Source organism: Desmodus rotundus, chromosome 13 (genome assembly GCF_022682495.2).
Source record: "Desmodus rotundus isolate HL8 chromosome 13, HLdesRot8A.1, whole genome shotgun sequence".
In the NCBI taxonomy this organism is placed as follows: domain Eukaryota; kingdom Metazoa; phylum Chordata; class Mammalia; order Chiroptera; family Phyllostomidae; genus Desmodus; species Desmodus rotundus.
In genome coordinates this window covers 65,890,619-67,044,051 of record NC_071399.1, presented here as the reverse complement: position 1 = coordinate 67,044,051, position 1,153,433 = coordinate 65,890,619, and the positions used below count along the sequence as shown (strand labels likewise).

The 1,153,433-nt window shown below is 35.7% G+C and overlaps 1 protein-coding gene and 3 pseudogenes across 8 annotated transcripts; 3 read left to right on the top strand and 1 right to left on the bottom strand.

Annotated features, from left to right (window-relative positions):
• Positions 1–136,078: 136,078 nt before the first annotated feature.
• LOC112313891 (U2 spliceosomal RNA) lies at positions 136,079–136,180 on the bottom strand (annotated as a pseudogene).
• Positions 136,181–216,760: 80,580 nt separating this feature from the next.
• On the top strand, positions 216,761–220,893 carry LOC112310417 (large ribosomal subunit protein uL16-like; annotated as a pseudogene).
• A 9,884-nt stretch (positions 220,894–230,777) lies between these two features.
• On the top strand, positions 230,778–1,090,395 carry PCDH9 (protocadherin 9). 8 transcript variants are annotated; one of them, XM_053916454.1, is made up of 5 exons: positions 230,778–231,339; positions 232,576–235,746; positions 541,362–541,418; positions 776,567–776,642; positions 1,088,508–1,090,395. In XM_053916454.1, the coding sequence occupies exons 2-5, from the start codon at positions 232,711–232,713 to the stop codon at positions 1,088,879–1,088,881; spliced, it is 3,543 nt and encodes a 1,180-aa protein (XP_053772429.1). In that variant the 5' UTR covers positions 230,778–231,339; positions 232,576–232,710; the 3' UTR covers positions 1,088,882–1,090,395. The 8 variants fall into 8 exon arrangements, with proteins under 8 accessions (XP_053772429.1, XP_053772427.1, XP_045057872.1 ...); XM_053916452.1 differs by having other exon boundaries at positions 776,441–776,642; XM_045201937.2 differs by having other exon boundaries at positions 541,317–541,418.
• LOC112313916 (small nucleolar RNA U3) lies at positions 728,592–728,744 on the top strand (annotated as a pseudogene).
• Positions 1,090,396–1,153,433: the final 63,038 nt, after the last annotated feature.

Sequence of the window (1,153,433 nt, the reverse complement as noted above, 5' to 3'; positions counted from 1 at the left end):
GACCTGTATATGGAGGACATTATGAAGGAGAGAGAGTTATGGGTTTAGTCTCAGTGTTGTAAACATGCTATGAATTGATCTGTTTTTGTCTAAGCTCAACCTGACTACCCTGTGGAGGATGAGTTGAAACCTAGAAAGGACAAGGGAGTATGGAGAAAGATTATTGAGGCTGTCTAAATGAGAGGTGATGATGGCCTAGGTTAGGGTGCTAAAACAAAAAAGGGAAAATAATGGATTGAATGCATATATTTCTTGCTTAGCACAGCAGTGCAGGCCCTTAAAAATAGTCATGTAAGTTGAAAATGTACAAAGTACTTTTAATAATCAATGGAGAAAAAATATTATTGTTCTGAGAATTTAAAAAATGTCAAAACAAAAAACGCTCAAATGTCACATGTGTGTAGGAAAATTTTTTAAATAGCAAAATTAATATATGCTTAGTAATGTAAGACATTCAAAACATTGAAAATTCAAGTGTTTCATTTATTAAAAGAAAGTTATCAATAGTAGTTTGAATAGTGCTTGCCTTCTCCTCATCTTGTAACTTATGATGCAGAGTGAGCATCTTCTCTAGGCCTTGTCAAGGTGTCGCACTCCCTTCTAAGTTTGGATCAGCATGTAGCATTTTATCCTCTTCACTTCATTGTCATTAATTATCTCTAAGAGTCTTCTAATGTGAAGTCTTTTTGATGATGTCATTTTCTCTGGGATATTTTCATCCTTTCCATCACAACTTTTCCCCATGTAAGTCAATAATCTCTAAATTCCTGTGGTTGAGCATCTAGAGTCTTTCAAGCAGTGGCAATGTCAACATTTCTATGGTCAGCTCGCTCTTCTACATTTTCAGTCACATTCTATTTGAATATCACTTTCAGCAGCATCATTTTTTCATTACTTTGCTGCACTTCTAACTTTTTGGCAATGCCATCTTTCCTTATCCATTGTTTAAAAATGCCACATGAGTTTATCAGGAGGAAACAAGGAGGCAACACGACTACATGCTGTATTATCTGAGCATGAAATGGGTGAAATGTGTAGTAACCAATCACTGACAGACTTTGAAAGAAGTTACATGATTTATTACTGATCATGATGCACATCTGTGATTTATATCGCAATTGGTGAACTGGTCACCAATCACCAACAGACTTTGTGAGAAGTTACATAATTGGTTACTGATTATGATGCATACCTATTATTTATTTACCCTTTTAAAATATATTTTATTTATCATGTTATTACATTTGTCCCAATTTTCCCCTATTGCCCCCCTCTGCCTGGTACCCCACTTCCTGACAGCATTCCCCCCTTATTTCATGTCGATGGGTCGTGCATATAAGTTATTTGCTTCTCCATTTCCTATACTATTCTTAACCTCCCCCTATTTTGTACCAACAATTACGCTTTTTAATGACAGCACATTTTCCCTTATCCTCCCCTTCCTACAGAAAACCCTCCAAATGGTCTCCATATCTATGATTCTGTTTCTGTTCTGGTTGTTTGCTTAGTTTTTTTTTGGGGGGGGTTGTTTGTTTGTTTGTTTTAGATTCAGTTCTTGATAGTTGTGAATTTGTTGCCATTTTAGTGTTCAGTTTTTATCTTATTTTTCTTAAATAAGTTCCTTTAACATTTCATGTAATAATGGCTTGGTGATGATAAACTCCTTTAGCTTTACCTTGTCTGGGAAGTACTTTATCTACACTTCCATTATAAAAGATACCTTTTCTGGATAGAGTAATCTAGGTTGTAGATCCTTGCTTTTTGTCACTTTGAATTCTTGCAAGTCCCTTTTTGCCTGCAAAATTTCTTTTGAGAAATCAGCTGATAGTCTTATGGGAATTCTTTTTAAGTAACTCTCTACTTTTCTCTTGCTGCTTTTAAGATTCTCTCTTTATCTCTAACCTTTGGCATTTTAATTATAATGTACTCCTCTTTGGGTCCAACTTGTTTGGGGCTCTCTGTGCTTGCTTAACTTGTATCTCTATTTTCTTCACCAAACTGGGGAAGTTTTCTTTCATCATTTTTTCAAATAAGTTTTCAACTCCTTGCTCTTCCTCTTCTCCTTCAGGCATCCCTATGATTTGGAGTTCGCATGTTTGGAGATGTCCCAGAAGTTTCTTATACTCTCCCTTTTGTTTGAATTCTTGTTTCTTCTCTCTGTTCTGGTTGAGTGCTTATTTCTTCCTTATGTTCCAAATTATTGATTTGAATCCCAGCTTCCTCCCCTTCACTGTTGGTTCTCTGTAGATTTTTATTTATTTCACTTAGTGTGAACTTCATTTCTTCCTTTATGTTGTTGCCATACCCAAGGGTTTTTTTGAGCATCCTGACCACCAGTGTTTTAAACTCTGCATCTGATAGATTGGCTAACTCTGTTTCATTTAGTCTTTTTGGGGGGAGGGTTGTTCTGTTCTTTCATTTGGGCCATATTTATTTGTCTCATCAATTTGACAGTCTTCCTGTGTTTGTTTCTGTCTATTTGGTAAAGCTGTTTTGTCTTCCTGTCTTAAGTAGAGTGGTCTATTATAGAAAAGGCACCTGTAAATTGTGTGGGGTGGAACCTTAGGTAATTGCCAGGGTGGGGCAACTCACTTCACCACTTTATGGCTTTGTGTGGGAGGAGACTCTGAAAGAGGACAGTGCCACTGCTTGGCTTCTGGGCATTTGCCCAGCACCCACCCTGTTTCCAGTCTCCTCATCCACCCCTTGTATGTGACTGGTGCTATTCCAGCTATTACCCTAGGGCTAAATCCCAGAATGGGGGGTTTTGTGTATGTTCTAAAACTTTGTGAGCCCTTTAAGTGATGTCTCCTAAAAATCTAGCAGTTTCTCCCACCACCTCAACCCCCACTGGTTTTTACAGCCAAAAGTTATGAGGACTTATCTTCCCAGGATTGGACCCCTGGGCTGGGTGGTCTGTCCTGGTGCTGGGATCACTCACTCCCAAGGCATCCCTTCCAATTTTTATCCACCACACATGAATGTGGGACCTCCCATTTTGTACCCCCACCACCTCTCCATGCTACACCACATCTCCTTGCCCCTCCAACCATCTCTGTGTCTCCATCCCTCTGCCTGGATGAATGTAGCTTCTTTAAATCCTTGGTTGCTGGACGGCTATACAGTTCAACTTTCTGACAGTTCTGGGTGTTATTTGATTTGAGGTTTAGTTGTAATTCTTTTTGTGCTTGCACAAGGAGACAAAGCATGTCTACCTATGCCTCTATCTTCACCAGAAGGTCACATCTATTATTTATATAGAAATTTTTGGACTAAAGAACTAACAGCATAATGTGTACTTTATGCAATTACTGTTAATATTTATGGTAATGGAAATTTGTGCATATCAGAAACATACAATTTAGAGAATGCTCGAGAGTGTGTGTATTAATATGTGTTTGTGTTTTGTTGTTAATATTGAAACCAGCAGTGTATCTGAACTGGGGTTCTGAACCTGGGTGAAGTTTAAGTTAAAATATCAAAAATTGGTTGAGGTTTGTGAAAGCTGAGATACCTATGAAATATGGTTAGTGATCATAATAGAATTCAAGATGTCTGAGAAAATGTTAAGCTTTAATGAAGAAATGTAATACTAAGTCAATTTAAATGAAGTTTCCTAGGAAGAGACTATAATTAGAGCAGATTGCCAGAAATGAGTTCAAGAAACTGAAAATATTAGAATTTGAGTCAAGTAGCAAAAACCAGCAAAGTTGTGAGATATCAGTCAGGGAAGCAGAATAATAAGAAAATATTTTACTTAAAAAAAGCTGTCATAATGAACATACATAACTTGATGAGTTTGGAGATGAGCATATACCTATGAAGTCATCACCACAAGTGATATGATAGCTTATTTATCACCTACAAAAGTTTTCTCCCACCCTCTCATTTATAATGATGATGACAATAAGAACACTAAGCATAAGATCGACGCTTCTAGCAATTTTAGAGTGACAGTACAATACTGTGAACTATGAGCTATAAGGTGTACATAGATCTCTAGGACTTATCCACCTTGTATATTAGAAAAATTGTACTCTCTTTAAAGAAGAATGTCTCCTCATTTCCTCCTCCCTCCAGCTCCTGACACTTGCTATTCCAAATTTCTCCTGCCATTTTTAGTGTTTTAGACTCATCATATAAATGGCATCATGTGGTATTGTCCTTCTGTGTTTGGCTTATTTCATTTAGCATAATCTCTTCCAGGTGCATCCATGTTTTCACAAATGGCAAAATTTTCTACCTTCTTAAGGTTGAATAATATTAAACCTCAATGTACATTTTCCATTGTGGCTGCACCAATTTACATTCCCACCAAGAGTACAAGAATTGCCTTTTTCCCACATATTCTCCAACACTTGTTTTTTTTTTGGGGGGGGGTGTTTATAAGAGCCACCCCAGGTGATATCTCATTATGGCTTGATCTGTATTTCTCTGACGATCACTGATGTTGAGCACCTTTATGTATACCTGTTGTCCATTGTGTGTCTTCTTTGGAGAAATGTCTCTTCAGGTCCTTTGTTCATTTCTTTAAGTTATTTGGTTTTATTGTGATTGAGTTGTAGGAGTTCCTTAAATATTTTGGATATTAAGCCATTATCAGATGTATGGCTTGCAAATTTTTCTCCCATTTTATAGGTTACCTTTTCATTTTGTTTATTGTTTCTTTGCTGTAAAAAAGCTTTTTAGCCTTGGCTGGTGTGGCTCAGTGGATTGAGTGCCAGCCTACCAACCAAAGGTGGTCAGTTTGATTCCCAGTCAGGACACATGCCTGCATTGCCAGCTAGGCCCCCAGTAGTAGGGGGCATGCTAGAGGCAAACACACATTGATATTTCCCTCTCTTTCTCCTTCCCTGCCCCTCTCTCTAAAATTAAATAAATAAAATATTTTAAAAAAATTAGTTTGACGTAGTCCCATTTGCTTACTTTGGCTTTTGTTGTTTGTGCTTTGGCATTATATCCAATAAAATATTATGAAGATCAATGTCAATAATTTTTCCCTGTGTTTTCTTCTAGGAGTTTTATGGTTTTAGGCCTTATATAAGTTTTTAAACTATTTCAAGATTTTTGTATATGATGTTAGTTAAGGGTCCTATTTTATTCTTGTGACTTGGTAACATATAACTAGCTATTGAACTATGATAAACTAACAAAATTGAATATCTATACATTTCAATCAAAGATAAATAGGTATTGATTCTCAATATTTCCACCAAGCCTATACTCCCCTATAAGACATTGCCTGGATGAACTGAACTCTACAAAAATACATGAGATGAAAACACTTTAAGTAATAAAGAAGTTTATAAACTTATATAAGCATTTCATAGCATTTTCATAGTTTTACAGATCAGAAACCTATAAAAGCCTATAAATACCATATACATAGGCACAATAAACCTTAATATTTTCTGTCACCAGATTACTCTCCTAAAGTATCATTTTCTTCATGTCATCTCCAGTTTCTATGCTCCAAGTGAATAAAAACACTTCCAGGTGCTGGTCCATGTCCCGGAAAGCCCAGAGATATTGCAGGGGTGAGATGGACTTAATTATATTTCTCCAATCTCGTGTCTTTGAGATTGTTTTGGTTTGGCATCTTCTCTGTGATGGCTGCAACAGTTCTAGCCCTTGCATCAGTGCCTGAATAGTCCAGAATGGCCCAGAGAAAAAGAAACAGGTTTTTTTTCTGTGACTAACTGGGTTAATTCAGGTCACGTGTACACTCTTTATTACTAGAGGAAAGCCATGCAGTGATTGGCTCTGGTCAGGGACGCTAAATCATTCACTAGCAGGGGGGATGACATTTGTATTTAAAAATATCTATATCTTAAAAAGAGTCGTGACCCAAATGTCTGGGTGCTCACCAAGGAAAAGAGGTATTGCCTGTTAGTATTCACCACGTCCTCTATAACTGAACCCTTGGCTCCATCTCTAGCCCTGTCATTTGTTAACACATAATAAAATGCTATATTAAGTTAGTTCTTTAGTGATTGGTGTTCTCATCTAAAAAAGTCCATATATCTCTGAAACACCTCTCAATTGTCTTCTTAATCCGAACTCTTCTTTACAATAAGTTCCTTTAATTCTTTCAACTCCTTCCTATGTTAAAATCTTCACACATGCTGATGTTCTCTTCACTTGGAAAACATTATTTTACCTATTCTTTAAAAATCTCAATTTAAATGTTACCTCCTAAAAAACAATTATGTGGTACCACCCCTAGACTAATTAGATTACTCTCTCATAGCAATTTGTACTCCTCATTCCAAAACATTATCAGTAGCAATGAACTAATTAATCATTAGAATAGTTTTTTTTTTTCAGTATCTGTACAACCTGGTTTATTTTAAAACTTACGAGGGCAGGGCTGTATCCCTGCACTTACTGCTATGTGGCCCTTTCTAGCAGAGACACCCTTCACTTAGATATTTATGTAAGGGAGGGAGAATAGATTTTAAAAAGAGAGAGAGAGATGGAGAAAAAAGGAAAGAAGGAACAAAGGAAGGAAGGAAGCAATTGCCATCCTACTGCTTTGAGTAATGGTGTGAGATTCCTCTAAAGAATGTAAATGGTAACTCAGTAAAACTAATGAGTAGGGTTATTTTCCATATGGTTCCATAGCACCCCTCTTTACTGCTTTCATAACAATCATCATATTTGAAATTAGTGGTTTATTGTCCATTTTCTCCAGTGAAATTCATGGTTCCTGTAGAAAGGGACCCACTGAATCTGCTTTACACATTTATTCCCAGGACCTAGCACTGTGTCTTTCAAAAATTGTGAATTGAATTATTAACAAAGCATGATTTGTCATCTTTTGTTAACTAGGTGATTAAATTGTCTACTCAGAAATTAAATTCTTAGTTAAACACTATTATTTAGCCTCTTAATCAAAATGGGTTTTCATATTATGTATCAGTGGATTTAATAAATGGTGTGTTACTGTGAATCCATTCCCTGCAATTGTCCAGGCCACCAACTAGAACCCTTCCATCCACTATTTATTTGCCTCTCTGTCCTTCAGAAAGGAGTATGTCCAGAACAGCTTAATCAAGTTTCAGCACAAGAAAATGGAAAGTTAATTTGGCATCTTTGTTCACATAAAAAAGTGGGTTCTTTTAATCTACTCTTCCTTTACCTGACATACACGCATTGATAAATGGAGCAGTAATTTTTGGAGATTAGGCATTCATTATCCTTTTTTTTGCTTATCTTCCGTGGCAAGATTTTTTTTTCCTTTTTCAAATGCTATTTTCCTTTTGGCAAGGCTCTTTACTTCTCACAGAGTTCTTTTAAAGCAAATGTCGTGTGGGGATAGCACCAGGTAACCTTAAAGCAAGGCCTTTTTACCACAACCTTATTTTATGGAGTGTTTTTTTGAGAAAAAGCCATCCAAAGCACTGTCAAAATTAGAAACAAAAGTCACACAGTCAGAAAAATCAATAATCTTTCAAATAATTCAAGATTAAATGAAATCAAACTAGCTTTAAGCTTAAACTTTAAAGCCAGTCAGAATTTGGCTAGCATTGAGGATCCCAAGAAGGACTAAATTATAAACACTCGTGGTACAATAAGAAGAATCTTTTGACTAATAATTAATGATTTATCCAAGTCTGAATGAACATTTAGAATCAGTTCATAAAATATTGTAAAATATCAGAGCAAACTAACAATTTATTGTAGAACTATGTATTTTATTTTTACAAATCAATTTAGATAAAAACCTTGCTTTTGAATCTAACAGCAGTTAGATAAAATTGCCTCAATTGTAAAAGTCCAGGAAAAGAGTCTCCATTTTCTTTGCTCAAGAGCAGAACTGGTCTACATGTGACATAAAATGATAGGAAGACATAAACATTATTGGAAGTTACTTATTTGTTCATGTAGTCTGGGCAATTATGGTACTACTAAATATCCTCTCCCTTTCAACTTAAATGTATTTTTAACAGAATTAAGTAAAATTTTGAATATGTGTTGTCAACATGCCTAGAATACTTTTTTATTGTTTACATCTGGTCAACAAATCTGATCTACTTTAGCAATATAGGTCATTGGTAATTTAATTCCACATACCAGTAGGCTATAAAGAACACCTGAGTACGTATAACTGAGAATACTTTGTTTGGAATAGTATTTTCTGTGACATGATATATCTCCCTATAGCTTATTTTATATGTTAATATAATTTCAAAACGTCCTCATGAATATATATGAGAAATATTTTCATAATAGTCTAAAGCTGGCATCAATAATTCTATTTGTTTTCATTCCATAGAGCTATTTATTAGTATTGTCTCTTCAGTTATGATATTCTCTTCACTTAGGAAATAAATTTCAGGCCAAAAATTGATTTAGAACTGAATGACATCTTCACAGAATAAGTTTTGGAAAATAGAGTCTTCCTCTAATGTAGAAATATCATTGCTGTGCTAGTCAAAGTAATGGCTAGCCAAAGATGTCCACATCTCAATCTTGGGATCTGCATTACAGAACAAAACACGACAACACGTGTTGTGTAATTGTATCACACGACAAAAGTGATTAAGTTAAGAATCTTTGATGAGGACAGGGGGATTACCCTAGGTTATCTAGGTGGGCCCAATTTAATCACAGAGATCTTTATAAAAGGGGGGCAGGCATGTCAGAGCCAGACAGAGAAATATGAAGCTTCTGCATGGGTGCTTTGATGATGGAGAAAACAGCCATGAGTCAGGAAGTGCAGTTGACTGGCCTCTAGATGCTGGAAAACAGATTCTTCCCTAAATCCCTCAGAAGGAATGCAGCCCTGCTTACAGTGCAATTTAAACTCAATAAAACCTACTGCAGGCTTCTGATCTCCTGTAAGACCATGAATTTGTGCTGTCTTATGCCACAAAGCTTGTGCTATCTGCTACCGTGCCAAAACTAAGACAATTGCCTAATAAAAAGAATCAAAGAAATATGAACAATACAGTATTAATAGCATGCTTGTGCAATAGGCATTATGTTAAGCACTTTTCAGAAAATTTCTTGTTTTATCTACACACAATCCTAAGAAATACTTATGTTTATTATTCCCATTTCACAAATGAATAAAATGTGTATTTTTGAAGGAAAAAAGCATATCTAAAGCATGTAAAGCTAGTAAATGAAAGATGTGGGATTTGAACACATAAATATCTAATTCTTCTATGTCAAATAGTATGGTTTGACAATAACAGAAAATTCTAGTCGTCTCCTATAATCCTAAATATTTTGGGGTCTTTTATTAAATCTAATCATTTTTCTTATAGTAACTCAGCTACAACGACTATCTGGCCAGGAGGAATACATGAGCCTCTAGAGAAGAACTGAATGTAACATTCTTATTATTCATTTAGAACAACCACAATGAGAACTGTAGGTCACTGTAGATATTTCAGAACAGTTGCCCTTTCTTTTGTAAATGTTTGTCCTTTGGGTAGGCACCATGCTAGAACCATCTGCTGCTATACCCCTGCCTGCAATTGATTGGTCCAGAATTGGGCACTTGAATCAAATTTATTCATAAAATTATCCCTTCCTGGAAACTGAAATTAGTATTACCAAAGACTCACTTCATGTCTCCTGGGCTGAATGCCCCTCTAATGTGGAAATTCAGGAACACTCAGTAAGTAGAGTATGCTTCACCGTGAAGACTAGAGAGAGAAAGCTGTTCTGCAAAGTGTAAGAAAAGAATTGGGCATTAATGTCAACAAACTGAATTTTTTTTCCTAGCCCCAGTTCTAGCATATTGCTAAAATATAAAATATTACTAAATATTGCTACAACGTCCTTTCTCTTAGGTTCTTTGAGATGCCCTATTGGCCTTATAACAAAATTTTACTCAAGCCAGCTTCCCTGGAATTGTTTTTCTTGCATGATAATTACAGTTTTTTTGAAACATTATTCCAGAGTCTAAACATAATAATTCACTATTCCTTCCTTCAAAGAGCTTATATTTGATACAGTTGATTAAAACACAGTGAAAAAGTCAATATTTACATAGCATGGAAAAAATGGCATTTAACAGTGTATTTTAAGCCACCAGTAATGAACCTCAAAATTATCCAGAAAAATCAGCATTTAGTTCTTGGCAATTTTCCTTTTGCTATCTTATCTGTGAAGGCAGACATTCAGGATACGCTTCTAGTACTGAACATATAAAAACTTCCTATTTTGTGTCTTAACTTATTCCCCACGTAATATAGTCAGTCATGTTCACTCAACAGTTTTCCAATTATGTTTCCTGTATTTGATTAATTTCCTCATCAGTGTAATAATTGGTGATTGTAAAAAATCATTTTCTTATCTCATTTGCAACATATAATTCCTACTACTTTCATATTATCATCTTCCTGTTCAGCCTCTAATCAGCTTATATTGACAACAAGTGTCCTAGAAATATTGACTTCATATACATTTTAAAAAACAGGTAATTTATCAGTTTGTTCATTTTATATGATTGTTTTATGGTTGACATGACAGCTCAGTTTCTGCTCCTCTAGCTTCAGGTTTTCAATATACTCTCCCTTCAAACTACAGAGTCAGGCTTTGAGGCTGAATTTCAGATTTACTCTTAGAAATATTTTTATGTCACAATGTTCTTAGTGTAAACCCAAGATTTCTTCTGTGGTCTACAGTTAAAATCCTCTCCCTCTGCATTGTTAATCTTAGCTGCCCATGACACGGTTCACATCAGCGTTTTACATAATTTGCTGCCAAATTAGAAATATATTCGTTCATTCCCATCCCTGGGCTTTTACTTTTACTTATTACTTCCTGACCTCCTACAACCCTTGCACGTTATCCTTCTTTTATAAAGCACATCACATGTTATTTTGTGTCCAAGCTATTTATTGCAATGTTCTTTCCTCAACTGATCTTATAATTTTTGTAAGCAGATGTTGCTTTTAATTTTAATAAAATCTATCAATATACAATTGTGAATGCAGGGGGTGAGCAAAATTATTAATTTTCATGACACACTGTTTTTCTAAGATTATGGCACTTTTCCAGTTTAATTCATCTTTGTACTTCCTGCTTCATCTGGTATTACCCTGCCCTTCCCTCCCGTCTCTTCTCTTGCTAGTTATTTACCAGTGTGACTACATAAAACACCATAGGTCTATAGAGGTTATTCTGAACATTTATGTATTTTTTAAATGATCATGAATATTTTCTGTGGCTCAGTTTTAGAAATATGTCCTGAAAATACATTTATGTCCAATGTACAAATGAATCACTTCATTTTTAAGAGAATTACACTTTAAAAGAACGCAATATGGTGCTTTGTTTTCTGTTTACATTAGCAATATTTTCATGTTACTTTTATTTTTCTCCACAATTTATTCACAACACATATTGGAATATACTTCAACATCTGGATTCATATTTATTATAGCTGTATAATAAACAGTATAGTTTGGGGTATAGTGGAAGATGGGGTGGGATGAGAATGAGCTTATTCAATTTGGGGTCCATCTGATATTGTAAACTGCATTTGTAAAATTGTGTAGCAGGAGACCAATTTTGTGTAGGCCAAGTAGTCCCTTGGAATATAATTCAATACACAGAAATAGTTACTTCATTTAGTAAGAAAATCAGAAGTAGAGAGGAGTCAGTCAATATTGATCTGACCAGCTTCTGTCCAGACTCTTACAAACTCCATTTCCAACTTTTGAGCTTGAACCTGAAGCAAAAGGTCAAATTAATGTGACCATACGTATACCCCTTAATGTAACATTTCCACTCCTAGGTGTATTTCCAACAGAAATACATACAGGTGTTACCCAAAAAATAAGTACTAAATTTTTATAACAGTACTATTCAAAGTATAAGTGAAATCACATGGTATTTGTCTTTCTCTGACTGGCTTATTTCAATTAACATAATATTCTCCAGGTCCATTTGTGCAGTCACAAAAGATAAGAATAGCTGGGTAGTATCCTTCTTTTCCGTGTCTGGGTAGTATTCCATTGTGTAAATGTACCACAGCTTTTTTATCCACTCCTCTACTGATGGGCACTTGGAATTACTTTTATTGATTTTTCCATTGTCATCGTTTCAGTCTGCATAGATGGAAATTTTAGTAAGCAGTTTTAAGAAACCTGTAGCTCTGCTGTAGAGTGAATAGGTTTTGTGGAAGTTACTGTTTGCCAAGCTACATAATATATTCTACATTATTACACACACACACCTCTACACCAAAGGAAAAAAAAAACCTGGTGTCACCCATAGCAATACTTAGATTTTCTCTAGAAACTTATATATTTTAATCTTCTGCACATTTTAAATAATGTTATATAATTTTCTCTGTCCATTGTTTTAGGTAAAAAGTATAAATTGTAATTCCTTTCCAACAAATGGCCAAGACTTTACTACATTGATTTTATTCAAGGAATAGGTTATGTTTTATTTTTTGTATTAAATACTTTTAAATTTTATTGTTGTTCAAGTATAGTTTTCTGCCTTTTCCCCTCACCTCTCCCCACAACCCCAGTCATCCCCACCTTCCTCCCCTGATTCCACCCCCCCTTGGTTTTGCCCATGTGTCCTTTACTGTTGTTCCTGAAAACCCTTCCCTCTTTTCCCCCCATTATCCTCTCCCATTTCCCCTCTGGTTTCTGTCCATTTGTTCTTAATTTCAATGTCTCTGGTTATATTTTGCTTGCTTGTTTGTTTTGTTGATTAGGTTTCACTTAAAGGTGAGATCATATGGTACTTGTCTTATCCCACCTGGCTTACTTCACTTAACATAATGCTCTGCTGTCATAAAGGATAGTAGCTCCTTCTTTCTTTCTGCTGTGTAGTATTCCATTGTGTAAATATACCATAGATTTTTGATCCATTCATTTACTGATGTGCACTTAGGTTGCTTCCAGCACTTGGCTATTATAAATTGTGCTGCTATGAACATAGGGGTGCATAGTTTCTCTTGGATAGATTTTTAATTGAGTCAGAAAATAAAAGCCCAATTGCCAGTTAGCTTCACTTCACTTCAAGGTGTAAAGAGCTTTGTAACTGTCAAGTAGGATTACGTGGCAGTGTCTGAAAGGGAGAGATGGGGGCTTATATTCTAATAGAAAATACAGAGAAAGGGAAATATTTAGAGAAATAAACTGGTAATAATATCAATATTTAAGTTCTATTGACTATTCCTTCCCTAATATTTTTCATTATTGATTTCATTTAATCCTCATTCAAGACTTATGACGCTATAATGTTTTACAACTTTTACTATTCCCATTTTATAAATCAGAAGAAGTCTTAGATAATTTAAGTATTTTGCTAGAAATTACAGAACAATGAGTGGTAGGGGTTGGTTTAAAATTCACCTGAATAACCTATGGGCTAAATTTTCAATGGCTCTACTATACTGCTTCATATTAAGAAATATTGCATGTTACAAAGACATGTGATGCATTATCCATGTGATACTTTAGATTGAAACTTAATACTTTTATAATTTTTGCTTTTAAAATATTTTATTTTGCCCTGGCCAGTGTTTGTCAGTTTGTTGGAGTATTGTCCCATACTCTGAAAGATTGTGGGCTTGATTACCAGTCTTGGCACATGCCTAGGTTGTGGGTTCAGTCCTGGTAGGGGAGCCTGCAAGAGGCAACCAATTGGTGTTTCTCTCTCACATCAATGGTTCGTTTTCTTTCTCTCTCTCACCCCTTCCTCTCTAAAAGCAATGAAAAAATACCCTCAGGTAAGGATAAAAATACATATTTTATTTCATCTTTGTTAAAAGTATTTATATATCTTAAATTATTTCTAGAATTGGAGGGGGATGAAATGAGTGAATAGAGAATGCAATACATACACTAAGAGCAACCAGACACAAGTATGCAGACTCTTCTAGGCATACAAATGGAAACTTCGCTGAATGAGAACTTCAAAAATGTACATTATTGTAAATTTGTCAATTATTTCTAAACCCATTCCTAAATTTAATGTAATTACAATTAAAACTATAATGATTTTTTTGTGAGAAAACCTGGAAAGACAGTCTAGAGTTTATCTAGAAAATATGCCAACAAGGAGTATTTATTAGCACTATTATTTATAATTATGGAAAATTGAAAAGGAAAAAGAAGTTTGATTGCTGCTTCATATGGTAGTTCTAGTTCTAATTTTTTGAGCAAGTCCCATACTCTTTTCCTTATAGTTTCTATATCTCTGCTGAGAACATGTAAATCTTCATTAATTTTATTTGTATCTATCTTTAACTCATGTAGCATTGTTATAATAGTTACTTTAAATCTTTTTGTGTAATATTAAACTGAGTCATCTGAGGATTGATATCAGTTGATTTTTTTTCCTTCATAATTGGTCATATTCCGGTATGTCAAAAAGTTTTGATTTGCATCATGGTATTTCAACTATTAGATTGTATGGAATCTGGGTCCTGTCATAGTCTTGTAAAAAACGTTGATTTTGTTTTGTTCTCGTCCCTTCACCTGTTTTACCAGACACTCTAGAAATTTGCCTTCAGATCACAAATTCTGTCTTGGCTTCTGTGAGAAGCGGTTGCTATCAAGTTCTTGTTATGCTGCTTTGGTTCTGTCCATCACCTTCCCCACAACAGAGTTTGTCAAATACTTGATGTTTAGATATTACTTCAGTTTCAAAGTTTTGATATGCCTCTTTGGGTCTATGCCTCACATTCACTGCTCAGAGGTGAGTCTGAAGCTTTTGTAGGGAATGTATAAAAATTCAGGGAATCTTCTTCAGATATCTCCCCTCTGCGATTTTCTCCATACCTCTGGTCATCAAGGCCAACATTTACTGGGACCTCTGGCCAGGAAGATCAGATTCTTTCACAGTTTTAGCTACTCACAGTATTGTTCTGCCATACTGTCCCATGATGAGGCCTTCTGGCCAAAGCTGTGAGTGGAATGGGGGAAGAAAAAAAAAGGAAACATCTCCTTGCATATTTTTCTCCAATCTTTAACACTTTCTCCATTATGCAATCCACCTTCTGTTGTTAATTTTTCAGAAAGAAGGGATGAACTCTGTTAATTTTTCTGGGTAAGAAATTATTAAGAGGACTAAGGGGGAGGGGAAAGTTTGGTGATTTTGACAAGAAAGATTTCATTTAATTAGTGCAAATGCAAAATGAGCCAGTTTAATTTTTTGATATAAGAATATAATATTTTTTTAATGTAATATTTTAAAGGGAACAATTTGATTGTTGTGGTGGGGCTCCACCTGCAGGGGCCCCCCACCTCCACCCCCACCGGCTGCCATGGGTGAGAATAAGTCTACCAAGAAATGATCTGCTTGGGGAGGAAAGTTCTCAAAGGAGATTTGAGAGATTGAAAGATCTCTCAAAGGAGAAGGGCCAAGAGCCTTTTCCTCAATGGGCTTTTATTGGGTTCAGTTTGCATAGGAATACAGGTAAAGCTCATCAATCCACTGTCAGGCAGTAAGGATCAAACAATAGATAACAAACAAAGAACCCTGAGGGCTTATTCTGAGTCAGGGTCAGTTAGATAAAGGGCTATAAGACTTTGGGAAACAAACTCATTTCAGGCTTGGACCCTTATCATTTAAATTGAGGGTATTAGCAAAGCAGGTTTCACAGGATTTCATGCATTCTTTCTTAGGCCTGATTGCCCCAAGGAATCCACCCTGTCCAGCCCGGGGCAGGGGAGGGGGGGAACTGCACCACCCTCTGTCATTGTTTCAGGCTTAAACAAGGCAGGTGAAGTAAGGCAGCCAAGAGATTTAGGAGACTTCTTGCAGACTGAATGAGGACTGAGGCTATGTCAAAGTGAGAGTCCATCACCCCCTTTTTCTATAGCCCCCTCCCCGCCCCAGTCCTTCCCTGTGGGTCTCTTTCATGACCATGCTTGTCTTAGGTCTTCCCTCCCTTGAGGAATCTTACCTGTCATTGGCTAACTGGTCAGGCTCAGGGCCAAGCAGGGTAAAGTAAAGTGGGCAGAGGTGGCGCCCCTGCCAGGGAGATAAGCTTTGTCTCCTTAGTGGCTTATGGTCCCAAGGTCTCTGACTCAGCAATAACCATGGGGGTTACAGCTTCTGAAACCAGGTAGGGTGGTTCCCAATAGATTGTCATATCATTTTAAAATATGATATATTTCTTTATTTTCATTTTCCTTAAAAATTAAATTTTATAATGCTTATTCATAAAATCCTTACTTTTATTGTTGAACAGCCCTTTGAGATTCTGAGCCTTTGACTTAAAACACTGACTTAGGAAAGCCTTAACTATGAAGAAAGCTTTTAGTATATATTTTTCATGTACTTTTGTCTTTTTAAATGCTTCACAAAGTAAGGACAGTTTATGTATTTATTTATTTTTTGATATACTTTCCCTAGGATTGTTTACAGTGGATCATAAAAATAATGCTAAAGACCTGTTATAATTGAGATGGCTTACCATAAAGCAATGACAAAACTTACCTTGATTCTCATGTTAAAACTCAGCATCACAAACAGAAAATTGAGTGACTAAAATATTATCAGTTTTTTAAAGAAATATTTTTAAGATTATATACACTCCCACATTGTCACACTGATTACAAGGAAAGTAATTGAGGATATCCAGTGCAAATATAAGAGGTCAAAACTTCCTGAAAAAAGTGTGTCCATTGAGAAACCTGGATGAAGGCTTCTGGACATCGATTACATAAAGCTTACCTCTGTAATAAGTATGTGTCTCCATTGTAGTCATCAGCCAGCATATTGAAATTGTTTTTTCCATGCCAAATAACAGTTTTGCCAAGAAAGAAAGCTCTTTACACTCATTGTTTTCTCCCCTGAAGTCCTCACCTGGTGTGAAAATGGCTCAGAGCAGCTGCCTCTTCTTACTGAACTCAGTGTCTATCAAGCCATTCACAGTACCCATCCGCACACCTGCTGCAACGATAGCAGCAAAAGTTAGTGGATGGTGTTGATTATCTGGCAAAAACAAGCAGACACGTAATTTTGCTCTAGGACAAAATCTGATGATCGGGACACAAGCGCTTTATCCTCTGGAAGCTCTCTACCTTCCCTGTCTCTTCACAGCGATCCTTCTGGCCTTCCTTTTAATAAACCACCATTTTGTTGTTGAGAGTAGAAAAAAATAGCGTAAGTCCTTCGCTAAAGAAGCATTATTCTTTCCTTTTTTTAAAAATTTGCCAGAGTCCTGATAAGAAATGTGAGGAATGTTTTTGGCCAGTGTGTCACCAGAGCAAGAGCATTCAACTGGATCAACTTGATACCCGCCTCCTGAAATTACTTGATAGGTCAGAATGATGTAGTAAAATGATATCTTATATTTTTGTTTCTCTTTGGCAGTGTTTAAGTAATCTATTTTATTCTAGCTCATTAGTCTTTCTGGAAACATCTGTTAACAATTTAAAATTAGGTCCAGAGATTTGGGGAAGTAAAAAAGAATGGATTTTTGGCTAACAAAAACTTTAATGCTGAAATTGAGAATTTACTTGATAAATGCCTCTGTATTCTCATATGTGATTGAAGTTATCTGTAATATGCCAATGTCAACAATCAGGGGTATATAAAACAAATACTTCTTTAAATTTAAATTATAAAATTCTTTTTACATTTTTAATTAAAATGTACTAAAATAAAAACTCAATGTGGAAACATTAAATAATATCTACAGCTAAAGTATATGAAGATTTCTAGTGCGATCATATATATAATCTCCTAGTATATAACTACATATGTGAGTACAAACAGGATTATATTATATATGACATATTTTATATATGTAGAATCTCTCTCTCTCTCTCTCTATATATATATATATACACACACACACACACATATACACACACACATAAAACTCACAATATATCCAAGGCATGCCTGTGATATATTGTGAGTTCAGTTCCAGACCACTGCAATGAAGACAGTATTGCAATAAAGTAAATCACATAAAATTTTTTAGTTGCCCAGTGCATACAAAAGTTATGTTTACAGCTTATCATAGTTTATTAAGTGTGCAATAGTATTATGTCTAAAAAATTAATGTACATGCCTTAGTTAAGAAACACTTCACTGTTAAATAATGCTGACCATCATCTGAGCCTTCTGCAAGTTGTTGTCTTTCCATTGGTGGGGTCTGGCCTCAGTGCTGAAGGCTGCTGTCAGGGTGGTAGGTGCTGAAGGTTGGGGTGACTGGCAATTTTAGAATTAAGACACCAGTGAACTTTGCAGCTTGACTGGCTCACAAACAATTTCTCTGTAGCATGTGATGCTGTGTGACAGCAGTTTACCCAAATATTCGCCAAATATTTAAAAATATAAACAATATTTACAACTATGTATATAATTGTATATGTATGTGCATATACCTTTGAGCATATGTTGACTTTTGTCTAATAGAATGTTACAACAGAAGTGGAAATCAATTGATATGCCTGACAATTTAAATATATAGAGTTAATAAGTGGCCCTTGGAAATTGGTAATAATTTATATCTATTAGCACTCTTTAAGTGTATCCTTTGCCAAGCATTTTCATACGTAGTGAAATGTTTTAATATATTATTGTCATGATTTATTTGTCTCTTTAGAGATTGTTTTAACATTAAATGTATTATAATTCTCTGGATTATTATGTTTTTATTGTTCAAGTACACGTCTCCATTTTTACTACAGATTATTTTTATTTTCTTCTGTGAATTGCCTGCTTAGATCTTTCATCTGTTGTTATTATTATGACTATTATTATATTGGTTTGGAGGAGTATTTTAAGTATTCTATATATTCATCTTTTTATACATGTTATAAACACTGTATTTATTGCAAATATGATGCCTATTATTTTTAACATTGTTCAGTTAAGTTTCAAATCATAAATATATAATATACAAAAGAGCCATATAATATCATTATATTTCTGTCTACATTAGTTTAGTAAAAATGTCTCTTTCACCAAATATTGTCTAAAATTTTGTTTGGTATTTTCAGTTATTGCAGGTTTAAGTTTTACAGTATTAAATTATCTGGAATCTGTATTCAATATGAGAGAAATAATATTTTTTACTATGAAGTTCAAATAGCTAACAAATTATACCAGTATTATAGCCAAATAGTCATTTATTTTCACTCTGATTTGAAATGCCATAATTGTTTTAAAGATTTCATGTGTTTATTTTTATTAAGCAGGGAAGGGAAAGAGAAAGAGAGGTAGCAAAACACACGTGAGAAACATTGGATGGTTGCCCCATCGCACATGCCCGGGGCACCCAACCTGCAACCCAGACACATGCCCAGACCAAGAACCCAACTGCAACCCTTCGCCCTGTGGGATGACACCCGACCAACTGAGCCACACAGGTCAGGGCAAAATGCCATAAATTAATATATAAAGTTTTTCATTAATACAGAAAGCAGTATCTGGACTCTCTCTCCTCCATTAATTAATTTGCTAATTCTACTTCCTATAGCATTGTATCTATATTTGAATACTAATAAATGGATGCCAATTTTCCTTGCATCATTCTCCTTATTGATACCTATTATGAATAGATTACTGTTTGCAGATTTCAATCTTTTATTAGTTTATTACAGAAATGCAGGTAATATGATAAATTCAACATTTAAATCCACTAAAATTTTTATTTTCACTATCTTCAGAATTGAATTATAAGATACAATGTGTTTAAATATTATAGTTTATTTTCACTTATGTAAATAAAAATACTTTGATGTTAGAAACTGAGAGATTTCCTCCTAATTGCTATAGTAGTAAAAAATTTGAACTTTATTCTCTTTTCCAGTAACATTCCTGTGTTTTCTTGATTTAGAAGTGGTAAACAAGATTCTTTTATAGTAAATGACAGGCTTTCCATTTAAAGAAATAATTCCTAAATAAGTGTTTCCTACAGTGTAATACACAGAACAATAGACATGGAAGGTGGTGTCAAATTGACTTCTGTGGTCATGCAATTTTGGGAAATGTTACAAAATATATCCCTTCTAAGACTGGCAACATAAATTAGCATGTCAAGTTTGTTAATCCTTGCAAAAAAAATCACTTTCTTATTTATCAAATTTAACTAAGCAGTGATTTTTTTTCTTTATTTTCTTCTCTTCTCATTCTCCTTCCTTCCTTTACTCCTTCCTCCTTCTTTTCCTCCCTCCCTCCCTTACTCTTCCTTCTTGCCCTCCTTTCCTCCCTTGTTATTAGAATCTTTTTGAACTAGAAGGGCACTAAATGTAATTTGAGCACTTGAGCTTTCCAAAGCTCAAGCTATAAGTTAAAGCTCTCTGAACCTATGATTAACTGCCTTAAAAATGTATTGTGTTTCCCTCTTCTTAAGAATAGTTACATCGTCCTAATCATAATTATATCTCCATTATTTATAAAATAATGCACAAAAATCAAGCCCTCTGGGAGTAGATAGTATTTCCTGTTTTTCCTTTCACTTAATCTCCAACACCTAATACAATGTCTACCATTTAGGAAGCAGTCAGTAAAACATGACAGATTGAGTAAAAGAATAAATGACTAAATAAGTTACAGACTAAATAATTCTTAAAAAGGTAACAGTGGAATTTATAGAATATTATATAGGAGAATTGTAATTACATGTATCTAGTGAAAGAGTTCAAACAAAATTATTAAATGATATTGATCAAAATTTCTTAGTTTTAAGTAGAAAGTTACTTGGAGTATTCTGATTATTTTTAAAGGTAATTGAGAAATAATCAGAATATTTTTACGTGGTAAAAATCCCCTGCTAACGTGGGATATGGCTTCTAATATTTTTTTAAAACTTACATTTTGATATTATAATATGCACTCTATTTTGAAAACAGATTTCCCTTAGCAATGTTGGCTATGTTCTAAATGTTTGTGTGTCCTCTAAATTAGATGTTCAAACAATGTGCAATGTGATGTATTAGGAGATGGGACTTTTGGGAGGTTCTAGAGCATGAGGGTGGAGGCCTCACCAGTGGGATTAGTGCTGTTACAAGAGACGTCAGAGAGTTCCCTAGCTCTTTCCACTATTTAAGGGTACAAGAGTCTGTACTTGGCAGGTGGACTCTTACCCACCTAAGCTGACACCCTGAACTCAGGCTTCTAGCCTCCAAAACTGTGAGAAATACATTTTTGTCATTGATAAGTCACTTATCTGTGGTATTGTGGTATTTTGTTATAGACAAAGAAATGGTCTGTAAACATTTTCCAGGTAATTTAATAATTATCTATACCGTATTATATAACTGAAGCATATTTAAATGTGTTTATAATAATTAACTAGTATTCTATTGTTGAACAAAGAAGTTGTTTCCAATTCTTCATCATAACAAATAATGCTGTAGTGAACATCCTGTTTATGAAGAATATATACAAATCTATTGTTTCCTTCTGCTAAAAATTATAAATGGGATTGCTATTCAAAATGTATGAGTGCTTAAAAGTTTTTTGTACATGCTGTCAAATTTGGCTCCAGAAGGATCGTGGATCAATTTATGTTAATATATTAACATAATGTTAATATATTAACAATATATGTTAATAATCAATTTGTTAATAATATATTAACAAAGTCTGAAAGAGTGAGTTTCACTGAACTAATATTAACAAAAGGTAAAATTGATTTTATTCTGTGTCATTTTGACAGACAGAAAATTGGCATTTACTACTATTTAAGTTTCCTTTACTTGCTAATATTCAAAAAGAATCTTCATATGTTTATTTGAGATTTTTAGATATTACTAGTGTTTGTGACTTTTCAATATAACTATTTCTAACTTTTGAATATTTGTGCTACTGTGATCATTTTTATCATATTTTTATTTTGCTACACATTGTGATTAATAACCCTTAGTACTTATTGGGCATTTAAAATAGTTTTACTTATATAATGTAACTTGTGGCACTTTCTGGTGTATGGAATTGCATTTTTGTGAAGTCCGATTTTCTGATGTCCTCTTTGTTCTGTTCTGTTTTGTTTTTCACTTGCCGCTGTGTTGAGAAAAGAATATCCGGTCGACTTAGGTTTTCCAGTTATTGTATGAATGTTTCTCTTTAATTTATCTAAATTAATTTTGATTGGTGCTGTGAAATAATTATTACTCAGCTACATTTTAAATACAGAACACATTTTATTCACAATTATTGTTCAATAATCCATCTTCATAAACTAACCTGCAATATCATTTCTATTGTTATATTTACAAAACTGATCATGTATATTTCTAGGTTTCTGAGATCTGTTTTCAAGTCCTGAATACTATCGATCAATTTTTATACATGTAGACAACATTTTATACATTTATAACTGTATTACTTTGTGTATTCCATATTCCTCTTTGTTAATCTGAATAATTCTTACATATTTATTATTTTATTTATTTGGCTCAGCATTATTTAGTACTACCAGGTCATTGTTTTATCATGTACTACTTTTTAAAATGTGCTTTAATTAAGTTTTTTGAAGTGATCGTTTAAATTAAGATAGTTTTTCTTTATAATAATTCCAATTTTATTATTTTCTTGCTTATCAAATTAATAAATTTAAATTATATTGACATGTTATTTCATAGTTATGAACATTTTTTAGCAATTATAAGATTATGAGGGTAGATATAAAAATTCTAAAACAAAAACTTTAATTCCAGTCATTTTAATTTCATTTCACGTTCCTTCAGTTTTCTAATGTAAATGCTGCAGTATTTTTCTGGATTTCAGTACATACTAATTATGCCAAAAAAAAAAAAAATCTCAGATTCTATGTTGGCTAATGAGCAAGCTACACTTGCTTACCTTTTACATTAATCAGTTTCTAGCAACCTCTGGGTATTCTTTCAAATTATGATTCAGGATGTACCATCTACTCCAATCCAGTCAATCTTGTCATTTCATCACCCACAAAAATATACACCACACTATCTACAAAAACCCTCTAAGCTTTTGCCTTTTCTCTCTCTTTTTAGTTATAATTTCAAGCAAAGACTTGTCAGTCCCAGGCTGTGCTCATAGTTTACAGTCATTTCTTTTTAAGACTTTATTTATTTATTTTTAGAGAGAGTAAGGGAGGGAGAAAGACAAGGAGAGAAACATGAATGTGTGAGAGAAATATTGATCAGTTTCCTCTCCAACATATCCCAACTGGAGACTGGGCCCACAGCCCAGGCTTTGTTGTGCCCTGACTGGGAATCGAACCAGTGACCTTTTACTTTGCAGGACGATGCTCAACCAACTGGGCCACTTCAGTCAGGGCCATAGTGTATAATCTTTTAATCTAGAGTTTATCCATCATGTGTACTAGTCCAATCCTTATTATGAGATTATATCTTATTCTTGTGCACTATTTTTCTATAGTAGAACGGCCCTGAAATTTGTTTTAAAATTTCAGAGATTTGTGATTTCACTATTTCTTCTAAAAATGAAAAATTAACACTCAGTCAATAAATTTCTTAGTTGAGAAAGGCTACAATTCATTAATTTATTTATTCTATAATGTCAGAGATAATAAAACATATTGAACCCTGTCATTTTAACATAATTATTTGCTGAAAAAATAATTATTAAAAAGCACTAATTTATCAGAAATTTCATTATTGGACTTTAAAAATAATGCAGCTTCCAAAAATGTTAACATAAGTCCAAGGTGTCATTGCTTACACACTGGGAACATTCTTCTTCATTTCTTTGATGATGTTTGTAGATAATAATGAGAAAAACTTCCATCAAAATTTAACACAATGTCTTTGAATATAACAAACACAACAACAACAAAAGAAAACTCTCACTTTTCAAACTGGTAAATTGTCTTTTAAATATATTTTTAAAATTCACTGAAATCTCTGAAATAGACATTAAACAGATAAACAATGACCTGTAAGGGGGAAAATCAAAGACTGACAGACACCACTGCTCTTAATAGGCGCCTCTGCTGTTAACAAACCATCTGTGTCCATCAAAAGTTGATTGAAAAAGATTGAAGACGAGGTCTGAACCCTGATTGAAATGAAATGTCAGCGAGGATAAAAGAAGAAAGATGGAGATTGTATTAAAAAGAGAAACTATGTTCAGAAATAAGCTTTGGGACATATAAGAATTTAAAATGGCATCTATATCCAGCAGAGCAAATTCATGGGGTCTAGAAAACTAGGTTAGTTTGTCTTTTTGAAGCACTTGTTGAATTCAGAGTTGAATCTGAACATAAATGGATTTAAAAGAGAATCCTTTTTATTGATTTTCAAGGTAAGATGACATATGAGAAAGAAAAGTAGAAAGGAATAAAAATTGCTCAGCTTGTTATTTTTTTTTCTTTCTGAAAGTTTTTGGTATAAGTATAAATTATATACATTAATCTACTTTAAGAAATTGTTTACAGGATGCCACATGGAGAAAATTGGCCATTAATTTTCTTGATTTTCTTCATATCAAACCCTGCTGTATTTCACACACCAGAGCTTATAAAATGACTGAGAGTCCACACTCCCACTGGCATTACCATTTGAACACAAGGACGAAAAATTTAGTTTTTCAGGGAGGCAGTAGGGTGTGACATAAAAAACAGTGCATTAGTCCTGAAAATCTAGGGTCTTAAAATGAGCTCTGACAGTTCATGCTGTGTGATCCTGAAAAGTCTCACCTTCTATGAATCTCAACTTTCCCGGTTATAAAAATGGGGAGAATGATCGCCAGTATCTTCCCGAATAACTCCAAATACTGGATTCAATTTTATAGTTATATACAAGTGTGAAATCCTATACAAATGTGGCATTTTAGTATGTCTACATGTACAGTTTTAAAAGTCTTTTGACTCATTGCCTCTCATGTAGTCAGCCTCCCTCCATGTGACCTTGTAAACAAACCATCCTCAGATGTCACTTCCTGGCCTGTAGTCAAACCAATCTTAGCCCTCAGGTACACTCAGCTAAGATTTACCACAGTTCTCTCTGCTATATCATCATCTTTGCAGTTCTTTTACAATGGTATATTTTTTCTTAAGTTTTCCTAGATAGCTGTGTCCATTTTTTAATTAACTGATATCAAATTTTTATATTCAAAACAAATTCCTCAAAGTATTGTTTAACTGAATCCATTCTCTCTCATATTAACTTATCCATAGCATATATAATCCATCATAAAAATAAAACAAAAGAGTCAAGATAATGAGGATAAAATTAAGCACTCAAAGAACCAAAATATTTTTTCTATCAGTTCTATGCCAAAAATACCCAAAGAAGTGTCATAAAGTATTATTAGGGAATTTAGTTACATGATTTGAAAACAAATTTTCATGGAATGAAAATTACACAGGAATGATGCAATTAGACTCAAAGAATAAAAAAATGCTGATTAATATCTAATAACACACTGTGTTAAACTATAACTTGTCAGTCATAAAATTATTCTGTCTGATGTTTAAGTTTAGAATAAAACTGTATTTGCAAAAAAGCAAATACAATTTTACATTTTGGAATATCACGAGAAAATGAAAATACTCTCTAGCTCTCATATGTAAGATGTTTAGAACCAACTTAGGAAACAGTACTTAAAACTAAAATTTATTAGTTAAAATGATATAATTATCTTTCAAAAATGCTACATTGTATTCCATTTAAATTAAAAAAGATGTATGTATAAAAAGGCCATTGAAATAACAACTAACATTTACTGTACATTATCATGTCACAGAAACTGTTCTACTTCCTATTATATGTATTATCTTAGTTAAGTCTTTTTTCCCACATATATATATATATATATATATATATATATATATATATATATATATATTGTATATTGAGGCGACATTGGCTAAAAAGATCATATAGGTTTCAAGTGATCTGTGATACGTGATCTTTGTATCGTATTGTGTGCCCTCCACTCCAAGTCATCTTCCGTCACGATATATTTAGCTCCTTTACCCTTTACCACCCCCACCCCCTTCCGCCTGGTAACCACCATACTGTTGTCTCTGTCTATGAGTTTCACTTTCATATCCCATATATCATAGTTAAGTTTTATAAAGCTACCTAAACTTTATTATTATTACTTTTATTTAAGCCAGTCAACAAGTATATGTGTATGTATGTATCATAGATAAAACTTGGCTGAAAGAATATATACCATTTATTATTTAAAGAAATCAGTGATATTTGAATTTTTGCCATTAAAAGATGATGCCAACAATATTCTCACTTTTCAAGTGAGAACATTTTTCAAGATGCCCTTGTTTCTTCACTGGTAATAATATGGCTGTAGATTCTGAAAATTAATTTCAAGCTTTGAGGTGGCCCCATCACCAGATAAAAATTATCTCCATATTCTGTGAATAGAAACTATACTTTCAAAGATTAGTAATGTGCTCTAGTTGTATATAGATAAACAATAATTCCTTATGGAAATACAGTGTATATAGCAAAAGAAAATCACATAGCAAAGCTAAGACAAAAGAGGGGCGATCAAGTGCAATACTGAACATAATAAAATGTCAGCTCTCCTCATCAGTTCCATTCCAGGAGACTCGAACAAAATATAATAAAGGATAACAATGTCAAGTTAAAGCAATGTGTGTTCATAGAAATGTAATAATCCTACCATATTGTGTCCAGGGACCCAGGTGGGAAACGGCCTGAACAACGCAGTGAGTTGTTAAAAAAGAAAAAGAAAAAGATAAGATCAGGAGGCTGCCATTACAGCAAGAACCAAATGTACTAGAGAAACTCCACAATTTTTTAAATGTGAACACAAAATTCATAAACATTATGTGTTATTTCTACCAGGGTGTTCTTTTGGAAACTTGATTCCCTTTCCTCATAATATAAGTCACTGGGTCTTCAAAGATTTATAGAAGTGCACACCCAGTATAAAAGACAATTTTTAATTTTATTCTTTCTCCAACATTATTAAAATGGAACTTCAACCCATAATAAATACAGATCATCAACAAAACCTTGAACATCTGGTTGATATTTCATTTGAGACTTAAGTAAAACTTCCAAAAATTATTTTTTAATCTCCCAGGAGGTTGAAAACATTATTTATATAGAAGGTGGATCAAGATAGAATTATTTAAGGAATATGCAATTAAATTGACAATTGTTGTGACCAACGTTCAATATTTATCAAGCACCCACATTATGCCACCTGCTACATAAACACATACCCACTAACTACTTCAAGCTTTGTTTTTCTTTGTAATGACAAGTGTTCTGTGTTTGTACATTTGCATAGGCAAGTTTTTAAAAAAATAGATTCAATAATTTTTTAAACTACGTACAAAAAAGAGGTACTGAGTGATCACTAGCAAAGACTATTGTATTTTAAGATTAAAGTAACCCTAAATCTCGAATTTTACCCAAATTTCTCTTATAGATTTGTGGCCCCCAAAGAGAAGTCAGTTCACAAGGGAACATTTATGTATGATCTGGTGGGAAGCAGGAAAAACAGATCTGTTATTTGTAATCATTCATATCAAAGAAAAAAATTAAGTTTTATAATAATTTTTTGTTTCTTTAAATATATTTTATTGATTATGCTATTACAGTTGTCCCATTCCCCATCCCCTTTATTCCCCTCTGTCCCACACAACACCTCCCACCAGTGTCCCCACCCCCTTTAGTTCATGTCCATGAACCATACATATAAGTTCTTTGGCTTCTCCAATTCCTATACTATTCTTAACCTCCCCCTGTCTATTTTGTACCTACCAATCATGCTACTTATTCCCTGCACCTTTTCCCCCATTCTCCTTCCTCCCCACTGATGACCCTCCATGTTATCTCCATTTCTGTGATTCTGTTCCTGTTCTAGTTGTTTCCCTAGTTTGTTTTTTTTTTTTTTAGGTTCGGTCATTGATAGTTGTTCTGAGTTTGTTATCATTTTACTGTTCGTATTTTTTATCTTCTTTTTCGTAGATAAGCCCCTTTAACATTTCATATAATAAGGGCTTGGTGATGATGAACTCCTTTAACTTGACCTTAACTGGGAAGCACTTTTATCTGCTCTTCCATTCTAAATGATAGCTTTGCTGGATAGAGTAATCTTGGATGTAGGTCCTTGCCTTTCATGACTTTGAATACTTCTTGCCAGCCCCTTCTTGCCTGCAAGGTCTCTTTTGAGAAGTCAGCTGATAGTCTTATGGGAACTCCTTTGCAGGTAACTGTCTCCTTTTTTCTTGCTGCTTTTAAGATTCTCTCCTTTTCTTTAATCTTGGCTAATTTAATTATGATGTGTCTTGGTGTCTTCCTCCTTGGATCCAACTTCTTTGTGGCTCTCTGATCTTCCTGGACTTGCACATCTAGTATCTTTGCCAGATTGGGGAAGTTCCCCTTCATTATTTTTTCAAATAAGTTTTCCATTTCTTGTTCTTCCTCTTCTCCTCCTGGCACCCCTATGATTCGTATGTTGAAATGTTTAAAGTTGTCCTGGAGGTTCCTAAGCCTCTCTTCATTTTTTTTTTTTTTTAATTCTTTTCCTTCCTTTTGTTCTGGTTGAATGTTTATTTCTTCCTTCTGGTCCAAATTATTGATTTGAGTCTGAATTTCCTTCCTGACTCTGTTGGTTCCCTGCATATTTTCCTTTATTTCACTTTTCATAGCCTTCACTTTTTTCTCTATTTTGTGACCATACTCAACCATTTCTGTGAGTATCCTGATTGACAGTGTTTTGAACTGTGCATCTGATAGGTTAGCTATCTCTTTGTTGCTTAGTTGATCTGTTCTTTCATTTGGGCCATTTTTTTTTTTAGTCTTGGTGCACCTGTTTGTAGTAAGGGGCAGAGCCTTAGGTGTTCACCAGGTCAGAGCAACCCAGGTTGCTGCATTATGGCATTGTACATGAGGGAAGGGTCTGACAAGGAACAGTGCCCCTTGCTCAGCTCTCTGTAAGCATTCAGTTGCTTCCTCTGCTACCGACAAGGAAATTGGGCCCTTCTGGTGCTAATTCCTGGGTGGGTGGGTTTGTGTATGCTATAGGACCTTGTGGGTCTCTCCAACAAACTCTCCTGTGAGGCTGGGAGTTTCTCCCACTGCCAAACCCCCCACAGATTTTTACAGTGAGAGGTTTTGAGACTTTATTTTGCCTTGCTGGAACCCTGGGTTGTGCAGTCTGTCTCACTCCCCAGTTGTTCCTCCTGGTTTATCCACACATGAATGTAGGACCACCTACTCCACCAGCAGCTGCCTTGACCACCAGGTCCTCCAGCCATTGCCTCACCCAGAGTCCTCTCCGCCTGGCTGCCCATCTCTGGCCCTCCTACCAGGCTGGATGGATGTTTCTTCTTTAACTCCTTGGTTGTCAGACTTTCATACAGTTAGATTTTCTGTCGGTTGTGGTTGTTTTTTGTTTTTAAATTTGTTGTTGCCTTTCTTCTGGTTGTAAGAGGAGGCACAGTGTACCTGCCTACACCTCCATCTTGGCTGGGAGTCCCTAAGTTTTATAATATTTAACATATGAACTGTAACTGTTATTTTTATTCCACATTTCAGGTGACTACACACTATTTGATAGGTCATGTATGCTGAAAAAAAAGTTTAGTATCACCACAGATAAACATTTAAAATTTCACCATTCACTTTCATTGTATGGCAATTTATTGTAGCGTATGTGTTTCCAGTTAAGTAGTTTGCAAATCATTTCTCTTATCTTTAACTAAATTAAACCTCACAAAATTGATCAACAGCTTAAAACTTGCCTATTCTTCCTCCTAAAATGCAGATTAAGATAAAACCAGTTATGCAAACATAAGCAACCAACAAGAAATTGACAGTAGTGTCATTTAAATTTTTATTTGAAAACAATGATAACAATTAGATATAAAATAAAGTTGTTCCAATAATTCAGAAAACTATTAATTAGAACATAATTTGAAATATGTATTTATGTACATTATATTTAATGAGTATATCATTAAATGAGTATATCATTTGAAATCCATTTATTGCATCATTCATGACACAGTTACTGCAAAAGTTTACAGCAAAAATTGCATAAATGTCATTAATGTACTTAATTGTAGGAAGTCAAGCCTTTTAAAATAGAATGAAATCTTACAGCAATTTGCTAAATAGTAAGGAATGACTAACAAACAATTTTTTTCCACATAGACATACACAGTTGTCCAGGGGGTGGGGAGAAGTAAATGAGTTATAGAACTTAAAGATAGATTACACATTTTTCCTTTACAGAAAAGAGATCCAAATTTATGGGCCTGTCATTATTCTGATAGACACTAATAAGGTAATTTATTATCAACATTATGCTACTCATGAGCTTAGGAAAAAAGAAGATGTTTAATCTGTACATCTAAGAAAAGGGAAACATTTTAACACAGTCAGAAAGTAAATGCTCTTGGAAAGACATTTGTGCTAGGTAAATAGTGTTTAGAAAATAGATATTAGGAAATGCTTCCTTTGTTCTGCTGTTAGTCTTTGGAAATGATATTATGTGTAACACTCATTAAAAAAATATCTGCACACTTAAAAAACAGACAAAAACATGGAAACAGGAGTTCTTAATTGGTTAAAAATTCTTCCAAAAACTATAATCAGATTACCAAAAAAGTTATGAATAATATAAAAATAAAAGACATGATAAATTTGAAAGAACAACTGGTTTATAACAAAACTGCATAATTTTTGATAAAATTATAAAAATAAATTCCAGTGGAACTTCAACTAAAATAAATCTTAAATGTTATATGATTTGAAAATGATTATCAAGATAAAATGTGACTAGCCACGGACATCAATCTGCCATTTAGATGTATTTTGAGTTACCTTTCCCTGCATTAAAAGATATTCACAGAAAAAAGTATTTACAATAACTGGCATGATAATCAGACTTTAGTTTAACAAAGTATTAGTATTTTTTTTTAAATACAATTTATTTAGAGTAATTCACCTATTAATTTCATAATTAAATAAATGCACAAATATTGGAAGAGAGTGATGTATTTAAACAGTTCCTGAACATTGAGTCTCAGTATGTTCATAATACTGAGATTCTTAAACAGGGTTTTGAAAAAAAATGTGAGTAGAATGGTAGGTTAAGAAAAAGACCAAATTTAGTGGAGAAGTAAAATAAGAAGTGTCAAAGAGTTCAGTGATTTAAGTAAAATAAATGAAACTCACAGGTTGGAGCTAGAAACTGAATAGAACATTTTGCAGTAAAAGAAGGACAATAATATTAACTGAAGAATTGTTCCATTTAATTCTAATTACTCAGTAACCTTGTGGTCTAGTAACATTTTCTCCACCTTACATTTGAAAACATAGAAGATTAGAGAATATAAGTAAATTATAGAAAGCCACCAAGAAAAAAGACTTATATAGAAAAATGATGCCCAATATATAGATATTTTTTCATATAAGAATAGTTAATTAACTACATATATATTATATTTCAATCATTCCAAATATATAGGAATATATAAAATGTATCACCCAGTAAGCACAGGATGTTAAATTAATGGGGCAAAAATAATGAAATAACTATCATGCTTACTAAATAATATTAAATATAAATAAAATAACATTAAAAGAAAAATTATTTTAAAATGTCAAATATCTGTTCTGACCTTTCTGGTAACTAATGAGGATGTTTTCCAAAGATTTTTTCTGAAATATCTACTAATCATTTCTGTATACACTTACTACTGGGAATCGCTTCAAAATGAAAATGCCATGCCCCCTTTTAGTGCTACATTTATCAGTTTATTTATATGAATAAAGACACATACAAAAGCTCTCCACCTTTGGAAGGCCATAGTGAATTACATTTTATTGTAATTGGTTTTCATGTAAGAATAAAGATGTCTAAGATTATTTGTTTTATTCTTTTTTATTTAATCTTCATTGCATTTTTTTCCATTATCATTTAGTCCTCTTACACTTCCCTCCCCTCAGCAATCAGCACACTGTTGCCCATCGCCATGAGTTCTTTCTCCTTTTCCTTTAATCCCTCCACCCCCTAACCACCCACCCCCACTGTCATCTGCTCTCTATCTATGAATCCATCTCTGTTTTGCTTGTTAGTTCAGTTTGTTCATTGTATTCCACGTGTGAGTGAAATCATATGGTATTTGATTTCTCTGACTGGCTTATGTCACTTAGCTTAATATTCTCCAGGCAGGTCCATTCATGCTGTTGCAAAGGGTAAAATTTTCCTCTTTTTAATGGCTGAGTAGAGTTCCAGTGTGTAAATATCCCATAGTTGTTTTTCCACTCATCTACTGATGTACACTTGGGCTGCCTCCATATCTAGGAGATTTTAAATAAAGCTTCAGTGAACATAGGGGTGCTTATATTCTTTTGAATTAGTGTTTTTGGTTCCTTCAGATGTATTCCCAGAAGTGAGACTGTTGGATAAAAAGGCAGACCCATTTTTAATTTTGTGAGGTATCTCCATACTGCTTTCCACAGTGGCTGCACCAGTCTGCATTCCCATCAACAGTGCACAAGGGTTCCTCTTTCTCCACATCCTCCCCAGCACTTATTGTTTGTTGATTTATTGATGATAGCCATTCTGACAGGTGTGAAGTGATATCTCATTGTGGTTTTAATTTGAATTTCTCTGATGATCAGTGACATTGAGCATCCTTGCATATGTCTATTGGCCCTTTGTATGTCCTCTTTGGAGAATTGTCTGTTCAGGTCCTTTGCACATTTTTTAATTGGGTTCTTTGTTTTTTATGTGTTGAGTTTTGTAAATACTTTATAAATTTTGGATATTTACTCCTTATGAGATGTATTGGTGAATATGTTCTCCCATTCTGTGGGTTGTCTTTTTTGTTGATGATTTCCTTTGCTGTGCAAAATCTTTTTAGTTTGATATAGTCCCATTTGTTAATTTTTTTCTTTTGTTTACCTTGCCTGGGGAGATATATCTGACAAAAAATTTCTAATGTCTGAGATTTTTGATACCTATGCTATCTTCTAGGGCTTTTATGGTTTCTGGTCTAATATTCAAGTCTTTGATCCATTTTTAATTTATCCTTGTGTGTGGTGTAAGAAGGTGGTCTAGTTTCACATTTCTTCACATATCTGTCCAATTTTCCTAACACTATTTATTTAATAAGCTATCTTTATCCCACTGTATGTGCTTCCCTCCTCTGTGGAATATTAATTGACTATAAAGGTGTGGGTTTATTTCTGGGCCTGTATCCTATTCCATTGATCTATGTCTCTATTTTTATGCCAGTACCAGACTGCTTTGATTACTATGGCTTTATAGTATAGTTTGATATTAGGTAGCGTGATTCCACCAACTTTGCTCTTCTTTCTCAGGATAGCTGTTGCTATGCAGGGCTTTCTGTGGTTCCATATACATTTTTTGAAATATTTGTTTTAGTTCTGTGAAATATATCATTGGAATCATGATAGGAATTTTATTGAATCTGTAAAATATTTTGGGTATATGGCCATTTTAATGATGTTAATTCTCCCTATCCATGAACACAGTATGTGCTTCCACTTATTTGTATCTTCTTCAATTTCTTTCTTCAGTGTCCTTTCATTTTTCTGAATACAGGTTATTCACATCCTTGGTTATGTTGATTCCTAGGTATTTTATTCTTGTTCAAGCAATTGTGAATGGGATTGTGTTCTTAATCTTCCTTTATGTTAGATCATTATCAGCAAATAAAATGCAACTGATTTCTGGGTATTAATTGTCTAACCTGATACTTTGCTGAATTCATTTACCAGATCTAATAGTTTCTTGGTAGAATCTTTAGGGTTCTTTATGTACAGTATCATGTCATCTGCAAATAAAGACAATTTTACTTCTCTTCCAATTTGGATGCCTTTTATTTCATCTTCTTGTCTGGGTGCTGTGGCTAGGACTTCCAGTACTATGTTGAATAAGAAAGTTAAAAGCAGACATCCCTGTCTTGTTCCTGATCTTAAGGGAAACGCTTACAGTTTTTGTCCATTGAGTATGGTGCTGGCAGTGTGTTACTCATATATGACCTTTATTATGTTTAGGTATGTTCCCTCTATTCCCACTTTGCTGAGAGTTTTGACTATAATTGGGGGCTGGATTTTATCAAAAGCTTTTTCTGCCTTTATTGATATGATCATGTGATTTTTATCCTTCATTTTTTTATGTGGTGAATCACATTTATTGATTTGCAAATGTTGTGCCAACCTTGCATTCCCAGAATAAATCCCACTTGATCATGGTATGTGATCTTTCTGATACATTGCTATATTTTATTTGCTAATATTTTCTTGAGGATTTTAGCAACTATGTTCATCATGGATATTGGTCTATAATTTTCTTTCTTGATAGTGTCTTTATCTGGTTTTGGAATTAGGACAATGCTGGCCCCATAAAATGAGTTTGGGAGCCTTTCCTCCTCTCAAATTTTATGTAGTCGTTTGAGAAGTGTTAGTTCTTCTTGGAATGTTTGGTAAAATTCACTCATGGTCCTCTAGTCCAAGGTTTTTGTTTGTTGGGAGTTTTTTTTTTTTATTACTGCTTCAGTTTCACTAGGTGTAGTCTTTCTATTCATATTCTCTGATTCTGTAAGATTATATATTTCTAGGAATTTAGAAATTTCTAGGAATCTAGGAATTTCTGTAAGATTATATATTTCTAGGAATTTATCCATTTCATGCAGGTTGTCCAGTTTGTTGGCATATAAGTGTTCATAATATTTTCTTAAAGTCCTTGGTATTTCTTTGGTGTCAGTTGTTATTTCTTGTCTTTAATTTTTGATTTTATTTATTTGAGTCCTTTCTCTCTCTCTTTTTTTTTTTTCTTGAGTCTGGTTAAAAGTTTGTCACTTTTGTTTATCTTTTCAAAGAACCAGCTCTTGGATTCATTAATCTTTTGTATCATTTTCTTAGACTTTATTTCATTTATTTCTGCTCTAATCTTTATTATTTCCTTCCTTCTGCCTACTTTGGGCTTTGTTTGTTGTTCTTTTTGAAGTTCTATTAAGTGTGAAATTAGATTGTTTATTTGAGCTTTTTCTTGTTTCTTTGGGATAGGCCTGTAATGCTTAAATATCTCTTTTTAGGATTCTTTCCCAATGTCCTACAGATTTGGGATTGTTGTGTTCTCATTTCCATTTGTTTCAAGGACTATTTTGATTTCTTCTTTGATCTCACTGTTGACCCATTCATTGTTTTATTTAGCTTCCATGTCTTTGAGTGTTTCTCAGTGTTCTGCTTGTGATTGATTTCTAGTTTCATAGCAGTGTGGTTAGAGAAGACGCTTGATGTGATTTCAATCTTCTTAAATGTATTGATACTTGTTTTTGTGTCCTAACATGTGGTATATCCTAGAAAACATTCCATGTGCACTTGAAAAGTATCTATATTCTGCTGCTTCCGGGTGACATGTTTAAGATATTAATTAAATCCATTTCATCTAGTGTGTCTTTAAGGCTGTTGTCTCCTTGTTGATTTTCTGCCTAGAAGATCTATTCATTGAAGTCAACAGGGTGTTAAATCCCCAACTATGACTGTATTTTAGGCAATCTTTCCCTTTATGTCCGTGAAGACTGGCTTTACATATTTAGGTACTCCTATATTGGGTGCGTAAATATTTACTAGGGTTATGTCCTCTTGTTGGATTATTTCCTTTATCACTGTAGTGTCCTTCTTTCTCTCTTCCTATAGTCTTGGCTTTAAAGCCCAGTTTGTCAGGTGTAAGCACTGCTACCCCAGCTTTTTCTTCTTTCCCATTACCATGAAGTATCTTTTTGCAACGCTTTACTTTTAGTCTGTGTGTATCTTTCAATCTGAAATGGGTCTCTTTTAGGCAGCATATATATATATGGGTGTTGTTTTTTTATCCATTCAGCTACCTTCTGTCTTTTGGTTGGAGCATTTAAGCCATTTACATTTAAGATGATTCTTGTTAGATATATATGTAGTGCCATTTTATTGTTAGACCATTTTTTTTTCTTCTCCCTCTTCTTAAAGCAAGCCCTTTAACATTTGTTGAAGTACTGGTTTCATGTTAACAAACCCCTTTAGCATTTTCTAGTTTGGGAAGCTTCTTATTTCTGCTTTGATTTAAATGATAGACTTGCTGAGTAAAGTAGCCTTGGTTGTAGGTCCTTGCTTTTCATCACCTTGAATATTTCATGCCACTCCCTCTGGCCTTATATATTTCTGTTGAGTAATCAGATGCCAGTTTAATTGGTGCTCTCTTGTAGGTAACTCTTGGCTTTAAAAAAAATTTTTAAAGTAGTTCCCTAGCAGAGATGGGATCTAACTAAAGGTTACCCAAAATTGTACAGGAAGACTAGGGGGTATTAGTGGTGAGCAATTGTCCTTGGGGAAGTGATTCTTCCCAGATCTCTGAGTACAACAAATATGTGATGCTAATTAAATGTATACACACTCTCTTCTTCAGGAAATAATTTGGAGATTAAATGTGAATTAACTAATGACTTATTTTTCTAATTTCTCTATCAAATCATGATTTAATTGCTTTTTATAAACTTAAATCATTATCTTTTTGTACTCATGTGTTTCTGAAAAGATATTTATTTTTATTAAAACTTTGATACACCTCCTGATAACTAGAGAAGAAAAATTTCAAAGAAAATAGAAGACCCTATAAGATTAATCCTCCAGCATTTTTTTAGAACACAACAATAAGTATCAATTATTTTTTATCTGACATATCTTGGGTCTACCTGTCATTGGCCTATCACACTTGAGCCTATCTTTGACTCCTCTACTCAGAAAATTAATAGCCTGGTTCCTGATCACCTTTTCCCCTTAGGTTTGTCCCTCCTTGAACTGCTGAGTTGTGTGCAATCAGCCCAAGTTCCTCTATATCACCTCCACTAGGCCAGAAACTCTAATGTAATTTGTTAGACCACTGCTAAACCCGCCTCTGGGATTTGATGTCACACTGTCCCCTAATTCTTTCTCATTTCAAAAAATAAATGATTCAGCCTTGGCAACACCCATATATCTTCTTCATTTATATCATAATTTTCCTCAAGTCCTTTATAAAAGTCTTTTTATATTTTTATCTGTAACATTCTGAAATGTATGTCTTCTACAAACATTCACGCACATTTATGCTGTAACTTTTACTTATTTCCTCAAAAAGTAAGCAAGGAATAAAAATTGCTATAGAGAAATGGGATTTTTGCTTTTCCTACAGTTTTCATTTTAACAATGTAACAGTTATCATTTAATTGCTTCCGTATGAAGACTATATACTTCAGGGGTCATTTCTATACTTTGTTACTAATTGCTTCAATATGGTTACAGGAAAGCTCTGGTCCAAATTCAGAGCTATATGTTAAAGCTGCTTCCAATACCAGTATATTTTAAAAATTAAAGTAAAATAAAACAGAACAAAGAATGACTTAAAAAGTCTTGAGTGTTTGCTTTCAGCTGAAATAATTATTAAGCAAAAGGGGCAAAGCAATATCAATTAGTATGAGCTTAATATAAAGATGTATACATTTCAAATATAAAATTCCCACCTATAATCATTTGTGTGTGTGTGTGTGTGTGTGTGAAAGACTGCTTGATTCAGGGAATATATTTGCATTTTGATTTAATTTTTTTTAATTTTTCAATTATACTTGACTTACAATTTTATATTAGTTTCAGGTATACAACTCAGTGATTAGACATTATAATTAGATAACTTATTAAATGGTCACCTCAATAAATCTGGTACCAATCAGACACCATACATATAGTTATTTCCATATTATTGCCTATTATTTTCTATGCCAGCAATTTTTAACCTGTGTGCCACAAGAATTTTTAGAACATATAATACCTGGCTATTTAGTCAGAGGCATGACATCTTTTCTGTTTGATTGTCAAATTAAAAAAAAAAAAGGACAACGGCCAACACAATAGCTGTCTGGTGTGAATGAATCAAAATTAATACTTGTTTTAAGATTGTCAAAAACATAACATTTTTTTAACATGCCACAGAATTTTAGTAATCAGTTTATGAATCAAAATTAATACTTGTTTTAAGATTGGCAAAAACATAACATTTTTTTAACATGCCACAGAATTTTAGTAATCAGTTTATGAAAAAGGTTGAAAATATCAGCTCTATGCTATACTTCTCATCACCATGGCTATTCTGTAATCACCAATTTGTACTTTTTTCTTTTCTGATTTAATCTTCATTGTATTTTTTTCCATTACCATTTAGTCCCCTTATTAATTGCTTCATCTTTTTCACCTGTCCACACAACTGCCCTCCCATCTGGCAACCGTCAGAATGTTCTCTGTATCTATAATTCTGTTTCTGTTCTGCTTGTTTATTTTGTGTTTTAGATTCCATATAAGTGAAATCCTATGGCATGTGTCTTTCCCTGTGTGACATTTCACTTAGCACAATACATTCTGTGTTTTCCCTGTTGTTACACAGCAAGATTTCATTCTTTCTTATGGATGAGTCATATTCCATTGTATATATGTACCACTTCTTCTTTATCCATTCATCTATTGGAAACTTAGGCTGTTTCCATCTTGGCTATTGCAAACAATGTTCCAATCAATATATAGCTGAATATATCCTTTCAAATAGTGTTTTGCATTCTTTGGATAAATATTCAGAGGTGAAATACCTGGGTCCTTCTCTGATTCTTGTTACATAGTTTGTTTAAAAGTGTATTTTGCCTGGTATAAGTATCAGTACCCCAGCTTTTCTTTTGTTTGTTTGTGTCCATTTTCATGAAATATATTTTTCTCTCTTGACTTTTAGTTTCTGTGTCTTTCAATCTGAAGTGAGTCTCTTTTGGACAGTACACGTAAGGGTCTTGTTTTGCTATTCATTCAGCCTCCATATGTATTTTGATTGGAACATTTAGTCCACTTGCAATCAAAGTAATTGTTAGTAGATACGCATTTATTGCCATTTTATTGTTCATATTTTTATCTTTTTTTTTCTTCTTCTTAAAGAAGATCCTTCGACATTTCATGTAATAGTTGTTTGGTGTTGATGAACTCCTTTAGCTTTTTCTTGTCTGGGAAGCACTTTATATGTCTGTCCTTCAACTCTAAATGATAGCTTTGCTGTGTAGGGTAATCTGGTTGTACATTCTTTCTTTTCATCACTTTGAGTATTTCTTGCCAATCCCATCTGGCCTGTAAAGTTTCTGTTGAGAAATCAGCTGACAGTCTTATGGCAGCTCCCTTTTAGATAACTAACTGCAATTTCTCTTGCTGATTTATGAGTCTTGGTGTGGGCCTCTTTGGGTTCATCTTCTTTGGTACTCTCTGTTCTTCCTGGACTTGTGTGTCTATTTTCTTCTCCAGGTTAGCACAGTTTTTGGTCATTATTTCTTAAAACAGGTCCTCAGTCTCTTTCTGTCTTTCTCCTTCCAGTACCCCTATGATGCTAATGCTTTTATGTTTGTCGTTGTCCCAGAGATCCCTTAAATTATCCTCATTCTTTTATTTCTTCTCTCTTTTCCAGTTCTGATTGAGTTTTATCTGTTCCTTACCTTCAGAATCACTGGTTTGATTCTCTACTTTATGTACTCCACTGTTGATTCCTTGTAATGTATTCTTCATTTTAGATATTGTATTCTTCATTTCTGACTATTTTTTTAAATGTTCCCTATTTCCCTTTTTATGTTTTCTATCTCACTTAGTTCATCTACCCTTCCCCTAACTTTATTGGGTATCCTTACACCCAGTGTTTTGAACTCTGCCTCTAATAGATTGCTTGTTTCCATTTTGTTTAGTTCCTTGCACTGCTGCATCTCATGATAGCATACTTTTACTCATTATTCAAATTACAGTGGGTTCAAATATGTACTCTTCTGTGTAGAACTGCTCCTCTACTTCCTGCCAAAAGGTATTAAGCCCACTATCAGTGCAGCTCTGTGTCATTTTCTCCAAGTTTCCCATAGTTTCTGTCTTACTCATTTACTCTTTCATGTCCAAAATTAATAGAACAAAAATTATCATATGTCACCATTAAAATGGATCAAAATTCAAGCTAATATTCTATATTTTGTGAGAACACTCATTTCCTGATTGATTAGATTCTTCTAGACACAGGGACATTAGCAGATGTTCTCATATGAAAGAGGTTTATTGCAAGGTTAATAAAAATGTGAGGATAATAGGAAACCATCTCCTCATTTCCTCTGTTAGTTAGGCTTAAGGAATATCAGGGGTATCAATTAGGAAATCCAGCAGCACTGGGAACCAATGGCAGGCTATCATACCTTCACATATAGGCATTTTTTGCTTCCTTCTCAAATCACTTGTGCTAATGAATATACTCAACCCTATTGACTTTTTTAATTGATTTTCTACTTTGTTTCTATTCCTTCCCAATACTGTGTCTGTCATTGTCAAAAAAAAGAGGAATATAATTGGTTTAGTTCATCAATTTTATTTATTCATTCTATAGTATCCCTGTGAGGCAGAGCTCTCATATCAGGTTCCTGGATAAACCACAAGTCTTAATCTCCTGCATGCATATGGTGGCTTTTGGGAGGGCCACCATTCTTGTTTGGGCAACTATAAGAGAAGGATGCAGCACTTAGCATAAAACTATTTATGCAAAATTGTTGGCTGCTTCCTTAGGAGAACAATATAGGAGGTAGTATCAAGTGCTATTTTATTAAACATATTTATACTTTTCCCCTTTGGTATGGAATTATAATTTGAGACTATAATAATGATTATTAGCCAATTAAAATTTTTCCCATACATCAGAGTGGTTCACCTGAATAAAATCCTCTTTAATTGGTCATAGCTAATTCAAAGGGGTTGTAGCATTTAAAACAATGACAGAAATAGCAATTTTGGCCATCTTCCCAATTTTCCAGGCCCAGTTTTGGAATAAAAGACTCCTTGGTCTGAGTATGCTTACCTTGGGTGTATTTGGCTATTTAAGTCATGAGAGTAATGTATTATTTTGTTATGTTTTCTGCTATCTTGGTTCATCACAAGGACCCCCATCATTCTCCATTACTTCCAGAATGGGGAAAACGAGAAAGGTAATGTATCATTACAATGGTATGGATTTCATTACAATGGACATCATTACAATGGTATGGATTGTATGTCGACAAGAGTAGCCACCTGTGTATGTGCAGGGTTCAGACCATGTAGGTGCCATCTTGATTTTTTTCCGTTGGAGCATAACAACATTAAGACTCACCTCTCTTTTTCAAGGCACCAAAAATTGAGTTTCTCTATCAATTTTGTCCTCATAATATGAACAATAGAACAGGTAGACTAACTCATATTAATTCAACAAATTTATCTTACATGAGAAGACAATTTTAGAAAATAAAATCAAAACTTCCACACTTTTAATACCACTACACTGTTAAAGCAATCTGGTATTTTGATGTATGGTTGTGTGACCAAACAAACTGCATAGGGGAGAAAATGCATCAATGGTGAACATTTAGGCTGACTCACCCTTCAGGTTTTTCATCTCAAATGTCAAAATTATTAATCTCATGCAGAATTGTCAGGTATATAACCAACACTCCACTCCTTGATTACATGTTTTCTCTTTTTAATATTGACATGAAGAAGATTGATTTTTATGGTTGGCAATTGATTTAGTCACAGTTAACATTTTGATCATGCCTTGTATTCCTAGTTGGTCATATAAGAAGTACATTTCACCATCTACAGTGATTCTCATGTCTCCTAAACATATCAAGGGCATATTTAATACCTCTCCATGTAGTCTGCTTGTTTTATTAGCATAGATGTTCATGATGCTTTAGGTAGAAAACTTAAAATAAAATCATTGTTATGTATAAAACATTTTATGCATTATAAATAACTGGCCGAAGTTAAAACCTCATTTGTATCTTTCTTCCCTTGGCAAGGGCTAATTATGAGTCCTGTAAGTGTGTTTGTGTGGTAAGGGAAGCCTGAGTGGCATGACCAATCTCTCTCTGGCCTCTGTTCATTTACAGAGGAGGATGAAGGTTTCTATCCAGCATGGAAGTAATAGGAAAATAATTGTTTGAGAGTGAATAATAAATTCAGACGCTACGAATGTGAGTGAATGTTACATGGAAATGAAAGAAATCTGACCTATTATAATTCATCTCTTCTTTTCTTATATTGCTGTCAATGTTTAATATGTGATGGGCGATAGTGAAAGGACAAATTAATGGACACAAACACAGGGTAATTAATATGCAAACAGGTGAAGTTTCTACTCTGCACAAACTCTGTTTACACCTAACTATACCCTTCGTGCTGCTACTTGCTGGAAACATGTGATCTTCAATTTATTCAGATGGGAAGGTCAGACAGCTCAAGTTCAAAAGTTCTCACTCAGTTAATGTGGGAGAATCAGATACAAATTATTATTAGAGAAATGCATAATATATCAAAATGACCCATGGATAATGGCTGGAACCACACTGATAATTTTTTAATTGCCAAAGAAATGTCACAATATCATGGGGAATAGATATTGAATAAAAGATATTATTTATCTCTTCCCCCTTCTTTTCTTTTTTCTTCTTTATCTTCATCCTCATCAATAATAAAATTTACTGTCTCTCACAGCAAACTTTTGTAGAGTAGTAAATAATAATTTATGCAACTGACATTGTGGAGTTAGTATGGGTCTTAAATGGTAAAGAGAAAAAAATCACACAAGATAATTGAACAATTAAAGAGAATTTAGAAAATGAAGGGGGAGCACAAAAAGGTAGCTCTGTGAACATTTCTGCCTAATACCTAGACTTCACGCTAGAGAATAAAGTCTTCGGGTCATTAACATTCATTTTGTGTATAAATGCTGAAAATTGTTTGACTGACTTTGTTGGTTTGTTTGCTTGTTTGACTTAACTGACAGATTGTACCATACTTTTTCCCTGTCATTTAAATACAAGCATAAAGTGGCTCTAACTTAGAGAGTGCTGGCTTTGTTGAATTTTTGCTCGCTGCTGCAAAATGACACAATAATGACAGTTTGGCCATAAATAACCTGCTGAATAAATCTTAGAATATTTTTTGTCAATACTAACTCAGCTTTAAAAAAATAGTAAGCACTTAAACTTCTACTAATCTTATGTTAATATTTCTACCAGAGTCCTTTGATTAAAAAAACACATAAATTTATTTCCACACAATTCCTGAAAGTCTAATTATTGGTTGATTTGCCATGGTTCTTTATACTATAACATGATGTGAATATGAAAATTATTTAGTTAAAACCTCAAACTACAGAACTTATAGAATATTCCTCAAAGGTCACTTTACAATTACTATCTAATAGCCATAAGTTTTGACAGAAAATATTTGAGAACCAGAAAACAGAATCATATGTAGGAGTTGGTACTACAGTTAAATCCGTGTAAAAGCATTCATTAAACTAAAACATTGTGTTAAGACAAATGATGTATAAATATACAAATGCAGTGAAAAATATTCCTATCAATTTACCTGATACCCATGAACTTTGCTCAGTCATGTTTTAATTGCCATGTGTTATTTTATAAATTAAAATGGTCACTTTAAAACGTGTTGGACAAACATTTCCTTGAGTTAGGAAATTTTCATCCTTAATAATACATATATATGTAATGGTTGCATTTTTAAATGCAAAGATCTTAGGTCTAAGGATAAAATTGTTTGAGTTTGTTATTATATATTTTTTTCAAAAAGCATGAAGTTCAAGTTCCCAAAGAGCTTACACCATGAGTTTATCTGGTTAAAACAGAATTGTTTTGTGTAGACAAGTTAACTCTTTTGGTACTTTCTTCAGGTTTGTTCAAACGACCTACCGACATCAAATTGCTCTGTGAGGGCAAAATCATTTTAATAAGACATTAAAAGTGTTGGCTGCCTTTCTGGAATAATAAACTTTCTCCAAATAATATGAGACGTGTGCTGATGTCATCTCATGAAGAGAAAAATCTCCTTCTGAACCCGGAGGCATCAAGTTCGTGTCCCACACTGCCCTGGTGATCTCCAAAGAGAACCGCCGTTCCGTTTGAAAGTCTCTCTGGGACTGTGTGTGAACAGACATCTTGAGTTCTGGTTTCCCCTCTCTCTCCACAGGACTCATTTCTGAGCCCACAGAAGTGACCCCCCGTTCAGTTTCTTCAAAGGGCTTGCCGCTGTCCACTCAAAGTACACCAAACCCATCCCCAACCATTCGCAGAGGGATCCTTCACCCAAACCCTTTGTTCCTATTGATACTTACTGTCTAGAATTTAGTAGTGCATATAAAAGTGAAAGCTAAATTATTCACATATGCACATGAGAACACAGGTATTTCCATATAAAGTTTGGGCATATTTTTAGTTTACTTGTCTTATTTGAAACAATTAAAAAGTAATGACTATCTTATTATTTATAAATCCAGAATATTCCATGGTGAAGTTACATTTATTTCACTATGTAAGTAGGCACTATAATATATTTTTTAATACAGTCACCTTTTGTTTCATCTTTGAATGTATAGAGTATGTATATGCAAGAGGTGATGGGGGCAGAGTATGTATGTCACATTTAAGAGAGAGAAACCAGGCTAGAAATTTCAATTAATACTTCAGTCTCTCTGGTGGTCAGCTCTGGCAATGCTCTATAGACATAATATACTGGCAATGCTTGCAAAGTAACTCCAAATGGAACTTTGGAAGCACCCTGAGATAATCTCTGAACCTCTGGCCTTAAATAGCTGTGAACTCAAAGAAGAAGTGCTCCTCAGCCGTGCATTCCTCTACCAAACGACCTGAGTTTTGGAGGAGGATGCAGAGTCAACTGCATTGCTTCAAAGCAACAAGGCACTAGCAATTTTAAATGACACATGACCTGAATAATAATCTTTATGATTTTTTAAATCTTGGGGCAGCAATTCATAAGTTTATTTTTTCTTTTTTTTTTTTAATTTTACACTACAAGAAAAAAAGTTTATTTAGAAAATCACAGAGGCGGAGAAGTTAGGCACAGAAGAAATGGGCTCAGAAAACAAGTTACAGAGGCAAAAATAGAGTCCTTGGTGCTTAGGAGAGAGAGAAAAGGATAGATGTGTGGGCATGCTCCAGAACGAAAAGACAGAGAGAGAGCGAAAGAGGACGGGAGAGAGAGGGAGAGAGAGAGCATGCCCGCCCCCTTTTTGAAACATTCTCCTCTATGAAATAGATTTACTTTGACAACTGAAATATTTTCAACTTTATAAACATAAACACTTCATAAACTGTCTTTTGGTGAATACTACGTCTAGATCTCCAGCAATGTGAGGAGAGAAAAATGTATCTGAAAATTGCTATCCTTCTTTCTCTCTTGAAACTATATTCTTTGTCTGACTGACATAGTATGAAATCTAAGTCAGCTATGACAGTGAGGCCCAATAAACTGAAGAGAATATGGAGAATAGGGACAAGTTGTTATGGTTTTAGCTCTGGCAATGTAGCATTGCCTTTCAGTTTTAACATCCAGACAAGAAGGAAAATCAGAAAATCATGAAAAGGAGTGGTGAGAATATCGCGCCTGAAGACTGAACAGCCCACATGGCAACCCTGTGAGAACTGATTTTTCAATGGCTTGTCATAACCTACAAAATAACTGGTTTTAGTAACAAAAAATCAACTTTCTTATGAAAAAAATAAACTTAGTCACTGCTGTAAAGCTGAGCCTCCAATCATCATAAGAAAATAACAACACATTAGTGAATGCATTTGAATTCAACTAAAATCCAAGACATTTGGAATTTTTATAATTCAAGTTCAGCAAAGTTAGCATAACGTTTTGAGCAAGGAGGTGTCCAGACAGTCAATTAGGAAAGCTAACACACTGAAAGTAGCAATCAAGCCTTTCTTCACTTATTGTGACAGCGCACCCAAGAGTGTGGTCCGTTTTCCCCCACAGAATGGCACAACGTTAGTGTCAGGTGGATGTTGCACAGACAAGGCAACTGTTTCAATGCTGAGGAGCCCAGAACCAAAGATCTCTGCCCCTCTATGTACCCAGGGGCCAACTGGCAGAGCTAGGCTTGGAAGTTGTGCTGAGACAAATAAGAGAAGATTACCCTAGCCGGAGTCCCCATGAGGGCGCCTTGGTGGAGTATTTGGGACGTGCCTCAGCCAAGGTCCCTGATAAGAAGGCCTTCAAATAAAGGTGCCTAGACTAGGAACACAGACATGCCTCTGAGTATGGCTGCTTGAGGCTGCCATGGACTGCAACTCCCTCCAGAAAACTGCAATACGCCGGCTCTGCACCCACTCTGGCATAGGGAGGGCAGATTCCCACCCATTTGTGCTGCTGGACAAAGCCTCGTCATTGCCTGTGGTCAGGCCTGAAAGATCACACACAGAATTTTGACCTGGAGCCAGACAGGACACAATGTATAACCTTTGAATACAAGAAACATCACAGGGTATTTAACAGTGCAACCTCAGAGTATAAAAGAGTGCCACATGATCCATACTTGAATTCTGTGAAATGGACTGAGATATTACACAGAGTTGTGGTAAAAATGAATGGAGATAATGAATGTCAAGTACTTTCTAGAGACCAGTACATAAGAGCCCCCTCTCAATCCCCAGGATTAAATGAGATCGTTGTACTGAAGCACTGAGCCAGTGTCGCCACACAGTAAACATCTAATAAATGTTATATTCTATAATTAGTAACAACCATGGTAATAATAATCTATGTTACAGACACAATAACATTTATCTTACAGGATGTACTCACGGTTGATGTTAAGTTATATGAAGCAGCCACCAGAACACTTGGCCCATTGTAGGTGCTCGGTAATTAGCACCCATTATCAATGTCCTGGTCTCTCTTGATCCCTAATTCTCTTGTTCATCAATCAATACAATCCCTAAACCAAAAAAAAAAAAAAGTATAATAAAAAATAAAAACCTCACTAAAAACATCGCCTTCTTGAGTCTTGTTTTGAATTTGTGAGAGTGAAGAAAAGGGAACTCAGTGCCAAATCATGTTGGTTTAACTTCAACTGTGACTTCATTCTTGTTTCAGCATTATTTTATTAAGCCCTGGGACTAATTCTTTATAACATGAATTAAAATAGCTGTTCAAAATTTGTTTTCCCCATATCTCAATTCATGCCACTAATTTTAAAAACGTGATATAATTTTAAACTATTTTTAGATCAATTTTATGTTCACAACAGAACTGAGAGGAAGGTTCCCCCCAGACCCCGACCCCCATACACATAACTTCTTTTTAACTTTACTTAGAAGGTCAAGTAACAACTTGACTGACATGAGTTCAATTATGTCTCTATCATCCAAAATATTTCAGTCTTTATAACATTATCTCTTTCTTCTTTATATTCTCAGATGTACTGATGCATGGCGGTCTTTTAAGGCAAAGTTTCCTTAATACTACTTTTTATTTCATGATTTGGGAGCACATTCCTTCAATTATGCCTGAACACTGCAAAATAATTCATCTGGCCCTCTCCATTGGTCTCTGACCTTTCACTCTCCAATATCTAGAGTTCTGAAACATCTTCCTATGATGCTTTGGGTTTCCTTCTCCTAATTTCATTTTCACTTATAATTTTTAAACAATTGTCATATATGACTGCCTCTACTTCATCATCAACTCTCAACATCTTAAGGAATATTTTAAATTTTGGGGCTTCTAAGGAGGCTTCCCTTTCAAAAAGTTACCCATGATTTCCTAGTCCTCAATGTTGATGTTTTCTCTCAAGTCTTCTTCACCTTAAGAACTCTCTGTAGGATTTGCCTATTCCTTGAAACAGAGAAATAGCACAAGAAAAGGCATAAAATGAGGGATGCATCTATGTATTCTGGGAACACTTCCAAATTTAGTCCCAAAAGTGACAGGAGTCAGGCAAAAGATTAAAAGGACATAAAGGAAAGAATAAATACAAAATCAAAAATCAGAGTTAGAAAAAGGACTTTCAGCCATGAGGTGTCACTGTCTAAATGTGGTGTAGAAGCTAAGGGATCAATCAGGCTTCTATTTAACCTGGTTATCTGTATGTTTGTGTGAAATTGGCATAATTAGTTGAAATCAACAAAGGTCTGCAGTCATTACTAAGCTGGCTGGTTTTCCTTTCTGTGATTTCAATATTATTGATTAAAATAATTAAAATGAATGTGAAGAGGCCTATGAAGGAGACTCAACACAGATGGAAATACGATAGCAGTGAGTCATCTGAAGAACAGAGCTTTAAATACTATTTTGGGGAGTATGAATGCATCAAATTATCCTTGGCAGTAATTGATTATGAGCAAGTGATAATTGTTAATATCATATATAATTATCCAACTTTGCATTTGATTTTGAAAGTGTCTCAGATATAAATGGAACAAGAATAATATGCATGAGGATGGATTTCAGTAAAATAAGCAGAAATTTCTGAGTTAAAAATGAACCCATTGTATCAAAAATTGACCTTCACGTGTTAAACATAATGGGACGTTTTCCCTCAGACGGGAGAACTAGGGAGGAAATGTGCTCTGTAAATTCTTGCAAAGCACTGGTTACAGGGGGTCTTTTTCTCACGTAGGATTTTGAACCCTTTCTTAGCAATGTACCGTATAAGCAAATAAAAATATTCTGTGCCCTCTGGGAGATAACACTCACTTAAAAAATGCATTTAATTTAGAAGAGTTTACTTCCATTACTTTTCAAAAAAAATTGACTGGACCTTCATTCCAAATAGCAGTTAATAAAATACAAAATAAGCAAAGTCTAATGTCTAGTCAACATTAAACCAATAGTAGAAGGATTATATTCACTTGAATCAGTGACTATAATTAATGATGATTAGCATTTTTAGAAAAAGAATGGAGTTTGAAATACAATTTAAAAATAATACTAATTAAGACATTGAATAATAGAAGTGCAATGTATTGTGAATAATTTTTGCATCATCTTGAGTATTTATGTTTAATTTCTATTAAATTTTACTAATACTAATATTACCTGATATTTCAAAATAGATCTTGAAAGCATTTTCACCTATTTTAATATGAAACAAAAATTCATATTTATGGTTTTGATATATTGTTTTACTTTCTCTAGTATATATTAAAGTATTATATGAGTGTAAATTTTAAAAAGTAGGTTTATACCCTATCTAAAATCCTGTTGTATAGTAACTAGCTGTGAAGGGAGAGGGAAATAATTCACTAGAAACTTAGTGTGGTCTGCTATAACAGTATATCATAAATTGAGTAGCTTAAACAACAGTTGTTTATTTTCTTACACTTCTGGAGGCTGCAAGGTTCAAAATCAAGTTACTGGAAGATTTACATGCTGGTGATACCCTGCTCCCTGGCTAGCAGAAGGCCACCTTCTCATCATATGGACAACACGGGAGAGAGCTAGAGAGGGGAGACTGAGAGAGACACACAGAGAGGAGAGACTGAGAGAGACACACAGAGAGGAGAGACTGAGAGAGACACAGAGAGACACAATAAATTTAGATGTTTTTTAATGGACATCAGCTCACCATATATGTGTAGGTGTATTTTTCTAATGTCTGTCTTTTTGTCCATCATATTGCCAATACCATAAAAAAATTAACTTTCTTTTAACTTTATAGTAAATCTTAAAATCAGATGTTTAAATTACCTAACTCTGTCCTGTATACTTAAAATTATTTTTGCTATGCTATTTCAAGTATGAATAAATTTTAGAAGCAGTTCATAAATGTCTACCAAAAAAAAAAAAAAGCCCAGAAGGGTTTCTATTGGGATTATATAGAATTTAAAGATCAAACTGGGAATAATTACCATTGTTACAATGTTGTGTCTCCCAACTTTTGAACATAGTATATGATCTACTGTGGTGGTTACATTTATGTGTCAACTTGGCTAGATACGGCACCCAGCTGTTTAATTAATCTTTAATATAGATGTTGTGAAGGTATTTTAAAAATATGAACAACATTCAAATCAGTAGGCCCTGAATAAGCAGATTACCATCCATAATCAGATTCCCCACATCCCGGTCAAAGGTCTAAGAAAAAAAGACTAAGGTCCCCCCATGAAGAAAAGACTCAAGACCGCCGTCCACTCAAGACTGCAGCATCAGCTCCGGTCAGGATTTCCAGCACACTGGCCGGCCCTGTGGACTTCAGATTTGTCAGCCCCGCAGCTGCACAAGCCAGCTCCCTTAAATAAATCTCTCTCTTCTTTTACATATACTCCATCGATCCTGTTCCTCGGAGGGCCCTAGTAAATCCTCTTCTTTTTATTTTGAACCTATAATTATTTTCAGAAATGTTTTCATAATTTTCACCGTAAAAATATTGCAATTTGTATTTAAAATTTATCCCAAAGTATTATACGGTTTTGAGGCTCTTATAACCTGCAGTTTTATTTTAATTGTTCATTTGTTTGTTGCTGTTATAAAAATGATACAAATAATTTATGTTATTTTCAACTTGAATTAGTCAAGTTTTCTAAATTCAGTTAACAGTCTAGTCCATTTTAGTAGATGTCTTAGGGTTGCTTAGATATGTGAATTTTTTTTTTTTTTTTGCCGAATAAGACAGACATTATTTCTTTATTCTCAATTTGTACATCCTTAATTGTGTGTGTGTGCACGCCCGTGTGTTTTGAGGGCTGTGTCTAACGCAGAAAGGAAAGCAAAACCTCAGAAGAAATGATCAGTTCCATATTGTGCTGTGAGAAATGACTTATAGAAACATATAAAGGTTGAGAATGACAGGAGAGAAAACAGTATTTAAAAAATAACTTGTAACCCTATTTGATTATATAAACTCAGGCCTTTTCTTATATTTTTGTATACCAAATCTACAAGATATAGATGCACTCAATATAATGCATCTGTAATAATTTCAACCAAGCTGATCATATTTGACACATCTTTCAGAGATGTATTCTTATCCATGTTGGAACTAAAAATTTACCAACTACAAACAAGTATTCCAAAAGAAAATGTGTTTTTTTCAATTTCTGAGGACTTTCTAATAATATATTAGTTTGATAAAAGATGGATAACTAATGGACCTGGAGATTATTATGCAAAGTGAAATAAGCCAGTTAGGGGAAAACAAATACTGTATGATCTCATTTATATGTGGAATATGAGGAACAAAATAAAATGACAACAATATAGAACCAGAGGCATGGACACATGGAACAGACTGGCAGATCTCAGAGGGAAGTGGTTGGGATGGACTGGATGAAAAAAGATGAAGGGATTAGCCAAAGAACATGTATGCATAACCCATAGACACAGAGAACATTATGGTAAAGGCCAGGAGAGGGGGTAGGAGCTGGTGGAGGTGGGCAAAGTAGGGCAAATGGGGAACATCTGCAGCAGTGTCAACAACGTAAAAATAAAATAAAAGGTACTCACTTAAAAAAAAGACAAAAAGAAAGGAGAATCTTTTCAGAAGTGTGATTTATTTTGAATGCATGCAAAAAAGGCAGAATACAGTGACAAAAAAGGAGCCAAGATAAACAAAAGAAGTAAATAATGTCTATTTGTATAGCATTCTCCATTCTCATTCAGGTCCTGGCACTGGACAGTATGGCATGAGAGTTCATCCCAAAACCTTGGAGCCAAGTGCCCTGGGTTCACATTCTGTCTCTCTCACTCTGTGATCACTCTGTCCTTTTGGCTTTTCATATGTAAAATGCATATAATTACCGTAGCAACCTAATAACATCATTATGAGGACTGAGTTACTATTTATAAACAATTTAGAAGAGTGCCAGATATATATGTGTGTGTGTTTGTGTTTTAAATACAATCTGAAATACACCCTACTTTTGGAAATAAGCAGTATTTATATGCCTCAAGACAAAGTATAATAGTTGTTGCAAAAGTATTTTCATGATCAGTTCAAGAAGTTATGTATTTTATTATAAAACCATTATAGATTTTAAAGACAAATTTCTTAGTCCATTTTATAACAAATTGTTATAAAAGAATAAAAAGGTACAAATGTTTTTCTTGAGTTATCAAAGAGCTCAGATTCCCTGTCCACAGTCTATGTTCTTCCTTTCTCTGAATCACAATTTTCTGGTACTGGAATAGCAGCTTAAATGTGACTTTCTCAGGGAACTCTCTGACTCCTCTCTCTAGGCTACATTCCTGATATACCTCTTAATGTAGCTTACATTCTTGCCTTTATAGTGCTCATCACAGTGGTAACTAAATAATTATTCCTATAATTATTTCTTGTATGTATTTTTACAATAAAACTTTGAGCTGCTCAAACCTGAGTCTTTCTTGTTTGCAGTTACACCTTCGCTTCTAAAGAATGAATCACACAGTGTCCACCAAGTTCCCTGAGAGAAAGATCTAGCCATTCTTTTTTTCCCCTAGCTGTTGAGCATATAAAGTGTTGTAATATATATATTTGTTGCATGAATGAAGAATTTAACATATGATAAAAATGATTAGTTATCATTTTTTGAGTGATACATCAATCAAAGTCATGCTGATTTTTGGTGACGCACCTTGAAAACATTACCTCATCACTGTCCAGCCACATAATTCTAGCCAAGTTCTCTGACATTTACTGGATGATTTGAGCCAGTGTTTGTATGAAGGCCTAAGTGGGAGCAGAATATAGGTGCTGCTATTAAGATGTAAGTAAGATGGTAGGAGACCAAATGGAAAGGAATGCAGGCAAGGAAATAGGAATATCAGCCCTTCATCTGCAAGGAATTGAATTTTGCCAATAATCTCAGCTTAGAAACAGATTCTTCCCCAAAATGAGAACACAGCCTGGCCAACATCTTGAACTTCAGGCATAGACTTGTGACCTAATAGGTGTTATTTTAAGCTCCTAAATTTATAGTAATGTGTTATGCAGCAATAGAAAATAAAGATATCTCTTTAGAAAAACAAGTATACTTGGATTTTAAGTGCAAAGAAAAGTTGGACAGGGCTCAGATGAATTAAGGTTGTCTGACAATAACTTTTTAAGCCTAACTTTTTAAGTCTAACTGTTTAATAGTAAAATTAATTAAATCGAGTATTTTTAAATTGTATTATTAAACAATAAAAATTGAGTCTCAAAACAAGAGAAACTAAATAAATTTACTACATTGATTTATAACCCACATTTTATAAATTATCTTTAGTCAAGAAGAATGACAATGGAAATGAAGGCCTTTAAACAATATTTTTAGAGTAAACATTGGATATTTGGTAGGGATTTTGCTATTTATACTTCAGTACAAAACACATGCTGACTTGTTTGCACATGCCAGAGAGATGATCCAGATTTATAGACCTCAAGAGTTTGTTTCCTCAACATCCATTGACCTTCATCACTTCTGTTTCCTGTGCTTGCTGGAACCCTGACACTCCATGTGGGCATCACAGAAAGGGAGAGAGTAATTACCAGCCCCTTTGTGTCTGAAGATAAGACCTGTGTTATTTCTCTGTTTCCTCTTATTTAAAAAAAAAAGAGAGAGAGAGAGAACTCAGTACCTCTAGATCATGAGAATAATTTCTCTGTGTACGGAATCAATTCGTATATTCTCAGGAAAACTGCGCATGAAGGAACCAAGCAGAGAAGGTTCAAGGTGAAGATAAACTTCTGATTTTCTTCAGCAGTGTGACAGCTGCTACACAAGCTTCGGTACAACTCCCAGCACTTCTTGCTTCTTCATAATGCGGTTGGAGAAATGCTGAACATCCCTTGTATATCTGAGTCCCCAGCATTGTCGTTTCATGTTGCTTTATTACCATAATACGTTTATGAATCACAGGAACTAACTCGGTAGGGGTCCTCTGGTGAATTCACTTTCATAACTTCTTTTGTTGTCACAAATATGATCCAGAAGTGTGCCAAGTCAGCAAGTCCTCATTGCTTGTTAATACAGCACATTACCGAGATTCACTTAAAACTTCAACAGATGTAATATAATGAAACACTCTATTTATAATTACAATTATGCTAACGCAATAATAATTGGGCCTCCGTGCCTATATTTCATTTTTGCTCTGAAGACAATTGGATCTGCTCAAAAGTAGCTAACCCCTCAGCAGGTGTTCTGCTTTAGAAGCCAGCATAATTAAGTGAGAAATAAAAAGCAGTTAGGGCATAAACAAGTGTGCGGCTGAAATGTAGAAATTAAAAAGATTTGGGGCTCTTGCTCTTCTTAAAGAGAAAGCAAGGTTGCAAAATAAAAATAACAAGGCTTCTTTAGTAACAGTACATAAGTACATGGAAGTAAGAAGTAGTAACTGTGTTGTAATGTGATTAGCACAGCTGTTGCCATTAAATTAATTAATTATTTGTCAAGTGTAAAAAAGCTATTCATAGACAACTCATCCATCAGACTTTCTTCTTGAAGGTTTAGTGATAGGAGGGACTCCAAATATCCATTCTAATAATTAACCTAATACTTATTTTTCCATCATAACATATTTACCTCTGTTATAATATCTATATCCTATCACAAATGTAACTGCAGTGTAAAAAATATATACCGAAAACAACACTGAGACATCGGGTCACAAATAACACATTTCTGCTTCAAATCCAAAATGCATATTTCAGCTCTTATGGACTCAGACTTCTCTAGCGCAAGGGTTCAGATCTCACAGTGAAACACATGTAGTTGGAAATGAAGTTAACTAAATGGGGCTATCACCTCTGCATGCTTAACTTTAATTTTAAGTAAGTAATTGAGTAAATATGACTGAGTTTTAAATTAGTGGTGAACCAGAGATAAACAATGAAAAAATTTTTATAGTCTACATTTTATTTGTAAGTACCTGTGGTTACGTTTTAGTTATGCATACACTTATTGTATGCTGAGTGACTCCTCGAATGGGGACTGGATACAGAGCAGTAAACAATGAGCTCTTCTTCCTTTGGGGGACTTACAGTCTAGAAAAAGATATACAATAAGCAAATATGTAATTATAAATTGCAATACTTGCTGTGATTAAAATAAAAGTAAATCTGTGCGAGACAAGAGTTCAGGGGGTCCGCAGTGGATGATCTGGGGTGCCGCTTCACACCAGGAGCCATTTTAGCTGAGATGGGATCGCTCAGAGGATGACTTGGGCTGCTGTGGATGGGAGGAGGTAGTTCCAGGCTGAAAACATGTTACTTAAAAGCTCCGAGATGTAGATCGATGTAGATGTCACAGATTATGAATGATCCAGAGTCAAGTTGGAGATAGGAGGTGAGCTTAGTTAATGGAGAATCTTTTAGGACAGGGGAAGGATTTAAGGATTTTATTTTAACTACATTACAAAGTTATAAAAAATAGTTTAGGTATATAGAGGGTGGCAACAAATTAATTTTAATTTTTCAAAACCTCACTTTGGATGCTCTGTGGAGAGGGCGTATGAACAGGAGACGTGAGTTGCTGTACCGGAGGTCAAGTCGGGGGCTACTTCAATAATCGAGGTGAGTGATGGTGACTTAGACCGAGCATTAGAAATTAGGTCTCTGGGAACTGTAACTACTCACGGAGTCTCTAAAGTTTTACAAGACACAAGAAAAATCATTCTGGTAGCAGTACAAGATGATATTTATGTGTTGTCTTTAGGAGATTTTATGTCTTGCCTTTTGCATAAGGTTCTAATGTGCAGTTTTATTAAGTATACTATTAATTAAAAATAAATGTGTGACATCATGGTAAAGTGAACGCTGAGCAAAGAGACAAAAGGTAAATACCAAAAGCGAGGTAAATTCATTAAGATGTAGGCTATAATATTTTGTCTATTAAGAGCAGGGACACAGTCTGCTCATAGTTTCTAGAAACTAATAAAAGAAACAATTTTTGTTTACAAGCTGTAAATATTTTGAAAATTGTGAAAAATTAAAACCTTCTCAGTTGAAATAAAGAACTCCTCATATTTGATGGGAATTTTCTTCATATGAAAACTTCAAAAGAAAATCCTAGGCCTAGGAAGAAATGAGCCTCATAGCTGCCGTGTGCTTTTGCTGAGTGGCCAGGCCCAGGCTTACTTATTGTTCTAGAGACTGTGTTTTGGACCCGTTCCTGCCACTATTTCAAATCGCCCTGCACCTCAGCACAGTCTTTCGTCCAGACTCTGCGTAGACCGTTACAATTCAAGCAAATGGTTCGGTATTGAGAAAAGTTCTGGGAGGAAGAAAATGAACACATCCATCTGCACAAGTTTCTCCACAGTGTATTGAAGACTGAAACTAGTAATCTCTAACGGAACGCGTTCAAACCTACCTCTAGATTGCATACACAACCATGGCCTGAACCCGGGAAGAAGACGGCAGTGGCGAACGGCCTAGACAGGGTGAAGGCAGAACTGCGCTCTCAAAGACCCTGCTTTGCAGGTCGGCTCAGCACTCAGCGACGTTTCCAGCACTCTGGTACAACCGGCTGAACACAGCCGTCCTCAGGACTGGAGACCATGCGTGCGAGGCATTGTTACAGTGTCTGATACATGATGAGCTCTTAACACATTGCGACTATTTTTCTGTACTTGTTTTAAACAGAAACTAAAGCTTATTTATTGTGGTCTCCAAAAGCTTACTGTTTGAAAAAAAAAAATGCCAGTAAAGTTGCTGATCTAAAGAAATTGGCAAGTGGTAAAACATTTTGTTTTACTGTAAAATACCAAGGAGTAGAATATATTTCATATGGTCATCTATCATAGTATGTAAGTACACACTGATCATTCCACCAGTTTCTACAAAGTTGCTTTCAGGACAGAAACAATCACCAGTGACCTTACCATGGAGTAGAACTGCAGAAATACCAGGGATTTGGGGGGCGGAGGACTGAAGCCCCAGGGAAGCGCTAAAAAGGAAACCCACATATAAAGATATATCATAGCAATACATTCTCCACTTTACTATAAAACTAACCCTTCAGCTCAGGCAAATTAGATACTAACCTTTCAAGCTGAAAACAAAGAGTGTTTTTACAAATTCATCTTTTCCTTTATTTTTCTTTGTCTGTGGATATTTTGAGATTGATTCATTAATTTTAGAAATCTGAGATTTTATATATTTATAAAAGTATGTTAATCCTATAAAATAAATGCACACTATCGCAGCTACATTATACCAGAATATCTTTCGTAAACATTTGCAATGATCTTGAGTCACATACTTTTAGTTTGAAATGACTCAACTGCTTCTGCCCCAGGAGCTAAGGATCCACACTCCCCATGTGTCTTTTATCACCTAGAACACCTGAGAGCAGGCTTTGCAAGTTGGTCTCACTCTTCAGTTATTTTTCAGGATTGATTTACAAATATAAGAACAATAAGGATAATGGAATTCTTAAAGTCTATTTTGCAACATGCTTCCCCGAAACAGCACTAATTTGGGAAGCATACACTGGTAGGATATCAGTGAATTTGTGCAGAATACCTGCCACCTCTTACCTTCCCTTCTCTGTTATGAGCATTTAAGTATATGTCGTATAATATTCAGAGGTGAATGTAGTCTCAATTCTTTCCACAGTCCCAATGAGTTAGGGAGATATCAAACATATTAATAATAGAAGTAAGTGTATAAATTATAATGTTTATATTCATAATAGTCCTGTACAGAGAAGAATGGGAGCAAGTATCTCTGAACAGACACTTTGACAAAAAATAGAGTCTCCCTACAGCTATTGGTGAACTATTTTTCAATATCCTATTAAACATTCGTTGAAAGCCAAAAATAAGAAGTAAGATTGACAATCAACTGGCAATCAGAATCTAGGACAAATTTTTAGAAAGTGTAAGGCCTATGGAACTGGATTAAATAATGTAATTAAGGAAAATTGGTTAGAGGATATTTTGCCCTTCCCTTTTTCTAGTCCATGGTTTGGAAGCACAAAGTGAAGACAAAGCAAGAAATTAGGCATCAGAACATGGTGCTGTTCTTTGAGGAAATCGTGATGCTATTGTTTGTTCTAATCCTACCCTAACTTGCCATTGTCATATAACAATTGACCAGGACACTTTGATAGTAGAGATATTGCAGAGATACATTAAATTTTAACAATTTTATTTTCCAAAGTAATTTATTGTTGGCAGTCAGAATAAGAATCTTGGCCAGTTCTAATAGGTCTCTCCACGTCCTCTATCTACCAGAATCAGAGGGAAGAAAAGTGGGTGGATGAAAAGAATGGCAGATTATCAGAACACAGTGGATAAAGGAAACCCTCAGATTGTAGAAATTATGTCATATGCTAATGTACCTCAACCTCTTGTCCAAGCTTGGTTCCAGGCAGAAGCTTCAGTCAGCAACAGAGGCTGAGATTTCAGCCAAGGGAATACCAAATATTTATTTGGTAAATATCAGATTTTGATAGATCTCTCTCAAATTAAGGATAGTTTAGGATTAAAAACCAACTGCCTTTCTTTGTCTGCTGAGTGTCGTGGCATCATCTGTGACAAGTCCAGAGCTTCGCTGTGAGGCCACATCCTCACAGTGCCCTCTACTGCCTTCCTGGCAGGTTTGGAGACAACAGGTTGGTTGACTGCTCCAGGCTGTGCTTTCAGGTATGAGATACCAACCAAAAAAAAGGAAAAGGAAGAACAATGAGTAGTTTTCTTTTTACATGTTTATGATTACTAGAAGATTTATTTTAAAGCCATCTTAAGTATTTATAAGCAGTACTTTTCCTTCAGTGCCCAGTGGAAGATCCCTCACGAATACCTCTCAGAATATTCTCTCTACTTGAAGAGAAAAAAAAATAAAAATTGTACTTTAATGGGATAATTTTTAAGTTATTAATAACATGCCTGCTAAGTTGTTAAAATAGTCTTTATTTGATGATAGGTTAGCAATAGATAGTTAACAAATTGTTGCTTTAAAAATCATAATTCTATAAAATAAAATATTTATACTGCAGATTATGAGCTCCCAAAAGCAATATTACCTTCTACTACTTATTGAAATTATCATTTTGCAAACCAATGAATGATGTTAAGTTACTTTCAAAATAGAGAAAGTCAAATTTGATGTCGAAGTTGAGAATTATCTTTTTTAATCCAAATGTTTACAAAGAAAAGAAGTTATACACAATAAAATTTTCAGAAAATTGCAAAAACAAATGAAAAATGATTTAGAACAAAGCTCATAAGGTAATAAACAAAATAAAGAAATATTCTGCACAAATTAAAAAGGTATAATGTTTTAAGTCTATTTCTTTCAATGAAATTCTGTAGAAATTTCATGCGAAATGGAGCTGGAAAGATATCAACATGTAGGTATAAGATTGTGTTTACAATCACATTCAGAATCACAAACCAATTTTAAAACCAAATCACCACAGCATATTATAGTTTGTCTTATGTCAAATCACATTTTGATATTTCTTTTTATAGTTAGTAAATTTAAACACAAATGTTGAAGTAAAAAATGATGTATTTTATACCTATTTTGTGTTAATAGTGCAAATTGATCAATGAGTATTTAAACTAAAAGTAGAAAAAAAATGGTACAATGTGTTCTCTTTCTAAAACAGAAATGGTAAGTCACACAAACCCATAATTTGTTCTGTTATATATTGCAAAGGTTATGTTTATACTACAAACTCTGAATGAGATTAATGAGTTTTCTCAGCACAGTAAACCTCTTCCACAGAAACAGAAGCCAAATTGCAATAAATCATGGGTTTGTGTTCACATATTTATGGGATGGGAAAGATTTAGAGTTTCTCCGTGGAGAAAGCCATCCCAAAGTAAAAAAGAAAATTATGGCATCCATAACACAGTGGTAGACAAACTGGGGCAAGCTCAAAGTCGGGCATTCAGTATACTTTAATAATGTCAATAACTCATTAAAAGTAATTATCATGGCATAGTTTCATGGTTATACTTCGGCAGATGTGACACAATGCAAGTTCAATATGTTGGTTCCCTTCACATGATTATGTATCAAGACCAATTATATTCCTGTCATTTTTCTGTACACTTTCCTTAAAATTAAATACTATTTTTTCTTCCAAAAATGTGTCAACAGCATTACAGGTGATACGATGCAATTTATCCACTGAAAGTATTTCATAGTTTCATTTATGTCAATATCTCAGTCTCATAATGTTTTCTAATGATAAGGTTTTTTCTTCTTTTTTAAAAAACTAATAGTCATATTTGGCTATCTGGTAAGAGTGTATTCTGTGAAATTTATTTATATAAAAAGGCTTTGGAGAAAAATTTTGTGGACAAATGCCTTGCAGAAAATCTAATATCATTTTTCAGTGAAGAAAAGTGAAGAATATCTCTGCCTCTTCAATTTGTGACAACTTACTAGAAAATTAACTGAAGCCAAATGGTGAAATACAATTATAGCAATAATAGCCTAAAAGCCAAGATCCTAGACAATTTTACCTTGCCCATACCTCCATATGAAAGACTCACTATTGAAACAGTGAGTAACCTTCCTACCCAATATCTTTAAAGAAAAAAGACTAGAATCTGATATATTTTTCTCATGTCATGTAATTCAGTTTAATTACAGTGTGATTCTAAGAGGAAATTATGTTGTTTCAAAAGAAAAATCAAGATCACTTCAAGTGAAAGATTGCTAAACAAAAAAATCATGAAGATTAAAAAAGTCTAATTCCTACAAATATTAATAATTAAATTGAATAAAAATATTGTGAGTCCCAGAACATCATGTTTTAGACATTTTAAATGGGATACTTTTCTCATATATCTTCAAGTGAGATCAGATAAATCACAGAGCTAAACTTAGATCTTCTCTGCTCACCGATGAGTACGCAATCCTTGTTAAAATTCTACAGTTTCATTTAATTCTTCATGCACTAGGTACTTTTGATGGAGGGAGCAGAAGTTGCTCAGATTTGAGAGCAATGTAACTTTTCTAACATAGATTTCATTAGGTCTTTTGAGAAATTTGTATCCATTAATGGACAATCACTAATACTACTAAAATATTTTAATAGTTTCATATTGAACAGTAATAGTTTAAATATTTCTAAAAGACATATTTAATGAACACTACTCATTACAAAAGTAAAAGAATTAATAATGTACAATATTATCTCTAAAATGGTGAAAAGCCAATAGGTGGAGATAAGATTAATATCATATGAGAGGTTTTTACATGTTCTGAAATAAACACATTTTACTTTAAATAATATGCAATCTCTAGTAATAGAACATAATCTATAATGATTTCTCGGCTTCAATAAAAAGCCAATTGACAAAAAGTAGGTGATTTCTGATTCAATATCATTAGAGACACCGTGCTATTCTCAAATATCTAAGCCTCCATCGCATATAAACAGATGCTACATTTTCACCTACTCTCTACTTTCATATGTTTTGACCCATCTAGTGCTGTCAGACTACATGTTAACAATAATTGGCAAGAAAGCTAAGTGTATCATTTATATTTTATTACAAAACCAATAAAATAATCCATGTTCTTCCCAGCCAAATTGTCTCATTTCTACGTGAACATGGAAAACTAAAAAGGGTTTGTTTCATTCCTTAGTCATGTTTTCACATTTGTTTAGATTTTCATATTTGCTTGATAGAAACCATATTATTATAACAAATTATAAAATTCCACAGTCTTAAAAATAAATCTTATTTTTGCCTTATAGTATGGCAATATGTAAGATGAGGTGAGAAGTAAGGGTATTTCTGCATTAGCTCTTCCTTAAAACCTACTCATTTGTAGTCAGTTTTATTTAGAAACATTTTTCATCTCCTCCACTCCAAGAATACTATTATGTTAGAAAAAAAGTAGCCCATGAATTTATTTCTGACCAACATCAATGAGAGAATTAAAAAAAATAGTTATGAGAGAATTACATGAGAGAATTAAAAAAATAATTATGACAACAGCAAAAGAACATCAATACCTCTCTCCATTTACATGTGACTCACTGATTCCTAATGAGGAGTTAGTTCCAAAACAAACAGCTAGAAACGATTAGAGTGTTACTAATGAAAACTTAGAGGTAATAACGGAATATCTCACACATTCAAAGTGCATTCAGATCCTCACAACATCCAAAGTGGGTAGTTACAAACAGAACATAGAGCCCTGAAATAGACTCAGACACTGATTTTCTACAATGGAATGCAAGCAATAAATAAGAATAAATACTATTAACAAATGATGCTAGAATAACTGAACATTATCTTTGGGGAAACTTTAAATCTTATCATTCCACACACAAAATTATTTTAATAACTTTGCAACCTTAGGTTAAGCAAAGAATTCTTAGACATACAAAAGTACTAAAAGAATTTTTTAAAAGTAATTAGATTTCACTGAAATTAAATACTTCTACTTATTAAAATACTTTTAAGAAGAATGAAAAAAACTGGAAATTTCCTAGCAGTTGGTTAGAATATTATATGTAGAAAGTTAAAAAACAGGGAAAGCAAATGTATTAAGAAAAACAGTAACTGATGCCTCTGGAAGAAGGATGGAGGTGTTTCCCTGAGAAGAGGCATGAATGAAACTTTTGGAGCGAGGTAATTGTTCTATATCTTGAAATGGGTATAAAATAGAACAATTTGCGTACCCTGGATCTAATGATCAGGTAATATCTGATAACCCCAACTGAGGCACATTCTATGGAACCACTGGCCTTTACCACCCTTGGGCATTCTGGAAAAAGTCAACCTCATGAAGACAAAGAAAGACTGAGCATATGTCCCAGATTTAGGGGCCTAAAGAAACAGGGCAACTAAATACAATGAATGAATCATCTTGGAATGGATTATGGTGCAGAGTGAAATAACTATTAAAGGCATTATGGGATCAATTGATAACTTTTGAGTATGGACTGGGATAATGTAATATGACAATTTTTCAAATTTTGGTAATGAACTGTGTTTATGTCAGAGAATTTTTGAGGAAATATACATTAAAGTATTAAGGAGAAATATTTTAATGTATATTAAGCATCTCCAATTTATTTAAATGGTACAGAAAAAATGTGCGTGTATACAGGAAAAGAGAAAAATAAAGGAAACAGAGCAAAATGTAAACAATTTGTGAATTGTCTAAAGATTACCAGGTACTTCTTGTAGTATTATAGCAATTTTTGTCCAAATTTAATGTATCAAACTAAAAATTTCATATGCACAAAGTAGAACCAATATGAGACAGAAAAAAGGAAGTGTGTCTGCAGGCTAAAAGATAATACTGCAGAACTTGCAATTCTTAACTCTGAGAACACATGATTCCTTTGGATTTAAAAGATGTGATTGTTACCCAGATGGAGGATAATGGAGAGAAACCTTGGATGAAACAGTGAGGAAAAAATAACTACTTCTGGAGTTATGACTATACTTACAGGAAAGTACATTTACTTATGAGTTTTACTTAACAGAACAATGTCTACCGGAAGGACAAAAAGGTAAAAAGAACGTCACAGATTCAACTTATAAAGGATTTTCTATGATGCTATCAGCCTCACTGAAAGAACACTGGCCAAGATGAATCAGTTTTAGTCATAGGCCTACTATTTACTGGTTGAATATATAATTTAAATTTTAAATGCATGAATGTTCTTCTGCATTTTTCATATGGATAAATATGATATCCAATTCATGGTATTTTAATGAAAATTTAATAATTTAAAATTATAAAACATTATTTAATAACAAATAACTAATCAACAATTAAATATTATATATCAGCACACACCTGTATAAGTATAAAATTATACTATCTCTTGACATTATTTGGAACAAATGGATAGCATGTGTCACTGGATTCCATGTTATGTGCTATAAAGACTTGCAAAAAATAAACATCAATTGTTAAAGCAAATTTTTATTTAAAGCTGTTGATATAATATGTGACCGTTTGAACATAGCATATAATCATTAAGACATTTTATTTTAGTTTTTATTCTACCTTTTAGGTCTATCTTCTGTTTTGAATAGTTTGATGTCATTTCCTTGGAAAACACAGAATTTTGCAAAAGCAAACAGCTTTGCAGATGTTTCTCAGGTACATAAATGATTTGAGCTGCTGTCTTGGGAACTAGGCCATCTCTATATTGTATAATCAGTTAGTTGCTGCATATACTTAAATGTCAAGACATGCTCTCAAGATTATACAGGCTTTTCATGAAGTCTAAGTTAGAACAAGTCACATTTTTAATTCTACACACACTAATTTATGAACAATCACAATAGATTTTCTTGACACTTTGTATTCTTACTTTTAAAGCTTCATCTGGCATTTCTGGTTAAAAACATTTTTTAACATCTTCCATGGATGCTTAGAGTTTTAAAACTAATAAAAATTCACAGTCACTGCCCTGCCTGGTGTGGCTCAGTTGGTTGTGGTGTCTTCTCATAAACTGAAAGGTCGCAGGTTCGATTCCTGGTCGGGACACATGCCTGCTTTGTGGGTTTGGTCCCCTGGCCAGGGCACATAGAGAAAGCAACTGATTGGAGTTTTCTCACATCTCTCTCTCTTTCTCTCTCAGCCCCCTTTTTCTCTCTCTCTGAAATCATTAAATATACCCTCAGGTGAGGATGTAAAAGATCACAGTCACTATAAGTTAGCAAAGGTCACTTAATATAAAAATATTAAACTTGAGCCATGACATTGCATATGAAATCAAATTTATGTATGCATAGATCTGCATGAGTATATAATGAAATCTGCAAGTGTCATTAACATTTTAGCAGTTTCAGAATATTACATTGAATACTTCATAAACAGCGATGATAGTATATACATACTATCTAGTTACAACATGAGGAGGATCTTTGGAATACTCACATACATATGTAAATTATGAAAATGCTTGTAAATAGAAATTGCAACCATAGAGTCATTTAAGTCAAAGGAACTAAAATGGAGATGGAGGCCAAGAAAAAGTTGGCCTTATCCTTGTCCCACCCATGAACTTTTAACCTTTTGAACCACCATGGAAGTACATTCTGAACTTCACTTCCTTTTTACTATGGCAACCAAACTTTCAGTTCTCTTCGTCTTGAAAGCAGCCAATCTGTTTAACCAGCAAGCATCCACCATTTGCATAGAACCTAAATGACGTTTGAACTCCTGGGCTTTGTGCTTGCCATAGAAGAGTATCCTGAAACATGCTTATTGAGAGAGTCTCACCACCTGGACCTGATCAATCCCTCTCAAACTAGTCATCACACATGTTAGACAGTTAATAAAACTTTCTTTTGTTATAATTCATGATTTTGTATTTATAATCTCTGGCTTTGTCTCCCTTGGAGAATAATTTCAATTGCTACCTAGATCTGTGAATGAAATAAATTTTGTAATATGTAATATTTCCCATAATTCTGATGGAGAATAATAAATTGTAAAGCTGGTTTTAAATTACTTTCTATATATTAAGCATTTAGGATTTTAGGATTTAGTTTTTTGGTAATAGTCTTGTGTAATGTATATCTCAATTTCATTTTTTTTTCAGAGACATAACATTTATTTATTTTGGTGATAGATTCAACTGTATAACACAAACATTTATTAAAGTTTGTCAAAATTAAAATGACACATGGAACATACTTTCATATAATGCCTAAGAAATTTGTACATCTAATTTTTAATGACTAATATATTTATTATTTGTCCATGACACTTTTTATTTCCACTTATCAACTTAAAAATAATATTGACCAAAAAGAATTTACTATGGAAAAGAGAAAGGGTTGCAACCCAGTGCATGCAGACATCACAAACCATCTGCCTACTCGGGCATCCATGCCAAATTGGAGCGGTATTCATAGAAAGAAAAACGAAGTTAAGGGAAGGAGGGGTTAGAATCACAGAGATTTGTTATAAACATCGAGTTCTTCCTGAAGGGTTCCCATCATAAGGTGGTGTGCAGGCCTTCCATAAGCCCTAGGTCCTCCCATAGACCCTCCCAACTAATTATATCTGCTTAAAGTTGCAGTTAGTCTGTATCACGTATTCAAATTACAACAAAAAATAATCAAACAAAGGATTGAAGGCTAATTTCAAAGTTGTGCACTGTATAGCTCTGCACTACACAATGTAATACATGTTTGCGTACGAGTGAGAAAGGTAAGAAAGAGAAAAGTATGGAACTTAAGAGTCACAGTGATAATGTTAGTGCATATAAGGGGCTACATGGAATTCCTCCACTTTTATTAGTAGTCCAGGAAGCAAACACAGTCATCAGTGAAGTGATCTATCATCTAATCAAATACAAAGTAATTGCTTGACAAGCGTTTGAGTCTTTTCACGATTTAAACCCTATATATATATATTTTTTCCTGATGACATTTTAAAAAGTACTTGTGATTCGCAAAAGAGGTCAAATTGCTATCCAGTGAAAAGAGCTTTAAAAAGGATTTGTTTGTTTGCTATCTTGCTTCTGGAATATTCTTTCTTTTCCTGTCAAAAAGATCTTTATGAAATGTAAATTAAATCCTTCTTTCCCCAAATCCTCCAATTGTATTTTACTGCACCAGTAATAAAATCTTACCTCCATTTATATCTGGTTTCTATAAGGCCCTATCAGGTGGCCAACCCACTGCCCATGGGCCTCACACAGCCCAGGTTGGCTACCATTGCAGCCCAGCACAAAATCATAAATTTACTTAAAACATTTTGAGATTTTTTTGTGATTGCTTGTCACAATGTATTTAATGTGTGTCCCAAAACAACTCCTCTTCTTCCAGTGTGGCCCAGAGATGCCAGAAGGTTGGACACCCCTACAACTCTTCCTTGTCTAAGTCTTAGATGCCCTCTTATAACTAGCAACTTCTCTATTTTTCTCACCGAGTTTCTTAATGCTGTTCTTCTTTCTGATCCGCAGCTATACCCCACTCATTGTGGCTTAGTGTTGTTGTAATTGTTTTCCCCTCTTCATGGAAGACTTTCCCTACAGATTTTCACATACACGGCTAACTCAGTTCATCTGGTCTACTGCCCACATATTACATCCCTGAGAGAACCTCCTCACTGACTCTACCCAAATGATCACCTTCTATACCTCATACTCTCTATTATAATATTGCTATTATTCTCTTTGCAGAACTTACAAGTCTATGTGATAATGGCTAGTATACTTTTTCCTCATTTGGTATTTATCTCCTCTCTCCCAAAATGTAATGTATTTTGGCCCAAGAAGCAAATGCTTGGCTATTGTGTCACCACTATCATCCAACACCAAGAACAGTGTGAGGCTCACAGCAGACACTTAACAGTGACATTTGAATGATTCAAAGAATGAGGAACTAATAATATATAAGTTCAGTACAAAGCTCTCTGATTTCCTGGATAGTACAAGAGCAGAAATCACATTATCTAAAAGGAGTAGTGTTTGATCCTCAATATCAGAGAATTCTGCACTTAGGGGTCAAGGGCTGGGGGATGAATAACTGTGTGGCTGTAGTGGTCCTCATCCCCTTCAAACTGAGTAAATTTAAAAAATATGTTTTATCTAGAGTTTCTGTGTAAGATTTCCTGGGAGAATAAGGGTTTTGCTTGTTGAAACAACAACAGTGTAAAAATGTTTTAAAAACCAGGGATATAATGGAATGGTTATAATGTTCACAACCTTAAGGCAAGCTGCCATCATTTTTTTTTTTCTTTCAGTTAAGATGTAATAGATATTTAGCAATATTGGGCCCCACATTACTTTCCTGACAAATCCTTGTAGGGAAGGCACTCCATGTAACTGCTCAGATATAAAGAGGTATGCTTTAACAGTAAAACCACTTACACATATCCTTATAAAAATTGTAGATCTGGAGACAAGAATGACTGAATGCAAAGTCAATGTGTCCCTGTTGGAAAATGAGCTGAGGAAGTACAGGATCAACGTTTGCTTTTTCTCTCCCACAAGATATTAGTTAATATTTTTGTTTCTAGGCTACCAGGAGGATAATCTTTGAGAACTGTAAACTCAATTCTCAACTCATTTAGTCTTCGTAACAGTCCTGTGAAGAAGATACTATTATTTCCATTTCACAGATAATCCATATATTTTGAACATGGAGACATCACTCTTGACCACTTTGTTATTATTTAGTCCAAATTTTCAAAAAGAATTTTAACCAAGAAAATGAAGGAGGAAGATTGCTTAGTAATTATTAAGTATAAACCCATTAAAAGTTGGGACAGCTGTTTTCCCAAAAAGCATCTTTGACTCTAATGCAGATAAATTAGATCTTATACATGCTAGTTGTTAATAGGAATATTCAATCAATCCAACTGTAATTAAAGGGAGCATAAATTTTTATACATGCTCAAACACATATACTCACACACTATATGTAGTTGCTTTTAAAGACACCTTACGTAGAAATGGTTCTCAGTCAGTCTGTTATTTCAAGTCACTAAGAAACACACTAAAAAGGATCAACAGATGTATACATGAACAAAACTCATCAAGAGACAATCATATAGAATCTCATTCTCACGACACCAAAGGACAACATGACTACAAATAGAATCAGTAACTGGAAAACTATAATGCACATATGAATGTTGTTGAAGAATGTCTTTATGAATAACCATAAAAGCAAAGGGTAAAAGAAGGTCAGTCTAAAATATATTCATGACCAATCTCTTTTGTAAACATTAGTATGGGAAACTCAGGGTTTCATGGAAATCCTAAAATACATTTTTGGATAAAATTATAATAAATTGATAGATGTATAATTTTGAATGAGTAATATGAATTCATGTTAGTATTACCCTAAATTCTAGTAATTCAAAGACCTTTCCATACCAGGAACTAGGTGGACTACAGCTGAATGGGAGTCTCAGCCAGATGCCCGAAGGAGGCCTTAGGACAGCAGGAGCTAAAGTGAGGCCAAGAAAGACCAGATCGTAAATTATAGCTTATGAAGTTTGCAGTTTCATTGCCAACATTCCAAGCAGCATCTAGGTGGTCAACAAATATTCCTGGACAGCAAGAGGTCCAGCCGCTCCCACCTTGCCAAGTCCACTGCTTCATCAGCCTATCACACAGCAGGGTAAGCCAGATCTCTTCTTCAGTATAGCTACATACCATCATGGAATGTAACTAGGGAGGAAGAGTGAAAGACTAAGAAACCTGAAACATGACTTTTTTTCTCTTTTTATAGAAATTTATTTATTTATTTACTTATTATTGTTCAAGTACAGTTGTCTCCATTTTCCACCCCCCCACCAACCTCTTTTTCCACCCTACAAGAAAATTATTTTAAGTGGAACTAAAACTGAAATCTTTTTCTTGTGACAGATATCTAGGGGCTTAGAAAAAAGACAAGATGAGTTCAAGACAAAAATAAAGATGTCACAATTTCCTTCTGCAGATCAATGTTATAATTGATCTTCATACTTTTTATATTAAATGTTTATAAATCTTAATTTTGCATAGTTTTATCTTGTGAGTTCAACATCAAACAAGCTTCATTCTAAAATATATATTTTGATACTGATATTTTGTCAGGCATTAATGAGATTTCCAATTCATTGTGGGGTCAGGGCCCAACCAGTAATAAAACTAGCCTATACAGACAGTTTTCCAATGAGTTGACATTTTTTCATAATGAATATCATAGGAAAGATGATCATTAATATGTTTTTCTAATCTGATCATTTAACCTCCATTTTCCAAACAAAAAATAACCACCTAATATAGCATTCATTCTTATTTATATAATCAACATTAACTTTATATTATGGACAAAACAGTGTTTTAAAACATCAACTGAGTAAGTGTGAAGTTCAAGCAGGTTTATTAAGTGACTCCTGAATGGGGCAGCACCCTGTCTAGCAGCTACAAGAATGATCTGAGGCTTTGCACCAAATGGAAGGTTTTTATAAGAAGAGTGGAGCAAGGGAACTATTAACAAAAGGAAAGAAAGGATTATTTTTAAATCAGAACATCTTTTTAGGGGTACAAGGACACAGCAAGGGTTTTTATCATGCAGATCGCCTCTTCTTTCTATGGGTTGTGGAGAGGGCCCTGTGACTGACAGCCGTACTTGTGCTTGACCAGGAAATCCCATATGGCTTGCTTTAGATTGTATTTATAGAAAAGGAAGAAACAGCAATTAGATTAGATACTAAATCCAGGTTTTGTGTCACGGGTTTTAGCACAAGTAATGCTGTCACTAGACTAAAGGGGTCCGTTTGTCTGCACACATCAAAGCCCAATAAAACAGGAGCAGGAGTTTGCAGCAAAGAAAGGGTTTGTTTTTAGGAAGTGGCCCATGCCCAGAGACACAGGTGAGCTAATGCTCCAAGACCGGACTCCCCAGTGGCTTCCAGGGGAAGGGTTATATAGGGAAAAAATCATTAAGCACAGTGACTAAGAGAGTTAGTGTCAAGATCATGATCTTTACTGATTGACTGACTCCAGGGTAGGGGATAGTTGATGATTGCATTTGGCCTTGATGTCAGCCATGGTGTCATTTTGTCTGATTTCCCTGAGTTTCTGGGCCTGGAGCTGAAATACAACTGAGGCCTAAATGTTATCTCTAGATGGACAGAAACTCTCTCTCTGGGGTCAAAAGACTGGAGGCTTTATCCCTAAGATTACCCAATGTCAATCAGAACATCAGTGTTCTGAGAGCTTAATGACTAAGGGAGTGGTTCTGCAAGAGAGTAGGAGGCAGGTGAGTCAGGGAGCTGGATGAGGCCAGTTTGAATCAAAAGGAAAAAAAGAAGGAAATGTCATATTAAAGAAATAAAACTTCTACACAGTTATTGTGCCATTTGGAGCCTGTGGGTTTCTCTTAAACAATACTTTATAGATGAAAAATATTTATAAAGGAAAATACATATACACTCAGAAAAAGCATATGTTACTGAGTTTATAGCTACAAAGGTATACAAATAAGAATAATGTAATAAATACAAGCTGTTACAGAGTCAAGTTCAAAATGCTTTGGGAGTTGAGTGGGAAGAACAATACTATTTTTTTGTCTACTTCCAGGTACTGTAAAATGTAGGTGATTTTTTAGTTGTATCCTTAAAATAAAAATGATTTGAATGGTCAAGTAATGGGAGAAACGATCTTTTCAGCAATAAAAGTACCCTGTGCAAAGGCACAGTACAATGAAGGAAATGTATGTTGTTGACAGAATACAGAATGATTTCAGTATGACCAGTGCATAGGACATATGGTAGTAAGTGACGCAAGACACAATTGGAATGAAATCTGCTGATAAGACCGGTCCAATAATCAAACAATATCAAATGAGAACCTGCAAATTATTTAATACTAAACAAGCCGGTAACATTTGCCCATTGATTGAGCTGCCTGCATACTGATCTTTCTGCAAAGCACCTCCACTCTTTCACAAGCGTGAGCTTCCGTAAGTATACATCTATTAATTATAGGCACATTAACTCTGAACTCTTAGAAATACCGCATTCCAAACCTTCCTGTCACCTAAGACACTACACAGGCTCCTATGAATCGACTAAAACACTTCAAAAATTGGCTAGTCCAGCTTCTGGTGCTAACCTCCCACTTTTCTCTTTCCCACTCACTAAACTTTAGCCTTAAGGAAATTTGCCATTCTTGTCCATGTTTCAACTCAGGCTAATTATCACTTCATCTTTTGGACTCTTCCCTGGTGCCTTTAGGCAGTCAGTCACACCCCTCTGTCTGCTCCCATGAAAGAAGGTAATTGGCTGCTAGTCAAGGATTTTCTGGGGAGTATTTCAGTACCCAGACAGAAGCTAGATTAAATAACCTTTAGGGTCACTTCCAACTGTTTATTACTTTTCTACAAGCTATTACATTTGCACAGACTTTACCCACATTAGGCAACAAGTCCAATTACAGCTGAAGTGTTTGCATTTGGGTTACTTGGATAAAATAAAACTATGTCTCAATTTACAAGTTTCAGAATGGTGGCCCTACATTTTATATTAGATAGGTAGATATGTATTAGTATAGATGTACTAGTACACTAGGTAAATATGTTATGTTATGTAGAGTAATCAGCTTGCTAAGGCTATTGTAACAAAGTACCACACACGGGGCAGCTTAAACAGGAGTGTGTGGTCTCACAGCTCTGGAGGCCAGAACTCCAAGATCGGTGTTAGCAGAGTTAGTATATTCCAAGGGCTGTGAGGGAAAATTTGTTCCCCCGTTCATCCTTTGTTATAAATTTTTGGCATTATTTGCTTGTAGAAGCATCACGAGTCTTTTCCTCCATCTTCACATGGCATTCTCTCTGTGTTTGCATAGTTCAGTGCTATTTCCCATCTTATCCCAGTATGATCTCATCTTAACTAATTGCATCTGTAATGACCCTATTTCCATATAAAGTCATATGCTGAGGTACTAGGATTTAGAATTTCAACACATGAATTTTAGGGGGGACACAATTTAAACAATAACATACCAATATATTATTATCTATGCTATAGTATCCTAGTATGTCACTGTGTTAGATAGTGCAATAATGTACACTATTATAATGATACATAAATTATATGTAAAAGTAACATGTCTATACTACTAGCATATTATTATATTAAAAATGCATTAGTATATTTTACAGTACATAGATGACAGATGGATGATCTATAAGAAGCACATTTCCTTGGTCTCTTGGCCTATTCCAGGCAAAATCTATAAGCTGATTTATTTATGGGGCTGTGCTAAAAAAAAAAAAAAAAAAGCTATTCGAAGCAATTTTTCCTGCATCTTTTCTTAATATACTGATTCTTTAAGGGAGAAAATAAAATATTACTGAGAACTTTAAGATAGTAATACTATTTTACTCAATATGTTTCAACAATAAATGCATTTTTTCCTATATAAAATTTCAGTTACATATGTTTTAAAACTACAGCTAAAACTTTGAAATTCTATACTAGCTTTGAAAGAACAGTATGCCGCTGAACCTGCATATGTGTGTGATCCCATTCCTTCCTTAAAGAAATGAAGGGATCAGAAATATTTGGCAACATAGTATGTGGGTTTTCCATCCTTTTATATTGGTAAAGTGATTCATTCTGTAATAATAGCTGTTTAAAAATGCAGACAATATGACGTATTTGGTCTTGTATATAAATAGGTGTGTGTTTACTATTTTCTAAAAACTATTTCAGTTAGAAAGTAACTAGTTACACAGTTTCTGCTGAAATAAATAGCTCTATTTTAAAGCCAGTTCGAGTGTTACAAAGTGACAATGTTTTTCTGTGAGACAGCTCTTGTGTTATTTTTATTCATAGACCCCTTGTCCCCAACTACTCATATCCAACCCTTCCCTAGGCTCCCTTTGAAGTTTGGAGAAGTGTTTAAGGATCAGAATGTATGATTTTTTTTTTTTAGAATTACCACTTCTGTACAAAAACAAAGCCTTTATTAACTGAAGGAAAATTTTAATGACTGTATTCTTTAGGACAAGTTTCTTTTTATAAAGTGTTTTTTTTTCCATGATACACACATACATATTAAGAGAAAAAAATATATTTTTTCTTTTCCACTACTATCAACACTTCTTATAACAAACATGTAGGTTTTTCACACTAAGCAATTCTTTAATTCTCTGTACAGCAAAAGAATGTCCTGCAATTAAATTCAGTTCTGACACTATCCATTGTACTTGGAGATAGCATCAGATCCCCTAAGTTAAAGACTTAGTCCCACAAGACTTCCCCCAATTCAGAGGCCAAAAGCCAGGCCTCCCATACTTAGGAGCAAAAATGGCTATGAGCTGAAGGTTCCCATGATCCCCTCTTTGGGTTCAATAACTAGCTAGAATGGCCCAGAGAAGTCAGGGAAGCACTTAGATTATGATTATCCACTTATTATATAATAGATCACTCAGAAACAGCCAAGCAGCGGAAAGGCACAGGACAAGATATGAAAGGGTATGTGCGGCTCCCGCACCCTCCCTATGTGCCTACTCCAAGCGCTAGATGAATTTACCAACCCAGAAGTTTTCTGAGCTCCTTAAATGAGGGTGTTTAATGGAGGCTTCATTGGGTAGACATGATAGATTAAATCATTGGCCATTGGTGACTAACTCAACCTCAAGCTCCGATTTCTGGAAGTTGATTAGTTTCCCTGGTAACAAGTTCCCGCACCCCATTCTTAGAGGCATTCCAAAAGTCACACCATTAACAAAAACTCCTGTGTGGTTGAAAGAGACTTTTTATGAATGGCAAAAAAAAACAATCCTTTCACCTTTAACAATCCAGAATTATTTCAGGAGTTGAGAACAGAAAATAAATATTATGACATGAGGTTATAATAGCTCTTATTATTTAGGAAATTACAAGGATTTTAGGAGGCCTGGCCAGGACCTACGACAACCCAAACATGTTTCTTATTATATGACTAAATCTCACACACATATATGTGTGTGCATGTATATGCATATAGATACATACATATATGTAGATATAGATGTATATGATGTGCGTATGTATGTGCTCATATATTTTTGGTAAGGTGATTTTAATTGTTTGCGAAAAAACATATAGTTGTTTCTAAATTCCAATATAAATTCTATCTGTAAGCCCTGCTCTATGAGATTGAATGGTTTCTATTCCTGATTCTGTTACTTATTAATTTTTTCATGCCTATATAATGGTGATAATAACATTATTGTAAGCATTAAATAATGCAATAGCTATAAAGCTAACAGTTTTTGACAAATATAAGAATTCAATAAATCAAAGTTATCATTATCATCATTATCCTTTTTTGAAAGAATACAAACCAAAACATTAACAATTCTTAACTTTATATGTTGGAATTAAATCTAATTATTTTATGTATTTTAATGTTATCTTTTCAAAGTCTTTACAAGGACCATGAATTATATTAGTATTAAGTAAAATGATGCTGTAAAGTTAAAGAGAAAGAAATCAATATTATTAATTCAATAATATGAACAAACTATAAAATATTATTTTGTTAAACAATGTAACATTAACCCTGTTTCAAACCATACTATATAAAGTAATTATTAAATCCATAGAAAGTATTTATTAACAGCCTTGAGAAATTTGAAAGTGACATAAATACTAGTTGCCACTTGTTTTCTTCTCTTTCTTCACAGTAGATCTAAGAGCTGTGTAATGATTTTCTATATACATCGGGGGGGGGGTCAAAGTAGGTTTACTCTTGTAATGCAAACAGTTACTACAAGAATAAATCCTGTCCCACATACTCACAGTGATTAACCTACTTTTGCTTACCCTGGCATACGGAGTCTCATCATAATCTCTTTTTCTCTTAATTCCTATTTCATCCTGCAAGATTTTTACCATTGATTTTGAGACGTTCTCTGGTTCTGATTTTAGTTCACTAAGGAGGTGCACAGAAATGTCAGTTTCAGCATTTCCCAACCTTCATCTCATCATGGAACTTACAGAAAATATTAATGTTTATAGGACACACTTGAGTTACAGACAAGTCTGCTCATTTCAGGTTTTGCTTTTAATATTTATTTAGCAGAAAAATTGATGTTCTTTCAGTAATGTCTTTTAGATTTATAGCTAGTTTTATTAACCAAGCCCAGTCACTAATAAAACACAGGTGTATAAATTTGTAATAAAAACATTTTTAATTTAACAGTCTGATTTTTCAGTTTACTCATATCAACTGACATGTTAACTTTGTGAGCATTAATCTTGTTCTTCAGAAGGAAGACCTTTCTATTTCTCTTGTTTATAGTTGCCAAGAAGGTGAGTAAGAGAGTTGTTTTGCAATTATATGTGGTATTTGACTTCAGCTATTAACTGCAAGACATAGCAACTAGTTTGTTGAGCTCAGTCTAATACTTTTATGATGTCCTCATGAAAGAAATTTAAAAACTTCAAATCTTTTTCTTTCTACAATGGATATTTTTGTAGTAATTTGCTAGCATATGTATTTAAGGCTTGTCACTATTCCTAATATAACTATATAATAAATGGAATCATTGTTCCATTAGATAAATTTACAATACATTGTTTAGCTTGAAAATAAAAAGAATTATTGACCTCTGACCAGTGTGGCTCAGTTGGTTGAACATCCTCCTGCAAAACAAGAGGTCACCAATTCAATTCCCAATGAAGGCAGATGCTGGGGTGCTTCCAAGATGCAACCAATAGATGTTTCTCTTTTTCTCTTTGTCCCTCTCTTCCCCTCTCTCTAAAAATAAATAAAATCTTTTTAGAAAAGAAGTATTGAGTTACACTAAAATATATTTGTATATCTTCATTTTTATTTCTTCCTTCCCTTGTTTCTTTCCTTCCTATTTTTCTTCCTCTTCCCTTCCTTTCTCCTTCTCTGCCTTGTCTTCCTTTCTTGACCTTCATCCCTCCACCCCATCTCCTTCTTTCTTTCCTATTCTTTGTGTCTTTCCCTTTGACTAGTACATTTTCTTGTGACTTTGATATTTGAAACCAAAAATATCATCTAGTATGCTTGGACTATAAATATATGTAAACCTGAAATTATTTTAGTAAAACGTGAAACATTTATATGTTATGAAGAGCACCCAAAGTATATAAATTAGTTTAAATATAAAATACTTATGTAAGTATAAACATTGTAGCTTCAGCAATCAATATTTTAGAGATAATATTTTGAAAAAACATAATGAAAAATCAAGCATATTTTAAAGTAAGGAATATGAAATATTTGCTTAATTCAATAAGTTTATGAAATAAAATTACAAAAAGCAATAGCATACTTATATATAATAAAGTACTTAGAATGAATTTTAAGAAAATCATTTTATATATCAACATCACTAGCTTTTAGAAATTTTTTCTAAAACAATAGTTTATTATTAAATTCCATCAACATATAAAATTCTGACTAACTTTTAGTATAAATGATAGTACTAATTAAAGAAAGGTCAAAAATAAAAATCAAGAAATGAACACAATCAGACATGTTCTATTCAGAAAGAGTTAAGATCAGATAATGGGAATAGTAATAATTGCTAGAAAAATGTAACAAGAATTGTACATTATTTTAAAAAGTACAGAATTAAAGAATGCAGTATTTCATATGCTTACAAAACAAGGAGTGCCACTGACAATAAAAAATACAATAACTGAGATAATTAACTGTAAGATGGGAATGGGGCCAAGCAGTGGGACTGACACAGGATACCCTTTAGTGTAGAACTAAGCGCCAAGTCAAATGGGTAAAAAGATAAAGTATGTTCAGGGATTTTATAGGGGGAGATAAAAATATTCTAACAATTTCAAGTATAAATACTTTTATAACTGTAAACGCATTTTAAAATTAAAATTTATAATCATTTACATGTTACAGTAAACTGTGACTTCAGACCAACAGTGGTGGGGACTTCTGGGCTAATTTATTCTTTAACAATATATTGATTTTCTTAAGTTACAATAAGCTATTTTTATTTCCACATTTATACAATGCTTCCTACATATTTCCTAGGAGCTACTTTATCCTAAACTCTTTGAATATTACCAGTCATTGCCAATATCATCAATTTAAATGCTTTGATTCAATCAAAACCTCTGATCATGGAACCTGGGCATCTCTTGTTTTCAACTCTGACGAAGATTCTAATAAGGATTCAACATCCCAATTCCTAGTACATATTTTTACAGTTCCTTTATTCCTGCTGTGATCTCTTAAAATCTGTTGTAAATTTTCCTAGCTTGAGTCAATGGGCAGCCTATCATGTAGTAGCACTTCCCATACATTCTATAGTTTTTCTTTGTGAGCTCATCTTCAGCAGTACTCTCTTTCCAGTGTGTCTTTGTAGGGTGTTCCCATCGTTACTTTTTTTCTGGTAAATTCCAAAACAGTGCTTACAATTGCTGAATTACTAGAGGTCTAAATGTCGTTGTGACTTCAGGTGCTGTCAGTCTTAAATTGTATTCCCATTTTGTTTCTGCTAAAACTGACATTGAGTGAAGTTTAGGTTTTTCAATCTTTAGTGGTTGATTCTCCTATATTTTAGCCTATGTATGACACTGTCTCCAGCTGAGGTACCAAGAAAGCAGGTAGATACATTACAGCCCTTTTCTGTAGAGAGCACTGCATCTTTCTGGCTTCTGGCTCCATTTGGATCAGGTTTAACTATGGGCCATGTGTGGGTCTTAAACCCTATTTCTAATATCTATATTAACTCCTTGTCCCTCCATGGGACATGTGAGCTTAACTCTTGCTCATTTTGTTTCTGGTTATTGCGGGAATCTCCATTTCTTATTTTTGGCCATGGCTATCTAGTAAAAATTAAACAAGTATTTCTTTGAAACAAGAAGGAGGATACTGCAGCATGTTATTAATCAGTCATCTTAACTGGAAATTTTGAACACTGACTCTTTAAATATAATGACATGTTATTCTGAAACAATTTTGTTCAGATTAGAAAATGAAGTATACTTATTTCATTATTAAATCACGATTTCTCTGAACACAGAAAGCCCCAATTTTGCCCTAAAATTAACAACAAAACTCTTACTAAATTTGAAAATAAATTACTTTAAAATTTAAGCCTATTCACTATATGTTAATATATGGCTGGGAATTTTAAAACACTACAATGTTCTCTTGAAGCGCAATTCAATTTTATATAAAACCCAAAATATAAAATCCAGTGCCATTTACATTTTAACTGTGACTTATTACTGGTTATTAAATTAATCAAGAAGTTAGTAGGCTCTCAGGAGCCTTCCAGACTTAAATATTCAAGTTTATTTTTTATAGGACAAACCAGACCTCAGGATTGCTATAGTAATAGTCAAACAACCACAGAAAAATTATACTGTTGAGGTAGGATAACAAAAACATTTAATTTGCCCACAACAATTATATTTTCTCCTTTGTCCTAGGTAGACAAAAAAACTTTATCTGTTAGAAATCTTGCTGTCAATCTTAAATTCAATTCTTATTTTATTACTGCTAAAATGTTCTTTGTGTTTTAGATGTTCAATTAATAACAAGATAGAACAATTTTATTAATTTGTTATGTGAATGCTTATGTTTTATATTTATGCTCTACAAAAGGTTTTTGATATTAGCCTTTCTCCCCCAAATAACTAATTTTAGCTAATACGATTGTCTTTAATTCACAAATCATTTGTGCCATTGCTCAGCCTTGCTTCTTTATTTTCTACATATACATTCTTTACAATTTTATTATTTTTCTATGCAAATACATCCTACTTCTTCCTTCAATATTTCTGATTTCCCATAATTGAACACAGGCTTAGCAACAAAGAACTAACAATTTTGAAAACCAAGGTTAATGTTTCCGAAGCCAAATTTAGCTTGAAAAATTAAAACTTGGCAGGCATGTTTTATAAATTCTGATATTCTCTCAAATTTTAATAGTTTTAATTGCCTAATTATCTGCTCCATTGCAATAATAAAGCCTTTTATATTTTATTTTTCTACTACAGGAAAAGGCATTCCACTCCGTGCAAGAGAACCTTCTAGCCCTTGGTTGAATAAATTGCAGTTCTTCCACATAATCTTGCACTTTTGTAAATCGGCTCCATCTGTCATCTCACCTCCACCTCCTCCCTCCTTACCCAAATGTTACTTGTTTATTCAAGGAACACCCCGTTTTCCTTCCTTTATCTTTTTGTCATTGGCAGCTCTGCGTTTTATATCTGTGTTTATACTCTTCAATAAATTTCTCTTTATATCTATGTGTGTATTCTTTAATGCAGGCAATAACTTCATTTCTGAATCTTATATGCCTCCCCATGCCTCTGAAAATTTTGTTCTCTAGGACAGATCTTGCCATTAGCACCTCCCTTAATCTCTGGTTCTGTGCTGTCCTGAATAGTTAGAAGAGAATCAATGCTTCCTTTCAGGCCCTGACAGGAGGAGCTGCCTTGGGCACATTCCAGCAGATCAAGGCACCGTGAAGTCAACAACAATAAGAGAATTTAAGGACGATGTCTAGGCATTGAATTTCTACTTAGGAAATTCTGTGATCCATTTTGTGTCTCCTTTATTAAACTGAACGCTCTGTGAGATATATAATAAATATACATTTGTAAAATATATGTACCACCAAAGTATTTAATCCTTGCACCACCACGAGTGTACAAAAATTTCTGGGGTTTCATGCATGGAAATACTGTCATGAATGTTCAAAATATTACTATTTTTGTATCCACGATCAATACTCCAGATACCTAGACCTCACACTATCAAGTTATTCAGCCTCACTCTATATTTAGGTACTACCTGCTTACTCTGAAGTTTCTGACACCTCACAAATGAAAATAAAAATGTTTACTTTCAGTTTTATTATAAGGTAGCAAAAGAACTCATCAACTGTAATTAGGGCCTTAAATATTCTTCAGTGATGATGCTCCAATTATAATCAACTTGAGACCTACGTAAATAGTTTTTACCCCCTGGGGAAAAGGTAATGTTCAAATGAGTAATAAAACAAAGAACAACATTTTTTGAAAATCATTTATTTCTAATATAATTTTTTTCTTTAGAAAAATCCCAATGCATTGAAGTTCACAGAAAAATATTAAACCTAAGTGAAAGATCTTCATGTGCAATACAAATACTCCCATTGTTAATTCATTTCAAAAATACATCTCAATAATTATTAACTATATCACTATATCCACTTACTTAATCAAAGTTCCCTATAAAATTTAGAGCAACGAAATCTAGAGGGTAAGACATAACTTTAACCCATAATTTGTCTCAAAATTTAATTTAGTTTTACGTATCCTAGGAACATAAAATAGATTATATGTCTCTTCAAATAACACATTTTACAAATAAACATCGAAAGAAGAACATTTCACAAGAAAGAATATTTATATGCTAACAATATGCTAAATAAGGCTTAGATGTTTTTCTCACCATACCTGGGTTATTATTTTACAGGCATGTTGAAAACAGCTAATATGCTTCATTTGTTTTTGAAAAAGACTTTGATGAGAATTTTTGTGACAGCCCCAAGTTGAAAATTACAAGCATAAATGATCCAGAATAGAGCAGCCATCAGATAAAGATTTGGTTAAGAATTGAAATAGGGCATTTGACAAGAAATTATCTTTGTTATGGTTTTAGTGATCATAACTCTTGTTAGTAATATACATGGAACTCAAGAGCTGACAAAATAAAGATGCACACTATAAAAAAATTATGTTTTTGGAGGCTGTAGTTTATAAAATATTTTATATTTTCCTTGAAAATATTTTATTAGGTTGTAAACTTGATGCAAGGTAAACATATATGCTCTATTCATTTCCCAGCCATCTCTCTTCAAAAAAAAAAATCTGAATTAAAATATTTACTTATTTAACACATTTATCAATGTCTTTAAAAATCACCTTATATATGTTGATATCTTAAACTAAACTCCTTTAAATCCCTGAAGGTTAATCTTTTTAAATACCAACTAGGTGAATGTGTGATATCTTGAAGGAATTTAGTCTGACGAAGACAAGATACATGACTTTTTGCAGGTATGTTATTTTATTACCTGTGTTTGTGTATTTACTTTGATCCTGTAAGCACTGAAATAGTTAACTTTACACCTAATCCACTGTGTGAGCCGCAGGGTGGAGTGGTCGCTAAGCAACCTAACCAGGAGAACAATAAGTACCAGATTTTCCTCATTTAAATGTGTGTGAGGGCTAGAGAAGTGAGAGATTTTTATGGGCAGAACTTTTCAAGTTGATTTGGCTAAACTCTGCAGCCTGTAATTTGTATGCCTGAAATCTTGTTAGGTTGGCAGAGGCTGAAACAACAGAAATTGCTTTTAGAAAATACTATTACTACTGTGAGGAGAATTCTGCTTTAAGGGTAGACTCAGTTTTATTCTTAACTAAAAAGTTGTATTTTTCAGATAGTGTACACATTTTGCATTCGGTGGATTTTTAACTCTGTATCACTTGGTATTCTTAAAATAACTTTTTGAGACAATTGATTATGTCTTTAAAATTAGCCCAAACCCATATTATGTGTAAGACTTTCTATTAGAGAATAGGCGAAAATTTGAAACAGGTAGTGATAATAACTGGAGAATGTATAGGAGACAGCAGGGCCAACTCCAGACTCCATGCCCAAGGACAGAACTCCAGGTTAGAGGCCTGACCAGGACTCCTTGCTTTCGGTAAAATTCCATAGTTAAAATTGACCTAACCACATAATTAAAGGAAAGAATATATGATAATACCTTTCTTAACATCATGTCCTGCAAAATTGTTTTGTCAATTAAACGGTAACTAGAGTAGTTGCACAGGCATTATTTTACAGGCCATGTGGGTGGTCCACTGACCATGGAAAACATCTTGTGACGACCCCAGAGTCAACTGCCACCGAATGGCAATCATGGGACCACTAACCTCATCCTCTTTCCCAAGCCCCACACCTGCCCCAAGGTCCTTATATAAGCCATCCACAGGACCCCTCCGGGAGCTCCACTTCTCTTTTCTGGTTGGCTTCCTTGTGCACAAGCTGTTTTCAATAAACTCTCTGTTCATATCTATGACACTGAGACTCAAAAACCTGGCATTCGAGGTCCAGTAACACAGAGCCAAGCTTTATAAATTAAAAATCTCTAATTGATAAAGTCAAACAGTTGTAGGCAGTTAGACAGACATGAGAAGAGTAAGAACAATAGGCCAGGTACAGAAGGTCGTAAGGACAGAAGCCCTGGGTGCCTAGCAGTGGGCAAAACTGGGAAAAGAAGGACCGCAAGACAAAGGTGACCTTTCCTCCCCTAGCATATCACTGGCCATAGAGTTTGGACCCTCCCCTGATCTTTCCTCCCCTGGCATGTAAGCAGCCATGTGGTACACATCCCTAGAGGAGGAATTAGGGGGCTGAGAATAGCTTCATATGACTCCCATGCAAACCCTTGCACAACAACTCCCTTAAGCATTAAACACTCAAGACAATGAGGTTCTGACCCACATCAAATAATCTTAGAAATAAAGCCCTGGGTCTGTGGAGCACAGAAACAGAGTTTTGGGCAAAACTAGAGATAATATCTAGGCTTCAGCTGTGTTTCAGCTCTAGGCCCAGAAAAGCAGTAAGACCAGTGGGGGCCATGTCGTGGCTGACATTAGGAGCAGCTGCAATGAATAACGACCCCCTGTTCTGGCACTGACCTCAGTGGAGACCATGACCCTGAAAGGACACATCTGGAAAGCTGATGAATATTCTGTTGAGATGCTGCCCTGAAACCTCTCTTATGATCCCCACTTTTAGGGAGTAGATAAAAAGCCCTCAGGATAGAAGACGCAGTGTTCTCTCTTCCTCTGTCCCGAGCAGGCCCATGCCTTTCCTGACCCCCTTCTTGCCCAGCACTGTTTCATCTCTCTGGGGCCCACCCATGCCTTTCCCCTTCTGCTTGCTCCATGTGTGTTTTCTTTGCCCTTCTTTCTCCTCAGCATCAAGGGCCCTTCTCTTGTCTCTGTAACTTGTTTCCTGACCCACACAGCCAAGCTGGCTCACGTCTTCCATGGCTCATTCCTTCTACCTCTGTGATGTTCTAAAAAAACTTTTGCTTCTATTTGAGTCTTGGCTCTGAAGTCTGTTTTAGTTAGAACTCAAATATGGAGGTAGCTAAACCAAAGTACAATCACTGAACATTCTGGTGCTGTTTTGCTGCTAACAAAACCACAATACTTTTGTTTAAATTTCAACTGCTATCCATATTCCTATTTTTATGTCTGCTAATAACCCATACATAATAGGAGATTGAAACTATTGCCCAAATATATTTAGTAAGCAAGTGACAATGTCATTCTTTCAGTACCTGTTTGCTTAGAATGTAAGACTTGGTGAAATCTTGTGAGCTCTTGAAGAAAAAAAATACATATATTTATTTTTAGTCTTTATATTCCCTATAAATAATTTTTCTTGTCATATAGCATGTTCACAGTGGCTTTTATTTGAATAAATGTGTGATTTAATGAATACATTTTATAACCATGTTGATCTTCAAATATCAGACACCAAACCATTGAATTCTGTTTTGCTTTTTAATGGTATTATTCATGGAATAAGCATAATATTGTGTGTATTTTTGGCCCCAAATTTATAACAGATTTTCTGTAACAACCAGGTAGCATACAGAAGGCTAGGACACAGTAGTGAGACTGGTGCCCAAGGAATACAACTTATTCAACTAGAGAGAAGGTGAAGGCATAAAATAAAAAAAAAATAGTAAGTGAGGTGATACCTTGTAATAACTAATGGGATCCTTTGTTGGAATACACAAAATGATTCAGCAAAATATTTTATTAAAATCACATAATTAATGTGATCTTTGGGTCAGAGTAGAAGCGGAATCTGAGCAAAAGGGCATCACCATTCTGGCACAGAATGACCTTGAGCAAGAAACAAAAGATACAAGTCATATTTGGAAGACTCAAGAGGAAAAGAAACCAAAACCAGCCAGAAAAGAGAAAATTCAGGTGTCCTAAAATTCTAATATAAAAATTCCCCAATATCTAATAAAGTGGTATATGACATTTATATGGAAACCCATGTAATTTAGAGATCATTCTTCAATTAACTTTAGAGAACAAAATTTTCACTTGTCTATGTATTTATTCATTCAGTAAAATTATATTTTCTGAATGCTTGCTAAGTGCCAGGCAGTAAGAACACGACAAATTTCTTAATCTCTCAATGTCTCAGTTTTATCACCTGTTAAACAGGAATAATGATACACTTTACTCACAGAATTGCCCAAGGATTAAATGAGTTGTTCCATCTCACGTACCTAGGATAGATAGCTCCTTGTAAATAGTAAGCACCCTCCAAATTAACGTGTACCTATCAGATAATAAAAGTGGTCATTTTGTAAAGTGTGTAAAATATCTAGAAGATTCATAAAAATATTCCATAGAAGTTTTACAAATTTGATAATCTTATTATAGTACGTGACAACCTTCCAAAACTACTATTTTGAAGAATTATCATTTGGATGCAGGAGTTCTAGGGTATACACTTACAGAAATAAACTCTTCAACATTTTTGTCAGTCTTTATATATATATATGTGTGTGTGTGTGTGTGTGTATGTATATGTATGTATGTGTACACACACACACACACACACATGGGCACCCCCAAACTTTTAAGTGGAGATTTTTAAGGGCACTCTCAAACTTTAATGTTTATTGTTTATATGATAACAGATCCTACAAAAAATAATGGCAGTATAGTATTACAGAGAAATCATAATAACTCAGTGAGGGAGAAGTAATAAGTAAAGAAATGTTTAATTAAATACATCCAATGCTCAAGTTTTTCTTCCCAGATGCAAACCTTACTAGTATATAAGTCTCTGGTAAATCTAGCTTTAACAAGTAATATTTGGAAAACTACTGAAGAAAGCAATGGTGTGTTCCTTGTACAATGCACAAGAATAGAAAATTTTAAAAAAGGGATATCCTATTAATAGTTGTGAGACAAAAACAGTACACAGTATGGAAAGACCTCCTAGGTTGACTGATAAAATGAAATCATCAAAGATTTTTCAAAAACAATTATACTAATATCATGCCTAGAAATTGTATGAAGGAAAAAGCAAAGATTTAAGCTCTGCATGTTACCTCCCCTGTCATCTCTGATTGCAGGGTTTACTCAATTACTGCCTGATATAGTCAAGCATACCAAATAGGCATAAAGTGATGCGAGATGACCTCCTGGGGGACTCTGCGCACAGAAAACGGAGGCTGGATCAGCCTGACTTGAACTGTGTTTTTCTCTCCCACAGATAAATAGTGCATACTAAATCAGTTTTTGTGTACTCACATTGCCTTCCATTTAACTTAATACATTCAGTGTCAAGTTGTTTCAAAATGAATACAATTTGACTCTTCTGTACATTGTTTGTCTAAGGTAAAAATTGGAAATGGTTAGAGCAAAATATAATAAAATACTTTTCCCACTCCCATAATGGTTCAGGGACTAGTGAGAAAAATCTATGAGCTGGAATACTGACTTAACTTGTAGTTCTAATTTTACTTAGTGCCATATAAAAACCCATATTCTTCACCTTCTAAGATAGCATACTAGGTTATCTCATACAAAGATTTCTGCAAACTAAGACTTTCTTTAGTCACAGTCTCCATCAATTGGAATAAAACAAGTTAGGTCATAATTTTCAACAAGAAGTTTGCACAATTTCTGAAAATTTGTCATCTACACATCTTGCAGCTGAAACATATTTTTTTTGTGCAGAACTATTTCCCTATCTCTGCAGTCTTATTGTGAGAAAAAAGTGTGTGTGTGTGTGTGTGTGTGTGTGTGTGCATGTAATATAGGCATGATGTAGTCTATAAACAGGTAAAGGGTGCAGTATACAAAGTTCTTGAACAGAGTCATAGTAAAAGTATACTACTTGCTCTGTTCTATTTACTTCACCAGACATTTTAGCCAACACCTAAAGAAAAGGCCAGGGACAGGCAGAAGGAAAATTGGTGATAACTGCTATGGAAAAGTACACAGTAAATTTAATCCACTTATATTGGTTGGGAGATCGGTTGAACTGCTTTAACAGAGACCCAGGTTAACAGCAGTTTAAAAACATGGAAATTTATTTATGTTTAATGTAGATCCAAGTTGACATGGGGGCTGAATTTGTCTATGAGTAAGGTGCTTTCTATTTTGTTGTATAGCATCCACCTCTGGATAACCTAACTTGATAGTTTAAGATGAGTCGACACCAGATGTACAATCTATATATTAGGGAAGGGAAAAGGTCATGTAAGACTGTGACACCCTGAAGTTAAAAAAAATGTACTTACCTTTACAACACATTGGCCAAAAATTAGTCACGTGATACAGGTGTGTTTGCAGATGCTAGAATATGTAGTTGTCATTCCTAGCAACCTTGTACCTGGCTAAAAAGTAAGTATTCTCTGTGCATATAGATAAACTAGATACTAACATCCATAGTAATCAATCCTATTACTCTAATAAAAAAATCCCTATCTAATAAATCTTTATTGTCCTCATTGTATGAAGACATATATATGTATATGTTATAAGAAGTGATATAATACCAAAGTTTAGAAAATCAACTTTGAAAATGTATGCCATTAAATTGAATCCTGGTTCTGCTACTTTCTTGCTAAATTACTTTTCTGTAGCTCAGTTTCCTCATCTGTGAAAAATGGGAATAAATTTCATTAGGTTACTATAAGTATTAAATATGTGTTTAGACACAAATTCTTAGTACAATACTTAATACATAATAAAAACTCAATAAATTTAGCACATAGAAATATGTGTGTTTTTCTCAAAATGTTTTTGAAAATAGTATTTTATGTTCTTAAAACTCATATTGTTTTATAATGCAAACATAAAACTAAATCAAGGCCCTACATTACAAGTTTGTTTGTTTTTGTAAATTGAGATACATATTAAAATTTCTAACAAAAGGTTTTCTTTTAATTTATAGGCACCTCTACAAATAATGGCTTCATTAATTGGCTAAGTAGGTTTATCAGTTGGCTTATTCTAATGTTTAAATTCCTAAAAATACTTTCTACTTTGTGAAGTTATGTATATATATTAAAAAAATAGACAGCAGCCTACAGTAGGTAAAGTATTATATCTCATCCTTATAAGTTACAATTTTCATAGTTTAACGTCTTTGACATTGAGATGCATCTTATGATTGATGGCATCCTGTAATTTCTGTCAGGCAGACAGCATTCACAACAAAGTTGTCACTGCCTGTGTGTGTGCAAGCGTCATTGTTACCATGACGTGATAGTGCAACTGAAACGTCAACATTTTCATCTCAAACTATGTCAGAGCCATTTGGGAAAGGAAAATGAGTTCTGTTTATAACTCGAAAACCTCCTACAGACACATTCTAGTAAAATAAATAAAGCAGCAGCAAAGCAACAAGTCATGTAGAATTGGTGTCCATATCGTAGAAGGAAATTCTGGAGACAATTCTATAGCAGCCCAAAAAATTATCTGTCAACCATCCTGATGGACCAGGGGACAATATATTTTAGGAGGAAAAAAGCCATGGGTATTAATAAAACTGAGATGGACAGTGGTTCAGACGCTTCATAAGAAGAACTTCAAAAAATACTCTACAATTCATCTCACTTTGATTTCCTATTCCCTTATTCGCTAATGTAACATGTAATAAGAATCTATATGCAACTTTAACACACCACTCTCAAAAAGCATAAAATTACAATTCCAAATTATGACAATTAATTGAATTATAGCTTAATTTTCAGCTCTTTTTTCTTAAGGTTTTAAAAAATAATGATACTTTTACTACGTAACAGGTGCGCCAAGAAAAAAAATTATGGCCCAAAAGAAAGAACAGATCAAAGCTCCAGAAAAAATACAACTAAGTGAAGGAGAGATAGCCAACCTATTAGGTGTGCAGTTCAAAAAACTGGTAATCAGGATGCTCATAGAAATGGGTGTGTATGGTCGCAAAATAGAAGAAAAAGTGAAGACTATTAAAAGTGGAATAAAGGAAAATGCACAGGGGACCAATAGTGACAGGACGGAAATGGTGACTGAAATCAATGGTTTGGACAAAAAGGAAAAAATAAACACTCAACCAGAACAAAATGAAGAAATAAGAATTCAAAAAAAAATGAGGAGAGGCTTAGGAACCTCCTGGACAACTTTAAACATTCCAACATCTGAATCATAGAGGTGGCAGAAGGAGAAGAGGAAGAGCAAGAAATTGATAACTTATTTGAAAACATAAAGAAGGAGAACTTCCCCAATCTGGCAAAGGAAATACTTCCAGGAAGTCTAGGAAGCTCAGGGAGTCCCAAAGCAGTGGGACCCAAGGAAGCACACATCCAAGGTACTTCATAATTATATTAGCCAAGATTAAAGATAAAGAGAGAATCTTAAAAACAGCAAGAGAAAAGGAGACAGTTACCTACCAAGTAATTCCCATAAGATTATCAGCTGGTTTTGAAAAGAAACCTTGCAGGCAAGAAGGCGCTGGACAGAAGAATTCAAAGTCATGTAAGGCAAGGACCTACATCCAAGATTACTCTATCCAGCAAAGTTATCATTTAGAATGGAAGGGCAGATAAACTGTTTCCAAGATAAGGTCAAATTAAATGAGTTCATCATCATCAAGCCTTTACTATATGCAATGTTAAAGGGACTTATGTAAGACAAAGAAGATGATCAAAAATAGGAACAGTAAAATGACAACAAATACAACTATCAACAACTGAACCTTAAAAAAACAAACTAAGCAAACAACTAGAATAGGAACAGAATCACAGAAATGGAGATCACATGGAGGGTTATCAGTGGGGAGGGGGAAGGGGGAGAATGGAGGGAAAAGGTACAGGGAATAAGAAGCATAAATGGTAGGTACAAAATAAACAGGGGGAGGTTAAGAATAGTATAGGAAATGTAGAAGCCAAAGAACTTATATATACGACCCATGGACATGACCTAAGGGGGGGGCAATGCAGGTGGGAAGGAGCAGAGCAGAATGGAATAAAGGGGGGAAATGGGACAACTGTAATAGCATAATCAATAAAATTAATGATACTTTTGATTAGCACCATCATAAATTTAAAGTAATATGCTGCTAACCTCATAGAGGAGCCCATCCTCAATGATAAAATATCTAGGATCTCTGAGTTCACCAAGGTTAACTACTTATGCTTTTAGATCATTTTGTAGCTCTCAGGAAAATATCAAGATATAATGGTATATTTCATCTTCTTATTTGATTGTATATAGTCACTATTGATTTACCAACATAAGAAAGGAAAATATTAGAGAACGTCTTCTGCCTTTTAAAATGTCTTCCCCTAATTTATTCTCAGACTCTTGTCAAGATGGTGCCATAGATAAACATGGCTCACCTCCTCACACAACCACATCAAAGTTACAATGAAACTATAGAACAACCACCACTCAGAACCATCAGAAGTTGAATGGGAGTCTGACAACCATAGAAATAAAGAAACCACATCCATCCAGACTAGTAGGACAGGTGGAGACAAAAATGAATTGGTCACACATCCACATGTGGTAGATAAAAATTGGGGAGGGGATATTTTGGGATCAAAGAGTCCCAGGCCCACTAATCCAGGCATTCAGTGACAGGAAGGTAAGTCCCCATAACATCTGGCTGCAAAAACCAGTAGGGATTGATCAGTAGAAGAGACTTCTGGAATCCCAAGCAGTTTCTCTTAAAGAACCTACACAGGGACTTACTCAGACTCACTCCTCTGAGCTCCAGCAGTGGGATAGCAGCTTGAAAGGCACCAGTGGCACACAGTGAGGACCTGAAGTGTCTGTCATCAAGGAGAGACCTGAGGAACAGCTTTCTCCCAGAAAGAAAAGCAGAGGTCATTGTCCCTTTTCTGAAGCTTTCCTCTACAGAGCCACAGAGCCAGAAGGAGAGTGCCATATCTGATACTCCAACAATCCAGCTAGCACTGTGTACAGTGGCCTGGAGAACCCCTGAGACTCTGTCCCACCAAACTTATGGGTCCACCCAAGCTGTTAACAGTGATTTTCCTTTGTTAATGGATGGTCTTGGCTCATGCTTCACAACTTCCTAAATACTCTAAAACAAGAAACAGCCTACCTCAGTGAGCCCCCAGTGCCTCTACCACTTGTTAAGTGGCCCTAGGCCCAGTACTAACAGCAACCAGTCTAGATTCACAGCTTTGCTTTGCCTGGGAATGTCCAAACCCAGCAGTAGTAGCAGCCATCTCAGATTAGTTTATAGCCCAGGCAGAGTGGCCCCAGGCAAAAGACCCTAGTGGGGGTTGATATTGGCCTGCACTACCCAGAAAACCTCAGAGTCTGTGCACCCAGTGGACAGCTACAGCCCACACTGGGGCACCATCACCCTACTACTGCACAGCTGATCCTCCTTGAAAGGTGGAGGTTGGTGGTCAGTGGACAAAGCCAGTCCCTGAAGTTGACTGGCCTGAGTAAATCCCTCCCATTGACCTTCCAACAGAAAGCAAGGCTCAACTACAATAGGAGGGTGTACTCAGCCCTCATGAAAGATGCACCTCAGCTATGCAACTTGGGTAATAAGAGAGGTTATGCCACTGGACTCTACAGGACACCTACTACATTAGGCCATGCTACAAAGAGAGGAAGTCACATAGCATGTCTACCTAATACATAGAAATAAACACAGGGAGGCTGTCAAAATGAGGAGACAAAGAAACATGGCCCAAATGAAGAAAACAGATCAAAGAACTCCAGAAAAAGAACTAAACAAAATGGAGATAAGCAATCTATCTTATACAGAGCTATAAACAGTGTTTACAAAGTTCAAAACACTGGTTAAAAAGATGCTCAAGGACCTTAGTGAGGACCTCAACATCATAAAAAGATCCAGGCAGAAACAAAGGACACACTAATTGAATAAAGAACATTTTACAGGGAAACAACAGTAGAGTAGATGAAGATAAGAATCATATCAATGATTTAGGACATAAGGAAGAAAAAAAAAACAACCAATCAAAACAGCAAGAGGAAAAAAGAATAAAAAACAAAACAAACAAACAAACAAAAAAACAAGGATAGTATAAGCAGCCTCTTGGGCAACTTCAAGTGTCCCAACATTCACATCATAGGGGTGCTGGAGGAGAAGAGAAAAGGCAAGAAATTAGAAATCTATTTGAAAAAATAATGAAAAAAATCTTCCTTAATTTGGTGAAGGAAATAGACATGCAAGTCCAGGAAGCACAGAGTCTCAAACAAGATGGATGCAAAGAGGCCCACCATAAGACACATCATAAGTAAAACTCCAGAGGTTAAGGATAAAGAGAAATCCTTAAAAGCACCAAGAGAAAAGAAGTTAGTTACCTACAGGGGAGTTCCCATAAGTCTCTGAGCTGATTTTCTCACAAGAAACTGATAGCTAGTAGGGATTGGCAAGAAATATTCAATGTCATGAAAAGCCAGAACCTATATCCAAGATTACTCTACCCAGCAAAGCTGTCATTTAGAATCAAAGTGCAGATAAAGAGCTTCCCAGACAAGGAAAAACTAAAGGAGTTCATTGTCACCAAACCATTATTATATGAAATATTAAAAGGACTTACTAAGAAAAAGAAGAGGATCAAAACTATGAATAATAAAAGGGCAATAAATACATTATCTATCAATAATTGAATATAAGAAAACAAACTAAGCAAACAAGAACAGAGACAGAATCATGGATACAGAAAGCATTTTGATGATTGCCAGATTGGAAGAGGGTATGGGGGAATGAGTGAAGACAGGAGGGGATTAAGAAATACAAATAGGTAGTTACAGAATAGCCATGGGGATGTAAAGTATAGTATAGGAAAAGGAGCAGCCAAAGAACTTATTCACATGACCCATGGACATGAACAAATTGGGCCAAAGGAGGGATATTGGGACAACTGTAATAACATAATCAATCAAATATAATTTAAAAATTAAATTAAAAAGTATCTTTCCCATTAGCCTCCCAAGTTTTGTGTGTGTTCATTCATTTTATTCCTTCACCTGAGTATATGAGTATATTTATATACGTAAAACCAATTCTTGATCTATTAGTTATAAACAGTATTTATCAAAATTCCCTATAGATGACTCATATCTCCTCCTGTCTCCTTTTCATTTCTGTTCATGATGCCAGTTTCACATTATCCATATATAAAACATTTATATTCTTAACCTATAATTCGGTCCACTGCCTTTTCCTGTATCAACACTGAATAAACTAAAGAAAAAGTAACATATAGTCATGCTTAAGGAACTACTTTCTTCTTCAGAATCAAGTGCAATAATTGGACTTATAAAGAAAAAATAAAAAACTATATCTTTAAATTTGTGTCTCTTCATTGCTTAAAATTATACCACACTTTTTCAGCATAGATGTATTGTCTTTTTTGAATAGCCTTTTATTTTTTGTTAATTTTTATATTATATTTTCATCCTATTCATAGGGAAAAATGTCCTTAATTATAAAATTTTAACTTTGTTTGAATTACAATGAAAAACCTTTTGGAGATTTTTGAAAATAGCTTTCTCTTATTTCCTGTTACCATTTTAAAATTCAGCATTTAAATAAATTCTACTCCTGAATTTAATTCACCATTTTTTAAAATTCCATTGCTTTCTGGCTGTTTTTAAAACTTTTCTGTGTGTGTGCACATCTTCAAGTGATTTTTTTTTCTGTAAGAGGAATCTGTGAAAGGTATGTTTTATGAGTATTTTTGTATTTAAAATGTCTATTTTTTTGGTCTTGAAGTAAATTCGGTTATTGTTACATAGAGTGTAATTGGTTTACTTAACACCCTTTCCCAGCTTCAGGCTTCTTTGCCAGCTTCTAGTAGAAGGCCTAAGGGAATAAAAATCAGGACTCATTCTTAGCTTCCTGACAGTAATGGATGGCCAAGAAACAGTTGTGTCTGGTTAACCTAAGTGAAATTGTGCTAGCAGACAGACATATGCAGAAAAGCTTTTGTTCCCTGAAGAAATACAAAGACTCGCCTGATGTGGTAGCTCTACCTTTTTCTCCCCACTCACTTTCTTGCACGTAATTAGGAAAACTGGTTAAGAAGGGTAGAAACCACTTAAACAATTACCCATCATTTACCTGAAATTGAAATTGAAGTAGATGCCTTGTTTCTTGATTGTTTGCTAAATCTGACAAGTTTAAACTCATGTGCACACACACCCATCAGGAGGGGACATCTAGAGAGGAAAAATGTACTATTTTGTTCCCAGTGATGATTGGAATCAACAGCCAAAATATTTAAGAAGTATAAAATTGGATTGAATAGAATAAGTAATTGTGAATATCCATTTTTAAGGTTTCAGCTCCAAGAAGCTTTTTAAGGCTTGATCTCTGAGAGAAGCGAAAGGGGGAAGGGGTTTAGATGAAGATGAGTAGAAGGAATCAAAGAATCCACTGATACTTAAACTTTTAGTTCAGCAGTAGGAAGTAAAGGTTCAGAAGTGAGAGTTTTCCCCAAGATGAGTTTCCTGGGTTAGAAATACACGACTCCCAAAAGAAAATACTCCCTGTGTCCTACATTTTTTTTCAGAGTCCTCCATATAAAGGGAGAGATATTGATGTAATTTCTACATTTATTTGATAAAATTAAGAAAAATGGGGAATGGGAGACACCACTGATGTTGGACACAATGAATAAGAAAACATTTATTTTCTGGAAAAGTAAAAGCAAGAACATTAACCCACAAGACATGCCATGGGCATAGGGAAAGGACAGGCAACATTTTTCTTTTCCTTGTTCGTAAGTAGCCGATCTGTTTTTACTGAGTTGTGGATTCTAGTCCTGTAAAATTGAACACTTTTAACTGTTCTTTCATTTCAACTAGGTTCAGATTTTGTGTATGTGAGTGTTTGTGGGGGTTTTTATGTGTTTTTGTACCCAAACATAATCGTATTTCAGGTGGGGTTATCATTAATTTCATATAGAACTATAAAATACACCCACATGCATGCACACACTGTATATGCCCCAACTACTACAGATGCTTCGTGTTGGGGTTTTTAAGGAAATAAAATTTCATATAAAATTATATTATCCATCCTTTCTCTTCTCAACATTTAAAAACCAGGACATATGAAACATCTTCAGAGGAACAACCCTTTGTTTTGCAGTGAAAGAAAATCTGCTGGGTTACCATCCTTGCTGCAAAATATCACAGAGTCTGTGAAATAAGAAAGTCAATATGTATTAGATAAAGAGAAGAAACGGGTGTATATGGAGAGAACAGGAAGACAAGGATGAGAAAAACAGCAGGGGGTTGCTTGTTGAGCCCAGTGGCCTTTTTCTATTCTTAACACACTGAAGATTCTGTAGATCAGAGAAAAAAATTGTTTAATTCTTTAGTTTTCTATATACAGACAAGATTTTTCTCTCTATTTGCTGTTTAGCTTTAGTAATTTCCCCCCCTCAGGTTATTATGCTTGTAAATTCAATTCGGTATAAGCTAAATAGGGTAAAATCATAAGTATCTTGAAGTTTTTTCTTACTACTATTTATAAAAATCTCCAAGAACTGCAAGTATTCTTCCCCAACAGGTAATACTATATTCACCAAGGGAAATGAAACAGAGCTTAAAGTGAGTCTCGCAGCCTATTAAATATTTAAAAAGTAATAAGGATCCATCAAAATGTGGACTATTTTTTACATGTTGTGACTTCAGATAGTCACTTCCCAATTGGAGCTACAGAAGCAAGGAGGGAAGATATTGTGATGGAAAAATCAAATATAAAGTGACTAAAAATAGCTGGTTTATTGTATTTGACATTTGTTAATATGGAGTTTCAAGGACTGGGTCATAAATGCAGACAGTTGTGAGCCATTATTTATGTATATGTGTCTCTAGCTCAATATCTCAAAATATTAAGATTCTATTTCATTTGCAGTGTCTTAATAACCACTTTGATACATTCATTAATCAGATTTCTCTATTGCAATTTCTCTTATCTTGTGATATGAGGGCCAAAGACCAATATAGGAGACATTAAACATAATTTGATAATTTGGAATCCCTCTCACATTCTGATGGTCACGACTGGCTGATTTCACAGAATCAAAGCAGCGCAGTTCAGTGACAGCTGTCCTAGAGGCCACTTTCATCGGAGCGTGACTTCTTCACTCCACCTTCCAAGGCCAGACTACCTTCGTAACCTTCTCAGCAAAAGGCACATTTGTCACCATCTTCAAATCAAATTATCCTCATATGTTGTGATAGGTTGGCAGGCGGAATTGTAAGATGTCCCAAGATTCCAGCCCCCTGGTGTTCTTGCCTTGTATCATTTCCTCTCCTAGAGTGCGGGTCCTACCTGTGAATATGATGGGATATCACTGCCATGATGATAGGGTATTATATAGCAAAGGTGAAGGCATTTTTGCATAGATACACCTTTCCTAATGAGAGCATTTTAAAGGTTGAATAGAGTTCTGATCTCAAGGATTCTTTTGATGGCTTTGAAGAAGTAAGCTGCCGCTTTCTGAGAGGGCAATGTGGTTAAGTATTGAGGGTTGCTCTAGTTACAGAGAGTGACCCTCAGCCAACAACCAAGTAAGCAGGGACCTTAAAAATACACACACACACAATTATGTCAGTAACCTGGATGCAATAGAAAGTAAATTCCTCTCCAGTCAACTTTCAGATGAAGACACAGCCTGCCTGATGCCTTTATTTCAGCCTTCTTAGTCTCCAAGCAGAGGACCCAGTTAAATCATGCCCCATCTTTTGACCTGAAGAAACTACAAATTCATAGAGAGGGCTTTTTTTTTAACTGCTAAGTCTGTGGCAATTTGTTACGCAGCAGTAGCAAACTAGCATACATTGCTTCTTGGTTAGGGCTATGATAATATAATTAAAGTTGGCTGATGCTTTTCAGAATCTAAAAGATTTTGAATGCAAAGCTAGGTTCATATAAAGTCCTAATTCAGTTTTGAACACTCAGTTGGTGTGGAATGAAAACTGTATTAATATATGTTGCTCTCATTGGTGTGGCTCAGTGGGTTGGGCTTCATCCTGCAGACCAAAATGTCTCTGGTTCAATTTCTATTCAGGACCCGTGCTTGGATTGAGGGCCAGGTCCCCAGTTGTGGGGTGTGTGAATGGCAACTGATTGACGTTTCTCTCCCTCTCTTTCTCCCTCCCACTTCCTCTCCTAAAAATAAATCAGTAAAATCTTTTTTTAAAAAGTGTATATGTGACTGAATAAATGGTTAAGTTATAATATTGATAAATACTACACAATGTAGATTATAAAGCTCTTTGAGATATATTAATTTTAATGACAAAATAGTGATAACAGTGTTATTGAAATATACAGTTTTAGAAGTAAAAAAAAATAATTCACAGAGAAGTAAGTGACTTGACTGAAGTCACAGCCTTGGTTTAATTGACAAAAATTTTCACCATGGGCTCTCTACCTCTGTTGAGCAGAAGTTTCTGAGAAAATAAGCAAATGGAAATAAGTTTGAAAATAAATAGAATTCTGATTAATTCATGAAAACAAGTAGAAATAGAATCAAGAAAATCACTATGGGGGCATGTATCCACCATCTTTGAGTTTTGATTCCTTCATCTACAAAATGGTGTTGAAATAGTATCAAACCCCCAGAGGCAGAGCATTCACATAATCCTGTGTCATGAGATTGTTAAAGGGACATGGACAATGTAGAGTTTCAAAACTTCGTAGCTTGTATAACCCTGTTACATGCTGTCTTTACAGACATCTTCATATGTACTGAAACTAATAAAGAAAATTAAGTCTCTTGTGAAGATGATTTTTGAATAGATTTACTCACTTGAAAGAAAGCAGTGTTCAAGGCCATGGGTTGCACATTTTCCTTTCTTTCTACGTGTCTCAATCCCAGGTTCATTTGGTGTTGGGTTGATCCCAAAGTGTCTATCAACGTTCCAGCATTTTTCCTTTTACCTCCCAAGAATGAACACAGAGAAAGCAAAGCACAGTTCTAATTTCGCTATTATCTTTAATATTTCACAAGAAATCAAAATCACTCTAGAATGATTAAGCAAAGGCTGGATGATGTCTCAAAGGATTTTTAATCCTGTAAAAGGAGGTTAGGATGTATCTTTTCATTAAATATTAGAAAGAAAGCCATTCAGCAAATACCTTTTTCAAACACATTGAAATAAGAGTCTCCTTAAGAAGAAAAAACACCATAAGTAGTACATAGGTGTACTACTTAAAGAAAAATATTTAAAAAGTTCACAGTTTGTTCCTACCTTTAATTGGCTTGAAACTTGAAAAGATATTTCTAAAATTTACATTTTCCAAATTTGTGCATGCATTTTTAAGCCTAGTAATTGTTTTTGATATTTCCCAAAGAATCCACTTCAATTGTTTTCCCAGAATAACTCCAATGGACCTTGAACAGGACTTCCTGGCAGAAATACTTAGCTATGAAACATCTTGCAACATAATCGACAGATCCTTACATATAAACTAGAGCTGCAAAAAGTAGATGTTATTTTTTTGAGGTTGCAAAGATTGAGTTAAAAATGTCTAGTATTAAAATTAACTAGTTCTTTTCTTTGCAGTCATATAAAATTAATAAGCTGATATACTGATCCATAAATAACCATTAGCATTGTATATTTATATTTTTGTCACCATGTATTGAGAGTATCTCTAGAAAATTCTTACTTTTTAAACACTTGGATGTGTATCTTTTCTGTAATTCTGTTTAAAATATCAAATATTTAAACAGAATTTAAAAATCCAACACCTGTTTACTTGCCATGGTTTTATGATTGATACTATCTTAAATTCTAATAGTGCTTATTTCATAAATAAATGTAAGAAAACGAGTCAGCCACCATCACAGATATTAAACTCACACAAGATGTCTTTACATGAGTTTTCACACAAAGCAGAAGTCATTATTTTCCTGTGATGAACAGATATTCAAAGCAAGAAAACTCCTCCCTCCGTCTGCCCTTACTGAATAACAAAGACATTGCGATTTTTATCTGTCTGTATTTTCAATACTTAGTAACATAAATGTAAAGTTAATTATATCAACAAACAGAGGGAGTGAAATCAAGCATATACACAAAACCAGAAGCTTTGATTTCAAGAAAAGATTTGGAGGTAGACTGATGATGATGATGATGATGATGATGATAAAGAAGCTACATGCCTTCTGTGCCTCCAGGCAAAGGAAAGCTACATATATTCAGTGTGCCTTGAGAATTGTGCATGTTGACTGCACATTAAATTATTTCAAAATTGTTATAAATTACATTAGCAAGTAGAAGTAATTGTGATTACAATACATACATCAATGACTAGGAAGCCAGCAATAAAACAATACTTTAAATATATCAGTAATTTAAATGTGATAATTACAACAGACATGAAGATCTCCCATAAAGTTCTAAGGATGAGAAGGATGCACTTATACTCCAGCACACGTAAGCACACCATGCAGAAGCTGCAATATACCTTGTTGAGAAAGTTGAACATAAGGAAAAGACCCAAGACATGTATGAAACTAAGATCCGTTATTTTTTAAAAACTGAGAATTTCCAAAAACATTTTGCAGATCATTTTTACTTGACAAATTATTTCTTTAAAAATAATCTCTCTATCTCTGAGAGAAATTCAATTAGGTGCTTCCAAGTCCCCATTGCCTGAGCAGCAGTCACATACACCTTGTCCCTGTCACAGTGCTTGATGTTATCTAGAGGTGAGTGACAGGAAAGCCCAGGACTAACAAAGGCTCTCTCTGTTCTTGTCAGCAAGCTCTGGTATGTCTTCCTTATTAGAAGTACCCGGGAGCTTTCTCTGCGCAATAGAGTCCTAGAGTCAGTTAGAGCTGGCTCTTGTTTTTAACCATTTGTACTCCTGAATGGAAGATCTCTCCCTTTTTCATGGAAATGTCTGCCCCCTTTTGGCCAAAAACCAGCAGTTTAATTTACATTGATAAAACACAAACCATAACATCCTCTCTTCCTGTTACTCACTTCTGTCCTAAATAATGGAGTGAGCAGTTCTCAGACCAAAGAAACAAACAATATCATGATTCAGAATTTAAGTTCGAAGTATTTTCCTATCATTTATTGTCATGCAGATGTAATACTTTGGAAGGAGCACATGAGTTGAGTTTTAATTTCTGGACGAATGAAAAAAAAAAAAAGGCCTAAATTCAAAGTTTGAGTTTAAATTTGCATGTGTCAGATATCACAAATGTATTACTTTTTCCTAGGTTCAGATAATTATAGTAATAATAATAGCTGAACACATAAGGTTTAATAAGATTGCAAGTTACATGTCAAACCTAAAAATCTGTATTTATTTAAAAACTAATTTTATGTGTTCCATAACTCTTAAAGTCATAACAAATTACTGATGCTTAAAAGAAAAAATACTGTTTGTATCAGTTGTTAATTTATTACTTGATCTTGATATTGTGATCACAAAATGCTGTTTTGTGAAAAATACAGAGTAGAATGGAAGAACATGAAATACCCAAGTACAAAAACAGCTGATTTAATCATGAATGTGAATTATCAAGAAAGTCAAAAAAGCTCAAGTTTTCGAACAAAAATAGAAAGATTTAAAGCGAATGCCGAGTTGGCCAAAGGCTAACCTTTCATTCTGTGATTAGGAAGGAGAATTAGGTGACAGTTCCTGTTGCAGGGAGAAAATAAAAGGCACTTCTTGCCTTTGCACTGAAAAGGTGACGATTTAATCAAGAATGCCAATGGATTTACTTGCTTCTTTGTGGTATATTCAGTGCTTCTGTTGAGGTTGAAAGACATACCATTTTTTTTGGAGACAGACTGGAAAAGCAATGACCATTTTTTAAGAAGCTTGTTGGAAAAACCTATACCTGCTGACAAAGACACATTATTTTATTTAGTAATTTATCTAGCAAATGTAAAGCAACATTTTCTTGAGTCTTTCTGAATCTCAGGAACTCTAATCATTTCCATAGTTGCTCCTTGCTTTGCTGTTGTTTATTAACATTCTGATTTATATGTATGTAGAAGTAGTGTCCATTATCCCAAAATAACACTTTCTCCCCACATCTCTCTTTCTCTCACACACACAAACACATACACGTCTATACTATTTTGTAGGAACATAAAATTGAATTCTGTGTTCCTCATTCTACCTTGAAGAAGTAATGCTGTTATGAGCTGGTCAAGATGGAAAGAGGCCCTTCATGGTCCTCTCAGCTCCACTGAACTTTCCACAGTCTTCTTCCTGACTCCAGGCCCTGATCTTCTTTTTCTTAGAGCATTTACCTTGGAAAACTTGTATGCATACATTTTTTATTTTCCTCTTTGACATGTAAATCTTTTTAAAGGCCTTTTGAAAATTTTACAACCTGGAAATGTTTATCTCAAGAACCTGGAATCCAAACCCTTTGAAATATATTTATTAAGAAAGATAGTACCTCTGCCTTCCGATTTCTGTGGAAGGGTAGGAACCTGACTTGACTAGGCAGCCCTGCCTCCTGATGTATTAAAACTGCCTCTTGTCATGAAGATAAGAAATAGTTTACTTTTACTTTTGATAAAGACAGTTAACAAATAGAGGTGGCCTGAGAGTCATCCTCAGCTCTTAAAGACCTAAGGTCTTTGAAAGGTTTCCCAACTTTTGTTTCAGTGGCGTTTTCTCTCTCCCCTTTACAGTAACTTCAATTCTCTTCCTCACCTGTCTAACTCTGGCCATTCGATGTTCGCCTTGACAGGGTCAAACTTGTGGTGGTAGGGAACAATGCTCTTGGGGGATGTGAGATAGTATTGCAACTTTGTGTTCAAATTCATAGTCAATTACCTCTTTCTAAAAACCTGTTTCGATTTGTATCTGGAGATTCTTCTTGATCTTTATCCCTTTTTGTGTTAATCCTTTCATGTGACTCATGTTCCAGGTTATTCCTTAGTAATAGCAAGGCCCTGAGAATGAAGATTAGGGTGTGGGTGTAGGGTGAGAGTTTTCAAACTTCTCTGTGTCATAAACTCCTTTAACAGTGTGATGAAGTCTGGAATATTCCATTTAAATCCATAAAATACATAAGATTAAAATGGAAGCTAATTACATTAAAATATAGTTATCAATATATTTAAAATCATTATATATTTATATCAATGTATTATATATTATATTATTATAATAATACATAATATATTAATATAATACATTATGATTATATTGTATAGTGTGGGTTGTATACTATATATTATCATATATTATCATGTTATATATTACATGCCATTTATTTTATTGTATATCATATAATTATATAATAACATATATTATATTATTAATTATATAGTTAATATATTGATATATTTAAAATTATATAATAAAATTACATAATAATTTTAAATATATTTGATCTTTTAAAGACATTAAATAATAAAATATAGTGGTTTGTCTATTATTCACCAGAACATAAAAGTAGTGATAACTGATATTTCAGGATATCTGCAACAACCAGGTAACAAAAAACAAATCATTATTCTACTAGTCTACATCAACAGATTAGCTGATACTACCGTGGGATTTTGCCTATATTCATAATTGAAGGAAATGTAAATTATATTTGTTGTTAGTGGGAAAAAAAAGTAGATTTTTTTCTTTTTGTTGCTTTTTTGTTTTTTGTGTTTTTTCTTTTTCCTATTCAGGTATGGGGATAGCCTGACCTAGAATACAAGGAGCAAAGGAGTGCTTTAATCCTAAATCAAGATTGCACGTGAAAGCTTATGGCCCGACTGGCCCACTGTGGCTTTTCATCATTAGTGAGTGGGTGTAGGAAATTGTGGCTGAATCCCTATAGAAATAAACTATAAATCCCTCTCAAATATCTTTCTTGTAAAATCTAAGCAGTGCTAGAACGAAAATTCAAAAGGGTGAAATTCTAAAACAATCTCATCACACCTTTATTTTTACTAACCTCTAACTGCATGAGCATAAAATGTACTTACTCACCTGAGTACTCTAAGTTCAAACGCCTTAGGGGCAAGCTATTACTCCCAGTGGGTATCTTTGTAGTATGAGACAGGAAAGAGCTCAGGAGAAAGAACTTTGAGTAATGACAAATGTTTTAGGGATCATGCACTTACAAAGTGTTTTTCAACCTCTTAAATCCATGGAGTTTTATAAAAACTCCTCCTGTAACAGCTGTATAAAGCTGAGTTTGTTTATATATTATAATGATATTACATGATTCTCTCAATTGGTGATTGCTGTGCCCTGAGCAGCTTGGCTGAGTTGGTTGGGGCATCATCCCATAACCAAAAGGTTGCAGGATTTGATTCCTGGATGAAGTGCTTGCCCGGGTTGCAGGTCTGATCCCAGTCCAGGTCCATTCAGGAGGCAACCGATTAATGTTTCTCTCTCTCCCTTCCTCTCTGTCTAAAAGCAGTGGGGGGAAAAAATACTTTGGGTGAGGATAAAAAAAAATGCTAGTTGCTTTGTAGTACTCATGTTGAATAATCTTTACAATTATAATTTTGAATAGTCTTTGACAAAAGAAAAACAGGAATATAGTTCATAAACTCTGTAGTTAAGAAAGAAGTATTAGAGTTTAGAGTTATTGCTGATTGTACTCCTCAATTTTCATTCTGAAAGCTGGTACTATCAACCTTGTTGAAAGCCAAATAACTAGAATGTTTTTTGAAAATTATTCAAGAATTTTCAAACACAATCCAGGTGTAAATACTAATTCCTGAAGAGAAGAACTGGTAATTAACATTAAATAGACAAAATGATAATTACCACTAAACCTAATACATTTAATCCTATATGACTTATGAATTCTGCCAAACTTTATTATGCATTTAAATACTTTTTCTGCCATGTGTGCTTAGTGCTTCCCAGCTAGTCTTTTGTTATAAAATTATATGCAAACTTTTAAAATTTTCCTTTTGATAACTATTAAGAAGAGATATAAACACAGAAATAATTCAATTTATATTTGTAGTTTTGAGATAAATCAGGAAAGCCCTCCTTATTCATTCCATCAGACAGTGCCTAGATTATTTCCTGAAAATAGAGTCATTTGGAAAAGTAAGATTGTCAAGTTAAATCACAGATCATTTTCCCACATTGGGCCAACCAACAGTAAAGGGATTTCACCAGTGGTCTAAAAGTTTGCCATCTCTGGTTGATTTGAACAAAGCACACTGGAGTTAGACAGAAAAATAAATAAATAAATAAAGTGGCTTTTCGGTTCCACAGTCATCTCCTTGACCAGTCTCCTTGGCCTCAATCTTTGATGCATATAGATGAAGGACCACTGTGTGCATATTAATTTGGTGCCTTCTCAGTTTGTCTTCTGACCTAACCCCATTTGATCAATTCCTGAATCCAAGGGAAAGGGAGCTTTCTATAAAGAGCAAGGCAAATCAAAGCTGCGCCATCGTGCTTCCTGTGGACAACAGGCAGCTCCACACCGGGACTTCAGTGCAACAGTACCTTCTAACAAAGGGAAAACGTTTGAGGGGTGACAAGACAGGTGCACTTTACAGTATTTGGGGGGTGAAACCATTTCCTTGGTTGCAGCATTGGTCAGGTGATATCAGTTCTAATACACCTGAAGACACCAATCAGTCAGTGTCAGGTGTATTGGCAACATACGAGAGAGGAAGTTACATAAAAATAAGAAGAAAGATGGAGCTGTGAGATGTGTCAGGATTCAGCCAACTGAGCAAATGAATAATATATGAGCAAGTGCCAATTCCAGCAACCTAGCTCCTGAGTTGAAGAGATCGTTAGCTCATAAATTCCTGCCTTTTTTATGTTCTTCATCCCTTAATCTATTTTTACCCTCAGGCCACTGGCTTAGGTGAGACCCATTACAACAGTGAATTGTTTTAGCACCTCCAGGTAAGTGTTCAGAGTCAACACTTAGTTCTAATAGTGTATCTTCTTCATATAGAACTGTTTATTCAGAAACTTTAAGTTCTGGGGGAGCAGTTATTTGTTTTTTTGTTTTTTTGCAAAACAAATCAAAGATGCTCACCAGTCCATGGATAAAGCGATGTTTGAGTTAATGGCCTATGCAGTATCCACAGATAGAATCATAGATTTTTTAAATGTAGCAAAACAGTATCTTTTTTCTGAGGCATTTAACTTCTGGATATTGTTGACATAACAAACATTCAGACCTGTAGACAATGTTTATAAGAGTTTATTTGAGCCAAACTAATGACACATGACAAGGAGCAACATCTCAGATTGTTCTGGGAATAATAGTTTTGTATCTTATTTTATATACTTGAGATTAAGGAGGGAATCTAGGAAAGATTACAGGAGGGTGGGAGAAAACAAGTCAAGGATTGGATTGTAGCATAGTTGACAAGATTACGTGCTTTCTCAAGGATAGTAATGCCTTCCAGAGATACTACTTCTGACATCTCAAAGGTATGCCTAAGAACAGTGCACAGGGCTTGCTTAAAAACCTCCCACTAAAAAAGTTACGGGCCTGTAGCATGTGTATCCCACCGTGAACAGTTAGGAATTTATGATCAAATCACCCAGTGAGGTTACTTTCCACAGACCCTCTTTTTCCCCATAATATAATCATTTTAGCTCCAATGGCTTAGAGAGAAAATTAGAACAAAATCTCTATGCTCTTAGTCTTAGGGGTAAAATGTAGTAATGTATAATCAAAGGAAATAAATAAACTTACAGTTCAAGTTTAGGAATTTCCTTATCCATGTTGCTCTATAAACCATAGGAAGATGCCTGGGTTTCCATCAGCTTCGAGCACAGGGCCTGGGACACAATGTGTCATCAATGCACAATAACAAATGGGAAAGGTCAATTCTTAACAGATTGTGTTATCAGATATACAGGAGAAAAAGACTGTAGCAAGCACAGATGGGATACTTAAAGTCACTAGGGGAATTCACATCACAGCCCACAATAATTTCCTAAATAAAGTGTTTATAAATATTTCTTAATGTAAGCTCACAATTTCTGAATATGTCTTCTAAAATTTTGCATCAGACAGCATGGTATCATTTTTCATTCTTTTTTTTCATATTTGTATTGTATTTTTTCCCATTACCACTTATTCCTCTTATATCCCCCACTCCCTGCAATCACCACACTGTTGTCCATGTCCATGAGTTTTTTCTTTTCTATCGATCCCTCCACCCTATAACAACCCCACCATTGCTGTCATCCTGCTCTCTACCTATAAATCTGTTTCTATTTTGCCTGTTAGTTCAGTTTGTTCATTAGATTCCACATATGAATGAAATCATACTGTATTTATCTTTCCCTGACTGGCTTATTTCACTTTATATAATGTTCTCCAGGTCCATACATGCTGTCCCAAAGGGTAAATTTTTTTCATTTTTACAGCTGAGTAGTATTCCATTATTTAAATGTACCATAGTTGCTTTATCTACTAACCCACTGATGGACACTTGGGCTGCTTCTATATCTTAGCTATTGTGAATAACACTGCAAATGGACATAGGATAGTGCTGCTTATGTTCTTTTGAATTAGTGTTTTGGATTTCTTTGGATATATTCCCAGAAGTGGGATCACTGACTAAAAAGGCAGATCCATTTTTAATTTTTGAAGGTATCTTCATACTGCTTTCCTCCGTGGCTACACCAATCTGCCTTCCCACCAGCAGTGCAAAAGGGTTCTCCTTTCTCTACATCCTTGCCAGCACTTGTTATTTGTTGACTTACTGATGATAGCCATTCTGACCAGTGTGAGGTGATATCCCATTATGATTTTTTTTTAATTTGCATTTCTCTGATGATTAGTGATGTTGAACATTTTTTCATATGTCTATTGTTCCTGTGTATGTCCTCTTTGGGGGAGTATCTATTCAGGTTCTTTGCCCATTTTTATCCTCAAAAAACATTAGTAAACCCAATATAGCAGTATGTCAAAAGATCATACACCATGATCAACTGGGATTTATTCTGGGAATGCAAGATTGGTACGACATTCACAAATCAAGAAATGTGATATACCACATAAAAACAAAATGAAGGATAAAAACCACATGATCATATCAACAGAGGCAGAAAAAGTATTTGATAAAAACCAGCACCCATTTATGATAAAAAGTCTGAGCAAAGTGGGAATAGAGGTAACACAACTAAACATAATAAAGGTCATTTATGGCAAACCCACTGCCAGCACCATACTCAACAGGCAAAAACTAAGCGTTCCTCTTAAGAGCAGGAACAAGACAGGGATGTCCACTTTCACCTCTAATTCAACATAATACTAGAAGTCCTAGCTGCAGCAATCAGACAAGAAGAAAAAATAAAAGGAATCCAAATTAGAGAGGAAGAAGTGAAATTGTCCTTATTTGCAGATGACATGATACTGTACATAGAGAAGAACCCTAAAGATTCCACCAAGGAACTACTAGAACTGATCAAGGAATGCAGCAAAGTAGCAGAATACAAAATTAACATCCAGAAATCAGTTGCATTTTTATATGCCAATAACAGCATGAAAGGAAATTAAGAAAGAGAAATTAAGAAAACAATTCCATTCACGATACCTTCAAAAAGAATAAAATACCTAGGAATTAATCTAATCAAGGATAAAAGACCTGTTAATTATAAAACATCAGAAAATTACAAGACACCGAAGAAAATAATTGAAAAAGATACAAATAAGTGGAAGTATGTACAGTGTTCAAAGATAGGAAGAATTAATATTATTAAAATGTCCATGCTACCCAAAGCAATCTATAGTGTCAATGCAATTCTTCTTCTCAAGATTCCACTGACTTATTGCATGAACTAGAACAAATATTTCAAAAATTTACCTGGAACCACAAAGGCCCCAGGTAGCAACAGTGATCTGAGAAAGAGGAATAAAGTTGGAGGTATCATGCTACCCAATATCAAAGCATAATATAAGGTCACAGTAATCAAAACAGCATGGTTCTGGTATGAAATCAGACACATAAATTAATGGAACAGAATAGAGAGCCCAGCAATAAACCCACAACTGTACAGTCAATTAATATTTCACAGAGAAAGCAACCATATACAATGGACTAAAGAGAGTTTATTCAATAAATGGTGTTGGGAATATTGGACAGATACATGTAGAAAAGTGAAACTAGATCATCTTCTGACACCACACACAAGAATAAATTCAAAATAGATTCAATACTTAAATTAGACCCCAAACCATAAAAATCCTGGAAGAAAACATAGGCAGTAAAATCTCGGACATTGTTTCTAAGATATTTTTCCTCATATATCTCCTCAGGAAAGGGAAACAAAAGAAAAAAAAATACAAATGGGACTATATCAAACTAAAAAGTATTTGTGCAGCAAAGAAAACCAACAACAAAATAAAGAGAAAACCCATGAAATAGGAGAAGATATTCATGGATACATCTGATAAGGGGTTAATATCCAAAATTCATAAAGAACTTATAAAACTCAATACCAAAAAATATTTTTCATTCTTAAAAAGAGCTTACTTCTGATCCTTGGCTTATTTTTGTGGTAATGACATTTACTCAACTCACTGAAATCCTACTTACTTCACAAGTGTACTCTAAAGCAAAGTAAGGAGACCTTTTGCATATTGAGAAACACAAAAATTCAATTGACAATAAAATGGAAAAAGAACTAAAAAAAGCTTTTTATTTAAGTGGGTTTGTTTAGTTCAATGAGACTATCAAAACGTTAAAATTCTCTAATACTGCCCTGGCTGGTGTTGCTCAGTGGATTGAGTGCTGGCCTGCAAACAAAAGGGTCACTGGTTCAATTCCCAGTCAGGGCACATGCTTGGGTTGTGGGCCAGGTCCCCAGTAGGGGGTGTGTGAGAGGCAACCACACATTGATGTTTCTCTTCCTCTTTCTCTCTCCCTTGCCCTCCCTCTAAAAATAAATAAATAAAATCTTCTAAACAAATTCTCTAACACCTTTTTCAGTTCCTAACTGTGCCATTTGTTTGTACTTATATACTAACATAATATCATTTTCCTATTCATGTGCCTTTCTCTTAAATAAAAGATACATCACATGAAGAGGAATAAAGTAAAATATTTTATTTTAACCCCTTATAGCATCTTCTTTACAGATAGTATGTATTTTTTAAAAAAATTTTATTGTTATTCAATTACAGTTGTATGCCTTTTCTCCCCTTCCCTCCCCCCCACCCCAGCTGAACCCACCTCCCTCCCCCACCCCCACCATCCCCCCCGATTTTGTCCATGTGTCCTTTATAATAGTTCCTGCAATCCCCTCTTCCCACTGTCCCCACCCCACTCCCCTCTGGCCACTGCTAGACTGTTGATAGTATGTATTTAGTAAATAATTATCAATTGAAATGTCTTTTAAATCTTTTATGGCATTGCCTAACATATCCATCTTCTCCAATTTCAATCCAATCAGACCCATCTTGAAAAACTTCTCTTATGGCTCAGTGTCAAAATCGGATAAAAATACCACAAAGATATACGATACTTTTTTTTAAAGCTTTTATTTTATTTTAGTTTTTTCCCACAATTCAAAGACTCTCCTTCTCTCTTGGATATTATTAGGTCTGAACCTATCTTTGTACCTGGAGGAAGCAGGGACTTTCTAGAGAGTCTGAAGTTCCTGTAACACTGAAAGTAAGTAAGGCCTTTTTCAAGATGCTGAGAGCCTTGGGGACTAACTAATTCTTTGATTTCCCAGGCATGTTTCAATTTCATTATTTAGCGTTGATTTTTCGAAATGTGGTTAGGATCTTGAAACTGTCCAGAGACATTCCATTTCAATGACAAAATAAAGAGAAAATATCAAAGAGAAATGTCAGCAACTTGTAACCTTTTTTTTTTTCCTAGTCTTCCAATGCATCTGCTAGGTCACATCTTTCAGAGTCTTTTTCAAAGTATCCGATTTCTTTCCACCTACCTGAAGATCTTTTTGCTTCTTACTAAATCATGGGATATTTTTCAGCATCTACCTTCATGGAGCCTTTGACAATGATTCTATATTTAACATTCTCTTGCTTTTGCTCCTGTGACAAAGTCTTTTGTTTATTTTTTTCTCTCATGACTGATTATTCCTTTTCAATTTATTATTTGAAGTAATAAATGAAATGAAAATGATTATTTTCATTTTCTTTATTTCATAAATATTAGTTTTCTTAAATCAAAAGAAAAATCACAGACTGACAAAAATGTTTGCAACCTATTGTTCTTCTAAGTAATAATAGTGTTTATAACTAATGAGAAGTTCCCGCAAATACTGAATTCTGAAAAGTGCAGTTTATTTCATACATACCTCCAAAGTTCTCCATCACCAGCATCACTGGCATTATTGGCCCAAACTCTTATCTATCTGACCTAGAATATTAAGAACTTCCTCTTAACTGTTTTCCCTGTATCTTCTGTGGCCTCCTGTAATCTGTCTTACACACAGAAACCTGAGTAATGCAAGCTGAGCATGCGCTCCACACACACATGCCATGACTTCAGTGGCTATTTTCCTAAAGATAAAGCCTGAAATTCTTGCCATAACCTGCCAAGTGCTGTATAGTTTTGTTTGCTTTCTACCACTGCCTCACTTCCCACAAGTTCCCTGCCTCCTCTCTGGTCACCAGTTGTCACTGTTCCACATTCAATTCCTTTAATGTATCCTACTTCTTCCTGGTCACTGCAAGACTTGGCAGTAACTGCTTGTAGCCAAGCTATCTCCTCCCTGACTTAACTCATTTTTCATTCAAATTGTAGCTTCCGCTTCACTTCTTTGAGGCAACTTTTCTATCCTGATACCTGGCTAGCTTGGATTCCTTTACTTTTACATTGTTTCAGCACCATCTACACTTTTGTTGCAGTATTGTAGTTTGTAACCATAGATTTAATTTTATGACATCATTTATTTATTTGCTCAAACAAGAAATTAAACCAACAAACTGTCCCTGTCTCCTCTGCTCCCTTAATTTTTCTCAAATCTCATCAATTCTTTCCATGCCTACCATAAAGTTTCACCCACATTACCTCAACAGATTAGAAATTATTTACCTTTTCCAGACATCAGCCATTTAAACTAATCTCTAGTCAATCAAAAATGATCTTTCAGAAAAATTAATTGGATAGAATTCTTCCCTGTTTAAATCAATTCAAAAGACTGCATGGACCTCAGAATAAAGTGCAAATTGCTTAATTTGACTTGCAAAATCTTTTGTAGAAGTCTTCACCTTCACTTTTTTCCCACATACCACTTGATACCCTCTGTCTCTGATTCCATTCATGCTGTTTCCTTCCTGGCTGCCTTTTTTTTTTTTTTTTTTTATTGTTATGCAATTACAGTTGTATGCCTTTTCTCCCCATCCCTCTACCCCACCCCAGGTGAACCCACCTCCCTCCCCCCTCTCCACCCTCCCCCTTGGTTTTGTCCATGTGTCCTTTATAGTAGTTCCTGTAATACCCTCTTCCCACTATCCCCGCCCCCACCCCCCACCCCCTCCCTGGCTATTGTTAGATTGTTCTTAACTTCAATGTCTCTGGTTATATTTTGTTTGCTTTTTTCTTCTATTGCTTATGTTCCAGTTGGTGAGGCCACTGTGGAAAACAATATGGAATTTCCTCAGAAAACTGGCTGCCTTTTAAGCATTTCCATAGGGATATCCTCCGTGAGCTCATGGAAGTGGGTTAGTTGCTCTTGGTCTCATTCGCCAAACTAGCTGGGCTTTGTTACTTTTAGTCTGATTCTTCATATCACCTGAATATGTACAGAACGTTTGTCTGTCATCTATTTATCTTTCTATCTGTCTATCTACCTGTCTACCTACATGCACATATGTGTATGCATGCATACATGTATATGTATATGCATGCATGTATTTATATGCATATAGACTTTAAAAATTAATTAATATATATATATATTTTTCTTTTACAGGATAGTAAACTCCTAGAGGGGTGGGTATACTTTGTTAACTTTTGTTTCTTTAGAGCCTAGTGTTCAGCATACAATATTTACTAGATGTTTGTTAATATCTAATATTTTTGAAAAATAAAATAAGAAGTAAGATTTAAAGATAATAAACCTAAGGGGTCTGAGTACCCAATTCCATTGTGGTGGGTGGATCTCCCACACTACCAAGCAATTTTCAGACACCAGCTGGGTGAACTACAATGAACCCATCTCTACCACGACATCTGCTCAGAGATAACATTAGAATCCACGGTTTGAGGGCTCAGTCCTACAAGACTGACTTCTACTTCAGAGATCATTCGCAAGACTAGGTACTTACGGGTGCTTCTGACAAAGCAGCTAGAACGCTGGAGGTTCTCAGGACCCCCTTTTAGGGTTTGATCATTTGCAAGAGCAGGTTACAGAACTGAGAGAAACATTTTACTGGTAACTCAGGAACAGCCAGGGGGGACTTGCAGAAAAGGGGCTCAGAGTCTCCATGCGCTCTCCAAGTGCTTCACTCTTTCTGAATCTCCTCGTGTTCACCAACCCAGAAGGTCTTTCAATCCCATCCCTTTGTTATTTTGTTTTGAAGGTCTTATTTATTTATTTATTTTTAGAGAGAGGGGAAGGGAGGGAGAAAGAGTGGGAGAGAAACATCAATGTGTGGTTGCCTCTCACGTTACTGGGGACCTGGACTGCAACCCAGGCATGTGCCCTGACTGGGAATAGAACCAGGTACCCTTTGTTCTGCAGGCTGGCTTTCAATCCACTGAGCCACACCGGCCAGGGTCATCCTTTGGGGGTTTTATGGAGGCATTATTACATAAGCATGATTGATTAAATCATTAGCCATTGAAGAATGATTCAACCTCCAGCCCTTTAAGCCCTCCCTTGAGGTCAGGTGGACATGTATGAAAGCTCTAACCATCTAATCACATGGTTGATTTTCTGGGCAACCAATCCCCACCCCTAGGAATCGTTCAATTCACCCCATTGACATGACAAGACAGACCTTTATCTCTCTCAACACTTAGAAAATCCCAACGGTTTTAGAAGCTCTGTGCTAGAAATAGGAAGATAGATAGACAGATACAGATATATAGAAGTATACATATAAATAGGAATACCTCTCTATATATAGATATATAGAAGTATATATATTTCTTATTTTATATATACATATATTTATATATATTTCTTATTATAAATCACATCACAAAACAATGTCTTATCAAGTGACTTTAATTGTGATAATATACATACTTGGCTAACTTGCCCTGATATGATCTTCTTGAAAGTTATACTATTGATATTTGTAAAACTTTATCAAATGTAAGAGAATTTCACTTGCATTTTTTCATTTGACTCTCAGAACAGAAGAGATTGATGAAACATGTGACTACTATCCTCATTTTAAGAATGAATAGTTGAGACTCAAAGTGATAAAATGACTTGTTCAAGTCTATATTCTAAGAAATATCATTAAATTCACCTGTAGAGTTTTGTTAACCAGTTTTCACCCCAATAAATTAAATAAAAAGGAAAAAAAAAGAAGTTAAGTGAGTCTAAAAGTAGTAACAAAGATATGAATGGACAAGTCACAAAAATATGCAAATTACTTTTAAACATCTTTATACATAGGAAAAATGCAAATAAAATATACTGTATTTTTTCTCTTCTTGGGAAAAGATTAATAAACTTGACACTTAATTTTTTGGTAAAGTTGTGAAAAAATAGTTACCTTCACATATATTGCTGGGAAGTATAAAATGGTTTGACCTGGTCAAGGGAACATTGGCATAATCTCACAACAATACAGATGCATTAATCGAGAAATCCTACTTGAAGTAATTTGCTCCACAAATATAAATTTTGTTCTCAAAACATGCTCCACAAACTTAAAACTACAGATTTACAGGCTTTTTTTTTGCATTATTTTCAAAATAAAACTAATGGAAAAAAGACTCATGTCCAATAAAGGACTGGTAAAATAAAGTGGTATATACACCCAGTACAGAACTATGGAGCTATCAAAAATAATAAATAAGGTCTTTCTTTACAACTATGTGATGATATCCAGGATAAGTTACACACACAAAAAGAAAAAATGAGAGAGAGAACACATGGTAATCTACATGATAGCTGCAAGGGAAATATGTATGTGCTTATTAAAAAAAAAACACTGGGATTACTTCTTGCTAATTGTATGACTATTATTTCTCTTCCTTTAGTGGGTAGTCAAAATACATTTACTTAAGATAATATTTGGAAATACATAATGAGTGCAAAACTCATACACTTTCCAAAAGAGTACTAAATGTTCAAAAAAATTAAAAAATATTAAATTCTAACCCCATTCTTTAACTTCAAATCAAGTACTTGTTACACTAAATGCTTCATATGTTCATTTATATATGTATATACATGTGTACACACACACACGCCTCCAAAACCACATAGTTGGGTGCTTTGCATACAATTACAATTTTTGGAATGAATTTATGAATAAATGCATTAGTAGTCTAAATACAAATCACATTTGTGCTAAAATTTTACATTTTTTAGAAGTTTGTAAAATAATATAGTGGATTTATAGTTCTCTGGGGACTTACACTGTGCCAGAGAATGTTAGAAATATTGTAGATTGAGTTCCATATAAAATAACCGTTAATTTTTTTCTCTGTAAAGATCAACATATGAAGAAAATAGCAAGTGTAATGAAGGATGCAGAACTTTGTTTAATGTTAGGAATTTTAAAATGGGTTTAATAGGTTATATATCAGATTTAACTTTCCTTAATATATAGAAATGTTTTTAAATAACTCAATTTCTTAGTATTTTTCCATTTTAAAGTGAGTTTATATTTAAAATCACAGTGATTTAAGGTTTAATATCTGGTAAAGCAGTATGAACCACTCTTGTCTTCCTACATTTCTGTTCATATAAGTATAAATGCAAATTGGGAGAATGAGAAAATTATAAGCAATTTACATTTGTTGTAACCTTGTTTCTATGGCAATGGAAGATGACAATAATTGGTCCCTCTGGTAACTAGAAATGTTTTAAGCTTCATAAGGGTTCCCCCCACAAAGTGCTTCTCTTCAAACTTAGTGAGAGAATAAAAAGGATATTCAATCAACTTTAAAATATCTCCAACAACATGGCAAGATTTGTTCACTTTAAAAATGAAGTTGTCATCGTTAACACTTCTAAGTGTTTACATGGTGCTCACCATTGTTAAACTGAGGAAGGGAGGAAGGAAGGAAGGAAGGAAGGAAAGAAGGAAGGAAGGAAGGAAGGAAGGAAAATCAAAGCTTTTTTCATGCTTAAATTTTGCCCTGAGAAGATTCAGTTCAGTCACATTTAAAAGAAAGTAAATGTTCTTGATTCAAAAGGAAGAAAGGAAAAACAAAACACAGACAAAAACAAGACAAAAAGACTAAGTATTGCTATACATCATTAGTTTACAAAGATATATTAGCCTTTTGTTTTAAATGAATTTAATTTAATGAGATGGGACAATGTTATTCTATAGGTTTTCCTCTCAGATTACATATCTTGGGAAAACAAAAAGCTTCTGATTGTCAGGAATAGTTTCAGTGGCCAGAAGTTCTATTTTCTGCTCTGTTATACAGACATCTTGCAGGATTCATAATAATATATTTGAATCTACTCCCCAAGAGGCAATATCCATTTTATTAAACTATGTACAACCATGTTCACACAAGCAATTTCAGGAGAAATATATAGAATTAAATGGTTATACATGTATAAGCATTTCAGAAGACAGTAACTAAAAAAAAAAGCAGTTAATAATAGTCCTTAAAATATACTCAGATGACTTACATTTCATCTCATAGACTGTACATGAAAATTTTTTGATTTTAGGTCTTAAAGTCCATATGGTGCAGAAAAGTTGTAAATTAGATACACATTTGGAATGTGGCCAAATATACAGTTAGTGAGTTTATGAGCAGCCAAGAGAAAACATGCACACATTCTGCTCTAAATAAATGGAAGTTCTATTTTTTGCACAAATCACACAAGAGATCACTGAATAGAATTTGTCTTTGTTGTCTATTCTTTGTGGTAAATCAGATCACACTGAGAAATTATGTAGATATTCTAAAATAAACTAGTAGTATGTACGGCATATTATTCCATTATCCCCGTGTTAATAATGGGTAACTTTATATACTGTTTTAACTTACTCCTGTGGGAAGACTACTTCTCCAGCAGATCTAACTCAGAGGGATCCACATATTCCCAGTGCTTGACTGGATCAACTTTATACACAGTTAGCATCTGTATATTGTCCCATTGTAACTGTGTATTGTCCAAATGTAAAGGGTGCAGGGCAGGAGTCCAAAAGAATATCCTCCACAACCCAGGATTGGGGGAAGGGAGAGTGAATGATATGGTATTTAAGATACTTTTTATTATAATAAGTGAATAGCCATGGCTTTCTTGGAAGGAAGGGGGATAATGCCCCAGGGCGAAAAGAGTACATGACTTTCAGAATGTGAAGTAACTGGAGACGGAGCCGGGGGAACTTACATTACAGCCTGCATGACAGACAGGACGGCAGAGGACCCTGTATCATGAGTCACTCTTGCCCTGACTACAGTTGGCAGCCAAAAGAATGTAAAAGATACAGGGGAACTGGCAAAACTAGTCCATTATAGGAGGGGCCACATATGAGGTCACATAGGAGGTTCTGGGTCAGCATTTAAAATAAGGGCAGTCTGAAAGAGAAGGGGATTTTGTCCACCATGAGGTCTGTAGTGAGATGGGAGCCACGGGGGCTGTAAGAGGAGGCAACCATGAAGGTTGGCCATGAGGAGAGAGAAGGAGAGGTAGCCATGAGCCAGGAGAGATTCTGACATGCCGCCTGTGGTGAGTGAGGAGCAACCTCTTCTCCTCTGAGGATTCGGCCATGTGGCCTGGTGTAGTAAGGAAGCAGGCAAGCATTCTGTAGTGCATCAGCAGCCCTGCAGGAGAAAAGGTTGTAAGGAGAGAGCTGATGGAGCTCTGCAGGAACCTGCCTAACCAAGCATGGATTAGTGAGAGATATCTGGGATGATAACCTGTAACTGGAAACTGGAGACTTCCCTTTCTCTGAGGGACATACCAAGAGACCACTCTTTTGGGACTTGTGCATTCCCAGACTTCACCATGACCCAATGCAACATGGCACATGTTTTCCTGGACAATTATACGGAGGCTGAGAACAATATATCCCAGATCCTGAAGGAGACAGCTGCTGCAAGAGGATGCCAACTTTGAAACCCATGAGTATACCTTCGAGAGGATATGGAGAACTGCTTGCGCAGCTAGCTTAAGAACAGCTAAGGATGTGGGTAGGGCTTGGTTTTGGCTTATAGATTGGTGGGGAACCAGGGAAGTGCTGAGTCTCTTGGGAGAATCGAGCTCCAAGCAGGAGTGTTCTCAGCACCCCAGAGGTTGGAATCCTGTGAATAAAAACCTGTTTCCCTCAACACTAATTGCTGCGGCATGCACCAAGGCTCCACCTGCATGAGCCCCGCTTTGCTTGGTTACACCATTATATGTAATGCCTTCAGTGGTACAATTGAAACACAAATTAAATGATTTCAAATGATTGCTATCTTTATGCTCCACTTCCAAATTTACTCTGTAGAATTCAAATCTTCTGTGCACTCACTCATCAACCTCTGTGTATTAATTAAATCCCTTTTGTAATCATTTCCTAACATGACTCCTAAGTCACTTTTTTCTACCTCTACCTCCTTAAATTATACACAGGAATCCAATATGTAACATTGCCCATACAGTATCTTTTCCTAGCCCTGCAATGCCTAAATTGTTTGGGCAAGAAAACAGTTAAGAATTAACAGACATTAGCTATAGCTGATGAGCTAAAAATTTAGGAAACAATACATATTTTGTTTCACATAGATTTCCACTAAAGTAAATCTGAAGGGAATAAAAATAACTATGATGAACTTCTAACACCTCTCGACCTGTAGTTAAGTAATCCATGTTCACAACTCTGCATCTTAGATATGTGGTTATTCCCTAGTTTTTTAATTATTATCTAACTCCATGAAATCATCTCTGTTTTGACTTTCTTCACTACTTGCCAGACCATTTGCAGCTTTTGGTCAACATTTCAACCTCCTTCCTCCAATTCCTTTCTGGATTTGAGACCCCTGTCGGATGAAATCATGACTGCTGAATGGGTCACTATATTGTTTGCTACCAAACCATAATTGACCCCTTATTTTTTTCTCATTAATCATTTTCTTTGTTATTTTGTTGCTACTTTTAGGCTTCTTTATAGAGGTTCTTTCGCGTTTCCAAAATATCTCTTGTTTTTAATATTATCTTTGTTTGTCTTGCTCAGCAGATGGCTTTGCTTATTTATTCTCTGGTAAGACTAAAATTATTGGACATGATTTTCATAAAGTCATTTCCCTAAACAAACCCAATACCTTTTAACACATATATGTCTTTCAATTTTGAAACATTTCTGTATCTTCATATATCATTCTTCTTAAGCCAGACCGTTTTCCTTTCTGCTTTAGCAAATATCCTTTCTCTTTATTCCTCTTTATTCAACAATACAATTATTCTGTAATCCCACATAGAATTTAAACTGCTGTATCAAACAGGGAGGTAGGAGTAACATAATATCACTGTCTCCACTTCCTTAATATTTTTGCTAGGATTTTCTTTATTATTTGGAGGTCACCATGTACTACAGGAAATCCATTCTGACATTTCCAAGTTGTTGTCAGGCAAGGATACCTAGGAAAGTCTTTTACCGAGAATGCAGGAACTGGAAAAATAAAAGAAAATACTTCTTACAGCTTAATATTGTTGCAACAGTAACATGTTTAAAGTATAATTTGCTAAAAATGGCTAATTAAATGTATAAAAAGTGCTTAAAAGCATTACTTTTAAAATTTGTAATGCTATCTCATTTGGATAAAAAGTTATTGGTAAACTACTATCACTTAAAATTTCCAAGATTTTACATTATGATTGGATGAGAAATTTAGATTTTTTATCTCAATTTAACTCCCCATGTTAATTCTTAATGACCCTTTACTCTTTGTCATCATTCTACTATCTAGTTATTTTTCACTCCCCAGCCACAGTCACAAATTTTCAACATAATTATAAAGTAATTATCTCTCCTCTACAACCTAAATCCATAATGTTCTGAAACTAACAAATACACTCCCTGAGTGTCTCCTACGCACATTTACTAAAGGTTGGATCTGAGTCTTTTATTTAATTCTGGGTCAGGATTTGTAGACTTACTGAAGAAAGTATGGTAATTATATTAACAGGCCTCTGTACATTTTCAATTTCATTTAATTCAACAAATGCTTACTCATTGCATATATCACTTAGTGCCTATTACATAGCACTGGGAAATAAAAGAAATGAGATACTTCCTTCTTTTAAGAAGCATTCCTTATGTTAAGGGTTAGAGACATGAGCTAAAGTAGACATCAGTAATATTTGACAAACGCTAAGAAAGGATGAAAAAGACATGGGTGTGGTCTTGTAGGAGCACAGATGAGGGACGCTTCATTCAGCCTACAGGGGGCTTGCGTGACAGGGCATGGGAATAAAAGAATTCCACGAGAAAGGTGACTGCAGCCAGAGGAAAGGAAATATGAAATAGTCTCTTGTGTTTAAAAAATGTCAAATGCCTTTAACCTAACTTAAGAACAGAGTCTAAGAAAAATATTGGTTATGGAGGGATTTGTACATATCAATTTAAAAAATAAAAGAAATAGAGTCAGTATCTTGATCAAGAAAGGAGAGGGAATGAGACTATATATGTGGTGAGTTTGATTAGAAACTTCTAAAGTAGGTACATGCTAAGCTATGAATTATATTTTTGAAACAAAGAATAGATATCTGGGTAGAAAAACTTTACCTAAGTAATAATTAAGCGTATAGATATAGATGAGGTCATTCACTTGGTACAGGTCATATAAGAAGGATAGGTAAAAGGTAGAACCTGCCCCGAGCACGTTTGTGGTGTACACTTTTCTATAAGTCAGCTGAGCAACTGCTTGGCTAGCTGCCTGCTGAGTGACGTGGTGCCAAGGAATAGACAAGAGTCATGTGAGGTAACTAGGCTATCCCTCAAGTTGTATTGAATGCAGGTTCACTTAGAGTAGAACATCACTTAGAGTAGAACAACATACATTAATATCTTACTCACACTCTAACAATCTAAGAGAAATGTCACACACACACATACACACACACACACAGCAATCAATGAGCGATAATGAACCTGAGTCCCAGAGTCTCAGTCTGCAGGTCCAGGAGACAGCACGATGGACAAAGGAGCCTTCAGCATCTTGTAAGGAAGGACTTCTGGAGCCAGGTGGGCAGCAGGGCAGACGAAGTCCTCAGTCCAGCAGGGCACACCCTCCTGCAGCCAATGCCAAGGGAGATCTGTGTGTCGTGGAGCAGCACTCTAGTGTGTGGAGCCCGGCTGTCTCAGCAGTGGTCTGGAGCCTGCCTCAGTTATACTTGAAAGTGGTGTACTCCACCCTTCTGGGGCTCTTGCTAAGTGTCTTGGCACCCTTGCTGGCAAGTGGGGAATTTCCCCAGGAGCCTGTTGATAGGTGGTCCTTCCAGCTCTACAGACAGAGCTGTTCTGACCACATGTGCAGATATCTCAGGTGTGTCTCCTTGCCAGATGTATCTAGCCTGACTTAGGTTGTTTCTTTCTTGAACCAAAGTGTCATGGCTGACTAGCAGCTATCTTGGTTGATATGAGTGACTCTGTTATATATACTTTATGTTATCTTCACCAGACCAACCCCATTTTATTGGTCCTGCCTTCCACAGAGACCCAGGGAACAGCAGCATGAGATTTAGGAGCAAGATGAGGAGAAGATATCTTGGAATATCTCAGAAAAAGACTAGAGAATTAAGACTAAAACCCAAAGCTGATAGTGCCAAAAAGAGAAAGAATGAGATAAATTTCAAAAAGCCTATTTAGAAGATAATTTCACCAAAAGGAAAATAAAGAACCAAAGGCATTGAATATTTGTAATTTCTAGTTAGAAAGATGATTCCTAACCATAAAAAAAAGTTTAGCCATTTTACAGGAAAAAAATAAATGTAACTACACAAATTAAAGGAAACATGCACCTCAAAAGAACAGATACATTAAAAGGTAATCAAACCAGGAAAAACATTAGAAATAAGTGTAACATGTGGTTAAAATTATTACTGTATCAGAATTCACTATAATTGAATTGGGGGAAAATCATTTCAATGGAAAAATAGGCAAAAAGCATAAAGAGAAAACTCATAGAAGACAAAATACTGAAATTAGAATTACATTAAAATGCTTTAAATTACCAATAACAACAAAAAAAGATAATTCAAATTAAACCAAGAGTGAAGCATCATTTTTTCCTTTCAAACTTATCCAATTACTTTATTGATGGCTAGTGTTGGTGAGTTAAAAACAAAACAAAACAAAACAAACCCTCAAACATTAATGATTGAAAGCAAATTAATGAAAACTTTAAAAATAATTATATTTTAATTATAATTAAGTATTAGGATAAGAAATTTAATCAAGGGGAAAGATTTTAAAAAATAGAGTTCTGTGTTACATATGATGTCATCCAAATTTTTATCTATCCAAAACCTTCGGCAAATATCTTCAATACTTTTGGAGCCATATTTTTTTCCAATTGGTCATAATCAAATGTTAATACTGAATAACGGGAGAGAGCATGATGTCCTGTGAAAACCCAATGTATGTGGGGTACAAATGTAAATAATGCTTCAAGCTTTTGATGCTACGTGCTCCCACAGATGTGGTTTATAACAACATCTCCTTTTGTTGGTTTGTTTCTAGTTGCACTGTTTACCACCCAACTTGTATCTGAGGCCCCAAGGACACTTCTCAGTGATGACCCCTTTGGCAACCATAGCGAAACTTCTATGTGATTTATTCTCTGTGCAGTTTATTGTATAGTCACTAGTTCTCTAGGATTTTTGTTGCCTTCTAAAAAGGTCCATTTTTAGAACCCCTGTAAAGTTTTTTAAAAAACATCAATATTTGAGACCCCGGCAGGATATTGTTATTTATAAATATCTGCTCCTGATGAACCTCAATGAAAGAGTTAAGTTTTGAACCCTGGTGTATATAGGTTAAGAGTACTTACTAGATAAAAGTATCATAAATACTTATTTATATCAAGATAGGCTACATATTCATTAATATAAATGCATCTCTATGTCTTTGGTATCTTCTCAAATATATACTATCTTTAAAAATGTATACACATTAAAATATATTATTAGCAAGCCACAATTAATTTACATCAATAGCTGATTAGAGTTCATTAAAAATGTAAATATTTTCCTAGATTACTACTATGATTTCTCCCCTCCCCATGTAGGTTGAAAACATATTATAAAGTACCTCAATGAGATAAATATGCATTATGATTACAGTATATTGTTATAATATAAATATGCTATATAATTATGATTGGTCTTATTTTCAATATTATAAGGGGTAGTGAAGTAAGTGTACTATATTTTAATATAATTTCCTATTTAATTTATTTAATTATTTTAATTTAATATAGTTATTGGATATGTAGGCCTTTAAAATCTACAGTCTAAAATGATATTTTTGTCAAAATACTAAATATATAAACATATAGCACAAAACATAATTACTTAACAATTAATATCATCACAAGTACCAGTTGGATATGAATTTTTTTCTTATCTTCCAGAAAAGCTCAAATGAAATTTTAATCTATTTGTATCATGGAGAGGAGATACTGCTTAAAGAAAATGAATGTGAGAACTGGAAAAGACAGATGCTTATGGTAGAAAGAGTAACATGCATGCTGGGCAGGTGAACAGGTTTGCATATGTAAATATTTATACAGCTATTAAAGCCCATAAGGTTATAAAAATAGGTTGTACTTAATTGGCTAAGTACCTCTAAAAATATACAAATATGTTGCAATACTTTGTACCTTGTATTAAAAAAGTTAATCAAATCTTATGTAGAATGATCTTGGTAAAATCACTCCCTTGCCAGAGGACCTTCATATTTTATCTCACATAGCACTTTAATTAACAATTATAAAATCAACAGGAGAATGCGCTAAGACTAAACACTATACATTTATGTGCTAGGGCACATTGTGTGATATGGCACTGCAAAAACAGCAAATCAACGCAATGGTATTCATTAAAAATGAACAAGCAAGATCAAAAAAATCTCTACAATATCTATGTTCTGGGAAATGCATGTTTTTTCACTTGCAACAATGTATTATTATATAAACTGTTTAATAGAAATAAAAAGACAAACAGAACATTGAATCATTTTAATTCATATGAAATTCTCGTTTACAAGTTTCTAGTTGTTTTGGTGCTATTTATTTATTTCTTCATTATGACACTCAAATAATCAAATTAACAGAAACTATTGCCAAAATTAACTTAATTGTTTCATATCCTGATTTGTTTGCTAGGAAAATCATCATTGCTATATTTACACCCAGGGATATTAGAAATAAGGTGTCATACGTATAAAAAACACACTGTGCAGTATTTACATAATTGATTTGCTTATTAACTCAATGTCCCCTTTTCACAACTTCCAAATCAACTTTTTGTATTTTAATAATTAATTTTAGAAGAGTAAGAGTTAAAAAAATAAAGCAAACCAAAATCCAAAGGTAGGAAATAGTTTAATAAAGTAATTCTCGTGCGTCTTTAATATTTAGTGTGTCTACATGATTTTGCTTTCCCTGTGTGTAAAACAAGGCTTTGCTGTAATTCAAGTTCTATATATCCTTTGTGATTAGACTCTGTAAAAAGGAAGTTCAGATAAACATTGAGCAACTCCACAGTCTAAACCCTGGTGTACATTAACATTGGTGTAATTTCATTATTGCCTCTGTAGGTACTCTAAGGAAGCCTCGGAACATTGTGTAAATCAATGGAAAATGACTACAAATTGCATCATTATTTTATTTTGTTTTGTTTTATGTCAGGACAAGAATGGCAAACATTAAATATAGCAGATACTTACCAACCCAGCATTGTAAAAAAGCTAGTTTCATGACAGCACGAACAAATGTCTACCATACGCTCTAGATATTACTATTCTTGTCTGCCCAGCTGCTTTGTTTACAATAGTCCCAACCTGTCTCCATGGGGCACGGGAAAATTTAAGCTCTTATTTTATTTTGTGTAATAATACACAGATAATTAAAAATTAAAACAAAAACAGAAAAAAAGAAACATTAAAAGGATGTTAGGGAAAGATAAGAAAAAGGAAGGAGGGATGGAAGAAAGGAAGGTAGAAAGGAAGGAAGGAAGGAGGGAAGGAAGCAAGAAAGAAGGAAGGAAGGAGGGAAGGGAGGAAGGAAGAAGGAAGGAAGGAAGAGAAAGAGAAAATAGAGGAGAAAAGACTAGTAGAGACATTTTGCTTGAATCTCAGTGTCTTTTAGGGAGGAAGAAATTACTGACCATGGATGAGGGGCAATGACTCTTCCTTAGTCAAGACCCTCTTTACATCCCTGGTTTCCTGTGTAAAAGCCAGTGACACCTCCAGTCATAGTTAAAAAAAAAAAGTCCAAATATACCCAGGCAGATGAAATTTCCTAGCTTGAGAACCACTGCAGGACTTCGTATCTGATGAAGCTCTTGTTAAATAAAACAAATATCCTGGAGACATGTGGCACAGGACACTAGTGGTTCTCAACCTTGGCCCCACACTGGAATCATCCAGGGTGCTTTTAAAATGACCAGTGCCAGGGTCTGTGCAGAGTCTGTGGAGGAAGGGCGTGCACATCACAACCCAGCCCCATTTATGCAGAGTCTGGAGGAAGGGCATACACATCAATACTTTTTAACTTCCCCCTTCTCTCGGCGAGCTCTTTTAATGCTTTAAGCCATTGTAGTGAACCACCTTGCTGACCAAACTAAATTTGATGAGTTGACTTAATTAATTACCAAGTAAAAACTGCAGAACTTCTCCCACCCAAGGATCAAAGACTGGATTTTAATGAGTGTAATCAAAGATGTTAACCATTTATTGATAGCCTACTATGTTTCAGAATCCTGCTAACTTACATACGACTTACATATCTATGTATCCAATGTATACTACATATATATATATATATATATATATGCAGTATATATATATATACAGTTGTATGCCATATGACTGTAGCTGAGCCCTTGTGATTTTTAATACCCTTAGTATTTTGGGCAGCTAAAATAAAATAATTTCACTCCCAATTAGGCCTTTCTTCACATGTTAACTGCTCTTCCTGCTCAACTCCTGTTATTTCAGCACATGCAGTCAGTGAGTTGTTGGTGTGGCGTTTCTTTGTCAGGCAGGAGGAGATAACTTCAGGGTTGCGAGGAGAATTTATGAGTTTGTTTTGCAGAAGGAAAGAATGTCTCCAAGTCTTCCTCAAAAAATTAAAAATGGAACTGCCTTATGACCCAGAAATCCCACTTCTGGTTACATATTCAAAGAAACCTAAAACAGTACATTGAAAAGATATATACATCTATATACTTATTGCAGCATTATTTATAATAGCCAAGGTGAGGGAGCAGCCTAAGTGCCCATCAATAGACACATAGCAAAAGAAGAAGTGGTGTACATACGCTTCAACATAATGGAACATGGCTCGGCCATAAAAAGGAATGACATTTTACCACTTGCAACAGCACAGACAGACCTGGAATGTAGTATGCTAAGTGAAATAAATCAGACAGAGAAAGACAAATACCATATAATTTCACTTACACGATCAATCTAAAGAACAAAATAAATGAACGAACAAAATAGAAACAGAATCATAGGTACAGAGAACAGATGGATGGTTGCCAGAGCTGAGGGAGGTGGAGGCTGGGTGAAAAAGGTGAAGGGATTAAGGAGACGGGCAGTTACAGAAAGTATAGCCTAGGGAATACAGTCAATACTATTGTAATAACCATGTATCAGGGGGATCACTATGTAAAGTACATGACTGTGTAACCATTATGCTGTATATCTGAAACTTACATAAAATAGTATTGAATGTAAACTGTAATTGAAAAATAAAATTAGAAACAAAACAAAATAAAAAAGAGTGTCTCCAAGCTGCAATCAGACTGATACGGAAAAAACATGATCTAAGGTTGAATAAACAGACTTCGCTTTCGGTTCCTGGGAGCTCTGCCTCCCCTAACCTCGAGCTGCATAAAAGCTCCTTACTTTTGCTTTTTTGAGAAAGACAGACTTGAGAGATTTTGCTCCCCTCTCCTCTTGTCTTGGCCACATCGAAAATACCTTTCTCTGCCTTCAAACACCAGTGTCTCAGTGTTTTGGATTACTAGTGCATGGGGCACACAGGACTGAATTTTGGGAGCTGTAACAAACAGGTCTAAATTGTTAGTTCTGTAACACAACAACTAACTGGATGTATAATGGTGGCCCCTTATATCATAATCGAGCTGAAGATTCTAACCGTAATGGCATAGAAACTTCATTTCTTTAATATGATCTTTCCTCCATTCTTTCCTTTTGATGCAAGCCGGCCTCACTTAGCAGCCTAACTCACCTGCTTCCTTCCCCCTTGCAGGACCACTCCCTTAATCATTAAGCCCTCTGGACAAGGAGGTTGTGATCTGTATGAAATAATCTAGGAACAAAGCCTCGGGTTTGTCAGCCTCGGAGACAGAGATTTGGTCAAACTAGAGACAGCACCCAGTCCTCAGTGTGTGTCAGCTCCAGGCCGAGAAAAGCGGGGAAATCAGACAAAGTGACACCATGGCTGACATCGGGCCAGATGCAGTCATCAGCAACTCAGAACCCCACCAATGACCAATCAGCAGAAACCACCACCCTGACGAGACCCGGACTCCCTTGCTCACCATGATAAATATTCTTTCCCCTATGTAACCCATCGCCTGGAAGCCATCCAGGAGCCAGGTCTTTGAGCATTAGCCGGCCTCACTCAGATCCTGGGCTATTTCTTGAAAATAAACTCCTTTCTTCGCTGTAAGCTCCTGTTTGTTTCTTATTGGGCGTTGATATGCTCAGGCAAACGGACCCTTTAGTCTGGTGGCACTATCGCGTAGTGACGTCGTAGCCATCACAAAGGTTGTACTGCAGTCCGTTAGCGTTCGTGCCGTCTCCCTCTGAGGATCCAAACGCTACCAGCTGGGAAGGCCTGGCGGCACTCCCCTGGGCCCTGGTGAACGGCTCACAGCCATCTCCTTTTCTACACCAAAGTTACAACTGGATGACCCGCCAGAATCTTATTAAGATTGCAAGACAACCCACAACAGTAACAATTAGGAAAACATTGAAGAAAAAAATAGTTTATCATTTACATCCCTGGTTCAGGAAGAGGAAAAAAATGGTAGTTATAGAAATCAACCAAGATCTCTAAAACAAAGGGCGATTAGTAGGGGCATGTGGCCTGGCTTTTTATCGAGTATGACTGGCAAAGTGTTCCTTGTGATAGGCTTTCCTGAAGGGGCAGAATACCACTTTGAAGTGGTGACTCCACAATCAAAACTTAATTTTGTCACTTGCCTTACAGAAGAGTCAACTATCAAGACTTACACTACAATTACTCCTCTGTTTGTGGTGATGCTGGTGTGAGCAAACCTACTGTACTATAAGATGAAATGTTACTTCAGTCTTAAAAAATAATATAATCTTGCCATTCATGATAACATGGTTGGACTAAGAGGATACTCTGCTAAGCAAAATAAGTCAGACAGAGAAAGACCAATACCATATGATTTCACTTATCAATGGTATCCAAACAAACCAAACCAATGAACAAACAAAATAGAAACAGACACAGAGATACAGAGAATAAACTGATGGTGCAGAGGGAAGAGGCGAATGGATCAAAAAGATTCCAGGAAATAAGACGTATAAACTTCCAGTTGTAAAATAAATGTCATGGGCGTGTAAAGTACAGCATAGCCAATATAATCAATAACATCTTAATAACTATGTCTGGTATCAAATGGGTATTAATCTCACCATGGTACTCATATCCTAAAATATATAAATACTTAATCACTATGTTGTATACCTAAAACTATATATTGTATGTCAACTATAATAAAAAAAATAATTCCAGTTACAAGCATGAGGTCATCCACCTCTTTCTCTTCCTGAACATGAATTAACATTATAAGAGAATAATTCTATGGGTTAGGCCCCAGCAGGGCCAATACCAGAGCAGCCAGGTGAGGCTGATCCCCTAAAGAGAGTGAGCAGGAGAGGAAGCAGCCAGCTATGCCAGCTTCTATCTCTGGATCGATAACTCCTATAATTAAACTTGGCCTTTACATTCAAGTTTTAGCAGTCAAGACCTAGCAGGAGGTAAAAAATAAGAATAATGGAACGTGAATATGAAATCTGTAGAGTTCATAAAAAGCAAAGCTTAGGGCTGGCAGTGGAGGGAAGGACCATATGACCAAAGTAGTCCAATTTCAAATGTTAGCACTTCCTATTTCTATTCAGTGTTTATAACATGCAAAACCTGGCTCAGACCTGGAGAGGACTATTAAATACATAAAGAAGAATGAGATATTTTGAAACATTTTAATCTGAGATTTCTGATTTTCTTAATCCAAAATGGCTATATATATATGTATATAATGTAAATATAGCATATATATCATGTATATATATGACATAAATATAATAACATTACAGTTGTCAGAATAGAAGATGAGTTATTAAGGGGATGCATCACCACAGAAATAAAGTCTCTGAGGAGAGTAGTTTTAAGTTCTATATATTTGATTTTCAAGCAGAAGGGGACATGATGTACAGAGAGAAGTAAAAGCTGGTAACATTCACCCTCGGGAAAGGAAGTAAAAATCCACAGAAAACATTTCATTATGTCACTGTGAATATCATCCTCACAATATACAATGTGTTCTGCTTCTTGTTAATTATAATAGAAAATTAATGCCATATTTTGTTTTTTTGAATTATGTGTACTCTAGATTTAAAGGTTATTTTATTTTTTCCAAACTATATGTAATAATTATGGTGTACCCCTACAACATGTCACATATTCATACCAATCTGTTTTGAATTCATGCATTTTAAGAAAATGATTAAAAATTAGAGTTACTCATGTTTTCAGAAGAATAAATCAGAAACATTATATTTCACTATTTAGTTTTTTCCCTTCATGCTTTGTTTCCTTTTTCTAAAAATTATTTGAGAGTTCTTAAAATATAAAAAGGAATTATGGGTTTTAAGTATATTTTTGTAAATAAGCAACGGTTCAGTATTTGCTTTTTACCATATTATGTAAGAGTGGGAGTGATTAAAACTTTAAATTTCTAGTTACAAGAATATTTAACTTAAGTTAAAATATTTTCAAATATTTTAAGCAATATATTCTAAATCTCTTCAGGAAAGTAGCTGGGAAAATAAATGACCCACAAGAACCAGCTACAGGGTTGGTAATCAAATCTGTAATATCATGTCTTGAAAAGGAATCATGGGCTGCATACTAACTACCTGGCATTATTTTTCCTACTCCCAAAGAGAATATGACTTTCCCCTGCAAAACATTCAAATTGTAGTTTGTATCCAATGCTCTCAGCCTCTCAAATTGTTTAAGACTTTAAAATTTAATCAAGGGATTTCTTAATGGAAACTAGGAAGAGCAACATCAGAAATACATTTGACAAAAGGGTAACAAATTTCTACTTAATTATTTACAATGACCATATACAGCTACAGAGAGACAGATAAGTCGTCAGGCTCTTCTGCATCAAACTGGGCTGTCTGAAAGAACAAGGGCATCACTTCGTCCTCATACCACTCAGTTTTTAGGACTGCATCTTTTTGATCTTGATGAAATTACAAGACTAGGATCTGAAGCTGCGTGCTGGTAATTTATGGCCACAGGCCACTCTGAATTGAATGTTTTCAGGGTACAGAGAGCCTACTTGTCATTTACATGCATCTCATTTAGCCACCTAAAACACATTTTTCATCATTGCTAAAAGCCACTACTTTTAAATTTTGTTCCTCTCTCCCTCTGTCTCTTTTTTGTCCCTTTTCTTTTTTCTCTCTCTGACTCTCTGTCTCTATTTCTCTCTTTCTAGAATAAACCAGATATATTTTTCACTGGGCCCAACATCATAACTAACATCCACAAGACATGGTGGATTAAAGAAATTTAACCTACTAAGTTTAGGTCAAAGCTTTTCTTTTTTGCTCTTTATTGAGCTAGGATTTTAATATAATTCAAATATTTCAGTTGTTTTATTCATAGGGAAACCCCTTAGCTCTCATACTTTGGATTACACATTTACTAACTTTCATCCTAGAAATAATTGCCTAGATTGTCTATTACTAAAACATAAAGATACATTTTCAGACCAAGACATGACCTTGAAATTTTAGTGTATAATGCATTTATTATCCTTTATATTTTTAGGTTTGAAATTATAATATACGTTAGATTTTTTAACTTTACATTATAAAATGAAATTGAATGTTTTCTCAAGAAATGTCAAATAAATCCGTTGGGCTCTGAAAAACACTGTCTCTTGAAGAGGAGGTATCAGCTTATTTTTTACAATTAAAAGACACAAAGATTGAGTAAATATTAATACATTTTTGAGTTATAGGCTTTAATTGGATGATTTAAGCTTTTTGAATACACAAGTTCCTAGGAATTTATATAAAACTGAATTCGTACAACCCATGAAATGTCATAATCTATCTTAAAAATTGTTTGGTGTTTAGCATATGTAAGGGATGAAATAAAGCCAGAAAATCTTGTGTCACATTAAATACAAGATGACTCCATTAATAGAATTAACCTAGTAATGTATAAAGTGTAATTTTTCTATTAGATTATTAGGAAAAACATGTAGTTTAAAATGTGTGAATTTTTTTAAATTTCTGAAAGTTGTACACAATCATTGAGTCTTAGAATTGGAATCTTATGAAACGTAATATGCCATCTAATAGAAAGTTGCTTTTAAGACATCTGGAACAAGCATCCAGTCGTTGAGAGGCTAAATATGAAAATATAATTTCTATTAAAAATTAAACCCCTTTTATTGCATACTATATCATTTTGATTACCTATAATAGTTATAACTTATGTATCTTTTATTAAAGCAAAAGTAAGAGAGGTTTTCTTGGAATTTCCTTATTTCTTGCTGAGGGCACACATCTATATGAACTAGAAATCTCACATTTCCCATAAATAAACTTGCTATATTTTAGTATTAATTTGGTCCATTATAAAATTTTATACTGGATGCAGCATCTTATTGTACAGCAATATGTAAATAATAATCACTTTTCAAACTTAATTCTAAGTGGTCAGAATTACTTTACAGTGTTGCATTTTTCTTCACTACAACAGCCATCTCAGGAATTCTATTCCTTGGTTTTAGGGATTTATTACAAAGGCAAATTTGAAATTGACTTGGTATAGGATAACTGAAAAACATTTGCACTTAAGAAAAAAAAAATTCTTTAGCTCCCCAAGAATTCCTAAGCAATTCTATTATTGGAGGAACCATCAGGAGGTTCCATAAGAATGCCTGGTAGCGCTAGACAAAACTGTAGACTTAGCAAAAGGATAAAGTGAAAGAAGCATAACTTTATATTTCAAGAACTGTGCAGCATCTACGACATTACCCTTCTTGGGAACTAACACGTTAGCTTACCACACTTTCATAGACACTGGCAGAAGGCACGAGACTCCTGCTCAGAGACAAAGGACGTTATCATTTTATTCTGCACCACACAACAGTCAGTGCCCCAGTCCCCCTTCCCTGCCAGGTTCCATGTAGTTGGAGCGAAGCTGAGCTCAGGTGGATGTTGCACATAGCTGACTGGTGTCACAGCTGAAGAACCCTGAGTTTAGGAAACCCCAATCTTTTAAAAGTGGTTGTTAACAAACCTATTCACACTTTTCCAGGAAGGTAACATATCTTTTAAACTGGTCTATAACCAAACTTGTCCACAACGCTGAAGAGGGCAATACTTCTGTCTTCTAAGGTTACTTGTTGTATAAACATTCTTGGAATTTAGTGCAGGACAAAAGCTGATTGATACATACACACAAACATCCTGGGCAGTTGTCTCCCAACCTTGATGTGAGTTAGTTTATAAAAAACCTACACATAACTTCATTGCAACAGTCGGATCTGAAAACTAGTACAAGCAGCGAGAATTGACAAAGCTGCTCCATGATTATCCAAAGAAGTCTAAACACTTCACATGTATCTGTCACCAAGGATTTTAAAAAGCTTCCATTGAATTTATCTAAAATTTTCTCATTATAATATGTAATCATTTTGCTGGTCTGATACTCTTGGGACAATAAAAGGATCAGCATAACTGTTATATGAATACTCTAATTGAAACATCCATCAATTTTGCATGACATCCAGCCTTGTTATAATTGAATTTGTCCTAACAAATTTAGAAACTGGTAGTTATTTTTAATCCTTAAATGTCTCCTGCCCTTTTCTCCTTCTCATGTTCTCTTTGTACCATTGAATCCATCTGTAAAGGATTTTCTTCCCTTTGCTGCATCTCAGGAATGGATGTTGTAAGCTCAGAACTTTGTGTCTATTTCCATTTTCTGTGGTGCTCAAATGGTAGCTACAAAGAGGGGACAATGTCTTTCATATCCATGCAAATTTGACTGTTCAGCAATCTGATTTGTGCTGTTTTGAGCTGTGAAAGTCTTTCAGGAACTTTAAGGAAAACACTTTCATTTAGTTATTTGCAGTCTATGTGATTAGGGCTCATTTGAAACGTAAGTGTGGGTACCATATAGAGGGAAAGATCATAATGCACAAGTTGAAGAAAATATTTGTTTCACATCTAATTAACAAAGGAGTAACTGACATAAAAATTAAAAAAAAATACTAAAAGTTAATAAGAAATGGGCAAAGGTTATAAACAAGCATATCATAGGATAACACAAATGTTCAATAAATATGTGAAAATATCCTCAAACTTAGATATCAGAAAATTTATAATTAAAACTATGAAATAGCATTTTGTACTTTGGCAAGAACTCAGATTTGCAAGAACATGAAGTGCTGGTATACTTGTGCTTAGGAGCTGTCATATGCTGCCTGTGGATTGAAACTGATATAATTACTCTCAAAATAATTTAGCGACATCTTGCAAACAAGTAAAGCCTTATACATTTATCCCAGAAATCATGGAAAGGGGCAGTCTAGAAGCATTTTTTTAAAAATGTCATACAACTGGAAACAACCTAATATCCACCAGAAAATGATTAAATAATTTTTCACTGAGCAAAGAGTACACAAAGGCAATGGATACATTATAGCAATAGGCATCAAAATTATAAATTATAAAATATATACATTATGTAAACATTTTTATAACAGAAAGCAAAAACGGTAAAATAAAAAATTGTAGATAAGTAATATGTAACTTATAAAAACAAAGAGAACGATAATAAATAAACCAATTTGGATATCTTGTATATGTATTTTCTGTTTCTTTGAGAGACGGGAAGAAAGACAGATTGGAAAAAACACACACACACACAAAAGACTTGGTAATGTTTCCTTTCTTTAAATGGAGAGTGAGTTCGCATATCTTTAATTATTTACTATTATGCTTCATAATTCACACATATCTCTAACACTTTTTACATACCGAGTATCTCACAATTGAAAATGGGTGTGACATCAGCCTAAATATGTAAACCTGGTAAAGAAACGGTAGATATCTGAACACACGCACACAGATGCAGGTTTGGGTTATAAGGATGGGTGCATTTCACTAGCTGACGTTTTACAATTTTTAGGCAAAGCTTTTATATTTCACCTAATCTTAATCACAAAAATCTATGGGGTTTTTCAGACTATAATGGTCCTTGACTTTTGAGCTTAATTCTCTTTTAAATCTCTTAATACATTTCCCCTTCCCCATCCTTATGAAATTAAAATTTTAGACTCTTAACTCTTCTAGTTTTTTTTTCCTGAATTTTAAAGAGATGGGAATGTAAAATTAGTGTTGGCTTGTGGATTTCAATGACAATTTTTTTTAGATATTGATGCTAGTAACAATTACATGGCCACCTTTGAAGCAACTGGCAAGCTGGAAAGCTTGCTATCATTCCCTTTCCCGTGTGTTTTCCTTGCATCATTGCTAAAAATGACTGTTAGTTCAGGGGTCATTCCATATTTTCTTTCAAATTGAAACATAGTCTTGTAATATTCATTTTTCTGTAAAATATATCCATGCGACTCCAGGTTTTTATAAGAGGATAAATACAGGGTCCAGCAGAAGGAAGGCCTGCTTGAGTGTGGTTGGCAGGGTAATAATATGGGAATAATAATTTATAGTTTTAATTTGAACATTTCCACTAAAATGTCATAGTGTGCTTGACTGTGATATTATTATGTTACAGAATTACACGCTTATGATTTTGTAATAAAAGATTTTTTAAGAGAAGGGGCGTTATTTGTGCCGCACCCTGTAGATGCCTTAGGTTTCAGAAGGCCATTGATAAAAAGATGAGTATTTTAATTGTCCTAACCTTTTTGTATAGTGTTGATGCTGTTGTGCAATACATCTGTTTTATAGATTAATCAATTATTAATCCCTGAATTTTAAAATGACTTTTGCAAAACTACATTAATATTTCATAGAACCTTGCTGAATTGTGCGCTATCTGAATACATGCATTAGACCTTTTGTGGGTTCCATTGATGATTGTTAAAAGACTCTGTCTCTTAACACTTATGTGTATGTTAGTATTGGATATCATTACATTAGAGAATTTGGGGCTCAAATGTTCGTGTTACTGGAAATTTTCAAAATTGTAGAATTCAATGTACAATCACTACAGACTTTCTTAAAACCTCAGAGAATATGTAAATGTTAATGTCTGCAAAAATGACATGCTCAACATCACCATAGTAAATATAAAATTCATAGAATTCCCTACTCTTTTATCTCTAGAATTTAAAATAGACTGAAAAAATAGGTTGGTTTTGATTAGAATAGATTCCATATTTATAACTGTTTTAGCCCTGGCTGGTGTGGCTCAGTGGATTGAGCACTGTGAACCAAAGGGTCACCAATTCTATTCCCAGCCAGGGCACATGCCTGGGTTGCAGGCCAGGTCCCCAGTAGGGGGCATCCGAGAGGCAACCACACATTGATATTTCTCTCCCTCTCTCTCCCTCACTTCCCCTCTCTCTGGAAATAAATAAATAAAATCTTTTAAAATATTAAAAAAATAAAACTATTTTATACCTGTAATTTATGACTATACCATACATTTAAGTGAAAAATTTACTTTAGATGCTATTGTACACAATAAGCATACATGTATTTGTCAAAAGTATATTTAAAGAACGTCATAATAAAAATATAGTAATTTTATGGTGATAAATTTGTAACATTTGTAGCTTCCAGGTAAAATATGCATGCTTTTATTAACTAGTTTTAAGTAGTAAAATTGTATTCATTCTCTCATAGTCTCTTTTTACAAGTAGAAACACAGCAAGGGGTATTAACTGATTTTCTTTTTTTTACCCAGAGCACTAGTCCGTACTTGTGGTACAAAGAAGATATAAACTTTATTTTTAATGCTCAAAAATGTGCATGTGTAAATATTTGCACTTTTAATGTATATGGGTATAAATAAGTGTGTGCATGCACAAATATACATGTGTGTATATTTGTTTATGTATGTGAACTGACAGATGACAGAGATGATAGATGATACATAGATAGATAAACAGATAGATAGAAACATATGTGACAAATTTTGCTTATGATTAATGTAATCTAAAGCAGAGATTCCTGAAATAAATTATTGTTGCATAAAAACATAAAAATTCTTATAATTAGGCTCAACCACATATTTTTAACCCTTGAAGGAGTTTTGTAAAGATTACTATAGGTGTGAAATAGGTTGCTTTCCCATAACCCAATGATAAGACAAATGCATAAAATAAAATGTAAGATGTTGCCTTTACTATTATATTTCTATCACCTTCTCAAACTTTCCACTTCACCTCAATCGCCACAAATTAAGTTATGGCTGCTTTTATATTTTAACTAAGTTCATTGTAATTACAGAATTTTAAGATTGTGAAAGTGATCCCTCTTCTTCACCCCCATGATTATTTCAACCATCAAGCCCCCATTTTTTGTGTCCTGAAGTATTATTAAATGGTCTCTGCTTCCAGTTTCATCATACTGTCACTTAATCGATTTTGTTTCCTAAAATACATTTGATCATGTTAGTCTTCTTAAAACCCTGCTAATATCAGTATATCTCAACGTGATTTGGATGCACTTTACTCACCAGGTGTGAACCTCCCTGTACCTTCCTTTCCAATAATTTCCCAATTGTACTCTCTGCTTCTGACATACATTACACCTCTCTATATTTGTCCATGTTGGTCTCTCTGAATGAAACACCTAATTCTTTTGTTCTTCTTGTTTCTCTTTCAAGCTTTACCTCAAGGATTACCTCTACAAAATGTCTCTCCCATTCACCTGAGTGGGTGAAGATACGTCCTCTTTTTTCTTTCCTCCAAAACCTCAAATTTACAACATCCACTTCACCACCACCATGCCATTCACTTTTCCATTGCCAAACGCTGATGTTAATATTCGTTAACAAGTATGTGTCTTTTTTATTAAACTCAAAGCCTCTTTAGGGAAAGGTCTTCTTCATCTTTGTATTACTACTAGACTTTCAACAGGGCTGAAACATCGTAGGCTCTGAATCAACAACTGTTGAAAAACAGAGTTAAGTGAAACATCCAGACCAGAATATCAAAAATATGAACTATGCAAACTACTTTCTAAATTTATATTAATTTATATATTTACATATTAATATGAAAAACTAGAGAGAGTACAGTAAGGAACATAAAATTTTTCTGAAGTTCTTATTATATAAAACTTAAGAACAGATACTACACTTGAGCTTAGCCAAAAGGCCGAGGAGAGATGAAGTACTTACTATAAATACAGATTTATGTGTCCCGAGAGCCAGAAATTTTGATTTCCCAGGTCTGTAGGACACAGAAATCTGTATTTTGGTTAACTCCCAACTTGATTCTTTTGCACACTAAAGTATGAAAATAAATTTTTATAAAATATTATAAGACAAAAGGGAGTAATTTTAGTTGACTAATTGACATTTGAGGGAAACTCTCATTTTTGTTTTTATGATGTGAAGAGTTGAATTATGGAATTCTAAATCTCTGAATCTTGACCATGAACGAGTTTCCTCATGTGTCAATTCTGCTGCTTCCCCATATCTCAAGATGGCATCTGTAACATTTTTTCTCCTAATATGCAAGTTGATTAATAGTTTTAGCAGCCAGAGTTGCTTGATGATTTAAGCAGTAAGTATGTTCAAGTGAAATACACCCTTTCCAAAATTAAATTTCTGTTAGCAGAATTTGAGGGGCAACCAAACTTATATAATACACACATTTCTCTATCTCGTGTGTGTATGTGTCCTTAATTTCACAAAGTTCAGCAATCCGAAAATATGATGGAACTAAAATATCTCTGAAACTTGAAATATACAATATCATTCTCCAGAATACTCACTAAAATTTCTATATTTGATCCATGTTCCTAAGTGCATTTATTTTACAATTAATGAAGTAAGATAGTATAAACATGTATGATTTTCTTCACTTATTTAGTCTCTCTTTCCTTGGAATGTTTGTCTTTAAAGGGCTTTATATAAAAATATACAGGGCTTTATATTTCCGTATGCACACACACACACACATTCACATGCTGCTATTTAAGGGCCATGTGATACCTTTTAAAATCTTTTGTCTTCCAGATTGTATAGACTTTTACTATTGATTTGGCTTATCTAACTCATTTTCTGAAATGAAATGAGTTTTCTGATTAACTTGACTCATTCTTAAATGTTGAGATTAAATGTCCCTTAATGTGTCGGCTCACATCTGGTATTCCAGATGTTTGCTATTATAATTACATAAAAATTGACACAGCATTTCCAGGATGATAAAAAAAAACTGTGAAAAGTGAATAAAGGCAGAATTTTATCCTTTCCTGCTTATGATTCCCTAGCCACTAGGTATTCTGTACTGCACCACTCAAATCAATTCATCAAAACCTAATCTCGCCTTAAATAACCTAGAGTTTTATATAGCATGAAGTAAATTTCCCCTTCAAAGCTTCTTTTGAGTACAGAAATCTTCCCATAAGAAACCAGTTGGAAATATTCTCTTTATCATGATGATTTAAACAAAGAAGAACTGGGATTTGATGGGGTACGGTGCAGTCTGGGCCAGGCAGCCGTGCCCAGGAGGCTTGGCAGCTCCATAGAAGCGGTTTATAAAGAAACTTCCAAGTTACACGTATTAGAAGGGAGGGTGGTGAGACAGAGGTGTCACTTCAGAGGTGATTGCCCTCACACAACAGGGAGGGACTCTGATGCACGGGGCGACAGGGGTGTTTCTGGGTGAGTGGTGGTTAGATGTTTCAGGATGTGAATGTGTTGGAGGATTTGTTATGCTCCCTTGCATTAAAGAAAATAAAACTGAGGCCCAGAAATTTATTTTGTTCAACTTACCTGAATGGATAAGTAAGATTCCCAATATGAGTGACAGCAAGAATTTCTGAGCTCATGGCTCTCTATTGGGCAATTTTAATAAGAACTACTGTGTAATTTTATATATGTTTATTCAATACCAGTTCTTTGCACGAAGCCAAACTGGAAAGTGTGTATGTAGGCTGACATTTTTTAATTTTAGCACACTCTGACATACTGAAATAATGGGCATAAATAATCAAGATAAAATGAAATATGAGTAATGCAGACTTCATTTACGATTAAACAAATTCAGGAAGGTAAGCACAGAATACAGAAGACATAATTTGATTGCTCAAATTCTGATATAGTGAATACTCAGTTAAAAGAATTATGGTTTTTTAGACCAAGTGTAGCAATATTTCACCATGTTCTACATACTTAGTGTCCAATTCTGGGCATCTACGTAAAACACATATTGGCACACATTATGTATTGAAGAAAACAAGCAATTCAATTCAGGTTAACATATATCAGCGTGCTGATAATCTGCCAAACACTTTACTAGATAATTTAGAGGTTTGGAAAGCATTATAAGAAACATAATTTGTGAAAGTGAGACTGTACTTACCCAGAAAAGAGACTGTACTTACCTCTGTGTGAGGTGGAGTGAGCGTGGAAGGAATGTATTACATTGTATTTCTTTTGAATATATAAAAGGCTGAGTGCCCGAGATAAAGACACTCATTTCAAGTAATGTCAGAGAAAAGAAACCCAATGGAGTATTTTATGAGGTGGCAACTTTCTGATTAATCTACACATTCAAGCAGAGGTTTGGTGACAATGTTTTGGCACCCTGAAAAAAAGCCAGGGCTGCATCTTATGTGTGGTGAAAACCTCTTTGCAATTCTAAATTGTGTTTCTTCCCAGTTGTCCTATGGCAAGTGCAGAAATAGAACCTAGAGATCCTGTCTTTTATTCTTTCCAATACACTTTGACTTATCTGGGTGATGTTTACCAGCTGGTGTCATCTCCCTCAGCAGCAGATAATGTATTATAGCCACTTCATATCAGGAAAAGTAATAGTCTGTGAAATGTAGCCCCCACTATGTACACTGTATCTTGGAGAATAGCAATACAATAGCTCTTCTTTTCCAGAAGGATAAAAAATAATATACCTGATATAAAGAACCATGCAAAATTCAGAAAAGAGGTTATTATTTGAAATCTAACTAAAAAAATTATTTCATTTACTATTTGAAAAAAATCATGGTTATACTGTTTCTGATGTCCTCAGACGTAATAATTAGATTATATCTCTATTTTCTTATTTTTCTTATATTGTAAAGATGTAGTGAGTATTTTATTTTTTTAATTGAGGAATCATTGGTTTATAACATTATATAAGTTTCAGGTGTCTAATAGTACAATTCTATGTCTGTATTCAGTATTGTGTGCTCACCACCAAAAGTCTAGTTTTCATTCATCACTAAACATTTGCCCTCTTTACCCATTTTGCCCTCACCCCACCCCCTCCCTCTGGCAGGCCTCTGTTGTCTTCTTCTGTGCTTTGGTTTGCTTCCCCTCCCACAGGTACAATGTTCTATTGGATGTTCTGATTCCATTACAGTAGTGGTCCCCAGTCTTTCTGGCACCAGGGACCAGTTTCCTGGAAGACAACTTTTCCACAACTTTTTCACAAATTGTGGAATCTGGGGAGGGGGGTGGGAGACAGGAGGCAGAGCTCAGGCCATAATGCCAGTGGTGGCCTCTACTGGGAGGTTGAGGATCCCTGCATTACACAAGTGATCAAAGTTATTCCCAGATTTTAGATTTGATTCTTACATTGATTGTAGATGGTAACATTAGCAGGAACCAGATTTCCAGACAAGCTGAAATAAAGAACAGCAGAGTTTTATCTTCATATTAATGTGAAGCTTGTCACTAAAGTCTCTCCTGGCTCTTTGGTGAGGTCTTCATTGTCATGTTAGCTCAAGCTAATGGGACTTCTGCGGTCCTAGTTTCTGAACTTCCAGTATATTCTGTCAGTTTCTGTGACTGATGTTCTGATTGTTCTTGTTCCCAAGTTGAGGAACACCCTTGTTTCCTCCATGATCGCTGTTCAGGTACTTGGAATGAACCTCCTGTTAATTCACAGAATCTATATCTATCTATCTATCTGTCTATCTATCTATCTATCATCATCATCTATTATTCTTTGAATAATTATCGAATTCATTGGGGTGACAATGGTTAGTAAAATTATATAGGTTCCTGGTATAGCTTTCTATAATACATCATCTGTATACTGTATTGTGTATTCACCTCTCCAAGTCAAGTCTCCTTCCATCTCCATCTATCCCACCTTGACTCTCTTCTGCCTCCCCAACCTCTCTTTCCCCTAGTAATCACCATACTGTTGCCTGTGTCTGAGTTTTCTATTTTTAATTAATCCCTTCACCTTTTTCACTGATCTGCCCAACCACTCCTCCAACAGCTGTCAATCTGTTTTCTGTATCTATGAGTATGTTTCTATTTTGTTTTTGTTCGTTCTGTTCATTAGATTTCACATATAAGTGAAACCATATGGTATTTGTCTTTCTCTGGCTGGCTATTTCACTTAGCATAATACTCTCTAGGTCCATACAAGCTATTGCAAAGGGTAAGAGTTCCTTTTTTTTTTATGGCCAGGTAGTATCCCATTGTCTAAATGTACCACAACTTTTTTATCCACTCATCTACTGATAAGCAATAAGGCTGCTTCCAAATCTTGGCTATTGCAAATAAGACTGCAATAAACATATGCTTGTATATATGCTTTCGAATTAGTGCTTTGGTTTTCTGTGGATATATATATATATATCCTAAGAAGTGGAATTTCTGGGTTATAAGACAGTTGCATGTTCAATTTTCTGAGGAAGCTTCACACTGATTTCCACAGTGGCTGCACCAGTCTGCATTCCCACCAACAGTGCCTGAGGGTTTCTTTGCTCTGCGACATTATTTCATTTACTACTTTGAAAAAAATCACAGCTATACTGTTTCCGATAATCTTAGACGAAGAATTAGATTATATATATGCACTTTGATATTTTACTTACATCATATTGTAACACTATTTTTAAATCTTCACTGTTCTGGGAACGCAATTTGGGATGAGAATTTAATAAAATGTGTCCAGTTTGTTTCTCAGCTAGCTTTTAGAACATTGTGGTGTATTAAAAACATGATCAACCTATAATATAATTTTTTCATTTTAATAACGGGGGCTTTATGTATGCTAGACAATATTTTAATATATCATATACTTTTTCTTATTTAAGCAGGTTTTAATTATATATGATAGCAATTTTATCAACATTGAAAGAAAAACTTATGTTTACCAAAAAAATATACCAAGCTAATTGGTCATTGTTTACATGCTGGCAATTTTCAAGGTAACATACCATTTCCAAAAATATATAAGACTGTTCTTGACACCAGTAGTTTAATATTTTCCCAAGAGAAGGAGGTCATATTCATAAAATCATGTTAGCCTTAAGATATCCTCAAAAGTGACCAAGGTAAAGCAATCTTTCACTGACTTTCATATAATTACAAAAAATTTTTTAACAAAAATCTGAATAATAACAATTATTTTGAACCTGAAACATTTCAACTTGTACTTGAATATTATATATTCTTTAACATATCAGTTTTCTCTGCTTCAGCAGATGTTTTATATGACACTTCAGCCAATCCATGTCTTTGCTTAGGGAAAGCATCCTGGTTGGCATGGGTAGCTATTCTGTTACAGTACACACATGTGAGAATATATGGCTGCAAAAGAATTCCAAAGTAGCCCCAACTTGAGGATTCTAGTAATGAAACACTGCAGAGATGCCCTGTACCAGAAGCTACCTGGAAGTTTCGTGTCTCTGCCCACTATGCAGTTTCATAAATGGAAATGGTGTATCATAAGGGGTGAGTAGCACAATGCTACTTGAGAGAGAAGTTCTCAAGCAGTTCTTTATTCTTAAATGAAGTCTGTATAAATCATGGGCTTGTTTCATTGATTATAAAGTGTAAAACTATAAAAACCCAAGGTTAAAAACATAAAGATGATTAATTTGCAATCAGTTTAAGTATTTGTAATTGTGATATTTAAAAGCATTCCGCAAAAATATTTTAGAAAATGAAGACTAAAATTGACTAATTTATTTCACTCTAGAATTCATTCATTTTAAAAGGGGTAAAAATATCAAAAACTTACACTGTTGAGAATCAGCTATTCTGGGCTTCAAAGAATACATGGCTTTCATTAGCTACTTTCATATGAGGACTATGGTGTGTAGTTTGGGAAATAATGCATTCTGAGTGAACATATGTTCCAAAGCCACATTGTGTACTTTCACTCTTTACAGGACTGTAATTAATTAGTTGACAAATAAAAAGTCAATTACACAAACTTTATTAGTTTAGATAATAACATTTTTCTCCAATGACATTACTTAAGTGAAGTGAGACAGAAAGGAAAATATGGAAATATGTACATGATATTAATGTAGTAGAAAGAACACTTGACTTTAGTCAAAGATGATTTTCAGTTACACAAGGTTTTTAGGTGTTACTATTTTCATCTATAAAATGTAGAAAATGGTATCTATTCTACATAATTCACAGTGTTGTTGCATTTTAAAAATGATTATAAAATGAAATTGTTAAGAACTATAAGGAAGCATATAACTACGTAAGTAAAAAGTGAACAGAAAATGATTGAAAAGGTCAGTTTGCTTGAAGTCTGTACATTTAAAGGGTTTAAATCTTGTTTGAAGGGTAGGTGCTTCTTAAAGGAGCCAGGTTCAAAAAAAACCAAGATACCAGTCTCATCAGTCTCAGAGGTTTAGGTGTAAGCCAGTGACCTAGCTTTAGAGACTCAGTCTCTCTGCCTGATACAATGAATCTAGAACAAGACATGCTAGAAAAGGGAGTGACTGCAATTTGTGTTCCCAGCGCCCATGTCTGGAGGAGGTACTGGGGACGCTGACTCGTTCAGGAGCAGAAGCGGGCATGGCAGACTCATCAGTGATATCAGCTCAGGGTGCTGTTTCTGGAGTGGGACTCTGGCTCAGATTCCCAGAACCCAGCGTACCCTGGATTTACCCCATCTTCTGAGTCAGGTTCTCCAATCTTCTTGTGGTTCTGAGACTTGCCATTCTTCAAAAATGTATTATTTTCCCTTTAGGAAATGGTCAGTTTTTGCTGCTTGGCCATCAAAAACCTGGTTGTGTTGGAAGGAGGTGTTTTGATATAAACATGGCTGTAGTAATGTAATTGATACTCTCTTTTAGGGATTAAAAATATGGTTATTAGTTTCATGAGTTTCTCTTTGTTCCTAGAAAATATCCCTTTCCCTTTATCTCTCTGATCTTTTAGATATCTTAGTGTATTTACCCCATCTTGTGGTGGTCTGAGACCTCTTCTACGATGCCTTATCTGAAATGACCATACTTGGAGTCACTCCATAACTTCTCTTACAGTTTAGATCCCTACCAGAACTTAAATTATACCATGGCGGTCATTGTTCTGAAAAGCCTGTTAGAAGTAGCATGTACCCAAAAAAGGAGGGCTGATACAGTACTAATTCATACTTTAGTGTCTAATGTTGTACTTTTTCACCACAATACAGTATTTCTTACTGTTCCCCTGTGTAATGGAATTGATGGCCTGCTCCTTAGAACTGATTTATTTGGCCCAGTTTGCATGAATTGATTCATTTTGGAACATTTGACAGAATAGTTGTTATCAAAATAATGCTGTGTAGATAACACATAAACACATTATTGAATGAAGAATGAACTGAAAGATGATAAGTTCTCAAAGATGATGCTCACAGCAAGAGGATTAAATTGCATAAAAATCAAGTCTCTGCTCTGAAATACATGGTGCAATAAAAGCTTGAGAGAAAAATGTAAGACAAACTCAATTTCCCAGCCATTGCCACGAGTCTGGAGGTGCGTCCTACTGTTCTGTGAACAATTGCCGTGCCTGGAGGCCACTGAATGAATGCCGGCGCCTATTGGTAGATAAAATAAAACCGAAGCTTATTCTCCTATTATGAGGCTCACAAGCCATATGCTACAAACTAATACATTAAGTTAGCATAATGAGGAAAATAACACATTTTACTACTGCTTGTTTACATTGCAAAACAGTAACACAGTTGTATAAATTTCCTGTAATTCTTTTTTCTTGCAATTCTTTGAAATTTGAGAGAACACAGTCATGTGGAAAATATAGCAGTTGATTTGCTTGTTTTAGAGTATAAGTACATTGAACTTTGGCTTAAATATTATTCTTTCCATTTTTTAAGATCTCCCAGCTACATGATGTACCTGTGCTATTGAGTACAATATTCTTTTGTATCATTTTTATGAAATAGAAGAATAAATAGAATATATGTAGCATGTGTAACACTAAACATTTTATTTTCATGAGATGAATTATTTTCTTAAATATATCTTAACTATATAATTTTAACTTCCATATTAACCTTATTACTGTATTACCTGTATAATAGATTTGAAAAACGTCTAATAGTTTAGGTTTTGAGGCAAGGGGTCAATGATGTTTGACTATTAATTGACAATTGATACATGGAACACTTGGAAACTTAGAAGCCTGCATAATCAAATTCATTATTTCTGAAAAATCAAAGGGAAGATATATGAGGAGGAAATAAACAATTGCCTCAGATAAAGAGGAAGCAAATTTAGTCCCCCTTTTCACTTATTCCTGGCAGAAATTCCATGGATATCTCGGAACAGAAAAAAGGACAGGGTAGGGTGGAACCACGAGGAGTGAAAACAAGTAAAGCGCATGTAATTATTACACACCTAGACCTCTCCTCAAATTATCCAGACAGCAGTGGGTCCTGAACTTAGCCACACATCATGGAACATCCACAGAAATATAGGACATAGTCTCTCTTCTCAAAGAGCTTAAAATTCAAACGGGATCCCAACATATACAGCGTTAAAGTATGAAAAATAAAAACTCAACAGAGAAGCATGCGATGTAAATGGGATGGACCAAACTACTGCAGGAATCCTGAAAATTGGAAGACTTTGTTCAGAAGATTGGAGTGGACTGGTTCATGAAGAATGTGAAGGACATGGCCAGGTTAGGCAGAGGTGTTAGCAAATGCCACAGAAATAAAAATCAGAATAAGCGAAGACTGCATGCTAGCCATGAACATGATTTGTCTTCAGGAGAAATGAGGAGTATTGTCTGATGAAATGTTGCAGAATAATTTGATGTGTGTTTATGGAGGAAGGAGTAAACAGCTCATGGAAAACATTTTTAAAGAATAGATATTTGAACTTGCTCTGCTAAATAATAAGGAAATACTGAGGAAAATACAATTTCATTCCAAGCTAACACATATTAATATATTCCTGGCCACTGCCTAGCCATAATCCAGGATGTTATCTAGCTAAAATAATTTCCGCTGCTTCACAGTTTCAAAGGAAGGGGAAGGCTCCAGAAGTTATATTACCTAGGATTGCCTAGCTATTATAAATGTTATACATTGGTAAGATATTCTAGGTATATCAGCTAGTATTAATATGTGGTTTCTTCATTTTAAAAATGGTTTCTGTATTGCTTTTAAATTTATTTTAAAACATTAAAATGAAAAATGAATATGGAATTTCTTATAAATTGGCTTTGTAAATTGACACTTTTACACTTTTATTTCTCCAACACCCTATCTCCTACATCAAAATGTGTAGTAATGATAAATAAATACATAAAGAGATACTTTAAAAATCTAATAAAATAGATATTTCCAGGTATCAGAAATAGAACACAAATATAAAGCAAAGAATAGAGGTAAAGCCACAAGCACCCTGGGTTTCAGGTATCAGTGCAGCTGAGGAAGCCTAAAATTTACTTTGTCTAAGTAATAAAAATAGAAAACACACCATTCAAAACTGGGAAGGTCATGCTCACTTCCCAAAACCAAGGCTACACAGGGTTTCCACTGGTGGTGAAAGGAGCTGAAATAAGTTAACACCAAATGGGGCACAGAGGCATGACTTATTTGAAAACTTGGATCTCAGAGGAAAATGGACAAAGACTCAACATAAGACCAGGAACTCAAACAGTTCATCTCTGGCTAGGGATCTGAATTTGCAATATTCCCAAGGCCATTGTACTACAGGAGCCCCACGTTGACACTTGAAGAATTGGCTCTGGGTTAGGTGCCTTGTGGGTTAGTTGAGGGTATTCAAATCCAGTAGGCAACACTGGTTATGAGAAAGACATAAAGAGAAGACAGAATCATTTTTCTAATCATGGCCATATACACATAAGATAAACTTGAAAAATCAAAATTCTAACAAAGTATTAAAAATAACAAATTATTTACAATAAATTTACATTAAGTTAAATAAGAATAATATGATACTATGTAAAAAGTGACGTCATTAAAGAAGTAAATGAGGTTTCATGTGGTTGATCGACTTTTTCCTTTCCTTTTCTTTTTTTTTTGCTATGTAAAAACATTTAGTTTGATGTAGTCCCATTTGTTTATTTTTTTCCCCATGCCTAAAGAGATCTATCAGGAAAAATATTGTTACAAGCAATTCCAAGATTTTACTGTATGTTTTCTTCTAGGATTTTTATGGTTTGGGGTCTAGCATTTAAGTCTTTAATCCACTTTGAATTTATTCTTGTGTGTGGTGTAAGGAGTTGGTCTAGATTCATTTGTCTGCACATATCTGTCCAATTTTCCCAACACCATTTATTGAATAAGTTATCTTTAGCCCATTGTATGTGTTTGCTTCCTCTGTTGAATATTAATTGACTATAAAATTGTAGGTTTATTTCTGAGCTCTCTATTCTGTTCCATTGATCTATGTGTCTGTTTTTATGCCAGTGCCATGCTGTTTTTGATGACTATGACCTTGTAGTGTGTAGTTCGATATCAGGTAGCATGATTCCTTCAACTTTGCTCTTCTTTTCAAGATTTTTGTGACTATGCAGGGTCTTTTGTGGTTCCAGATACATTTTTGGAATGTTTCTTCTAGTTCTGTGAAATACACCATTGGTATCTTGGTAGGAATTGCATTGATGCTATAGATTGCTTTGGTAGAATGGACATATCAATGATGTTATTTCTTCCTATCCTTGAACACAATTATGTGCTTCCACTCATTCATATCTTCTTCAGTTTTTTTCTTCAGTGTCTTACAATTTTCTGAGTACAGGTCTATTATATCCTTGGTTAAATTTATTATTAGGTATTTTATTTTTTGGATGCAATTGTGAATGGGAATATTGTCTTAGTTTCCCTTTCTGATAGTTCATTATTACCTGTAGAAATGCAAATGATTTCTAGATATTTATTTTATATGCTGCTACTTTACTGAATTTATTTAACAGTCCTAGTAGTTTTTTGGTGGAATCTTTAGGATTCTCTCTACACTATAATGTCTTCTGCGAATAATAACAGTTTTACTTCTTTCTTTCCCATTTAGATGCCTTTTATCTCTTCTTCTTCTAGTCTAATTGTGGCTAGGACTCCCAGTACTGTGTTGAATAAGAGAAGTGAGAGCAGACATCCCTGTCTTATTCCTGATCTTAAGCTGAAGGGTAGGACATATTGACAAACAATACATCTGATAAAGGGTTATTATCTAAAAGTTATAAAGAATTTATAAAACTCAACATCAAAAAACCCCCCACAAATGATCCAGTTAAATAATGGGCAAAGGACCTGAATAGACACTTCTCCAAAGAGTGTACACAGATGGCCAATAGACATATGAAAAGATGTTCAACATCACAAATCATCAGAGAAATGCAAATTAAAACCACAATGAGATATAACCTCACACCTGTCAGAATGATTGTCATCAGCAAATCAACAAAGTGCTGGAGAAGATATGGAGAAAAGGGAATGCTCATTCACTGTTGGTGGGGATGCAGATTGGTGCAACCACTGTGGAAAGCAGTATGGAGTTACCTCAAAAAATTAAAAATGGGACTGCCTTATGATCCAGCAATTTCACTTCTGCGAGTACATTCAAAGAAACCCTAGGCACTAATTCGAAAGAATATATTCATCCCTATGTTCATTGCAGTGTTATTTACAATAGCCAAAATTTGGAAGCTGCTCATGTGCCCATCAATAGATGGGTGGATTAAAAAACTGTGGTACATTTAGACAATGGAATACTATCTGGCCATAATAAAAAGGAACCCTTACCCTTTGCCATAGCATGTACCGACATGGAGAGCATTATGTTAAGTGAAATAAGCCAGCCAGAGAAAGAGAAATACTATATGATTTCATTTATGTGTGGAACATAATGGCCAAAGTAAACTAACAAACAAAATAGAAACAAATTTATAGATACAAAGAACAGACTGACAACTGTTAGAGGGGAGGTGTCTTGGGGGGGGCTTGAGTAAAAAATGTGAAGAGATTAAGCAAAAGGAGAAGAAGAAGAAGAAGAAGAAGAAGAAGAAGAAGAAGAAGAAGAAGAAGAAGAAGAAGAAGAAACAACTCACTGATCACAGAGGGCAAGTGGGGATGGGGAAGGTAGAAGGAAGGTAAAAGGGGAATAAATGATGCTGGGAGGAGATCACGTATTATAGAAACACACACCTGAAACGTATGCAATTTTATTAACCAATGTCACCTCAGGAAATTAAATCTGAAACAGAAAATAAGTGAATAACGGAACACCATTTACAAATTTATTTCTGCAAACACAGTGCAGCAATAAGTCATTACTAGATCACTATGAAATAATACATTGGAAATATTAGAAAAAATAAAAACATTGAAAACAAAAGCTCCAGATCAGGTAAATTCCAGAATGTTCAGAGTTGAGGTTCATCATGCTAATTGGATCTGATCAGAGAGACAAGTATTTAGATGCTTTAGAAAAATCACATGTGCCAGGAGATGAGAGACAAGGCCTTAAAAATCTGGTGGCTGCCTTAACAGTAAGTTTTGAGGGTTTCAGTAACCTTTGGTATTCCAGGATGTTCTTTTAAGTCAGTGCTTCTCACATTTTAGTGTTTTTTAACATCACTGTTAGAGTTTCTAATTAGTAGACCTAGCTTGGAGCTCAAGAATTTATATTTCTCATAAGTTCCCAAGTTATGCAAAGCCATGTTATCTGTAGACAAAAACAAATAAAAACCAATAAAACCAGGATACTATTTAAAAAGCAGTTCTTTCTAGTCAGGTTGGCACCCGCTAAGGCTCAGTGCCTGATTATGTAACATCCATGAACGAGTGTTATCATACAGAGTCATATGTCAGATGAATAAAGCAACAATTCATCATTAAAAATAGAAATGATATACTTGGGATCAAACCCTGGAAAATCCCGGGGTTGTAATTAAAGTGAATGAGCAGGTAGTTTCATTTACGTATATCTGTTTCGTGGTTGCCTCACCCTCAGCTTTACACCCCTACCTCATAGAGGATTCCCCAAGGCTCCCTGCAAAGGTGGATATTAACTCAGCTCTGATTTACAGGCAAATAAGTTGTTATTAGAGGAAAATTGCTTCCAAACTGCAGTGCTTTTCAGGACTGGACCTGAAAACAGTTGGCGGGGAGGAAATATCCTTCTAGTGGGAAGGGCTGTATGCAGTACACTTTTGTCATCTACTGTGTGAGAAAATGGCCTAAGGCTATACACCGACTCCTAAGCAGGCATGAATGGCCAAGGAGGACAAAGAACAATGTGGGAAAATTGTAGCCAAAGGAGTTCAGTGGGAGTCGGTGCAAAACACTCATATCTTTGAACGTCACCTTAATACTCACCAGAGAACAATGTTGGAGATCTTAACAATGAGGTGAACTGCACGATTTGTTTGGTCTATGAGTATCAGCCTCTCTCTTCACAAACGCCCATGCATACACATGTTAACCAGGTTGTAAACTACGTATGGGCTCAAGGACATATGTTCCCTTTCACCTATAAACCTGCCAGCAGAAAGTTTGATAGAAGTTTAATAAAGGGCTCTGAGCCCTTTATCTCAGCACAATTCCTCAAATTGACCTCTGGTGCCAGGTTGAATATATTGAACCCTCACCGCTCTGGAAGGTGCAACAATTCATTCTTACTGGAATTGACACCTACTTCAGACAGGAGTTTGTCTTCCTTTCCTGCTGCAGCACTTCTGTGAGCATTAGTCTCTTAGGGTTGAGAGTAACCCTGACTTATCAGCATGAGATTTTGTACGGCATTGCCTTAAGCCAACAGGCCAAGTTCATGACTGAAGAAGAGTGACGATAAGTTCCTGATCACAGAAGCCACTGCTGCGATAACATACTGCATCACAGAGAGTAACTTGCGTAAGTAGAATGATGGACTTCATATTAAAGTCACCACTAAAAAGTAGCCCAGAGTAATACCTTGTGAGTTTAAAATACTGTTTTCCAGTATTTGCTTTGAGCCACAAGTTTAGCTATGATGATATGTCCTCAGAAGCTATAGCACTTGGGTCTAGGGACAATGGGTGGCAGTGAGGTTGGCACTGGTAAACATTACTCCTAAAGACCTACTTGGAAACAAACAAGCAAGAATAATATAGGAGATTTTGAAGAATTAATTTGTGAGGATTCACTCCACCATATATTAAAAGAAAAATCATTGGTATAGCTTGAAAAAATAAAGTGTCTACTTCATAGCCTGTTAAATCACAGATTTAACTTTATAAACCAATCAAGAATAACCTTTTTAGGTAGTGAGCTAGAATGATGGGTTGCCTTTATGGAAAATATAAATTAGGATTCTTTCCTCACATTAATTTTTGTAAGAAAAGGCAGCCATGGCCCCTCAGTTTTTTCCCCTTTCCCAAGGTCCCCCGCCCTCTCTCTCTCTCTCTCTCTCTCTCTCACACACACACACACACACACACACACACATACCCAAACTACAATCTGAAAGAAGATACGGAGCATATATAAAAACCAAAAAGTAAATTATTTGTTGATAGGAGCCTGTCCAATAATAATGGACCAATAATAAAAAGACAAAAAACCTAGTGGGAAATTGACAACCACAGAAACCACTTTTATAGGAGGAAATCTGAATGAGCAATGAACACAAAACACTTTTATAGCACCACTAGTAAAAAAAAGGAAAATTAAAACAATTGAATGCCATTTCAATTTATTATTATGTGGAAAAGAACTTTAAAATACTCAGCAATGCCAAGAACTATCAAAGATGTCAAAAATAAAATTAGTAATGGTCTTATGCTCCTATTGGAAGTATAACATAATAGCATTTCAGGAAGTAACCTGGCAATATTCAGAGAAGCTCGAGAAGCCCTCTGTCATTTAGAATGATGTTCAGGTGCAAGTAACTGTAAACTGGATTACAGTGGTTTAATCAAGCAAGGGTTTTGTCTCAGACATTAAAATAAAAGTTATCTAGACAGGCATCCCAGAGCTGGAGCAGCGGCTCAGCGTGCGCTCCCGGGGCCGGGCCTGTTTTGTCACTCTGCTTTCCTTCATGTGTGGCTGCTGCACCTGCAGAGTCACCTCGATTCCAGGCAAGACGGGGATTAGGGATGACGGGCTCGGCACTGGCAGGTTATGCTTGCGTTACATTGGCCAGAACTATAAGTTAGCCCTCTCTCAGAGCAAAAAAGTTTGGGATGCAGAGGAGTTTGCTTTTCAGTTCTAAAGTCGAGGAAGTCAAAAAGTTGTAGCAGTTTGAATTAGCTGGTGTGCAATACTCATTTCATAAGCATACTTAAACTTCCACGTGAATATCTGTGTGTAGATACATACAATACACGTCCCGGTGCCTTGCTACTCGGGGTGTTGTAAGCTCTGTAAACTATCAGGAGAGATACCGCTGAGGAATTTTCTAGAGATTCGTAATTTCAGGTTCCATTCCAGATCTACTGAATCAGTGTCTCCATTTTAACAGGAACCCTGGATGTGTCCACATGTAAATTAGTGTTTCAGGAGCGTCACTCCGGAGAAAGCCCTGCGTGTGTAGCAGGGCGCATCGCATCTTACAGGGAAAAGTGGGAATAACCTAAATGCCCTCTACCACAACGTATTAGATGTATTCAGATTTCAGAACATTGAAATAAATATTGAACAAATATTTATGCAATAGATGCTGCATAGGGCAGCTGAAATGAGTAACTAGAGTAACTGGTATCAATCTGGGCAAGTGCTAAAAGCATAATATTGACTTAAGAGGACAGAATGAAAAATTAAATCAATAGTATTATATAATATTTCTCTATTTTTCAAAGTACAGAAAAGATTTCATATGGATACATACATATGTAATATATGCATGCCTACATATATTTTAAATATTTTTAAAATGAATGAAAATGTTCATCAAATTTATGATAATGACTTTATGACTTGGGCAAAATGGAAGAAAATATTATTGAAAAATACAAAGTGGTTTCAATCACATCTGTTGTATTTTATTTCTTAAAAAACTGAAGCAAATGGGGCAAAATGCTAAGAAACGTGTTTGCATTGGTATCTGCAAAGTTATTTTCTAAGCTTTTTTACATGTTTAAAACATTTCATAAAATATTTTAAAAGACAAAGTGAATGTGGATAATTTTTTGAAAGGATAGTAATGGTGTAATTCTCTTCACCATTTGTTCTTAAATGATTTAGCAATAGCTGGGTAAAATGAATACATTATTTACGAAGATTAAGTAAGTCAGCATTAGAACAACATTTGTAACTGATTTTATGATAGTGAGTGCAGAATATTTCAATGAATTTGCAGCTCTCTCCTGGTAATAATACAGCTAGGGAACTCAAGAATATATCTAAATACATGCACGCATATTTTAACAAGTACGCTTCCAAACTGCTAAAGATGAATGGAACAAATGCAGTGAATCTGAATGTTATGCCTGTTTCTAAAAGGAATCGGAATGAATACTCATGGAACCTGTACACCACTCTCCTAGTCTGTCTCTCCACCAACTGTTCTGACTGTGACAGTGATGTTTATTATTTACTTGCATCTTTTGAAAACATTATATCTGCTTGAAAACTTTGCATCCCAGTTCTTGTCACTATGTTTACTTCATTTTTAGTACACAACTTTCTCTGTGTATTTAGTGCTTAACATTAACACCAGAAATAGCATATTGTTTTACACTGTAGAAAATAATTTTTTAGCAGAGTACTCATAGATAGAAATAAGCCTTTTTAATAAAAAGAGTATTCACCCAATCTCTCTACTGTGTGTACCATTTCACATTTATTAGCCATAAAAAAGTGAACTAACAGGAAGAAAATTTATTGATGTATGAGGACACGATAGAGTAGGAGTGGATTTTGAATCAATTCGCTGCTATTTCTACTCTGTTCTCTTTGAATCTTTCAATATATTCGCAGTATCCTGAAATGAAAACCCAAAGACTTGTAGATTCCTACTACGATATGAGATTTTTTTTAGTTCATTCTGATATTGACCTCAAGTACCATTTCTTGTCTTCTTCTCATAACACACGTCACAATAGTTGATCACTATAAGAAGCTATTCTGTGGCTGGCTCCTTGCCATCTTTACCTGCCTACGCAAATGCCCGAAGACGCAGTATCCAGGGGGTAATTATAGAGGGAGGGCTGGCAAACTTAAATTGTTGAACCAAGAAGGAAATACTAAATTGTCATTAGCTGCACATAATATATTTCTATTCCTAGTAAATGCAAAAGGACCACTTAAAAACTAATAAACCTAATGAGTATTCAGCGAAATAGCAAGATTCAAGGAAACCTACCAAAAAATAGCTTTTGCAAATGCCAGCAATAATCAGATAGGAACTCACACACACACACACACACACACACACACACACACGCACGCACGATTTAAAAATAGAAAAAAAGACACTACTAGATATTTAGGAATCAACTTCAGAAAGTTAGAGAAAGGTATAAATGAACAAAATAACAAAACAGTAGTTTTATTTTAAAAGGACTAATAGAATACTATATTCATGGAAAGTAAGAATCAATAATATAAATATCTCAATTTTCCTAAAATAAACATCTTACTTCGAAATTGTAATAAGAAGTAAACATACATTTGCTGACATGGAAATATGCTCAACATATATTATTGGTTAAGAATAAGCCAGGTGTAGAATAATATCTGATCGTTTATCAGCTGTTATAGTTGTATATGCATAGAATACATAGAATGTGCATGTAGTATAATTCCTTCCACAGTGTGTGCATTTATGGAGGAATGGAATAATCCACACTAAACTCTTAATATTTGTCATTGCTTGGAAACAGATGGGGGAATTGGGGACAGGAGAACTTTTTATACATTATGTACTTCTGTGTGGATGACATTTTTATGATGATTATATTGTATTAGAAAGATACAAAAGAAAATTGAGAAACAAAATGGCACTATTTCATATTGGAAGATATAAAGCTTTTATTTTGGGGAACCTCTGGTTGTTTTACAAATCACTTTCAAGAAAGGCAGCAAGGGCCCTGGCCAGTGTGGTTCTCAGTGAGAGCAACCTCCTGTAGACTGCAAAGTGGCAGGTTTGATTCCCAGTCAGGACACATGCTCAGGTTGTGGTTTCGGTCCCAGGTCAGGGCCAAACGACGTTTCTCTCTCACACATCGATGTTTCGTTCCCTCTGTTCCCCTCTCTCTAAAAATCACTAAGCCCGTCCTTGGGTGAGGATTAAAACAAACAAACAAAAAGAGCAATAAGGTAATGACACCTCCCCCAAAGGTGTTGACATCTCTGGAATCTGTAGCTATGGAATCTGTAACTATGCTACTTTAGAGGGTTAAAGGGACACACACATGTGATTAATTTAAGGATTCTGAGATAGAGGGACGACCTTGGTCATCCAGGTGGGCCCAGTGTAATCACAGGTATCCATACAGCAAGGAGGCAGAGAAGATTTGACTACAGAGAGAAGAAGGAGATGCAAGGACAGAAGTAGGCTTTAGGTGAAGCAGCTGTGAGCCCAGGGATGTCAGCAGCTTCTAAAAACTGGAAGAGGCAAGCCACAGGTTCCCTCTTGGAGGCTCCAGAAAGAATAACTCCTGCCCAAAACTCACTTTTAGCCTGGCAAGACTGGTTTTGAGCATCTAGCCTCCAGAAATCAGAGAGAATAAATTTGTATTATGTTAAGCCACTAAGCATATGGCAATTTGTTATAGCAGCAACAAGAAAATGAATGCAGGCAGGAAAAGTGCACTGAGACAAATGATATGTAGTTATGGTAACCAGGTAATCTGCATGGCCCAAAACCTCTTAGTTGATGAAATTGCAGTGCCTAGGAAGAGAAAAAAGAGAGTGAGAATCACTATGGTATGATGAGTCAACATTTAAATCACAAGCAGACAATTTAAATTTAAAACCTGGGACAAAACTGAGTCAGAAGTTAAAGACCAAGATCATTATCAGATCAATCAGCCAGTCGATTATCAAATAGATATCGAGTGTGAATTATACACAACACTTGAGATAGAAGTGTATAGAATCAAATCCTCTACTTCAGCCCTGGCTGGTGTGGCTCAGTGGATTGAGTGCTGGCCTGCAAACCAAAGGGTCACTGGTTTGGCTCCCAGTCAAGGCACATTCCTGGGTTGCCAGCCAGGTCCCCAGTAGGGGGCACATGAGAGGCAACCACATATTGATTTTTCTCTCCCTCTCTTCCTCCCTCCCTTCCCCTCTCTAAAAATAAATAAATGAAATCTTTAAAAAATGTAATGAGAAATAAATTGTGTCTCAACAGAGTTTTCAATCAGGGAAAGACAAATAAATCAGTGAATAATTTTGGACAGATCTGTGGTATGATCACTTGCTTTGTAGAATGATTACTCTGACATCACTGATGTGGGTTTGATTGAAAGATACTGTTAACCACAAGAACAACAGAAGCCTATGCCCCTTGTGGAAGCCACAGAAAAAACCTAGATCAGAAGTGGAAAAAGATCAGTTCAGAGTAGTCATAAGGATTAAAGGTCAAAGGCATGAACTATGCTCATGTATGAACTCTGGAACCCAAAGAACTCTCAAGGGTGACCTACGTCTTTGTCCAGGGCAGGGAGGCCTGGGGTTGCCAATATCTCAAAAAGAACACTTTTATTCTCCTAAATAGAGCATTGCTCTTTATGAGAAAACAAAAACAAAAACAAAATATGCTGAACACATCAATGTCAAACAAGTATTCTTAGCCATACTGATACCAGTTGGCTTCTGATTATTCCTGTAACAGTGCCATCAATCTACTTCTAACATGGGCAGAGTAAGTAAAATGCACACACATGCACATACAGATATGCAGATTTGTTTTACACAATATTAGGAATTCTACTGAGGTTTTGGAAAGATAATCTACTTATTCAATATCCACACTTGTTTTTATCCTGCAGTGTTGGTTTTAAAACATAAACTTTGGAGCTGAGGGTGAGGTGGTCTTGTTAATTTGCTCCACAGCCATTTCAGTGTCAGGCACACATTATGCACTAATTGGATTCCTGATGCATCTTTAAAAACTAATTTCAGAACACTAAGTAATCAGAGGCTTTGTCTTTGATACAAGACAGTGCATCAGCAGAAAGTGTTTATTACTCAGCCACCTGTGTTTTGCACAAAGCAATTTAAGCAGACACAGTCTCTGCCCTGAGGAACTGTCTAAAGCCAGTCCATTGTAACATTTAAAGATAGTCAGACAACTACAATAATGACAAACACAAGCTTCTAACATTATTAAAAAATAAAAGAATCCACTTTGTAATGTCATTTGGCCCAAAGGATGAGCTCATGTTCTCTTTGGGGAAAAAAATGACACAGGAACTTGCTAAATACTCAATATTTATCACATTAAATAATGCATACAAAAAGACCTATTCAGATTTAAGAGATAGGAAAAATTAAAATGCAAACTTTCTATAAAGTAGACTTTAGATAGTGTACTTATCTGAGAACTAGGTTCTTATATGTCTGTCTGCAAATTCCATTAGATTGTGACCTATCTGAAGGCAGGACCAAGAGATATTGTGCGATTTTTCTTATATCAGTTTAACACTGTGTCTTTCATATACTATAGACCTTAAAGAAAAGTTGAAAATGTGTAAAAACCAATGCCACAATATAATATTGGAGCTGGTTTTCTATAAGTACAACAGTTCCTGTTTATGCACCCTTACTAGGCCTGATGTGTAACATTTGTGGAAAATTTTGAATATGTTAATATGCTTCAGTAGAAAGGATATACTAGATTACTCTGACTTTTCTTATAACACTTTCCAATAATACAGATTTTTCCCTGTTTGTCCAATATCTTCCACTATCAAGTATTTCTTTAGTTGCAAAAAGTGAGATCAGTTCCATTTCTGTTTGAGTCCATTTTGCCAGTACATCGTCTATGAACGTATGACACAACTCCAGGGGCCACCACTGGCATAGACAGCAATATAATTGGAGATAATGCCCCCAGAACTGTGCGTTGTGATAGCCCTGAGTCAGTCAGTACAGCGTATGTGGTTTTCAGTGTAGACAACGACTTTTCTCACCAAATGATGAGTGCAGATCTCATGCCCTCTCAAAGCAATCTCTTCCCTGCAGTACTCAGTCTCTCTCCCACTACACAAATGTACTTCTAAAATATAACCATTTTTCCCACTTGCAGTGGGAAGAAACAGATTAACAAATACACTACAAAATTAGAATACTTACGGCATCCTCATACATCTGTTCTAAGGAAATGTAATTACTTCCATTAAGCGATGGAATAACTTTATTCAATAGAGTTTTGATACCAGAAGTCATTAAATTAATTGCAGTTGTTCAAATCAATTTAAAAATGTTGATAATCTACACTCAGATTTGCACTGTGGTACAATGTTTAGAAAATTATTCCAAGTGTAGTTTCTGCCTCTTTAAGAGTTTTATGGGAAAATAACAATTGCAAAAGACATAAAGTGAGATCAGTTGTCAAGTCTTTCAATAGCAAGACACTTGAGGAAATCTCATGAAGCCGGTAAGAGAGAATGCTGTGTGATCAGTTACATTATGTTAAGTATCTTATGTGATTTTAAAAGTATACTAGAGGTAGGTAAGTAGGCAGGTAGGCATATAGACAGACACACACACTTTAAAGAATGGGCGAAAAACAGAGTCAAGAAAATAAATAAATCAGAAAAATAAAAGTTTTATTTCACACTTACCTAGGCTAACTAATGATCCCCAATGATATCAGGTCATAATTCTCAGAGAATGAGAATTATGTAAATGTACCTTATTTGGCAAAACCATCTTTGTATATGTGATTAAATTCAGGATTTTGCAGTAGGGAAATTATCCTGGATCATTAGGGTGCGACCTAAATGCAATCACACACATCCTTATAACAGGGAGGCAGAAGAAGAGAAACATTCGATGACAAAGAGGTGTGAGGACAAAGCAGATGTTCGAAGGGGCTGTGTGATGCACTGGGAGAGGGAGGGAGAGGCCATGGGCCCAGCAGTACAGCCCTAGAAGCTGAAGAAGCCAAGGAAACACTTTCTCCTCTAAAGCCTCCAGAGGTAGCAGGCCCTGCTGACAATTAGGTTTTAAACCAGTGAGACACTTAGGACTTCTGACCTCCAGAACTGTAGGGAATAAATGTGTGTTGTTTTGAGCCATTAGGTTTGTTAACAGCAATTGTTATAGCAGCCCTAACAAATGGTTATACCTCCAGGTAAAGAACCAGAGTCTTTCAACATTCTTCAAATGCTTTCTCTCTCTTCCTTCTTTAAAATAATTAAATAATTCCAAGCCGAACGTCTTCATGAAGGCTTAACAAATTAATAAAATAATATTTAAGTGTGCCTTTCCATTTATTGGATTTACTTTATTTCTATTTATTGGATCTTTCTTTAACTCCAGGCTTACGTTTAGGTTCTTGCTTAAAATTTCCGTGCTATTCTCGGGATGTCTCCACATGCTAAGTGAAGTAAGACAAACAGAGAAACACAAATACTGTATGATATTTACTTCTTTATGGAATCTGAAAGAGCTGAATTCCTAAAACAGAGAGTAGAGAGAATGGTGATTTTCAGGGGTTAAGGGGTGGGGGAAACAGGAGAGATGTCAGTCAAAGGGTATAAACTTGCAGTTGTAAAATGGGTAAGTTCCGGCATCTCATGTGTAGCATGCTGATTATAATTAGCAAGACTATATTATTAAATGTTCTCCCTATAAAAGAAGAAATGTTAATCATATGAGGTAATGGAGACATCACCACAGTGCTTATTTCACAATACATAAGTTTATCAAATCATCACATTGTACACTATACACATACACAATATTATATGTCAACTGTATCTCAGTAATCTGGAAAAAATAAAGACTCTTGACAGGTTTGAACACACATTCAGGTGAGAAAGTACAGATGGCCCCTGTCTTATGAAAACAAAACTGAAGCGAAGAATAGAAGTGATGGTTATTAACATCAGATGAATTAACTTAAAACTTGTCAGGCATTCACAGCAGTTCCAAGGAGTAGCCTGGGCTTTTAGAGGCCTCCCTGCTGCTTGAACTTAATCTCCATAACACCCCTCAAAATTTCCAGGAGCAAACAAAGAGTTTCTTGTCCTTGCTATGCAAATGCAACTGCAAGATCAGTATCCCTCCAAAACACGATTGGTACTTGAGACAATTCCTGTACAGATTTCCTTGAATTGCCAGTGAAGTCATGTTATCTGATCGCATGAGACGGTGCTCATTTTTTCTTCTTACACCCAAGCACTGATGTTAAAATCTTTCTCTTTCACATTCTACACTACAGTTTCTGGCGTTTGTATGTGACTTGTAATTGAGAAGTGTGGCACGTGACAGATTCAGAGGCTGAGATTTTTCAGCAATTTAGCTATCCGCCCAGGTGTAGATTGTTTCTGTTCATGTTTTTGTCAACTTAGTTGTTTATTTACTTGTGCGACACAGCAGAGGTTTGCATTTTAACTTAAATTCAGATCCCTAAGTATTTCCTAAAACCTCTTTTAAATGATTGCATTATAAGTCAGCAATGAAAAAAATTCATGCACAGAAAATTAATTGCCTGTCACACACTAGGCAATATAATCAAAGGTGGTAGAAATTAGCAATTTTTTCAGTATAGAATAAACTTTTTTTAAAATTAGGAGTTTATGGGAAATGGGTTCATACATGATGAAAAACTATGACAAAGATGCCAACAGCTATCAAAATTAAAGTGTTTTGGCAGACTTCAGAGGAGAGTTATTTAATTTTCAACAATGTTTAATTTAATTATGACAAAATCAAAACAAGAATTTAGCCAAATAGGCCATGTGGACAGAATCATGCTATTCTTCGGTATTACTGGAAATTGTATGCTGAGGGTAAAGGATGCCTATATTACATAATGAGTCCCAAAGTTATCATAGCATTCTAGAAGCATGTCACAGTGTTATAACAACTGTCAGTTACCTGAGGTGATTCACAAAATCTGTGGTATTTAGATATTGAATGAGATAAGACTCAAATTCTAATTGTGACATTTCAAGAAGGAAAATGGTTAGGAATTCAAAGGGTAGCATTATTAATTTTTGATTCATTAAAATGTTCTGTTTTTAACAGTCTTATTAAAAAATTGATAGTGTGTTTCATAACTAGATGAAGTGTGAGTTTCAAGAAAATATGACAGTAAAATCATAATTAAATGCTCTAGCTAGATCTCAGTAGTGTTCCAAGGATTTAGGGGCCACCACTTGCGGGGGTCAGTTTGGTGTACCTAGGAAAACTAGTGAGAACTGATCAAGAGAATGAGGACCTCATTAAAAAGAGTCAGGGGTGTGAGGTTTACCACTGCACTTCACGTTGGGAGTCCTTATGGATTAAGTTTTAATTTAGTAAATAAAAACTAATGAGTTTCCATCAGAGGTATCATTTGATGAGTGGTCATATGATGCTGAATCCCACCCTCTCTGTCTTCCTGCAGAATACTCATTTTGAAAGTTCCTAAACTTTAATTCTTTCAGTACCATAGTTGAAGATACATTAGAAATGTTAGTACTTCCACTAAAATACGTCTCCGCCGAGTGGCTTTCAGAAGGGGACACCACAGGTGGTCTCCCCACTCTTGGAATGGAAAAATTGAACACTGTCCTTAGATGTATCCACACTCTCGGGTTATTCATGTATCTGAAAAGAACACTTTTTAAACTTTGGACTTTATAAACACAAAATATTTTGTTGAGACGGAAAGAATCCACATTTGGAGATGAGAGCTGCCTAGGTCCATGCAGGCTACTTCAAATAACTAACATAAAAGTGTTATATTAAATACCATCAACTCTTATGTACAGCCTTGCTAGAGCATTTAGCCCAATGTAACTAAGAACCAATGTTTCTGGTCGTCTTTCTCCATCATGGAGAACTGCATGGCGCTTCAGGTTTTGTGCTGCCAGTGCTGTTTGACTCTAGTGAAATTGTTTCTTTGAAGCTGGGTACTTAATGCTTAGCTTCCCATTTCCCCATTGTCAGCAAAAATAAGTACCAAGGCACGAGGCAACTAAGATAAACATCAATGTTCACCACATCCCCAATCCGTAAACCCAAAGTTCAACTGAATCAAAGTATATGGATAGATAACAGCAGTTTTCTGCTGGTTAAATCAATGTTCAGTGTTACAGTTCACGCTGATATTTCTTGCCCATGAGAACCTTGTCAACCCTCCTGGTTGTTCCTCTCAATATCTTTTCTATAATAAAAATAAAAATAAATCTTTGTTTTCCTAAGCACCTTGAAAAACCTCTACTATTTTCAGGAACCTAGCAAGCCCATTTTTATCTACCCTGAAGTTAGGAAGCCTCTTGCTTTCCTTGGTATATGACTTTTCCATTGAAGAACACTCTGCATAGCCCTTGTTTTTTCCTTATTTTTTTCATTTCTTATAAAATATTTTGATCAAAGTTGGAAATATTCAAAGCTTTAATATCAGAACTCTAGAAAACTTTTATATAAAAAGGATTTTTTAGTTTACCCTCTTTCTGTGTAATACCTGGTCCCCAGAGGCAGCAAATTTCATGTCATATTTATTCTATACTTTTATACACATTTCTTTATTTTTCATCTTAGATACTACTTACTACATTTCTTGCTTTCTAAAAAGTTAGATATTATCTAATGAGTTCTATCTATGGATGTTTGGGGTTTAACTCTCTTACATTCCAGCACGACTATAAACCTTATCTGACCAATCTAATTGTAACAAAAATTTTGATTATATTGTTCTATTATTTCCATTAGTATTACTCTTTAATTGTTGGCTATTATAGCCAGCTGAGCTACATGATATATTAGCACTAAATTTATTTTCTTAAACAATTTCTTTTGTTTTCCTCTAATTAATAATATACTTATTTTTAACTGGGAGGATTTTCTTTTTGGTAACTTTACTTAATTCATTCCTAAACTCTCTCACAGAAATAATATCTCCTTTAATATAGTCAAATACATCAAAATTTCTATTAGTTTCTTTTCTTTCTTTCTTAGAGAAAGTTTTTTTAGAATCCTCCTGCTCCAATATGAATCATTTCCTGCCATATGATTGTCATTCTGGGGGTTTCATTGTACATGTGTCATTTCTCAAATTAACAGTTTCCACAAATGTTTCACATTCATTGCCTCTCAGTTCTTATTTAGGAATGAGGCACAGATATTCCCATGCACTGTGGTATATTAACTTGTGATCATTATTCTATAAAGATTAGACATGGACCCATCAGCCTAGTGGAGAATGTGTAGATGTTTCTTCTTGAGTTTCTAAGTTTTCTTACTTTGGAGAGAAATTATCCAGTCTCAAAATGACTGGCCCCAGCTTGGAAACTAACCCAAGAAGGAGGCCAGGAGTTCTCAGTTAGGTATGTAGATTTTCACTGAATCCTGTGTTCTTCTATGGAGTCCTCTGTTTCAACATCTCCGGAGAGAAAATGTACAGGATATTCATCAGTGTTGTCTGGCTTTGCCAGATGAATGAGAGAACGTTTGATACCTCTTCATAGGAAAGTCTTCAAATAATCTCCCAGCTTTTGAACCACAGCACTACCCCTTTGCCATAACCCACTCACATCTCTGAGTCATTCCATGACCAAGCTTGACCATCTTCCTGAGAGGTTAGGTTTGCTCAACTCTGCTGAGTTCCATCCACATCCCAATTTCAAAATTATTGTTGACATATATCTTGTATTAGTTTCTTAACTCTCTCTCTTTTTTTGACATTTTTTCTCTAATTTTATTGTTGTTTAAGTACAGTTCTCTGCCTTTCTCCCCCGACCCCAGCCTAACCCCCAGCCCTCCCCACCTCCCTCCCATTTCCACCCCCCCGTTATTGTCCATGTGTCCTTCATAATTGTTCCTACACACCCTTCACCCTTTCCCCCTGAAATTCCCTCCCCTCTCCCCTCTCTTAGCTTTCTTTTTCATGCTTATACATTTACGACTTTTAAAAATATTTAGTTGTTACATTGACAGTTTCCAGAGAACATGGGAACAAAACATGTGCTCAACCACCTGTTTATCAGGCTCTGCTGCATTTGGAATTAATTATTAGTGAAAATTTCCACCTAACTGTTGTCCTCAGTGCACTGAAATCCTCTTAATTTCTCTAATATTATAAAGCCATGAAAGTTTTTTTCTTCTAGGAGATGGGCAGCACCTTTGCATAAATTTACTGTCTCTAGCACCAATCACCTGGTTGATTTTAAGGTAATCCAGGATTAGTGGTATTTCCACCTGCAGCCACCAAAACAGGAACTTTATCTAAATAATATAGAAATCATCACTATAAATGCATTAACTGAAATTTTTTTCTCTCAGTCTTCAAGGGCTTAAATTTGAGTCTTTAAATATATAGAATTCATGCACTATTTTTCTATAGAACTTCCACTTTCCTAAAACATATTATGTTGAGTCTCCGTTGGTACATTTTTTTCAATATAAACAAATTTACAGCTCTATTTTTATCTCTGAAACTCTTAGTGTTGCTGATTTTTAGGTAGAAGATACTCACTGTACTATAATGAACCACACAAATGCATTAACCCAAAGCATGAATTTAGAATCCTTGATAGAAAAGTAATAATATTTTTTGTCCAGCATATTATACCACCATACTTACATGGGAAAAGTAGAAATTTCAAGCTCAAGGTTGTAAAAAAGAAGGAGGAGGAGCAGGAGGAGGAGGAAGAGGGGAAGGGGAAGGAATAAATTAAACTGCGTGAGTCAAGGAAAGAAATTTCTTTTGCATCTGAACAATTAAGGAATTGGAATTATAGGATATAAGGAGAGCATGGGAAATGAGCCAGAAACATTGTGGTAATTTTGTATTAATTTAAAAATAAACAAGGTAATAAATAAACTCTAGACTTAAATTCTTGGGATGGAAAAAAGGAAATGGAATCAGTAAAAAAAATACAAAGAGGACTTTAATTATATCATTAGTGTTTTATTTCTTAAAAAATAAATCTAAACTAAATACAAAAAATGATAGAATATATTAGACTATATGGTAGGCATATAGGTATTCATGATGCTTTTTCTCTACTATTTTATGTTTGAAACACTTCATAATTTAAGAACATGTAACAACAAAATAATAATGGATTAGTGCTTTTGAACTGGAAAATCATATCCATATTTTACTTAGAGGACGAGGCCGATTGTTGCAAGTTTATGAATATCAGCTTGATCAGACTTTTCCCAAAACGTGGGACTTAATCAAAGACTCATCCGAACTCTGTCCAAAGTTGACATTGTTTGTATCTGAGAAGTAAGTTAAGAAGAGAAAGAAATTAAGAAGGTAGAAACAAGCCACAATTACCTTCCTTTAGAAAATAAAAGCAGAACAATCTATATATCAGCAGATATTAGAGAACTGCCAAAAAGAAAGTAATGTTCTTTCCATTGTACCACCCTGTACTTCCCCTTCAGACATGCATCTTTTTTGTGTATTTTGTATTTGTTTTCTATGTCATGTCTTGTTTTCTCATCTATTTATTTACATGCCTTATTTCCTCGTTAAGTCTATAGTTACCTATATCTCTCTATAGTTGTAAACTAGAGTTGATAATATTATCATTTAATGTCATTTCTGATTTGTCCTTGTAAAACACAGATTTTCCTAAACTCAATTAAGGATTAGAGGAACTTTTTATTTATTTATTTTTTAACACGGCATCCCTGTTGTCATCTCACAGTACCAGTATCTTATGAAATACTCCTTGAAAATGATAGATTAGATTATCCCCGAAGGTGCACTCAAGGGCTAATATTAGATGATTCCATCATTTCCTTGAAATATGCCCCTTCCTGTGCCGGTGGTGGATGTTCTGCTGCAGCTTATTAAACAGCAGATGCTTAGGTATCCTGCTGTCATCCAGGGAGCAGGTTTATTTTGTAGCAAGTGACACTTCCAGATGGTGAACTGGATGCAGTCTAGCAAGCTGTTGATGAAATGGCTCAGGAAATGGTGTAAGGCATTTGTGGGCAGTCCAAATTTCATTCAAAATTAGATATTAACACCATGTTTTACACATTCAAATGGTTTAAAGCTTAATGCCAGGGTTCAGCTTTGTAAAAGCCGTGCTTCATCATTAAACTTCATAGGTTTCTTCTGTTAGCATGTTGTCTCGATGGCAGGCTTTGTAGTGTCATCCGTCCTGTCACACGAATGAAAACAGACATAGCTGGGCTACTAAGAGTGACTCACCTCCTTTAGCCATCCACATGCAGCATTTTACCTGCTCTGCAAAGAACACTAGATGTTTCTGTAATGCTTCTAATTTTTATTTATTTGCAAATAAAATGAATTATTATTTAATTTTTTAACCAATTTTTAATTTTTTTCAAAATTATATATTATGGGCATTTTTAATTATATAATGTAGGTGTAAGTGCTAAGGTAGAGACTGGAAATGATAAGATAAAGTATAGAAACTCCTAAATTGAAGAAAAAATGATAATTGAATTTATTAGGGTGACATTGGTTTGCAAAACCATACAGGTTTCAAGTAAAACATCATCTGCACACTGCATCATGCGCCCATTGCTCCAAAGCAGTCTTTCCCCAGCCCCTTTTTCCTCCCCTTTGCCCTTCCCCACACCTCCTCCCTCTGCCTATCACCACATTGTTGTCTGTGTCTCTTGAGGTGATTTTCCATTCTTTATACAAATATATCTAGCTGTAATAGAGGATTGGCTTCCATAAGTCTACACTGGAAAGCATAGATTGTTCCATCTGTGAAGAGATTTACCTAATTCCAAAGGGAGACATTGATGCATGTGGACATAATATATGGAAATATTTCTTTAGGGTAAGTTATAAAAACTTCATTTTATAAAGCACTTTGTAATTATTCACTACTTTTAATGCTCTGGAGCAAAACATAAAACAAAGTTAATTATTATAATACTGTAAAAAGTTAAAAGCTTTTTAAACAAGTGTATTATTTTATTATAAAGTGTATTTTCAATTTAAAGATTCATATCAGCATTAATTTATTATACTTTATGATTTATTTACTGTAGAAGAAAACATTATTTTCCTCTGGACAAGGTACAAAAATAAAATAAAAGACTTTAAACCTACCTCTGTACATAAAATGTCAGCAATTAGCTGACAGTAAAAACGATTACTGTTTCCCTTTCTTTTTGATCATATGTTCTCTATTAAATTTAATATTTTGAGCAAAACTGTAACTTACATTTTATTGCATTCAAAGAGGAATAATGTAAAGCTATTCAGATGCAAGAGAAACTTCAGGTAATTTATTATTATATTTTCAGTTATTAGAATCTGTGCTATGAAAGAATTCAAAAGGTTAATTCATAAGAAATGCGTGGAAAATATTAGTGACTTTACAAAGTCATTTTCCAAAATCAATACAGCCTTCCACATTACAGATTCACACTTACCCTTTTTCAAATAATCCTAATTACCATTTCATATCTAAACATTAAAAAAGTAACCTATTTCAGATCAATATTTCACAATAGATGCTTTTAATGATAGCTATCCCTGTCTCACAGCTTTTGTTTGTTAAGCTGACAACAGAAAATTAACTCTGCATTTTCTTGCTTATGATTTGTCTTCGCACATGAACCAGCAGTAAAGATCAGATAAAAAAATAACAAACTTAAGCTAGAGAAATTGAGGTTGTTTTAAACAACATATCATTTCAAAGATAAAAAAAAAACCTATGGTTAAATCCTTTTCCTTTGCTCCTTGCAAGTGCTGTCTAATGCATTTATTTCCCTCAACCTTTATTGGAGAATCTGTCCATTAAATTAAACCATGGAAACACAGGGCAGATGAGTCTTCGTTCAGGGAACTAATAAACCCACTAAGTCATGAACAGTACATCAGATGAGCTGTAGTTTTTCACCTTTCTTACACACCTGGGAGGCATTATACAATTTTTCCTCTGAAGAGGACTTTTTTCCTTGTCCAGAGGAAATACTTTTCTTACACTGGCTCTAAATAATGAGCCACTTTAAGGTAACTCTGTGCAGAGGGACTGGGGTAGCAGAAGTACATCACGGGATGTGTGCTGTTAGAAACCCAAGCTTATTACTTTGAGGTATCGAATGATGCCACAACTCAAAAATTCCTAAAGCTCTATTTGTTTGGCATGCAATGAGGTAAGTGACAAATAAAGATGTTCTAATACAGCCTTGCTGTCTTCACGTCAAGGCCTGTATGAAACAGAAATCTGCCTCTCATAAAAAATCCTTGTGAAGCACTTGCATGTGCATGGATTTGGGGGAGATTGTAAAGATGTCCTTATTGCATGAGAAGTTGCCTTTAATAGCACATTAAATATAGTTAATAAAAAAATTATTCTGACAGCATATAAGAAGAACAAGTCAGTTGAACTGGCAAATGAAGAAGAGAAAGGGATGAAAATTTAAGAGAACCCCACCTATTTCAATATAAATAATAATAAAATAAGTAGAGATATTTGAATATGTATGATGTAACATGTATTTACAAAACATGCAAGAAATATGTAGAGGGCTTTTAAAATATATCTTATGATTTTCAAGTTGTTCAAATACATATTTTGATAAATTAACTATTTTAAGTAAGACATCACTGCACAGTTCTGGGGGTCTGAGGATATTTATGTGTGTATTAAAACACTAAGAAATTGGAATTGCTAAAATGACATTTACCATGAAACCTGATTTTTGTGATACTATTTGAACTGATGGCTTCACATGATTATGTGAAATAATTCTAACTTTTTAAAATAAATAAAGCAAGGTGAAATAACAAAAGGGGTGGGGTAAGCTATTCATTAATATTTTATTAGCTAATTAAGTGTTTCTTTTTTGTGTGTGGGTTTGTAGGATAAATTCTGACAAGACTGGAGAAAGAAGGCCAATAGGAAATTAAATGCATACAAGTTTAGTATGAATATTTCAACTTTAGATAACATTTCTTATGATAGTTGACCACAATTTTAATAATGATAATTTTAATAAAGTATCAATAAAAAGATAACATTGACAAATACCATCCTATATTGAGAGAAGGGGTTGAATTGAGTCAACATACATTTGACAAAATTAAAGATCTGGACTTTTCAAAAGCTAACTAGCTTGTGGCCAAGATGGCAGCGTAGGTAAACAAGGCTCACCTCCTTGCACAATCACATCAAAATTACAGCGAAGCTATAGAGCAACCATCACTCAGAATTGTCAGAAATCAAGTTGAATAGAAGTCCAACAACAACAAAATTAAAGAAACCAGGTCCATCCACACTGGTGGGAGGGGTAGAGACACGGAAAGGGCTGGTCCCACATCTACCTGTGGTGGGTAAAATTTCAGGAGAGATATCTTGAAAGTGAGGAGTCCCAGCCCCACACCAGGACCTTCAGCCCAGGACTCAGTTCCAGGAAGATAAGTCCCCCAAATTTCCAGCTGCAAAATCCAGTGTGGATTGATTCAGTAGAAGAAACTTCTGGAGTCCCAAGCACTTCCTCTTAAAGAACCCACACATGGACTTAGACTCACATCTTCCGAGCTCCAGCACCAGGACAGCAGCTTGAAAAGCACCAGTGGCATAAGGGGGAAACTAAAGTGTCTGGCATCAAGGTGAGTAGAGGTCATTGTCCCCATTCTGAATCTTCCTCCCACAGAGCCACAGATCTGGCATGCTGGTGTCTTACCTGAGACTCCATGAACCTGGCTAACACTATTTGGCCTGTCTTGGAAATCCCCAGAAACTCCATCCCACTCAACATATAGCCCCACCCAAGCTACTTTTCCATATGAATGGTTGGTCTTGGCTCATGCTTCATAACTTCCTAAATACTCTCAAACAAGCAACAGCCAGCCTCAGTGAACCCCAATCACCCCTGCCCCTTCCTAGGTGGCCCCAGGCCTGGCACTAGCAGCAGGCAGCCTAGATTCACAGCTTGGCTTTGACTAGGAATCTCCAAGCCCAGCACAAATAGCAGCTATCTAAGATTGCCTTATAGCTCAGGCAGGGTGGCCCTGGGAAAAACACAGGTGGGGGCTGAACTTGGTCTGCACTATCCAGTAAACCCCAGAACCTACACACCCAGTGAAATGCTACGGACTACGTTCAGTACCACTTCCCTGCCCCTGCACAGCTGATCCACCACAGAATGAGGAGGTTGGTGGTCAGTGGTCACAGCCAGTCCTTGCATATGACTGGCTTGGGTAAACCCTTCCCATTGACCTGTCAACAGCAATCAAAGCTCAACTACAAGGAGAGGGTGTACTCAGCTCACACAAAGGGGACACATTGAATACCCAGCTTGGGTGATAGGAAAGGCTGTGCTACTGTACCCTACAGGACACCTATCACATTAGGCCATGCTCCAAAGAGAGGGAGTACATAGCAACTCTACCTAACCCATAGAAACAAACAAAGGGAGGCTGCAAAAATGAGGAGACAAAGAAACAGGGCCCAAATGAAAAAAAAAAAAACAGATCAAAACTCCAGAAAAGGAAATTAAACAAAATGGAGATTAAGCAATCTATCAGATACAGAGTTAAAAATACTGGTTATAGGGATTCTCAAGAAACTTAGTGAGGATGTCAACAGCATAAAAATGATTCGGTCAGAAATGAAGGATACACTAATTGAAATATAAGAACAATTTACATTGAAACAACAGTAGACTGGATGAAGCTGATAATTAAGTCAATTATTTGGAATATAAGGAAGCAAAAAACAACCAATCAGAACAAAAAGACAAAAGAACCCCCCCAAAATGAAGATAATGTAAGCAGCCTGTGGGACAACTTCAAGTATTTCAACATTCGCATCATAGGCATGCCAGAATGAGAAGAAAGAGAGCAAGAAATTGGAAATCTATTTGAAAAAATAATGAAATAAATCCCTGATTTGGTGAAGGAAATAGACAGGCAAGTCCAGGAAGAACAGAAAGTTCCAAACAAGATGGATGCAAAGAGGACCACTGAAAGACACATTATAATTAAAGTACCAAAGATTAAAGATAACGAGGGAATCTTAAAAACACCAAGAGAAAAGCAGTTAGTTACCTACAGAGGAGTTCCCATAAGACCTTCAGCTGATTTCTCAAAAGAAACTTTGCAGGCTAGAAAGGATTGGCAAGAAATATTCAAAGTCATGAAAAGTATGGACCCATAGCCAAGATTGCTCTATCCAGCAAAGATACCATTTAGAATCAAAGGGCAGATAAAGAGTTTCCCGGACAAGAAAAAACTAAAGGAGTTCATCATCACCGTACCATTATTATATGAAATGTTAAAGGGACTTATTTAAGAAAAAGAAGAAGGTCAAAATTATTAACAATAAAGTGGCAATACATATGTATCTATGAACAACTGAATCTAAAAAACAAAGAAAGCAAACAAGAAGAGCAAGGACAGAATCATGGATACAGAGAGTGTTTTGATGGTTGCCAGGTGGGCGGGGTTACTGGGGAATGAGTGAAGAGGTGAGGGGATTAAGTAGATAAATAGGTAGTTACAGAATAGCCATGGGGATGTGAAGTTCAGTATAGGAAATGGAAGAGCCAAAGAACCTATACAAATGACCCATGGACATGAACAATGGTGTGGGGATTGCCTGAGTGAGTGGGGGGTGCTGGATGCAGGGAGGCAAAGGAGGATAAATGGGGACAACTCCAGTAGCATAATCAATAAATATAATTAAAAAGTCTTTAAATGTAAAAAATTAACTAGCTTATATTTTTAAAACCACAATTTACAATTATTGAAGTGGAAATAGATTTAAAATGTAATTTATTCGATGAGAAACAAATTGAATTCAATGGCCCTTAGCACCCTAAGAGTTTAGTGCAAATAACTATACATAAAAATCTCTGTTGTTTACATACTAATGTTTTTAAATACACAGTTTAAATAGTGAAAAGTTTAAAAGTGTCAATACACGCACCAGTTTATAAATTAAAATTAAAAATTGTTTGGATTATATCAATAGTTGCCCAGTCTCTCAGAATAATCCATTCACCTTCTTGACAATTACAAAGCACTTTCTAAACTTTGATCAATTTAATCTATAGGTGCAATGTCCTTGGGAAAAATGGCACCAAAATGGGGGAGAAGAAACACCTACCTAAATAGCATCCCAGGAATCTCGATAAATTACCACGTGTAGAGAAATAGACTGTCTTATGGAAGTTTAATCACTGGCTGCTAGGGAGTGAGTAATATATTTACTTATTCATCAATTCCACTTACAAAGAACATTTGGAGTATGTTTTGGAACATATATCACTTGTCAGTGTGCTCCAAATGATAGATAAACTGTTGGTGAGTTGATAAAATTAAACCAGAACAAAGAACACATCTAACCAAATGCTTTAATAGAGCTTATTTTTCTATTTCAATGAACATATTTTGAATTTCTTAAGGCTAACTGTCCACTGTAAGAGAAGTTTTATTTTTACTTCAGAAAACAGTGATATAGTCACATGGTCATAATTATCAAAGAATCACAGATATAACCAATAAGTGAGACAGAGGAATTAATTGTCAATTTGTATTTATGGAAATTCCAAAATTGTTCAGAAAAGAATTTAGCAGTTGCAGGAAGTCTCTCTGAATTTTAAAACTTCTATATAAGAATATTTTTCTTCTGATTATATTTGTATATGTTAACTCTGTCTAATGTATTTCCTTGAAATTTATATCATAGTATTTTCAAAATTTTTCACCTACAATGAGAAAAAGTAATTCCTTAACAGTTAATACTTTAAGAAGCAAAAATCTGAAGTTATTTTGTCCTAATAAAAACCATGACAGAGAATGCCCAATATACCTCTTAATATCTAAAAAACAAAAAGTAAATAATAAAACCTGAACAAAATTAAACCTCTGGCTTATATGCATTATAGCATAGGCTTAAGTATTATAAAAAAATAAATTGCAAAACTCAAAATATAATGTTTTAATTTACTAAACCATTTTTTTCTCTCTCATCAAATTCTGGAGATGAATGTCAACGCAGATGAGTCTACTCCAGGAAATCAGCAGAGTCCCAGGTTCATTTCACATTTTCGCTTAGCCATTGCCAAAGTGTCAATCTCATCTGCAGTGTGGAGTGTAAGTCAACACTTTTCTATACTGTAACCTGTAGGGAGAGAAAAGGCAATTCAAACGAATTTCGTTTAACAAGCAAGGTAGATGTTCACTCATTTTCACATTCTACAGAAGGAAAAATAGTCATAACTAACCGTAAGGGAGGTTGGAAAATATCTCAGCAATGTTGGGCCCAGCAAAGGTCTACTGGCATGCAAGAATGGATTTGGAGCAACAGCAAATAAATGGACCTAAACAGACTTCCTTATTCCCACAGGTAGACTCATTCCACCATTTGTCGCATCTTGCTCAGTATATAATCTCTTACTGAAGCACAATCCTCTCCACCAAACCTAAATATGACCTTTTGCAATCTGCTAATCTATGCACTAATAGACAATTTATGTGACCACCTCTCACCCAGAAGCCAATAGAACAATGTATCAGTCTATCATTAGCAAAGGCCTGGTGGGGCAGGCGTTTTGTTTGGTTTTCTTGACAATAAAATTCTCTCAAAAAACAGAAGGTTTTCATCTTATTTTATTCTAGTCATTTTTTAATCCTCACTTACGGTTATATTTACTGATTTTATAGAGAGAGAAATGAGAGTGAAAGAGAAACATCGATATGAGGGAGAAACAGCGGTCAGTTGCCTCCTGCACATCCCCGCCCGACTGGGAATCAAACCTGCAACCTTTTGGCGTACGGGACAATGTTCCAACCAACTGAGCTACTCAGCCAGGGCTCCACTCAGTTATTAAAATAACCGATGCTCAAAGTTTTCCTCTAGACATACACCTCAAGTTTGCCAATTCTTTTATTTACTGGTTCTGGGCTAGACCACTCTATTCTCAAATGATGTAAAGGCCATTAAACTGATGATAACCTGAAACACTCCAGGTAAATGAGCTTCCTATGCTGTCTAAAAAGTTTAATTTGGAGGCCTTGGGGATAGGTAAAAAGTAACAAGCTCATCTTCTGCTGTTTAGGATAAAAACGTAGTTGGTATGTGAATGCTTTGAGGACTGGGATTACTAGTTTTACAGTCAATGATTGCTGGTGGCAGGTAGAGATGGCCTCTCTTAGCAGTGCTGTAGCTTCTATAGAGGATTGTAAAAATTGTCATTTCTTGTCTAATCTTGGCTCTCTTTTCTAGCAACTTTGCTAAAACAACAAAAAGCAGCCAAACACATCATTTGTCTGAATTTTTCCAACAAGTGCCAGTAAAGCTACAGATTTGTTAAGCTTCTAGTCTGCTACTGAAATTATCACAGGTGACAGCTTTACACGTGTTTTGCCATGTCCTAGCATGAGTCATAGTCTTCCCAGCCAGGATACTCACGCCATCCCCTTCACTTTTTTATAGCCATGCCACTACCACACGATTTGGGTTTGTCTTTAGCAGCCCTTCACTTGCAGATATCATTCTTTTCCACTAATGAGAGACTGAGTTGATTACAAAGAGACCACAGAACACATTCGTTTAAATAAGAGTTATTTCTCTCAGACTGAAAAGCATCACGACTTTGTGAAGTTCTTTCTGTGAAGGAGTCCAAGTTCTTTTCATTTGTTGTCATTGCTTCCCCTACAGTATTGATTTCATCTATATGTCCAAAAGAAGTCATTTTTAAGCCATGTTTCCATTTCAGCCTATGGAAATAGGGACATCTCATTGGGGAGAGGCAATTTCCTTTTATGCAAGACACTTAAATGTTATAAAGATTGCAACTACTATCATATTCCATTAGAAAGAACTTTGTCATTTGGCCATACATTTAGCTGAAGAGAACCTTCCAAGCAGATTCCTCTTCAAGGAGGGACTTGATGAGCGGGCCTCCTGAGAGTGTTTGGAGACATATTTCAGCTGTCAGACCTTTCAGGTATTGCCTGAGTTGCAAAAAGTCATTCATTTTGTCTAAGGACAAGTCTCAGGGAGAGCTATATGCAATGACTAGTCCTTGTGGGGCTGTGAAGTCTGGCTCCCTCACCAAAACCAAAGACAACCTTGAAAGCCTATTCTTTTTCACAGGCACCAATGGGCCCAACCAAAGCTGGGCTGGGGCATGAGTTACCTCTCCGACCACGCTTATTACTTCCCTGTTTCCACAGGTATTTTTCTCAAACACTCTCCTTCCCAATCAGCCGACACTCTACACTCCACCTCAGAGTCAGCTTCCGGAGGAACCCAATAACCAACAATGATACAGTATTTCATTAACACGTATATGATCCTTTCTACAAATTAGCTAGCCGCATCAAGTCACATATAATAAACGCCCCTGTACATGCCTTCTACCTGATTCAAACTTGCCACCAATATATAAACTTTTCCCAAATGAGGAAGTTATCCTCTACTTTTGACCTTCTGACTGCAGTATCAAATGCATAATGAGAATAAGAAAAATATGTGACTTTAATAATTTTAGTGTATATCCCCATGTCTCTTTGACAATCTATTTATTACATGTGTATCTAAAAGCTACTGCCCGATAGGAGTAACCAGACTGCTTCTCATCACTTCATTACAAATTCATGTCAATTTAGGAGGCAATAGTAATACTACAACCTTCTCCGCTTCTGTGTGTAAGTACTAGCTTTTGTTTAAATGGCTTATGTCAAAGCCAATGCATCATGTATCACTAGAGACTAAATAAGGAAGCCTTTAGTCAGCCTAATAAGCAATGCTGGTAAAAGCAAGAGACACACACAGGGGAAGGAACATGAGGCCTAAGAGTGTTTCATAAGACCAGGAGGATTTAGCCTACTCCTTCCCCTTCTTTAGGACAAATGAGGAGGGGGAACTAGAGAGAGGTCGCCAGTGGACATACGAGTGAATATCCCTCCAAACAAGGGGAAAATGTTCCCAGAACAGGAGAACAAGCGAAGGTGGTGAGTCGCTGCCGGTCAGAATATGAGACTTCACTCTGAAGGGCCTGTGCTTTTCCACCCAGCCATTACATTTTTTGAGGCAAATGAAGGCCAAAATTTTAATACATTCTACATTACATAAATTACCATAGTGTGTTTTGCTGTTTTGACCTTTTCAGCATTCCTTCTATAATTTGATTGGACAGCTATTATATTTGCTTTTTGTTTACAATGCTTAGCCTGGAAGGAAGAAAGATATTGAGCCAAACAAGCAAAATACTAAAAAAAAAGAAGGAGAAAAGAAAGCAAATACACGGGACTTAATTAGAGGTATAATGTGCTGCACGTCGGGGGCCCAAATGCCAGTGAGTCTGGAACTGCCTTATGAATTTCTTGATTGACAGAGGCAGCAAGAGCAGTGAAAGTGATAAATAAAGTGAGGACAACTAAACCCAATTATTGGTATTATTTAAAGGTCATTTACATTAAAGTATCCTTTAATGTATTAGATGTAGTAATAAAAATATTTGAAAAATAACTTCACACTAGACAAATGTGAAATGTACTGAATTAGTAATGGCATAGCTTGGGATAAATAAAACTTGGCAAAGCAAATCCTATCCATCAGGTGACATTTCTTGAGTGCCTAGAATGCACAACACATCGGCTTAGGAACTGAGGACAAGTAAGTATATTACATATTTCAAACATCTTACGTTCCCACTGAAACTGCCGACCAGGAATGCGTGCTGACATGAATCCACACAGTCAGTGATTTTCCCCGAGAACATCAGCAACCCCAATGAAGAAGTAGTGGCAATGCATGGCTGGATTGATGAAGGCTTGAACTTGGCCGGTTCCGGTAGTAGAAACATTAGGGGGCGAAGAAGTTGAGGTTGTTTGTAAGATGGTATGAGGTGGTGAGTTCTAGGAGGAGGATGAATGGGATATATACGTATGTGAAGAAGGAAAAAAAAAGACACAAAGGACTGTAAAGAGAATATGTAGTGTTGAAAAAAAATGAAGTAGAGATTAATTTGGAAATAAGTGGAATACGAATGCTGTGAAGTTACAAATTCCTATGACAATAACAACTTGTTTTGAATAATTAATGTTTACAGTCAATATAAAAATAAGGTAGCATGAGTCTGCATTTTTTCTGTCAATATTGTTTGTTTTTCTAGGCCCTTTGCTTTTTTGTATAAATTTTAAAGCCCCCTTGTCAAGTCAAATAGTCCTGTTGGGATTTTAATTAAAATAAAAAGCAAAAATTAATTAAACTTATAGCAATAGCCAAAATCGTATTATGAAAAATAACTGGTCTATGTAATCGTCAGAAGACACGTGTTCTGACCTATTCTGTCTCACTAATCAGCTATACGACCACGGTCAATTTATATAACAGCTTTTGTCTCTTGCTTCAGTTTTATTCATTTGCAAAATATAAAAAAAAATAAGCTGATTCCTAAATCCCTCCCAGTACTAAAAGAATTCTATTTTCAAAGATTACTCAAGGATTTCTTAACTGAAAAGTGAATATTGCCATTCAGAAGTTCATCTAATTTTTTGTATGTGTTCCTACTGTAGATGCGGTATAGCAGAGTGAAAATATTTATACTTTGGAAACATGGCTTATAGTTTAAATTGTGTTTCCCCCCAAAAAAGATATGTTATGGTTATAGCCTCTAGCAACTCAGAAAACCACCTTATTTGAAAATAGGATCATGGCGCATGCACTTTGTTGAGCTAGGGTGAGGTAATACTGGAGTAGGGTGGGTCCCTAATCCAGTACGCAGTATTCCTGTAAGACAGTCCTGTGCTCACAGAGACCCACAGGGAGCATGACAGGTGATGAAAAAGGAGGAGAGTGGAATTAGCTGCAAGTGAAGTATTACTAAAGATTTTCATCAAACCACCAAAATCTAGGTAGAGGCAAGGAAGAATTCCTCTACAGATCTCAGAGGGAGCATGATCCTACTGACACACCGATTTTGGACTTCCAGCCTCCAGAATTCTGAGAAAAACAAACAAATAACCAAAAAACTCTGGGACTTCTAGCACCCAGAACATTGAGAAAGTTAAGCCACCCAGTTTGTGTTACCTTGCTATGGCAGCCCTGGGAAACTAATACTTACGGAATATAGATTTTTATCCAGACTCTGTTCTTTTCAGTATATATGACCATGGTACTTAACCGAATGAGCTTTAGTTTCTTCTGATGTAAATTTTGGATAGTAAAATTTACTTTATAGTATTCTTGTGTGAATTACATTAGAGCAAAGTACATATCAAAGTAACTCAAGTACTCTCTCACCATAGTAGGAATTCAAAAATTTTATCACTGGTACTCAAATTTAAACTGTTGGAGAAGTTTTGTAAAATGCAGATTTCTTAGCTCACCCTGATTTTATGCATTAAAATTTCTTGGAGTGTTTTCATGAATTTATATTTTTAACTTATTCCTGAGGTGACCATTATCTACTTCAGCCAACCTATGACCACCCTAAGCATGCATTTGGGGGAGTCACTTATTTAAATGAGAATGGTTTCATTGTTGATCTAAAAAAAGCCTTTTGCATCTGTAAAATGAAATTATTGTTCTAAATTTAATGGATTCTTAGGAACTATAACTAGTTTCTTGAGGTTTTTTTAAATTATTACCTCTTTAAAATTCTTTATGGAAAGCAGATTGGATACATGTTTGGTAAATCAGAATTTTCAACCCAAAAATTTAAAGTTTGCATATAAAATAATAATCTTTAAAACATGCATTTCATAGTCTCTGACAGTTTATCAAGAGATCCACAAGTAATTTATTTTTAAAGTCTATGAGATAATGTTGGTAACATACATTTCACAAATTTGAATGTAAAGTTTCATTGATATTTTCTCAGGAATATTGTTATTATCATAATAATATTTATATTTTAAAGGTTTGTTAAATACACTTACTAGGTTTTGGTTTTATTTTTTTCTTCTGTTGTGTATTATTTAACTTACATTATCAGGTTGTTGAATAGTTCGAGCTGCAGGGTGTATGTGGGGGTAAGGGCCATCGTACATGTTATAAAATTTCATTAAAAATTTTACATTTTAATTGAATCATGGGTGTATATAGATACATATATACATGTATATCTACATCTATAGGTATCTATAGATACAGATATAAATACACACACACATATATGGCATAGACTCAAAATCAGTTCTTGAAAGTTAGTAATGAAAACAGTTATAAATACAACAATCCAGAGTTGCTATAAATACCTAGTGAGGTGTATGCCAATACTAGTATAAATTATGAATCTGCATGAGCTGGAGAAAATAAGACCGAGTGTGATAATTTTACATAAATAGACTAAAATGACTTAAAAGTCAGGATTGGAAAGTGAATTATATTGAACTAGAAATTCATTATCTCAAGTTTTCACTATGTTATCAGTTATGAAAAGCTTTCAAAGCAATCTTCTCTTTGGTAAATCAATCATTTTCTTTTTCTAGAACTAATTCTCAATTTGAAGTCCATTGTAAAATTGACAAATTTGTTATGATTTAGTTACCAAAATTATGGACACATCAAAGTTTTATTCTTTTAGGAAATCATAATCAATTATAATTAAGACATGTTATTTCAGAGAATTATTCCTAAATATTATCCTTGAAGAGAAGAAGAAAAGCATTAGCAAAATGCTTTTATCAATAAATGTATATATGATAGCAGATATGGCATTTTACATTTTAATTAGATAACTGGTGTGCAGAATATAAACAGCTCTTGACATATATACAGTATATAGTAAGTAAAGATTTTTAACAATTTACATTCAACTCTCCTTATTCTCAGATTCTGTATTTGTGAATTTGTCCACTTGCTAAAAGTGTAACCCCAAAATCTATTCTTCTGGTGCTTTTGTGGTCATTTGAAAACATGCTTAAAGCAGCAAAAAATGTGAGTCACCTGACATCCACATTCCCAGTTGAGATGATAAAGTCACAGTTCTGCCTTCTAGGTTCAGCACTCATACAGGACGACCTTTGGATGGAGGCAGTAGGGGCAGTGGACTGAAATGCAAGAAGATCTAGCCCAAGATGAATGCTGAGTTCTAACTCTGGCACCTGTTAAGTGGGGGAGCCTCAGGCAAGTCACTTAACATATTGGAACCTCATTCTTTCTTTTGCAAAAAAAGAAAATAGAATCTAGCAGGATAAATTATTTTTAAGATTATAATCTATGTGAGTTTTGTGTACCTATATGTACATATTTCCCCTAAGGCGATGGTTCAGTACTTCTGAATTCAGTTTTTGACAACTTTATAGAACATAACTACTGTGCATAATGAAAATTGACTATATAATGTCTGTCAATACAAAACTTTATTAAGGGAGAAAAATATTATTAACTAAAATTTTCAAACTTAAACTGTATAATTCCAGGTCCCTTTCCTGGCTCTCCAGCAAGCTTCCCATATAGAAATTTGGAAGACTCCTGTGTCAGGAAAAGGGGAAGCCAAAGCATAAAATCTACAAAGATTGATAGGTAGGTGTCTATCCCAAGATGGTAAAGTCCATGGTTCTATACCAAACTGCGAACACCAAGTTTTTAGTTAACTTTTAAACGTCTCACTTCTAAATATACACTGGTGGTGAAGTAAAAGAATACCACAACAGAGGATAACAAAAGAAATGAGCAAGACAGAAAGAGAATCTCATAAAGTATTAGAAAAACTACAGAAAAAAACAGTATATTTAATCTAAATTAATACTATCAGTATTAGTCATCTAGTGCTGATTAATAGATATCTCAAAATTTACTGGCTAAACTGACAATAAATATTTATTTCTCACACTTTGTAGTCCAGGAGTTTGGGAACAGTTTAGCCGTGTAGTTCTAGTTCAGGATTTCTTATGATGTAATAATACTCAAGATGTGGGAAAGTTCAGTCATTTGAAGGTGTGACTGGGGCTGAAGGACGGTTTCACATGAGTGGCAGTTTGGTGCTAATTTCTAACAAGAGGATTTGATTTCTTCCCAGAGTTACTTTAATGTCCTCATTACTTTAGTGTCCCCAAGTGCCCCAGGAGAAAGCCAACACAGAAAATGCAATGTCTTCTATGCCCGAGCCTCAGAAGAAACATAGTAAGTTCCTCAGTATTCAATTGGTCAGACTGGCTTAGCATTATTCATTGCGGGAGGTGTTACACAGGTGTGGATTTGAAGAGACAAGGATCATCAGAGTTCAATTTGGAGAATTCCTACTGCATCATCTGTAAGAGATAGAGAAAAGTTAGAGAAAAGGGTAAGGTGGAGAAAAAAGGACCCAATAAAGAAAGTTTTTAAAAATAAAAGTAATTTTTTAGAAATCTAAATTATGATGTCAAATAGTAGTAATTCAATGATACTTTTTTTAAACTCCAGAAATTCGAACTTTAAGGAATATTTAAATCTTAGAACTAGAAGAAAAAGAATTGGAAATTTTGAATGGAATGAGTTTGTGAAAAGTGTCTAAAAAGCTGCCTGCCAAGAATTTCTCTCATCCCTGTTAGGCATGCAACTCCTTCTGTCATACGATAGAGTCCATTCCCACCCTCTCTGAAGCTGGTGGCTCAACAGTTTGCTTTTTTCTTTTTATGAAAATTTGGGAGCAGGAAGATGAAGTATTTATCTGCTAACTCCTCTCCTCCTCCTATCTTTCAAGGCTTGAAGTTTACCTCATGAAGTGACTTTCCTACAGTAACTTTCTATAGTTCTAGATTGTTATTGACATTTATGGACAGTGACAGGGAAAGTTAGATCCCCCTCCACCACCACCATCGAGCAGAGAGGTGCTTTATGTGAGCCCAGAAAGGGTGAGACATGAGAATATCTGTGGGTTCACTAAGGCAAGACTTGGCTGCTGCAGACGCTCTATTCTGTCTACAGTAGGTGTTGTGGAGGACAGTTAGCACTTCAGGAACTGCTGAGACAGCTAGTAGTGGTAGGAATTTAGGGGATAGCAGTGGCAGTTAAGGATCTTCATTTTGTAAGCATCCCAATTCAGGAGGCAGATGGGACCTAGCAAATCTGTTGGAAGAGCATAAATTATTCATGCAGTCCATCCCTTGCACCACACAAATCTGCTCACATTCTCAATAATAACGTGAAAATAAGATTGCCACACCTTTTCACCAACAACAGAGGTACAAATCCAATCATTTACATCCTGTTGCAGAATTCTAAAAAGTACTACAGAGGGTTCGAGAACCATACTACAATCCCTATTGCTACAGCTGCTCCTAAAATATAACTGGCATTTCTCTTCCAACCAATTCTATACTACCACCTCCTTCCCACTTCGACCAATATTTCACCTTGCTTAGTGAAGTAGTCAGGTGACCTAGACCTTCATATCCAAAGGTCTGAATGTGATTGTGCTGCTCTTGTGAAATTGAATTTCCTGTATAGACGCACCAAGAAATTACACTGAAATTCACTCATGTCATACATTCTTTCTTACATCAGCTGTGCTGGAGCACTCCAGCTTCTCTTGGTCTTCAGGGTTAACTGTACCAGATAGTCTAGTAATTCATTCTTTGCCTGTTAATCCTCTTGAATGAGGAGTCCAATATGGCCTAGTAATACATACAGCTTTCATTCTAGGAAAACTTTGGGAATTTATTCTGGTGGAAATTACCCTGATGGTAAAAGAAAGACCACTATTTCAGTGGAGTTACTGGATGGGAGAAATGCTCTACAAGTTCTACAAGTTGATCACTGGGAGGCATAATCAGGGAGTCAATCACATTTCCTCCGCTTCTCACCTAGAGCCTTTGGAATACAGTTTCATATATCAGCCATTGGATCAGCTCATACACCATTTCCAGGAGAACAATGCATTCGAACTTGCTGTGTTTTCCATAATGACCACAACAATATTTTCCATTCCACATGCCCTTCTGCAATGTAACTTTATCAGTTTCCCATCAGGAAGTGGAGTCTAATACTTCACACTCCCTCCACCTCCATGATTCTGAGCAGTCTAAGTGAGTATGTTGAGCAAATATAGTGTAAGTGGTGATAGTATAGGCTGGATCATAAGAAGTTTTGCAGTTCCCATGTGTCTCTTTTACGACACCAGTATTGGATGTTCCCTTCTAGGATGTACCCAACAAGCCTAAGCATGGAAAATCCATGTGTAGATTCTCCATTTATCCCCAGCTGAGCTCTTGGCATCAACTCTCCATCATGTAAGTGAGTGATCAGCCCCATCAACCCTCTGCAGCTCCAGGTATAGTCAGCTTCAGCCTCAGCCGCAATACCTGACCTAAGTCAGCTGAACATCTCCAATGAGGACCTTCCATCTGAACCTAGTCAACCGACAGAAGAGAGAAATAATAATTTGTTCAAGTCTTCTAGTTTAAGAGTGGTTGATCGGTGACCAGAGGGGCCTGAAACACTTCAAGTTGACATTAGCAGAGACCTCAATAGCCATTCCATTGTTCTATGAGAAAAATCATTTTAAATCATAGAAAACATTGTAAGATCAGAAAATCCCATGGCCATACACATATTATCAAAAGTCACTTCCTTCTATGGTTTGCTTAGTTAGAAGCAATGCTGTGTGGGAGGGATATTGTCACTGGGTCAGGCACCCCAAAGGTCATGATCAGCGAATGGCAAACCCATATCCACAAGTTGTATCAATTTCAGTGAAAGGCATTTGTTTTCTCCAAAGTTCCAGATATAATCTACCTGCTACTAGGTGATTGTCCTGAGCAATAGTGCCATATTAAAGAGCCAACCCTGCTCTTTACTGCAATGGTTGGCCATTCTGTAGTAGGTAATTCAGCCCTTGCAACAGTAACCCACAATTTCTGACAAATACATAGCTTCCAGCCACGCCACCATAGCTATTCTGCTCACAGGCCTATTTTGCAGGTAATGTGATAGCCAAGGAAGGAGACTGGCGAACAGGCACAGTATCGGTCATCTGTCACCTACTTCTTGAGAGCCTGCTTTTTGATGAAATTATACTGGTGGGCCCTGACGTGATACAAACAGATCTTTATGCTTTTTGTCCTCTCCAATAAGTCCATCCAAATCACTCTTTTCCAGACATTCTAATTCACAGTCTCCCATTCTTATTTCTTCCCAGTCATTGTCTACTACAAAGCATTTCACGTACATCCATACATTAGACAGTATCTCCACTCTGTACAGAATGTCTGACTGAGTATTTTGCTCACAGCTTTGCCCCTTGACATGATTTAATTTGTTTACTATCTTTCAGGGCCACCTATGAAGGGGTGTATAATATGGGAAGAGCCCTTTTCCAGATAGTTTATACATATTGTGGGGTCCATCTGTAAGCCAGGTGTAAGTCTCTCCTTCCTCTGTCAATTGGTCAAAAGTTATCTTCCTCAAGGAAATAGTTGTAAGTTGAAGGATAAACATCAGATAAACAGAAGTAAGTGACAAGGGAGTCTGAGCCATCTGTTCATTTAATTTACTTACACTTCCTGAATGTTTCAGCCTACACCTAAATGTGTCAGTTCCATTAAATATGTAATTGCTTTAGCATCTGCTTAACCTTAGGACGAGCTGGATTCAAAATAACTTAGCTCATGGTAGACATTTCTGTTTTCATAATTTGGTGGTGTTTGTTGGTCACGCGCTCACACAAAATCAGTTGCTCAGATAAAAGCAGTTGTTAGCATATGCATGCAAAACTGTACTTTTCAAATGTACAGTTTTCAAATGGAGGTGAATTCTTTGCCCTGGTGGGCATGGCTTTGGTCCAGGACTCGATGTGATCATCCCATACCCAGAACTCAACACAGCATCTTATCTACCACTGATTCTTCCAGCATAAATCAGTCAATGGATTAATGGCTGCGACAGAATTTCAACCTGCTCTGAAGATTGGCTTTATGAACCTCTTTTAATATTGACAGCATTAAGAAGCTCCTGATCAACAGTTTGGAGCTATATTCTCAAGCAATGCACATGTTGCACCGATAATGCAAAGGGACGTATCATGTATAATGACTCTTTCTTAGTGTTATATAGTTCTATAAGCAACAACTTGTCTGTAATATAATGCAGGATATCCTAGAATGCCCCAGATTTCTAAATCTCTAAAAATTTCTCTCATCTAGCAAACCTGTAATTTAGATGTATTTATTACCACCTCTGGCACTAACACACTGTCACAATCCTCACTTAAATGTAAGACAATTTTATTGTTTACCAATCCCGTAATTAGAGCTTTGGCATGATTTTCAAGAGAATCAGTCCAGTGACTAAAAAAATTAAGTCTTAAAATCTACCATAGAGACTTTTTGGCTTTGACAGCCTACCTTAACTTGGCAATTAGCTTTTTATAAGATCTCCAAAGCCATAAAAAACAAATCATACCGCATTATAAATGTTTAATAAATTTTGGCCTTGTACTGATCAATTACACTGGCCTTACACTTATACCTCAAGTGAACATGACTAACTATAAAGTTATCGACTGCAAAGATTATTTATAAACACCCCATTTACTTAAGTCCTACTTGTTCAAATAATGTCAAGCCCCCTCCAAAATTCATCCTGCAGATTGACTTTCCAGGGCCATTGCTGGTCAATTGTTTCAGCCCAAGTTCCCTTGAAATTGTGGCTTTCACGAAGACTTGCATGCTAATGCTTTGTTGCTGGATGAAATTCAAGGTAGTAAGATGAAGGTAAAAATGAAAGTGCAGCAAAGATGGAGAGAAAGCAAATGCAAGGCTTCCCAGTTTCATAGGGATCGTATATGGGCTTGGGCTTCGGATCTGTTGCAGCTCCCGCTGCAGTAGAAATGATGGAGACTGCCTAGCCTTTCATTTAGGAGAGGTGAGACAGCTAGGAGTGTTTACAGGGTTAGTGATGAGGCAGAGGAGGCCACTGTGTTCATATATCATCCACTGGTCAAATGTATCTTCAAACAGCAAAGAAGGAATGTGGAATCAATGAATCTAGGTTAGGTGCATTAATTGGGCCCAATAACATAAATTAGAAAGACTAAATATAAACTGTGAACATTGCTCATGGAATTGTAATTTGTTTTTTATTGTTAAATTACTCCATTCATGTGGATTAATGTTATTTATTGGTAGCACTTTCTTCAGATATTCTGAAGGCTAGAAATTTACATACATTTTTCTCTAATCTTTACTGCAACTATAATACAAGTATTATCTCCAGTTTTTAGACACCATAACTGAAACTAAGAGAGGTCAAATTACCTGCCATTATCAGATAATTAGTTTGTAATTTCCACTAGGTCTGTTTCTCTGAGTTTAAATTTTATGTGTTTTCGCCTACATCGTGAAAACTTGATAGAGACAAATTTTTGCTTGTTTATTGTATTGCAGCATTAAAAACAAGTCATGAATATCTATTTTGTCCCCTTTAAATCTTGAAGAATAAGTATGTGAGCAAGCTGAAGCTCTGAGAGGCTAAGCATGATACCAAGTTCACACTCCTGGGGAGCACAAGATTCTGTCACCAATGCGAAAATTTAATAAACCACCACAAGGACTCAAGGAGCACAGAAACATTTTTAAAACATGGCTCAGTGTTATACTTTGCATCACATTTGCCAGTACTCATGGCTCACTTCAGCCTGCTAATTTTCTTGAAGGAAAGGAAGGTGAAACTCTGTGAAGGGCTGCTGTCATTACAGGTTTTACTCAGAAAGCATTCCAACTAATGGAAAACACAAAACAAATGTGGTAACTCATATTGCCTAAGAAAAGGGAGGCTCTGTAAATTTTTAAAAAAGATTTTATTTATTTATTTTTACAGAGAGGGGAAGGGAGGGAGAAAGACAGGAAGAGAAATATCAATCTGCAGTTGCCTCTTGTGCGCCCCCTACTGGGGATCTGGCCCACCACCCAGTCATATGCCCTGACTGGGAATCGAACAAGCAACACTTTGCTTCGCAGGCCAGCACTCAATCCACTGAGCCACACCAGACAGGGCTATAAATTCTTTTGCAATTATTACTAAATTAGTATTCTCTTATTGCATTCATAGAAAGTTCTAGATGTAGCACAATGGTCTGTGGTAATAATATCGGTGATATGAGGGTTTGTAGTGAAGTGTGCAAGTATGAACATGTGCTCCAGAGGCAGACAAACCTGGAACCTTACCATGAGACCTAGGCAAAATTCATGAGGTTTTCTAATCTCAGTTTTCTAATACACAAAATGGAGACTTTTAACTGGCATACAAAGTGGAAATATTGCACTGATGTCAGTGAAAGGAAAAGTTTGCAATGGGCTTAGTAGGTGTCTGGTTCCAGATCCCTCAGTGTCTGGCAGTCTTGTGGTTTAATTTCAATATTTTAAATGCCTATTTTACCATTTATATGTTGCAGAAAAGGAAGGTGTTTATTCATTTTCCTATCACTACTTTTATAGTCTTAGGAAGTTAAACACTAGTAAAGTTAACTTTCAGCTGCTAACTAATTAATCTGAGAATGCCAAATACAGGAATTAAATTCTTGCCATCCTAAGTCACTCACTGCAAATGAAGAGTCATTTAAGGTTGTATAAAACATTAAGTGTCTATCAAAAATGAGATTACAGGGATTTTTAAACTCTGCATTTATTAGCAGATAGCGTTTAACACAAATCTCTAGACAAAGTCATTTTATGATAGAGGATGCAAAAAATGAGCTCTCGGCGATGAGAAAAAAGTAACAGGACACGGGAGAATGACCCTATCCCCCATTTTTGCAGCAGCATGTGAAGTGTGTTGCTGTGAAGTGAACAAACAAAGTCACATGTGGGGAGAGGCAACAGCTGTCTCCATAAAGTCTTTGGCCTCCTGCGGCCTTCCATCCTAGAGGCAGACGTGGGGGTTGATGGCTGCCCACCATGCTATACTTAATTGCTTCATTGCCTGTGTTGCAAATGCCGACAACAATTTAGCAGCCGCAAAGAAATTATATGATTTACTCAAGTTCTTCGGCTACCATCCCAGAGTCTTGCCTGTCCTTGGTTAAATGGTGCCCTTGTAAAATTGCAAGGCAAAAAAATAAACTGTTTTCCCCTTAACCAAATAGACATAGTGCTGTGATGTGAAATTACTAAAAAAAAATGTGATTTGGGGAAATTACAGTTCCTTGTTTAGTATGTATTGTGCATGCCCTACAGCCTTCCCTAACCAGTAGCTCCCAATTTCATTTAAATTGTAATGATTTTCTTTAAGGACAATTAAGTTGCCTAAGAGCAGTGCACGCATACTAATGCCGCAGAGCCAAGGCTCAGTGTGGAAGAGAGTAATAACTGTTTATTAATATGATAATTAAGTGTTAATGCTTAGCAACCTAATGATATCTGTTAAATAACTTACACTTTGGAGCCAAATCCTGGCAAATGGAATTCTATTAAAAATAACAAAATGCAGTGAATATAAAAATAAATGATGCTAATCTGCCATTAAATCACATATCTTTTCTGATTTGCATCTCATATGAGAGACATCCCCTGTTTTCTCTTTTCTACCAAATATGTGAAACCAGTATAATTATCCATGCTTATTTCTGAGTATTATATGCTTGTGGATGTTTATATGTATTCAAAAAGAAGAAGTAATAAAATTAGAGATAGCTAATTTTAGATTATTCTTTTTAAAACCATCCTTTTAAAAAAGTATGCATTTTCTGGATTTTTAAAAAAATTCTTTAAAAAGAAAATAAAACATCCAAATGTGGTATTCCAAATTTTAACACTTTTTAATGGGTTCTCATTCTTCAGCCTTAAATTATCTTTCAACTCTTTCTAGACTATTCCATCAATAATAAAACTTCCAATTTCATCAATATTTTCTATTTTTCATTTTAAAAGTCACTTTAAAATTTTTAAATCTATATACTTATTTTTCATTATTAACATATCTTTAGAGACATATACATTTGAAAATGTGACTAGCTTAGCCATCTATTTTTTTTTAAGATTTTATTTATTTATTTTTAGACAAAGGGGAAGGGTGGAAAAAGAGATGGAGGGAAACATCAATGTGTGATTGCTTCTCACACTTTCCCTACTGGGGACCTGGCCTGCAACCCAGGCATGTGCCCTGACTGGGAATCGAACCAGTGGCCCATTGGGTTGCAGGCCCACGATCAATTCACTGAGCTACACCAGCCAGGGCTCTAGTCTTAATTTAACAGAGTTGTAGGCAATGCTAACTATTGGGAGAACAAATAGAGGATGTCATTGTTCTAACAAAATGGGTACCAGGGAAAATTGGTTTTGCAAGTATAAATGTAATAAGCAAAACTGCCATGGGTTGCTTCCCTCTGCAAATTCTCAAACTACTTCATAGGTTTAAATGAGACACCACAGTATCTTACTCATTGAGTGATATGTGGTCTCTGGTCTGCAATCTGAACCCCATAATCAGAGGAAGAAAATATCCCATCTAAAGACACTCCTGAAATCCTATTTTTTCTTGTACTTTCTCAGACATCTCTCTTCTCTCTTTGCCTGACCATGTGGTAACATATGCACAAAGTGACTAAGCAGAGTCCTTTGAAAGAAGACCAAATGCCTGATGAAGCTCTTTGCAGAGAGTGACATGGATGACTATTGAAAGAACTGAAGGAAAAATCAAATGTCTAGTCAATCAAATAAAAACGAGGGCTGGGAACACATTAGATTTAATCACTAAGAACCCCTTAATGGCCTTTAAAAGGAAAATATTCTTAGATTATTAACAGCTAGGTCATACTGCAATTTACTGGTGTGTGAATTAGATTAAATTAAATCCAAAGAAATTAAAACAAAAATATAGTTAATTTTCATGAGGCTTAGCTATAAATTGATGAAGAGGTTTGTGGCATTAGCTAGAGAGAGAATATAGAATGGGGAAGTATTTTAAAGATAGGTGTTTTCTTAAATATGTGTAGATGTTTAAGAAATGCTCCTGAGAGATTGGCTAAAGATTAGCAGGAAAGAAATAAGAAGCGATCAGAAAAGATCCCTGAAGAGGCAGGAGGAGACGGAACCTAGAACAAGTGGAGATACTGGCCTTGAGTCCTACAGGAACACCTCTGTCTCTGCAACTAAAGAAAAGGGGTTCAGAGTTTGTATTTTGTATCGTGAAGGCAGGAATCTCATACTGAATCTCTTCAAATTTCTTTGTGAAGTAATAAAATAAAATAAAGTAAAATCACTGTTATGTAACCTTTTCTTTACCATAAGTAGGTGTATGTTTGGTATATTTCTCTTCAAAATTCTTAGCAGTGGAGTTTTCAGTATACAGATTTTGGCAGCACACCTGTAACTATTCTGCTTTAGTGTGCAGACCTCTCCACCTCAAAGGTTGTAGCTGGTCTACTTTGTCTTTTCTATTTCCAACTTCTGGCTTCTTGTCTCGAGTCTTCCTTTGTATCTCTAGGGTAGAGAGGAATTCTTTTCCGTTTGGACCCAGGTTCATTCCTTTGGCCTCTGGTCAAAATTAGACTGACAGACTGTCTATCTCCTTGCGAACTTGGCCGATGTCCACACTGCTAGCTGGAGAAGACTTCTAGCTCCTGCCTCACTCTTCTGTTCAGAACCGGGCGTGAGTCCTGCCCCTCCGTGATCACATGCTAGATATTCTGCTTCCTACTTTTTCCGCCTGACATTGGATATTTGTGTCTTATCTTTTACGAGTATAATAAAGATGAAAATTGCAGATCGGAAAAGAAGATTGCCTTTGTGGTAAATGCTAGTTAGCTGTTTATGTTGAGGAGTCAGGGCTTTCCCTGATATTCCAAGAGCCTGGAAGTCTTTTGCTATCCAATGCATGCTTCCTAAGCAACAAAGGAAGAAATAGGATCAGTTTGATTCATTTGGAGTTTAAATGACTTCTTATTTGATTTTATGATTGAGTAGAGTAGAATTTATTTATAAGGGCTAGCCACATGAAAATAGTAAAGATAACACACTCCAATAAAAATGTTTTCAAGGAAGGTCTCTTGGAGGAAGCCAAGCATAGGTCAGGAAAAGTTAGAACATTAAGAGGTCTGAATGGAGATACAGCACATTAAAAGTTTTCCTTGGGAGCTTAATTAACAAACACATGTATCAGTGGTTCAGGGTTAGGGAAATTGACATCTAACAGGTGAGTTTACTAAGAGACCAAGTGCACAGAAGAAATGTATCCCTCAATGCCAGATGTTTGTTACATTTATTGTATTTTTGCTTAATAAGATTCCATAACATCATTTTTGTGGCAGCATGCTTATAGGAAATTGCACTCACTGCTTAGTCCAAAGACATAAATTACTTTAAGTGGAACACAGTGTAAAAGAGATGAAGACACAAAACCAAAAAGCTTCATACTACTAGAAACATTTTTTTTTAAATAAGGAAAATATCCCACTTCAAGATATCAAAGTGAGCCCACATATTTACATTTTCCCCCTTTAGGTATAATAGAAATTATCAAGTAAATATGACAAATTCTATAACAGGGTAGAAAAAAAAAACAGGGCTCTCAGTAGAACAAACCTTGTATTAATCTTTGTAATATAGGAATCAAATGGGATTACATAGAGGAAAGAGCCAATTCACTTCAAAAACAGTTGGTTAAACATATCAAAGGAGGGAAAATGAAACAAGTGTGCTTATTTCCACCTCCAAGAAAATACCGCCGATTTAAACTTTGAAGGAGTCACTATCACCTGAGAGCATAAGCCTGCGCAGGTTCTTTATGTGTGTGCCTGTGTGTGTTTTGTGGGTGGTGGGATGGAAGTCCAAAAACTTTACCAGGACCAAAACTGTTTAAGACTTACCTTCTTGGGGGTCACTTGGTGAGTCAAGTGGATAGTCCAAGAGAGAGAATCCAGTATGAAAAGGTGGGTAAGCAGTTTGCCAATTAAGCATTGGATTGGGACCAGCACAATACATACAAAAGAAACACCCTCAGGAAAGTAGTGAAATCTCCAAATGAGACTAGTCTCCACATTACCTCCTTTCCTATGTCCTACTCCTAACTCACAGGCAGAAGACCAAAGAATACAGAGATTATTGAGCAATAGGCACAGATTAGATAAAAGGCTTAGGGAGGCCCATTAGCCTCGTTGGAGAGCAGCCAGGCCCGATGACATCTCCACAGGAAGCGTGGCAGTGAGCTTTGCCCGCCAGTTTCTCTTGGGAGAAGAACCCGCCCTAGGATTCATTTGGAGGTGAACCCTTCAAGCATAGGAGGGGAATTCAGCTGAAAAGCAGCCTAAAAATTCACTATGTTGCTACTGTCCTCAGTACCCAAAATAAATAAATAAATAAATGCATTTTAAAAGACAATATTGTGCCATAGTTCAAATTTGTAAATGTCTCATTGTCTGAGCCCATCATAAGACTAGAAATTAACAACTCAAAGCCAAACAAAACAAAACAACCAACCACTCAGAAAGGTAACAGCACTTCTTAGTAAATCCAGGATCAAAAACTAATTCAAAATTAAACTACAAATTTATTCTGCAAGGAGACTGCAGAAGAATGAGAGCTAATCTACCCTTTAAAAGTGCCTGAGAGGCACCGAGCTGAAAGCACCTACCATGGAGGGCCAGAGCAAAGGCAGAGCTGCAAACCAGAGGACTCATCGAAGGTCTGTAAAGAGGAGCAACTGTGCAGAGTGCCTGTCACCATCCCACACGCACGCACGCGCGCGCACACACACACACAGAATGGCTTCTGGCGAAAGGACAAGTGGCTCACCTCTTCAGAAACTGAAATAGTAATAAGGTGAGAGCAAAGGTTGCTAATGGAGAATTAGAACCTCAGAAAAAGCCTTCTCAGTTCTGGGGATCTGAGAGGAGCCTCCTGATGGCCAGATACCTGTCTGTTCACCATGAAGTGAAGCCTGCTAGTTAACCCCAGCTTTCCGCCATACATCAGGGTCCCTGCAGCTTTCCCAGTGAGGGAAGGTCAGAAATCATCCTGTACGTGCAACAGAAGAAAAACACACACCACCCACCTGGTGCTTAATTGTTGAATACAAACGGACAACCAGAAGTTACCAGAGAGATATATAAAGAACACTGGGGACATATCAAAACAACAAAAGCTGACTCCAGGGAAATATGCAATTGAGAAGAGAATATTAAAAGTGTCTAATTAGTACATCCTGAGAGATTAGGAGAAAAGAAAAGTGATATCTTCAACACACGAATAGAACGCCAAGGGGGAGAAAAGTTCAAAGAACACACAAGCTGTGTAAGATATGTGATTTGTGTACAAAACGAGAGTTATTATTTCATTCATTCAACAATTATAGAATGTTTTCTATGTGTCAGGATGTCAGGCAAATTCTCTGCAACAGTTGAAAATTGTTTAGTTGAAGAACCGTGCTGAAAATTCAGGCTTAAATTACCTATATCACTGAGAAATTTAAAAAATATATATTAAATGTCTAATAATGATAAAAATTAAATGAGAATGATAAAAATAAAAATTTTAGAATAGAGAAGCTAGTGTGAGTAGACAGGGCAAAACCCTGAGGCAAATGATATTAATGAAATAAAGAAATTCAGTATGCCAAGCTGCTTCTGGCTCCTCTGTGAGTTTGGTGAGTGAGTAGGTTCCGAGTAGGTTTCACCACAGCTGGTCAGCGTTTTCTAACACTGCAGCCAGGCCCCCATCCCAGGGGTACTGAACCGGAATCTCCAGAGGTCAGGGCAGTAGTGAAAACCTAGGCCCCAACCAGGAACCCAGGAAAGGAACGGAAGGGAAAGTGAAGCTGTGGACTTCCAGGCACCTGGACATTAAAAAGGGAAACTTCAGTTTCAGGAGCACATGGAGTGGATCTCCCAGACCTCCAGGTCCTATGGATTTCAGAGCTTCCTCAGTGTGGTGAGCAGGTTCCTCTTTTTCTGCCTGAGTTCTTCTGCTCTCTTTTGTAGTATTAGTTTTTCTAAATTTGAAATACAAACTCCCTGAAAGAAAGGAACTGATTAGTGTCTTATGAGTACTCACTGTGTTTCTGTAATCCCAGTCATTTGAAATGGAGACTAATTTCGATCACATAGTGCTGCTGTGAATGTTTAGTAAAATTACAGTATAAAGAATACCCGGCAGAGTGCAGTCTGCATCCTGGGAAGTCACTGAACGGGAGCTATGAATGCTGGTGAGTTTGTAGCTACTACTGACAAATGTTACAGCCAATATTTAGGATTGCTACTATCAATGCAACTAACACGGCTGCTGTTTTTATTACTGCTCTTAGAACTCTTCAGTTGGTGGTCAGTGTGGCTGAATCATAGAGGACACATTGCTTAAGATGATATATAATCATAATTAAGGAACATTTTTCTTTATCAATAGAAGAAACTATAAGGAATGGTTGAAAAAATCAGAGTGTACAGAAAGCACTGGGAAATCTTGTCAAAGAACACGGGTCCCTCTCCCTGATTAGCTGATGTGGGCCGCGGAGTAATTTGTGCAGAACCTACATTTCCAGATTCTCTACTTGGGGGCTCCCTTCTTGCCTATGAATTGTTGAGAAATTAAAATATCTTTGTCTCCGAGTCAGCTATTTCTGGTCGAGCCATTTATTACATCTTAAACTATTAATGGAGTTTAATATTCCCATCTTTACTTTTACTTTAATTCGAAACGAAGAGAGTTCTGCTATAGGGAAGTCAATTACTTCCCTCATTACTACTTATTGCTATAAATACGATGAAGGTAGAAACATTTTATATTACCGTAATCCTTTCAGGTACTTGTAGACAGATTGAAGAGGAAGATTTGTGAGTATTTGTGGTGTTTATAGCTGCACAGGCGTGACTGAAACTCTGCAGCTGGGTGTCTTTGATTAGTGCCTGCGCTGTGGCTGTGATGGCTCCATACACAAAAATGGGCTGAAACGAACTGAGGTGGGAAAAGGTTGAGCGTAGTTGAGCTGCCCTTTCAGGCTCTCGTTTGGGGCTCTGCAAAAGGGAAGTTGTTTCCTGTAGCTTTCAATGGGTTGCTGTGCTATCCCGCAACTGGTAGCTCATTTACTCACTCAGTAAATAGCTACTAAGTACCTACCATGTGCCAAGAAATATATGAGATCAATTAATCTTATTTTTACTGGAGAGTTTTAGTGAAAATTTACAGAGTTCAATATTGTCTTGACCTTGGAGAATAACATTGCTGTTAGAAGGCAAAACTCAGTGCGACTACTTCCATTTGAATTCTATTCCAAATTCTCTCTGCAACTGTGTCCCCCAGGGGAGCAGGGACTAGACTTGTTCTAGAGGTTTTCATTTATGAACCTCAGCCAGATACATTCATATTATCAATGTATCAGAACATGGAGCCCCACAAATAATTTCATTGTAATCTATAGCTTTATTTGTTCATCAGAGGATTCACTGTATTTTAAAACCTCCACGCTCTTTTACTTCTCCCCAGGCCATCGTTTAGTAATAGTAGTTATTTCCTCCTTACTTTTGCAAAATAAATAGGTCTGGAATTATTAAGATACAATTTAATATGTCAACTATAAGCCAATTCTAATATATTAAATAAAATGTATATAATTCATAAACTTGTTCCACTGAAACATTTGAAAAGATTTAGTATTCTGATTTTTTTAAAATATTCAAACTATTTAAATATAAAACCTATGGGATTTTCTTTTAAAAATTCAGTGTTCTGCCTCTCTGTCACAAATATTTTACCATTATTTCTATAGGAAAATCATATTTGATTTATATCATTTTGATTTAAATTACTTTTATATGTCTGTAACACACCTTATGTGTCGAGACTATTCTTGTCTCAATTTTTTATTTTTACTTTTGGCAAATCCAACTCAGCTCAACACTTTTTCAAGGATATCAACATTACAGGCACTGCATCATCTGAGAGAAACAGAAAGGAAACTTTGAAATGACCTGAGAAGATTACAATGGCTGTATAAATGCAATGAGGTGCAAGTAATAACACTGGTGGAAGGAAATAAAACTGATCAGTTATACAGATAGTAATCTGTTAATGAAAAATAAGTTCAAGGAAGACCTAGGGGAGGTAATGGGAAATGGAGTGAATAAGACTTTCCAGACAGAAAGTCATTTTGATAACAAGTTGATTCTAGTAATTAGAAATTTTGATGCTGAAAAAAGCAATCAAATATAGACAAGGAAATGATGGTGACTTGAGGGTTATGACTTGCTTGCAGAATAAATACCGTGGCCCCCTCAAAGTCACCTTTTTTTATTCTAAAATAGTCTAAATAACTACCCTATTTTGGTGAGCCTGGAATTTAAAAAATGAAAGAATCAATAGGAAGTGGGTAAGAACTTACAAAAAGAGAAATTCTCCAGACCAAGAGAATACGATGGAAGGGCGTAGTGAAATTATGGTACCATAATATGGGTAGCAGTTTAGAGAGCTATACATTATTCAGTCTGTTTCATTTTATCCTCACATCAACCTAGTAGAGGAGATGAGGAAGTTAAAATCCCTTCGATAGATAAGAAGGCTTATATTCACAGAGGCTAAATTTTCCATAGTGTCTCTGTATTTTTCTATGATACAACCACGACTTCCAGTTTTGTTTCTTTTCTTTCGATTCTTTCAGCTATGCCTTTTTTTTTTTTTTGTCAGGGAACAATACGTATCATGGTGATCTAATAATATTATTCTGGATCTCTTATGCCTACCTTCCAGCAGAGAAAAACTGAATGGTATTAGCAAGTGCTATGTTTTCCACAGACACATGGTGGTGGAGGGGCTCCTAAACAAGAGCTAAAGGCCATGTCTGAGTTGCTTTCTCTCTGTACTGCAGCCTCCCTCCTAAATTTTGAGGTAAGGATTTTTTTTTTTCATTTAACCATCTCTTGGGGATTGAGACCACTAATATTTACTCCCTTTCTTTCCTACCTTCTAAACTAATAGACATAAAATGGTGGCATTCAAATTAAACACGTCACAAACACTGGTGCTGGATAAAGCAGTTCAAGGTGATAGTTCTCTTTTTATTCATTCCCGCAAAACAAAAGATGTCATCATGCACATCTTTAGGTTCGCCACAAACGTAAGGTAAGTGAATCTGAGAGGAGGGGCCTACAGGGACCAGGTGGGTACAATGTGCAACAGTGCTTTGCCTGCCATGAGGCAGGACCCCTTACTAAGGTAACAGTACATTAATTTTTCTTTCCTGAAATCTTAGTTCATATTATTTAGATTCCTATTTCTGTCATTTCCCCCCAGACTTTAGGTGTGGGTAAGTGAGCCAGCACTGGTCAACAGGGGCGTTCCATTCCCCTTGTGCCTAAAGATGGGCGTGGAACACAGACCAGTAGAATCCATTCAGAAATATTTAGAAAGCAGAGTTGTGTATTGGGGAAAGAACAGAACTTTCTAAATCTATAGTCAGGACAACCCTGAGACTTTGAGACTTTTTTTTTTAAATAAACAAATTACTTTTTTTTGGCTAAGTTTGAAAGTTTGTGTTTTCTTTGTTTTGGCTAAATTAAGCCAGTTTGAGTTTGCTTTCTATAACTTTTTCTTTCTTTTTTTAAAAGATTTTATTTATTTATTTATTTAGAGAGAGGGGAAGGGAAGGACAAAGAGAGGGAGAGAAACATCATGTGTGGTTGCCCCTCATGTGTCCCCAAATGGGGGGGGACCTGGCTAGCAACCCAGGCGTGTGCCCTGACAGGGAATCGAACCAGCAACCCTTTGGTTTACAGGCCTGTGCTCAATCCACTGAGCTACACCAGCCAGGGCTATAACTTTTCTTCAAAAGTCTAGACAAGATGAAGGTCAGATTGTTGGAATCTTAATCATTTTAATTTACTATAATTAAACAATAGTGTTTAACACAACCTTAAGATGGCTCAGGTAATTCTGGTCTCTCAGTATTCACAATCTGGTGTAATCCCAAAGCAGAAAAGGAAGAAGTTTCCAGATTTAATCAAAATATTAAAGGGAAATATTAACTATAACAACTATTTTAAATAAATTTCAAATCAATTACTATAAATGAAATTTGACATATACTTAAATTAAGAATAAATTTTAAATGGAATAGCCAATAATAAAATTATTCTATACTCTAGCTGTGACAGTCTCGGAAAGAATATGCTAATTGTGGTTTAGGGTCAGGGATATGTGATATGCAAGAGGAGATACTGTGACATGACAATGTCAGCAAGTGAAGGGCTGTCTCTAACATTTAAGTTGCAGTTAAAGCAGGACGGACAAAAATTTACCATGAAGAGATACAAAAATAGTGTGCTTATAAGCAGTAGCTGGCCAAGAACTATTTAAAAACTAAAGGTTTTATTTTAATTTACATTACAATTTCACCAGCTAAATATATTTTGCTACCACAATATGAAGGCTAATCTTCAATATTTATCCTTAATATCCCGCCTTGCTCATGCTCTTTAGCTATATTCAGACCTTGTGAGCTGAGGAAATCTCAGCTTTGTGGTCATTAGTGATCATTATCCTTAAATGAAAATGAACTGGAAATAACTTTTATATCATTCTTATTGGGTAATTTAAAGGAGAAAATGAGAGTATTAATGTTGAAAAAGTATAGTGTAATAGTCAAAAAGCCTGTTGAAGAGAATATTGAGTTACAAGGATCACCGGGCTAGACATGTCCTTGTCTAATGTTTCACATAAGTCGTCTACTATTCCTCCTATTACCAGCAGAACACCCATCCCTGACTTCTACAGCAAAGACAGGGAATTCTGGCCACTGCAACTGAACACTGAAGGGGAGCTCTTAGCTCCCCGTGACTTCAAATATCAGCATTCTGTAAATGCCAGAAATAATTATTTACTAGAGCCCCGATTCATGCTTGACTTCTTCATTTTTATCTAATAATTTAATATACCTTTTCCTCTCAATCTGGACCAACCATTCATGCAGCCCTACTTGCCCGATACTGCCTTTACTCTTCATGAAAACACAGCACGCAAAGGTATTGTCATCTGTGGTAACTGTAAGCCCTCAGCTGAACAGCAGGCAGGACTTAGCAAGCCTAGACTAAAGCTGTGATGGAAATAATGCACTAGCCAGCACTTGAGACAGAACAGAACAAAGCACTCAGCCCTTTGCCCACATAGCCTTGGGTTATGCGGCACCTTCTGAGATTCAGACGCACGCCAATCCATGCTACCCCCATGTCATCCACAGCACCCCTCAGTCACAGGCACTGACAATCCATGACGCCAGCCCACATTCAAGGGTAGATTTACTTCATCCATGTCCCTCATTGCTGCAGTTCCTGCAACAGCATTACCTTCTTGATGAACCTCAGATCATAATGTAACATTGCCAACGTATATTGAAAAATACCTACCTGAATGAAAGTAAGATGTTGCCCCCTAATTTCTGAGAGAATAGTAGGAAAAAATACCCACCTCATTTTATGAGATTGATATGCAATGATAAAGTGGAAGTTCCCTAGGCAATATTTTTTCCCTTTTTGTACATACAAACAGAAAGCCAAAGTTGTCTGAGTAGCACTGTACTAAGGTAGAGAGGTATATCCCCTCATCTGTGAGGGAACCTGAAGGATATATCCCTCTACCATAGTTGAGTGCATCACAAAGACATTCCAGAAGATAAAAGAGGACGGAGGAAAATAAAGGTAAAGGGGAATGACAGCTAAATCTGTCTCAGCTAATCCAAGAATAGTCACTCTCTCAGAGTGCTGCCCAATATTTTCCCATTTCCATTTTATTGGCCAGAATGAGTAGCTTAGGCCACATCTAGAATGTGTAGCTTAGGCCACAACAGCATGGAAAATCAGGAGTTTAGCTGGGCACATGACTAAACCAAACTGAAGCAGGTTTCTTTTAGTGAAAAAGAAGGGGAGAATGGAAAAAAGCCATGGAATCTCAGTAACGGTAGACCACTTGTCCAGTCCCTTAAAGAGGTTGCATTGGTGTGTGTAGTAACATTCAGATCATTGTATTTACATAATACCAGATTGGCATTCTGTCCCAATTTCTTAAAAGAAAACTAGGATAACTAACTAACTCCCCAGTGAAAGCTTTTGAATATTATATTCTTAACCCAAATGTCCTTATTATATATTTTCCTCAGGCATTTAGCCATTTTGTTACATCTTACAGCAGCAATAATTCTCGCTTCCATAAAAAATGGAATTTTACAAGCAGGGAAAACAGTTCCATAAATTAAGACGAATACCTGCCTATGCTGAAACAACACATTTCTTTCTTATTCACCCTTTTGTAATGTATTTGTCTCGGAATCACTCTCATTTGGTCTTAAATTTACAACTTCTTTTTATGGGTTGAGAATCCCGTGAAAAATTGGTTGACACCTAGAATATCAAGAAGCAAGGGATTTATAAGTGAAATGTGTATTTTAGATACAAATGTTTACTCAAAACATGTATCTCATCCTAAAATGTTCCTGAATGTATTTAGTAAGTACAAGTTTCCTCCCAAATACTTTTTCAAAGGTTAAGGTGTGTGTGTAAACACATATATACATACACATATAGTTAGCCATATAGCTGAGATTTTTAATTGTTTTTCTGAGACAAAATAAACTCATTGGCATACTCTTTTTTATTTAAGAGAATATTTGCTAGTATTAATCCAAATCTATACATGACAATTACTAAAGAAGACTCATCTGTACAAAAAAGTTGTATAGCAACAATAACTTGTACTTTCATTTCAATTAATTTATTGAACTTGATTGCTTTTTTAATATGTTATAAGTGAGGCAACTGTATCAGAATGGGTAACATTTTTTATATTTTCACAACCAGACACATCAAGAAACAATGCAAATAGTAAAGATAACATTTGTAGAAGTATGACTTTCTAGCTTTCTTCTCCCCTCCTCCTACATATAAGCACCTATTAAATTCTAGAAAATATAAAGAAAAATATAAAAATTCAAAAACTACTAGATTTCCTAAAAATGTATATGGCCTAGAACTTCAGTTTCAAGGTGCTGAAATATTTCTCTCCTGGTATTCTTAGGACAACTCTTCATGAAAACCAGTACTAACTTATTTTTACAGATGTATAATTAATATCTCTGAACTTGTATGGTTTCTCTGAAAGTAGATCAGACTTCATTCATAATTATGTATTAAGCAATTGTTGTATGCCAGGTCCCATATTTATTTTTTAAAAGTTTAATACATAAACTTTAGTTTAAAAAAAATCTAGGCTTGCAGTGGGAAAAGTTAAAGCTAAAACTAGTTATGCATTTTTACTTCATATGACTAGTCATGAACGACAAGGACCTACATCCAAAAATACTCTATCCAGAAAGCTATCATTTAGAATGGAAGGGAAGATAAAGTGCTTCCCAGATAAGGTCAAGTTAAGGGAGTTCATCATAACCAAGTCCTTATTATATGAAATGTTAAAGGGATTTATCTGAGAAAAAGAAGATCAAAACTATGAACAGTAAATGACAACAAACTCACAACTATCGGCAACTAAACTAAAAAACAAAAACAAACTAAACAAACAACTAGAACAGGAACAGAATCACAGAAATGGAGATCACATGGAAGGTTATCAGCAGGGAGGGGGAGTGTAGAGAATGGGGGAAATGGTATAGGGAATAAGAAGCATAATTGGTAAGTACAAAATAGTCAGGGGGAGGTTAAGAATAGTATAGGAAATAGAGAAGCCAAAGAACTTACATGTATGACCCAGGGACATGAACCAAGGTGGGGAATTGCTGGAGGGAGGGAAGGGTACAGAGCACAGGGGAATAAATGAGAGAAAAACATGGGACAACTATAATAGCACAATCAATAAAATATATTTTTAAAAAATGCTTAATGCTTTATTTTTGTCTCAATTTCAGGTTAAATGCAGAGCTAGGATTACAGAAAACTCTTAGCTATTCCTGTATTAGAGAATCATGAGTTCTTCAACCAATGTTTTTCAGTGCCCATGGAAAACTATGTTAGGTGCTTAGGTGCCTACAAAAACAAAAGAATGAAAAAAGACACATACCGTAACCTCCAACATTTAAAATCTAGCGAGCAAAATAATAATTATAGTACAAGGCAAAATGAAAGGTGGAATATGTTTGTTATAAAAGTATTTTTAGAGAGAGGGGGAAGAGAAAGGAAGAGGGAGAAGGGGCAAGGGAGTGAACACTTTCTTTGGGACATCAGAAAAGTGCTTTTATCGATGTTATCCTCAGAACAGGCCTGCAAAGGTAGACATTCTAATTCCCATTTTATTAATGAGAAACTGTAAAGAAATTAAATAATTTGCAGGATCTGCACCAATCTGATTCTGAGAGATGCTGAGGAACAAAGCAAGCCCCCACCTAAATTTCCCTCCCACATACCCTCTACATAAATATTTTCATAAGAGCAAGAAATGAAGCCCTGGCCAGGTAGCTCAGGTGGTTGGAGCATCATCACTGATATGCCAAGGTTGTGGGTTCAGTCCCCAGCCAGGGCATATACCAGAATCAACCAATGAATTCATAAATAAGTGGAACAACATCTCTCTTTCTCTCTCTTCACCTACCTTCCACACACACTTCAGTCCCCAGCCAGGGCATATACCAGAATCAACCAATGAATTCATAAATAAGTGGAACAACATCTCTCTTTCTCTCTCTTCACCTACCTTCCACACACACTTCCTCTAAAATCAATAAGTAAAACAATTTTTAAAAAAGAAATACATTTTTGTTGGGTATGTCACTTAGATTTGGGGTTGTTTGTTACTGCAATTTAATCTATAATATACTCTCAATCAAAACCATTCTGAGCAGAGGAAAGAGTAAGTAAAACTGTTTAAATGAATACATCAAAAGTGAAAAATGAAATTTAGTTTCGCTAGGGTATACCACCTGTGTAGGGTGGTAATGCGGGGTGAGGCTGTAAAGGCCGGTCGGGTCTACGTTATGAAATCCCTTCAGTGCCAGATGGAAGGCAGCTATCCTCAGTTTAGCAAGTACAAATCAGCACTTGGGAAGCAGGCTCAACATATCATATCAAGATTAATTATCAGCAAGCTATGCATAGAATAATAGTGCTTTCTAAACTAATGGACCTATTACCCTATATTTTGAAGCTGTTCCCTGTATTCTCAAGTGGATACAAATAATCCTGTACCACATATCACTGCTCCTAAATATCCACATTCTGGAATTATAGACAAAGTGGTAATCTGTGAGAGAGTTACTACAAAGCAGAGAATAAATTTCCATCCAGGTCTATGACAATGCTATATGAAGTACCAGAGAAAGAACTTGGAAGGAAGATAATAGCAGAACTAGTAAAAGTAGAACCTCATCCAATATCTAATATGCATGTCCCTCAACACTAGCTCCTCCCCTCACAAATAATTGAGATACATGTAGACTCTTTGCAAATTGAAAGTGGCAGATACTTTATATATTTTCTAAGATCTCTATAATAATAAATGGTCAAGAAGAATCATTGCTAAAGTAGACAGCCTGAATTACAAAGGATAATCCATATTTTAGTATATTTTATTTTGTTTGAAATTAGGAAAATGAACTGTGACACTGATTTTTTTTAAAGTTTACTAATTTGTACATTTTGCTAAATTCAATCCTAAGAAACCTTAGGAGCAAAAGATATCAATCTATTTTTCAAAAAAACAATAGCTACTTGTTAAAATACTCTTTAGAATTACTGCAGAATTATCTATTCTCCTGTAACTCCGCAATATATAATTAAGATATTAAACTTTCCAAGATGCTCCATAGTAAAGAAACATCTTTAACTGATTTGAGTTAAATAAATTTATTTCCTCTGAGGAAATTTTCTGTTCACTGTTTCTTTGAAAACAAACCTAGTATCACCCCTTTCGTGCTAGACTAGAATGTTTAAACTATGGTTTCTGAACCTTGGCACTGTGTTGGGCCTGCATTTATTTACTCTTGCTACATTACAAATGAGAAATCTGGGGACTTACAACCACATTTGTTTATTGCCTTGCAGTTCTGTAGGTCAGAAGGCTGAGTTCTCTACTCTGGTTTGGCCCGAGTTCTCACCTAGAGACTCAGATCCTCCTCCAAGTTCATTCCTGACCTGGGAAGAATTCAGTTCCCGGTGGCTGTGAGGGTAAATCCCCATTGTCTTGCCGATGTCTTACAGTAACTGCTCTTGGCTTCTAAGGGTTACTAGCAGATCCTTGACCTCAAGCATCTACATCTGGGCAACAAAGAACTTCCTTTACTTCTGTTGCATCCCTCTCACACTCCAAGTTGTTTTGATTTTCTCTTCTGTGACCATCAGGAGAAAACTCTCTTCTTTAAAAGGGCTCTTAGGTTTAGCCTCCTTGATTATCTCCCTGTCTCGAAGTCAACTGTGCCACAGAACCATAATCACAGTTGTGAGGTCTCATAATATTCAAGGTGTGGGGATTACATAGGGTGTGTACTCTGGGAGGCAGTGATACATCCTCAGATTTATCTTAGAGTCCTGTCTACCACAGTGCAGAATAATTCTTCATGGTGGGTACTGTTATGTGCATTACAGGACATTTAGCAGGATCCCTGGCTTCTACCGTCTGACAGTCACACCCCATGTCCTAGTTATCACAATCAAAAATGTCTCACCAGACCTTACTAAGTGCCCCCTGGGGGAAAAAAGTTACCCCTGGTTAAGAATCACTGGTTAAAACCCTAACCTATTATCATGAAACTCAGTGTAAAATAAAAAAAAATGCATTGTCCTATTTTTAAAAGTCTATTTTTAAAATGTGGATTTTGTTAATTTATTAATACAACTTTGTTAATAATTTGGTGATGGTTTTTAAGTGTATTTCCCAGTCAACCTAAGTTCACTCAGCGTTTTACTCATGGAAACAACATTGGTTGATTTGCCAGCTGAACAGCAACCAGGATTAAACCCTGGTTTTAAAAATTTAGGCAGATAGGAAACAGAGTAGTGGAAACTTCAAAGAATGTGGAGTCCACTGAAAATATTGAGATAACTCATTAATAAAAGTCATAATTGGGAACTTATTGCCCTTCAACTTCTAGTTTCCCTTCAATTTGTTATGAATTTGCCACCTATGGAATTTTCTCTGCCCTCTTCAGTTTTATGAATATATACAACATGGAACATTTTTGGTTTTAAGTTTCACAGTTTTGCAACTAACTCTGTAAAATGGAGGTGTCTTTTATTAGTTCTAAAAAAGTATCTTTTATGAGTTTCTGGGGATGGCCTCTTCAAATGTTCGCAGATTGCTAAAAACTTTCATGTCCATCCTCTCATAATATTTTTGATTTATGAATTTTATAACATCCCTTTTTGACTTTTATTTCTCTAGGTTAAAGAACTCTAATTTTTTAAAAAAAATTCTACTTACCTTGTGGCAGTTTTTGGCTTTATACTTCATGACACCTGAAACTTTTGTGATGAGGGGACAGATTACTTTCTTGAAGCCTTGCTGCCAAAGGATGTGCTACCTGGCTGTGGGACTTGAGACAACTTAAATGTGGGCCCTCACTGTCCTTATGCTAATCTGTACCTGTATATCACATACCTTTAAGGACTGTTGAAATGAACTAAAGGAGTAATCTATGCAAGGGCCTAATAGTTACTTAGCTCATACCTGTCACTAGTAAATGTACTCATTCTTTACAAAATGTGTGTTGAAAACTAGTTGGCGGTAATGCTGAAGATTTAGAAGTTGAAAGCATATACATAAAAGATTCTGGCCCTGGTTTTCATTGGTCCACTGATTTTTTATGCTCCATAAGGATGAAGGAGAGGAGGACAAAGATGTTAACTGTGATGTTCTTGCCCCACAAGTAAGAAAATCATTATTTTGGAAACCACCCTACAGGTCAAGACATTAACAATGATTCCCAATTGTTTCATCTTTTCAAACTCGTAAGCGATAGAATAGTAGTTCATATCTTAACTATTGGTTTAATAGTTAGAATATGACTTATGTGGATGACTTTACAAAACACAGACATCTAGGTCATACCCCAAGATATTCTGATTCATTAAGTTTATAGTAGGAAATACTATCTGAACATTCAAAAAGGGCCACAGGTGTATTTGAAGCATAATTCAAGTACCAGAAGTTATAGTCCCATGGTCAAAGATTTATGGCTACATATAGCACTATCCATTGAGCGGCTGGGAATTACTGCCTGAATTTTATTACATTGTATGGACTTTTCTCCATGTGGCACTTTCTTGCCTAAAGTGAAATTTTCAGAAGTACATATAATATTTTAGGTCTGGGGGTATTATTATTTTGTAGAAGTGTACATTAATATTTTTTTGTTTTGTGTTCAACACTATCAAAAATTCTCAACATGCTAGCATACTGTGATGATATATACAAAGCAAAGCTCACAGTAATTATTTTAACCTGAAATATGACTGATTAGTAGAGAATCATATTAAAAATGAAGTTATTTTTAATATTTAAAGTAGACATCTATATTCTAATAACTGTAAAGTTCATATGCTTTTCCTTCCTCCATTTATACAACTTCTCCTGATCCTCTTCAGATTTTGCTGCTCATATATCATTTCATTATCCAGAAATTCGGTGACATCTACACATTTAGCAGGTTTACTAATCCCTTTAAGAAATTGTTTTTTAGCCACGCAGGAGCTTTTTATTTTGATGATGTCCCATTTGTTTATTCATTCCTTTATGTCCCTTGCTTTAGGGGACGTGTCTGTGAGGATGTTGCTGCGTGGAATGTCTGAGATTTTCCCGCCAATGTTTTTCTCTAGGACTTTTATTGTGTTATGACTTATATTTAAGTCTTTTATCCACCTTGAATTTATTTTTGTGTATGGTGTAAGTTGGTGATCGAGTTTCATTTTTCTGCACATAGCTGTGCAAATCTCCCAACACCATTTGTTGAAGAGGCTATTTTTGCTCCATTTTATGCTCCTGCCTCCTTTGTTGAATATTAATTGACTGTAAAGACTCGGGTTTATTTCTGGGCTCTCTGTTCTGTTCCATTGGTCTATGTGCCTGTTTTTATGCTAATACCAGGCTGTTTTGATTACAGTGGCCTTGTAATACAGTTTGATATCAGGTATTGTGATCCCTCCTGCTTTGTTCTTTCTCAAAATTGCTGCAGCTATTCAGGGTTATTTCTGGTTCCATATAAATTCCTGAGATGTTTGTTCTATATCTGTGAAATATGTCATGGGTATTTTAATAGGGATTGCATTGAATCTATAAATCACTTTGGGTAGTATGGCCATTTTGATGATGTTAATTCCTCCAATCCATGAGCATGGTACATGCTTCCATTTGTTTGTGTCTTCCTTAATTTCTTTCTTCAGTGTTGTGTAGTTTTCTGAGTACAGGTCTTTTACCTCCTTGGTTAGGTTGATTACTAGGTACTTTATTTTTCTTGTTGCTACATCAAATGGGATTTTTTTTTCTGATTTCTGTTTCTGCTGTTTCATTGTTGGTATACAGGAATGCCTTAAAATAAAAAGAGAAGCAACAGTATGGGAAAATGTATTTGCCAATGATACCTCAGACAAGGGCCTGATCTCCAAAATATATAAAGAACTCACACGACTCCACTCCAGGAAGACAAACAACCCAATTAAAAAATGGGCAAAGGACTTGAACAGAATCTTCTCCAAGGAAGACATACAGAGGGCCCAGAGACATATGGAAAGATACTCAGCATCACTAGCCATCAGAGAGATGCAAATTAAAACCACAATGAGATACCATCTCACCCCGGTCAGAGTGGCCAACATAAACAAATCCACAAACAAATGTTGGAGAGGATGCGGAGAAAAGGGAACCCTAGTGCACTGTTGGTGGGAATGCAGACTGGTGAGGTCACTGTGGAAAACAGTATGGAATTTCCTCAGAAAACTAAAAATGGAACTGCCCTTTGACCCAGCAATTCTGCTACTGGGATTATATGCTAAGAACCTTGAAACACCAATCCAAAAGAACTTGTGCACCCCAATGTTCATAGCAGCACAATTTACAATCGCCAAACACTGGAAGCAACCTAAATGCCCATCAGCAAATGAGTGGATCCAAAAACTATGGTACATTTACACAATGGAATTCTATGCAGCAGAGAGAAAGAAGGAGCTTATACCCTTTGCAACAGCATGGATGGAACTGGAAAGCATTATACTAAGTGAAATAAGCCAGACAGTGAGGGACAAATATCATATGATCTTACCTTTAACTGGTACGTAATCAACAAAAGAAAAAAGCAAACAAAATATAACTGGAGACATTGAAGTTAAGAACAATCTAACAATAGCCAGAGGGGAGTGGGGAGGGGACAGTGGGGAGAGGGGTTTACAGGAGCTACTATAAAGGACACAGGGACAAAATCAAGGGAGAAGGTGGAGGCGGGGGAGGGAGGTGGGACTGGCTGGGGTGGGGTGGAAGGATGGGGAGAAAATGCAGACAACTCTAATTGAATAACAATAAAAATTTTAAAAAATTGTTTTCTTTTCTACTTAATCTTTATGTATTTTTTCAATTACCATTTAGTCCCCTTATACCCACTCCTCCCAGCAATTACCACATTATTGTGCATATCCATGAGTCTTTTTTTCTTTTTGCTCAGTCCCTCTACCTCCTCATCTCCCTCCCACTAGCTGTCATCTGCTCTCTGTGTCTGTCTCTGTTTTGCTCGTTAGTTCAGTTGTTCATTAGATTCCACATATGAGTGAAATCATATGGTAATTGTCTTTCTCTGACTGGCTTATTTCACTTAGCTTAATGTTCTCCAGGTCCATCCATACTGTAGTAAAGGGTAAAATTTTCTTCTTCTTTATGGCCAACTAGTATTCCATTGTGTAAGTGCCCATAGTTGTTTTATCCATTCATTTATTGACAGATGCTTGGGCTGCTTCTATATCTTGGCGATTGTATATAATGCTGCAATGAACATAGGGGTGCTTATGTTCTTTCAAATTAATGTTTTGGGTTCCTTTGGATGTATTCCCAGAAGTGAAGTTGCCGGGTCAAAAGGCAGATCTATTTTTAATTTCTTGAGATATCTCCATCCAGCCTTCCACAGTGGCTGCACCAATCTGCATTCCCAGCAATGGTGCGAAAGGGTTCCCCTATCTCCACATCCTCACCAGCACTTGTTTGTTGATTTGATGATGATAGCCATCCTGACAGATGTGAGATGGTATCTCAGAAACTGTTTTAAAGTGCAATAGTTAATGATTATGATCTCATAAGCAATTTTTAGAAATCCTTCCATCCACAGCTTTTCATCTGTTTAATATCTATGTTCACTGACTCTAATCAGTTTTTGTCCACAATCTATTGTTTCCATGTTTCTCATAATCCTTTATTTTTAAAACAATGTGTTTAATGTTTCCAAAATGTTTTGAGTGTTGTTAGTCTGATTTTTCATTTCTAAGAAATAAAAACTAAATACATAACAAAAAAACCCCTTCAATTATTAAGGTGATCTTCATTTGTAGAAGTTTTGCTATCTTTCTCTAAATATATATATAATTCCATAAAGCTCCTCTAATACTATCTTTTATTGTATTCTACTAAATGGAAATAAGTATGTAAATGAGACTAACTCAGGGCCATAATTCATAGTTATCCCAGAAGCCCCTCTCAGGAATAAAATCAATAGGTATTCTTAAAGTATTTATTAATTACATGGTACCATACTTTTATAATTTTTCCCCGACATTTTTTTCTCCAAATTCTTGATACTTGCTTATTTAGTAGTCTCTACTATTTTCTTAAAATGCTGGCTTTAAAGTCTTGTTACCTCGGCTGTAAGGAGCATAGCTGTAAGATATATATTTTTCATGGCAACCCAAGAATGTCCAGACTAGCCCTGTCCAGGTGGCTCATTGGTAGGAGCATGGTCTTGTACAGCAAAAGGTTGCAGGTTCAATTTTGGGTCAGGACACATGCCTGGGCTGCGGTTTGATTTCCCGGTCAGGGCACACGTAAGGAAAGCAACCAATGGGTGTTTCTATCTCACATCAGTGTTTCTCTCTGTCCTCCTTTCTGTCTCTCTAAAATCAATAAATATATCCTCAGGCAAGCATGAAAAAAATCAACAGGAAAGAATGTCCACAACAATGGTTTACCAGAGGCATCTTCCCACCCCAGCCTGCACACTCCCTCCAGTGTTCTTGGATAATTGTAGCTGCAGATTGAGGTACAACCTGCTGTGTGCAATGTGTACAGACACGTACATCAGGGAGCTTTGTGCTGACCTTGGCAAATGAGCACCCTGAACTGGATTTGATTTGTTTGGCAAAAACGAAGAAACGTTACAGTTCTTCCACTCAGTGTCCTGCAGCAATTAAAACCCCTTGTAATGCAATTTTATATCAGTTCTTTGCCTTCTTCTAATGTTGCTGTTTTGTTCTGATTCCAAAATTCACTGTTTTCTCTAGAGAGTAGAGATCAGGCTCTATCAATGAATAAGACACAGGATGTAATTTGAGGTTTTGTAGTCTAGAAGAGATGCATGTGATGCCCTCATTATAATGATGGACAGAATCTTAGAAAGTTAAGAATTCTAACATTTGCATTTTTAAAAAAGACAGGAAAATAAGGCTGTCTGCCTGTGACTATTTGTCAAGGGCACTAAAATCATTTCCTTAAAAAAATTATTCAAAGCGAGAGTAGTTTGGAATTTTCTCCTTTAAATATAAGAAGTATCTTCTTTATATTTTTTAGGATAATGATGAATCATTTCCAAAAATATATTCTTTGAATTGAAAATGTTTTGCACTTGAAGAAAGCCTAAGGCAAGTAAAGTTTAGATCTGAAATTACCAAGTTTTATATGCTAACATATTATCAACTGATATGTATGCTATTTTAAAAATATAAATATTAGGAATGATTCTTACTTTCTCATACAGAGGTTTTCTCTCAACTTCTAGGACTATTAGAATTACTTTTACAGTTAAAAGTCAGGACTCAGCTATCAGAGCTGTGGTCTAGGCCGCGGCACTCAGCACGTGCCTGGAGCTCTCCATCCCTGCCCCGCCCCCCAGCCTTCAACATCGCTGCCAATGTCCACTAGGACCCTCATCCCGCTGCTGGGCAACGAAGGTGTCCATGGCGGTATGCTCTGCAAGAAATGCCATGAAAAGGCTTCCCACCTGCAACGTTTCCAGCACTGACCTCTTCTCTCCCCCACCCCGCCCCCCGTAACTCCCCACTGCTTTTGCACTCCTCTCTTTCCCACACACTCACATATACAATTTTTATTTGGGGGCCATTGCCCTGCAGCCCTTATTGCTGTCAAAACCACATGGGCTGAGGATCAGGGCAGACACCTCCCTCTACCCATATGCCTCCTGTGTGTGGTTGGAAAACCATTTTTTTCTGAATAAAAAAATGCTACTAAACAACAAAAATCAGGACTCATAAAATTAACTTGACTAGCACAGAAGGTAAGACTGATAAAATTACAATAATTCATAGGAATGAAAGTCACAGAAGTGGGGTGGAAATATCACTAAGGTTAAATATTTGCTGAATTCTGTCACTGAGCAAAATATAGTAAAAACTTCAACACCTTTTTAATTAACTTACACTATCTCATCACAGGACACCATATTTGAATAGCAGACATAATGAAAACATATTGAAAGAGAAAAAAGAGGTCATTAAAATACATGTAAAAAACGGGAACTAAGGCACAAAAAGTTGTTTAAGTAACTGTGTTCAGGACCGTGCAATTTTCTTTTATGTAGTATTTTGGTTGATGATACTGGTTTCATTACACAATCTTTTCCAAGTAATAAATATGCATCTTAGGCATAATATTGGGAGTTTCAGATGCTTTTATTTAGTGAGACAACTACTTAGGAAATTAAAAATTTAATGAGGAACTAACATTTAAACTAATCAGTATAATATATTGAAGTGATTTCTACATATTTAGAAGAAAGTCTGTCTTAGGGAAATAGCCTGAGCTTTGAAGTGAGAGTGAAATAATTTTAATTTCTGTTCTGCTGCCAACAGGTGGTACACATTTGTCATGGCATTTAACCTCTCAAAATACTGCTGCTCATCTGCAAAAGTTCCCAGAAGCATGAAAAGGTTACATGAGAAATGCTATGTGTAAGGTACTTTGTGGAGTACATAGCACATAGCATTCATTTAACAGTGGTTTCTGTTCTGTTCAACAGTGAATCATTCTTTTCCAAGGTGCCGGGAATGGGGAGAAACACTAGAAAGGTTTTAATGACAAGATACTGTTGGGACTTACAGAGGATCGCTTTTCTATGCTGCCTGCCATTCGTGACATTAATGAGCTCTAAGTTGTACTTGTCCCTGACCCCGTAACCCTTATAGAAAGGGGTACAGCATAAAGAAAATAAATTTATCATTATGGTCATTTAAAAATTTTAGGGAGATAATGGAGATTGAAATATGACCACCAAGAGCAGCTTATCTGAAATACAGAAAGTGACTTTGAATTAACCACTTTCAACCCACCTACGTCCTATTACCTTTGATTCACACATACTTTCAAATAAACCAATACTGGCTGGATAATTTTGCTAAGGATCAGGACAACTGCAACTACATTTTAACAGCTGTTCTGAAAATATGTCTTGATCTTTCCAGTGATTTGCCTGGAAGAGATTACTTGAGTTGAAAAAATGGAAATAGAGTTCATTTCAGGTTGAAAATGGGAAAATGAAGAGATTGCAGCCCTGCTTTGAAGATCTCCAGTTCTGTCAACCCTCTTGTTAGGGCAGGACTTTATTATTTTATCCTTTTCTATAGAGTCATAGAAAGAAATATTTGGAATAAGGACAATGAGTAATTATTAAGGTTTTTGAGAAGAGATTGGAAATGAGTGAAACTCTTAAAAAGGGCAGAGGTCAGAAAAATAATATATAAGCATGACCACCTCTTAATCCTTGGTCCTATTTTCTAACATGAGTGAGTATTCAAGCTTCTCATGGGAATATTTGGGAGCGTTTACATTATTTAGAAAATCAATTGTCAAGAACATAATTACTAAGTAAGTGCCTATTAGGTTTCCAGGACTAAGCCAGGAGGTAGAGATCATCCATAAGGAAAAGAAGAAAATGCAGCCCACTCTCTTCCCTTTTGAGAAATTGATTTATTGAGTTAAAAGAAATGACTATTATGTATTGGTTAATACACATAGAGGGCATTCGGTGGGATAGAAGGTGGCAGAATGGGAACAGCACATAACTAAGAAACTGGTGGGGCTAGTGGTATATGGAAAACAGGGATCTTACCTGGGGAAAGCTGAAGGCTTCCTGGATGAAGAGATGCCTCCGTTGAGAGCTCCTTGCCATGAAGGAGTTAAGAAAATGAAGAAAGGTAAACATGGCCTTGCAGCAGGGAGAAAAAACAATCTGAGGATGGGAAAGAATCAGCCCTGATAGAGAATTGAACTTTGAACTGATTAAGTAAACACCTAAAAATACATTCCCAAACAGGAAAATGCAGAGATACTTTTAATGGACAAACTGGAGTTCTAGCTGTCCTCCAATTACGTCTCTATCCATCACAGAACAGTGGGTGTTAGAAGACTAGGACTGAATCAAACACAATTAATTTGGTCACCTGAAAGTGTTGGGTGAATTGTGCCATCACTTCACGGCACAGAGACACACGGTAGGCCCCTGTGCCTTTCATATCCCTTCTGTCCCTCTAGGTAGACGGTGATTTTATAAACCTTCTGCAGGTAAAAAGAGGGGGTTGTCCAGATAGGGTAGCTCAGAGGAACTAAGATTTTGATTCAAAGGCATCAACTCCACTATACTCTCGGAGTCAGATAGGCTGACATGAAAGAAAACTCATTGCAGGACAAAGATGAGGAAGACAAACCGCATTCCCTGGCCGTGTGGAAGTGAGTAGTATCCGCTCACACAGCGAAAGAGCCTGTATTCCCAGGCGCTGGCTCTGGGGAGAGGCGATGATTGATCACTCAAAGCTGGCATGCACTTTTACGTTTTATTTTCAATTACAGTTGACATTCAGTATTTTATAGTAGTTTCAGGTGTACAGCATAGTGGTTAGACAATGATATAATTTACAAGTGAGCCGCATGAAAATTCAAGTGCCCACCTAGCACCATGCATAGTTATTACAATATTATTGAATATATTCCCTTTGCTGTACTTTGCATCCCTGTGATTATTTTGTAACTTCCAATTTGTACTTAATCCCTTCACCTTTCTCACCCAGTCCCCCAACGCCCACCCCTCTGGCAACCATCAATTTGTTCTCTGCATCTATGAGTCTGTTGCTGTTTTTTATTTTTTTATTATTTTGTTTTTTAGATTCCACATATAAGTAAAACCATATGGTATTTGTATTTCTCTGCCTGCTTTATTTCACTTACCATAATACCCCCTAGGACCATTCATGTTGTCACAAAGAGTAAGATTCCACTCTGTTTTATTACTAATATTCCATTGTATAAATGTACCACCACATTTTTATCCACTGGTCTATTGATGGGCACTTGGGCTGCTTCCGTAACTTGGCTACTGTAAATAATGCTGCCATTTACACAGGGGTGAATATATCTTTTCAAATTACTATTTTGGGTTTTTTCAAATATATCTCCAGAAGTGAAATTTCTGGGTCATAAGCAGTTCCATTTTTAATTTTTGAGGTAACTCCATACTGCTTTCAACAGTAGCTATACCAGTCTGCATTCCCACCAACAGTGCTCAAGAGTTGCCCTTTCTCCACATCCTTGCCAACATTTGTTGTTTGTTGATTTATTGATGATGGCCATCCTGACAGGCATGAGGCTATATTGTGGTTTTAATTTGCATTTCTGTAATGATCGATGATGTTGAGCATCTTCACATGTGTCTATTGGTCATCTTAACGTCCTCGTTGGAGAAGTATATATTTGAGGTGGAAGCTGGCATAAACTTTCAAATAATTACACCGCAGCTCACATCTAATAGCTCGCAGATTTTGAGGTCTTAGCTCTCAAACCTAAGCCTCTGGAACCCGATCTGAAGGTCTGTGGTAACCCTGCATCAAGCAAGTCCATCAGCACCATTGCTTCCAACAGTATTTACTCACTTCATGTCTCTGTGTCACACTTTGGTATTCTCACAGTATTTTAAATTTTTCATCATTATATCTGTTGTGGTGATCTGTGGTTCATCATCTTCGCTGTTACTACTGTGATTGTTACTGTTTGTAAACATTGTGTGTGTCCTGACCGCCCCACCAAACAGCCCTTCTTCCTTCTCTCTCCCTCTCTCCCTCTCCTCTGACCTCCCTATTCCCTGAGACACAACAGGATTGAAATTCGCCCAATTTATAACCTACACAGCCTCTCAGTGTTCAAGTGAAAGTGTGATCAGTCGCCCACTTCAAATCAAAAGCTAGAAGTTATTAAGCTTAGTGAGGAAAGCATGTGGAGAGCTGAGGCTACGTCCACTGTGCTGGTTCAGCAAGTGAAGAATGCAAAGGAAAATACTTGGAGACTGGAAGTGCTACTCCAGCAAACACACAAATGATAAAGCAAACAAACAGCCTCATCGCTGACATAAAGTTTTAATATTTTTAATTAAGGTATGTACATTGATTTTTTAAGATGAAACTCTATTGCACATTTAACAGACTACAGTTTGGTATAAACATAACTTTTACGTGCACTGGGAAACCAAACAATTTGTATGGCTCACTTTATCAATATTGACTTTATTGCAGTGGTCTGGAGCTAAACCCAGAGTATCTCCGAGGTATTCCTGTATCAAAAGTAAGATTAAATTAAAAGTGGAATTTACTCACTGATGAGAACAGGTAACACTTCGTTTTGTACTATATTAAATTAAATAATCATGTTGCTAACCTGGACTCATTGAAATATTATGACATGCTTGCTCAAGTTATATGGGAAAATACTATTTCTAGGCCACTGAAAGAATTATACCAGATGTTTGAATTTCAGTAGGTTGTATAAACTAAGATACAAAATAGTAAACGAAGACAATGTAGCCTTTACTAACAGACTATCAGAATTGCAAACAGTGAGTATAAGTTATACTGATAACATTTGAAAACATAAAAGGAATAAAAATACTATTGAAATGAAATCAACAAAAATTGAAATTGAAAAACAGAAAATCTGTGTAATTAAATACTCAGTGTATGTAATCCATTTTTAAAGAGTATTTTTTTACTCTAAAGTCTTCATTTTTTAAGATTTTTAAAAAGATTTTATTTATTTAATCTTAGAGACAGAGGAAGGGAGGGAGAAAGAGAGGGAGTGATACATTCCTGTGTGAGAGAAACATTAATGTGTGGTTTCCCTCACACACCCCCAACTAGGGACCTGACCCACAACCCAGGCACGTGCCCTGGTGGGAATCAAACCAGCGACCTTTTGGTTCTCAGGCCCATGCTCAATCCATTAATCCACACCAGCCAGGACAAGAAGAAATTATTTGATAATTGTCAAATACATGAATCTCATAATACCTGCATGAATCTCATAAAATACAAAGTCTTAGTAATAAAGCATATTTTACATAAAATGTACATATTTTTTCAAGCATATATAATTTCTTAGATTGTTTTTCCAAGCTTTTAAAAAGATTTTCAAAGAGAAATAAACTATTTTCATGCTGGGTGATTTAGACCTCATAAAAGGTTAATAGAATGCTAGAAACCTGATCAGTGCATGTATTTGTCTCACTGTAGGAAGCTGAGTTGTGCAATATTAAGGACATAATTCTATGTTGCAAGAGAAACACATGTGGCACATAGACCTGCTGGCTACTGTGTGGCAATGCCACGTATGTTTTGATTTGGTGCTGAAACCTCAGCAAACTAACAGCAGAGGCTGATACCAGCTCCTCAGATCGTGAGTAAGCTGTCTCTAATTCACTGTGCTCTTTTCAATTTACTTGTTTAAAGGACAGAAAATTAACTTTTTTTAAGTGATAGGATTCAAGAAAAATAACTGAATTAAAGAGCAAACACTCTGAAAACTATTGGTGCAGTAAAGTTAAAAGCCAGATGAGAATGCCCTCAGATTCATTTGAAAACCATTACAGCCCCAATAGTTTTTTTTGTTGTTGTTGTTGTTTTTTAAATATCTATGAAAGGAGGGAGAGAAGAGGTAAGGAGGAAAAAGAATGGGGGGAGGCTGAGGGTGTGCCAACCAGCAGCGGGACCAGAAGACAGCAAGCAAAAGCTGCCAGAGGGAAGCGGGCTGGGGGGCTGGGTGGGAAAGGTGAAGGAATTAAGCAGCACAAATTGGTAGTTTTAAAATACAGTGTTGTAACGCACAGCATAGGAAGAATAGTCAATAATATTGTACTAACTATGTATGGTGTCAGATGGGCACTGGAAATATTAGGAGTAGCACTTTGTAACAAAGTATGTGATTGCCTAACCACCATGCTATACACCTGAAAAATAATACAAAATAATAATGAATGCAAACTGTAATTAAATATTTAAAAATACAATAAAAATTAAACATTTTTTAACAGAAGCTGATCTTTGCAGTCCCCAAAGTTTAGTCTTGCTGTAGGAATGTTCCCAGAAAGAGTAGAAGTGGGCATGGACAACGAGGATGAATGCACGCACTACGAATATGAAAGTGCAAGTCAAATCGATGAATTCACACCCGAGTCGGAACACACAGGACATGGAATCCAGCGGGTCTGCAGTTGGTGGTTGGAGTCCCTGTACCATAATGAGGCTCAGAATCAGGCCATCGACAGTATCTGTCTCCTCTGTTGCTCCATAATTTAAGGCTGTTTGCAATCAAGGAGGAGTAGGGACAAGAAGACACTCCAACATATCAGAAGACAGGTGTTTCAGGATACCTGCCAAGCAGACTGGGACCCTGCACAGGTGTTGGAACCGGAGGGAAACCAAGGGGAAAACCAGAAGGACAACTAGACTGGGGAGGCAGAAGTGGAAACACTGGGGGAGGCAGGGGCCCCAGGAAGGTGATACTCGGACCGCACCCTGCCATTGCGGACCGCTGGTGAGTTTCCAGGCTGGTTGCAGGCCCCAGCTGTCGGTGTGCCAGGCTCCCAGTCTACTCCAGGTGAAGTTACTCATTTAGGACTGGTGGGCTGCCTATGGCAGGAAGGGCTGAGGTAGGAAGGAACCCACGCCAGCCCTTCAGGGGAAACCCGGAGCCCTCACTGGTACTTCACAGCCTCGGGAGATCTTTCTGTTCAGTTTTTTGTTTTGCCTTGTTTTTTATAACTCTGTTTGGTTGCATTTGTTTTCCCATATATTAGTAGTGATTATATGTAGTCTTTCCAACACTGCGCAAAAGCCCTAGCAACTAAAATGGTAGAACAGAGATTCTCTGTCTTCAAGTGGCTTTGCAAACATAGAAACTTACCTAGCATTGAATTCACTTGTTCAATTACAACGTGACTTCTTTATTTTAAAAGGTGTTCAATTTCTGCTAAAGAGTAAAGCAAAGAAAACTGTCTTTATGCTCAGATATTGTGTCTGAGGAGATTTCCTTCCTTTAAATAACAGGTGTATATCACTCTTATCCTGGCGAACTGGTATGCAAGATAGCTAGGGAAAATGAGCAAGAAGTCATCACAGAGCCTTGAGAGATGATGTTTAAAGTGTTTACTCTTAACCATGCATTCTACATGCAAAGTGACAGAGAAAATAAGATGTTTGCTAAGTTTATCCTCTTAAGGAAGAAATAGTCAGATGACTGAAGACTTCTGTGTGCAAACAGCACAGGCGATGCTGTATTAACTGACGTAAATCAACTCCTTTCTAGGATCTATTTCTAAATCTAGTATTTTCAGATAGTGTGTGTATATATGTATTTTTCCAAATAGAATTGTGTGTTGTTTTAATTCCTCCAAAAACCTATCTCACAATGGAAGAAATGGGGGCAACAGCCACAAGAAAGAGAAGGAAGCTATAGTTTAGGATACAGGGAGACTAGGGTTGAGCCTAGAAGAATCCAGACTCCCAAGTTTAGGAATATGGACTTTAGTTTTTGCTAGCCAACATGGGAGAGAACCCTGAAATCTCAGTCTCACTATTTCAGGCTCATTTATTTTGTTAACTTGTATTTATTGATACCAGGAGGGTGGGGCATTGATTTGTTGTTCCACTTATTTATGCATTCATTGGTTGATTCTTCCAATGAATCAACCCTTCCCAGGGATTGAACCTGCAACTTCGGTGTATCAGGACCATGCTCTAACCAACTGAGCTACCTGGCCAGGCCTTCAGTCATTTCTTACTGGATACTCCTGATCAGGGTTTGGGACTTCTCTAAGGCCTAAATCCTGGACCCTGGCTTCTTCCGCCCTGGGTCCCAGCTATCTCCACAATGTGGGTTCAAAATTAAATCAAATCAAGTACACTCAGAAGAATTAGATAAAAATGTATGTTCAAGAAACAAGAACAGGGTACTATAAAAAGGAACCATCATCTGAGACTGTGAAGAAGTATTAGAATTTAAAAGTATGATTAAGAAGTTTTTAAAAATGATAGTAAATAAAAGAAAGAAGGAGGAATGGAAGCTCTTCTTTACTAAAAACTGACACCTAATAAAAGAAGGAAAGATAACAGTATTAGAAAACCCCTATTTTGCAGTATATGATATAATTATCAATTCAGGTCAAAGATCATCAATGGCTATTAGAATCATTTGGTGCCATTTTGTCAAGCAATTGAAAATTCAGAAAACGCCAATATAGCATCCCACAGATCATTTAATTGAAGGAGAAAAAGTTCTCTAAGATGGAAAGGAGTCTAATTATTTCCTCCATAAAATAACCATATAAGTGACACCGTGAATAGTGAAATAATCTGGCGTCGTGGATCTCCTGATAAAATTGACTATGAAAACCACACCTCACCTGTGAAATGCTATTGCCCAGACTGTTTAGCTTTAATCAAGACTCTAGCCCTGGCTGGTGTGGCTCAGTGGATTGAGTGCCGGCCTGCAAACTAAAGGGTTGCTGGTTTGATTCCCAGTCAGGGCACATGCTTGGGTTGCAGGCCAGGTCCCCAGTAGGGGGCGTGTGAACGGCAGCCACACATTGATGTTTCTCTCCTTCTCTTTCTCCCTCCCTTCCCCTCTAAAAATAAATAAATAAAATCTTTTAAAAAAGACTCTATTCCTGTGCTATACAGTGTTAGACACTAGACACGTGTTCAATTATTCAACATGAACCGTGGCTAGTCCAAATTAACATGTGCTATAACTATACACACCAGATTTGATTTCACAGAAATAGTACTTTAAATAAAGAAAGTAAAATGTATTAACACTTTTTTTTTATATTGGTTACAGGATGAAACGATGTGTTTTGGATATATTGGGATTAATAAAGAATTTATTAGAATAATTTCATTGCATTTTCTCTTTTTTTTGAAGTGGCTATTAGAATACTTAAAATTGCATATGTGGCCCAAATTACATTTTTGTTGAACCGCACTGTTTCTGATGCTAGTTTACAAAAATACAGGTCATAGAGAATCATGTCAATGACCCAAGGGGAAACAATTAAGCAAATCCAGATTATGGAATAGTCTACCCTACAACTGTCCTAAACTAATAAGAAGTAAAATGTCAAGGGGGAAAAAAAAAGAAGGAACTGTTTTAAATGAAGAGACTGAAGAGATATAACAGTAAAGGCAATGTGAACATAAATTAGACGGGATTGAGTTTAGACGCGGGAAAAAAAAACACAAATGGCTATAAACGTCTTTCTGGGAATGAGTAGAGAAATTTGAATGTAAAATAGACATTATGCAATGTTATGGAATTATTACTACTTAAGCATGATAATGACATTGTGGTTATGTAGGAGATTGTCTTTATTCTTAGGAGACGCATACTGAATGATTTTGCAATGACAGGTCTATAACTTACTTTCAAATGGTTGAACATAAATGTGAGAAAGAGATCCAAGAAAAGTGGAAAAATATTAAAGATTACTGAATCTAGGCAGAGGATTGTGCTATTCTTTTATACATAAAAGTTTTCTTACATTCTTTCCCTTTGGCGTGCCACTTAACAGCCCCGTGTAGCCTGGGCGGCCCTCCTGCCTGGTGTTTCCAGCCTTAACTCAGAATCTAGCTTCTTCAGGGTCTGATGCCAAGATCCGCATCTTTGACCTGGGACAGAAGAAGGCAAAAGTGGTCAGTTCCCACTCTGTGGCCACACGGTGTCAGATGACTGTGAGCAGCTCTCCTCGGAAACCCTGGAGGCTGCCTGTATTTGTGCCAATAAGTGCAGAGCGAAAAGCTGTAGCAAAGAGAGCTTTCACATCTGATACCGCTTCACCCCTCCCACGTCCTCCGCATGAACAAGATGTTGTCCTGTGCAGGGGCTGACAGCCTCCAGACAGGGGTGCGGGGTGCCTTTGGAGAGCCCCAGGGCACAGTGGCCAGGGGCCGCATTGGCCAAGTCATCGTGTTTGTGGGCACCAAGCGGCAGAACAAGGAGCATGTGACTGGGACTACACACAAAGCCAAGTTCAAGTTCTCTGGCACCAGAAGATTCATGTCTCCAGGAAGTGGGGCTTTACTGAGTTTAATGAGTATGAGTTTAAACTTGGTTGAAAATCAGCTCATCCCAGATGGCTCTGGGGTGGGATACATCCCTAATCGCACCCCTGGACAAATGGCGGACCCCCGCACTCCTGAGAGTTTGCGCACTATCCCCACCTTACACCTACCGATAAATCCTACTTCCTGTCGAGAAACAAAAGAAGTTTTCTTACTAAAAAGGCAACGTTCCAAAGTTTCAGATGCGAAAGGGATGGCCAAAAATTTTACATTGTCTGTTCCTCTGCTGTATACTATTTTCTTCCATCTGTATTTCTTACATTGATAAAAAATACAATATATAAATGTATAATATCAAATAAGGTAGGGATGGGCAAAAGTAGGTTTACAGTTCTGATATACCCAAAAAACTGTTTATCTTGCATTATTATTTATTCTTGCATTATTTATTATTGACTTATTTATTTGTAGTACAATTGAAAACCTATTTATGTCCACCCCTGTATAAAACTATCAGAAGCTTCCTCTGGAAAATAAATAATTATACCTATGTACATTAATATTGATTCAATTCCTTCCTTTCTCATCAGTACTCATTTACAATTGAAACACCAGATGCAAAATGGTGGTGATTACACCAGTCAGCATCCCACCAGTATTATTAACCCTGTAATTTTTGCTCATGCAAATGTAAAATAATAATCAAATAAAATTGTATTGATTCTGACGTGAATTTTTATTGTAATTAAAACATCAAATTATGAAAAGAAAAATTACTTGGATCCTCACTAATAGATTTCCCCTTCAGCTAGATTTCTCTACAGCTTTTTAGCAACTCTGCAGAATTATGTTTCAATGCTACATTTTTTTACTTGATTTGAAATTATACTCCTCTGTCTTCCTAGTAATAGAATTAAATTAATAATCTAGCAGTTTAAGTGCAGATCTAACATAAAGAAGATACTAAAATAGAACCTTACTCATCTCAAAAAATTGCAAGTATGCAAATATTGATTATGTGATATAAAGTAGAATTTAACAAATTTTATTAGTAATCAAGTTATAATTAGGAGCATATACAAAATAAACTTCAGTAAGCAACACTTGAATATTTTTAACTATAAATGAAAGTATTGAATAGCCACTTACCTTAAAAATGGATACTATTGTTATATGAAAAAAGTGTTATAGGACACATGTGATTTTCTTTGTTCCTATTCATCAATTTTTACGATGGAAACTTCCTTAAATGTGAAGGTGCTTGTATTTAAATAGGAAACAGAGCGAGCTACCTTTTATTTTACCTTCTATTTTTAAGTCCTGAGTTTACAGTCTCAACTACCATTGATTAATAAAGAGTTCCTTAAAAAGTGAAATTTAGAAATTAGTACTTGGAGTAAGTTAATGAAACAGGACTGAAAAACATTCACTTTAAAACTAACATAAAAGAGAAAAGAAAGAAAAAAGATGGACAGAAAGAAAAAAGAAAAGAAATAGAGAAAGGGGAAGAGTACAGATAATTTTGTTGCTTTTCTAAAAAAAATTTGTAAAGTGTGTGCCTCACAGAGTAATATTGCAATACAGGCTTTTCTAGCTAATTCTAATATACCTTTTGCAAGAATATGATTATAATTCTGACATTACATCGAATGCAAAGATTATCTTATTAAATGCAAAGGTTCAGTTGTTATATGGCAAATATGAGAAACATCTTGAAAACATGGATAATAAAAATTATTTCATTCTAATAATTACTTTGATGATGTATTGGCATTTGAAAATCACAGCAAAATATTTCTTATTAGCTCAATTTTACAACTTTTTATTTCATGTAATGTAGAGAAAACTTGTTTTTCACATTATGAAATTTATAAAATAAAAATAACACACCCATACATATAACACAGGAATTTTAATTTTGGTATGCATTACCAAGAAAGTCCTCTAGATGGCAGTATTTACCACAGTTAGAAAGAGTCAAGCAATGTATAGTTAACTTATTTTCAAGTATTCAATATTTCTTCAGCATTTTTTCTCTGAATTAATGTTAAATCTAATTTAGAAGGTTTTTGCTTATTTATTAGATTATTACAATTTAATTTGTGAATTTTCAGAAACCATTAGGTTTACTTAAAAACTTTAAAACATATATGGACTTTATATCTTTTGTAAGAAATAAAATCAGTTATTGAGACTATGGTAACAATGATGAAAAACATCTTAGCAACTAACCAGGTGAATTACATTACTAGTTTTGTTCAGGTATGTATATAATCATAGATTTGAATGAAGTTATAGATGCTTTATAAATCAATATTGATTTATAACCAAGGAAAGTTTTTATCTATTTCAAATAATTTTAATTTTATTTTTTGACTTAGTGAACAGTCCAAATAAGTCACAAAATGTATAACAGAATCTCAGGAAATCATAATTTGTCAGATAACTTGTTGGTCGGGTAGACTTTTTAAAAATTATGAATAAAAATGTATAAATCAATTTTTATAATGAATATGTTACATATTAACATATTAATCTAATATGTAATGTATTAAGCTAATAAAATACTTCATATATGCATTGGAGAATCTTATACTTTCTGAAAATAGAGACAGACAGGAATGACCCCGATTATGCCCAAAGGTTAGTTTATGTATTTGCTGTGCCTTCTATAAAAATAGAACATTTGTCACGAATGGTTAGAGGAGAAATTATTCTCTGCAGATTTCAAGGGCATAATTTGTAACATATTTTGTTTATTTTCCTATAGGTCATCAAATAAACTTTAATGATATCTTAACTTTTATTTGGCTATTTAGAAACCTTATTAGATATAAATTTTCTTAAACAAATCATAACATATAAAATACAAATGCTCTCTGTCTGAAGCAGGGTTTCTCAACTTTGACACTACTACCACTTCGGGCCAGATGATTTGTGTGTGCGATTGCCGGGGAAAGGAGCACGGGGCAGGGGGGCTGCTCTGTACATTGTACTGTATTTAGCATTGTCCCTGGCCTGCACCTCACCGCATGCCAGTAGCGACAACAACCTCTTCACCCGTGTTCCAGTTGTGACAATCAAAATGTCTCCCGACATTGCCAAGTGTCCCCTAAAGAGGCAAAATTACCCTGTGCTGAAAAGCACTGATATAAAAATTTGATTGTTTTCTCTCTTCTTATTCTCTCCCATAATGATAAAATGCTAGTCATGTTATAACAGTTTATATTTTAGCCTTTCAGTGCATGAATTAATCAGGAATAGATAGGGTCCTGCAAAAATACCAGATTTCTCTGATTAGCTCTGATATCAGTTAGGACTCTTGCTTGCAAGTAGTAGCTATCATAAAGGCTTCTAGATTAGCTCTTAAGAAACAGTGGCAGGAATATGACTGGACACCAACAATGAACAGGACCAGATAATTAAATGCCGTAAGGGGTTCTCCATCTCTGATTCCTTCCTTGCATCACCTTCGTTTTCTTATTCTCTCCCCCTCTACTTTTCTGTTTTTCTCATTTACATAATGAAAAAATTACTACTTTTAATTACTCCTGAATACACCTCACTGTCTGTTCACAGAACAATTAGATTGATCTTGAAGTATCCTGATTACAGATCTAGGTTCTTTGATGGAAGGGTCCATTGGTCCATCTTGAATTTAGTATCTTCATAAATACAATCAGATGGTGGCAGAATGGATAGATCCACTAATTTCTGGTCGGGTGGGGAAGCGCACACTGTGTGAAGATAGCTACTCTGCTTACCATGTGGATGAAATTTAGGGAGAAACATTTTCCAAAACAGAGGGACCCTAGTGAGCTCTGGAGAGGACTCATAGGTGTGAAGTCACGTATTCTGTCACCGGTTGACAGCTTCTATACTCATCACTTCCCAGGTCCCCTCACATTACTTAGCCAGTGACCTGAGCACCCCTGTTCTGCTCCATGTGGAACTGCCCCCCCCCAAGGGCGCCAGGCTCCAAAAAGACTTTTCCTCACTTCCAGTCCGAAGCAACACTAAACTTTAGCTCAAGATGCTAATTTCTGTGAGGGAGCAAAAATACTACGTCAAGTTAATATATGAGGTGTAAATTCCTTGAGCCTGTGAGCTGTACTTGCATCAAAAGAATGATTAGTGACAATTAATCCACACATGGTAAAAAGCATGTGTAATCCTTTCTCCAGTTCTCTTTTTGCCCGCTGTCCTGGGTACCAGGGCACTTTGTATCTAAGATGCCTCTTAAGTCCTTGCTATCTAAAATGTGGCCCGTAGATAACAGCATCAGCATCCCCTGGGGACTTCAGCGTCCAGCTTAGAACTAATATATCTGAACCTGCATTTTCATTTACCAAGGAATCTGGGTAATTTGTATCCTAATTAAAATTTGAGAAACACAGAATCAGTTTAATTGTTACTTAAATCACAAAGGCGTTAACTTTAGTATATTATTAGGCTTACAATAATAAACTCGGTATACATTCTGAAACAATATGAAGATAAACACAATTGCATTGTTAATATATTTATTTATGCATACTTTCAAAAAGTTGCCATTGAGCCTTGGCTGGTGTGGCTCAGTGGATTGAGCGCTGGCCTGCGTGCTCACTGAAGGGTCACCTGTTTGATTGCCAGTCAGGGCGCATGCCTGGGTTCCAGGCCAGGTCCCCAGTAGGGGGCGCATGGGAGGCAACCCATCAATGCTTCTAGCATACATTGCTGTATCTCTCTCTCTCTCTCCCTCCTTTCTCCTCTCTCTAAAAGTAAGTAAAATCTTTTAAAAAACTTGCCATTGAGTATTTGAAATATTGAGATTAATGTAAGAAGCAAAACATTTAAAATCTAAAATATAAAGGAGAGATATGACGAGAAATAGCAAAGTAGGAAGTACTCTCAGGACAGTATGTCTCTATGTAGAAAATAAATCACAACAAAAACAGTAAGAGGCCTTGGCTGATTTATGCTTTGTAAGATTTTTATTGTTTTTATTTTACAAGTGATTTTTCCAAGAAAAGTTTTCCTAATTAGGCTTATCTTATAAACTCAATATAGAATGTTTCTTATAACTGCTATTTTTTAAAATACATCTCTGTTATGATTATGTGTCCTGGCTTACTTTAAAGCAGATTGACCCCATTCCATACAGCCAAGAACTTTCTTTGAGGTTCTTTTAATCCTTTCTGAAAAGTCCACCCATCTGTATGGGGCTAAAGCACAGTACATTCATAGGCATAGGATTGAAAAGATAATATGCATTTTAGGACCTTTTAAAGGATCGTATTAATGTACATGACAGAATAAGATTTCGTTTAAGAAAAATATATATCAAGGAATGATGTATATACATACACAATTTGTGTAAGTAGAGTGGTTTTGACTTAAATCCCAGACAAAGCATACCAGCATCTTATAAAAGCTGAGCAATGCCTGTGTTTATTACTTGGGTGTTATCAGTGACATGGAATTAAGCCAAGGCTGCAGGAGTCAATGGAATATGCATAGTCTCCCTGACTCATCCAAATTCAATTAGAGGAGGACTGTGGGTTGAATTTGGTTCCTGAGAGGAGACTATAAGAGAAAAATGAGGCTTATCCATCCTGCCCTATATTAGTAAGTCTATTTATGTGCACATTATGTAATAAATCGAGCTCCTAGAAGAATCATGTGAGTTTATTTTTTTTAAAAAAAGGACAGAAAAAAAATTTAGGCACACAAAACTGGGGGAGGGGAATAGGAAATGAAAGTTACTAGAATAATGTTTCAAGTACTATGAAGTTCTGTTTTCAATGACTTACTCTTTCATGTTTCCTGACTACTTGAGCCAAATCTGTTACAGGGAAAATATTTGTTATAAAAGCTGTGTCTCTATATAATCTGAAGTCTTAAAAACCAATAGTGGAATTTAAAGAATTCAACATTCTCTTTGTTTATATAGTATTCATGATAAAATAATGGCACTTGAAAATGTCAGTTTATATAGAAATAACTGTTACAGCTACAAACCTGACATCTATAATCATTGCCAGTCATAAAAATATAGCAAATTGGAATGAATTTAGTTCAGTCATTCAAACAGAATGCAGCTTCTTGTCAGCTGCTTTTCTTTATGACTTGATTACTCTACACTGTTTCCTTAAAAAAAAGGAAAAAAGAAAAGGGAGGAAAAAGATATTCAAAGGAAAGAGCTAATAGTGAAACAAAAGAATTATTCAAGGACCTTACTACACTTTGCCAGTTTGCACAGTTTTAAAAGCTATTAATTTTCTTTCTGTGGTATTAGCATTCTGCATTGTCATTTTCTAAAAAGTGATAATACAAATAATGCTTAACATTTTTTCCCACAGTTTTTCCCCAGAAGCACAGTAGAATAGCCTAGACTCTTGTAAAATGAGGATGATAACACCGGCTATGACATAAGATCGCATGATTGATTGATTAACGTCCATTACACACAATATGACATTGGATTAAAGGAACTTTAGAAGTACAAGGCACAACGGTATTTATTTTATTTTTATTTTTAATAAGAATACAAAACTAGTATATTAAGAGTTGAAAATTTTAGTCTTGAAATCCTTAAGAAGGTCCTTTGATCATTGCAAATATCACAGTCTGGCTTTTATATAAAAATGTAGCTTAAAGAAAAAGTTACAATCTCTGTGTGAAATGTAATTGTAAAATGCTGACGGGTAACTAGAACATCATAATGAAAATCCAATTAACAAGCCAAACTGCTTGATAACTTAGGTTATTAAATGTCATTACATGGCCATTGTTTAAATATATAAATAGAACAACATTAAATTTTGAGTCTAAAATAATTGTGTTAACTCGACATCTGTTTCTGTATAACTCTGCAATAGTATTTTAGTTTTCAGTTAGCTGGTCCAAGGTGCCTCAGCTTCACAAGCATCCCGGGAGCCACATACCCAGCAGTGAGCACTAAGGCAGTTTTACTGCGGCCCGGATGGCATGATTCCTAAATTGTGTTCTGGCCAGGTATACTGCAGGTGAGCGTATAATAATCGGTTGCTGCAGAAAACATGCAATGACAAAGGTGAACAAGGGCTAATGAATGAAATCTACCTGGAAGCCTAATGTATCTACTGGAAAATCTACTTTAGAGATCATAAAATTGGAAATCTAATACTTTATTAAATTCACTGAAGAAATAAGTGACTAAAATGCATCAAAACAAATATTTTCCTATGCCACTAAAATCGATGAGTAATATTTCCTTTATTCACAATATGTAGACACGACTTTAAAAAAATAGGGTAGAAGAGGTGGATTGCGAGTAGCACTCATTATGGAAATATCTCGTGTACAGTCTTGGGCAGAAACATCAAGTTATGATAGCAGAGGGTTAAAAATATGACCCTTTATATTTCAGTGTCTTCCTGAATATTATTTAATAAGTTCTCATTCTGGAGTTCAGCAGCTGGAATATAACAGGGCCAACAATGAACTTCAACTATTCTAGCTTTAACAGTTAACACTAGTGTGATTAAAGTATCCCAATAACTCAGCTATTCCAAATAAACACCTAAATGATAGAACACACTGAAGTCAGTAGCTCTATTTCTATATAATACTGAAATTCCTTTGAAGAGTCTAGACAGACCTCGTTAGGGGGCTTTTATGTGTGCTTTCTGTTAATTTAAGTCTTTCTGTCATAAATTTAATCATGTGGTTTTTTTCTCCTCTTCCTTAACCTTCATCTCTGTTCACACTAAGATTTCATTTATGAGCACAGGATAATAATGGGTTCTGACTACCAGCAAAGCTACCCCTTGGCAAACAGAACTAAGTCTGCTGAAACCTGACTTTGAAAGGACTACAGTATGATTAGAATAAGAGTGTGAGATAACTGTGATGTACATTAAGTCAACTGGAGAATGGCTGTGCAGCCGGTCATTGTAACTGCGTCAGAATGAAGTTTCATTTATTACTTTGAACAAGTTCAGAGTATAAAACAGGTGACAATTGGAACAATGCACGGGCTCTAATTGTAGATTTTGTGAATGGCAAAATCATCATTCAGAGAGTGAAGATAAAAGAAGCTTCCTTTAAGTCATTCGCATTATTACATAAGGTGATATTTTTAATTTTAGATACTTAAGCACTCCTTTTTATTCTTAAAATTTTGTATACTCTAATCATACAAAATAGTATTTTATTAAATAAGAGAATTTTGGCTATTTAAAAACTGTATGAATTTACTGCACGTGAGAAACCTGTTTTATGTTTAACACATAAAAGATTAACCTACTTCACAGTGAACTTTAGGAACTGCATATTTGCCATGAATATTGACCTCAGAAGTTTGAATTGAAAAGAACTTACATTGCCATCGATGTGGGGAAATTTTAACATCAAATGAGTTGGTTAAAGAGTAAAATTATTTATGCAATATTTAAGTTTGGTGCGTTTGCTTAGTGATAATATTTTCACTTTTAAGTATCTAAAAATAAGTGTTCATGTTGAAAAAGTGAATCATTTTATCCAAAAATAAGAGGTATCTTTCTACGTGCCATCGTTGTGCAGGACTGCGTGAAGAGGCATCATCGTATCCACAGCTCAGTGCAGAAAGGGGAACACGGAAATTGAAAATAAATGTCATTTATCTTCCCTGTAAGTTAGAGCCAGTTATTACGCTTTTTAGACCTTCTCAGAAAACCTTTATGGGTCATTCAAAACAAATACAATTCTGTTCTAACTGAACTCTTATTATTAAAGCCTCGAACCTAGGTATCTGGTATTGTAGGTAACAACCCATTACGCAGACCTTCGCGGTTTACTGATTTTAAAAGATCAATCATATATACTGTTTTCGGAGCCAATATTTAAGGAATAAGGTCAGTCTTTTCCGGAGCCATTCCATCCGGCTCTTGTATGAAAATGAGAAACGTGTGAGTACACGCTACCAAACTGGAGTCAGAGAAATGAATTGCACAGGGAAAGATAAGTATTATGTGTCAAGTTGAAATCAGCAGAAAATGCAGGGGGAAAGGAACGGCTCCACAGCTTGGGGAAGCAGCTGGACGGGACCCCTTCCAGCCCTTCACAGGCAAAGTTTGCAGTTAAGTGAGCTGGAGCGGGCTGTGCCGCAGCCGCGCGTCTGGCTGAGCTGGGGTCCGCAGGCTCCCGGGCGCGGCAGGAGCAGAAGTGCAAACACAGCCACGTTCGTCCGCCGCAGCTCGGGGAGAGGAGACTTCACGCCGCACACCAGGCTGGCCTGGGCTGACCGGGAGGGAGCCCAAAGGCAGCCACGTTCCTTTTCCCCGGCAGCTCCCATCACCCTGAAGGCCGAGGGGGCTCCAATTAATTTTTTTTTCGGGTCTCGACTGAGGTTCAAATATTCTCTGCCCCGACCTTTCGATATCCGCCCTCTCCGCCCTGCTTGCCAATGTCCCCGCCAGCAGAAGCTTTTAGTTGCAGCACCAGGCGCGCTGTCCGTTTAACGTGCTCCAGGAATCTGCCGGCCCGTACTCCCCTCCGAGGGGCGACCCTGCGTCTCGGGCCTTCGACCCCGAGTTGACTCTTCGATCTCTGCATTTTGGCCCCTCCATTTAGGAAAGCGAGTACGAAATGCGTGCCCAGAGATGAGTGGGGGTCCCCCATCCGCCCGCCGCGGTGCCCGAGGCTTCCAGGTCCGGCGTCTGCACCCCCTGCCTGCCTCCTGAAGCTCCCCGCCTCGCCAGACCGCCGGCCCTCGCCCGTTCGCTTCCCCGAGCCGCACCGAGCCACCGCCAGCGCCGCCTGCGCCTGCCTAAGGCGCGCCGGCGGTACCCTCTCGGGCGGACCCTGCTGGGCATGCTCCGTGCGCCTCCTGGAACCCAGCTCTCCCGGGGCCAGGATCAGTGCTCCGTGTTTTCGCGGCTGCCGAGGGGGCGCTCGGGAGGGGAGGCTGGAGACAGTCAGCGCCTTGTTCGGCGCCCCCTCCCTCGCGTCCCGCTGCGGCCGCCCGCACCGCAAGATGCGGGCCAATCGGTGACCGGGGGCGGGGCTTCGGCTGTCACGCCCTCCCTCTGGGCTTATTGAGAGTTATATCAAGAAATTCAGTTCAGAGAGAGGAGAGAGAGGAGAGGGAGAAGGAGAGAGGGGCAGAGGAGAAGCGAGAGAGGGAGAGCAAGCAAGACGGGAAGAAGCGCCCCGGAGTCTCCGAAGCCAGTAAGAGCTAACCCATTAGGAATTTTGCGGGCGGCTGTCACCCCGGAGAGCAGCCTGAGAATCACCATCACCCCAACTCTGACGTTTTCTACAAGAAGTTAGAGACTTAAGCAGTACTGACAACGGAGGGAAATGGTATGCTTGATGCTGTGGAAAATACCCCTGAGCTGAAGAAGTGCAACTGGATGTTGTATGTGTTAAATACCAGAAGAGCCCAGACCCCGTGGGTAATAGAGACAAAATGTAGAGAGAATAACGACAAATCCGTGAATTTGTTCTCTGGAGTTGCTAATTTGCCAGCCCGAAGCAACACATTTCACCAGGAGGAAACGTTTTGCTGCTCCTGATTTCTTCCCAAACTGGTGCTACCAGATGCATGGCTTTCTATGTGTTGGAACAAATCATTCCTAACTGCAGCATACCGGGAAAGGGGAAAGGTTGAGGCAACTAACGTAAGTGTAAAGTTTCGCATGCACAATTGTAAATTCTGTGTTTAGATATGTCCTCAGTGTAGACGAGGGATGTTTGTAATTGGGTAGACGGTTGGGGCAGAGCTCACCTACTAGGATGTATCTGCATCCCTACCTGCATCACTCTGCCGGAACTAATCACGGGCATCAGCCACCGTGCAGCCTAATGCAGATAAGATTAGAGCCTGGGAACTGACCAGTTCTACTCAAGTGGGTGGCTGCCTGGAGCCTTGCACCCATTTAAATTGCAGTTAGGGGGGCATCTAAGCAAAAGTCTTTTAACCTGCAATATTCGGTTGCAGTATTTATGTGTGGCAGATGTTCCTAATATTATAACCAGAGATCATGGTTAAGAAACTGCATTTTTTCTCCTCTTTTAGGCTCTGTAGAAAATATTGTGCTGTTTGTTACATGAAAATATTACTGCGTTTCATTTACATCTCAACACTCTTCTTCCACCTCTAGGATATGGAATGCTGTACTATATTATTTTGTAAAGTTTGAATGTGTTTATTAATGCTAACGGGGGTAATTTGACAATCTGGAGAAATGAGAGCAGGGTCTGGATTAAAAAAAAAAAAAATTGGAGGCTTGGTGTTGTGCTTTTAGGCAATGAGGATCTGTAGGGGCCGGAGACTCTTGCTGCTGATGCTGCAGCAGCATGCCCAGTGCTCGCTTCCCAGTAAGACTGTATTAGAAGGCAGTTAAAGAACTGGGAGGAAAGAAGAGTCTCTTTAGAAAAAAGAGATGACTCAGTATGGCAGAGAAGAAAACACATCACAGTTGGCATGTGACAAAGCAGTTAGCAGGAACCACAGCTAAATACTTAGTGTTTTTCACTTGCACCTAAAAAAAAAGCTGAGGGAGGAGGGTTAGAAGCCAGGAGGTAGGTAAGCCAGGGGGAGGGGAAGAGGAGAACAAGCATGCAAGAGTGCACGTTTTGAATTAAACAGTGTCCTGAAAAACAGTGTGGGTGAACACAGGTAAAAATAGCAGCTGTCCTGAATTCTAAAGTAGATATTTTCATTTTCTGTGGGCAAGTGCAACAAGCAGGGCATATTGAGTGTTTTTTTAACTCTGTGGAGAGTTAACTTGCAAACAGTGGCAGAGCAAACTGCCATGTTTACTAATATGCAGTGGAAACTGTGTTGTGATATTTCGTGACTGTGTGTTTTTGTTTACTGAAGAATAATATTGTCTATACAATTGTGTTGACAGTGGCTGTCTCCAAATAAGCGATGAGATGTAATGCATCCTCCAGTCCATGCACGCTTCCTCTTGCAATTTGTGCATCATTCCTCAGTGGAGACATTTAAACCCTAAAATTCAGGAAAAGAAAATAAATACATTATCATGGACCTGAGGGATTTTTACCTGTTGGCTGCTCTGATTACCTGTTTAAGGCTGGATTCCGCAATAGCTCAAGAACTTATTTACACTATTAGAGAGGAATTGCCTGAAAATGTGCCCATAGGAAACATACCAAAGGATCTGAACATTTCTCACATCAATGCTGCCACGGGGACCAGTGCCAGCCTTGTCTACAGACTGGTTTCTAAACCTGGGGATGCCCCTTTGGTGAAAGTATCCAGTAACACTGGGGAAATTTTCACAACTTCCAATAGAATAGACAGAGAAAAACTCTGTGCTGGAGCCTCTTATGCTGAGGAGAATGAGTGTTTCTTTGAACTTGAGGTGGTGATCCTCCCCAATGATTTTTTCAGGCTGATCAAAATAAAAATAATTGTTAAAGATACCAATGATAATGCCCCCATGTTTCCATCTCCTGTCATCAATATTTCCATCCCAGAAAACACTTTGATTAACAGCCGCTTTCCAATCCCATCAGCAACAGACCCTGACACAGGCTTCAATGGTGTACAGCATTATGAATTGTTAAATGGGCAGAGTGTTTTTGGACTGGATATTGTGGAAACTCCGGAGGGAGAGAAGTGGCCGCAATTGATTGTTCAGCAAAACTTGGACAGAGAACAGAAAGATACCTATGTGATGAAAATCAAAGTAGAGGATGGAGGCACTCCACAGAAATCCAGCACAGCCATACTGCAGGTCACAGTAAGTGATGTCAATGACAACAGGCCAGTGTTTAAGGAGGGCCAAGTGGAGGTCCATATTCCAGAGAATGCTCCTGTGGGCACCTCTGTAATTCAGCTCCATGCCACCGATGCTGACATAGGCAGTAATGCGGAAATCCGGTACATTTTTGGTGCCCAGGTCACCCCTGCTACCAAAAGACTCTTTGCTTTAAATAATACTACTGGGCTGATTACAGTTCAGAGGTCCTTGGATCGAGAGGAGACAGCCGTTCACAAAGTGACAGTGCTGGCTAGTGATGGCAGCTCCACTCCTGCTCGAGCAACTGTTACCATCAATGTCACTGATGTGAATGATAACCCTCCCAACATAGACCTCAGGTACATTATAAGTCCCATCAATGGCACGGTGTATTTATCTGAGAAAGATCCTGTCAATACCAAGATTGCCCTAATCACAGTTTCAGATAAGGACACAGATGTGAATGGCAAAGTGATCTGTTTCATCGAAAGAGAGGTCCCGTTCCATTTGAAGGCAGTATATGACAACCAGTATTTGTTAGAGACCTCCTCTTTATTGGACTATGAGGGCACCAAAGAATTCAGCTTTAAAATTGTTGCCTCTGATTCCGGGAAGCCCAGTTTAAATCAGACTGCCCTGGTAAGGGTTAAGCTTGAGGACGAAAATGACAACCCACCAATTTTCAACCAGCCTGTAATTGAGCTGTCAGTTTCTGAAAACAACCGACGTGGGTTATACTTAACAACTATTAGTGCCACAGATGAAGACAGTGGGAAAAACGCAGACATTGTTTATCAGCTGGGGCCGAATGCCTCCTTCTTTGATCTGGACCGAAAGACTGGAGTTTTGACAGCCTCCAGAGTCTTTGACAGAGAGGAGCAAGAGCGATTCATTTTTACGGTGACTGCCAGGGACAATGGGACCCCTCCCCTCCAAAGCCAAGCGGCTGTGATAGTCACTGTTCTGGATGAGAATGACAATAGCCCCAAGTTTACTCATAACCATTTTCAATTTTTTGTGTCTGAGAATCTGCCAAAGTATAGTACTGTGGGGGTAATCACAGTGACAGATGCAGATGCTGGCGAGAATAAAGCTGTGACTCTTTCTATTCTGAATGATAATGATAATTTTGTGTTGGATCCCTATTCTGGAGTCATAAAGTCAAATGTCTCATTTGACAGAGAGCAGCAGAGTTCCTACACTTTCGATGTCAAAGCCACTGATGGGGGAAAGCCACCCCGGTCCTCCACTGCAAAAGTAACTATCAATGTCATGGATGTCAATGACAACAGCCCCGTTGTCATCTCTCCACCTTCTAACACTTCTTTTAAGTTGGTGCCCCTCTCCGCCATCCCTGGCTCCGTGGTAGCAGAAGTTTTTGCCGTAGATATCGACACTGGGATGAATGCCGAACTTAAGTATACGATAGTGAGCGGGAACAACAAAGGCTTGTTTCGGATCGATCCGGTCACAGGTAACATTACCCTGGAAGAAAAACCGGCTCCCACCGATGTGGGCTTGCACCGTTTGGTGGTCAACATCAGTGACCTGGGCTACCCTAAGTCTCTGCACACGCTCGTGCTTGTTTTTCTCTACGTGAACGACACTGCTGGGAACGCCTCCTACATCTACGACTTGATTCGCAGGACTATGGAGACACCACTGGACAGGAACATAGGGGACAGTAGCCAGCCCTATCAAAACGAGGACTATCTCACCATCATGATCGCCATTGTCGCAGGTGCTATGGTGGTCATAGTTGTGATCTTCGTCACCGTTCTGGTGCGCTGTCGCCATGCATCCAGGTTCAAAGCAGCTCAGAGGAGCAAGCAAGGGGCTGAATGGATGTCCCCAAACCAGGAGAACAAACAAAACAAGAAAAAGAAAAGAAAGAAAAGGAAGTCTCCTAAGAGCTCTCTTTTGAACTTCGTGACCATTGAAGAGTCCAAACCCGACGACGCAGTTCACGAACCTATCAATGGGACGATAAGCCTGCCCGCTGAGCTGGAGGAGCAAAGCATAGGAAGATTTGACTGGGGCCCAGCCCCTCCGACCACCTTCAAGCCTAACAGCCCTGACCTGGCCAAGCACTACAAATCTGCTTCTCCACAGCCAGCTTTTCATCTTAAACCAGACACTCCAGTTTCCGTGAAAAAGCATCACGTGATCCAGGAACTCCCTTTGGACAACACCTTTGTCGGGGGTTGTGACACCCTTTCCAAACGCTCTTCCACTAGTTCAGATCACTTCAGTGCCTCAGAGTGCAGTTCCCAAGGAGGCTTCAAGACAAAGGGCCCCTTACACACCAGACAGGTAAACGAGCACTTTTACTGGTCTATAAGTACTGCATACAAGTGCCCAGTCAACCAGTATTAACGTGCCAGTGTGTCTATTGTGTTGGTCTAACTTTAGCTTAGTTATAAAGAGGGAAAAAAAAAACTTGACCCCTTTTTTTCTTCCTCTGGGGCTCAGTCAAGAATTTTTAGAACAGCTTTGAAATCTCTGAGTTCTGAGAATTATTTAACTTCCCAGTTTCCTTCAAATGGCAAAACATGAAACGAGGAAATTATTTCAAAATGTCCCAAGATAACGTTGGCTGAAGAAGAAAACCTGTCCAGACATGCCAAATTCTGCCCCTGGGGTTTCCAAATTGACTGCTTCAAGATTTCCACATTACCTTTGATCTAAAAAGTGACCTTCAAATCTCAAATATTAAATGACATTTGAAGGTCTGACTGTAATTATGTTGGAGCTGTGGTGGCTAAAGGGGTTAATTTTTTTTTTAGTCTCTAAACAAGAGAGTCAAATATTAAATGTACATCAGCTGTGAAGCACATGATTGTTGATAGATTGCAACTAAGCCATATAGGAAGTCTTCTTTTTGATTTCAGTTGATTTTATTGTAATATAGTAAGTTGGGTATTAAATAGAAAGGTTTGTAGATTGTCCACAATGGCCAAAGTATTCTTGCAAAGAAAAAAAAAAAAGAAGGAATGCTTTCTCCCTTATCTAACTGATTTATATAGAAAGAATGAATCCATTGTAAATATTCTCTCATCTTAGTAACGCATAAGTGATCTATCATAACTCATTTTAAACTGTGAAATATGCCATATGAAGAGGGATTAAGAGGCTGAGAAACTCATATTTCAACCAAATCCAGAATTAGTTTTTCTTAGGTCTAATAATTCCTTGTTAATAAAGATTTAAATGCAGCGCTGTCTAATTTATTTCACTGGTGCTTGTCTGTTGCCACAAAATTTGAGTGTCAATAATAGCCTGTAGATGGCACTAGGGTATCACGTCACTTGCTCTGGCCTGGTGCCACCCCGCAGTAGCAAGGAAACAGGGGAGGGAAGGATCAAGCTGGTACTACAGCCAAAGATACCTTTTATTTAATGATAGTTGCTCTGGAGCAACTAGCATTTCAATTCATTTGCTTGCTCTTTTGTGATTAGCTCTTACTACACTAACTTATTGCAGGATTTCACAGTCCAAATTCAATGTTTGTTGGTACTGAGTCCATGTATGGTGGTAGGACACCTGAATTTGTTAAAAATAAGGAAAATAGAGTTCAGAAAATGCAGTAAAGCAAAATAAATTTGCAGGTAGTATTTATTGACAGTCATTGATTAGTGATTGAAAATTCAAGAGTTCCCCATCTTTGTGTGTGTGTGTGTGTGTGTGTGAGAGAGAGAGAGTTGAGTGGGGTAGAATGTCTTATTGAAACTCCATTTCCTTCTCACCTTCTAGTGTTTATTGCTCTGGAGTGACTTTAAGATTCCAAGGTAATGAGACATTAAAAAAAGTAATTTTGATACCGAATCACATAGATACTCCCAGATCATTAAGTACAATGCCTATAATTATACAACTAAAATCTCCATTTCTTAAAGAAAAAATACCTAGGACAGTTTAAAAGTATACTTTGACCTTAAATGTACAGAATGAAAGGGATTAAGGAGTCGGCAAGAAGTTGTAGAAGAGAACGTAAAGTTATTAGATATAAGTTGCTGTCAGAATGACTTATTTTCATGTTAAATTCATCAGTTTTTTTTAAAGAAGCTAAAGTTATAAAATTTAGAACATTTCTGAGCTTACTAAAGGCTTATAAAAGTTGGTAAATAGTTAAGAAAAGTAATTTATGAAATCAAGTGGATTTAAATATGGAATCTCTATTTTAATAAAAAGAAAGAAAATGGCTTTTTATGATTGACTTTTAATGTGAAGGTCACTCACAATATACTGGTGATACTATATGATTTGCATAATATCTTGAAAAAACTAACATGATTTAAACTCTTCATATAAAAGCAGAAACTTGTTTTCCAAAGAAACATACGTATATTCTTCTTACATCTTACAGATCCACCTTTTTCTGACTTTGCCCCAGAAGTTGAAGCAATAGTACAGTGACATGAATGTTAAGTGCATTTTAGCAAAATATGGCAAAGATCTTTCGTCGAGGCTTAGTCAAAGAATATTTGTTCGTATGATGTAATCTGTGAAATAGGATGCTGAGTGATTCTCTCACTGGAAATACAGTGCAGTTTGGACATTCCTTGAGAGCATGTGTCGCTGTGCAGTTCTCTGTGTAGGCACTTTGATGTTCATGTGTAGCTATAACTCACTATTATGATAAAGAGCTATTGCTTATACCTTTTAGAAGTTTTCATGCTGAGAAAGCGAAATTGTGATGTTGGAGAAAAGGAATATTGGGAGTAAGGAAAGGTGATGGCGACAGCAACACATACAACTTTGGTATGAAGAGGCATATATTCTATGACTGGGAACATAGATTCTATACCACTCTCGTAATTTTTCCCACTGAACTATGTGATTATTATCTGAAGATGTTCCAGTTAAAGTAAAAAGTAAAAATTCTTTTTTTAGCTCATTTACTTCAACTAGTGGCTTTTATACTGAATGTGTTCCTGAAGCTACATAATTTTGGAAAGTGGGATTTATTACCACGAAAGCTTTCAAAGGAATTTTTAAAGTAACATAATCTATGAGGCTTTTTAGTTGAGTAGGCACAGAATGCTGTGAACAGGAACACCTTTTCACTTTATGGTGCTCATCGATGCGTGTGTAACAAGCGAGATCCTTGGGTAAGGGTTACGAAACCTAAATATCCTTAATTTGAATTGTCTACACAGTGAATACATGATGTCTGACATCTACGCCCTGGGCTTGTTTGTATGGCCTGGATTCTTATTTTGTCTTTTTTTCCCCCTGTTGTGTTCCCTCGTGTGACCCTGCTAAGGTCACAGGAAACAGTTGTAAATCTCATTCCTCATCCACTCTATTTCCCCAAGTTTTCATTTTCCTTACGTATAACCAATCTGTCACTGCATTGTCCACGGATTTTTTTTTTCTGAATTTTTGGAAGTATCCTTATACTAAGTTCTCAAATTTTAGGTTTCCTTAGAATCACCTGGAGGGTTTCTTAAATCAGGTTGTTGGGCCTCAGGCTAGAGGTTTTGATTCATTACCACTGGGCTCCAGCCTGAAAATTCACATTGCTGACAAGGCCCTGGGTGATGTTGATGCTGTTAGTTGAGGGCCCAGACTTTGAGAACCACTGCCTCAGCATATTGGAGCAAGACATGTCGGCGTGCTTCCCTTTCAGATTATTATTTCTAGAGGACCTGTTTTTCCACGGCCCAACCCTTGGCTCTCTATTGACAGCCGTTTCTTGTAGCTAGAGGCTTTATAGTAAGCTGTTTATTTCTGTTTCCTAACCCAGTTGACAGATTTAGGGAATTAATTTTCGTGGCCCCAGTGTGTTTTTGTGGGGGTATGAATGAAAATGTTAAAGGGGAAAAAAAAAGTGACCTATTTACATTTGACAACTTCTTCCAGTAATGGAATAATCTGATAGTTGGACTAAAGTTTTGTTCTAGATAAACAGTCATGTTTAATTTTCTAAATGAAATGCTCCTTTTAGAGCTTAAACATCCTTACTTTACTTTTCACAATCTAGAGTATTTGCTCAAAAATACATTTGTGTATATAAAGCATTTGATCAAAAATACATTTGTGTATATATTGAAGAAATTTTATATTGGTAATGTGTATGCATGCTGTACTCATTGTATACATGTACTTTTGCAGTATAAAGGGAATTGCTTCCATTCCCAATCAGTTAGAGGTACTATATTGCATTTACGATTACTTTTCATTTTTGAGTAATCCCAGTACAACCACTGCTGAAACGCCGTTATGTCATGTAAAATGCACAAGACGGTCATAGAATTGCTATTTAGAACTGCAAGAAAGAAAAATGCAATTGAAAGTGAGGGAGGAAAATGTTAACTAATGTGAAGCTAGCAAAAACTTTAAGATATTTTAAACTACGAAATTTTGCAGTGTATTGTGATGGTTGAAAACCAGTAGCATTTGGAGAAAAATCGCTCCCCAAAATACAAACTATATTTAAAATCTTACCACTTGTGCTTTTTATTTCTACTCCTTCCTTTTGGCTAAGTCTCTGTGATCATGGAAGCTGTTTAGGAGCCAGAGGACACCAGACCCCTTGCAAAATGACTCAGATCTGAAACACGATGGACCGACCATCCATTCAAACTGGCTACCTTACTCTTGGGATTGTGAGACAAATATTTGATCATTCTGCAGCTTCATATACCTAAGCTGTACAACTTAAGGTGCAGTTTAGCATTAGTAATAATAACCTTAAGGAGGGTAAAAATAAAATGCTGCCACTGTATTAGACATATCTATGGCTTCCTGAACATGCATTAACACAGAGACAATACATTTATGTAGTTAAAATATTCTATTATCTTGTTTTCTAAATGTTGTTGCAATTAATTCTCTCTAGAGAAACACTGTAAGTTGATGTTGCCTGAGTTTCAGAGTCGCCCTCACAGTGTCGCAGACAGGCCTTGGCATCGTGGCAATGACCTAGTAAATGTTGTACTTGAAATAGTGTTATATTCTTATGGTGTATGCATAGTCTTATCAGTAAAGCATTCGGCTTCTCATAAAAGCACACATAAATTAAAATATACGAAATAGTAAGACAGAAGTTAGATTTAATGCAAGACTTCACATCTAAAATCATATTTTTCATAACCCTCTGTAGATTATTTTGAGCCTTGAAGTTTTGTTTTCATATCGAATGTCTATAGATTACACTCAAAATATTGCCAATGGCATTTTAATGAATCCCTTTCACAGTACATTATTTTATGTGATAGTACTGAGGTATGAAAGTAATACCTATAAATCATATTTTCTACTAAGCTCTGTTCCAAAATTATTTTTATTTTGTTATTTAGAATTTTTGACTTACAAATTTTTTTGGTCCTGGAGAATGCAGAAATCTGCTAACTGCTAAAAGCTACAGCAGTTGCGTTGGCCTGGCAGCACCAGCCAGGGTGTTGCAGGGCCAGGGGCCTTGTCAACTGTTGTTCTTTCTGAATAACTTCTCAGTTTGACTTCGTCAGAGTTGAACTCTTATTCTTAGCTCACATGTAGTTAAACAAGACAAAGGCAAAACTGAGTCATAAATTGTTTACCACAATCGCTGAAAATCTTGGAGTAAGCTTTCTCTGAAATTAGTCTGGTGTTTTCTGGAAGGGATTCCTTTATTAAAACTATAAATTAGCCTCTTGATGATATTAACAAATCAGTTAATATCTTACATATTTAACATAGTTAGAAACTGAGTAAGAATTATTTAATGTGGATTTTTAAGTCTTGGATTTCTTGACAGCCAATTTCATGTTTATTATACTTTCCAGAATTTGTTACATATCAAGGTCTTAAAATGTATATCAGGTTTGTTGAAATATGACTGTAATCACAGACCAGCTATTAGTGAGAATTTGCAAATGCAAGTCAGCAAGAGGCTTACTCCAAGGTTTTCACTATCTAGAGGCATAGATGAGTCAGCCACTCAGTAAGTAATAGGACTAATGTGCCATGGCCCTTTTAGCAATCAGGACCCCCAAATCTGCATCACATCACAGAAGCACATTCAAATGTAGAAATGCAATCTCTCATGTACATAAGGAGATGTACTTTACTGTTTAAGATCTCATCAGTTGTTTCAGAAAGCTCTTAAATCTGTCAAACATTTCATTTGGAAAGGAACACATGCTTTTTGTCTTTGTTTGATACAAACCTATTGGGCTGTCAGTCATAAGAAACATAGAACAAGATATATTACCATGATTGACATTTTGGTTTTGATTTATGTTCTTTTTTCCTAAACCAAGATTCATTAAAATGTGAAATTCTTCAATTAGCTAAACAACTACCCTTCCCGAACAGTAAGTTGTGATGGGAGAAATAAACCGGAAAACAACCCATATTTAATCTCTCTCTCGCTCATGTTTTCGTCCTTTAGACAAGAATAGTGGCAGAATCTGTCGCGTTTTCTGAGCCATAACATATAGCTTTAAGAAATTCAGAACTCGAAGTCATTTGCTAGGGATCTGTATTTACATACTTGTTCATTATTTAAATGGCACATGAAAATATTTTTCCCCAATCTTTAACACCTTGATCGATTACAGTGACATCAGCACGTGCATTTAAACTGATGGACTTGGGACCACCTGTACAGCTGGGACGTAGTGTAGATATAAGTGAGATCTCAGAGGCATATTTGATTCTTTCTCTAGTCATTTTACAGTTATTATTCTGGAATTCCTTGAGAAAACTACATGAAATTAACTTTTATTGAAGGGAGTCTACTGTAGCCTTACCACTCATGAATTTATATAGCTTTTTAATTATGTGGGCTGCAGGAGAGAACAAAAATATGGTCAATTTTAGCATGTTTGTATATCTTCTATTTTAACATTCTTCCACAGTTTGTCTTTCTATCTGATCATCTCTACACTTTCCTATTACACTGCTTTGTTAATATCCAGTCTGTGGCCTTTCTCAGTCTGTTAGCAGTTGATTAAGAAATACTCTAATCCCTTCCAGAATATTGAGAAACTAATGGATTGCAGAGTATTTGGGTCTTTAAGCTTGAATTGTAAATGGTTATGAAGAATTGTCATTGAGCTGATATTTGCATATATCTCTCTCAGCGCTAGTTACTTTGCTTCCTTTTTTTAGTCCTCCTAATCTTCAGCTTTCATTCTAAGAGTATTTTAGTTGGAAATAAGCATGCCTGTGATAGAAATTTGGAATTCACCTCTAAATGAATGCCATCACAGACAGGGAAATTCTGGCACATTTTGCATAGATCTGTATGAACACAGTGCACCCTTCATAAGCTCTTAGATTGCAGGAAATCAGCACTGAAAATTAAGTGGGGTTTTAAAGATCTGCAAAGTAGAGAGCTTTGTATAAATCTGGTATTGCAGGTGCCTATTAACTATAAAGTAAAAGCTTTGTAATTCAACTAGCTAACACATTTCCCTCTGCATTAGAGTGATTTATAGCCTCGGGAATTAGTCTTTCCTGTTTTCTCCAAATACAGAAACACTAGATGTGTCTGAAAGAATAAAAATCGAAATGCATGCCTTAGAACAAACAGATGTGCTCTGTGATGATTCTAGTCGTCAAGGTGGGCAGTGCAGGCCTTCTCCTCCTTACCTGTGGCAACCCGATGCCCGCCATCTGGTCTTCAGCTCTCCTGAGAAGACACTCTCAGTCATGTGTGTAGATGCTCTTCTAAACATAAGTCGTACGAAAGCCTTAGATATCTATGAGACTGTAGCATGACCATAATGAAGAGGGCTGGCTACTATGTGAGTGCTTTGATCCCCATAGGAATTGCTTTGAATCATTTCTCAAACTGTATTTTTGGAATTCATCTTTGCTCCACTTGTAAATAGTGTGTATTTGTAGCGCAGCATTTCATTCCAGACTTACATGGGTTTCAATATATTTACCTTTCCTACAGTGTTCATAAATGTCTCTCATTTTTTAATGATTAATATCTTTGGCCCTGTTAGACATAAATCAGTGGAAATAGCCATACATGTTTTGAAAAGATTTTTAAAATCATGTATTTTTGCCTACTAGAAAAAGTATATAATCTCAGTGCCATCCACAGTGGGTACAGTAGACTTGCTGAGAATCATCATAGATGATTGATTTTGAAAACAAAACAGTTTGTGTGCAAGACAATAGCAACCACAATTCAGTGAATGAGGTTTTTTTCTTTCCTCATTAAACAAACCTCAATGAGGGGAAGAATGGAAACACAGAAGGATATATAAAATGAAGCCATATCTTTTATAGGAAGAAAATGTCTTCTGCTGACAGTAGTTCCACAGTAGATCTTTTCTTGAGAAAAAAAAAAAAAACTACTGCTGCTTTTTTGGATTCAGAGGATGCAACCAATCTGTGTCTCTGTGTGATAGCAGCTGCATGCTGAGGTCTTTCAAATACACAGCTACGCAGGATTCTGCAGGAAACTTTTTGTAGGGTGCAAGTGATAAATGGAGACAAAAGGGAGTGAGTTCTGAATTGTGAGTTGATGTGTCATACATTCGTGTCATTGAACAAATTTTCACATTGGAAGCCTAGAATTACAACGGTCTTGTCTCTGTTCGTCAGCTGTGAACACACCTGGATTGGCAACTTTTCTCAGCTCCATTCACTGAGTGGACTATATTCATTTACGTTCCTTCTTACACAACTACTTTCTTAGTTTCTTGATAGATTTTTAAAGAATGCAAAATTATTTCTGCATATCTCTCCCCCAGAACAAGCAAACAAAAGATTTTGCTCAAGAATATCCATAAAGTTTAAAGTAAAACACTCACAATGTGTTCTTTCTTCCTAGAAATAGCAAATCTTTGTTTATATTTTTTCTTTGCAATTTTTAAATTTGCTTTTACTTACTGGTACCATATAGAATAGATTAATAATGTTTCAACGTATTCCCAATCCATTCAAATTTCCAACATAAACAAGATGTTAGAATTTTTATGAAAATATTTTTTTTTGCTGCAAAATTGAGATGAGTATCAAAATTACATTGAGGTGTAGTAAAAGTGGACAGAGTCTTTAGTACTTGAGTTTGACATGAACCCATTTTCATTTTTGATCTTGACAGCAAAATCTTCTGCCAAGCAGCAATGGCAAAATACGGGTGTTGAATTCATTGATCGACTTTTCCAAAATGGTACTAATTAAGCAAAATCATTTTGACACCTGTTTTAGACAATTAAATTCTGTTCTAGCTAGGGGTTGTTGAGTCCATGGTGGTACTAGGAACAATATTCCTCAGGGTTTAAACTATTCCTGCAAGACCATCCTCTCCAGCCCACACAGTGGCAACCTCCTGGTGTTTATCCAGGATTCTTTGAAACATGGCCCTGGTTCCTATCATCTTTCAGTCTCAAGTGGCAGCTCAGTCAAATCAGATACTGACATGTCATGACATAAAACTTAATAGTTAAGCTGTCTATAAGAAAGTCCTTCAAAGTAAGAAGATATCTCTGACTTAGCTTTGTATTTCCAAGCCTAAACCTACAACATCGCCTACAAGAGCAAACTTAGTAGTCATTCATTAAATGTTTTCCTGTCCTGAGGGATCAGCTGATATTGGAATCATGCTTTATATATGTATAATATTTCCATTGATTTAATCTCTATAATAGTCATAGAAAGATGAAATTACCATTCTTATTCAATTTATACGGATATTGGGAATCAGAAAATGGTTTTTCTGAGTCATATGACTAAAGCCAGTAGCTTTTATTTTCTGTCAAGAACCCTACCTCTGCACAGCTATTTCTTACACACTTGTGGCCTGCTTTTACTTGTAAGACAGTTTTCCGAAGCCAGATACAAGTTTGAAACATTTTCTTTATTTGGCATATTATTTTTGTTGGAAAGGACTAGAGCCCATTTATTAAAAACCTGTATTACAAGGCAACTTAGTGCCCCCAAAATTGTTCTTCACATGTTACCACCCCACCCCCCTGGTAACCTAACTCTAGAGCATAAGATTACTTGAAAGTGTGGTAGGCATATGGCACACAAAAGCTGTTCTGGATGTATTCCTGTGTCAGAGCCAAAAATGTATAAAGTATATATGGAGAGCGTTCTGAATGTTGGGTTTCAGTTGTCCCTATTTGCCTAGACAGCAGCTGATGACAGAAGTTCTAATTAGATTAAGAATGGGGTGTGTGTGTGTGTGTGTGTGTGTGTGTGTGTGTGTATGTGTGTGGCTGAGGAGCCCCCCATGCTCTCCAGTCTAAATTGCAAGCTCCCTGGCACCCTTCCATTCATCCTCCTGGAGGTCCAGTGAAGACACAGCTAACATAACCTAGTCTTCTAGATGAGCAAGTATAGGCATTCTTAGGCTCTTCATTTCGCCTGTTTACTTTTTTTACCCAGTAAAATATACATAATTAATATTTTCATATTACTTATCAGTGTTTTGATTAATGATTTATGCATATAGATCAGAGAGAAAGAGAGTGACAGAGAATGAGAGTGAGAGTAGCTGAGAATCAGACGGAGTAGCAGCAAAATTGGAAAACTGCTGATTCTCATGTGTATAGTGCACTCTCCCTCATTTTTTGCACACCCCTGAGTCTGCCCATCCTAACATCGTTCTTTATACTATGGAATAAAGGGAAGCGAAATGGAAACTACATAAACAGGGTCAGATTTCTTTCCTTCTAAGCCTCCTCATCCAAAATTTTTATTTCAACTTTTGAATACTTAGATTATTGAGTGATGAATTTTAACCATAATGGTCAATATATTTACTTTGATATCTTCTTAATAGAAACAAGTGTTTTGGAGGAGGAAAAAAGTCATTAAATTTCCCTTATTAGACTTTTGAGTCATCCAGACAACACCCTAGAATCATGTATGAATTCTATAAAAAGAAGCAAAATAATAATTGAATAGTGACTAAAGCAGTGTCTAGCTACTATGTTAATTTTAGAAAGATAAATTTGGTGTCTAATAAAACTCATACTAATAGTTTCTCAAGACTCAAATAGACCTTTGAGATTATTTGGCCTATTTAATTCCTTTTCCAGATAAAAAAAATGAGACTATAAAAAGTAGTTTGATATTTGAAGTAAAAAAAATAACTTAATGGACTGCTACTTAAAAACCAGGTGACATTAGACACTTCATTTAAATTCACCAGTCTTTGCTTTTCCAGTCTGTAGAATGGAGGGAATCATGCCCTAATCCATGAGGATATATGAGACCAAGTGGACAGGTACACGGGTACATATGAATATCTGGTCCCTGGTAGGCAGGCACTCCCCAAATCAACCTGTTTTTCCACCCTTTTATCCAAGGATGCCAGCTTAACGCTGACAGAGTTGCCCTACCTCACTTAACGCATGCCCTCTTAGCTCAGTGTGTGGCAGATTTCTGGAATCTCAGTTTTACTATATCCTTTTTAATAAGCAAAATATCTGTTAAATCTGCTTTTAGTTTAAAATACTGCTTATTGATTATTTAGAATTTCTGAAATGTTGCTCTCAGTAACAGCATCGGTGTATAGCAGTTAGGATGCCATATATATATATATATATATTTTTTATCTCAGCCCCTATTTTTTCACATTGGTATAAGAGCCTCATCTTTCATTTTGAGTATGTCACCACATTCATTTGCATGTTGTTTTAAAATCATTCTGCTTCTTATAATATTTGTGAACAATTCACTTTCTTCTTGATTATCCATAGGGACTCCACCCCTCTGGGCCTTTTCACCTTACACATCATTCCTACTACAAAACCACATATAAGAGAGGGAGTCTGTTTCACAGTAGTAGTGAACGCAGCTGGAGCCATTTGAAACCTGCTGGGTTTGGTTTCCAATTATTCCAGAGGCTGCAAAGCATGTCTGTTGAAGTAACGGCATCCGTGGTATAATCAAACTAGTTAAAATGCCTTGGAGTGTTTGGATCATATTTCTGGGATTCATCAAATTTAGGCCAGAAGCATAATAAAGCATAATAACCATATTTTTTTACTATTTTTCATATTTCACAACAACATATATTCATTTATAAGTTTTTAATATCTGAATATGAAGTATATACTGTTTGAGAATGTGGGTGACATAAGTGAAACCCAAAACCAAAAATATAACATGCTATGATAGTACCCCAAAATACTTTTTCTTTATGTCCTGTGGCCAAAACCCTTGCTTTATGTTGGAGTAGCTAAAATCATCAAGATAAAGTTTCTGATTTGGGGCAGAATGTAGTGGGGATTTGTTATTAATTTAGTTAACTTTATCAACTAAATAAGAAGTAGGTCAAATCATGTTTCATTTGGTCTCATTGTGACTGAGATTGTAGCAATTAAACTTTTAACTTCTTATTGACCTGTGCCACACTCTGAGTGTGATTTGATTGTTTTTTGGATTGCCCTTTTTGTTTAGTTCCAGTTTCATATATACGCAGTGGCTGAGTAAGAAGAAAGCACTTCAAAATAAAACAAACAATGACAAGAGAGCTCTTCGTGCTTGGGAAAAACTTACCTAAAACACGGCAAAGTGGCATGATTTCCTTTAGACTACCGCTTGTTTTATGCGAAGGTGTGCTCTCCACCTTACAGCCTGAGGATACTAAGGAGGAGGGGACATATGAGGGCACACCTTGTGTATTAAATGTCATGGAGTTGTGAGGGTTAGAGCATGACATATAGTAGATGTTCAGTAAATTCTTAGTCCCCCAGCAGGGGCAAGCATCAGCAGGCAAAGTGGGGGTGCTAAACACATTGTAACTGTCAAGAATCGGGCTTTAAGGATTTGAATTCATTGTTTTATTTGAAATACATTGCATTCCCATGGCATCAAGTACATGTTACATGTATACTGTATGTGTAGCTAAATGTAAATTAAGATGAGCACCATTGTATGTTGTTCATATCAATAATATCTTCCATTAACTCTTATAAGGCGGAGGTAATTGTGCATCCCAGGAAGTTTATGTAAATTCCAGTTCACACAATGACCAAATACTTATTATATGGAAAGAATTATATTTCTTGTACTGCACCTTTCACATCTTGATTTTACTATTCAGCAATGTAAAGGACTTTTGCTTCCTGCTAAACTTTTACTTTATTTGGGCTCTTATCTTATTTGGGCTCAAGCCTGACAACTAGACAATATCCATTCAGCCTTATCACTAGACTATGAATCATATTATATTTTCCTTAATGGATACTAAGACTTATTTCAGAATTATATCCTATAGTCTTAAATGTGTATTCTTTTAAAAAATTCTCTGATATGTAACTATGAAATTTTTCTGCTGCCAAAGAACTGTGATATGATCTACTGATATATATGCAAAGTAATATTTTTAGTTTTTTATCAGATCTAATATTTAACAGACATCTATTAAGTAACTCTGATCTAGGAACAGTGTTAGAAAATGGATATCTTTTAAAATAATAAATAAAACATCTTTGCCTTAAAAGATTCCAGTGGACTTTAAACACAATACTTTTTTTTAATTCTCTTTTTAAACCTGCATATATAGTTTTAAATCTATGTCATAACTTTCCTGAAATATATTTTTTAAAGTCTCTCCTCTTTTTTAACTAGTGCTGGAGACTTGGTTTTTCGGTAGGGTAATAAAATTCTACGATCTATTACTCTAATTATAAGAATGCCAAGTTTAAATTTATCCTTTCATTAATTTAGAGGGAGATATACTTTTTCATCCTTAAAATCGCACTTCTCCTACAGGCAAAGGTGTTAATAAAATTTGTTGCAAGTAAAACTTCATTTTTATAACTTTATGAGATTAGCATATTTGCCATATTAAAAAGCACTTTGAAAACATGGCACACACTGATAATGTTGAATAATAACCCAAGGTGAAAGACAGGGTTCTCTAAAAGTGGAGTTCCACTGATATAGGGGTCCGTTTAAAATGGGTATTTTGAGTCATGATATTCTGCAAGAGAATGTTCAGCCTTCACCCTTTGAAAAGAACATGACCTTAACACAGACATGGAACATAGATGTTAAACTCTGGCTAGAATAAATGTTTGATTTAATTGGCTTTTACCTCCAGATGGTGCTGATTTGGGCAAGTACAGTTTCTTATGAATATTTATCACACTATTTCAAGAGATCAATATAATGACATAAATCTTGAAAATAGAGACCTTTGTTATATATAATTTTTTTAAGTTGAAAAATTTTCATATTCTCAAAATTTGGTGTCCTTTAATCACAGCAGAAAACGTTATAATTGGGCTTTAGATTTCAGGCAAGACAGACTATGTTATTTTAACTTAACCTTTTCTAAAACACTAATAATTTACATATGGATGAATGTTTATATGAGCTGGTCATTTCAAAATTTCAACATAATAAGGAAGCAAAAACTATTTGTATTTTTGAAAAATAATGCATTTAATGCCTAGCTTGCACATTTTTGTGTGAACATATTTTTAATATAATTTTTATTGCCAGAAAATGTACTATTTTAATTGCAGTTAGGCTTCAGTGGTAACCATCAAGCTGGTGCCAAAAAGATCTTTCCAACTTTTCTGTGGCTACTTAGGCAACAGTCTCCCAAGTAATTACTGTAATGCAAATGAACTACAGAATTGAAAGCTAACAAAATATGTAGACTTAGGAATAAAATGTATAATAACACATTAAGTATATTGATTAAAAAATCGACAATTTTTTGGAAATCATATATTCATTGATATAACCAGTCATTACCTAATCCACTGTCCAAAAACATGAAAATATGTACAGTTTGGAAAGCTCACTTAGAACCAACCAACAGGATATGTTAACATAGTAAAATAGATACATTTAAATAAGCATTGGTTTAGAAATAGCATGAATGTTACACTTATCAATTATTTATATAAATTAGAAATTTGCAGTCTCACAATTACAGTGACAATTAATGTGGTATTTTTACATACTTTTAATTCCTTGCTTAATATGATTTTTCTAAGTGGCTATGCATTACCAAAGAAAATAAACCAGTAGGAGTTACTAAAACAAATACTTCAGTTTTACTATTTTCAAAAACTTTTATACACATTGCTTTCTAATTTTTGGCAACAATAATATCTATTCATAATCAATTACACTTTGCTAACCTTCACTTAGCATCTTGAGAATTAAATTTTCTCCTCTGCAAATTGGATTACTAGATTCAGTCATTTTTTAATTTTTATTACTAGAAATAGAACTACAGTGTTTGTTAATTACCTAGGGAAATATCAGTCTTGGTCAGGTTCCCTCTTACCACACAACATCCGTTGACCTACTTCTTTCTATCATCAGTTGATATATGTGCAAACAGTACCTAATAATGTTAACATACGCTCAAGAAAAAGCAATTACAAAGTAAATCATATGGTTCAGGCTCTCTCGACAATGAACGATTTGCAATATTTTCATTGTTTGTATGATCTGTGTTATCACACTCTTGCATTAGTGTTGATAACATCGTATTGCCTTTATCTTCTTTGCAGTCTCTGCCTGATTAATTTTTTTCCTTCCAAACTAGAAAATTAAAAAATCTCCTTCTAAATCAGAAATCACAAAACAGAAGAATTATAAAATCTCAAACCATCAGTGTTTGTAGTTTAATTAGAAAACTATCAACTTAAGATACTATATAGGCACCATATTTTAACAGTAATATTATACTAGTTTTGTTTGATTTTTTTTTTCTGTAGTAAGGCATTAAGATGATGTTAGTATTTCAACTTGTATGAATATTGGAGAATATACATAGTTTGGGGATGGTATGTAAGCATAGTTTTTAAAACATCAAACAGTGGTAATTTTGATTGATTATTCATTTGTTATCAGGAAAAGTCCCAGAAAAGCTAATTAAATCTAATAATGCTCATTGATTTTTATTGGCAGCCTGTTTATTCAAAGACAAAATCAAGTTAATTTGAAGGAATAATGTAAATAATCAGAACTGTCAATCTACTGTGATTTGTGATTAAAGAAACTGCATTTCAAGTTAACTGAAGCAGCCCCCAAGTATACCACCTGGATGTTGAACAAGTGCTGTTTGCTTATTGGAACACAGATTAAACTACATTTTGCCATGAACTATGTCTACCATATTTCCTCCAGAACATTGCAGAAACAGGGCCTTTGGGGATGGTTCTGAACTGGGCTGTAGGCTAGAAATGCTTAGTCCTCTAATATCTTAGTGATTTCTGAACCTCAAAATTTGTTGACATTTGGTACTACTTACTGCATTGTGTCCTTTCATCTAGCAAAAAACTATGAAATCTCAATTCTACTGATCTTTTTGGCACAGATATTACAAAAAGACTATTTTACACTGTAGGTAGATGGATTTAGGAATTACTTTGCAAGTCTGGGAAGCTGATGTAAGTGGAGGAGGCGTAGGTTAAAAAAAATAGCACAACGCCAAAAGACACTTCATTTTTCTTTACATATTGAGCAACCTTATCCTATGCTCATCTCCTAAATGTGCAGCAACAAAGTTGCCTTCCTTACCCATATGGCTATGTGCACATGATATGTTTTTTAAATAGTCATCCATGGATATGCAGTCATTTGGAATTTTACAAGTGGAGAGTGGTTCAGGACTTGAACCATAGCAGTCTTATATCAGGGGCTTTGCTTGTAGTCATTAAGTAATACTGCCTTTATGATTGAAATTTTATTTCAAAGTATAAAATTGTGGCACATCACTGAGAGTCAATCATGCCAAAAATTAATTCTTCATATAAAGGTAAAAAAGGATATGTGAAGTTTAATTTGACGTTTTCTTTTTCATTCCTTTAGTGTATAAATTTCACCACCGAGCATGTGGCTTGAGGATACAACCATACCTAACTCATGCGTGGTTCTTTACAGTTTACAATGAACCTTCACAGACAGTACATACTAAGAATAGTAACAGCATTTATATCTTTTAGGCAGGAGGATTCTGTATACTTTTCACAAACAGTGGATTTTAGCAGTGAATTTCAAACATTCTGCTCATCTCAAAATAGATCAAACATTTTGCGGTAGTCTTAAAAAAAAACAAAAAACTACTCATATCAGATAGGAACGGATCTGGAAGAGGAGGAGGTCCGACCACAATCACAAAAATATCTCTCCTCTTCACTAGACAAGACTGATGGTTTTTTGTTTTTATTTTTAATTTCAATCCCTATTTCTGAATTGGGAGAAGCACCAAGTTCCATCCACTTCTGCACAAACTTTTCATCCAAGATCAGCATGGGCCTTTCCCCAACCCAGCGTTAGTGCCCTGGGATAACACGGGAGCATGGCTGTTTATAAACATGAGTCCAATAAGTCACTGTGTGATTGTTTGTAAAATTTTAGCCCTGGAGTATGTTCTCCAGTTTTGTTTTTTTTTTACCCTGCAACCACAAAAAGTATCAAGTAATTTTATACAGTTCTATAAGTATACCGTATTTTATTAGTGGCTTGTTAATGCCTCCTTGCTTAAAATTCTAACAATAGGTGTAAACTCTTGTCAACCGCACATTGGGCTTTCCAGATCTCCCATAAATCTGAGAACCAACGAGAACCATTTCAGCCACATAGTCAAATAAAATTTGTCTATCACAGATAATTGTAATGGGTGCATTTTGATAAAATTCCTAGATGAGTAAGTTGCAATTTTAATTTGAGAGGTATTTGAAGGTTAAAATGAAATAGGAGGAAGTTATGAACACACAGCTTTTCTTATTCTATTTGGTAAAAGCAATTGATTTTTAAAACAACATTCTAACCTTTCTGTTCACTGTATGTTTTGTATATATCAGTAAATCACTCATGAATGCTATTCTTATTTGGAATATAAATTCTATCACAGTGCCAGAAACTAAAAATAAGATATCCTCTTTCAAAAAGAGCTTCTTGCTATGAGACAAGCAGATGGACGTAATTTCTAAAACCTACTGTTTTGAAGCTTGCATTGCTTACATTTTGACTGTGTGGACTCAGTTACTGTTGAAAGCTTAGTTTGCTATTGGAGCAGCAGCTTTTTCTTGATGACCCTCTATTAATAAGCTTTCATAGGCAGAACAATTTCAGTTATTCTAATTAAAAGTCATCAGTGAATATGTTGACCAGAGGTACATTTTATATTGTTAATTAGACAAGAGCATACTTTTAGGTCAGCCATGGATATGAGAAAGCTAAGTTCACCTGTTAAAGTGTCAATGAACTGGAGTGGCAGGATTTTCTTAGTTTAAATGATTAAGGTAAGATATTGGAAAAGCATAATTCTTACCCATGAACTCAAAGGCATACAGGCAAGTTTATGTTGAGCTCCATAACTTGCAAGAATACAGAAATTTTGTCAGTACATTTGTTTAAAGAGTCATTTGTAGAGAAATGTTTTTTTATGAATGATACTTTTTTGATGAATCTCATGTTTAATGAAACCGAACATAAAAGCAAACACTTTTAGTAATGTCCTTTGATCAGATTCAGGTAGAAGAGTGCCAAATTGTTTTGGTTTTGCAATAGGTTGCAGTCTTTTGTTTGAGTTCTCATTTGGGGTTTGGCAATTAAAATTCTGGCATGCGTACGTCAGTGGTCTAACGTGATGTGTTTATTTAGCTTTCTCAATGACTAAAGTATGGCTGGAGTTCTCTTTTATCTAGGGAACTAAACAGACAAGGCTTTGTGAAACAGTTAATTTTGCACTGACATTTGGGTTTTTGGTAATAATCTGCAGTGACGTTATGCCTATTGGTTATGATTATGACCAGCAGGCGTTATCCAAATGGACAATACAAGAGCCAAATTTCAGAGTCTCAGCATTGGGAATTTCTGTCTTGAGGAGAGCACAAGCTTTCTAGCATTTACTTGTTTCCTCCCTCCACAATTATGGATTAATACATAGCAATTCCAGGCAAATGACATGAGAGGATTAGTGAGACTGGACAACATTACAAAACTGAAGTTAAAATTCTGTAATGGTTTGTCTGCTATGATGTGGTAGCAAAGGCAAATCAACACCAATTCCTAGCCCTTGCACATTCAGAATTTCAAAAAAAGTGGATAAAAGAGAAGTAGAAAACCAATATGCAATTCAAGCTGGTATTTTTGGGTTAAATATATACATAATTTTTCAAAAATATCAAGAATCGTTTCAATGGATCAGCCCAATATTGTATGTAGTATATTATTTTGCCCATTTCATTATAATCACTTTTACCTCTTAAAAATATTCAAAGAAAACATGTGCTTATTATGTGAGCACAATAAGAAAATGAGATGCAATAAATATGCACAATGAATCTAATATACAATCATATACATATTGCTGTTTGAAATGTCTTTGAAGTGAAAAGATTGTTCTATACTTTAGGAAAAGGTTTTTTTTTTAATCCTCAACTGAGGATAAGCTTTTGACTTTAGAGAGGAAGGGAGAGGAAGGGAAAGAAAGAGAGACACACACATTGATGTGAGAGATAAACATCAATCGGTTGCCTCTTTTGAACATGCTCTGACCAGCGATTGAACCTGCAGCCGAGGTATATGCCCTGACCAGAAATCGAACGCACAAATTTTTGTGCGTGGGCCGATGCTTCAACCAACTGAGCCACCTGCGCGTGGCCTTACCAAAAGATTTAATAAGCATTGTTAGCCCTGGCTAGTGTGGCTCACTGGATTGTTTTGGCCTATGAACTGTAACCTAAAGGTCGCTGGTTCAATCCCAGTTAGGGCATATGCTTGGGTTGCAGTTGGGGTCCCCAGCTGGGGGCGTGCAAGAGGCAACCAGTTGACGTTTCTCTCATACATCAATGTTTTTCTCCCTTTCTCCCTCCCTCCCCTCTCTCTAAAAATAAATAAGTAAAACAGCCAAAAGCAATCCAGGGAAGAAATTTTAACTACAAAATATTGAAGGCTCCCCTAATTCCAGCTTTTGTTTTCCTGCCTACAAAGCTTATCTGTCGCAGCAGTAGAATTATTCTACCATTAGAATATTGCCATAGCAGTAGAATTATGGCAATGTGGCAATTTCTAATACTAAGGCTGTGTATTTATTTTTTCAAATTATTAGATAACTTTTTAACTGTATTGCAATTTTTAAATAGTGGCACTTTAATAAAATTACCATTTTTAGATTTTGATTTCACAAACTCTTGAATGTACTTTTACATGAATTTCTGATGTGGGTGATAATCTTGAGATTTTTTTTTTTTGAAAATGTGTGTTTTTGAGATGTTCATTCAGTAGAAGGTGATTTCTTTCCCTTAATTGGATGTATTCTTTTTCTTTTTTAAACCAAAAAATGTGTTTGGATGCTGTGCATGGACTGGCAGAGGGGAAGGATAGCAACACGGAAATGACTTAGTTGGTGTCACTTTTACAGATCCATTCACATAGGCCACGGATGCTAGTAATTCATAGTATTTTATTAAAGCTTGTTTTTTTCCCTCTGAGAGTAGTAGTATTGAAGCCAAAAAGATCAGAAATATACCTAATTTAAGGTGGTCATTTAAAAATGAGAAATTACAAACTTATTAATCCCGATATTTTTGAAGTGATTATAGATGAGTCTGTGACATACATTAAAATAGAATTATAAAGTCTAACCATACTGATGGAATTCCAGATGTAGACAAAATGATTGTCTTTAAACTTGGAATAAATTTGTTACCCAATTTAGGAGTCTTCATAGCTTATGAAACCTTGTTTATGTTCATTTAACTTCCAAAAAATTAAGGCTGCAGCAGTTAAAGAATCTTTGGCGTTACATCATTTAGTTTCTAAGATTCTGAAGAATGGTCAGGGGACTGGAGGTGTTTTAACGTGGTGTGAATGTATGCACACTTCATAGTTAAACAAATTACTGCTTTGCTGCTGTCACGTCTTAAAGCACAGGGTGCTGAGAAGACACAGCCATTTACATAATTAACCCCTGCTTCATTTAGAGGCGAAGAAATGAGATTACTCTTTAGCAATCATGTTACTTGAATTATATTTAATCTTTTATTACTCTGAAAACACACACACACACACACACACACACCCTAATGCAGGTGTGGACAGCAGCAATCCCCACCTCGTGAATATGTTTCTTCCTAACTTAAACCAAATGTTCACAGCTCTGATGGCATTTTCTCTCTGATGAAAAAAAAGTGCCATAGTTAGGAAGGCAAAACTGATGCTTTACAGGTTTATGGCCTGAACTAAAAATAGACTAAGATTGTGTTTGTGAGTGCTCTTTACATAGCATTCCTAGTATCAACTGACTACTTATAGAAAATGCATGTGCTTTCATTCTGACCAATAAAAGGCAACTTGGTGAGTTACAGAGATTGACTGGGTGCTTGACATGTGGTGCTGTTCCATTAACACAGTGGGCGATCGGGACTGGGGAGGTTCAGCAGAAATGCGCTTGTCTTGCTTGTTTTTAGATGTGCTTTTAGATATGTTGATATCCTAATATTCTTAAAATAAAAAATGCAACGCCAACTCATATATAATAAGTTTCCTGATACTACTTTTATAGTACCAATGTAAAAAAAAAAGATAATATTCTCCTAGTCATTTTATAATCATGTACTGATATTAACCAGGCCATTATCTAGGCATAGATAAATATATTATTCATAATTTAATTGCAAAATGCATCTTTTTACTCATTATTGCTCAAGTAAATTTTAGAGCATGGCCATTGAGTGGGCCCTCCCCGCACTTCGCCATTCAATGATAGGTAGATATGCTAGATTCCTTCATAGTTCTTTCTTTGATTATTAAAAGGACCCTATGGATAATAAAACATTTGTTTTTAGTTAAACAGCAACCTGGTCATTTATATTCAGTTTTACCTCGCAAAGTAACCCCATTTTTATATACTCCAAATGAATTGTCATGTGTAACTATATGCAAAAATGATGAAATATGGTGGAAAATAATCTCCCTTATTTGTGCTAGTGTATGAATAATTAAAATGTAAACACGTGACATCACATGTTCCTATAATACCATTAATCTGTAGATAGTATTCATAATTCATAATTCAGTATATTGTATTGCTAATTTATGAAACGAATTCTTCAGATTGATCATAAGCATTATTAGTAAAGGATTATTGGGAAAATGTTCCCAATTGAAAACTGATAATTAAAGGTATTGTACAAAATAAGTGTATTGCAGAGTAGATAAGTTCAATGTAGCGGTATCTTTCTATTTTGATTTTAAATTGAGTTTTTATAGACTCAAGGAATTTGGCTCAAGAATTACGTGATATATTTTAGAAGATTTAAAGTAGCCAAAATAATGTTGCAGTGTGTTATATTGATAATTTATCAACACAATTTATTACTGTTAATAATTAATAGACTTTTTTCTTCCCTGTGTTAGTGATTCAAGTTGAATGAGAATTTAGTAACATGTATAGGGATGCATCTTAATATCTATATTTGCTGAACGGTGTTAATAACACAATTAAAACTTTTCCTCGTTACAATGGACTTTTTGTACATTATAATTTGAATTAAGTCATGAATATATAAAGTATTTACAAAGTTGTATATCAAAATGTATAACATTCCATTCTTGGCTATATTTTGTAAAACATATTTGGTGTAATCAGTATGACTCTCACATGTGTCAAATCAAGTATTCTATTTATTTAAACAGATATATACCTAATGTACTTGGAAGCTTATTGCACTCATATAATTGTATATATTGTGGCTTCAAAAGTCTGTACTTATCCTTGCTTCAAAGAAGTAGTATGTGCATTTCTTTCCAATTTATTTTAATTAATTATATTAAGGAAAACCTCCTTTACTACATGTACCTTAAAATTCACAATAAAGTTTCAGAAATTGTTTTGTACAATGTTGAGATTTTGTGTTGAATTTGTTTGTGAATTTTTTTTTAAAAAAACTTGTTCTCTGGTTTTTTAATAAGGATCCCCTGAACTTCCTCTTATTGATACAATGATGAGTTAAACCATGTGGTGTGGTGAGGAGCTAGCCCCCGTGTAATTGAGAGGCTGTTCTCCTAAATGATGAATTGCTCACACCTGTGGTGCCCTGGCTAAAAGACACCGAATGGAATGGGCTTCTCCCTCAAATCCCTAGTCACTCACATTGTCCACTTTTCAGCATTGGAATGGCAAGCATTTGCACTTTAACTGAGTGTCCGAGACTGCAGAGAAGCAGTTTCATGGAGGTAATGTGGAGAAAATATATGCAGGTCTGTTAGTGGAACTTTTTGATGTTGTAAATGGAACTCTATGATGTTGTATTTACAGGATATTGAAGAGTAAAAGTGTGGCTTATATTACTTTTGACCTCCCATTAAAATGTAAGTCTAGGCTCTCAAATATAGTAAATATAAGCATCCGCCTTGGGTTCAGGTTAGTTTAGGAGCAGGCTCACTTATTTTGCTAAGAATATTCAGATACCTGGGCTGAGGACAAGCCCCGTATCATGAGGAGTTCACCGCAGTATTTAATGCCACACTGGAAGCCCATCAGGGTATGACCTCGATGCTATTTTCTCAGAGAAACACATGTCCTCCACATTGCTGGGTAGGAACAAATACTCATTTGCTATGTGTTTTATATTTAGATTCCCTATGATAAGAAATGTGGAAATGAATTAAATGTTTATAGCAAATAAACTTTTTGATCACAGATTATTTTATTTATATACTTTAAATATGTAGATATATACTTTTTTAAAACAAGCAAAAAAGAAAAAATCAATTATGTCATTGAAAGGTCCAAACATATTTTATATGAAAGGGCCCCACTTTGTAATGATACTTACATGAAGTAGCAGGGATGAAAATACTAATTATAAGTGTGGAGTGAATGTCACAATATTGCTGTTGGCCTTACACTCACCCTTATTTGAGCCCAGAGAAATTTAGCCCATTTTGTCCTACTTGCTAGGTTTTGTGTTGTTTTGTTTTCACAGATATTCTTTCCCTTGAAAACAGTAAGTTGGTCAGGCCCATTCAACAAATGTGGTTGAATAAAAATATTTTTAGCTTACATTGGCATTTTGATGCTCCTCACAAAACAGAACAAACACTGTCTTTTTAAACTTTCCATGCATGTAATGAATAGTATTTTGAACACTGAAGTCCTCAAACCTAAGGACTAACAAGAACTGGGCAGGTGGATTATTGATATCTCAGCTAAATATTAACATTCAGGTATAACAAGGTGCTTTTTTCTACTTTTTTTATCCTTACCCAAGGACATGTTTTTGGTTGTTGTTGTTTTGTTTTGTTTTTGAAATTGATTTTTAGAGAGAGAGGAAGGGGGAGTGAGAGAGAAACATCGATGTGAAAGAGAAACATTGATCAGTTGCCTCCCGGATGTGCCCGCCCATCCAGGGATCCACCCTGAACCATAGGTATGTGCCCTGATCGGGAATCACAACCTGTGGGTGTGGGGGATGGTGCTCCAACCAACTGAGCCACCCGGCCAGGGCTGCAGGTGCTTTTTTCCCACAGAAGAAGAGAAAATCAATTTGAAATATGTATTTTCCCTTGTGATTTTTTGAAATTCTTTCCTAGTTTAATGATATTTAGCAGTTCTACTCATTCTTTTTTTTAAGTATATTTTATTGATTATGCTATTACAATTGTTCCAATTTTTCCCTCTTTGTCTGGTAACCCCCTTCCCTCCAGCATTCCCCCCACCTTAGTTCATGTCCATGGGTCATGCATACAGGTTACTTTAATTTTTATATTTTTTCATGAGATGTAATTCTTTATAGGTATTTTGCTCAAATTTTTATTCTTAAATAGTGCATATTTGGTTACTATATTAAAACATTTAACACAATGTTATCATTTTCGCCACTTAAGTAACTTCAAAAATGCATTCTGATAATAACTTGAAGGGTTAAATAAGTATTATTAGCCATATTTTTAAAGGAAACGTGATCTTTAACTGAGTACAGTCAGGGGGAAAAAGGAATAAATAGTATGACTTACAAGATATTGTGATAGACAAAACCAGCTAATGTAGGCTATAATTTTAATTTTATTATTTGACTAAAAATAAAGTGCTTAATCTCAGAGATGTATATGTATGTGAGAATATGTTTATATCTTTCTATACAGGGGTGGACAAAAGTAGGTTTACAGTTGTTCATATGGAAAAAAGTCATTCAGCTTAGATTATAATAATAGTATGAGGATAAAATCTGTTGCATGTACCCACAACTGTAAACCCACTTTTGCCCACCCCTACAAGGATAAAAATATATTTTAATCTATATGAACGTGTGTATAGAAGAATGCATTTATATACGTTGTATATATACATTGAGAATGGTTGAACTGTTCTACACTGTAAAGTTAAATTTTTGTTATTTATTAAATATAATACATTAGTTATCTATTATGCAATCAGAATTTAATACATATTTAATGCCAATAATTTACTTTTGATATTTTTTGAAAAATGTATCTGCTTCCCATTTTTAAGTTTTGAATAGGTATATCATTGGAATTTTTGTCATTAATCAATATTTTTAAAAACCTAAGTAATACAGATTGAGGTCATTATTTTTACTTTAGCTGCTTTTCATACTTAAATATATTTCCTTTAGTAGAGCAAAACACCCACTTAATTTTTTAATACGTGTACAAGTTACCATTTACTCATGAATATGTAAATAGATTTGTAATTCTCCAGTTTGTTTAAATGAATTACTATTTTCTTTTGGTTACTTTGAAATACTATGTCGGGGGAAAAGAAGGGCTCCACACTTCATTTATTTAAAAAATAGTCATCGATCACCTATCCTACGGTGCAGGGTTTTGCCAAGTGGATCTTTACACATAATCTGATGTACTTCTCAGGCTATACTTACAGCCTCCTAAATAGAAGATCTATAACGCGACTGGGTGTTGTTTTTTACCTTCTTTTTCCTACAAAACTTAGAATTTTGTACACCAAATCAGATTTAATAACATCCTGCAAATTCAAAAGAAATCTGGCAGAATTTCTGGTTCATAATAAGCACAACAAAATGCTTTATAGATAAGTGAATGACTAAAGATTTCAGATGATGGAGTTGGGTTTTAAAATGTATATTAGTGATTATAATCTACTCTTTTCAAATAAAACTTTAGTTAATCAGGTTATATCATAAGATGCACACTATGGTTAAGTTTATTATTTGATTTCATTTATTTTATGTCTTAACATTCCTGCAAGATAGAATAAAACTTTAGCGTTCACCATACAATGAGGGAAATAATTTATTTCAAATATCAACTATGTATTTAAAATAATAGATTGTTCTTACAGTCCAGAAAATTCATTATCCAAATATTTGCCATGATAATATACATATACATTTATTTAATGGCATTATACTTAAAAAAATTGTGAAACCCTGTAAAAGCAAACCTTTGTTTTGTTTTAAAATCCTTGAGTCACTTTCTTTGCATTATTACCCCAGGCCTTACATGGAAGGACAGCAGTGTTAGAATAATTCATTTATAAAGAGTAACTATTAATTGATATAGTTAAGAGGCTATTCTTAATGTATGTATTAAGTGCATACATGTAATATTGCGCCTTATAGCAATTACTTATTTTAATTATTTTAGAAATTGTCATAGCCTTAAGCATATAAATGGTTATAAATATTACAAATATATTTGTTACTTTAAATGTCACTTTAAAGCCAGCAATGCTCAAACTTTTGGGTTCTGGGCTCCTCTGAGTATCATTTAAAAGCTATAGACCCACTGTCCAGAAAAATTAATATACCTACATGTATTTTTTTAATTGCAAATTATTCAAATTTTCCATATACTGTGTGAAACCCATCCATAAAATTTTCCAGGTTCCTATGGCCCTGGGTATAACCAAACATATGGAAATTATTAAGCTCTTTATTCAATTGCTACTAACTACCCTTAAAAATAGCTTGAAGTAATTTAAATAAAAATAATTTAATATTCTTTTCTCAGCATTAGCTATTTTTTAGAAAATGAACGCTTCCAACCAGTTCCTCCTATAATAATGGCTAAAACCTCGAACGATGGTTGCTGTCGAATGTTGTACAATATAAACATGAGACACATTAAAACACACATTTTGCCATAGGAGTGCATACATCGATCACATTAATGAAATGTTCTCCATCGAACATATAATTGATGCTGTTAGCAAACATGCAAATAAGCAGCAGACAGAGCCAGCCAAACACAATAGGACAGGTATGAATGTAAACTCTTTGATGTATGCAGTTCTCATTATTTGTTAAATTGGATTTATTTTTTATGTTTGTCCATTGTCCTTTTATTTCTGTAAAGTACACAAACAATTCCCATGGTGTGATTTAACACAGGTGTGATTTCCTGTACATACACCCTCATATGTCCAACCTGGACTTGGCCTTACATTTTCTTATTGCACAGAGAATAATAAAAACAATATATTTTTTTGCCTATAGCCATGTAAACTTCTAAATTAATTTCACATAAAATAGTGTGTTTGAATCCTGCAAAAATGTTTAAGTTTGGTTTCTAATTCCATTTCTGAGAAGATTCAAGCTCAGTGTTTGTGACTTTTTCAAGGTCATACAGCTCCTATGTGGCTGACCCAGGATTTTTTTCTTTAAACCTTTTAACATTCATCCCAGAAATCAGGATTGATTTGAAAAAGAGACAAAAGTATTTTAAAGACAATAAAATAAAATGTTACATAAGCATACATCAAAAAAATTTTCCTAGAATTCATTTTTGGAAGTATGTTCAAAACTTTAAATGTTTTTTATTTATAATATTTTAATAATACTTGTCTTTTAGATGTGGGATGCTTTTCACAGTACATTTGCACTATCTGCAGTTTTCTCTAATCCATAATCATTTAAATTCCGGTGAATTAGTAAAACTCTATTCTTTTCCTCCCTTTCTCTCTCTCTCCCTCCCTTCCCCGTTCCCTCCCTCCCTCCCTTCGTTCCCTCCTTCTTCTCCTTCTGTCTGTGAATCTTCTGCCGGAATAGAGAGATGAGAGTAGTTTCTCTTGTCACTGAGGTGTAAGACATCCTAGGTGAGAATTCTAATAAATACAAACTCTATGGGTCCTGACAATTGTTCTCTCCCAATCCTTTGGTTCTTAAGGATGTTTTTTTTTTCTTCCATCTGCAATTCCTCTTTAGGTTTAGTGAATTTGTATCAGTACTCATAGTTACTGTACCAAGTCATTATTAGGCATTAAATAGATTTCTATGAAGTAAGTGTTCTTATCCTCATTTCATTAACGAGGCAACTGAGTTTCATACATATTAAGTAATGAATGCAAAACATTTGTTTCAACTTCACAGTGAACTATTACAGATTAAGCAGTCAGCACTTTGGTTCCACTTCTCCTTACAAGGTAGTGACCAATTTATATGTTGACAACTTTATCGAGGCATATTTTAGATCTCATATAACTCATTTACAGTGTGCGGTCCCACAATTTTTAGTGAACGTGGAAAGTTGTGCATCAATCGCTATACATCAGATTTGGAACATTTTTCATCACCCCAGTGAGATTCCTGGTGCCAGATTACTGTTGATCTTTATTTCCCCATCCGCAGGCCCCGGACAACCACTAATTTATCCCCTGCCTGTACAAATTTGACTTCTCTGGACATTTTACATATGTGGAATTAAACCATAAGTAACCTTGTATTTTGCTTTTAAGTGATCCTTTTGATACTGTTTTAAAATAAATATATCTCTACATATTATTATAATTATTAATACTGTGAAAATATCATAATATCTATCTATAACCTCATGAGCTTGGATCATTTCTCCCCACAACTTTTCTAATTGGAAAAGATTTTAATTTTTCTTAAGATCTAGGAAAATCAGATAACTCTTCACAAGATGACATATTATTATCGCACCCAAAACTGGTGTTTGCGTCCTTCACTGCCAATTAAATAACAGATTGCTTATTAAATAGCAGGTTAATTAATTACTTTTAAACATCTCAAAATGTATGAAACCTAACGATATGCAAGCTATTGTTAATTTACACAGTGAGGCTGTATTTACTGCAATTTTATAGGCTTATTTTGGCAGTGGTTTGGATGGGGCTCTGGTGACCTCCTGTTATAGAAATTTTCCAGTTGACACAAATGACTTAGGTTGCCACTCTCAATTAAATCAGCATTTCTTCCTTGACAAATAAATATCGCACCCAGTTATAATTACAGTTCGCTCTCCTGGGAGACATTTCATTCTTTGTATTAATGGTGTCTCTTCATTACGCTTTTGAAGAATTTTGTTTGTCCCTGTATTTCAATGTGCACTCTAACCATTGAGTGGCTTCAACTGCTCCACTCTTGTCATTAAGTTACAGGAAACTAAAACGTATCCGTCCTCCGACAGTACATTAAATGAGTAGTAACAAAATACCACTTCCTTGCAATTATTTACAGAGATCATCAGAAAACAAAACTCAAAGTTTTGAAGTCTAATTCTCTAATAAAATAAGTTTGAATATTAGTATTTTGAGAAGAAATTATGTTATATTGAAAAATAAGAAGCGATCCAAATTGTATTTGTTTTTATCTTTTGCCATTCTTGGGTTTGGGGCAGCAAATTCAATTCCTCATTTGTAATTTTTGAGCAAATATTTAAATGACTTTATTCTCTGATCAGATATCAAACAAATAATATGAGGAGATGACCAGATATGGTCAATAACAGTGAAATAATTCATTGAAGATTCATCATATTTGTGAAGAATGAGGTACATAGAGATAATGGACATGAAATTAGAGTTACAAAGCTTGTTTTTGTCTTCAGTGGTCACCATTAAATTTTTGTCTTTGTCCCACATGTTTTATTTTGAAGCCAATGATTTTGTAGTGTCTCAACATTTGTGAAAAAGAGAACTATTAAATGTGGTAACATTTCTATAGTGCTTATATGAGTGCAATAATCAATAAATTAATATATGAAAGTCCTTAAAACAGTGATTGAAACATAATGAACATGCATGAAGTATTTGATAAGTAGCATTGCTAAAACTCCCCAAAGAGTCCTCTCAATTTAATTTCAAAAATTCATTTTTCTGTAACAGTATTCTGTCCAATCAGCTTTTTAAAAAAATTCTGTTTCAGATTGGAGGAAAAACTAAAATAATCTAAATGTACAAAATTTGGAAGTTCCATTGTGTCTTGCTCCTATGTAGGTATGTATAACTTAAATATTAGTGGCAGCGAAGTTAAATGTTAGCCCTGTTGGTGTAATAAAATCTGATTTAACAGACATATTTAAAACTGGTTTCACTTCTATAGAAATATGGAGAGAATTAGTTGCCATGTTTTCCAAGGGTAGTTGCCAGGGGGATTACAAAAGGATCAAATTGAAACACTAAAAGACCATTTTTTAAAACATACATTAACTGCAGGCTTTCTCTTTAATCCTTACGTATAATTAAAGTTTTCTCTCCTTATGAAAAAGTGAACTAAGAATGTATATTCAAGATAATCTACAGTATGTGGGCTTTACATGAGAGGATATTTATTTTCATGATGTATTTCTTTTGTAAAAACACATTTTTCAGATTTTAACTAATAGGTAATATAGTTGGGAGTCATGTTCATTTCTTAACTTCATTCAACATCAGACCAGACTTGAGATATTGTGCTTACTTTTCTGCACTGATGTTACCGAAACCTAAAAAGACGAAAAATAAATGTGACCGTGCCAAAAGAACATGTGAATGGAAGGGATGAAGTTATAAGGGATGAACATGAGAAGTTTCATTTTCGTTTTCTTTTGTGTGGCTGTGTTTTTAATCTCCTTTAGTACAAAGCATGATTCCTTATATATAGTTGGCTAAGAACTAAAGCCTCAAGGAATAGGAATCTGTTGTGATACTAACCAATTTGGTATGGGATCAACTTACCAGATACCTTCATTTCACTAGGCTGAAAGATTTTATCCTAGTTGTACTCTGAATCTGGCATGCCCTTGGGTATCTGTCTGATTACAAACAAATGTGACTTTAGTCAGGCATATATGGACACAGTCATAATGCTTTGAACTATAATTGGGTTTTCATGAGCACATTTTCAGTTTATCTCTCCAGGTTTCATAAAAGCCAGTTGGGTGTTGATGGATTGAGAAAACAGCACTGTGAGGAAGGAAGCTGCAAAAGAATTGGGCAGAGAGAATGGTTCCTGTTAAATAATTTTCCCTCTGGCTTCTTGATAAAAGATATTGGGAAATCTCAGAAACATATTTTTTTACACACACATGGAAGTTATTTATGCTTCTGGCAATAATTCAATGAACAGGGTATTTAAGTTAAGTGACTTTAAAAGTTGCAGTTTTGTACACAGAAGTAAGGAAAGGAGTGTCCCTCTAATAGATTATTGGGCATTTTAAATAACATCTGAGGAATCTATTTCACTATAAATTCCACTTTTCTAAGTTTAGCCACCAGTGCTTAGGTATTCAGCTTTCCTCCCATTTCCCGAGATAATGCAGGGCCCTTCGGAGACGTTTATGACCCCACCCCTCTGGGTTCAAATTCATTTTTCTTAAGTCCGACTGAATATGTTGTCACTTGAAATCCAAGGATCCTAAAAATACTTAATAAAAACATAGATTTATGGGTTTTACATTTATACTTTTAGAATATATACACACGTACAGCCAACAGGTTTTATAGAAAAGTAAACATTTTAAATTGGGATGGTCAGGAAAACTTCACAGAAGAGAGAAATTTAACAAGTGTCTCAAAATTTAAGTCAATACATATTTGGGGGGTGGAGTTTAGTCTTTTTATATCACTTTAAAACTTATTCTCTCAATTATTCATAAGAAACATTATGGGGTTAGAAAGTCAGATAACCTCCCAACACACACATTATTATTATTATTTACTAAATTAAGGTTGAATGAGAGAATGCACAGTGGAAGAAGAATATATATTATATTCTTAATATGTGCTAAGAACTGCATTAATCTCTCTTAAATCTTCCAGCAATACTTTTAATTATAGATTAATGTGTCCCAATTTTTACAAGAAATCAAAGTAGTAGAATGACTGGGTTCACAGAGAAAGCAGGTGTTTGAATTCCGGTAGTCTCATTGTTTCTGATTTCTTTCAGATGGTTTCTTGAAGGAGCATTAGTAGGAAAAGAGAAGGAGAGAACTCTTGGAGAAGCTGAGGCAGGGTAGGTAAAAGGAAGATAATGGCATGTAGAAGACTGTTAGGCAGGTCCAAATACGAGTGCTGCTGGTTTGACCAGGAAGAGATATTTTTAGAAAAGTGGTTAGAGATATGTCTAAAGTGGCAGGGCGGCATCGAATTACAGGGAGCACAAAATAGCTTTCTAGTTGTGCCCACTGTTTCCAGTGCTTTCAGCCTGAGGTTTGGGAACTTGTTCCCAACATTATGTAAGGTTACACAATGTTTTCTTTAAACACATTGGATGTAGTTTTGGCCAGTAGGAAGTGATTCAAGATGGTGAGCAGGAGGGGGCATGAACAAAGTAGTAGATTATAGAGATAAATTCCTCAAATTCATTCAAATACTTCTCATGAATTTATTGAGAGCCTATTGTATGCTAAAATACTGGGCACCAAAATGAGCAAGACATCCTGCTTATTTGCAAGAAATTTATATTTTTTAAGGAATGTATATGTCCAAGAAATCTATTTTCTAGACAGAGAAATGGAATAGTTGAAGTAATGTTGAGCATATATTTATATTACTTATAGAATTAGGATTTAGCTTAGAGTAAATACTAAAAGCTCAAAGAATGAATTATATTCCTAAAATGGAGTATTTTTCAGAGCATTTACCAAAGTATTAGTGGATACTAATGCATCAAAAAATATTTTATTGCTTTGAGAGTTTCAGTATTAAGAGATCACATATGAGTAAAATGGAAGTCAAGACCTTGAGAACTTGGGCAATCTTTTCTTACCTTTGTTATTAGACTAGAAAGTAAAAATTATCAGTTTTACTGTTTCCCTCTATTTTCTACTCATCTATACAAAGGTCAAATAAAAAAATCAGCTTTCTTTTGATATTTAAAAAAGTTACTGGGAAAGATCAAGAATTTAAGGGACGTAGAACACTAACAAAGCTATGTGTCTGCCAACTAGAAGATGGGAAAAATAGGTTTTTGCTATGTTACAAAATATATCATTTAAAATTACAGAAAAAATTTGAGTTACAAATAGTAAAACTATTCACATTAAGAAAAATATTTGTTGACAAATCTATATTCTTTAATGCACTCCAGCACTTTTTCTATCTGTAATTTAAATACTAATTTTATATTAAAAGGTTTTTACTGGGTTTTGACCACCCAGTCGGCTGGATTTAGCATTTTTAAACTTGAAATCCATAATTGTATCTTGGAAACTACATTAGTCAGTTTGCTAGTTCATCTTTCACAAAAGCATCCAATAATTGCTCATTATGCTTTCCATATTAAATTTATGATGGACACAATAAAATAACTAATGTTACTTGTTAGTTTAATGTATCAAAGTCTAGGTGAACTTTTAAAGAAATCTCGTAGTTTCAAATTGGGAAAAATAAAAATTATTCCTACTACCGTTCATTCATGAACTCATTAACTTGACAAACGTTGATATTGTGTTCACAAGCAGTGTCTTTGCCTGTCTTATTTTTTGTCTACCTAATGTTGGGGCTATCGTTTACCTCTTTGTGATAGCAGTCCCAGCACCATCATTATAGTAAGCAGCAGAACTGGAGGTCCAAGGGCCAAGCAATAGGAATTGATGATAACTTTATGCCTCGGGGTCTTTATCTGTATAATCAGGAATTTTGAGTAGAATTTCCAAGATTCTTTGCATATTAATATTCAATGAAGACTTTCCCAGATGATGTTGAATATTGTAAGCCTTACAAAGTGAGATTGGCAAATAAGCTTTTACTTGATAAATGTTAACTACAAAAGTGGCATAAATGTTTGATGTGCCTTTGTGACGGTATCTGAAGTTGTTTTATTTTGATCATTTTAAGAATATTTGTTTTATTTCATTTTATGTTAAAAACATTTGTTTTAGTGGATTACTTGACAACTATTGATTGTATTTATATAAATATATTAAGATATTATGCTTTTCTCCTGAAGCCAAGTTACATTTTCTTTGAAGTATTAGCTTAGTAACTTCTTTTCCTCTTGCAAAGTTACTTATCTTTACCTGGAACATGCTTTTGCCAGATTGTCCTGTCACTTGCTCCTTCAGTTCATTCACATCTCCATTCAGTATGTTTCCAATGCTGTCTATCCTTTTTAATCATGATCTTGCATCACTCTTATCACAACCTGACCATATATTAATACATTTATTTATTTTTAATTATATTTGTATGATTAATGAGAAATGTTTCTCTTTTTTAAAACAGAGTCACTGTATTTTTAAATATTTTATTTATTTTTAGAGAAAGGGGAAGGGAGGGAGAGAAACATCAATGTGTGGTTGCACCCCCAACTGGGGACCTGGCCTGCAACCCAGGCATGGTCCCTGACAGGGGGTTGAACCGCCAACCCTTTGGTTCACAGGCTGGCACTCAGTCCACTGAGCCACACCAGCCAGGGTGAGAAATAAGTTTCTTGAGACGAGTTTCTTTATTTACAGCAAGGCTGTATCCCAGTTGCTTAGATTTACTATCCTGTCCAATAAAGTAGAGCCTAGCCACATATGACAATGTTAATTAATTAAAGTAAATCATATAAGAAAAATATTTTCTGAGTCACACTAGTCAACGTTTCAGCTACTCAGTAGTCACATATGGCTAGTGGCTGCTCTGTTATACAGTGTAGACATAGAAAATATCCATCATCTGAGGAAATTCTGTGGTTGTTAGCACTACAGAGATTAGCATTAAAATATGCAAAATAAAAAATGAGTGTACAAATCCAAAATCTTAAACAAAATTCAATATTTCAATTAATACATATAACTTTTTGTTTCTTTAAGATGGAGATATTAAGAAAATGTAGAGCAAATATACATTTGTAGTTTCAATAAAGATTTAGACAAACTGTAGAAGGTATGAATGGGAGGGCTGAGTATTTATAACAGAAAAGATCCTTTTAATAATAACGCTAGTATAGCTTTGATGGCATAAGAAAATGACTAAAGCTGATAAATTTTCAACAAAATTATTATCAGTAAAATCAGAAATCTCACATAGATGCCTAGAAAGAGGTATGATAACTATTAGGCAGGTTTTTTCTACTTAAAATTTAACTTTATTAATAAGTCACAACATATAAATTTCCTTGTTAGTTTTAACACCAAAATTTCTTATGGGATTTTAAAAGTTAGATTTTACTCTTGAAACTGAATTGCTTGTCTGAAGAACATTGGCTTTGAAGTAACTCTATTGTGGATATAGTTGCATTTTCCCTTAGTTTACATCAATAAAATACAAATAGATATTATTTCTAAATTTAATTACAATCATGAGGCATATACATGTGATAACTTTGTATGATTATATGTACCTAAATATAAAGTTGTATAAAATCTATGATTAAGCTCAATAAAAATAGTTCTTGATCAGTTTTATAAAAACAAAATTTCATAGCTATACCATTTAAAGATGTTACAATGTCTGCTGCTGGAAACAGAAGCTATACCTTAAAAAATGCATTATCTAATCTTCACAGGTTATAGCAGATCACATTGTGTAAATCAAATCCATCTGTGGACACTTGGGTGCACATTTCTATATGCTGCCTTCCCTCTGTCCCCAGAGGTTCGACAAGACTCGAGGAAAGACGGTTATGATTGTTTTCAATTACTGAAGAAAGAGGCTTTTCTTCAGAGATCAGAGGATCAGAGAGTCATTGTGCAACTTGGAGAACTCCCCTGGCTCCAGGTTTTAAGTCGTTGGGGAATATTTGTTCTTTTGTTTGTCTCTCATGGCTGCCTAGAACAGCATGACCACCATGTTAAGCTTTGATGCTTCTGGAGGATAAGTTAGATATAAAACACAATACGGAGAAAGACGGATGCTTGCTGCATTTGTATTGAAGAGTTGGGGAAAAATGTTAAAAGTGCTTGAATCTGCCTAAATTGAAACAAACAAATGAACAACAAAAGTACTTGTAATTTCATTGTCCAATTATCAGTGGTTCTCTTTTTTTACATTATAAGATCTATGTACCACATAAAACATCCTTCATAGTTTAGTTTTTGCTTTTTAATACTGTTTTTTGTGCAGGCTTTGAACAGCTGAGACTTACTAAAGCCCAAGAATTCTCCATGTCTGAAGCTTAATAGGGGATCTAATGTCTATGTTCCTTTTGGGGTTGTAGCAAACCTACATGTTAAAAATAAACATTAATATATCTAATGAGTTTACACTTTAGAGTTATTATCCAGTTGTTCTTTCACCACAGAATAACTTTCCCTTTCCTTTCTTTCTTTACTCATTCTAATATTTTCATGATGTAGTAAATCATGAAAACTTACCTAATTTGACTTAAGGTCTTGCTACTAAAAATGCAAGCCACCCATGAGCCAGGAGCATCTGACTTACCAAGAGCTTGCTCGAAATCCAAAATTCCAGACCTACTGAACCTGCATTTCAGCAAGATTTCCAGGTGATTTTTGAATGCATAGTAAAGTTTGAAAATCAATATTTTAATGTATGCATTATATAGCAGTAGATGTTTTCTAATCCTGGATACCTTTTCGATCTCTGTAATAAATTTGTGGTTTTCTATTATATAAAACCATCAGGTCATGATAACTTCAATGTCACCATACTCAAAGGAAAATCAGCAGAAATTATTTTAACACTATACTTCTCTGTCAGGATTCGTATCGTTAAGTAGATGCTCTTAGGACTGAAGAGAGAGTGAAGATATAATTCTTTCCAACAGCAGATTGTTTCATATTTATTGGTACCTTAATTATGTTTTTGTACACCAACAACTTTTAGCTTTGGAAAGTCTTAAATGCTTGTTAAAAACTTGTACAGCGAGCTGAAGAGTATCAGTCCATGGTAGGGTGTCCCCAGTATGCTGGGAGGGTTTGTCAGCACACTGGACATCTGTGATATCAGTCTGTCTGAAAACCCTTAAAAGTAGTAGAGTAAATACCTGAGCAAATTAAATACTTCAAATCATTGATTTTGGTGTATTAATTCCAGATTATATTAGATTCATGTGTAAAGATTTCTTGGTTTACACAGAATTACATTGTTTTAAGGTATACTTATTTTAGCTATTGTGATCATTTACAGCACGTTATGTAATTACATATTAATATGTCTGCATACAGAAAACTATAATCCTGATTCATGATATCATGGCTGCCCCCTTACACTCAAGTTATTATCTTTTAACTTATGTTCATCTTCTCCTAGTTCTAACTTTAGCCATCTTATATAATTTAATTGAGAATAGTTCCTCTGTCATTTTTAGCTATTGTTTTCCTTTCGAAGTCATCTATATATTCAACTAGTTTTAATCCCAGAAAATATTTTGGAAAAGAATACCATTTAATTTTTTTTATCAAGGGCTTTATTAATTATGAAGCCAGTTTGCTACTTTCTGGGCTATACATCTTCAACTATATATCAGAGATGCTTTGGATTCTCAGGATACAATATAGAATTGGATAGAAATTTTCAGACTTTCATAAAATTTTTCTTAAAACTCTATTATACATTACACAAAGTAACACATATCGTATATTTTAAGAACCTTAGTTATAAATAGCAACTAACTATAACATTCTCTCAATTATAGTCTATTATTTCATTATGTGTAAAAAAGTAGACAATTAGTTTTTATTAGTTGTTATTTTGAATTGTTCATATAGAGTCGGTGATGGGTTTTTACTATTCCCACTAAACAGGTGGAATAAAGGAATATCCACATTTAAGCAATGAGAGTACAATACATATTGCAGAAATATTGTGTTTTTTTCACATAACTTGTCCTTGCTGGTGGTAGTTTCTCTGTGTGTGTGCATGGGTGTACATGTATCTGTGTTCGTGGTAAGAATACTTAGCTTGAGATCTGCTCTCTCACCATGCATTTTTAGGTGTCCAAGACCTTAAGTTGTGTCTGTGTGTTTTAAATGAACTACAGACATACATTTAGTTTAGTTTCCAGTCTCTCTGGATCTAAAGAATCAAGAAATTAGTGCAATATTCACTCACTGCACTGAAAGACATTGCTAGATGTAAGAGACAGAGGAGCTAAGTAAGTGGACAAGTAATTATCATAGAAGACATGACAATGCCACAGGCAAGTCTTGACTATGTAGTATAGTCATTCTGTGGAAGGAGTTCATACAGTTAGCCGAGAGGACCAAATAGAGATGCTTTCTGATGAAGATTGAAGGATGAATCATATTTTGACAGGTTAGGAAAGGTCACTCTAAATGAATGGAAAATAGTGAAAAAATGTACTATTTCTAGAACCTATGGTTTTATTTTCCAAAATAATAAAATTACTTTCCCCAATATCATGAGAGGTGAATTTTGCAGGGTAGAATTATCATTTACAACTTACCGGCATCCCTCACTCTGCCTGTGCCTTAGTTTTCAAATCCTGTGTATCCACAAACTCACAGAGATCTCAATGGGGATCAGATAAGATTATCACATGGACAAGAGTCATAATTTGTTCAGAATTAGCACAGAATCCATGACATGAAAAAATATTAACCCCTTTTTCATGATAACCTTTTTTTAAAAATAGTTTTCACTATTACAGAAGCTGTGTGACTTTTATTGCCACAGTGGTCCCAGGGGAGATGTTCAGACATCCACCAACTGGAGGAAGTTTTAGCACAGATTTCTGCTAGTCCGGTGGTTGTGAAATGAAAACTAAGGGAAAAGACACCATTCCCTTTCTTCACTGGGTATAAAACATAGAAAATGTAGCTAACTGCACAATTACTAGATGTTTTAGAAAGAGGCAAATGTAGCATTAGGGCACTAGCTGTCTCATTAACACCGTGCATTTAAACAAGAAGAGAATCATCAATGCATGATACAATGATTTGCAAATGCACATGAAAAGATACTGCAGATCTATATCTTAAATTGTAATTTTAACCAGTTAAAGAATTACTTGCATGAGATGACTGAAATTATTTTCTAATTGTAACAATAAATTTTTATTGTAAGTGTTAAAATGAATCAAACTGTTTAAAACCATTTCATTTTCATCTCAAACTTCAGTCATGGCATTTTTTTTTTGGTTCATTTTGGTTTTGTTTTTTGCTTTTGAATAAAATATGTAATGTATGGGATGCCTTGTAATTAAAAGTGACTGCCTTTATCCTCTGAGGCACTGTCTTTAACAACATCCCAAAGGCCCAAGAGACACATAATACAAATATCAACTGTGATATTTTGGGTGATGTTTGGATTCAGAAGAAAAGGAAGAAACAAATTGTGGATGCAGGAATGTATCAAGGATCTAGTTAATAACAGGCTTAGTGAAAAATACATTTACCTACACTGCCCAAAATTCTACCTGACATCCTAGCTTTGTATTTTTTTACTTTATAGTTAGCAGTCAGGACTTAAGAGTCGGTAGAACTAGATTTTATTCCTGCCCATTACTTGCTCTCTAATTTGAAACAACATTGTATCTCATTTGAGCCTCACTTTCTGAAATGTATTGCAGTGAGATTAAAATGTGCATGAAGGGCTAGGCACTCAATACATTACAGCAATTGTTTTATTAGTATTGATATTAGCTATAGGAGTTGTAACTTTAGTTGTAGCCATCATTCAAATTTGCAGATAAATTAATTAAATTCAGTTAATTTCTCCCAACATCTATCTGAGAAAGCTGCACTGAGGAAATAGAAATACTCTTTTTGTTCATTTTCCTTTTTCAAAACATTTAAAGGAGAGAAATTTTAGCATTTAGTTCCTTCCTGCCATGGTACCTTCCAAACACTCTGTGGAAGTAGGGACAGTAGGGAGAAGCTTGGGGACAGGGACAGCTAAAGTATGAGGATTCCCCCAAATAAATCTTCTCTATATCCTAACTTCTCCAGGAAGGACTAGGAAATCTTTTATTTAACTTCTTTCATCCTATGGTTCCTTTGTCTGGGGGGTGAAAATTTACTGTTGGCGTATTGAGGGATGATGGGATGAAGAGTTGGCATAGATCAGTTTACCTAAATTTGAAACAGCAAAGATTTGGGTTGTCTTCTGAGTGGGAAGAAAAGTGAATGAAAGTTTTCAGTGGAGGGACAGCATGATATGATTTATAATTAAAAAAAATATTCTAATTACTGTGTAATTGGATTAATTATTCAGATTATTGGCTCAATTATTCAGATTACAATGTGATCTGACTTTAGCAGGAAAAGGGTGACAACAAAGAGAGAGGTAATGGTAGTTTGGACCAGGGTATATAACCGAGGAGGTGGGAAAGAATGGAGAGCTTGGGATATTTACTACATCTCAAATGTGGAAATGTGATGGAAAGAGACAATTTGTGTCTAACCTCTTGACTTCTTTGTTTTAGGCCTGAACAAAAGGGGAAGTGGGAAATCCCAGGGCTGGAGTAGATTTAGAAGGGAAACAAAGAGTCCTGTTTTAAGCAAGAGAAGTTTAAGATGCCCATTTGATATCTAAATAGAAATATCAGAAAGGTGTTTTAATTTATGAGTCCTGGGAGGTAGGGAGACTATATATGTTTGGGATCCATCTTTATATAATTCAATGCCCTGAAACTAGATATCAATCCAGGTAGCATGTGAGAGAAGAGATCCAGGGATACCTCTGAGATAAATCCACATACAGTGGCAGAAGGTGAGGAGCCACAAAAGTAATCAATATGGTGAGGGGCAAATTGGGGCTGGTGGTGTCCTAGAAACCAAGTGAAGAAAGAGTTTTTGAAAGAGGGAGCTATTATGTAGTAAATTCTGATGAAGGGGCATGATGGCATTAAAATACAGAGAATCAAGCATTAGAAGATAGTATTTGTGGCTTTGAGAAGGATGACTCTGGAATCCAATTTGTCGTAGTTCGTTCTATGCCCTGCATTTTCAGTCACTTCTGTCTATGTCCCTTTGGGGACTTTAAAAGAGACAGCTCGTTTACAATGTCCCTTCATCTTTCCAGAATTAACCCACATTACCCTGACTTCACACCCACGTACAGAGCTGACACCCAGTGTTGCTCTCACAGTTTGTGGGATACTTTTATGGAATTTTCACTTTACACTGCCTCCATTACAAAATTACCTATAAAAATACAAAAGCTATTCCATCATAACAACTTAATTATTTTAACCTCCAATGCTTTGCAGTTGTCTTCATATTAGTTTCACAAGCTTATCTCTTAAATGACCTATATCCTTTTTCTACCAGTGCTTCTGATCCGTCTCTCCCAAACCCCTTGCAGTATGACTTTTCTCTGCAACTTTCCCGAAACTGCTCTGCTTAATGACACCAATGATTTCTGGGAGGAAGTGGCTTTTTATGATTTTTATTCTCTCTATGCAGCTACTTAAAGTGGGAAATTGAAAAAAAATATTTATACTATTTGCAGGTTTGATTTACTATGACTAAAATTTCAATAATAAATCCCCAGGAGCTCCTCTTTTGACTTAAGCTTTTCATAGACCCTTATTTCAAAGCCACTGATCTAGAAAACAAGCATTATGTTAATGTCTTTTACAGAGGACAGCACCCAAGGTAAAGGCCAAGCTCACTGTCACCTGCATCCTACACCTCTCCCACTGTTAAATTCCCCATTAATTTAAAACTGATTTTTAGTAATTAAAATCACAGTTATATTAGCCTCTTGACACAAATTTAAAATGAAGAGCTTTACCTTTATAAATGATAATGCTTATTGCTGTTGATGGTGCTAAAAGGTAACAATGCAAGTCTATAAACACATTTGGAGTTGCTATCCCTGAATATAAGCCAGCATCATAATCTACTTACAGTGAGAAATGTTCAGGGAGTGTGAAATTCAACAAGACAAGCCAAAGAAAATTAATTCAGACCTGCCTCAGAAATGCCAATTGACCTAATCTTCCCAATCTATTAATTCGGAAGGTAGAAGGAGCAATGGATAGAAAGCCTACAGGGCAATCATAATAACACAAGACTTAGGAGCATCTCACAGAGTCAGCTCAGCTCCTAGAGACCAACCAGGGAATTTTGAATAGTTATTTTAAATGTGCATAGGCCATGCAGAGTCTTACAGGTCAAAAGCAAAAATCCAAAAATCGATACCAAAATAGGGAACTTGAAACCATAAATAATGTGATGAGCTGATTTAATACAAGGGCTCTTGGAGTTGGAGGCATCCTGTGATAATAGCAGAACTGCGTCTTTCAGTGAGCCATACCAGAACCCAACAATGAGCTCCCCTAGCAGATTGGGAGACAATAAAAACTTTGAATCATAATACCTCTACAATCTTGTAACTGTAAATGATATTCCTGAAAACTAGTGACAGTTACATAGCTTACGGATTGTGGTTGTGAGCTGAAGTTTACCGTCATTAAGCCTCCCCATTCTTTTATTCTCCAATTAGAAAGAACAAAGCAGAAGGCATCTGTCATTAAGAGATGGAGCTGACTGTAAGAAATATTACAGATGATCAAAAAGCATTTCAATATATCATACATAAATCAAATACTCATTAGCTATTTTATCTAACCTTCCCAGCAATAAAATTTTATAGAAAGAATTTCTAAGAAATAATATCAACTGGTAGTTTACAGAACTCAAAGAAATTCTATTGTAGGTAACTGACCATAAATACATGCAATGATACTTTAAAGTTTCCTTGGATGCACAAAATATAGACCATGGATATCTTAGCAAACCGTAGCTTTAAGTATCTATTGAAATCAATGTTTACTTTTCTACTTTTCCTCGTTCTCCTTAACCTTGACTTAAAAATAGATTTTAAAAAGATGATGACAGATGCCTGAGAGATGTAATGGGACACATTCAGGAAACTGGGCGGAAATGTTGTAACCTAGCTTAATTTTCTTTTATCATTTTCTTCAAAATACCAACTCTTGTTTAAAACCGATCTGTGGAATGCATGCTTTATAAACAATGACCTCAAGATGGCTTCTGGTGTTTTTAGCTTTAATTTTAATGGCATATTATAGGTATTAAAACTAGGTTTGATATCAGTAATTATTATAATTAATATAAAGTAAATCAATAGCCATTAACACCAGAGATCTGTCTTTGCCTAACCTGGTTTGTCAGGATATAGTTCTCATAGTCTTCCTTTGACCTATGGTCGGGTGAACGGTACTTTTACAACCCACTTCACAGTCATGCAGCAGCCGTGTGGTGAACAGACTCAGGTTGATGGCTCGTGGGTAGACAGCGGTGAGTCAGTCACAGACACTGACTCTTCCGGCGAGAGTTTCGACCACTTTTACCTACTTAGGCCTCAATAATCCCGTTATAAGGACCAGTTATGCAGATGCTACATGGACTTTTGTCTGACAATTCTGACAATTTCTATGGGCATTGAACAATGATTAGGTGCTCTCTAAGCTCAGTGTTCTCTTCTGTAAAATAAGGATTCACTACCTACTTCATAGTAGTTAAAGAAGACAAACGCAGTACTGTGCCTGGGACACAGTAATATATTCACTTATGTCTTCACGACTCAAAGGTTTATTGTGTGATTCCTATGTGCCACAACTATGTTTATTTGGGTAAATGGACATAAATTTGGGTATCTGTGCACAAATTATGTTTAAAGTCTCTGACCTCCGGATGTCACAATAGAACTGGGAAGAAAATTAAGCAAGCCTTGAATTGTGCTGCTTCTGGTAAGCGTAGAGTACCAAGGTGTTTTATTGCCAAGGTATCTATTTGTCACTCTATCAGAAAGTCTCCTTCATGAGGTTGTTTTGAGGAATTTAAAAATGAAATTATTTCTGTAAATCTTAACTCAGTGCCTGGTACAAAATAACCATACAGCAAATGTTGCTTATAGTTAACATGTTTAGGAGATTTAAAAGATTTAAATCCAGTAGGATTTAACTGGCAGAGATGGAGGGAGGATGATAAAGGACAATGTAGCAACATGTGCAATGGCAGAGGGGGAATGTGAGTGACACTGAAGAGGAGCTAAAAAGACCGGATGTGGCTGCTGAATCCAGCAACAAGTTAAGTGTAGAAGGGACAGAGTTCAATGCTCAAGCTATGTGAAGGCTAAGTTAAAACATATACACATTCTAAACTGCAGTGGAAAATCACCAAAATTTTTAATGTGAAGAGTTGGTATAATCAAATGTAGAAGAAACAGTGATAAGAAACAGGTACTGTATACTAGAATGAACATTTATTGTATGCTGACTTTGGCCTGCAATATCTCATTAATCCTCTCAACATAAGCTAATGATTGCCCTAATTTTACAACTGAAGAAGATGAGATATAAATAAATAAGTTGCCCAAGACCATACAACTATGCTTATGAAAATAGAATTCTAACTTAATTTAGTCTAACCTTTAGTTTCTATGATACCTTTTTCCCCCCATCTTAGTGATCTTAGCAAGATCTCTCTCAATGTTTAGAGAGGTAAAATTAGAGTTGGCAACAGTAATAATTCAAGAAAAATATCATGTGAACTAAGACAGCAACAGTGGTGAAGGGAAAAAGCAGATTTGAGTGATATTTAGAGTCAATAGTATTTGATATCTAATCATATATTATGTATGAATGAAAAGGATGATTCAAAGATGGCCTCCAGACATGGCTTGGGCCCAATACCCAATTGCGTGGGTATGGCTTCCCTTTATTGAGCGAGGGAACACAAGAAGAGGACTGATTTTAGGCCTGGATGTTAGACATCATGGGTTCAACTTTGAATATGTGGAAACTGAGACATCTGGGACATATCTCCGTTGAGAGGTCAGTGTCATAAAGTATGTCTGCCTGTTTGGAAGTGGGGATTTGAAGAGCAACAGTGGTAACAGTAAGTCTTGCCCTATGAGAGGTTATTAGAGAAAAGAAAACAAAGAAGTTGAACATCAAAATAGGGGAATAAGCACCAAGATGTAAGGCTTACACAGAGAAGCAAGATTATAGAGTTTTGTATGCAGAAATGGACAGCAGAACGGGGTAGATGTGAAACTGTCAGAGGTCAACTAAAAGGAAGAAGTAGGGTGTCAAAGGCTGCCAAGGTAATGGCTGGAAAGTCACCTGGATTTTGTGAAAAGACTACTCTGAGAGAGATTTGAGTGTGGTAGTGGTGGAACTCACGTAGCATTCGGGCAATCAATCAGCAATTGGTGGTGAAGTATTGAAGTGTGGATAAATATAACTTCTTCAAGAAGATACATTCTGAGACAGAAGGATACAGAATCTTGGAGGGGTGACAGGTAGCAAAGAATTTTATTTAAAGAAAGAAAAGATTAACTACATAATACTTAAATAATAGATATTCTCAATTTTAATTTTAGAAAGCAAGTGTAAATTCTGAAATTAGTAGGTCAATATCTACAACTTAGTATGACTTATAAGTATTCATAGCAATAATAAAGGCACTTAATTGAATGCTTACTATGAGCTGGACACAGTATTCCTTTAATCCTTATAACAACATATAAAAATGTGTGACGGTTATTTCCATTTTTAGAGATGAAGAAATTATGACTCTGAGTGATTACATGGTACCTATGGTAACTCAATAATTGCACTGCCTTTCATCTCTGACAACAAATCAGTGCAGCGTTTTTTTCAATATTTGTTTGTAATAAGATCATACTAATATCTTATGAGGGTTGACAAAACTATCCTCACATGTTCTAAAAAAAAGAGCATGCCTATGTTAGTCCAAAAAAAGAGAAGTTCCACAAAAGAACCAGGTGTGTAATGGGGTAGACAAGGCTAGATAACAGGGGAAAATAATCTCTTCTTACTTAACGTTGCATTGTAGCTACATATTTATTTTTGGTTGGTCTAAAAATATTAGTATTCAAGACTAAATGATGCTAGGCAGTGCTTGCTGTCAGTTGAAGCATCTCTAAATACATTTCTATGTTCTAACAGAGACTCTTCGTTATTTTTGCTTTTTGTTTTTATTTCTGGATACCATTCAAAATGTTTTAGTAATGCCTTACTAATATAACAGGATTGTTTTAGTTAAAAACTTTAACATTGAGCTGAAAGTACCTTTCCTTGAGGAGGGAATAAATGGAGAGAGCAGGGCAAGTTGCCTGTGCAAAGGTCCAGGCAGATCATCTGGTTAAGCATCCAGGACTGAATCTGGAAAGATTTATGGAACCCCGAGTGATTTTCTTTATGCTGATAATAATTCCCTACTTCCCTTATTAACTTTCTCTGCATCACCGCTCTTTTTGAGTTTATCTATTTTAATGAAATATCCATCTTCTGTCTCTCTTTCCTGCTTTACATTTTAAACCTTGGAGAGGATTGAAAGTAGTTGTCTCAGCTGGACCCACTCACTAGCCAGAGGCCAACTTTGCTTCCAAGTAAGACTCCATGTAATTTCCCCCATTAGGCATTTCTTTCATTGTCTTCATGAGAGCAATAAAACTTATCAGCCTGCTCAATCAAACACATCAGCTGGAAACATCTTCCTGCTGTGAATGAACAGACCAGTCAAGAAGAAGAAGAAAAAAAGAGTTTCTCTGTGTTTTGCTGTGAGAACAGTCTAAATCTGTTGTTTAAACATTAGATAGGGTTTCTACGTCTGCATGCTGGCGCTTTTCTAAAATCCAGCACTGGCACTTTCCTGAAGCACTCTTAATCCTCTTTATAATTAGCTTAAGGCGTGAGATGGGAGGTATGAGTTTTAGGTGAGTTTTGAAACTTGTAGAAGTGCTTTATTCTATCTGTAACCAATTTAAACAAATACTTCCTCCTCTCCAAGTAATAAACATTTTTCTGACATAAAATATGCTTAATTTGTTTTCAAACATACAGTGACTTTTTAAACATAAATTTGACATTAATAAATAAATGGCAAACCAGTTTAAGCTAGAAATAAGAAAGCTGGGATGGAAACATCATCTCAATATGTAATGCTACGGGACTCCTCCCACCCACACACACATAAGCCCAGGCGCCGCACTCTCTGCTAACCTGAAGAATGTAGCTTTAGTTATTGGTTCAGTGAACAGATGCATTTATTATCAGGAATGTCTATAATCAGGGATTTTTATAGACAGGACCATTGTGATAAGCAAATAAATTTCTTTCCTCGCTCCATACCCCTCCATGTGTGAATGTATGTATGTATGTATTTATCTATCTATCTGCCTATTACCTACCTATTTGCTATCAGTAGTGTATTTAAAAATTAATATTTTATACACAAGACAATTTGCATTATATTTGGAATATGTGTGTGTAAAAGAGATGTTTAATTTTCCCATAAATAAATATTCCTTTTAATATGATCAATGTTTTTAATGCAGACCATATGGTCTGTGGGATATGAAAGATGCTTTTAATTTTTATTCCATCTAAAAAATAAAATATTATGAATAAATTAATTATAAAATGTAATAAATTATATGGATTGTTCATTTCATTGCCCCATTTAATGAATAGCTATATTTGACAAGGAAAACCTGTCATCTAAGTTGTTGAAAGAGTTAGCTTTTGTCTTTGCACAAAATTATTTTTTAAAAAGCACAAATAATTCATGCATGCCACACTACAGATCAGGCCTCTTGGAGGAAGTTTACGGTTTGATAAGATGATGGCGGCATTCTGTTTTATTTTTGTCTTATAGCTAGAGGCATAAAACAGCGTTTTCTGCCTATAAAGAGTACTTAGAATTTGAAATTTAAATCATATCGGGCATATAATTCCTGCTACCTTGCTAACCTATTTTCCAGGGTCATTTTCTTTTAAGTACAGTTAAAATTTTTCTCTGTCGAACTGAAGTATGTACCAGAGGCTTTTGGGATTCGAGTTCATCTTTCTAGACTTTTATCTAGAGCAGGTAGCCTGAGTGAATTTTCCATCTTGTGAAACTCCCGCAGCGAGGCCGCAGAGGGGAAAATGAGCTAAGTACTGAGAGATGCTCAGCGAGTCTCTGTGTTGTGAATCAGGGTTACAGTTGGGAAAAGTATATGTAATTTGCTGATCTGAAAGATACATCCTTCAAGGGCTAAGCTATTCACCCCTACATTTTCTGTTTTGCCACTTTTCACAGGAAGGTGGATTCAATGCCCATACTTCTAGGTGATAAAATCCTCCACGCTCCACACTTGCTCCCAGGTATATTTGCAATGAATTGGAAATTATATTTGTTTAAGATCATTATAGAAGAGAAGTTTTAAAGTGGATAATTTTCAATTCTCCCACCCCCTACTCCAAATTTTGACTCTAAGGTAGTCATGGTGGTCTAAATTTCCCTCCCTTTAACTTATCCTTAAACAAAGGTTTATTATGATTTTGATTTCTCTGAGCTGCGAGGGCCAGGATTGCAGAGAATTTCAGGGACTTTTTGCTGTTTGTTTGCTCATTTTAATCCTCACCCAAGGATACAGTTACTGACTTTACAGAGAGATGAAGGGCAGGGAGAGAGACAGAGACAGAGAGACAGAGAGGGAAACATCCACCTGAGAAAGAAACATCAATCAGCTGCCTTCTAGGGCATGCCCCAACCTGGAATGAACCCATAAGCTAGGTATGTGCTCTGACTGGGGACCAGACCAGTAAGCTTTCTTTGTTATTTTTATTTTTATTTTAAAAATATTTTACTCATTGTGCTGTTATAGTTTTCCCAATTTTCCCTCTTTGCTCCTCCCACCCAGCACCCTCACTCCCCTCAGGCAATCCCCCCCGCCTTTGTTCATGGCCATGGGTCATGCATATAAGTTGCTTGGCTGCTCCATTTCCTCTACTGTACTTTACATCCCCATGGCTATTCTGTAACTGACAATTTATACTTCTTAATCCCCTCACCTCTCCACCCATTCTCCCACACCCCCATCCCATCTGGTAAGAATCAAAATGGTCTCTGTATCCATGATTCTGCCTCTGTTCTTCTTGTTTGCTTAGTTTGTTTTTAGATTTAGTTGTTGATAGATATGTGTTTGTTGCCATTTTATTACTCATAGTTTTGATCTTCTTCTTCTTAAATAAGTCCCTTTCATATAATGATGGTTTGGTGATGATGAACTCCTTTCGTTTTTTCTTGTCTGGGAAGCTCTTTATCTGCTCTTTAATTCTAAATGATAGCTTTGCTGGGAAGAACAGTCTTGACTGTAGGTCCCTGCTTTTCATGACTTTGAATACTTCTTGCCAATCCCTTCTGGCTGCAAAGTTTCTTGTGAGAAATCTGCTGACAGCCTTATGGGAACTCCCCTGTAGGTAACTAGCTGCTTTTCTCTTGCTGATTTTAAGGTTCTCTCTTTATCTTTAACCTTTGGTATTTTAATTATGATTTGTCTTGGTGTGGACCTGTTTACAGCCAGCTGTCAAGTCACAGGATTATGCTCCAGTCCACTGAGTGACACCAGCCTGGGTGACTTTTTGCTTTTTAAATTTTAGCTGCTTGTGGCTGCAAAAGAGTTTCCATCTGAGGTCTAAATGTAGCCTATGAATTTGTTTTACTTGGTCCTGGAGTATTTTAGGTTTGAATAAGTTGCCAATATTTAAGAATTAAGAAACGTTTACTTCCCTAGAATGTTTGAATGAACCTAAAACACCACTTTGTTTTGAAAACCCACAGAAACCCTCTAGAATTGAGGGTTACCTTACAAAGAGAAGGCTCCCTCAAATTTGAATGGTCCCCACCACTGCCCATTATTCCCATCATTTGCAATTAAGTCTCTACTGCCAGTTTTCGTCTTCCATTTAGCTTCACTCATTTACCTGAACTGGCTGCTCATTGTAGTCATTGGAGCTTTCCACTCATTCTATAGGAGGGCATAGGTGTTACAAGTTTTCTGCTAAGTCTTAGGAGTGAGTATGTGTTGCCTGGAAAGATGTATTAAATATGATGCCAGGGCTCTGTCTAGCCTCGGCACCAAAGTACGCCTGCAAAAACTGCACTGTCTGCTGCAGGGTGGGGGGCTGAGAGCAATCCTACAGGCGTAGTTGACATTAACATACACTTGAGATGAAGGGCAGCCAGGTTGCCTGAGATAGTCCCATTACAGCAATTATGACGAGAAGCTGAGGCTTACTGAACTTGTTTTTTTCAGACAGTTTAACACACTGAATTTTGGCTGTGTAATAATCTACTTAGCTTTAATTTACAGATGAAAAACTGAGATACAAAATCTTTTCTAATGGCATAAAACTAGTAAGTAACAATTTTGCCTGAAATAGTCCCACTACAGCAATTGGAAGTGAGGCTAAGGCTTACAGTACATTTTTTTTTTCTCTCTCAAACAGATTAACACACAATTGTTGATTTTGGTTTTGTAGTAAGCCCTATTTAGATACACAAAATTGAAGTTCAGGATCTCATCTGATGTGATACAACTAGTAAGTAGTGGTCTTAAGTTTTGAATGTGCATCTCCGTCTATTACATTATGCTCCCTTAGCGTTTTGAAAACATCCACATTTTCTTAGAGCAGCCAATGAAATCCAGATACCTGGAGCAGATAATTAGATGCTAAGAGTACGTCCTTGACAGAAATCAATTGCACTGCTCTCATTTATTGCAGACTGATGATGTGTCCCTCATGCTTCCAGGTACATTATAAAGGTAATCTCATTTACCACTACAATTTCCTCATTTGTAGGAAAGTATTATAATCATCACTTCATAGAGGAGGAAATCCAGGTTCAGTGGCCTCCGGTGATATATGCAACATCATAAAATTAATAAGTCACTGAGGCAGGATTTAAATCACGAGGGATAAGTTCTTCACTGTTTTGTTTCTGCATGCTACACCATTAAAGTCTTGGTTAAAATATGTAATAAAATACAATAGGGATAGAACCATATTACCAAAGAGAAACCCATGCCATCACAATTTCACCTGGGTCTAGGTGCTGAGGTTTTGGATGAGATCATAGGTAGCCCCATAGTTTGGCTCAAGACTCAGTTTCACTTCTGACACGTATACAAGACATATATAAATGTCACACAGTATTGAATGAAGAACAACAGTGTTAATGATTGGTGACAATCTAACATCCACCACGTGTTCTGTTAATAGGATTGGAACACCAACACCCACCCTGAGCTAGAAGTCAACTGTTCCCCTCATATTAAGTTTTACCCCAATTGGTCCCTATTTATGTGTGCCTTTGATTCATGTAGAAGCAAATTTTGTATTTTAAATGTTGTTTGTGTTGGAGTGCTTAAAATTAATAGAAAAAATCATTTCTTAGGAAAATTTACCTGGAAAAATTAAAATAAAATATGACAAAAATCACTCAGAACATGGGACCAGTTCATGGTAAGTGGGTTCTGGTATGCTATTTTTTAACATAGGAGAGAGAAGTTACTTGGGCCTGGAGTTGTCAAACTTTATGACATCGCCCTTTGACAGTGTAAAGGATGCAGTAACCCTAATTCTTCCTCAGTCATGATTACATGTGGTGTTTACATGGTCCCCACGGTTCTCATTTGTTATGGAGGTAAATGTATTTCAATATGCATCCCCATTATTATAACGGTTTAATGTTGTATTGCAAAAGTTTAATTCTGAAGAGAGGACTTCTCATGGAATATCCTTGGCTTTTTAATACCAAATGGCATTTCCCATTTTAGACTTTTTGCCATTCTTTTGAGACAGTCCCTCTCCATATCTGGTATAGAAATAATCCTTTTGCCATAATGTTGACCCATTCCTTAAAGAATCTTTAGCAAATATTTTTGAAATTTGATGTGAAACACAGTCCTTCCTGTTAGGAAGACAATCATGTCATCCATTCACAAGCAAATAGTTACTGATTGTCTATAGCAGTGTTATAGGTGGTACCGTTTCTTTATGGTGGGCATTAAACTACCTGACTATGTAAGTGTTAAAAACTTTCTTAATGAAGCATTAAATTCAAATACAAATACCAAAAAGAACTCTGCAAAAGAATGTAAATAAAATAAACTGGTGTTTTTACAATGCTATAGCACCAATATCTCTGAAAACCATAAAGGAGTTCTTGTCCTCAAAGAGTGTATCATCTAGAACGAGGGACCAGCCTTTCAATAGGAAGATACCTATTGTATAATAAATAGTATAAAAGAGCAACAGAATTATACCATGCTCTACAAACATGTAGGGGTACACCTAACATAGTCCTGAGATTTGGGAGCTGCGTGTGTTGCCAGCATTATCCTTCAACACAGTGAGATACAGCAGAAAAAGAAGCAATCTCATATTTTCAGCAATGAGCTAATTGGAAAAAAAATATAGAAGAGGAAAATAAGAGCTAAAAAGATTAATTCACTTGCTCAAGATCTCTTAAATGATTAGGGAAACAAATTTTTATTAATTCAATCCTTGAAAGTTTTATTTTAAAATAACTTGTTAGGAAAATGCATAGATATGTTGTTGGATTTTTTTTCCAGTAGCACAGGGTTTCGAAGATTCTATGTGAGTTAAAGAGACATGGCAGTTTCAATAGCTACAGAGTATATTTAAACCAATGTTGAGTTTACAAAATAATCTTGGCTCCTAGTAGAGCTTTTTGGTGGCAATAATTAAAAAAATAACACTTCAGAATCTGTTATAAGTTTCTATTGAAAAGAAACCAAAAAAAGCATAAGCAGCCATAATTTTATGAGTTAAATCTGTGCCGGAGCTTCCCATTACAAACAACAACAACAGCAAAACCACTTTTCTCTTTGGTAGGTATACCAGAGCGTTGGAACCCACCAATGTGTAAGTTTTTAATTTTCTTAATGTAGCATTAAATTTAAATTTAATTGCCATAATATGCTCTGAGTGTGTGTGTATATATATATATACACACACACATATATATAAAATTTGAACTGATGATTTTAGAATGTTACAGCTTTGACTTTCTTAAAGTGTGAGGTTTCAATAATTTCATAGTTCTTGCCTCATGTTTTAATTCTTAGTTTTCATGTCAAATGGCGATCGTCTATGTGCCAAATATAACTGTGGTTTCCATTCATAAGCAACCATTGATTTTCTGCAGTGCTGCTGATGAATGCCAGTGTCATCGATGTGAATTAAATAATGTCTCTATAGCTCAAGAGCTTGCAACGTCCTGTGAAAGTGTGAGGAGTGGGGAAGAGTGGATAAAACATATATTTATAACTACTTGTTCAACAAATACTCATTAAACAATGACTGGAACTGTTGCTCATCCTTAGGAATACTAAAATGACACAGACTTAATCACAAAGGTGCCCTAAAAGTTATTTTTAAAAAGGTCGTAGAGATTCAGAGGAAACTGAGCTCATTCAAGTTAGAGATAATAAAAGTTAGTTGTGAAGATAACATTTTAAATAAATATCGGGCAGTGGTTGACAAATTTTAGCCTTTTTTTGTATTTTTCTTCTGTATTCTCAATACCTCTTTTTAGGGTCAGTGAAGTCCTTTTTAGTATTCTTGGTGCGGATCCATTTCTCTCCCCATATTTCCTCTTCTTCCTTGCTTATTTTCCCATGGTTATGAGCATTCTGTATCAGCCTTTAGAATCAATGTTCTTGAACTATATCAATATAAGATGATGATGTGATGCTGAGGCTTAGCAAGAAGATTATATATTGAAATCATTTCCAAATCAGATATTTTACATTATAAGAAAGCTGCAAGAATAAAGGTTTTGTCACAACTTGTCATAATGTGAATATAGATTGCTACTTGCTTTGGATAACAAGTGATTTTTCTAGCGAAGTTGTCTACAACATGGTTGCCTTTATCGGTATGTTCGCTTCTCTTCTGGCATTGTATTTGTCATTTTTAATATGAGCTTTTGTTATCTATTGCTGTGAAGCAAGCAATTTGTTTCTGCATGAAATAGTAGGGATGTGACCTCAAGCTTCTGAAGACAGCTCTGTCTCCTTTTCATTTTTCTATGGGTGTATTATATTGCCTTCTGACTATTTCACATGAATCGAATTCTTGTACACATTAATTTTAATACTTTAGCTAATAAATTGGATTATGAAAATAACGCCAGACAGATGAACCTAAGATTGATCATAGCACAATAATACTCTTCTGGTGTAATCGTGGAGAAAAGGGGAAAAATAACCCAAGATTTAGATGAAATGGGACTGAGTAACTTCAGCATATTTAAAAGACTGTTGAAAATAAATTGGAAGTGGATAGATGTCAAAGCTGGGCCTCAGTCTGTTTTTTAAAGCCAGTAACTTAAGACGTTGATTTCCCGGCCACAGGGGAATGTCAACACTTGTAAAGAAAAAGATATTGACTTAAAGCAAATGAGTTAGAAGGCTACATCAAAAGCTTTTCTGTTAAGTGAAAGCTTGATGAAGAGTGGCTTTCTCCTTATGAAATAATACATTGGACTTTATGTACTAGGGAATTATATATGCAGTCCCTACCAAAGTCTTATTGTTTTTATCTTAAATCTTAACAATCACACTATGAAGTAAATATAGTTATTATCTTCCTCATTTCAAATAAGAAGACATAGGACCACGAAGGACTTAAGTAATTTGCTGAGGGCTATGTAGTTTAAAAGCAAATTGAAACCTGTATAGTCTGGCTCTAGATTCTCTCTGGGCTTAACCATTTTATTAAACACATATAGCCCCATTTAAGGTCAAATAGCATGACCTAAATATTTTACACTTGGATTGGGCAAAGAATTAAAAATCATAATTAATTCCTCTGAATTTATTACTTTAAGATAGAATAAGCAGTATTATTCTAAGGTAAGCAACTAAACTTAATTCATTTCTACTGGCATAGTGTCAAGGAACTTTACTTTTCAGTGACTGTTTTTTTTCTAAATTTATGTGAATACTAATGTAATGCAAAGACCTTTTCCAGAATTAGATTACCAAAGAAAACATATTTTCTAGATAATAAAAATAATAGTAAAGTTGTAGTCTGTTAGGTAAAAACACAGTCAAAGATAAACATGAACTTTACCCACTGAATATATGCCATTTTATTGCAATATCATATAATTGTAACCCTAATAGATAAAAGAAACTTTATTTCTCCTATTGCCACTATATAATTTAGAATAGAAAGCACAACGAAACAATCAAAACAAAGCAAACTCAAAATCCTTAAAAATTCTTACTGATTATGCTTTATACATGGGTCTAGTAAAATGAGGAGATATTTTCATTTGAAAGAAAATACCAATTATGTTGAAGTACCAAACTAAAACAGTGTACTAAACAAATAATTGAAATGAACTTATTACACTCATTACAGTTCAGGCTGATACTCAAATATCCACATTTTGTAAAATACAAAACTGAGTTTTCAAAGAGGTTAAGTGACTTGTTCATGGTTGTTCAGTGTAGTAAAACCAGGCTCCAGTTCAAAAAGATTCCAGGAGTCTTTTAAATCCATCCACTCAGTTGTCCTTTGGATGCCTGACGCATGGGTACCAGAGGGTGGGGAGCAGCACTGAGCTAAACCAAGGCTGCAACCTCCTGGCACTTACCCCTAGCTGATGGAAGAGAAAAACTATTTCCATCATATTGTATGTCAGTTCCGCAGAAAGTTACTGAAGATGGATAAAGGAGCGTAAGGAGCCAGGGATTCTGGTGGATGTGAACATTGATGTATATGGAGTGGTCAGCAAAGTCCGTGCTGACAGGAAAACAGAATGGAAGTCATTGCAATGCCTCTGACCTTAACCATTCAGGCCAACTGACCCCCATACTACAGCATTTCTAACTCAAAAAGAAACAGATTCAGTAAGTCTAATTAATCATACCGGTTTAAATATGCTTAAATCATTACTTGTAACAAATAAATTGTCTGCAAAATGGGTAGTGTTATGTAGCTTCTAATTAACAGAGCATGATAAACTGTTAGGTAATCATAAATCAACAAATCAGTCATTCAAATATGATTTATTATACTAATGAAAAATGCAAATACATCTTGAAAAATTTAAATTCACTAAGAATTCATATTAAAAAGATAAGATAATGATGGCTACCTCTCAAAAATAAATTAAGAAGTATGCAAAAGCAATTTAAGTTTCAAAACCCAGGAATTCTTATATGAGTCAGAGGCAGTATAAATTGGATTAATGTTGCCCCACCTTGAGAGACAGAGAGAGAATAGATGATTGATAGATAGATAGATAGATAGATAGATAGATAGATAGATAGATAAAATTAAAATGTTCTTTTTTGTCCTGGATTCAATCTCATTTCTGTCATTTCACCCTAAGGCAGTCTTGACAATTCATAAAATGAAGCAATAACAGTCATTGAGAATACAAATGACGTAACTAATGTGAAGTTTTTAACATAGAACATGCTATGGTAAGCTCCCACAAAGTATTAAGTATTACTATTGTGAAACATGCAACGGTATGTTCTGCAGCCATAAAGTTCAGCTTTGGAATTCAATGGCATGCTTAAACTTTTGTTAAAGCATGGATAAATAAAACCCGCAGGTTATGAAACCATTTATAGTGTGATTTCACTTTGTACAGTCAATCATATGTTTTATCCAGGATAACCAAACTTGGGCTTAGTTTACTATTTAACCAGCACAAACTTTTTTTTTATTCATTAGCACAGTTTACTAATGCAAAAATAAAGTGAGAGAATTAAGTAATACACAAAGAATTACCAGAGTTTATTTCTGGGTGATAGGACTTCTGTGATTTTCATTTTTTAATTTATTTATGCCCTCACACATTGCTTTTCACCCCACATTATCAAGTGCCACACTTTCTGAGGCCCTGTTTTACATTCCGCATCGCCGCTGTCAGCCAGATGGCCAGGGTCTCCATGTGATGGGGCTTCCACTGAGGTGCATAGTCAACAGGTAAATAAATTCATTTCCAAGGTAATTTCCCTAGGGTTAGTGTTATAGAAGCACAAAATAATGATGAGTTAGAAAGTGACTGCATAGGGAGAGGGGAGCAAGAGTGCTTATGTGTAAAGTGTGGCCTGAAAATACCTGAGCAGTTAAGAAATAAATTGAGCCCTGGCTGGTGTGGCTCAGTTGATTTAGAGCATCATCCTATAAACTGAAAGGTCGAGGGATGGATTCCCTGTTGACACACATGCCTAGGTTGTGGGTTCAGTCCCTGGTCAGGGGAAATAAAAGAGGGAGCTGATAGATGTTTCCCTCTTGTATCTATGTTTCTCAACCTCCGTCTCTCCCTTGCTTCTTCCCCTCCCTGTAAAATCAATACGCATGTCCTCAGGTGAAGCTAAAAATAGACACATAAATAAACTGAGACCAGGATGACCAGAGGAAGACGCACACTTAGAAGAGCACAACCAGATGCAAGGCCTGAGGGGAAGAACAAGCCCCGCCCATGTAACTTACACAGGGACCGGGCCAGAGTGGGGTCCGGCTATCTAGAAGCACAGGGGCAGTTTGACAGCCAGAGTCAAATGTTGGTTCTTCTTGATAACTTCTGGTGATTTTTGCATTTTTCTATGCTAGACATGTCATATACTTTCAAATATTTTAACTGACATAGATCTGTTCCATTTAAAAGAGGCAGAAATAACAAAAATAGAAATGTCTACAGATGAAATGAGAAGAGCAGAGAATGAACTCGGAGATACATTGTAATTGCATTATGTGGGAATGCATGCACATTCGGGCAATGATGAGGAGATATCGAAGTTCGCTATTACATTCTAGTTGGTTAATGACTTTTAAAAAGTAAATCCCTTCAACTTTCAGGTATGTGAACTTTACAATAAGATAAGGGGAAAACCCCTCTCATTTATTTCCTTCACAAAATTCAGGAACCCCTTTTACCTTTCACTTAAAAGTCCCGCATGTCATCACTATACTTGGCTTCATTGCAATGGCCTGGTTTTAGGGAATTAATGAACAAGTCAGAGCCTATTTTAGGCAGTTTTTCTGATTATATATAAGAAAAAATAATAGTGTAAGTGATTAATTATTACTTAAAGAATGGTATATTTCTAAGTGAAGATATATTTTTGCAAAACATTATGCCGTGTTTAAATTCAGTTACTTGACACAACAAGTTTTGGAATAAAAATAAGCTTTCTGAGGGTCTGCTTTGGCATATGAATGACTAAAACCAGTAATAATAATTACTGTGTGAATACCTTTCTACAAGATAAAATAAATTGTTGCAGTGATTTGAAGTTAGGGAGTTTAATGTTTTTGATATGACCTTGTTACTGAAAACCTGCACTGGAATTTTAAATGGTTAGAATATGACAGAGAAGCAAATTTAATATGGAAAATTTAAGGCACATATAAAGGATAATTTTAATAACTGGGTTTGACAAATGAGATTAAAGTATCTTCTGAGAGCACCATTCAAGGTCTTATATTATGTACATATTTAAATATGGCTTTTAAATACTTTCACTGCGTATTGTAATTTGAGAATAGCTTGATTCCTCTCCATGGAGGACGGATACATTTATACGCCATTGTTGTATGCAGCTGTCTACATTTGCTCACAGATAACAGTACTTAATTGTATCCTCAGAAATCTGTTAAGAAGGTAGATACCCCGTTAAGTGTTTCTACACAATGTACTTTTTAATCAGCTTAACAATAACCCCCAACCTTTGGACCAACTACAGTGTGCTTTTCAAAAGCATATAGATTTTACAATACCATGATATTAAAATGATAAAATAGATTGAGTCCAAAAATTATGAACAATTATGGCAGTTTTCATGGAAAGCAATGGTCTTAACTTCCACATTTTTTTCTTTATCAGGGCTGAAGAAGATCTGTGTGAGCTTCTGTATATTGGATTCCTTTTCATTCTCACTCATGCACATACAGTTGCTACTCCGACCAAATATTTGAAAGCACAGAGTCGGTTACTTCTCTGATTTTATATACCAAACTTAAAGTGTTACAAATGAAATATGGTAAAAAATTAATTGTCCTGGCTACTCTGCATCATGAGGTTAATGTGGGAAAACTGGAGAGCAATAAAGGATCACAAAAGTGCATACATGATTTTGCCTATATTTTCACATTAACTTTTCTAAATATCACCGCTAACTTTAATACCTTTCTGTTACAGTGGCCTAAAACCAAATGCTGTTTTTTCAGTTCAGCAGTGCAGGTAGTTGTATATTCAACAGTTACCTTTTTCTGAATACATTATTACTTAAACAGTTATCTCCGGGGATGCTTAGTCTTCCTTTCTCTCTGATGTAAAGAAAGATGTTAAAGACTCTGAAAGACCTTATCTTCTCCACTCACTCTGGGGTTTTAGAGGAGGACATTGAAGTATGGCCAGTTTTATTTTCTGATGCAGAGTCCTGCAGGCCAGGAAATAGGTCAAAAACTGCTGACCTCCCTCTGTGAACATTTCTTCTGGTGAACAGATAGGAAAGGCTTTTGATGGTTGTTCTGTGAGTTAGGAGTCTAGCAAGTGGAAGTCAACACTGCTTGTGGTATTCGTTATGTGAACTGTACCAAAAAATATTTCACAGCAAAATTTCTAAAAGAGTGTATCTAGTCCACTTTAACCAACCAAAAATTTGAAACTAAAGCTCTAGAGAAAAGCTTTCAGAAAGTCAGATGCTTTAAAAGTTAACATGTATTTTGAAATACTTCAATTTTATGAGAAATTTGAACTATAATTCAATCTGGCAAAGACACTGGTATATGTTTCTATTCTATCAAATATTATAATCTACAAATGTTAGTTTTGTGCAAATGTACATTATTTAGGATATTTATCTAGACCAATAAATATTTTAAAAAATTGAAGGAATAAAGCCAAGGGAAATTTAGCCTGAAAATGAAAAATTAATAACATTAAAAATTATTGGCTTTATAATTGCTTCCCAGAAGAAATAGCAAAATCTCTACCCCTAGGGTCATTTCAGAAGGCTGATTTGAACAAAATGCTTAGACCGTGGACTGGGCAAGCTAATAATTTTAGGCCCTCACCAATTTCCAAGCACTGTGGATTGCCCATAAATTATTTCAGTTATCAATTTTGTAACTCCAGAGAAAGGCATAACCCTTTGCAATCCCTGGAGAGATTGTTGTTGTGGCTATTATTACAACATGTCTCTAATTGTAAAACTAATGGGAAGAGTCACAAATTACAGACATTTGGCAAGAGGAAGCAGTTTTGTTTTCTATTATTCTCCCTTATTAACTACTAATTCCCTCTCCCTGCTCACATTAACCCTGCCTGGCAGTCCCTAGACATTAAAGTGTTTATTATTAGCTCCTGGTCCTCTATATACTATCAGTGGTACTTTGTGTGGCCAACAATTCACAACCATCAATGACAGCCTTGCATGTGGGTCTGTGACCTGCAGAAAGTGACCTATTTCTCTTGGAGTTCAGTGGCTCTCTTTGGATTTTACTCTTAGATGAACAGCAAGAGCCTTGGACACTGTGGATAAATTACATTTAGAACAAGATGGAAGAAAGGGATTTTGTTACTCAGAGGAGGCTGAAATAGGTGGGTGCTGAGCCAGGTGTTTCTGTCACTGAAGAGCTTTAAGCCTGGAAGTTGCAGAATGGCAGCAGAACAGACCCCCTGAATAATTCATCACTGCCCTACACTCTTCTGAGGCCATACGCTTATTTATGAACATAGATTACACTGTTATTGATTGCAATCCTCACAGAGGCATTTCATTAACTGGGAGGTTTGTCTGTTTGCATAAGCTTTGTTTCTGTGAGAGTTTCCTTGCATTTCAACAGGATTTATAGCTGAAGTAAAATTTCAGAGAATTGTCTAACAATTTTGGCTCATTCTGCAATCAGGAAGGGAATTGATAATGGTTTCCTCTGGAAACCCAGATTATTAAATCATTTTATTCCATTAATTGTCCTGTGATCTGAAGGGTGATGAAAACCACCCAAGATAATCATTCTTCCCAAGAATCTCTCCGCCTACATCCTTTATTACTGTTGTTCTTGTTAGATTATCCGAAATTTCAGATAAATGTTCCCATGGTACTGGGATTTCAGAGATGCTTAAAATACCTAAGTGACTAGAAAAATGGCTCCACTCCACAAACTAGCTCCTAATGACATAATTCAAAGGGTGTGAGAACTCAGTTGTACTCAGTGCCGCGTGAACGTTCAGAGGGAATCCACAGCTTGACTCAGTAGGATGGAGTAGGTGCCTGCGAGCGAAGTGCCCTTTCTTAACGGAGATCCTGAGTGATGTTCATGGCTCGCGGTACTGCAGTGGCTGATAAAAATGCTAGACGTATCCCCCTGCTTTTTGAAAGCTCCTGTTAGACCAATTTGCTTTTACCGAAGACTTACATCAGTGCCTGTTTTTGCTAACTACAAGAAATCCAAAGGGGATTTTTGCTTTTAATAAAAAAAGGTAAAGAGCGAAAATAGCGTTCAGCATTTGTTTTGCAGCAAGCCATTACAGAGGGAGCACTCAACCCCAGCAGTGAGAGTGGCACTGCTTTTTCTGAATGGCAGTGTTCTTTTAGGTTTTAGGTGTCGTTTGGTGTGATTTAGTAGGTTCTTTTAGGGGTCCGGGAGTGCTAGTAACTGCTTTTTCACTGTATGCCACTTGGGTTTACGAATGTTCTCGCAGGCATGTTGTACTTTTGGGTAACGAGGGGGGCCTGTCTTCGTTGTTGTTCCATTTGGTCGCTGCTGTGGATGATGACTTCTTTGTCTGAAGTCTATGAGGCTGAAGAGAAATGAATCACAAAAACTCAGTGAAGTCAGGACTTTCAAGATGGCCCTGATGTTCTTCCGAGGAAACTCTTTTCGGAATGTTTATCTGAGCTAGAGAACTGTGACAGTGGAGGAGACAGGAAAGACATTCGGATCAGGAGTCGATTCACTTACACAGCTGCAACGCAGCCCTTAAGGTTCTAGCAACTGTACAAAGGATAAGAGGAAAAAAGAAGAATGTCGGCAGATAAAGGATCCTTTCTGACAAAAAGAAAAAAAAATGTTGGCTACATAGTTTACTTATTTATTATAGTTTTGGTTTGCTTTGCACGGTTACATAGTTTAATTGATTATTACAGTATTGGTTTTCCTTGCAGTTCCATTATTTCAGTGGAGATTTATTTTCTTTTTCCCAAATTAACTTGTTTCTAAGAGTCAATGGTAAAATGAATCAGTTCTCTAAGAAGATATGTTGTCATTTGTTAGGCAAGAAATTATTCACCACCTGTCTCTTCGGTAAGTTCTACAGTTATATTAAAGAGGTTGATGAAAATATTTAAATAATTTGTAAATCTAAGATAACGTATTTTTTAAACTTCTGGTTTCTCTGACCTCCATTATTTCTTACTTGAGGTCAAATAAGTCATTGCTTTTCCTTTTGTAAGTTCCATTTGGCTTGAAGAAGCATTATGAAGGGACAGGTATGCCAGTGTTGAGCCAGAAGGGGTGGGCACACCAAACTGGCTTCAAGTCAGGTCTTGTTATTCCTGTGTTAAAACACTTCAGCAGTAAACCTTTCCCTGTAGAAAAAATTCTGAATTCTTTGCCATGGTTTATATGTCTCTGTATCTACACAGGTAGTTCCACTTTTAAATTATGCCCACTACTGGCCCACATGGTCCAAAAGTCCCACGTCTTATTCAGTTTGGACAGTTGATAACTGGATGGTATCTTTCCTTTCTTACATCCTCCTGATAAAATCTTTCCCTTCCACCCTGCCTGGCATGGCTCAGTGGATTGGGCATTGTTCTGCAAACTGAAAAGTCGCTGGATTAATTCCTGGTCAGGGCACATGTCTGGGTTGCAGGCCAGGGGCGTGCAAGAGGCGTGCGAGAAGCAACATCGATGTTTCTCTTCCTCTCTTCCTCCTTCTCTTTCCCTCTCTTCCTTCCCCTCTCTCTGAAAAAAAAAATTAATAAATATTTCCCTTCCTTCCAACAATTTCCAGTTGTGTGGTCTTGAAGAAATTATCTCATTTTGCCTATTTTTTCATTTGTAACATATGAATAATAATAGCATTTCCTTTCATGGTACTTTTGAAAACTAAAGATAGTATCACTGGGCCAGTACCTGTCTTATTGTCCCTGAATAGAGTGATACCTTTGATCTTTGGGAATTTGATATTTTTTCCTACAGAGAGATGTTGTTTCCTCTAGCTGATAGGAAATATACTAGTATAATTTCAACATGGTAGCTTGTGTAACTTTTGCCTAAGCCATTCCTTTAGTGTCCCTAAGATGAGATAGATACAGTAAAAACACCGTAGAAGGCAAATCTCATTGACCATAGCTCATAAAGGGTGAAGCAATAACAAAAAGTTGTTTTTGTTTTTGTTTTTTTCATCCATGCATTGAGGCCTTTCATTTATTGGGATAGAAACCACTGAAAAAGAAGGTCAACACTTCAGTTTCCAGTTTGCGAGTTGCATAAACATTCAAGCAAGGATATATGGAAGGAAATTGACATTTTATTAGCTTATATTACGTGAAGCAAAATGAAGAAGCGTATACATTTATTTTCCTTGGACCTACATTAACACAAATATTTACAACCTTATAGTGTCTTTCGTGAACAGTGAAAGGTCTAGTGGTACCAATTATGTCAATTATAAGAGTGTGCATATGATGTGCTACAAAAAGATATTGTAATTCTTGTTATTTTGAAAAACACAAGATTCTGACATTCAGTTACCTTTGTAAGAAGTTTACTTTTAAAATTGCTTCATCTCAGTTAGCATCTAAACTCACCAGATGCTTTATGATTTTATGTTTTTAATTAATGTCAACCCCCAGGTTGTAGGGAGAATTGTATGATTTTCCTGCCAGAGCCCAGACTGAGAGAATTATGCTGGCAGTGAAGAAATGGTGATGCCCATTAAGGTTTCAAACTCAGGTTTCAAACTTCCCAAAAATCTGTGTCTGTTTATGCGTTAGTTTTAAGGTTGCCTTCTGCTAAATTCCCTTCTGATTACCAGAGAAATATATTTAGTGAATATTATGGGCTAAAAATTTACCACATTTATAATTGTATTACTATTGCATTATCTCACATGGCATGTTTTATTCCCTATCCAGTTTTTATTCAATAAAAGAAATTATTTAGAAATTACTTTTGCAAGATCTTGCATGGGATTGAGAGTAGTAGAGGTTATCCACAGTGTAGGCCAGAACTATAATCGTGTATGTGTCATTTCAGAGCCTTCTAGAAAACTGAATGTTTTTTAAGTTCCTGTGTAAAATAGAAATAATCATTCTTAGGCTCATCGTAATATAAGTTACACCCATTCATTCGAATACCACTATCTGGACTCTCCACCAGCATGGAGGTGTAGGTAGACACACTTCGTCTCCTCGCACAACCATGAGACAGATAACAACCAATCTGAAAACAAAAAAACAACCAGAATTGCCAGAAAATCCAACTGTATGGAAGTCTGACAACTATGCATCTGAAGAAGAAACATCCATCCGCATGGGTAGGAAGGGCAGCGATGGGCAGCCATGGCAGAGAGGACGCAGTGAGGTGGGGTGAGGCAATGACAGCAGGCAGAATGGGCAGTCCCACATTGACATTCGGCAGATAAACCCTGGGAGGGACAACTGGGGAGCAAACAATCCCAGGCCCTGGCCAGACCACGTAGCCCAGGGATCCATCAAGGAAAATAAAGCCTCATAACCTTTGACTGTAAAATACAATAGGGTTTGGGGCAATGGAATAAACTGTCAGTTTCTCAGGAGAGTCCATTTAAAGGGCCCACAGCATCCTAGAATGTTCGCAAACCCACCCACACACCCACAAACCAGGGCAGCAGCTAGAAGGGTGTCAGTCACTTATGGGAAGTGAGGGAAGTGACTGGAAATGGGGTGAGAGCCGGGCAAGTGGCATTGTTCCCTCTCCAACAACTCTCCCACATACACAGCCACAAAGTGGCAAAGAAGTCTGTCCCACACTAGGGAATACTGAAGGCTCCACACCTTACAATGTAATAGGTGCACCAACACCAAGTCAAAGCAAGTCTTCCTAATACACAGATACTCAGGGAGGCTGCCAAATTGAAGAGACAAAGAAATATGGCCCAAATGAAAAACACATACACACACAAAAAACAGATCAAACTCCAAAAAAAGCACTAAGTGACACAGAAATCGCCAACCTATCAGATGCAGATTTCAAAACACTGGTGATCAGGATGCTCAGAGAAATGATTGAGTTTGGTCACAAAATAAAGGAAGAAATGAAGGCTAAACAAAGTGAAATCAAGAAAAATATACATGGGACCAACAGTGAAGGGAAGGTAGTGGGGATTCAAATCAGCAATTTGGAACAAAAAGAAGAAATAAGCATTCAACCAGAACAGAATAAAGAAACAAGAATTCAAAAAAAAAAAATGAGAGGCTTAAGACCTCCAGGACAATTTTATACATCCCAACATCCAAATCATAGGGGTGCCAGAAGGAGAAGAGGAAGAGCAAGAAATGGAAAACTTATTGTAATGAAAGAGAACTTCCCTAATCTGGCAAAGGAAATAAGACTTTCAGGAAGTCCAGGAAGCTCAGAGAGTCCCAAAGAAGTTGGACTCAAGGAAGCACACACCAAGGCACATCACAATTACATTACCTAAGATTAAAGATAAGGAGAGAATCTTAAAAGCATCAAGATAAAAGAAAAGAGTTATCTACAAGGGAGTTCCCATAGACTATCAGCTGATTTCTCATAAGAAACCTTACAGGCAAGAAGGGACTGGAAAGAAATATTCAAAGTCATGAAAGGCAAGGACCTACATCCAAGATTACTCTATCCAGCAAGGCTTTCATTTAGAATGAGAGGGCAGATAAGGTGCTTACAGTGTAAACCTAAAGGAGTTCATCATCACTAAACCCTTACTATATGAAATGTTAAAGGGACTTATCTAAGAAAAATAAGGTCAAAACTATGAACACTAAAATGACAACAAACTTATAACTATCAACAAATGAATCTAAAAAAACAAACTAAGCAAACAACTAGAACAGGAACAGAATCAGAAATGGAGATCACATGGAGGGTTATCAGTGAAGAAGGGGAAGGGGGAGAATGGGAGAAAAGGTACAGGGAATAAGAAATATAATTAGTAGGTACAAAATAGACAGGGGGATGTTAAAAATAGAGGGAATGGAGAAGCCAAAGAACTTATATGTGCAACCCATGGACATGAACTAAGGAAGGATTGCTGGAGGGAATGGGGGGTACTAGGCAGAGAGGGACAAATGGAAAAAAGTAGGACAACTATGATAGTATACTCATTAAAATATGCTCAATAAAAATTTTAAAATATACATAAATAATACTACTTGATCACTTAGTATGTCTTAAAGGCATGAATATTTCAAAAAATGAATAAAGGAAGACCAAGCTGTCAAGAAATTTTTACTTTAATGAAGATAATTTTTTAAATTATATAAATACTGCGAGTGATAAGTGGCCCAAGTAAAATGTACACAGAATGTTGGGGTAAGGACAAATATAAAGACAACAGATATGATGTAGTTAAGATGTATTAATATTCAGAAAGGAGTTCATTTCTTCATTCATTCAACAGTTAATATGTATTCAATATGTGTCAGGCATTGATCTAGGCACCAAGGATACAGGGGTTAACATGGAAGATTACCAACTTATTTTATGAAGCAAAAACAGAAATAAACAAAGAAAATATCAGATACTGTTAATACTCTGAAGAGGCAAAGGACATTATTATATAGGCTAGACTCCTCATCACACAATATTTGAGGTGAGGCTTGAAGGAAGAAATTGGCCAGCCATAGGAAAATGAGGAAGGCGGATGTTCCAGGCAGGAAGAAGAGCAAGTGAACAGCTCTGAGGCAGGTGTAGGTTTATTAGTTTTGTCATTATTTGAGGGAGTGTTAAGGTGCAGATAGAATTTAGACACCTAAGCAAAAGCCAGATGAGATTGATACTGCTTTTTTTATTCTCACAAGACAGCCTCCTTGTTGGTTATTTTCGAGTGAGTCCAATGTTTTACTTCTCTTTGTACAGTTGGTAGGATTCTGGATATTTCCCTCAGGGTATCTAGCTTCTGTCAACAGTGAGTGATTCCCCAGTAAATACAGAGGGAAAATGGAGACTGCCCCTGGGGCCTTAAAGAGAAGATGACTTAAAAATGAAATCACCTAATGGAACACAGCATACATCTAACATATGTTGCATTGTTATAAAAAATGCAAGAACATTTGTTGTCCATACATTTGGTAATTACCACTTAACATTATGATCCAATTTGAACATAAATAACTTATTTTCTGTACCCCTCTTTCCTGTTTGGAACTCTCCCCATGCTTATGTAATGCTCTGGCCCCTTCACAGTAACATCAAGTAATCACGAAAGCAAAGCCTCATAACAGATTTTAAAACATTAGAAAAACTGCAAACATTGAACTATCTCTGAAAACGTGAAAAGATTTGGAAATGATACTTGAGCCTGCTGGCCTATTGCGTTCAGTTCCAGACAGAGAGTTGGTTTGCTCCTGAAAAATATGTGGTGTAAGTTTTTACAAAACAAGTTAGAAGTTGTGAAATACCTGATAGGTTGGGATGGGATGCCAAAACACAAAATTAAAAATTATGTGTGTGTGTGTATACACATATATGTATACACACATATATGTATATATACACATATATGTGTGTAAACTTAAAACCCTTTGACAAAAGACAAACATTAAAAAAATATAAAGAAAATTAGGTAAAAAGAAATAATTCTAGGATAATATTTCTTAACACAACATAAGTTACCAAAACAAGATAGTATCTCTTTCTTGAATATTTTAAACCTGGTGGTGGATTATTATAAACATTTATTTTTCTGTTTTATATAAGGAGGACTTTTTGTCATTTTAAGTTTCTGTTTATTTTTACTCTCTTTTTCCTTACCTTTCTTTCAATTCAACACACCATTGATTTTAAAATTAGGCATAAAACAATCTATACCTTGAGCAAGATGCCAAAGTGGGTGCATTGTCTTTTAATTCTAAGGTCAGAACAAGGCCAAATGAGACTGCTTTTGCTTTTGTCATCCATGCAAAATGATTCCCTTTGGTGATTCAGTTATTTCAGCGTGAAATAAATTTTTCATCAGTGCCTATTATGCTGTAAGTAGATATTTTCAGAAAATGGTAAGTCTTCAGTCACTGCAGATAAAAACATCACTGAAGAAGAAACCTCTGGGTAAGCAAAGGGAATAGATATGAAAGGGACTATATACATTCCCCCCCAAGTAACCTACTTAATTATATGAGTTCTATCAACACCTATGGAATGCCCTGAATGTGTAAGACATTTCAAAGTATACGAGGATGAAAATGACACAGCTTTTATAGGTGAAAAGCTCACAATTTTACAAACAGAAAATATGTTTAAACAAGTTGTTAAGTGTGTTGTGAGAAGTGCCAACTATATTTCTTTTAAATAGCGTGGAGGGCGCAACTAATTATGTTAGGGAAGGGAGGTTTAAAAGAGAAGCTTGTGCTGGGTCACAGGGCCATGCAGGCCCCAAGGCAAGCATGGCGAGTGGAGAGACAGCAGAGTGGGTCCAGGACGCAGCGATTAGGGCCGCCTGGGGCAATGTCGGAAATGCTGCACCGCGGTGTGGCAGTGGGGCGGGGCCAACCTGACCCTGAGCCTGGGTCCTGGAACATCCTAGACTTATTCCTCCTAGGTATATAAAACGTGAAACGTTTTCATCTTCCTCATTCTCATTTCCTGTGTATAATTTTGAAAGTGGTACCCCCAAATAAGGGGAGTTTGAAAGTAGTGTTAAGGATTCTTTTTTCACGTTGATTGATGAAAAGCTTTGTTTTTTTGTCTCTTGTTTGATGGGGAAAAAAGGTGCTGCTTTGTTTTAAGAGTATGAAAAAAGACAACATGCCTTTGAACAGAGCTGACATTCCTTTCTTTCCAAAGTACGTCAATCATTTTGAGGTGGTGGGTATTTTTTGAAGTGCTTAAGTCTGTCATGTGTAAGGAAATTTAATTTCAGCGGAGCTTTAAAAATATTCTGTTATTTACCCTCAGAGATGCTGATTTCAACTGATTTATGGTTGTTCTTGCAAGATTGAAGAACTGTTTAGAGATTTAGGTTAGAAAAAATATGTTGTTCATAAGCTTTTCTTCATCAGTAAGGTAAAATTAGAAGTCTAGCAATGACCTTGCTTTTTACTCTGAAAGGTACAGAGAGGCCTGAGCCACAAGTAGATTTCTGGAAGCACTAGATTTCATAAACTTGAACTAAATTGTATCAGGCATGGAGTGCTGCCAAATTCTAATTCATTAGTTCACGGCTTGGCAGAGTTCTGTTTCCTATCAACAGTAAAACATACAGGTTTCTTCTGGGGGTATGGAATGTTCTCACTTCCAAAAGGCAGCTTGTGCTTTCCTTCAGTGTAAAAACAAGTGTAACACAAAAATGTTTTATGTGTTCTTTATTTATAAGAAGATGAATTTTGAGGGCATTTGTGAAATATTACAATTTCTCCTATGTCATCTGAGATCAGTGTTTTAAGAAACAAAAAAAGTATCCTTAAGAATTTAATTCATTCACATCATCTTGAAACAAGTGAATTACCTTTTTAGGCCCAGTGACGATTCAGAAACCCTTAGTGCATCTGGGACACGGTGTCTTAAAAGTGAATCTGGTCCAGAACTGAGTGGATATGGCCCCTTCAGCTCTGCTATGGTTGTTACACCAGAGGCCTTCGCAAGGCATTAAAAACCTAAAGCCCCCAAACTTAACGCTATCTTCCTCCTTTTTTATTTATGATATTTTTCTCCTCTTTATTTGTCTCAGTTTCGGTCGATGGAAAAGACAAAATTTTTTCTTCCTGTAAGTATTGAGCAAAAAGCTTTCCAAGCTTCTAGAAGAGAAATATTCCCTAATGTTAGTCACTGTGTGAAATGAGGTCGTTGGATCAGATGGAGTCTTCTAGTTCTAACATGATAGGGTTTCAGGAAACAGGGCTTCCTCTTAGATTTCCAACCTCAGTTTGAATCATGCCCATTTCTTTCAAGCAAGTCATCAAAGTAGGTGCAGCTCTTGGTTCGCCTGTGGAATCTGACCCCCGTTCCCTTTCCCTTCGTATTGCTCAGACACCTACACCCAAACCAGGAGCCCGTAAAAAGAAATGGGAAGGGAGATAGGCAATAAGGTCATGTTCTTTAACTATATTAAGTATTAACATCCTTAGAGAGGACAAAATGCAACTTTTTGCAAGTTTTTTTTGGGGGGGTCATTTGTACAGATTAATATGCTATTTTGTACTAAAGTGTCCAGATAAAAACAGTTTTTAAAATCCAAACACTATACAAATGCATTTTTTATTACTCTTGCCATTACCTAGTTTTAAAGTTAATAGTCTTGGCATTTTTTATAGAAGTAAAAGCTTTTAAAGTAATTTTATTTTGCATATAAGTAGAAATTGCAATTTGTCTGTAGTCATGAAGTAACAAGTAATCATAAAAAATAAAAAAAATATAGCCATTGGTATTTATATTTGGTTTTTTATTTAATGTTACATTGTTTTGTATAAAACTAGATGTCTGGTTCAGATTTGTTTCTTTTCTTTCTTGTAAAAAATAATGATGATGATAACTACAATAACATATTTACCAGGTCCTAACAGTTTGTCAGGCACTGTGATTAAAATATCTCTTTGAATTCTCATCCTATGTGTAAAGTGGGCACTATTATCATACACGTTCCATGAATATAATGAGCCTTAGAAATGTTAAAAATAACATGCCGGGATGACAGCACAATTCCAGCTGAGACCGTCAGCATCGGGAGCCCGTGTTGTTGCACCTGGTGTTTTCATACTGATAGGTAGGTTTTTAAGGAACACAGGCCCCTGGAGGACAGACCTCTATCTAAGAACTTCTTCCACATAACTATACATCTTAATATTCCTTCCAAAACCTGGCGACATTGTTGGCATGTAGTTACTCTAAAAATATTGTTGAGGGACTATGGTGACATACAGCATGAGGACAGGAATGTGGGTGCTCAAGTTTGAGCCCCAGCTTGGGGGTAAAAACCTTACATTTCACTCCAAAGCCATCTCACATTCCTTAACCTACTGGCAGCCTTCTAGCAGATGCTCAATAAAAGTTTGTTTCACTGGATGATTCCATTCTTGATTACAATTGAAAAGATAATACAGTAATTTTATATCACAGGAATCAAAACTTAATATAATACACATTTTAAAGATCAAAGGGACTCGTCTATTTATTATAGTCACCCTTGGACAATTTTTGGTGACAGTATTTTTGCAATTCAACATGTAGAACCAGACTTGTAAGAACATAAGCCTCTGGGCCTTGATCAGTTTCTCTTAAACTTTTAATGGTCAATAACAATGTCTGTGACAGGTATAAAGAATGCAGAAAAGGACTTCAGAGGACACAGAAGAAAACTATGACAGAAGCAAAAAATGTAAAGTGTAAACTGCATATGTTGATTGGTTCATAATAGTGGTGATTTTAAAGAGAATGCTGGTGTCTTTTGCCTTAATCTTTTCATTTAAGATTAAAATTCATGCAGGCATCCTAACAAAATGCTGGTTATTTCACATAACCTGGAACAACATAATTCTTTTTTTATTCCTGTGTCTCATTGCCCCGTGCCTATGCTGTTTACGTAGGAGAAGAACAAGTGTACAGCCGCTGTTAACCTGCGTGTGTGCAGGCCAGCTGTTAAGGTCCAACGATTATAGGAGATTCCTATAATTGATCGCTAACTGTCTGGGGAAAAGCTTCTTCACACAAAGAAATGGTCTTGAACAAATCTAATTCTGTATGTTTCTTTTAGATGACAAAGGGGAAGAAAAAATACAAATTTCAATTAATGTAATTTTGCAAAAAATAAAAAGATACAGTGTATTTTTAACATCCTAGATGTGCTTATAAATTCCCAAAGCCACTGAAATGCAATGACTTCTGAGGACTTCAAGTATGTTAAAAAGATAGACCCACATTTAAATGCTGATCTCAACTTTACACTGGGGACCACTAAAAAGCCTTTCAGAAGAAAAGACCAGGATCAGCAAAACATGAAATCATTATCGCAGCAGACTTTCTAGGTCTGCTTGATATTATATTTTGAAAAGGACATTTGTTTAAGGATATGATAGTTTGGGCCTGCATGTAATGCATGCTCATTTACTGGGGGGATGGCGGGGATTGCAGGGGAAGGGTGGAGTGAGTGCTTGGGCAGTGAGATCACAGATTGCAAACACAAGAGAAACGGCCCAGACCCTGGCCATTTCTCAGTAATTCATCTGCAAAACTGCAAAAACATTCTTCTGATATCTAATGAAGGGAGGTGACAAAAAAAAAATGAATAGGCTCTGCTTGTAAATGTGTTCCTAAAATAGAAGGAAATTATGTTGGCTATTAAAAGGTGACATTTGTGAAATAACCCCCAAATGAATGCCATTGTTTCTTTCAAAATCACTCTGGCTTAGTTTTTAATACTTCTTGGGAAGGAGGGAAGGAAGGAAGGAAGGAAGGAAGGAAGGAAGGAAGGAAGGAAGGAAGGAAGGAAGGGAGGGAGGGAGGGAGGGAGGGAGGGAGGGAAATTCGGCACCCCCTTCAAGCTCATTAACAGAGCTGTGAGCACTAGACAAGAGGTCAGGTTAAAATGAGGTAGACTCTCCCTCCGGAACAGTGCAGACGGTGTGGTAGAATGAGAACGACAGCCTGTTATTCTGTCCTAGTCAACACACTTCCCGGTTTTACATTGGTGATGTGGACTTCCCCCCACTCTTTCCTCTTGCCCCACTCCCACCTCTGCTGTTAAAAGAATGCAGCAAATAGATTTGAATAATAGCAAAGATAGAACCATTTTATTTGTCCAAAAATGATCATTCCCCATTCAAAAAATAAAGGTGTGATAAAAAGTTTAAGCATCCTATTTTCAACTGTTGAAAAAAAGAAATTAAATGAAAGAGAACACTAAATCTAAAATCAGTGGTATAAGAAGCCTTTTCACAGGAACTGTAACACTTGCAAAATAGATAAAATGCTGTGGGCTAGATGAGGAGAGCAGAGAAACGGTCCATTAGAGCAACTTTCCTACATTGTTTATCTACTTTGTATGTATAAAAACGCTTCCACTCGCCTCTGGGCACTATATAACAAATGCAGAACCATGAAAAAATAAACTTACAAAAGAAAACCAAAATCACAGTTGTTCCTTGCCAAACTAGAATCTCACTTTCTATCAGAACAGAGGAGAAAACAAAATATAAAAGCCTTTTACTATTTACTTTATGAAAATGTTTAGGGGAAAAAAAAACTGCTCTTAAGTGGAAGTTTGTTTTGACTGAAGCAGGGTTTTCTGGCAGAGTACTTTTAATAAAAGAGGGAGGAGTCGCCAGTTATCCACAAGCATTGAAAGCATTTCATAACTGGAGCCCTTTCATAAGCCCCTAATGTAACTAACCGCTGCCGCTTCTAAATGTGAGCAGTCTCCAAGATTCCTGGAAGGACCTATTTTGGATAGGGTCATTTGCCGGTTTCTGATGCCCCATGCATATTTTTTGTGCACTTTACAGAATTTACTGAGCAGATGATTTTTCAAGATTTCCATTGACATAAATAATGGCAGAAAGCCTGAATCAAGATGTCCACCAGAACAAATCAATGACAATCATTTCGTTTTGTTTGTTGGGTTTGGAATCTGGCTTCAAAATTACACTAAGAAATGTTATTTGGAGGAAAGAACATATGACATGTGTGATATTCTCTAGTGTGTATATCATCCTTTATCCTCACATTAATGTATATGCATTTTATGTATGCTTAGTTTCATAACATCTTCATTAGTAAAGTAAGTTATCATGACGGTGTAGCTTTGTTACATAGAATCTTAGGAAACACTATTAAATACAGGGACTTCTGCTGTTACTCAGTATCAAATATAATGGGGACACTGTTTTGCATGAATTTCCTGGAAACATTTGAAGACATTTCAATGTCATTTTATGTTGACTGAAATAGAACGTGGACTATTTCCTCAATTACCTGCCTAAAACATTCAGCAAAGAGACCTATTAAATCTGAAGATTAAAGGCAAGCCAGCTTTATAGCAGACAAAATTAATTCTTAAACTTATTACCTTGCAAGTTAAGAGCAAAAGACTTTCTGATTATAGATATTAAGACCATGTAATGTCATCCTTCAAAAGCACGTGTTAATATAAAATCGTATAAAATATGATTTTGATGTCATTTTATTGACAGATATATCATTTCTTCTGAAGTTTGAATAATGCCATTGAAGTGACTTTCCAAACACTTTAAGGACACTTTTCATTCATTGTACTAGTATATTTTATATTCTATAAAAATAGTACAGAAACCATGAAGTAGTAATTTGACTTCGAGCTGCACTAGTTTGCATTAATGCTTCTCTTAGTCTTTATCCATAAAAGACTCCTGTTACTTATTCCTGGATTTTATTTTATTCTTTAAAATGATTTCATTCACTTATTTATTTTTAGAGAGAGGGTGAGAGAGGGGATGACAGAGAGAGAAACATTGATGGGGAGTTATGGAATGTTTTGCAAATCTGAATGTGTGAATAGAACTTCAAAAGATTTCCTTGATGTAGCCCACTACTTTATACTACAGAACCTATTGTATAAACTGTAGTGTGGATGTTAATTTGTTTTTTTAAAGATTTTATTTATTTATTTTTAGAGAGGGGAAGGGAGGGTGAAAGAGAGGGAAAGAATCATCGATGTGTGGTTGCTTCTCATGTGCCCACTACTGAGGACCTGGCCTGCTATCCAAACATGTGCCCTGACCGGGAATTGAACCAGCTACCCTTTGGTTCACAGGCCAGCAGCGCTCAATCCACTGAGCCACACCAGATAGGGCTGGGTGTTAATTTAATAGGATAAGATATTACTCTTTCTTGTTAGGCATGAACAGCTTCTCCTTGTTATTGAGAAATCCTATTTTGTGTAATTAAGACTCTTGAGCTTCTGTGGTACTAAATGAGGTGCCTAAAATCCCTCAACATTCCTATCATGAATGAGAAATGAAGAACAAAAAAAATTGACAAGGTAAAAATTATTATTTTAGAACACTTGGAAGAAAACTAAACATGCTACTGCAGAGATACTTCACTTACAACTACCTTGTTCCACTGAAATCGTGAGTTCTTGAAGAATTCTATTTCTTTGGTGTTTGCTGCTAATATTTAGACAGTTATCCAGAGAGAGTTTGGGGTAAACATCAGGTGATACATGTTGGGATGGATATTTTTTGACTGTCATTATTATATTGTACTGTGGTATGTAATACGTATTTTCTTTAAAACCAGTTAGAGGGACTAAGGAATGTCTAATTTAACACAACCCTCATTTTTCCTGTTTAATGTCAAAGAGCAAAGATGATGGGAAATCTGAAAATCTGTGAACACTTCCACCTCCCAATTCAATCTACGGGTACAGTTTATTTGTAAAACAGAAAGCTTTATGACATTTAGGGTCTAGAGGAACATTGTTTAGGAATTAAGAGAGTCAAAATGACCGGTGGTATTTACATAATTGACAAACATAAGAGAACTTTAATACAGAAGAATGTGACTGCTGAGACAGCATTTCCCATCTCACCTTACTTTTGCATTAAGAAAGTACAGTGAATTGCAGAACATTTGTGTGTCCCCTTTGCATGTTTTTCTCCTTAATGCATATCACACTCACTGTTGGCAACACTGAGAAGAGCACAAGGGGTTAGACTAATGGGGTCAAAACAGACCTTGGTCCACAACCTTGGTACTTGAGGTCTGGCTAGGACAGAATTCAGAGCCAAGACTCAAACAATAACATAAAGTTTATTTAGAAAGTCACATGGATAGAAATGAGCAGGAGAAGAAATGGCTCAGGGGAGAAAAAAGTTACAGAGACAAAAGAAGGGCCCATGGAGCTTAGAAGAGAGAAGGGTAAAGGCAACCTGCTGGGCTGGGGGTGGGAGAAGAGGAGGGGAAAGGTGCTGGCATGCTACCAGGACAGAGAGCCTACTAGGTCTTCTGTCCGAAGGGCTATTAGGGGTGGAAATTTTAGAGGAGGTGCCAGAAGAGGATCCCGATGAAATATTCATCAGCTCCCCAGGTGCATACTTTCAGGATCATGGTGTCTACTAATTGGTCAGCACCAGGGTAGGGGGTCATTAGTCAACACCTGGTCCTGAGGTCAGCCACAGAGTCCCTTTTCTGGTTATGCTGCTTTTCTGAGCCTGCAATTCAAAGACACCTGAGGCCTAGATGTATTTGATGTGGGTCAGAACGTCATTGTTCTGGGGGCTAAGTGCTTAAGGACAGTTGTCTCTCCTTCTTGCTTTTCCCCCTGTAAGGGGGTCTAACCTACATGACTAGCTACAGGCCAGCGGAGGGGAGGGCAGGGATGATCAAGATCAAATGACCAGCTTTATGAAAGGTCAGGGGGTCTAAACCAGCGATATGCTGGGGAGGAAAGGTTACCCTGGGGTCCAAGTCCTTGTTTTCCCAGTTTTGCCCATTGCTAGGCAGCGGGGGCTTTCTGCCCTTGTGACCTTCTATACTTGACCCATTGTCCCTGTTCTGCTCATGTCTGTCTACCTGCCTACCACACTCACCTTCTATCAACACTTTAAAATGTTAAGTGGAATGACTCAAGGAACATTTAATATGATATACAAGGGCATTCTCTGGGTAATCTATTAGCATTCTTTTACAGTGAATGATTAAAGGTGTTCGTATAGGGATTTAGAATCCTTGACACTTTTACTTTTTCAATGTCAGTTTGGTATATAGCAAGTGCCTAATGTTCTGCACATTTAATGCATGTACTTATTCCCACAACTATAGTATTTCCTACTATGAATATTTTATAAAATGTATAAATGTTTTACTAATTAACTAAGGTGGTACAAGATGAATAGATACTGGTTTTTTATTTGGACTGTATCTTATTTAGTTTAGTAATAACACAACAATAAGATATTATATGTAACAAGGCTCTTCTTCTCAGATGAACACTATTAATTAGGTTGAAAAACAAGGGTGGCAAATGAGATCATCATTCCTTAGGACACAGTTACGAGTTTCACACGGTGGTATCACCCTCTTTGTCCTTCACTTTAGAACATTTTCTTCTTTAAATTGTTTTCTGGCAAATAAGCCCACTATCATTAAAGCAAATTAAATATCACTTTTGGAAATTGTGTACCAAAGCCAGGAATGGGAATTGTAGCTCTAAAGAGTTCTAGTTGCATTTCCTCTTTACAGATTTTTATGTTAAAAAGCTCCTAAAATGCACTCTTTCTCACCTTTCTTATGCTAAAGTGAGTTCCTCTGTGATAGTTACTATTACCCTTCAGGAAAATGTAAGGCTTATTTCCTTATGGGAAAAAATGGGAAGTGTGTTCCCTGGCAGCGATTCTTCTCCCAAAATACACAGGCATATTGCTATGACTCACCTAATTATCTCTAGGGATGAATTTCTTTTCCAGTTTTCTTTTCATAGTCTACCTGAAGCATGCAACAGCCATGACATCTTTAAATGAGTTAGAGTTCAATGGGACTTCAGCTGGAAGTCCCAAGAGGTGATATGTGTAGGACGTACCTCGCGCTTTCCATCACTCCCCAGTCGGGTTCATTGTTCGGTCCCAGCAGTGTCCCTCTCCTTCCTTTCTTTCGAGACTTTCCAAAAGCTCTAACCCCTACAAAGAAACACCTTCACAGAAGCCTCTTCTACTTTTTTTCAATTCAAATGCTACAGATGTATTTTTGTGCTATAAAATTTATACGAGATGCATTTCTATTTTACACTGGATATATCCATACCTTATATTATAAATGTCTACATTATGAAGTCAGTGTGACCAGAACCAATTTTCCAATAACTAGCAGAGAAAATACTATACAAAAATCCAAACCTAGAGCAGACCTAACTTAACCACAAGGTTTCTTAACTTTAAACCTTAGATTCCTTAATATTAAATTCTATGGCTACCTCATAGGATTGTTGGATAGCTCAGGTGGCTATATTTATGGATATATTTATGGGAAGTATAAAATGTAAATTGTGTAAAAATGAGTTATTTAAACCAGTATAATCTAACGCTGATACTGTGTAAGATAATAATGACATATTTGATGAGACATTTTAATTCTGATGTGCTTATATATTTTATGAGGAATAAATCTAATTTTTAATGTCCATGTTTTCTCATCTTATTCTCTCTTACAAAATTTGTCATTTGTAAATTTTGCAAGAATTTCAATTTCTGAAGCCATTTTTAAAATATGTAATATTATCTTTCTTTAATATTCCTTTGCACTCGCAAAGCTTGTCTTCGTTCATTCTGGACATTGTCTTGAGTGCATGGTAGGGTGCCAAACACTCCTCCCTGGTAGGTGGAGACTACCCAACAAGTGCACCAGGCTGCCACTTTTATTTGCATTTAAAACTCAAAGAGCAAGCCTGAATGGGGCCGTTGAAACTATTGCCGACTTAAAAGTCACAAAATCGAAGTAAATGTGAGCCATCATTTTTAAAACACCAGTTTTTAATGTAGAATCACTTTGAACCCTTTTTCTAATTCTTCGATGCAGAGCAATTTTACTTCTATACTGAATCAATGTAAGATTTTCACTGAGACTATTAATGTTAATAAATGGAACCATATAAAAGATTATTAAAATGTATACATTTACTAGACCATACATAAAATTTAATTCTGTTTGATGTTTCTAAAATCTACAGTACCAAGACAATGGGCTAAATGGTAATTAATTATCCTCATTCTGTATTCAAAGAAACATATTTTGATATTTACAAATATCTCCCCAGATTTGCATACCAGGAACATTCTTCTATTGACGGTAACATAAAATAGCAGTCATCAAAAACTACCGCAAATACTTTCTAGCCCAGAGTACATTTATGTGGTCACCTAAAATTGTTCCATGCAATTCAGTCTTAAAGCCTCTGGAAGAAGTGGCATTTGGTAGATTAAGAATTGTCGATGTGGAACGGACTCCATATGATGTTGCCAGACAATAAGGAAAGATAAAGTTGGTGCAATCACTTTCTTGAGACTCAGCGTGGTGGTTACCTGCAATAATCCAAAAACTCATGCACCATTCTCCTTCCCTACTTTTTCTTCTTGTTACTAAACTTTCATGCCTTCTGCTTTACAATTCTTGTTTCTTCTTTTCCCACTGACTTACAACATTTAGCCCAGCATTCCTATTGCATATGCAGTTTTGTCTTTCTTTTTATTTTTGTCTTTTATAGGGTTTGTACAATTTCAAACAAAATATATAGAGACATTCTGAACTTCCTTCTTCTGTACTCTCATAGCTTCTAACTTCATATATATTTTTTCCATTGTTAGGAATCTAGTTCCTTGTGTTTTGTGATGTCCCGAATTGTTCTTCAAATGTCCCTCCCAAGAAATCAAAAAATACCAAAATAATAAATCTTGCAAACAAATGTGAAAAATGCAAAAGAAAGAAAAGGTAGTGCCATAAAAATGAACCAGAAGAGAGTGTATGTCCCGGAGGACCATGCAGATACAGACTGTTCCTTGCACACTTGACTCTGAGATTTCCAGTAGCCAAGGCAACAAGAGAAATGTGTTACACATGATCCACCATGTCCAGAGCATGCATCTCAAAATAAGAACAAACTGCTTCTGACCCTAAGAGAGGAGAAACATTTCTCCTGATGGTACAAATAAAAATATCAATGGAGAAGGCTTTTAAGAAACAACAATTATAGGTTCTGCCTCACATAAAGAGTTAAATCAGAATTTGTGTAGGTGAAAACCAAGAATTATCATTTTTTAAAAAGCACTGAAGGTAGTTATCATGTGCCCCCAGCATTGAGAACACCTGACCTAGAGTAGAGAGGACATATTCCTAGACTTGAAGCTGGTGTGTACCAGGTGTATACACTTCTCGATATTTTTCCTCTGGGTTTTCTTATTTCTAAACCAGAGAGTTTGAAGTAGATGCTTTAAAAGGTGGTTCAGGTTTGCAGTATTTTTCTCTTTATTCTTCCAACAGAGGACTTTTACCTCTAATAGTTCTCATGTTGCACATTTTCCAGAAAAAGCTAAGATATACATGGATTGCCACCTGTGGCCATCATAATTAATGGTCAATTCTGGCAATATGAGCCAGACACTTTGTATGACTGAATGCTGGACCCCAGGAGGTACATTTAGTCTTTCAGACAATAATTGACTAAAAGTGCTCTTGTCGTAAATCAGTAGCCATTGACGCTAGCAAGCCTGTTCTTTTGTGATTTAACCCTTCCTTAAACCCCAAGCATACTGTTGTTTTAAAAAATAAGGCAATGGGAAACGAGCAGAAAATGGCATTTCTAGTTAACAGAAGGAAAATTAGCTGTTGGAATTACCTTAACAAGGGGTGTATTTCAGGTAAAGAAAAATGTTCAATCCTGTCACAAAATAACTACAGTACACCAGAAAAGACTACATGCAAGTAACTCAGATGGCTCATTTATTAACTGTTTATCGTTTGTGACTGAATATCAGCAGTGGGGAACTGCCTTGGAGTTAATGAAAGCACAATTACTTTATTTCAAGGGTTCATATCCAGAGTCAAATCGGGTCCTGTGGAGCAGCTGTTGTGTTCTGGTGCAGCCTGAACCTATTACAGCCATTGCCTCTTGACTGGATTGGGTAGCCAGATGTACAAGTCATACGCTTGGAAAAGCAAAAGTACTGATTGCCGTGATGCCTTTAATTTTAAAGTAATAGTAACGTATTTGGGATATGTCAAACCCTTGGTGATACTGGATGTTAATGACCGCTGCAAATTTAAGAAATAGCAGGTTATACAAATAACTCTCTATGTAGTTTCATTTTTACTCACAGAGAAGGGGGAGAAAAAGAGATAACGTTAGAGAATTTTGTATTATCACTCTGTTAGTTTCAGTGGTAACGTCTGTGCTGGAATCAATGGGGGAATTTGCTCTGATTGCAATATCCAACTGTGCAGAATCTCTGAGCGATTAAGACCTGTTAATAGTGCTGAAGAGTCAATAAGACTTCTCACAGACTCAAATGGCAACATTGAGAAGTTGGAACAAGAACCAAATTATTTTAATGAAGTAAATTTGAATCACACCTAGTGTGACAGCTGATGTCAGAAGAAAGTCTTCTGTTAATGCTTTTATACAGTTATGTTATTACTTCAGTGATTTGACAGAATCCACCATGGTGTATGCAAAATAGGACATGGCAGATGTCAAGGGAGAGGAGGATGCACATGCGATGACGCTGACTAGATTTTTTGCCCTTGACAGTCAGAGTGGGGGTGGCATTTGCTTCCTGATAGAGGTATCATCTTACTGCTGGGTTCTCACTCTGGAAGGTCCCTTTCCTCAAACACACAGATACACATACCATTTGTTGATGTCGTTTCATATGATTTTACGTTAAAATATACCATTCCTTTTTGTTTCCTAGGAGAATGTTGTGTGATTTGATAGAAGTATGTACTTCTCTGGTTTGTACAGGCTATTTTTCGTGCTATATTAACAGACTATTATTAAGTTCCATTCTTTAGATCAACAGATGGCACAGACTATAAATAAAGCTTGAACACACAAAAGCCATCGTGACCATTTTTAAACACGTTATGCAATTTACATAGCTCACATAAATAATGGACATCAGGGTTTGAGTGCCTATGATGCGCCAGACAATGTGCTAAACAGTCTAAACATTCCAGACCACTTGGTCCTCACAATAACTCAAAGAGCATGGGTAATTTCAGACATTTCCTAGAGGAGGATGCTACGGGTCAAGGAGATAGAGTACTTTGCTCAGAATCTCTCAAGTAAATAACAAAGATGAGACTCAAAGGCACTTTCTATGATAAGGAAATTCATGCATTTTCCACTGAGCTAAGATGGACTTCACCCCAAATCTTTCTCTCTCTCTTTCAGAAAATTTCTTTTTCTTTACTGTAGGATCTGCACATGACTACTGAAAATAAAACCAGAGTAAGATTGTTAAGAAGCACTTCTTTCAGCCTCAAAAATGTTTAGAAATTTTTCACATGACAGTGAACAGATTCTCTGTCTTTTGTGGGCATTTTTTTTTAAGTTGTGCTTTTTAGTAAAAGCCAAGTAATCAATTATAGACAAAAACATTAAATAATCCTTGTAGTTGATGACATTTTTAGGCCAAGGAGCTTTTTGAGTAGCAGGAAGAGACCACCAGTGAAGAAAGAATTCCCTTTCATTCCTGTATATTAATAGCACATAAGTAGCTGTAGCAGAATCTGTAACAATAGTGCTACCTCTCACTACTGCAGACAGAGCTGGGGGAAAATGTGGATAGGTTAAATGTTCTAAAATGTATTATAAAATTACATGTCACAGCAGCTGAAAGCCAATTTCCATTACAACATAGCTGCAATGTGCAGAAGTTGAGTCATCTCTATTTTGGTAACTGTTCTTTTTCACTAAAGATAATTCATGCTATATTTTCATCCTCATGATGGAGGTAAAAGGATCACCCGAAGTTTTGACCTACAAAATTGGGTTTGATAAAGCAGACTGAGGAAATAATGATAGTCTGGTGTTTTCATTGAGCTTATGGTTGGAGATTTCAATGGAGAAAGATTTGATTTAAATAAAATGCTAGGCTTTATTCCTACATTATCACCGAAATATGACTTGGCTGACATATATCAGTCCCTGGCCTATCATTGGCAGTTATAAAATATTTATTGAGTACAATGAATAAATGAGAAATCCTTGTGTCTCACAATGATGCTCGGTAACATTGCAGGGTAGAGAAACATAAATAATCTCCGTAAATCATTTTATAGAGCCTTTTATTTGTTATCATGTTGTATAAAATTTGGAGACAGAGAAAATGGAGCCACAGGTATTTTACTGCACTTCCTTATTATTATTACCTAATTTGTAAAATTTCAAATTAAGGTCCAAGTGATCGATTTCAATTGCAACTTGACTGTCCATTTTAAGAGATTAGACGGGGCTATCCATTGAAACTACAACATTTAGGTAGATAGTTTAGTTACTCTTCATTTCTAGTGGTTCAGTTAAATATAGCCTATCAAATCCTCAAAATATAATATACTCAGTCCTTCCCCCAACCTTGACATTAACTGATTTGATGCAGCAAACTCAAAGGACCAACCACAGGTGTAGAATATGATGCCATCTGTAATACAGGTAGTCTTGAGGACCAGGTGCTGTCATGGAGGACTGATTCATCCTCTACCTTATCACGTATAACTAGAGCCTAAGAATATTCAGCATGAGTGGAGAGAAAGTAACAGCAGTTGAGGCACCGGAGCAGACATGTCAGATAAGCCCTTTCTTACTTTCAAGGAGCAGGAAATGTCATTGTAAACGAGGATGGCATAGCACCATCACAGCCAGCACTACCGGGTCTCTACTTCTCCCTCTGTCCAAGAAAGCGTCGCACGAGAGAAAATAAATATGACGGGAAAACATGTCGTCAACAGCTCTCTGCACTTTACAAATGTCCTACAATTTCTCCCACTTGTATTTTTCTACAAGTGTTGTTTTTAAATGACTCCTGGTAAGTTTACTGCGTGAATTTTCTAATTTTTTAAAACTGTTCTCATTGTGCATCCTCCCCTCAGAACAACACAGTTTATCAATCACTAATTGTTTCTGTCACCTAAATACTGCCCACCAGTGTTCTCACTGTGAAATTACCTTGGTAGTGAAGTACTGTACCGGTACTTGGTTCACTGTTCTGCCTTATAACTTTAGAAAACCTTAGGTTTTCTGTGAATCAAAGGGAAACAGATTTTAAAAACTAAAATAAGAAGACAGAAAATGCCCTCACAAAATGAGATCTGTGGGAAGAAAATGGAGGGAGATGTAGAAAATATAAATTGGATACACACAGCTGGAGTTTAGATTATTTTTTCCCAAGCTGAGCTTTGAAGCCAAATGTTCAGTTTAAGCTGTGAGACCCCCAAGTGCCTTCACCCTCCTTTAAGTCATAACATCATAAACCAGTTATCAGGATAAAGACCAGAAAGCACTATTCACTTATTGTAACGGGGAATAATGGACATTTGGATATTTTTGAAATTGTGTCGCATCTTACAATCAATGCCATTTTAAAACTAATTGATATCATATTTAATGGCACACAAAATCATACTACATTACACAATGGATGACATCTTAGAATCCATGAAATACATTCTTATTAACAAAAATAGTTCATAGTAATCTTCTTTACCCAGGAACGATTTTCATAAACCTATGCATATTGTACAGGGGAACTGGAAAAATCTCGTTCTTTACATGCCATTACCACTTTGTAATGTCAGCTTCTTTTTGGATTTTATGGCAGAAAAATCAACCAGCACCACATGATTTTTCTCTCTTTAATTAGCTGTTTGGAAGAGTTTTAAGCATAAATTTGGATAAAAGAGTCAAGGAGATTAAATTGCCATCTCACCTGTGCCAGATACCACTTTTATATTGTTTTAGAAGCCCCTGGAGTGCACTTAGAGATCGCTTATTTGCTCTTATGCATGTTGCTAGGTTTATATATGCCACTGTTTGGAAGTATTTTCAGATGTCCTGTAGCGGAAAGCCACCCTGCAATTCAGCCTTGTATTCCTTAAGAACGTGCTTTTGAAAACAAACAAACAAAAGGCTTTGAACGAAAAAGCACACATATGTTAGAGGAAAATGCAACAGGAGAGAATCGGGCACGGGACCAAAATTTCAGTGACTCTGAGTCTCCAGGGTCATCTTAATGCTTCATGAGCAGAAGGGCTCGTGATTTCAGATCCGCCTGGGGTGGCCATGTGTGTGAACCATGGTGCACTGAGTGCCAAAAAGAATGGCTTATTCTGGATTATTAAAACAGCTCATTCTGTGATGAAGGGTGATTTATATCACTTATTACAAGTTTGTGTTTTTATCTAAATGAAGTGACCTATATCTAAGAACCTCAGGGAGTCTTTTGAATTTTAAATTCTCCTGAATACTAATCTTGGCTATATTGAAAATGGGAAGAGAAGAGGATGCAGCCATTAGGGCTTTTGTTTTTTGCCTTGTGTATTTTTTAACATTTGCTTTTATAGTTATTTTTGAAACATTGGGAGTCTGTCATAGAAGATTTTATGAAAAATAGAAACTTCTATTAGAAATTAAATTGCTTAACAGAAAAATATCATTATTAGATATAAATATTTTAAAGTCATCAAAACGCTATTGATGCAAAATTTCAAGAGTGAGAGTCCTCCTGACCCACTTTAATAGATTTTAATCTCTCTGTCTTTTAAGAGATCTAGCTGACTGTGAATATTCACAGGTACCTTTTGGTAGAATGGCACCCATGCCACTCTTTCCCATGCCACTCTCACTGTGGACTTTCTCAAAGAACTCAGGAGACCTCCATTTTTCTAAACCAAATTAGTGCATGACAGTGTCACTCTTTCTAATGTTGCTTTTGATTAATTTAGTGCATGAAGGGTCTAACTTTGACTATTAAGATATTTTCTTAGTGATGTCTTTTTACAACCTTTCATTTCTAGATGAGCAACACAAGGAGAGGTAATGCAGTCATTCAGATGAAACACAAACTGCCTGCCAGGGAACCTGGATCGGTTCCAATTCTCCTCTTAAGCAAATCTTTTATCTCCCTTTGATATAGGCTGGGGTTCTGTAGAGCACTAAACTAATGAAAAGGGACTCTTTTTCTCTAATATTATGACACAGAATTTAGATTTGAAATTATAGAACTGTAGAGTTAAAGAAGACCTTCCAGTCATGAACTCCAACTTTTTAAGCAATGTAACAGTTTCGATTCAGAATTCCTTACGGGTCTCATGCAACCTCTATGCAAATGTATCCACCATGTTTTAAGGGTAGCCTATTTCACTATGGGGCTCCAGTTATAAGTCAAACTAAAATCTACCTGTCTGTTGTCCCTCTTTCTACCCTCTGAAATAAAAATGGACAGATAAACTGTTTTTTCAATGTAAGACCCACCAACATCTGAAGCAGCTCATCAAGCCCCACTCTCATTGCAGATAGATGCACATGTCGTGTTGTAAATTTATTTTCTGAGCCCTTGGATTTCTTGTTCAAAAATATGATATGTGGATTTTATATGGGCATGGGATTGCCTAGATATTGTCTGACTGTGGCTACTTTCGAAGCCTTATTTCTTATGATATGGGTACCCAATCTATGAATTTGTATTTTGAGGAGAATCATGAAATGTCTTACAAGAAAATGTCATCTTCAATCCTAGTATATCAATGAGTATTGCAGGAATTCAGAAAACACATGATGGCTAAGATAGACATCCCAGATGTAATTGAATCTGAGCAGGTCCTTAAGTAACGTATAGAGTTTTAACCTGAAGAAAAGATCAGAGGTGTTATCCTTCTGTCTGACACAGTACTTTGTAAGTTTTATTGAGTGCGTACTACATTAAGGGCCTAGATTTTTTGACATATACTTTGTCAACCATGTCTGTAGTCATATAATTAAAGTTCCTTATATTTTTAATCTATGTTCATGACTTAGTATTAACTTCTATGTACTTTTATTTTTTTAATATTTTATTTGTTGCAACAGATTCAATGGTTAGCAATCAAGATGTCAACAAGTTCAGACAGAAATGCACACCAAAAATTTGGAAGAATTTGCCATATTAAATCACACATTACCCTTTTAATTTAGGGTTGATGCTTGTAAAGTGCACTTTCTTTCCTTTCAAATCCATATTTTCTAGGAGCCATAAAGAGGCAAATATCTCTGATGATCTGTAGAGATGAACTTGTCATAGGTTGGACTCCTGTGATATGGCCACTTCCTTGGCCCTTTCTACAATCCCTGCTTTGTGGTAAATAGTACAGTGGAGACCAAAGGTGCAAATGATAGTTTAAAATATAGCTCAAAATTTCATAACTATGTTAAAATTGATTTACATTATAAAATATGTCTTCTGGCCCAAACTATATGTAATGTAAATAGGTACTAATTTGAATTAAATATCTAAACATTTGAATTAAACATCTTTCTTTTCATTTTTTAATTGTTATTTTCATATTTTAATCTGGCAGTATTTTATTGTTTTTAATTAATACCTTCAGTTTTCTCACTGTAAAAAGCATCATAGAATATGAAAACTATTGTAATATCCTTTAAACAATATATCATTTGGAGTATTAGTTCTATGAATACTAGGTAATTCATACATAAAAAAGACAATAATTACTTCATTTACTATACTTAGAATTGAGCATTTATATTATATATAATAGGCATATTATAGTTTTCCCTATTTTTGTTTTGGCTTTAAACCTTTATTCATCGTTGGTGTGTTTTGTTTCTGGTAGCAAGATGGTGAAGGAGATACACGGAAATAACCCTTTTCTGCAGAGCTCGGTGACTGCGTCTACCTCCTGTTCCTTTCTTTGTGTGCGCAGAAAGTGAAAATGCTCATTCATAATAAGAAAATGTAAGTCTGGTAGGCACCAAGGTTTTAATATTTAATTTTCTACATTATAAAGCAGACTCTTCTCTGCCTTCCCATAAATGCAGAAATGGATAAGATTAATTAAACATTAAACCATTATTCTTTGTAAAAGAAAAGTCCATTGCTAGTCATGTTTGATATACTTTCTTTCCAAGGTGATCTTTCCAAAGTCTAACTCTCATCCCTTTAAAAATTTTTGAAATAATTAATGATAAGAAATGTAGTCTCTTCACTGTCATTTTTCTCTTTTATTTTATTCTTTTATTATTGTGAAAGACTTTAATATGAATTGTGGATTGATTCCAGACTAGATAATTTATTTGATATTATCAAACCTGGCAGTTATTTGGTAGGAGAACTGTCTGGAAGCATAAAAAATCACATTTCCTTTCTAGATTTTTTTAGTTATAGAGAATATGTATGATTCTATACCTATTTAGATGTTTAAACACTTAGCAGCCAATAGTATTGAGGTTTGTGATTATACTATTTTACCAGTGACTCATTCCTAATGTATTCACAAGGTTAAAAAAAAAAAGCCAAGAAATATGGGCTTGAAATGAAGCCAGAATATTGGATTGAAAACCACACATTTTTCATGCATATAATTTTTACCATGCATTGTTTGTTACCTTCTAACATGTATAAACATAACTTATAATTGCTTAAGCTTTTTTAATCATGAGCATAATTACCAAGAACATAATTACAGCATTTGTGAGATTTTTTTCATCACAGAGAGGTTTTCTTTGCCTCTGTCTCCTTCTTTTGTTAGGCAAAGTTATTAGCTATTTTCCCTGTCAGCTGATGATGTAACTTCTGTATTTTACAATGATACGGAAGAGAAGCCATGGAAACATTCAGCATAAAGTACAAATGTAAAAGAATTGCTGATAATTATTACTCATGGTTATGTTACAAGTGTTCTCAGAGGATTGACTTCTATCCTAAGGTAGATATCAAGTAAAAAAACAAAAACAAACAAAAAAGTTGTTAGCACTAGTGGGCAGGAGAATACGTCTGTCTGCCTCTGGGAAGAGACAAAATAATTAGATAGACCAGGATCACACTTCCTTCCACTCTCCTCTGCCTGACCCTCTCTGAGAGTAGATAGGGTTTTAGTAAATCATTAAACTCATGTACTAGTGAAAATCCTTTGACCAGAATTAAAGACTAGCTGCCCTGTCTTCTTCTCCTAGGAGGCACCTCAGCATTTATCTTCAAAAGCCTCAAAAGTAACACAAACTCTACTTCTCTGTTTCTAAACCATAGCCAAAGCAAAAGTTTACAACCAACCATACAAACTAGGGGTTAAATGCCAAGGAGAGAGGATAGGGGTGGTAATAAACCCACTGAGTGATGTACATTTAATAAAATAAATAAACCCAAGGAAAACCTCTGCAGTACCCCGCTGCAATAACTTTGATTAACTGCTGCTGTTTCAGCACTGGGTCATGCAACCCTTTTGACACCTTTCTTTTGAGATGTCATTCACATTTCAATAACTTTTCAGCATGGGCTTGTAAATTCTGTCTCTTCGTTGACTTTGAATGAAGCAAGTTGCTTATGAATGCAGCTTGAAGTGTCACTCAGCCATACTTGCATTGTGTTATCTTTGATTGACATGTCAGGGGGTTGTGGAAAAATTCCAGCATACCCAAATGTGCTTCTCTAAACACTGAATATTTTTACACAAGTGTTTTCTCCAAGAGAATCAGCTTATACCCTTATGATGATAATCTGTTATTGCAGTGTTCCTTCTCACTACAGATGAAGTATATCCTAAAGGCATACAGGCTCATGGGACTTGGGAACTGAGATTGCTTTTGGAATTCTGATCCCACCAGCCTTTGGGGCTACAATTTAACTAATGTATCACATTAACTGCCACATGCAGAGCCTGTCTAACAACCTAATTACTTTGATGAGAATACCTGTGTAATATCCTCCTCCTTAGCAAAAAAAAAAGTGGTGCCAAAAAGATCCCAAAGCAAAACACCAGACATATAAACATCTGATTTGCAATAAATCCTCATGGACAAGAAGTGCTCTCGTCCTCAGTTCTGAAGCCCTTGCAACAGATGACACAAGCTGCTGGTATCCACACTAGTGCTATTAGGAAAACTATGGCTTGATATGTTATATAAGTATATACATATATCTAAAACAAAAAATACAGAAATGCATAGGAGAACTGACTCCACAGATGGCTAGATTAAGGATATGCCCAAAATGCCCTTCCCTATAGCATGAGACTTTTATAGGTTGTGTTGTAAAGAGGGCACACACCCACACTAGCACCCTGAAGTGCTTTGGGTTATCAGGGAAAGAGTCAGTACCAAGGTGTCCCAAACTCTCTTCACCCCACAGAGAAGGATGCTTAGGGTGGACTTGGCTAGACTGAGCATAGCAGGAAAAATGCTCCGGGAGGAGTCTCCCACCCCTCCAAACAGAACCATCTGGACAGCTATGTGCAGCTAGAATTTCTGGTCAACAGAGTGGCTTTGGAAGAGGACTCCCTCAGAGAACATTGCGTTCGTGTGCTCTTCTGTTGAGTTTCTGTGGTCTGCTGGGCCAGCTTCATCTCCCAAAACAGGAAGAAAATCTGCCTTCAGGGCCATCTGGATTTGTCTCTCCTCATTTAGAGACCAAATTCAATTAATTCACCGTTCATCTGGGCAAGGACAATCTTTTTATAATATTTAAAAATATTTCTAAGCCCATCATAAAGCAAATGTAATTTACATTTTACTCATTGAAATTTCATGTCCCCCACATATCACATAACAAAGGCCAAGTGACTCTAGGCCATAAAAATAGTGGTTGCTGTGAAATGAAATATGGTGGGCTAAAATAGTTTGAGGGTCGTAGGGAAGTTTGGGAAGTCCCAAAGTCAAACTTCAACTATTTCAAAAACTTGCCTGGAATTAGCCCTATTTGTTCTTAGAGAAGGAAAGAAACTTATCTATTCTCTTCTTTGCCATGCCTGCCTCCCTGATGCCAGGAGAAAAACATTAATGTCTTCCCTAATGATGAGTTAATCAATAATGGACTGAGAAGGCCTATGTACCTATACTTGACATCGAACCATCATTTATGTTATTTTCATATTTAAATGTCTGATCTACAAATTAAATCTTTAAAAATGTATGCATAAACTGATACCGCGGCTACATCGGTATCTAGTGAGTGCTTGTTTAAAAGAGGTGAAATTTCCCTCTATTTATGAGTACAGTGGGTTCTTGAATAATGTTGTTTTGTTCAAAGTCATTTTGTTATAATATTGGTGAGATGCCGTAGGAATTTAATGTATCTTTATTACATGTATTGAAGTAACATTGGTTAATATCATTATATAAATTCCAGGCATAAACTTTAAAACGCCTGGACACTCCACTGTGTTCTCACCACGTGAAGTCTAGTCTCCTGCTGTTTCCATGTAATTGACCCCTTTGCATTTCTTGTCTCCCTCCCCCTCCTCTGATAACCACCTTCCCTTGCATGTGTCTGAGTTGGTAGTTTTTGTTGTATGTCGCACATATGAGTGAACTCATCCAATTCTTATGCTTTTCTGTCTGACTTATTTCACTGAGCATGATACTCTCAAAATCCATCCATGTTGTTGCAAATGACAATATTTCATCTCTTTATGTCTGAGGAGTATTCCATTTTTTATTTGTACAATATCTTCATTATTTAATTATCCATCAAGGGAAATTTATATAGTTTCCATGTCTTGGCTATTGTAAATAATGCTACCAGGAACTTAAATCTCGTTCATATTGGTTAGCCTATGGCGCCATTGGTTTTGTTATGCATCGTTCCACTGGAAATGGCAGAAACTATCAACGACATTACTGAGGCCTTATTATATACTAGAGTTTACTAGAGAATCTTCTGTTGGTTGATTAAGATAGTTAAATACATAGTGAAATAAGCTCAGTATAGCCATTAACTTACTACAATGTAGCAGCTAAGATCCAAGGCTCTGGAACCAGACAGGCGAAATTTGAATCCACTACTTACTAAATACATGGCATGACTAAGTTTCTAAAGTCTGTTTGCACCTCTGTTTTCTCATATGAGAATTGGGATATTACTAGACAACTAGGAATATTAAATAAGTTAGTACAAGTAACATATTTAAAGCTGGCACATGATGAGTGCTCAATGAATGTTAGCTATATATGATATTAAATATTAGTGAAGAATTTGTAGGTTATTTTGAAAAATTTGAATCAAGAAGTAACTATAATGTACTAAAACATTAATAATACTGAGTTAATAAGTTATAAAACCTATCTATGTTTTATTTGAAAAGTTAGGCTCTTTATTTTAAACATGATACCTATTTTATTACATAAACCTCTTGGTTTCTCAGAACTTTCCATTCTAATAGAATATTACCCAGCCATAGAAAAAGAACAAAATCTTACCATTTGCACCAGCATGAATGGACCTAGAGGGTATTATAGTCTGGGAAATAAGTCAGTCAGAGAACGACAAATACCATGATTTCATGTGTGTGTGAATCTAAGGAACAAAATAATTGAACAAACAAAATGGAAACAGACTCATAGACACTGAGCAGACCGGTGGTTGCCAGAGGGGAGTGGGGCTGGGGAACTGGGTGAAAGAGGCAACGGGATTAGGGAGTACAAATCGGCAGTTACAAAATAGTCCTGGGGATGGACAGCGCAGCGCAGGGGATACATAGTCAGTAATACTGTGATACCTATGTATGGTGCCAGTTGGGTCCTGCAATGCTCGCTGTAAAATATGATCGTCTGACCACTGTGTGCATGGCTGAAACCAATGCAACATAATATCAAAAGTAAACTGTGATCAAAAATTAAAATAAAAAAATAAAGGGAAAAAACTCTCTCAGTTATTTATATGTAAATACATTAAGGAAAAATATAAAAAGAGATGCTTGGAAATTCTTAATTTAAAATACAAAGAATGTTGCAGCAATAGGAGATTAGGATACTTAACATGCTAAACAATATCCCCAGTGTCCTCAATTTATATTAGTGTGATATATAACTACCCACACCCACATACACACTTCGAGAAAAATCTTTTTTAAAGAACACTACATATGGCCAAACTAAAAGTTGGAAAAAAGCAACACTCCTGTGAAAAGACCAATTAAGTGATAATGAGTGATAGTGTAAGAGAAATAAGCCAACTGGAATGTACGAGTGGTGATTATTTATCACGTAGTCTATATATTACTGAACTAAAAGCTAAAAAGGAATACTTTCCAGGTGCAACACAGACTGTGTGATGGTGACATTCATTGACAATGAAAGAGATAAATGACATTGGTCCAAAAATCCCCAGTATTTACCTCTCCTTCTTCATCTATGCCATGTCCAAAATTGTGATTCTTCTATAGCTAAATGTTTCTGTAACAAAGGGGAGAAGAGAGATGCTTCCTTTCATCCCATATATTTGTTCCCTCCTCTCTCTGGACAGGTAAAATCACAGAGCCTTTATTTTAAGGTATATCCTCCACACATTGCCTCAACACCAGGTGTGGGGAGGGGAAAAAACTATTAAGAATAAGGAATAAAGAAAAGCATTGCATTTGTTTCCTAACAAGATTGTATTATTCTTCCATGGTCAACACTACTGTGCATGTACTGTGTTCAGGCTGCCATGTCACAAAAGAACCACAAAATATGAAACCAATGGTCCAAATCCATGCCTGTGTGCAACCCAGTGGCACAGCCTGGGGAGTAAGGGTCTAGAAGCCAGGAAGATAAAAAGGAAGACAAGAAGCGGTGAGCATTTTACGAGTGCCTGCTTTTTTCCAGAACTGACACTTTCCATCCATTTGTCCACTAAAATTTCCCACATCTCTGAGTTCCCAATTTTGCAGACAAGGAAACTGATGCTCAAAGACTTGCACCAAATCAGAAGTTTCGCGAGTTGCTGAATCAGGATATGTGGTCTGCACCGATTCCAAGTCAAGAGCTTTCTATTTCCACGCGACCTGATTTCCAGTTCAAGGATTATCATTGGCTATGTTGACATAAACAAATCACTTGCCTAATTTGTTAATTTAGGGCCTTGCACCAGAGCCTATCTGGATCTTGGGGATATTTAAATTAGTAACACCCAATGAGGTGGATCTCAATACCTTCATGGCACCAACACGCATGCATCCCATGGAAGGCACACGGAAATCTCTTTCTCAACACCAGGGCAATAGTTCCAGTCCTACTGGGATAAAACTTCTTGAACAATGTATTACTCTGCCCAGTCAGCTCAAAGCTACTCTACACAGCAATGATCATGGGGAGAGGGGATGCAAAATCAAAGAGGATCTACAATCTGTCTTTTATTTTCATTTCTTATTTACTATGTATTTCAAAGAAGATTCTGTTTGCTTCTTTCTTTACCCCCTCTCTGCACATTTTTCTTTTTAAGACAATGTGTGTAGAGTATATTCATTTAATTAAAATGAGAGAATTAGTTCAGGTGAGGCCATGATCTACATCAACAAAAAATACTAGAAGAAAGGTAGAGTTGATATGTTAGTAGCTATTAGGTTATTAACTTTAATAAAAAATAATATAGCTTGAAAAATGCCATGGGGTAGTCATAAATTAACACTGGGTAGCCAGCAATGTATTTATTGTTTTACAGCTAAGAACTGATTAAGAAGCCCCGTAGGACCTTCTACCCTGTTACCGAATTAATTTTTAACATCTTTTTCTACTTCAGGAGATTGAAAGATGCTTGAGGAAAGAGAACAGGTTATTTATAACTCTTATTTTTCATTACACATACAGTATTCCTGGACATATATTGGGTGTTCAGTGGATATTAAGGTCTCCGCATGAATGTATATGGCTGCTACAACTGACACCCTCACTAGTCATTTCTCCAACTGAGTTTAGAGTTTATCATTGTTGTGTTGGCTTGTCGTGAATGACAAAGACCTGAGCATCCTTACAGTTCAGTTCTATCTTCCTTGCCTCCCATGGATAACGGTGTGGCAAACTACAAATGCCATCGCTTTGCAATATTTAGTAGTTATAGGACGTATACATTTTACTCTAACACCAGGTTCATCAACATTTTGTATTTTAAAACAAAAACACACTTATGGTTCAGAATAATTGTGTAAATTACAATGAAATTAAAGACATATTTAGTCATGGCTAGGCATGATAGCAAGCCTCTTTGGTTAATTTTTTCCTTTAATTTTTCATATGAAGCATATTTTGAAAATTTAGATATCATTTGGGGCAGTTCTTTAATACTGGCTGTCTAATTAATCTGAAAAATTGTGAGCACTAGTATATAACATACATATGAATAAAAAATTTGGTAACCTGCTGTGGTTAGGTGTCTTATGAAGGAAAATCACAGAAATTAGCTAACAGGTATTTTTATCTCTTCTTAAAAATTTTTTTCTTCATATTTTGAACAAATTGAGTCTCTAATAACATATTTCCTTAGACTAAAGATTAATGAGATGACAGATATTGAGTTCCACTGTAGGCACAAACTCTTTCCTGATTATACTTTCATAATTTAATCATCATACTAACCCATACTGGGTATTATAAAATTTCTTCAGGAAGACATATATCTGAATAAGGAAAATCAAAGTAGGGCTTCAGCTAGTGCTAAAAAGGAAAGGAATAGAAACATAGGTGAAGAAAGCTTTTCTCTCTTACTAAGTGTTTATTTATAAAGGATGCAGAAGATCTTTTTTTGCCTTACATTTATGAATAGACTTGGTATGGTGTTGTACAGCCATGTTTTGATTTGATTTAATTTGATTTGGGGACAGGTTAGAAGAGGAAAGGGAGTTTTTGGTGTTTATATTCCCTAGCATTTTTTAATAGGAACTCTGCTGGTATATATATGCACTTGAAAATAGCAAAATATGATAGTCTTTGTGTTCTGCTCCTGAGAACTTACCTTTTGTGAATCAGTTAAGCATATAAAGATGAGTAGAAAGAGGTCCTTTACTACAACAAGTCTATAAAGGCAAGTGGATATTGTCCTTCCAAGTTTGAAAGGAAGAATCGAGTAACTTTAAAAACAATTATGCTAATACCTAAAAGAATAAATAAATGAATGAGAAAAGCTTAAACAAAATTAGGGAATTTGCATACTAATTTTGTTTAGTTACGTTTTGAATATTTGTGTCACTAACAAAATAGTAAGAAAATTGTTTCTCAAAAAAAATCAGTTTCATCTTTGAACAAATGTCCATGTTATTTTTTAAAATTATTTGCCTGATATCCCTGGTATGGTGAAGCTTCATTTAGCCGAATAGGATCTTTGCTTCCTAACTATTAACTTCACAGTGAACCTCAACTTTCTCATCTGCAAAAGGTGATAATGTATTGTTCATGAAGTTTTTGTTAGAAAGAACCTAGTAAATATGTATAATATGTTAAGGACATGAAAGTATTAAAGATATATTGACCCGTTTTATCAAGCATTTCTACCATGTAAGAAAATTGCTTGGTGCTTACAATTGTATGCCATATTTTATTTATGTAGACATGAATTTCCTTTGTCGCAGACGGAATAGTCGTATCTGTAATTCAGTTATTCATAAATAAGAAAAAACAATCAAGAATCTAGAGCAAATAATAGATGTTGAAAGGGGTCTTGTCAATAAACTCAACTTGGCCGTCTTAGGACAGATCTAAGTTCTTCTTTAAGGCGCAGTGTATAGAGAATATTCTTCACGATCAACTATACCAGTTAAAAAGAAAAAAAGCAAACAGTCTAGAGCTAAGCGTGGAAATTGAGGCCAAGCTCAATCACGTGGGTTCTATACCATTACGTATATTTACTTAATGGCAGACCCCGGATAGCATCAAGTTTCTCACACTTTCAAATCCGGACTACTTGCCCATCTATAACAAAAGATTTTCTTACAGACACAGCAATATTCATGCAATGGTGCCGCAAGAAGATTCTATCCGTGGCTGTTACACAAGTACTTTTTCTAACTCAACATTTTAAAAGGGTATATGTTTCAGCAGCAGTCTCTTGAGATGGCTGATCCTATGTAAAAAAGATTAGATAGTGCTCCGCAAGTAATGTGGAAAAGGACAGAGAAAAATAATTATTCTATATGATAGAAGAAAAAAAAAGATTAAGGGAACACAATAAAGACATTAAAAGTTAACATTGCTTCAGGCAGCAATATGTAGTAATTCACCGGCAGAACACAGAGCAGATTTCCCCATTCCCAATACAGTAACTCATGGGGCCTGCAGGTTTAACACATTTTAAAATGACAGCTCATGCTTATTTTCTGCTTGTAGGACAAATAGTTCGAGCGAAACAAGAGTAAGAGTCCATGTGTCCAAGGCTATCCTTAAGGGCAAATAAATTTTATTTGCAAAGCTTATAATATACATTGATCTTATACTTTATAGCAATTCCTAAACTTTAAAAATAAATATTTATATAAAGGAATACCCTGAAAGAGGTAAAGATTATTTTATGATAGCTTTGCGTGCACACCTGCCCCACTGTTGAACTCTGATTTGTTTGAGGGACTAACTTGGTCATTAATCAGTGTCTTCAAGACTTGCAGTAGGAAGTCAGTAGTTGTTAAGTAGATTAATAAGTAGATAGATTTTGTTAACAATAGAATGTTTCTTCTCAATGGAATAGTGCATCTAAAGCCATTTCCTCTACTGTGGTCCAAATAATTTCCTCAAAATAAGATGCTTTTCATCTCCCTAGGAGAATATGCTGGCTGCTTATTGCAAAATCTATAGTTTTTGTGCCATAATATATGAGAAAGTGACTTGAAAACAGAAAAGTATTACACAAATGAAAAAATATTATCAATTTATTTCAGCAACATTTTAAGGAAGATGCAATATGTGACATCAAAGATTCAAATTTAATAAGAACTAATCTTTGTCATATCAGACCAAATATTTCTGTGACTAAACACTGGTACAATGTGATTGAACTATGTGCAAAGTATATGTAAGCAAAAATAAGAAAAAAATGGGTTTGTTGTGCTGGCAAAGAGTGAAATATTATTACAAAAGCTCAAGCTTTCAATCTTTAAGCTTGAGTGGTGAAAATACTAAAGGAGAAAAAGAAGGAAACAAAATGAGAAGGGTTAGGTAGGAAAAGCCAAGTTGTTCACTTGTAGAAAATGATTTAACCAATTATGTCTAACCCCAAATTCCAGGTATTAGCTGTAAATGAAGGCGAGTGAAGATGCTCATTCTTAATGAGTAGTACTGGCATCCACAGGGGTGGCCTGTACACAGAATACACTATATCGCACCTTTCATTGTGTAATTACATGTAGAGCAAGACTAATTACAAGGACATGACTATAAAAGCCTTTCTGGCACAATCAGCCTCCTTTAGGGTCCTTGTACAGACCCATATTATCTCTTTGAATGCGTAGACATGGTACGCAGTAGAGTTTAGATTTGCTTTTAATTCATATTACTACATACATATGAGTTTGGAGAAAAAAAGAGAAAATCTTAATTCCTCATATATTTAAATATATTTTCTGTTCTAGGTGATACTATGAAATTATTAAATAAGTTGGGTATAAATTTATAAAGTTAGAGTAAGATGAATCCACAACCATTGCTGTTTTCTGCATACCTACTACATAGTATCTGAGAAAACATAAGCTGACAACATAAAACAAAAATTACTAACATGCTTAAAACACAGTGCTCCCAGTTCATCCTACTCATGACTACCTGGCCCAGTATCTTCCAATCTGATGTACACCATTTTTTGAAGTCCTGACAATACTTCTCTGGCTCGTTCCTCCTTACCCTTTTCTAGCTGTGTGAGAACAATTGCAAACAAATCATTCTTAAGCATTTCTAGCACATGTAGGTTTTTATCTCTCAGGGAATATTATATCTTTTGGCCAAACAATGTCTGGGTCTAAGTTCTACTCCTGAATGACACAAATGAATTTATGTCATTTCCCTATATGTAAGTCATCACATTTCCAGACTGCACAGATTTTTAAATCAAGCTGATTCTAAATTTTGTTCCACGACTCTTTCCTGTGCTAGTGTATTGCCGAGTAGTATTTTCTGCACTCACCTGTCTTACACTAGACAATATAATCAGTGTGAAAGGTATTTTTAGTGGTCATATTTAATTCCTTTAAAGGAGTGATATTGATATGTAAACAAATAATCTTTCCTTCCTAAGGCAAAGTGTTCAGAAGGAGGTGGAGGGTGACGTGTGGACCTAATAAGTCTAAGCTGTCATGGAGAGCTTATAGAGAATGTCAGGGGCTGCATCTGTATTTTATTCCAGGTTAACATCCACCAGATCCAAACCCAGTTGATTAAGCGATGATCATCATAAAACCAATAATAACAACAGCAAAATTAGCAAACCTAAAAAGCCCTAGCTCTCCTACGACTCTAGGCCCATTATGAATTTTCAGATGTAAGCCTTTTATTTTTTCATCCAGGATAGCCTTGCTGAAAGGACATTTGATTGCTTACTTAATGTACTCTAAATGTGGTCTTAACCAGTTGTGCTTTAATTCAGCGTGATAACCACCTGCTTTGGCAAGGAAGATGTTTTAAATCCCAGGCACAACTACATTTGTAATGATATGATGTACACCAGGTCCTATAACATTTTTCTGACCAAATAAACTAATTTAAATATCACTTATTCTACATTTGGATGGCGACCCTGGTAAACTGTGGTGACATCCATAAAACCCCTGGTTAGGAAAAGATATTTAGGGTAAATAATTGTAGCGTGGAGGTGCTTGCAATGCCATAGATATAAATATTTAGCATCTTAATTAAATTTTAATCCCCAGCCTTGCTGGTGTAGCTCAGTGGATTGAGCGTGGGCCTGCCAACAAAAGGGTCGCCTGTTCGATTCCCAGTAAGGGTACGTGCCTGGGTTGCAGGCCAGGTCCCCAGTAGGGGGCATGCGAGAAGCAACCACACATTGATGTTTCTCTCCCTCCCTTTCTCCTTCCCTTCCCCTCTCTCTACAAATAAATAAATAAAATATCTATTTTTTTAATCTTAAGTTTAAGCCAATCTTCAGTTGAATACTCTTGTCCTCTATGGCTTCTTGCTTTCCAAAACGCTGTGGCCACTTGGAAAGTTAGTTTGAGGTACATGTGTATGTTTCGCCTTGCTTGACTTGTAGGAAGTCATATTTATAATAGATTTTTCACAGACTGAGAAGAAATGTTGGGAGCTCACTTTAATGAAGCACAGATAAACAAACAGAATCCACTCTGCCATATGGCAATTATGCCATACAGTTGAATTTATTACCAAATAAAACTGTTGGCTTATGCATTTCACAGTTTTCCCTATACATATCTGGCATTTTAAAAAGAGGTTTCTGTAGGGTTATTTGCCCAGACAACATGTATATAATGCAGGTAGTATAAGAAAATGAAATCCAACTAGAACAGAGAATTAAATTAGACCAGTCCCCTCCCAGTCCTGTTAAAAGTGCCAAGAACTATGAAGACCTTAACCTAAGAAATATAACATTCAATCCGTTTAGTCACAGATAGGCATGTTCTTGTAACCGGATGCACAGCAAAAGCTTCTGCAGCACGTAATATTTTGTTCCTACAGAAAAAGTAGGTATTTTTACCTTAAAATTGTTTAACCTTGCCAATATGAACTCTTACCTTCCAAATACATTGCTAACTTTTATTGAGTTCAGACAAAATGTTGAAAATTTAATGTCATTTTTCACTTACGTAGTGATGATACACTTTTCCTAAAGTTGTATGCATTCTAACCCTGATCATCCCGCCATTCACCCACCTCCTTCATGGAAGTCACACTAGCATGTCCTTTTCTTGGGGAGTCACTGAATAGTTCTTGCATTTTATGTGGGTAATCTTCAAATCCACAAGTAAGTTATATTTGAGATCTGACATTTTTTATAGCTAAAAATCCTTTTTAATTTGCACCCCTAATTAGGTCACATTAAAGGAAGTGCTTCTTTTTTTAAAAAATCCAATATATCTATTCATCTGTGAAAGTGGACATTTACGCTATTACTTTAGATAAGAGTGCTCTCTGTGGTTCAGAGGCTCTTAGGCACTTAACAGGAGCAATTGCACAGCACGCACACATAGACCACCTTACAAACAGCATTCGGTGTAACTTTTATTCAAGCTACAAATTTATACTTTATACTTTTTTCGTTCTCACTCTCACTTCTCTGTGTCTCATTTTTCAGTAAGCTACTCTCAAAATAAACTTAAAACCTGACGCTCAGTGGTGCTTATGCTTAGAAGCCATCACAACCCCCTTTCCTAAGAACAAAGCTGGATGTGAACATCCCTTACTTCCACTTGGATATGCAGTTTGACTTTCTCAGTGGAGTTGGCAGTGGTCCTAAGGCTGAAAGGGAATTCTTCAAGGGGGACAATAGTGCTTTTCTTTGGCAGTAGGAAAAGATGCAAGGGAACACAATTCCCCCTACTCTCGCCTTCAATGGCTCAATTCAGCTGAGCCCGTTCCCCAGGATTTTCAGTGATTGGGGAAGAAAGAAATACAGAAAAATGAATCTACAGAAATGCTCAACTGGGATAACTCATTTATCTATAACCTGTCAAATCTGCCACCAATTAGTGTCAGCATCATACTTCTTTATGAATTTGTCAAGACACTTTTTTTCTTGTTTGTTTGTTTTTTAAAGATTGGTTCTATTATCAGAGTTCACTCTTAGAGTTTATCCTTCTCCATTCTATAAATTTCTTTCTTTAAATAGCTAATGTATACTATGATAACATAAAGTTGTGAATAATATTTGGCCCAGTTTATGTGGAAATAGGAATTCCCTGAGAGGCAACTTTAGTAATGGGTTGGCACAATAAATTTGCTAGAATGAGTTTGACACCTTGATTGCATTTCTGAGGTGCACTTGTTGTTGCTTTGGGGAAAGTATGTGTGTTGGGTTCAATAGAGCATAAAATTTTATGTTAACTTCTTATTTCCCTTACTTTTAACATAATAATTTTAATAATGTTTTTTGTCTATTTAAAATATGTGGGAAAAAAGGAGTGATGTGTTTGTTTTTATCAATATTGCTAGTCTTACTTCAGTCAGTTCACCTTAGAGTGAGGAAACATCACTTACTGCTTTGTATTTGATTAAGCCTCATTTCCAAGAAGATACTTTATTTTTATGAAGTTGAATCCAACAATAGTTTACCCTATCCCGGTCCCAAGACTGGAAATATTTTGCACTTCATTTTTCAACTCGTCTTCAAAATGTTTTCTCCCCCTCCTCCTCCTTCTCCACAACCACAGGATAAACTTATGAAGAAGATGGGAAAATTGTGAGTTGTATTTTGGAAGTTATATGAGACTTTGTCAGGATCTCCTACTGAGGTATACAGGCAGGTAAATTTTTAAAATAAAGGCATATAATTAAAAGTAATTTATAAGAATGAAAATAATGTAACAGTTTCATCTAATTCCCTCTGATTCTGTGTCTGTATTTCCAGCATTTTCTGGTTGATATTGCTATCTACACTAAATTATCTAGATTTGGAGGTTTCCATCCAGGTTTAGGGGTTTTGCACATACCAAAAGAAATAAGACGCTTTCTTTTTCTTTAAATTTTTTATTTATTGATTGATTTGAGAGAGAGAGAGAAGACGGAGGAGAGAGAGAAAGAAGGAAACATCAACTTGTTGTTCCATTTATTTACATTCACTGGTTGATTCTTGTATGTGCCCTGACCGGGGATTGAACCCATGACCTTGGCACATGAGGATGACACTCTAACCAACTGAGCTACCTGGCCAGGGCCAGGAGAAATAAGGCACTTTTTGAATAGCAGATATCTAAGAGAAAGGGTGTAAGCAAAAAATGTTATGTGATTGACTTAATCGGGAGGAATGATCCAATGACTGCATTGTGGGACAAGAGCTGGTAGCATTGTTATTTCTCTGGTAGGAAATCATTTTTTAAATGATTTTTAAAAATTATTAGGGAGTTATATAATCCCTTTCTTTCTTGCTGAAGTGGATACTTGGAGGATTTAGCTAACTTGATATAAAACGAAAAAATGCCATAGATTTTATTGAATTCATTAATTAACAAGGGAACTAACTACATTTTGCTGAAAGAACCCAAAATTCCACACATGAAAGTCAGATAAGGAATAAATTTGCACTAAATTTACAAATGGCAGCAAAGCAGGTCAATATCAAGTGGGTCAGAATCAGCAGCATTCTACTGGACACAATTTTTGTGGTTAAGAATTATTTGTATTGTTAATATTATAATACAATATTATAATGCAATTACTGTATTAACTACACATTAATCACTTTAAGTGTCCTGTTACTTAAAGAACTCACAGAATTACTTTATTCTCATGGGACACCTTTTTACACAGGCAAAAAAAAAAATACAGAACAGCAGCAGTAGAAATATTTGCATAGAAAAGGGTTAAGAGATACAGACACAGGCCCTTTGTCCTCCCACTCCTGGGTCATTGCGTGGGACATACATTGTCTCCAGGGTATTTGCAAAACACCTCTGGGCCAGAAAGCGCAAAATCTGCCCATGATGGGAGGCATCCTGTTCTCATCCTAGCATATGACCAGAATTTACCTTTGAAACTCCACCAAAATTAGATGCACTTCATAAATCCAGTTATGACTGCTTAACCATGGTAACAACTCCGTATTTCCTACTCCAAAAATATATAGACTCAAGGTTATAGAACAACATTGGTTTCTAGGTAATAGATTCATCAACATTCGGTAAATAGTCACAGGGATTATCAGGTGGTCAGTCCAGACCAGCTGAAGTTAATTCATGCTGTGCACTATCATTTTTCTACAGGTTACATTCCATGTGTACAGAGCTGGGCCACAAGTGAACAAGGACAATGAGATAACAGTAAAGTAGAAATACCACTTGGGTTAGATTGGAGGGGATCAGGACTAATGAAATTTCAAAATACCGTATTTTTCAGACCATAAGACACACCAAGGTTTTAGAGGAGGAAAATAGGAAAAAAAAAGTTTGAAGCAAAAAAAGTGGTAAAATATTTAATGACATAAATAATGCCCCCCCTCAGGGAGCGAGGTAAGCTACATTTGGACTATAAGATGCACCCCCATTTTCCTCCCGAATTTGAGGTGAGGGAAGTGCATCTTATAGTCTGAAAAATACAGTATTTCAGATTTTTTTTCATGTGAAGTGTACTGTAAAGTAAGACAATTTCTATGCAATGCTAGTATAATGAGATAAAAAGACAAAATTCAAGACAATCTTCTTTGCGTGTCTATTAGAACCAAAGTTTCTGATACACAGACACATTATTGACTTCTTTTTTCTTTTCTCTCTCATTCTATTACCTCGCCATTCCTACAGACTATAGTTTGCAAAAATAAAATTCACAGGAAGGGACTGTAGTATGGTTCTGCAGTTAATTTAAAACTTTTTTAAAAATACAGGTGAAATCTTTTACCTTGGGCTCTTGGACGGATCGTGCACTACATTGCTTTAACGATGATTACAAAAAAGTTTCTCTGCTTTGTTCATTTCTCTCATTCCTTTCACTCAAAATTTTCTGTGTAAAACTAAACAAAGCTGTGAGAGCAGTTTAAACTATATAAACTGGCAAATAACTCACTGAAATTAAATGGAAATATATTTCCCACAGTGTGAAACTTGGAGCTTTGTTAACTGTATACATTCTCAATGGGAGATGCAGCCCCTGAGGGGGCTAAAATTGATTCCTGCAGGAGAAGAGTGAAAAAAAAAAGAGTATCTTTGTGTGTATACAGTGCAGATATATGTACATTACAGAAATAGATGAAGTTATCTGCAGTATTAAAATTTCAAAGGCTTCATAATTAAGAAAAAATGTCTTAAAAGACTACTTAGAGGAGAAGTGAATTAAAAAGGTTAACAAACTATTGTAGGTTTTTGAAATGGTAAATTTTTACAACATAATTAATAGATTATTTTGTCCACTTTGCATTTTACATTGAACTGACCAGTTGCTTTGACTTTAGGAAGATTGAACTCGGACTTTGTGCTAAGTTATAATTATGCTGTTATGTCCTCTAATTTTATTCAAAAAGTAAATAAATAAAATTTGGGTTGCATTGCACAGAGCATTACTCTCTATGATGCACCAAACTGAACACCTTGACTTTTAATTAGCTCTATCCAGGAAAACAAGTGCCTTTTATTGCCTAGCTCAGTGATTGCATTTCTCAGTGTGATCCAGGTGTTTGATGAGCAAAGTTTGGCAGTTACTGTATCAGAAGAAAACATCATTTGGCAATGCATACACTTATGTGAGGAGTTCTTCCTGCTACCATATGGAACAAAAGTAATTATTAGTGATGGAAGGGAGAGCAATTCCATCACTTGCAGTTTGTTAAGGAGTATTCCTCATAGCTGACAGTGGTTTAGATGAAGTTGTAAGACATGAAATATTGGAAATCACCTGTGTTAGGGATGTAAAAAAGGTTTTCCTTTGCTTTCTTCTAGGAATAAAGGCAGAAGAATTATAGTCACAGATATTTTGTGTAGGTTTTGTTTGGATAAAGTTATATTTACCTAATTAAGATTATAGGCTGATGTGATCTACTTCACTATATCTGGGTGCTATACACTTATTTAGTATTATATTATAGATTCAAAAATTAATTTCAATAAAGTTTCAACCTGAAGACAAAATATTCATAAGGAACTAGAATCAAAGAGTAGAAAAATAAGATCACACCAAGGTCAATAATACTATTTTAACTGGAAAATTAAATATTCTAGTGAAATTGGGCTAAAGTCATAAGACAAAGGAAGCCCCAAAAGATAACAGGAACTTTTCTTTCATAAACCTTAAAAATGTTTGCACTTTAGGCAAATAATAAGAAAATATTACTCAGTTTTATTCAAATGTTTGGAAAATTTGTAGCTTCACTTATTTTTTAAATTCTTTGATAGATATTTAATAGTTCAGATGCTCTGTTGGGGACAGCAGAGCAGGGCCCGTGAGAATCCCTTTCCTGGGAGAGTTGTGATGCAGAGGGTGGAAGAACAGCGTACCCAGACAGTTAGAATGCGTTAAGGTATGGCTCTTCCACGCATTACCTATGCGTCCTTGAACAAAGTGTTGCCTCGTGTGTTGAATTGCACCTTAACAACTGTGTCACAGAACTGCTTTGAAGGTGAATATGTGTCTGCATGGGTTCACTCACATGTAGGTTTTTTCTCTATAAATACTGCAAATGTATTTTCTGTTTCTGATGAATTTCTTAATAACATTCTTTTCTCTAGTTTACGTTATTATAAAAATACAGTATAGAATACATATTACATACAAAATACATGTTAATCAACTGTTCATGCCATTGGCAGGGCTTTTGGTCGACAGTAGGTTACTACTAGTAGTTAAGTTTTGGGGGACTCAGAGGTTTTATGTGGATGTTCAACTATGCAGATTAGTGGTGCTAACCCCTACGTTGTCCAAGGGTCAACTGTATATTAATCAAAGCTCAGCCAATTCCTGAATGTGTATGTTACTTAGGGTCAGTGAATTTCTGTTTCCTTATCTGTATAGGAAGGATCATGCCAACCTTGTAAAACTGTTGTGATATTACACAGAACCATGTAATGTCTGGTACATAAAAACACCTTCAGTAATTGTCAATCATTAAGAACCATACAATAAAAGCCACAAAATGCTTCATGTGGTATTTTTCTTCTTTATAATGTTCCTTTCTCTAAGAACTGCTTTTTCAAAAGCCTCATAAGCTAAACACAGGTATTTGTATTTAACTTTTAATTCTCACAGTAAGTGGAGTAATTATTCTGTGGTCAGGAGTTTTCTGCCTTGCTAAAAGGGTAAAGAGAAGGTGGTCATATGCTCACTGGATATTTTGGGAAATTATTTATCTCAGTGAACCTGGTTCAAATGCATCACTACCAGCTTGCATTTCAGGGGCCACCTGGCTTATCATCTGCACAGCAACATGCTTTGTGACTTTAAAAGAATCATTTTCATACTGTAATTTTCTGCACATGCACATTTTGGCATAGTGGTTTTCCGTATGAGGAGCTTCAACCTACATTACAAGGACTCTTAAAATGTGCACTTGCTTAGATGTTGCTTTGTCAGTCTACTTATTATTAAATTGTTTTGTGTGTGTGTAAAGCCTCCTCAGCTAAATTGTTAAGCCCTTCAGATCAAGGACTCATCTACTTCTTTAAATTTTTATGGAAATGCAGTGCACAAAGGAAGTGTTAGATACATAGTAAGGGTCTCTTGTTATGGTTAAATATAATTATGTTATATGAGGCACTACAAGAGACACATTGTCCTTTTACTAGGAATTCATCACAAAAGCTTTGACTTTTCCTTTCATAAATAAGAAATCAAAGCTCAAGATGCAAAATGGCCTATCCCAATAACAGAGAAACATAATAAATATTTGAACTAGCTTTTTCCATTATCCCAAGGAACTATTTTGATCTAATATAAAAGATTTTACTATCTCTAAAATAGGATGGAAATCAATTTAGCCTTACTGGAGATAATTTTTGAAACAATCCTAATGTCATTTTGGTACAAAATGTTAGAATTTTCTACAGACTTTTATTCAAATAGGTAGTATAAATATTGATTGTGGGTTAGAAAGTATTAGACAAAAAATTTAGAGAAACTTTGAAAATCAGTAGTGAAGATTTATGTGTGCCTACAAATAGAAAAGAATCCAGACCTGGACTGAATTTTATAAGCATACCAAGTAAAGACAGATGCATTTGAAAAATGAAATATGTCAAACTGTGTGTTTAGGCTACATTATTGGCTTACTTAGGAAAATGAACTTGATCATTTTCATAACACACAATTACTTAAATCTCATTGGTGAAATAGAACTTCAAAATAAATCAAAATCATAGCTGGTGAAATACTGTTAGGTTATGGGCCTGAAGGAGAGAAAGGGTGGGGGAGTGTTAAAGAAAGAGTTGAGGAGCAGAATCAGAGAACCTTCATCCTATAAGGTAAAGGTCACCTTTTGTTTTGTGTTTGTGAGACACGATCAGTTTCCATTGCTTCTTTAAAATCGTGGACATGTGAGAGTTTGCAGTGAGTTAGGTGTTATTGAAAGAAAAATTTACAAAATGTGTATGTTTCAAAAGTTTGCACAGATGTTTTCCAGACAGGGGACTAAGGCTGCTTGTCTCATTTCAAGTGGCCCATGTGATTTTGATGAAAATTGACTATGTATGATGTGGCAATGGTATTGAGTCAAACTATTAATATTATGCTAAAATATTTTGGTGGCCTAATTAGTAGTTTTGCTTTGTAGGTCCATATTGTGATATTATTCTTTATAACATTATTAACTAGGGTAAAACTGATGTATTCAAATTTATTAAAATATTCACTTTGTCCCCACCCACTTATTTAATATAACATCTAGTTTAATTAGAATTGTGGATTTATTTGATGAAGAAATGGTAATTTTCATGGTAATATGTGTGAATTAAGTCCCTGCTATTCCTTGTGGATTATTCTTTATTCTGATATATTGTATCAGGCTATATCTTATACAATAGAAATGGTATGAATGGAAATTAGCTCCCCTTCTAACAGATATTTTATTTTCATCCTGAAGTAGAACTTTCTGCCTTGAAGTTGACAAACCAAACTGTTTGTCGTTTTGGCATGAGTGTCTTTTTTGCATCACGTCTGTCTCATCACCATTAAGTGTCACAATTTAAAACACTGTATATCGATTATTATGAATAATCCTCAGTTCCATCTAATTGTATTATCAGCTTACGGGTAAGTGATCCATGCATATCATTTAGTTATTTTAAAGGACAATATCCTGCATCAGAAGCCCATTATCCTTAATGTACCATATTAATATTAGAATTGTGGTGTGGCCAAATTAATTCTTACCAGAAAATACTTAATATGAAATTCTCACAACTGACGACTAATCTGCTGCTTTTTACTTAAAGATGATATAATCCTTTGTTACATTTAATATAGAGCAAGTCCAGAAATATGGTTCATATTTAATATAATCTTGACACTTACATTTATCTTGTATTTTATTTAAAATACTCTTTTAAAACAGAGCACTCCCTATATTTAGCACACAGCAGGTATTTAACCCGTAGGTGTTGGATGAATGAATAAGTAGATAAACAGCAGGCACATGTACAGCAGGGCCCCCCAGAGTTTTCATAAATGAGCCAACCTCATCCTCACAACAACCCTGAAACAGGCAAGGGTGCATTTATCGACTGCCTTCCACACGTGAGACACGTCACTAGGGGTTCATCACAAATCCTATTTTATGATAAAATTACAAATATAGATGTAACTTACTGTGATTTTTTTGTATCTCCCATAATCTTTCTTGATCTAACAGCATTATCATCACTTTACTAATGAAGAAACAGATTTAAAAAGTTTGCGACTTGGTCAATGAGAGCATTATTCTAGTGGTCAAGTATCAATAGACATCCTACCTGACCTAGAAGTCATTCAAATTTCTGTCCCTATACCATTATTTTATATACATATATATAATATGATTTATTATACATATAATATATAATATATGTTGTTATTGACTTGAATGATATAAATAAATATTATGTATTTGGCATACTAAATGCATTTATCTTCTTCTTTTAAAGATTTTATTTATTTATTTTTAGGCAGAAGGGAAGGGAGGGAGAAAAACATCAATGTGTGGTTGCCTCCCACATGCCTCCCACTAGGGACCTGGCCCATAACCCAAGCATGTGCCTTGACTGGGAATTGAGCTGGCGACCCTTTGGTTCACAGGCCAGTGCTCAATTCACTGTGCCACACCAGCTGGGGCTATCTGCTTCTATTAATACCGCGTACATTTAAGGAGTTGTGAAAATGTAAGCTATGAGACTTAAAACTACTCTTCAGATATGTATAAGTTTAATGGTGAGGAAAAATATGGAAAACTGCTTATTTTTTTTAAAGTAGAAAATAAAAGAAATAAAGGACCAAAAGGCATCCCATTTCTCAGTTTAAAAAGGTGCTGCATCATTCCGATTCTCACTCATCAACTAAAACACTGCTTTTAGTCTGTAAAATTAGAACAGTTTGGAAGGTACATCATAAAAATGATAATGACTTTCACATTTTAATAAAAATGTACATATTTATTTCACAAATAAGCAAGTTTTATAGTTAATTCACGCGCTCACTTCCTGTCTGGGTGCACAGGGGATTTGCAGCTATAATGATTTATTTCAGGACTTTCCTGTTAATGACGCATTCTTTCCCAGTAACCTGGAATGCAGTTCTCAAAACATGTGGCAAAGCATATGTTGCTTTGTGGTCTAAAATAAAGGGTTGTGCTTCTTGTGTTTTATTTCCAAAGTTTAGGGTTTCTTTGCCCAATAGTATTATTTTAACTTAGTAATGTATTGACAGATTTAAAAAAAAAAAAAAACATGTTCCATATTTCTCATTTTCTTTAGAACAACATCAACAAAAATAATACTATCCTGTGTATTTTTGGTCTTTTGCCAAAAAGTGTAGACAATTTCACATAATCTTCTTTCCAAATTAGTTTGTGAACCAACTATAGAAATACTGAATGAGACATCAGTGAGACATGAAATACTGAATGGGTGGAACAGGAACTCCAGGCGCAGGAGGTTGAAAATTTGAAAGTGTATTAGTGGCAAGGTGTGTGACTGTGGACACGGCGGCCTGAGTGACAAGAGAGGGTTTGAGTTCAAAGGTATGATGATCTTGTGAAGAAAAAGTTTCAAAAGAGCATTCTAGAGAAGAGGAGTTGCTTTTTCTTTCAGTGAAGTTGAATTGATTTAAAAGTAAGATCAAGGGTTCCCTTATAGAAAGAGAGGGATCTTAAATGTTAAAACCGTTTCATTGCATAACCAGATGTGATTCATTTGTTTAGTAATCCAAAGGCCTTATTTGTAAAGTGTCATGCTGAGCAAAACTGCAATCAGTTTAAAACTTATATTGTTACTGGGAAGGAAGGTGGCTTAAAAGGAGGGGAGGAGAGGGGTGTCGTGTAACAGCCCCTAGCCCCTGTCATTGATAGAACTAGTCTGAAATACTCTAAGGGCCCTTTAAAAGTTCCCTGTGAATTTATTATTTTTGCCCTAGAATTCTGACATATTTGAGTTTCCAGCAGTTCAATGCTTCAACAGGATAGTTAGAAGTAACAGAGATAATGCATTCCTTTTATCCTCACAGTGAAATCCAGCCTAAATTCGACATGATAGGTTGAAAACTTCAGGACCCAGATTTTAGATGAGGTGCTTTCAGTAGGTTTTTCATATGAATCAAATGCATTTTATGCCATTCTTTTCAAGAGATAACCTTGAGAGGAACACAGGGCTTAAATTGTTGCTGCTTCTGATATGGCAGTTGACAGCAAGGCCTCACTTTGAATATGTCACATAAAAACTATGTATTAGTGAAGTGATCTGATTACCTTCCAATGTCTGATGTCACCTTCTTAAGATCACTAAACCCCAACCACTCCGTAACTGCTGTAATTTGATCGCAATTGGCCCCTCTGCAGTTAGATTCAAAGTAGTTCACTTAGCCCTGCGCATAACCATCAAATTGACTGTGTGAATTCCCTGTTCAAAGAACTTCAATGGCTCCCCACTGCCTACTCAATGACGGATCCCTCAGCCAGGCATTCAAGTCCCTGTGCAATCCACCGCTCTCCCAGTATGCTGAGTGCAAGCTAAATTAGCTCTTTTCTTGTCTGTCATATATAACGTCTGTTTCAACATAATTTGAAATACTTTCTCAGACTGCACAAGTAATAAAGATTTGTTATAGAAAATTAGGAAAATATAGAAAAAGAAAAAAAAGAGAAAAGTATTTTTTTGCCACTTGAAGAAAATCAGTATTAGTTGCTAATATTGTTGGCAAGTTTGAAATTGCATTGAATTTAGAGGTTTATAATTTTCTCTCAACGCTGTGTGGTTAAGTTGCCACTTTCTCTGATATATGATATATACATTTTTGTGGGCATCTCTAATAATTACTTGTAAATAAATGTGGGAAAGTGGAATTAGTGACTTACAACGTATGAAGACGTAAGAAGCTTTTCATTTCACTCACACCTGCGCCAGCAGGGCAGCAGCCCGGACTCAGCCTCTGGAAAGGCTGGCGGGAGGGGCCCGTTTTCCCAGCCCTCCTCACCCACGTGCTGGCGTTCGATGTTTTTAATATATGAGTTTTCCATGGATTTTACTATTTTCCCAGCGCTATTTTTTATTTTAAAGATCCTAATAAATAATATATATATATAATAGTCACCCATATATATGTGGCATTTCTCCCATGTTTTTACTTATGCTTTGCTACATTTTATAAACATTTAAAATCCTTGTGTGCAACCTGCCGCTTTTAACCGCGGGTTGTTATCTGTGTACTTTTTGGGACTCTGGTGCTCTAGGCTGGGGGTCCCAGCTTTGGGTTTAGACCCCACACTTTCGGGGGGGATCCAACCAGTTGCTTAATTCTCCCTCCGGCGCTGCTGCCAATCAAAATAAATAAATAAATAAATAAATAAATAAATAAATAAATAAAAATTTAAAAAAATAATACCATGTGGTAGAGCTCTTTTCTTTTATGGCTATTTCCTTTTGTCATATGTTTAGGAAATATTTTAAGTGACTGTTTACCTCTATATTTCCTATATATCTTAAGAACTATTAAAATGTCATTACCCTACTCTGTTGAGACTTGGTTTTATATGTGGTAAGAGAGAGAAATACAACATTATTGTCCTTCAGACAAATTTATCAGTCGCCCAGGTACTATCTATTTAATTAACTAAGAGTTTCTATTGTTAATTTGTGAGCTAAATGCATGCATATACTAATCTCTGTTTCTATTATTTTTGTTTATTATTTTCATCATTTAAATATTGATCACTATTACATATTAAATACATTTTATGCCCAGTAGTTCAGGTCTAATTATTATCTCTCTTTCCTAGAATATGTCATTCTTCATTATTTAACCTTATAGATTAAATTTAGTATATTTTTGTCATATCCCTTCTGTATGTGTTTCCTAGTTAGGAAAAGAAGGTTGCATGTGTTTTTTGTTTACTTTGAGAGGTATGAAGGATAAATAAAGATGATAATTTTGGCATTCAGTATGGTTCCTTTTTATTTGAAAGTGATTCCTTTCATCCTACAGAATTTTTGCTCTTGTTGTTTTACAGGTAAAAGCATACCTGTCAGAGAAGACTGTCAGAGTAACTCTCCTATTTTTTAGTGTCCATGTTTTATATTTGTGTATCATTCCATGTTTAGAATATGCTGAGTCGTAGGTGTAGTTTGCCTAGTTTACAGATGAGATCATTGAGGTGCAGAGAGAGCTCAGGATTGCAAAATGCAAAGGAACTAATGAAGGAGTTCTGTTCTGCCTGTTTACAAAGTCTGTATTTTCTGGCTCATAACTGCAAGAAATCAAGGGCCCAGAAGTCTGATTCTAGCAGTGTCTCTATTGCCCTGTGCAAAGTCCCGGTGGCCTTCACATGTGATGCATTTTTACTGAAGCTCTGGGACATATGCAATTGTTTGATCTTTTAATGTAGGAGAATAATTTTGAAAAACGACCTCTCTGTCCTTTTATGATAAAAATATTTATTAAAACTGACACGTATTATCACTACTATAGAAAGAAATATTCTCACAAAAACTCGGTATCAGGACTGAGATCTTTTGATACTTACACATTTTCGATTATTTGGAAACACGAGTGTCCCACTGAGGCATGATTCCATCAGGGCGATCCGCTCCATTCTGTAACAGCACTCCTTTGAACAGTACGTGCCCATTGTTTGTTTTTATTCCTTTCTTCACTCTTTTATTTTATTTCCATGTCAACTCACTGCTATTTGTCCTGAAAGAAAACTTGTGTCATAACTGAAGGTATTATAACGTACACCTAGAGTGAAAAATCAATAGATTATTCACTCTGGGGTTAAAATGCTCATTGACGATACACACAGAAATATTAGTTAGATGTGCACATTAAAATAAAAATAAGTTCCTACCATATTTTAGAGTTCCATTACGCTAAATTGGTCTACACTTTCTGTTCTGGGGACACATCTATACTACTTACACACACATATAACGTAAGTGTGAATATGCATGTAAATACATTTACATTTAGAGGATGCTAAATGAGTGAGACAAACTTATATCCTACTTTTTCAGCAACCCCATTTTTAAATTTTAAAGGAAAACTTATTGTTAAGAAATTGTTATCACATTGGATCTCAGAGGAAAAGCTGATATCTAAAGCCCCCAATGTGTTTACCATTCCCATGTGTACTCCGTTAACTTCCTTTACACACAGAAGCTGACTCAGTGAGGGATAAGTAGGTGGTAGTACATGTCACAACTACAGCTTTTGAATAACACTTTCTTGTTTATAATCACATGGAATCCAAAGACTTTTCTCTGAAAGCATGAATGAAAAGGTAAAAATCAAAGTCTGCTGTGTTGTTTTACATGAAAACCCACATTGCTGGGCAGCGGTGGCGGAGGATACTGGTCAGGAAGAGAGCATTGTTGGGGAGAGCTGAGTCAACGCTTGCTGCCCCTGGTTCTTGTCCCCAGTCTGATGGACGTGGTTAGGTGTCTGCTCACACCCTTCCAGTGTTAGTCACTTGTGAGGCACTTTTCACTCTAGAGAAATGCACCCAACTTTTGAGTGATTACATTTCTCTCCTAGCACTTTTCTCTCTTAGTTCTCACTGTAACTTCCATTCTGCTACTTCTTTAGAGAGCTTTTATGTAAATATCCTGTGAGCAGCCCAAAGTACAGATGTCCAACCTCAAATAAACAGGGTGAGAAAGAATGGCTTAGAGCCATTTGTAAGCAACCAAAGAATAAAATTCTCAAAGTATATGTTGATATTAGATAATAAACAAAGGTGTGAGAAAAGAATAAAATATATCTGAGGAAGAAAGGAACAATTGAAGGTATTCCTGGAAGAATTTTTGGTAAGGCTAAGTAAGGTAAGTTAGAAACTTCAGTGATTTCTTTTTTGGTACTTATTTCTGCAGTTGCTTAGTATTCTTACATTAAATTAAATTATTTCCTGAATGCATACATATAGTTCAACATAATAATGTTTCCTGAATTTTAGCAAACTTTGATAAAGTTAATATGATTCAAGATATAAATATTTTCTATATGTCAGTAGGCTGTACTTTATGTATATGTTTAAAGGTAAGTTATTTTGTGTTCTGCAAGCATTTTTTTCATTTCAAAAAAACATCTAAATGATACATATAAAACAAGCTTTGGTACATACTGATCATTTAGTAAATCAGCTCATTATTATTTTGATTATCACTATGTGTACTATTATTTCTTAATCAATATTATAATGAAGATCAAATAAAGCCAATCCAGTTATTATTTAATTAGCTAATATGTTACAGATGAGCTGACATAAAATGTACATTAATGTTTTGATGTCAGGTTCTTTAGGGACAGTGAAGGAGCATTAACTAAGATGTCAACCACTTCAGAGGCAAGGGCAAAAAGCCATAGACTTTGTGACATGTCTACTCTAATGTTTTCTTTTCTTTTAAATATAATTCAATGATTTAAAATCTCTAGGAAGAGTGTGTTTGAACTTCTAGGGAGGTGAAATAGGTGATATACAGTGCCATGGCGCACAGGGACCCATTATTATATTTCATTGTATCTTTTATTACCTGAGGGTAAGTGCAGGCAATAGAACAAGGTGTCAAACTAACTTTTAACCTCTGCCAGAGGAAGGAGTGAGACGATGAGTTGAAAGGTATTTCTAAGTTATTATCCTTAGAGACACCTCACTCGCTGTCCCTTCACAGCTGCAGAGCATGAATGTTATCCAGTCTGCGGTGTCAGCCCCTCATATCAGGTGCTACTTAGTCCTGTTGTGTGCTCCACGGGACCCTTCACCTGAGTGCCTCCTCTTTATCTAATGCATTATAGATGAGTTAGCCTCCCCCACTGTGTCGTCTAGTCAGATGAATTGTGCTTGAAAAAAACACAATATACTCCGTTTCTGAATATTTAGAAAAAGTGATTTCTTTATAATCTTTCATTTACAATATTCTGGATCAAGTGGCAAATTTACTGACTATAGTACAATCCCTTAAAATAGATATATATGGTCAGATAATAGAACATTAATATTGGAAACTATTGATATTTATCTCATTTGTTTGAATTTTTGTAAATTGAATGGCAGAGTTTTAAAAGTCCATTGACTTTTGACTTAAATTGAAGGTTTCAAGTGCATCGTGTTAGTTATTTGAAAGGTAGTGTGCCTAAAAGAGAATATAATCATTTAGGTCTGTCAAGCCTCCCTGTTCAGCGAGTTCTCCATTAATCTTTCCTACGACCAAAAGAAGGAAAACCGGAGCATGGTACTGATGGCAACGGCAGTACTCACGTCTCTTCTGGGTTTATGTAACTTGATTCTACCCTTCCATTGACTTTGTCCTCCTTTAGTTAACTAGGATGACGGCGGTGTGAGAATAATGATAATGTGAATTCATGGATTTCAGTGTAAAATTCTAGATTCAAAATGTCCAACTGCAGAATCTTTAAAAAGGATTAACTGATGTGACATTTATTTAGTGCAAATGTTTTGTGATTTATTAAATACATAGGTCTCACTTCTAAAAAAATACTGGAACAACTAGTTTACCCACTACCACCCACCTTCATCAGTTCTTTTGTTCCTGCTCTTATTGCTGTTTTTTAAAATTTATCATTTTTTTATTTTTAAGCAATGATAAGGCCTTTTCATTTGCATATCCTAAGAAAAAAGGTTTTCTTACTAACATATTTTAACCAATCTTCCTTATGACCCCCAAATAACAAATCCACTTACTCAGATAAGAAGAGCGGTTGTGGGAATGCAAAGTTTGTCCGTCTCACTGTTGCTTTTGTTTGTGTCATTCCCTTTCAATTCTTCTACTCTAACACATCTGGCATAAGGTAGTCATGCCAAATATAAAGCTGGAAAAACTTAGTTTAAATAAATTTAATCAGAAACAGGATTTAGACAAAGAACTTAAAAGTATTTGTGGACTAAAAAATACATTATTTACAATCAGATTCTTCTGATTGTAAAGAAAAATAATACTACATTTAGGAGGCTTTAACAAAGACCACCTTTAATTAAGTAATACTCTGATTTTTAAAATTTTACTCAATTTTAAAGCATTTACACATTCTTTAAATTCTATCAGTTGGATATGTAGAGTTACAGACCTAGACAATGTTTCAGAGATCACTTAGTCCCATTATTTAAAAAAATGAACGCTCACACAAAGTCATGATTCAGAGATGATATAACTATTTCGACATTCTGCAGGTTAATATTTATTTACCGCATAATATTCTATAGCTCTATTTAATTTTTTAGAATCATTTCTTCCTCCTGGTCTTTTGTTGTCATTGCTGCCACTTGTTTTGTATGTTTTTAACCTTGGCAATGATACTATTTTCAGTCCTTCAGTGATATGCTTCAGGATGAGAGATTAGTTGTTGTGTGTTTTGTCTATAAGTTATCATGTGTGTGTGTGCTCCTAAGCAAATCTGCAAGAGTGAACAACCGCTCTACCTTCTCTAATTAAAAAAGAAATATTTTTATTCATAAGTGTGGATAACACATCAACTTCATTAGGATGTTGTTTGGGATCAGCTAATTAAAAAGCACTTAGCACAGCCCAGGCTGGTCCGGCTCAGCTGGCCAGAGTGTCCTCCAGTAAACCAAAGGTTCCCACGGTCCATTCGTCCATTCAGTCAGGACGCAGGCCTGGGTTCGCTGGTTTATTCCCTGGCCGTGGTTTGCACAAGAGGCAACTGATAATGTTTCTTTCTAACATTAATGTTTCTCTCGCTGCTTCTCTCCCTCCCTTCCCCTCTGTACAATCAATAAGCATATACTTGGGTAAGAATTAAAAAAAAAATGGACTTAGCACAGCCCTGGCTGGGGAGCTCAGTTGGTTGGTACGTCATCTGTACAGGCCAAGGTGTGGTTCCAGGTCAGAGCTTGTGTAGGAGACGGCCAGGGAATACGTAAGTGGGTGGAACAACACACTGACGTTTCTCTCCCTTTCTCTCCCTTCCTCTCCCTCTCTCTCCCTTCCTCTCCTCAAACAGTTAATGTTAAAAAGATCTCTAAAACAGTACTTAGCACATTTATAGTACTCTGAAGTTCTTGTCTGATCATGTTTCCCACAAAAGTAAACTATTTAGCTCTTCATTGATTGTGCTCTTTGGTTTGATAAAAACAAAGTTTTCTTTAAATCACAAATTTATAAATGCTTTTTGCTCAACAAATTGCTGTTGTGTGGGTTCAAGAAGTTCAAATTAAAATAAATACAAGATTATTCTATTTATTTTACAGAAAATAATAACTATAGATTAAATGTTTATGAGAGTAGAATGTTCACTTAATTATAGATTAAAACTTTTCATGTAACACCTGTCTTAAAAATCTGAGTTACTACTTTAGTGATAATGAGTCCCTGTTTTCTAATATTAAATGCTTAGAAATTACAGTAATTTTTCCATTTATTTTTATAACGATTTTATTTATTTTTAGATGGAGGGGAAGGGGAGGATAAAGAGAGGGAGAGAAACATCAATGTGTAGTTGCCCTTCACACACTCCCTACTGGGGTCCTGGCCTGCAACCCAGGCCTGTGCCCTGACTGGGAATTGAACCAGTGACCTTTTGGTTCTCAGGCCAGCACTTAATCCACTGAGCCACACCAACCAGGGCAAATTTTTCCATTTAAAAATATTCTATTGCTATACTTTGCTTTATATTTGCTAGCTTACTTTTAAATTGGTTGGACCCTAAGAATATAGATCACTCATTTTGTAATGCAGAATATATATATCCTAATTTAATTAAATGCAATCAAAAAGAAATTAACACGATAACTTTTAGTTAAATCTACATTTAAATTTTGAAAATATTTCAATTTTAAAAATTCTTAAAATATTTAAAAAACTCTATCAGTCACACATTTGATAATGCAAGCAAAGTACAAAGAACTATCTAATTTCAATTTTACATAGTTTTAAAAAATAGACTTTTTTTAGTAATTTTAAGTTCATAGCAAAATCGAGCAGAAAGTACAGAGTTCCCATATACTCCTTCTTCCCACATACATATAGCCTCCCTATCACCAGCCCGCACCAGAGTTTTATATATGTTTTTACATTTTCTACTCAAAGACAAAGAAAACAGAGATAGGTAAATAATGCAGGAACACAAAATCTGTGGCACTATCTCAAATAAGGTTGTTCTATTGTACGCTATGGTTATCCTTAGCCTGTGGTGTCAGAGAGAGCCTGCGATAAAAGCCGTCAGAGACGAGAACAATATCTGAAAGTTGTCTTTTTGTCAACCTGATATAATTAATCAGTATTCTAGTTCTTGAGTTGCTGAGGGTTCTTGTAGTGCTGTTACGTCCATCTCGGAGGAAATCAGTTTTCCATCTCATAGTGCAATGAGAATGTATTTTAGGGAGACAAGGTTTAAATAAAATGAATGTATTTTAGTAGATTCTGAAATTCCTGTGGGCGTAGGAAGTAGAATGTGTGTCGAATGATTTGGTAGAATGGTACGGGTTGTGGCTTTGTTGTGCTGCTTATCCAGATAAAACTGTCACAGTAATAGCGTTACAGCAATGCCGTAAAAGGAAGAAGATGCAATATCAGAAACGCTCCTCCCAACACACACAATCTATCTTGTATTCCTTCTTTATTCATGGCTACTCTATGTATATATTAAGTAAGTGTTTTCTCCCCAAAATAGTTCAAAATCTGTTATGTCTTTTAAAGAAAAATTTATTCTATGTTTTGTCAAAAAGGAAACATCGACTATTATGTGCGTGCTTATTTTTACCAGTACTATAGCATGCATAATTATGAAAGATAGCATTCTGTTTGCTACCAGCCTTAAGTAACTAAAACTTCAGCTTTGGCTTGGGGAAATTAGCTTTTCCTTTTAGTAAAACATTTTTAGTTTCTATTTAGTTGTGACTTTTTATAAGTATAAACATTCCACTTGCAGTTATTTGGACCATGTGGTATTATATAACTAACTGAACAATTCATGATAAATAAGGTATTGCCTGAGACCTTGTTTTAGATTCAATTAGCCTGGAAAAGGAACTAATCATTTCTTTGGTGACAAAGACTAAGTAGGTGATAAGTACGGTGCTAGTCACCTATGTACATTGTCTCATTTAATCTTTCCAACAAGGAGCCTGTTCATGTGAGCTGAAAGGAAGAAAGCTAACAATGTTTCTAATGCCACACAGCTACGAATGGCAGAGGCAGAATTTAGTAAAACATATTGCTCATCTGATTAATTTGATAACGCTTTATGCTAGTCAAATAGGCACCCTCTCTTCTGTATTAGCAGAGAGGCTGCCATCATGGGCTGTGTTATCTGACATTGTTTTTCTTTTGTCTAGTTTACTCTACATATACATATGGACTGATGCTGAGAATCTTAAATGTGTTACCAATTTTAAATATAACAAAATCTTTTCTGAATTTCATAATAATTTAAAATAATCCATTATTTTGAAGTAATAACCAACAAACACCTTGAGTTCAAATCCAAACTATAATAGTCCACATAAAATCCAAGTGAATTCAACATCAGAGCATATAGAGGTTTTAAGAAACTCTAAAATATTTCTTGGACACAGCTGTATTCTATGCTGTCTGAGTAATTGGAATGCACGTACCAAACAGTTGGTTGACTCACCCACAAGCCAAAGACTAAGCCTACTTCTGTGCTATTCATGCTTCAGTGAAGGTGGTAAAAATGAACAAAACAATTTGAAAGAATATTTGTCTTTTGGAAAAAAACTCTCAGCTGGTAAATGAAAATATATACATCCTAAGAAGAGCCAAATATTTCACAATTTTCCCATCGTCTGAGGGAGACAACTTGATATTCAACCAAGGGATGCTTTTCAGTTCTTAAAATATTGTTTCCTTATTTTAGTCTGAGATTTTGGCTAGATTATGGGCTAAAAAGACACACTGATGTGACTCCTGAAAGGAGTGGACCACGTTTAGTTGGAAAGGTAGTGATGTTGGATTTTCTGAAAATTGTAATTTAGAAAATTCAAAAGATTTGGAAATGGGCTAGAAGAGATTCATGATTCAAAGAACAGCCTTGATGCTATTTTTAAAAAGAAGATAAGGAAATTTGTGTGCATTTTATTAAGTATATTTGTGTAGGAAAACAAACAACAAGCAAACAAAAACCAAGCTAAAAATGAGGTCTTTCTTTGTAGGCAACACAGCGGTGCTGGATATGGGTTTGCATCTTGGCATTTTTTTATTGTCACCTCTCTTAACTTGGGCAAGTTACTTAATCCTATTTCTGTCTTATGTAAAATCAAAAAACACATATTTCTTGGAATATGATTCCAAGTTGAATGTTATAACACATCTACAGTATTAAACATATTGAATGCCTTCCATAAATGTCAGCTTCATTCTTTCCTCTCCTAATTAATCCATGACTATTAGCTTGTTAGCAGAATTACTTAGACAGTGTTAAGCTACTTCCAGCCTGGGGGTAGAAATGATGACTGACAAGAAGGGTTTTGTGGTTAAATTTTCTCAGTTATCAGAATGGGAAATTAGAATATGAGAAGTAAATAGTGAAATGATTGAAACATTTTTCACTAAGTATTCCCACTAATTCATAATTCACTAATTCATAATTCTCACTAATTCACTAATTTTAATTCATGCTCATGATTACTTCAGACATGACTTAAGAATTTCCCATTCTCCTGAATTCTCAAGAGAAGTTTTAACTGCTTGCTATATTTCCTAAAACTTAATATCACGGCCATAGATTAGGAAAGTATAAAGATTTTCAATTATATAAACAAATGTATTCTTTGTAGGCAATAGAAGTCCATAGAGCAAAAGAATGGAAAATTCTCATTCCACTTTCTCTTTCTCACGAAACCTACCTATTCCATATCTGTTGCCTTTTCTAAAATCTCATCTTCCCAATTCCCTAAAGCCAGAAAGTAAATTTGTCAGGATAAATTGCATAAGTAACAATGGAACTAGATAGTAATGCCGCTAAGTGCCTGGCAGCCCAATCATTGAGTCCTACTGTTTGTAACTGCGTAGTCACCCTGCAGCCAGGTACTGACCACAGGGGTCAGATTCTCCACAAATCTTCCGTATTTCAATAGGTGCGTCGGTTTCCTAATGAAAAAAAGAAGCAGGATATACTAATTTTCATAGCAGATGATTAGCATACTTTTATCTGAATTATGCTATTCTGAGGTGTTTTCGTTTGGCTCAGAGATTTAAGATTATAATTGACAATCTTCCTTTTGCTCTTTTAAAGACAAATAAATCAAATTTTATTTTTCATTAACTAATAAAATTAAACTTTTCTTATAGCTACTTCCATTGGGTTTCAAATGGTAGCAAGTGACATTTCTATTTTGGGGGTCAAAACATTCTTAGCTCGTATCTTATTAGTGTGTTATCTGGTATTGTGTAATTAGTTTTGAAGGTACTGTGGATACTTTTTCCCTTTTTGCCTTGCAACCTATTAGTCTGCATCACTAATTAGCTGAAATTCCAGGCAGGAAGTAAATCTAATGTCTGGTCGGGCCTCAGAAACGCTGAAGCCAATGTAAGAAACTTACTTACAGTGCTCGCATTATTATTTTTTGTGAGACTCCTAACGATGTTGTAAAACTGAACATTACAGTTGGAGAGTAAAAGGTTTGGCTCCTAGGATATTTCTCATTGGGATTTTTATGGGAAATACAATGAAATAACATTGGGGAGAAATCATGGGCTTTATTCTGTTGAGATGACAGCTTTAGCAAACAAGCCATGCTACTATCAAGGAAGGCCAGAGTGGCACTGGACATTGAAATTGTCTCCTCAGTTAGGGGGGCTTAACTCCTGGGAAAGAGTTATGATATGGCAGTGGTTCAAATCTCTATGGGCTCTTAAAAATGAGGTTTTCGCTTTTCTTCCTTAGGTTTTTGCCTGGATTCTAATAGCTCTACACACATTCAGGGACGTAAGTCATTTTCTTTATGATTCACTACAGGTTTAATGAAGAAATTAATAAACCCTGTTATTGAAGTTTTGACTTTGCTACAGATTAAGTCCTATTAATTTGTAAGCTCAAAAACTAAATACCTAAAATCAAAATCTGGCAGTGATACAAGACTGGGATCACTTTTCATATATGTATCATAAGCCAACTATATGTAGATCTTTGATGTGGATATTAAACCACTATAAATCCCATAAAATAAGAGCAACTTGAGTAAGTGGACAAAGGGCTCATTATTACTTTGAAAGTAAGGTTAGAATGAAAGTAAGTTTATTTAAATTGGTAATTTTGCATAGACCCTCAAATCAAATCAGGGCAGAAACTATAGCACTGTTCTTGATATACGGCCAACATCTTAAATCTTGTTTTTGTATTTTAGATATAAGTAAAACATATTTCCTTTAAAGGATTATATTCTGCCTCAGGGGAAAAAAAAAGAAATGATAAAGCAATCTGAAAAAGCATGAACCTTGGTAACTAATAAATAGTACTTAAAACAAAGCCATTTTATTGAGAATGAAAGTACATGATTATATTGATTTCTCACGAGATGCTTGTGGGTCAACACTATAAAGGATAACAGAAAATAAATAAATAAATAAATAAAGGTAAGGTGTCCGTGACATACCTGAGGCAATTTTAACCATATATTGCTACCATATATTGTGAACCACGCCAGAATGTGAAATAATCTATTGATTTTTACCTGCATGGTGTGTTTAATGCTTCTATAAGTATTAGTACCTTCAGTTTTCAAAAGAGGCAACGAATAACAGGCACGGCAGGATCGGCTGCATGGAGCTGGGAAGAAATGCTCCCACAGCAACAGTGCAGTGTGTCCTTCTAGGAGACTGCGGAGTCACACAGTGCGTTGGTTATAAAAAGTTAAGAAGGTGCCTGGGTGCCTGTCTGTCTCTGATAGAGGCAGGACTTCTACCAGGCAGAAAAGATAACCAGGGGGCAGTCAACAGCGGTGGGATTTTGATTAACAGCTCCTGAGTTCAGAGTATTTCCCTTCAGTCTAGGGAGCCTCAGTTTCCTTATCTGTAAGGAGAAATGTCAATATCACCTTCTTATTGGTAGGGGAGAGTCATATAAGAAGATGCCTGTGTCTTGCCAATTACAGAGAATATTCAGTATTGATTTTTGATCGTTATTATGCATATTAATTACCCCAGGAAAGGACAAGTCAGGAAGCAATTCTCACAGTCACTCTGACCCTGCTGTCTGCGTTCAAGCTTACGGTCGTTCTATTTCTCAAATTTTTCCTTAGGATGATTAAAGAGAGTTGTCCCTAACAATCGGATTAGTGTTAGAGGGTTTACAGTATGAGAAATTAAAGTGAATGTGAATAAATTCAAAGGTTGTGGCTGCATCCCAGAGTCTTAGCATGCGCGCTAAGTCTGCACACAACAGGAAGAGAACAACGCCGGCAGCAAGCCCTACGAGTCGTGGCAAGGCACTCATTCAACAAAACGCGCGAATACTTGCAGTTGAAGCTTTATAAACTTTAGCTTTTGTAATTTCTAACAGTGTGGGTTTAAGTTTGCAAAATCCACACTATTAGCTTCATCTCTTGCATTTTTATGAAGACTTTTGTGTAGCTAAAACATAGATTTTATTTTGAATTTTAGTTTTATGTACATTTATAATTTCTAAGTCATTTAAATAAAAAACATATGTGCGCTTAAACTGCATTGAACCAAAGGGATGTAGAATTTATTTAAATTAATACTGGAGTTCAAACATGTTATGAATTTACAAATTCATTGGAGGGGAAACAAAATGAACCATTTTACGAAGCAAAGGAGAAGGAACTTGAAACTCAGTCATTTTATAACCACTTTCATATATAACATCAAGGGTTGAGGAAAAGTACAATAAAATTCTAAAAATAGCATACTTTGAGATCTGCAGTCTAACGTTCAACAAAACTGATTCCAGCGAAAATTCTAGAATTATACTTAATTTGAACACTGGTTTTTACCAGTTCCTGGCCATGTGACCTAGACCAAGTGATTTAACCTGTCTGTAATTCCATTTATTCACCTATAAAACAATACCTTTCTCAGACTATTCATAATAGTTAACAAATGTAAGCATCCAAAATGTGGTTGTCCTGCACCTTTTGTGATTGAAATATACCTCAAGGGAATAGCATATCTCCTTTTTCTCATATTTTCTATCTAGCTTAACAATTCGATTCATTTTTATTCTTTAGTGTTTCAGAACATCATTATAATTTTACACAACCATTGTTTTTATAGCTGGTAATTGTTAATTCAGTCAGTACTGTTTTATTTCTGTGTATGTTGTAGCACATTCTTTATTCGCCCTGCGGTGAATTTATAAATTCCTGTCTCATGAAAGTACCTGTCATGGCATAAGAACATGGTAAAGACTAAATGAAGAAACAACTACCATTATTATTTTTAAGTTCAGTGCAGGATTGTGCCTTCTAATACATTTTAATCTAAGTGTTCATGGCTAAAAACATTTATTTATTAATGAAATTTTATATTAGTATTCTAAATTCTTTCTATTTAAAGTGTTGTCTGGGTTCCAGCAACATTAGCATTGCCTGGAAGCTTGTTAGAAATTCAGACAGAGGGAAGAAGACTGAACTTTGGGTGGTGAACACAGAATGCGATTTACAGGTAATGTCTTATAGCTTTGTACACTTGAGACCTATGTAATTGTATCAATCTATATAATTGTATCAACCCAAATAAATTTAATAAAAAGTAATTAAATTATTTTTTTAAATGCAATCAGGCCACACCCCTGAAGCAATGAACCAGAATCGCATGTTCACAAGTTACCCCATAAGATTCATGTACATATTAAAATTGGGGAAGGACTGCCCGAAAACATTTTCCTCTAACTGTAGTCTTCATTAGTAATCATTTCATTCATTCGCTCACCAGATATTTAGTAAGTGCCTATTTGGGTTTCTTGAAATTCTTCCATTCTCATGATTTGGAGTTACGGTCAATACAAAGCGGCAAAAGTCAATATGAAATGACCAGCTAAAATCTCAGCAAATTAATTAGCACCATTTAACAGCTCCAGGAACAGGTAGGGTAATGAAGAGATACCAGATATGAACTTTGTACATTTTCCCTCGCATAATTCTACGAACATCTGCAAATGAACAAAAAATTAATGTACAAATGCACATAAATGGAAGAGGCAACGTTTACGTTCCAGAGGATTCACTATTTGACCAAAGAGATGTTTTGTTTTTGTTTTTGAGTTTTTTAAATATAAAATGGCTTTCCTGTGTATTTAGAATAATTTTATTCATAACTAAATAATTATATTTTAGTAGCCATTTTTTCACACTGCAATAACTTTTTATACAAAGAAATTTAAATATTTCACAATTTTCTTATTTCTTGAAGGCAGAATGCAAATTTGTTTAACCTTCGTATACCCATGGCCTAATAGAGTACATGGATATAGTATATATTCAAAAAAATAAAATCGTATTAGGTGAAACTTAACCAAAGCCTCTGGACTCATTCACTCATTACATATCTTCAGATGGATCACTGCTGTCTCATCATTGAGGAAACAACCATTGAGGTTATGATCTTGGGCTTTGGAAATAAGTAGCAACCAAATAACAAGCCAAATAAAAATGCAGCCTTTTATAAATAGGCAATTATATTTCTATACTTGTATATCATTAAAGTGAAAAAAGACAAGTGATATTTGAATATCTAATTATACCTCCTCCACACACACCATTTTTTCTCATTATTATAATATTCTGCCTCTAAGTGTGAAATTGGATATTAGGAAATAATGCACACATTATTAATGATCTTTACTCTTCCAGCATTTGGCATATGTAGTCTGAAACAACCTTGAAACTTCACTAAGTGGAAAAAATTTAATGAAGTTAATGAATACACAAGAGAAGTATAATAGAAAATACAGTATGTTTATTTATATGCTTTTATATACAGTGAGTTCTGTCATCCTTCTAGTTCTATTTTCTAATTTTACAGTTACTATTCTTAGCCTCTTTGCATGCCAGGAATTAAATATGATACTATTAATATAAGTGTCAGGCCACGATCATTTACTTCCTCGCAGTGCTCTTTTTGTTGAAATAAAACAAGAATTGTGTTTTTAAACTGCTCGGTAATATATTAAAAACATACAGGGTGGGACAAAAGTAGGTTTAGAGTTGTGAGCATGTAAAACACAGAGTTTATTCCTGTATTATTATTTATTAATCATCGTATTATTTTCCATATGAACAACTGTAAACCTACGTTTGCTCCACCCTGGATATTTGATAACGCAACAGATCTCACAGAGTTTTGGGTCCCTCATTCTCCGTGAAAACACTCTGAACCCTGATATTGTCACCAAATACCTCCTCTTCTGTGAGATAAAGTGACAATTACACTATTTGCCCAATTCTTCTTAAGACCTCCTAAGGAAGAGTGATGACTCTCCCTCTTTAGAGAAGTCTCAATTGGCCAGCCTGTCAAGACCTTAAAGCAGCCTGTCACTGCTTGAGATACTTAATTCATTGTTAAGATTTTTCTATAACTGTTGCCAAAATTCTAAGTTATTTTATATCAAACTTTTAAGAAAAAATCTGGGAGAAGATATAAGAGAAAAACCCTCTTTGTCTCTGTTGAATCTTTTATTCAAGATGTGTCAATTGAACAACAATAAAATAATTTAAAAATTGAAAAAAAAAGATGTATCACTGGCACACAGTAGATGCTTGATAGAATTTGATGAATGGATAGATGGCCCGTAGACTAATCTGGATTTAGAAAATCATCTGAAGTTGTTTGCACATGCACCCCTAGAAGCTGGGTAAAATTGAACCGCAGTCTAAAATGATTTGAAATCCAAGGGACATGGGTTAATGTAGTGCATTAAACATTCCCATGACCTCATTCACAAAACTAGAGATAAATGTCACATCAAGCCACTCAAGCAGAAATTCTTGTTCTTTAGGAAATGACTCTGGGAGGAAAGAAACCAAAATGATGAAATAGACCAAATCCCCTATCTTTCACTTTGCAGAGTAGCTGCAATTCCTAATAGTGAGGCTCAGCAGCTTTTGGGCTGATCAGGCATTTTGGTGCTGTATCAAGAGAACATTTTGACAGCCTTGGCTCACAGTTTAACCTCCTTCAGAACTGTTACAATCTGGTGGGGGGAATATCCATGGAAGATCAAACATCTATCTTGTTTTAAAACCAGCCATTCTCTCATAAATAATAGCTGTATTTCATGCATGATCCTCTTTTGGTTCTGTTGCTGCAGAATCAGCCAACTAGGCAACAGAGGAAGCGAATGTAAACTAACACATTCCCAGCTCTCTTGGCATCGCTAATGAAAATGTCTATGATGCTTATGATGATCCAACAGACATCAGAAGAAAAAAAAAAAACACTCTGGCCTGTGCAGTATAAGTAAAGTGTGTATAACAGCAGGAAGGAGCATGGACGGCCAACGCTTGCCAGCTGAGGCGAACAAAGCCGGGAGGGCGACTGCTATGGACCCAAAGTGCGCAGCAGTGCGTGGAGACTAAGAAATGAGCATTTAACATACTTTTAACACTCAGAACTTGCATTTACCATTTATGATCTAGTAATGGTTGAATTACTTACTATATTAAAATTTATTTCTTCAGGAAGATTAGAAAGTATAAACCTTTCTTTCTATAGATTAGAATATAATAGGTTTGCCACATACTTGTAAAATTGGTACTAAGAAGATTTATCCCTATATCCTTTAATCTTTGCTCTGACAGAGTGCACCAAATACATTTTTAAGGCCTGAAACTCAGAAGCCTGTGGAGGGTTTTAGGGACCACTAAAGACCCTTCTTTGAAATTCAGGCAGTTCTGGTGTTGCACAATAGGGGAGGGCCTTAAAATGACTCTACTAGCTGAAACCTTGCAAAGAAATCTTAATAACTGATGGAAAATTATAATTGTTCTCTCACCTTTAAATTTTTTTCCAAAACATTAAAAACTCTTTTTCTGACTGTTATACACGTATACAGAAATGAACAGATTTTAAAACTGATATTTATTTAGTATGCTGTAATTTAAAATCTTGGAAGACTGTGTAAAAAAACCGTATGAAGTGTAGTTTAAAAATAGTACTTGCCTTTTTCTCATTGTCATATGACATAGCATAGAGCAAGCATCTTTTCCATGCCGTGGTGAATTGTCACACTCTTTTCTCCTTTCGGATCAGCTAGCAACACTTTATCCTTTGCAGTGTCAATGTTTTGAAGTATCTCTGAGAGTTCCATTCTTGTGAAGTTTTTTCCTGGCATCACTTCTGGGACATCATCAGCCTTTCCATCACAGCCACTTTGCTCATTTATGTCGATAACTTTGCCTTCGCTAAGTTTCTCAGATTGCAGATCTAGAGTCTCTTGAACAGTAGTAGAAACAATACCCGCACTCAGTAATTTCTTCTACAACTCATTTATATTCAATGTTGATTTAATTTGTGATGTTATCGCATTTCTTTGTTCTGCTGCACCTTCAGCTTTGTTGGCCAATTACTTCTTTTAATTACCTATTTTTATAAAACATCACAGGGGTTTATCACTGGGAGACAGAAGCATACAGAACTATATGCTTCGCTGCCTGTGCCCATTGGAAGAAATGTCAAAATCAGTCACTGATAAATACATAGTAACTTGTGGACTGAAAGGCTAGCAGCAGATTTTGTAATGTGTGAGTCTACAAAGTTTGTATCAGCCACTATTAACAGACTGTAGGAATTGAAATTTGAACCATGTTGTTAGGGGACTGGTGTTATTTAACTGAACCATGGTAATGACACATCTTAGATGAAGGGAATGTGCAAATGAGGCTGCTTATATAGGTAACTTATTAATAAGTTAAATAATTTAAATGCTTTATACCTAAAGAATACATTTGTTCGGGTCCCTTATTAAAAAGACAAACATTAAACACTGCTGGCAATATGTGGCTTGTTTTCACCCACAATAATGCCTATATAGGATTTACCTGAGTAAAGTGTTAGACCATTTCTATTAGTTATAAAGATGATTAGAGAGAAAACTGTAGGCCACATCAAGCTTTGTCTTTCAGGATTCACTAGTGGGGTCCTTTATGGGTCAAAGCTTGTTTGATGTTTTATTCACCTTGTATATTTTGAAGCTTAACATTAATAAATTACCTTTATAAGTGATGGGGTTCTGGAGAATTCATTATTATTAACCAGGCTAATAAGAAAATATGAATTTATATTGGGAAATATGTCCACCTCAGCTGTTATTTGCACTTGGCTATTCCTTTAGAGAAGTACATTCATTCAAAGGATGAAATCAATTATTGGTAAAATCATTGATTGGAATATAAGCCACAGAAATAGGACATAGTAAGAGGTCTCAACGTATTATTTTTAAATCAATTAAGCACATTCGATAATTTATCTCTCCCTATTTGATCATGGTGCCAGTTATTAGAATTAGCACTTTATCAACTTGTTGGTGTGAAATAAATATTGACAAAATTTTCAATGCTTATTTGTCAACAGTGCTTATTAGTGTTAAAATTAAGTGATTTCATAAAACATAAAACTTGAACTTTATAGTTCATATGGCAGTTTTCTACATGTACTTGAAAAATGGCCAGCACATAGTAGGTGCATGTTAAATATTGTTTGCTTTTATTTTTGTTGATTTTGATAACCCTCCTTTAAGGACATACAAAATTGCTCCTTGTAGGTATTAGAATGCTATGCAGAATTCTCAGGGTAATGTTCTCAGATCTCTACCTTCGTTGTCTTCGTATTGGGAATATTTCCATCAAGAAGTCATTTTACAGTGTAGGTGCAAAGCTTCATTCATAGAATATTTTTTCTCCTAAATGAAAACACAGAGAGTAAAATTTTCTACTGTTTTACCCCCAGCAGTAAGTTTCTGTGTTAATAAAACTTTTGGCTGCCAACCAGTAAATATATTCCCAATTATAAGAATAAATGGCAACATATACCAGAAACTAGTGGGGCATAACATTTTAATACAGGTCCTACATTTAGGTGGAATTTGCATGAGCTGGAAAATTAAACTAGACTAAAAATCACTTTTAAATTGTCAAATTTAAACTAATTGTTAAACTAAATTTCAAAATGAGTGTTCCCAAGGCATGCTAGTAAATCGAGTTATGTCACATTTATCGTTGGAATCTCATAAGGGCAGGTCCCGAAACAGCCCTCTCCGGTGATACATGGAAGCAGCTCTCAGAGGATCTGGTGCCACTTAGCGCAGACTCTGACATGTTACCTTTACCATGTCCTTTGTGCCCTGTGCTCATTTTTCTGCTGACCATTTCCTTATTTTTTTCTAATCAGTAGATGAACAACACTCGATTAAAAAATAAATCAAAACATATTGAGCTTATGAGTTCTCATAATGATACTTACTAATGAAAATCCACAGAACTGATTATTTCCCATAATTTGTTGTGTATATATTATTTTAAATGATATTTTCTTTTCCTACTGGCATATTAATATTTTAAATAATACATAGACCCTTTCTTAATAACGCTAGTGACACATATTTTGTTGCTCTAATTACTTATTTAAAGCTGGTGTAAGAATGCTTCCCACTGGACATTACTAAGTGTATCTAATCCAGTTATGTTTCCAGACTGACTTTTGTTATTGTAACATGATTAAAATACCACACTAATTATGCAAACTCTATAAAATGGAATTCAACAGAGGTAATAAATGCATATTAATAACACATGTTATTAAACTGTATGTTCAGTTGAATAGGTTTAGAAAATATTTTCAATTCATGGAGGTTAACAGTACTTTTTTATAGTTATTTTCTTTAATCTTATAGAGCTAAAAAATGAAAACCCTTTTTTGAGTTAACAAAGATTCAAGACATTTTTCTTTAATTTTTAGTTTTATAATTTAATTTTGTCATCCAATGGCTGTTGGTGCCAATTCAATGGCAATAGGAATCCCCAATGCCGTGTGCAGTGAAGGAAACTTTCATCAGTGCAAAGCAGCTCAGTTGTGATACAGCACAGCCATGAACGTAGCCTGTCTGTAGAACAGTTCTGGGCCCAGATCCCTCTCCAGATTGACAGCTCTGCTCTGCTCCTGGATGATGTCTTTTTTGCTGTGCTGATCTGTTCCAGTCTGCTTTTTGGTGTTTTAACTCTGCCAAGGAGACAGGGAGACAGAGTTTTCAGTCTTCAATGGAAAGAAAGAGTGTGCTCCATGAGCCATTGGCAAGCTGCTTATGTGGACAGAAGTTCCAGCCTTTAGTCTGTGATTGGTCTATCCTCATACAAATGAGGACTCCAAATCCTCACAGTTTGATTGGTCTAAAAGGCACTGTTTTAATTGGTCAGAATAAAACCACTCTGATGGACCAGAGCTGTGCAGCTGTGATTGCATGGGGAAAGTCTCAATCCTTATTGGTTAAAATAGGATTCCAAGAACTCTTTTATGAGGGCTGGCTCAGATGGCAGCAACACAGTGCAGACAGGCAGTTTAGTGCAGAGGCAGGTAGTTCTAGGCTGGCTTCTCTGTGAAGTGCAGTTTGTGTGAGAGGCCCCTGGGTAGAAATGACTGCTAGGTTCTGTGTTTTAAAATTTGAGCCCACTGAGCTACCCAGAGCCCTTTTAAGTCAGTGTCTTTTTTTTTTTTCCTCAAGGTTCACAATTTGAATAAATATTTGGCACATTGGGAAGTTCCAAAGATATTCTAGTATTTTTTTGAACTTGGGTTTTCATTTAACCAAGGAAATTGATTTCTGAAACGATAGCCTTTTAGAAGTTTGCTGGTCATTTTTATTTCAACATGGCACGGTAAAACTTTTCAGTCTGTAAGGATTTAGGGATGTGCAAATAGTTTGAGCTCTGAGAACAGATACTGTTTTTTGAAGCAACATGAAGACTAAATATGGATTTTTAACTAGAATTTTTCTGCAAATGATTTCTGAGAAAAATAATTGAAATCTAGAATAAAAGATAGTAGAACATAAAAAGGTAAAATAATTGATGAAGTTTCTATTTCAAATTTAAACCATAAGTCATAGAAATATTAAGCATAGTATGTGAGTGTACAGGACCTAAATTATATCTTGTCAGAGGCCAAATAGGGTCATTGATTCAAAGAAAGTTAACAAAAATCTGATAAAGGAAAATAGTTGAAATTCTGGTTCTTGCCAGTCAATCTCTAGGAAGCTATTAAAAGTAGAGCGGAAACATTATATTTCTAATATTATTAATAAATGTAATACTGATGTTAGGTGAAGACTTTACCATTTTAAGAACAGAAGACTTATAGCATAGTGCAATGAAGACAGATTCCATTATATTTGTAGGATTTCAACACCCCCCCAAATTAATCATATAAAATAACATACTATTCTATGAGACTGTTTGGTTAAATGCACAGCAAAACAAACAAAAATCATCACATTGCTTTACGTAGTATCAGCACTAGTAGCCATTTATTACATGTGATTCATTCTTGAATTACCATTGTCCTGTGTTTCCTTGTCTTTTCCTATCTTTGAGTCAGTCTATCTATTCCCAGTATTGTAAATTGAACAATGTTTAAACTCTAGGGCAATTAGGTACTTTTTTTCAAAATGATATCCAATACCATCACCATTATCTTAATAGAAGAACACCTCACATTAAGTTAGATTGATTGGCAAAGGGTTGCTAATCAAAAAGTCACTGTACATTTTCAAGGTGATGAAAAGTTACTGCATGAGATTTCATAATAAGATTGCACCAATAATTTTATGTATGTTTATTACATATACCAATACATATATCACAGTTAATATAACTACATATTCTTCACAGTGTTTAGTTTCAGATTATGCACCTGTTGACCCTTCTGCTACCCACTCAGAAAACTGACTATATTTCTTGATTGTCATCCTAAAAGCTGTTAACGTTGGGCAATTGATTCCATAGGAGTTTGCTTAAAACTAATAATTTGCTTTCATTTTCTAATTCTTTCTGAAATCCCAAATTATTTTACTGATTTTGATTTGCTGCAACCCCTTAGTGCAGAAAGTGTCACAATTTTATGTCAAGAGCATTAGACTAAAATCTAACAGTTTGTAAACATACAGTTATCTGAATGGTGGATAAGGAGGAGGGACTTCTGGAACTTGACTGGTAGGCAAAATAATTTCCTAAAATAGTATGTGTCCATTGGATTTTTTTAAAAAAATTGATTCAAATAGGCTTTTTACATATTTCCCACTAAAATTCCAATGTTGATATTCTCAAGTCTAGATGAAATATATGCACAGGAACAAAATATCACGGTGTATTGAATAATTGGTTAAAATTTAAAGAGTTTTGGTAATGATTCAGGAATGGTAAATCCATGTTTTAAATTACTACAAATTTTATTACTTTACCAAGATAGTTTCTTTTCCCATTTAAGGAAATATTTTTATGTTTCATACATTTCTTTATATTTTTTATTTTATTTTTTCCATTATCATTTAATCCCCTTACACTCCCCCCCCACAATCACCACACTGTTGTCCATGTCCATGAGTCCTTTTTTCTTTTTGCTCAATCCCTCCACCCCCTAGTCTCCCCACTTTTAGCTGTCATCCTGCTCTCTATTTATAAGTCTGTCTCTATTTTGCTTGTTAGTTTAGTTTATTCATTTGATTCCACATATGTGTGAAATCATTTGGTATTTTTCCTTCTATGACTGGCTTATTTCACCCAGCATAATGTTCTCCAGGTCCATCCATACTGTTTCTTCATATTTTAAAATGGTAAATAAAAATAGATTTCTAAATATTAAAATTTCTTAACATATCTTTTCTTTCCTATGTGGTAAGTGTATCCTACATTCCTTGCATTTTGTATCCTTGATTCCAAGCCCCCTTATGCTGAACTTTAATGTTTGATATATTTTAAAGTCATGATAATTATCCTATTTACACAGGGACCTTGTTAACCACATACGAGCTTTGGATTTTATGTGCTATTGTAAAGTGACACTTTCTGAGTTTCTTATTTGTGGGCCAGATCCAGACTAACCACTGCAGAACCATAACAAAAAAGCAAAAAACAAAAAACAAAACTGCTTTCTGATTTATTGCAATGTCATGAAAAATTTAGATATAAGTGTGAAGAGGGGCCCTAGATCGTCAATAGTACTTTATTTTGATATTCCAGCTTCACACTCTTCTAACAAAGGACCCTTAGTAATCTAATTCATCAAATGGGTATTGAATTTCTAGAACTTCCAAGGTGCTGTGTTTACACTTTATGAAGATAAATAAGACATGGTTCCTCCCATCAACAGGCTTGAAGTCCAATGGAAGGATGAGATATTGTTCAGGAGGAGCTATAATAAAATAGTTTTTTATAAAAGTTCACAAGTTGGAAAGATTACAGAAGGGATTTATACAAGGCACATTTGAGCTTTGTGATTGTCTCTTTATGGTCAAATAAGATTTAAACATGTGGAAAGAGAAGGAAGGCATTATAGGAAGAGCAGACTGGAAAAACATGAATGGTTTTTTGAGGAGGAGTCTGTCAGTTCAAACTCTCCAAACTAAGTGGGCCATATAATGGAATAAGACCCACAAGAAAATAATTGAAGGATAAAGAGGAAGGAGTTGGCGAAGACAGGGAGAGAGCTTTGAGACTAATGCAGGTCTCGCACGTGTGAGAGAAGAGGTAGGGAAGGGAGCTTTGGGCAGGAGAGGCCCCGCGCTCAGTGCAGGTGAAAAAAATCTGGCGGGGCTGATGGATTAGCCGGGATGCAAGGCACTGGCAGTTGCCCTCACACCACTCTTAGCTGTGGGCGGGAAGCAGGCCGAGGAATCATGGCTTCAGTACTGACGAGCGAAAGCTAGAGGCTGTGCCCACATATGGCTCCTGTGAATGGTCTGAAGGAGGCCTGAGTGACTGAGGTCCACAGACATCACAGCCATCTGCAGGGATGCCGAGTAGTCTCATTGGTTGGAACACGCAGAATACAATGCAGTGCAAGAGCTGAGACTGCGTCGTGGAGGTCCTAAAATGTCATGCTTTTCCTAATGAAAAGACTTTGAAAAGTTTTACACTTTTATTACAATATATAGAAGTATCATTTCTACAGAATTAATGCTGAGAGCTAAATTAATGTACATGTGATGGATTTTTCTAAAGGGTCAGGTTGCCTGAACAATCCCCTCGGGATCTACTGTAAAGTAGTCCCTCTTACCCACATTTTCACTTTCTGTGGTTTCGTTGTCCCTGGTCTACCACAGTCCAATATATTCAGTGACAAATTCCAGAAATAATGCATAAACTTTAAATTCTGCGCTATTCTGCCTAGCGAGGAAATCTTGCGAGTCCCGCTTTTTCCCCCCAGGTGCATCTCCTCCCTTTATCCGCTGTGTGATGTATATATATATGCTCCTCGCTGGTGAGTTACTTAGCAGCCAACTCAGTTATCAGATCCGCTTCTTGGTATGGCAGTGCTGTGTCAAGTAGCCCTTATTTTACTTGATGTTTGTTCCAAGGCATGAGAATAGTGATGCTGGTAACTCAGACATGCCCCAGAGAAGCCTTAAGGTGCTTCCTTCAAGGGAAAAAGTGAAAGTTGTGAACTTGAAGAATGAAAAAAAATATTGTATGCTGATATTGTTAAGATCTACAGTAAAAACAAATCTCTCTATGAAATCGTGAAGAAGGAAAAAGAAATGTGAGCTACTTTTGCTGTCACTTCAAACCAAAAAGGTAAGTGCTTAGTTAAGATGAAAAAGGCATTAAGTTTGTGGGTGGAAAATATGGACAGAAAATGGTCAGATTTTTGGCAACTTCTTGTGTGAGAAAGCACTGAGCCAAGGTGAAGCCAACAGCAAGGGATCCTCCCAAACAGGGGACACCAAGCTGTTTACTGCAAGTGAGGATGGTCACACAGATTTGGGAATAGGTAGGCATTTTATCATCTCCCATTAGGGCAAGAAGGATAAGTGTCAGTATAGTACAAAACAGATATTTTGAGAGAGAGAGATATAACTTTTATTATTGGATATTGTTACAATTTTATTTCATTATTAGCTATCATGGTTAATTGCTCACTGTATCTCATTTATAAGTGAAACTTTATCATAGGTATGTATGTAGAGGAAAAAATACTATGTATATATGGGCTCAGTACTATTCTCGGTTTCAGGTGATCACTAGACATCTTGAAATGTTTTCCCTGTGGACAAGGGGTGACTAATGTCCTCAATCAACTCAAATAATGATGTCCTAAATGTTAATATTCAGTGGCAACAGCTGTGACTGAAATGCAGTATCAGAAAAACATGTTGACAAATGGAACAAAGACTTGGGGGGAGAGAACAAGAAGGATGAAATAATGGGAGCAAAGAGGGATAAGGAGAGGTAATTCTAAGTTTAAATCTAGATTTCTCAAAGAGTATTAATGTCATCTGTTCATTTATTTATTCAAAATATTTATTGAACATCTACTATGTATGCCAAATAACTATTTCAGACATCAGAGTTATGTCAGAGAACAAAAAAAAAACAAATGTCCTCTTTTTTTTTTTCAAATGTCCTCTTTTAATGAAGTTTACAGTGGAGTAGGATGAGACTTTAAAAAAAAGAGTTAAGTCAGTTACTTTTCTCTTACTTATCGTCACTGTTTTATCAAGTGATGATAAGTGTTTTGAGAAAATTAAACAGAGTGCAGAAGGTTAAGGAATTATCAGGGAGGTGAGAAGAGTTGCTCTTTTAAAAAGAGGCACCAGGGACACCTCATCAAATGATTTAAACAAGGAGAGCACAGGAATAGCTGAGGAAGCAGGCCAACGGGAATCAGTGGGGAGAGAGTAAAGGGCAAGAGAAAAATAAGGGCAAAGGTGCTGAGGTAGCAGGTTTCCCAACCTGCTCAGTAAACAGCAGGGGTGGCGAGATTAAATAAAAAAGAGTGACAGAGCCAGAGTGATAATGATTATGGGGTAGAGGCAGGTGTCCTTGAGGAAATTACATGAAATTAAAGATCAATGATATTTTGAACGGGGGACTGACATGATGTCACTTAGATCTTCATCTGCGTACACTTTTGAGAACACTCAGGAAAGCCAGTTCAGAAACAGGACAACTTCAAGTGAGCCTCTTCCAGTACCAGACAAGGGATGTTAGCAATGAACATGGTGGGAAGAATTCAGACTTTAGGTGCATTAATCAGACAAAAATCAGACACTAAACAGTTACCCTGTTATTACTATGCATATTTACTCCGAAGTTTGGAGCAATGATAATAAACATACGTCTTATGTTATTTTGAATTGAAAAATCAAACTCTACATTGTACATAAATTGAATGTAGCTGGTGATTTGTCTTGAATAAATAAGATGTACTATCACTCCTTTTTCACTATTCAGAAAAACAGCTTTGTTTCACAAAATTTTATGATCACTTCTATTAATAGTTTTCACAGAGAGGCGAGTTCTTTGCAGACACTGATTCATTTGTCAGAAACACTGCTTCCCTTCCTCATGGTTTAGCTCTTGGTTCAAATACCACTTCAACTGAGAAGTCCTTCCAGTCAGAGAGCCTGCATCACAGGTGTGCGCATCACCCCCAGCTGCCCCAGCCCTCCCTGCTCTGCCTGTGTTGGCCCCAGGCTTCATAGTGCTTGTTTCTCCGCTCCCTCCCTTGTGTGACCCAGACGTGAAAAATCACAATTTTCCCTTAACACAATTAATTGAATTAACTCAAATTTTATATGATACAAGAAATGTAGGGATTTGAAAGTAGGAAAAGAGAGTAGAAGGCAATACCCTAGAAGCCTTTTGTACCCTACTTAGTGAGCAGTAATAAAAGCGACATCTGTTAGTTTTCTTTAACTTTATGTAAAGTCAAATTATCCCCAGTTTTTCTTCTTTTTTCCTCTTCAGAACTGACTCCAGTAATCCTTCTTCTTTATATGCACATAAGAAGGACAATAATTTTTGTTCCCAAAAGAAAAACAAAGTTTACTGAATTTAGGATGACTGAGAAGGTTTAAGCAAAATGAACTATTTCAAAAGAGAGAACTCGATGTGGAAAATGATACACACAGGTGATTATATTCCTTGGTGCTCTGAAATACTTTGATCATGTGGCTAGCTGCTTGTAAGCATTTTATTTGGACACAGAAGTTGTATTATTTTTTCTTGTCTATATCATACTGATACCATAAGGGAATGAAAATAGAAGTGTATATGACAACCGATTCATTCCCCACTGGGATGACACATGGCACCTAAAACAATGCGTACACTGAGGACAAGCAAATCCCGGCTCCAGCTCAGGCTCACAGGGTTTCTGGTCAGATACCAGGGGATTCTTCTGTTCACGGGTGTAAGAATAAGCTAATAAATGTTGAGAGCTGCAGTTCCCACCGGGTTCTTTTCTTCTCACTCTTTTCTTTTGAGTTTAAGACAATCTATTGTGTATTAATACTAATAACTCTACACGCTTAATTCTGTTTTACTCGGAGGTTATATATCATACCCGAGCACACATTAGGCTTTAATACATCCTTTAACATTTTTCTCATTTTTGCTTGAGTTTTATATTTTTCCAGTTGAGTGTGACCATTCTATAGTAGTTGTCTTGAGTTTTCTTCCCCTCGATAACCTTATAAATGGCATTACCTGTAGGTACTTAAGGAAATGAATATCCTCTTGTTTGGGTTTCAAGGCAAGACTAATTGTATTGAATTTTACTTCATAAGATATTCTATTATAAGGATATTACATAGATAGACAGACAGATAGATAGATAGATAGATAGATAGATAGATGACAGATAATAGAAAGTTAATTTCATTTCAATGACATGAAATACAATACACCAGCCAAGTCTTGAATCAGAAAGGCTATAGTACAAAACTGGCACTCAGGTTAAAGCCTCAAGCTTTAGCACCAGAAATTAAAAACTCTTAATGCAATTGAAGAGGTGGATTTTTAGTAGAAGTGCTTCATTATACTGGAAATAAAATATATACTTTAATGTTGAAACATGGTGTCTCATGGGTCTGAACAATATACATATATAATATTCTAATATTACAAATGGAAGTAATAAGCATCTAGTTAGCATACAGGAAAACTGTGAATATAAAAATTATGCATGTTTAGAAAAGATATTGTATAATACATGAAATAGTTTTACATAAGATGTACCAGAATTGTTATATTATTATGGCAGTTATATAATAGGTAAAGCTATTAAATTATAAAGGTTTAGAATGTGAGTAAAGAGTTGGCTGATTATTTTTTTGCAAAAAATAATTTTATCTTTTTAAGATCTCCCGGGATTGTTGTATTTCAACTTCATTTGATAGCTGTACTTGCATGTTATCCCGCTTTCCATCAAAGTAATTTCTAATTATGCCAAATAGTTTTCATCTTTTCATTGTTGTTGCTTATAATATGCAATACGATGCTTATCTGCTATGTCTTTCTTCCTAACCTGTAAACACCTTGGAGGTCAGGAGGAGCATTTTCATGAACCACATAATAATCTCTAGTAGAATAAAATAGAGTGGTATTTTAGTTCTTTCTTACAACTTCTCTGCAGTTAAATTGATTGGATACATGTGTTTCTATGATAGCAATTATGAAGTTATTGACAGCATGAACCAAAGGCAGCTTTGAAATGGGTCTTGATATTTACTGTCAGTTCATATTGCTCAACATTCATCTGGTGAAAAATAAAATTATCTTTGACAGACATTTGCCAAAATTCAATTAGTCAACTTTAAACAGCCTCATGTACATTATGAACTATTTTAATTAGTTCCAGGGTTGTTCCAATGACCATCACTTTGCTGCTTGAAATGTGAAGTTTCATCATAATATAATTGAAGACTAACTGTATTTAAAGAAGGTCATCACTAACACCTACTAGAACAATTATCCAGGCCCATTAATCTCAACTTTGTTCTGGGATACCCTTTCTGAAATTGTGATTTCCAGTCAACTTGCATGAGAATAACATTCAGTACTTCATAAAACTTGAAAACCTTAGGCCCCGCCACAAACCATTTGGGCATGTGTGTTCTGGAATCTGCAATTTTATTGGGTGCCTAAAGCCTGAGAATGGCTACTCTGTGACATGAATTACAGGGAATTAACTGAGCATCTTTAAATGTACTTTTGTAGAATGAAATTATTTTCTTCAAGAAAATTTACAATTTATTTCTGCATGTGACCTACCAATTTCAAGTTTTCTTTGTTAGAGGAACAAAAATGAACTAAAATGATTGGCTTCTGAGTCCCCTAGTGACCATTATTTCAAAATCTCCAGCACTTCAGAGATATTTTCATTGTAATACAAATGCCGAGATTGATTAGTAATTGAATATATACTTGTTAACACATAACATAACACATATTGCTTTGTAGAAATTTTGAAATATTTACCATAACATCACCACTATTTTTAAAAGTATATTACATAAGAAATTCCTTCCCTGCTCCTTGCCTTCCAGCATGCAGAACACCACCTTCATTGATATCTTCATGAGAATAGATATATACAGGCAGGCAGTCATTCCTTGTCCTCTTAGAGCAACTTCTCTCAATGGTCAGAAAAGGGTTTTATGCAAAACACTACATCTTTCATAGAAACTCAATTACATTAACCTTATTGTAACTTTGATGGCTTTATTAACACATATAAGGTAACAGGATTTTGACCTATGTTTTTTAAGTATTCTCTTACTATGGAATAGTTTGTCTTAAATTTTCCTTCATATAATTTTAATAAATGTATGCTTACAAAGAGCCAATTCCTGGATTCATTGATCCTTTGAATCTTTGTTTTTTAAATTAACAAACCATTAACCAGAATCATCAAGAGAAAAAAGACAGGTCCCAAATAAGTAAAATCAGAAATGAAAGAGAAGTAACAACTGATACTACAGAAATACAAAGAAGTGTAAGAAATTACTATGAACAACTATATATATGCAAGTTGGACAACTTGAGAAAAATGGATAAATTTCTAGAAAAATACAACCTTCCAAAATTGAATCAGGAAGAAGCAGAAAACCTGAATAGACCAATAACAACTATCAAAATTGAAGAAATAATCAAAACCACCGACACACAAAGCCCTGGTCCAGACGGCTTCACAGGCAAATTTTACCAAACATTCAAGAACTAGCATCTCTCCTTCTCAAACTATTCCAAGAAATTCAAGAAGAGGGAAGACTCCCAAACTCTTTTTGCAAGGTCAGTACTATCCTAATCCCAAAACCAGGTGAAGACACAGTAAATAAAGAAAATTACAGGCCAATATTTCTGGTGAACATAGATGCTAAAACCCTCAACAAAATACTAGCAAACCAAATCCAGCAATACATGTAAAAAATCATACACCATGATCAAGTGGCATTTATTCCAGAGACACAAGGATGGTACAATATTCACAAATCAATAATTGTGATCATCACAAAGAAAATGAAAGAGGCTACATAATCATATGAATAGATGTAGAAAAAGCATTTCATAAAATCCAGCACCCATATACAATAAAAACACTTAGCAAAGTGAGAATAAAGGAGCATAGTTCAACACAATAAAAACCATATATGAAAAACAGACTGACAACATCATACTCAGTGGGCAAACAGTAAGTGTTTCCCTTAAGATCAGGAACAAGACAAGTGTTTGCATTTTCACCACTCTAATTCAACATAGTACTGGAGATCCTAGCCACAGTGATCAGAAAAGAAGAAGAAATAAATTTATCTTTTATTTTTCTAGGAAAACTTATTTTCTAAATATATTTTATCAATTATGCTATTACATTGTCCCAATTTTTCCCCTTTGCCTCCCTCCATCTGGTACCACCATTTCCTCCAGCAATGTACCCCCTTTAATTCACATCCATGGGCCATACCCGTAAGTTCTTTGGCTACTCCATCACCTATACTGTTCTTATCATCCCACTGTCCATTTTGTACCTACAAATTTGTACTTCTTAATACCTGTACCTTTCCCCTATTTTCTCCGTTCCCCCTCCCAAGTGATAACCCTCCAAATGATTTCCATATCTATGATTCTGTTCCTGTTCTGCTTATTTGTTTAGTTTGTTATCTGGATTCAATTATTGATAGTTGTGAATTTATTACCATTTCAATGTTCATCATTTTGGTCTTCTTTTTCTTATATAGTTCCCTTTAGCATTTCATATTATAGAGCTTGGTGATGATGAGCTCTTTTACCTTTACCTTGTCTGGGAAGCACTTTACCTGCCCTTCCATTATATGTGACACCTTTGCTGGATAGAGTAACCTTGGTTGTAGGTCCTTGCTTTTCATCACTTTGAATACTTCTTGTCATTCCCTTCTAGCCTGCAAAGTTTCTTTTGAGAAATCAGCTGACAGTCTTATGGGAACTCCTTTGTAGGTAACTCTCCACTTTCCTCTTGCTGCTTTTAGGATTCTTTCTTTACCTTTAAACTTTGGCATTTTAACTATGATGTGTCTTGGTGTGGTCCTCTTTGGGTCCATCTTATTTGGGATTCTCTGTGCTTCCTGGACTTGTATGTGTATTTCCTTTACCAAATTAGGGAAGTTTTCTTTCATTATTTTTTCAAATAAGTTTTCCATTTCTTCTTCTTCCTCTTTTCCTTCTGGTACCCCTATGATTAAGGTGTTGATACATTTAAAGATGACCCATCCTCCTTTTTCTGAATTCTTGTTTCTTCCTGCTGTTCTGATTGATTGCTTTCACCTTCCTTGTGTTCCAATCATTGATTTGATTCTCAGCTTCATCCCCTCTACTTTTGGTTCCCTGTAGATTTTTCTTTCTTTCTTTTTTATTTATTTATTTATTTTTACTTAATGCCACCTTCATTTCTGGCTAGGTCTTTTTGATGCTGTTGAAGTACCCAATGAGTTCCTGGAGCAACCTGATAACCCATGTTTTGAACTCCGCATCTGATATGTTGCTTAACTCCATTTCACTTTGTTCTTTTTTCTGGAGGGTTTTTTTTTTTTTTCTGTTTTTTCATTTGGATCCTATTTCTTTATCTCTGCATTTTGGCAGCCTCCCTGTGTGTGTTTCTGTGTATTAGGTAGAGCTGCTTTGACTCCCTGTCTTAGTAAACCTGTTAAATTGTATGGGGTGGAGTCTTAGGTAATCTCCAGGGTGGAGCGATTTATGTCGCCACTCTGTTGCTCCCTGTGGGGTAGGGTTTGCAGAGGGGTCTATGCTGCTCTCACCAAGGAGGAAGCTGTCTCACTATGCAGACTTCATTTTCTCCACATATGTCACTGGTGCCCTTCCAGCTGTTGCCCTGATGCTAAATCCCAGAGGGGGTGAGTCTATGTGAGTCCTAAGTCCATTGAGGGCCTTTTAAGAGGACACAGTTTCTTCTGCTACCCCAACCCCAACTGGATTTAACAGACGAAGTTATGGGGACTTGTCTTCTTGGAGCTGGGACCCTGGGCTGAGTGGTCTGGACTGGTGCTGGGATCCCTGGTTCCTGAGGTATCACTCCCATTTTTTATCTACCACACATGGATGTGGGACCACCCATTCTGGTCTCAGTGCCTCTCTTTGCCACTCCAGGTCTCCATGCCTCCCTGTGCCTCCCCTCCCCACACCTCTCCAACCTCTCTACACCTGTCTATATGTCTGCCCCCTGTACTCATCTGGGTGAATGTGGCTTCTTTAAATCCTTGGTTGTCTGACTTCCACATAGCTCAATTTTTCTGACAATTCTGGGGGGAATTTGTTTTGTAGTCTAGTTCTTTTTTTTTTTTTTCTCCTAAAGTCATGTGCAGAGGTGAGGTATGTTGACCTACATCTCCATCTTGACTGGCAGTCTAGGAAAAATTATTAATAAGTTTGCTGGATGAAATATTATAATGATTTTAGCTTTGATTGATATATCCAAATTACTCTTTCATCATTGTATGAATTTAAATCCTACAAATATTTTACCAAGTGTATAAAGGATCAGTTTTAAAATTTTAAAGTCTTGGCAATCTAAAAGTCAAACTTTATATTGCAGAGGGATATCTGTTGTATTTAGTGAGTTTAGCCTTTTAAATTTCATCTTTTATGATTTTGAAGTTGGTGTTCATTCCTTTTGTTTTAAAAAACTCACTGCCAGTAGCTAGACATAAAACAGGCAAATGGGTTTACTAATCAATTCAATCTGCTCATTCTATCATTATTAAATAATTTCCTTCTTCCTTTTTTCTCTATTATGCCCAGAGATAGGGCTCAGGGTAGGGAAAGTAAAAAAAAAAAAAAATCTCAGAAGAGAAAGGGCCTTTTGTTTGGGAAATTAGCAGAATTAGATATTTAAATCTGAGTGTTGAGATTTTCTCAAAATATATGCCAGACTACCTAGAGTTTAAAAGCTTGATAAAAATATAGACGACCTCTCCAGTCCTTCCAATAAGAATCTCTGAAAAGTATGGCAAAGAATTTGCATTTTAACACTACCCATATATGCAAACTATAATGTGAGTACCAGTGTAAGGAGAAAAAAAGAGTAAACAGAAACAACTTATATTCGATTATTAGATTTTACATTCAAGAGCTAAATTGAACAAATAATTGGGAACACCTACTACAGACTACAATGTTTTTTAGAGAGTTATTAAGATGCATAATTTAAAGAGGAAATATACATTAAGACTAAACATAATTAGTTCTTGAAGTCCTCTGCATAATTTAATCAGTGGCAATTGCAATGCTTAGATGAAATAGAAAAGTCTTCACATAAAACTGTTGTTTGCATGTTCTGTATAATCACTATAAACAAGCGCAGCAGGTACATTTCTGCAACAATTGTGAGCCCAAAGGGAAGTTTAAAAATAGTAAAAGCAACTTTTTAAAAAAACTCTAAGGTGTTAATAGTTCTCACGCTGAAAGAGAGAAGGCTGTCCATTTCTCTTTACATTCAATGTTATTGATTTCAGAAACCCCATAATATCTGTTGACAGATTTAAATTAACTTCCTTTCTTTGAACCTGTGAAGGTAAAATCAACCTCTCCTTTTTTTCACAGCAGTTATGCTTGGTAATACTTAGCATCAGGTGGAGGTTAAGTATTGTTGATTGATGCCTTTAAATTTATCTTTGCAGAGACACAAATCAAAGGGCAAATATGTCTTAATTTAGTCCATAATAAAACAAAATTCAAATATGTAGCCATTAAAATCTGTACATGGAAAACAATCATTTTATTTAAAATACATAGTTTCGTATTTATAATGTATTCTATCTTGTTCACTCTTCATATAGTGGATGCCAGAGCTGATAAAAATCAAGAACCTACCAATTACTTAGAATTCTCTTGCAGCATTCTGAATCTTAGAATGTCAAAGATGGAGGGAAGTTTAATGATATCTGTCAAAGGAGATTCTCAGTCTTTTATTTGATGTAAGAGTAAGGATATTCACATGCCCAGTACTTGTATATTCCTGTGAATATACCCTGCTTTCAACAATTCCAGGATTTTTCAGAGCAGCAGAGCAATTAGCATCAAGGATTCTTTATCCATTAATCTTCTTAAATCTGTTCTCCATTAGTAATGTTTATTCAAGCCTCCATAAGGATAAAAAAGCAACAAATTAATTATATGAAATTTCCTCACAGTAAATACATGTAATGATTTCTTTACCATAAAAAGTTTTGTGGTCTGCAAAAAGCAAATTCAGAAGGAAAGGAGATGATCTATTATAGGGTGTGAAAATTCCTAGCATGAGATCAAGCTGCTCAATCTCAGCATGGACTGGGAAGTAACGGAGAGTGTAGCCTGCTTGAAACTGGCCTGATCTTCTCAGGCAGATTGTAATTCTGTTACCCTGTGATTTGGATTGAAAGTGGTTTTTTTTTTTAATTAATAGATTATAAATTATAAAATATTTGAATATAATGTTTAAAACAATTGTAAACTAAATAGCATTTTAAATTTATTTTTTGTTAGGTTGTTATTTTAATCTAACCACTAAAACATCAATGCAAGATATAAGGGTTGCCCTATATTCAATTCACTTCTGCTCATTTGGGGTTATCGAGTAATCGGGTGGATGGAGAAAGATACCATTCTCATATATGATTTCTCTTCATTGAGTACTATCTTTTGAGAGAAAGGATTGGTAGTCATGTGAGAAATTCATCAGAAAATGATTACTAATACAACTTAAACATTTATAAAATAATTAGGCTAAAAGCATAACTTAAAATGTGAGCATTAAATGCAAATCAAGTAGTTTTATTTAGCTTTCGCTTTTATATTCAGCTTTTGCTTTTATAAAAGCATTACTGTAAAAACATCCTCAATTTTAAAATGTTAAGAAAATTAAACATTTAAGAGAGGAAGCTTTGTGTGGTTTAAAAATAAACTGGGTGCACAATTTCATTTTAACTTAGTGGAAAAGGCCTAAAAATGTCCCTACCAGGCTCTCAATATGAGCTACCAATTTGGTCAACTTTTAACCACAGAGCTACTTAATTTTTAAAAAATTCTTTTAAAATATTTTTTCAGGTTTTGGTCAGGACAAAGAGTAAATATTCCTGGCAGTATTTAATAACTCTTTGGAAGCAAGGGGCACCCCCCAACCCCCCAAAAGGATGCATAGGATACTAACTCTCCCAATATCCAGAGACGCTCTCAAAGATCAGAGAGAGAGAAATTCCCTGAGAGCTGGCAACAGTCAGTAGGACTCTAACTGCAAACGGGGTGCAACCCATATTTCTGTCCAGCCATATACTGGGGGCTCCCATCCTGACTGTCGCTGAGCGGACTCCCCGGAACACAAAACAATTCAAACAAGAGACAATAGTCCCTGGGAGAGAAAGGAGGAAAGACCAATGGGTACCTGAAAGCAAATTCCCAAGTCACAATGCAAATAGCTAATTCTTACGAGTGTTTTTCCTGCCAATCTGAATTTGGAAAGGAAAGGACCACAGGAAAGTTTACTAGGCACCACAGATCTGGAAGAGCTGACTTTGGTAAGAATTCCCACCCTTTGCTGGCTTTAGCAGTTTTCCCAGGATCCCATCTGTGGGCTCTAAAGCACATGGTGTGTTCCAGTGAGTCTTATCCTAGTCACCAGACAAGACAGGTGAGGAAACATCAATTTCCTCCACCCTCTATGGTGAGTGCTTGTCTGAGACCCCTTATTCTGTAGGGTACTATATGGATAAGATTATTTAGCTTGAAAGTTCTATGCTCTGGCCACTGTAATTCAAGATTGTCTTTAGGAAAGTTAACCTGATTGTTTAGCCTTAAAGGAAAATGTCACTCACCTGAGACTTCACAGTGCACCCAATTGGGCTTCTAAGTTGGAACCAGTCTGACCCTGAACCCGGTCCAGTTTCCAAGTTAAACTCAGTCCTACCCTGAACCTGTCCTGTTTTTAAGTCAGTTCTATTCCAGGAAAAAAAAAATGTTCTAAGTCTAGAAGCTCAGAAGCAAAAGCTGCAGAACCAGGGTCAGAAAGGGACTTAACCCACCACCTCCAGAGGCATCTAGAAAGCAGTGAGCTGAGGGGGTCACCAGGCCCCATGTCTGTTTGCCCATTGATCCTGGGGGCCATGGAAGTCTCCTTCTGTTCCCTCTCTGACACAAGAACTGTTGAAAGGTGAATTGAAGCATATTAAAAATTGTAAGTTTAGATGAGTAAAAATCAATTCAAATTGGGCAGCATCCAGTCTAGCAGATGGAAAGGTATTCCAAGATGCTGTACGAGACTAAAGACTTACAGGCAGAAGGGAGCAAGAAAAAGGAAGTTATATTAGATAAAAGAGCAGGTTGGTTATTGCAAAATTAGTATTCCTGTAGGAAGTGACAGAAGTTTATCAGGAACACTCCCTAACTAGTGTTGATCAGGAGATTCCTGAGAGACTGGTTAAGGTTCCACTTCTGGGAGAGCTGAAACTGTAATTGAGTTTTGGTTTGGTCCCCTGGGACTTAGCATAAGCAGCTCCATTTTGGCCTTGTTGTCTTATTTTTAACAGTGTGCAACTAAATTTTGTTTAGAGGCCTTTAAATAGGATAAATGTTTTAAATTTAAAGATGTTATTATGGGCTCAATTATTTTGAGAAGATGACAAGAAAGTAAGATACAAGCATATTTTTATCAGATTAATCCTTCATAATTTCACATGTTGTGATAGCATAAAGTCATGGTATTTACTGGTTTTACATGTACAGTTATTAAGGAGTTAAGCACAACGCTTTGATATATATTAGAAAGAAGATCATTTTTCCTTTATTCTGCTATTAGTTTTTTGTTAGATGATTGTAAATTGTAATCAACACACTGTTCAGAAATGAGTTTGAGGTTTGGGATCAAACACACTTGTTCTAATGCTGACTTTGCCACTTACCTGTAGAAACATTATTACCTGTAGGGACATTTTTCTAACTTTCAGTTTCCTCATACATGGAATGGAGATGATAATATCAAAATCTTATATGCATTGTAGTTAAGTATAATAAATATGTAGTTCTGAATTTTCTACACAATAAATTTTAGTTCTACTTTTGCTAGAGAACACATACCAGGCATCTTTGAATATCCAGCTTTTAGCATAAGGCACATTCCATGTAGCACACTAAGCTAGCTTTTGTTGATAACTGCTTTTTGGGAAAAATAAATGTGTAATGAATAAGGATTTACCTAAAAATCATATTTTAGAATATCCTCTTACCTAACACTTGAAGGAATTTTTAAAGAAAATTTAAATGAAATAATATTTATTAAAATATATTGATTTTATTAATACTGTTGTTTGTGACAGTGCTGTATAAAAATAGAAAATAACTAGCATTCTTTTGTACTTAGAACACTTGTTTTACACTACTTCTTGGATTATTCTATTGTAAAATACATATGTGGTGCTTATAGAGGTATTTCCCCGGGAGCTATCAAAACTGAATGTGTTACGTCACCACAACTGGTTCTAACAAATGAAACTAAGTAAAGTTCTATGAACTTTGGGATAAGGATGCCAGAGTTTTACTGAAACTAACTTAATACCATTCTGACCATGCGGTCATGGCATTTAAGTCACAAAGAGACTTAAAGCACCTAATGGGTCCAGGAAACTAGCTTTCCAGTTTTATTTAGCTTAATTTGCATGACATTGCCCCTCCCTACCCTAGCAGTTAAAACCCTGGGCTTCTTTCCACACATCAGGGACCTACACAGCACACATCTTCACTGCCTGGTGTTCCCTTGCCTGGGAAGTTAATACTCTCAGATTTTTGCGTTGTTGCTGTTTAGTTTCATTTAACACTGGTGATCTTTATATTGTTCTTATTGTTTTTCCAAAAAAAGCAAAATAAGGGTAAAAGAAAGAAATTGTGTGGCTACTTTGAGAAGAGAGGTGACACGTTTACATTAGTAAAGACTGCAATCCAGTAGGGTAGCAATAAACCACACGTGGCAACAGAGCCCTTGAAACGTGGCTGGTCCCAAAGGAGATGGGCTCTAAGTGTACAATACGGTCACTCTGAGACAGTGCACAGGCACACACAGACTGTGAAGATGTCATTAATAATAGTTTACATCGATTGCATGTTGAAGTAGTTGTATTGTGAATATGTTGTGTAAACATAAGTACAATAGGTACTTTAATAAGTACATTATTAAAATGAATTTTACCCACTTATTACCTTATCAAATGACAGTTAAAACATGTAAAATTAAATATGTGGCTCACATATGTCTACTGGCCAGTTCTGGGTTAGCACTTAATATGCCGTTTGTGCTTCTATGCTCATTAACAGATATCTTCTCCCATAATTAAATTGAAGGACAATATAAAGTGAGATGGCTAGAAATATGAATGAAACGATTTTGGCTGGAATTGTTCATTTAAAAAAAAAGAGGAAGAAAAGTAGCAGATGAGACTGCAGGCATGGCAGACCCAGGTGGCTTCCAAGCCGTAGCCAGGTTTCCACTCTCAGAAACAGACTTCCACACTGCTAACAGGCTACAATGCTGCTGAGGATATAGATTCGCACAGTTAACATGGGTACGTTGGGTTTGTTCTAAACATACCGGTGAAGTTGTAGAGGATGAAAAGGTTTTCCTCTCTTCGTGTCTCTGGCTGCATCTGAAAATTAAACTGACAAAGACACTTTATCAGGAGAAATGCACGCATGTTTGTGTAAGTTTCATGAGGTGTGGGAGCTTTCATAAGGAGAAGAAGACTGGGAGAAACCGTTGGCCCTGAGCACTTTTAGGCTGGGTTACGTGAGAATAGGCAGCTGTGATGAATGAAGATAGGCCAAGGAGTATGAGTGTGAATGGGGAAATTTAGTAAGGCATGTTTGTTCTGATTCTTGTTGGCATCTGATTGTTTTTGGAGATAAGGATGCTCCTTTCCACCTGTCCTTGAGAGGGTGCCTGTCGCAGGAGAGTTTTATGACCTTCTTCAGAGAGAACGGTGGGGGAAGGTCAGAGAGAACTGCTTCTGCTGTTTTCTCAAAATTCTTCAGCTTAAAATATTCAGTGTGTCAACATGCTATATTTTGGGGTTAGCATACCCTGAATGCGATCAAGGAACGTTATAAGTGCACATCCTTATAATCTGATTAGGTACATGTTGCATGACCTCAAACAGATGGCAGCAGAATCCAGCGTATTGAAATTGGTATAGAGGGAAAATTACTAAGTAATTTTTCTAATATGGAAAATTAAGGAGTGGCTTATTTTATTTCATGTTAAATATGAATATCAGTTATTCATATTCATAACTGATGCCAGTTATTCCTTCAGCAAGAAAAAACACTGATAAAATCCCTAGAATTTTAAAATAATATAATACACAACAAAGATTTTTCTGTATGATAGGATTCACCTAAGATTCTTTATCCTAGTCATTTGAGTCACACTAAAAAAAATAGAAAATGCATTCTGCATAAATATATTTTTCCTTGGGGTTTTAAAACAGGCCCAAATATATAAGGATTGCCAAGTATTCTACTGAATTTATAGGCTTAAAATGCACAAACCTATCATTTCTATTTAACAATTATGCGGGGAACAACCCTTACCCCTCACATCATTAAGTACACATATTATCTTTTTTAAAAATAACTTTCTTAACATAGAGTTGCTTTGTGAAAGAAATCATTGCAACAGGTAATTCTTAGAGCCATGTTCTCCTTCCGGATCTTGTGTTCATTTGTGCTTTTACTAGCAACATAGGAGACTGACTCTTTTTCTAACCATGACTTCTTTTCAGTGGGATTTTAGTCTTTCAAAATATATGCCGATTTTTATTTCCCAAGTTGATGTCTAAATATTTAAATTAATACATGCTTTAATACTTAGTCTTAATCTTTTCTAAGTATAAACTTAAAATACCATAAAAGTATTTATAAGATCAAGAGTATTTTCATAGGAAGTGAAAGGAAATTGGATGTGTGTGAAAAACCTGCTCTGCCTCCCAAAACCATATGGCTTTATGATTTTCATATCAATTATTTGAGTCACGATTTCTTCATTTCTAAAGTAACAGTGGTGGTAGATAATATTTGCCAGTGGAAATTTTGATGTTTTTTAAGTTTTAAAAATTTTGTTTTTAACTTTTATCATCTCAACCATACCATGATGGGTTATCTAGTAGAACTTTTAGCTCTCACTGATTCCTGCATGTATGTGACATAATTAGGCAGCTTCCAAACTCAATTCTATCCCACTCTTGTTATAGTGGAGGTCACGTTTAGTTAATATCTAAAACAAGAATACAATTTTAGACAACTGAATAGAATTTGTGAAAGAAATTATATCTTTAAGTGAAAGATTGTTTAAAATTATTTTTAAAATTAGATAAATAACTTTTATAAGTGAACATAGCTAAATTCTTGTTCTCCTTTGAGAAAGCTCAGTTGTATGGGGAGAATATTTGCATGTTTCTCTTTTCATTTTATCTGTCATAATCTGGTAGCCTTTCAATAAAAGAATGGCTAAATACATGATTAGCATCATGTAAGCATGCTTCATTCCAGTTTCCTGACAAGATACCAAATCCTCTGAGTTTTATGTGAGAAGTAATCCCAAGATCCAATGTCAGCACAATTCCCCCAGGACAGCTAAAATAGTTATCATTCTCTCTTAAATTAAGTAATCCCTTAGGTTCATTTGGATTCCATTTCTATAGATATACATATCAATTATCTATCTATTACCATTTTTCGTGTGTCTTTTTACACAGACATATATACACCTATACAGACATGCAAACACACACGTATATTTTCTTTTCAAATACCCTAAGGGGTTGTTGCAATGTATGCTATTTGTATATTTTCATAGCACTATGATGACATACATTTAAAAAGTGTATGAGATCAACAAATTATATCTTTTGGGAAAGTCTAAACCTGGAAAAAATATGAGTGGAAGAGACATTTATTGTGATTACTAAACTAGAGTCTCAGATGGCTAGGATTATTGTAAGTAAAATTGATTTTGTCCATGATTTGATTTTAATCTAGTTTAGCAGAATCATATTCTACAAGGAACAGATATTTAATTTAGTGCATTATGATGAAAACACTTCAGTTCAAAGAAGTTTAATGCATTTGATGTGATAAAAGTACTAACTGATTATTTGGTTTTTAAAAATAGTTATTCCTTGTTATTTTATTCCTTAAATAATTTCCTCAGCTCATAACATATTTTTAAGATTTTATTTATTTATTTATAGAGGGGAAGAGAAGGATAAACAGAGGGAGAGAAACATCTATATATGGTTGCCTCTCACCTGCCCCCTACTGGGAACCTGGCCAGCAACCCAGCCATGTGCCCTGACTGGGAATCAAACTGGCGACCCTTTCATTTGCAGGCCAGTGCTCAATCCATAGAGCCACACCAGCCAGGGCGTCATAATATTTATATTAAATTTAGAAAATATTTTAGGCTCTTGCATTGGTACTCAGATTGATTGTCTCTCTTAAATGTTGTCCTTTAAAAAGGAATAAATAGTATTTAAAATTTGCTGCACAGGTTTTGTTGTTGCGGTTGTTTGTTTAATCTGGAGATTTTCAGAGAAACCACTTACCGTGGAATAAGCTGGTCTGTCTAGTTACCAGCTACAGCTGTAAACGGGGTCTATGGAAAACAACCCCCTGTAGTTTTCCAGTCTACTGTTTTGCAATACTACGGCGTTAGTACACTTGGCAATTTTGAAGAGGTCTCTAGCACTTTAACAGTTGGGAGCAGATGGGACTATTTTCTGAGGTTAACTTTGAGTTCTGGAGAAATATCCAAGCAAAGAAAAGACACAAAAGGGGAAATTCAAAGGGTGGAGTATCATGTTTCTTTTTCTATTGAATAATTTATGCCAAAATGTTATCCCTCTCTGTTTTTCCTACAGACTCTTAAAGCTATATAAATATCATGCCAATTCATCATATTCCCTGTAGTTCTGGGATCAAACCTGCAACCTTGGCATATGATGATGCTCTCACCAACTGAGCTACACAGCCAGGGCCCATATCCACATTTTTTAAAGTTATGCTGAATTTCCTTCTCTGTAAACACATGATTAAACCTATCTTTTAGCTCTAAACCACTGATTTGCTTCACAAACATTTTGTTATATAAAATTACTAAGTCAAAACAAAATGGCTGTATGCATGCAGCATGCATTTTGTTGTTGCTTTTAATGTTTAGAATTAAATGGTACCTGAGCCCTAATGGGAAAATCAGCAGTATGGTGTAGAGGCAAGGAAGATGGCCACTGTCAGGAAGTAATGGCTTTTTGCTTTAGAAATCTTCTTAAATTCCATGAGCCTCAGGTTCATTTAGTAAGCTAAATGGAACCTTAATAATACCTACCTGCGAGAGTTACTGTGTGTATTAAAATTATGCAATGTGGGGAAAGCCTTTCCCCAACTTGACAGTTACTCGGACCTTAATAAATGGTGGCTACTTCTAATATTTATGCCTCCTGACTCCCTTGGTTAGACGGTCCCTTGTGTGAATAGTATGCAATAAATTGTGGGTGGAACTGGGGTTTATCTCCGTGGGCTGGAGCATGTAATTGCTTGTGTGATATTGTCCAGAACTCTTTATTTGTCTCTACCACGACGGCCAACACTGTTACAGACAGTAGTTGCTCCATCAACTAAGGTTCCAAAGTGAGTACATCACAGAGCAGAGCCTCGAGCTGACCAGCAGTGGACTTGTAATATAAATGAGGAATAAACCACACCCCCTCCGTTTTGCATTAAACTACTAAGCATTGAGGACTGTTTTCCACAGCATACGGTAGCCTATCCTGATTTACATAACCATTAAATAAGTGTAGAGTATAATACCAACATTATTCTAGTTCTTTGAAACTACTTAGCACTTAACAGCAAATTCTCACCTTGATTAGGAAACTTTAATGCGTGTTCCATAGATTGCTTCTCTTATCTTTTAAGAGAAAAGTAATGAATATACCCCATTGTTCTTAAGCACATTAGAAAAGACAATCTACATCATTAATTGAATTAAGCTGAAGCACGTTTAGTTAATTTATCCACAATCATTTTAGGACACCAATTTCCTCCTCATACTTCTGATTTCAGAATAATTTTACAATCCACTAGATTGCTGTATGAAATATATGTGTACAGTTTTACAAGTTTTTTTTTTTAAAGAACAGTTTATTTTAAGACTAGAGCTCCAGATGTTGTACAGAACACACAATTTTTTATAGTTCCTGTTGATTATCTTTTTCTTTCTCCTCAACATATATCTCTGCCTCTGCAAATGCGAGCTAACAATATGCAACGCGCAATGCGCAGTTACGCAGTGTAATGGCAGGAGGTATGCCAGCCTTTTCTATTATCCGAGATGGTTAACATCGTGAAAGAAATCTTGCATCCTCTGCAGATTTCCCCCACACCTTTCTTGGGAACTGCCAGGGAAGGCTTTTGTTTTGTCAGATGACTGTAGCTTACTTGTATCCATTCTGATAAACACTGGAATTTGTCCTGCAACATGTTGAGGGTTTGGGGGCACAAGCCACAAGCTTAAATGTGTTGTGTGTATATGTGTTTGTTTTTTAATCTATCTATCTAATCACCATGATTTGTTGTCTCTGTTTAACTATCTGTTTGAGACAAATAAGATTGATATCAGTACCTTGGGTTCTTGTCACTTGGGGCCTGGTGAAACAATGTAAGACATAGCATCCAAGCCGAAGCAAGGGAACACTTCTTCCAGCTTTGTCTTATCAGTAATCTTTGACTTCCACAAGCTGGAGCTGCTGGAGTGTTTCACTCCATCTCCTTCTTGCTCCTCAAGATTCAGGAGTAATGAGAACACCCCGACTGTTACAGCCTGCAAGTCCAGCCCTGAGATTACATCAGTTCATTTAGCTGCAGCTTTTCAGGCACTCCTTGGCAGGAATTGATTTTCCTTATTTTGGTTCCTTTGCTTTTGGATTCTGCCCAAAAGACAGAATCAAGGAAGTGAATTCTGCCCTTACAAGGTCTGCTTCAGGTAATTACCTGAAAATGTGAGAAAATGTAAGGCAGTAGGGAGGTTGTTCTTCTTTATCTGTAAACACACTATGAACATGTCTATAATACACTTTCAAAAAAGTGTGTTTATTCTTGGGAGTTTGTTGAGAGGTAAGAGGCATGAAGGGAAATGGGAAAGTTAATTGATTTGCCTTTCATATTTTTTCATCAGAAAGTTTCTAAAAGACAAAGATTCAGAAATAACAAAAAAGTAATTTGAAAAAATACGGCACGGGTTTTTACATGAATCCTTCCTTCATCGGTCATCCTGTCATTTCAAATATATTTTTGCCAGCTTTCAAGCCACAGCTTCTTTGCATATGAATATAGCAATTATTTTATACCTATGGTAGGTAGATGTACCAAGATAAGATTAATACATCATACCTGCTCTCAAAGACCTTGCATTTCAACGGGTATTAGGTTTTTGCTCATTTGATTGTCTTCCCAACTGACCTGCAAGGTTTTTGTAGAAGCATTGGAGTGAAGAGCAAAGCTATTATCTGTTGGTAATTGCTGTGATGCAGGAAGCCCCGCTGCGTTGCTTAACCTGGGGGATTAGAAATACTGGGGATAGTAGGGGGAAAAGTCACTGTTTCAAGGAGAATGTTTAACCTTTTGTTTCTGTTTTTACTGCTACAAAACAGTCGCTTCAATCTTTTCTTCATATTTCATCTGACAATCTGACATGATCTAACTGCATAGCAGTACAAAAAGAGTAATTACATTTTAAAAAGTCATTGAAATTCTCAGCTATGCAAGATGTAGCTTCATTTGGTTCTCTGATGATGATGACAGTGAGGTGGCTACTACTACTACAAATAATAATAGTAATAATAATAATAATAATAGTAATAATAAAAACAGGACAAATGGGATCTTACTTGTCAAGCAGGTGCTCTGACTTCCTCCCCAAAGATTTAATGCAGGAGTATTTTAGTGTAAATGACCTTAAAGGAAACCTTTATAGAAGAGACATCAGAGAAAGTTCATATACTCTGATCCATGAGGAGAATCCAGTCCACATCACCTGGGAATTGATTCCTGGTGAATGGAATTAGTCTATATTATATTTGATGATCTACTTGGTTTTGAGTCAGAGAATGTTGCTCTCAAAGTGATGTAGAGAAACTAATTTGGGGATAGAGAAGGAAATGGAAGCAAAAAGGCTTAATTGAATGTCATCATATTTCTATTATATGGTGACAATTGTCAGAATTGTGATGCTGATGGTGAGAATGGAAATGAAGGGATTGAGAGAGTCATCTCAAAACAAAACAAAAATAATACCTGGGAGAGTGATTAGATACAGCAGACAAATGAGAAAAAAGAATCTAAAGCACTTACTATTCATGAATTGACATAGGAGATAAAAAACAAACAGAAACTCAAAAAACAATAAACAAAACAGGTGTTTGTAGTTGTAAGGGTCCTAGATTTGAAGTTTAGCTCCCCACTTCTGCAGTGAGAGCTTGAGGAAATTGCTTTCCATTGTTGTCTTGAAAGGACATTTATGCCCACATGTGCCTGGATCCTCATCCCAAAGTAGCCGCGTGACCACACTCATTCCTGTCACTCAGGTCTCCGCTCGGGTGTTAGATGCCCTCCTTGACCAAGCCCTTTACCTGCAACTACCCTCCACAGCACGGTGTGTGCTACACCCTTCTGTATTTTTCATTTTAACATTTATTATTACTTGATGGTATATTATGTTTTTTTTTAAATTTCCTATCTACCCATTGGAATGTTAGACTCATGAGGTCCTAAACTTTGTTCTTCATTCTCAGCACCTGGATCAAAGCTAGTGCACAATAGACAGCAGGTATTCATTGCAAAAATGAATGGAAGAGTTTCTAGGCAGCAGGCGGTTACACTTGGATAACTGGACAACCGCGTTTGCTGTTCTAGAATAACAAAGGAGGACAGAGCAGGAAGAAGAGGGCAGCCATGTGTGCCTTAAGTTTGGGTTCAGGGTGCTTGTCTCTCTGTGAGGGTTCAGGCTCTCCTGGGGAATAGCTGTGTGAGGGGAGGAGGAGGAAAACAGTGCGGAGTTAGTGCACTTGGAATGCCCTCATTTATGTTTCGGGTTATCTGCTAAAAATGCCCTTTAGGCACTTTTTATTCACTATGTCTTGAAAGATCTCTGCTTTTAAAAAAATTACCCCTGAAAACAAGTACATCTGTTTACAGTTATGAGAAAGCTGTCATATCTTTGGAGGTCAGCTGTGTGCATTTAGCTTCAGAATGTGGGCTTCCCTGTGCCAGATAATGTCTCATCTCTAGCTAAAAGCCCTTTTTAAAGGTGTAGTAATGTATATAAAATTATTAATACAATTATTTGTTACTCTTTGAGGGTCAGAGGTTAAGCCAGTTACAGAATGTTACTATTTAACATAGATCATAGGCATGCCTTTATTGCTAGTTAAGATTTACCAGTTCTTCAAAGCATAAAGGTCTATTTGCTCTTATTTACAGTAATACTTTTATGGTTGGAGGTAAAGTACGTGTAATTATAAGTTCAATTACAGCTCCTGGTTTATCAGTAGCAGTGCCTTAGACTGGACCATGCCCCTGAGGAGGGCAATGCAGTGAAAAATGAGGATCACGCCAAGTACAAAGGAAACTTAAAATGAGATGGGGTTTAAATTCACTGCTGGGATTTGCACACTTGGCACAGGAGAGCAAGGGGTCACCATAGTAAGATAAGAAGCATTCAATCATATCCTTCAGGGATGCTTAGATACCGGCTTTGTAGCTCTTGTTTAAATGCCTAGAACTTTCTCTTGGATGATGCATATGTTCCCATGTGAGTATGTATGTATATGTATACTTAGACACACAAACACACAGATGTATGTGTATGTTGAACAAATAAATTTATCTATATACTGAGATAAACATTGTAAAGTCCTAAAAAATCCTTTTTCAATAATGTCATTCTTTTACAATGTTTTGATAAAAAGAGAAAATGCTAGACCATGTAAAATGTAAGGATTTAGAAATAATTTTAGCTTATGACTTTAAAAGCTATTTTTTAGACATGCTACTCTTTAAATCGGATATAAAGTGGGGCTAAGTAAATAAAATTCAACTTTTGGATTTTTATTTACACATTCATGATTGCAGAATTTGAGAGGTTAATACTGAGTCAGAAAAAAAAGTCTCCCTAAACTTGTAAGCAAGAAACAAGAAAGGAAAAAAAAACACATTTTATTTGTGGGCATATTATATGCCAGGCATATTGTTTGACCAATTGTTTTTTGGTGGTAATACCATTTATGCTCACAGTAAATATAAAAGCTAAGTGTCATCTCTGTTTTTAAGAAGGAAACAAAATTTCTGAGACATTCAATAATTTGGCCATGTTAATTGGTCATAATTGGTAAAACAGTATGTACACTTAGGTCTTTCTGAATTCAAATTCCATCTTTATTAGTTCTGGACTTACCCAATTTTATTCTCCTCCCCTTCTTTCTACAAAAGTAATGTTACCTTGTTTTTTGTTTGTTTATTTTATCTGTTTTTCTTAAACCAAAATTTAGGAAAAGGCATCAAACAGTAAGTGTAATTTAGTGCTGGGAATGCGTGACAATCCCTCCAACAGAGCAGATTCAGAGTTAATAGGTCTGGATTAGGTACATTTCTGCTTTTGATGGCCAACTATGGTGTTGATGATCTATGGCCTGTAATATGCACATTTTGATTATTTCCAAGTGTTTCATGCTGAGAATTTCATATCCTCTCAGTCATTTCCCTAGATCAGTTGCCAATGGATAAAATATTTATTTAAATCTAAGAAAGAGAGTTTAATTAAAAAAAAAAAAAAACTACTGTGCTGCTTCTGGGATTTCTGTCATTTGTTTATTAATTCATTCAACATATACATAATAAATACTTACCTGTAAAGACACTGTGCCAGACCTTGTCCTGATTCTTATAGGACCTGAAGGCATTTACAAGGGCTGGGAACACAAATTTGCAGGCAGGTAACATAAAGAAGAGAAGGAGGTATATGCGGTTCATCTATAACTACCCTAAATGCATCTGCTATATGTAAAAGAGTGTAGCTGCTATTCAACACTTGCCAATTGTTGTCATGTAGTGATATAGTTCAGCATTGCCTGAAATATAATTTTTAGAAGAAAAATTTTCAGATTTTTGTAGGAAATAATTCATTTAAAAATATTGGTAGAGTTTTTGTGGTTGTTTATGTATGTAATAAGTCCATTCAGCCTATAGCACAATCACTTTGAAATGCATTGTCTATGAGATTTTGTAGGTTAGTATGTTTTCTACCCCTAGACAGTGAGTTCCTAGAGAACTGGGGTTATCTTTGCATTTTCAGAGTTTAGGAGATGATATAGGTTAATAATTGTTTAATAAGGTAGTGAAATTTATTCATTTATGAAGCAACTGATAATACTTAATAAGCTGGAAGTAAACCTCTGACCAAGCTTGAGAGGAGGTGTTTATGAGCACCTACTATATAATGGATATCATGAGTTAGCAATGCCATTTAGTAATCCAAGCCTATTTGTTGTTAGATGAGTGGATACAAAAGTTGTGGTACATTACACAACGGAATAATCGTGGCTATGAAAAAAGAAGGAAATCTTACCTTTTGTAACAGCATGGACAACCCTGGAGAGCCTTATGCTAAGTGAAATAAACCAGTCAGAGAAAGACAAATACCATACGGTTTCTCTTATATGTGGAATCTAATGAACAAAATAAACTGACGAACAAAACACGAATGGAATCATGGACGCCTGGAACAGACAGACAGCTGTCAAAGGGGAGGGGAGAGGAAGGGACTGGATGAAAGAAGGTGAAGGGATTAGGCAAAGAACAACTATGCACAACCCGTAGACAACAGTGAGGTGTTGGCCAGAGGGGAGGGGGGTAGGGACTGGGTGGAGGTAGGCAAAAGGGGGGAAATGGGGACATCTGTAATTGTGTCAACAATAAAAATAAAATTAAAACAAAGAAAAAGAAAAATAGTATAATTTCAAAAAGTGCATGAAGTTGTATCCTTTAATTAATACATGTTGAAAATAACTGGAATCTTGAGTCTAATATATCTGACTTCAAATTATAGTGGTTTCAAATGATATTCCTATAAAATGTACAAAATATTTAACCTTGCTGAGCCTTAGTTTTCTGATATAGTTAGGGAACATAAATATAAAAAATGTTACAGAGCTTTTGTAATATTTGAGGTAATGTATATGATTTCTTTGAAGAGTGTGTGACATCTAGTTGGTTTTTAATAAAGAGGAGATAACATTATAGCTGTTTTATTTGTGTTTAAAGCCTGTGTTCTGTCGGCTAGACCTCCAAGGCTAGTGTTGCCCCAAAGCACATCAATGCTATTGAATTCTAGGAAACAGATGCGGTGGCTTGTTATATGTGCACACATTTTGCTATTTTTAAGTAGTAGACATGCCAGTAGGCCCAAAGGCTACCAAGACTAAAGGCTGTGCTTCTCTGTGAATTTAGAGTCAACCTTAACACCTGTCTCTCAACCTTCTGTTGGTCAGAGTAAGGCTGCCTTTTCAATTCCATGCAACAATGGAACAGCTACTATACTAAGTATAATAATGTATTGAATCATGGATTTCAACCTGGAGAACACATATTATAATTCTCAGGGTAGCTCTGTCAAACCACAAGTATTTCAAAACTCAAGGGGGCACATCAAATCAATAGCTGTGCCCAGAGTTGAGAAGCATTGGTTTTCAAAGAAGTCGCTATTCAACCATAAATGTTAAAAAGATAATACTCATTTTGTGGTGATGAGTTATATCTTTTTAATTAAATTTGTATGTGGTCATGAATTTGAGAATGTATGACCAAGAGGATAGTAAAATAAAGTTACAGAAAAAATATAGTTACAGAATAAAGGGTTATTCATCTGTGTATCCCAAATTCCGTACCCGGTACACAGTTGATCCTTGGAAATGTGGGGGTCCGGGACACTGACCCATGTGCAGTCAAAACCCCACTATGACATTGGACTCCCTCCAAACTTAACTACGTGAGTTTCTCCTTGGAATCCACAGGGGATTGGTTCCAGGCCCTGCACCACCCCAGAGATACCCAAATCCACTCTGCTCAAGTTCCCTACATAAAATGGTGTGTACTGATGCATGCTCTCAGCTCACTACCTCCATGGGCTCCCAACTGTGGATCCAAAAGAGTACAGATTTTTTTTAATTTTGTTTTTTACTTATTGATTTTTTTAGAGAGATAGAGAAACAGAGAGAGGGGGAGAGAGAGAGAGAGAGTGTGGGCGAGAGAGAGAGAGAGACATTGATTTGTTGTTCCACTTATTTATGCCTTCATTGGTTGCTTCTTGCATGTGTCCTGACATGGAATTGAACCCACAACCTTGGCATATTGGGTCAATGCTGTAACCAACTGAGTTTTCCTGCCAGGGCAGTACAGGTTTTTTTTTGGTTTTGGGGTTTTATTTAATCCAATTTTAAGTGGACCCTTGTACTTCAAAATATGTTCTTCAAGGGTCACCTGTATATAAAATAGTGCATACACCATCGATGCTGGCTTAAAAGCTTAGGTGGAATCCACCCTTCCTGTTGTTGTGACAGTGTGGTAGATAATCGGGGGAAGATGCTGCTGATGATAAAACATCCTCTGACACTCCTGGAGTGCCAGACTCTACATTAAGTGCTTTATATATGGTTTTCCATATAATTCTCATAATACCCCACTACTACGGTGACATGTTCCTTCTCATTTAGCAAAGGGGGAAATGAATGTGTGAAGGGGTTAATTAATCAAGGCTTACACTATTAGCTACGATTTGAATCCAGGCACTCTGACTCCAGAACATGGGCTCCTCGTTCTACACTTTGTTGTCTCCTGTGAGGAACAAGGAAACTCGAAGGGAGGGTAGGGGTCCTCCTTAAATAACTCCCAGAGACACAGTTCTACCAAGAAAGCTTCATTACCATTGTAATATTGAACCTCCCTTCTTCTCTTTGTGAATATGATGAATAATTGTGTATCATTTTGAGATACACACAGAGATTCAAAAATAGACATAGAAGTACATAGACAGATAGTATCTGGTCAGCTAGCTAACTAGAATAGATGTAGTGATCAGATCCAGCAATAATTACATTTTTGTTAATTAGACCCTTAGTGCTGTTTACTGTCATCCATTTTTCTAAACAAATAAGGACTTGTCTCTTAAATAAGTAAATTGCAGCTCTGGCCTCACTTAGTACATTAACCACCTTATGAGAATTGATATGACCACTTTAAACATTCTAGCATCCTGCAGCTTCTCCTTTTAAAATAATAGCGCTGAGTTTTATAGATTCCACTTTAGCAAATCTGTCTAGTTTTGCATGTTTTTTTCTAAAATATTCTTTTTATTTGTTCTGTACTGCTTGCTCTGTTTCTATTCAGACATTATTATTCTTAGAATTTAACTCCTCCTTCACTTAACCCCCCCCCCACTCCCAGGTCTAGGACACATAATTCCACTTGAATCTAACCAAAATTTCTAGGGGGGAGTGCTCTGTATTTAACTCAGACAAGGTGCATTGGATAACTACTGATTCTGCTCACAGGACCTATCCAGATACATACACATTCATCCTAAAATCTCAACAAATGCACAAGAATTTTCAGAAAAACTATTTAACATTTACAAATTGTTTAGTACTTCCTAGAGTTCATTTTGATCAATGATATCTATAGCAACCATTACTCTTATATTTGATGACTCAACAAAGGTACTATAATAATATCAAAAACATCAGAACAAAGGAGATTAATGTTTAGTAAGTATAATATTTTTCTCAAAGGGAAAAACTCATTTAGGATCAAAATAGTTCAATGGCTTTTAAGTGGAGATAATAAAATGTGTTTTCCCAAATTGAAACTGAGTTTCATAATAGGATCAATTCAGGGTGAGAACTTTTAGCAAAATTCAGCACTTCAAAATACTTGTAAAATCATATAGTTCTCTCATGGTTTCAACAATGGGATATGCTTACACCATAGTTGCCCAGGCCTCTGCGTCCACTCATTCATCTGTGTAAAACTACTCTTGTTCTTGATCCTGTACTGGACGCAAGTTGCAGCTGGGTAATGTGGCAGAGGCCGGGACATAAACAGTTCTGACATTAAAGCATTGTGAATTTTCTTTGGGTGAATTTAGTCCTGTTATTTCTACTTTTAATCCTTCAAGCTGTTTTAATTTTAACAAGTTTTTTAATGTTTAAGAATTACAATGTTTTCTTTCTTTTCTATAGTGTTGAATGTTAGCATAATAACTCTGAAAAACTTATAGAACCTATCATATGTGCATTAGGAAAGGTCGGTAGAAAAACTGAAGTTTTAATAATACGAACTTATCTAACCTCTAAGGCTACTGGTTAGGTCTTTTAGAGTTCATAGATGAATTGTTTTCAGACAAAAGCAATAGATGCTGCAGAATTGACAGTAACAAATCCAGTATCTTTTGAACCGTTATGTGCAAAACTCAAGTGCCAGTAAGCTTATACCAAGCTCTGTTTCTGCTTGTGTGGTTGTGTATATGCATACCATAGGATACATTTATGGTCTTATTTGAAAATTAAAATATCTGAAAATAGGAATGCTAAAATTTCAAAATAGCAGTCTTTTTCTTTCTTTTTTTAAAAGATTTTATTTATTTATTTTTAGAGAGAGGGGAAGGGAAGGAGAAAGAGAGAGAAATATCAATGTGTGGTATTGGAGCATAACAATAAGGTTTTTATGAGTGTTTGATGAGTTAACAATTATAAATAGTTGTAAAGTTCCCTCCTTTTTTAAATTGAGTTATAATTGACATACATTATATGAGTTTCAGGTGTACAACATAATGATTTGATTTTTTTTTTCTTTCTCTCTTTTTTTTTTAATATATTTATTGATTATGCTATTACAGTTGTCCTATTTCCCGCCCCACTCCACTCCATCCTGCCCACCCCCCTCCCTCCCACATTCCCCCCCTATAGTTCATGTCCATAGGTCATACTTATAAGTTCTTTGGCTTCTACATTTCCTACACTATTTTTACCCTCCCCCTGTCTATTTTCCACCTATCATCTATGCTACTTATTCTCTGTACCTTTCCCCCTCTCTCCCCCTCCCACTCCCTTAATGACAACCCTCATGCTCTAGTTGTTTGCCTAGTTTGCTCTCGTTTTTGCTCTAGGTGTGGCCATTAATAACTGTGAGTTTGCCGTCATTTTTACTGTTCCAATTTTTGATCTTCTTTTTCTTAGGTAACTCCCTTTAACATTTCATATAATAAGGGCTTGGTGATGATGAGCTTCTTTAACTTGACCTTATCTGAGAAGCACTTTATCTTCCCTTCCATTCTAAGTGATAGCTTTGCTGGATACAGTAATCTTGGATGTAGGTCCTTGCGTTTAATCTTGGGTAATGTAATTATGATGTGCCTTGGTGTGTTCCTCCTTGGGTCCAGCTTCTTTGGGACTCTCTGAGCTTCCTGGACTTCCCGGAAGTCTATTTCCTTTGCCAGATTAGGGAAGTTCTCCTTCATTATTTGTTCAAATAAGTTTTCAATTTTTTGTTCTTCCTCTTCTCCTTCTGGCACCCCTATAATTCGGATGTTGGAACGTTTCAAGGCGTCCGGAAGGTTCCTAAGCCTCTCCTCATTTTTCCAAGTTCTTGTTTCTTCATTCTTTTCTGTTTGGATGTTTGTTTCTTCCTTCTGGTCCACACCATTGATTTGAGTCCCAGTTTCCTTCTCATCACTATTGGTTCCCTGTACATTTTCCTTTGTTTCTCCTAGCATAGGCTTCATTTTTTCATCTGTTTTTCGAATAGATTCAACCAAGTCTGTGAGCATATTGATAACCAGTGCTTTGAACTGTGCATCCGATAGGTTGGCTATCTCTTCCTCGCTTAGTTGTATTTTTTCTGGAGCTTTGAAGTGTTCTGTCATTTGGGCCATTTTTTTTTTTGTCTTGGAGCGTCTGTTACTTTAAGGGGCGGAGCCTTAGGTGTTCACCAGGGCGGGGTAATACTGGTCACTGCGCTGTGACGCTGTACAAGGGGGAGGGGCCGAGTGGGAGCAATGGCGCCCGCCTCACTCTCCTCCGGATTTCAATCCTTCACTCCGCTACCCACAATCAAACTGGGCCACTCTGGTGCTGGTTCCCGAGTAAGTGGGCCTGTGCACACTCTAGGCCCCTGTGGGTCTCTCCAACAACCTCTCCTGTGAGGCTGGGAGTCTCTCCTGCTGCCGCCCCAACCCCCAGGGTCGCTTTCAATCAGAGGTTTGAGGCTTTATTTCCTGGAGCTGGAGCCCTGGATTACGCGGTCTGCTCCCCGCCGTTCGTCAGGTTTATCTGTGGGCAAATTTGGTGCTGCGGGGTGCTACCCGCTGCTCTGCCTGCCCCACTCTCCGCCACTCTGAGTCCGGCCCTCTGGGTTTATCTGCGCAGATGTGGGGCCGCAGGGTCTGCTAGTGCTCGGACTGCCTGCGCCATTTGTCCCACACTCCGCCAGTCTCAGTCCCGCCACAGCCACTCGAGTCCTCTCCACCCCGGTGCCCGTCTCCGCCCCTCCTACCAGTCTGGATGAATGGTTATTTTCTATTTTCTTGGCGTTGGTCCCCCTTGCTGTTCGATTCTCTGTCAGTTCTGGTTGTGCGAGGAGGCGCAGTGTGTCTACCTACGCCGCCATCTTGGTTCTCCCCTTGATTTGATATTTTTATATATTGTAAAATAATCACATTAAGTCTAGTTAATGTCTACTAAATGGTTTTAATAAATGTTACAATTATCTGTCATCTGTATCATCAAGACAATAATATAAATGATAAATTGGCCTAAAAGGAAAATCATACATCATATGCATTATTTTAACAGTGAATTACAAAGGTATTTTTCATTATTTTGTTTGTATTGGTGCCCAGATATAGAAAGAGAATTCAGCACAAATTCACTTTTTTCAGATAGCTTTTGGTCTGCAGAAGAGTAAAAAGTAAATAAGAATATATCTATATCTATCTAGCTAGCTAGCTGTCATCTGTCTATCTGGAAATCTAATATCTTTTATGTGCATTTTAGTCTCTGACCTTTTCCAGTATTCTTTATCTGGTTTTATGCTGTTTATAGAAGTTTCCCAGAGCGATACACTTTGTTCCCTTCATTCTATACCACTTTACTTGTCCTGTGCCCTGTTTCCTCTGTTCTGTTCATGACTTCCTTATCCTTCTGTTCTGGGGTTCCTGGACGATAGAGCAAAAGTGAAATTCTAGACATACCAGTATGTATGGTACTTATATGACACTTACTTTTGGACAAAGCTCTACCAAAAATTACCTTTTTCCTTCATTTTTTAAATAAAACAAGTTAGACCACCTAAGTGAAAAATGCAATTCCCATTTTCTTGCATTTGTAGATTGTGCCCAAATGTAGGTTTCTCTCAGATGGTCTTTATTTGCTGTATCCTGGGACCTCTCCTGCTTCTGCTGGCTTCTTTGAAACAAGGCTCCTGATGTCTCCCCCGTTCACATACTATGGCCACATCTCTAGATCACTGCTCCTCTTCCAGTTCTAAAACAACTGCTTCCTCGTCCTGTCCTTATGAGCAGCACCGTATGCACATCTGCAGAGCGTCAAACTCATTCTTGTCTAAAATGGTGCAATCTAGTGCTCAGGCTTTTGTAACTCATTTTAGTAAATAACCCACCACTTCCTCACACCAGAAACCCTTCATTCTCCACTCTTGCCCTCACACACGTGGGTCACAAAGCTCAGGTCTTGCTGCCTAATACTTATCTCGTGGACTTATATGTAAATTTGTATATGATTTGTATAAATATCTCATTTCCTTCCATCATGCTTTCACCCAGCACATCTGCCAGTGCCTTTCTTCCGAATGGCTGAGCCTCCCTCCTAACATGTCTTCTTGTATCCTCTCTCAACTCAACCTGAACTTGTGCTAAAAACATACAAACAAATAAGCAAACAAACAAAAAATCCAACTGCCATTGTGATCTTTTAGAAATATGAACCCGCCAGTAAAACTTTCCATGGGTTTTCATTATTCTTCAGATAAGCTCCTAAATCCTTAAGGGGACTCACACGGTGATGTGAATGCTGAACGCTGCACCCCATTTCTTTTTGTTCCTGGAGCCCTTCAGCCTCTTCTCCCTCTCAATCTGAGGGTGTGCATTTTCCCTGTCTGATATCATCTTCCCTTACCTCTTCTTATACCTTTCCTTAAAGGGTTAACACCCCCTCTCAATTCAGGCTCATTTCTCAGGGTGTCCCTGAGAAATCTTGTGTTTGCCTTTCCTGCTGGGCCCCTTGTTGCGTATTCTGTATCCTCAACATGCTTGCTGCTAATTGTCCCAGCATATTACAATGAAAAGTGATTATTTGGAAAGTTGAATGCAGGGACAGAAAAACCGGTCTAATTCCAACCATATTCCATGTAGCTGAGTGACTCTGTGTATGCCACTTAATTTCTCTGAGTTTTATTTTCCTTATCTATAAAATATGGACTATAATATCAGCCTTACACGTCTGTGGTAAACTTTAATAATATTATATAATATCTAATATAGTGCCTGGAATATTTAAAATTCAGCAAGAATGGAAGGAATTATCTGGATATTTTTCAATGTAAATTATTCAAAGACCCAGTTAGCTTAGTTGTTTAATCCATTCACCCTGCGTACCAAGATGTGACCTAACAAGTAATATGACAGCCTAATGCACATTAGGAGAAAGAGAGTAAAATTGAAAATCAGATGGTTTTTGCCTTCCAAAGCTATATAAAATTACCAGCTTCTTGATGACTGTTCCTTGTGTTGTTAAACCTTTCATTGTACTTCTGGCTTTTTAATCTTAATCCTTACTGTAGATCATGCAGACATATCTCCCCAAAAGTTCTGGAGACTAGGATAGTTAGCACGTCAGAGTTAATTTTAAACTAGCATGTTTTATTCCACTTTATTAAAATGTTTTCATTTTACAAGCAACTTCCGGAGATGAACTGGTTTAACCCAAAGCTGTAAGAATGGTAATTTCATTGTCAAGGTCAATCAGGAAAGCAATCACTTTGGACCAGGTTATATTTAAGGAACCTTGTATATAAGGAATTCTCTACTTTATTTGTGATCTGAACAGAGTCTATTCCAAGTGCATCTTCATTTGTACAATTAATACAATTCAAAAATCAAGTGAAGAAATAAGATTTCTAATCCCCCACAAGCATGTATCACTTGTTGAGCTTTTAGTTGTATTTTTTACTATCAACCCTTGACATGTTTGTAAATGCTAAAGCCTTCAATTAAAATAGACAGCAGGGTGATACTGAATCAATAGCGGTTGCCTTGTATCTAGGGCCAGAGAAGCGCTATGAAATAGGAAATCTGAGCGAGTGTAAGTGCTCTAGGATCTGCTGGGAGACACACTCTCCTGCTTGTCAGAAAGACGTGGCTGTTTAGAGCAGAGACTTTTCTGCTGAAAGAAGACAACTTGCCTGTTCTGTGGGTTTCACATCTTACTCTAGACAGAGTCACTGTTATGATCATTGAAGTACCAACCCTAAGCTGCCATTAAGTCTGAGCCAAATGACAGCATATTTTAGAAGTGCTTTGTACAATAACAATATGTAGCTGAATACTGCTTCCAGATGAGTAAGCTTGTGATAACTTCACTCTAAACTGAGTTCTGCTCTCTTTTTTTCACTCTTGCTTAGGTTTAATTTTCATGAGCTTGCCAAGAATATAATTAGTTGTGCTTCTTATAAATACCCAGTGGAGATCACACTGAGTGTCTTTCTTAGAAGAATGGAAATTTTGTAAATATAAACTAAAGTACCAATGCGGTGGATTTGAGTGGCTGGACACACTGATTTTATTTATGGCAATTTTGTGGGGGTTTTCCCCCTACAACACCTTCTCAGGGGTGTGTGGAGAGTTCAGACAGATTAGATCCAAAGAACAAGAAATTATTTAAACATATTTAAAGAACCCTTCAGAACAAATGGTATCAGATCATGGGTATCTCATGGAACCAAAATGTGACGGGAAATCTGCCCGCCAAGGGAAAACCTCTAGTGAAGAAAATGATATGTTTTTATTTTTGAAACTGAAGTGTTTTATTATTTTGTGCCATACTGTGCACCCCATATAGCAGCAGCCAGGGATTCAGAAGAACCTGCAGGAAATCTTGTGACAAACATTTAAGGTCAACTAGATAACATCTCCATTCTCTGATCCCCACTGAATTTACTATTGTTCATTCTGAATCCATTGTTCTCTGAAGGCAAGAAGCAGAACAAACACTAACTGTTGGATATCTTGTCTTGCTGTCTATCTGCAGAGTATTCTGGCCACATGCGGTTCTTCAAATATGGTACAAAATAATATTTATGTTTATACATTTTCTGCTTCTCCTGAACATATCATTTTCCTACAGACTCATTAAATTTCTTAAAATGCTAATGTTTAAGAGATTCTCAAATTGGCAGTTATTTCAATAGACTGGTAAGATAAATACCTCCCTTGTTTGAAAAGCTAACCCTGAATAAAACATGGGGATACTCAGCTAGCTAGCAGTAAGTGCTTGCTGCCTGGTTTCAAAGTGCATGGCTTTTTATAGTTAGTTATCCACGGGCCAGGATGCCTACAAAAAGGTGTTAATAAGTTCTTGATATACATACATATGCCTCTTGGGCTTCTGCTCCACCAACAGTGAGGAGAGAACTATACTAATCTGCCCCTTGAGAAAACTCTGTTCATTGCTGGGAAGAAGAGTCTGATTGTTTTTCCATGCTTGGAATATGCTTCATCCCTCCTGTTATAAATTGTCCAAGTGTGGTATTCCACAATTCACAGATCTTACTCCCAGCAACATCATTCCTTAATATGTGCATACAAGAGAAATCATCAGGACTGTATAAATGATGCACTCAAAATCCTGTTTTGTTTTGTTTTGTTTTGTTTTAAGATCCTATCCATTTATCTCTAGAGAGAGGAGAAGGGAAGGAGAAAGAGAAGGAGAGAAACATCAGTGTGTGGTTACCTCTCACGCGCCCCCTACTGGGGACTTGGCCTCCAACTCAGGCATGTGCCCTGACTTGGGAATCCAACTGGCGACCTTTTGGTTTGCAAGCTGGCACTCAATCCACTGAGTCACACCAGCCAGGGCTCAAAATCCTTTTTAAAACAATGTGCTAGGCCAATGAAATGATTAATTCTATGTCACTTAAATATTATTTTTACATTTACACACGTGTTTTAGTAAACTCAGAGAGCATAGTATTCAAGAAAGCTCCTTTCATTGAAATAAAAAATACCAATTAAAGAAAGCTAAAAGTTAGGAGAGAAGACCATTTTTAATTTTAGACTATTAAAATATCTGATTACAATAGGTGCACATTTAAAAAGCAGTTTATCTGTCAAAGGTGACTAGAATTTTGGGGGTCCTAAGGCTTTAAGCACTTGTGACCCCTGCGAGTCCTGCAGGTATTTCAGTATTGAGATGTCTTCCAGTGGTTCTGCTTTTAATTCAAGCCGTAACGGACCTCTGCACTCCCCGGTGGTATGACAGAACTATCCGAGCAGCAGATTCAATTTTAGAGACATGATATAAATACCTACTGTGTTCAAAATCTGTGCAATTCACTGAGCAGAACACACCTGTGAGTAAGGCAGAGCGAGGCCCTGCCTGTTCACTGCCCACAATCTCGGGGGCCGTACAGGCATTACTGAGTTTTTAATTTAAGACAAAGAGCTTCAGAGTTAGCAGGCCCGGGGGAAACTCCACTGAGCCCACATTTGTTCTATCCCCCTCCCACCCACACACTTATCTTTTTTGGACCGTGCCTGATTTCTTTCATGTGACCTTTTTCCTCGGAGGCTGCACATATACACCTGCGTGGGAGTTAATGCCTAAGTCACTGCACAAGCACATAAAACGAACGGAAGGGACAGGCAGCATGTGATGCGCTCAGAAGCTCGGCCTTACTCCCCTTCGCACCTGACAGTGTCACCTCAGGCTCTGAGCAGATGTGCAAGGGCTTGTCTTCAGAACCACTCATTGCACATGTAAGAAACGCACTGTGCGAATATGCAGTGTTTGTGAACCACTTGGGAGAGGGGTGGGTTTATGCAAGTGAAAAATACACCCAGTCAAGCTATTAAGCACTGGTTTCCATGGCATTTTCAGTCACTAGGATATGAATGAGGCACTTTCATGTGAGGCTATAAGACAAGCAAGTGTTTGGATCTTTTTTTGAAATAAATTACTTGTCAAGATCTCTTTTAGGGATCAGTTTCACTATTTGAATCTTCAGAATCACAGGTTTTTGAGATCAATGGTCAGGAATAAGAGATGGGCAATACACGTAATAGCAGAAGCAGCATGGAAGTTGCTTTTCTATTACTGGGAAGAAGTGCAAAACCAGAAACAGCCATTTCTCAAGTAATTAATCCCCTGAATAGATTTTTCAAAGAAATTTTATAAATCGTACCATACTTTTACTGTTAGAGACACTGGAAATATAAAGATGAGTAATTTTAAGTATTAATCCATGTAGATTCTGAAATCAGCCTTCCAATTTGACATTAGCATTTTCACTTCACTCTGCATGATATTTTTAAAATTGAGAGGGTTGACTTTTAGAGTAAGTAGGCATATATTAGAACACAAGAGCCTGGCGGCACGCAGTCAGACCCTGTTTTACCTGGAATGGCATTGTACAGTCTCACTAATATGTTTAATTTTACCTAAAGGCATCACACTCTTTTTCTGTATCTGCGTGTGAAGTCATATCAAGAACTTCTTAAGGTGAAATTGTGACCCAACTGAGAAGCCGCGAGCATGGGAAACAGAAGGCCTGGATGTCAAATTGCAATGGACGGAGAGAGGGAGCGTCCTTCGTATATGACTGTATATTTTGCGTAATTTAACCTTTAAAGTGTCGTGATATATATATATGAAATCAAAAAGAAAATGCCACGCTTTTCTATTCAAGATGTCATTTTATTTAGACTTATAATTAGAATTACATAACTTCAATATTTGGAAGGTGTTTTGTTTTTCTTGGGTGTGGTTCAAGGAGGGAAGAGAATGGCAAATGTGCTTCAACAGGTGCTGCTTACTGTTCAACTCACAGGTTTTATCCCAATGAAGCCTGTGAGAAAAGTCTTAGAGTAGGTGTTAAGAAACCTGGCTCCAGCTGGTTTTAGCCCTAGTTATGTAACCAAGAGGACACCACTCTCCTGATGTAAGTGCCTCTCCTTCACTCCCCATTAGCACTTTGTATGTTATACACACATTATAACCCACATGTATCATTTGCTTACTTTGCAGGCAGGATGATATGTCCTTTGCATGCATTGCTGTTTAAAATATCCTATCAGAATATTTGCTAGATTACATTAAATTTTTCATTAATGAGTCTAACTCTCCTAGGTGACAGAGACTATGTTCTATCGACCTATTGATGCTTAGTAAGGTTTGTTAAGTTACACTGAACTTTTACGTGCCCCATGTCTCAATTGTTTTGTTTTTGTTATGTCAAATAAAAATAGGATCATATTTTTTCCTCTTCAGAATAAGGAGGGCTTCCTTTGTGTGTTCTCCATAGCTGTAACATGTTATGGTATAGTACTTTTTGGTATACCTCCCCCGTGTTATCATAGATTGTCGCTATGATATTTTAATTTTATATTTATAACCCAAATGAGTCACTCAGATACAGCAAAAACATTCCCTCGATAGACTGTTGTTAGTGATAAGTACAAATATGATAGAATTTCATTTCTATGAGACACTAAAAACACAGTGAATCCACAGGATTTGTCAAATAGTGATCTTTCCATTGATCACTAACTAGGTCTTAGGTCTTTTTAAAAAGCTATGCCTTTTATGGTTCTGTATTTGTTTTTGTGACAGCTATTAATATGTTATTAAGCTTATCAGTTACATCATACAGAAAAATTTTGTTTGATTGACCAAGATATGTTAGTCTGTCCCTGTTAATCTAAAAGTATCTATTGAACTATTTTCTAAAATGATCTTAGTGTCTATGTCTTAGAACAAAGTGTGAAATCCATTAGCAGCCCACACTGAAGGCTAATTGCTAGAGTGTAAGCTTGGCAAATATTTTTAACAACTGCTAGTGAAGCTCACATAGCTAAGAGGGTGCATTATCTTATAATAATTATATGCTGAGGTACATTCATTCTTAACATATTATAATAACATGAATAATAGCTTGGGCCACTTGCCATGGATGGAATTATATATAATCTGTTGAGATGAAAATCTATTAGTATAAACTATGTTTGAAGTATTTTGAATCTATATTTAGGGTAGATAGGATGAGTTACATTTAGTTAAATGTTCTTCCTTTTTATCCTTCTTTGATGATCAATACACCCTACAACTATTCAGGAGGAAGAGGACAAATAATAATTAAAAATAAGTAAAAAATAAAAACAAAATGCCACAAAAAATAATCAAGGGATAACAATTACCAAAGTTTGATGAAAAGTTTCCTCCCAAAGTGCTCTGGACAGCAAAAATGAGAGTAAGGGTTAATTCCTTTTCAAAAGGAATTATATAGTAAAACATCTCACTATAGTTTAATTAAATTTTAGTAGTAGTCATGATAAGAACATTAAAAACATTTAATTATTGATACTACAGGGTAATGAGTTTTTCAACTCCATAGCTAAATAGCATATTTAAAATTTGGAGTTTAGTGGCCTTTGAGGTCATTTAAAACATTTGTTGTAGTCTTGGTACAGCTTTATCCTTTAATATTCTTGCTAGGCAGTGTCATTGCATTATCAACCAAGAAAACAAATGTTGTAAAGCAGAGGTGGGAAATGGAGAGAAAGAAAACGTTTTTGAGTGACTGGAAAGGGCCAAGTATAGTGAGCTAGACACATTGAAATGAGGAGAGATAAGTATTGGAAGTATTATAGACCACGGAGGGAAAAGAAAAAACTTGGGAGGTAATTGTGCAATATACTATCTAGTTTATGACTGAACGTAGCGTTTATGTAAGGGGTGGTGAAGAATGAAATAGGAAAGGGAAATTTGAGTCATGTTGTAGAACAATTCAAGCTCAGCTGAGAATGTTTACTGCATCAGGCATCAAAGTTGGTTATTTGGTACGAAAATGATAAGGATGCTGGACAAAGGGCTCTGCTTCTGAATGTTATTTTACCTAGAGTTGTGTTGAGGGTACCCCCTTGCCTCTTGGAGATCTGAGTAATGTTGTTCTGTCTCCCTAATTCTTTGTATCCTGTGAATGTTTCAGTCATTTCCCATAATTTGTGAATTCCCAAAGACTGGCATTTCCATTATCTGCTTCATTTCTGCCCTCTACCCGTGCACAGAGAATTTCTACTTCACTATATATCTGGAAGGGTACCAGGTGTAGTGTCCACATTTTTTTAAAAAAAATTCATCTGCAATAAGTTTTTCACATTTTTAGTACTTTGATGAAGACTTGAGAAGCCATACCTCTAAGTTTCTTCTCTTTACTCCTTCCCTCCTCTTTCATTAAGAGGAGTTTCTCCCCCTTCTCTGAAGTTCTGATGTAAACTGGCATCTAAGCCCTTAAGGGACATCATCACTGTCTCCGTAAATTTGCTCATTTGCTAATTATTAATGTTCAGTAAGAATTAATCAGTCTTTTCCTATCTCTGAAACTGTAGTGTAGTCAACACTCTTTGGAAGCTTCCATAACGTCTGCCATTCCACTTAGGATATTCCATGGAAAGAATTAGATTTCTTTTTAAAGGTTTAGCCTGGAGCAAGCTTAGGGCATAAATCTCTTGGGGTTAAACAAAAGGGGTCATTGCACTTTGGAGGTGTATGGCATTATATTGTGCACAAACACAAGCTTTCATACATGCAGATAACATAATTAATGCTTTTGAGAAGCACTAAGAAGTCCATTAGGAATTGGCATTTTAGGTATCATTTTGTTAGCCATAAAAATATGATGTGAATTTCTGTTTCTTTCTTCTAGTTGCATTAGTGATGGGATGTTATTATAAGATTATATTTCTTACTATTTTCTGAAGCAAAGACTTTTTTAAACCTTCCTTTTTGAGATAATCTTGCTATCTTTCTTCTCCTCCCCCCCCGCCCTAGCCCCCTCCCCTCCCACCCTTTGAGTAAAGCTTCAGGATAAAGGAATTTCACAAATGGGCCCAATTTCCTATTTGAAATTAGTGGACAATTTTGGTTGCCTGCCTAATATCTGTGCCTTCACTGCTCATTCCTAGTAGAAGCCTGATTGTGTTTGGGTTTCTCCCTTGGTGTCACCCCCACCCCACGCCAGGGCTAGAACTTTGTTCAAGTGAGCTAATTCTATGAATTCTCTTTCCCTAGATTAGGGATGGATTGGCCTAAACCAGTTTAAATGGATGTGATGAGAGGTTTGTGGTGTGCTGCATAGTGTTTCCATGCATTTAAAACAAAACCAGTGCTACTCTATTGCATCAGTGAGGTTACATGCACATAATCATGGTCATTAAAACTGGGAGCCATCCATGACCATCGGTGATAGGAAATGTATGTTAAGTCAACTGCCTAGAACAGAAGTACATAGGAACTGGTAATTGATGAGTTTTAAAACATTACATCGACCAACCCTGACAACTGCTCTAACTTTGGATGCTTATTAGACAAGCCAATGATTGTTACATACTCTAAGTCATTTCTACATTCTTACTAAACCAGCACAATTATTTTCTATTATTTGAATTAATGTTTTCAGCTATTGAATATATTTATTGGTGTCCCACAGGCCTTGCAACTTCATCACATTTTACCAATGTTCTGTTTCCTAGTATTTTTTCCCCTGTATTTGGTATTACCATCCACTTTGTCACAGAAATCTTAGATGTTTCCCTTCCTCTTCCTCCTCACTTTCTGTACCCAGCTTTTCACTCTGTCTTACTGATTCAAACTTCTATAATCCCTTTAATTAGTGCAGTCCTTCTATGTCTACTTCATCCAGCTCACTTCAATTCCTAGTCATTCTCTATGTGGGTTGTTGCAATAGATGCCAACCATTCTCTCAGCCTTCCATCTCTTCCCCCAACAATTCAATCTCCCAAATTACTTCCAGGAAGAGCTTTCTAAAATACAAATTTGGCATGTCATCTTACTGCTAGAAATTTGTAAGCAATTTCCTATCCCTTGAGGATAAAGCCCCAAGTCTTTTGCATATTTAAGACCTTTTTTTTCTTTTCCTTTTTGTATATTTCCTAGCATATTACTGTATGAATCTCATGTTCCAATTTCCTAAATTCTCTACGGATAATTATTTTTTCAAAACTTGATGCTTTTTCAAACCGACCACCTTTCATGAACCCCTTCTAATTTATGATATTTGTATACGGTAAATTCATTCGAATCCTCAGTGATCACCAGGGATTATACTTATGTAATTGCTACCTAACATTTCTTAGGCAGCACTAGGCCTTTCTCTACAGGGCTTCCACAGTGTTGTTGCCTATCTCTGCAGAGGACCACAAGGCAATTTCTAATATTTATTTTCTGGTCTGCTTCTCTACTAAACCCTATGCTCTTGGAGCTAAGCACCATTTGTCATTGTATTTCTGATACTCTCATTGTGCCTGGCACATAGTAGACAAGCTATGTTTGTTTTCAAATGAATAGTGAGATGAAGAATTGCTAATGTAAAGACTAAAGGCTATCTGTATATGGCATGCTCAGTTTGTGGGAAAAAGGTCAGAGAGTTAATTGTTTTGTTTGCAGTTATCCTTTGATAACATATGACCATTCTTTATTTGTTTTGGTCACTTTGTTTTGTTTTTCACTTGAGATGACTTTGTAGTTTCCTATTGTTTTTCTGCTTAAAATGTGTTTAGTTACTGAAGATAAGGAGGATTTGTCTCAAATAAAAATTTAATTAGAAAAGCAAAGTGGAATTCTGGCTGGTGTGGCTCAGTGGATTGAGTGCTGGACTGCGAACCAAAAAGTTGCCGGTTTGATTCCCAGTCAAGGCACATGCCTGGGTTGCAGGCCAGGTCCCCAGTAGGGGGCACATGAGAAGCAACCACACATTGATGTTTCTCTCCCTCTCTTTCTCCCACCCTCCCCCTCTCTAAAAATAAGTAAATAAAATCTTTAAAATGAACAAATAAATAAAATATAGTATTTATCAATATTTTTATACATTCTTCAAAATTATTGGTTACGATGGAGGGAAATATTCCAGAGTGAACATAAGGCATTAAAATTAAAATTTTAAGTCTTGAGGAGTATTTTCCTTCTGACATAAACTTGTTTTTTTATGATATTAGCAGTTAATTATTTAATCCAGCAGTTAATTGTTTAATTTTATAGATGAATCTTCATAGTTTCCCCCAGTATAAACCTTCACCAGCCCTGGCCATGTGGCTAAGTTGGTTGGAACATCTTCCCATGTACCAAAAGATCACAGAGTTGGTTCTCGGTCAGGGTGCACACCTAGGTTATGGTTCAATCCCCAGTGTGGGCGCATATGGAAGGCAGCTGATCAATGTTTCTCTCTCACATCAATGTTTCTCTTTCTCTCATAAAAAAAAATTAATCAGCAAAAATGTATCAAGTAGTTCTTACCTTCAACACTCCTTGCCGCCCCCATTGCCTACTGCTCTTTTTCATCTAAGTTAAAAATTCAATAAACAATTGGCTATTGAAAAACATATATACAGTTTTTTCAGTATGGTCTTGATGTTTATGTTTATAAATAAGTCATATTAATCTGTGTATTACTGTTTAAGTTGTTTTTTATTGCCTTGCTATCATGAAGAAGAGCGGATTATCTGACTAGGTCTTTTTAAGTATTAGTTTCATAATTTCATCAGGAAATTAGATACAGTTTGGTTCAAATCTAATTAAATCAGTTGAGGCTTATTACTGTTTAAGTTGTTTATTATTGCTTTACTATCATGAAGAAGAGTGGATTATTTGACTAGGTATTTCTAAGTATTAGATTTGTAATTTCATCAGGAAATTGAATACAGTTTGGTTCAAATCTAATTGAATCAGTTGAGGCATGTGTATGTTGAAGTGATCTGCTGTGTTATTACCTGATGAGCAATTACATAAAAAATAATTAATACTTTAAACCACATACCAGAATGCATTGTCCTAAAACCCGTAAACATACACATGCACATTTAAATTACTATACTTATCTACAGTGATTATGTTTATGACCACTTTATTTTTATACTCTAAGGCCTGTAGTGATCTTCATATAACTCTAAAAACTGTTTGAAATTTGTGGCTTTTCATAACGCAATCAATGATATAGTATTTTCACTCCAAAACCATTCATCTTAAATTACAGTTTAATTTATCTTATAATATAAAGCCCCAAGCAATTTCTTGTACCTGCAGCCAATGTCGAAGGCTGTTTCCTTGGAATCTAGGTGAGTCCTTGAATTCAAGTGGAATTTTGTGCAACTTATTTTAAAGTATTTGTGATTTCTGTTCCTGGTTTAAAAGCTGTTTTCATCATTTCCATGTAAACTGTTATTTATATCTGAATATTAAGCTTCTAGGAATTCTTTTCTTTATGGGAATATCTCACAACCATATTCTAGTATTTCTGATCTGTTTTCCAGCCCCTCACCACTACCATCCTTCCATCCACTGTAATGACTGTTTCACTCTTTTTGTTACAGAAATAAAGTGTTCCATATCTCAATATGCCAGATATTGCTATGAGTGGCATTTCTCCACTGGCCAAGAATTAAGGTTTATGGGGTAAACTACTCCATATTTTCAAGCTTGTCTTGTTTACTGGTTCTCATTAATTTCATCTTGCTGAGATACTAAGTCTAACAGTGATACATTTCACTGAGAAAATGAAACAATCCTGAACCCTGACCCATCTCACCACTATGCTTTAGGACAGTATGCTTGGTGCCAGAGCAGAACTTTCAAATATTCTTGTCACGTGGAAGCTACAATGTAGTTCTTACAGAAATAACTCTCCTAGCCCCAGTCAGATGTGTACAACACGACAAGGACGGCATTGTGTGCTCAACATAATCCTGGAAATGTCTGTAAGATGGTTCTTCTAGATTGCGAATCAAGACCACAGACTTCTGTGTTTATACTTTGGAATGTAGAGTGCTCAAAAAATGGCTGCATTTATGAAAAACGATAACCACAAAAAATCTTTAAAAATAACATTTTTAGAATTAAAAATTTATAGTGGACTTTTATATCTGTTCATAGAATACTTAGAGTAAAGCTGCAGGAAGTGTAAATATCCCCAGGCTCAGGGCCGTAATATGAGTCCAGAAACCACGTACAAAATAATTTCTGTGTAAGCCAAGCAAGTAACATAACTTCATGATCTAACATTGATAAAGTGAATACCCCCCAAGTTTCAATGTTACTTAAACTTTAATTGAGTATTAGTTAAACAAATGTCCAAAACCTTTCTTGAATTGATTTAGGTATTGCAACTACAAAACTACCACCAGAAACTAGTGTAGGATTTGGTGGAAAGTTGAAGGGGATGTAATCAGAGATTGAGGGGTCCTCTAAAGCTGCTTTTAATTAAGTCTGTGGGGTAATCTGAGAAAACTAGGTCCTCCAGCCTAGTGCCCCGTATATGCTAAACCTCCGTTTTAATTTACAACCCGTAATATACTCTCCTTGGCAGTGGATCATAAATCCCCTTCTCATCAAAGACAAGTGCTGCATGATGATGGTGCTTTCTGTGGAATAGCTTCTGTTCTACTACGCCTGCCTCTCAGGCCAGGAAGGCTTCCGTTTAGAGAATACACCCAGTGTCAGTCTTAACAAATGCATAGCCTTATTGAAAATGTGCTGGTGCCTCACATTATTATACAAGTCCAGGGTCATTAAATTTTTATCACATAAACCCTGCTGTCTGCACACAGAAAAATTGAAAAAGTTGGCAAGGGATGATCACATATTTTATCAGAATCTACTAAAAAGGAAAAATCAACCTGTTTAGAGCAGGAAGGAACCAAAATAACCATATTTGATTTAAATCCCTGTAAAAATAAATACATTTAACAAAATGTCAAAAACCCTGAAATGTACACTAATCTACTACAATTCATTTTCACATATCCCTGGATTGTCTCGGTTTCCCAAAATTCCTTGACGGTTTGATCCAGTTGCCCATGATATGATTTTCATGTTTCTCTTTGAAAGCTGACATTAATCAAGGGATATCACAGAGAACTAAAGGCAGCGTGCTGTTATTGATTTCAGTGTTGACTTATCAAAAGGCTGAGAGATTAGTGGGTTTAGAGCTTTATGTAGGCAGAGGAATTTGAATGGCTGGAAACCTGATTTGGGCAATGTACTTTAGCTTGTACGCGCAGATAAAATATGAAATGGTGGAGACAAAATCAGCCTCATGAGTACCCACCACATTTTTGTCAAATGCCCATGCATTCCCCCCAAAATTATTTCTTCTTACAGGTATGTCTGTATGCCTTTTGTTTAGTGTGAGACGTAGCATGTTGCCTTTTTATTTCTTTTTAGATTTAGAACAGAGTGTGGTTCTACTAAAATCCTCATGTGCTTTTCCAATTTCCATCAATGGCATGAGTAGTCATTTTGAAGAGAGAAAATCTGTCAGAACTTTGAAAATATATAAGAGTTGTTCTTTCTAGTCATATTTTAACATTTTATTGCTCAGAAGAGTTTTAATGATTTCTGTCTGTAAGCTTTCAAGGTTAAAATCAGAGTGTGGTCAGGTAACTTTTTAGCAGATGAGAAAATTAGCCAAGGACAACTGTTAGGATATGTGCTAAACTTTTAAATATTGTATTATTTTGTGTATAGATAAAACAAGAGTTGTCATTATTGGTAAGCAAGCTCTAGAGCTTGTTCTACAAGGACGGATACATTTGCTCTGATTTTCCTTTCCTCTTCAGCCTTTTGAGATTGTTGTGAAATTTGGTGTGAGATTTCTTGCTATTAAGCAAAGTTAATTAATTTGTTTAAATTTGTCTTTGGTGCCTTATCATAATTACCATTAATTTTCCCTAACAAGTTAATATATAATTTAGTTTTATTAACATATTTTCAAAATTAATATGTAAGTAAGAATATACATTCATCTCTTTGAAATATTTTTTATTTTCTGAAGTCCAATTACTGAGTTTAGAGACAAGCTCTGCAAATTGTTACTCAATAGCCTGCATGAGACAGAAATTCTGTTATATAGTAATAACTAACTTCTTAAATTTCGTGCCCTGTATACAATACAGCTGAACAGTTTTAATTCAAACTAGAATATGGTATGAACATTTATCTAAATAGTCTAATAATGAGTCTCATTCAAATATTGCTAAGACCATGTAATAAATTCTTGTTTTACATTTAAAGCTTAAGGACAGAGGAGACTTTTATGTTTATTTATTTATTTACTTATTTTTAGTATTCAGCTAGATTTTTACATGAAAAAAATCAATACTATACTTCTCTAAATTGAAAATATTTACTTATTATTTTTTCTTATTAAACTGAAGTTTTAATTCCAAAAGCCATTGTTTATCTAACAACTTCCACTGGAAGCCAAAGGGCTAATTACGATATTCTTATTGGTACAAGTATACCTGTGCTTCCCCATAGAACTTCCCCTCTTAAAGGACAAATGGACAGAACCAAGGGGGGTGGAACAGGGGAGGAAGGTGAGGATGGCTGGGGTAGGGGGAGTAGTGGGGTAAATGCAGACAACCATATTTGAGCAACAATAAAATAATTTAAAAAAATAAATGAGCATACACAAGGAAAAGGAAAAAGTTTTTTGAGCACTTGGTTTGAAGTTAGTTTCCCTTTACTTATCATTGGCAAGTTTCTACAAAATTTTATGAAGACTACCTACAGGACCAGATGTGCTGTCTCTTTGATAGGCATAATTTCCAAAGGTAGCTTCTCTTAACTCTGTAAATCAGAAACAACACAAATATTTTTATTTATTCAAAAAGTTTAGTAGCAAGGAAAATGTATCAGACACAGATAATGGAAAAAGAAGTCAGAGTAACCTAAGAATGAAAAATCTACTATTTTATAAAATTATATTTTGAGCATAGACTAACAGACACTTTGGAGGGACACAAGTGTTATTTAAATTGAGTTTTTACAGGTTGGAAAAGAGTTAAGGATTCTGGAAGAAATTATTACTATAAATTGTAGAAAATATGGATAATTTGAAACTTCATTATATATATATATAGCTTAATTTCTGGAGATAACTTTTTAAAAATGTGTTTGCTCATTACAAATATTACAGATGTTTCCAACTTTAGATGACACTGTGGTTTCAATGTCATTTCTTTTCGTAACACCTGCTTTCAAAGTAGTTTGTGGCTGGAAGAAAAATGAACCAATGTTATAGCTCCATCAAAGCTTCCTATAAAATGGTTTGATGGTTTTTTTCTCATTTATGCTTTGAATACAAAGTTAGTTTGAAACAGGAGTTCTTTGTTATTTTACTCTCAAAATGCCATTTTTAAAGCTACAGTATATAATTATAAGGATAGATGTCTTATCTCCTATATTAGTGTTACTAAGAGTTTGAATATATTACTGTGAATGACTTATTTAAAATCCTAAATAAACAAACTTACTTTAGGAGTTTGGGTGTTTTAATCTTATACTTGCTACTTTTTATTTTGTTTTCAAAATTTTAAATTTTGATTTTGAAGTCAAATGGTAGCATCTTTAATCATCAGTGGTAGAAGAGTGAAGGCAAAATTTGAATTTATAGAGTGCCCTCAACTTTCAGATTAAAGGCTCTAAGTAGGAAGGTATGGAGAGCAAACTGGTCCTTCCCTTAGAGTCTGTTAGGCAGAGGGTCCTGGCAGAAGCATCCTGAATCTCGGCTGAAGCTACGTGCTCTAGAAAAGAGTGCCGGGCCTTGGAGACTCTTCTCAGCTTTCTGATTTATTTGATCAATTTGTCTTCTACTCTGTCCATTTGTACCCATGGCAAATGTGTTGCTGTTGAGCTACAGTTACAACCCAGAGCAGTATGTGCCTGGGACATTTCCTCTTCTACTCACACATGATTAACATGTAGTGTCTTTTTACAATGGTATCACTAAACCAGCAAGAAAAGTGGCTGGCTCAATGTCCCAAGGCCTCTGCTAATTTTTACAACATTTTATGATGGGAACATAAAGGGTTCTGGCTTGTTTCCATACATTATTTCTTAAGTTGAGAGATTTACCTGGAAAGAATGAAAAAATAGTAATAGAAAAACAAACTGAAATATTTTGAGTTTGGGAGTTGAAAAATAAAGAGTAATGAAAGGTTGCATTAGGTGAGTATTATTATTTATGTTTGAATGTTCTCACCAGAATTTTGATGTGTTTTCCTGGCTGGAAAAACGATGAATAAGCATAGTTCTGTAATGCATATTGATCATTCAAAAGTACATTGCAAACTAAAAGGCAAAACAACTTAGTCGAGGCTCTTAAAACACATGCAGGGAATTATGCCAGTAAAAGAAGCTGCTTTCTAGGGAAGATAGGGATGCATTAGCTTTTGAATGAAGAGGTTAACCACTGAAGGACTATTTTAGAAGGAATGAAAAGCAGCAGATATTGCAAAAAGATGGATAATTCTCCATGATGGAGAGAGAGCCTCCATGAGCATCTACACAGGCTATTTACAAGAACTAGATAATTAGAAAGAATAAAAACTTGGAAAAATTATATTATGTTCATTTTAAGAAGCCATTATATTTTTCTCATGCTTCTTTGCACAGCTTCTCGCATATAAATCCCATCTAAGGGAAAATTGGAGGAAGATATCATTCTCTCTTTTTGCTCTTCCTTTTGATAAAAAAAAACCCAACAGCTTTTTAAGTATGTTATCAAAGTTATTATCTCATCTGTCTCATCTTGATATTATGAGTTCCATCACAGCAGACCATTTTTTTTCATTCATTTTTGTGTAATCAGTGTTTAAGTCAAATTATTTATTGAATAAATTGAGAAATTAGTAGGAATATATTAAAGAGATTATTTAAAATTAAAATTCATATAAGGTATTTTTAGAAGCTAATTTGATTTTAGGCCAATATGATTTTGCTGGAATTATCCTTCTGACATAATTTAACTCTAGTAGTCTTCCTTAGTTTGGGAAAGAATAAAGCTCTTTAAAGATGCCAAATAAGCCCAATTCTCATTTAAACTTGTAGGTAATCCATAAAAATAAGTGTCACTTATTCTAAAGTGTCAGTATGGTATATTGTGAATAGTTATTTAAATAATATTTCGGGGAAACTCAGGTAGCTTGGTTCGTTAAATAATATTTTCAAAGTAAAAAAAGTAAAACATAGTAAAATATTTAGAAAGAACATATTTAGAATAAAAGTATAAGAAAGGAAAGTTTAAAAATTGCAGTCTCATAAGCCTTGGCTTAACTAACTTTTAATAAATATCTTAATATTTTCTATGAATTGTATACTTTAAAAATGAATTCATGCCACATATAGACCGTTTTGCCTGCTTTAAAATATATACAAACTGTTTATCATAAAATAAAATGATTTAGTTACTATTTTAAAAGAACGTAACTCAAAAGATTAAAAAGAGTCTGCACACTGTAAACTACACAGTGATAGCCCTGATTATATAATATGATGTGATATGTATGACATTATATGTATTCTATTATATAGCATTGTACTTAATGTACATATATTATAAAAGCCCATACATATGCTTTAACCTATTTTACTTTATTCTAGAACCATTTAAACTGGATTTATTGAGATAAAATTGACAGGAAAGAAAATACATCTATTTAAAAGGCAATTTGATAAGTTTTGATATGTGCATATACTTGTGAAATCATCACCAAAATCAAAATAGTAGACATTACCAATGAACCCACAAAAGTTCCTTCAAGCCTCATATTCACTCTCTCCCATCTTTCCCCGGTAACTTTTAATCTACTGTTGTAGAAATGGAATTGCTTTTAAGTTAGCACATAGTGGGTATTCAAAGATGGAAATTAAGTGAATCAATATTAAATTTATCCTCCAAAGCAATAGTTTTTCATAAAGGTTAATTTAGTTAAACTTTGATGACAATGGCAATATCAAAATTATATACTTTTGTGGGTTTTTGTTCTTTTTCTTTTTTAAATTATTTTTTTAAATTTTTATTGTTGTTCAAGCACAGTTGTCTCCATTTCAACCTCCCACAACTCTCCCCCACCCTACTCACCCCCACCTCCCACCCTCGATACTACCCCTCTTTGGCTTTGTCCATGGATCCTTTATACATGTTCCTTGATGACCTTTCCTCTTCTTTCCCCCGTTATCCTCCTCCCCCACCTCTGGTTATTGTCAGTTTGTTCTTTATTTCAATGTCTCTGGTTCTCCTTTGCTTGCTTGTTTGTTTTGTTGATTAGGTTCCACTTATAGGTGAGAGCATATGGTATTTGTCATTCACCACCTGACAGACACTTCTCCAAGGAGGACAGACAGAGGGCCCAGAGACATATGGAAGGATGCTCAGCGTCCCTAGCCATCAGAAAGTTGCTTATTAAAACTATGATGAGATGCCACTTCACACTGGTCAGAATGGCCATCATAAACAGATCAACAAACAATAAGTGCTAGCAAGGTTATGGAGAAAAGGGAACCCTAGTACACTGTTGGTGGGAATGCAGACTGGTGTAGCCACTGTGGAAAACAGTATGGAATTTCCTCATAAAAAATAAAAATGGAACTGCCTTTTGACACAGCAATTCCACTGCTGGGATTATACCCTAAGAATCCTGAAACACCAGTTCAAAAGAACCTATGCACCCAATGTTCATAGCAGCACAATTTATAATAGCCAAGTGCTGGAAGCAACCTGAGTGCCCACTGGTAAATGAGTGGCTCAAAAATCTGTACTACATTTATGTTCTGGAATACTATAGCAGAAAGAAAGAAGGAACTCCCACCCTTCATGACAACATGGATGGAACTGGAGAACATTATGCTAAGTGAAATAAGCCAGGTGGCAAAAAACCAAAATCATATGCTTTTGAATGTGCTCCTGCAGTCTAGAAAGAAAGTGATTAAAAAACAATGAAGACCCTCCCTAAATAGAAATAGAAATTTTGAATACTTAAGAATGAGTAAGGAAACATTTATATTATTTTTTCTCGGATACCCCATGAATTATATTTGAAATAACATGGTTTTGATGTTTCATTATGTTTGTCCAATATTGTAATAAGGACATATAACAGATGGCCTGACTTTTCATAGGAGAGTTAAGATGCAACATAGCAAACCATTTTCACGTGTCCATTTAGAAGAAAAAAATTAGAATGTAGCACCACGGTAAATGATAGCTTCTTCTTACCTAGCATATGTAAACATACATACTCACACAGACACCATGCATTTATTGTACATTTTACTGATGTAAAGGATCTGTATTTCACATCATACAAATAATTACATTAAACTTCATGATTAATTCTATATAACCAATTGATTGTTACAGAATACTTTTATTGTTTGGTGGAAACAGTGTTAAAACAAACAGAAGAAAGATATTTCAGAACTTCACTTATTTATCAACAATGTAAGCACTTATTTGTTTAATCAGACAGTAGTTTTCAAATATAGTCAGTCCTCCATATTTCAGGGCTCCATATCAGCAAATTCAACCAACCACACGTGAGAAATTTTCAGAAAAGAGTTATGTCGTTGCTGACGTGTATCATGTAGCTGGGCCTATGATGGCCACTTTGGTACTATGCATGTGCACTGTTTATTCTTGTCATTATTCCATAAGCAATACAGTGTAGTAACTATTCACAGAACATTTACATGGTACTATGTTATCTAGAGATGATTTAAAATATGTGGGAAGATGTATGCAGGTTATGTGAAATACTACGCAATTTTATATAAGGGACTTGAGCATAGAAGGATTTTGTCATCTTTTGGGGAGATCCTGACATCTGTCCAAGGGATGACTGTACTGAAAGAACATTTCATCATTTTTTCTGCTGTTTACAATGTAATGGCTTGAGATAGGAAACATTTTTGTTTATTCTTTATTGACATTTTTCTATCACTTTCCTAAGTATGAGCAACAAAGCAACAAGTCAAGTTCTGATACGTAATGTTTGCTAATTCCTATGGCATAAATCCTTCCACTGTGGCTAATTTCAAGCTACCAACATATTACTGAACTTGGAGTGGAGAAGAGATACGCAGAGTGCACCATTGTATGCTATTTCCACCGTGCGGTTAACATAGATGGGAAACCTCGAGTATAGCTAATAGCAAAAGATAATAAAACAATTACTTTAATATAATTTATTAAAATATAAGTTCATACACATTAACTTTTAATAATGATTGTGTTTAATAACTGGCTCACAAAATTCCTGAATAGTTAACAGGTTTTTAACAGCTTTAGTACAACACCGCTTACAGAGTGCTGCATTCCTAAATATAGAGACTATGAACATTATGGTAGTTAGCCTATTCTGATACAATTGTTTGCTCTGTAGTAATCATTAATCACCTGTTTTTTGGTCAGTTTTTTCTGAAGTCAGCTTAAGTTCTCACTGGATTGTGAAGTTCTATGTTTCTTGATCTAAATGACTCAATGATTTCCCATTATCTATTTTCATTAAAATACTACACTGACTTAATTACAAAAATGAAATTCTGTTGGCTTCTCGGTGAAGAATTTAGAGCAATACATAGGCTAACAGTTGCGTGCACATTTCATTTTTCGATGTTCCAAGGCACTGGCAACAACTATGGCACCAGAGCTTCTACTCTGACTAATACTTCTCCTCCTCATTATCTTCCTCTTGCTTTTTATTCTTTCTTCTCCTCCAGATAGGAAAAAAAAAAAAAAAAAACCTTATACAGTGTTATGGGATATCCTTTAAAACAGTCTGGTTTGTAATTGATATAACTTATTTTCTTTGTTTACGTTCTTTCTGATAGTCTCTGTCTTTGCCTACAAATAACATTTAAATATCATTCGTTCCAGTTCAACTGGTTTTTCTTTTGTGTACCAAATGCCTTTCTTTAGTTATTTTTCCCCCTGATGGCTGCTGGTAGCCATGGCAACAACTTATGGTTAGCTATGAGAGCTTCTCCATCCAGGAGCTTTGAAAACACTGGCCAGATGCCTGGCATATGTGCTGATTCAGAACTTTGAGAGGCTCCATTAAGTTGTCCAGTCTTTGATCCAAATTCATACTTCTTTGCTCTGTTTTCTTCCCTCAGGCAACCTGTCTTTCATTCACTCGTTTCCAATTCTTGCCTTGGCTATTGTGTCACGTCCAGTTAACCGTTTAAATGAAAAGTTTCACTTCAAACATGACTTGGCTTTCATACTTCCCTATTTCCGGGAAGTAGATTATGAAGGCATAGAAAAGATTCAGCATTACTGTAGAATTTTTGGTATGTCTTTGAAGTTTTGAAATTGTGTTACAATGTTGCTAATGCAATTGCTTTTTTATGGGTAAAGAAAGGCACATGCCAGTTGGCGGAGAAGAGACAAAAGGAGTGGGGGATTGGTGTCCTAATGTGGAACAGGTGTTGATCATTTTTGCCTAGATTAATTAGTGTAACTATAAGCAAACTGTCTTCTAAAACACAGACGCAGAATTAAAAAGGCTAACGGAAAGGCTTGCCATGACAGCTATCCTACCCAAGCCCCTTCCTGAAACAGAAATGTGAGTAAAGCAGGAGTTTCAAAGTGGTTAAGAGCGGTTGGTTGGAAATAAAAGCCGAAAGAGAAAACTGCATTGCAGTGATTGGTTTGATTTGGTGAATAAATTGCTATTTTCAGCTTCAATTTGTATCAACAGGCAAAGCTCTGTGTGCCTGCAAACCTGTCTGGTCAGTAGCAGGCCACTGAAACAGCCCACCTTCAGCAATAGGTTTTCCTTTTGACGATCGTTGCACCCCCATTCCTGAAGCCTCAGCCTCGGAGAGGAGCCTTTGATGTCTCATCAGCAAGCAACACTCAGCAAGCAACAAAAAGAACACCGTAGTTTATAAATTTAGAGATCCTCAGAAAATTCTGCCTCTTTGTTTTTAAAAGAGCTGAGGATATTGAACTGCTAGAGAAATTTATCTTTATTAAATATGCCTAAACACTGAAAGTATGAGATATTATTTTTTGAAACAAAGGCACAAAACCAGATTTTGGTTACAGCCACACCTCAGAGATACGGAGTTCGGTTCCAGACCACCCTAACAAAGCGAGTATCACAATAAAGCAAGTAGTAATTATTTTGCTTGTGGAAGGTCTTGGCTTCAGTTGTTAAAAAAAGAAAGAAACACAGCAAAACAAAACAAAAACCCATGAAATACAATAAAGTGAAGAACGATAAAATGAGACATGCCTGTATTTTACAATGTGTAGTAGAGCAGATTGAGTTATAAGGTAAGTCTTGCGTAGTTTCTGGCTGAGAAGAGCAGCTAAGTAATTTCACACACCCATCACCAGTCACCACTGAGGGGTTGGGGTTTAGGTGGAATACCTCAGACTTCCTAGGCTCTGATTCAGGTCCCTAGTTAAAGGCCATTTCCTGGTTCATCCCAGCACTTAGAGGCTGGAGTATTTTTATGAAATGGAGAAATCTTCCATTTTGAGGTTCTAATACACACAAATTATTCAATTCATAAATATTTTTCTAACTTAAAATTGCAAGTGATATGTAAGTATATACAGAGAGAAAGACCAAAAAATTCACATTGAAAAATAACATGATTAGAATAAAAATGCCACTCCCACTCCCATTAGTACTTTAATAGCAACATATAGACTTTGAAACCCAGAGGCATGAGGGAAAATATGTAATTTATTTCAACAATACTTTTCTAGTATCAAAAACTTTTATGGGTACTTGAATAAAATAAGCTATACTACTTGTCATGTAAGTGTGCATTCAAATATTTAATGATATTTTCCTATTCTCTTCATTTATTAAATACTTATTGAAGGTCTGATATTCAGGCACTGTGCTAGCTGACAGAGATTCAACTCTGTTTGGTTTCTGCAACATTCTGTTTAAAATTCTAAAGAGGGCTTGCAGGTATAGCAAAATATTCTTCCTTTTCTGATAGTAGTTGTACAGTATAGCGAGTCCTCAAATAATATTTAATTCAATGTTGTTTTGTTATAACATTGATGAAATGCCATAGGAACTTAAATCTTGTTTATATCAATTATCCTGTAGTAAAGCTGATATTGTTATAAGTTGTTTCATTTCCACAGAAGCTATTGATAACATTAAGTGAGAACTTACTGTATATCGATATAACATAAATTCTCCCTTTGCTTCATGAGTTTGAAATGTGACTAGCTATGCACTGGGTAACATAGAAAGGAGTTGTATGCTGGGTGGCAAGACACTAAAGGAGTCTGGATCTTTGAAAAAGGATGGTGTTTCTTTAATTTTACATAGACAAAGAAAAATAGAGGATAGGAATGCCAAATATCAGATGTTGATATTTATATAATGAAGATATTTACATTTAATTGTATAACTCATTTGAACTCTCTTTAATTTTACTTGTGTTTTCATATTTCATATCACTGATCTTTTAACTACTGATAGAAATCTCATCTATTCCGATTTTGTAGGCTCAAAGTACTTCATACAATGAGGAAAAACATTCCCTAGTCCCATGCGATTCAGGTTAACAGACGACAGACACATAATCTAGTTAAAACCAAACAAGTTGTTACTTGTGTTATGATGAGTCTGTTCTCATAACTCTGCATACACATATATTATAACCATCTCCATTGATGTGTTCGACCTCTTGTCAGATACTTGTTTATTGACTGAAATCTACTTGGTGGTTTTTTTTTTTTTTTCCTGTGGGGATTTGGCTAGTATATAAGAGCAACATGCCAACCTCATATTTTACTGTTTTTATTTTTTCCAGCTGCTTTCTTGATGGGCAGTGTGTTTCTGATTTTTTTTTTATTTTTGCTTTGCATTTTGTTTGGGAAGAAAGGAATATTTGCATTTCATCTGCTAATGTGGGTGTACTTTTTCAGGGGTTCAACCCTTCTGACAGATATTTTGCTGCTTAGGAATCCAGACAGATATGGATATGGCTTGGGTTGCTATGGATTCAACAAAGCTTTGCTCTGGTAGTGAATCCAAACATAATTTTGTCTGTCAATGTACTTCAGCTTCTATTTAACTGCAGCTTGTCAGTGGCTGGTGGCAAGAAGGCAGGTGGTTGGAGGCATTGACATTAGTCACACATCATGTGGCAAGTCAAACTGGGGTAAGTGAGTATCACCCGACCAAATAAAAGTGGTTCTGTTGTTGTTTTTCTGAATGATATTTTTTACAGATGGATTCTGCCTGTAAGAAGTACTTGACTTTTAGGAAAAAGCAACATAGCACACACACATACTAAAAAAAAAAGTAACAATACCTGTGCGTCCTGAAAAATAAATATAATAGAAAATCAAAGACTGCTTTGCACATTTATAAAAAGCATTAAGTCACTCATATTTGTAGCGAAAATTGTTGAAGTTTGTAAATGATTGGTAGAGTGTGTCTAATAAAACAAGTTACACAAAAGCCAGCTTAGCCAGCTATGACACCCCATCCAGACATTTCTCTCCCAGTCACATGTCATATGAGCTCATTGCTCCCAGAGGTGCATGGTTTTGCTTCACCCCTTCCACGAACCCCTTGCAGTTTCCTCTCTACATTCAAATAATCCCCATCTCTGGCTTCTCTAATATTACTCCCCACACCCCATCGCATCTACATAAACTTGAGATTATCCTTCCTCTCCTTAAGTATATTCTGAATACTTACCATGGCCAGGGTGATATTCAAGCCCTGGGAACACAGCAGTGAAAGAATACATGCCTTCCCTCAAGAGTTTATAATCTTTTGGGAGATCCATGAAAAGTAAGCATTACGGTGGAAACATATCGATAGTTAAAAAAAAGAGCGACTGTCTGCGGGTGTTGGGGAAAGCCTCACAGGCAACTATTTGAACTGATATTTTCAAAAGGAGAAGATTCTTATATGAACTGTGGGGGGAGGCAGAAAAAAATATGAGAAAAAAATGACGTGAATAACAGGGTACTTCCAAGAGCTGTAATTAGCTTCGTACTACTCCAGGGAGAAGAGAGAGAGTGGTAGGGCCAGTGATGACGGTTGTCATGAGACTAGATATTTATGAAATCATGAGATCAGGAACGTTCTTATTTGCCATATAAACTAAGTTCAAATTTAATTTAAGATTTTGATTTTGGGTCGGGTAACATGGTCATATTTAAATTTCAGAAAAAATATTTTATTATCAGCATGCATTATTAAATTTAGAGGCAGACAGACTAGAATGCGGCACGGTGTTACAATCCTTAGGTGAGGGATGTGAGAGAGCTGAGGCGTTTAGGAGACAAGACACTGCATGCAGCGTGACCACATGCAGCGAATGAGCGAGAGGGGAAGGTGGAATAGCTCTGTGAGGGCCCTCTTCCACCCCTGTATCCATGGACACAGTGCTAGCAGATCAGGTACTCACCGTGGCTAAACCTGGGTATGACTCAGGAACACAGTACTTCTGAAACCCACCCAGTCCATCCGAGGGTCCAAGGAGACAGGTGTTTGCCATTTGAGATAGGATGACTCCCAGTTTATTGGTTTTTTCAGAAGTCTTATGGGAGAATATGTTCAACTTAATCAGTAACTCATTATTAGGTCATCCCATTTATTGTGATCTTACATAATGTATTTTGCTTATTTATGGTTCTTTTGAAATGCAATCTGCCTGTCTCATTTTCAAATTAATTTTACCCACTTATGACTCTTTTTCAAACTAAATTGCAAGTTCATTTAGAACCTGATGATGCTATTTGCCTAGCATAACTTTTCTTATTCCAAACATAATTTGCACATAATCAACAATTAGTCAATATTTGCTGAATGGATTTGTAAGACATTTCGATTATTATAAGGCAATGTCAAAAGAGTGGGAACACATGGGAACACATTGCATATTAGTAATAGATGAGTTGCTTCAAATCAAACAAAAATCTGTAAAAACGTAAGCAGATTAACAACAAAGTTGGATTACTAATAAAAGAAGTTAGGAATAAAAATGCATCTGTATGCAAATCTTGATTCTGAAGTCCATCTGAATTGTTTATCTCTGGGACTTTAACATTGTTATTTTCTGTCACCTACAGCATTAGTTCTGAATTAATATGTGCTTTCTGAAGTACCAGTCTGAGATTATTCGATTTGTTCTTGTTCTCTGTGCACAGCAAACACTTTAACCATTTTTGTCCTCACCACCACTGGTACCTGTATGTGCACTATATATTTATTTACTCATAGACTGTTTATAACAATAATTTTAAGTTCTTGAATGTGTATAATGTTTGTTTTGTAGAAAGTTGTCAAAAACAATCATTGTTTTATATTGGATATGTATTTAAGTTTCAAAAATACTGAAAGTGTAAAATGGTTTTAAGTACAATTTATCCTATTGTTCCATCATGAGTGAAACAAATGTAAAAATAGAGCCATTTTCTCAGCAAACCTGGGATCATGGGCACATCCTCGGTAGCAGGTGGGCCCATTCCTTTCTCCCCTCATGGCGCCCATCTGCTGGGACCCATCTGCCTTATCTTTGTAAACAGGGATTTTTTTAAACTGTAAAGGGATATCAATGTCTATAAATTGTTTAGAGAGCTAGATTTATTTAGATTCCCAGAAGTGACAGTATAATTCACTTAAAATGAAACTTCATTTATAGTAAAACCGAATGAACGTTCAAATATCTAAAATGTTTTGTGTTGTTTAAATTGCATTTTTGGTTCATACAGAGCCACTTTTCTTGGAGCAGGGTTTACTTATGAAATCAAATTGAATTCTATGCTATTTCTGTTCAGCAGATCACAGTTCTACCCTAAATGAAATCATCCTATTTTTTCTAAACAGTGGAAAAGGCAGAACATGGCCAGCTTTGTCTGGCTGCATATGATTCATATTAGCCCATGTATCAGCAGCTTCTTCATATGCTATGGCTATTTCAATAGCATTCACATTGTTAAATTCAGAACTATTGGAGGTTGCATTGATTGTATTGCCCTTCTGAGAGTGCTAGAAATGCTCTCAGAGGACAAAAAATGTCTTGTAGAAAATATCATTGAGCACTTAATGGGTGCCCTTGGGTCCTATGTAGTAGGTGCTATTATTGAAAAAGCCTGCAATGCAAGAAGTACACTTCTGAAGCCTTATATGGCAAATCCTCGTGTAGATCCTACAGATAAATGTAATAATAGAAAAGAGAAAATGCTCTTATATCAAATCAATATTGTTCTACGAGACTATTGTTAAAATATTAGCCATGAAAAAAGTCAAATGGGCTTGTATCCCGATTTTGATGAGAAGCAGCTTTGGTGATTTAATGGGTCAGTGAACTATTGGAGAGAATATGGGGAAAGTACAAATAAAATTTACTGAGTTGAGACCAAAACTCATTTTCAAGAAGTTCATTTGCTGAGCTCTATAGAAGACTTGTATGACTGTAAAGCTTGAGGTAAATTGGCAAGATGATTGGGAAAATGACACAATAACTTCCTCTCTCTAGGGGCTTTGAGCCAATTCACTTATTTGTGAATTCAATTTATCAGATTCATCTCTTAAATTATATAGCCTGCTTTTCCTGAGCAGCTCGAATTGTCTTACAGACATTATCTCATTTGTCCTCATAAAGAGGCGGGGAGTTACTACTGAGTGAATGCTTCATGGAGTGAATATGTTAATGGGTGGGAACTCAAAGTAAGTGGTTTTAATCCTTACTGTATCACCTACTGGCTTGATGACAACAATGAGTAGCTTCACTTCTGCTAGTGTTATTTTCTTTATCTCTACCATGAAGAAATATCCATACTTCTCACTTGGTATCATGTGGAGTATTATAAGAAGTCACGCCAATGCTCAAGAAAAGTTTTGGAGTTCTTCTGAAGAAAGGACATGCACTAAATTCTGATAAATTTAAGTTACATGAAAATGTGTTTTCCTATCGAATTAACCTCATCTAAAGGCAGCTTATTCTTTCAGATATCAGAATGATTTTAATTCCTGAAATTAGTTTTTAAAACATTTATTGAGCTCTATATATTCACTGGGAATTGTGCTAGTGAGGGAGTTACAGGGATGAATAAAGTGGCTGCTACCTTTCAGGAACTTGTAATATGACAGGGAGGAAAGACTTGCTAAGAACTTAGTAAGACAGAAGGCGTCAGGAACTATACCTATTGGCATGAACAGTGAGCCATGGGAGCCTAGATGAAATAGAGATTCATTCTGCCTGGGTGGAATAAAGAATACAATCAATTATGCAGGAAGAGAGATTAGAAAAGGGGTTTGGGGCCAAAATGTAAAGGACTTGAACAGAAGATATAGATTGAATCCTGTTAACAAAAGCATTAAAGTTTCAAGATTCTCTTGAATGTGATCAATGTATTTAATCTGTCCTATGTGTTTAAAAAGGTCTTTGTGAAGGTGATGTGAAAAAGCAGATTAGAAATGAGTTGTGGAGAGAGAGGCAACAGAGCAAGATAAACCCAATGAGATTTGATGATTTCCAAGTTGAGTAACTGGGTGGGTAGTAATACCATTAACTAAATATCAGGAGTTAAGAGGGGGAGGAAGGCACATTAAAGAAAAGAAAAACAAAGTATAATTTTTATAAATTAAGTTTAATATTCTTCTGTATCTCACATTCTAATCTTCACTTAAAATGCAGGCTGTATTTTTAATGTTCGCTCAAATATCTGCAGTTTTGATAGTTGCCTGTGTTTAGACGACAGCAGAGCCATGGAGGCCAGCACAGGGTCCAAGGAGAATGAGGAGAGAGAGAATGAATGAAAGTGGGGACCAAGTCCAAGTAATATTTTAGGGGATATGCACAAGAGACGTGCTGATGGAGACAGCAGAAAAAAAAGTTGTAAATGAACAGCCAGAAGTTAATACTGCCATGGAAGCTCTAGAAGAAAATCTAAACAAGGCATAAATGTTAAATGCTATAGTGATATCAAGGAAACCTGATTGAGATCAATACTTCCTTTGTAAGATTAAGAATTTATCTTTGGAATTGACAATTATAAATTCACTGTGGAAAGCAATGGTTATATTACGGTAAAAAGAATATGAAGTTAGACAATCCAGGAAGTTTGGTAGCTAAGGCAAGGAGAGTTGGGACTGCTTCTTGAAGAGGAAGTAGACTCAACAGAGATCTTTCACTATGGAGGGTATTTTAATACATTTTCAAGAAAAGAAATGGTGGATGGAGGCAATGGAAATTTAGAAGGGGAATATAGCTTTCTTAGTGTAAAGCTGCAAGAAGTAGGAGTGTATCAGATCAAAAATACAGATCAAAATCAGTTGAGCCTCTTCTTCTCAAGAGACTGTAAAGAAGTCGGCTAGTGGTGGCACAGAAATAGATCAACTGCTGGAGGGTTGGCTGGGGGGGGGCGGGGCAGGGGGGTGGAAGGATGGGTATTTTGAGTAGGGTGGTTATAACTCAGACCTTTCTTAAAGGAAATGGGAAAGGAAAGCAAGTAGACGTGATAAAGCGTGCCTGGTAGTACTGAGAGAAGAGCAGTGCTATTATCAAAGGAAACCCTGACTTTGGGTTAGTGGAGCTGTAGAAAGAATGCTCTGGGGAAAAAGTTTAAGGATATCCACTTTTTCTTAGCAAGGGAATGGAAGTTCTAGAAGATGCAATCAAGGTGGAAAGGATATTTCACAAGGACATAGGCATTAAAGGGTTAGCATGGCACTATGCGTGAGCTTCCTGTGGCAGTCCCTAATTCTATAAACCATTTAAAAAAATACAAAGGACATTAATATAAGGCAATCTTACGTATTAGGCAGACCCATAACATCTGTCTGCGGATAGGAATCTAGCAAGATATACTGGTATGTGTTGGAAGTTATAGAAAGTAACCTTCCTTTTAGTGGGAACAAATAAATTGCCTAGATTCAAAGTTCTGACTAGTTTCAAACTTGAACAGGAGCAAACAGAGAGTTGAAAACAGGCTTATGGCAAGAGCACTGTGTTACACACTGAGAATGAGAACAAGAATATGGGGTCCAGAGAATGCTCGCCTCACATTGGCACCACTGTCCCTCTGCGCCCCTGTCTCTCACCCACATGACCGTTCCTGGGACCTCGTGGCTTCCCTAGATTTTTTCATAGTTATGGCAAATAGCCATATGCTAAACTTGTTTCTCCAATTCAAAATTGGTTTTATGCTGTACATTTTATTTCTGTTATTTAACCTCCAATGTTTATATTATGTATCAACTCTGGTTAAAACTCATCCAAGGACAAGTGGTCCAGGATGACTGAGTCTAATGGCTGAAGAATGATGGGTGAGCAGACCCAGTCTATACACAGATCATAGGTTGTGTCATCAAAGGTAGCTTTCAATGATACAATTTTGTTGTTATTACAGCATCTTAAAATTAAAACCTAGATTTACTTTCAGGAGTGTATATCAATGAAAATGAATCAGAGATGTGGAGAAGGAGTTATGTGTCAAGTTTATCTTAAATAGATATGTAATTAAGTACATGGTACATCCATAGGATGAAATTATGATTTTTTAACTTAATATTTAATGATACAAGAAAAATACTTATAAAGATAATTAAACCAAAAGTAGGACACAAAAGAATGATACATATTTTAGGAGAGGGAAATGTGTGTGAGAATGTGTGTGTCTGTGTGTTACATAATCAGCAAGCATGCATTTAGGAACATTCCTGGGAAAAATGCAATGTGATAGTTGCATTGATTATTTCTGAATTGTGTTTTCATGGATGACTTATGCATTTCCAATACATTCACCTAGGTATGCTAAACTTTTCACATTCAGTATGTATCACTTCTTTTAAAAAATTATGTTTCAGGCAGATAGCATATGTATTTGACATCTGTACTGTACAAAGTGATCGCTCCCCATCTCCTTGCCATCGACAACCATGCTGTTTACCTCCTCACTGTTTCTTCTCACCCCTCCAATCCTCTTCCCCTTTGCTACCCATGGATCTGTTCTCTGTATCTATGAGTTTTTGTTTTATTTTGTTTGGTTATTTCTTTTTAAAAATGATTTCACATATAAGTAAAATCATATGGTACTTTTTTCTTTCTTTTCTGACTTATCCCACTTAACATTGTCCCCTCAATGTCCACTTCTGTTGTCACAAATAGCAAGATAGTATTCTTTTTTATGGCTGAGTAGTGTGCCATTGTCTATATCCACCACATCTTATTTTAACCATTCATGTATCAATGGACATGTAAGCTGTTTTCATATCTTGGCTACTGTAAATAATGCTGTGATAACGATAGGGTGCACATATTGTTTAAAAGTATTGCTGTATATTCTTTGAATAAATACCAAGAAGTGGAATAGCTGGATCATATGGTATTTCTACTATTAATTTTTTGAGGAGCCTCCATACTGTTTTCCATAGTGGCCGAATCAGCTTACAGTCCCACCAACGGCGTTCGAGAGTCTCCTTTTCTCCAGATCCTCTCCAGCACCTGTTGTTTCATGTCTTTTTGATGATGGCCATTCTAACAAGTGTGAGGTTCCCTTACTTTTTTACTATGATAGTTTTGTGGAACATGTGAAGTCAGATAACTTGATCCCTGCAGCCTTGTTCTTCTTTCTCAATATCGCTTTGTTTATTCGGCATCGTTGTAGTTCCACACACATTTCAGAATTATTTATTCTAGCTCTGTGAAACATGCCATTAGAATTCTGATGGAGATTATATTGAATCTGTAGATTGCTTTAGGTAGTATAGACATATTAATAGTAAAGCCATATCACTTTTCTAGTCACGGAAATGATATTAATAAAAATGAATACTTACATTATTACAGCTATAATGTTATGCCACGATTTTATGGCACACACACAAAATTACACATACAGACACACATACACACTTTGATGTATTGTCTGGGTCTTAAATGAATAGAGTGACTTCATCTAGTAATTGAGACTAATTACCTCCTGCAGAAGTGTGTTCTTTTTGCCACTATTTCTAATGCCAACCAATTTACACTTAGGTCTTTTAAAATCAATCTTCTAGGCCTTTCATGATATAATGACACTTTAGAATTTTCTCAACAGTGTGACTCTTTAATCTTTTTCCATAAAAAAGGAAATATGTGTCTATTATTGGGTGTTTCACTGTTAACCATTTGATTTAGTTGGAGGAAGGGAGTGTAGGAGCCATCACAATTATGGGAGCAGGAGCTGGACGAGTCAGAGGCTGTTTCTGCTGCTCAGGAGGTGGAAAACAATGTGATTCACTAACCATTCAATTTTTTTGTACTCTACCTGTTCATTAGTCCATGAATAGTATAAACTGGGTGAAACAATGATTCAGAATTTCCTGATCAGTGTCCATTCAGTAGGAGGGATCTTAAGGTCCCATGGTTTGTTTTGCTTTTTCTTTCCTTCTTGCATCAATGGTAAAATTTTTTAAAGAGTAATTAAGTGCTGTTGGTAATAACTTGCCTATTGTACCTTGTAAAAGAATGTAACTCGTTATAGGGGACCTGATTGCTAGGTTTGGTCTCATTCTTTCTCTCTTTTCCCCTCTAATGCACACCTGCATGTACACACAGACATAATACTACGTGTTTAAACATTGCTTTGCTGATGTGACTATGACAAAATTTCACTAAACCTCATTGTGATCAATAATGCAGTTGTTATTAAAGCTACTATTAGAGAGATAAGAGGTATTGAGCTCTAAATATGGGCCAGGTGCTGTATAACATGCTCTACATAAATTACTCCTTATTGATGGCTTTCAATATTCATTTGCTAACAATACTGGGTAATAATTTATTTTATAACTTTGTAAAAGGATTAATTTATTTACTTTTTATAGCTTAATATTCTGATCAATATCGAAAAATGGAACCACTACTCAAAAATCTGTCAAATCAAGTATTTCAAGACTTAGTACTTTCACATTTTTAAGCAGTAGTTATTTCAAAATTGCAAAAGTAGAGAGAGGGAAGGAAAGAAATGTAGGAAGGAAGGAAACTTAATTGTCTGCATAGAATGCTCTACCTAAAAGAAGGTTCTGCATTTATTTTTAGTTTCATGTTTTAATTGACAATTGAACTGAAATTTGTTCTCTATAGAAAAGAATTGCTGTGCTGCTTTTGCTGAGTAACAGGAAGATGAATGGGAAAACAGGCCCTTTGTTAGTTTGGAGTACAGTGTTGCTAATATCAGTAGCCACCTGGCCATGTTTTCCAGGAAGAAGGAGTTGAACTGTGAACAGCTCTATCAAGAGCAAAAGATTTTAAAGAGCATCTAACCTTCAGCTCTCCAACCATTCATTAGGCATGACTTTAAGTAAGTTTTAAAATCTATTGACACTAGTATTTTTCTCTGTACATTTAATTTGTGAGTCTTAGAGGTGTCTCTGATTGAAAATAAAATGCCTCAAATCTTATTACAAAAGTCTAATGATGTTTTATATGGAAACAATCTCTGGCATAACTGATAGATTGTTATTGTACACAAGGCATTTAATTATTGACACACCAAAAATTCACCTTAGAGGTAAAGTCACCTCTCAGGTATTGATTTAACAGATATCTCATGAAAAGTATTTTTAGCAAAACTTCCATCTCTTCTATATTCCACCACTTTTGTTTTAGAAATCTAGTAATTATTTTAGTATCCCTATTCTTCGAAGCATCCAGTAAATAATGAATTTCCATATTAAATCTTTTAATGATATTCTGGTCTATTTAGCTTTTGACTATAAATGTAGAATATGAAAACAGATTTTTCTGTTACTTCTTGGTTATTTTGACAAAACATGTATCTAATAATTATAGTGGATGACAGCTCTGGAAATATAAATTTGACATCATTTCATCATAGTGTTGATGCTAATAACATCGTGATTAAAAGAAGCAATAACATGATATATGGAGAAAAATGTGGCAATATATTAAGTAAAGTCAGAAGTTCCTTTTGCCCACATGTTGTACACATCTTAACTTCCTTTTACTTAGTTTTATATTGATATAGGAAATTGTATTAGGCCCCTGCTCTCTAGGTTACATAAATATCCTGATAAATATCAAAATGTATATAAAATTTTTTTGAATCCATAAGGTAAGGGGTAAACTGTAAGAACTAAGTACTCGATCTTTCCGGCTCAGAGAAATGGAAGTCAAATAACCCCACATTTGAATTTACCCACTAGTTTCTACCTCATGCCAAAGGTGACTGACTTGAGTTGAAATCGTTTTCCTTTAAGTTGTTAAAGTCCAGTGGAAATGTGAATATGCCCTTAGGTGTATCTCTGGGTCAAGAAATCATTTCATGAGTCAAGAGTTGTCATAACTTGGGTAACTGCATATACCAGTAAGGAAAATAATGTTGCAAGTAGACTGGAGTGATCCATTAACAACAGAATTATAATAGGACACTCATCAAAAGAATGATAATCACCACGATCTGTCAACTAGTGTTTTTTCAGCTTGTGAGCTATAAAAATGACATCTCTGGTATCCCGCAATGTTTTCCTTTTGACTGCCACATGTGCCTGTTCTGTTTGGAGTAGGTGCAGTTCTGTCGCACACGGTGCTGCTGACTCTAAGTGAGGATGGCGTCCTGTCCTGCAGGCTTGTAGGCGAGAGAGAAGACGAACGATTGAAAGTACGTCCTCGTACCCACTGCACCTCAACATAGTGGGTTACAGCTTCTAGTTTAGCTGACTAAGAGTTCAGGTTTCTGAGTCCCATAGTTCGGAGTTTGAAGCCATACTCCACATTACATAATATATATGTTTATATATGTGTGTTATATATATACACACACATACAAACACACACACACACCTGTATATATAACATATATATATGTATATATATATTTCTTTGAGGAAGTTATTTAACCTTTTGATGCCTCAGTTTTATCTAAAAACAATTATTGTAACGATAATGGTAACTTATTTTAGGGAAAATCTGAGCCTAGATGAAATAATATGTTTAGAGCCCATAGTACAATGTCTGCTAGTTAGTAAGTCTTCCATAAAAATCCACTTCTGTTGTAATAGTTAATTAACTTGATTAACTTACTCCTCACATTTTCTTAACATCAATTAGTTAATGCATAGATATGTAGCTTGGCAAAGTAAAATCCAAAAGGATTTTACATCCATTCTCTCTAGAGAGAAACACATACAAAGAGCTAATAGCAACACACCAACAAGCAGTTGGCAGTTGAATTCGCTGAGGAAGAGAAGCAAGAGCAGAGTGAAGGCTAAAGAACTTACTACGAGAGGAGAACAGATCAGACAGGATACATGAATGAAAAAAATTAATGTGTCCATAAATCGATGAAAAAATTAGATTCTGGCCACAAGGGAGGATACAGGCTTTGTGTGCCTTAGATATTTTTAGGGTTCTCTTTAAAGAAAATAATGCGATTTAATTACTAAGCCTTCATGTGAGCCTATGCAGGTAAGGAGCCTTGAAGGTGATGTGTTAACTTCATTATAAATCCACCTCTATCTAACAGAGAAGTATTTAAGTATAGTGAAATGAGTAAGGTGGACTCAAATGATGGATAGCTCTGAAATCCTGAAAGAGAAGCTTAAAACTGTACTAGAATTGTGTTTCTCAAAGTATATTTCCAGGTCGAGCAGGATCATCCTCATATAGGAACTTGTTACAAAGACAGATTTTAGGGCCTAACCCCAGATCTGATTCATAAATTTTGAGACCAGTAGCCTGTGTTGTGAGAAGCAGACCTGGTGATTATGACGGACACCGAAGTTTGAGACACCATGTTGAGAGATGGGCTCTGACTGCCTCTGATGAAGATGGGCTAGGTAGTGGCACTCTTCGAAAGTGGTTTGGGTACATTATAACAATGCGGCATTGGCTGAGTTAGAGGCAGATAGGCAAGGCATGATACTGTCACATCGGTAGGTAAATAATTCATATAAAAAACTATATAAGAATAGGGGAATTGACTAGATTTGATTGCTTTATGTGGTGTGTGAAGGAGGTTTATCGCAGAATGAGTCCAGGTGCCAGGTTGCTTTAGACAGCAGCAACAAAAATAAGAGAGGTGGTTTGCAGGAAGGAGAAGGGATTAATGGATGGGGGAGAGGATAGAAGATTTTGTTTTGATTGTAGTTAGAGACTCAAACTAAAACAAGTTCAATGCACTTCACAAATTCTTTTCAGTTGTGACCTGGAGGTGTCCCCTGAAGTCCCAATTTGACTGCAGGACTTATTCAGGACTCACATTGTCCCAGATTGAGTGTCCCAGAGAGGGGAAAGAGGAGGTCTTCACATCATGGGCTACATGCAGTATGTGGCATGAAGATGTAAGACTAGGTGGATGCACAGGCTTGGCCTCTTCAGATTCTTCCAGTCTTCTGTGCCCCTCACACTGGAGATGAGCGCACAGCAGACTGGTGCTGTGAATAAAATGTTGGGGAGGGGAGGGATCTGAAAATGAGCAAACCGTAGAACCACTTAGAGACATCAGAAAATGAAGTGTGAGATTCTACAACAGCACAGGTTTTTTTGTTGTTGTTTATGTTTTCCTTGCTCCATCCCACCATTTGTAAGTAAAATGTAGAACTTAGAGAAGGGAAATAACAGCTACAATATCTAGAGTTGTGTTAGCATTTTATATTTTTCCCAATTTTTATTTTTAGAAATTATATTTTATTTTATTTTTTCAGCCACCCTGTTATATAATAGGGCCAGTTTTATTGTCCTAATTTTTGAGATTAGAAAAGACAGGACCAAAAATGGGAAAGGACCTTCATCAGAATAAATGTTTTTAATAAACTATCTTTTTATTTATTTTTATTGCTATTTTTCCTTTATCATTTAGTCCCCTTACAGTCCCCTCTACCCACAACCACCACACTGTTGTCTGTGTCCATGAGTCCTTTTTCCTTTCTGCTCAAACCCTGTACCCCCTACCCTCCCGACCTGCTCTCCATCTATAAGTCTGTCTCTATTTTGTTTGTTAGTTCAGTTTGTTCATTAGATTCCACATATGAGTGAAATCACATGGTATTTGTCTTTCTCTGACTGGCTTATTTCACTTAGCATAATGCTGTCCAGGTCCATCCATACTGTCATATATGGTAAAACTTTCTTCTATTTTATGGCCAAATCATATTCCATTCTGTAAATGTCCCTTGGTTGTACTATCCACTTGTCTACTGATAGATATTTTGGCTTCTTCCATATATTGGTGATTGTAATAATACTGCAATGAACATAGGGGTGCTTAAGTTCTTTTGATTTAGTGGTTTGGGTTCCTTTGGATATATTTCCAGAAGTGGGATTTCTGGGTCAAAAGGCAGAGGCAATTAATATTCAACAGAGGAAGCAAGCACATACAATGGGCTAAAGATAGTTTGTTCAATAAATAGTTCTGAGAAAATTGGGCAGATATGTGCAGAAAAATGATACTAGACCACATTCTCATGCCACACACAAGAATAAATTCAAATGGACTAGGACATAAGTGTTAGACTTGAAACCATAAAGATCCTAGAAGAAAACATAGGCTGTAAAATCTCAGGTGTAGCTCGTAGCCATATTTTATCGGTATATATCCCCAGGCAAGGGAAACAACAGAAAAATAAATAAATGGGACTACATCAAGCTAAAAAGTTTTTTCACAGCAAAGGAGACCATCAACAAAATAAAAAGACAACCCACAGAATGGGAGAACATATTTGTTGATACATTTGGTAAGGGGTTAATATTCAAAATTTATAAAAAATGTAAAAAACTCCACACCAAAAAACATACCAATTAAAATATGGGCAAAGGACCTGAAGAATAGACACTTCTCCAAAGAGGACATACAGATGGCCAATAGATATATGAAAAGATGCTCAATGCTACTAATCATCAGATAAATTCAAATAAAAAACATAATGAGGTAACATCTCACACCTGTCAAAATCACTAACATCAATAAATCAAAAATCAAGTGCTAGCAAGGGTGTGGGTAAAGGGGAACCCTTGTGCACTGTTGGTGGGAATGCAGACTGGTGCAGGCACTGTGGAAAGCTGTATGGAGATACCTCAAAAAATGTTATCTCATATCGATGAGATATCTGAGTAAAAGTTATCTAGTAGCCAAATGGCTTAAAGAAACCAGAGTTAGTTACAAGCACTGGAAGTACAGAATTATCATACTTCCTGGATAACAATATAACACAAAATAATATATAATTACACACTCTCTTATCCCCCACAGAAATAAACTAAGAATTTTATAGATTGTATACTAGCTGGTTTTTTTTTCTTGTTTAAATTATTTACACAGAAAAGAAATGCAATACAGCTCTTTTCCCAGTGGGTAGGTAGTACTTTAAAAATTCCACAATTGGTTATAGTGCCTTTTACTTTCCATTAACTTTGAATAGGCTCTAGCAATTTTAACTGCTATTAACAATATAAATAGAAACACAGGATTTGTTGAGTACTCCCATTATTTTGTTCCATATTATTATGGTTTTGTTTTATTCTCTTATTCCAAAATCTATATATCATATCCAATGGTGACTGGGAATTATTCTTTCTTTATTAAAATCTGCCTATTTTATTTGTACTTTTGCAGTATATACTTAATAACATATTTGCATTTTATAATGGATGCTAAGATGAATGGTGAACTAAGCTCCAATCAGAAGCCTTCTCTTTGTGTATAATCACAGAGGACCAGAAGTACTTTCCATATACCAGTTGTTTTCAAAGCAGTGATATAATTGCATTCTATGTCTTTAATGGCATAAAGTTGATGTACTCATGACCATCCCACCACCCTTAAATTGGCTATTATACATGTTAGGAAAGTCACCTGAATAAAAGTGCTAACCATAGGCACAAGGACTCAGGGTTGTATGGATATTGGGACTTGTCACACAAATTGCTCTTCAGTACTCTCCAAAATGAGGAACAAAAGCATACATCACCCGCATGCACACATGAGGATGCTTATTCCAGTTCAACTGCATAGCCTGAGCATAGTATAGTATCTTTTTGCTGAATGAGTGAATGGAAGTTATTTATTTCTCCTTCTCTTTCTGCCATGCCCCCGATTGCCCAGGAAAGTCAGACAGAGAATAGTGAATGTTTCAATGATGCCAAAAATGATAATAGACCAAAAAATAATTGCTAAGCCAAATTAATATAGTGTTTCTCTCTATTTGGAAATTTAAAAATTCATTCATTGACACCTTTTTAAGTTGATAAATTAAATAAAAATAATTGTTAAATGTATTTAAAATCTCTCAGAATCCCTCTATTTTACCAAGTTTACTGGGGTTTTTTATTGTTGTTCAGTTACAGTTGCCCTGCCTTTTTCCCCCTTGCTCACCCCAATCCCACCTCCCCCACTCCCACAGTCAATCCCCACCTGTTAGCCATGCCCTCTATTTGTGTTCCTTTGCTTACCCCTTCCAATTCTGTTCCCCATTATCCCTCTCCCCTACCCTCTGTGATCACTATCAATTTTGCTCATTTGTTTGTTTTATTGATTAGGTTCCACTTATAGCAGAGATCATACAGTATTTGTCTTTCACCACCTAGCTATTTCACTTAGCATAATGCTCTCCAGTTCCATCCATGCTGTTGCAAAAGATGGGAGTTCCTTCTTTCTATCTGTTGTATAGTATTACATTGTGTAAATGTACCACAGATTTTGATCCACTCATTTACTGATGGGCACTTATGATGCTTCCATCCCTTGGATATTGTAAACTGCACTGCTATGAACATTGGAGTGAATAGGTTCTTTTGAACTGGTGATTCAGGATTCTTAGGGCATAGTCTCAGCAGTAGGATGGCTGGATTGAAAGGCAGTTCCATCTTTAGTTTTAGTTTTACTGTTTTCCACAGTGGCTGCACCAGTCTGCATTCCTATGAACAGTGTACTAGTGTTCCCTTTTCTCCACAACTTTGTCAGCACTTATTGTTTATTGATTTTTTTATGATGGCCATTCTGACCAGTGTGACGTAGCATCTCATTGTGGTTTTACTTTGCATCTTTCTAATGGCTAGTGATGCTGGGCATCCTTCCATATGTCTATGGGCCCTCTGTCTGTCCTCCTTGGAGAAGTGTCTGTTCACGTCCTTTGCCCATTTTTTAAATGGACTGTTTGTCTTCCTGGTGTGGAGTCATGTAAGTTCTTTATATATTTTACCACGATTACTGTTTTAACCTTTTCATTGAGATCTTCGTGCTCATACATAAATGTAGCAACAGATTTATGATATTGATGTGTAAAAATCATTTGTTATTTTTAACTCAAAATTATACCTTAAAAAATTCCAAAAGTTGTCACATTTTTACTATTGTTATTTTGATGTCTGCACATTATAGTTCATGTAATAAAATTGAATTGATATCATAAAATACTCTAAATTTTGTCATAGATACTGTTTCTATAAAAAGTGTAGAACAGCTCTTTCTACTGTTAAAAAGCTATTAAAATTGTTCAGGAAAATAATTTTAGAATAGATTTTGGTGCTCTTTAGAGTATTTCAGCGTGATATATACATACATTGGAAGTGTTGCTGAATCTTGAGTATATACCAATAATTTGGGTCTTGACATTGAGGCCAAACTAGGCTAGAAGGATTTGTTCCTTTAAAAAATACTTTTTCCTTTCAAATTATATTTCCTTTTGATTTTAATTATGTATTAGCAAAAATTTATGAAGTTATGTTTCCCTTTAAAGCTATTAATATTGTTATTTGTAACTTATTAGATATAATATATAGTTGTATATAATCAAATACATATATAATATATAGCTATTATATATTCAAATATAATATAGTAATATTTATTATGTAATAAGAGCTAAATAAATGACAATTCCATCCAAATTAATGGCCCCAAACACACACTTTTATCATAAGTTACTTTAATCCAACATATAAATCAAAAAAAAAAAACCCTCCTATTTTCAAATACATCACTGATCTTTCTTCTAAGTTACTAAGTTCCAAATGATGTTCCATGGACCATCGTGGAAGGAACTGTATCAATTCACCAGGGATATGGCTAAAAATACTTATTTCCAGATCTCGTAACCAAATCTTTAGAGGTTGGAGTTGGGAATCAGTATTTTTAATAGGTTCCCCAGGTACTTCTGATGATTTCAGGTCGGATACAGAACCAATGACTTGGGTTACCAGATGCCCAATTTGTTTCCATTGCTGTTTTATATTTCGTACATACCTCCACAGTCCGTTCTGCATGCTGCATATAGACCTTATATTTTTAGGGCCTGCATTTGAGGTATTATTATATTTCTCCTTATAAGGTTCAATTTTAGTGCATTCCTTAATGATGCCTAGTACTCTTGTTTAGATTTATCATCTAACCCTTGTCTATGATTGTTCCGGATATAGTGCAGGACTGAATATTGTGAAATAAGCAGAAATGTGTTATTTAAGAGACATTGAAATACCTTATTTATTCTTCCCTTTCATACTGACAGGCTGACAACTACTAGTTACCTAAATTCATTCCTTTGGTTTGAAAATCAGACTTGTGCATATTAGTTCCGGAAGACATTGTAAAATGCACATAGTGACATTATCACGGTTTAATTTAATACAATTGTCACTGTAGCAACCACAAGGGCTTGAAGAGGAATTTGATGGCAAGGAAAAACAATGATCCAATAAATGTGGGATGCCAACCACAGGGTACACACACGAAATGTTTGAGGGAAATCAAAGGTGCCCTTGAACATTTAAAGTCAGAGTGTGAGGGAGGTGGCTGGAGGAGTTCTGAAGACAAAGTGATAAACAGGACAGGCAGGGGTACACAGAAAAGCCCACCCAGCTCTGGGTTGCAGAGGTTTACTGCTACCCAAGCACACTTACCAAAACCCTACACATGGAGAACAGTTCAAAGTGAACTCAGATCATAAAAGAAAGTGTCCCCACTTCACCAAACCAGTTTCTTCTTCTGACTCCCCTTTCACTCCCCCCCTTTTTTTTCACAGTGATCTTAGTTTCAAGGGTGTGAATCTTCCACTTAAGCAGCAGGGAAAGCAAGTGAATGTTCCCACAAGCTGAAATGTCCGTGACTCGGCTTGGTTTAATTTTTCAAATTCCCTCCAATGTCCTGTGTGAAGTTTTGAAACAGAAAACACTTGTTGCACAGTCTCTGCCTCCTTTGTCCACCCCTTGCCGATGGGGAACTTCTTCAATGTTTGCTAAATGACAGAGAGGAGGAAAACAACCCTGTAAATAATTTGGAAAATAATACTTATTGTTAGGGGGATCACTTCAAAATACCCTTTTTTTTTTGCCTTACATGTTGACATTCAGTTAAAGATATCTGACTTGAATATTGGTGGGACATAGTAACAGTAGCAACACAACAATAACAAAAAACTTCAATGACAGTAAAGTATTTATCTATTATTATTTGCCAGGAATAACGAGAGCCTTACACAAAATGTTTCATTTACCGTATTTTGCCATGTCTAATGCACACTTTTTTGCCCAGATTTGGGGGGGGCGGGAAATAAGGATGCACATTATACATGAGTAGTGCCTGAAATGCCTTGTATCTGCTCTTGTGCTTTGTAATTATTTGTCACATAAAATGTCTTGTACCATAATATGTTCAAAAATAAATGCTAAAAATCCTTTATAACAAAAAAGTATCTAAATATAAATAAATAAATAAATTGAATTTAAAAATTAAAACAAAAGATTTTTTTCCTGAAAGTTTGGCCAAAAACATGGGTGCGTATAACACACAGGAGTGCGTTATACATGGCAAAATACAGTAATTATTTCACAAACCCCATAAATCATCTATTATTCCCTTTCCCCACTTTATCCTAAGAAAATTTAAGCACAAATCATTCAAGAAACATCTCCGAATTCATACATTTACCAAGTAAAAGAACTGGGATTCCAAACTGGACTCCACAGAAGCCTACAATCTACTGCTTACTGACAAAAATATTTTTAAACATATTTATTTAAAATATGTTCTTTATAATGAAATGCTTGTAACCATTCAAGGTATAAATTTCTTCCCTAAGAAATTAATATTTTATGTGAATATTTCAATATAATCTAATTAATAAATAGAATTATTAAAATTTTCAATCCACAATGAGATATTTACCTGTATTTTTGCACTCAGCTAATAAATACATTAAAGAGAAAAAGTTAATTTTTTCCTCTGTGACCTACTCTCTTCTACGGAATAAATCAAGGCTCTGATAACCCCCCACTGCAGAATAGGGACATTTTTCAAAGGCATTTTTCTCTTCTCAGTTTCTCAAAGAACTTCATCAGAACTAATGGGACTGTGGAGAAGATTTATCAGAGCCTCAGTCAGGTCCGTTAGATCTCCCCGGACACGGGAGAGGGTACATCCATCTGCCTCCCCCGGAGACCAGTCCAATGGGGAATTCATGACAGATATTATGCCTTTTAAAGAGACTATTTTTTAAAATAAAGGGCCTTTCTTCCTATGCTATTTCCTAATAATGAGAAGCAATCATTAAAATAGTTCCTGTAAAGTATTATTTAATTTTGTAGTTATAATGGATAGAGTAGAGAGTGAAATATCTGAAGAGTGTATCATGACTCATTTTGCAGTTGGGACAGACTCTATGACAGCAGAGGAAGTAATGAATGTTTCTGCTTCATATTATATTGGTTCTCTTTTAATCTTTATTTAAGTAATTGAATGTGATGTTCCTGAGTGTATTCTAAGTCCAGTAATATTAGGTCTATTTAATAATATGTGTATCCATCAGGGGCTGCTTATGATGAAGAAAAATATCTTAAGTAGATACTGTCAGATAGAATAAAAGAATAAAATGTAGGAATAAACTTCTGTCATTATAGTTCCTTAAAATAATATGCTGATAACATGTTAATAATAAACATATGATAGAATGAGGAAATGAATCGATTAAATCTGTCTTTTTTCCCATTTCTTAAACTTAAACTGTGGTTAAAAGCCCAATGTAAGAAATGTCTTTGGAAATGAAAATTGGTACAGCCTCTATGGAAAACAGCATGGAGATCCCTCAAAAAATTAAGACTACAGCTCCCATAGGGCCTGGCAATCTCTCTTCTGGGTGTCTACCTGAAAAAATTGAAAACACTTATTTGCAAAACTCTCTGTGCCCCTCTGTTTATTGCAGCGTCATTCACTACAGCCAAGACTACTTTACAGATGATTGGATAAAGAAGTGTGGTACATACATACAATGGAATACTGCTCACCCATAAGAAAGAATGAAATACTGTCATTTGAGACAACATGGATGGATCTTGAAAGTATCATACTAAGTGAAATAAGCCAAATGGAAAAGGACAAGAACGATATGATTTAACTCATACATGGGGTATAAAATGGAAAGCAGTAAATGAACATACAGAACAAACAGACTCAACAATATGGTGGTTTCAGAGGGAAGGGGGGTGGGGTGAAGATGAAGAAGGTACAGGGGCTCAAATATACGGTGACAGAAGGGGACTGGACTCTGGGTGGTGAGTGCACAATGCAATACACAGATGATATAGTATAGAGTTGTACACTGAAACCCATAGAACGTTATTAACTAACATTACCCCACTAAATGTATTAAGTAAAAAAGGAACAAAAGGAACAGGAAAACAAAAAAGCCCAGTATAAGGGACCAGAATGTGAAAGTTTGGGGAATAAGTGACATTTTAGAAGTCAGATAATATCTTTGTTCCATGAAAGTTATCTTTAAAGTTACTTTAAAATACAAATTAATACTTCTAAAAATAAATTTGCTCTATGTAATTAATTTCTAAATTATGTGCACTTACGTTTTATCTGTGTGCATATGCAATTATAATTGTGAGAAAACTCCATAAATGAACCAGGCCAATGAGTATGGTTGGAAGACTGTGGAAAGCAAGCCTAGTAAAGGCCAATATGATGCAGCACGTACTTACATACACTAATGTGTGGCTCTAGTAAAAACATCTTTGTCTAAAATCGGTTGTCATATTTGACCTAAAACAACAAGCAAACAAACAAAAACAGGCTTCTCGTCCACACTGAAACTACAGAAAGGCCCAGAGATAGATGTCTGAAAACGAAGCAACTAGATAGACTAAAAATTCATGGACTGATCAATATGTCACTTTCCAACACCATTCATAATATTCTCCATTAGATACAAAAATAGCATACACACCTGATAGTTATAGTCAGATGGCATATGAAAGGAAGGACGCTCATAGAAGATTAAATTCTCTCTTCAGAAGGCTAACTCTGTTTCAGTGAAAGTTGTTATGAGTAATTAGATTTAGCACCTCGCGAGTCCTACTTGGGAGCCAAACAGGGATAATCAATGGGCTCTAAAAATTGATAGAGAAAAAATAAGGGATGAAAACAATGGATATCTTAGACTCCTGAGTAATCATTAAATGATTCCAAAAATAATAGTGATCTTTATAACTGACTCAATAAGTTAAAAATTCAATCTTGAACATATTTGATTTAGTGTAAAATCTGATTTTATACTACATTCTGATTTAGTATTTTATTCTAAAGTACATTCTGATTTAGTATAAAATATGTTTTATGCACATATTTAGATATGCATTTTGACATAACTGAGAATTTATTGTATTTTTTTTCATTTAAGTTAAATTAGGAAGCTTTTGAACATCTTATGAACTTGTTATAGGCAATTTTAAAATCATTAGGAAAATATTTTAGTATATGTTTATTGGTATATCAAATTAGAATTTAAATAATAAGCATTCCTCTTAATGATTGCTATGTTTTCCATATTTAAGTGATTGATAGAATGTGGCTTTACATAAAATTAAATGTTTCAAATCTTTTTAGTATTTGCCCAAAGAAACTCTGAAGATGAGGAAACACTCTGGGAACTGTAACTTGCTTCCTTTTGTATTAAAGTAGCTTGACCATAGCTGTTTCTGTGAACAAGTGAAACAATTTCTTAGCATTATTTCAAGTAATATATATTTATTTTAAGATGATATAATAAAGAATAAACCTACATTAATTTGTACGGAACATTTGAGGCATAATAAGCAAGCTGAAAAATCTTTCTGACAATAATTGAATTCTTACAAAGCTTCCTGTAGTCACCTGTGTTGATAGAAATGAAAATGAGGAGGAGAAGAAGTAAAACCTTAAAAAGCTTAGTGTAGCAAATCTTTCCATGATTTTTGGAATGGCTCTTAGTTGTCCCTGGATGATTCTTTTCTAGGTGAGGTACCTGGGACCCACTACTGCCACGAGACACTCTCTTGCCCTCCATCCCACTAGGGGCACACAGCCTGTCTGTTCCTCTTATTTCTTAGATCCCATGTTGTTCTCTCTCTCTGTCTTTCATACACAGCCAAACAACTCTGGTCCTAATTAAACCAAGGGGATTGACATTCTCTCCTAGGTACTTAGAATGCTGTACCAAGAGCATTTTCAGACCATGCCAGCCAGTGAACAAGCCACGGCTTTTCCCATTTTGGGATTTCTCTACCCTTGTTTTGTTAGCAGTAAGAAACAAGCTAGAATTTGGATTCCCAGCAGCGCAGCGTAGCTCCTACTCTTGATCCTTTATGTCTTGTGAAATAATTTTCAGGAACATAATTTTTAAAATTTGATGGCACAATTTTTCAACATTTTACACAGTTTTAAAGTTATTTTACTCTAACCAATGTGGTTAATAGGAGCACAATAACTACATTTGAATCATAGTTCAAACATCAAATCTCCCACTTTTATTTGAGCATAGTGGTAACAAAAACTATCTTATCAGCTTTTAATCAAGACAGACTTACTTTTGTGCAAAACCTATGTAACTTTGGGAAGATATTTTACCTTTTTAATTCTGAATTTAGTCTTTTGTAGAATATGGTAATTACAAAAGCTATTCTTCATCTATCATTTTGTATATGAGTAAAGGATGTTAATTAAGCACCTTGAAAAATGAGAGGATCATATAAGTACCTAACAAATACAAATCAGTAATAACAATAAGGATGATTTCATATAAATGTTTTTACCACTTTAAAAGTATCAGAAATTAGTTTTCAATTTTTTCAAGACAAATTTTGTTACGTATTGGCTAGCTTCAAGATACTTAAAATTATTGTGAATAAAATCGATTGATTGTGAATTAAATCCAAAATCCACTTTTTAGCATCGATTAGAATTAAGAATGTTATTAGTTTCCTTATGTACAAAAATTTTTATTCTATTCCTTGCAAAATTTGATTAAATGATGAAAACAGAGTCAAGTTACTTATTCCTTCATCAATAAGTTTGTGTAGTTTAAAATTTCAAAGAATGTAAAAGAAATGTGCAAGGATAGCATATACTTCAGAATTATAAATGAGTGTGCCCATCTTCCTTCGCATCTTTTATATGATCTTCCTTTGTGACTTTCATCCATTATCACCAATTTTACAATTTGCTGCTGACTCTGAAATCATTTCTAAAAGTTGTTTGGCATCTCAGGCCCAGTTATGAACTGGGCTTGGAAGGATAAGTAGGAGTCTTCCATAAGTATGAGTAGAAAAGAATAAATGTACAGCCTGAACAATTTCAGGCTGTCCATTTGGCAGAGAGGTGGGAAAGAACCCGGTTCGTTTGGAGAGCATGGCATTCTAAAGGGCGATTAGCTGGAGAAATGGCTACAAAGGATGAAAAGGAGGCTGGTCGATAGGTTGTAAGGGATTCTGAGTCTTACTAAGGTGTTGATGGTTTATCTTGGTTTACATTTTTATCAACAATGATTGTTTGAAGTCTTCTGTTTTATTTTTAACTGAGATTTATTACAACTTTTGTCTCTTAATAAATAAATGGGTTTCTTTTAAATATGGCCCAATTTTCCAGTACATTTAACATAATCCAAGCTTAAGGCTGTTACCTCTTGCAAGGAATATTTAAAAGCCTATTAATTATCTCCCATATCTCCAGTCTCTTCCATATCTAATCTAGTTTTGCCACCACTTCAAAGCACAGTTCTGCTAATGTTATCACTCTCTTTTCTCCTCCACGCTGATGCTAGTTAAACATTTAAATCTTTCCAATTCTATATTGGACTTCCTGTAAAATGTTTTACCTGTGGATTTAGTAGAATGCCTTCACCTAAATTTCATGGCTTTTCCTAGCGTGATTTACTACACTACACCACTTTCCACCTAAATGGGACTATGCACATTTGGACAAGTATACTTTGGTGAACCTGTAAGTTTCCACATACATTTATTTATTCAGTATATTTTTGTGTGTATTCTGTGTCAGTTTACTATTAGGCTCTGAATATTAGTATAAAATCTATTATATTTTTGATGCTATTTCTTTCTCTAAAATACTCTTCCACAGAGCAGACGCTTATTAAAATTATTCAAGTCTTTGTTCAAATGTCACATTCTCGGTGAAGCCTGTCTCACCTACCCTATTTAAATTGTCATCACTCATTCCCAGCATGGGCACTCACAGTCCCAACTAACTTTCTCTGCTGTTTCCTCTTTTTCTTAGTGCTCTAGACGTGTTCTACATAAGGACACATAACTTATGTATTCTGCCTATTGTAAATCACTTGCCTCCGCTCTCTAGAACGTAGCATCTGCAAGGACTGGGATCTGTGACCATTCACCAGTGTATTGCTGTGGCAAGGAATATAGTCATAGTCAGTAAAACGTCCAACTCAAAAAACACTCTTAATGAAATATTTTCTGAGGACCCAACTTATGGTTTATATAGTACTCTTCTTGTGCTTCTTAGACAAGACCTAATTTTATTTGTTTTGCCATGCATTTCCATTAAATAAAAAGCTCTGTGAGGTTAGTGAATATTGTACACATATTTGTGTCTTCCATAGGATTTAGGCCATTAGCCCAGTAAATCGCAATTAAGTCTTTACTGTGGAAAAAAAGAGACAAAGATTAGAGATGTGAAACAATACTCTAAGAAGATGTCCTTTACCCTTCTCTCAAAGATTGCAACCCGACAATAATCATCTAAAAGGTCTATGTAATAACCATTTTGTTCACCCAGGCTCTTTTAATTCGAATTCGGCAGATCAGAGCATGTTTAGATGGCAGTGGTGTAGACTATCCGTTCTCTCTGCTTTAGTTGAGTATGTCTGATATAAACTGTTTTCCGGTCATTTATAGAAAGAGATTGAGCTCTGCCTGGAAGCAGAAGAGTTCATGAAGCTGCAGTGCTTGCTGTAGGAACACACCATTTTACACATTCTTTTCTTCTTTAGCGTCACAGAATACCATCTTCACGCGCAAAACAAAAGGTAGAACTGGCACTAATATTGAACAATTTTCCTAACTTTGTAACCCAACCCCAAAACTTTGGGTTTGAAAATTGGCTGCAGCTGTCCCTTTCTGTGTCTTACCTCTGTTCTGTTTTTTTTTTTTTTTCCTGAATGGTGGACACACATTTATGTACCAGTACTCAAGCAGAGCCTCTGTCTGCAGGTGTATTTGCCATTTGGGGAGCGTGCAGCCCTTGTTTCGTCAGCCTCAGCGTTTTCAGAAACCTCACTTCGCCTGTGGTGCGTGTGAATCTATCACTGTCCACCTCCTTTGCCTGTCGTATTTACCGTTGTCTTATGCTTCAGCGTGTCCGATGCCCTTGAGAAGTCGTAACCATGCTTTACATTTGAAAGAGTGCCAGCTCATTTAATCAGGCAGAGTTTGAGAGGCATGGATGAATTTATTCTATCTAACATTTAATAAAAATAAATTTAAACGTGTGACTTATGCCATGACATGCTTAGCATTACCCTTCTAGGTTTAAATTCGAGAGCTGTCAGCACTCTTCCTGGTCTGGAAACTCCACGTTATCAATCGAGTGTGTGGGTGCCAAGGCCACCGATGTCTTCCCAAGGCTCTTGTTTAATAATTAATTTCTCATTGCAAGCATGTTCAATAAATGGATTACAAACCTTAAGCCTGTTTGAAAGGTTTCAGAAATTCATTATTAGTTTTAAAAGATGAATGCACAAATTATCCCAGGATAGATGGGGCATGCTAAAAACAGCCAGGGCCTGGTGGTTTTAGTCTACATTTCTATATAATATAGAGTAGGGAATGTCATTTTGAATGCAATGTCACAGAACCATCCAGAAAGTGATTCTTTTTGAGGGAAGCTGAGAAGGGGAGATCAGGTGACAAAACCATGCTTTGAACATTTCCATGTTTTCTCTTGCTCTCAGGATTCCTCCACCGCGAGTCTCTGGGCACGCTGAAGGCTATTTCTGTAGTTGGCACCTCAGCTCAAGCTGTTCCACAGAATGATATTATGACTTAAATAAAATGAATCATATCAGTTATCACCTCTTCATTTACTTGATTAAACATCAGTGACAGCTCTAAAGCTGTTATCTTTCCACTCCAAACCCACCAGTTTTGTGATTCTGGGCAGGAGCCCTGGAAACTGCATTTTACCTTGGCCATCTACTGCCCTTTAGGTTCTGCCAGCAGGGTGCGCTGGAGGGATGCCAGCTGGTGAGGGAAGGAAACTGACTTCCTTCTCTGTGGGTTTTGTTGCCCCACCAATGTCACTTGACCCTGGCAGCAGCCTTTCCCTGCTTTCGGTGGATTTGTTTGTTTGTTTGTTTGCTTTTTTTAATTCCTAAAATTAGTTTTATCATGGCCCCTTAAGTTACAGGTAATGCCCTCCCTTCAGAGTGTCTGCAGAAGTGAGTCCAGTTCTGTGGGGCTCTCTGCCATGCTTCCGGTTCCTGACACCCTTAAGCTCTTCCCTTTGTGCCCTAAAGTGTTTAGGTATTTGATCCTTCCCAGTTATTCACAACCATGTTACTCAGTGTCTTTTTAATTTTTTTCTCAGTTTTTTATTTGCATCTTTAGCCCTTCCAAACTTCATTAAAAATTCCCTATGTCAAGTTCTCTCTGATAAAATAGCTAGTATGGGTTGCGTTTTCATAACTAATTCTTGGCTGTTACAAGTGCTGTGGACCATAAAAATATTTTTTAAAGTAGAACTAATTATCTGTAGCTTCTAAAAGTACTTTATATAATTAAATTATTAGAGAATTATGATCTCTTTTGTCTTAGGCCATTGAAAATATTTTAATGCATATATGCATATATAATTATGTAACTTATAATATACATATATATAAGTACACACACACATATATATATATATAATTTTAAAAAATGTAAAATTGGAGTCCTTAGCAGATTACCTCACAACTTATTTACCTATTGACTTGTTCCCTCCCACCCTTCCAAGGTTTCCAGTGTCCCTTGCATTTCAAGTCAAAGTGTGAGGAAGAAAGACAATAGTGTGACTGTGGCTGCAGCTTTGAGAATCTCTCTTCCTATTACCCGTCATACTAGTGAACAAATGGGCCACTCAGGCTCTCTGTTCCCCGCACCCTCAGAGTGAATGTGAAGTTCCAGGTAAAATGCTAAAGATACCCAACCTCTATTAATTTCTTTCATCATCGTACTAACAATTTTGCTTTCTGAAGTAGTTACTCTTCCTTCATACCCATGCCTCAGATTATACTGAACAAAGGCTATGTCAGGAATTCGTCTAATTGAAATCTTTCCCCAAATGAAATGAGGCTAAATTCATTACATTCAAATATTTATAGAAGTTAGAATTATTGATGTTTTATTGTTCATATTCAGTACATAAAGTATCAGGTAAGTAAGGAAAAAACAATTTCCTGTTAATCATTTTTTGTTTATTATATATACATTAATTTTTAGTAGATGTTTTATAAATGTGTACTGTATATTATGCAACATATTAAACACTAAACATTTTTAATATATTTGATTGACTATAATATTATAGTTGTCCCATTTTTTTCTCCCCTGTATCCCCCTCCCACAAGCATCCCCTCTCCTTAGTTCATGTCCATGGTTGTACATATTAGTTCTTTGGCTTCTACATTTCCTATACTACTCTTAACCTCCCCCTGTCTATTTTGTACCTACCATTTATACTTCTTAGTCCCTGTACCTTTCCCCCCATTCTCCCCCGTCCCCCTACCCAATGATAACCCTCCAAGTGATCTCCATTTCTGTGATTCTATTCCTGTTCCAGTCGTTTGCTTAGTTTGTTTTTGTTTAGTTTTGTTTTCAATTTTTAGGTTCAGCTATTGATAGTTGTGAGGTTTTTTTGTCATTTTACTGTTCATACTTTTGATCATATTCTTTTCCTTATGTAAGTCCCTTTAACATTCATATAATAAGGGCTTGGTGATGATGGACTCCTTTAACTTTACCTCAACTGGGAAGCACTTTATATGCCCTTCCATTCTAAACAATAGCTTTGCTGGATAGAGTAATCTTGGATATAGGTCCTTGCCTTGCATGATTTCAAATACTTCTTTCCAGCCCCTTCTTACCTGAAAGATTTCTTTTTAGAAATCAGCTGATAGTTTTATGGGAACTCCTTTGTAGGTAGCTGTCTCATTTTCTCTTGCTGCTTTTAAGATTCTTTCCTTATCTTTAATCTTGGGTAATGTAATCATGGTGTGCCTTGGTGTGTGCTTCCTTGGGTCCAACTTTTTTGGGACTCTCTGAGCTTCCTGAATTTCCTGGAAGTCTATTTCCTTTGCCAGATTAGGGAAGTTCTCCTTCATTATGTTTTCAAATTAGTTTTCCTTTTCTTGCTCTTCCTCTTCTCCTTCTGGCACCCCTATGATTCAGACGTTGGAATGTTTAAAGTTGTCCCAGAACTTTCTAAGCCTCTTCTCATTTTTTTGAATTCTTCTTTCTTCATTCTGTTCTGGTTGAATGCATATTTCCTCCTTCTGCTCCAAACTGTTGATTTGAGTCCCAGTTTCCTTCCCTTCATTGTTGGTTCCTTGTATACTTCTCTTTATTTCACTTTGCATAGTCTTCACTTTTTCCTCTATTTTGCAACCATATTCAACCATTTCTGTGGGCATCCTGATTACCAGTGTTTTGAACTGTGCATATGATAGGCTAGCAATCTCTTGATCCCTTAGTTCTATATTTGAAACTGTGATCTGTTCTTTCATTTGGAGCATATTTTTTTGTCTTAGTACAGCTGGTATGCTGTAAGAGGTGGAGCTTTATGTATTCGCCAGGGCAGGGCAACCCACATTGCTGCATTGTGTCTCTGCATGTGAAGGAGGGGTCCAAGAGGGAATAATGCCACTTGCTGTGCTCGTGCTGGCTTTCAGTCACTTCCCCCACTACCCACAAGCAATTTTGGCCCTTCTGGTGCTAATTCCCAGGTTGCTGGGCTTGTGAATGTTCTAGGATCCTGTGAGTCTCCCCAATGAACTCTCCTGTGAGGCTGGGAGTTTCTCCCTCCACTACAACCACCACAGGTTTTTACAGCCAGAGTTCTGAAGCTTTATTTCCCTGTGCTAGAACCCTGGGTTGCACGGTCTGTCCTACTCCCCAGTTTAAATGGGAGACATTTTCAATGGAAAATTCTTTGTGAGATCACTCTTTACTAATTAATAACTAGTGTAAGTAGTATAGAGAAAATTACTTCATACATACTGAAAATTATTTGTGTTCCCACTAGAGTTCATTTCATGGAAAATCTAAATTTTACTATCTAAACTTTAATGTAAAACTTTTCCATCATATGGTAATTCCATCATGTTTTTGTTCTGTGTATTTTTTCATCTGCATTGTGCATTTTACATTTTAGCTGTAACCCATTTTGGACTAGTTTTTAGGAGTCAAAACTTTGAATGATCAGTCTTACTCTATAGCTCTGACTTACATCCTCCTGAAAACAACTGATAAGCAAGAATAATGATGATATGCCTTGGCCCTGGAAGATCCTTGATAATGAAATTCTTTTGTTTGTTTCTCTACAGTTCTGTATTTGGGGCCATGAATTTTAATTAACTCACCTTGTTTGTGTTACTAATCCAAATCCATCCAGAGCTTTATGTCTGGAATAAGCCATTAATTAGTCAATGTTTTTAATTCAATTTTATTTTATTTTATTTTCAATTATCCTCCATATTTAACTAAGAATGTCAGGGGTCAGTAAAGTGAAACAGATACTGGCTTTGAAATTAAGAGTTCATCTTCCCACAGGAGTGTGTTGATACAGCAAGGAATAAGTGAATTAATACTATAAAGATGTATGAGTGGCTCTGACTCTGTGTCTTGTTAGTGTGGCCTAATGTAGTAGGTGTCCTGTAGGGTCCAGTGGCACAGTCTCTCCTATCACCCAGGCTGGGTACTCAAGGTATGTCCTTTGTGTGAGGTGAGTTCACCCTCCTCTTATAGTTGAGCTTTGATTGTTGTTGGCAGGTCAATGGGAGGGATTTACCCAGGACAGTCATCTGTAACATTTGGCTGTGACCACTGACTACCAACCTCCACCCTCCATGGAGGATCAGCTGTATAGGTACAGGGTGGTGGTGCTCTGAAGTAGTCTGTGGCTGTTCACTGGGTGCACTGGCCCTGGGGTTTCCAGGGTGGTACAGCCAAGGCCAGCCCCAACCTGTGTTTTGCCAGGGGCCACTCTGCCTGAGTCATAAAGTAATGTGAGATGGCTGCTACTTGTGCTGGGCTTGGAGATTCCCAGTTGAAGACAAGCATGAATCTAGGCTGGCTTATGCTAGTGCCAGGCCTGGGGCTCATTGAGGCCCACTGTTGCTTATTTGAGAGGATTTAGGAGGTGGTACAGCATGAGCCAAAACCAGACATTCATATGGAAGAGAAGTTTGGGTGGGCCCCTAAGTTGGGGGGGAGGGGGGGCGGAGTCTCTGGGGATCTCTGAGGCAGGTTAAATAGTGTTAGCCAGGTTGATAGAGCCTCAGATATGGCACCAGCTTGGTGGCTCTGTGACTCTGTGCGGGGGAGGGTTTAGAAGAGGTATGATGGCCTCTGCTCTCCTTGACGCTATAGAAACAAACACAGAGAGGCTGCCAAAACAAGAGACAATGAAGCATGACCCAAATGAAAGAACAGGTCAAAACTCCAGAAGAAGAGCTAAACAAAATGGAGATAAGCAATCAATCAGATGCCAGGTTCAAAACACTGGCTATTGGGAAGCCCAAGGAACTTAGTGAGGACCTCCACGGTATAAAAATATACCCAGTCAGAAACGGAGGATATAGTCATTGAAATAAAGAACAATTTGCAGGGAAACAAGAGTAGTGTGGATGAAGCCAAGAATCAAATCAATGATTCAGAACATAAGGAAAAAAATAAAACAATCAAAACAACAAGCAGAAAAGAGACCAAAAAAGTGAGGATAGTATAAGTAGCCTTTGGGACAACTTCTAGAGGACCAACATTTGTATCTTAGGGGTGCCAGAAGGAGGAGAGAAAGAGCAAGAAATTGGAAATCTATTTGAAACAATAACAAAAGAAAACTTCCCCAATTTGGTGAAAGAAATAGACATGCAAGTCCAGGAAGCACAAAGTCCCCAAACAAGATGTGTGCTAAGAGGCACGCTCCAACACACAGCATAATTCAAATATCAAAGGTTAAAGATAAAGAGAGAATCTTAAAAGCAGCAAAAAAAGAAGTTAATTACCTACAAAGGAGTGCCCATAAGACGGTCAACTGATTTCTCAAAAGAAACTTTGCAGGCCAGAAGGGACTGGCAAGAAGTATGCAAATCTAAGAAAAGCAGGGACCTGAAGACAAGATTGTTCCTCCCAGCAAAGCTATCATCAAGAAGCGAAAAGCAGATAAAGAGCTTCCCAGACAAGGAAAAACTAAACAAGTTCATCATCACTAAAGCATTATTATATGAAATGTTAAAGGGGCATATTTAAGAAAAAGAAGATCAAAACTGGGAACAATAAAGTGGCCATATATATGTATGTGTGTATATATAGATATGCACACACAAACACACACACATATATAAACAATTGAATCTAAAAATGAAACCAAGGAAACAAGAAGAACATAAACAGAATCATGGATACAGAGAGCATTTTGATGGCTACCACATGGGAGGGGGGTGTGGGGGAATTGGTAAAAAGATGAGAGGATTGAGACGTACAAATAGTTATTTACAGCATAGCCATGGGAATATAAAGTATAGTGTAGTAAATGGAGTAGCCAAAGAACTTATATGCATGACCCAGGGCATGGACAATACTGTGGAGATTGCCTGAAATACTGGGGGGGAGCTGGGTGGAGGAGGGCAAAGGGAGAAAATCAGAACAACTGTAATAGCGTAATCAATAAAATACCATTTAAAAAAAGAAATAAAAAGAGGTATGAGTCAAAGAAAAGCACTTTGCTCAGTTGTAGTTATGTTAATACACTGGCAAGGCAAGCAAACAGACTATGTGATGGGTTGGTGTGGGGTAGTTTCCCCAATATCAAGTTAGATTCCTTGTCTGTTCTCGAGGCAGTTACAGTATCTTTCTCCATTATACCCACACCTCTAGCATATGATGTAAAATATGGTAGGAGCTCAAGAAATATTTAATGAGTGAATGTATCAGCAGATGACTGACACATTTATTTTCCTATGGGGATATTTACCTTCTTTTTTCTCCTGAATCTAAAGTTATAATCTGCTCATTGACAGGTCATCAAGGGTCACCATCTTAGTATATTTTTTCTAAATATCTAGAGTTCATGATACTGTTTGGCCGAGTTTGTACGCTGTAAAATTAGGCAAAGACAAAGCTTATTCTGTCAAATGGGGACTTATAATTTCCATCAAATTGTAAGGAAGTGATATTAACTTAAAATACATACTTTAACTTAATTATATATCATTTCCTACAGTTTGAAATGTTAAGGTCTAAGGTTTCTCCTAATAATCAAGTGGTGTACTGCAATCATTTTTCACATTGCTGCTTTCTCTTGTTTTTATTTGTATTCATCCTAGTGAAGCTTACTACTATCTTTCATGAAAATACTTATTTTCCCTCAGGAAGATATTTTATTTCCTTCATGAAATAAAGGAAATATGCTTTCGTTTACTTCCAAAATAAAGACTTTATTTTGTTTTTTGCTTCAGGTGTTTTGTTCTTTTTGTTTTCAAGTCAACCTCATTTTTAATGTTCACTCAAAATTATTTCCTAGGCTTCAGTTCAGGTAAAAATGTTACCAGAATTGTAAAGCATTTAGTCAAGTGAAATTGTAAGTGAATAAATTAAAGTTAATGTAAACTGAAATAATAAATAGTGCTAAGTTTATTAAGGAAAAGCAAATTAAAATGATACTTTTTAAAATGCGTGCAACCAGAGAATGCTGCTTCATTCCAGTCTCTCATGATTCTTCATATATATAACATTTCTTTGTCCCACTTGAAGAGTGCTCTTGTACTCTTTCGGTGATATATACTGAAGACTACAAAAACAGTTAATTTCTGTAAAACAGCATTAATCCTGTACTTTTGATTGTGACGTACATGACCGAATGCTTCATAAGAACTAGAGTTATCCTTGTCCATTGCAATGGGGAAAAAATGTACCTCATCTATACTGCTCCATTAATAGTTTTAGACATGAATTAATTAGTCTTAAAAAATTGAGTTCACACCTGCTGGTCTTGCAAAACGATGCCAAACCCACTGAACCACACTGCCCAAGGCAAAAATAGAAAATTTTAAATCAAAATTAGGATGAGTAGGAGTTGGAAGATGGAACTTATATCAGTTCTCCAATCAGTAATGAAAATACCAATTATAAATATTATAATGTCTATATCTTAGTATTTTATTATAAATTTAGTATAGAGACATCTACCCTCCTCAGAATTGTGAATTTCCGTCTAATGCAATGAGAGATTACTCTCAGTTTTGTTTGCTACTGAATTTGTTTCTGATACTAATTTATTTTGTCACATTTGCTTAACAGTGTTACAAAGGCTGTTTCCTCTGAGGAAAAGGAAAAGGAGAGGCTGTTGATGGGCCGTTAGGTGCTGTCACTTATTTTGGGTTGTAAAAGTTTATGCTACTTTACTCCTTATAGTATGAGGGTGTACATGATTATTTGAAACGCATTCAGTTTAGCCTTCTATTATTAGTCACATTCACTGAAGTATCATCAGAGTTTGTGAAGGAGCTACAAAACTTAGTGAATGATTACAGAAAAACCAAACCAAAGCAAAACAAACCAAAACCTCACAAAGCTTTTTCTTCTATTGAAACTAATCAGAATCTTTTTTGGGGTTTCAAAAAGTTCCTGATACATTTATTATATTGCGATGGCTTGAAAACTTATTATTTTCCATCAGTCTTTGAAATGTGCTATTATAGAGTATTTTATTTGTTTCTGCTAAGGAAATAGGCTAGGCATCCTGCAGGATAGTAATTTTGAATTGTTCAACAATGCAGGTGAAAATGTTGCCAGTCTGAGGAAATATTCTCCCTTGTTCCATTTTTTATTTCTCCGTTGTGCTAGTGGCTCACCCTGCTCTTTACTGTTTTGAGAGAGTCTGTGGAAGCGAATGCTCTACCAAGTGCCTAGTCAATTAGACACTCCGTCACGTGAGCTGAGCATGTACATTGTAACTGTAATTTAGATATCCAAAACAATTCTCAAGTACACAAGCTTTCTGGTTCCTGTTTCATGGATAAAGTGATTTAGAGCTGAAGCTGAGATGAAAGTCTTCCTGGTAAAGAGGTTGAGTAAGAAAAGGACTTAGGAGCCTTGATTAATATCATAAAGTACTATTCCACAATCAGAAAGGGACATTCATTACTTGATAAAATTAGTTGAGAAATAAATTTTAGTCTGTTTCTCATATAATTATATTTGTAAAATCATAGGAAGCAAACTTTTGGAAAGATGAAATTGAATTGTAGTCCATTTCATATCTGCCATCTCTATGTTAAGGAACTTGTCTGTTCCAAATAGCAATAAGATCCAGTCATATTTCATAAGCTTATTTGGGGTATTAATGGGTTAAATGTGGAAAATGTTTATAGCTAGTTTTATGTGATATCCATAAGGATTAGTATGGATCCATATGGATTAGTGATATCCATAAACTAATCAGGATATGATTTTTAAAATATTCCACATTCTAGTTGCTTCATATTATTTCAGTTGGAATCACAATCAGTTCACAGTTTGAAGCATATAGAATATTTATGCCAATACCTATTCACAATGAGTGGTAAGCAAGTATAAATCTTTTAATGTCCGCACCTACCCTCTCGGCAGCTTGGCCATTGCTTAGTGTATATATTGTGTTCTGACCAAGTTCTCTGCACGTGAGAATCTCTGTCTTATGTCAGCAACCATGCACACCATGTGTTTGCCCTGAATAGCTGCCCATGGTACTCTCTGCAATCGCAATCGGTACTTACAAGTCCTCTCAGAGTTAGATCCCTACTTACCCTGAAGCTGTGAATAAGTCATCTCATGATTCTTAGCACTCATTTCCTCATCTGTAAAAAGAAGGGGGATAGATAATTACTCCTGTTGTTACTGGGAAGACTCCAAGTTAGGGGCTCCCCCTTCTTGGTTCTTGACTCACTCGCAAGAGAATTCAGGTGAGAGACAACACGTGTTGTGGAAATGAGATAGCAACTTTATTTATGATATCCGCTTGCGCAGGAAACTGCAAGCGAGCACGTTGCTAGTGTGTCTGAGTGTCCAACTATTGGGATTTTAGAGATTTATGCTTGTAGCCAGCTTGTAGGTTTCCCCTCGTCTTCCCCTCTCCAGACCTTGGAATTAATACACAGGTTCAAAGGCTTTCTTTTCCAGATAGTGGAAATGATACATACAGAGTTTCAAGGGCTCCCCTCCTGAGCTATCATGGATTTTCTTGTGCTTTTTGGAACACCTAGAAATCTTATCTGCCTGAGCTCAGGACTGCTGAATTAATGGGTTAGATATGTCTCCCTTCCCCTCCCTGCCTTGGTGTGCTATCTCTCCTGCCTAACACTATTGCATCCAGCTCTGAAATTCTAATTCCCACTAATTCTTTCCTCATTTTTTCATTTGTATTCTTGCCCTGTTCCTTCATTTACATTCCACATGGGGAATATTTTTATGTGTTCTACTTTCTAAACCATTTTAAAAGCACTCAGAGTCCTATGTGAAGCAATACTCTCCAATAATGAAAATTTAATAAATATCTCAGAAGTCTGTGTCATTCTTTCCGTCATAGAATGTAATACCTTTTCACATTTCTTTTTAGAACATAAAACTTATAAACATGCTATTTGGTGCCTAGTAAGAAACAAAAATCATGTGATGACTTTAAAAAAAAACAGTTTTATATAGTATTTTGAGGATGGGATAGGAAGAGAGAAAGTGGAAAAAGTGCTCTAGTGAGATTTTACTTTACAAACATCAGATGATATGTTAAAAAAGGTTAAGGGGGATAGGATTGAGTGTGGGGGTAGAAGGGGGTGCATCAGGGGAAAGTGGTGGCAGGAAAATGGAGACAACTGTACTTGAATAATAATAAAAAATATATTTTTTAAAGTACAGAATTGTATTTTTATCTTGCATCTTAACCAAATTTCCATGGCCTCAATATACTTATGCTTATTTCCTAATTAGCTTTTATTTCTTGGAAAACATAGGACTTGAATCAGGTTTTAGAAATAACAATTCCATTTAAAAATATTTTTGAATAGATATATGGCATTACGGAGTCCATTCTTAAATTATTTGACATTTTAAACAAAATCCCTATTTAAAGTTTCAGTTTAGAGCCTTTTCCCTTGCTTCAAACTATGGGTATATTGCCTAGTCCACTTATCTGGCAATTATTATTTAAAAGAAAATTACATTAAAAATGTGGAGCATCTTTTCTAATCAGGAGGCTATAGCATCCCAGTTTTGCAATTATGCAGTTCTTTGTAATATAAATCCTGCCTACCAATGATTTAGTTGATTAAAAAATAATGAGGTACATATCATCTGACTCTTTTTTCATTTTGTAAATTTATTGGTATAATATACATTATGTAGGTTGTTGAATGTGGCAATTCACTAGAAAAGTGCAAAACAAGGTCAAATTAGAATGCAGATGAGGTCATAAACTTTTAAAATAGTCAATAAAACAATTAATGTATCAACAGCATGTGCTATTAAGCAGCAGTGTAATGATGCCACTGTTCATACCAGGCTCCTCTGAGTGTCTATAAACAGGCAAGGAAGCGGGGCTTTGCAGACCTTTCACATGCGTGCTGCAGAAAAGCACCAACATGTAGCCTTGGAATCATTAACAGATCTCTACTTCAACTGTTTTCAAGAAGCTTAAAAATATGCACATTACAAAACACACTCTCAAGTAATAAAACAGAAACATGCAAATATAAATCATAGCCCCCTTTTTGGTTTATTTAACTGTAAAAAATTTAAAGCAATACACATTTATTGTAATAAATTTAAGTAAAACTAGAGTGTAAAAACCAGAAGAAAAAAATTCTCCAGGCCTGGCCATGTGGCTCAGTTGGTTGGAACATTGTCCCGGACACCAAAAGGGTGTGGGATGGGTTCCCAGTCAAGGGAACATGTCTAGGTTGTGGGTTGTATCCCCAGTAGGGATGTGTCCAGGAAGCAGCCAATCCATGTTTCTCTCTCCAATTGATGTCTCTCTTTCGCTCTCTCTCTCTCCCTGCCTCTCTTTCTCTAAGATCATGAACATATCCTTGAGTGAGGATTTAAAAAAATGTGTTTCTCTCCTCTCCATGCCATTTATGTAGGTGGGCTTTGTTAATAGTTTAGTTTCAATTATCCTTCAATTTCTTACCCATAATATAATATTAGGTACAGATATAGACAGCTACCTTGTATAACACATGCCTATCTATCTCCTACATATTCATTAACATCATAATAACAGAATCATGCTCCATCTATTTTGTCTGCAATGTACTTTTTGTCTGTCTCACTCTATTATGTAATTTTTTATGTTTATTTTTAACACATTTGACATTATTGAGAAAGAAGTAAATTTAAAAATACCTTGCTATATTGTTTTCAGGCATCTGAAACCATCCTGGTTTTAGTACCCCTAAAAACCTATTTGAAAATTACTATAAAGATTCACTATAGAAATTTTAAGAAGATGTTAGGTTAAATTTCTAGAATAAAACAAGTAACTAAAGGTCATTCTCTTCCCATTAATTGCACAAAGGGTTATCTAGTATTCGCACTTTATGTATTCCCCTATCATATCTTAAACATAGTATCAGGTGAACCTGAATTATTTTCCTGAGTGAAAAAGATTATTCAGTTGTATTTGTTTTATCATTACCATCTATTCATAAAATGTCAAAGAAAGTTAAGGTAATGCTTACATTCCTGTTTTGGCTGATATGATGAAAAGACCTCACCAATGAAAAATAGACAATATGTGAATTTATGAACTTTTAGCTTATAGTCATTGCTAAGGGAATGGATATAGTGGCTATTGACCAGAGAAGAATTTATGGGTAGGATTGACTATCATTCTTCTACACATTTTCCCCTCCCAAATTGTATAAAGAGTGTGCAGCCTTGTTCTGACACAAAACAGCATACTACATACCACTCCAATATACAAGTAAACACACACAGAGTACGCATCGATTTTCCTAATTTGCATGCTTTGTAGTAGAGAGATGATAAGCCATTATCAGTCACCCTGTAGGTATTATTGCAGAACTTGAACACTACAGCAGCTAAGTGTCATTCAATGAATAAGTAAATTTTATAATCAGTCATGCAAATAAGCTATGTTGATGCCTGGCAGAAATCATAGCCTGTGAAGTTTGGTATAGTCTGTGGATGAAGAAGAAAACAACTTTGGTCTTGTTAGCACTTAAAATTTCAAATAAGCTTAAAGAGAAAAAACATGTATTATATAAGATTTAACTAAATATACAATGCATTTTACTTGTTGATAGGTTAAATTATGAAAATAAATATATAACATAATCATACCTTATGAATTGCGAATAAGTAAACCTTGTATTATTTTAATAATGAATTAACTTTTGTATGTTATAAATGCTCAATGCATTTTTACATATCTTCAACAGTTTGGTCTTATTGCCAAGAACTGATCTTGGCATTGTAATAAAAAATACAGGGGAGTGGGGAGGGGACAGTGGGGAGAGGGGTCTATAGGAGCTACTATAAAGGACACAAGGATAAAATCAAGGGGGAGAGTAGAGGTGGGGGAGGGAGGAGGGACTGGCTGGGGTGGGGTGGAGGGAAGGGGAGAAAATGCAGACAATTGTAACTGAATAAAAATAAATAAATAAATTTTTTTAAAAGAAAAAAATTAAATGTGAAATTAACATAAAAGATAAATAAATAAATCTCAAAAAAATACAGAAAGAATACATATTCTTGTCCAGATGAAGAAAAGATTTCATCTTGTAATACACACCATGAAAAAGGTAAACCTGAGAAATAATAGTAGAGACTATAACATACAATAATTTCTAGACAGATCAAGGAAACTTTCGTAGGAACATGAGAGTTGAACTGAGATCTGAATGATAAAGGCAAACACCGATCTAGAGGAGAGTGTTTCAGGTGGAAATAAGAAGTGCAAATAGCCTGAGGCAGGAACTCTCTGGGCAAGGTAAAAGAAAAATCGGATAGCCAAGAGAAAGGAAATAAGAAGACTGAAGTGGAGGATGAGCTTATACAAAACACCTTGACAAATCAATCTTTGGGAACAGTATAAGCAATTACTAAAGACATAATTATTAAAAATAGTGACAAAATATACAAGTATGGTATTTTATGAAATAATATACCAGTTGCTATTTTGCTAAACATATTCAAAAAATTGTGGTAGGAATGGTTTTAATACTAACTTTCAATTATAGTTAAATTATTCTTTTCATAATTCATTATAATAGATGGATTTCACTTCTATTATTTATTTTCTTGAGTCCAAAAATATATGGTTCCATTTTAGAATTATAGAGTGTTGAAAAATAGCTTTTTACTAGATCAAAGTATTTCGTCTCTTCCCTTTTACAAATTAGGAAATCAAAGGCCAGGCTCAGTGATTTTTCCTAGGTCAGTCAAGCAATGACAGGAAGTGCTCCACTACTAACTTCCCCTGACACTCAGGCCAGCGTGGAAATGCTCAAGAGGTGGAAAAAATGTTGGTTTGAAAATGTCGATTATAGATATCTTAAAAACATATGACAATGTTCATGAGTAATCAAATGTCTTAAATTATTTAAAAGTAGCCCTAGAAGATGGCAAATATTAGTCCAGCCATTTTAAAAGAAATAAATAGTGAATAATTTCTTTGTTCTCAGCCTTACAATAAGGGGAAACTGAGCAGATTTTCTCAATAGTAGTATAATATTTAATAAAGTTACAGTTTTGCATACATCTATCTGACTTCGTGACATTTTGAACATTGTTACTGAGTGTGAATATTTATTTGCATAGTATAAATATATAAAAAGGGATATCGATTATAACAGGGCCTCCAATTATGAGCATTTGTCTCTTGTTTATTTAATTGGTATCTATTAGTATAAGATGTTCAAGATGAGAACTTTTGCAAAAAGTACCTTTTCAATAGAATGAAATTCTTAATTACATTAGATTACATTAGCAAAAATAGGAATGAGTGTATAAACTGAAACTTTATGATTTCTGTTGCCAGAGCACATGTTAAACTCATGTTTTAATTTGAGAATATTTTTAAAGCCATCTGCTGCATCTCTAGTAATTCTGAGAATGCAATCAGTTCCCAATTACCTTCCAAAAAGAAGGATAAAGTAAAGCAGTGAATAATCCAGAAGTATTTATATTTGGCTAATTACCTTTCTACTCTTTTTTTTTTAATCTCAAAAGTTTTCTCACACATACACCTAATTTCTCACATAGTTTTTTCCCCCCACAGATTGGAAAAAAAAAAACTCTGAAACTTTTTTTTATTGTTTTAATGACCCAACTCTGCTGGATAGTGAAAGCAAGCAAAGCATTCTACCATAGTTAACAAACTGCAAATTTTATTCTACAAAGTGACATTTTACAATTTGATAGTTGTTTTTTTTTCTTTCATGGCAGTGGCCACTCTGAGCAGAATCTTCAACACCTAAGGAAAAGACTAATTCACAGGAACCAGCGAACAGTCTATTAAAAGCCATGGGTATCTTTCCCCCCTTTCATTACAAGATTTTAATGTAATATGTGTGTCTGAAGAGACACGAATGTGCTACTGTGGGTGTCTTATCCCTTTCTGTTACAGGATGGCACTGTCAACTCCAGCAGGGTTCTAAATCAAGTTAGTATGCAGTTCTACAGCAACTTTTTAATTTACATATTTTTAACAACTCACAGGAAGGTACAGTAATATGGTAGATACTCTTCGCTGCCAGCAGCAAAAAACTTAAACTATCTTAAACAAACACACTTATCCGAAAGGCCAGAATGTACAGGCTTCTGCTATCATTTGAAAGGGATTCTGCTCCATGTTTCTGCCATTTTCTTGGTTTGTCTTTGCTTTAAGATGTTTCTCCTGCCTGGTTTTTCTCAGGCAGTAAATATATTCCAAAAGTTCCTGAGCTCCCATTGAGTATGCTATCAGGAACATCAAGAGCAAGTCCTAGGCTCCGCTGTGATTGGACGAGTTTAGTTCGTTGGTTCACACTCGAACAGTCATTGGTGCCCATGGATACCACATGTGGATTGGCTTAGGCTTGGGTTATGTATCTGTCCTTACATCAACCACAGTGTAAAGGTTATAGTTAAGTGTATGGGTAAAATGGCAAGGGGCCCACCTGAAGGCCCGGAGTGGAGCCATCCTTCCTAAACTCTGCTAATGTGAGATTTACAAATATACCAAATGCTACAATTTCTGTCATTAAAGGAAGGAGAAACAAACAGAAGTACTTTCATAATGAGAATGAATGTTGGGAATTATTTTTGTTGTTTTTCATATAATTTATTTCATGGGTGTGTATATGCACATTCTACTTTTAAAAGTGCTTTAATTACCATCAATGCTATGTTGCATTAATTTCATCATGAAAGACTGCCAATTATGTTTTATTGTATAACATATTTTTATAAATTAATATTTCATCAATAATATTTTATAAATTAATGTTTACTGATTATATTTTCACATTTGCATAAATATCAATATTCATACAATGTTTCACATTGATATGCCATTTAATGAAGAATATATTAATTATTTCCTTTATTTATTAATATTATTGAAGATTTACTATTCACACTGTAGAATTAATACAAGACTTTTAGAAGTGTGCTTTTCATGGAAGTTCTATAAATATAAACCAGTGAATAATTATGTTTTACCTGAAGGCATTTGCCAAATTCTATTTTTGAACCTGTGTGATCAGTGGCATTAGGATTTCTAAAACTTTAATAACAACTAGTTTTACTAATTAATCCAGGCAATATTTATTGAATGCCCCCATATGCAATATACAGTCCAAAACCAGTGAGAAAGAACATAAAAAATCTCTTTCCTCCCTTACAGTTTATTGGAGGGAGATAATAAACAGATAAGCGAGCAATACTACTTTAAACATTTTTAAGCACTATAGAAATTAAATTAAAATATATAGCAAGGTGAGTGGATAGAGACCAGCATAGTGGGTACAGATATGAATTAGGGAAAAAAGGACTATCTTGAAAGGAAATTTGAACAGAGATGAGAAATGAGGAAGAAGCAGACCAAGAAGATACTGGACTTGTGGAGAGAGGTTGTTGGGAGCACTGGTAGAAATGTTGAAGGTTTGCAAAAAGGACAAGTGCAAGGACAAACTTGGATGGTTTGTTTCTGGAGCAATGAGGGAGATAAGTAGGGGAAGAATGTAAGAGCAGTAGGGACTGGACGGGGGAGATCCTTGTAAGAGGTCTGTATTCACACTTTAGACTGTATTCTGCAAAGCGGAGCTAATGCATAACATTGAGCATAAAGGTGACATGATCTTACATATTTAAAAGGCCTATCTGAGCTTTCAGGTGAGAATAGACTATGGGGAGTGTGTGTGCTTTATGTTTCATACTCAAATATGTTTTGCCTTTCGATGCATCAGTGGCTGTGTTAGCAATTACCTGAATTATCTCAGCAAATTCTTACAACTCTGTGAAGTAGAAACTATCTTTACCCACAATGTTCACATTAGACTGAGGCTGTAAGAGGTTAAGCAAATCCTCTGCCGCTAAGAGCCAGAGGTTACACCAACGTATGCTTCTGTTTGACAATAAAACTGAAAGTTGCATCCATGGTGTCCTTTTATCATATACCACCCATCCTTTTCTGTACAGTAAATAAGGGCCTGGTTAAGAGCACATTCGCCCAAGGCAATGGAGATTCAATTAAGGCATAGGTGGAAAACACAAGGCCGGAGGGTCAAATCCGGGACTCCACCTTGTTTTACCAAGCCCGGCACCTAGTTTCTACCTGGAGGCAGTGCGGAGCTCCTTTCCCCTAGTTAAGGGTAGTTATATTTGTACAGTCCCAAAATTACACTCGGCCTTTTGAAGGCAACCTTGAGGCTTATGTGGCCCCTGGTGAAAAAGAGTTTGTTACCCCTGAATTAAGGGATAAATACAGCAGTATTTATTTTAGTAAACATTAATTTTGAGAAACATTTAAAAAAATAAAACAAATCAGAAGACTCTATAGAAGTCAAACGTCTTACAATTTCTGAGTACTCTTATTAGTTTAGAATTGTTTTCTTTCTTAGAACATGGTAAAAATTGGGAAAACTGTGAATTATCTAATTATGAAACAATGTTTACCTGTAGTTAAATGCCACAAAATTAAACATAAATATATAACTTTGCAATTGTAGCCTACATAAAACAATATATGGCATTGAGTTTATGCTTAAAACTAGAAAATAAGATATATCTATTCAGAGAAAGCTAGTAAAATACTTCCCATCTGTAGTAACCGAAAGTCTCTAATAAAATTATTGACTGTGTTATGTAAGCCAACCGCCATATTCTGCAGTCTAATTCATCTCTGAAAATGACTGCTTGCATCAGATGCAGGAAGGTGGGGGTGGGAAGGTGGGGACAGGAATGATGTCCATTCCTGTCTTCCTGCCTTTTCGGTGAAGCAATGTGCAATTTTTGCCCATGTACAGTTGTGACTACAAACATGAAGTTAATGCTGGGAGATAAATAGATGGATATACAGATAGATAGATGAATAATCTCTCCCACTATTTTATACACACATTTTGTATGATTATATGCATGTATGATATATACCTGTATGTAGAGTGTAATAGAAAGAGGTTAAATGACTATTTCCCTCTCCGAAAATCTCTTACTGAATATAAAATTAGTTTTTAAATAAGATAATTCTTTGACCTGAGCTATTTTAACTAAAGTTGGAGGGGATATGTTCTTACTTTGAAAAACTCTAACTCCAGTCTTCCAAAGTGTGTATATGTATGTGTCCAAATAACCTCTGAGGTGATTGAAATGCCAGTGGTGACTAAGGCACTTGCTCTTTCTGAGTGGTTTTCTTGGGGCATCATTTCCTTCTCTTCCATTGACTCTCACTGGCGGTGGCTGGAATTGGACGTTTTTTAGAGAAATTGTAATGTTCATATTAGAACCAATGCTTTTTACATATATGCCTCCTCATTTGTTTACATATATAATGAACATATATAAAGAATATATGCATATATACACACAGACAACCATAGTGATTTGTGAGTGTCTATGTAGTATAACTGGTCACGTACCTCAAAGGTCCAAGAACCCACTGGATGAAAATATGTCTGATAACACCCTTTTTGGAATCATTCTTTAATGCCAAGAAAGAAATTGAAATTACCAGATCTTGTGAAGAGATGTCCATTCATCTACTTAGGTATTTGGACAATTTATTCATGTAAAAAACTAAAAGCAAAGGAGAGAAATGCGTAATGACTTCTGTGTAGTAAACATTGAATGAATGAGCAAATAACTTTTGTGTGCTTCTAAGATCTCATTCATAACTTTCAACAACCTGTAAGCTAGGCATTGTTGCCATTTAAAAAATTAGGAAACCGGTTAATTTGCCAAAAAGGTGTTAAACATAAACCTATCTGATCTCAAAATTATGGTTTTCATACCACCTCATTGTGGAGAAGTATGCTTTTTATGAAAACTAAAGCAAAGATAGAGCTCCTATCTGATTTGTTATTGCAAGAAATAGAGAAAGAGAGTTGTATTTTCCCTATTCCATATGCAAAAATGCAATAATGAACCTAAAGGCTCTGAGAAAGACAGAGAAAACAACCATTTGTTTCAAAACTGCAAGCTTCTATATTGCGTGAGATACTCCTATCAGTGGAATGACCATTTCTCAGAACATTTATTGAAATCTTCATTGATAAACAAATATAAGTGTCTCTTTTTCCATTAAATTACATTTTATCCTCTAATAACTTTTTCAATTTTAAAGATTCAGTGGAAATTTTTCTCTTGAGTAAATGAAGCACACAACAGAACATACAACAGATTTACATGTACACCATGATCAGGAGTTTACTTTGCTATTAATTTAAAAAACTTGTTTATAACATAATTTTGTTTGAAATTAAGAAACAACTGTTGTGGGGGAAATTGAAGAATATGAGTATATTCTTTTTTTTCCCAGATTTTCTGCTTAAAGCATATAGATTCAGTTTATTTACAAGGCAGGGTTTGGGGGAGTGGTATGCAGAGAAGGCCGATTTTTATAGAGGTTGTAAAAATGGTCTCAGATCTTTCTTAGCAGGGGCTCGGTGGGGGTGAGTGGGGTGTGTGCTCCTCCTTCCAGGAGAGCCTGGGTGTAGGTAGTGCTGGAAGACAGCTTTCCTATATTCATCTATTCAACCAAAACAGATAAGAAGGCTACTTCCAATCCTACATTTATAATTAAATATTGACTTATAATGTAGCTTTTGTATCCTAATACTCATGTTTACTTTTATATGACTTGTGGAATTCTGACTTTTTGGTATATATTGGGAGCACATTCTATAGGAATGTATGTATTTCAAAAGGAACCTATATAAGGAATTTATTTTATTTTTACTAGTAAATAAGTCAGTTGGATTAATTTTCTGTTATAAATCTTACTGATGTCATAAATTTTAGTCCAATGTTCCATGTTAATTTTTAACTTTACCATTTCAGTTTATTTTTTCAATACTTAATATTGTTTGTAATTAATACGATAACAAAGTCAAGAAAGTGGGTGGATGTATATTGCATCCAGTAAGTAGTGTTTTAATTTATAGAATAGCAAGAATTCTATTCACTAGATAATCAAGAAGGGAAGCTTTATTCTTTTCATAGAAATTGTATAATTAACAAGATATTTAGGAAAATGTAAAATTTGATAAGTTTAAATTGAATCAAGTTTTAGGTAAGTAATTTAAAAAAAAAGTTTTTCTGAAATGTATTTTTTAATAGAATTTCTGCTTTTTACTTTTTTGTGTCTTAGTCTTATTTTAAACTATTCTGGAAATTTCTTTAAGGTCAGTACTTTATACCTTCTATTAATAGATACAACCTATAGCATATAGCACTTGCTTAAAATAGACTATTAGTAGCAAAACACATGGAGCTTACTTTAATAAGCATCATACAAATGCTGACTACGATGAAACAAATATAGCTTATAAAGCAGCTTGAACCATCATGTGCACTTTTATGATTTTTTTAGATTTTGCTTTTGATTTACACTGAATTTCACCTTAATGCTCTTTACTCCTAAAAGAGTTTTACTCTAATACTTATTTGGCAAATGTTTATTAAGTACCTACTGAACACCAAATATTAAGCAGAGGGTTGGGTATAAAGGAGTAAAAAAAAAGCATATATAAACACAAGTTTTATGATTAAAAAAAAATAGTGACAATTTTGTGAGGCTCACTTTTTAAAAGTTAATCTTTATTGTATTTTTCTATTACCATTTAGTCCCCTTACACCCCCCGTGCCCAGCAATCACCACAATGTTGTCCATGTCCATGAGTCCTTTTCCTTTTAGCTCAATCCCTCCACTCCCTCACCCCCTTCTATTAGCTGCCATCCTGCTCTCCATGGATGAGTCTGCCCCCATTGTCCTTCTTAGTTCAGTTTGTTCATTAGATTCCATATATAAGTGGAATCATATGGTATTTGTCTTTCTCTGACAGGCTGATTTCACTCAGCATAATGTTCTCAAGGTCCATCCATACTGCTGCAAAGGGTAAAATTTTCTTTTTTTGTGATCTAGTAGCATTCCATTGTGTAAGTGTCCCATAGTTGTTTTATCCATTCATCTATTAATAGATACTTGGGCTGCTTTCCATATCCTGGCAATTGTAAATATGCTGCAATGAATATAGGGTGCTTATGTTCTTTCAAATTAGTGTTTTGGGATCCTTCAGATATATTCCCAGAAGTGAGATGGCTGGGTCAAAAGGCGTATTCTTTTTTAACTTTTTGAGATATTTCCATACTGCTTTCCACAGAGGTTGCACCAGTTTGTATTCCCACTAACAAAGCAAAAGTGGTCCTCTTTCTCCACATCTTCACCATCACTTGTTGGTTGTTGATTTATTGATGATAGCCATTCTGACAGGTTTCATATTATAATTTTTAAATAAGTGAGCATGCAAAAAATATATGATTGAAAATTTTGATACAGATTGTAATGAAATATAGAGGAGATAAAAAGGACAAACTGAATTACCTTAGATCAAATCAGGAAAGTTGTATTAAGGAAGTAATGTTATAACTGAATGGAAATTTCTAAATACAGGGTAGTGGTTTAAGTGTTAGCAATTATAAGATATGTTGGCCAAGATAATTAATATTTATCTTATTTTAAATTAAAATTGTTTTAGATAGAGTAGTACATGATGGCAGTATACTTTTATAATATTTCCCTAGATGTCTTGTATGAAGTGGTCTTGGGCTTGACTTGGTCTTGCATTATGGGGGAGGAGAAGGTGTGTTGATCAAAATCACCTCTTGATGGATTAGATGGGGATGGTTAGAATGATGAAGGTTTTAAGTATGCCCCCAAATCTGGGCACATATGCAACTAAGTAATCAGCATTGACACTTCTTACAATGGAAAAATTAGGTAAAAACAAGTTGTTGAAAGTATCAAAAGTTAAAATAAGTAGATAGATAGATGATAGATAGATGGATGGATGTAAACATATAAATGTATTTGCAAATGTTATTATTTTTTATTTATCTATTTATTTGTTTAAAGTGGATGTTTTTGCCAAATAAATAGTATTAAAGCAATGGGAATAGAAAAGATCACCTTCAAGGGAAAAAAAAAACACAAAGAAGAACAAACAACTGCTGCAAGCTGAGCTATTAAAAAATTTACTAGTCAGTGGTTAAATAGAAGAGAATGAGATAAGAAAGAAAGATCAAAGAGAAAAAGGGATATGAGAAAATAACTAGCAGGTGGTGATTGAGCAAAGCCCAAGGAAAAGAAAGAAGGAAAGGGAGAGGGAACAAAAGGGGGAAGGGGAAGAGATTCAAGTATAATATGGTCAATGTGTCAAATGAGCACTGAAAAGTATACATGTGATTTGACAGTTATTGGTGGTTTTATAAGTATAATTTTTAGTGTTATAAGGGAGAAATTTGATTAGAATAAATGACTCAAGAAGTCTGAACGTAAGAGAAGTGAAAGCCAGTGTTATTTTGATGGTAATGTAGAATAAAATACAATAGGTTGTGTTCGTTTTAAAAATGGGAGTCACTGTAGAAGAACGTACATGTTGTTAGATTGACATGTTTTTAGATTGCGAGGCTGAATTCAGGGGAAAGAATTCTTCAAAGGCATGGAATGGTAAATTGGTTCCTCAACAGATGATTATATCAGCTTTTAATAGGAAAAAAGATATTTCCACCTTTGTTAATGAGCAAGATGATGGGACAAAGTAGATCAGGACCATGTAGATTTATAGACTTTTTGGATAAAACATAAGGAGTTTCTGTCAACTGGCATTTATTTTCTCATTGAGATGTGATACAAGATCTCTCTTGTTCATTGACATCTATATAAAGGTATTCTGTTACAAAAGTAAGGAAATGACCTGATTATATGAACATTTGCAAGTCTATACCAGTCAAAGACAGTTAAAACTTCAAGGTTTGTAGTTTTATATTCTTTGGAGGCATTAGCCTCTTTGTTCTGATAAGGACTTTCAAAATCAACTCAATACTTACAAAATGTAGTTAAAAAAAAATCCAGTCATTCTGTGCTAACTAATATGGATATAAACCATAAGACTGAAAGATAATTTTATGGAATTCTTTATAAATATAAATGTTTATTCTTTATCAATTCAGATATGTATGGTGTATTGGCCCTTGTGATTTATAGATATGTAGGTAGGTATACACACACATGCATATATCAAATATAATTTATATCTTAAAATAAGGAAACAATGTATGCATGGGTCTCTTATCTATGACTTCTACTCAGGAAGACTGGGTGTACAAGTTTTGCAGATGATGTGGAAAAATTAAAATAGAAACACATGTTAATGTCATAATAAATTTTATTTTTTTTATAAACAAATTATCCACACACAATATACCTGTCAGAAGTTTGTAATATACCATTCAGGTTATATTTATTTTTTCTTATAATCATGCAGAAATTGCAGTAGCTTTTATTTTGCACAGGGATAATCCTGAGTGAGAAGAAAATCCGTGTTGTTTTTTACGCCGCACATTTGGTTAGCAGAGCAACTTTACCCTAAATATGTAAAAAGCTCTATCTGAAAATTAGCATATAAATGGACTCTTAAATTTCAGCATCTGAACATAGGTCTGCTGTTTTCATGTGGTAACATAACCCAAAACTAATCAAAATAATAATACAAGACAAAAACAAAAATACCTGAATATATACATCTAAATCATCACTCCTATACTTGGTAAATTAATCTTTAATATTATAGCTTAATGCAAAATTTGGATGGCTTAGTGTTTTTTTAATTTACGTTAGTAAAAGGTTTTAAGAATATATTAAGGTTTAAACAGATACAAATGAAGGTTAATTTAGCATATTTCATTTCACTTCATTATTGACACCTATCAGGATTATGTGCTTCCCTCAAATACTGCAATATTGTCTTTAATTTTGCCATAGTTATTTTCTATTGGAAATCTGGTGGCATGGAAAATTTCTCATAAGGAGATCAGATTTCACAAGAAGCACTATTGCCCAGCACTCCTTTCTGGTAGAAGCTGGGTTCCTAGTGGAAATGATGCTGCTATTAGGATGATCTGAAGTACTCTGGAGAGAGACCTTCTGCTCAGTTGCCATTCAAACTGGAACCTGCTATGACAGTTGTCAACAGTGCCCTTTCTGATGTTTCCCAGTTGTGTTCCATTTAGAATAAGCACTTAAAGGGACACCTGCTAGGAAAGCCAGAATAGAGAAGCTGCATGATTCTGGCAAACATATGTAGACAATAATATTCCTTTCCTACCTTGGGCAACAACTTGATAAAGACTTTAAGACCTTTAAAACAAATGAATCTTAAGTAGTCATCCTTTTTTTGTTGTTGATGAGAAGGAGGGAGATGGATACCAGCATCAAAACTTTCTTTGTGTGCCTACAGCTGTGATCTGGGCATTGCCACACTTCCCCGCTGCTATGACTCTCCAGCCATATGTGCCGTGTAAAGTACAGCCCGTGTGAAATTGGCATGCGGGCTGTCTGTCATCACTCTGCTCCAACACACGCTGCACGCAGCTTTTTCTTCTTCCCTTGAAAATGAGTCACCATCCTCCAAGGTTCAAGCAGATAGATAGCATGTATTTTAAAGATATAGAGAGAAGCCTACATTTCAAGAAGAATGAAGTATTATTTATTAATTATTACCTGGGGGAAGTATAAAGATTTCAGAAATGTATTAATAGACTGAGAAATAAAATGGCATACCCCTAATTTATTATAGGTTTCTAGTGAGTTAAAGGAAATGATACTCCTAACAAATCATTCAAACCTGATAAGTTAGGTGTTTGGATCACTGGGATTGGGGGATCGTGGTCTAACTTTCAAAATTTGGGAAACTTTTAAGTGGAAAACAAAAATGAAAAATTAGGTTCAAATTTCTGACAGAAAAGTCTTACTTTGTTTTTTGTCTTTATCCTCGAATTTATAAAATAAAAACCGACAGGGCAGATGGATCTATAGATAAAAATAAAGGTAAAATAAACTCTCTTCACTCCCCCAAAGTCATATTTGTCCTTTCTCTGTTGTTTGATTACAGAAAAAATGTAATATCCTGGACCGGATATAGGTCATACAAACAACAAATGAAAGCCTGTTTTCTGTCTTCTCACCTGCCTGGACTTCCAGCTCAAGTGACTTGCCTCTAACCTTAGCACTGCCTGCCTTGCCTAAATATTGACTCTTCTCTTCCATATTGGTCTTGAGCTTTGTTAGGTTTATTTAATTGCTACTCCCAATAAAATGTAGTATACATGGGGATAAGGTGTGTTACTTTCCTACGGGGACCTACACTTTATTCAATGAAATAAAAAGCCATTTGAATCTCGAGGAATTTTTTTAATTGTAAAATTTCAGGCACTGAGAGATTCCATAAAAGAAATAGGTTTTAGACTAAAGTCCTGTACAGCCCACCTCAAATATCCCCATATAAGAGCTGCCTAGTAGAACTTTAACTATATCTCTAGTTTATGTGTTTCTTAGACTGACTGTTTTATATATGAGTATTTTTTATTCTATACAGTTTTTTCTGTTAATTCTTTACGATGAATAATCATTTTCCCTACAGTAATTATAGAAAAATAAAAGTGGGAAAATAATTGTAAGCGAAATGCAATTGCTGGTGAAGAGATTTTAGGATGGAAGGATATTCACTAGACCGAAGTAGGTAGTAGTCATGGTCACTTTGCATATTTTCCTCAAAGGACAAATGGAATATCACCTGTATCACTTTGTACATGCCTTATCTTTCTGAAGAAATATTTTTCTCAGTGCCTTCCTTCTCTCTCCCCATCTCAACTCCTCATCCCTTTTTTAATGTAGCAAAAACTCACTTCTTATAGACTTTCATTGATTAACTATAGCACACTGATTACTCAATTGCTCTTCCATACAGTTTTATTTAGAAATATATCACTTTTTCATTCACTGTAGAGTTGCTTTTGGAGGGGGATGATATCATAGCACTTTGTATATAAATATATTGCTGCTTACCATATATTACTGCAATTATTTCTATTTCCCCTAATATACTGAGATCTCCTCAAGGTCAAGTTCATTATTTTTGCATTCCTGGCACCTAGTTATCCAATTCCTGGCACATAATGTGCACTTGATAAAGGTTTGAGAACATTCATGAATATAGAAATGTCTGTTGAGTGATTCTTTAATTTATTTTTTCCTTCTTCCACCTATTTTTCTTCATCACTGCTCTAAGTAAAATATTCAGCATTGTCTGTATGTTTTGGGATATCTTAAAAAAATCTTTCAACTTTCTGAACAGTAGTTATCCTGTATCATCAGAGGGGTTAAAAAGCATGTTCTGCTACTTGGATGTCCTAGGGAAAGATATATAACCGATATGTGCTCCACACACCTCAAATGGAAACAATCATATATATCTACCTAGTGAGATAATTTTTAAAAGCATGTAGGATAGTATCTGAAACTTAGTAAATGTTGGCCAATGTTAACGATTATTGTTCATTTTTATCCTAACAAAAAATCCATTGAGATAATTTAGTGTTAAAATAGGTGATCTGTTCCTCCCCACAAAAAAACAGTTTTATATTTTATTGGTATCTGTTCAGCTGAGGTAATTTCACGGTAGCAGAAATAATCCTGACTATTTTTTTTAACTTAATTTATTTTTTAAAATATTTTTTAAATTTATTTTTAGGGAGGGGAACAGAGGGAGAATGAGAGGGAGAGAAACATCAATGGGTGGTTGCCTCTCACATGCCCCCTACTGGGGACCTGGCCTGCAACTCAGGCATGTGCCCTGACTGGGAGTCGAACTGGCAACGCTTTGGTTCACAGGCCGGTAGTCAATCCCCTGAACCATGCCAGCCAGGGTGTGATTGCTATAATTCAATAACAAGGTAATTTATGTTTCTGCTTTTTGTAGCATGGCCTATTCATGTCTCTTCTGTTTATTATAACCTTTATTGGAATAGACAGAGATACTTTAAAGGTATTCATCATGCTAGGTCATGGGGAAGATGTGGACTTTTTAGTGGAAATTTTAAACCCACAATTTTCTTTTATTAGTTTAGTACAATGATTAATATTCTGAAAATAAACAAAGGAGTAAAAGCCTAAGCATCCCTAACATCTCTAACAAAACAGGCTTTTATTAGTGTCATATCAAAAGTGACTTAACTACTATGTGGTTAAAACTGTCTTGTTTAAACCAGATTATGTCACAACACTGTTGCAGATAAGGTGAATAGTTCACACTATACTGCATGTGTAGTCTCTTATAATTAAAATTCACAATATAAAATTTCATTGTAGAGCTGCTTAACTCTCAATTGGCATATGACCCGAAAATTTCTACATGTACAGTTTGTCATTTATGAATGTATTTTATTTCCAAAACATGTGGTTACAGTCAATTGTTTGAAATTTAAAAAGCTGTTTTAGTATAGAAACAATATGTATTAAGAATTTGGGTGAACAGAGTTCCAGCCAGGATAGAGGCATGTAGGTAGAAATGCTTTGCTTCCTCATACAACCAAAAGAAGGATAACAACCAGTTTAAAAACTATTAATAAACAACCAGAAGTGCGAGAAAATCAAACTGCATGGAACTCTGACAACCAAGGAGTTATAGAAACATGGACATTAAAGTTAAGAACAATCTAACAATAGCCAGGGGGGAGTGGGGAGGGGACAGTGAGGAGAGGGGATTGCAGGAACTACTATAAAGGACATATGGACAAAATCAAGGGGGAGGGTGGAGGTGGGGGAAGGAGGTGGGTTCGGCTGGGGTGGGGTAGAGGGATGGGGAGAAAAGGCATACAACTGTAACTGAATAACAATAAAAATTTTTTAAAAAAAGAAAGAAACATTCACCCAGACTGGTAGGAGGGGAGGAGATGGGCAGCACAGCAGAGAGAATGCAGGCAAGGTGGCGGACCACACAGGTGATGTGGGGCTGGCTGAATTGGAACTAAAGCCTCAAAACTAGCTTTAATACTTGGGGGGTTGTGACAGCAGGAGAAACTCCCAATGTCACAGGAGAGTTTGTTGTAAAGTGGGGCTAGAGTGGAACAAGTGAGTGGCATTGTTCCCTCTCTGACCCCACCCCCACTAACAGCACCACAATGAAGCAGAGCTGATTGCCCCACCCTGGTTGCCCCACCCAGGTGAATACCTAAGGCTCCGCCCTCTTACAACTTAACAGGTGAGCTGAGACAAAGAAATATGGCCCAAATGAAAGAACAAATCAAAACTCCAGAAAAAGAGCTAAGCAACAAGGAGATAGACAACCTATCTGATGCAGAGCACAAAACAGTGGTAATCAGGATGCTCACAGGAATGGTTGAGTGCAGTCACAAAATGAAGGAAGAAATGAAGGATACCCAAAATAAAATAAAGCAAAATATGCAGGGAACTGACAGTGAAAGGAAGGAAACCAGGATTCCAATCAATGATTTGAAACAAAAGGAAGAAATAAACATCCAACTGGAACAGAATGAAGAAACAAGAATTCAAAAGAATAAGGAGAGGCTTAGGAACCTATGGGACAATGTTTAGTGCTCTAACATCTGAATCATAGCAGTGCCAGAAGGAGGAGAGGAAGAGCATGGTATTGAAAACTTATTTAAACAAATAATGAAGGAGAATTTCCCCACTCTGGCAAAGGAAATAGACTTCCAGGAAGTTCAGGAAGCTCAGAAAGTCCCAAAAAAGTTGGACCCAAGGAAGCACACACCAAGGCACACCATGATTACATTACCCAAGATTAAAAATAAAGAGAGAATCTTAAAAGTAACAAGAGGAAAGGAGACACTTACCTACAAAGGAGTGCCCATAAGATGATCAGCTGATTTCTCAAAAGAAACCCTACAGGTAAGAAGGGGCTGGAAAGAAGTATTTGAAGTCATGAAAGACAAAGACCTACATCCAAGGTTACTGTATCCAGCAAACCTGTCATTTAGAATGGAAGGGCAGATAAGGTGCTTCCCAGATAAGTTCAGGTTAAAGGAGTTCATCATCACCAAGCCCTTATTATATGAGATGTTAAAGGGACTTATCTAAGAAATAGAAGATCAAAAACTGTGAACAGTAAAATGAAAACAAACTCATAACTATCAACAACTGGAACCTAAAAATCGAAACCAAAAACTAAGCAAACAACTATAACACGAACAGAACCAGAGAAATGAAGATCACATGTAGGATTATCAGTGAGGAGGGGGAGGGGAGAGAATGGAGGGAAAGGTACAGGGAATAAGAAGCATACTTGATAGGTATAAAACAGTTGGGGTGAGGTTAAGAATAGTATACGAAACAGAAGCAAAAAACTTATATGTACAACCCATGGACATGAACTAAAGGGGGGGATGCTGGAGAGTTGGGGGTGCAGGGTGGAAGGGGATAGTATGGAGGAAAAAAATGGGGAAAACCATAAGAGCATAATTAATAAATATACTTTAAAAAAGAAGTTAGATGAGCAAGCTAGCCCACAAACACTTTGTCCCTAAACTCTAGGAACAGTTCTGTAGATGGTTACTAATACATTACCATTACATAGAAAAATGCTAACAAAAGTTCATAATAGGGTGACAACACTGTCTTTCTCTCAACTCTGGACTATAATTCTCCTTCTTATATATTCCAAGTCTTGTACACATGGAATCAAGCCTTCCTCCTCTCAAGGCTATAGTTTATAGCTGGAAGTCAAACCAGATAGGCACTAGGATGGCTCTGAAAAGGGAGTTATATCTAGAGAGGACAGAAGAGAATAGGTTGGTTTAGGGAAACAGGAAGAGAATAGGGTTGGTTTAGAGAAAGCAGAAATGGGAGTTTCCTTCCTATGGTACCTCACAGCTATTTTTTCAACAGCATCCAAAGTGGGAGCACCGTCCCCATGGTGTGGTTGAGATGAGGCATTGAAATGTAGAAAAAATAATAGAATCTCAGTGCATTTCTTCTTAGAGAAAATAAAGTTTAACTGTCTGATATTGAATATATGGACTGAAACTTAATCCTATACCAAAGTTATAGTGGTCATTTACACCTTTGTGAGGTATTCTGAGGGAAGAGTGGAGGAATGATGGTGTGGAAAGATGAAGAGTAGCATCCTTAGTCACATATTTCCTTTTGCTGTAATATCTCAACTAACACATTCACTGCTGTCATACGAAATAACAATTATGTCATTCTGTTACAACTAAACTAATTCTCAGCAAGTGGCCACGTGCCCATTTTCAAGTGGGCAAAGCACAAAACTACTAGTGGAACCCAATTCAGTAAATGTAAGTAAACATCAAGAAAACTACATGTCTACTCCTAGAATAAGCTTTACATCAAATACATCACATTTTCTAAACTAACTGATGATTTAATTGATGTGATAGGAAGCCATACAAAGCAATGAAAATATGAAAGACATTTGCTATCAGATGTTACATCATCTGTTATTAATGGTGAATTCTGTCTGGGTTTTATGTGTCTTGGTAGATAAGCCCGACCTGTAAATACAGGGATGTTATTGTAACGATGAATAGATAGTTAGATATAGGAGGTTCATAATACTATTATCTCATTTTTTAAACTGGTTGCAGTACATACTCGACATAGTCAGAAACCAGTGGTCAGACCACCATCCTGTTACTTCCTTCTTTCTCCATCTCTCTCTCTCTTTTAGGACATCCAATATCAGCCTGTCCTTTCCTCTTCCACTGTTCTATCTGTGACTCCTAAGTACATAAGTACAGTTTCTCCCCTTTGTAGCTAACTGTGAGACACAACCGGATCTCTTGAGCATTTCTTTTAATAAAATATCCATGGTGTGGTGTTTTGTTACTTGAGAGTTTACTTGTGTTACTTGTAACAACTTACATAATGACAAATGGTAAAAAAAAATAATAAAGATAATCTTTTAGCTTTCTGTAGAACTAAAGCAGTATTTCAACATGAGTGATGGGAATGAGGAAAAGAGATAAGTGCTGAGGAGTTGGATGCAAGGACTATGCCTTGGGGAAGTCACACGGAAAAGGAGACTCAGAGCTACGCAGAGGGCTAATTCTCCCAACAATATTAAAACGGAATCCAAAAGAAATAAAATAGAAGTTTTAGGGTATGGTTACAGCCCGAGTGTTAGATAGTGTCGATTGGAAAGGAGATGGGCATACAATTTGGAAAATAATGAAAAAAAGAAAGTTCCTGAAGCCACTTGTCAGTTTAGCTAATTTCAGATGAATTTTTTGTTTGGAAGATCTGTGCATTTTTAACTAGGGGTGTTAAAATCCACTAGTATAAGTGTGTTGCTGTCTATATCCTTCTGAAGTCCTCCAAGATTTACCTTATATAATTGGGTGCTCCTATGTTGGGTGCATATATTTGTATAATGTTTATGTCTTCTTGACAAATTCTTCCCTTGAGTATTATGAAGTATCTCTCTGTGTCTCTTTTTATGACCTTTGTTTTGAAGTCTATTTTGTCTGATATGAGTATTGCTATACCAGCTGTTCTTTCCTGGCCATTTGCTTGGAATATTTTTTTTTTCCAACCCTTCACTTTCAGTCTGTGTAGGTCTTTTGTTCTGAGGTGGGTCTCTTATAGGCAGCATATGTGAGGGCCATGTTTTCTTATCCATCAGCTATTCGGTGTCTGTTGAATGGAGCATTTAATCCATTAACATTTAAGGTTATTATTGGTAGGTACTTATTCATTTTCCCCCCTTTGTACTTGCGTTTCTCTCTCTCTCTCACTCTTTTTTCTCTCTTCTTAAAGCAGTCCCTTTAGCATATCTTGCAGTGTTGGTTTGGTGGAGGTGTATTCTTTGAGTCAACTTTTGTCTGGGAAACTCCTTATTTCACCTTGCATTTTAATTGAGAGCCCCACTGGGTAGAGTAGTCTTGGTTGCAGGCCTTTGCTTTTCATTACATGGAATATTTCTTGCCATGCCCTTCTGGACTGTAGTGTTTCTGTTGATAAATCAACTGCTAGCCTTATCAGGGCTCCCTTATATGTTACTTCCTGTTTCTCCCTTGCTGCGTTTAAGATTCTCTCTTTGTCTTTAAAACTGGGCATTTTACTTATGATGTGTCTTAGAGTGGGCCTCTTTGGGTTCATCTTGATTGGGACCCTCTGTGCTTCCTGGACTTGCATGGCTTTTCCCCTCTCCAGTTTCAGGAAGTTTTCTGTCATTATTTTTTCAGACATGTTTTCTATCCCTTGCTCCTTTTCCTCTCCTTCTGGTATTCCTATGATTCGAATGTTGTTGTGTTTCATGTTGTCTTTTATATATAAAGCATGGACAAAGAAAAGACCATAACTAGTCTTTTATTTCCTTGTTGTATTGCACTATTTTAAAGGAAGGGAGGTAGGACAAGTATAAGTCATAAAGCTCAAGTTTCCATAAGAACTACCAGTGACTCAAACTGATCCTGAGACTTATTGTTTGCCAAAACCAGAATTGAAATTTTTGTTATCAATATAATGGAAGTTATAACTCTATGAGGTAGGGTTTTAACTGCACATTTTGGAAATGACCATAGATCTCAACAACTAGGCCACAAATTAGTGTGCTCAGAATGTCTTGTGAACAATGCTCTACTAGTTAGAGAAAAGCTAGGCCTTGCCCATGTGCTTGGTGAGTAGAGAAACACAGACCATTTCTTAAGGAGATGAATGCTGCGAACAGAATCTGCGTGACTGAAATGATGTCTCCCTTCAGGATTCAACACTAGATTACAGTGCAAGGCAAGGAAAGGTCCGCAAAAAGAATAGGCAGGGTTGGTATACTTTTGAATACAAATTATTATTTTTTTCTGGGATTTATGGCCATTGTTTTTCATCCTCTTTCTTTTACTACTATTTGTGTCTGTGATTACTCTTATGTATTTGGTAGGAAAATATGATTAGATTAGTCTATTTCTGTGTAAGATATCTAGGTTTGGATATCTTTTAACAACTATATTTCTAAGAACTAAAACAATTACATTGCGTAAGTAATTTGGTATCTTGCATTGTGCTGTGTGTGTGTGTATTAGCAATGCATTAAAGTGGAGTGCTCCATAATCAGTATGAAGTTGTGCAAGATTAGGAGATAAATAGTCATAGGAGTTTAACATAGTTTTCTTCCTTGGTATTAAGACTATTTGCCCTCAATGGCACTTATATATCTCAAACAAAATTTATACTACATCAATTGTATTGAGTATATTTAATGATCTAATATTATCACTTGGTATAGCACATGTAATTTAATGTAAAGAGTAGCCCAAAGCCTTAACTGTAATGTAATTAGAATGATTCCTTATAAAATGTGAAACTAAGGAGATGTTTATTTTTAGTCTTTTTAACTAAAATATTCTTGTACTCTAAGTCCTCTTGGATATATTATTTGGGAAGGCTTTTCCCATTTTATTATTCTTGTTTTGTTTCTACTCTTCATCAGGACAAATACATGTTCAAGGACACATCTGAAGGATAGAATTTATGAGCTGCCTGTTCCAGTGTGCATTAGATTTGCAGTCATTGAATAGATTAGTTTAAGCAATTAAAAGAGACACCATATAAACCTTACACAAGCATATAATGATGCCAGGAGGCAAGTAATGGCCTTGGGAGAATATAAATCAAATAATCAGAATAAGATTATATTGTTGTTCCTTTTCAAAAATGCAAGAAGGAAAGCATAAACTTTTCCATGTATTCATCCTTGATCTTATTTAACATTTTTGAGAAGACAGGAAAAATGTGGTTTAAGAAAGGGATTTTTAAGGACACATCAGTAAACATTATTCTGGAGGCTTTTGTTTGGTTTTGTTTGTATTCATTTGCATATTATGGACTGCTGTTTGCATAATAAGACCACTGTTATTTCTAGTCAGTCCATGGATGATTACACATATGAATAATACAATTGTGTATCCTTTGTGATACACATTATTGTGATCTATAAAAGTATCCTGACAATTATCTGCACTGGAGACCAGTGAATCATGCTACAGAGTGTTAGATGACTATTCTACAGTATTATACGAGCATCTAAAAAGAGGAAGATTCTGCAAACACATAGAATTTGTCCAAAAACACTTTAAATTTTCAGTGCTGTGATTAGAAAGCTGATCTTGCGCGAGGCCAAAGACCTGGACAACTTGCGCCTTAGATCAATATCTATGACGGACACCATTGTGAAATGATCTGCATAGATAAGACAGCCAAGCAATTAGATCGAGTAGCAGGCAATTCTGACACTGATCATTATAGGCTAGACAGAAGAATTCGATATAGGCTAGCTTTCTTTTTTTTCTTTCTTTTCTTTCTTTTTTTTTAATGAAGAGACACCCTCAGAGACTTGGAACCATAATGGAGGAGAGAAGGTGGGTAATAACATAAATGTCACTCCTACTACCGTGAGGAAATGTTAGGAGCTGTGTCCCAATGCAGAAGGGACACACAATGAGACCTCAGAAGATGAAAATGGGACATGTGTGAGAAATAGGGCTAAGCCTTTTTTTTAACTCTTTAATTCCCCTTAAGGACTGCCAAAAAAATGCCTCCTGTGCTTTGTCATTCTCACTGTACATGTAACTTCATCTAATACTACACATTTCAACAAATTATTTTTTAGGTTCTTCTGCAGTGAAAATTATGTGAGAGTAATACTTATCACACTATCTCTAGTTGTTATGCATCTCACTTTTCTGAAATTCTAATCTGAATTTCAAGAAGTGTCAACCTGGAACAACTTTGATAGGTGTCAGATAATGCAGTTTTCCTTTGCAAGAATATCTAAGGCAGGTTTGATTTTCTATTTCCTGTTCTTTCAAAGAGTCTGTATTTATAACTGCAGAAAAGAAAAAGGGGGAATTGGGTGTAGAGGGCTAACTTAATAGCGATTGTATATATATATACTTTGGACACATAACCAGGAGATAAAATGCCATTGTTATTAATATTATTATTTTAAGGCCCATGAATTTTCCAGGGAATACTTCTGCAGTTAACTTTATCCTCAAAAAAGGAAGTATAGTGAACTAGGTCTTTAGAGGATATACATGCCTCATTTGAGAATTATATAAGAATAAAAAATCTAATAGCTGATATTCAGAATAGATTTTGTTTCTATAACTGATTCTGTATATATCTGGGAAATAGAATTTGATAAAATACTGTTTTAGATGCTTTGGGTCAAAACACCAATATTTTTTTAGAGTTCTCGTAACAATTTCTAGAAAGTAAATCCATATACTACCATGTCTCCCTTCAATAAAAATGAATGATTATAATTGAAAAAATGCTTTGAAACAGGATATTTGATTCATGTACATGACCATGTTTCAGACAGAAAGTGCTGGGTAAGAGATTCAAATTTAGATTTCTCAATCATATTATTGAAGTTGAAGAGTACATTATTCTTTCACTTGACAGGATTATGCTATGAACATAATTGTCAGGACTAGACTATAGTGACTTCAATTATTATTGCTTAATAAGCTTCTGCATGTAACACCGAGAAATACAATGTTAAAATGGAAAGAGTCTAAATATATCATTTGCTTTGGGCAGGTCTGAATTTCAAAAAGGGTTAAATGATGATTTTTTAAAAAGAAGATTAATGAACTTAATAATCCTTTTAGCAAAGTATGAAATAGAAAAGTAGTTACAATGTAAACATATTAGGAAAAATGGAATCACTGAGAAGTTTTCACAATAACAAGAATATCAAGCAAAGTTCACTTATACTTTAAAGAATAGATTGATAGTTCACTGGACTGCTACTGAACTGAATTAGCTCTGTCAGCATGGCTTTCGTTATATTTCAGGGACCAGAATACTTGGCCATGTCCTAGGTATTAAACAAGGGGGTGTAGTTATACTTGAAGGGAGACGAGGTGTTATGTGGTTACAGGCAGACTCCGAATGAGGTCTACATAGCAGCTCAGCTCTGCCAATGTCTAGTTAAGTGCTCTTGAAAAGTCATTTACATTTTGTGCTTCTTTCTGTATAAAATGGTGGCAGTGTATTAAAGGATTGTTATAAAAGTTAGAGATTATATATGTGTGGTTCTTAAAACAGAAGTGAATAAAAAATGGACATCTGTGACTAGCATCTCAGCAAGCAGTCCCTGGTGCTGTGTATGGGCATTTGCCTTGGACTATTTGTATCAGTGATTTTTATGGAGGCTATAGGTTATGCTTCTTGTATTTGCACTCAGTGCAAAGTTGGATTGATAGCTAATGGATTAGATGACTGACGCAATCAAATTTTAGAAAATCTTGTCTGATGCCGTGAGCGTGAAATAAAGTCCTCTATTCAAATCCAACAAACCAACAAAAAGAACCAAGGACAAAAGAGCCATGATTTGACAACTTCCCATCTTAAAGACTTAGGAACTCTTAGGCTGATTGTAAGTAGACTATGAGTCATCTTGTGAGGAGAACGCCAAGAAAAGCTAATGGAATTTTGGGCATCATTAATAGAAGCATACTGCACAGAGCCATGGAGGTAATTCCCATAATTCTCTGCACTGATCAGAACAACGGGTAGGTAATGTAATGTTCTGGACATTGCACTTCAAGAGACTTAAATTTAGAAGAGGACAAAGAAGTATATGGAAATGGTGCCTTATGAGGCAAGTTGGTAGGTTAAGTGGTATAGTCACCTGTAATTATTTCAAAGGATTTCACATGGAAAAAGAAATAAATTTCTTTCAAGTTTTCTCTGATAAAAATGTAGGATTAATGGAAGTTATATAAGCAGGTAAATTTGGATTTTCTGTAATGAAGAAGATTCTTTCTAACTGAACTGTTAAAAACAGAATGCCTTCCCTTATGAGGTGTAAATCCCTTGCCAATGCAAGTGTTCAAGCAGATGCTGAATGATTTCCTGTTAGAACTGGGTGAGTCTCCCTCCTTCCACAAATGTACTGAGTAAATGCTAGATACCAGGGTTGCGGAGATGATAAACAAAGACTAGTGAATGGCCCAAGTTTTAAACTATGTGCCAGGTTGTAAGGAAGGAGTACCCACTCTACTCCCAAACCTGTAATTATCCTGTGAATGTAAAATTCATTAATAAAGTTTAACAGGCAAAAATAAAATGATAAACCTAAATCCTGATGTCAAAATACTTTATTTTTTAATTTTAAACAGCATCTATGATGAGGTAAATTGTTACATATTTTGTATTTGTATCCTGTTTTTATATTGCATTTAGGGTTATGATAGTTATATGTTTGACTGATCTATGATTTTAGATAGCCTTGCCACAAAAACCATACGTGTGTGCCTCAATATTTGGGAAAAGTGTATTACCTAGAGCAGTACTGTCGAAAACTACTTTCTGCCGTGATGAAAATGTTCTATAGCTAGGCTGATACAATTAGATGTGTGTGGTCCCTGAGCAATTTAAGTGTGGTTAGTGTGATTGAAGAACTAATTTTTGAATTTTATTTAGTATTTACTAGTTTAAATTTAAATAACCACTTGTGACTAGTAGCAACAGTATTGGACAATGCTGCTTTAAACAACTGGATTAACTTGATATCACCAAAAATAATTATACCTATCAATTAATAAGCATGCATGCATAAGTAGAATAAAGGAGCTGATTATTTTTTTTTAGAATTATGAGGACTTAAATTCATGCTACTGTTTGTGGTGATGTTATTCATCCAGCATAACTTGGAACCTGTCTCGTCTTTGAGAAAGTACAGTATATATGCTTGAATCTTTAAATCTTATTTCTCTAATGTCAGGTCGAGAGGCATATTCAGAGAGTCCTGCTTTGTTCCTTTTCTTTCACACTGGTGTATGAGTTAAGCACTGAAGTTTGCGTTCGATGTTTATCTATTCATATATTGGGGGTCAGGCTATCGGCCCCCCAGTAGCTATTAGTTTGTCCATATGGCTTCATGCCTTTGCATTTTATTTGATGACACCTCCTGATTCTGAGTTACTAACAGCTCTGCAAAGAACATGTTTCTGGTTTTCTCTTTTTCACACTGTTTCTTATTCCCTCACCTCTCACTGTAGAGGTCATTTCTGAACATTCCACTGAATGCGCCCCTGCACGTATGAACACTGCCGTGCCTCACACCCTGCAGCAGCAGGTGTGGTGCACTCAAGTCATTGAGAACAGTTTTGACCTCACCATGAAGGTAGCTTCACAATCTTTCATCTAAAAGGCATAGCATCATGGAAATTTAGAGCAAACCTGACTTTAAGAAATATTTGAATCTCTCTAATGCTTTGCTATGAAACTGTTTCTATTCTCGCTTCTATTCCCTCTAAGAGATATTAGTATTTCCTAATGAATGATTCCATTTTCCTAAGGAAACCATCATTATTGACAGTCCCCACATTCCCCACTGAGTGTTCAACATCATAACCACCTGCTTCATGAAAAAAAATCATGTATGCAAAGTAGCCCCCAAGTGCCAAAGGAGCCAGTAGGCCAAAGATGGAAGCAGACAAGTCCTGCTTATTGGTTCACAGAGCGTTAACGGGGAACTTACTTGTAGACACATCATCCTGGGTGACAGCAGGGCAAGATGGATGTGCACACAAGTCACCCTCCACCCCTCCAGACTGTCCACTTCATACCAGCCTGAGAAATGCACCAATGGACTCCAGAAGGAATGCAGAGGTAGTTGAGGGGAACGCAGAGACGAGGTACCGAGAGCTCTGGTGCCAGGGCAAATTCATGGTGGTTCTTGATTAACCTGGAGTCTCTGTACACATTCTATAGCCTCCCCAGAGGAAGGAGAAGGGGTCAAAGGTTCAGGTGGATTAATTTTAAAATGAAGTCAACTTTATCTTCATACCACCACATAGTATAATATATATATGTATATATATTATGTATCTTTATTTGACTCTTTTAAAAATTGGAATTTCTGTTATGATATATTGCTCATTTCTTATTTAAATGAACATTTTTACTAAAAAAAAATAGAAGCTGTTTTAGCTTCACAGTGAGGGGAAGATACAGAGTTCCCATGTACCCCCTGCCCCCACACATGCACAGCCTCCCTTATTATCAACACCCCTCACCAGAGTTGTACCTTTGTTGATGAATGTATATCGGCACATCCAAATCAACCAAAGTTCACAGTTTACATTAGGGTGGTCTTGGTGTTACATGTTCAGTAGGTTTGGACAAATGTACAATGACATGCATCTATCATTAGAGTACCACGCAGAGTATTTTCACTGCCCTAAAAATCCCGTGTGCTTTGGCTATTCGCCTTTCCTAATCCCCAACCTCTGGCAACCTCAGAATGTTTTACTGTCTTCATAATTTTGCCTTCTTCAGAATGTCATTTGTTGAAATCATACAGTGTGTTGCTTTTATATATGGGCTTCTTTCACTTAGCAGTATGCATTTATGTTTCTTCCATGTCTTTTCATAGCTTGATAGCTCACTTCTTTTGGGCACTGAATAATATTCCATTTTTGAATGTATTAGTTTATTTATTCATTTACCTACCAAAGAACATTTTGGTTGCTCTCCAGTTTTGGCAACTATGAATAAAGTTGCCATTAATATCCATGTACAGGTTTTTGTGTAGACATAAGTTTTCAAATCCTTTGGCCAAATACCAAGGAGCACAATTACCGAATTGCCTTGTAAGGGTATGTTTAACTTTGTAAGATGCTATCAAATTGTTTTTCAGAGTGGCTGTACCATTTTTGCATTCCCGCTATCAATGAATAAGAGTTTCTGTTGCTCCACATCCTAACCTGCATTTGGTGTTGCCAGTGTTTCATATTTGGCTGTTCTAATAGGTGTGTTGTGATATCTCAATGTTGTTTAAATTTATATTAATTTTTCTAAAAAATGTTATCTCATTATCTCATTCGACACTGGATACAACTTAAAAAGACAGGTGAGGAAGGCAGGACAATCATTTCTATTTCTGTTGCTAAATGAGAAAGCCAAAACTCAGAAACATAAGAGACTTGCCTAAGAGCTGTGTATGTTGAGTTGCGGAGATGGGAGAGTTTGATCTTTTCATGCTTAATGCCCCTAATCCTCATGTGAAAAAATAAGTACCATGTGAGCATACAATACATATTGTTTAAATATGGTGAACTGTAGTTCAGCTATTTCCTCCTTTATGGCATAATTAATAGTGAGAACACGGAACACTTTCAAAAGGATTTGAGTGACCTAAATTTAATTATTTTTTAAAAATTATTGATTGTGCTATTACAGTTGTCCCAGTTTTTCACCCTTCGCTCCCTCCACCCAGCACCCCCACTCAGGCAATCCTCACACTATCATTCATGTCCATGGGTCATGTGTGGGTTCTTTGGCTACTCCATTTCCTATACTGTATTTTACATCCCCACGGCTATTCTGTAACAACCTATTCGTACTTCTTAATCCCCTCACCTCTTCACCTGTTCTCCCTCCACCTGCTTCCCACTTGACAGCTATCAAAACACTCTACATATCCACGATTCTGTCTCTGTTCTTCTTCTTTGCTTAGTTTTTTTAGATTTAATTGTTGATAGGTATGTATTTGTTGACATTTTATTGTTCATAGTTTTGACCTTCTTCCTTTTCTTATGTAAGTCCCTTTAACATTTCATATAATAATGGTTTGGTGATGATGAACTCTTTTACTTTTTTCTTGTCTGGGAAGCTCTTTATCTGCCCTTTGATTTTGATGCTACCTTTGCTGGGTAGAGCAATCCTGGCTGTAGGTCCCTGCTTTTCATCACTTTGAATATCTTGCCGGTCCCTTCTGGCGTACAAAGTTTCTTTTGACAGATCAACTGACAGTCTTATGGGAATTCCAAACATGTAAACTACTTGCATTTTTTTGCATTTTTACATCTCATTTATTTGACATTATTTGTGTTTTGAAGAAATATATCTAAAATATATTTTATATAAGAACTTATGTTTCCACATATTTCATCTTCTCTTTAATGAACCTAGAGCTGACATTAAAAATAATCAAAGATTATTCTATTAATATGGTAATGGTGTTACCACCACCACTATATTAGTAGGGCATAATGAGTTACTATGATTAAAAATAATCATTCATTCATAAGCATATAATAAATAAATTATGAAACCTGCAATTGATTATAATAAATTTATGATGTAAATGATGATGACTCTAAGGGGGGAGATGGAACAATTTAATATAAATAGGAAAAATAGAAATGTGTAAAAGGTCACAGTTGGAATGTTTGACTGAGCAGGTTGATTTTGGGGGATATATGTAGGAGGCTGCAGTAGCTTGATGAGTATAATCTGGAAAAGCTTCCTAAGCATATGGAGTGATGAGAAAAATGGCACAGAAATGCTAGTGAGCAAATATGAAAATTGGATGAATCCAGGGAAAAGCCTGGGGGAAGGGAATTGCCTGAAGGAAGAAAAAAGGACAGATGTAGAGATGGTCACCGTATTTTTTACATCATCAGCTTATTTTGAATATGCTCTTTAAAAGAATAAGCTACTATAATATTTCAGCAAGAGGTTAAACTGGCTAGAATGGTTAAAGATTTTAGATGATACCAGTTTTTAGTTTCAGCATATTGATTAAAGTAGAATTTAGTATTAAGAGTGTCCAATAATGGATAAGCCCAAGTTTTTATTTTTTTATGCTTTGCATAGCATCATTGTAAATGTGCTTACACACTTACAAGGTATAAAGGATTTTAAAATGCTGTATTCTTTTATTTTTAAAAAGACACATTTAAAAATGTTATTTTCCAAAATGTACATAAGTTTATTGGCTTGCTCTAATTATTTAATGTGTTACCTCTCATAAATAAAAAATGCGTATTTCATAGTTTTAGATGAAAACTGATGATTGTTAGGGAGATACAAGGTGGATGGCTATCTAATGCCCTTGATTTTACATGTGCCCCAGATCTCTCACTAAGAAAAATTACTGTTATTTAACCTTGAGCATGCACTTTTGCTTGAATATTTACATATAGAAGCTTGTTCCAGGATTTGAAAGCATATTTTTGGAATGACATCTTGTTTATCATTCTGAAACTGGACAGAAATTTTTTTCAGGAAAGGACTCAAGACATTAAAAGGAAAAATTCCTTAATTGAAGATCAGTTAGAATTCTAAAAAAAAAACCCCAAAACAAAACACTTCTTTTTTCATATTTTCCCCAGAAAATAAGATCATTGCAATATATTGACCATAAAAAGTACATACTAGGTCCACATTGTCTCTGGGCAATCATTTTAAGTCAAAGAGCTGAGGTAGAGAATTTGACATTGACCCATTTGGCCAAAGCCAAGGGCTGCTCTAGCTCCAGGTCAGATGGATACAATTGATTTGACTCTCTTTGCTAAAGTATGCAATCACCACAGTGCATTTTTCTTTTATATTTGGTATTTTATAGTATCGTTAGATTCATTTTGTCTGTCTGTATCTAGTATGCCTAGTCTCGTTTCAGAGAAGGCAACACACATAACCACCTTGAGAAGTACGCAGTTTAAAACTGATCTTCAAATGTATCAGAGAGCATTGTGTTCCCTAGAAAGTGAGAAAGAATGGGATTTCCCTGTCTGTTTTGTGCTTAACCTATTGCCTATAGAGATATACATTTTACCTTTGTTTTTCTGAATATAAGCAGCAACTGAGTTTGTATTCTTTATTCACTCCATGCAGTTGTAAAACTCATTCATCAACCTGAGAGTTCTGTATTGTTTTCAGTATTAAATGTGGAAACTATTAATTGTATCACTAGTACTTTTAATATTTGTATAACTACAATTTGAACGTGTTACCTCACATACAGCACAAACTCAGACTTTCTCTAAAAGATATCTACCATGTTAAGCACACTTCCAAAAGATAATGTTGCCTTACTCAAAATTGTCACTGTGCATCAGGTCAAGAATATACAAGATCTTCGGCTTTTAGATTGATGAAATAAATCTGTATGTGCGCTGTATATTGACACATTAAATTATATTTTTATTTGCTCCCCCAAATAAAACTAATGAACATTTGGAGTTTTCACATACAGATGTTGTTCCCATCCTCTTTACTTTTGGCTAACAAATGTGTCTTTAAGATTATTTGAATATTCTTATCATATCATCCCTGCATTATTAGAAAATAAAGGCAAATAAAAAGGTGTCATAACAGCAAAGGTTTATCAACTTAGTATACTTAGTATGGAAATCATTAAGAGCATCTAAGCAGTGAACGTTTTACCATTACTTGGGTTTTCACTAAATTTCAAAACATCTACTGAATTTTCAACTATGAAAAAATACTAAACCAAACAGCAAATGTAATATGTTGGAGATAAAAGATTGTACCTTAGAGTCAATGTGTAATGTGGGAATTCATATGGCATTTGACTCTTCTGGAAATTGAGTCTCCTCATAGCATTATCACCCAACGTTTAATTCTTGTGATCACTCGGTGTGTGTGTGTGTGTGTGTGGATGTGCTTATTTTTATAATTGAGATTTTTCTTTGGCAGTTTCTGTAGTACTTAAGAAGCTGTTCCACCTTATACCCAGTTTTACAAGTTTTCTTAAATACTTAAGAAACAATTTACGATCCCTATTTACTTTGGTATGGATCTTGGGGAATAATACATGTCTTCATTTAGGATATTAGAACTATAGGTGTGCCTATCACCAAACTTTAAACCTCAAAGATCCTTTTCATTATCCTTTTCTCTAATAGAGCCAATTTTTTATAACAAATTATAAGTAATTAGTTGCCTTACAACTTTAAAAAAGTACTTTATTTATTTATTTTTACAGAGAAGGGAAGAGAGGGAGAAAGAGAGGGAAACATCACTGTGTGGCTGCCTTTTGTGTGCTCCTTCCTGAGGAACTGGCCTGAAACCCAGGCATGTGCTCTGACTGGGAATCGGACTGGCGACTCTTGTTTCTCAGGCCGGCACTCAATCCACTGAGCCACACCAGCCAGGGTGCCTTACAACTTTTATTAACCAAAGACCATAATATAACCATATTTTCTGATCTGCATAAAAAATATCTAGTGTTACTTTTCTCAATTGATTCAATTATATCCAAACAAAAAATACTTGACGTTTTAGGCTGTGCAGACTTGTATTTGATAAACATTGAAATTATATTAATTTAATTTAAATGTTTCTTAAATTTTGAAAAGCAAAGACTTCTATTTCTCCCTTTGAGAACACCCTTAGGATTCCATTGATTTTGTCAGTTAACTCAACTATTTAGCATCAGGCAATTCATATTTGGGGAACAATAAGGATACTGAAGAGACTTGTTATTTGCCATCATTATGCTCAAAGTCTAGTGGACCTTATTTCAAGGATATAATCCCCCTGTTACATAAATAAGGAGCTCTTCACTTGTTTTTATAACACTCCTTAAAATGACACACCAATGGATTATTTCAACATATGCTTTAAGATGTATCCCAGTGTTTCTTTTTTAGTTCTATTTTAAATTGCATGGTTGTAGAAAAAAATAGAAATGGCAACTTTTTTGTACTACAGTTATACTGAAGTTGCTGCAAATCACTTGAGGAAATAATAGAAGATACACAGAAATTACAAATAAATATGCATGATCGCTCTATTATCTATCTATCTATCTATCTATCTATCTATCTATCTATCTACCTATCTATTCATTTAAATGGATTTTCCACAGCTGCTACTTTTAGAGAATACCAATAAATTGTGTAATTATTTTACCAGTTGATAATCTGTACAGTTTAACCTTCCATCAAAACCAAGCTATCCATGGTTGAGGAATGTATGGTTTTTGAATAATTTGAAAAAAATCATCACTGTTTTAGAACATAGTAAGTTAGTTGAATGCTATTATTAAGAATTGATTTAATGATTTGATACACCTTTGAAAAATATTTTCTTTATTTTATTCACTGCATTAAAATTGTAATGAATGCTACTATTGTCTGTTTTCTTAACTGCCAAAATATAAATTCTGTTAAGGTAAAAATTATAACTCAATGACTAGAGTATTATAGCTTCTAATAAAAATGTATTTATAATCTTAACATTTACTTTATGTAAAATTCAAAAAAGTAAATAATAATGTGAGAATGACCTTCATTATTTCTTGGGCAAAATGTAATTAACAGGAGACCATCTCCTTTCAAGGACCCATGTGGCCCTTTGAAATTCTTTGCAGTGATTGAATTCTTATCATAATTTTTTTACAGAGCTTTCAAAGTGACTGGAGAAAGAAGTAGAGAAAATAAATCTAGCTGTATAACTTTGAGGGGAGTCAGCAAAGTACTCTGACTCATATGAGGTCCAATGATGTGTTTGAAAACATTCAATTACACTCCACTTTTTATAATTAAAACCATATTTTTGGTTATTTTCTTTTAAATTGCTCCTGTAAGATCTCTACAGAACACTGACATCTAATTTGGGCTGATGACCAAAAGCTCTTTTGCAATTACATATGTTTTTTAAATGAACATGAGGTCAACAGGAGTGTTTTGATGTCAGTTCAGTTGCAAAAAACTGAACTTTATTGTTTGTCAGTTAGTTCAGGAACAAGAATTCAAACTTTGGGTCTTTTTGCTTTATGCTTCTTTGGGTCAGATTACTGTCTAATAAGTGTTCTGGTCTGTTAGGTGCTTTTTCAGAGTACTGAGTCACTGAGGAAACAACATAAAGGTCCTCAATAAGTAAACAGGTTCAGAAACCATCAAGAACTTCTGACATAGAGTCTCAAGCATTTCAGAAGCTCTGCTTATTTTTATTTCATTGATTGAGACTTGAAGACTTAAAGAAAAGGGTAATCTACTTTGTTCATTGTAGCTCTTAGGATGAAAGAATATTTTACTTAAGCAATTTCTTAATTGATATACATGTGTGTATATACATATATTTATTATGGACAGTTTATAGTTGGCAAAATGTATTAAGAATTTCTTTTTTATTGAGAAATGCTCTTGGGGTAGTATAGTTATCAGACATCTTTATAGAAAAGAGTGATATAGAATGTTGTTTTTATTTTATAAAAATTTAAAATCATACTTATTTCATGGCACCTGCTGTAGTATTCATTTCAGACTTTGGAAGCTTAGGCGCCAGCTCCCATATGTGAAGGATACTGTATTCAAATAGACATTTTTATCATGCTTTAAATACTTCATGATCCTTTGAGGATTTAAGGATGCAACTCTGTTATTTAAAATTACATTAACCCACATACACTCTTCCTATAGAGTATGTCCTAACTTGCCAGAAATTGGATCACTTGTAAGTGATCATTTACAACTCAAGTCCTAAAAGTGGAGGAAAATATAAAGGCTGAGTTTAGGAGAGAAACAACATTAAGTTTCTAAAGGACAACTAGTCAAACAATATGATGGCAAATTTAAATGGTTTCGTTTCCAAGGAACACGTCTAAGCCCAAAGTGCAGCCTGACGGATCTCTGCAGAGAGCTCCTCTGCCTCACTGATGCGGGCAGTCCTCTGAGTGACACCTCAGTGGGAAGGGGGAGAGCTCCTACGTATGTTCAACCCAGCTTAGAAACAGCAGCAAAGCTCTGTGCTAATACACATGCTCTCAGAAGATGCAGTTCATTTTATGAAAAAGTGTAAGAACAAAAACTATTTAAAAAAGCATACATCAATGAATAGCTAGTTGCAATATGTCCTAGTTGCACTTGTAAGGGAAAAGAAGTGAATGGAGAAATTTTTAGTTGTAATGAGAAAATAAGTGTGGGTTTTTAAATATTAACTGCTATACAGGGCATGCTTACAAAATTAAAGCCACTTAAATCCATGTCCTTGAGTCCTTATCTTTCTCTGTTTATCTCCAACCCCATGTAATTTAAGGCTTACCAGGAAAACAGTGAACAATTAACTTGCCTGCTGGATCACTGCTACTCCCTGACTATTTTGACATTTGGAGCAATTTCTACTTTCTTTGATCTTATTATTTTCAATATGTGAAATTAGTCATAGAATTCCATGTTTTCGTAGAATTCCCCTTATGGTTCCAACTTTCTAAACACTCCAGTTTCAATACTCCATGTTCATGATTACTTTTTCATTATTAACTTGCATTTCAACCCATTGCTCTCTTTCAACTATACTGACCCTCTCTATTATATTCAGTTTTTGTGTTTTTATTTCTACTGCTTTCTAACATAGGGAGATCTTTTAAATTTGAACACACCTTCATTTATAATTATTCCTCTTCTAAACATCAATCGTATTTCTTACTGATTTTGGAGCCAAAATTACCCGGTTAGATGTATGACAGGTTTTCCAGTATCTTACAATGTTAATCATATTAATCTATCACAAAAAGTTAATACATCCTCTGAAGTTTAGTGCTAATTTCCTTTTTACTTACTTTGCATTAGTCTGCTTGGGCTTCCATAACAAAATAACATAGACTGGATGGGTTAAACGACAGAATTTATTTTCTTACAGTTCTGGGGGCTGCAAGGCTATGCTCAGTACCATCACACTGTGGTTCTAGTGTGGGCTCTTTGTGGCTTGCAGAGGGCTTCTTTCTTGCTTTGTCCTCACATGGCAGAAAGAGCTAGGGAGCTCTGTGTGTGGTGTCCCTTCCTATAAAGCACTATTCCCATCACGAGGTTCTTACCCTCATGACCTCATCTAAACATAATTATCTCCCAAAAGTCCAATTTTCAAATACCGTTACACTGGGGATTAGGGCTTCAACATAAAAAATTTGAGGCAATGCAATTCAGTCCGTAGATACACTTCTGAAGTATTTAATATCTCTGACCTTTCTTTAGGAGAGGATCTGTTTTTAATACCCGACAAACGCATTTCCATTTGCTTTCTCTATCAAGAATTTCGGTAAGGTCATAGAATCCTAATAGGTATCACATCTGCAGATTATGTGAAACTTGGAGGTGTAGCACTCTGTGCGAAGGATATCTTGAAAGCTGGACAAAAGTATGGGTGAAAATAGAGTTCAGTGCAGCTAACGGCCCAAGTACGTTTGGGGGATTATGAGGCTTATCAGCACATGTCAGAAAGATGTTAGGATTTTAGTTGTGCAAAGTCTCAATATTAGTCAATAGTGTGGTGTGACTGCCAAAGTGCAAATGCAATTTTAAGCTACTTTAGTCAGCATACAGATTCCAAAATAAGGGAGATTAAAACCTCACTCTAGCTGATCCAGCTACAAAGCACAGTTACATTAAATTCTGAGTGCCCCATATTCAATGATATCTTCTAGGGTGAATTAAAATCTTGCCTTATGAATATCCCCTGTGGAAGTATAGAAGTTTCCGTTTAAAGAGACACAACTCAGAAACCAAGGCTTCATATTCTTCATAAACTGGACTATAATGCTACCCATTAAAAATAATTCCTATTTTCTTGCAAAGACAAACAAAAAATGACCTAAATATAATAATATGTGGGAATATGAAAATAGCTAAATTTTTACTTGTATTTAAGTTACAGCTATTGCCTTTGCAATATCACTTTGCACCAAAAAAAAAATTGAACTCAATTTAAACCACAGTATTGGCAGTATTCACCAATGTCATCTTGGGACCCATCTAAATATCATCTCCATTTCAACATTTTAGAAATCAGTACTTTTTGAAGTTGATGATCTCACTAAAAATTTGAACTTCAAGCCACAATTAATCATATAGCCATTCAGTCCTTAAGTCAGTAAATGCATTTTGAGCACCTTCGAGCCTTCAGGCTCTATTGTAGGGGTCCTCAGGGTGACTCAGTGAGCAAAGGTAGCAGAGCCCCGCCTCCAGTCTTTTAGTCCTTGTATTTGCATAACAAGAGAACAAGTAGGTAGGTTTTCAATTATTGCTTAGGTGTATATTTCTCATTGCCACATTTCCCCATTGAATATTTGAGGTGGTCTTTAAAATGTGCCATTATAAAGTTATAGAACACTTGCAGATTTTAGTTCATCCCTGAACTAATTATTAACTGAACCCTCCCATTTCTTCTAAAGGTTTACCTCTGTAAGCATTCAAACAAGTAATTGATTCATGTTCTCAATGGCTGGTGTATCGTCCTCAAACAGAGCTCACAATGTGGGAGAATTCTAAAGAGGCTCAACATAGTCTGTCCCTTTGTTCTGAGAATAGTTCTTTTAAAAAAAAAAATTACCTCACATACAAGCATGGATGGTACTGATGAATCTTAAAAAGGAGGCATTTGTTGGTCAGAAGCTACAAACTTCATGTTATAAAATAAAAAATCCCAGGGATGTAATGTACCACATGGTGACTACAGTTAATAATAATAATGGTTTATATATTTGAAAGTTACTGAGAGTAGAGTCTAAAAGTTCTCATCACACAAACAAAAAAGTGTTTACCTCTGTGTGGTGGTAGATTTTTACTTATTATGGCAATCATTTTGCAGTGTATACATATATCAAATTATTATGTTGTAAAACTTAAACTGATATAATGTTATATGTGAATTGCATTCCAATGGAAAAAAATCAGGGATGGTAAAATCTCTTCAGATCCAAAACAGTATTTGGATGGAAGAGTTCAACAAATTTTATTTATTTAGATAATAAGTTAATAACTATTTCTAAAGTTTCAGAAACTTGAGATAACTCATTTGGAGAACAAGTTTAGTATCACCAGAAATCCTATCATAGAGCACAATAGCTACATTTTATGTATGTATGTATTTATCCCCCCTGCCCTCCCTCTGCTTGCCTTCATTCCCCTGTCCCCTTCAAAGTTCTATTCGTGACTATTTAATTCCCTCTTAATACTACTTTCTTATATAATTTTTAACCAGGTGAGAGGCTTTGATCAATCAGATCAATGACATGTTATTGATCAAGGAAGGACAGGTCGCAACCAGAGCTCTGATTCAAGATGTCTGAGGAGACGAGTTTAGGATGGCCCTCCCAATCTAAGTGTGCTTGGCCTGTGAGACAGAGAGGGTGCGGGAGTGATGTTACGCTTTTTATTGAAAAGGGGGGGCAGTTCATGGGTTGAGATCTGCTGTAAAATCTATGACTCAGAGATTTCAGCCAAGTCAATGGGGAGGAGTCCAAGTTCCCTTGTTAATACACTCCAGCACTCTTGACGAGTCCCAGTGTTCATTCAAGCCAATGCTACTCTTCTAACAACCCAGAAACTGCTCTTCCCATCAGTTTAAGCCTCTCCAACAGCTAGGTTAAAAATCTGGCGGGGAGCAGTGCAGTGAGTACAGAGTAGGTTTGAGTCAGTCTCTATGATCACTAGCCAGGTGGCCTTGTAGAAAGGATTTAATCTCTTTGAACACCAGTTTTTATCAATGAAGTGTACAAGATTGTTTTCATTTTACAGGGATGTTGTAAGATTATATATATAGAATATATATGTATATAACTGTGTACATATATAATTATATATGTGTAAACACACTGAGTATTCACACGCTGAGTCATTATGACAGGGTCCTAAGGCATGGGCTGGAAGCAACAGGAGACACAAATGTCTCCTATTTCTCAGGATACTGGACAACTGCTACTGCCCAACCACACTGCTCTAGATCATCAGCCAAGAGGTTTCTTCATTCGATGTTTTGCTCCGTCCAAATTGTGCTATCAAGTGAGGCATCCTACTTGTCATGTGTCCCTGAAGTTTCAGTTGTTTTGCTAAACTGACAAACTACTATATTCCAGTTGGAAGCAAAGGGAAAAGGTGAAGTAAAGATGACTATTATTCCTTCCAGTAGCTCTGCAGGAAATAGAGCATGTTTTACTTGATTTTCTGAGTCAATTATCTTATTTCCTGTTTAATGAGAACTCATCCACTGGAATTCTGAACTCATGAAGAAAATACATATACTAGATATACTGCATAAAATTACTGTGAGGACAGCTATTTCATACATTAACTGTACTTTGGGTTTGTTGGCAAGGGAAGTGGAAATGGCAAATGAAAAGTCATGAGGACTTAGTAACGCCAACTCCCATTATTTTTAGAGGTTGCAGGGTAGACCATCGACTTATGAGCAGAGAAGAGCAGTCAAAAAGGAAAGAATGGACATATTGATGCAGTTAGAAATAATTTGTGTAATAGTTTTGCAATTACTAGTCTGTACTCTAGAATATCTGCCAAGATATTTTGGGAACAGATAGCTATAGATGGATATAGATATAGGTGTAGATAGAGATAGACATTTATATGTCTGCACTTACATAGTTTATATATAAAGTACATACTGCGGTGACCAACCTTGTGTTTGAGAGATGAAGTGGAATGTTCAGTCATTGATTGAACAAGTATTTTTTTGAGCATGTACTGTGTTCTAGGCATTGTAGGCCCTGGGAGTGCCAGGATGAACCAATCCTATGAGGTCTGTTGCTAGATAGAGCATATAGAAAATAATTACAATATTGTGGCATGTGGCTTTAATGTTAGTGTCTATAGGTAAAAGTTTTTATAAAACGTTCTCATATATTGGTGACTTTTCTTTCAGCTAAACTTTTGTAAGGTCCAATGCCTAGAGCACATGTTTATATGTATATATATTTATGCTGAGTGGCCAAGATATCATGGAAGTTATAGCGTATAATCAGGAACCTTTACATCTCTGACCTTACATTTAATACTTTAAGTTTCTTTGGCTTCAGTTACTACATCCCTGCTAGGTAAACTTATTTCACTATGTTATCAGAAGGGTTTTATTTTGAATAAGATGAATCAGGAAAAAAAAAACAGGACTTAAGAACAAGAACCATATTTCTAGAGCATATATAATACACTAGGTACTTTCATGTGCTTGGAACAAACCATTAAGTTACACTAATTTTTAAGCATGTCTGCAAGGCTGTCAAATAACACCATAGTGGGAATTATCAGCTGAAAAATTAGGATAGTGCTGTAGATACAGGAAGTTGACCATCACGTATTAAACATAGGGAAACAGGATTTGTATCAATCGCTGCCCAAGGTGCCTTTCCACAATCCACTGCGCCTTTGCTGGAGAAGTGTTTGTGCTCCACATGCTGTTAGCATCTTGGTATTTCATGAAGGAGACACTAACCTGTGAAGGAACATGTGAGATGTTTATCTACAGAAAAGTAAGTTCACATGATGCAACAAACTTCACAGAAACAACTTGCAGATTCACCAGGCCTTTAGTAAACCAGCTTGCTTACCTTAGCACAGATGCTCACTCCTATTTTAGTTAAAATCATCTCCAGCAACAGATGAAAGGAATAATTACAACACACCCCATGTTTATTTTATAGGGAGAGGATTAACATACAAATTCACCTTCTCCTTTGAAATTTTCTTTTAAACAGCTAGATCCCTGCAGGCACTTAGAAGATAGAATCTGTATCTACATATAAAAAGGGAATGAGGAAATTAAGGTTGTTATCAGGAAAGCATAACCCCAAACTCCCCTCTGTTTAGGCAAATGCTACAGAAAGTTCCATGAGGAAAATATAGATGTAGCACCATCGGTTCTGTTCGCTTTCGTAGGCAGACGTAGCTTTGTCGTTTTGACGTCCCTGTCATTAGAGACACTGGCTCTATTAGGAAGTGACGACACAGGGAGGACATTGTGCTCAGACACGCTTATCTTCACTCTCTTTTTTCCAGCGTGCTCCTCCAGCATTTAACGTGAACACCCCGGTTACTCAGGTAAAAACAGGATCTTTGGTGACAGTTTCATTTGCGACCGCTGCTCATTTCTTGTTTGAAGTTATGAGTTCAATTATGTTCACATTCACCCTGTCTGATGTGAAGCAAAACGGCCGGTGGCTCAGTGAAATGTATTCCATTTTCATCATCTTCCCGAGACACTGTTTAATCCCGGCTGCTTTGGGACACTTCCCCTCTGTGCACACGGGGTGCATCCCTGTACATTTACCTCATTTGTAACACCATTTGCCATCATCATAAGCGAATGGTATATACATCTGGTGCAGTGGGAAGTGAAAAAAAAAGAGATAGAGGAATATATAAATACTTAAACAGAAATCTTCCATCATTACGAAGGGTTTGCAGATAATCCGCGTGTGGTGCTGGACTAGGTGCTTTATAAATTAAGTGTTCATTACACTGTGCACCAAGGCTTCACAGATAACCAGGAAACAGGGCAGAATAGAAGACATTTCATCCAGTAAACGTTGAGAAATAATAACTAAATGATAAAATTCAATGTTTTCTTGCTTACAGCCAAGGGTTAAGTATATCTCATATAAAATTCACATTCAACCAGCTGTCCTTAGTAATGAGAAAAAAATAAATACACAATGGGAAAACCTGTCCCATGCCATATGACAGATGGATGGGTACATAGCTTGTGGAGACAGAGCTACTTGTTGTTAAGTAGACAATTTTAAACTCTTCACATGGTTTTAATCATTTTAAAAAGTTCACATGATCACCTGTCTTGAGTGTTTATTTTTCTTGTCAGGGTGCTGGCAGTGCTGAGTGGATATTTTCAAGGAAACATTTTCAGTGTATACATATTTAGGGTCACCTGCTTTATATTTTAATATTCTGCCACTTATGATTATTATACATTTAAGGGACAATATTTTATTAATTCAAATATATACAATGAACTAATATGAAAAGAAAAAGTGTTTTCCAGAACAAAAACCGATATTTTCATTTAAGAAATAGCATTAAGAGTAAAATATATCAGAGACAAATACCATGTATTATGAATCTAGTATTGTTCCTAACTTTAGATAGTCTACATAAATCCTCTCAAATTTATGAAAGAATACCACGTGGCATACAGAGCATGGCAAGAATGATTTTATAGATGAGGAAATTAACATTTCTGTTTTCTAATTTAAACTTTATTGTATGTTTCCATTATCATTTAGTCCCCTTATATCTCCTCCCCCTGCAATCACTACACTGTTGTCCACGTCCATGAGTCCTTTCTCCTTTTTGCTCACTCCCTCCACCCCCTCCCCTCCCCTCTCCTCCAACTATGATCTGCTCTCCATCTATGAGTCTGTCTCCATTTTCCTTGTTCATTCACTTTGTTCATTAGATTCCACATATGAGTGGAAGCATACGGTGTTTGTCTTTCTCTGACTGGCTTAGTTCATTTAGCATAACATACTCCAGGTCCATCCATACTTTCACAAAGTTGTTTTTTTTTAACTGCTAAATAGTATTCCATTGTGTAAATGTCCCACACTTGTTTTATGCACTCGTCTACTGGTGGACACTGAAGAATAAACACAGTGCCACAAATCTCACAGCCATTAAGTGATGGAATCTGTATTCACATCTTCTATTTGATTTTACTCCAAGCTGTGCTCTGTCACAGATGCAGGAGAGACGGCCACCAACTTCTGAAGGACTTCTGTGGATTAAAGTGGAGCATGCACTACTATTATTTTTAGTTATAAGTGAAATCTGATTTTCTTTTAACATATAGATATTTTATGTCACTATATATATAACCTAATTTAATATTTATAGAAATCCTGTGGTAGACGTTACTATTTTCCATTTAAAATGATAATCTTGTTTACTGAGATTTATTAATGTTTCCATAGTTATTTAAAAGTTAATAGAATCTTCCCAGCTGCCCTTTTCAAGCGTTTCTGGGTGAATTAGGTGGACTTTCTGCTGCCTTTGCTAACTTCCAGGTTTTCCTTTACCTCTTGTGGCAGTTCTAAGCTTTTCCCAAGCAGGAGGGACCTGGTTCAGACTGTCCAGCAAGCACTTGGCCCAGTGGAGACCAGAGAATTCCTAAGAGCCTGATCTGGTTTGACCTCTTCTCTTCCCACCCCACCTCTAACCACTAGACACACTACCTTTTGTACAACTAAAGCAACACTGAGGTTTTCCATGGTGATAATTAGGGACCAGTGGCCTTGATATGAAGAATGTTAGGAGGAAATCTGAGAAGACATCAAAGGTTAGAAGGAGAGAGCAGGAGAGTGGACAGGGAAGGTGGGAAATATTCAGGCAAAGGACCTGGGGACAGGAAACCGAATGGAACGGGAAAAATAACCCAGAACCAGGAACTCAGAAGGTAGAACTTAGAATTCAGAACTTGGGTTTGACCTGTAGGACTTGGAACACAGAATGGGAAAGCTAGAACAGAGGTGAGAGAAAATCACTGGGGAGGGGTTCTTAATACAAGAGAACTGGGGGAGAGCCTCACCAGTTTCCTTCACCAGAAGGCTGAAAATGTGAAGATATAGTTCCAGACCTGTGCAGGGAGTCTTCTGCCCTAACTTTTCCTTTGTTCAGGCAAAGGGAGGGCCCAGGGCCTGTGTTTCCCTCACTCTGCATCCAAATCCCCCTCTTCACATTTAATCAGCACAACCCTCATCTTACTGGACCACTGGGTATATGGAGAGGGGTCAGTGATTTGGGGGGCCTCCTCAGTGACCCCCATACCTCATGAACCTCTGGGTAGATTGCTTCTGCCTCCCTTTCAGGAAAACTTGTGCTGGAGTTGCTGATGGAACCAATTAAATGTTTACTATAAAAAAAGTTAATAGAACTTCTAATCTAACCACTGGGTTCTTCTGTTAAAATTGTTGAAAGGTTCTTGAATAGCATTTTAACTCTGAGTCTAAGAGCCTGTCTGTGTCTTTTTTTCCTTTTTTTTTTTTTTAAATATACATGTACACAGCTTACTCAGAACCGGTGCCAGGCAGAATTGTGAAATGCAGGAGTTCCTGTTTCCGAGTCTTCTCTCTCCTGCCAGTGTCACTTTCCCCTTTATCTTGTTTTTCTACCTCTTTTTCCAAAGCTCTGTTCTGTTTCTTGTTTCATTCCAACTAGTCCACTAAGACGATAGCTGATAGAAGATTAGGCTCTGCGTCTCCCAGTAGTATTTACATTTTAATGGGGGTCTCTTGCTGATCAAAGAAGCCTCCCAGATGCAGAGGAATAAATTCTAAAGGTAACAGGCAAGAGAGATATTTTTAGACAGGAACATCTGGCTTGCCCCTCTAATCACGTCCCATAAGCTGCCTACTCCATTTATCTGGAAGACCTTGGCTTGGCTGTTTGCAGTGAGAAGGTTCTCTGTAATTGGCACATGCTTTTTCAGAGGTCTGAATTCTGTCTAAGAGATGGTGTGATATTCTTACCTCACTGTTGATTCTCTCTCTTAGTTCTGCAGTTTTTGATGACTGGAACAAATTCTAAAAGGCTTTTTAACGATGATGTAAGGCCTTAAACAAAAGTAATGAAAATATTTTACAGATACATATATATACTGTTGTTTTAGCAGATTTGGAAGAGAATAATTCAGCTGTTACAGGATGAAAGACTTGTCTGGAAATGCCATCTTTCCTTCGATATGTTGTGATATGCACCTAAAAAGGAAATACTGTGCTGTAGATATAAAAAGAAAAATACATGTGATACAGAATCCAGCTACCTTGTGTCACTTCACCTGCAGAACTCTCTCTTTATGGCATATTTAGCTAAACTAGTACATTTATGTGTTTTATCACCAAAAGAATTGAAGAGTTTAAGGTAAAGGTTTTTTTTTTTCTTTTAAGCATTGATTTAGCATTGTTATATGTAGATTAAATTGGGTGCTTTCACATAATAATTTTCTATATAAAAATACTCTACTGGGTAGTTTCAAACCTAAAATGCTGAATAATTTTCAAAATGACTTAGTATTTAAATGTGATGACTGTTAAAAACAGAAAACAATTAAAAGAGGCATTGAAATCCACTCTTGAAATGTCTAAAATTGGGGAAGAATCCTGAAAAACTTGGCCCTCATTTGATCATTTAATATCTTAGTATTTAATTGCTGAGTATGACATTTTTTTCTTGACAAAATGTTAATATGACCAGTCATTTTAATATTTGAATAAAATCTTTAGATATTTATCTTTTTTAGTTTATGTTATTAATTTTTCCTAACATTCTAAGGATGCTTTTGTAATTTGGAGCTTACAATTAATGATAAGCTCTTCACTGCATACTATTTTTTGTTTTGCATTACTGTGGATACTCAGGAATGAAGCAAAAAGCATATAAATCTGGATCCTAAATATAAATCCTGCATTCCCACTTCCTTCCCAAGAGCAGGCATGAATAATTTTGAAAGTTAAAAGGGAAATACATGCTTGTAATAACTCACATAGTAATAGGTCTTTTTAGCAGTCCTTAACTGTTATTTTGGCTTAGTGGTCAATCATTTATCACCAAAAATTCATTCAATTTCTGCTTTATGCTAGGAGCTGTACCAGTATAAACTATATCTATATCTCTCCAAGTAAATATTAACATTTATTTAGTTTGAGGTCTCTAGATAACCTGTTAGCATGTTCAGATGATGAATGTGGGTAACCAACCATTTCCTCAAAATTCTGTATTTGTCTCAATGTCACCCCTGTTCTCCAAGTCATACAACTTCAACTTACAAAAGTATCTGAGAAGTCCGTTCACCTTCTTATCCCCACATTTCTTAAAGTCTTGTCAGTTCTACTTCTGTAATATCTCGCACATCAATTTCCCCATTTTTCACTCTCCACCATATTCTATTCCCTTATAGGTTGGGTAGTTGCGATAACTACTCGACTTTCTTCTCCATTCAGTGCTTCATGTTCAATTCACCCACCTCACTGAAGGCAGATTCATCTTGTTAAAGAGTATCTTTAATTATGTTAGCCCTCTGACCCTATTGCTTCCTCCCCAAAAGCATAATAACATTGCCTAGTTGTGCCTAGTCATCTACAATTTCACCCTGATCTACCTCTCTAAACTTGTCTCAAATGTTTTCCCTAAACATAACCTAATTTCACAGCAAATTGAATTATTTATTCTTCTCTATAAAATGATCCCATACTTTTCCTCCTCAAACACCTGCTGATAACATTTTCAACCCTCCGGGTCTAATCCTTTAATCTTTACTCAAATCTATCTCCCTGAAGTTTTTTTCTGATCAACTCTGCCTACCCCCAACGACATGATTCAATGGGGCGCATCAATGCAGTGTTCTTTAAACTCTTCAGGACTTTATCTCCATCTGTATAAGGGCAATTATATCCTGCCTTGCACTGCAATAGTCTTCATACTTGTCATTACACTCCTGCTTCAGAGTGTTTTTGGAGGAAAATCTATTTATTAGTTTATAATTGCAGTAGAGTTTGTACTAACAGCTCCTGTCTCTGACTCTTTACCTTCCTCATCTGTACAATGGACATATCAATTTGTTATTATCAGGGCTGTTTTGACAGATAAATAAGGCAACATTATGAAAAAGCACTTTAACATAGGTGTGCGTGTTTTACCTCTCATTGTGGGGTACCAGAGATTGATATATAAAGGATGAAAATTGTAGATGAAGTGTCTGACCTTGACTATTGTGGCCACTGCACACTGCCTTTCTGCCTTGCCAACAGTCTGTCTACCGGAGATCTTTCATGGTAGGACAAACTTGCAATTCAGCACAGTTGAAATACATGCCCTGAAATTAATCTAGTCAATATTACTGGATTAACATTTTATAACTTTATGCTAAACTGTGACTTCCAAACTATTTTTCTTGTTGTTTTAAAGTTCAGGGGACTGTTTTTATTAAGGATGAAAAATTCATGGCAAAAACACAGCATGTTTATTGAGCAAATATTTTGTTCAAGACATATGGTAGGTAGCTTCAGTGTACAGAAACATGTCATATTATTGGAGCTATTCTTGAACGATTAAAGTTAGCTACACATTATCCTCCTCAGACTGTTGCATTTCCATTAAGAACTATTTCTAAAATATATAGGATTTGTGGTATGGTGAGAAACAGAAGAAGATATATTTTATTGCCATAAAATTGATGAAGACTTTATAGTTTTAAGAAAGCCAATGACTACCGGATTTTCTAGTTTTCACAAGAGGGTACAATTTAGGATTATACATTTATGGCCTTTGCTATGTTTTCTTTCTTTACCATTTTCCCAGGCCTGCAGTGTGTACTCCTTTCCCAAGTGTCGTACATGAGCTTTTCCAAAATAGTCTTAAGGAAGCCAATTAAACACAGTTTAGTGTTTATAAAGGAAATTATGTAATATTTTTTGGATTGTCATATGTCTTCCATGCAATGTAATTACTCCACAGCTTAATGAGCCCCTGCTTCGTGCTCAACCACTCATCACTCCAGCGTGGTCCCATTGCCTGGCATTTGATATTTTTATGCCAAAATGTGATTCCTAAATTATCTGCATATTTTAAAATTAAGGAAGGAGTGGCATTAAAAATGCTTATGGGAGGAATACAAAATATTTTGCTTATATTCATACTTATAGCTAGAGTTTTCTGTTTTACTCATCTAATTGAGGTAACTTACCTCATTATTGTCTAGGATTTTTTAAAGATTATTTATTTTGACCTATATAGTTTTTTAATTTTAGGTTTACTTTATTTATTATTATTGTTATTATTATTATTAAATTAAGGAAGAAACTGAGATCCTTGATTTGAAGCTTTTTTTTATTTCTAATACAAGGATATAAATGTCCCTGAAAGTGCTACATTTGTGCCATTCCAAAAAATGTGATATATTTTTTCATTTATTCAATTCAAAACAATTTATAAATTTCTATTTGAATTCTTTTTTTACCCATGGGTTATGATAAAATGTGGGATTTCTATAACTGACAAAAAATTTCCAGATGTCTGTATTTATTTTTAGTTCAATCCTATCTTGGTCAGAGAGCCTCTTTTATTATGACTTGAATTATTTTACATTTGAGACTTATTTTGTTTCTGAGTTTGTTTCTAGTTTGTGCATGTTCCAGGTACACTTGAAAAAATGTATATTATGCTATTTTTAGGTAGTTTTCCTTAATGCCCATTAGTTTATTATGTTGTTAAAATCTTCTGTTAACCCCTACTAACTGTTTACTTGCAGTTCTATTTCCTTTTATTTTATATATTCTGAAGCTGTTAGTTGGTACAAAAATTTTAGGATTATTATGTTCTTTTCATCCACATATTATTATGAAATGACCCTCCTTATTTCTGGGAATAATTTTTTGTTCTGAAATCTACTTTGTCTTTTCTATTGTGAAAGTAGTGAATAAGTTCTGTATACCCTGCCCTCGTGGAGCTTAGAGACAAGTGAGGGAGGCAGGCGGTAACAAGAATATGTAACCTCAAAGAGTGATAAATACTATGTGGAAAAAGTAGGTTGATATGGTTTTTCAGTCTACATGTAACAACTTCAGATAAGCTAAGAAGTACTCTGTAGGGTCTGGCATTGCTGAATGTGAAGCCTGATGCTACTAATCTGCAAATTTCTACAAGTTACATAACTTTACTGAAGTTGAAATGTCTCATCTTATATAGTAAAAGAATACAAGCAACCCCATAGTGTTTTCTGTGGTGGCCAAATAGAATAATGTATGTAAAATGCATAGTCGAATGTCTAGCACATTTATAAATATTCTAAAATGATTGTGGCAGCACTAATTGTTACTATATTATCTGACAAATAAAGACAGATGATAAAACTGGAAAAAATATATTAAGAACCATAATGACTATAACAAATATTTATATTCTCAAACTTATTGCTTGAGAAAAAATGTACATGATGTGAACAGAAATTGTTCTGTATTTCCAAACTGTGCATCGCATAGTTTTGTAAACTGTCTATGCAACTTGATCTATAGGACATTCAATCCCTGATACAATATACAATAATGAGTGAAAAATACATCAAACCATTGTTTAAAATTATCTCAGATTTGCCTTGAGGAGACTAAATATGATTTCTGTTTTCTAGATGACACAATTAAAATTTAGGAAGATTAAGATTTTGTCAGAGAGCTTACTGTCATTAACTTGTAAAAAAATTGTAGTTCAAACTCGTGTGTCTTCAAATTGAAAGAACTAGTTACTTGTAGTATGTTACTGATAGCTCTTTCTCACTTGCCTATTTAGTAATGAGTTAATGAAAGAGCCAAGTATTAATTTAGGTATCTTGTGTCTACATACATAGATTTCTTCTCCAGGTACTATTTTATCTTACTTGAATTTCACCCATCATTTTTGTCTGTCTAGCTCTCTTCCTAATTTTAATTTTGTCACCTAACATGATGACATAACAACCCTAAATTTCTTCTTCCAGAAATGTGGTGCAATAGGCCTTTAAAAAAACAAAAATTCTTTTAAATAGCTATAATTATTCTCTACACATCCTACTTTTTGGACCCAGAGTATTAATTGGAAAGCAAGACAAAACAAACTCTGAAGCTCAGAAAAATACTAGATGTTGTCAAATTGAAAATGGTTAAGATCAGGATCAATGGATCCCTGATGTTAAACGGTGATATACATGCCCTGTAAAAATTTAAAAAATTTCCATATGAGATTGAGTCTGCTAACACCTCAAAGAATAACTGGTATAGGATATTTAGGAGATACCAGGTATCATTTTAGACCCAAAGGAATGTCTTTCCATTATTAATTTTACAAAGTAGAAGTTTACATAATACTTCAAATATTGTTCCCTAACTTTGGAAGCATTTGAATTTCTTTTTCTTTCTCTTTAGATCATAACTTAACATTTATTTTTGTTTTCTTAATTTCTTTCTAGATAAATATTCTTATTTTTCTGGTATTTTTCTGTGAAGGTCTACATTGTAATCAAAACAATGCACCACACAACTGTTATATAATTATTATCCACAGTTGAGATTTTGCTTTCTATTATTTCATTGGAGTTAATAATAACTATTCACCTTGATAGAGCTCATTTTTTCCACGTTATTTGTGCCATCTGTCACTATGTCGTTATTTGTAAAACGTACACCTACACCTATTTCCTGCAATAGAACTAGGGAAGCACAGAGGCCGCTGAGTTCAACTCAGTCCCAACTTTGTAAATCTTTTGCAAACTTTAAATGCTCAAGTAACAAAAATAATTGAACAAATTAGTGAAGTGTAAAAATGTAAACACATGAAAATTGAACACAAATATCAAAAGGAAATGTTACCACCATAAACTATTCACTAAATTCTCCTCCACATAGAACTATTGTGCTTTTTGCTTTAGCTCTTTTTTTTTTCTCTTAGACCTCACCAAGGTTTGCATTTTATTTCTACATAGTTTGGATTGGTGAAGACAACTGTGTATCAGCCAACTTAGTGAGATATATGCAGCGCCATACTGTCAAGCCATTCAGCTGAGTCAGAGGAGTTGACTCACTGGGCAGCGATAGCAAGGCAGGCAGTGGGCATGCAGGCTTTAGGCACTTCGAGTGTATTTGTTTCTCAACCATGACTCATATTTAAATAATTCCTAAGATTCTAAGTGATAACTTTTGGTTGGGGTGATTACATTGTATAAGTGGATCTTCATCTTCCTTTCTTCGCTGAACTGACACCCAATGCACCTTCCGCCCCAATATTTTCTGCCTAGCTTATGTTTGTCTAAAATTACTGGATTCTGAATATTTCATATGAAAACTACTGTCATGTTTTGAACTGTTTAATTAGAGCTGAGGCAAATTAATATAAACTTTCTAACTAATAGTTACAGAATCCAAGGCACTTCACAGCATTTTAAGATTTGATGGATGATGCTTTTTTCGGCCTTGGTTGCCTGACATTCCACCTGCTGCAGTTAGTTCTAAAAGGGAGAACTGCACATTTTGTCTTGCCAGGAAAACAACAGCTGAGAATATCTCTTACCCTGGGTTGAGTAAAGTGCTTTTATAAATCTAATTTATGAATCAACTACAGCATGCTTATTCCCAATTTAGATACTGGGGTGTAAATAAATCTACTTTACTATTGTAGCAGTACCAAATCCTGAAAGTGGTTTTCTCAGTGGGTGTCGAATTTGGCTGTATTATTTGGATTATGAAAGAACACCGCCTACAACATGATGATATATACTGTTGACAAGTCATCTTAATCTTTCATGTTGATTTTTATAAAACAGTTAGTTACCTTATTGCCTGAGAAACTAAGAGACATACTTTCTTAAAACTGAGTCTTTAGTACTGTGTTTGTTGACAGTGCTGAAAATATACTGATGTCATAGATAAAAGGCACTTTAGACCTTAGGTTATCATGGGAGGAGATCATTTGCTTTCTGACAAGAAGAGACTGACAAGCAACAAGAAATGACACAAAAGGTGGGACCTAAAAAGGCAAAGATATCATGTTGGTTTATGGTGAATTTGATTATTAAGAGATCTCTGGGTGACATATGCAATATTTCTAAACAATTTTTATTTACATATACTTCTTATATAGCTTAAGGAATGTTTTCTAGTAACTCAATAAATATGGTTATGTTCACTGTTTCTATATTAACATATTATATAAATATAGTATATTCATATATCATTGCAAACCTCACTAACTTTTTCCAAGCAACTGGCTATTTCCTAAATTTTAACACATTGTTAGATATTCTAGAAATGGTTTTAGAGACATATTTTTCTTTCAATTACACCACTATAATTTTATTATATTCTGAATTGGCAATATATAACTTAAAAGAGCCTTTATAAGTCTACTCTAAACAACAATAATAAGGTATTTATACTCTTAAGCCTGGAGAAAAATGAAAGTTTGTTTTTATAACTTTCTAAAGTCAGTGAAGTGATTTTTCTTCTTATAAGTGGGTATAGAGTATTAGAAGTTAATACTCTATAAATTATTTATATAGAGAAGTCTTCTTTTGTTTTGCTTGTGATGCGGCTCTTGACTATTCACCTGAGTTTACAGTTATAGCAGAAATGTTTTAGAAATCACTCTGAGATCAAAGAAATATAAAGGATTTTAAATTTTAATTTCTTTGAAAAGATTTAGGGCTGAAAGACAATTGAAGGCATGTTCTTTGCTAACTCTGATATTATATGGAAGAAACTGAGACTCAGAAAACCTAAGTGAATTTAGTTGTGTGAAACACCTACCAGTGGCGGAGCCAGGATTTTACTCAAGGCTACTGCATCTTGTGAATCAAGAGTGCTCTGCTACTCTTTCAAGCGACATCATGACTTATTCTTTGAGGTTTCAAGACAGACTCTACAAATTCCTTCCTGTTATGACAGCAAGTATCGATATTTGTGTTCAGTTGACTACTGATTTCCCACCTCACTAATTTCCCATGTATTCCATTACTAGTAATATGTTTCATTTACACAGAAAGCAGCACATATAGACATCCATACACATTCATCGACCTTAATACTCATCTATTCTTTGTCAATGCAAGTAAATTCAGTCATTCCATAGTAATTTGCTAAGTAGTCAAACATTTGTAGGGAGAGGAATGATGGTAAGCATATTGTGTCACTTCTGGAATCATTTGCATAAGAACTGAAATTATTGTAGTATTAAATTAGAATATACATATATAGATGAAATCAATGACTGATGTCAGGTATTAAGGACTTGACAGGAGAAACTTCTCTATTTAATGGATATACCTATAGTGCAGAGAACTCATTCCCGTTGCTTGGTGCTTCCTACACTTGAAAGCACTGGAAATACAATGCATTAGAAATCCAATGAGTGACAACATTTTTCTCTTTGATTTCCTGTGTGTGTATGTGTGTGTGTTTGTTTGCTTGTCCCCATCCTCTAAATCTCATTAATTTCAGAAAAATTAAATGAGTTGCATTTTCCTACATCTAAGACATCCATTTACACTGGCCTGAGGATACAGCAGAATCCCTCTGAGCAATTATAGGAATGTTTTTTCTCAGGATTCCTCAGTGATATATTTATAAACCATTGAGTAGGATGATATGCTTAGAGGCCAAATTCTTATTATTTCATTCTCTTTATATTGTGCTTATTATATAGATCCCATGTATTTTGAGAGCATTTATATATTTTATATAGATTTGCTATAATGTGGTTAGCTTTTTTTGTATATTAAATAAAGAAGAAAAAGACAAAGCCATATTAATTATTGAAATTAAACTATATAAAGAAAATTCAAATACATAATATTCTATTTATAACTAATGTAATTTTTACAAAGCTCTTAGCTGATCTCTGTTTTGAAATAAGTCAGGTAGGGTGGGATGGGAGTTCAGTGAGCTGCACTCAACAAAACAGAGCAGGGAAACATTAGTTGATGTGGGCAGAAAATATAGGTTTTCCTTTTGAAAATTTTAAAACCCCGAGCACATTCAGTGTGTGCTACCACTTAATGCATTGTCCAAGTATTTCCTGCACATCCAATTTTTATGAGAACCTTAAAAGGTTTCTAGTAGACAGTTTAATCACATTTCCTCTTACCACTTGTATGTGTGCTTCTCATATGGAGGTCATTGTCATAAAAAGGAAACTTGTTTGGTTTCTCAATGTGCCTTTTCATTTCCATTTTGGCAGGAGGGGCCGGGGGAGGCCTGGTGAATACATCAAAGCAGATAGCATTTACAAATTTATGCTATTGCTGGATTTTGTCAAATATGAGCTAGTATTAATAAGTGCACAGCACATCTTTGCATGTTTGAGGCTTGGCTCCACCTTCTTTTCTATCCTCCAGAAATAATAATAATAATAATAACAACAACAACAACTGTGAACGGTAATAGAGGAATGGAGGTGGGACAATTGCTCATAACCTTTACGATATATGTGTAGTCAGATGAAGTAATCTTTTAGAAATGTCTCCGTAAGATTTTCATACTTGTATTTCCTCACTGGCTTTTACACTAGATATCCCAAATTTACAGAGCAAAGGATACTGGAATGGAAACAGGGCTCCAAAAGCGAAAACCAAGCAGTGTCCTTCCCAAGTTTCTTCCACCTGTAAATAGTCTTTAGTTGACTAAGCTTTTGCAGCCCCTGTTGCTGACAGGGCATAAGAAAGTACTAGATCAAAATTATTCTTCTTGAGAGAGATTTTATAATAGGAACAAAGGAGGAAATAAATTTTGGTCATTCTGTAAAACCTACTCAAAATGATCTTTAAAGTTACAAGTGGTTTACAGGTTTGAATGATTGTATCCTTGGAATGAAAGGGGAATGCTAAATAACCTTACTTTTAGGAAAAATAAAAAGCATATAAATCATTGGTTCAATGTAGTTCTTTCAAAATCTGTGCAAGGCTAGCGCATAGCATAGGAATATAATTCAGATTAAAAGACTGTGTCTATATTTCATAAGGTGAAAATTGGTTTCTTATTAATATAGATCATCAGAAAGCAGAGAAAAGTCCTTAATTTAACCGGATAGCTGCCAATTAATGGTATGAGACCATGAGCCAGACTTTGTCATAAACTAGGTTATATATCATTTAGGAGCATGGAGAAACACAATACCTCTTTTGGTTTTCTATCAATTTCATTACCAGAAATTATGAAAATTTTTGCATGATATACTTCATGTGAAAATTCTCTGCCTCATTATATATCTCAGTATGTCCCAATATTTCTCTGATAGTGAAGACTAGATACTATTAAAAATAAATATATAACAAACTAACTGACACATTCTAAAAGGTACACTACTATATATTATATCACATGAATGTGTACAAAATTGTTGTGATATAGAACAAAGTTTAAACTATGAAAATATAAGGTTTCTAAAGTTTTACAATTTTACATAAAAGGTAAAAATAAAAGGTTAAATTAATATGAATTATTTAATTCAATTATAAAGTAAGATTTGATAGGATATAAAGTTTCTAGTCATAAAAAGTGTCAATATATTTAATAAATATTGTTTTTAAAAATATCAAGATTTATCATGTGAAATTTGACAAAAAATATTTTGTAATTATTATTTTGATAGCATGACTTTAAATTTTTTGTGTATAATATTAAAGAAGAAAAAGAAACCAATATTATTCTTTGGCTAAATAGTAATCTGCTTAAAGGTAAATACATTTAAAATATCATATTCATGTTCTATAATTGATGTATTCAGTATGGAAATTATTCCCTGTCCAAAAAATATATTTTTAAGCATGAAAGAGGGCATTGAGATATATTTTTTTTTTTTACCATACATGAGACTGTGCAACTGTAGGCGTACCTCGACCTGATAGAGACAAATCATGAACTGTGGAAACCCAAAGCCATTTTTGTCCTCATTATGTGGCTTTAGAAGACTTATTTAGTATTGTGAGCTTCCATTTCCACATCAGGAAAGTGGAAATAATAATGTTCGCCTTGTGTATTGTTGTGAAAACGTGAAATTCTGAACACAAAGCGCAGGGAGAGTGCCTGAACATTGTACTAGATGCATAGTTTACATTATTACTGTTCTCACAATCATCATCATTCCAGTTGTTAAAGTAGAGGCCAATGAGAACTTCGTTAAGCTGGAAAAATTTCATAGTACTTCTGCTCCAAGTTTTATATTTTAATAAATGAGAGAACTGAGACCGTAATCGCTGACCTCCAAGGCCACACAGCAAATATAGCAAATGGAGAAGAAACACATGTCTAGTGACTTCCAGTCTAGTGTTCTTTCTGTGTGATTCTAAGCGAAGTGAATAAATATTGTATGCTTTTCTCTGTTAAAATGTGTCCACCCCTACTCCTAGGTGGCAGGGGTACAGGGAGATATACATTCAAATAGGACTTCAAATTAAAGAATTTGATTGATGGTGGTTACTTTGGCTACTTCATTTTATTTTGTAGCTGACAAATGTGCATTTACCAGTTGTTATGTGCTGAATCGTGCTTCCCCAAAAAGTGTGTGTTGAAGTCCTAACACTTAGTGTGTCAGAATGTGAGTGTGTTTGGTGATGGGACTGTTAAAAAGGTGATTAAATTAAAATGAGGTCTTTAAGGTGAGCCTTAATCTAATATGGATGGTGTTCTTATAAGAATGGAAGATTAGGACATGGATACCCAAGGTGAAGACTATGGGAAGATAGTCTTTGAACAGCTATAAGCCAAGGAGAGAGGTCTCAGAAGGAATCAACCCTGCTGGTACCTTAATCTTGAACTTCTAACCTCCAAAATTGTAAGAAAATAAATTTCAGTTCAAGCTACCCAGACTATGGTACTTTGTTGGCAAACTGGGTGCTAAGAACCAATCACTCTTCTGAAAAGTTTATCTGCATTATGCCATTCAGAGTTGAAATTCAAACTAGCCACTCCAGCTCCCGTGGAAATGTTAAAATCACTTCCCCAAATGTAGACTTCATTTTTTTCTTAAAAATATATCTGACAGTCAAGGGAGAGTAGTGATACTGAGAACCGTCTCATTAGAAAGCCATCCTAATGTTACTTGAATAGTCTTTCCTAGTTCAGTCCTGTGAATCTACTTTCCTTCATGTGAACTTCTCTCAGGAAAATCTTTATATTGTGCTTCAGTGATTTGTCATCACTCCAAAAAGGTAAAGTGTTAGTTCTGACCAGATAAATATCCTACCTCCAAGCACTAAGCACAGCCAATTGTAGTGTATGGCACACGAAGGCACTTTGTAAATGCTTCATAGAATTACAATGAAGCCTCTTCATCATGCTGGTCTGACTACCTATGCTACTGTATAGCTAACCACTGCCTTCGTGGAGAAACAGTTTCACAACATGATCTTTTAAACACTTCAATAATAAAATAATCTTGGATGGTCTCCAAGAAAGACTAACCCAGGCCAATGTTGTTATAGTGTAATTCCAGAATGATAATTCTGGTTCTTGGTTGTGGAGATCATCCTTGGTACCTAAAGCTAATTAACGTAGTACTACAAATCTTAATCCCTGCAGTTTACAAGAGAAAAACCCAATTAGAGTGATATGATATTAATTAGGAGAAAATTAAAAGTTTGGGTTGAGAGCCCAGTGACATAGCCTGGGGTACGTGTAAGAGGGAGGGAGTGACAGACACTCCGCCCAGTTACTGGAGATATGGTAAGGATTATTTTGAGGGTATTTCAAATGTTTTTTTCTGACTCATATAAAGAAAAAGATACAACAAAAAAAGTGGTGATTGATTTATTTAGTCAGTCATGTCAGATACTAGAGAGTAGTCAAGAAAGGGAATTGGGAGATTGTAGGAGGAGAAATCATTGAGGAGTACATGCTTCCCCACTGCTCAGACGAGGTGGGGAGCCACTCGCTAGGCTAAAGCCACACGAAGGACTTCTTTCCTGAAGGAAATTCATTATGTTGGTTAATGACACTTCTCTGGGAGAATACGATTTGGAGCCAAAACAATCTTTGGAAACACAGCAATGTAATTTAGGTATCATCATTCTATTGCTGTTTTACTCAGATTATTGTGTATAGATAATAAATAAATGAAACCCTGCAAAGAATGAATGATTAAATTATCATATCTGGAGAGGAAATTTTATTTTAAGAATTATAGAAGAGAGGAAAATATTTTGTGCTATTATCTATTTTATCACATATGATATCATAATGCATCTGTATGCTATAAAGAATTTGATAAAAGAATATAAATGATTTTAAAAGGAGCCAAATATGCTATTAATGACAGAGGCATTAAATGGGTAATAAGTATAAGGAGACAACATACAAAATCAACTTAAGGTTAAGTAGAGGATAAACCAGTAACAATCAATGGCTACATAATTGTGTTAACCTCAAACTCAGAAATAAACAGGGCACTGAAGCTGAAGACTTGTTAAAGGAAAAATAAACTTTTACATTTCAGTGTTACTTGGCTAAAATAATTCTGTACATTGTGGGCCCTACACAGAGAGCCCCAAAGGAACACATACAGTTATCCAACTATGAAATGGTTGTATAAAACTAGGGACAACATTTTATGAGGTGCTTATTGTCAATGCAGGAGAGAGACACAAAGGTAAAGGAAGGATTTTAGGACTCGGAACATAGGAAAGTGAGCTATTTTCATCATTGGAAGCAGATTTTCATTTTAAGAAGTACAATGGCTGGCACAAAAATATTTAGAGATCATATTTTAATTTCTCAATGAATAATCATCTATCTATTTATCTATACTACCCTATAGCTATGGCAAAGAATTCACATCTGTACTTTTTAGCCAATTAGTTTGTGTCTTTCAGCAAATTACTTAATTACTCTATGCCTCAGTTTCCGTATCTGTAAAATGAAAATGTAGGTGGCATGGATTCTCTTGGATGCACTGAAGAGTTTTTTAGTCATATTTTTGAATTACTTAGAATTAAATCTGGCACATACTAATCAACATTTCCTATAAGTATAAGCTTTAGTTTTTAAAATTGATTTTAGAGATGAGAAAAGAGAAGGAGAGCAAGAGGGAGAAAAACATTGATGTGAGAGAGAAATATCGATCTGCTGTCTTCCACATGCGCCCCTACTGGGAACAGAACCCACAACCTAGGAGACCAAACTCACAACCTAGACATCTGCCCTGACAGGGGATCGAACCTGCGACCTTTCAGTCTATAGGATTATGCCAAACCAACTAAGCTTAATACAAAATAAGCTGTTGTTTTAAACTTAAATATTGAAATAGTCCCCATCCTATTGAACTAGATATATTATATATGTCTTAGTTAAGGTGGAATATTTATTGAATTTACAAAAATAAAAATATTCGAATGCAACATTTTCAGAAATAACTGCTATAAAAGAGAGCTTACACATATTTACGTGTATAACTGAAAGATGTGCTACACGGTTTCTCTCATTTCTCTTATTCTTTATAGTCAAGATTTGATGCACATAAGCTATCAAATGTGCCAATTATACAACTGCCATGTATATTAGCCAAGTGTAGCATACCTTAAATATTAACTTTGTGATTCTGAAGTAATTGTATGAATTATTCCACTTTCTGCTTTTCAGGTAACAGACATATAATAAATTGTCTACTCACCAGTGATTTAATCTTTTCATATTTGTACACAATTTTCAGTTCTGTGAATCACGATACACTAATGATGTTAGAGACGTGGTTTCTGACTTAAGCATGAACACTCTCTCTCTCTCTCTCTCTCTCTCTCTCTCTCTCTCTCTCTCTCTCTCTCCTCTCTCCCTCTCTCTCTCCATACCATAGTGATGCTGGGGGAATATTTGAAAAAATATAAATAAAAAGTAATAAACATATACTTCTAGTTCTGTTTTTAAATGTTTAATAGTATAATGAAGGTATTTTAAGATAGAAATAAATGAGTTAGGAAAACATGACTATCACAATAATATCTAGTCTTAGTGTTCTCCTTTTCCTGAGAAGGACGGCAGGGAGATGCATTCTGATTGGCTGCTATCACCCGTAAAAGTGAGGACTGTCAAGTTCCTCATTTCTGCTACAGGAGTACGGATTAGAGATACCTGCAGCACTAACATAGGAACAGATTGCATTATATTATAAATCATCGTATCATTGACAGACAATTAAATCCAGAACTTTCCAAGCATGAGGCAGTGGCAATGTTTGTCCACTAAAAAAGTTATTCAGGCCAAAAGCTTATAGAGGATATGAACATAAGGAAGTTACTTCTGGGTGAGTTGCTGAAATTAATTTATCCTATTACCTTCCTTCCCACATATACCCTGTAGAATCATGAAAATTAAAGATAGAAAATGCCTATGAGCACTCTCTGAGGCTGCTCTCCAGACCATTCAGAAAAAAATTCAAATCTTTCTTGCTTTACTCCATTGGGGGGCTGGAGGAATTCTTCATAAAAGAAGGTAGAGATGTAGTTTTCCTGAAATTAAAGAAAAGAGCCAATCATTTTTTTAAAATTCCAAATGTGAAACTTGACATTCAGAACTAGATCTGTATCTTATATATTGTAAAACATTTGTGGAAAATATTAAATAACAATCTTTGATAAATTACTTTTGCATCACATTTAATTTCTGCACAATTATTTCATCAATACATAGTCAGTCACAAGATTGTAATCAATTGAAGAGATGGCATGGTTTCTTTCTGTGAAGGGAATACAAGTACTGCTATTATATGTATGAGACGAAGTTATCCCACATAGCAAGTCATCTAAAAGCTTAGTTGACAAAGTTAACATAATGTTTACAACATTTCAAAGTTTACATATCCATTTTTGTTACCTCAGTAGTACTATTTACCTGGCAACAATTTAGCTTTAATTGTCCTATAAATTAGTTGGTTTAATGAAAACTGCTACATATGACATGAATACATTTCAAGAGAGTTTGAATAACTGTTAGAACTATTACTTTTAAGATAGTATTATTTATTTTCCCAGAAGTTTTGCTAATCTCGCAGTTTACCTCCACTGCACTCAAATTAGGAAGCATTCACATAAAAAGGTACCATGTGCTAAGTTACTTCTTGTACATTCAGAGTTGAGATTCTGAAAGGTAGATAATATGTTTTATTTAGTCTTTTCAATTCTCTCTGTTATCTTGAGTATGTGTTTTGCTTCTGCTTTATGCAAAGCATATATTCCTATTTATATATATTCCTATTTATATATGTGTGTGTGAATATGTATATATTAATGTGGCAACTTTTAACCCTGTTAGGACTTCCATTAAATATTAATACAATTTTGGTAAAATCAAGAATACTTATCTAACATAAGAGGACAAGATGTGGTAAATATAACACTTCACCCTAGTTTTGTCAAGTGGATAAACCAAAGGAAGCTATTCAAGATGATTGAATTGTCTCACTTACAGAGCGCTATTCAGAATCTGTATGATTTTTTCTTCAGAAAACATCTTCTTTCTTATGTAAACACAATACCTGCTTCCATAGTTACTATAATTAAAGGAAGTTAAGACAACTGTACTTGAACAACAATAAAACAATGTAAAAATATATTTCCTATAAAATATAAACCATAATTTAAAAAAAGAATATTGAATTTTAAAACACATCCCATAGTCCTAATTTATATATTTTGAAAATACATCGACTATCTGAAGCCTTTTATCTAATGGTTTACATGAGAATTATCTAACATAACTCTAGTATCTGCTCTAAGATTAGCCTTTTTGTGGTAGAGATTTTCTCAAGCTGAGTGAAGGCTTTACAACAGTATATACGTCGGGGTCTCTATGCATCGTGAATTTGAATTCAGTACGCAAATGCATGTCGTACTCAAAGAGGAAGAAACCCCATTACTGAATACTGATTCACTTTTAGATAGTTTTATGTAAATGGAAGTTTTGAAGATTCCAAGTAACCCTATAATCTGGCTTCACCATAACTGACTGTCGAGGCATTCATATGAAAAGGCATTTTTAAAAAGACTGATTGAAAATATACAAACATTCAGGAGGGTATTGTTTCAGGATGCCTTTGATTTTGGAAAGGAGTTATTTTTGGCTCTGAAAATTATGGCTCACTGGAAATAGGAATTCAGTCAATAGAACTGATTTGGAATACAAAATGCTACATAATTTTCAATATATCCATGTTACATAAGTGTAGAAAGCTGCATCATTTCACATTACATGGGTTGAGGATTGGGGGTTTGTGTTTTGTTTTCTGCTTTGACAATTGCTTGTAAAAAAGATGATGGATTGCAAGGTGGTTACAGGCTTTAATTTTTTGATTGAAAGATGGGATTGTATTTATAGAAGGTCATTCAGCTCCTGTGGGGAAGGTTATTAATATAAGAAATTACGTGCTGAGGTAAACCACCTCACTCAGACAGTGGAATTCATCATTCAAGACTTGTATAGGAACATGCAAAAATACACTGTAGATTTAGTGTCTCCTTTTCAAGGAGATTAATGCTATAGCTCAGGAATTTTCAGAACGCTGTGATAAAGATCACTAGGATTAGCGGCAATGAGAATGCAGTTGATTTTTCCTTTATTTACCTGGGAACCGAATTCATTTGGGGCTATCTCCTTTATTCATGTTTTACATATCTTTCTTGAAAACACAGTGAGAAAATTATCTATTCCTATTATTCTTGAGTAAAAGTTGAAAGTGTGCATCTCAAACTATGGGAACATTAAGTCAAGTCTCTTACAAGACAAAGAATATACAAGTAAATGCAAACACTGTTTAGATATCAAGAACACGTTCTTCTGAACAATGGCATGCCATAGTTTTTTCTTGCAACAGTACTGTAGTAGGGGTAACAGACAGCACATTATTTTTGTTATACTAGGGGGCAAACAAATTATCAGTTATATGAATATGTTTAAGAAATGAAGGAATTTCAGAAACATTGCCTCAATCCAGCAATTTTCTGCTGATTTGCCACCACACACTGGTGTGCCTCAAGAATTTTTAAAACATGCAATACCTGACTACTTAGTCAGAAGTAATGACCTCTTTTCCCTTACATTGTCAAATAAAAAAAATTACAGTCAACACAACAATAGACATTTGGAATTAAAAAATGACAACAGCCAACATAACAATAGCCGTCCAGTGTAAATGAATAAAAATTGTAACGATTTTCTTTGAGCAGCAAAATTATGTATTTTCTGTGTGCCAAAGAATTTCAGTAATTGGTTTATGTATGCTGTGCAATGAAAAAGATTGAAAATTGCTGGCTTAATCTGTTATTTTGAAAAAATTAGCAGCATGCTAGTTTTAGAACTTAATAAGGAATAATAAGGATATGTTATATATAATTTATAAATTTTAATATTAACACAACCTAACTGTATAGAGTCTCATATTTTTCAAATTCTTTCACATCTAAATCTTATTTAATTTTCTTTGCGCCTTTGCTGACAGGCAGGAGAGGAGTTATTATTCCCATTGGGACATAACTACTTGCTTGTGGTTTTAAAGAGAATACAATGATATTTTTCCCCCCTCTGGAGCATTCTGAAGCCTATGCCTGCATGTAATCTGTCTGAGCAAAACAATCCCAAATATTCAATACTTCCAATTAGCTGTGGCAAATCTATAGAGCTCTGTGAATGCCAATGAATTGTGTGTTTCTAAAGCAGAATTTGATATAAAAAACCCTAAATACAGTTATTCAAAAACAATTTTATGAATTTTCTACCTGCTAGACACTGTACATGGCACTGGGACATCAAAGGAAAAAATAGACACACAAACACATTATTATACAGATAAATGATTTTAAAAAGGTTATATTTGCAATGGAGGCAGAAGGAAAAGAGTAAGGAGAGTATAAGCCAATGACTTGGGCATGGGACAAGTTGGTTTTAAGATGTGTGAAGAAATCTTAAATGGAATATTTAGTACACATGAGAAAACTCATATTGAAGCAGCCCTGGCTGGTGTGGCTCAGTGGATTGAGCACCCGCCTTGGAAACAAAGGGTGGCCCATTGGATTCCCAGTCAGGACACATGCCTGGGTTGTGGGCCAGGTCCCCAGTAGGGGGTGTGCAAGAGGCAACCACACATTGATGTTCCTCCTCCTCTCTTTCCTCCTCCCTTCTCATCCCTAAAAATAAATAAAATCTTTTTAAAAAAGTGTTTAAAGAATTCATATTAAAACATAGCACGGTTGGATTTGAAGCAGTAAATTTGGGTGTCATCAATTATAGTTAGTTATATAGGATATGATTAAAGGCAGGAAACTGCATGAAGTTCCCCAGAGGAATAAGAAATAGTGAGATTATAAAGTAACCGAGAATGTAGACTGGAGAAACATCAATATAAAGTATGCTTCCAATGGGAAAGGAACACTCAAATATCCTGAAATACAGAGAATGATTGAGAGGTGGACAGATCAGCATTATGGAAGGCAAGGGGGAGACGCCAATGGCTTCCCAAGAGTAATTTCTGTCAAATGTTAAGAAAGCATTTGGTGATTATCAGAGGGAAAGAGGGTGGGGAGGTAGAAGAAGGTAAAGTAGGTGGGGATAAATGGTGGTGGAAAGAGATTTGACTTTGGGTGGTGAACACATAATACAATATACAGATGATATGATATAGAAACATATACCTGAAACTGATATAATTTTATTAACCAATGTTACCCAAAAATATTCAATAAAAATAAAAAGAGCAAACCCTGAAAGAAAGGCAGAGAGGGACTCAGAGCTATTGAGCTCAGTGTCAGGAGTATGAATCATATTTACTCTGATTTCCATTTCTTTTTTTGTTTAGCCTCAAAAGAAGCCAGCTAGCCTATCTGGGCCCTTCCTTCTGCTTCTCTGCACACCTAGGCACACACAGCACATACAAATTCACGCACACACACCCTGTCCTCCCCAAGCTCCTACCCCTTGGCAGCTATAGAAAAGCTGTATTTTGTTCTCTAAAGTGCCCCATTATTGTTTGGATTATTACAGAATATTGCAGGTTATAGGATTAATTTAAACATCTTTGTGTAACAATGTATAAAAACTAATACAAATTAGTGTTGATGGTTTTATTCCTCCTTTATCTTAGGGCTCTTGATAATCAAAATAGTAAGAAAAAGATACAGTGAGAATAGTCCAGCAGCCTTTATTTTTCTTTTTCAACGAGAGGAGAAAATATCCTATTTATTCTTGTTAAATCTTTATTTGTGAGGTTGAATTAAAATATTCTGTAAAAGAGCTTGGAATTGTGATAGAATGCTAACATAACATCACAAAGAACCATGCTTCAACAGTATTGAATTTTAAGATGCAAGAATTAGAATATGTGTGTGCACTCATGTAGGTATATCTCTTTTGCTAAAATTCTTTTCCTTAAATCACGTATTATCTTGACTTGTGAGTGGCTTTCTATTATCAGCATTATTGATATAAAGAGAAATATTTTATAAAGTATTCTCCATGTATTGTTAAATCATTTTTAAATAGTTCCCTCTTCCACTTCATAAGACTACCATGGGCTTAAATATTAAGCCTAAATAGTTGGAGTACATAGATTTCTTTTGATATCATTGTACGATCAAAAAGTATTATCACCTGACAAATAGCAGTTATTCTGTGTTCTTCTAAAGTTCTTCTATACCATGTAGGAAAAAAAAACCCAGAATGTGTAAGTGCCACTACTTACTATTCTCATTACATGGTACCCATCCCCCCCCCTCTATTTTGAGATGTTCATGTATGTTGCCGACTACATTTGGGAGATATACAGAATTAATCAAAATGACTGTAATTAATATACCTCATATTTTTCAGGACAAGGATTATTACTTGCTTTTATTCTTTTAGCCCAATCATTAAAAGTATTCAGCACATAGGAGGTTATTAAAAAATGTTTGTTGAATGAGAGAATGTGTTTATTTGTGAGAATCTTCATAAAAGATATAGCATTTAATGTACTTCTTGAAGAGAAGATCAAATTATATATCATTTTTCCTCAGAAAAAAATACTTCCCAGTTATGCTTCATATTTATTAATATATATTACCATGATAATTTTTTTATATCTTCCTATAATTTATTTCTGGTTCATTTTCATACCTCTCTTCACCAAAGGAATAACTTAATAAAGATAAATCAAATAAATGTTAGTATTTTACAGATTCATCTAAGTGTTTCAGTTCTGTGACCTTAGGATTAAAAGATAAACAGTAAAGTGGTTTTGTCAAAGTTTTATTAGTTTAGAGCTTGAAGACAAAGAAAGTGATTCAAAAGATAACTCTATTATCAGTGACTACATCTATAAATCTTTCCTGGTTTTTAAAGTATATTCCCTCAGATATTCTCACACCAAACCTGTAAGAAAAAACATTTTTGAGATTTTAAACATGAGCATATTTCTCATATGACTTGGTTTTGTTCCTTAAAATACATATAATTTTAATTTAAAAAATAGTTTTAAAAACACTCTAGCCTTTGAAATATTTATAACTGGATATATTCCATATTTGCTGAAGAGTTTCCATCTAAATCACTGTGATCAGTTTAATTTGGCACTAAATACTCTAAATTATTTCAAAAGGTAATCAATGCACCAACTTCTTTTCTGAAGAAAAATGGAAGCATAGTCAATAAACATTAGGCCATTGACGGTGGTGTTTTTCTTTTTATGAACAAAAAGATGTATAGGGAACATGAGGGTGAGAAATTACATGTTGGTTTTAATAAAGTAACACATTTTCAAAACTATCAGCAGGAAAAGAACAAATGGGGTCAAGTTTTAGCTGTCCTGAAGTCCCTTAGTCAACTACATTATGTACATCATTTTATAAAGGTCTGAAGTTAGAGATTGATATTTGTGGGAAAGACACTATCTTAGGTTTTAGGGTAACACATTGAATAATATCTCACATATTTACTGCCTTTCAACTTGGAGAGGTGGAGGAGATCCTCTCATCTGAACTGCCCATTTTACAAAGACTCTAGGCTATGAAATGATAAAATCAGGTGGTGATGGGGCTGAGATTCAAGTCCAGGAACCCAAAGTGTTAACTGACACTATCAGCATATTCTGGAACTTCTTTTTATACTCTAATTCATTAATTAAAAAATTACGCATTTTCACTCAAATTTAAATATAGTACTATTTGCACAAATGAATTTAAAATAAAAAATACAAAGCACTTAATTTATAAAAGCATCTTAAAATAATGTATTCAAGGAATAGTGTTTGTTGTTATTAATGGAGTATAAAAAACCAAAGCATGCTGTCTCTCTCTCTCATTTTTTTCTGCATATGCTATTAAAAGCATAGGCTCTAGCTTCAGGATCTGTTTTAGAAATCTTCCTAGCAAAAGAACTATAATAAAACACTAAACTTATTTAAGAATTTGCCTTGAAAAGATAATATTCAAATCTGGCACAGCCTTGAATTTTGAATTGACGTTAATGAACTCTAGGCTTGAATCTCTGAGTTTATTACCCGTTTTCTTTTATTGGAAGTTGACTTGCAGACTGATGTTGAAGACAGGCAAGCCTAATATTATGCTAAAAGTTTATTTTTAGAAAGCATATAAGGATGTAACTCTACCATTGCAAATTATATTCAGTTCAGATATCTTAACTTCTCTTTTTACCACAGGCACTGCAAAATATAATTATATTTCTATGTAAAATTATTTTTCAGAAATATTTCACCTTAAACTTTAGTATAGTGTAATATGTGCTTTATTTATAGCACATTAAAAATGACATATATTTGTATAATATATCACTTATATAGGTGAGGGTAAAATCTTTTTAAAATATAGTTTTGATGTAATATTAATAAAACAGTTCTGTGTATTAAATGCTCCTTAATATAAAAATATATGCAATCATCTATATGAAAAAACAGAAGTCATGTACATCAAATATGCATTCACAAGCATGGTGTGAGTGTGTCGCATGTGCGCACATATATGTAAATGCAATTCACATATGACCACCTGTACATAAAAGAGAAACATTTACTGTGTGGAGAGTCCATCACTGGATCACTGAACTCACTTATATCTTAGGCTCATATAACTTTTGATGCCAGTTAATGGTATGTGTGATAAACTAATATGTTGTTCTCTAATAAATTAGTCTTAGCAGGATGTATTTGGTATCTTCAGAACTCCTTCAATTTTAACCAACTCAAAAAGTGTATTGGTTTATCTATTTTTAAGCATGAAGCGACTTGAATGAAAGTGAAACTCATCATTTTTCCTTTCTGAAGTCTTTCAAGTTGGAAACATAACAGAAGACCTCATCTTTAAATCCATGTGAACATAACTAAAATAGGACCTCTTCCATTATATCTGTAATATAAAATATTTTAGACTATTTTCTGTGTTGAGAAAAAATTTAGTTTTTATTTCTCTTCATGGTGTAAATACAATTAAATGATGAATATATGAACATTCTCAGGGATTTTGTAACAACAAATAATAAACTAAAATGGACTACAAAACAATTGTCTTAAAGAAAAACATAGCATGCATAATTAGGATTAACCATGATACTGAAATTTCTGATATCACATTTCTTTAAATGTCTGAACAGAAGTTAATATCTCTCTTTAAATGTCTGCAAAATTGCAAAAGTCTATATTACCTGCATCCATTTACTTAAAATGCAGAATTAAGTTGCAATGCGCAATGCCTACTGGCATTAATAGAGCTTTGCCCAAGCAGTATAGCGTGTAATCCTTTTGTAATTTAAAACCTTTCAATGTGTTATTGCTCTTGTGAAGTGGCTGTACAGTAAGGTATACAAAAGGGAACAATGGAGAAAGTGTAAAGTATAGAACATTAGTGTTTAAATACGCTTTCTGAGGGATTTTATTTCTATGCATGCCCATAGCAACTGGGTCAAAAGAGGTGCATAAAACCAATATGCCATCCGTGGTCCATTTAAGGAAAATGCAATGTGCACAGAGCAGCTATGATCTGTGGTCTTCATGAAGGTGGTTTTGCATTGCTTTTCCATGGTGAGTAATGGCCTAAAATTGTATCCAGTTTATGTAAGTTAGAGAGCTTAACAGTAATTTCTTATGAAGGAGTTTATAGTTGAGTGGGAGAAAATACAAGAGAAAATACATTATACATGTATTTATTTATTTAACAAAATTGTGTCCATCCCTATGCTCCCAGCACCACAGAGCCTCTGCCTTGAGGACTCTTCAGCACACTCAATGTTCAATCCACAGAGGGGGGCTCTGTTACTGTACATTTAGAGGGAACTTATTGGGTCACGTGGTATAGGGTGCTATGTTAAATTCTTAATTGAATTAACAAAAATTGTACAACAATTTTTACAAAATTACTTTTCTCTTTTTCTCCACTCTAAATATTTTGTTTGGGACGGGGGGGGGGGCGGGGAAATTAAGCCTAATATAAGCTCTCTCAAAAGCTGAATGATTATTTTTGGAATATGTTTCTATCTTTATCTCTGTGCATTTGTGAGTAGTCCCTTAAGAAAAACCTTGAAAGTCATTGTATGGAAGGAAAATCAACTGAGCAAGCATTCTCAGGGAATGGACAATATATATAGCGTTGCTAAAATTTAGAGGAACCAAAGATATTTATGGCAATAAATTGCTTTCAAATACCACTTAAGCAATAACACACTGAGTGAAAGCGATTTCTTGGTTATGGTGCTTGGCACCTATACATTTTATTAAATTGGTAAAATTGCTTGAAAAATGTCAGCCAGCCTATAATAGAGACCATTAAATTTTGGGATAGCATATGCAAGAAGAATTCCTAAACAAAGAAAAAAGAAATAAAATGGTTCATCTGGTACTTCAGCTTGAACCACCTTCTGAATTTCCTCAGACTTCAATTTCACATACATGGATATTTTTTCCAATCCCCCTTTTACTTAGATGTGTTAATATTTCTCCTGATTATAAAGTATTCCTTATATCGTAACTGTTTTGGAGCAAAGGGGTTCCATTTAGTGTATCATTAAATAGTAAATTGAGTAAATATTATACTAATGCTTTAAAAGTCACCTACTTGCAAAAACAAAGTGCACGATAAGAAACACATATTTTTATCTGTTACTATCACTTACTTACACGGAACTCTAATGGAGGGGAGCCAATAGGGCTATTTAATGTCCAGTGGCAAAGGCTGTATAAAAATCAGTTTTTATTTTTTCATAAATCCCTCATGGTACAGTCAACTTCTTGCCGTTCATTGAGCAGTAGTGACTACTTCCACTTGGATTGCCTCTCTACAAACCTGGAGCAAAAATGGACAGGTTTGTTGGTACAGAGGAGAGAGAAAGTGTTATTGAGGAAGAGAGGAAGGGAGGTTCATTTGGCATGTGAAGAAGCAGGGAGAAAATGTCCCTGCACTAAAAAGAGATCTGGAATGGAGATTGCAAGAAGTGTGGAGGAGAATTTGTACAAAGTGAGAAGGGGTAGTGTCATTTCAGGGTGTTTGTAGCATATCCTTGTCAACTTACATATCAAGGAGTCTGCTGCTCTGGAAGATTCAAGAAGGCAGACTTGGCAAAATCTACCAGGTAGAGGAATGTTACAAGTCCCAGAAGTTGAACAGAAGAAAAAAAATTTTCATTAATGAAGTAGGTAAATGCAAACCCACCCACTTAGGTAACATATTACTGTAAGGAAGTTGCTTGTGGTCATGAGTTGCTAATGGTCCAGTTGAAGAAACAAAACCTGTTGACAAAACCCACTGCTTTGTTTAATGTTTCTACTACAAATACTCTCAATCTATGGTACTAATGCACTTTGTTTTTGTGATAGCATTTGTAATAAAAATGTCAGTCTGGGTAATGTTAGTTCTGCATGAATTTTTTAGGGACAACAGAAGACAAAAAACAAAACAGGTACAAAGAAATTGTCACGCAGAGAACTAGAAACCAAAATAATCTAGGTGAATATGTCATTGTAAAGGTCTTGCATTTATTCATTTATTCTTTTTTCATTTATTATTTCACTTCACTTGAACTATTTAGAAGATACCTAGTAATGTTTCAGGCACTATATTATGTGCTGGAGATAAACTGTTAGCAGGAGTTCCCTTTCTTCTCATGAGGTGAAAAAGAGCAGAACTGTATATGAAGGCAGTAGAGAAGGAAATTGGAGCTGTAGTACTATAGAAGGACAAAAAATTCATATTTCCCACCTGGCTTTAGAAAAACATTTTCTACTGAAAGAAGAGGATTGACCTAAAGCCAAATCTGAAAGAAACTACAACTTAGGTGGTACCTTTATTTCTGAAGATGAACAACTTTAAGATTTTATAGTTTATAAAGCCCTTTCACAGCAATTACCAACAATCTTGATAAGTTGGATGAAGCATATTTTTAACAAAATCATGCTAATCTTTTTCTAAGTGCTTATTTGTTTTCAGGTATTTGAAAGATTCAGAGAAAGTTGAGAGAAATAAGAAAAATACCTGTCTCTGGAACCCTGAATTAACATATGCTAATATTTCTCTCTCCAATTTTTTAAAAAATATATTTTTTAAAAAAGAGAGGTAAAACAACTTTTTAAAAATAAACAAACAGACTCTGTGTATTCTATACATACAGCTGATATTCCTTTTAAATCCTTTTACCATTCACTTTTTTTCTCACTCTACCTTGAAATGTATACGTATTCTAACTATCTATATTTCAGTGATTGGATTAGGTATTTATATGCCATTGGATTCTAAAATATATGCTGTGTTTCATTTTAAGACAAAATACATATTACCCAAGGTGAATACCTATGTGTTCACCACAATCTGAAGAGAATTTTTACTTTTTTTGTGAACATATTTAATGATGACCTCAAAATTAGCCAATGTAGGATACATAGAAGATATTAGAGAGAAGGCTGTAGATACAGACCCAAGGCTTCCTGATTTGAGCCAGAGTAAGTTTTAGGACATCACATAATTATAACAAATCTTCAGAAATGATAAGAACCTACCCTCTGGATCTCTTAAAATACAAATTTTATCAGTTTCTAGAAATACTCAAAAAATATGTGCTTTGGTGTAAACCTGTTTAGGAACGTTCTAAGAGTTCTGCCCTTGCCTGCCTTTAAGTGGGAAATTGTTTATGTTTCTGATGGTGAAAGTAATTTAGATTCAGGAATCATGGAAGAACATACTTTCTGAGAAACTACTCAGGACTCATCTGCTCTAGGCTTTTCAATTTTAACAATAACAAATGATTGGACGAGGAGAGCAGGAGAGGAGAGAAGAAGACCATGAGTATGAGTTGTCCTGGAAGCTAATGGCGTAAATGTGTCACGAAGAAAGGAGTTGCCTGTGTGTCGAGTGCGATGAGGACTGAGAATTGCCCTTTGAGTGAGAATGTGGATGTCACTGGTGACCAAGACAGAACAATTTGGGGCACGGGGATGGTGGATATTTGGTACACGTGGGCTCTCCAAAGCAATGTATGGAGAGAAGTTACAGACACCGAGAGTAGACAATTCTTCTTTCTGTAAATGTAAATTTCCTGTAAACCTTGGGAACTTTTGCATCAAAAATTTTAAGAATGTTTTACAATTCTTCATGAAAGGAATTCTTAGTTTCTTAAAATGGGTGGGAAAAACATTTTCAATGGGAGTTTTTAACAGGTAGAATTGTTATTTAGTGAAACCCTTAGCACAAAAATACAAGACTACTGTTTCCATAATGATTGAACAAAATTTACAATAGTGCCATTAATTTTTATCAAACAACTTTGATTTTGTGAGGTGGTTGGATGAATAATATAATAACATAGCATATTGCTGCTACTGTAGAGTTGGGTAGAAAATGTAAAGAAACCCCTTTTAGCTGCGTCTTATTTATTTCTGTAATTTTTAATAAACCTTTTATTGCTTTTGCTACTATTGACATTTTTCTCTTGATATCATCACTATGAAGTGCTTTCTTAAAATTTTGTGTCAAAAATGAAAGCTAATATTCCTGATAATGAGACAAGTTTGAGTAGGTATTTCTATAGGCTTTTGAGGACAAATTTTCAGGAGGTGTAAAGGGTGTTTGGGAGAAAAGATTTATCCACATATTAAAATAATGACTATTAATTGTAGGTGATGAAAAACTTCAAACTGATTTTAAAACATAACCAAATGTGTTATGTGTTAAGTGATTTCCATTTAATATGTTTGTTGTTATTGAGTTCTATACCTCTCAAGTTTGATTTACATATTTCCTGCAATATTAAATCTGATTTAGCAAATATAGCTTAACTATATTTCATTATATAGTCATTCAGTCAAAGTTGGCAAGCAGAAATAACTTTTAGTCAGTGAAATATTGTTAGGATGGAGGGACTTACCTGAGTTCCAGTCATATTGCAAATGCACTCATTTTGCTTAGGTAGGTTAGGAGAGAAGGAATAATATTAAAGCTCACCCTCGGTACCACCACTGTTTATAAAGCACCTGTCCTATTATTTGGTAGTCACTCCTTATATTAAGTACAATTCTATAACTTTTCATCATTGGATCTACTGTTAAACTTAATACATTAATACCTTGTGTCCCTATTCTCAAATTTATCCTTATATACTCTATGGTTAAAGCATTCTCAAACTACTCACAGCTCACAAGCCATATAATGAGAATTCATATCTAGTAGTTTTTGCTTATGCTGTTCCTTCTGTCATGAATTTGTGCTAACCATGATTCCCTTACTGGTCAGTCTTCAAGCCTCTGACCATATATCAGACCCAGGAGTCCAGTCATTCTCTCCTCTATGTCCCTCAGCACCTGTGCACATGTTTTATTTTTTTACATATCATAGTGTTAGTTCTTTCTATGTATGGTTTCCCTGCTAGAGTCATGGTATTACCAATATTAAATATCATATCTGGATGAACCTATAAAATTTTGACACATTGAATGCACTCAGAAGATAACTAAAAATAAAAAAATGAATGAACAAAGAGTGGAGTATGTAAATAAAAAAACAAATGAATGGACACTAGGAAGATATGACAGAGTAGAAATAACTTGAGTCTTGTCACTTAAGGTGCTTTTACTAGGTAAATTCTTGCACAAAGAGCATTAAATATATCTGAACCCTTGTCTTTCCTACCTGTTAAAAAAGGATTATATCTTCTACCTCTTTGCAGAGGTTTCTTGTGGATAATATATAAATCCTTGTATTTGTATTATAAAGTATTATACAAATATAGGTTTTTTCTCAAGTTCAGAAGCATTATGATATATCCATGAAAAAAATATCACTTAATCTATAACAGATTAAATAAGGAAAATGAGGAACGAATGGCAAAGTGCAAGAGAAATGTGGCCAAAATTTCCTATTAATGTTCCGAGGCCCCCACAAAGACATGTTAACCTTAACCCAGAGATTCTAAACTCCGGCTACAGATTATAATTATCTGGACATTTAAAAAACTATATTTTCACCTGAGCTATAATTTTTCCAGTGTGAGTTGGAGTTTAGTCACATTCATTTTTTAAGAACTCCCCAGGTGATTCTAATACAGCCGGCTGAGCGCCACTGGTGGGCCACCAGAATTGAGCAAATGTTTCTAGGGAGAAAAACTGCATAATATATGAGATGCTTTTAAAAGATTAATCATCACGAGTAGATATGAGGAGAGGCTAGGGACAGGAATTGAATGATTAAAATGTCTGGAAACATCACAGATGAAAAAACTATATTAAGATCTAATCTTTGATTGTTTGTTTGTTTGTTTGTTTGTTTTAGAAAGCTAAGGAAGCCCATGTGTAGAGATACCAGATAGGCCTTCATAATTATCAGTTGTTTAGACAAGTGTTATTCTACAAATTAATACTGGCAGAGCAGTATTTTCAAACTCCATCTAAAAGTTGCTTAGGTTGCAAGCAGAGGTTATAACAGCAATCACCATTTCTTTAGTTACCCATGAAAGTTCTTAGAGGGCATAGTTTTGAATAGGGTCGGTATTGTTTGTGGAGGAAACAGTAATAAAATAATATTTTTCATACCCAAAGGTTCTAATATGACTTTGGATTTGAAAGTCATGCCTTCCTAGTCTTCCACATTGTTATTTCTCTTAAACAAACAAATATACAAACAAAAATAAATGAGATAATTATTTTATATACTTGAAATAAAGAATATCCTAATTTTTAAAAATATTTTTGCCTCTTGTCTGGGTTTAATATTAGTTCAAATAAACCCTTTAAAATGTAACATGAGTGTTTTGGCATTCTAGTTTGAAAAAATATTGTTTTCCCCAATTTACATCATAAATGTCTTTGTACACATTGTAGTCTTCTGGGAGAGGAACAGTTACATACCAACAATGAATCTGTTTTGGAAACACTACAATATCTTTTATTAAAGAAATCGTGGAAAGCCCAATGTTATGTTTAATAAACAGCCTAACTGCAATGATTATAAATAGATTTTGTCTTGAATCTAGCAAAAGATTTAAGAAAGAGGGAAGCAAGGATAACAAAAAGTAAATGATATCTTATTTTCTCAGAAAATGCTCTTGTGAAGAATATTGAAAAGAGCCATTTTAATATTTTAACAAAGAAAGGCCAAGCCATAATTTAAAATCTTATGTTCTGCTATTCACATCTACTTCCAAGTGAATTATTTTAGTTAACCTGTTTTTAAAAATATATTTGGTACAGAAAAAAGTGCAGTAATATTTTAAGACCTTAAACTTTTAGGTTTTTTATCTGCATCTGTTTCAAATGCATCGTTTACAAGGACCATGCACGTAGTAGATAAGGTATAGACCAAGGTCCCAGAAAGCTGGGTAGCAACCCAAACTGGTTAAAAATATGTTTATGATTGATTTTCTTCATCTGTAAGTGGAGATAATGATATCTTTGACATGGGTTAACATGAGTCACACACATATTGTATATATACACACACACACACATTGCTTTGATAATATTGCTCACAAATAATATTGTGTAAGGTATTATTAAGCTTCACTATTAGATACAAGCTTTAGCTACTAAAATCATCAACATAATAAATTAATATTGCTTAAAAAAGTACAAAAATAAAATGACTGCATCTTAGATTTCTTTAGTTTTAGTGAAAACATTCTGACAATTTGTTTATCCTTGATTCATTTTTTTAATGTTTTCAGTAACAGATCAATGTTAATGCATGTACTTACAAGTATACAGTTGACCCTTGTTGGTTCAAATTGTAGTACTTAATTAATCTCTTAGCAAACAACCATGTCTCTCAATAGACACTCTAAATGTGGAGTAGTTTGTCACAATTATTTGGTAATCTCTTTCAGTGTAACTCACACAGCAAAAGTGACAATATTCCTGTCACTCCCCAGAAATGTCCCAGCTCTGCGGGTTTCCACATTCAGGAGAATGAAGAAAGCCATTACGAGGTATGCCATATATGTATAGAGACCGTGCTAGTACTAAGGAATATGTATTTTCCTAATGACTTTGAAAACAAGTTAAGTATCGTAAATACTTTGTTTGGTAACCTCTTTTATGTTCATATTTTTATATTCATAATTTTTAAACAACCTGAAAACAGTTTTAGGATGAAAAGTAAATGATAATCTTTTCCTTCTTTGCTAACGGTCCAACTATTAAAGATAGTGTAGTGTTTTTGTCATTGAATGCAAAGTGTTGATTTTTACCTGTTTTGGAGAAAGTAATAGGCAACTATCAGAGTTATATGTTCTTAATTAATTTATTTTTATTAGTTGAGCTAAAAGATACATCTCTCAGTTGAAAGATTGATTTACTTCATTCTGCATTCAAGGAAGATAAAGAAAATGGTGTTAAATATAAATAGGCTAAATTGGAATTTTTATTAATCTTTTCACTTTATTCTACTTCTCAGCTTTTCTTTTTTAATGAGTCTTTTACTGTAAAATGTAGATTCATCTTTCTTTCTCTCTTTCTTTTTTTTCTTTTCTTTTCTTTTTCCTTTCCCTCCCTCCCTCCCTTCCTTCCCTCCCTCCTTTCCTTCCTTCCTTCTTGCTTTTTTTTGGGAGGGCTATTTCGTCACCAATTATTCTAACCTGGCTGGATGCAGAAATCTGTTACCTTTATTTTTTTTAATTATGGGATAAAGCACATAGAGAATTTACCATTGTAATCATTTTTAAGCATACAATTCAGTAATGCTTAGTATGTTCACATTGTGAAATCAAATACCCATATTTTTAAGGAATGTATTTCAGTAGTTACATTTGTTTTACCTCTTTTTCATAGTCATGACATAATGTAGATAGATAGATGATAGATGATAGATAGATAGATAGATAGATAATATGTATGTGTGCATATGTATGTGTGTGTTACTGTGTATTCTATTTTCCATTGTTGCTAGGTTTTCCCTCATTCCCTTCAAGGTATTGGAAGCACTTTGATTTTAATTAGCAGTACAGTGAGGGATTTTTGCATTTGTTCTTGCCAGCTAAAAGAACCTATCATTTTCAGAAGCCTTAATAGTAATGTAAGTCAGACAAACTATTGTGATTAATAAGAATTTTACTGACAAGAACGTCCTGTTTGGACACACCATCAATTGAGGTAGAAAAGGTAAAGTGATGATTTCCACAGCTTTATCCTCTCATTAGCCCTTAACATACTTGTCTTCTTTTTATTTATCCTTCTGTGGATTTAACTATTCAGAGATGTCCTTCCCAACTGCAGCCGATATTCTTCTTCCCATTTGGCTTCTATTTTTGTCTTTATCTCTCTTTCTCCAAAATTTTAATCACATGACATTTGAGAGAAGAACCATACTTTTTCTACCCCTTTGATTTTTCATCATTACTGTGTATGTTTCATGTGTCTAAAAGACAGGAGTTTCTCCCATTAGTCACCCTTATTTCATCCAGCAATAACCACAACCCTTACTCTCTGGCAATAATAAATAAGTTTTATCCATAAACAAAGTCACGTAAGTCTCTAAAAAGCCTACCCAAAATGTTCTAAAAGCCACTGAAATCCCAGTGGATTTCAATTTCTATGAATTAGATATACTTTTAAAGCATTTCCATGGCCCTTCTTTTTGAACATTGAATCCCTACGCCCCAGACACCACTTTGATTGTCCAAGGGGGGGATGGGAAAACTGTTCACTGAAGATCACCTTATTTTTGCTGAGAAATGAAAGGATCTATAATTAAAATAATTTTCTATGAGCCATACACTTTTTAAGTTATTCCTAGGTCTTTATAGAGCACAAAACACATAACACATTTTTTTAAGGTTCATTTGACTAAAGTTCCAGGGAATGTTGATAAGAAAAAAAAAGATACTTAGAGGTATGGTGTTAATTTATGTTATGATTCAAACTATCAAATAATAGTAGATGTAAATGTATTGTGCTATGTTTCTAAACAAAGTAGACAAAACTATTTTAGAAATCCGTTATCCCACTAATTATCATTTAACCATCATACTCCAGACCCATTATAGTCTGAATGATTTTAGACCAGGTCATCTATAAGGTCCCTTCTCTCTTCAATTGTCTCTGATACTACATAAAGGTGATGATAACCACTGACACTTTTGAAGCACATACCTGTGCCAGGGTCAATCTCAATGTTCTTATGAGTATATTCCACCATCTTTTACATTTTATCCTTCATCAGTTAACATTGCTTTTGACCATAACATGACTGACCTCTTAAGTACATATTTTTTAATGCAGACAGATAATCTCTGATGTTATCTATAAAATAAAACTTGAGGACAGAAATGCCAGCTTTGGAGTTCTATAAAGCATTCTGTGAGATACGATTTTGATATAAATGCTTAATAACTGCAGACAAATAATAAAAGTTTTAATAACCAGTTCCTTAAAAGTTATTAATCTAGTATTAATCATTCTTGAGTATTAATAACAAAAGTTGATTACCCTGGCCAGCATGGCTCAGTTGGTTGAGCATCTATCTGCGAATGGAATGGTTGCCAGGTCAATTCCAGGTGTGGACACATGCCTGGGTTGTGGGTTTGGTCACGGTTGGGACATGCAGGAAGGCAAACTGATTGATGTTTCTCTCTCACATCAGTGTTTCTCACCCTACCTTTCCCCTCCCTTCCTCTCTCTCTAACAGTAAATAAGTAAAATCTTAAAAAATATATATCAAAAGTGATTATAACCTATAAATTAGTGCCTGAGATTTGCTGTTATTATTTTTCATTTTATTGAATAATGTGCTAAGCCTGGTGAATGAATATAACTTACTAATTTTTAATTTCTCACAATGTATACTTTTTGTCTTAAACGGCTTAATAAAATAATAAAGAGGATGTTTGTTCTTTTTACCATAAAATATTTAATTGTATAAAACTATACTGTTTTTCAAGTAGAAGATACCATTTTGGACCAATTAATGTTGGTTAATCTGAATGAGGTTATTAAATTTGTATTATGAATCAGATATAAAATAAAACTAAGGCTGATATGATTTTAGCAAATTTTAACCATATAAATTTTTATTATTGACATTCTTAACCTGTCACTCTTAACTTAGATATAATAATTATTGTTTATGGAGAAATGTTAGTATCAGATATTGGGCAGTTTTTGTACCAGACACTATTCTAATCACTTCATATGTATTACTACATTTTATCTAACCTAAGATATTACTGAGTATAAAACATGCTATAATTTATGTGCCACTAAAAAACCTCTGTCAATTAAACTCTGGTAAGTACTTATTTATGATTTCATTAATATGTATCTTGCTTTAAGATATGTTCAAATATAGCTATAGATCATTTAATCCTGACAACAACCTTTTTGGGTAGGTACTATTACTATTTTTTCCACTTTGCAGGTAGGAAAATGAGGCACAAAATTTACATAATTTGCTCAAATTCACATAGATAGTAATTAGTGGAGCCAGACTATAACAACCACAATATGGCTTCAGAAACTACAAGGTTAACTACTCGGTGATAGTTTTTTAAAAAACCACAGGCTCTTTGTCAAGGACCATAAAGAGTACATATTCATATTACTGACACATAAATTAAAGACAAGAAAGATGGAGTAGCTTGTCCTAGGTCATAGAGCCAGCTGGTGATAGCCTAGAATGAGACTCAGGGTTTCGGATTTTGGAATAACTACCTTCAAAGTGCATTAAATTTTTCCAGACAAGTGTCTAAGAAAGTAGTTCAAATTTGAAATGTTTCTTAAGTTAGATTTCAAATCAGGTGTGGGATTTAAATTATCATGTTTAACTTTTCTCTTTTGGGAAGGTCTTCTGTCATTGGGTACACAGAGCACCATAAAGGTTAAAATACAAGCAAGGAAATGAGTAAGTACACATTGTTTCCATACCATGGGTGCATATTACCTTCACCAAGCACCTCTGAGCTATAAATTGTACTGTCATTTCACATATTTAACTCCTTTTACACATGAAACAGAACAGGAAGTAAGCTGATAAGAGCCTTTAGTGTCTGTATTCTGCAATCAGTAGGCAAATGTCTCCTAGTTGCTGCAGTTCACACAAGGCTGCATTTCAGTGTGAGTAGCTGTTCCCTGTCACTGTTTTTGATGCTTGAGCTGAAGTGTTTTTGCAAAATGGTCTAGTGTTCAGTGTATGAATTTTTGAGATAAGAGTTTTTCCTTGTAGCAGTGAAATCTGAAAATCAATGTCAGATGGAAATCTTAACTCTCAGAGTTAGGGAGATCGGTGGAAGAGCTTTAAAATAAGTGTGAATTTGAGCTGCCAGGCTTTGAAATGGTGGTGGTTAGCACAAGTGTGAAATTCATGGGTGCAGATGGCTGACGAAGATATCCCAGGAGGGGCCACTGCTCTGAATCTCTGGACCCAAATTGGGAAAATCATTTGGATACAGAAAACATTTCTGACCTTTTACATAAATGTATAACACAGGTTTTGCTGGATTCAGAAATTCATAGAAGTTAAATTGCCTTTGGTTTCACAAGCCTCCCAATTGTTGTCATTTGATCCAAGTATTTAATGTTGTAAAGTACGTCAAAAGGCGAGTGAAAGGGGTGTGGCATAAGGGAAAGGGGCTAAAATGTATGAAACCATTGCTATCGCTATGTGTCAGGTACTTCACATTTAGAGCCTCATTTAGGACAACAGTCTTCAGGTAAATGTTACTTTTCCCAACAAAACATGAAGTCATGGGTGCACCTTGAGCTTGAGTCATGAAACCAAAGGCACAGTGAAAGGCACGAGTACAAAGGGCTTAGTGTTTGTAATACAGCTTAGAACCCCCTTGTTTGCATTAACCATACCAAGTGTAATAAGAGCAAAATGGTAACATGATCTGGTGCGGGGGAGAGAGAGAGTGAGAGAGCTTTCTTTCCTTCTTTTCTTTCCTTTCCTTCCTTCTTCCTTTTTTTTTTTTCCTGTACTAATCACAAACTAAGCTTAATGTAACTAACTAGTCAGGATCTAACAGAATTTAATATATGGATTTTACAATAAATACTTGCATTTTTCTATTCATGATGTATTATGTAGCAATGTTACCCAGGTATACTTAACTTTTAATAAATATGTTTAGTACTTAGACTAGCTATTACAGTTGTGTTACCTTTTAAATTCAAATTATAGGTTAACCATTTGGTGATAATTTTTGTTATATTTGGGAGTAATGAAGGTCATACCTTTAGTAAATTTTCACTAATGATGCAAAATAATTTCATAAGCCAGTTTATTTTTTTTCTTCATAAGGACAACTTTTTTCCTAAACAAACAGGACAACACCAAACTAAAATGGTTTTGCACAGTGAAGGAAGCCATCAACAAACAGAAGGGCCACCTCCTCAATGGGAGAACATATCTGCACATGATACAGCTAATAAAGGGTTAAAATCCAAGCTATATAAGGAATTCAACACCAAAACAGCCCCCAAATAATTCAACTAAAAATATAGATGGCCGACAGACATAGGAAAAGATGCTCAACATCACTAATCATCAGGTAAATGCAAATTAAAACCACAATGAAATATCACTTCACACCTGTCAGAATGGCTACCATCAGTAAATCAACAAAAAATATTGTTGGTGAGGATTTGCAGAAAAGGAAACCCTCCTGCTCTGTTGGTGGGAACGAAAGCTAGGGCAGCCACCATGGAAAACAGGACAGAGGGCATCCAGAATTATAGAGCTGCCATTCAATCAGCAGTTCCACCTTTAGGTTTTCATCTGAAGAAAACAAAACCGCTAATTCAAAAAGATGTATGCACCCCAATGTTTATTGCAGAATTACCAGTAATAACCAAGATATAGAAGTAACCTTGATGTCCATCAATAGATGAGGATAAAGAAGATGGAATATTACTCCACAAGATAAAAGAATGAAATCTTGCCATTTGCAACAACATGGACAAACCTAGAGGGTAATATATTAAGTGAAATAAGACAGAGACCTCCTCCCTCCCTCCGTCACTTCTCCCCTCCCCCTCCCTCCCTCTGTGCCTTCCTTCCTTCCAAAATATTCAGCAATTATCAGAGAGACACTGTTATATTATATGCTAAATTTGTCATCCTCAGCAGGCAAACATGTTTCTTTGTGTCTCAGATGTTGTAGTCTAAGGGGACATATTCTTATATTCAATATTTCCATAAAGTGTAAGCAGTAATAAAGTAAGGTATGTTCAAGATTCAAGAAAAACACATAACAGGAACAATTCACCTAGCAGAGGAAAGTATAATAATGTTAATGTAAGAGTCTAGTAGGTGAATGACCAGGAGTGGTGTGGTGTGCGGTGGTGGAAGTAGGCGAGGGGTTCCAGTAGACGGCGTGTGTGAAGACCAGATGTTAAGAAGGGGCCTCACGCATCTGAGAAAAGTCCCACTGATTATGTCTCTTTTCAGTCAGAGCTCTTTCTTGATTTTGTTAGCAAGGCCTCTGCAAGATTACTTCAAAATACAAAATTTCAAACTTCATTTTCTTAGTTAATGTGTTATCCACATACATTTTTAATTATTATCAACAATGAGTATATAATATTCCTCAATATGTATTTAATATAGTTGACTTTAAAACTTCAACACACAATTTTAAACTCAGATATGCATATTTATAGATATATTTCTACAGATTTGGATTTTAAAATAAATTTCATTTATAATAATTTCATTTACACTGTATGTAAATATATATAATTATTATATATAATAAATGTGATATAGGGTTGCATCTGTGTATAGATGTACAAATCTGATTTTATAAATAATAATTAATAACATGTTATTATTAAAGAAAGTACGCATTACTGTTTTTCAGAAGCTAGCTAAATGTTCTTGAATAATGAACTCCAATGGAAATTTGTGGAGAATTTTTCACTTGGGATTCTCTGTATTCCAGCAGCAGATACAAATCAGTTATCAAATTTTCCCATGGCTCAGTAGTTTTTTCAAGTACTTAACCCTATATAAAGGACAGCCATCACCTTCTACTGTTTATTAAACAAGTCCTGCCAATTTCTTCTTCCCCACAGAACAAGTGGGCTTGGAGAGACTCACAGGGAGAGCCGCGTCTGACAGATTTGCCGAGGGTGTCAGCAGTGGGCGCAGGCTTGATGGACAGCACCAACACTTGCCGTGGCCCAGCTCCTGCTAATTAATTGTTTGAAGCCACTCCATGTGCCACAGGCCTGGTTTTATTATCCAAAGACATTTTTGCAATTCTGAATGACAGCTGTGATGCAGCTGTTCATGGAGGGAGTGGGGTGTACAGAGAGAGAGAGGGAGAGAGCCTTTCAAACAAGTGACAACCACATCTTTCACTGAAGCACCCTGAAGATGATAATAAAACAAGCAAAATGTAAAATATAAAAATGTGCAAATCAATGGTCTGGTGGATCAGTACAGAGACCACACGTGAAGTGACAGTAAATAATATCAGATTGTGGGAATGAGAGAAAAATACAGCTAACTCATACTTGGTTTTTAACTCAACTGAACTGCATGTTCTTATGATTAACACGGGTCAGGCATTTGCTTGTGGAACTAGTACAGATGTGTGGACTTTTCAGTGACTCTGCACATCTGTGGATAATAATGAGGAAGTCTGCCAGAAAACCTCACATTTAAACCCCTATAAAGTACATGATCATAAAATTTATTGAGATGCTAAATATCTCAGGATATTGAAAACACATTAGAAGTAAAAGTAATACTAATATATGTGAGGGGAGAATAGAAATGGAAAAGATAATATATACAGTTGATATAGGAAGTGATAACTTCATTTTAGAAAAGTGTACCTACATTGAAATGATAATGAATAAAATTCTTTTGCATTCATTGATGATGGCGAAGTGTAAGATCCTTTATACCTATGATTTTAGGATTTGGAAATCCGAAAGAAAGTCAAAGTATTTACTGTTACAAGACCATAATGGCTAATTAAATTAAATCAGTATTTTTCACAAGAGCATTTCATATTATAAAATACTCATTCTAATATCCAAATATTCACCAAGAATAATGTGTTTATAGAAAATACCTAATATTTTATAAAGTAACTATTTGTATGTCTATATTGTAGGATTTTCAAATATGTTCTAAATTATGATGCAAGCTACAGAAATTTTGATAAAAGATGTTTAAATTTGAAATGGATTTTTAATTGTTACACTAGTTTTATATACTTACATAATATAAATATTACTACTATACTCTATAGACACATAAAACAATTTATCAGAGGACTTACGAGAGATACTGTTTGGTGTTTCACCAAATTCTGGAAGTAATGGAGGTGGAATTACAGCGAGTCTTTTTACCTGTTCTGTAGCACATAATATTGTTGATCTCAATATAAGAATGTTTTACCTATTTAAAATGTTTGGGATATACTTATTCGTGTAAAAGAAAAATAATACAGATAATATAAATTGCAAAATCCCATCTGACTTTAGATTTTATTCTAATTTCATACAATTTTGCATTTTACAATGTTAAAACATTTACAAATAGAAGCAGCATAGAATATAATTATTGAGGAAGAGTTACTTGAACTTACTTTTATTTTTCTAGACATTTCAAACAAACGATCAATGTATTAACGATCAATGTATGTATGTGTGTTTGTGTTGTATACATTCAATATAGGTTAAATATAGAAAAAAATTAAGCAGAGACCTTCTCTTTGAATGTCATTTATTTCTTCAATTTTAGAATTATTAGAAACCTAGGCCATCATTCAGTGCCTACAGTAAGTTATGAGTGACATAGATGGATTCTGGGGCCAAAACCACCAGGTGATCCGTATTCGGCAGGTCAGGGATAGTGCCTGAATCTGAATTTTTGAAAAATTCTCACATTTTATGAATATCCAATGGGTTTTATGTGTAATGTGGACAGGACTGAGGGTAGAGATTAAATAATGATCATTATATAGGTCATATCAATAATTAGTGTCTTGCAATTTGAGGATCAGGACCAACATTTTCTTAACAGATAGGAAAAGAACAGAATAGAATAAGTTGTATAGAATTGAATAACCAGTTACAACAGAATAGAATGAAGAGACAGAGAAAGAAGATGGAGAAGAAAATGGAAGAAAATAAAAATATTGGAGTCTATAGAATATAAAGTAGTTACTACTTTATATTTTTATTTCACTTAACTTTTGTTTCCATTGTATATATTTGTGTAGGTTTGAGTGTTTATACTGGGTTTCTATGTAAAATGGGTGGCTTATTGTGACTTACAGTCAAAGTTTGAAAGCCATGATAAAAAGGAGCTCACATATACCACTTATCACGTATCAGTGAGTCTTAAAAAATATTTTGATTATATTAACTGAATGAACTACTCTTTGGGGTAAAATCTCCTGTCACTGTGGGTTTCCGTTGAAGAAAGGAAAGCAAAGAAAGGCAGATGACGTGCCCACTATTACACAGCCAATAAGAGGCCGAGGCGGAACTCCCTTCCAGAGAGTGCAGTGGAGGCTGTGCTCTCAGCCACGGCTCTGAGCTCCCTGACAAAGACAGGTGCAGGTCCAGGATTTGTGAGCAGCCTCCCGACTCGCAGGGCAATAGCACACTCTTTCACTGCGTCAGTTTTCACTCCTGGTAGCCTAAATCCCCATCACAGGTCAGAGTTATTGGCCTCATGGATCATTTGGCCCATAAAATGTTCCTTATAAGAAGAGTGTCGAGGCTGAATGAGTTTATAGAGTTCTTCCCTTAATAATGCCCCTTGATGATTTATAGTAGGATTAATGTCTAACTGCACTTAACCGACTTCAAGTGGATAAACCTGTTTATATATTTTTAATCGACTCACTGGTAAAAATAATTTGACTCTAAAATCATATTCAAAGGACACCTATTAATATTATATTCCATATAACTTTTTTTGGATAAACATTGGCTTAAATCACCTGTATGTTAAAATTAATTTTCTGATATTATAATTAATACTTTTAAAATTTAAGTAAAACCTCAATTTTTTAAAAAGATGCATTTCAGAAAATAATGCAAAACGAAAATGAAGATGTGATGTCAAAGTTTTGTGTGTGTGTATATTATCCCCACGCTTGTTACAGAATTAAACATATTTTTAAAATTTCTGATTCTACCTTATGTTTAAGAAAAAAATGTTTAATGATATATGCCTATTTTTATATATGCATATTTTTCCAATAACACACTTTCACAAAGCAGAAATTCACAGACTCTTACTGAGGTTCAATTCTTGCTTCTTTTGTTGTTATTCATTCTAAAGTATCTGTTTGTATTTTCTAAGCAGATGTATATATCTTATTACAAGTATAATGTCTTCCTTTTTATTTCTGCTAAGAATTTTTTAAAAGATCAAAATGAAATTAATTTTTCTAGTTTCTGTCTACTTTAAAAAATAATAAAGTCCAAACACAGTGCTATGTTGAAATAATTGCATAAACACTGCTATACAGTGAAGGATGACAGAATAGAGCTAAATTTTGGATGGCAGGCAAGCCTAGCTTCTTTGTCATTAATATACAAAGGTTGAATTTTATATACAATGACATTTTCTGAATTTTAATGTATAAAAAATTGCTAAAATTTTATATTGGCAACAAGTATATTATATGAAATTCAAATACTGCTTATATATATGAGTTATAAATAATTTCAGGTTGGCCACTAATATTAAAAACTAACCAATTAGATTTATAGAGTAATATGAGAATAGAGGAACAGTTCATTCATTTCTCAATACCTCCTTAATGTATTTTAATTTTTAATATGCCACCCTAAATGTTGAATATGGAAATAAATTAAGGGGACCGCCATCACATTCAACATTTCTTTTTTAAATCTGTTCTTTAGCTTTAGAAGGTGGTAGTTCCCTGATGCCCTAGAGTTATAAACTCACAAATAATTTAAAAGGGCAGCAAAAAAAAAAAAAGAAAGAGAGAAACATAATACATGTAGTTTTGATAATGATTTCTAAACTAATAAAGTTCATACATTTAAAATGTATAAGTATCTGAGTTTACCCCACATTTAGCAACAGACAATAATTGACAAACATTATTAAATGGAAGAGATTTACAATTTTTGCAAATTGATCCCATCACCTTCTATCATCTCATAGTTCTGTGCATTTATTTCCTTGTTTTTGGCCAGGAAGCCAAGCTGCTTTCAAGTGTGCTTTCTGGCTGAATTAACTCAACTTTGACTTCAGTGGGTGTTTAGGACTTAATACCTATCGAAAACAAAATGGGTAGTATAAAATTTCAGCATAGCTCCTATTAATATTTAATTTTAAACAATTTATAGACATTCATATGACCAACATTTTATAAGAGATTTGTACTACTTTCAAACTGATGACTCGTTTGGTTTGGTTCCTCATTTAATGGCATTGTTATAAGTTTCATAGCTGAGACTATCAACATAAGAAATGTCCAAACCTTTGGAAAATTTTTATGAATTTATTTGAGCCAAACTGATGACATTAGCGAGGAAACAAAATCTCAACAGATTGAGAAAATGCTCCAGAGAATGGCAGTTTTGCACCTTATTGTAAACAAGCATCAAAGAAGACATAAGAGGTTTACATGAAACCCAGTGGTGATAGATTAGGGGTGTGGGAGAAAACAGAGTGGGCAAATCTCGGAGACCAGATAAAAAGTAGAACAGATAGACACATACTTCGTTTACATTGGCGAGTGTAGGATAGTTACAGCATGTAGAGATGGTATGAGGGAGAACAAGAAGACATCAGGGTCTGTGATCTCCTGCTCTGGTGGGAAACTGTACACGGACAGGTCTAAAAAAGTGAGACTTCTCTGACATGTCAAAGATATGTTACTGTAGATGCAAAAGGACAATAGACAAGCTCAGTGAAGGTAAAGATTCTCCTTTCTTGAGACTAGGAAGTTTTCATTTCAGACCATCCTATGTGGTCACCTTAGGTCTCTGAGTTTGTGAGATCTGCCATACAAGCCTCCTCTGAGCTTGTCAGCTTTCATGGGTGCCCCTTTTTCATCCACGAGAATGAAAAACAGATGCTCAGCCTGTGAAGGAAAAGCAAGAATGTTTTGGGTGAGTCTAAAGTTGATTCAGTATGTATTTAGACAAAACAATATAGGGATTAGCATCATAAGTATAAACAAATGATACAATAAGGAGAAGGAAATTTAAATTGTAAATGTGGATTGAAAGACAGATGGTGATAGTATACAATGTAATACTATGCAGCAGTGAAAATAAGAAACCACTTATATGTATAATATCATGTATGAATCTCGACAGCATTACACTAAGTGGGAAAGAGACATAAAGGCTACATATTGTATAATTTAATTTCTGTGACATGGAAAAGGAAAAGCTATTGAGGCAGACCTCAGATTAGTGGTTGTGAGGATCTGCGGTTTGAAGGTTGAGTATTAACTACAAAGGGGCTCAGGGGAAATGTTTGAAATGATAAAGAAGTTCTGTGACTTGATTGTAGTTGTAGTTTGTCAAAGAAATATTGCACTGGATGGAGTTAAACAGGCAGAGGAGAATTTATACAAGATCTCAATGAGGGAGACAGGTGAAACTCAATTCCTTTGAAACAACTGCAGGAGAGTGTTTAAGTCTTGGGGTGAGCTAGTGGGAAAATATTGGAAAATGTGAGGTGGTGAGTTGGTTGTTAGGCCGTCTGTGTTTACCAGTGCTGCTTCTATCACACGTAGGCTCCTTTGCTCTCAGAGATTAGGAGATATAGAAGCTTTCCATCTTGATGAACCCATTTCAAAGAAGTAACTATGAGTTCTTTGAGAAAGACATTCCTTACTTGTAAAGTTGTCAAGGAGATTTCCATCTCAAAAGGGCAAGGACATAATTCACAATTGCAAGGAATTGTTGTTGTTGTTCTGGGGTGTTTTTTGTTTGTTTGTTTTTAGCACATACTCTAAGAAAAGAGAAGTTAGGACCTAAAGTCAGAAACAAGACTGTCTCACGTGTAGTCAAGCTGAGGAGAATGTCAAGGGCAGCTTAGTCAGGTTCCATGACTGTGTGTGTTTGTCAGAACTCACAGAACTCTACTCCTAAAAGAATGAGTTTCACTGTATGCAAATTATTTCATTATAAGCTCAATAAACCTGACATTTAAAAAAATGAAGCTATGAAAAATGTCATCATTGGTGTACAATTCAAACAGTAGAACCATGATGCCAAAGAGAAAAGAAAAAATGAGGTTATGACCTCACAGGAAGTAAGTCCCTTTCCCTTCCATGTATGGAATATCAAACATGTTTCATGAGTGACATGGTAATGCATAAACCTAACATATACACAAGGTAGCAGTTCTCCACTCAGGAATAGAGACCCAAACTGCTATAGATAAAATATGTTCACTTGCATGTCTTGGTGTTTACTGAATTGCTAAGAAAAGTAAGAAGCTGTTACCCAGCAAAAAAAAAAAACAAAAACAAAAACATATTTGATTAAAATCAATACAGTGGTATATCACATGCTCTGCCACACTTGCTAGCCCAGCCTCAACGAATTGGAGCAATTGTCCTATTCTTTCAACCACTGATGTACATAGTTATGATGAAAAGCATCTCAGCAGGAGTGATCTTTGCTTGTTATCATGTGCCTCTTTCTCAGAAAGCAGCAGCATAGTGGCAAGGAGAAAAAGGAGAGTTTCTGTATGTTGACTCTTATGCTGCTGAATGCTTTATTTTAATTCCAGAACCAGAGTGTCCACTCTCCTTGTAGTGGTGCTTGGAGGACAAAGTTCTCATTTGCACCAGGGTGTTATTGACAAGGGTTGGAGATGCAAGAAATGAGGATCTCCAGGAAACAGCATGCTTTATGTATCTTGTTAACACAGAATTCACAAGTTCCCCTCCCCCCACCCCTTGGTCATTTCATTGAAGATACAAAAGGCTTATTTAGCAGCACTCCTAGGCATAAGCATAAGAGAACCAATCAATCAAAACAAATAGCTCTTTTCTGAGGCTCCTCCGTGACCTTGGGGAGTGTGACAAATGACTGAAAAGATGGGACAGACAGAGGTTTCGTGATAAACCAGAAAATGATGTGCTGCGGCATGATGAAGAGAAATAAAAATGAAGAGAGCTAGACATACGTTTAGTTTAAATAAGACTTGATAAATTCGGTAGCTGCTCTGTACAGCCTTGGCCCCAGATCAGAGCTTGTTATGGTTCTTACCACATTTGCTTTCTCAATACGATAGTGCTTACAGCTATCTACTCAATTATGGCCAGAGTTCCTAGCAGTTATTGATAACCACACCACAGACTTCATATCTCAACCTGCACAGGCAGAAGAAGGCAGGCAGCACAGTGAATTTCCTAACCTGCACATATCTCTCTGAAACAGCATGATGATGACTCAGTTCTCCAATTGAGCTCGTGATTCTCACTGTGGTGAAACTTCTTGTGTCATTTTTATTTTTAGCTCCTTGACACAATTACAGAAAATTATTGTAGGAAAATCACATCTTCCATGAGGAAGAGCCCCGACTGCTTTAAGAGGTTCTAAATGTTGAGACAACTCATAAACACCATGCAGTGCATTTTTTGGTGGGGACGTGGCAGATAAACATGTGTTTACTAAAAGAAAGAAGCAAGATTGCAAGACAGTTTCAGTTTTAGCTTTCTCATTCTCTGCTCTCTTTCTAAACCCTGCCTTTTTGTTCTTGCTGCTACAAAAATCCACACTGTTCCAAGGTCTACCTGTCTCTCCAAAATCAACTCTGTGATTCAAGTATCTATTTCCTGCGTGTGAGCGGAGCTAAGTCAGGAACACACAGTTGATGAGAATGACAATTTTGAGTAGCTACTTTCCCACGTCCCTCACTGAGATGCAAGTGAGTAAAATGAATTAGTTTTACAGCCAGAGGTGTTTGCAGGCTGAGTTCAGTAAAGCCATGCCATAGTAATTTGATATGTCCGACTGACTTCAATACCACAAAGTCTGGGCCAAAGTTTCACAAAACTCTATGTCATAGAATTTTCATTATTAACCACTTTATGTATGTAATTGCTTCTTTATTTAACATAAGTATTTGGAGTTTTTGGACAATTGTCGGACTGCAACAATTGAATATTCAGATATCATTGTATAGAGAAAAATGATATTTAGATTCTACAATTAGATTTTTTAATAGTTTTAGCAATATGGGTAGGCTTTTACTTCCCAGCCAGTGACCGGTTCACTTAAAATACAATAAATGATGTAAAACACAGACATGACTACACAATCCAGGTAATATTCTGTAAGGCAGCTGTCACATGATAGTTACTTTTGATACCGTTTAGTGATTAGTACGTTACTAAGTACTATTTTAGTATATTAATATAACTAGTACCAAAATATAGCACTAGCTACTGTTAATAGCACTTTTAATAATTTTGTATTTTTATGAATGCATATTATTTATGATGACACTCTAGAGTTGCAAGTCATTACGTTCTTTATTTAAAAGTTTACAAAGCCTTTATTAACACCTCCCTATTACACCAATATTCTCATGCTTCCTTCCCTACTTTATGTTTGTTAAAAAGTGTCAGCTGTAGAAAATAGAATGTAGCACTTTTTTTCCCCCATGGCAGAATGCGCGTCTTCGTTTTTAATGCATGAACAGGCGGCTTGGTTCATTAAGCTCAGTGGCACTGATAGTAAACTAAAGAGGAATGAAAGGAAGAGGAACTGAAATGCCATCATCCCACTAATGATACGAAAGCTGCTCAGCTTTATTGGGAGACTGCCCAGACTTCCACTAATAGAAGGCATGGTCCAGGATGTGAACTTGGTGTTGGAGTGCCAGAACGACAAATCCAGAAAAAAAGTGCTGCCTAGAAGGATGTCTGGAATAATTGAAGGAACTGTCCAATGTTATGTGCGTGTGTGTGTTATTGTATTTGTTGACGAGAAAGAGAGAGAGAAAGAAATAATGGAAGGGAGACATATTTAATTATCTCAGGACAATATTGAATAAGAATAGCAATTCTAGCACAGAGACATATATATCTCAGAGTGCATGTTTTGGAGAATATCCAGATAGTTCAGTGTCGCTTTTAGCTTTAAGAAGGATAGCTCCTGTATGTTTAATAAGTTTGGATAAATGTGTACTTTTTAAATAAGGGACTTGAATTCATGGCTCTTCAGATAGCCATATACTTCCGAATCACAGTGCTATTTAGGTATTTACTAACACGCAGTTATAATAATTAACACTATGATTTCTTTTATAAATGAATATTATTGTTCCCAGTTTACCCCTGCACATGAGCAAGTGCACAGAAATGTGCCCTTTGAAACAGGGAAAGAAAGCAGATTCTCTGTTCAAATTGGCCTTATGCCCAGTTTAAACAGAGAGTCACTCAGCTGGGGATGGCAGCTTTCGTGGCCTCTGGCTAACACAAACCCTCAGTGACTTTTCACAGCCACTTACAATCAAGTCCCAGCAGGCTCACAGTGGAAGCTGCAGCTGCGGACCCTGGGGAACACCTATGTGGTCCTGAGTGCCTGCTCACAGGCACCCTTCTGATTTCAGCTCTGCTTGTTTTGTGCGGGGAAATTGGAAAGCCGGTAAAGAATGGACACCCCCCTCCCACTTTTTCTCTTCCTCCTTTTGTAAGTCCTCGGGGAGAGGCAAACCCTTTGGAAACTAATCAGGTGTGCACTGAAAACAGAAATCAGAGTTTGGGTTCAGTGACCTTTGCCCTTTAAGAGGGCAAAACTCAGAGCTAAATACAGAAATTCCTTTGATAAGTTTAATGATCCAACAAAGGCAGATGAATCAACAGAAGAGGAACAGTAAGAAGGGCAGCTTTGATCATTGTACTGGTGTTTATGCTGAACATTTAAACATAGCATGGGAATTGATCCGTGATTAAAGCTGTGGCTGATGGGAGACTTCACTAAGTAAATGGTAGAACGTTGTATGATACTAAGAAGATACTATTAGGGTAGGACATAGAATACATAGACAACGTGGAAAAGTCTAGCAAGATATCTTAAATGGAAATGACTTTTTAGATTAAAAAATACTTTTGTGAGAAAGAAGTATACGGTATTTCTGGGTCCAAGGTGTTCACAGCCCTTCAGAAATCATTTACTTTTCCCGGCTGTAACACATTATGTTATTTACAATCTCTCCAGTTTATTTCAATTATTTTTCCAATATGTTTCAAAGTGTCTCTAGAAGAGAAATTAACTATGTTATCCACTGAAGGACTAAAAGGCCCTGATACAAATAGAAACATCTTAGAGTTGAGTGACATCAGGGAGTGAGTTGGAATGTTGGCTGGCTTGGCAATACTGTGTAAATGCATCATCCCTGTTTTTACTTGAACCCTCTCTCCCTTTCTTACCAGCTTTCCATTGAATGTTGAACCCAGGAACTTCATAGTTTTAAAAGCTACTAATAAAAGATACACCTTGGACCTTAATGTTAATTAAGCACAGTCTTTTAATATTCCATATTAATATATAGCTTACAGACAATACATAGGTATTTTCCTAGGAACTCAGGGGATGAAAATGTTATCTAGAAAATTTCTACACCCAAGTTTCCTAGAGATTGAGGCAGATCCTACAAACACATAGATACTGCACCATTGTTTGAAATATGCCCTGTGCAGAGCACTTCACATGGAAGAAGGGTGGAAGGTGAGATGGATTCAGGCTGGCATGGCAAAGAATGATTCAAGGAAGAAGAAGGATTGGAGTAGAGTGACAGAGAACAGTAGGAGAGCTGCCTGGAGATTGAAAAAGCCCTAATCAGGAAAGAATACTGTGGGGCGGTGCAGCCTAGGCAAACACGGTTGCAAAGTGACGAGTGAGGACTGGAACATTTAGGGATTAGGGCCCATGAATGCATTATCAGGAGAGAAACATTTTTACTTTGGATTCTAGCCTACAATCAAGAAGTGATAGAGAGAACCTTTAATCCATTTTATTGCTGATACGAATTTGCAAACCAGAAATTATCTGACACTAAAGACTTCCTGAGACAGGCAGCGATCGAGTGCAAGAAATGTTTTTGAGAGAAACTGCATGTAGGCTGTCATTGTTTTCTTAATTCATAAAACATGATACAGGAACTCGCTCCTTTCAGGAGGTAATATTTTGGGAGACGGGAATAAAGGGAAAATAGAGAAGGGAAAACAGTGTAACCATTATGGCCACATAGCCTATCCCCTTTGTTTTCTCCTCTGCTCCTTCTCAGGCATGCATTCTCTTCCGTGAGGTAAAAACATTTTGCACTTGATCATTCTGGGAAAGTATTTGTCATACAGATGGTCTGGTCAATTATCAATAGGACATCACCTAAGCAAATATTATAATGAAGGAAAGTCGTGTAGCATTGGCATCCTTTCCTTATACTGTCCTTCATTTTACCATCTTCTCCTAAAAAGTGAGCATATACACTATAAACCCACTCTCCCAACACACATCCAGAAAAAAATCAGCCTAATTCACAGGATTCTTTTAATACTGAAAACAGAGTGAATCACCTAGTGTGTACAGGATATTACACTTACATAAGTTAAGAATCAGAAACAAGAATAAAATAACAGTGATGTGATATCCACTATACTGTGGATGCTGTGAGGACACAAAAGAAAAGCAACTAGATCCTGACAGAGGTCGAGTGAAAAACCCGTGCACGGTGATATAGAAGATCTTTCTTGAGTGATGATGAGGAGGAGTTCATCAGGTGAGCAAGTAGGAGGAAAAGCCCTCAAGGTAAAGAGTGCAGCAGATTAGGAGGGGAGGGGAGGGGATGGAGAGTGAGCACACAGTTATGTTGCAGGAGGAACTGGTCATCTGCAGAGACTGGGACAGCACTTCCCAAACTGTATCCCAGGAAATGGAGTTCTGGGGAAAGCAGCAACCACACAAGCAAACAGGCAACCAGGAATAGCAATAGTAAATATCGAAACCTCCAGGTTTCGTTCCTGGAGGACTTCTTTACCCATTTAATAAACTGGCATGTTTCATTATTCTGCCATCACACATTTTTTCAGGAGCCATCTAATGAGACTAGTGTTCCATGGAACACAGCTTAGGAAAGGCTGTGTTAGAGTATCCTCAGTTGGTAATAAAATGTGCCTACTATTTTTAAAGGAAGAAAGACGGGGATATTTAAGATTCATTGGATGCTTGGAACTGCGGCAAATTCTTTTAAACAAAAACATATATATACACATATATTGTCATTGATTATACAGCTGGCAACATAGCTATGGCATTGCAGGCGTACAAAAGATTAGTACAATACAGTGTAAGTCTCTAAGTAGCCGGCAGTGTGTACAAGTTTTACAAAGAGGTGAAGGGTTATTCCCACCTGTTAGAGAAGCTGACCACTCCTGAGGCAGACGCCGTTTGATCAGTCTTAGAGGTGATGTAGATGTACAGGGCGGCTTTCGCAGCAGGGGGACAGTCCGACCGGAGTTCTGTGTAAAGTTCAGGGGACAAGGAGTAGCCCTGGCTTGACTCATGGTGTGTACCATGCTCTGAAAAACAAAAGATGTCTGGTGTGTCTGAAGGACTTTATATAAGTTATTTTATTTGCAACTCAAAAATACTAGTATCTCCCATTTCTTACAGAGGAGACTGCCGAAGTGTAGAGAGGGTTGGGGATTTGTCCAGTGTCACACAACCAGGGTCAGTGCTGAGACTGGAATGGTGGCTCCAGAACCTACAGTTGTTGCTGCAACATAAACTAGTATTACTAAGAGTTTATAAGCAGTAACCAATTTATCGAATTTACTTGTTCAATTATTGTGATATGTTGTTAAGGGAAATACCAAATATATTCCAGGACCCCACTACCCCATTACCTGCCTTCTACATATCGTGTCAATTAAATAAATGCCCTGTCAGTTATTTCTTCTAATGTTGCAGGTGGGAATCTTTATTTCTTGTGTGGAAAAATCAATCAGACCTTGAGACAGAATAATTGTCATATCAGGACTATGAAATATTAAGTACAGTAGAGACTGGGGGAAATACCGGAATAAAATTATATATTTTTGCTTTAAATTTTGCTTTTATGCCCAGTAATGTAATTATTTGTTTTCCTACATTTTTTGCGGTCTAGTGAAGTTGCAACCGCTTTGTGCTCATGACTGCCAGCCTCCAATTACTGAGAGTGGACCATCCCATTTGAAAGGCACATATCTCATCCCTCATCAGTTTTCCTCCTGTTAGGCATTGTTGCTGCCACAAATGATAATGTCTAATGTTTGAACTTCATAGGATGATTTCACCCAGGGGCTTTTCAGGCAGCTGTGTTTGGTGTTTCATGCACATTAAAAGGAATGCCCCCACTATAGCTTCCTGACAAAATACTAGTCATATAGTAAGCACTATGTATGCAACCAGTGTTTTATCATTATTGAACTTACTTTGATTTATTCTTTAGTACTTCAACAGCACAATACAACCAATCTCTGGTTTGTTCCATTTGCTGCCACTATGCATTGAGTTGAGTGTTTTGCAGCTATTTTTTTTCTGTACTAATAACATCTCCTTTCTCATCCTGTGTCCTGAAGCGTTTGTTGGATTTGCCTTTTGGCTCCAGGATTTGTTTGCATTCATTTGTACTAAATTATGTTTTTTTTTTATTTTGTCTTCAAGCCAAGCCACTTAAATTACTTAAATGTGTCAGTGAGTTCTAAAGGATGTCTCCTTTCATTTCTTATTCTGCTTTTTAATTTTCTAGTATTAGTAATTGTACAACCTATTGTAAATCTAATTTGAATATTTTTCATTCAATTTGATGCTTGATGTATTGTTTTACAAATGCATTTTTGAGAATTCCTTTCATGTTTCTTTCCTATCCCTGGATCCAAGCAAAATGAGTAAAACCCTCTTTTGTTAAAGATAACTTTTAGTTGAGGTTATTTTTAAAATGAGCAAGGTGGGAAAATGGAGTTTTACATATTCATGTTATTAATCCTAAATTGCCATTTGATGTTTGTAAGTGCTTTAGCTTTTTCCCCAAAGCTATTATGTCATCTGGAGGGAAGTAAGTGTGTATGTTTCATAAGGAAAAAAAAACGATAATTGGTAGCCTACCACTGGGACCAAGAGTGTTTATTCTGCTGGGCTCCCTCATTTCTAGCCATATTGTTTTTAATCATTTATTTTCAATATAAGAATACATTTTAGAATAAAGGCTGGTCTATGACTGTTGCCAAAGCAATTATGTAGCCAGCTGTAAAATTAGCTTAAGACTTGTACTTGTTTGTTTTTCTGCCATCCTAGGGAATGCTTCCACTGGTGTTTTTTGATAGTGGAAATTCTTACTATTCAACATGAGAAAATTCAAAATAGGAGAAACATAAGTATTAATTGTGTATTCAATATATATTTTTTAATTTCATTTGAGAATAAGTAACTGCTCTCTATTTTTTTATTAGCTCACAGCAAACCCGCTAAGTATTTTCTAAAGTGACTGTCTTCTCTTTGGGAGAGGCATAGCTTTTCATGAACAGCTTTACTGTTTCTATAGTGATGTCTCTTCCTCGCTACACTGAATGACAATATATCACAGTCTTAGGTTGTCCACACTCACACATGCATTTCTTGGTTAAATTGTCTTCTGTGTACATGATGCCCTGTCCAGTTTGGAAGTGAGCATCCGTTAGAAAACAAAGAAACAGTGAAAGTATCCTTCTGGTTTTCCTGCTTGTCTTATATTCTGTTTTTTACCTTCAGGTCTCTGTTTTTTTTTTCTCCCTCTGTTTTTATTCTCTTTCTTTGTAACTATCTTTGTTTACAAATAGATTTTCCTTCTTATACTTTCTTTATTTTAAGTCATAAAATATATAATTTACCAACTATGTCTCATTCCTTTTTGTGAATTGCCATTACTCATCTCCCTTTGTCACTCTGCACCTTTTACTATCTTCTTTAGAACATAATCTTTATTTTTTTATATTTTGTTACTTGTGAAGCTTATTCTTAAAATATTTTAAAATCTCTTGGACTAAAGATAGGTGTCAAATGCTAATCAGAGAAAAGAGTGTCAGATTAAAGGTTTGTCTCCTCTAAGTGCTGGTGTGTGATAACAAGCTGAACGTTAATTTAGACACCCATTCAGGTAAAAGGGCTTGGGAGAGTCATTGGTGTATGGAAGTGTTCTCTATCTTAATGAGGTAAGAAGAATTCCGTGACAGATGAAGTATTTGAATTCACAGAAGCCACTCTCCAAAATAAAAAAAGAAAAGGAAAAAAGGCAAATGTGGGTTCTGAAGAATTGAAGAATAATCTTTTTCCCTCTCTGAACATCAAACACCATGTACTTGAAAGTACAGTCCAATGGAGATGTTTCATGACCAAAGGTGTTTGTTTAAGCATCAAACTAACCTGACCCGAGGATGCCTACAGGAAGAAATTGGAGTAGAAATGATCTGAATCTTTCACAAATATCTGAAGCTTGGAATAGGCAGAATGCATGTACATTTTCCCAGAAGAAATCCCTAAAAATCTGTTCACTGAAGCTGAGGACTCTAAGGCTTATAAGATTCTATTTTCTAGTGTTTTGACCACTTCCGATATGGGCTTTTTCTTGAACTTGAAATCTCTTTGGGAAGCTTGCAGAGGTTTAGGTGAAAAGCAAAAGCTGCCAGGATATAAAGTAATCCAATGGTACCCAGATTTACATTTCTTTAAATCTTTCTTTTTAGCATTTTAATAGTGTTATTTATTTATAGAATATAGTATTGTTTTAAAAAGAAATCTATTTTGTAATGGTCAAAAGGACATATATCTGTTTTCCTGTCTTTAAACAATATTTTTCTTAATTTTTTAATTTAACTAAGATTAACTAGTTAAACATGTAACATTTTTAGGAACTTTTATATACATTGTCTTACTTCATCTCATATCTGTGAGGTAGGTATTATTATTTTAACATTTAGATTATAAAACAATTACAGTATCTACAAGGGATCCGATAAGAAGTGATAAATGCAGTCTGGACTGGAGAACACTGTCCCAAATAGAAATAAACCTAAAACATTAGAAAATATTGCCACATTAAAAAGTAGAATATGTAAAACTATCAAACTTTGCCTTTTCTTTAAGTTGATTTGCCCATGACATTTAAGACATTTTGATCTTTAGAAGTTCTCTTTTATCTACTGATTTCAAAAATAATTTCTCTAACCTAGTAATACCTTTTTTTATTATTCATTTTAGTTTGACTAATTTGGACACACATACTTTAAAGGAAAATCATCGTTGATGTTCACGTCCACAAAAGAAAAACAAAAAATCAAGTGATATCAAACACTAGAGAAACTAAAGTCTCTCCTAATTCATTCCTTAAACATTAAATTCATTAATCTTGGTTGACGTGCTGCAAAGCAGAGAAATGCATTTTACCTTAGAGACAAGAAACCAGATTAGAATCAACACTATGAAATGCTGTTGTGACTTTTTTTACTGCACTCCTTCTGAGGTAAAGTTATTCGTTGTGCCATCCACTCTTTCTTAATCAGCAGTCACTAAATCTGATGCGCTGTTGTGCTCTGCTCGCGGGTTTCTGCTGAGGAGGACAGAGGCACAATAATTGCGGAGTGTTTTTTTTTTTTCCTTCTTGCCTTATTCTCTGATTCTTAGTGATACTATTCACTTTACTTCATAGTCAGAAGTCTAATCAGTTCTGGTCATTGGTTTAAGTAAGACCTGGTGGCATTTTAGTGAATAACTTTACCAACTACTGAACACTGTGTCAATTCACACTAGGAGTGAATCACTTCATTATCATTTATAGAATAAGACAGGAAAGCAGAGTTTACAATCGACAGTATTTAATGCCTTGATAAAATGTTGTTGTGGTCAGCAATATCTAAATTTAAAATTCCACCTCAACCGTTTATAGGAAGTAGATTTATATTATAATTGGATGCCTTTCAAGAGAAAGGGAGGACTTCGGGATTCGACATGATGCCTGCCACATAATATTTGTTTATGGTATTCAGGGAGAATGAAAGTCTACCTTCCAGGTCCCCCAAAATGTTCCACTAATGGTAATAATCTCTCAATTTCAATATAAACAAATATGAAAGACCCAATTGGCCCTCTGTATAAACATGGGATTATATAGAAAAGACAAGGTAACATGTGATTCTTAGGTTAAGTGAAACATTTCCCTTGTTGACAATTAAAAATACATAGTGCAGTTCTTTTCACTGAAGTGGAAACTGCCTCCAGTCTCTCCTGTAGAAAAGCAGGAACATGTTTCCAGCAGCCTCGCTTCGTACGCTCTGTGTATCTGGTGTCTTGTACAGGCAGTGAGAGTCCAACGCATTGATGTTTATTAAACGACAGGGTGCACAGTTTCCTTCCACAGTGCATCAGGAGAAAAGCAGAACATACGCTTGAATATGCCAAATAATTTGTTAGAAGATGCATGTGGATCTATATCTAATATGAAATTAATTTTCCACACACACAGAGCTCTGTAACCAGATTTTTACACAGTGAGTTGTGATATTGCAATTCCTCATTCATAAGCTGTGTGTTTGAATTATACTACTGGAATTATCAAAGTCATCTTGCTGTTTGAATGCCTCTGGCATCCTATTTGAAAAAATTTTATAATCAAGTCTAGCTCTTTTAGGGGTGATATTGATACTGCCCCTGTAGGTGGTACAATTGATGTTAGTGGCTTGAAGCTAATTTTTCTATTTCATGTATTTATGAAACATTGTTTTTCCAAAAGATAAGGAGTTCTGATAGTCTCTTCTCTCCCCCCCCCACACAAATGCATAAACACACATACACACTTTTTTTGCACACAGGCTAGTACCTTCCTCATGTGAAAAATCCATGGGAAAAATAATTCAGTGGAATTTTAAAAATTTAAAATATTGAATGCTATTATAGAGGATTTGATACTTAAGGAATTCTTCAAACCTCTAGATGCCCAGTTAAATGAGTCTTATCTATTGAAATGAGTCTTAATTAATGGTTAGCCTCAAAAGAATCCTATCAGGTATATTTTACTGAACACCTATTCTAAGCCAGATATCCCCTGGGCATCATCCCCACTTATTTACTTCTGACAGCTTTGTCATGTTATAATTAATTTTGTGTGGCAGGCATGTAAAGCTGAAGGTGTTCCCTATATTATTCAGTGTAATGCGGCTCCTGGTCCTTGTTTAGTCTGGCCTTACGTTATTACAGACTCTGATAAAGACCCAGAGATAATGCGCCTCATCTCTCTATGTTGTACAAAATAAAATCTACAAGATAGATGACAGACTCAGGAGAAAGACAATTTTTGAGTTGAATAATAAATATGAAATTAACAGTTTTATGTGTGATGTTCTACATTTGTGTTAGAACTAAAGAGAAATATAATTAGAAAATGCATTTGACCTAGCTTTGCAGTGAAAGCAATCATAAGGTTTGAAGTGCTAAATTGATTATAATTCATTCTAATTTAGCAGGTTTAGACTCTTACTGAAAAATGATAATATTTTCTTAGACCAGATGAAGAAATCCTCTGGGTTCATATTAACAAGTTTAAGGATTAGACTTTATATTGGGTTGATCAAATCATATATGAGTTTTACATTTAATTCTGAGCTCCAAAATTTCAAAGACATGTTGGAATATATTGAAAGGAGATAAATTTGGACAGTGATGATCTGGATACCACTTCCTATGTGAGCTAGGGATAATATATCTGGAAAATGAGAAGACTTGGGAAGTTAGGAGAGAGCTGTGTCTGTTCTATGTATCTTCAAATCTTAAAAAAAATATTATCTTGGGTAAGTAGAATGAACCACAACTATGGTGTTCACTAGGACCAGTGAATGGAGATTAAGAGAAAAGCATGCCACACTAAAAGAAAAAAATTATAGCAAAGAAAAAGTGTCCCAAAGTGGAACAGATTTTAATTAGCTTCTTGGTCTTGGAAATGCACTTCTATTAAAAGTTAAACTGGACTGCTTGGCATTCAAAGTTCCTTCCATTTGAAATGTTTAAGGTTTTCTACATAAAATCAAGAATGAAGTAGTGAGAACAAATAGATTATGCATATTTTAAATATATAAAAATGACATTTCTCTTTCTGAAACTCTTGTATAGATATTATGGCAACATTTCATAGCAGGCCACATAAAATAACAGAAGTAGATTTACTCATAGAAGTTGTTTACCAAGAAAAAAATTTAGGCAGAGGTTAAGTTGAATTTATTTTTTTCTTAATTTATCAAGGTGATGTTTTTCAGAATAAATGGAAAAAAAGAAATGTATTATATTATTATACATATTGAATGGTGACTTTTTAAAGAATGTATCCACGTACAAATTGAGATATTAGATTGAGAACTCAGATGTGAAAGACTTACAAAGTTCAAAGTGAGAAAATACCACCTTCCGAAAATCTTCCATAAAATATTACATGATAGTCCTGGCCAAGTAGCTCAGCTGGTTAGTGTCATCCCCAAACACCAAGGTTACAGTTCGATCCTCAGTCAGGAGAAACAAATTGATGTTCCTCTCTCTCTCTCTCTCTTTCTCTCTCTCTCTCTCTGCCCCCACTTCCTCTCTCTTTAAAATAAATAAATTAAAATTTTAAAGGAAAAAATGATGTGCTATATTTCTCTATGTACTTGGCCTTTCAGTTGCCATCATCTCTTCACTCACTGCATACTAAGGTTACTAAGGTTTCCAGATATTTTTTGAGAAATATCTCTGTCATAAGAGCACATTATGTAAGTGGGTTTTAACTAGAGGGGAGTGGAAGAAATAGCATTGACCAATGTATTTGGACATACCTATCTAGTTTGAAAGATTTGAAATTTGAATCCCACAAAATGTGATCTGTAACCATTATTAGATATGCTATTGGCTTTTATGGTCTCACTGAAGATTCTGCTATCAGAAAATAATAAATGCTATTATTAATAAAATGAATATAGATGGAAGTTTTTTTTTTAAAGACCTCTGTTTCACTCAACTTTTCTTCATACTGTTTGTGGTCTTTTTAATTTGCCACTCCCATCTTTTTCCAAGGACTATGTGATTTTATGAAAAATTATCACATACTTAAACTTTTTCCAGACATTATAGCCATGTTAGATATATGCTGGAGACATGGGTACAAACAGATATGGTAAAATTATTTCAGCTTTATTCATCCAAACTTGAACTGAAAAGGGCAGGTCGACATTCAAAAGAAAAAAAATAGAATCTTATGTTTCTGTATGAATTGGTTCAGTAAAGAGATAAACATAATTAAATGTCTTTGTACTCATCTAGATCGGATAATAAAAAAATTGTGGCACATAAGGAAAGGCATATTTTATATCCTTGAGATAAAAAAAATTACCAAAGATCAGCAACATCATTAATTTTGACACTTTCCTCTGATTTGTCTCATACTTTTTGGCCTATGTCCTAAATTGAGAATCTTCTATATCTGTCACTGTGTAAGACAGCTCTACGAGAAGTCAAGGACTAGTAATAGATGGAAAAGTTAAAACAATCAAAACACAGTTTTACAGATATAGTAGAGATATGTGTAGAGAGAATTGTCGCTCATTCTGATAGAGGAGCTAGGGCAATTTGTTACATGGAGATAAATGTTGACTTGTGTCTGGAAGGATGAGAAGTTTTCCACGCAGTGAAAGTAGGACAGGATATTTCTTATTCCCTTACCAGGGAATAAAACATGTAGAAGAAAAAATAAGGATATGAAATAGCATTGAGTAGAAAAGTAGTTTGATTTCATGTAAGTGCAAGGAGGTAGGTCTTGAAAGTTGTACTAGGGAAGATGAAGATATGATCAATATCTGTGATCAATATAAGTGATATGATGACTATAAATAATAGGAAACTTAATCTGTTAGTGACATGGGCAGACAGATATGGCAGAGACCACACTGGCAGCAGTATGGGCATAAGGATCTCATACCAATTTGGGAAGAACACTGTCACAAAAAATAATAATAATTACATTCTGAAACAGTGAGGAACAGAGTGACAAAAAGGAGGCAACCAGGATGATTATTTTATTATCCTTATCCTTTAGGCATACAGAGCAAGAAGGAGAATTGTGTTTTCACTAGAGTTCACTAGAGTTCACTAGAGTTTTCACTAATACTCCCAAACTTCCTTTCCCTTCTCTTACTTTTTTCTGTTGAAAAATACATTTTAGTGCACACTGTCTTCAGTCTTCTAGTTACTTGAGAAATAGCAGTAAAAAAAGTAAGGAAAGGATAATATGAATGTGTAAGTTTGTGTGCATTTTAGGGGCAGTTTAAAGCAATTTTTTGCAAATTTAAGTGGAATAAAAATGCTTGACCAGCAACAAAATGTCAATCAAATATATAATAGAGCTTGTATAAAAAAGTAAATGTGAAGATATGCAGAAAACATCCTCAGCTTTCTGCAATAATATTATCACTGTTCCAATTATTTCTATTGGATCACATCCTATGGGCAAGAAAAATAGGTGGGAAAATAAACAGGATAGCAATTGAAAACTCCAGCCTTTATAGTCCATATACTCAGTGTTCAAATCCCACCTCTGTTGCTTTCAAGCAGTAACACATTAAGTAATTTAATTGACCTGTTTATGCTTTAGGTTTTCTTTTTCTCTTGAAAGTTTGCAAAAAAAAAAAAATTAGTGTATTTAGCATTTGGCCCATTGTAGGCTTTCAGTCAGTGTTAGTCATGACCTGACTAACGTGGCTCAGGTGATTGGGCATCATCCCGCAAAGCTAAAGGGCACTGGTTCTATTCCTGCTCAGGGCATGCAGCTGGGTTGTGGGTTTGGTGCCCGGTGGGGGCGCGTACTAGAGGCAATTGGTCGATGTTTCTCTCTGACATGGATATTTCTCACCTTCTTTCCCTTCTTTCCCCCCACTCTAAAAATAAGTAAATAAAATCTTTAAACAATGTTAATTACAACAATGGTGATAATTAAGGCTCTATGAGGACATGGACACTATTAAAACTCCTCACTATTGTTACTATCATTAATTGTTGAACTCAGCATTAATTTAGTCATTTTATAATTACCTTGTCAAATGCTCTGTCTTCGGTAAGAGCCAGAAGTCTGAGGAAGGACATCTTATGTTGGGCTGCCTTGGTCCATGACTCATTTGTAGGTCAGACCAAGAAAAGGCATAGAATCTATGAATTCTTTAAACAAGTAAACTCATGAATGAAAATCTTGTGTTTTGATTGAATATAGAATTTAGTGTTTAGTCAATTGACTAAACCTATTTAATCATACATTTTATTCTCCCAAAGCATATTATACTCTGTATGTATATGTATATGTATATATATATATTTTTTTAAATAAAGACCTTAAGTGTATATTTACCATGCTAGTTTATAAGCTCTTCAAAGAGATCCAGATTTTTATTATGTTTTTAAACACTACAATTCTTGTCATGGTGCCTGACACATGGTAGGCACGTAATAAATACCTGTTCACTAAATCTGATGTTAGCTTTATGTTTTCCAACTTCTTGAAGTAAACAGGAGTTTCCAACTGTAGTCAGTTGACTCCTGCTACACCCTTTTACCATATGTCTCCTAATCTTTGTACATAAGAGCATGCTTACTTCACAAACAGATTTCAAATGTCTAGGACCCATATTTGGTTCCTGTTCACTCTGGATTCACGTCCGGGACATTCTTTCCTCCCGCCATGACAGAAAAATAGTACCGATGCTTTCAATAGAACACTCAATACTCGACGCATTTTCGTGTCCACATTTCTTAATTTTTTTTTCTTGCACATGGTAGGTATTCCTCAAACATTTGTTAAAAATAAGTAAAAACACATTGGTATATTTGGGTATATTCTGTAAGAGAATATGAAAACCACAGCTGGTAATTAAGAGTAATTGTAGTATTCCATATAATTGTATAATATCTTCTACGAAAAATTTGATGATGACTTGAAAATGAGTTAGTATTATCAAAATTCACCATGTAAATAAATGTAATTATAAAACTAATTATAGTGTTTTGTCATGGTAAAATTACCTAATGTGCCCAGTTGGCACTGTTATCTGCAGAGACTAATATGGAATCTAGCCCTGCTGAATTTGTATTGTATATTACTTTCAGCAGCAGTTTCAGGAACCCATTATTAACTGTCAGATGTCATATTATATCAGTGAAATTTGAATCACTCCTTACATTCTGGCATTTATGTTATGACAGTAAATCAGACTAAGGAACCTACTTAGAGAGTGACTTTAACTTTAGCTAATTTATTATTTAAATAATATACATTTTAGCAATCTATCGATCATTTGTGTGAGTATACATTATGAAGCTTTTAATTAATCAGAATCCATTAAAATCCACATTTATTTCTTCAGCAATTCATAAAAATAAGTGACAATTTTATATATTTTATTTTAAGGGGAAACATAGAAATAATGAAAACCAATATTTTAAATTTTCGAAAAGTTGATAGTACTTGGTAGAGTCAGAAAATATTCATCTCAGTGTTCTTTGTATGGCTCCTCCATATTTATATTATAAGTGATTTTGAAGGCTTCCTTTTCATAGCAAAATCCAGGTCATCAAAGAAAGCTGATAGCTTGATATACATCTCATGATAATGCATTTTGATTGATTTTGAATATCACGGCCTAACAAATTATTTCCTCCTCCACTGTCATTCATCCAGAAGCTTTCAATCACTGAGCACATTTCTTGTTTCTGAGCTTTTTATACTATTGCAGCTCTTCTCATCACATATCCATACCTCTGATTTGTCTTTTACATTTTATGATTCATATAAAATATTAAATCATATAGTATTCAGTAACTCAGCATTGAATTCTAGTCTCCCTAAAGGGAGGAAACATTACTTAGAGATAAGCAATTAGGTATTTTAAATATTTAGATACCCAAATATTATTCTACAGGCTTAGTTTCTCTTATTGAGACAAATTATTCCCTGGTTCTGCATCCATAAACATCACCAGAGAGAACATTAATAATCATTAGGTATGTGCCTCAAAAGAAATTGGAAAATAGTTTAATGGGATTTTAACTTAAATGAAGACCAACCAGAGTAACACTTACTTTACGAGGGATCCTCAGGGTCTGGGAGAAAACCACTAACAAGGAAATGATCACTTCTCTCTAGGTTTGCTCATTTCATGTGTGTTTCAAGAATAAAACTCTCAAAATGTAAAAGTGGGATAGTAATTAAGTACTATTAAAAACGAAGTACAAAAATGAAGCACAAGAAACTGACTTGGTCATTACCATATACAGCTTGAGAATCATACAGATCTACTTTTTGGGTGTTAATATTGATTTAATCCCTTCACCTTTTACCTCCAACCCCCCAGCCCCCTCCCCTCTGACAGCTGTCAGTCTGTTCTCTGTATCTATGAGTCTGTTTATTGTCAGAATAATGGTTTTGTCTTTGACTTCCTGGTTTTTAAAAATGTCAGAAATTTAGTATATCTCTACTGCTAAGGGATGGCATCCATATACACGCAAGTATGATTTTCCCCCCCAAGATTATATATTTCTCCCAAAGAGTGACCTCTGTAGAAATGTTTAAATAGAAACAGATTCTCATTTAACAAATACATTTATTCCTGCTGTTCTTCTTTCAAAGTTCTTATTTCTCTTTTCTCCCATCACAGCAAATCAACCTACCCTACCTCTTCTATCCCCAATGTGTTTTTCACTTAGTAATGGACAGGTAGGTATAAACAAAGGACCACTTTGAAATAAAAATTTGTTGTAAATGAATAAACCCAAAACAACAAAATTTAGGAATAGCCTTTAATTTTGCATAAGTTATATAAATTTTTGGCTCAGATCATTTTTTTGAAAACTGATAAGAGTATATATTTCAAAGGATATGTTTTAAAACTCAGCCAGTTAATTTTTTGCCATATATCAGTTCTGGATACAACTGCCATCACTCAGGTGTTTGCTGGGAAAGTAACACGAACACAGCAGAAAGTGAGAACCGCCTCTGCCACACTGGATTGAGCTTCACGCATCCCAGTGTCGCAGAGAAATGCTACCGTTTTCTCAAAACGGTACTGTTTTGAGAAAGAAATAGACATTCCTAGCACATTCCATGTCCTTCTCTGTGATGTTTATCAGGCATCCCTAAGCAATAGGAAGGCTATTCTGTGATGTGTCTTAGCAGAGACTCCAAAAAACCATCTACTCTCTAGCATGTGGGGCATCTGACCTATGAAAAGTTAAAGAACTAAAACTGCCCCAATAAAAGAAAAGCTAATAGGGATTAGAAAATATCATCTTTTCCAAAGGCTCTAATTACATATAGTAGTTATTGAATCATTTTGGTAATAAAAATATCACAACTGGTAATGACAGTATGTAAACAAATATTTTAAGTTATAAAAAAAATAATCGACTACATACAAAAATGAAAGAATACATCATTCTGGGATTGAATGCTCTAATATATTATTAGTATGCTTTTGTGACACAAATCCACTCAGATGCCTCAAGTGTCTCTTAAGAAGCATAATGAGCACAGAGGATTTTAAAGTGCCTATAACATGCATAAGGGTAAATAACTTTTACCATATTTAAAAATTAATTTTAAAGTCCTTTACCATGTTCTAAAACTATTGAAACCATTTTTTCACATTTTTTATTGTTATTCAAGTACAGTTGTCTCCATTTCTCCCCACCACCACTCCCCGCCACCCCAGCCATCCCCACTTCCCAGTCTTGATCAATTGTTTGAGAGAAAAAGAATAAATCTCAGGGAATAAAAATGTCTGAAGATTCTGTTTTTGTGACACATTCTTTTATGTTCATGTATTTGCAAAAATCAATTGGAAGGGTTTGCTTTCAAGATCTTGGCTCATTCCTCCCCCCTTGTATTTGTTCTTGTTCTGTAACACTTGTCCCTCCTCCAACTTTCCACCCTGACAAAGTGATTGAGAACATGTGTTGGGTTGTCTTCCTTAGCACTTTTGTTAGCAACTGTTCTGTTTTTGGTACTTTTCAGGCAATTGGTCAGCTTTCAAGTCTTTTTGCATTTTCCAAACGACACACAAAATGAAACACTGTACGGTTTGATTAATGCAAACAGTTTGACTTGTGAAACACAAACAAACATGCCGGCCAGCCCCCTTGCCGGATGCTGACGGAGCCTCGAGATTTGGGGGAGAGAGAACATGGTGGGAGAAATTTTTGAGGGCAGAAAAAAATGAGTAGCGTTAACTCTAGGGAAAAAGGATGTGTTCACAAATTTTGGGCAGAGTTAATATAAATGAAAAGATATGTAAATGTCTAAACACATCTTGAATATGCTTTGGTAGCGATATAATGGGATGTTGAGGGTAAATCATTCATAATCATTTTTTATTAATTGATTTCAAGTATGACACCAATGCAGAAGAAAGTGACATAGATTTTAATAAATTCGATCTTGTTTCAGAGCATGTAATATCTGTTTAACTGTTTTTCCTCCCTTCTTTTCGAAGGGAGGCAGGTGCATGTACCAAGCCTCAGAAACTGAAGGGTCAGTGGCTGAGGAACCTCAGAAATGTTCCCGCTGTTGCAAGAAAACGCGAAATACTACACAGAATGTTTGCACTCTAATTTCCTACAGCCTGATACAATACTTTGTGTACTGTAATTTCCAATAATGTCAAAAGTCCCTCGGACATTTTGTCTGTTGGGTAGTTGATACTATGGCTTGTTACTTTTTGCTGTTGTTATTGTTGTAGCTTGGTGTTATCCCAGTAAGTCAGTTTTAGAATGTGCTTTAGCCGACCATTTTATTTTACAGAACCGAAACTCAGTAAGTGGATTTTCTGGAATTTGTCTCAGTGATCCTGTATGATTTACTAGGCAGTACAGTATACAATGTGTTTTTCTTCTCCATTATTTTAATTAATCCTAAAAACCAAACTCTGAGATGGTTATTATTATTACCACTTTTTAAACTGATGAGCAAAAGGAAACCTAGAAAGATTTAACAACTTTCTAAAGGTTACATGACCCAAGAGGACAGAGGCAGAATTAGAATCTAAGTAGTCCTTTATAGACTTAGCTTTGTTTATTTTTTTTAACCTTACTGCAGCCCTACAAGACATGCAAATTAACCTCTCAGTAGGAATCTTTGCATATTTGAATTATACCAACTACTTAAAAAGTCCGGTGTTGTGACTTTGAAAATGCTACTTTCAGCATCCCACTGTTAACACAGATAAACTGTTGTATAGATAAGAGCTACTTCCTTCAGGGAGATGCTATAAACAATGTCCCCAAAGTTATGTTTTCCCAAATGTTTAAATATAGATAATGCATTGTCTTTGATATTCAGTTTTTCATTCATAATTATTTCACAAAATGTCCTTACTGGTCACTGTCTTTTTCTACCGGGACGTGCTAGAGGATGACAAAGTAGAGTGAGTAGCAGAGGCATATTAATTGAAAACCTGAGACACAGCCATGATGCGAGTCATAGGGGATTCTTTTCTGACAGAAGTGTGTTCGTTTCATGAATCCAAATTGCTCATGTCATATGATATAGTAACACTTTCTGCTGGCAAAGTATTCTATCTTTTGTGTTAAAGATTACTGACTAGGCATTTACAGAGAACTTGTGGGGGAAAGTATTGGAAGAACGTTATAATACAGAGTGACGAACGCAATGAAAGCCAGAAAGAGGAGACCCTGAATACAAATGAACCAACCCAGTCTGGAGCATCTTGAGAGAGTTTTTGAGAAGGGACAGCCTCAACTGAAACTTAATAAGTGAGGAAGACAAAACAAAAAAAATGGACTCCATTTCCTTAACAGTTTACATTTCTGAAAGTTTAAAACAGTTAATGAAAAGAATGAACAGCCAGTTTTCTTCACAGTCCTATAATAAGCCTATAAAAGCTGAAAGCACCTCAATATAACTTTAAGTAAAAAAAATCTATATTTTATAGCCATTTGGGTGCAGGCTGTCTGAAGAGCAGAAGAATATGGAAGTTTTGTGATAGGAAATGATATAGTGATTTTTAAGTCCTTTGTTGCTCTGGAACAGAAGACTATGTGTTCAGTTAACAACAAAAGGTTTTTTTATTCTCAAAATCACTAGACTCAGTATATTTTACAACCCTACGCCAACTTGTCATAAATATGTACCACAAAACACATCTCTGCTGCTTACAATTAAAGTTTTTCTGGAGTCATTCTTCTTGTATACACTTCCTTTCAAACTAATAGAATACGAAGATATGGGGAAAATGTTGATTTGTGCACTACCTCTTTATCTAAAATTGTTATATATTAGTAATTGAGGTTTCAGAATACACTATTTAAATGGCTGGCACTAAATATGAAGGCACTAGAGTAATGGTGTTAATACTGCTTAGAATAATACTGCTGTGACTAATGATGGCATATTTCTATAAAGCTGACTGCAAAATGAACAATAGATGGAAATGTTAGCATCTATGTTTGGTGATGGAATTGTTCTTTCGTATTTACTTTTGCATTCCTTCTTTTATAAAATGAGACACTGCGAGTGTTAAAGAAAAAAAATTCAATGACACTTGGCAAAACAAACTTTATTCAGGACCATAGTCATAGGTATAGGAACCATGGCAATGAGATTTGACAGTGGGGGAGAGAGAGCAGGCTCAACTCTAAGTATAATGTGGGCACGTGGGAATTTCTAGCCAAGGAGCTTGGTGGGGGCTCAGTGGATAGAACATTACCAAGAAGACACATCAGGGGTAAAAGGGGAATCTGGGTAAATCAACCTAACAGGCTTCTTGTTAAAGGCTGGCAGAGTAGTCAGACATCACCTGGGAGAGACCTTGGACAATGAGGAACTTGAACAGATTCTTTTTATTTTTTTATATTTATTATTTTTTATATTTATTTATTTTCAGAGAGAGGGAAAGGGGGAGGAGACAAAGAGGGAGAGAAACACCAATGTGCAAGAGAAGCATGGATTGGTTGCCTCTCACCCACCCCCAACTGGGGGCCTGGATGACAACCCAGGTGTGTGCCCTGACTGGGAATCGAACTGACGACCCTTCCATTTGTGGGATGATGCTCGAGTCAAGATGAGGGGAGAGAGTTCTTGCCACATTTACGTAGCAGTATTCTTTCTAAAACTGGGTTTTATAAGGGAATCTACAGATGGGCTTAGAAGAAGGTTCAGGAGCCTGACTAAAGTTTAATCAAACCACATATCTTTGTCACAAAAGATTAAAGTTTACAATGATTTTTCCCACTGTGCTTTAAATCCTTCACGTCCCATATAGATTTGAATGTCTTTCCTTGTTCTGTGGTTTCATTAATGATAATATATCGTATAAAGAATAACATCAGCACTATTTCATTTATTTAAAAGCAATGCCATTTCATTTAGTAATAGATAAGTAAAGCTCTGGAAATAGTAAAATATTTTTCTAAGTTTAAAATAATGAGTGAATTGTATGTAATGGAAACAACATGGCTCACTGGAGGCATTCCGTGTCCAGAGTGGAATAGCCTTTGACTGATTGAGTGGGCAGACTTTATTGACTACATTATTAAATATGAAATCTATTAAACTTAAGTACAACCTTTCCCCCTTCAAATGTTAACTTCAGTGCCAATGCGAGAGTAAAACTCGTGACATTTAGAAAGGAGAGAGAATCAGATGAGATTTACCAGAAAGAGGATACATAAATAATTGAATACAAATGTCTCTTAGATAATGTGTGAGGAGATATTTCTCTATTTTCCGATGGGGAAGTTTCTAACAGAGGGGGCTCAATCAGCTGTTCTGTAGGCACTATAATCAGGGAGATTTTGGAGGCTTCCTTCCAAGTTTTGATTTATCACCCAGTATCCCAAGGGCCCTTCATGTGATTGCCTCGGCATGATATTTATGCTGCATGAAGTCAAAGTGCCACACTTAACATGATATTATCCTTCTTGAGGTCACAGGAGTGCTATCTTTCAAATACATTTGGGTGATTTTCACACCATCCCATATCTCACTAGAGGCATCTCTTCTTTGAAGCTTAGAAGGAGTCTACTAGGCCTGTTAATAAAATCCAGCAAGTCTCGGTAAACATGTCTTTTCCCAGCTGGGATGCCAGTTCACAGAGGAGGAAAGTCGGTGTAAGAAGTGGGCTAAATTAGTGCACCGGCTCCTGATACTAGCTGTCATGATTTCCTTGAGGGGTCTAAGAAAATGTAGCTTTTCCTGCCTGATACGATTTCTATTATTGTTATCTACCCTCTTCAGAGGTGTAAAGGAATGACCTTTCCCCTAGAAATGCCAAACCAATTCTTTTAGAGAATCTCGTTGCTGCTTCCATAGAGACAGACCTCTGTTTCAGGCCTTTGAAGACTTTGCCATTGCAATCACAAGTACAGTACTTCCCAGGAAGAAACAGTGCAGGGAGTCTCCATGGGCTCACTCTCACATCGGGGCATGGGCTTTGCCACTGCCTCCCCTCGCTCAAGCTGCCAGAGCACTTCGTGCATGCTAATGTCTTTAGATAGCAAGTCCTTACTGTCCTTGTTTACATCTGTAAAGAAAGGCTTTCTTTCTGCTGGAAGTTTGCAAGCTGACAGCTTTAGAATGTGAATTTTTCTGTGTCTTTTCAGATCAAGTACAGTAACACTGGCAGGAGCTTCCCACACAGCCTCCTGTCAGTTTTAGGCAAAACTTGAGCCAGAGACTGGTGTCAGCCCGGCTCACCAGCTAGCTCTATCCAAGGTAAAAGGCAGCAGGCCCTTCCCAGCCGCATAAGGGGCAGAGGCGGGGTTGGCAGCACGGCTGTTGCCAGCGCCCATATACCTTTTGATACCGCGAGGTCTTATGGCAGTGTGTGTTCATTGATGTAGCTCAAGGTTAGGAGTGAAAAGATTCTCCCCTACGATCCCTGCCAAAAATAGATGGCATTTAGGATGTAGGTTATTAGGTTGGTTTAGACATTGGCATTGTTGGGAGACGGAAATCTTTACTCTGGAAACCTTGACATTATCATTTTCCTGTTATTTGCCTCAAGCTAAGTGGTTGACTAATTCTTGATTTTTACATGTACTTCTTTGTATTCCAATCAACCTTGGACTGAAATAGACTGGGGACCGAAAATATTTCAGGAAATAATAATAAAACGAGGCTGTAAATGTTTGTAAATTTTTTTTAAATTTAAAGATCCATTATATTCAAATGGCCATGCACATGTTTAAGCCATAAAAAGCCATATGTTTTATTAGCAGGATTATATTTCCTTAAAGCAAAAGCGCTCCAAAGCAGTGAGCAATTATGGTAGCCACCCCCATCTGCAGTTTGGTTTTCCGTGGTTTCAGTTACCCATGGTCAACTACTGTCCACAAACATTTAAAACACCTTCAGCCAAAGACGATCCCCACCTACTGACATCGTCTGCCCCAGACATCCAACCATCAGTGCTGTGGTGGCCTGATGATCCCCCTTCTGTTGCATCCTTAGAAGGTCAGTAGTGTCCTAACACTAAGTGACAATGGCCACATCATTCATTGCACTTTGTCTTATCCCATAGGCATTTATCATCTCACATCATCACAAGAAGGGTGAGTACAGTACAATAAAATATGTTGAGGGACCACTTTCGTCACGGCCTATTATAATTGCTCTCTTTTATCATTAGTTATTGTTGTTAATCTTGCTATGTTTTATTTATAAATTAAACTTTATCACAGGTTTGTATTTACAGGAAAACCAGTATATATAGCCTTCAGCACTATCCGCATTTTCAGACATGCACTGAGGGTCCACTCGGAAAGCATCTCCTAAGGGTAGGGCTTACTGCTGTATCTGACAATGGCTCCCACGTGTATCTCTGTGTACTTGCTTCTCGGATGACATCGTTATTCTTCTACTGTATTTTCTGAAAATACGTTTGAAATTTCTGTTTTAGAAATGTCTTCACAATCAGGTTAATAACGCAGGAAAAACTATGTTATTTGATTGCTTTACATTATTTCACCAGGAACAGTATTACATACCAATTAAATAATAAAATTTCTTCTCTTACACTAAAATGATTTTTATTTGTTCCTGAAAACATGCAGATTTTCTGTTACTGAGACCATTTAAAGACTGACTGTAAAAGTTAAAGCTAGTTTTTATGAGATATTGCCTAAACCTATCTACCTAATCTAAATTTTACCCTTAAATGGTGTTTTAAGCTAAATATTTGTTAAGCGTTGGCACTTCAAAAGCTCTTCTCATTCAAATGCAGATGTTAACAGAAATTAATATAAAGAAATGCCAAGTAAAAAAACAATGAATCAGAATTCAAAAATGAAATGTTAATAGTGGTGGGATGGCGCTCTGAACAATAGACCGTTTCCAATAAATGCAAAGTTTGGATATGTAATTAATTGAGATTGGCAACAGTTTCATTTTTTCTACTTTTGAATGTACAAACTAGCAAAGCATCCCTTTATTGTTTTGCATGAAAGGCATGATTTATTGAGCTCACACATTCAGGAAGGTGACATTGATAAAACCATGTGTGAATAACTTTGTTTTGAAACAATTTTTCCAAATATCTGACACTTAGAGCACTGAGTAGTCGACTCCCCAAAGCTCATTTCCACCAGTAATCACTATAAAATATTAAACAAATCTATGCAGTGATTAGGTAGACACAATAAAATTGATATCGGAGGAAGTAGGAGAAAGAATGGAAGGGCTTTATGAGGCACTAAGTGTCTGCTGTGAACCAGACATTCTCCGAAGCACTATGAAACCAAAATCGATGCAGGCGTGAGGAGTGGTTCCAATCAGGGAGGCAAACATGTAAACAAACACTTTCCGTCTGTGAGAATTATGAAGGCAGAAGGCAACAGAGAGCTCTGGGAACACGCAGAAAGGCCTGACCAACTGTGTCTTGCGCAAGTCGGTAACCCGAAGGTAGGAGGGGAGAGGAAACTTCAAAGGTGTGTTGAAATTTGAGCCGATACGTATAATATAGCCAAGGAGTCAGGCAATAAAGGGAGAATCCCAGACAGGGGGGAAAGTATATGCCAGCACCTGAGTGTTACTGTATATATAAGCCAGACAATGCGGCTCGTGTCATGCGTGAGCGTGACACAAGATGGATTTGGAAAGACAAGAGTAGAGTTCACACACTACCTTTTTGTCACACTAAGAAATTTGGGTGTTTTACCTGTAACAAGGAAAGACAATGAAATATTTTAAGCAAATATTATAAGCAGCAAATTTGATTTCTAGAAAAAAATTATCATAAGTTTTTGAAAGTGACTATCCTTTCATTTGTTCAGGTTTATGGAGATGGTTAATTAAGGGCATACCCTCCAAAATATAATCTTCTCCAGGAACAAAACGAAAAAACAAATCATATGAAAAATGAATAAGTTTGCCATGTTTAAATTTTATGAAGAGGCAAAGGTGACTTTAATATTTAATTGTGTTATTCATCCTAGTAATGATATTGTTTTAAAAGAGCATTAACTAAGTGGACTGAAAGAAAGATTCCTATTCTGGTCCCAGGATTTGACAGTGTGATGGTCCTTGGGTTATTATACACAAGGTAAGGGATATGCAGCTGTTTTACTGAGAGTCTGCTTTCACTCTGCCCCCTAGTTTGAGGTTCCGGGACTACTGTGTGTGTATGAGGCAGGCGTTATCAGCCTGTGTGAGTACAGAGGAAGAGATACTGTACCTTCAGTGTAAGGACCCTACTTCCAAAAATGTAACCACAAGCAAAATACCTATGAATTTTTAATGTCTGCTATATTTCTTTTCCCTATCAAATAATAATACGCACTCTGAAATCACTGCTTCTGTTGGAATTGGACAGTTATTAGTAAACAAAGGAGGGGAGGGAAAAGACAAGGAGGAATGAACATAAAACCAGAATAAAAAAGGAATGTGTTTAGACTTCTGACGCAGAATCTACCTTTTGTATTAGGGCACAAGGAGAACAGTATAAATCAAGGCCTACATTTGTTTCCTAGTTACCTCCAGCAGTTGCTGCTTTTAACAGCACAATTTGCTTCAGTGCACAAGTGGAGCAGCTGCATTTTCCAGACTGCTGTCTGCTTCCCTAACACCCTCTGCTCATCTCTGTAACCCCCACCCTGTATACATCTATTGCTAATCCATAAAACAAAAGCAAGAAAATTGACTGCTTATTTATTTTCTAAGGGATTTCAGTAAACCAAATGTACCAATGAAATAATGCTTACTGGCCCCCAAGACAGAGTCAACTGAACTTCGAAAGTGAAACATAGACTGAAGTGTTGGTGAGCACAAGTCCCTCGATAGGCCCTGACCTCTTCAAACACTTTGCTGTAAAAGTGTTACCGCTCTGAGATCGCAGAATTTAAGACAAATGTGGAGAATTTTCCTTTTTAGCACATAAGGTCAGGTGAATTTAACTGATACAATTAAATTCTTGAAAAATAGAAGCTTAGCCCTGGCTGGTATAGCTCAGTGGATTGAGCTCTGGTCTGCAAACAAAAGCGCCACTGGTTCGATTCCCATGCCTGGATTGTGGGCCAGGTCCCCAGTAGGGGGTGCATGAGAGGTGACTGAACATTGCTGTTTCCCTCTCTTTCTCCCTCCCTTCCCCTCTCTCTAAAAATGAATAAGTAAATCTTAAAAAAAAAGAAAACTAGAAGCCTAAAGTAAAAATAAATTAATTAATAGATAAAAAGACTAAAATATTATATTATTTTAAAGTGAAGAGGTTGAAAGTTTAAGAGATTAAATGTTTACATAAGGACTGCTAAATTCTTTTTATTAAATTATATGCAGTTTTTAACAAACTATAGAAATGACCCCTGAAAGTATAATCTTATATATGAAGTTTTTAAAAGAAAGAGCTTTCTTGAGTTTCATATGAAAAAAAAAATCTTCAAAGGTACAAGACCCTCCATGCCAAGGTAAACCCCTCCCCCACCAAGGAAGGGTGAATGCACTCAGTTTTTAGAAGAGGATGTAACTGTGGGGTACCTTTCTGGTGGTAGCAAAGATGTACAGAGGAGAGCAGTGAGGTAGTGTGCATATTACCCTGTCTCTAAAGAAACACACTGAAAAGTTATCTCTCAATCATTTGCTATAGTTTTTGGAAAAAACTTTCCAGGCATAAAATGATCACTTTCAAAAGAAGCCATGTGTGTAGGCATTAACTCATTTGCAGGTGATCAGGGACTAATTGCTGGTCTGTTTCATATTTATCCTCAACGACTAGATGTCTTCAGTGTGTTTCAGGTCCCATTGCTTTCACAAGGTAAAAGGAGATAACCTTCAACTTGCTCACGTTTCCTGTGATGTTCAGCATATTTTACTCTTTTACAGTCTCTAAAATGCTGATAAAATATTTCTCTTAAACTAATCTGTCATCTGTCAACCTGCTTCAGTGTGCTAGAAAATAGCAAAATAGTATCACTTTTCATGCTTCTGTTTTCACATGTTACTGAAGTTAGTGTAATATTTATTTGTGTGAAACATCAAAGGACTCAATAAGAGAATCCTGTATTCTTGAATTTGAAAGTAAGACAGTGTTTCTAAGCCCAAGTCCCATACCTATCATGTATTCAGATGATGCATCTTTACCCATTTCCCTCTCTGTGGGAAGGAACTGAGGAGCCACAGTTTTCACTGTTTCGAGATTTATGGTTTTATCTTTTTGTGTTATTTCAGGGTAACTTGTAGAATTCCTAATGCTTCACCCATTCAATAGATCTTATTCATGATAATATTTCTCACTTTGCCTGAGTAGGTAGGTGCATACATGTTTATTTATTCCTGTATAAATACACATGAAATCTCATTTTCTATAGAGAGGACAGGAAACAAGTACATGAACCAAGGATTTGTTCTTTTCTTTTCCTTTTTCTTTTTTTTAAAACATCAATGTGTGGTTGCCTCTTGCATGCCCCCAATTGGAAGGACCTGGCCTCCAATCCAAGCATGGGCCCTGACTGGGAATCAAACCAGTGACCCTTTGGTTCTCAAGCTGGTGCTCAATCCACTGAGCCACACCAGCCAGGGCTAAACCAAGGGTTTGAATTCCCTGCTTAGCCAGTCACTCACTCACCTTGCCAAGTTACTTCACTTTTTAAGCTTCATTTTTTGTCAGTAAGCTGGAATAATAATAGTAATAATAGCACCTAATTCATAGAGGTGCTATGAATATCTACCCTATTTAACACAGTGTCTAGAGTCATCGCTCAGTAATGGTTAGCTATTATTTCAGTCCTGTCTCAATTGAAAAGTTGTTTACATTTTTTCGGAAAGCCTAGTGAAATCAGGAAATGAGCGAAGACTACAAAAGCATAATTGTACTCTTTCATAAGAGTGGTCCCCTCACAGCAGATTGGGAGATTTGCACTTTGTCAGCACTCAGCACATATTAAGGAAGCAATCAATCAAAACGCTGTTACAACAAGGCAAGCCCTGATCCATTATTCATTTCTGAAATACTAGTTGTAAGGCAAAGGTCTGTATGTTAGAGCTGGCTTACCATCTGATCACATGTTATCATTTTTTGGTGAATGAAAGGACTGACTTTTCTCTCATGGATCAAACCCATACCATTACTGCTGAATAAAATACATTGAGAAGGAGAGAATCCCAGGTCACAGACTAGTGATCTTTTCGTTAGCATCAGTAGTACAAAGTCACTCTTACTCCTTAATAATTACCTCATAATTTGTCACCCATGAAGTAGAAGAAAGAGGAACTTGGTGTTTCCTAAATTTTTGAATTCCATGTTTATACTTACATTAAGAAAGAAGTACATTTAGGTTCTCATTTTTTGCAGTAGCAATATTTTTCCAAAAAAAAATACATTTCATTTTTTGTTCTTTGTTTTTAAGATTTTTTTATTGTTGTTCAGTTACAGTTGTCCCCATTTTCCTCCATTACTCTCCCCTGCCCTACCCACACCCACCTCCCACATTCAATCTTCCCCTCCCCTGTTGTCCATGTCCATGGGTCCTTTATACATGTTCCTTGACTTGCCCCTTCCCCTTCTTTCCCCCATCACTCCCCTCCCGCCTCCCATCTGGTCACTGTCAGTTTATTCTTTATTTCCATTTTCTGCTTCTGTTTTGCTCACATGTTTGTATAATGTTGACTCAAATACTGAATTAGTCAGTACTGACTGAATCTTTGATTCTACTGGAAATTAAGGTTCCTGTGAGCCTCTAACAAAACTTTAATATATTATCAATATATAACTTTGTTTTAAATAGACTGCAAAAAAAAAAAAAGATTCTTGTTTATAGCACCTTTTGATACTGAAGCAGGAAGGCAGAGCATCACCCTGTTTGACCTCAGCTGGGAACCTGTGTTAGGAAGTTCAAATTTTTCAAAGCTCCAGGCACATCCACAAATGACTACAAAAGCACTGTGATTATTGACTGAAGGCTTACAAATACATTTCAGCAAGTAGGCAACTTAACAAAACTGAATCCACACATAATGAGGATTGACAGTGCCTGTGAAACAATCTGTATTTTTCAAAAGTTTTTACCTTTACCCTAGGATAACAGTGGTATAGATATTAATAACAATAAACATTTATTGAATAAATGTCAGGTCACACTCTGAACTAAGCACTTTATATTCATTTAACAAGTATGGCTATACTACTCTTTTACAGACAAGTAAATAAACACTTAAGAAATAAGGGCAAGGTCACACGACTAGAAGTGAACTAACTAGGATTCAAACCAGGCTTTCTGGCCCAGAGACCGTAAGCTGTTGACCACCATGTTGTACTTCTCATCATAAGGACTATACGATTCAATTATTCACAGTGGAGTGACATTAGTGGCTAAAAGCACAGCATGCTTCATTTTAGTGCTTCTTTGGTCTCATGTTCAAGGCCTTACTTCTTACCTTTGAACATGCTATTGACTTGTAAAATAAAATTGCTTTCTTTGTACATATTGTGAATCCACATACTTCTCAATTTTTGACCATCTAAATAATTTCATGTTTTTCTCTTATATATGTTCCCATTGACATGATTCATGGGTGAGTTATGTTCACCTGTGACTCACTCAGAAATTTCATTATTTAAACTTAGGGAACATCGTGGCCTATTTATCCATAGCAAAGTTGGACTAGCAAAAGAACACCAATAGTCCTTTTGAATCCACCTTTTAAAGTAATGTTATCTTGGGAAAAGAGTTTCTGGGTGGAATGACAAAGATATGTATTCCAAATATGTTCAGTTAGAAACTCACATTCGCTTGCTGAATGGCAGGTATGGAGACTACCTCACATCAAAGCTAGGGACTGAGAAAAAAAGTTAACTAGAAGGAACTCCAGAAATGTTGGAGCTGGTGAGAGTGGGGAGAAGGAAGCAGAGGGTGATCGGAAGTTTGGGAAGAGAGAAGTAGTTGAGAGTAAGGAATGAGTGGACCAGAGGAACTGCTAGTCATTCTAACACCCTATCTGCCAAGGGAGATGCTTAGGGCTAGGACATCTCCCCACCTAAATGGTATCTTTTTATTTTTACTGCTGCTGACCTCAGATTTTGACTGGTGAGCTAACTCTTTCATGCCCACTGTTTGTTTCTTTTGGCCAGCCTTTCTCATCTCCCTACTAGCCTTAAGAAAATTCTACAGATTTCCATTTATATTGTTATCTGTCAAGTTCAAGTTCACAGATAATTGATGTATTCTTAGGGAATTACTATTAATGATGAAAGTAAAAAAAAAAGGTTTTACAAACATTCTTCATTCTACCCCCTCTTCCTGTCCCTGCAATTGTGGTCTTTCATGTTTTAGTATAAATAAAAATCATCTAAGGACTGTTTTTGTTTTTTCAAATTGTAGATCCATGTATTTCACCTCAAAATAGTCTGATCAAATAGGTGTGCGATAGAGTTCAGAGTTCAGGAATCTACATTTCTAACGCGCGGCTCATGTTCTAAGAAAGGTGATGGGGATCACCTTTTGTCCTGCCACTTAGTGCTGAAAAGGAAATGAAGTTCATACATACAGGTTATCAAAGGATCTCTCCATACGGATAGGGAAAAGTGAATGGATCAGCATTTCAGAGAGCCCCAAACAAGCTCCACACATTCGATTACACAGTCAGTTCCAGGAGGTTGGTAGTAATGGAGCAGTCTTTGGGGGAAATGTGTTGGGAGTTTAGCTCAGGAGAACTTAATGCTCTCAGCTAGAATGGTCAAAAGAAGAGCGTGAGAAACGATCCATAGTAATCTGCTGTGGTCATCTCCTCTTGTCTTTCATCGCTTCTCACTCGCTCATCAAATGCCCTACCTTGAACGGGTTTAAGCAGAACATTGAAAAAAAATTATGATTGAAAGAGGGTGATTGGCTGTGCCTGTATCAAAAGTTTGAGGGGAAAAATAATTGCTTTTTGTCTACCAGGTCACATAGCTGGGTGGTCCTTTCTGGAAGGATGTCACTCTATCAGTAGGAGAGCAACATCATTACCTTTAGAATAGCCATCATCACACATTGCTACCATTTATCCAGGATTAAGTACTTCTGTAAACTAAATCCACCCCCCTAATTTAAATATTTAACCTAAGCCCTTGATATGATTGTATTTGGAGATAAGGCCTCCTTAATGAAAGTAATTAAGTTTGAATGAGGTTCTAATGGTAGGGCCCTGACCCAACATGATTAGTGTCTTTATAAAAAGAAGAGAGACATAGCTCTCTCTCTTTCTCTCTTTCCGTGTCCACGGACTTTCTGAAAGGCCATGTGACAGACACAGAGAAAAAGGAGCCATCTCCAAGACAGGAGACTTTCTCTCAGTAGAAACTGAGTCAGCCAGCATATCATCCTCCACTTGACAGCCTCCAAAATTATGAGACATCAAAGTCTGTTGTTAAGCTGACAAGTCTATGGTATTTTCTTATGGTAGACCAAGGAAACGAAGGCAAGGGCATTAATATATTCTCATTTTGTTGTACTAGGAACTGGAAGAGAATTAGTATAGTTCATTTGTAGTCATAGAGCCCAAGTCTAGAGATGTTAGGTAACTTGTCCAAGGTCATACAGCCAGTAAAAGTTATATTTGTTTGGAATGTGTTAGATATAACGCAGAGAGTCTAATACCAAAACCTAAAATTCTAATAGTGCAACCACACATAATTCTCATAGATCAATATAATTCAACTTTTCATTTTTATTAGGAATATATTATTAAATTTTTTACTTTCATTTTAAGATTACTTTTTATCTTGTGTAACTTATTTCTTGGGAAATATAGTAATTCATTGTGTAAACTTACTGTTCACATGTTGAATAGGTGTTTTGCCAAAATGTATGATTCTTTCTGTTTTAAAGGGTTTGCGATTCTGTGTGATGCAGTCAAGAATTTTGTAATCTATTCAGAGGCACACTTTTTTTTCTCTAATAGGCTGAAATATTTCTAGACACTAATACTTTTGTGGGAGATTTCAAAGGAACGTTGTCTAAGGGCAGCATGTATTTTAGAAGAGTTTCTGAAATGCTTTCCTGTCCTTTGTCACACTTTGTATTTTTAAGTCCTTTGAAAGTAGGTACAATGCCTCACATTCAAAAGATGTTAGAAGAACCTAAACTAGATTCCTATTGGTTTAATTCAACATTTCTTTGAAAACATGCAAGTTGGCAGAGACAGAATTTCCTCAAGGAGGTCCAAAATTTCAGTTCATAAAAGACTGGTTTGTCTATCAACATACTGTTTCAAAGCATTTAACACTGTGATGTAACTTGACAAGAACGTAGGGCCCCACACAAGATATCTGAAAGATCAGCTGGGCATATTTTCAAAGAGAAGAATTTCCTGTTAAGATAGACTTTCTTGTTTGAACTAAAACTTTCTAATGTTTGAGCTCCCTGTACAATCACATAAGAATTTTCAATCGTTGCAAATGGAAAAATCAACAAGTATATGGGCTGAACATCAGAATGTAATTTCACTGAAGGAGAAGGAATCATATATGTTACCTTTAAATTAAGCTTCAATAGATTTTAAAATAATTTATTTTATTTTAAATAACTTCCTGAACACAGGAAATAATAACCTTCGTTTGCGGTGTATGTCTTCTTTCTTTGTGTTGCTATTTTAACTTCTATTCTAATAGTTGTGACTTTTCAACCAAAATATCTAACTCTCTAGTGGTGTCGCTCTAACGTTCTTGTGCAATCAGGTATGATTTCTGCACCTCCAGCTCTACTACCATATTTAGTAGTGCAAAATTACGCTTTCCTTGATAGGTGGTAAAATGGAAGAGACAGCTATCTCTAGGAAGGAGAACCCCCAGGATGTTGAGTGGCCATTAGGGACAGACTGCCTCATCCCTGAAGAGTGACTCAATGCTAAGAGATAACCTGTGCTCCCAGACACCTACCCAGCCTGGTATGGTGTTCATGCTAATGTGTCAGCACCATGGGCAGCAGCAGTTCTGAGAAGTTTCCTTGGCTTTGTCTCTGGTAGCTCTTCTTGAAGACTTTCAGATGCTAAAAGCAGCATCACCTGGGGACTCCTTTTGTTCCCAGTCTTCTTCCAATCTTCTTTCTCATTGACAGTAACTCCTAGTCTTAGTTACATAGCTCTAATCTCCGCTTCTTTGCCTCCTCCAAAAGGCTGAACCACATGCCCTTCTCTGAAGCTAGATATAGACTCACTGACTCTCTCAGAATCCATTACTTTAAAGTAGCACAGCTCCCCCATCACACTCAGGCCAAAAAGTCATAGCTGGGTAAGACCCACATGACTTGCATATCTATTAATACCTATCTATTTATCTATCTAATCTCATCTCTCTGTCATCATCTGTCTGTCTATATGTGATATCATCCCTAAATATCTTATTATATAGGTTCCCCAGACCAGTTACATATATACTAACCAAGTGAAAACTCATTCACAAATTCAGTGTACCCCAAAGAAGTTGTCTTGCTACCTACGTTTTAGTAAAAGCGCTATGACTGGTACACATTGCCATTATTAACTATGCTGTCACACTGAACTGAGCAGATGAATATCAGTGTATTCTTGTACCTTATTTACTGGTTAGTGGTAGCAGGGATACTGGTCAAATCATACCATATTAACAAAATACTACCATGGAAGAAAAAAAGAGTTATACAAAAAATACTTGTATACCCAATGATGGTTACTCTAACAGATAATAAAATAGTTATAAATGTGTACTATATACTAAAAATGTTCATGCATTTGAACCTCCAACTTAAAGGAAATCACACATAGAATATTTGGTAGTGAAGTTACTGTAAGCTTTTTATAACAAATAGAGAAAATTAAATTTTCTCTCTTCTCACATGTCCTAGAAATTATGTCCTCAAAGTTCCTAGAGTTATCTACGCTGCATACTTAGGAAAGGATTGGAGTTATAGGGCACGTTTATATTTAGCAGTTTGTGCCAGAACATGAACATTTATTAATACTCTCACATTAAACTAATTTAAAGTATACATCCCAAGATCTACCGTTATTGCTTCGTAAGGGTAAATGTTTGATTAATGATGTTTTAGCAAAAAGATTAAAATTCATTTTTTCCTCTGGTTGTGTAAGGCAGCAATAAGATGTGATTGGCCTACTAAAGATCTCTTGCTAGGTGTTGGCAAAAACTGAGCTGGAAAACGGTTATAGAATTTTAAATGTGTATAAACTATTTTTACATTATGCATGTTCCATTATTCTAAATATAGCTTATTATTATTAAGCTTAGTAATTTTAATATCAATTCATAATATAGCCAAATAAAAAGGGAAGCACACTTTTGTAGTAAAACTGATACCCCTTTTAATTCAAATATTACTTACATTTTAGATAGTGAATTTTGTTGATATGCCAAAATGTTTACAGGAAATTTGGATACCTGGCAAGTCATGGGTGGTAAGATATCAGAGATACTGAAACAATTGAACCAAAAAGCACAGGGTCACAAACACACACACACACACACAGAGTAATCAAGTTTGGTACAAACAGAGAAATACACTATAAAAACCTGTAGGCATAAAATAGTAGATGTATTACCTAAACTGGCCTTACTGTCTTAGTTGAAAGGATAAACAACATATTGTAGAATCAACTTTATTAGAAACTTTAGGATTATGAAAATATTTTTTTATAAGCCTTGTTTTGGAGACAACATTAATGCAAATAATTTCTAAAGGCAAGAATCAATGAGCAGAATTAATGGATCAATCTTAGAAAATCTGTCATATGTAGACATATTTTTATTCTTATTTGAGTATTTTCTATATTCATTTCTTCACTCGTTTAAAAGAAAAGTTAGTATTTATTGGAATTTTGAAATCTGCTCTTATTAAATCATCAGGAAACCACTTCAGTGTGTGGTATTGTGTGTGCTTGTATAAGAAAGAGAGATTGTTTGAATACCCAGGAGGTATTTCTATTTTCATAGGATCTCTTACTTTTATAGTGTTAGCACAAAATCAGGGAAAAGGAAAATATAGTTAAATTTTTTTCATAATTTGATGAAATGCTTAAAATTTTTTGTCCAAGTCAGTAATAGTCATGTATTTTTCACAGATGAAAGTTCATTTGATGTAAAGAGACTCCAGCTGAGTATAGTGCCCAATAATTTGCTTTGTTAACTGAAAGACAAGAGAAAAAAAAAAGTTTAGTAAAATGGAAGAAAAAAAAAAGAAAAGGAATATAACTCTCACTGGATTACTAAGTGAATCATCTTTCTAAAAATAAAGTGCAAGGAAATATCCAAGATTATTTCAGGTGATACAATTGCTTTCCATTTCTAGAATTTTAGATGGGTAATTAAAAAAAACAGGTTTAATATGGTAGTGAAAAAAGCATACACCTATTTTATCATTCAGCATGATTAGACTCCGCTTGATTATTGAGCAAAGTATCTTAACCAATAGTTATCCACATTTGGGATTTTCTTGTATATTTAGGGGACATAAAATTTAAGTTTTTTGTTATTGTTGACAAGGTATTTACATGTTTAGTGATATTTTTCCCAAATATTTACAAATAATTATCTAAATATATACCCATTGTTCCATATTTTGTTCCCAGAAAGCTTTTATGCACTCCTAGTACACAAGCTGACTTTTTGCCCCTCCCCCATCCCCATTATCTGTATGTGTTTGCACTCTCCACTGTAATGGCCCCCAGAGGAAGTATTATGGTCCATCTCATCGATAATCCGTGCTTAAGACTCTTTAAATACATGATGGCATTATCAACAATTATTGCACTGATCTCCATTTTAAGAAGTATCTAAATACATATTTACCAGCTTAACCTGCCTGAAAGGTTCCTAAGTGTGTATTTTTATAATAAAGTGTACTATACAATGCAAATTGACCTTTTATGCATTGCTATGACTGTTTGGTTTTTTTTTCTTTAATCAAAATGTACACAAAGCTATAGGGGATATTTAAAGCACACTCTGAGTTATGGAATTAAAACTTTTCCTTTGTGGGAAATTGTGTGAGACATGGCAAAACAATGTTGATGACTTTGGGACTTTCTCTTACCTTTTTAATTTATGTGTCCTAGAATTGAAAACTCCAGAAAGCTACCTAAGAACCTATAAAAATATGAGAAATGCTTTGAGTATTCTCTTTTTCACTTCCTTTTTATTTTACTTTTCCCATCACCATTATCCTTCCTATACCCTCTTCTACCTTCACCCCCCAACGCCCCAAAATCATCACACTTTTGTCCTTGTTGATTAATTCTTTCTCTTCTCTTTTTCCTCAATCCCTACATAGCTGTTAATCTGCTCTCTGTTTATGAGTCTGATTCTATTTTGCTTGTTAATTCAGTTTGTTCATTAGAGTCAATGTGTGAGTGAAATCATATGGTACTTGTCTTTCTCTGACTGGCTTACTTAACTAAATTTTTTCAAGTATATGGATGTTTGTGGCAGAACGAGTTATCTGTTCACCAATAATAGTGGCCATCAATGGCCATCAATAACAATGACCATCAAAAATAAAATATAAAAGAAAAAATATGCATTCAACTGGAACAAAATGAAGAAACAAGAAGTCAAAAAAATGAAGACAGGCTTAGGAACCTCCAGGACAACTTACACGTTCCAACATCCAAATCATAGGGGTGCCAGAAGGAAAAGAGGAAGAACAAGAAATTGAAAACTTATTTGAACAAATAATGAAGGAGAACTTCCTCAATCTGGTGAAGGAACTAGACATGAAAGTCCAGAAAGCTCAGAGAGTCCCAAAGAAGTTGGATCCAAGGAGAAACACACCAAGACACATCATAACTAAATTACCCAAGATTAAAGATAAGAAGAGAATCTCAAAAGAAGCAAGAGAAAAGGAGAGAGTCACCTACAAAGGAGTTCCCATAAGAATATTCAGCTGATATCTCAGAAGAAACCTTACAAGCAAGAAGGGGCTGGAAAGAAGTATGCAAAGTCATGAAAAGCAAGAACGTACAACCTAGATAACTCTATTCAGCAAAGCTACCATTTAGAATGGAAGAGCAGATAAAGTGCTTCTCAGATGGGGTCAGGTTAAAGGAGTTCATCATCACCAAGCCCTTATTGTATGAAATATTAACAGGACTTATATAAGAAAAAGAAGATCTAAAGTATGAACAGTAAAATGACAACAAACTCACAACTATCAACAACTGAACGTAAAAATCAAAAACAAAAAACTAAGCAAACAGCTAGAACAGAAACAGATTGACAAAGAGATTACATAGAGGGTTATAAGTGGGAAGAGGAAGGGGGAAGAATTGGGGAAAAAGGTACAGGGAATAAGAAGCATAATTGGTATGCACAACATACACAGGGGGAGGTTAAGAATAGTATAGGAAACAGAGAAGCCAAAGAACTTGTATATAGAACCCATGGACATGAACTAAAGTGGGGGAATGCTGGAGGGAGAAGGGTACAAGGCAGAGGGGAATAAAGGGGAGAAAAAATGGGACAACTCTAATAACATAATCAATAAAATATACTTAAAATTTTCAAATATAATAATATGTTTAAATATTGTTCATTCCACAATGAATTCCTACAGAATAGATATTCTTGATTAGCATGTTACTTATATCATGTGATCTTTTAGGGACTTTTATTTTGTTGAGAGTTTTTGGAATATTGTGTTCAGTTTTATTTCTTTAAAACTTTATCCACTGATTCAATCTAGAAGTCAAACTTGTATATAATGTTAGATATGAGAAATTTGGAAAATGAATTAAATAAAAGTACTGGGGGAAAGCCCCTGAAATGGAATTATCTTTTTGGGGGAAGGTCCTTTGAAGTACAGGCTACCCCCACTAGGTGAGTGTTCCAGGAACCCATCTGTACCAGTGTGCCAAGTGGTGTTGTTATGAGAGGCTCTGTTCAGCTTCAGTGAATTTTTTTTGAAGACACAACATGAGTGCCCATTTCGTGATGGGTGATTTATTTATGAGCGCACCTGTCCACTCCATGCTGAGTGTTCGGCAGTTTTTGACCAACAGTGCCATGACCCCTGTGCCCCACCCTCTCTATTCACCAAATTTTGCCCCAAGTGACTTTTTGTGTTTCCCCAATTGAAAAAAGTCCTCAAAGGGAAACGTTTTGCTGATGTGAAAGAGATGAAAGAAAAATGGCAGAAGCACTATCAATGCATCAAAATTGAAAGGTTCACAAATTGTTTTTGTGAACTGTTTTTGAGCTGTGGAAAAACCATCTGGGTAGATGTATTACATCAAATGGAGAGTACTTTAAAGATGACTGAAGTTTAAACATAAGAATAAATACACAACTTTTTATAAATAAATTCTGAGTTTTTGGGGTCCCCCCCATACGTACCTTTCCCTAAATTAACTAGATTGAAATCTATCATAAAGGAATCACAGGTTTTCACTCCCTTCAGTTCTCTTTGTCAACTGTCAGATAGATGCCCTCAAAAACAGGTATTGGAAAATAGACTACCGCTGTGTATTTTAGTCACGTGCGTTAGTTCCACCACACACTGGGCACCGCTGAAGTAAAATTGGCTATTTAATCCACAGATGTACATCTATAGCTCCTCAAAAGGGCGTTTACTGACTTGTACTTCAGTGGTACCTACATTTAAAAGCCAAGCATTGGTATCAGCTACCATCTCATAATCTCTTTTCTCTGGGCTGTTCAGCTGACAGACCTCTTCTTCCTTATGACCTCGGTGACAGGCCCAGCTCATGGGATCTCAGCACACTGTCTTGTCCAGGAGTTTGCGGATTAGACCAGCCAGTCTCTCTCGCGCCTGGGAAAATGAGGCACACTCTCATCCCTGAACAAGTACCTGTGTCGGGGAACAGAAGGGATGTGTTGAATGGTCCTTCCCTTGGCTTCAGTCTCAGGAAGTGAAAGTGAGGGAAAAGTCTGCAGAGCAAATTTGGGACACTCTTACCCCACGAAGTGGAAGCGTACTCCAACCTGAAATTTATGACACGTATCCAATTCATGGGATCTCTGATATTATAATGTCTAGACTCCATTATGTTCACCAGAGCATATTGTTGTGTGTATGTACATGCTCTCCTTTAACAGACCTGGTCTTCTAGAAGAAATTCAGCTCAATCAGGCAGATATTTTTGTTGGTGATGTTATGAAGTTTATGATATTTGGGGTTTTCTAACTGTCTCTGTGTACATTGAAAACACGACCACTTAAAATCTCAAAGCAGTGAATGCAGTCGACTCCTCCTTAATGAGGGTGTTGTCAGAATTATCTTTGTTGAGGGCGTACACCTGCATGTAGCTGGCATCTCCAATCTGGGTCTACCTGAAATTCACCACTGATAGTAATTGATTTCCTTCCTCAGTCAACTTAATAGAGATCAAGAGTGAAGTGGCACTTGGTTACACACACAATCTCAACGACTGTAGTTTTGCTATTGCCTGTCAGTTCTTCATTTACGGTTTCCATAGAGTCTGAACATGCTTCTGAATTTAATTTTGAGGCATTGACTGATTCCACAGCCCCCCATGCATCTGAGTTAGGGAGACATCCTGCACTACCAGGTCCCAAATGAAAACTGTCTCCTTTATCATGATCAACTTTGTACCTTTTAAATGTTTAAAATAGTTTTATAATATTTCATTCTCCTTACCCAAACATTGAGTGATAATATTTTATTCTTATTCCCCAAACATTAGGATCAATAAATGGATTAAAAAACAGAAATAAAAATAGGCTATAAAGTTAAATGAAGCTACATTTTATATTAATGATATATCACTTTGTGTGCTTAGAAGAGTCCAAAGTGATATTCCTATCCAATATGCTTCCAACCCTTTCCAGTCCTGGTTTCTCAAGGTAGAAGTCGCAGTTGTCCTGGGTTCTCCTTTCCCTCATGCTCACCTTCCATTCCTCTCTAATATCTATAATTCCTACTGTGGAATACCATTATTTTTCCCACACTGTCCTAATTGGACCCCTGATCATCTGTTGTCTGAATTAATGAAATTATTTTATATCTACCCATGTCAATTTCTCATGAGAAAAATAAAGCAATAAAGAGATTTACTCTGGGGAGACTGCAGATAAAATTTCAGATTGATGTTCAACCTTTCAACTTTGATTGCAGGTATGTGTGAGGTAAAAGGTAAATCTTGGGATGTCTCCATTAATATTTATTAAAATAAGAATTGTTGTTTTCTTAAGCCCATATATGTTAATTCCCAAAGAAAATGTATGGGGTGAGTTAAAGAATAGTTTAAATACAGCATGTTTCTAAAATTGCTATTATTACTTTCCTTATTGTTATGAAAAATGTTGATTATGAAAACCACAGAGAAAATGTGCTGTTCTGTAGAGATCTGATGCCTGATGTTTTATAACCTGTGGCTAATTCTTAATTTTATTGCTGGATTCTATGTTATAAAAATAATTTTCAAGAGCATATTATGTGCTGTTTTAATGTATACTGCTTATAATTCATTTAATTAAATATAAGAAAAACAGGCATGTAAGGGAAAAATCACATAACAGTCATGCAATGCACATAGTTGAAGGATCCCTGATTTTTTTCTTAAGACTGAGATGTTTGTCAGCAAGAGTTTGATATGCACTTATATTTATGCATTTCTTATTTAGGGAGCTGCAGGCTGTTGTAAACTCAATTATCTTTTCTTTTTTTTTTACTTTGCTACCTCTTAAAGGTACCCTGTCTTTTAAAAATATTTGGATGTAACCAAAATACCTCAATTTAATCACATTGAATTTTAAGAAAATAAGTTATCTTAAAAATGTTAGATTTTTTATGCTATAGTTTTTATTTAATCTGCTATGAGAGGCAACAATTACATGAGAACCAGACTGAGAAAAGCCACTGAGGTATTGTTTTCAGCACCCAAATGGTCTCCGTGAAACAGAACATCTAGGGGTATATTTTCTTTTAACTTGACTTCATTTCCCTCTAATTAGTAGTGTGCAATGTACCATTGTGATGCCCGCCTCACCCCCTTGGTTCTTGCACCTCCCCTTGGGGATTTCCCAGCTGTTTTGCTCTCCTGTTGTAATTGAAATCTTACTTGTTCCAGCCTGTAATTGATAGTGAACCCAAGCATTTTATGTTTGTCATGCAACAGATGTACAAGAGAAACACTCAAAGTGGCATATGGAAAAACTGCCCTACTAGCATGAAATCAGATCCACTCTTAGAGCACCCTTCCCTTCTCTCAACATTCTGTGCTTTTCTACTCCCTGCACGTGCTTTGTGCTGAACGAGTCAATATGAAAATCACAATATTCATCAGTCATATAATAATTCTCCATCCATGTGAGGGCTTCCCTGAATAGTGCGGTTTAGTTAACAAAGGTAGTAGGGTTCTCTGTGTACTTTTGTCAAATCTGGTCACCAGTTTTAAATAAAATAATTAAACTTACATGCCTACCTCTATACCTGTCAATAAATCAAGAGGCGTTTGAATTAGTTAACTATTTTTCTTAGGTTAAAAGTAAAAAACTACCGGCAACTGCAAAAGGAACTTCCAAATCAGTTAACTATTGTAATTACATTTGTAACTTAAGAGTCAGAGCCTTTGCTTCAGAACCAATGGTATATTTCCAATATAATATAAAGAACCTTTGAGTGACTGATTTCATATTATAGGGTGTATTATTTGTAAAAAATAGTGCAGGTTGCTTTGTAGGCTCTTTGGGAGGCTTTTGTGTGGATAGGTTAGACCTCCTGGCTTGCCCAGAGTGAAAAATGACAGGGCCTGGACTGAGCAGGTTAGAGCCTGATGGGAATCTCCCTCATCTTGGGACAGCAACACCCTCTACAGGTAGAATGAGATGTCTCGTTGCACATCCATTGCACCAAGGCTTTTTGGTGAAGTACCTAATGAATTATGGTCTAAAAGGGAAAAAATGTAGAAGTGAAATGTTTGGATAGTGGTGAAAGAAAGATATAATGAATAACAACTTCATATTCAAAGTATTTTTTCAATTTTTTAACAGAAACTGAGCCAATCTTCGAGAATATAAAGACCAAAATAGGAGGAAAAAAATAATTGACAAGTGTTTTGGGCATGCTAGAGTACCAATCAAGGGCCTTAGAATCCAAGTTAGAGCTCCAGGGGAGACCTGAACAGCCAACTGGCTAACTGGGGCAGAAGACTGAATGACTAATAGTGTTAGAGAGGTATTTTTGAACACTGATTAATGATATTATCCCCAGTAGATTTGAAGATAGAGAAGTAGAGGCAGGAGTATGAGTTAAAGGGCTGTTTAAATATCCCAGTCATAGCCTTGGCTGGCGTGGCTCAGTGGATGGAGTACCAGCCTGTGAAACAAGTAGTCACTGGCTCCATTCCCAGTCAGGGCACATGCCTGGGTTGTAGGCCAGGTCCCCAGCAGGGGGCGTGTGAGAAGCAACCACACATTGTTGTTTCTCTCTTTCACCCTCCCTTCCCCTCTAAAAGTAAATAAATAAATAAAATCTTTTAAAAATAAATAAATATCCCAGTCATATACCAGGATTTAACAGTAGGCCTGGGGAGTACCACTGCATAGGGAGACATTTCAGAGGTGTCCTTGGCATGACATTCTCTCAATGTGGAAAACACCCCAGGTATTTGTAGTCTGACTGACTATTTTAATATCTGTAAAGGTGGGAGGAATACTGGAGAAAAAAGTGCAGACTTTGGAGATAAAGTAAAGAAACTGGGCACGTAATGTCTCAGAAATTCTGATGATATATCTAGATTCTGTGTAAAGTAACTTTAAAAGCAGTAATCTGGATAGAAGTCAGTTCAGATACAAACATCAAAAACATTGCAAATTAACCAGTTATACTTTAAATATGTTTTAAATCTTCCAAAGAGGTCATTTTTTAGTATAAATACATTGAGAAATTAACAATATAGTGTTATTTTAAATTATTTTAATACCACCCTTCCTTAAAAATAAATTCTATTTATATAAAATGTATTAGAGACAATGATTAAAATCTCTTTATCATATTTTGCAGTTTATAAGAGCACCGATTGGGTAATCATTAGAGGAGGTCATGTCCTTTCCTTGCACCTGGTTCAAAATTTATTTGCAGTATCTTTCTTTTTGTTCTGAATTATTCAAATAAGGTACATTATTTTTAAAGAGATCACTTCTCTCTTGAATGAAATTCTGTTACCTTATAAACACAACAGGGAAATGAGTTGTTTTAAGTAATTCTAGTACATCATATTTTCCATTTAAATGAAAAAAGAATAGAAATGTGGCATTTACATTTAGCTGTGTTTGTAATAAGACATAGCTGTATGCTCCTGTGTTTTATTTCACTGGTAATATTCAAATGCAAATATTCACAAGGGTTTTATGTACTACAGAGCTTCCTGCTAGTCTAAAAAATTGTGTTATATTGGTTCAGTTTTAATGAACTAAAACAAAAGGTTGTCAAATATATCAAATACATTTTAGGTATTAATATCAGGGCAAGTTTTCTGTATTGAAAGCCTGAGGAAATTTTACATGATTTTTAAAGAATATATGAATATGTACAGAATAATATTTTATTTATGATAAATTCAGAATTTGTTCTTTCCAAATCATCAACAATGAGCATTGTTTAAATGTGAGTATTTTCTAAGATTCCATTAAATGCAGAATTTGAAGTGCACGGTACTGCTGAGTTTGATTAGCCTACATCTCTCAGATAGCTGAAGTGGACGTAGAGTAGACCTTTGGAAGAGGAAGTGGAAATGCCTTCCCAGTTAGAATCTAGTGAGCTGTCAAGATTTACAGAAGAGTGAAAAATGAGAAAAAGATAATGTAGAATGAAATATACATTCTGTAACATGAATATATATTTAGAAACCTGGAAGTAATGGTAATGAGTACAAAACTGGAAAATTTGGCATAGTGGATTAATTTCACTTTTAATTTTTTATGCTTTAATTTTAATTTTTCATGCTTAATTTTTCCTTTATGTTTCAGTGAAAATTTAGTATTCAGTTTCATTTATACCGTCTTCTTATCGCTACTGCATTCTCTGGCACTCTGATTAAAAGGGGAGAGGAAGAAGCCCTTGGTGTTTACTTTCATGGGTGTATATTTGGCGGTTTTGTAGTGTAACTATCTGTTGCCTGGGGATTCTCTTTATCTTCCTGAAGCTTGTTTGATGAAAATATTGCCAAACTTTATAACTACAAAAAGATGGCTTGGTAGATTGCTATTTGTAGAAAAAGTGACTTAAGCACAATGAATGGAGACATGTAATACTTTGTACGTGTTTTTAGTAGGCTGTAGAACAGGGCAAAATTGGATGTGAGGGGCTGAAAAAAGAGAAGGGCTTCTGTCCACTGCATGGTTTTGTTCTTCACAAAGTCCAGAAACCATTCTAGGCACCAATGAAGCAAAAGTAGGGGGGAAATAAGCAATGCTCCAACGTCAAAACACAGCTCAGCTTTTCTTAGATAACACAGATATGTAAGCAGAAATAACCATTTAGTGAAATAAGTGCTGATGTAGGTGCACAGAGAATAGAGTTAACTTCTCTGCCTTTATGTGTGGGGTAAAGGCGAAGACATAATAAAGGAAGAAAACTATAAATAGAATTACTAAGAAGGTCAAAAAGAAGTTTGATAGGCAATGAGACTAGGTACCAAAATGACCTTTCAAATAAAAGAAAGAATATGTAATAACATTTTTTAAGAAATCATATACAAATGATATTTAAGTATTAAAAATATGATAAAAGAAATACAATTTTTAAAATCTGTGTAACATAAATTATTGATATTCCAGACCTCAATTTAACTAGACTGTTGGGGAGAAGATCTCACATCACATTTTCATTCTCTTTTATTATCAAGAATTGTAGCACCAGGAAAGAGGAGCTGTGGGTGTAAGAGAAATGGCTTTTCATTTTGAACTTCAGTGCTCACTACCGTGGCCAATATCAAATTCAAACAAATACACAGTTTCTTTCGACTGTTTCCCCATGTGACCAAATGTTCTCTCACTTTTATTTTTATCTATTCTGTACACAGCTGCTGTTTTCTTTGTTTCTGATGTTTCAACTCACTTAACATTACTTTTAAGCTCAAACCTCAGTATTTTTCACACCTGGACAAAGAAATGCTGGTTATTTTTTATTTCCAATTCATCTTGCTTTTGCTTTTCTACCGTTATCCCAAATTACATGTCCAGGGTCATATTCAAACTTTTCTCTCCTTACTTTTCATAATGAGTGAATATATTTTTATCCTTAAAATTTTTCCTGAATATGTATGTATTAAATCAACTGAGGGAAGGAGGATAATCAAAATGAGAGCAATCTTCCCTTTCAAGTTTATAATATATGACTGTCTTCTAACATTTTCCATGCAAAAGAAATAAAGTCCATTGATTTTAAATTTATTATTCAGATGCATATAGGCATCCTAGTACAAAAAATATTTGTTGAGATAGCCAGATGGTCAGGAGAACAAATTTTATAGCAGCATAACAACCCCCCAAAGGAAAGTTAACCCAGCATATAACACAGATTCAGTGGGGAAAACAGAACTGCGGATCATCCATCACCTTGTGTCACGACCTTTGCAGAACCCACTAGCAATTCTGTGTTATTGAATCACAATGACAGACCCAAATAGGAATGTCACGACTTTGCTACGTTCCCTGGGTCTTGCCGCATCACCATCACCAAATTTATATTCCCTTCCTGGGGACACTTTGGAAGATTTAGAGGCTTTTAACCTAATCTGAGAGGCTCCTCACAAACAGCTGGAGCTTTTCCAGGAGCAGAGGCCTGGCAATGTCAACAAGATGGTCTCGTCCACAAGGGAGTCCAGCCGGGTGTGCGGGAGCTCTGGGATACGCCATGAATTAGTTTTATATGCTCCAAGGGGTAATTTCCTGTAAACACAAACTTCAAAACCTGCCAGAGGAAATTGTTTTCCATTGGAACTAGGCCTAGCCGGCGATTGTCTTTAGCTACTGTGTCACTTTGGTAGGCAGTCCTGAGAACATGACGTGCTTAGCCCTTGGAGTTCAGTCTCAAGACAGAACCCATGGCCAGTTAACTGTACATACCACATTCCTGTAATAATTGTGGAGATGCTGTTTCCCACCCAATTATTTAGGGTATTGTTTTTAACTTTTAAATAAGCTAACTAAACAGATAATTTTGACCTCAACTTAAAATAGGGTTGCTCCTATAAATTTTAAGAGTTCATTCTATTTAATGCAGGTAGCATCCAGATTAGACAGAAAGGCAAAGCACCCTGCAGTTCATTAGCCTTTGGCTGAAGTGTTCAATGGTACCGTAGGAAGCTTCATTTTCAGGTATATATAAATATACCTGGTGGCATTTAAATAAGGGTTATGCATTTTGAATAACTCATTATATTTCTTTACAAAAAAGTATTCTTGCTGAAGGACCACCAGGAAGGTTAATTCTTAGATTCCCCAATGTATATGAGTTTAGCATCTTACGGCAACCTGTTAGTTGTAATAGCTACATACATGAAGAGCACAATATGATGACTTTTTGTACTTCCATAGCTAACACCTACAGAGTTTGAGAGGATTTTAGTTTTATTCTCGGCTTTTACAAATTTTTTTTTAATCTGTAAATTGTAATTTGAGGCAGGGTTGTAATGTATATGCATGAAAACGTACATAAACACTTAGATATTAGGCATGTGAAGTTTATATTCAGGGAAATGAATTGGCAAACATATGTTAAGGGGACACTGGAGTTTAAAGACTGTGTGTATATAAGGATGCTATATTATTGCATAGGACTGAATTTGTAACAGTTCAGTTTTTTCACTCTCCCAAAAGTGTTATTTTCTTCCATAGAAACAGATATTTTGGTAGCAATTGAAGTGAACTTAAGTATCTGTCAGCTAATTCTCACCTATTTAAGCATCACGAAGTGAAGCAAGTCATGTTTAAGTCATTCCTGTGAGTAATCACTCACTGTCCATATTTTCCTACATCAACCAAAAATTTGTTCAAATTTCACGTTTATGATTTTGAAGTTCTCTTCCTGTCTGTAGTGTTAATTTGAAAGCTGGTAGTTAAATGCTTGTAAAGGCCTACTCTGCAAATATTATTTGATACAACTTTACTCATAAAATTGTGACCTCTTTTCTGCATGAAATTGATAACAAAAGCAAAACTATAAATAGAAATAGGGAGAAATGCAATAATCACCACTTGTTGAATCATTCATCTATTAAACATGATCGATTATGTACCCTAATCAAAATAGCCTTCCAAGCATTATGAAGAAAACAAAGGTAAGAAACAAGGCCTACCCTTAATATGGTGGTACTCTGCAAATTGGAAGGACAGATACACTATAAGCAAACAAAAAATATAACTTGATGTTGGCCACGAGGTGGAACAGAGTGTGTGAGGAAGATGAGATTATGATCCCCTCGTCCTTGGGGGGAGGGAGGATGTTATGGAAAAGCTGGCACTTCAGATAATGCCAACACACTGACTGCGTTTGCACCCACAAAAACCTGAGTAAAGGAAGGAGAAAATACATGAACAAAACAAGATCTGTGTTCCAGGGAGGAGCTTCAGTTCAGTTTTTTAGAAAGAAGGAAGAAGGAAGTCAGATGGGACATATTCCCTAAATGTCACTATGAGAAATCAGGAAAGATGGTAGAATAGTGAGGGGACAGCATCACTGCTCTCTTTTAGGTACATCTGCCAGGTGTTAATGTGCAGGATTATTGGGAAGGGGAGAGGCTGGTTGGCTGAAAGCCTGCTTGGTAACATTATATATTTAAAGTAAGGGCAATGGGAATGAAAATGAAGGAACACTTTGAGATACAAAAAGACTTGACAACTGATTCTTTTTTTTTTTAAAGATTTTATTTATTTGTGTTTAGAGAGGGGAAGGGAGAGAGAAAGAGAGGAAGAGAACATCAATATGTTGTTGCCTCTCAAGCACCCCTGCAACCCCAGGCATGTGCCCTGACTGGAAGTTGAACAAGTGACCCTTTGGTTCACAAGTCAGCACTCAATCCACTGAGCCAAACCACCCAGGGGGGGCAACTGATTCTTTTACAGTGGGCAGTGGCAGGGCATTAAGATTCTGAGGCAGAGTGGCTTGGGCCATGTTGGTTCCATCAACAAATATGGGAAGCAGAGGAAGGCTGCTGCTGGCCTATGAAGTAATTCAGTGCTGTACGTTAATGTTGTACTGATACAGCATCCCTGAACTAATAATTGAATATCTCTGAGTTGATATGGATAGCTATTGTAGAAAATTCCAATTATAGAAAAAAATACACGTCTTTATGTTTGATTGATCATTTGGGAAAGGCATTTAGACACTCTAACCTACATTTAACCACATAGTATTATCCTATTTATAGTAAAATAGAGAAAGACTGAGAAATGGGTAACTATTACTCATATGTACATACTCATCCATGTATGGTACATATTCAATATCCACTTACATCAATATACATAATGCTTTATGTAAAATACCCAGATATTCTACAGATTTGGTTTTGCATAAATATCTATAAAATATTACTAATCAAAATGTATCATTATTAAAGATAAAGCTTAGGAAAAAACATATGGCATTACAGTTAATTAAAGTGTTGAAATTTCTGCAAGATGTTTTAGATACTTTGTTGCATCCAAGGACATTTTTAATTCTGTTTTAGTTATTAATCACCTTTAAATACACTGAATTCAATTCTATATCGAATTTTGTCATAAGTTTATTATAAGTTCCAGTACTAATGATTATAATCAGACAATATAATTTTTGTTTATAATCTCTAGAGAAGTTTTTTATCCTGGGGTGAATTGTGTTTTTCTCAGCCAGCTGTGCTCCTGTGTATCTACCCTTTGCGTACTATTCTTACGTCAGAGAAGACTTTCTTTCTGAGGTGGTTGATCAGTTACTGTCATCCTTTAACTCTGTGAAAATTGTAGTGACCTCCTGCATTTTAATCTGAATCCAATAAAACACTTAAGTATCTGCGTAAAACAAGGACCATATTTGAAATATTTTCCCATAAAGTTGTACCCTAGAAAAGGAGACATATAAGGAACTATGTGGACTTCTTTGAGCTTCTGTTTTTCTACTGACATTTTCATTATACTACCCAATTGCCAGGCATCTGACTCTCAGCAATGGAGTAATAGCTGCTGGCAGCCACGCTCTCATACTAAGGTGAAATGGAATTTGTGCGTAAGTTTCCCCCACAAATTGTAACCCTGTGTGCTAATACAGTGACTCCCACAAATCCAAGGCTGAAAGCTAGCCACTCATCATGACACCAATTAATTTGGACACATCTTAATATACAGGCCCATTTCTCGGTCTCAGATTTAATTTGGTGCTTCAGATGAAATCCTATTTGTGAAAATCAAATAGAGGTTAACTGAGATTAGGCTGTTCTGCTGTATAAATGTCCTTAGCTTTGACAGGCTGCCAATGTGACATCTAGGTTTCATTTCTGTCTCCGCATCAGTTCTACCTCTCTGTCTCAGAGATCATTTCCTCAGGCCAGTTAACAAACACAAGAGGTACACAAGAATTAGTATGCCTGTCACAGCTGCTATCATTCTGGAATTCCCTTGTAACAACTCAGAATATAAAAGACAAGGAAAACAGTGCCTGCTTAGTGCAGCTTAATTTCAAGTAAAGATTGGTGTCTGGAAGCCATAACTCATGCTTTATACTGTCAGTTTAAAAAAAAATCATTTTAGCTTGAAAGAAAAGATGCCTTAGGCATATTTAAATAAATAAAGAATGTTATACAATAGTCAATACAAATAATAACACAAATTCTGGGTCAACAGTGTAGTATGCACCGAGGAGCTGTATGACTGAAGGAGACACCACTGTGCAAGAGGTAATGCCCTCGTTGCTCGAGCATCCACCCATAGGCAGCTCGGTTCTGTCACTCCTGGTCCTCTCTGCCTACCGGAGTCTGCAACAAGCTCCGGTATACACTCCTACACTTGTGTATTTACCTACCCTGAGGAACCTTCCTTTTTTAATAGCTGCAGCCCTTTCCGTTCTATGTGTTTTCTATAAATGCTGTAACTTCGGTACTTATGCCCCAGGCATGATATCTGTGAAAGGGACAATTTAAAAAGTTGAAATTTAATTTAAAAAAATTATCAAACTCTAATGTATCTATATACTTATCACTTTGAATTCATTCTCCTCTTCCTAGAAATGAAAAAGTGATTTTTTTAAAGTTGCTGATGCTATTGTGAAAGTAATCAACTCTTCATGTAAGATATCTTGAGTTGCTTTGCATATTTATGGGCCATGGATAGATTAATATATCTAAAATTCATGCATTCTGTACTCAGAAGGGATCTAACAATTTTACTGTATTGATATCTACGACTTGGGTACAGGATCTCAATTTAAATGTCTTCTAGTTTACATGTCATTCATCTTTTGGTTTCTTGTCATAATATAATAGTTATTTTTAAAATTAATCTTAAGCATAAACTGCTACAATGCTAGCCAGTGAAAAGCAGAGTTCTTGTTGCATTTTTTTCTTTCTAGTTACAAGGGTTTGCTCTGACTTCATTTAAATTGAGGTTTTATTGATGTTTTTCTACTATTTATAATTTGACTTGGCCAATTTATTGGGGGGGGGTTGTTTCGTTTTTCTCTCAACAAACTCAAAACCAAAGGTAATAAAAAGTTAGAACAATTTCCCTTTTATCTAATTTGTATATGTTTTAGCCTTAGGGTTGAATGAAAATGAGTTAGTTTTTAATATAAACTTCACATTTCTGAATAAAGATTTGATGAGTTAAAATGGGCTACAAACTTTGAACTACCCTACAGAACCCAGAGTTCTAGGAAATCTAGTTGTCAGCATCACAAAAGGGATGTCTTTCTCTTTCACTATTTCAAGTCAGGTTAACTGAATATAATTTTCTACTGTAAAATGCACCCTTTTCTGTGTACAGTTGCTGTATGTTGGACAAATGGATGCATTTGTGTAACTGTCACCATGACTGAGATATGGGCAGTGTCCCTTCTCCCCAGTGGCTTCACTGTCCACCCCCGCCTGTGGTGCCGTCTAAGGTCACCTATTCTCGTATTTTTGCCTCTTTCACAATGTCATATAAACATCTCACATTATGTACACTTTTGAATATGTCTTTTTAATTGTTTTATTTTAATACTGACATTATTAATTTTATATGTTTAATAATGTCATTATTAATTTTATGTGTCTGTTTATAATATCTAATAGAGACAAACTTCATTATCATTTGCATGCAGTACAAGGTAGACTTTTTAAACCAACTTACACAGATGATAAAGGAATACATTTTGCCCATATTATTAGCAATATTTTGATATAAGGTTTATAATGGCATTTAAGAATAATCACTGTGGATCTCTAGGGTGCATTTGCTAAGTTATTCAAATTTCTTTAAAAAAATTTATTTTGTTGTCCTTGACTCCCTGAATACTTTGTCACTTTTTTCTTAATATACTGCCTTAGTATTTTCTTAGACAAGTCAATGATTTATGGACATTTAAATTATTTTAGCTTTTCTGTACTGTTCTATTGAGCACTATCTGATAGACTTTAAAAAAAAACAGTGATATTCTTACGTGATTGATGATATATAATATTGTTTGTAGATGCCCATGGTTTTACCTTTAAAAGTCAATTAAATAATGTAACTAAGAGAGATCTATATCTTGGTATTGAAAGTATGCACTTTTTGGATGGAACTGGAGAGCATTATGCTAAGTGAAATAAGCCCGACGGTGAGGGACAAATACCATATGATCTCACCTTTAACTGGAACATAATAAATAGAAGAAAAAAGTGAAACAAAATATAACCAGAGGCACTGAAGTTAAGAACAATCTAACAATGGGCAGGGGGGAGTAAGGAGGGGACAGGGAGGAGAGGGGATTACAGGAACTACTATAAAGGACACATGGACCAAATCAAGGGGGAGGGTGGAGGTGGGGGAGGGAGGGGGGTTCAGCTGGGGTGGGGTGGAGGGATGAGGAGAGAAGGTACACAACTATAATTGAATAACGATACAAAATTAAACTTTAAAAAAAGAGGACAAAGGAAAAAAAGTAATAAATGCAATAATAGCTAAGGAAAAAAAGTATGCACTTTTAATAACTAGGGATAAATTTGGTATTTAGTTCTGTTTTGAGTAATATCATTAATAGTATTATGAGGCCTCCATGTTATAAAAGCATGTGATTACATGTATATTTTATCCTGATAATCCAAGATAATTCTCCCATCGCAAGATTCTTTACTTAATCACATCTGCAAAGACCCTGTCATCATGTAAGGTAGGATTCGCAGTTCCCAGGGACCTCGATATCTCTGGAGGTCATTATTCAACATTTCCTTTGGAGGAAAAGCCCTGACTTTCCTGAAACCACAGCTGGTTTCTTCAGCAAATCAACTCTTTATAGCCTCTGAGCTTATTGCATATTCCATTTATTTAGAATATTGCCTCTTTTCATCATTTAGGTTCAAACGCCATGTTCTCTTATCCCTACTCTATATTTTAGAAATCTCTTTCACACTCATTCTTTAGCTTTGTATTATTTTTTTCACAATCAGTATAACTCTATTATTTTATTTGTTTATCTAATTGACTCTACCGCTATAAGGCAAGGTCTTTGTCTTGTTCATTGATGCAGTCCCTGAATTAACTGTATTGCAAGAGCAAGGTAATATCTTAAATATATACTGAGTAAACAATATAGTATTCCAATCATCAAAGTGAATAAACAGAAGCTCGCTGGGGACAAGTTGGTTAAGCTCAGAGAGATGGTAGTGGCTGAACTGAGATTTCATCTCACAGTCGTCTAACTTCAAAGCCCACATGTTTTATGTTACCTCTATTTTTTAATGGAATTTAAATTTAACCATGACCTTTATAGGTATATATCTACATTAGTCACAAGAAGAACCAAACCTGCAAAGGACATCATTTGTATTTTTCTAGGGAGTCCTGGAGAGTGATAATTTTATAAGCACTATTGAAAAATCTTTTTGTTTCTTTCCTGATATTGGGCCATTTTGGAGTCCATGTCATGACCTTGTGCTGAATTCAAGCTGAGGGAACGATTTATGTAAGTCTTTGAATATGTTATTCAGTATGGTCTTAACATGAAAGTTATCTTTCAGTCATCCTACTAATGATTCTGGAATGTAAAAGTATTCATTCTTTGGGTCGTTTAATTAATATATGTAAGGAGTCCTTAGGCTTTAATCTAATACTCAAAATATAATTTTATATGTGTAATGCTTCTTTGTCTTTCTTTTTTTCATTTATTTTATTGAACTTATTGGGGCAGCATTGGTTAATAAAATTATACAGGTTTCAGATACACAATTCTATAGGACATCATCTGTACATTGTACTGTGTGTTCACTGCTCCCAAGTCAAGTCACCTTCCATCACAACGTTCCCGATCTCATCTTTCTATTTGTTTAAAGATAAACATTAATGCTTCATCAAATGAGTGTGATCACTATGCAAAAGATTACTAAGATAGTTGGTTTAATGAGAATGGTTTCCTTCTATAGTGCATATACTTTGTAATTTCTTTTGGCATCATTGATGGTATCAAGCTGTTTGTCTATCAGCCAAATTCTTAAAGCACGGCCTTTATGTGCAGTTGCTTGGGTATGCTAGAAAAGAAGAATCTCATCATGATGATTTTGTTTTGAAACACATAGATTTCTATCACCAAATTGGCAGTTTTGATTTAGCCAGAAAGATAACCAAACAAACTTGCTTTAAGCTTTTAAAAAGCTTTTGTAACTCTCTCTGCTTTTAATGTTACTTGGGGTGACTATTACATAGCAAGGTTTAGGACCAGTCCTAAATGCCGTCCCACTATAGTAAGAAAAATATACAATGTGTCCAAAGGAGGGAAGGGCATTATTAACATTTGTTCCAGGCATTGTCCAGACACGGGCCAAGTGGGATGAAAGCATTCTGCAACCACTTTTCTCTTTCAAATGATTAGAAAATGCTACTAAGTTTATAATCAATTAAAATTTAAGTTAAAGAATGACATGCCATTGATTTTTAAATTATGAACATAAATATTTTAAAACTTACAGAAGTGTTTTAGTCCTGCATAGTTTATCCTCTATTCTTAATGTATTGGCTTTGCCGGTGACAGATGCACCCTATAGCTTGGGATACCTGGCGATAGGATGCAAAGACAGCTACAAAACCCATCAGATTACCTGGGTGAAAACTTTTGGATAGATTTTTGGCTTTTATTTGGGGTATTTCTGGAATATGTTCTATTCTCTTACCTTGATTATTCTGTTGAATTGGAAAATTGAACACAATAATCCTATATCCAATTGGACTTACCATTTTGAACATTCAATTATGTACATCTTATTTCAAGCAACTGAAGGTGAGTTTAATATTTATTAAAAGCTGTCTTTCGCAATTCAAAAACAATAAATTTATAATTTTTGTTGAAAATAGTTTGTTAAGGAAAGGTTTTTAACATAGATTTAAAATAGTTAAACAGATTGAATAGTTTTAAAAGAGATTCTACTTTTTGTTAATAAATAAAACATATATTTGATGGTCCAAATTTAATTGATGCATGTTGACTGTGTAACAAGCTATAAAAATTTTTAGCTGCAAAACAAATATAGCCTTCTTTTAAAAAATTGCTTTCAGGCTCCAATCATCTTTGAAGTCCACATAGTGCTTTGCTTTGAGGAATGCTTTATAAATATTACATGTTTTATAAGTTTAGGTTGAATGGATAAACACATTAGATGGCATAAATGCATAGAAATCAGATAACCTGACATTTTTAATAACTGATATAGTGTCAGAGAATCACTTCTGTTCATTAAAATAGGCATTTTATGGTTCAGAACTAAAATATACAAATATCTTGAGCAAGTTTGTAAGCTCTGATTTAAATTATTTAGACTATTTACTATAAGAACACAGTTGCTGAGATGCACTAAAATATGCTATGTGAATAGGGTGAAATTTTGGGCACTCTTCAATAACTAGTCTGTTGCTAAAAGACCAATACATTATCATTGGCAGTTAAAATTATATTAGGATGTCTTATAAAAATTCATTATCTAATGGAATTCACTGGTTAACTCTTTAATATGAAGAAGCAACTGGCAAAATTATTTTCATTCCACATTATAACATTCTCACTTTTAATTATTTAATCTATTTTTGTCTATATATTCACGATTTATTTATTGAAGACTGTATTTATATAAGTAAATATTTAAAGAAATTGTCTTTATATATTATACTTTAAATATTTTAATATAAAGTTAGCTATATATGTATTTACTCTTTTTGATAGAATATGACTCAATATGCTGCCTTTATTAGATACATTGTACAAAAACGCTGTGATCATCAAAATTACCCAATTTTTACCCTCTAATCTTTACAAAAACCAAAAGCATGTTAAACATTTATTAAAAGTAGAACTGTATTTTTCTGCTTAGTTCATAAAAATGACTTAAAATTTCTTACTATGTATAATGTTACTGTTAATTTATAATCTAATGGAGAATATGACATAGAATATATTTCAATTTCTCAAAAATTTCATATTTTTAATTTTTACACTTCTTTTACTAAATGTATAAATACTTATGTATTACAATCCCTATAAAACTTATAAATTATTTTCAGTACATGGTAAAACTTTACAATGCAGCTCTATAAACAAATGTATTAGCAAAATCTATATAATACATATGTGAAAATTCATATTCATCCAAAATTCAGGAATTTAGCTGTTTTTATAAAATAGATTTTCTTTTAAAGTGATAATAAAAACCAATAGTAGATTAATGATTTAAAAAATTTCAGGTATCACAAATTCAGACTAATCTCTTGTTCTGAGTAACTGTAGTACTGTATAAGGAAAATTTCTATTTATAATTTTGATTCTAAAGCATGTCAAGAATTAAATGTAAGTCCTGAATCTATCCATAAACCATGTACATTTTAACTTTCAGCTAATTTAATCAGGTGTCTACTTCCTAACAATTGTGTATAAATGTCATTTTACTGAGCATGCTAAACACTCAAGATCTGAATGCCAAAACAAAAGTAAGTATATAAAATAAGTAAATCTTATACATATGTATGTGTGTATAAACTGAAAATCTTAATACTTAGTATATGTGTGTGTATTTAGCCAATCTTGTTATATAGTTTGCATCTGGAGGGCATCATGCTCAGTGAAATAAGCCAAATGTGAAAGACAAATAATATATGGTATTGCACATATGTGAAATCTAAAAATAAATAAATAAACCAATTTTATAGCCAATTTCATGGAAACACAGAATAGATTGGTGTTTACCAGGAGCTAGGGAGAGGGGAAAACGGGTCAATGTAGATCAAAGGGTGCACATTTTTAGTTATAAGAAGTGAAGGTTCTGAGGATTTAATGTACAGCATGGTTACTATGTTACTGGGCAGGCACCACCTCGGAGCAGGTCTGCCTCAGGCCGGCCTGTGGCATGTGGGTTCTTGACTTCTTGCAGGAAAGATTTCACAACATGAGTCCAGGTGATTTGGAGAGTGTGTTTATTAAGGCTGGGGCAGTGAAACAATGTAAGGACTTAGAGTAGAAGAAGTAACAGGGGAGATCTTAGGAGGACTGCTTTGTCTCCCTAGAAAGTTTCTAGGAAAGGAGTGAGCCAAGGCAGGGCTGCTGTTAGCTCGCCTGGAAGTCAGAGAAAAAGGGGGCCCTGGAGACAGGATCAGGGGGTAAGCCCTGGTTGAGCTGTTGCTGCCCACTGCCCCCTGGCTGCAAGCCTCCTTGGCACCCTTAGAATTCAGCCCCAGAAGGAGAATGGCACACTCTAGGGTGAGCCCATGCTGCATCTTCGTTCTGAGGGATTTTTATCTTTTTCCCCCAGGTAAGAATCTTAGGGGTGGAATTCAGCAGAACATTCATCAGTCTTCCAATCACATTTTGATATATTGATATGTAAAAATAAGCACATAGAAGTTTTGGGAGAATATTCCTGGGTCTGCTCTCATGCTTTATTTTTATCTTGGGTCTGTCTGGTTTTTAATGGGGTTTTTGTTATTTGTTTCCCTGACTTCATTCATCCTTGGGTTTAGGTGGCACAAATGGCATTAACTGAGTCTTTATGGTTCTTTATTTCCCAGGCCAGGGAGACTTAAGCTATGTGTTCTTTGGTTAGGGAGAAGAGGTACAAGCCATTCCCTCTCAAGTGTCCTTGGTTAGGGGTGATCTGTTCTTACAGTTCGCCAGCTGACTGTAAGCTGACAAACTGTTTGGCCTTGTTTGATTTTCTTTTCTCAGTTTCCCCATTCCACTTGCCCAGGAATCTTCCTAGCTTCTTACTATCCTGCCTCAACTGTAGTTAAAAATGTGGTCTTGTATACTGGAAAGTTGCTGTGAGTAGATCTTAATTAAGCATCCTATGTTAACAATGTATAGTGATAGCTGTGTTACCTTGATCTAGTATTCTACAAAGTGTATACATATCATCATATTGTATATTTTAAATACATATGACTATACTTGTCAATTATTATTAAATAAAGTGAAAAGGAAAAGAATTAAAAGCCGGGGGACAATTGAGCTGAAATATGCTGCTTTATACTGACATATTACAAATCCTGATATAAGTTGAGGCATAGAATTCAGTAACAACGGAAACAACTTCCAACATTTTATAAAAGCAGGGCTCACACAGATTGCAATTATAACAGTTATCAGTTGACATAAAATCACATAGACAAACAGTAAGAAATCTATGAAAACAAATGTGGAAGATAAAAGAACTATCTCCAGGGCAAATTAACATGTTTCTTAGTGAAATTTTCTAGACATGTTGCTAATTATTTCTGGTTATTGTATTAAGGCACATTGGGAATTGAATTCACCACAAAAATCCTCACATAAGGATAACAATTTCACACGGGGACAATTAACAGATGTTTTTATTTTTAAGTTGGGGATTCTGGTCACAGAGTTTGCAGAACTGCTATGAAATTAGGATGACTTAATAAAAAAGTTCCTGCATCATTTACCGCTCCAAATTTATTTCTCTGAGAAAATAAATAGTCTGGCTTACTCTCTTAAGGATGCCATTTAAAATCCTGCCTTTTTCTATAAAAACAGACTAAGTATTTGGTGGAAGATATGTTGTGCCTTTGCTAGTGAAGTATGACTCTTATGAGTTTGGCTTCCAGAAAGTCTCAGAGGGATATAAATGGTCCATTTAGCTTATGTTTATATAAACCCTATTACTCTATGAGGTTCAAAAAGGAAGAGCTAGTATATTTCTGTGATTCAGTTTTCCTCCTGTTGCCTATTTCTTTCTGATCCTCTGAAGTATCTTCATTTTTTCCTAATCCAGAGTCTAAGAAAGCTCTGAGTGGGAAAATATGGTTGCACTCATTTATCTAGTGTAAAACACTGTTTTCAGCTGAACATGAAAAAATAGAGATGAACAGTTCTACCTTTAACTTACAATTGTACAACAGAGAATTCAAGGTCACTAGCACATAAAAGGCTTACAAAACATAATAACTAAAACATTATTCAATTTGAAATTACATTATAATCAGAACATAGTATCCATAGCTTATGACTAAAATAATTTTATCAGAGGAGGAATCATTTTAATACTCAGTGAGTACAACAGCAGCTAGAAAGTTAAAGGTATTGACAAAAACAAAATGAGACAAAAACCCTGCTAAGACTAGAACAAGTAATCATTTACGTGGGTTCAAAAATTCTTAAAGAAGACAATTTAGGTGACACATTTATTTAACACTCCACGAAGTGGATCATCTCCTTTGGAGAATTGCACATGGGGCAGAAGGCAGAACTTTCGTACAGGGCAAAGAATAAAGAACAAGAAAGAGAAAACTAGAAAACATCTGGTTGGCTGGGGCGGAAGAGTCAACCTTGTTTGGGGTGAGAAGGCCTGGAGCTGCCTCTGTTTGGGGACTGGCTGCCAGGATGGAGCGCCTTTCTGGTCAAGCGGAGCATTTACGGGGCCACTAAACTTATTTCACCTTCAGTGTGCTGACGCAGCACCGCAAGCAGAGCAGATCTGTCCTGGGCCTAGAAACTTATTTTGACAAATATGCCTTCATTTTATCTTATATTAGTACTTAATATCATGTACAGCATATGATGTAAATATGATTTAATTTGTATTTTCATGACTATACATAGTCATTGAAAACACATATAATCACTTTAACCTAAATGTTTATAAAATAATTTGTTGGAATAAGATAAACATTAACATTTGCTGATTATTCATAATGGGTCTACTTATCTTAAAAATTACTTACTTTGAATTACTGTTTGACTAAAGAGTAATAGGTAATCACTGCTTTTATTTATATGAAAATATCCATAATTATATTTTCTGTTGAACTTCATGTTTGCCCATTCCAGTAAATTAGACTGACGGGAAATTGCAAAACATATTTTAGCAAAATAAAATAGTTACTCTCCATAATGTACTTGTAAGGATCCCATGAAAGTCTCACTAGAAGTGTTGCCCCTTATTTCAATAGGTTCCAATAATAAAACACCTCCATATTTATTTCCATGGTAAAAGTCATTAACTTTAACCATTCTGGACTACAGAGTGAATAAATAATATAATCAAATCCTTTCTCTGCCGTCCCTTCAAGGTTGTTCATTTCAGTAAAGAATCCAGCAAGAAAACATCTTTTGAAATGTTTGCTTTTCCTCATCCACTATTTTGGGAGGAAGCAAATGGAAAGTTTTTTCATGGGAAAAATAAGTAAGTCAAAGCTTGAGGAGGCAGCCCCATTAAGGTTTGAGAGCCCGGTAGAATTCGGCAAGCCAGTGATTCAGGTAGCTTCCTCTTTTATTTGTTTAAAATGTGGACTGCGCAGCCAAGCCCTTCACGCTCAGTTAGGGGAAGCGAAGAGCTGGAACACACTTGCTGGTTTGGGCAGCTGGCAGGACCCCCTTCTCTGCAGGGCACTTTGTTGTGATCGTGCGTATTGACACCCATTTGAAGTTTGACTTTAAAAACCTTTGGCTTTTCATTTTAAATAAATCATCGCAACTTTTGGACAAAGACCACTCATTCCTCTTTCTTTCTGCTAATGTTTCTGGCTTTGTCAGCATTTGTAATGTGGGAAAAGAGCACTATGAGTTATTAATTAGTCTAATGATATGTTCTGCATAGTTTTTTTTCCTACTTCCTTTTCTGTTGGCACTGTGCCACAGCATAAGAGTTTATATCCAGTCAACTTCTATGACCATGTAGGATAAATGAATTATTATTTAAAAATTACATGCTGATTAAAATTGGAGATGAAGTAAATCTCCAGAGAAACATCACTATCAAATATTTTCATTATAAAAGTAAGCAACGATATAACTTATATGCCTGTTAAAGGCAGCAATACAACTATAAAAGGGAATTTAAGTCTTACTTATTTTTGACACATTTTAATTAAAATAGGTTTTGTCACTTGCCTAACTTGTGTCCAAGGCTAGGAGAAATGGACATACATAATTTATCTGAATTTATGAAGACTCTGTTCCATTCAAGAGTAGTATAATAAAATCAGCCAATATTTCTAACTTTGACATTAGAAATGTATTCTTAAAAATGTTACCAATTAAGAAGCTAAATTGAGACTGTCTTTTAGGAAGGAAAGGTTTGCATATTTTATATTTGATATCAATAATTTATTTGGACATATTTATTTTGGCCCCCAATGAAATATTTCTCTAGAGTGTTAAAAGGAACTCCTGGGATCGATTATTTATCTACATAAAATTAAAAATGTAATTAAATGCTTAATTTAATTGGAATGAAATTGCTTAAGTAATTTTACTCAAAAATAAAATAGTATTACAATGCCACAAGTATATTCTAATAAAATAGGAACTGAATTAGAAAACGCTAAGGTATTTAATATACTCATTTAAGGTGCTTCGTTAGTGCAGTAGGTAGCGCTTCAGTCTCATAATGTACTCATTTAGCTTTCATTTGTTAGGTAATTTTATAAAACACAATGTGAATTATTGCAAATAGTTAAATAGTTGGGCTATATTTAGCAATATGTATCAAGCAGATAGATGTGAAAAAAACAGGGAGGGAGGAAGGAGGGAAGGAGGGAGGGGAAGAGAGAGAAATTGATTTTATACAAATTAAAATTCCCAAAGTAGTATCCTTTAAAGACAAAATGATATTGTTTTTTTAATCCTCACCCAAGTTCATATTTTCATTACTTTTAGAGAAAGAGAATGGGAGAGAGGGAGAGAGGAAGAGAGAGAGAGAAACATTTATACAAGAGAGAAGCATCAAAAAGTATTAGTCTTCTGCAGACTGCCGTTTCAATAGAGACAGTGAACTTCCAAAACTTTATGATCTCAACATGTTGACAATGCAAATGGTTATTGCTAGTCAACGGAGTTCATTCTCTAACCATACAATACTACTGACACACCAAGATTCACAAAACCATGACTTGTTTCATGAAGAAAAATAAGTTTCTTGAAGTACCCATGGGGATTGAAAATATTTGTAAAGTATACCTAATCTTCTGAAATATCTACAAGGGGAGTTTCTCTTTCTACTCTCCCTAGGGTGTACACAAACCAGGAAAGGAACAGTAATGCTAACTTAGGCAAGGAAAGGGACACTATTTTAGAAACATTGTTCTTTGAGTGTGTCTATGTGTGTGTGTGTAAGAGAGAGAGAGAGGGAGCGACATTGTGTACTTGGGTTCTATCTCTGGCCATATTATCACTTGGTCATAATCCTACTCATATAGGACTGGTTTAGTCTGAGTTTGCTGGTTTTGTTGACACCTTTACCATCTCCCCCATCTTATCTAGGGCTAGAATATGGAGAAAGAGTGTGAAGTCTGCTCACATATACATGCTGCATTCTGAACACCTAACATTAACATGAATTTGGAGCAGTTACTTAATTTCTTCACATCTTAATTTTCCAGTATGCAAGGAGGAATTACAATCCCTTGCTTATGGACTTGTTTTGGGAAATATGATACATGTAAATCACCTGTCATAATAAAGAGTAGTACTCAATAAAATTTTCCCAAAACATCGAAATGATATCAAAAATAACTGTATTTATATTACAATTATGTTATGCCATAGGAAGACAGTCCCAATACAATATTTTCTTTTCAATTAGTAAAATTAATGCCTATGAAGATGATTATTTCATTGGGTAATTAATACCATATATTTGGATATTTGTAATCAGGCAAATAAACATATTTGTTTTTCTGTGCATCAAGCCAGCCTTGCTGCAGACATGGGTGGCTAAAAGGCTTATATTATTACCTAATTGGATAACTATTTATTTCTATGCAAATATAACACTTTAAAATACATTGAATAAGTTTGAATTTATCATAATAAATAGAAAATATGAATAGATTCATACTGCATTCACATGGCTAAGGAGACTTGGGAATTAGTTAGAAATTGTGCATCTTTCCTCATAATCCTTGTTGTTCTTAACAATTTAATAAATTTCTGCTAGTGAAAATTATAAGTAGAAAAGAAAAAATAAGCTACAAAGAGGTTGCACTGGTTGGGGCTTAAATTTCCATGGCAATTATTTACAATTACTGTGATTTAAGTTATTAAATAGGTTCTGAAAAAGCTTATTTAGTTGGAGAGTGTGACTTTTTTTAACATTACAACATCTTTTATTTTATTAACTAAAAGGAGCCTTAAGTTCTTTCATAACATGCCATGTGTTGACTTTTGAGAAGGTAACAGCCCATTGTCTACTTTTTCCTGTGACTGTGGATAAGCTAATCATTAGTGGCATTTGCATGTTTTACTTCAGTGCTACATTTACCCATCAGTGTGACCTTGTTTTACTAATTAGGACTAAGCTGCTGGTAGCTCGCTTGTCACTGGCCCCAATTCTTTCTGATGGTGTTGTAAAAACTTATGTTTGGTAGTAACCTTCACTATTTTTCAACTCAAACTCCGATTTTTTATTTAGGTCATTTTTTAAAAAAGAGGCTGGATTGTTTAAGCCTGAATTTCATTACATTGTGTATAATAAAGCACCCATTCTTGTTATTGTTTTAAGAATTGAAGGACAATTGGTCAGGTAGCACAGCATGGTTAATAACAATAACCTGCTATGCTAATAAATAACAGAATAATAGGCAAAATATATGCAATACTCTTCAAAACCCACCATGAAAACAATAAAATATCCAAAGATCTCTTTGTTTTTCTCTTTCAGGTTTTTATTTATATATGATTGGTAACTGATATTTATCTTTCTTATCTTTTCCTTTCCTTCATTTAATTCTTCTTTCCTTGCTTCCTTTTTCCTCTCCTTCCTTCTCCATTTATTTACACCTTCAACAAATATGTATTATCAACTATGCACCAGAAGCTGTTTGGCTATAACTTTTTTTTTATATTCTGGTTAAAGAAGAGTATTCATCTACTTTATTTTAATGTGGGCCTCCTTTGCTTACATTCAAAGTAGGTAGTGTTTTTATTGCTTTGGGAATCACTTTAGAAATTGGGAGAGTCAGAATGCCTGGAGGCAGTCATCTCTATTCTCCCAATCCACGGGCATTAGTCCATGCTAGCAAACCGCTCATTTTTGACAAGTGAAAAGAGTTGGTGCTTATGAAAAATCAATCTCCACAACCATCACTGACTCCATTCATCATGCTCCTGCCAGAAAAGGGGAAAGTGAACAGTTCCCTGTGAACAATTTGCATTTAGGATGTGAGAAATTACCTTGATTGTGTAGAGATTGCCTCTCCTCATTGAGGCTGCTCCTCCAGAGAGTGGCAAGTGTGAACACAATTCACCCTGAGATTAGGATAGTGTTGGAACAAGCTGGTGTCTGTGAACGGTTGCCACTGGAACTATAAATGCTACTGCCCAGTGACATTACTGCTTTGCTTTTATAGGGGACAATAAGGAGAAAAAAGACAATAAGGAGGTTTAAGCCACAGGAAGAAAAATAGCAAAACTGATAAACCTACTCAATTATTTCTGCAAATACTATTTTTGATCCTGTCACAAATAAACTGGGGTCACCTAGTCATAAGCTTAGGCTTTCGAGTGTTGCTCTTCATGGAAATAAAATTCCAGCTAGATACAGTGCTCTGCACTGTTCTACTTTCTGGTATTCCCATGATCTCTGTCTTCCACACACTTCTTTAAATCCCCTCAGGCGCCTTCAGTGCCTTAGGCTGTGAAATCGGAATGGAAAATGAGTTGCTCCTAGACAAATCAGATACATTTTATATGCAAATAATTTCTTCCTGGGTATCATCAGAGTACAGTAATTTGAGTGTTTGACATAGTGATTTATCAGTGTCTATAATATGTCAGTTAAATATTAGAGTCCTTCTGACCCAACAGGATTTGGTTGGAGTGGTGACTAAACCTTCCAAGTTTTTCTTTTTCTTTGTTCTGTTTTTCCTTAGGTGCCTAGCTTAGCATTACCCAATTCTTATAAAATGTGTTATACGGTGATATGAGGAATTTTTGTTCCCACATTTTGTATTTTATCACCTTTTGTATTTTCTACCTTTCCTCCAAACTTTTTTTTTTAATTTCTTATAGGTGTTATGCTTTTCCTGAAAATGTTACTCATAAGAAAATATTGAAAGAATAGGCTCAATCTATACACAATTTTATGAAAATCTTCATTTCAAGCTTTATGATTTTCTCTAGGTTTTGTGAAGGGATTTTGAGCTGCCAACTTTGTTACCAAGGAAAAGAAAGAATGAGAGAGGGAGAGGAAGGGAGAGATAGTTGGAGGAAGGAAAGCAGAAAGGAAGGAGGGAAAGAATGTTACCAAACAAAAATGGGGTTTGGCTGCCTACCCTGGAACACAGGCAAATTCTGAAGACAAAGGTTGGTGGGGAAAGGAAAAATGTCCTTATTAAAATGTTGCACAATATGGGGGAGAGGGAGAGCCAGGATTCAAGCTCCCTTCTTTTGTAAGACAAAGAAAAACCTCATTTGTTCCCCAAAAGGCTGAAACCCATAACCATGCCCAGAAAACCCACTCCATCCTTATCTGTCCTTTGGAGCGCAAGGCTGTTAGGTAGACTGCGGTCTGCTTCACGCTCCCTGGAGTCTGCACAGGAGGCCAGCCCTGCGCTTGTCACACACACCACAGCTTCCCATGCATGGGCCAAAGGACTGCCACCTGGCCACGTGCCTTCCAAGGCCAGCAAGTCATTGAGTGCTCTACCTGGCCGCTCTATGCTGAGCAACCCAGAGGAAGAGAAGGACCAGTCTCAGCACTTCTTTTAAACCTCCTCTGGGCACAAGCTTCCATGTGCTCCAGAAGAGTCCAGCTCCCCAGCCAATCCCATCCTTTTCCCAGGCTAGACTGGCAGGTCTTACTCCAGTGCAGAGCCTTCCCCTGCTCCCATCCACCAGAAGGCAGCAAGAGGGCTTTCCCCTCTGTCAATCAGCCTGGAGCAGACTGCATGGAAGGCTTCCTTTTGCTAGTCTCTGCGAGGGGGTGGGGTGTGGATCTGGCCTCAGGTGTTGTGCTAGGCCTTGGTAGCTTCCTCCTACATCCCCTCCCTTCTCTGGGGTCTGGGCAGAGCATCTGGCCAGATCTACCGGTATCAGGAAGGGAAGAAGGAAGGAATGTGAAGAATATTGGAAACGCCTGCCAATGAATAAAATTATTTTTAACTATTGGCAATTAGTTTGGTGAAATATTTTCAGCATAGGAAAGAAACAGCATTATTAAGAAAGCTGAATGAGAGCATTCCACTAAAATATCTTTACTAGTTACCCCCTCATGATTACAAAATCTTTGACAATCACATACCTGTTACATAGCTAGGTGCCTAAGGCAGGACCTTAGGGGCCTCACTAAGATTCTTTTGTACAATAGTTTTAGTCCCTGTGTCATTTATTTATATATTTCTTGGTGGAACAGCAGGAATACCTCATTTCATTTTTTTTCCACTCTGGTAAACAAAGCCCCAAGAGGCTATAAACTAAAAAATGAAATGAGTATCCATTATAGTTAGATGTTTACTTTTTTAATGTTTTTGTTTCTTTACTGAAGTGAAATAGCATGTTCTTAACAAATTAGAGGCAAAATTTGTAGTTGGCATGAATTCTTTTTAACTGAAACATCTTATGCTAAAATAATGTTCAATAAAATTGCAATCAGCCTTTGAAAGTTGCTATTAGAAGGAGCTCCAGTCCGTTATCAGTGGTAGTTAAGATAATAACCCATAAGTGTGATGAAATTTCAAAAAATTATATTAGCTAAAATTAATTGTGTATCCGTTCAGTTTCCTCACCTATAAAAGGAGATAGTAATACATACCTTGCAGCCTTACTGACATTACCATAGAAACCTTTTGTTTAGCTTCCATAATCATGCTTATTTTTCTTAAGCTTGGAGTATTTCACCAAAGTAATAGTTGCTACTTGAAAATGTTTTCCTCTCAGTTATAGGATTCATCAGATCTCTTTGGGTATCTTTCAGACATAGAGTTGTAGCCCAATACAGTAAGGTCTGTCAAGAAGACTGATAGAAATAAAGACTATTAGTGTTAGAGCTTTAAGTCTGTGTCATCGTACACGTTCTTGTTTATGTAAAATGGCGTAAATTATTGTAACTACCCACAGATTGAGTAAGCGTATGGCCAAGTACTTCCCATTTGTTATAACCCAGTCACATGAAAAACTACATTATTATCTACTTTTTAACAGATGAGAAAACTGGGACACTGAGATGTTAACTTATGCGTTGTCACATAACTAATAAAAGACAACTTAAATCTGAGTGGATTTGTTGAACTGTGAAGCTCCTGAACCTTCTATACTGACCACTTTTCATTTATACATTATTAAAAATATGATCTAGGCAGCAGATACCTTATTAAAAAATCTGTATTTGTATTAATCCTCTGCTTCCAAAAGGAAATTTAAGTGTATAATAAGTTATTCCAAGCCCATGCTCAAACCATTTTATAAAGTTTAACAGAAAAAAAAAAGAAAAGAAAAGACTGTGATATCAGGTGCTTATAAAATATCAATGCTCAATAAATTTTGTCTGCATGGTTCCGTACTGGTAAATAACAACCATGACACATGAATCTACATCCTATAGTTAGTTTAGACAGTTACACCCAACTGTATGCCTAACTCTCTTTCCCTTGGTATGTTACGCCTCTTCTTATTGCTAAGTCTGTGTGGTCTTCAATAATATAGTTATTATTCAAATTATTATTTCAATATGTTGCCTTCTTTAGTCAGTAGGGTGAAGGCCAAAATGTAGAATATTCTTAAAGAATTTAACAAAGCTGCTGGTTATATTGGCTTGGTTCAATATTTTTTTTCAGTGACATTTAAATAAGTATTCATTATCTATTTTTTCTAAAGACTAAGGTAGAAACTAGAATTATAAAAGCTAATAAAACTGGGTCCCTGCTTTCAAGACACCATAAGTATAACAAAAAAAACAATTGTGAACGAAAAATGCACAAAAATTAGAAAGCACTAAACTTGAAGTTATGCTGACGGCTGGAAAATTGTTAGACGCATGAGTCTTTGCTAAATACACACCAAAAAGTGTCGTCTTAAATGATATTGAGCCTTAGAGACAGAGAGCCTTGCTCCCATATTTTGTACCCCTCTAGAGTTTGCTGATTTTTTCTCTTACTTTGGCCAAAGACTTAAGCATTCTTATTTATTACAGAATAATTTTTAAAAAGCCAACCAAAAATTAGATTCCACAAAAGTCTCGTGATCTTTATCATTTTGCCTGGTTTCTGTTACAGTAAAAGTATACACAATTTTCTGTAAACTTTAGGGTGCATTCAGTGTATTTTCCTTGCAGTCATTTTGAATCCAGACTCCAGGTACTCTCCCCTTAAAAACAAAGGGATTTTTTTCAAGTTTTTATTTCATACAGATACCTTTAGTGTAGTTTCCCAAAATGTAATTTAATGAGCATGCAAATTTCTTGGATGGTACACATACCTTTAGTGTAGTTTCTCGAAATGTAATTTAATGTGCATGCAAATTTCTTAGAGTTCTTCTTAAAAATGCAAATCTGCCTTCCACAATCCTGGGATGGGGCCCAAGATTCTGCATTTCTATAAGCTTTTAAATTTTGTAAATGTAGCATAGGGTCTGCTCTTTAAGAAAGACGACCCAGAGGAATTATGACCTAGCTGCATTCCGTAAGGCTGATGGTGTATTTCACCTCTGCGGTGAATAGCCTAACCAGTGCTTTTTGAGAAAGAAGGAAGAGAAATATTTTCAAGGAACTTAAAGTTAAGAAGATTGAAATTGAAATAGTTATCAGGCAAATATGAGGAACTAGGTCATATTACTTGCTCTCAAATCTGTTACCATTTAGTTAGAATCTACTTTCATTTTTGTTTTTGTTTATTACTTCAGTAAAATAATCCATGATTCAATTGATCTATTACTATATAACTATTTTAAATGATGCTCTTATAAAAATAGAAATTATATATTCGTTCTAAATAATCAACTCACACCGCCTATATTAACTATTTTGTGATCTACACGGTATGTCGATGATATAGCATTGTACCATGAAAACTTGATTTCATCAAATTGCAGCTGCTCTTTCTTCAGTATCAGGAAGAAAGAAATCAAGATACCCCAAAACAACCCCCATGTCTTTAATCTTGCTAAGATTTGCTGTGCTCAGTTGGAAGGACTTATCAACAATGATCATTCTGTATATTTTTATCATTTGATATTAATATCTAGCTTGTCCTTCAGGTCTGGTCACTTGCATAATTCTGGATGCAAACGAGAGGAAACTACTTTAGATTACTCCTAAATTGAGAAAAAAAATGTTCTTGGGTCTGGTCTAGCATAGCAATGACATTCACCAAATATTCATAGTAACCATTCACCAAATATTCCCACTGCACTCACTTGCTTATCCAGCCCTCCCAGGATACCTCTAGGAAACAGAAATCAACTGGAATTCCATCCATCTGCATCCTCTTATCTTTTAGCATTAAAGGGTTCAGAAAAGTTTACACACTTTTTAAAATTAAAAAAATTAAAAAGAGGTGTTCACTTCTGCAGAGTAGAGAACTAGTAATAGGTTTCATTAATGTTTATTAATTAAGATTCTGTGTATTGCTTTGAGAATTTAAAGTTCTCAGGACTTGAGAAATATTATATTATTTATTAAAATTATACCTCTTTTGTCTAATATTGCATAGCTTTCAAAATATTCAAAATTATGTCAATAATAATTACAAGTATTTAATGTTTTTATATTGTGCATTATGTAATGTTCTTTACATATTTTATACCATTTAAAACTCATTAAACACTATTTATTATTTCTACTTTAGAGAAGGAAACTGTAGCCTGAGACATTAATACACACATGTTGAAGGACAGATATTGTTAGAAAGTTTTCTGATCCCAGCCACAAGTTATTAGCCCCTCTAATAGGTTTGTATACATGTATGTATGTATGGTTGGTTGGATTCTCCTTGTTATTGAATTTATTGGGGTAATACCAGTTAACAAAATTATACAGATTTCAGATGTGCAAATCCACAACACATCATCTGAATTTAAATAAGAAGTAGACTGGGGTATGATTATTATTTTTTTAATGTTTCAATTTGAAGTTATTGAAAAATGCTGTGATTAGAGTGTTGCCCCAATCTATATATATCTATTTGGTGATCACTTAAACTTGCAAACAATGCAATAATATGTGTTTATTAGATTTTAAAATCTATACACTAGAATAGAATACAACTTTTGAAGAATAAAGAGAATAATGGGGAATAATAAAACTGTAACTTTTAAACCTATGATATAAAATAATTCTGGAAGTAACTGTATGTTTGCATTTGTATTTCTGTGTAAGATAAAAATAGTTGAAGGTAGTCTAATTTTCTATTGCTAAAAACATCATAAAGCTAAGACTCAGATGTGAAGCCAACTTAAGGAATGAGTATGTAGGGAAAAGGAAAACCTAAAGTGCCTGCTATGGTACTTTTTGGATTTAGTTTGCAGGTATTTGGGGTAGGAAGGGAGGGGTGTGATGGGAGAAAGAATTAATAGATTTTTGAAATTATAAATGCATACCAATGACCCTGTTTTCCATTTATAAAATGTATAATAATTGCCACTACTGGTTATGTACATACTAGTTGCCCACATTTAATTTTAAATAGGTTGAGGAACGACTGCATGTAGCTATTGTGCTTAACACTACCCTCCCCTGTCTCACCACAACAGTAGGGTACGTGATACAAAGTTTATACCAAATTTGTATTGTTATCATTCCCAGTTTATGTACAGAATTTATAGATGGAGTGCTTCACTCTAGGTTGCATAGCAAAAAATTACAAACAGCAGAGTCAGAGTACAAACCCAGAAACAGTTCTTCCAGTCCTGATATTAGTTATTTAATTATGCTAATGAGTATAGGTGGGTTGTAGGAACAGTTTGTAGAACAGATGACTAGCTGTAAAATTCCATAACAACTATGACAAAGATAACCATACATAGCCAAGATTACCCTGGGGAAAAGTGTTCAGCTGATGGGCCTGTTCCAACATCATAACTAATAGTGTGATTCATGTTAGAAACTGGCTTGGATACAAGTTTTCAGGAAGAGGTGGTTATATATACTTCCAACATCTTCTAACTTCTGAGTTAGTCAACATTAGATCATACCACCTGGGGCTACTTTGTATAACCAGAGCTCCAAACTGCTACCAGTTGGCTAATACTGAACTACTCACGATACCAATCTTCAAAAAGAAAAACAATTAAATTGAATTGTATTTGTGATTTAAAGTAAGCTTTGACATGAATGTTTGAACAGGGATGTTCATACATAGATGAACACGTGCCTATGTGTGCCTTTGTGTATTTTTAGATAGAGATCTATTCACAGTCGTACATACACAAGATTCTAAAATTTGACAGTTTATCTCCTGGATTTGAATTATTAAACAATATATTTTGCGTGCATAAAAGACGTGCTGTCAGCAGCTAGAGCCACATCGGCAGCCCATTGAAAAAGTTATGTTTTTTCTAGAATTGATTGATGGTTTGCTGAGGAAAAGAACATTGGGCTTTGGGAAAAAATGTCATGAAACAGAAAATAAATATGAACTACCGTGGTATTTGGCAACCTTTTATCAACTCTGCTAAGCCAAAGGGCAGTCTGCCAAACCTCAAATACGATTGTATTGTGTCCAGAGTGGATAAAAATACCACAGCAAAGTAAATAAGGGAAAAATATATGTACTATCATCTTAATCTGAAAACAACAACAAGGGAATGGGAATATTGACAACTTTTATGTTCTAAATATTTTTTTTCTTTCACAAAATGTATAATAGAGGGAAGGTGAGGTCACAGGCCCCACAGTCAAGTGCCTGGTTGGGTGTTTGCTGTTTACATCAGCACTCTGCCCGTGTAACGTAGGCGATTAAACCACACCACTACTCACCTCTTTCCGGAAATAAACACCCACGGTTCCAATTGTATAGATTAACATGACATTTTATTTTTATTTATTTTAGTTTAAAAGTTGTGTCTTTCTTGAAATTCTCTTCGGGTGCAGAGTTGTCATCTTTGGATCCTCTAAAATGTCCGCAGCTACCAAATTGTAACAGTTTTTTGGACCATAATTACTGAGTATCAGGAATAAATTTGAGTATAGAATTAGTTCACTTTTTTACAATTAGGATTTAAGAATATTCTCCAGAGATCTGCTATATATTCTGTGGGACTCTGTACTATGTACACTTTAGGAAACGCCGCACAATTGAATTTTTAAAACTTAGAACTATTTGCTGTATGTAAACTGAACAAAATTGGTGTTGTTTGGTACCATCAAATCAAGCATTTTAAAGATCCTAAGGAACATAAGTAAGCCATAGCTTAAAATATTTATTAGTTGTCTATGGAAATAAGGGGATGGTAAAATAAGATACATTCTTATTTACCCCCTTCCCTGAGCCCCTCTGTTCAGTAAGCTTAGCCAATGTCCTTGGAACCTCCAAAAGCATTGCGTAGAGGTAAGCCGACTGCATAGCCCAGCTTGCCCAGGACCAGGCTAGTTATCCTCACGTAATTACTAACAGCACTCCTTTTCACACCCAGACGTGCCTGAAAGTGGGTAAGTAAATAGTTCATCATCCTACTTCCAGGAAGCACAATCCCTACAAACGCTCTAGAGTTGAATGTCAAGTCTTTAAAACTGTTGTGTATCAATTATATTTCCAACTTCCAGAAGAAAATATGAAACTTACATTTAGGAAAAAAGTGGATAAACTATGAATAAGAACTAACTTGACTCTTGCAAGAATAATTCCAAGTAGTTAACAACAGATCCCTTGAGCAGTAATAGGACAAAGGAAGCTTTCCCTTTATTTATTTTCATGTAGCAATTTGTTTGTTAATATAGCTTCTCTTGCAACTGTAATGGGAAGAGGAAAGAGGCAGCTACAGTTTTCCTGCAGTGCTTGTGAAACCATGTACCCCTCACGGTCATCTTTACTCTAACGAGGGCACTTTGCCAAAATAATTTAACATTTGATCTTAAAAGTAAAACTATCTAGAAATCATGCAAAATGTCATGAAATGTATCTATAGCCTTTGTTTATGCTGAGTACCAGTTTCCCCTGCTCTTTACATGCGCGGTGACTGTGGAGACACATTATTATGATCTAAATATTTAGTAATCTTCATGAAAATAAAACACTGAAAAGCCTCCTACCCAGAGGTGAGTTTTACAGCTGAATTATTTGTGTTTGCCCAAAATACAGTGTAGCAAACCATGACAGCTGACTGTGACAGGAGGGGAAGGGAGAATTAGATGCATATCAATCATTAGATGGTAAGGCTCTTGATTGATAATGGTACAGTCGCAGACCCAAGTGCTGCTGTGACAGCAGGGTTTCATTGATAGAAACCACGAACACAGCTGCCAGGATCAAAGTCATGTTGTGGTCACTCAGCAGTCTCTGTCAAGCTCAAGGCTGTGTTGTTCAAGTAGCCCCTGGGCCCCAGTGAGCCAGAGACAACTGGTTAGTACACCAGGCTAATATCACAGATCACTTAGCAGCATGTTCTGTCTCAGCCCGCTGGAAAGCGCCTTCCTAGTTTGTGAACTATGCCGCGGACCAGCACAGTAATGCTGCACAATTTCGGATACTGTTTAAAATATTTTATTAAGCAAAGGAATCTAGCTGATGGTTCCTTCTGACAGGTCAAGTTGTCTCTAACATTATCCACCCAGTTTTCTACTGAGCAGCCCCTCAACCTGTTTTCCCTTTGCATATGAATGAATCATTATTGTAGTGAAATTCAAAACAGCCCAGAGTGGTAGAGAAAAAAAGGGGAAATAAAACTGTTTTTTGCCTTGGTATTGGAGAGCGCCAAAGAAATGGAATTGCTTTGCGAACATGTGCTTTTGTGATTTCAGAGAGTTTGTGTGAGCTTGACTGCCTTGGTGTGCCTCCTGGAAGCTCAGTACTAGACAGTAAGTGTGCAGTGAGGGTCACTGAGGCCTTGCTGTCTAGAATAGTATGAAATTGTTGTGTTTAAAATTAGAGGTAGACACTTGTTTCATCAAGCTGTTAAATGTTACCTTTTGACCTCGTTATTACTGCATCGGTTTTCTGAGTAGCAACGCACTCTTCATCTCTGCATTTCATAGCTCTATGTTCAGCTGTTTATTGCACTGGGAATTGCATGTTTATAGAAAGCAGAGAAAAAGAATTCATGTTTTATGGCACGGGGCTGAAAACAACACACATTAGTTGTGTACCTCCAGGGACAGGATGTCCCCTCTAAAGTGGCTGACATCATAATTAATCATACCCACTTGCTTCATAGAAATGAAATTCAATCTTGACTCCACTGTGTATGTAGAATTGATCTCATTTGTAAGACTAGATACAACACTTTAATAATGCAAACTAGAAGTTTGTCATTAAGTTAATAACGTCTTCTGTACTTTAGGAATTGACTGTTAACTCAGCTCTCTTAGACCCCCCTCCCACATACACCTGGTTCAGTTTAGAAGCAAAAGTTCTGCTGTGACAGCCCCCCAGCACTGTCTGGGTACTGGTGACCTCACTGCCACTCTGTTCAATTAGCAAATCACCACTGACTTTGAAATAAATAAAAAATAATAATGAAATTAAAAAATGCTAAGCAATCGATGTGTTAAGATTTGTTTTTGTCTCAATTATTTTGTAATGTTCCAGAAAGAAAAAAATTGTGAGTCATATATTAATGTTTTTAAAAAATTATTTGGTAGAATTTTTGAAGTTTACTGCTGGGAGAAAAATAAACTACTTTTCAACTTCACAACACACTACAGAAGTAGACGTTTTTAATAACAGGCTAGAAATGGATACACATGTCATGATTTTCAGTTGAATAAGGTTCTCTATTGTCTTGAAGAAATAAGTCATACAAAATATGGCATATGATACAGTTATTAAATCTCTAATTTCATAATGCCTAAGCTAATACATGTGAATTATCTCAATTTTATTTATTAAAGAAAAATTATGCCTTGTATTCATTAATTAAATTTTATTGTTTAAAAATCCTATATGAGTTAATAGCCTTGGGTGTGTTAGACCCTGCTCCCATCATATGACACTGCAGAGCCAGTATGTTAAAAAAGAACTCACCCTTCTGGGAAGCTTTTTGTCTTGACAAACATTCTTTGCGTGACCAAACCTCAGTCAGGCTCATTACCTTTCTCCTAGGCTCATCTGTGTCTTCCTTGAAATATTCAGTTTTAGCAAAAATGTGCTGGGACAGTTTAACCAGAACCTCACTTGATTACCCCGGATATTCGACGAGGTTTCTCATCCTCCACCACACCCCGGGGGGTGTCTGATCATCCTAGCTTGTGTTCATCAAGACTCTAGAAAAGTCAGTTTAACCAGAACCTCCTTTACAGTGCTTTCCAGCTATTGACCTCCCACTCTGGTCCTTGGCTAAAAATTCCCACCTTCCCGTGTTGTTTTTGGAATAGAGCCCAATCTCTCCCGCTCACTCTAAAAATCCCATTTCAGTGGTCCCCTTCCATATCAGTATAGTCCCTAGTAAAGCCTGCCTTGCAGTCTTTAACAAGTGTCACTGAGTATTTTTTTCCTCTGACTCTGTGACATCTTAAGATTTAAATCAGCTATTAGAACTGTATTTTTGAAATTTGATAAATACTGACTGAATTTTTTTTAGAGCAGACTAAAATAAATAAGAAATAACTCTAAGGGAAAAAAAAATCTGATTAATGAATTCTGTGCATAGTTGTCATTTTGTTATATTTTCTACCAGAAATTTTTGTTAAAAAATATATGTATATTTCTAGTATTATAAATATTAAGGATTCAATGCATATCTACATTCTTTTAAATCATGAATCATGGTTTTGGATCTGATAAATTATTTAGCAATATACTCATTTAAATAAACTTTTCTGAAGTTAATGTAGTCAGTTTTAATCATGTATGGATAAATAGCTGTATGGATTTTATTTTAAAAAATATTCAAAGAACTTCCAAAACACTCAGGACTATTCTCCATTTGCTTATTAGTATATTTTAATCTTTTTGAAATTTGAAGAACATATACATTGAATTAATATTTTTAATAAATAACCAAAATAACATGGCAATTCTGAATATTTGGGAACTATATATTTTCTTGCTTGATTTTAAATATTCATTTGTAGAGATTTCTGCTTAATTTTTAAGTGTTTTCCCCTTAATCCTCAACTAAATAAAATGAAAAATTCTGACACTCTGGCAATTTGCATAACAATTGGCCACAAAGAGTAATTCATTAATATTCAATGAGGTTCTAATTTGCACAATGCCTGCAGCAATATGTAAACTTCATTTTGCTTTAAGATGGAAATTTGTTACAGTGCAAATATCAGTAAGTATAATTTTATTAATCAGTCCCAATGAACATTTGATTCTGTGACCTTGGCAATGTCTATACTTCTGTCCCAGAATAAACATGAAAAAGAAAATTAAGGTTACTGTATTTTCTTCTGGTCCCTACTGAGCTACACGTAATTCTAGTTTTCTAACACACTGTAGTATAAGGGGGCTTTATTATTCAAAGGAAACCTAATGTTATTTGTTAATCTTCACTAAAAAAATTCAGGCTTGTTTTCAATCATGTTCATTAATTTAGTCAAGTAGCATTTGTTGAATGCCTGTGGTTTTCAAGGCAATTTGTAAAGTACATGGGAATACATTTAGACTTGCTTCCGCCCGGTGGAACTTTCAGACTACACACTTTTATTTCAGAAGGATGCATTTGCTGTGAACTAAGAGTGGAAATGCTACAGATGCATTTTGGTTGGAGCAGCACTAAATAATAATAATGATAATAACAGGTAACATTTGTTGGATGCTTGTGAAGGGCCAGGCACTATGCTAAGTACTTGACATGAATTAACTCACTTAGTTTTCACAAAAACCCTAGGGAGTAGCTATCATTATTATCTCCACTTTAGGTTTGAAAAATGAGAAATAGTGAAGTTGCTAAATATATTTGTACAAAGAGCAATTTAACTTATATTGCAATTTAAAATCAAAGTTTGAGTTTTGCCAAGATTTTCTGGCTAATTTAATGTACCAGCACACTCAACCAAAAGTAATATGCACCTGATGCTCTTATTGACCAAAACCCTGTTTGCAAAAATTCTAGATGAGCTACGTACTGTTCACCTATTCCTTTGATGTGCGTATGTGTGCTTGAGCATCTCTAGTCTGTCCCATGTGGGCACCGAAGCTTTATGGGTGAGTAAGACAGACGAAGCCTTGCAGTCTTGATTGTTGCATGAGAATGTTGGAGACAAATGCTAAACAGTAAACATACATATGCATAATATACTTTCAGGCAGTTGTAAAAAAAGCTGGACAAGGTGGTTCATCAGGGGGTAAAGTCAGGTTAGGTTTTATTTTAAGTGGTTTGGAATGTTTAGTTAATCAAAAACTTGAATGAAATCAGGAGAGATTTTTCTCAACAATGTGGAGGAAAATTCTTCAGGAAGGACTAGAAGACAAAAAGAGAAATTAGTGTTATGGAGGAAAAGATGCAGATAGAGTTACATGTTAAGAGATCAGAGAGATTGCAGTAGCTGCACGATATTGTAAACTTCAATGCTACGTATGATGGGAAAACAATGGAGATTTTCAGGAAATAAGCCAAATGCTGTGGATTATGATTTTAAAAGATGACTCGGGCTTCTAAATTAAAAAAAACAAACAAACAGACTATATGGCAGCTACAAGGAAAGCAGCAAGATGAATTAGAAGTTCCTGTTCCAATCCAGGTGAGTAGGGCCAGGAAGGTACAGTGGGATTGATAGGATATGATCAGATTCAGGTAATATTTAAATACCTGAGCCACCAAAAGTTTCTGATGGAATGGAGTTTTAAAGTTGTCACTCAGATTGCCAAATGTCCAAATTTCAAAATGACTTAAAAAATGCTTTCTTTGTTTGACCTGGTTTCTAATATTGTGAATTAACATTTAAAAGAAGGTAGAATTTTAACAAAAATTATGAGGAGATATCATTTAAAATTACTTATTTCTTATCATATATCAGTGGTTATATTAAAAGACAAATAGAAGCTGAAAATTTGAAGGCATTCTTATTCCCTGATAACAAATTATGGATGTAATAAAATTAGGCTTTATATTTCTTAGCAGGTAATTATTGAGTATTGTTACCTATTAGGGAAAATGCATTTAATTATATGTTGCATGCCTTGCTACTACAGCAAGTCATAGCTCATAGGTGACTCATCGGCTGTTAAGTTAAGGGTGATATGCCTCTAATGCACCACAATTTTTCTTTCCACCTTTATTGAGGTATAACTGACAAATAAAATTGTAGTATATTAAAAGTGTACAGTGTGATGATTTGACATACAAATATATTTTGAAAGGATTCCCACATCAAGTTAATTAACACATCCATCACCTACTATTTTTTGTGAGAAGGCTTAAGATCTATTCTCACCAGACTTCAATTACACAGTACGGTATTGTAAATTAGTCACCATGCTGTACATCAGATCCTCGGAACTTATTCATTTTTCAAGTTAAAGTTTTGTGCCCTTTTCCCAACCTCTCCGCATTTGCCTCATTCCCAGATCCTGACATCCATCAATATACTCACTATTTTTATGATTTTGACCTTCTTAATTCCTCATATAAGTGAGATCATACAGTATTTATCTTTCTCTAACTTATTTCACTTAGCATAATGTCCTCTGGTTTCATCCATGTGGTTCCAAATGGCAAGAATTCCTTCTTTTTTTAAGGCTGAATAATTTTCAATCATATATATGTATATATATTTATATATGTATAAATGTGTATGTATATGTATGTATGTGTGTATATATACACATATATAAATACACACATATCTATATATCTATATCTATATCTATATATCTATATATATATAAACATTTTATCCATTCCTTTTGCTCCCATGTCTTGGCTATTGTGATTAATACTGCAGTGAACACAAGGGTGCAAATTATCTCTTCAAGATCCTGATTTCAGTTCCTTTGGATATGACCAGAGTGGAACTGTTGGATAATAAGGTAGTTTATTTATAATTTTTGAGCAACTGTTATTCACAGTGATTGCACCAATTTACATTCCCATACGCAGTGTATAAGGATTCCCTTTTCTTTACATCTTCACCAGCATTTGTTACCTCTTTTTTTTATATTAGTTATACTAACAGGCATGACCTGATATCTCACTTTGGTTTTGATTGGGATATTCTTAAGTGACTTCAGTAGTGCGCAGTCTGCACTTTGCTAGCCATCTGTCGTTGGTGTGATATATGTGGTGACAGGCTCTTCACAATAGGCTGAGGGTCTCTCCTTATTCAGTCAGTGCGTTTACTTTCTTGGCCATTTGTTTGTATAAACTACTCCTATACTTTCCCACGTAAAAAAGAGCAATAGGTGGATATAGATTCAGGGATTCAAGACAAGAAAGGAATTTAAAGTAGTCAAATGTGATTGTGAAATGTACAAGTATAATAGAAAACATGGTAAAATATCTTAAAAAAGGAAAAACAAGAATAAAAATCATATAGTCAAATAATTCAGAAACATGTTTATACCTTTATATTACACACTGCATCGGTAATTTCTAATGAAAAGCACTTTCTTTGGGAAGAAAATATTATGGGTCTAAGATTAATGTGTTAGATATGGGGAAGGTGACAAAATTAAATGAATGAAGCAGCCTGGAGCTCTGGGGTTTATGCTGAGCAGCTGCCAAGGGTAGGTTTCCATTATGCAAATCTCTCCTTCAGGATAACTGCCTCTTTTACCAGAGCTCATTTCAAGTATGTCTACCTTTACACAAATACACAGGGAGCCACCCTTCCCCTTTCTAATTTTGATGGAGGAACTGGACTTTTGTCTCTGGGACTTCAGTCTTTTGCTAGATTCAATGTGAGTACACAATTAAGCCTGCCAACAGAAAAGCTTATACTCCCAATAAGAAAGAAAGTTGAGGAAAAGAGAAGATGGGATTCAAGACATTCCTGGAAGAGCATGGGGTCCTACAGAATCATTGCTCACGAAGACATGGCAGTTTTAAATCAGGTCCATTTAATATTCAGCAATTGGTAAAATATTACAGTTAATCTATATGTAGAACCAACATTTTGAAGAGATGGTCATCATTTTGCATGATTGTATTTCTGTTAGGAAAGAATTTGGTGAGTATCAAATTTAATAGTAACATGAACAAAACAAGAAAAAAAAACATTCTGTTTAACTCACAAGAATGTCTTCCTTCTTTTCCCTTTTTTCTGTTCTTTTCTCCTCTTTCCCTCTTTTCTTTTTCTCTCTCTCTCTCTCCCTTTTCTCATGTCTCCCCTCCTCCTTCCATTTATTCTATTAGCAGAATCATTGCATCCTTTCTCCGTGTGTGGGATGAGAACACCATGTGTGACCGGATGAGACTAATAGATAAGCTATAGAGAAAGGTTGCAACTGAACTGGGAAAGGGCACTAAAGACCATACTGAAAGTCACAATCTCCTGTTATTCTCTGTATGCAATGATGGCCCTTATTTTTAAAAAATCTAGTCTTTTGTTTATTTTAATATGCATTCTCTTTAAATGTAATCATACCTATGTGGAGAATTATATTATATATGAAATATATATATCATATGGTAGGGGCAATGCTAAGTTATTTTGTAGGAAAGAACATGTTTTATTTACCATGACATACACACTGACTTAGTAATGTCCTCATTTACCATTTGTGCCAAATTGTTTTGCAAATTAAAACGTACAAAGATGGCTTACTTAGAAAGTTTATTACTGGAAGAGTAATACTTTATATTGTATTATAATTTTTTAGTCTAATAAACTTGAAGCAGCCAAAATTAACTTTTACAATTCAGAGAACCATGTCACTATGGCAAACTGGTAAAAACTAATTTGAAACTTATACACATTTGGATCATGGGGTAAAAATTAATTTTAAATAACTATATGTCATCATCATCTTGCATTTTTATTCACACATTCCCAAGAAATCTAAATGTATTTAGGTTGAATAAGTCTTTAAGCTAATACAACAGTGATGGTTTAAAGTACTAGAAAAATTAAATCAGTGCTTATTTTGAAAGTTAACTTCCAATGAACAGAGACCTGTAACCTATGTAATAGAGTCTTAGTTACTTCACATGACATAGAACAGTTTCTGGATCATTTTTCTTTGTTTATCTCCCTATCTCAATGTGTGCGTTAGTTACAACAAATTTCTTGAAACTCCTCCAATGGGAATTATCATTTCATTATTTTGTCTCTGTACCTCTTATTCTTTGCATGGAAATTTCACCCACACTGCCCACCTTTAAAGTCTTCTTTTGCCACTCAAAGGAATCTTTCCTTCCTCTTCATTGTTTTGCCTAGTATTTCCTACTTCTTTGTGCTGATCATTCCCTTCTTGAGTCATGAATGTACTTCAATCAACTGTTCTTATATAAGTAATAAAATATACTATGAGTATGTGGTTACATGTACGTGTCCCTTAGACTTTGTGCTTCTTGAAGGCAAGAACTATTTTATTCATCATTTTTACAAACAGTGTGTGATAGAAACTCAATAAATATTTGTTGAGTTAATTCCTTAGAGCAAAATTATATTTTGAGTAATACTAAAAATCTTTGTGTTTGCTCACTGTATTATTTGTATATGCTTCCTATGGGGAACATGGAATTAAGTTTGCCTTTCCTCAATATCATATCCAAGTAAAAAAAAAATGGTTATACTTAACTTTGCAAAAAGAGAAACAGAGTTGTTTGAGGAAGCTGCCACTATCTGCAGTAGCCTGGGGTACTGATGGTCACTAATTAAAGAAACAAAATTAATGGTTCTAAGCGATATTACTGCAGTAATGAAAATGTTGCATTTACTTTGTTCCATGGTGGGTTCATGTGTTTTAGGACAAGGGGCTGCAACATCAATTTTTTTTTCCAGCTTTTGTACATATTACAAAAAATGCCATCATGCTATATAGAAGCAGAGCTGGCTGAGGAAATAAGCTTACTTCACACATATTCAAATGGATCAAGAGTGGACATGACATATAATTGCTAGCCAACTGCAGATAAAAGCCAGAGTGCCTCATAAGCCAATGGATAGTAATAACCGGTAGAAAATGCCCACTAAGGACCACGCTAACTTGTTACAGGAATGTCATGTTGAAAGCCTAAACTATTGCTTTTGTTGACTAAATCACTGATTAACCTGCTAATGTCGCCTATAAAAAGGAGGAGAAAGCATGCAGACAGCATTCTAGAACATTACTGGCCAACATTTATTGCTTCCCAGAGGAGAGAAGAACTGAATCCTTCCAAACACAATGAGCAAATACACAAACAAATTAGGGGGCAAAGTATGAGGATACAGCAGAACACACTGTTTGTAATAACAAAGGAATGCTGTTTTATAGCCACAGTAAAAGTTTAGTTGTAGACAAAATGTGCACAAACATTCCTCCTTGTGTAATTACTTGGTTTAAATTGACGGTGTCTTCATGTTTTACCATCTTTGGAAGACATTTTTATTAGCTTGATTGGCAATGAATAAACAGAGCCTACTTTCTTATCGTTTGAATGTGGAAGAGTTCCTTATATAGAAATAAGGACAGCCACAAACATGCAGGAGGCAAAAAAGTACCACACCTAATCTGTAAGCACTTCATATCACCAGTAAAGAAAGAGAATAAGTTAAGAAAGAATGGTGATATTTTCCTCTAGTCATTAAGTGTAATTATTTGATTAAAAAAGGTATTTATAAATTTTTTGTCAGTTGGTACCTTTCATGAAAGTGTTCACAATAAGTATATGTTAATAAATTTGCAAAATATATTTACTTTATTTATTTTACATTATAATAGATATCATATTAAATAAGCTTTTAAGATGCTTGATGACCCTGTTTTGGCTAGCTTTTGACTCAAGACCCTCCTGTTTTCTTATTTCAACTAATGTGCATATGTGTTTGAGTTAATTCCACTTGTCAGATTATTTGACTAGTGACCCTAGAACTGAAATCTAATTATGTGCCATTCCCTTTAAATTTATTTATTAAAATACTATAGCTGTAGCCTTGAGTGTTTTCGCAAACTCGAAGCAGAAAAAAAAGACCCAAAATGCTAATAGCAGTGCAAAGGGTTTTATATGGCTCATTGCTTAATCAAGAGCTTTACAGGGCCCTATACACACAAGATAAAAAAGCCAGTTAGTAGGCGGCAGTGCCGTATCGACAGCAGGGGAGGTAAGGTCAAGCAAAGTTGAATGGCAACATTACTGATAGCCATTCTTCCTTGTAGATCTGAACTTTAATCCACAGAGATTGTTAAAGCCTCAGGTGGAGGCTGGGCGATAGTGGTGGCTGTTATCCTAAGAAACAGATGGGAGAGTGAGTGACACCTATAAATGTGCAGGCTGTGTTGCTTCAGTGACAAGATGTTAAACCCTCCTGGCACTGAAGTAAAAAGACAGGTTTCCTGACACAGAAAGAAGTATCGAAACTCTGCCTCTAGCCATGTGTTACAGTGGAGCCCATTCTTCAAGCCTAAGTAACTGAGAATCTAAACCGGGGTGTATTAACATGGGAAGGTTGCTCCTATTAACATAGTTCCTATCCATGTGTCTTCCCTACTCCCGTCCCTCTTACACTCCTTCTCTCCCTTCCTCCCTCCCTTTTTCCATCCCTCCTTCCTGCCTTATGAGTCTCTTACCCTCCATCTAATACTGTAGTAAGTTAACAAGTAATCATTGCAGTCTAAATTTCTGATTTTAATGCGTTCATGCATATATGTGAAAAGCCTCTATTCCTTATTTGTTAGACAAAACAGCAGATTTTCTTTGTTAGAATGATACATGACAGTGAAGTTCTTCAATTGCCATTATGTCTGCTTTAAGTGTAGTGTGAAGTTAATCACGTATACGTTTACCATTTATTATATTTGTAATTAGCAATGTCAGGTTTAGAGATTCATGCGGCCAACAGGGAAACCACAATTGTGTGAAAAACAATTTAATGAATGTACTTACTTTAAATTCCATTATCACTTCAACAGATTACTTGTTTTAAGAGGTATTAAAGGTAATAACATTTAATCTACTTGCTTGAATGTAGCAGCATTTTTGGGGGAAGCCAATGAAAATAAAGCTTCAACAATCAAGTACAACAGATGTTAAAAGTTTCAGTACAATTCTTTTTGAAAGAAATTAGCTTCTAATAGCCAACTCCTCATACCCTCTTTCGCTTCCTTTGGATTTTAAATGATACAGTCATATATTTTTGTACAAAGAGATATAAACGTGATGGAATAATAAATCATATTATAATACTCCAATTAAGTTTTTGACACCAATAATGAATAAATAAAGACATTAAAAAGTTGAAAGACATGAGGGTTGTTTAAATATATTTCGGTTCAGTGGTGATGTGAGTGGATGGCACCACAAGAGTCAATGCCGTAACGGTGTTTAGAATTAATTATACCATGGGTCCTACTTTTTCTCCACTGTAAAGTCAATGACTCATTTAGAGTACTACTAATTGTTTTCTAGCTCAATTTTTCTAGACTGTATCTCCTTAAAAGAAAATTTTATCTTTCCATCTATTCATAGCAAACTGAATTCACTCCACACACTCTTGAAATAAGTCTAGTATCTGATACAAAAATCATAGGTAAAAGTATGTATTTACAGTAGACTTGAGGCATGTATGCAATCAAGGTTAACTAACAGTAGATCGATAGAGTTTGAGTTCTGGAAGATGGTAGATGTTCATAGACCGCATGCAGGCCCAGATTCCAGGTGTCAAACTGTCCCATGACAGTGCATGATAACGGGCTGTGCTATCTGTTTTTATGTATTACATGTGCAATAGAACTAAATTGTTAATTTGGTAGCAAAAGCCGATTTTAATCTTTTCTGTTTATTTGTTTTGTATCCCAAGGATCCCACCGTAAGGGAATCCAATAGACTAAGGGGAAATTATGACTCATCCTTTGATTCACTACTAAAACTATTTCCAAATTATTTTAGTGATCCCATTTGACATTTTAGATACAAATACAATGTTTGTAACTACCCACAGTGTTCTAACTTGATGTTTGGACTACTCTGCCAACCTACCCTTAAGTGCAAAATCTACAAATACATGTGTGAACAAAAATTCTGATCACAAAATGAACTCTATACATGTGTGCACATGTTACACATAACATACATATTTTATGTAGCATGTAACACATCAATGTGCACAACACAGACATATGACTGGTGTGTACACATATAGGTATACATGTGTATATAAATGTATAGCATATGTGTGTGACATGAATTCACATGTACAGAGTTAATTTAGTGATCAGAAATTTTCTAAGGTAAACTATACTGATACAATGAATTATCATAAACCTGGGTTTTATAATAAGCTACATGTTTATAGCCTATTTTATCCTGACTGTGTAGAATTAATATGTACACATGTTATATATTTAATAAAAGCTAATGTTTGCATAATTTTAACTAGCATGTCCTTGTAATAATTTATCTAGTTGTATATATTAATACAGTTAGCCTCCTACTATTGAGGAATTTTTCATGTGACCCTGGAATAAATCCCAAAGGTGATAAATTGACCAACAAGAAAAATATATTCAATAACTGCATTACATAAACCCACATATATATACCTTAATATACCCTCAGAGTTTTGTGAAGTGAAATTTGCCAAGCACTTTGATGGAGCAAAGCAAGCATTAAAATAGGAATTATTGATTTCCATTATAAAATTCATAACCCAGGTCTTTAAGAGTCTTAGAATAAGTATCTATTGACTCTAGGTCAGTGGAACAAAGATTTGGCGGGGGGCATAATTCAATATATTTGGGTGGCAATTGATACACTATAATATTTATTTTATAGGAAAGTCCACATAATAGGGCAAGAGTGACAAAAGTGAAGTCTATACGTTTAGAAAACTATTACAACCAAGTGTTATTATAGGTGTGTATGTGAATCTCAAAATCTTTAAATTCCTGCATAGTTGGTCATTTGAATGTTGCCACAGCCTAAAATTATTTCACTGAAATGTTTACCAGTGTAGCGTATTAATGAACTCTCTTTTTAACTTATATGAACTTAATTAGTTTTGTAAAACACTGCCTAAGTTTTAATATATTCACCATTTCATCACCAATTCAAAACATAAAGTCATTGTCAAACAAATCCTGTTTTATGAGTTCCCAACCTTGATTCTGCTGTACATATTTAAAATGTATTAATTCCTTGTGTTTATGTGCAAAGGCTCGCTCTCACATTTTTGCAGATTAACAGAGCTACAGTAGAAAGCGGAATCACTCTGCCCACTCTTGCAATAAATCCAGTGCATGGTGAAAGATGATAGCTAACTTCACACAATAGTGACTGCCTTGCACAGTCTTGGAGCTGGAGAATTTGCATAGCAATAATAAATTGCCTATTTAGAAACTGTCTCACATTTGAGTATTAACTTTCTTATATTATGTTTGATTGATTATTTATTGAAATTTAACACCCACATAAAGCCTACATCGACTAAGATAAAACACAATTTCAAAAACAACTTAAGTAATTAGATTCCTCAGTGATTTAGATTTCTTCTTTAATCTTGTATAAAGTTTCACAGATTAAATATGGCTAAAGATTTTTGGCCATATGGAAGAATGTTAAAAATTATATATTAAATTGGGCACATGAAAGACAAACAGGAATATCTGATGTATGAGAGAGGTTGCATTGCATATCATCGGATGAAGGATAGAAATTTCAATAAATATCGATGAGAGAGCTGGTTATTCATTTGAATAACATCATTACATAGGCCCCTGCCTCACACCATATGTAAAAATCAACCCCAAATGCACTAAAAAGCCATATATGTGAGGTAAAACTAGTAAATATTAGAACTCAATATAAAAATATATCTGTTACAGAAATCTCTTTAAAAACACACGAAAATATAAACCATGCAGAAAAGATTAATAAATTCAACTACAATAAATAAGTACCTCTATTTATGAGAAGTCACCAAAAAAAAGTCAAACTATTAACTGGAAGATATTTGCTACTTACTTAACTTATGAATGATTACTGTGCAAGGTAGATAATGAACTCATTAATCAATTAAAAAATAATCCATTGGGTAAAAATCACCAAGATAATTTTTAAAAAGAGAAATAATAAAGGTTTATGACTATATGAAATGCTGTGCACTAGGAAAATGTCAGGAAAACCACAGTGAAATACCATGTCACACTTATCAGATTGAAAAACAAAAATTAAAGCTTGACAGTACCAAGTGGACTGCATGTGGCTTCAGTGGAATTCTTCATTGTGGAAGCAAAAATTGGGAAGTCAGTTTAAACAAAGTTTAGCATTACCCAGTAAATATCCTAAAATTCAGTCATTCCTCCATGAGACAGGTGCCCCCCAAACAAGTGTGGTTGGTAACAGTATTTTAGACGTAAGCATTACTCAAAATGAATAGAATTCTTTATTGAAGAATAAGCACATCTGCTCACTGATCATTTTTCCTTACTGATCAATTTAGCAAATATTTGTTAAATACCTATTATATGTTAGATATTGCTCTAGATATGGAGGACATTGAAGCAAACAACCCTGACAAAAATTCTATTTTCATGGAACTTGTATTTTGTGAAGGGGTCCAGATAATGAGCAGAAGAAGCAAATAAATTATGTGGCATATTAGTAGATAGCAATTATTAGCAAGACCAAAAAAGAGAAATACACAGTGCTGGGAGGAAGTTCCAGTCTTAAAGTTTGTTGTACTAATGGAGAATATAGAGCCAGAAAAACATATGTAATCCATTTTGGAGTCTCAAAGTACCTTCAAGTACAGGCTAGGTTCTGAGCAAAAAAACCTCCTACATGAAAAAGAAAAAAAGAAAAAATCACTGTGGATAGATTAGTTCTTTACCATGTGGGGACTATTTTGATATGCTGGAGATAAAAATTTAAGTTTGCCCCATTGCCAAGGAAAGAATCACTTTAGTAGTCCCTCGAACAGCATGCGCTGGTTGAAACAGAAATTCTTGCAATGGTAAATGACCTTGCTAATGGGAACTGTAAACCACATAGGAGATTGCCTTGAGATAGAAGAGTTCTGGTTGAAAGTCTGGGCTAGGGAGTCAAATACACATTTACACACATCTCGGTTTTGCCAGATGTCACCCAGCTGAACTTGAGCAAGTTCCTGAGGGTTTGAATTACCCATAATCCACAGGGGCTTTGTGAGGATTAAATGGCACAGCATCCATAAATGTCTCGGTTTAGATTCTGACACATGGAGATCACACATGAATGGGAGATGCTTGTGGTAATTGTTGCCTGGGTGTTTGGAATTTATTGAGCCTTTCTGGTGAAAGCCAGGAAAGGAAGAAGAGCAGAAATATGTTTAAGTCCAGTGGATTTGTAGAGAACTAGGGAACTCTGGATGTGCTAGTCAAAATGAAAGCCTTATCTCTAAGAAACCATGCCTGTATCCTGTGTTACCAGGAAAAAGAGAAGCCTACACAGGAAAACAGCAGGAATTAACCATTGATTTCATACAATAAGACTGCCGGGAAGACAGTAGTAGCATGAGTTTAGTTTGCTGGGCTAATTTGCTTTATTTTATCTTGATGTTTCCCTTGAGCCTTAAAGATATTGACTTGAATTTAAGGAAGGAAAAAATACTGTTTCTCTTTGTACTCTATGAGATGATATACCAAAATTTCAGCCTGAAATTAAGAGTGGAAGTCAGTGAGTTGGCAAGCAACCCCAGGACTTAATGTTGGAACAATAGGGAGAGGCTGAGTGTGCTAGGCATCATTAAATGTATCAACGTAACAGTCACATCCCTATGCCATGTATATTATTATAGCGCATTACAGATGAGGAAGGTGACAGTCAAATAATCAAATAACTTACCTAAGGTTGCCAAACAGTAATATGGTGAATAGGAATTTAAACCCCAACATGAGTGTCTTGTTTCCATGGTGTCCTTGTGCTTCAAACATGAGCCAAAATGCATCACAAACAAACAGGCAAAAAGACATTCTATGTATCCAAACAAGCACTGTATCTTTACAATTTGAGGGATATCTTATTATCGAAGACTTCACCATGTTGTATTAGTTATATAGAAGGCGTATATTCCCTCTGACAGTAAGGAGATCTAGCACCGGGCCCCGAAGTGGCTGGGGAAACAAATCTCCCCAGGTGATTCTGAAGGCTAGCTAGGTTTGAGAAGCCCTGGGTTACAGTTCAAAACCATCATTCAATAATAACTAAAATAAAGCAGCAAATACAAATGTAGTATTTTCTTACCATTTAATTAAGGTAAATTTTTCTGAAGTATGAACAACTTTACTGTTTGTTTACTATCTGTGTTTGTGCTCAGGGTTTCCAATTTAAAACACTAAGCTATTTGCTGTCTTTAAGTCATCTATTTACCCAAATGAGCTTTTCCCTAAATCAAGGGTGTCAAGCTCATTTTCACTGGGGGCCACATCAGCCTCGAGGTTGCCTTCAAAGGGCCAAATGTGATTTTAGGACTGTGTAAATGTAACCACTCCTTATCTAGGGGCAAGGGGTTCCGTGCTGCCACCGGGTAGAAACAACGTGCCAGGGTGGATAAAACAAGGTGGAGGGCAGGATTTGGCCCGCGGGCCTCGTGTTTGCCACCTGTGTCCTAAATGAAGCCAGCCCTCCCTTCCAGAAGTGTTAGGGCAATTGAAAGAGGATGGCTGTTGCCTCTGACAGGCCAGCGAACCAAGTGGATGACAGAGGCTGCAAGTAATAGAAATCATGACTCACACTGGCTTTTAAAAAAATAAGGAAATTCATACTTCACTTAATTATATTACTGTAATTAGTCCAATGACTCAAAAATGTCACTGAGAAATCCAGAACTTTCTTCTAACTTCTGCCATGTGGCATCAATGTTATTCTAGTGCTAGTTCTCCTTATGGTTCCAGGGTGGGTGCAAGTGCCCGTTCAGATTGTTTGTTTGTTTGTTTGTTTCATAAGAAGGATTCCATAAAAGTGAATCTCTTCCACAAACATAGGTCGTCTCTTTTGATCCCGTTGGACCAGCATATAGAATGGGTCTAATGTTTGATCAGAAGCAGTCTCCAGAGTGATAACACATGGCTGATTCTCATGAGGATTTCCTCTGTGGAGCTTCTCGTTGTGCTCAGCTGTCCTTGCTTCACATGGCTGAATGTAGCAGAGGTAGATACCTCAGTAGCAGGGTCTGTAATTAAGAGGAAAAGAAATGAGTATTGGCCAGTCAGTCAACTTACCACTGGGGCTAATTAGCTGTGTGACCAGGAAAACATTGATTAGGCTTCTCAGAGCAATCTGAAAGTAGACATTAAAACTTTGCTTCATAAGGAACTAAGAAATTAAATGAAATAACCTACATGAAGTAATAACCTAATACCAGGGTATGTTCTATGGTGAAAATTGTTTTCTAGTTGTATTATAACAGTATTATCTTTATGTCATTCTCTCTAAACTGCAAAATTGATCATTGCTCTCTCTCCCTAGTCTCTATGAGCTAGATAAATATAAGTCTCAAGTAGTTAGATTTTATTTTTCTTTTGTAGAAACCACAAAACCTCCACAGTAATTACTGAGCGAAAGTCACGGTGCAGTCACACCCAGGGCCTGTTCAGTGTTGCTCCTCAGTTGAGAAATGCGGTGAAACAGGGAATCAGCACTCACATTTTGCCAGCAGATTTCATTTGGATTATAGAATAAGAGAAAGTGGATCAGGATGGTAGATATGCAGAAAAGTCACCGTGCTGCTGCTGATGTCTCGTCACTTACGAATAGAATGGAATTTTCTGAAGTAGACTGAAACCAATGATGCCCTTCTTGCCTGGACAGATGCAGGCTCTTAGCGGTAAATGTTTCTAGGAAAACTCTACCTCTCCATGTTAAAAACTAAGAGCAAATGTATTAATAAAGTAAAGACAAGTTGAATCAAAATTGTTTTCAGTGGAATGAAAAAAATAATTAAGTGATCTATTTGGCCAAAGGCTCCGTGAAGGAGACTAAAATGATACACTCTTCTAAGAGATCAGTTTGAACATATTTATCACTAATACCAAAAATACCCATGTCTTCTGAATCAAAATTCTACCCACAAATTGTCCAAAGGCAGAACTGATGATACAGATATAGATTCATGGATGTTATCACGGTGTGTTATATTAAAGCATTAGACAAACCTGTAATATCCAATGATAGATAAACAGATACATAAAACATAATTTAACTATAAAGAGACTGTTATTCCCACTATTGGAGAATATTTATGTCATGGCTAATGAAGCTGCTACCATGTTAAGCGAATAAATCAGGTATAAAAATGTATTTAGTGTCATCTTATCTTTTAAGAGAAAAATTATAATAAGCAGTATTTTTATGTGTTTTAGAATTATAAATTTTAATAGTGGAAATACTAAAGAGGAGTTTCAATAGTGAAAGAAAGGAAAAGATAGAATGCAGTAGACCCCTTTATAAAGTTTAAAAATTACTAAAAATAGATGTGTACTACATAGGGGTTACCTATAGTTTATAAAATTACAGGCACTGTAATTGAGTACAAATTTTTTGGGAATAGTATTATGTATTAATATCAGAGATATGCTTTAACTTAACTTTTTATATAAAGGTGTTATTTACAGTCTAAATGTTTTATATTGATAAAGGGCATACTTCCCTGAATGCAAAGTTATTGCTTTTTTTAAATAAAACATTTATGGAGACATCTATGAAAGAATTTTACATTTAAAAGTCTTGGAAAAAGTCTGTATGAGACAATGTAAGAGCATTACTTCAGCATTAGTAATATTCTATCAGTGTGGTATAGATTCAGTGGCATATAAAAGAAAATGACAAAAAAGAATCACTTAAAGTATATCAAGGTTCACTAATGTTAATATGAATCAGGCTCAGATCTGGGTGGTCCAGGGTTTCTAGATTGCGCCTCGTGTGTTCAGAGGCCTGCTACAAATCTTGGCATTCGGTTTTGCTCTCAAACCTACTGCAGGTCAGAGGAAGTGGTTAGAATGCTAGATTGAATTTCTTTACCCAGGAAAAAGGTGAATCTAATTCCCATACTGAAGACTTCCCAGATGCCTCACAGCTTTCTATTGACATGCCATTGCCCGAATTTAAGCACCTAATGATATCTAGATGCAAGGGATACTGGCAGGTCTAGACTTCTTTGTTTGCTGGCAATGTGCTAACTAAATACTACAGTATCGTTACTAAGAAGGAAGAATAGCCCTTGGGGGAGGAAACTTTCTTCAGTACAATTACATATCTACTATCAATTCTTATGATACAATGATCCTCTTTTTTAATGATATTTGTGTAATCTGAACTTTTTACGAAGTTCTTCTCAATTATACAACCCTATTGTAAACATTTTGAAATTGGAGAATTTCTGTTATATTTCAGCCTTTAGATGAAATTAAAGTATATTTAATGATAAAACAATCATTAAAAAAGACATATAAAAACATGCTTAATGTCACTAATCAGAGAAATGCAAATTAAAACGACAATAATATATTACCTTACACGTATCAGAATGGCTATCATCAATAAATCAACATACAAGTTTTGGTGAAGATGTGGAGAAAAGGAAACTGTCCTATGCTGCTGGTGGGAATGCAGATTAGCGCAGCCACTGCGCAAAACAGTATGGAGTTTCCTCAAACAAGTTACAAATGGAACTGCCTTATGACCCTGCATACCACTTCTAGGAATATACCCAAAGAAACCCAAACCACTAATTTGAAAAATTTATGCACCCCTCTGTTCATTGCAGCATTATTTACAATAGCCGAGATTTGGAAGCAGCCCGAGTGCCCATCAGTAGATGAGTGGATAAAAAAGCCACGGTACATTCACACAATACAATACTACTCAGCAATGAAAAAGGGTATCTTCCCTTTTGCAACAACAGGGATGGAACTAGAAAATATTACGCTAAGTGAAATAAGCCAGTCAGAGAAAGACAAATACCATATGATTTCACTCATATGTGGATTCTAAAGAATAAAGTGAACTAACAAAATAGAAACCGACTTATAGATGTAGAGAACACACTGATAGCTGTTAGAGGGGAGGAGAGGGGAGGGTCTGGATGAAAAAAGTAAAGGATTGAGCAAGGAAAACAAACAGACACCGACAACAGTGCGGTGATTATCAGAAGGAAAGGGGTTGGGGGAAGTAGCTGAGGGTGAAGGGGATAAATGGTGTCGGAAGACGATGACTTTGGGTGGTGAACACACAATCCAATATACAGGTAATATATTATAGAACAGTAACCTGAAACCTATGTAGTTTAATTAATTGATGTCACCCAATATGCTCAATAAACATTTAAAAAATAAATATATAGGTATATTTAAAAGGAATAAGTAAGCAATTTTCCATATGTTTGATAATATTCAAGAAATTTCAATACTGCTGTGTTGTACGTAAAGTAAAGTAAGGTGTAAAGAGGTGATAAATTTTGGAGGGACGTATATATAATGTGAAATGAAAAATTTCACATTATAGTATGACTATCTTCTTCATTTTGTTTCTTTATTCTATAACATATTTGGATATTTTTGTCTGTTTCTCTCCTATTAAATTTACTTGAATGAGTTAAATAATAACCATTAAATTCTGTGCATATTCTTGACAAACACCAAAGGTCCTGATTTTTATAGGGGCATTCATTATTAATTGCAATTATGTTTATGTCTTTCCTTCTATTGTACATGAAATTGTTTATAATATCCCTGCCTCAGCATGTCACTTTAAGGGGAACTATTCTGCTCACAGCCTGAGCCAAGGTATGGTCTAGGGAGTTGTCTAATTTTTTTGCCAGGTGACCTTGTCCTGGTAGTGTACTGAGGCTAGTCAGTCACCCCTGAGCTAGAGCAGAGCATGACAAGGTGAGCAAGGACATACAGACTTTCTCTCTAGGGAATGTGAATTAAACAATAATAAGGGAATTGGCTGAGAACACAGTGCACAAGAGCAGAAACACATAGATGCAGAGAGAGGCTGGAGGACAGCCCGTCAGGGCCATGCGCGGGCCAGTGCTTAGAGGGACAAGAAATAAAACAGTACTCGGAATCCAGAAAACATGGACGAGTGGGGAAAGCCAGAGGCTGTGTGCAGAGAGAAGTAGAAGCCCATGCAGTGAATAAGACCACGTATATCTGCCTCCAGAGAAATAAATGGCCTATGGAGCTGCTTTGATTTTAGTCCTGGACCAGCCCTGTTGCTTCAGGAAAAGTTAGCATTCCGAAATGTGAAGAACAAAACTATAGCACATAAATGCGAAATTGTTTAGATTAATTTACGTTAAATGAGCCATAGCTGTAGAGTGGGTCATTAATTTAGAAATATTAATAATATCCATTACCATTTGACAGAAAAGAAAGCTTATTTATCTGACTGAAGTTATGTGTAATTACCTCTTGCAGGACACACTCCCCTATTTGAGATATTCCCTCTAAATAAATTCTAGACTAGTGCTGTGTAATAGAAATATAGTATGAGCCAAAAGTGAAAGCCACAAATGTAATTTTAAACTTTCCATTAGCCTATCTTAACAAAAGTACAAGGAAATAAGGGCAAATAAATTTTAATCCATTTATTATATGATTAATTTTAACAACATATGTCATTAATCAGTGTGTGTAAAACATTATCACTTCAACATGAAAGCAGCATGCCTATATCAATGAAATAGACTTTTTTTTTTAATCTAATGTATGTTTTACATTTACAGCACGTCTCAGTTTGAACTAATCACATTCTAAGTACTCAAAAGCCACATGTAGCAACTGGTCCACCATATTGGGCAGCCTGAGATGACCATGATTGATAACATTAGCCTGCAGCCACCCCCTGCCCAATAAATAACTCAGCCAGCTGACAGCCAACATCTCCCTAACTCATCAGCCTAACTCTCCTTGCTTTTTTCGCTTTTATTACACTAGTAAATAATTTATGTTACTTGTGCCTATGCTCTTAAAATTTGTTCTAATTCTTAATTTGTAGGACTTAGGAATTTTCTATTTCATAAGTAGAATGAATACCAACTCTTAATATTTCCATTTGTTGAAGGGGAGAAAATTGGGATGGGAGGAAAAAGGGAATACCAAGGTATAGCATTGGGTTAAAAATGTAAGATGTAACATAATAGAAGATGGTAATGTTAAGAAAATTAAGAAGAATTAAAATACTAAATTCTGAATTCAGTATGTTAAATGTATTGGAATTTACTTGAACAAAAGAATAGAATCAGCTCTTTACTAGTTCTTTCCGATACAAAAAATAAGCTCATAATAAAGAACCACAGGTGTTTGAAGCACATTTTCAGATAGTGCCCGGAGGCTGTTGATTGTGTGAGCCTTACATGCAGCTATTTTTATCCTAAGCTGATCATTATGTGATTTTTTTTATTGGAACAGCTTTATATTTAACTAAAATATTTTGTGCCTTATGTACCAGTTTCATGAGTGCTCTATTACTTTTGTAATTATATTTCAGATCGGATGTCATTTTAAAAATCCAACCCCTGAACACTTGTTAAAATACATAAATTCATACATTCTACCAGTTTAGGTTACTTAAGTTACTAAGTCCTTACATGGCAAAAATACATTTCATGTAAAACCTGAGATCAGGTAAACCTAGCGCACTTCCAAATTTTTTGTCTTGCAAAAATGTTTTCTTTTCCTGCCAAGGACAAAATACATGTGCTAAGCTAATACAGTCTTCAGAGACCAAGTCCCTACTAATTATACTTTCCTATGCCACTTTTTAATTCCTTTGTAATATCAGTAGCAGTTTTAACACCTTGTCAAGCATTCAGGAACTTCCATCTGTGCAGTGTAGTGTATTTGTGAAATAAACCCATCTGTACAGCTGATTAAAAGTTGGATTGATTCCATGTTCTGACTTTGCCCTAGAAGAGGTGAACCCTCATGCAGTTGTAGCCCGTGAGGGCTGCATGTGGAGTGATTTGACATGCACAGAGCTAATAAAACAAAAGTCATGTTCTGTTGGTTTGTTAATTTTGATTTAATCCCCATTTAAATAAAATCAAATAACATCTGAATAAAATGAGTGTGATCACTTGACTCAATTAGAGATAGGAGTTTCCTTTCCATGGTTCCTTCAAAATAAAAGCTATAGCTATCTACAGCAAGTTCTGCCCAGTTTTATGCTACTTAATGTTGCCGTTTCATATGACATTATTTGTGGGGAAGTTAGAATAACAAATTCTTTTGAAATTCCTAGCCCTCTGCTATTATTAGCAGGGACTAAATTTCCACAATTACAGCTTCTTGTCATTACTTCAGTTGGTGTTTTATTGGTCTTTTAAACTGCATGTCTTGTAGTAAAAAGTAAAACAAATTTTTAACTCATTCAGTCAAAAAATATTTATCAAATGCCTACTATGTGGTAAGTACTGTTCTAGGCCCTGGGGGTGAAACACTGAACTGAGCAAAGGTCACTCCCCGCCCCCCAAACCAAGTTACCGTCTATTGTGGGGAGACTTAAGAGATAAATAATTTTATTTGAATCTGAACTTCATTGGCAAGTTTAGGTATGTGTAGTTTAGACTGACATAAAATACTACTTTAGAACATTTATCACAGACTTGGCCACGTAGTAGACAATACCTGTAGTTTATAATCTGTATCTGCAGTGTTATTCCCACATAATCACAAACTTTCTGAATTACCTCTTCAGTAATCTCTCTAATCAATTCAATGATATATGAAAACACACTGTGAAAGGCACCATGGTGAGTCACACATGGAAAAAGCATCACTCCTGCCATTCTGGAGGAATGATATATAAATATCTGCAACACGAAGGAATGCACTTTAATTAAAACGAGTAGTAAAATACACAGTTCAAACCTAGAAGTCGAAGAAAATATTTTCGTATATGTTAGTTGGAGATGATATTGGGGAGAAAAGAATATACCTTATCTGTTTAGGCTGCTGTAACAAAACGACCATACACTGGGTGGCTTATAAACAACAAACATTCATTTCTTACAGTTCTCAAGGGCGGGAAGTCCAAGATCAGGGCATCCACAGATCCAGTGTCTGGTGAGATTCATTATCGGGTAAAAGCCCACCTCCTGGTTAGTGGACAGTAGTCTTTTGGGAGCCCTCTGGCATCTCTTATAGGAGCACTCATACCATTCATGAGAGCTCCCTCTCTATGAAGCACATCCCTAAGGTCCCACCTCTAAATACTATCACATTGGGGCTTAGGTTTCAACATACCAATTTTGGGAGGAAATAAACATTCAGTCTATAGCAGAATATTTAAGTGGGAGCTTGAAGAATGGAGAGGATTTTAAAATGAAGTTTTATAAAGGCATTTCAGGGAATAAAGTAAACAGCAGGATCCTGAGCCATGAAAATATGCCAGAAGACTTCAGAGAAAAACAGAAGGATCGGGGATCTCCAACACAGTAGAGTAACGAACCCCCTTGTAACATTGGACACTTCAGGAGCGGCTTGGAGTAGCATGTTTACAAAGATTTTTCTCCATCTAAAGGGGAACTCACATGGAATATCTAAGAAAGTCTTAAATCCAGGGTCACTATGTCCTGGTTTGCCTGGGGCAGTTCCCTTATATGCCTGTTGGCCCAGTTTAATTATTAGAAGAGTCTTATTTTGCCCTCAAAAAGATCCCATTTTAGGAAATAAATTATATACACTCTACCCAAACATGAAAGCAATGTGAGGCATACTGAAAATGTAAAGTGATTTAATTCTACAACATTCGTGCCCTGCCTTCTGAGGCACTAATAAATCTCTTAATTCTACTTCTTATTATTCAAAAGTGATTCTTTTTTCAAAGCAAATAAATATTATGTCATTTTGGAAAGAAACACTGGGTTTGTTCATACTCGGCAGATCAAAACTGCTGAAGTAAATGGAGCTTCCTTTGTAAAGTTTAGCAGTAATCAGCATTAAAAAATAGGCACTTCATTATCATGCAGATAGAATGTAAAAATCACAAAGGATTCCAGTGTCATATACTTAGAAAATAATATCCAAATTCAATCAAGTGAGGAAAAGTAAAAGTTACCCTCAATTCAATCACTTGAGGGTAAATGTAAAATTTTCCCGGGAGAGAAGACCCACACTCGAGTAGGTGGAACCACGCTGTCTGATTGAAGGGGGGTGAATGTGAGCATTGGCTGAAAGTTAGGAGGGCGTGGGTAATTGTAATTACACACAATAGAGTTATTGCCCATGGAGTACTGATTTTACTTGATTGTAGGCCACTTTAATGCCTAGGTGAAAATAACAATACGTCACTTAGAGTATTCTAAGACACCTCATGGGATCAGTATGAAAACTCTAGGGCCGAACAATGCCCAAGTGTTGGTACCTTGAAGAAGCACAATAAATACATGGGTTTCTTTTATAGAACAATTAGGACTAAAATGTATACACAGTGCATTATGTTTGGCAGGACATCCTCAATCTGTACACCTACGTGCTTTGGAAATATGTTATATATCTTTTAAAATATGCTGATGAGTTCCCCCCAGAATTCAAACCTAGTGAATGAGCAGGAAAAAGAGGTGACTCCACAGTTTCCCCCCTCTTTCTTTTGCACCTTGATAAACCATCTGTTTGGGACCTGCCTTCTTCCTCTCATCGCAGAAGCAGACGGTGATTCATGCGGGGACAGTGCAAGCACGTTAGTTTTGCAAGGTGGCTTTTTATTCCCTCAGGTAGCGATGGGGTGAGTCAGACTTCGCTTCTCATAATAGCACGTCTGTCTTCTGTGATCTGCAGTCCCTTATGAATTCAACCAAAGAGACTCAGGGAGAGTCATATTCTGCCACTTGCACCAGATCATTACAAGTATATTGGGACACATTTGTCTTGTTCTCGATGAAAATGTTAATTGAAGAACTTGCAGGAATAGGTGCAGGGACAATTATTCAGATAATCCACGGCCATTTGATGTGATAGACACTCACGCTATGTGGCTATTGCTATTTAGATTTAAATTAATTAAAATCGAATGCAGCGAAAAATCCAGTCCCTTGATCACAGCAAGCACATTTCAAGTGCTCAGTAGCCACGTGTGGCTGGAGGATACCATACGGGCAGCACAGATATAGGACATTTTCATCATTGAAGAAAGTTCTCTTGCAAAGCACCGACTAAGGATATCATTGTCTTTTGTGTTTGATGTGATGGGAACAGTCACACAGAGATGACACACCAGCTCCATGTGGTTGAATGGATAGTTCATATTACCATAAGAAGGGAAATTCTGCAAGTGATGTATTTGATTTAATTTATTCAGTTCATGTCAAATGAAGCTAAACTGAAGAAGGTTGCTGGAACCCTTTTGTAGTCAACTAAATTTAAATGACTGAAACTATTTTTTGACTTTTGTTTTCCTGGCTTACTTCCCACCAAACAATGTGAATCTATATATAGATAGTAGAGAAAGAATAATGGCTAATATGCAAGATATAATATTGATAGTCCTATGACATTTTAATGCTTTTAATGCTGTACCAAAATATAATTTGATATTTGAGAATGAACAATGAAAATGTAGTATTTCTAACTTATAAGATTAACTTTAACATATTCATGGTATATTTGTTATTTTTATTTTATTAAAATGTTCTATGATATATATGCATTAACCCCAAACCTTGTGACATTTAGAAATAGCATGTCAATAAAGATTAAAACCATGTTATAAGTCACATATATATGTTTACATGGTATAAGAAGTGGAAAATTAAAAGACAAATAATATTTTTGATTAGTATAATTTTCTCAGGGACAATTCAAGCAAACATTTCAGTAATAGAACTTATAACATAAAAGAATAATATACAGATTTTATTTGCTTACAGTTTACCAAATATAAAAGCATCCAACAATAATTTTACAAATGAAGTGAGGATAAGCTACAAATTGAAAAGTTGCACGTGAAGAAAGCCTGCCAGTAATACAGAAGTATGCCTTAACTTGGGATTGCAAATTAATAGGCAGCAAGCATGATAAAGGATGGGAGAATGGTGAAAATGGTATGGAAACATGGTTTCTTACCTACCGCAGGTGTCTTGAGGCACACAGAATGACTGCTAGGGCAAATCTGATAGATTTGTGCATGAAACACCCTGCATTAATAGAGCTGCTTTATTGCACTTGCCAGGTGGCTTCTTATACATCAAACTATATTTCTAAAGCTGATAATTTTTTTCCAAACTCCTCATGCCAGAATGCTGGCGACCTTATGCCTTGTGCTTCAAATCAATTATTCCATGTTTTTATGAGGTTTTAATTATGGATAATTCAAAGTATGATAGTCTCCTAAAATAGAAAAGCCACAGGCAATTTTTTTTGTTCTTTCTTTTCTTACAAATCTATTTACATAGTTCAAGATATCTTTCCTTTCTAGAAATACTGCCATAATGCTAGCTGTATGTGTTTATCAGACTCTCTTCTCTGTGGTTTATATAACTTTTTTTTTCTCATTTCATTCCAAAGGGAAGATTTTGTAAGTCCTGGTTATAATTAGGAAACAGAATTATGGGGATAAATTAATTTTCGTAGTGTCCATAGGTAACAAAATTCAGAGTCCAAGCTTTGAATCCAATTAGAACTGACAACACAACCAAGGGTCTTTATCAAAACTCTATACTGTCTCTTTGCCTTATGGCAAGTTCATTATCTGTGAGTTTCTATTGTTGGTTCTGATGTTAATGCAGTGAAGGTGTATGTGACCTTGCATCTTGTACTCTTAGCACTTATCATAGTTATAATTAAATGATTAGTATTGCAATTAATGGTTTGACATCTACCTTCCTTGTCAAAATGTAATACCAAGGAGGGCAGGCAGGGACCATGGTGAACACTTTGTAAGTATTTATGAAAAGAACTAACTAAAAAAAAGACTGAACAATAAAGACTGAAGACAGGAAATAAAGAAGGAAGGGAGGAAGGAAGGAACGAAGGAACGAAGGAACAAAGAAAGGAAAGGAGGAAGGGAGGGAGGGAGGGAGGAAAGAAAAAAATCATTCATATTCTCCTGTAAATCAAAATCTAATTAAACAAATTATTAAAATTCAAATGACTGCTATAAAGAAGTACAGGAATAAAATAGGGGCATGAACCTAGATAGAAAGTGACATTTAGATTGAGTCTCGAAGGATAAGTAGGAGGTAATTCAGGTGCAACTGGGGTAATGAGGAGCAGCCCCATTGTGGCTCAGGTTAAGAATCCAGGAAGTATAAATGCCCACATTTGTATTTTTAAATGTTTCTTTGGCTTCAGTGTTTAAAATAGACAACAAGTCTGGATTTGTGCTTGAAGGACCAATACAGAAAGAGTTTGCCAGGATGTGGGAGAGACCTATGGTTACTGCAGCAGGGGAAGCTCCCTGGCAGCATCTGTGGTCTTGGATGGAGGAACACAGTGACTGCAATAGCAGCCTATTCTATATGCTGACCTATTTGTTTATGTAGGGAATATGAGGACTATTCCTTCTGTCTCAAGTAGTATCATTTCTGCCCTTTTACCTAACAAACCTGAATAACTTGTCACTATTTAAGATAAAAGAAAACCCAGTACAAATGGAGTGATTCTTAATTTGCCACCTCTACACTTCCCTTAGATATTTGTTTTTTTAAATATTATAAAATCACTAAATGTTTTGATGTATGCAAATGACTTTGGTTTCTCAATCATTTATTTTCAAAAGGAAATACTCCACCCCCACCAAATGAGCCCCCACACCTCCCAGCTCCAAAAAAGACCTAGCTCAGTTCTCACATTTTCAATCATTGTCTTCACAAAGACCTTGAACTGTAAAGATAGGGAGTTTGACCGGATAAGGTTCCCTGAGTCTCCACAATTCTGTGGTTTTTGTTTCCTGGAAAATCATCTAACCCAAAGCCAGTGTTTGTTGCAGTGAACACTTAAAGATATCATCTTCAAAAAAACAAACAAACAAAAAAAAGCAGCACATTTTAACTTCAATTACAGAGTGATGTGATCTTGTTGATTTTCTAATTGCAATTCAGCTACATGTGGTCTACAGATCAACTTTTAATAGCATGAGTATATTTTGGTTCATAGGATTATAACCACATAGTTATCAAAGTGGCTCCAAAAAACCTATATAATTGCATCTGTGAAAAAATTGAGTTGTTAATGATATGGAAGAACTTCAGGAGATTGCATTCCCAAATATTAATTTTTCTATATCACCCCTATTTTCATTGTAGTGCTACACTCAATTAAAGCATCAAGCACTTAACCTATACTTGTGAAAAAAGCAGTTTATGATGGGTGTAATCATACTCCCATAGGTCCAATTATCTCAGTTGGTTCCCAATTAATCCGTGGAGTTGTTAGGACCTCCTTTTAATTAGATCCCTTCCTTTCAAAGAACAATCTTTTTTTTCATATTTCACTTTATTATTTCCTTTACTGGAACCCTGCAGGGCGGGGATACTACTTTGAAATGTACTTGTTTATTTGATAGCTAGTTAAGATTTAATAAAGATGATATTTTTAACCAGAGCCTGCTTCTGAGTCAAGATATAAAAGCAAGTCTTCTCTATGAAAATTAAATACAAATATGTACAAAGGAAGATGAGGCATACCTTGTATACTTTAACATTTTTCTCACTAAATCTCATTGATGTTTTGCATTATCTCCCTGAGTATGAAAATCAGCATTAAAAAAACTTTTTTTTTTGCATTTGTTTTTTTCTATCTGATTTACCTGTTAACTATAATGTTTTTAAGGACATTAATTTGTGATTTCATTTAAGATATAATAAAACAAGCTCTGGAAGGAAGACATTTGATGTACAGTGACATTTTGCCTTCTAAATCTCCTCCAGGCCCTATATAACATCTGAAGGATAGAAGGGTGCTTTGTTAGCAAGGGGTTTCTTTTATATTTGCTTTCTGGTAGTAAGTACTCTATTGCATTCTTTTTAGAGATCATCGAGAAAACTCTTTGAAATTGTAGATTAAAATCTATACTTGTTTCATTTTTTCCAACTAACTTTCTAAGCTATTAAAAATATTGTGTTTTGTAAGAGTAAAACTTCCTCACTGAATCCAGAACTGATACAACTTTACAGGAGCAGAATTTTCTGTGTCACATCTTGCACACTTTATTCCCTGGCATAGAGTGCATTTCCCTGAAGAGAAGGAAAGCAAACCACTTTATCTGTAGATTTACTGACATTACAAGAATATCGTAAGTTAAGTTTTCTGAGGACTGAATCGCTTCAAAACCATTGTTGTATATGAGCCCTGGCCGGGTGTCTCAATTGGTTGGAACATCTCCCACACGCCAAAAGATTGTGGGTTCCATTCCCAGTCGGGACACAGGTTTGATCCCTGGTTCAGGCCTCTATGGGAGGCAACTGAGCAATCTATCATTGATGTTTCTCTGTCATATAAATAAGTATAAAATTAAACTTTTGTTTGGAAAACCTGGCTAACCACATGAGATATGAATTGAGTTCAATGTGTTTTATTATTTGTGTCTTTTTTATCTCCTATTGCCGTTGGGAGTAAATTTACACTTTTCATGGGCAGCCATATTTTTCCAGGATGTCAACAAACAATAAGTCATAAATATACAAAAAATAACTGCAGATGTAAGTTCAGTACTAAAAATGGATCTCTCTTGACAGAGATCTTTTAGAATCCAAAGTTTCAAACTGAAATCTTTAAACCTTTCTCAATCATCCTCTTTGCCACTGAGGAGTTGATCTGTGAACCTATACACTCCTTTCTCATAGCAACTGTTTCACTCCATTGCTATTACTTTTCAAGTCTGTCCTCTCAACTAGACTGAGGAGATGTAGGACTCAGACTTGGGGATCTCTGTAGTTTCAGCTCTTTTGTAGTGCCTGGTATATTTACAAGGCTTTCAATAAATGTTTATGGAAGGAAGAGGAAGAAAAATAAGGATCATTTTTAACATCTATGTGGTGGGATTGCTCCAGAGACAAGATTGACTAACTGAGACATTTTTAGCACTTCAGTGGGGGGGGGGGAGGGAAAGTGATATTGAACACAATTCAAAAGAATCCACTTTATCCTGAATTCTACCCTCTAATGAGTATTAGAAAAAAGTCAAAGAGATTCTGGCCCTTTGGTGTCAAGCTGTTCAACATAACCAACTCTTATACTGAAAGATACCTACTGTGTACTATTGGATGAAGTTCAAAGGATTAGTGGATATATTGCCATTAGGGTGACTATCAAGGTAAACCAGAGTTACCAATACTTGAGTTTAAGTAACAAATACCTGAACAAACATTAATCAGGTACAATTTAGATTATATTGACTCATATACTTTCCTCAGATGGAAAACTCAATGGAAAGTGAATTGCCAGGATGTTGCTTAGTGATTGAGCAATTCCAAGAATGGGATCTCTTTAATGGAATTAGTTTAAGATATCACCTTAACTTTAATGCATCTGTATATTTCTAATAAAATTTTCTCTTTGGCCTTATGGGAGGCCAGCTCCCCAGCACAGTGCTTGGAAGTCACTACCAATGTGTTTCAGGGATTCCTTTTTCTTGGCTGTTTTGTGAACTATACCCCCTTCACATTCTCCCAATCTTTCTTGAGATAGGTTTCTGTTTTCACTATGTTTTTAGACTCTACATCAGACTTGGAAGTCAGTTTATTTAAAGTGATTTCAAACATCTCCATTCAAACCATTAGCTATTGATTATATGGCTTACTGTGTTTGACAGCTATATTTCCCTTCTTTTGCATATAAGGTCCCTATGAAAGTTTCAAGTGACAACGACATTAGATCTTCAGAAAGCTTATTGAGTGAAGCCCCTATGTGGCATTGTAACGCCATCTTAAAGTAGCTGTGAGACATATCAGTTGTGAGACATACGCATATTTATTGAAGACACTGAAATGTCAGTTTGTATTTGTGCTTGCTGTTTTACATAGGAAACTTCAGTTTTCTAGCACCATTGATGATTGACCCCTGCAAAAATTGCATTTACCAAATACATGGGAGTTAGAGTGTTAGGATATTTAATGCTATCAAGACTAACTGAAACTATGTCTAGTTTTCTCCCTTTCCTCCCTCTTCTCTTTTCCCTTTCCTTTCCCTTCTCCAACTCTGCCATTTTTTCTCTTCCCCTCCTCCTTCTTCTCTTCCTTCTCTTTCTTATTCTTATTTTTCTTTCCTTTTTTCCTTATTATTTTCCTCTCTGCAATGTAGTTTCCAAACTTGTATCTGTGGACTTTTCCTGTTTTTTCTTCATTAGAATTATTTGTACAACAGAATTTTAAAATGCTTGTAAAAGGACTGTGTTTCGCTGTATCTAGGTTGGGATCTTGGGTTATGTTACTTTTCCTGCTAAGGCTCTAATGTTTGGGAATGAGTGGGTATATCCCATGCTTGTGTGCCAAGTCCTCGAGAGAGCTCTTTGGCACCCTTCTTTTGTAAGCAGCAACCTCTTCTACCTTGGCAGGCTTATGGCCTGATGTACCTCTCTTCATTACTGGGTATCCGAACAGCTGCCACTTATAAACACTTTTGTACATTTCTCCTCTTCTTTCCTCTTCTGTCCTCTCCTCTCCTTTCTCACTTCCCCTCTGGTCCTTTGCCTCCATTCTCCTACTCTGTCCTCTCCTCTTTCTTCCTTTTCTCACTTGCAGTCAACTGTATCTCTTGTCATATCACAACGTGAAGAGTTATTAACAGTTTATGTCAAGCAAGTTATTCCTGTTATTTTATATTGTGAATGAATGAACCAATCCCAGGGCATGGGGTATGATCATTAGGGTCTCAATTTAATTCATGTAGTCACTTAGGGCCTAGGCTTTTCCTGGATATTACATTTGAGGATTCTAGCAGACTTGTCTCAAAGTAACAGAAAATAAATTGCAATTGTTATTAGAAAAATGATACCACCAATATTACCTCATATTTGAGGGTGAAATCATCTGTGCCAGCCACTGTCCTAAACAATTTGCATCCGTGATTTCATTGTTTTTCAGAAGTCTAAGACACAGGTGGCAAACACAAGGCCCATGGGCAAATCCGGCCCTCCATCTTGTTTCTACCCAGCAGCAGCACCAAGCTCCTTGCCCCTGGTTAAGGAGTAGTTACATTTATACAGTCCTAAAATTACATTTGGCCCTTTGAAGGCAACCATGAGGCTGATGTAGCCCCCTGGTCAAAATGAGTTTGACAGCCCTGCTCTGAGAGATCAGTCCTGATATTGATCTCCATTTTATGGATGAGGATATTGAGATTTCAAAAGATCACATAAACCTGAGATCCCAGAACAATTAAATGAAAACAAGTGTTAGAAGTATATAAATAATTATATTTTACATGGAAGATACTTGTTATTTTCAGGTAGAGGAACTGAAGTACAGCTATTGAAATTTGTTCTCCTTCATGGAAAATCTCATTGTCTCTCTGTCTGTATTATAGCCAATATTATGACTTTTGTACTCTAGTTTTATGAGTGCATTAGCATTTAAATATCTCTTACTGATAATTTCAAATAATTTTCAATAATAATATTTGGCTTCAATAGTAAAGGATAGGACCAAGTAACCCTAGTTTTAGTTTCTAGAAAAAATAACATATTGTGTTTGCAAATTAGCAAAGTTGTTGAGAAACTAACAAAGATAGTGCTCAGAGGCAAGGAATGCTCTTCTTTCTGTTGTTCTGTGGTCATAGCGTAGACCCCTGGTCATAGTCCATTATCCCCATGGTGATACATCCAAGTGCATGCACTCAATCTGTGCAGGACTTTTGTGAGCTCTAACACAAACTCTAACCCTACCAATAAATAAGTCAACACACAATAGGGCTGGCAAGGATGTGGATAAAGGGGAGCCTTTTTGCACTGTTGGTGGGAAAGCAGACTAGTGAAGCCACTATGGGAAACAGTATGGAGATACCTCAAACAAATAAAAATAGATCTGCCTTTTGACCCAGTGATCCCACTTCTGGGAATATATCCAAAGGAACCTAAAATACTAATTCGAAAGAACATGAACACCCCTATGCTCATTGCAGCGTTATTTACAATCTCCTAGATATGGAAGCAGCCCCAGTGTCCATCCGTAGATGAGTAGATAAAACAACTATGGGACATTTACACAATGGAATACTACTTGGCCATCAAAAAGAAAAATAATGTACCCTTTGTGACCATATGGATGGACCTGGAGAACATTATGCTAAGTGAAATAAGCCAGAGAAAGACAAATACCATATAATTTCACTCATTTGTGGAATCTGATGAACAAACTGAACTAAGAAGCAAACTAGAGACAGACTTATAGACAGAGAGCAGGATGACAACTAAGGGCATGGGAGGTTAGTGGGTAGAGGGATGAGCAAAAAAGAAAAAGGACTCATTGACATAGACAACAGTGTGGTGATTGTGGGGGGCAAGGGGTACAAGGGGACTAAATGGTAGTGGAAAAATACAATAATATTTTTTAAAAAAGAAAAATTTTCATTTCAACTTATTGTATTTTTATGCTATTCAGGTTTTTAATAACAATTATATATACATATATTTATATGTATATTATTGAAAACATCAAGAAACCAAGATTTTCTTAATAAATGTACATACCACTAACAATGGTGCAAAGCTGTATTATTATTTTTGGCATCAGTCACTTCTTTGCTCAGAAATCACTGAATCTGTGCAATATTGAAGAAGCTGAAGAGATCAACCTCAGCCTTCATGCTTCTTTGTTATTGAACTTGCCTTGCATGTGACTTTGAACTCTGTTCCATTGATTTGCTTTTGAGGATGCAAAACAATTGTGTAGCTTCTTTCTTTCATTTTTTCCTCTACTTCATCTTGTAAACCAGACATTTTAAGGCTAAATTATAAAATGATATTATCTAATGAAAATTCCTGTCACTTTCTCCAAATTTTTTAAGCATTAGCTTAATAGAGGTATAACTTAATTATCTATGATCGTTCCAATGTCTAGAATTGGAACATCTCATATAATCTCTATAAAAAGTTTTACATGCAAAAATGTTAATGGCTATAACCCAAAGGAATTAAAGTTAACTCCTGTTTGAGTTATAAACTCCTTGTGGTCTGGATGATATCTTTTAAATGCATTGACTTTTTAAAACTTATTTTTTAAAGATTTTATTTATTTACTTTTAGAGAGAGGGCAAGGGAAGGAGAAAGAGAGGGAGAGAAACATGTGTGGTTGCCTCCTGCGTGCCCCCCACTGGGGTCCTGGCCCACAACCCAAGCATGTGCCCTGACTGGGAATCGAACCAGCAACCCTTTGGTTTGCAGACTAGCACTCAGTCCACAGCTACACTAGCAAGGGCTAAAACTTATATGAAACTTATATACCCTTATAAACATTTGTGTACATGTGTATGTGATTGATTAGTAGGTTTTATTTTCACTATATAGAACTTGTCCATACTCCACTTCTTTAGAAATGTAATGTAGAAAACCCTACTTATAATTGCTCAGTTTTCGCTATTGAAGAGAGACCTACTTTTTTAATTTCTGAGACCTACTTTTAAACAAATTTGAGATCTACACCAGACAACCTTGACCCAAGACTCCTTGGAAGTCAGTCTCATGGTTGTCTTCCCCAAAAGACCTTAAAGTCAGCTCTCATGATACCGTTCTTACCAAATGCCATTCTTTTAATAAGCGTGATCTCTAGTCTTTCCATTTAGTGTGACAGCACAATTTCTTTCTGTCTTGAAATTGTCTTTGGCATCCCTAGAAAAATGGAGTAGGAGAAGATCACAGGTATAAAATATTTGACCAAATCAGTTATTTTTAAAAAACTAGAATTAAAATTCTATTGGCCTTAATGGAATTGTCTTAATCTTAATCCCACCATATTTTCATTTCCTTTGTGCTTTCATACTTCACATCCTTGCTACTAAATATTGACTTTAACTTGGGTCTGGCTTTATCTTTCAGTACAATGCTATTTAGTTAAATATAGGTTGTGCTTGTTTACATGTTGCCTGGTCCAAATTCTGTTTATTTTTCTACTTTTATATCTGTTTATATCTCTTCCTTTACTTATACAAATAGATTGTAAAGGAAATATATGTTCTGTTCTATAAAATTGCTATATATGTATATAAACACAAAATATACATGCAAAAATTAGTGTACTTTGCTATGTATAATGCACACTTTTTTGCCTGTATTTTTGAGGAAAAAATAAGGATGTCATTTTACATGGGTATAATGATTACATACCATGGGTATAATCACCCCACACATAATGGGCACAAAGGTGTGCATTATATATGGCAAAATACATAAGTAGTCTTATGATTCTATAAACTATATACTATACATTTATTTTAAATACTGAATACTGCATTTAAGTGCATATTGATTCATAGTGTATATGTATTGAATTTTTTTCATTTCCTAACAGTTCTAGGCTATTCAGTTTAGATATCATTATTTGGACTGGCTCAGCAAATTGCCATAATCTGTTTCATAATATTAGAGAAATAAATTTAAGACATACACTTTAAAAACAATCTGTTTACTTTTCATATTTTTACCTTTATCATGCCAAGACATATAATAACGTTGGATGTATTTAAGATATAATTATTGACATTTAAATTTCTAATCCATTTAAGAATACATGAAGAAATTCACACTAAGCCTTTGAGATATTTAAGGGGTTTTTTAATAACAGAAAGTTGGAAGATCTCACTGTCTTATTTATGTGCTGAGAGTTTGGTATAATCCTGTCTTCTGCACTTTACTCTTTCATCTATGCAAAAGCCTTTCAGTTGTGCTCGTATTGAGATATTTGACACTAGCTGTACATGAGAGGAGGCTGGACAATTGCAATTAGGAATGTCTTCCTATAATAGTCAGACATTCTTTTTGTTTTGGGGGTTGGGGAGAGTTAATATTGTTCCCCATATGTGCTATATAAGTTTGACTGTTTTTTAAGTCATGTTTGAAATCTAATCCTATACTGTGAAAGGTAAACTTTAGTCTATTTGTCATCATTTTCACATTCTAAGAATTTTCTTTTTGTTAAGGAGGACACATAGAAATTGAATGAGTAAATAAAGGAAACAACTCAATGAGGATAATCTACATAGACCAGGGACTGAACTCTCAGAACCACACTACTGTATTAGTTAATTTAAACTAAGCCTTTTGCAAGAAGGACTAAAAATAATTCAGTGACTTAAAGAATGCAATAAGATAAGAATAAAATAAAACCAGCATTTTATTTTAAGGGTCCATAAAAGCCATCCCAGGTCAATGAATGGTTGTGCTCCATGAAGGCATTCAAAAACTTAATGGAGCGGGAGTTCTAACATCTTTAACTGGCATTTTCCGAGGTCACTCTAGAAAAGGTGGCAGGAAGGAGTGCTAAGGATTTACCTGCAAGTTGGTCCAGAAATCAATCACATGACTATACCTGGCTGTTGAGAGTGGAAATATAATTAGATGGACAATCTTCCCAGCTAAGCAGAGAACAGAATTTGGTATAAAACTACCACTATCCACCATAGTCTGCTTGGCACAGACACAAATATCTATTTTGCAAAAGAGTGTAAGGTTTAGAAATGAAACTCGGAAACATGGTAATTAGAATTGGCATTCCCTTGATACGAATCCTTAGATTAAGACTGGAATTTCATCAGAGATTATTCTATAAAAAGATCCTGTTAATCTCATTGATAACAACATCAAAGGATAAGGAGCTTTTTGCCAATGTGCCTTGTTTATCTTTAACAGTGAGCAATGGTGTACTAATAGTATTCCTAAAGTTATTTACATATTCAGACTTTATAGCCTTACATGATACACAATTCAGTAAGTTTAAAAAATTCCTCATAATTAAAAAAAATCCATTTATATTAATCTTATTCAAGATTCCTTGATTTTTCATTTTCCCAATAAACTAAGATTCATTAAATATACACATATTCATCTTACTTATAGTACTCATAATTTTTAAAACATATTGATTTTGACCTTAACAAGCTTTTTTTCTTAAACACTAAACTCACTGCTTTACCCAAAATAGACATTTAATTATGAGTTTGTAGATCTAAATCTAATTTTAGACTATTTTAAACAGCAGCCATATCTGTATCCCTTGAATAATGCAACCGTTTACTCTGGACCTTCTGAAGGTCCATGGTATTAATCAAAATATGATTATATTTATCAGGCACTTGTTATTAATTAAGCACCATGTGGAGAGCTCTGAGGGGTCCAAAGGACTTTGACATGCACAGAAAGCCATTCAAACGCACAGGCCTTCCCAGTCCATTGCCACAAAGACACATGAGTCTGTGATTCAAAAACATGTCTTCGAGAATTTCTTTGTGTGTGTCAATTTCTTATTTATTGGGATTTCCCCCTTGTGCTCTTCTATTGTTTTGTTTATCTTTGTTTTCCTGGACAATACTTTCATATCTAGAGGATATATTTTTTATTTCCTTAACTGATAGACTTATGGGACCCCTCTACCTTCATCCCCCAATACCTTAGGACCCCTATTTCAGTTAGTTTTGTGCTTTTTGGAACATAGTTAATATGAATTCCAGAAAACCAAAATTGCTTTTTTCTCATTAAAGAAGGTTAAGCAAATGAGATCTACAATGTGCAGGTGATTATATATATATATACACACACATATTACAAAGTAAATGTATCCCTTTATTCAACAATGTGTTATACAATACAGTAGAAAGATGATAGGTTTTAGTGCCAAAAAAGCTCACATTTGTTCCCAACTTCACTACTTTTTTTCAATTGAACAGACTAATTCTGTGTGCCTGTGATATGTCAGTCACTCACCTAACTATGTACTGTAGGCTCAGAAAAGAAAAACACAGTTCTAGCTCTCAAAAGTATTTTAAGCCTGCTAACTGTGATAAAGGAAATTTAGTTAATATTCATAGGTACCTGTTTCCTTCTCTGTAGAAAGTGGATAATATCTGCTTTATAAGGATATTATGAGAAATTAAATGATTTTGTTTGACTCTCAAAACCATAATGAATATGAAATTTTATGTTTCTACTCTCAGATGAGCACATTTTTGGTTTCATGGATTAAAGTAATTTTTGAATTTTAAGATTAAACTTTTGGGGATTATTTGATTTGGGAAGAACTAAACTTTTCATTTTGGTTTCCAATATAAATGCTTGATGTATTTATACTTATATCTATTTCATGTGGTTAATGTATTTATTACATAATTGCAAAACTACATGAAGAGCAATTATGCTTCTTTATGAAATTCTCAAGGAATCAGAACTCCTAAAGCCTGTTTAAATTAAGTATAGTATGTTGTATTTTTTAATCTCTTCATGAAATATTTCCTGAAAGCTCTAGACTACCAAGATTTGCTTCAGAAGGGAATTTACCCCTTTCCTACACCAGCATCACACACACACAAACAACTCTACCAACAAGGACAATGAAGAAGAGTTTAAGAAACTATTTAATTAAAAAGGATAAGTTCATAAAGACATAGATGACAACAACATGTTACCAACAACTAGAAGAAAAATAATAATTAATCTCAATACATTTCTAAACTTAATATAAGAAATATAGATTTTATAGTAACTTTAACAAAAAAAGTTTTCATTCACAATATTAATGTGTACTTATGTGTGTTTTTGACACACATCAGTTTCTATGGACTGGATGCCTTATGTTTAAATAAGTTATTGCATATTTTGTGCCTTTTGCCACACTGCTTCAAGCAGGAATACAGTATTATTTAACTAGAATAACAAAAATGGTAAAAAAAAAAAAAAAAAAGTAGAAAAACAGTCTGCTCTGCTTACTGCACCCCTCCAATCAGGTTATCTGAGCCACTTTTTCTGATTGGATTACACCTTCTCATTATTTTTTATTTTAAGTGGAAAAAACCCCTTAACAAAAATCGTATTGAGAACCTACCAAAATTTTTAGAACTATGGATATGAATCTTGTAACCTGAGTTTCTTCTTATCAGTTTGCATTTGAAAGTACTTTGTTTATTCATTTACTTCTTTATTGTCACCAGCACTAACCTTAAAGACTAATTTCACTTTTGACTACACACCTGCCTAGCAGACCACCAGTTTTAAGGGTACAGTGCTGTCCAGTATGGTAACCAATACACATAGGTGGTTTTTCAAATTTAAATTTTAGTTGATTGAACATTAAATACAGTTAAAAGTGTAGTTCCTCCATTGTACCTGCCACATTTCAACCGTTAAATAGCCACACAAGGCTGGTGGCTACAGTGCTACACAGTGTAGGGAAAATGTCCATGACTGCATTGAAAACAGGACGGTACTAGAATGAATAACATTTCAGTTCCTGGCTTTTGGGAGATCACCATATCATTCTACTTGGAATTGTTAATATAACACAGAAATGTAGAAATTATACATTATTGGTACACGAACTTAGTGGAAGTTTGCTCCAATATAGTAAAGACATTTTAGTGGTGAGAGGATTTTTTTTAACTTGTTTTTGTTTTTGTCGTCTTTTTTCATTAGTTAAAACAAAGTGAATCATTGTTATTTCATGTCTTGACATTTATAACTTAGATTTATACATTACAAACCTCACTCACATCTCCCAGAGAAAATTTCTCTTTGAAGTCATTGGGAGATTCAAACAGGAATAAAAGATAAAAGAATTTGCCAGGGGGCAAAATGTATTCCTTTTTATGTATCTCTAAAATGAAATAAAATATATTTGATGAATTGCTGGTCTATTTGCTCTTCTTTAGAACTTGCAAAGTATCTGTTATTATGAAATATAGATGCAAAAGAAAAAACACAACCCAACTTGAGTCCCTTAAGAGCAGGGTAGGGATGTTAAAAGGCATAAAGAAGAACTTAGTAAAAATATAAAGTAAAAAGATGAGAATGTCTGGTCCTGTTGTTAATTGTTTGTTGTAAGCTGTGGTTTTATACAGATTCAAATGTTACTCATGTTTCTGATATTTCATGTCTCAGCAATCTATCCTCATGAATCTGTGCTCGCTCAGTTTTAAACAAATCCTAAACATTACACTTAAAAGTAAGACACATTATCTGGCCTCAAAAGGTTTACACATGAGTTTGATATTAGTGTATCCACTCCTGCTTCCCCATTGCTAATGGTTTATGGCTCTGGCTATGCTCATTTCACTTGTATATTTATTCTGAAATTTTATTTCTAAACCTCTTTATGTTTATTTTAGGCAAAACGTATTTAAATTTTAAAAATTTAACCCAAGATACATCTTTTTTATTTTAATGGGTTTACTTAAGCTGATTTTATGTCATATTTTGTTATAGTAAAGTTTCATTTGGCATTCTGATTTATGCTTTCACGATTTATCTTATGTGTAATTTTGTCTTGTGAAGATGGATTTTCCATAGAAGGGAGGAGTGGCTTTTTATTGTCATAAAAACAAAGGCAGGTTCAGTGATAGGAGGGCACAGTGAGGAGCAGAAATCACACTTAATAGTTTAGGTCCCTTTCACACAATGAGGAGACCCTTCTCTACCCTCCACCCCTTCCATTAGCACCAGCAATAGACCCCCTTTGTTCCCGAAAGGCAGCTTCTGGAGCTACAGCCCTCTGTCGGGAAATTCCCACTGTAACCTCAGCAGCATTTGTTCGACGTCCCCATCTCCTCTGCTCCACGTAAAATTCAGTGCATCTTGTGTTCAAAAAGCTCTGGACAAGAGGGCAAAGAGGGTCAAATACAACGTGAGGGAAGTGGGCTAGACTTCAGGTGGTGAGCACAAGACAGACTTTAGAGATGTTATTCAACTGAAATTTATATAATGTTATTAACCGTTACCCCAACACGTTTAATTTCAAACAAGCTGTATCTTTCTCCGAAGGACACTAGAGCCACCCTTGATTAAAACAAGGACGTGCTTTAATTTGCACATTGGAATGAGAAGAAGAGACATACAAGGTTGTATCTGAACACCTGGTTGGTAAATGCCACTTGTCTCCAAGGCTGATAAAGCTTCCCCACCCCTCCTGTGTAACCTCTGATAGGCAAATGTCAACTCAATGACAGGACACAGAATAGAACAAAAAAGGATAATTGATTTTTCTCTGACCCAAGGAGGCTAGTAGTTGGCCCAACACCCATAAGCAATACTATACTTTTGGTGCTGTGAGGGATAAAACCACAGCCACACCAGAACAAAGAAAGTGATAGGGAATGCAGAACTGAAAGAGGCAGGACAGTAGCAACCTCTCATCATCTACAGTGAGAAAGAAAGGGAGAGATTTTCTGTCGTGGAGGCAGGAAGAACAAATCCAGGGGTCTCCGTGAAGTGGCAGGGCACTGCCTTCCTCCCACAGAGCCAAGAACTGGGGGGACATCTAACCCTGTCTTGGGGAAAGAGTCAGGGCTTGTTAGGAAAGAGCCACAAATGGAAGAAGCCACAACGGGGAGGAACAAGCAAGCCATGAAAGAGATCTACTCTTGTTTATCCTATTTTTATAATGTGGAATTTATTTAAAACATCAACTGAGTAGTATTTCCAGCTTCTTTTCTTTTGTGCTTTATGCCCCAATAAATTGGCGAATGAGTTCAGGAGTGACTTCATAGAGGTGTGGCCCACGCAGTTTCTCAGGATCACGTAAACAGCTGGACCCCATGCTTGCTTTAATGTCATGCTGTTGCCACATTGGAATCTTTAGTACTTTTGAGCAAAGGGCCCCACATTTTACACTGGGCTTCATAACATTATGTAGCCAGTCCTTATTAATCTTATCTGTAACAACATTCACCAGATTAGTCTTAGAGGCAGCTCTTATTTCCCCTCCTATTCAACTTCCACATTCCATGAGTCATCAAAGGTTGTATTTGTACTCCTTAAAGAACCTGGTAAATCCTCTTTTCTCCATCCCTGCTACCACTTCCTTATTTTAAGACAAAATGGTCTCTCACCTGGACCATTCCAGTAGTCCCAAGGTCCTTTTTGTTCTCTCTTTATGCCCCAGTCTCCATATTGCTACAAGAGTTATATTAAAGCAAAGAGAGAATCAAGATTGCCACATATTTAAATGATTGTTATTACTCATGGCAAACTGCATTTTATAAAATTATTTTCCTACTTTATGTATGTTTCCTGAGTGTATCTTACAGAAGATATTTAATGTCTTTTTTCTTATTGATTTGGTAATGTGATCATTTTTTTCTTGAAGAATTTCTATCACTCTCTTCTTAGAGAATGATAGAACATGTAATAATGTTCTTCCCCTTTAAGAATAGATGATATCTACTTTTTAGAAGACTCATTCAATATCTTCCATCTGACTTCTGTATCTGTGTGTGTATGTGTGTGAGAGGCAGAGAGAGAGAGAGAGACTGGGAGGTTAAAAATCAATTCTCTTTGTGCCTGTACTTTATTTGTGCTATTCTGATTCTGATCCTTCTTGCAAGATGTTTTTGTTGCAGAATTAGCACGAAGATGGTCAGTGTCAGGTCTCTGATTATCAAGTAGATTTTGTCTTCTAGTTCATTCTCTTTCTGAAGCAGAGCTTAAACCAGAAGGTAAGGAGTAGGTGTCTAACCTGTAGCACAGACATTAATCCTGATTTAAGGCATTGTGCAATTTCACTTAAAAATATATTGAAAATACTTTCTTTTTTTAATATTACTGACTTTTAAAAAAAGGTCTTATTTATTTATTGTTAGACAGAGGAGAAAGGAGGGAGTAAGAGAGGGAGAGAAACATTAATGTTTGGTTGCCTCTCATGCACCCCTTACTGGGGACCTGGCCCACAACCCATGCATGTGCCCTGATTGGGAATCAAACCTGCAACCTTTTGATTCACAGACTGGTGCTCAGTCCACTGAGTGTCATCCACCAGGACTGAAAACACTTTCTAAATGCTGGTGTTAAGCCGCTAGTAGGAATAGGAAAGACAATGTTCTTCATAAATGATTGGTGATTATGATGTAGTGTTTGTTGATATTGCTCCTGAAGTGGATGCAGGAGAGTGAAGATAGATTTGATCATCCTATTGTCATAGCTGCTGACTATGAAAAATACTGGCAGAATTAAAAACAAGCACATCCACTGTTACATATTGCAAATGTTGATGGAATGCTCCATACACCCATAAAGTATTATTGGTGGATAATGACATTTAAGAAGAAGATGTTTGCAGCTAAAGAGTCAGTTATCTAGTTGAGTGGCTCATATCTGTGTTTGCATAGGTATCCTTTAGCAATATTATGTTTTGATGATGATGACTGTAAATGGGGGTTCAGACCTCACAAAAAATTATAGAGAGTTTATCGTTGTCTTCTTTTCCTGAGCCCCCATGAGCAACTTCCAATGAGTTGCACGTGGAGGCTGCTGTGCTGACACACCACACCCGTGTGCTCAAGCAGAGACAGAATAACGAGAATTTTGAAGTACAGTTATGGAGTGTAGGCAGGAGCAGAGCAAATGCACACCAGCATTTGAAAATACATGACTCTTCTGGAGAATTAGCTTAGTGATATGTACTCGCATGATCTGAACCATTTCAGAAAGGGAGAGTGCCCTGCGCCCTTTACTGTGATTTGTTATGGTTTGACTACTGTTTGTTCCTCCACTTCAGGAATAAATTTGACTTTTGACAACTATGTAAATCAGCTAATATATACATAAAATACAATTGATCTCATTAAAGCTGCCTGAAAAATAACAAAACATAATTCTCAAAGAATCCACTTTGTATCCATCCATTGCTATTGGTTTCGATCTTTATAATTCACAACATTTGTTTAAATCATTATGATAAATTTGTCAATGTCTCATCAGCACTCTAAAGCTATCCTACCTCAAAAATTTATAGTATGTTTTGGGCTATATCAGCAATTCAAGTTCTTCTGCTTGAATGCACATCTTCAGTACCACTGAACCCGAAATTTGAAGGTGTAATGAATTGGCTTTTATGGTTTCTTTACCTCCTTCAATGCTTTTGTTTTAATTGGGTTATACCACACTCTCTCCTGAACTACATCAAAAAGTTCATGGCGTTGATTCTAATGGTCTCTTTATAATTACTGTGCAATAGGCAAGGTCTGACAGTGCAGTTTTAGGGGCCAGATGCCACAATTAATTATTATCTTCATGCTTTCATGAAGCAGAAACACGAATTAAGCATTTTCCTAATACATGGAAAGTGTATATGCATGCCTGTGCTTCAATGTATATGTGTATGCGTGTGTATGTCGATTAGATAAACGCTTGGCAAAAATAATATTCAGGATTTGTTATTTTCACATTATATATGTATATGCATATTCAGGGAACAGCAAAAGTAGGTTTACAGTTGTGAGTGCATGAATTATACAGTCTATTGTTGTGTTTTTATTTATCGCTTACTGTATTATTAATTATTATTCAACACTTTGGCCATCCCTGTATGTGTGTATGCATATGTATACACACGTTGTAGGAAAAAAACTATGTAATAGATTCTCAAATTATATGCCAAAAGCCGCCTTTCCAATGTAGGGTATATTCTCCTAAGTGTATCTAGCAGTAATGGATCTTTCCTCTCTCCCTCTCTCTGGTCTGGAGTTTGAACAACAAATTCATATTGTTAACAATTAAAATGCTCTAATGAAAAGAGTTAAAGGCATGGCATATGCTCACTTAACAGATTTAGACATACTGGTTTTCATTATAAATGCATCCTTGTGCATAAAATCTTTATAAAATTGTCTTAGCGCTGACATTAAGGGGGAAAAGAGGAACAAGAAATCTAACAAATCCTAAAAGTTGGGGAGGAGAGATGACTGTATTTAGCAATCTGAAACACTTATTATACCCAAAATGCCCAAAATGATTATTCTTTCACTTCCAGTATTGGTTCTCCAAAATATTGATTTATTTTTTAACCAAGGTAAGTGAGAAAATCTAATCTGGTTTTAGTGATTTAAATTTGCCTTTCCTAAGTAAAAATAGTACTATTTATTTTTAAAGAAGTTTGATGCCAAGAGGAATATCAAAAGAGGAATAGGTGACACGTTAACTTTGTAGTAAAAAGACACCTAAACCTCTTTTAAACAAATTAAATTGTACGTACTTATACTTATTTTCTCTCAGTTTCTTTTTAGAAATTTCAGCTGAATTTGTGTGCTTATCTATTTTAGAGATATTTTACTAGTAATGGCATTAAACCATATTTTGATTCTTGCTTCATTATCCATGTCTTTCTTTATTGTTATTTACTCTATTTATTAATATTCTCAAAAATTAAAGTTAATTAAAGCACACATTTATACCTGAAAATTCCTCTTATTTTTTAATAATGGTGCAGTATTTTTAGGTATTACAAACAAAGTGCATTACAAAGAAACACTCACATTACATCGTTTGCAATGTGAGGTTAGAAGAACAAATGAAAGATATATGAAAACACATGAGGCCACGTGAATGGAGAGAGAATAATCCAAGAAAAAAATATTTAATGGCTGTACCAATGTTATGGGGAAATGAGCAGAAATAAATCAGTTAGTAGTAGTATTTCTGAGAGTAGAAAAGCTCAACATAGGTGAACAGTAAACATTCAAATTTTAAACAGGGGGCAATTAGAAGCCAGTGAAAGGATCTAAGGGGGTAATAATGTGTTTGAGCAAAGTAAAAATGCTCTCCATGTTGGTAAATCTTAATCATTTCTTGCTGTGATAATTAATCAAACAGCTAAGCCCTAGCCACTCACCTGCTTCAAAACATAAATCTTACTTTATGTGCACAACAAATTACTCATTCATGCACATATAAATAAATACACAAATTCTTCATGGGATGGAGGAGATGTTCAATATCTGCCTTTAGTGGAAATAATTACTATTAATTTAAGATTAGGGCTCTCTAGACAAACTGTTAGCATTCCTGTTTTATCTGAACACATCTAAACACAGCCATGTGAGGGGCACAAGGCTGTCAGTGTACTGGTGGAAGCTCTCCCACTGTTCCCAACAGTTGCTGAAATCACAAACATTTCAATCCTATTAATTCAACATGAAAAAATCATTAGCATTGTACTGAAGGGTTGGAACCAGCTCATTCCTGCCTGTTTGATCTCTCAAGTCAAATTAGGAAATCTTATCAGAGGCAATTTACTATTTGTTGAATAAAGCCTACTGTTCTGGTCAAATTTTGAAGTGGTGCTCCTTTTGCTTGTCTTATATATAAACAATGATGAATTTAACTCAAGGAAAGTAAATATTAGAGATTTGAAAGTAGGGTTGGGTTTTTTTTTTCTGTCTCTTACGAATGTCTTCAAGTGCAATACTTAGAAAAAAATCAATGACAGCTTTACATAAATAAGACTTCATCAGCACCTGTTATTTAATCATTAAATATGAGGCATTCTTCTAATTACTGCAGACACATTACCCTCTTCATCCTTACAACATCCTTATAATTTAGGTACCCTCATTCCCATTTTCCAGATGAGGAAACTGAGACATAGAAAGGAAAAACAAATCATTTAAAATCACTTAAAGTTACATAGCTAATCAGTTACATATCCTGAATGTGGATCTATACGGTCTGACTTTGGAGTATATGGTCATTGTATAAGGCTAATGTGAAAAAAAAAAAAAAAAAGAAGAAGAAGAAGAAGAAGAGGAAAGAGAAAGTGAAAAGAAACCAGAAAATGTTTCGCTCTAAGATATTTACAGGCAATCTCATTTTATTCCTGGAGGTGAGGACATAGCTAGTAAATTCCAGAACCAAAATAAATTTGAGATGTCAGGTCTTTGAAAATCAGCATGTCAGTGGTCCACCTGGCACAGGAAGCCATATTTTCTTTCAGACTGAAACTCTGTCCATATTTACCTTGGAGAATAACTTATTAAAAAGAACATAACTCTTTATATCTGGTTTTTTCCCTACTGTTTGTGCTGAGGATAATAAAGGGTATAGGAGGAGATATAATAAAGATTTGTTCTATTATATAACATTTGTTTACTACAAAAAATTACATTATGTCACACAACTTTATATGTAACTAAGCAAGTTTTGGGAATGTATCTTCTGTGTGAGCATGTATTGGGAAGGCTAATACAATTGTAATGTTTAGTTTAAGAGATTACTTATATGCTTTTCATTTAATTTCAGGCTTCTCAAAACACAGTGTGATCCATGATATTCACGATTAACCCTTATTTCAAAGTTATACTTTAGAGTCATATTTATAGTTTTTGGCGTGTGATCCAAGAATATAGATTGCTTAACTATTTTATGAGTAGAATAATATTTTTGTTCTGTCAGGTGTATTTAGTTTTCATAAAGTAATAAAATAGTTTTTTCCAGGAAACGTGAATTGAATACTATGAAAGTAACAAATATATGTCCTAGGAATTGATGACTGTTTAAATAATGATTTATAGTTCAAGAATTTTGGGCATAAGTGTAAGAATTGCATTATTTGGACTAGTAGGGCTCTCTGCTTCCATTCATAGTGCTAAGAGAGAATTTCAAATGAACTTGAATAATGCCAATTGTCGCGTTAGACACCTTTGGGCTAACTATTTGTGTACTTACCATTTCACATTTTCTTTCCCTTTGCATATTTGTTTTCTGTTTTCTGTGGACAGGCATATACATTTTTAAGTAGACTTTAAGCCACATTTGGGCAGGCATGATCTCACTTAGATTTTGTTTGTTTCCTTACAGATGAAAAAAAAATAGTTCAATAAAAGCAAAATCAAATACCTATCTAATTAAAACAATACAAAGTAACATGATAAAATATTAGTTATTTAATTAGTTAATGGTAAGATATACCCTATTATATGACTTCTGCACATTGCTGAGTACACTTTCAAATTACTTCTACACCATCCTGAAAGTTGATATGCCTGGTGCATACACAGGTCCTTTGCAAGCACTTAGTGTATTTTCCCCAAACAGAAACTTGACCGTTCTCACCCCTTTCTTACATTCAACCAGCGATCTCCATGGGGATAGTCTATTAAAGTAAGAGTGTTTAAGGAGGCATGCCTAGACACAGGTTTTGAGTCTGTGAACTTCTGGCATTGATTGCAAAGGTGCATGTGTCTCAGTTTTGGGGCAGAAAACCTTTATCTTTTAATCAGGCTGTGAAAGAGCTACCTGGCAATGAAAGTGTCCAGAACCACTGATCTATGGGTAAGGCCTGGAGAGCTGTGTGCAGGCTAAATGCATCTGAATAATTCTGCTAACCGCATAGTGGGAAACCAGACAAAACCAAAGTGCAAGCAGTTGTGTGTTTGTATATGGGAAATAGAAACAAGGAGAGAAAGAATAAGACTGTTTATTTGTTAATGCAGTATTCATTAACTAATATTTGATGAATAAATACAAAATAAAAATATGTTATATCTTTTCACTGATTAACTGCTTTTAAAAAATTATTCATTAACATCATTTTTGTGCTTATATTATGCAAGGCACTATCCTGGGTTTTATGAGATACAAAAATATAAGCTCCAGTGCTTTTTCAATCAGGGAAATTAGATTTTTATATTGCTTTTTAAGTTACAAAATGGTCCTAAAAAGTTACTCGATAAAGAACATAGTAGTTAGGGGTCAGTTCAGGGGAAAAAATTTCTTGCAGATTGAGCTGTGAGTTATGTCTTCTTGGAGCCAGCTAGATTCTGCACGATAGGGTGGACTCAGATGTAAAGAAAGGGCATGTTTCAGAAAAGGGAGCTCCAAGAGCACACGCTGAAGTCAGACTCTCCTGGGCCTCTTCCAGGCGCACTGAAAACTAGTGTAGTAGAGACCAGTTTTTAGTATGGGAACAAGCATTTGGAGTGGCAATTAGCTGTCACCTTGAAAATTATTTTTTATTGGAAGGCTGTGTTAGTTTTCCAAGGCTGCCATAAGGAAGTACCACCATGACAAAATACATAATGAGTCTGTATGGATTAAGCAACAGAAGTTTCCTCTCTCGCATGCAGTTCTGGAGGTTAGAAGTCTAAGATCAAGGTGTTGGCAAGTTCGGTTTTTCCTCAGGCCTCTCTCCTGAGCCTGCAGGCGGCTGCCTTCCGGCTGTGTCCTCCCTCACATGGTCTTCTCTGGCTGGGCGCACACGCTCCTCTCTGTGTATCCAAATTTCCTCTTGTAAGGGCACCAGTCAGGCTGGGTTAGGGCCCACCTCAACAGCCTCATTTTAACTTAATTGCCTACTGAAAGACCCTATTTCCAAGTAGTTTCATTCTGAAGTGCTGGCACTAGGGCCGAACATAGGAATTTGGGGAGAGATACAATTCATCTCATAACAAAGCCAAAAGTTCAGCTGTAAGAAAATTAATGTAAAATAATATGTTAAACTATAATAGTATATTAAATGTAATGATAATGCAAGGTATAGGAATAAAAATTTAGTATGCCCAATTAAGTTTTATTGACTATAATGGTTTAGCGTATATACTGAATATTTTTAAATGTATTACATTTCATTTAATCTTTACAATTACTGGATGAGAAAAAAAGAGCAATCTCACACAGTGACATACCTGAGATTCAAATTAATGAAATATTGACACTCAATATATTTCTCTTTCTACCATAGCTTTCCTCACACCTATATACTTCCCATGTGTGCCTACTCTAGAAGATTTGTGATTCTATTCATTTTAGTTTGCCGAAGGCTCACATGTTTCTATACATGTACTGTTATATACACACCTAAATGTATGTGAATATATGTAATACTGTATAGTCTGTGTTTGTTCATAACATATACTCAAACTCTAGTTTATGAGACATTTTGTGATATCTCATAAGCCTCTCCTGTTTTTAATTGTTTGAAACCTCTCCTATATTAATAGAATGAGCTTTAGTTGCACAAGAGTTTGCAAGTGTTCGATAGTTAAATTTTACATTATATTTTGGAGCATTTTGGCAGCATGTTTTGTCAAATGAAGGTAGAAGAATCTGCCTGAGATTTCACAGCTGCCCTAATTAGCTGATACTCTTTTGAAACTTTGAGAATCAATAGCACAATCTGTTGTAGATATAATTTTGCAACTAACAAATATATGATATTTTGGGTTCATGGAAAGTGGCCAGAGCTATATTCATGTGACTAAACTAGCTATTCCTTATATTTTAGCTAATCATGTTAATCAAAATTACATACTTTTTTAGCCTTAAGATATTTCTGTCTTAATCAACTCAGCCTCAAAATAGGCTCGGGAGCTGTGTTACCAGGGAGCGGCTGCATTTGACGGTTGTTCTGAGTACAGGATATGAAACAGGGCTGGTTTTGAAGTCTGGCTTTACCACGTTAGGTGGTGAATCTTAAACAAGTTACTTACTTATCTTCTTTGGAAATGAGCATCAGGCATACATTTCGCAGATTGATATGATATACCAAGCTTTCAATACAATTGGAGTTCCTAGCATGTTTATTTAACACTCAATATATAGAGATGCTGCTATTTATTTTGCCACATACATACTTTATATATTTTTCAAAAATTTGCAGTTGAGTAGTGGTAGATGCCAACTACTATGGATGTTTAGTATAGATTACTAGCATGCTAAAACGCTGACAAGTTAACAAATTGCCAAATCTGAGGGCACAGTCCCCAAGACTGCCTTCATTTCTGGCACTACTTGAAGATTTGGGAGGTTTACAAAGCCGCTCTCAGATACATTCAGTCTATCAGTCGAGGTCTTCCAGAACTCAGCATAAACCAAGATACTCATGGTTAGTGTTTATCATAGGGAAAGGATACATACTCAAACTGTGCAAAGAAAGAGACTCATAGGACATAATCTAGGAGGGTTCCAAATGCAAAACTACTATCCATGTCCTCAGGATATTTTGTCTTCCTGACATTGAGGTGTTACAACATGCAGAGAGCATTACCCACAAGAAAAACTCTCTTCAGGCCCTGGTGTCTAGAGTTTTTATTGCAGTTTCGAACCATAGACCTCGTTGATGACTAATTGCCCATGATTGAACTCAGTTGCTAGGTTGCTTGATACCAGGTGACCCAAAGGCCCCACCCTAAATCATATAGTTGGTCTTCCTACCATAGCCAGACCACCCCCTGAGATTCTTGGGTATGGCCAGCATCATCCTAAGGTGTGGTCTGGACAGCCCCTGACTTCAATAAAAATGCTGCAATCAGGTATGACATGGATTACTTCCCAGGACCTGAAAGCAAAAGGCCATACCTCTTTGTAGGCATGGCCAAGTTATTTACAGTACAGTTTTGGTTGCATTGGTATTTTAAAAGAACCCAGTAAGTTGGTTAGTAAAATAATATAACATATGTTAGTAAAATAATATACAATATTTTATGTAATATAAAATAATACAAAATGTTGCTATTGTGAAGATTTTCAAAATATAATCTCCAATAGTCAATGTTATAATAATGTTTTTAATGTTATAAAGACACTTGCAAGCTTCAGAACACTAATGCTATAAAAAGGCCACTATAATTTTTTCTCTTTATAAAAACATCATTAAGTTTTAAATTACCATATATACCTATAAGATTAGAACACATTCATATTACAATGTATACCTATAAAAATTTTCCAAAAAAGTATTGAGCTCTGACTGGAGAAATAAAATATCTGCTTGACCAGAGACATTGAAGTTAAGAACAATCTAACAATAGCCAGAGGGGAGTGGGGAAGGGATAGTGGGGAGAAGGGTTTTCAGGAACTACTATACAGGACACATGAACAAAACCAAGGGGGAGGGTGGAAGCAGGGGAGGGAGGTGGGTTTGGCTGGGGTGGGGTAGAGAGGTGGGGAGAAAATGCAGACAACTGTAATTGAACAACAATAAAATAATTTAAAAATTGGAAAAAAAACACAATGTGATATCAGACACAATCCAGCAGTCAATATTTGTTGCATAATAAATGAATGAATGAATACAAAAAACAAATAAGTAAATCAATTAAATAAAATATCTGCTTGATTGTTCATTTGTAGTGAAAGAGCATGAATTCAACAGCTCATAACTGTCAATTTGGGGAATGCATTTTTGGCACCAGATTTGTAGTTTCTATGTTTGTAGTTGAAAGATTAATAAATATTGTCATAAAAATTATTAGTGTGGGGGAAGGTGATCTAAACAATTAACTAAATGTGACTGAGAAGCACTTTGTAAATTTAAAAATGTGGAAAGAATAATTTGTGTCTATACTTCATAGAACTATAAGGTGGAGTGTAAGTTTCTATTCTAAGATATCATAACAGGACACTGTGAGATGTAGAAATATTCTCAGTAGAATAATTGTGTAAACAAAAACACTCCCTGGTGATTAAGTTTATAAAATTATATGCAGAAGACTTTCAAAGTTAAATTCAAAACCATAGTCAGGCCTTAAATCCGTATAAACAATCATCAAGGCCGATAAGGCTTTATTTGTTTTCTTGATGGTGTAACCAACACCTATTTCTATTAGAATATTTAACTTAGTACAATACATACAAATATGTTTAAGTTATAAGTTTCCAGTTTAGCATCAGCAATAGTAATTATCACACATGTCCATATCGAACTGAAGTGAGCTACAAGAACTAAGTACATAAATACCAATAATTAGTAGTTGGCATCAAGGTTCTCTCATATATAAATCTGTTGAAGTTGTGGGTCAATTAAAAATCTTAAGTTAGTTTTCATTTATTTATATGCAAATAAAAATGGCAGTTTTCAAGTGAGCCTATCCTAAATTCAGACTCAATAAGTATTATATTAACCAAAATTTGGAGACATTAGCAACTTAGCAGAAATAAAATATCAATTTTTACTTAGGTCTAGAGAGAAAACAAAACATGAAGGTATTTTGTAAATATTTAGGATTTGGAAATATGGCTTTCATGACCTGGAAAAATAATTTTTTTTCATTGTTAAATTAGTTTTACCTAATGGTGGTGAAATTTTTTCTCTTACCTCTAATTAGATGCTATTAATTACTAACTTTATTTTTCAAAGTTGACCTATAGAAATACATCTATATATTATTTAAACCATATCAAAGTATATATTAAATTACACATTGCATCACAGATGATAGTAGCAGGTTGAATTTTAAAAATATTATTGACTAAAAACCTAAAGATTGCATTTTATTTTAAAATTAGCCCTGGCTGGTATAGTTCAGTGGATTGAGTGTGGGCTGCAAACCAGGGGGTCGCGGGTTCGATTCCCGGTCAGGGCACATGCCTTGGTTGCAGACCAGGTCCCCAGTGGGAGCCAAATGAGAGGCAACGACACATTCATATTTCTCTCCCTCTCTTTCTCTCTCCTTTCCTCTCTCTCTAAAGGTAAATAAATAAAACCTTAAAAAAAGAAATTATAAAATTAAAGGTATATATTGAATGTAAGACAGAAAATAAACAAGAAAAATGTGTTTTGCAAATATTTTGACTTTTCAAGACAAAAATAGTAGTACTTATAGCCTTTCACATATGGTGACATTCTTATGTCCCATAAAAAATAATAAAGCATCATGAAATGTTTTAAGAAATATGTGTCTACTTATAATGACATAAAATATGCAGTTCTATTTAATAATGATATAAAATATTTCAAGTTGTATTTTCAAGAAAGGTGTGGAAGCAAAATCTGTTGATAGATAGGACAGACAATTTAATATTATGGTAATACTCATTTGGGTTTTGGCTATGGCATTTCTAATAGATCTCCTTTGACTTACTTTGGGTTTTACTGCTTGTGAATTATTGAAACTTGATTCATTTATATGAGATATGTTTATCTCCATTCAGTTCAAAGTGAATTTCCTTTATTTTCCCGTGCAAGAGCTCATACTGAATATTCAATGGGACTATAATCAATCACGTTGTTGCTTGGAAAACACATGTATAAATTTAATATCGTACAGATCATTTACATTTCTATTAAATAGAAAACACAAAGTTTTATTAGGCTAATGAAACAATATCAGTATAATCTGAGCATATGTGATCCAAGAATTCCATAATGCTAAGTAAAATACTATGCATTCAACATCTAAAGGCTAAAAATAACCCTAAAAAGCCATCTTCTCTGTTTCACTAGAGCCATATTTAAATACGAATTGGATACAAACTGTCTGACTTCAATACCATTACTATATATAACTATGATGCTTGTACAGAAGAAATTCCACAAACGTACTTAGTAAGCTATTTCAATATCTAAAGCTTCTCATTGCAAATAAAGTAAACCTCTAACTAGGGTTTATTCCTCTGATTGCTACCATCCCTTCTTTCATAGACTTGAAAAATTACCAGTCATTTTCTTGGAATATTCGCTTCTAAGCCTAAAGATTTTTATTGAATTACATTTAACTATACCTCTTTGGAGCTACGTGTATTGATTCTTTGAGAGGTAATGTAGTCAGATACCCCCGCCCTCATGGAGTTTAGAGGTTAGTAACCATACAACTAAACAGTTGTGAATGTGATAACTAATGTAAAGAAGGGGCACCGAGTGGTCTGGGAGCCTCTCTGAGAGGAACCCAGCCGAAACTGAAGGCAGGTAAGACTTCCATAGGAAGAGGTGCTTGGGCTGAGATCTGCCAGTATGGAGTACTTAACTAGATTAATAGGAGAAGCAAATGTTTCTTAGAGTATTTTCCAAGTGTTTTCACAGACACTGAAGCAGTAGCGGTTTAAAATAAAAATCAATTTTAATTGTGAAAATTTGCAAATGTGTTATGAAAATGTGGGAATATCAAACCTTTTAAATGACAGAAAGTCTTAATATCTGGGGGGGGGAGCAGAAATGGGGACAACTGTACTTGAACAACAATAAAAATAAAAGTAAAATAAAAACTAAAGAATAAAAATTCCATGATGTAAAAATAGAATGGATGAATAAGATATTGTTAGTAGAATTAAATAGTTAAATGATTTGAGTTTTGAAGAAGATACAGAATGCCAAATCTCTATAGAAAATGCATGATGGAGACACAGGTCCACCATAGTTGATAAAAGAGGTTTAAAAATAAACCCAAAGCAATGGTTTGACAATTGTTAAGAAAACTTTTCCTGAACACACATACAACCCTTTAGGCTTTGAGATCAAAGGACTAAGGTGGAATATGTGCCATATTTTCTGCTCTCAAGCATTTGATAATCTACTTAGCAAGTCAGACAAGAGAAAGGACTGACTGACTTCTTCAGCACAATGTGGCAAGTGCTGAAATCTTGGTTAGCACAAAGGATCATCAGCACATCAAAAGCCAAGAAATTTCAGGAAAGGCTTCATGGAGGAGGAGTTCAACCTTGAAAAAATAGTAGAAGGTGGCCAAGAAAAACGGGTCTGGTACATAGTTGAAAGAGTTTTCTGACAGAAGCAGTGACGATAGCAATGTAAGTTGGTGACTCGAATAAATAGCACATTGTTCGATGTGGCAGGAAGGACAGTGTCAGAGGAGGTTGGAGATGAGGGGTAGGCAGCTGAAAGTAAAGGCTGAAACTATCATCGGGTGTTTTGCATAATATTCTAAGAAGTTTAGATTTCCTACTGAATTCAAGGGGAAGTTTTGAAGATTGTTACATAGGGGAGTGACAGAGATTGACTTGCATTTTATTCAAATGTCTCTGGTAGTATAAAAATAGTGAATTTTTTAAAAAACGCATACTTAGTCACATAAATGCGCATGACTGAAATCAAGGAGGGCAGTTGATTATGTATTGTACTAACGCAGGAGTGAATTGAGGGGAGCCTGAGACAAGGGGGATTTGTGGTAAATTCTGAACCAGAGGGAAATGTGGGGTAAAAGATGTCTAGCAAGGTTAAACTGGGATATTACATACACCACCTTATTTCACTCACCAAAGGACCACGATAAGGTCACCAGGTTTGGGGATAAGATGCTGAGTCCGCCTTTAGCCATGGTGAATGTTAAAGATCTCCAGGACATCCAAGTGTGTATTACAGAGACACCCAAGTCTGTGCACTAGTGAAATTTATGGTGTGAAAGCTGAGGAAAGATATCTAGATGATACATACATGTCATCAACAAATAAGTGGTCATTGGAAATTGTGTTATATCTCCATTGGGATACCTTCATTTCCTTTTACTGATGATTTGTGAGCAAGGACTTCCAGAATGATGTTGAAAAGGAGCAGAGGAAGAGGGCATCCTTGCCTTGCACCCTGTCTAGCGGGAAAGCCAAGTCTCACCATTACATATGATGTAAGCTGTAGTTTTTTTGTTATAATCTTAATAAATTGAAGAACCTTCTCTCCTACAATACCTTTTTAATTAGTAAATATAGCCTAAACATTCATAATGTATATGTTGAATCAAACTTAAAAGATACCTTAGTAGGATAAATATGTATTACCAAATTTTAAATAATCAATTGCACAAAGTAAGTGTGGGCAAGCTTTAGCTTGAATAGTATTAAAACCTGGAGAATTGAATGAACTGCTATATCCTAAGTGATAACACTGTAATATGACAACAGAAAGGCAAACACACACACACAAATAGAGAGAAAGAGAGAATATCAAAATTAAGAACAAACAAAATGTTCCTAACAAAGCTTCTAGCTTTCAATAATTGACATACCTTCATATTTCAAAGCTCCACAGAGATGGGAATATAGTTTAGGGTTATCAACACAACAGTACAATTAACAGTGAATTGTATGTACACAATATAATATAAAGTATGGTACTGAACTGAGATGCTTTAGAAAAGATATAAAAGTTCTCTTTAAGTTGAACAACTTACCATGTGAAAAAGAGAATTATGTTCATTTTTATTACTCTGGATAACCAAGTAGGAATTATGAGGAGATATATTTTGAATTTGAATTATAGAAATATATAGTTTAAAATAATATATAAAATGAATTTACAAGACTTATAGTTGTCAGTAAATAAAATGTCTTTCAAAATATTGAATTATTTGCCACCACTAATATTCCAGAAGTGTCTAAAAATCCAACTATTAGTGGTTTTTTAGTCTCTAAGATTATATAGGTTTTAAATTACTTAAATTATAAAGAAATGTTCACCAATACTGGCACCCCACTAAGAAAAATAAACCATCAGAATGTTTTTTATTTTGGACCCAGTTTATACTAATTTGAATATCAAGCATCATTTTTGAAAGAAAAAGAAAAAGGTAGAATAAGGAAGAGCAGAGAGAAGGAGTAATTCAGCTTCACCAGTCACATCTGCGTATCTGTTCTGTATGTATCTATATCCTTAGCTTGTAACGCACACACGGACATAGTATCAACTACAAAAGTGTAATCTATTTTTACTTGACTCTTCTAGATTTGTGGTTAAAACTCAGTATTTCAGAGTATATTCTAGTGACATTTTCCCCCACCTGTGTAATAATTTCAGCAAATCTCTTCACAGTTTTGTTTTGTTTTTTTAATGAGGAGCAGAGCATAGTGGGAAAGATAAAAAACAAAGAACAACAGAGGCTTAAATGTAATTATTAGGCAGGTGACAGACACTAAATTATGACCCTTTACTGTATTAGAAAGAGGTTATAAGCTTAATATGTACATAATCATTTTATCCAGCATTTTGGATTTTTTTTAATAATTAAGAAATGAAGTATGCAAGAAATAAAATGAGCAAGTAGGCTTCAATCAAATGAGAATAGAATCTTCTTGCTATTAGTGAATATATTGAGATATTCAATACTAAAAGCCAGATTGGATGAGATACTTGGCAAACTATGTTCCAGTCAGTTTCTTTTCTAAACATTTAATTAACACATACTGTACTCCAGAAATTGTGCTAGAAGTTGGGTACCAACAGGATAGTACTATATTTAGGGTCTTTGGTTTGTGGGGATGGGGGTGAGGGGAGGGCTAATTCAAGCTACCTCAAGTTCTGCAAGATTATTTTGAAATAATTTGGGGAATGGGTGGAGCAAAAATCTCAGCAAAGCCTTGGAAAAGCTGGGTCTCACAGAGATGGGAGTAGTATACTTTCCTAATCATGAGCGACGCAGGGACTCCAATGTCCTGCTGAGGACTAGAGTAACAAGCATCCCTGGACCTTCCCTCTAGTGCTATGCTATAAAGAGATTAGTTTGCTTCTCCATTGGTCTTAGTCTCTGAGATAGTATACCCCGATTTGTTTTATCATCTAATGGCTTCATCTTTTACTTTCCATCATGCAAATTTTCACTGTCTTAGTTTTTTCAACCCTTCTTTGGTTCAACTCTACTTCCTCAGTCTGTTTTCTAATTTTTCACCTTCTTTTTATCTTCAGGTCTGCTTTCAACTTGTGTAATCTTTTTATGCTGCCTATCTCAAATTTTACAGAAATAATAATAAAAAACACTCATTATCAACTGCGTATGCACACACACACATATACACATTCCTTTTATTTTCTTTCTCTGTCTCTTTGTCCTTTCTCCTCCTTTCTCCCCTCTCCCCACCTTCTTCCCCTCCCTCCACCTGTCTCTCTCCTTTATGGCAGGGAAAGTTTGAAAACATTTTTAAATTAGAAAGAAAGAAAGAAAGAAAAAATTAGAAGGTGTCCTATCTAGCTCACTCATCTAAATTATTTATTATTTCTACATTTTATTGTATCAGGCTATTTTAAAACTCTGGAGGTTGTAGGAAAGTATTAATAATGGAAATGATCCTTAAATATGAGGAATTAACTGTTCCGGTAGAATACTATCGATTATCACCCTGTGTGCTGTGGTAGTTCTGCGTCTACTGTAAACTACTTTTAGCATGCCTTATGCCCTACATCAATCTCCTTTGAACAAATTGTAACATTTTACTGGTTTCCTCATTCATTAAAGAGCTAAATAAATTATTTGACAGGCTTTTTTAATACTTATAGGATCCATGAGTAACATTCTGTTTTAAAATTTATCCTTTAAAGCTTTTTTTTAAAAAAAAAAAAAACTAGACCCAGGGGTTATTGTTCAGCTTTAGGAGAGGTAACTCTCACACCACAAACAGCTGTAAGTGAGAGCTAACTGGGGGAAAAGGATGTTGGTGACCAGACCATGTAGGACCTTGTAGAAAACTTTGAAACTTTGGCACTCATGCTGAGTGAGAAGTGCCAAATTGATTAGTGCTTTGAAAGGATCACTCTGGATGTGGTTTTGATAGGAAACAGGAGGTCGAGGGTAGAGACCAAGAAATCAATTAAGAGGCTATTACGGTTATCTGGAGGAGAGGTGGTGATCCTTTCGCCAATCAACCAAGTGGTAAAATAGAGCACTTAAATCAGATTCTGGATATCTTTTGAAGGTTGAGCCAACAGAAATTGCTATTGAATTAGGTGCAAGGCATGGGAGGAGAGAAATCAGGCATTACATCAAGACACTGGACTTAAGAAATTAGAATGGTGGAACTTCAGGGAGTGTGTTGGGTGTATTTTTGTATAAGTTAAGCTTAACAAACTCATTAAATTTTTAAGTATGGATGTTGTGGGGGAAGCCAGACAATGAGGAGAGAAATCTGGCCAAGAGATATAATACTGGGAGTCATTAGCATCTATATAGTCTTTTAATTCCAAGCATTTATAGAAATACAAAAAGACCACCCAAAGGAGAACTAAGAGAAGCTATTAATTCAGGGCTCATAATACCAGAGTCCATCTCCATCACTTGTGTTTGTCAGGCTTCATGGCAAGCAGGGAGTGGGAAAGTTTTATAGTAGGGGACAAGCAAGAAAAGGGAGGCTTCAAGTGTGCTCAGATTGGAGGTCGTTGGAATAGAAAAGCTGTAATGTGGACTAACTTGAAGGGGGACCTCTTATATCAGGAAGGCCTTCTTTTTGGCTTTTTCTGTTTGGTACTAAGTTGGAAGGGAAGGGGGAAGTAACAAAATAACAAGCATTTGCTGACAAAGTCTGACCTTTGCGGAACAATCATTTCAGAATTGTGGTTTGGCTTTCTGGATATCTGTGTGGGTCAGAATTCTGTCCTACAGCTGGTCTGGCCATTGTCTGTTTCCATATTCAGTCTCTCACACTAGATAAAGTGACCCTGGGAGTAATGTGGGTGGAAAAGATAAGAGTGGGATGTAAAGGTTTCCGCGCATGTCATTGTATGTTGGATTATTTTGTTGCTGCATTGGATGGGGCAGGGGAGCAGTTTTCATGACTCCTAGTGGTGATTCCAAGCCCTGTGCTTTCTCAGGTTCCCAGTGGTGCCACTGTTCAAGTTTAATTCTTCTCTGCAAGGACACAGCTAAGTTAAATATTGTTGTTGACTTGTTAAATTATCTGCAGTAAAAATGATCAAATGCATTGTGTGTAAATCTTAACTATCAGATTATTTTATGGAGATAGCTTAGCTATGAGTCAAGGTCATTTGGAAAGGGTCAGGGGGGTTGAAAGGGGAAAAATTTGGGCTCTCCCAGCATCATAATGGATTAATAATGCCATTATTATCATTTTGCCCACTTTCTCTTTCCCTCTTTTTTTCCTTCGTTGTGTTCTGTTTTTAGATTTTTTCTTCCCTAAACCTGTGGCCCTTTAAAGAATAACTTCCAATTAAGTAAAACCATGCACTTTAAATTTTAAAGGACTCTCTATGGGGTGAAGCTCACTACCAGCTCTCTGGCACAATGCTACATTTAAAAACTGTCCAACTGTTGTGTGGCCTTTTACTGTTGCTCCTTAGCTCTCTGCTCTCCAGCACTGCAGCTTTTCATTAGAATTCTGGGCATGATGCATCATGTTGGCACCCCTACCCTTCCTTTTATTACCATGCCCTTCCTTTTACCCCCTTCTCTTTCACTTCTGCTCAAAGCTTTTGTTACCCGGCTTCTTTTACCCTCCTGTCCTGCTTCCTTGTCCTTTGTTGTCTTCTGTTATGATTTATGAATACGCCCTGTTCCTTCCTTCTTCAGCCCATCTGTTTCCAAGTGAACTGTCTACTTTAAACCACGGTCAATATGTTGCATAACTTCTTGACTTTATTTGTAATTGAATTCTTAAGTAGAACCCTGAGATAACTCTCATTTATAGTTATATTAAATGCACACAGATCCTTTAGTGCAATGTTCTTACACCATTTCCCTGAATTTGTATCATCTAATGCTGTCCCTTTTGGAAAATTGTATTTAAAACATTTTAATTAGACATGATTCTCCATTTAATCAAGAATGATTTCTTTTCCATATGATGTTACATATGAGTGCTAAAGTTAAATGGAAGGCCACATAATATAGGGCAAAGAATCAGGCAGAGTTAGAATATTACTCAGAAGTTATCTAGTTGTGTACAATAGAGAGCCATGGCAAATCACTTAAGCCAAAGATAAGATTGGTGGGGGGGGCTGGTATGAGAATGTGTGGGTGCAACTTACAACACAAGAACAGAAATTAGAATAGCAATGAACAAGAGTCAGAAATAAAACTCTTTCATTGTTTCTCATCACATTTGTTTTATTCTTTCTTCTTCCACTTGTCTTTCTCCACATGGAAGAACGTCTGTCTTACAAATCGCACATTCGAAAATTCAGCAGACACTGAGTGTTCTAAAAATGTAAATTGCCTTATAAATTCCAGGAGCTTTTATCTGAATCAGGATGTTATTGTGGGGCAACATGTCGCATTATAATGAGAAAAAACACTGAAGTATCCAAGATCTAATATAAATACAATCCAAGAGATTATAAAATGTAGATCAGGATTTTTCAAAGCAAATTGTGCATTCCTTAAATGTCAATAGGCAATAGAAAACACACTATATTAAATAAAAATAGATATCAGAACTAAATAGAAACTTTTGTATGTGAATGTGCATTATGAAGTCCAAGACAGGAATCTATAGTATGTTGAATCTCCGAGACCCATTTGATCCCAGTGCATTTTTCCATGGTACACTCTGTGAGATGAGGTATTCTGAGGACCCCATTTCAGGAAACATAACTTCGTCTCATTGTTCATCCAATTTGCAGTATATTTATTCCCAAATTAGTAAAATATAGTCAGTGCAGCCCATATAATGGCAGAATTATTCATACATCATTAAAAGCACTTGAACTTCCTGTGCACATTATTTCTGTATTAAATTAGCACTAATTACAAACCATAAGAACTGGAACCTTTTGCATGAGTGGATTGTTTATGTGTGTGACAGTGACTCTGTCACATATAGTTGCATTGAATGTAGGTGCTATCATGGACTCATTTATTGCTATTTATCTTATTCTATCATACCAACTTTTTTCTATGTATAGCCACAATACTATCGGTACTTTTGGCCCCAGAACATGCAATGATTAAGTTATTATTATATTCATTAATGACTCTCATTATTATAATTTTCTCTCTTGTGCTTTATTGTGTGCCAGAATTCATTGCTATCATAATGTTACTTAATGCTTTGAGCTTTTTATTGCTATGATTGGCATCTGAAAATTAAAAATCATACCACAGAATGCATTTAGTATTTGGGTCGCCTGCCAGATGTGTTCCCTAAACTCCCGTCACTTAATGTCGGCATTCTCAACTATTAAAAATAACTACTGGTACTGTATCACTAAATAAATGATTTTTTTCTTTCTTTATATATATATAATGTAAAAACTAAGAAATGGTCCTAAATTTAAAAATCATGACATTTAATCTTGATCCTCTGCCTTTTTACTTTAGGTCTCCTAAGAGCTCAAACATGGTATCTAGCTAATCAGGAATTAACTTGAAACCTGGGGCCGTCCAACGAGGAGGGGGATTTAATTGGAACTTTAGGTCCTCGGATGCTCCCTTATTCTGTTGAAATGCCATGCTTATTTTTCCTTCAACCATTGGTGCTTCCATCTACCCTTATCCCCTTATTTGCCGTTAATTATGTTCTTGCTAAACAACTTCACCGTAGTAGTGCAGAAAACGTTCTAGAATCATTTTCTAAGTCACTATGTTATTTGCATTCTGATGCCTAACAACTTCACTGTAGCTATTTAGAGAAAGGTCTAGAGTCCTCAAATTATTTAAGCAAAAGTGATACAAATATTTAGCTGTTTTCTTCATTACTATAACACCTTATATTGAATACTTATCAAGACTTATGTTCATATTTAATCCATAGTATTAGCACTTGAAGGATATGAGGAATATTAAAGACTTGTCTAAGACCCTTGTTTTAGCTACACAGTAGCAGGGCTGAGATTCAAAGCCCCCATATGACTACCTCTAGGGCCAAATTGCAGTCTACTAAACCACCCTTCCAAATTCTACTACATCTGATGAATTTATTATTGAAATCTATATTATACAATGTGTCTCTGCTTGAAGGTAAGAAATTAAAAGTTATACTCTATTGATAGTTTTATGAATGTGGATGAAAACAAAATCTGCAGGCAGGAAATGATTCAATGACCTTCTTTATTACTCACCCACAGGCTCGGAGCTTGTCTTAACTAATACCTGGGCTGGCACCTGAAACCGTGCCACCTCTAGAGTCTAGGACAGCTGCTTTGTGCTTCCAGCCAGGCACTACTAAGATTTGGGGAAGATAAAAAAGTCAATTTTCTCAGGAAAATATTCAAACTGTTTTCTTACAGGCCATGCTTAAACTCAGACTTTCTATCCATTTGGATATGTATACATCTGCTGCTCATTCGAGGGGCCAACACTTTTGGTTACTTTTGTCTCATTGCAAAGTTGGAATCATCGAAACTATTAGTTGTGTTTCCTCTCCAATTTCTTATAATTCTCAAGACAACTTAATCATAAACTTGCTAGAAATTATCCTTTGACGATGGCCTTTATACCTCCTTTTGCCTTTTAGCACTGAGCAATTTTAAGACAAGTGATAATAGAAAAAATGTTTTGTTATCTTTTAATCCCATCATTCATAGTTAAAGATGGACACATAAACTCGATTTATTTTTCAAGTAGCACAGTATAACGGATTAAGGATTCTGATTCAACTGTACCTGGAGCCATAGGTTAAAGTCCTACCCAAGCAGGGTACACAAAGAGTATTTTGAAAATTGATTTAACCCTTCTGAACCCCAATTTACACACCTAGAAAAATTTGACACATAGAATTTTTGTGAAGTATAAATGACAGGACATATATGAAAGAATTTTATAAAGTATTATATAAAAACCTCCCAACCCAATTTGAATACATAAAGTAAATATGAATTCTAGCCCTCATACTTATCTTTGAATTTTGCTAATTATATGAGCCCAATCCATCCATATAGAAAATGCAATTGAAATGTTTATTTCCAGGGTGTTTTGACCCTAAGCATATTTTAAATAAGTACAATGTTGAAAAGAAAATCATTTTTCTTTTTTTTTTCAGTATTGTACCATCATTCAAATATAATTAGTGTGCCCTTCTTCAACTGGTGTTTTGTTTTGGGTTTTTTTTTTTGCAGTCTGAATATCACATTTTATTGATAGCTAGATACATTCCACACAGTAGCCCTTCACCCTGACCCTTAATACCTTCTCCGCAAGAGTTTATAGAACATTGTAAGTGCTCCATGTTTACACATGAATAAAAAGCAGGGCAGATAGATTTATTAAACCCCATTTCTCCCATCTAAGGAAGCTCCTTATGTTCAGCCCTTGAGGAGACGTCTGGGAGAACTCTCCATGCCACAGTTCATAAGTCTCACATCCCTCCTCCGATTTTGTGTGATATTAAGTGTACAGGCCAACCACATCTGGTTTACTCTATCTCCAATGACCTCACGGCTTGCTTGGGTCATTCCATTGTCTGCTGTGATGACAACTTCAAGTGCTGCACTGGAAGCTTCAGGGGGTGGGGCTAGGGTGCACCAGGTCCTCCCAGCGAGGTCCTGACTTGTGAGGGAAGGCTGGAAACTGCTTCTCACGCACAGCAGGCAGCTCTGTTGGCTACATATGAAGCCAGAGAGGAATTGGATCAGCAAGATTTGGCCAGCGTTCCTGGGCTGAAAGGTTTTATGGGAATGGGGGTGGCTGCTCCTAGATCCTGGGGTGCTCCCACTTGGCCTCTGGGGTGCCATTCCCAGCTCCAGAGAAGGTGGAGGCTGCCAGCCTCCCTTCCCCACCCCTCCCACCCATGGCTGCTGTTCACCTGAGGGAAGATGCTGTCCCCACCCTTACACAGCCCAGTCCCCATGTGTCATGAGTAGTTGGGGATCCCCCAGATGATTCCCTGTGCCACTAGCTTCCAGCTGTAAGAAGGGATGTTGGGGAGCAGGAAGAGGACCCAGAGTTGTAAAGCTGAGGCCTGAAGACAGAGAGAGATGGAAGTCTCCAGAAGGTTTTCCCAGTGCTTCTGCTAGAGTCTCATTAGAAGACACCACTTTCCTGCCCAGGACACTGTATGCCCTGAGAGGATTGCTTGACCAGAAGAAGTCTTCAACTCCAAGGGGAATTGATTGAAATAGTTATGGAGAGTTACTTTGGAGTCAGTTCTGGGGAGAAGGCCCTGTTAGCTACAGCAGCCTGGGGTACAGAATCCACTTTGATAGGATCTTGGAACCACAGTGTGGGCTTCCCCACGGGGCCTCTTCTTGTTGTTCTTTGATATTCTAACCCTCTGGTTCTGAATCCAAATCAAGGGCGGGAATCAGGCAGGGTGTCTGCATGTCAGAGTCACCTGGATTCTTGGCTCAGGATTCTGGATTCCTTAGGCTACTTTTCAGATAGTAATATCAAGATATCTGTCTTTTTCAAAGGCCTCGATAAAAACCCTTTGTTGGCTCTGGTTGAACTTGGTCATCTTGAGCCCCAGCCTCCTTGAGGCCCCTAGGAGGATGTGTCCACACTGCACCTGCTGATCAGCAGGGACCTAGGTGAGAACTGCCTCTCTCCCCACTCGAGTCTGGTAGGGAAGTCAACTGGTGTATTTTTTAGGTGAAAGATAACATGAAATTATTCAAGTTGCTAAACTATCAAAGGCAATGGTTTGTGTTACAGTGGTTCTGCTTATTTTGATTACTGTGAGAGTATCAAAAGGATCTCTACTTTTTCTGTATCAGTCTGTATAAATAAATAGAGTACTCATTTAAATTATGTGGGACAGGCCCTGGCTGGTGTGGCTCAGTGGACACCAGCCTGTGAAATGAAGTTCAATTCATAGCTTCAAAGTTCAAAGTTCAGTGGTTCGATTCCTAGTCAGGGAGGACAGGTGCCCAGTTGGGAGCACTCGAGAGGTAACCACACCCACATGTTGCTGTTTCTCTCCCTCTCTTTCTCCCTCCCTTCCCCTCTCTCTAAAAATAAATAAATGAAATATTTTTAAAAATTTTGTGGAGCTACTTAATGTACACATATGAGGCACTTAGGAAGTTTGTTCTGAGAATCAGATCTAGGTGAAATTGATGTTAACTTGGTATATATACCTACTTAGAAAAGATCACAATGAAGAATATTTAAGAGTTTGAAATGAAAGAATAACACAAAAAACAACTGCAAGCTGATTAGAACACTTTGCCGGACTTAAAAAATCTCCTGTAAGTATCAGGACCTTTTAAGTAGCAGACAGTAAGTAAATTGAGAATAATAAAACTCTTAAGCAAAGTTGCACTCATACACCAAACAAAACCTGCCCTGCTTAAATTTTAGCTTTTTTTTTTTAATTTTTAAAGTTGTAAGTAGCTGGAAAATGCCTTGGAGAGCCCCTTAAGAAATAAAAAATAAAGGAGATAAGATAATTTTTATGAAATTTAAGCTTTAAGATAAGAATATTCACATAAAATAATATGGCAAAATGGTTCCCATACTAGGACTATTATATTTCACCATAAACAGGATCAGAGTCAAATTGAAGGGGACCGAAGTTTATATTGGAAGATCTTCTTATAGAAACAAATACTTACTTTTATAAATTTTATAAAAATATATTCCCATGAGAACACTTTGGCTTTTCTCAGACCTTTGGAGAGACCTATTTAAGTGAAGAGTTTGAGCTTCAGGATTATTGTACCACAGAGTTCAGCAGGCTGAGTGGATGAGCATATGTGGGAAAAGAACATGTAAATAAGAAAAGAAGTGGGCCAGCCAGGAAATTTTATAACCAGAAAAATCCCTGAGATAAATATTGACATTGTCCATCCAAGCAAAGCCAAGAAGAATCATAGCTAATAGATTGAGAGTCTGAATTTTGTTAGCAGAACTGCCTTTATTGTGATATGGGTCCATCTGGCCATTTTAGAATCTTTCCAGAGTCCGATTCCTGACGCGTAAAGCCAAGCTTGTCTCACCAGTACTTCCCGCCCAAACCTTTCTACTCTCCTCTTCTCTCCACTCCTATAGCCCCATCCTCTGCTTTCAGGAAAAAGACGAATAGGCAAAATGAATCAATCCCTTTGGTCTCTTTGGTACTTTTTATTGTAAACTATTAAACAGGCCTACTGACTATATACATTAGTTTATCCAAGCCTTAATTATCTCTGCAAAGGTATTTAGTACAGAGCCCACAAGTTGACTAAGTAACCCAGATTTCTGCTTGCACCAGGCAAACACAGCCAATTTTCTGTAGCTCTCTTTATAGGAGCAGATATGTTAGTAATCGTTCAGACAAAAATAAATGCTTCCTCCAAATAAATTAAAAGCTCATCATTGGAAATTTGAAAAATGGTAATTAGAGATGTAAACCTGTTCTCAGTGCTTTGAAGCCGCCCTCTTGACTTTCTCTGATAGGATCAAGTGTGGCATTTATTAATCCCACTTACACAACACACAGTGGCTCTGATTCTTGGAGCAGTTATCTAACCACTGAAGATAGAAATAATCACTATTTCTGGTTTGTTTTATGGTATGTTTTAAAGATTCCCAGTGCTCCTTCATACTAGTATTTCTATGAAACCAGATGATAAAAAACGGAAGAAAGCAAGGCATGACTGCAAAATGGAGCTTTTCTTTAAGTTAAACAACCTTTGAAATGCAGACACTAATGCATATTTATATTGATCTATTGGTTCTTAGTATCTGTTTATTGTTGCATTTATTTGTCTGTGCATTATTTATTGACACCTTTATACTCAGGGGAATTGAATAAAGACAAGACTCTTTATTACGAGAGGTAGAATGTTGTGTAGGCAGCTTATTGCACACTAAGACGGACACAATGATAAATTAGTTATGTATATCATCTGTGTTATAATATCTTACAGTGCCATGTAAATTATTGAGACAATTTATTGAGTTAAAACCCAATTAAAAACTATACATGGCTCAAGCATACTATAAATACAACATGTTGACTACTAAATTATGCATCCTCTTATTTTCAGGTAAATAAATCTCACATTTTTACAAGTTCTAATTGATCACCTAATTTTTAAAAAGATTTTATTTATTTATTTTTAGACAGAGGGGATGAGAGAGAGTAAGAGAGGGAGAGAAACATCAATGTGCGGTTGCCTCTCATGTGCCCCCTACTGGGGACCTGGCCCACAACCCAGGTATGTGCCCTGACTGGGAATTGAACCAGCGACCCGTTGGTTCACAGGCCCCCACCAGCCAGGGCTGATCACCTAATTTTTAAATCTTATAATTTGAAAGCCAAGTAAACTCATAATTAGTATTAGTAAAACACAAACAACACCCATGACTGTGAGAAAAAAGCATATTGATCACTTCGTTGAAGATTTGAAACATATATTCAAGGTAGCAGAAAAAAAATAAATAGCTGATGCTTTTTAATAGGAAATAATTTAGATTTTTTTTGACCCCATACATGTGAAAGTTGAAGTTCAAGGAATTTCTGTGAGTCTAAGGGAACTGGAAGATGCTAAGGGACTGATGATTCAGAGCTGAAGTCAGAAGTGTGTGTGCTATGGCAGAAGCAATCCAAACATGTGTTTGTTGTTCTCTGCTCCAAAGAACTAATTTTCGTCCTTACATCCGGGTGATCCTATAAGACTATAACTATCTTGTTTTTCTTGCTCTCGTCAATGGAGGTGGTATGACCAAACTCAGAATCAGTTGCTGACATCTGACTTAGTTATGCATGGCAAAACTCTGTAAGACTCTATGCTGGGGCTGGGAAGAGGTGGTAGCAATGAGTTAATAAGAATTTAAACAATTTAAAATATTTAAGTATCCAATGTTTTCTTGGTTCTCAAGAAAAAGTAATGCTGTTTTAGTTTTACAAAAGAATTCCTTAGAAGAAAAGTGGGAGCCTTTTATTTTACCTTAATAATTAATTCAGGCCATGTAAAATGGAAAAATCATAATTTTATTATAATATTCAGTGCATATACATTCATGTAATCTCAGTTTAAGTGGTGATGTGACAAAAACAGAAACAGGTTGCACAAACATCTGGATAAACCAGATTAGGTAGGTAGGTAGATAGATAGCAATGTAATCATACACTATATATTTGATTATATTAATATTTTCATTTCCATTACTTTTTACATAGTTGGACAATGAAATTGCTCTTTGTTCCCATAAAATATGTAATTTTTTAAACCACTATTTATCAGCAACATCCCTTTTATGTCAAACATCTATATTCTAACATAACGTTATCATTTTATTTATATTATACATCAGTGATTTTCAACCTTTTTTTCATCTGATGGCACACACAAACTAATTACTAAAATTTTGTGGCACACACAAAATATTTTTTGTCAACCTGACAAAAAATTGCTATAATTTTGATTCATTCACACCAGATGGCTATTGTTGTGTTGGCTGTTGTCATTTTTTTATTTGACAATTTAAGGGAAAATAAGTCAGTGTCCCTCACTAAATAGTCAGATATTGCACGTTTTAAAAATTCTTATGGCACACCAGTTGAAAATCACTGTTATATATCATTAGCATCCTTAACTATCCTTTACCTAGGGATATGCAAAAACCTTTAAAAATATATTAATTTTACCACTTCAGAATAAATTGCAGGATGAAGAAATGATAACCAGACTGTTTGATCATCTATTCACAAGCAATAAGTAGGGTTCAAAGGATTAAGTACAAAAAGAATATCTAGCAGGGTTCGCTCTCCGCGTTCTGCATTACACAGAGATGCAGTCAGTCTGCGACGGCTTCAACAGGTTCCACAGACCCCTTAGTTTGACTAGACTCCACTGAAACTTGATTGGCACTGTTAATTGGTTGTGGATATCAAAACACAACTATCCACACCCATACAAAGAAAGCAGTTGAGGGAAGTAAAGTAAAATTCAATTTTATTTTGAATTCACATAGACTCGTTCAGGTAACCTTCAATCCAACCATTCTTAGGAGCTCATGAATGTACCATCCATTGTTCACCAATCTTAAAAACTGTGTTAAACAATGGAGATACCAAGAGAGCACTGTTTCTTTTCTTCTTGTTGTTTACAATAATATTTGTGCACTTATTTGATAATATGTTTAATTTATATTCTCCTTCCTAGACAATAACTCACAGTTTGATAGGATAGTTTCTGAACACAAGGCAGCAGGGGAACCAGAACAAATCTCTAGGAGAGAGAGAGTCCCTGTTAGGAAATGAGGTATGAACATAGATTTGAAGGATGAATAGGTGTGAACTGGATAAAAAAGAGAGGTGCATACTCTTCTCTAGGCTTCCTGATTATTCAGGAGTAGCAGAACTACTGTTTAGAACATGGGCATGTGGGGATCTACTCCCTTACAGTTATGATGTAACTGTATAATGAAAAATATGTTTTTATAAATCAGAAATATTTAAAAGTAATAAGCCATACAGCATGTGTGGTCCTGGAGATTATTATGCTAAGTGAAATAAGCCAGTCAGAGAAAGACAACCATATGATCTCACTTACATGTGGAACCTCATGAACAAAATAAACTGGTGAACAAAATAGAAACAGAGGCAGGGAAACATGGAATATACTGACAGCTGTCATAGGGGAGGGGGAAGAGGGGACTGGACAGAAGAAGGTGAAGGGATTAGCCAAAGACCATACATGCACAACTCACAGACAACAGTGCGATGATGGCCAGAGGGAAGAGGGTTGGGGGCTGGGTGGATGTGGACAAAGGGGAAGAAAATAGGAACATCCCAACTAATGTCAATAATAAAGTTACCGTTAAAAATTAAAAAATAAATAAAAATTATAAAAATAAAGTAATAAGCTATTGCAGAGATAATTGAAAAAATGACTAATTTAAATGTTCCTGTATTGGAATTTACATGTGACTTATAATGTTAATCTTCATCATCACATTTTTAAACCGATTTGACAATAACTTTAAATTTCTTACAAAAGTGTTGAATGGTGACATCACTAAAGAAAATATTAAAGGATTAAAGGAAAGGAGATAGGTGAAATAATGCTAAACATAAAGAATAAAACCAAAGTTATTATGAACCTTTACCTGGTAAAACACAAAAATATTAGTATTTATTTCCAGATCATTAAGCATTAATTCTATAAAATTTCGATAAATTATTTCAGTCATGTGTCAGGATTAGTTAAGTTCGTGTAACCAAGTATATTTTTGTGAAATAATCAAAGGTAATAAATTATAACTGTAGGAGCTGAAATCTTGTCCTTTTCATGTTGGTTGGACCACTGATGGGAAAACAAGATGGCTAATCATTGTCAACCCTTATTTTTATAGAAAATATAACTTTTATTATTTTTGGAATAGTTCATTTTGACCTTTATTTATTTCTTTAGGTTTGTAGTAACCATAAAAGATAAATGATGTAATTAAAAGGAAAGACAATGGTATATCTTACCATCAAAAATCTTAAACCTATTTTACATCATTACACTTTTTTATGGCTTCCAGAGGATAATTACAGTAAATTGTATTTGACAGTTTCACATTGATCTTGTTCGGATCTTCTGTTTTTGATTGTTTTAAGGCCATTTGGAATGTGGAATAGCCAGTGAATGATGTTAGTGAAATTTACAGTCCAATTAGAAGGTATAGTTTGATTCCACTGTATTTCAGTTTTTGTTCATTTTTAAGTTGATTGTTTAGAATCCAAAATAAATTTTCCCACAGAGTGAATCTACAGTCTCATGACCCCAGGCTGTATCATGAAACTCATTCATTCATTTGACTGTATTAAATGTTCTTCAGTAAGATCTTCCCTGGGGACCCAATCTAAAATTTCAAATCCTGTACCAAATATTTCATATTTTTATTTTTGGCTTTATGTTTCTCTAACACATATTTCTGTGAGATAGTCACCCATTTTTCCCTATATACTGTTTATTGTCTCTCTTCCCCACTAGAAATTAAGATTCATGAGGGAGAAATTTATGTGATTAAAAAAAAAAAACTCCTTTTATCTCTGGACCAATTCAATATGGCACATAATTGATGCTCAGTACATAGGTATTAATAGTGATCCTCTATGTTCTCAAAGAACTGAAACAAATTACAACACTCCAATGAAACACCCAGATTCACTGTAACTCTGAGCATCTTTTATGCTCAGGCAGAAACATTGGTTAAAGAAAAGGTCCATAATTCCCATTACTAAATTGTACACTGCGATAGGCAATTAACACATGCTCTTTCCCACAACAGCTCTGCTGAATGATGACATAAATGAGCCTCAGAGATTTTAGGTAAAGTATTCAAATTCATACAACTACAAGGAAGGAATGAAAGAGTTGGGTTTCCCTTTCTCTCTCTAGATCTCATATTTTCTTCATGAAACAAACATCTTCCTTTTAATTCTCCATCATTCGAGCTTCCTGTTAGTGCTAATCCTTTACTATACCGAGGTGATAACATGGCTTGTTGGGAAGAGAAAAAATCTTTGAGGAAGCAGGAATGAAAAGCAGAAAGGGAAGGAAAATCCCAAGAAGGATAGTTAGGAATATACTGTCTTTGGCCACATCTGACTTTTCACACTATTTTTTTTTTTTTTTTGTAGTAAGGAGAGTACACTTTTTAAAAAAGTGTATTTGAAAACAATTACAGTTGGAATTTTTAATTGTCTTGATATGTTGATGATTTTGCTTTGTAGACTTATCACACAGTGAATGAAGTCTGATTCCATTGACTTTCTTATTTTATGAGACTCAGCAAGATGATTTTATTTTAACCTCAGCATCACCACTTTCTGCATCTAGAAGCAGTCAAATTCCCTGTGCCTAACCTCCATTAAAAATTTAAGAAATGCTGTGATTGAAACTATTATTAATATATATTTCTATTTTGGATGGATAGAAGACCTTTATTATATAAAAATAACCCTATGACTTCTTCCAGTTTAAAATCATGTGATTATAGAACATAACTACATTATGAAAGTAATGTTCTATTGGAAGAATAAATGCCATTCACTTGTTTTTCCTTTTATTAAATATGTTTTATTGATTATGTTATTACAGTTGTCCCATTTTTTCCTCTTCATCCCCTTTCACCCTATACCCCCCTCCCTCCAGCATCCCCCCACCTTAGTTCATGTCCATAGGTCATATATATAAGTTTGTTGGCTTCATTTCCTATACTATTCTTAACCAACCCCTGTCTATTTTGTGCCTACCAATCATGCTTCCTATTTCCTGTACGTTTTTCCCCCATTCTTCCCCCTGCCCCCCTATAGATAACCATTGATGTGATCTCCATTTCTGTGATTCTACTCCTGTTCTAGTTGTTTGCTTAGTTTGTTTTGGTTTTTAACTTCAGTTGATAGTTGTGAGTTTGTTGTCATTTTACACTTCATAGTTTTGATCTTCTTTTTCTTAGATAAGTCCCTTCAACGTTTCATGTAATAACGTCTTAGTAATGATGAAATCCTTTAACTTGACCTTATCTGGGAAGAACTTTATCATCCCTTCCATTCTAAATGATAGCTTAGAGGATAGAGTAATCTAGGTTGTATGTCCTTACTTTTCATGACTTGGAATACTTCTTTCCAGCCCCTTCTTACCTGCAAGGTTTCTTTTGAGAAATCAGCTGATAGTCTTGTGGGAACCCCTTTGTAGGTAACTGTCGCCCTTTCTCTTGCTGTTTTTAAGATTCTCTCCTTATCTTTAATCTTGGGTAATGTAATTATGATGTGCTTTGGTGAGTGCTTCCTTGAGTCCAACTTCTTTGGAACATCCTGGACTTGGGATGTCTATTTCTTTTGCCATATTAGGGAAGTTTTCTTTCATTATGTCTTCAAGTAAGTTTTCAGTTTCTTGCTCTTCTTTTTCTCCTTCTGGCACCCCTATGAATCTGATGTTGGAACATGTAAAGTTGTCCCAGAGGTTCCTAAGCTTCTCTTTACTTTTTTGAATTCTTGTTTCTTCATTCTATTCCAGTTTGATGTTTATTTCCTCCTTTTGTACCAAGTCATTGACTTGAGTCCCAATTCCTTCCCCTTCACTGTTGGTTCCCTGCATATTTTTTTTTCATTTCACTTTGCATAGCCTTTATACTTCTTCCTTTATTTTGCATCCATACTCAATCATTTTTGTGAGCATCCTGATTACCAGTGTTTTGAACTCTGCATCTAATAGGTTGTCTATCTCCTCATCACTTAGTTCTTTTACTGGAGTTTTGATCTATTCTTTCCTTTGGGCCCTAATACTTTTATCTCGACACACCTGTTTTATTTTAAGGGACAGAGACTTAGGTATTCGCCAGGGTGGGACCACCCACTTCACTGCATTGTGGTTCTGTAGGTGGAGGGGGGGGGGTCAAAGAGGGAACACTGCTGTTTCCTTGGCTCTCACCCCACTTTCCATCACTTCCCTCACTTCCCAAAAGCGGATTGTGCCCTTTCAGGTGCTGATTCTGGGTGTGTGGGCTTCTGTATGTTCTAGGATCCTGTGGGTGTCTCCAACGACTTTCCTATGAGACTGGGAGTTTCTCCCACTGCCACAACCTTCACAGGTTTTTACAGCCAGAAGTTTTGAAGCTTTAGTTTCCCATGCTGGATCCCTGGGTTGCACAGTCTGTCTCGTTCCCCCGTTGTTCCTTCCTGTTTCTCTGCACACGAATGGGGGGCTGCCCAGCCCCCCATGCGCCACCTTGTTGCACATTCTCATAACCCCAGCCACCGGTCTTTGCCCCTCCTACCAGTCTGGATGAATATTTCTTTAACTCCTTGGTTGTTGGACCTCCATACAGCTTGATTTCCTGGCAGTTCTGGTTGTCATTTTTTTTTAATTGGCTGTTATCCTTCTTTTTGGTTGTGTGAGTAAGCAAAATGTATGTACCTATGCCTCCATCTTAGCCGGAGGCCCCCATTTGTTTCTTCTTGACCTTCATCCTTGCCCTTCTGAAGTTAGAGTGGTTCCAGTTGCTCTATGTTATTCATGTTAAAGAAACATATGATGTTTGGGGCAGCATAAAAATAAATTATCTGAGCTCTGTTCTTCTAGTATTAACCTATGAATTTATATCTGATTTTTAAAATGTAAATTTCCACTGCTTCTGATTATAAAACATTTATCTTGACACAAAATAGTAGTTTAAGGTATAATTTACTTAGCCATACATCCATAGGGATTCATATTTGAAGCTATTCATGGTAATAATTTTATTAACTAACATGTGCCTTTTCTCTCACTCTCTGAAAATAGTGTTCCAAAATTAGGTCAAAATATAGAATTTTAATATTATACTTAACTTATGTCTATTTAATTAAATTTTTATGCAATGTATAGTTTCTGTTTTATCTGATTAGACAGAGGCAGCTGTGATGTAGTATTCAAAATAGAGAATGAACCATATTTTCCCACAATATGTAATACAGTTTTAATTTTTGCTGAATGAAGTTTCTTCTAATTTACACAGGTCCACAGCACATTTTTATATTTATGGTAGAAATAATTTCTCTAGGGAAGTATTTTCAGAAAATACACTGTGAATAAATTTAACACCAAAGTAACGTCTTAGAAGAGTAGCATGTATGTCACCTTCTTCATTCAGGAATGGCACTTGCATCCCTGTCTGAGAGAATAGATAAAAGAATCAAATAGAAATTTCAATTCCTAGAATTTGTCAGCTCCACTAAAAAAAAAAAGACCGTATTAAAAAATATCACTCCAGGGAATGTGTGTAGAGAATGTGTGTAATAAGATTCTGTTAAACAACTATATTGGTTCCAGTATTTATAAATAGTTTATATGTTTTCCTTTTAAACCTGGAACTTATTATTTTCTAAATTGTTATGAGTGAGCTCAAAATAATATGGACCAATTAGCAATATTTGGTTTTGATCAACATACACACATGCATACACACACACGTAGAACACACATTTGTGAATAAACTTCGTGTTTAAATCTCCCAATTTGTTTTGACTTGAATGATTTTTCTCAGAAAAATTTTCTCTACATCAAAAATAAATGTCTCATTTTTTCAGTGTATCTGACATTTCTGTGCATCTGATATATTGAAATCCAGTTCCTTTGTTTTAAAGAATGGCATTAACTACAAAAAATAACATGAGAATATAAAATCAATTAAACATCATCAAAAAAATAAAGGATGCGGAGATGGTTATTGTATTAGAACATCCTGAAAATTTTCAGAGAAATCTAGGCAAGTAAAGTGAGTTATAATTCTTTTTTTTAACATAAGAAAAACCCATTTTATTGAGAACAATATGGCATGATGGGAGACATAATTACTTCATACAACACAAAATATTTATTGTAAAGTATATAATTTAAAGAAAAGGCAAAGACTTTTTTCTAGGTCTTTGTTTTGAAAACTTATTGGAAAGGTCACCACATTTCAGGTCTGCACCTTCACTTCTGTACTCATAGAAGCTCATTTTATAATCAGGATTTTCAAGTGTGACAGGTTCCTTCAATAAAATAAAAACTAGCTCATACTGTCTGCAACAATTAACGTGACAATTGGAAACATCCGAGGTTGGGCTACCACCGCCTTCACTGAGAACAATGACAGATAACAAAGAGATGAGAAGGTTAATTGGCAAACAAAATCTGAACTCATGTTATTGAACAATCTGAAATATTTTCATTTCCCTCTTTCTTTTGCAAGCGCTTGCTCGACTACACTGATTCAATTATTCAGACTTTGTCCCTCAGAGCTGAATTTCACTCCTTGCTCTATGCATGTATATGATGAACATCAGTAGCTCCACAATTTCACATGCAGAATTAATAGCACTGGGACAAATTTTGGATAGTCATATAAAGGTGAGATTGCCAATATCGAATAATTGAAAAATTATCCAAATGATTTCTGTCTTCAAAGCTTGGCAGTGTCCATTTTCCTCTCAATAGGAAATCTTATTTTAAAATTGTTATGTGAAATTCTGCTGTGTTCAAATGAATCAGATTTTTATTTCCTACACTCATTACAATATTTATTCTTGTATTTAAATTAATGAGAATCTCTTATTTATGGACTATTTTATGAAGAAATCAATCTCTGAATTTAGACTTGAGTTTTAGTAAACACTATTAAAATAGCTCCAGTCTAATTAAGTTGATGGTAAATGAATAGGTGCTGAGTTTTTTTGTTTGATTTTATTTTTCTTATCTATCAGTTTTGAGGAAATAATAAAAACCCTTTTTTATTCAATGTAATTTAGCAAACGAATTATATCGTATAATTTTAACTACATGCACTATGCTTATGATAAAGCCAAAACAAAACTATTCCTAGAAATTCTAAAATAAGAAAAATAATACTTTGACTTATTTTTAAATTTATTCAGAATCTCAATAAAAATAAATTTAATATTTACTTTTTAATTTTCCCAATACCTATCTCTATAACTATTAAAAATTCAGACCTACAAATACAGATTTTAGTACTACCCTTGTTCTCCATAACCACAGAGGAGAAACATTGATGCGATGTTGTGGCTGAGACAAGACAAATTCACATGGACTACTGAGTCCTGTGGAGGAAAAGGAACTTTCTCCACAAGACTCAGAGGCCACTCTCTCAAGAGGAGAGCGCCTGACCCTTGCCTTGACAGGCTTTTATTGCTTTTCTGGGCACATTACATTGAGGATGGTCCTCATTTACTATGCAGAGGTTCGCTTTAGGTGGTTACTTTTTACAGAAAACAAAGGAGAGGATGTTGCTAATTACATCAAAAAGAAGGATATTTGCAAATGTAAAGGCAAAAGTGGTTGAACTGGTTATACTCGTCCTTGGAAGGTTTAGCATAGATTTTAGGAAGCTATTTTAAAGATATGCAGTAAACATTTGCTGTCTCAATTCAGGGTGGGGGAGTTTTAGCAAAAAGCACATCTCAAAGAGGCCTAGGTACAATGCAGGCCTGATTCCCCACGGGAGAACCTATCTGTGGGCCTGGGTCCTATGTACTGACCTCACTCCCCACTGGCCTTTCCGAATGGGAGCTGGGCCCAGGCCACACAGAATGGTCTCCTATAAAACACAAAATTAAAACAAAATCTTCATGAGCTGGAAAGGGACCATGTAATGTCTGTCATAAACCTGGAAATTGGGAAACAGACACTAAGTAAAAGTGAAGTTGCTGTTTGTGAGTTTGAATCAAATCTCAGCAGTATGTTGCTGTCCAGAGCAGAAGCCAACAAGGGCTAAAAAAATCAGGTAAGACTGCGGCAGATGTTCCTCAAAACACTGAGCACGCATCAGACTCCAGAGAGCTCAAGGCTAACTATGTTAAAGAGTCAGATAATGTTACCATGGATTATAAGAAAAATATGTAATTTATGATAAAGAATAAACATATTTAAAAACAATTTTAACTTCAGTTCTCATTATAGTAAAATTACATAGTGTCTACTAATCTTGAATTTTACAATCTTCATGTGTAAACATGAACATTAAATACAATTTATTTTTTCTAAGTAAGATGCCACTGAATTTCTTCATTTACAGCACTTAATGACACTCAAGAATAAGGCTGAAAAAAAATACACTCTCTCACTGGCTATTGTCGCTCAGTTGGTTGGAGCATTGTCTAGCAGACTGAAAGGTCGCAGGTTTGATTCCCAGTCAAGGCACGCACCTAGGTTGTATGTTTGATCCCCGGTCTGGGAGCACATCCTCTGGGCGTGTACTAGATGAAACCAGTCTATGTTTCTCTCTCACTCTCTCTCTCTCCCCCTCCTGCCTTACCTCTCTCTTTCTCTCTCCTCCTTCCTCTCTCTCTCTGAAAGCAATGAAAATGTGTCCTTGGGTGAAGATTATAAAAAAGAACTACACTCTCAACATCAAAGACTCCAAAGACTTAAATTAAAATTAGCTCTGAAACATTGGTTGCTGTATTTCAGGTTAATTTGTTTTGCAATTGCAATTTTCTTCTTCCTCAGTATGTATAGATCCCTTTCTATAAAACATTAGTAGACACACTTGGATCTGAACATGATGAATCTGAATCCACAGAACTAATGGTCTTAACAAACATACTTGAGAACATCTTGCTTTTTTATCTAATATATATTATCATCATGTTTCTCTACCGATCTATATGTGTCAGCTTTGTTCTTTGTAACAGTTGTGTAATGTTGCATTGCATCTATGTATCACAATTCTCTCAGTTAATTTACTGTTAATGAGTAGTTTCCAATTTAATGTGAATTAAAATAATAGCGTATATTTTTGTGCAGTAGACAAATAATGCTCCCTTCCCTAACAACTGTCTATCCTAATGCACAGAACCTGTATTTTTCTCACCTTACATGGCAAAATGAATTTTGCAATGAGAATAAATTAAGTAATTAGAGATGGGGAGGCTATTTGGATCAATGTGGTGGGCCCAGTGTAATCACATGGTCCTTAAAAGTGGAAGGGAAAAGTAGAATAAGAATATTGGTAGGAGATATGACTGTGGAAAAATAGAGAGACGCAGCTTTGCTGGCTTTGAAGGGGGAGGGATAAAGGCATAAGCCAAGGAATGCTGGCAGCCTTTAGAAAACACAAAGGGTCAAAATCACATTCTCTCCCAGAGGTTCAAGAGGAATGCAGTCCTGCCATCGCCTTGATATTAGCCCAGTGAGAGACGTATGCCATGTTTCTGACCCACAGAAATGCATGTAGAAAATCTGAGCTGGCTTAAGCCACTAGCTTTGTGGTCATTGTTATGGCAGCAAAAACCCTAATATATTATGCTGGTGTTAACACTTCTGTAGATACCCATTCCACGAAGTAGAGTTACTGAAACAGAGAAAACAACGTACCTTACGTTTTCAGAAAGGGTATGGAGTCTGCCCAGTCAGGAAAAATAAATTAAAAATACACACACACACACCCATCTTTTACAATAAAAATAACTCTCATGCATAACAGAGAGCATTGCTGTCTTGTCATCTCGTAGGCTCTTCTCTTCTAAAAGTTTCAAGGTTAGGTCTTGTTGTTTATGGTACCAAGACAATGCAATGCATTCTGTTTTCTTCTGTGACTCCAACTGTAACAAAATCATGTCTTTTGCTGTGCCATACCAGTAACTAATAGAGGACGAAAAACATTTTAGTAAAATGTGCAAAGAAAGCTATATATTAATTTTAGTAAGAAAAAATATTCTAGTTTCCGCTATATGTTAAATAGGACATATTTTGTTCCACATCTCGTCCCAGACTGTGAAGTAAACATGTATAGTGCCAAATCAAGTGAAAATTGCTTTCCTTAAACTTGTCTTAATGGCTGACTACTGGGAAATTTTGAACCAGCACCTATTTAAAAAGACAGAAGGTTCCATTACTATTTTCAAATAAGATGATACATTGTATTTGTTTTAAATGAAAAGGTATTTCTTTTTCCTGCAGTATTTAAAGGGTTTTACTTCCTTGTCTATGTATATAGGTATGCACGTATGTATTGAATGCTAGTCTCAGTCCATATCTCTGGTCAGAATTAGCCTGAGCAACTACAACAAAGACACAAATACTTTTCCTTTGACATCCTGTGACCTTGTGTATTTCACCACTCTCTCACAATGCATGTTTCCTTAGATGAGAGGATATCTCAAATTTGCATCTTCCCTGACTCTTCCACATCTTCCATCGTCCCATTGAACAATGCATATTTGGTATGGGAGCCCTGAAGCTCTTTGCTAGAAAACTAATTAAATTAGTCACTGGCAATGATTTTTTTATCATAGTACTCCCATGTTGTAAACAAATTCATTTTTAATAAACTTATTGGGGTACCTTTGGTTAATAACTTCATATAGGTTTCAGGTGTTCGATTCTATGATACATGATGTGTATATTGCTTTATGTGCCCACAACCCAAAGTCAAATCATCTTCTGTCACTGTATGTTTGCCCCCTTTTACTTTTAATGGCCCTTCCATCCTCTTCCACCTGGTAGCCACCATATTGTTGTCTGTGCCTATGAGTCTCAGTTTTATATCCAACATATGAGTGAAATCACATGGTTCTTACGTTTTTCTGACTGACTGACTTCACTTAGCATAATAATCTCTAGGTCCATCCATGATGTCACAAATGTCAGTATTTCATATTTTCTGATGGCTGAGTAGAATTGCATTGTGTATATGTACCATATTTTCTTTATCCAATCCTCTATCAAAGGACACTTTCATTGTCACCAGGTCTTGGCCACTACGATTAAATGCTACAGTGAACATGGGGGTGCATATATATCTTTGCAAATAAATGTTTTTGCGTTCAGTTAGATACCCAGAAGAGGGACTTGTTAATAATACCTACCTTGCTGATAATAGCCATTCTAACAGGTGTGAGGTGGTATCTCATTGAAGTTTTGATTTGCGTTTTCCTAATAGCTAGTGAAGGTGAGCATCCTTTCATGTATCTGTTGGCCATTTATATATCTTCTTGGGAGAAGTGTCTGTTTGGGTCCTTTACCTGTTTTTAATTGGATTGGGGTTTTTTTGGGGGGGGAAGTTTGTTTGTGTTTTTTTTGTTTTTTGGTGTTGAGTTGTATGAGTTCATTGTACACAATATTTTGGATATTAACTCCTTATAAAAGCTGTTATTTGCAAACATATTCATGTTAACATCAATGTTCAAAGACCAGTGTCTTAATTTAAAACCAGGTACTATATTTGACAGTTAAATTTTCAGGCACCAAAAGAGGGAATTAATGTTTCTTTGTTTGTTTGTTTGTTTTGTTTTGTTGGTGTTGTTAGCAAAGCAGCCCATTGATAGTTTGCTGATCAAGCTGCATCCTCTAATACCTGTTAACTCAAATGCGTACTTAGAAAATGGAACTTGAAATAAAATGTGGCTTTAGAAAAATATGACAAGATGATTGTGAAGAGCCAGAGTGTATGTACCATGTAACCTGTCTTGGATAACCTGAAACTAGGAAGAGAGGCAAATAAATGTCTCTGAATTCTAACTAATTATTTTCTCTGATCCAATTGTGTGAGAGTTGAGACAAGGAAACATATTTCAAAGTAACAGTGTAAAATATATTCATGAATACAGTTTATTTTTAGAGTGAAATAATCAGTTTAAATGGGCAGTGTCTTACTGTCCTTCACAGCGTCATGATTTCCCAAGTCTGTAAATGTTAATAAGAGCACTATAGAAAATATTATGGTATTTTTCCAGTGAATTGGAAAAGCCTCCTGCCAGGAAGTTGTGCAGTAAATCAATTGTCAAGTCATGTTTTCTACCAGCACATCTAGCTATATCTTATAAATGAAAAAGCCTGAGGACTGTCTTATGGCTAAAGCTTTCAATCTCAATTCTGATCTTGTCCCTTAACCAAGGGCTTACTTAAAAATAATGTGTTTCCCAAAGACATATCAGAGAACACCATAACCACTATGCCAGTTTATGGGTGGCATAATCATATGCCTCAAACCAAACCTCTGAAAATTTGGTTGGGGGCAGAATGAATGATCTCTATCAAAACAGTAGCTGAATGTCATAGATTTTGCTTTTGGGTGTTGTTGTTGAAGCCAAGGATTGTTTTGCCAACACTCTACTTTAAAGCTGCAGGGTCTGTGGTTTAATTGCATATTTGATTCTTCTATCACTGAAAGAATCTGTCTGTTATTTGAGTCACACACTTATGTAAAGGAAGCATGTATTTTTTAACATCTCTGTAGGTTTCTGATGCGAAGAATGAATCGATGATGATGCACATTCATCGTCATTTCTTACATTCTCTACCTGGAATATTGATGCCATTGTCATTTAGAAGCATCTACATTAGTCTATGGTCTTCCGTAGCATTCTGTTAATTTTCCTTAGTACGATACTATGCCTTTGGAAACGGTGTTTAAAGGAGCATCCTCTGGAACTGAAATTGTTGCCTTGCTGTTTCAAACAGCAACAGACAAAAAGAAAAATATCTTGGAACTAAATCACCAAGTACATTTCCAAGTTTAAAAGGACAATTACAAAAGGGCATCTTCCCTTTGTTTAATTTGAATATTTCCTTGAAAATAAACAGAAGCTAAAAGATAAGAAAACTCTACTGTCAACTGACGTCAAGAAATTAGTGCGCAGATACGTAAGCAGAATAGTTGTGCAGGGTGAACAAAAAGTTCATCGTGGCAACTACATTAAATCTTATAAATATTTTAACAGTTTATTGTTACACATTGCTCGGCAGCTCCATACAGAGGGATATATTCACGAAATGTTCGATAAATTAATTGATGTGATTAGATAAAATCCTGCCAAACATCCCCTTTGCACACCAGAGATAAGGGAGTGACCTGAGCAACAAGAGGAGTATATTTCTTTTCCATTGTTACTAATTTGTCATCTTTAAAATCTCGATAATCTCTGCAGGTTATTTCCATTGATGAGTTAATTCATTAAGTTTATTATCTGAGGTAACTAAGAGAGCCTAGGTAATCTCATTTATCCCTGTGCTTATCAGCACCAACAAGTAAAAGTGATGAGCATCCCTCCGTAGGTGTAGAGTGAATTAAGCACTGCCTAAGCTAAGACAAGTTCATTTTACATTGTCAGCATTTGAGGGTTACCGTAGCATAATAATTGACTTTATAGGCTGCTTTTGGGATCTGTCACTTGTTTGATTTTTTTTTTTTCTCCTAAGTGCCTCATCGTCATTGCATCTCCTCATTCAACACTATGAAATAACTCAACGGCACACCAATTCTGGTCAAGAAACTCAGTCAACGGTGTTCTGTAGTGTTTAAAATGGCAAAAGAAGTTAAAATCATCACCCTGAGCTTGTCTTGAATGGCAACTTCTTAGCTTCCTAGACCACGTTATTGCTACATGTTTAACATCAATATTATATTCCATGGTTGGAGGCGATTTATGAAAAATGCCATTACACCAATTCACAGGCATTTTTGAGCCTCTCCTAAAATGGATGAGATGAATTTTATTTAGGTGTAACGGGGGACTGGGCGATCTGTTGTTTTCCTCTAGCTAACTATAATTTAGGAGAAAGTCAACACTAACAGCAAACACGTTGACTCAACACATACTTAAGCTTGGGGAGATGTGCCAGCATTCAGATCTGATTAATATCAGCACAGAGAACAATCTTTTCCATGCCTCGCATAAACATTATTACAACAGCAGCACTTTATGTGCCACATTTTTTGCCTTTGTTGTTTAGTTTAGAAAATAATACCCTGCACCTGTAGAGCTGGCCTCTAGGACTGCAGTTTGATAGTACTCTTTCCTCCATGAAAGGAGAGAGAGAGAGAGAGAGAGAGAGAAAAGAAGGAAGGAAGGAAGGAAGAAAATTATGTCCTAGTAGTCCTAGTATGCACATGTTATATGTAATATTCCTGTAATGTAAATTATCCCAGGAGTCCTTATTTATTTTCATGAAGAAACCGAGTTATCTCTCCTTAAAAGCTTTATTATATAAACCATCACTATAAGTTGAACACTTTCTAAAACAATTTTCTTTGATTAGAGAAAATATATACATTTTATATCCCCAGGCTTATAGAGAAAATAAAAGTGACAAAGTAAAACTGTGAATTTAACTAAACTTTTGTATTTAAGCATTAAAGAACACGAATTTCTATAAACTATGATGATAAAGTATTTAGAATCAGAAATATGTTTCAACAATATATTTGCTCAGATGAAGAAAAGTATATTTTGAGATGCTAAGAAGAACAAAAAAGGAGAATATTAGGTGCTTTATGTTACTTGAATTTCTTCCTTTAAAAAAAACACTTTATTGAGGTATAATTAACAAACAAAAAGATGCCCATGTTTAATGCATGCAACTTGATGGGCTTGGAGATAAGTATACACCCATGTATCCATCACCACCATCTATGGCAGAAACATATCCATCACCAACAAATACTGCATGCTGTCACTTATAGGAGGAATCTAAAATAGTCAAACTCATACGCAGAGAGTAGAATGGTGGACTGGGAAGAGGAGGGAAATGGGGAAGTATTAGTTACAGGACACAAAGTTTCATTCATGCAAAATGAGTAAGTCCTAGAGAGCTACTGTACAGCACAGAGCCATTTGCATTTTCTACATTCACATCTAGAGAATTCTTTCTCTGGAACAGGTTTCTGTATAAACTCTCTACCACAATGGAGATGTGAGTTTATATTCCTTTGCTGAAAGTTACCCTTACTAGTCTCTTTTTCTTCTATGATGTCATTTCCATTGTCATCCTTCTGTCTTATTGTATTATAATAATTCTTTATAATCGTAAATGAATTGGAAATCTTCCTCTCCCCTCTTCCCAACTGCCTTTTTCATTTACTTTACTTTCCTCGAGTGCCAGAGGCTTACCTTCTTGTCATTTTTATATTTTACATTTAGGGAAGGATAAATCTAACTAAATTTGCTTTTATTTAGATTCTTAATAAAACATGAATTATCTATGTAAGACAGAAATGTTGCAGAAAGAAACCAGCCCTAAGGAATGTCTAGTCTTATGGATTATATCAGCTTAGCCTCAGGCTACTAAACTGCCTGTCACATAGAAGACATCAGTTCATGCTTTAACTAGAGTGAAGGCATGTTACAGAATTGAAACTATACTTTTTGCCCTAAACAAAGTAAGTTTATTTTACTCATAATTGGATAGATCAAATTTAATTTCATGGACAAGTTTCTTGTTCTAGGCAAGGTCAAGCATCTATTCAAAGGTTAGTGTCTGTATGATTCTTACAGGCCTGCTTGTTCAAAAAGTAAATCTAATGAAAAACTGATTTTCAAACTGTTCACCATGATACCCTAAGTGTAATGAAGCATTTAGTGTCCTAAAAAGAAAAAGAAATAATCAAGGCTGATATTTTTAGTTTCATCACCTTTATATTTTTGTGTCCTGAATCAACATTAATGAATGGAGTGTATGGGCATAAAGGCGGTACCAAATAGAAATATCTTTCTTAATTTCAATTCATATATCTGCCCATCACATCTGTAGAGACTGTATTAGGAAAATAAGTGATGTCTTGATCCCATCCACTCTTCTGGGTCCAGAGGTGAGCATCAGCGAGGTTGTTTCAGACTTTAACACAAAGCTGGACGTGCCCTCACACATCACTGTTGCTCACCAGGCCAGTTATTAAAATCCTGGCACTCTGCTACATTAATTACATAAACAAAGCATTACAATGCATATGCCAATTCAGGGTCAAAGCCAGAGTGCTACTTGTGGTACTGTTTGTATGAGCAAGAGAGGGCAGTGCCATTCCTAGAAGAAAACAATTGGGTCAAGTGTAAATATTGAATAGAATTATAAACATTTAACAAAAAATTCAATGATAACACAATGCATTGTGTGATTAAATTTAGTAAACTGAAGCTTTAAATGACAAACTTAAATGGTGAATAATAAATTTCAGTAAACTGAAAATTTTAAATTCTGGCCAATCTCTCCTGGCATTTATTTTAAGACATTTTTAATGGCAATAATAATTACATTGCTTTAATATGTATTTAAGGTATAATTTCACTGTTTCTTTCCAAATTTCTCCTAAAATACATACACATACTCACATATCTACATATATTTATATATACACCTGTGTATCAATATATGTGTAGATGTATATAAAATGTGTGTACATTTGTATAAATACACATTATATCTATCTATCTACATATGTTATATTTTAACATTTTATTTTCAAAACTGATTTTTTATGACTATAAGTCTCATTCCATTATGATAGTGGTTCTATTGGGGTCATTCAAATAAAATTCACATGACATATATTCCAAACTTAATGTGTTTCCTTGAAAAACTGAGAGCTTTATCAATCTTGGTTTGACTGTTCTTATTCATATTTCCTTTATTCACAGTTCAGTGGGATGCTTTTTTTCTAAAACTAAAAATATCTGTGCTCTGAAAGGCTTATTTTTGTTTCCTTTTAAATACTTTTAGTAATATAAATTTTAGTGCTAACATTTAAGTACCTGTTGTGCTTTATAATTTTCTCAGTTTCTCTTTTGGAAAGTGTTTTCTTATGTGAATTCATTTCTTAAAGGAAGTACTTTGTCAAACAATTGTGAAACTTTATATCATCAAGCATTGTGTGAGTTAGTGTTCATTATGTTGCTATTTGAAAATAAAGCATCATAAATATAAAAGAGAGTAAAAATAGAATAGTTCTCAGGTCAGCACGCTTTTTTCAGTTAAGGGCATGTGCTTCAGAATCAGACCTGGTACCTGTTCTTCTCCCAGGCTCCTGACTGCAGGCAAGGTACTCATTTTGTTAGACTTCAGTTTCTTTATCTGTAAAAGCAAATAACGGTGTTTGCATCACAGGACTGGACGTGATCAGGATTAAATGAGAAAATGTGCATCATCTTGGACTTACAGTTAACCAGCACTAAATGAAAACATTTGATGAATTTTTTTACTATAATTTTCTTAACTATATTTTTGTATTTAATAGTATGACTCCACAGAGAATGTCAGGGAAATAAAATTTAGCTTACCAAAACCTGAGAAATGTTCTTGTTACTGGTTAAAAACTAAAAGTAAATTAAACCCAACAAATAACAATAATAAAACAAAAAGCAATAGCACACTCAGTAGTTGATGGAGCCATCTAAACCTGTCCCTAAAAGAATGCAGTTTTATTCAGAACATAAATAAATAGTCAAATCAAGCAATGAGACAATCACAGTCTTTAGAAATTTTAGTTTCTTAAATTCTGCTGAATTAATCTCAAGTATTGGGTGGCCTGAGTATTAACAAAATGTAAAAATACTTCTTACGCACACATGTGTATGCGTGGAGCACACACACACATACAGATACATTTAGATACAGGCAGATGTAGGTGCATACATCAGGCTACTGCTCGCAGTAGCCATCATATAAAAGTCGGAGCTAAGACAAAGCGTAGAGCTCAGTTCTATCCAGAAACATCCGAGCGCTGGAGTCTGATGCTGCTCGTTTTAACCTGTCTAAAGTTTTCAAACAAATGTGTTATTCCGGTGCAAGTTATGGCATGGACCTATCTTTAATTTGTGCTTCTATATACCTAGGGTGCATGTTTATTCATTCCAGGCAAAACTAACTTAAATAAAAAAATACATGAAAAATTTAAACTGTGTAATTTGAGAGAATAGGGGGGTCTAATATAATTTTTCATGCCTATGAAATGGAAAAGAAATATGTATACAGTAGATTTAATAGAAAAAAGGATTTCAAAGCATGGGAAATAATAGAAAATAATCTATCAGTGTTTGAGAATTATTTTCCTTTACACGTGTTTTTCTACTTTTTTATAAACGACTAAGAATGTTGCCCTATGTAAGAAAACACCTTCATTGTTGAGGTAGGCAGCACATTTGCCAATTCAGCACATGTTTGAAAGAACTAATAAGTTTGCTTTAGAAAGCCACGTCCCGACTTACAAGGAACACTTAATTCGTTTCCTTTGTTGAATTTCAGATTAATCAACCCGTATTTGCAAGCTGGCCTTTGAATGTTCTTCCCCCTTTTCCCCCCCTCAACTGTAATTATTTACTGGAAATTCTTGTGTTCTTTCCAGAGCTTGGAGTGAAAAAACTAAGAAATTGTGAGTAATGTGTTCAGAATCCTGCATTCCAGCTCATCTTTTTCATAACTTTGTGAAGAGCTTAGAACCTCATGTTCGATCAGTGGCTATTACTCATTTTAATCACAGTCATGTCCCAAGAAGCCTTGTAAAATGAATGACAGAAGGGGAAGGATGACACTGGTCTTTTCCACGGGACCTCTTCTAGGTTTCTGTCTCATTATGTTAAACATCTGCCAAGAGAATGGAGTCAGATCACGAAAGCAGACTAAATTGATTTACTTCACAGGCCTTTGCACGCAGCCTAAATATTGCATTGCAAATAGTGTTCTTTCACCCCAGAAGGAGTGCTTTGGTTAGTGCCTGCAATACAGATGCCAGGGTCTGCTATGCTAAGTTAACTAGCTCCTTGTATCACAAACAACCCTGACAGCACAGAACAGGGAGAGAAGCCTTGCTCTGCATATTTCTGAGGTCTCTAAATGAACATGTTTAGAATGGTTATAGGCAATGCTATATGATACTTTTATTGTTAGGTAAAAAATAAACACACTGCAGAGCAGCATTACTTGAAAAGTATCAACCTAACACCCTCTTGGGATTCTGAGGTCAGAAGTCTAAACCAAGCTGTGGATAGGGCCACATTCTCTCAGAAGGCTCTTGGTGCCAGTCCTTGAGTTGCAAAGGTTATCTGCTCTGATCTTGGCCTCTGTCTTCACACTGCCTTCTTCTCTCTGCCTTTCCCTCCTCTGTGTGTCTCTTCTAAGGGCGCCTGTCACTGTAGTTAGGGCCCACCTGGGTAAGCCGGGAAGACCTCATGTAAAGATTCTTAAATTAATTTAATTACATCTGCAAAGACCCTTTCTTAGTAATAAGTTAACATTCACAGGTTCTCGTAACTAGGACACTGACCTGTATTCTGGGGGACCACCATTCCACTCATTATTCCAAACCTGCCATCTAGCCAGTGTGCATAGTAGTGACTTGCCATATGTTTGCTAGTCATTAGGCAGTCTTTGCTCTTGTACTATTAAAGACGGTTTGAGATGGAAATTGTTTCTCATCAAAAATAGGCTTGAAAAGTAATAAGTAAAAAAGAAGAAAATGTTTTCTTTATAGGAGTTTAAAATGTGAAAGAAATAGCACTAGCACCATGTGAAATATTAATACAAAGTTACTTGCTTAAAAATGAAAGAAAACGGCAGTACAGACCATGTTTTAAAGCGGTGTTTCTCAATCATGGATGATTTTGTTCCCTCTGCTCACTCCCAGGAAACATTTGATAATGTCTAGGATGTTTTTTTTCACTGTGGCAAAATATACGTACTATAAAGTTTACCTTTTTAACAGTTTTTAAATGAGCAACTCAGTGGCATTAAGTATATTCACAGTGTCATAGAGCCATCACCATCACCCATTTCCATAATTTTTCGTTTTCCTGAGCTGAAATTCTGTTTCTATTTAACAATAGCTTCCCTCCTTCCCTCCACACAGACCCTGGCAACCATCATTCTATTGTCTGCCCCTCTGATCTTGACTACTTAGGTGTCTTATTTGAGTGGAATCATACAATACTCGTCCTTTTGCATCCGGCCTTTTTCACTTCACGTAATGTTTTCTAGGGTCATACATATTGTTGGATGCATCAGAATTCCATTCCTTTTCGAAGCTGAATAATATTCCAATATGTTTATACCACATTTGGACATTGAGTTTCTTACACGTTTTGCCTATTTGAAGAATGTTGCCGTGTATAATACATTGGTATATACATATTTGCTTGAGTCTCTGCTTTCAGTTACTTCAGGTATATATCCATAAGTGGAAATGTAAGATCATATGGTTTTGACAGAAGTTTTGACACGGTCACAGTTACCAAACAATCCAAGACCAAACCTAGCATCTAGTCTTGTGTATTTTCTTATTATAACTTTGTTTTTAGCCTATGAGTCATTGGAATCCCTGACATCCACTGCTAGATCCAGAGCAACTGGCAGCTCTTCTCCAGGCAGGCCCTAAGTACCTGGACCACTAGTAGAGTTTCTCCTTCAAAGTCAGCGCTGGAGCTTACAGTAGATCATTCGGTCTACAAATTAAAGGTCAAAAAATGTGGTGGCAAACATTCGACTGCACGGAAGTAGACTTACATAGTAGAACGCAAATCAATACACCTTCCCGCGGCAATCCAATCGTGCCGTTAGCGAGCTGACTGCATTCCCCAGTGAGAATGCTGGTGTGTGTAGACATAAACGAAGATGCGTATTGTGGAAGACCCAGCGAATGAATGAGGAGTATGTCTTCTTCTTTACAGTTTAGAGAATTAAAAGCTATAGACTATTTATTTTCCTGGCATTGATATGAATATGGAAATTATTATAAGATGGTTACCTTGTGTGTTTTCTAAAATACGTGGTTGCGCAAAGAAAAAGCACTGATTAACATTTGAGTTATATTTTTATGACAAAGATTGCGGTTATTGGAAAAGCACATCAATGATTACTGAAATATTGAGTTGTAACATAAATGATATATCAGTGATCGTTAATTTAGTACAAATGAAAATCATTTCTTCTTTTTTTCAGTGCTATAGTCTCAGAAAAATTACTTTTTAAAAATCCACTAGATTCACATATCACCTGTAGCATAATTCTAATTATGAGTGAATTTTAATCAGTGCCTAATGTTCTGCTTTTTAATTTTCTGCACCACACAAACATTAATTCATAAATTTATATAATTTTTAATGTAATAACATTTTTTAAAATTCAAGATGGATAACAAACTAAATCTATTGTGTTTATTCATCATGTTCATGTTTTCTGAGCCATGATAAATACAATAATAATGCAAAGAAAATTATGTTCTAATTGCTTTTTAATATTCTCAGATGCAAATTATATTATTGATTATTTAATCACTTCTAAAATATTGAAACAGCCATAGCAATATAATAACCAATATAATCACATCATAATTAAACTAAAATGTGAACAGCATGTAATCTCGTATTCAAACTCAGGGACATTAAAACTTACATATTTTTGTATTTACAGTGTGATCATTTTATCAATAAAAGAATTTTAGGGAGCTAAAACTTTAAAAATGTACCTGTGTTAGTCAGGATCCAGAGAAGAAAACAAACTATGGCAGTCCTGTTAGAAACAGGGAGTTTTTAATATAGGCAAAAGGTTACACGGATGTTGAGAGACTAAAGTGGCAAGTGGGAATGCTGAAGGACATTGAAGTAGCGGCTGCTGGCAACAGTGGTCATTCTTAAGGCTGGAAAAGCAGTGGGAAGAGGGTTCTCAGAACCTGGGAGGAGGTACCCGTCTTTCTAGGATCAGGTGTTGAGGAGATGGGACCATGTGGCAAAGTGCTCATCTCTTAAGAATTTATGTGTCAAGTTCCATAGAGATAGAATCCAAACCCCAGTAGCTTAGACCAGGGTCCTTGGGGAGTTGGATTCTAAAGTAGTGCGTCGTCTGAGGCATGACGGGTCTGCAAGTGTGAAAAGCTAGAATCTGGAAGAAACTGCAGTTGGAACCAATTGCCACAACTTGGATAACTTACCACTGCTTGGGCACTACTGTCAGGAGTGGACAAAAGCCCTCTCTCCTCCGAGGTATGGGTCGTATCTTCCCTGGAGCATTTCCACAAGCACGAGACTGGTAGCAGTTATTGAGAAAGACGTCATCTCCTCCCTTCCAGTCAGCTAAGCACCACGTATTGGCAGAACTTAGCAGGGAGCCAGCTGGCAGAAAAGAAGTGCAGTTTGCAGAGTTCAGCCACTGTATCATGAAGCAGAGACTAGAGGAGTAGATTTGGATGGCCAGATAATCACCTATTAACTGGACAGTATCCAAAGCTGGTTTCAAAACTTCTCTTACAGTGTGCTTATAGAATAATATGTGTAAAATGTATTTCTCACATAGCAAATTACTATCAACTTACTAGTTAGTGTACCTAGGAGCTACTGAGGGAGAAAGCATGGTTGTGTTGTCTGTGCTCAAGGTACAGCCATATCATGGTAACCATTGTTACTGAGATTTACCTTTAAATATCTCAGCCTTTGGGATATGGTATTTCAAAATTAGACCCAGATTTCATTGAATCAATTGCTGGAAGAATCTATATTAAAAAGGGATTATTTTATAGAACTTAAGTCTCAGATTTAGTGGCAGTAATCAGAACTAATATATATTTTGATTGCCAGTTTTAAATTGGTGTCAATAAAACACAATTAGTGATTAAATATTTTTATAAGTGATAAATCATATTTTTAAGAAATGCTCACATATTTGGTTCAGCAAATATTTATTGACTAACCGCAGGTCAATATTGTCCAAATTTCTGGATATGCAAAGATGAGTGAGAAGAGATTTTAAAATAGAGAAGTACCTAAAATCCTTGATATAATATATACTTGTCTCTTTACTTTCACTCAAATATCTTCTATAATATTTATTTAAACTAATTAGTCAACATAGAGCAGTCACAACTTTTACAATGGTGTCTTGCCCTATATGGGCCTTATTTTTTAACCTTTCGGTGCATTTATGTGAGAACAGCCACAATGAATGCCTGCTCTCACCTGAGGGTGTCCCTGATGCAATCAATATAAACCAAAATACCCTCCTGAGGAGTAAATGCAACTTCAGTTGCGTGATAATGTCTTTCCTTTAACTGACCTTATAAATTAACTTGCCTGGAATCCACACAGTTGTTTTCTGATATTTGGGTTCGTGCCGATCATCTGACAGCCCCTTCGGCCGGTGCTGTGCACAGCTGCTATTAGCAAGGTGTTTGCCCTTCGGAAATGCATTTCTCGAAATCACATTATATATAAGATTTTGTTACAGACATCCTTTACAGAAATTCAGATGAGGCCCTTTCAGCTTTAAGTTGCAATGTTACCCATAGGTGATTTTTTTGCATTTTAGAATATTTTGGTATGAAATCATTTTGAGGCCAGGACGTAAGTTAGATTTCTCAGCTGGGATGTCCCTATGGGAGTGTCCTATTTATTCTCTTACTAACAAGCCTGCTAAATGCCACTTGTAACGTCCATCTTCATTTCTTTTTAACTTCTATATTTCACAATATTTATGAGGTAATGTGTGGCTGGAGACAGCACTGTGTTCTGCTCTCTCGTCTGAAACTGCTAACTGGAACTCTGCCCTAGGCCGTGCAGAAGTACCATACAGATGGCAGCTGAAGGTCCTGCCCGCCACTTCCACCTCCTAGTGCTGATACTAGGACTAGTTAACCAGACCGTCCTAATAAAATATTTGTCATTTGTCATGTGAATGTACTACAGATGTCTGTTTAGGAGGCCACAATTGACACTTTTGATATATAATTTGGAAAATTATAAAGCATGCCAAAACAATGTTGTTATTAGGAAAACAGCTGATCAATTCTCGTGCATTTGGATATAAAAACAATTGGAAAATTGTCCATAAAAAGTAATCTTGAGAAATATCTTGAAATTTTTAGTTTCAAATGATAATTTAATACAACAAATTATTACTATTTAATAATTTTATCTCAGTATTTATTAGCAATATCTAAATACCACCATTTGTAACATATTTTGACAAACGGCATGGTCAATGGTGGAACCCACATTAGAATTCGTGCCTTTTGCTATCTAGATAAATGCACTTGAAAAAGCAGTGCCCCGAATCTGCTCTAAGCCTGAAGTAAGTCGACCACAGAAAACTCGATATTTTGTGTCACATTGTACCACTCACGTTGCATTAATTGTTTCATATTTTCCCCTGAATTATAGGTATCTTTGGACATTTCTCAAAAAATTCATTTCTTGTTCATGTCACCACTGTGCCCACTATGGTACCATGTTGATAACAGTCTAGTGAAAGATTAGTATACAGTACTACTCTGTTTGATAAGAATTGTACATAAGTGTTTTTTTAGTCCATCTCTGAATAATGTAATGATAGTTGGCCCTTGAAGAATGTAGGCTGATGAGCACCACAGGCTAAAATCCTTGTATAACTTTTGACTCTGAAAAACTATAGTCATGCTTTGGCATCACAGAGGACTGGTTCCAGGACCATCACCCCCCAGCAAGAAAGGCCACAGATGCTCAAGTCCCTTAAATAAAATAGCACAGGTGAATCACATGGTAGATCCTCTGCATCCACTGGATTATCAAGTGTGAATCAAAAGTAATATTCGATTTGCAGTTGGTTGAAGCCTGGAAATACAGAGGGCCAACTACATTTATTGAAAAATACCCAACTATAAGTGGACTCACACAGTTCAAACCTGCGTTTTTCAAGGGTCAACTGGAATATTTTACAGCAAAAAGTAATGGTAACTGAAACGTCTCTAATATCTAAGTTAGATTGTTATACTCTAACTAAGGATAGTTGTGTAAAATGTTATGTGATAGTTTACATCAAATTGAAATACAATGTGTAAATAGGTGGTTACTATTCAGAATGGGTTTGTGTGGACAATACTCCATTGCATTGGCGACCTTGGGAGTATAACCAAATAGCTCAGAAAATAGAAATAAAATCTAAGATTATTTTCCTTAATTAATACTTACTACATAATCTTTAATCAATATTTCATCAATAGCCACAGACTGAATGTAATTGTATTATTTCATTTCAGAACTTCTTTTGAGTGTTCTATTAGAGATGAGAAATGAGAATTATGTAAAGGTCTTCATGACCAAATACTAGGTTTCCAATCTGCCCAAATTAAGTTTTTCTATATTTTTTCAATAATTTATATATTATGATCAAGAAATTGTTTTTTTCCCTGCAATTCTAATCGGTTACGCATTAATAATAAAAGCATCCTTTTAAGTGTCCTTGAAGTTTAACTCATGTCTCATTCAAATTTATAACTTAGAAGGTGAGTCGAAGATTAACAAAATAACTGCTTGCCGTATGGAGGCTTATACCAAATACACCTTTCCATCGCGTGGGCACCATCACGTCGGTTTGTCATTGATTTACACACTGATGTATACAGTTTTAAATAGAAATTCAGTAGCCCAGTGCTTCATGGCTGAAATGAGGATGGTGGCTTTTCTGAAATTAATTTTCCACGGGCATCATATATTGCTCAGGTTTAAGCACGTGGCAGCACCCTTCTTCCCTCCTCCCCACCCCTGTCAGTGCAAACTCTTTTATTTTGAAATATATCATATTTTTAATAAAACTAAATATAATGGACCTTTATTTGGAGGTTAGAGATAAAGATACTGACCAATATTTGAAATAATGTGACTTTAATACAAAATTTGGATACATATTATTATCAGATTTTCAGTATTTCACAGCAACATATTTTCACATATAATGCATGTTTTCTTTTTCCTTATTCTTGTTCCCCTCTAAAAAAGTCTAATCTGAATGAGGATAGAATATGTGGGTTTATTTTCCCAGTGGTGATGATAGTGATTAAGTTTATTTTCCCTCTGAGATATCAAGACAGATATTAGAGTAATTTTCAGATGTAAAGCATCTACCTTTAAGTAGTTTCTATAGCTTATCACATAAAAAAGTTAAAGCAATCAGGAGAAAAACAGATACGGTATTTTTTTTCCAATCCTATAGCAACGACACACAAAAGCACAGGTGCTTTGACAGCGCGCTGCACCAGGTGTCATTTTGCAGCACACTCTGAGTTTCATAATGACAGGAATTCAGTGTTCTGTTATTCTAGCTTTGTCAACAGACGCACCGGCAGTGGAAAACTATTTGAATTTGGATAGAGAAATTTCCTAAAACTTTTAAGTAAGTCTTGATCATTTTTAAAACCTCAGTGCAATATATCTCAGGACCAAGGCCACGAGATTCCTGAGACTATTCATGAGGTTCATAGTTGAGGACAAATGTCTTGCCTACATTGTAGCATCTGGGTAGATTATACACAGTATACTCGTTAATTCCATTCTGCACAGGTCCTAATATATACTTCACCTTGAAATTTCTTTTTAATTTTTGCAGAAAAAATTCTGGAAATAAAACAAGGAGAGTTCTTTTCTGACCCTGATTTTGACAACTATTAGCTGTGATATTGTGCTAGCTCAGTTTCCACTTCTGTAAAATGATGAAATTTTCCTAGGTGACCTTAAGTGTTTGGCTTAAGTACCTTTTTAAATTGCCTTTTCTGATCTACCACAGTAATTATGGTTAGAGCTTTCTTCTCTCTTTCCGTAGCCTTTTCATTGTTTTAAAGCCTTTGCTATGTACCGTAACTGTAAACTTCTGGAGAGCAAGAGATGGCTTGTCTGATTCTTTAATCCTAATGCCAACTAAGTGTAACCATTCACGTGAGTTACATTTGTATTCATTGAAAGAATGAATGAATGATCACTGAAGTCTCTTCTGACTGAAAATCTATCAAATCTTATTTGGATTATTACCAAAGTTCCTTTCAACTTTAAAATTAGACAGTTCTATATTCATCTATCCCGTACTTAATTTTTCTTATGCAACCTGCCTGATATATTGTGATAATGGACTATTTGATACAAAAAATACATATTTTATCAGAAAAAAGTACTATTTTAATAATAAATGTTAAATAATCTAGTGTGCCACATTCTAAATTCCCATTTAGAAAAGAATGATACATACAGTCTAATTCTATGCTATTATGTCTTATATTACATAGTCTATGTGTTTCAATTACTTTTCACTAGCATATGTCTGTATTTTTTTTTTTACTGTAGGTTTTATGTGGTCCAGTTCTGTAACCAAAATAGATAAAAGCTCATCAAATTTGGAGCTGTTTTTAATTGTCAGAAGGTAGTTTTCTTTTCACTGAAAAGATAATACTTGGTACATTTTTAAAAATTATTTTATTGTTGTTCAATTACAGTTGTCTGCATTTTCTCCCCACCCCTTTTACGCCTCCCCCACAGCCAAACCCACCTTCCTCCCCTGCTTCCACCCTCCCGCTTGGTTTTGTCCATGTGTCCTTTATAGTAGTTCCTGAAAACCCCTCTCTCCACTGTCCCTTCCCCCTCCCCTCTGGCTGTTGTTAGATTGTTCTTAACTTCAATGTCTCTGGTTATATTTTGTGTGCTTTTTTCTTCTGTTGATTATGTTCCAGTTAAAGGTGAGATCATATAAGACTATACTTTCAGGGATCATTTCTATAGTTCGTGAGTACATGTTTTGAGACATAGTCTTCTAAAAAAAAGAGAAGAAAGAAAGAAAAACATTCAGGGAAACTCACAACTGTGTCCTGCTTTTTCTCAAGCAGTAGCACTGTCTGGTCAATAGCTCCCTCTGCAGACCAGGGAAAGCTTGTGAATTTGGTTTAATGATCAGATTATAAAGAATGAGCTCTCAGCTCATAGTTGTCTATGAAAATTTGATTTGAAAGGCAACACCCGAAGACACCTTTTGGAGGTTAATTTTTTAGCAATGTCAGGTTTTATATGATTTCTGAGAGGATAGCTGTAGGCTCTGTCAAAGGGAATTCATTGGGAGAGAGGGAGAGGAGGAAAAGGAAGCAGTAACTGTTGCTGGAGGCCTGCAATCAAGCATAATAAACTCTTCAGTCAGCTGTTTAAATACGTACACAGCAAATTAATTTTTCCCTTTTTTTCCTGCCGGAAATTGATTTATCGGAACATTTTCCCCCATGAAGGCAGTTTCTAAGCTGCCATGTAGTCAGCGCACTTTTCCTGGTGATGTGAGAACAGTTCAGTTTCCACTGCCGACGTACAATTCTTGTCCTTTAAACAATATGCGCCCCTAACCTCAGTACTGTCAGCAGTGTCCCCGCATTAAAGAGGGTGGGGGAGGGGACGAGTTCCACCATGCTCCAGTGCATTTGCCCCGGGTGGGGTGGAGGGGTCTGTAGCTTTTGAACACCAGAGGGCTGTATGTCTTTTTTTTTTTTTTTTGTAACCTGTAATGGTTCTGGATTCCCTTAGAAGATGGGGTTCATTAATACACATTAAAATCAAACTTTAGTCTTTGAAGATGCACAAGTGCAAGAATAATTCATAAGGACAGCATGTATTAATGACTGGACACATGCATTGTGTTTCCCTTAGTAAAGTACATTTCAAAGCATAATTACCGCAGTTGAGAACACCTGTTTATTGAACCAATTGTTTTCAATGGAAACTTACCTTTTTAAATGTCCATATTTTTTCCCTAGAACTACCAGAGGCAACATATTTTATTACATAATATGTTTATAATGGAGCATATTAACAGCAGGATGCAAAACAATGCAGGTAGTTCCCATGAACGTGCTTCTGCGTGTGCCACATACATAACCACAGGGTTACTGTGAGGCTGAAATGAGATAATAGCTGAGAAAGTGCTTTGAAAATATGATAGTACTATAAAAATGTATAGTGACTGTATTTATTGTTATTAATTATTGAGTTTCCATAGTATAACAACTTTTAGACAGTGGTTTCTAGAACAATAACATACTGAATTAGATTGGGGAGCATTGCATTACTAGTGAAGCAATTGATTCAAAACCGTACCACACACACACAAAAATGCACACACATTTTTGTTTTAATGTTTACCTACGTATTTACTTTCAGTTTCAAGCTACTATGACCCTCCTACTTTTACTTGCATGCTGAACAGATATCAACGCTGCACATCTGTACTTAAATATTTTTGAAAAGTAGAAAAGAACTTTTCCACGAGGCATGTCCACATATGGTCCCTATTCATCAGTAAAAACTGAAGAAGAGTGCTGAGACAGATCAATTTACAGAAACAGATTATGGATGGAGCACAGGACAATTTAAGTAGTTTATTGAATTATTACAAAGCAAAGATTATACCAGTGAAGTGGAACAAAGGTATGGGGATGAAGGCAGTGAGCTTCAGGCATGTGCAACAAAAAAGAAAAAAAACCCTAAGGCAAACTTATTGAGTCAGGCTATAAAGTACACAGTAGTTGTAAAAGAAGGCAGCCTATCATAGTGTTTTAAAGGAAGAAATCATTAGGAAAAGAGAACAGTGTATGTGGATCCAAGTGTGGAAAATCCTTCCTAAAGGAGGTGGCCTTTGGAAGAGAGGTTTGGGATTTTGATAACTCATTGAGAAGTGTAGATAAAGAAACAAATCATTAAGGAGAAAGAAAAGCACGAGTTTTCCAGACAGAAAAGAACAAAACTTAATTCCACAATGCAAACTCCAAATTCAGAACAATGAATTTTGAGCTTTATCCTCTAGACCTAACATATAGGAACTGGGAGTTAGGAAAAGTGATGATCTAAAAGAGAATAATCTTACAGCACAAAACAAGAGGTATGGAAGGTCAAGAGTCCAGGGCTCTTTGCAACCTCATTTCACAGCTAGGCTTTGAAATACCAGTAGATGGTATCGGTGGATATGGACGAGAACTAAGTGACCCAATTAATGAATAATTGGCAAAAATGTGCATGGCTTTGAGTTTGTATATGTATTATTTAATTCAAAATGCATTTGTTGTACACATGCTAGATACTAAAGTCCTAGAAGCCATTAGAATAAATAGTTGTGGATGTACGATAGGTAACTGGACATTCAAGTATAGAACTAATAGGATGTCAATGCTAGATGCACAAAATTGGTAGAATTCTGCACAGAGTGATAACTGAGTTTAGAGTAGATACAAAGTCTGAGAATATGTAGAAATTATGAAGGAGAACGGCCCCAGAAAATATATTTTTGGAAAAAATTATGGAAGAAAAAATTACTATGAAACAAAGGGAACAGAAGAATAAATGAAACAAAAATAAAAAAATAAGGAAATAGATATCAATTAAGCAAAATTTTAAGGTATGCTACTTAACATTTTTCAATGTTGGAAAATGAAAAAATCCCTACCTCAAAAAGCTCTGAGACAATAACATGGGTGTTGTTATCTATTACTTTCCTAGTATTTCTGACATTGAATTAAGCATATTCTTTAGTTTGACCATATAAGCAAAGCCCAGCTTATGTGTGAGCTTGTGATTGCTACATAAGAGTAACTCAAAGTAACCTTATGTCTCATGGGGCCACTGTAGTTTATGTTGAGTTGCCCAAACTGTATCTGCTCCTATGTTATGTGGGAAATCTACATGTCTTTCTTAGGGCACAGTTAGGACCCAGGCATTTTGTTCTGAAAAACCTTTTTAAAAAGCTCCATTCCATTATTTTCAGTCTCCATAGATTTAAGGTTAGAAGTTATAATTAAAAATTTGACACACTGTTTCTGAGAATTTTCCTAAACTGAGTTGTGCCCATTTTGCTAGTCCTTTACCCTTCCTGGGAACGTGTACTCTGAGGAAAAGAGTGAGGCCTCTCTTCAAAACCCTGAGTCTGCCACTTATTAGCAAATTGTTCACTTAACAAATTACCCAATTATTAGCAAATGTAAAAAAAAATGGTAGAAGGTTAGAAATGGCTATACAACCACTTTGAACCTTTATTCTCATTAACATAGTAGTTAAGATCAATATTTATTTTATAGAAAATAAATACTATTTATTCTTCCTATGATTTTTTTGTAACATACAAAAATAGTGATTATTTTTCCTTTAAATTGCATTTTATCGACCCTGCGGTTGACCCTGTGGGGTGACCTTTCTGAGAAACGTGCAATACTACCGAATTAATGCTGTGCCCTTGAGGGAGCCAGTCATTGTCACACACTGACTGACCTGTGGCTGTTGATTCAAAAGACCATCCTGAGCTTCCTAAAAATAAAATAAATAAAATAATTTCCATTAATAAATATAGTCTAAGCTCTCACAATTAGTACCATCAGAGCTAGTACTTTTTTATTTTCTTATAAATGAAATGCAAAACTGTTACTTTATATCTACATAATTAGTGATATTATTTTAAAGTGGCTACATATACATAAGGTGAAAACTATTTGTTACAAAGCATGAGAGCAGTCCTATTCCTCTCCCTTTTGATTGCTTTTTAGTAAGAATCATGCTTATTTAAGCCAATCACAAAATAAAATACCTACCCAATAAACAACAAAGAGCTCAGAGACAAAGCTTATAACTCAATTTCTGTATTACATTTGTTTAAGGAAGTTGTAAACTCTCAACGTCAAGAATTTTTACTGCAATAAGTAATTTAATTAGAATTTCTTCTTAAGATGCTAATCAATGACAAAAGTAGAAAATGAAAGAATGTGTATCACCAGGTAACATGATTAACTGTGAACATTTTAGGTGAATAATTTGTAGTCTTATACCTTGTTTCTTCATGATAACTCATCAAAAGCTACTTTGAAAGAATAGCAATAATGACTCTAATAGTGCTAACATTTCTTGTAACAATGATTAGGGATGTAAAATCTTGCCCTGGCTGGTGTGGCTCAGTGGACTGAGCAGCGGCCTGTGAACCAAAAGGTCATTGGTTTGATTCCCAGTCAGGGCGCATGCCTGGGTTGCCTGCCAGGTCCCTACGTTGGAGCATGCACCCGATGGATGTTTCTCTCCTTCTCTTTTTCACTCTTTTCCCCTCTCTCTAAAAGTAAGTAAAATAAAATCTTTTTTAAAAAAATTAAGAAAACTAAATGATACACAGGTAGGGTATATTTTCACTAAATTTACAAATGAGAAACCAAGAGTTGACAAGGTTAAATTATTTGCCAAAGGTGACAACCATCTTTCAATGTAAAGATTGTTTGGAATTTAGACTGCCATAAACGTTTTTAAAGTCTGCTTTCCCATCATTTCTACTGAAAGGTCACTATTATTCCTTTAGAAAGAGTCATAATTTTCATGCCACTGTCTACTTAGCATGTTGCCCTGCCTTTATATACATATGGAGAAACGAATATGCAAATTCTGAGAGACAAATGCAGTGATAATTTTGTGTACATGGGAGCTAAAGACCACTTCGTTTACTAGGTCAACAACTATTTAGCTGCTGCTGGAGACTCTTTAGTAACTTCTCATGTTTGTATCTTTGCCCTTCAGATTTGATTTATAATCATTAGGAGCTTTTCAAGTGATTCTATAATTTGTGCAAAGAATTTCAAGTGTTTGTACATGTATTGGTAAATAAGAGTATAGCAACAGGTAGGTTAAATCAGAGAAATAACCAATTATACGGAGTAACAAAGGGCAGAATTGTAATTAAAATACAGACTCTTAATTAACTGTGCTGCAGAAATCAAGCAAAAGAGTAGAGTAAGCTGTTATTTATTTACTTACTTACTTACTTACTTATTTATTTATTTGCTGTGTATGGTAACTCCAAATGTTTCCCAGCTTTGAATAAATTAAAGGATTTTTTTTTCCAAATTTATGATTTGCGTGAAACTTTATTTGAAAAAAAAGTACTAGAGTATCAGAAAACTCCCTCCCTCTAGAACATTTTGATTTATTCAGGGCAAAAAGAAATCTTGAAAAATTAAATAGCAATACATAGAATATTGATAAGCCATTATTTTATAAATTAATCATATAAGTTCCTACAATTAATATATCATTGTGAACTATATTCCGTCAGAGACTTGGGCAGGAAAAGGGCTTGAATTTGAATTTGAAACGGTGGCTGAAGTTGGAATTCCTGTGATGGGGGGAAAGGCAGTGGGCTTTGCTTTATAATGTTGAGCAAGAAGCAGTTCGGTGGAGGATCCTGTGTGCCTGTGGGTTCTGTATGTATACCCACAGACTTGAACCTGGGATCTATTTTTCCTGGCTGTTCACTATCACATAGGTCTTTTTTCTTAATCCGTCTCCTCACTTATAAAAACAGAACGATAAGAACACCTACTGTTCGGCCGTGTGAGAAATAATGAAGGGAAGCATTCATCTTTTTTTTTTTCCTTTTTATTATTTATTTATTTTACTTTATTTTTTAAACTTTTTTTTTATTATTTTGTTCAAGTACAGTTGAAGGGAAACACTTCAACACACTGTCTACCCACACAGTAAGTGCGAGGGTTAATGTCAAAACGTGGCCTGCGATTGCACCCACAGGCCCACAGTAAAGAGGCCATGGTAGTAGCAAAATGAGATATCACAATACTCGAGGTTTCGCGCGCAGGAGGGAAATCGAGACCATTTAGAAACTTCTCTCAATTTTTCTGTAACTAATGCCTGTGTATTTTTAAAGCCAATGTGAGATTGGATGATTACCTGAGGGCAAGGACTAATGACTGGTACAAGCATGAGCCCTTAGTTAAACCACATAAATTGACCTGCTCTGGACTACACTGGCTGGGCAGTTTGTGACTGTCTGCTGAGCAAAAGGAACAACAAAGACAAATGGGAAGTATCTTTCAGGTTCGCCCTCTTCATTGATGCTCCCTGGATGGTGGCCTTTACAAGCCATCCACCTTCTGTAAGGTAAAAGACAGTGACATTGTATTTAAATGACAACTGCCACTGCAGGTAGATTTAACAAGGCTGCGGTCCCTAGAGGCATTGTAAAATGTTTCCAGGAAATCCCTGCTGTTTGTTTCTAATCACTCTGTGGACTAGTAAAAGCCGGAGAAAACAAGAAATGGGGCTGCAATCCCATTGCTTCCACAGCTGCTCATGTAAGACCACGGTTTTCCCTGCACCTGAGATGTTGGCCCGTGGAGAGTTATTTTTCAAGCTGCCCATGGAGACTGAACAGATCCGCATGCCACTAGTGACATCAAAGCTTCCATTCTGATACAGCTTTAAAAGTGATTAGATCAAGAAAACGAATTCCAGCTGGAAACACATAAAACATTTCATTTGGAAACTGACATGAGTAAAATTATAACTATAGTAAATATAAAATATGAACACCTAAAATGACAGTACATGTGACTCCAATATCTCCATACAAATTAATGTTTTGTTAACACTCAGTAAAGTACCCAATAGCCAGGAGAGCGATGCAACAATCATAAATGAGGACGCTCTTTTTGTGCAAAGCCTCTGAACAGACCCAAACTCTGAGACTGAGCCGCAAGCAGGCCAAGATGCTGCAAAGAGCAGCTGAAGCAGGTCATCAAAGAGTGCTCAGTTGGACATTTCTCTCTCTTTTCATTCTTTTATTCTTTAGATAAAACATTATAGATAGAAAGAATAAAAAAGATATATGATGCGTTCTCAACAGGGACACTATTGTCCCAAGGGATGAAAATTTATTAGTGGGGTAGAACGTGTTTGATGTTGTAATGGTTATAGGCAGTACCTAAACAGCTGTGCAGTTTGCATGTGGTTTTCAAATGTCACCGGGCGCAGGCGATCAGGGAAAAAGGAACGTCTGAAAAGACTTACTAACAGTGTGATAAGGGAACAAAGACTGAGAAATATTGGTGTGCATGCAAGACTTTGAGTCAAGGGTAACTTATTTTAGGCATTTTAATTATGAAGAGACAGGGATCACAGACAGCAGCACCATTAGTGGAAAGTAAACTAAACTAAAGCCAAAACCAGAACAAATGAAACAAACCCTAAGTCAAAAATGTGCATATAGTTATACTAATATGCACAATATCTGATAAACTTATCTTTAACTTTACCTCAGCTCCACAGACATGTATTAAGCACCTCTTATGCTCCAGGCATTGTAATTACTTTGGCATCGAACAATAAATATTCTTGTATGGGAAACATAAACTAGATGCAAACAGATACCAGGCTCTTACTAGCAGTGAGGATGTGGGAAGGAAATGCAGTGTTTCAAGAGCATGTAGCAGAGAAACCCTTGGAAGGTGGCTTTGGATGAAAGACTGGGGTAAAAAATGGAAGGCAGCCAGGGAAAGAGTGTTCCAAGCGTTGGTACTAGCATGCCCGAAGGCCCAGAAGTCGGAGGCAGCGTGATGTGTTTAAATAAACAAACGGGATCCAGAGGGCTGAGGTTTAGAGACGAGGAGGAGGCCAGCAGAAGGTGTTTCGTAAAAGTGAAGAAGTAGTTCAGAGATACATGGAGGCCACATAAGTCTTGCTAGGCATTTTGGGATATATCCCAAAAGAAAAAGGAACCCAGTGTACAATTTTAAGAAGGAGAGTGACTCTCCTGCTCAGGATTGTGTGACTGAAAGACTGGATTAAGTCAATTTAAATTTTCAGTGTAAATCAATGTCTAACAACAGATTTTCTTCTAAGTGCCAATGAATACTCTTACAAACATATAAGGCTCTTCTTTAAAATGAAAACTCCAAAATCCAGAATTCTTGCTTGGCAATGTGTCATCTGAACACTGGAGAGGAGGCAAGAGAGAATGCAATGGTTTATTTAACCAAATATATACATAGTACACTTGTGGGAGACACAGCGCTCGTGGCAAATGTTTACAGGGCACGTGGGACAGTTTGAATTACGATGCCTGTGACATTCGCCATACGTCTCTGCAGTGAATGCAGCAGTCACTGTCGATGGAATGATGAGACCGACTGAGTACAACTAGGAGTACAACCGGGCGGTTTTCCAGGACCTATATGATTTGTACTTGCGACAGACTAGAGCAGCTGGGGCCAGTGGACCAGGGGCCGTGGGGAACTGAAGCCCCTGTGTGAGCTGTAGTCAAGATACTTTTTAACACCTTTTTTTAAAAGTAAAGTTTAAAAGGAGTAAAAGATTTTAGGCTATTTCATTCACAGGGATACACAATCCATTATATGATTCCATAGCCTTATCTACGCTTTTTATTTGTTCACAAATGGAGTGGATGCCAAACAAACCCTTGCCTCAGAATATTTTCTGTAATAAACGGTGAAAAATTGTGAGAACTTAAAAACCAGAGCTTTTCTAAGATGTAAATAATTCACATGCAAATATAAAAATACACGGCAGTGAAGGCTAAAATAAGAAGAAAATCTTTTTATTATGCACACATGATTCATATTTATTTTTGGCACATTAATTTTGCTGCTATAGCTTATTTTTCAATTATATTTGGTTGTAAGTAAATTTATAAAACATTACATTTAATTTCCTTGAATTAAAATGTAATTAATTTATTACATTAATTAATATTTCTTTGAATTTATTTTGTGTATTGGGGGAGTTTATTTCGGTGATGTATAGTGTGTACTAATTTCCATTAGTAGTAGCCCTTGGGTTCATTTAGAAAGCGATAGAAGTTATAAAATGCCACTAATCAAAATGGGAAGTTAAAATGACAATGCAATTTCATTTTATGGCAGTAACCCATAAATGAATGTATGTCCTGAAAAAGATGTAAGTTTGTTCCAAAAACATTTGTTGGAATAGCCAACTTCTAGAAAACAAAGAATCTTAAGGAGCAAATGGATGTAAGAATTGTCCTTAAATTTAAAATACTAAAAAACATATATATATATATATACACATATATATGTATATACACACACACACATATGCTGGCCCAGATAAAATCATTTGGGTTACCTGGGGTGACTGGCTGCATAATAAACTGGCAAGATTCCATTAATATCTGTCTCTTATCAATGAAAAGACACTTTCTAAATTACTTATAAATAGGATGGTCATTAATTGCAAAGCGAGAAAACACTGAATCAGCACCTGAAGATCTGTGGGTTGTTTCTGTTGCTCTCAGAGTTAGATTAGTTTCAGAGAAAACAAGGACCGTGCAGTATAAAACCGAAAAGGATGGTGCAGTACAAAACTGGAAAGTTCCTTGGTGACAGACGCCTATGTCATCCATGCTGATGTCAGCTTCCAAGTGCCTCACACATGGTTGATCCTCCATAAATATATGCCAAAGTAATCAGGAGTTGAAACTGTGAACCTAAACTCTTCAAAGCATATGCTGATTCTTAACAGAAGAAATAAATGCAGAGAACAAAAATCTGGAAACCTAGACTGATAATTAAAATTCTTTAGTAGTATTGAAGAAGATGTAAAAAAATTTAATTTGATGGTTTATGCCATGAATCATCCACTTTTATTGAAATAGAATTTTCAAAAGATAATCTAATTAAAAACGTGGTCAAGGTCTTGCAGTGTATCGGTGAGGTAATTTCCAAAAGCATTTGCATATAAAAATGATAGAAACTGTTCTTTTAGCATTTGAAATCTTTGTTTCATATTACATTTCTGAAAGCAATTATGTCTCTATATACTTAGATAACATTTAAATAATCTATTAGGGATTTGCTTTTTTCAATTAAATTACTGTAATATGAACATTGCTGTATTCATACAAAAATGAAGGTTTCAGATGTATTAATTCCAATTTAAAACTTCTCTTCATTTTCAGAGCAATGCAATAATAATTTAGAACAAAACAATTAAACACACATGAGAAGGTCATGTTGGGCCGGGAGGCTATGGCAGTCATTAGCCTAAAAGATTCCAGTAGCCTGTTATGGATCTGGCACTTCTGCTTGTGTGAGCTTGTGCGGACGACTGCGCGCGTTCCCACAATGCCTGAACCCAGTGGTGCGGAACCTTTCCAAGGTTTCCATTTCCGTGACCTGACATTATAGTAATGTTAGTGTTTGTATTATGGGTCAGGGGACGTTATTTTATAAATGTTTACAGTTAGTAAGGACTTATTAAAAACCATACTAAAGTTTTTGATACTAAAATTGCATTTCAGAATATAAAGTATGTGTACAAAAACGTTCAAAGATGTGATAAATGCATTTAAATTATTTGAGTTAATGGTGGAAGAAGAAAATTTGCTTAATCTAAAGATTTATTTGAACATAAATAATGTTTTTATTGGTATGATATAATCATTCATCCAAAGTAATCATAGTGGATAGGTTAAATATATAAATACATACCTTAAAATATTTATTTTACCTTGAAACACGTAACAGGCAGGACACTGGCCTACTTTGAATGTACCTGGAGCTCTGCCAGTTCCAAATCCTGTACCCACCCCCCCCCAAAAAAATAACACATTCACTATAAATTCTAGATTTTGTTTTCTGGAGTCCTAGTAGAGAATCCTTAGTGATTTTTCAAATATATCTCTAATTTTCCTATAATTGCTCAAATCAACCTCAACAGAAATTTTAGCAACTTCATCAAGATTTCCCTAAACATTCAACTTAATCTCCATTGCTATAATATTTCTTTATCTTGCACTCATTTCACTGGATGTTCATATTATTTCATAATAGCTAATTTATTTATATAATATTAATAAAATTTTTAGTGAAATAAATATATCGAGAACAAAAACAACTTAATGTTGGTGAGCACTTGATCCCACCAGGGGAAGGAAGCTCTGTGAACAGAGAAGTGAACTACAGAGCGTGCTGTTAGTTCTGAGGCTCTGACTGTTCCGGGCCTTAAGTCAGAGCGCTGAAGAAAAGTGCAATCAAGGATTCGAAGAACATTAATCAATTAATTGAGAGCCTGTTTGTATAGATTACTCTACTCAGATTGTGGCCTGGAAATTTTTTAATTGATATTCTGACCTCTATACAAAAAAAATAAAATAAAAATTCACCTAATAGACAGTTCCTAGAAAAATCTCCCCCATCTTTCTCTCTCTGTCACAAACACATACACATATTTACACATATGTATTTATAGTTATGTTTATGTTTATATATCAGATTCATGAGTAGCCCATGATTCTCATCATCTGAGTGGAAAATATAGTTAAGAATTCACATTTTCTGATTCCTAATACAATTTTTATCCTTTTTTAATAAGAAAATTCTTTTCCTTATTAAATATTTCTCTCATATAGAGGAAAAAGATCAGCATGGTTTTTAATGTACAGAGAATATGCTTTGTATTAACAAGCTTATTTTCCAACTTGGGTTTTGCTAATGGATGGCTCTTTTGCTTTGCACATGAATAAATTATTCAGTGCATGTACTATGCCTAGGACAGTGTCTGGGCACAATCATAATTATACATACTTACTATTACTAAGTTCCTCACTCTGAATCTTGGTTTCTAAATCTTTAAAATGGTTATTTAATAACAATGTATATTAAAGGCAATAGTGACTCTCTTTGGTACTGCCTACAAGGTTTTCTATTCAGTTTTGATTCATGCATTCTAAATTATTCCTAAATTCTGAGAAGATTTCAGGTTTAGAGTAAAGGAGATAAGATATAAATGCTTTATTTCTGTGTGTTTCTGAAATTCACTTCTTTAACTGCACTTAGTTATGTGCACATTTAAAAACACATGGCAACCAACTGTAATATTTATTACAATTTTAATAAGCTTTAAATATAAACCTCTATTGAAAAATAAAGTGAGGACAAAGTGAACCAAGAAATAAAGCTAAGGCAAATGTTTATACAGTTACACTAGGAATGGGTGGGAAGGGAAATGAGAACCATGTCTTGCTACCTTCATAAAATAGTCAATTATGAACTTTTAAAAATTAAGGAGTGACTTAAAATAATATGATAAAGCTCTGTTTATAAGATTCTGTTTATGATTGTACAATTGCAGTTAAAAATAAAAATTATGGTTGCTAATTTTTAAGAAAAATTGAAATTCTTTTTAAACAAATATTCAAATACAAAGCATGTATTTTAAAATAAAACCAAACTATCACTGAAGCAAAATATTAACTAAAAATACATATTTTAAAAAATATTTCAATATTGTTTGGCTGCCTATTTACTTTTAAAACCATGTGAAAATGTTTATATATATTTAAACCAATCTGCTTACTATCCTAGGGCTTAAAAGAATGTAATTCATATTTATAGAATTTTTAAAAGAATAAAAACAATGTTGACATGTGGCTTTTTATAAGTTAACCTAGACATGCATTTCTACTCATTTCAAGGTACTTAAAATGAAATTTCACATTGATTAGATAGCATTTTAAGAAATTCTATTATCTTAAAATTGCTGTCTGGGCATTGTGTTTATGGTTTTCTAAATTGCTTTATAAAGAAGTTAAGATGACAGTTACCCTGATGGCTGTATACCCTTTAACGATTTTCTAACCGTGGTCAATCCATTAACCTTCAGGGTGTCCCTGTATCACTGTCTATATCTTCTTGAGTATGATCTAAAATAAGTTTTAGTCCACACACCTACCTGAGTAGTTGGAACGTGAATCAATGTTGACATGTAAATAGATGTTTAGAACTTTGTAGTATAAGGAAAACCAAATAGACTGTGTTAGTGTTGCTAACTGTGATGCATGGTTTACAGCAAACTATGTTTTCCCTTCCCCCTGGGGGTTACAGTTTCGTGTTTCTAACAGTGAGGATGCGCGTAATCTGCACTCGGAAGCCTGCTTGCCAGCCAGTTACAAAGTGAGGCCCACCTGTGCACATTTACAAACAGAATTGTTTTGTTTTCCTTTGCTAGATTTTTAGATTCAAAAAGAGATCAAGAGATGATAGCTACACTTTGTTAATCCCTGATTTCAATAACAATGCTATTTTTAAGAGAATGACATAATAAATGAAAAAGTCTGATATTTGAAGGAACAGGCCTAAATTAAGGTATTAACTTCCACAACAATCTGTCATGTGACTTTAGTAAATTTATAACCTCTCCAGCACTTTCCAAGTTTTGGCACAAACACGGTTTACAGTTGTCTATATGGAAAATAATGCAATAATTAATAAATAATAACACAAGATGAACTCTGTGGTTCATGTGCTCACAACTGTCCATGTACGTTTGCCTCACCCTGTATTTTAAGTCACCTGAATACTATTTATTTTTTTATTGTATCGTATTAATTAAATTTTTTGAAATGTCCTTAATATATTTACTTTTTCATTTTAATTGTTAAATTTTTATTTAATATCCTTGCAGCATTTCAAATAATTATTTGGTATGATTAGAAATAACTAATGTACAAACTTGATCCAATGGAATAAGATTTGATGATAAATATGTGATATGTCTCCTTTGAACTATAGTGACTGTGGAGATCTCTTATGGAAGATGACAGATTCGGTGAATCATATTAAAATATGAGGCAAATAATTTCTATTTTTTAAGTAACAATGCTAAATAATAGGCCAATAATTTATCACTATTTTAAGAAAGTCGTAGTAAAAGTAATAGTGCTGAGTTCTCTTGGGATGCCAAGCTAGCCAGCATGAAATGAAATTCCTGAAAATGGTTTTTCAGGCTGTGAAGATTGAGATAAAATATATATCAAAAAATAGCACAGAGAATGCAAATAACAAACGTCCCTTAACGGAATCAGAGCTACAAAAAAATAGCTGCTATTTTTGAGTATTAAAATTGTCTAGATGCAGGACAATGTTGTTATACAAGGTTGTGGGTGGAGGGAGACCACACAATCTGCCTGTTTATTACTCTGTATAACTCTTGAACACAGACCAGAATAAGTAGAGATGACAAATGCGGAATGTATAGGAGAGGGATCTCAGAAATTACAACTGTGCAGGAGAAAGCTGACGCAGAGCTCGAAACTGACTTGCACAAGGGTAGGACCATCTGGGTGACAGGTCTCCATCAAAAGCCACCTATCTATGTGGAATCTGAGGAACAGTATAAACGAACAATCAAAAAGAAACAGAGTTAAACATGCAGAGAACAGACTGTTGGTTGCCAGATGGAAGGGGGTTTGGGAAATGCTGATAAAGGTGAAGGGATTGAACTACAAACTGGTAGGTACAGACTAGTCTCAGGAATGCAAAGTACAGCATAATGAATATAGTTGGTAATACGTAATAACTATGGATGGTGCCAGGTGTGTACTAGACTTATTAAAAGGATCACTTTATAAATTATATAAATGTCTAGCCACTACATTGTACACTTGGAACTAATATAAAATAATATTGAATATCAACTGTAGTTGAAAAACAAACAAACAAAAAAGCCAACTGTCTTGGCATCTGTTATTACCATTCTGAAGACGGATAAAGGGAAGGCAAGGAAAGGAAGTACTATCTGCTAGGTGCCAGTTAGTACTCTGAACTAGGTACTTCAAACACTACTTAATCATGCCACAATGTACACATTATTATGACACCTGAAGTTCAACTTGGTTAAGTCCCTTGATCCCTTAACACAAGAGTGCCTCCAAATACATGGATGAAAGAGTTAATCTGCTTCCTAAGTCTAGGTCCTAAATGCAGATCCTCATCTAAAGTGGACATTTTTGGGAGCACATATAACCAGAGAAGTGTGGTAATTACCAGCACAAGTCTCTGCAAAATCTGTTACATTTGCAACTTCAAAAGCTAGGCATATTTTTAATTCTTTTGCTTATTTAAACATGTTATTCAAAATTTAATAAAAGTGATATTTTTAATTTTTAAAAATCTTTTAAAAATTTGACTGAAGGTCTTTATAGAGCAACATCCAGGCTCAGATCCAGCTGCCAACGAGACCGTGGCATGCTGGGGCAAGGCAGGCAGCTCTGCCCTCCCACCCTTCTCTTCCAAGATGGGGGTGGGGGACAGTATCTCATCTTTGGGTTCCACAATGCTCCCGTGGTCAGGCAGGGGCTTCTTGGGGCCTCTCTTACCCCTTGAGTCCCAAGGAAGCATGATCTTCACTTTGATGCCCAGCACCCCCTGCCTAAGCTGCACATGGCGCACGGCAGGGTCAACAGACTAGTTGACAGGGTCCCCACTCTGGATCATCAGACCATCGACAAACTTCATGGATGTAGCCCTCTGTCCTTGGGGTTTCCCAGACACCGGGACAGTATGTCGAAAGAAAGTTACAAATGGCAGTTTCTTTGTAGGTTATACAATTTCGGACTATAGCACAGGCTAACATAATGGTTTTCCAACAGGGCCCATTTATATTACTATTAAATTCTACTCCTGGTATCCCATCTATATTTAATCATTTTTTCTTTTAAAATAAAATTTAACTTATCAAGAGAGACAAAGAAACAGATGATATACATGAAACAGGAAAGAGTTAATTTTTTAACATAGTTTATTGATTATGCTATTACAGTTGTCCCAATTTTTTGTCCTTTATCCCTCTCCACCTGGTACCCCACATTCCCTCCAGCAATCACCCCTTAGTTCATGTCCATAGGTCATGGATGTAAGTTCTTTTGCTAGTCCATTTCCTACATTGTTCTTAACCTACCCCTGTCTATTTTGTACCTACCAATTTGTACTTCTTAATACCTACACCTTTTCTCCCATTCTCCCTCTTCCCCCTCCCAACTGATAACCCTCCAAAACGATCTCCATATCTATGATTCTGTCTCTGTTCTTCTTATTTGCTTATTTTGTTTTTTAGACTCAATTATTGACAGTTGTGAATTTATTTATGTTCATTTTAATGTCCATAGTTTTGATCTTCTTTTTGTTAAATAAGTCCCTTTAACATTTCATATAATAATGGCCTGGTGATGATGAATTATTTTAGCTTTACCTTGTCTGGGAAGCACTTTTTGTGCCCTTCCATTCTAACTGATAGCTTTGCTGGATAGACTAATCTACATTTAGGTCCTTGCTTTTCATCACTTTGAATACATCTTGCCAGTCCCTTCTAGCCTGCAAGGTTTCCTTTGAGAAATCAGCTGACAGCCTTATGGGAACTCCTTTGTAGGTAACTCTCTGCTTTTCTCTTGCTGTTTTTAAGAGTCTCTCTTTATCTTTAACCTTTGGCATTTCAATTATGATGTGGTATTTTTGGGGTCCATCTTGTTTGGGACTCTATGTGTTTCCTGGACTTGTATGTCTATTTCCTCCACCAAATAAGGAGGTTTTCTTTGACTTATTTTCAGATAAGTTTTCAATTTCTTGTTCATTCTCTTGTCCTTCTGACACCCCTATGATTCAAATTTTGGTACATTTGAAGATATCCCAGAGGCTCCTTAACCTATCCTCATTTTTTTAATTCTTTTTTCCTCCCACTTTTCTGATTGAATGATTTTTCCTTCCTTGTGTTCCAAATCATTGACTTGATTCTGCAGTTCATCCCCTCCACTGTTGGTTCCCTATAAAGTTTTCTGTATTTCAATTAGTGTAACTTTCATTTCTGCATGGGTCTTTTTATGCTATTGAAGTACCCGATGAGTTCCTTGAACATCCTAATAACCAGTATTTTGAATTCTGCATCTGATAGATTGCTTATGTCTATTTTGTTTACTTCTTTTTTGGGAGTTTTGTTCTGTTCTTTCGTTTGGGCCATTTTTCTTTGTCTCCTCATTTTGCAGCATCCCTGTGTTTGTTTATATATATTATATAGAGCTTCTTTGACTCCCTGTCTTTGTAGCGTGGCCTATTGTAGAAAAGTGCACTTGTAAGTAAGATGGGGAGGGACCTTGGGTAACGCTGGGGTGTGGCAACCCATTTCACCGCTCTGTGGCTCTATTGAGGGAGAGTTTAGAGAGGGGACAATGCTGCTACCTGGCCTCTGGAGTTTTGTCTCGGAGGAAGCTGTCTCCCAACACCCACCCTGATGCCAGACACTTCAATTTTTCCCAATATGCCACTGGTGCCCTTCCAGCTGTTGCCCTGGTGTTGAAACCTAGAAGTAGTGAGTCTGCATAAGTTCTAAGTCTGGGGCGGGACCTTTAAGAGGAGACTCCTGAGAATCCCAGTGTCTTTTGCCACCTCAACCTCCATTGGTTTTTACAGCCAGAAGTTATGGGAACTTACCTTCCTAGCTCTGGATTCATGAACTGGTTGGTCTGGTGTGGGGCTGGGATCCTTCACTCCCAGGGTATCCTTCCCCATTTTTATCCACCACACATGGGTGTGGGATGCCCTTCAAAATCTCTATGTCTCTGCACCTCTCCTATTTAATCATCTTTTAATCAATAAGGTATAAAATGGAAATTCTATATATATATATATATATCTGTGTGTTATCAATATAAATTTTTGATAGATCATTATTTTTAGGTTGTACTATAGGAAGTAAAGCAGAATGCACATTTTTAAGATTTAGTCAACTGATAATTTATCAGAAAAATTTTATTTTAGGACTATATGTATGATTAAAGATTTATAAATAACTCTCATAAATCAGTTCCATAGATATTGAAAATGTTAAGTTATCTGTATTCTTTATATTAAACATTTGTTTGGTGAGAAAATCTGTTGTATGGTATTTGAAGAAGATCCAAAAATCATGAATCATCTGTCTATTTTTATGCAAAATATATTAATATTTAATTTTATATAATCTATAAATAAAAGCTCTAAATTTTAGGTCTTATTCTAATTCCCTAAATGTGTTGATGGCAACAGAATAACACCATAAACTAATTTTATAGCAAGGAAATAATACAAAGTTGACAAATTAATTGCAACTATGTAATTATATAAATAAATAAATTATTAAATTAAATGATATTAAATAACGTAAAATGTTTAAATGAATGCCATGTTACATAGTAGTTTGTCTACATACTAGGTCTATATAGTGATCTCATCCATTGAATATGAGAATGGATGGTGTTTGCTAGAGCTCTTAATAACAAAGTATCAAAACTGGGTGTCTTGAACAACAGAAATTTGTTGTTCCAAGTTCTGGAGGCTAGAAGTCAGAAATCGAGGTAACAGCAGAACTGGTTTTTTCCGGTGGCCTCTGGTGTTCCTTGGCTTGTGGAATGGCATCCTCCCTGTGATCTCACGCAGTCTTCCCTCGTGTGTCTCTGCATGTGTGTGTCTTACTCTGTTCCCAAGTTTCTCCTTTTCATAACAACAGGGTCATATTAGATTAGAGCCTACTCTAATGACCTCACCTTCACCTGGTCATCTGTGAGGACTTATTTCCACATAGGTCACTTTCGCAGGTACTACACATGAGGATTTCAAAACCTGGGGGATGCGATTTAGTCTGTAATGTACAAACATCACATACATTATTACATGGCCAAATTTCCCATAGAGAGTGATAGTGATTGATATATATGAATGTGTGGGAACAGCCAACATTAAGTGGAATATGTATTCTATTTTAGGTAGTGTAATTTAATTTCCATCTTTCTATATAAGTCCCTCATTCTTCCTACTTAACTAAGTTATACTCTGCTCTGATATGTATTAAAACAATTCTTGCCACCAAGTTGGTAAAAATTCAGTATTTTAAAAGATGCTGCTCTAAATTTTTGGATTCCAACCCATAATTAAGGTAATAATATTTATGTAGCTTTTATTCTCAAATGTTCATTCTTCTTTTATCATACATGTATCAAATGCCTGCTATGTGCCACATGTGTTTTTTTGTTAGGGATAGAATAAGATATCCTGACAAAAAGAAAATAAATGGATTCCTTAAGTTGCTTATTTTATTCCAAAGCCCCATTTCTTTTATCTGTCAACAAATATTTATTGGTGCCTCCTATGATCCAATGTTCTATAAGGTACTGGTGAAATAAGAACAATAAAGCCACTCCCAAGAACTACTATTCTAGTAATGTGACAGATTAAAAACAAAGCACTAAATAAATAATTTCCTACAGAGGTAAGTTAGAGAAGGAAAATAACAAAGGATTGTGGGAGAGTTATGTTAGAGAAAAGTTTGTGGATGGGACTACTTTTGATACCGTCAAGATAGCCCTCTTGGAAGAGTTTCATTTTGGCTGTGTATAAGAGAGACTAAGTAAAAACTTTCTAACACATATGATGATGTTTAGTGTTCTCATTTTCACATTACAGGTATAAAGTAAACATTTTGCAAGAGGGTTTTTATTTTCAGTGTAACTAACAAGAATGGCACTTGTAAAATAGGCCCTTCATTACCTTTGTTTATTTCCTGTAAGCCTGTCAGCTCAAGCAACCACTAGTTAACTACAAATAAATATCATCCCGTGTCTTTGTTGTCTTCCTGCTTTTCTCCTTCCACTGTCTTATCCTCTAGCGTTATTTGGTTCTGAGACGTCGGGAGAGTGGCTCGGGCCACTTGTTAGGAAATACTGCTGTAAAACCTCTGAGAACATCCTCTCCAGTTCTGTCAACCTGGCACAATTCACACATCTTCAATTTGCTTCATTACTTATTGTTTTGTAGAACAGTGACAGAATACTTGGCCCCAGGGAAAAAAAAAGATGGAAGTCCTTTCTCTGCCCCAAGGATACACAATTTAAGTTAGACAAATCACACAGAAAACACAATGGCTGAGAAACTGGTTCATTTTCCAAGTGGAAACAACTTGAGTTCACTTTCTCTTTTGTAGAGGTGGCAAATTTACTGATACAAAGAGATGGAATGGTAATAGAGAAATAGAAAATGGTTCTTTAAAATTTATTTTTTAGATTCAGACCAATGACTAGATAAATTTCATCTCAGAATAACTGAAATGATTCAAGGAGGTAAAATTAAAACTAAATGCAAAATAAGATTAACTAAATCAATCATTATCGAAAATATAGGTGAAATAGTTCCCTAAAGAGTATGACAATGTTTTGTCTATCAAATCAGTGATCTAAAAGCAGTGAGGCAGAAATTATTACAAGTAAATAGGAAACCATATTGCTACTCCAAAAAAGTAAAAAGCTATGAAATATGCTAGCTTTTTTAAAAATGTGAGCAAAGAATACAAACTATTTCTTCATTAACAATAAGCTAACTTATGTAAATGCTCAATAAGCATTTGCATACAGAAAGGGAGGGAGAGAGAAAGATTCTTCAGAGAAAGTGATTTTCAATAATAACTTTTTGTAAAATGTCGGTCTGGAAAGCCAGTTCTCTGGGAATTCTTAAGGGACTTTTTCCATCACCAATCCATATTACCATCTACATTTCAAAATGCATATCTTCCTACGAAGTGCTTAACTCAAGCAAATGGGCTACTTAGATGACATGTTTCTAAAAGAACAAAAAAAACATGGATGACAGTGATCAAAGAAATACCAGTAATTCAGGGCTCAGGGCCCTTCGGTATAGAGCCCTTGTGGATTGGTGGCTACCGTGTGTGTGGGATTGATAAATCAAAGGAGACATATAGGCTTCAGGGTCTCGGAAGGTGTGTGAAATGAGTAGAAAAGAAGGTTAGACAAACTTTCAGGAAAAGAAATCACTGTGTTCCAATTTTATTGAAGACCAATTAAAACCATACATGCCACCCACAATATTGCCCCTTTAGTACTAACAAAGAGTTGCCAATGTTTTGGTTCCATAGTTATCACTCTCCAAACTGTTCTAAAAGAAGAGACAGAGAAAAATAATCACCCTACTCTGCCTTAGTGAATATAGGCCCCTGGTTATTGTAACTACACAATCTGTAGAGACAGGGAAACAAGTAATTCTATTTCAACTTCTGAAACTCATATCTTTTCAAATCATTCAGTGGATTCTGTCCATTGTGCTTATTCCACTGTAAAATTAGATGGACGAAGAAATGCATAATTCTTGTTTTTGCTCTTGGTTGTAACTCTTTAGAACTAGCTTAGCCTACAGTTACTGAAAATTGTGTATCACGACCACATTTGCAAATTTTTCCCCCAAATCCAGTTAATACTGCATTCAGTTGTGAAACTAAATATAGCTTGCTTTTAAGCTACAATATTGGTAAAATCTAATAATATACGATAGAACACTGCATTGTGCTAAATATGTATTTTATTTGTCAGGAAAAAATAGGGGAATGTAATCATAGTCCTTTATAAAAACAAGAACAAATTCAAATATACCCTTTTTAGGCATAAAGAGACTCTAGGATTACCAAATTCAAAGGGATATATAGGCCAGGTAGTTTAGCTGGGTAGAGAATTGTCCCTATACACCAAGGTTTGCAGGCTTGATTCTAGGTCAGGCACATACGAGAATCAACCAATAAATGAATAAATAAGCAAAACAACAAATCACTGTTTCTCTCTCTCTCTCTGTTTCTCTTTCTCTCTCTGAAGTCAGTTGATTTTTAAAGAGGGATGTATAAAAGCTCTTAAATAATAAAATAGTATAAATTTGGAGTTCTTAATCTACGATCCATAACTCTACTAGGTCCACTGACCAAGTTTCAATACTTCAGGGTTCCTATAACCCCCAGTAGGTAAGGGTTTGTATTTTACTAGAAATATGACATTAGATTTTCAAAAGGCACTGAGACAAACAAACAAAACACTCAGCATAAATAACCATTTTGTAAATTTTTATCCAGTATGTTTATATTTTCCTTACTGCATGTGATTTATAAAACATTCCAATGTTTGGGAGTAATAAAGCTTTGATAAGTAATAAACCATCACGTCTGTGATGCTCTACACATTGCAAAGCCCTTTATATAATGACTTCCTCCCTTTCTCCCCATCCCCTCCTCCCCAAGTCCCTTTTTCCTTACATAGTCCTCAAGACAGGCACTGTCTTAACCACAGACACATTGTGCCCACCGTTCATTCCATTTTGCCAGGTTTTCTCTCTCTTTCCTTTTCAGCTTACTCTGCTTGCTTTTTTTAGATGAAATGTGCTGACCATCACTCCTACTAATTCTAAAGATTGATCTCCCTAAATAGATTATGTACATTTGGAGTCTAAGACTGGCATTAAAAATTCCTTCTCTATATCTTCTTGTTTGGTTCACTATATATCAAAGTTTCAGTTTCCTGAACTATAAGAGAGGAGGGGAGTAATGATAGTAACTAACCTCATAGGTTTATGAAAAATAAAATGATTTTATATATTCAAACCTTTTTGCCGATACCCGTAATATAGCAGGTCAAGGCAAGCATCAATTAATTTCAGTCATCACTAGGAAGTAATTAATGTAATGCAAAAATCTCTACTCCCACAATACAGCCTACTTTGAATGGGAACTCTGATCAACATTATTAATAACAATAAAGAAATAGGTGTTTTCCTGTGGAGACTGCATGGCTGGTATGGTGAAAATCCTTGAATTCCTTCAATATAGTACAGAAAGATACACTGTATATTTCTAGGTAGTTAAAAAAAACTATCCTTTAACTTCTGGCATTTTTAACAAATGGGGTCACCTTATGGAGCTTCTGAAAAAAAAAAAAAAAACCAACTTTGTGAGGCTGCTTCAAGTGCATCCAAAAGATAGAAAACCATAGAACATCAGAAGCCAGTTGGAAGACTCTGTGCATAAAGAGCAAATGGGACCCTGAGCCAGCTGGAGCTTCGACCAGACATCCAGCAGAATTCCATCTGGACTCGCGTAAGAACTCCCCTCGCAGGCTGTGCAGCGTGGAGCGTTCTCTAGCTGAGACCTAGTCTGGTTCTCTGGCCCTCACTTTTCTTCTCTGACCGACAGCTTGTCCCACATTTGACCTACTCTGCTTTCCAGCTCTGACTTCTGGATGTGCCCTTGTTGCCATGACTACCAGTCCTTGGTTTTGACTCAGCCTGGCTTCTGGTCATAGCTTCTGCACCAGCACACAGCCCGATGCTCAGTGCCTAGCTTTGGATTCATTTGCAAATTTATTTGTACACGTGCTTTAGGCTTCTCATTCAACCATGACCTCCGTGTTGTCACTCATTGGAACCTGAGGTCTAGACTCAAGGCCCCCAAAATGGGCCCGAAAGAGAAAACATCAGCTTGTTATTTGATGAGTCCTATCCATGCCCCGTTTTAGTGGATAGCTTAGAAACAGCACTTCATTACACACCCTTAGTGGGGAATACTTTTCTACCCTAATCTAATATGTCTCAGAGCCATAAGTAAATCAATTCTGCCAGCATGCATTTATTCTTCCATGAATAGTGCAAGTGTTAGCTTAAATGAATGTATATCAATAATTCAATTTAAAATTATATTGAACGTACGCAAGGGGAAAGCACGTGTAGAGGACAGTAGCAGACATTAAAAAAAACAAAAAAAAAAAAACAAAACTACACATACATAAATAATAGACTAGGCCAAGTGCCCCAGAGGGACATTTACAAATGCACAACAACAATAACAACAACAGAGCAAAAGGAGATTTTAGGTGGCAAAAATAATCTATTTTATGGACATCAAGGTAGAATTTGATATGGATATTAATGAACTAGCAGGATTTCAGCAGAAATATGGAAAATATAAAGGGCCCGAACAGGCTGAGAGAACAATAAGGGGCAAAATGTAAAACTGATAACATAGAACATTGTCAGGAAATAAGTTAACTTCCTGTTCAGGCAAGAGGATCGAGTTGGTAAAGGAATACCATCCAACAAAGTGGACGGGTTGGCTGGGGTTTTCCATGAGGGTCACGAAGCCTGTGTGAGGAGGCTTCATTTTATTATGTAATGACTCCTAAGAAACTGCCTGTGTTAGTTATACCTTAGGAAGATTCTTTTTATGTTGTAGGGGAGAAGGGAGGGCGAGTGGGAGGGATAGGAGGAAGCCTCAGAAATATTCAGGTTAGAGGGTGTGTGTAAGTGCTTAACAGAGAGTGAACATAGAAGAACCCCTCCGTGGGAGACGACACTGCAGAGAGTAGACAGGAGAAGCCAAAACGCTTATGACCGCCCTGGCCTCGCTGAGCTTGTTGTTTTCCATAGGCTTAGATCGTGCTTAGAGAGAGAAATCACATTTCTCCTTCTAGAAAGTAGACTTCAGAAAGGCATTCTTTCTTGAGCTTCATAGCTTTTGGGAATCACTGCCATCTAAAGCGGTGGTTCTTAAACTTGACGGCATTATCAGAATCACCGAACAACTTGTTCATTTTTTTAAAGTTTAGTATTAGATGAGATATTTGAATCTTTATTTGAAAACAGATACAAACAAGTAGCTATTTGGGAAGGGATCTGAAAATTGCTGGTGGCGGGACCAGGATGTCCCTGCTCCATCTCCAGCTTTCCCACAAGTCATAACAAACCACCACCAGTGCGTCCTGACCTGATGGCACCGCTATGAGTTATTTTAATGAGGCTCCATCAAGTGAATTTGTTATTTGTCCTTATGTCAAAAAAGATAAAAGTTGAACAGGCTGTAAATTATATACTTTTGTGTGCATTCAGGCAATTCACAAGAGGATTTCAATAAAATAAATATTAAACATTTTTTTAATGAAAATTACTACTGGCCAATTAGATGAGATAGTATTTTTTTATCCAGCTGAGGGACTAGTGAACTTACCCCACCGTGCTCCGGTTGGATGCATTCAGTGTGTCCTGCTAGCAGAATTACAGTTGAAGATTTTGGTTCCTTATTTTATCTTGCTCCAAGCTCTATGGTCTCAGCCAAGCAAGAAGCTCCAATTGCTTTCGAAGATGGCTCTTCACTCGAATAAGCACTGTGGGGTGCAGAGCAAGAGGAGAGCCTGGCCTAGCGTAAGAAGCTTTAACATGTGCCTCATTTCATTTCATTATTTCATTTCATTTCATTTTACTTTTTGAACATAGTTTGCATTCAACGATTTCTCTTTTTTTTAATTATTAGTTTCAGGTGTACAGCATAGCAATAGATATTCATATAAGTTACAATATGGTCCGTCTGGACCCACATAGTAATTACAATATTGTTAACTATATTCCCTATGCTTTCTCTTACATCCCCATGCCTAGTCTGTGACTACCAATTAGTGCTTCTTAATCCCAATACCTTTTTTTACCCTATTCCCTGATACCCATCCCTCTGGCCTCATATTCTTCATTGCAGATCAGTCTCTAACTAAGAAGGATTTTGTGAGACCTTCAAAGCATGTACACAAGTCTGATTCACAAGAGGACATTATGAATTACAGAATAAACCAGAATGGACCTTGTACTTGAAAGAGACAGATATTAGGATAAAAGAACTTAAGGTTTAACTAATTTTCAGACCTGCATTCCTTTTGTGTGTTTAGTACATGTGTCAGAGAATATAGTAATAATTTATAGGTCAGTGGTGTTTGCATAAATGCATATGTATATTCATTTGTTCTGTGAAAAATAATTTACATATTTTAGGATATAGGCCACTTTTCTACATTAGCAAAGATACCTGCATAGTTATGAAAACTTTCTTCTTTATTTCTTAATTCTCTTTTTGTCACTACCAAAGGCGATAATATATGTTCTGTTCCCCAAGGCCGCTCACAAAGTGCGAATTCAGCAGCACTTTTCCCTCATGCTGTCAGGTTCTGCCCAGATTTTTTTTTTCACTGACATTTGGAAGGCTCCTGCTGCCTTCAGAATTATAAAATAGTAGTATGAGTTAAACGTTTATTGTTGCTTTTTGGACAAATAGACACCTTAATTTTAAATATCCCAGGACATCAACCTCTTATGTAAAATAAATGATAAATCTAAAAAAATTGAAATATCATAAGCCAATAGTTATCATTAGGTGCTATAATCTAAGCAGGAATAGGACAATTTAGTTGTATATTTATTTATTTTACTTCATATTTAGGCTACGATTGTTAAGATTCTCTTATAGGAACTAGTTTGTCAAAAGATGAAGAATAAAGAAAGATATCGAATTTCATCTCTTAACATTAAATATACAGCATCATAACATTTTAAAAACTATCGGTGAATGTTTGATATTCCATAGATAAAGAAAATAATATGACACTTGAAATCTAAGCTTTAAGTGTTTGAATTCAAGTCAGTCATCTTAACCACTAATTCTCTCATAATTTTCCTAACTGATTTTCACATATATACCATGTTTCCAAACTGAATTATTTAGGTCTTATTTTTGGTCTTCTCTTATTTGCCCTTTACTAGAAACAACAGACCAGAGCCCTGTACCAACTCCTTCCTTTACTCATTGGTCCTTCATCCACCCATCCATCCTTTCCCACTTCCCTTCTTAAACGTGCCAGTCCACATATTTGAAATATCTTGGTAGACACAAATATGAAATATCTTGGACAATCTACCTAAGTTGGAAAAAGTATTTGGTTCATTGACATTTAAGTTCTATTTCCCACATTGCCTCTGAATCCATTATTTTACTTGTTCTTTTGGATCTTATTTTTATATACTTGATATATTCTGTTGCAGTCACCAGCTGTGCTGAAGGGCTCAGTTTATGGAAGCCTTCCTGTCCCCACTCCCCAACACACCATGCGTGGGCACACACACACACTCACAAAGCACACACATGAATAATTTCTCAGCATGTCACAGCACTAACCTAATCGGGGAAAGTAACTTTGAGCTATTTTTTTTGGTTGGCTTTGAGTAATTATGCCCTAAGGATTGTATGCTAATTAATGCCGAAGGACTATGCCCTTAGAACTCAAGAACTATGTGGTTATAAGTATGAATCAACTGGAAAGTGCAGTTTGTTCAAAGTCCCCCCTTCTCCTGTTATAAATCGTATATTTGGAATTTAGTTACATCGCTCGACTGGTACATACATAGGTTTCCTTTCTAGCATCAGTTTGTGTATCCACACATGCATTTATTTGGTTTATAATGAACCTGTTTATATTAGTTTGTGGATAAAACTGCGAGACAATCTTATCAATTTATTCCCAACTTTTTCATTTGAGTTAGCAACAAATTTTGGTCCTAGGGTTTATTCAACCATGACTTCATGGTCTAACCCAGATACACAAGGGTAAACCTCAGGGGGAACTCTCAGTGGTAAACCAATTTTAATTAGCAAAAGATCCTGAAACTGCACATCCAAAACAAACTGTTACTCAGAGGAAGATATTGGTGCCATCAGTCAGAGTTCTCATTCACGACTTGTGAAAGGCAGGGAGCTCTGGGGAAGAGCCGGTGAGGGGTAATGAGAAGTGTCACTTAAAGTTAGTTCCTGGAAGTAAAGATCAAAGTGAAGGACACTCACCCTCCTGGCACTAAATCTCATATCAAAGTGTCAGGTTTCAGAGTTATCTCAATTCTGCAGCTCCAGCCAGGGAAAAGGAAATGCTAAGTTAACGTTCTAGAAGAAATATGATTCTTCATCGTGAAATCCCTAGCTCTTAATTTTTATTTCCTACTAAAGGAAATAGGAAATGGCAGCATAATTATGGCTATAGTGAACATGCCCTCAAAAAAAAAAAGTAGAGATTCATACACAGGCCTGATATTTCACTATTTTGCTTATATTTTGATTTTGTTACTGATATCCTCATTTGGATTTTGAAGAATCATTTTCATTTAATATTTTGTATTTATTGTTTTACATTTCAGTTTTTCACATAAGTTGTTGCTAATACATTGTGAAAAATAATAGATGTATTTCTAGAAAGCATCACTAAAATATTTGCATTGTGCTAACTTAAACCACTGCTGCAGTTAGAAGTTGAATAGTAAAGAAACACTTCACAACCCAAAAATGTATTTTTGCTTCAAAGAGGTTTGGCATGTGAGTGTATTGGGCATTTGAAATCAGATATACGAATGGATTGGGCACTGTGATCAGTTTGGTAGGTCAGTCGTCAATATTTGAACACACTTCTTCTTTCATATTTTCAGCCTCCTTATTTAAACCCAGCCTTATTACTCAGATGATGAAATGATTAATTAATAAGGTTAATAATGACAAAAAAGGAAGTTCAAGGTAGGAAGGGGCTGCAAAATAAAGACCTCAACTCTACGTACCATGGGTAGCCAGGACTGTTCTTGCCTCTCCAGGTAGATGAAAGCTGGTGCTGATACTTAAAATAAATGGTCTCACTTCCCGGAGGAACCCTTAACAGTCTAGAAAGTTTCTCTTCCTACCATATTCTTCTTCCATATCCCAAGCCCCAACCATCTATGATTTGCTCAATTATGTGATGCTGTATTATCATTTTCAACTCACAAAAGCTGGAGAGAGAGAGAAGAGGGGGGGGAGAGAGAGAGAAAGAGAGACAGAGACAAGAGAATTTTTAGCAGTTCATCTGGCTCTGAACCTTGGAAAGATATACAAACTTGCCACTTCTCAGGCAGTGCCGTTTAGAGTTCCCCAGTAGTTAGTAATTTTGTTTCAGCACATGCAAAAAGCAATGGCACCTTAAATAGTGCCATCATCCACTCTGCAATTAATAGTTACACTCCATTCTTTTCTGGCCACTTGCCCATTTACTAGTCCTAGGTAGAAATAAGCTAAAATAGACACTCTGCTCCTAAATCAGCATATCTGTACGGCAAAAGTCAGACAACATTTTTAATGCTCCCATGGGTGGAGTTACGTTAAGAACAGGAGGAGAAATGGAGAAAGGAGAGACCAGGGCCAGAAAGGAGTGAGTGGGGGTAGATACTGAAGCAATGATAGGAAATAAATGTTTTGAGTCTCTCAGGGAAAATGCAGCAGGATGCATGTGTTTTAAAATGGGAGAAGAAAATTAAAACCTGCTAAAGAATAAGCAAACAGCCTCTTCTGTGCTGCTTCTGCCAAACATGAAATATAATATACTCTAAATGGAGAGATAAACCACATTAAACTGCACCTGGTTGCAAATGTTCCAGGGTCTGTTTTAGTGCCGTTATTTTTCCGTAAGTCATTCTGGAATGACTTGGAACAGTGGTCCTCCTCAAGGGATGTAAACTTGAGAGACTTATAATTGAGTCTGTTGAGTCTGATGATGTTATACCACTTAGCGGATGACTAGTGCATGAACAAAATAAGCCTTTGAGACTGAAATTCTGTGACTCATTGGATACTTATTGAAGGCGGTTCTAAGGCTAGGGATGTATTTGACAGTGAAACAAACATGACTCTGTTTTCATGGTTATAAAGTAGTGGAAGAATAGGCAATTTATTATTGATTTGGCTATTTCTATTTTTTCATTTTTTAAAAATGTAGTCACTCTTCCCATCATTGGGGATAGGATGTGTGTGCGTGTTTTGTTTGTTGCAAAAGTATATAGAGTATGAAAATTATGACTAGCAACTGATTTGACCCTTACACTTGACAAGTATAACTTGAGGCAAGGTAATTAATGAACCTGTTTAAACCCATTTCCTCCTTTATGGAAGGAGGATGCTAGTTCTTATGTCTATGTTGGCTGTGAGCATTAGTACAAAGCACATAGGATAGTGGTCAGAAAACAATAAAGGCTCAAAAACATTAGTTCTATTTTTTTCTCCTCTTGGCTGCTAACATAGCATTTCTTCAGATCTGAGAAGCCATATTACAAAGTACAGAGTATTCTTGTTTTATGCACCATTAAGAAAATAATGCTATTAATTAAATTATAACTGAACATTTTCTTAGCACATTGATTATGGCCACATCTTGGATCTAGAATGTATGTATTCATTTGTAAGAAAATATCATGCATAAACACATAGGTATTTAAATTTTATTCACAATAAATAATAGTTTTGGTGTTATAAATTTTAAAATGACTCATTTTAATCGTATAAAAAGATGAAATTGATACTCCATGTGAGTACCTGCATGCGCCTGTGGCATAAAGGACATGGACCTAAAAGTAAATTAATTAATAAAGGATCATGACTAAACCAGGACCTTAAGAATTGCTTATTCTATATTTAAGCAGTGGCCTGGGGCAAATGACTGAATAAACTGTAAAAATTATATGTACCTCTTAAACTAAAATTATTTTGTTTTTATTTCAATTTGGGAAGTTAGAATAGATGTAAGAAATACTTGCAAATTAAATACAGCTCAACCAACCAACTTATCTGATGTGTTAATTCCCAAAACATATTTGATGCTTATAAATAACTTGAGAAAACAAAGACCTCTCAACAAAAAGAAATGCAAGCATCCGAAGTCTAGCAAAGGCAAGGTTTTCTTATAGATTTCTTTGACATGCAGGCACTAATGTAAGTGACATTAGACTCATAGTAGACACCAGGGTAGACAGCTCATCCATGTAAGTGGTGTCACTTCTCACTCACAAATGTGCCCAGAGGTTTGTGACGCCTTTTCCTGTCCCACTGGCAGAAGAAAGTATCACGGCAAGTATTTTCACAAATTTTTGGAATATAATACACACATATATATTCATATATACACACATCATTCAGATCTACTGGATTCCAAAGATTAATTCAATACCGGATTTCAGATTGCTGTAAAATGCTGCACCAACAATGGGAATTTTGTTTCAAGTTCCATTTGGAGTCAGAAAGTTCATAGTTGTTAATCTGGCAAGAGCCGTTCTTGTGATGTCGTCTGAGCTGCCCAGAGGCTCCTTGCCTGCCAATCTCTCTGCTCTCCTACTTGGCATCCTTCCTGAAACCGCTCGGGATAATAGCCATGTGAGTCCCACATGATTAAGGGACTTTATGTGTAGGTGGACAGATGCCAGGTGCCTTCCTTTCATTTATATTAGCCCTTCACCCAGAAAGAGCAGATGCTGTGGCAACTCAGGAAGAGATGTTTGTAGTTAGGAGAGGCTAAGGGACTTCTCATAGGAAGCTAAAATGATCCACACAAATGAGCTGGGTATTCCGCAACTTGTTTGAAGCTGGAGTAGAAGCTCATGTAAATGGCTATCACGTTTTAGCTCCATTGATCTCTGTGTACTTTAGTCTGGGCCGTGAGACAGCCTAACGAATTCTAATGTAGTAGGTGGCCCAGGCACACAAGTGTAATTAAAATGCACATAGGACTTTGCTTGCAGAAGTTCCTTTCTGTTGTTTTCTGTTTCTTAGTCCTCTGTTGACTTGCTCTTCTGGAGCAAGAGGTAGTTCTCCCCTCTGCTCTCTCTCCTTTAAGTGTTCAAGTGCTCTTGCTTCCTTTTGGGAATTCAAGAAAGCAACAGCAACTGTCTTGCAATTCACCAGGTAAATGGCCAAATCTGTCATTTGTTTTCTCTCTGTGTAGAGGGAGATGTACAGTGTACCTAACCATCATAACAAGTCTCAAACTTGGGATTTTATAAATATTCATCTGATTTTTTTAGCAGATTATTCTCCTGTTTATGGAAAGCACTTTTACGGGATCATTCATTTAGAGGGTCCTCTTTCAAGGGACTATGTAAGAGGGGATTTTTAAAATGCCCCTCCTCGTCTACGGCCCTACCACCCTGAACGCGCCCGATCTCGTCTAAAACGTGCTCTTAAGCAGTGTGTGCCCCTGATGTGTGCAGCAGGCCCACAGTCCCTTTCGCAGTAAAAGAATACCACTTATTAAAGAAAGAAAAGGAAAAATGCCATTAGCTTTCAGAGGAAAAATGCAGATTTTTTTTCTTTTAGGAGAACAGAGTGCCTAACCAAATTTGTTTGTCAAAGAGTAGCCTGAATGCAAAGAAGCAGGAATTTTTCTAATTAGAATGTAGTTCCAGAACCCTCTGATGGTGTCTTAGCTCTACTGAATCTGGAAATTTCAAGCCTTTTCTGTTAATTAACTCAATTCGTTCACACCGGGAGGGACAGGGCTCCTCACCTCTACGCTGTAATACCACACTTTGAAACCAGTGGGTCAGTGAGGCTTCCACCACTGGGCTCGTGTGCACAACTGGCTTTGTTCACTGGCAGGCTCAGCCAAGTAAATGGCCTGCTGACAAGCATTTAGCTTTGGTTTTACTTTTTTTTTCCTTTCCTTTTAAAATCTTTTATTTGTTTTGCCAACATGCCTGCTTTCCTGGCACACCTGCTTTCCTCCTTAGATACTGTTAGTTCTCTCAGAATCAATTGCGAGCAGCTTGCAACCAAATGCCTGATTAAAAAGTTAGCAGACCTTGAGTGCAATTACTTCAGCTCTATAGCATTCAGGCATTAAACCCGGTGTTAATTGTTTCTCATTTTTGTAACGATCCTTATAATAGGATAAAAACAGAAGAGATTATTTCTTGTAGTCAAAACAGCAGAAAATAAAGTCATTCACTCTGATTAATCATTGCAATATGAAATTAAACACTATTAAGGGTAAATACATTTTAGGATACTTTTTGATTCCAGCAAAAGTCATCAATCCTTCTGTTTCACAATGTATCTACAAGTTGATATTACAATAAATTACTCATCCAAGCCAAAGCCTTACATAGTAAATAGCTTCGAATATAATTAGTTAAGGACGTTCATATGGTTTCTGAGCACTATTTACCTTTATTCATGTTTATCATAAATGCATATTCCCTCGATCAATCACTTTATGCTCAGAGTGGCTTATATTTTCAAATAAATTATAATTTTTAGACATTTAAACTAAATATTTTAAAGGGCTGACTTGACGTAAAGAGAAAGCGTATTAAGAAGATTGTGGGAATAAATATTTTATCCAAAAGTGCCTTATTCCAGCCTCTCATAGCACTGAACAGATTATTTAAGATTAGAACTTTTTTTATTTAAAATTCTTAACATTTTGAAAACAAAGAGATGCTTGAAAGCATCTAGTTTTTATTCTACTCAGTTATTTTATGCATTATTATTATTATTATTATTATTATTTAAATGTATGATCAGGAAACTGAATTTCATCATTTGTCAGGGGTTACTCAATGGGCTGAACTGGTTTTGACTGTTGAGGTTCAGGCTGTGATTCTGTATTTTCTTTCATAATTCAAGGGTCCTTTATGACAGAGTTCCCTGTAGTCCCCAGAGACGAAGACCTTGTGGGCAGGCTATCACCTGTTGAGTGGCTACCATAATGAAAATGGTGGAAATATCTGGGCAGACAATGACGACTCCTATAGAGTTACTTTCACTTGCATTTATGTATTCTTTTTTAATTGTTAAAAAATACAGAGTTTATCTACTTTTTTTCCCCATCTGCTAATTCATTTAAGTTTTCAGTATTATTTTCTCAACAGATGAGTTTCTCCTTTTAATGTTTAAAACAACCATGGCAGTTCTTTTATTTTGACACTGTCAGTAAGGACCAGAAAGTTTTATGATTCCGTATGTTGTTAGATATTTTCATCGAGTAGGTAGTTGAGTGCGTGTCAGGTTGAAGGGTGACACTGGGTACTACATAGATCAAGTCAAATAAGAAGGGATTCCTGACCTGAACGAATTTCTGCATCTTGTTCTGATTTGTCCTTATTTTCTTCATTTATGGTTTTGATTGTAATTGCAGATAAGAAGCTGAAAATACACGCTACCCCCCCCCCCAAAAAAAAACCCCTGAGATGAACAAGAAACCGTTGTAAAGTACCCACCATTTTAGGGACATAATAATTAAACCCTGAAAGGATAAACATCACTGTATCCATGTTTATGTTAATGTATTTAAGTGGAAGTGGTAAAAATGAAGAGATCCTCAGAAACATTGAAAAATTTGCTTCAGTATCTTCTAGAATTTTTAATGTTAACACGATTTAGGGGTTATAGAATTTGTATTTAACAGAAGAAAATAGGAAAAGTGTAAGAAGCTACTTCTGGAGAGTTATGATTTCCCATTTTTGCATAGGATTATCAAATAGTAGGACTATAAATTAGAACTTCCCAGTATCACCCACGTAGCCATGCATGAACCACCCCATCCCTTATCGGAAGTCTCCCCTGGGTGTGTTGGGTCCTTCTGGTATAGTCCTACTGCATCTGACTTTCTCCTTCATAATATCTAACGCATTTATAACTACTTGTTCCAATCCACTGATGTACTGATTGTAAGCCTTAGGAGTGGAGAGACTGCGCCATATTTGATCAACAAGATCCTCTCAGTATCTAAGACTGCCGGATAGAGAGTATTTATCTAGGAATTAGCAGTTTTTGTTAAATAGCTGAGGAAGGAGCTCTAGGGAATCTGTTAAAGACATTCTATCTTAGCATGTATTTTGCACACTTACAAATTCTTCTAATGGCATAGTTTCAGAAGTGTCCGTTTTACAAGGATTAATAATTCAGATTTCCTTGCACTCTGTTTTGTGATGTACATCTCTTGCATGCAGTTTGAAGCCCAGTAATGCGATTTGTGACTAGAAGAAGTTGGAAGATTTTTGACATATATCACTAAACTAGATTTAATCTCCAGTTGTTAATTTTCAATTTCTTCTCTCACCAGAAGCACTACCACTACGGTGGTACCTTTTTGTTTTAACAAAGTTGCTCTGCAGACATGAGGAGAGATTATGTGCATGTGGGAGTCAAACAGCCACGCTCTGGCCCTGAAAGGACTTTCTTGTCTCAGGGTTTCCCAGGAACTAAAGTCGGTTAGCTGCCGTGTTTGATCAGTTATCACCCAAGCTGCAGTTCCAGTGAAAATCTCCAAGAGTTTCGTATCTGTGAAAAGTTAGTGATCAAATGAGACAACTGAACTGCATTCTCTATGTGCTTTTTCAGTCTGGGAAACCTGAGATAAGATGCTTCTGTAGACACTGAGCTCTATGATCTGTTCCAGGGAAGGCACAACCATTTTTTAATTCCCTAGGTACCATTATCTGTCTTTCCCCGTCTGTCAGGCTGGGGCATGGTGGAACACGTCAGAATTATCTGCTGGTATGAGGGACATTTCATTTCATCTTTATGAAGTTAACCCTTTCAACTATGTCCCTAGAAGTGTCAAAATTAGTTTACATTATTGTAAACTACAAATTAAAATGTCTATTTAATGGAGAACCTTTAAAAGGTTATGTTTTAAATTTATTAAAAAGCAACAAAGGACAATTGTAGACCAAAACTTACAAATTTATGCATGCAGGGATATTTTTGAAATGCATATAGTTATGCAAATATAGAACCTCTCAGGGATAAATATAAGAATGATAATATATGAGTATTGCTGTCACACACACACACTAAATAAACACACTAAATAGAAGTAAAATTCAACATAATATGGAACTGTGCCGTTATCTTTTAAATTCTTTGAAAATGGCCTGAAATTCTCTTTACTTTGACTAAAAAATATTTGTCTACCTGTTCTCCCTGTTTAATCTTCAGATTTTTAAAAATATACTTTACTTTTAGAGCAGTTTTAGGTTTATAAAAACTATACACAATATACAAAGTTTCCATATATATATTCTCTTCTTGAACAGTTCCTCCTATTACTGTCTTGCATAATTGGGTATATCTGTTACAATTAATGAACAATATTGATGTATTACTATGAACTAAAGTTGATCGTTTACATTGGTGTTAGCATTCTTTTTATATATTCCAAGTAAAATAATTTTTCTTTCAAATATGTAATTGTACTTTTTCTCATTTTATTAAGTACACGCACTTAAACAATTGTTTAAACAATAATTTTATTGAAAATAATTGATTCTATACTAGCAGTTGGCCCATCATTTTAAACATTTTGTACATGGGATAATGTGTTTCTGTCTTTTAAGATCCTGCATATAAACTTTAGAAAACTTAATATATATATTTCTTCAAGCCAGAGGCTGTTTACTGTCCTTAATTTTAATGTTCAGGCTAACTGGTACTATATAGTAAGTTAAATTTTATGTGCATTTCACTCTGAATTCATCTTTCCGTATCTGCCCCAGATAAAAATTAGGACTTTGTGGGTACAGGCTTTGAATCTTGGTGTCAAGCAGACTTACAAATGTTTACTTTCTTATCTTCAACAAAACATTGCTGTGATTTCTGAATTGTTACTTTCTGGATTGCTGTGTCCACATTCGGAACATAATATTTGAAATTTTATCTCTTCAAAAGTAACTACATTTTTCCGAGTGCAACTCATTATTACACTGAGGCTACATAAATCTACAGAAGCTTTTTTTATGCGGGGGTTTATATTTGTAGACATGGATAATAAATTATCCCCAGTGCACCAATAACTGAGATCGGCGGCTTGGTAATGTTTTCAAAGAAAAGAATAAAAGCCACAGGGCAAGTAGTGATTATTACTGAGATGTGGGAGTGATTTTTGTTTCAATGTCAGGCTCAAAGTCGCAGTGATGGTCCGGAGTAATAGGTGGATATATAGATTTTTTTTTGGAAATAAACTCCAGCCAGTTTGACTATTCAGAACAAAGGCCAGTCTACGCAGGAGAAAAGAGATATAAAATCTTACACATGTTTATTCCAACTGGGTAGTTTCTCGGTTTTTTTGAGATCATTATAATGGTTCTGATTCTACAGAGTAGAGTAGGTAGTTACATATTACATTTTTCAAAGCACTAGAGGCTTAAAAATTTTTCCTCCAGCTTATCAGGGCATCAGTGTTTACACTCTGCTAGATAATGCTTCTTAATACTTTCAAAAATATTTTGATGTGTTTCTCATATTCAAATGATACAGATGTACTGCTCAGTACATATGTATCAAACTTGTTTTTTAAGCTTTTCCTCTGATGTTTGTAATTCGAAACCCCTTAGGAAATCCATCACCGTTCCTCTCATTCTCTAATACCATACTGCCTACACTGTTCTTTCTAAATTTACGATCCAAAAAGAACATTCTTGTATGTGAGCTGGGAGTAAAACTAGAGTGATCTTTATCTAAGGAACGGAAACTGTGCCCTCAGTAGAGAGCTGTCCTTCAAATTTAGCCCCACTCAAGGTATTGGAGCTCCTCCTTTGTAATGGCCCCCAGAGATAAGATGTAAGCCACTGAGTAAGATATGCTATATTATTTTGCAATCTCTCCTTTTTAATATGCTATTATTCACCACTAAGAATGGCTTTTAGTTGTTTCGAAAACAAAAATCAGATCAGAAAGGGCAGATTATGATCACCTGAGCCTGTGCAATGTGACGTCATGCCGGCTCTAAAACAAGTCAAAAACACAGACTCCAAGATATTTTAAAATATACTGGTATCACTGGTAAACTCTCTAGATTTTAAATACTCACTCCTTGAAATAATTAAATAGATATTATATACAATTTATGTTTATTTAAAAAGCACTTTTCTCATAATCACAATTTTATATGGTAGGTTCTTCACTCAGTGAAATATTATTATTAAACAAGAAAATTTTTTGTCACCAGAGAAGGCTACGTATTATATGGCACTAACTATTACCAAGAAGAGACTGTTTCAGAAGGTAACTTGTGGTAAAAGAATTTGTCCAATCAATGCTTCCCTCTCATATCGATGTTTCTTTTTCTCACTCCCTTCCTTCCTCTCTAAATTAATAAAATATATTCTCATGTGAAAAGAAAATCTGTCTACATTAATATAGGTTTTCTCAGATTTAATTGTTTGAATTGGATTTTTAAAATTAGTAAATAAAGCAAAGATCTCAGATATCACTGACAATTTCCTTGTCTCAGAATTGAAGAAAATTTGCATTCTGAGAGGGTAAGTGTGTCTGTCTATATGAATTAGAGTTTGTGTGCAAGCTTATCATAGATGCATGTAAATACACATACACAATTTTATGTGTACATGGTATCTACATTTTTAAAGTATCCTCATGTTCTTCCTATCTTACTCTGAAAAAAAAAGAAATATGACTTGAATTTCTCATGTTCCTAATCAAAATTTTCCAACTGCCAACAATATTTTTATGAAGATCTTTTGAGAACTAAAAGAAGACCTACTTAGAAAACCCTTGTCTTTCACAAGGGTTTTTCACAATATAATTACAAAGGATAAATGAAGTTCTTGGTCACTTTTTTTAGTTTGATAGTTAATAGAGACAGTGTTCAGAGGCTAGCCAGCTGATGTCAATTGATCTGTCTCTCATTTATTCCCTGTGAGATTTTTTACCAGTGAGTCCAGGAATTCACGTTAAAGTTCAAGGATGCTGGTTTCTTTTCCCTGTGGTCTATGTGGACAAAGTCAACCCTCTTCCTCCCCGCACGTCCTAGCCTGTCTCCATTCTAGAAAAGCATTTCTCAATGTGTATCATGTGTACAGGAAAGCCTAGAGGAGAGAAGTCAATACTTGATCAGTAGCATCATTGTGGTGTTTTATTCTGTACACAGTTCCGTGTCTTCTGAGTGTAACTTGGAGTTTTGCCAATGTGTTGTGAATTGTGTTCCAGTATCCACCTTCTCCATGCAAATCACTTCCTCCATCAACCTGCTTATGAAGATCTGGTTCTTTCATATGACTGTTTGGGGGCTCCTATCATTTAGTGACTGTTTTATTCATAGTTAGATGACTCTCTTCATCTACAAATCCTATGAACTACAGACTAGCAAGAGGTTCTTCCTTGTTTTTGCTGAGGATGACAAAAGGCTCTGCTTTCATTATAACCCATGGGCTGCCAGGGCTAAATATATATTACAGATTTTAGGACTAGTTCAAAGAACTTCCTACTCCTTCACTGTCTCTAGAACATTTTTTAATTTTGTCTTTTATACTACAAAAATAAAACCAAAAAGTTAGATAAATAAAATCAAACTGCAGTGTTGACACAAGATCAATCAGAACAGATCACACTACAATCTCAGTGCAAATTAACACTCCTTTAGGAGGACTTTTAAACAACCATATTGCACAGGAAGTGTCTCTTGGAGGATTTCTACTGATCACTTCAATCCCCCTATTTGTGTTTCGTCCTCCAACCTAGAATAACATCATCTGTCCACTAAAAGCATGAATGACTAGTTTTCATTCTTATTAGGTAATTATGACCTTGCACCTGTTCAGCAATATACAGGGGACGTTTAAAATGTGTGTGTGTACATGTGTGTATTTGTGTATGTGGTGTGTATGAATAGTTAAATTCTATATAAAGTCTGGGCTGCCTACTAAAGGATATGTTGTTCTTAAAGAAAATTTGGCCTATTTTTTACGTCTTATTTGTATTGAGAATTATTAATTTGACTGCAGGAAGTGCTAGGGAGATGCCCATCACATCTTTTGTTAATACTGCTAATACTGCCTGAGATGAGTTCTTGAATCCTAGACGCCAAATCAGACTCTATTTCTGTTATTGATATTGACAGATCAGGCACGTATGTTTGAGTGATTATTCATCATCCAAAGAGAGACTCGCTTTTTTATAAAAGACCACATGCTCTATCGTGGAGTCTATATATTCACCTAATAACAGTGATGTTTACTGTGATTTCTAATTAAGTTGCTATCACCAGCATGTATGCTGATTTTGTAAATATGGTGAGGGCGTACTTCCTTTGTCACATGGATTTGCTCATACTAGAAAACTAAGTTCGAGAGGACTCTTGCTGAGTCCTTTCTTCCCTATTTCTGAACATGTAATTTATAGATACAAAAATTCTGCTTGTAGATTCAGGAGCAGCTGTTCCTGTTTAATGCAGTCATTTTATATTTTGTGTGCTCAGATAAAGTGCTGCATCCCTCCTGGGCAACATTTAACTGTGAGAAATAAGTTGAGGGTGTTTCTGATAGCAGGAACTAAATAAGAATATAAGAAGCAAAATAGCCAACAATGCTGACAATTCTTAATCCTCTCTGCTTGCCTGGGACCCGAGAGGAATCTTCAGGGTGGGGTGATGCCACTGAATGAAGAAGAATTTAATTCAAAATCTTTTCCCTTTCTCTGCTGTCCCTGCGGGGAAGATGATGCAGGAAAGAGATTCCTTTTTATGTATGTTTCTAATATGTATATTTAAGCATCAAGGCCACACTTGAAAAGAGGAAAAAGCATATCCTTTTCCCTCAAGTTTCTTAAAGCTATCAATTGTTTTTGCACAAGAAGAGAATGCTATCTAACTTTCCCTCCTATCCTACTGAGACCAAAAGAAAATGAAAATAAAATTACATTAAAAATTTCATCACATGTCATTAATGTAAGTTTTCCTTCCATAGACACTCTTAAGAGGTATTCAATGCACTTTATGAAGTATTAATGCAAAAAAGATAGGTCCTCACTTTGCAGAAGTCATTTCACAATGAGGCACGTACAAACTAAACAGTCTGTTTAAGTTGATGTGAGTTCCCCACACACATTGAAACAGGATCCCTAAGCTAAATATGCAGGTGAGTCGTAAAGTTGGAACAAAACGGGGGGCAGCTTTATCCCGAAATGAAATAGTTGCTTAGCGGCAGGTAGGGACTGGTGGACAGAGTAGTAAGTGTGCTACAGGTAAATACTTCCCATTCCTATGAAAACGCTACTCAACTATATATGGCCCATTACCATCCTCACCTTAGTCCATCTTTTTGTAGCATAGATAGCAATAAGAATATTTTATAAAATAATTTTGAAGTTGCTGACACTGTTACATCCATCACCAATGGTCAGTGAAGTTGTTACACGTGTTTTTCAAACACAATCTGAGCCTTCCCATTTGTTTCTAAATATTCTAAACTGTAAACACGGAAAAGGGAAAAAAGGAAAGACTGACAGCTGTTAATCATGACTGTTAATCATGTTTCGTTTTGCTACTTGCTTAAACCAGGGCTGCACTCCTGGCAACCTTCTTGCTGGGGAGACAGAGAACTTTTCCTATGGAGAAGCACCTTTGGCTGATGGATAAAGATATTAATTTCTACCGCATACCCATTAGTTGTCTTAATTCAATTCTGGATAAGTTGCTTGCATCCAGTAAATATTCATAATATGCTCATAAAATGTCAAGTGTATATGTTATCAGTAAAACGTGCTGTCTTTGTTTTCATCAATTCTTACTGAGTTGTTAACATTTTCCTAACTACCAAGATAAAAAAAAATGTGTTTCCCAAGGGCATGAAAAGTGGCCAATGATTCTGATTTAAGCCAAGAATAGCCTGCTCTACATGTTGTTACTCTTCTACCTTTTTAATTTTTAATTTTCATAAATTGGGAATGGATTACAATCCAAGGATGGTAACAGACCTGGGGGTTGTTTTGGCATAAATTCAGAATGCACTCCTGTTCCTTCTTTTATCTCCCCAGATTACTGTTGATTAACACACTGAAGGTCTCTCTTTCATGCACCAACCTTGCCGACATCTGCATAATTTGCAAGAATTAGAAGGGAACCATATTATACAAAGATGGCACAGCTGCTGGCCAAAAGCATCCTCAGAACTGATAATAGTTTAATGAAATTCTACTCTCTGGGAAGTTGTGGGATATAGTTTTGGTCTTGTTCACCATTTTATTCTGCTAGGATGTTGTCTAGCATATAGTAGGTGCTCACTAATTATTTATTAAATGAATAGATGAATGAATGGTTAGTTTTTTTAAGTTGAAAATCAGAAAATGTGGGGTTTGTTTCCCACTGCAATTGATACAGACAAGTCACTTTACCTTATTTCATCTGAAGACACATAAGAGATTCTAGGAATAGATTACTCCTAAATAATATCCATCTAAAAATGAATTCTACAATAGCAGAACCATTTTAATGTTAAGCACTTAAAATAAAAGAAAAAAGAATAACCCAGTGTATAAGTTAAAGATGATAAAATGACTCAGAAATAATTCTGAGTTCTTCAAATATTTCATTTATCATCAGTGAGTTTGTCCTTCAAAACTGCTCCTTATTTTCAGCAATAGACCCCTTTTACTGATAATTACTAAACCATAAACCCAGAATCTTTTCTTGATTCACTACTTTGGTACTCATCTCTCTGAGTGAAGAAGACTGTGTATGAATTAACATTAGTTTCCCTTTAGCTGAGCCTCCAAGTAATATCAAATTAAACTATAACCATATATTGCTTTGTGGGATGCCTTACTGTCTAAACCACTAAAAGTTTTGCTCAATTCTGGTTTTATTAAGAGGAATTATTGTATACATTAATTGTAGATGGCTAGAGGCTATTGAGAAATTTACTATTTAATTGAATTGGTGGTTTTAGCTGAAAATGTGTTTGTCATTTAAAAATTCCTCTTTGCATAGCATGCAAATACTCATAACTGTTATTGCAAACATTACAATTAAAATGTGCTCTCTTAAGAAAGATCAAAATGTTTCTAATTAATACTATAGTAAATATTTGTATTAAGTTCAGTTTTCAGTCTCTAGATTTTTAAATAATCTTTGGGGTGATTTCTATGCTAATTTTAGAAGAGATGTACAGGGTCTGGCAGAAGAAACGTCTGCGTGGGTGTGGTTGGTTGGGTAATAATATAGGTGTAATAATTTATAGTTTTCATTTGAACATTTCCTCTAAAATGTAATATGGTGTGCTTGAATGTGATATTATTATATTACAGAATTACATGCTTATAATTTTGTAATAAAAGGTTTTGTAATAAAAAGGGGTGTTATTTCTGCTGGGCCTTGTATATGTAGGTATTGTTTAAAAAAACATATATTCATTGGATTTAAGGCAGAGATAAGGCAAAAACAAGTTTACATATGAAATTTTTACACAATTTTGTCTTCTATTTCATTATTAGTATGGTTGCTATGTATGTGTATGCCTGTGTGTGCGTGTGGATTATTTAGTGATTAGATGGGTAGATGATATATTATTTCTTAACATGGTTTTTAGTAACTAAATCAGAATTAGGAATATTTCCTTTAAAAGATAATTAAACAATTCTCTATGAATATAACTATATTTAGACAATACCAAAGGACTTTTTTCTATCTCCATAATATCAATTTAAAATTGTCCAGAGAATAATTATTTTAAATGTCAGTCATTAACTGGTAAATGTGTTTATCTGACTTATAATAACTGGCTTAGTGTCAGATTCTGATAGTTATTTTGCCATTTGAGGAGACGGCATGGGATTTTAATTGCAGTACTTAAAAAGGTAGTAAAGAAAGTAGAGACTGAAGGTTAGAATAACAGAGAAACTATGGAAAGAATATTGGACATTCTTTAGCTCATGAGAAAACTCACCTTCCATCACGAGATTTTTCCATTCTCTTGGACTAAATTCTAATATATTATGAGATGAAGAGGAATGCTTAAGATTAGAGTGTTTTATTATTACAAAGGCAATGCATAATTAATTTAGTGGAGGCAAAATAGTAAGATTTTAAAACACCTTAATTCCATGAGCAAACGATACCATTTAAACAGGCGATGTTCGCACAGACAGCAGTTGATATACATTCACATATGAAAGCACATTAACAAAAATGCAATTCAACTAAGCAAACTCTTTACTAACCTGAGTTTTACACTTAACAGTAGATTACAAATATTGTCCATGTTCGTTAGCATAATTTTAAGTATTGTGAATAATTCCACTTTATGATATTACATAATTTATTAACCGCCTATTAAACATTTCACTTTTTTCTAAATTTTGCTATTTTATACAAAGATAAAATGAGCTTTACCTCTAAATTTTAACACACAGTAATTTTTCTAGATTAATGGGTTTGGAAGTGTAAATTTGAATGTGAGTATTCATTGGTGAATACTATTCCACAGCAGTAAGAAACACACAAGAGAAGCATTCAAGAAATGATTGGCATATCCTGGGTGACTCATTGCTTCAGGGACTCTTGAAGAACATGAGGCATCTTGAATTTCCCCTCTCTTCCTTTTCCACTAACCTGTAAGGAAAAAAATACTGTATAGGTGCTTGATGATGTTTCATAAAGCATCCCAGTGTGGCACCTTTCAGCTCGCAGGATCCTGGTCATACCTAACTTTGTATGCTTGGTCTCTCACGCTTGCGTAGAGTACAGAATCTCTCGTGAAAGGTTCACTTGGTCAGCATTCACATAGGCGGCCCTCAGACAAGAAAACGTGAAAGAGCCTCTGGAGTTACTTGTTCCCATCTTGTTCTTCCTTCGGGCATCAGGGGCCTGGAGCAAACCTGTCAGTGGTAAATCAGACAAACAAATGGAACACTCAGGCCATTAACCAGACACAGCTGATAATAATAAATTAATAATAGTAATAATAATAATAATAGTTTCCCATGGGAGAAAATGGAATGGGTAAGAAATAGATTTGGAAAAACAAAATCTAAGTGGAAAGTCTGAAAGGGTCTCCTGATGATGACGTGTTGTCCCAGTTCAATCAGGCAGGATTTGACTATATTTATAACCCAAATTGTACCTATTTCCATAGGAATAACCCAAAAGCAAAATTCCCAGAGGCAATAAAGAAATAATTCTTTCTCTTTCTCTCTTCTAATATACCAACGATCGTAGGTTTCTTGAAAGAATAAAGGAAAAGCCTTCACTTTCTTGGAGGAAAATGCTTGCATTCTGGACTGTTGGTCTTCTTCACTCCTCACTTGCACCCAGGGCAGCGCCCTCTCAGAGGAGGCTCTGAGCCGACAGCAGCTGGGCCCCAGTGTGAGGCATGGCAGGACTCTGCACTTCAGGCAGCTCCCTTCTGAAGAAAAATCCCTTTTCTATTCTTAGGTGAAGGAATCACAACTTTCAAGCTAGCTAAACATTGATAGACGCAGAGGTTAAAAGATAATATGTAGCAATTTCAAGAAGTATAACTTCTTGTTGAGTAACTACTATGTATCAAGTATTATATAACTTCTTACTTTAGTAGAGACTTACAATACTCCTCTGGTAAAGGCACTATTTTTGCTGATTTACAAGGCTGGGAGCTTGTTCAAAGAGATAAGTACCTTGCCATGGACCAGTCTCTGCAGAGCAAAGGCTCCCATCCAGGGGGTGGGGTTTTGGCTCTTCACCTGATGCTATTTGGCAAAACCTGAATAAGTATTGTTGAGTCTTTGGTGCACCCACAATTCCTGTTTCTTAGCACTTTGTAGATCCTCATTCATTTGCATTTCAATGTATTAAAACCTTCCCCTTATATCTACCTTGATATCTCAGACATTCTTCTACTTGCATTAGTCATTAAGATGATAAATTAAATATTGATTTGCTTGCTGAGTTTTCTCAGGACCATCAGATATGTGTTCCAATTCTTACTCCAAATGTATCTTCACCCCCATAGCCTGTTAGACTGATAAACTGTACACAATTGTGCCAATTAAGACTTAAACATCTTTGAATCAAATTAATTAGAAAATATTTTCATAAGCCACAGTATACTTTATAGTGTTTCATTGCAAATAAATGATACTAGGATTATAATTAATTCTTACTAATAAAGTAGTAAAATCATAATATAATATATGTGAGATTGAATCTGTTAAGTTATATTTTTAAAATTTTATGTGAACAATTTTACTTTTTATTGTTAGTGTAATCGCAGCACTAAACATTTACTAGATGCTCATAAGTTCTGATTTAAATGACCGTACTATAAGAACAGCCAGAGTCAGCATACCTGGGGTGGTAGATTTGGGCACTTTTTAGGAGGAAAAAATACTGTAGTTTAAGCAACATTAGTTATATTTAGAAGAGTATCACATATAACAATTTTCCCTTTTGTATCCTGTCATGAAACATACTTTTTAACAGTTTGTGAGTCTTCGGGAAATGCTTTATAAAGTCTGCAGGGTCCTCTGTTCCATTGCTGTTCTCTTTTGTTTTCTACTCCCCCATCTATAGCTCAGAGGTACTCCTCCAGAGTAAACAACAAAGGTATTTTCATCACCAAAATTATGGACTTTTTACTAAGTCCGTCACTTTAAAAGTGATGTGTGACAGTCATGGATTAAGAGCAGACTGGCCATTGTCCTTGATGCTGTATGTATGACAAAAGCATACTGACAGATTAAGGGCATATTGAAACAGAAACAACAAAGAAATACTTGTATTACTGATTTTCCCTAAAGGGTAAAATTCATGTGAGAGAGTCAAAACATTACAATAAAGTAAATGGTAGTGTGACTTTCTCATAAAAAGAGAAATGCATGTCAGACATTAATATTCAAGCTTGGCTTATTGCATAACTCTTCACTAGGCACATTTCAAAACCTATGGAAAGCGGAATGGTGGCCCTGGGATAGCTGTGCGTGAAGGTGAAATGTGCTACAACAGACTTAATTAGCACCGTTTATGATTATAGTTTATGTGATGTAGGCGTCAGTTCATTAAAAATGTAATGAACTATCAAATCATTTTACACAGGTCATTGAACAGCAATAATGTGGTATCAGCTCTTCTCCATTACGACTCTGAGCTGGATTTGAACCAGTGACTCTCACAAAATAGGCTGTGTTCAAATGTCAGTCTATAAAATGTATTTACAGAGTAGCAGCATATCTATTTACAGCATTTTTGTCTCTAACTGCATTTATTGTTCTTTGTGGAGACAATCTATAAATTGTCTCTTAAAAAACACAAATTTTAGGTATCATAAAATGATTGCATTGTACCTTATGTATTTATTATATGTTACATATTTTATTTATATATTCACTGTTTTATTAAATCTAAGTATAAGTGGTCACCTGTGACAGGATGTTGAAAGGTTTTTTGGCTGTTAAAGCAGAATGAAAATTAGGCATAATCAGACATGTAGCACAAATATACCACCATCATGTAATTCTGTAATGTCATGAAAGCTTATACCAACCAGCTTTAAATGGTCTCATATCTCATGGATTATATCAACTAAGAGAATATTTACCATGGGAGATATGCACAATATGTGCTCAAATGAACAATTTTATTTCATTAAAACACTAAAATTTCTACATATAAATATACAAGGAGAAAGCCCTCACCACAAAATAGAATTCTTTCCGGAGGGTGGGCCTCTCGCAGTACAGGCTTCCCCTACTAAGGCAGCATTCTAGGAACCCACCTGTATCAGTGTGCCAGCTGGCATTGTTGTGAGAGGCTGCCTACAGCTTCACTGAATTTTTTCCAAAGACTCTTTCGATGTGTTTGTCCATTTCAGGATGAGTGATTTATGAGCGCACCTGCCCACACTGCTCAGAGTGAATGTTCAGCAGTCGTTTGACCAAAAATGGCAGGACCTCCCTGCCCCACCCTCCCTAGTCAACAGATCTTGCCCCTTGCCCCTTGCCTCTAGAGACTTGACTTTTTCTTTGTTTGTTTGCCCTGGATGAAAAAAGTTGTGGAAGGGAACATTTTGCGTATGTGGAAGAGATGAAATGAAAAATGGCAGAAGCACTAAAAGGCATCAAAATCGTTGAGTTCAAAAACTGTTTTGAGCAGTGAAAAAAAACATCCCGATGGGTGTATTGAAAGTGACTAAAGTTTAAACATCTAAGAATAAATGTACAATTTTTACAAGTAAAATAAATTTTTTGGGCTCCCCCTCATATATATATGGTCACCTCTAATAGGAACATTGTAGAAATAGATGCCGAAGTAATGTTCCAAACACCTCTCAACTGGGATAATCTGTAACAAATGACTGGTAGCAATATCTAAGCCAGTGGGCAAGAGTGATTTCACTGCAAAAACAACCTAAAAATCATTAAGTAAACAAAATGTGTTCCTTCGAAAGAAATGGCATGTTACATTGTATGTGTTTGTGCATTTCTGGTTATTTAACATTTTTCTGTAACTTTGACAAGATATTATTTTTTTTTGCCTTCCTAAATTTTCAACAGTTTACCATTAGTTTTTGTTTTTAAGTTATAAAGGATTGAAATTCCTCCTTGCATTTTGTAAATTAGAAATTCCACAGTAACTGGCAAATAGGAATTGTCTAGCTTTGTTCTAAGTTTTACTTACTTGCTTTTGCATTGTATCATTCGATGACAGTTGTTTTGATTTGTGTTCCACGGCGCCTGGTCCAGCGGGCGGAGCGATAACCAGCCTGTCCTGTGGTCTTCTTTGTAGTCGCAGCGCCGCGTTACGTTTCACCTCCCGGACGGTTCCCAGGAGAGCTGCAGTGACAGTGGTCTGGGAGACCACGAGCCGGTGGGTAGTGGAACGCTGATCTCACACCCTCTTCCTCTGGTTCAGCCACAGGACGATTTCTACGACCAGGCCTCTCCGGACAAGAGGACTGAAGCGGATGGCAATTCGGACCCCAACTCGGGTGAGTCCTCTTCCAAACTCGCCGGTGCGGAGTAGTCTTTCATTGTGCGCTTGAGCTTGAAACAGAAATGCTGGGGAAGAAGTAAATGAGTATTTGGGCTTTTTTCTGGTTATGTTGTTGTTGTACTTCTTAAATGTATCAAGTCGAACGTGCATAATATATATTGGTGTTTGGGATTAATCTTAGCCTGTCCATGACCGATGTTGTGTCTCGACCAGCACTGTAGTTCTTACTATCATTGCAAGAAGCCCTTCAGCAGTAACCATCAGGAAACAAAAAAAAAATGCAGGTTTTTTACTTACGAGACCTGGAAATCACACAGCACACCTGGAACCGCACAAGGAGAGGGTGTGGAGGGGGAGAGAGTGAGCTCAGGGTCCTAGGGTTGTGCTTTTATTGGGGTGGAAGGTAGGGCCCTAGGGGAAGGGTAAACAAGCAAGTAGCCCAAATGGTCCGTTACGGAAATCAACAAAGATCTTGAAAACAAAGGAGCCTGCTTTGTGTTGTTGTCTCAACTGCTGGAGAGGCGGGGAGAGCCTGCTGTATTGAGTCGTGTGTTTACTGGAGATAGCGGTCTTTGAAGTGGATGTCTCAGCAATGAAAGCTTAAGCCGGGCACTCATATTGTAGGGGAAAATGGCAGGGCTTGCACTACAATTGGCTATTAAATTATATGTTGCACCTTTATTTTAAACCATTAAAGAAGGAAAAATGCTGTAAGTATAATTCAGAAAGTTGTTTGTTGACAGACATCCTGATGTCAGAGGTGTGAAGGGCGATGTTAACATGTTATTGACAGAAGAGTTAAGTGGAACGTAGTCAATGAAGAAGAATAAGACCAGAATTGTGCCGCGAAATGCTATTTTCCAATGAAGACTTCATCAAATAGTGATTTAAAACGGGTGTGAAGGTTGGTGGTGATGATTTTGGAGGGTTACTTTTTTCTCCATTTCGGTTTCGGGGGACTTGTTTTTAGTTAGTGTGTTGAGCCAGCGGGATGACTGGGACGTGCGTGGCAGAACCTGTCTTCTCCCCAGACCCACATGCCACCTCAGAAACCGTTGCCCACTCAGAGGAAGTCCTGTGGGGACTCTTCCTTGGCCTTTGGAGGGAATTTTGGATAAGGGTTATACCTTTCTTGGTCTTGTTATTATAAAAAATGTAACTGACTAGTTTACTTTTATTAAAAATTGTAAGTACAGTTTAATAAGTGTTATGGCAATTCTGTGACTGCAGTACAAATACTAAAAAAAGCTAAAAAGCACAAAAGCACTTTCTTAACTAGTTCTGTCATGGTAATCGGCAACTGTGTTCTCTGACTTCTGGGATTTTTAAATTGACTCTGTTTCCAGGATGGTGGTGGGGGATCTTTTATGCATATGCACCCCTCAAACTGCCCCCCCATGATAAATGGTTCTCTTCTCTTCGCCATGTAACGTTGTGTTTTCATCTTTTTGCTGAGATTTCTCCCTACTCTAGCCAATGTTGTAGGAAGATATAAGTATATTCCATACCAGCTCTGGGTCTCCTTTCCCGTCCTAGGCCTTGGTCTCATAAGGAACACATAAGTGCCTCTTTTGACATGACATATCCAGAAAAACAGGTCATCTCCAAAGAGGCAACTTTACATCACACAGCCTTTGAGAGAGCTGGCCAACTATTCTCCCCAGGTTTTTTGGTTTTGGTCAGTCCAGGCACCGTTGGATCTAAGTGGTTCCATTGAATCCACCTTTCCCAGGCTTACGTGAAGAGGTCAGACAGGCAGGCCAGCTCTTTCTAAACTGATATTCTAGTGTCCAGCTTCTTCCTCTTCAACTTTAAAACATCCCTCATTGCTGTTAAACCAAGGGTGTCAAAACTGGTTTTCGACTACCTCTTTTGAATGGGGAGTAGTTTGCTCCTCTGGCTTTTGGGCCTCAGCCAAAACAAAGACAGAAGGCACCATTTGAAACATAAGTCTGATTAACCTAAACTACTCTAAGCCAGAACTGTGTCCGATATATATAGCTCCTCCCCAATGACTTAGACCTGGGCACTGCACTGGGCGAGCTTCCAAATGGGAGAAGATAGAAGGATTCTAAAGAAAAAAAAAAGGAAAAATAAAACAAAACAAACAAGAAAATGACAACAACAACAAAAAACCCAATTAAAGCCTGATTCAGGAATCTCAGAGCTTTCACCAATCTAGTCACATGGACAGAGACCCCAGGGGTGAAACACCCTTGCACACTCTAACATTCATCTCACCAGAGTGGCTTCCCCCAGGAAAACCATGGTCAATGAAGTATGTTAAACCAGAACAGTCCTCCTTGGTGAAGAAAGAGCAAGGAGGAGCCCTGAGGCCCCTGGAGACTTACAGAGGTTTTTTTGACATTTAATGGGACTTAAAATTTTAACCTCCTTTTAAAATGTCTGGAACAGAATTAATTGGAATAGCCTAGATATATTAAGAGATTCACAACTAAATGGTAATTCATATTAGGATATTATTATGATATATTATCTTAAAGTTCTTCACTCACATTTTGTAATTAACTCTTGAGAAATTTGTGAAGTGAGGTAGGGTATAATTGAAGCAATAATCTCCAATAGTAATAGTCTTGCTATTTAGATCTAAACTGTTTTCTTTGTCTTCAATGGAGTTTTCTGCCTGTGGTCTAATAATTCTGGAAGAACCATGATTTTATAGCGATCACGCTATATGCATATAAATCACACATCTGTATTTTCTGTAGAGTTATTTGGTATTGCATTTGTATGGATTCCTATTCTTTTCAAATATAAAGATCACAAAAATAATTATCAGAATAAGTCATATTTCCTTAAGAAGTGAACTCATTAACATGAGCATGCTCTCCATGTAAGATTCAATAAAACCGTTAATCCTGAGAAAAGAGCAAGGGATTTTTAATTGATGATTGTTATTTTAAATGAATGTAACTAGACTGATAAAGGAATTTTACTAAGTTAAAAGCAAACAAAAACAATTATATGATCAGATTAGGAACACCTTATTATCACTAATTCAAAATTAAGTCTCAATCTTGTCCTGCTGAGATTCATGAATGGGGTCATTTTTATGTCTGGTATTTCTTTTAATTGTTTCTTTTAAAGTATTTTCTATTGTTTAATCATGTGCAAAATTTAAGATTATATTTCCTTTATTATAATATATAATATAAAGCCCCGTCTGCCCTATGCTTCTGACTCCACTCGGACTGTGTATACATCAGGTGCTAAAATCCTTACTAAAGGATAGTTTTGAAACCTGATGATATTTATGGGTAATATTTGAGGTCGACTTATGAGTCAAGAAGGCTAGTAAATGTTTAAATATATTGTTTATGGATCCCACACCATTACTGTAAGTATTATAAATAAACTGAATAAGTGTATTTATCTCAAACTACTTAAGTATTTGAGGCAGAACACGAATGCAGGAGTGTCTGCCTCCACAGCTTATGCTTTCACGAGTCAGAGAAACTACCTCAATGCCCATCTTTTAAGGCAATGTACAACTCAGCGCAATCGTCACTGTCCCTGAGTTTTAGATGCTGGGGCACTGATCATACTTTTTAAGAGAAAATTTGAGCAATTAGATATTAAGAAGATCAGTTGTTTGAACATTTGCAAGTAAGATGAGCAACTTATAAGAGGCTAGTTCTTCAGGTGTGCTTGGCATTGGGATAAGGAAAATTTGGACATTAGTAGAATACACAGAGGTTTAAAAAGGGAAGTGATTCACATATAGTTATTTAGTTTGTGAGTCAAGAATGAAGCTTGTAGATGCCAACTCCCATTCAGTGCTTTTCTCAGTGGATCAATTTGTCCTATTATGTCCCTTACACCTTTTCCTCAAAGAAAATCTTTATGATTATTCGATTAACTCTCCTCTCTCCCATAAACCTGAAGACTATTTGCTTACTTTCTATTCTCCATGCATAACAGTACCGGGCATGTAATTGGCCAGAAATGTATGTTTGTTGACTAAATGAGTAAATGAATAATTCATAAACATGAAGAAATGCAATGAGAAAAATTAACAGTGTTTTATCAAAATAAAAACAAAAGGAACAAAAACTAGAAAATAATGTATCATGTTAACTGTGGTGATCTTTAGGTTGGAGTATTGATTTCTTTTGAGTTGTTTATATTTTCCACAATTTAATGATAATTATATTTTCATTTTGTAATGAGCCAATATACATGGAAAACACCTGACACAGAGCAGAGGAAATAATTATTCTTATTATTTGTAAATATTCTATATATACATATTCTATATATATACACACACACATATATATAAAGTTACATTAAAATTATTCCTGTCAATCCAAAAGATACAACACATATGAGGTATCCAGCCATGCACTGTGAAAAACAGAGACATTAATTGAAGATACAAGATACAAGAAACATAGCACATAGGACAGGCACACTCAGTCCCCTTCACAGTAGGCTGCTTGGGACCTCACACAGTTCTTATCACTATCAGCTGCCCTGTCATATTTTCCCGAATCTCACTGAAGGTCTGAAATCCCTTTCCTTTCAAAGGTGATTTTAGTTTGGGGAAAAGCCAGAAGTTACAGGGTGCCAAATTTGTGCTGTGAGGGAACTGAGTTACCCGAGTGATTTGATGTTTTGCCAAAAAAGTCTGCAGGAGATGTGATGCCTGAGTGGGTGCATTGTGGTGATGAAGCTGCCGGTCACCAGTTGCCCTTAGCTGTGGTCTTCTCAATCATCCCAATAGATTCTGTGGAGGAATGTTCAAGCTTAATGTATAATTTGATGTAGATATTTTTGCTTTACTCATTCATTTTTAAATTGTATTTATTGGTTATGCTATTACAGTTTTCCTTATTTTTCCCACTTTGCCCCCTCCAAGCCGAAACCCCACTCCCTCAGGCCCACCCGCCATTGCTCATGTCCATGGTCATGAATGTAAGTTCTTTGGCTAGTCCATTTACTATACTGTACTTTACATCACCATGGCTATTCTCTAACTACCTTTTTATACTTCTTAATCCCTTCACCTCTTCACCCATCCCCATATCCCTCCAATCTGGCAACCATCAAAATGCTCTCCGTATCCATGACTCTGTCTCTGTTCTTCTTGTTTACTTAGTTTGTTTTTTAGATTCGGTTGTTGTTAGACATATATTTTTTGCCATTTTATTGTTCATAGTTTTGATCTTCCTTTTCTTAAATAAGTCCCTTTAGCATTTCATATAATAATGGCTTGATGATGATGAACTCCTTTAATTTTTTCTTGTCTGGGAAGCTTTTTATCTGCCCTTGGATTCTAAATGACAGCTTTGCTGGGTAGAGCAATCCTGGCTGTAGGTCCCTGCTTTTCATGACTTTGAATATCTCTTCCCAGTCCTTTCTAGCCTGCAAAGTTTCTTTTGAGAAATCAGCTAACAGCCTTATGGGGATTCCCCTGTAGGTAACTAACTTCTTTTTCTTGCTGCTTTTAACATTCTCTCTTTATCTTTAACCTTTGGCATTTTAATTATAACATGTCTTGGAATGGGCCTCTTTGCATCCATCTAGTTTGGGACTCTCTGTGCTTCCTGGACTTACACGTTTATTTCCTTCACTATATTAAGGAGTTTTCTTTCATTACTTTTTCAAATAGATTTCCAATATCTTTCTCTTACTCTTCTACTTCTGGCACTCCTATGATGTGAATATTGTAATGCTTAAAGTTTCCCCAGAGTCTGCCTACACTATCCTCATTTTGGGGGGTTGTTTTTCCTTGTTGTTGTTCTGATTGGTTGTTTTTTGCTTCCTTATGTTCCAAACCATTCATTTGATTCTCAGCTTCATCCACCCTATTGTTGTTTCCCTATAAGTTGTTCTTTATTTCAGTTACTATAGCTTTCATTTCTGGCTGGATCTTTTTTTTTTTTATTATTTTTATGCTGCCAAGGTCCTCACTAAGTTCCTTGAACATCCTTATAACCAGTGTTTTGAACTCTGCATCTGATAGATTTCTTATCTCCATTTCATTTAGCTCCTTTTCTGGAGTTTTGATCTGTTCTTTCATTTGGGCCATGTTTCTTTCTCTGCTCATTTTGTCAGCCTCCCTGTGTTTGTTTTTATGTATTAGGTAGAGCTGCTTTGACTCAGTGTCTTGGTAGTGTGGCCTAGTGTAGTAGGTGTACTATAAATCTAGTGGCACATCCTCTCCTATCACCCAAGCTGGGTACTCAAGGTTCACCCTTTGTGTGGGCTGGTACACCCTCCCTTTGTAGTCGAGCTTTGGTTGCTGTTGGAAGGTCAATGGGAGTGATTTACCCAGGCCAGTCAGCTTCAGTAACTGGCTGTGACTCCTGACTACCAACCTCTGGCCACTGTGGAGGATCAGCGGTGCACAAACAGGGTGGTGGTGCTCAGATGTGGTCTGTAGCTGTCCACTGAGTGCACTGGCCCTGGGGTTTCCCAGGTGGTTCAGGCCAAGGTCAGCCCCCACCTGTTTTTTTGCCTGGGTCCACCCTACCTGAACCATAAAGCAATATGAAAAGGTTGCTACTTATGCTGGGCTTGGAGATTCCCATGCAAAGCCAAGTTGCAATCCAGGGTGGCTTTCAGCTAGTGCAGGACCTGTGGCTCACTGAACCAGCTGTTGCTTTTTTGAGAGGATTTAGGAAGTTGTGAAGCATGAGCTCAGACCAGCCATTCATATGGAAAAGAAGCTTGGGTGGACCCATAAATTGGGAAGGGCAGAGTCTCTGGGGATTTCCAAGGTGGGTCAAACAGTGTTAGGTTGATGGAGTCTCAGATATGGCACCAGTTTGCTGGCTCTGTGGGAGGAGACTTTGGAAGAGACAATGGCCTCTGTTCGCTTTGATGCCAGGCACTTCAGTTTCTTCCTGTACGGTACTGGTCCCTTTCAAGCTGCTCCTCCTGTGCTAGAGCTCAGATGGAGTGACTCTAATAGGTGAGTTCGTGTGTGGGTTCTTTAAGAGGAACTACTTGGGGCTCCAGCAGTTTCATCCACCAGCTCAATTCCCTCTGGATTTTGCAGCCAGAAGTTATGGGGACTTATCTTTCTGGCACTGAAACCCTGTGCTGGGGGCCTGTTGTGGGGCTGGGACTCCTCGCTCCTGAGATATCCCTCTCAAATTTTTATCTACCACACGTGGGTGAGGGATCAGCTCATTCTGTGTCTGTGCCACTCCTACCAATCTGGATGGATGTGGTTTCTTTAATTCCATAGTTGTCAGGCTTCCATTCAACTTGATTTCTGATGGTTCTGAGTGATGGTTGTTTTATATTTTAGTTGTAATTTTGATGTGGTTGCATGAAGAGGCAAGCCATGTCTGCCTGCACCTCCATCTTGACTGGAAGTCTTGCTCAGTCATTTTGAAAGTGATGGGTCACACAGTGCATATGCTCACACGGTGGCATCTACCGCCCCTACTGACGAGTACAGTGAAGTCATCATTGTTCATGCATGTGAATTCCAGTTCACTCTCCTTGGCTGCCAGGTTATATTGATGTCACGGAAATTGTTCTCATTATATTAACGATGGCTAAGCTTTTTCCAGACAGAGCTTATATATGTTGAGAAAAAATTAGAATTTACAATATTTGGGTATGAGAGAGAATGTGTCATTTTGGGGAGAAAAATCAAGTTAATGAAATTAAAAAGACTCCAGAAAAAATATGGCTGCCCCGTGAAATTTTAATCCTAAAAAATTATGCTAATCTTAACCTGCAGGAAAAAAATCACTAACCATAATACATAGTGGGCACTAAACATAAGTTTAATTTTTCAGGGCACAGTATTGTATTAAGTAATTTTTGTGAACTGTGTTTATTTTTTTTATAAGTATCCTAGAGCTAATTATGTAAATCCAAATAAAATCGTTCATGGTTTTAAATAGTAACCCGTTGTACTCACCGGAATTTTTGTAACTAGTTCAGGGTGATCCTCCAAAAGTGGCCCCTGAGTTAACAAATCTAGAGTTCCTCCAAGAAGGGTAGAGAGAAGAGGTAATAAATCCTACTATGGTTTGAGTTTAAGGGAAAAAAAGGTTTCAAAACTCAGCAATAAAATGAACACACATAATTTGAACATTTAACTTTTGGGACTTCAATCTTTTGTTCTATTAAATATATTTCTGTAAATCTAAGTCCAAAACATATATGTTGTTAAGTATTTTTACTTCCAAATCAGAGAAGATGATTCATTTTATAGATTAAAAAGACCTTGATTGTAAATTGAACATAGATCTATCCATATCTTTGTCTTTTATCTACCTGTCTATCTACCTACCTCTATTAGATTGCTAATTACCACAAACTTAGTACTTTAAAACAACAACATCCAGAATGTCACAGTTTTGTTAAAGTAGGTGTGTGAGTCTGATTTGCCCAGTCTTCCATTCAGGGTCTCAAAAGCCTGCCATCGAAGTATCAGCCAGGTTGTAGTCTCATGTACAGGCTAAACTGTGGAACAATCTACTGTTACAATCTATTGTTACAATTTACTTCTTGCCAGTTATAGGACTGAGTCCCAGCATCTTCCTGGCTATCAGTGGGATACTGCTCTTAGCAACTAGAGGCCACCCTAAGGTGCTAGCCACGTATACCTCCCAACATGACTGCTTACTTCAAAGCCAGTCAGAGATAGTGACTTTGTAGCAACATAGAGTTTTATATAACTTAATGTAACCACTGGAGTGACATCACTATTGCCACGTCCTATTGGTTGGAGGCAATCTTGGGTCCTGTCCACACTCAATGGACAGGGATGCATACATGTAGTCATGAGTACCAGGAAGTGGGGATCATGTGGGACCACAATTTATATGAGAGTCATTCCAATACCTCTTAGTATTCAAGACCTTTTGTTGAAGGTCCTTTATTCACTTGGCTTTTCCACCACTCACTCATTTACTTACTCATTTACCTGTTTGTTCTGGACACTCATGTCAAGGCTGCTGTGTACCAGGTACTATGCTAGGCTCTGGGGAGAGACATTTAATCCAAGACTCTCTAAACTTAAAAAAAAATGCACAGTTACTGAACTGTGAGAGCAAGTGTTCTTAATCTGTTCCTTGGTTGGAGAGATTCATGCATAGGTTTTTAGGAAGTTCAGGAATCAGGGAAGTTTCTGAAATTGTTTTGCAATTTTTTTTTATTTCACCATGGGGCATGTTATAAACATTTATAGACCCTTTAACAAAGGGGGAAAAGAAAAAGAGACATTGAATTTTGTAAGAGAAAAGATACTGATATCAATAATATTAATGACCTAGAATAAATGCTAATGATAAGTATATAAAAAAGTGGATGTTACAATGCAAATATTTTGAATAAGGACTCAATAAAGATGGTATAAAAAGATAGTTTAAACAAATTACATTGTATGGACAGAAATTTTCTAAGTAAATAAAGTGTGTGTTGGGGGTTGGAGGTGCTTCCAGGTGCTATAAAAGGTGGTGGCCCGTTGGGCAAGCAGTGAATAATTCAGTATCTTTGTAGCACATGCAGTTGTACTTACCTTCACCCCTCGGTCTCAGGCTCCTAACCTCCAAAACGGGGCTATTAATACCTATGAGAATGTTGTCATAAATACTACAGTTATTTGATACAAAGCACAGTGCATGAAACATAGTAGATACTCAAAAATAGTTCATATTAAACTGTTCAAGTATGTGACAGTATGTGAAAAGGTTTTAAGAGATAAAATGGAGCCAGATTTTGAATTCTGGGGAGGATAGGATAAATTCTAATATAGCAGATAAGAAAAAGAAAGACTTGGTATTTCCAAGATACTAGTTTGTGAGACTGACAAGAAAACCACGTAATTAAATATATTAGATAACCTAAGAGAAAAAGAATTGGAATTAACAATTTTCTAACTTTAAAGTTTGATTCTGATTTGGAAATTGAAAACTGACAACATAGAAGGTGGTGAAATTCTTTGAGTACATGTGATAATTATGAAGAGAGTGGAGTTCAGGGGAAAAAAAATAATTATGACAAGTCTTACCCTAAATTTAGGGCAGGCAAAAATGAGGGTAGTATAGGACGAAAGCAAAATCAACAAAATTAAAATACAATTAAAAAGGTATTTGAAAGCTGTGGGGGGTGTAAGTTCTGTACATATTTAAGGGTGGCGGCAACGTGGAATCGTGATTGAGAACAGAGCCTGTGGGACTGACCTATGACCTCACTCATTGATCTTGTGGCCACAGGGCTATTGGCACATCACGCAGACTCAGTTTAGATATATATATATATATATATATCATTTAAAAAAATTATTATTGTCATGAAGAGGTAGTGAAAGGAAGCAAAACATCTGTCTTAATTATTTTGTAAACTATTTCCAATCGGGTTTTAAAAATTACCAGGGTGAATTTTGAAATGTGGAATTATTGTTACACATAAAAAGAAAGAAAAGTCTAACAAGGTCATAGTTTCAAATTCTAAAAGCTTCGTATTTTACATTCTTTTTTGAGACTATTTTTTCATATTAACTATATTTTGTGGGTGGTTTCAAAACATCACAGTTTGCTAAAGACTACTAAAAATAAATAATGAAGACTATCCTCTAGTATCTTTATTGTTTTACTTAAAATAAATTTTCCTCACTCTATGGTTTTAAAGTATTTATTATCTTAATTAATAACAAATCACTTTCTGTTGTATTATGTTATGTTTGAGACAGTTACAATGAGATGATTTTATGTATTATTACTTAAAGTAGTTAAAAATGGCTCTAAAACAGGCAGGGAGACAAGCTTTCTCTTCTGGAGAATTTTAGATCTACTAAATTTCAAGTATGACTTTAATCCCTAAAAGAAGCTTTGAGTACCCATTTTTATCAATATTTAAAGTTGTTAGTAATATTCTTTGGCATTTGAACTTATTTAAGAGGTCACGGGTAGTATTAACTGTTATAGTAGAGGTATCTGTAGGAACAATGCGCCTCCTAGTGTAAAGTGGGAGTAATGTCAGCTCTCATTGGTGTGCTGCATGGAATCACACTTCCATAGCTGCATACTGTCATGTGATTCATTATTCTAAGGATCCATAAAAGAGAATAACGTTACCTTACTCTCAATTGGGTGGTCTGTTCTAGAGGAGGAAAAACAATTCCGTGTATATCTTCCTTAATGATAATTTGAGAGTGTTAAAAGTGATGGAAAAATAGATAAACAAAGCAGTAGCCATATCTAAAAAGAGCTTGCTGATTTCAGTAACTGCTAGAAGCATAAAATTAAAGGTTTTGTTTTTAACCTCAAATAAAGCCATCTCACAAAGAAAATGTGGAAATGAATTACAAATCACAAAGGACATACACACATAAAATCACACTAATGCCTTTTATCTGAATATGTGAAAATAAATATTATCTAGTTTAAAACAATTTGAAATATTTGAAGAAACCATAGATGTTTGTTTAAAATGTTCTAAAATTACCTTAACACGATATTGACACACATTTCTGACAGATGATTGAAAATTCTTCGGACTGGTGTGACTAACAAGTACATGGACGCCAAACGGTAGTCACCCTGAGGAAGGGTTGCCAGATTCAATACAAGATGGCCAATTAATTTTGAATTTCATATAAACAGTAATGTTTTGTGGTATAATTGTGTCCCAAATATTGCAATATTGCCAATATTTCGGGCATACTTAGACTAAGAAAATATTAATTATGTGCCTGAGATTCAAATTTAAGTAGCCAACGTGTATCTTATTTTTTCTAAAACTGGCAACTCTACCCTAAAAATATGATGTTGAATTAAAACTCAACTTAAAACTCATATAAAATTCAAGTATTGTGGGGAAATCTACCCCTGGCATGCATTTAATTACAATTAAAATTTAGAGTGATGATTAGTCCACCTTAGAGTGAGTCATATGACACTGCCTCATGTAGAGACATTATTTCTTTGTTTAGAAAAAGCATCAATCTTTAGTATAGTTATTTCCGTATTAGGGAGTAATCACACTTCATCATCACAAGTTCAATTTGTGCTTATATTCAACAGTGTAAATATTTTACTCCATTCTGGAATGATGACTTCTATATTGGTCTTTTACTGATGCAAACAGAGAGAAATTCTTGTTAAAGTTTTGATTCATCACTCTTTTGGTTTAATAATCTTTTGATATGTCATTTTAGGATTCTTTATGTGTTAGTTGACTTTTGCACAATTTTCTTGCTTTCAAGATCTAATCTATAATTTTGAGATCTAAGAAATTCCAAATGAACTGATGTTGACATGGGAGGAGGGTACTGGGGAGAGGGACGGGGAGAGGCTTTGTTTAAATTTGTTTCTGTATTTTAAGAGTTTGTTTGCAAATCCTAGTCAACATATCCACCTAGAACACAAAAAACACCCATTTCAGACCTCTCAAGTGCGATGCTGAGAGGAAGTGTGTGTGGTGGTTATTGCTGTGGCATTGGGCAGGCGGAGCGCAGACAACGCGGAGTCCCCTGCCAGCTCCGTGACTCTGCCCCGCAGACCTCAGCCGCGCATGGGGCGGCCATGGGATGGTTCCCCTCACAGACCGGCGCAAACTGCGGGCTAACACCTGCAACTCGCTCAGAATCGTTCTGGGTTTGTAGCACGTCTTCAATTACGTTAGTATTATTGTAAGAATTAAGTCGAGCTTCACAGTTACCTCAGCAAACTGTCTGGCTTCAACTCTGTCCTCAGGATGAATAGACAAGGATGGAAACCTAGGGCCTATTTTCCCTAAACTCCAGTTTCTTGCTGGCTACTTAAGAAAAGATGGACATTGCTTTTTTTAAGTGTATGTTAAACAGGATAATATTTTCATCCTGCATTTCATTTTACTTGCGTAGACAGTTACATTTTGTTTTTAAAAACTGTACAGTTTAGCACTAGTTGTTTGACATGTTACATAGATTTAGCCTAAAAGAGCTTTGGAATAATAAATATAGAGAATTTATTATTTCTATAGGATCAGCCCAAGCATGTACAAACAGGTTTAACTGGCAAGAATTTATTTATATAGGAGTGATATTAATGAAAATTTTATAATATACCAGACTCCTAATCTTCACTTGAACTCTGAAAATTTACAAATTTATTCCTAGTAACTACCCGGAAAACTCTCTATTTCTTTGTTATTAGCAATAACCTAATTCACAGTCAGATCTGCAAACAGGAAATATACTGTATTTTGGGCAGATTTGCCAGTTAATTTCTGCCAATCAACAGCACAATTAAAAATAACCTAACAATTTTGATTTAAATGCTCATTGGAAGGAAAGAATTAAAGCATACACCTCCTAAAGTGCAGGCACTGGTTCATTGATTTTTTTCATGCTTTTGTGTTTTGACATGAACAGGTATTTTATCATTCCTACACATTCAATAGAAAAACCTTTTCACATTAGGATAAAATAAGAATACTTCAACCAGCTTTTAAACTATTCTATGAATGAAAAGAAAGGTGCTTTAGTCACAGAAGAGAGTATATTTTATTTTATATTTCAAGAAGCAGTCTTAGCCCTGACTGGTGTGGCTTAGTGGATTGGGTATGGTCCACAAACCGAAGGGTCACCAGTTCGATTCCCTATCAGGGCACAGGCCTGCTTGCAGGCTGGGTCTCCTATTCGGGACATACAAGAGGCAACGGATTGATTTTTCTCTCTCTTTCTCCCTCCCTTCTCTTTTCTCTAAAAATATAAATAAATAAAATATTTTAAAAATTATTAAAAAGGAAGCAGTCTTAGATGAAACACAATATGACAATTGTGAAACTATAGGGACTAAAATAGATTTAGGGGCCCCATAAAAAAGCAAGCCAACTTAGGAAAGGTGCCATCCCACCATAGAAAGTATGGTGCCTCATTGGAATATTTTCTCAAGGCTCTTTTTCTTAGAGAATTACATTTTTAAGTGAAGTCAAAGAGGGTTTCTAACTCAGAAGAGTATATTGAGTTCTGATTTAAACTCCTTACGTACTAACTACAGTATATATCTAAAATTAACACTTCAGTAATCTCTCCAAAGTCAAAACTATTATGCAAAAGATTATGATTTAAAATAAGAAATTCAGGTGCTTTGAGATAGAAATGTCAATACTTCACATGCAGTAAAATCTTTTATTTTTTTAATTCTCACCTGAGGGTATATTTCTTGACTTAGAGAGGAAAGAGGGGGTGTGGGGAGAGAGAGAGAGAAACATCCATTGGTTGCCTTTCCTGGGATTGAATCCCAAACCCAAGCATGTGCCCTGACTGGGCATGGAATCTGGAATGTTGTGGTGTATGGGATGACACTCCCACCAACTGAGCCACTGACCAGGGAGGGCCACGTGCAGTAAAATCTTGACTTGAGCAACAAGTAGCATAGTAAAGAGGGATTGTTTACTAGAGATTTTTCGGTCTTCTTTAGGTAGGCTTGTAATGCTATGCACTTCCCTCTCAGGATTGTTTTTGCCATGTCCCTTAGGTTTTGGGGTGTTGTGTGTTTATTTTCATTTGTTTCCAGGTACTTTTGGTTTCTTCCTTGATCTCATTGTTGACCCATTCATTATTTAATAACAGGTTATTTAGCCTCCTTGTATTTGTATGGTTTTGAGTTTTTTAAATTGAGGTTGACTTCTAGTTTCAAGTCATTGTGATCCAAGAAAATGCTTGATATGATTTCAATTTTTTCAAATTTGTTAAGACTTATTTTGTGTCTTACCATGTGGTTTACCTGTGAGAATGATCCAGGTTTACTTGAGAAGAATGTGTATTCTTTTGTTTTGGGTTGAAACATTCTGTGAATGTCATTTAAATCTACTTGATCTAGTGTGTCCTTTAAGGCAGCTGTTTCCTTGTTTATTTTTTACTTGTTTTATTTATTATTAATACAATAAAATACAATATTTTATTTAATTAATAATAAATAATTATTATTTATTATTATTTCCTTGTTTATTTATTATTAATACATGGAAGATCCATCCATGTATTGGTGACTGTGGGGTTTTAAAATCTCCAACAATGACTGTATTGCTGTCGATGTCTTCCTTAAAGTCCACCAAGATTTTCTTTATGCATTTAGGTGTCCTCTATATTGGGTACATATATGTTTACAAGGGTTATATGCTAGCCATCAGAGAGATGCAAATTAAAATCACAATGAGATACCACCTCACTCCTGCCAGAATGGCCATCATTAATAATTCAACAAACAACAAATGGCAAGGATGTGGAGAAAAGGGAACTCTAGTTCACTATTGGTGGGAATGCAGACTTGTACAGCCACTGTGAAAAACAGTATGGAGTTTCCTGGAAAAACTAAAAATGCAACTGCATTTTGACCCCATGATTCTACTGCTGAGAATATATCCTAAAACTCTTCAAACACCAATTTAAAAGAATACATGCACCCCTATGATTATAGCAGTGCTATTTGCAATAGCCAAGATTTGGAAACAGCCTGTACCCATCAGTAAATGAATGGAAGAAAAAGCTGTGGTACATTTACACAACGGAATACTACTCAACAGTAAAGAAGGACTCCTTACCTTTTGTGACAGCATGATGGAACTGGAAAGCATTATGCCAAATGAAAGAATCCAGCTGGTAAAAGACAAATACCATGTGATCTCACTTATAGGTGAAATCTAATGAATAAAATAAACTAATAAGCAAAATAGAACCAAAGGCATATAGAAACATTGAACAGACTGACAGCTGTAAGAGGGGAAGGTGGAGGTGGGGATTCCTTAAAAGAAGGTGAAGGGAGTAGCCAAAGAACATACACAAATGACCCATGAATACGGACAATGGTGTGGGGACTGACTATTGGGCTGGTTGGATGGAGGGAGCAAAGGGGGAAAATTGGGACAACTCTAATAGCATAAACAATAAAATATTTAACTTTAAAAAAAGGGAAAGGAAATTGACTTATAGTTTATCAATTTTACATGATGCTAACACAATCAGAAAACTTTTTGGTGTCTTAATTCATGCAAAATGGTCAGCAAAGTGTGGAATACTAAGGTATTTTATTTTCTGCAGTGCCCTGGGAACATGCAGTTCAGAACAAAGAAAGTTGAGGTTGAGGCTGGTCTTGTCTTCTCTCTCAATCTCTGTCTCTTTCTCTTTCTTCTCTTCCTTTCTCTTTGTCAGGCTCTCTCTATCTCATCCTCTCTCTCTTACTCTATCGCTCTCTTTCTCTCTGAGATGTTAATATAAGTGTCTTAAAGAAAGGAGGTATTAGAAATAGTATATATAGGCAAAGTGCCCTGAATAAGGTCTGGCAGGTAAGAGAAGCTCAAACATGCCGGCATTACTGTTCAGTCAGAGATGCTGTTTGTGCTTACTTGTCTTAGGGTCCTCACACGAGGACCCTCTACAGCCCTTGCAAATATAATACTTCGAATCAAATGTAAGTTGATAAACTGAGGAGACAATTTGAGTGAGCAAGTGAGGAAAAACCTATTAGATATTTACATGAATAATGTACCAGCATATATTTTATGAACACAGGGAATGTATTTTGACTGTTCAGACAACATTTTTATGTACTTTATAATTTTCAGAAAAAATGATTTTTAGTTATTTTTATCAAATAAAATCAATGAAGGCAATATACATGTTTATGATAGTTGTTATTGAATAAAGGGCTTTAAAATTCTCAAATAGTCAGCTATTCACGATAATCTGCCAACTGGGTATAGAAAGTATAAATTTTCATGGCATTTTTAAAACTAAAAAACTCCATTGTATTCCATTATGTTAATTTTCATATGATAAAAAATCATAAATTATTGATTTACATTATACTAATAGACATTTGAGTTATAGTAATATTAACCTATATGAAATAAAATTGCCATGAAGACATGAAAAAATAAAACATTTACTTAAAAAATGTATAATATTTTAAATAACAAGAGATGCATTGTTTGTAATAATTTATGTATTATACTCAACATATTATTGATTCAGAAATCAAGTTTTCTACTTCATTTAAGTTTTTTTAAATGTTCCCTTATATTTCTCAATTGCTTTTTATCTGGTCCCAAAATGAAGTGCAGGCAGATGCTTCTGATCCATTGTTAGAAAGCCTGATTGGACTTTCTCATTGCCTTTGGAAAGCATGGACTTTCTCATTTCCACTGAATTGCATAAGCACCTGGAAAAGGGTTTCTCTTCCCCGTGGCTAAGTATTCCCTTCCTCTTTGACCTTAGCTACAATGTGCTTGCCCTCAACAGCCACCTCCCACTCTCAGCACTACTGACACACATTTGAAAATTTCATACAGCACACACCACATCAGGCTCTCTGTGGAATGAAAAGGCAGAGAAGTGAAGGAGGCCTTGAGAGGTCCGTCAGCTAATTCCTTTGCTACAATTCAAGCTTATATTCTATAGAGATCGTCCTCTTTCAGCTTTTCTCACTGACTGATAAGTTTTTCCTCTTCTTACAATTCAAGATGCTGATTTCAATCCAAATATTTTTAATGCATTTCTCAAATATTTTAGGAAATGTTACTTCCTTTTTTTTCCCCCCTATGATGATGTGAAGGTCAAATGGAGCAGTGTGTCTAAAGAGTCCCTCGGTTTGATTCTGGGCCTGAGCTCAGGGTATCTCTTGCTTGGAGGCATTTGACAGAACTGTCTTCTGTTAGCCTTTAGGGTGAGGTTCAAACTCTGTCTATTCCCTTTGCCTCTTTCCTAGCACTATTAGTTTGGGGGATTGGAGGTTTGAGTGAACGATGTGACTCATCTCTTACTCCAAGCAGCTGGAACAAAATGTTAGCTATAATGCTGCTTTTCTGTACCACTAAAACAAAATGCAGGAACTTTTTAAATGCTAAGTTTTGCAGTATTTTGTTCTGCAATATTTATTCAGAAGAAATGGTTGAGATTATAAATATGTAAGAATTTTTAATTATTAGAAAACAGTATTGTGTCCTTGAAGTTTTAAACTTTAGAATGTTTTCTCTAGGCATTTAGAGCAGCTTATGTAAATAATACAATAAATGGAAAGTTTAATCTTAAACCTAATGAATGATATACTGTTCTAAATTCTGTGTGATCACTTATCACAGACATCTAACTTACAGTTTTACTGAAATATTGTTATCAGCTGTATGTATATATATATATGTATATACCTGTGTATGTGTGTGTGTGTGTATATTCCTATCTTTATATCTGTATTATGTTTTAAAGGACAAATACATCAAAAAATAGTTATGAAATACCTATTGACTGAGACCAGTCCCAAAGAAGCAAGTTTCTTCTTTACACTCTCCATTTATTGATCCATTTTTTTCATTCTAACATTTTCATTTATTTCAAAACTTATTTCATTTACTTGAAAATTTTCATTCATGTTTTTATTTATTTATTCATACATTTGGAAATTTTTTACTGAATGTTCACTGCTTTGCAGGATGTTTAAAGAAGCATTTTAAACACGTGCTCTATTTCACTGGCTTTGTCTACTGAGATGATATTCTTTTAGACATGCTTTCCGGGAAAACGATGATTACATAAAATAGGCAGCAACATAATAATTAAATAAATTATTAAATGGTCACAGAAATTATCCATTCTTTCACTGGAAAACTTCATCAGTCATACTGATTATGACTTAGGCTTATACTAGTTTGAAAATTTTACTACTTTACAGTAGCTAACAATTTGCATAGTATTTCTTCAAGCAAGTGTCTAGGTTTTGGACTTCTTTGTCTATAATCAATCCAACCAAGTAACATTTTAGACTGATTTATTGGTACTATTAGAACACAGATATATAGGCATGATTAATTAGAATAGCACAGACATTTAGAAATAACGTTGGCAAATGCTGTACAGTAGTACCCCATTATCCTCGTGGGTACATTTTAAGATACCCAGTGAATGCCTGGAACTGCAGATAGTCCCAAACTATGTAGCTATCTGTACACATTATATATTTTCATATCATGTTTCCTCTTATTTGCAGTTTCATTTTTCTCAGTTTCAGTGACCCATGGTCAATTGCAGTCCAGAAACATTAAATGGAAAATTCCAGAAATAAACAATTCATAAGTTTTGAACTGAAGTGCCATTCTGGGCAGTGTGATGAAATCTCTTGCCCTCTCGCTCCTTCCTACCCAGGATGGGACTTGCCCTTCTGTTCAGCATAACCAGCTGTAGACTTACTTGCCTGTTAGTCTCTTAGCAGCCATCTCAAGTACTGGATTGTCACAGTATTTCATGCTTGTGTTCAAGGTACCCTTATCCCAAAGCCACTCACGTAACTTTTATTTCAGTGCATTATTATAGTTGTTATATTTTATTGTTACTTATTTTTGTTAATCTCTCCGTAAACCTAACTTATTAATTATACTTTGCCATAGATATGTGTATATATAGGGGAAAAACATAGCACACATAAGGGTTAGCACTCTCCCTAGTTTCAAGCGCACACTGGGAGTCTTGGCACTTACTCCTCTCAGATGAGAAGGGACTACTATCATTGCATTCACTCCATGGCTTCTCGTTGGCATATTTAAATTGCCAGCACCGGCACTCTCGAGCTTAGAGACTGGGAACTCATACAATGTGTATGTGCTGGACAAAGGCGCCATTCACATCCTGGAGGACCAGAGTGAACTGACGGAGATTTCATCACGCTACGCAGAACAGTGCGCAGTTTAAGACTTATTGTTTATTTCTGGAATTTTCCATTTACTATTTCCAAACCACACTTGATTGTGGGTAACTGAAATGGAGGGAAAGGAAACTGTGGATATGCAGGGGCTGCTGTATTTTATGCCTGAGTAGATGATGTCTTGCCTTTGCAATGAGTAGGTCAATTATGAGGGGCCTCATAATTGTTTTCTTTCCAAGAATTGTGGTTTGCCGTCTCATGTTTAATGAAATAAGTCTACAAGACACCACATAATTTGTAACAGTTTGGACTTTAATAATAATATTTACTATTTATTGAGTGCTGACAATGTGTTGGGCACCGTCATAAATTCCTGGCTGAAATCATTCTCTCCTTGTTAAAAACTTATGAATTAAGTATCATTTTCCTATAAAAGACAAAAACCCTGAGGTGTAAATTCACTAATAATTGCCTCTCAAGGTCGCAATGCTGATGAGTGGCAGAGAGGACCCTAAATTCAGCTTTCAACTAATAAATGAACTGTTCCCTCAAGACATTCCTTAATAATATTTTGTTTTAAATCTTAGCATTTTTATATTTAGCAAATAGCTTTTTAATAGGGACGTTTAATGTTTTAAAGATTCATTGAAAACCAGTCAATTTTTTAAACTATTGTTCAAGTACAGTTGTCTCCAATCAATTTTTGACTCGAGCGTGAATAGTATCCTCAATCTCACATTTATCATCAAGTAAAAGATTTTGTCTTTTATCACACAACACTAAAGTACCACCACAATTTTAGTATACACTGACTTTAAAATAAATGTGTGGGTTCTAAGAAACATTAACACAATGACTCTGATTTTCTTTTTAACTTTTGTTTAAGCAATGTTTAGATGATTTGTTATTAATTTTGAAGCTTTGGTTAAAAGAGAAAGGTTTCTTAGGTTAGGATGCCCTACCCAAGAAAAAGAAATTCCACCTAGTTAGGATTGCCTGTTTTAGCAAGTAAAAATACAGTACACCCAGTTAATTTTGAATTTCAGATTAAGAATGAAGACTTTTTTATATGTACCATGGATTATCTAGGTCTAGGGCATACTTATACTAAAACAATACTTAATTATCTGAGATTCAAATTTGAGTGGTTATCCTAAATTTTATCTGGTAACCTAATGCCAAGTAGAAAAATGTTCATTGTGCTTTGCTATTATTAGTTTTATTTATAATTTTTGCACACAGATCTGTACCACCATTCCAATAAGAACAGAAATGTCTTTAAAAAAATTGTTGTCCAATTACAGTTCTCCCCATTTCTCCCCATTGCTTTCCCCTGCCTTGCCCATCCCCCACCTCCCCCATTTAATCCTCCCTGCCTCCTTGTCCTTGTCCATGGGCCCTTTACATATGTTCCTTGACTCATCCTACAGAAGCAAACAGATTTTACTCCAGAATTCTAGTTCTGTTTCCTTGACCAAATTTTACCAAGTACTTGTTGCCACCTAATATATTTATGAGCATTTCCTGTTAGAATAGAAGTTCCATGAGAAATTTTGCTCAGTGCTCCATCCCTGGTGCCTAGGACAATGCCTACTGCATGGGAGGCAATCAATAAATGTGTTGAAAAATATGAAAAGTACTCACTGCAGTTATACTCCTACTAGGTTATATGAAGGAGGTGACATATATGAAGGAGGAAAGCATGGACATGCTTTCTATTACTAATGGAAGCACAAAAAATGTTGCAGAGACCCTCTGGCCAGGGGCAGTGAAGCAGCTGTTTGTTCTCATGACTTGTCCACCTCAGTCTGCTTTTGTGTGGGGAAAATAAGAGAGTGGGTGAGTCTGGCTCCTCTGCAAGCTCTCATCCTAGGGACCATTGCTAGATGAAAAGGCTGCCTGCGGTTTAAAGAGCTGCATTAATGCTGAAGGCAGTCCTTGGATTTCCATTTCACTCTGGAAACTGCATTTTCAATCCTGAAAATCTTGGCAGACCCTGGAGGAGGCGGATGCCCCTGTTATCCAGAACAATGAATTGTAGTTGAAAAGTGAAGTCAGCCAAAGTTGTTATTGAGGGTGAAAAAATGGGCCTAGGACATAAATGAATGCTTCCAGCTAGCACTGGGCATTGCAGAAGAGAAACGGCAATCATTTGACCACATGTGACATTGTATAATATTGTCTCTGCATCAAGTCTATTAAGATAATGTATGGAAAACATGTTTATTCATCTGGCAGAACTAATAAATACAAAAAACTATTAAATAAATAATCAGACTGCCAGTTCTTGTGAATAGTCTGTCATGTGAACACTTCATTTACTGTTTAGCTGAAGGCTGAACAGGACAAAACTTGAGTAGACAATAACTTTTAAATATAGATTAGTCTTTGTTATTCGGCCTACCATTCACTATTTGTAAGAGCTGCTTGTAAACTCATGTATTGTGCTTCAGTGTTTTCTCCTTTGTCTTTGTCTTTTGTGTCTTTCCTTTAGGACTTTAACCTTTGTATCCAGCATTATATAACATCATAGGAGTACAAGGAGTTTTATGGATACAAGAGTTACTTAAATATTATTTGTTGATTTTCATTACAACCAAAATGGAGCTTCTTCATAAATTCAGTGAGTTTGTCCGAGGCAGTATATCTTTGGTTAGTTCCAATACAAATATTATTTTGGTCAAGCATTTGGTCCAAAATTTAGGAGACACAGAATCTACCAACAACTCCAGTCCATACACGTGTATGTATACCAGCTGTGGTGAATTTGGGTGGAAGATATATTTGGGACACTATAAAATTCCAGGAATTAATATTTTTGCATTAACGTAAGGTATTTCAAATATAATATTATTTTAAAATTTGCTCTAAATCTCAATGATTCAGATAACTCGTTTTCTTTCAACACCCGACACCTAGCACCTGTGACAGTTTGATCAGTGCGTGGTCCCCTCATCTATTTGGAACTCTGCAGTCATTCTTAAAAGAGACTATTAAATCAGAAAGAACTGTGGAAAGTGGTACAGTTGCTGCCCTACCAGCAGAGATATCAATGGGAAAATATGCTGCATAGAATACTATGTAAAAACGTACTGCTAATGAATGGTTTCCATGAATGATGGGGTTGTGAAGAAATTTATCATTTGTTCTATTTTTATATATATTTAATTTTTATCTTTCAAGCCTATGCTAATTTCTCATTATGGAAAATAGCCTTTGTTAATAGTATTTTAAAGTTATGTTTATAGTATCACTGGGTCAAATGTTTTGACAATCATGTTAGGATAAATCAATTACCCATCTGGTCTTTAACACATCTTTAGATTCATATCAATAGGAAGAGATATGCTAATTTTGGATGGAAATACATGTGTAATTAGTAATATATAATAATTAACATGAAATCATAAATATTGCCTTTCTGCATTTAAGTAGCATAAATAGGTTAAATAAAAATAATTTTTATCCTACTATCACAATGAATTGATGAAAATGTGCACATACATAATAATGTATCTATTTAAACACACATTTAAATTCTTTTTAGAATATCCTATTCTGAAAGAAAAGATCACAGTATGAAAAATACTGTGTGTTCAGTCAGGTGCATTGGGAAACATAGATTTCAGCCTGGAGAAGAATCTTTTCCTTTGAAGCGTGCAGAACTCTGAGCTGTGGCCAGAGTTGCTGACAGAGTCAAAGGAAGCATAAAATAACCAAGTGCCCGAGACAGCAAAGTCTGGCAGTGAGTGAGAGTGGGGCCAAGGTTGAGAGCTCACCTCGAGGAACTGATTTTGGGAAATAAATTTGACAATCTAAAATAGAAATTATAGCATAAAAACAGTGTTTGTAAGAGGAGTCAAAATAACCATCATAAATGAAAGGAGAATACACAGGCATAACCATGTCCATGAGAGAGAATTTTATCAAATAAATTCATCAGGGGAAAATAAAAAGACACCTACATTTAATTGAATAGGCATAGGTTATGATTTTATGTTCTTGTACTTAGGGTATGTTTGGTATTTCACGTATAGTTTTGTTGATGTTGAGCTGTATGATTAGATAACAAAATCTTAAATAATGGAGGCAATTTTATAATCAACTAAAATCTAAAAGTCCTCTAAAGATAGTTGCATCACTAGAAACATGCCACACTTTAAAAAAAATCCTTACACTTATGAAGAAACGTCACAATCTAAATATGAAATATAAAAGTGGTGAAAGGTGGCTTGTTTATAATAATGAAACTAATTCAAGTTCAAATAGTCAATGCTATGTGCATAAATTTCAAGGTACATCTTATAAATGCATATTCATTCAAATTTCAAGGAAATTTTTGGATGTGCATTAAATATATTGAACAATTTCTCACTGACTAAACATCATAATGATTTTACTTTCTTAAGTTCAAATTAACTTTAAATAAGAAAGTTAAAATCATCTTGACCGGAAGTCCTCAGATTAGGTGTAAGTAGATACATTTTGCCTCCTCACACAACCAAAAGAAGGACAACAACAAATATAAAAACAAAAATAACCAGAACTGCCAGAAAATCAAACTGTATGGAAGTCTGACAACCAAGGAGTTGAAGGAGAAACATTCACCCAGGCTGGTAGGAAGGGTGGAGATGGGCATTCGGGTGGAAAGCACTCTCAGTTAGGTGGCAGCTGGCAGACAGGGCAGTCCCACATTTGTGTGCTGATAAACCTGGAGGAACATCTGGGGAGTGAGACAGACCACGCAATCCAGGGTTCCAGCACTGGGAAATAAAGCCTCAACACGTCTGACTGAAAAAACCTGTGGGGGTTGAGGCAGCAAGAGAAACTCCCATCCTCATGTGACAGTTTGTTGGAGAGACCCACAGGGTCCTAGAACATACACAAACCCACCCACCCAGGAATCAGCACTAGAAGGGCCCAATTTGCTTGTGGGTATCGGGGGAAGTGACTGAAAATGGGCTGAGAGCTGAGACAGCAGCATTGTTCCCTCTTGGACCCCTCCCCCACACACAGGACCACAATGCAAGGATGTGAGTTGCCCCTCCCAGGCGAATATTTAAGGTTCTACCCTTTACTACATAATAGGTGTGCCTAGACAAAGAAATATGGCTCAAATGAAAGAACAGATCAAAGCTCTAGAAAAAATACAACTAAGCTATGAAGAGATAGCCAACCTATCAGATGCAGAGTTCAAATCAGGATGCTCACAGAAATAGTTAAGTATGGTTGCAAAATAGAGGAAAAAGTGAAGGCCATGGCGAGTGAAATAAAGGAAAATGTACAGGAAACCAACAGTGAAGGGAAAGAAACTGCCAGTCAAATTAATGATTTGGACCAGAAGGAAGAAATAAACATTCAATCAGAACAGAATGAAGAAACAAGAATTCAAAAAAATAAGGAGAGGCTTAGGAACCTCTGGAACAACTTTATATGTTCCCACATCAGATTCATAGGGGTGCCAGAAGGATAAGAGGAAGAGCAAGAAATGGAAAACTTATTTGAAAACATAACAAAGGAGAACTTCTTCAATCCTGCAAAGGAAATAGACTTCCAGGAAGTCCAGGAAGCTCAGAAAGTCCCAAAGAAGTTGGACCCAAGGAAGCACACACCAAGGCACATCATAATTACATTACCCAAGATTAAAGGTAAGGAGAGAATCTTAAAAGCAGCAAGGGAAAAGGAGACAGTTATCTACAAAGGAGTTCCCATAAGACTGTCAGCTGATTTCTCAAAAGAAACCTTACAGGCAAGAAGGGGCAGAAAGAAGTATTTGAAGTCATGAAAGGCAAGGACCTCCATCCAAGATTCCTCTATCCAGCAAAGCTATTATTTAAAATGGAAGGGCAGATAAAGTGTTTTCCAGATAAGGTCAAGTTAAAGGAGTTCATTATCGCCAAGCCCTTATTATATGAAATGTTAAAGGAGCTTATCTAAGAAAAAGAAGATCAAAAATAAAACCAGTAAAATGACAACAAACTCACAACTATCAACAACCAAACCTAAAAAAAAACAAAAACAAAAATGAATCAAGCAACAGAACAGAATTAAGCATCTAGAACAGGAACAGAATCAGAGAAATGAAGATCACATAGAGGGTTATCAGTGAGGAGGGGAAGGGGGGAGAATGGGAGAAAAGTTACAGGGATTAAGAAGCATAAATGGTAGGTACAAAATAGACAGGGGGAGGTTAAGAATAGTATGGAAAACGTAGAAGCCAAAGAACTTATATGTATGACCCATGGACATGAAGTAAGGTGGGGAGATGCTGGTGGGATGTTGGGGTACAGGGAGGAGGGAAGTAAAGGGAAGAGGGAAAATGGGACAACTGTAATAGCATAATCTATAAAATATATTAAAAATAAAATAAAATAAAATCATCTTTATGGTTATCACAGCCACATTCTCTAAGTTAAAAGGCAGGTGACCTCTCTCTAACTGACGAAGCACTGTTGGGTTTCTACATTTTTAATAGTCTGTGCACAGTTACTGTTAGCACTAAGATAAACATTAGTCTTAAAACTTTTTAAGTCTACTTTTGTTTTTGAAGCTATGTGACTTATTTTCTTGAGTGTGCTCTTTGAGTATGTCTATCTGGTAAAACAACCTTCTGAGAAAATATTAATATGAAAAACATGCTCCATATGTTAAGATATTTGAGGTGACATAATTGTGATACTAATGATCTAGTCATGGCAAAGCCTTGAGGATTAGTATCATATTTTATTTCAATTCCAGTGCTAATTTGAATTTTATTCAATTAGGCCAGCACAAGTTTGTGGCCTAATTATATAACTCTCTCCTCACCTAACAAATATATGGAAGTCAATTTCATAGTTACCCAGTGAAACTAGTATCTGTTTTTAATATCTGCATTAATCAAATCAACCAACAAATTTTATGTAAGTAGTTAATGTAATTCTCTAGCAAAAATTCTGCTGAGGGGTGTGGGTGTGTGTGTATCTGTGTTTTAAATAATAGACATAAAACACATTTTAAGGAGATCTGTACATGGCATTGAAAAAATTTGAATACCTATTTTTTAAAAACAGACAAGGGCATCGATATCTTTGGCAAACAATACCTCTGAAAATTCTATCAGTTGGGAATAAAATGCAAAAGTCATTGTATCCAGCACAGAATTATCATCTGAAGAATATAATCCTCTATTTGACATACATGCTATATGAATAAGACATTGTAAGCTGATTTAAAAAAAACTTTAAATATAAAGCAATGCTTTCACATAATGAACTTCATAGAAGTGTACAAATGAACCCCATGTGTGCCCCTGGGAGAGACTGACTTAATTTGTTTGTGAAAACCACTGGAAATTGAACTATACAGTGTGTCTCCTCTCTCTCTCCGTCAACTTGTGATTTTATAGTACTTACAAAAAGTATTTAAAAAAATCTTAAGGTTAAGCATTCTCAAGTAAATTAGAGTGCTTCCTGAGACTTTTGTGTAATTTCAGTCTTAATGCATAAATCTAGAGAAAAAAAAGAAACAATTACAATCTAGTTTAAGTTTCCTTAAAAAAACACAATTTTAATTTGTCAAAAATGTTATTATACATGTATTTTTTGAACACTAAGAAAAAATTCAGGCATAAACTCTGATGCTAATGTCTATGCCAACATCCATAATTACTGTTCATAAAATGTAAAGCATAAAACGATATGACAATATAATTCTTTACTTGTGCAGAATATGTAACAAGTCCAACTCCTAATTGCTAGTAGAGGGCAATTAAGTATATTATCATGCACTTAAACAAAATTTTCAAAAAAAGTGTAATTACAGAATTGCTTGAAGTGCTTTTTAGTTTGTATTTATCTTTTGTCAGCTTATTAGAAACATGAAAATGAGTTACCAGAAATACTACCAGCAGAATAAATTTTTTTCTAGGAAAAAAAGTTAAAATTGATAATATAAACTGCTAAACAATTCCTCAGTTGACTCTGTAGTACTAAAATATTTTGTCTTTCATTCGTCTGACAATGAATCTTTATACTGAATTTTGAACAATTCAGAATTCATATTATTTTAGAAAACTTCCTGATACATTGGTCTAATAAACTCCTTGAAAGTAATTAGATGCTGTTAGTGGGAATACTGTGTAAAACAGTATGGAATTTCCTCAAATAACTAAAAACAGAACTGCCTTTTGACCCAGCAATTCCACTGCTGGGATTATACCCTAAGAACTATGAAACTTAGGTCAGAAGAACTTATGCACCCCAATGTTCATAGCAGCATGATTTATAATAGCCAAGTGCTAGAAGCAACCTAAGTGCCCATCAGTAAATGAGTGGATGAAAAAAAACTGTGTACATTTACTCAATGGAATACTATGCAGCAGAAAGAAAGGAGGAGCTCCTACCCTTCCTGACAGCATGGATGGCACTGGAGAGCATTATGCTAAGTGAAATAAGCCAGGCAGTGAAAGAGACAAATACCATATGACCTCACCTATAAGTGGCACCTAATGAACAAAACAAATAAGCAAGCAAAATATAACCAGAGTCATTGAAATAAAGAACAAGCCAGTATCCAAATGGGAAGGCAGAGAGGAATAATGGGGTAAAGAAGGAGTAGAGTTGTCAGGGAACTTATATAAAGGATCCATGGACAAACCAAAGGTGTGTAGGATGGAGGATGGGAGGTGGGGGTGGATGGGGCAGGGGAGAGTTGTGGGGGGCAGTGTTGGTGACAACTGTACTTGAACAACAGTAAAAAAAATAGAAAGAAAGTAATTAGATGTGGGGGAGTTCTTTTATTCTATTTCTGGAATGCATATTTCATTCATACATTTGTGCTTTTATTGATTTAAAATTTACCAAGGGCTGGTATGTACCTGGGAAAGGAAATATAAATGAGATATGGTCTCAATTTGAAAAGCGCTATAATTGAGGTAATGGGGCATGTTTTTGCAAGCATAACAACAACTCAATCAGGAGGCTTATCAGTATTAAACATTGAAATTGAAATCCTATGCCAAAACCCTTCTTTAAGAAAATTTTATTAGAAACAAAATCAATCACAGAAAAAAATTGAGTATTAAATGTTCATTTCTGGTATTTCTTTCATCTGATATATATAGAACATCCATGCAATTAAATTGCTAGCATTAGCATAATTTAAATGAGAGTGTGTGGTAAAAAGCTATTAATAATATTTAATATACTTAAATATTTTTCAAGTAACAACAGCAGTTGCAAACATGAACAAAATCCTAATATTTTATTTGATAACTTATTAATTTGCAGACACTATAAAAGTAACCCACTTAGTGATATACTAAGCCCTCAGGTGTTCTAAATATTTCCAAAATGGGGTTTTAAATATATGTGGTGTTCTTTAAATCAAAAAACCCTTCCATCAAAAGAAATGCATATTGAATTCCCAGAGCAAACAAAAATATAGGTTTTGTTATTAAAAGATGTTAATATGCTGCATCAAATAGCAAAATATAGAGCCCAATTTATGTTATGGATGATTAGTGAAAATAATGATAAATGAAAAAAACATACATATATTACTACATATTAAAACAGCTTAAAAGTTAAAATATTTTCAAATGCTCAGATATGGTCTTGCAAAGGAAATATTCTAAATTTTCAGTTAGATGTAACAAGAAACATAAATTATATGATTTTTAAGTAGTTTACTTGAAGTAATTGTTATGATAAGAAAGCTCTAAGGAAATCTAGTGTTCTAATTATCTGCTACTGTGATTACTACTGTCCTTCCTTCAGAGCAGTTTTTGTAGGTACGCTGTACTAAGCAGAGCTGTTTCAACTTAGCAATATAGAGTAAGTACGTACAAGGCCAAATGTATGAACTTGCTCTCTCAAGTTTTGGGTTCATAGGAGGCATTTATGTAAGATCTGGTAATTGCCCCTTTTTGCCTAAAACATACTTTAAGTATACAAATATACACCCCTAGTTTTTAATCTCCATTAATGTTGCATGTGCTAAACAAAGTTAAGCAAGCACAAAATGTTGCATGTGTAGATTAATTAATTCAGTAAGCCAGGAGCTGCTGTGCGGCAAGTGTCCATTTGGCCTTGTTGGATTTATGATCTAATATCTGTGGGCACTGATAAGCAGTTTTGTTCATTATTAAACTGAACTTGTTGCATAAATCACGGCCCTAAAACATTACTTAGCATGGTTGTTCCCTGAGCTATTTTTAACCTTTCTGGCTCAAATACTTAGTTTAAAAAAGATAAATATGTATTAATTTCTTGAGCATAATATGGAATATAAATTATTACTGTATTTGAACAGTTTTTCTCAAGTTGTGTATTACTTATATATATCCTTGACTTTTAATTTTCCATTTTTAAAGGTAATGAAAAAAGAGAAGAAAAAATTAGTCTCTTTTTCATATGCATGTTTTGCTACAGTACAGGCATTACCCTTACATTTTAAAGTGCTTTCCTCCCTGTTTTCTTTAAATAAAAATGGTTACCTGGGGAAAAAATGAATCAAAGAAAAATATTTTTCTTATAGAGTACTGAACTGTTAAATAGCATACATGAGAGCCCTATTACAGATAATTCAAATATTTCTGTTGATTTTTAACAATTTGACATATCATGGTTAAGAAGGAACAATGATCCAGTGAGGGAGAACATTATTACCACATCCCTGTAAAGTCTTCCACTCATCCATTTAATTAAAATGGTCAGTTGTAGAATTCCTTAATGAAAGATTACAAGCAGTAAATACCTAGCAATATGTATTTCATATAGACCAAATGAAAATATAATTTATCTATGCCAAATTTGCATATGGTGGGTGTATATATATCTATAAATCTACATATTTGTGTATATACACACATATGTATGCATAGATATAAACATATAGCCATGTTCTTCTCAATGTTTTATTTTTAGAATTCTAGAATTTTCCTAGGAAAAAAAGACATTGTTCACTTGTTGATGTATGTATGCATTAAAGAATCATTCATTAGGAAATGAGACAAATGTAAATAAATTTAACGAAAGCTTGATATAACACATTTTTTTTCTGCCTGGACAAGTAGGTATGTAGTATTAATCATTTCTTCAGTGTGAAATAAAAGGAATCTCTACACAATTTGGGATTATTTTTTTTTATTTCTTTTTTAAATATTTTATTTATTTATTTTTAGACAGAGGAAAAGGGAGGGAGAAAGAGAGGGAGAAAAATATCAATATGTGGTTGCCTCTCACATGGCCCCCCAAAGGGGACCCGAACCGCAACCCAGGTATATGCCCTGAATGGGAATTGAACCAGTGACCTTTTGGTTCTCAGGCCCACACTCAATTCACTTTGCCACGCCAGGCAGGCTTAATTATTTTTTACTTTTTAGGTATCTTCAATATTGGATCAAAACAATGTAGTCTTCTTTTGAATCATGAGAACTCAATATATATTTGTTTTGTTTACAATAAATTATTACATATCATCTTAACACAATCTTATTGCTTGAAAGTAATTATTGTTGGCCAGAAAGTGTGTTTGTTTGTGTTTTCTGTAAGATGGCTGTAGTAGTGCTTAGTTGTCTTTAACTTCATTTGAAACAATTTTGTTAGATTGTATTGTGACAGCTGTCATATCAGCGTGCATTAAAAACATCAAAATTGGTGATATTTTGTGTAACCATGTTAATATTGAAGATGAAAGAAAATACACAACATTTTCAGCACATTATGCTTTATTTTTTCAAGAAAGTGAAAAAATGCAACTGAAATGCAAAAAAGATTTGTACAGTGTATGGAGAAGGTGCTGTCACTGACTGATTGTGTCAAAAGAGGTGTGCAAAGTTTTGGGCTGGAGATTTCTCACTGGATGATTCTCCACGGTCAGGTAGACCAGTTGAAGTTGATAGTGATCAAATTGAGACATTAATTGAGAACAATCAACAGTATGCCATGTGAGAGATAGCTGATATACTCAAAATATCCAAATCAATAAAGTTATTGGCGAAAATGAAAAATGTATCTTTTATTTTATGGAAAAAAACAAATGGAATTTTTGGCCAAACCCATAATTTTTAATTTTGTCAGCATAGTCTATGTCCTTGCGAATTTAATACTATCCAACTCAGTGCATTTTAAAAATTCTTATTCTGTGAAAGGATTATGCCAACTTTTATTTTGCCTTGTAAGGTCACAGTCTTTATTGTTCACTTAGGGAACAATGGTGCACATGGCTAAGAGAAGAATCTTACAGCCTTTTATATTAATTTTTACTAAAAAGGAATAATTCCTAGGTGTTAATAAATTATATTTAGAAATGTGGGTATTAATAACTTCATAAATTTATTCTAATTAGTGCCACTAATACTAAAAAGTTGACATATATTTTGTCTCTGGTGCAAATATCCTTAATTGTTTCTGACCAATTTTGCCATTGTTGGGAAGTATAATTAACAAAATCTTCTCTGCCTACCCAGAAACCCTCTGCACAAACACAGGAGAGAAAGAAGACACTCTCATTATTGAACGTGTATTAAACCAAAAGTGATGAGCATCTTAGGCAGTCCGCGAAGAGCCTGCAGAGACAGAAAGGAATCTCACCTCTTTATGTAGCCAAGTAGACACAATCCCTTGCAGACTTGCTTTCAAGATAAACAATAATCAGTCAGTCCTCAAGTAGGAGGCCTTGAGAGCGCCCTTTGTCCTACATAGTTCACTATAGCTTTATGTGGCAGTGGGCTGACCATCTGTGTTAGCTTACTGGCTTTACCACATGACAGGAAGTAGTTCTGCAGCATTTAATAAAGCACCTACAGAAGTTAGGCTTCTAGCCTCCCTCAGGAGCTGGGAGATCAGGGTGCTTTCTCCCTTGACATTTACATTTCAAACAGATGGAGCCCAAGTCTAAGGAAAAGGCATTACTGGGTCCTAATATTGAAAGAGGTCTAGTTTTCAAAAGGCTTTACATATATTTCAAACAAATGAGAAAATACTTACAGTTTTCAGTTTTATACAGTAACTTCTAAGAACATGAGGGGAAGGGAATTTTCTCCCTTATTGTCAACAGAGAGAGTTAAGCTTCTTATTTTTAATTTTCTGCCTTTATCAATATTATTCCTCTTAAAACTTTATCTTGTTTTCCTTAAAATAACAAAATGGAGTGGTACTTGCAGATTGCTTTCATAAAAATTTTCAACTCAATGTTTTTTCAGAGGACAGACCGAGCTCAGAGATTTTTCACTCCCTGTTTTCGCTTTAGAAGATTAGGCCCCAGTGTTGTGACTGCCAAGGAGAATATTGTTCTCCTGAGAACATGTGCGTATTGTCTCTCCCTTCCTTCACAGCGCACATCTCACAGTCATCTTATTCTGACTTCAGAAAACGTTTCGCCTTGATGCATCACTTCTAAAATAGCTGGAATTTAGCCAAGCCCTTTTTCCAAGTAAATACTGTTGTGTAGTTCCATGGCATGGTACATTAATATAAACAGAATTGCTGCAGTTACATCATACCACCTGCTACCCCAAACACCATTATTCTTGAAATCAATCAAGATTGAAAACTGTATAAAATACTTTATATATAATAGGAATATTAATTCTCCCATGCCCCAAACCTTGATGAGTTGTGTGCTGATATATACGAGAATTTGGTGTCTTTTGAAAGAAAATTACTTCAACAGTATAGGGAGGAAGAACAATTTTCTCTCTACCCTTTTGAGTTCTTAGCTGAGATAACTGTAATTAAAGACAGATTATCAAGAGAAAACAAACAGAAGTTTAACAATGTGTTTACCTCATGTGTATACATGGGACATACCAAGGGGAAGAGGGAAAAATGAGTAGCTTCCCAAGGTTTTTCCTAACTTGGAAAGCTTAACAATTTATAAGTCTATTTCATGTTTGGAAAGAATATTTGTTATTTTTTAATGTCAGATAAAAACTTAGAATTAAACACGAAACCAAAAATATTTTCTTCTCCTTGCCTCAAAAAGAATGGCAGGCACAGTTATTTCAATTAGACTATTGACTGATGCTTTGAGGTGCTGGAAAAATACTTGTTATGGGTCTATGATCATTGTCAAATAATTTCTCTTGTGAAACAACCACCATAGATTTTAATATTTTTTCAGTGTTATAAATTATTCTTTTATGTACAGAATAATAAAAACTTGACTGTAAAGCACCTCTTTTCCTGAATTGTTTAATGAATTATAATTAATTTATTGCTCCCATATTTTCCAGGGGTATCATTAGAATTTCTTTCTGCAACAACACATAAAAATCTAGCCCTGGTTAATACAGTACCATTAAAATTACCTTTTACAAGGACAAGAAAAAATAGTGTAAGAAAGGTGATAATCAGTCAGAAGTTTACATGTACACATTGGGTGCATTTAAGTACAGTGCCATGTAATTTAAACATGGAAAAATATCTACCAGTCTAGATAAGATCTCAGAACCAATGTTGAAGATTTGAGAACTTATTGTGCACTGTATTCCGGAAATAGAATTTTCCCTGGGCCTTTGTTGTTGCTGCTTTAACTTTCAGGTGCAGAGGAAAATAAATTATTGCACGATGCTCATTTTGTAAGTAAAATAATAGAAAGCCAGCTTCACTGAAATTTTACTTCTGTATTTTTATTTTTGTCTTTTTTACATTAATTATCCTTTCCGTCCATGTATTTCATTTTCTAAGCAAACATGTTTATATAAAGTACTCCTAGCCCTTCAATAATCAACTTTGTAATGACATCATTTTATTCCTGGCTCCTTATTCTATTCCTTTTGATGTTTTTTAGTCAATTTCCTTAAATGATGTTATAGAAAATTATGCTCTTTGTCTCACAGCAAAATAGATAAAATGAGAAAAATTCAAACAAATCAGTTACAGTAAGAATATATGTAAGTAGAACATAAAATCACCAATTCTGTGGAATTTCTTTTTTACATGTGATTTTTTAGGAGAAAGGAAAATCACAGGAAATAGGGAAATTACAAGCTTTTCAAAATCACTGTTTTTGATGTCAATGTAAATTCAGTTCATTTTAGTATCTTGAACCACTGATATTTCATGTTTTCATAAAACTATATCCTGAAAAGGTATGGACCCCCAATTAACTATTAAATTTAAGTAAGGAATGCATTAAATAGAATATTTTAAATCCTTTCTTCTTTACTTTGTTCCTTCTTTACTTTCCCTCTGTCTTCCTACTCCCTCTCTCTTTCATCTTTCTTTGCAATTAAGAAAAAGGAAAAAAAAAGGACTCATGGACATGGACAACAGTGTGGTGATTTTGGGAGCAAGGGGGTATAAGAGACTAAATGTTAATGGAAAAAACAGTTAAAAACTAAAAAATAAACACCCACAAATTAGGTGATGGCTAAATAAACCGGGGTATGTACACATTGTGGAATATGTATGAGGAGGTTAGGGAGAATAAGGTGGCTGTCTGTGTTCTAAAATGGATGCAATTCTAAGGCCTGTTGACTTACAAAAAGAGTAAGTTGCAGAATAAAAATAAAATATGAACACAGAACTCTGAATCGACAGATACATTAGTCCCATAACTTGATCAGGTAACTAGTACCAGTTAACTGAAATGGTATTCTATTTTTGTGAGCAATCTTGGCTGTAGGTCCCTGCTTTCAGACTTTGAATGATTCTTGCCAATCCCTTCTAGCCTGCAAAGTTTCTTGTGAGAAATCAGCTGACAGTCTTATGGAAATTCACCTGTAGGTAATTAACTGCTTTTCTCTTGCTGCTTTTAAGATCCTCTCTTTATCCTTAACCTTTGTCATTTTAATTATGATGTGTCTTGGACTGTGCCTCTTAGCATCCATGTAGTTGGGACTCTCTGTGCTTCCTGGACTTGCATGTCTGTTTCCTTTACCAAATTATGGAATTTTTCTTTCATTATTTTTTCAAATAGATTGCCAGTATCTTGCTCTTTCTGTTTTCCTTCTGGCACCCCTATGATGTGAATATTGGAACTCTTAAAGTTGTCCCACAGTCTGCTTACACCATCCTCATTTTTTATGTGTTGTTTTTTGTGTTGTTTTGTCTTGTTATGGTTGGTGGTTTTTTGCTTCCTTATATTCCAAATCATTGCTTTGATTCTCAGCTTCATCTACTTTACTATTGTTTCCCTGTAAATTGTTCTTTATTTCAATTAGTATGTCCTACATTTCTGACTGGATCTTTTTTATGCTGTCAAGATCCTCACTAAGTTCCTTGAGCATCCTATAACCAATGTTTTGAACTCCGCGTCTAGTAGATGGCTTATCTCCATTTTGTTTAGCTCTTTTTCTGGAGTTTTGATCTGTTCTTTCATTTGGGCCATATTTCTTTGCTCATTTTGGCAGCTTCCCAGTGTTTGTTTCTATGTATTAGGTAGAGCTGCTCTGACTCCCTGTCTTGGTAGTGTAGCCTAAGGTAGCAGGTATCTGGTAGGGTCCAGTGGCACAGCTGCTCCTATCACCCAAGCTGGGTACGTGAGGTGCTCCCTCTGCGTGGGCCGAGTACATCCTCCTCTTGTGTTTGATCCTAGATTGCTGTTGGAAGGTCAATGGGAGGGGTTTACCCAGGCCAGTCAGCTGCAAGGACTGGCTGTGACCACTCACTACCAACCTCTGCCCTGTGTGGAGTTTCAGCAGTGCAGGGGCAGGATGGTGGTTTTCTGAGGTGGTCTGTAGCTGTCCACTGGGTGTACAAGCCCTGCGGTTTCCCAGGTGGTGCAGGCCAGGGTCAGCCCCCACTTGTTTGCTGCCCAGGGTCACCATGCCTGAGCTGTGAAGCAATCTGAGATGGCTGCTACTTGTGCTGGGCTTGGAGATTCCCAGGTGAAGCCAAGCTGTGAATCTAGGCTGGCTGCTCCTAGTGCCAGGCCTGGGGCCACTTGACAAGAGGTATGGTGCCTGGGGGCTCATTGAAGTCAGCTATTCTTATTTGATAGGATTTAGGAAGTTGTGAAGCCAGAGCCAAGACCAGCCATTCATATGGAAAAGTCCCTATTCACAATTTGGGTGGGCCTGCAAGTTGTGTGGAACAGACAAAGAGTGCTGGCCAGGTTGATGGAGTCTCAGATATGGTACCTGCCTGCCAGCTCTGTGGCTCTGTGGATGGAGGGTTCAGAAAAGGGACAATGGCTTCTGCCCACCTTTCTGTCTGAGAGGAAGCTGTCCCCAGCTCTTGCCTTGATGCCAGACACTCCAGTTCCTCCCTGCATGCCACTGGAGCCTTTCAAGCTGTTTCCCGAGTGCTGGCACTCAGAAGGAGTGAGTCTGAGTAAGTCTGTATGGGGGTTCTTCAAGGGGAACTGCTTGGGACTCCAGAAGTTATTTCCACCAACTCAGTCTCCACTAGATTTTGCAGCCAGAAGGTATGGGGACTTATCTTTCTGTCACTGGAATCCTGCACTGGGGTGCCTGTTGCAGGGCTGGGACTCCTCGCTCCTGAGATATCCCTCCAAAATTTGTATTCACCACACATGAATCATAAGTATATCACAAGTATATCATCAGAATTCTATACTATTTCAATATTTTAAAGTAGGGGTACCAAACCCCCAGGCTGCTGACCAGTTCCGATCCATGGCCTGTTAGGAACTGGGCCACACAGAAGGAGTTGAACGAAGAGCCAGCAAAGCTTCACTTGCATTACTGCCTGAGTTCCATCTGCTGTCCTTCCCCCACCTCCCCCACCTACCATCCATGGAAAAATTGTCTGCCACAAAATCAGTCCTTGGTGCCAAAATGTTGGAGACTTCTGATTTAAAGCCTATAACAGTTGTAGATCTTTTTCTAGCTTATTCAGAATTTACTATTGCTAGGTAACTGCAAATTAAAATATGTTCTAGGCCTATTGTAATTCTACCTGAGTCCACTTTTCTTCCCTTGAAGAGTAAATCATAGATGATCATTACTTGTTACATGCTAATTGATTTCTGTTTAATTTGGCTTCATTATGTATTGCAGTAAACAGAGTACTTCACAAGACTCTAAATGTGAGGTTTTCCTTTTAGTTTTTCTTTTAAGATAATTACTGTGTATGGGTAAAAATTTGGCTTATATTGGCTTAGTTTTCATACTCCAGTTTCTTTTAATGTGATTCATCGTAAGTTAAATGCAATAGTAGAAAAATCTTGATTGAAATGAGAAATAAATTTTAAGGCAAACACATTACTACTAATAGTGATATGCAAAGACCTGCATAAAGTATATGATATTCTGGAAAATTCCTACATATCACAGTGCTTGCTTAAGTACTAAACAACAAAGAAAGTCTACTATAAAAATAATTAGGAAACAAAAATGGTTGATAGATTCAGGCAATGCCTACTGTAGGACATTAACACAACATTCCTGCAGAATTTTTAAATGTGAAATAAATTAGAAACCAACTGTTTGTTCGATAATCATAGCCTTTGAATTTTTAAAAAAGTTATGGTTTTACAGAACTCAATAAATACTTGGGGGTGTTATATGAATACCTGTATTATAAAATACCCTTATATTAAATATATACATACACAGTTTACTATACTTGTATCATCTGTATGATTAAAAGAGAATACATATAAGAAAACAAATCAAGGATAGAGCTGCATGTAAAGAAATACAGTATTTTCATCTAGAGTGATAAAGAAGTGCACTTCCACTTGTAGACTAAGAGTGGGCATGAGTGGAAGAGTGGAATTTAAAAAGGTTTTCAGCTTAAACTACAGCTGTGCAACACGCAACAAGAGAAACACTGAGGACAGTGTCCCCTGAGCAATCAACAGCCATCAGTCGTTTTCTGGAATCAGTAGATGCAGATTGGAGTTCCATTTCCTTAAACAGATCCTCATTCTCTCCCAAATAATGGGTATATCTGTTGTCCTGAGAACTTCTATTGTGATACTCTGAATCTAATTTTCACCTTGGTTGAATAGTCAACCAGTTCACAATTTAACATGAATTTAGATAACCTCGAAAAAGGCTTTGTCTCATGTTTATTATACTAACTTTTCAAAAAAGATCAAGGAAATATACTTCTTTTCTTCTACTGACAACATAGATTTTTCAATAGTTCCGAAGGATGGATTGCTTATGTGCATCACTGCACTCTGATATCCAGAACAAGAATAGTAAGAGGCTTACAGTATCTGTGGAATTATTGTTAATTTTTAACTTTTAAAAGTTTTATTTATTTATTTTTAATCTTGTTTAGAAGTTCTGGAGGCAAGTGGTCTATAGGAGTTCTAGATGCTTTTTAATTAATGTTTTCTTAAATATATATTTAGAACATTAGTTAGAAATAATAATTATATTAACAACTATTTAAAAATTGGAGAATTGTTTATCAAACCCTCATATTTGAATATTACCACATGCTAGTTGAATAATACTATGGGATACAAATGTAATCAATTTTGTTGGTTGGTTTGAACAATAAAAATCTATATAAAAGTAGGAACACAAAACATGACATCTTATATCAAATTACCGAGAAGTTTTCTTTTAGAGTTCTCACTATATTTTTCCCCTTTGATTAGAATTTTTAGATGGACAAAATTTTATAAAACTTGGCTTTTACCCAGCCTGGAAGGCATGCCACTTATTTTTGATGTGACATAATATATATGATTCTCTTTTCTTAAGTAGCTGTGTGAAATTACTGCAGTCACACAATCTTCCTTGATGTAAGATTATGCAATTTGACTATAATATGTTCTCAAACTTATTAATTTCTTCAATTTTAAAACTTCTCAATCACGGGCAGTATTTTTTGTAATATGCGAAAGCTGCATCGTTGAAGATGGGAAAGATGACACAGGACCTGTCCTGTTGTCCAGAAAGCCCCCTGCTTTCACATCGCAATGATGACCACGTTGTGCAGGGACCCCCAGGGACTTTTGAGGCCCTGGGATCCACAGGGCACTAGCTTTCCATTTGTGCCTTCCTGCATGACTGTTTCACACAGTTCCTTCGTAATTAATCTTTTAATATGATTGTGATTTCACCCTACAATTTTGTTATAATTGACAGAACTTGTCCAAATCTATTGCTTCAGGCACACTGGCTGTACCTAATCTGCAAATATCAGTTAGGTTACCAAGATGGCTAGGCAAACACAGACTTCATCTCTAGGGTTATGCAGTAATTCTTCAATTAATTGGGTTTAAAGATCAAGTCATATTCAAACATTTTTTCTTTTTTTTGGAACTGGTGAGCAATAGCCAACCACAAAAGCGATATTTCTTGGTTTAAATAGAAGTGAACATTTAATATAACATCTACGTTAAAAAAGAACTAAAACAAAAAAACAAGTATGGAAAACCTTTCAGAATTATTGATTATTAAGTAATCTAAAAGTCAACATTTGTTCTTGTTTCTTCTTTGTGAAACAATGGAAAGTTGTTTTTGTTTTTGTTTTTTTTTTAATGTGCTCATAACAGTAGATTTGTAATTGTCCTGGAAAAACAGGATTTTTCTCTGTTACTTCTTCATTTCACAGTACTGTTTGCATTAGAACCCCAAACCATACATTATATAAAATACATTATGTTGTCAGCTGTATTGAGTTTCCTTGAATTATATTCAAGAAAAGAACTTGTTTAATCAGCTTTAAGTATAATCCTTAGGAATTTTATCCTGTGTATCTTTCTCCAATGAACATAGAAATGAAGAACCAGGTCTGACAGGTTTTAAGGTGAGGAATTTATTCAGAAATTTTTGTGTAACTAGACCTCCATTTTCTTTAAATCTTTAACATTTTAATAAATATATTAAACATGTGAATATGCATGTGCACCTATATATATTATACACACATACACATTTTACAGAGGTTCTCTCCTTTGAGTACAAAATAAAATAAAAAGTAATAACAGTAAAAAGCCGATGGGCAAAAATTGATTCATAAATGAGATGGTGGCATTCTTCTCAACACTCTTATTGGAAACCTAAATCTCAGTACATTCGTAGCCTGAGGATACAATGGACTTAAAGGATTTCTGTCTCTGAAGAAAAATTAGAAGGCCTTTGAGGTAAGGTAAATGGAAAAGATTGTTTGGGCAACTGTGGAGCTCTAACACTATTAAATGTTAAGCACCATCAGGGGGTATCTCGGTCATTAACAAGAGTGGCATGTGGGAGATTGTTTCAAGCAGGAGAAAAATCATAGATGCCTATGTGAAGGTGGACTAATGCCATAGGGGAATTCTGTCAACCAAGAAATGATATTTTTACAAAGTTATTGTAAAGAAAAAATGAAGAGGTTGGGCCATTTCTTCTTCCTTTTTTTGTGCAGTCTTCAGAATGTGAAAGAAAAAGATAGTTGTAAGAGAGGGGAGAGAGAGAGAGAACACTTACAGGTGAGCGAGTCACTCCGTGGCTTTCAAGAAAATCTTAAGATCAAGTAAAGATATAAAATTTGAGAATTATTATACTCCAGTCGTTTGGCATTCTTGACTGTTTGGTAATATTTTAATGCAGTGATTTTCAACCTGTGTGCCATGGCAGGCACACTGGGGTGCTGCCAGAATAGTTAAAACATACAATACCTGACTAGTTAGTCAGGGTGCTGACCTCTTTTCTCTTAGATTGTCAAATAAAAAAAGTGACAACAGCCAGTGCAACAGTAGCTGTTGGGTGTGAATCAATTGAAATTATACCTGTTTTTTGTCAGTTCAGCAAAAAATGTATTTTTGGTGTGCTGCAGAATTTTAGTCATTAGTTTATGTGGGCCATGAGATGAAAAACATTGAAAATTGCTATTTTAATGGGTTTGAAAGTTGGTTTTATGGGTGAGTTTTAAATCTCCAAGACTTTTTTTATGGTAATGCAAATTAACTTTTGCAGTCTTGCTGCAACATGCTTTCAGTTGAGAAGGGATCGTTTAAGCACTGGCTTTGTCTCTGACCGTGTTAGAAACCTGAGGACCACACGTGCGCACAGCACTGTATTTCCAGGCAGCTACTGTCACACAACACTATGCCATCCATCTGTTAGCTCTGGGAAACACTCCGAGATTCAGAGCTCTGGGAGACATCGATATTCTCCCAGATAGAAGCATGTACTGATGACAGTGGTTACATAAATGTCAAGGCCACGGAGGTGGGTTTACCTTTAGAGTGCTAACTCAACATCACACTTGGATTTCCATGAAAGAATAGATCAAAAATTGGTAGCCAATGGAGATGATATCTGAAATCATTAAAAAAATTAATATGATGCTTTTTTTGTATGTTATTTTTTATTTGTATGTTTATAATACCTCTTGACTTATACTGTATTCTAAATAAGAATACATTAATTTTATTTTCAATTTTCCTTTAAATAAGTTATACTTATTTGGTCAGGTAATTAATAATGATATAGTCCATTTAATAAAATTAGTTGACTTCAAAAACAATAAAGAAATGTTGATACTATGATGAAATGTGGATTTTTTGGATTCCATTTTTGGAATTAGCAGATTATATTGACCAGGAGGTTTGAATTTATTTTTAGATGTGCCACTTAAAATTTCTGAGGATGAGCATGTGATATCATTTTTTGGTAGACTTGTTTTAAAGCTGCAGTAGTTTTTAGTTCTTCCCATAAAGAGGTGGCGAAGTGTGGGGGTTTGCTCTGTTCTGCTTCGGGCAGCCCTGAGACTTCCAAACTGTTGGGGAGAGGGGGAAACCCCTCTTCTACCCTTCATTAGTTCTTATGGCTGGACTAATGATGCAGTAATAAGATGAACAGGAGACTAATAACAGGAGAAAGGCCAAGTTCATATATGCACATGAGAGGTCACCATATGATGCTCAGATCATAAAAGGAGGCTCAAACAAAGGATCAATCAGGCATCTTTTTAACCTTTTTGACAAAGGAACAGTGTGAAGAATTGGACAGAACAAAAGGAAAAGCAAAGAGAACTGCTCATTAGAAAGGGACGTAGGCAAGGTTTGGATAATCATTAATGAGGAATTTAAGCAAGGTAGTGACTTAGATGAAACAAGGTTTGTACAGACTCTTTGGCTAAAGTTTTTAATTCTAGCAATGGGAGTGTGTCCAGGTTCAGAAAGGACATCTTTCACATGGGAAACTTAGCTTCCGCTTTTAAAGGGGACAGAGAGGTCAGCATATTCTTCTTGTACTGGAAGTTTTTCAAGAAACTTTAATTCAAAGTTATCAATATGCTCTTGTGAGATATCTTGGGGGTGGTCTGCCCTGGGCCCAGACAAAACAAAGAAGCTTAGACTAGCCCCCTGGAAGATGAGAGGCCCGACCTTCCCAGACATCCCAGCTGAGCCTGTGCCCCAGCCAATCCCAGGCCCCAGCCCCTCTGCCAATTGACTTGTAGCAGTCCCACAGCTTCACCTTTAGATCTGCTTTCCTCAGAAATGTGTAAAATGGTGTAGTGATTACTGTCATCCAAAAGGCACTGGGTGAATTGGAACTTAGAGTCAGTTAAAAAAAAAATCTATAATTTCATCCCAGTATTTTAGCTAATGTGTTTCTTTTTTTGTGCCTATTTCATATTAGTTCAGCTCTTCGGTGGTTTTTATCTTTTCAAATGTGTTGTCATTAATCTGCCTAAGGTCTAACCTATTACTATGCTGGTGCTTTTCCAAATTTTTGTTTATTTTTCTTGGAACCTATTAGCGAACCCCCCCCCCAAAGTTATCAATGCCTATCTCCAACATACTTAACGAGTGTATTAGCTGATACTCAGATGTGAGTGCTTTCTCTTGCTCCTATTCTGTAGATAGAATTTTGTACTAAGATGTCTTCCTTTGATGTGGTTTGAAATAGAGCAAACTTATATCACAAGGGTATAGTGTGCTAACCCCATAGAGCTGACTGAAGATAAATCACTCATTTAATGGTCTCAGCTTGAAACCCAGGATGTTCGCCATAAAAGAAACAGAAGACCTCTTTTAGTCTCTCTGCCTTAGGTCAAAATTGGAACTGAATTTGTTGGTTATATATTCTTGTTCTAAGATCATTTTTTCACTTCTATGCACCTCAATACAGTTCAAGGTAATTGTTAGTCCTTTAAAAGAAAAATAAAAAAATAAATATAAAGGCCAGCAGCATGAGAGGTTACTTCTGAAATTCTCTGGTAGAATGTGTGAGGTCATCTTTAAGTCCCTGCCTAGTATCTGTATTACTAGCTCTTTATTTTTATGAATGCATATATTTTTTCAGGTTAAACAATGAATAACAGGAAATATTTTAGATGATTTGATTTCTGAAATATCTTTTAAGTTCTTAATGGATAAAATGCTTTTTAAGGTTACTTATTTTATTTTAACAATTGATAACAGAAGCAACAAACCTGCTGAATCTCATTTATTCAGGAAGTTCTGCCAGCAATGCAGAGATATGATCTGTTAAGAATAGAGAAGGGGGGATTCACATTTAATTGTTTTCACTGGATTTTTATATAAGGGATAGTAAAAGTACTAGTTATACTAGAAAACTACCAAATTAGTTTCAACTTCTCACTGATAATTAAAACTTTACACAGTACAAAGACAACTTATTTTTTTGTGTGTTTTATATTATACACTTCCCAACATATACCCCTGTATTTTAGTCCCTAAAAACTACTAGTTCTGCAATTCATGTGCTTTCTTAATTATATATGCCTTTGTATGAACTATTTCCTCTAAGTGGAATGACCTTAACACTTTCCTTACATAATAGTGTTTTATTTCTCTTTAATTTAAATACTACCTTCTCTTTGAAATGTTCTTAGCTTAATTCTAGTTAGATTAAACTGTGTTTCCGATTCTTAATATAAATGTGATAACTTTTAGCATTTATAAACCTGCACCCTACTCCAACTATGAGCCTCTACAGGTCAAAAACAATACTTCATTCCTGCATATATCACCTCCCGTGCCTTGTACACACACTGAGTTAAATAAATGCTGTTTAAATTGAATTTAGTGATACTTTCGTGACAGATTTTAAAGTAATAAAGATACTTCTGAAAAATGTTCAAGATATTTTTGTGGAGTTAGAGATGATCTAGACATATATTAAATGTTAGTAATATTATTATTATGGCATAATAAATATTATAATGGCATAATGAATCTTTTGAGACTGAAGTAACTAAAACTTCTAAATGAATCATTCATTTAAAGCTTGCAAGGTAATTGTATCTAATGATTCTCTACTTTGGTTAATAATTTGATATTGTTTAATATCCTAGTAATCAAAATGGAAAGGCCTTTGTTGTCTGGACCAGTAATATTTGGCTTCAATCTAGTATTCTGGGCTTTCTGAAAGTCTAGAAATTATGATTAATTCTATACTCAACAAACCACCCCGATGAGTATGTATTTTATTAGGGCACTTTGAGAAAAGCCTTCTTAGGTTTTCTTCATGAAGTATTTTCTACCTAAATGGTATAGTTTCTTTCTACACAAATGAGATGAATAAATAGAACATGTGGTGATAAACTCTTTTGAAAAGTTTCAATTCTTAATCCTGAGTAGGTAATCAGGGGTAAGAAAGTAGCAAGTAAATAAAAATAATCCAGATGTCATAGGCAGCTACATATAGGCATTTATTTGTTTACTTATTTATTTATTTTGAAGAGGGTAACCATTTCTTAATCAGATTTTGAAATTTTTTTGACAGCAAAATGAAATACTACAATAAAAATTCCTGTGTACATACAATTCTGCTCATCCTATCAAGAACATTTTTAAGCCAGGGTAGGGATCTTGTTTAGGAGAGGACAAAAAGAAACTCAAGGAGAGAAAGTCAGATTTACAAAAAAAATCAGGCAGTCTGACATATTGGAAATGAGGGCTCTAGAATGCCAAAAATAGGTATCTAAACTAGATCATTGGTGTTTAGATGGAGTATAAACAGAGAATTTATATACACTTATATGTGGAACCTAAAAACCAAAATAAATGAACACACCAGACAGAAACAAACTCATAGATACAGAGAACAAATTAGTGGTTACCAGATGGGAGGAGTTTGGGAGAAGGGCAAAAAAGGTGAAAGGGATTAAGATGTACAAATTGCCAGTTATAAACATAGCCACATGATATAAAGTGCAGCATAGGGAATATAATTGATGATATTGTAATAACCATGTATGGTGCCAGATGGTTACTAGAGCTGTTGGGATGATCACTTCCTAAGTTATATAAGTGGCTAATCACTATGGTGTACATCCAAAACTAATATAATATTGTATGTCAACTGTAATTGAAAAGTAAAATAAAAAAGAAATGATGGAAGATCTCTGTCCTCAGAAGACTATTAAGAAGGAACTGAACCCTGGCTGGTGTGGCTCAGTGGATTGAGAAGCTAGGTGTTGCGGGTTCCATTCCCAGCCAGGGCACGTGCCTGAGTTGTGGGTCCCCAGTAGGGGGCTGCATGAGAGGCAACCACACATTGATGTTTCCCTCCCACTCTTTCTCCTGTCCTTCCTCTCTAAAAATAATAAATAAAATCTTTATAAAAAGGAACTGAGATCCTGCTTCAGCCTTTGTAGATTTGTGCTACTGAGAAATAGATTTTATAATAGATCCCATTAGTGGTGAATAAGGGCCTAAAGAGGAAAATCAATTTATAATTCCAAATCTGATGATCTGTTTATGCCTCTGTATTACTTAGGCAGTTTTAACCACAGAGCAGTAATTTTGTAGGTACCTGGACTTAATGCACCAGCATTAGAAAATTTTATAAAATAAAATTTTAAATATTTGCACCAAATGTTGGAGATCATAAAGGATATCTGTTAGTTTTTATTAAGAAATATTAAAAGAACAAGATACTCTAGAACTAGCAATTAATATTTTATCCTTAGTATGAAATGGATAGTTTCTTGAGATAAGTGAAATATCAGGATAATTATTAAAATTGCTTAATAATGTTTAATTTATCCAGATTGTTCTTAGAATAGATGACATTTAGATAAAGAAACATCCTCATCTTCTAATGTAGAATTTAACTGTGAAATTGCAAAGGTAAGCCAAATTATTATTGTTATAAAAAGAGTAGAATACATTTTTTTACCTTTCTCTTAAAAAATAAGAGTACTTTTCTATCTCGTTATGATATGTTAAGTATCTAATGATATACACTTTGATCTCAACACATTACCCAGAATGCCTTGACAGAGCCTAGGGTTCTCACTGGATTTCAAGAGGAAGGTTTAAATTGGAGACTGAAAGAGGCCTGGAAGAGAAATGCGTTAGCTCATCCTGTGATGTGTTGCATGTCCATATGAATAGTTACTATACTGACTAAATGAGGTACATTTTTCAAGATCTAAATAACATCACTGGTGGACAGTGTAAATTTTGCATTACTTTATAAAATTTTGTGGCTCCAAGCAGTAGGCATTTGAAACCATAAAGAGACTGAAGAAAAAGTGTGGGATTGCCTTTGAGTCGCTTGTTTTCCCAGCAGCACCTGGCACACTTCCCTTGTTGGGCACGCATTGACTATACCTCAGCATCTGTGGATGGAATCTAAGTGTTTTGAGGAAATCAAGTAATTAAATGAGTCTGCTTCATAGAGAACATATTTTTGAGTTTGAAATAATATATTTTCCTTTACCAATTTTTTATCTACATGTTTCCTTCCAATGTAATTTTGTTGTCATGAGGTGTAGGAATAAATGCTATAATGGAATGCATCTCTGATAACATGGTTCTTTGGGAAAATTCACTTTTGCTGTGCGTCTTCTTTGAGACAGGAAGCCCACAGCAGATGGTGTGTTTAATGCTAATCTCCTTATTATTCACCACCCAGCATTGCAGGAAATCTTCCCATGGCAACATGTGGCCTGACTTAATGTTCACTCTTACCTTGATGCTGATTTTATCCCACCCATGGAATGGTACTAACTTGCCAGTAGCAGTAAAATCTTAAGACTTTGATTTAATTTTTGAATTGTTTTTCTAGAAATCTAACTCATTTTCCAGACATAGTCTATTTACAAATTTTTACTGTCTGGAATTCAAAAATTAAAACTTCATGGTTCCTATTTGCAACAAATGTGAGTCATTACTCATTATATGGTAAAGCTTAGTAGCTCTCACAGCATTTTTAAAAAATGAAAATAAAGGGATTTAATGTGAGAATTAGGAATGTTTGTGGAAATGAGGATTGACAGGGCTGTAGGCAAAGGTCATACTCACGAACCCCCTCTGTGCTCAGAACTCCAGCCATGTCCAGCACTCACTGAGAAAACTCTCCCACTGTAACCATCCTCCATGTCCACGTATGTCCTGTTCTTCTGTTCTTAGCACCAGCTTCAATATACAGGAGAAATTAATATGGCAATTATTGAGTTTATTGTATTTTAACAGCTTTATTGAGATATTCACATAATAGAAAATGTACTCCAAAGTGTATGTTTTTATGGTTTATTCACAAAGTTGTGCAGTCATTAACACTCTTAATTTTAGAACAATTTTGTCACCCTGAAAAAGAACCTGTACCCATTACCAGTCACTTCCCACCATCACCACCTTAGTATTTCACAACATTTAGCACTTCATGCAAAGTTTAATGGCCTTTTTCAAGCATGAAATATGGTAATATCAGACATACTATACTTGTCTGACAAGCATTTTATTGAATATTTCCCAGGAACCAGCCAAAAGGGTAAGTATTGAGGATATAAAATGAGCATAACACCGACTTAAGCAGTCTAGTAAGAAAGTAGTCTAGGAAGAAATAAACTCCTATGTATCTGTGCCAATAATTCTAGAAAGATGAGAGGAATATTTTAACAAACATGTTTTAAATGTATGTAATCTCAAAGAAAGATTGTGTTAAATTTACCTGAAACATAAAGCTTATACACATATACTGTAGCAAATCATTACCTTTTAATCAAAATACTCACTTTGTATAGTACTGACTAACAGAGTTTATGTCAGGTTTGAATCCATAGTCTCTCAAGATGTATAGACCTATTGATCCTGGACACTCGAGAATTCAAAGGTACATTTTAAAGGAAGATATTTAACATCTTCAAAATTCTTTTTATGGTTTAGATCTAAATTTGACTCTGGAAATATCACCTGGATTTTTTAAATTATCCCCAGGATCAAAGCACTTAATGTGCTGAATTAAAGACTCTTTGAGGATTAATTTTTTTAAGTTCATAAGTAAGAACATTAGCTTCGTCAGATGGATCTAAAATAAATCCCACCTTTGTCATTTTTCTTTCTTCCTACTTTACTCTTTAGATATTTGAGATATTTTAATATTTGTGTAAATACTCTTTTCTTTTCCTGTTGACTGTCAAGCTACTTCAGGCCATTTTTGAAATGAGTTAGTCATAAATAAGTCCAGTCTAACTGATCGATATGCCCATTTTTTAGGATTTATTTTTGCTGTAAATTCAATGTGGATTGATAACTTCCTGTCTCCTCCCATGTCCACATCATACCATGATGTTGAATGTCCAGGTTCACAGCAAAGTTTTCTGCATAGAGAATCCTTTTGTTAACTGGTATATATTTCTCATATTTTCTCATTTATGTTTTTGACCTTCAGTAATTGAATATGGCAAGTTTCCTTCCTTCCTTTTTTCCTTTCTTTCTTTCTTTCTTTCTTTTTTTTTTTTTTGGTAATGATTTAACATTGCTTGTCCATGTGGCAATATTTTTCCAGTTCAAAGTTTAGCATTTTGGCTGCTCATATACTTCTGTATATTTATATAAAGACTTTTTCTGTGGTAAATTGTATGATCTCTATTAAGGAACACATTATATATATATATTTATTTATACTTTATTTGTGGTTAATGGCTAGTGGAGAATGAAACTAATAGTTGCATCAATTTCAGAAGAAAGAGTTTCCTATTTATCACTCATGCCAAAAGGACAAACAAAGCAGTTAAGGAACCTGTAGAATGGAGGGGCTCTGATTAAATAGGCAGTTTCCATGGTTGTCTAAAAAAAATGGAAGAAAGTTTATTTTGCAGCCTCTAGTCTTGATTGGTTATCACTAAGCGTCCTTGGCCTACACTGACAGTAAAACAGAGCCCTAAATGAGAGTCTCAGGTAGGGATCACTGTGGAATAAGTTACCTTGCCTAGCAGAGACAGCTGGGCGGCACTCATTTGTAAAGGTTAAAGAAACTTAAAGACTCACAGGAAATTCAAGAGAAGAGAGGTGTGTGACTAGTTGGCAAAGACCCACAGGAACTCACTCTAGTGGTTCCCTCAATGCTTAATGAATTTGTTACCAGGTATTATGTGCGAATATGTTTTTATTGCTGTTGCTTTTAGTATTATTTTCACAAAAGAATATGTGCAGGAAATGATATGTTTCATGGATCATTTGAAGCTTGACTTTCACTTTCTTCTACTTCTGTCACAGACTGTTGGAGATTTTATGTAGTTCCTAGTTATTCACATCTGTTTCTTTCTTGTACAACGTGTTCGTCTGAGATTGAAGCATTTGAGGTCACTGTTTTAGAAGCTGCCTTGTAAGCAAACTTGCTAGTTCTTGAGCCTCCCCGAGTCAACCCTAATCCACTCTCGAAAGACATATTGAGGTTGTATTCGGGCCCTGTGGGAGACCAGCTACCGAAATTTTGTCCTCTCCCCATCCTTCTTTAAAGATGAAAAATCTGTAGCTCATTAAACTTAAGCAATGTATTCAAACTAATAACACTGAATTCAAAGTCAACCATCCTGGGTGAAAAGTCTCACTTACAGATGCTCCTCCCTGAGTAGGTCACCTTATTCAGATGCGATATTGTGAACTCCGGTGGTATAATGTCTTCCTTGAAATTACAGAACATTTTACAAATTATCTAAAATACCGTACATTTCTAATTCACGTGGATTTTAGTAATATTTGTTTTTCCACTTGCTTCAAGTATCTTTGTGGAGGTATTGAATATGTTGGGGAAATATTCAAAGTGTCACACTTTTAGACAGTTTGCATTATCTCTTGATAGATATATTGCACAAGGTTTAGAGAGAGACAAATACTAACTTTGATCTCAATCAAATGGCTAGTTGTGATAAGAGGAAGGCATGAGAAATTAGTATGTAATCAATTTCCCCACCTTTATTTCTGCGTCAGCACTTCAAGAAACAGTAAATCTCGGGCTGAGTTTATCAGCTGAGCTTACAGTTGTGTGCCCTATTTTTCAACTTTTCATGCATCTGTCACCTTCTAGGTTTTAGCCAAGTTTGCTGAATCCTCAGTCAACAAAGTGCTGAAATCCGTAACTCTGAAAACCCTCTTTTAACCAATAACTAATGCTCTTCAACTCAAGTGGAACTGCAAAACTTAAGAAAATATGAAGGCAATTCCCTATTAGAGAACCAGACTGCTTCCATTTTAATTTCTTTGAGGATACAAAAGTAATAAAAATATTAATATAAACTATACATCCTGTCCAGTGTGTTTCATGGCTATCAATTAGGAAAAGGACAAAACTCTGAAATAGGCTTCAGAGCAGACTATGTTTTCTGGCAGTTAATTCTACTCCAAATTTAAAAGTAACAGAATATTGATAATACACATATTATTCCAAAATGCCATTAGGAAAACAAAATTTAAATAAAAAGAAAAGCTTCCATCATACACTTCTGTTTCTATTATTTACTTGATTATCCCTGTTCCTGAAATACAGGGCACATTTGTTACTATTAACATGAATAATTCTACCCTTAAGGTGAGTCAATTCTGAAAAGAAAACTTTTAAAGAAAATTTAAAGATCCGTTTTGATTTCTATACTATTGACAAAGAGATAATATTTTTAAAGTTTTATTAATTATGTATTTATTTTCTAGTACACTGGTTTCTTGAAGAGATTCATACCAGTAATTCTGATTTCTTGTATCAATGACAGGGATCTTTGAAATTAATTTAAATTATTTAAGGTCATTTCTCAGACCTAGTTTACCAATGACTCACTCTATAAAGTTATGGGATATTTTTTATTTAAGCAGCTTTAACGTATTCATAATTTTATCTATACCAATAATTATGCATGTGTTATGTTAATATTATTGCTCTTAAAGGAAATTTACATGGGAAAAACAGAAGAATACAGTGATAGAAATGTCTTCCTCTAAATAAAATCACTGAGTTTTATCTATTTTTATTTTAATTACCCATAGAAGCTATTTCTCAATCCCATGGAAATGTACTGCATTTAGTGTTTCGATAGCTGCTTTTCCCTAGAATTTCATTCTACACAAGAATGGAAAATTGAAAAGGAATGAAACTGTGGCAAAATAATTGATGTCCCTTTAGTTTTTCCTCATGAGATTGTTCCCATAATAGCTAAAGTTCTCCTGATTTAGATCTCACAGTTTAACTTGTCAATATGTAATTATGATTCCAAAACAAAATAGCTTACTTCGCAGTTATGGTGTGGATGCTGTCACGCTGAATAAAAAAGATGCATTGGCTAGATGAAGGGACTGTCTCATTAGTAGTTTCTTATTTAATGATCCACCAAGGTTAGGGATGAAACTGTGAATGCTGTCTTTAACAATCTTAAGTAAGATTCCTCCTGAGGCTCTGTAATAGCTGTAAATGTTGGAGTCTACAACCTTAAATTTGACTGCTATGATTATGGGCATTAGAAAAAGAAATATATATATATATATATATATATATATATATATATATATATATACACACACACACACAGTAATATACAGTAATGTATATGTAAAGAAATCTATATTTATAATGAACATTTTGGATTATATATTAACCTTGCAGTTCTTAAGGAATAACACTTGGAAAGCAATAAAATGTTTGTATTTTTATAGTTAACTGGCTCTACAAACTGGTTTCTAACCTCATGCTGATTGTACAAGTAGAAGTGACTTGTTTTGAATTGTTGAAGAATTTCCCTTTGTGCGTTTCCCTCTGACGTAACGGTTTGTAACAGTTGCTCTTTTTGTTTAGGTTAAAAATAACCTGATATATTTAGTCTATGTACTCTTATCTGATGAGTTTTTGTACTATACCCATGTGTTAGTTGTAGTACAAAAGCATATAATAATTAGTGTATTTATTGAGCAGCCATTACATGTAAGACCATGCTAAAAAATGGCTAAATACCACACATATGAGGCCTGTCCAGAAAGTATCCAGCCATGCACTGTGAACGAGGGAGACTTCATCGAAGAAGATACAAGACACAAGAAACATTGTACACAGGACAATGATGCCTCGGTCCCCTTCAGAGTGGGCACCTTGGGACCTCACACAGTTCTCCCAATGACCATCAGCTACCCTGCCATATTTTCCTGAATCTCATTGACAGTTTGAAATCTCTTACCTTTGAAAGGTGATTTTAGTTTCTGGGAAAAGCCAGAAATCACAGAGTGCCAAATCTGGGCTGTAGGGGCCTGAGTCACCTGGGTGATTTGATGTTTCACCAAAAAGCCCTGCATGAGATGTGATGCATGAGTAGGCACACTGTGGTGATGAATCTGCCAGTCACCAGCTGCCTTTAGCTGCAGCCTTCTGAGTCATCTGAATAGTTTCCATGGAGGACTGTTCAAGCTCAAAACAAAATACGATGCAGATTTGTTGTTCTACTCACTTAGTCATTTTGAATGTGATGGCCACACAGTACACATGCTCACTCAGTGGCGTCTGCCTCAGCCACTGTCTAGTACAATGAAATCATCATTGTTCACCTATGCACATTCCAGTCCACTCTTCTTGGCTACCAGGTTATATCTATGTCACACAAACTGTTTTTGTTATATTAACAATGGCTATACTTTTTCTGGGCAGACCTCATATGATATATTTATACACACACACACATATGAAGAAAAAACCATATTGTATGGACTTGTTTAGTGAGAAAGTCACATATAATTGATTAATATATGAATACTACAATAAATTAAATAAAGAAAAAAGTACAAGTTGTTTTGTGTGTGAAGAATAAGTTGACACAGTTCAGTGGAGATGGAGGATAAGAAATGTCTCTAAGGAAGTAATATTTTAGCTAAGACCTAAAGAGTAAATGGTGTGTATGGATGAAGAGTATTCCACACAGTTAGAACAAGGAACGGTAAAGCCTGGAAAGAGTTAAGAGCAAGGCACTTCTAAGGAACTAAGTGAAGGCACTGTGCTTGGCGCATACGCATCATTGAAGAGGAGAGTGGCAGGCAGGGGGAGATCATTCGTGGCGCTTAGAACTCTCTAAGACTTTTCAGTGTTATACCAAAAGGAGGGAAGAACCTCTGCCTAATTTTAAGTAAATGCTGATGTGCTGATGTGAGGAAGATTCAGGGGAGATATAAGTAAAGACACTCAACAGTTTTGACTCAACAAATGGATGGACTATGGTGCCATTTCCTGAGGTAGGAGCCACCAGAAGAACGACAGAGTTGTGAGAAATACAATGAAATATTGCTATGTATTTTCAAATATAAATGTCCCTGTTGTGGCGAGGACACTCATCTTTTTATTTTAAGGAGGAGGCTAGCCATAATGAATCATTTGTGTCTAGAGCAAGGCCAGCTTCTACGGGTAAGTTCAAAGCCACAGGAGTTTGTTGCAAAATGAAGATCAACAGGATGACAACTCTGAAGAATGCGACTTTCTCAGGAATCATGGGTAGACAGGGAGAAAAACAAAGTGGTTGCTAAACACTTTGGCTTGAGGAAGTTATTTTGGGAGTTGAATATGATTTAATCTATTTGGAAGACCTATAAGGGAGTGGGAGTTTTAAGAAACAAAAGATTTAATAGCAGTAAGGAATACTTTCTTACCTTCTCAATGGCGAAGTGTGGAGGGATTGGGATATAGAACCCAGAAGAAAAGATTAAGTAACTGACACTCCATTTTAAAATAACCATGTGAATAGAGGATATACTGGTAGCTTATATATTATTAATTTAAGGTGACTCTTATCAGAACAGTTCTATTTTCTCCAGTTATCAGTAGGCTCTATCATTTGCCTGGGGCTTGAGACTGGCTCAGTGAAGAAAGATAGAAGAATGAGACAGTGGAAGGAAGGAAGCAGAACGCAGGTTTGAGGAGACAGGCTGGTTGGAAACAGTGGCTGTGGCGAAGGTGCTACAAACTAACGAACTAACCAGACAACCAGTGCAGTTGTTTCTGAGCGATGTTTCCACTTGAGCCTGGTGATCACAAACACTTAAGCCAATGATCCTGATTAGGTGATGAGATATTTCCCCAGCAATGGTTAGCAGCTGAGGTGTTAGAATGTAGGACACAGAAAACTGAATTGATGAGGAAGTGGTGGTTTTCCTGGGTGGTTTTGCCCAGAGTGACAAGGGCAGTTCAGCTACTGCTGAGAGGAATTTTATTGACAGACTATAACATTTTAAAACCAAAAACAGGGAAGAAAATAAAGCTGGAGAAGACTGATGGGGAGAAACAAAGCAAAGGAAAAATTAATTGGAGAATCGATAAGGTGAAAGAACACTTCAGTGAAATTATTCAGCATGCCTATGTTCATAGGCAAGTAGTGTTGACCAATTAGTTGCACTGCATTGCATTTCATTGTGTACCCCCAAAATCATGAACACTCAATTAATTTTGTGACTGTCACTTGATAGTGATAATTATAAAAATTCAGATCTGTAAACCACTTTGCAGTTCATAAAGCACTGCATCGACATAATCTCCAACTAGTATCTCCAGTTTATATGTAGCCAGATACCGTGCTGGATTCTAGTGCTTCGAGGTGAATGACTATGATCCACACCTTCAAGGCAGACACCTGAGGCAACAGGTAAGTCTATCTAGGAGAGACATGCAAATTTACATGTAGAAGGTGATGGTTGAATTGGATCCTAATTGAGTAGAGGAAATTCAGAAGGTTTAAGAGTTTTTTCCCAAGTTTCTATGCTCAAAAAGAATCAGAAGTTGAAGTAGAATCAGTCTTCTGACTCTAAATCCTATTACTTTATTTTTCCCCATTTTGACACACTGTCTGTAAAAGCACATATTTAAAAGTTAATGTCACTGCCATTTTTCTGCAAGAGCAACTAGAGCAAATTATAGATATAGACATAATTAGATGTTAATATTAATTTAGGCATACACAATAGCATATTTGTTTCCAAGACCCAGCCAAGAGAGCCAGGATACAAGTGTCAAATTGAGAAACTGGAAAAAGAAAAAAAAGATGTTACTTTTATGCTCACATATCAAACTATTTTATGGCCTCAGAAGAATTATTTGCTCATTCACTGTTGAGATTTCGCATTTGTAATTGCATAGGCAACAGACTTATCAGTCTATCTCATAAGGTTTTTATGAAAAATGGCTGATAAGAATAATTATATTAAAAACAGCAATATTTTAACAGTTGAACTGTCAAGCGATAATGAGGATGCTAGCCGGGAGTACAACTAATAATGTAGGGCAGAAGAGGACAATTATTTCTCATGGCAACAAAGTAAAAAGAAAATCAGTGCCATTTAATTGCTATTTTTAGGCTAAATAGAGCTTTCTGTGTCTTTGATAATGTCCTTCTATTTTACCATAACATTCAATCTTTGACTGAAACACTGTTTCACATACAGTTAGATAGGCAAATTATTTTGATAGGTCTACAAATACCAAGTGGAGGGTCAATGTTTTAAAATTACATGCATTTTTTGTTTATAAAGAGGTTTCAAATGTATTGGAATATTATTTGAAATAAGCCTTGACAGTTCACAATAAAGACCTGGGAAGAGCAGAATTAGAAGAGAATATCAGAATATCCGGTGTAATATGTCAAGTGTGCTATTTGAGTAGGATAACTTATCATGTCACACTGAATATTCTCTCATAGGAAATATAATTCAAATTTTATTAGACCACATCTAGTATATTTTGACAAAGCAAAAATCCTTGAGAAGTTATTTTGACCACTGGTAAGATTTGATTGTTATGACTGACAATGTTTAAAAGTATGACTTATAAGAAGTGATATGCTTCCATTAATGAATAGTATATTAAGATAGATTCTATCCACTCTGGTCAATTTTCCTTCCAGTATTTGGATGCACAAAATTAATCATGTTAGTACTGAAATTATTATTAAATATACATTCTAGACTTACTAATTTTTCTCTGTTTTTGAGAGGCAATCATTTAAGTGTTCTCTTATTCACAAATTCAGTAAATACTCTCTTAGTTTATGTCTTGTTACTGTCAAATAGGGATACTATAATTTTCAACTTCTACAATTTTGTGCTCAAATCCTTTGCCAAAAGCCTCCAAAACAGTAAACAAAAACTATCATAGCCTTAAAAAATACAAAAAAAAACAAAAAACAAAACAAAAGTTTGTCTAAATGTAACCACTTTGTGAAGCTAACCATTTCTTTTCTTTACTGAAATCTCACTGATGTTTACATTGTTTTCAGCATAAATCTTTTTATTTGATTAATTTTTAATTGAGAGGTTTATTGAGGTAATTGAAGATTCATGTGCAGTTTTAAGAAATGATACAGAGCCCTGACTCCTGTGGTTCAGTGGGTTGAGCCTTGTCCCACAAAGCAAAAAGGTCACTGGTTTGGTTCTGGGTCAGGGCTCATGCCTGGGTTGTAGGCCGGTCCCCATCTGGGGGCACATGAGAGGCAACCAATTGTTGTTCCTCTCACACATTGATGTTTCTTTCTTTCTCCCTCCCTTCCCCTTTATCTAAAAATCAATGAATTGAATCTTAAGAAAAGAAAGAAAGCAATAATACAGAAAGATCCCTAGTCCATGCTTCCCAGTTTACCCAGTAGTACCATTTTGTAAAACTACAGGACAATTTCACAGTCAGGACGTTGACCTTTATATGATCCAATTACCGCATTCAAATTTCACCAATTCTAATGGTACGTGTGTGTGTATTCAGTTCTATACAGTTTTACCCCTTAGGTAGGTTCATCACCCCCAGCAGTCAGGATACTGAATAGTTCCCACAACACAAAAATCTCGCCCACTGCCCCTTTTTAACCATACACACCTCCTTCCCATCTCTCTCTCTACTGCGCAACCCATTCTGCACCCCTGTTAACTAACAATCTCTCCTCCTTTTCTTAAATGTTGTCATCTAGAAGTGTTCTATTAACAAAGTCACACAGGATTAACCTTTTGCTGTCAGCTGTCCTCATTCAGCATAATTGTCTAGAGCTTTGTCCGAGTGGCAGTGTGCGTTAGTACCAGTAGCTTATTGCTTTTATTGCTGAGTAATATTCCAGCAATATTACTGGTAAAATTTATTGAATCATTCACTCACTGAAGACTCTCTGGGCTATTTCCATATTTGCCTATTAAGAACGAAGCTTCTACTAAACATTTGTGTGCAGCTTTTTGTGGTAACATGAACCTCTGTTTCTATGGGATAAATGACCAAGGGTGTAATTGCTAAGTCATACGGTAATTTTAGGTTTAATTTAAAAAATATTTTATTTATTTACTTTTAGAAAGAAGGAAAGGGAGGGATAGAGAGGGAGAGAAATATCAATGTGAGAAAGAAACATCGATTAGTTGCCTCTCATATGTGTCCCGATGGGGGTTGGGGTGCTGGGGGTACCAGGCCTGCAAACCCAGGCATATGCCCTGACTGGGAATTGAACCAATGACCTTTTGCTTTGTAGGACGATGCCTGACCTACTAAGCCACACCAGTCAGAGCTACGTTTAATTTTGTGAGACTTACACAGTGTTAGTTTCTAGAGAGGCTGTGCCATTTTACATTGTTACAAAATAAACAATGTGGGAATCTAATTGTGAATCTGATATGATCCCATGTTTCCTAATCCTCACCAACATTTGATGTGTTCAGGTAAGTTCTGATCATCTCATCTCTTGTCTAATAAAACTACACATTCTCTGAATGTTCTTTATAAATGGAAACACCTGCTAACCCATAAACAATCAAAAAGCTCATCGATAATGATTTGACTACCCAAGTTTTTGAGTATGGAGTGGACTGTATGGTAACCTTAAAAGATACATAGAGTAAGAGTGGCATATAATGACACTGATGGATATTCATGATGCATCTTTCAATGGAAAAAGCTTACATTGTTGTAAGTATTGTACATTATATAGAGGGAAGACTACCAATATGTTAATTATGGTTAATTTTGAGTAGTAGTAGTATAGGTGACTTTATAATTTACTTGTATTTATCTGCATTTTCTAAATTTTCTAAAAGGGACATTTAATTTTTGTGAAAACAGTTAGTAAAAACTCCAAACATACTGGCATGCTACCTACTACTTAGTATTTGCATATTAAGGCCCACCTCTTTGATGTTCCAGCAGTGTGAGGAAACCCTCTACTTTTAAGGACTTTCAGTATTGTTTTTTACTTTTCATTCACAAACATATCCCTCCTTTCATTCAGAATGTTGCTCAATAGGTATCTATATAGTTTTGTGAATATATTTTGGTTTTTCCCTCTTTTTCATCCATTAAGTATTAAAGGAACTTTTGGGTTTATCCTTTGCCCTCCAACACACTTTACATGTTCCTTACAAAACATTGTGTATGTGGGTATGTGTGTGCAAATATCTTCAGGTCTTAATTGTGCAGTGTCTTGAACTGCTTGGACTGCCATAACAAAACACACAGACTTAAGTAAGTGAAACTAATTTGTTCATACTTCTGGAGACTGCGATGTCCGAGATCAAGGTGCCAGCCAATTCAGTTCCCGGAGAGATTTTCTTCCTGGCTTGTAGATGGCTGCCTTTTCACTGTGTCCTCTCCAGGTAGAGAGCTCATGCGTCTCTGCCACTCCTTTTAAGGGCATCAGCCCTATCAGCTTAGGGTCCCACACTAATAACCTCATTTAACTTTACCACTTTCTCACAGGAGCTCTGTCTCCAAATACAGTCACAATTGGGATTAAAAACTTCAATATATATATTTTCTAGGGAGGGAGAGCACATTCAGTCTCAATATGCAGAGTAACACACAGTAGGTTTGCTTATTAAGCAATTCTTTAGGCTTTGGCTGCAAACCAATAGAAATGGAATATAAACCAGAAAAAAACATTTTTAACTAAAATGTACTTCTAAATTAGGCTGGCATAGATATAACTGCATGTGATTTACATAATAAGAATTAATATTTCAGGGCTTACTAGGATAATTTCTTACCTGTTACATAATTTTATAGTGAAAAGAAAAGTCACTGACTGTTATGTCAAATAAATTTGATGTTTTATCTTGAAATGCTATCTTTGACAGTTTTAAAGAAAACTTTCTGTTGAGCTAGTGATATTGGTGGTAGGTTGCGTTTCACTAGATGTTGCTCTAAACATGTTCTCTTGGCTCATTATGCAAAAGAAAGAAGTAAAAGAGCTTAAGATGTCTATGCATTTTTTTGGTAGGATCATACCTTTGTGTTTTATATCATTAGTTGATGTCAAAGCCATTGATTTATTATGTGAAAGATGGATTCACTGTTGCTACATGAAAGAAGTTGAAATAATGATTGAAGGTCAGGCAGGGATTGACATTTTAGTGTAACAAACGGGAGAGGAGGGAGCAAGAAAACAAGTGTCCTGGGAAAACGGAGCTGATTAAAAAACCAGTGTAAAGCAGTTTTTAAACCTACATATTTTGCACTCAAGTCTGGTTTACTACTGTCATACATGGAAACTCCTTCTTCCCACATAGAAAGTGAGCGTGATGTACATTCGGTCACATCTGTGTGGCTCCACTCACAGAGCTCTCCCAGAAGAAAAGACTCAATGCACCTTCTAAACGGAATTGACTTAAACTAAAACACACTGAATTATTTTTAAAAAAGACTTTTCCCTTAGGACTGACTGAATTTCCCATGAACAACTGAATTTTAAAGATTTATTTATAATATAAGAGTAGAGAATATTCCTCCTCACTATTTTCTTCCATTCATGTACCATTTTTATTTTTCACTTAATCCTGATGGATTTCCTGTGATCCTGTCATACTTTTCCACAGCTTCCTAGCTACCATTTGCTCATATAACTGTGAGATGTCAAAATCGTTCATTCCCATTTAAAACACTATGTTTTCCACTTCAGTGAATGCATAAAAATTTGAGCGTGATTTTTAAAGTAAGATGCTGTCTAATAATGTTATAACTAGATGTTAGAATTATGACCTAATTGACCACCAAGACTTAAGTGCTAATCTGATTTCTAAGACATGCAGGACAGTTCCACCCCAGAAAGAGTAAGAGGCCAGATCACTTCTACATGTCAGCTACTAAGGCCCTGACGGGCAATGCCACTGTAGTAAAAGAAGTACATGCGGTGAAGGGGATTATGGTCAATGACATTGTGATACACTTGCACTGCGACAGGTGATTATTCTACATTATATGAATGTTGAATCATTATATTGTGTACCTGAAACTAATATAATATTATATACCAACTATACTTAATTTTTTTGAAAAAGAAGGCAATACAGGAAGCTTTAGTCTATTCAGGAAAAAATAAAACAAAACAATAGGCTAATGTAGATGGGAGGGTAGTTTACAGGATATTGGACCAGGATCCCTCAAGAGAGTGAAGGTCATGAAAAATAAGAAAAGACTGAGAAACGGTCACTTACGGTGGGAAACTAGGGAGACATGACCATTAAATGCATGTGGTACAAGAGATTGGATTCTCAAACAGAGAGAGGACAACAATGAAAAGATTGACAAAATCCAGGTAAAATTTGGAGTTTAGTTGTTAATAATAGACCAATTTCAACTTCCTAGTCTGGAAAAATGAACCATGATAATTAAGATGTTAACAGTTGGAAATATTGAAGATATATAGCAACTCTCTGTATTACCTTTGCAACTTTTATAAAAATCCAAAAATTTTCCTAAGTAAAAGTTTATTTTAAAAACTCAGAAAAATGTATGTAAAAGATATAGCAATTTTGGTGTACTCATTTTCCTTTCTTTGAGTTGTGTGCTATATACTCTTACCTTTTCATTGATTAATTGTTTAGTGTGAAGAAAGGAAGACCAATACAGTCAAACCTTATTTCTATTCCTTTATTAGATAAGGTACAGATATATATATATAGAAAACAGAAATAATCTAAAGGCTCCTTGCTTCCTTAAATGGAGATAAAATTGAATCAATGTCCCTGGTTACCTGTGGAAATCTACATCTTTCCCTACATTTTATGAATATTTACAGTGGGCTCAAATTCTTATTGCTAGTGCACTTACAGAAGTTTGCTTCTTTAGAGACATTCTACTGACCCAAAAGAGGAGTAGAATTATTTCTTTTCCTCCTCCCTCCGCTCTCCTCCCTCCCTCCCTCCCTCCCTTCCTTCCTTCCTTCCTTCCTTCCTTCCTTCCTTCCTTCCTTCCTTCCTTCCTTCCTTTTTATTTTTATGAACACACACCACCAGGAAGTAATTTTTTAATGTACTAGACTTTTAAAAAATATTCTAGGATGGAGAGGAATCTGAGGAGTACATCACAGATCAACTACCTTCAAATTCATCAGTAAGCTTTCACATTTTTAAAAGTTTTTCCAGGGACTGTGCCACCTTGAATTCCTCCTAAGCCCAGCGCCATTCTGAAACTTGATTCTCACATTCTCTTCTTGTCTCTTTTCCAAATCTGTCCCTTCTCAGCCATCCCTACTACCACCTCCCTCCTAGAGCAAAACAGCTAAAACACAACCCAAGAATTTCTTTTTATAGGCAGAGCAGTGGAGGGAGTCTTCATTTTTGCTTAGCCTTTTACCACCATTTTCTAACTTCTCATCATCTCTCCCAAGCAGGGGAAATATGTGGCCAGATGTTTATACAATGAATGTATTTTGACTTTATACTTATATTCTGACAGACCAATGTTCTAGAGGGAATGCATATAAATATAAAATAATGAACGTGGATATCTGCATATATTCTTAAGGAAGGTGAGGCTGGCCATAGGTTTTATCAAGACGTGTGCTTTCATAAAACAGCATTTTAGCACAAGAAGAAGTCTTATCATTGGGTATGAAAATGTTGAATGATTGAGGGCCTAACTACCTCAATCATTGTGTATAAAGCAGAGCATGAAATTAGGATGGAAATAAATTGGAAGATTTCTCTGTACTATCATTAAAACTTTTCTGTCCAAATCTGCCCCTCTGCTGGGTGCCTGTGAACCTGTTGCTGAGAAAATGTGTTCCTGGAGTAGGTTTCACTGCACTTTCTGGGCTTCTCCTACAGCTTTCCCTGTGCATCTTGAAGGTACATGCATTCAACAAAACCAAAGAACAGTCTTTATCACAAAACTAGATAATTACTCTTCTGCACTAAAGTTGTTGTCACTGTTTATTTCTTTGCATCATTTATTTCCTCGATACAAGGGTGAAAACTTTCTATATCAGCATTACGATCAGTGCAACGTTACAATTTTAAGACAGCAATATGCCAGCAAAAGAGATGTGTGTAGCATCTTAGTACCAATCAGGCAAGAATGAGGATACGGCAATTCAGAATGTACATTTGTTGACCTGAAACAGTTAAACTATGTAAACATTTTATGATATAGTATATTTGTATGGTTTTCTAAGTGAAGAATATTCTCTACATGATGTCTAGCGGAGAGAAAGAGATTGCGTCTGTGTGGAGGAATACAAACTTCTCATTGATTTATGGACACACAAAAAATTCCTCAGGCTGCCAACATTTAAAAAGGAAACCTACATTATGTACATGATGTTTCTGAGTGAGTTTAATTTTTTATTTGCATTTCCTAGATCAATGAAACACGTAGAAAAAAAGCACTTGTGAGAGGTAACTCCCTATGGACTGCACATCAAGAAAACCTTAGAATATGTTGGTATTTCCATAACTAGATGGACTGTTTTCATGACAGAAATACTACCTTCAGAGAGGAGAATTCGTGTTACTGGAAGATATCTTGCATTTTCAGGAGACATTATTTGCTATCTCAGTGACATCACATGTAGTAATCCTCCCACTTTGTCAACTTTTTTCGATCAAATTTAAAACCATGTTTAAAATCTTTGCCAAGTCATTGATAAGAGAGTATCAAAATTTGCATAAAATTATTGAAGCAGGATATTAAATATGTCAAGGCCATTGTTCTTTTTAGATCTGCCAGCTCTATAGAGGATTCTGTTAGTCTGGTTTACTGTCGGCAGCAAAGCACGTTGATTTACCCCACAATGGCTTCCTAAGCATGGACTGAGTGTCAGACACACATTTGAGCTCCTGAGGATATGATTAACAATGACAGATAATGAATGGCTTTACAAAGGACCGAATGGAAGGACGGTAGAACTAATAATTAAAAAAAACTACATAAATAACATTTCAGTTGAAAAAGTGATGTTATAAAAATAAAACTCGATAATGTAATTTAAAAAATAAAAGAATGGGCAATCAGCCTACTAATCTAGAATGACTAGATCTGGAATCGCTCTCCAAGAGGTAACAGCTAAGCCCAGACTTGAAACCAGACAGATGTCAAGGTGGGACAATGGTTTTGGCAAAGAGCATTTCAAAATAGGACCATGTGAATGTCTGGAGGATTGAGTGGGCTTCTCTCTCTTGAAGAGCCTAGTAAGTGAGGCAGATCATGGTGGGATATGAGAGCAAAGGACCACAGTCAGATCACACAGCACTTATTCTGAGAATAAGGCGTTCAGTTTTATTTTAAGCACAAGGGCAAGACAGCTTGAGGTTTAAAACAAGGGAACTACAAGTTCTCGTTTGTAATTTTGGTAGATCACCCTGGCTCAGTTTAAAGATGGATTTTCCGGAGCAGCCCCCACCCTATAGAAGGGGAGAGAGTATTTTGGAGCACACAGCGGGCACTCACACAGGACATGTTGTTGGCTTTGGCTAAAGTAATAGCAGTGAAGAGACAGGGGCTAAGTGTTGGGCAGAATCTATTTTGGAGACAGAGCCAATAGGAGTGGCCAATAGATTGGATTTGTCTGTGAGGAGGTTAGATGGAAGAGAAAGGACTTCCACATTGATCTTTAGGTTTTGGCCTCACAATTGGGTAGATAATGATGATAAAGAGAATTTGGAAATGGAAATAAAGGGGGAACAGGTAGAAACAAGGAAGGAAGAGGTTTACACAGGAACTTGTGGGGAGAATCAAGAGTTTTACTTTGGCTAAGTAGAGGGACATATAAAACATCAGTTGAAGGTGTCAGTATCTGACATATAACTCTTCACACCTGGATGGTGTCCAGTAAGACCTGTGAATGTTAAGTAAACTTGGTGGAATTCAATGAATTTAACTAGAATAGAAAGCTTTTAGAGGACACATTAAACTGAATTTTCTTTAGGGTATTACAATATACAAAACATATGCAAGCATATGTGTATGCAGTACACACACACACACACATATTTCAGGTACACAAATATACAGAGACATATACCCGCAATTTTGAAGTAGGTAAGGAGTGTAACCATGAACTGCTAGTTGTGTTTTATTCTCTGTCATCAGGGATGGCTCCATGAGTCCTTGTGACTCAGCCACACAGCTCTCCACCTGCCTACTCAAGGAAGACAGCCTAGCTCTGACCACTGCTGCATTTAGTACAGCTGCTCTACTTAGATCTATTTCTATAAAATGAAGAACTCTTTAAAGATGTAATGATGTGCAAAACACAGCAGCCTGCATGGTAGATGGTAGGTGTGTGCTCTTACTCCCTCTCTCTCTATATATGTGTGTGTGTGTGTGTGTGTGTGTGTATGATGTCATCAGGGATATTAGAGTTACTTTTTATTGTGAGTGCTTCTTTTGCCTTTTAAACATGGTTTATGCTTAACTAGTGATTTACATCATTTATGAATCCCTAAAGTGCATAATCCTTGACGTCGGGACTGATGTTGGATCACATTTCCATAGGCAGAGTGGAGAGATGACTGGGCAGTGGTAGAATTGTGGCATTGGCCTGATAGTATTTAATCAGAGAAGTTAGATAACGTGGCCTAAAACAAAATGACATTTTAAGTTATGTTCCAAAGACAAAGATGTCTTGACGTAAATCTTCCCTTTCAACTCAGTGATACAAGAATAGCTTGAAGACAATTGCATTAATTGTCCATTTACTTGAATTTATGTAATTGCCTATTTTGACATCCAGAGTTAAGTGTTTCACTATTTATTGGGTGGCAAGGCTGTGTGGCCAAGGTTAAAAGGCAGGTAAGTGCCACCCAGGGATGAGACCAGTGCATGATTCAATGTGGCTGGGAACAGAAGATACAGGCAACAGGGCTCAAGTGCACAGTCTTTACCTATAGCAAGACAGGAGGGTGCACAAGACCCAGCTTCTTGCAATGATGTGGCTCCTCTCGGCCAGAGGATCCGCTCTGCAGCCCAGGCAGGCGATGTGGCTGCACACCCTCCACTTCATGCTATGGCAGAAGGACCCCAGTCCCTTCCCATGGGGTCTGAAATACAGAGAGCTCAGCGCATGCCTGAGGACCATTGACACATGCACTTAGAGAGAATAAAGGAAAACACATCAAGGGAAAGGTATTTCCAAATGAGGTGATCAGGCCAGCCCAGGCTGTGAGGGCTCTTTACGTCTGAGTAAGGAAATGTTTCAGGTTCAAGGCTCATTCTTAGACAGTCCTGCGAGGATCAAAAGTCTGAATGCACGAGACTGCCTTTCCCAACATCGAGGGAAACCAATTACTTCAGACTGAATAAGCTGGACACGTGTAAGCTTTAATTGTTGTTGTTCTCCTACATATGGAAATATGGCCCTTAGCTGTGTATGACAAAGCACCTACAGACATCGCTTGGAGAAATGGGAAGGGACTTTGCCTTAGGTTGACCTCTGTTTCAGTCACTTTATATCAGAAAGTTACTTTACTTCTGTAAAGCCCAGTTTCACATTAGAGATAATATCTGCTTCAAGCAACTTGTAGGATTAAATGAGACAACATGTAATAAAATATTGGTCATATAACAAACACACCATGTCCTCCAATATAACGTCAAAAAGTAAATTTTTCGAATTGGTGAGCATAAGGGATAGGTCCGAGAAATATGATTTCTTAGCAGCTTTTCCATTCACACATTTTTCCCTATATTACCAAGATTCCCAGATACCAGGAAAGTGAACATGTGAATAGTTTTAACAGAATGCAAGTTTGTCAATGGAGGAGTTAAATGTTTTATACTTCACTCTCCTGACAAATCCCTTCTGGTTCTGATCAGAAGTAAATCTTGCTAATGGAAACAACAGGTTTCAAATTCACTGCACAAGAGAAACTAAGTGTAAAGTTTCCACTCCAGGCCTTTTAATGATTTCTTTTGACCCCACTTCTCAAGTCCTCAAAACTCAGTGCTTGTCAGTTTTGTGGTTGAAGCACAAATTAGGAACTCCCAGCTCCCCCTGGTAATTATGTCTCACTTCATTACAGTCTTCCATTTGGCTTACAGAATTCTAGTTCCCTTAATTACAACTAAAAACAATCCTAGGAACAACTTATAGAATAAGCCATTTGAACCTTGCCCTAAGGAGTCTTGAGAACCAAATTTTAGCTTCTGGCTGACTGCATCTAGAGTGGTCTGAAGGGAATCCAGCATTTTCCAGACTAAGCCCATGCTTTGCATCGCTGAGTTCTGTTCCTATTCGCGCCTGCCCTCTCTGCTTGAGGTGCTGACTTGGGCAATTGCTCCAGAGGAACTGATGTGTACTAGGACACTTTCTGCAAGTTTCAGGGAGGGAAGAAAGGCTTTTTTTATTTCTGTCTGTGCCAAGCAAGGCTTTGGGGGTATTTTCTTCCTCAGCATCTCTTTAACTCTCCCCTTGTGAAACATCTTTCTGTGTACTTTGCAGAGGGCGGAATCTCACCAGAGGCCCTCTGAAATGACTTCAACAAAGCAGAGCTAGGATTCCAGTGTGGGGCTGCCTCCCCAAGCCCCTCAAGGGGCAGTTGCAGGACAGAACTGATGACCTCTTTTTAAACTATGCTCAAATTTCCATGGCACAAAATGCTTTTTTTAAAGTAAAAATTTGTGTAATAGTATGGAAAGTGATTTGCAGAAGCAGAATCTTTTTACTTAAATGGATTTTTCATGTAGTAATGGTGCTTTTTAGTAATACAGTGAAAGAAATAGTGGTATGGCTGGCTTATTAACATTTATTTATGTTCTTTGTCCATAATTTCATCATAATTCTGGCATTCTTTATATTTCTGTCATAACCTGGATGTGTACTTTTCATATATCTTTATAAATATAAATACATATATACGATAATCCTTTTTTAGAATATCTTCACATACTGGTCATACTCAACTTCAAGTGTTAACAGACCTCTATCAACTTGTAAACATTTATCATATTATATTAGACTAGAATTTTTTGCTTTAGATTTTCCTTTGTTCTTAAAAATGTGTACCAAATTATTGGAGAATCATATTATAACTAGTGCAGAAGGAAAATGATGGGTCCAATACAGAAGAACAACATAAATCATTGTGTAACTATGCACATGGGGATTTCTCCATTTATGAGCAAATGAGATTATATTTCTCTAAAATTTTCTCATATTCTGTGGAAAGAATGTCCTTAATAATAAAATAATCCTGAATATAAATTTATAAAGTAGAATATATTTAGTATTACTTATTAAAAGTATCCATAAATATATTGTTTAGTGATAATTTTGTATATTTAAAAATTTGCAATGTCACCTCTTTGGTTTAACCCAGGAAATTCTTCTATAATTCTAACCAGACTTTTTTGATAAATATTTATCAACTTCTATTACAATGTAATTATGTCAGGAAGAGTTTTGCATGGTTGATGCCCAAATAAAAAAATACATTCCTTTTCATTGTCTTCTAGCAGTTTTCCCCTGTATATTTTTTCTCTAATCTATTTGAACTTGAAAGGGTGGACTACTTCCTCAGCAGTGTTTCTGTGTCTCTATGTCCATAATCTTATTGATGGGCTCCTTTGTAATTTGTAAAGCAAAATTAAAATCGACCTGTAATCTGTTAAAACAGTGCTAAGCATTCACCTCAACCATTAGCTCTGATAACTCCTTTATCTTTGTGAAGAAGGAAGGCTCTTAAGTATTGATTTTAAATAACAAAACATAGCTGACATTCTAGCTTTTCCTATTACACGCAGAGGTTCATGGGTTTAGTTCTTCTTACTTCAATGGTTGCCCTATTTGTTATGAAAAAAAAGGCTCTATTATCTCAGGGAAGCATTGTGGAATTGTTTTCTTTTTTTTCCTTCCAAACAACTGTAGTTTGAGTGTTTAACACAATAGAAACCTAAATAAACCAATGTAAAGCAATAATTGAGGATATTTTTCTGTTATACTTTGATATTAAGGTTAAATATATACTCCAGGCAAGCCTCATATAAATAATTTACTATATAACTTAATCACCACGTTATAATACAATTTACAACACATAAACTATGGATTATTGCTATGGAAAGAGTAAGCCTCATCAAAAAAATTTCCGTCTGCTTCTGTATTTCTAAGTCCCTTGCAGTTAAGCAGGGTCATCTGACTTTTTCTGGTCAGTAGAATGTGATACAACATTTCCAGGCTAATAGAAAGCCTAATTCTCTATGAGCTGGCGTGACCTACAAGGCCACCTGTCCCACACGGAACATCTGCATCAGCACAGACTGTCAGCCTGGTCCTTCAGTGACTTTGGGAAGAAGCACTAACTGCAAAGGTCATATAAAATGCGCAAGAAATGAACTTTTAATGTTACAAAAATGTTTTCAGGGTTAATTTGTTATTATATCATAACCTAGCCTGTTCTGGATAATATGATTTCAGACTAATTCATAAGGAGAAATTATAATGTCATCATATAATGACACTGATATGTCCCATGGAAATTCACTCTAAAACTTTTAGAAATAACTTATTACAGTTATATACTCTGTGTTAAATTAGGGGGTTTCTTAATATTCTATTCAATCCCTTTCATGTCACGGATAAGAGTGAAAAACTGGAAGAAAGTGAAATTGTTCTTAGCAGAAAGAATTATCCTTACTATAATTCATCTTACCAGACAAGATTCAAGGTCAGAAAATCTCTGGAGTTTTCTGAAGAATTATAGTTTAGTCCTCCAAGAAGTCAGTTTTTAATTTACTTAAACATCTCACTAGATTTTGTTAATGTTACTTTCTTAGGTTCTACTGTCAAATGTCTTTAAAAGTTCAAAATGTGATTTGTTTTTATTCAATTATATGTACCTTTACTTAATTATCTCAGCCTCAAATTTTATCTTTAAAACCAATTAAAAAATCTAAGGATGTTAATATTTTATTGTTTTAATAAAAATTCATGTAAAATGTGATAAATTTGTTTTTTAATTGTATCCAAGTTACCTAAAATTCTAATTATGCTTTTAAAATTGTGAAATATTTAACAACCACTAAAGAAAAAGACGGAGTCCTTGCTATTTTCCTGATGTTGTGACCTATTCTATACAAACAAATGAAAACTACCTTTTTATCTTTGAAGACAACCCGCCCCCACAAACTAAATCACCTTTTTACAAGCAGAGAAATAGAGTTTATACCTTAATTCTTAAGTGGCAAACTACTTGCCATTGTAGCCAGTTTTCTCCAGTACCCACATCTTATACTCACGCTCTGGGAGAAATCAACAAACAAATAAACCCATATATATGTCACATTTACTTACAATTTAACAAAATTACATCGCGTCTTTGAGGACTGTCTCTCTTATTAATTAAACTGCTATTTTGGGACGCTGTGAACAAATTTAGAATGGGCTTTACTTTGCAATCAAAGCTTAGTCTTTGTAGCCTGTGCTCAGAACAAGGTGGAAACTCATTTCTGACGATCATGTTGTAGATGATAGAGGCCAAGAAATAAAAATGCCACAGATCTTGCCCTCTGGGTCTATCAGTGCCATGAAAAACATCGATGTCTAAATGAAAATCTTCAATACAAGTTGATTATTGTAACTGTTATAAAAATACAACTAATTGGGTCTTTAGTATCTGAAGAAAACTTAAGATAGTTTCAGGCAGGAGATCAAAAGAAACGATGAGAATCTGGAGTAAGCAAGTAACAAACAATGGTAAGAAAAACTGAAAAATATATTTTGCAGATAATTTTTTCTGAATATGGCCAGTGTTTGGATGATCAAAAGAACAAAGAAGTTGAACATTGTTACCTAGTTTTCTAGCATAAATGACCCAGCGATTTTCAGTGATTTTGTTAACTATATTAGAGCATATACAGAAACAAAAAGAAAAAACACTTGAGAGCAAGTGCCTTTTTGTGTCTGTGAAATAACTCTTGTATCTCTACTGTGAGTATATAACCTAGCACAGAGCTGGAATAGAAGGAGGACTTTTTCAAAAATGGACACACAGAATGACATTATATTTTATATTGTATTCTTCATGTTTCTGTAAGACCATCATTAATTCAAATATGAATTCACCATTAATTGTTAACATGTTTGTTTTCCTCTGAATTTATTGTTACTCTGTCATAACTCTTCATTTTTGAAGCTAGATTTTAATGCTATTAATCTTGCTAATGATGATGCCCTGCGCTTATTCAACACAATCCCACATCTTAACATTTCTCTGTAAGACCACAAAAATATCCAACAGTAAATCTATTTATTAGACTTTACTTTTTGAAATAAGTGACATGGATTTTAACTATTAATTCAAATTCAGGCAAAACATTTCATAGCATATTTAGATAGCCAGCTATCCATTTAATATCTTGTGCCCTTATCAATAACATTCTGAGGTTGATTAGAAATGTTTTATTGCCTTAATCTTTCAAAAATTATGATTTTTACAGCTACCTTCTTGAAAAAGATTTACTTCACTTTCATTTGATGAAAATGGTCTTACTATAAAATTGCAACAGAGAATATAATACAAATATCAAAACTGGACTATAGCTACATATTTAATGTCCAGATAATAATTGTGTAGCTTTCTAAAAACTTACTTTTAGGGGTTAATGGATACTTTGTAAGTGGTTAGAAAAAAGTAATTACTATTGATTAGCAATTGGCTAAGCTTCTCTAGGAAGGTTATTAAGGCCCTGAAATACCGAATAGAGTATTATAAATAATATTGTGTTCCCCCAAGTCTGCCTTGGACTAACAATCTCTGTCTGAATTGCCCTTCCGCCACAGTTTATGCATCTCAGAAGCTTTGATATAAGGAGCAATTTAGAACTAAAGACTATTTCAGCAATTAAAGGAAAGAATGCTCAGAAATTCCCCAGAAGCCATGTATACTCTAAATGAATGGAATGGAATAATTATAGAACCTATTGAAAATTACTCATTTGGTATAAAATTACTTTATAGAACTGAAAATAAATAGTTCTTCTGGATTTATGTGATTATAAATGAAAAAATAAATGGCTGCATAATGTCTAAACATGGGAATATTATCTAATTGCAGATGAAATAAAATGTCCATATTATATATATGTTTTTATATGCAGGAGACTTGATATTAGTAAGGGATACCTTTTGGTAGCCTAATAGATTTATAAATGATTGAACACAGAATTGTTGTATAGGTCCCTGGCACTCACCCAAATCACATTTCTATCGAGAGTCAGGTCCCCCCACCCCCGTGCATGCTATCTTAACACAAGTACCTGACTTTTCCGTTTTCCACATAAGTGTTCTCTCCCTCTCTGGGGGCAGTTTTAGTCCTAAATGAAGTAGTACATAAAGACACCTTACAAATCAACTTTACATGCTACAATTTAGTACAGATGGTATATAAATCTGAATCACAGATCTACAGCAGGGAAAAATTTATATTAATCTAACTTATTCAATAGCTTAATATGCTGTAAGAATAATCATTTTTTATTTACTCAGTAATTTATTCAAAACTATTTAGTGCATTTAACTATGTACTAAGCTAGGCATTGGGGCTACAAGGATACACAAGGAAACTGCTGCTGTTATGTTGGCTCTTTCTTCAGCCTTCTTCCAAATCAGCTCAGTGATTTTATTTAGAACTGCATGTTCTTTTTGACCAGTACAGGTGCCCATTTCTTTTATTTTACTATTTTAAATTATTAAGTATCTGGACCAGTCATTAACATATTGAACAGATTGTTGATTTTCACATGTACATTTTCCCCTCATAAAGATGCCAATATCTTAGTTAATTTAAATCTATCTGTTGCCTGGCCTGCAGTAGATTCTCAGCATGTGCTTGTGGAACTGAGCTGAACCGAGGGCTGACCATCTCAGCAACACGGGGGGAGCTGAGACAGGCATTAAGCTCTGACACTGCACTCAGTGAATAAGCAGGAGTTATTGGAATTATGCCCGGCTGATACTTGACAGAGAATGAAAACATCCAATTGTTGGTCTCCTATTAGGCACATCTGTGCCGAAAAGTCCAAGGTGAAACTTAATGGTGCCCAATGAAAGAGGTGCAGTAGCAACAGAGAATGGAGGGAGGAAGTAAACATCTGCACAGTTCACAGAAACATGGAGCCTAGGTTACCATGGACCAACATCTCAGAGGTCCCCCCGGCTGTGAAATTCTTTGTGGAACAGGACACCGAGGTCATACACACTCAAGTGGGGGATAATTTAGAATCCAGCATCAGTACCAGAAAGTTTCAAATAAGATCAGATATTTGGGGGCATATGGATAATACCTCACAGAGCCTCACTATTGCCGTGGACTGTGTAAGGGCAGAAATCAAGTCAAAGGAGACTGGAGTGGAAGTGGGTGGGGCCAAACTAGCATAATGAAGAGGCACCCCTGGGCTCATCTTTGATGAACAAGACAAAGAACTTCATTGGGGACTGACAATCAGTATTAATATTCATTGTGTTCAACCTGTTATAAATGGGTTCATTTTACATTTAATACTCAGCTGTAAGTAACAGAAAAATAGGACACTTGGCTCACTAAGGTAGAATTCCCACACAGAAAACATTTATTTCTTCATTCGTAAAACTGAAGAAAGCAAATGTAGGTCATTTGGCCTCTGAAATTGCATTCTATATTATATAATATATAGTTTTACCTCACTTTTTATTGTATTGATTTTTTTGAATTGTTTTGTATTGAATTGATTGTATTGTATTGTAGAGAATGAGACAGGAAGTCAGAGAGCAAGAGTGAGAGCGAGAGTGATTTGCTGTTCCACTTATTTGCACATCATTGGTTGTTTCTTTTATGTGCTTGGACTGGGATCAAACCTGCAACTTTGGCATATCAGGCCAACACTCTAACCAACTGAGCTACGCGTCTAGGAATCACTTCACTTTGCAACAAGAATTGTTCCACATTATTTGCAATGCAAAATAAAAAATTTTTACAATGTAAAAATGTATTGGTTTGGCCAAAAAGTTTGTTTAGTTTTTCCCATAAAATGTCTCTAGTAGTGCTTAGTTGTCTTTAACTTCATTTGAAACAATGTTGTTATGTTGTATTGTGACAGCTGTCATATCAGGGTGCATTTAAAAAAAACATCAAAATTGGTGAATTATTTTGCAGCCATTTTAATATTGAAGATGGAAGAATATATGTGACATTTTTGGCATATTGTGCTTTATTATTTCAAGAAAAATAAAAACTGAAACGTAAAAGAAAGTATTCGTGCAGTGTATGGAGAAGGTGCTGTGACTGATCAAATGTGTCAAAGGTGGTTCGCATTGTTTCTTGGTACTATTGACATTTTGGCCAAATAATTCTTTGCTGCAGGGCCGTCTTATGCACTGGAAGATGGTGAGCAGCACCCCTGGCCTCTGCCCACTAGGGGCCAATAGCGGGAGATAGCCAACGTACTCAAAATATCCAAATCAATAGTTACTGGTGAAAATGAAAAATGTGTCTTTTATTTTAACAAAAAACTGAATGGACATTTTGGCCAACCCAATACATTGATAGTAGATCGTAGCTTTGGAGTTGAAATTTACCAGGCTTTGCCTCTACTTGATACTGAACTCTACTGAAGAATTTCATTCTCCTATATCATTAGGGCATCAATGTTTACGTTTGCATTGTGAGGTAAATAATAAAGTACATGGAGAATTAAAAAGAAGTTGATGAGCTGTCAACACAAGTTGCCTTAAATTTGACACAAATTCTAGAACTCTTTTATTTCCTATTACCTCCCCCCTCCCAGTTTTCACCATGTTACCATCTTTTTTAAAAAAAAATTTTATTGTTGTTCAAGTATTGTTGTTCATTTTCCCCTAGCCACTCACTCCCCCTCACCCCACGCATCCCCACCTCCTACCCTTGATCTTACCCCACTCTGGCTTTGCCATCTTCTTTATAAGTATTTATAATTTAATTCTTTCTAATGGAGAAAAAGCCAAGGAACAGAATCAGGGCATATGATTTCAGGTATTTTTTCCTCATTGGTGATCTATGAATGCTATGATGCTATGAATCATATTCTCTTATCACTTCTGCAGTGAGATGCCTTGTGCTTCAAGCCTGTAACTAAGAAGTAACCATTTAGTTTCCCTTTGGCAAGAGGGCTTAAATGAGATATGGTCCTCTGGCATCCTAATTCCAAGGTCATTTTAGGAAGGTTAAACATCAAGTTAAGAAAAAGACACTGCTGGCCAACTTAAAGGGAGAGATTTATTACTAAATAAGCTCTACTTCACTTAGAAAATGAGAAATTAAAAAAAATAAATAACCGCAGAGTCACTCTGAGCTTCAAATCCCAGCTGACAAGCTTGTGGAAGTAGATTAGCTGCATTTCTGAAAATGTCATGAATTACTGTTTCCTTTCCTCAACTGAGGACAGTGTCGAGGGACTAATCAAACAGGTTGCAGTGAGAAATCAGTGATATTAGTCTAAAGTGTCATTTGCAGTGTCGTAAACATTCAGCACACAATGCCTCTCTAGTGTGCTTGTGAATCACTTAAAAGGTGAAGAATGACTGTTCTTTGATAAAAATGCCAGGCTGCTCAGTCAGCATCATTCCTCTTCCCTCCAACAGTTCTGTTAGATGCGGTTTAGCTGCAAATGACCCCACACCCAAAGCAGCATGTGGCAGGAACAAATAATAATTTATTTTTGCTTACATAAAAGTTTTGGGCTGCTTTGAAACTCTGAGCTATCAGGGATGTGGGATCTTTTTATTTATTTTGTTGAACTTAAAGTCCAACATAGCAGCTCTAAAACCCAGGCAGGAGGATGCTGGAGGGGATGAAGAAGAGGCCTAAAGCATCTTATAGATATTTCTTTTTACAATCCATTGCCCAGCATTTAGCCTTAAGGCAGGCTGGAAGATATATTGTGGTGGTCACATGCACAACTTAAAGGAACAAAGTAGGAAGAGATGTTGAAGAAAAACCAGAGTTCTCTATATCTTGTTTGTTTCAGGTAAGTCATCAAATAGTAATATTCTTGTACTGTAATTTGTGATTACAGGTTTTTAGATTGTGTTACTTACTAAGAATTTTATAAACCTTGCATGGTATTCTATTCTTTGAATTTTCCCCTTACGCTTAAGGCATTCAACAGTTGTTATAAATATAAATACAGAACAAATGGGCCAACAGTAAGCAGATAAGAATACAGAATGTATATAGCAATAACTCTAAATCAGCTAAAGTCTCTTATTAATTTTTCCCTGTACCTATGTTCTTGAATCATAGACCTAATTATCAGTTTTGGTTACTTTTTGTTATACACAGAAGTGAAATTTTATAATGGAAATTTCTTTCTTTCATTTGATGTTATTACAATTTATTTTTTACTAAAAAATCTCAAGAAAACATAGTGTTATCATGGTGTGAGTTTTAAGTTGAGTTTCCCATAGACTCATTTATTATTTTAATTAACACAGTATAAATAAGAAAATTAGCTTTATAGGTAACCCTAAGATATACTTAAAATTTAGAATACAGTATTTTGCTGTGCATGATGCCCACATTTTTTGGCCCAAATTTTTGAGGGAAAAAACAAAGATGTGCATTATACATAGGTATAATGATTAGATACCATGGGTATAATAATGAGTGTAATAATCCCATGTATAATGCACAAAAATGGGTGTGCATATTTTACACAGCACAGTTTTTGAGGATCAAAAATAAATCCTTATTCTTCAAACTCATACAATAATTAATTAGACTTGTCAGCTATCTTTAAAACCTTTCATGCTGAATATCCTTTAGATCAATGGCTACAATGTGGCGTGTTCCTTTTTTAAAAATGTTTTTTTTTATTGTTTATGCTGTTACAGTTGTCCTCACTCTTTCTCCCTTTGCCCGCCACCACCCAGCTCCACTTCCTCCCCTCCCTTAGTCAGCCCCACGGGTTGTCCCTGTCCAGGCATCACGCAGCATAATGTTCTTTGGCTGACCCCTTCACTATCTCCCATCCAGTCCCCCCGCCTCCGACAGTCTGTCCCACGTATCCATGCTTCTGTTCTTATTTTGTTCATTTGTTTATTTGTTCATTAGATTCCACATGCAAATGTATTTATCCTTCACTGACTGGCTTATTTCACTCAACATAATCTTTAAAGCTCTTCATGCTAAAGTATCCTTTAGACCAATGTTTCCAGTGTGGTGTGTTCCTTTTAAAAATGGTGTAGTATACTTGTATGTACACTCACACACAGGTATGTCTGAATGTATGTGTTTTTAATTTGTTTCAATGATTGGCAACAATGCATTTAATTGCATAATTGCATACTTGAGTAAGTTTGGAAGTACCAAGTTTAACAAAATTCAGCAGAATTTTATAATGAAATACTTTGGAGACCTTCTAACATATTACTCTGCATTATAACTCTTCCAGAATGGACTGTGATATGTAAATATATTTAAGCACAGATTCTGTATTCTAAAATGAAATAATCAATCTAATAGAACCAGTATCTGTAGAAAATACTTTAGGAAATGATAAAGATGACCAATTGATCTATAAATGTTTTTATTTATTAAAATTGAATCACAGATTTAGCGTGTAACCTGATTTACCATAATCCTAGAAAAGAGTCTTCATAGGGGGAGGGTAGGTACACGTGTCTGTCATTTTTTCAGGAGCACTGGGAATATCTAAAATGAAGAATTCATTTGTATAAAAATGATCTGAATAATAATCTATAGTGTATTAAAATGTATTGATTTTTTTACTTTATTTACCTGCCCATTTCTGCCCAATAATGAGAATTTTTTATAATTACTTTCTTTACTGCTCTCCTTTCATTGGAAATCATTTATTTATCACCTTTCATTTTATTTCACTACACATAGATTAAAACCAAAAACATTTATTATTGAAAACCTTCTGTGCACCAGAAATGATGCTTGGTGCTTGGAATACAAAATAAAGATAATCATGGATGACAATAAGTTTATATTTATATATTAAAAAAGACAACAAATTACAGCCTATCCAGAATATTACTTAAGATCAGGTAAAACTCTTTATTATTGATTGGAACAATTGTCTAGGATGAAGAAAAATATTCTTATTGTCAAACTCCTAATAATCTTTAAGAATAGCAACAGCATGCTCATAGTTGTTCAAAGACTAGAACACGATTCGCATTGAACCAGGTAATTTTGAATGAATGAATTGGTGAGTGACAATAGATACACGTAAATCCGGGAAGCAGAAATTGAGTCCTGGTTTTCCTAGCAGGAAACCCGGATTGAATAACTCCTGCATGAAATATGTACTTAGTCTAAAATGGTAGGCTTTTTTGAAAATTACGTAAATTTAAACATATAAAAAAACGTATTTGTATATATGTGCATATGTATATACATATATATTCTATAAGTATATTTTAAAGTCAACTCACAGACTTGGACCCTTAAATTATTAAACTAATCAGTAAAAATTCATAATAAACAAAATGAATAAGTACTCATTCAACAGGAAAACTTGGTTGTTCTTGCTGATGCAGTAAAGAATTATAGATCAGCAAGTCTGTTAATGTGTAAGCAATGTTAATTAGTGGTATGCTCTCATGGAAGAGAGTGGGAGCCTTGATGAGGTGCTGGTGAAAGGCGTAGGCTTGGGTGGCAAAAAGCAAGGGTGGTAAGAGCATCGGGTCCTTTGTCCTGAGGACTTACATAGTTGGTGAGATGGGGGTGAGGGAGTTACCTATTGATTGGTGGGTAAAGGTGGTGCCAGCTTCTCCCCAGGGGATGTAACTACACAAATATAGGAATATGTGAAGGGTTGTTATCCCAAGTTCTTACTCCAGACCACATTTGTTCTTCTTGTTGTAAAACAGTTACGTGACATGAGGCAGTTAATTAAGTTGAGGCAGCTACCCAAAGTTACTTATGGGCTCTTTCTGGAAGCACTAGGGACCCCTCATAAAACAGAGAGTGACCAGAAGTAGGTAATTAACCAAAGTTGTTCTGTGGACATTTTCTTGGGGACTGTGGAACCCTTCCTCTTCCCCTCCTAGATCTTGGGATGAACACACATTTTCAAAGGCTTTCTTTCCCAGATAGTGGAAAGGGTAGAATTTCAAGGACTCCCTTCCTCCCGTGCTAGCATAGTGTTTCTTGGGATGTTGGAACACATGGCGATCTTATTGGACCAGGCTCAGGACTGCTGAGTTACTGTGTGAGGAATGTCTTCTTCCTCCTCCCTGCCTTGGTTCACTATCTATCGTACCTAATACAACTTGAGAAATTAGGAAGAGAATCAAATCCACGTAAATGAGGAGGAATAAATTAATTAATACAATAAATAGAGGGAGTATGACTTAAAAGCAGAAAAATGGTAGAAGAGATAAATATATTTATAACTGGGATGATTCATCAACGAGAAAGGGAGAAAATACAGAGGAGTAGGAAAAACAAGATATAAATTAAGTAATGAGAAAAAGTACAAATTTAACATATTTTATAAGGATTTATCTTATTTTCTTAATTAAGATAATTCTGTACATCCTAAAACCAAAAGACAAAAACTGACATCAGAGGAGTGAATGCTTGAGTTATCTGAGAAGTCACACGAAGTTGTGGTCACAGACTCTAGAGTCAGCATATTGGGTCCCCAAACCTGGCTCTGCTAACTACCCATTGTGTGAACTTAGCTGAGTATGGAAACTCATGAGAGCATTTTATTTTTTCTTTAAAATAATAATAACAATAGAACCTGCTAAATAACACTGTTATAAGAATTAAGTAACTTATATGTAAAAACACCTAGTATAATGTAAATACTGAAAACAATGTGTGCACCTCTTTTCTATTATATGCACTATGTAAGTCCTCCCTGTTTAAAATAAAAATAAATGCAAACATACTGCCTTTTTTCCTAATATTTTGCATTCTACTTGTCATTTAATTTTGTCCTCATTAAAAACTAAAAAAACAGTAGTCTGACATAATGAAAGAGGATATATGAGGTCTTTTCAGAAATTGTCCAATCATGTAATAGGAAAACTAGAGACATTTATTGAAGAAGATACAGAATCCAAGAAACATTGTACATAGGACAATGAAGCTTCAGTCCGCTTTAAAGTAGACACCTTGGGACCTCACACAGTTCTCCCAATCACCATTAGCTGCCTGTCTGTATTTTCCTGAATCTCATCAACAACCTGAAATCTCTTCCCTTTCAAAGGTGATTTTAGTTTGGGGAAAAGCCAGAAGTCACAGGACACCAAATCTGGGATGTAGGGGGCTGAGTCACCTGAGTGATTTGATGTTTCATGGAAACACTTTGCATGAGTGGCATATTGCTGTGATGAAGCTGCCAGTCACCACTTGACCATAGCCACGGCCTTCTGAATCATCCAAATAGTTTCCATGGAGGAATGTTCAAGCTTAATGCAAAATTTGTTGCAGGTTTGTTGCTCTACTTGCTCAGTCGTTTTTGAAGGTGACGGCCGCACAGTACACATGCTCACTCATTGGTCTACCACCCTCACTGCCTCCTACAGTGAAGTCGTCATTGTTCACACATGCACATTCCAGTCCACTCTCCTTGGCTGTCAGGTTACATCGATGTCGTGCAAACTGTTCTTGTTATATTAACAATGGTTGCACATTTTTAGGGCAGACCTCATATCAATAATCAATACTGTAGATTAAAAATGTATCTACAAATAACAAAAGCACTTCAAACATGTTTTATGTTCACTAGGAAAAAAGCCTTATTTTAGAAGTAAAAAAAAATATTTCCATGTAATTTTACAAAACTCAGTCTTTCCCACCTGCCACTCTCATATACATATACCTATGTATACACATGCATATATATGCATATATGAGGGAGGGTCCCCAAAATACTGGAAATATCTTCTGGAAGGTAAGATCATTCTTACCTTTTAGTAAGCCCCTTGTAGTACAGGCTTCCCCTGTTGGTGAGTGTTCTAGGAACCCATCTGTGTCAGTACACCAGCTGGCATTTTTCGACATCAGTGAATTTTTTGAAGAGTCATTCAGTGCCGTTGCCCATTTTATGATGGGTGATTTATGAGCACACCTCTCCACACTTTGCTGGGTGTTCAGCAGTTTTTGATAAAAAACAGCATGACCCACTTGCCTCACACTCCCTATTCACCCCAAGTCTTGCCCCAAGCAACTTATTTTTTTCTTTCCCCTGATGTAAAGTCTTCAAAGGGAAACATTTTACCTATGTGGAAGAGGTGAAACAAGAAATGGCAGAAGCACTAAAAAGCATGAAAATCGAAGAGTTCAAACATGGTTTTGAGCAGTGGAAAATACATCTTGATAGGTATATTGCATCAAATGGAGAGTACTTTGGAGGCGAGTGAACTTTAAACATGTACGAATAAATACACAATTTTGGGGTTCCCCAACAAACTTTTAAAGAGATATACGCTGGAAAAAGGACTGTATTGCAAATTGGATAATTAGCAGCAATGAGTTGAGGAAAAAAATGACTCTTCTCTCACTTATGGTGGTATATTTTCCTCGAATTAACTATCCAAACCAAAGGAAATTTTAATTTTTTTTCTGGTTCTTAATTATGTCATGTTTAAATGGAAAAAAAGATATCAATGGCATTGTTGATAAAATTGAAGATCCTTTTCAATTTCTGTTTACTTTGGAAGAGTAATATATTTCTTAAATATGAAAGGGAAACCTGTCAGGTTCGTGAGTACTATTTACAATCACCACTGAAAAGCTCAAATAAAATTTTCCATGAAAATTAGAGTCGATATCATTCAAATGTAGACAATTTAAAGTAGAAAACATTATCACTATTGTAGTTATAAAAAATATTAATCCAAGAGTAAGAGATTCTTAAATTATAGAAAATGAATTAAATAACATTTTAAGAAGGAAGAAAAAATTAGCATTTATTATTTTTGCAATAGTAAGTCTTTAAAAATAAAGTAACATTTTGACTTATAAGGCTCTAACATTGCAGAGTCAAAAAGGTGTATTTCAAAAGGCATTGTTGTTAAATTATAATGTACTGCACCTTATCACACAATGAAGAAGGTGTAACTGTTCTTCTCAACATTCAGACTGTAGAAAAACAGTCACTAAAACATGTACACAACATAAAGCTTTCTACAACCTTCTTCAATTTATATTGTTGTTAAGGTCATTATTTTTTAATTAAATATTATTTAAATAGTTCCATGAGTTCATGTTTTTAAGTTTTCTATTACATTTATTGAGGTAGCACTAGTTAATAAAATTGTATAGATTTCAAGCATACAATTCTAGAATACATCATCTGTATATTGCATTCTGTGTTACCCAAAGTCAAATACCCTTCTACACCATACATTTAACCCACTTTACCCTTTACTTCCTCCCTTCCAGCCCTATTTCCCTCTTGTAACCATGAGTTAATTTATATATATACATATCTATTTGATTATTTGGATTGCGTACAAATGCATTCTAGCTTAGGTGCTTAATAATGTGGCCCTGTGTGGATGGAGAAGTAGGAAAAATGTCTCTTCTCAAGTAATTAAAGGTAAACAGCAATGTGGTAGACAGGTTCTTTATTGTCCTTCTATAAGGTTTGTGGAAATATGCATGGACACCTTTATCTTTTATGAGAACTGAGAAGAAAGATTGCCTGTCCCACAAGTATAGGCAGGAAGTGGGAAGGTTCTCACCACCATTGGAAGCAATGGAGAAAGCAGCCCCCTTTATTCCCGTAAGAAAACCTCCTGTGTACCTCAGTGGAAGAGTGTGAGAATGGTTACTTTAAGTCAATTTAATTAACCTTAATCTATCAATAGCCTTGCATGCTCTGTCAATTTAAATAAAGGAAAAAAAAACATTGTTATCAAATGGAGGATATAAAAATACTGTTTTTATTTTCTCCACTAGGATGTATAGTGCTCTCAGATTAAGCATAATGCTCTTAAGGTATCTTGGTCAGCAAAGTCCTGCACAGTGTATACAAGTCATAGCTTGATCGAAAGACTGGAAAAAGTGCTATTTAGCAACTGCCGCTTACACAGCAAATAATCACTGATTAGTTTAAAAGTTATCAATTGAATTCAATTTCAAGTTGATGCTGTAACTAGGTTGAAGGCAGAAGTAATTATAGAATAATAAATCTACATAATTTGTCAAATACTACAAAACCAATTTTATCAGATAGAGAGATAAAACTGATGTACCATCATCTAATTAAAACAAGTCCAATTTGTATTACATTTTTTGAAATCTTTCCTTAACTAATTAGATACGTTTTAATTTTATATCTATTTAACCTGACAATGAAAACCAATGGATAGGTCAATCAATATCAGAATGTTCCATTCGGGTTTACGAAAGGAAAACCAAATGTCAGGATTCCTCAATGAAAATAATTATTATGTTTGCCTTTATTCTAGGTGACAGTTAAAAAAATGGCAATCAGCACATAAATCAAGTAAAGCAAATTTAATACACATTATGTTTTTCTTATTCAGTGTGATCATATAATTTTAGGGTGATGTGACACAGTGTAAAGAATATCTAGGCTTGTGGGAATCATATTTACATTCAATCTGCACTTAATTTAAACTGCCTTTGTATGCACATTGGTCAAGGAATGTGGGATCTGCCTAAATAAAAATGAATAGCCCTTTGGTATACATGCATGTGTACGTGTGTGTGAATGTGTGTGTGTGTGTAAAACCACCCTTCAGATAGTCGGTTAAATACGTCTGACTGATTTTGGAAGTGCGTGTGAGAGCTCTGCGCGTGTTTGCCTGGTGTTGGAGTTCGGGTCCGAGGTTGCGGTAGGAGCTGGAGAAACGCTGGTGCTTGCAGAGCGGTCTTGCCCTGTAGTCACGGGAGGTGCTGCCATTTAAAACAAGGCCTCGGGACCCTCCCTGTCCGACACAGTGAAAGTTTACCTGTGTCTGGGTAGGTAAAAAAAATATTCAATAGACATTCATTTCTAATTCTGTGTCCAAACAATAAAACAAAGGCATTAATATACCGAACTTATATATAAAACTGCTGGAAAGGGAGGAGCTATTCAGACTATGTAGCGGGGCCAACCGGACTTGAAGGAAGTGAGGGTGTGATAGGGGAGGGAGTCTGGCTGCGTCCTCACTCGGACTCATTCCCTGAAAACCTACAGAGGGTGATTTGGGTCCTGATGATGTTTGCTTAGAGATGAAGTACTTACAGCACAGCACCACTTCGTTTCATTTCTATATTTGTGTCATTTGTTTATACTATGCCTTATTTGAAAAAAGTAGTTTTTAAGAGGTGTCTCTTTTTAATACATTTAATTCAGTTGACTTTTCTCTTTTTCAACTACCTTACAGTTACTTAGTGATTTGTGGGATAAATATAAGTTTCTCAAACTGACTAGATTACATACACAAATTTGAAGTACACATGACATATTCTGCTAGTTATGTTACTTTCCGTCCCAGCGATATGAAAGAATAATGTCAGTGACTTGTTGCAGTGTAATGTGCAGTTGAATTAAAATCCTTTAGTCCCCTTCCTCTAGAACACCGTCACGGTAATCAAAGTGTAGATACGGAACAAAAGGAAGTATGTAAAATATTGGAAAGTGAAAACATCCTAGTCAACATTCAATTGTAATTATCTTTGTATATGTTTCTCCTAGGTTAAAGGTTACATTTATGATCATATGAATTTCTAAACACATGCATTAATCTGAAAATTATAAATATTGTAAATTTATACTGTTGAGTATGTAATTCACCTTTTTTATTAGTAAGGATTCTCCAGAGAAACAGAACAACAGGATAAATACATAAACTTTTATTTTATTTATTTCTTTTTTTAATTTCCTGTTTGTTTGGGGGGTAATTATTAATTTATTTTATTTTTTAATTTGTTATGATTTTTATAACCCTCACTTGAAGACTTAGAGAGGAAAAGGGAGGGGAAGAGAGGGAGAGAAACACTGATGGGAGAGACAAACGTCGATCGGGTCCTCCTGCAGGTGCCCCGGCTGGATCTGGCACGCAGCCTGTTCCTGTGCCTGACCAGGATCAGACCTGCAGCATTTTGGTCCACAAAACTATGCTCCAACCAACTGTGAGCCACGCCAGCCAGAGTAACTTATTTTATTTCCATTTTTAATTTCTCCCATCATTAATTATTCCCCCATACCCTTTTTTACCTGTACCCCCATCACGCCCACACAATTAGCACTCTGTTGTCCATGCAAATGTAAAATACATACAGGTACAAAAAGATTTATTTTAAGAAATTGGCTGAGTCTGTGGGTGCTGGCAAGTCTGAAGTTCATAGGGCAGGACAGCAGGCTGGAAAGGTTAGCAGGGGTCACTGTTGCCATCTTTAGGCAGAATTTCTTCTTCCCCGGGACACCAGAGGGAGTATGGCCCTATTGACAGCTGTTGATTTTGTAATTGTGGCCTCCACACCTGTGTGAAGAGAAATCTCTGTTGTTATAGGCCACAAAATTTGTGATACTTTAATAGTCCTAAGACACCAATACACTCTCATTGCAATTAACTATTGGAGCTTTCTCCATCCTCCTTACATTACATTTGAAAAGAATGATGAAGATTCCATAGAAAATTCTGAAATGACATGTGTTAAATCGAAGAGATTCTTAGGACGATTTATAGAGAGAATCTCCTTTTTAGACCTTCAAAGTCTTACACGATACAAAAAGAAATGAAGTTGGGGAAGGGAGTCTTCTTCAATGGGAAATGTTTAAAATACCAGATTGGTTTGAATTGAATTGAATTGTACTGAATCCAACCAAAACTCCTTTCTCATCCGATTTGTTTTTCCTGCGAGAATTAACTGACCTAATCTGTTGTGTGTAGAGTACAATAAGTTACTCCCATTAGCGGAAGAATGAGCAGCCCAGGCTGTCAAAGACACTTTCAAGGTGTGTTGCTCAATTTAGATCCATGCTGCAACCAAAGACTCATTAAGCTCATCTAATTAAATATAAACAATAACCCAAATAATTAAGGACAAAGTCATGACCTTTGATGATCCCTTAGCTTTGTATTGAAACAAAATGAATTTTAATTACCATTAATGGTCTACCAACATCTAAGGTATGACGCAGTTATAATCTACCCACAGGGAGACCTCAGTTCCTTTTGAACACGAAGTATCCCTTTGGGAATGGGTATTAATTACTCTTACACAGAAACAAATGTACGTTAAGTTCTCAGGGCATTTTCAGACAACTGTCATAAGTGTACATAAAATTTTAATTGTGTCCTGAGTGGCTTCTAATATAAAATTACCCTTGAGAGCTTTTAGGACTTTAAACTTTAGTTACCACGTATAGAAAACTTAATAACTAATGTTCTGGTTATGTTCAGGCAGCACGAGTTCCACGGAATTCACAGGGATGGAACTGACAGTTTGATATGTGGTTCAAATCAAATTTAGTTTCCTACTAAAGTTACTAACTTTGCAAAATGGGCACTATGGTGTACTGTGTTTATCTGAACCTACAATTTGTTTTTCAATATATTCTTCATATGCGTGTATACATAGCTTTTTTTTCAAAATTTAATGTACTATTGCTCAGTTATGTTTAGAAGGCTATGTAGCAATTTATCTTTCACATTCTAAACTCTAGGTTTCCTTTTGGGTATCTCTTAGAAGTGAATTTTTGAGAGCCAGCAAAGCAAAAAAAAAAAAAAAAAGTAAATGTTCAACTTTTAGTGCTCGTAAAAATCTGTGTATGATCCCTTTTATTCTATAAAAACAAACAAACCCTAAAACTGCCTAATTTAATGCAGTAGCCATTTGTTTAGCTTAAGATCAGCCCCTGGAGCTGAGCTCAGCAGCGTGATTCTTCCATGTATGACTGAGCTGTATAATCATATCCTCCTGCCAATCATATAAGGTGGATTGGCTAGGGGATGACCAGATGAACATCGCTTAACTCACACCTCTGATTGTTAATTTATTGTTGGCTGAGGTGAAAGGGCAACTAGACCACATGTCTCCCATCATCCCAGAGGCTAGTTTAAGAAAGAGAGGGGAAGGGAAAGAGAAAGATAGGGAGAGAAACATCAATGTGTGGTTGCCTCTCATGTGCCCCCTACTGGGGTCCTGGACCACAACCCAGGGATGTGCCCTGGCTGGGAATCCATCTGGCAACCCTTTGGTTTGCAAACCAGAGCTCAATTCACTGAGCCATCCCAGCCAGGGCAGAAGGAAATAATTTTTAAACAATTCTTACTCTGTACATTTTAGACTGACAAATATTTTTATATATCTCCATATACATAATAAACTATTTATAGTTAATTTTAAAATTATGCCTCCATTTAATGTATTGTCTTTAGAATCATGAGATCCTGTATTGAAAATTATACTTCTCACTGAAGAATATTTTTGTCAAATATTTGACTGAGGTGAAGCTCTCACATTCCCTAGAGAGAAACATACTTCACTTCAAACTTCATCCCATTTGTGATGGTTAATTTTATGTATCAACCTAACTAGGCCACAATAGCCATACACTTGATCAAACACTGTTCTAAACGTTATGGTAAAGGTATATTTATTTATTTATTTATTTATGGTAAAGGTCCTTTTAAGTGAGATTAATATTCAAATCAGCAAACTTCCAGTAAAGCAGATTATCCCGGGTGTTGTGGTGGGCCTCATCCAATCACTTGAATGCCTTAATGGGAAAAGACTACTCTTCCCCAGTGAGGAGGTAATTGTTCCAGCAAACTGACTTTGGACCCAAACTGCAGCTCTGCCCTGGGTCTCCAGCTTGCCATCCTACTCTGCAGATTTTGCACTTAACAGCTTCCGCAATTGTATGAGTTAATTTTGTAAACTAAATCTCTCTATATATTTACACATGTGCGCTCACACACACACATCCTGTTAGTTCTGTTTCCCTGGTGAACCCTGAGTGATACCCCGTGAGATGTATTTATTAAAACATCAGGAGAGGTAATTTGGTAAAAGGCTTCATTCTGCCAGAAATATTCATCTGAACGTTTCAGTTTTAGACAATGTTTGCTGAACATTTATATATAGAAAAGTATTGAAAAGTATTGTCATTATTTTCCAATGATACACTGGTATGCTTTGTATAGATGTTTCCCTCACTCCTACTTGCTTCCAATATACACATTTAATTATCCCATCACCTTTCATTCTGTCTCTCTGAATAATGCGCAGAACCAAGAGTACAAAACACTGATTAATGAAAATATAAGTGAGGCATTTGTATTGTCTGAACTTCATCAACATGAAAGACTTCTTAAGAGTATCCTTGTCACTGAACTAGACAACCAAGGTAAATCTAATACCAAGTGTAAAGAAAAAAAATTAACTCTTTGTATCCCTGTGTTGCATATTTGGTTTACTAATGTCAAACAGCATATAATGATCCCAAAAAGCACTTTAGTTTTTGCACATGAGCAATTCACAATGAGTAACTTGTAGGGTTCTTTTAGTGTTTAATGAAAATTTTTTCACTGGATAGCTTTTCAGAAGAAGCCTTAAAATTGTGTAACATACTTTGGTCACTGAATGCTCAAAGCCTAGATGTTTTCTGCTCAGTGACTAAGTTATTCAGTGACCAAATGTGCCCTGGATAGAAGATTTATTTTAATTAGGAAAACTGTGTGAATGACTTCTGTGTTAATCTTTCCAGAGTAAACAGTAAGGACTTTTCAATAGTCTCGAAGGCGCTACATTATCTGGACCCTGGCTCTCTCCCTGACTGGTCTCTACACATCTCCCTCACTTCCCTCTGCAACAGTACCACAGGGCTTTTTTTTGTTTCCTTTTTTCTTCAAACATGCAAAGCAAATTCTGCCTGGAATTCTCTTTACCAGGTATAAACTTCTTTATTTCTTTGAGGTTTTCTGTTCGAATGTCATCTTCTCATTGGCCTTCTGCTCTATCAAATGGCAACCGACCCTGTCTGTACCCCCTATTTGTCATGTCTATCAAAATATGCCTGCTAATTACATAAACTATGGATTAATTGAATGGTTAATATAGACAATATACATTGGCTTCAGGCTCACTCCGCTCCAGGCCCTGTATCTGCCGAGTGATGTCAGCGCTCAAAACCCTCTGGGCATAATGCATCATTAGCTGACTAACGATCCCTGAAGACTCAAGGGTGCTCATAATCAGGGTGCTCATGATCACTATGTGCAGTTCGACTAGTGGTTCTCATCTAGGCAGATAATTAGAAATACCTGAGCACGCTTCCAGCACTCTGAAGAAACACAGGCTTGAGAGCTAGGCACTACCTCTATACGTTCTAAAATTGAGGTCTATTCTTTAGAACAATAGTGTTGAATGATAAATATGCTAATTAATTTATGGTTACTATTTTGATAATTCCATGATGTACCCCCAAAATACTTCAAAGAGATTTGTGAGAGTTTGTACTCCTAAAATTCATTGACTCAGTCAGATGTAATTCTGTAACATGCTTTTGTATTTCAGCTTCTCCCTTTATCACTGTTTTTAATTTCAATTCCTGATTATTTTTGCACATTTTCTGTGACAGTAGAAAAACATAGCCCTATAACTCAGAATTAGTGTTCATTTAACATGCGTCCTCTATAAAATATTATATATGTACATAATTTTAGAAGTTATATCTATTCATTAAAAATGTTTTCACACAGTTCACTAACATGTTAATGCTCTAATTATTTTTTATTAATTGTTCTTTTATTCTCTAAAATATAGCAAAATACTAAAGCTTTCTTAATTTGTTCCCAGCAGTAGAAGTCACATTAATAATTAAAAGATGAGGCTTCCTTTTTCAGGCTTATGTTCTGATCACAGACAGGTGAGGAGTGGTTGTAGCAACAGACGGGAAGCATTTAGATAGTGCTTGTCATAAACTCACAGCACAGCAACATTTTCAAAAGTCCAGTTTATTTCTGCATTGAAAGAAACTGTGCTAAATGAGCAAGCTAATTGTGGTATGTATGTATGTGTGTGTATGTATGGAGATACGTGTGTATGCATGTATTAATTTATTGATTGATTGGTTTTGCTACATCCCTCCTTGCATGGTAGAAAGGGGCACTAAGTGAGGAATCAAAAAAACCTTTGTTTGAACTCTAGCTGCCTTACTTTCTAATATGACCTTGAATCAGTTACCTAACAAACTCAAAGGGTTTATTATCTGTACAGAAGAAATATTTTTTTCTGTAGCTATGTTGGATAGGGAGGATAATCAAGTGAAGTAATCAAGTGCACACACATGCACACATGTGATCTTTAAGTACCATTTGGTATCTGGTTGACTATTTATTTCAATTAATATTATAAATAGAGTTACAGCTCTTTAAAATACTTATAGTGAACATTTTAAATTTCTTCCTTTGAAACTTTTTTTTTCTGGTAGCTGGCATCACATTCTTGGGGCGAACTGCCACTCCAAATCTATGGTTACGACGTGGGCTGTCCATAATGGCCTCATGTGGTGCTGGGAGCACTGAGGGCGTGCTATCCAAGTAGTGTTAATTATAGACCTTCCTGAGTATCATTTTAATTAGATGAGACAAAGAGAAGAGAGTTCTTTGAAATGTGAGTCTAGGATTCACTAGTAACTATGATACCTGCTTTCTATACAGTCAAGAGTAGCTTTTTACCTGTTACATTCTGAGTCAATCAAATTTGGTATGAAATTCTGGCACATCATAAGTTAAATTAAAATGGTACTTTAATTTTAACACGTGGTATGAACTGTTATATTGGGATTATTCTGTCTATTGGCGTTCTTACATCTGAGTTCCATAGTGGGCCCCTGGCCGGAACAGTAAACTTAAGAGTTTGCCATTCTAAGAGTTTCAACAAGAATATTTGTGATGATAGTATGGTACTTTGGACTTAAATTGGTTACTGAAGTATTCATTTTTTTCTTCTAATTTTGTGTTAGATAAAAGGGAACATCTTATTCTATTGATACGTATTACTCAGAGCCTTGTGGTGAGTGGCTGCAGGGGAAACCAGACGCATCAGAAAATGTTTTCCATCTGGATAGCAATTTTCAGTGTGCCCTACACACGGCTTATTATTTCTAACACACTAAATATGGTAGAGGCTACAGGCAGCTCTCCAGTGTTTCGTGTTTGGAAGAATATAAGTTAAATATTACTCCGTTACTGCTGTTTCACTAATACAGAATACCAAAAAACCTGGTGGGTCACTGGCTTGGTTTCTATTTATACTACATACACATAAACAATCAAACAGATTTGGAAAAAAGGTTTCAGTCAGTCACACTTTTTTTATTACAGACTCATTTTATGCTTTGGGTTCTGGGTGTATTTTTATATAATAAATTAAGGGGAAAAAAGCAAGCTACTGTTTTTATCATAAAATATGCCTGCCAGGTATTAAAAACTGTAGCTTTTGTCACAGTTGACAAGGGCCGTTTTTGAATTTGTTATAAATTTCAGAATCTCTAGCAACAGATCATGCTGCCAGTTTTCATGAGGCCACTAAACAGACTGTCAGAATTCCGTGTGCTGTGTTTATTAGATGGCTATGGGAGCGATCATCACCATTCCTATGACTTACAGGAATGTAAGCAAGAAAAAAAGGCCATTCTAAGAGCAACTGTACAGGAGGGAGGAAGGAGAAGACATACAATAAAATTTTAACCAAGGCATTCTTTAAAAAATATCATTCAGCTTTATGTAATTAGAGTTTTAAAATTGTCCCAACTCTTCTAAATTATATAGTTGTATCAAAATGACATCATAGATTTGGAACTGGCTGTATTTGCTATTTCAATTCACTTGATTCATTCTTTGAAGTAGAAATATCATTATGCATTATTAAATACAACATTTTAAAAAGTGAGAGTAAGAAAAACAATCAAATCAAAACAAAATGTATGAGGGGGGACCCCCCAAAATGGAATTTATTCATAAAACATTGTGTATTTATTCTTATATGTCTAAACTTCAGTCACTCTCAAAGTCTCTCCAGTTAATACAATACACCTATTGAGACTTTTTTTTCACTACTCAAAACAGTTTTTGAATGTGTCAATCTTGATGCCTTTTAGTGCTTCTGTCATTCTTTGTTCCACCTCTTCCACATCGGCAAAATTTTCCCTTTGAAGACATTTTTTCATCTGGGAAAACAAAAACACCACTTGGGTGAAATTGAGTGAATGGGAAGGTGGAACATGGAGGTCATGCCGATTTTGGTCAAACACTGCTGAACACTCAGCACAGTGCCAGCAGGTGCGCTCATAAATCACCCATCAGGAAATGGACACACATGTTGAAAGAGTCTTCAAAAAATATTCATTAAAGCCAAATGCAGCCTCTTACAATGACGCCAGCTGGTGCACTGATACAGATGGGTTCCTGGAACACTCACCAAGTGGGGGAAGCCTGTACTACAAGGGGCCTGTCCTCCAGAAGTTAATTCTTATTTTTGGGGGGTCCCCCTTCATAGACAGGCTGCCTTGATGATACTTTTGTACTGTTATTGTCAGTTTAATTTTCAAATTGTCTAATACAGACAGACTTCCTCCCTCCATAAACATATGGCCTACACAGAGCTTCAGAAGTCAACCAATCACACTACAATTGGATTTGTCTGACTGAGGTATTGGTTGTTCTTTTCATGACTTTATATTTGATTGCATTGTAATCAAAACATGTTAGATTATATAGTCAATTAATAACATAATTGAATAGCTGTGACAATATTTAAATTCTAAGTAATAGCATAAACAGATTAAAATAATATTGTGGTTGAATAAGTACATCCTGTTATGAATAAGTTATAACATTTAGTCTACTTAAATTAATTGACACGAAGAACATATGCTTAAAAGCAGATGTTTTCATCAGTGAGTTTAAGATTGGAATATAATAGTTTTAAAGTGAAGTAATTTTTTAGAAATACTTTGATAAATGCTTAAATTTTAAATAATTTACCACTTTCTAGTTATAATACATTTATACTAGCTATATGTAGAAAATGTATATAAATAAGCTTCAGAATAATTTTCAGGAAAAGTCTGTTATATTTTAATTTCAAAAAGGTTTTTTTTACTTGTCTTTATAAAGATGCCTTAGGTTTCTTAAAATTAATTTCATGTTTTTAAATAAAACTTTTTAAGTTTTGTTTCTAATGTCATTAAACAGTAAAATATCTAATCAACAAAACAAACAAGCAAGCAAACAAAATATAACCAGAAACATTGAAATAAAGAACAAAGTTACAGTAACCAGAGTAGACGGGAGAATAACAGGGGAGAGAAGGGGAAGGGTCGTTGGAGGAACAGGTATAAAGGACCCATGGAGAAAGTCAAAGGGGGGGTAGGATCCAGGGTGGGAGGTGGGGATGGGTGGGGCAGGGGAAAGTGGTAACCGGTAAATGGAGACAACTGTACCTAAATAACAATTGTTTTTTTTTTAAGTGGGCTAAAAGGGAAAAAGTGTAAATAGGTGAAAAAATGAAAATGAAAATTAATTGTACAAAATGTGAAATACTTCTAAACAAATTGTTGTGACCCCAACATTTTTACAAATTAATAAACATATTCAAACTAATTTTAAAAGCAGTTGGATCCACCCTGGTTGGTGTGGCTCAGGTGGCTGGATCATGTCTCGTAACTGCAAGAATCCAGGTTCAGTTCCCGGTCAGGACACATACCTAGGTTGTGGGTTCAGTCTCTGGTGTAGGGGCTTAAGATTGCAGTCCAAGCCCAGGCACGTGTAACTCCTGGTGCAGGTGCATTTGGGAGGCAACCGGACGGTGCTTCTCTCTTGTGTTGGTGTTTCTCTCCCTCCTTTCTTCCTTAAAAAGCAATGAAAAATGTGCTTGGGTGAGGGTTGAATACATAAATTAGTAAATAAAAAAAATAAAAGCACATGATCCTTTATCTATAATATCTTCTCTGTAGAATATTGATCAGAAATGGTGTTCACTCATCAAAAGTGAAAGAAATGTACTTACACTAATTTTTAGGAGATAAAGTTTTGCCTATTAGTGGCAAATAAAAACTGGAATTACTAAGTGATTGTATATTTTATAAACTTGATCTACAGATGCCGTATTTTTACTGTTACTGTAATTGTAACGTTTCTGCCAGTTTGTTAGCCCATGCCTTTTATAGTAGTTTTTTTTTTAGCTGCTTAACTACCTCAGCTCTACTGAGAGGTATATATCAAACTTACAGACCTCTATACAGAAACATTTTTAAAGCATACTATATTTTATCACTAGAAAATACATAGTTTATAACTTAATTCAACCCAGTGGCTATCTTATACTTCATGTCCAACTAAATATTTGAACCACTTCAGATTCATTTTATTCTCAGTTTTCATGTCCTCTTTAAAAACTTTTTTATTGCAAATTTTTTGGAAGAAATAGAAAAAGAAAAAGTCCAATATTATAGATATGTAAGTATAGAAAGTAAAATTTTTCATAACTTCCTCTCAGTCTTTAGTCTTGTGTATTTTTCAACATTTATAAACAGAAGTAGATAAAGATATAAAAGAAATCAAGTCTTTTTCATTTTCTTTGAACAATGTATTTCAGACAACATTCACATCCTATTATTCTGCTGATTTCAATCACTGCATAGACTACCCACCACTGAAATTAATTGTCTCGCTAAGGATCTGGCTAAAAAAAGAATCTTAACGTCTAGGGAGCAATGATTTTTAAAAAAAAATTATTCACAAAGTAGTTATTATAGTTAAAAGCAAAGGGAATTGACTGCTCACTTATAATGAATATTCAAATAGTTTTGCACTTTCTATTTATTTTTACATATCCTCAATATTTGATTTAAAAATATACATACACCATGAGATGTAAAAAGGGGTTCAGTGGTTCACTATGAGGAAAGAAAAAGTGAGTTCAAGTTCTGAAAAGGAGTGGAGTAAGTCTGCGACACAGCCACAGTCGGCTGGGAGCATTGGCACCATTTCACCATGGCTTCAGGTGAAGGCCTTGGTTTTCTGCCTCCACCAGCAACAACAGGAGTCCAGCAGCCCTGAGCCCCGCATGGGACTGCCAGGGTGCTCCAGGGCCTGTGCATGTGAGCTGCTCCTCAGCCTGCACGAGACGTGTCGCCTGGACCGCAAGCTAACCCTTCAAGTTCTTCGAGTTGAGCATACCTTTAAGCCACTATATTGTATCCTTGGTTAAATAATTTTTTAAAACTATAACTAGTTCTCATATTGTCACTTAGATTCAAATTGTACATCACTGTGCCAAAAATGCTGGAATAGCCAAGCGCTGATAACAGGTAAAAAGAAAAGTGAAAATCAAGGAGAATGACTATTATGAGACTGAAATGAGCAATTAGAAATTGAAATCAATCAAATATTCATATATTCAGAACAGGAAGTGTGTTTACAATTAATTACTAAGAATTTAAAACATTTACATTTACTTCCCCATTTACAACTCATTTTTAATTCCTTAACTATTAAAATCCACTGGTCTATTTGTAAATCTTTTGAAATCCTATTTGGATAACTTCTATGCTGACTTATAGGGCATGTTTAAACATGGAGATTTGATTTAAGGATTTCCAGCTTATGAAGTAAATACAAATAAGATATCTTAGGATGGAAGAAACAGAGCAATTAGAGATGAATAAAAAGTATTTTTCTTATTTTATAAGGGAAGAAATTGTAACTCATAGAATTTATGTTAATGAGAGCCTGTAGCCTAAGTCTCTAAGTTCCTTTTATGTTATCTTTTGTTAACAATCCCAGGATGGAAATCTACCTTAAAATTCAACGAATTACATGCTTGTTTTAATGCTCCATTAATTAGAATGTATAAATAGTATTTTTTAAAGAATATTTATTTAACCCTTGTTGGTGTGGCTCAGTGGATAGAGTGCCGACCTGTTAACCAAGGGGTCTCCAGTTCGATTCCCAGTCAGGGCACATGCCTGGGTTGTGGGCCAGGTCCCCAGCTTGGAGCACATGAGAGACAAGCACACATTGATGTTTCTCCCCCTTTCTTTCTCCCTCCATTCCCCTCTGTCTAAAAATAAATAAAAATATTTTTAAAAGTAAAATAAATAAAAATCTTCAAAAACAAGTAAAGAATGTTATTTAAAGCCACAAATGTTTCCTTCTTTGTCCAGGAGCCATCTGGCATTTTACAGATGTAGGGAAGGACCACCACTACAAGCAAATCTCGAAACATAATCAGTGTTTGTTAGAAAAGCTTTTAATATTTAGTTGAGTCTTTTCTTTCTCATCAAGTACAGACTCTTGATAGTAAAGAATTGCAAATGAGTGAAAAAGTTTCAGACCATAATAAGATTGCTTCTAGAGGTGTTCATCATATACTATCCTTTTATTTTAGCATTATGTCTTGTTTGTAACTGCTTTCCACCGATAGATTGAAAACACTGACATTTAATCAGTTTTCCATATATAACTTTTAATGAGTACATCACAGCAATCCATCCAGATTAGATGGAGATAAATAGACTGTTGTTTTCTTCTAATTGACAGAAATATAATGCGGCCTCCTCCTAGTCTCAAAAAATGCAGAAGTGTAGCTATCTGTTATCAGCAAGTTCTCATTTGTCTTTTGTTCTGCAGAGTAGAGTTCTTATCACCACCTGAGTCTGAATCAATATTACAAAGAATGCAGGGAACAAAAGGGATCAAAGATGGCAAAAAAAAAAAAATGAAGACAATAAATTTGTTTATAACAAAACAGGGGTTTTGTTTTTACCGCCAACACCTTTTAATTCATAAAAGTTTTGTTTAAAAATCTCTTTTCTTAAGGCACTGCAGTACTATCATGATAATAAACATGAGAGAAAACAATGGAGGATTTTTTTTTAATGAAAAAAACCCCAAAACATCAAGCATAATGGCTGGCTTGAGTAAAAAGGATAAAATAATGATAGAAGTCAGTGAATTTCACTGAAAGGCAGTGCAAACATTTCAAAAGAGATTAGTAAACTATTTCAGAAGACAACCTTCTCCTCAGAGTAAATCCTCAGACTGATAATGCAGCTAACTAACATCAGCAAAGAATTTAGTTGTGCTACTTAATTGGATAAAACATCGTATTTCCTTACTATCTACTTATTTGCTGGCGAAAGAAAGGGGAAAAGTGTGTTGGTGGTATTAACCTTACTTTTATGTTTTTATTGGATTGGTAGACCCATGGAAATAGGCATTACTAATGTACACTGATGATTGACCTAATTTCTAAGTGACACTTCATTAGTATATATTGTGATCCTAGATTAATGAAAAATGGGAGACTTTTTCTTTTTCTTTTTAAAGTCATAGTTTACATTTAAAAAATGCCAAATGACATTTAATAGTTGGCACAGAGATAAGAATCCCCCCAAATAAAGAGATGGCTATGTAAATAATCTAATAGATATCTAATTTAATAGATATCTAATACTCAAAGCAGTGTAGTGAGAAAGAAGTAAAATGTTACTAAGTCACCATTAGGTATTCATCTCATCTGAGATGATTTCAGGAGATAAGCCACACACTGCCTAAAAATAATGAGGTTGGAAAGGCCGGCCACTGGGAATCCTTGTCACAAACACCTATCTTCTTATGCTGTGACAGTATTAATAATTTCTTTCCATAGACAAAAGACCTTCAAAACCCCAAACCATATTAGAAGGAAGTAGGAGAAGCTTGAAAGTAAATGAAATGAAAAGGTACACTTATGCTTAAGACTTTAAGCAGAAAGTTATTGCTTATTAAATGTCACTAACAGTGATTGACAATACAAAATACCAAAATAACTCAACTATATAGGTGGGGAGAGATGCATGTGCATATGTATGTATTTTTGATCTATTGTATAAAAGTATTATGCTTACAGTTATGACTGTAATTATCATAAATGTTGTGAATCATTAAGTTCCTGGAATAGAAGAAGTTTGTTTGTTTTTCTGAAACAAGTACAGTTTTTTTTCACAGTATGGTGATATAATTCCTTTCTAGTATGTGCTATAAAGGGGTGCAGAGCAGGGGCTCCCGAAAAATAGCAGAACATATTCCCCACAAACCTCAACTGAGGGAAAGGGAAGCAGATGATATGGCATTTAAGATACTTTGAGGAACTATGGCAAGTTAACAGCTCTGTTGCAGCCCTGGGCAAAAGGTGTATGTGATTTTTAGAGCATGTAGTGACTCGTTACATAGCCAGGGGGGGTGGATGCCCCTGTGTCATGGGGAACTCTTGCCCTGACTAAATATGGCAGCCAAAAGTAGGTAAAAGATACAGGGGAACTGGCAAAAGTAGCACCTCATAGGAGGGGCCAGATATGAGATCACATAGGAAGTTCTGGGCCAAACATTTAACAGGCAGGCTGAAAGAGAAGGGAATTCCATTCTGAGGTCTGAAAGAGTGGAGGAAGAAGCCATGCAGGAGGAAAAGGTGGAAGGAGAGAGCTGATGGAGCTGTACAGGACCTGACTAACCAATCCTGGATCCTTGGGAGATGGTTGGAACTGAACTGAACTGTGACCAGGAACGCTGAGATGCCAACTTCTGCTTTTCTGAAGGACATGTGAAGAAACCACCCTCTTGGGACTTGTGCCTCCCTGGACTCCACCAGGATCCAGTGTAACACAGCACATGTTTCCCTGAACTACTGCATGGAGGCTGAGAACCATGTACCCCCTCATACAGATCGATACTACATAAACACAAGATAGTACTGCTGTACCCAGTACTATCTCTGTCCTGTAACTGTGGTATATATCATGTTTCATGTCACAGATATATACTCGCTGCCTTATAAAAGAAATATAAGAAGAAACAAAACAGATCACATCTATCAGATACTGTTGCAAGCAGAAAAAAAACTTACTTTAAAACAGACTTTTTGTAAAAGAGAGATTGCATAATATTCAGTTCCAACATGGTTTTATTCAGTATTCTAGAGACAATCAGATTTCATTACATCTCAACAAACAGTGCAGTTATCAGTTTTTGGAACAAATGTGACTCTAATGATGTGCAAACAAAAAGAAAAAAGATACAAACCCTTTTGTTGTTCAAAAAAACTTTAAACAAAATAGTAATAAAAAACAGTTATTTTTCCTCTGAAAGAGTTCACTTTCATGCAATAGGTTCTATTTTCTCAGCTGTCAGTACTATTATTGGTGTAAAGACTGGGTGGATTGCTCGAGTTTTCCAATTCCCTTAAGTGGAAAATCAGCTTGTGTCTGAAGAAATGATGCATTTCCCGTCCTTTTCAGCCTGTCAGTGTTTGAGAGTCTTTAACTTCAACTTCTTTTTTGCCTTTTGAAATCTGACACTGATTTGTCCTGTATTTCCCAGAGGCCTCTATGTGCAATTAACCATTGGATTCACTAAGTAATTGCTTCATTTTTCATGTAAAATGCACTTGATTTATTATATATGTGGAAGCAATGGCAGAGATAGGTCAACTGCAGTTAGAGGAGATTAAAGGAGATGTTCTATTTAACTGTGGATGCAATCAATCCCCATAAGATGGTGAGAGAAACAGAAGGGTGCCACTCAAAGTTTCACACTCGTTCTCTCGATGAGTTGGCCACTGCCTTGGCAATTAACTGAGTCACGGGAGGTCAATTTTAAAATCCTGCTATTCAATTTTATTCAAGTGATCAGTAGAATGACATATCAGTCTGGACAAAACCAAGAAAAAAAATGTTTTAATTCTCAATGAGTTTTCACAGGTCTCCTAAACTATAAATCAGCATAGCTTTACTGTTTAAAAGGAAAAAGGAGACCATTGTTATTGTTCTTCCGCTCATCCTTTGAGGAGAATTTTGCTGGCGATTGCTGTGATAATGTAATACTTTTCTAAATGGATTCTTCCTGTCGATGGATAGGTTATTCTGACTTAAATAAATGATTCTTTGCAGTGTAATACAAAAGGTATGACTAGCTTAGAATGAAGAGAGATTGTTTCCTTTTGACTGGGTACTCACGTTTTATGTGCAGTTTAGTAGTTGATACTGTACAGCTGAAAATTACACTTCAGTTGCTTGGGAAAACACATTTTAGCGAGATGCCAGTACTTTGCTCCTGTTTGTACAATTGCAGTAACACTGGGAGCTTCCTCAGTAGAGTAGTTTCCTTCTGTGGGGCTGGCATCTGTAGAGAGGATAATTGAGTGACCTTGTATCACTGAGGAGGAATGCCAAGTCGGAAATGGAAGACTCCCCTGTGAAGGGAACTGCTGAGAGTTTTCATTGCCCGTGATAACAAAGCAGGGACGGATTTTGCAGAAATTATAAAGCTAGCTCCAAAGAGACCAGAGATTCTCTTCCTCTGCCATTTCTGTTTTTATATTTCTAATTCTAGATATCTCAGAGATGGTGAAATTGCAGGAAGGAAAAGGAAAAAAAAACACTCTTTCAGAGTTATCACTCTAACAATGTATTATTTATTTTTTGTATAATTTAAGCTTTTTTCTGTAAGAACATCTTCACCCCTTTTTTTCACTAGTGACTATGGCATAACTCACCAACAGGAATACTGTAATTTAGTTCCTTTTAGGGTCTATTTAGGGACACATGTGGATTTGATTTATGTACGCATAATTAGTATCTCTGATAGTTTATCTCAAATAAATGCCCAATTCTTTTATGTTTTCTATTTTCTGTTATGTTTAACTTCCTTACACATTTTAGGCCATTGTGTCTGGCCCAAAAGAGGCAACAATTATGTTTAAAAGTTAAAGAGGCAAGCAGCTTTTCTTACTCAGTTTATACCATGAAGAACATCGTTAGTGCAGAGACTATTACCAGTTCACAAAGTGAAAGTCTGCAGGGCAGAACTCCCTACTTTGGAGTGTCAGAACTCTCCACATCGCACCTGAGTATTATTATCTACTGGATATAGATTAACAGAGAGCGGCAGAGACGAATGCAGAAACAGGGAGACTGATCATCTGTTGTCCAAAGTCATAGGGAAGATGTATATCTAACATACAAAGTGATGAATTCGGAGAGTTCTCTATCGCTCAGTTTAAAAAGTGACGTAACAATGTCGTTGGTCTGGATGTTGTTTTTTGTGACGGTTTGAATAAAACAAGGTGGCCAGCTCTATGTCACCCTGACACTCACTATACCTGGGAGTGATTGAAGATGGAAAATGAAAATGAACAAAACAAAAAGTATAATTTTTACATAATCTGGTATTTTCCCCAAGTCCTGGAAGACTGCTAATGTGTCCTGAGAAGCTTTTTTGGAGGATTAGTGTGATTTAATTTCAGTGTCCCAAAATAGAGGAGGCCTAGGAGTGAGGGGTTCCCAAGAACATGCGTGTTTACACTGCACAACCGCTGCACGGCTAACTGCTCGCATCTGGCCCAGCCAAGCATGGGCTGGCTTTCCCTACCACCTCGGCAGTTGTGTGAATGCAATGATACGTCCACAGTACATCTGTGCAACTGTGCCTGCGCCAAAGATAATCACAGAGCTTTATCCTTTATAAACAACCTAAAGCACAGACTCTTTGTTAACATTTATTTTCAATTACAGTTGACGTGCAATGTTAAGTTAGTTTCAGGTATACAACTTAGTAATTAGACATTTATGTCACTTGGAGTGATCACTCTAGGATGTCTAGTCTTACAAATTCTTATAAATTCTTACAAATTCTCTTCTTCATGAAGATTTTGTTAAAAACAAAAATAATCCTCACATGTCAAATTTAGGTGACTTTGAGACACTCTTGTTGGGGATGTGGCCAGTCTGTTTTGAACTCTCATTTATGTGATATTTGGCTTTGTTATGTTTCAGATTTTTTTATGATATTACATTTCAAGTATTGAGAGAAAAACCAGGGTACCAAAAGCATCTTGTATATAAACTCCCCATGCAGATAGAACTGATCCTTTTCTAAGTACTCACAAAACGAAAGGACACGTTACGGCCAGTTTTAACAACTACTGACCACAAGAGGACCTGTGCAGCGCTGTCACTGTAGGTAGGGGCAGGGAGAGGGGCGGGGAGGAGAGAGCGATTTCAAAGTATTGCGTAAGTTAAAAAAGTACACGGACTATAAGGCTCGATATTTTGGCATTTGGCTCAGCAACATTTCTGAAATTTGAGCTGTACAGACTTCCCTTTCTGAGGATTCTGTATTCTGACAAAATTGTTCATCGAGATATTTGTACAAGATGCAGTCCTCTTATTTTTGTCTCTTATTAACACCACAGGGTCATAGTCACTTTACACAGCATTTGTAACGCAAACCTCCGGTATTTTTTCTTGGTGCTCATTCAGTTCAAAACTAAAATAGATAACATTATTCCTTCTCTAAAGTACTTGCAACAGGGAGACTCTGATTAGTGGAAGCATTCACCCCCTTCTTGAAAGAAATAGAGAGATGGCTTTACACTCACAACAATTATTTATTGTATTCAGCACTAAGTATGCTTAAGCCTGTTGTTCAGCCCCAAGAATATATGAGGAGTAATATTGCCATAACCCCTTCTAGTGGGGGAATTAGACTGATATACAATTAAATAGTACAAATAAGTTCTTTGAAAGGAAACAGCTGTGCAGTGAAGATGCACATAAATGGAAGGATTTAAACCCTTTTTAGGAGCTAACATCGAAGAATTAAATTGTGTTGGTTAAGGGAGATGGCTAAGGCAAGAATAACATGCAAGGTCTTAGCTTTGGCAGCGGGGGAAAGCTGGGGATTTTGAGAGAGAAGATGATAAACTTCATTTTGGACATGCTGATTTGGAAGTACCTTTGGAGAGAGCAAATGCAGATGTCTGGGATGCATTGAATATGTGTTGTGGGGAGAGGCCAGATTACAGCAGTTTAAAGCGCAAATGGGAGATAAAGAGCGAGACATTCAATGTAGAAAATATGTTTTAAAGGAATTTGGCTTAAAGCAGCAAGATTGAATGAGTGGGTTGATGAGACTGTGTGTGTGTGTGTGTGTGTGTGTGTGCTCTTTGGGGTTTTTTTGGCTTTGTTTGAAGATAGAAAAGATTGAGATATATGTAAATGCTGATAGGGGAGTGCCTGAGGAAAGCACTGAAGACTAAATAAGGGTCATAAACTGATAGTATTTAGTTCCAGGGAAAGGAAGAGGACATGGGTGCAGAACACACATGGAGGGACTGGGGTGTGGCAGGGGTCTGGTGAAGGTGAATTTGAAACACCTGAAAGCAAAGAGGATAAGGAAGGAATTAGGGAGGATTGTATAGGGGTGGAAAATAGAGGGTATTTCCTACTGATGAGATGTCTGTTCTCAAGAATTGATACGGCCTACTGAGAGGCAGAGGGAGACTGGTGGAGGTGAGGGGTTGAAGAGAGCCTGGGGCACTGAAAATGCCTTTACAGAGAAGGGGACTGAGAGAGATGAGAACTGGAAGTCGCGCCTGGCCACACCAAGGGACACACACACAGCTGAGGTCAGGACCACAGATGAGTATGACACTATCCCCTGAAATTCTGAGGTTTTTTCCTCAGGCATGCAAGTGCACACCCCACCCTGCCACACACACACACTCACTCTATAGTTTTAATAGAGATTTCTTCCAAAAATTACCAGTTATATGAAAACAGGAGTAAAAGACGGCAATTTGTTCAAACACTGGAGGTTATCTACATATGTTGGTTTGAGAATAATGTTCTCTATTTTAAGAATGAACATTGTCTCCTTTTTTGACTTCCCAACATATATCCTTATAAACTGCAATATATTGGCTTGTGTTTGCTTTCCTTGAAAGCTTATATCACCATTTGAGTCCTTTCGTAGTGCTTCACAAAGTCTGAGTTAACATTTGAAGGGATGGAGTGGAATAACCTCGCTGCCGTTCCTCTCCCTTTCGATTGCACTTTTAATAGCTCTGCGTTTCCAGATTTCTCCATGTCACTTTGCAAGTTCAAATTTTAACATTGCCATTAATCCATTAATACCGCCCCCTTTAGCTGAAAAAGGAGTTCTTAACAGGTCTTGCAGTTTGTCAGACTTGCCTTTAGAAAATCTTGAGTGGAAAGAATTCTGATTACTTCGTCTGAAAGTCTTTATAAAAGTTCAAGACGCACAAGACTCACAAAACTAAAATTGTCAGTCTTCTGTGGCAGAATCAAAACAGATAAAAAAGGAAGAGTAATAAGAAAAAATAGGACACACTTGATGCAAATGGAATTCATATTTCAAAGGCAATTTATAATCACTTTGTACGCTTATATAACTATGAAGATGTGTCATACATAAAGTACTTTCAAAATATATTTATCACTTTCAATTTATTTTATCTTAATGGATAATTCCTATAATTAGATTGTGATAAAAGATTTTGAAAGCTCATCTTGGCAAAAACAACATGAACTCATTAACGCTGTTCCCACTATTTATTCATTTTCTTTCTCTCGCCTTTCCACCTGAGGTCTGAATCAGCAAGCACATTAATCAGCGTTTAGCATCAGCTTACAATGGGTCGGACTGACCTGATCATCTGCATATCAGTGGAGGTTTCATTGGTATAATCCAAACCTAAAATATGTAATCGAATTTAAAAATGTCTGTTTGTTCTCTTAGGTAAATTATGTTGTTAAGTGTCTTTTAAAAGTTGAAATCTCTAAAAACCAACAGGAGTTTTTCTCTATGATGCATTTTTTTCCTGTGCCAACAGAGAAATCCTTGTTCTGAGCGTGATTCTATAGATGTTATCACTTGACCTAGTCCTCTTTTAAATAGTAATACAAAGAAAAGTAAAAACAATTACAATAACAATAGTAATAACAAGAAAAGCATCCTTGTTTAATCTTTTCTCTGCCCCGAATCTAATGCCTGGCTCTTCTAGAGCAGTTCTCACGGGTGTCTTTGTATCATGGTCTGTGCATGTAGGACTGTTCTTCCACACAAGTTAAGCTCATCGGGATTCTGGCTCGGGGAGAGAACAGTGCTCTTCAAAGACATGCATTGTTACTTAAACACATTGAGTTATTGTCAGTTTCTGTAACAGTATCACCACTGGGCTGTTTATTTTTCTTGTATCAACTCCTTTTATTGACTTCACCTTTGAGCAAGTACTCAAGCTCTTGTTATTCCATTCCTACCTATAAAACAGCCATGGTAATAGGGCTTATGTTATAAGGTTGTTCTGAAGATTAAATACATCTTATCCACTGGCAGATAGCAAGTGCTATGTAATTGTAAGTTATAGCAATAATGGCAATGAAGATGGAGGAGGAAGATGAGGATGAAGCTTGTCACAGAAAGGCAATGGTGCAGAAAAGACAAGAGTGAGTTAACGTTCAAGAATGCTGATGATTCGTCCCTGAAAAATTGCTGTGACTTCACCTAAAATCACTCTTGCCTTATAAGGTTATTTTCAAGAATCACCAGGAACATGGTAAACTATCTTCCAAGACTATTTTCAATCCAGTGAACTAAATTGAGGTTGTATTTATGTATCTCCTAATAGCCAAATAAAGAATATTTTATTAGTGTCCTGTGACTGCTGCAACAAACTATCACAGGCTTGGTGATCAGAGACTCTTCTCTCCTACCTGTGCAGGCCGGAAGTACAGAGTCGAAGAGCTGGTAGGGCTGTGCTCCCCCTACAAGTGTTAGGGGAGATGCCGTTCCCTGAATCACCCAGTTTCTGTTGGACATTATGAATTCTTGGCTTTTGGCTGCATTGCTGTAATCTCTGTCTCCATGGTCACTTTGCCTCCTCCTCTTCTTTCTGTGTGCCCTTTCTAAGGCCTCTTGTCACTGGCCTTCTGATTCAATGAAGCCCACGTGAAAAACCCAGGATAATCTTATCTCTAGATCCTTAACTTAATTACATTTTCAAATAATTTTTCCCCCAAATGATATCACATTTACTGTTTCAGGGATAGGGACTTGACCCTCTCTCTTGGGGGGGGGCCCATTCAATCTCCTACATATATAGTTAGGTAATGGGATGGCTGTGCTTTTAAATATTTGTGAAATTGCCATTCTTAATCAAGTTCGAAATTACTTAATCTACTTTCTTAATTCTGAATGCTACCCAATTCTCAAAGTGGTGTCTCAGTCAAACCTCATCCAGGAGATCTTTTCTGGCCACTTGAGTGTACATCAGATTTCCATTTTTCATATGTCAATAGTATATCTTGTCTCCGTCACTTAATTTGGTTCCTGGTCATGTGCTATCCTAAGACATTAGGTGTTTAAAGAAAAGTCCCATGTTTTTACCTGGCCCCTGATATTCTGATTCAATTAAGCTTTGGAAGGGTTTCTGGTATTGGTATTTTAAATATACAATCAAGGTACAGAAACACTGACTTGTACAGTACTTCCTAAAAGCTTGACGTCAGAGTTATCTTTCAAAATCTAATGCAAAGCTGTAGAATCTGTCTCAGAAAAATGTCTACATGTGCACACAAACAAAATAGTGCATTAAAAATGTATCCATGCAGGTTCTTTCACAGATGCCCTAACATTAGAGAGATTAAGAATCCCTAAATAATGCATTTATTTTGGGAATTGTTTCTTAGATCAAATTTTTCCAAAGTAAGCCTCGCCAAGTAAGTTAATTTTTCTGGGACAAATTTTGCATTTTTAGGATTCAGTCACATCGTGGGTTAAGCCATGCCCCTCCGTGTATAAAAACGTCTGTCCGTAACACATACCCCTAGTGTTATCGGTGTCCTGAGGCCTAGCACGTACATTGGGCTCTGCTGTATTTTCACTCACGATAAGAATATCAATGCTCCTACAGAAAGGTAGCTTCTTTTGACAGTTTTTATAAAATTGGAATTCTATTTTACCCACCTATGATACGATCTATGATGCTCATAAAAATAGTTTTCTTATTTCATCTTCAAAGAGGTGACTGTTTTTTGAGTGACTGACGGAGAGCAAGATTCTTCATCGTGTGGCAGAAGCTTCTGACCTCATCATGGCCCATTTCCTTCCAAATTGCACAGGAAAATAAATGATGAAAAAATGGGAAGGAAATGTTTCGGAAACAATCTTTCATGTTTCTAACCACATTACACAACACATGGAAAGGCTAATACTGCATTTTATCTCAGTTAGTGTAACTCATAGCCGGGCTCTCAGCAGAGGAAGAAAAGATTTAAATGCAGGTCTTGGTTTAATTTGGAACTGATTGCTCATTAATCTTTGGAATAGGTATGCAAGCTGTCTTCCAAATGAAGGGGAGGCTGTTGGCTGCTTACCCTAAACCCCACTGTGCTGTTTTCAATTTGTTTTTCCGTATGATATTTAGTCTTTCATTCAGTGTTTAATACTAAACATTAATGGGGAAACACTGCTTAATGAGCTGTTGTGTTGGGCAGAATGCAGTGAAACACGCCTCCTTTGCAAGAGCTTGCCAGCTTGTGCCAGAATTTAGATAGTGTCATTAATCATGAAACGTTTCATTCTCCTCTCTCCTAGAAGACAAGGGTTTCCTGATGTTATGGAAACAGGCCCTTTTAAAACTAGGTATGAATTAAGACATAGGATGCCTAAGTACAAGACATCATATGGTTCAATTACTGTGAGGCAAATATCCCATTTATGGTGCAGAGTGCTTCTGTTGTGGACTTTATTAACCCTAAGGAATAAAATCCAGAGTTAAAAATGCATCCTGCAAATGTATGGGATTTGAAGATTCTGCCATTGGACAAGATCAGCTAAATAATCAGATATCTGATAGGTCAATTCTAAAGGTAATGAGCATTACAATCAGCTTGGCTGGCCCCACGCAGCTGGCTTCGCATCAGAGGTTTCTATGTGGCTTTGTACCTGCAAGGTGATCTGCAGGACGGCTGCAGGAGAAGGGTGCAGTGCGCAGTACCCGGAAGTTTCTGCCCTGATGTTACCGCCCACATACTGTTAGGAGAAAAATTAAATGCATTCAGTTCATGTTCGGATTACTGATTATATATATATATTTTTCCTATCAACAGAAAAGAAGACCTAAGGAATTTCAGGACAATTCTAAATTCCAAATTAAACAGGAGAGAGGGAAAAAATCACAAAGTACATATTTAATAGAAATTCAGGGAAGTCTGTTGTCTCTGACAATTTACTACATAGTACTTAGTTTGAGAAGTTAAAGAAAAAAGATGCTAAAAATAAATAATGGGATTCAGGTTTAGGAAAGGACATGCAGAGGTCTACAGCCACCAAGAGCCCTGAAGCTCATTCTCTGATCAGAGTCCCAGTGCTTCCTCTGTCATCCCTAATAGTCAGGAGGGGACAAGACCTCCTTTCTTTTTGTCATGAACCTATTTGGATTGCTACTTTGGCAGCAAAGGACAATCTGAGTAATAGGAAATATGTGTCAATCAAAAAAGGTTTATTTAGTGTAATCCATTGTCAGTAAAATGCGAAAGAGTAGATTCTGTTTTAATGGGACTGCCACTGATTACTGGAAAAGAGAAGCCCGGAATCTGCAATCCCTAGTCATCCTGGCTTTGCCGACGATTTCCAGTGGTCTCAAGCTGCTTTGGCCTGCAAAACAGGAAAAAAAAATATTCGACACAGTTTATATAATTGAGGATGTTACTGTGTTGTGCACGTGTGGATTAAAAGGCTTTTTAGTCACTTCAGGATCATAACCTGTTGTGGGGAAGGGAGCTGGTTTGTGTTTTGTCTGTTTCTCTCTCAATGTATAGTGAAGACCCGAAGGTGTGAGGCTCACACATTAAGAGGATTCACAGACTAATGAAACCTAGGGCCAAAAAGACCTTAGGGAGTCTCTAGACTAACTCATTTCTATTTTTCAGATATGGAAATTAATACTCAGACGCTCTAAGTGTTCACCAGAGGACACACTGCTAATTAAAAACAAGTCTTAGATTATCATGTGTTCCTCTGACTCTTCCTCTGGTGAGGGTCAGGCTGATCCCACACAGCTTTTGTCCAAATCCTCACCAGTGGTGTACATAACCCAGTCAGTGGTGAGTCCACCTTGATCGGTATGACCAAGGATACTGATTGGCTATAATAACAAGCAGTCTCTCATAGAGGACTTCCCAAGTACCTGACTCTTATAGGGATTTATATATATTAACTTACTTAATGCTTACCCGCTCCTAAGAGGAATGCACTGTCCTCACACCTTTTTCACAGGAGGGTACCCAAGCACTGACAGCAGAAATAACCCATCCAGGTTCACAGAGCTCTCGCTGTCAGTCAGCTTTCCCAACGCAAAACGTCGCTCCCTAGTCACTGGGTCCTAACAGGTTCTGCCTCAAACACAAACTATTTGCAGAAGCAGACCATTCTCCACGAACCCTGAGGAAATGCTAATGTTGTGTCTGGGTCACTAGACAAGATTTTCCTTATTTAAAGTGGTTTCACTTCAGAGGGTTAGTTGCCCTGTGTATCCTCGAGCCTTTGTGAGCACCACCATATTGTTCTGATGAGGCAATTTGCCCTGATTTCAAATTTTGGGTTAGGGCTTTGGTTCCTCCTAATCCTAAAAGCTTTAAGATTCCTTCTAAAAATATATTGACCTCCCCTTGAATTCCTTTGCTCCTCCTACCAACGGGAATGCAGAGCAAGAATTTTGGTGTATGGCAAGACAACATTTTTTTTTTTCTCTCATCTGTCTCACTTATATTCAAAGTAAATTTCCATTCCCCCTAAGTTTATGTAATTTACAACCCCCAGGTGCTTCCTCGCAGAGCAGACACCTGCTTTGAGGTGACTCTCTTTCTAACCCTAAATGGCAAATAGGCTAACCTCAATTTTGAATCACCTTAAGTGTATTATTTTAATTCTGTTTAAAGCCCCTGTCTTATACATATAACTATGCATTTTCATAATATTTAAATTCTATTTAACATTAGATTAGATACCATTTAGATTAGATAATATTCAATTAGATTAATATTTAAATCAAGTGTTTATTTGGGAGAGGGTGTTGCCCACTTAGGGTCAAGCATCAGCTATTATTTCTAAATTTTACTATTAAAACTCTTTAAAGTATTGCTCTGTTGTGACTTGCTTTCATGATATAAGAAAATAAGATTGGATAAAATATGCTAACTTATCTTGTTGAGAATAATATATCCTATAATGTAGAACATATCTATTCATTTGCTTATTCATACATTGTACCTCATTTTTTGTCATGCTTGCTTCTAAGTGATTTTATTGTGGAGAAAAAGTTTTTAAAAATTGAAAAACTAGTAAAAGGAACAAACCCCAAGAATTCTGTATTAAAAGTGTGGAGTGCAAAAGTATGGAGTGCGTGCCAGGGCTGGAGAGTTAAGATTAGCCACTAGAACTGAGCTTTAATATTAGCTCTGGGTTTCCTGAAGGCCAATTTTTAAAAGGAAGGTCAATGGATTGGGTGGCTGTCATCGTTTAATAAAGGGAAGCACAGCAGTTCATTAGGAAACACACACTTCCCTTTAATGTTGAATTCTGGGAGGAATTTCATGTGAGTTTTTAAGAGAGTCTTTAAAGAGCACAGCGGATGTTGTCCTTGATGGCATTTTTAAAAAATTACAGAGACTTCTAAGAATGACTGTCTCATTCCAGAAGCTAAAAGCATAATTATCGTCAAAGGTCCTCGGAGCCATCTTTAATCCCACAATCTTGCAGCCCAGATACTTGGTGCTCTGGTGATCTCACTAGATAAAGGGATCAAGCTCAGAGAAAATGTGGTTTGTATCATAATTGGATTTCTTGCTCTACAGTGATTTAATAAATCAATTAGGTATCAAGGGTTCAATACGTCCCCTGAGCCAAGTAAGGTATTTTAAGATCATACTGAAAATATACATTTTTAACAATTATCATTAATCTCAAGTAGATTGCATTTTAGTTGAAAACATAAACTTACTTAAAGGACACTGGAAATGTACAGCTAAATTATATTTTCTGTGTTCTATTCTGGATTACATATAGCTTGCCGGGTGTTGGCAAACGTTTTCTGTAAAGGGCTAGATGGCAAAGGTTTTAGACTTTGCTGGGCATATGAGGCATCTGTGGCGGCTGCCTGCTCCTGTCAGTGTAGCAGGAAAGCAGCCAGACAATGCTCAACAAATGGGCATGGCTGGGTCTGGCCAGCCGGCAGGAGTTTCTGCACCTCTGTGGTAGAAAATACTGTGTAACTGCATTCCACACAATGGGACACAGACTACAGGTACCTTAGGGTTTTAAGGGGAGGAAGATTCTTAAGTAAGGAGATAGTTGCCAAAGACTTCAACGAGGAAGGTAAATTTGAACAGGTCCCGAGTAGATAAAATGACAAATACACCTACAGAGCATGTGTGTGTGTGTGTGTGGATAGTTCTGGAAGGGTGGCAGCTTGTCACCTTTCTTTTACACACTTCTAGGTGTGTAACCAAATAGCTAAAGACAAGGAATTGGATAGTCTCTAAAAAATAACTAGATTGCATATTTAAAATACTGAATCGCTCACAAAGAATGTGGAAAAATGATAAGCCATGCAATAATGTCTCACTTCCTTTATAAGCATTTTTTGAAGAACTTTTTTTAATTTCACAAATGTGTTTGTAACTGAATGCAGATCTGTCTGCTTGCTGCTCTGAAAGTCAGTCCTTGAGAGGCAGGTGCTGATGTAAAGGAAGATGAGGGACTCATGTCTCAAAGCCCACCTACACATCTCAGTGGAGGCTGAAGTTTTTATAGGGAGGGAAAGGGGAACAGAACAAAAAGAGTGGGGGGAAGGGGGTCAAGTTGAAGTTCTCTGTGTGCCGATGAGCACAGTCCATTCCCATAAGGCAAGTGATTGTCCAGTGTGTGTGTCATCCTGGCATCATCCTGGCTTCACCTCATCCTGGCTTCACCTCATCCTGGCTCCATTGTTGGAGGTCATCAGACCTCCCAGATCTGAGATGCCTGAAGGTCAGAGTCTTTTATCTTTTGAAGTTAGTTCCTAGGATTGTTATACAAACATACTGTTTATCTACAAGCTACTTAGTAGTCAGAGTCAGCATTTACAGAAACTGTGTCAAAAGAATGGCGGGGTGGGTTACAATTCCCTTCTGTTACAATTCCCACTGTTACATGTTAAAGTGTTTTTTAAATTAATAAATATTAGAGTGCAAGTATCAAATTTTGTAATACCATTCTGATTTTTTTGCTTTTACTGAGTACTAAATGATAACAAAAAGAGAAGCACATTTTTTAGGATTATTATTGATAGTATTAGTGGTATTCAGTAGTTCTCTTGGCTTTACTTGAATGGTAATAATTAAACCATCTTAAACTACTGTATGCATGTCTTTGATATTTTTGCAAGTTGTATCCATTGGATACTATATGTATTCTCTAAGCATTTGCTTTATAAAGTTAATGCATAACTTTTCCAATTATACTGAGAGAAATAAAAGTGCATACGACTATTACAGTATTTTAGGTTGACGAAAGTTAATAAGGGAAGTAAAGTTATATGGGCCACTATTTTTTAAGTTAAGGTATTTCTAATTATATTCAGAAGAAATTTGGCAATAATATTTTCAACAAGAGCAAACCAGGTGGGTATGGGAGAAAAATGTCCCACTGTAAACTTGTAAATGTGGTAATCGTTGTCCTTTGTATGGAAACACAAAAAGCAATACAGGTTTCTCAAAAGTGTAACTGATTTTAAGGCTAAATCAATGACAATCTGACACACTCTATAGATTTAATATGTATGAAGTTTTATACACCCAGAAAGGTGATCACGTCTTTTGAATCTTGATTACTTGTATTCTCAAAGAAACTAACAGGCAATGAGTTTATATTTGTGAGACACTTGTAGAGAATGCTTCTACATGGTCCACAATTTTCTATTAATTTTATTTCTCATGTGTGTTTTTACTAATATTTTTGATTTTTTTAATTATGAAAGATTTCCAATATAGAGGAAAAATGCCTATGTACTCACTCCCTGAATTTAGCAGATGTTAACATTTTTCTCTTTTTGCTTCTGGCTGCTTAATTTTTTATGAAAGAAATAAACCATTGCAGATACATAGTCTCTTTCCTTTTTCTGCCAGCCTATCATTTGTATGCATGATTTTAGGATTTTTCTACATAGTTATGTATTCCCGAAACAATATATAATAACTATTTTCTTATTTGGAATGCACCTAGATAATATAATGTATTTATCCCTTTGCAACTTTTATTTAAAAGTCAGATTATTTTAGGAATATTTTAATAAGAAATTTGATTAGCTGAATTTATTAAAATAAAGTTACTAAATATATTAGCAGTAATTCTAATTGCTTGGATGATAATAATATTGAATTTGTTTAAACATTAATCATAGTTTGATTTATTTTTGTTTTAGCTGTTGTTCAGTTATAGCTGTGCTGCCTTTTTCCCCCATTGCTCTCCCCTGCCTCTCCAGCCCCTCTCCCACAGCCAATCCCCCTCCATTGTCCACTCCTGTGAGCCCTCTGTTTGAGTTACTTTATTTGACCCTCCCACTTCTTTCCCCCATTGCCCCACTCCACCCCCCTCTGGTTACTTTCAGTTTGTTCTTTATTTTGATGTCTCTGGTTCTATTTTGCTCATTTGTTTGTTTTGTTAATTATGTTCCATTTATAGGTGAGGCATATGGTATCATATTTTGATTTCTTAATGAAATATGATATATTACATTCATTTGATCAAAGCAAGGTTTATCTGAGTCCCTTAGTAACACATATAAATACAGTTTATTTATTACTTCATTTTTATGGTTTACATTATTACAGATGTCCTCATTTTCTCCTTTGCCCACCTCCCTGCCACCTCCCCCACCCCTGCCCGTGTCCCCCCATCCCTCTGGCCATCCCCACACTGTTGTCTGTGTCTACGGGTTATGCATGTATGTTCTCTGGTGACTCCCTTCCCTTTCTTTCATCCAGTTGCCTCCAACCTCTGACCGCTGTCAGTCTGTTCCATGTTTTCGTTTATTTATATAAAATTGGACATAATGCAGTATCTCGAGGAAAATTCCTCACAAATCATCTGAATCTTTTGTCCTTTATTCAGTAACTGTGCTGTTTATTTTGGAGTGATGTTGCTACAGCACCAGGAAGGAGACTGGTAGCACTGGCTCTCACAGCACTGGCAGAATTCTAGGCATAATCAGGGAACTGATACAGTTCTATGATGATGAAAACAATGACTTGTAAAACAGAACAGAAATAAATACATATTTGGGCCCTGGATTTAAACTGAGACAAATGTCTCTGTATGAAATAGACTATTATGGGTTTATCTTCAATTCTTTTCAGAAATACACTATAGGAGACCAGTGGACCAGATAATCACATATAGTTGAAAGTGAACGATGCAGTGTAGCCACTCATTGCTTTTACATTATGTAGTAGGCAGAAAATTGGTAAGAATTCAAAATGCCAGTAAATAGCAACCTTTTCTGAATAGAGGTTTCCAGAATGCTTACTAAATAAGACAATAGAAGCTTGCTAAATCAACTGGCTTTCTCATGTCAGCCCCAAAAGCACACCTGAAGAATAAATTCTTTCTGCATTGAATTCCTGAATTCTGTCTAGTATGCTTTAAAAATTTTAATGTAAACGTTCCCTGGGGCATTTACTATCTATACCTGTTTTGCATCTCTCTCTTCTTTTTGTATGTACTTCATTTTCCCATTCATTAATTTGTGAACTGAAAGATTTATTCTTTAGGTGCACTGCCATTCTCTGTCTACATGCCAGTAAATGTCCCTGCAACATGTCTCAAACCCACCACTAAATGAATGTTATATTGTACAGACCAGGTCTAGGTCTTTGAACAAGGGGACTGTCCCAATAAGTGTGGCTAATTAAAGTAAAAAAAAAATATCGAATCACATGAGGGACTTAGGATATGCCAGGCAGTAATGTCATGTAAAATAAATTTGAGAACTTTTATTAAGTATACAATACTCTGTATACCTAATCAAACTTTACTTAACTCAGAGCTGTTAAACTAGGTTTGCAAATACACAGTCCGTATTTTCAAACAGATAAATCTCCATTCGGTCTAAACCGACCTAGTGATTTCTGGCTGCTTATTTTGTTTCTTAATATGTGGATCTGGTCCCAGGGTCACAGAACAAAATTCACCCAAGAGTTGTTGAATCAGCTAAAACAAAAGTGCCACGTCAAAGCTCCTTTTGCAGTTTCTACATGTCACTGCCAGGAAATAGCTTTTTGAAAAGGAGTTCTTAAATTTAATCTTCATTTAATTGAATTAAACACACATATCTGACAAGAGAGTAAGAAAAAAAAGTTACCTGATTGCCAAACTGTTAAAAAAAATGAATTGGCTGGATCTTTTGAGGGAAAAATATCCCGACTTCAAGTTATTTCAAGGACACAGGGCATTTTTTTTACGTTAAGAAAGGTTACACATTTTTATTCTGTCAGCCATTCTATTGTTTTCATTAAACACTGAAGAATGAAAGACCATGAGAATATTCAGCTGCACCTGATAAGATTTTTTTTTCTTTAAAGATGACCCAACCTTTGGGAGATGATTTATGAAATCATGGTTTTCATTATTGGACTTGGTGCTGACTGTGTTGTTTTTGATTGATGGGCCTATAGTTTTTGTCTTCTTTTGTCTTCAGTAGGGAACAAGGGCATAAGAACACTGCTAGTGGTTGGATGAAATTATGTAAAAGGTGGCAATATATTGGGGGAAGTGGTTTGAAGGAAAGGTAAAGAAAAGCTCTCAAATATCTTAGACACATCATAAAGCATGAGCTTTGTTTTATGTTTTTAAAAATAGATTATTATTTTAAGAGTTTATATAATCTATAGCAGACAATTTGTGAAAGTTTTCATTTGCTGTTGATGAAAATAATAGTAAAATGCAAGCAAAAGGGCATTTCATTCACCCTGGCATATAAAACGTTCTAACTGACAGAGAGAGACATCTGTTGTTTTACAGGAAACAGAAAATATACTTGCCTGTCTTTATAGTATATATAAGAATGTGTCCTTTGTGCTAGAGTTCATAGCTCTGCAGCTCAAAGGGCAGGGGATTTCTCACTGCATAAACAATATTCATTATGAAATCATTTTTTTCCTATTTTTTTAAAACTAAAAACTGTGTATTTGTGTGTTTTCTCTTTATAACTTCTCATAATAATATAGGCAGTCCTAAACATTGATGAGAATAGCCTTCCCTACAAAGCCTGGGCGTAAAGCACCTGTAAATATTGATGAGGTCCAGCCAGGGCTACAGAGAGTGAGAAACATCTTTCTTTTCCTTTGAAATATTGGCTAGTTACCCTTAGAGCCTATTCTCAATTAATATTTTGTTCATTTCATTTACTTTGTGAAAGGGAAAATTTAAAAAGAGGTTTAAAAGACTCATATATTTTATAAAGGACAAGTCTTTATATATATTTGATACAACCTGTTTATTAACGATTAATAGCTGTTTTCTTTTAAGTATGCATATTGTATGCATATAATTCTTAATGTATCCATGCATATCTATTTGTTGGGTAATTTAAATTGTTTTACATGTTTTTGTAAATGTTCATTAGAAAATTAAGCAGGCCTGGATACAGGCTTAAACACTATGAAAGTTGTGGGACCCTCCTTAAGAAAGGAGTATAAAATTGTGAATAAGGACATTGTTTAAGGAAGTAAAAATTAATTGGGGTGAGACCTGTACAAGTGAGAATCCCTAAAAGTTAAGCTTCATAACTTCACAGTAAACCTGTCTGCGTTCCTTTTCAAAATGGAATGGAGTAAAAACAGATTGTCCAGGATAGGTAAAATAGATTAGTTATGATGACCTAACCACTCTACACAACCTCCACCACCCATCATCACCATTATCTCCCTCCTCATCATCACTTATTGAGCACTTATAAAATGCCGGAGACTGTGTGATCTCTTCGTGTTATATTCTCGGAGGCATGTGTGATCTTCTGATCTGCATTTTAAAGATGAGGCAATTAATACCGAAAAAGGTTAAGTCATATGCCTCAGAGCATGCAGCTAGTAAATGGGGGGATGCAAATTTCTATTCACATTTATAGGGATTTCAAGTCAATGAAATTAAACAGGATGCTATCACATACTGTATATATACAATGAAAATCAACTACAATGCAAAGCTAATGCAGACATTTTCACATCTGTTCAGAAAAATACTCAAATTTATGGTGATTATGTGTTTCATAAATACTTAGGCATCTTAATGTGACAGATTTAATATTAGAATTTTCCTGGATATTAATCCTCAAGAACTCTGGAACATTTGAAGCTCATCACAATTTCAGGCTTCATTGACATCATTTACCCTACGTGTTTATTGAAAGAGTCATTTTCCTTAATGAGCAAAGGAAACACGGCTGCAACAAACGTTTTGGTTTTCAAATTTTACCTTTGCTTATAGTTGTGAAACACTTAACAGCATATTGATGAGAATGTCAGGTGCCATCGTAAAGCTCTATTTTGCTTACTTTTTATCCCCTCAAAAATTCAAACACAACTACTCTGTAGGTACAGGATGTATCTTAAGATGCTAACAAAATGTTTTTAGAGTCAAAATGTATTAATACTATTCAAGTCTTGACTGCTTTATAAATAGAAAACAGAAACAGAAATTATTAAATTCCTGAGCAGCCAGTAATACATTAATTTTTAAAATGAGGCACAATTAAAATGTACAACACTCAATAGTTTGGTCAAACAAAATTTTTTATTGAAGGTATAAAATAATGATGTATATTGAAAACTCATAATTCAGTGTAGTGGTTAGGTCTGGCTCCAACCATTAATAAACCCGAAGGATACTTTCCGACAGAGCTTTTCAAAATTTTCTTCTGAACTTTGCTCAGGGGAAAAGAATGAACAATTAAAACGAGGAGAGAGGGCCTGCGAATTCAGATCTAATTTATATGTATTTGTAATTTCTTTACCTTGTAAGTACATTAAAAATTTAATTTTATCTCATTATATATTCATGTTATTTTCCTGGAAAAATGTTTTAAGTGTGTAACTAAATTGCATTTTTGTTTCCAAATCTTCATGTAAAATGTAAGCGCCAGGAAGATATTACTGGGCTCTGTGTGAATTGCCAAAGCAGAATTTGCACTGGACACGATTAATCAGGCAAAGGAGACTTTATTTAATAGAGACAGACTCACAGAGAGAGAGCAGGCTGACAGCTCTGGAGGAGATGAGGGGCTGGAGGGATTATGCCAAAAAGACAAGGAACTTATGGACAAAGACCACAGTGTGGTGATAGTTGGGGGAGAGGGGTAGCTGGAGGTGGAAGAGGGTGTATGGGGGATAACTGGTAATGGAAAAAAATACAATGAACAATGAACCATTAAAAAAAGACTATTACAACAAAGGATAGAAAATGAACTGCTAAAATTAAGGGTGGGTAAATTTTTAAGCTTTCAGGTGAGTTAAAGAAAAAGTACTGAGGGACATTGTAGGAAGAGGTTGATCAATGTCATGTGTCAAGATCATCTAGTTATTCCAGAGTTTGCAAATGTTTTTTTTTTAATTTTTTTCCTTTGATTAGGCCATCTGTGTTTGCTAACTGCTGCTCATCTAAAAAGTTAGGCTCCTAAGGCTCCTACAGAGACTGGGAGCTAGGGAGGCCAGTTCCTTCATTGTTTACATTTCAAAGAGATGGTTCCCAGGTCCTTGAGAGAGACATATCCTAGGTTGTAAAACTAGCCAGAAGCTGGAAGAAGATTCATAACCATTTCATAGAAGCAAAAAAAAGAATTCACAATTTCAAATTTTCTAAAGTGCTCTAAGGAAAGGGAGTTCAGAGGTCTAGAGTCAGGAAGAAATCTGTCTAAAATTTAGTGAAGCTGAGGAGAACCTGGAGCTCTGTCACAGTACAAATATAATCCAGTTTGAGAATCTACTGGTTTTATTACCAGTGGGAGTGGGGCTCTTTCATGGGATCCTGAGAAAAGCATTTCATGGACCCACACACGAGAGATTGTGGTCTGGCAAGATTATTCAGGTAGACATAGACGGCCACCCCTGTGTCTCATCTCCACCAGTCCCACCATGGAAAAACTCAAACCGTGTTTTCAGCAAGGACAAAACAAAGACCAGTGCCCAGAGTTTCTGTCTCACATTAAAGCTTAGTCCATTCCAGACTTTCTCACCATCCAGCTAGCTTGGCTTGTGTTCCTGACTACAATCCATTGCTGTGCTGTGGTATCCAGACTTCTGCCTGGAGCCTGCATTTGGAGTCCATGCAGCCTTTGGTCACATGGCTACTAGGGCCACATGGTTATGGAGTGTGGGTCACCGAGACAGAGCTCATCTTTTTCAGTGGGATTCTATTATCTTGGGCTTGGGAAGAACCTGAGCTTTATCAAAATAAGCAGTTAACTGCCCAGGCTTTTGAGGGCTTCCAATGAGTCCACTCCCTAGCCAATTGATCCCTTTCTCAAACTAGACTGAGAGGTCTCTATGTCAAGCATGTCTCCCTGAACCTTGACTTCTATTTTGCAAGCACTTACCTCCCCCTGTTCCCCTCAGCAATCCAGTATATCAGGAGAGCTGTTAATCCTTGGCAGGGCAATACTTGATCCTCTGGAATGTGTAAAGCTGAAGCTTCCTGGTGAAGCAATAATGTCTGATTCCCTTTGCTTTCTTCCTGTGTTAATATCTAGCTAACTACCTATGCTAACAGTTTCTTTTTGTCTACCATAATGTACCTCCACCCATTTTACACCTAATATTAGGTAACAATCTTTCCAACAGGTACACTCACAAGTACTTTTTATATGCTAAGCAGAATTCAAAACCCAATATATTCACTATCTCATTCAATCCTCACAACATTGTGAAAAGTCTTTCTCATTATCACCATTTACCTACAAGGGAAGAGTAGTTTAAAGGGCTAATAAGTAAAGCATCTGGGCTTTGAACCAAGGTCTTTCTGACTTCAAATAGCGGTAACACTGTATTACTTCCCAAAGAATGTCTCAAAAGAAAATAACTTCCAGTTTCTTATCGCAAACATAAGCATGTTTTCATGAAACAGATTGGATAGTATGACATCTATTACTTAGTCTCGCTATACTGTGTAGGATAGTGGAAATAATAAGACAGTCACCCATTAGGCCAATGTGATGGATGATACTGAGTAGTGGTATTTGGTGTGGGCTCTTTGTGAATATCCAGGGGGTTCCTGGACTCCCTGTCTAATGAAGTCATAGTGTTTTGTAATGCTGCTTATTTGACTGCAAAGTTCTGTATTTCAAACTATGTGCTACTCTTCCATACTGTGATTACCAGTGAGCAAGACAAAAGTGAAGAATGCGATGTCTGTTACCTAACATAGTTTTTAATGAAATGTTTTGTTAGCAAAAGACTCCTAAAAAAAAAGAGAGAGAGAAAGCTAATGTGTTTTTGGCAGGCATGCAAAGTCACTTCTAGGACATGGGGACACCCAGGCCTTCGACCGGCAGGTGCTGTGCAGAGCATGTATTTTTCCTCTGAGCATGTGGCTGGGAGACCAGGATGGTGTCAGGTAACCTATTCAGTTTCCTGAAAGTGAGAAGTGATTTTGGTGTGCTCTAAGGATCATTTACTGCTCTATGATTCAAAACTTTTCTTTTTGAGAAGATGGCCTTTGTTTTTAGAAAGGAAGATAAAGAAGCTCTTTCCAGATTTGCCTACACTCATACGACAATGGATTCTCACTCTATACCAAAGGTTCATTACTCTGTTTTTAAAATTACCTGGAGACCTTATAAAAATACAACTGCCTAAATACCTCTCTACAAATTCTTACTCAGTTGAGCTGGGTGGAGTCTGGGCTTTAGTAATCTTTGAAATCTTCCCAGGTAATGCTAATGCTTAGGCAGAGTTGAGATCCACTGCTGTAAATTTTAATAGTTTATGGTAAATCAAATAAACATTAACCCATCTACATCAGGTCAGGGATATAAGGATGTGGCTAGCATCTGCCATTTCTATGCGAAAACGTACAGTCTTATAGACATCTAAGTGTTGTTAAAAGCAAACCATAGCATCAAAGAGTATGTTTCTTACTAGAATCAGGCACTATGTATTACTCCTTTGTAAAAGCAGCATAGTTTAAAGGAAAGAGCTTTGGACTAGTTTTCCAAAGAACTGGGAGTATTCTCCCAAACCTTTCCCAAAATAGCCTAGAGGACTGTATCAGCCTATTAACACACCAGACCTCAATCTTTTTCCCCTAAATATGGTCTTCCCTTTTTGATCTTATACATCTAGACTTTATTTCCCAATAATTCAAGTTAGGCATTATTAACCCCATTTTAAGATGACTAAGTTACAGTAAAAATCATTGTTAGTAATTTGCCCAAGATCATACCTTAAGTAAGAAGCAGAGGTAAGAATTTCAAGTCCATTGAGCTTCAGGGTGCAATAGGGTAAGGTTCACTTGCAGACAAAACTTCTTTACCTTATTTAAACAGAAAGGTGTGTTTATAGATTCAGTGAATGAACTGGAGGGGCAGGCTCTAGGCTCAGCCTCCTGTAGTGATCCCCAGTGCCCAGAGTCTCTGGTTTTGTCCCTGGACTGGGAAGCTCCTGCGGGCTTGGTGAGGAGCCACTGAGTAACAGCTGCTGCCAGAGACATGCTGTTGGAATCCGCACCAGTGAAACTGATTCATGGCACTTCTGCCCTTCCCTTAAGTCAATTCTAAATATAAATCTAACAACAGTACATCTTATTGGTGAAAAAAACCTAAATTTAACCCAGACCATGGTTGTAAAGGTATCTGGGAAATGTGGTTTTACTCTTCCAGTTTCCCCAGTATTGAAAGGTATACAAGAAAAAAGTTGTATACAAGAATATCTAATGTACACCCTCCACCACAAATGCCGTCTTTACTGTTTATGTCTATAATATGTTCCTGCTCTGATTGTGAAGTGAGATGTGCGGGGAGTGTCTAAAATAGCAGGTCATTTTCAAACGCAAATTATCGTTATTAAAGGGTACAAATGATAGGTAGCACTCACTTATACCAACATTTATTTAGAAGCTGCCATGTCTCAAGAACCATTTTAAATGCTTTATATCAAATAATCTCTTTGATCTTCCTAGCAACCATACAGACAAACAGAGGCATCGAGGTTAAACAGCTATCACAGGTAACACAAAATAGAGCCAGGTTTGAAGCCATTTAATCTGCATACCTACCATCGCGTAATCCTCTGTCTTGGTGGCGGACATAGACACAATTACACTTCCATCGGATACTGCGATGCTTTACAACTTGATTAATGCTAGAACATGACACATACAAAAAATGAAGCAATAAACAACACCCACAAACCCACACATTCAGGTTTCCTGACAAAGGAGATAAATGGAGTAGGCCCATAACAATAGAGGGGTTGCAGAAGGAAGATGAAAAATCCAATTCGCCCCCCGTGTAAAGTTCAAAATAAATTATTGCTTTAGGATTTGTCCACCTATGATACCCATTCTGAATTTTGGCTGCATGAAAATGAAGAAAAATGTGTTTCAAATTAAATACATTTTGCCTTAAGGAGCTTCAGACAGTTTGAACTTGAAATGCAGCCTGTGAATGAATATTTAATTTCACTTTCCTTATAAGTGAAGTTGAATCACTTTTGCAAGTCTGAGGGTGACAGTTTCAAATTTCAGCTCAGGCAGGCAATCAACAGAGAATAATATTACAGCAGGAGAAAAAGTTGGTGATTCAGTAATGACATTTTAATGTTACAGCACAGAGTATTGCTATAGAAATCTGCAATCCCTTGTGATAGTTTTCTGTTGACTTAACAATCAATACAATCATAACAATAAAAATATGCAAGTCCCTAGCTGGAGGCGATGCCTAAGAATGAGAACTTGTCCATCATTTGTTACAACCTTCCAGGTTTCCCTACACAAGAAAGAATTTTCCATGCATTTAATCTCGTGTTATAAAGCAAGGTATAGACCTTTATAGATATTGAAAAAGCGTTTCTTCCTTTTGGCTATTTACTAAAGCAAATGCAGTTTTACAGAACACCTTTCTTTCTCAGTTAGCTTCTGAAACTAGCGTTTTTTACTGAAATGGTTTCAAATGCAATAGATGGTATCTTTTCATCATTAAGCATTTATTAACCTTTCTCGTTGTGTGGCACCACAATCAGGATTTAAAGCAGATGTGGTTTCTGTCCATCAGAACAGAGTGGCCTCTAACCTGCTCAGGAGCCACAGAATGGACTTCTGCCTGTACTCACTGATGTAAGGAATAGTGACTAGCACAGACTTACTTTTTCCTGCTAACGATATTTATAAATTGATCTTCTTTCTTATTATGATCCAGGAGCATTAGCTTGTTTCTAACATGTTTTCTGTTTCCAGGGAATTTTGAAATGGACTAATATTATGTCTGCCTTCCAGGGAAGGATGAAAGAATGAGAAATATCAGGAGTTTATAGCTTTTTAAACTTTGGGTTAATGGAAAATGATCATAGAAATATTTCAGGCTTCTATTTTGAGGTAGGTTGACTCTAAAAAATGTGGGAAGATGTAGGTCCATTAACATATGAATATTGTATCATTCTTCCCTTTAAATATTTCTATACATTATTTGTTCATTTCAAACTATTTACAGACAATATCTGTCTGCCAAAATAAGGAAGACATGGGCATGTTGTCTACACAGAATCTCAAGAGGGAGAAGAGTAAGAAACTATAAAACCATGGTTAGGAGACTGCTCCACATATGTGTGAGAACTGCATGGAGAGGTACCGATTACTCTCTTGCCCTAGTAAACGCATCTCCTGAGGAGTGGTCCATGGCTCTGCCTCCACAGAGATAACCAATGTTCACAGCCTCTGTGCTCAGAAAACTTTAACCTACTGCAGGTATACTAATGAATTACCTACAAACAAGCCACCCAAACCTTAGAGGTTTGAGGTTATAACCATTTTCTTTCCGTGGGTTGCTTAGATAATGTTCTACTGGTCTAAGCTAGGCTTGCTAGTGAGGCAGCCGTCAGCAGAAGCCAACTCTACTGGTGGTCTCTCATGCACTCACTCACTCATATGGCCAGCCCACTCTTCGAAGGAAGAAGCTGAAAAGAAGTATGGACTTATCACTATAAGAGGACTTAATATTAAGTAACATAATTACAAATACCAAGAAGTGTTTTGAAGGAACTAGACCTGGTCATGAGATAGAGGTGGGCCAGGCCTAAAGGGAAGGAGGACCAGCCAAGGCATAAAAAGGAGATATCAATCTGCTACCTGAAAGGAAAAAAAAAAAATCAACCAGTAGGCACAATGGCTTATCTTGGAGGGGCAGGAAAAAAAGGGGATTTTGCAGAGCAGAGATGAGAGGTCGGTGTGTCTGAAGAATACTAAGCTAAGAAGCAACAGGCTTGAAGTAAAGATGGATTTGCATTAAGAATCATTCTGACTAGTGGGCTCTGTGGACTGTGGTTACAAGTTCTGAACTTTTGTTTTGGCAGTTATCACAAATTGTCTGTCTTTTCTGTTGTTTTTTGTAGCTTTTTAGCATTGTGATGATATCTTATATCTCTTTATTTAACAAGGTCCTACATAATTTTTAACTCTAAAGGGTGGTCAAGAAATACAATCTGAGTGAAACAGATAGGGGAAGAGGTAACAACAAAAATTTGGAAATATTAGATTTAAATCAGTCATTTAAAGTTGTACATAATTTAAAGAGGGCTTTTGCTTTATGATTTTGGATCTTAAAATATGGTAAGGATCTCCTTTGTAAAGATAAGGAAATGAAGCTTAACTAAATAAAGTTAGTTGCTCAAATTCACCCAGAAATTATTAGTGAATCTAATTTTCCTTATCAAACACTACATCTTTTTTCATGCTTTCTTTTTGTAAAAGAATAAAAAGAGGATATATCAATAAAAGAGTTAAAAACAAAGACTAGTATTTTCTGAAATAATATTTCTAAAGTATCATTTAGGTCTACAATGAAAAATAATAATTTTGTATATTTGGTAAAATGCAGATTTTTACTAAATCAAAAAGTTTCCAAGGGGACTCTGGGAACACATTTTTAAAAAAGATTTTATTTATTAATCTTTATAGAAAGGGAAACGGAGGAAGAAAGAAAGAGAGAGAAACATCAATGTGTGGTTGCCTCTAGGGCTCCCCCTACCGGGGACCTTGCCTGCAACCCTGGCATGTGCCTTAACTGGGAATGGAACAGGAGACCCTTTGGTGCATAGGCTGGTGCTCAATCCACTGAACCGCACCAGCCAGGAACATGCATTTTTATCCCCTTTCCCAAAACACTGAAAACACTGATACACTGATACATTTTGGAAAAACAATGTCTCCATGCTTCTTCAAAGGGTAAAGAAATTTATTCTGAAAACTTTTGGCAAATAAATTATTCCATTGCTTAAGAATTAAATAACATTGAAGATTAAGCACAAATTTATGAAAATAAATTAACAAGCTGTAGTGTAATTCCAAATTGTAGATAATGTGCATTCTTGTGGAAGTAATTGACTAGATCTTATTTATTTTTCAATGTATTAAATTTATTTTATTAAATTCATATGACATTTGTTAATACTGTTGTATTAGTTTCAAGTATACAGTTGTATGATACAGAATATGTACGCTGCACTGTGTGCCCACCACCCAAAGTCAAATCACCTTCCATCACCATCTGTTCGGCCCCCTTTACCCTTTACCACCCCCACCCCCTACCCTCCGGTAACCACCAAAATTTTGTCTGTGTCTGTGAGTTTCCGTTTTATAGCCTACCTATGATTTAAATCATGTGGTTTTTAGCTTTTTTTTGACTGATTTATTTTACATAGTATGCCATTCTCAAGGTCCACTCATGTTTTCAGAAATTGAAGTATTTTTTATGGCTGAGTAGTATGACATTGAATATATGCACGGCATCTTCTTTATCCAGTCCTCTGTGAGAGGGACTTGGGTTGTCTCCACATCTTGGCCACCATGAGTAATGCTGCAGTAAACTGGGGTGCACATATTTTTGCGAGTAAATGTTTTTGAGTTTTTTGGATAGAACCCAAGAAGAGGGATTGCTGTGCCATGTGGTGACGCTGTTTTTAATTTTTTGAAGAACTGCCCCACTGTTTTCCATAGTGGCTGTACCAGTTTATATTTCCACCAGCAGTGAATGAGGGTTCTTTTTTCTCCACAACCTCTCCAACAGTTGTTACTACTTGTCTTGTTGATAACAGCTGTTCTAACAGGTGTGAGGTGGTATCTCATTGTAATTTCGATGTTCATTCCCCTAAGAGCTAGTGAAGTTGAACATCTTTTTATGTCTGTTAGCCATTTGTTTGTCTTCTTAGGAGAGGTGTTTGTTAAGGTTCTTTGCCCATTTTTAAAAGGGATTGTTTGTTTATTTGGTGTTGAGTTTTATGAGTATTTTATATAGTTTGGATATTAACCCCTTGTCAGAGCTGTTGTTTGCTAATATCTTCTCCCACTTGGTTGGTTGCCTTTATGTAGATTTCAGTATATAGGTTGTTCACATCCTTTGTCAAGTTTATTCCTAGGTATTTTATTCTTTGTTGCCATAATTGACTAGTTCTTAAAGGGATCTTTTTACAATGGAACTTTTACCTTACTGATATTTTAACAAATTGACTTGAATGTTTACTTCTATTTTATTTTAAAGTTTGTTTTTCACTTAGTTATCTTTTATTTAGTTATCGAGACATTCCTCATAAGCATGTACCTCTATATTCTTCACATCATCGTACAGTACAAGGGGAAAATTGTTGAAAAGTTTGGCAGATAAAATTGCTAATCTAAGAGGCCATTGCCTTTTGTTAACATGTTTTTATATAGTTTACTTTTTATAAGAATAAATCACTTATGTGTTATTAATACCTAATAAAGTCTAAGGAAATACTTTGATCATAAGAAATTGACTATAATTTTATAAGTAGTCTATTAATAGAGCAGGCCTGTCCAACAAAAGCATGTGAGCCAAATATGAAATGTTAAACTTTCTAATAGCTGTGTTTTAAAAAGGTAAAAATTACGTGTGTGCTACAATAAAAATACCTTATGCAATGTGACAGGTGACATGAAGTTTCACTAAAACGATAGTCTCTTTAACACAATAATATTTTACTCTGTTTCTGTTTTATTTTAAACTTAAAGTTTCACTAATCAGATTTAGCCCCTAGGCACATCTCAAACAGCAAATAGCCACGTGTGTGTAGTCGCTACCCTAGGGGACAGCCCAGAGAGACCCTCAAAGCAGGCCATCAGAGAAGTGCAGAGAAGCTGCCGTGTCAGCGATACATTACGTAAGCCTTTATATCACCTTCTGGGTGCCTAACACACAACTCTGACCAGAAATCACTGAAGGGTTTTCAGACTATGAATTCCTTTATGGCTTTCCTTTCCTTTCTATTAGATGACAGCTCTTGGTCAGGAAAAAGTCACTTAGCTCTACTTTCTTTATCCTTCCCAGAACGCTTAATGACTCCATTTTAGCAAAATGCACCTACCTCATTAATAGGTCTTCAGAAATGAGTGTGCTATTGACTGGTGGCGGGGAGATTTTTCGGTAAGTTTGATTTTTCAGTTCTTTAGGATGCAGATTATTACAGTGATTAATATTTCTTGAGATTCTCATTTATCTTAATTGCTTAATATGCCTGCATATTTGACCTACTGGAATTTACTATGATCATTATTGTTGCTGACTATTGAGAAAGTAACTTTCTAATTCTAGAAAGAATTGCTTAAAAATATAACCTGCAATTAGGTTACCTGCATTTGAATGAGGACCAGATCATTCATAGTTTCTGGAAGAAAATGGGATGGGGGAAAATAATAACGCTTATAAGGAATGGAAAGGAAAATTCCCTAAAGTCACTCCGATCATCTCCTCTATGTTCTTTAATGAGATTCTTTATAATGCAATAGAATACAGCTGATATTTGAGAGAAAACTGTTTACTAATGATTCACCACATGATGAAGTACTTTGGAGTCTAGGCTTGTCCTTGATGGGGAAGTGTCATGTAAAACACTGACTTCTGGTGTCTCCCCGTCAGGAAGGAGATGCTGCTCTTAGAGGAAAGCTGAGCACAAATTTCACAAGTAACACAACTATTACTTTCAAAGTTCCCAGCATGGAATGATCATTAGAATGTGCATTTTAAATTTTAAATTAAATGAGATTTTATTTTAGCATTTCTTAAGTTTGGCCCTCATTTTGTTGAGATTTCTCCACCCTCCTTATATTTTATTGTGATACATTTGATGTATAATATCATATAAGTTGAAGTGAATATATACATGTGTGTGTATATATATACACATTTTTGAATATGTAAGCATATATATGTATTCAATGATTACCACAATAAGGTTAGTTAACACATCTATAACCTTACAATTATTTTCTATTTGTTAACAACTTTAAAACCTCCCCTTAGCAACTTATTCCTGAAGTTTGTACCCTTTGACTCCATTCATCCATTTTCCCCACCTCCAGTCTGCACCACTGTCAACGACAGTATGTTCTCTGTTTCTGTGAGTTTATTTATTTTAGATTCCACATCTAAGTGAGGCATCACGCAGAGTCTCTCTCTGCCTAACTTGTTTCACGTAGCATGATACCCCAACGTTGTTTCATCCACGTTGTCACAAATGGCGGGATTTCCTATTTCCTTTTCTACGACTGAGTTACGTGTGTGTGTGCATGTGTGTGTGCACACACCCATATAATACCCCCTGTTTTCTTTATCCATTAATCCATAAATAGACATTTAGACTGTTTTCATGTCTTGGCTTTTGTGAATAACACTACAATGAACATGGATAGTGTGTGTGTGTGTGTGTGTTTATCTTCGGGATAGTGATTTCTGTTCATTTGGATATATACCCTGAAGAAGGCACTGTTAGCATTACTCTAGATACTTTATATCTATATGGTAATTCTACTTTTAATGTTAGGGAGAACTTTTATACCATTTTTATGGTAGCTGTATGAATTTACATTCTCACCTACAGTGTACAAGTGATTTCTTATGCTTTTCATAGAACTTGGTGATTCTTTTCCAATGGAAATAATTGCAACTAATTTCCAGTGGAAATATTTACAACTACTCTATTAGTTCAGATACTAGAAGTACAGTTAAACCTAATAAAATTCTTGAAATTTGAATTATTTTAAGTATTATCTTTGTCAAGAATTTTTTGTTATTGTTAATCTCAACTGAATTTTAAAAACCTGGATAAAAAGAGAGAGAAATGGGAAGTAAATTCCCTGTCATATAAGTGGTATATCTCATTTGTAATGAAAATAGTAATATTAGGAAATTAATTAGGTATTAATGAAATATAGACTACAGAAATAAAGAAGGAAAAAAGAGTAGGAAATGCAGGAAAACCTACACACCAAGAGTATAATGTAGTTTTTCTTGTACTACACATAATTACTCAATTAACTTGGTTTGGAAACTAATAAATAATAAAATACATTAATGTTATAATTTTCACAAAATAAAAATTATAATTTTCATAAAATGAAATTGTGACATTTCTGATTTTGAATAATACCAATCTAAATAACAATAATGAACCTTTTTTGAGGTCTTCCTAAAAGCGTATTACCCTGCTAAATATTTTGTGTACATTATCTCATTAAAAACTTACCTTGTTAGGAAATTTATTTTCTGTTTTATATATTTTTTCTCAAAAAAAAAGGAGGAAGCCCTGGCTGGTGTAGCTCAGTGGATTGAGCATAGGCCTGTGAAGCAAAGGGTCACTGGTTCAATTCCCAGTCAGGGCACATGACTGGGTTGCAGGCCAGGTCCCCTCTGGGGGCATGCAAGAGGCAACCACACATTGATGTTTCCCTCTCTTTCTCTTTCCCTTACCTTCTCTCTAAAATAAATAAATTAATTAATTAAAAATTAAAAAAATAAAAAAGAAGGAAATAATAGAAATCACTGAGACATACACAGAAATTGCAAGCCAGAATAACAATGATTGTAACACTGGAATTTCTCTTTTATGCCATTAATCTGACATGATACGAATTAGAAGAGATGATTATAGGGGACTGCCCACTTTTTATGTGTCATTATGTTTTCCACATAGTGCAGTTCTGTCATTGCTATTGTACTCGGTAATTTTAAAAGGAAATGACTCACGCATGTTCTGACTCACCACCCACGCCCTGGGCTGCGTGGTGCATGCCAGTCGAAGCCAGATTTTGATGACTCCACTGACAACACTGCCTCCATCGCCACCAAACTGAGGATCGGGACTTCCTGCTGAGTCACAGAGCTGCTCGGTCACACAGCTAGTTCATTGGAACAGCAGTACTCCTTACAACTTGCCATACTCTTCGACTCATTTAAATAAATTAATGTTTACTCTGGTCTTTTATTTGTACTTAAATTTAATATCATAGAAAGAAGTTAAGTTTTCATATATGGGTATTTTTCAGTAAAAATATATATTTCAAAGATTTAGTATGAAGGGAAGAATAAGCTTAAAGAATCATTTAAACATTACTTTTTCTTATTTTTTCCACTCAAATATTACCTATCTTTTTATTTCAAGCTGAGGTAGTATTATGTTTTAAATATAGCACAAGGATAAAATATGTATGTTATAAAAATTTTTTCCAGCCCCAAGTTTAAAAGCTTTTATTTTGTCTCTTTCCTTCACATTGGCTTTTAAGCATTTAGGTCTGACATATCCATCAGAAAATAAGTAAACAATGATGAAAAGTAAAATGTTTCTTTAACGCTTCATTCGGTTTGTTGTTCTTTAAGTGAACTATTGCCATGTGACATTTCAGAATGACATCCTAGATGTTTAAATCAAACAGTACCTCACGTCCTGTGTTTTGACTCTGTTGATGGAAGGAAACTTTTTCCTGTAGCTGCCAACTAACTTAAGAGCCAAACCCAAGGCTCAAATGTAAGAACTAATTTATCCAAAGTCAAGATGAAAATCGCTCCTCTATTTTTTTTTACCTCTTATCTTTTCCCACATCGTATGGGATAAGATGTCAGCATTTCATATTGTTATTTCTTGTTTATGTTTTCAAGGACTTACTGCTAGCACATCCATTTAATACTGTGAAGATATTTCTTTGATTAAACTATGGCATGTTCTACTTGAAAATCACAATATTTGTGTGATGGGAAAAAAGAGGAAATTATAACATTATAGATAGAAGACAAATTCCAAAATATTGCAAGTTCCTTTTCAGAAGACAAGGATGGTCAGAAAGTGTGTTAGTAGTCATCCCCACCAACACTTTCTGCCTATGTTCTTTCAACTGAAGGAAAAAGACATTATGCTGGATATATTTGGTTGCGATTTAGGGAGAGTGGAGTGATGAAAACAATGAAAGTGCTTATAGCCATTTTCCTCTCTATACAAACTTTTTTAGCTGATGGTTCCTCATGGGGAGCAAATTGGTGCTCTGTAAGGAATACCTACCTACACGTCTGGCAACCTGGGTTATCAACCCCTTTACGACCACCTAGTAAGGCTAACAATGTCTCCCAACTTCTTTTGGTCTCAAATTTCTAACTGTTAATATGTGGCATTTAAAACATGGTCTCTAACATCCCTCTGGGCTATAAACATGACAATTTGAGAAGGAAAGGCTGATTGAGAAGGCTGATTATTCAATATAAATTCAGATTTATATTGACTATTGGACTTTAGGGCAGAAGAGAAATTTAACTGAAATTAATCAAACAAAACTTAGTAAGTTTAGGCATAATATAGAATAAAGCATAACCTCCCTTATTCATAGACAGATGTTTTTGAGCACCACTCATTTCTTGTTATGCTTCCAGTATATTTACTGAAAACAAGAAGAAACTTTAACAAATCCATTGCAAACACAGAAGTGTTGAAAAAAAATCTTTGTGAAACTAAATCACTAACCATAGCCAATAATGCAATGGTTATAACAGTCTTAAAACAATAACATACATAAATAATCTCATACTAACTTGGGATTTTATTGAATATTTTTTCTTAAAAAAATGAAACTTTTTTTTTTGGCTTGTATTTGGTTTTGCCACTAACTGCACTGTTAAAGATGTAATTGCTTGTGATATGAGGCCATGTTCACTATTAAATAAGGAACAAGCAGCTAATTGTTGGTACAAGTATGTGATTATACCTCACTGATGAATTATTGACATTATGTTCCAGGTTGTTTCCAAATTACTAACTTGTGTTAACCTGAATAGGTAATCTCAAGATAGATGTTTATATAGAAAACACTTATTAATTATATATAATGAATGTTGGTTGACTATATATGTGTGTGTGTGTGTGTGTGTGTGTATAAAATCACACTGAAAAGGCTATAATGCATCACATTTGAATAATACTTTGTCCCGAGGGCTTAGTGTCAGCAATGAGAGGAAAAAATAAATATACCCATGAAGAAAACATTTGTAGAATGGAAGAATGAAATGTTAGGACAATTATCATCTAAAAATAATATTTTTGGATTTGTGCAATAGAAAAGGAAAGAATACTTGGCCTGCACAATGTGAAAGACATATGAGATAGTTTGAATAGAGTGGACAAGGAGTGAAACGGGTTAAAGGCATTAATGAGTTCCATTAGTGTACTAGACAATTGTTAAGTTTTAAAAATGTGCTCTAGTGTAAGTAACAACTATTTTAAATACAGGCCAATCAACATGAGCTAACCAAGGTAACTTTTTTTTTCTAGTCAAGGAAATGAATGCAGAGAGATATTTTAGTGTTAATACCATGAGAAATGATAACAATAATAAATATCACAGTTTATTATTATGGGTCAAGCATAATCTTAAGCATTTTAAACATAGAAACCATATCATCCCTTCAACAAGGCAATGTGGTTAAATACCATTATTACTTCTGTGTTACAGAATAGGAAACTGAGTCACAGAGAAGATGCACAAAGTGACTTGCCAAAGAACACTCAGTAAGTGATAGAGTCTAGGCAGTCTGATATTTGGAGTCTATGCTTTTAATTACTAGCCAGGATGAGTGCCTAGTGGCTCCTGCAGAGATCAAGGGCGGAACCTGTAGTGGCATACACGGTTTGTCGTTGGGAGGTGGAAATGCAGCCAGTAGAGGGGTGAAAGTAGCCATCACTGTGTTCTCTAGCCAGTACTAAATGAAACAACTCTATTTTTTACAGCATTCTATTTGAAGAAGTAAGGTTTTAGACTTTTGACCTATGGATCCAGAGTTCTGCTCAGCAAGCAAGCATTAATTGATTGCCAACTGTTTCCAAAGCACTGTGTTAAATCTGTAGTGTCACCTCAGTGCTCACCAAGGAAGGACTGCATCCTGATTGACCAGGGGTCAGTTCCCATCTTACTGTGGAAGGGGCATCTTTCCGTAGAATAAAGATTGAAATGATTTAACAGCTTTTAACACTTTATCTCAAATTATTTATTCTGGGGAGAGCAAATCTAATTTTCTTTAGTGTTTCTCAAATTGTTATCTGGTGACCACCTGTGCTAAAAGTTCTTGAAGTGTGTTGTTTTTAAAGATTTTATTTATTTATTTTTTAGAGAGGGAGAGAAACATCAATGTGTGGTTGCCTCTTGTGCACCCCCTACTGGGGACCTGGCCCACAACTTAGGCATGTGTCCTGACTGAAAATCAAATTGGCAACTCTTTCATTTGCAGCCCTGCCCTCAACCACTGAGCCACACCAGCCAGGGCTACTTGAAGTGTTTTTTAAATACAGGTTGCTAGACTCAAGAATTAGAAAGTAGATTTTGAGAGGGAAGATACAAAAGTCTCCAGGTGTTTGCTAGAAACAATTTCTTTTGCTTCTTTTAAAAATTATGAAAATTTTTAGTCATAAGCATAAAGAAAATTGCATAGTGAACCTATATCTACCTATCTACTGAGTTCAGCAATTATACACTTTGCCATATTTTTCAACCTTCTCCTTTCCTTCCTCCCTCCCTCCCTCCCTCTCTCTCTCTCTCTTTCCCTTACTTTCTTTCTCTTCCTTCCTTCCTTCCTTCCTTCCTTCCTTCCTTCCCTCCCTCCCTCCCTCCCTCCCTCTCTCTCTTTCCCTTCCTTTATTTCTCGTTCTTTCTTTCTTTCTTTCTTTCTTTCTTTCTTTCTTTCTTTCTTTCTTTCTTTCTTTCTTTCTTTCTTTCTTCTTTCTTTCTTTCTTTCTTTCTTTCTTTCTTTCTTTCTTTCTTTCTCTCATCTTTCACTGAAGTAATTTAAAGCAAATCTTAGCATTTTATCTTATGTAGTTCAGTATGAATCGTTAGGAATGTGGATGTTTTCTTATATAACTCATTCACATCACACTTATTAAAATTTATAATAATTCATTACAATCATTCATATCAAATGTCTACAATTGGCTTAAGAAGGGTGTATAGTTGTTTAAGAATTCCCACCCTGGCTGGTGTGGCTCAATGGATTGAGTGCCAGCCTGTGAACCAAGGGGTCGCTGGTTGGATTCTCAGTCAGGGCACATGCCTGGATTTTTTATAGCATTCTATTTCAAGAAGTAAGGTTTTAGACTTTTGACCTATGGATCCAGAGTTCTGCTCAGCAAGCAAGCATCTCCAGCAGGGGGCCCATGAGAGGCAACCACACACTGATGTTTCTCTCCCTATCTTTCTTCCTCCCCTCTCTCTCTAAAAATAAATGAATAAAAATATAAAAAAGAATTCTCCATACCCACTATATTTTATCTTTTTTTCATATAATAAATTTGTTGAAGAAACCAAACCATGTGTATGAAATCTTCCATAGTCCGGATATAGTTCCATTCTTTAATGTTTTTTTAAGAAAGGCATGTAAATATTTTAATATACACATATTTTAAAGCCTGCTAACCCCAGAGTTTTGTTGTTGTTTTGTTTTGTTTTCTGGTCCAATGTTGGCAGAGATAACGACTGATGGGGACCAGTGGTCTATAGACAGAGGACAGGTAGATAGATGCACATGTATTTACTCTACTTAGGTGATTCTTATATGCAGTCAGGATATATGTATCTTGTTACATTCATGGCCAGTTCAAAACAGCTGTTTTAATCAGTTAATGGCTTATTTATGATGTCCAAACTACTTCCACTAGATTTGCATTTCGTTGTCTGTCTGGCTCGGTGGATTGCTGTTGATGTCGGCACCATCTATTCCTAATATTTTATTTTGTGATGAAATGCCTTAGTATCCAGGTAATCATTGTTAGTTAGTATAATTTTCATGCCCTGAAGGTTGAAAGTTTACTGGTTTTTAAAGGTCCACCATCCTAAAAGCATGCAAGTCTTTAAATAGAAAATGTGTTGGACAAGTAGCTTTGTTTAACTTGTGCTTTAGCCAACCAGAGTCATCTTCAAGTAATGCTCCGCATTTCTACATTTTCATCGACAGCTTGTTTACAATCCATTTCCTTTCGTTTTTGCAGTTTGACATAAATTCACATAATAAATTAACAAAATTATTTTTAACTAATGTCTTACAAATGATATTTATTCAATTATTTAGTGACAATGGTCATCATTGCCATTATTATTGATTAGTGACAAATCACTTTACCCCAAGTATTTTACTGTTATATTGAAACATGTTATTAAAACCTTTTAAACATTGAATAGTACAAATAATTATGTTTTATCATGCAGTATACCATAATGCAACCATATGTCAAAATCAAATATATTGACAAATCTGCTGTTTTTATAAATCACCCAATTTGTCTAACTGCTCATGATACTGACTACCACAGAGCAGGGAATTAATATTTGTAGAATGTATGAGTACATTATTTTGATGGTAAAACAGTGTTTTAAGTGTATGTTATGACGTATTCATGGGTACAGCAATTTCTTGGTAATTGCAGATTCATATGAGTTAGGTTTATGTGCATTTGAGAAATCTGAAATGAAGTTACTTTTATTTGACCATTCACACTTTATTTTTTTTTTTTTTAATTTATTTATTGTTATTTAATTACAGTTGTATGCCTTTTCCCCCATCCCTTCACCCCACCCCAGGTGAACCCACTTCCCTCCCCCCTCTCCACCCTCCCCCTTGGATTTGTTCATGTGTCCTTTATAGTAGTTCCTGTAATCCCCTCTACCTACTGTCCCCGCCCCCACCCCCCACCCCCGCCCTTGCTATTGTTACATTGTTCTTAACTTCAATGTCTCTGGTTATATTTTGTTTGCTTTTTCCTTCTATTGCTTATGTTCCAGTTAAAGGTGAGATCATATGGTATTTGTCCCTCACTTCCTGGCTTATTTCACTTAGCATAATGCTCTCCAGTTTCATCCATGCTGTTGCAAAGGGTATAAGCTCCTTCTTTCTCTCTGCTGCGTAGAATTCCATTGTGTAAATATACCATAGTTTTTGGATCCACTCGTTTGCTGATGGGCACTTCGGTTGCTTCCAGTATTTGGCTATTGTAAATTGTGCTGCTATGAACATTGGGGTGCACAGATTCTTTTGGATTGGTGTTTCAGTGTTCTTAGGGTATAATCCCAGCAGCGGAATTGCTGGGTCAAAGGGCAGTTCCATTTTTAGTTTTCTGAGGAAATTCCATATTGTTTTCCACAGTGGCCTCACCAGTCTGCATTCCCACCAACAGTGCACTAGGGTTCCCTTTTCTCCGCATCCTCTCCAACATTTGTTTGTGGATTTGTTTATGTTGGCCATTCTGACTGGTGTGAGATGATACCTCATTGTGGTTTTAATTTGCATCTCTCTGATGGCTAGTGATGCTGAGCATCTTTTCATATGTCTCTGGGCCTTCTGTATGTCTTCCTTGGAGAAGTGTCTGTTCAAGTCCTTTGCCCATTTTTTAATTGGGTTGTTTGTCTTCCTGGAGTGGAGTCGTGTGAGTTCTTTATATATTTTGGAGATCAGGCCCTTGTCTGAGGTATCATTGGCAAATATGCTTTCCCATATTGTTGGTTCTCTTTGTAATTTGGTGCTGTTTTCTTTAGCCATGCAGAAGCTTTTTATTTTGGTGAGGTCCCATTTGTTTATTCTTTCCTTTATGTCCCTTGCTTTAGGGGATGTGTCTGTGAGGATGTTGCTGCGTGGAATGTCTGAGATTTTCCTGCCAATGTTTTCTTCAAGGACTTTTATGGTGTTACGGCTTATATTTAAGTCTTTTATCCATCTTGAGTTTATTTTCGTGTATGGCGTAAGTTGGTGATCGAGTTTCATTTTTTTGCACGTAGCTGTCCAGATCTCCCAACACCATCTGTTGAAGAGACTGTTTTTGCTCCATTTTATGCTCCTGCCTCCTTTGTCAAATATTAATTGATCGTATAGATTTGAGTTTATTTCTGGGCTCTCTATTCTGTTCCATTGGTCTATGAGCCTGTTTTTATGCCAGTACCAGGCTGTTTTGATTACCGTTGCCTTGTAATACAGTTTGATATCAGGTATTGTGATACCTCCTGCTTTGTCCTTCTTTCTCAAAATTGCTGCTGCTATTCGAGGTCGTTTATGGTTCCATATGAATTTCTGTAATGTTTGTTCTATATCTGTGAAATATGTCATGGGTACTCTAATAGGGATTGCATTGAATCTATAAATTGCTTTGGGTAGTATGGCCATTTTGATGATGTTAATTCTTCCAATCCATGAACATGGTACATGCTTCCATTTGTTTGTATCTTCCTTAATTTCTTTCTTCAGTGTTGTGTAGTTTTCTGAGTACAGGTCTTTTACCTCCTTGGTTAGGTTTATTCCTAGGTACTTTATTTTTCTTGTTGCTATATCGAATGGGATTTTTTTCCTGATTTGTGTTTCTGCAGTTTCGTTGTTGGTGTACAGGAATGCCTTTGATTTCTGGGTATTGACTCTGTATCCAGCTATTTTGCCAAATTCATTTATTAGGTCGAGTAGTTTTTGAGTGGAGTCTATAGGGTTTTCCATGTACACTATCATGTCGTCTGCAAACAGTGACAGTTTCATTTCCTCCTTTCCAATTTGGATGCCTTTTATTGCTTTTTCTTGTCTGATTGCTGTGGCTAGGACTTCCAATACTATGTTGAATAGGAGTGGTGAGAGAGGGCATCCTTGTCTTGTTCCTGATCTTAGTGGGAAAGCTCTAAGTTTTTGTCCATTGAATGTGATGCTGGCTGTAGGTCTCTCATATATGGCCTTAATTATGTTGAGGACTGCTCCCTTTATTCCCACTTGGCTGAGTGTTTTTATCAGAAATGGGTGCTGTATCTTATCGAATGCTTTTTCCGCATCTATTGATATGATCATGTGATTTTTGTCTTTGCTGTTGTTGATGTGATGTATTATGTTTATTGATTTGCGAATATTGTACCATCCTTGCATCCCTGGGATGAATCCCACTTGGTCATGGTGGATGATCTTTTTAATATATTGCTGGATGCGGTTTGCTAATATTTTGTTGAGAATTTTAGCGTCTATGTTCATCAGCGATATTGGCCTGAAGTTTTCTTTCTTCGTTGTGTCTTTATCTGGTTTTGGGATTAGGATGATGTTGGCTTCATAAAAAGAGTTTGGGAGTCTTCCATCAGTTTGGATTTTTTCGAATAGTCTGTGAAGGATAGGGGTTAGTTCTTCCTTAAATGCTTTGTAGAAATCTCCTGTGAAACCATCTGGTCCAGGGCTTTTGTGTGATGGGAGTTTCTTGATGACTGCTTCAATTTCCTTTGCTGATATTGGTCTGTTCAGGTTTTCTGCTTCTTCTTCAGTCAGTTTTGGAAGATTATATTTTTCTAGAAATGTGTCCATTTCATCTAGGTTTTCAAATTTCTTAGCATATAGGTCTTCATAGTAATTTCTTACGATCCTTTGTATTTCTGTGGTATCAGTTGTAATCTCTCCACTTTCATTTCTAATTCTGTTTATTTGGATCCTCTCTCTTTTCTTCTTGATAAGCCTACTTAAAGGCTTGTCGATTTTGTTTATCTTTTCAAAGAACCAGCTTCTGGATTCATTGATCCTTACAATTGTGCTTTTAGTCTCTATGTCATTTAGTTCTGCTCTGATCTTGGTTATTTCCTTCCTTCTGCTTGCTCTGGGCTGTCTTTGTTGTTGTTCCTCCAGTTCTTGTAGGCGTAGGGTTAGGTTGTTTGTGTGAACTGTTTCTAACTTCTTAAGGTAGGCCTGTATTGCTATGAACTTCCCTCTCAGGACTGCCTTAGCTGTGTCCCATAGGTTTTGGGTTGTTGTGAGTTCGTTTTCATTTGTTTCCAGGAAGTTTTTGATTTCTTCCCTAATCTCGTTCTTGACCCATTCATTGTTTAATAGCATGCTATTCAGTCTCCATGATTTTGAGTGTTTTGGGTTTTTACCCTTGGGGTTGGTTTCTAGTTTCAGACCCTTGTGGTCAGAGAAGATGCTTGATATGATTTCAATTTTCTTGAATTTGTTGAGGGTTGCTTTGTGTCCTATCATGTGGTCTATCTTTGAAAAAGATCCATGGACACTTGAAAAGAATGTGTATTTTGCTTCTTTGGGATGAAAAGCTCTGTATATATCAGTTAAGTCCATTTCCTCTAGGGTATTGTTAAGTGACACAATATCTTTGTTAATCTTTTGTTTGGAAGACCTGTCCATTTTTGATAGTGGGGTGTTAAAATCCCCTACTATAATTGTGTTGCTGTCAATATCTTTCTTGAAATCCTCCAAGATTTTCTTTATGTATTTGGGTGCTCCTATGTTGGGTGCATATATATTTATAATGTTTATGTCTTCTTGGTGGATTCTTCCTTTGAGTATTATGAAGTGACCTTCTGGGTCTCTCTTTATGGCCCTTCTTTGGAAGTCTATTTTGTCTGATATGAGTATTGCTACCCCTGCTTTTTTTTCCTGTCCGTTTGCTTGGAAAATTTGTTTCCAGCCCTTCACTTTCAGTCTGTGTGAGTCTTTTGTCCTGAGATGGGTTTCTTGTAGGCAGCATATGTGTGGGTCATGTTTTCTTATCCATTCAGCTGTTCTATGTCTTTTGATTGGAGCATTTAATCCATTTACATTTAAGGTTATTATCGATAGGTAGTTATTCATTGCCATTATTTCCTACCTGTGTTCCTCTGTCTTTCTCTTTTCCTTCCTTTCCTTAAAGCAGTCCCTTTAGCATCTCTTGCAGAGCTGGTTTGGTGGAGCTGTATTCTTTTAGACTTCTTTTGTCTGGGAAGCTCTTTATTTGGTCTTCTATCTTGATTGAGAGCCTTGCTGGGTAAAGTAGTCTTGGTTGGAGGCCTCTGGTTCTCATTACTTGGAATATTTTTTGCCATTCTCTTCTGGCTTGGAGCGTTTCCATTGAGAAGTCAGTTGCTAACCTTATTGGGGCTCCCTTGTATGTTACTTCCTTTTTCTCCCTTGCTGCCTTTAAGATCCTCTCTTTGTCTTGGAAATTTGCCATTTTAATTATGATGTGTCTTGCAGTGGGTCTCTTTGGGTTCCTCTTGTTTGGGACTCTCTGTGATTCCTGGATTTGGGTGACTTTTTCTCTCCTCAGATTAGGGAAATTTTCCATCATTACTTTTTCAAACAGGTTTTCTATCCCTTGCTCTTCTTCTTCTCCTTCTGGTATTCCTATTATACGGATGTTGTTACGTTTCATGTTGTCCTGCATTTCCCTTATTGCCTCTTCATTCTTTCTGAGCCTCTTTTCCTTTTCTTGTTCCTTCTGGGTGTTTTTTTCTACTTTATCCTCCAGCTCGCTGATCCGATCCTCTGCTTCATCAAGTCTGCTTTTAATTCCTTCTACTGTGTTCTTCAATTCAGAAATTGTATTCTTCATTTCCTCTTGGCTCTTGTTGATATTTTCTATTTCCTTTTTCATGTTGATATAGTTTGCAGTGAGTTCATTGTAGTTTCCTTGTAGTTTCTGGTAGTTCTCTTTGAGCTCAGAGAGCTCAGTGAGCTTCCTGATGACCATTGCTTTGAACTCAGTATCTGATAGTTGACTTGCCTCTTTTTCGGTTAGTATTCTTTCTGAGACTTCCTCCTTTCCTTTCATTTGGGAATTGTTTCTTTGTCTTCCCATTGTTTGTGAGGCTCTTCTTGTTGGCCTCTGCTTCTTAAATTGCTTTGTTCTGAATCCCTGGGTTTATGATATGAACTTCTATGGTAGAATGCCAATGGGATTCGGTGGTGCTGTCTCCTTACTCTCCTGTGCTCACTGGTCTTGAGCTGACGTTTATGTGTTTAACACGGTCTAACTCTAGTCTTTTCAGCACTCCAGGTTTTGTTGTCGCACCTGTGGGAAAAATAGAAAGGGGGGGAGAAAGAAAAGGAAAAAACAAACAAACAAACAAACAAAAAAAAAAAACCAAAGATGGGAAGGAGGGAAAAAGGAAATAGGAAAGGAGGAAAGGGAGGAAGGAGGGAAGAAGGATTAAAGAAAGATCGGAGGCAAGATAAGAAGGAATTTTAACAAAAATTAAAACATAGAAATAGATAAAAGAAGGGAGGAAGAAGACATAAAAATGGTAAAGGATGGGAGGAAGAAGGAATGAAAGAAAAAAAAGAGAGAGAGAGGAAGAAGGAGTTCAGGGGGAAAGGAAAAGGGAAAAAAAAAAAAAAAAAAAAAAAAGGGGGGAAAAAAGAAAAAAAAAAAAAAATCTTCTGTTGGCTTTAAACCGTTCAGGTTATTTCTGCTGTTGTCCTGTCTGTGCAACGGGAGGCGGTGGTTGGAAGGATTGGTTTCACTTTTCTTCCTTCCTGGGTCACACTCTTCACTGTTTTGTAGGTGTGGTCCCTGGCAGGCAATCAGGCCGTTGATCAGCCAATCCAGCAGCTTTGTTCTTGGGACTCTCGAGTGGCCGCTCCAGCCGCTTTGGCTCCGGACGCGTGCGCGCGCAGCAGGGGAATCCAGCCGCTTCGGGTTTGTGACGTTATTTGGGCTCTGAGCGCGCAGCCGGCCGACCGATCCAGCCGCCCAGGCTAGGGAGGCTGGCGCGCCGCAAACTGCTGGTTCAGCCGCCTTGGTGTTACGTCTCTCACCAGCCCCTTTGTGCTTGGGAAGTGCGCATCCAGCCGGCCCTACGCTTGGTGAGCGCGCAGCCCGCCGCCGAGCCAGAGGCTCTACGCTTGGGGGCCCGATCCAGCTTTCCGGGGCTTGAGACTCTCGGGTGGGCGGGGCCGCCCTGGGACCGAATCACGCGGTCCTCGGTTCCGAGGTTTTGGGTCTGTGGGTGGAGCAGCTAGTCTCTGCTCCAAAAGATCTCGGAGGTTTCAGGTGTGGGCGCCCCTCCGGGGTTTCATGTACGGGCCCCGTTCGCTAATCTGCGCGCGCGCTACCGCGCGCAACCGGACCTCAGGTGAGCGCCGGTGCTGCTTATCCCGCGTTCCGCGTTCGCAGTCCAGGGGTGGAGGGGGAGGGGCGCCAGGGGCCTCGGCCACCACCGAGAGTTCTCTAACTAGCCCCTGAGTGTCTCTATTTTCTTTTTCTTTTTGAGAAATTCCTCCTTTTCAAGCCCCCCTGGTCCAATCAAGCACCTGGCTGCTCACAGCGCAGCCTGGCCCTCTCTCAGGACTCCTGCAGCAGCCCCTGCGCCAGGGCTGGCGCCTCTGCAGCCCTTGTACCGCGCGGTCCCGGGTCCCGGGGACCTTATTGTCCTTGAGCACTCTTCTTACCGTCAGATCTTTCAGTGTCCTCTATCTTTGGTCTCTAATCTTCGTATATGCTGGAGTACTGTTGGCTGTTCGCTCTGCTCCTCAGATCAGCTAGGTATTTCCCTGGCACTGAGGGGAAGTGAATTCTGCTCCCACCTATGTTGCCGCCATCTTCCCTATCCGACCATTCACACTTTAAAGGGTATAAAATACTTGTTATGCTAATCAGTTAAATTACTGAGGTAGTATGAAACATAAGTGGACCACTTTGCTTGGTTAAAATTAAACCGTATATATTTTTGTTATTTGCTCAAGTATGTCAAATAATATACAGATATATGCTAAACTTAATAATACAACTGTTGCTGTAATAGAAGATTTGATTATTAGAAGGGAGATAAAGAGAACAACCTTCAGTAGCTCTGAAAATTGAAGTTAGGAACAAAATTTACTGCTTTGTTTTATAAAGAAAAACTGGTTAGCTAGTATTCAAACCCACAAAACTATATTCGCTAGATTAATATTAAGTACAATTGAACTTCTCCTTATACCAAACATGAGATTTACTAAAATCTAAAAAAAGGTGTAAGTATAAAATTCCTATACGTGATTTTCCTCTAAACATTTTTCTAGTCTCTGGAATATGCTCTATTAAGTTTATAATACTTAGGAAATATGTCTAATATTTAATTTATTTATTCCGTAGTATTCTAGCTGAGATTGCAGCTTAGGGTCATTCCATAGGTGGTGAGAACCCACTCAGGATTACTTAATGAGGCAGGATCTTCACTTCATAATGAAACATTCCCTAAGACTAAGTTCCAGGATCATTCTTAGCTCCAGTCTGCTCACCTTTTCTTTGCAATAATGTCTCTAATTTGTTGCATTAATTTGTATATATTTCATGTATTCACCAGAGAAATTCATTTAATTTGATCATGACCTTATTATTCAAAACTTAAATGTGAAACATAACCTTTTCTCCTCAAGTGGTGTCACAAAAAGGTTGCATTTAGTTGTGCAGCAGATCAATGACTGTCATGCAGAATGAGGCTCCTACCAGCTCTGAGTGGCATTTGGTGGTTATTTATAGCATGGCCAGCAAAGCCATCTATCTTTTCTGACAGCTTGCGGTGTTGCTAACCCAACATCATGTTTTCCTCTAATGCTACTTGCAAAACATCCACCCATGTACTCATCACTCATTTATGCAACCCAGATTTAAACGAATACACATTGAAGACCTATTTAATGCCAAGGATACCTTCCTAACTTCAGGCAACTTTAATATGGAGAAAAATGGAATGGCATTGAGATATGTCATAGAGACTCAAGGACCTTACTGCATTATAAGGGAGTATGACCATGAAGGCAAATAACTGCAAATTAAGGAAGGTGAAAATAATGCCATGAAAAAGTGGTGTCACAATAGAGGGGATAGAGAGTAAGCATCTCTTCTGCTATGTCTCTCTCCTTGGTATTTCTTTTAATGGAGGGAGCTTTTTATTTCAGACGCCCAGAGATGAGTCTTCGCTCTCGTTACATGGGTCTAAATTGGTTCAGGGTTGTCCCTCTTAAAACCAGACTTGTGTCTAAGAGAATGCCATTCATGTGTGGATTTGGTCTGGGTTATCTGCATCAATCGCTTCGACACAAGGTACAATATATAGAGAGGACGGCACCTATCGGTACACACTCCCCTGATGCGAAACCAGCTTACCTCAAAGCACATGAGCTACAGAGAGAATGAAGGGATAATGGACCATATGTATATAGAAAATGAGGAGAGGGAATGGATGCTGGTTAGAAATCAACAGCTATCAAAAAAAAGTGCCATACTGAAATTTTACCTTTTCTTCTGAGAAAAAAAAAAAAAAAAACAATAAAGCAAATGGATGCATTCTGTTAGAATTAACTCAAAAATGTTACTGGGACAAAAGTAATTGGATTTATATGATATACAGTATATGAGTTAAACCCTACAATATCTAGGCAGTAAACTGAATAATTCAGAACAATGTCAGTCCCTCGTGAGGAAACCAATTTCCTAATGGTATCTTCCTTGATTGAAGGGTGGCAACTAAGGAAGAAACAATCAGCTTTCTAAGCTTTGAGCTTGGAAGCCAACATGTCACTTAACTCACTGATATGGTGTATTTAGGAGACCTGAACTGGTACTAGATCAAAAATGTTTGTATTTTCTCTGGGAGCATAGTAGGTCCTTCCTAAATACTTGCTAACTAAACACATGCATGTGTGGACACACACCATGCACCATTACTTTGGCCACAGTTTGTTTAACTCTGGGCAGCAAAATTTACCTGAGAATTTCAATAAAACTAGCTTCTCATTGAATTTCTCTATCCGGTTTAAGCTAAATGATCCTTAACCATTGCCTAAAAAAGAACTATGAACTAATCAAACTCGATCCATATAGCGTGGTTTTATACAAGTTTACTTTCACTAAAAAAAGAAGCAACAAGGCAAAGAGAGGGCCCGTTTAGTTAGGAGCAGTTACAGTGTTTAGTGTGGTTTAATTTCAGTGTAAACCAAATGTTGAAAAGAAACTGAGAAGAAGCTTGTAAAACTAATACTTCATAGTGAGAGAATATCTCATTTCTATGAACTGTGGGCTTAATTAGCTTAAAAGAAAAGGTAGGCTTATTTCAGACAAGCTGGGATTCTCTACAGGGCAGCCTGAGGCAGTGACAGACATGCTGGGTAGAGAAAAGCCACAAAAAGTTCTGACCAGAAATTAATGTTATACATATTTAACTTAGCTGAGAAAGAAAGCTTATTTGGATCAGTTGCTGAGAAGATAATTGCTCTAGCTTTACTCAGAGTTCTTTGTGTCATGAAAATTTTTTTTCTGTGTTTTATATGCTTTGGTTTATCCATTAAGAAGTGGTAAACAAGTTATATCTTTATCCAGTTAACAACTCTCTGGCTTCAAACACTCTATAGGGCTACTACCTCATCCATTAAAACAGTTTCACATTAGGAGCTGATGAATACCTGCCCCCGAAAAAAATAAAATAAAAACATAAATCACAGAAATAGATGTAACAAAACAAAATCCACCAAACCTATGCTAAGTCTCGTGAATATGTTCACAAATGATCCTCTCATATTCTTGCCAGCTGAGTTAACTGGCTTTGAAGTTCATCCGTGATTAAAGAAACAAATTAGGAAGAGGAATGGGCACCAAGGAAGGCCACCGGCATGGCTGGGTTCAGGACCCAGTGCGTCTGCAAGTTTCAGTGTCCTATTCTGGGCTTTTCAAGTGTGAAAAACACTGGAAAACTCAGGAGGCCTTGATGACATTTATGTTATTCAGCAAAGGGCAGGTGTTTCTATCCTTAATGATGCCTCTGGGTTAACCATTTATATTCAGCACTGTCTTAAGAAGTCAGAAAAGGAGATATGAGATTTAGAAATATTTCCACCCAGTGCTGGAGTTTTTTGTGTTTAGACAGGTGTTAGGAAATCACTAGCTTAATCATTTGTTGAGACTACTGTAATTGAAATAGTTTTCTTGATTGGGGACAATAAAGGCTGAACATTTTGGGACCTTGGCTCTGTGAGTTCTGATCATGACTCAAACTGGTTGTAATAGGATGTGGGTCATTGATGAGAATCCTTCACTGATTTGCTCCCTACGTATGTGATTTTCTCCCTATGTCGGTGTTCAGTGGGATCAACAAAATTAAACTGAATGGGGAGCATATGAAGTTGACATGTTCCTCAAGAGATTTGCAGTTAAGTAATTGGATATATAAACTGTGGTATATAATGTATATTAATAAAAGATATGATGAAGAAATTTTGGAATAAGAGAAAGGGGCAAGAAGCCCAGGCTGGTGTGGGCTCATTTGGGGAGTAGACAGATTAAAATAGTTGTCAATGCAATCGTATAGTAATATATAATACATAGCATCAGCCATCAGTTATGCCATAATTAGGAAGAAGCGTCATGATGAGTAATTCAAAAGAGCAAACAATAAAGTTAAAGATGATTTAAATTATTTTGAAAAATATTTACTTATATGATGATCCTATATATTAACACTTTTACAAGTTGTTAAAATTATGAAACCACTAACAAATAGCGGACAAAGTATTTACAATGCAATTAAAATTCAACTATGTTTGTGTGGTGTATAAACACACATATACTTTAGTTTTATGTTTTACATTTTGTATATTCTGGTACACTCACCTGTGGAAACTAATTAATAAACTAATTAATGAAATGTCTTTATTGGTTGGTTTGTTTTATATGTTTTAATACACCTGAAATATGTTTTAATGTAATACAATGTAGCTATTCAATTATATTTTTCTCAAGATGGATTACCAGCATTTTTATGGCAGCAACTCATTAAATAATTAATACTTATTACAAAGAATTGAACTATTACTGGTACTATACAGTAAATTTTCACAAATATATAAATTCTCATGCATATGTATATATGCTCTACTTTATTTCTATAAATTGTTCCTCTACCAATACAATATTAATTTTATTACTGCAAGTCTATGGAATTTTTTTACCGGTTAAAGCAGCTTTATTTTTCTTTTCCTATTCTTGGCAATTCTTCATTATTTTTCCCATATAAATTGTTTGATTTTATATTTGTGCCACGCAATTATTTCTAAAAGTTTCTTGTCTTTTCCTTTTGATTTAACAACATTCAAAGTAATTTTTATCAGTGTTTTATGATACCTCTTTCATTTGATCTTCTAGTGTGCTCATTTGGTCCTTATCAGTGACCATCCCTTTATCAATTCACATACCCAACTGTTGATTGGGAAGTCAGGTGTGTTAGCACCAGAATTATCTTGCTACTGTATTTGAATTTATATAAGCCGTTTTTCCCCTTGAGCAGTTCTATTTCACTGGATCTCTTTTGCATTTCTTTGGACTTACATCCCTCCAGATATTACATTACTACAATAGCTTGATTTTTATTACTCAATGTTGGCTTCTTCTAGCTCAGAAGTTGTTGTTGGTGTTTTCTACTGTCAGCAGTTTGGTTGCTGCATAAATCACTCTTTGTGGTTTGAGAACAAATGTCAGTTCTCAGTTATGAGACCTGCTGGGTGCTTTGGTTCTGCTGAAGGGCACTGTGACTCTATTCCACATGCCTCGTCCATTTGACGGCTCAGTTCAGATGCTGAATGTTCTGTAACACAGAATTCTGCCAGCCAAGATCTTCACAGGATATGACCAAGAACTTGAGTTGATTCTCACCAAGTCAAGTTTTCTCTATGGATTTGTAGTCCTCATTGCACCTAGCTGGCCTATCAGTTTGACTCATGTGAAGCAAAAATGGGAACTGATAATAGAAGAGAAAAGATACTTTTTAAGGTATATATGTACAATTTACCCAATATAACTCTCCTTGATACAGATTTGTAATGTTAGCTCCTTTTTCATAAAGTAAGTTTGGCAAATGATGGGAAAGCATGTTACTATGTCAACAGTAAAAATATGCAGGCTATGTTGAATTTGCCAACATAATTTCTATGAAAAAGAGAACATCTATAAAGGGGAAACTTAGTGAGAGCACATATGTATTTTTAATAACTCAATAACTATAAACTAAACCTTCATATATAAATGGGAATTGTTCCTTTTTTCCCTAGATAATATCAAACTAAATGTGTACAGAATTAGACAATGGTTTGAGGAATTATTGGATATCACAAATATATCTTTGTACCCTGTGGTTTATACAGCAACATCAATCATTTACTTAGTTCACATATTGAGAGCCTAAAGTTATTTGCTAGATGTTCAAAGTACAACTTGATTTACAAAGGAAATCTCTGGTAGTGCATCCTGAAAAACAAGATAATAATTGTCAAAATCTTTGTAAATGTGTGTAGTGTTAACTTGATGTATTCCTACTAAAATATGGCAATATGTTCAATGTTCCTTTTAAAAATATATAACACAGACAAATTAAGCTTAATGAATTGTTAAATCCACTAGTCTCTTGAAAACTTTGTATGTACACATTATTAATGTTTCCACAGAATTTTTTAATGAGGTGCTATTAATGGCATGGATGCACTTTCTAGATCCCTTCTAAGACTGCATGGCTGGATAACAATCTAGCGGCCCATTATGAGCTTGGGTCACACATTGCCAGCACCAGCCTCATCTGACTGATGTCAGCTTTCAGCCAGGTTGTCAGATAGCTGTACATATGTATGCAGTAATACCTCTTTTCTTTCCTATTTGTCCTTTGCATATATGAGCTCCTGAGTATTGGGACCAAGTCTTATTTAATATTGTTAAATCTGAATTCAGACCTCACTGGCTGATATCTGTATATGTTAAATATACAGGAAATCTTTGCTATATATCTTTAAAGAATTTTATTAATTTACTTTAAACTGCCTAGTGTAGTATTTTATAAATTTAATGGTTTATTATCTCAAAAGAAGTCATTATTAAGAATAATTATACATTTCAAGAAATGGTACTTGCACCTTTAAAAGTAAATTTTAAATGACTAGTACATGAAGTAATTATAAAAAGCAATAGCCTTAATGAAGTTATTTTACAAATTTTAATCACATTTTCATGGCAAAACATTTTACTTAAAGAAACAAACAAATAAAACAAAAGTAGTTTTAAATTTTTCTTAACCTGATCTTCACATTTTCAGGAATACTATTTAACTGTCAGTGCTGAACCCCTTAGAATTTATCATCCACCTTTCTACTTCACTTTCTTGCAGAATGAGATAAAAAAGTGACAGATATCAGTGTTCTAAGATTGATTTTGTGAACACATAAATAACCCAAATTTCAGGGAGATCCATTTTTAATACTAGAGTAGAACTTTAAAAGATACATATGTACATTTATAATTCTTTATCTAATACATAACAAATATTTTTTAAAGCTTGTCTCATTGTACAAAGCTGCAATGAATGTTTTAATGTATTTCATTTTTACAAGTGAGTAAAAATATATGCATAATTATCCTTGTTTTACAGAAATAGAAAAAAAAGTCTCAGAAGAATTAACTGACATTCCTGGGGCAGAATTTAAACCAAAAGCCACATCTGAATTCAGATTCACACTCTTCCCGTCATGTGAAGCTAATGCTCTCTCACTGTACATACATGTTTATGTGTTACATAATTTTTCTGGTAATAAATAGCTACTCTTCAAAGACATTGACATGAGAGTTTCGGTATTATTGACAAGAAAGTTGTACAACAATTGCAATTTAATCATAAAACCCATTTAAATTCCATGGGTACTGTCATGGACTGCCCCAAAATATACTGGCATAGAATGTACCCTTCTTTCTCTAGTTTAAGGTAGGTTATGAAGACAATACTGGTTAACAACCTATAATTGAGACCTATAATTCCATTTTCTGGTATAAATACAGGTTCCAAAGTTACTTTTAAAACAGAGGATTGTCTTTTCATCTTTATGGAGATATAATTGATGTATAGCATTGAAATGTAAGTATACAAAGCAGTGGTTTGATATATCTATATGGTGTTATATGGTTACCACAAAAAGGCTAATTATCACATTGTTACCCTTTCTGTGTTCCTGTGGTGAGAACATTTAAGATCTCATCTCTTAGCAACCTTTAAGTTTACAATACAGTATTACTAACTGTAGTCATCTCACTGTGTATTACATCCCCAGAATGGTCATTTTATAACTGAAAGTGTGTACCTTTTGAGGAAAATCTCCCTGTTTCCTTCGTTCCCAGACTCTGACAACAACTAACCTACTTCCTGTTTCTTGAGTTTGGCTATGTTAGGTTCTTCCTATTGGTTGAGATCTTGTTATTTTTCTCTTTTAGTCTGACATATTTCACTTAGTGTCAACTCAAGGTTCACACGTGTTGCAGAAAATGGCAAGATTTTCCTCTTTTTTATGGCTGAATAATATTCAGGCTTTTAAAATATATCCCATTGTCTTTACCCCCTCATTCATCACTGCACACCCTGCCTGTCTCCACGCCTTGACTGTTGTCAATAATGGTGTGATGAATGTGGGAGGGAGAAAATCTCTTCAAGGCAGTGATTTCACTTGCTCCAGATATATACCCAGAAATGAGATTGCTAAATCATATGGTAGTTCTAAATTTAAGTGAAATTATTTTGAAATAAAATGAGTTTTTGTCTTGCTTTTGTGTGTGGGCATGAACATATGCGTGTGTTGGTGATCATAGTGTTCCCATGTTGATGCTGGCATAACAGAAACTTTTTCATCTCACTTTTTAGGAGATTGTTATATGGGAAAGCTATAACAAATTTGACTCTTTAGCCTGCCTATCTCGCTTGTCCCACTAAATAAAGGTGCTGACAAAACTGTCCCCTTCTCTGGTGATAATATTGTTTGAATCTATAATTCCCGTGGGGTATGTACTTGTTTCGTATAAGACAAAAGTACAAATAAGACAGGAAGACAATACATTATAGTTTGGAGCCCATTTTCAAATCAGAGAAGCCCATCACCACTTTGAAGAAAACATTAAAAAATTCTTGAAGACAAACATTCAAATGTAACTGCATGTCTGTTCTCTGCATTTCCAATGAATTAACAATGTCCAAAATAGATTATGGACCTTTAGAACAAGAGTCACAAAGGCCAATTTTTCCACCATCAATCATCTGGTTGACATTCTTCTTCATAGCAAAAACTCTCTGCAGTGTTTATGAATAACAGAATGAAGCACAGCAGAGCTTAGTGTATGTGGGAGGAAGTGGGCACCAATGGCCAGGGCAAGAGAGAGAGCCAGAGAGTCCCTACAATGTTACTAGAGAAGCATGCATTTTGATGTCAGGAAAATATGTTTCAAAATTAATTCATTGTTTACATCAATGATGCTGATTAGATATTTAGTTTTACTTTATTATAACTAAGAGGAATTTTTACTCTAAAGTATTGGACAATTCTCAGAATTAATGTAATATTTGAAGAGATTAAGTAGAAGAAAAGGAATAAGGAAATCATGTCATAGTAATAAAAATGCTGCTGCTGCTTTTGGAAAGCTCCTTGTTGTAGATTCTTGTTGTTGCCTAACCAGTATCCACCCCACTATGGAACTGCTTTGCTTTCAGAACATGACCTTGTTTGGGGAGACAACATGCCCAGCATCATGTGATTCATTGTGACTTATGAAAACCTACCATGAAAATGTGATTTCACTTTGTCAGGCACTTAATTTCTCAGCCTTTCTGTAGCTAGAGTGGGTAGAGTGCCCAACTTCTGCTCCATTAGAAACAAGGGGAAGTCTGCCTGGAGAAGGGGATTGTGAAACTACCTTCAGATATTACCCCTGGAGCTGCAGTAGCCACATTGGGAGACTGAAATGACCAACATTAGGTCAACCGACCAAGTGACAACAAACACTAGAAGAAAGGTAGAAAGGGACTGGCCCTTAAAGATATTGTTGAGTGACAGCTTCATCATTTGTCTTTCTATCACCAGCCACCTTGTTCTATGGGATACTCAGGTCTTGCTTAGGCCGCAGTTAGAACTATTGCTTCTGTCTTTAGTTTGATTGTTTTTGTTTTGGTTTGGTTTTTGCAGCTGAAACAATTCCAAACTAAGAATCTCCCCTGACTCCCTGCAAGTAGATGAAAGGTTCATATCAGGAGAGTTTATAGATTTTGCTATACACACTGGGTTGATTCATTTATGAACTTTGTATTTGTTTTATTTTGCATTATTGTCTGTGTGTGTGTTCCTCTGAATGACTTGCACTTTTTTTCAATATTTCCTGAAGTGTCTTTTAATTACTTCTGCTTTGGATATCTTTCAAACCTCTTAAAGAAGTGGAGATTTTAGATTTTGCCTTATTTAAGAGATTGGGTAGAAGGAAGTAGATTATGATTGTCAATTACTGTTTCAGAGACAGAACATGTGTAATTAGATCTACAATTAACTTTGAGTAATTCAACATTGTGCCATGCTGTTTAAACTGATTTCACAAAACAGATGTGTTAAATGACAATATATATTTTCTCATAATAATTCCTGTGTAGCTTCATGGTCATTTAAGGTTATGCTAGAAAGAATTATGAGATTATGCAAAATAAACCAAGGGTTTGCAACTTCAGAGGATGGATACAGCATGGCTCTTGTCACTTTATCTTGTCTTCATGCTAATTACATATTTTCTTGTCTGATGTATGTAAATTTAAGTGTGGTTCACATATGATTTATAAAAATAATAAACTCTGATGGCAAATGTATGGGCCAGATGTTATAATAAGTGTTTTGCAAAGTGATTTTCTAATCTTCACAAATAGACTTAGAGATAGGTACTATTATTACCCCTCCGTTTCAAAAGAGGGATCCAAGTCACAGAGACTTAAAGCAATTTGCCAAACGCCACGAGCCAGCAGCAGTAGAGACAATGGAACCCCAAATGTCTGTTGGAAAGCTATCCATTGATGTCTGTAACCCGCTGACAACCCACCCGAAATCTCATATCACTTAGGTAAGCATCACATCTCAGGTAATTGAGGTAAGCATAGATTCCCATAAGTCAGATCTTAATTATAGCTACTTGTGAGGTTGACCTCTGTGAGGAGCATTCTGGTAAGTGCTTCAATATGTATGATCCTGCTTAATCCTCACAGTAATTCCATTAAGTAGGTATTGGTACCCACTTTTATGGAAAGCAAACTAAGGTTCAGAGAGTAAGTTGCCTAAGCCATGTAGCTTATAAGAAAGTGACATCCAAACCTTTAAGGTGCTTCTGACCACAGATTATAAACTCTTAGCCAAATCTTTCCTAACAAAATGTGTCATTTTATCATCTTATTTCACAAACACATTTTGCTTGTTTTTGTTTCCACATACATACATTGAGGCACTCTTGAAGCACATGTCAAAATTTACACTCTGTATTTCTCCTAATGACTAAAATCAGTGAAATACAGGTAATTGTTTAAGTAAAACACTACTGAAATATTCTTGCTATAATTCATATACCATTGACTAATAAACTCTTAGGAATGTTAACAAATTTAATTATCCATAATTATATTTCACCTGCTTGTTTAAATTGGTATGGCCTAAGATCTTTCCATGCTAAAATGTAATGTTTTAATCAGCACTGTTTGTTTGACAAGCTGAGGGCTGAAGTTACATGATCTTCGTCACATTAATGTCACACCTTCTTTCCTGACAATATTTTCTGGTAGGAGTCTTCCAAAGACTCCTAGTTTGTGATAATAAAATAATGCCATCTGCTTCTAAGAAGCTATTTATGTTCTCACATGATATAGAAGAAAACAAGCATCCCATTTGCTGGGCTTTCAAGCACTGATATATCAGAAGTGTACATTAAATCCACTTTGAAACACAGATGTTGTAATTAAAATCTTTTAAAATACTGGACATGTAACCCAGCTTTATATTTATAGTTATAATAGTGTTTCTAATCAATCAGATAATAGTTTAATATAGTTATATTTAATTAGGATTATGGATTGTCAAATATAATAACAAGATTAGAATATCTCACCAAATGCATATAACAGTAATTCTATTGACAATTCTTTTTATAAGAAAACAATATTTTATCTATGTTTGTGTAACAATAATTTATGTAGCATTAATATTATATGGTATGTTAGTGATTTAAAAAATGCAAAACTCTTTATGTAGCAATAATATGTTGAGCTTTTACCTGACAGTGGACAGATGCAAAACAAAATCCGAGACAGGTTATATCAGGAAAACTTAAGCAATGAACTGTTTTTTTGTTGTTGTTTTATAAAAGTAAGTAAGTGGGTGTTCGTAAGTGTGGACAGGATAAGAGTCTGGGAACCATGGGTTGGGTTTTATTTTGTTCTTCATCAGTGTCTGCATTGATCTTTGGAATTAGGCTGTGTTCTTTTCACACAAGGCATAAAAGCATCACCAGTTGGCCAATAAGTGCATGCACACGTAAGTGCTTCCATACACACAACACATACATACTTACATGCACACATACATAGATTCTAGGGCAATTGTCTCAGGGAAAATGTTCTGAGATCTTTAAAGAAAGAGAAAGAACCTAGATCTGAGCGAACAAGAAGCAGTGAAGGGTTCTGACAACTGAAAAGGGGGAAAACCATTCAATCTGAAAGGGCAGACTCTTCCAAGAGTTAACTCTAAGAACAATAAAGAAGAATAAAAGACAAAGGACAAGGGAAGAGTCAAGGGAGAGTAGCTCAGTTAAGAAAGAGACCTGGAGGTGAACTAAGGACTTCGAGTTTAGAGAGAGAGAGAGAGAAAAAAAAAAAAAGAGTGAAAGACCATCTGGCATTTGTGCTTTGTGGAAATATTCAAGCTGAACAAATGTTTTCAATCTATTGTGACAAAGTTTAAGTCTTAAACCTCCCCGGACGCCACTGGTGATCTGAGTATTATTCTTTCCTGATAGATCATTTTGAGGTACATTGCTAAGTAGAACTCATATCAAATATATGTTCATTGCATTGACTTTCATTTACTTTGGGCAGACATACAAAGAATTCAGATAAGAAAATATAGCAAAAAGGTAGAGGGGAGAAAACAACTGAGAAAAGGAAGAGATTCATGCAGGAATATTTGGAAGCTGCAAAACATACTATGGAAGTTTCAAACACATGGTCTCACAATGGATAAATTTAGGCACTTTACATATGAGAATAGAAATGTTTTAAAAGTCATTGTCACTGAATCAAATAGGAAGTAGTAAAATATCATTGAATCGAGCAGCATGTAGTAAAATGTCATGACAAAAACCCTTATAAGGAGACATATTTTCTGCAAAGCTATTTCCAAGTCCTAGTCACAGCAGGGGTGTAAGAAGGTGATTAGCATATTTTGTGCATCGACTATGTGCCAACAAATGTGCTTCATGCATATGGTCTCTTTTAGCAAAACTGGCAGATATTTGCTAATCTTGCATCTAGATAGTATCCTCAACCAACAACAAATGCTTTTCTCATGCTGTAAGCATGTAACACTTATCTAATGAAAAAAAAAAGCGTCTTGTTATATTCAGCAATCTCTTTTCCTTAGAAATTGTATAGAATTCATCTCTTCCACCAGGCTGGGATTCTTTACACATCTCTTAACTTAATTGGTTATGTATTTTACCTATTTGTTGTGACATGGTGCCCCAAAATGACATTTACCCACATCAAAAAAAGTTTGTAGATGTACACACAGTCATGGTTATGTAATAATTCTTTGGGATTACAATGAAACTCATTCAAGGAGGCTCTAGGTAATTCCTTCTGCTCCGCCTCTGAATTCATTGGTGCTAAGAACAAAAAACACAGTGACAAAATCTTAAGAACCCTGAAATTTCAACTCTGGATTAAAAAGCTAAAGGGTTTGTTTTCTAAGGAACCATATGGTGATTCAGTGATAAGAGCCAAAAATATTAACCGTATTTACCTTTCAATTCCAGTTATTTAAATAATATTATTAATATAAATTTTCTGTGTATTAAATAGTATATTTATTTATATGTCTTAATCCTACTGAGTATTATTATTTGTATATATTGGCATATTTTATACCATAACTTTAATGATTTTTAGTTCACTGAATATTTTCTTCTGCAAATAGTAAAGGTCTTTATAACCAAATATTGGCTCCATGTACCTTTAAAACTTTCAAATCAGCAAATATTTATTGGTTGCTTACTCTGCCTTACACTGTTAGCCACAATTCAGCCTATTGTACACAGCTTCAGAGTAGTACTTTAGATGGTAGAAGTAAATGTCTCTTTTGTTTGTTTTCCTGTGGTTTTCTCATTTTATTCATTGAAATTATGTCTTCAAAACAGTTAGCATGTGTATGAACTCAGAGAAGTAAGAGCCATTTTATTCATTAGGGACCATCTCTGTGTTCTATGTGCCATGGAGTTGCATTTCCGGACCCACAGTGTGGTTGGTCCATGCAGACAGGTGAGCAACAGTGAGAACTGAATGTAAGCTTGCAAGTTGATTAAACTTGGTCACGATCATCAAAATATATGCAGGTTATCCATGCCTAGGTTTACAATAATATATTGAATGCATTTGTTGTTACATGTGGTTTCCTTAAATGTTGATGTGGAATAAAGCTAAATAAATGGTAGTTTTATCTTAGAAGTTTTTGGTGGACATTAGAATTTGTGATTTGTATGTATATGTTGAGATTAAAGAGTTAATAATCTTATACCTTTTATTAAGACAGCTATTAATGGCAATGTTTGTTAAAGACAAACTTAGGCAAACATGTAGAGAGCGACAAATCCATAGGAGACAAAGAGCCAGATATATTTCTTTTGTGGATATTATTTGAACGAAAATTTGCTTTTCTTTATGCAGCAGTATGGAAGAAGCTTTAGCAGTCCCCAGGGAAAAGTCAAGATCTGCATTTAAATAAAGATATTAATAACTTGAGCTAGGTCTCTCTTTAGAAAGCCGTTAAGTGGTTTAAAATATTTTATATAGGTAAGAATGTGAAGTGAATTGCTAATAACGCATACAGAATTACTGTGAAGGACTCTTTTGTCATTTATCACATTGTATGAAGTAAATTACTAGTTACATCGTAACGTGAATTCTAATACAGGCATTAGTCAGGAGTTATTGATAGAATTTTGATAGAGATATACAAGGTTAGTTTCAGTTTGCGCTTATTAGTAGTATTTATTTTAATAATTTTAACTTGGGTTTCTAAGTGGGTTATGTTTATGAATATGCCAATAGAAATTTAAATGAACATATAATACCTTCATTATTATTAGTTTGTCATTCATACTCATGTTAGATTATTGAATTATTTATATTAGATTATAGTAAGACTGGCAAATATTAATACTTCAATTCTTATTGCCTGCTAATTTTTTCAATATTTGCTATGCATCTACTTTTTTTCTAAATTAAAATCTCCACCAACATAACATTAAAAAATGATCATGTAGATAATAATTATAAAATGTATAATTTCTTCTGTAAGATTTAGTATTCCTGTAAAGTCCAAAGGAAGGTTACCTAAGCTGTCATGGATTAATACCTTAAATTGTATAGAAAACTACAACTGACAATTGAAAGTTCCTCAGGTACCTACTGCAAATAAATTGAATGAGAAAAACAAAAATGTATATAATATACTACGAAGCTATTGTAAGTTCATGGTAACATATTAGTATTTAAATGGAATAAATATAACTGGAAATTATAAAGATACAAATATGGTAAATAATAACACACTGATTTTCTATGCTTTAGGAAATGACTCAGTGTTTCATTGAATTATCCATTATTAGGATAATGTTTCCTCAATACAGAGTATATACAAATGCTTGGCTTTCAGATTTTCTTCCTTCTGTCCAGTGCTTTCTGAGTTTGAGAAGATGCTAACAATAAGACAAGGTTGGATGCATCAACCATAAAACTTAATTAGAAAGTTCTTAACTTGAAAAAAAGATTTTTGAAGATGAGAGTTCTGGAATCATTTTCCTCATTGAGGCTTGGCCACAGATGTCCATAGTCAGTAAATGCAAGTAGGAAAAGCAACAAAGCAAAATTGTTATAGAATAGATTCATTTTTATTTCTGACAAGGATGAACTACATTTGTATTTAAATGAATACAACTGTTATGTGATGAAATATGATTTTGGAAACCACAAAATAATTCAAATATTGACCTAAAACATTCTTTTATGTTTGTTTATATATTCCTTTGATAATAGAATGATGATTATGAAGATATACTCTGGAGCTAAATGCCAGGGTTCAAATTCTGCTTTGTCACTTAGTTGCTATGTGAATTTGGACAAACTATCTCTTTAACCCCTGTTGCTTCAGTTTTCTAACCTGGAAAAGGGGATATTCGTCATAGGATTGTTACATAGTTTAAATATGTTCACCATAAGTAAACCTTTTTGTATAGCATCTGGCAAGTAGAATATGACATAGAGAGGGGACCCAAAACCCCCAAAATTTATTTATAAAAAATTGTATATGTATTCTTACATGTTTAAACTTCAATCACCTTCAAAGTATTCTTCCTTTGGTGTAACACATCTGCCAAGACATTTTTTTCCACTTCTCAAAACAGTTTTTGAACCTGTTGATTTTGATGTCTTAATTTTAGTGCTTCTGCCATTTTTTGTTTTACCTCTTGCACATTGGCAAAATGTTTCCCTTTGAGGACTTTTTTTCATCCAGGGAAACAAAAAAAAGTCATTGCGAGGGTGAGATTGGGTGAATGGGAAGGGTGGGGTTTGGGGGGGTCATGCCGTTTTTCGTCAAAACTGCTGGACCCTCAGCACAGTGTGAGCAGATACACCTGTAAATGACCCATCAGGCAATGGGCAAACACATTGAAAGTGTCTTCAAAAAAATTCACTGAAGCTGAACACAATTTTTCAAAATAACACCAGCTGGTACACTGATAACAGATGGGTTCCTAGATCTCTCACCTAGTCGGGGAAGCCTATACTAACTACAAAGGGCCTGGCCTCCAGAAGGTAATCCCAGGTTTTTGGGGGTCTCCCTGTGTATGTCTTAGCTATTATAATGTTAAAAATATGCCAATGTTTCATTTATGTCAAAGAATTGAACATTCATAAGTTGATCAACTTGGGATCCATTTTCTTCACATTAAAATTATTGCCAACTTCCATTCTCTCTCTCTGTCGAAACAGCAACTCTGTAAGATCAATTAAATGAATTGACTCTTTTAGCTTAACTTGTAAGAGCTGAGTAACTGTTAAGAATGTCTTTTGCTTATTTTACAATTGGTTCTCTTTGTTGTCAAGGTAACAATTTAACAGTCACCTTTTCTCAAGGCCTCCTTCCTCCCTGAAAAGTGACAGCTATAAACTGATCAGTCTTTTTAAAACTGTAACCAAAAATATTAAGTAGAAAACACAAATTGAGTTTACGAGCAGGTATCGATATTTTAAGCACTAGGCAGGGCCTATGGTGGTCTGCTTTACAAGATAAGGAATTTGCTTCCCACGATGCTCAGTACAAGTATTTTCTTCATATCAGATATTAACAATTGAACAACAATAATAAAGGTCGCCTTTTATTGAATATTTCCTATTTACCATCCAGTGTGCTTTATGCACTTTACATGCATTTATTTATAAAGAATAATCCTTCTAAATCAACTGTCAGATACTTTGTTTTCATTTTGTAGCTGTGAAAGTTTGGACTTGGAAAAACAAAATACTTGTCCAAGTTTGCACACTAAGAAGTAGAAATGATAAGATTTGAACCCAGTCATGTGTCTACACAGTCTTTAATGTTAATTCCTACATGAGAATTCAAAAGTTGTTTTGGGTTTCAAGGCTCCTGTCTGTACACATGCATCTTCCCTGGCTGTCTCCTCCAGGTATTTACAAGATTTCTCACTTTCAGCATTGTGTACCTTATCATAGAAAGTGGAGATGCGTTTGCAAATGCTGTTTAGTGAGGCCTTGCTTAGGTGAGCTTTTTTTCACAGTTACTGACCCAGATTTTTGTAATCACCAAATACTCTTCAGTGATATTGCACTTTTCAAAGATGCATTAACACTTTCAGGTGTTCAGAGTATTTTAGGGACCAGCTGTAAACTAATACTTGGGAAACTGAGTTAGTGCATCTTATATAAATGCCTACATTTTAGGAACTAGGCACTGAATAAATATGGCAAGCCATGTGTTGGGTATGAATACATACTAAAACAACAGAAATATATATATACATATATATATTTCTAAGTATAAAAGTGCCTTAAATCATACTATTTCTTTCTGGATTTTATTTTCTTATTATTTTCTCTCTCTCATCTATATGTATATATACATACCTACAGATGTCATACACTCAAACTAGCAAGTGAGAGTCTGTTATAGTCTTTTAATTATGGAAACAATTATACTAACATAGAAGTGGCTTAATCACTTATAGAGAAAAATAACATTTATATTACAAAGGAACAAAGGGAGGAGAGGGAGAGAAAGGTAGAGCTGGTGTATTTCAGGAATTCACCAGAGACCACTGTAGAAAGTGGACGAAGTCTAGAAAGACAGGCAGGTAGTGTAATTCACTTTGAAGGACGATTAAAGTGCTCTTGACCATGAAATACTGTGGCTTTCTTTATCTGTTGCAGACAGAGCCAATAAAATGTCCATGATAGAAAGATAAAAGAAAGAAGAATGAAAGAAGGGATGAAATGAGAGAGAGAGAGAGAGAGAGAGAGAGAGAGAGAGAGAGAGAGAGAGAGAGAGACAGCGAACCATTAGGGAATGAGCAGCCTGCAGAAAGTAGTAATGCAGAGCTCTGTGGACAAATGAGAGGTGATCTGAGGTAATCATTTAGTTATTTTCATTGCAGGATCGCTGTGCCTTTAAGGAATATTTTATAATTTTAAAAGTATAATAATAATTCTCAGTGGCATAGGAAGAATTACATCAATACCTACTTATAAGAGAGCTTATAACATAAAATGGATCCAGTTTGAAGTATTTGGTTATAATTTGCACAGATCTTTCCTTCTTTGCTTCTCCTCTTCCTTTCTTCATTTTTTTCTTTTTCCCTTCTTCCTCTCTCCCTCCTCTTTTTCTTTCCTCCTCTTTTCTTCAGTTTTTCCCTCCTCTCTTCCTCCCTCCCTGTCTTCCTCCTTTCTCCATCATTCTTTGCCTCTTTTTATGCCTTCTTCCCTAGCTCTCTGAATTTGATGCCTTTTGTAAGTAAATACTAATTTACTTTATACATTTAAGAAAGTTTCTGATAAGACAACAGAATATGTTTTTTTTTTCATAGAAAATGTTTCTTTTCATGCAAACCGGTATGTTACTATTCTCATTAAAACAAATTAAACCATCAACTGTAACATCATATCTAACTATTAAATTATAAGCAGCTTTGAAGTGATATGAAAAAAAATTCTATCTAAATTATAAAATCAATAAATGTAGTTAAAATGACAGGGGACATGAGGAAAACATTAGTTAACTTATCAAAGGAGATATTTTTGACCCACTTTCTTTTCAGTCCCTATAAACATACCCACACACACACATATAAATGAGTCCTTTAGAAAGCATCTCTACAGAATATTACTTTTTAGAATAATGTTTTTGCATATATCTTGCACAATTTTATTTCTTAACCCTGTCTCTTTCAGTTCAGAATGACTGTATGTGGTGGGCATACTTGTACCTTCAGTTATTTAAACCTTTAGAAAGTACATAGGCAAATGTTAGAAAATTTCTCTATAGAGAAAATGCTCACAACTATGTTTAACTCATTACCAGTGTGGGTAGATAAGTAACAATGCGTGTATCCTAAATGTTAACACAAAACAAAGCATAGGTACATAGTCCATTGAATAAAGGATTATTTCATCATCTGTACTTTATCCATGAGTAAGTTAGGACGGTAATCAAAATATGCGTGAAGCGTGATGTGCCTTGCATTTGAGAAATGTGTAATAGATAGTATTACTATTATCGCTGCACCACAAGCAGAGTTTGCATTGCAGAGTAGAAGGAATGATGAATATTCTTTTCCAGAAATTAGAGTATGTGGCTGGCTAATAAAAATTGGACAGTACTAAGAGATTCATCACTAGGTGAGTCATCCGCCTTGTATTTGTAAAAGGTTAAGTGTGACTACTATGTTGAAAATAGACTAGGGCATCAGAGCAGGGGCTGAGGTGGTGGTTTAGATTAGGGTAGTGGCAGTGGAGGTACTGAGAAGCAGACTGAATCTCAATTGATTTCTAAGGTAGAGAGAGGATTTGCTGACAGATTGGAGGTAATGAGTAAAAAAAAACATCCTAGGATGATCTGAAGGTTTTCGGACTTTTCTTCTGAAAGAGCTTGGTGCTGCCTTTTTTTTTTTTTCCGGATGAGAAGGAGTCTAGGTTGGACAGGGTGATACTTGGAGAATAACATAATAGATCCATTTTGGAAATGTTGAGTTTAGAAACCCTATTAGATATTCAATTGCACATAAGATGGAGTTGAATAAACAAATCAGGAAGGGACAGTGAGTGGTATAAATTTAGATTTCAGAAAAGGGAGGCAGAAGAGAAAGTGTGATTAGAACTGAGAATTCACTATAGGATTTAGTAACAGAAAGATCACTGTTGACATAGATAAGAGAGGTTTCAGGGTTTTTTTTTTTAAGTAACTATTAAACCTTTTGGAAAGTGTTCATGAAATAATAGAAAGAGACAGATTGGAGAAACAAATATTATCATCTTTTGATAATTTTTTTGCTGTAAATGAGAGAAGAAAAATATAACTGGAATGAGGGGTCAAAGTATATTTTTAGTTTGTTTTTGTTTGTTTTATTTTACTTTCTCTGATTGATATGATCCATTAAAATGTAGATGGTACTGGCTAGAGGGATAATTCTTGGAACAATGCTCTTGAGTTAACAACAGGGTACTGACAACAGTGCAGTGATTGTTGGGGGGAAGGATATAGGGGGACTCAAAGGTAATGGAAAAATACAATACTTTTTTAAAAACAACAATGTATTGTTATCTAGAGCACAGGGAATGGCATCTGGAACATGTCCTTCCACCGGGATATGGGCAAGAACCAATCACAGGAACAAGAAGGAAGACTGAGAACATAGATACAGATATAAGTTGGCTGGTAGAGGTTGGGTGCTTCTGCTTTCTCAGTGAAATAAATAGCAAAGTCATCATCTTAGAATGAGGCTGAGAATGAAATTATAGGAAGCTTAAGGAGGTAGGGGAAGATATGCAATGCCTAGTGAGTAGACTTGGGTAACTTACTACGAATGGAGAATCTCTGCAACAGTCCACAAGAAACCAGGATCCAGTGTCTTAATAGAGGAGTCCTGGTGAGCCTGAGGGTTGGGATTAAAGACACAGAAACTTTTCATCCTGGTAAAATAAGTCATTTCCTGCTGTTTGAATTATTGTTATATGTGTACGTACTAAAATATATGTAAACATATAAAGAAATAAATAAGCTTAAGTATTAGCTTCTTTGTGAAAATTTGAGTGAGGGCAATCTTTTGTGGGACTTGGAGCTTCTTTAAGTCATCTCAAAGACTTTTAAATATAAACAAAATTGTGAATAATTTCAAGTATTCTTATCCACATGATGTACCTCTAGGTCTAAAACAGTTTTTCCAGAGTGTGTTCCCCAGGCACTTATGTTAGAATCACTTAAGATACATCTTACATGCCAAGGCACATCATAATTACATTACCCAAGATTAAACGCAAGGACCTACATCCAAGATTACTGTATCCAGCAAAGCTATCACTTAGAATGGAAGGGAAGATAAAGTGCTTCTCAGATAAGGTCAAGTTAAAGAAGTTCATCATCACCAAGCCCTTATTATATGAAATGTTAAAGGGAGTTACCTAAGAAAAAAAGATCAAAAATAGGAACAGTAAAAATGACAGCAAACTCACAGTTATTAACGGCCATACATAAAACAAAAATGAGAGCAAACTAGGCAAACAACTAGAACATGAGGGTTGTCATTAAGGGAGTGGGAGGGGGAGGGGGGGGAAGGTACAGAGAATAAGTAGCATAGATGATAGGTGGAAAATAGACAGGGGGAGGGTTAAAATAATGTAGGAAATTTAGAAGCCAAAGAACTTATAAGTATGACCTATGGACATGAACTATAGGGGGGGAATGTGGGAGGGAGGGGGGTGGGCAGGATGGAGTGGAGTGGGGGGGAAATGGGACAACTGTAATAGCATAATCAATAAATATATTAAAAAAAAGATACATCTTACCACACAGTTTCCTATCATTCCAGGTAAATCATTATCTCCTTGCAAATAAAAGTTCCAAAGCCACATTTTTATTTAATATGAAGCATTAAAGAAAAAGTAATGGTGTCAGATATCTTTTCAGAAAGATTACACTCGACGTAGCATGGAGAATAAGCTCATTCTTTATGAGTGGGACTTTCCTGAAATCACATTACATGTCTTACAGTTGGGTCCTGAACCTAGGCAATAGGAATAGAAAGTACAACGATGTTCTCAAAAGTTCTTAGCAGATCTTAGACTCTATAGAACTTGGGATTCAACAGGTATTTGATGGGGGAGGGAAAGGAAGACTTAAAATAATCTCCTTATTCACTGTCCGAGAGAATGCTGTTACTATAAACCAAGATAAGGTATTCACGACAAAGATCAGCGTGATTGGTGAGATGGGGAAAGTGGGAAGTATAGAGGACATTAAGGCTCAGCAGTGGCTTTGTTGAACTAGAAGCAGTAGCATGTTAATGAACAAGATAGCCGTGTCTAATATGAGCATTTTTCTTTCTCTCTTGTGCATGGAGGAGAAGGGCATGCACAGACAGAAGACGGGTGGGGAGGAGAGAGGGAGAAAAAGGAACTTTGTAGAACTGAACTGAATTAAAAATTGTTAACAGAGATATAGTTGCATTTCTGTGAGAAGAAAACAAGAATTTGCCAATATTTGAAAAAAATTCCATAATGTACTTTCTACATTGTCAATTGTGAGGATTCTTTATTTCTTTTTGTAAGCTTGGTGCTTCTTGAAGAACATATTGAAAACATTAATATTGGATTTAAGGCAACCTTTCTTTATTTACCAAATTGTAAGAACTCTGTGTAAGAGTCTAATATTATTTTTGCTTTTAGCTTAAATGTGAGCTTATTGAATTTACCTACAAACACATTTTGATAAAACATTTTATTGGCTAATAAAGAAGACCTTTCACTTCAAAACTCATGAATCTACTTTATTAAAATAAATGTAGATATCTAGTTCTGTGGAATTTACTCAAATTAAAAATTCAATGCTTTTAATAATACTTTCACAAATAAGCAAATTGAGGCTCAAGAATAAATAACATTTCTGATGTTATAGTTAGTGGAAGAGCCTAGTTCAGTATTCATTCTTCCACAATGCTGTGGCTAGGTTAAGGTAACCAAAGCATGAGAAGTAGTTTTGATGTGAATAAAGCTAGACAGTGTACTGCCTACCTTAATAGTATAATTATATTGAAGTATATAAATCATACTAATTGAGCTGTCACATATACTTACGTTTTACTAAAATTAATTTTATATGTGTTTAACTGGCAATTTAGTTGTAATCCACAGCTCAACTGCTTAGTTGGAGTCATTATAAATACTGTTATATTCAGGACATAAAAAGATTTAAATAATCTCTAATGCATTTTTGTCATCAAAATTTCTATGTTTAAATGTCTGAATTTAGTAAAACACTTTGGTTCCCTATGAAAGTGTTCTCTTTTTTTATCATTTGAATTCTGTTAACATCGAGATTGTATTAAGCCCATCCAAGTTTACAATCCATTACTTCTGATTTTCACAGGCTGGTGTTCTGTTGATGCCACAGTAGTAAATCAGTACTCCTCCTTGCTATTAAATCACTCAAGTCACATTCCTTCAATATGGTACAGATATATAAACCGTTACTGCTGAAACTTCACTTTCCACCAGATGTTTAAGAAAGGCTAATAGGCGCTTTGATCAGTGTGGCTCAGTTGGTTAGGCATCATCCCACAAAGGGAAAGGTCACCAGCTGGATTCCAGGTCAGGGCACATGCCTGGGTTGCAGGTTCAGTCCCTGGCCAGGGTGCGGCGGGCAGGAACTGATCAGTGTTTTCTCTCTCACATCGATGTTTCTCTCCCTCTGTTTCTCCCCCTCTCTTCCCCTCTCTCTAAAAAATTAAAAAATAAATAAAAGAAAAGCTAATAGGCTTTCACCCTAAATATGGCTTCATAGTTACCTTTCTATAGAAAACCTGTGTTAGATATAGTTAGATGGTATCTTTCATGAAGGTAAAGTTTAGCCATGTAGAAGAGGATGAAAACCTAATTGCAATAAATTAGGTACATTCTTTATAACTCTTTCACATGAAATAGAAGTTATAATCTAGGAATACAAAAATCCAGTTTCCAGAAGATCCACCAACATTGTGATACCCTCTTCCTGTTCTAAACCCTCCCTTTCCTAAGAGTGTCTCCCAAAGGTAGGAAGCTCTTCCCTAGCTCTTTCTTGCAAATAGTCCACTTGCAGACCCCCATCCAGAGTAAATGGAAAAGGAACAGTGTTTTTTTCCTTTTCCTTTAAGTATGTCCAAGCCTTTGATCACTTCTATTATTGCACAGTCCCTGTACCTGGCTATTAAACTGTGCGATTTTCCTTCATCATAGAGTCGGGCTGCTTCAGGTTGTGCGCAGTGTACTCTGTCTTCTAATTCCAGTAAAGTCAATTATATAAACTCTTTTACTTTTACAAAATGCTCTTTAGCACACTGATTCCCTCATAGCAGGTAGACCAAGTGAAAGAGAATTGTGGAACCTTTTCAAGTGTAACTGTGTTCTGCGCAGCAGGTACATTTATTACTAATGGGTAAAATAGTCTCTTTTTTTAGCTACATAATGCTTCTGAAGGCTTCCGTTTTCTGGTTTTGATAGACCTTCCGGTTACACTGAGAGAGGAAGGTGAATACCATTGATCACACTACGAAGTTGCTGCAGGAACACCTTTTTTTCTTTTCTTTCTTTTTTTTTTAATCATTCGCTTTGCTTCATAAGTCAGTGACTGCACTTGTCTTAATGAGGTGATTTGCATTACCTACTAGGGTCCTTTCTGGCTTAAACAGTTGAATCTGTCTCCTGGTCTGTAAAAACACTCGTAAGGAGAGGATATTCCATATTTTGGCTTCATATTTACAAAATAAATAGGTGAACAGAGAGGATGCTGTCAGTTACTTTGGTTCATATAGTGTAAAACAGGCATACTTTCTAATTTGGGCATCAAAGTTAAATTCTTAATTTCATTCATCGTTTTGCCTTCCCACTTCCAATCAGGCATCTATTTATATATGAATGAATAATGCAGAATTATATGTAGATTTATGACTAGCTTAAGCCAACATCTGATATAACATTCTTTGCTAATAATGACTAATTGTACCTTTGAGAAAAACCTGAGATTTTAGTGGTGGAGGACAGGAGAAGATAGTCTCTCCTGCTGTGTATATAGTACTTGTGCATCTGAGCACAGTATTTCCTAGAGCCAATAGACTTTAACAGCATGAGCTTCCCCAGAGGACTTGATGAAAATGCAGAATTCCAGGCCCAAAGCTATTGAATCAGAATCTGTGTTTTAGATGCATATTAAGCGTTGGAAACCCTGGTTGGCAGTCTCTGTTTCTGCATTCTCTCTCTCTCTCTCTCTCTCTCTCTCTCTCTCTCTCTCTCTCTCTCGCTCACACACACACACGCACACACGCACACATACACACCCTCCCTAGCTTGCTGTTTGCTATGCCATACAAGTGCATATGGCAGAGCATGATTAGGGTAAAAAGGACTTCCATCAAATTTTCTATACCATGCTTTAGGCCATTCTGTTTTCCGAAACGATCTGGAATTCTGCCATTCAGAAAAGAAGGAATGCCTGTGTATTCCTTAAAGAAAGCATTGTTGTGCTCTCTTGAATTCACAGGGTAGAGTCAAGCTGATTGTTTATCATCTTAATAAATTCTGTCTATGAGGAAGCATATGACTAATGAGTAATTCTCTTCCTTACAAAGTATCACTTCGGGGGTGATTGAGCCTCTGCTTTCACCACAATTACAAACTTTATATATCTATACATATATATGCACACACATATGTTTGAATATATTATAAAATGTATTATAGTATTACATAATAATATAACATATCAGAATACTGTATAATATAAATATATATTTGAACATGTATGTGTATATATAAATACATGTGTGTATATATAAATTATATATGGGTACATGTTTGTGTGCATGTGAATATGTATATATATATATAAATTTATGTGTGTGCATATATGTATATATATAAATTTATATGTGTGTGCATATATGTACATGTATGTAAATTTGGTGAGCCAGACACGCACCATGCAATGTGTAAGTCATTTTATTTTGGCTAGCTTGTACAGCTGGTGACATCACATTTTGGTTTATACCAAGCAAACTAACTTCTTTCTCACAATCTCTGACTACTAACTGTTGAAATTTGGGGGTAGTGGAAAGTCACTGAATTCACTTTACTAAACTCCTCTTGTATAGTGGAAACCAGGACTTTCTCCCTCAGCTCTCAGGAATGGCCGTGGCTAGCGCAGTTTGAGGGACTGACCTGCATGCAAGCCCTCAAGCTTTTAATGTCTTTATATCTCCTTGTGTTTCAGGAATTTAGGACATTAAAAAAAATTAAATGTTTGAATCATAAACCAGTATTTCCAAACTGGTCTGCACATTAGAATCATTTAGAATCTTTAAAATATTCCAAGACTGGGACCACATTCTACACCAATTAAGCCAGTCTCTGGGAGTGATGCATTGATATCAATATCTCTTGAGGTTCCCCTGCTGATTCTAGTGTTCAGACAATTTTGAAAGCTACTGTCATACACAAGGATGTGATCGTGGATGATTAGAACTTTAATATTTAGCTCCCCTGATTATGCTGCTGAGTTTTATCTTCAGGTGAATAACGCATGTCCTGATCAAACTTCCCAAATGAATGTTCTTCCTGAATTCTGTATTTCTGATAATGACACTTTCATTATTTATACTATAAAGATCTAAATTGTCAAATTATCTTTGACTCCTCCTTTTTCCGGGTTTTAAGCTTCACCTCTCAAATCTAATTCCTTCAAATAAGTATGTTGAGAACTGATTTTAGTGAGGGTTTTCTTTTTTTGTCCCTATAGCATTCTGAACAGACTTTTCTAGATAATTACTGTAATGAATCAGGAATGGTGCTAGGGAGAGCATGATTTACACCATTTGCTAATCCTCGTGGTGTAAATTCTCACATCATAGCAATGATGGCTTGCAAAAAGTATGATGTTTGACAATCAGCTCTTGCAAACTGGTACAGGCTGTTTTCAACACCACTGCATCAGGTACTAACAAACACAGGTGTTGAGTAGGGTCACTGGATAAGAAACAGGAACAGTAGGGTAAAGGCTCTGATTACACAGGATTTTTGACATAAACATCTGTTTACTTGTATGTTGTTTAACTTTATATTCCAGTTGGCCATTTATTTAATAACTGAAGAAAAATTACATTTAGTATTGTTATAGTTTTGTTCAGTCTCCCTGGCAATCACATACTGCCTAATGCAATTCATGTTGTATCTAAAGTAGCTATTTATTGAATCTCAAGGCACTCTATGACATTTCTCTGAAAAACAAAAGGACCGTAGCGTGACGAAAAACAATAGACATAAAATTGTAGGCCTCACATTTTGTGCATATTGCTTTCATGTCATGGTGTCTCCCGCAAGTAAAGCAGAACAATCTATGTTAAGTGTAATAATTTTTTGCATAGCTCATTAGAAGGACACAGTTTTTTTAATGGATTAGAAGATGTGTGCTTTAAAATGTCTTTTAAACTAAAACCATTATGTTGCTGATCTCCTTTCAAGAGCAATATTACTTCTAAACATTTTATACATTCGACAGAATCCACTAATTTCAACTCAGTGAAATATGAAAATAGAATGTATAGTATCCCAGAGGAACTTGAAGATTAAGAATTATTTTGGGCTACAGATGATTTATTTAGCTTTCATATAACTGAAACTATGTGAAGGGAATTTCCTAAAATGTAACCAATGTGATTTGTAGTCTTAAATTCCACTTGAGTGCATAATCAAAGGAATGTATGAGTCAGGCATAATCTTTTAAGAAGTTTTAATGTGGTGGTGATATCTTAGGCACTGAATCCTGATGAATTGATTTTAACACTTTGAAGACAGTTTCTTGGGACATTCCTTAGTGATGGTCAGGCAGACGGCTACAGTCCAAATTGTTGACCAGTATTAACCTCCTTGTTTTAACATCTAATAATTTGTCCAAACAGATTATGAAAAATACCTTTGGGCAATTTCTTTTGCGGCATTGATTTCATTAGTGCTAATAATCTAATTGGTATTATTTTTAAAAATGAAGAAACAACCTGAGTGTAGGTGGAAGCTTCCAGCATTGTCACCTCTGCCAAGATTCCCTAATGATGAGGATGGTGTCACCAGCGAAGGGCTTGCGTGCTGGAGGAGCTTAGGCAATTTTGCAGGTGTTGAGTGAGAGGAGAGTCTACAGCTTCTGCTGTTTCTGTCAGTTAGCAGCTATACCTGTCTCTCCCACTGATTCATCTATGTGACCTTGGAAAAAGTCACTTAAAACCCCGGGTAGCTTTATTCCGCTAACTTTAAAACAGGAAGATGGTTTAAATTTAACCATCTCATTGTAACATTGGTACCACATCCATTCAGTGCTTTGCAGTCCCACGAGAAAAGGCTTTTTATACTTTCTTGTTATCTGTTAGTTATATTCCTACTTTTGAAACTTGAGTTTCCCTTCACTTGGCAGAGTTTTCTGAATACCCACCATTTCCCTCCACAATTATTGACACCCTACTGTCAACATGTAGAAAATTCCCGTTAAATGAGCCTCATTGGGCAGGCTGAGAGTTCGTTCCCGCATGGCTTCCTATTTCTTATTAAAGTCGCTTCAGGCTGATAAAGCTCTTCAAATTAGAAAAGCTAACAGTCCTGTATGCGGATACGTGTATTATATTTCTAAATTACACAACTGCTTTCCTCTGTCTTCCTTCTCTCTTCCCTGTTGTTGAAGTCTATAATTCTATGTATTTTACTTGATAGGGCTATTGATTTCCTGTCGTGCTAATTTTAACTGCATATTTTAAAAAATAAAAACAGTATTTATACTTTATAACTCTAGCTGAAAGTCATTACCTGTCACACAAATCTGAAAAATTAAATAGTATATGATAAAGATACTAAAAGGGCACTATCGATCTGACAAAAAGAAGAGCGTAAAATTCATGTTAGTTTCCTTATAGTTATTGTTCCTCACTTTTCTCACATAGAATGCAGATGCTTTTTGAACAAACACACTGGAGCTGTAAACTGGAGACGCGCTTTAGAGAATGATGTTCTGCATGATAAGAACAGCCCCTCACGGTAGTTTTGATTGCTGTGCATGATTCACACAATCTGTATAAATGGTAAAGGGTTCACGAACAAGCCCAGAGCTAACTTTGAATCTAGCATCCAATTTGATATGCAGATATTTATTGCGTGCTATAACATTAAATATTAATGCACAGCTTTAAGCATGATAACACATTTTGTCTTCAAGTTCGTTAGAAATGTGCGGAAAACTGGCACCAAAGTGGCTGGATGCTGAAGTGGCAATCTCCTAATTGCTTTTCTCGTGCTCCTCTAAGAAAAGTTGCCATTTACTTTATTGTCTTACATTTTGAAGCTCTCCAGAAATTTACATCAATGAATATATCTTCAACCTATTACCTCAGACTCAAAAGCTATTAAACTCCAAAACAACACTTTAAAAAAAATCTAAAGTAAATCCTCACATCATTTCAATCAATAGCTTCCATGTGGAGGGCAGAAATGGGCACCTTTCTATTTTTCACCCAGTGATAATACCCGGTGTCACAAAAGCTGTCACTCTCTGTCATCCGCACTGTTGCACTAGATGACAGCATGGTTAAGAGCTGGACACTCGGGCTCTGTGAACAACCCCGAAGCAGAACCCCATACATATACATGCTTCTGTGACTGAGCTGGTTGGAGCCTTTCCTCTGGGTCAACTTCTCTGTAGCCAACAGCTTGCCACGGGCTCAGTAATCTTTGTCCCGAAACATCAGACTCCTGAAAGTAGTTTTCCCTGAAATTGGACTGAAAAGAGACAACATTGAAATACAAGTTATTATTTCCAAAAGTCAGCAGCATATTTTAGTCCTTTGAAGTTAGAAATACCCTCCAAAAAGCACATTGCTTTGATTTCATTTAATGGCCACGATATATTTGTCACTAGATTTGGATTTTTTTAACCATATAAACATTTCTATGCCTTGCAGAATGTTATCTTTGTGGACAGTGATGTACAGTTGACATAATTTGAATCAGAGTTATTTAATTTTAAAACTAAATGACTAGGTCTACTTCATTACAGTAATTTTGCAGTGTATTTCCTAATGGGGAAATTTGGAAATGTCATAATTATTGTAGTGCCTAGTAAATTTATATTTAAATACCATTTTGTATAGAATCAATTTACATTTCCTATTGTACCAAATATGTATGTAGCCTGATTACATTCCACCAGACTTTCAATTAAGTCAAGTATAGGTAAGTTAAACAGTTTTGTTACCATTGGAAGTGGTGGAGAAAGTCAGAAAGAGAGTGAGAAGGTGAAGAAAGCAGTAGAAATCAGCAGTACACACCACGGAGAAGAAAATGATTTCTCTTTGTACTTTTGCTTCAGCTGGATGCACTGTGGCCCCCTAAGTTTAAGTTAAATTCAATACATAGATTCCCTTGTATTGAAGGTAAGTCTCTGTCGAAAAAATAAAATAATCTTTGGAGCATAGACTATTGGATTTAAATCTAACTAAATACTATGTAGTTTCTATTAAATTTAGATGTCATTACATGTAAGCAAATGTGAATACAGTTATGATCTGAAATAAGTTAAGCAGAAAACTACTGTATGTGAATAACTGCATGGAATGTATAAGGTTGAATAAGACCAAAGTCAAGAAAAAGCAGGTCAGCTATTATGTGTGATTTAAGAGACTCTGGTACCAGATTTTAGAGAGTTATAGTCTTTATTTCTCACAAGATATCATTGTCATGAAAATGTGATTTGTCTCCCTGCTCGTAGCAGTTTGTTAGGTTCAGTACAGAGCTAATTTAGTGACCTGTTACCAAATCTTTAGGACTTTGAAATATACAATTGATAACAATAGGAATATATATGTAAAGGACTTAAAAACAACAGAAAACAGGATAAGCTAAATAATCTAAATTATTATTTAAGAATAGAGCAAGTAGTTCTAGAAGTAGCATGTATAAAAAATTGAGCAAAAAATAATTCAACACTTTCTCAGGGAAAATGTTTTAGAGCAGAGGAAGGTGATGGGAGTTGGTATGCTTACGGCTATAAAGGGGGTATTGAAATCTCGGTATGCTTTAAATAAAAAAAAAATGGTTTAGTGGCTGCCAGCTTTGCTGTACTTTGCAATTACCTGGGGATCTTTTACAAATATTAATGCCTGGCTCTCACTTTCAGACATTCTGATTTGATTATTACAGGGTTGGACTTAGGCATTGGGATTTTCAAAAGCTCCCTAGGCTATTTCAACGTACAGCACTGTTTGGGGATCACTGGAAAGAATATAATGCCATTTAAAAAATAAAAATATCAGGGAAGATTTTTTAATAAGCAATAATTTTGTGTGTTTTAATTTGTATTAATTGTGTAGAAATCAAAATACACCTTTTATGTTAAAATTATAAATGTTCTCTTTAAAAGGAGATTTATAAGTGATGCTGATTATTTGGGCTGTCAACAAATGGTTGATGCATTTAGTGAAATTCTGCATAACATTGAAAACAAACATATTGAAGCCTTAAATATTAAATAGGTTAAATGTCAAAATAATAAACTGTATTGAAAAAAGAAAACTTAGGAAGAATTCATACAATATAACTTTCATAGATAGTAGGAAAATATCTAAAGTAATTGCTTTTGTTTATGTAATAAATATAAGACATATGAATAGGCATGGCATTCACTAAATTCAGGATAGTGATTACTGTTGGGAAATGTGGAAAGAAACCGGATTAGGAAAAGGTACAGAGTTATTATTTTTAATTTAAAAAAAAATCCCAATTCAATACAGCAAAATGACCAGATTTGACAAAACTGGTGGCAATACACATGTGTTTGTTACATTATTCTCTGTACTGTATAGTGTTCTCTGTACTTAATACATTCCATAGCACCAATAAATAGTGTTGAGAACACTGGATATCCACATACAAAAAATAAATAAATAAAGTGGATCCTTATCTTATACTGCATACAAAAATCAAATCAAAATGGCTTAAAGACTTAAATGTAAGACCTGAAACCCTTTATCAATGGCTTTTTTGAAACGACACCAAAAGCACAGGCACCAAAAGTAAAGGTAAATAAGGGAGACTACATAAAGCTAAAAAGGTTCTGCAGAGGAAACAATGCATCAAATAAAAGACAACCCATGGAATTAATAGAAAATATTAGCAAACAATCTATCCAATAAGAGACTATTATTCAAAATATATAAGGAACTCTTACAGCTAAACAACAAAATGCACATACTCCAATAAACAAATAGACAAAGGATCTCACAAACATTTTTTTTTTCCAAAGGAGACATTCAAATGGCCAACAGGTATATGAAAATGTGCTCAGCATTACTATTTATCAGGGAAATGCAAATCAAAGCCACAATGAGATATCACACCACATCTGTTAAAATGAGTATTATCAAAACATCAAAAGACAATTTTTCTCGAGGATGTAGAGAAAAGAGAGCTCTTGCCCTCTGTTGGGAATGTAAATTGGTGCATCTATTTTGCACAACAGAATGGAGATTTCTCAAAAAACTTAAAAATAGAACTACCATATGATCCAGCAGTCTCACTTTTGATATAAATCTACTGTCTCAAAGAGATATGTACTTTCATGTTCTTTGCAGCATATTTACAGTGGTCAGGATATGGAAGCAACCTGACTGTACCCACAGATGAATGGAAAAAGAAAACGCGGTCCATACGTAGACTATTATTCAGCCTCACAAAGGAAAGAGATTTTACCACTTGTGACAGCATGGATGAACCTGGGGTACATTATGCTAAGTGAAACAAGTCAAAAAAATGAAGACAAATATCACATAATTTTGCTGATATGGAGAAACTTAAAAAAAGAAAAAAAAAAGAATAAAAAAAGCAACTTCAAATGACCAGTAACAGAAAGCAGAGTGGTGTTTACCAGAGATTGGGGTAGGAGAAAAGGAGAGATATTAACAAAAGTTACAAACTTTCAGTTAGAAGATGAATAAGTTATAGGGACTTAATTTATGGCATGGTGACTATAGTTAATAATGATGTGTACTTGAAATTTGATAAGAGAGTAGTAGGTCTGAAGTGTGATCACACACAGCATATCTATGGGAGATAATAAATTTGTTAATTGATTAGATTGTAATTGTTTTACATTGTACACATACATTATCATATGGTACATCTTAAATATATACAATTTGTTGGTCAAAAATAAATTTAAAAACATGTTCATAGCAACAATGAAAGATTATTTCCAATTTTACTGGTATTCAAACCACACAAGAAAGAATCAGGTTGTGATAGTTAGAAGAAAAAAGGAAAAAACCTAAACTAACTTATGGCATATTTCTAATCATTTAACAAGTGGAGAAACTGCAATAATGAGATGCTTGTAGTCTTATCATAGGGAAAGTAAAACTGGAAGCGGGGTTTTAATACAGTATGGTCAACCCCCCAAGAAACTCAATAGAGAGACAATTTGAGCTCTTCATTATTTTTTCAGATTATTTCATTAATGTATTTGCTTTTAAAAATTCAATGATTAGATACAAAGCATTTTATTTTTAATATTTTCAGATTATTCAGTGTATTTAAATATGCTCATTTAGAAATGTTTTATTATATCTCCAATCATTCTAAACTCTCTTTAAGGTACTACTATGTGATCTATGAAGATCAGTGGACTCATAACACAGAAAAATAAGAAAATATACCCAAGCATTATTGTTCACATAATTTCATAGTCTGTGTACAGCTCGCTGAAGTTTCTACAAGGGCTCTAGGCTAAATGTCTTATCTTTGAACTAAAATTACTCTAAAATTAGTTTTTTTTCTTTCATTTTCTTAGCATATAAAACTTTAACGAGGCATTATATTGACTGGATATTATTACTTAAGTAATAACAAATAACAAGTTCAAATACAACTTTCTAAATTTGTGATTATCTTCATAGTGGAACAACATAAAAAATTACATTTTATAAGAGAAACTGTCCCTTACATTATATACACAATTTTGCTCTAAAAATATAGATCTTGTAAATATGCATGAACATATTGAGCAATTTAAAATAGAATAAGTCAAATTTGGAAGGATCATTCAACTCGAATTAACCAGAATTTAATTATTTTTTATTATTTCTCACTTTCATTCTTAAAACATTTCTTGGGAGTCAGATAAGTGCCTCTTCATATTGGGCCAAGACTGAAGCACAGTTTGCCCTCGGAATCTGGTGCATTATGGGAACAACAAAGGGTGTTCTTAATAGAATCTTTTTGTTTATATTTTATATAATGTTTAAACTTTTGTAGGACTCCTGTTATGAATGGGGGCAGAAAAATTTGTACCAAAATTATTCTATTTTATATAACTTTTTAGGTTTTAAAGTATAGAAATATGAGTGAAAAGGCAAGGAATTTGTGGTCAGCATTGATCAGTGTCGAAATAAGAATGAAAAGTTAGGCTGGGGTTAGGAGAATTGACATGAAAAAATGTACAGAGAAAATATGTTTATTTCATGATTAAATGATCAAACTTACAATTAAATTAGTTAGGTAATGATCTTTTTGCACTTTTTAGTGTAACTGCAAAAAATATGTGAAAAGAAAATTGGCAAACATGTCTGAAAGACAAGAATATCAGAGAAAATCAATACAGATAATTGCTATACTCAAACACTTACCTAATTAGGAAATATTCCTCACTGTTTTTCAAAAGGATTTCCTCATACGAAGATAGACACCTGGTAATTTTTACAACCTCACATTCAAGAGAATCAATTAATAATCTCTTAGGGCTAATTTATAAAATTAAGATTTTCTTTCCCCACATCTTGCCAAAAATATGATATGCAAAGATCACGCTTTGAAGGAGGACAGAAAACCTCACCGGTAATCCCCTGACCTTTTTTGCCTTTCCTTCTTCAACAGAAGAGATAGACTGGGTCTTTCCTCTTCAAGTCTTCTATAGCTTGAGGCAATTCATCTTTAAGTAAAGAGCATGGCCTTGCTGTCTGTAACAAGCATTTCCAGGAGGGGACAGTGCCTTCCACAGCACTCCTTCCTTTTGTCCATCATACATCACTGGGGAGATCACGTCTGATTTATGTTTTATGTACATATGGGAGACAGATCCTTAGAACCTTTTTTTTTTAGTCACTATCCTATGATTTGTGTATTCAGTGCATCTATGAATGTTCTTAAATATTATAGGCATTAATTAAAAATGATAATGAAGAGATTCAAGTTTGTTATTTTTCTCTGTTTCAGTCTAGTTCATTATATTTTATTTGCTTATATATAAACTTTCATGTAGCTGTGTGACTAATGATTTTTATTTTTCAGCTACCCCAGAAGCCACATATTATTTTTAGGAAGAAAATACATTACTTAAAAAAAAAAAAAACAGGTCTTTATTTTGATACTTTTTTTTTTTTTTGCCCTGACTAATGGGTATTTCTCAGTGTGGACTGAAAATATGATATGAACCTTATCAGAAAGGACAAAAAAACAAAGAAGTGTCTTAGAAAGTGCCAAAGGTACAAATTGACATGTAAAAAAGTATTGATTATGCTATAAGAAATCATAATTATTATTCCCAAGGCACATAGATTTTCTTCTTATTTTTAAAAGAAAGTTATAAATACTCTTTAGGCTGATGATTGACAATAACTTCAATGGAAATGTTTACTTTATTTTTATTTCTGAATTATTAATGAGATATATGCATATATTAGCAATAATACAGGAATCAATAATCCAGTAATATTCATAATATTTCAAGATTTTAAAAAGCCAACTTGGACCAAAGTAGAATTCACTGATGTTCTAATGTCTGTTTCTTAGGAGAAATCTGACTTCGCCCAGCTTGGACTCTGCACCCAGCAGAAACTTGGCCACTGGGTGCCTTCAAAATGAAATTTCCCTAGATGTCCCCATGGGTGTCCACACTGGCTGGGGGATTGTTGGGAATAGAAGGTGATTTAATTAACTTCAAGAGTGTTTATGTTAACACAATTAAAAGTAGTTTATCATTATAACAGTCACTGGGAGGAATAAAGCAGAAGAACCAGAGACTGCCCTTGAAGAAGCTAGTAATTTTCTGCGGATAGATTATAGCTCTGGGGACTTGCAATAAGGAAATAGTGGAGCACTGCATGACACAGATTATCACTATGCTGAAAATGCTCCCGACAGCTAGTGGGAAGAGTGGCTCTCTAGGTCAGCTCACTTTGTTCAGGACAGCTTTATGTAGGAAGTTAGACTTGAGATTTTCTTTGAAAGAAGTACTGGAGTCAGAATCTTTAAAAGTAGGATCTTAAATGGAAAGAGATAAAGAGAAAAGAAAGTTTTAAGATTTAGCCTAGGTGTCACCTCCTTCTTATCCTGACTCTTGCACGCTGAGTTAAAATTCCTTTCAGTTTCTCTCGGTAACTCATCTATCTATAGCATTCACTACCACATAATTAGATAATTTCTGCCCCTCAACTTGACTAGGAGCATCTTGAGGACAAATGTTTTAGTGTATATTTTTAATAGCTAGCACAGTGCCCAACTAGGTATTACTTTCCAAGTTTCTCATACCTAGCACAATGCCAGGCTTCCTTAAATGTGGGCTCTTTGGCTAGTTGGATGGATGGGCAAGCAAACAAATGAAATGGATGGATGGATGGATGGATGGATATATTCAAACTGCAAAAAATTAGCTTGGTCAAAGTTATATAAGAAAGAAAACCAAGGGAGTGGTAATAACTTTGAGGGGAATGTCCTGTCTGAACCCATGTACATTTAGATTAAGTAACATATTTTTTCATGTGGGCAAGGTAAATAAGCTCTATTTATGGAGCTTAGAGACCAGTGGTATGAGTCTGAACCTGACTTAAGAACCTTTGAGAAAGTCACTGAGAGCTCTTAGTCAAGAGCATGGTATCATGAGAGTAGTAATCCAAATGGACTGAAAAGGTTAGAGATCAGCAGGCTTTTGCAGCAATCAGGGCATAGAGCAATGACGGCATGGGCCAAAGGAGTGACAGTGAGAACCCAGGCGGGTCCTAATGCACTCTAACGAAAGGATCTCCAAGAAATGCACACGTACGGTAAATGAGGATGAAAACAAAGGCTCAGTCAGAAACCCATCCAAAATGTTGGCTTGGCTGTTGGGAACATTCTAAAATGTTGGCAGAATTGAAAATTTGGCAAGATAGTCTGCTTGAAGAAGATGGGTAACAAGCTATGCGTTGGACCTAGATAGAATAATATATAACACACTTTAAATAGTAGTGAGAAAGGCCAGCTGTGGGCCACATTAACTAGAGTTCAGATGTACTTTCCCCCTCCACAGAAAGCATCCTTCTCTCCCAGGGCCCCTCTGTGCTGCTCTTTGCAGTCTTGCTCTCAGCTACAATGTCAAGTAATTTTCTCTCGGATACTAGCTGATAGAGTGTTATCTCTCACAGTGATGTGTTCACGTCCTTCGGAGGGTTATTAAAAACACAAGAGTCAGAATTTAGAATTCTGAAATATTTAGAATTCTGAAAAGAATATTTCAGAATCTAGGCCATTACTCAAGCTTAGAAACAAACAAACAAAAATGCTGAAGGAAATATTGCCAGCATTATCAATTTTATTGCAAAGCATTGCTACTGTCATTATTATCATTGAACTCTAAGAGTACGTAGATTCATTCTAAATTCCTAAATAATCTGGTGAAAAGAGAATTTCCAAGATCTCCAATTTACAACTTTAAATACATTTTCCACGTGTTAATATAATATTTTAGGAATTGATGTATTCTTTTTATTTTTATTTTTTATCTTTTAAAGATTTTATTTGTTTACTTTTAGAGAGAGTGAAAGGGAGGGAGAAAGACAGAGAGAGAGACATCAATGTGTGAGAGATACATCAAGCATCAGTTATCTTGCCCCGCACTGGGGGCCTGGCCCGCAACTCAGGCATGTACCCTGACTAGGATCTGAATCTGTGACCTTTCTGTTCATGGGCCAAGGCTCAATTCACTGAGCCACACCAGCCAGGGCGATTTAAAAAACATATTGTTGTTCAATTACCATTGTCCCAATTTCCCCCCATTGCTCTCCCCTGCCCTACCCAGCCCCCACCTCCCACTTCAATCCTCCCCTGACCCCCCTTGTCTTTGTCCATGGGTCCTTTATAAATATTTCTTGACTTGACCCTTTTCCTTCTTTCCCCCATTATGCACCTCCCTTACCCCTGTATTCTTTTGTTTAAAATGAAATACTCTAGATATAAAAATACTTTGTTTTTGTCCTGCATGTCTCACTTGCTAGCTTTGTAACTTCTTGGAATTGATTTAGTCTTTTGGAATCATAGATTCCTCATTTGCAAACACTTTTTGGAATGTGCATGGTGCATGTGTGTTGAATATAAAATGCATTAGGTGAGAAACATTGCTAGTATTATTTTGTATACTATTTAAAAGTTTATTTTGTTGTTAAATTAATAGTAGCTGTAAGTAGTAATTAAATAGTAGTGTAGTAGGGAAAAGGCATATTGGAATTAATCAAAGTTGTTTTATGTTCAGGCTCCTATTAAAATGTCACCATAGCACCTGCTTTTGAAATTTCAGCTTGAAACAATGGAGCTTCCTTATTGTTTTCCAATTCTAAGATTAGGTAAATCATATTAAAACACAATCTGTAGAGCAAATTCTGCAGAATATAAAAAATAGACTGTTGTCTAAATTAGATTTATATGTTTTCTAAATTTCAACCTAGAAAAGTAAACTCTATCATTCATTTTGTGTGGCATAGACCTGTCGTTAAACATAGAGTTTTTTGAGTGAATTTTAAATCCCACTACCTTCCTAAAATATCATAAATTTTGATATAAAATTACAGAAAATACAGATTACTATTTGAAGATACTGGCAATGTCCCAAGTCTGCTTGAAAACACCATTGGTCACTTACTTGTATTGTTCAAACACGCTCTTTGTGTTCTAATGTTTGCTTTTTCTTTTTCCTCTGCTCTTCCCTTGTGTCTTACAACTGAAATATGACAGATCTTCCCATATCCATCTGCATGCTCAGTCATCTTTTAAAACCTCTGCAGGGTCCTCTACCCAATAGGAAAGTGTTTTCCCATCTCTGACTCATTGCTCTTTCGTCACAGTTTTATAGAACATATCCTGTGATTCACTACCATTGTTCAGTCACTTGTTCTCTCACGGTCATAAACGCGGGAGGTTCTTGAATGCAAGGACTCTTTCTTCATAATCTGTAAAACTTTTAGCACATTGTATCATAGCATACATGTGTGTATTTGGCATTCATTAAATATGTTTTGCAGCATTGTTGCAAAATGGCAATGACTTTATGTTGGTATTGGGAAGTTTTACACCATCTAGGTTTTTGTACAGTATTGACATATTATGAATAAAATCAACTGCCGGCCACTGAACTTTTATTAGATTAAATGTGATTGTCCATATTTTTATTGTTTCTTCATTCTTTGAAAAATAAATTTCTTTGAAATGAATGATTGGAAGCATTGAAGTCAAATCACTGCTTTTATATTTTATCATGGCAATTTCCAAAGCAACATTCCTGTCTACTGTGCAGAGGAATCAAATTCCATAAAGTATATTGTAGAATATTCAACTATTTTATGTTTTAGAAGTCACAATATCATTTATGTACAATTAATATAATTAGTACATATAGGAATAGTTTTTAAGTCTTAAAAATAATTGTACAAATGCATGATAATCATACTTGTTAAAGCAATATTGTAAGTAGTATGCACTAATGTAAAATTGGGGTATAGGAGTTTGACAAAACTTTAGAAAGGCAATATGCATACATTTAAATGCATGTTTTGACTATTTCATTCATTTGGAAAACCCTGCCAAGAAAGTCTTATTATTTATTTACTTATTTATTAAATTTCTATTCAACCTACACTTTATCTGTAAGAGATGACTTAACACTTATGTGAGGTACCCATGAAAGTATTAAAGTCTCCCTTGTACTCAAAACAGTGGAAGATGATAAAGATCAGGAGAGAATCCCATAGCCCTAAAGCTAAGATGGCAAAACAGAATGTCAAGTTCAGTTCATCACTTTTGCTCACAAAACAAATAAACAAGCAAACAAACAAACACTGCATTGTTAACGATTCCAGTGGAAGAAACGGGATGGAAGAAGGCAAATGGGAAGACATAGTAATGAGAAATAAAAGGAAGATAAAATAATCACTTTGAAGTTCTGTCTTGCCATTGCATGGCAAATTTAAGTATGAAATGATGTTCATTTTTATTCTTGTTAATTTTCCTGTTTGTCTGAAACATTCTGAAAGCCTTTTCCTCATTACATGTTCAAATACTAGTTACTAATTGGGTATTTAATATTAAAGTACCTTAAGATAAAGAAGATTGTAGAAGCTTGCTAGGAGAAACAGCTGATTTTATCCCCTTGTTTCTTGCTGAGATGCATTAAGAGAACTGTCTGGACTATTAAATTTCTTTATATCAAAGGCTTCTCATCTCAGCTGGGGGCTGAAGGGTTGATTGAAACCAAGAAAGAATTAGACAGCTAAAGGGACCAAAAGCAGCATAACGCAGCTGATAAGTTTCCATAATAGATACATTTTCAGCTAGAATTATTTCATGTTTCAAAGAAGAACTTACAGCATAACGTAATTTTTCTGGAACAAATCTACTAACTTGATTGTATGGCTGTAAAAATTGTATGAAACCCCAAAATAGTAGGAAGCAGATGTCTTGGTTCTTTCTATTATAAACAAATAGATCTTCCTCTCAGCTTTATTTTCAAGTATTTTTCTCTCACTAATATGGTAATTTTAATATATACCCTAATTTACCTTTGTTAGCCCACAATTACTTCTCTGCTCCCGTGTCTTTGGTGTACTATTACCAAAACAGCATGAGCTTTATACAGTACATATCACCAAGATAGGTCAGTCCATGAAATTTCAAAGATTTTATTTTTACACTCAGTTTTTTTTTTACCTCTCCTTATACCTCAGTCTCTTTAATCCTAGGATTAACCTAGCTATGATTCTATGGCTCTTTGCTTTAAAGCGTTGCAATATCTTTTTGCTACATAGTGAAAAGAGCTAACGCAGGACTCCAATTAGGGCCTGACCCTTACAATGTGAAATGCAGCACTCACTCAGTTTATCTCACACCTGCACGTGGGCTGTGCATACACATTCACTGAACACAAAGTGCGGCTCTGTCTCTGGGGATGTAATTGGAGTTCTGTGGGTCTGAACCATCAAAAATACACTCCGGTAGCCGCTTCTCACAAAACTTTGTGAATTTCTGGCATTAGGTCATCCAAAAATACTGCACGATATAGATTTTCACATCTCAAATCCACCATTTTCTTGGACTTGCATCTGTGTCTATTTGGGGCTGATAAATTTCTTTATAAAGAGCCAATAACTAAATTTCCCACTAGCTTTTTACTTTCTTTTTTTACTGGTTAATGAGAGAAAAGGAAAGAACCTATTCAGCCAAATATTACCCAATTAGGACCTAATTACAATGTGATAACTAAATGATCAAGGCACAAATGACTATGGTAGGGTTCATAAAATGAGAAAGAGGTAGGGGGTTTGCAGTTCTCTGAACTGGTAGAAATGACTCTCACTACATACTTTTTTCATTACATGAAAGTGTCTTGAGCTAAATGAGTGATTTGGTAGAGATCCATGCAAGATCAGGAAATAATCATGTTTTACCTTGTCCTTGCAACGTTAAACTTAATTTGTTAAATATTTTATAAATTATAAGACAATTAATAATCACTTCAATTATTTTTTTCAAGTAATTCTAATAACGGATTAGCTTTACCCTAGGTAACCACGCTTTCTCTTTTGGTTTTATTACGTTTTTTAACCTTTAGGTAATTGGCATTTTTACGGAACTACAGTAAGAGACAAATTGATAAAAAGGAACTCAGTCCTAATCACCTCATAGAGATTTATTTGGGCACAAAATATTTAAAAAGATAAGTAGAGGGAAATATGACATTATTTTTATTATTAATTATTTTGCAAAAAGAAAAAGAAGGCACAGTAAATTTCTTGGGAGAAACTGCATTAGTAGAGAAAGATTCCTCTGTCATAGACTCAGAATATGTGGTAGTTATTTTAGTTACATATCTTAGAGCATTAGCAGTGAACACAGTGAAGTTTATAAGCCTAATATTAGTAGCAAGTCTCCCAGGCTTTTGGTAATATGAACTCTGGATATACAGGTTGAAGCAGAGCTGTGAAGCACACATGATAAAATAAAGGCTCCATTGATAAAGGAAATCCATATTGCCGGTGCAAAACCATAGCAGAGCATTTCAACAGTGTTTATGGGGATCAGAAAAATGACACTTTATAAAATGTATTTAATATCTATGATTGCAAACAGATAAACATAAAATCTACATTACCTGTTTTTATTGAATACCTTTCTATCAAGTAAAGAAATATGCTTCAAATAACTACATGTTCATTGTCATGTCCATAAACTTATAATCAAGCTAAATGTTTAGAAAGAAAATGTTAGCTTTATAATTTAAGAGCCCAAATACCCAGCTAAATTTTATGGGTCCTTTTGTTTATTTCTTTGCTCCTGTTTATTTGGGTTATCCATTGATAAACACATTTTTATCTATTTATTTTTCTTAAAATAACTGTATGTCAGGAAGTTAGAATAAAAATGAAGGAATACTATTATCTAGACTCCGCAGACATTCTAGATAAAAACATTTCCAACATTTAACTGACTCTACAAATTTAAGATATCTGATTATGATAGACATCAACATCTTTATATTTAACATTAACATGTTATTTCTTCATCTTCACTCAGTGCCCAAGGGAATCAAAATGAATTTTTTTAGCACCTACCTCACCTTAAGTATAGAATGTACTTTAACTTACAGAACAGAAAACTAGCAACATTCTTTTTATATGTAACATAGATATTTTAAAATTTCATATAAGTTCTTGTATGTTCCTTGGACAATGCTAGCTTATTCCAGGCATACCTCATTTTGGAGCCTCTTCCTCGTGCTTATCATATACAAATTCCAATGACACTTTTGTTTGACTGACTCACTATACATTGAAATAAACTTATGAGTCCATACTGCTTATGTTATATCATAATTCCCAGATAACTTATTTCCTTATTTTTAATTTCCAATGGCATATTTTGTCTTTAATATAAGAATTAAGTGTTGAGCTGGCAAGCTTATTAAATGTTGATTACTCTTTTCTAGGGCTATCAGCTGACACTGGAATTAAACTCTGCTAAGGAACTTTCTGTTTCAAAAATAAAAAAGATGCAGATGATTTTACCTGCAACCAACGTAGAAATATATACTTACATAATATGCACACACAGAGAAACTGAACATTTCCCTTCTAATGCCTATTAGTTTTGAGTGTTAAAACTATGTCTAATATGCTATTTTTTTAATTTAAACTTTCTAGGATTACAAATTATTTTTCTTTTAGTATAACAAACTTTTAGTGTAATTTTCATTATAAGTGCATCACTCTTTGCTCCAGTTCTTATAAAATATATTTTCAAAATATCTCCTTTCTAATGCAAAACATTCTTGGCAGGGAAAGAAAAAGTCTTATTAAGTGAAAGCAAAATAATTTCTTTCCATGTGGAAGCTTTCTAACAGTTAAAACTCATAACTTCATTTCCTGTGCCTCTGAGCTACACTATGTAGCAGTCAGTCCTAGGAAGTTATAATTAGACATGTAGGATAATTCTAATGATGTCTTACAACTGATGAAATCAGTCTCAGCCCTGTCTACCACCTGATTACCATGGAAACCATTGCTGGCCAACTGAGTAATTCTGATCAAAAAGAATTATTATTAATTCTCTGAGTATATGTTGGATAGGGATTTGCACAGCTTTTGTTAAAGTTTTTTAGTGGAACCTGAAAGGTCCAGTAAGGGTAAATATTAATTCTTAATGTGCTGGAGAGCAGGAATGGCTTAGTCTCTGTGGTGCACACCTGGCTCTCAGTAAATCAGATATTAACAGATTATGGGATCAGCCTTGCAGTGCTTAGGGATTAGAGATAAACAGGTGAATTTGTAGAAGAGGAAAATAATTTTTAAAGCTGACTTAACCAAGTCATTGCTTTGTCAAATTAGAGTTTAAACAAGAAAGAATGTGCAAGAAATTTAAAATTTGTTAAGTAACCTTTGTAAGTTTCAAGAAATTGAATGATAACATTGAAGTTATTTTCCTCCTTGCATATATCCGAGTATGAGATGCGGAGGGCGTGACCAAATACCCGTGATGTCACAGCCTGTCTTAAGGACCTTTCCCACACATCTGAATCTAGATAGCTAACTTCCTGTATTGTGCACTTAAATTGTTAATAGGGTATATCTCAAGTCAAGTATTCTTAACCCATTAAAAATGCAAACCACTAAAGATAAAATAAAATTCAAAACTAGTGAAATCAAACTTGACATAATAAATATGGGCAAGAACTGAAGAGAGGCTCTCAGTTAAAAGTGTCATTATGTAAACTCACGTCCAGGTAATATTGTGACAAACCAGTGTTTCCCAAGCTTTCAGTTTATAATCCAAGACTAAAAGAATTCGTATTAGTCATATTATTAGTCATATTAACATTTTATTCTATCAATTAATCATGAAAAGTTTTCAAACTCTTTTGTCTTGCTGGCTTGTTTGCATTATATTACAATGATTTTGTAGAAGTTCAAGATTAACAGCAACATAGGAACTAATTCATTCAGACCAATGGTAATTTAAAACTTTAAAAAATACCACATTTTCCAAATGATTATGTCAGAATTAACAAAGCTACATCCTCTTTGATTGGTTAAAATCTATTATCAATGCTATGTAAAAAATGGATTAGTCTGTGGGCCAAAAGATGAATGAATTTGTTTGAAGTATTTATTGAGTATATGGCTTTGTCTTAAATCTGTTTATTTTATGAAAGATAAAACCAAGTCAATATTTTCTAAGTTATCCCTTTACTAACTTAATATAGTTCTTGTCTGTTTTAGTTTTTTGATGTGTGTAGTTAGCTCCTTGCTTTGCTGCTGTTTTGGCATTCAGAAAGAGTCAGAGGGTTGAATTAGCCTTTGTGCCATGTATTTTTGGCTTGCCTTGATGAAATGCGTTAACTTCTACAGCTGTGTAAACTGAAAAAAGAAATACCACATAGATATGCCTGGAATTGGAACTACAATGCACACGTTTTGCTAACTTAATAAAGTTAATTATGAAGGTAAACTATGTATATTTAATATATATTTTTGTTGGTAGTTAAATCTCAAAAACCTGAAAAACAAATAATAGCACAATGATCAAACAAACAGGTGCCACTATGTGATATTAGAGTCCAAACATATTTCTAAATAATAATATTTCTAAAGCTCATGTTAAAATGATTCAGAGCAGGTGCACCTAGAAATAAAAATGAATTTATTACTTTAGTTAATAAAACATATTAGTCTGAAATCTAAATTTTATTGATTTGAATAGTTAACACATTTTCCATATTTTGATAATGTGTCCCATTCTTTGGAAAAGATCATTCATTTGTTTAGCATTGTAGATTTTTTCCATTACATCCTTTTTCTATGAAAAGAATGTTGGTCAGTGACCTGATGAACAAGGAGAAACATTATTTTTGAACTTTCTCCAACTAATTCATTAAAGAGCTGACTTAATAGTAACCTTTGATTGGAAACCTCTGTGTTTTTATATGGAGGAAGAAGAACCTGTATCCTCTTACTGAAAGTCCAGAGTATGCTATTTTGTTCCCACTTTTTTCCCACTCTTCTTGGAGAGTACATTTATGTAACCTGGATATTCTCCATGGACCTTTGTGGTGATGGCTGACCTTTTATTTATTTGCTTTTTCATGCATCTATCGCAAGGTACTCACAGGAGAGTAAGAGCCAGTTTTGATACAGCCATCTTTTGTCAATACGAAATAAACCTTGTAGAAGCTGGGGAGAGAATCCTCCCCCGGTCCTTGTATGTGGTTGGAAATCATAACAGGTAAACTTAGGATGTGGCTACAGCCAGATAAAGGTGTCTCACATTTAGTTTAGATTAACAACCCAACTAAATTATTCTTCTGGAATAATGGTTTCAAATTGCTATTTACATACATAATCCTGCATCTAGGTCTTAGAATATGTAAAGAAATGGTTTTGAGATTTATCATGTGGAAACCCAGGAACTCTATAGAAGAGAGTAAATGCAGTACAGTACTGAGAAGTCATGCACTGCCTTACACTGGATTTTTTTTTAGATATTATAGTGTTTTTCATTATTCACCAACAATTATTATTTCTCTTCTTAATTCATTAAAATAAAGCCTTAATAAATTTAATAAAATACAAAGTAATACAATATAAGTATAAAAGAACCAGATAAATACTGGTTTTCGTTTTGAAGGTCATCACTGTAAAGATAGTTTATTAGTCTTGGTTTCTCTGTCCGTGCCTTTAGGAATTCCAAAATAAGCCATTGAGGTTAAGACACTCTATCCATAACATGTTTTCGAATTATCTTTGAAAATATTTCAGAAAACCAATTTTGTTGAATGGAACATTTTAATTAATACCTGTTTTTCTGTGCAAACATTCTAAAAATAAAAACAATTTTGTGCTTCAATGTGTTTTTAGGTAGTTGTCCTAATAATTTCCCTCCCCTCTTTTAAGACACAGGAAAATTGAAAACAAACCCATCCAAGTCTCTTGAATTTTCATTGCTTTGAGAATATGAAATTTGTCTCTAGCTTTGGTGCATAATTTGCGAAAACATTGGTGATATTCAGACTTGTTAATACAGCTCGTCTGGCCGTGGCCAATAGAGAAAGCCCTTCATCTGTCAGAGTTCTTACAGACAACACACTTCACTGGCTGGTGAAGTCACATCCAGAGGGGTTTTAATGTTCTAGAGATGTAAATGGAGTGTATGGTAGAATGGCAATAAAAAAGCAATTTTGTTTAGGAAAACTCATTTCTTGATGTATATCCTGTGAAGGATTATTGTTTGATTAAAATAAAAGACATTAAAATTCAATAAAGACAGAACAATCATGGTTGAAGGAAGTTGAGTCATTTTAAAGTTAATTATGCTTGTGGTAGATCCTGTGGCTGATCTGTGTGATGCAAACTCTCTGTTTGCATGAAATTTTATCCTGTAAACAGGATGAGTAATGTCTCTGTGTTGGACTTATGGAGGTACATGCTAGCAAGGAGGAAAAATAGAGGAAAAGAAGCACTAAGAGTAAGAATAGGAGGGCTCTTTACAAAAATAAAGTTTGAAAATAATGTTCTGTTATGTACAATTGTCAAACTCTTGCCTTAATGAAAGAAGAAATTGAATAGGGCTTAGTACTCGGGCTGTAGAAGACCCTGTCCGTCTGTGTTCCTATTCCTTTTATTTGTTACCGATGTGCCTTTTGATTTGACTTCACACCTTCTAATTTATTATTACATCTATCAATTTGAGCTAATGGTATCTGTTCTACATATTTCATATTCCAAATAATATAAAACATTATATACATTGTAAAATTAACATAGCTTCAAAATATCTTTATGAGTAGATATGTTAATAAATATGATATCCATTACAGTAAATGATTTAACTTTTTATGTCTCCAGCCAAAGTCTAAAACACTTTTCCAGATATCAAACACAACAAATTGACATTAAATTGAGCAGTGACCTTATTTTTGTTGGCCGTGGTTTAGGCAATTTCCCCTGTAAAATGGCAGTGATATCCGTGTTGGCACAGATGCCTCCTGGATCAAAACAATTCAATGCATAAGGGAAATTCTGAGACATTTTCTATGGTTAAACCGCAAAGATTCCTCGTACAATTGTTGCTGCATCGGCTTAAGTAGCCCACATGAAACTGCCTGTTTATACCAATAGTTTGAAGGAAAACTCACATCATGTGCAGAGAATTAGTGTCCACCTTTCATTCGGTGTCAAGAACTACTCATCAATTATGTCATATATTTAAGAATCCTTGTTGTTTTCTCTCTTCATATGACTAAGCATTTTACCTTGTGCGATGTATGTTTAGTTCCAGCTAATCTTTAGCTTGTTCAGCAAATGTACCCTTGAGAAATTAAGAATGAAGTAGGGGTTCCCATGAACAAACTTGCCTGCTCCCTGAATGTTGAGAATAATTTCTCTAACCCTTTGCTCACTCCTCTACAACATTTGATGTGTGGCGGCTGCTGTGGGCACACCAAACCAATTAGAATCTCGTGAGAGCCATGGCCAACTTCTGAGGGGGTGGTGAAACACTGAGAGGAATACATATGCAAAGTTTTGTGTAATTTATAAAACTCCCTGAGGTCTAATACTATGGATAAATTGTACAAATCAATAGCACGAACGACCTCTTATTTTAAAAGATAAACCCTAACTAGGAGCCTGAGATAATAAAGACACCCAACAGTAGTAGCCATGGCAGCCAGCATTTATTGACTGTTCACTGCATGAGAAGTAGCATGCTTTAATATTTTTTTAAAAGCTGAACAAATGTGCTGTTTTATTATTAACTACATTTCATAGGAGAGATAATTAATGCCTATCTACATTACATTTCATCCCAACTGCACGTAGATAAAAAGTGTCTATTTCAGATAAAACTCAGGTGAAATATAGGACATTAATTAACACAATTCCTGTCTTGAAGACACAAGGTTGGGCTTTTAATGAGCAATAGAGATGTTCCGAAGGACAGTGTCAAGCTACACCCTCAAAATCCAGGAGGAAATGACTGTTTTATCCGTGCCTAGTCACACAATCTTTGTGCAGAATTGTCTGTAGAAATGTTTCTCCATTATCTGGGTGTCAACCACACCCAGTTATTTTTCGTTTAGGATTAGACTGTCTTGACTGTGAACATAATGGGATATATTGCACCAAATGTTTCGGCATTGGGGAGAGCTCCTATCTTTTTTCATTCTCCTGGAATATTCATAACTACCTTTGCTTACTGGGTTGGCTTGAGGGCTAATATTAAGGTATGTTTGCTGCTATAACAATCCAAAATTTCAATGACCAAACACAATACCATTTATTTGTTCTTGTATCACTGTCAAGAGTGGGTTAGAGATGAGGTTATTGTTACATGATTTGCTAGGTTCTTTTGAATCTGCCAGACAAGAAAAGAGAGATAAAGGAGGTGTGGGGGGGATTTTATGAGTTACGCCTTCAGGTGGTGAAAACACATGCACGTATTTTAGTCATATCAATCACATAACTGTTATCCACCAGTGAGAGAGAATGGGAAATATTTTTTGATTCATGCCCAGGAGAAAGGGGAAAATTGTTTTGTAAGTAATAAATAATGTGGAATAATTTTGCCTGGCCAGCTACCACTGGGAACAGCTGTTTTTTTCCTAGAAAAATTCTTCTGAAAACGTTTCTAAAAAAGGTTTGTTAAGACCTTCCAGTCAAGATGGAGGCATAGGTAAACACACTTTGCCTCCTTGAACAACTACAAAAGAAATTACAACTAGACTACAAAACAAATATCACCCAGAACTGTCAGAAAAATCAAGCTGTATGGAAGTTCAGCAACCAAGGAATTAAAGAAGCCACATTCATCCAGATGGGTATGAGGGGCAGAGATGCAGTGATGGGAGGAGAAGCATGGAGATGTGGTGTGGCTCAGAGAGCTGGCAGAATGGGTGGTCGCACATTCAAGTGTGGTGGATAAACACCAGGAGTCGTACCTTGGGAGTGAGAGTCCCAGCCCTAGGCCATACCACACAGCCCAGGGTTCCAATACCAGGAACATAAATCCCCATAACTTTAGACTATAAAAAGTGGTGGGCTTTGTGGGGGTGGTGGAAGAAACTGATGCATTTTCAGGAGACTCCTCTTGAAGGGCCCACATGGACTTAGGACTTACACAGACCAACCCCCTCTGGGATTCAGCACCAGGGCAACAGCTGGAAGGACACCAGTTGCACATGGGGAGAGCTTGAGGTGACTGGAAACAGGGCAAGTGCCTAGAGACAGCTTCCTCCCAAGTAAACCTCCAGAAGACAGGCAGTGGCATTGTCCCCTCTCTGAGCCCTCTCCCCACACAGAGCCACAAAGCAGTGAAATGGGTTGTCCTGCCCTGGTGATTACCTAAGACTCCGCCCCACGCAATTTACAGTTGCCTTTTCTACATTAGGCCACGCTACTAAGACAGGCAGTCACAGCAGTTCTACCTAGTAGACAGAAACAAACACAGGGAGGCTGCCAAATAGAGGAGACAAAGAAATATGGCCCAAATGAAAGAACAGAAAAAAACTCCAGAAAAAGAACTAAACAAAATGGAGATAACCAACTTATCAGATGCAGACTTCAAAACACTAGTTATCATTATGCTCAGAGACTCATTGAATATGGCAACAGCATAAAAAGACCCAGGCAGAAATGAAGCAAACAAACAGAACAGGAACAGAAAGAATCATAGATATGGAGACTTATCAGCTGGGAAGGGTATAGGGAGAATGGAAGAATAGGTGCAGGGATTAAGAAGCATAATTGGTAGGTACAATATAGACAGTGGGATGTTAAGAATAGTATAGGAAATGGAGAGGCCAAAGAAGTTATATGCACAACCCATGGACATGAACTAAGGGGGAAGGATTGCTGGAGGGAAAGGGGATACTCGACGAGGGGGGAATGGGGGAAAATTGGGGCAATTGTAATAGCATAATCAATAAAACATATTTAAAAAAACAATAAATAACACCCCTACCACTTTGCTGTAGAACTACCCACTGATTCAAATTAGCTATGAACATTATTCAACCCTGCTTCCTTTAATAGTGCCTACATGTATTTGAGGTACGGTGGCAATGCCCAGTTTATTCAGATAAGATGATGTGCCTCTGATGACAAAGAGTGGCCAAGATATCTTTCTTAATAAATACACTTTTTTTCTTGAAGTATAATACCTGTAGGGTAAATAAAAGTATGCACACCATACTGTACTTTCACAAGCTGAAAACCACCATATAAGCAGCACCCAGATCAAGAGACCTAACATTACCCATATCCAGAATTTTCCCAAGGGCGATCTTCCAGTCTCATTTTAGTGTATGTCATTTGGTGAACATATGTACGGAGTTATTTTAGGTATATACATAGGAGTGAAACCGTGGGACATAAGACATGTATTTTTCAGGTTTAGCTCATAGTGTCAAAGCCAAGCAGTACTCCAAAGCTGGTATACTAATTTACACTCCCACCCACGGTGTGTGAGATTTCAGGGTGTGCCACGTGTTCTCCAATAGCTGGCATTTTCTGTCTTTTCTATTTTAGCCGTTCTATTGGCATGTAAACTATTTCATTGTGATTTTATTTCTATGTCTTTGATGGCTAATATTATTAAACATCTTTTCAGCCACAAAGTTTTCTGGATTATGTGAAAAAATTCTACTCCTATTTACTTGTTTTCTATTTATTTTTAAAGTATAACTTGAAATATTAGAGGTCCCTTTGTTTTTTTCCCTTGTTCTCAACAAGAATAAGAGAGGCTGGAATTACCCATAGGATGAGATCTTCATCTGAGACCCCAGCTTTCTCATCACAGAGTAAACTGAGAATAGGACCCCTATCTTTTTTATCATAATTCTTTTAGTGTACACAGAGAGAATCACCTAGCTGCACTCTCAGCTGAACAGAGCAAGAAAATGTTTTTATTATAACTTTTTCAGTTCAGAACATGTATAGTTTCTGAAAAGTGTTTATTTTGAAGATATTAGTAAGAAATATCTAACACGATATTATATGAAAATTACCCGTGAAGCTTTCTCATAATTTTTAACTCTAACAAGATTGCAATCATATGTTATGTATAAGTCTAAGCAATTTAAAGGAATGGAGCATAAGCCTATACTATCTTTATGTCAACACTTATGCCACTTTCATGGAAATTAAGGTGCAGTCTAGGTTTCCAAAGTCAACTCAGTAGGGCTAAGATGACCTCAGGGTTAAAGTTAATCTATCAGGCTGTGTTCAGAAAGAGAGTTCTGGACGTAGAGAGAAGTAGAATTGGAAAAATCTGGAAGCAAAACTGGGAAAATAAGTTACTTATAGAACTAAAGGTAGATCAAAACCTGTTTCAATATCCAACATGGAAGAGATTATGGTGCCCCTCTCCATATTAATTTAAATTAAAATAATACTAGAGCAAACATAAAGTCTAGCAAATGAGATTTATTCTCATGGTTGCTAGGCAGTGATTTTTTACGTATCAAATTAGTTTGAAAAATAATGCCTTTGCTTTGCTGACATCCCAACACTGCCACACACGTGAATCATCAGAATGAAGACGGAGAGAGAATCATTAAAATCTAGCATCCCAAGATGATACTAAAAAGCACTAGAGAAAACTATCAGCTTTCTGTAGAGTTTGTCTCCCATTAAATCTCCAACCGTGGATCCAAATACAGGATTTCTTTTCTTCGTTCAGCTTTTTGTGACTATCCGTAGCTGGTTAAAACAGAAACATTTTGTAGTCGGCCATTAAAGACGGCATTTTATTATTCACAGGCAATATCTAATATTTCTAGTCTCCTCTTTGTCTTAATGAATTCAATTTTAATGAACATTAAGTGAAAGTCCTTTGTTATATATAATATGAAAGCCTTAGTGTATGAATGAACATGAAATGAGTTGATCTTAGGGAAATTATTGATACATCTTAAAGTATTATGTGTGCTTTTACATATTGGTGACTTTCATACACTGAGTTGCCTCAAATGATAAGAAAGCAATTAGCATGTTACCAATGCAAATACCATGATAAGAGTTTTATATTGAATTGCCAGCTTTGATAAAACCCTAGTAGTTTCCATTTAATAACTAAATTATATGCTCTAGAACTCAGTGTAGATAATGTACTCATACTCACTATGAACATGACATTTAGAGAGTCATGTATTCTGTTTTTCTGTTTCCAAGTGCATTTCCACTCACAAGGAATTAGATACAGACAAAGTTGCTTGTCAGAGGCACAATAATTCAGTTTTGTTTTTATTTTAATTCTTCAGTAGCAAATAATGATTAATGATACTGGGCTACTTTTACAAATGTAATTGTTGCCATTTCCCCAAACATATGTTGCAGTACAACTTACTAAAAATGAACGGTTTCCCAAACCATATAACAAAGTCCTTTGCACTTCTGTCGTCTCCCTTGATTGACCTTCTCAACTTTCCACAATCCAATTCATCCTTCTAGTCTTACGTCAACCCTTACTGCCAATGCAGCCTGTTCTAACTTCTGGGCATCTCCTTCTTTGGTTCTCCTAGCACATTTTTTACACCTTATTATAGCATATTTACATCATTATTGAATTATATTTTACATAATTCTCCTTTTTTATTGACTTAGAATGTGACTCGTACACTTCTCATATTATGGCCGGCATATCACAGAAACTTCCACACATGTTTTTATGAATGAATGTGATATAGTTTTAGAAAATAGCTTGCTAATGAATTTAAAATATGTGAACGTTTTAAAACTTTCATTTATTCTAAGTTCTTAGGATCTTTTATTACTGATAATTTTACTACTATTGTTCAATTTTATTGGCCTTATGTATACTTTTATTTAGTCAATGAACATCCATCATTTAGTATGTACTACACACTGAATTCTACTAATCTTGAAACAGTGAGCAAAACAAATTCTCCACCTTAATGCTTTAGAGTCAGGGAAGGTGGAACAATAATTGAATACGCCACCCATAATGTAAACCCAAGATGTGAACAGCCACTTAGATTACGTTTAAAATATAGGTCATTTGAACTTACATTTAAATACTGAAATTCAGCTGAGAATAAGAACAAATAGTACTTGAGGTGTGTTTTCTAAGTCAAATTAGAATTGCTTATAGATGTTCAAATGTCCCAAGTATTTCTTTGTCAGTTTAAAGAGAATTGGAGAGATTCACCTGAAAACCATATTACAAAAGAGAACCAGTGTCACCTGTGATCAAATTGGTTTTCTTCCAGACTTTGATACAGTTCTTGAAATTTCCAACCCTTTCCACAGTGTATGTTGATAATATTGTGTTTTACATATTTGTATTTCTTCATATCCACTCTAAAGTGGCATTGGATCCAACTCTTTCAATGCAATTGTATTTAACTGTTAAGTCTAGAAAACTAATTACTGCCTCTTAACCATGGATAATATCTCTGATTATTCTGTTGGTTTCAAGCAAAATTATCCCAATGAAAGGTCAGTTAACATTATTGAAATAAAGATCCAATTGTGAAAATCTAATTAAAACTCTTTATCTTTTTCTGGGGAAAATGCTTATTTGACTAACACAGTAGTTTAATATAAAACAAAAAGGTAGACATAATTTGAGAGTATATAAAAACAATAAAAGTATATCTTATCTAACTTAAATATGGACAAATTTTATTGAGACCTATGTTTAAACTGTATTCTTAAGTACCTGGCTTAACAATGCATCAATGAGATACTTAATATCAGGTTTTCAACTGCTACAAACCAAATAAAAGGTACACTTTAATATGAATGAACAAATGTCTGTAAATGGATGTTGAGAAGAGAATCCATTTCTGTAGCATATGAATTGTGTATATTAGCATGCAGGCATTATTCTCTGATCTCTGTATTGGTTTATGAAATAGATAAATGGCTTGAAAAATAAGGAAGGTTTTCATTAGTTCTCAATCACACATTAATTAGGATAATTTTTGTGAGTACGTTTTGCATGTTAAGGTTAGTTAGATTTGAAAAACTGAGTGAAATAAGGGAAGATTAATTGCTTAGTAATCATAAATATAAAATTTTGGAAACTCCAAAGGCACAAAATTTAAACTAATAGTTAACATTTATTCTTTTAATTAACATTTGGCAAGCCTGCTATTACAAGTTAGTTTGATGTAATTTAGTTGATGAAAATTCTAATTGATATTTAATAAGTGTGTTGATTAAAATATATGTTGTTTCATCTTCCATTTCAAATGACAATTACCTGCTTAAGCATCCCTTTCATTTCACAGACTAATAAGTACTATAGAATCTTAATATTCCTTTGGCCCCAAGACTCTTATTTATATGATTTATTCTATATAGGATTTTCCCAATACAGAATTTACTTCCTTGTAATAAATTAGACATCTTCCTAAGGGCATTATGCCATCTTCTCCTGGTGTGCACAAATTATGTTCTGGGAGTACTTGAAGCACCCTGGGACTCTGTGAACTTGTACAGGCCAGGGGGGTTGCTGTTTAGGAGATAACCACGTAGACTACATGGTATTCACCATTCCTTCTTCATTTCTGAACTTATTTTTATTTTCTAACCATCATCTGCAATTCTGCCTTCTTGCTTTCTTCCATGTCTTCAGTCTTATGTGCATTATTGTAAGAACATGTAGTGAGCCAGAGACTCACTAGAGGTTCCCAACAGCTGAGAAAGACAGGATCCAGTCTAGGAATTTCTCCTCTATCTTTTAACCTTCTCCAACTTTACATTCCTCTAGCCAACATCTTTCCTTCTCCGATTTTCTGTAACGATTGATGAAAAGTTCTAGTTTCCCTACTACACTCATTATTTCTTTTATAGTTTGCATTTTTCCTTGCTACACCCTGCTACCTAAAGAGGTTTCTGTCCAACTTGCCTTTCATGACAATCCATCAATTCCTATAATTTTGCTAAGAATTACATATTGAAAAATTTTAAGTAATCTAAGTTTCCATAAAAATGAATGCCATTTAAGGACATTAAGCATGTTATAATATCATACAGTAAAAATTGTGAATAATTATTGCTGTGAAAATGCCCAGGATCTACTTGGCTCAGGAAAATCGTCTCGAGTCTCAACACCACATGCTGTCACGAATTCCCAGAGGCAGCTGTAAGCAGTCTTCTTGCCTTGCATTCTCCTGACTCTGTTTTTTGCTGTATACATTGGACATGTTAGACCTGGCGAGACCATATTTTATTTGACTCAAGAGATCTATGTTGAAAAGTTTACTTAAACATAAATATTTTTATCTGCTTTATTTGCTAATTTTTTCTGTACTATAACGAATATGCAGAAATAACTTATTTAAATAAGCCAAAATTTGTTTAAGTGTAAAGGACAGTTTACACAGAAGAAAAATTTGCATCATTGTAATATCACTAAAAATACAACCAACAAAAATTCTTACCACTTGAAGTATCTTCCTGGAAACTATTTGGAAATACTAAATTGAATATGCTAAGTATTGTGCTTAATAATCAGAATCAATAAAGTTGGAAGTCTGCTAATTGACTAAATTGGCTTGTCATTCCACGTGTCTGTGAAACTCTATCAGAGAGAAAGAAGAGACAGGAACCCTAATGAATCTCAGAAGACATTTAAATGCAATTATGATGTTCTTGCAAATCTATTATTTTTAAAGACTCCTTCTGTATTGGCAATAATTTTAAAATAATACATGGGTTTGTGAGTGTCTTGCTTTTGAAATATAAGATATTAAAATGAAAGCCCTTTAGAACTATTTTGATTTTAATAAAGATTAAGTCAACACATATTGCTAAACCCTTGTGCATTCATGTTATACAGTAGAAAGCTGATATTTGAGCAGCAATATAAGAACTTCAAAATATGTGCTAATAGTAAGTATGATACATGTCATTTGTGGACTTACAGTTCTAACAAACTATATTGTTGATAAATCAAGATAAATACTGAATAGTTGGAGTAGGACTGTGGAGCACAACGGAATAGACACAGACCGATTTCTCTCTCCCCTCTGCCATTTACCAGTGATCTTAGTATATTCACCCTGTCTGGGTGTCAGTTTTTAACACTGTAAGATTGATATTTTATTACTTACCTCATAGCACCAAGTTACTAATTAATCGAACTTATATATCTAGAAGGAGCTAAACACATTTTAACTTATTAATTGAATCAAAAATAGACTCAAATTTTGCTCCTTTAAATAAGAATGTGAAATAATGGAACTTCATAAACTATCAAAGACACAGACCTGAACTGAGTGGAAAATTGCCCTTCCTATTTCCTCGAGGTACTTGCATATGTTACCATCAAATTTCTCCAGAAAGGGTCATTGGTAAAATGTACCAATTGCAGTTTCATTGAAAGGAAGTGATCAAAGGTTTTCAATGAACTGATATTATCAAACATATGCAGTCTGCAGGTTGATTTGTAACTGTATGAATCGCCACAACATATCTCCTTATGATTTAAAAATTAACAATTCAAATGTCTCCCCAACTTTGAGAGAGAAAAGGTTCTTTTGTGCTGCGCCCCAGACCTTTTGTGCCCACACTGTACAGTTGGCTCCCCTCGCGGTACTCATCATGCTGCATTTCAAGTGATTGTTTCCATGTATGGTATGGCTCCCTTCAATTCAGTCCCTTTAGCAACATTCCAAGACTGCATGTGTTGGTGATAACATGAATCAAAGATGTTATAGGCTGCTATCCCTGTCACCATTTCGGTGTCCCTTATCTACTAAAACAGGGCCAACACCTGGTTGCAACTCAGTACGTGTTTGCTGAATGAATAAATAAACACACGATGTTATTGTACAGGTGCTAAATTATTGGAAAGATTTAGCAAAATCTTTGAAAATGCATCCTTCATTCTTCCTCATAGACCACCCCAAGCCAACATTTGCAGCTGTGAGGCAAATAGAGAGCTACTTTCTCATTGTTACTCTACTTTTAGCCTGGCCAATTCTTATTCTGACCAAAATGTATTCTATTGACTAATGTTGAATCATGCCCTTGATATACTAAGTGAATGAATTAGGTTAAAATGAGATGTGTAGCTTGATCCCAATCTTTAAAAAGTGAGAGCATGTCAATGTATTAGTGAAAATATAGGTGAACATAAACCAGAATGAATGCTGGTAGTAGCTGTCATTGTGCAGTTGGATTAAGAGTAATCATTATTTCCCTGAGTGTTTTTGGTAAGCATGTATTCATTTTACAAACAGTAAAGGGAAACTATTTTAAAAACAGAGATGTGACTTTGACCAGAAACAATGTGGATTAGCCCGAAGGTCTGCATTTGCATCCATCTACATAGGAGGGTGTTCTTTTGGCTACCTAGAGAGTAGCTCCTAGGAGCCTTACCCCTAGCACGCTTCCCTCATGGGGGATGGCGGGCAGTCTGTAGAGGTGGGATTTGCTGTGTCTCACTAGCGTTCGCATTTCCTTTAATGAGCTCTGTCATGCTGAAGATGATCCGACCCTAACTTGCTAACTTCATCACCGGTGCTAATACCTGTAATGAACCGCCTCTGAGCGTCAACAGCAATCAGTGCTGTGCACTTGTCTGCTAGAGAGTCAAAACAGTTGACCTCAGTTTTTGGAACTTTTAAAATAACCAGCCACACTTTTTTCTACTTTTTTTTAGCTGTTGTCCATTATTCTGTGTCCTTCTATCTTCTGACATTATGAACGATGTCCTTCCCCTAGTTACAAGGTTACCTTGAGCATATTTATAGAGCAAGTTCAGCTCCCTCTGAGGGAGCTCTTCAGTTTTCACTCTTCAAGCTCAGTGCTTTGTATCCTCCAAAACTCCTTTTGTAACATGTTTATTCTGGCAAAAGGGTTCTGTATTAGGAAGCTTTCTTTTTCTATATCTGTCTTGCCCACTGTAGGTGCAAAACATAAAAATTTTAAAAGAATATAAAAAATGAAAATAAAAAACACAACAAAATAGTCAGGTCGCTCCAGGATATCTTTGTTGTCCATACCATCATCATTATGTGTTACACAATGTCTTTTTTCCTCTCTTTTTTATATTGCTGGTTCTTCACGGAATAACAGTGGCTTATTTCTCCTACCGCACTGCACTATTTTGTGCACCTTTTTATTAATCTCTTGATTATCTCACACATGTCATTCTTTAAATACTTTATTTATCTACAGTCTGAGGTATAATCTTCTTTTTTTTTGCTAAATTGCAGTCACATCAGAGTGAATTTTCCTGTATAAACATATTTTTGCCACAACAGAACACAGTGTGTGTTCTTCCCTACTTCAGATCACTATTGTAAAACGGATTGTGCTGGAACTAATATAATTATATGCACGCTTCAATGAAACTACAATTATCTTTCCATACCTCAGCTCTTTCTGTCAGACTGCGATCCTATTGTACATCATGAAAATCTGGCTATTATCTCACTAAAGTTTTAGTTATTTGATTATGTATAGATTTATATTATTTTTAGCAAATTTAACTTTGTAATGTTGGGGCACATCATTTTTCTAAGGTTGAACACGCTCACTTCTATCAGGTTTGAGCTAATAATCCATTTTTGTCAATTAAAATGATTGGCAAACGATTACAAGATGACACAGTCCCAAGGCTGTCTTGAGAAGATTCAGAGTGACCTCGTTTTACGTGCGCTCCCTGTGATCCCTTTCCAAAGCCTTACTCTAGTCCCAGAAGTCTGAAAATAAAAACCGTGATACAGGTTTAGCAATATTCTGTGAATTCTGCAGGATACATGTTGGTTCTGAAGATTCTTATCAATATATTAACGCAGTCGTTATTTTTATAAGATTTCCTAACTTTTCAGGATTCATTGATTGTGATTTTTCTCTATCCCTTATGCATTGTGTTATACAGAACAAAATCAGATATTAAAAAAGGTTATATGGAAATATTATTCACCATTTAATACAGTCTATAAAATTTCCACTGATTTTTTTTCAAAAAAATTAGCAAAAATAGTATAGACCATTGTTCGAAACACTATGATTTATAAGAAAATTCAGTCTCTTTAAATAATCAAGGAGAGAGAAAAATATCAAAGTTTTATTTGCAAGCTTACTTAAATATATTCAATTACTTCAAATATGTAATGCTGGTTTCTATATTGCTTATATGTATTAGCATTTTATTGTGCTCAGTTAATCTTCTTTAATCATTATCACCAAGAAACTTTTTTCTGGAAGCTATCACCCTTTTTGACGACTGAGTTTACTGTGAATAATACATGTGAGATGGAATACCTGATGCCGAGGACGCCCAGCTTGGTCGGTATGACGACGTGGCCCTTCCTCACAACACTAGACTAGCTTTCACTTGATTCTTGATGAAGAACACTTTAAAAAGGATGGGCAGGGAGGCGTCCTGACACTTTTCAGTAAATAAGGGAAGACATCCTCTGAGGATGCAGTCCAAGTAGAAATGGGACAGTGGCCCAGATTTCATTCCTGGGCTCCTGAGTTCCCATTTACAACTATGACAAACAAGAGCAAAACCTTCCGTATCTGCGACTAACACAAAACATGAGTCTATGTAAACCAGCTCCTTTGTTTTCCACACGTGGCATTAAGTGGATTTAAAAGGACATTTATTCATAGAAGAGTAAATGCAAACAATGAAAGGAAATGGAGAGACATCATATCTGTAATTCAAGTAAGTAAGCGGGCGTGTGTTCATTCCGTCAATGAAAGTGCAAACAGGGGGGTCCTGTAGGTGTTCAGGGGTCACGTAACCAGGGCTTAGCTGTTATGGTAGCAATTCAGCTTTGCAAGAGGATATCTGTACCAAGTACATTAAACAATTCTCCCAAGTTCATGGCATACATTAATGATTTTTTTTAAATTAGCACCATTAGAGATTTTGAATTTTATTTTACCTACATAGAAAATATTTTGTTTTTTCAAAATAGCATAATCAAAGTTTCGGATGCCAACAGAGTCATTAAAGCCTACTCCTTTCTTTTTTCTCTGTGTGCTAGTGAGCCGTATAAAACAGCACTGCATAGACAGCTCTTCCATTTCAGATTCAATGTATAAAACCAACATTTATAAAATAGATAGCAGTTATTTTGATATAAGATTCTGTGATGAAATGGTCTTATTATGTCATGTTCAAGAAGCCTTTTTAATGTGGAAATCCACTTGTAGTACCTTTATTATACAAACAAGGGTATCCACTTTAGTGAATATCATAGAGATAGTAAAAAATACATGGTTTATTTAGATGTGGTAAACTTTTATCAAGACAATAATAGAAAATGCAGTAAATTACTTCGTAAAGTGTTGGCCTTCAATAAGTGCCAGATAAAGTTCACTTCAAAAATTTCAGAAACTTGAAGTTGGAACCCTGAATTTCCAATGAATTAGAAGTGTGTTGTTTAATTTCCACATATTTTATTTTAATAATAGTAATAGTAATAATAATAATGGTACTAATAATAAAAGGACCCCTGTGAATAAGTGTTTAACATTATATAGTATAAATTTTCCTGTGTATATTTTTAGGAAAAAAAGAAACCTAAATTTGCTCTCTGGAAAGTTCAGCAATAGTTTGAAAAACAAAATGTAGTAAAATAGGTGCTCCGGCAAATTAAAGGACTATTTAAAATATTAACCACTTCCACCAAGGTTTTGTCTCTAGGTGTGATTTAAGTTCACAGAATATATTTATGGTTTAATTCTACTGGCTATTTAATGGTGAAAAAAAGACAGAACTACAGGTCCTACTGCTCTTATTGACTGTATTAACATTTGTTACTGGATACTCTGGTTATGGGAGGGACAGTGTTTTCTTTTTCATTTATGTGATGAGTTCAATAGAAAAAATCATTTACCTACTACCTGCTGAAGGGACTAACATGTTATGTGGCCAATTTGATCACTTTCTTCCATGATCAATATTTAATAAATCAAGAAAATTTTTACTCCTAACTCTATTTTTCCTGTCATGGATATCAATCCTCATCAGCTTTTGTCATTACAATATTATGTGATGACAGGTATATTTATAACTAATTAGTCAGTAATTTATCTTTTAATAATTACATTTTATTTTTATGTATATTTTATTGATTATTCTATTATACTAGTCCCATTTTTTCCTCCCTTTTACCCCCTCCACCCTGCATTACCCCTCCCATCAGCATCCCCCTCTTAGTTCATGTCCATTGGTCATACATATAAGTTCTTTGGCTTCTCCATTTCTTGTACTATTCTTCACCTCCCCCTGTCTATTTTGTACCTACTATTTATGCTTCTTACTCCCAGTACAGTTTCTTTTACTAGTTACATTTTAGAATCATGTCTTTATTCCTTGTTGCTGATGAGATTTGATAGACATTAAAATTCTTAGCCATAGAAATCACCCATCTCTTGAACAAAAAACAAATTTAGCAGACTTTTCTTAAGAAACATTTTTCTTTGGTCTACTATCCACATATGTCCAAATTCCCCAATTTATGATACATACTAGTTATTCTAACCAGAATGCTTCTGTATAAAAACTATTTCCCCAAGTGTTTGGTCTGTACACATACAACGTAACAATTCATAGTAGATAATCTTGGTGATCTGAACACTTACCACCCCAGCTCTGTCCTCTATTCCTAAGATGTGGTTTATGCCTTTGGAGAATCTTTAGAAGTATTCTAGTAGAGCAAAGGCACATTCACAGACTATTTTGTTTGGAAATAGGATTAACCTTGCAGTCATAGGGATAGATTTACTTCCCCCCAAAAAGATTGACATAAAGGTCTTTGATGAGCTTGGAAAATTAAAAAATAAACATAATTACTAGCTATATTTTGATTGTATTTTTGCTTTTTCTTGGCAAATCATGGGGTACTGAGTTACATACTCAGGGGGACAGGGGGTCAGTGAGTCAATGTAAATCATCCGTCTGCTACACCATTAAACATCACTTCAGAAGGCCAAAGAAATAACTGTTGACTGTGGACAAAGTTGTCAAACCTTAATGTTCTTTATCTGTAAAGTCTTACACAAAGCTCTTTAGTCAGGAAGTAAGATAAAGTATTATTTGTTTCAGAGTGGAATATATTCAAAGAAGATATATCATGCAATATTCATCATTTTTATACTTAAAGTTAGTGACATAAAATGATGAACTTAATGGAACTTCATATTTTTATTTTTATTCAAATTATACAAACTAATCAAGATGCACTAAAATATTAACATTCCATTTGTTATCTTTTGACCATCCTGGTGCAAAAACATTCTTTCTTTAGTAAATGAACTATGATTATATGTGTTGCCTTTAGATGTAATTGCAAGTATCATTGATGAAGTTTCTAGGTAACTATTTCTTTACTCTTCAATACAGTATACTTTACTATTCAAATAAAGATTGGCTAGTATAATCCTAGGTATTGCTAAAATCTCAAAAGATATTATACACAGTTTTAGCCCTGGGTCTCTAACCTGTAAACTCCAGAGAAGCTTACCAAAAAAAAAATTCAAATAAAGTGATGAATCTGGTGAACTTTTCCTTTTTATTTAATTCTTTTTTTTTCCATCTGTGTGTGTATTTGTTTTGGTAACATAAACCTTTGGCCAGTGTACAAGGAATGTGGTAATAGTACTTCCTAGGATGACCAAATACTTCTGGGCAAATGGGAATGGGGTAGGCACAAGGGCTATTGTGCTGTGTACATAGTCTCACCTAATTCAGTTTAGGTTTGTGTTTTCTGGTCTGTTGCCATTATAGATGATAAAGTCTCAGAGTTAGAGGAGAGCCCATGTGTACAGGTCAAGTGAAGCTTAGTTTCTCTGTATACTACTCTTAAATGGTCTTAATTGTTTGAATAACTGGTGAAAGAAACTCATCTTTCCTCTAAAAAATACTTGGCATTCTTAGGCTTGTTCAGATAAATAGTTTTTGTTTTAATGGATCAAAATTCATCTTTTTAGCATCAGATAGGTTTTTTTTTTAATTTTTTGTTGTTGTTCAAGTACAGTTGTCTCCATTTCCCTCCCATGACTCCCCCCAACCCCAGCCATCCCCACCTCCCACCCTTGATCCTACCCGCTTTGGTATCGTCCATGTGTCTTTTATACATGTTCCTTGACAACCCCCATTATCATCCATAGTTATCTCATTTAGAATCATATGGGAAAATATAATGTTTCACCTGGTAGTATCATTACGTCACTTGAAATATTATATGACATTACTTTTGTCTGAATGCCTGTTTCCTTCTGATGTTGGTCTAAGTTTTTACACCTTCAGGTGGTTTTCTCAGATGTGTCTCCCAACTTCATTGCTGCAGACAAAATTCTCTGGGTGAAGCCTACGACTTCGTTAATGCATGCTGCTCTGCCGTCCAGGCCACGGTCCTGTTGGGCTCCCTGTGCATTTGGACTTACACTGAGTACACACCCAGGAATACTCCCTGCTGCAAAGTTCTGTCTGCCAGTTTGGTAAACTGATACAGATTCGGGGTAATTGCAATGGTGACTTCTGAAAATAACACCCTACCTGAGGACATTAGTTACTCTAATTTTAGAAAAATATTGACTATAAATTAGATATTTGAGAGAAGGGGTGGACAGTATTACAACTTGAGAACTATCGTCCAATTGACAGACTTTTGGAGTCCTAAATGTGATCTAAAGTAGAATGTGTAGGAATTCTTAAGATTTCATTTTCTAGTGATATTTTCTTACTTTTAAAATGTTTTCTTCTTTAGCCTAGTAACATACACTGTCTGCCGGGTCACATAGATGGCCGGCAGTATCCAGATATTGTCTCCTTTCGATTTGGGCTCACACGGTGGTGACAGAGGATGGTCTTAGATTCTCAGGTCGCACTGAAAAACAAACAAAAGGTTGTATTCCCTATGCCGTTGCCATTCGTTAGAAAAAAATTCTTCCCTCCACCCCACCAAATAGCAGGATCTATTACAACAGCTTGGGATTCACTGAAGCAACAACACAGAATTTCGCAACGAGGCATTCCTCCGGCTTCACATATGTTAACACTGTTGCTCTAGACTAAATTTCAAAGAGAAACCAATAAAAATTCCTGACAGTGGTCAGGAAGTTGTTCTGACGACCTTACACATTGTAAGTCCATTCTTATAATATTTATTTTTTTAAAAAAGAGAATTACTGTATAAATTCACTTGAATTAATTTACAATCTCCGAATATATTAAGACAGCGATCTGATATATTTATACTTTTACATCGTTTGCCTTTTAGAATCAAAATGTGAGATATGAATTATACTTCTTTTACTTCCCTAAGGTTTTTTCCTGATTAGTATATATCTCTTATTATTCAGGTCTGTATTTTATGTCCATGGTACTTTTTTTCTGTCTGTCTTTGAGATGATATGTCTTTCATTCTTCAAAGTGGAATGAGAGTGGGAGGGAAATCGGAAGCGCCTTCTGAACAGAGACAGGGAAAGATAAGGGAACGTAATATAGCATAGTCAGCAAATGATAGAGCATCCAGTGCCAAAACAATCTGACAGTTGTTATACATTGGAAACTACTTAACCAATTATTGAAGAATGCATTTGCAGGTGGTGGGAAATGACATGCTGTGGACTCTTCCTAGGAAGAGGTGGCCTTTATCATAATGTGGACAGAACTGCAAGTGTGGCAACGTAGAGTAGGTGGCCGATGAATCGCAAGTGTTTTCTGGAGCAGATGGATTTTGGACAGGCATTTTGGAAGCTACTGTTTCCATTAGAGACACTCTCTTGAGCTTTAAATTTGTAGCACAGCTATTTTCATTTAAATAAGAAAAGTGTAGTTATGGATAAGAAAGGTGAGAGGTGGAAAATGAAAATAATGGAGAACTGAGTTTTGTTTGGTATTAAGGGTATCTTTAATCAGAATGCTAGTTCCTTTTCAAAAACTTTATTTTCAAAATTGATTCAGCTTTCCTGTTTCAAATATTTAACCCCAGATACTGCATTTGGCTTTACAATTTCATCAATTTCTCTCATTCACATTTTTAGCATCAAACTGTCCATCTATAAATACCATATGTATGGCTAAGAAGTTATGAACATCTTCCTCTGAGTAATGCTAGTTCTTCTAACAGTGTATTATTTTTACTCTGCCACATGTCATATTTTGTCCTCTTTTCATAGTCTGTTCATTCACAAAGGAAAGCAGATATGCATTTCGCTTTGTTTGTGCATCTATAACATTTTTACTATTTTGAAACTTAAATCTGTTTATTTTCTGGGGGAAAAATTTAAAAAAAGTATAGCATAATAGTTTTCATGTTGAAATATTACACTTCCAAAGCTGCCAGCAAATTATAGCGAGAAGAATTGTACTAGTAATTTGATCATATGAGCAAGTCTTATCTCTCAGAATTAACATATGTTCCACATTTCCAGCAATATTTAGTGGCTTCCTGCACCTCCTGGACTTCATTAACCAATTTCATAGGCCCAAAGCAAATGTATTTATGTTTTCTTAAGGTTAAAGTAAGAAGATCTTCCTCAAGATTATAAATGCACAAAGCAAATGTATTTATGTTTGCTTAAAGTTAAAGTAAGAAGATCTTCCTCAAGATTATAAAGTAATCCATGCCGTCTGGTGGATTTTGTCATGCCAAATATTCTCTAACAAGGAAGGAAATAGTTGCAAAGAACTATTCTGCTTTCTATCCAAAAATATAATGAACCTGAAGCTGGCTCCAGAGTTTTTTGTAAACTTTGGATAACAAGACACCACTTTATTCTATAAAAGCTGTACAATGTGACATATGCCAAAGTTAATAACTACCATAGTTAGGTCAGCATCTTCACAATTTTGTAGAAAACCAGACCTATTTGTTTATTTTCACTGTACTTGAAAAACACTGATACATGCAAGCAAGTTGATCACATGAACCCCAAACTGCAGGGTGAAATTTAAAGTGTTAGGACGGAGATGGAAGTAAATGAACTGCCTAAAATATTCGTGTATGTCTTTGTCTTTGTTTTTTTAATGTAGTCTTCTTTTTAGTCTTTTAAGGTAGAAATGTATTTTTTAATGTTCAAATGATATCGAGGAAAAGCACATTTTCTCTCTATTAATCTAGATAATAATTTTATATAGAACCAACTATGAAGGACACATGGACAAAACCAAGGGAGGTGGAAGCAAGGGAGGGTGGGAGGGGGTAACTGTAGACAACTGTAATTGAACAACAATAAAATAACTTAAAAAAAGAAAATAACAAAAACATTTTTCAAACTAGATTCCCAAAGGACCTTTTAAAATCTGAAACTGATTGTATGAACATGCGTTTAGGTGATACCTGGATAATGCTGCTTACAGGTTTGTCCCATATCACATATTTGTAATTAGTTTACATACACACGTACAATTTTTATTCTCAACTCATTACAACTCAACCTTTACAAGGATTTTTCAAATGAAAGATAGTCAAAAGTCTTAGAATTCTGGGAATAGATAATTGAATCTAAAAGGAATATATGTGCATATATCTTTTCAGTGGCTAATTATTAAATGTGTGGATATAGGTACGTGACATACATAGGAAAATAAGAGTAAGTAATTATGAACCTACTAAAGTTGAAATAACTTAATTTTATACTTTAAGTATTTAACAATCAAAAACTATGGCTTTGAGATCATGAGTCTACCGGCACATGGAAAGACGGGAAGATACTGGAAAGATGTGGAATGAATGAATTGTGAACTCTTGCATTTTTTTCCTGTAAGTTTCTTTGTGTTGTGTCCATTTAAGTCAAACACATAGGTATCAATTTTCAGAACAATGTAGTTGGAAATGGGCACATGATGTTTGTTAACAATAAAAAGGCTTGTTAGTACAAGTCTCTGTAGACCCCGCTGAAATGCACAGGTTCATAAAATAATGAACATATTCTCTCTGTGTATTTGTTTTGCTTAAGCAGGGTGTTCAACTTTCCCTATAAAATGTTTAGATGTTGAGAGCAGCAATTTTCAACTGGTGTGCCACATAAGTTTTAAAACATGCAAAAGCTGACTATTTAGTCAAGGGCACTGACCTCTTTTCCTTTAGAATGTCAAATAAAAAGAATGACAACACCCAACACAATAATAGCTGTCTGGTATGAATGTATCAAAATTATACCTATTTGTCAGATCAGCAATTACATATTTTTGGTATGCCATAGAATTTCAGTAATTAGTTTGTGTGCACCATGAGATGAAAAATGTTGAAAAACCACTGATCTAGAGCACTGTACCACATCCAGCCTTCAGTTCATTCAGCATCATGCCAGATTATTTTTACTTAATTAACAGAAAGGCAAAAATTGGGAGCAGTCAAAGGGGAGAAACTCAAACACTAAAAGTGAATACAAATTTGGATACTAGGATTGGTATGGAAAGGAAAAAAGGATGCAACTTAATAGTATTTACTGTTCTTTTATCTGACTGTATCTAGTATTCAGAATACCAATTATCTATCTCTGCTAAAGGGAGAAATAATATTTAAAATTAAATAAAATATCATTTAATTTATACATAAACAAGAAATTGCTGTAAGAGTTTATGATAAGAACTTTAAGTAGCAAAATAAATAAAATGTTTTTTTCCCCCAAAGAAAGGCACATTGCAGAAAAATGAGTCTGTCTGGCCTGGGTTTTGAATGTAATTTGAACCCTTCATGGGTATTTTCCAAATGGACTTGGCAGTTCTCTTGTACCTGCTCCCAGGAGAAGCTCAACAGCAGATAGTCATTTGTTGTCATATGTTGCCTAAGTAAACCATGGGATTTGTTAGTTGTTGTTTTTAAAGGAGATGTAACTACTTGAAAATATTCTGCAGAGTGACATCTCTGTTTCCATGGGAGCAGCCCACATTCTAGTGAATAATATTGGATTTAGGTATCCATTGCCACATCATAAATAACTGTCTGGATCAATATTGAAATAAAAACAGAAAATGTTGACCATAAATTAGTAAAAGTTGAACACACTTCAGAATATAAATCCATTTCTTACACATGCACATATTGGAGTTCTCCTCCTCCCTGCTCCAAGGTGTTCATTTCAGGATATCCATCTATCTATCTTCAGTGATCAAAGTCAAGTGTGTTAGCCAGGTCTTCAAAATTACAATAGCTGCAATTTCAGGAATTTTTATGTTAACATTTTAAGCAAAGATAAATGGAATTTCTAAAATCAATGCACAAAAGAGTGATCATTCAACTCATCAACTTAAGGAGAAATTTTCACTAATATGGACTTCAACCTTCATATAAAACACTCTAGTCAAAATATTTTCCCCAGTAATATGACTAAAGAATACCGATTATGAGTAATGATCTAAGTTTTGGACATTCAAGCATCAAAATCTCAAAAGGGAAAATAAAATATATGACCAATATTATTTTTTAAATTGTACTTATTGCTATTGCAGGGACTAACAGGGAGAAGTGTTGAATTAACTCTGTCAGCAGTTAAGTATTTCAATGCTTTTTGGAATTTGCAGATTTTAGATCTTCTTACTATTCATGCAGCCCATTTCTTAATTGGAAGTTTTTCCAGATCTTCAGCAACACAAACAGGAAAAATTACTAAAAATCTTTCATTTTCTTGAAGGAAAAAAATAGCATTTTCTCTTCCATTAAGGTCACTGATGCTAAGCTTGTGGGCCAAAATAATTGTATGAATCCAACTCATAATTAACTCAGAAGGCCCCTGGTCAGTGTATAACACCCACCTATTCACTTGGCTCCTTACGTCCCCACTCTCTACCACATTTCTGTCCTGAAGGAGCTAACCCGCACAGCCAAAGATGTGGGCAAGACTGCAGTGGCTGGCGAGTCTCCAGCTCTCTCGTCTTCCACGTTCCTGGAAGCAATCCTAATAAGTAAGTAAAACAATCAGAAAGCGACATGGACACAAGCTGCAGTTTCTAGTGGCCACCCTGGAAAATTCAGCACTACTTAAGGGATTACAGCTAATTATTAGTTGCATGTGATTATAATTTGCTATTCTCACTGTTCCCTACGGTGTGAGCATGCTACAGGTTTGGACATTGTGAAACTGTGTTAGAACGCTGATCCTCAGGTGAAGTACCACATTTCTGTGGGTAGCCTTCCTTTAAATGTCATCCTGTTAATGCCATTGAGCAGCTTCTTGAAAAATAATGAATTCTGAAATACAATTTTAATTTTTAAATTTCCATCATTATTACAGATTTAAAATAAGTGCAAAGGCTACTGTCTCACACTTGGCAGATTCAGCTTATTGCTGATATCCAACTTAAAAATGTACAACTGATTTCCCGTGTGAAGCAAGTTTTAGCCAACCATCTGCTTAGGAGAGGGAAAGGCAGACAAAGCTCATTCTTTTCCTGCTGCTGCTTCTCACTGCTGTTAGGTGGCTGCTGGGAACCTTAAAATAGGTTTGCCAGGTCTAATGTTTCAGATAATGGGGTAGGCATATGTGTCTACCAGAGATTTGGGGCTGGGTGGGTTGTACTTAGACCAACAGGACTAACTAATTTATTAGGTACTGACACTTATGAAAGCCATAGGTGGGGGCACAGATGTCACCAGCGTGTCCTGATTCCCATCTCACATTCAGGACTCCACAATTAGAAGACAGGATGATGTTGAATATGTGGGTCACCTGGGAACCTAAGTCTCGATGTAAATGTTATTGTACTACCTGGATCCCTCAGTCCAGTGGATTACAAATTTCAGGATGGATATGTTAGAGAAAACCAGTTTTGGTGCTGGCTACAAATTAAGTGAATGTATTAGGGAAAAAGTGAAATTCTGGAGCTGAAGAATCTGTGGTGATGTAGAGATGTAGAAAAGGTTGGAAACGTCACAGTTCATGATGAGCCCAGTTGTGGAAAACCATTTCCGGCATTGCAGAGTCTACCTTTGCAAAAGATGCTTTAAAAGGAGCCGTAAACATGGAAACAACTAGTGTAATACCTAAGAAAATACTTAAATCTGCCAGACAAAGCTAGGTTTTGACATACAGGAAATATTTTAATCATGTTTTAAGAAACTATGGAATTCATAGGAAAGAAACATAATGTTGACAATGTTTTCCATAGAGATTTAAAAAATTTTTTATGAGCATTTATTTTCTGTATTTATTATCTGATATTTTCTTTGCTCTGGCTCCTTAAATCATTTATCAAAGTTTTTGTGGTATTCAAAGATTCAATCTCTCTGCTTCTAGCCAATCCAGGCACACATGTACTCATCCTCCTTTTAATCTCTTCCTCTCCCCCTGAATTCCCATCCTGTTCCATTCTGTCTTCCTTCCATTATATTCCCTAACCCTTACATATAAAGCTTTTCTATACTATCTGCTTTCCTTCACATAATCTCTTAAATATGTTCCTGTAAATTTTGAAGTAGGAAGGTTTTTTCTCTTATATGCCAGTGCAGAATTTTTTTCCAGAGAAGCTCAAAGGCTAAAGTTTATCAAGTGAAACAGAAATACTAACGTTGAAGCAAGGAAATGTTTGCTATTTAATGCCATTTTAACTTAAACCTATTCACTGATTTAGTGTGCATAACCTCCATAATTTTGATTTGAAAAAAAAGAAGAAAAGGAGGGAAAGAAGGAAAGTGCGCTTATGTGCCTTTGCATGTGGGTATTCAAAATTCAAAGCACTCAGACATTCACAGGGATGCATCTAAATGTCTGAAGTAGGTTCTACTATTTAGCTGAAGTAAAACAATTAAAACCGTAAGTCACAATCATGTTTTCTCTTTCCAGAGTGTTAGAGAATATACACCAAGAGTATAACCATCTAGTCTCTATGGTATTCATTATCCTACCTGATTCATCCCCAGTGTGTGCTAATGAATATCTAGAAAAACAGTTCCGTTTATGACATTTGCCAACAGGTAAAATTCTGTAGTTCTTATCAAGAAAGCGATAAAGGTGGACAATTTGCCATTAGCCATACCCTGGCCCTTGCTGCCTCCCTGCCCTTCCCAAGTGACCCCTGCCAAGAAAGGATAGGTTACAAGTCTGGATATTTTCACCTAGACGTTGTTTAATGTCTCAATTGTGTGTCTCAGCTGTACAATTCACTGTGTTCTACTGAACTTGATTTATTTTTAACAATATTTAAGATACTAAAATGTGATAGACTGCTTAGGTGAATTTTTATTAAAAAAGTACATGTAATTTAAGAATGTTAAGGGAGTCATCTGAGGGACTCTTTGTTTCAGCGGCTGCAGATGTATTCTGTTTTATTAGAAATTAGCAGGAATCTCAGAAATACCAAAACTGATTGAATGCAGTTGTTCATGTAAAATGACCAGTGTTATTAAAGCTTTAAAGTTAAGAATGAGAGATGACCGCAGGTTACAATTTCCCTGTAAGTGTTTTAGATCCTACAATGATTCATTGACATGTTCTAAATTATGTTTACCTACACAGAAGTTATACTTACAGGAAAATCCCCCCCCCCCTATGATTGTATGAAGGCTGCCCAAGGGTGGGCCATAGTTGGCTGCCTCCGCTGCTGCGGTGTCACAGACAAAATTTAAATGTTAAAGAAGGTCCCTCTCTTAGTGAATCCAAACCTGGGTCCTTACTGAACTCAGCATTTAGCATGCAAGAGAAAGCGTAGATTAAAAGAAAGAAATTCTGTAAAGGAACATCCTAAGCCTTGTCTTGGGTGGTTTTGTGTATATAATTAAGCATATTTATTGCTGCTTTTTTCATTGCTTGGTTAGTATTACTCGCACTTTAAACATGGAGAAGTTTGCTATCTGAGGACAAACGGCAGAAGTCATTCAATAGGCGGACATTGCTCCAGTGGGAAGGTGTACCCTCTAATGCTTTTTAAGTGTTGTCTTAGGGCTCGAAGTGAGATCTGTGCTTTGCTTCTGAGATAAGCACGTAAACTCTGCTTTGGTAAGGCAATGCTTTTCTTTGAGTCGCCTCTTCGGTGCTTCTCTCTAAACCACTATGTAGGGTTTTGCTGAACGTGGAAAAAAGCTTTCCTGTAGCTAAAACTTTCCTACGTATTTTAAATAAAAAGTTGGCTATATTAGGTAAAAAAAATAGAATAAAAACTACAGTTTCCCAGCATGCGCGCGTGTGTGTGTATAACTGGCAATGCTTAAGTGGTTATTTTTTGTTTTGTGTTTGTTTTTGTGTTGTTTTTGCACTATCCCAGGCACTGGTGATACTCTGGTGAGTCAAACCACATGACCTTCCTTAGATGGTGTAAATTCTAAGTAAACCGGAGATTACAGGTATAACCTGAATTTAATCATATCTAAACCATGTGATCCTAACTTGGCCAATTACTACCCCGTGAAAATGGATATATATTGCAAATTCTCTGAATCACTATATGATTATGGGTGAATAACAGATAATAATCATGCTTTTAAAACTAATGTCACATAATTAAAATGAAGAACCTAAGATGGGACTCCGCTTCTAAGAAGGGTACAGTATAATGATTAGTACATGTTAGTTAGCATCTATCAGTAGTGCTCCGTGTGTGTTAGGATTCTAGCAGAAAGAGGAACAGTTTTCACATTGCACGTGTCACAACTATCTCCAAACGTCACAGTAACTCTGACATGTGTATCGTCACCCCGTTTCACAGCTGAAGAGTCCGGGGCTCAGGGCACCATCAAGTTAAAACGTTCCCTCGTCTTACAGCTGCTTCTTGTCAGAACGAGGACCTGAACCATGTTCGTCTGGTGCCCAAATCCATCTGTTTCCACAGCGGTGATCTTACACTTAATCCAAGGCCTGCATTGCTTGGAGCAGCCCTTCTTCTCGTTCGTCCTTTGTGAGAGAGAAACAAATCATGCCTTTCTCCATCCCCAAGCCTGCATTCTGAAAGTAGCGGGAGAGGCCAGCTGAGCTCTTCCTAGAACAACACTCTGGCTACACAACCTTGGAGCAGATATTGGCCTCCCACTGCTAAAATAATCTCTCTCCAGCATCACTTCCTCCTTAACTCATTCCATTTCAAACCTGTCCCCTATATGTAAGGTCCCCATAGAAATTATATTCCAAATGGGGACTTTTTTGAGGAGTAAAATGAGGCTCTAATAATAGTTACTCAGAGTTGACAGTTGTAAATCAGCTCTATCCTGAAGACACCAAGATGCTCGGTCACCCTATGTATAAGAGCCCAAGGTTGAGGTCATATGTGAGATTCGGAAAGTACTGAGCATAAATGAAAGAAAAAAAAATTTTTGACCTTATATGTGGATTCATAAACATTCCCCCCTTAAGGTGAGGATAAAGTCGATATATTATTAATGCAGTCCTCAGCCCGCACTCAGTCATCTGCTATGGCTGCCTAATACCAACTTCCATCCACCTTTCTTCTCGCCTTCAGACCAAGGGGAGAGCAACAACTGGCACCTTCTCCTTGTAACGTTTAAATAATCAATCTTCTGTTCAGCGGGATCTATGGAGAAAAACATTTTATTTTCTCCTGCAAATCCTTCGGTCAGTGCCCAAATACACAACCTATGTATTTGGGAGGAAATGTTCTGTGTAAAATGGTTTGTTCAATCAGAGCTAAGTATCTCTGCAAAGAAAGAGGCATTTTTAAATTGTAATGCACATTTTGTTATCAAGGCAACCACCAGTTATTTGTAGCAGTTTCTTATTGCAACCAACAACTTGGAAACTGACTCCTAGGTTAAGCCTTTTATAAAGGACTAACAAGAAGAAGCGAAGAGATGTAAAGCAGGGTATTTAGTAGGTGATTGAACCTGGGTTCATGGTGGAGGGGATAGGGGTATAAAAGGGGGAAAAAGCAAATAGAAATGAGACAAAAAATAGCTATTATGATTTTTGTCAGATTTTACTGAGCTTTAAGGGCAGTTTAGGATTAGCGAATTTTCTGAAATCAGTTGTCCATCTTTACTAAGGGTCTGTGATGAAAGCAAATACAAGTTGATTACTTTAAAATATCTTTTTGTATAGACATAACATTTAAAAACATATGCACAGACTGACAGCAACCAGAGGGGAGGGTAGAGGGAGATAATGATGGGAAGACAGGGAAGGGACTAATCAAAGAGCGTGTGTGAATGACCCACGGACATGGACAACGGTGTGAGGACTGACTGTGGGAACAGGGGCTGGGCTGGGAGAGGGAGGGCAAATGGGGAAAACTGGGACAATTGTAATAGAATAACAATATTTTTTAAAAGCATACAAGCTATAAATAAATGGAAGGAGTGTGGACTATAAACCTGGTTTCATAGTATTGTAGTTATAAGCAGGAATGTTTCAACAATTTATCTTAAAATCACACAAAATTCAACTGACAGCAAATATGCCTTAATCTGATAAAAACTTAAATCAACTCAAAAGAGGAAGAATGAAGGGCTTCTGAAGAGAGAGATGCAAGTAAAAATATTAAGATTCTTTGGTTTCCAAAAATAATATTATTAAAAAAGCATAAGCCAATTGTAAAATTTGCAATTACATTTTGAATTTCAGTGATGTATTTAAACTGAATGATTTGTGCTGGACCCATAATTTCATTTAGTTTTGATTTTCCTTCCCCCATTCCTCTATTCTTGCTTGCTCCATTTTTTACTTTACTTTATCTACTTATAGTTCTGACATCATCAATCTCATTCTGAACATAATTTCCTTTGAAGAGTCTCAGCCTCCCTTCTTCTTTATAGCTGTCTATATAATTATACTACAGTATTTCCATTATTGGACCCCCTCAAGTATTCTCCTATTTTCTGACAGCAAAACCAAAACTTTCTATTTTTAGAAAGGTTAGACTTTGATCATGTAAAATTTCCACCTGACTGTACTTCTTTATTATTTAAAATATGAGTAGCTCGTGCCTTATGTCATTTATACATAAACGAGCATTGGTTTTTCCCAATTAAGCCAAGGGTAAGCAGTGCCTCTATTTACTTCTATTTTCAGTGAAAGTATAATTGACTTCAAGGCAGTCTTAAATTTTATCAGATACTCTACTTTTAGATAACTGAGTCATCTAGCAATTTTCCTGAGACTTAATGTATCCATAAGAACTAACAGCTGCAAACTGAATTAGAAAAAGCATTTTCCATGTTGTAGACTTTGAGAATATTTGCCTTTATCTTTCTTCCTTCAATCAGTTTCTCTCTTTGAACACTAGCCTGAAAAACAACATACCTCTCCAAAACTTTGGTCTATTCATTTTGCTCCAAGTTTTTCTTCTATTACTATAGTCAAATGGTTATCAGCATAAAAGCTGGAGGTTCCTGGGGGTCTAGAAGATCAAAACTATTTTCACAAATATACTAGGACATTTTTTGCCTTTCCTCCATCATTTCTGAAATGTAGAGTTGTGTTTGCCAAAGACTACATCTCATGTGATAGCTTTATTGCTGTGACTGTTAATCAAATGTGTGCTTGGCATTCCTGTGTTGTCAATATTTCTGTTTAATTTCTAATATGGTAAATATGGTAAATACAACCCACATATACAAAAGCTCTATAGGGTCCTCAGTATTTTTAAGAGTGTCAAGGATGCCTGAGACAAAAATATTTGGAAACTGCTGCTACAGTCTAGTCCTGGGCAGTGTTTTACCAAGTCTCAGTGATAACTAGGTGTACATAATTTATGTAAATGTACAAGCGTATTTTGTTTCTTTCTCCTACTTGGTGAAATTATAATTGTGCATCTTAAGTTGGTGTGGTTTTACCAGCCATTCCTGTGATAACTTCTCAGTATTTCTCTCCTGCAGTTTTCTCCATTTCGTTATACCTCTAGAAGCCTTTCTGCATGAGGACAGTGTGCTTTGTTAAATAGTGTTCAGAGAAAGAGATATTCGTGTATATTTCATTAAAGTATATTAATAGTAGTATGACTTTAGTCAGTTTCTATCAACGTTTGATAGAATAAATAACACATTAGTACAGTTGATTTGAAACACAGGAGGACATAATATAGATTCACTTTGACGTATTATAACTGTCATTACTGTATCCAGGTGATAACTTTTGTTTTTCCTTGTTTACTATTACGTTAAATACATCTTGCATGAGGAAGTTAAGAGTCCACATTAGATTAGTTTAAAATGCTGAGAACAGAAAATTTCAACAAAGATAAATTTAACATATCACATGTTTATATGGCATGTCAGCATTCACGAGGATTTGAATTTATAACACAATTAATAGTGGCATCTCAGTTGCATCCATTAAGATGATTTAATAAATCAAGGATCCAGGTCAGTCAACAATCACATTGTAATCATTATGATTGCAAGTCTCAAGAGGATGGATATAAATCTTTAAGTTATATTGACATTATCTTGCTGTAACCAGTATCAATATAATAATAATAATATTAATAATAATAATAGCAACATAGATATTAGGTATGTTGTTGAACATTTTTTCATGTAAGCTTCGTAATCCAGTGTTTCACTTATTATAGAAATATATGCAAATAAAACACATAAAGTTTCTCTGAACCGTGAAGACATTTTTAGCTTACTTAACAAGAACTCTGGTCATACTCAGTTTCAGAATTAGGTTAACAGCAGTTTAATGGTGTCAGTAAGGGCGGAATGTTTTCTATTCCTCTACCGTGTTACCTTTTTTCTCTCCTTGGTTTCAATGTGACCACACTACACTCCAGTTTCCCGTATGAACTCCATCTTCTAAGATGGCAGGATGTGAGAGAGACAGTGTATTAATTTTTAAAATAGGAATGATAGATTTCCTCAGAAACCCTCTGACAGACTTCTGATGTCTTCCTGCTCAGACTCATGTCATCTGGTCCTGCGCTCGGGCAAGCAAAGCTTGAAAAGTGAGTATCAGTTTGAAAGACTAAGATTTAACTAATTGATTTATTTCTATTAGTTACCTTATGGGCTGCGAACATTAACGTTCTGAAAACTAGGCTAGTTCTGTTAGGAAGAGAGGGGATCATCCATGTTCAATGAGAAACTAACAGCTTTTGCCACAGTTAACGTGGGTAAAAACAAGGACATGAACAGGATGCTCAGAAGCTCAGAGGGCAAGGAAGCCCAATCTGAGGGGCTGGGGAAGAAATGCTGGAAGGGAGGATGAGGGGTCCAAATCTAGAGGCAGAGCAAGAGTTAGCCAGGTAACAGCATGTGGAAAGTGCAAATGGAAAAATCCTGTCCAGGGTATCTAGAGCCTCAGTGGTACAAAGTCCGAAGTTGTTTTAATAACAAAGGTCAATTTTCATTTTGTAAACTTTACTTGTTAGAAAGCAGTCACCATGTATTTCTCCCCACCTTTACATGAGTATGTTTCCAGACTCAACCAGTGCTGAGATGAAACCTGTAGGATGCATGTCCACATAGTCATGTTGCATTAGGTTAATGAAATGCTTTCACACACTGTTAATTTTCCTATACTTTTAATGTGGTGTGAGGACACCATGTAATTTTTGGTTGTTGTTAGTTCTAAGGGAAGCTGGATTCCTTATTGCAATCTCTTAGATTACATTATCCATCCCTAATACAGTCTTCTTAACTCCTAAAGAACAGAAGAGTTGAAATCACTGAGCAAAGAGTTTTGGGACCACAGTTTTGTTGTTGCTCTTTTCCCTACAAAACTGCACGCTCAAGTCAAGCAGTTAAAATCAAACACCTTCCTTTTTCCTAGATTTGCTGTGTGATCATGGTTGAGACGATGCCTTTTCCACACACATTTACTTGCGATCCAATCAGTCATTTCTCAAATCCTTCAGCATAGCTGCATTAGATTAGCCCACTGAAGTTGACCTGGGGAATAGCTATCTATGAGCTTGCTTCCAGTGGAGGTGGAAACCCAGCAGGAGGGACTGGGCTGTCTGTCACTTATGCTGTTCATCACTGCAAATGCAAATTTATAAACTTACCTGGACATGACTCTTTTTAGGAAAAGCTATAATTGGAGAACAACTGCTAACTATGGATAAATGAAGATCACACATTTTTGCCCTTAGTAATTTATTGTATAACTGTAATCTATTATTTATGCATTGCCTTTGAGTAAGATTCACTTGTAAGGATTTGTAAGGATTTAATTTTTTTTTCTACAACTAACAGCACTTTCTTGCCAGGACTGATAATCCTTGTATGTATCAATAGGTTTCAACCTGGCATTCATACGCAGAATGGTATTTTAAGAAATTTGTATATTTAGCTGGCTCTTAGAAATAAATGGATAGATTTCATGCCAGAAAATGAATATAAAATAATACTTTCTCTAAATCTAATTTGTGTTTGCATGACTTATGACAGTGGGTATGTCCCTAGGGTGATAGGCTAGGAACAGGCTGCAATGGCCAGAAGTGAGAGCAGAGTGTGGGTGAGCACAGAAGACCCTGAACTGTTACAGGGTTAACAGTGATGTTGCACTGTACTGGGGACAACTTCGCTTGATGAATCCCAGCTTTCTTTCATTCAATTAACTGGAAAGTAAGAAAATAAAAATTTAAGACAATAAATTATTACGGAGGGTCTAATGCTCACACTTTTTATTTAACTGGACAAATTAATATAAAGATATTTGTGTTCATGATCATTCATGCTGTTGCAAAGGGTAGGAGGAGTTCCTTCTTTCTTTCTGCTGTGTAGTGTTCCATTGTGTAAATGTACCACAGTTTTTTTATCCACTCATTTACTGATGGGCACCTAGGTTGTTTCTAGCACTTGGCTATTGTAAATAGTGCTGGTATGAACATTGAGGTGCATAAGTTCTTTTGAATTGGTGATTTGCTCTAAAAGCAAAATAAACTAATGAACAAAATAGGCCTGGACACATGGAACAGACTGAAAGTGACAAGAGGGGAAGTGTGAGGTGGGTAATGGTGGGTAAAAGTAGAAGAGACTAGAAAAAGAACATGTGTGAATGACCCACGGACATGGACAACACAGTGGGAATTAACTGCAGGAGCAGAAGGTGGGATGGGCAGAGGAGGGCAAAGAGGGGGGGAGGAAATTGGGACAACAGTAATGAAATAACAATAAAAATTATTTTTAAAAAAAGTCCTTATGTTTTAAAAAATAAAGATATTTGTGTGCATGACCAGATAGTTCTTTTTAATTTGCTGTGGTTGACATTTGACTTCAGAATCCAGCTTTGGTTTTAATTTTTGTTTCTTCCCCGCCCCCCATTTTCTCTCCCTCTTTTTTTTTAACAAAAAGTTAAAGAATAGATATACAAGGGAAATTGCAGTTCTGTTTCCTTTTAAATTTAAGTGCTTTTATTGATATGCCTCAGAATAAAATAGACAAATGACCATTTGGCTTAAGTACACATTTACCTTAGGGGAATAATCACATGTGTTTTTATATTTGCTTACTCGGACTCTCCCGTTCCAATTTCAAACAAGTGTCAGCAACATCACCACATTTCTTTTTCCAGCTTCCTATTTTGAGCTCTACAAAAAGAAAAGTGGGGTTGGAGTGTTCACTCCTGTCTAAACCACTTAAATATCAAAGATAAGCTGCTGGCAAGAGACAGAACGGTGCAGGTCATCCCCGGGCATAATGCGCACCTTTCACAAGTTTCTTTCTAGTAGAGTTAATGACACAGGCTCACCTTAGGTGAGCTTATGGACATGCCCAGCTCAGGTCAGTGGAAGACCATAGGAAGAGATCTAGGTTGATTATTTGGGAGAGAAAAATGATTGAACACGTTTCATGCCAGGCTTTAGTCTAGGAGGCTTCAAATGCATGCTTATTTCTACCCCACTGTGGCTCTCCAGGACTGATGATACGAGTACTCCCAATGTAAAAAAGTGAGGCTTTGAAAAACCTAATAACTTGTCCAGGGTCCACTGCTTCTACACGGTAGTACCGGGATTCAATTACAGGTGTGGCTAATTCCAAGATTTTCCCACTGCATAGCTCAGTAAAAAGTTACTGTTGTAATGAGTGGTGGGATTTAATGCTGCCTTATACCTTGGCAGCAAAATTAATAAATCTCACAGCACGCGATCAAAAATTATTTTGTCCAGGTGAATGCTACCTATATCTAGTCATCACCTTTGTTTTTGTTTTATTTTCTTCCTATAAATGTGTTGTGTTTAATGGATGAAAATTATATTTTAATTTGTAACAAAATTATTCTCATATTTCAATAAATATTAGCTATAGTCTGGTGATTGGTGTGGATAATGCATAGGTCTTAGTTTTTGACCTTTTTTAGTAGGTACTAAAATGTTATTTTTATATATTTAAAATGTTATGATTTAACTTCAACACTCAATTTAAAATTCACTTAAATATTATCTATAAGCTATTCTTGTTTTCTTCTTTCACATTTAATGAAGATACCTCAATTGTACATATTTACTAGAATCATAAAAGAGATAGTTTGGAAAATCTAATGTGGATATAGATTTTTTAAATAGACAAATCAAGTTTTGAATTAATTGAAACATCTCTAAATCTCCAAGGTCTTTTTCACTCTTCATTTATATAAACCAAAACCCAAGAACCTATTATTTATAAAATGAAGCTATAATCATTCCAACAGTAAAATTTATAATACATTTATTGAGTTACAATAATTAAAGTTGTAATAATACTAGATATTATCAATTAAAGAAATAGCAACCAAAAAATCCTGTGCTTTATTGAAAATTTCTTCCTAATTGATACATACCATATAATCTTACAAAGCTATTTACTAACTGCTACATTCCCCACTCGGGATTTTTATTTAAAGCATGAGATATGGTATCTGGTGGCCTCATTTCTTCCAGTCCTCATTCTCACAATCATGGACTTTATAACATTGGACACATTATATAACTTTTATGGATCTCAGTGTTCTGTTCTATAAAATGAAGGGTTGGGGTATTTTCCACTTCTGAATAACTAGGATTATATGAAATTAAATATGTTACCATTAATAATTCTCTAGTTTCATTATATCTTATTTTTCTTTTCTCAAAAACCCTGATTATTTCAGAAAGGTAATAATAATTTTAAAATTTGCTATAAACAATTACTGTCACTTCAGTAATTTTTGTTATGAGGCATGCGTATGAGAAGCTTGCTGTTCAGTCATTGTTCTCTTCCACAAAGAAAGAGAGATGCTTAGGGGAAAGGTAAATTAGTTCCATCATTTGTACAGAACTGTTTAGCCAGTCAATGATATCAAGGAAGCATGCAGAATAAGGTTTCACAAAGACATTTTAAAATAAAATATGTTAAAAACAAATGTTTCGGTTTGCTAACACTGTGTTGTGTTTAGAAGTAGGACTGAATATGTTTTTACTACATTTCAGTCCATGATTACATAATATCAGCCACTAAAATCTTCTTGGAGTGGATGCACTTCCTTTATTCAAAGAATGTTTATGACTCTAAAACATTATGATTTCAGCGTACATTTTGCAAGTATGCTGAGATTACTGATCCATAAATGATTTTGGTTTTATTATCAGACAATAGATGCTCTACATTTACATGACTCCTTGCTTTCAGTGATACTTACCTTTGTAAGCAAAATGGTAATGCTTACCATAGAATGATACCCAAATATATTCTCCATGACTTATCTCTTTTTAAATTCCATTGTAATTGTATAAATGTTTCCTTCTCTCTTATTTTCTCATTCTTGGTTTTAGATCACTCACGCATCATTGTTCACTTCCAAATTCAGAATCTATGATCATCTACTCCGCTGAAACCTTCTGTGTCAGGCCCCATGATGCATTTCCACATACATAATTTTATTTATCACAACAATTAAATAAATAAAGATGGCACGACCCACATTATGAATTTTGTAAGTGGTGAGGCAAGGAATTGAACTGAGACTCACTCCAAGTCTAGTGTTCCTTCCCCTGCAACAGAGCTTCCCCCAGACCCTCGGTTCTTTAGGTTTTTGTTCATTTGTTCATGTATTTATTTGTTTATGTTTCTAGATAAGAATCAAACATTGACAGTTGAGGATGAGGGCTTCTGATATTTGGGATCATTGTTAGAATTATAATGATTGGAGCCAACAATTTGAGTAGCAGGGCTGCCCAACCTGCGGCCCACAGGCTGCATGCAGCTCTGGATGGCTGTGAATGCTGCCCAACACCGTCATAAATTTACTTAAAATATGATGAAAGCTTTTGTGATTATGTATCACAATGTATTGAATGTATGCCCAAGACAACTCTTCTTTTTCTAGTGTGGTGCAGAGACACCCAAAGTTTGGATATCCCTGGAAGCCTTAAGTCAGGTCTTCAGTATGGGTTCCTCATATATGAGAAAGAAGCTACTATGCTGGTGTTAGATTCTTGAGAATGAAATTGTGAATAATGCAAATATCTTTGAAGAAATTATATTTTAACAAAAGAGTTACACATCCATGGGAAGAGTTGAGGCAAGTTGTATGACAATCTGATTACTAACTGTCTCCCCTGGACAGCTCCTCAGATATTCTGATATACCATGAGAGACAGGAAGTATACTTTGCTCATGTTCTTAGGTAAATTTAGATTCTTAAAATTCCTATTCTTAATTCTTTCTCACCATTATATTAGTTTAAAACTTTCAAGCTAGTAAGATATGTATCATGTACTAACTTAGCCCTCCTACCCATACTTTCTCTAAGTATTTTTGTTTACATATGATTACCTCAATAGTTTTAAAACTTCTTTGAGAAAATAAATCTTTTGTGTGTGTGTGTTCTTATTCCACAATCTATAATTGAGTCAGGCTATACTAGAGGATTGTTTTTCACTTGGTAGGAAATTTTAAATGTTTTATAGGTAGCAAATAGTGTAATGTGATTTTAGAGTTAACATAAATACACTAAGGAAAAGTTAATATGATTTTTTTTTGTATTTTAGTGTAAAATTTTTAAATGTATTTTATTGATTTTGCTATTACAGTTTTGCCATTTTTTCTCCCCTTTATTCCCCTCCCCCCTGCACCCATCCTCCTTCCAGCATTCCCCCATCTTAGTTCATGTCATGTTCCTGTACACATATAAGTTCTTTGGCTTCTCCATTTTCTATACTATTCTTAACCTCCTCCTGCCTATTTTGTACCCGCCAACTATGCTTCTTTTTCCCCATTCTCTTTCCTCCCTTTCTCCACTGATAACCTCCATGGATCTTCATTTCTGTGATTCTGTTCCTTTCTAGTTGTTTGCTTAGTTTGTTTTTGGTTTTGTTTTAATTCAGTTGTTGATAGTTGTGAGTTTGTTGTCATTTCATTGTTCATAGTTTTTGATCTTCTACTTCTTAGATAAGTCCCTTTAATATTTCATATAATAAGATTTTGGTGATGATGACCTCCTTTAACTTGACCTTATCTGGGAAGCACTTTATCTGCCCTTCCATTCTGAATGACAACTTTGCTGCATAGAGTAATCTTAAATGTAAGTCCTTTTCCTTCATAACTTTGAATACTTCTTTCCAGCCCCTTCTTGCCTGCAAGGTTTCTTTTGAGAAATCAGCTAATAGTCTTATGGGAACTCCTTTGTAAGTAACTGTCTCCTTTTCTCTTGCTGCTTTTTAGATTCTCTCCTAATCTTTAATCTTGGGTAACTTAGTTATGATGTGTCTTGGTGTGGTATTTCTTTGGTCCAATTTCTCTGGGACTCTCTGGGCTTCCTGGACTTCCTGGAAGTCTATTTCCTTTGCCAATTGGGGAACTGTTCATTCATTATTTTTTCAAAGAAGTTTTCAATTTCTTGTTCTTCCTCTTCTCCTTCTGCCACCCCTGTGATTCAGATGTTCGAACATTTAAAGTAGTCCCAGAGGTTCCAAAGCCTCTCCTCATTTTTTTGAATTTTTATTTCTTCATTCTGTTCTGGTTGAAAGTTTGTTTCTTCCTTTTGTCTCAAATTGTTGATTAGAGTCCCAGTTTCCTTCCCTTCACTGTTGCTTTTCTGTACATTTTCCTTTATTTCACTTTGTACGGCATACGTTTCTTCCTGTGTTTTGCAACTGAACTCAATAATTTGTGTGAGCACCCTGATTACCAGTGTTTTGAACTCTGCATCTCATAAGTTTTCTATCTCCTTGTCACTTAATTCTTTTTCTTGAGTTTTGATCTGTTCTTACATTTGGGCCATATTTCTTTGTCTCAGACTTTGTACCAGTCTAGATGAATGTTTCTTCTTTAACTCCTTGGTTGTTGGATTTCCATACAGCTCGATATTCTGGCAGTTCTGATTGTTTTTTGTTTTTAAATTGGTTGTTATCCTTCTTTTGGTTTTGCAAGGAAGTGAAGCATATCTACCTATGCCTCCATCTTGTGTAGAATGCCTGTTGAGGGTAAAAAATTTTACCCTACAATTTACACCATAATTATTAAGTGACCAGTGACTTTTTGGTTTAAGGTAAAACATCAAGTAGAGAGTATTTTGCTGATATAAAAGTTGTTTTTTCTCATTACATAAATATGTTCTTTGGGTACTTTCATCCAATTTAATTCAAATCTTCTATAGGTATTTATTTTTCCTGGAGTCATTTTTTAGGGAAGCACAAAACTCTTGAATATATCAATAGTGCTCAAGAAAATCTATCTACTGATACTGAGTGGAAAGGCTGAAGAAGTATCCCTTCCCTTTCCCCATCCCATGAGGTCCAACACTAAAGTTAGTTTTAGTGAATGTTTCATTGACATTTGAAGCTATTTTCATACATAAGAAATATCATGTTTGTCTTTCCCAAGATGCAGAAGTGTACAAACACATGGACAGAAAGGGACATTGTATATGACCAGTATTGTTGTTTTGAGGGTTATTCTCTTGAGACCTGCCACTGTTGAATATTTTTTCTTATTGAGAGAACAGTAGAATAACTTAAATATATTTTCTCTAGATCTGATCATTGACATGTGTTATAATAATTTATTTTTATTGTGTATATTTTATTATGTTTAAAATTGTCTCCTTTCATTTTATGGTTGTTAGACAGTTACATTTTATTAAAATTAACATTTCTGTTTTAACCACTATGCATAATTTTGGTTAATTTTAAAGGTACCACTTTTATGTAAACATTATCATCTATCTTCTTTTTCTGGCCAATTTCTCAAAGTTGTATATTAGAACATTCTGTACTAAACTAAGATATCAAATTAGAAAGAGAGTAGTTGACATCGTAAAGATGACCACCTCTCAATATATTTTAAATGAGATGGAAGTTTGAAAATTACCCATTTTTTCCTATAATTTGCAAAGGAAATATGAATGCAAATATGCCCAGGCCACCCATAAACAAGCATGTTTAATCCTGCTATTGACACGTGGTTATGTTGTAAGTTTTTATCACAATTGGCCACAGTTGACTATAAAAATAAAGGGCCATGGAAATATTTATTTATTAGCCTCAGGCTTTAAGTCGGACTTGCTTTTCCTTCCCACACCCAAGACAATAAAGCCTCTAAGTAAGCACCATACAATAATATTACCTATTGTTTTCTGGAAACAATAGGTAATAAATTCAAATAGATAGAAATCTTGGTATTGATATTTCTTAAACTAAGGTAACTTCATCAAAGAGCTCTATTTTAGGGAAATGCTAGAGAAGGTAAACTTTCATTAGGCCTGTGAGCCATGAAAATCTGAGAGGGTTCCCCACTGCCCCAGGATTAGAACCCTCATCATTCCGTGTAGCAGCAGTTTTCTAACGGGACTCCCTGCTACCTACCAAACTCTTGTCTGTTGAGTCATCACCCACATTTCTACCAGATGAAAAGTAGATAGTATTCTATTCCCCAGCTTCATACCCTTTTTTTTGCTATCAGCAATGACATAATGTTAAATGCCTTAACAGTATACCAGTTAGCCCTCAACAGAATCTCCTGATTCATTTCTTGCCTTGCTCTCTCCCTTCTCTCTTATTCGATGTATATTTTCTAACTGCCTAACAGGCACCAGGGAAAAAGGACCCTGAATCCTGCTATTGATAACTTACAGTGCACTCTGCTTACGAGACAGCTTAAGAGTGACCTCTGGAAGCATGCCTTTGCTTTCAGGTAACCTGTATTCTTCCCCACTCTACCCCACACTATTTTCTAATGGTGGAATAATTTATGCTACTTGTTTTTTTAAAATTTATGTGACTTATGCATGTTATACCTTTAAAGTTATTCACATTCAATAAATATTTGTTCAGCATTAATTTGGTACTGACTGCTCATCACCAAAAGCTAGACTCCTAGTGTCCTTTCCCATGGCAGAAATCCCCCAGGCCTGTCAGCGTCCCCATACTTTGTGTTGAGTTTCCGTTCCCCAGCCAGACGTCCACTCCCTCTGCCACTGTTCTGGTTGTCTCCTGCAGAGCTTTGGAAACAAAGTGCCAACTCCGCTCTTTACGTAAAAGGAGTTAACGGTGGTGCTGTGTCCACAGATATGTTCACAGGTCTTTTCATTCTTTTCTTTCTATTCTTTCAGCATAAATCAATATTTGTACTGTCTGAGTGGACAATTGGCTATTTGCAGACATGAACAGCCATCATCAACATTACTCTAAGAAAAAAATACATCTAGGATTTTAAACATCTGCAAATAAGACATACAATTTTAAGACTAGAAGAAAATTTATACCTGCCACAGTCAGGTCCCAACTTTCCAAAGCTTGGCTCAAAGTCACACAAGCCAGATAAAATATACAGAAAACAAGAAAAATGAAAGTGTAGGGCAGTCTTTTAATTTGCATCTAAAAAACACCAAGATTTAAAGCGCTATCAATATAATAAATGTTGTTTACACGAGGAATGAATCAATTATTCCCTTCTAGTTAACCGTTCAAGTCCTACCTTAGGAGAGAAACAATGCCCCTATTTTTACCTTACTCTTCTCGGTTGAAAAGAAGAGCAATGAGGGGCCTGCAGAGACCGGGAGGCTCCCTTTTGCTGTGTCACTGTGGAGCTACTCAGAAGCAGAGCTGCGACCTCCGTAACGTCGTTTTACACAGCTTAACCCAAAGTAGTGTTGGCTAATTTTATCTTCATAAGGTACGTATGGGTTCAGTTCAAACCCAAAAGTGTTTGTGCTCTGCAGACTTTAAAGTTTTCAGTTCTAGAAACAGACAACTGTGTTTTAAGTGGAAAGAATCACAGAAAATTGCACTGCAAAGAAATTGAGAGGAACAGCTTAACGAATAAAGAATTTGTTGTGGGAGAAACAATGCATAATATTATTATGACTTCATTCACTGGGTGCTAATATGTGCTTGAGATTTATTATAAAGGACATGATCTGAATTATGTATCAAACCATATAAAATTTTCCAAAACCAATTTAGTAAATATTTTTAATATGATGAGATAGTTAAGTAAATAATAATTATTTTGTGAGGTTGCAAGTTTTTCACTTATTACTAAATACATGTATTTAATACTCTCATCTTATGTATCTAAATTGGCTTAAGACATTTTCTCAAATCATTAGCTGAAAAAAATTTTATTTACATTGGAAAAACATGTTTTCTCTAGTGGCTCTCTAATCTTAACATTTCAATTCAGTTTCAGTTGACAAATTTATATTTGATACCTACCATATGACACATAATACCTAGGTTGTACAAACCAGCAAGGTGAAAATTTTCTGTTCTAAATGATTCAAAATGTGAATCTAATTCCTACCTTTATATTGCAGTAGGTTTTGAGAAGGCTTCAGGTATGTCAGCTAATAATTTGTTTTGTCCTAACAGTAGTTAACATGTCAGCTAAGAAAACCCAAACATATATGTGTATATTTGTGCATGTAAATGTGTATATATATTTACAGGAAGAGATGAAAGTGTATATTGACTATAAAAGGTATGACAGTTTTATTTTAAGCAATCAGGGTATACTGGATGGAGATCGCATTCATGGCCATCATAAACTAAGCCTTTTAAACGGAATACATGATAAATTCCTTCTCTAAGACTTCTACAGTATAAGAAACCTTTGAGTTGTTCACTCAGTTATGAAGGTTTAGGTTTGGTTCCCTGAATTGGGGGGAAAATTGCAATTCATGATACCAAGAAATGAGCATAGACTTCTTGCCATGCAACATTGAATTTGTGAATCTAACCTGAATATATAATGTGAGTTTCCTAAATTCGCTGGCAAATTCCTCTTTTATGAAATCAGTGAAGCTCAAGGCTCTATTAGATACACTTGTTGACACTTGGGTGCCTTAAAAATGTACCTGTTCACTGAAAAATGATAAAACAGAACGTTCATAGGGTTTAACAGTATTTGGAACCTCCTAGTAACATTGTACAACTTTCATCAGGAACTTGCAATACATTGACATGAAGAATACATTTATAATTGCATAGCTTGTCAGCAGACAGTACATATACACCCAGGACCTAAAATCTTAAATAGGCTCTGACAGCTTACTGCAGCACGATTCTTGCTCATAAAATTGTAGGTTATTATTGGATGTTATTTATTTTTTGTCATTTTATTGGTGACAGTTTATTTTATAGTACAACATTCTACAGAAATAAGGTATAAAGGAATTAATGAATTACAGATCATTGTTAAGTAAGCAACTGTCCTGGTAATCTAATCTATTACAGGCTGCTTTAAAAGACTGTGTTAATAAAACATAAAGCTGTCATTGGAGCTTGTTTTCTCTACGGACTGTAAAGCAAAACTGCAGTTGTTTCCCATTTGATCTTTTCCTCACGGTAGTATGCTGGGTTGAGATAAGAGCACAAAGCTTGGAAAAAATTCTTGATGTTCAGCACTCTCCACTTATTAGAGAGGAATAATATTTTAAGTAACAGTATAGGGCAGCTTAAAAGGAAAAACAGGCAGCTCAAGGTGTAAGATGAATGGAGGTTTGACCACCTTGATGACCTTGGAAGCTGCTTCCAATTCTCCACGGTAACAGTTGCCATGCTCATCATATAAACTACGTCCATTTCCCAGCATGTGACAAGGGATACTCTAAGATACAAGTCATGGTCTGTGACTCATGGTTGGGGTAGAATGGTCTGACACAGTTTTAGACAACCACTAGGTGTCCCGTTTGTTTTCTGGGTTTTTTTTTTTTTCTCCCCAGGAATTATTATTTATTCACCTACTATGTGATATGATCTAATTGTAAGATCACAGGATGACTTCAATTTTTGAATCACAGTGAAAAAATGCATGGAGAGCATAAGACGGACCAATGGCCCCGATTGATTTCTCACACCAAATTGAATTCCGATTCAGTCTACCAACCACTGAGTTTAAGAGGATAGGTAATTAAGTCATATCATTGGAGAAATGTCTTCTCTTTGGGATCAGAATTTTGGAACATAATTGTGTGCATTTTAGACATTGCATGAGTAGCAACCAAGTTTTTTACCATTGGAAAATGATCTAAACAAACATATTTAGAAGAAGTTGTATATCTAGAAATTTTCTCTCTGTGTCTCTTTGTCCCTATTTTTCTGTCTCAGTGTCTTTGTCATTCTCTCTCCCTGTCTCTGTCTCATTCTCTCTCTCTGATCATAAAATACTTGTGACTATAAAAATGAAATGTTGTGTGTTTATGTGCATGTGTGGCAGAATTTTCCTTGGGTGAAGCAACATGAAGGGGATAGCATTTTAATTATAAAACAACTACATGTCTATCTGAAGTACTAACAAAAGCCTTATAAAATGCTTTTTCAGTTGAGGTAAAGATTACTATCTGGAAAAAGAGAACTTTCATGACTAAAGTCATTGACTAGTTTTTTTGGGGGTTTTTTTGGTTTTTTTTGAGTCTGCATGAAACTGGAAGATTAGATTCTAGGAAGCAAAAGCAGATCAATATGGCTCTGTTTATCTGATGTTACATTTAGCCCATGCTAACTATTCCAGGGAATTGAAATCTCTCTACCAGCTAAGCCTGAGACATCTGAGAGCACACATAAACATCAAGTTTTGAAGTATCTTTTTGGACCCTGATTTCACATACAAGGAAGAGGCTATTGAAATGAATTTATATACCATTAAAATTGGCCTTTAAATCTCCAAACCATTTGGTTAAAATTCTATTTTTAAGTCCTAGAAGATTAAACTTTTTTAAGATGAGTTATACTTTTAAATAGTCACTCTTAATCCTTGAATCAGAATTTAACTTGTAAATAATGGCAGAACATATTCACGTGTTTGTAGAAATCACTTTTCATGAACCAATTCTAATGTGCATCCAATATAAAGAAAAATACCACATTTTTTAAAATATCTTTCACATTGGATTCAAACATGTTGAAAGAGATCTTGGGAAAGGGAGGAAGCTGAATGTTGGGGAATTGAAAATGGTAAATGAGCCCCAAGATGTTACTTTGAAACATTATAAAGCTTAAAATTAGATGCTAAAAGTCAAAATGACTAATTTCTTAATCTAATGATCTTATTCATAAAACAATGAGAGTTTACTTCTTTCAAATGCATATTTTAAAGTGTTAAGAACTATGGACAGAAGAAACAAGATCATTTGCACTCACATTTTAAAGGAAAATTGTGCATCACAATCTATTTTGGAATAATTCAAAACATTATAAAATATGGCAAATTCACTACACAATATTTATTTTGAATATTTATTTCTTGGAAATGTGACCTGAAGGTATATGTAGACTTTCCTTTCTGAGATTCTACATATTTACATATTTACGAAGAAGCTTTCCTTTCCAAGGGACTTGCACAATCCTGTTTGGGAAAATATATGTTGATTAACAGGATTTTGAAACAACATTTCATGAAATTCAATAGCACAAATAAGAGTATCATATAAGATGGGAATGGTTTCCTTCAGAGTACATTGAAAACTTTTCCTTTCCTTTTTTAAAGCATATTTTATTGATTATACTATTACAGTTGTCCCAAATTTTTCTTCCTTTATCCCCCCCTCTGCCCTCTATCGCCCCACCAACAAGCACCACCCCCCCTTAGTTCATGTTCATGGGTTGTACATGTAAGTTCTTTGGCTTCTCTATTTCCTATACTATTCTTAACCTACCCCTATCTATTTTATGTCTACCAATTATGCTGCTTATTCCCTGTGCCTTTTCCCCCTGATTCTCCCCCTCCTCCTCCTTATTGATAATCCTCCATGAGATCTTCATTTCTGTGATTCTGTTCCTGTTCTAGTTGTTTGCTTAGTTTTTGTTTTTTAGGTTCAGTTATTGATAGTTATGAGTTTGTTATCATTTCATTGTTCATAATTTTTGACCTTCTACTTCTTAGATGAGTCCCATTAACATTTCATATAATAAGGGTTTGGTGGTGATGAACTCCTTTAATTTGACCTTAACGGGGAAGCACTTTATCTGCCCTTTCATTCTAAATGACAGCTTTGCTGCATAGAGTAATCTTGGATGTAGGTCCTTGCCTTTCATGACTTCAAATACTTCTTCCCAGACCCTACTTATCAGCAAGGTTTCTTTTGAGAAATCAGCTGATAGTCTTATGGGCACTCTTTTGTAGGTAACTCTTATCTTTTCTCTTGCTGCTTTTAAGAGTCTCTCCTAATCTTTAATCTTGGGTAACTTAATTATGATGTGTCTTGATCTTAATTATGATGTTCCTCCTTGGGTCTAATTTCTTTGGGACTCTCTGAGCTTCCTGGACTTCCTGGAGGTCTATTTCCTTTGCCAGACTGGGGAACTATTACTTCATTATTTTTTCAAAGAAGTTTTCAATTTCTTGTTCTTCCTCTTCTCCTTTTGGCAGCCCTATGCTTTGGATTTTGGAGCACTTAAAGTTGTCCCAGAGGTTCCAAAGCCTCTCCTCATTATTTTTGAATTCTTGTTTTTCATTCTGTTCCTGTTGCATATTTATTTCTTCCTTTTGTTACAAATTATTCATTTGAGCCCGTTTCTTTCTCTTCAGTGTTGGTTCCCTGCATATATTTTTTCTTTTTTTTTTTCATTTTGTGGACCCTTTCTCCTTTCATTTGTGACCTAGCTCAATAATTTCTGTGAGCATCCTGATTGCCAGTGTTTTGAACTCTGCATCAGATAGGTTGTTTGTCTTCCTGTGGATTTGCTCTTTTCTCAGAGTTTTTATCTGTTCTTTCATTTGGGCCATATTCTTTGTCTTGGTGCACCTGTTATATTGTAAGAGGGGCCCTCGATATTTGCCAGAGCAGGCAACCCTCTTTGCTGCATTGTGGCCCTGTCTGTGGGGGAGGGGTTAGAGAGGGAACAATGCCACTTGCTTGCTCCTCTCTAGCTCTAATTTCCAGGGAACTCTCCTGTGAGACTAGAAGTTTCTCCTGCCTTCACAATCCCTGCAGTATTTTAGCACTAGAGGTTTTGAGTCTTTAGTTTCCCGATGAGCCAGCCCCTCCTCACCTGCTAGGTCTGCCGCCTTGACTCAGGCCCTCTCCACCCACAGGGATGCCTGTTTCCGCCCCTCCTACTGGCCTGGGTGAAAGTTTCTTTAACTCCTTGGGTGTTGGAATTCCATGCAATTTGGTATTCTGGAAGTTCTGGTTGTTTATTGTTTTTAAATTGGTTGTTATCCTTCTTTTGGTTTTGCGAGGAAGTGAAGTGTTTCTACCTATGCCTCCCTCTTGGCTGGATGAAAACTTTTCCTTAATGGCTTTTGTGAATGTAAGATCAGAGCACTTGAAAAAAAGACATCAATATTTACTTTTAAGTCTTAAAAATAATTTGTTAACAGAAAACTATGTAAACTTCTCACAGTCCAAAATGTAATCTTTAAATATTCAAAGTCACTACATATGTCCATTAAATATTACTGAAAAATTTTATGAGGTGGTTATGATGGGGAGTAGAAAAAAAACTTGATACAATCATAAATTCCACACTATCATTGAACTTTGGTAACAATCACTGTGAGATTTATATTAATCCAATAAATGAAAAAGCTAAACTCAGTTTACTGAAAGTAAAATCATTTTTCAATTTAGACTAATTCTAATTCCAGTGAGTAGGGAGTATAATTCTTATAAGTATGAACATAGTCATACATCTCACAGTTTCATAAATGTAAGTGATATATTTCCCATTCCTTTTAGTCTAGAAGAGTTTGTTCTGTTGGCAAACACAATTATTTAATGGAAATATATCTTTACTTTGAATGGTCATGGATAAAAATTGAGACAACTGTAAATTAATGAAATCCCCTGATAGGAGGCTCTTTGAAAATATATTTTCAATAATCACCTTCTCTTTGGATATGTATTCCAGGAGATTTGACTGGCATCCAGAAAATAGCAGGCTGACTTTTAAAAACTGCCCAATATCAGCTTGGGGGAAAGAGCCATAATGTATCAATTTAATTCATTCAAGTATTTATTCATCAAATAATTAGAGCAACCATGCACCAGGCACATAGTCAGCTCTGGAGACAGATGTAAGTGGAGGAAAGTGCTGTATCTGAGAGTTCTGGTCACAACCACAGAACTGATAATTATGGAAAAGGAGGTTTTGTCAGGAACCTACCAAGGGACTCAGAGGAGGAAGCAGCAAGCTCTTTGTAATTTTATGGGAAATTTTACACTTAAACCAACCTCTGAGATACATTTGAAGGATGAGTAGAAATCTATCAAAAGGTGGGGACTTTTGCTGCTTAATTAGTTGGATGGAAGAGAAAGTCTTATAATTGTTAACATTGTGCAGACAGGAGGAAAAAAGGGGTAAAATAAAGCTTTTGGTCTGAAGACTTTTTATTTGTTTGTATTTCTGTTTTTTAAAAGAGTATATCCATGTGTCCTTTATAGTAGCCAGTAAACCCCTCTCCCCATTATTCCCTCCCCACTCCCCTCTGGCTATTGTTAGATTGTTCTTGACTTCAATGTCTCTGGTTATATTTTGTTTGCTTTTTTCTTTTGTTGATTATGTTCCAGTTAACGGTGAGATCATATGGTATTTGTCCCTCACTGCCTGGCTTATTTCACTTAGTATAATGCTCTCCAGTTCCATCCATGCCATTGCAAAGGGTATAAGCTCCTTCTTTCTCTCTGCTGCATAGAATTCCATTGTGTAAATGTACCATAGTTTTTTGATCCACTGATTTGCTGATTTGCTGGGGATGGTGCAGGTGGGAGAGGGAGGTGGGTTTGGCTGGGGTGGGGTGGAGGGATGGGGAGAAAATGCGGACAACTGTAATTGAATAACAATAAATTTTTAAAAAATAAATAAATAAATTGAGGGTATTAGCAAAAAAAAAAAAAAAAGAGTATATCCCTAAAGACCATTTTCTCAAAATCCTGTACAAACTTTAGAGTGCAGAATGATAAATGGTTATTTCAAAATGAATATTAATTCATTTTGTGCCATAAATTGGTTCATTAAATTAACAAGTTAAGATTTTTCTTGATGGAAAGTAAAGTGCTCAATAATTATTAAAAGTACAAGTATAACTATCTTGCCATTACCATGTGAGTAGACGAATAAAGGAACTGTGACACCATGTAGCAAAGCTGATGTTCAATGATATAGCTTAAGATCTTACTTGACAAATCTGTTGTTTTATTCCCAATAAATTAATATTTATATTAATAGGTTATATTGTCATATAACATGCACAATGGTGTCAGAAAACACTCAATTTTGTTTTTAATTCAGAATTAAGTAGTCTTCCACTTCTGCCAATCAGTACTAGCATATTTCTCTGACACTGTAATTTTGGAACTCATTTGTTCAGTAGAGACTATAAGTATATTTAACCTATAACACATTAGTCTGATTATAAATGATTACAATTACTTTCATTACTATTAGTAAGGCCATGTTTTGTGAAAACAATGAAATAAATCATTATATTTTATAGTTACATTTAGTAAGCATTTAGCTTTTTTCTTTGATGGTATAAACCATTCATTTTACCAAAGCTTAATTCATCATTTCACCCCAAAATCTAAGGAATACTTATTATATTAGTCATGGACTTTATGGAGTTGAGTGGAGTGAGTATGCAGAGAAGTTAAAGATACAACATTTGACCTTCAAAAAATAAAACAAACACCAACATTTAAGGATAGAGTGGGGAATAGATTTCATGAGATTTTCTACTGATATGAAAGATTTTACTGTCAGTTTTATAAGATAGCAGTAAGTTACAATGTAAAGAGAAAAATGTATAATGGAATAGTACTCTTTCTTGAAGGGTGCCGATGCTGCTGTTTTAGACGAATGAATAATGTGCAATGTATTTGCCAAAAATGTATAATTTGTATATGTGTAAGAGAATAATCTTATGGACCATTAAGATGATTTATAACCAACATTTTTTTACTCCAGTTAAAAGGTACCTTTTTTCCCCTTTCTTTAGCAGACATGTTTCTTAAAACAAAATGGAAGATAACAGTTCTAACAGTTTTTTATTTGCTACATTAAACACATTTAAATGCCTGTCCACCGAAGACTTTCACATTCCGTGCTTTCCAGATTGACATTATTATTCCTCAGAGTTGTACATGTGGCTTTGTTTTCTATTAAATCCTACAAGACCTGTGATGTTTGAAACCACTCTTGAAATTGAAAAGTAATTTAACCCATTTAACTCTTATTACAATATCTGACTACCCTCTTCTAATAGTACTGTTAGAATCCCTTAGAAGTCCATAACCACTTTATTACAAACTATACACTGAAATTATGAATAAGGGTAATGAAAAAGAAGACAAAACTCTGAGAAAGTGTTGATCATACCATCTTAAGTCTGATTAATTATTTCTATGACATCATCAATGCCTTATTGAGGTAACTTGAAAGACTCTCTGGTTATCATCTTGTTGGTCTGGAATAGGGCAAAGGGGGGGTTCCTATGGTGAGTCAGTGGTTGGACTAGTGATTTTGAAGCACTGTGGGGATTGTGCAGGGTGAAGGTAGACGTGAGAAAAACAAATACATCATGGATTCCACTCATGTTTTGCTTTTTTTTACATTTTCTGCTCAGCTGGTGTAAATATTCTTCATTTTCTTACCCCTAAGTATCTCTTGGTTCTCTGTGTTTGCATTCTCAATATAGATACACAGTTAACATTAGATTTTATGAACTTTTAAAACACAGTGCTTAAGTAGTAATCAAAGTAAATATATAAATATGTTAAAACCAAAGGTCAAATATTCATAATGTCCATAGCTGGGATGCACAAATAGAAAAATCTTTATTTATATGTTAATCATTTCTATTAGTTTCATGTTGTCAAAAGTACCATTATACTCTGATCACAGGTATTTTCATTTGAATACAATGCCTTAGTTTAGATTCTGTGTGTGAAACCAAAGTCCTGCAAGACATCAGCATATTGAAGGGAAAAAACAAGCAGGTATATTTAATAATTGTTACTAATTACCCACAAATGATTAATAGGACTAAATAATCAAGTAACATATTCCAGTAGAAATATTATATCCTTGAAATGTGATGCTCCTTTGTTCCAACATCATGTTGCTAGGAAATTTTGTTTCAATTAGTCTTATTTAGAAACCTCGTACGGTGTTTGTAATGATCTTAATATAGTGTTGCATATGGGGAAAATGAAAATTTGAAAAAAGTAGAATGATTGTTAAAAATCTGAGAAAATGAAAAAAAAACTAATACTAGGTCATAAATGAAACACTGGTTCTCACAAGGTGTGTAGGTAAAATGCGAGGGAATGTTCATATGGAAAGGCGTGGTGACACAGTATTTTGTTATTTTTGCTGGCCTGGATGTCAGCTGGTCAGATCAGTTCCACTACCTGGAGTAACCAGGTAGCATTCATAGTTCTCAGAAAACAACTGAAACCCATTAGCAAGTTGACTTTATGTATGCCGTCCTTGCAAATGGCATTGTGCTTCCCCTGAGCAGATACATTATTTCTGAGCATTTCAAATGAAACATGAACACCAGTAGTCACATTTTCTTGGAAGACAGGCAATGGAATACAGTGCTTTTAAACCAACCTTATGTGGGTAGAAAATGAAATGAACCAAAAGCCAAAAGATCCTTTTACTCATATTTTGGCGAAGTATTAATATAAAAGATGCCATTTTCTGTTCATTACACCTCATTTCCTCATCAGATAAATGTTCATAATGTAATTTTTCCCTTCTTTTCTGAGTCTTGTTGATCAGCAGGTAACATTTATGGGCCTGATAATATTTAATGTGAAAGCTGCCTTTCAGCGATAAAAAAAAAATCACAAGTCTACCCTGTTAAACAGCTGCTTTCTGAGACGTATTTATTTAGTTCTTATCTGAAAACAGTATTGTTTCTTTAAAAAAGAGTAGTTTAGTAAGTGGCCAAGGGAGTAAGCTCATAAAAATCATCATTATAATTGAAACAGCAGAAATGCCATATGCATTTGCTTCTATTTTAAGTTTTTAGTAGCTTAGGAAAGAGCCATGGGTCACTCCCTTCAAGTTTCAAAGAGTGTACTGTTTTTATGTTGATTTTTTTAATTCAATTTAGCAACTATATTGCATCAGCAGTCGCCAATTCTGTCTATTCCTGAAATTAATGTCATCTGCTTTTCTAGGTCTTATCAGACAGCTTTCTGGACCCCTGAGCAAGGTAACCTACTCTTGCTAATTAGATTCACTTCAAAGAACTTGACCTATGAGTACACACTGGATTTGAATCAGAGCCATTTTCAAAAAGTACATTTGTTTTCACAGTGTATTTAGAAGATGAAAAGTTTAACAATTAATAGATGTCCTGGGTAAGAGTTCACTTTTAATCTTAGCTTTAAAAGGAAAGGTTGTAATATTTTTCCTGCATTCACCTGCCCTTTCTGATCTTCATATTGTATAATAACTTATTTTTAGAAGAAATTATTGCAGTGCCTAACCTGCACCCTTTATACAGGAATCTGTGCCAAGCCACAGATTTTCTTTCTTGCGCATTCCCCGTGACACTGAATTTTCGGCTGGTATAGATGGCAAAGCTCTAAGTGAGGACCTAATTACAGCCATTTGGAGGCAACGTAAAAACTCCTGTGTAATTTACTGCAGTTCTAAAGTAGAGTGTGGATGAGAGCTTGAAAGTTTCAAAACTGCTAATAGAAAAGGTGCTCACAGGGAGTTTTGTTCAGTTCAAAATATTTTTTCAGGAGAAATGAAAGAATCAAGATCCTTTTCATAAGCAGAGTCACATGACCAGGGCTAGCTTAAACTTTTAACTCATCTACTTGTGCCTTATAATTTGATGTCTTAATTGACTAACCCTTTTCTAGGATGGCCTTCTAGGAAACTGTTGCTATACTTCTGATTTGAACCATTTTGTGTGGTGTTTGCTTCATCAGAGAAAGCTGCTTTAAATCATAAAAATTCAATATTATTTAATTTTCCTACTAAAATTAAATCTTACAGCATCTGACAAGAGAAACATCATCTTGAATTATTGTTCACTCATACAATAAAAGTTATTCCAAATACACAATAGGTTTTTGCTCCTAGGTTTTTGCTTATTATTTGAGAACACATATTTTAATCAAATATGTTGTATCGTTATAGAAGAAATACTTACCCTGTACATTTGCTTTACTGTCAAATGCTGAAGTTCCATTATTTTTACACAATGACTTCTAATTCTTTCTAAGTTACTGACATAGGTTTGACTGCTGACAAACACTAAAGAGGCCTGTTTCCAGTTCAGGAATGGCAACACTCTTCCCCAGAGAGAAGCAATTGACAAGACAATGGTCTTCAGAGATGGAAACATTTTAACTGCTACTTTAAAAATATAATTTCAAATTTTATTCCTTGAAAAGTGAAGTGCTTGTCTTTCTCTCAGGTGCAGAGACAGCTTTGCAAGCATTATTTACACTGGTATAAACACTTCGACTTTTTCTCACTGAATGGTAACATGACTATATCTTTCTTAACTTTAGCCAGCGATTTATTTCTGGATCCCCAAAAGAAAATCAGATCATATCTTATTTTATAAACCATGGAGGAAAATGTAATTTCCTTCCTTAAAACAACCCCAATCCCATCTCTTTGTTTCCCCCCAAACAGGTGCCGTCTACTATATTTTTTCCTATGTCAGTTCGCCACGGAGGTTTGTATTGCTTAAGTCTCATCGCATCCCAGGTTCCCCGAATGTTTACAGTTAATTCAGTGCAGTGAAATCCCTGAGATGGGAGAAGCATATGGCAGGGGCATTGGATGGACAAATGCTTTGAAATTTTTGTCTTGTATTTCCAAACATAGAGGTATCATCTTATCTAGTTTGACTGTCTTATTATCCCAGTATGAGAAAGCTATTTATCAAAGGCCTCTTGATTAACGAAAGCAAATATATTCCTCAGGATGAAAACTTTAGGACTGCTTCTAAAGCATTTGTGACTGAAGAGCCAGTTTGTTGGAAAGAGATTGTATGTACCTGTCTGCATGCTGCACGAGAATCCCTGATCTGGACTGTGGGTTGGCTGGCTTTTGACTTCACTAGGTCCACGTAGATATCCCAATGTAATCCTTCTTGACTGATTTTTGTCTTTGTCTCTACCTGGAAGACAACAATGTCACTTTTGTATTTTATCTATTATTTACTTATTTTTAAGGCACAGGCCATTTTCCCCAGCCATTCTGGACCCCTTTCTTAACCAAAGAGTCAAAATAAAATTCTCTCCTTTTTAAGAAATAACTCTGGAAAGCTAACTTCCTGCATCAGGTTTATATATACATGTACAAATGTAATACAAAGACATGATTTTAACCTTTTTATCTGCCTATTTTCCTATTTCCTTTTTCTTTCTCCCTCTTTTCTCTCTTCCCTCTGCCCTCTCCCTCTTCCTTATCTTCTTCTTTCTCCTCCCCCCCCCACTTTCTCCACTTCTTGCTCTTCTTTCTCCTCCTCCTCTTTCTCCTCTTCTTCAGCAAGGGCACAGGGGCACACGGATTGGCGAGTTGTGCCCTGTAGCTACACACAGCCCTCACAGTCCCAGGAATGAATCTCAGTTCCACCAAGGCCTGTGGCAGCACGCCCTTGTCAAACCTGTCACCTGAACCCTCCCACCCCCTGCGCATCAATGTCATTATTCTATTTTGTGATCATTCAAGGAGTGCCAGGGTTGGCATTTTTCTTCCTCTATACCTCAGTATTGAGAGTAAACATTAGTTACCATAACACCTAAACTATCTTAAAATCTTATGCCGGGTCCTGACCTGATACGGACACTAGCATCAGGGTAACCCAGCAGTCTGTTTTAGTTCAAACCATACGTGCACATACCCATCACGGTTGTCATACGCAAGAAACTGCCACTCACAACCTTTGCATCCCAGCTGTAGCTACACACACTTCCTTGCCACTCAAGAAAGCCATCAGGATACAGTGAAATGGAGAAAAGGTTAATGTGACTCAAATTTATTTTTTTAAATATGTAATACTTAAAGCATTTAGTCCTCTAAATAACATGAGTAACGCAGTCCCTGCAATTGTAATAAAAATCTTACCTCTATCGTCACGCTGCTACTGAGAGCTATCATAAAGCTAGATGTACTCAGCTGTCCACCCCTCCCTGCCCTCCTGTGGCGTGCAGCACACGCCGCAGGGGACGACTGCCGGAGAGAGGTGTGTTACCTGTGTGCGTACAGCGTCTTCTCTGTGCGTTTCACCGCTAGCACGTGGCGCGCCTGCCCTTGTTTCCTTCACATGATAGTGTTGAGCAAGGTCGTCACATCTGGTGTGCGGACTGCTGTGGCCTTTGCTGCTGAACCGCTCAGTAAGTATTGCCCGTCCAGTGGAGAGCTTCGAAGTGTCTGTTTCTGCATGGTGTCCCTTGAGAGGCAAAGGCCACGTATCGATAGCTTGAAGGTGACTTGCCTGACGATTTTGTCATCTTCCTAATTCGGCTGCAAACTGCAGGTTCACAGCAGTGAAAGATCTACAGTCTTGTTTTTAAAATCTCTGAAGTTCCTAATGTTACGCGTTAGTCTTGGCTGTGATGAGAGAAAAAAAACCCAGCCTAGTCCTCTCGTGTGTAAACCTTCAAGTGGTTAATATGCAGATAGTTACAGCAAGTTCCTCTTTAATAGTTAATAAATACTTATTTATGAACAATGAAGATGATATAAAATATCATTTCATAACCTCAAGGGGTCTTGAGTCTAACTGAGGAAATGAGAAACCATAGCTTTTTTGAAGTATATACTGTACTTGAGGATAGGATACATGGGAATTGATATGTTTTTACTTATCGGGGACGTACAGAACCATAATATTACTCTTGTGGAATATGGTGCTTTAGGGTAACACTGTGCATGGTGATATTTTTATCTGTTGGATACCATGGTATTCAAAATGAATTAGATTTTAATGTCATACTGTAATTACATTCAGTGATCTCATTAAAATCTAGAATACACAGCATTTACCCAATATTCTAGTGAAAACTCATCTTAAACTACTTTGTACTTAATTAAATAGTATAAAGTTATAATTTTTACTGCATGTGTTTACAAGCCTAAAGCTATAATTGTTCTGCATTTACACAGAAGTAGTTTTGATATGCTCATTTTGTACCTGAAATTTATGAAAAGTCTCATATAAAAAGTGCCCGTCTAACCCCATATAGCAAGGCCTAGTTACTTTCTAGAATCTTAGTTCTTTCATGTAGTCCCTGCAAACAGAGCCTCATTTTGTTTTCAGGTTTCTCAATTAGCTTTGAAAAAATTTCCCTCCATAGCCTAATGGCACGTTCTGATGGAGTCAGTATGAAAATGTATAGTTCAAAAACCACACGCACACAAGTGGTACTTCTTGTCCTAATCCCCAAGCACTGTTTTCCAGAGAGCACACCTTCAGATACCAGGCAAGCACTTCTACCTGCAGTGAGGGAGCTAACCACTGTCAAATGAATCAGGGTGGATTACTTCTCCCCAAAACCAGGGCTCAGGCAAGATGTTATAAAATGTATTACATCTCTGAGATGTTGAATGAAGAGAATTCCAGTTCAGTTCCTGTGATTAAATCTATATTCATTTAAGCACACAGGTTGCACTTCTCTTCATCCTCAGGGCTTTTCAGCGCAATTATTTCTGTAATCAGTCCTTTAAAGAGGAATAGAAAGTGTAACCTGGAGTCTCTCTTTGAATGAATCTTCCTTTCTCTCCACAATTTGATTTCTTTGAAAAATGTTTCCCAAATAGATTTTAGTCTATTATCCTAATGAACAGAATTGTACCTTTAGGATCAGCTTGTGACACTGTTAGAGCTATTACTGAAATATTGAATTTAAAATTCTCATTTGTGATTTTGACATCTAAAAATACAAAGAGAAAGCAACATTAGGAGATAAAAAGAATATTAGGAAAAGAGGAAAGGTGAAAGAATGATAGATACAAATATGAGAAGGTAGATAATAAAAATCATTTTAGTTCTGTCTCAATCAAGTAGTCGAATTTAGAAGACATAATTTTATAGGCCTTCATGCATATTTAGGCACCACAATTATTTTCAGTCACCTTGCTTTATTCTTGGGAAGGAAAAGATTTTCTGGCTAATTCTTTCAAAATCCTTTATATCATTGACTCTAGCCAACTCTGGCATACATCCCTGGACAATCAATTGGTCGATTTATATAATGAATTATGTCTGCGCCTTGCTTTTGGCATCCAATTTCAGGCTATCTGAGCTTCTTTAGATTGCAAATGAACAGAAAGAAGTTTTCAAAAGTAACACTCTTTTGTTTTGTTTTTCGATATCCTGAAATACCAGTCCCTAAATGCGGTCTCTGAACAAGCAGGGGCAGTGTCACCTGGGAACTCCTTCCAAAAGCCATCCTGCAGCCCCTCCCAGACCTCTTGAACCAGAAACTCCAGGGGTGGGGTCCCACAACCTGGGGTGTAGAAAGCCCTCCAGGTGACTGTGACCCTTTTAAGTTGAGAACCGCAGGCCTGAAGCAAGCTCATTGCTCAGTGAGCTGGACAGAGCAGGTGTCCACTAATGACGATAGGGTTGCTCACTCCATGTGCACGGAAAACTAACAATGCAGGCTATTCAACTACGGTGACTGCCTCCCTGTGACAAGGTGACCTTAGTGAAGCACGGCGTCCTCTCCTCCTATTACCGTGAAGGGCACCTTAAAAAACTGTTTTCTAATGTTTGCAATGCAGCTATTTTTCCTTGCTTTGCTACTATTTATTATTATGTATAGCAAAAGACTTTTTAGCTGATACTATTGGCCCAGGTATGTGGTTGATTATTAAGTACATTAAAGTACGAATAATAAAAAAATTTTCATTTAAAATCTTTAAATGTATAATTATTTGTCATTTTTATGCAATGCCAGGGCCATTTTGGTTAGTCTTATGGGACTTGTATTATTTTCCTGATTAACTCATAATTTCATTTTTGTGTAATTTTTTAAGTACAAAATTCTCTAGAATTCAAATATAGATCTTAAAAAAATTGACACAGTATTTTTCTGAATTTTTATAACATTTCTTCCCTCAACTTCAACATATTTTATCCACACATAATTCAAAACTACCTTTTGTTTTGGTTTTGTTTGGGTAACTTGCTTTTATTTTACCTCTCAAGAGAAATCACTGTAGTGTTCATGAGAAAAAATACCCTCTATTTTGCACTTCAATTTTAATGAATTGTAAGCTGCTTAAATTACACATGTATAAGGTGAACAATTACACTAAAATATCATATTACTCAAATTAGATAATTAAATAATTATAGTATTCATATCAAATTTCAGAAAAAGTCAAAAGCAACTTGGAAGCTGCAGCCCAGTAGGTGAGAGACAGTGGACAGGAACCAGTGAGCTAGAGCAAGCTCCGTGGCTTCACCGCCGAGCATGCGAGGGAGTTTCCTCCTCAGCTCTTAGACAGCGAGTCACAAGCTTTTTGCTGGTGAGTTGTTTAAAGCAGTTGATAAGTGACCTCTACCATATTGGGGTATGGGCTAGTGTGCCAGGTTCTCTGTCTCAGTTAACCTTATTCTAGTTCTTCTATTTTAAGTGATAGTACCTTGGGTGCATGGGCTTTTTCTTCTGTATTTGTGCCTGACTCGGGTATTTAGGAAGCTTTGAATGGTATGACTCTGTGACAATTCACTCAAGAGGATGCTCTGCCTTTATTTATGTTTGTGTTTTGGTCGTAAGTTGAACATCTGTTTCTCATTACATACACGGCACTCACTGAAAACTGAAGCATGTTTGTGAGTTTTATTTTTTATTTTTAAATATCTCGTGCCGACTTTGACCTTAATGAAGGCTCAAATTATTCTATGGTACTATGCAGTAGGGGTGGGGGCTGGGGAGTGGGTGGTCTATTCTTGGCTCAGAAATGAAAGTGTTAAATTCTAAAATACAACATATACTCAAATCATATTTATATTAAATACCATGTAAGTCTGTTATTATAAACTATTTTCCATTTGTAACCACTTTCTTAATATCGCATGCAGCTCAGTGAGGATTTCCTAGCACGGTTATATTCACTTTACAAGTCAGTAAGAAAGTGTGCAAGATGAACTTTAAAGGCGTGTAACAAGGCACACTCACTAAGTGTTAAAGAAACACAGTTCTCTTACATGTCCTGATGTCATTTATTAAAATTGTAATAAAATATACAAGTGTTACATGTATTGAAAGAGAATGGAAGGGCAAATATAATTTGTCTTGTCATGTTGCTCAAAATAATACAATAGCCTAATTTTAGGGACTAGTCAAAAAGGATAAAATTATTGGGGAGCAATAATATCAGGTAAACACCTGATTAACTGCAAGGATGGGAACTAAAAATCATTGCTAAGCAAACCTACTTTTTGCTAATTACAGGTAATAGTGAAAGGTTACTTCCACGAATTTTAGTGATAAATTTAAGATTATCACTAATCAGTAGGTACCTCTGTAATAATATGGAATTACAAAAAAAGTTGTCTAACTCCATCTGGCAAATACTGACCAGTTTTGATAAAGTAACAATGCCATTGACAGTGAAATATATTTTAGTGACAAATTAGATGTTTTTAATAGAGTTAATCACCTATTAAACACTACTCTCTTAATCCCTGAATGGCTTTAGAATATTAATAAATAATACTTAGCATTTTAAATCTCTTTACCTAAGATTGGCCATGTTGTGAAGCAGCAGCTTAGCGTACAGGAAGAGTATCAGTTGGTTGAGTACGTTTCGACAAATTTATTTCTCTGGTCTAATTGCCCTCAATGAGAACAATAGCTGTGATGATCTCTGAGCATTCTTTCAGCTCTCAACTGTTCTGACCTTTCTGTCCCAGGGAAGAAATGTAGTCTGTTGTTCAGCACAGAAACATACTCTGTTTTACAGACATATGGCCTCCAGTTAGGGACAGTTTAGATTAAGAAGATGAAATAGCACTGAGGTGTGATCTTTCTGGTAAACCACCGGAGTGCATTTTGAGACATAGAATTTGGTTAGATGGTATTACAGAAAATGCGTGGGCACAGGAGCTCTAGAGAATTGCCTGGAAACCACCCACCATTTACTACTGTGTGCTTTGGGGCAAATTACTTACAGTGTTGTCATCTAAAAAATGAGAATAAAAGTCTATCATGTAGAATGGTTGTAAAAATTGAATAAAATGTGTAAAGTGCTGAGCTCAGTGATGAAAACTGCTGTTCCCTCTCTCCCCAGCTTCCTGTCAGCTGCAATCTAAATGAATGAGAATTCCCTAATCAAATTTCTAAAAGTGGTATTATTCTATCACTTTTAAATTCTCCTTGATGCTTCTTTTTTCTGTCTCCTTTTTCTATTCTGTCAAATTCACATTGGTCTCCTATTCCCTTTCTATTCCTTTCTCTCTGTTGCTATGTAGAGAATTTACTAGAAATATCAACACATTAAAAATATGTGGCAAAGAGGAAGTAAGTGTTGGATTTTTTAAGCAAATTATATTAATGTAAATATACAGACAGACCTGGCAAATGAGTCCAAACATTCGAGTCTAAGTTATTTAGTCTGTTCTCAACACTGATCACAATGCCCTGTGTGATGTTGGTAACTAATAATTGTCTGGCCTGCCGTTGACAGTCCTGGCAATCCTCTCTGCAGCAATTAACCTAGAAATTGCTGTCATCGTTTACACAAAACCCATTGAGGAAGTCAGCAGGTCATAATAGCATTTGCCTTTCTCCTATACCAAGCACTACTAAATGCATTATTTATATTGCATAGTAATCCCATGAGATAAGCAGGTATTATTATTTATGAATTGTTTTAATAGCGTCATTAAATGACTTTTCCAAGATGTTATAAATCTTATAAATAGAAAGTGTCAGAAGCCAGGACTTGAAGTTATTCTGATGCCCAACATCAGGACTGTTTCTGAGGACTGTTTGAAAGCCTTTCTTCAACAGGTTCCAACATTTGATTTCATTCATCTTTTAAAATACTACCACCTAGCCTTACATAGAGCAAGTTGTTTCTGCTTTGCCAATGTTGCTTTTAAATATATACTGCTAATTTTTAAAGGCTATTTCTGTTTCCACTATGCACTGTATTGAAGAAGTGATTCTGGTTATGGGTTTGTGTTTTTTTTCTTTCTTTGTTCTGCTTTATCTTTAATTTTTCTTTATGTCCATTTTTCCTATTTTTAAATATAAAGAATTTAATTGATGAACTACATAAAACATAGAATTTACTGTTATAACTATTTGAAGTGCACAGTTCAGTAATGTTAAGCATAATCACATTATTGTACAACCAATCTCCAGACCTTTCTTACCTTGCAAAAACGAAATTCTATACCCATTAAAAACAGCTTCCCATCTTCTCCCCAAGCACCCAGCAACCACAATGGTACTTTCTGCTTCGATAAGTGTGACTACTCCTAATAACTTATAGAAGTGAAATCATACATTTGTTTCTGTGTGACAGGCATATTTCACTAAGCATAATGTCATCAAATTTCTTGCATGTTGTATCATGTGTCAGAATTTTCTTCCTTTTTTGCCTTAATAACTGCTATATTTTGTTTATTAACTCGTCCATCAGTGGGTATTCGGGTTGTTTCCACCTTTTTGGATATTGAAATAATACTGCTATGGACATGGGTGTACAACTATCTCTATGAGACACTACTTTTAATTATTTTGTATATATACTCAGAAGTGATATTGCTAAAGTAAATGGCAATTCTATATTTTATTTTTTTAAAGAACCACCATACTGTCTTTTCAGGGGAGGGCAAAAATGAATTCATTTATAAAAAGTTGTGTATTTATTTTTACATGTTTAAACTTCAGTCACCTACAAAGTACTCTCCATTTGATGCAATCCCTCTATCTAGACATTCTATACCTTTTAGTGCTTCTGCCATTTTTGTTTAAGCTCTTCCACACAGGCAAACGTTTCCCTTTGAGGATTTTTTTTCATTCATCCAGGGAAACAAAAAGCAGTCCCTTGGGCCAGATTGGGTGAATGAGGAGGGTGGGGTATGTTGGGGTGGGGACCATCATGTTTGCCCCACTATTTCTGGTCAGAAACTGCTGAACACTCAGCGAGGTGTGGGCAGGTTCACTTGGAAAGTTGTCCATCATGAAATGGGCCAATGCGTTGAAAGAGTGTTGAAAAAAAATTCCCTGAAGCTGATCCCAGCCTCTCACAACACCAGCTCATACACTGAAGGAGATGGGCTCCTAGAACAGTCACCCAGCGGGGAACGCCTGCACTACGAGGAGCCCGCCCTCCAGAAGATACTTCTGGTCTTGGGGGTACCCCCTCAAATAGCAATCGTGCCAGCCATCAATAGTATAAGACACCCTCAGAACCAAGCTAAATGAGAGTCTTCCAGGGCTGTCTGTGTGTTATTCCTCACATCCAATCATTGAGCACGTTGTAGATAGTCTACCTCTTCAAAATGACCTCACGCTAACATGCTTGCAGACCAAATTACCTCATACCCAGATAATGATAATTATGTGCTTAGGCACTTGTCTTGCCAATGGTCATTTCCTCCCTTCAATAGGCTTTTAAATTCCTGCCAGATAATATTTTTATGACTCTGATGCTTTTGCTACTTTGCTTGATTTAAATTCCTCCCCATCACTGGCTACTGTATAAAATCATAACTGCTTCATCTGGTGATCAAGATTTGCTACAATTTTAATCTCTTTTTAAATCTAGCTCTCACTGTTTCTCTTTACCAAGTCTGGATTCTAGCCAGTTTGATTTACTTATAGACATATTTCCTATACTTTTAACTTCTGATCTTCTTGCTTGTTTATATGCTGTTCCTGATCTGGAATGTTTTTCAACATACTTTTTCTCTCTCCCATCCAAACTTGCATGTCCTTGAAGCCTCAGCTAAAATTCTGAAACCACACCTGATTTCGTGATTTTACACAACACATCCATTTAGCTGATGGCACCTAATTGATTGTTCCCCCATGACGTTTATCACTTTCTGTGTTATACAATAGTTCCTTATGTCCCTTGAAATGTGTACAAGCTTTAGCTTCCAAACTGCAACTTGAGGGCGGCTTGTGTCTGTGTGTGTGAGTGTTTTCATCTTTGCATCTCCTCTAGTGAATACCACAGTCCTGGACACACAATTAGCAATCGATACGTTTGTTTTGACGGAATGAGTCAACAAGTAAATTAACATAAGTATTGTGAAGTGGGACAGACACAGCTTCTTCAGGTTCTTACAGGGGATGAAAGTTTTATATTTACCAAGCAGTGAGAAAACAGAGAGGTGTAATCAAACATGGCTGGCATTTGAGTCTGAAACCACATATTATTTAAGGCAAACTGCTTGCTCCTTTGTATTTTGTATATTGAGGAGATCAGTGAGGAAGCAAACATGTTGGCTTCTGAAATATATCTTTGATGGAAAATTGGGAATAATGGCAGTAGGATTTTGCTTCCTAATAAGTAGTAGTGTTTTATTTGGTGATTAGCATCCTATTACTTTATTATTTATTATCTTTGAGTAGATTAGCCTAAAAACTAAAAATGTGCTCAATTTAAAATTAATTTAAGAGCTACTTTAATCTATTAGGTGCTTAAAGTTGTATATTCATTTTACTTCAGCAGTATTAAACCACTGAAGCAAAAATATTTTTTACAGTTTAATTGTAGTCAAGTTAGTGTAAAAGATACATAATTTTGAACATACTTATATTTTGCCTTAAAAACATCTGAGTACCCAGCCCTCCTAGAAAGGACAAGTCTTTAATTAATTGAAACAAAATATCTCCTTTGAAATATAGAAAACCTTTTTTTTTTTTCTATACAGAGTATACAGAAAGTCAAGTAGGCATTTTGGTAAATTGTATGGATGTTTAAATAATAAGACTGTGTGATCCCTGAACATTCAATACAATATTAATATCATGTTATAATGACAAGTTAACTCAAAAGTCACTGAACCAATTACCTAAAAATTCTTCAGTTGATTGCCACGATTTGTAGAAGATGCTTCTTTAAAATTAATAATGGAAAAACTTGAAAAAATTTGATTTGTATAAAAGGTTCTTAAATATAGAGAAAATTTTACAACCTTTGTACTATTTTTTAACTCATAATATTACTTTTTAAAAATCATCTTTTATCATCAGGAATGACAGTCTTATAATTAAAAGAGAGCATTTATGATTTTCTCTCCAAAGCTCATTAAGTTATAATCAATTAACTGTGTCATTAACACTTCCGTATCTTCCTAAAAGCAGTACCAAATATTATTTTGTGAATTAACCCATTCCCAGAAGTTATAATTGAATAACACGATTCTAATTCGTGAACTCAAAAAATAGTGACGGTTGTAAAAGGAAAATTGTACCAGACGTGTGTTACAAACAGCGAGGAAGACTTTAGTGAAGGTGACTGCAAAAGGAGAGAGTTGCACTCACTCTGCTGAAGTGGAAGGGGCTGCTCTGGTAGAAAAGCACAAGGACTTTAGAGGGCGGGTTGGATTAAGTCATTCGTGTTTGCTATTTTCGTCCAAGGTGGGCCCTTGCCCTCCCACAGGGACTGAGAGTTAGAAGCCCTATTTTTCTTGATGATTACATTTCAAAAGAGATGGCCTCGGGTTCCGAGGAAAAGATATACCTGGATTGTGGAAGATTTATATCTCAAAGGGGTATGGAAAGGATTTACCATGGCTTGTTTTCTAAAGTAAATGCTACAAGACAAAGGAAGCCAGGGGCCTGGAGTCATGAGGAGGCCTGGCTAAGTATTCATAAAGCCGAGGAAAAGTCAAGGCCTTTTTGACACTGTAGATGTTGGCTGCTGAGTAGAAATTTCAGGTTTGTTCTTTGCTACACTTTTCACTAGAGTGACTCTGACCCAATATGTGACAGGAATTCTTTTCAAAGGATGTACTTCCACTGCTATCTGGGGAAAGTTAATTTTCAATACATTTGACAAATAAAATGTCATACCCAGAGGATTAAAAATAGACAATTTTTAGGCCTTTCTGTCAACAATTTCCAAAGACCAGTATTTCTATCAAAACCGTGTCCTGCTGGGTCATTCCCGGCCCAACCTAGCATATACCAGGCTCACTTACTCGCTAATTCAGAGAGAACCAGTGTTATTTCTAAGTGTTCAAGTTCGTATTTAGTTTTATAACTAAACCTTTTCCCAAAATTCTTTCATCCATATTAGAGTCATTTTTATAGTGACATGTATAATAAAATAACTTCCTTTTTCAAAAAGTGGTATTATGCTTTACTGGGTAGCATGCTCTTTTACAGCCAAAGTGGTGACCAGAATGAGAGGAAAGTGTTGGAACTCTGCTCTCTCCCTGAAGCAATGACCATTTTACTAAAGAAAAGATAAATAGAGGAGATTGTAAATTTAATTCTAACCAACTCAAAATCCCAATTAAAAAAGCACTGATATGATTCTAATCGTGCCTTATGAACTAATTATAGAAAACAAAATTGTGTTAAGTGTAAAATGGTATGTCCAAGTGATACAGATAAACCTTTAAGTATATCTGATTTACACTAAATAAAGTGAATTAGCAAGTGAGAAAAGAGTACAAATTTAACCACATTGTTTTCTGAGATAACCATCAAAGTATCTACATAGTTACAGGAAAGGGCGCAGATGTTCACCTTCAAAAAACCTATAATTAAGACACATTTATCTCTGCAGATGTAGCCATTTTTAAATCTAAAAAGTTCTTTTGTAAACACACCTCTTATAAACCCAAACCAAAGAAAAGTATTTTTTGAACTTACTTAGTTTTATTTTCACAAGAAAACCAAAACAAGAATTCTGATCATACAAAGGTTTAATTAATCTTAGGGTGTACCAGGGTCATTCATAATTACCTTCACTACCCAGGTTTATTGTATTATAATGAAATCATTATTTATTGAGCTTCTGCTATTTTTACCAGCTAATATTTTTAGATACATACTATGTGTAAAGTGCTTTGAACACATTTAATCTAAGAATTATACAATGTTCTATGAGAAATTATTGAAAGTATGACAATTTTCTTCCCTTTTAAGAACATGCAATTTAATTACATAAATAATCTACTTGTACAAAATATTAAAAATATACTGAAAACAATAATAGGAATATCATAGCTTATGACTAATTTTAAGAACTATAAATGTTTTTAAGAGTTTTTGAACTAGAGCAATATCAGTTCTGGTATCGTTGTACAAAGAGGTGGAGTCAGAGTCATGGTGAATTAAAAGATATTGTATTGGAAAAGAAAAATACCAGAAATTCTGCAAAAAGTCAATAAATTTAGGTACAGGCTTATTTCATGGAAATAATCTGTTGGCATTGGGTGATACATAAATATAATTAAAGAATGATTATAATCAGGAAACAAGCTTTCTAACTCTGCAAATGTCAATTTTGTGATAACAAATATCATACTCGAAGGAAGAAAAATATTTTTTTTTGTTTTAACATGAACTTATGGATATGGAAGGAAACTTGTAAATCATCCAGTTTTAATCTGAAGCCTAAAGAAAAAATGAGAGATTTTCTTCTACATTTTTTTATCCCCTTATTTTGACTTGGTGTCTCCCCATGTTAATATATCTTGATAAAAAATTTCACTACATGTACACTTAAAATTTTGAAACTTTTATATTAAATCACAAAGTGGTACTCTTAAAAATTGCAAAATTAATTTTATGCCAACCTCCTATGTCTCCTATATGATTATGTGAATTCTATATATTAATTGTACTGATTTATTTTATAATAATTATTTAAATAATGTGCTTTTCAATAAGCCTTTATTGGACCCCTTGTTATATATCACCAGATGTACTAGACACTGTTAATTCAAAGATAAATAAATTTGTCCCTGCAAAGAGAAAAATCATAGGCTAGTGTACATTGAATCTATATTATTTGTACCTACCATCCACATACTTAAAAAAATAACATTGATCACTTTTTTCTATTTTTATAATTTAGGAAAGTCAATTTCTCTCAGTCATCTGCCAGGGTGAAAGAAAGATAAAGGAAGTAAAAACATAAACATAACTTTATCAATGAATGCAATGTCACATATTTAAAAGAATAAAAATAACACCTACTATGAAGGGGTCTATTTCTGCTTCTGGTACTGTACTCTAATTCTTACTTGAATTGGACACCACAAGTTTCACAGTCACTCAGCTTTGCCCGATGCAATGTAGCTGGTGACAATGTGCCAGTTAAAACTTTATCTGCACATGTTTATAAGTGTCTAAGAGAGAACCAACTGTTTCAAATACACCAGGATGACTCAGAAATAACTGTCAGAGGACTGTGTTCTCCAGAGGTGGCACATCACTTGGACTACAAGAGCCATTAGATGACATTTCTCCAAGAAGGAATCTTGTCATTTTATTTCCTGCATGCTGTAGGGGCTCCACTCTGCAATGTGATGAGCCAGAAAATAGAGTGAAGGAATTTACTGAACAAGCGTAGGAGAGAGGGATATTTTTAATCCAAGTATGTGCAGTAGAAAATGAAAGAAATTGAGTTCATTTGCATTATTCCCTTTTATGACAAAGGGCCAATGCTTCAAAAGGGGCAGTCATGATAAAAACCGTAAGCAAGCATGCTTCCGTCCTTTGTGAAATGTAGAGCAAAAGAACTAAAAGGACAGAAGAGTGTGTAAGAAATGCCGCCTGAACCATTACCCGGTTTGGAACTGTTAACATCAGAGCCTCTATTGGACTTGTTTCCTTGATTCACGGGGCAGTTGTCCCATCATATTCTCTCCTATTTGCAGCATAATCTTTACATTTACTTTGCGGAATGTTAAGAAAATCAATGTTTGACTCATATTTGAAGGATGTGGAAGGATCTATTTCCTCTCTTCAAGGTTTTCTTTCTTATATACAGATTATGTATTTTTTATCTTAATCCTCAGTGGGGTTTCACTCTATTTCATTCCATTTTCTATGTACACCGGTATTATATTTCTAGCTGTCAGAAATATTAGGGAATTTAATGCAGTGGGTAGAAGAGATATTCATAATCATTTCCCCACATATCCTAAGTATGTTAGTTCTGCAAAGAGAACTTCAAAAATATAATAATTGTGCTGCTGGGTAAGATCATGCTTCAGACAGTGGTTGGAATAAAATCATTTTCTTTTCAGTATAAACATCTTTAATGTTTTCCAATTACCATCAGTATTAAAGTTCCAGAGATGGAGGGCTTGCTGACGATTCAGACTGATCAAATCGTCAACCACAATGGCAGATCTGGGGCCACTCCCTCTCCAGCTCCATGGCACAAGGTATCTGCATACGTGTAGACAACAAAATCAGCTATAGTTTATCAAAAGTGCTCCACTGTATGAATATGTGTTTAAATAAAATAAACACAAGAGTTAAAAAAGAAAGAAGAAGTAAACTGTGTTTCTTCAGGAACTGTAAAAGCAGCAGGCCCAACATCATTATGCCGAGCCCCAATGTGTGTTCATGGGGGTATGTATTTCAATACACACTGACGGGGGTAAGAATTATGCAGGAATAGAACATGTTCACATACACAAGTACAGTCGCTCGTATTTAAGTACATTTTTCTCACATAAAATTCACTGAAAATTGAACTCTGCCATCTGGGATTTATGTATATTGGTTATAGGTTTCAGTGTGGAGTCTGTCTTAAATCTATAAAATAAGCAAGGGGGACTTGGAAAATCTTCATTATTTTCTCTTAAATTTGAAGGAGTAATCCCCCCCAAATTATGATTTTAATACCGAACTTCTATTTTATCATTTTCTTTATTCTAATTTCATGGGTTTTTTCCCTTTTCATGCATCTGATATATACAGTTCTCAATTGATTTCTGCTTAATGTTTAGGCTGGATATTGTAGTGGATAATCTTAATCTTGATTCTTTTCTCCCAAAGGACTTTAAAAAAACATGAAAATATGTATTTTTTTAAATTTTGCCAATGTAGAAAAAGCAAAAGATCTGATAAAATGCTAATAAATAAAGGTAAAATGTGTTTGAATTTTCATCCATACAGAGAGTCACAAAAAGTAAGGATCTTTACCTAATCATCCCTCTCTTTAGATGAAGAGAGATACAAGCTAGATAAAATATGTGACTTGTGTAATATATTGTTCTTAGCACAAGAGCTTTAATTAGATTTGATATGGTCATCCTTTTATTATACTTTGTGCCTCAATTGATTAGCCTTGACCAGTTTCCAAGATCAAACACACACACACACACACACATCAGTCATACCCATGACCAAACCCACACACAGAGAAACAGAAGGCGGGGAGAGGCAGGGCAGGGGGAGAGAGAGAAGACACAAGACAGAGAGAACGAAACAGAAACAGGGACAAAAGACAACGAGTAAGAGAAACATGCAATCCTCAGCTTTGGAAACTTTCAAGATGGCAATCATTTCATTTCATATGTGAAAATTCCAGAAGGACACATCCATTGATACAGGCTTCTTACAGGGTATAATGGCTTTCACTGTCATACATTCTCATCACCAACTTTCACCCCCCAAATCCCAGCTGCATTCGTACAATGTTGGGATCATCCTATGATAATGACTTTGGAAATAGCTCCCTACTGGGAGCCCCCAAAATTTGACTAATACTTAAACTAGGTAATTACTGAAATGCAGCTCTCACACCAGAACACTATATGAAGCAACAATTTTGACTAAAAGATAGATTCCCATTCCACTTACATGTTATTGAGAAAGATCTTGCTTTAATTTGATAGACTGAGTTCAAACTTTTCACAAAATATTTAGATTATTGTTAAAACACACAGGTACTTTATCCATTTGAAAATGTTACTGCTTTTATTGATGGGTAACACAAGAAATGAATATCACATTTAAATTGTATTCTAAAGACATTTAGTACTCTACAGCAATTCTAATAGAAATCAGTTAAAATTTCCAAAATAATGTCAGAGTAAAAAGATAAAACTGAAATCTTGACCAGGGATTTAAAATAAATCTGCTTATTTAATGAAAACCATATCAGTTTAAAAAGCAGACATTGCCAAATTAAGAAATGTATTTCTTCTGAGTTTAAGCATTTTAATTTTAATATCAACCAAGAAGTGATATCACACTAGGTAGCTGAGTAGTGATTCCGGGTAGCTGTGCGAACACTGGCGGAGGCATTGGTCGTCACCGCACGTAAACCACACATTTTTAAACTTTGAATACTTTGTAGATTGCACCTAATTAAATCACAGTCTCATGTATTTTTAGCTGCCTATGAATACTATTCTATTGTTTTAGATAGATTTGCCTTAAAATTCATTAATTTGAATTAATTCTTTATACACATTTAATCCACATAGCTTACACACACAAATAACTGGAACAGTGCATTTTAACTAATTTAATTAGGATTATACTTGGAATGATACTTATGCTACTGCCAACCCTGGGTGTCGGAGTAAAGGGGTGTAATTATGAGATTTGTGCACAACTCTTCCGGTTGCATGAGTAAAGTCATTGTGGTCTCTACCTCCAGTCTGCTTAATAGATACCACTGATAGTTTTGTGTATGGTTAGTGCCCCATTGACTTAATAGAAATCCACTAGGACCATGCTGTTATGCAGATTCCCTCGTCAGCCATGCAAGGCTGGGCTAGACGAGAGCACTTGAGGAAACACAGTGGTAGCCCCACTTCATTTGCTCTCTGTGACCTATTGTTCTCAGTGGTGTTCCATCAAAAATTAGCTCAGCTGGGGAAAGCAAAGGCTTAAGAGATTATTAGGTACTCAGTCAAATACCATATCTAGTCTAGCATAATTGCTTGAGATTTGGTTACTGTTAGTTATCCTTCCAACTCAAAAAAAAAAAAAGATGTATTAGAAAGGTATCGATGAGGTTAAAAAGAACCTTCATTTAACATTTATTTCAATTCACCTTGAATTCCACTACTGCTTTAATGCAATCAATCTCTGAGACTCTGGAACATGATTTATGGCAATTTTCTCTGATTTTCAGAGAACCTAATATTACTTTCAATTTTTGATGTACAATTGACTCAAGTCACATTCCTTCCTTACAGGTACAAAATCTGAAACCCAGCATAAAAGGAAAACATCTTTCAAATATTGTCAAATACAGACTCTAAATAGTTGCTCAAATTATCTGATGTCTCTTTTAATTAACTTTCATAAACAAAAAAAAGGAAAGCCTCTGAGTTTTAAATTTAAATTAAAAGTCAAGCTGTTGTAGTAGAGTGTAGGCATATTGCACACCAAAACATCCTTTGAGACTAACAGTTAAGGTTTAATAAACACTCTCCCCGTTTCTGCTGTGGTGTGAGTTTCATTTTGCATATGCTGACCTTGGTTTAGGATACGGAAAGTTTGTTCTTAAACTTACAAGCTACCGTCAAGGTGGGCATCAGTCTTTTCAAAACAACTTCTGTCCACATATTTCTCCTTCGAGCAGCTTGTCTTTTCTGCTACCACATGAATAGTTAGGGCATCAAACAAGGACATACGCACAACAGGGCTCTTAGTTCCAGGACTGAGGAGTCTCTCTGTAGTAGCTGGGCTCTGCAAGGTCTGTGGGGTCCTCCCCGATGTTTCCTACTGCCTACCAGCACCTCCCAAGTAGATCAAGTGTCCTTTCACCTGAGACAAAGGTATCTTTGCTTACAGCTAGCCAAACAGTGCTCAAACTTTTGTTCCTATCACACCTAAAGCATTTAAAAGAGATGTAAATAATTGCCATCTCCCTAATCCATATCTGTCTATTATATATTAAAAGTTTACATATTTATACCTTTAATACATGGAATTATATACTGGCCTTTATAAGCTTAGGGGTAATTCAGAAATTCTGAAAACAGAGTAGTCCAAACAGTGGCCAAATGAGTGAATTGAGTGGTTAAGTAGATAATTTCTAAGGATGGTCTTCCATTTCCATTGAATTCACACCTTCCTGTCCTGATACCTTCAACTTAAGACAGAAGAAATAGTTGTGCTTGTCCTCACTCCACTACGTCTGCCACTGTGTTCCCAGACAGGCTCCGTGTTTTCTCCGAGAGTGTAATTCATCTTCATTGTTTCAGTGCCGACAGGATGGAACCTGCTTACACATTTTACAGCTAGCAATACTTTTTATTGTTGCTCTGAAAGGACTCCTGAGGGTTTTCTATTTTATTTTTAGGAACATTCTGATTTTTTTCCCCTTTATGCTGTACTTTTCACTATTATGAGTGATGACCCCAGAATACTGGGGAGGAAAAACAACCAACGCCCACCAAACTCTGCAACTGCTGTAAGTTTTAATGCAATCTCCCAGTCCTTTGATGTATTACACGTGCTGCATTTTAACTACGTTGTAGCTAATGAAGAGTATCAGCAGTCAGTGTAGAATGCTGACATTCCTTCAACCAAGAAAACTTCAGGACGCCTCAAACATCTTTCAGAGGAAAAATGTTTTCCTTGTGCATTTAGGTCTTGAATTAAAACTTTAGGCATTTGAAATATAGTCAATTGTAGGATGAAACTGTGAAATTATATCACTCAATGTCAACTGTGCTCCGTTACATGTTTCTTCTACTCTGAGATGTCCTTCAGGGTTGATTATACTTGAGCAGCTGAAAAAAAGCCCAAGAAGCCAGTTAGTATGAAATCACTATTAACTAGGTTTTGCCTGAAATTTAGGACTAATTATATATCTTCAGAAAAAAATATTATTTACTGAATAGTAGTGGGAAAGGGAGCTTTGTGAAAACGAGACAAAACAAAACAAAAAAGTTCATGGCATTTAAAGTGAAACTGAAAATGAATGTGGCGTTTTGTATGCTAACGTTTTAGGGACTTCTACCTGTAAACCACCTTGGGAAAGGTCCTCCTCATAAGCAGAACAGGACAGGCAAAGAAACTAGTGGTTAGGTTGAAGGAGGTAGACCATAATGTACCAACACACCCATTTTGTGCATAAGAGACAGATTTGCTCTCTTATACTCTAGCATAATCAAGTTTTGTGCGAAAGTGGAAACTCAGTTGCCAACTGTTTTGTAATAGGGTATTTAAAACAAATTTAATATTCTTAAACATCAGTGCACATCCTGAAAACATATTTATTTCCTAGATGTGTTAATTATCATTAAAAAAATAAAAGTTCATAATTGTCCAGTGTGGAAAAGTAAATTTAACTACTTTTAAACTAATTTTTGAATTTATGAAGGATCTTTTCCACCACGTGAGCTGTGGAAATGTGTGTATATGTATGCGTATATCATGTATCATATATAAACTGTGTCTATGTGTGTGTAACATATATGTGTGTGACATATATGTAGATACCTCAATAGAATAAGATTTTTGTCTTATTTTATGTAACAATAGCTATATAAAATCTAGAAAATTTGTTCTAACACTTTAAGTGCTATATTTCTAGAGACAGAGTAATAAAAATGCAGAAAATAATTAAAATTCTACCAAAGGTGACTTACTGTTATAAAAATGATCATGCTATTAACATTTGATAAACCTTATATTTTCTTTTAATTAGTAGTTTTATTTAAATTAAAAATAATAATGTGCCCTCGCTGGTGTGGCTCAGTGCCAGACTGAGTGACAGCCTGCAAGCCCAAGGGTTGCTGGTTCGATCCCCAGTCAGGGCACATATCTGGGTGAAGGCCTGGTTCGCAGCTGGGGGTCATGCGAGAGGCAACCTATGGATAGATAGATGGTCTGTTGTACATTGATGTTTCTCTCCCTCTTTCTCTCTCTGTTCCTCTCTCTAAAAATATAAATAAATAAAATATTTTAAAAATACTAAAAATATATTAACAATATCTACATGCTGGATTAAGGAAATGATAAAATGATATTAAATCATTATCATCATATAATCCTCACCCTAAACTCAATTTTGGTCAACAATTTAGTTATATGGCTTACATCGTATTCAATTTTATTTTAATTAGAATTACAACTTGTGCTGCATTACTCAGAGTATATTACTGATGAGTATTTTTCAGCTAGTTGTGGAAGCAGTGCATGTATTCCATAAGAAAAAAATTAAAATGTTATGAGCTCTCTGTATTGATGAACTTATTCAATGATATAGGGTATAATATAAAAATACGTTATCTAGATTATCTTTGAAGGGCATTTGTGCTTGTATCTCAAGCTATGTGACTTCAATACAGAAGTTGTTTATAGTTACCTTATTTTGTTTTTCATTTGTAGATAAATTACTGTGAAATGAGTTTTAATCCAAGTATACCTCATTTATCTAATAAACATTGGTCACAAGATATTTCTCTTTTTGTGGCCTTCCAATGTGACGAATAAATATCTGAGTAAATGTAATCATGGGAGATTGAATCTTTCCATGAAGTTTAGCAACTGAAACTTTTAACACATACTATTAAATATGCACCTATGTTTATGACCTACCTTTTTCTTTGAAGAGTCTTAGGGGTTAAGAGCTTCATAGTTTAAATTACTCAAAGAGTCATTTGGTGAATTTTTGTTTCATTCATTTTGGCATCTATGGCTAATCTCTGTTAGAGTAGCCAATGTAACCCCTATCTTCATTTGGAAAACACATTCATTTTTCCTAGCAATGTTTATCACCCTAACATTGCCCTGAATAAACCCTCTGACTCAGAAACTCTGACTTCACCGATGTCCTCATTCAAACTTTTTCTTTTCTGTTTATATGCTGCCATTCTCTCCACTCTGGATAGAAGTGTTATCCACATTTCTCTTCAGCCATCAGAATCTTGCCCACTCACCACAGACATTCTTGACGCGATCTTCTGTGTGACAGTCTGGGTGGGTCTTCTACATTTTTCCGTCTCAATTCATCTGAAATCTTGATCATGTTCTGTCTTGTCATACTTTGTGCTCCTTTTCTCCCTTTTGAGAAGCTGCTAGTTCCATAGTGTCAGAGAACAGGCCTTACTTAGCCTTCAAGTTTGTTCTGCACACTGGGAGAAAGGAGTGGAAAGGTGGGTCTTGGAGTGCATTGCTGGGCTTGCTTTCCTACGCTGCCTTGTACTAACTCTGTGACTTAAGCAAATGACCCAAGGGCAATGTACGTATGTCTCCTCCTGTGACAGCCCTGACATCATAGTAATGTTGTAATAATTAAATAATATACTAACTTCAGGCAAAAAGCCTTACCTCACTTAGTAAATGTTTAGCATATATTTGCTCAATGGGTAAGTGACTTGGCTGACTCACCTGTAGGATCTCCCTTTGCTCTTAGGAAATAATCTTTATTTACTCTAACTGGACCTGATACAGTTGCTGTCAGAGTTCTGACACAGCATCATTGCTTCTGCACTTTCCTCGCGTGCCTTCTGTAAGGAAGTCTTTGATACAATGATGACTTTTAAACCTCTTCATTTTTATTAGCCAAAGGACTGACAAAAAAGAAAACATTGATGAGAAAGAAAAATAGAGACTGTTATAATTTCAGAACAAAAGATATGAACCTGTGTAAGTGGTATGTAGAAGAAATTTGAAGAAACCGGATTTTGGTTTATCGAAGACAGAGGTGGAAGAAGAAGTATATTGTAGAAATCCTTGACCTTGTCAAATGCCTAAACAGGAAAATTTATTTAAACAAGAGTGCTTTTCCAGCTAACCTTTACAATTCAAGGCTTCTGTTAAAGTACTTCAGGGATTCTGTAAAATTTTAATTGGCATTTCAGTTTTAAATGTTTCATATGGTTTTGAGAGTGTAATTTTAAAAGGATCCAGTAGAATCCATTTTCTCTAATAATATTTCCCTTTGCTTCTAGTATCTGCTGATTTCCACACAGTTTTTCATTTAATGAACTATATTTGCTGCTTAAAAATAGTTTGAAAACATCTGGTTTGAGAGTCGTGGGGGTGTGGACACCCAGTAAGAAATGTTATTAGTCAGAGGGGCCATCAATTTGAAGTGTATGTTTCCATGTAAGTTTTCTCCTGAAAATAGCCCACAAGAGGCTATTTGTGGTTTCTGCAGGGTTTTTTTTTTTTTTTCCTATAGTCTCCATGGACACTGAATCAGGGAACACTAACTCACTGCTCTTTGGGGAAATACAAGGTTCTTATGAACATCTGGGCACAATATTTTAATCAAACAATTACCACATAACCTCGTTGTGTGTGTGTTTCTGTTTAAAGGCACCTTAGTTAATATATAGTGGATTCATTAACATTAAACTCACGGCCAACAGCACCTCGCTCAGGCCAGAACAAAACATGTCCAGCACTTGTTCCATAAGGCACCTCCCAGCTCTTGCTCTCAGGAACACTAAACAGCACTTCAGTCCAGTGCTTGGGGGGGGTCATTTTAAACTGAAATTACTAACAAAAAGCGGAAAAATACAAAAAAAAGTGGCAGTAAATTGACCCCACAAAGGATACTTTCTGAGCTGAAACGAGAAGGAAGAAAGTCACCTTGCTGAACATCAGCTGCGAACGAGGACATCAGGCAACTCAAGTTTTCCTCTGCTCTGTGCGTAAATGTGTGCAAAGACTGACTGGAAAAAGCAGAGCCACTGATTTTTTTGTAGTTATGAAGACATTTTAGCAAATAGGCGGATTTGCAAATATAGAATCTATGAATAGGGAGGATTGACTGTATTTGCTTCCTAATCAAACTGGGGAATTAAAAAACAGCATCCATTGGGCTTAGGTTGTAAATAAGGGGAGAAACCACAGCGCACAGTGCAGCAATGACACTGAACTTGCGCTTTAGCCTTGTCACAGTGGTCTGGCCCGTGCGTCAGCAGCGCCGACGTCACCGAGAGCTTCTTGGACACACAGACTCTCAGGCCCCACCCCACATGTACCGTATCAAATATACCTTATAGCAATGGGTATGCACATGACCATTTAAACAGTATTACTCATGGCATGTAGTGAATTAATTTCTGATTAATAAAATGGCGTTAATAATGTTTGCCTTGTGTGTCCAAGCAAAAATTGAATGAGGCAAACTCATATGAAAAATCTAGGTAAGCTCTTAACCACTACAGAAATGTTGAGATGAAAACATTGAGCGCTAATGGTGGTTAAAAGAGTGAGGGAAATTTTATTACATAACCAAATCATCTTTGTCTAACAAAAGCCTTTCTATTTTTTATTTAGTTCTTTTATAATTTCATTTAAGTTCATTTTTTCATCAGCTGCAGCTGTTTTCTGTTCTTGTTTCTTACCTTTAACTCTATTTTAAAGTGTTTGTTACTAACTATTATTACATTTTTTGTAAAAGCAATATGTCAAACTTTTTTCTAAGGAGAAGCTTTGCAACTGTTAGAGGAAATAAGATTTTTAAAAATACCACTCTAAAGATCTTTTGGGTATATAATTTTTCTCATTAAGAGTAAAACAAACAGAAAACAACTCACCTTTATCTTAAAAGCAAGAGAGTTTCTTTAATGGTTTGCTGTGGTGTTAAATACCATCATAGTTTTTCTGCCTTTTTGAAATGATTAAAAGAATGTCTCTCTTTTTAAAAATATGGCAAAGACTTCTAACTACAGAAAAAGTCTGGAACATCAGAGAGAATCTGGTACTTAATCTTATGTTTTCTTGGGTAAAGTTTAAAAAAGAAGAAAGAAAGCCAAACCAAACAAAACAAAGTTCTCCCAGACCAAGTTCAAAACGCAAGTGGTTATGAAGAAAACAAAAGAGAAGAATAAGAAAGGAAAGGAGGGTTGATTTTATTAAAACATTATCAAAGTTACTCAAAAGCAAATTGTTGTTTCTTTGTTAATTAAAGTGCTTAATGTGCTGCTGTCTTTTAACCAGAGGATTTTCCTTTTTTTTTTTTTTTTCTCTCCAGACAAAGGAATGCACCTGAGTATCTGAGACTCAAATACAAACAGAGCCCTGAAATGTATTTAATACATAGTTTCACATACAAAACAAACAAACAAACAAACAAGCAAAACTGTGTTATGTTTTTATAAAGTTGAAAAAAATCACTGCATTAAGTAAACATAGAAGACTTGGATTTCCATTGAGATAAGAACCTGCAAAGGTAACCAACTGCATAGATAAAGAGGTGTAGATAAAACCAACAGTGGTACAGAGTAAAAAGTAACATACATAGATATAGATAAAATAACCAAAATTGTGTCAAAATCTGCATTGAATTAGGAGTGACATTTAAGCACGTCATTAACAGTATTCTTGTCATTAGGACACACTGTAGGAAGCATTTGTCTACATTCACGTATGAACTGTGTCCCACTAGCAATGGGCACTTTATACACTTTACTTCTTAAGCATGCTCTCAAAGTTTAGGCATTCATATTTTTATTTTTTCACCTGTTCATGCCTTTGAGGTTTTAACACACTATTGATTCAGTACAAGTAGATAATTATGTTTCCGAGGACCACTCACTTTTCTGCCAGTATGGAAGTGCAGCTGCTGTAAAAATGTGTTTTACAGACCATACTTAGATCACAAGAAAAATCAAAAGAGGGGAAGGTAAAGGAAGGGATTTTATTGAATCTCGAATCAATAGTATTTGACCTTATCCAGCATTTAATTGATTGGCTCTTCAAAAATGTAAGATGGAGAATTATCCTCTCTGGTTAGAGAGGCTCTTTTATAGCCGCTGTGTACATTTGTATTGATCATAACTACATTAGGTCATGGTGATCATTTAATGGACAGATTAGAATGGAATAATCCCCTTAAATGTTTCACAGCATTGTGATCTGTTTGTGACCATCAGTGTCAACTATCAGTTTTATACTGAAACTGTAACCTCCTAGAGACCCTTGCAGCTATTGGTTATAAAACATGTGTATAGTACAAATGCCAAGATGAATTATTATAACAGAGTGAATATTTATGTACACCCCTGAATTCATTTGTGAAGTCTCATCCACACGTAAAGCTGTACTTGGAGTTCAGACATCTAAAGGTCTATCCAAGGTTAAATGAGGGCAGTAGCATGAATAGTGTCCGTATAGGAAGACACCAGAAAGCTTGCTGTCTTGCTATCCCTCTCCACAGGAGCAGAGAAGAGGTCTGTGAGCACACAGAGAGCAGGTGGCAGCCCCCAGGCCATGAGAAGAGCCCTCTGAATCCTAGTTATTGGGACCTTGATCTTGGATTTCCTAGCCTCCGTAAATGGTGACTGGTTTTCTGTTGTTGGAGCCACCCAGCCTACAGTATTTTGTTATGGCAGGCGAAGCGTACTGATACCATTCTACAGAGGGTAAAAAAGAGTAGGCATGTGTACGGGTGTGGATAATGCCAAAGAAACATCTGAATTACATGACTTACAAACAAAAGAATAAAGAAGGTATTTTGTTTCAAGTCTATTAATTTGTGATTAAAGTTTAGAAGCTCTTTTGTGTATGTTTTCTTGTATATCCTTAATTTTAACTTTGAGGGAAAGGGGGCACCATAAGACATTTAAAAAGTGAAGCTTGTTTGTTGTTTGTTTTGTTATAGTGAGAAATTACACTGGACCACGATGAGAAGATATAGCTTGGAATACTGATTTAGTCACCTTTTGCTTTATGATTCTGAGTATGACAGTTAATCTTTTTAAAAAGCAGTTTTTGTGTGTGTGTAAAATCTACAAAATAGCCTATGTAGCTATGAGGATTAAATGAAGTAATAAATTAGCACAGTGCTTGTTACCTGATAGCACTGAAAAATATTTGAGGATTTGGGATGCTGTTGCTATTTTCCATTATTTCATAAATGTAGACCTGATTTTAAAAAATATTGTGTTTCACTTTTAAGATTAATAAAAATCAAACATACAACTTTTTTCTTTTACCTATTCCCCCCTACTTAGATATAAAATAAACAACTAATTTCTTTGAAAAGACTGAAGTAACCTCATGACTGATAGCTTTCAGTGTTGTTGAAGGTAGGAGACTCCTGGCATGAAGATATAAAGTATGTCAAATTACCTTCTTTTATTTATTATTAACTCCTATTATAACCTCATCATCTTTTAGAGTTCTTTAAATGAACTTATGGAAGATGCCCCTAGCCAAGCTGGGCTTGCCTGCCAAAACTTGGTTACTTTGCCAAAGAAGTATAATTGTAATAATTAATTCATGGGGTTGTAGAGAAGATTAAATGAAAAAATGCCCGTGTACAGGGCTTAAATCCCAGCCTGAAACAGCCAGCGCACGGAAAAGGGGAAGCTTACAGGTGGAGTGAGCTCTTTGAGTACTGTGAGGAGGAAAAGCTGGCTGTCAGGAAACAAAATATGATTGGTTGACATAGAAGTCAAATGTGACCTTGAAAATATAACTTTAGTCAAAGGGAGGGTACTGACTGCAGGGATTTAAAGGATGATGTGCAAGTGGAATCTATAGGCATCAGGCCAGAGAACTTGGTAGCAAACAGAAAAGTAAACTACAACATATTGTACAAGCACTTTGGGAGATACAGCAATATGGTTTGAAAAAGTGTTTTGTTGCTGAATTTTGTTTCTTGGTTTTTGACAGGGGTATAGTTACTGCACACTTCCGTGGTGGAAGGAGGCCACAGGTGGGGAAAATGAACAGAATTGCATCTGCCTGGTCCAGGAGGGGGTGGTGATGATTTATGATCAAGATCCAGTGTTGTGCTGGGGAGCCAGCCAGATCCCAGGGATGCAACAGGAAAAGCGGTAAAAGAAAACAGGCAAAGATTAGGGACAAGACAGGAGATAGGTTCTGTCTCTGAGAGATAGGGGAAGAAACGAAATAAAGGTAAAAGAGAAGAGATGAAAATTGGGGCTTCCGTAGTCTCAGTTAAATAACAGATGGTGTCATTTGCCAAGAATGAGGTGCTTAAGCCTGAACTGAGGCCTCAGGAAAACCTACCATGTTGAATTCTCCTGCGAGTCAATAAGTGATGATTAAAGGAATTGTTGAACACCAGTGAGGGTCAAGTTGAGGTTGAACAGCACAGATTTGTAGAAAAGCCTGTCAACACTAGTTCCGGAGTTACTTCAGCAATAGCTGGCTGGCAGCTTGGGAGAGAAGCAAAGGAAACAAATAGGTGACGCTTTTGCAGGGCAAAGAATTAGCAGCGTGGGCCCAGCTGAAGGTTCGCAGGGCTAGGCTTTATAAGGTCCTCGCAGGAGCATCTGAAATGTCTGGCCACGGGCTAAAGGCTGGGTGGGAGGGCAGGTGGGGCCAGAGAGGAGTTAATAAGCCAGGGAGTAGGAGGTGGCTAAGGTCCTGTAGGACTCAGTTAGGGTAAGGAATACATTTATGAAGCCTAAGAAAGAAGAGAAAGTAAATTTTGTTCGTAAATGATTTCAGAAGTCAAGTGTTTTGGGAGTGGCACAATTGTTTGGCTTGCTTTGACATTTGTTTTGGTTTCTAATCTGCAGTCTCAACGATAGCCTAAGGCCTAAAACATTTACACATTTTAAGTACACTGAATGACAAGGGAATGGTAACTGTTAAAGATATTTCTTTTCCATCTAAACAGAGCGACACACTAAAACTATTAGAATTCAAGATGTAAATGCGAAATACTATTGCATTCTATTTGTGTATTACATATGTTCAGAAACATGAATACATTAAAATGCACTTGGTATGCAATTGAACAAGAGCTTTAATATATTTTTCTTTGGAGACATTCTTAAATTTTCTGTGCCAGGTACATTTTATGTCCGTGTATAAAATTTATATAGCTAGCTGTAACTTATAATTGCAACACATAGTACATTTTTAGTTGTAAAGATGTGTTCTTTTTGACATAAAACTCCTCAAGGCCTCAAAGAGTTAATGAAGCCCCATAACCATAAATTTGGCTGATGAAATGAGTTTATTTATGGGGATTTAGCATTTTTTCTTTTCACTATTTTTGTTTGCTTTTGTTATGAACCTTTTAGACTTGTATGCATTAATTTAGAGTGAATAAAAGCGTGTTTTGGGGGTGTTTGTGGTTGATTTATACCTAGACCTGGGAGGGGCTGTCCGTGTTCCTCCAGGTGAATTCCTCATTTGAAGTGTGTGTAGGGCCACATGCCAATACAGGTTACCTGACTCATAGCCAGCAAGGGGCAGAGGGGGTAGGAGCAAGGGCCCCCTGGCAGTATTTTCTGGACCATGTAGCTCAGGCTTTCTGTCTTGCTGAGAAGGGATTTTAAAAGTCACACTCCCATTCTTGCATTTCCATAAGTATCCTTCCAGAAACCCAGGCTGCCCCACCGGCCCCAGGGGCCATAATGTGAGACGTTGCTGTAATAGCCTCATCATGATGGATGGTTTATACAACAGGGTCAACCCCTGGTATTGATTAGAAAGTTCCACCTCACAAAATAAGCCTCTTCACCTTGCTTTCAAAACTGAGGGGGAAAATGCCTAGTTTTGTTGCAAAATGTTATTTCGACAAGCACCGTTTCTAAGCTTTTGGGCCTTGTATACACTGTGCATATACTGGACATGTTTCCAGGTGGTCCAAAGTCCTTACTCAAGGGTGAATCTTCATGTGTTCATCATACAAGTCACCTAAGGTGAATGATGACACCAGGCTTATAATTCTCTCTGTTTGATGGGCGGAGGAACAATAATAAAATGCTTGCTGATTTGTTCTTACTACAAGAAAAGGAAAATACTCCGTATTAATGACATGCATTTGGCTTGGTAGTGGAAGGGTGACAAATAGAGATGTGCCAAACTGCCTAAAAATAATCTGGGTCATCTGCAAATCACTGCGCCTGCCAGCGTGCAGACAGTCCCTCGTCGTGGTGGTCTGTCTCGTTCCTTTCCCATTAGCTATTTACCATCTGACGAGTGAAAGAGTGCACTAATTTATGTCTTGAAAAAGACATTTTGTTTCATTGATGTTTTTTCCCCTGGAAGCTTATTGTTGTGTGATGTACATTGCAGTATTTTGTAAATGCTCACAAGGATCTTTCTCTGAAACAGGGAATATTACAGTGAAAGACATGAGAAAAAAATTAAGTCTGCCCGCTCCGCTTTACCATACGAAATGTTTCTAGATGAGCTCATACTCCGGTTATGCTTCAGGACACCTGAAGGAGGATGTAGGGCGGTGGACACAGCCTATCGTGCTGCATTGGAGAGCAGGCAGCTTTATTGCTCTGTGACAGAATTCCAAATCAACTTATACTCCTGAGTTTACAGGAAATTCAGGGTAAACATTTTATTTACAAACAGGGAATGCTCGCCAAGATGGAATTAAAAAAACAAACAAACTGATTAATCAGCATACAAGCATTTATGTTGAAGGGCCTCGCTGCCCGGCCCTTTTTACCCTTTAGGAGATTGGTCTTGTGTGAGAGGGATGTAGAGTGGAAATGCCTTTGATAGCTCCATGATTGAGTCTATCATGCTTTGGAAAGGGACAGGACGAGGTTTAAGCAACCCTGCCTGATAGAACACGGAGTTACATGGCTGGAAAAAAAATTACCTCATTACAGCTCAGTGCTGTTGCCCTTTGGAGTAAAATGAGAGAAAAGCTTGCTCTTGTACTTCTGCTGATAAAATTCACTTTCTGGAACACAACCAAATCCCAGCATATATCATCTGAGAGAAATAAAGCAGTCAAAAAATTGTATTCCTAAATAGGCCTGGAACATCTTGGCAAGTGCTAAAGCAACACAAATAAGGAACAGTGCCCTACTAGCTCGACCCTTAAATTATGCAACTGTTCATTACCCGAATTATACATTGCAGGCTGCCCTTTGGAAGAGGCATGGAGCACAGAGCTGGAACAATTTCTGAATTAGAGCACAATGAGGAAGACCGACTAAAGTGTCACATGCGTGTAGTGCAAGATAAGAAAGGCCAGCTTAAGTTCTTGGCATTTTAAAGAAGGCAATCAAGAAAGCCTTTGAATTCCTTAGTTTTCTTTCTCAGCGGGTTATTTGCATTTTGGTGTTAGCTCAACAAAGCATCCCATTCATGTGTCAGCGGTCCGGTGCCAGTCTTCGGCTCGGGAGGCGTGCACGTGTGTTTTGCTTTAAGCCCCACGGTATTTACAGACGGGACAGTTAAGAAACGTGAATAACCGCAGCAGCAGGCCTGGCGAATCTAGAGAATCGTAATGACGATATTTAGTATTTCAAAGAATAAAGCCGTCATAAAAATAAAGCCATCACAGAGCTTAAGGGCAGGGCTCCAAAATTCATTTTGCCCCCGGTCGTGAATTTTACATCTGCAAGAGTGAAACACGTTCCCGTTCTGAGCTCGAGACTTCAGTAGCACAGTTGGTTTACTTTGTTGTAAGAAGATACATCTTTCTTCACTATACTGTACTAGCAATGCATATATTTGCAGTTACTTGATTGTGTCAATAATATATAGGTACATTTTGATCCACTGTCAGTTTAAGAGTTAAAATATTGTGTTTTCTCATGCAGGTTATATTGTTTTTGGACAAAAGTTAATGAACGTACTGACACTGTGTATCATATTTTAAACTTAAATTACCTGGTCAAATTACTTCCTTAAATTTTCTCTTCAATGAATATTTGGTAAATGATTTAAGACATTCTCTTGCATGGAACACATGAAGATTATGTGTGAGAGGTGGGTGTTATATTAGACAATTATGTGATTGTGAAGTGTTTTTTTGTTCCCCAGCTTGGTAGACAAGGACCCCTATCGCCCTTTACTCCTTCCAAATCGAGTGTTGTAGGCAGAATGCCAACTTGCTAAGGACGTCCACGCCTGGACCCCTGGGAACCTGGGAAGGTGTTACTTCACATAGCCAAAGAAACCTGGCACATGTAAATTTGATTATGGCCCTTAAGATGTGGGAATTTTACCAGATTATGTAGTGGGCCCAACCTAATCACAAAGCCTTAAAACAGATAATGTTCTCTGGCTAGAGCCAGGAAATACTATAGGGGAGAAGGAGAAGTCAGAGAGATTTGAAGTGGGAGGACTCCGACTTAGTTACTGTTCTAAATATGGGGGTGGGCAAGGGGCCAGGAATACAGGCAACTTTAGCATGCTGGGTGTGGCTTCCAGCTGACAGGCATCAAGGAAGCAGGGATCTCCACCAAACAATCACAAGAAACCGAAGGTGACCAAAAACTTGAATGAACTTGGAAGCTGATTCATCCCCGGAATTTCCAGAAAGGAATGCAATGCTGCCTATATGAAGGGGATACTCCAAGGAAACAAGAATAGCTTCTGGAGCATGGGCCCCTTACAGTACAGGCTTCTCCCACTAAGTGAGTGTTCTAGGAGCGCATCTGTATCAGTGTGCCAACTGGCGTTGTTGTGAGAGGCAGTATTCGGCTTCAGTGAATTTTTTGAAGTCTCTTTCAACATGTTTGCCCATTTCATGATGGGTGATTTATGAGTGCACCTGCCCATACCACACCAAGTGTTCAGCACTTTTTGACCAAAAAATGGCAAGGGCCCTGTGTTCCAACCTCTTCCAATTTACCCAATCTTGCCCAGAGCAATTTTTTGTTTGTCTGTTTCCCTGGATGAAAAAGTCCTCAAAAGGAAACTTTTTGCCTATATGGAAGAGGTGAAACAAAACACAGCAGAAAGCACTAAAAGGCATCAAAATCAACCAGTTCAAAAATTGTTTTGAACAGTGGCAAAAAGTAATATCCTGATAGGTGCATTGCATCAAATGGAGAGTACTTTGAAGGTGACCGAAGTTTAAATATGTAAGAATAAATACACAATTTTTTATAAACAAATTTCACTTTAGGGGGGTCCCTCCTCACACCTCAATTTTGGCTCTGGGAGACTCTAAGCAGAGGACCCAGTTCAATCACTCAGACTTTATACCCAGATTTTAGCCCTGTAGAACTGCAAGATAATAAATGTTTTTAAGCCATTAATATGGGGTAATTTGTTATATTAGCAATACAGAATTGATGCACCTGTCCTCGGGTATTCTCTCAGGAGTTTACCCTTCTCAGGAATATCTGTACTTTAGCCATTATTTTTGTATATGGAATTAAATACTTATTACTAGTGACAGCAAGTTCATATACCAGTGAAGTTGTCAGGAGTTGGTTTTTTATTCTTCATTTGCTTGCTTTTTGGGGGAATGATCATTAAGAGCCATTTCTGATCATGAAAATCATAACAAGTCAGGAGGTAGTAGAGTGTAATACTTGACTAAATAGACTCTGGAGACAGACTGAAAGGGTTTGAATCCTGACTCAATCGGTTCCGAGCTCTGTGGCCTCAGGCAAGTTACTTAACTTCTCTGTGCTTCAGTTTCTTTATGTCTGAAAAAAGAATAGCATCAACCCTGTTATTATGGCAAATGAGTCAATGTATGTAACATCCAGCATATAATAAGTGTTTTATTAAGTATAAATTATTTTGGTGATTATTACAATTATCCATCTTTGTAGTTATAAAAAGTTCATTTAGCTATTTCAATAGGAACTCTTTTAGGAATTGTTATGTTTTAATAGTTTTCTAGTTTGTTTAAAAGTATAATAATAACAGTCCTTGGGTTTAAAACATTGAAACAAAATTGATAGTTTTTTTTAAATTGAAACATTTCCTCATGTGATATTGCTTCAACCTTGATGTGAGAACTGCTCCTAGCATAGATATTTAAAAAACAGTATGTGCATATTAACTTTAATCCCAGTGAGACATACATGAAAAGTTTTAATAAAGGTTGTTCTTCCAAGAATAATGATGCCAAGCTTCTCCCTTTGAACTTGTGTGGACATTAGTGAGGAGCCTGCTGTCCCCACCCAGCCCAGAGCAGAAGAGGAAGGGATCCTCTCTTTTATTTTTTCAGTTTTGCTGATACTTTGATCTAACTAAAGCAGACGCTCTACAGCCTGTGCAGCTGCTAGCGCAGCGTAAGTAAACAAACACACACCTCCCGCGTGCGTATTCCTGTCTGCGCCAGCGCAGTGGGCCACCGGCTGTCCTGCCTGCCTCTGTTCTGCCCTGACCATGCCCTCGTTCTGGAGATTAATGGCATTGCTGCACAAGAGTCCCTCCTGTGCCTGTTAGTGCCAGAGTCCTGGCAACCCAGCTCAGGGTAAGTGTACACCTTGGACCCCAGGACACACATAGATATAAGATGTTTGTTTTCTCTTTGGGTCACTTGTGCCATCAAAAATCAACAGTCGTTAATTAGATTGGTGCTTCTCAGGCTCCAAAGTGCATAAGAACTGTGGATGAGTTAGTTAAAATGCAGACTGAGAGTCAGGAGACCTGAGGTGGGGCTGCTCAAAGCCCCTCTCCGTGAAGCCGGGACAGCAGCTCTTTGCATCACAAAAATCAGAGCAGCATTTCCACTGTAAAAGACTGTCTTCTTTCGAAACAAGTCATGGTCTCCTATGAGTGAGCAGCAACATCTTTGAATATGCACTCTAATTCTCAATCATTTGAAAGCACTTACGTTTCTCTATGAGAATATAGATTCGCTACCTTCTGTTACGTAAGGAAAAATGTAATCAAGATAAATAATTTCCCTTGGACAAACGTAGAAATCCCATAAGGACTTGGCATTGGATTTTAGTATCCATACATGCAGAAGAACTAATAATAAAACAATCTCTACTAATTCAGGTTTTGGAAAAGAATAAATGCCAGTGTACCGATGAGCTCCTTGCAACAAGCGGGCTCATCACACAGGTGGTCTTGTAGTCCCCTAGCCTTACTGGGGACTACAGTTGGTACTTGCCACTGGAGTTTGAATGTAAGAATTAAGGAATTAAATGTGTAAATTACTTAGGAATAAGCTTAAGTAAATAACCCTTTTCAAGAAATTTAGCAGGTATGAAATGGTACATATTGGGCATGCCCTTATTGAACAGTGTCTTTAGGAGAAAGCTGAGCTGTCACTGTGAAGTTACCATTCAGTGGGCATAGCTAAAATGCCAAAGAAACTGTTACATTTGTCATTGAAACTAGATCTGTCCTTGCCAGTGTTCCATTCACTCTGAGCCCATTGGTTGGAGCAGGAAAAACAAACCATATAATGAAAAAGTGCCATCATGAAGAGTATTCCCCCACGAAATAAGACAGGGTCTTTCCTGTCTCCGAATTCTTATTTTCTCCTAGCTGAGATAATGTGCTAGAATCAAACTAGTTGAGAATAACATAGAAAAGATGCTCATACTTTTAAAATGTTAAGTGATTCTTACCAAATGGATGTTGGTTGTATATACAGGAAGTTTAGTTTGATATATTAGAAACAAACATGGCATCACCACATTATTTATCTGCTTGGCTGACTGGATATTTGCAATGACTCTGGAGTTTTTAATTAAGGAGAACAATGGCTATGCTTTGGTATATAAAGTTTTTTAGCCTAAGGAACAATAGATTTTTAAGAGGTGGTGAGGAAGTCTGCTTTAAAGAGAATAAAAGGTGTGTGCTGAGAGAAACAAAAAATGAATAACAGATAAGATGAAAGAGTTTGTGAGGACGGAAAACACTTTGCCCTTCAAGGTTCTTTCGGTTGGTCTAATGAAATCTATATCACACAGATGAACAAGATAATTTGCCCACATTTAATTAGGTACATACATGTGGGAACCCCACATACCTGAGGGTCAGAGACCACTACATGCCTGAGAGGCTCAGGAACAGAAAGGCCCAATGGCGTTCTGAGCTAAGGACGAGGCAAGGCACCTGTGGCTTCAGAGGGTTGGTAGGTCATTGCTGGACTCTGAGAAGGGCAGATGTTCAGTAATTAGTAGTTTTCTCTGCCATATGGACAGGTCAAAGAGTTTTTCTCTGATAATCTCTTATTGTGGACAAGGCCCCAGATTTAAATTCTAAGTCATTACGGAAGAAGGAGAGGCAGAAGTTTCTCTAGAGCCTCCAGGCTCTCAGTTGCTTTTAGCTCTAATTAATCTGCATCCCACAGAGTCACTTCTTGGGGCAACTTGTTCAGAACTCCTACAGGTGGATGTGAACTAGAAAAAGCCACAAGTGCTCTTTTTTAAAAAGTGCCTTCCAAGTGTAGATAAGACTCTCTTTCCCATTTGTTCTATGAGTCAACCACAATTACATGTTCAAAAAGATTAAAATTAGAGAAAGAAATGAATTTTCTTTGCTCCTGTATGTTTAAAAATATAGCAGTGCGTGCAGTTAACAGAAACGACAGTGATAATATTACATTTGCTTAGCATCTTTAGTCTGAATATCTCATTGTACTGTGGCTATACCAATGATTTTAATAAAATGTCTATGATGTAAAGAGGCAAGGAGAATATCTCTTTTATTTAAAAAAATAGCCCCGGTTGGTGTAGCTCAATGGGTTGAGCACAGGCTGTGAACCAAAAGGTCACTGGTTCGATTTCCAGTGAGGGCACATGCCTGGGTTACAGGCCAGGTCCCCAGTGGGGGCCATGTGACAGGCAACCACACATTGATGTTTCTCTCCCTCACTTACTCCCTCCCTTCCCTTGTCTCTACAAATAAATAAATAAAATCTTTAAAATATAAATAAATAAAAGAAACTAATGCAGCTGGAAAGCCAGAGGACTGAGGTCATTCTAAGACTTAGGATAAGCAAGGAGATGTAGAAAACTTCTCTTAGCTTCATCCTTATGCTTCTTTTGGTTGTCATTACGATACATTGTAGAAATCTGAAATGAGCCCCGAGTCTGTTTCAGCTCACCTGTGATCACGAAGGCTGTAACTGCAGGCACGCCAAGAGGTAACACATTTCCTCTCTTCTGTTCTAATACACTTTTAGACTATTGCCTGTGTGAAAAGCTCAAGTCTTGAAACTAAAAGCTGTGCATGTTTGCGGTGAAAGTTTTCATTAATAATTTCAAATCGTATGCTGCCAAAGATCTGCCACTGTTTCAAGTTATGGCTGTTTGGAGTTCTCCTGTTTTTCTGCCAATGTGAAAATTGGTTTTACGGGATTGTTTATTGCTGCTTCTTTGCTGCTTTTTCCCCCTCCACCAAGATAATATTTCTGTTCTGAAGAAACAATGGAAGCCTAAAAAGATAGAATGTTTTCATGTCAGAAAAATTAAAGTTATAAAGGAGATAGATTCCCAGAATTAAATTAGAATTGAGCAAGTCTGTTATGTGTACATCCATCAGCCCAGTGGTCAGGATCTCATTTCCACAGAAGCAAACGTAGCTGGAGGGCAGAGAGAATTTCCACACAGAGAGCCCCTCCGCCGCATCTTTCACCGCAGATTATGCTGAGAAGAGAAAGCACTCACCTGCCAGCAAGTAGAATAAGACTTAAAGAATAGGCATTTTTCTATTTTAAAATACCATTAATTAAATTTATAAAATATTCTAAATAAGCCTGAAACCAAATATTAAAAGGTTTCAGGATAGATGAACTCTCTCATACTCAGAATATAATGTTGATGCTTGTGTATCCGTTTCTTGACATGTTAAAGTTAGTAAAACACCTCAGTTGATTATTAGTTATCAAAAATGTTAAATCGATACTCACCAGTGGTAGTAGACATTGTTTATGGTAAATGATGTTTTTAATAGGTCGAGTATATGTTCACATATACTTGATTCAGTGGGGACAGTTATTTTGTCCTTCAACCTTGTGACACAGGATGATACATGCAATGGAGGCAGGAAAGGAAGTAGGAAGAAAGAGGAGGAATATTAATTGGGTACCTGCTGTGTTCTGTGTACTATTCTACATGATTTTATTTATATGTTTTAATAATCTTTACAGTAATTTTCAAAGGCAAATTTTAGCATCCCAAACAACACAGAACTGCAAAAAGCCTGGCTGCCTAATTAGTTTACCTAAAGTTACAAGACTTACGGGTAGACCAGGGTATGTCTGAAGACAGGTCCATCTGAATCCAATGCAGAAGAGAACATTGTTCATCGTTTGTAGATGTCGCCTTTATCTATCCTCAGTATGTATGTTATCAACTCTTTTGCCATATTCTTAATTGTATATTGATTTTCTAAAATCAGGAGTATGGATTTCCCTCCCAAGGTCACTCTACAGATTTATTGACTAAATTCCTTTTCTATTAAATAAATGTTTCTCAAATAAATTGGAAATCCACTGCCCTTTTATTTACTTTGGGCAATTATATATAATGTAATGCCTACTATTATATTATATTATATTATATTACCTATAATGTATTGGACAATAGGAGAGGGTTTTCTTTAACTTAATGAAGGTTAAGAAAGATTTTGAGGTTGGCAACAACATCAAATCACCTAGTAAAAATTTAAAATGTCCTTAACTGATTTGAGCAGTCCTTGACTTAGATTCAGAAATTAAAGTCATTAGTAGACATTAATGGCCAATTATCTGTATTTTTGTTGGCTTACTTTTTCACGGGTACCCCCTGGTGAGGTCATATTCAATGAGGATAGTTAGAAATACTGAATTGCAGAGCAATACAATAGCACGGGTCTTTGGATGAACCAAAGTACTAAGAGCGATACGACCATTCTAAAATCCAGATAGTCAGGCTTCATACCTTCATCACCAAGGGCCTTCCAAGAGGGAAAACCCTTCGCTGTAGACCAGGCAAACCTCAGCCCTTTCATGAAATAAAAGTTTTTCCAAGTATAGTTACATTTTTGTGCGTGAGCATTTCTCTCCACAGACCAAATCAAATATGAGGAAATAATTTTCAAAGAAATCTTAAGTTTTTAAATTCATGTAAATTGAATGAAAAGTCATAATTATTACTGAGCCTAATTTTTACCTCATGTCATTTTTGTATTTTTTATAAATTACTTTTATATCTGATATTGGAAAGGAGCCAAATATTGCTTTCTTGTTATTGTATTCCTATGATGATTTGTATATATAGTAATTAAGGCTTCTATTTAGTGTTTAATGTTGATTTATATATTCAAATAATCTTCAAGCTTTATTTTAGGGAAAGAATTTTCCCTAAGTGGAGGGGAACCTCATAAGAAGAAAATTATCTAATTAAGCCATAGTATCATCTGCAGGTATAAATGAGAATTTTATTATTTATTATTTCTGTTCATTTTATTTTATTTTTATTTCTAATTTTTGAATATTTTGTATGTAATCAAACCACTTGTATATAGTTTCTAAGTGTTCTGGATAAATTGGAACTAGGAGGAAACTGACTCTTAGGACATATGGAAGGTGATATTCTGGGCTGAGGTTGACAAAACAACTTACAACTAGAATCTCTACCAACTTACATCATTACGATTTTTTTTTTAATTATGTTAAGTTGAAAATCCACAAATTACCAATATGCATTTTAACAATTACAACTTACAAAATATATACATATCAAATTTAACTTTAGTCTACTTGTCGCCAAATAACAAAGCTCAGTTATCTTTCCCTTATACTAAACTACAAAAACATTAAATCATTTTTTCTCTGTTCAACACACATTAAACATTATTGGGCATTTTAGAGTGTATCTATAGGCTGTTTTATATTCATATATTTTTCATATTTTATTAATGTATATCAAACTTTTATGAATGATTTCTGGTGTTAAAATAACTGATAGCTTTGCTTTTTCCAGCTCTGAAAGTGAATGATATAGGCCCTATCAGGTCTCTATTGTGATTTTGTCTTTGCACATCAAATCTGCCCACACTGCTGGTGGTCCGCACATATGTTCTCAGTTACTGTAGTACCATGGACTTTGTAATAAACAAGCATCCTGCAACCTAAAGTCTTTGGATGGTACTGAAATATAGGAGAAATGGTTTCATATCTGTATTTTTTAAATGGAACTTCAAATTTGATGGTGTGAGTAAGACCTCGCGCAGTACTCAATCCTGTGAGCAGAGTGGATTCATATAGACCCCTTCCCGGGGTCTTTCATATCCGTGTGTGTTTGGGAAGAGCTCCCTTCCTGCCACTACACATCTCTCTTATCTTTGGAAGGAGGGGCCACAGTTCCAGAGGACGCTGGAGGATATAGTTGGACGATCTATTCTTACAGGATTTTCCAGTGCGTGCTCCGTCAAAGCCAGGTCATTGGGGCATTGCTCTCGTGCGGCAAATCTTACTTGACTGTGGCAATATAGGTGTCCAGAAGCCATGCTTTCAAATTAGGCAGAGTCCTTTGTAATTTTCACTAACATTTCACTGGCTTAGAAAGAGAAGAGTCAATTTCCTCTGTTTATTGTTCAAGATCATTAAAAACTGCCAAGAGAAAAGGCTATAGGGTCAAACCACATTTCACAGTAAGGGAATATTTCTTGCTGCTTACCACTGTGGTCAAAATAATGTTTTTTAATCAGACAACACTGGTTTTAAGTTCTGGTTTGGCCACTTAGTAGCTCAGCTATTTTATGCCAATGACTATCTTTGACCTTTTATTTATTCTTTGCTAAAATGAGAATTAAAAGTTTATTAAGAATTTAAAAAAGATAATACATATCAGATACTTGGAGTGGTACCTGGTATATGAGTACATACTCAAATTATGTTAATGTTTTTGTTTTTTCTTTAATGTATGTCGGTGTTGATTATTACTGTTGTCAATGTTGTTGTCTAGCAAGCTAGGAAATGCAGAAATATTAAGTGGATGGAGAACATACAGAGTTTGAGCAGTATTAAGAGGTAAGAGATAATGAGGAGGAAGAATTAAGATCCAGAAATTTAGTACCTTGAAGTAACCTGAAGTGAAATGTCCACCCAATTCTTGCTTTTATATATCCCGGTGGGCTCACTGGTAACCCCGCCACAAGTTGTACGTTCTGAGATAAATGTGGGCACTTGGATACACTGCCTGGGTTTGAATCCCAGCTCCAGCTCTTAGGTGTGGTCCAGGACACGTGCTCAGGAAATATGTTTCTCTCCTCCCACTCTTCACTTACATTGTGAAGATTTGGGCAAGACTCTTATCCTCATTTATCATCTATTAGGTATAAAAATACCTACCTGCCATGAAATGTGTGTGTGTGTGAAACTCAATTTAATAAGAAATCAGTAAATACTAATGCACTATAAAGCATTAAACTGTTATGGGGGGGGTTTCTAGGATTACAGGGACATCCTTGGACTTCACATACAGGTTAAATTATAAAGGCTCATGCTAGCATCTGTTCTGTATAAAGTATAAATCAAAAGAGGAGGTTTTGTTGTAAGAATGGGAGCCTGTGCCCTGGCTGCAATCCTTCCACAAGTGGATATAAGGAAGACCTGAAGGAGAATTAGTTGTACAGCATAATCCGACAAAGAGCCTTTCCTTTTTTGTTTTTGCTTTTTGCTTTTTAATAAAGTAGACTTAGTTACTATGAGGATTTGGATTAGTCAGTGTTGTCCACAGAAACATTAGTAGAACAATAGTATGTAGATAAATGGATAGACAGTTAAAAAGGTACATAGATTTATTTGAAGGGATTAGCTCCCGCGTGTTTGGAGGCTGGGATGTCCACACCCAGCAGCAGGGTAGGATGGCCGGCTGGAAAGACCCCAGTAAGGGATGGCGCTGCAGTCTGCAAGCAGAATTCCTTCTTCCTTGTGGGAATTCCGTCTTTTTTGTCCTAAGACCTCTAGCTGATGGTATGAAGCCCACTCACATTGTGGTGATAATCTTCTTTACTCTAAGTTAATTGTTAATCATACCTTTAAGATGTTTTCATATTGACATGTGGACTGGTACTTGTCCAAAAATATGGGTACCTTGACCTAACCAAATTAACACACAAAATCCTCCATCACAGGGTTGTATCCATTATTTTTCGGAATGGAACTTAAATCATTTAGTTGACAAATCATTCTATTACTAATAAATACTCCAAGCTCCCGAGGCAACACACACAACAAAATTACCCTTCAAAAATGTATATTTCTGAAAAAAAACTTTTTCCTTAAGTTTTCTCTTCCCATTTTAAAACATGCAATTTTATAACAACAACAAAAAGAAACAAAATCAGACATAAAGATCTTTGCTCTTAGGTCATTCCACTTTAAAATTTCCTTCCAAAGTAATTTTTCTGGTTCACAGAAGTATCTGGCCCTCAGAGACCTCACTGTTTACTTCAAGACAGAGGAGAAAGAGCTCTGCAAAAGGACGAGCTGCCGGGGCTGTTTTCTGAAGAGCGTGGCACCCCTGCCGGCCTGGCCTTCATGGGGGGCACCTACTCCATCATTTTTAACTCAGTGCTATATTGGTATACAAAGGGTTTTGCAGATTTCTGATGTCTCCTGCAGTTAATGTCTGGGTCGAAGTTAAAAATAAAACCTTCACCTTACCCTTTGACAAATATTCTAAGACTATTATGCTGTTTTGCTTCCTAAAACACTACACATACTATAAGCTTATTTCTCTTACCTATGATAATTGGTCCTGGGTCTTGTCTTTTTTAGTTTACCCTGTGTTTGGTGTTTCAAATGGAAACATGTACTAATGAGAAGTCTTCCTTGTAATAGGAAACCCGAAACCCGTACATTTTCAATTCTATCATAATTAAGCATCTTTGTGTTTGTAAATGCCACCTTTAGGTTAACTGTAAACCAAGCATCTGTCAGAATCAATGTAAGAGAGCAAATAATGCCATAGATGCTAGAAGAGTAGAACTCGAATTGCAACGAAATGAGCTTGTCATCTCAATGAGCAGTGGCAAACATCACCCCTGTTTAGTTTTATAAAAGAGCAGACTTAATAAGCACATACATTTTCACAGATAGCTTTACATATGTGTATATATATATATATATATATATATGTGTGTGTGTGAACCTTTCTTTAGAGTTGTCCTAAACAATGTGTGATTGTCCAATGCATGCTGCCCTTCTTCTCTGACTCATCTTCCCCAAAATGCATTTCCCATGGAACTGATCCCAGGAGCCACTTCTACCAGGAAGCTTTCCCTGACCACTCCTCCCCTGAGAGGCCAGACCTCAGTGCCGTTATGGCATGCGGGTATATCTCTGCCATAACGTTGCCTATTGACTTGCATGCTTTGCCTACGAGACTGTGAGACACTTGAAGGCCTTTGTTTCCCTAGCGCCCAGATTTAGGGCCTGCACAGTTCGTATTTATTGAGTGAGTGAATTAACATAAAGCAATAAATCAATAAACACCTGGTGAATTTTATTGATTCAAGAATAATGACAGATCTCTGTAGACTGTGTTACTAAAAGGGCTTGGCAATATTCTCTCTCGACAAAACAGGGATAGTTGCTTAAGGCCTCTTTCTAACATGGTGCACTCTGCCTTTCATGCATCTTCTTTCTGTTTCTAGTCCGCCTCCTCTACCTCTCCTTAATGGGCACAGCAGTATCACTTCGTACTGGAGAATTACGTAGCACTCCTGAATGTCTCAGCAGTTTGGAAGGCGCTATTCTCCTTGGTGAGCCAAGAAAGCACAGAGAGTTCTGTGAATCTTCTTCTTAGCAGGATCACTGAGAGCACCCCTCTCTTTGCTTTTTAGAAAACACCTGCTGGCAACTTTGATCATTGTCTCTCACTGCACACTCTTACTTTGCTTTATAGCATGTATCACCATCTGTAATTATTTTAAATGCTTGGTTATTTCACTGCAGTGCCAAAGAGGTAATGCAGAATCCTCTCTTCTGCACCTCCTCTCCATTTCCATTACACCATTCTAAAGCCTATCCCTGCCCAAATAAAACATCAAAATTAAATAACAACATTGCTTCTCAGGTGAAGTCCCTTAGCTTACTTGCCAAGTAACTTGCTGTTCCTAAGATCCCATATAGAGGAAGCCGTGCTTGTCTACTAATTTATGGCCACTAAGCTGATAGATCCATGGGGGTATCTGTCTCCTCTTGCTCCTGTGTGTGTTTCCTGTACTTAGCAGAGTGTCTGAAACAACCACGGAATCACTAAAGGTTTGCTGAAAAATAGACTTCCAGCCAAATCATTTGGTTTGGCTACCAGTTTGGTTTTCCCGTCACAAAGTATTTTATACTACTTGATGCACTTTTAAAATTTATCTTATCAAGTCCTCAGAGAATTTTGGATCACTTCCATGATTCTACTTTAGTGCACATGGAGATGTCTAATGATAAAGTCCAGCAAATGTTCAACCAAATAGAGATTTGCTGTAACCCTCTACTTTCCCTGTGGCACTCACGTAGTTCGGGGCCAGGCAGCTCCCGTAATGGTATTTTAATATGTGTTGGCCGAATTTCATCCCTGGCATGAGTGGATTTGCCAAGGCTGGACTTTTCCCAGTGACCATCAGATGTGACTCGACTCGAACCTGTAAGGACTCCGGAGTCATCTGGAAATCCTGATGGCCCTGTTTTCCCTATATTTTGCACGCAGTATAAATACTTGTCTTAAATAACTGAAAAACTTCCAGCAAACACAAACACATAGGCACATAAACATACACGTGAACTCTCTCCTCTGAGCAGAGTTCAAAGTTTGTATCAAAGTTTCCAGGGACTGATTCAAAAATTACTCACCAGGATCCTCCAACTGTACATTTCTCTTAAAATGGAGAAGCGTTTGCCCTGACTGGGTGACTCAATTGGAACATTGTCCCATACACCGAAAGACTCTGGGTTCAATTCCATCAGGGGACACACCTAGGTTGCAGGTTTGATACCCGGTCAGGGTACATGCGGGAGGTGGCCGATTGATTTCTCTCTCTCTCCATCTCGAATGTATAAACATGTTAAAAAATAAAAACAACTAAAAATGGAGAAATGTGTTTTGAGACATTATCTCAGATATAAGTAATATATCCCACAACACACTTTTACTCACAACAAAGTATGTGACCCTTAGAGGTGAGCCTAACTTTTTCTAGAAGCATCCACGTTGCTTAAAGTATGGTAGTCAGTTCAGGGACTACCTTATGCTAAGCCTGGATGCGATGAGTATAGGCCGTTTGTCGTTGAACATATAACATACAGCAGACATTTGTTTTCTTAGAGAATTGTATAATTTTGTGCATTTTTTTCCTCAAGTGAAAAATGAAGCTTGAAAGCCTTTGAGATTTATACTCTTAACTCTCCTGTACCAGAAGAGTCCTAGAGAACTTTTTCTGGAAGTTACTTTGTCTTTGATCTTTTCTTTCAAAGTACAGTTTTGTTTGTCACATTTCCCTTCTTTTTCTTTACCGTGCAGTCGGGTAGAAAAACAAATGGAGCACTGGCAACAAATGTATCCGGTGGGCCCCAGTTGGCAGAGAGGATGAGTGTCTGAAACACAGTAAATATGCAGCATGGGCAAGTGCTCCTGGGGCTGAATTTTGCCTCAGGACATGCTGAGGCAGACACTTGTGTAGACAACTGCTTCTAAATATGTCACTGTATCAGCAGGCAACAGAAGATCTCCCCACTTCTATTTTTCGATTCTGAAAACGGGTCCTATGAGCAATTACGTGGTGAATTAGCAAGTATCCTGAATAAGCAGCCGGCGCCAAGCAATCGGACAAGAGTTTTAAAGAGCAAAGAAAAGCAGGGCAAAAGTATCGAAATAGGCACAGAGCAGACTACGCTATGATTCATGCCATGTGCCAGGGGCGTGCAGGGGGAAGAAGTAACAGTGTAATGTTTCTCAGGCGGTCCTGCTATTGATCACTTACAGCGTCTTTAATCCTCTAATTGGGTTATATTTATTTAATTAACACTGAAACGAGGAGAGTTGAATTGTTTAATAAAATGTTTATATTCAGACAGCTACCAGATGTTCTTCATTGCAGTGGTGAAGTCTTTACATTTTTTTTCTTCTAGAAATCCAGTACTTTCATATAATAAGAAATACCTGGTTTGCTTCAGTAGACAAAGGCTAAGCTGAGAAAACCATATTTATGGTTTTGGCTTTATCAGTTCTGAAAGCCTTGTTTTTATACTTTCATTTGACCTCGCTTCTACCTCCCTGTGTGACTTACATTCACACATCCTCTGTAATACGCAGGTACACACACAGACACACCCTAGTCCACTAAGAGCTAAGCAATAGCAAGGCTGCCTTTGTTTGGCAAGGGTTAAAAAGGGATCCCTGAACATTTTATTAAAAGCTCGTTCTGTGTATTAGCTCCAGGCAAAGACGTTAGAGAGCGCCATGAATCATGCTGTCCTTCATCAGCAGGACACATTCTCCTTAGCGTGCTACCCTCTCTCAAGGAAAAGGGAGCAGGAAAAACATTGAACATAGATTCCTTTGGGCAATGGTGCTGAGAGACGAGAGTGAGAGGGGAAGTGGGATAATAAGTTAAAATTATACACTTGAATTGAATCTGTATAGAGAAGGTCCCAGAATCAGAGATAACTTTTTTCAAACTGTTTAATGTAGCTTTTCTATGTTACAGTACAAATCAGAGTACGTGGTGAGCATTCAGAATCTACCAATCACGTAGTCAATCACATAGGCAACTATGGCTGTGGGTTTTCACTCAAAGTTACAGGTACAAAATTACTGAAATTACACAGATTTAGTTTGTAGAAATTTATCTTGGTTAAATGATGTATGCTTTATGATGTGATTTATTAACTATTGTCGAACTATCTTCTTCTATTATTACTTTACACATTCCTAAGTGCCTGTAGTTAACATAAAGGAAAATACAGAATTACCTACAAAAATGAACTATGGCTGAACACGCTTTCTTGCAAATGAGAAAAGAAACTAGTAAGAGGAAGTGTTGCTAGGAAATGACATATGTGAACAATGAGCAAAGCTGACAAATTAAAATATTAACTAATCTTTTAAAGCAAGGTTTAAGAATTCCTTCTTTACAGTATGTTTTGGTTTAAAAACGAACATTCAACTTTTAGGGCCAGTCTCTAAGAAAATATGCTATTTCTTTGAAGCTCAATTCAATATCTTTGTCTAAGGGGGGAAAATCACATCTTGACTGCAGAAATCATATTGAAACACTAAAGTGTTTACTGGTGCAGCTGCTGTCAGTCACACTTGTCACACTCAGTGACTGTCCTCAGTCCAGGCAAAAACCCATTCTCAGTGAACACGGATCAATTGGAAAGAATATAAACCACTCCGCTGCCCCGAAGACACAGAGATGTCACTTCTCACACGGGTTATTTGAGTGCTCGGTTGGAATGGAGAGCAGCCAGGTGGGCTCTTGATGCACAGAAGTGTTGGTCATAATACCACACTGTAAATTTTCTGAATTTTGTATGAAAAATAAAGTAATTAAAAATGACATACTAATGGCTTGCCTTAGCTATTACCTCATTTACTATAAATGATAATATCTTAGTTCTCAGGAACTTCTTTCATAATTTTTCTTCCTCTGATGCTACTAAAGTGCTCATGAGTTGAAATGGCATGAGCCCACTGAGTCACGAACAGAACCGACCAATGTTATTTATGTCTGAAAAATTCATTAGCGTGGTTTCTGTAATTACACAACCAGAGGAAAAAAGTAAATATGGTTGTAATTTGGTAAAGCATTCTGTTCATTGCCTCAAAAATATTTTGGAGAGAGAAAATATTTCTGGCTTTGATGAGAGTAAATCTAAGAAGATTAAAAACTGACTGATGAATTTCATGTAACAACTAATTATAAAGTATCCTACATGCATTTTTGATACCTGATGGGCTCTTTGAAGGGTCAGTGATATTTTATTAATGCTCTCAGCATTGATCTTTAATAAGTAACTAAAGGCTTATTAATTATATGTCAGATGTTGCCAAATCAGTTCCAAGTATTGTGAAAAAATACAAATAGTCTTAGAGAGATTAAAGAGACCAGCAAGAATAAACAAAATTAAGTTCCTTTCAAGATTCACATTTGAGGAAGACAGTATAAGAATTTGGGTATATTAGTTATATATTTTTCATTTTATTTTCATAGTGATTTTTGCATACATTTTACCTAATACACTTTTCCAATTGATTGTGACCATCACAATAATCTCGCAATGAATCAGGTTTTATAGTGCATAGTTGTAGAGATCCATGTAGGTACGGAGAAATTAGATAAGGGCCCCGATGCCCACTCTCCATGACAACATAGGTATTTAAACCTTGGCGCTCAGAAGTGAGTCTGGAGCTTTTTGCCCACACTACCTTTCCTCTTATAAGAATATGTTTTGCATATTTACATAGTTTATTCTTTCATCACTCCAGGGTTAATATATCTAAGAGTGTACATTTAGGAAAAAAGAGAAGCCTTGTGAAGGACATATTTCAGGACAAAATAATCTAAAATAATTTTTTTTAATTCTCACCCAAGGATATGCTTTATATTGAGAGAGAGGAAGCGGGGGAGAGAGAGAGAGAGAGAGAGAGAGAGACATACATGTGACAGAGAAGCATTGATCAATTGCTTCCTGGTTGTACCCCGACTGGTGATTGAACCTGAAACCTGGGTATGTGCTGTGACTGGGAAAGAAACCTGCAACCTTTTGGTGCATGGGATAAAACTCCAACCATCTGAGCCACCCCGCCAGGGCAATATCTTTTATTTGTTTTAAATTCTGTATCACATGGTCTCACATTCTCCTACTCACAGATGCAAGCTAGCCCAAACCAAAGTACAAGCATATTCAAACAAACAAACAAACAAACAAACAGTAGTCTGTTACTCTTCTCCGCACCAAATACAATGTAAGATGCAGTGGCTTTCTCATAGAGGACAAGGGATTTAGGTTAGTCCAAACACCAAAGGCACCGCTGATATCAGAACTCATACTGGTCTGGTTATGGGGTTGTCTCGAAGGTATTTCCTTAGCATCCAAAGCAAACAACACACATTCCATTCTTAGATTTATGACTTGGTATGACTATTTCAGAGTTTGGTAAATCGATGCTTAAGGCTATTTCTAAGGCTTTGTGTACAGAAGAGTGTCTTAAGTACTTAAAAAGCAATTATATCATGAAAGATGATTTTGACCTCTTTGGAGAGACAAAGTAAAAGAGTCTTCACAGAGACAGGAAGCTCAGGCCAAGGTGTTGCGTTTGTCCCAGTGAGAAATGGCAGGTTTTCAGCTAAGGCAGTGTGCAAAGTTTGGGTGGGCAAGAGGAAACATTTGTTTTATAATTTGTATAGCTTATTTTAACTTAAATTCAAGATGTTAATTTTTATCTACAATGTTTAAAAATCACATAAAATTTACTTTTATTTATGTTACCCACATATATATAATGATCATGAATGAAAAGTGTATTATGCATCTGAGGAACTGCCCTGGTATCGATGGGTGTTTCTAAAAGAATGTAAATGACATGGCTGTCAGCCACAAAGTCTTTATCGTTGAGAATCACGAAAGACCAGAGAATCCACAGCAAAGAGAACACCCATGGGGCTCCATACCTGTAAGAGGGAAAGGATTGATAATTACATGTTTAAGTTTTATCCATCCATGCCCTGGTTTAAACCAAATGAAGATGTAATCATGGTAATACAGGAGGAATATAATTTTCTTGTCATGGTATTTAGAGCCGACCAGCTGAAAATGTGAGACGCACGGGCTGATAAAAACAAGGCCATTAGAGTTTTCGGAATGTGAATCAGCCGGAAATGGACAGAGGTTTGATAGAGTAATGAGAGGAATAATGTACCTGAGACATATTACAAGGAAAAAATAAGCCACAGTTTCTGTCAGATTTCTGGAAAAGAGGTAGGAAGGATCTGCCAATTGTGTTTCATTACGGCCCTAATGAACCTCGAATTCGAAGCTATTTCATTCCGATTCAGCCCAGCTCCATGAACACAGGATCACACAGTTAATCTAATTCTCTGACCTCTTTTTTTTTCTCTTTTCCAAATACTTGTATTCATCCATAGCAACCAAAAGCTTTAGCTTTAACAATTGTGAATAAAATGAGGGACCTCCGATTAATTTATTCTTGGACTGCATACAGGTAACAGCAAGCGTGACCCTGTAGAAAATGCATACAGTATGCAAATGCGGGGTAACCATGACCATTCTTAAGTACCATTTTTCTTAGTAAATTCTGAAATAAGAAAAAAGATATCCTTGTATTATTCTGAATGCTGGCTTTTTTGATAAAGGAAAATCAGAAATTTAACCTTGTCGAGTCTTATTGTGGAATAAATTCACATAGTTTAACTCAACTCAAATGTCATATCTGTCCTTAAAATTTGTTGGCTTTTGGGAACGTTTTCCCCGCTATATCATTGGCTGAAAACAACTCATCACACAAGTCATGAGACATCATAAGCACATTTACAACTTAACACACGAAACAGGGAAGAAACCTGTCAGAAACCTGAGATCAGGGCTTATCCTTTGAGCCTTTATATGCTAGCTTTCTGAATAATAATTGTTCCTTAGCAAAGACCACAAAATCCAAACCCCAAATAGAAAGGCAAACATGAATTCTGTGTCAGAACTAAACAGCGCTAGGGAACACTTTGAAAATATACACACGAAGTTCTCACTGCAGAGACCCTCCCTATTTTTGTGGTCCAAAACTTGACCCCCCAAAAATCTCTAATATAGTAGAATTCTAGAGAAAGGCATTGTTTTTATCATAAGATATTTTTAGGAACTATACTAAGGGCACAATATTTGTAACTTCATCAAAGTCGAGATAGTGGCATCTAGTTTCCCAGAATGACAGTAAGAGAAAATAGAGGCACTGAGTTTGTATATCTGCTCAGATTTTCTTATTTTCAGCATGAGGAACTTTTCCAGGTTCTAGTGACCCACCCAGAAATATTGGTGACAGGTAGAACACTGCAGTGGTGAACCTGTCACTTCCAGTCACTTGTGGACTTCCCTTCACTTAAGGGTTCTGAATAATCTGAATTCCCAGACAGCATATTTCTTCTGTGCTTTTTAAGGTACTTGGTTCTATTTGCTTAAGGAATTTAACTTTCTGTAATCTTTCCCCTTGTAATCAGTTTCTGTGTGCCCTCCTTGCACCTTTATGCTACCCTTTCAAATGTTTCCCTTCCATAGGCTGTCCAATGGCTGCTGTCTACTTTGCACTATCCTGAATGGCCCATTTAGTTTTATTTTATTCTGGTCATGCTTGCTTAAGTTGTCATTATTAATCTAAAATTAATGTCCTCTGTCAAGAGCAGAGAAGCAGCAGGATGCAGCACTGTTTTTAGAATGAGAAGCTCTAAATCGTGGCTTGGCTCTAAGGAGCTGTGTGAGCATTGCCCACTCACTCTGCCTCTCTGAACCTCTCTTACCTAATGAAAATGATAACACTGGGGGAATGCCCTCTTCTCTCTCAGACAATTCTAAAATATCCAGTTTTATCTACAATATTCACAAACACATTTTCTGTGTTGTGAAGGCAAGAACACAGCAGGAAAGTGGAGGGAGATGGCGAATATCAAGCCTTAGTGGTATCCTTTCAGACACCATGTTTTATGTGGCCTTTTATGGTTTGCTGTTCTCTCATGTTAGTACTCTGCCCGAGTCCTCCTTTCTTCTCCTTTACAGTCCTTTAGGAAAAATAAAAAGAAAACAGAGTGGAACTTAGTCTGAATTATGGCTGAAAAGTAGCCACGATTTCACAGCAAAATCCCTTCACATGTATGTATATGCAGTCCAATGATCCAACTTTAACTACACTTTCTGGGCAAAGAGAGTGAAACAGAGAGGAGAGAGAGCCAGTTAAAATAGTGACTGCCAGTCATTCCTCCCGAGTGAATGAACGGCTGTGGGTGACAGGAGTGCCTTTCCCCTCAGTTCCCTCATGCTTCGTATAATTTGAGCAACTTGACATGCTGAGTGTGCTTCCGGGGTTGTTCTGATGCCACCTGAATGTGGCCTTGAACACTCACTTACACGTACTTAAGATGTGATACCACCACAGGTTTCCAAAATATAAAACAAAGATAAAATAAAAATCGGTTATCATAAAGAAAATTCTATATACTTCCTATAAAATCTGTACTTTAGAAGCAATAGTTCAAGTTATAAGAGTGAAATCAAAGAAATAAAACTATTTAATTCCTTAAATGGAACCAAGCACCTCTTTGTTTCTTTGGTGACGCAATGATTAGTGTTATTGTTTGTGTCGTATTGTCGTTATTACTATTTGTAATCACTCTCTGTGCACACACACACACTGTAATCGTCTGCCCTTGCCTCTAAGTGGCTTACTATTGTGAAATTGTTTCTGAATAATTTAGCCCAAGTGCAAGTGTATGCAACTGGTTAAAGTGCAATGACAGACTCCCTATCAAAGAAAATGTTACAATAGTTCCTTTCTTAGAGTTGGTTTCCGAAGGAAAGCCAAATGTTCTGGAAAGCTTTGCTGTGTGTGTGGAAACTCTCATTTAAAATGTGTTTTAGAGATCAATTTTCTTATTCTCCTAGACAAGCCAGTCATCAAACCCCAGAGGACCAGAGGGCAAAAAGGGGGGTTTTAGGTGCTCGACAACCATTCTGTGTATATCATTATTATCATCTTCACCGTGATTCCGTCAAGAAATGGAAATACTGGATATGTTTACACTTGAAAATAGAGTAAAAAATGTTTTTCCTCTTTACCTTAATAATTTTCTGAAAACTATATTTTTGCTTTTCAAAATGAAAAGTTACCACGTATCATAGTTGACAGTGGAGAAATTTTCCTGTTAAGTATTATTGAAAGAATTAAAAAAGAAAAAGAGCCAGGAGCTTCACCAGGACATAGTTTTTGGAATCCTTTGGGGCATAAAATACACAGGGCATTTTATACATCTAGTTCTGTTAGCAGAGCTTAGAATGACACCATATGTGCATATGCAAATGACACTGAAATGTTCACGAAATACTAATTATGAAATCATTGGCTCTCCTTCAGAAAACTTCATATTACTCATCCCCACAGTATGAAATTTTCATTGTCCATATAACACACACTTTCCTATCTAAAAATACAAGTTCCTGAATTAATAAGGACCGTATGCATGTAGCCACCAACAAGTATGCTGTTACATAAACAGAGGAAACGTGGCCGGGCCTTGTCCTTTAAGGATATGAAGGAAGCAGATGACTCGACAGTCACATCAGTGCAAGGCGGTCAGTGCTACACAGGGAGAGACTGCCAGCTTACCGCAAATCCAGCTCGGCTTCCACTCTCTAAGACTCACTAAGTGCTGCCACTCGACTTGAACTTAACTGTGTTAGACTTTTGATTCACGACTTTAAACACTTAGGCAAGGTCTATATGTGACAAACTGAGTCGTGGCCACTTTCCTATCACTACTAATCATCCCAGATAAAATAATCATAGGTTAATTTACATCTGCCATTGAGCTAACAAGAGAGAATTGAATGGATTGGCTTTTCTCCATTCCTTTCGTATATTTTGTTTGGTATTCAAATATTATGATCCAGGAATGTATTCTCATGGAAATAATTTAAAAAAAAAAACAATCCAGCATATCCCTCAGAAAAAGAGCAAAGGAATGTGATACTAATTTAACATATATTCCAAATAATAATAATCACACAATCAGTGCCCCCCAAAATACAATGTATGAACCTGTTAATGCAATTTGGGTTGTTTTATTAGTTTCACTTATGATTTGGCGAGTTGATTAATCATAATCAACTATTATGATTAATAGTTGGCAAGACAGTTATATTATAGGCCTAGAATATGTCCAGTTCACTGACACCATTGCTAGGTACAAAAGGCACTGTGGTATTAAGCTAGGGAAGAAACAAGGAAAAGATTACAAGAAAGAAAGCATCTACCTCATAGTGAGCTACAGGGAAGAAACTTTAAGCAGCCTGGAACGAGAAAACACTAAATGGCACATTTAAATCTTGCAAGTGTTCAGAAAACACACGTGGAGATTGTTTACTGTGTCACGGAGCAATCAGAGAGAATGAGTTTTTTAAAAAAATAAGTGCTGTGTATACTTACAAACACAACATGTTCATCTGCAGTGACCATTTTAATTAACCAGACAAATGAAAACTGCTTTGAATTTCAGGCCCTGACCTGACCATCTTAGGGATTCAGAGCGCTCTTGGATAGGCAGCCAGCCAGACAACAGCCTTTCAAACAGCACCAGCTTCTAAAATAGCAGTGCTGACCATGAACCAAAGATATTTCATGTAACTACAAAAATACCGTGTCGCGTCAACCTTCATCTGTGCTCACTCATCCAGATACAGTTGTATTTTCTACTTCACTTTTTAAAATTAATTAGCATATTGACCCTTCACCTAAAAAAAGCATGTTTAAAAAAATCATAGAATATTTTATCACAAGTAGAAAAATCTAATGGCAAGTTAATACCCTGTATCTGAGGAATACATTTATATTTCTCCTGGTTCACGATGTTGGCTTTCTTCAACTTAAAAAAAAATTATCATCATTCTATGACAGGTGCCCTAGTTTTTCTCTCTTTTCCCAGCCCCCACCACGCCCCAGCTTTCTTCAACTTTATACCATAGGATTTGAAGAGCAGTTTATAATCACTAGTATGTGATGATATTTAGAGTTTATTTCGGAAGCCACATCAGACATGACCATGGAGCAATCCCAGGGATGTGCCCTAAACTCTGCATAAGGTGGTTGTAGCATGTTCAGGTAAACAGAAAATATATCTTAGTGGTTGTAAGAGTAATTACCAGAAAGCAATGCTTTTGACTTAATGAAAAACACTCTGAAAGAGGCAGAAATTTGGCTCAGTAACGTTGCTTCAAGGGAAAATGCTCAAGCTATATTTGATCTTAAATCATCTATTTAGTAACACCATTTCATCTTCTCTCATTTATGTCATCTTTTAGTAAAGTGAGGCTTAGAGAACATAATTAATGCTAACAGAATGTACTTATATTAACTAAAATAGTACTGCTATCAACGTGGTAACTCTAAGATAAAGAGATTATGGGTAGATGGATGGATTCATATACATACATATTTTCCACGTAAGAACTCCAAGTAGTTTATTAGTTATACATAGTTTTAAAATATGCTATTTGTTGGAGCTGTATTTACAGTCCATCCTCACAGGGAGAGCATGTAGGGGTATTTCACCAGATAAAAAATACTCTTAGTGATTCATTTTGAACCAAAGCCACACCAATTGTTTTAGATGACAGCTTAACTTTATAAATCTTGCCAGAGGTTCACAGATCTTGGAACCTTTGACTGTCATCTAGATTAAAAAGTAAAGGTTCATTGTGCAGTTCACTTCTATTAGACAGAAACAAACTGACACCCTAAACAGTATTGATAATATTTGGCAGGAGCTAGCTGTCTTGTGATCTTATTGGTCTGGTAGACTGAGGCACAGAGGCCCACTCAAGAACTCTTACAGGAATCAGATGTTTTAACCACACTGTCCTATATAAAGAAAACACACACACACACACACACAGAAAGTGAAATTTATAAATTTAAAATAATTTTTACTTCTAATGAAGATAAACTAGGTTAGTTCATTTGTAATAATCCTTGTATACAAAGAATATGGTGTTTGTTGAGTTTATCAAGGGTAGCATTTCAAAATATTTTTACAAAATATTAAAAGAGACAATGAAATATTTCACTCATTCTCACTGGCTCTCTTCACATCAACACATAAGGCTGCTGTGAATTTTTAATGATATTTATTCTGAGTTAATATTTAGATAATTGGCTTACATGTTATTTACAGTTAATAAGAAGTATTGTTTCCAAACTGATGATACTTGTCTGGGTTAGTGGTAGGTGGCCATAAAAGATTTTGGAATTGTGTTTAGGCCAGATAAGTCTTTAAAGTTTAGGTCCCAACTGGAAGGTTATCTCAGAGGACATTTATTGGCTTTCTATCTTCTGATTTCCAGAAAAACAAAAACAAAAACTTCCCCATATTTGCTCTTTCTTTTCTATTACAGGTTATCTCACCTAATCATCTTCTGGTTCGCTGCATATATTTTTTTAATCTTTCATACTTCTTTTCAATTCCAGGCACATGAGCTCCCCACTTTCCTTACCCTTTAGGCCTAGGAGCAGTAACCTTTCTCTATCTGTTTAGGACCTTGCCTCCCTAACCACTCCTTACTTGTTCACTTTCTCCGGTCCATGTCCCACAAAGAGTCTCCTCATTAAATTCTTTGTAATTAATCCTTTTGAGTTCCATCTCATGTATGCCAGGACATTGAAAGATACCCAAGCTATGCTGACTCACAGGGAAGCATTTTTTCACACAGTGATCTGATGGATGCCTCAAAGCTTTCTCTTAAAGTCACGCTCAGCTGCCCTCGTGCCTCAAGCACTCATGTATGTATTTGTGTTGAATCATCTCTATGAAGCTCTTACTGAAGTGTAGATATCCTTCCGAAGGATAACCCTTAGCTTCTTTATTAATAATATTCTAAGATTAATGAGCTTATCAGAGTAGTCCACCACCAATTTTGCCCAAGAGACAGGCCATTTTGATGAGACAGATTGAAAGATAATGAAAACATACTTAATTGTAAAGGGACAGAGATCTAGATGGGAAGCAAATGTGATTAGCAATAACTCCTCCCAAGAAATTACTAAAATAACCCATAGGAAGAAAAAAGACAACCCCTCAGAAAACAAGATCAAATTTTGCTCATCAAGAATTATTGTTTTAGATACAGAAATAATGGCAGTTCGTCTTCCCTGTTTTGTCTTCTTAAATTCACTAAGAAATTTTACTCTGAGAGTAATACAAGTTTGCCTAAAATTTTGAATGTAAACATCAGCTTAATCTTGATAAATGTTAAAGTATTGTTGATTAAATGTTAAGAGTACATTGATGATGCGACAAGGTATTTCTCTCTCAGAAAAATGATAAATGGTTCCTGTCTCATAACACAAAATCGTAGTGACGACTAGTGGTCTCTAGTGATAAATACGACGTTATATTTACGGAATAGTTGGGACTTGTGGTCAGCTACCAACAACACAGTGTGTACTGAAGAGATGCAACATGTGTCCTGTCGTCCGAAAATTACAGTTTCTGGCAGTAAGCAGTGCAGAGATATTACAGAAAATCTTAGAAAAATTTACACAGCTGTTATAAAACTCACATGTAATATTATTTTAAGAGAGAAATGTACCTTCAAAGGCCTATATTCATGAAGTGATTTCTCTGGATTTGCAAGGTGCGCTCAGAGATAAACATACATTTTCGGCTGGAATGGGTAATCCTAGGCACCACCCTGAGAGGGCAAGATTTCTCTCCACAATGCTCTATTATGCAGGCTATTTTCAATAATGAAGTAACGGCATTTTCAACAGTTCCCTTAGGAAATTCTTTCAAAATATAACATTATTCCTTGCTTTTGTAGAGTAATTTTTCTCTATATACAACTGAGTTAAAGCAATGAATTGCATGGTGGTATTCTATATGTAATCTATTATGGCATATTTAGCCTCTTTAAAAATCACCTTTCCCCTTTAACTTTGTGAAAAGTAATTTTTTATCTCTTACAGTTGTAAGCCAACCTCCTTATAGAAAGTCTAAACTACTTTTAAGTTTTTAATACGTTTCATGATCAACTTAATTTTTTTTCTATCTATTCTCCCATTTAACAGAGCATGCCTGTAACAAAAAGGGGCTAAATCCTCCCCAGTTATCTGTATCTCATTAGAGCTCTGCTTCAGAATAATTTGGTGTCTTAAGGCTTTAAAGAATTATTTTGTTATGAATCCTGTGAATATAGACTTCTAAAGACTTCTAAAGAGCTGTGTTGGTTAAAGGAATTACGAACTTCCTGGCATAATTAAGTAGTTTGGTGGGAAATAGGAAGTAACCTAATTACATTTCACTTTTGGATATTCCACTTGCTTCAGCTCTAAAGAAAGTTAACACATTTTGCCTTTGTTGATACATTTAAGCATTCTAAATATTATCTTATGGAAGTTTTATGCTATAAACTCTTAGCAGTGTTTTTAATGTACAGGTAAGAACTGATTACTATTTTTTTTAAATGTAAATTGTCACATAATAGTTTACATATCTTTTTATGTTAGCTCACTGATTTAGGGCTCAGCACAAACTTTTTATTTTTTCTTTCAAAGTATTTGTAGTAATTATTTACAATGTTTCAGGGTTTGGTAGCAGGCATTGAGGATGAAATTGTCAAAATGCAAATTACCTGACTCTGTGATGCTTACATTCTAGTATGAGAGCTAGACTACTAACAAATAAGTATAGTATTACAGGCAATAAAGAGTGCTATCAAGAAAAATCAGCGGGGTAAGGGGATAGAGAGAGTGACTGGGGAGAGCATATTATTTGTTTTTATTAGGTGGTCAGGAAATGCCTCCATGAGGAACTGGGCTTGAGGATGCAGCTAACTGAAGTTAGAGAGTGAGTTACTTTAAGGCACGGGTGTCAGACTCATTTTCACTGGGGGCCACATCAGCCTCGTAGTTGCTTTCAAATGTTTGAATATAATTTTAGAACTATATAAATGTCAGTATTCCTTAACAGTTAAGTGAGAGCTCAGTCCTGCCACCAGGTAGAAACAAGGTGCCAGGCTGGATAAAACAAGTGGAAGGCAGGTTTCAGCTGTGGGCCTTGGGTTTGCCTCCTGTGCTTTAAGGCCAATGAGAAGGAGAATCTAGGTACATAACAGCAAATGTAAGGGCCCTGAGGCTTCATTAATCTGGGTGAGTTTGAGGCACAGCAAGAAAGTTACCATAGCATAAGGGGGAATACATTAGGTTCGGGGATGGAAGTGAAGGGGTATGAGATCAAAGAGCTGGACAGAAGCTAGATCCTGTGAGACTCCCTGAGCCACGGAAAAGTGTGGCTTTTACTCCAATGCAATTGGAAGGGAAGGAGTGAGGTGATCTACTGTAAATGTGCTCGTCCGCATAGTCCCCAAACATATACATACATCCCAGTCCTCAGAACATGAGTCTACGGCAAAAGAGACTTTGCAGATGTGATTAAATTAGGGGTTTTGCAATGAGGAGGTTATCCTGGATTAATCACAGGGACACAATGCAATCACAGCGGTCTTTGTGAGAAGAATTTAGGAGGAGTTGGAGGGGAAGACGTGAAAAGAAAAGTGGAGATTGGAGTAATGTGCTTTGAAAACGGAGGAAGATGCAAATGGCCTCTGGAAGCTGGGGAGGAAATAAAAAAAAGGATGGATTCTCCCCTCAGAGTTTCCAGAAGGAACCATCTCTATGAACACCTTCACGTTAACCCAGTAAAATTGATATCAAACTTCACTTCTGGAACTATAAGAGAATAAATAAATTTATTGTTGTTTTAAGCCACTAATTTTGTGGTAATTTCTTTTAAGATTTTACTTATTTTATTTTTTAGAGAGGGAAGGGAGAGAGAGAAGGAGAGAAACATCAATGTGTGGATGCCCCCTACTGGAGTTCTGGCCCTCAACCCAGGCTTGTGCCCTGACTGGGAATCGAATCAGCGACCCTTTGATTCACAGGCCAGTGCTCAACCACTGAGCCACACCAGCCAGGGCTGTGGTAATTTCTGACAGTAGCAATAGGAATCTAATATTAGTGTATTAGTTATATACAAATTAACAAATATAGTTATGAACTGGAGAATAGAATTCCAAAAGAGTTAAAGGAGGGAGTTCTATTAGGAAATAATAGTGGCTCGGGCTGATGGGTTTACAGGAAAGTAAATAGACTGAAGAACTTGTTGGTTCATTGTATAGCTTGAGTAAATAAAGGACAGATGTTGTATTTATTCTATATTGTTGAATAACAAAATTATTACAACTTAGCAGCTTACAGCAATACGTATGAATTATCTCAGTTCCCATCTATCTATTATCTGAGGAATCAATGTGGAACCTAGATACTTAGAGTACCTCAAAGCCAAATTCAAGTATCAGTTAAGCTGGATTCTTCTCTGGAGACTCTGAGGAAGAATCCACTTTCCAGCTCATGCAGGCTTTTGGCAGGATTTCGTCCTCGTGGTTGTAGGACTGAGACCCCTGTTGTCACACTGGCTGCCCAGCAGGGTTGCTTGTCAGTAAAGGCTGCTCTCAGATCCTTTCCATGTGGTCTTTTCCATCTTCAAAGTCAGCAATAGCACAGAGTCGTTGTTCTTGGGATCTGAGCTCCCTTCTGCTACCAGCTAGAGAAAGCTCCTTGCTTTTCAAGGACTCACATGATTATGTTGACTATGTTAGTCCCACCCAGGAATCTATTTTGTTTTCTTTTTAAAGATTTTGTTTATTTATTTATAGAGAGAAGGGAAGAGAAGGAGAAAACAATGTGTGCTTGCCTCTTGCACACCCACAGCTGGGGACCTGGCCTGCAACCCAGGCATGTGCCCTGACTGGGAATCGAACCAGCGACCTTTTGGTTTGCAGGCCATTGCTCAATCCACTGAGCCATACCAGGCAGGGCAGAAATCTGTCTTTTGATTAACTAAAAAGTTAACTTTATTAGCCAATGAGTCACTATTATATCTGCTAAACCCCTCTGGCCATTGTCTTTTAGTTTGGACTGCTATAACAGACCATGATAAATTGTGTGGCTTAAGTAGCAAACATTTATTTTTCACAGTTCTACAAGCTGAGTCTCAGATTAAAGTGCAGGGAAGTTCATGTCTGGTGAAATACCTCTTTCAGGTTAGTAGACAGCTGCCTTCTTGCTGTGTCCTCACATGGCAGAGACAGAGAGAGAGCGAGTTCTCTGGTCAGGAGTCTGAAAAATGCTGTGGCATCCTGAAAGGAAGCTGACGTACAGAGGCTAGCGATAGGAGAGATCAGAAAGTTGTGGCTACACCAGGAAACTTGTTAGAATTGAATATTTTGGGCACTTCTCAAGACCCTACAAAATCAGAATTTCTGAATGGGGTCAAGCAATTTCTTGTTAAAAAGCCCTCCAGCTAACTCTAATACACACAAAAGTTTGAGAATTTCAGTTGTTTGGAACACAGGGAAAGGACAAAAATGCAGACAGTAAGTCCTCAAAGTCCTTGCACCTCAACCTGAGGTCCTTGACCTTTGTAGTATCGCACTTGAGAGATATGAGAAATAAGGTGACTCAGGACTCATCCAGGATTTACTGAATTTGAATCTGCATTTCAATGACCTTCCCAGGTTGTTCACATCCACATTCACATTTGAGAAGCATTGCTCTCTGCTATTTTAATTCAAAGTGTTGGTAAGACCATACAGCTATTAACACACAGACCACACACCCTTACAAATCGTATGCGTCACAATTGATACTTTATTCTTTTTAAAACCCAATCCTTCAGACGCCTTTTAAAATGTATTAATTAGTAAATCTTTAAATCATTAATTTAGAGCATTCATAAAGTATTTTTCCCAAACTTTCCAATGTTTCAGTCACCTGGGTTGAACCTCGATGCCCTGTGGATACCATGAGAATTAGACTCTCGCCCGGAGACCAGGAGAGGAATGGGGCTGTGGTTATACGTGTCCCAGGTGAAAATTATCAGAGAACACGGGGCAAATGAAAATTAACTCCAGCAGTTTATTTTTCTTTCGTTCTAATTAAAAACACTGAAATACGGGAAAACATTGTGTGAAAGCAGATCACTGCACAATTTTGTGGCCTGGTTTCAGAAGAGCAACTGACAATCAAGGGTTCAAAGGATTATACGTCACTTCATTTTTAACTTGGATCTCAGCCTGAAAGTAATCTGTAAAGGGTTACTGCATTCCTTAATATCTTTGATTTGCTTCTCAAAACTCGTGCTTCAAATATTTATCATGTTTTCTGAGAAATAATGCAGATTTTAAGAAGTGGAGAATAACTTAGAATATGACAATATATGAATAAGTTTTTTTAAATGAAAGATCTCAAATATTATTAAAAGAAATGTACTTATTAAAAAAAAGTACATATGATCCACGATAATACAAATAGAGTTTCACATCAAGCAGTTTGTTCAAAATCTGAAAGTTAATTTAAATAATCAGTGAAAAGCCTAGCCACGTAGATTGTTGCCATTCAAATGATTTCTACGTCAAATAATAATGGCGAATGGATACAATCATCCAAGATCATTTTCTCTTTGACTGTTAGCTGTAGCAGATGAGAAAAACACAGCTGATATTTATGGGATGCGGAAGAAAGCAAAAGATTTATAAGGGAGCGCTCTCCATTCCTTGTAAGCCATAACGTCTGTCCAAATAGCAATATTCGCTCTGGCACGGAATCTGCAGCTTGGGCTGGCCACGTAGTATTCTGCCTGGACTGTCTCCAATCTGCAAATGTTGACTTTTCATCTGTGACCAAGGACAAAAATCTGTATGAGAAACGTGTAAAACATGTAATCCTCGTTTCCTTGTTAACCGAGGTTTTGTCCAATCCTGCTAGTGTGAGCTTTTTGCATTTGTTTCTCGAGGTGACTGCAGATGCACGCACGATGCCGTGTTTCAATCTGAGCTGGAAGGTAAAGCCCCAATTAAACTACGAGGTATTTATTTAGATTTAGAAATATAAATCTTGGTCTAAATACAGTTGCTTGTTCTAAAATCTAAACATGACTTGAATAATAGAATAATCTACAGGAACAATTGATTTATAATTTCTTTGCCATGTCTTCATATCTCAAAACATTGAAAAACTTGATTATCTATGACAAACCACAGTGATGTTTAATAGAAGAGTAAGGATGGTAGAGGTCATGTATCAAAATCTACTTTTACTTTCAATTTATATATGAGAGTCTAAGAGCTAGGGAATCTAAAATTAGTTTCACAAAGTTCATACTAATTTATTGCTGGAGTCTATGTCTCTGTTTGCCTTAGCTATGATGATCATGTGACTTGAGATTTATGGATTGTTTCTGATTTTAGATATTCTAAGCAAAAATTTCTTGAACCTAACACGATAAAATAAAAATTGGGGAATGAATGAATGGAAAACATTTTTTCCATAACTATACTAAAATGTGCCAAGTCTATTTTTGAATTTAGACTGTTCACATAATTATACTATATTATTCCATATGAAAATGTAAGTTACAATGGCGATGGAATTTACATACTTTTTCTGTATAACAAGAGCAGAAGGATAACTAATATGTATGCCCATACAACATCAATTTAAAAGTATTGACGGGGCGTAGGACAATGTGATCTGAAATAGAAATGAAGCATGAAAAGGGAATGGGGGCAATGCTTACCAATACCCTCTGTACATTGTGCCAGCTCTCATATTTGCAAGTAATTTTTACATAGACTGGAAGCAAATTAATTGATTTGCTTTGTAATACCAACTGTTCAATAAATGTAGAAAATGAAGATGGAATAGTGGAGAGTAGGGGTGCCTATCAAGTGGATTTTCCTGACATTTTTTCAGGCCCCTCTAAATTTGCACAAAGATTTAGCTTTATCTTCCCATTCAAGATAATATACAAAAATGATAAGATATTGTTATGCAGTTACACCTTGTCTCAAAAAAGAAGAACAAATAGAAGAGAAATAATCTAAGTGTGAAAATGAGCTAGTAAAAATACTAAATATTTTTTGTATTGATTCCCTAGAGATACTAAAATAAACTTAATAGTGGGTAAGAAGATTTGTTTTCCTGGAATTTTATTATATGAAGATTGATTAAGGCAAGAAACAAGTATGAAAATTGAGTTTCTTGATCTATTAATAACAGCAGTTGCAAATCAAAATTATAGGATAAAGTCCTACATAAAAGATAGACATTTCATCACTGTGCCTAAATATCAGGGAAACTACTGTAGCAAATCTAAATCAGCGAATATATCTGTAATGCAGAAGGTCGAGCAGGAGAATCTCATCTGCTCATTCGGATAAGCTGAAAAAACCACCAGGAGGACTAAATGGAGCAGACATCGCCTTTATGACTCACATTCCTGGGAGCACCCACGGTGGTAGATCCGCTAGCAGGACCACACCTCCCTGACTCTGACACTTGTTTTAAGGGTCCCAGACAAAGGGGGCATGTGTCTTGCATGTTACTCTAAACTACATTACCTCAGTGTAATGTGCAGAGAGAAAAGGTCAAGAGTCAGTCAGAGGACAGGAAGCCACTCCCAAAAAGGGATAAGGAGGGAATTACAATCCATTACCAAAGCAATACACATTCCTTCTGGCCAGCGGCCTCCCAGCCAGCTGTCCATTGTGGGGGCTGGAAGAGCCACGTCCAGCACGACCCCACAGTATTGTTCAATTTAAGGTGTTTCGTGATGCACAACTTTTTGCATATTATACTTATGCTAGGGTAATGTCTTGGGAAAATATAGCACAACTGGAACTTCAGAACTTTTTTTTTGTTTAAACATAGTGAAATAGGTTCTTACCACAAAAAGTCCATTATAACATGACAATCAGTTATGTTTTGCATGCAAGAGGTATATTTCTATAATAAAAATTGAACAGAATGAAAAATTGAGTGAGACGTGATGAGTTTGATCCAACACGATATAAAAATGACTTATATTTTATCATTCATTTTTGGCCAAACCTTCATATCCTGTGAAACCTAACTAGGGATGGGAAGGTTTCATGGTTTTTATTTTTTTTTTTTAACTATCAGTGTCTAGCTTAAAATTAAAGAGTCTCAAGTCATCAGGTTGAAAAGCAGGTGGTCAGCAGGCCAGAAGCTATTTGTAATTACTGCAGTGAGTTAATCAATGAAATAACAATTCTGCTTCCAGGTAAAATAAAATGAGATCAAGGCTCACTCAAGTATCCTACCATTTCAGTATAGCTGGAGATCAATTAACTTGGCTTGTTTCATATTTTCAACCTGCAACTTTAAGAGTTAGCAATTCAGGCAGCTCTGTGACAGCTGTTGCCTAAACCACAGGAAAGGTATTTTGCTTGGTTTTGAGTGAGAAGATGAGTTGTGCAAATATGAAGAGGGAAAAACAATGAAACCTGATAGAAATACTGAGGCAAATTTCAAGAAGCTTTTTGTAGTGTGCTTTCATTTTTGCTGTCAACATTTTAATGCAGAGACAGATGGCTTGTACAATTTTATCAGCACGTGTGTCTTTATACATTCAAAAATCGGAAATGATAAGCATGCTCACGGATTGCAGATTGTGAAAAGGAACAAATAATTTAGGTTTAAAAAAGTCATCAAATGTTTTAGTGTTAAAAAGAAAACATGATGGGAGATTTTAATTATTTTTAAAAGAGAAAATAACAAATTGGTGTAAAACTGAAATTATTTATAGGCCTCTTGGAATCCTGATCTGGATCCTAAATAGCTTTTATATGATGTAGGACAAATAGGACATTACAAAGTATACCAAAAAAGAATGAGAGAAACAGGAAAAAAACATATGCGTGAGCGCGCTCACACGTGTAAAATCTCAAGACATTTCTTGAGAATCCAGCACAGTATCTGATTCACGTGAAGCATGTTAGGTATTCAATAAGTGCTTATTGAGGAAATGTATGAATGAAAAAGAAATAGGGCAATTTATCAATACCATTCATATAGTGATAACATTAAAAATGATACGTATCAAAGATGAAGAATATTTTATTGCATATGCACTTTGCAGTGTTAGTAAATTTTTTTCTGATATATTGAGTACTGTGTATTTGATGGGAAATTATAGATTATTTTAATTATATTTTGGAAAATGACAATGTTCAATGTTAATGCTTTTTAAAGAATGTTACCCTTTTTAAAAAGCCTAAAATTTTCATTCAGTGGTTCTAAAAATGAGAGAAATGAATTGGAAACTATACAGTGTTTTGCATGCTTCAGGTTATAAACTATTAAAGGACAGGGACTGTTTTAAGGAACTAGTGGAATGACTGTGTCCTTTTGAATAATTCATCACCAAAAATATAATTCATATTTTTTGTTTTTACCAATTATGAAACAGACTTTATAGAAAACAACATGCAAGCATTATCATTTCCCAAAATAAAAATCATTTTTTTCCATTTTAATATCAGGCAACAACTAGGAGTTATATATAGGCTAAATAAAAAAAAAAAGAAAGAAACTTTTCTCTGTTTAATGTCATGTCCCAAAATAAAAATTTACCAAAGCATAAAGCAAACTACATTTTCAAACAATGTAACTCAGACAACTCACATTATCAAGGACATAATCAATTATCTTATTGATGTTTTCAATTTTTTTAATTTTATTTATTGATTTTAGAGAAAAAGGGGAAGGGGGAGAGAGACAGAGAGAAAGGGAGAGAGGGACAGGAAGAGAGCCAGCCAGCCAGACAGACAGACAGTCTGTTGTTTCACTTATTTATGCATTCATTGGTGGCTTCTTGCATGTGCCCTGACTGGGGACCAAGCCCACAACCTTGGAGTATCAGGTCGGCTCTAACCAACTAAGCTACCTGGCCAGGGTAATTAAAAAAATTTTTTTGAATGTTTATGAAACTTCCACATAATAATCTCTCTAGAATTTGACAAGGAGGATAATGTTAGGCTTCATCTATTTTTTTCTGGAATCTATCCTTTTTCTTGTTTTTTTTTCCATTATCATTTATTCACCTTATAACCCCCTCCCCCAATAACTGCAACACCGTTGTCCATGTCCATGAGTCCTTTTTCCTTTTTGCTCATTCCCTCCACCCCTAACCCGCGCAGAGCTGTCAGCCTGCTCTCTATCTATGAGTCTGTCTCTCTTTTGCTTGTTAGTTCAGTTTGTTCATTAGATTTTATATACGAGGGATGCCATATGGTATTTGCCTTTAACTTTAAAAAAAGAAAAAAGACTCTCTTGTCCCAGGTCTGAGGCCCTGGGAAGAGGTTGGTTAGTGTCCCTACTTAAGTCCATACCTGAACCTCTTCCATCCAGAACTCTCAAAGTCCAAGGTTACTATGTACCTACCCTAATTGTCCAGAGGTCAGGTACTAGATGCCTTGGAATAGCCCCTATGCTTTGTCGTCTGAGAAACTGCTCAAATTAGTCGATTCACAGAGAGCCTTAGGAACTTAGCGAACCTCACCCTCCTTGCCGTACAGAAGCTGCCGCCCACCTTGACGCTGCTCCAGTGTTCCCGGTGCAAACCCCTGGGTGATCAGCATGGTGGCCTTTTCTCCTCTAAGACCTTCCGGCTTTTCTCTAAGTGTCATTGTATTGTTTCCCACCTTTTGATGGATCTTAAATCTTATACAACAATTGGGCACCTAAAAGCGTTACCTGAGAATCTATAAAACTTCTATAAATTTATGTATAGACTTTATCAAAAATGTCCAAATATATTTACATGAATTAATCATAAGATGTTCAAATCTCACAGAGCAATTAATATTAAATAGCAACTGTTTTTACAAGTTAATGATTTTGAACAGTACATAGAAATATTAACCATACATGTTTTATATTGTCGATTATCTGTAAGAACTTTCAGAAAATGGTAGCGATGACATAGCTGGGAACTAACAAAGTCCACCTGCTGCCTTGTATAGGGACACGCCTCCTTAAAGCAGTTACCTGTCTCCTCTTCCTTCCCAATGACACCTTTTTTCTCCCCTTTCAGTTCACTCCTTTTAAGGTAACCATTTGTTTCCCAAAATAGTCCAAAAGCCCCAGGGGGATAGTGTCAACAAGTGTTGTGTCACTCTTATACAAGTGGTGCCTGTCACAATGTCAGCACAGAGCACATGCTCAGTAAGTATTTATGGAATAAATAAATGTTATTGGTCCTGGGGAAAAAAGAAAAGAAAAGAAAAGAATACACTCTATTTGTTAAATTGTGTCACTCAGTGCAAGACTTAGGGTCCACCTGTCCTTACAGAAACACAAATACATTATCTTCCATCCGTGGGGCAATGCATGTTGGATACGCCTGTATTAAAAATAAGTTTGCATATTCTCATTTAAAACCTGATTCTATCAGCCGAAATGCCCCCCCCGCCCCCCCGCCGAAGATAGTAATGGGAAAATAAGTATTTGTTAGTTGTTCTGGAAAAGTAAAGATTAAGGTTTGGCTTCAAGATATATTACACATCTAATTGGTGATTATCTGCTTTACCTCTATTGATGTCTAGAAAGGATTGGATATATTTAACAGAGAAGTTAAGTAATTATTTTATTAACTGTCACAAAGTATTGCTAGGCAGAGATTTGTTGTTAAGAAGCTTTTGGTTTGATGTTTGTGAAATCAACACCTATTATAATTATATAGTACCTGCCTTTAAAGGTCTTTAAAGGGGTGATATCTGTATCCATTTCTCAGTACATTTGCAATCTCATAAAAGTTTAATTGGCATTTAACATTATTCACAGACCATTATGATTACTTCTGATTATGTGGAATCAGAAAACTGAAGTCATTTTTTTTTCATCAATGGATTTTAAATCTAGTTGGGAGAAAACAGAAATAAAAATGGATGCTCCTTCCTCCAAAGGAGAATAATGTCATTAAGAGCTGAAGGAGCTCAATTAGGAAATTTGGTATTCATCCACGGGGAAGCTCTGTGGAAATCTTTCAGGTGCCTATGAGACATGTGTAGTTTGGGAAGTTTGCTGTGTTAGGAGAGAAACAAGTTGACCTTACAAAGAGTCAGTAATTCAATGAAAACAGGCCAGGTGAAAAGCATCTTCTAAGCCTGTAACCCTAATTTGAGGAGGATGGAATGGCTTGAGGAAAACCTGTTACCTCTGTGCAGAGTGGTAGTGAGCACACAAAAGCAAACCTAAAAAGGAGAAATTGGCTAAAACGTTTAAAATGTGGGCAGAATTTGGAGGGCAAAGAAAGGCTCACAGAAAAGTTTGAATTTAATATCCAAGAAAGGAAGTAATCATGGGAGGTTTAAGGAGGGAGAAATAGGTTTAAGTAATGAACATGTGTTTAATGAAGTAAAACTGTTTGCTTTTGATGGAATGGTTAGTAGGAGTCAGATGGAAAAGAATATTCTGGTAAGTGAGATAAGCCAGTCAGAGCAAGACAAATACCATATGAACTCACTCATATGTGGAATCTGATGAACGAAGTGAACTGATAAACAAAACAAAAACAAGCGTGATACATGGAACAGAATGACAGCTGTCAGAGGGGAGAGGTGATAGGGGATTGAATGAAAGAAGGTGAAGGGAGTAGCCAAAGAACCTATATGCAGGGGCTGCGTGGAGAGGAGCAAAGGATAGGGAAAATCGGGACATTGTAATAGTGCCAACAATAAAAATAAGATTGAAAAAAGAATAAAACTTAAAAAAGAAAAAATGCCCTTTGGAAAAAAAGATTATTCTAAAGTGCAGATTTTAGATTTTAAAAAATGACTAAAATTTGAGTTTGTAAGAAAGTATATTTTAGCCACATTTTTTTTACATCCAGTGTCCATTATGATGTTGCCTGTGTTTCGTGGTCTCAGGTGTTTGCTGTGAACTATTGCCTGTCTCAGCAGGTGCTGTTTAACATGCAAGAAAGAACCGAATATTATTAAAACAAGTAGATGATTATATAATAAAACCCCAAAGTTACTGGGCCCTTAAAATGGTAGTAGTGCTAACTTGGGTTTCAGCAAACGCCTACATGTCAATTCTTCAGTTACTTTAATTGTTCATTGGACAACCATGCTGGTAGGTTTTTCTGCATTTTCTCGTACACTTTTATTCTGATGACTCAGCTTTTCAAATTGCTTTATGGCTCAGGCATTCTTACCTACCCACTTAACCTCATTCATAAAATCAATTCCTAATTTCCAAGCTATCACTTCTCCCTTGACTGTTTAATCAAGAGAAAAACAACAACAACAACAATAACAAACAACTTTTTCCTGAACTGTTTGGCTGTCATTCAGTAAGTAGGCTGACTTCTCTACACAGTCACAAAAGAGTTTACTTTTGAAATCATGGTCAAAGTGTGTGTTCTAGATTGTCTACTGGTAAAAATTAAATAAATAAATAAAATAAATATCTGCCATGGCTTTTCTTCCTAAATATTAGACTCTATGTGATCCAATTTGCAACTTAGCTACACTTTCACATTATAAATCTCAAAAATAGGTTAAACTCAGAAGGAAGCAAATGTCCTTGGAATTTAATGACTTCTTTATTTACCTGGATTTCGGAATGCTTTCATCAGACCAGATGTGCCTTTAGTAATATAGTGTAGTAAAAATAGCCTTTAAAAATGATTGTCTTAAATGTTGCAAAATTATTTTTCATGTAATTATATACATATATAAAAAACAAATATTCACATGGAAAAACAATATCATATTTAGCCATTCAGAGTATTTATTTGTTTTTTTACACTATGTTTCTAATAATATATTTTAAGTAGTGCTTTTTCATTTTGTTTTCAGGGAATCTTAGCATTTACACATTCCTCGACATGGCATGTAAAATGTCTATATTTTTTGTTAAAAATTAGGACATAAATTAGTAATAATGGCTATGCCACAGAAAGAGTTGATTAGAGATGAAATATCATGGGTACATCTGTTTGTCCATAACTGTCTGTGTATCTTTGTGTCTATCTGTTTACTTATTCATTTTCTGTCTCCTTTTCTGGATATAAACAAAGGCTTAAAGAAGAAAAGAGATCATTCTTACCTAAGTGACAAGAAATCCAATTCTTCTGTTCTTCTTAAAAGAATAGGGAAAATATCTTTGAAGTAACATACTATTCTTTTTATGAGAAAATGAGAGCACCAATGCACTTTTTCTCTAGGAAATAATTTTAAACAAAAATCTAACCCCTGTCTTCTCCTATTTCCCCTCTCTCTTTTCCTCTGCAGATGGGCCTCTGGGCCCCCGAGGATTAGCTGAAGCTACAGAGATGTGCACTCAAGAGTGCTTGGTTTTGGGTCACTCTGATAATTGCTGGATGCCTCCTGGCTTGGGTCCATATCAACACCCAAAATCTCCTCTCTCAACTTTTGCACCCCAGAAAGAATGGGTCAAGAAGGACAAGCTTGTGAATGGGCACACCCTGACCAGAGCCTGGAAAGAAGACAGCAGTAGGAACCAGTTCAATGACCGTAAGCAGTATGGCTCCAATGAAGGCCATTTCCACAATGGCAGCCACATGACAGACATTCCTCTGGCCAATCTGAAGTCTTACAAGCAAGCAGGAGGTGCTATTGAGAGTCCTAAGGAGCACCAACTCTAAAACACAAAAAGCAAACAAACAAAAAAAAAGTATATGGGACCTAATAACGTTAATCTAAATAGACAGGCTAATTCTTTGTATGTCAGAGCTTTATGTATTCTATAGATCTCTACAACTATGCCCCTTAGAGCAGGGATATTCATAACTTTGTGTTAGCACCATGGAGAATACAATGTTTGACCATGTAAGAGAGAAGACAGTTCCACTAGCCTTGTGATCTTATTCACTAGAATCGATAAACTCTCCAGACATCTCTCCATTGTGCAAATATTCTTTTTCTAATTGTATTTTATTTTGCCCCTGGACTGCTGCTATGAACAATAGAATATGCATTTGGAGAGTAAGAAAGTTCTGTGGATTAGAGTGACTGACAAACATATCCAGTTAGAAAATTGTGCTCTTTTTGTCATTGATTTGTGCTGGGACTGCTATACTTGACATTATACTTCAAATGAAACATAAGATAAGCATTAAACCTATTGTGCTGTTAACAACGTTAGTGGACACTTGTCAGTGTTAAAGTATTTGTAAATAGAAGCAAGTTATTATTAACAACTTTGGTGTGCTTATAACGTTCCTCTAAAAAATGCTGTAGCATAATTCCGTGTTTTACGGTTCCTTCTTTCCTTTTTATTTCATTGCCTTTTGTCATTATTTTATTGTTTCTTTAAGTGAGGTGTTTCTGCGTTAATAGTCTGTCTTGACACATGTTGTTCAAAGGTTCTCAAACACTTGTGTTTTCAAAAAGGTTCTGGAATTTTGCTTCTTTTGTGATAGCTTAGTATGCTGAGATTCTGTATAAAATAAAGATAAAAAGCAAAACTATATACAAATGATGACTTCTACAAAAGCTTGGAAATTCAGAACCTATTTTTTTTTACATCCTTATTTTCAAAGTAGGCAAAAGCAAATCACTTAATTAGTAGTATTAAGTGAAAGAGTAATGGGAAAGTGTTATTGTTCCGAAAGTGATATAATAACCTGTACTTGTCACTCATAAAAAACTAATGTATCAAAATTAGCATATATTAAAGAAAATCACTATTTAAAAATAGTTTCAATTGGGCAAATGTGTGTCTACAACTTTGTTGAAATGGCAGAGTTTGTGTTGATCCTCATATACAATAATGTTGTTGTAACACAAGTGTTAGAACATAGCCACGAAATATTTAATGTGTTGTGCCTTCATGATGTAACAGAACATTCTCCAGGTAGGCTAGTTGGGGGAATTAAAGGGATAAATCTCTAATTATTGCTGTTTAACTGTTTGTTATCATAGTTGGTCAATGCCTGGCAGGTACTGCATCTTGTCACTTGGGTCAAACCAACAGAGTGACAACTAATGTGAATAAGATCTCAGTTGCACGTGCTAACAAATCTGAATTTGACCATTCTTAGCAGGTTTTTGTTAAGGCATGACAGATGATTTAACAAATAAATAGCATGCAACAAAATGTCTTTATTGAAAGAAGTGAAAGTTATCTTAATGCCACAGTTCAACATCAGTTTAAAAGTGAAAAAAATAAAAATAAAAAATTTAAAAAAAAGGTTTGCTAATCGGACGGTTAATTTGTTACCAAAAGTAAAATTACTTTGTAAATAGCAATTCACATTTTTTCACAATATAATGGAAAATAATGGGTAGGGGTGCATTGCTTATTGCAGTACATTTTTGTCGGTTTGTGAGGAGTGTTTGATGACTTTGACAGAATAAATATCTAAACAATTATCCTTGTTACTGCTTTGCCAGTTCTACGTTATTTACAATTATTCAGCTCTTGCAATAAATGTTATGAATTCCTGATTGTAGTGTGTTAATTCTTGGTCACCATCCAAAATGATAATTTCTACTCTAATTGTTGGATAAATATATGTTGATAAAACTTAACTTTTCATTAGAAATTGAGTGAGACTTGTTAGAGGTTTAATACCTTTGTTTTGAAAATATGGTTCCAGGTTAGACTAAAATTCCCTCAATGGTCTATGAAATCATTTTCTAGGAAAATTCATCCAGAAAACTCGTTCACTGTCTAGTCAAGATTCATGCAAATTTCATCAAAGTGAAATCCCAAATCAGAAGCTGGGCAGTCAGCACTGGTTAGTTAGTGAGGTTATCTCCTTGACTCCATCTCTTCTATAAGGTTTCATGAAACAAACTCTCAGATGATTCATTGTTGGCCATGGCAGAAGAGGGCCACTCTGGAATTAAGGCCTTAAAACAAGGGCCAAAACTTCATCTATACTTCTTTCCTGTTAAGAAAATATGCACAGAAAGCTTTCAAAGATGATAAGACACACTCGCACATATATCATGCGATTATATTGACCGTAGAGCAACCGGATCAGTGTTCACGCTCATTAGGGTTTAGGGTAAATAACCAAGTTCCACTCTTTCCCTAGATGTTTTAGCAGAGGTGGGAAGTAAGAGTCAGGGGACAGAGACATGGAGGTAGAAGTGTTTGTGTGGACCAGTGGCTGTAAGGGAAACCCCTAGCCCTCCTAAGCCAGACTGACCCATTATTCTGAAGCATACCTATGGCACAGCTCCCCTGTCCTGCTAGGGGCAGAGCCTGTCCCAGGACACAAGGAATGAGTGTATCATGGGAACAGGTCTCACTCGGAGGAAAAAAATATATATGCCTGCATAATTGTTTTTCTTTTTTCAATTTTTTCAATAAGATGTTATTTCTGTCTGCCTTCAAGAATAAAAGATGAAACTAAAATAACTTCTCTCATGCTTTTTCTTCCCATAGAGAGTGGAATAGAAATCCCCCCTTTTTATGAAGGAAAAACAAAAAAAGAAACAAATAAAAACACAAGCCCTGAATTTGGGAAAAGAAACTCCCCAACTCCACAGTGTTTCTTCTAGTAAATACGATAATATTTACTCTCATCAAGACATTCGGTTGCGCCCTGGCTGGTGTGGCTCAGTGGACTGAGCACTGGCCCGTGAACCAAATGTTTGTGGGCTCGCTTCCCAGTCAGGGCACATGCCTGGGTTGTGGGCCAGGTCAGGTCCCCAGTGGGGTGCTCGAGAGGCATCCACACATTGATGTTTCTCTCCTCTTTCTCCCTTCCTTCATCTAAAAATAAACAAAATCTTCTAAGAAAAACACGTTAAAAAAAGACATTCAGTTGTATGTTCTATGAAATTTTAAAATAGATAACATCACAAAGCGAATAAGAATTTACTCATCAAGTAAATAATATACATCCATAATGACTATTTCTTAAATATCATCCACATTGTTTTATTGTGTAGACACTGAAGATTATGAATCATCAGTTTCCTGGAAATCAAAGCCATTTACATTTCCTAGGAAAGCACGCCTACATGAAATGTATAAAAATAATGATTTTTAGAGTGATTATCAAATATTACAATGTTATAAACTGACACATTTTACAAGGTAGCTATAGAAATAAACTTAATAATTCTGAATATAACCAATTCGAATGAGCATTTCTCTATATACACTAACCGAATGTACGTGTTAAAATAATGGTCATTCATTAATAGACTGCGTAGTCATTTCACTGCATTGACGCTATTCAGCAAACAAATCTCATTCAGCACAGACTGGTGTTCCCAGCCCCCCATCATTCTTGAGCTAAAGCTACAAACACAGCTGAGGCCCAGAAGCCATTCTAGTATTTATTAAACTCTCTTGGCTGGAAGCCAGGAATGACTAACTATTAGTAGAGAGGAGTTTTGGCAGCTAGGGATGAAAGGAATGCCTTGTCAGTTTTAATTCTAATGTGAATGCCAGGGTGTTACTTTGTAAGAGGGCAAACCAAACTATGAGAAGGAGGAGTGGTGTTGCCATGATAAAAATGCTTCATTGTCCTGCTTTGTTTTAAATGGAGCTGATCTTCTCTTCCTAAAGGATGCTCCTTCATTGGTTCTTTTGAAAGAGACTGCTTTCAAATCCCCCCCAGTGTTCTTAAAGGCACAGTGATCCCATAATGAATTCTCTATATACTGTTCTTCCTCCTTCACAACTACCGCTCTAAACTTTAGTAGATAACAACCAGGCTTTTCATAGTTGGAAAAAATATGAAATTATTCTCTTAGGACTAAAATATTTTTATAAGGCTAACACTATTAGAATATGACTATCATAATGATAATTCGCATTAGTTCATTCAAAATATAAATTACAAACTCTAATCAGGATCACCATTTTTACAGGCTGTTGTTCCTTTCTTGACCCATCAGGGCTTGGGGTCTCCACACAAGCCTCCCTCACACTGAGCCGCTTTCACCCCAGTGCTGCCGCCCCCACTGAGGAGACTCTTTGACCGTCAGCCTACGGAAAATGCTAAAGTTATAGCAGCGGCCATTTTAAACCACTATGAAAATGAGAGGGGTTTTTTTTTTTTCATAGAAAAACCTAACATTTCAAAAGGATGAAATAAATTCATTTATTTATTTTATGTACTTGCTCTGCTCAGCTGCCGTAGCCCACAGGACCATAATCTCTATAAAACACATCTGGTCTCAATGATATATCCTCATTCCCCTAGCCTTGCCCCTTTGTTTAAAGCATCCCTGATAAAATTCTGTTCAGAATCGGAAGGACCAGTGTCCCTGGACATAGCAGAGGTTAAAAAGGTTTGTTAAAGTCTTTACTGCCCAGCACATGTGGGTTAGATGGCCTTCAGCTAAGTTTCATAATATGACAACTGATGTATAGCACTTGAAAAATCATTTAACTTCGGTTGGGATTGTCCAGATCAGCAGTGGAAAGGGGTTTTAATCAGGGCCCAGGAATCTTTGGAGGAACCGAGAGACAGGTTTGGCACATCATGAAGCAGAATATAATTCCCTGGGAAAATACATCCACCCGCACAATTGTGAACTGAAAGTCAAAAACGTGGGACCTTTATTTGCCATCTTTTCTTTTTTCTACAGCATTTAAATATCTTTCATGAGGCTTTGTCTTATTCATTCATTAATAATTATAATAATACTTAGACATATTGTATACTTATATGTATTGTACTGCTCTGCTCAGCATAGTCCCAAGGATTTACGTGCGTGAACATTCGATTTTCTCATGGACTTTCTGATTTAGCACATGCTGTTTGTATCACCACATTAGAGACGAGGGAACTGAGGTACAGGAAGTTTCGTTGAATCGACTCTAGACCCTAGAGCAAGCAAACAGCAGTGCTAGGCAGCTGGTCTGACTGGACCGTTGGGGCCCCTAACAGCTCTGCAATATGACCTCCTCATGAAAGATTCCAGCATATGTTGACTCTGAGACTGAAACACAAATTGCCTTTTAAAAAAGTGATCGTGAAATTAAGAACAAATTGACAGAAACCAGAGTGGAGGTGGAAGGGGACAATGGTGGGGGGAAGGGGAAGGGCTTTTCAGGAACATGTATAAAGGACAAAGGACACAAGGACAAAACCAAGGGGGAGCAGGATCAGGGGTGGGAGGTGGGGATGGCTGGTGTGGGGAGAGTGATGGGGGGGGAATGGAGACAACTGTACTTGACCAACAATAAAAAAAAAAGAAAAGAAAAAAGTGATAAAATGATTTATTAACTTGTTTTGAAATAAATATCCCCCTTCCATTTAGTGTTTAGTTCACCCAATGGATGACATACTTATATGTTGGTTTAAATATTTTTTTTATTATATATGTAACGATTGTGCTATTCAGGGACAAACATGCTCCATTTAAAATGACATACAGGTTTAGAGTGAACTGTGTTGCCGGGAAATCTAAGTGAGGTCCCTGCAGCCAGATAATACTGCTGAATTCCGTTCACGCGCCCTCGGTGTGTTCATTCACAGCTTACACCTTTTTACACGTAGCACTTGCCTTCTGTTCCACACCTGGGAAAACCAGGTGAGGAACAAAGTGAGGCACATACCGGGCTTCCACTGCCAATAAAGAGGGCGTGAAAATGAGACCAAGAACAGTCTGATAATTAACTTAAGCATGCTTATTTTCTTCCTGTCATGGAAATGCAGATTTCATTGACATTGAAGGAAGCTATGTGTTCATGTAAAGGAGAATGGAATCCCCAAACATCACAGAGAAAGCAACATGTTAAGCTTCAAAGCACAAATGCCCTCTTTTACACACAAGAACCCCAAACTACCAATGTGAAATAAATGACCGTACTTATAATGTTAAGGTCATACCCTGTAGTAGTACTGTATTAGTCCACCCCTTCACCTAGGACTGGCTAACCATAGAGTTTAAATGTCAGCTCCGTTTAGTTTCCAATATTACAGTGCACTTTTTAATAACTCAGCTCAATGACAAATGGCAAACTATTAAATATAAATAATCAGTTAATAGTAGTTTAGTGACATCACAATATTGTTTAATAAGCTGTTGTTCCATTAAGCTGCTTTTATAGGGTAACTTTTTCTTTCTCTGTTATATTTTGATCTTTATATGTTTGCTATAACATAATTGGTCATGTAAATAATTGAATATTAAGTTAGTAGGGAATACCTGTTTCTTTATGTGTACACAACAGTCAGTATAGAAAACCAACAATATTAAACTTCTTGAGAAATAAAACACATACAGGCATTTTCTTTAAAAATATTAACCTGGGAATCTTAGTATATTTTATCATAGATATATATCTAGAGAGAGAAAGATAAATGGACATAAAGATACATAGTTATGCAGATGGCCATATGTTATCTTTAGTATTTATTACTAATAAGTCATATGGTTATTTTTTGTTAATTTACTGTTGCTTATAGAATTCCAGAATTCTAAGCAAAAAATTCAGCTCTTACAAATACCCTTTTCCCTGTAGGAGGCATTTAAACGATCTAGTGTCAATGAAATACAGTATCACTAGAGAAGAGATTGCCTTGGCTATGCATTCTAGGGGCTCATGAATTAATTCAACCTTTGATGGTACAGAGTGAAATGCTTAACTATTTAGTTCATGGTTGATGCCTTCAGCAATATTTAGTGGAAGTGAAGTCCTTTATAAAATTTAAATATTTATTAAAATTAATAATGGGATGCGGATAAGGAGATTTAGCTTATAAATCCTACTTAAGTAAAAAAAAATTAAAGGAGATTATGGTCCTGAATCTTATCAAATTGAGAAATTTTCATTTTGCAGTATAAAACCTGGCATTTTATATAATTGACACAATCATATTTTAATGAAGTAAAATAGGGAGAACAAAATTCTCTTTAGAGGCTTACTGTGAAGTTTAATGGGGTGACTCATTTATAGAATTTAGACTAGTGCTCCCAAATAAATATATTATGGCTCATAGTAGTAATAGTTCATTTAAAACCTTTCCTCATCACAAGAACAATCAAATACGTTAATTATACAGAAAATCGTGAATGCGTTTTTCTTTCATCCTACTCCTGTAAACGGTCATCATCAAGATTTTCACTAATGAACTGCCTTTGACCCTCAGAGAGGTTCTCACCCCTGACTCCAGAGGGCAGAAATACTGTTAGCCAAAAACTCTCTCAACTTTTCACCAAAACAAGTAGAAACTTAACTGTGTTTCCTTGTTTCTTTTCTTTCTTCCCTCTGTTAAAACTCTAACTCTTTTGAACCTGTATCTTTCAGGCTTATTTTATAATTATTTTATTGTTATTCTGTAGTTCAGCCTGTACAAATTGAAACACAGAAGTCAAGTCAATATAGATAAATGAATTGAGCAAGAAACAATACTTCCTTTGAAAGACATAATGGCAATATTTGGTCACCATACCTATTTCCATAAAAAATACTGATCCCCCCAATTGCCAAATCTTCTAAACTTTCAAATCAAAACTAAATTCCATAATTTGTGGAAAATTTCTCTCTAGAATACATTATGGGATTAAGGCAAATAAATATCTCATTGCCCCAGGTAGCTGGTCTCTTAACTGGTCAGAAGTTCTCTCCTAATTTCTGTAAGTTTAACCTCTCTATTTACTTGCTCATAAGCTTATACCCTTTTATAAACATTTTAAAATGCTCAAGTCTTTTCAATTTGAAACAAACAAGAAATAATGAATGAATAAATAGAAAACCTTCTCTCCCCTCATTTTTCTACTGCCTCATTTGTTCTATCCACTCCACAGTCTTTTTGCATGTACACCAGTTCATCAACACACCACAGCCTTTTTTTTTTTTTCACTTCTAACCACTCCAACCAAATTTTTGTAAATTCTCTTGCAAAAATTCATTCCTAAATCAGGTTTCACTCAATCTTTCAGCAGCATTCTGCATCGTCTTAGAGCATTCTACTCCTTTATTTTTGAAACAATGAACTCTATTGGCTTTCTCCCTATACACCCAGGGCATATCTTAATATCCTATGTAAAACTCCTTATTTTTTTTCATGTTTTTAATGTTAGCTTTCCCCAAGGTTCTGTCTTTTCTCACTGTGCACACCCAAGGTGATCCCAATCGTGTCAATGGTTCAATTACAAGTGCCCCATATCTACAAATATATTCTGGCTTATTCTCTGCACACCAGATCTGTGTAAAGAATTGGCCAATAAAATATCCCAGAAATTCCTCAAACTCAGTATCACTCAGCCTCTCCATCCAGCTTCTAGGGAAGACAGATATCATGCTTCCAGACTCCATCTGAATCTGGAAATGGAGAAAGAAGCAGAGCCTCTGTGTCCCTGGGCACCAGAGCTGCCATGAGTTCTCTGCAGTTGGCAGGATGGAGGTGTGTGAGCCCAACCCTCACAGGGGGAGGTCAGGGGAGCTGATCGTGTTGGGACATTATCTCAGTGTGACAGTCCTTTTGGCTCAACCAAAAAAGCCACCAAAGCCACTAAACCACTAAAGTCACTGAGGCCCTGGGAGTTGATTGGTGCTGAACACATTTGAGGCATTACTCAAATCGGTTCTGATTCAGGCACCATGGTGGGAGGACTAAGCTTTAACATAAACTTATCTTCTTCTCGGCTTGAAGTCCTAAAAATCTATTCTCCACAAATAGCTAGTGTAATTTTGTCTAAAATGAAATTTGATTATATCACTCCAGGTAAAAACTGTTCGGTGTTTCTGTGAGGAGGGGCCCCAAAAAACTGGAATTACATTCCACAGGGCAGACCTCTTGTAGTATAGGTTTCTTTCTCTAGGTGAGTGTTTTAGGAACCCATCTGTATCAGTGTACCAGCTGGCGTTGTTGTGAGAGGCTGTGTTCAGCTTCAGTGAACGTTTTTTGAAGACTCAATGCATTTGCCCATTTTATGATGGGTGATTTATGAATGTACCTGCCCACATTGCTCTGACTGTTAAGCAGTTTTTGACCAAAAACCACATGACCCTTGTGCCCCACCCTGCCTATTCACCTGATCTCACTTTGAGTGCATTTTTTTGTTTGTTTGTTTCTTGGATAAAAAAAATCCCCAAAGTAAAACATGTTGCTGATGTGAAAGAGGTGAAAACAAAACAAAACAAAAACAGCAGAAGCACTAAAAGGCATCAAAATTGACAAGTTCAAAACTGTTTTCAGCAGTGGAATAAAATGTCTTCATAGATGTAGTGCATCAAATGGAGAGTATCTTGAAGGTGATTGAAGATTAAACATGTAAGAATAGGACTTCTGGCCAATATGGAGGCTTAGATAGATACACTTTGCCTCCTTGCATATCAAAAGAAGGACAACAAATTTAGAAACAAAAAATAACCATAACTGCCATGGAAGTCCAACAATCAAGGAGTTAAAGAGCAAACATTCATTCAGGCTCAGAGGAGGGGCAGAGATGGGCTGCCAGGATGGAGAGGACTCATGGCAAAGTGCACCCAGCAGGTGAAGTGGTGGCTGGCAGACCGAACATTTCCACATTTGTGTGAAGATAAACCAGGAGGAACGACTGGGGAGTGAGACAGACCAAGCAAACCAGGGTTCCAGCATGGGGAAATAAAGCCTCAAAACCTCTGGCTTTAAACACCTATGGGGATTCCAGCAGCTGTAGAAACTCCCAGCCTCATAAGAGAGTGTATTGGAGAGACCCACAGGGTCCTAGAATGTATACAAACCCACCCACTCACCCAGGAATCAGCACCAGAGGGCAAAATATGCTTGTGGGTAGTAGGAAAAGTGACTGAAAGCCAGATGACCAAGGGCCAAGCAAGTGGCTTTGTTCCCTCTCTGATCCCTTCCCCACATACAACACCACAAAGCAGCCAAGTGGGTTGCCCCACACTGGTGAGCACCTAAGGCTCCCTGCCCCCTTACTGTATAACAGGCACGCCAAGACAAAAAATATGGGACAAATGAAAGAACAGATCAAAGTTCCAGAAAAAATACAACTAAGGGATGGTAAGATACCCAACCTATCAGATGCACAGTTCAAAACACTGGTAATCAGGATGTTCACAGAAATGGTGAGTATGGTCACAAAATAGAGGAAAAAGTGAAGGCTATGCAAAGTGAAATAAAGAAAAATATACAGGGAACCAACCGTGAAGGAAAGGAAACCGGGACTCAAATCAATGATTTGGAGAAAAAGGAAGAAATAAACTTTCAAACAGAACAGAATGAAGAAACAAGAATTCAAAAAATGAGGAAAGGCTAAAGAACCTCCAGGACAACTTCAAATATTTTAACATCTGAATCATAGAGGTGCTAGAAGGAGAAGAATAAAGCAAGAAATTGAAAATTTATTTGAATAAATAATGAAAGAAAGTGTCCCCAATCTGGTGAAGAAAGTAGACTTGCAGGAAGTCCAGGAAGCTCAGAGAGTCCCAAAAGAGTTGGACCCAAGGAAGCATACACGAAGTCACATCATAATTAATTATCCAAGATTAAAGATGAGGAAAGAATCTTAAAAGCAGCAAGAGAAAAGGAGAGAGCTACCTACAAAGGAGTTCCCATAAGACTGTCAGCTGATTTCTCAAAAGAAACCTTGCAGGCAAGAAGGGGCTGGAAAGAAGTATTCAAAAGCATGAAAGGCAAGGACCTACATCCAAGATTGCTCTATCCAGCCAAGCTATTATTTAGAATGGAAGGGCAGATAAAGTGCTTCCCAGATAAGGTCAAGTTAAAGGAGTTCATCATCACCAAGCCTTTATAATATGAAATGTTAAAAGGACTTATATAAGAAAAAGAAGATAATAAAAAATGTGAACAGTGAGATGACAACAAACTCACAACTATCAAGAATTGAACCTAAAAACGAAAACAAAAACAAACTAAGCAAACAACTAGAACAAGAACAGAATCACATAAATGCAGATTGAAGGGTGGGTTATCACTGGGGAGCAGGAGGGGAGAGAACGGGGAAAAAGTACAGGGAATAAGAAGCATAAGTGGTAAGTGCAAAATAGGGGGAGGTTAGCAATAGTACAGGAAATAAAGAAGCTAAATAACTTATATACATGTCCCATGGATATAAACTAAGCGGAGAATGCTGGAGGGGTGTGCAGGACACAGGGGAATAGAGGGAAGAAAAAAAATGGACAACTGGAATAGCATAATCAATAAAATATATTCAAAAACATGTAAGAATAAATATGTAATATTTTTATAAATAAATTCTAGTTTGGGGGGTTCCCAGTTGCTTATTACTCTCAGTCCAAAAGTCAATACACCTGAAAATAAGAGGCTGACTCCAGCATACTCAGCCTTCTGGTTGCTTGACCAGCCTCTTCTCAGGCTCCCCTGAAACATGAATCATTGGATGATCTCGCTAAATTGAACTCCTTCAAGATCCTTGAAAGTACCTTGCTCTTCTTTTGCTTTTCAGCTTTTGTGAGAGTTCTTTGTCCTGTTGGTTTATTCTTTCTTTTTGTTCTCCTTTGGAGTAGCTGACTCCTTCTCACTCTTCAGGTCAAAGACCAAAATATGACCATCTTGAGAAAGACTTTTTGACTGCTCTCAAATAGATGCTATCTGCCTTATCATAGTACTTACACTATAGTTTTTCTATTTACTCTTTAGTGTCTCTCCTTAGACTCTAAACTCCTTGAGAACAAGTGTTATATCTCTGGATTCACCATTGTATTCATTAAGCCTTTAACATATTAGCTGTTCTATAAATGTTTTTGAAATCAATAAGTGTGGAATCAATTCAGGACTGCATTCTAATTGCCAGGTCCTATACAAAGTGAAGTGTTTTGAGTTCTTGCAAGTGCACATTGGGATTATTAAGAGAACTTGGAAGATAATCCAGCTGCTCAGTGTATGGTATTACAAGGTATTATAAAGGTTTTAAAAGTGTTATTAAACCAGTTTAAGAGGATGTGCCTGCTTTCTTCTTCTCAGATATGCTATGTGTTTTATGCCTTCCTTCCCTGCCCCTACCTTTATTTTTTAGTCTGGGTAAAAAGGAAACACAATTTTAGTGGAAGCTGATTTAGACTTCATTTCTTTTGTCAGGGTTAGCTGACACAAAGGCAGAGACAAAAGTGGCCATTCCTTAGAAGGGGGCTGCTATAGAGAAACTGGTTGGTTCTTCCCTTGTCTAGGTGCCTCTCCTGTGCATTCTTTTAGTGCCTTCTCAAAGTGTTATCACACTGAATTGTAGTTATCAATTTATGTGTTGGCTACTCCTACTAGCAGAAACTGACTCCTTAGCCCTGTGGAATAAACATCCCATACAGGATTTATAATATGGTAGGCATTTAATAAATTTAGCTTGTGGAGTATGAATACAACTCTTGTGCTTCTAGAAGCAGCAAGCTGTACTTGGCTATAAATGTGGAAACTATTTGTCAGAACTTTTAAGAGTATATACATCTGCTATGGTTTTGATTAAATGGTCTTTATTATTTCTTCCGACTTGATGTTATACAACACTTTGTGACATGCTGTGTAGCACGTATTTATGGAAAGTATACAGAATATATGGAATAATGTAGGGTTGGAAAGTAAATATCTACAAACCAAAGCAGAAAATTGAAACTCACATTTTAAACTGTAATTATTTCACTGGAAGTTATTTTAACGTGATATTAAAGAAGATACTAGATCAGTTAATGACAGCTTGAAGTTTCAAACCTCCTGCTCGAAGTTCTTTTCTGATCTCTCTTTCTTCAATTTTGTAGAACAGCATAAATAATTCAAAGGCATTTCCAGTTTTCAAATTCCATATGAACTACTCAAGAATCCTGCCGCAGTTGCTAAATGGAACTATAAAATAAAACGGTTGGGATGTGAACATGAAAAAAACTACACTCAGATACAGTGGTTCAAAGTTTTTTGCATTAAATACTGAATTATGAGTTATCAGTCATTCTTTAAAGGTGCATTTTATTTGAAATACTAAAAGATATTTCATAAAAGACAGTAATTTGCACTTACTCAATGCTCCAATATACAGAAGCAATAATGCTTATGCAGTGGAGATAAACTGCTATTTTAAATTTCCCAGAGTTCCTTCTATGGCTCAAAGTGGAATATGGATTTTAAAATTACTAAAGCCGACAGAATGACAAATATGGGATTTATAAACATTCTTTATTTTAGGTTGGACATTGAAATTGTGCTTGGGAATTTCTTTGCCTTTATTCTTGTCAAGTCAACTTGAGAACAACATTGATTTACGCAGACGTGAGGCAATCTTAAACCAGCAGTGAAGTTTAAATGAAGACAATCAGATGGAGTTGTTAGGATGTCATTAGGGCTCAGTTAGAGCTGCAGGGATTTACAATCATGTTTATTCATCCTCTCCCCAACGCCCAAACACACACCCAGAGACAGTGGGAATGTGACACTAGGCAAATATGATTCAAAACAGAAGATAGTCCTGTGAGTGAAAAAAGACTGCTAGATTCTAAGACTATTACAGGGGAGAGCAAAAGTAGGTTTACATTTGTGAGAACGGGAAACAGAATTTATTCTTGAATTATTGTTAGTTATTAATTATTATATAATTTATTTGTATTGCAACTGTAAAGCTACTTTTGTGTACCTCTGTATTATTGAATGCCAGTATTTAATATGTCTCTTCCTGCATTTCACTCTTGATGTTATAGCTGGACTTAGCCAAGTGGTATTACATATTAAAAAACTGGTATTAACTGTGTCCGAGGACAGTGTGGAATCATTCCCTGGTCTGGGAAATGGCAGCATTTGGAGAATTACTTGAGAGACAGGCAACAGAGAATCCTTGACGGACCGCATGCAGACATGGCAAGAGGCAGCCAGCATCCATTTGTTGAGCTAGAGAAGCATATCTTGGGAATCCTCAGGAAGAGTACAGAAGGTAATCTATGAAAGACCTATATTTTCTGTAATAAAATAAGTTTAGGGGTTTAGGCTATGTTAATGTTTTATTACAGGAAGAGAAACTGCTTTGGGTGAATAACTGGGAAGTGGAAGCACTTTATTTATGTGTACATAGTACAAATTTAATGAATTTACATGAACAAACATTCATGCACTCTTTAAAGAGTTTAACCTCCAAAAGTTTGCTTGGATATGGAATGCTAGAAATCTGGATCATTTTTCTCAAAGGAAGTGTTAAGTGATAGTTGTTATACATGTTTGTTAGATGCTTCCAAAACCTCTTTATCTTACTGATTATTTTCTCTCTAATCCTCAGAGCTTAGATACCACATTACTATTTTTTCCATGGCCATGCAGATGGAGCTGTGAGAGGACCTGCCTAACCAAGACCAGATTCGTGGGGGATGCTTGGAGCTGGACTGTGAGCGGGAATGCTCCTTCTGCTTCTCTGAAGGACGTATGGAGAAGCCACTCTCTTGGGACGTGTGCCTCCCTGGACTCCACCATGACCCAGTGTAAGACTGCACACGTTTCCCTGAACCTGGAGGCTGAGGACAACGTACCCCAGCTCCTGAAGGAGAGAGCTGCTGCAAGAGGATGGGGACCCTGAAACCCACAGTGCATCTTCCAGAGAGGTCTGTTTGTGTGGCTGGCTTAAGAACAGATAAGGATATGGGGGACTTCTAGGCATGGTTTTGGCTAATAGTCTTTTGGAGAGCGAGGGAAGTGCTGATTCTCGCTGGATAGGAGGGCTCTGAGCAAGCTTCAGTCCCCTCTGAACCCCTCTGGAGTTGGAACCCTCTTATAAAAACCTGTTTCCTTCAACACGAAGTGCTGCCTCATGTATCAAGGTACCACATGGCTGAGCCCCAGTTTGCTTGATATGTAATCATATTTTGTTCAAGTACAATTCCCATTTTTTAAATCAGAAAACTTATTTTGGTACACCAAAATACAGTCATTAGCTTCAATTTGTGCTATTTATTTTCTTTGGAAATGTAACACTACCTCTTATGTTTGTAATATTGATTATTGAAATATTCATTGTCGTGAACATTTACAGAAACCTATACCACATCACTTCCTTTAAAATGTAATCTTATCTTTTATGTGCAATTTCATGACATATTAAAAAATATCATCTGTAATTACTGACATGTTGTGGTTTTAAATATCCAAAATCAAATTAAAAAAAAAAATAGGAGACAATCCAGTCAAGATTATTTTATTTAAAAGAAAATGTTCAGTAATACAGATATTAAATTACTGCTGCTTACTTAATCAAATTAACTATCCAAGCATTTGAGAATAATTCTGCATTATAGTAGTTGTCTTAGATTTTATACACCTATTCATTTAATTAAAATTTAGAAATACATCCTACATAAATAAAAATGTGCTTTGATATTTTAAAGGTTGACATTTTAAACATTTTTACTAAAGAAAAAACAACAAAATAAGACAGAAATATTTATTTTTGTTTTAAATTAGTGTGATATTTCTATCCATAAAATGTTGTTAAAAATAGCAGGTACTTACAAATTCTCAACATCTAGACCAAGCTTGCTGTTATTTTGTTATGTGCCTAATGTGCTTCATAGTTGCCATATATTCAATTTTCTAAAGACAGACTTTATAGCTCTCAACAAACATGTCTTATTGTCATGAGTTCAAACATGCTAAATATCTTCCTGACAATTTCAGGCATAAAAACTTCTTGAAATATGTTCTGATAGTATTTTTGTTAAACTGGTGGCACATATGGTCCTTTTTGTTACTGAGGCTGAACTAGGTCAATAAATTTTGAACTTTTTCCTGCACAATGGAATCAAGCCACAATTCTATGACATATTAATTAAGTTCAATTGGAATACATATAATATATGGTTCAATAAGAAAAACTTTTCTTTGGCTATAGAACATGAGCCTAATGTCTTATACTTGAGATAGACTTACATATTCATATTTATAACATTTGGTCCTGGTCCAAATTTAATCATAATAAATTTATGTTTTCTTCTGCTTTTAAAGTGATTTAAGAATGTATTGCATTGGATCAATCACTGTGCTTTTAAAACATTTTTTCCCTCAGATACTCTTGATTTTTCTTTATACCCAAGTTATTTCTTAACCTTTTCCTTAGTTCTATAGTCCCGATTTTGTTCAACGATAGAAGTTTTCTTTAACATCACTGAAGTTGAGACTCTTCCCTGGTACAAAGTGTTATCCCATGACACAAATGGGGAAACTTCCAGGGAACCTCTGCTGTTACTTTTTGGTTTTTCTTTAATAAAAGAGAAGGTGTCTTTACTGGATGCTGCCACCTTGTCAGGAGGAGTAGACCACAGGAGTCGTGAAGATGCTAACCCAGAGCCCTGAGCATATTGAGTCTGTGTGCTCACCCAGCACCTGCCAAACCTGAGACTTCCTAACAAGCGAACAATCAACATCCTATGGTTAAGCCTCTGTCATGTAAATCTTTGACTAGTTATAAAAGCAACTCTCGCAGACAAGTAACTTCAGAGATGTAGCTTCATCCTATCTACAAATAGATGTAGCTTCAACTCTAACAGTTGTGTACGGTTTAAAAATAAACAAGTTAAAGCAATGGAATACAATATAATAGGTGATTTTTTCAAACCAAAGAAGAAGCTTTATGAAAAATGAATATGCCATATGGGTGTAACGAATAATAGGTTCCATTTTCATTGCATCTGACTTTCATACTGTGATAATCCTAGCCTGGGGCAATTTACTTGCTGTCCAGAGAGTGAGTTGGAGCCAGTATGATTTGGCTAAAAGAATATGGAATGAGAGCCAAGACACCAGAAATGTGGTATTAGTTTTAATCTAATTTTTAAGGAATAACTAATAGCCTTTAAGAGACATTACAAATACAAGACAATTAGCTTATATTAGCAAATGCAATAGACATATTCTGAAAGTGCATTAAAATAAATTTTATATTCAAGTTAGAATTATTTGTTTAGATAAATTATAGATATTAAATCTACATATAGTTAAGGATGCTGTGAAAGCCATTCTTTGCTTTTAAACTGGAAGCTACATAAAATTTTAGGTCATGGAGTATGGAAGAGGGAAAAAGCTGAAGAAAAATCAACTTACAAGGGCTAAAAGCAGATTACATCAGAATCGTGGTGAACACAACAAAATAGTAATGATACAGGATGAACTTACCTCTCTTTATTGAGAAGCACCAACAACAACTTTGTGACCAAATAGGTGATTCTAGTCCATGCAGAAAAGATGTTTCTTTTTCACCTGTGATACTTATAAACTCTGTATCTTTTTAAAATTTTTTAAATTATTTAAAAGAAATACTTTTGTCTTTTATCCCCTATGCCACATATACTATTTGATTAATAGTAGATGCATAATAAATCATTCCTAACATATCAACAAATTTCCAACCTGGTTAAAAATAAAAATACAAGTGAAAATAATGAGATACAATTACTTAATCTATCAAATTAGTATTTTTAAATCCTCATCTGAGGGCATATTTATTGATTTTAGAAAGAGAGAAGGAGGGTGGAGAGAGGCTGAGAGAGAGAGAAAGAGAGACAGAGAGACAGAGAAAGAGAGAGAAACATCAATGGTTTGATTTCCATTTGTGCTCTGACTGGGGATCAAACCCACAACATTTTGGTGTATGGGACAACATTACAATGAACTGAGACACCTAGCCAGGGCTCAAATTAGTAATTTTTAAGGAAACTTCTTGGTATAGGAGACATGATGAAGTTGGCCACTTTTATCTATTGCCAGAAGGGGGATAAATTGGCATAGGCTTATATTATTTACACATATTTTCTCATTATTAAAAACATAATAATCACAGATAGGGATTAAATGAAATAATATACAGGAGTATCCAGCACAAGAGTTGGTACATAGTGAAATTTAAATCCTGGTATCTTACAAAAAATAGTAATAATTGAACATCTTTTTATATTTCTTATAAATTTGACCATAAACTCTAAACGGTTGGGTGCCGTATTCATTGTGTTTACCTTGTTATCTGATACACTGTGCAGTGCCTGCCATATTGCCATCCAGTAAACGTTTGCTAAATTAATAAAGTTTCTTAAGTTTCCTTACTCACTAAAAAGAAATTTCCCATGTAAAATTGTACTGGCTTTCGGTGGAGAAGTATATTTTACGCTCAATGAAAGAGCATATATAAGAAGCAGTATGACTTAGGAAGAAACTACAGACTCTGAATTTGGAAGAAACACTTTCAAACTCTAACTGGCCATACCATTCATGAGTTAGTTTCTGAGCCCAAATTATATTTATGTGCCTCTAGAGTGAAGGCGACTCATCTCACGGAGTTCTTGTTATTTTAAATGAGAATATATTCACTTAAAAGTGTTATGCACTTAACACAGTCAGAGTGACACAGCGGGTTAGGATTCTGATCTATGACTAACACACCTAACTACAAAATTTCCAGCTTAGAGGAGACTTTAGAGAACCTCTATAAATGTTCTAGACAAGGCCCTTTCCCAGGCTCAAAACTAAGATTTTAAGATTACTGTTACATAGATTGTGGTCTTTTCTCTTTACTACACTCTCTTTTTAAGCTTCTCTTTCCTTTTAATGGTTACAATGTCTTACCATTTCATGTTGCCTGCTTTCCATGGGAACCCTGAGGTTTATATCGGGGAGTGAGTAGGAAGGACAGTATGTGTCAAAGCCGACAGCAGAGACCAGGGTGTCTGGGACAGTGTCTGCTTGGCACTGGGAGGGTTGAAGAGCTCCCTCTTCTCAATTCAGCAAACAGCTAGATACTGTACATTTAATTTTTCTCTCCTCTTTAAAAAAAATGTGTGTGTTCTTAGGAAACCCTTTGTGTTTTTGTGTTTTGTTTTGAAGTTCAAAAGAAAAAGAAAGGAAGCAAATACAGGGAAACATTTTTATTTGTACATTTCCCCTCAAAGTTTCTCTAGATCACAACATATATGACTAATTTAACTCTTAGGATTATGAATTACTGATCATATGAATTACTGATATGAATTACTGATCAGTTTTATTACTGATATTGTTTATAGCCCATCTATAAGAGTGTTTATATATGTAGCAAAATGTGTTTGATGCGTTTGGATTTTAATATTTATATAACATCTTTTACCTAATGAGACAGTGTTCAAATGTGTTACCTCATTCATTCTCACAATTTCACTGGAAAGTCAGGATGTGAAGATAAAAAATTTAGGCAAATAATAATGATAGCGAATCATTTTTAACATTTCTAACATGTCAGACTCTATATTTTGTGGTTTATATTTACTAATCTGTTGAATTTTCACAGCAGCCTTGTGAAGTGGAACTATTACCCCATTTTACAGATGGATAAACTGAGGCTGAGAATTTAATTGCCAACATCGTGCAACCATCAGGTTATAAATCCTGCAACCTTGCTCAAGAAAATAAGATAATTTACTGAATGTAAACTAATGATAACCTATAAATACAAATATTAGTTTTTATTTAGTAGGTCCCTTTATAGAGATTACAAGTAGAAATTGGGTAAGTTTTTGAAATTACTTTTTCTAAACAGGACACCAAGACCCCGAGAGACTAAAGCGTGTCCAATGATTCTTTCATTTCAGGAAACAGAACAGATGCCAGAATCGTCAGCGTCTCCTCTATTATTTTAACAGTTTTTCTGATGGCCGGTTTCATCCCATGGTTCTGTGGGCTACATTGTGAACTAGGATTTGTTTTCATATTTTATGTCTCTTTGGAGTCTTTAATATTCTTTGTAATCGGACAATTCTTATAAATAGGTAATTTAAATGCAGTATTATGGCAATTGTTTATAGAGGTTAGTTTAGCTGTAGATAACGGGCATGTCTTTCATAAAAATGTATCATTTTATTAAAGCTGAAGGTGGGCTTTGTTCCTTTGGTGGCTTTCTGACACTGAAGCTGCGAAAAGAAGATGCATTTGTATTTTAAATTCTTTGAAGCTGGGACAATTTAAATGAGGGAAATTTTAAATGTTGCGTGGGGACACAGCAAATTCTTTCATTGCCTCAAGCAGATAAAGAAAATAAAAGTCTGACTCATTTGAGTTCTTCTTTTAAAGCTGTGTTAAAATTGTAATGATGGAATGTTTGTATGTGTCAGGAGTTTTTAAGACTTAGTGATGTGATTAACTAACAACCAATAATATCAGTGCAGGTTAATAATATCAACTTTTCATTAGGTTTTAACTTTTTGGAAAATATCTGTAAATTGGAGTTTTAGAAGGTAATTTTTTGGAGGCAATTTTATTTTTTTGCAGAATCATCCTTAGAGTGATATGATACACATTAAAAAAATGTTTTGTTTCCCATATTTCTCTCCCACATTTTATGCAGCTCAAATCAGATAAAAAGTAGTATTCATAAAACACCTGAATGAAGAAAGATGTAATAATAGCCTGAAAAAGAATACACAAAAAATAGATATTATATTGTGGTTTGGTACACATATCCAATTGCACGACTGGAATAAAATTTCACGATAAAATATGTGTAATGTAGTCAATTTGCTACCTATTCTGTTATGTTTACCATATATTATTTTGTTAAAAGCAAAATGCTGGCCATTACCAGTAATTAAACTTCACGATTCACTGTCTAAGTTTTTCAGTTTTGACTAGGAACTTGACCTTCCTTCGTCCCTTGATGTCCACCCCATTGCACCGCTAACTGTGAGAGAATCCTAACTACAATTTTGGGTCATTTAATAGTTGTATTCTCAGATGATCTATTTTATAAAACATTTGAAGTTCCTGTACAGTTAAAAACTGTTGTTATGACTTTATTAAGTTGATGATGCCTTCCTTTTACTAACAATTTTCATATGCTTTTAAATTTGTAAAATTTGAAAACTTGAAACAATTCATTGATTGAGGTACTCTTTGCTGACAAGCATGGCTATTTCCAAGCAGTTATAAAATGGTCAAGCTGTGTTTGCTGAAGGCAAAGTTTTGTTTTTCAGAGGCAAAAAAAATTAATTTTTCTGAAAACATGTTAAACAGTTGCTTATGAATGCACCACTTGTTACATTTATTAAGGAATGGAATCAGACTATTTTTTCTCTCTTACTACTTCATATCTCGTTTCTTAGGAAATTACTTCACCCCTGGAGAGATCAGCCATAATCTCAAATTAGCTGAAGCTACTAACGTCCAGATACTAAAAATATTTACAAAACAGCTGCAGATGTGCAGACTTGTTACCTGCAACCAAATGCAGCCTGACGCTGATCTATTGCCTGAATTCTCTAGTGCCTTAGCCCTGCCTTTGGCCCCTTCTCACAACACACACACACACACACACACACACACACACACACACACACCGATAAACGCATTCTCTCGCTTGCTGACTAGGATGCTATGTTGACCTGCAGTCTGTTTAGTTCAGCTTTATTTGGTCTCCCCATCTAGATAGATAGATGATAGATAGATGGATAGATAGATAGATAGATAGATAAGAATATAGATATATCTTTCTGTCTATACATCTCCAAGAAACTTCATTTTATTCATAGAATTCAGTGTTTGCAACTGACTTGATTCTTTCCATAACAGTTATATTTTAATGATGGTTCTAGGTCTGAGTTTTTGTCCCTTGTTCTCTTCATATGGACAGAACCTGGCTGAGTTACCATGTTTGCTGCTTGCTGCAACAATTTCTTTCTTACCTGTTTGGATACTTCCCTATGTTTTTGAAATCTACAAGTACTGACTTCATTTACTCTCCTTTGTTCTTCCATGTGCAGTTCTCTATGCGGCTCATCTTACTCTTTACCAATAGGCCACGACGTTGATTTCTGTAAGTAAATCGTAATTTTCTCCTGAGTTACATTTCAGATGAATAGATACATTCCTTGTGAGAAGAGTCTAAGCTGAAAAATTCATTCACACCCTCTCCATTACATGCTGAAAAATATTGTTCACAATTACATTTTGCCAGTTAGATACTTTTCTAAATCTTCACTCTGACCTCTCAGACTCTGTCGTCTTGGTTGACGTTTTCAGTATTTTAGGTGATAATATCAAACCTTGCCTTGAGATGGTGCATTCCAACAAAAATTTTTATTGATACTGGACAAGCCTCTTAATATCAAATATTCAATTACTATAAAACAAAGTAGTGCCAAATCGATCATTTTTACAGTTCTGTCAATATATAAAGGATCTTAAAAATGAGTAGCATACATGCCTAGAACTTCTGATATATGTCAGCCACTTTGTTCATAACTAGATTACTAGCATTGAGCCCGAGCCCTACAGTTAGACGTTTATTAATATGAGGTCTGTCCAGAAAGTATCCATCCATATAACATGAAATATAAAGACATTTGTTGAAGAAGATACAAGAAACATCATACATAGGACAATGATGCCTCAGTCATCTTCAAATTAGATACCTTGGGACTTCACCCAGTTCTCCCAGCACGTCTTCCACTATTCAAAACACACTGCCAAATCCTTTGTTGGAATTGCCATCAGCTGCGCCATCATACTTTTCTGAATTTTATTGGCAGTCTGAAATATTTTCCCTTTCAAAGGTGATTTTAGTATTGGGAAAAGCCAGAAGTCACAGGGCACCGAATCTGGTTCATTGGTAACGGTTTGAATCAAGTCATTAGCACCTGCAGCACGATGCTCCTTCTGCTCTGGTAGCAGAAGCCATGGGACAAATTTTGCCACGACAGGTTTCATGCCAAGATCCTGTGTCAAAATCTCGGACACAGCAGTCTGTGGAATCCTCAGATCAGCCTCTGGTTCTCACACTGTCAGTCCCTGATCTTTGTTGATTGCAGCCTATATATGTTCAATGTTCTCAGTTGTTCTGCTTGTTGCATGCTTTCCAGAATGTGGGTCATTTTCAAGAGATTCTCGACTATCTTTGAAGCATTTGTGCCACACTTTCATTTGGGCTACACTCACTACATTGTCCTGGAAAGCCTTCTGAATCATCCAAATAGTTTCTGTGGAGGAATGTTCAAGCTTAATGCAAAATATGATGAAGATTCCTTGCTCTACTCACTCAGTCATTTTGAATGTGATGGTCACACAGTGCACATGCTCACTCAATGGCACCTACCGCTCCCACTGACTAGTACAGTGAGGTTGTCATTATTCACACATGTGCATCCCAGTCCACTCCCCTTGGCTGCCAGGTTACATTGATGTCTTGCAAACCATTCTCATTATATTAACAATGCCTTGACTTTTTCTGAACAGACCTCGTATATTAGTAAAATTAATTAAATGAATTTTCACATCCTCAATTCAAATGTCAAAAGTAAAATAGACATAATGAGAATTTATTTGTCAGTGTAGGTAGAAAAACGTATAATCTTCTTTTGCACAGTAAGCTATCATGCTCTCAAGAAAGAAAATTCAGTAGAACAATTAGTATGAGCTAAGTAAGCTCAAGCTCCTGTATTTTCAGTTTATTTTTCCTTAGGGTTTTTAAGTGTTACAAAATATACTGATATTAATTGTAGCAAAGCAAAGCTCTATTTTTCTTCCAGATATACGGCATGCTTCCATGAACACAAATTGGAACACTTGAGAAATGTCTGTGGTGATCAGTACTACTTTTGTGTACATTTAGCCTGGTTAGCCTCTCTGATCTGGGAGTGCGCTAGTGAGGGGTAAATGGGCCTGTGAGTTCCATCTCAACACTCCCTCCCCACACCACTTTGCATACCAAGTCCTTCGTGGTCTCTTTAATCTCGGGATGTCTTACAGATATCTGTCTTCCCCACTTTTGAGGAACGGATGACGCCAATCATTCCTGTCTCAGTCAGCGGTCTTCCATCGGGTGGTCACTGTGGTGGAGTGACAATCACAGCGTGAGAGTTAATGCAGGGGCAACAGTTTGTGAGAATGCGAAACAATAAGCTAATGCTTCTCAGAACAGGCTAGATTGTCCATGCAAATCTCCCTCCACCTCCCTTGAGAATGTTTGAACAGGTTTCTCTCTTATTCTGCCTGCCATACAGTCAGACGCTGGGTCAGGTAGCATCTCTGCAGGTTAAAGAAGACACGTTTTTTGGAAATAGCCCTGGGGTTGAATGTGTTTTCAGTGTCAGCCTTCAAGTGGCCTGAGTGTGCCTGGGTGACAGAGAGTCTCATTGAAATGCTTGTGAGGAAAGGAAATTGTAAGGCTGCTTCCACAGAGACTCTGCGGGCCAACTTCTGGACTAACTCCAGTCATTACACATTTGGAAAGGGTTTCACACAAAGGTATTTTGTGCATGAATAGTCTAGAGGAATAGGTTTCTGGACCAACTGGTGTGTAGCTAATTTTAAAAAGTCAGTTTACCATAACAATTATTTTATGGGCTGCAGAGCAGATCTCATTAAAGAAGGAAGGGGATCGTGAATTAGAGGGGAAGCAAACACATTAATATGCCTAATGTTGCCTCTCTTAACATGAACATTGCAAATAGGATTAACAATTTAATACAACTTTATTTTCTCTTTCTTTTCTCTTTATTTGAAAAATAAAAAGGACTGTTCAGTGAAGATTTTCAAATTCGGTATCTCTAAATTTCTTCATTTGTTTTGAAACATTTACAGAAAATACTACTTTGGCTAAAACTTCTCTAAAGTTGTCCTAATTTTTTTTTATCAGTTTACTCAATTATCACAGCCTCTTCTGCTTTTGAGAAGTATTTTGAAATTCCTTGTATTAATATTTTATTTCTCCAGTGGCCACCCATTTTCTTCTATAATCTGTTATGGAATTAGTACGAGTTGCTTAAGGCTGTTTGTTCTCAATAGCTATTAGAGAAAATAAAATATATATGCCTTATCATATATTTTGCTGAAAATAAGGTTAATATATTCAGTCTCATTTATTTGATTTATTTTTATATTCTGGTTTTTTGCATATTTTAGTTGAAATGAGATGTTCAACACACTTATTTTTCTCTTTTGTTTGTTGCTCTAACATCTCCCCAACTTTTTTCCAGATGTTAACATATACTTTTATTTGTGTTCATTTTTTTTTCTTTAGGAAAGGATCATAAGTATCTTTGCGATACATGCAAGGTGCTTAACACTTTTAAGATACTTTCCTCAAGTCATACAAATAGTTGCTAAGGTTCCTTCTTACAAATCTTACTATTAAATCCCTTTTTCATGCATTCATTAATCATATAAATATTATTTGAATATTTATTGCATCTTAGTCCGTGATGGATTCAGATTTGTAGGAATATAAAGTTATGTAATTTTGGAGGCTGCTTTTGATAAGAAACAATAGAATGAAACATTTTATAAGACTGCAAATGTTTAACATTAGCATATGAATTTGAGAACACGTTGCTTGGGGCCCCCCAGGGTCTTGGAAGTTATCTATATAAGGAAGGAACCTTGAAGGCTAAAAATTTTCTTACCTTTATGAGAAATCTGCCTCTAATTTCAAACACTATAACTAGTGCTGGGAAATCAGAGATGAAGAAGATACATTAGGACCACATTATTGAAGTTCAGAGTTTATAAGGAAATATTGTCTTCTAAAAAAACCTCATGTTTTATCAACAGTTCTATTATTATTTTGCTCTGGGCAATCTACTTATTCAGCTTCTCCCATCTGATTTTCTTTCCAGTTCTATGCACCCTGGCTTCTGATATCCAGCTCATTGTATGCAAATTTCCCTATTTTGTCCCATCACATCACATATTATTGACTCCAACTTTAGCCTTAGTAGGAATTTAGCTTAAACCAGTATTATTGCTTTGCTTGTGGGTAACACATTATTCCACTGCCCATTATGAATTCTTGAAGGATAGGACTCTGAGTATTCCTCCAACTCCATGACTATATTAAATAATTTTTATAAGCAGTGATTTCTTAGGCACACCAGGTAAGAAGACATTTTTATATCATATATATGTGTTTTCATGACTCATTCTTTAACTCTTCTGGAATCCTGGACACCGTCAGATTCCTCCAAAGAGATCTGTGTCTTCGAGAGCATGTAATGAAAATGCTTTTCAAACTAACCTCTTGGCTCCTATGATAGCTTCTCTCAGAGTCTGGCTTACTCTGGTTGTATCCATAGTCATTGCCATTGTCAGAGACCATGGTTTCTCCCCAAGATGTCACTGGAGTCATGATGCCTGATAAAGTCTACACAGAGGCTCTGATGCTCCATATCAAAGGCACTAATATCGGACCCAAAGAAAATGTCCAGTTTTGACATAACAACTGGAACACCACCCAGTACGACAGAGGTTCAGAACCTTATGTTCTAATGCCCCAGGTGTGCAGCAGAGCCAACAACAACAAAATATCTCCACCATCACTCAGTCTTTTTCACCCCGACATTTTAAAGAAAGTTTTCAAACATACAGAAAAGATAAAATATTTTTAGTGAATACCTATATAACCATTTCTTTAATGCTATAACTAAGAATTACCATATTTGCTTCACCATATCTCCATGCATCATCTTGTTTTTAATGCATTTTAAAGTATACATTCTCCTAAATACTTCAGTATGCATAGCACTAAAACTGGACTTAATGTGTATGTTCTGGAGGTGAGGACTGTTAAATTAGCAATTCTCTTTTCTTTTCTATCAATAGAAATCTTGCTGTGTGACTATTGCTTTTCTTTTCCCCTGAGTAAATTTGTTGTGCCTTTCTGTTCTAAACTTTCATTTATCTTCAAACTCAGTTTTTTCTCTGCAGCTCATTAAAAGACTTCATGACCATCTTCACAGACTACGTCTTTATGTCAACTTCTGCGCTTATTCCAGGTAACTATAATATCTATTATCAACCCGTTTCCCTGTATGCAGCTCAGATCTTGTTATCACCTAGAAACAATCTATTACTGAGATTATTGGGAGACAACACTCCATGGTATTTCAACACATCATCGTAGCTTATCTGGTGAAAGATGTTTGAGTAGCAAATTGCCTTCCCAGTAGACAGAGCATATCCCCCTGCATTTGTTTCCCGACTGACATATCATGAATAGAGAGCATTGCCGTCCTCCAAAACATTGCATTCCAGTAAGGTCTTTTTCCTCCACCCAGAGGATATTTCCTCACATTGCCAATAATAAGACAATACTTCCTTGGGGACAAAGGGTTGCCAGGATTGTTGGGAACTTCCATCTATATTTGGTGTTTTTTAAAGTTGGTGTTCCTCAGCATTCCTCACTCCAGGTCCCTTAATCTCATCTGGACCTACCCACCCTGACTAAATTACGTTTCAGCAAGTCACCCCCTCCTACCTTCTCTTTCCTTCCTCTTAAACACTTGACTCACATCTGTACCTGTTTTATTGCTGCTATCTTAAATTCCTTGAATACCTTGTTCAACCCTACAAACATCTTATCCAATTCCACAAGTCTTTACTCTTGCATTTGAACTTTTGAACTTTGTGAGTTAAAAAAGTAGGGAAAAGAATATTGACAACTTGAAATATTTAAAGAACATGATAACTTTAACTGGGTCATTCATCCAACCAGTAATATTTTTTTCTTTTGCTTTAACTGTTTCTTTTCCCCATTCCCCATAGAATGTGTAGAATCTTCCTATGTTTTCCATGACTTTTACAACAAAATACAGACTTCTGACAATGGTTAGCTTCACGCATTATTGATTCCAGAGTGTGAGGCTAATCATACTCCACTCACACATACCAAACAACCTGAAGATCCCCAAGTAGAGGATGGCTTTTCTTGTCCCGATGATTTGCAAATTCTGTTTTCTATCTGGATTAAACTTTTCTTCTCTTTTTACTAAGCGGAATTATACTAATGTTCCCAAACTTCATTCAAATATTATCAACTCTTTTAACTTTTCAGCAGAAAATAGCATTAGTAGAAAGAACATGGCTTTGGAGATAGACTTACATGCATACAGTTCTTTACTTAGCTTGGACATGTTACTTACCATCTATAAATTGTGTATTCCCACAAAAAGAACATAATCATATATTTTTCCAAGTCTGTAGGATTAGAGAAGAGCTGAATTTTGCATGTAATGGATATCTTATACACAAGGTTGCTGTATAATTTAAATGTAACCTTGTGACAAGTCATATCATGAAAAAGTTCTCTTTTGCCTTTTCACTAAATATATTCTTTGTTTACCCAGTGATTCCACTGATAGAATTACACCCTAAAACCCCTGAAACACCAGTTCAAAGGAACCTATGCACCCCAATGTTCATAGCGGCATTATTTACAATAGTCGAGTGTTGAAAACAGCCTTAGTGCCCGTCAGTAAATGAGTGGATCAAAACACTGTGGTACATTTACACACTGGAATACTGTGCAGCAGAAAGAAAGAAGGAGCTCCTGCCCTTTACAACAGCATGGATGGAACTGGAGTGTATTATGCTAAGTGAAATAAGCCAGGCAGTTAAATACAAATACTGTATGATCTCACCTATAAGTGGAACCTAATCAACAAAGCAAACAAGAGAGCTAAATAGAACCAGAGACATGGAAATAAAGAACAAACTGATAGTGAGCAGAGGGGAGGGGGATGTGGGGAAGAGAAGGGGAAGGGTCACCAAGGAACATGTATAAAGGACACATGGACAAGGACAATGAGGGTATTGAATGTGGGAGGGGGTGGGCAGGGCAGAGGAGAGTAACAGGGGAAAATGGGAGAACTGGAATTGAACAGCAATAATTTTTTTTTTAAAAAAGAGGTAACAGCTGGCTTATGAACACTGATTATCTATACACAATAACTTCTAAAGTGTAAAGGAAAGATACTTATTTTGCAATGCAATATTCATGAATTAGATGTCACATGACAATTTTATCTTGGAATTTTATGCCTTGAAACTGTTTTTATCCCTTAAAAAATTTTAGACCTTCCTTCATCATATAAAATGCATTATGTAACTATAGAGTGTCAAATCATTTCACATACACATTCTTTTCTTTTTTTACATTGCTTTGATCTTTCTCTTTCTATTTTAGTAACTTTTTATTTCCAACCTCAACATTTTTAGAAATAGGTATTCACAGGGAAATAAAAAGGAAATAACTAATTCTATTTTAAAGTATGGTACATACCTTCAAGCAATTTGTTATTCAAAATGTTCAAAATCAGCTTACATTAAAATAAGTAGAATTAAAGCACTGAACTTGAAAATAAGATTTTAAAAACTAAAAAATGACTTTTATGAAAATATCTGTTATTTGAAATTTTATTAATTACAAAAAAATGTGTGCTGTGTTGTTAAAATATGCTTTCAAACAAATCTTTTTGTTTGAGCCTCAGAACACCTGTCTTAGTCTGTTTGGGCTGCAATGACAAAAATACCGTAATCTCGGTGGCTTAAACAACTGACGTTTGTTTTTCTCAGTTCTGGAGACTGGGAAGGCCAAGATCAAGGTACCAGTTGGTTTGTTGTCTGGTGAGAACCTACTTTCTTATTCATAGACAGATGTCTTCTCATTGTGTCCTCACAAAGCAGAAAAGGCAAGAGATGTCTCCAGGTTGCTTTTATCAAGGCAGTAATCCCATTCATGAGTGTTCTGCCCTCATGACCTAATCACCGGCCAAACCCTCTCCCTCTAAGTACCACCACATGGGGGTTAGCTTCAACAGGTGAATTTGGGGAGACACTAACATTCAGTCTACAGCAGCACCCTTATGAGACAAGTCAATAACAGGGCCCCATCCAATGGCACCATGCGTTTCAGCAGAAATTTCAAAATCCCAAGTCTCTTTATCTGCACATTTGAGGAAACATAACATAGTAGTTAATTAATTGGGCATCAGTTTGCCTTGAAAGTCTTACTTATCAATTCATTTACTTAGGGACTTCTTGGAAAGTTGCTTAGCTCTAGGTGCCTTTTCCTTCATCTGTAACACGGGGATAATAGAATACCTACTGAATAGTGTTGTTATAATAATTTAAAAAGATAGCAGGTATGTCATACCTGACAAGCAATGACTGTTCAATAATATAATTTTTTACTATACTTTCTGAAAATAAAAACAATCCTCAGTCATCAACGTCTGCCAAGGCCATAAAAAGGAACACGGTGTGTATTGCAGCTACCCCAGAATGATGTTGGAGGCAGAGGGCCAGGCAGGGAGAATGTCTTTGTACGGAAGCATAGAGATTACTACAACACATGTGTTTTGATGAGGTTAAGTAAGTAATAAAGATATGTTTTTTTTTACCAAGAGGTAAAATAATGGCAGTTTTCTGAGCCCTTTCCAAAAATCTACAAATTTGCTCCCAAAGGCTCTATAAGAAATGCACATTTCTGTGAGAGTTCAGAAAGACACACATGCAAAAAAATCTATGATTACCAACAATTTAATCTTTGTTATTTTGGGACATTTTAAGTTTAAAGTATATTCTATGTGGAATAAAATCCAAATCTGGATTGTGGAAGTAAGAAGGTAAAAATGGACATGATTACAGATGATGTAAAAATATATAAGATTAGTGAAAACTTTGGTATAATAAAAGATATAGTCCAGGGCAAAATGACCCCTTTAATGACTTATATTCAAAAATTGATTCAAAAATATTGTTCATTAAAATGAATCTTTGGAATGGTCCAGTGATAAATTCCTTAACATCACAAATATGAGACATAATAAAATATAATCTATACAGTATAGAAGTCAAGAAAAAAAGAGAATTTAACATTGATTAGTTTCCCAAAAAGATACAGTTGGATCATATTTTAAGTATTAAAAATCAATAGAAAATAAGTGTATTGGAACTTTAGGCTATTATGAGCTAATATCATATGTAATTAGCCACCAATCTGAAGTTTACAATGTAAATGTTGTTCTTCCTAATTTGGGGACTGCAATTTACTACTTTTTGTAATTCCAATAATGCTGATGTTAAACACCAACACAGGTTCTCAAACCTCTCTCTAGCACTCTAACCCCAGCCTTATGAAGGCCAAGGCCTCTCCTGTGAAGCTTGCTGGTAAAAGAGGTAGAACATCTGTGTGCAGGCAGAAAACGTGACTTCAAACCCTATTTGAAACCCTTGAAATAATGCAGTCTGGGACAAATAACCATGATCTCTCAGAGCCTGCATGTCCCTATTTGTATAATGGAATTACGATCCTTATCCTACAGGCCTGAGAGGTTTGAATGTCACTGTACACCCTAGGAGCTAAATAGACGTTTAAAGCTATGTACTAAACAATTGAGCCATTTGTGCGCAGTGGAAAGAAGAGGACTGTAGAGTTTATTAAACCTGTGGCCTCAGGAAATTAATAAACTACTCTAACCTTCAGGTCTCTCATCTGTAAAAATAGAGATATAGAAACAATAATGTGAGTATTAAACAAGATATGTGCAAACTGCCTAGAAGAGCTCTCAGCAAAGAGTGGGCTCTCAATAGTTGAGAACCATACTTGTTTTTAAATTACCTGGTAGAAACTATTCCAAGAGCTTGTTCTTATATGGTTTTAAAAGTGAATTTAAATAAATATTTAAACATTTAGTCCTTGTTTTTAAAAATTATAACTATGCATGAAAACTTATATAGAAGAGTACAAAAAATCTGGTTGCAAGAGCTGGGGTTTGTTTTTCCTACTTTAGAACAGAAATTTATTTTCTTTACTTGAAGAAGGGTAAGGGGATACTTGTTATTGTATATCATATTCCTAGGATGAGACCTCTTTTCTCGTGAAGACAGAATAAATTAGTGTGATAATTTGCATAGTAATAACAATGAAAATAATGAAAATCATAAAATAATAAAAATCTAACAGTATATAGGCACTATCTTAAGTTTTTTACATGCATTACAAAATTGTCTTCTCAAAAACCTTATATTAGCAATTTTTATTGCCCTCATTTTATTTTTTTAATTATTTTTGTGTGTTTTTTCCATTTATCCCTCTGACACTCCCATTACCTGCAATCACCACACTGTTGTCCATGTCCATGAGTCCTTGTTCTATTCTTCTAGATCCCTCCACCCGCTAACCCCTTCCCCAGAGCTGCTAGCCTGCTGTCTATCTATGATTCTGTCTCTATTTTGCTTGTTAGTTCAGTTTGTTCATTAGACTCCACATAAGAATTAAATCATATGGTATTTGTTTTTCTCTGACTGGCTTGCTTCAGAACATAATGCTCTCCAGGTCCATCCATGCTGTTGCAAATGGTCAAATTTTCTTCTTTTTTATGGCTGAGTAGTATTGCATTGCATTTGAGAAAGGAGCCCCCTCAAAAGAACCCTGCAATTTATTTATTAAAAACTGTGTATTTATGTTCACATCTTTTAACTTCAGTCACCTTCAAAATATTCTCTATTTGATGTAATATACCTATTGAGACTTTTTCCACTGCTCAAAACAATTTTTTGAACTTACTGATTTTGATGCCTTTTAGTGCTTCTGCCATTTTTTGTTTCACCTCTCCCACATTAGCAAAATGTTTTCATTCGAGGGTTTTCTTCATTCAATAAAACAAAAACAGTCACTCAGGGCAAGATTTGGTGAATAGGGAGAGTGGAGTTTGGATTGGAGGTCATATCATTTTTGGTCAAAAACTGCTGAACACTCAGCACAGTGTGAGCAGATGCACCTGTAAATCACCCATCATGAAATGGGCAAACATGCTAACAGAGTCTTTACAAAAAATTCACTGAAGTTGCACACAGCTCTCACATCAATACCAGTTGGTACTGGGATACAGATGGGTTCCTAGAACACTCACTTAGATGGGAAAGCCTGTATTACAAGGGCCAAACCCCAGAAAATTATTCCAGATTTTTTGGGTACCCCCCACGTAAATCCCACACAGACTATACTTTCAGGAATTTTTTCTGTAGTTTGTCATTGCCCTCATTTTAAGAATAGTACTTTAAACACAGAGACATTGAGTATCTTGTCTGAGGTTACACAGTAAGACATTGATCTGGCCCAGAGACCTCTCAGTGAACCATGTATTCTTTCTTGATGTACAAGAAAAAAAAATCTAGAGAGATCAAATATTGATTGTGTTGTCATGAGTTTTCCTTTACATATGGGCAATTTATTTTTCTTTTTAAAGTCTCATATAAGGAATGGGCATCCAAAAAATGTTTAAAAATCCTGATAGGGATCTGGGAAAACTGAGATGCACACTAAAGAGAAATAATAAAATAAGGCTGCTACTTAATACAGGCTTTTCGAGATGGATAGATAGATGCTGTCTGAGATGTTTACAACATGGCTGTAATGAAACCCTGCCACAATAATTGAACTGGCAGTTTAGCTGAGGCTTGCAACTATTCATTAGAGATGAGGAACTGTGAGTTGATTAAGAAAATATTTCAAGGAAATCTCTGAGTCATTCTTACCAAGTTTTAAAAAGGAGATTGAAAGCATAAAAATGGGTGGTATGGGTAGAATAATGGCCCCACAAAGATGTCCACATTCTAACCCCTGGAATCTGTGTCTACTTTGTAGATGTGATTCAGCTAAGGACCTTGAGAAGGGGAGATTAGTCTGAATTACCCAGGTGGGCCCAAACGAATCACATGGTCCCTTCAAGAGTGAGAAAATGTGCCCGCTGTCATCAGTCAGAGGAAGATGTGGCTAAGGAAGGATGATCTGGAAGGAACAACATTGCTGGCTTTGAAGATGGAGGAAGAGGGTGACATGCCAAGAAGAAATACACGTGGCCTCTAGAAGCTGGAAAAGCAAGGGCCTGATTTTCCTTTAGAGCCTCAAAAAAGGAACAAAGCCCTTCCAGCACTAACATTTTAGCCCTGTGAGGTCCATGTTGGACTTCCACAGAACTATAAAGAAAATACAATTTTATAAATTATACATGATATCTAATTATATATGATAGATATAATTATATAGAAATACAATAATACATTTTAAAATATTTATTTATTTTTAGAGATGGGGGAAGAGAGGGACGAAGAGAGGGAGAGAAACATCAATGTGTGGTTGTCTCTGATGTGCCTCTTCACTGGTGACCTGGCCCATAACCCAGGCATATGCCCTGACTGGGAATCAAACGAGAGATGCCTTGCTTCGCAGGCTGGCACTCAATCCACCTAGCCATTCCAGCCAGGGAGCATATATAAAATGTTTTAAACCACTAAATTTATGTAATTTGATAAAGAACAATATGAACTTAACACAAGGAGGAAAATGGCAGAATTATACCTTTGCCTCATCTCTAGCACAACTAAGATTATAAGCACAAGGAATTTTACTTTTGGCTTCATTTGTACTCTTTGGCCAACATTTCCCCTATTTGCTGCACTCTCGGCCCCTGGTAACCAACATTCTACTCTTTGTTTTTATGAGTTTGAATGTTTCAGATTTCTCATCTAAATGAAATTGTATGATATTTGTTTTTTTCGTGTGGCTTATTTCACTTAACATATTGCCCTCTAGGTTCATCCATGTTGTCACAAATAGCAGGATTTCCTTCTTATTTCAAAACTGAATCATACAGGAATAACTCCGTGATACTGAGGTTAGGCTCCAGACCACCATGATACAGCCAGCATTCCAATAAAGTGAGCCATTATCCTTTTTGCTGGAAGATGGTCTTGCTTTCAATTTGTGAGAAATGCAGCACTTCCGAAACACAATAAAGTAAAGTGCAATGAAATGAGGTATGCTTGTATTCCACTGCATGTCTGTGCGTGTGTGTCTGTTTCTATATCACATTTTCTTTATCCACTTATCCGTTGATGGTCACTTAGGTTGTTTTCATATCTTGGCTATTGTGAATAATGCTGCAATGAACACAGAAGTGCAGCTATCTCTTCAAGATAGTAATTGTAGCCTGGCTGGTGTGGTTTAGTGGATAGAGCTCGGGCCTGCAAACCAAAGAGTCGCCAGTTGGATTCCCACTCGGGGCACATGCCTGGGATGCAGGCCAGGCCCCCTGTAGGGAGCACATGAAAGGCAACCACACATTGATGTTTCTCACCCTCTCTCTCTCCCTCTCTTCCCCTCTCTCTAAAACAAACAAATAAATAAAATCTTTTTTTTTAAAGATAGTGATTTTATTCCCTTGGATATATAACCAGAAATGGGATTGCTGAATAATGAGGTAGTTCTCTTCTTAATATTTTGAAGAACCTCCATACTGTTTACCATAATGGCTACACCAATTTACATTTTCACCAATAATATATGTGTTCCCTTTTTCTACATACTCTCCAACACTTGTTATCTTTTCACTTTTTGATAATAGCCACCATAGTATGTGTAAGATAAATCTCATTGTTGTTTTAATTTGCCTTTCTCTGATGATTGGTGATATTGAGCACCTTTTCATACATACTTTGGACATTTTGTATCTTCTTTGGAAAAGTGTAGGTTGAGATCTTTTGTCCATTTTAAGATCAGAATTTTTTTTTTTATTTTTTTGCTGCTGACTTGTATGACTTACTTACAGATTTTGGATATTAACCCCTTATCTAATACATAGTGTGCAAATACAGTGGTACGTTCAGTACCCATCTTTAATTCATTCCAGAACGTGTGATGAATGCCAAAACTGACAGGTATTGATCAATGAAGCACTGTCGTGACTAATGTAAGTTCTAGCAAGTGTGACGAATGCTGAGACACCTTTTTTCTCTTCCAAATGCAATGAGTACAGGGTTTGAGGAGTTCCGAGGCTAAGCTGGTGAGTACCAAGGTGTGAGTGACTGTATTTTCTTCCAATCTATAGGTTGCCTTTTCATTTTGTTGATTCTTTCTTTTGCTGTGCAAAAATTTTTAGTTTGATATAGTCTTACTTGTCTGTTTTCATTTTTGTTGCCTGTGCTTTTGATATGTTAAATCTAAAAATCATTGCCAAGACTCACATCAAGGAGCTTTTTCCATTGTTTTCTATGAACACAACAAATTCAAGCTCCCTGAGGACAGTGACTGTTTCACTTAGAGTTTCACCCCTAGAGCCCAGAAAATGTGCCTGCTCATAGCCAGATGAGTATGTCTGAGGGTTAGATGCCAGGCAAAAATGTCACTGACAACTTATTTAGAGATCTGGGGGTGCCGAGGAAGCCAAGAACTGTGCTTGGTAAAAGACTTTATTCCAGTTCTGTCTGTCCATGCTTTCAGTGAAACAGTGATGCTGTCTGAGATGAGACCTATATCCCCTGACCATCTAAGCATGGGAGCCATGAGACCTGGCCTGTCATTCATCTGAGATCTCATGCTGCATTCATTGCTACGGAGACTGTGAATGACCATACCAAACTCTTCATCCACTCCATTGAGTTAATTCCCTGTAATGTGCTGGGACAATTACAAGCCCTAAAAGACCAACTGTACAATTATAACAATCCAGTCCCTCTACCTAAATTTAAGAAGCAATGTATGGGCATTTTAGAACACCCTGATTTGGGGACAAAAATAGGAGATACTCTTGAAGTGAGAACACACCAAAAAGTCAAACAATGAATCACACTTCCTCTTTAGTCTTCTCTTGGATTTTTTTTTCGATCGTTTCAAGCCAAGATACATATTATATCTGTATTGGCATATACAGATATAATATGCACTCTTGATGAACTTTCACAAATCCATCCGTGCTGCTTCGGCCCTCTTGAGTAAGGAAATTTAGATTTTTTTAACCATCACCTGAGAATTATTTTTATTAGTATTGGTTTTAGAGGGAGAGAAGAAGGGAAAGAGGGAGAAAGAGAGAGAGAGAGAGACAGGGAAACATCCATGTGAAAGAGAAATACTGATCAGTTGCCTCCCTATGCGTCTTCATGAAGGATCAAACCCGCAGCCCAGGTATGTGCCCTGGCCGGGAATAACACCAGCACTGTTCCGCTACACTGACGATGTGCCAACCAACTGAGCCTCCGGCCAGGGCTTTTTTTTATTATTATTAAAAGAATTGCTAATAATTCTAACTGGAATTTGACATTTCTATGTAAAATTTTTCTCCAAGTTTCACATGTGTTTTACCCAATAACTGAAGAAAATCTTGAATCAGATTTCTAAATTTAACTTCTTCCATTAGTTGATTTTAAAAAGTATCCAGAAATATTTTGTTTGCTTTTTTCTTTTGTTGATTATGTTCCAGTTAAAGGTGAGATCATATGGTATTTGTGTTTCACTGCCTGGCTTATTTCACTTAGCATAATGCTCTCCAGTTCCATCCATTGCAAAGTGTATAAGCTCCTTCTTTCTCTCTGTTGCGTAGAATTCCATTGTGTAAATGTACCATATATATAACCAGAGACATTGAAATTAAGCACATTGTAACAATAGCCAGAGGGGAGTGGGGAGGGGATAGTGGGGAGAGGGGTCTATATGAGCTACTATAAAGGATACAAGGACAAAATCAAGGGGGAGGGTAGAGGTGGGGGAGGGAGGTGGGACTGGCTGGGGTGGGGTGGAGGGAAGGGGAGAAGATGCAGACAATTGTAACTGAATAAAAATAAATAAATAAATTTTAAAATAAATAAATAAATAAATAATGAAATAAATAATGAAATAAATTAGGAAAAAAAAGTATCCAGAAATATACCAATATTTTCAGATTACTTTTAATGAGGAGTAGGGATTATTGCTTTCTTTGTTCTGCTTTTGTCACATTTCCATACTTATAAGAAAACCATTTTTGTCGATGTGTAATATCTATAGCATTCATTCTTTCTTAAATTACCAGTTAATTCACTTCATGGGGTATGGCTTTTCTTGGCGATTTCCAACTTTCTATACATCACTTTCCCCCGTCCCTAAATTCAGCACTTCTTCAAATAGCTGATATGTTTGATAAGTGTAATTTAACCAAATTCTTTCTAATACTTTTTCTAGATTGTACTTAGATGCATAGTTATTAATAGAAAAGAGATATAACACATTTTGAGGCAATGTATTGTGAATATTTTTTTCTAAACTACTTAAATCTCATACTTCTCTTATTCACCGTGCCCTAGTGGGTGAAGAGTGAATGTTCTTTGTTCAGACTTATTTTGTTGTTGTTGTTGTTGTTGTTGCCTGTAGTGTGGGGCAATGCTGACTGGGTTAATGTGAATTTTAAAACAGCAGCACCTGGGAGCTTGTTAGACCAGCAGAAAGTCTGACATCACCCAGGCCTATTGAATCAGAATCTTTGAATAGTATCTTCAGGTGATATACACACATGTCAGGTTTTGAGAAACGCTGCTCTAGAATATAATCCACTCAAACCAGTCTGAATACGACTAATTCTTTGGCAACATTGAGACCATACTACTTCCCAGTACTATGTGAGTACTTCTCAGTCGCCAAACACCAGGTGAGTATCTACAGGGAACATTTTCTTTGTACTCCCATCATTTCACTATTTGCCCTTCTCTGAATCACCCGGCCTTTGTTCCCTCACTCTCAGTCTTTTTGACTGGGTCCTGGTCATACTAATAATGGTGATAGTAATAATATTAATAATAATGATGATGATGACAATGATGATGATTAGTGTCGCCTCCAGCGTTTGTGACTTAAGGGATACCCTCTAATTCTGCAATCAAAGATCACAACTGTCCTCAGCCTCCTCAAAATATTGTTGCTAATTCTGCCCTACCTGGTATATCTCAGAATCTTGACAATAAGCTCGACTGCTTTTTGCTCTGAGATTCAGTTTTTAAAAATGCTGCTTTTTCTCTCATAGAAGAAAACCTGGTCTTTTGAAGCTTATGACATCTGGCTAGTCAGTCAGCCCTTCTCCCCATTATTACTCTTATCTTCTTCCTTCTCCGTCACTTTTTAAAAAAAAATTCTTCTAAGTCTTTGAAACTGAACCTCTGTTTTTACTGATAGAATTCAGTAATCCACAAGATTTGACAGCAGCATTGTTAAGCCTCAATATTAATGACTTTTATCTCTACACTTTTTAATCTCTCTCTTTCATGGACACAACTGGACCTTGGCATGTAATCTAAAATTATTATACTTCTTCAATCAACATGATTTTTTTTAAAAATGGCTCAATTATGTTAGAAAAATTATTCAGACTTCCATCCTAATTTTGCTCAATTTCTATAGTACATTATTAGCATTTTTTTCACAAAAAGTTTTAACTATTCTTAACCCTCTCCCTCTATCATGCATGCTTTTTAAGATCCCAATTCTGTTTAACCCATCTTAGTGCCTTTTGGGCAACTGCACCTAAACAAGTGAAGATTGCTATAGAAAAACCATTTAGACTGCTTGGTTCCACCTTAAATTCATTACCACAGACTTCAAAGGGACACTCAATTGATTTAAATTCTACACTTTTTTTTTTCAGTCTCTGAGAAAGCAGTTTGATAGTTTCTCCTCTTTGCTCAATATTCTCACATTTTCCCTCCACTTTACTCTCAGCTAATGATTTTTACCTAGGTAAAAATGATACAATAAAAATCTACAGAAAAGAATTTTATTATCATCCTACCTCAAACTGTAAAACAATGCATGAGGATTCTTGACCATCAATTTGTGCCTAACACTTCATATATCATCTCATTTTCTCCTTACCACAAACCTATAAGGAAGTTTTCTCATTATTGCAGATGAAGAAGCTGAGAAACAGAGAGGTTAAATAACTAGTTATACTGGAGGCTGGAGTTAAACCAGGTGGGTCTCAGCCTTGAGCACAGATGTCCATCTGCTTCCAAACCATAAATTGATATGCACAGGTTCATTTTATTGCTGTAAACTACTCAGCAACTGCTACCTTCTAGACCGTGTTTTGTGGAATTATGGACAGTATTTTTACCAGAAGACATCTACCAGAAAAATAGTAATTATTATTGTGTTTCTGTTCAAAGTATACTGAATTTTGTCAGAAGCTCAGAGTTCTAGCATCTGTTCTCCATTTGATCAACTCTTTCATCATAAGCAATTCCCTTATTACCACTGGAGCTTAGTTGTACCATTTGTTAAAGTTAAAGGGGATTGAATGAGTACTAAGGAATTTCTAACACATTATGATTTTAATGACTATATAAACCAATCCATTTTTGGTTATGGAGTGCATTAAAGATGACCAGAAAATCTTTAATGGTCTATCCATTGAAATGTTGGGTCCATGTCCCTGCTTCTTAAGTCTATGCCAGCTCTGCGAGTACTCTAAATGGTAATAATACAGACGTGACATTGTGCCATATACTATTTCTCGGAGCACTCATACCTGAAGCTCTAAGCTGCCATATTAGTTTGACTATTCTGCTGGAAAGATCAGATGGAGAGGCCCTAAAAACTTACAGCGTGAAAGTGGCCCTTATGTGGCCACTATTTCTGCCAGGGCTACAGAAATGTGAGTGAAGTCATCTTAGATTCTTTACATCAGTTCAATGTCCAGACAAATACAGCATGGTACTCCCATTTGGTGCCACTGAGAACAGAAAAATCATCCAGCTAAGTGGCACCTGAATCCCTGGCCTAAGTTCATGTACATGATACAAGGATTGTTGTTTTTAACTAACAAGTTTAGTGTGGTTTGTAATGCAGTAGGCAACTAGAATGAATTTCAGTTCTACTCGTGGGGTTAGACTGTCAAGGATTTTTTCCTTCCCAAAATATTTGCAGAGAGAATAGAACAGCAGCTATACACATAGTGAGTGATTAAATCGTCTACAAATTTGAGGGGGGCAAAATTTTCAGCTGGACGTGAGTGTCAGATCCTCAATGTCTGTATATGCCTTGGCCCAATTAAGAGTGCCCTAAAATGATAGCAGCCAGGAAACCCAACAGGTACTGAGTGAAGCTGCTGGCAGCCAAAGGATGCCTCATAATCAGGGACTTGTGTTAGGAGGCTAGTCTGGGACAATAAATAACATTTCTCACACCAGGTTTAGTATATGCTAACGCAATGTAATCAACACAATTTATTCTTCTGTCTCCTCCTTACTCATTGATTGTTTCCATTTCTCTAACCTTGAGAAATAAACTCTACCCTGATGGTGGTGGCCTGTATTTGGAGATATGTCTAGGCTTCACTCAGGGACTATATGGCAATTAATTACATGTAACCAATAAAACTACAGATAGAATATTCAAACTGGTTAATGGAATGTTTCATATAGAATGAGTTTATTCATTAAGAGACTAACTCCCTTTACCTATTCTAAAATTTTCCAGGGAGCAAATGCCCAAGAGACAGAGAAGTAGTTAACAGGAGTGAGAATCAATACCATCTACTGTGTGTGGACTGGTGGCACTCGTGGGGGACACTGAAAAGCCGTATATATCTCACAGCTAAAGTTCAACCATGGAGGGAACCCTTGTACAACAATTTATGGGGAATTCCGAGCTCTAGAGAAGTTCTTTCCACTGTGGAGCTGCTCCCAAGTGGGTCCACAGCCAGGTGATGGGTGACAAATTTGGGGCTACTTTGATCAGTACAACCAGTGCTTGGGAAGAGAAGCAGAAAGGAGCAAAGACCAGCTGGGACCTGCTGGCACCTCTCTGTTGGTCTGTCACTATGTCTGATTTTGCTGACCTTCTGAGAGAATGCCTTTTTTTTTTAACTTCCCCAATCTCTCTCAATTCCTCTTTTGGTCAGATCTAACGTAAAATCTTACAGAGTATGAGATTCCAGGAAAATGCTTCCACCTTTAACCTAGTTAACCTCACAGAATTTGGGACCCTAATCAGCACGGAGTTTAGGTGGGTCAAAGATAACCAGTTGTTTTCCGACTAAAACAGTTAATACCTCAGTGCCTTCCCCCATCCCTGTTCTATACAGAATGTCACAAATAAAAATTAGAAAAGGAACGTGTTGAAGCTAAAGGACACATTTACATGTTTATGATATCTGCTGGCATTGTGAAAGCAATTGGTGTGTTATACACACCTAAAGTAAAGGCATAAATCTTCATTAGTGGTTGTGCAGATTAAAACTTCCTGAAGAATTATAAAATATCCTTCCACATTAGCAGTCCTCTTACTTAAAAAACGTAGTCCCTAAAACTCAGAGGGGTCTTGTAAAGAGAAAATAGATTTAAAGGATTTCAAGCTTGAGGGTGTCATCTGTAATTTGGAGGTGTCTGCACTCAGGGTCATCTAATCTTTGCTCTCATTTGGTGATCTGCTGTAAATCTTTTGGGTTCTGGGATCTCACTACATCCAGCACCTGTTTCTACACCTGGAATATTAGACCCTGATCTCCAAATGCCACCTTACCATTATCTAGGATCAGGCCATTTAAAAGATTGTGCACTCTGCATCCTAAGACCTCAGTTCCCTCTAATTCCTCCATCACACAAGGAAGAGCATTCAGAATGTCAAAGCACCTCCAGAGGTTTTTGAGGAATCGAGGAGAAGGGGAGCAATGACTAGTCTGGATGAACTGCAGGATTTGCTTCTGGGTGTTAGGTAGAGCTCATTTTACATATTTTTGGTCCCCAAACTCTGCTTAAGACAAATCGAGCCAAAAAAATAAAAGTGTAACTAATGAAAGAGGCTGGAGGTTAAAAATTGCCAAAAAAATGTGACACTGAGTGTAAAGATTATTCTGTGAGTAAAAAAGGACCTGGGGACACCTACAGTTTGCAAATAAAATGTGATCATGTCATTCAGACAGGCATAAGTACATTTAATTTAGATATATGTGGAATGCTGACCCCTCTGAAGTAGTCTGAATTCCACTGATCAATTGGGACATACAGAAAACTCTTTAGACCTCACTCCACTTCTAGGTGAGAATGTCTGTTGTATTGACTAGGAACTGGGGTGATCTACTCCCTTTCTGCTCCATGGAATGAGGCGGTTCCTTATCTTCAGTTTCTTTCTGCAAATGGAATGCAAGATTTTCATTGCATCTATTCTAGTCTATCTTTAGACATGTAAATCTCCCTGAAGGAACTAGAATCATCGTTTAAAGCCTTGCACTTAGCTACAGAATGATTCAAGCAGAGACAGTAACTCCCTTACCAGTGATTCTTAATTTTGACTTAGGGATCCTGGCTCTATAGGAGACATTTCTGCGTCTGTGTTCAGGCAGTGCCAGCTTTCCCTGATGAGACTGATAGAAAAGGCATCCACTTGCATCAATTGTGATGATAGGTTTTATGACTGGACTGAGATCCGAAATTCATTTTACAGACCACTGAACAATTTCTAAATGCTTGCTCACCTCAGTTTCCACGCATTCACTAATAATTTTAGCCCTGGGGTAGATTTTATGAATGCTGGTCAAATGCCACAAGATTAAGAGTATGAATTATGGGAAAAAAGGGATGATCTTGCTTTAATATGTGATCACATTGTCTTCTAAATTATCTTTTCAGTTTGTTGTGGTATCTTCTAAATCCATTAAAAGTAACTAATTTCACATACTAACACTCACTGCCATTTTATTTTTTTTATTTTTTTCATTTTTAATGATTTTATTTATTTATTTTTACAGAGAGGGGAAGGGAAGAAGAAAGAGAAGGAAAGAAACATCAATGTGTGGTTGACTTTCATACATCCCGTGCTGGGGACCTGGCCTGCAACCTGGGCATATGCCCTAACTGGGAATGGAACCCAAGACCCTTTGGTTCACAGTCCGGCTCTTAATCCACTGAGCCACACTAGCCAGTGCTTTCACTGACATTTTAAATTAAGGAACTCATAATGGATTGAAGTAAAAGAAATGTATAAATTCTTGTATCATATAATTTATTTTCTCTTTGTTATTCCCTCTTTATGTCCATACTGTTAAAAAGAAAACAGTTTGCCACAGCTAACAGTTAATAGAGACATTAAATGTAATACCATAAACACCATCAACATTATTAGCGTACTATGAATTTTTGTCATGGAAGTCATAATATGGTCACCAGCTAAGTTTGAATTATAAAAACATACTGATAAGTTAACGATGGTCAGTAGTGGTTCAGAAAGCAAGAAAGGTGTTTTTTGTTGCTGGTTTTTCCTGTACAGCAGTCCGGTGTAGGAGCTCCATACGGGCTCCGCATTAGAATCCCCGGCTGCTCTACAACGCTGTCTTGACATGGTGAGGACAGTCCTCTGGAAGGGGTAGAAGGGCATATTAGAGAGGTTATGGAGAAATTTTGAAAGAAAGAGAGGAGTAAGAACAATAGAATTTATAGATGGGAAAATATGTATATAACAAGTTCCTCTGTTAAGAAGCTTAATTTTAGTTGACAAAAACCTAACTCAAAATGACTAAGAGAGGAAAGGGGACGTGTTAGCTTCTGGAGCTAGATGTGCAGAGATACACCGGCTTCAGAAATGGCTGAACACAGGGGCTCAAAGAGTACTGGCCTCAGAAGGCCTCATTCTTCCTCTGTCCAGGGTTCTGCTTTCCTCTCTGTTGGCTACATTTTTAGTAGGTTCTCTAGTGATGGCTACCTCCACAGTAACAAGGAAACATCTTCACAGGACCACCAACACTATACAAAGAATGTTTTTTAATTATTATTTTTCAGAAAACCTTAACATTTGGTATCCTTAGCTGTGTCTGGCCATGTCTGGGTCACGTGACCATCTCTGCAGTCAGGGGATACATCTTAATTCCATCAGAACTACCTGATTGGAGAATGATACATGCAGGTTCACAAGAAAGTTGAGTGCTTTGACTTTATGAAAGTACAGACCATGCAGCCATAATCACCAGATGTCCTCCATGTATAAAGATCATATTTTTGAGGTAATATATTAACTTTAAATGTAAAAAAAATTGATAACTGTAGTTTTTTTCTGCAGTCAAAGATAGTTTTAAAATCCTGTATTCACTTGTCTCTAGTTAAGTTAACAGCCTTTTTTGTGTTTTAAGAGCAACCCGAAGTCTATATTTTTAAGGTGAAAATACCTAATTTTCAAAACATGGCTTAGGCTACACCAAAAACACCTGTGGGTTGATTTTTGCCTTTTAGGCTACCATTTTGCAGCCTCTGGTCTAAGCTTATCAATGCGAGGAGTTGGAAATTTCCACTAAAATAGAAAGTGTTGAAGGCTGCCAATTTGTGAATAAGAGAAGTGAAGGTTTTTCAAATTGGTGGAAAAAGAATGACAGTTTCTCAAAGTTTCAGAATGATGCCAGACTCACCATCACTGAACTGAAGGCTGAGGAGCTTGGATGGGAGAAAATGGGGAGTATCTGTGATGATTCAAACCCTTAGAACTCTAATCTTGGAGGTTATGAACGTCTCTGTGGCATAGCCTTGTGCGCTGCTTGTGGAGACTTCCTAGGAAGGCAGAGGCAACTGCACTTGTTTATGATGTCCCCTGGAGGATCAAGGGGCTTTAGCAAGTGGCAGCTTTAACTGAGAGGCAGTGGAGTCCATTGTTTCTGGAGGATGGTGGCTACAGATGACAGGTGAAACTCAAGGGAAGGAGAGTGAACCAGGAAAAATGATGAATATTGGCCTCTTGCCACTGTTGGTGAGTAGCATAGTTGAACCACACTTTTAAAGTGAAAAAAGGTGACTCATACTAGAGATATCATGGAACATTCATACCTGATACATTAGCATAGCTCAGAGAGCCGGGCACCGGCACACTCACAGATCTAGTAACGTTTTAGTGATCAGTACCCATAACTCCTGGCAAGCACACACACACACACACACAATCATTGAGACAGAAGGAACAGATAAAAGTGAGAAATAAAGTGCAAATCATAGGGTAATAAAATAGCCAATATTTTCAGTAATCCCAAAGAGAGGGAAGCTATTGCAATGTTAATAATGGAAGAGAGTTTACTAAGTGGAAAAGTATGATGATTATCCATTACATTCTTAAAATGAGCATTTTAAAGTAGACAGTATCTGAGATGAGTGACATCCCCAAGGGACATACTGGCCTCTTCTACTAATGAGCAGCTTGGTTTCACTTTGTTTGGAAGGCATGTTCTTTCATCTCTCTGGATGTCCCCAGGGCAGAAGTGTCATAACCGCACTCAAATCACCATTGCACCTAGTTAGTGACACTTCTCACTGACACAGGTCCGTGTCCCTGACCTTGCCCACCTTCCACATTAGGAGAAAATGAAGATCATTGCAGTTCTTTTTTCCCACTTGCTGGATGACTCACTGAATCATAGAGGCCATGTTCAGAGGGGGAAAAGGCTGGGTTTGGGCCATCTGTTGCCTCCATAATCCAGTTTTAAATTACTCACAAAGAACATGTGTGTGCAGCTTCATTCTCTTTCTCTGCTACTTCTCTTTCTTTCTCTCTGTATAAAACAAAGAAATTCATGTAGACTTTATTGCTTTCTGGTTATAGGTTAAAAAAGAATATTGATTATATAGTTGGAAAGGCATTCTAATGATTTGATAAAAAGAGATACAGTGAAAAAGTGCCCAGACAAAGAGAATTTGAGAAGGATAAAAATGTACATATTGGAAAATATAAAAATGTTTGTATCTCTTTGAAATGTTCCTTTTATTTTGCAAAACTAGGTAAGAAATACGTATAACATTTAAATGAAAGTGTGTAATGTAGGAATTAAATTACATTAAAAGTACCACACTAGATTTTGCCTTTATTTTTAAACCCTAAATTAACTCAAGTGATGATTTTTATGATTAAATCACTTGCAATTTAGGCAATTTTATTTTATGTTCTCTGGAATAAAGATTTCACAGAGTTATAAATAAGGAAACAATTCTACTATTTAAGGTAAAAAGCTCATTTTTAGTGTATGTGATTTTACATTTGAGAAGAAACATGCATTTTCTCACTGAAGACAAAAGACTCAATAATTATACTGACATAAAACATTTTATTTCTGAAAACTAAAATCAGATAATATCACCTTCTGCTTTCAGATGCATTAACATTTTATTAATTGAAAAATGAAGTTTGTGTTTCATTTCTCTTTTTTCCTGGACAGAGGCCATGGCTGTTGACCTCTGCCTGCTGCGGCCGCGACTCTGCCTGAGAGTCTCTCTGCCCCTCTCTGCCCTCTCGGCAGAGCGGTCTTGTCCCCCAGCCAGGGTCCCTGGACCTGATGAAAGAACTCGGCACTGCACCAATGTCTTGAATATTTAGAAACAATAAAGAGCTAGGTGTAGCTTCAATTCTAAATCTTCACTCAATCATGAATCAGATGTGAATTTACAGGCCAGGATGATTTAGTAAATTTAGGATATTTTGTCTTACTTATTAGAGAAAATAATCACATATATATCATATATATGCATAATATATATATGATATATATATATAGACCTCTCAGTATCACTCATAATGGCTTCTTTCTTACTTTTTCTTTTGCCGTCCAGTAAAATAGAGACCTTTCTAGCCAATTAAAAAATGCAAAATTTCATAGGTTACAACTATTACTTGACTGTTTGTCCTTTTACCACTTTCAGCCTTAAATTGCTGCGTCCTGAGGAGAAAAATCAGCCCTGTTGTTAAATTGTTGCCTGGCGAAGTGCTCTGTGAAGAAGAACATGGCTGTGAGCAGCCAAGGGCCATTATGACTTAAATGCATGAGAAGGTCATCTAGAGCTGGCTTGATCTTTTCCCCATTTTCAACAAGCTGTTTAACAATGACTACCACTGACGTTCACACTTTCTTCCATGTTTGTTGGGACTTGCTGTGGCCTCGGCGAAGCAGAGCATGCCCGCTGCGGTGCAGCCTGGGAGAGCTCCTTTCTGACTGCCTAGGCATTAACCAGTTTAGTCACACAATGAAGAATGATTAGTTAAAGAAAACTAAGGGGAAGAAAGAAGTAGGAATCTTTGGCTGACAGAGCAGTCTAAGAATGCTAAGGAGTTTATTTTAGTGAGCTTCTGAAGAGAACTCCAGCAATTTTTAAACATATATTAATCCAGAAATTGTATAAAATGTTATATGTTTGGATTTTCTGGCACTTTTGAATGAATTTCTGTTTCTTTATTTTGCCAAAATAACAAAACAAACAAAAAACAAATCTAGGCTTAGTAAGGAGGTACTTTATTAGAAAGGATTTTGCTGTGGAGGGGTCGGGGGCAAGTAGGAGAGCACCGCAGGAGCCAACAGTCTCTGACGGTAGATCTGCAAGTGACTGAAGGTTAGGAGCCAGAGGGTTTTCTCTTTTATGGAGGACTGAACTGGGTGTGTGTGGGGCACTATAGGACAGAGCATGTTTTACAATAAAGCCAGCCTATTCTCGTATCTCTCAGCTGAATGCTAGCTCCGGCTAAAGGATACCTAGTGTTCCTCCTTGGGAAGGAAAGAGGCTTAAAAGAAGTTTAAGGAACAAGCATTTTGTCCTGACTGATTAGTGGGGGCAGGAGACCAGCTAATGATTCATGAGACCCAAAATAAGGATTTGGAGGCTCTGTGTCCGGCTTTGTTATGGGTAAACAAGGGAGACGTCCAAGTTTTAAAGGTTATAAATATCACCAACAACTTTAAAAAAGTGCTATAATTTTAACATAAAGGAAAAGGAAAAGGAAAGTGATTTATAATAAAATAATATGTATTTTACATGTATTTTAACATGTACATACTTGGATACAAATTTATTACAAGTGGAAGTACAGTACATGTGATTCTTGCATGTACAGGTAGAACCACCCAGAACGGGATAGCCACAGAAAGCAGACTTAAACAGGCGTTTCTCTGGTGATTTAAAGTCTGTGACCAGCAAGGCTGTTGGTTACATGATCTATTACATATAATGATGAACTAATTTTATTACTATTCCAAAACAAGCAAACAAACAAGCAAATGCAAAACAGACAATCTTCTCTAACTGTAAAAGTTCGTTTTCCTGGATGCTGCATTTCTATTGAAAACATGTGAAAATATTTGTGTCCACGTATAAAATAAAGTGGTTGCCAGGCTCATATAATTGTGGATAGTTGTTTCGCTTACATAAAAGCAGGAGATGGCAGCAATTTTTTCTCATGTGGGGCCTGAGCAAGATGGCCCTAACTTCCCCCTGAGCTGGACTAAACTTCAGGAAAGCTTCTTCCTGGCTGTGAACCCCTAACTTTCCTTTTCTGAAAGCATTTACTTTAAAAAACTTACAATTGTAAATTCTTACGCTGCCTCTTTGAGATGTAAATCTTCCAGCCACTTGCCAGCTTTAAGATCCAGAAATATCTTTCTTAGGGAAGTGAAAGCCACCTCCTTGAAATTTAATCTTCAAGGAAAACTGAGCTACTATCTTCCATTCTCCGTGGGCGGGTGGGCGGGTGGGAACAGAACTTCCCTAAGAAACAAGCAGCAAAAACAGAAACTAATCGCGTGGACCAACCAGCATTTAAAAGTGCTCTCTTTGTTTGAGGAGTTAAGTCCAGTCTTCTCTCTCTGTCTGCAACCCAATTGCAAAATTCTTGAGTAAAGTCTTCCTTGCCTATTGCATCGGTCCAGTGCAATTTTTCTTGGACAGACTTTTCTGCACATTGTAATAGATCGGCTTGCCAGGCCCCTGCCTGCTAATTGTCAGAGACTTATGTCTCAGTTAAGCAGTATAATCAAAAACCTCCCACTCCATTTTTCAGGATTTCTTCTGCATACAGTATGCCTTCCCAGGAGATCCACTGATTTAAATGATATGTATCTGAGATTTGAAAACCAGAGTTTATAATCTGTTTCCATACTACCTGTTTGTATGTAACCCGGAGAAAGTCACTTGAATTCTTTAAGATTTAGTCTCCTACTCTTTATAAATGTGTAGACAACAGTGTAGTGATTGCTGGGGGGAAGGGGCGAAAAGGGACTAAATGGTAATAGAAAAATATAAAAAAATAAAAAATGAAAGTTAAAAATGAAACTTCTCAGTAGTAATCTTTATATTAATGTTATGTTGAAAAGATAATATTTTTGATAAATAGGGTTTAATTAAATGCATTGTTAAAATAAAAAAATACATAGTAAAGATTCCCACACTTTATATGATTAATCCAAACATGATTGAAATTAGAATTACTTTATAAGTCAGTTATACAGAATTATCACCGCACACTATTTTTCAAGTTATCTCCATTCAGCTGCATTTGAGAGAGAGCAGGAGGCTGAGAATATTTAGTGATTTGCAGAAAACAGGTGGAAAGAGGTTTCCAGGACCTCCTGTAGGAAGTCATTGAAGAACTAATTAAGGGCCAAAGAAAACATTGCCTAACAAATAGTTAGATGTAGCTGGGAGACAAAGGCAAAACAAACAGAAAAAAAGGATAAAAGCTTGCTAATTTTACTGAAGAATTCTAAATACTGAAAGTCTTGAATAAATTAACTTCCAAATATGATCCTTCCAGGGAACGTTATATAAAAATACATTCGTAAATACATTATGCACCTGTCATACTTAGACGAATTTGGAGTTGTATGGACAAAAACAAGTTCACTGTACTTTATGGGTGAGTTGAGATTTTCAAAAGTAATTTTGAAAATTAAAAAAACTTTTGCAATTTTTCCTGCATGCGCCGATTTAAGACTCCAACCCTCCAGGTTTACATCACTTCTCTGTATAACAGACTATTTCACAGCCAAGTGTTGCTGGGCTCTTAGTGCATGCCCCACTCTGGGCTAAGCCCTTCCCATTTATGAATTCATGTAAATTCCACAGCTCCATGATCTAAGTACTAGTTCACAGGCTTTTGTTAATGTCTACTCCCTTCAACAATTTTCAAAACATATTTACTGATTTTCTGAGATAAGATGTACACAATACAAGGAATAAACTTAAAAAGATTTCCCTTCAGGGAGCATACTGTGCAGAAAAAGAGATAAGACAGTAGAAAGCCAACCTCGCAGGAAGGGCAGTAGAGATAAAATCTTAGGTAGCACTTTAGAAACCACAGACAATAAAAATGGCTGCTAATTAGGGAGGTCACAGATGTGGCCTTGGAGCATGCCATATGTTCCACTTGGTAACAAGGGATAGATTGAGGCGAAGTGTGCCAGCGACACTAGTTTTAGAATCTGAAGATCCAGCTTCTCATGCACAGTCACTTGACTGCCCTTGCACTTCATTTTTTAAAGATCTCTAATGGGCATAAAATAGAGGCTGGATTGGGGTCCAAGCCTTCTCCAGGTTCCTTATACTGGTTGCTAGCGACAGCATTCACTCTGATTGGTCAGTGCCCGCACTGTACTGGTTATTACCTATTCTGAATATCACCTCTGCTTACATTATAAGTTTTATGAACATAAAATTATTTTATAGGAAAGTACTTTATAAAATATCATACAAATGATAATAGTTACGTTTGCTCAGTAAGTACTTTGTCAATTTTCAGGTTAAAACAGTTTTCAAGTATATTTTATGAAATCAAAAACCCTGCCTCACTCATCTTTGATTCCCCAATGTCCATCTGCCCTAAGGAAGGAGATTCAATACTTTGCGACCCCATCCACCTTGTCTCAGTTGATTACAGAAGGGGGCCACACAAGGAAGAACAGGGACCTGAACATGATTTGCATAAACCACATTCCTGTTCTTGACAATCTGAACTAAGAATATAAGGAAAAAAACTGACTACTGATAGGGAAACAACAGAGAAAAATGAGAAACTAAAAACAAATCATCCCAGGTGCACACATATTTGTAAGGTCTCCAGAAATTCCTTGAGTCTGGAAACCTTTGTCAACTTGGCTTTGAGTAAACTCTGGCCCTAAATTGTGTGGACTGCTCCTCCTACCTCTAAAAGATACTTTATCAATGTGATCTATTTTTTATGAAACTTTTATTCTTATAGCAAAATTATCCTCATTAAAATAAATGGCCAAATTTGTGTCCCGGTGGGCCATGCATACAATAAGCAACCTAATATCTAAACAGAAAATGTACACCTAAAACATTTTCTATGAGTTTTTGCTTGAATTGTCAATACAACCATAATATATGCATATATATCACTTTTCAGATATATGTACAGATGAAAAATTAATGGATGGAATAGGGAAGAACTTAAAACAACATTATAATGAAAGTTTTCTCTTTCCACAATGCCTTTGTGACATAATATTCCCTGAAGACATATAAATTGACCTGAAAACTTTTCCTTTTCTTACTCTTTTAAAATACACACCATAAATTGCCCTTAGACAGCATTTGTATTCCCGTTTAACTTGATAAACACCTTTGTAGTTCACAGCCATCTTTATTATGCGTGAAATGTGACTGTATGGAATATACTGTGACTCTACGAGCAGTAATGTATTGCCTTGAGGCTCACATACATCAAATTCTGATGGCTAGATTGAGAGGTGGGATGAAATGCAGGTTGAGCAAAATTATTTTCAGTTGAGGTTTTTTGACTTGACAGAATAAAGGTTTTATGACCATTTGGGCTACTTTATAGTGAGTATCATGCATCCATCAAAAACACTGATGACCAACCTATTCCACTATTGACTCGAACAATGTGTTCATCTCTTTCCATTTCTCACGGTGAGATTTTGTCACTTAAAAAGTCCATCTTCGGTATAGTGCAACTAAGCACACTTTTATCACCATGATACTTGGTGATAACGACAAGATACCCACAATTTCTTGTTCTTAATTTATCTCTAATATATAATTGTTCATTAAGTAGTTAATAGTCTAGGCCACAGCTGGTGTGGCTCAGTGGATTGAGTGTCGGCCTGCAATTTCAAAGGTCATCAGTTCGATTCCCAGTCAGGGCACATGCCTGGGTTGCATGCCAGGTCCCCAGTTAGGGGTGTGCAAAAGATGACCACATATTGATGTTTCTCTCCCTCTCTTTATCCCTCCCTTCCCCTCTTTCTAAAAATAGATGCATTAAAAAAATAATTAATAGTCCAATCTTGGTAATAGCCTAGGAATATATATTTGATTTTTTTAAAAGGCACAAAACTAAGTATGCACAAATCATTGGAAATTTACTTATATATATTTACTCTTTATTCCTGAGTGGGGCTAGAATTCTACCAATGTCAATTCTGTTTTTTTTAATTAGGTTTATTCTTTTTAAAAAGTTATTTATTAATTTTTCAAGAGAGGGGAAGGGAGGGAGAGAGAGAAGAAACGAGACATCAATGTGTAGTTGCCTCTCACATGCTCCTAACTGGGTACTTGGCCCGCAACCCAGGCATGTGCCCCAACTGGGAATTGAACCAATGACCCTTTGCTTTGCAGGCCTGCACTCAGTCCACTGAGCTACACCAGCCAGGGCTCTCTGTTTTAATAGAACTCCTGAGTTTTAGCTAGGCATAAGGCCACTCAGAAATTATTGCATTCCCCAAACTCATTTGAACCTCACTGTGAGAGGAGGTAATATGAGTCACTTCTCTAAAAGGTATTTTGCCCCTTTCTTCACTCCACCGATATGTAGACATGGCAGGAAGAGCTGGCACCGCAGCTTCCTCAGGTCCAGAAGTTAGAAGCTGTGTACTGAGAGCGGCAGTGCTGACAGAGTAGGCATGTCCTTCTTTTTTTTTTTAATTTATTTTTTATTGTTATTCAATTACAGTTGTACGCCTTTTCTCCCCGTCCCTCCCCCCCACCCCAGCTGAACCCACTTCCCTCCCCCACTCCCACCATCCCCCCCGATTTTGTCCATGTGTCCTTTATATTAGTTCCTGCAATCCCCTCTTCCCACTGTCCCCACCCCACTCCCTCCTGGCCACTGCTAGACTGTTCCCCCCCTTAATGTCTCTGGTTGTAAGATCATATGGTATTTGTCCCTCACCGCCTGGCTTATTTCACTTAGCATTAGGCATGTCCTTCTAAAGCATGAATATGAAAGAGAGAGGTGTGGCATTTTCAGCTTCTATTATTCTGCTCTCCCTGCTATGGCAGCTCATACTATACCATAATAGTGTACTGACATGTTAAAATTGAACTTTCATTTTTATCTGAATTCATTTTCTCCTGTTCTTTTCTCTTGAACAGGTTTTCCCCATTGGCCAGCTGAGAGAGCCTTAGTTATTCTCCTGTTCCTATATCCCTGTAGCCTTCTGCCATCCGCTCTGCTCTCTCTTCTCTGTCCCTGAAGCACCACGGCCATCCCACTCTCTGCAGGCATTCACAGGCATTTTAAAATCAGCCCATAGCTCTTACCAACTTACATATCTCTAAAAATCAGGAATGTAACTGATACTTATATCTTCACCCTCTGCCCTTAGCACATTGCTTGGCACACACTATGGTCAAGAAAATCGACTTCAGTGAACAAACGCAGACAACCTCCAGAAAAGGAGATCACAACCAGAGAAGCACAGTGTGGGGGCAGGCATTGGGACCAGGAGGGAGGAGCTGCCTCACTCTGAGACTTCCCCACGGACTGAAAATGGGAGAGCTCCAGGACTCGAGGCTTGATTGTTATGCATGTGTGCCTCGGGTTGGGTTTTTTTCCCCTTAATTTTAATTTTAATTTTTTAGCGCCAGCTGCCAGACCCCACTCCTCCCCTGCCAGCTGCCTGCCTGAGATACTGGCCGGCCGCCAGCAGCTGTGCTTGTGGAAAGAGGTCTCCCTCAGACACTCAAGGCAGGCCACTGAATACCACCACTCCTTTAAGGTTTCTGGAAAGATAACTCATAATTTTCAGCATCTAATCATTAGGCTAGTTATCCTTTGAACAGTCACTTTTCTTCAAGAATTAAAGTGGTTGTGGTTCTCTAAAGAAATATTTAGTTCAGATCAACTTGTTTTCATGAATTCATTTACATATTCTAGTTACACTTTAGATTTTTTTTGTAATTCTTAAGTACAAAGGTATTCTAAAACCTAGATATCAAAACAAAAATAAATACTTCAGTTGAGTCATGAAAGCTTATTTCTCTTATTTCTTGTTACTTTTCTTGGCAAGTGAGATAGGTTTCTGTTGTGTTGTTGTTTTGTTTCTTGGGTTAGATTTGTATTAATGATTCTATCTGTATTAGTGACCATAAGTTGTCACTTAGCGGAGTCACTTTAGTGACCTGTGCGGTCTAAATTAGCGCTCTCTATCTAGTTTCTCCTGGATATGTGTCTCAATTACAGTTGGTTATCTTGTTAGCTGCCTCAGTTAAAGGTTCAGTGCAAGAATGAGCTCACCTTGCCTTTCGTCCCTGGGGGATGTTCCTTACCGTATTCGAGGCTCATTAACAGAATTTTTGCATTGAGATTGGCCAGAGTGAACTTGTTCTAAGAGGTTTTCTTATTTTGAAACATGGTAAATGTCTACTGAAAATCCAATTGACATTCAATTTCAAATCATCTTCTGTATTTGTTTGTAATTTACTCAGGAAGTATGCATAGTTCCCATCTGTTGAAATATTGATTCTGATTTATGATTTAGTAAATTAAAGAATGGTTGGCTTGCATATTAAACTTCACAAGTGACTCATAGTACATTACATTTCTATTGCCCTTTAGAGTTCTACAAAGTCCTTCCATGAATGCTATCTGTGAGTATATTGGGGAAAAGAGTCATGTTTAATTCATCTTTATATCCTTAGCATCTAACTCAATGCTAGTACATGAAAGCTACATAATACAGGATTTTTAATAAACTCATTTGAATTTCTCAATAAGTCAAAAAAGATGATGAATGTGGTACTTCTAAAACATGTCCACAACGTATTTGATACTCTTTATATTAGATTTCTATTGTTGCTAAATAACAAATTACCATAAAATTAATGGCCTAAAACAACACAAATTTATTATCTCACAATTCTGCAGGTCAGATTTCCAACATAGCTAGAATATCTGGGCAGGGCTCCATTTTTCTGGGGGCTCTGTGAGAGAATTTATTTTCTAGCCCTTTCTAGCTTTTAAATGCAGCTTTGCTTTGGTTTGTGGTCCTACCTCACTCAGACCTCTGATTTTGTTATTACAATCCTTCTCTGATTCTGACCCTCCTGCTCCCTATTGTAATGACCTTTGTGATTACATCAATCCCACCTGGATAATCCAGAATAATCTTTGCTTCTCAGGATCCATAATCACACCTGCAAAGTCCGCTTTTCCATGGAAAATAACAAATACGCAGGTTCTGGGATTAGGGTATGGACATCTTTATGGGAAGTAGAGGCAATATTTAGCTTATCACATTCTTCAAAAAGAAGAGTCTAATTTAACTTCCTGTGAGTGTGGACTGGCCTTAGTGACTTGTCTGTAGTACCAGGTGCCATGGGACTGACAGCACATGGTTTCACAGCTGAGCTCATACCACTCAATGTGGCTATACAGCTTCTACCAGGCTTTCTGTCTTGGAAAATGAGTTTTGGAACCCTAAGATTTTATATATATCATAAAGCTAAAAATATTAGGTGTGTGAGAAGAAACATGGATCGGCTGACTCTCAAAGGCCCTCTAGTGGGGACCTGGCCTGCAATGCAGGCATGTGACCTGTCTCAGAATCCAACTGGTGACCTTTCAGTTCACTCTCTTGTACTCAGTGACTGAGCCACACCAGCCCCGGCTATATCTCAGATAGATTAGATAGATAGATAGATAGATAGATAGATAGATAGAAATAGATAGATAGCAATTTGTACATATATATATATATAATTAGTTCCTTAAAAGCCCATCTCCAAATTCAGCCATACTGGGAGGTTAGGCCTTCAAAATATAAATTTTGTGGGAATATAAACATTCAGTCCATATTTTCATTGCAAATAAGCTGTGAAGTAGGTATTACTATTACTATTTTACAGGAAAGCATATTGAAAAAAAAAAAAGAAGCAACGTTCCCAGTCAGTAGTATAAAGCAAAATTTCTTGATAATTGGGCCTGATCGTAGCCCAGAACAATAATACCAAATTATTAAGCATATTGCCATTTGCTGAGTTCCCATAGATTTTACAAATAAATCCCTTTAAAATTTTTCCCATTGACTATTTGCCTCTTCCCTTTTGCCATTCTAATTATCAGCTTATAGGCCATGACATGAAAGACTTTGTGTCTTTGTACATGATTCTGTGTCTAGCCAACTTCCTCCATGTTTTCCAAAGTTTATTATATATGTCACCTTCTGCAAGATACCAACACCTCGGCATTCTCAACTGCATACTCTGTTGGGAGGAATTCTTTTCCTATGACCTGTCATAATTCCCTTGCCTATCTCTTAGCACGCTGATTTGTCAATGTTTTCTCTTCCACCTCCCCAGTTATTTATGAACTCTTCAGTTTTAGTGACTGGTCTTGGCATTCCCTAGTAGATGGCACAGTACTTGATACATAGGTACATTTCCCCAAAGGTTTGTTAAATGAATCACCTAAGGTTCTATCTAGTAAGTTGGTGCCATTCCTTTCTAGCAGCAGTACTTTTGTTATTCAGTCTGTTCCTAGTTACCCTAATGACAGAAAAGTTCACTGTTTCAAAGTCTTTCTCTCTTTAAATGTGTAATGTGTATGTATGGATTTGAAAATGCTTTTTGTATTTCCAAAAATACAAAGTAACAGTGCCCTTTCTTTTGGAACAAACTTTACCTAGACATCAAGACTTGTGAATGTAGACCTTACAGAAAATTTTATTCTACTATTAAACTTTGGAATGTAATTTTTAAAGTGCAAACAGACTCCAGGAGTTATATTTAGTTTCTAAATTGGCATTTAGTTGGAGCGTAGTATTGAAAATTGTCGTTCAATTTTCAGTTAGCTTGTCAGCTGCTGTATTGTTCAATAGCTTCAAGAAATATCTGCTACCTTAGTAGGCTAAGCACCTTAAAAATGATCTGTGACTAGTGGAATTAAATTTTGTGTAAAATAGGTGTCTTCTTATATAATAGTGATCATAAAATACTGTTCCTTTATACCAAGAATGTAATAAGAAAAGTTTATGATATTTTCATTTATAAAAGAATAAAGAGTTTAATAGAAGGCTTTAATCTTATTATGTATTAGATAGATAACAATATGTTCATTTTGTTTATCTGAATAATAATTACGTAGTTCATGAGTTCAATCATCAACTTAGGAAAACTCATTCAGTAGCAATACCTGGAATCATGTATTTTTCATGTTGTGTTAATTAACAATGGCAGTCATAACACAGGTTGCCAAGACAAAGAAATTTTTCAGCTGTTAAGTTTCATACTTGTTTATAAAGCAAAAGGCACTTCAGAGTTCCTTAACCTGGAACTCATCATTTAATTGTAAAGACCAAATGTCAAGTTGCCTTTAAGTTAATACTTAACAAAGCAATTTTTATCATTCATGTACCTTATACAGTCTTTTTGTGTTTCAATATTCTGGCATAGATTTTAAGATGAAAGCTTTTCCTTCCCTCATTGTTATGTTTTATTGCAAAAGTAAACACTTCAGAAATATATTAAATGTGATTTTTTTTTCTTTTCTAATTTTAGTGTAATACTCCCTGATTAGTCTTTCTTTAAAACACAGGACAAAGCAGATTTGTGTCAAGGTAAAAAAACAAAGGAGAGAGAGAAACAGCACTAACATAAATAAAGATAAATTTAAGTTTATGTATCTTTATAAAAGTGCTTCTGAGAAATACTTATAGCATCAGCAGGTTTGTTTGTTTGTTTTGCTTTCATTTTTCAAAGGATGAGAATATTTTTCCCCTGTTTTAACATTGTTGTCCTCATACCCTTAGTAGGACTGAAGGAGCAGTGTATCTATAGTTTGATAGGGCTGCCATAATGGAATACCACAGATCGGGTGGCTTCAACAACAGAACTTTATCTTTGAAGTTTTGGAGACTGGAAGACCAAGATCAGATGCTAGAAGGTGTGGTTTTGCCTAAGCCTTTCTCCTTGGCTTGCAGACAGTCACCTGCCTGCCTGTCTCCACATGGCTGCACTCTGTAAATGCATTTCTGGTGCCTCTCTCTATGTTCTAATCTTTTCTTCTTATGAGGACACTATTTAGATTGGATTAAGGCATGCCTTAATGACCTCATTTTAATTTAATTACTTCTTTACAGATCTTTTGTCCCAATATAGTCACTTTCTGAGGCACTGAGTGTTAGGGCTTCAGTATATGAACTTTGGGAGGACAGGCAATGTTGGTATATTAACACAAGCTATGTGATCTCTTTCCCTTTATGTTTTGTGATATGAATTGCTTTTATATGAAAGAAGGTCTGGGAGGTCTATAGATGTCTATATTAATAGGTTTATTTTGGTTTTCTTATTCAAAGGGCACATCAAATTGACTTGTTAAGGATAAGTTTACCCATTTATTATAAATCCTGTGTAAATATTCATGTATTATAAATTCTATTTATTAAAGCTATCCAAAAATTAAACAAAATAAAACGCAATAACAAACCAACAAAGACTGTGACCAGAGATTAACCTGTCACTCCAGTCCATTGTGAGGGGAGTGAGAAGAGGAAACGATTCCATGTGACCATTACATTGGATCATGTCTTTAAGGAGAATAAACATTTCCAGGCACATAGCAGCAGAACTATAAATGAAAAACTGTTCTCACATGAGATCTCTGAATAGAAATCTGAATATTAGCAAGTATGTTAGTACTAATTTCCCAGAAAAGTGAAAAAGAAACTATAAAAGTTGAGATTTCTTTTTAATGAAATAGAAAATATAATAGACCCCTGGTTTTTTAAACCCTATAATATGTTCACTCTGTAGTACATTTAAAATTGAGTTATCATAAGGTACACGATTATCCATTGGTTTCGTAATTGAATTAAGTATCTCCCATCAAATGTGATGGCAATAGTTGATTCATTCAAAGAATATGTCAAGATAGAGGTATATAAAACTCAAACTGTGGCATCAGCTCAGTGTGAAAGAGCGCCTTAAAGAGTGACATCATGGAGTGCCTAAAAATGCAGATGTTCTTCAGCATTTGATCTTCATGTTCTGACTAGACAAAGACCTCGTACTGTTCTGTATTTCCCATCCCTGTTAGGGATTGCACATCAGGGTTTCAGATGTTATTTAGCCTGTTATATATTTTTTCTACTGGTATTTCTAGTTTTTTTTCATCGACAGTATCTTAATAATTTTTTTCTTAAAAGTACTGTGATAGTCTTACAAATTATTGTTCTTGGTTGAGCCATTGAATGGGCACTCAATAGGCACTGGGATACAGACAAGCTAAAGGAAAACATCTTGATCCCAAGTGGCTGGGATCTACTTGTAGAGATGGAAAAGTAAACTAACTTTTCAAGACAATGTGATAACTTAAGAATTAGAGGTAAATGCAGGATGCTTAGAGGCAAAGACTATCAATAGTTACGCTTAGGAGTTGGCTTGATGGTTGGCATCACAGAAGTTTCACAGAATATGACAACATTAGAAATAAAGTTTGACAAGGATAGAAAAATGTGCAGAATGAAGAATTCTTGGTGAAAAATTATTCAAAGTTTCTGATAAATACTTATTAGAGCATATTCCGGATTTAAAGAGGAGACTGAAACTAGCTTGGCCCTACTGGGGACAGACAAAGATTTGAGAATTGAGACTACAGAAGGAAGCAAGACACCTTCCAGAAAAAGCTTTATATGTTATACAAAGGTCTTCAAATTTTATCGTGTATGAAATGGGAGCTTTGGAGAGATTGATGTGGGGGGTAATATTTTTTGAAGATATATTCAATACAAATTACCACAAAATTAGTGCTTCAAAAAACACGTAGTTTCCATGGGTCAGCAGTCTAGCCACGGCTTACATAGGTTCCCTGCTCACAAGGATTCAAAGAAGGTGACAGCTGAACAGTGTTTTCATCTGGTTACTCAACTGGGAAGAAATGTACTTTCAAGTTAATTTAGGTTTTTGGCAGAATTTATTTCCTTGTGTTTGTATGACCGAGGTTCCCAGCATTTTACTAGCTGTCAGCTGGAGTCTATCCTCAGGTCTTGTCAGCCACCCTTATATCTCCACCATATGGCTTCTGTACAGGCAGTTTCCAATCACAGCATGGCTGCTTGGTTTGTCAAGACCAACAGGAGAATTTGTCTCTCTCCCATCTGCTAAAATAAAGTCTTGTTTATCATAATGTAGTCATGGGAGTCAAACTGCATCACTTTTGCCATATTCTATTGGTTAGAAAAAAGATTTAGGCTCCTCCCACACTCAAAGGGAGTACACGATGCAAAGAAAAAAGATTTGCAATAATGAAAATATTAATAATCAACGTACGAACTGGAACAGAATCAATCTTACAACCCACATCAGCAGCATCAGCATTTCCTGTGAACTTGTCAACTCCTGATAATGTCTTAAAACCCTGGAACCAGCCATGACTGATCCAGTCAGCCATCACCTTGGACTTCCTATGAATGTACAACAATAAATTTATTTAGGTATTTGTTGCTTTACATGGTTGCCATTAGGTTTGTGTCATTCATAAATGAAAGTGTCGTAAGGATCTCATTGAATCAAACTCTGGAAGTGGGGTCCGGCATTCTGTGTGTTAAGCTCTCCAACTGATTTTGCTGTTTACTGAATGTTACAGACCACTGACCTGCATGGGGGATCTTTCTGCCCTCTTAGGGGTAAGGTTTGCTGTATCACTTGACGGCACTAGTAAATGAGCTAGGAAAAGTTTTCAAAATCAGATTATTTCCTCCAGGATTAACAAATTAGAGCTGTGGAAGACAGCAAAGAAGAGAAACTGAAAAGCAAGAGTCATTGTGTGAAGCGAGGCTAACTCAGTTAAATCATGTAGAACGGTATATGATTAAAAGATGGGAATTTGAGGAAGTGGGTGGTGAAAGTCATTCCTGAGCTAAAGCACAGAAAGATACAGTGAATTTTTATCTGTTTTCTATATTTAGGGGCTTGGCTTGAGCATTGCTAATATAAAAGGGGAGTAGACAATAAATGTTGGTGTTTTTATTCAGAGAGAATCTATTGAATGAAATGACAAAAAGCTGAAATATATCCACATTCGAGGGGTATGCAGAGAAAGAAATCAATAAGTGTATTAAAAAATGCAGGAGGGAAAACTCGAGAGACATCTCTTGGAAGTTTAGGAAAGGGCTAGTTAAAAAAAAGAAAAAAAAGAGGCCTTGTATAAGAGTGTCATGTACCACAGGACCGGTAGGACACTTTCAGTTATGAGTGACACAAACCTAACTAAAACCATTTGAAAAAATAAATATCTGGATAAATTATCTTACTTTTTAACACTCAAGGGAAGTCCAGCCTGATGGCTGACAGGACCAGTTGTGATGGGATCCAGGGTCTTAAGACATTATCAGGAGTTTCTCTCTCTCTCTCCTCCTCCTCCCTGCCTCCTGCCCTCAGTGGTTCCAAGTTCATCTTTTATTCCAGCTGGAATTTTTGTTGGAGTGGAAGGCGGGGCATGACTTTCTTTTCCCCAGCAACTATAAAAATTCTGAGAACAGACTCTGATTGGCTTGGTTTACTTAGATCACATAACTATTCCAAGGAGGTAAACTTCGTCCCCTGGCAAGCCTGCACCATGTACCCACTCTTGCAAAAGAGCTGAAATAACCAATTAATTGATAGTCCACCAGAAACATTGTTATTGTGAGTGAGGTGAGTTTTGAGAAATGTCCCTTGGTTTTGACAGTCAAAATATCATTGACGCCAGAGCTATTTTTGTAGCTCGGCTGCTACAAAAGGAAGATTGTGCCCTGGCTGGTGTGGCTCAGTGGACTGAGTGTTGGCCTGTGAACCAAAGGATGGCTGGTTCAGTTCCCCGTCATGTCTGGGTTGCAGGCCAGGTCCCCAGCTGGGGGCATGCAAGAGGCAACCAGTTGATATTTCTCTCACACAACAATGTTTCTCTTCCTCTCTTCCTCCATCCCTCCCCTCTCTCTAAAAATAAATAAATACAATTTTTAGAAAAAAAGGAGATTGTATTGGTCTGAGAAGTATAAAGAAAAGGAGGCGTGGTGAATCGCTCATGTCCCATCCATGGTGTCATGTCCATGGTGTCATGGCCTCTGAAATAGCTTTTCACACAGAAAGTCATCAGTAGACCCCAGTCAGCATTGATTTGCTTTAAATTCAGACACTACCATGGTAAATGAGAATTTAAAGTTACTTCTATTCTCTCATCTGAAATAGCTACCGTTATACCAAAATAAGAGATTCTCTCTCCTGGCCCTGAGTCCTCCAGCTGCACCCTTACCCAAGGAGAGTGAAGTCTATGTGGGTCTATGCCCCAATTTCTACACTGTATCCTGGGTTCCAAATGCCCTGTCCAAGTGTCCCCGAGTCTACTCACAGGGCTTGTAAACTTGTCTTCTCCATGTTGTTCTTGCAAAGAAAAGATCATACTGTAGTTGGACACAACCCAATGTCCTACTAGTAAATTTTTGCTGCCTGGAGATAATAAAAATTTAGAAATATGGACTGTGATAACCAAACACAGAGTGTGAAGCTTCTTACAGTGCTGCAGTTAGGACGTGGAACACTGAAGAATATTCTCTTCTTGGTCTCCACACTCCAGCAAGGAACTTTTAAAAGTCAAAAAAAATTGAACTTGGCCTTTCAGGTCATTATGAACATATATTTGTCAAAGTAGGAAAGTTGACTATATTTTATTTAACACCTTTGGCTTATGGCTTTTTAAATACTTAGACACATGTTGTATAAGCCTCTGCTTATATTCTGGCCTCATGCTTCACCACTGTTAAGGGATAATTATATATCTACTAGACACAAAGGATAGTATACATTGTGATTCTGGTCAATCTGTTAGTTATAAATTATTTATAATTAACACATGATACTCTATGCTATAAAGTTCTAGGTCAAGGGTTGTTTTCAGTAAATGGCCGTGATTATGCCTATGCTGGTATCCATGCCTTTGGGGAGTTCTTCCCATACTGACGCTGGCCTTAGCTATGGGAATCGCCTTGGCCAGTGAGAAGATACCAATGTGATGTAAACAGAGACTTAAAAAGTGTTTTGCATTGGGGCTTGCCATCTCTTCTTACTCAGAGATTTCTATCATGTGGTAAATCTTGAGTTAGGAAGTTGGATGGTAAGAGGCTCATGGCCAACTTATTGCATTACCACAGTGTGCTGTCAGACACGTGAGTGAGGCCATCATCGTAGGCCCTCCAACCCCAGGTGAACTGCTACCTGACCGCATGGATCAGCTGAATGAGGCCAGGGCAGAACAGTCCAACAAAACCTGAGAAATGATAAGGATTTGCTGTGGTAAAGTCACAAAATGTTGAGATGGTTTGTTATGCAGCAAAACACATACCTTTTACATGTACTAAAATATATACCTAGGACTCTCACTCTTAATTCCTTCCTCATTTTCTTCTAGTATATTCCAAACTCCATGACATGCCAGATCTTCTAAGATCTAATCTATGCATGCCTCTCTGGATTTCTCTCTTACACCTCTCCCCACCTCTAATCTTTGTATCCCATTTAATGCTATTTATTGATGTTTGCAAGCCTCCCAACATCTCAGGTTGTTTTATAAATCATTAACTTTGATTTTACCACTTCATATTGTTTAAATTGCTCTTCTGCTCCATGTGTCGATCCCCATCAAGAGGTAAACATCTGCTCATATATTCCAAGGCCTATTTTCTATCTTTGATTTCTTTTTGATACACTCACATAGAAT

Excerpts from the sequence above, each read along its gene's own strand:
- PCDH9 (XM_045201928.2), top strand. The coding sequence starts at position 232,711 with ATGGACCTGAGGGATTTTTACCTGTTGGCTGCTCTGATTACCTGTTTA. Across the intron at positions 235,747-541,316 it reads GCCCCTTACACACCAGACAG|TGTAACTCACACAGCAAAAG; the intron begins GTAAACGAGCAC and ends AATCTCTTTCAG. Across the intron at positions 776,643-1,088,507 it reads CAATTCGGACCCCAACTCGG|ATGGGCCTCTGGGCCCCCGA; the intron begins GTGAGTCCTCTT and ends TTTCCTCTGCAG.